Here is a 1,153,433-nt window from a genome sequence, read left to right on the forward strand (position 1 = left end):
CACATCTATGCACAGAGTCACACACCTTCCAGCCACCCCCACACAAACTCAATCTCCCATAGAAATACTTGGGCAACCAATTAATAACACATATAGCCTCTCGTATAGCTAATGATCAACACATGCAGCAGTTTACATCACAACAGACATAATGATGCACAAATTAAGACAGTTTAGTCACTAACCCGTGCATTCAGTAAGACGCATTTAATCACTCACTCATACAGTCAATCACGCACCTACTAAAACCTTCATTCAGACACTTATACATCCACTCATTCTTCAATATGTAAAACATATTTAAACTTTACAGAAACACATAATCACTGGATGTTGTCATCAGTGATGTCATCAGTGATGTCACTGACCATGTCATGAATGATGTAATATGTGACATCATCAGCAGTGGATTGCGGGTGCGCGATATATAGTTAGTGCAACTAACTATATATGGAATTTCAATGGTTTTGTGTGAGTAAAATAAGGTTTTCTAAATGCTAATTCCTAACTATATATGGTCTATAACCTATGGTTTTTTCAGTGAATATACATATAGTTAAATTAATTCTGTGATGATCATTGTATTTTGGCCCTGGATTATTTTTCTACACTTTTTCTAGCTTTTATTCTATTTTTAGATAAATTATTGTGTATTTGGATGGATTAACTTGATGATGAATTATTTTGCTGTGTTGTCCTGTCACTCATAAGAGAACGGAATGTCCACGTTTCTTAAACTTTTTAAAATTTTAAGGTATAGTCTTTTATGATATGTGCATCGAAATAAAGACCTTTTTTGAATTTTGAATTTGAACGTCTCACAAGTTGTTACGTCTCCATTGCAAAAGCTGAGGATATTGTCTATGTACCTCATCCCTAGTGTCAAGTTTTCTATACAGGGGTTGCTTGGGTTCATAATGACTTCTTCCTCAAAAGTTGCCTTATACAGGCAGGCTACAATCGGGGTAAAGGTACTCCCCATGGAAGTACCTTGGGTCTGGTGGAACAGTTGTCTCTCATATTCGAAAAAGTTTTCAGTTAATGCTAAGGTGGCACAACCCATGATAAAGGAGTAGGTGATTCCCATTCTTCCTTTGATAGACTGGCCTCCACAACCTCCAAGGTGGCTTGTTGTGGAATATTTGTATAAAGTGCCTCTACGTCCAATGTAACCAAAAGGTCAACCCCATCAAGGCTCTCAGTGTTGTCATATTTCTTCCTTGGTGACTTATCCCCAGAGAAATAAAATATGACGAAATACAAACAAGAATCAAATTTCTGCGCAATTTTATGAATGGAGAAATGCAGACAGATTTTGTTGGTGTTCTGCCAGACAAAGCTAGTGAATTGAGTGTATTTTGGCTTCTTGGAAATAAAACAGTTTGTTGAGCTGTTTTTTTTGCAGTCTTTTGGAATACTATTGAGAAGCACTTCTTGTAAATATGACTCACAACTAGTATTTACAAATGGTTTGGTTTAAGTACAGTCTGTGGGCTGTCCTTTGTTTCTGTCCTAAGTGTTGATCTGTGGGTTAAATGTGTGTTTAAATGTCTATGTGGTTTGTGGTTTTACATTGCAACTTCTGTAAGTAAATAGTGATTGCGCTATGTGTGAAATAATGGCTCTTGAGCGCGCTGTGTTGTGTGATTCTGAGTATATGACCCCTTCTGTATATGTCTGAAATGAGCTCAATGTGTGTTTGTGTTTTCTTGTTGTCATCAGTCTGTTATGCAAAATGTAATTTAATTAATATTAAATAAAAATTAAATAAAAATCCAGAAATGAACCATATGATATGCTAAATAATTATATGTTATTATTTAAATTATAGAGTAAGCAACTATGCACATGTACAAACTGCTAATGCTTAAAAGATAAAATTAGAATTCACATTCAATAGGAATAAAATAGGCCTCAAAAACGAAATTGTGTGTTTCGTAGTAAATAAACAATTATAAAGCATTTTTCCTTAGATACATTGTATTAGATATTAACAGGCAAATACATCTTCTGAGTAAATTTTTGCTGAACTATAACACATATTATAGAACATGCATTGAAATGCCTCAGTTTTAAATAGACTGCCACCGTGCTTACGTTTCAACACTGAAAAAAGCTTTACTCAGCTGTGTTTTTACTGCCGCTAAGCAAGCAGTTGTTGTTTTTGTAGGCCACGGAGAGACAGGGATGTTGATTCGGCCAGGATTTTGCAGTGCTAGCATGGTGTAAAATCCTGCATTTCAGACTGCTGTTTTAAAAAGTTACAAAAATCAGGTTCATTATTTTGGATAACAGAAAAACATTTCATTTAAGGATTTCCTTTCTTTAAGCCTTTTTTTTATAAGCATATTCGTGGTTCTGATATTAAATAATTGTCCTTTTAAAAAAGTGGCGCAAAAATTTGTCATGTTTCAAGTTAAGCTTCTGTGCTTAGGCTTGTGAATTAATGTGTCTAAATATGATAGGCAAGGAATGAAGCTTGCTTTTCCTATGTGGAATTATCAAAAATGATTGGTCTTATTAAAAAAAAATATATAGATATTAATTATGATTTTTTTTTAAAAATGAGTGCTTTTAAATTTGTTTTTTAATATTTATAAAGCTTAATACTCATACTGTGATCTCCTAGCATTACAATTAAATTTAAGTTGTGTTGTACCGCATAGTGAGGATATTTGCATATGAAATATCACTCTGCGCAGGAGTAAAAAAACTAATTTTTTAAAGGGTAATTATAATATATTTTGACTTTTTCATTCCTGGGCTTTCAAAAAAACATTCTGAGGATGATTATTATGCAAAAAAATGATAGGATATTCATGTTTAAGTGCCCCAAATATCAAAGTCAAAATTGGGTATTTAAACAGCATTTTTTCCCATTCAGAGCAGCTTTTAAAGTGCCTTAGGCTTCAGTAAATGCATACATTTAGGTATAATACAAATAAGCTGAGTACTATATTGTTACACAAGTATATTGCACACTTCTTATAATTGAAAATATGTATAAAAAACCAGCAGAATTTATTAAACTGACAAACAGGGGGATAAGTGCTTTCCAGCTTTCTGTCTCTAGGCGAATTGGGACACCCGCATAGCTGGGAAGAGTTAAATGTCAGTTCTATATTTAGAAGCCTGGCAGGGCTACCAGAGAATTTCTGCTTTGACATTTTGAGATCTGAAACTTTTTGAAAGACAAGAGTGGCAGCACATGGAGAAGTTGTGCTTATTTTTTTGTTGGCAAAAAACAAGTTTCATGCACTCATATGAATATACTACCATACAATTCTATATGTGAGCTTGGTCATATATACAGCACTAATGCTTTTAGTTTGGTGCTTACTAGGGCCGAGCCAATTGGATTTAGTTTGAATTAATTCGCCCTCATGTTACACTTGTACATTTGCTAAAAGAATTGGGGTTTGGGTATTCATATTTCTTACCTCCTCAAAAGTGCTATGTACCTCCTATAACTTTGTTTATGCCCAGTTGCTACAAATAGGGGCTGATAGTGTTGACAAAAGTGCAACCTGTTTCAGGTTTCCTACTGTCATAATGGGGGAAGGAGGCTAGCTCCTCTACAAATTAAGGCAAGGTAATATGTATGTTGCTCTCTCCTTTTCTCAATTTTTTTTTAGCCTGTCTAAATGGTCTGTGAAATAGCAATGAGACATTTAATTGGCTATTCAGCAATACTGTTTTAAACATTATTAGCATTAATAAAATAAATAAAATATATATGTTATGTTACTGCCCATCCTGTTTGATGAAATTATGACAGGTTCAGTAGTCTAGATTGTTTTTCCCTTATTTTGACCTCAAAGGGGAGCTAGATGTGCGTAGTTTTTGTTCTAAAATTCTTAGGTGATAACACCATTATTGTATGTTTTTCAATGCTACAATGCTTTCAAGGGCATTGCTAGTTTTTTATTAGCTAGTCCGTGTAAATAAACTGACAGTCCTTATTAGAGCTGATGTTGCATAGTTTGGATCATGAAAAGTAGAACTCAGGGAAGATGCCCATGTGATCCTTAGCAAAAATTTTTTTTGAAGAAAATGTTGTTTTATAGATAAGAACCCTGTTAAATTTGCAGTTTTAGATTTGCTGCTCCTACTGAGACCTGTAAGAATTGTGGCAGCCTGCTCAGCCACCCCAGATGTAAATTGTTTTTTGTTTATCTCTACTGATGAAGGATATAATCCAGAAACAAGTATCTAGAGATGTACAGCACTAACCTGCACCAACTTTGGTGGAACACTCCTGCAAAATACCAAGTAAGCATGCACTACAAACTGCATTTACCATAATGCTAAGGGGCAAACTGTGCTGGAAGGGCAGCAGTGTGCTCCCACCCCTTCCTGTTTGAAAAGTCTCCCTTGAGCCATTGAGCTGACGAGCATGTGGAGATGCACCTCTGCGCCTGTGAGAGGTACTGAGACCTGTAAGAATTGTGGCAGCCTGCTCAGCCACCCCAGATGAAAATCGTTTTTTGTTTATCTCTACGGATGAAGGATATAATCCAGAAACACATGTGTCTAGAGATGTACAGCACAAACCTGCACCAACTTTGGTGGAACACTCCAGCAAAATACCAAGTAAGCATACACTACAAACTGCATTTATCATAATGCTAAGGGGTGAACTGTGCTGGGAGGTCAGCAGTGTTCTTCCACCCCTTCCTGTTTGAAAAGGCTCCCTTGAGCGATTGAGCTGACAAGCTTGTAGAGATGCACCTGTGCGCCTGTGAGAGGTACTGAGACCTGTAGGAATTGTGGCAACCTGCTCGGCCACCCAAGATGTAAATCATTTTTTGTTTATCTCTACTGATGAAGAATATAATCCAGAAACACATGTGTCTAGAGATGTACAGCACTAACCTGCACCAACATTGGTGGAACACTCCAGCAAAATACCAAGTAAGCATGCACTACAAACTGCATTTAGCATAATGCTAAGGGGCGAACTGTGCTGGGAGGTCAGCAGTGTGCTCCCACCCCTTCCTGTTTGAAAAGGCTCCCTTGAGCCATTGAGCTGACGAGCTTGTGGAGATGCACCTGTGCGTGGTACTGAGACCTGTAAGAATTGTGACAGCCTGCTCAGCCACCCCAGATGTAAATCATTTTTTGTTTATCTCTACTGATGAAGGATATAATCCAGAAACACATGTGTCTAGAGATGTACAGCACTAACCTGCACCAACTTTGGTGGAACACTCCAGCAAAATACCAAGTAAGCATGCACTACAAACTGCATTTACTATAATGCTAAGGGGCGAACTGTGCTGGGAGGTCAGCAGAATGCTCCCTCCCGTTCATGTCTAAGTGGAAATGTCTTGAGAGTCCATCTGCATTGGCATGGTTACTCCCAGGTCTATGTTCCACTGTATAGTCCATCCCCTGTAGGGAAATGGACCACCTCAAAATTTCGGGATTTTCACCCTTCATCTGTTTTAGCCATAAGAGGGGCGTATGGTCTGTCTGAACAATTAAATGAGTGCCAAACAAGTATGGCCTCAGCTTCTTCAAGGCCCAAACCACAGCAAAGGCTTCCCTCTCAATAGCTGACCAACGTTTCTCTCTGTGGGCAGTCTTCTGCTAATAAAAGCTACTGGCTGATCCTGACCCTCTTCATTCAGTTGTGATAACACAGCCCCTGCCCCCAACTCAGATGCATTAGTTTGAACAATGAATTGTTTGGAGAAGTCAGAGCTTTGCAGAATGGAGTAGTGTACATGAGCTGCTGCAAGTCATCAAATGCCTTTTGACAGCTAACTGTCCACTGAACTTTCTTAACCATTTTTTTGGAAGTTAAATCATTCAAAGGGGTCACTATGGATGCATATCCTTTGACAAACCTCTTGTAGTACCCAGTCAGGCCCATGAAAGTGCTGACCTGAGTCTGGGTAGTGGGAGCAACCCAGTCCTTGATGGTCTGGATTTTGCTCTCTAATGGTTGGACCTGACCACCACCCACAAGGTGGCCTAGGTATACAACCTCACTCTGCCCTATCTGGCACTTGGTGGCCTTGATAGTGAGGCCTGCTTTCTGCAGGGCCTCCAAGGCATTTCTCAAGTGAACAAGGCGATCCTCCCAGGTGGAGCTAAAGACAGCAATATCATATAGACCTGTAAGGACTTTACCACCAACCTTGGAAAAGTGGCAGGTGCATTCTTCAAGCCAAAGAGCATCACCACAAATTGGTAATGCCCACTAGGGGTTGAGAATGCTGTTTTTTGGTTTTGCCTCCTCAGCTAATCTGATTTGAGAGTAGCCAGCTGTCAGGTCAAATGTGCTCAGAAACTTGGCGGAGGCCAAAGTATCTATAAGCTCATCTGCCCTGGGTATTGGATGATCATCAGTCCTAGTGACTGCATTGAGACTCCTGAGGTCAACACAGAACCTCATCTCTTTCATACTATTCTGGGTGTGACGTTTTTGGTACCAAGACTACTGGGCTAGCCCAAGGGCTATCTGAGGGCTCAATTACTCCCAAATCCAACATTTTCTGGACTTCAATCCTGATGCAGTCCCTGACATGGTCCGGTTGCCTGTAGATCTTATTTTTAACAGGCAGACTGTCACCTGTGTCCACTTCATGACTGCACCAGGTATTCTGACTTAGAGTCAGTGAAAATATCTGTCTGAACTGATTCAGAACTTGCCTACAATCAGTTTGCTGCTGGCCAGTGAGGCTGCCTGCCAAGGGTACACCATCAAGTGAACCATCATTAAGGTTCTGTGAGATCAGGTCAGGGAATGGATCACTCTCTTCCTCCTGTCCGTCATCATTAGCCATGAGCAAGCCTATGTCTGCCCTATCAACATATGGTTTGAGCCTGTTCACATGGAGCACCCTATGGGGGCTCCTGGGAGTTCCAAGGTCTCTCCCTTCTGCTCAATGACTGTATGAGGGCCACTCCACTTGTCTTTGAGGGCTGCTGTGGCCACAGCCTTCAACACCCATACTTTCTGTCCTGGCTGATAAACAGTCAACACAGCCTTTTGGACATGCCATGCCTTTTGCAACTCCTGGCTAGCCGCTCGATTTTTTGATACCTTCTACATGTACTCAGCCATCCTGGAGCGGAGACCACGTACATAGTCCACAATATCATGTTTAGGGGGTTTGAGAGGTAACCCCCATCCCTCCTTCACTAGACATAAGGGATCCTTAACAGGATGCCCAAACAGAAGTTCAAAAGGGCTGTAACCAACCCCCTTCTGAGGAACCTCTCTGTAGGCAAAGAGAAGGCAGGGCAAAAGTATGTCCCATCTACGACTGAGCTTTTCAGGGAGCCCTTTAATCATGCCCTTGAAGGTTTTGTTGAATCTTTCAACTAACCCATTGCATTGTGGGTGATAAGGGATGATAAATTTGTAATTTACTCCACTCTCCTTCCACACAGCAGTCAGGTAACGAGACATAAAGTTTGCAGCTCTGTCGGATACTACCTCTTTAGGAAAACCCACTCTGGAATATATTCCCAGAAGGGCTCTAGCTGTGGTGCTCCTAAGAGGTATTGCCTCTCGATACCTAGTGGCATGGTCCACCACCACTAGTATGAATCTGTGCCCAGATGAAGTTTGAGGATCCATGGGACCAACAATGTCAATCCCAACCCTCTCAAAGGGAACCCCCACCACAGGTAGTGGTATCAGGGGGGCTATGTACTACCACCTGCCTTACCACTGGCTTGACAAGTGAAACATGAGCAACACAACTTCTTTGTGTCCTCTGACATATGTGGCCAATGAAAGTGAGGACCAAGTCTGTCCCAAGTCTTGTTTTGACCTAAGTGTCCTGCTAATGGGATATCATATGCCAGTGTTAATAGGAAGCCCCTAAACTTTAGAGGTATAACCAACCTCCTGGTAGCACCAGGCTTGGGGTCTCTACCCTCTGATTATAAGAGTCCATCATCCCAGTATATCTTATGGGACCCACTGGCACTCCCAGTAGCTGCTTGCTGTCTTAGGGGTTCAAGAGAGGGGCAGCTCAGCTGCTCCTGGCTCAGATCTGCCCTGGAAGGGTCCCCTGTCCCCAGGAACTCAACCTGATCAGGTTCAAGTTCCTCTGAGACAGTTCCTTCTTCAGGACTAAGATCATCTCCCTCAAGAGACTGACCTGTAGTCTGAGGCAGGGGTGAAGACACTGCCTTACCCCTACTGCTCCTCTTCTTAGAAGGCACCTGGTCCATTATTCCAAGATCCAGGGCCTGTTCAGTAGAAGACATTTTTGCCTGTGACCTAGTCATGGCAAACACATATGCAGGGATGCCCAGCATTTCAGCATGTGTCCTGAGTTCCACTTCAGCCCAGGCTATAGTTTCCAAATCATTGCCCAATAAGCATTTAACAGGGAGTTCTGCACTTACCACAGCCTTCTTAGCACCAGTTACCCCTCCCCAGGTGAAATTCATAACTGCCAAGGAATGGCCAGTCCTGACATTGCTTGTATTGGTCACTTGGTACATCTCACCAAGTATGATCTGTTCAGGGCCCACAAGATCTTTTGTCACCATTGTGACACTTGCACCTGTGTCCCTGTATGCCGTGGCCTCCTTACCATTGATCAAAGGCTGTTGTCTGTATTTGCCCAGATTACTGGGACTGACAAACAGGGAGGAAATATCCATACCCCCATCACAGACCAACACAGCCTGAGTTGGAATCCTGGCTAGGCCAGAATTCATCTCAGATCCCAGGGTTAACCCTACTACCCCCTTATTCTGTGTACCACCACTTTGAACTGAACTAGGGGGAACGGTTGCCTATGGGGCAGTGGTGGCTGGAGTAGATTCCTTGGCCCTTAGACAATCAGCATCATTTGTCCAATGGGTTTTCTGTTTACAGATATGACATCAAGGTTTCTTTTTGCCTTTACCCTTGTTTGATTGTGACTCCCCACCAGATGAAGATTTTGGGGGCCCTTGTGAAGACTTCTGGTCTTTACCTTTCTCCCCACCCTTATCTGAGGCATTAGAATCTTGCTTCTTAGTGTCACCACCTTGGTTCTGAGCGTTCTGCTTCACCCTGGTTCTGACCCATTTGTCTGCCTTCTTTCCAAATTCTCAGGGAGAGGTCAGATCAGAGTCCACCAGGTGCTGATGCAACAACTGATTTTGACAATTATTAAGAATCTACTCCTTCATAATTAAATTGTACAATCCTTTAAAATCACATAATCTACAAAGTCAACCCAGTCCTGGGTCTGTAGTTAAGCCAAACCCATCTATGAGACCACTTTTCATGACTGAGTAATTGTCTGCATCCTCTTCTCTTACAGTGAGGAGTTTGGCTCTACCTTTGTCAGGGAAGGAGAGCCACAGGAGAGCTGCTCACTGCTCCTGAGGGCTCTTCTGTACTCTACAGGCCCTCTCTAGTGCAGTTATCCATTTATGGATGTCATCCCCATTCTGATAGGGAGGGACTATATTGTTTAGGTTCCTATGATCATGAGTATATTCTCTAGGTCTAGGGACACTGTTGCTGCCACAATGGGACTCTAGTGCCATTCTTCTGGAAACTCTTTGGAGTTCTAGGGATTCCCTGTCTAAGGCCAATTGTTCCTTCTTGAGCCTGAGCTTAGCTCTTTCATACTCAAGAATTTGGCACTTCTTATAATAAGTGAAATCTCTTATATGAGAATCAGAGGTCCCTACAGAAGTACCTGAATGATTAGATTCCCTGGAGGGAGATCTGGATCTTCTAGGTAAACCTTGTGCCCTTCCTGGGGGAGAAAAGAGTCTGCCACTGGGGCCTTCTCCTCCATCTAAGGGAAAAGTTGGATTGTCCAGGTTAGAATCATCTTGATCCTCATGGCCAGTGTTTGATTCCAGATCAAAGAAGTGTTCACTTCCTGCTCTGTCCTCATCCACTGCCCCAGCCCCTCTACCTACCTCATTGGACCCTGGAGTCTTTCTGAGGTCATCTAGAACTAATATTTCTATTAGGTGTTGAGTGATGGGCCCTCTCCCTGTCCTCAGCTTCCTGGTGCACACATATTTCTCAATTCTTTGAATGAGATCTGTTCAAACCTAGTTGGCAGAGAGCCACTGGCTTCTCCTCTAGAGGAGATACTAGTGTTATGTGGTTTAGGCACCTACCTAACCTAGTGGGAACTAAATTCTCTTAAGTTGGAGAAAGGGTGTGCTGCACCCTTGGCTTACCCAACTCCAAGTTCAGTAGAACTTACTTATTCATTCTTGATGTATTATATGTACCTAAATACCTTTAGTGGTTTTCAGTTAATCAAGCAAAGAGATTTATCTGGTAAAAGAATAGCAAGCTTGAATCCCAAACTCTACTCACACCAATGTGAGAAGTTGTCCTGGTATATGCTGTCCACTAATTAAAGTGGGCACCTTGTATCAGTCCAAACAACCCTTATTGATGATTAGGTTAAAGACAACCTTTATAGAAAGCTATCCTAGTGGTAGCTGTGGAGAGCAGCCTTCAGACTAAGTATCGAAGGAATGAAAAGCAGCTTGTTTTACCAGATCAGAACCTCCTGAATAACCAAATGAAAGGAGAACCACCCAAGACATATATACAATATATGTATTTATTACTAAACACTCTCTACTAACCTCTATACCTGATTAGAGCACAAGGCACACAATTATTCATCAATAGAACAACAGTAAATTGCGCAATACACAGCAAGCTCCAGGGGGAGACCGAACTATATACTAAAAAATGGTATAACAACAATGACTTGACTAGGCACAGTGCCTAGTGCAGGTAGAATCGCTGGGACCCTAAGGAAACACCCAAAGGAGTGACACAGGGAGCCCACGGCGGATGGGTGCAGTTTGTGAACACAGACGCGAGTTCCGTACAACTCCACGGGAAAGTCACAGTTGGAAAATTACAGTTTAAGGACACTTCGGAGAGGGCTTCAAGCAAACCCTTTGGAACATAGAAGGTTATAAGGTCAGCACCCTTGTGAGTACTATCCCCGGGGAGCCTGGTGCATCAAGTGGGGTCAAGTGGTATCGGAAACCTTTGTTGTTTTCAATGGCGTGACTCAAAGAAGTGCTGCTGCCGGGAAGAGAAAAAGTGTCCAGTGGAATCCAAGCCTGTATCTGAGGTGAGAAGAACCTGAAAGCAGAGGAGACAGAGTCTGGGTCACTTCAGGGGACCAGGGGCTCGGTAGACTAATGCTCACCGATGTCGGGTGCTTCAGGTGAGAAGACTGGTTGCTTGACTGACTCTGCAGCCACGGCGACCAGGAGATGTCAATGATGACCAGACTCTGGAATGAGCTGTCCCACAAATGCTGTCGAGTACTGAAAGGTCAGTGTCCAGATTGAACACCAACAAGCCTTGGCAAATTCAACCCATGCAGACAGAGGAAACAAGTTAGGGTGAGGACCAGCAAGGTCCAGGAGACTCTCCATGCTATGGGGAGTCAGGGCACATCTAGAGCAACCAGGGAAGCCCAAGAGAAATCAAAGTTACCTTCACAGGGACCCACAGGCCAATTGACCACGGATTCGCAAAGGGACCTCGAACTGAATCACGAAGTACAGGCCCACGGATCACTCATGGAGTGGAGGCCGCAAATCTTCAGTGGAAATACTGCTCAGGGTCAGGACTACATGTTGCCCAAAGCACAGCATATGGGATTGCCAAAAAGCATATGCTGCTGCAGGGGTTAGGGTGGCATGGTCCCCACGAGGGATACTGGTCTTAGAATTGCTGAGAGAGAAGATCAACCTCAGAGATGCTCAGGAACCCACCTCCTGTGTTGCAGAAATCTTCGGAGTCCTCAGGAGCTCAGGAGATGCAAACTGGTCAGATGCGTTAAGGTGCCTGCTTCAGCAGGGGAGATTCTTCTGTCGTCCAGCGTAGTGTAGATTGTCGAAGTACTTGGTTTCTGCTTGCAGAGTTTAGTTCAGGTAAAATCTAAAGTCCTGTAGTCAGGGTTCCTACTTTATATCCAAGGAAGGGGTTGGGCAAACTCTGGGGACCCACCTATGGGAGGATCAGGACAGAGGGGTGGTTACACCCATGTCTTTTGTCCAGTTTTGCACCAGACCAGGACCAAACGGCTCCTGCAACGAGTTTGAGCTGGACTGTGCACAGGGACACCACATGTGCTCCCAGTGCAGACTTTCATGCACTCTCAGAGTGCACCCACCCAGCCCCAATACACTAAATCCTGTCTGGGAGGTGATCACACCTCCCTATGACATGAAACCTACTGTCAAGCCTTCCCCTGCTCAAGCTCAGCTCAGCAGCAGGAGGGCAGACATGGTCTGTGGCTGGCAGCATCCATTTTGCGATGCCCCGGTCGAGAAAGCTGGTACCTGGTATACCGGTGACCCACAGTAGTAGTTCTACAAGGGAGGAATCATACCTCCCACACCAGTTACTGGTGTGGAGGTATGATTTCAAGGTGTTTGACACAAAACACAACATGTTTCTAAGCAGCTGTTTTAAAGTAAGCATTTACTGCAAGATTATAATGCACTTAAGTACATATGGTTTGGCTGCATCACCGACAACCCTGGGGAATACATTCCGAAGGCTGCAGAGGGGTTCTGCTCATGCAGGGGCACCCTCTCACACAGGATTGATAAGGCCTGCCATATGGGTGACTGATACATTTATATGTTCAGTGATTTAGAATAGATATAGGTAACCTATATCTAAGTAAGGGGTGCATGCACCACCTTACACAGGCTGCAGTAGCAGACCTGTGGTGTCAGTTTGAATAGTCTCTCAATGGGTGGCATAATACACGTTGCAGCCCCTTGGAGGCCATTGGGGTACCTATGCCTTGGTTACATGGTGTAACATATACTAGGGACTGATAAGGGTACCCCACTATCCAATCTGGAGTGTACCTAAAGTACATGCCATCAATTTAGAGGAGAAAGCAGCTTTACTGGGGTCCTGGATAGCAGGATCCCAGTCCGTCTAAGTCAAAAACTGTGATACCGCAGCAAAAAGTGGGGGTAACTATAAGAAGCAGATCCTACTCTCCTACACCAACTTCACCATTTAGTAATTCTTTGCTGCAGACGTGTACTGCAGGCTAGATATCCCACAATCCATTTTTTGCTGCAATATGCTAGATGTAGGCTAAATTACAGCCCACCCAATTCTCTTCAACAATTACAAATTTAGGGCCAAATTTATCAAAACTTTAAGCCAGTGCAAAGCCACCAAAAGGGAAGGAAATCAACGAAATTAATGATTTGCAATTAACTTTCCAGTGCAAAAGTTATTTTGAGTTGGAAAGTTGTCTCAAATTAACACATAATAGCTCTTTGCACTGCTTTGTGTTACTTTGCATCAAAGGGCGTCCCATGAGTTCCACATAGGTGTAAAAACAACAGGTGATGGCCAGAATGCAGAACAATGTCATACATTCACCCCAGTACAGAGATCTGGGCCTAAATCCATTGTTTTTTTGCTCACCATGCATTTCTAGTTTGAACCCAGCCATATGCAAATCAGTCTTGACCCTGTGCCCTATGGGAACAGTCCAGCCCGAACTGCTAAGCCAGGTCCTCCCTGGACTGGGAACAAGCATCCAAGGACCGGTTTCGGGCTTTCAGCCCTCTTCAGCCTGGATAGCTTGAAATCAGTGGCATGGAGAGCACGGGACCCACGTCTGAGCATACCCGTCCCACTCGGGGTGACAAATGCAAAAACAACAGGTGATGGACAGAATGCAGAACAATGTCATACATTCGCCCAAGTACAGAGATCTGGGCCTAAATCCATCGTTTTTTTGCTCACCATGCCTTTCCAGTTTGAACCCAGCCATATGCAAATCAGTCTTGACCCTCTGCCCTAGGTGTTCCATCGCTACCGCTCCTGCTTTTTGATTCAAAGATCTATTTACTAGTAACATTTGTAGACAAGGCTTTTTAATAAAAAAAACTCATGCATGAGGCAGGCGCAAATTAGGAGAAAACGTTTCTTTCTTCAATCTTTCCCAACTTTTCACTGTGTAGCACACATGCTAAGTCGGAAAAGTTTTAATGTATGTGTCAACATAATATTATTTTACTAGAAGGAACCCCTTCCAGAACTGTGGTGCAAAGGTGCCACTAAACTGCATGCCGCACGGACACCTAATTGTGTCCTCTCTTTCACACAGCACAGGGCATGAACTTTGTTTGCTGAGCTGTATTAAATTATAGTAAATTTGCCTCCACGTTCCCTTTAAACTAATCATGTTGCTGTGACAGAATAGAGATGATTACAAGTACAGCCTATTTTCTTAATTTTAGACTCCAATGACGTGAGGAATTGTCACCTGCTAATGATAAATTAGCTGACACCCACTCAGCAGCAATGACATTTACATTCTCCTCTGAGCGCCTTTGTGAAACAAAAGAACATTTCATGCCATTCAGGTTCCCGAGACTCGTAATTTTTTCAGTGACAATAAAAGTGCCATGAGTGGCACTAATGTGCTATTATTGTACCGTTCACACCGAACCTAAAAAAACTGCAGGGTCACTTAAACATACAGAGGAGACTCTGTAAAGAATGGTAGAGTAGACAAGACATTCAACTGCCCTATTCACAAAAGTGGACACAAATCAATTTTCTTGGACAGAGAGAACTGTTGAAATAGTGGCAATCATTTTAGAGTGCAGGAAGAAATAAAAGAAGTCATATTCCTTTCACTTTCTATGTTTGATGCCTTTAAAGTAAAAATAGCAAGGAGAAGAATCAAGCACAGGAGTATGTAGCAGGGTATCATTTGATTGGTGTGATGAACTTTGAAGGAGGGTAAGATTATTGGTGCTGGCAGAATTGTGTAAAACAAGCGGGTAAGTATAACAGACAGAGGTAATATGTGTCTGTTTGGAGTGAAATGTGAACAGCTATTGCAATGGCAAGACACTTAAGTGCTGCACCCGACTGAAATTCTGAGTAATGCACTGATTAACACTCCCATTAGCACCCCACCCAAAGCTTTCCCCCTGCAAATTGAGACGGCTCAATCCAGCTGAAGCTCACAACTGAAAATATACAGTAAATTCCAGTATATGGAGAATTTAAAGTAGAAATCAACATTACACATGTAATTCCTCCACCACACTAGAATTCCTCAGCTGGATGCTGCCCTTTTCAGACATGAATCAGGCATACTGTTCACATTCAGTATGCCATATATGGCTTCGAGATTAAAAAACACAGACGTTCAGCATTGCTGCATGGTGAAAGGATTCAATTCATCTCAGCCTCAAACGTTCTGAAAAGAACATTATTGAATGTGAAAAAAGGAATATGTTATATTAGGTCTAAAAATGAGATAGCGAAGAGGTGCACAGTCAATCTTACCGTTGCTTAATGGAGCCACACATTTGAATAGCTTTTAATAGGCCCTCAACAATTAAAGAAATCCCGTTAGTTTCATAATTCGTTTTTCATGCCACCTAACAATGATCTCAAAATGCATTATTGCCTGAGTAAGCTTTTTGTAAGCGCCGGCCTCCTTCTCAGTGCCACTGTATCCCACTTCGTATCTCAATCCCATGGAGTTACCAATACTGGTAGTACAGGTAACTCCGAGGGAAATAAATATATACTGGGGGATTACAACTAAAACTCTGACGGTTCAGCTAGAAATGAGAAATTAAAAGTGGAATCAGTAATTTCAGATCGATTCCACAGAAACTCCTCATTTTGATTTAAGCAGCCGAAATCTTTGGATGAAATAAAACAGATCCCCAATGTTACTGCAGATCTCATAATTATTGGCCTTTTTACTAACCAATCAGAATTAAAGAGACCTTTAAGCTCAGGCCACTTCTTACGGGTCTGACGCTGACCTTTTTCCTAGTTGGGTGATACACGAGTGTTGTGTGTTTTTTTCCGAAAAACTAACCTCATGTATTATGCATGAGGATTCTCAGTCTCACAGCAAGATTACCATCTTCTGCATAATAACTCTGTATAAGGGTCACCTGTATCGTCATCCTTGCCCAACTTGCTCATAGTACACTTCTAGGTAGAACCCCTGAGGGTACCTTTCGGGAATATAAGCACTACATCTTCGCTGGGAAACCAGAAGAGAAAAAGACTTCCACGCTGACACGCTGGCGCGAGATGCTGAGGTTCCTGCATGCAGACACTCCAGCAGGCAGTGGTCTGATTTCCCTCCTGAGCTGTCCAACTCGAGAACAAGACGGGGTCCTTCACTCTCCCACATCAGGTAATGGGGTTGGCTCTATTCTAAGGGGATTTATGGCTATTCACCTACATACATGCTAAGTACATTTATGTACCTCTAGTTAGGGTTTGCATCGTAGGATTATGCATTATTACTGTCATGTAGTCATATGCCTGCATTTATTCATTGTTTTAGCACTATGGTAGAATGCTACCTTTTCTTTACTATGCTGGTGCTTATATCCATATATATATGTTTCTGTCCTACGGGTGTTGCAGCACATGGGTTCTACACTAGAATGACACTGGTTCAATAAATGCGCATTCAAAATGTCCCCATCGTTTATTCTGTGTATCTCTCTGAGACAAAGTAAGCACGAGTGACTGAGTGAAAAGTACTGTACATTTCTATGATCCCTGAGGGGTCACGGCTGTCATGTTTGATAGTTGCCAGAAGCTATTTGCTCCTTGGTAAGAGGGGCTAGTATTGTCACTGTGAGCTAGCTGAACTAACAGACTAACACATCTTTCGGGGGAGTCTGGAATCAGTCTGGACACCAATCCCTTGGTTTATGTTGTCTAAACGCACAGATCCTATAAAGATTTGTAGGAACTACACAACATCTGTGTTGCTGTGCATTAAAGGTGTGTTCCGATTATATGGCAAAGGTATTTGAGACAAAGCACCAGGTTGATAACGTGAAATATGTGAACACTGTAAGTATTTAATTGCAATTTCCCTTTCCTTCTTACTTCTTACTGTAGAACTACCAGTGTTATTTTCATACCGTATAGCAAGTATCCGCTGTTCATAAAATGATACCAAAAACATTCCAAAACTAAATGTTGCCACAATTCCACAAGTCCAGCTAATGGTAAATTACAACACCAAATAGGTGCTGCATACATTATCCTACAGGTTCTGCAATGCACCCCTTAAAGAAAATATGCAATACACATTTTCGATAATGAGAGAATTACAGATAGGAAAATATTCTTAATAAAATATGCCCTTACTGTCACACATGTGTATGAGTGCTATTACTTTTGTCATACTTCGCTTTTATAGCATACAGTTGAAACGCCCAGCTCACATTCATATCTTCTATCCGAAAGTCACTGCCAATACTGTGGGTGTTAGAAAGCCATCCTTTTGCCCTGTTCACCCCCATTGTTTGCTGAAGGATACTGGTGGGGCTAACTGTACCCTGAGCTCTGCTAACGAGGGCCAGTGCTATGTGTAAATCAGCACATGCAATAGGATACAATTACAATTGGCTATGACACACCATATAACAGCCTAGTAGATAATAGGGCCAGGGATGCAATCTACCTAAATGCCCCTAGCATATAATGGGGTGTGGACGTTTAGAGGCCCAGCAGATTTCCTGCACTTGGTTGTGTGCACTGCTGTGTGCCTGTAGTCCTTTTAAAGTCAGTCCTGCCTTGCAGCCTGTCTTTAAAAGTACATTCTCACAATTGCCCTTGGCAGCCATATTCCCTAGTATATAATAGGGCGAGGGGGTTCAAACTACCTATAAGTCCCTAATGTGTAATAGGACATATATGTTTAGAGGTTCAGCAGATTTCCTGCACTTGCATGTGTTCACTGCTGAGTGCCTGCTGTCATTTTAAAGGCAGCCTGGCTTTGCAGATTGTCTTTTAAAGTTGTGTGCAAACTCGACTTTGGTGGTATGGGAACTTTAAAAGTGATAATCTACCTTACTGTTACATATTGGGCACCCCTCAGGTCTCTGCTGGGTGTTCCAGAGGTGGGTTGCCATGTAAATATAACTTCTTCTTATAAACAAGGGGACCCAATGGATAAACTAGGACCATGGGTAGTCACGTACTATAAAGAACAGATGTCCTAGTAGTGAGAAAAATTAGCTTAACACGATGGTTTTATATGCTAGAGTCAGTACTATAAATTAAATCCATATACCCAGCCGGGCATAGGATATTTATTATACAATTGGTATGGCGATCAGAACCACAATATATATATACAAACAAGTGATAGGGCACAGTCCTGTACCTATCATCCAAAAGGAAAACAAAAAAGATAGGGAAGGTAGTGAGAGTTGAGAAAGGAAATAACAGGCAAAGGCAAAGGAGCCAATTTTGTTGCTTGCACGTAGTTATATATCATAGCAAGCTCACAATTACAGTACCTACAATTGGATGAACACAATGGTTACTTATGTAGAACTGTATTTTAAAGTCGACGTTTCGATCCCCTGGCTCCTAATAAACCCGGGATAATCATCAGGACTAATGGTATTAATTGCCTGGTTTGGTTCCAACCTGTTGAATCAAGTGGAAAAAAGAAAGAACAGAAAAACAATCATGAAGACGTTGTCCTGGAGCAAAAAATAATTAAGGTAGGCAGCACGTATATACAGCAAGTGCACCCATCCATGTGCAGACAGTCATACTTATTTCAGATTGGCGAACATCTCCGGTGCCATGTACAACCGAGCAATAGCATTGGTTGAGGAAGACTGCCATGTGAAGAAAATGTAATAATAGCAGTGTGGATTGTGATCATCAATGCGGCGCAGTGAAGAAACTGGTCTATAATTGTGACTGCATTTAAAAAAAGACTGTCTAAGTGGGGAATCACTAACGATACAGTGCGGTGATATTCCATGGTGGCTTGTGATTTCTTGATGAAATCAAGGGGGGTTGAAACTGTGCATTGCGCCGGCGCCGTGGCGATGTGAAGTGAAGGGCTATCCGTGCACGTTAGAGTGAGGAACATTGCGTCCGGTGATGGCGACATAACATACATTTATCGGCTCGTAATTACTGACCCGAATATGTCAGGGGGGGAAAATGCTGGCGGACATTGCCACGCGGTCTGGTGGTCGTTGGATGGTAGGATTTTCACTGTTGAGGTGGGTTGCGCCAGGTCGGGTGAAATGACATATCGGGAAATAGACCTCGGCGGTTAAGCCTGATGCATAGATTTTGTGGGCATGCCGAAGTGGGCAATATGGATGGGCATATCTGAGGGCTTGAAATTCAAGTACAGCCGTACTTGTTCGTTTCTAGCTTGGGGAGATCAAATGGTTAAAAGGTCAGCGATGGGGTTCCTGTGTTAAAAGGAGCCGCAATCGGTCTCATTCTGCGTGCTCATGTACATCGTGCGTAGGCGTCCCTCAGTGGGGAAGAGCTCTGGGGATGAAGGGTTAAAGAATTAGGACAAGGGTTCTGGCCCCAATTCAGTGGAGTCTCAGTGTCGAGCCCGTGAGTGAGTCACGGGTAGGGCTCACCTTATAGTTGGTACCGCGATGCGGGGGAAGGCGACGACGCGATGGTCTCTCCTTCGGTATCCAGCGCCAGATAGCGACTAGATTGGCTAAGGCATGCGCATGTAATTAGGTTTCAAAGAAACCGAGGGGCTGACTACGGGTGCTGAGCAAAATGGCGGCCATTTTGGCCAAAGGTATAGAACCCGCCATCTTGGAGTGGTGAGGAGAGGTTAAGTAAATCAAGCCATGAGGGTTGTGCTCATGAACAGTGAAACGTGTGTCCCCTGATGTGCCACCAATGTGTCTTGGATCTACATATTCGCACAATTTGAAGTTAAAGGTCCAATATTACATATTAAAGTATTTACATTTGTACATTCTGGCATTTCAATTTCCATCATAATTATATCTTGTGCATCTACAGTTGCCTGAGGAGTTCAGTCTGCAGCTCCATGAAGTTGGGGGGAACTCTTCAGGTTCTTCAGACGTATCCGCCTGAAAGCCTTTTTTCAAATACATCCTACACCAGAGCCCAAAGCACATACTCCCTTCCGCCCACCATCTACATTTCTACCATCCGCAGGAATGATACCCCCAGAAATCTTGACGTTTGAAAAAATGGTCCTTAAAGACCTATCGAGTCTACAAAATAAAAAAAGATTTACTCCATACAATATCTCTCTCAAAGAAAAGCAAGCCATCAGTACACTTAAATGCAATGACAGACTCGTGATAAAAAGCGCTGACAAAGGGGAAGAAATAGTAATACAAGAAAAGGATGCATACACTATTGAAATCCAAAGACAGCTGGACAATAGGGATCATTACAGGAGATTAGCAAGCAATCCCACAAAGGAAATCCAGGGCCTTATTTTAAAGATCACCTCAGATGTCCTTAATGAGAGTTTTCTAACAAAAAAAGAGTTAAATTTTCTGAACGTAAAATGCCCACGCACACCAGTAATCTACACGCTACCAAAGGTCCACAAAAATGCCACCAATCCTCCGGGACGTCCCATCGTTTCGGCATGTGGATCGATTTTGGAACCACTGGGAGCCTTTGTAGACTATTTCATCAAGGAATTTGTCCCCCGGACCAGTTGTTATGTTAGAGATTCAATGGCGATGTTTAGCCTAATAGAGCATCACCCTTTCGACCCTGCTACTGACACCCTGGGTACGATGGACGTGGAGTCCTTATACACAAATATCCCCCAGAGAGCAGCGTTACTAGTGATACAAAAAACCTTAGACTCCCGGCCATGTCCCCACTCTGTTACCAGCACTTTCATACTACAGCTCCTTGAGATATACCTGACCCGTAACTTTTTTACATTTAATAACCTCTTTTATCAGCAGATAAAGGGGACCTCTATGGGTGCAATTTTTGCCCCAAATCTGGCCATACTCTTCATGGACGAAATTGAAACGAATGTGATTCTGACACCCTCTAACCCATTCTTCCCAGGGATCCACTTTTGGCGCAGATACATTGATGACGTCTTCATTATATGGAGACTTGACGTCAATGTACTGCGCCAATTTCTTCACTGGATGAATAACAATTGTTCCGGCCTGGGCTTTACAATCAGTTTTGATAAAGCCTCAATTGATTTCCTGGACCTGACCATATTCCACCAGGACGGGGAGCTCCTCACACGCCTTTTCAGAAAGCCAACTGAGAGGAACACGCTCCTGGCATATACTAGCAATCACCCAAGGGCCCTTCGTGACTCCCTCCCATACTCCCAATTCCTTAGAATTAGGAGGAATTGTTCTTGTAGGGAAGACTACTTTAAGGAAGGCTCCATTCTGTCATCTAAGCTGAACGATCGTGGCTACCCCCGAAGAATCGTGAAGAATGCATTAAAACAGGCATGGTACTGCCCAAGAGAAACACTGCTAGTCCCGAAAACGAAAAAAAAACTAGAGAGGATACCATGTGTAACCACATTCTCTCCTCTCTCCAACAACTTCCGAAAAATGATACTGCACCATTGGCCCATCATTAATGCCGGGGTCCTTAACATTGACAAGCCATTATTTGCTTTCAAAAAAAGCAAAAACCTTAAGGACCACCTGGTAAGAGCAGCCTTGCCCAACGTGAACCAATCTGTTACTCTTGAATCTGTATGGGGTCTGTCCCCCATTATTGGGCACTTCAAATGTGGTGGCTGCGTTGTATGTGAGTTTGCAATTGAGGGTAAATCTGTGACATTTAATAACACCACATTTAATTGTAACACTTTTTCCAATTGTAACACGTGCAACTTTATTTATTTAATTCATTGTTCATGCAATAAAGTTTACATCGGGCAAACAACGCAGAAAGTCAAAACACGCATCAGTCAACACAGAAGCCGCATCAGATGCAGAACTCCTAATGCCCCGTTGGTTGACCACTTCACCGATGCCAACCATAATGAGGATGACATTAGATGGACAGTGTTGAAAGCATTGAAATTGCCGCAAAGGGGTGGCAACATGTCAGCCTTGTTGAACAGGGAGGAACTCAAGTGCATCATTTTGTTTGACTCAATGCATAATGGCCTCAACAGAGCTGAGGATTGGACTACCCTGCTCTAAACCAGGCACAACAACGAACCTTCCTGTGATACCTTCCCTCTTCAAAGATGCAAACACAAACTGGGCTTAAAGACTTATCTCTTCAAAAGATGTTACCACGCTCTGGGTTCAAGACAGAACAACTGTCCAAATTGACAATGAACACTCTGAGTATCAGTTATACATGACTACGGTATAAGAAGCACTAATTGCTAGCTCCATCGTTGGGTGCACAACTGTAGATGCACAAGATATAATTATGACGGAAATTGAAATGCCGGAATGTACAAATGTAAATACTTTAATATGTAATATTGGACATTTAACTTCAAATTGTGCGAATATGTAGATCCAAGACACATTGCTGGCACATCAGGGGACACATGTTTCACTGTTCATGAGCACAACCCTCACGGCTTGATTTACTTAACCTCTCCTCACCACTCCAAGATGGCGGGTTCTATTCCCTTTGGCCGAAATGGCCGCCATTTTGCTCAGCACCCGTAGTCCGCCCCTCGGTTTCTTTGAAACCTAATTACATGCGCATGCCTTAGCCAATCTAGTCGCTATCTGGCGCTGGATACCGAAGGAGAGACCATCGCGTCGTCGCCTTCCCCCGCATCGCGGTACCAACTATCAGGTGAGCCCTACCCATGACTCACTCACGGGCTCGACACTGAGACTCCACTGAATTGGGGGCCAGAACCCTTGTCCTAATTCTTTAACCCCTTCCTCCCCAGGGCTCTTCCCCACTGAGGGACGCCTACCGACGAGGTACATGAGCACGCAGACTGAGACCGATTGCGGCTCCTTTTAACACAGGAACCCCATCGCGGACCTTTTAACTATTGGATCTCCCCAAGCTAGAAACGAACAAGTACGGCTGTACTTGAATTTCAAGCCCTCAGGTATGCCCACCCATATTGCCCGCTTCGGCATGCCCACAAAATCTATGCATCAGGCTTAACCGCCGAGGTCTATTTCCCGATTGGTCATTTCACCCGACCCGGCGCAACCCACCTCAACAGTGAAAATCCTACCATCCAACGACCACCAGACCACGTGGCAACCTCCGCCAGCATTTCCCCCCTGACATAGTCAGGTCAGTAATTACGAGCCGATAAATGTATGTTATGTCGCCATCACCGGACGCAATGTTCCTCACTCTCACGTGCCCGGATAGCCCTTCACTTCACATCGCCACGGCGCCGGCGCAATGCACAGTTTCAACCACCCTTGATTTCATCAAGAAATCACAAGCCACCATGGAATATCACCGCACTGTATCGTTAGTGATTCCCCACTTAGACGGTCTTTTTTTTAAATGCAGTCACAATTATAGACCAGTTTCTTCACTGCGCCGCATTGATGATCACAATCCACACTGCTATTATTACATTTTCTTCACATGGCGGTCTTCCTCAACCAATGCTATTGCTCGGTTGTACACGACACCGGAGATGTTCGTCAATCTGAAATAAGTATGACTGTCTGCACATGGATGGGTGCAATCGCTGTATATACGTGCTGCCTACCTTAATTATTTTTTTGCTCCAGGACAACATCCTCATGATTGTTTTTCTGTTCTTTCTTCTTTCCACTTGATTCAACAGGTTGGAACCAAACCAGGCAATTAATACCATTAGTCCTGATGATTATCCCGGGTTTATTAGGAGCCAGGGGATCGAAACGTCGACTTTAAAATACAGTTCTACATAAGTAACCATTGTGTTCATCCAATTGTAGTTACTGTAATTGTGAGCTTGCTATGATATATAACTACGTGCAAGCAACAAAATTGCCTCCTTTGCTTTTGCCTGTTATTTCCTTTCTCAACTCTCACTACCTTCCCTATCTTTTTTGTTTTCCTTTTGGATGATAGGTACAGGACTGTGCCCTATCACTTGTTTGTATATATATTGTGGTTCTGATCGCCATACCAATTGTATAATAAATATCCTATGCCCGGCTGGGTATATGGATTTAATTTATAGTACTGATTCTAGTCTATAAAACCATTGTGTTGAGCTAATTTTTCTCACTACTAGGACCTCTGTTCTTTATAGTATGTAAATATAACTAGCAGTCTGTGCTGATGAGTGAACCTTAACATGCTTAGCCAGGCAGCTTTGATTAGGTGATAGGTTGCCTGGCCGGAGAAGAGATTATCTGAAGGAGAGAGCTCTGAAGCTGAGGAGGATGGGTACTGCAGAGGGGGCAGGGTAAATCAAACTGAGCTCAAAGAGACAGCAGATCAGTAAGGAATGCTGGCGTACCTACCCCCACATCCTGTTCCTCAGCCAGATGGCAGGTTTAGGATAGGAATTTGCAGAGGTCAGGAAGAGGAGAGCTAATGGAAATGAGCCACATTGTGAGTTGATTTACTTAGCTCTTACGCCTCTGGAGAGAAACCATCCTTGTTGAATTCTGGAAGTGCAGTGCTTTGCGGGACAAAAAGATGCCACACTTTGGAGGATGTTGCCATGCTTTTGTGTGGTACCCAGCATCTTATTGGATAGAGGAGCCTCACTGATTGTTGCCCCAGAACACTGAATAAATATGTGAGAGCTGCATAGTCTCTCGGATCTGCTGCCTGAAACTACATTGAGAAGAAGGACTGCCCTGGTGGAATATGGATTTGCACCCAAAGCCCCCTGCATTCTGACTGACTGCACCTGTTGCACAATCTGGTACTACAGCCCTATGGACTGTAACTTGCTTCAAGAAGGATTAAGGAGTGGACTCTTTGCAAGCTACAGGTTAACAGAGCCCACCTGCATCATCTCCACCAAGAGTTCCCATCCTGGAGTGCGTCCTAAGGATTTAGCTAGGTGCTTTGTGGTCCAGACATCCCAGAGACTATCTAGGAGATTCCAGACCGTTGGGTGGGAGATTTGGAAACTTTGAACCTACAAGGAGACCTTCAAGAAGCACCTCCTGAAGTCTGGAGAACTTTGGAGAACGTTTGTGAAAATTCTCTTTGAGGTGACCGACGCAACGTGAAGAGGCAAGCTGACTACCTTCAACCGTGACCCAGCCAATATTTTAGGTTCATCCTGCTGAATGCTCCAGAGCTTCAAACTTCCAGGAATTGACCAGGGCCTTGTGGAAAGTCAAGTCGAGGAACCCTCATTGAATTCAGACTGCCTTAGAGGCCCAAGCGACGTTGGAAGAAAAAGCTTTAAAAAAGTTTCTAAGTATGAAGGTAATATTTTGACTGGGGCCTCCTGCTATTTGTATTAGACCAGGGCTCCATCGCAGTCAGTTTCAAACTTTATCTTTGTCCCAGTCAAGCGCGACCAGATGTGCCAGAGTGGCACTATATGTTTTAAGCACTATAAAGTGGTTAATCTTTAAAAATTCATATATCCGATTCGATACATTACATTTTTATAATTTTGGTGTCTTTAGTTCATACAAATATTTCCGATTTTTATAAATTGGTTTGGGAGTTTTATTGTGTGTGGTGTCTTACCTAATTAATGGATTGGTATTTTTAAATGCTTTCCACTCCTGTCTCCTAAGTTAGACCTGACTGTTTGTTGTCAGCTACCAAGGGTTGAGGAAGCAACTGATTTAATGATACCCTTACTGAATTGTATACTGTGTTGGTGGCCTTATTACTATTAGTAGTGGTAGGTGCACTTTTATCCCTACCAATAACCAACTTTCCAACATTTAATGGCAGCATGAGATGCAGACTCGTGTTTGAAGTAGACCATACAAAAACTGATTCATAGTTATTGAGCCCCAAACTAGCAATACCATGGATCTGGATCTGTCTGAAGTGACTAAACTCAAAGTGGTTGAGCTTAGCGTCCTGTTTAAGGCTAGGGCCAGGAGGGCCATAGGAATGAATGGGAAGAGATTCTCAATTTGCGATTCGCAATTTGAGAATCGCAAATTGAGAATGCAATTACAAGGGTGCTAGGGTGTCCAAAGGACACTCTGATGCACCCCTGAAATGAGCATTTGTGCGCATGTGGCGCAAATGCATGCCCTAAGGGCATGTATATGCACCACATGGCAGTTTGAAAAATGCCAAAAAGTGCATTTTTCACAGAAATCGCAAATTACCACAAACTTGAAGTTGGTGGTAATTTGCGATTTCATAAGGAGAAATCGCACAACATAGGTGCTTCATACATTTCATTTAAGGAATCGCAATTTGCGATTCCTTAAATGTAATTGCAAAATAGAGAATAGCAAATTTTGCGATTCTCTAATTTGCAATACACTTTTGGGATGATACATCCCAAAAGGCCTTTTCCCGCTCGCAAATGGTCCGATTCTGAGAATCGGCCCGTTTGCTAACGGGAAAAGGGCTTGATACATATGCCCTCGGCTTTCTAAAAGTGGTATTTTCAGAATAGTAACTTAAAATCTCACTTTACTATTAAACGGGATCTAAAATTACAATTTAAATGAGAGGAAGAAGTATTTTTCTGCTCCCAAACTGAAGCTATCACCTATTAACTGCAACAAAGTAACCCAGTGTTAGTCTATGAAAGACAACAGTGAAGAACATCTATAGGGGTTTTCACTGTCAGGATATATAAGACTTAAGTACCCCGTCCTACTTTTAAATACCATGTATTCTGCCCTATGAGCCTTTAGAGTCTACCTTGGGGATGCCTTATAAGAATTCAAAAGGAAGGTTTAGGCCTGGAAAAAGGTTTATTTTGCCAGGTTGAAATAGCATTTTAAAACTGCACACATGCTGCCAAAGCAGGCCTGGAGACATGCTTTCAGGACTACTTTAGTGAGTGGCACAATAAGTTCTGCAGCCCACTAGTTGCATTCAGTTTACAGGCCCTAGGTAACTTTAGTACAAAATACTAGGGATTTATAGGTAAATTAACTGGAACAATCAGCTGTATACCAATTTTACCATCTGTGGAAGGGGGAGCAAACTTTATTATTGTTTAATAAAAGTAAAGTGTGCCGAGACCTAATTACCAACAAAAATGGGCTCAGTAAAGGAAGGGAAAAATCTGGGTTGGCCCTGGAGAAAGGACCAGGTTCAACACGTGTCATTTATAGCACTATATTGCTGGGCAAGGAAAACTGTCTGAATCTCCTACAGCGGGCATCGATAATTGTCCTTGGCTGCTGAATGCAGAAGATGCAATGTTGATATTACTAAGCCTAAAGATCTCTTAATACTTCCATGCAAGATACATATGTTGTATTAATCTGGTCTCTTTAGTTTGTCTGCACTGATTGTGAATACAATTAAATAAAAAGACTTACAAGGACATTGGTGCCTGGCAGTGCTGCTTTCCTTGCCCGGGAGGATTGAAGGCTGTTTTGGGACATATGTGTGTGTATATATAAATATATATATAGCACTCCGGAGGGGGCAATTTTCAAACAGGCTTTATTTTGGAAGTGGATGTCATTTGAGATGTCATCAGTGATGTCATGAGTGATGTCACTGACCATGTCATGAGTGATGTAATATGTGACGTCATCAGCAGTGCATTGCAGGCGCGCGAGTTATAGTTAGCTGAACTAACTATAACGGGGGAATTTCAATGGTTTTGTATGAGTGAAATGCCCAGCTAACTATAACATGTGTGAAACCTATGGTTTTTTCAGTGAATTTCTAAGGTTTTTTAAATGCTAATTCCTAACTATAACGTGGCTGAAACCTACGTTTTTTTTAGTGAATTTCAAAGGTTTTTTAAAAGCTAATTCCTAACTATAACGTGGCTGAAACCCATGGTTTTTTCAGTGAATTTCAAAGGTTTTTTAAATGATAACTTTTAAATGTATTAATTGTTACTTTTTTTATACTAATTTACGACATTGTTTTAAAGTATTTATTTTTAGATATTTTATTTTTTAAATTACATTACATATTTTTAATATAAATTGAAAAAAAATGTTTATAAAAATATTGAAATTGTAATATTTTTTTATTTTTTGTATGTATATATACTTTATATAGCAGGCAATGATATCCTATGGAAGGAAATTCAAGTTACTGGTAAGTACATTTAAATTTATTTTCAGGAATAGAAGTGAGCTGAAAGATGCATCACTGCGGTCTCTCCAGAAAACAGGTGAGTAAATCGGAATTCGTAGTTCGGCTGATTTTTGAGGATTTTTTTAAAGTTCCAAAACTGCACACTTTGAAAAAATTCCAAGTGAAACCAGTCAATGTTAGCCTAGAAAGGAAATTCAAGTTACTGTAACTACGATTAGAATTACTTTTAATGATCAGTAGTGGGCTGAAAGATGCAGTACTGAGGTCTCTCCTGATAACAGGTGAGTAAATCCGAATTCGTAGTTCGGCTGATTTTTTAGGACATTTTTAAATTTCCGAAACTCCACACTTAGAAAAATTTCCAAGTGAAACCAGTCAATGTTAGCCTATGGAAGGAAATTCAAGTTACTGTAAGTATGGTTAGAATTGCTTTTCAGGATCAGTAGTGGGCTGAAAGATTCAGCACTGAGGTCTCTCCTGATAAAAGGTGAGTAAATCGGGATTTGTAGTTCGGCTGATTTTAGAGGAATGTTTGTACGTTTCAAAAATAGACACTTAGAAACTTTTCTGGTGAAAACCACACAATAGATTCCTATGGAAGGAAATACAAGTTACTGGTAAGTACGCTTAGATTTACTTTTCAGGGTCCGTACTGGGCTCAAAGATGCAGCACTGATGTCTCTCGTGATAACAGGTGAGTAAATCAGAATTCGTAGTTCAGCTGATTTTAGAGAAATATTGTGCTCAATGGTGAAGGAAGGGGGCGGGGCCTGAGGTGACATGTGTGCAAAAACGCCCTGTGGCGCGTTTTAGATTGGGGAATTAATTCCTCTTCAATCCTGAGGTCCCCTGTGAGCCAACTAGCCCACCAGGTACCTCCAGTATGCGCCAGGGAACTGTGTTGCAGAGAGGTGTTCAGAGGGCACGCCCTCGTTTTTACAACACGTTGCAACGCAGCTCCGTGGAGCTTAATGGAGGTACCTGTTGGGCTAGTTGGCCCCTAGGGAACCTCTGGATTGAAGAGGAATTAATTCTCCAAATTAAAACGCGCCACAGGGCATGTTTGCACACATATCACCTCAAGCCCCGCCCCCTACCTTCATGACTGTGCAAACGCACCCCGTAGCGCGTTCTAAGTTGGGGGATTAAGTCCCCTTGCATACTGGGGATCCCTGGAGGCCAACTAGCCCACCAGGAACCTCCAGTATGGGCCAAGGGGCTGCGTTGCAGAGAGGTGTAAAAAGGGGTGTGGCCTCATTACACCTCTCTGCAATGCAGCCCCCTGGCGCATTTGCAGAGGTGGAACTAATTCCTTTTGAATATTGGGGGTCCCTGGGGGCCAATTAGCGCACCAGGAACCTCCAGTATGCGCCAGGGGGCTGCGTTGCAGAGAGGTGTAAAAGGGGCGTGGCCTCATTACACCTCTCTGCAAGCAGCCCCCTGGCGCGTTTGAAGAGGGGGAACTAATTCCCTTTGCATACTGGAGTTCCCTGGGTTCCAACTAGCCCACCAGGAACATCCAGCATGCGCTGAGGGCTGCGTTGCACAGAGGTGTAATGAGGCCCCGCCCCTTTTAACACCTCTCTGCAATGCAGCCCTCTGGCGCGTTTACAGAGGGGGAACTAATTCCCCTTGCATATTGGGGGTCCCTGGGGGCCAACTAGCCCACCAGGAACCTCTAGTATTCACCAGGGAGCTGCATTGCAGAGAGGTGTAATGAGGTCACGCCCCTTTTTACAACACTCTGCAAAGCAGCTCCATGGCACTTACTAGAGGTATCTGGTAAGCTAGTTGGCCCCCAGGGACCCTCAAAACAAAAAAGTGTGGGGGGGACCCCCAGTATTTAAGGCAAATTACTTCCCCCTCTGCAAACGCGCCGGGGGCACGTTTGCAGAGTGGTGCAGACAGGGGGCAGGGCTTCAGGTGACAGATTGCACCACTCTAAAAACGCTCCCACTGGCGCGTTTGCAGAGAGGGAACTAATTCCCCTTGTATACTGGGGGTCCCTGGAGGCCAACTAGCCCACCAGGAATCTCCAGTATGCGCCAGGAGACTGTGTTGCAGAGAGGTGTAAAAAGGGGCATGGCCTATTTACACGTCTCTGCAAGGCAGCCCCCTAGCGCGTTTACAGAGGGGAAACTAATTCCCCTTGCATATTGGGGGTCCATGGGGGCCAACTAGCCCACCAGGAACATCCAGTATGCGCCAGGAGACTGCGTTTCAGAGAGGTGTAAAAAGGGGTGTGGCCTCTTCACACATCACTGCAAAGCAGCCCCCTAGCGCGTTTATGGAGGGTCAACTAATTACCCTTGTATACTGGGGGTCTCTGGGGGCCAACTAGCCCACCAGGAACCTCCGTTATGCACCTGGGGGCTGCGTTGCAGAGAGGTGTAATGAGGCCCGCCCCTTTTTACCCCTCTCTGCAAGCAGCCCCCTGGCGCGTTTACAGAGAGGGAACTAAATCCCCTTGCATATTGGGGGTCCCTGGGGGCCAACTAGCCCACCAGGAACCTCCAGTATGTGCCAGGGACCTGCATTGCAGAGAGGTGTAATGAGGCCACGCCCCTCTTTACAACACTCTGCAAAGCAGCTGCATGGCACTTACTGGAGGAACCTGGTGAGCTAGTTGGCCCCCAGGGACCCCCAGTATTCAAAGGAAATTACTTCCCCGCTGCAAACGCGCCAGGGGGGCGCGTTTGCAGAGTGGTGCAGAGAGGGGTCAGGGCTTAAGGTGACGGATTGCACCACTCTGCAAACGCGCCCCCTGGCGCGTTTGTAGAGGGGGAACTAATTCCCCTTGAACACTGGGGGTTCCTGGAGGCCAACTAGCCCACCAGGAACCTCCAGTATACGCCAGGGGGCTGCGTTGCAGAGAGGTGTAAAAAGGGGTGTGGCCTCTTTACACATCTCTGCAAGGCAGCCACCTGGCGCGTTTACAGAGGGGAAATTAATTCCCCTTGCATAGTGGGGGTCCCTGGGGGCCAACTAGCCCATCAGGAACCTCCAGTATGTGCCTGGGGGCTGCGTTGCAGAGAGGTGGAAAAAGGGGCGTGGCCTCTTTAAATGACCAGATGCATTATGGGTGCTGTAGTTTTTCATGTATATAAAAAAACTAGAAAAAGCAAAACAATCTCCTCGATGTGAGAACATTTTTTAGCTAATTTTTCAAGGACTTTTTGACTTGAGAATGTCACCTTTAAGTAGCAAAACCTATTATTTGTGGATTGCATTCAGTGTTTAGATCCCTCCTGTGGGACTTCATGACTGCCAGTCTCTCATTAAAAAAAATACAATAAAATGAGAGACAGGCAGTCACATCTGGACATTTAAAACCATTGGGCAGGAAATGATGCAATGACCAAATTGCAAGGTTTTTAAATAATGAGAAAAAAAGCGACAAGTTGATCGTGACCAAGGTGTCAGGGACACCAAATGCATATATTACTCGCTTTTCATCCTGTCTAATTGAAATGATCCAAGATTAAATCACGCATGCTGTGGAAACTATTGTGTGCGCCCCATTTTTCCTTCGTGAGAAGGATTGTGCTGTAATATTGGAAGCGGCGTGGTTCCGCCGCAGGGACATGCACCCATGGTGAGTGCTGCAATTCCTGGTTTAACTTGAATCAACATGGCTGCATAAATCACCCGGGAGCAGTGAACGCTGACACGAACCCCCTGGGGGCCAAAGATCAACACACACACCTCTCGGAAGCGAGGTAAGAGTGTGTATTAGTAAAAATTGACTTTGTTTCTGAACACGCACTTGAAAGCGTTTATCGTCAGTTACATGCCACAAAAGGAACCTGCCATAGCGAAAATGACCGCATTAAGCTTCAATGAGGGAGCTAGCGTTTGAAATGCTAATTTGAAGGGCGGGTTGCGAAGTATGGCTTTAGTCATCCACAGCACAGGAAATAAAATAAATCTAAATAAAATACAACAAAGAAAGTAATTAAAAGCAAAAATGGAAAGGAGAGAAGCCAAACATAGTGCATTATTAACTACAATGTTTGAAAAAGGAAGTGTGGAAAAAGAAAAAAATGTAACATCTGAAACACTTAAATCAGATACTAAAAACAAATTAAGAATGTGGGAGAAATTAAGCCGTAAAGAGATTAATAAATCCTGGGAATTAATAACTCTGAAAAAATACCTGGAGGTACAAAGAGTACCAAGAGTATTGCGGATAATGTTGTTGCCCAGTCACCAGGACACCTCAAACGAATTGCTACATGAATGGGGTGACTTCATATTAAAGTCCTCATTAGGATTGATTGAAATACCGGTAAAACATATTCAATTTGGATTGGATAAGATTAAAGGACAACTTATTGAAACTGAAAAAGAAATATCACAACTGAAATTGAACAGTGATTTGACCAAATTCAAAGAAGAAATAGAATTTCAGATTGATAAACACGAGGATGTGGTGAAAGAACACAAACACAATAAGTTCATACGTGACACAGTGTACTATGCAGAGGGATGCATATTTACGTTCTCAAGAAAATGTGACCATCTGAAACAACAGATCCCAATGAGCAATATGAGAAATATTTACAGCAGTGCTTCATCTTTGGCATCATCCTTAGTGTCGACGGACGCAAGTGAAGGAGAACCAGGTATGAACCAGGTATGTCATCAGACCCCAGGGGACATGCGCCACGTGTTGCAACAGAGACAGTGGGAGCAAAATCGCACCACGCAACACCAACCAAGAGGAAGAGGGAAATAGCGCCAATGGCCCTCAAGAAACCCAAGAGTAGGGGAAAGAGGCGCAAACAGACACGGAGCCGAAAAAATTGGAATGAAGAAACAGAGCATGCGCCAGAGGAGGAACAAGTGACCAATGAACTTCAAATAGTAAATCTATCAAAAAGACAAATTTCTGAGACGGAAATCTCACTTCTAAAGAGAGGCATCAACTTGTGCCCAAAAAAGAAAATGAACTTGGCACAAGTGAGAATAGACTTGTACCTTTATATAAGGAAAATAAAACTGGCAACATTATTTGCTGAAAACCAAGTGAAACAACAAAAGACACTCATGTTGGAAGACATCCGGTTTATCAGCAAGAGACTAAGAGAGTTATCTTACATTACTGAATTTGGACACAACTGAGGGGGATGAAATACCATTAAGTCAAGCATCTATGCAAATAGGAGCAGGTCTAAGTGGGAAAAAACCGAAATCAAAATTTTACCCCCAGTTACCACCTGGAAATAAGGTGGATCTTTTTCAAGAAGCGGTATTTCAAGACCTATATAAAATCAAGGGATCAAATTATGAGGACAATCTAACACAACATGAGAGAGAAGCACTGGAAAAACTCACATCTGATGATCAGATCGAAATCAAAATAGCCAACAAGGCAACATAGTTATTTGGGACAAGATTGCCTACATTGCTGAGGCATCATCGACAACTAAGGGACACCAAATACTATGAAAAACTCAAAACAAATCCAACACCCCAAATAAAAAGAGATTTGTATGATAAACTACGGAATGGAAAATGAAGGATCTGATCGATGATGAAGAGTATAAATACCTAACAGTACCCCAGCCAGGCGGGGGAGGGGGTGGGCTTGCGGGGGGCCCCAGCACTCCGATTTGGGGGGTGGTGGCTCCGGGCCTTGTCGGGCACGTTGACTTCCCCCCCGGCCCCTCATGCGTGCGCACTAGCCTGAGAGAGGCGATAGCCTGCCCTGGGTATTGTTTCTGCGGCCTTGAGCACATTGCCAGCTCCATTTCACCTCTTGCTGAGGCTCCATCAGGACCACTGGCTGCCCTTTGACCCCATCTCTTTGCAGATCTCTGCCTTCAGCTACACGCCTGGCCTCCTGTTGGGGGGCTGGTATTGACTGTGTCCCATCTGCAATTTGGATGCATGCTGATGCATTATGATCTAAGCCTGCTACGGTTTCTCGTGCCACCGTGAGCTGTGCGATCCAACATAAAGCAGCTGCCGTGCAGACAAGAAGCCATCCGGACACCTTACCCTGTCCCTGTACTGGTCATATATAGTTTTCCCCCCATTACAGCCAGGGGGCTTCTCTGTGCTTCATTTGGTGCCTGCAATCATCGCACCTGCCGCATTACGTTGCTTGTCAAGTGTTGACTCTGCTACTTGGAGATTTGGCTGAGTGTCTCCTACGTGCTTGGTGATACCCTCTTTGTCCCTTGGCAGTGTCGTAATGACAGATTTGTTCTCTCATCATCAAGACCCTCTTTTGTTCCTCGACGAGATGGGGAAGAAAGATCCTAAACAAAGTAAGCTACAATTCAATAAAGCCACTGGCAGTACGTCGGATGTCCCTGCTGGTCAGTCTGATGCGGCTGCAGTCTCTTGCCACTGCCATGATCACCGAAATGAGAGCCGGTTTCAAGGCGTTGGATGGTCGTTTTGATGACCTAGACAAGAAGTTGGCAAACATGGGGACTAAAATTCAGGTGCATGATTGGCGCCTGGACGTTGTGGAGTCAAGGGTGTCGGACGTCAAGGACGGTGCCGCATCCTCCTTGAAGCGTCTGAATAGGATGGAGAAGATCCTCAAAGACGTAGCTATCAAGAATGAGGATTTGGAGGCTTGCAGTCGCTGCAACAATGTCCGAATCATTGGAATTCTGGAGACGACAGCCACTGGCCAGATGGTCACTTTCGTGGAACAACTTCTGGTGGAGCTGTTCCGCAGGGAAACGTCCACGCAGGGCTTTGTGGTTGAGCGCGCCCATAGATCATTGGCCTCCCGTCCTCGGCCGGGCCTTCCCCCGAGGCCCATCATTGCCAGGCTCATGAATTTCAGAGACAGGGATGCCGCTCTCCGCTCCGCTTGTGATTTGGGTGATGTCCAATGGCAGGGTAACAAGTTGGCTTTCTTCCCTGACTTTACCAGCATTGTACAGGAGGCGAGTTGTAAATACCAAGGGGTCAAGGCGACTTTGAAGAACTTAGGTCACAGATATGGCATGCTGTATCCGGCAAGATTAAAGGTGGATGTGGACGGCAGATTTCGACTGTTTGACAATCCGACGGAGGCGCAGGAATTTTGCCAGGACTATAAAAAGAACCGTGCTGGGGCGTCTGGTGTGCCACGATCTGCTTCCCCGCCACAGGGGGACTCACAGAACAGCGTTGAGCTCTTCTCCCAACCTGGGACTGGTTAACTGATTTTTTATATTTCTTCATTGTGTTCTGCTGTGTGTAGTTAATTCATACAGGTTTCTCCTATGTAACGATGTCATCTATGCTATTGCCCGGCTGGCGTGGCGGCGACATGCCCTATGGTGAATACCGCAGTGTCCTTATTTCGTGTTTTTGCTTTGCAATGTGCTTCTTTTGCTCCTATAGGTCTGTTACTGTTTGCAGTGCACTTGCTCTTGGCTAGTGGTTTTGAGATGTGCCTCTTTGGGGTTTGCAAGAGGCTGGGTGGTGGGTGGGGGATTGTTCGTTCAGTTCCAGTGGGCTTTGCTGGCTATTTGCTCCAGTTGTTGAGGTATGGCGTGACTCAGGCATGCTACACGATGCGTTGTATATAGCGGGGTTTCAATGGTTAGGCTAGGACATCTGCCCGGTCCTTCCGGGCTCTCTCTGATGACATGGAACGTTAGAGGGCTCAACAATACTAGAAAACGTAGGCAAGTCCTCAACTACATTGTTTGACATAACATCGATATTGTTTTCATGCAAGAGACACATTTGTCAGCTTCCGAACACACCTCCATTGTGGCAAGTTGGGGTACCCATAGGTTTTTTTCCAATTACAGTCGATACGCTCGGGGGGTCGCAATCTTCATACACAAACGGGTTCCTTTTGCACTTAACAACACCCTGTTGAATGCTGAGGGCTGCACCCTGATCGTCACTGGTTCATTGATGGGATATAAGGTTACCTTGGTTGGGGTTTATGGCCCTAATGTAGACTCCCCCGCCTTTTTCCATGACTTACACGTATGGCTCCTGACACTTGATCATGGGCTGTTGATCCTAGGGGGGATCTCAATTTATTATGCGACCCAGTTAGAGACAGCACTTCCACTTCTCCTGATACGAAGCCCCGGGCTCGGCAAGCCCTCAAAGACATATGTGCCCAGTTTTCCTTGGTAGATGGTGAGCTCAAACTGCATTCACATCATCCCGATTTTACACACTTTTTGGGGTTTCATAACACATGAACCAGGATTGATTATTGGTTGGTTTCTCCGGGGGTGGCGGGTTGGCTGGGTGGTATACTTACCCTTCCCCACATGATATCAGACTACTCCCCGGAGGTGTTATAGTTGAGTGTCCCTAGACCGGGGGGTTACGAGTGGCAGTGGCGGTTTCCCGGTTTTTAATGAAGAAGTCAGACAGGCGATTGAGGACTACTTTGACATCAACACAGGGTCCATGGGCACATGGGAGGTACTCTGGGGGGGTTTCAAGGCCTATATTAGAGGGGTCTGCATTGCCAAACACGCTGGAGTCCTGCGAGACCTCCGCTCCACTTTGAATCACATTGAAGGTGATATCGCTGCTTTAGACCGTGAATTACTGGCCGCTGTCTCCAGTACGGGAGAGGCAAGGCGTTCAGCACTGCTGCTTGACTTTAGAGAAGCGGCGGAATGAGAGTTGTTTTTCTCAGTAAACAGCACGCAGCGCTGCGATATGGTGAGGGTGAGCGACCCGGTAGATTTTTGGCAAACACTCTGCGCCCTCCGCGTGACTCCACATACATCACTGAAATTACTGGCCCTGATGACACCCCACTGTATACTACCCCGGATATCTGTGATCATTTTCTTTCATATTATAAAATGCTGTATACTTCCAGACTCACTGGAGATCTGCGGTACAAGGGGGATTACCTGGCTGAGATTGCGCTGGTATATTTAGAACGTTACATGCAAGACTTTCTGTTAGTTCCCATTACACCAGATAGTATTGTGGAGGCCATCGATGCCCTATGGGGCTCTTCGGCTCAGGGGCTGGATGGGTTTTCTGCCGATTTTTATAAGGCGTATAGGACATTTTGGTTCCGCGGTTAGTGGAGGTCTATGCGGAGGCACTGGAGGTGGGCATCCTCCCCCCTACATTCAGGGAAGCGGTCATTATTCTCCTTCCCAAACCAGGGAGGGACCCTAAATTATGTAGCTCCTACCGGCTGCTGTCATTGTTGAACCTCGATTATAAAATATTGGCCAAGGTCATAGCTATTCAACTGTCTTTGTTAATGGAATCTATCATTTCACCAGCCCAGTCGGGATTCATACCACATAGATCCACTTACCTTAATCTTAGGACCTTATATACTGTTTTGCATAGGATTGACCCTTCCAGGCATCCTGCCGCTGTACTCCTGGATGATGAAAAGGCATTCGACTCCCTCGAGTGGCCTTTTTTCCGGTCCGTCATGCATCATATGAGCATGCCGTAATGCTTTGTCCCTACAGTGGCGCTTCTGTATACCAGTCCAACCGCCAGACTGCGCCTGAACGGCACTCTTTCCGACCCTTTCACTTGGTCGCGTGGTTCGAGACAGGGGTGCCCTTTATCTCCGCTACTTTTTTTTCTGGCCATGGACCCTTTGGTGCGCCATTTTCAAGAGAACCATCTGCACCGTGGCCTTCAATTTCGTATGGGTCCCCTCTTAAGCTCACTGTATGCGGATGACACTGTCCTATATGTTCGAATGCCCCATGTCAATCTGGAACCCCTGATTTTGGAAATCATTAGATTCTGCAAGTTTTCTGGGCTCAGCATCAACTGGCATAAGTCAGTTATTTTTCCTCTCACAGTTAGCACGACTGCTTGGACTTGCGCGTTTCCACTGGAGTGGTGTAGTGATGCCGGTAAATACCTTGGGGTTCATGTCCATCTCGATACTGCTACATTGAGTAGGCTCAACTATGGCAGAGCAATTAGCTCCCTGGAATCCCAGATTGTGAAATGGTCGTCCTGCCCCGGTTTCTCTATCTTTTTAATAATATCCCTATCCCTCTTACGAAGACCTTCTTCTCGCAACTGCGTTCGTTGTTGATACGACTCGTTTGGGGAGATAAGACTCCTCGGGTATGCTGGCGGACCCAGACTCTACCATATGAGAGGGGGGGTTTCGAGGTTCCGGATTTCTATTTGTACTACCTGATAGCACAATGTTGCTATGCGCATGTCTGGTTTCAACCGGTCACGTGTGTCCCGTATTTAAAGCCGGAATCGGACTTGGTACTCCCATGCCAGCTTGCTAATATCCTTCCTACAGGATTCCCTCGAGACCCGCGAGATGTTCAAACTGTCTCTACCACATGTTGGGCATGGGACAAACTGCGCCGGTTGCTGGGATTCAAATTGCTGTACTCTCCTGAGTTGCCTCGCCCTAACCCCTCTCTGCTCCCAATAACAGGGGAAACCTCGGTCCACCGCACCCTGGCGAAATTTCACATTCGTACGATCAGAGATTTATTCACTGAGGGTCATGCCTTTTCGGTGCCAGAGGAGGCTCGCTTCAGTGAGCGCTTCTTTATGGACTCCTTTGTTCTGACGCGTGTTCACTCCATACTACGGGCCACTTTCCCATCCTTCCCTGCTGCCCCTGAGCCGACCCCACTTCTGACGTTGCTGATACAGAGCCCTACTGGCACGCATTTGGTCTCAAAAATATACAAGCAGTGTACTGCGATCCGGCCAGTGTCCGACGCGAAGGTGCAGGCTGCTTGGGAGGTGGATCTGGGTAAACCCATTTCCGATGATCAGTGGGAACAATGTTGTAGGGCCACCAAGGACGTCTCATTGAACAGCAGACACAAACTCCATTTTAAGTTCCTTCGCAGAATGTACCACACCCCCGCACGCTCCCATAGAATAGATCACACTAGACCCCACCACTGCCAGAAATGCTTATCTCCCTTTGCCGATTTAGCGCACCTCGCTTGGACATGTCCCAGGATACATCAGTTCTGGACCCTCGTCCACCCAACACTGGGGGACATGCTATCCATGCTGCTTTTCCCCACTCCTGAGATTGCGTTGTTGGGTTATGTGTCCAACTTCCCTCAGTAGGTCAGGAAGCTGGCGGCCTTGGGCTTCCTGTTGGCCAAGCGGGAGATTGCGTAGTTGTGGGGTAGCAGGAGAGTCCCCACTCTACAGGCTTGGCTCAGGAGTTTGGCATTTTGCAATGTAAATTGTGAGGAGTTTTCCACTTTAATCCCTAGCTCGTCAAGGCCGGTGGACATATGGGCCCCATACCGGGAATACATTGCCAGACTCAAGTCAGCGCAGGACTCACAGGTGGCAAGTGGTATAGTCCCTGAGGAGGTTGGCTAGGTGTCCACTTTTAGTCGCATTTTGGGGGGAAAGTCTGTATTTGCTCATTGTCATTGTTGCAATATTGCTATTGTGCTAGCAGCAGGGCTCCAACACGGCCCGGGCCAACAACTGTTCTGGCAACTTTTGTTGGATTTTGTTGGATTTTAAACAGCCAGCCCGGGCCGTGGAAGGAGCCCTGCTGCTAGCACAGACCCGAGGTAACGCAAACCTGTGCTACCGGTAGATGGGACAGGAGCTGCCAATGAAAGCGAGAACGAGTCTGCTGGGCTCAACAAGGTTCTTACAGCCCCCCACTTGGGTGAATATTAACTAAACTCTGCAGCGTGGCACAACAACTCACTGTAGTAGGAGTGGGGACACTACCAATACCACAATGCCGTGCGAACGGCCACGCCCACTTGTGCTGGTATAAAAATGGATTTAAAGAGTGTCCCGCAACACGTTTGTGCACGTCGGCATTTTCCATGCCTCTGAGGAAGTGTTAAGACATAAAACGCATCAGGCTGGATTCAAAGTAGAAGCTGGGCTCTTTGTTTTATCCCAACAGCAAGCTTTCATTAAAACCTTGAGCGTATTTTCTCCTGTTAGGGCCCCTTCTGTTGTTGTGGCAACTTTTGTTGGATATATATATATATATATATATATATATATATATATATATATATATATGTATATATATATATATATATATATATATATATAAAAATATAAATAAATAAATATATAATTGAAAATGTCACTGTCTCTGCCTAAGATCAACAAGTCCAAGATAATGGAGTGTGCACTCAGGCAGAGACGGAGAAATTTTCAACATAGTAGGGATTTATTAACTTCAAAAACCCTCCGTGACGCGTTTAGACCAGTATACGGCCTTGATCACACAACGAAGTGCAGCTGAAAAATGTCATTACATACACAATAATCAAAACCAACATAAGACTTCAAACTGTGTACTGACAATCACAGGTAATGAAAAGGTGGTGACCATTTCGAAGCATGTTCCAAGTGTAGCTATACCATATGCTGTATACTACCAAATGTCTGCACAAAACACAGCGGTATGCCTTCAATATATGAGTGAATGTTGAATAGCGAGAGCATGCCTCCCAACTGAGGTTACAATATAATTGTTAAAGGGTATATTGGTGAAGGACAATGTTACAACTTGTCTGTATTGTAGATGCCACAGAGCGGTGGGGGAATATTATGGAGTCTGGAGATTGGCAAAGTGCATGATAAACCCCCTGGCACTTGGCAACAAGATCTGTAATGTAAAGTGTCAGGATGACTTCTTCCTGATTACCATGGATAATAACTCCCTGTATACTGTCAACGAACATGAACAGGGGGTATCTGCCTTTTCATGTTCCATGGCAATGTATAAAGCAGATCCTAGGTACCGCAATGGGAACTTGTTTTGCACCGAGTTTTGCATACTTTTTCCTAGGCGCCTGGGAGGAGTAAATCAGGATGGATACCACTTTGTGAATGATTTTAGCAAAGTGGTTCTGTGGCTCAGGTATATCAACGACCTGTTTGTAGCCTGGAAAGGCAGTGAATATGAAGCCAAGGACTTTGTATGTAGGCTTAATTCCAACAAACACAATCTAACACTTACCAGTATCGTGAGTAACAGGGAAGTGGAGTATCTTGATACCAAGGTGGAAATTAATAACAATGAGATCCACACTACATTATTTAGGAAGACCACTGCAGGCAATACTCTGCTACATGCCAAGAGTCACCATCCCGACAATCTCAAATGGAGTATCGCATATGGGGGAACACAACTGTAGTTCTGATTCTGCTTTTGAGATTAAACAGCAAATCATGGTCTCCAGGTTTATTGAAAGGGGATATCCCAAGTGGGTACTCCGGAGGGCCATCGAGAAAGTGAGAGGGGTTAGCAGTAGTAAGACCTTAGAAGACAATGTCTCTGATACCAAATCCAGTGGGGATAATAAGGAAACCAGGGTCATACTCACCTACAATGGGAACTCCAGAGATATCCAGAAAATTTTATCCAAGAACTCGGACTTGCTCACCGAAGACCCCATTATAGGTAACACCATCCCGGAAAGGCCCAGAATAACCCAGATGAGGCCGTAGCTTAAAAGACCTCCTGGTACCCGGTGACATTATCAACACAGACCAGTGGAGGGGTATCAACTTACAGTGCTTTTTTCCATGCTGCCGCAGCAAAACTTGTAGCAGCAGCTGGATGAAAAAATAACATTTCAACATGAGCACTGACACCACGATTTCCATCAAGCAGTTTCTGACTTTTAGTTCCACTTTTGTTGTGTACATTTTAGAATGCTGCTGCAATCTCAAGTACATAGAGAATACCACACTCATGGCTAAAAAGAGGACACTGGAGCACATGAGGGCCATTACCAACAAAGATCAACATTACCATATTGCGAGGCACTTTGAAACGCATAATTTCTCATATTGCTCCAAAATCAGCTACTATGCCATCGAACAAGTTAACATCAGAGGTGGCAATAGGGTACTCCAACTCAGGAAAAGGAAGTCAAGGCACATCATCAGCCTTGGGACCCTCTTCCCAGGGGACCACAATATGGATGAAGAGATGGCCATACATATCCAGGAAGAACAGGTGTCACGACGCTCATCCAACTTCTTTTCTGAGCCTTTTTTAGGTTTCAACTGTTTTTTCCACATTTGGTTACCCGCAGTTTCTATCTCTTCTCCTACTTATTCTCTCTTTTTCAAGCTTTCTCTCAAGCTTTTTTCAATTTGATTATGTGGATTCACGATCTCTCAGTTTTTATGTTCCTCTCAAGTATTATAATAGTTATTGGATACTGTGACCATGATAGCCTACATAGGACATGTCCAAATAATACCTTGTGGCAATAGCGTATATAGTTTGAATACCATGCCAACGTATGCCAATAATGTGTATATCATATCATTACGTCTATATCCTAGAACTTACCTTTCGCTGTATCTATCTTTTTCATGAGGAAAGGAAGGGACCTGTGAATAGATCTGATGCTACGTTTTGGGTACCTATCCTTTTCTTCGAGACATTCATCAGCTGTATCGCTCCCTTCAGATGAGAAGTCCCACTTTTTTACTTGTTTATGTCTCATTGTATTTTTATGCACTATGGTAAAACGCTTGGTGGCCTCCTAACATGTTCTCGTCAGCACCCTCCTTTTTCGCTATTTTAAGAATCTATTGCCTTCCTCACAAGTCATTGGACATCAACATGGCCACTGTTCGGATTCTAGCATGTGCTTATCAATGTGCAACAACACTGAGCCCTGGGGGTCTATCAGACACTATGTCGATAACAGTATTTATGTAATGTTACCAAGCGCTGGGGGGTTTATCAGGCACTTTGCCAATTTTCAGACTCCATAATAACCCCCCGCCGCTCTGTGGCAACTACAATACAGATAAGGTGTAACAGTGTCCATTATCAATATGCACTTTGACAATTATATTGTAACCTCAGTTGGGAGGCATACTCTCGGTATTCAACATTCATTCATGTATTGAAGGCATACCACTGTATTTCGTGCAGGCATTTGGTAGTAGACAGCATATAACTCTATGGTATAGCTACACTTGGAACATGTTTCAAAATGGCCGCCACCTTTTCATTTCCTGTGATTGTCAGTGCACAGTTGGAAGTTCTATGTTGTTTTTTTTGATTATTGTGTATGTAATGAAGTTTTTTGAGCTGCACTTCGTTGAGTGATCAAAACCGTATACCGGTCGAAACGCATCATTGAGGGTTCATGAAGTTAATAAATCCCAACTTTGTTGAAAATGTACCTGTCTCTGACTGTGTGCACGCTGCATTATTTTACACTTGTTCATATATATATTCACTGAAAAAACCATAGGTTTCACACCAGTTATAGTTAGCTGGAAATTTTACTCGCATAAAACCATTGAAATTCCCACGTTATAGTTAGTTGGACTCACTATAACTTGCGCGTGCAATGCACTGCTGATGACGTCACATATTACATCACTCATGACATGGTCAGTGACATCACTCATGACATCACTGATGACACCATCCAGTGAATGTGTGTCTTTCTGAAAAATAAATATGTGTTATATATGTATATGTAAAAGTTGATGGAAGAATAAATGTTTAAATACGTGTTTACATGGATGTTTTAAAAAACAAATTGATTGGTTAACTGGCTTATTAAGTGTATCTTAGTGAATACATATATTAGTGAGTAATGTTTAAATATTTAAATATATGTATTAGTGTTTCACTTTGTGTATAAGTGGCTGCATGGGTTGGTGAGTAGCTACATGTGTATGTATATGGGTTATTAGATGTTTTTCTTAGTATCAGTATGAGTGTTTGTATGGTTTGGTGGGGGTATTACTTAGCACATAAATGCATGAATGACTGACTCTCTCTTTGTATGTGTTTTGAAGACAGCATATGTGCAGGACTGTATGGGTGGATGAGTGTGTATATGTGTGTGTTAGTGAGTGAATGACTGTCTCACTAGTGTCTTTATCAGTAACTACATATGTTTTAATCTTCGACTTAATCTGCAAGCCATTAATCTGTTGCAAAAAGGTTTTCATCCAACGCACAGTAAAGGCCACCTCTTGGACCATATTTTTCAATCCAATCCAAAAATTCTTTATTTCGGTCATATAGACCATAAAAGAGACAATAAAAAAAACACACATACATTTAAATACACATCATGTTTAAAAAATTACATGTATAAAATACTCCATCCGGGCGTAGGAATAATTAAGATACTAAAGTTCAAGAGGGTTCAGCAGATCCTTTCTTTTTTCTGATCAACCAAACAGCCATAAGAAATTTTGAGACAGCAAACACGATGTGACCCAGGGTGCTAGTTTTCAAGATCCTGTATGCCTGTGCATACTCTCTAAACCCTAGGTTTTTGCAAAGTGGTGCTATCCAGCGTTTCCTAGGCCTTTGGTAGGCCAGGCACACAAATAAGATATGGAGATCATCTTCCAAGTGGGTTTTACAGCATGGGCAGGATTTGTCGGCCGTACTGGACCACTTGGATGTGAAGGTTTTGGTAGGCAGTGTGCCCAGCCTCCATTGGACAAAGAGTTTTCTGGCCAGGATGGGAAAAATAAAATCCATAAAAGGTTCGAAAATATATGAATTTTTGGATTCTAAAAATCGCAGAGTAAGGGTGCCAGTGTGTTGCGCATTTACCAAGAATGCAAGTGACCTGTCCTTGAAAATTTTTGACAGTGCTTTACGCGAGATTGCTTGACAACCTCGCGCTGGGTCCTCCCAAAGGACACGGAGATTCATCAAAATCAGTTCATTTTTAACAGAGACAAGCCAAGGAATTTTTCCACCACAATTAAGACTCATGACGTGAGTGAGGTCCTCCCTATAATGGCGCAGTTCGTTCGTGGACCAGAGCCTGTGCCAAAACTTCACTGGTCTGGACACAAGCTCCTCTGCAATAGGGGGTAGCCCCAAGTCCATTCTCAAGGGCAGAAGTGGCGTTGCACGCGGAAGGGTCAGTAAACGCCTCAGAAAACTGTTTTCAACTGTGGACAGATCCCTCGCCGCTTTATGCCCCCAGAGTTCACAACCGTAAATGGCCGCTGCCTTGGCCTGGGACTTGTAGGTTTCGAGGGCCGGGCTCACAGGCTTAAAGGACGAAGAGTTGGCCACCTTCAGGATTGCACCAGACAGTTGAGACAGTTTTACCCTTGAGCGTGCTATCTGGTGGTCCCAAGATAAGTGTTCCTGTAATGTTACCCCCAAATATATGAAGGTGGACACCCTCTCGAGACTGGCCGTCCCCAGGGTAGGATTAGGTCTTGTTTTAGTGGGTGGATTAAAAATCATATATTTTGTCTTCTCTGTGTTTATCTCCAACCCGTGCTGAGCACAAAAGAGTCCAAATCCATCCAGGATCCTCTGGATCCCCATGGGGGATTTGGAAAGAAGGAGGGTATCGTCGGCAAACATAATTGCCGGTACCCTCCTTCCTGCCAGGCAGGGCGCATCGTTGTTATTGACATTTTCCAGGTGGGAGATGACATGGTTGATATACAAACAGAACAGGGTTGGTGCCAGGACACAACCCTGCCTCACCCCTCGAGAGACGGGGAACCTTGATGACAATTTGCCATCTTTCCCACACCTGACCTGCGCATAGTTGTTTTCATGCAGCCTGACTAAGATGTTGAGTAGCTGGGGGGGAACTCCCAGCTTTTCCAGCACCACCCAGAGCTTTCTGCGCGGGACTAGGTCAAAGGCTGACCTCAGGTCCACGAAGACCATGTACAGTCTTCCCCCCTCGATGATCACGGTCTTCCAGTAAAGGAGGACGAGGCGGAAGATTTGGTCCATGGTCGACGTGTTCTTCCTGAAGCCAGCCTGCAGAGGACTCAGGATGTCATTGTCCTCTACCCAGTCTTGTAGATGGTTCAGGATAAGACGCGCGAAGAGCTTTTGGGGGACATCTATAAGACTAATTGGCCTATAGTTAGTTGGATTTAGAGGGGAACCTTTCTTGTGGATTGGGACAATTTCGGCCCCTAGCCAGGAGGAAGGAACCGCCATACCTCCTAGTATAGCGTTGAATAAAATGAGAAGGTACGGGGCCCAGATATCGGGGTGGTACTTAAACAAGTCCCCGGGAAGCTTGTCCAAACCCGGTGCCTTCCCCAAGGCCAGACACTCCAACGCTGTCTTCACCTCGCCTAGGGAGAATTCCAGGGGCGTGTCTGAGGGACCGGGAAAATCCGTCGCCAACCCATCAGGCCATAGCGTAGTTGCATGGTATAATGCTCCGAAGTGGGCCTCCCACACAGAGGGGGCAATGTTAGGCTCCACCGCAGGCGCGAGCGCCCCGGTGCCGTTATTTACCAGAGCCCAGAACTTCCTGGAATCTCTGCACTTCAGGGCTTCATACAATTCCTGCCAGTGGTTCCAATCCCACTCAGCCCTAGCACTAGCCATCGCAGACTTATACTCCCTCCTCAGGGTTGTAACCCTCTCCCTATCACTACCTTCTTTAATAGCTGAAAGTAGGTCGGATTTGATTTTCCTACAGGTGGGAGTATACCAAGTCGCAACACGGGTGGCTTTCCTTCTTGCGGGCACCACTGGGTTAAAGACATCAGCAAGGTCCCTGACCAAAGTCTGGTGGATGCCGGAGAGTCTCTCATTATAGTCAGAAGGTCTAGGTTGACTAATTAGAGCATCCACCTCCTGAAGCATGGGGAGTGCTATACCATATAGCTTGTTCATGGCATTTTCGTTATTAACCAACTTCCCCCATTTCACCCGTCGTCTACTTGAGGTCAGGAGTATGTCCCTCTGATCGCCTCCTGCATCGGTGGCTACCAACCCTACAGCGAAGGTTGGGTGCTGAATTTCCAAGAGGAGACAATTATGGTCGCTATCTGTTCTAGATGCCACTTTGAAGTCCTGCACTTTAGGCCATAGGGATATATCAATAAAAATATAATCCAGCCGGGACTCATGCCCCTTTCTGTTAAATGTGCACTTCGATGGAGTATCGGAGGGAGTGCGCCCATTGCATGCCCTCAGTGCAAAGTTCAGAGTAAGGGAGGTGAGCTGTATTGCCAGCGGGGACCACGCTTTAGGGTGGGGCGAGGAGGAGGGTGGGACTCCCCAGTAGTCATCCTCAGCTGTAAATGGTCCCTCCATTAGACCCTCGAGTGGTTCAAAATGGCAATTAAAGTCCCCTCCCACCACTATTTTCAGGTCTGCAGGTAGTTGACCTAAAAAGGATGAGAGTTCGACTAGAGTGGGAGATTCGTTGCCCACGGCAACTGGTCGGGAGTAAACATTTACAATTACCCAAGTCCCTTTACCAGGCCAGTTAAGGCGAAGGCACTGGATGTCCTGGGAGAGAGTATCCATACTCTCCACCAGACACCCAATGTGACTCGCCACCCAGATTGCCAACCCACCCGAGGGTCTCCCCCTGCCATTCCATTTCGCCGGGATTTCGTATATATCGTACCCCCTCATATGACGTGGTTCCCTTGCCCACGTTTCCTGTAGGAGGAGGATGTCGCTCCCCTCGAGTAGGGTCTCCCACTCCGGGGTGCCCACCTTATTCATGATACCCGCCACATTCCATGACAGGATCACTAGCCCTGGGCTTCGGGATTGCAGGGAAGCTTCACTTAATACTAGGCCCTTGGGTTGGAGGAGAGCTTCGCTTAGTGCTGACACGATGTCACAAGTGTGCATTGCCAACCTGCCCAGCCCTGATGAAATAGGCTGCAGGATCGGTGGTACAGCACACTCCTCCTGTTGCAATATAGGGGCAGAGCTTGGGTAGAGTGGTTCCTGTACTTGCTCTTGGATGCATCCCTCAGAGACCCCCCCCTCATTGTGAATAGCCTGGATCTTTACCTCAGCTAGAGGTTGGAACAAGTCCTCACCTCTTGCTTGGGTTGCCTGGGGAGATTTCACAGAAAAGTTTGATACCACTCCCCGTAGTGGTCAATCGACATTGTCCAGGCAGGAAAATCTGTTCTGGTGAACAAAGTTAACAAGGGCGGGGATTGGGTTATGCTTGGGTCTGTACCGTGAGCCATCAATTGCATAGCCCACTCTAGTCCAGCTCTGCTCCCTCCCCGTGGGTATATTAGTCACTTGTGGATAGAAATCTGAAAGTGGCACTAATTCTATGTTAGACTTATCTGACCTTACCAGCCAGTTGCAGATGTAGGGAGCAACTAGTGGGCTTTTAAAGCTAATTATGACACAGTCCCCAACCCTATTCTTTGGAGTGACTCCGATCCAAGGAATCCTTCTGACCATTAGGACGTCTCCTTTGATATTGGGGGGGAGGGGTCTGTTGGTATTAAGCCAGCTAATTACCTTGTTACGAAGTGAATCCTGCGGCTCTCTGGAACCACCAGTGAGTTCAGGAACACCCACCATTATTGCCGTATAGGGCACTGCCTCCGGGGGCAGGTTAACCACCCTACGCCTGGTGTTGGGACTGGTATTATGACCAGAGGGTACATTTGTATCCCGCCCCACCCTCCTTGGTTCAGCTGCTACTGGTGGCTTAGATCTTCTCGGCGCGGGAATAGGAGGCCTGCGAGTTTGTGAGGGAGGAAGTGAGGGGACATCTTTAGCTATAGTTCCTGTTAGTACCCCAGTCTGGGACTGTGTAGATGTTTCAACAGTGAGATGACCGTTCCCCCCAGATTCTCTAGGAGCGAGCTGCGCGCTTGCACCCAACCCCCCTCCGGAAGAATCACGCCTATGCGCATTTTCTATGGCCGTAAGTCTAGCATCTATAGAGTCTAATTTCATAGATAGTGGTTCCAGCAGGTTCTTAAAGATGACTGTGAGTGAGCTGATTTGAGCGTCTGCAGGGTTGATTGGGGGCCCCCAAATATAAATGGCCCCAAGCGCCCTTGTTCAGCTGTGACACAAGGTGTATCTGGTTGATCAGACTCAAAACCCAATCCCGTACTATCAAAGGATGCCGACATATCCGTGCTGGCATCCAGTGTTGGAGCAGTCGCGTCCAGTTTAGCCCTTTTTGAGCCTGATATCTCTCTAGACCTTTTCCTTTTCGGCGGGTGAGACCTTCGACAACCTAAGGGGTCTGTTGGCAGTAAGGGCTGGCCCTCCTCCGATGACTCGATTGATACCACACAGTTCACATACGGAGTGGTTTCCACTACACCGGAGGGACATAATTGCTGGCTGTCCCTAGATTGGGTTGTCGGGGTCCTGAGTTGTTGAAGCACCGACTCAATTGTCTCATCAATGCTGTCCAGGAGTGAAAGGTGAGTGTTATGAAGAATTGTTGGGGTGCTGGCATCATTAGACGGAGAAGCCAGAATTTCCTGGGACAGATTTCCGGTATTCACCTCAAGCAATGACTCTTTCACTGTGGAGTTTTTCCTAGCCCCAGCGCTAGCCTTAGGGAAAAATTTTTCAAGAGTGTTAGCGTGCTGCAGGGCAGACTTACTCCGGGATCCTCTGGAAGCCATGATGGTATCCTAGCAATAGAACAACTCAAGAATACAAGGAGAAGGACCGGCAAGGCCAGGAGTCAGAGAGGTGGCCCGGTCCGGTCTCTTCCGGCCTCTAACGGCCTAGAACGGCCCGCCCTTTGCCCGGGCTTAGCCCGGCGACCGCCCGCGCGCGTCCCGCGTTGCGCGAGACCAGGGCTCCTAAATATGACAAGGGGGCGTGGCACTAGGAGGGGGCGCGGCGCGGGCGGGAAGAGGAACCAGCTGTCGGTGATCTTCAGGAATGCTGGTCCTCGCAGTCCCGCTCGCCGCGCCTCTCGCCTCCTTGCTTTGTCCAAGACCACAGGGAACGGCAAAGACACTGCCCACAGGACACAGCTCCCAGCTACACCAGTAGCGAGCAGGGCAGACTCCAACAGGTCAGTTTCACTCTCGAGCGGCACCCGCGAAGCGGGGGCCGCGAGAGGTTAAGTGCTCTATCAGGCAGGGGGCGTGGCACTAGGAGGGGGCGCGGCGCGGGCGGGAAGAGGAACCAGCTGTCGGTGATCTTCAGGAATGCTGGTCCTCGCAGTCCCGCTCGCCGCGCCTCTCGCCTCCTTGCTTTGTCCAAGACCACAGGGAACGGCAAAGACACTGCCCACAGGACACAGCTCCCAGCTACACCAGTAGCGAGCAGGGCAGACTCCAACAGGTCAGTTTCACTCTCGAGCGGCACCCGCGAAGCGGGGGCCGCGAGAGGTTAAGTGCTCTATCAGGCAGGGGGCGTGGCACTAGGAGGGGGCGCGGCGCGGGCGGGAAGAGGAACCAGCTGTCGGTGATCTTCAGGAATGCTGGTCCTCGCAGTCCCGCTCGCCGCGCCTCTCGCCTCCTTGCTTTGTCCAAGACCACAGGGAACGGCAAAGACACTGCCCACAGGACACAGCTCCCAGCTACACCAGTAGCGAGCAGGGCAGACTCCAACAGGTCAGTTTCACTCTCGAGCGGCACCCGCGAAGCGGGGGCCGCGAGAGGTTAAGTGCTCTATCAGGCAGGGGGCGTGGCACTAGGAGGGGGCACGGCGCGGGCGGGAAGAGGAACCAGCTGTCGGTGATCTTCAGGAATGCTGGTCCTCGCAGTCCCGCTCGCCGCGCCTCTCGCCTCCTTGCTTTGTCCAAGACCACAGGGAACGGCAAAGACACTGCCCACAGGACACAGCTCCCAGCTACACCAGTAGCGAGCAGGGCAGACTCCAACAGGTCAGTTTCACTCTCGAGCGGCACCCCATATTTTTAGTAATCTTGATAGTCTAACAGTGGAAATTCCTATACCTTTGCCCTGGACTGACCACTATTTAGTACCCTTTATGTGGCCCACTAACATCCCTCCTACGCCACAAAATAAGAATAAGCACTGGGGTAGGAAATGGGCTTCACTGCCTCTTTCTGAATGGAGACTGGCGCTTGATGACCATTTTCCTCCCAAATCAATGAACCCCAGTATAGCCACCTCTAACTATGACAACTGGATTACTGATACTCTGGACCAGGTCCTTCCAAAAGAACTTCTACACTCCATAAAACGATCTAAAGTAGCCCCATGGTACTCCCCCACCCTCAGAACCATGAAACAATCGTGTCGTAAATTGGAGAGAGCTTGGAGGCGAGAATATTCGCAATCCAAGAAAACCGAGTATAGAGCGGCTATTAAATCATACAAGAGTGAATTAAAAACTGCACAAATCCAATTTTATGACTCTAAAATCAATTCAGCTGCAAATTCCCCCAAAGAAATATTCAAAATAGCAAAGTCATTAATCTCCCCCCCTCCTGAGTGCTTATCCTCTGTTGGTGCGCTCGTTCGATGCAACAATTTGGCTACCTTTTTCTCTCAGAAAATTCAGGCCATCTATTCCTCTTTCCCCACTGATGTAGAGGAGCTGGTTACCACTGCTGGCCCTAAAGCGGATGCCCCAGCCCACTGTTCGCTCGATGAGTTCCCTCTTCTTGACTCCATCACATTGATGAAAATATTTTCTAAAGTCACCTCAGGATCTCCCAATGATCCTGCACCTCCCCAGACCCTCCTTAAAGTCAGCGAGGCCATATGTCCTGTCATCCTAGACATCTTAAATGCGTCCATTGTCTCCAGCTTGGTCCCTGCCCAGTGGAAATGTGCGATGGTTAGGGCCCTTCTCAAAAAGCCTACATTAGATCAGAACAACCTGGCCAACTTCCGCCCTATCTCCCTTCTCCCTTGGATGAGTAAGTTGCTGGAGAGACACATCAATAACATCCTGGTAGATTATTTGGAGTCCAATGGTCTGCTTTGTGCCTCCCAGACGGGATTCCGCCCTCAACATGGCACCGAAACCGCTTTACTGGCGGTAACGGAAGAAACTAGATCTGTGCTGGACCGGGGAGGGAAGGCGGCCATTATACTATTAGATCTCAGTGCCGCGTTCGACACGGTTAACCATGCCACACTATTACATCGTCTAAGTGGAATGGGCGTGTCGGGCGCGGCCCTGGAATGGCTGACCTCCTTCCTGGATGAACGCTTCTTCCAGGTGTTTGAGGGCGAGGTAGCATCCTTGAAACATCCACTGAGCTGTGGGGTTCCTCAGGGCTCGGCCCTGAGCCCCACGCTCTTTAATGTCTACATGAGTCCTCTGGCAGGGATAGTTCAGCCCTTCGGTGTGCGTATTATCACCTACGCGGATGATACCCAACTGGTGGTCTCTTTGGATCACACAGAGGGTTCATCCAACACCTTGGGGCCCTGTCTAGAGGCTGTAGCCAAGTGGATGCATTCCTCATGTCTCAGACTCAACGGGGAGAAGACAGAGATTATGCTATTGGGCAATCTCGCACCGACCACTCTGGTCTCCATCTGGCCCGCCTGTCTTGGCTCTCCTCCCTCACCAAAATCCTACATCAAGAGCCTTGGAGTCTGGCTTGATAAAGCATTAGATTTTTCTGTGCAGGCCACCAAAACTGCTTCCATCTGTATTGGACTGTTGAGAATGCTCCGGAAGATCCTCCCTCTGCTTCCTTTCCAGGCGAGGAGAATTATGGTTCAGGCCTTAATACTCTCCCGCCTGGATTATGGAAATGCGTTATATCTGGGAGCCCCGGTAGCAGTGACCAACAGACTCCAAGTCACACAAAATTGTGCTGCTCGACTTTTGTTTGGCATTCCCCGCTGGCAATCAGCAAGGAAGGCCTTAAAAGAACTCCACTGGCTCCCAATAGCTGCCAGAATGCACTTCAAAGCTATGTGCATTGTGCACAAAGCATTTCACCGAACAGGCCCAGCTATCCTGCGCTCTTTGGTTATACCTTACATTCCATCAAGAACCCTTCGCTCCAGCGTCCTGCATCTTGCCACTACAACTAAAGTCAATAAGGCTCGTTGGGGAGGTCGGGCTTTTTCACACATGGCGGCAAAGATGTGGAACTCGCTCCTGCCGAACATGCGGAAGATCAGTGACCGGATGGTTTTCAGGAAAACATTAAAAACTCACCTGTTTGCTAAAATGTGTTAAATCCTGTTATTTGCTCACCACACTATTCAGTTCAAGCGCTGCGAGGCCTTCGGGTATGTATGCGCTATATAAATATAATTTTTCATTTCATTTAATTTCATATGTGAATATTGATGTATAAAAGTGAGTATATGTGAGAGTAAGAGATTGTAAGAGTTCCTGTTTAAATAAGTATGTGTTTCTATAAGTGATTGTTTAAGAGAGTAAGTATGTGTAAGTTTCATTAGAAGTAAGGTGGTAGTGTGTGTATAGCTGTATATGCAAATAAATGGATGCTCAATAGTTTACTTGCATGTGTGAGTATGTGTGAGAGTAATTTTTGGATGACTGTCGGTGTGTAACAGGATGTATAGGTGTATCACTACATATAATACGTGAGTATATGTATGAGTGACTATATAGAACTGTTGGTGAATGAGTGCATGTGTATATAGATGGTGGAATTATTGAATTGGTTGCTGTCACTGGTATGGGTATCTCCATTTTTTTGAAAATTTTAGTTTCTATTTTTGAATATGTATTTCAAGGTTTACATTACAGTGAAAGGAGGTCTGTCACTCTGTCACAAGGATGGTGTCATCAGTGATGTCATGAGTGATGTCACTGACCATGTCAAGAGTGGTGTAATATGTGACGTAATCAGCAGTGCATTGCACGCGCAAGTTATAGTGAGTCCAACTAACTATAACGTGGGAATTTCAATGGTTTTATGCGAGTAAAATTTCCAGCTAACTATAACTGGTGTGAAACCTATGGTTTTTTCAGTGAATTTAATAGGTTTTTTAAATGCTAATTCCTAACTATAACTGGTGTGAAACCTATGGTTTTTTCAGTGAATTTCATAGGTTTTTTAAATGCTAATTTCTAACTATAACTGGTGTGAAACGTATGGTTTTTTCAGTGAATTTCATAGGTTTTGTAAATGCTAATTCCTAACTATATATAGGGCCTCAAACCTATGTTTTTTTCAGTAAATTTCAAAGGATTTTTAATAGCAAATCTCTATAGGTATGAAATATAATATTTTTTATAATGAATTTTATATTGTATATTTATGTAATACTATTTTTTTAATGTATATTTTTCCCTTTTTTTAAATTTTAATTTTTTTTTTGCCTTGGTGCGCTCCCGGTGCGCGTACCGGCGAGCGTACGGGTAAGCGCAGTGTTACGGCGCACCCCGGTGCGCGTACCGGTGAGCGTCCCATTAGCGCTATTGCCGTGAACGAAAACATCATCGTGACGTATTGCGTAGCCGCGTGATGCGTCTTATGACGCATGGCGTAAGTGCACCCGGAAGCGCCCGAGCGCATACGATCGCGCAACGAAAGCGCCCCCGGGCGCGCCACGGGGCGCGCACCGGGGCGCGTAGCGTAAGCGCGTCGGGTCATGTGACCTGAAAATAACACTTTTCATTGGTTCAGAACACTTTTGGTTTTCAAATGATGAAAGCCCGGGTCATGTGACCTGAAAATAACACTTTTCATTGGTTCAGAACAGTTTTGTTTTCCAAATGATGAAAGCCCCCACCTTTTTTCCTCATTCTTACTTTGTTCTGTGAGTGAGGAAGAGCTGTTTCCATTCATTCAGAAATGGCTACAGTGGCAGCAGCAGCAGGAGCATCTGCACCACCCCCACCACCACCACAAGGACCACCACAACACCACATTGGAGGTGAAGAAGAAGAGGAGGAGGAGGAGGAGGAGGAGGAGGAGAGGAGGTTCCTACCTGAAGACAATCCCCCTTATAAACCGAGAGAGCACATTGTGTGGGAGTTTTTTTAAATTCCCAAGAGGCCAAAAGAAAGTCAATGCAGCAAAAGTGACTTGTCTGATCTGTGGCACTGAAGTTTCCAGGGGGAACCCTACAAAAAAGTATTCTTTTGGTAATTACACCATGATTCGCCACATGCAACGCAGGCATCCCAACAACTATTCTGCGGCAGAGGTGAGAGAACTGTCCAGAAACCTTCCCCAATCTTCTTCCAGAACCTCAACCAGCAAACAACCTACTCCATCGGGTCCAGAGGCAAGGGAGATGGTCCCAAACATCCAAACCCAGTTTGGAGATTTTAAAATTGTTTGTATCTATTGCGGGACTACAATTTCGTATGGCAAGAAAAGTATAAACCTAATCAACCGTGCAGGAGAGAACCACATCTGCCGAAAGAAGCCTTAATTTTTTCCTGATTTTTTTTGCTCCAGTTGAGCCGTTTACAATTCCCTGTTTTTTGTTTATCCCCATAAAAAATACAAAAAAATATAAAATTGTTCATAAAAGCCCAAAAAAGTAAAAAATGTTCAAAAAAACAATAAAAAAATATAAAACAACAAAAAGAATAAAAAGAACAGTTCTTTTTAGAACTACCTCCAATTTATAAAAAAATGCTACATTTTTATAAAACTCTGTCATTCTTTTTTCTCCAGGGTACGCGTACCGGTACGCGCACCGGGGCGCGCACCCCAAAAAAAATTAAAAAAAATAATAAAGGAGTGAGCATGAGGGAAGGGGACAGCGAGAGTGATGTTAAGAGAAAGAGAGCTAGAGGGAGCAACACAGAGGGACTGTGTATTAGATAGTAAGACAGAGAGAAGGTGTAATAGGGTGTAAGTGAGAAAAGGAAAATGAATAAGGGAGCGAAAGAAGGGAAGAGAGAGGAAGAAGACTAAAGCAGAGGTACTGGGAGAATGTGAGTGGGTGTGGAAAGTAAAGGGAAGGACAGTAAAGGATGGGGAATGAGGGGTAGTGACGGAACCGGAGTAAAGGAACAGCGGTGACGGAGGGTGAGAAAAGAGCAGTGAGTGTAAGTAAAGAGGGGTGAAAGAGGGTGGATAAAAGTGAATAAGGGTAAGACATGGGGAGTAATAGAGAGAAAGGACAGAGAGAGTAAAGGAAGGAGTGACTGAAAGGGTCTGAGTGAAGCAGCAAAGAAAAGTAAGTGAGGGAGTGTGGGTGAGTTGTAGGGAGTGAGCATGACGAAAGAGTAGTGACAGAGTGAGGGGACAGAGACAGTGACGGTAAGAGAGACAGAGTGAGGGAACGGAAGTGAGGAGCTGTGAGGACAGACGGACTGAGAGAAGGAGTGAGAGGAGTGAAGTAAATGAGTAAGGGAATGAGTGAGGGAGCGAAGGAAGGGAACAGAGGGTAAGGGAAGTAAAGCAGGGGGACTGAAAGAAGTTGAATGTGGTAGGAGAGTAAGGGAAAGAGGAGTAAAATTGGAGGATAAGAATAAGTGAGGGTAGCAGAGTAAGGAAACAGGAGTGAGGTAGGGTGAGAGAATAGTAGTGAGGTTAAAGCAAAGGGTGATGACAAACTACATTTTTTTAGTCACACTTAGCATATAATTAATGTAAATTTAATTACATGTTTATACTACACTTTGTATCTGTGAAAGAGAGAAGAAAAAATAAGTTATAATTAGTAAAATATATATTTTAAAATAGAAGAGACAAGTCAAGAGGTTAAACATCTTAAAAGTGTACTAAGAAATAAAGTAAGAGTGAAGGACACAGAAAGGGAAATAAAGTAATGTAGAAGGACAAAAAGAGGGAAAAAGAAATAGAAGGAGAGAAAATTACTAAGAGTAAGGCAGATACATTCAGTGACAGAGAGGAAGAGAAGAAGAGAGAAATGAACTGAAGGTAAGAAAGATACTAAAAGAATGTGAGTTAGCAAAACTAAATCAGGAAACAGGAGTAAGTAAAAAGAGAATGACTGAGAGGGAAAGGAGTCTGATTGAGGATGCATTTACAAGAATGAGGAATGGATGATGACTGAGAGTGAGTGAAGGGGAGTCACAGAGTGAAGGGATGAAGGGAGAGAGGATAATATAGAAGTATTGGGGGAAAAGGAGTGAGGAAGTTAGTAGACAGAGGGACTAAGGGAAGGACTTAGTGAAGTGGAGTACAATGAGTGAAGAAAGGAAAATGAGTAAGGGAGCAAAAGAAGGAAAGATAGGGGAAGAGGACTAAAGCAGTGGTACTGAAAGAATGTGATTCGCTGATGAAAGTAAAGAGAAGGACACTGAAAGATAGGAAATGAGGGGTAGTAATGGAACCGGACTAAAAGAAATGGGGTGAATAACGATGAGAGAGGAGCAGTGAAGTTGTTGTAAGAGAAATGATAGAAGGTAGATAAACACAAGTGAGCATAACACAAGGAGAGTGAGGGACTGAGGACATAGAGGTAGTGAACGGAAAATAATGAGAAGAGGTCAAAAGAAAGGAGCAAAGAAAGATAAGTGAGGGAGAGTTGGTGAGTTATAGTGACAGAGTGCGACAAAAGAGGTGAGTGAGTAAAGAGGAATTACTAAAAGAGCAAAGGAGGAAAAGACGGAAAAGGGAAGTAAAGCAGAGAGACTGAAAGCTGAAAAGTGGTGCAAGGGAGAGATGGGATATAGATAGTTGAAATGGAAATGAGGGGTTGTGAAAGAAGTAGAGTAAACAAATGGGGTGAAACAGAGTGAGAGAAAAGCAGTGTGAGTAAGTAAAGAGAGCTGAAAGAGAGTGGAAAAAGGAAAGTGAGTGTGAGTCAATGGGAATACAATTTAAATTACACAATACAAACTATAGAATAACTTGTACAACATGTTAGATAGTTTATTTTTGCTGTTCTCAGAATATATTGAATTTCACTAAAAACAGTGAGTTCAAACTACTCATCATATGACAGCGGGAAAAAAAACACAATCTTAAAGATTGTGTTTAAAAAATAAAACCATATAAACTTAAAAATCACATATGCACACTAATCTTTGATTCACTTACTTTTCTTTTAAGCCAAATAGTACATCATGAAGATCCTTTTTGTTGGAAAATACTCTGCTGTTCTCTAAAACTTCCATTTCATCGACTTTCTATAAGAAAAGCTCCAAGAACATCTGAAATGTTTTTCAATGTTTTTATTTCCTCCTTGTGTTCAGTCATGACTCTTTGCTCAATCCTTCACTTTTCCTTAAGGCCAAATAGTGTCAGATGCATCAGTATGTTTTCAAATTACTCGAAACAAACTCTGAAATTACCGTTTTCCCGACGTTCTGAAAGAAAAGCTCATAGAACATTTTCACAATGTTTAAATAGTCATATTTCCATCTCTGGCTTACTCATATTCAACATTTCCTATCATACTGATATCACTTACTATGAGATCCACTTACAGTACCTATATGACAAGTCAATTTTTTATATAATCTTGATCACTTTTACTCAGAATATAATTTTAAACAGCAAACTAACCTTTATTAAGTGCTGCCGTCTTCATAGGCCAATTACCTTTACTTAAATTTTGGTTCTAAAAACACTAGGTATACATTTTTTAAGTCAAAAGGCAAACGGTGTTTGAAAGTCAAATGAGTATCATTACACAGCTTCCACCCTTTTTGACATTTTAAATAGCATGTGTAATCCCTGATGTTGTCGAAGGACCGTCATGATAAATACTAGCTACAGTTGCAAAGGTTCTTCCTGAAATTGATAACTGAGAAGCCACGAAATTTTTAATAGAAGTTGTGAATTTAGTTCCATCAGGTCTACATCGTTGGAACATTAAAATGTCATACTGACCATAAGTTTGTATAAATAATGTGGACAGCATTGCACACTTACATTGGGTACACACCATATTGTGATCAGCTGCTTTAACTAGATTATTAAAAGACACTGATTTGCAGTCTGGTAAAGTCAAATATATAAATCTTTCAGTGTCTATTCTAGTACTACTTGATAAACTACAATTGTCACAGTCATGCTGCCATTGATAAGAAAGGCCAAAAAGATTTTCTACATCTACACCTTCATCTTCCAATACACCAAACATATACATTAAAAATTCCTGACAATCCTGCTGAATATTCTGTGAAAATTGATTTTGACCAAAACATATGTCTAAAAGATTTTGAATTTCTGAAACACTTTCTATTTTTGCTCTATCACTGCTACATTTCTCAAACACAAAATTCAATAAACAGCAGAATGTTTGATCCCGATTTTCAACAATCTGTTCTTGTAAATTTTGAAGAAAAAAACCAACATTAACCACTACATTAGCATAGCAGTTGACACCAGAACTGTTTTCAAACTGAAATCCAACAACATCTTCAACAGAATCCTTTTTCTTTCTGCTTACAATTACAGTTAAATCTACTTTTTGTCTTTTTGCTACTACCTCACTGCAATTATTCTCATTTCTTCTTTTTCGGCCTACCACACGTTTTTCAAACAGAGGATATTGAGGCAAATGTGGGGCATACTCTCTTCTTAACCTATTGTATTCTTTAACACAATCTAGATCTGCACAAATCTTTGTCTCATCACACTCAATCAAGTACAATCCTGATAAAGTTCTGACTCGTGATAATGCTACATATGCCATACCCTCTTTAAATACAGAACTTCCAATGTTCACCAAAGCACTATCTACACTTAAAACTTGAGATTTATGAATTGTGACCGCATATGCCAAACAAACAGGAAACTGTTTTCGGCGAACATATAAGTCTTTTACAAGCAATAATCTAGCAGAACAACAACAGATTTGTTGTACTTCCTCAATGCCATCAAATTTTATTTTTAAAAATTCCATTCCATCTCTATTTCTGTAATTCAGAAATTCAACAACATGACCCATTGATCCATTTACCAGACCTCTTTCAACATTTAAATTCCTTCTCAAAATGATACAACATATAAACACACATTCAGAGTCTTTTCAAAACCAGCAGTTTTAGATATACTCTTCTCTAATGAATCCAATTTTGATTTCAAATGTTCTGACAAAATAATTGTTGCTCCCATATGCTCTATTTTATCTATAGCTTCCAGTTTCACAATCTCTTCATTTTCTAACTTTAACATTTTGTTGTTTAAGATGGAACATTCTTGCAGAGTTGGCATCAAACATATCCCAGATTTGTTCTCAGTAATTTTCTTAAAAATATTCTCTGGAAGAATGTTTTCATTTGGATACAAATTTGAAAATAATCGTGCATGTAATGCTTCTTTCCCATGCTCACATACTTTTCCGATTCTTACATCTTGTAGAATATTTTTATCATCTTCATCCTTTGCCTGTCGCATATTTTTAAGTAGTTCTGCATATTTAAAATTTAACCATATATTAACGTTTCCAATGCTTCCTAGGCACTTCCTGGTATCTTCATGCTTGAGCATTTTAAACACTGGTTGTCCTTTCACTGGAGTCAACTGCAGTAGATCTCCAAAAACAATAATGTGTTTCCCTCCAAATAACACATCATACTCTGTTCTAAGGATTTCTTGCATTCTCAAATGCACAAAAGCAAGCATTAGATTTGAGACCATGCTTACTTCATCAATGATAAGAAGTTTCATTTTCTTCAGGACTCTGGAAACTTCAGAACAAGCATCTCCAGATAGCTTGTGGTATTGCAATTTATCATCATGCTCAACTGGTAGCATCAGTAAACGATGTAAAGTAATCCCATTAATGTTATGTGCTGCCAGACCAGTTGGAGCGGTAACAACACAAGACAGCGGTGATTCAGTCCTTTTCTGCAGATAAGTTGCAATTGCTTTAATCAGAAAACTTTTTCCAGTTCCCGCTTCTCCACTCACGTAAGTTTCAAGTTTAAAATGTATATAGCGCACTACTCACCCAGAGGGTCTCAAGGCGCTTGAGGGAGGGGGGTGCTTTACTTATCGAATATCCAAGTTTTTAATTGCTTTCTGAAGGAAAGGTGGTTCAGAGTAAGGCGGAGGTGGGTGGGGAGGGGATTCCAGGTTTTGGCCGCTAAGTAGGAGAAGGATCTTCCCCCCATGGTGGATCTATGGATGCGAGGAATTGCGGTGAGGGCTTGATTGGACGTACAGTCGGACAGGCTTAAATGATGTACATGAGCACTCTTTTTTCTCATGACTGAATCCATGTTCAACCTGTTCTGTGACTTCGTCATAAATCTGTTTCTGCTCAACGTTTAGTTGTTTCACCAAATCTTCTAAGTTATCTACATCCTCTTGAGCTTGTTCCATAGCTCTTTCCACCTCATCCATGGCAGTGGCAGCTTCATTTTGGATAATTGGACCTCCTAGTGGATCCTGACTCAATGAAGTAGAACTCTGACTGTCTTGAGAACTGTCTCTAGCAATCTCTACAGCAATTGTGGCTTCTTGCTCTATTTCTTCATTCAACATTTGCAGATAATTTGGAAAAACAGGACATTCTATGGCATCCTTGGTTGCATTAAAAGAATCTTCGTAACAGAGAAAATCTCCAAGTAGTTCCTCTTCTGTACGCCATGGCTTAAAGAGTTGCAAAAGAGCTAAATAGTAAAATTCCCTTTTGTCTGGAGATTCGCAACTCAATTTTCGATGATTAATCAAATGGCCTTTTCTCTGCTTCACTAGACATCCTTCACACCCAATGACAGCATATATTCCATTATTGATATCTTCTGTGATGTTCCTCTTATAACTATAGTTTTGCAGAACTTCATACAAACAACTGTTCTCAAGATGACTACTTTTATTTGGATAGTATGTATCCAACATGTTTGTCTTCAAAATATCTGTACTGTCTGGTTCTTTCTCCGCCAAATACTCAATTTCTTGTACAGATTTCAAAACTCAGTTTCGTGTTGCAGCAAGACCTAGACTCGCCCAAATGATTGTTCGAGATTTGGCATAGAGACTTGCTGATGATAACCGATCAGAACATTCATATGCTCCAATTTCTCGATGCGACAACATCTTCAGACTGAAACTGTATAATTTTTTACTTATACTCTTTTCATGTGAAATGTCCTCCCACATTTCCTTCAGTTCTGTCTTTTCTTTTTTTGTGATGTAAGACGTCACATATGGAGCCACAGCAATAGAGTTGTCAGGAACGAACTGAATATCCATGTTAGCATTCCAAATGGACAAAATCACTGGGTTGTAGTCGTTGATGTACTTGGACTCTTCATTTCTTTTTAAATTGTATGTATTTTTTGGTGATTTCCTCGTCACAGTATGTCGCAGAGAAGACATCAAATTATTTACTCTTCCTTTAGAAATCACTGGTCGTGGAAACCCGAAACGACATTTTGTGTAGAACTTGTCCTTGTTTCTGAATTTTCGACGACAGTACTTTCCACAAAGATGGAATTGAAAACGTAAAACTTGTTGCCTTAAACTGTTTTCTTCTGTAGTTTTCGGAACAGCACATGTTGAATACTCTTCAATGAAGCTCATCACTGTGTCATCCGAATCTGTTCCAAATGTGGGTGCATCTTTAATCCATACCAACATATGTATGTGAGGGGCACCTCTCGCTTGATACTCCTTTCTCCTAAAGAAATCCAAAACCTCTCCAAGAGGAGGATTTTTTTTTGGGGTAATAAAAGACATCATAGCTTCAAATCTATGATTGAAATATCTGCATACATTCACTGGATCCAAAGAACACAGTTCCCCAGGTGTTTTGAATTCTATATTTTGTATGTTTGCGTTTGCCTCTTGTAGAAATTGAAGTAAGTCGTCCCATGCATACTCAGCACAGCTAAGAGTGAGGAACCATGTAGGAGTTCCTAAGTTTCTTAGCATACATTTCAATTCCCCATGACGATGGAACCAATACTCGTTTGTACCACGTCGACATGCCATGAGATTGATTAGCTGAGATTCCAAATACTGTCTTCCATGAAGTCCCTCGCCGAAACATTTTGCAGATGTGGTCCACTTTTCAGTACATGGTTCACTGCATAAGAAAGCCCAGACAAGTCACTTTCATACAGTAGATGAAACAAATACGGAATGCATTGACGAAACCTTGGATCTTCAGCATATAATCTTAAAGTCCGGTATTCAGATGCAGGAATTTGAAGTGGTCAATCGTCATATCGTCCACCTTGACCTGTTGGAAATAACTGTGGAAAACAACGAGCTTCCAAACTTTCTTCCCATACACTAATGGGACTTCCTTTTGCTGCTTTCATTTGAAACAAGTCAATTGCATTCCGCATTACTTCTTTGGAATGCAAAGGATGAACAGTATAATGTTCATATATTTCTTCACTTCTAGACACATCAACTTTTTCAATTTTGCCGGCTGAACAATCACTGTCTTCTTCTGCAACTGTTTCCTCTGCTCCAACACATATATGTTTGTAGTACTCATTGTTTTTGACCTTTGACCAAATACAACGATGCCTTTTTGACTTTCCTAACATCCACTAAATCTTGCCAGATTTTCTTACTCTTTGTCGGATGAACAGTATAATGTTCATATATTTCTTCACTTCTAGACACATCAACTTTTTCAATTTTGCCGGCTGAACAATCACTGTCTTCTTCTGCAACTGTTTCCTCTGCTCCAACACATATATGTTTGTAGTACTCATTGTTTTTGACCAAATACAACGTTGCCTTTTTGACTTTCCTAACATCCACTAAATCTTGCCAGATTTTCTTACTCTTTGTCGGAACCCCATTAACTAGAATAACCAGAGGTTCCTCTTCCACTTTTTCTACACCAATTGTATCAATATTTTTCTTGAAATCTAGAGGCAAATAAACAACTCTTCCTTTTAATCCTCTCTGTAAATCTGAAGGAGGCAATTTCCCTATCTTAGGCTCCATGCAAACAATAGTCTGAAAAGGATGCACACATTGAATCAGAATAGACTCATAGGTATTTAAATCCATCAATTCAGAAGGAATGTCTACCAACTCCAAATTATTATGAACAGCTCTAGCAGGCATTCTGTTTTCATTTAATTTATTATTTTATTATAACAATATTTACAAATACGTTGATCGGAACCCAAATCAAAACAATTTTCTACCATCAAATAAGTTGCAAAATCCTTCCACTCATTATTATTTACCTTTTCGCTTTTTACATATAAATCAACTAATCTAGTCTGATGCTTATAATGAGTTCTTCGACAACACACACAACTAAAATTTGGCCTTTCACTTGATTTCACCTTAAACTTGGAAATTTCCTGGTCAAACATTTCTGTACTTGAAATCTGTACATTGTCTTCCACATTACCTTCTATTACTGTGTCAATTTCTACACTATCCTCTTTTTCACCAAAGTAACTTAACTCAATTTCTTCACAAATGTTCTTCACATCTAATTCAGTTCCATGCAAAAGAGCACTGTTTAACTGTTTAAGCTTAAGTGCTGGACTTTTTGCATAATACAACATTCTCAAGAGTCACATGTCTAAGAGTGCAGTGGACTGGACTTCATGAAGCCTATCCCCCACTGCACTCTTAGGCACAGGCCTCACCTCCTTTGCACCCCTGGACAGATCTCTCTTCCACTACACTCTTGAACACAGGCATCACCTCCTCTGCACCCCTGGACAATCCTCACCTCATCTGCAACCCTAAATAGACCTCAACTCATCTGCACCCCTAGACAGGCCTCAGCTCATCTACACCCCTGGACACGCCTCACCTCATCTGCACCCTGTTACCATCAATTATACCCAATATATTGAGGCCTGTCCAGGGGGCACAGATGAGGTGAGGCTTGTCCAAGGGTCAGAGGAGGTGAGTCCTCTCCACTGCACTCATGGACACAGGCCTCACCTCCTTTGCACCCCATGACATGTCTCACCTCATCTGCACAATCTACTTCCTAATCTGAGGAAACACAGGTGACATGATTGTAAAAGGTTCAAATATATTTATTTAATCTTGCAGACACTATTTATTCCTTCTCAAAAATGTAAAAGTCATTCATTTGCTCCAAAATCGTGTTTCCAATAACCTTTACGAAACAGAGCGCAGGTCCTATGTACAAGCATTCCATTTCACTACTGAAACCTCACTATTTTTCAAAATACAATTCTTCTATCTAGGAAATATTGATACCAAACATTATCATTAAACTTAACAAAAAGCAACAAGAAAAAAGCTCAATCTGCTCCCTAATCTAGAGTAACACAAGTGACATCATTGTGAAAGGTTCAAATATATTTATTTAATCATGCAGACACTATTTATTCCTTCTAAAAAATGTAAAAGCTATTCATTTGCCCAAAAATCGTTTTTCAAATAAGATTTAATTAACAGCGCAGGTCCTATGTACAAGCATTCCATTTCACTACTGAAACCTCACTATTTTACAAAAAACATTTCCTCTCTCTTGCAAACATTGTTACCAAGCATTATCGAAAACCATGACACAATTCAACAAGAAAAAAGCTCAATCTGCTTCCTAATCTGAGGTAACACAGGTGACATCATTGTGAAAGCTTCAAATATATTTATTTAATCATGCAGACACTATTTATTCCTTCTCAAAAATGTAAAAGCCATTCATTTGCCCCAAAATCGTTTTTTAAATAACATTTAAGAAACAGTGCGCAGATCCTATGTACAAGCATTCCATTTCACTAGTGAAACATTACTATTTTACAAAATACAATTCCTCTATCTTGCAAATGTTGATACCAAGCATTATCAAAAAAAATGACACAAACCAACAAGAAAGAAGCTCAATCTGCTTCCTAATCTGAGGTAACAAAGGTGACATCATTGTGAAAGGTTCAAAAATATTTATTTAGTCATGCAGACACTATTTATTCCTTCTCCAAAATATAAAAGCCATTGATTTACCCCAAAATCGTTTTTTAAATAACATTTTAGAAACAGAGCGCAGGTCCTATGTACAAGCATTCAATTTCACTTCTGAAACCTCACTATTTCACAAAATACAAATCCTCTATCTTGCAAATGTTCATACCAAGCATTATCAAATATGACAGAAACCAACAAGAAAGAAGCTCAATGTGCTTCCTAATCTGAGATAACACAGGTGACATCATTGTGAAAGATTCAAATATATTTCTTTAATCATGTAGACACTATTAATTCCTTCTCAAAAATGTAAACTCCATTCATTTTCCCCAAAATCGTTTTCCACATCACATTTAAGAAACACAGCACAGGTCCTATGTACAAGCATTCCATGTCACTATTGAAACTTCACAATTTTACTAAATACATTTCCTCTATGCAGCAAAAACTTTTTACCAAGCATTATCAAAAAACATGACACAAAGCAACAATAAAAAAACACATTTTGCTTCCAAATTTTCTCCACAGAGTATACAAGTCTCTATCTATATTAAATGAATCATTACTCATCTTTACAAATGCTTTGGGAGATTGAGAACAGTGTCAGACACAGACACGAATATTTCTTTAGCAGAGCAAAAGGTATGCACTCCAGGCACTGCAATCATGAATGGCACAGAAAACCTCTAATTCTACACACATATCCCTCATGTTAACCAATTAAAACTCTCCCCTCTCTATTTTTAAACCAACACCCTTCACCCCCTCAGCCCTTTCTACCTGTTACCATAGCAACTCCCTCCTCACTTACTCTCAGGGTTAAAAGTTTATTCTACAATGTTGCAAATGAACTCAGCAAGGATGTTTGACCTCTCAATACACCAGCTTATCCGGTGCAATGTTTCTTTAAATGACTTTTTCTTAACCATTCAAATTACTTCTTTCACAGAACAGAACCATGCACCCTAACTTTCCGTTTTCAACTATCTGAATCCACCAATGATTGCTTGTGATTCAAGAGCACTGAAACTCCTCAGTTTTTTTTGCAAACTCCTACTGTTCCAACTGCCATTTCATTCCTACACTTCATCTGACTGCACCAGAACCTCCTCTCACCATGTATTCTGTCTGGATTATTGGACATAGCTACATCCACTGGGCTCAAAGGTATGCAGCTATCAGAAATTTTCACAACCTTGATTTACCAAATGTGGACATCAAGTGGATTGGCCAAAGAGGATAGAGATGTCATCAATTGATACCATTGGTGAAAACCTTTTACCATCTGCCACACCCTGACCCCATAATTTTGCACTGTGGTGGAAATGGCCTAGGCACTTTGACTGGGGTAGGTCTGGAAAGCTTTTAAAGGACACCTTTGGGCAATTGATGACACTTTTTCCACAAACTTCCTTGGTATATTCCAATATATGCCAAAGACAGAAATGGAAGTGGTCCAACCAATTTTGTCCACAATTTGAGAAAGCACAGAAACATGTGAATAAATCTGTTTCTGCTTACATGAGAGAGTATGGAATGGGTTCAATATACAACAATACCTTGCGTTACAACATGCAAGATATCTACAGAGGAGATGGTGTGCACTTCTCAGATGAGGGGAATAGAATATTCCTCCTAAATTTAAGACTGTGCATTGGAACCTACTTGTAGGTACCTAAATCAGCCACAGAACCCAAAAGCTCTTTTCAGGGCTACCCTACCTCTGATCACTCAAAATGATTACTTTACTCTAACTTTTTCACTGTTTTTCACCAAAGTACGCTCCCCGGTACGCTGCCCGGTGCGCGTACCGGGCGCTCACCCCGGTAAATTAAAAAAAAAATTATTTTTTTCGGCCTATATGGGCCTCCTAGCCCCCCTCAGAAAACCTAGGGGGTCAGGGAGTGTCTACCGTGCCCCCTTTTACCCATTCCCAACGTTGTTTATCCTCCATCTTGTGTCTCAAAACTTCCGAAACACAAGATGGAGGACTCCCGTAGCGCTGCCGGTGTGCGTACCGGGGCGCGCACCGGTAAGCGCTCCCCAAAACATTTTGAAAGTTAATTTATATAAAAAACACTGGAGAGACTTTCACCAAATATAGAATAGGCCCTACTACATACCAGTCCCTACCATTTTCTCAAATTTGGTGGAATTCCATTGAGCCATTTGGGCTGTAGCCCTGTCTAAATATCCTGAGGTAAATTACATGACAAAAACACATATAAAGTGTTAGAATTTACAACCAATTAAAATGTTACTTTCATTTTCTACTTTTATTTCCTGACATTTGAGTGGTTATGTAAATGAATATAAATGAAAAATGAGAGGGAAACACGGCCATTTTGACTACAACTACCTGAGGTACATCTTTAAAGGATATTCTCATAAAACTTTAACAGCTTTCTGTAAGGTAAGTTGTTAATTTGTAAGGGGCACTTTAAGTTAATTTGTAAAAACGTTTTCTGATAGTTATTTACTGTCTCTCTGTTATAATTATAGATTGAGATAGGCTTCTCTGTTATAGTTATGGATTGAGTTAGGCTTCTCTGCTATAATTATGAATTTACTTAGGCTTCATCACATGCACTTTTTTATATTTCTACTTCCTGCCTGATACCATACACTGCCCAAAGATAACTTCACTGTTAAAAACTCAGAAGTACCTGTCTGAACTTAAACCCAACAGTGCCCTAACTCTACTGATATAGTTATTTTTTATGCAATTTACAGCAAGAAATTGGAAGGAAAACAAGACACAATTAATATTTCTTTCGAAATTGTGGTTGAGAAAAATCCTGAGGAAGATATTGATGACTTGGAATTTATGGATCAGTCTCTGGACCATGAATTAATTGACTGTGTTGAAAGCATAGAATCATGGAATCAAAATGAGGAGATTCCAGATGATCTAATGTTGGAAGTTCTTTTAAATTTTGAAAAATCAGAACAATAAATGTATATTTAATAATTAAAAAGTGTTCGAGACATTATTCATTATGTAATTCATGAAATAGTACCAAAATGATTATAATATAAAATTAGACTTATAGTATACTGTGCAACTTTTTTGTGCTTTCCTGACAGACTATGGTATGGATTCCATATATCACAATAACTTCTGTAACAACATGCAAATTATCTACAGAGGAGACTGTGTACATTGAATTTAAGACTCTGCATTGGTACCTACATGTTGGTACTTAAATCACCCACACAACACAACAGCTCTATTCAGAGCTACCCTACCTCTAAGCACTTTAAATTATAATTTTACTGTTTCACTGGGTTTTCCCCATGGTACGCTCCCCGGTACACTCGCCGGTGCGTGTACCGGGCGCTCCCCCCACGAAAATTAAAAAAAAAAAAAAATTATGGCCCCCACATCAAACCTAGGGGGTCAGGGGGGAGTCTACCCTGCCCCCTTTTGGTCATTTCCCCCTTTGTTTTTGCCACCTCTTGTGTCTCGATCCTACCGAGACACAAGATGGCGGCCGCTCCGGACTGTTTGGAATGTTGACAGACACCCGAGAGCCAATCAGCTTTCGGCTCGCGAACTCGCGTAGCGCGCTGGTACGCGCCCCGGTGCGCGTACCGGGCGCGCTTATAGATATATATATTTTTTTAACCTAAATTACTCAAAATCCACTGGAGCACATATCTTGAGACATAGCACAGGCACATCGGGCTACCAGTCCCTACAATTTTGCCAAGTTTGATGGAAATCCATTTAGCCGTTCGGGCTAAAAGTGAGTCCAACCGCCCTATGGAAATTAACATGGGGAAAACACGTTTTGGGACCCCCCTTTTATCTCGGCCCCCGCTTGACGAATTGCCCCCAAACTTTCAGGGAAGGAGCGGAGCTGGCCATTTTCTTGGAGAAATTCAGCCAATTCCGTCCATCAACGCCAAAGTTATTCCCAATAGAATGTCGCAGATTTCCTATGGAAACTAGGTCCTAACTATAACTATAACTATAACTACCTACTGGCAACCGCCAGTAGGTAATATATACGGAGATGCCCAGAAGTGTTCTCCTAGAGCCATCTTAACATACAACAGGCAACATGGGGCTCTTCGAAAAATACTTACCAAGAATTGGAATTTGGTCCGCAGTGACCCTGTGATTGGTCACATGGTGGACACCAAACCGATTCTTACTTTTAGAAGATCTCCCTCAATGTCTAAGGCCCTAGTTAACAACACCCTAGAACCTAAGATTTCTACAACTTGGTCAGCATTGAGGAAGGGTTTCAAGACTTGCCCCCAGTGCAAAGCCTGTCGCTTTGGCACCAATAGGACACACTTTAAAAGCCCTTTCTGTGAAAGTCCTACTGCCATCTCAAAATGGCTGACATGTAAAACAGAATATGTTGTTTATGTGTTGGAGTGTCCTTGTGGGCTCCAATACGTGGGCAGCACTAAGCTGCCAGCCCACAAGAGGATACTCCAACACATACGAGCTATTTCTGGACATGACCAGAACTATCCGGTTGCCAGGCATTTTCAGGACAAACATCTTGGTGTCCCTGATTCATTAATATTCTTCCTTATTGACTGTGTTGAGGCCTCAAGAAGAGGAGGTGACCGTGAGGCCAAGCTCCGTCTCCTTGAGATCCGTTACATATTGGAATTGAATACTAAAAATCCAAATGGCCTTAATGACAGGGAAGACCTTTACACTTGTCTTTAAAAACTTCAAAAATTTCAACTTTTTATGGTTATGACTGTAAATTGCCTGTCCGGATATTTTAATGATTATTGATTTATCTCCCGTAAAAACTGAAAACCTGTTTCCTGATGTATATATGATGAATTCTCTCTTTTTTTATCTTTAGCATATAATTGCTTTTGATTTTAACCTTGGAATCATTAATTGATAAGCATTATGCACTTTCAAATTTTGCACTTTAAATTTTGCACTATAATTGCCTATGACCATCTAAGTGACTTGCTCACTGTGGCTCTATTTCGAGAAAAAAAGAATACATTTGTATTGTGTTATCCATTTGCTGCTATTTGAAATTTTCTATTATTTGCACTATTTGTAAATGTTAGACACTCTTTACAACAATGTGGGTTTACTACACTTCTGAATGTACATAGATGAATTTATTTATCATGGACACTTTTCTGACAGTGTATGTTGTTTTATAGATCAAGTTTTGTAATTACTACATATTTCTACAGTTTTGCGGTTATTTTTCCAAAAAGGTGTTATTAATTGTAAATATGTATATTACTTAATCTTGAATCTTGATGTCCCACTTGGGCTTGATGCAGTTCCCCACTATACTTACCTATGTGTACAGCAATTAGGCTTTGAAGTATTTTCTTCATTTCTATGACACAATTCAATGCACTGTCACTTTAAAAGGTCAAGTTCGATGCTCGCTGCTTTGTCATGTGATCAAGCCTCCTTGGGAGGCGAAACGCGTCATGGCGGCAGCGCTGGCTTTTAAAGAATAAACCACTGTTCACCAGCACTTTATGGGTCGGCTCTTTGTTGCTACTATTGGACTTTTGTGGTTCGGTGTGACAAGCTACGCCATATATATATATATATATATATATATTACCTACTGGCGGTCGCCAGTAGGTATATATAGTTAGGATTTTTTCCCTATGGGATTTTTGAAAATTCTATGTCTAATAACTTTTGCGTTTGTGGACGGAATTGGCTGAAATTTTCTGGAAAATGGAACATTTTGTTTCTGAGCAGCCCTTGAAAATTTGGGGGGGTTTCGTCAAGGGGGGGCCCAGAAAAAAGGGGGGTCCCAAAACGTGTTTTTAACATTGAGTTTTCCATAGGGCGGTTGGCCTCACTTTTAGGCCGAACGGCTGAATGGATTTGCACGAAACTTGGCAAAATTGTAGGGACTGGTAGCCCGATGTGCCTTTTGTAGGTCTCAATATATGTGCTCCAGTGGATTTTGAGAAATTAACGTTTAAAAAAAGATATATATCTGTAACAGCGGACCGGGCAGCGCCCCGGTTCGCGGACCAGAGCGCGTACCGGAACTTCGCGTAGCGAAGCTGATTGGCTCTCCGGTGTCTGTCAACATTCTAAACAGTCCGGAGCGGCCGCCATCTTGTCTCTCGGTAGGATTGAGAGACAAGAGGAGGCCAAAACAAAGGTGGAAGCTTTAAAAGGGCCCCGCGGGGCAAAAAAAAAAATATTGTTTTTTGTTTTTTTTCATGGGTAGCGCCCGGTCCGCGAACCGGGAAGCGTTCTGGGCAGCGTACTGCAATGAAAAATGAATGAGAGACTTTTCAAATGCAGTATGTTAATTGATTGTTGGTTTTGTTGATTATTTTTTTATTTTTTTTATTTTTTAAGCAATTATTTATTATTGTAATTGTGTTTGAAAATGTAATAACATTTCTAACATTTAACTAGTTTATGAATTACATATAAAAATGATTAAAGACTCAAACAATTTTTTAATATTACATACAATTTTATTTTTCGGATTGTTTTTCAAAATTTAATAGAACGTCTAGCATTTGACTGTCCGGTATGTCCTCTTGTTGAGTGAACATAAGTTCCCACATTTGACCGTCATCATAATGAAGTAAATGATCCACAGATTCTACACATTGAACTAATTCATGGTCCCGTGATTCATCCATGAAATCTGAGTCATCATTGTCCTCAATATCTTTTTCTGTGTTGTTCTCCAGAACAATTTCGAAGGAAACATTCTGCTCACCTTCCATTTTATTGCTGTAATTTGCATAAAAAATAAATATATCAGTAGAGATAGGGCACTGTTGGGTTTAAGTTCAGACAGGTACTTGTGAGTTTATAACAGAGAAGTAATCTATGGGCACTTTATGGTTTCAGGCGTGAAGTAGTACTATTAAAAAGTGCCTGTGAAGAAGCCTAAGTAAATTCATAATTATACCACAGAAACCTAAATCAATCCATTATTAAAATAAAGAAGCCTTTCTCAATGTCTAACTCTTACAGAGGGATAGTATATAACTATCTGAAAATGTTTTCAAATTTATAAAATAATATCTCACCTTCTAAAAACAAGTTTAAGTTGTGAGTGAAAATGATCTTGCAATGTAGTTCAGGAAGTAGTAGTCAAAATGGCTGTGTTTCTCTCTCTTCCTTTATATATATTCAGGTACATAACCAATGAAATGTCAGGTAAAAAAAGTAGAAAATGAAAGTAACATTTTCATTGGTTGTCAATTCCAACACTTCAGATGTGTTTTGTGAAGTAATTTACCTCAGGGTATTTAGAGAGGTCTACAGGCTAAATGACTAAATGGAATTCCAATCAAATTTGTGAAAATGGTAGGGATTGGTATGTAGTATGAGCTAATCTATATTTGGTGAAATTGTCTCCAGTGGCTTTTCTGTGAACTACTTTCCCACTTTTTTTGATGGTGCGCTTCCCAGGGAGCGACCCGGTACGCGAACCGTTGAGCGCCTCGGTTCGCGGACCTTAAGCGTTCCGGGAGTCCACCATTTTGTGTTTCGGTCGAATTAAGATACAAGATGGAGGGTAAATAATGTTCAGAATGGGTAGAAGGGGGCACGGTAGAGTTATCTTGACCCCCTAGGTTTTGTGAGGGTGCCTGAGGAGGCTTATATGTGCGAAAAAAAAACATTTTTTTAAAAAAATTCGCGAGGTTAGCTCCCGGTTCGCGTACCGGGTAGCGCCCCAGGGAGCGTACTTTGTTGAAAATTAGTGAAAAATGTTAGAGTAAAATAATAATTGTGAGTGATTACATGTAGGGTAGCTCTGAGAAGAGCTTTTGGGTTTATGGTACATTTAGGTACTTATAAGTAGGTACCAATGCACATTCTTAAATTCAGAGTGAAAATTCTGTTGCCCTCATCTGAGAAGTGAACTCCATCTCCTCTGTAGATATCTTGCATGTAGTAACGCAAGTTATTGTTGTACAGGGAGCCCATTCCATGGTCTCTCATGTAAGCTGAAACAGATTTGTTTACATGCTTCCTCGACTTCTCAATTTGTGGACAAAATTGCTTGGACCACCTCCATTTCTGTCTTTGGCATATATTTGAATATACCAAGGCAGTCTGAGGAAAAAGTGCCATTAATTGCTCAAAGGTGTCCTTTAAAAGCATTTCCAGACCTACACCAGTCAAAGTGCCCAAGTCATTACCTCCACAGTGCACAATTAACAGGTCAGGTTTGGGCAAATGCATAAAGGTTTTCACCAATGGTATCAATTGGTGACATTTTAATCCTCTGTGGCCAAACCACTTAATTTCCACATCTTGTAAATTGAGGTTAGGTAAATTCCTGTTTTCAACGTACCTTTGAGCCCAGTGAATATAACTATGTCCAACAATCCAGACAGAAAACATGGTGAGAGAAGGTTCTCCTGCAGTCAGATGAAGTGTGGCAATGAAATGGCAGTTGAAAAAATGAGAGTGTAAAATGAAAAAAAACTGTGGAGTTTCTGTGGTCATGAAGCAGTAACAGTGATTGGTGGATTTTGATTGCTGAAAACAGAAAGTTAGGGTGCACAGATGTGTTCTTTGAAAGATGTATTTTGAGTGGTCAATAAAAAATCATTAAATGAAAGAATGCACTGGATATGCAAGTGCACTGAGAGTTCAGAGTTCAATTGCAACATTGTTGTGTGAACTTGCAAACAACAGAGGTCTTCCAAGAGGTGGTTGCCATGCAGATAAGGCAGAAATGGCAGAGGGGGGATGGGTTTTCATTTGAAAAAAAGTGAGGGAAGACTTTTGATTGGGTGACATGAGAGATATGTGTGAAGAATTACAGCATTTCTGTGCTTTTGATAGCTGCAGACTCTGGAGTGCATACCTTTTGCTCTGCTGAAGACAAATTGGTGTGTTTCTGAGACTGTTTTCAAACTCAAAGTATTTGCTAAGGTGAGAAAATATTTCTTTAATTTAGATAGAGAATAGTGTGCTTTAAGGAGAAAATTATGAATTATGTGGCGCAAATTGCTTGTAAATATGCTCCCACCTGTGCATGGAAAATTTAGATTTTGAATGTTTGTGTTACATAGCCATGTTAAAAGTGATACAAACATGCTGCAAAGGCAATCAAAAAACGCTTTCATGTGTCTTAAGGACATTTTAAGTCATTTTCCCATGTGCAGTGTTTTGAAATTATGATTTGAAAATCGTTTTTGGGGAAAAGGAATTGTTTTTAAATTTATGACAAGGACATAATGGTGTATGCTTCTTTATAAGGCAATTGACTGTCCCTGATGTTATTTTTCCCATTTTAATGTAAGACCTTTCTCTGTGGCGCAAATTGCTTGTAAATATGCTCCCACCTGTGCATGGTAAATTTAGATTTTAAATGTTTGTGTTACATAGCCATGTTAAAAGTGACCCAACCATGCTGGAAAGGTAATCAAAAAACGCTTTCATGTGTCTTAAGGACATTTTAAGTCATTTTCCCATGTGCAGTGTTTTGAAATTATGATTTGAAAATCGTTTTTGGGGAAAATGAATTGTTTTTAAATTTATGAGAAGGACATAATGGTGTATGCTTCTTTATAAGGCAATTGACTGTCCCTGATGGTATTATTCCCATTTTAATGTAAGACCTTTCTCTGTGGCGCAAATTGCTTGTAAATATGCTCCCATCTGTGCATGGCAAATTTAGATTTTGAATGTTTGTGTTACATAGCCATGTTAAAAGTGATACAAACATGCTGCAAAGGCAATCAAAAAACGCTTTTATGTGTCTTAAGGACATTTTAAGTAATTTTCCCATGTGCAGTGTTTTGAAATTATGATTTGAAAATCGTTTTTGAGGTAAAGGAATGTTGTTAAAATTTATGTGCGCCATATGCCCCCAAATTTCTTTTTCAGCGGTGCAGCAGGGTGTTATTGAGACACCCCTGCACCTTTGGAAAAATTCCTATTTTGTGATGAGCTAATTGCTAATCGCAAATTGCAACCTTCATTCCTATGAGCGTCCTAGCCCATGGAAATGAATGGGTAATTTGCAATTAGCAATTTGTTCATCGCAAATTTGGAATGGTAAAGAATCGCTATTTATTCCTTAAAATTCGCTATTTTGGAAATGCAAAATAGTTATATGATACATATGGCGGTTGATGTCTAACAAGATAAGAAGCTTAGGGATACATTTATGATGACTGGCGCAATGAAGTGGACATCACTTACTTCATTGGTAGAGCTTTACATGTATTATCTCCTCTGTATTCTTCATCAAGCGTAACTTTAATCTGCAATCCTGAGTAGGCCTCACCTTAAACAAACCTCTGGATAGGCCACATCTTATTGTCATCCTGAATTAATCATTTAAAATGCTAGGGACAGATTTATGATAGGTGTATGCCTCTTTGCGCCACTTAGAAAACACTGTCCATGGGGAAATGACTTAAAATGTCCTTAAGACACATGAATGTGTTTTTTTAAAACGTTTGCAATTTTTTTGGGTCACTTTTAACATGGCTATGTGACTCAAACAGTCAAAATCTAAATTCGACATGCACAGGTGGGAGCATATTTACAAGGAATGTGCTCCATGGGGAAAGGTCTTATAATGTAATATGGGAAAAATGACATCAGAGACACTGAAATGCCTTATAGAGAAGCATACACCATTATGTCCTTGTCATAAATTTGCAAACCATTACTTTTCCCCAAAAACGATTTTCAAATCATAATTTGAAAACACTGCACATGTGGAAATGACTTAAAATGTCCTTAATTCAAAATTTGCTATTCCTTATTTTGCAATTGCACTGAAGGATTTGCAAATTTTGCGATTCCTTAAATGCAATGTATCAAACAAAAAATATGTAAAAAATGATATTAAGGATTTGGAAACTACCACCAACTTCTAGTTTGTGGTAATTTGCGAATTCTTTTCAAAAAGCATTTTTTTCTAAAAAACAAAAGGTCCCATATGACGCCCATACATGCCCTTAGGGCATGTATGTGTGCCATATGCCCCCAAATTTCTTTTTCAGGGGTGCAGCAGGGTGTTCTTGAGATACCCCTGCACGCTTGAAAAAATTCCTATTTTGTGATGAGCTAATTGCTAATCGCAAATTGCAACCTTCATTCCTATGAGCCTCCTAGGCCATGGAAATGAATGGGTAATTTGCAATTAGCAATTTGCTCATTGCAAATTAGGAATGGTAAAGAATTGCTATTTATTCCTTAAAATTTGCTATTTAGGAAATGCAAAATAGTTTGATGGTACATATGGTGGTTCATCTGTAACAAGATAAGAAGCTTAGGGATACATTTATGATGACTGGCGCAATAAAGTGGACATTACTTACTTCATTGGTAGGCCTTTACATGTATTATCTCCTCTGTATTCTTCATCAAGCGTAACTTTAATCTGCAATCCTGAGTAGGCCTCACCTTAAACAAACCTCTGGATAGGCCACACCTTATCGTCATCCTGGATTAATCATTTAAAATGCTAGGGACAGATTTATGATAGGTGTATGCCTCTTTTGTGCCACTGTGCGTCACTTTTATGATGCAGCGGCGGTGCAAAAGATTTGCTATGAGGCGACAAAATTACAAATTGATGCATTTAGGCAGATGTGTCATGGTGTAAAAAAAACGTACCACATGAAACCAATGCAGCAGTGATGCAAAAGATGCACCATGTCGCAAGACAGGCCTCACTTGGGGCCATATGTATCAAGCTAATTAGCATTCGCAAAGATCAAAATTCTACGAATTTCGGCCTTTGCAAATGTAAATTAGACAAATGGTATGTATCAAACAAGTTTGATGCAAAATAAGGAGTAGCAAAATTTGCTATTCCTTATTTTGCAATTGCACTGAAGGATTTGCAAATTTTGTGACTACTTAAATGCAATGTATCAAACAAAAAATATGTAAAAATGACATTAAGGATTTGGAAACTATTGTGGTAAATTGGTGGTAATTTGTGAATTCTTTTCAAAAAGCTTTTTTTTAAAAAACAAAAGGTCCCATATGACGCCAACACATGCCCTTAGGGCATGTATGTGTGCCATATGCCCCCAAATTTCTTTTTCAGGGGTGCAGCAGGGTGTTCTTGAGACACCCCTGCACCCTTGGAAAAATTCCTAATTTGTGATGAGCAAATTGCTAATCGCAAATTAAACCTTCATTCCTATGAGCCTCCTAGCCCATGGAAATGAATGGGTAACTTGCAATTAGCAATTTGCTCATCGCAAATTAGGAATGGTAAAGAATCGCTATTTATTCCTTAAAATTCGCTATTTAGGAAATGCAAAATATTTTGATGATACATATGGCAGTTCATCTCTAACAAGATAAGAAGCTTAGGGATAGATTTATGATGACTGGCGCATCACTAGGGATGTGCCAGTCATCCTGCGCCGCTGTTCCGCCACCCATGGTGTACTGCATTTACAATGCGGCGCAGCATGGGGCAAAAATAGCACAGATACGTGACGCATCTGTGCCGTTAAGGTGGCGCATTGCTGGAGTTGTATCGCAAGTGCGATGCAGCTCCAGCAACGCTCAGGGGTGCACCATCTCCACAATGTTGCGTCAAGACCTATGCCTGCTTCAAGCAGGCGCAGGGTTTTGACGCAGGTTTCTCCTATCTGATTGTAAATGCGGCACACCATGGGTGGCAGAGCAGTGGTGCACGTTAACTGGTGCATGCCTGGGGATGTGCCATTTAACATAAATCTGCCCCTTTACATTTAAGTATGTGCAGGGGACACAGAGTCGGTGAGGCTTATCCAAGGTTAAGAAGAGAAGAGTCCTGTTCAGTGAAAAATTAGACATAGGCTTCACCTGCTCAGCATCGCTGGATATGGCTAAATAATAGCTGCAAAATGTTACTCTTGTTAAACAATTTTACTATTATAATCTCTGAGATTTGTCTCTTACTCTGCAACATCTCATTGTTGTTATCTTTCTTTAAAGATAAAGACAACCTCAACATGAGCGACAATCTGCAATCAGTTGATTTTGACCTCATCATTGAACTTGTAATTGAAACATCAGTGGATGTTGATCCCTTGGATGATTTAAATCCTGAGGATGAAGAAGAGCGTGATGAGGATGCAGATTTGTCCGAATTATATGACATAGGATGGAAAGCTGACCTGCTTGAGCCTATGGAAATATAAACATTTATTTTTAAAATTTATAATTAATAAAAAGTAAAAAGGTAAACCGTTTAATTTAAAAATAAAGACACCTTCAAAAGCAGGTTATGTGTAGTGTCTTCAATAAAATATTAAAATATGCTCATAAAATTAGATCAGATTCACATATAAAATAGCATAGGTAACATAAATATAAATGTCATTTCTTTTCTGGTATTTCTGTATTGTAAATTTGCAAGGACTAAAAAATCTTCTATTTAAAATGTCAAGTAGTGTGTTAAGTTTTTGATCACTGTTATTGTTTTACTGTTTGGTAATACTGGTTAATAACATTTTTTATTATATTTTACCACAGATTCAACTGCAGATCATTTCAAGATTTCACCATGCCTACAATAGAAAGACAGAGAAAGGCTGCAAAACGTCAAAGACAGCAGGTGAAAAAAAATGAGCAGCAGTCCTCTAACAAAAAGATTTGTCAAGTCACGAAGAAAGCACCGGGTAAGACCACAAAATATTTCATAAGAAATATGTGTAGTAAAAAAAATATTACTACAGAAAATGTTTCAGTCCATAAAACGAGAAGGAATTCAAATGGAAAGGAAAGGCCAATGAAAAATTTTACTGCTAGAGCAAGAGATAACTCTGTGCATGATAGTAGAAGGAAACAACAGTTTAGGGAGATTCGTAAACGAATGTTCCGCAACAGGATAATTGGCAATTTGTTAAAAAATATTAAGAAAGGTCAACAGAAACTGGTTTTTTATAAGAGAAAAAAAAAATTTGAGAAAGTTATTGATCAGGCATTTGAAATTAAACGTAAGTTATTTATTTTGATAATCAATAGAATTAGGAAGCTAAACAAGGCAATTTATGATTTCAAAAGAAATAGTAGATGGAAGAGAATAGTTAATCGTAGTAATTTTTGTGAAGTTTTTTCTGGAGAATGGATGCATAGTTCAAGCTGTGAGGCATTTTTTAATGAGGAGAGTTATTTCCAGGATAATGATTTGGTGCATGCAGTTGACACCAGTGGTCGTGCTTATGAAGTGAAAGATGGTTGTCCAGTTGAAAAAGAAAAACATGTGACAACAGAGGCAGAAGAGGTGTTAGGTAATGAGGTTTTAGGAAGACGTGCTAAGGGTCCTGTGTACACCTGGAAGTGTAGTAGTATTTGCAGTGTGCGACAGGATTCCATCAATTTGCTTTGTGATTTTGTACGGTCATTTAATAAGAAAAGTTTGAAGCAGAAAATAAGGTTGTTACAAGAATTAGATCCTTGCAGAGTAAGAGAAGTGACAGGTTTGCATGGTCATTCACTGGCTTGTCTTTCCAGGAGAGTATGCCAGAGTGTTTTTCATCATTTCAGGATGCTAGCAGTGCATCATAATAAAGTGAGGAAATTAGTTAGAATGTTGTATTATGCTAAGAGTCCAGCAATTATGCTTAAACAATTATGCGCTGCTCTTTTGCATGGTTCTGAAATAGATGTGAAGAATATATGTGAAGAAATTGAGTTTTGTTACTTTGGAAGGAAAGAGGAGAATGTTGAAATTGAGCAAGAAGAAGAGGGTCATGTGGAAGATAGTGTACAGGTTTCCAGTACAGATAATTTCCAGAGGGAAATTGCGACGTTTGAGGTGAAATCAAGTGAGAGGCCTAATTTCACTTGTGTGTGTTGTCGACGCACTTATTATAAGAATCAGACTAAGTTAGTGGATTTATATGCAAAAAGTGAAAGGGAAAATAATAGTGAATGGAAGGATTTCACAACATACTTGATGGTAGAAAATTGTTTTGATTTGGGATTGGATCAACGTGTGTGTACTTATTGTTGTAACAAATTGAATCAAAACCAGATGCCTGCTAGAGCAGTTCATAATAATCTGGAATTGGTTGAGATTCCTTCTGAATTGAAGGATTTAAATACTTATGAATCTATTTTGATTCAAAGTATCCATCCCTTTCAGGCTATTGTAAGAATGGAGCCAAAGACAGGGAAATTGCCTCCATCAGATTTACAGAGAGGATTAAATGGAAGAGTTGTTTATTTGCCTCTAGATTTGAAGAAAAACATTAACACAATTGGAGTAGAAAAAGTGGAAGAGGAACCTCTGGTTATCTTAGTTAATGGGGTTCCGACAAAGAATAAGAAAATATGGCAAGATTTAGTAGATGTTAGGAAAGTTAAAAAGGCAACATTGTATTTGAAAAAAAATAATAAATACTATAAGAATGTATATGTTGCAGAAGAGGAAGTAAGTGAGGAAGAGGATAGCGATTTGTGTGCAGGTCAAATTGAGAAAGTAGAACCCTCTACTAGTGAAGAAATATATGAACATTATAGTGTTCATCCTTTGCATTCCAAGGAAGTCATGGGGAATGCTATTGAGTTGTTTCAAATGAAACAAGCCAAAGGGAGTCCCATTAGTGTTTGGGAGGAAAGTTTGGAAGCTCAGTGTTTCCCACAGCTTTTTCCAACAGGTCAGGGAGGAAGATATGATGAGCGACCTCATCAAATTCCTGCTTCTGAATACCGGACTTTGCGATTGTATGCAGGAGATGCTAGGTTTCGACAATGCATTCCTTATTTGTTTCATCTCCTGTTTGAAAGCGATCTGTCTGGACTGTCATATGCAGTGAACCACATCTTTAAAAGTGGTATACATATGCAAAACATCTCGGCAAGTGACTTTATGGATAAAGTCAATGTCCAAGACAGTATTTTGGATTCTCACCTGATTAATCTCATGGCGTGTCAGCGTGGTACTAATGAGTACTGGTACCGTCGTCATGGTGATTTAAAATGTATGTTGAGGAACTTAGGTACTCCCACATGGTTCCTCACTCTGAGCTGTGCCGAGTATGGCTGGGAAGACTTACTTGAATTTCTACGAGAGGCAAATGCTAACGTAGATAACATCGAATTCAAGACACCCGGAGAACTGTGCTCTTTGGATCCAGTCAATGTATGTAGGTACTTCAATCATAGATTTGAAGCTATGATGTCTTTCATCATGAATAAGAAGAATCCACCTCTTGGAGAGGTGTTGGATTTCTTCTGGAGAAAGGAGTACCAAGCAAGAGGTGCTCCTCATATACATATGTTGCTGTGGATCAAGGATGCACCTAAATTTGGAACGGATCCAGAAGACTCAGTGATGAGTTTCATCCAACAGTATTCTACGTGTGCTGTTCCAAACGCAAAGGAGAAGAAAAGCCTAAGAGAAAAAGTTCTGCGTTTCCAAAGCCATCGATGTGGAAAGTACTGCCGTCGTAAATTCCGAAACAAGGACAAGTTCTACACTAAATGTCGTTTCGGCTTTCCGCGACCGGTGATTTCTAAAGGAAGAGTAAACAGTTTGATGTCTTCGCTGCGACACAATGTCATGAAGAAATCACCTAAAAACACATACAATTTGAAGAGGAACGAAGAGTCCAAGTACATCAACGACTACAACCCAGTGATTTTGTCCATGTGGAATGCTAACATGGATATACAGTTTGTGGCTGATAACTGTATGGCTGTGGCTCGGTATGTGACATCTTACATCACCAAAAAAGAAAAGACAGAATTGAAGGATATGTGGGAGGACATTTCCCATGAAAAGAGCCTCAGTAAGAAGTTGTACCATTTCAGTCTGAAGATGTTGTCACATCGAGAAATCGGAGCTTACGAATGTTCCTACCGGTTGTCTTCAGCAAGTCTCTATGCCAAATCCAGGAGTATCGTTTGGGCGAGTCTTGGTCTTGCTGCAACGCGTAATCGAGTTCTGAAACCTGTGCGGGAAATTGAGTATTTGGCGGAAAAGGAGCCAAATAGTACCGACATTTTGAAGAGCAACATGTTGGATACATATTATCCAAATCGAAGCAGTCACCTCGAGAATGTTTGTCTGTATGAGGTTCTTCAAAATTACATATTCAAGAGGAACATCAAAGAAGATACTGAGAAAGGAGTGTATGCTGTAATTGGAAGTGAGGGATGTCTGGTCAAGCAAAGAAAATGCCACTTGGTAAACCATCGAAAATTGAGTGGCGAATCTCCTGAAAAAAAGGAGTTTTTCTATTTAGCACTTTTGCAACTTTTCAAGCCTTGGCGTGCAGAAGAGGAACTGCTTGGAGATTTCCTCTGTTACGAAGACTCTTTCACTGCCGCCAAGGAGACCATAGAATGTCCTGCTTTTCCCAAATATGTAGAAATGTTGAATGCGGAAATCGAACAGGAAGCAACGAAAATGAAGCTGCCACTGCCATGAATGAAGTGGAAAGAGCCATGGCACATGCTCAGGAGGATGCGGTTAACTTAGAAGAGTTGGAAAGACAACTCAACGTTGAGCAGAGGAAAATATATGACGAAGTTACCATGCAAATTGATCATGGATTAAGTCATGACAAGAAAGAGTGCTCATGTACGTCGTTGAAGCCTGTCCGACTGTACGTGAGTGGAGAAGCGGGAACTGGAAAAAGTTTTCCTCATTAAAGCAATTTCATGCTATTTGCAGGAAAGGACAGAGTCATCGCTGTCTTGTGTTGTCACCGCTCCAACTGGACTGGCAGCACGTAACATTAAAGGGATTACTTTACATCGTTTACTGATGCTGCCAGTGGAGCATGACAACAAATTACAATATCACAAGCTATCTGGAGATGCTTGTTTTGAAGTTTCAAGAATCTTGAGGAAAATGAAACTTCTTATCATTGACAAAGTAAGCATGGTTTCCAATGTCATGCTTGCCTTTGCTTCCGGGTCGCTGCGCTTCGCGCCTCGGTCCGCGCCCCGGGGCACTTCCGGGTGCGCTAACGCGATACGTCACAAGAGGCATTTCGCGGCAACGCGATACCGTCACTATGTTGATTTCTTACTGGTTCGCGGACCGGGTCGCGGCATCTATTTGAGCTAACGGAAAGCTTCCCGGTTCGCGGACCGGGAGCGAAACAAAAAAAATATTTAAAAAAAATTATTAATAAACATATAAAATATATTTTTGTATTTAAAGAAGAATACATTTTACAGCTATAGATATTAGCTTTTAAAAAACCAATGAAATTCATTGAAAAACCATAGGTTATAGACCATATATAGTTAGGAATTTGCATTTACAAAACCTTGAAAATTCACTGAAAAAACCATAGGTTATAGACCATATATAGTTAGGAATTAGCATTTAAAAAACCTTATTTTACTCACACAAAACCATTGAAATTCCATATATAGTTAGTTGTACTAACTATATATCGCGCACCCGCAATCCACTGCTGATCATGTCACATATTACATCATTCATGACATGGTCAGTGACATCACTGATGACATCACTGATGACATCTCAAATGACATCACTGGTGACATCACTGATGACATCTCAAATGACATCACTGATGACATCACATCACAACTGAATGAGTGGATGTATAAGTGTCTGAATGAAGGTTTTAGTAGGTGCGTGACTGACTGTATGAGTGAGTGATTAAATGTGTCTCACTGAATGCATAGGTTAGTGACTAAACTGTCTTAATTTGTGCATCATTATGTCTGGTATTCTGTAAACTGCTGCATGTGTTGATCAGTAGCTATATGAGTAACTATATGGGTTATTGATTGATTGTCCAAGTATTTGTATGGGAGACTGAGTGTGTGTGTGGCTGGCTGGGAGATGTGTGACTCTGTGCAGATCAATGTGTTCTTGTATCAATGATTTATAAGAGAGTAAGTATGTGTTAGAATATGTTTGAAAATGTAAGGTACTCTATGTTTAACTGTATAGATTAGAAAATGGAAGTGTGATTGATTCTTTACAGGACTGACTAGGTGTGTGAGTAACTCCAAGGATGAGTGGCAGAGTGTGAGTGTCTGTATAGGGTGTATGAGTGCATATGATAGTGTTGTAAAGATGAGTGATTGTATGTATGAATGATTGTATGGGTGAATGAGTGAATGTGTGTGTAGACGTAGGAATCAGTGAGTGCGTATGTAGTAACTAGTATTGGTGTGTCAATTGTTTAAAAAAATATATTCTGTATTTAACACTGGGTGTAACAGAGGTTATATTAAAGTGTGAGGAGATGCATTGTATTGTCACATGAATGATATCATCAGTGATGTGACCATTGATGTCAAATGAGATGTCATCAGTGATGTCATTTGAGATGTTATCAGTGATGTCATTTGAGATGTTATCAGTGATGTCATCAGTGATGTCATTTGAGATGTCATCAGTGATGTCATCAGTGATGTCATCAGTGATGTCATTTGAGATGTCATCAGTGATGTCATCAGTGATGTCATTTGAGATGTCATCAGTGATGTCATCAGTGATGTCACTGACCATGTCATGAATGATGTAATATGTGACATGATCAGCAGTGGATTGCGGGTGCGCGATATATAGTTAGTACAACTAACTATATATGGAATTTCAATGGTTTTGTGTGAGTAAAATAAGGTTTTTTAAATGCTAATTCCTAACTATATATGGTCTATAACCTATGGTTTTTTCAGTGAATTTTCAAGGTTTTGTAAATGCAAATTCCTAACTATATATGGTCTATAACCTATGGTTTTTTCAATGAATATATATATATATATATATGTATACTCTCACTGAAAAAAACATAGGTTTCACACAGTGATGTCATTTGAGATGTCATCAGTGATGTCATGAGTGATGGCACTGACCATGTCATGAGGGATGTAATATGTGATGTCATCAGCTGTGCATTGCGGGCGCGCGAGTTATAGGTAGCTGAACTAACTATAATGGGGGAATTTCAATGGTTTTGTATGAGTGAAGTGTCCAGCTAACTATATTATGTGTGAAACCTTTGTTTTTTTCAGTGAATTTCTAAGGGTTTTTAAATGCTAATTCCTAACTATAACGTGGATGAAACCTATGGTTTTTTCAGTGAATTTCTAAGGTTTTTTAAATGCTAATTCCTAACTATAACGTAGCTGAAACCTATGTTTTTTTAGTGAAATTCAAAGGTTTTGTAAATGATCATTTTTAAATATATTTATTGTTATATTTTTTTGTACTGATTTACTACATTTTTTTAAAATATTTATTTTTAGATATTTTATTTCTTAAATTACAATACATATTTTTTATATAAATTGAAAAAAAATGTTTTTGAAAATAATATTGGAATTGTAATATTTTTATTTTTTATTTTATATATGTGTTAATTTATATATATATTATATAGCAGGCAATGATATCCTATGGAAGGAAATTCAAGTTACTGGTAAGTATGGTTATAATTACTTTTCAGGATCAGTAGTGGGCTGAAAGATGCAGCACTGAGGTCTCTCCTAATAACAGGTGAGTACATCGGAATTTGTAGTTCGGCTGATTTTAGTGGAATATTTGTACGTTTCAAAAATAGACAGAAACTTTTCTGGTGAAAACCACACAATAGATTCCTATGGAAGGAAATACAATTTACTGGTAAGTACGCTTAGATTTACTTTTCAGGGTCCGTACTGGGCTCAAAGGTGCAGCACTGAGGTCTCTCGTGATAACAGGTGAGTAAATCAGAATTCGTAGTTCAGCTGATTTTAGAGAAATATTGTGCTCAATAGTGAAGGAAGGGGGCGGGGCCTGAGGTGACATGTGTGCACACACGCCCTGTGGCACGTTTTAAGTTGGGGAATTAATTCCTCTTCCATCCTGAGGTCCTCTGTGGGCCAACTAGTCCACCAGGTACCGCCAGTATGCGCCAGGGAGCTGCATTGCAGAGAGGTGTTCAGAGGCCATGCCCCCTTTTTACAACACTCTGCAACGCAGCTCCGTGGTGCTTACTGGAGGTACCTGGTAGGCTAGTTGGCCCCTAGGGGACCTCTGGATTAAAGAGGAATTAATTCCTCAACTTAAAATGTGTGCACACATATCACCTCAAGCCCCGCCCCCTACCTTCACCACTGTGCAAATGTGCCCTGTAGCGTGTTCTAAGTTGAGGGATTAAGTCCCCTTGCATACTGTTGGTCCCTGGAGGCCAACTAGCCCACCAGGAACCTCCAGTATGCGCCAGGGGGCTGCGTTGTAGAGAGGTGTAAAAAGGGGCATGGCCTCATTACACCTTTCTGCAAAGCAGCCCCCTGGTGCGTTTCCAGAGGGGGAACTAATTCCCCTTGAATACTGGGGGTCCCTGGGGGCCAACTAGCCCACCAGGAACCTCCAGAATGCGCCAGGGGGCTGCGTTGCAGAAAGGTGTAAAAAGGGGTGTGGCCTCTTTACACCTCTCTGCAACGCAGCCCCCTGGCACATACTGGAGGTTCCTTGAGGGCTAGTTGGCCCCCATAGACCACAAGTATTCAAGGGGAATTAGTTCCCCCTCTGCAAACGCGCCAGGGGGCGCGTTTGCAGAGAGGTGCAATGAGGGGGCATGACCTCCTCCCCGATCCCGTTTTTTTAAAATTTACTTTTAAAAAGGGGGGCTGTGTAGACCCCCTTCTTTGTCTTTGTTTTTGGCCCTGGGGACCCCATCCCCCAGGGCCTGCCCCCACATTTTTAATTTTTTTTTTTATTTTGGGAAGGGGGCGTTGTGGCCCCCCTCCAGAGGCCTTTTTCGGCCCCAGGGACCCCATCCCCCGGGGCATGGCCTTTTTCTTTAATTATATTTTGGAGGAGGCTGCCTTGTGGCCTCTTATGGCCCCGGGGACCCTATCCCCTGGGGATGTTTAAAAAAAATAAATTGTGGAGGGGGTGCCCGGGCCACTACTAGCTCCGGGGACCCCATCCCCGGGGCTGGCCCTCCTCATTGGGGGCCGTGGTGTGGTCCCCAATCCCCCCACGGTCTCTGCTGGCTCCCCGCATCCTGCGGGAGCCGGCATTGCTTTTCTGCATGGGGAGCAGCTAACATGCTGCTCTCCATGTAGAAAAGCAATCGTCTTTTGTTTTTGGAAGAGAGTGCAGGTTTCCTGCTCTCTCTTCCAAAAACCATAGCAAACTACAGTGTCCCGGAGGTAGGAACCCCGGGACTTTGCAGGAGCCATCCCTGGGGGGTGGCGGTCCCCAGGGCCACCACAAGGCCCCCCATCTAACATTTAAAAGCCCCGGGGTGGAGGTCCCCGGGGCTGGGGGTCCGTCACGGATCCCCCAATTGAAAAATGTAGTGCCAAGCCCCCCCACACTGGTATTTTTTTTTTTTTTCAAAAGAAGCCCCGGGGGTGGCGGTCCGCGGGGCTGCGGGGGGCCGTGAGCCCCCCGCATACATAATGTTAAAGCCCCAGGAATGGCGGTCCCCGGGGCTGGGGGGCCCCCATTATTGTAATAAAAAAGAAGCCCCGGGGGTGGCGGTCCCCGGGACTGCAGGGGGGCCGTGAGCCCCCCCGCATTCATAACATTAAAACCCCGGGATTTGGCCCCCCCGGGGGCTAATTCCAAATTTATAAGGCTTTGGATTTCTTTTTTTTTTCGCGGGATACGCATATCATACGCATATCCCTCGTTTAAAAAAATATATATATACATTTTTGTCCTTGGGGGTCCTTGTGGGACTCCCTGAGCAGGCCTAAGGGGTCAGGGTGTTTCTACCCTGCCCCCTTTTCTTGTTTTTCATGTTTCTTTTTCTGTTTTCTTGTGCCTCGGTTCTACCGAGGCACAAGATGGCTGCCAACACTTCCTGGTTTGGAGTGTTGACAGCCAATTAGCATAAAGCTCATGTAAATTGATACTTGTATAGCGCACTACTCACCCGCAAGGGTCTCAAGGCGCTTGTACGAATACCGCTGTGGAACCCATCCTGGCTTTCCCTGTGAGGTGTCCACTCTTGGGCACCCCCAAGGTGGAGGCCAGGCATCCTTAGCATTGTGGGGGCCGTTGTGGAGATTAAGCAAGCTATTGCCCAGAGTTGCAGAGTGGGACTCCATGATTGGAATAGGCACCAAGGCGAGAATTATCAGGTCCGTGGAATTTTTTAGCCCAAGACCTGCCGAGGCGGGGAATTGAACCCTGGTCCCGGGCTAGACCTCTGCATCAGGGTCTGCCGCTCTAACCATTGAGCCACACTTCTCCACATGCTCGGGAGGATACGCGTACCCTACTTCGTACATAGATATATCTAACGGATTTACACCATTTAACAAAAAGCTTGAACTGTGAACCAAACTCTACCTTTTTGCCGAATTTGGTTTAATTCCGTTCAGCAGTTCGGCTGTAGCTGCGGCTAAATGTCCATATGGAAAATTGCATGGGGAAAACACGTTTTGGGACCTCCCTTTTTTCTCAGCCCCCACTAGACGACTCACCCAAACTTTCAGGATATGAGTGGAGTGGAGCGCCCCATCTTCTTGGGGAATTTTGCGAAGATTCATCAACCGGCGCCAAAGTTATTCCAAATAGAATGTTGCGGATTTCCTATGGAAACTAGGTCCTTACTTTAACTGCCTACTGGCAAGCGCCAGTAGGTAATATATTTTATATATATATATTTATAAATGCATTCGCCGCCACTGGGTTCTTTTCATTAAAGCGTGTTGTCAAACCTGAACCCCCCTCTGGCCGCTGATTTCTTCTCCTAAGGAATTCTTCGCCATATATTCTGCGCCAGCCAGAGACGCAGTACAGCAGGCCCTGCTACACCAAGTGTCCCGGAAGATTACTGGCTCTACGCTGCATGCAGCGCCATCGTGATCGAGGTATCGATTTTTCCGGAGACAGCCAGGAACCTCAGGCTAACGTGGGCAGATGGAGGTATTTGATCTCAATTGGGCGTGTTATCTCTATTTGATAGCCCCTACCCATTTGTGAACCTGAGAGGAATGGCGGTAGCAGTACGAGGGGGCCCAGGGGAGCAACTGTGAACTTTGAATTGATCAAGATGCTCCCTTCTCCACTAACCTGCAGCTTGCGCAGACCTACTGTCTTCACTCACTCTCCGTAACCACATGTATATTGAATCACATAAAAAGATACACAGAGATGAAAACAATCACAAAATTGTGTATAGAAAAATTGTACAATTTATTAGGGGAGTCATACAGTCATAAAACAATTTTCTTTTTAAAAACTTTTCAGTGCCATAGAAAAACAGTTAAAAAGTGTGTAAAGCAATATAAGAAATATTTAAAAACATATATTTGTTACAAAAGTTGTCGACGCAGCGTTTCGGTAAAACGATAGGACCTTCATCAGGACAGGGTTCTAGTTAAGTAAAAAAACATACAATTAGACACAATAGCTAGTTTTATCTATTATAAATACATAATTAATCAATAACATTATAATACTATGTCGATAGATTCAAGGCACAACAACAAACTCTTAAATTTCATTAAACATGTGGTACAGGTACTTAAGGAAGAGACAAAAACAGAGGTGGGGCCTATGGTCATAAGCATTCTGTAAAACCCCTAGTTTGGTACATTGGGAGAGTCTGGGAATGTTTAAATGGACCACGTTTTTCACCTTTGATCAACACCAACTGGCTTCTAAGGTACACTTAGTTTTTCACCCCTTAAAGAGAAATGGACTATGGGAACAAATACTGTCTAGGTCGAGCCAAACAATTTGGGACTCTAACAGACTATAATTACCTTGTGATATCAGTGTTGTGTGGATGGTCCCAAGTTACCACCACATTGGTCAGTCTTAAATCCAAACTCTTTCTTTTCTATGGATATTTAGAGCACTATTGTTTTCATTAATAGTATGCTGCTACTGAGTCTAGATAGAAAAAGAGTAAAAAGTATAGAGCTCATCTTTAGTGTAACTCTTGCCTAGATCCCTTAGCTCCATCCCTTGGGGCCGCTACAAAGAGTTTTCATATATTTACCTTGTCTGTCAGGAATACTATTCCAGAGTCAAGAGCTATGAGAACCTTCTCTTGGTGTAATGCATGCCCTTTTCTCCCAAGTCTAACGGTTAGCTAGGGATTCTCTGATATTTCATTATACTACTCCTTGTCCCTAATTTGATCTAAAAGGAGACCTCCCTTTCTTTATTAAAGTGTTCACTCACTCTCCCACGCCGCCAACTCACCCTGGCCGACACAGTGCAAGCTGGGATGTGTAGTTCTACAATTCAACCACAAACTCTCACAGGTGTGCCGACAGCATTGGGGGAGGAGCTTTGATGCAATCAAGTATTTTACTCAGGATGAAGCAAAGAGGTGAAGGACTCTCTACAGTGCTGGGCGCTGAAGAAGGCTAAGTTGCCGAAATGCATTCGCAGCCACTGGGTTCTTTTCATTAAAGCGTGTTGTCAAACCTGAACGCCCCTCTGGCCGCTGATTTCTTCTCCTAAGGAATTCTTCGCCATATATACATATATATATATATATATATATATATACATATATATATATATATATATATATTCACTGAAAAAACCATAGGTTTCACACCAGTTATAATTAGGAATTAGCATTTAAAAAACCTATTAAATTCACTGAAAAAACCATAGGTTTTACACCAGTTATAGTTAGCTGGAAGTTTTACTCGCATAAAACCATTGAAATTCCCACGTTATAGTTAGTTGGACTCACTATAACTTGCGCGTGCAATGCATTGCTGATGACGTCACATATTACATCACTCATGACATGGTCAGTGACATCACTCATGACATCACTGATGACACCATCCAGTGAATGTGTGTCTTTTTAAAAAATAAATATGTGTTATATATGTATATGTAAAAGTTGATGGAAGAATAAATGTTTAAATAAGTGTTTACATGGATGTTTTTTTAAAAAGAAATTGATTGGTTAACTGGTTATTAAGTGTATCTTAGTGAATACATATATTAGAGAGTAATGTTTAAATATTTAAATATATGTATTAGTGTTTCACTTTGTGTATAAGTGGCTGCATGGGTTGGCGAGTAGCTACATGTGTATGTATATGGGTTATTAGATGTTTTTTTAGTATCAGTATGAGTGTCTGTATGGTTTGGTGGTAGATGCATGAATCACTGACTCTCTGTTTGTATCTGTTTCGAAGACAGCATATGTGCAGGACTATATGGGTGAATGAGTGTGTATATGTGTGTGTTAGTGAGTGAATGACTGTCTCACTAGTGTCTTTATCAGTAACTACATATGTTTTAATCTAGTATATGTGAATATTGATGTATATAAGTGAGTATATGTGAGAGTGAGGGATTGTAAGAGTTCCTGTTTAAATTAGTATGTGTTTCTATAAGTGATTGTTTAAGAGAGTAAGTATGTGTATTTTTCCTTAGAAGTAAAGCGGTAGTGTGTGTATAGTTGTATATGCAAATAAATGGATGTTCAATAGTTTATTTGCATGTATGAGTATGTGTGAGAGTATCTTTTGGATGACTGTCGGTGTGTAACAGGATGTATAGGTGTATCACTACATATGATGAGTGAGTATATGTATGAGTGACTATATAGAACTGTTGGTGAATGAGTGGATGTGTATATAGATGGTGGAATTATTGATTTGGTTGTTGTAAGTGGTATGGGTATCTCAATTTTTTTTAAAATTGTAGTTTCTATTTTTGAATATGTGTTTCAAGGGTTACATTACAGTGAAAGGAGGTCTGTCACTCTGTCACAAGGATGGTGTCATCAGTGATGTCATCAGTGATGTCACTGACCATGTCATGAGTGATGTAATATGTGACGTCATCAGCAGTGCATTGCACGCGCAAGTTATAGTGGGGGCCAACTTACTATAACGTGGGAATTTCAATGGTTTTATGCGAGTAAAACTTCCAGATAACTATAACTGGTGTAAAACCTATGTTTTTTTCAGTGAATTTAATAGGTTGTTTAAATGCTAATTCCTAACTATAACTGGTGTGAAACCTATGGTTTTTTCAGTGAATTTCAATGGTTTTTTAATAGCAAATCTTTATAGGTATAAAAAATAATAAATTTTAAAACGAATTTTATATTGTATAATTCTGTAATTTATTTTTTTTTAACTTGGGGCGCGCCCTGGGGCGCGTACCAGGGAGCGTCCCGTTAGCGCAATTCTCGCGAACGAAAACAACATTGTGACGTATCGCGTAGACGCGTGATGCGTCATATGACGCACAGTGTAAGTGCACCCGGCAGCACGCGTGCGCATACGATTGCGGCGCGTCCTGGGGCGCGTACCGGGGAGCATCCCGTTAGCGCTATTCTCGCGAACGAAAACAACATCGTGACGTATCGCGTAGACGCGTGATGCGTCATATGACGCACAGCGTAAGCACGCGTGCGCATATGATCGCGGACCGTCTCGACGCGCCTACGCCGCGCGCCCCGGGGAGCGCCCTGGAGCGCACCCTGGAGCGCGACTATGGGCGCGCCCCGGGGCGCATATCGTAAGCGCGTCGGGTCATGTGACCAGAAAATAACACTTTCTATTGGTGCAGAACAGTTTTGTTTTCCAAATCAGTAAAGCCTGGGTCTTGTGATCTGAAAATAACACTTCTGATTGGTTCAGGACAGTTGTTTTTCCCAAATGAGTAAAGCCTAGGTCTTGTGACCTGAAAATAACACTTCTGATTGGTTCAGGACAGTTTTTTTTCCCAAATGATGAAAAACCCCACCTTTCTTCCTTATTCTGACTTTGTCCTTTGACTGAGGAAGACCTGTTTCATCTATAGAGACAATTCTTTGAAATGGCTACTGAAGCAGCAACAGCTGGAGCATCTGCACCACAACCACCACCACCACCATCACCAAGAGGACCACCACAACAATACATTGGTGGTGAAGAAGAGGAGGAGGAGGAAGAGGAGGAGGAGGAGGGGAGAAGATGGCTGCCTGAACAAAATACCCCATACAAGCCAAAAGAACACATTGTATGGGAGTTTTTTTTCACTCCCAGAGGGCAAGAAAAAAGTGAATGCGGCCAAGGTAACTTGCCTAATCTGTGGCGAACAACTCTCAAGGGGCAATCCAGACAAAAAATATTCATTTGGTAATAATACCACGATTCGACATATGACCCGGAAGCATCCTAACAACTATTCTCGTGCAGAGATCAGGGAACTGGCCAGTCACCTCCCCCAGTGTTCAAGGACCACCTCCAAAAGAAAGCAACCCACTCCATCGGGACCAGAAACAACGGAGACGATGCCTTGTATTCAGCCACGATTTGCAGATTTTAGAATCACATGTATTGCATGTGGCAAGCTCATCGCCTATGGTGAAAAGAGCATGAAGCTCATCGTCCTTGCTGGTGACAATCACAAATGCCCCAAAAAACAGTAATTTTTTCCGTTTTTTGTTTTTTGCTCCTGTTGAGCCATTTACAATTCCCTGCTTTTTGTTTCTCCCCATAAAAAATAAAAAAAATATAAAACTGTTTTGAAAAGCCAAAAAAAGTACAAAATGTTCAAAAAAACATTAAAAAATATAAAACAACAAAAAGAAGAAAAAAACAGTTCTTTTTAGAACTACCTTTCATTTATAAAAATAAACCTATATTTTTAATGAATCTCTGTCATTTTTTTTTTCTTAGGGTACGCATACCAGGGCGCTCCCCCCAAAAAAATAGAAAAAAAAATGTAATGAAGGAGTTACCATGAGGGAAGAACACAAAGAGAGTAATGTTAAGAGAAAGAGAGCTACAGGATGAACACAGAGGGATTGTTTATTACATAGTAAAAAACAGAGAAGGTGTAATAGGGTGAAAGTGAGAAAAGTAAAATGACTAAAGGAGCGAAAGAAGGGAAAAGAGAGAGGAAGAAGACTAAAGTAGAGATAGTGGGAGAATGTGAGTGGGTGTTGAAAGAAAAAGAAAGGACAGTAAAAAATTGAGAATGAAGGGTAGTGGCATAACCGGGATAAATGAAGAACGGTGAGTGAGGGTAAGAAAAGACCAGTTAGTGTAAGTAAAGAGGGGTGAAAGAGGGTGACAAATTGAATTAGGATAAGACATGGGGAGTGACAAAGAGAAAGGACAAAGAGAGTAAAGAAAACAGTACCTGAATGGATTTGAGTGAAACAGCAAAGAAAGATAAGTAATGCAGGGTTTGTGACTTATAGGGAGTCAGTGGCTGTAGGTCGGGGTGTGGGTGTGTAAGGTGTGTCTGTGGGTGTGGCTGTGTGGGGTGTTTTGGTGTGGGTGGAGGTGAGGGTGTGTGAAGTATGTGTGAGGAGTGTATGGGTGTGGGGTGTATATGTGTGCGATGTATGTGTGTGTATGGAATGTGTGTGTGTATGTGAAGAGTGTGTGTGGGGGGATTTTTTGTGTGTATGAGGTATGTGTGTGGTGTGTGTGTGGGGTGTATGTTAGAGGTGTGTGTATGTGTTGAGAGGGGGATGAGGTGTGTGTGTAAGAGTAAGATAAATAATTAAGAAAAACAAAATGAGTGAAGAAGCAAAGGAAGGGAACAGAGGGTAAGTGCAGTAAAGAATAGGAATTGAAAGAAGTTGAATATGAGAGGGGAAATAGGGAAATTGGAGTAAACATGGAGAATAAGAATAAGTGTGGTAAGCAGAATAAAAACACAGGAGTGAGGTTGGTTGAGAAAATATTAGTAAGCTTAAAGCAAAGGGTGATGACAAAGTACATTTTTTTGTCATACTTACCATATAATAAATGTAACTTTAATTATTTTTTTACTGCACTTTGTATCTGTGAAAGAGAGAAGAAAAAATAAGTTATAATTAGTAAAATGTGTATTTTAAATTAAAATATACAAATGAAGAGGTTAAAAATCATAACAGTATATTTAGAAATAAAGTAAGAGTGAAGGACACAGAAAGGAAAATAAAGAAAGGTAGAAGGATAAAAAGAGAAAAAAAGAAATAGAATGAGAGAAAATTACTAAAAGTAAGGCATATAGATTCACTGACAGAGAGGAAGAGAAGAACAGAGAAATGAACTGAAGGTAAGAAAGATACTAAAACAATGTGACTTAGCAAAACTAAATCAGGAAACAGTAGTAAGTAAAAAGATAATGACTGAGACGGAAAAGATAAACACAAGTGAACATAACACAAGGAGAGTGAGGCACTGAGGACATAGAAGTAGTGAACGAAAAATAGAGAGTAAAGGTCAAAAGTAAGGAGGAAACAAAGACAAGCGAGGGAGAGTGGGTGATTTATAGTGATAGAGTGCGATAATACTGCTGAGTGAGTTAACAGGAATTAATAAAAGAGCAAAGGAGGAAAATACGGAAAAGGGAAGTAAAGCAGAGAGACTGAAAGCTGAAAACTTATGCAAGGGAGAGAGGGGATGCAGACAGTTGAAATGAGAATGAGGGCTTGTCAAAGAAGTGGAGTAAAGGAAGGGGGGTACAGAGAGTGAGAGAAAGACATTATAAGTGAGTAAAAAGAGCTGAAAGAGGATGGAAAAAGGAAAGTGAGTGTCAGAGAATGGGAATACAATTTAATTTACACAATCCAAAGTATAGAATAACTTGTACAACATGTTACATAGTTCATTTTTGCTGTTCTCAGAATATATTGAATTTCACTTAAAACAGTGAGTTCAAATTACTCATCATATGACAGCGGGAAAAACCCCACAATCTAAAAGATTGTGTTTTAAAAAAAAACTTAGATACTGACAAATGACAAATGTACACTAATCTTTGATTGACTTACTTTTCCTTGAGGCCAAATAGTATATCATAGAGGTCCTTTTCTCCTTGCAAAGTACTTTGCTGTTCAGTAAAAAATCCATTTCATCGACTTTCTAGAAGAAAAGCTCCAAGAACATCTGAAATATTTTCAATTTTTTCATATACCCCTTTTTTTCAGTCATGACTCTTTACTCATTCCTGTACCTTTCCTTTTGGCCAAATAGTGTCAGATGTATGAGTATATTTTCAAATTAATTCAAAGAAACTGTGAAATGACCTTTTTTCCGACGTTCTGAAAGAAAGGCACTACAACATTTTCACAATATTTAAGTAAATTTTTTATATTACCTGGATCACTTTTACTCAGAATATATTTTTAGACAGCAAAATAACCTTTATTAACTGCTCCCGTCTTCATAGGCCAATTACCTTTACCTACATTTTGGTTGTAAAAACACTAGGTATGAATTTTTTAAGCCAAAAGGCAAACGTTGTTTGAAAGTCAAATGAGTGTCGTTACATTGGGTCCAACCTTTACAACTTTTTAAATAGCATGTGTAATGCCCTGATGTTGTAGAAGGACCTTCATGAAAAATAATAGCTGCAGTTGCAAAGGTTCTTCCTGATATCGATAACTGTGAAGCCACAACATTTTTAATAGAAGTTGTCAATTTAGTTCCATCAGGTCTACATCGTTGGAACATTAAAATGACATACTGACCATAATTTTGTAGAAATAATGTGGACAGCATTGTAGACTTACATTGGGGACACACCATATTGTGATCCTTTAACTAGATTATTAAAAGGCACTGATTTGCAGTCTGGTAAAGTCAAATATATAAATCTTTTAGTGTCTATTCAAGTAGTACTTGATAAAGTACAGTTGTCGCAGTCATGCTGCCATTGATAAGAAAGGCTAAAAAGATTTTTTATATCTACACCTTCATCTTCCAATACATCAAACATATACATTCAAAATTCCTGACAATCCTGCTGAATATTCTGTGAAAATTGATTTTGACCAGTACATATGTCTAGAAGATTTCGAATTTCTGAAACACTTTCTATTTTTGCTCTATCACTGGTACATTTCTCAAACACGGAATTCAACAAACAACAGAATCTTTGATCCCGATTTTCAACAATCTGTTCTTGAATATTTTGAAGAAAAAATACAACATTAACCACTACATTAGCATAACAGTTGACACCAGACCTGTTTTCAAACTGAAATCCAACAACATCTTCAACAGAATCCTTTTTCCTTCTGCTTACAATTACAGTTTCGTCTACTTTTTGTCTTTTTGCTACTACCTCACTGCAATTACTCTCATTTCTTCTTTTTCGGCCTACCACACGTTTTTCAATCAGAGGATATTGAGGCAAATGTGGAGCATACTCTCTTCTTAACCTATTGTATTCTTTAACACAATGTAGATCTGCACAAATCTTTGTTTCATCACACTCAATCAAGTACAATCCTGATAAAGTTCTGACTCGTGATAATGCCACATATGCCATACCCTCTTTAAACACAGAACTTCCAATGTTCACCAAAGCGCTATCTACACTTATACCTTGAGACTTATGAATTGTCACCGCATATGCCAAACAAATAAGAAACTGTTTTCGGCGAACATATAAGTCTTTCACGAGCAAAAGTCTAGCTGAACAACGACAAATTTGTTCTATTTTATCAATGCCATCAAATTAAATTTTTAAAATTTCAATTCCATATCTATTTTTTTAATTCACAAAACCAACAACATGACCCATTGCTCCATTTACCAGACCTCTTTCAACATTTAAATTCCTTCTCAAAATGATACGACAATTTAAACACACATTCAGAGTCATTTCAAAACCAGCAGTTTTAGATATAGTCTTCTCTAATGAATCCAATTTGGATTTTAAATTTTCAGACAAAATAATTGTTGCTCCCATATGCTCTATTTTATCTGTAGCTTCCAGTTTCACTATCTCTTCATTTTCTAACTTTAACATTTTGTTGTTGAACATGGAACATTCTTTCAGAGTTGGCATCAAACATAAGCCAGATTTCTTCTCGTTAATTTTCTTAAAAATATTCTCTGGAAGAATGTTTTCATTTGGGTACAAATTTGAAATTAATCGTCCATGTAAAGCTTCTTTCCCTTGCTGACTTACTTTTCCGATTCTTACATCTTGTAAAATATTTTTATAATCTTTATCCTTTGCCTGCCGCATATTTTGAAGCAGTTCCGCATATTTGAAGTTTAACCATATATTAACGTTTCCAATGCTTCCTAGGCACTTCCTGGTATCTTCATGCGTGAGCATTTTGAACACAGGTTGTCCTTTCACTGGAGTCATTTGCAGTAGATCTCCAAAAACAATAATGTGTTTTCCTCCAAATAAGACATCATAGTCTGTTCTAAGAATTTCTTGCATTCTCAAATGCACAAAAGCAAGCATTATATTTGACACCATGCTTACTTCATCAATGATAAGATGTTTCATTTTCTTCAGGACTCTCGAAACTTCGGGACACGCATCTCCAGATAGCTTGTGATATTGCAATTTGTTATCATGCTCCACTGGCAGCATCAGTAAACGATGTAAAGTAATCCCTTTAATGTTATGTGCAGCCAGCCCAGTTGGAGCGGTAACAACACAAGACAGCGGCGATTCAGTCCTTTTCTGCAGATAAGTTGCAATTGCTTTAATCAAAAAACTTTTTCCAGTTCCCGCTTCTCCACTCACGTACAGTTGGACAGGCTTAAATGATGTACATGAGCACTCTTTTTTCTCATGACTGAATCCATGTTCAATCTGTTCTGTGACTTCGTCATATATCTGTTTCTGCTAAAGGTTTAGTTGTTTCACCAAATCTTCTAAGTTAACTACATCATCTTGAGCTTGTTCCATAGCTCTTTCCACCTCATCCATGGCAGTGGCAGCTTCATTTTGTATAATTGGTCCTCCAAGTGGATCCTGACTCAATGAAGCAGAACTCTGACTGTCTTGAGAACTGTCTCTAGCAATCTCTGCAGCAATTGTGGCTTCTTGCTCTATTTCTTCGTTCAACATTTGCAGATAATTTGGAAAAACAGGGCATTCTATGGTATCCTTGATTGCAATAAAAGAATCTTCATAACACAGAAAATCTCCAAGTAGTTCCTCTTCTGTACGCCATGGCTTAAAGAGTTGCAAAAGAGCTAAATAGTAAAATTCCCTTTTCTCTGGATTTTCGCAACTCAATTTTCGATGATTAATCAAATGGCCTTTTTTCTGTCTCACTAGACATCCTTCACACCCAATGATAGCATATATTCCATTAGTAATATCTTCTCTGATGGTTCTCTTATAAATATAGTTTTGCAGAACTTCATACAAACAACTGTTCTCAAGATGACTACTTCTATTTGGATAGTATGTATCCAACATGTTTGTCTTCAAAATATCTGTACTTTCTGGTTCTTTCTCCGCCAAATACTCTATTTCTTGTACAGATTTCAAAACTCGGTTTCGTGTTGCAGCAAGACCTAGACTCACCCAAATGATGGTTCTAGATTTGGCATAGAGACTTGCTGACGACAATCGATCAGAACATTCATATGCTCCAATTTCTCGATGCGACAACATCTTCAGACTGTAACTGTATAATTTCTTGCTTAGACTCTTTTCATGTGAAATGTCCTCCCACATTTCCTTCAGTTCTGTCTTTTCTTTTTTTGTGATGTAAGACGTCACATATCGAGCCACAGCAATAGAGTTGTCAGCAACGAACTGAATATCCATGTTAGCATTCCACATGGACAAAATCACTGGGTTGTAGTCGTTGATGTACTTGGACTCTTCGTTTCTTTTTAAATTGTATGTATTTTTGGGTGATTTCCTCGTCACAGTATGTTGCAGAGAAGACATCAAATTATTTACTCTTCCTTTAGAAATCACTGGTCGTGGAAAGCCGAAACGACATTTTGTGTAGAACTTGTCCTTGTTTCTGAATTTTCGACGACAGTACTTTCCACAACGATGGGATTGAAAGCGTAAATATTGTTGCCTTAAACTGTTTTCCTCTGTAGTTTTCGGAACAGCACATGTTGAATACTCTTCAATGAAACTCATCACTGTTTCATCCGAATCTGTTCCAAATTTGGGTGCATCTTTAATCCACAACAACATATGTATGTGAGGAGCACCTCTCGCTTGATTCTCCTTTCTCCAAAAGAAATCCAAAACCTCTCCAAGGGGAGGATTTTTTTGTTGGTAATAAAAGACATCATAGCTTCAAATCTATGATTGAAATATCTGCATACATTCACTGGATCCAAAGAACACAGTTCTCCAGGTGTTTTGAATTCTATATTTTGTATATTTGCATTTGCCTCTCGTAGAAATTGAAGTAAGTCGTCCCATGCATACTCGGCACAGCTAAGAGTGAGGAACCATGTAGGAGTTCCTAAGTTTCTTAGCATACATTTCAATTCCCCATGACGACGGTACCAATACTCATTTGTACCACGCTGACATGCCATGAGATTGATTAGATGAGATTCCAAAATATTATCTTGCAGATTCACTTTCTCCATAAAGTCCCTCGCTGAAACATTTTGCAGATGTGCTCCACTTTTCAGTATATGGTTTACTGCATAAGAAAGCCCAGACAAGTCACTTTCATACAGTAGATGAAACAAATAGGGAATGCATTGACGAAACCTTGGATCTTCAGCATATAATCTTACAGTTCGATATTCAGATGCAGGAATTTGAAGTGGACGATCGTCATATCGTCCACCTCGACCTGTTGGAAATAGCTGTGGAAAACAACAAGCTTCCAAACTTTCTTCCCATACACTAATGGGACTTCCTTTTGCTGCTTTCATTTGAAACAATTCAATTGCATTCCCCATTACTTCTTTGGAATGCAAAGGATGAACAGTATAATGTTCATATATTTCTTCACTTCTAGACACATCAACTTTTTCAATTTGGCCGCCTGAACAATCACTGTCTTCATCTGCATCTGTTTCCTCTGCTGCAACACATACATCTTTGTAATACTCATTGTTTTTGACTAAATACATCGTTGCCTTTTTGACTTTCCTAACATCCACTAAATCTTGCCAGATTTTCTTACTCTTTGTCGGAACCCCATTAACGAGAATAACTAAAGGTTCCTCTTCTACTTTTTCTATACCAATTGTATCAATATTTTTTTTTTAAATCAAGAGGCAAATAAACAACTCTTCCCTTTAATCCTCTCTGCAAATCTGTAGGGGGCAATTTCCCTATCTCAGGCTCCATGCGAACAATTGCCTGAAAAGGGTGGACACATTGAATCAAAATAGACTCATAAGTATTTAAATCCATCAATTCACGGGGAATGTCTACCAACTCCAGATTATTATGAACAGCTCTAGCAGGCATTCTGTTTTGATTTAATTTATCATAACAATATTTACAAATAGGCTGATCAGATCTCAAATCAAAACAATTCTCCACCCACAAATAAGTTGCAAAATCCTTCCACTCATAATTATTCATCTTTTCACTTTTTACGTATAAATCAACTAATCTAGTTTGATGTTTATAATGACTTCGTCGACAACACACACAAGTAAAATTCGGCCTTTCACTTGATTTCACCTTAAACCTGGTAATTTCCTGCTCAAACTTTTCTGTACTTGAAATCTGTACATTGTCTTCCACATTACCTTGGATTGCTGTGTCAATTTCTACACTATCCTCTTTTTCACCAAAATAACAAATCTCAATTTCTTCACAAATCTTCTTCACATCTAATTCAGATCCATTCAAAAGAGCACTGTTTAATTGTTTAAGCTTAAGTGCTGGACTTTTTGCATAATACAACATTCTCACTAATTTCCTCATTTTGGTATGATGCACTGCTAACATCCTAAAATGATGAAAAACACTCTGACAGACTTTTCTAGAAAGACAAGCCAGTGAATGGCTTTGCAAACCTGTGATTCCTCTCAGTCTGCAAGGATCTAAGTCTTGCAACAACTTCATTTTCTGCTTTAGACTTTTCTTACTATATGTACGTAAGAAATTACAAAACAAATCAATTGATTCCTGTCGCACACTACAAATACTACTATACTTCCAAGTGTACACTGGACCCTTAGTACGTCTCCCTAAAACTCCATCAGATAACATCTCTTCTGGTTCTCTAGGCACAAGTTTCTCTTTTTCAATCGGACAACCGTCTTTCACTTCATACGCTCGATCACTGGTGTCAAATGCATGCACTAAATCATTCTCCTGAAAGTAACTCTCCTCATTAAAAAATGGCTCACAACTTGAACTGTGCATCCATTCTCCAGAAAAAACTTTACAAAAATTAGTCCGATTAATTACTCTTTTCCTTCTACTGTTTGATTTGAAAACATCAATTGTCTTGTTAAGTATCCTAATTCTATTGATTATTAAAAATAATAATTTTTTCTTAACTTCAAAAGCCTGATCAACAATCTTCTCTACACTTTTCTTTTTCTTATAAAAAGCAGCTCTCTGTTTACCTTTCCTAATGTTTTTTAGCAAATTTAAAACCACCCTATTGCAAAACATTCGTTTACGAATGTCTCTAAACTGATTCTGCCTTCTATTCCTATACATATTATTCTCTCCTGCTCCAGTTGTAGGATTCTTTGAGGTTCTCTCCTTCCTTTTCAAATTTACTCTCTCATTCTCTTTTTCTACATGCTGTCCAACAATTTTTTTTGAAGTACATATGTTCCGTATGAAAGACTTAGTTGTCTTACCAGGAGCTTGGTTCCTGTTTTTTGAAGTATTTGTTGTGGAAGAGTGCTGTAATTCCGTTGCTGTTTTTGTTTTTTGGCGGTTATGTTGTTTTCTTCTCCTTTCCCTTGAGGGCATGTTTGCTTACTCTTGAAATCTTGATTTCAATCTGTGTTAAAGAAAAACATAGCACATTATAGACCACTATTACCAAACAACAAAGCAATTACAAAAAGCAAACGATCTATTCAGGGTTACAGATCAGGTGAGGGTTCTCCAGGGGTGCACAAAAGGTGAGGCCTGTATTGAAGAGTATAGTGGAAGACAGCTCTGTCCACAGGTATAAAGAAGATGAGACCTGTGTCTAAGAGTCCAGTAGGGGCTAGGCTTCATGAAGTCTAGTCCACTGCACTCTTATACACAGGCTTCACCACCTATGCTTCCCAGGAAAGGCCTCTCTCCCACTACAGTCTTGATCATAAACCTCACCTCCTCTGTCCCTCTGGACATGTATCACCTCATCTGCACAATCTACTTCCTAATCTCAGGTAACACAGGTGACATTAAAAGGTCAAATTTTTTTATGTAATCATGCACACACTTTTTATTTTTTCTCAAAAATGTAAAAGCTATTAATTTGCACCAAAATCGATTTTTCAATAACATTTTAGAAACACAGTGCAGGTCCTACTATTTAAACTTTCTCAAAAATGTAAAACTCATTAATTTGCAGCAAAAACTATTTTAGTAGTGTAATAAAAAGCTTATACATATGACCTTTTCATTGTTTTTCAAATGTTATTCTAAAAAAGAATTATAAGGCCTAAGCAGGAATACTCATGTGATGAAGCCTGTCCAGGGGAGCACAAAACGTGAGGCTTGTGTCCAAGAGTGCAGTGGACAGGACTAAACTGGAGTAGTGTGTAAGAAAAAGATGAGCCTCATTTATAAACCCCTGCATCAGTTTTGCGCTACTGATGCGTCATTTTTTGTGACGCATTGGCGGCATAAAACATGTGCCTTGTTGCGCCATATTTAAAAAGTGACGCATATAGGTAGATGCGTAATTTTTTAAACCTCTGCGCCACATTATACCTCTGTCAGGTGTAATGTACACAGAGGGGGCATTCCCCCGCAAAAAGCCTCGTAATAGTGACGCAGTAAAATCTATGAGATTTCATTGCGTCACTTTTAGGACACTGTTACGTCAAAATCTTGCACCTGCCTGACAGCAGGGATAAGACTGAGGCAAACGCTTTCACATGGAGCTTTCCCTATGTGACAGGATTCTGACACCTAAGCAGGAGTGCAGATGAGATGAAGACTGTCCAGGGGAGCACAAAAGGTGAGGCTTGTGTCCAAGAGTGCAGTGGACAGGACTAAACTGGAGTAGTGTGGAAAAAAAAAAGAACCTCATTTATGAGGCCCTGCGTCAGTTTTGCACTGCTGATGCGTCACTTTTTGTGACGCATCGGCGGCATAAAACATGTACCTTTTTGCGCCATATTTAAAAAGTGACGCATGTAGGTAGATGCGTCATTTTTTAAACCTCTGCGCCACATTATACGTCTGTCAGGTGTAATGTACACAGAGGGGTCATTTCTCCGTAAAAAGCCTCATAATAGTGACGCAGTGAAATCTATGAGATTTCACTGCGTCACTTTTAGGACACTGTTACATCAAAATCTTGCACCTGCCTCACAGCAGGCATAAGACTGAGGCAAACGCTTTCACATAGGGCTTTCCCCGTGTGATAGGATTCTGACACCTAAGCAGGAGTACAGATGAGATGAAGCCTGTCCAGGGGAGCACAAAATGTGAGGCTTGTGTCCAAGAGTGCAATGGACAGGACTAAACTGGAGTAGTGTGCAAAAAAAGATGAACCTCATTTATGAGGCCCTGCGTCAGTTTTGCACTGCTAATGCGTCACTTTTTGTGACGCATCGGCGGCATAAAACATGTACCTTTTTGCGCCATATTTAAAAAGTGACGCATGTAGGTAGATGCGTCACTTTTTAAATCTCTGCGCCACATTATACTTCTGTCAGGTGTAATGTATGTATTGTATATATGTAATGTACACAGAGGGGGCATTCCCCCGCAAAAAGCCTCATAATAGTGACACAGTAAAATCTATGAGATTTCACTGCATCACTTTTAGGACACTGTTACGTCAAAATCTTGCGCCTGCCTTACAGCAAGCGTAAGACTGAGTCAAACACTTTCACATGCAGCTTTCCCCATGTGAAAGGATGCATTGCTGGAGTACAAGCATTCCATTTCAGTACTGAAAACTCACTATTTTACAAAATACATTTCCTCTCTCTTGCAAACAATGCTACCAAGCATTACCAAAAAAATAACACAAACCAAGAGCAAACAAGCTCAGTGTGCTTCCTAATCGTTTTCCAATTACCATTTTATGAACAGAACACAGGTCCTATGTACAAGCATTCATTTTCACTACTGAAAGCCATTAATTTACCCTAAAATCGTTTTTTATTTAATATTTTATGAACAGAGCACAGATCCTATTTACAAGCATTCATTTTCACTACTAAAACCCATTGTTTTGCACTAAAATCGTTTTTCAATTAACATTTTAGAAACACTGAAACACTACACAAATCCTATATACAAGCATTCATTTTCACTACTAAAACCCATTGATTTGCACTAAAATCGTTTTTCAATTACCATTTTAGGAACACAACACAGGTCCTATGTGCTTCTTAATCTGAACTCTCTATCTAAATCAATCATAACTCACCTTTACAAATGCTTTAGGAGATTCAGAACAGTGTCAGATACACACACCAATATTTCTTTAGCAGAGCAAAATGTATTTTCTCCAGGCATGCAACCATTAATGGCACAGAAAACCTCTAATTCTACCCACATATTGCTCATGGTAACCAATCAAAACTCTTCCCTCCGTATTTTCAAACCAACACCCTTCCCCCCCTGAGCCCTTTCTACCTGTTACCATAGCAACTCCCTCCTCACTGAGCTCTCAGGTTTAAAAGTTTATTCTACAATGTTGCAAATCACCTTAGCAAGGATGTTTGACCTGCAAATACACCAGCTTATCTGGTGCAATGTTTCTTTAAATGAATTTTTTTAACCATTCAAATCACTTCTTACACAGAACACAACCATGCACCCTAACTTACAGTTTTCAACTATCTCAATCTACCAATCATTGCTTGTGATTCAAGAGCACTGAAACTCCACAGGTTTTTTTTGCAAACTCCTACTGTTCCAACTGCCATTTTATTCCTACACTTCATCTGACTGCACCAGAACCTCCTCTACCATGTATTCTGTCTGGATTATTGGACATAGCTATATCCACTGGGCTCAAAGGTATGCAGCTACCAGAAATGTTCACAACCTTGATTTACCAAATGTGAACATTAAATGGATTGGCCAGAGAGGATTGAGATGTCACCAATTGATACCATTGGTGAAAACCTTTTTGCATTTGCCACACCCTAACCTCATAATTCTGCACTGTGGTGGAAATGACTTAGGCACTTTGACTGGGGTAGGTCTGGAAATGCTTTTAAAGGACACCTTTGAACAATTGATGGCACTTTTTCCTCAAACTGCCTTGGTATTTTCCAATATATGCCAAAGACAGAAATGGAACTGGTCCAACAAATTTTGTCCACAATTTGAGAAAGCACGGAAACATGTGAATAAATCTGTTTCTGCTTACATGAGAGACTATAGAATGGGTTCAATATACAACAACAACTTGCGTTACAACATGCAAGATATCTACAGAGGAGATGGTGTGCACTTCTCAGATGAGGGGAATAGAATATTCCTCCTGAATTTAAGACTGTGCATTGGTACCTACTTGTAGGTACCTAAATCAGCCACAGAACCCAAAAGCTCTTTTCAGAGCTACCCTACCTCTGATCACTCCAAATGAATATCTTTTTCTTACTGTTTTCACTATTTTTCACTAAAGTACGCTCCCCGGTACGCTTCCCTGTGCGCGTACCGGACGCTCCCCCCGCGAAAAATAAATCTCGCCTATATGGGCCTCCTAAGACCCCCTCAGAAAACCTAGTGGGTCAGGGAGTGCCTACCATGCCCCCTTATACCCATTCCCAACGTTGTTTGTCCTCCATCTTGTGTCTCAATTCTTCCGAAACACAAGATGGAGGACTCCGGTGAGCGCTCCCAAATTTTTTTTAAAGTTAATTTACATAAAAACCTCTGTAGAGATGTTCACCAAATATAGAATAGGCCATACTACATACCAGTCCCTACCATTTTCCCAAATTTGGTGGAATTCCATTGAGCCATTTGCCCTGTAGCCCTGTCTAAATATCCTGAGGTAAATTATTTGACAAAAACACATATGAAGAGTTTGGATTTACAACCAATTAAAATGTTACTTTCATTTTCTACTTTTTTTTCCTGACATTTGATTGGTTATGTACATGAATATAAATGAAAAATGAGAGGGAAACGCGGCCATTTTGACTAGTACTACCTGAGGTACATTTATAAAAGATTTCCTCTGAAAACATCAACTCCTTTCTGAAAGGTAAGTTGTTCATTTGTAAGGGGAACTATGTTCTGCACTTTAACTTAAATTGGAAAAACGTTTTCTGATAGTTTTTTACTGTCCCTCTGTTATAGTTATAGATTGAGATAGGCTTCCCTGTTATACTTATGGATTGAGTTAGGCTTCTCTGGTATAATTATGAATTTACTTAGGCTTCATCACATGCACTTTTTTATATTTCTACTTCCTGCCTGATACCATACACTGGCCAAAAATAACTTTACTGTTAAAAACTCAGAAGTACCTGTCTGAACTTAAACCCAACAATGCCCTAACTCTACTGATATAGTTATTTTTTATGCAATTTACAGCAAAAATGGAAGGTAAAGAGGAGAGCAATACAATTTCTTTTGAAATTATGGATAAAGATATTCTTAACGAAGACTTGGATTTCATGGATGAGTCTGAGGATCAACAACTAATTGACTGTCTTGAATCATTTGAATCATGTAATGAAAATTTGGAGGACATTCCGGATGATGTAATGTTAGAAGTGTTATTAAATTATGAACAATCTCAACAATAAATTTTTATTTAATAATTAAAAATTGTTCGAGACATTATTCATTTTTATATGTAATTCATTAAATACTACCAAAATGATTATAATATAAACTGAGACTTACAGTGCAACTTTTTTGTGTTACATAGTAAATTTGCTCATAGTTACTTCCTTTCTCCCACTATATTATCTCCAATGTGTTTTTCACATCTCTTTTTCATCTCCTGCCTCCTTTCTCTCACTCTCTGTCTCTAATGCACCATATCGCTGCCAATTTTGTGTAGATTCAGAAGAGAGTAAAATGTAATACTTGAAAACATCATAAGGGAGCAGGGTACACTACCATGTGTGGTGGGGGGAGGTGTGTGTGGGGGATGGTGGGGTGTGTCTGTGAGGTGTGCGTGTGTATGTGTCTCGGGGGGTGAGGTGTATAGGTGTATGTAGGTGTATGGGGTATGTGGGTGTGGGTGGGGGTGTGGGTGTGTAAGGTGTGTGTGTGTTTGTAGGTGTGTGGGTTGTTTGAGTGTAGGTGGAGGTGTGGGTGTGTGAGGTGTGTGTGGCGGGTGTGTGGGTGTGGGGGGTATGTGTGTAAGATATGTGTCTATGTGTGGGATTTGTGGGTGTGTCTGTGAGGTATGGGTGTGTGTGTGTGTGTGGGGGGGAGGTGTGTCTGTGGGATGTGTGGGGTGTGTCTGTGAGGTATCTGTGTGTGCGTGTGTGTGTGTGTGTTTCGGGGGGTGGTGAGGTGTGTGTATGAGTGTGGGTGTGTGGAATGTGTGGGTGTGGGTGTGAATGTGTAAGGTGTCGGTGTGGGGGTGTGGGGTGTTTAGGTGTGGGTGGAGGTGTGCGTGTGTGAGATGTGTGTGGGGAGTGTGTGGGTGTGGGGTTGTGTGCGTGTGGGTGTGTGTGGGACGTACTTGTAGGTACCTAAAACAGCCACAGAACCCAAAAGCTCTTTTGAACCCAAAAGCTCTTTTCAGAGCTACCCTACCTGTAATCACTCAAAATGATTATTTTACACTATTATTTTCACTATTTTTCACCAAAGTACGCTCCCCGGTATGCTCCCGGTGCGCGTACCGGGCGCTCCCCCCGCGAAAAAAGAATTATTATTTTTTTTTTTTTACCCGAGGGACCCTTTTATGGCCCCCACATCAAACCTAGGGGGTCAGGGGGGGTCTACTCTGCCTCCTTTTGGTTATTTCCCCCTTTGTTTTTACCACCTCTTGTATCTCGATCCTTCCAAGACACAAGATGGCGGCCGCTCCGGACTGTTTCGAATGTTTACAGACACCCGAGAGCCAATCAGCTTTCCGTGCGCAAGTCGCGTGGCGCGCCCGGAGCGCTCCCCGGTGCGCGTACCGGGGCGTGGCTATAGATATATAAATTTTTTTGAACCTAAATTACTCAAAATCCTCTGGAGCACATATCTTGAGACATAGCAAAGGCACATCGGGCTACCAGTCCCTACAATTTTGCCAAGTTTGGTGAAAATCCATTCAGCCGTACGAGCTAAAAGTGCGACCGACCGCTCTATGGAAATTAACATGTGGAAAACACGTTTTGGGACCCCCCTGTTATCTCGGCCCCCGCTTGACGAATCCCCCCCAAACTTTCAGGGAAGGACCGGAGAGCGGCTGGGCAAAGTTGAGGAACATTTCAGGCAGATTCCTCAACCGGCGCCAAAGTTATTCCCAATAGAATGTTGCGATTTCCCTATGGAAATCAATCCTAACTATGACTGCCTACTGGCGACCGCCAGTAGGTAATAAATATATATATATATATATATATATATGTTTCCCAAAGTGCCTTCGCGCTGTGAGAGGTCACACGACAACGTCCCACCATTCGGTTTGAAGCTGCAGGCTGCTTTCCACAATGCAATATTTTCATGAGCCAACGCGTTTCAAGACTTCCTGTCTCTTCTTCAAGGGCTGCCACATCACCTCACTGAAAAAACGAGCATTGTATTAATTCATGGTTTTTATTCATTATCATGCCGTCCCAAGTGGGCGTATACTTATAACAAGAATTCTGGGACATGAAGTGCAGTGTTCGTTATCATTCAGTCTTTGGTAAGTTCAGTGGTGCAATGTAATTTTGGGGCTGTATTATACCTTAGTAGGTGGCAATTGTGGGTGCAGCCTCATTAAAGCAGGGGACGCTGTGCACACAGTCCTGAAAGGTTCTGGACCGAGTTAAGTTTGGGGGGGATTCGTCAAGCGGGGGCTGAGATAAAAGGGGGGTCCCAAAACGTGTTTTCCCCATGTTAATTTCCATAGGGCGGTCTGTCGCAGTTTTAGCTCGAACGGCTGAATGGATTTGCACCAAACTTGGCAAAATTGTAGGGACTGGTAGCCCGATGTGCCTTTGCTATGTCTCAAGATATGTGCTCCAGTGGATTTTGAGTAATTTACGCGTACCGGGGAGCGCTCTGGGCACGCCACGCGACTTGCGCACGGCAAGCTGATTGGTTCTCGGGTGTCTGTAAACATTCGAAACAGTCCTCAGCGGCCGCCATCTTGTGTCTCGGTAGGATTGAGATACAAGAGGTGGCAAAAATCAAAGGGGGAAATGAGCAACAGGGGGCAGGGTACACCCCCCCCTGACCCCCTAGGTTTGATGTGGGGGCCATAAAAGGGTCCCGTGGGACACTTTTTATTTTTATTTTTTTCAATTTTCGCGGGGGGAGCGCCCGGTACGCGCACCGGGGAGCGTACCAGGGAGCGTACTTAGGTGAAAAATAGTGAAAATAATAGTGTAAAATAATCATTTTGAGTGATTACAGGTAGGGTAGCTCTGAAAAGAGCTTTTGGGTTCTGTGGCTGTTTTAGGTACCTACAAGTGTGTCCCACACACACCCATATGCACACAACCCCACACCCACACACCCACACACTCCCCACACACTCCCCACACACACTCCACACATGCACACTTCCACCCACAGTCAAACACCCCACCCCCCCACATCGACACCTTACACATCCACAGCCACACCCACATCCCACACACCCACACTCAAACACACACCTCACCCCCCTTCCACCACACACACACACACATGCACATACACACAAATATCTCACAGACACACCCCACACATCCCACACACACATCTCCCCCAACACACACAGAGACAACTCACAAACACATCCACACATCTCATACATACATACACATCCTAAACACATACCTCCCACACCCACACACACCCCACACACACCTCACACACCCACACTCCCACCTACACTCAAACACACATCTCATACATACATTCACATCCTAAACACATACCTCCCACACCCACACACACCCCACACACACCTCACACACCCACACTCCCACCTACACTCGAACACCCCACATACCCACACCCACACACACACCTTACATACCAATATCCCCACCCACATCCATATACCCCACACACCTATACACCTCATCCCCCCTAGACACACAGACACACACATACACACCTCACAGACACCCCCCACACATCCCCCACACACACCTCCCCCACGTCTACACATGGGGAAAACGAAGTGAAACACTAAAATAATAATTTAAAGTGCTTAGAGGTAGGGTATCTCTGAATAGAGTTGTTGTGTTGTTTGGGTGTTTTAAGTACCAACATGTAGGTACCAATGCTGAGTCTTAAAGTCAATGTACACCGTCTCCTCTGTAGATAATTTGCATGTTGTTACAGAAGTTATTGTGGTATATGGAATCCATACCATAGTCTGTCAGGAAAGTAGAAACAGATCCTTTAGGTACTCCCTGAGAAGACATACGGGTTCATGGGTAGTCTACCCTGCTCCCTTATGATGTTTTAAAATTGCACAGTATATTGTAAGTTTGACTTTATACTATTATATAAACATAATTATTTTGGTAGTACTTCATGAATTAGATATAAAAATGAATAATGTCTCAAACAATTTTTAATTATTAAATAAAAATGTATTGGTCAGAATTTTCATAGTTCAATAAAACTTCCAGCATTACATCATCTGGAATCTCCTCAAACATGCATATTTCTATGTCTTGTAAACATTCAATAAATTGTTCATCCAAAGACTGATCCATAAAATCTTCATCCAAAAAATCTTCATTTAGAATCTCCTCAGATGTAATCTCGAAGGAAATATTGATATTTTCTTGCTTCCCTTCCATTTTTTTGCTGTAAATTACATAAAAAATAACTATATCAGTAGATTTAGGGCAGTGTTGTGTTTAAGTTCAGACAGGTAGTTCTGTTTTTTTAACAGTTAAGTTAACTTTGGGCAGGAAGTAGAAATAAAAAAAAGTGCCTGTGAAGAAGCGTAAGTAAATTCATATTTATAGCAGAGAAGCCTAAGTCAATCAATAAATATAACAGAGGAGCCTATCTCTATCTACAACTATTGCAGAGGGACAGTAAATAATTATCAGAAAACGTTTTTACAAATTAACTTAAAGTGCCCCTTACAAATTATCAACTTACTTTAGAGAGAGGTGAAGAAGAAAAAATGCGAAAATCCTTTCAAGATGTACCTCAGGTAGTTGTAGTCAAAATGGCCGTGTTTCCCTCTCATTTTTCATTTATATTCATGTACATAACCAATCAAATGTCAGGAAAAAAAAATAGAAAATGAAAGTAACATTTTAATTGGTTGTCAATTCTAACACTTCAGATGTGTTTTTGTTATGTAATTTACCTCAGGATATTTAGACAGGGCTACAGGCCAAATGGCTGAATGGAATTCCACCAAATTTGGGAAAATGGTAGGGACTGGTAGGTAGTATTGCCTATTCTATATTTGGTGAACTTTTCTACAGAGGTTTTTATGTAAATTAACTTTTAAACATTTTTGGGAGCGCTCACCGGTGCGCGCCCCGGTACGCGTACCGGCAGCGCTACGGGAGTCCTCCATTTTGTGTTTCGGTAGATTTCAGACAGAAAATGGAGGACAAACAACGTTGGGAATGGGTATAAGGGGGCATCGTAGGCACTGCTTGACCCTCTAGGTTTTCTGAGGGGGTCTTAGGAGGCCGAAATAGGCAAACAAGAAAAAAAAAGGTTTTATTTTTAGCGGGGGGAGCGCCCTGGTACGCGCACCGGGAAGTGTACCGGGGAGCGTACTATAGTGAAAAATTGTGAAAAAAGTTAGAAAAAGATAATCATTTGGAGTGATCAGAGATAGGGGAGCCCTGAAAAGGGCTTTTGGGTTCTGTGGCTGATTTAGGTACCTACAAGTAGGTACCAATGCACAGTCCTAAATTTAGGAGGAATATTCTATTCCCTTCATCTGAGAAGTGCACACCATCTTCTCTGTAAATATCTTGCATGTTGTAACGCAAGTTGTTGTTGTATATTGAACCCATTCCATAGTCTCTCATGTAAGCAGAAACAGATGTATTCACATGTTTCCGTGCTTTTTCAAATTGTGGACAAAATTGGTTGGACCACTTCCATTTCTGCCTTTGGCATATATTGGAATATACCAAGGCAGTTTGTGGAAAAAGTGCCATCAATTGCTCAAAGGTGTACTTTAAAAGCATTTCCAGACCTACCCCAGTCAAATATGTAAAAAACATTCATTTCCTCAAAATCGATTTTGAAATCACATTTAGGAAACACAGCACAGATCCTATGTACAACCATCTGCCTCCCAGCAGGGATAAGACTAAGGCAAAAGCTTTCACATGAAGCTTCACAATTTTACAAAATACAATTCCTCTATGTAAACAAACTCAATATGCTTCCTACACTGATTTAAAACACAGGTAACATCATTGTAAAGAGTCAAATTGACACCTGTCTCTAAGAATGCAGACAGGGATATGCTTCATGAAGCCTAGTCCACTGCACACTTAGATACAATCCTCACCACCTAGGCTCACCAGGAAAGCCCAAACATGTACCTTTTTTCCCCATATTTAAAAAGTGACGCATGTATGCTTCATTTTTTAAACCTTTGTGCCACATTATACTCAAAAATGTAAAATACATTTATTTTCCCCAAAATCGTTTTTGATATCAAATTTAGGAAACACAGCATAGATCATATTTACAATCATCTGCCTCACAACAGGGATAAGACTGAGGCAAAATCTTGCACCTGCCTCACAACAGGAATAAGACTGAGGCAAACACTTTCACATGGAGCTTCACAATTTTACAAAATACAATTCCTCTATGCAAACAAACTCAATATGATTCCTACACTGATTTAAAACACAGCTAACATCACTGTAAAGAGTCAAATTGACACCTGCGTCTAAGAATGCAGACAGGTATATGCTTCATGAAGCCTAGTCCACTGCACTCTTAGACACAAGCTTCACCAACTACGCTCCCCAGGAAAACCCAAACAAGTACCTTGTTGCTCCATATTTAAAAATTGATGCATGTAGGTAGATGCGTCACTTTTTAAACCTCTGCGCCACTGTGATGTAATCCTATAGGTACTGAATCGATTCCCCTATTCCTGACCCTGGTTTGGTTAATAATTAACTAGCAGCCATCCAACGGTGCAAGAACCGTTATCTGATTAAGCCACACCACGGCACAGAAGCGCGTTATCTGATTAGGTCATAACGCATGCCATCTAATTAGACAAGCGATATTCCTCCAGCCCCTGATAAGGCATACGGAGTTCTCAAAATAAATCAAACCTACAGCGACCTGGGAAATTCCCATAACCATTGTTTTGATTTCACCGAGAACTTCAGCAAAAGAATGTGCGAACGAGCCCGTTCATATGACATCCTTATTGACGTATATATGTCCATCCTTACGTCAATCTCGGCACCTTTCAGGTATAAATATTACCGACATTGTCTTAAGCAAACACATGCGGTGGTGACGAGATCGGAGCAGCGAGACGTGCTGAGGAGCCCAGCAGAGAGCGAAGCCCACAGGCGCTGCCCCGCCTTCCTGATGCGCTGAGAACGAGACGCTGTCTTTCTCCTGCCGAGAAATCCAGCTCCGGCGCTTCCATGCAGCCCTCGCAGGCAGCTGGAATATCAAGACCTGGGATAAGAGATACCAGCCCTCCATCATTCTAGATCTCAGGTACAGAACTGAATAACCCCTTGCAGAGAATTCTCGAATCAGTCCCTTGGCAAAACAAACTTAACTTAAACTGCTACTTATCTACTCCCGCCCACGTATTAGGCTTAGGTCAGGTACATTGGGGTAGGCGTGGTTAGAAGCACCAGTTGAGTACGATTAGTCAAATGTATATATGTATGTATCTATTTTATCCATTTTAAAGTATCATATGGCTCAGAAACCATATCAATGCTTTTACAGTATTATTTTATAATTCTGTCTCTACTGTATGCACTTTACTTAACTACAAGTATTGCAATAATAGCGATTCATTTCTCTTGTATGAGAAAAGAGACTGATCAATAAATAACATCTTTTATTGAACCACTCCCATCTCTTATTTCTCTACAAACTGGTGAAACTAAGAATGCACGTACTGACTGAGTAAAATAAGTTGTCTATTGTTTTCACACGACTCTAGAGATACACTCTTGATTAGGGGAGAGCAAAGTTGTCATGTTCTATGGTTGTCAGAAACTAAATCCCTTCTTGTCTATCCAGGGAGGTTAAAATCCTCCTTGTCTATTTGAGAAAGTTTCTAGTGAACTCTGAGCTAGCTGGCAAACACAAACCTTTAAGTCTAATATCGTCGGTAGAAGACCTAGTTAACCTCTGCCCTAGGTCTATACTATTGAAGATATTATTCCAATGCGCAGAGCCTATTGGGATAATAGGAACTACACTACATGGCGCCCAACCGTTTGGATAGGCGATAAAACTAACGCAAGACATTAGAGTAACTCAGTCGTGCTTTTTCACACAGAACCCCTTTTTTCCCATAATACTCCAAAGACGTCTGGAGTGGGTGAAAGGTCATATCCGCCAAACCTCGCAGGAGGAGACTCCTATGTATGGTACATGGTTTACTCAACGTTGAAGGATACACTGTTCCCAGATATTGTGCATCTAATCTTTGTTTCCATAGAAACCTGATCTGCAAACAAACAGAAAAACCTTCTTGACAATAGTATGTCAGAAACTGAAGAAGAAAGGGAGACAGTTAGACTAGCAGCTGAACTCCTAGAAGCAGATAATACTCTGCAGCAAAATGACCCGGATATAATACTCATCCCGGTCAACATAAGAAAATCTATAACCCTAAAACTTATAGAAAATGGACTGACACCAAGAGGTGGTACAGTCATATTCGTAATTGAGGCACACGAATATCGGCAGACAGAGGTATTCTATTCATGGATAAACTTTCCAGCAGCAAACGCTGTAACAAAGGACTTCCACTATTACAAAATAGAGGAACCTCCTAGTGAGTACACTCCTTTCGAGGAAGTGGAAATACCACTCAAATTCCAAGAGCACCTGCTCTTGGTTAATGGTGCCCTAAAACATAATAATCACATCACCAGGCTCGGTCCACTAGGTAGACCAGGAGCAACGTGGCCGGTCCTAGCCGGATACACACCACATCCAGACATTGAAGAAATGCCTGCACCAGAACTTTTAGCACAGCTAAAACAATTAATAAAAATACATAGACAATTAGTCCAATATGTAATGCGGACTTCAACTATCCAACCAGCAATTAAAATTCCACAGTTGACCAGTCATCAGGGGAACACAAATAAAATTACACCACAGAACATACAGTCCTGTCTAGGTAAAGTACCCGCAAAACAGGAACAAATTCCTTTCTGGCTAGCACAAAAAATAACTCAAATAGAGGCAGTGTTTCCAGATACCACCCCTGTTGAGAAACTTAGGATTCTGACTATCTGTCTTCCAATGGGAATCGCACCACATGTGGAGGACTGTGACACTTGGGGAACAGTCTTTGCTTCCATTTACACAAAAACACATGGTGTACCATCCATGTCAGTTTTACCAGATGTGCTAAAACAGATTCAAGATGAATACGGTCCAGAACCCGCTTTAACTCTCGGTATGAAATTACTGAAAGACTTCAAGCAGGTCTCTGCAATATTATTAGCCAACATAAAGGGAGAAGCAGCAAATGTGGCGATTCGCCAGAGGTTAAAAGAGACAAATATAGCAGACCAACCATCTGAAATTGCCAGAATCATAGAAAAATCCTATGAAGAACTAGGAAGAGATAGTTTGGGTGGAATACCAGTGAAACCCCAACTAGTTGAAAGTCCTGAAAAAGTATTTATAAACAATAATTTAAACACTCAAAAAAAGAGCTGGGATGGAAATAAACAATCCAATCCTAAAGAAAAAAGATTCCAGTCCAGAGGAAGGTCTCCTCGGCGGAGAGAAAGATCTCCCGACCAAGGAAGCAAGTCTCCCCAAAGGGAGCCCTCTGTGAAAAAATACAACCTTAGAAATAGGGATAATATAAAGAAACCTGATAGATATCAAGATATTGATACACGTCCCTCTCAATCTTTTCAGACTTCCTCGCAGAAATCGGAAAGAAGAGGACGATCAGAACAAAGGGAAGAGCACGTCAAGTCCAAAGACAGAGAACCTGCTCATCTGAATAAAAAATTACAATTTCCAAAAAAGAAGGTAGCCAGTATTAAAGTAATCAACAATGCCGAGAATACTGAGGACACAGCTGAAAAACGGAGAATGGGCTCAGACAATGCTAGACAGCGCAGCAGAAGTGAGCATAGCTCGCAAAGTCCTTATGAATCATCTGGAGACAGTGGACACGAATGAATACATTCAGGTGGAAACTGCAGATACCAGAGTTAGCAAACCTCATAAAATATATGAAATAACATTGCGTATAGAAGGGGATAAGACTAGAAAAATAAGGGGACTATTTTGGGATAATCTGTCCAAGGGCTATGACATCCTTCTAGCTGAACGAGACTGGCCTCCAGAGTTTGTCAGGGAGTGCCCACACGGCGAAGAAATAATTATGCCTGCCTTCTCAAACCATATTCCAATTCATAAAAAATATACACTTGCAAGAAAGTGGGCAGTAGCTCAAGCCCCTGCCTTATATAAAACTCATGTGGGATGGGATGAGGACTCTCCTCCTCACAAAATCCAGTTAAAATCATAACCTACTGCACAGAGGCAGTACCCGATTTAGCAAGAAGCTAAAAAAACAGGTAAAAGAGATCCTAGATCAACTTGAATACCAGGGGGTGATTGAAACTTGCACCTCACAAATGAATAATCCTTTGTTTCCTGTCTCCAAGCCAGACAATTCATATCGTCTTGTTTTGGACTACAGACACCTTAACTCATGTTGCAAAACATTTGCAGTACAAAACTCGCATAGTGCTGCACTAATGAATAACATAGTGCGCAAAAAATACAAAACCACATTAGACATTTCTAATGGATTCTTTTGTCAAAATATAGCACCAGAGAGCAGATATTTGACGGCGTTCTCAATAAATGGCACGCAAAAGAATTTCTGTCGTTTGCCCCAGGGGTTCAAGAACAGCCCAGGATTATTCTCAGCGAGAGTAACAGAATTACTACAAACATATGATGACGAGGCTTTATCTTATGTTGACGACATCTATCTAACAGATGATGACTTGGATACTCACTTGAAGAGAGTGAACACCATAATACTTGGGTTCGCAGCAGAGGGTTACAAATTCAACTTTAAAAAGTCAAGAATTGCCCATCTAACAGTCCTGTTTTTAGGATATGAACTATCAAGTGAAGGCAAAAGTCGGCTGACAATTTCCTAGAGAAATGTGCTGTAATCCAAGCACCTAGAACACTGAAAAACTTACAATCAATTCTAGGCTTCCTAAACTTCGGAAGAACTTACATTATAAATTATGCAGAGAGAATTAAACCTCTCTATGATCTAATAAAACCAGATTTTAAAAGAATCAATTGGACTCAAAAACACACAGAAATTTTGAGATCAAACAGATATGTTAGTTAAAACAAAACTACAAACACGTGACAACACACGCAACCTTGTGATTCGAGTCATCCCAGGAAGATGCGGATTCACATACCTGACCTCTAATGAGGGAGAGAAGGTACCAATAGCATACAAATCACATTTGTACACAGAAGCTGAAAAAAGGTTCAGCATTAAAGAAAATATTGTTCATGCGGTTCAAACAGCTGTAGTAGAAGCAAAATACCAAGCAGACGGTAGACAGGTTACAGTCAGAACAGCAGAATCAGCTTTTGAGGCATTAACAACACCATGTAATTTACCGACAACTGCACTGAATCCAGAATGGATACAATGGGTAAATTCTGTTGATACAGACAAAGTAAAATACTATTTTGACCCAGAAATGAAAGAATTAAAATATCTAGAATATGAAAGACAATACCCTCTGCCAATCGATATTCTGCCTTTACGACAGTACGCCTGTGTAATATATACAGACGGGTATGCTCAACCCTCAGTTTGGGGAGAGCTGGCTTACAACGCCACATGCAAAATTGTAAAAGAAGTGTGGCGCGGAGGTAAATTAAGACCTCTACTTACAAAAACACACTCAGTGGAAAATAATTCAGAACAACAAACGGAAATAATTTCATTAAAAATGGCGCTAGATAATGCCGATCGCGAATTCCCGACACGTATTGTGTGCGATTCGTATTACTGCGTCAAAACATACAATAACGATTTGAAGAAATGGATTCAAAACGGTTACAAAGATGACACAGGTGCCACAATAAAGCAGAAAGCACTTTGGGAACAATTAGTTCTTTTAAAGAAAGAACTACCAAAAACTCACGTGATACATTCACTGAGTCATCAGCGTGATGGCGTTCACGTTGCAGGGAATTCATTGGCTGAGACAGCCACAGCGGGAGCAACTAAACCGGCTTCCGTAGCTACAAAAAAGCGTACAGTAAAACACATTGACGGTGAAACTGTGCTGGCGGTGAAAACGTCATCAAAAGGCGACTGCTCAGCGTTACCGATCAATTATCCACTCAATTATACATACATAATCGATGCAAACTCAGTCCCTTTTGCTCGAATCCCTGGAGTGGGGGATAGAGTAATTCCAAACACGGACAGGAGAGGCTTGTTAATAGCAGACGCACATATGGGTGAGGGTCTCAGACACCTTAAGCAAAAAGATTCTCTGGAAGAATTACAATCAGTGTACTGGTGGCCAGGCATGAGCCTGCATCATCACATTTTTGTAAAAAACTGCCCAGACTGCAATAGAGATCGCAGTGGCGAGCGGGGAGGACTATTGCCATGGCATTTCACTCCAGATAAACAACAACAATAAGAAAGCACCCATCATGAAAAAAGCGCTATATTAACATAAAAAGACTAATTTTCACTTATAATGTAGACCCCAGCGCTCGGCTGACGTCTGGACTGTTATAAAAGGATTTGCAAGTCTATAATGGCATATACGCTAGGAGCATGCTACGTTTTGACTAATGTATTCCTTTTAGCCCTCAAGCTTATGGGGAAGCATGGCCAAATGAGCATTGCATAGCGGGACTCTTCTCACTTCCTTCCTGAGGGATACGGGATGGTGTAAAGAAAAAACCAAGACATAAAGCAATCTATAACAGAAAAGGTATTAGGTTCGGGAGCTGGGGGGTTCAAACATGTAATAAGTGTCCAACGTAGTCTAAATAACCTGCCAAGGAATTCTCTGAAAGGGTTCAGTCCGTATGAACTATTGTTCGGGACTAGAATGATGATCCAAGATCTTGATAGTCAGACTTCAGTGGTTAAAGACAAAAGCTTTGATATCAAAGATCGTTTGGCTATTTTACAGGACTTAAATGAAACAAGAAAAGACCTGAGCAACATAAAGCTGAAACAACAGCCAACAACCACCGAAGAGAAACCACCAGTCCCAGCAAGGCCTGTCTGGATTCCAAAAGTCAGGGATCTAGTCAGAGAAAAGATCGCGGTAAAGAAGGAATTTGGGCCTTCTTACAGAAAAGCAGTTCCTGTCTTGTCTATCAACGGGACAAGATCAGTAGTACTACCGCCCCTTGCTGGTAAAAAGGAGAACCGAGTTGTATCCATCGACCTGGTTAAACCACAATCATGTGGCCGATAACAAACAGTAGGCCAAGTGGACTCCCAAGAAGTAGCAGAACACCAATGTATGCTACGAATACAGAGGCTCAAACTGGAAGACTGATCACCTTTGGAAAATCTACAGTGAATCAACAAGGACTATGCAACAAAGCAATGGAACTTGAACCTCTTAAAACCCAAATTAAAACTTTTCATCAAGAAACAACAACCTATGATGATGTAACTGCAGACTTTGCTAATGAAAGAAAGCCAAATCCAAAAGCAATTGGAACAATTGACAGAACAGCATCCGGCTACTTCATCAACTTCGATGATTCATCTGAAGACCTGAGTGAAGCAAAGAAACAGCCATCAACAAAAACTTTTAAAAACAAAGCTAAAGAACTTTTGCAACAGCTGAAAGAAACCTATCTGATTTCTCCATGGATTGAATTTTGGGTGGCCTTCGGTGCATTTATCCTCATTCTTTGGCTCATCTTAGTACTATGCTTGGGACATTTCATTGAAGGAAAATATGCTAAAATGGACACAGCAAGCCTGAAAATCAACTTGGTCCTTAAACCACACACATCTTCACACATCGAGAAAAGAGAACTTTCTTCAGTGAACTTCACAGCCAATCCTATACCAGGCGGTGTAGCATGGGACAAAACTGATTATGAAATCTATGGTCCGGTTGAAATCCTGAAGTATCCACACCAATTCAAGATCTCATTGAGTGACTTTGTAAAACCGAGCTCATTTGCTGATGATTGGGACTTTGAAAGTATTAATGATATGATGTCTGATCTTGTGATGTCTGCTAAATTCACAGAACATGATTATTTGCAGGGTTCGTCTAATTATGATCAGATGTTCTGCTATAACCACTATGGTAACCATTATCTACATAAATCTGCACAACCTAGAAATGTTTTGAATTATAACCAATGGGAACATTGTGCTACTCCTCCAAAAGATAGCTCGAAAACATTTTATGATAAATATTCATACTTTTCAGGGTTTAACATAAGTAATGCAGAAACATTTTATTTCAAATTGTCAAATAAGACAGGTATGAAGACCATGCTTACAAACACAACATTGATATATTCCGATTCATTCTTTGAACAAATGAATACATTTGGGTTTGATTTCTGGAACAATAATATTGAAGCAAAAACTGTTTGGGGTACACGAGATTGGCAAATACAAGGTATAGAATCACTGTTTAGAGCCTGCATGATCCCAGAACAAATTATATTTTTGAACGACACTATTCAACAAACTACCTGTCTTGGCTTAGCCAAAATCAAAGATTTGAACAAACCGTCTATTCCAAAGCCAACAGTGAACAGTAATAGCTCTAAAGATGTTGAGATAGACGTAAACCACATTTTAAACCAAAACAGAACGATCCTGAATGGAAAAAATGGTTGATCTGGCCCACAGATACAAATAACTGTCAAGACAGATTCCTGAACAAAATACAGGGGTTCACATTGACTAGGGCAGACCCTAGATATTCCCAAAGACAACATCCAGGGATAGTAACCACCTACAGCGTGGGCAAGCTCTGCCTTCAATGGCTACAAACGTCCACACTGGCTGAAATTAAGCAACACCTAACTTTACTTACAGAAGGTGCTGACTTGCGTGATTTCATATTGGGACCACGCAAACAGCGTCAAAAACGTTTCATAGCGGCCTCTATATATGCAGCTTATAACGAAGTTTGGAAAGTAACTCAAATTGAGACAGCAGAAAAAATACGGGAAATTGACCGTATTAATTTGGAAAAATCACTTTCTGTGGTGGACAATGGGTTAATGACTCTGTCCTCCAGAATATATTCTCTGGACAGCATTGTGTCTTCAGCAATCGATATAATATCGCAAGACTTACTGATGTTACAACACGGTCAGTCCCAATTGCGTTCTATTGTACAGCTTGGCTGGACGTTACAAAATCTGCGTTCTGGCTATGTGCCCTGGCGTTTAATCAACACAACGTCATTATTTAATATCTTTAACCTCACTGATAAACAAATCAGTTTGGCACAGAAGGGTGCTGACTATACAATTCTGAGCATTGAAAAACTTGAGAGATTACCATTGACAATGTCAGAACGACCTGTCATTGAATGGATAATACATGGGATAATAAATATTCCAATAACTACTTTCCAGTTTCAATTCTGCCAAAAATATATACAGGCAGGCCAGTATGAAAGGTTGGGTAAAGGATACATTAAGTCAATATGGAACTTGCCCTATACACACGAATGTGTAAGTAATAAAGGCCAGAAAGTGTTTCTCAGTGGCGATAATTGTGCAAGATCACTAAGTGGTACACTTCTGTGTCAGGGTATTAGTTTGCACGGAGCCTGTGAAGGGACTTCAAATAACCTTTCATGTTACCAGCTAGGCACACCTGCAACACAAATAGAACCATTCTTTAGGAGACTCTCGAACGGGAGTTACATTCTAATAGTAGATCGCAGATGTTGTAGTTTGCTGCCCGGAAAACCTTATCTCATAACTGTGACTAGGAAGGTCATGTGCTGTGAACATGTATTGTTCCCCAGCGATTCTCCAGACAGGGAGGCAAGGTTATGGCCCGATTTGAAAATTGCTTCTATTCGAATAGATACTTTAAGCAGAATGAAGACTGTGCTCCTACAGACGCCGACAAGGCTCACGTCATCAAAAGAAACATATGATCTCCAAGTTGCAAGGACAACAGAAGAGATTCATTCATTATTATCAACTAATTCCCCCATACATTTCGCAGAAATACTGAACGAAATCTTAAATATTTCTGATACCACTGGTATCTCCAGTGTATTTAAAGCAGTGTTTTCGGGTGCTTTAACTCCATTCAAAGCCATCCTGGGTATTTTTCCAGACTTTGTCCATTCCATTTTTGGCGGACTTCCTCTCCTTTTAGGACTAGTAGCGGGTATTCTATTTTTGATCCTGTTATTTCGCTATGGCAAACCATGTCACAGACAAAACACCTGCGACAAGGGAAGAAATGATCCTAGCCATTGGCTACCGGGACCGGGTAACTAAAATCCTTGGACTATCCCGGCTTAGAGACCTGAACATGACCTGGTTTCTTTCACTTAGACCAATGTGGCAAAGTTGTGTTATGCCTGTATTAAGATGCTTGCTATGCGGCGAAGAATGCGTGTTGGACACCTGTCTGGCACTACAATCGGATGTGCCAATGGACGCAGATACCTTGTTGGGTCCGGTAACGGCTCATGCATTGTGCTGTCCCCAGCGGCTACCAATCCTGATGACGGCATTCGTGGAGTCTTCACCACTACGATTGAGGGGTAGTGAAGTACAAGATGAAAGCAGCATCAATCAGGTACGACCTTCAGTCAGCTATGCTGATCAAAACATCAATGGAGGCAATCATGCTCAGGCTCATGAATGCATGGTAACAACTTTTTCCGAATTAGTGGAACTTACACAAGAAGCTGTTGACAGTTTTTTCAATAGTCTAAATGATATGATGTTTTCACCGGAGCAGCAGGAATAACTTGGACTTGGAGTTCCTCACATCCTGAATTTGGCCTTCAACTTTTTAAAGAAAAGCGATATGAAAAATGTTCTCATCATTTTTTCAGACTGCGAGAACTTTTTCCCCAATTCCAAAATATTTACGATTTTTGGGACACTTATCTTCTGCTTAAAGTAGACATTATTCTTAGAGAACTAAATTTCTATTTTAGGTAGTCACGAGACATACGCTATCCTCTAGCACTATTATACATAACTTTATGATTGTGATGAAATGGTCTCGCATTCTTTTTTCTGTATTAAGAGCCATTTCATGTGTGGTTTTCGCATTTATTCATGCTGAATTTAAAAATATGCATTATATGTTTAGCATTATTAGACTGCTTGTCCATATAGTACATGTGTTTGTGTTTCATATATTTTATAATTCCAATTTTCTGAATACATATGATTGTATTTTGGGGTGGTATGGTATACACAAACGCTACTGGTTTCACTATGCCTAGATTTGTAAATATGGACATAGTCTACGTGGAGTGGGTGTGATGTATTCCTATAGGTACTGTATCGATTCCCCTATTCCTGACCCTGGTTTGGTTAATAATTAACTAGCAGCCATCCAACGGTGCAAGAACCGTTATCTGATTAAGCCACACCACGGCACAGAAGCGCGTTATCTGATTAGGTCATAACGCATGCCATCTAATTAGACAAGCGATATTCCTCCAGCCCCTGATAAGGCATACGGAGTTCTCAAAACAAATCAAACCTACAGCGACCTGGGAAATTCCCATAACCATTGTTTTGATTTCACCGAGAACTTCAGCAAAAGAATGTGCGAACGAGCCCGTTCATATGACATCCTTATTGACGTATATATGTCCATCCTTACGTCAATCTCGGCACCTTTCAGGTATAAATATTACCGACATTGCCTTAAGCAAACACATGCGGTGGTGACGAGATCGGAGGAGCGAGACGTGCTGAGGAGCCCAGTAGAGAGCGAAGCCCACAGGCGCTGCCCCGCCTTCCTGACACGCTGAGAACGAGACGCTGTCTTTCTCCTGCCGAGAAATCCAGCTCCGGCGCTTCCATGCAGCCCTCGCAGGCAGCTGGAATATCAAGACCTGGGATAAGAGATACCAGCCCTCCATCATTCTAGATCTCAGGTACAGAACTGAATAACCCCTTGCAGAGAATTCTCGAATCAGTCCCTTGGCAAAACAAACTTAACTTAAACTGCTACTTATCTACTCCCGCCCACGTATTAGGCTTAGGTCAGGTACATTGGGGTAGGCGTGGTTAGAAGCACCAGTTGAGTATGATTAGTCAAATGTATATATGTATGTATCTATTTTATCCATTTTAAAGTATCATATGGCTCAGAAACCATATCAATGCTTTTACAGTATTATTTTATAATTCTGTCTCTACTGTATGCACTTTACTTAACTACAAGTATTGCAATAATAGCGATTCATTTCTCTTGTATGAGAAAAGAGACTGATCAATAAATAACATCTTTTATTGAACCACGCCCATCTCTTATTTCTCTACAAACTGGTGAAACTAAGAATGCACGTACTGACTGAGTAAAATAAGTTGTCTATTGTTTTCACACGACTCTAGAGATACACTCTTGATTAGGGGAGAGCAAAGTTGTCATGTTCTATGGTTGTCAGAAACTAAATCCCTTCTTGTCTATCCAGGGAGGTTAAAATCCTCCTTGTCTATTTGAGAAAGTTTCTAGTGAACTCTGAGCTAGCTGGCAAACACAAACCTTTAAGTCTAATATCGTCGGTAGAAGACCTAGTTAACCTCTGCCCTAGGTCTATACTATTGAAGATATTATTCCAATGCGCAGAGCCTATTGGGATAATAGGAACTACACTACACCACATTATAATCAAAAATGTAAAAACCAATCATTTTCTCCAAAATCGTTTTTGACATCACATTTAGGAAACACAGCACAGATCCTATTTACAATCATCTGCCTCACAGCAGGGATAAGACTGAGGCAAAATCGTGCACGTGCCTCACAACAGGAATAAGACTGATGCAAACGCTTTCTCATGGAGCTTCACAATTTTATAAAATACAATTTTATATCGCTATATAACTCAATATTTTCTTGGGAAGCATAGGTGGTGAAGCCTGTGTATAAGAGTGCAGTGGAGTTAGACATAGGTTGATCTTCTTTGTAGTTGTGGACAGAGCTGTCTTCCACTATATTTTTCAATACAGTCCTCACCTTTTGTGCACCACTGGAGAATCCTCACCTGATCTGAAACCCTGTATTGATCGTTTGCTTTTTGTCATTGCTTTGTTGTTTGGTAATAGTGGTCTATAATGTGCTACTGTTTTTCTTTAACACAGATTGAAATCGTGAGGAAAACCAACTCCTACACCCTAACCAGGCAGGTTTCAGGGCAAAACACTCCACAGAGTCAGCCCTTCTACATACAGTGGAGACACTTAAGATGGCACTGGATCAGGGAAAAAAGGCCGTCCTGATCCTGCTCGATCTATCGGCGGCCTTTGATACGGTCTCACACCCCGTATTAATTGGCCGCCTGGCAGAATCGGGACTAACAGGAACCGCTTTCAAGTGGCTGAAAAACTTCCTAAGCCATAGGAAACAAGTCACCATATTAGGAAACTACTGCTCAGATGAAAAAACTTTAACAACAGGGGTACCACAGGGCTCAAGCCTGAGCCCGGTTCTTTTTAACCTTTACATGTCCCCTTTGATTGAACTCATCACATCATTCAACATCAGTACAATATCCTACGTGGATGATACCCAACTCATCCTTGTATTGGACAACAACTCAACCAAAGCAGAAGCAAATCTGAGAGACTGTCTCACCGTAACCTTTGATTGGATGAGAACTCACCACCTTAAATGCAATTCAGGCAAAACTGAAATCCTCCCCTTTGGCCAGAACAACCTTTTTTCCCCTAACAACTGGTGGCCCCAAGACGCAGAAGTCCCACCCAACACCATCACGTCGGCCCGCAACCTTGGGATAAGGTTCGATGAAGCCCTATCCTTCAAACAACAAGCAGGTGCTGTGGCAGGGTCCTGCTTCAACATTATTAGAGGCCTCAGAAGGTTCTTTGACCTCCTCCCCCTGACAGCTAGGAAAACGGTAGCAGTGGCCCTCATCACATCCCGGCTAGATTACTGCAACAGCATCTATGCAGGTTCCAACAAAGCTGTTTTGCATAAATTGCAGATGGTTCAGAATGCGGCTGCCCGCCTAGTGCTAAGACTACCCAGGAAATCATCTGCCTCCAAAGCACTTAAAACCCTGCATTGGTTACCCATCCACAAGAGAGTACTATTCAAAATCCTACTCATCACTTTCAGAGCTTACCACCAGTCGGGCCCTAAATACCTGTCTCAAAGATTTGGAAGATATACTCCCTCCAGGTCACTCAGATCATCCAACCTAAACCTATTAGCCGTCCCCAAATTCAGACTAACCACAAAAGGTGGAAAATCCATCGGAGTGCTAGGAGCCAGAGCCTGGAACAAGCTCCCACCCCAAATGCGTCTGATCCATTCAGAGAACCTGTTTCGAAAAGCCCTTAAAACATGGATTTTCAAGGCCACTGACACACTATGTCTAGCGTTAATTTAATTCACTCCCTATCCCCGACTCAAATACTTCTCCCTTTTTCCGTTTCTGTTTTGGCAGCTCTCCCTTCTTTTCTTTCTCATCTGTGACACGTGATGACTAGCGCCAAGATGCTCCATGGAGTGTAAGCTGCGCTCTATAAAAGCCAATTCATATCATATCATTCATTTGAAGAAAAAGCAAAGATGCCCACAAAGGAAAGGACAAAGAAACAACGTAACAGGGAAAAATCAAAAACAGCAACGGAATTACAGCATTCTTCCACAACAGATACTTCAAAAAACAGGAACAAAGCTCCTGGTAAGACAACTAAGTCTTTTTTACGCAACATATGTACATTCAGAAAAAATAATGGACACCATGTAGAAAAAGAAAATGAGAGAGTAAAATTGAAAAGGAAGGAGAGAACTTTAAAGAATCCTAAAACTGGCGCAGGAGAGAATAATATGTATAGGAATAGAAGGCAGAATCAGTTTAGAGACATTCGTAGACGAATGTTTCGCAATAGGGTGGTTTTAAATTTGTTAAAAAACATTAGGAAAGGTAAACAGAGAGCTGCTTTTTATAAGAAAAAGAAAAGTGTAGAGAAGATTGTTGATCAGGCTTTTGAAGTTAAGAAAAAATTATTTATTTTAATAATCAATAGAATTAGGACACTTAACAAGACAATTGATGTTTTCAAATCAAACAGTAGAAGGAAAAGAGTAATTAATCGGACTAATTTTTGTAAAGTTTTTTCTGGAGAATGGATGCACAGTTCAAGTTGTGAGCCATTTTTTAATGAGGAGAGTTACTTCCAGGAGAATGATTTAGTGCATGCATTTGACACCAGTGATCGAGCGTATGAAGTGAAAGACGATTGTCCGATTGAAAAAGAGAAACTTGTGCCTAGAGAACCAGAAGAGATGTTATCTGATGGAGTTTTAGGTAGACGTACTAAGGGTCCAGTGTACACTTGGAAGTGTAGTAGTATTTGTAGTGTGCGACAGGAATCAATTGATTTGTTTTGTAATTTCTTACGTACATATAGTAAGAAAAGTCTAAAGCAGAAAATGAAGTTGTTGCAAGACTTAGATCCTTGCAGAGTGAGAGGAATCACAGGTTTGCAAAGCCATTCACTGGCTTGTCTTTCTAGAAAAGTCTGTCAGAGTGTTTTTCATCATTATAGGATGTTAGCAGTGCATCATACCAAAATGAGGAAATTAGTGAGAATGTTGTATTATGCAAAAAGTCCAGCACTTAAGCTTAAACAATTAAACAGTGCTCTTTTGCATGGAACAGAATTAGATGTGAAGAAGATTTGTGAAGAAATTGAGATTTGTTATTTTCGTGAGCAAGAGGACAGTGTAGAAATTGAGACAGCAATTCAAGGTAATGTGGAAGACAATGTACAGATTTTAAATACAGAAAAGTTTGAGAAGGAAATTACCAGGTTTAAGGTGAAATCAAGTGAAAGGCCGAATTTTACTTGTGTGTGTTGTCGACGGACTCATTATAAGATTCAGACTAGGTTAGTTGATTTATATGCAAAAAGTGAAAAGATGGATAATTATGAGTGGAAAGATTTAGCAACTTATTTGTGGGTGGAGAATTCTTTTGATTTGAGTTCTGATCAGCGTATTTGTAAATATTGTTATGACAAATTAAATCAAAACAGAATGCCTGCTAGAGCTGTTCATAATAATCTGGAGTTGATAGACATTCCCCGAGAATTGATAGATTTAAATACATATGAGTCTATTTTGATTCAATGTGTCCATCCTTTTCAGGCAATTGTTCGCATGGAGCCTAAGATAGGGAAATTGCCTCCTATTTGCAGAGAGGATTAAAGGGAAGAGTTGTTTATTTGCCCCTAGATTTGAAAAAAAATATTGATACAATTGGTATAGAAAAAGTAGAAGAGGAACCTTTAGTTATTCTAGTTAATGGGGTTCCAACAAAGAGTAAAAAAATCTGGCAAGATTTAGTGGATGTTAGGAAAGTCAAAAAGGCAACGTTGTATTTAGTCAAAAACAATGAGTACTACAAAGATGTATGTGTTGCAGCAGAGGAAACAGCTACAGATGAAGACAGTGATTGTTCAGGCGGCCAAATTGAAAAAGTTGATGTGTCTAGAAGTGAAGAAATATATGAACATTATACTGTTCATCCTTTACATTCCAAAGAAGTAATGGGGAATGCAATTGACTTGTTTCAAATGAAAACAGCAAAAGGAAGTCCCATTAGTGTATGGGAAGAAAGTTTGGAAGCTCGTTGTTTTCCACAGCTATTTCCAACAGGTCGAGGTGGACGATATGACGATCGACCACTTCAAATTCCTGCATCTGAATATCAAACTGTAAGATTATATGCTGAAGATGCAAGGTTTCGTCAATGCATTCCCTATTTGTTTCATCTACTGTATGAAAGTGACTTGTCTGGGCAGTAAACCATATTCTGAAAAGTGGAGCACATCTACAAAATGTTTCGGCGAGGGACTTTATGGAGAAAGTGAATCTGCAAGATAATATTTTAGAATCTCATCTAATCAATCTCATGGCATGTCAGCGTGGTACAAATGAGTATTGGTACCGTCGCCATGGGGAATTGAAATGTATGCTAAGAAACTTAGGAACTCCTACATGGTTCCTCACTCTTAGCTGTGTCGAGTATGCATGGGAGGACTTACTTCAATTTCTACGAGAGGCCAATGCTAATATACAAAATATAGAATTCAAAACACCTGGAGAACTGTGCTCTTTGGATCCAGTGAATGTATGCAGATATTTTAATCATAGATTTGTAGCTATGATGTCTTTTATTACCAACAAAAAAAATCCTCCCCTTGGAGAGGTTTTGGATTTCTTTTGGAGAAAGGAGTATCAAGCGAGAGGTGCTCCTCACATACATATGTTGTTGTGGATTAAAGATGCACCCAAATTTGGAACAGATTCGGATGAGACAGTGATGAGTTTCATTGAAGAGTATTCAACATGTGCTGTTCTGAAAAATACGGAAGAAAACAGTTTAAGGCAACAAGTTTTACGCTTTCAATCCCATCGTTGTGGAAAGTACTGTTGTCGAAAATTCAGAAACAAGGACAAGTTCTACACAAAATGTCGTTTCAGCTTTCCACGACCAGTGATTTCTAAAGGAAGAGTAAATAATTTGATGTCTTCTCTGTGACATACTGTGATGAGGAAATCACCAAAAAATACATACAATTTAAAAAGAGACGAAGAGTCCAAGTACATCAACGACTACAACCCAGTGATTTTGTCCATGTGGAATGCTAACATGGATATTCAATTCGTTGCTGACAACTCTATTGCTGTGGCTCGATATGTGACGTCTTACATCACAAAAAAAGAAAAGACAGAACTAAAGGAAATGTGGGAGGACATTTCACATGAAAAGAGTCTAAGCAAGAAATTATACAGTTACAGTCTGAAGATGTTGTCGCATCGAGAAATTGGAGCGTAAGAATGTTCTGATCGATTGTCGTCAGCAAGTCTCTATGCCAAATCTAGAACCATCATTTGGGTGAGTCTAGGTCTTGCTGCAACACGAAATCGAGTTTTGAAATCTGTACAAGAGATAGAGTATTTGGCGGAGAAAGAACCAGAAAGTACAGATATTTTGAAGACAACCATGTTGGATACATACTATGCAAATAGAAGTCATCACCTTGAGAACGCTTGTCTCTATGAAGTTCTGCAGAGATATATTTATAAGAGGAACATCAGAGAAGATATCAATAATGGAATATATGGAGTCATTGGATGTGAAGGATGTCTAGTGAAACAGAAAAAAGGTCATTTGATTAATCATCGCAAATTGAGTTGTGATAATCCAGATAAAAGAGAATTTTATTATTTGGCTCTTTTGCAACTGTTTAAACCATGGCGTGAAGAAGAGGAACTTCTTGGAGATTTTCTCTGTTATGAAGACTCCTTTAATGCAACGAAGGATACCATAGAATGTCCTGTTTTTCCAAATTATCTGCAAATGTTGAATGAAGAAATAGAGCAAGAAGCAACAATTGCTGCAGAGATTGCGAGAGACAGTTCTCAAGGCAGTCAGAGTTCTGCTTCATTGAGTCAGGATCCACTAGGAGAACCAATTATCCAAAATGAAGCTGCTACTGCCATGGATGAGGTGGAAAGAGCTATGGAACAAGGTCAAGATGATGAAGTTAACTTAGAAGATTTGGTGAAACAACTAAACCTTGAGCAGAAACAGATATATGACAAAGTCACAGAACAGATTGAACATGGATTCAGTCATGAGAAAAAAGAGTGCTCATGTACATCATTTAAACCTGTCCAACTGTACGTGAGTGGAGAAGCGGGAACTGGAAAAAAAATTCTGATTAAAGCCATTGCAACTTATCTGCAGAAAAGGACTGAATCACCGCTGTCTTGTGTTGTTACTGCTCCAACTGGGCTGGCAGCACATAACATTAAAGGGATTACTTTACATCGTTTACTGATGCTGCCAGTGGAGCATGATAACAAATTGGAATATCACAAGCTATCAGGAGATGCGTGTTCCGAAGTTTCGAGAGTCCTGAAGAAAATGAAACTTCTTATCATTGATGAAGTAAGCATGGTGTCAAATATCATGCTTGCTTTTGTGCATTTAAGTATGCAAGAAATTCTTAGAACAGACTATGATGTCTTATTTGGTGGAAAACATATTATTGTTTTGGAGATCTTCTGCAGTTGACTCCAGTGAAAGGACAACCTGTGTTCAAAATGCTCACACATGAAGATACCAGGAAGTGCTTAGGGAGCATTGGAAACGTTAATATATGGTTAAACTTTAAATATGCAGAACTGCTTCAAAATATGCGGCAGGCAAATGATGAAGATTATAAAAATATTCTACAAGATGTAAGGATCGGAAAAGTAAGTCAGCAAGGGAAAGAAGCTTTACATGCACGATTAATTTCAAATTTGTACCCAAATGAAAACATTCTTCCAGAGAACATATTTAAGAAAATTAACGAGAAGAAATCTGGCATATGTTTGTTGCCAACTCTGAAAGAATGTTCCATGTTCAACAACAAAATGTTAAAGTTAGAAAATGAAGAGATAGTGAAACTGGAAGCTATTGATAAAATAGAGCATATGGGAGCAACAATTATTTTGTCTGAAAATTTGAAATCAAAATTGGATTCATTAGAGAAGACTATATCTAAAACTGCTGGTTTTGAAAAGACTCTGAATGTGTGTTTGAATTGTCGTGTCATTTTAAGAAGGAATTTATATGTTGAAAGAGGTCTAGTAAATGGAGCAATGGGTTATGTTGTTGGTTTTATGAATTACAAAAATAGAGATGGAATTGAAATTTTAAAAATTAAATTTGATGACATTGATGAAATAGAACAAATTTGTCGTTGTTCAGCTAGATTTTTGCTTGTGAAAGACTTATATGTTCGCGGAAAACAGTTTCCTATTTGTTTGGCATATGCAGTGACAATTCATAGATCTCAAGGTTTAAGTGTAGATAGCGCTTTGGTGAACATTGGAAGTTCTGTGTTTAAAGAGGGTACGGCATATGTGGCATTATCACGAGTCAGAACTTTAGCAGGATTGTACTTGATTGAGTGTGATGAAACAAAGATTTGTGCAGATTTAGATTGTGTAAAAGAATACAATAGGTTAAGAAGAGAGTATGCTCCACATTTGCCTCAATATCCTCTGATTGAAAAACGTGTGGTAGGCCGAAAAAGAAGAAATGAGAGTAATTGCAGTGAGGTATCAGCAAAAAGGCATAAAGTAGATAAAAGTGTAATTGTAAAGAGAAACAAAAAGGATTCTGTTGAAGATGTTGTTGGATTTCAGTTTGAAAACAGTTCTGGTGTCAACTGCTATGCTAATGTAGTAGTTAATGTTGTTTTTTTTCTTCAAAATTTACAAAGACAGATTGTTGAAAATCGGGAGCAAACATTGTGCTGTTTATTGAATTCTGTGTTAGAGAAATGTAGTAGTGATAGAGCTAAAATAGAAAGTGTTTCAGAAATTAGAAATCTTCTAGATATATGTTCAGGTCAAAATCAATTTTCACAGAATATTCAGCAGGATTGTCAGGAATTTTTAATGTATATGTTTGATGTATTACAAGATGAAGGAGTAGATATAAAAAATCTATTTGGCCTTTCTTATCAATGGCAACATGAATGTGATAACTGTGCTTCATCAAGTACTACTAGAATAGACTCTGAAAGATTTATATATTTAACTTTACCAGACTGCAAATCAGTTTCTTTCAATAATCTAGTTAAAGCAGCGGATCACAATATGGTGTGTACCCAATGTAAGTCTGCAATGCTGTCCACATTATTTCTACAAAATTATGGTCACTATGTTATTTTAATGTTCCAACGATGTAGACCTGATGGAACTAAATTGACAACTTCTATTAAAAATTTCCTGGCTTCTCAGTTATCGATATCAGGAAGAACCTTTGCAACTGTAGCTATTATTTTTCATGACGGTCCTTCTACAACATCAGGGCATTACACATCCTATTTAAAAACTTCTAAAGGTTGGACCCAATGTAACGACAATCATTTGACTTTCAAACAACGTTTGCCTTTTGGCTTTATAAATTCATATCTAGTGTTTTTACAGCCAAAATTTAGGTAAAGGTAATTGGCCTATGAAGACGGGAGGAGTACTCATATATACTCATACATCTGACACTATTTGACCAAATGGAAAGGTGCAAGAATGAGTAAAGAGTCATGACTGAAAAAAAGGAGTATATTAAAATTTTGAAAATATTTCAGATGTTCTTGGAGCTTTTCTTGTAGAAAGTCGATGAAATGGATTTCTAAGTGAACAGCAAAATACTATGTAACGAGAAAAGGACCTCCATGATATACTATTTGGCCTCAAGGAAAAGTAAGTCAATCAAAGATTAGCGTACATTTGTCGTTTGTCAGTATGTAAGGTTTTTTTTAAAACACAATCTTTTAGATTGTGTTTTTTTTTCCCGCTGTCATATGATGAGTAATTTGAACTCACTGCTTTAAGTGAAATTCAATATATTCTGAGAACAGCAAAAATAAACTATGTAACATGTTGTAGAAATTATTCTATACTTTGGATTGTGTAAATTAAATTGTATTCCCATTCTCTGACATCCACTCTCCCTCGCTTATCATTGTTTGCTTCTTACTTTTGACCTCTTCTCTCTATTTTTCGTTCACTACTTCTCTGTGCTCAGTGCCTCACTCTACTTGTGTTATTTTCACTTGTGTTTATCTACCTTCTATCACTTCTTTTACAACAACTTCACTGCTCCTTTCTCGTCGTTCTTCATCCCATTTCTTTTACTCTGGTTCCGTTACTATCCATCATTTCCTTTCTTTCAATGTCCTTCTCTTTACTTTCATCACCAAATTATTTTTTCTCAGTAGCACTGTTTTAGTCGTGTTCTCCTCTCTTTCCTTTTTTTTGCTCACTTACTTTTTTTCTTTTCTCACTCATTGTACTCCACCTCACTCTGTTTTTCTCTTAGTGTGTCTACCTTATAACTTCCTCAGTCCATTTCCTTAAATTGTTGTATATTATTCTGTCTCCCTTCATCCTTTCACTCTATGACTGGTCTTCACTTACTCTCAGTTATCTTCTATTCCTCATTCTTCTAAATGCATCATTAATTAGACTGTTTTCTGTCTCAGTCATTATCTTTTTACTTGTGTTTCCTGATTTAGTTTTGCTAACTCACATTGTTTTAGTATCTTTCTTACCTTCAGTTCCTTTCTCTGTACTTCTCTCTCTTTTTCTTAGTGAATCTATATGCCTTACTCATTGTAATTTGCTCTCCTTCTATTTCTTTTTCCCTTTTTTTGTCCTTCTACCTTAGATTATTTCCCTTTCTGTGTTCTTCACTCTCACTTTATTTCTAAATAGAGTGTTATGATGTTTTTAGCTCTTCATTTGTATCTTTTAATTTAAAATACATATTTTACTAATTATAACTTATATTTTTTTTCTCTCTTTCACAGATACCAACTGTAGTAAAAAAATTATAGTTACATTTATTATATGGTAAGTATGACTAAAAAAATGTAGTTTGTTATCACCCTTTGCTTTAAGGTCACTAACATTTTCTCAATCTACCTCATTCCTGTGTTTTTACTCTGCTTCTCTCACTTATTTTTATTCTCCATGTTTACTCCCCTTTCATTATTTACCCTCTCATATTCAACTTCTTTTGATCCCTATTCTTTACTTCACTTACCCTCTGTTCCCTTCCTTTGCTTATTTACTCATTCTTTTTTTCTTAATTATTTACCTTACTCCTACACATATACCTCACCTGTAACATACACCCCACACACACACCACACCTACACATCATACACACAAAAAAACCTCCCACACACACTCCTCAAACACACACACACATTCCATACACACACATACATCGAACACATATACACCCCACACTCATACACTTCTCACACATATTTCACACACCCTCATCTCTACCCACACCAAAACACTCCACACAACCACACCCACAGACACACCTTACACACCCACACTTTGACCTACACCCACTAACTCCCTGTAAGTCACACACACTGCATTACTTATCTTTTTTTGCTGTTGTACTCAAGCCCATTCAGGTACTGTTCCCTTTACTCTCTTTGTCCTCTCTCTTTGTCACTCACCATGTGTTATCCTAATTCAATATTTCTCCCTCTATCCCCCCTCTTTACTTTTACTATGGGTAGCGCACCGGGGAGCGTAACAAGGGGAAAACAAAGAGAAACAGTAAAATAATATTTTAGAGTGCTTTGAGGTAGGGTAGCTGTTGTGTTGTGTGGGTGATTTACTTACTGCACTCCTTCCACTCCTTTTCTCAGTACCTCTGTTCTCACAGTTCTTCATTCCCGTTCACTCAGTCCGTCTATCTTACTGTAATTGTCTCTGTCTCTTCACTCTTTCACTACTTGTTCATTATGCTTTCTCCCTGAAGTTCAAGCACACTACGTTATTTACATTTCTTTGCTGCTTCAATTATTCCCTTTCTGTTACTTCTTCTTTTCTTCTTTTAGTTTTTTCTCTCTGTCAATCCACATGTTTTAACTTTATTCGATGTTATCCATCTTATTTCATCCCTCTTTAGTTATGCACACTACTTTTTTCTCTCTCTCCCTTACCAGTGTTATTTAAATCTGGTTCCGTTATTACCTTTTATTTGAACATCATTTTTTCTCTTTCCTTTTACTCTTTACAGCCACTCACATTCTTCATGTGCCTCTGCTTTAGTATTCTTCTTCTCTCTTTCTTTGTTTCACAGCCTTATATTTTTTACATTTTCTCTCTTACACTTTGTTATATCTTTTACACTGTTTTACTATGTATTACACAGTACATCTGTGTTGCTCTCTCTTGCTGTCTGTCTCTTAACATTACTCTCTCTTTCTCTTTCTCTTTCTCTTATGCTCTCCTTCTCTTGTTTTTTTTTTCTTTTTTTTGTTGTTGCGCTAACGGGGCGCTCACCGGTGCGCGTACCGGGAAGCGCACCCATGAGAAAAATGAAGTCAAGAGTGCTAAAAATTTTAGTAATTTTTTAAAAATGGGAGGTAGTTCTGAAAAGAACTTTTTAAAATGTTTTTGTTGATTTATATTTTTTTTATTTTTCTGAACATTTTTTTTTTTTTTGTAACAATTTTATGTTTTTTTTGGTTTTTTGGGGGGGAACAACGAAAAACAGGCATTAGAAAGGGCTCAACAGGAGCAAAAATTTTTTTTATTTCTTGGGGCGTTTTGAGCACTTGTGGTTTTCAAATGCTCTATTTATCAAATTGATACTCATATTCGCACATGAAAGTAGGTCACCACAATAAAGGCACACTATCTTCATGTGCACAAAATTCTGTTGGATATTTGGGACTGTCTCCCTCGCCTCTGGTCCCGATAGAGATACCTGTGCCGATGTACTGGCCACAGGAGTTGGTGGGTTATCTCGGAGGTGACGCATCTCTGCAACGCTGTAATTGAGTGGATGCCACCTCTGCATATGGCGGTGCATAGTATAGTTACCATAACTATACTTTTTATCTGTACCTCTAGACAAAACTTCTTTACAAATGAGGCATGGCACATGTCGGGCATTGACCTTTTTTTGGCCTTCAGGGTATGAATAAAATTGCCAAATAAAACTGTCTTTGTGGTGGGATTTCCGGGGCTCTTCAGGCAAGAAGTGCCTCCGCTCTACTTCCTCTTCCTCTTTTTCTTCCTCTTCCTCTGGGTTTGGAAGGAACTGCGCAGGTGGTCCTTCCTTCCTAGGTGGTTGTGGTGGGGGTCCACCAGCTGCAGCTACTACAGATGCCATTATTTCAACAAGGAGAAACAGGTCTTCCTCTCACAAAGATGAAAGTCAGAGTGAGGAAAGAAGGAGGGGTTTTCATCATTTGGGAAAAAACAAGTTCTAAACCAATGAAAAGTGTTATTTACAGGTCACATGACCTGTTACGCTTACGTTACGCGTCCCGCTCCGCGCCCGGAGCGCTTCCGGTCTGCTGCGCTTCGCGCCTCGTTTGCGCACCGGAGCACTTCCGAGTGCACGAACGCGGCGCGTCATAAGACGCATTACGCGGCAACGCGATACGTCGCGCTTACGCGTCGCGATGTTGTTCTCGAACGCGGCAGTTGTGCAAACGGTACGTTTCCCGGTACGCGGACCGGGTCGCGGCATAAAAATGAGCTAACGGGGAGCTACCCGGTGCGCGGACCGGTAGCGAAACTAAAAAAAAAAATATATATATATACATAAAAAAATTATATTAAATACATATAAAATATATTTTTCTTTTAAAAGAAGAATACATTTAACAGCTTTTAATATTTGCTATTAAAAAACCATTGAAATTCACTGAAAAAACCATAGGTTATAGACCATATATAGTTAGGAATTAGCATTTACAAAACCTTGAAAATTCATTGAAAAAACCATAGGTTATAGACCATATATAGTTAGGAATTAGCATTTATAAAACCTTATTTTACTCACACAAAACCATTGAAATTCGCATATATAGTTAGTTGCACTAACTATATATTTCGCGCACCCGCAATCCACTGCTGATGACGTCACATATTACATCATTCATGCCATGGTCAGTGACATCACTGATGACATCACTGATGACATCTCAAATGACATCACTGATGACATCACTGATGACATCTCATTTGACATGACTGATCACATCACTGATGACATCATTCATGTGATAATACGATGAACTTCTTCAGACTCTAATATAACCTTATATACACTCAGTGTAAACAGACACTCACAGACTGTCACTCATCCATGGAGTTACTCACACACCTAGTCAGTCATGCACAGAATCAATCACACCTCCATTTCCTCAACTATACAGTTATACACACCTTACTTATTCAAACAGATACTAACACATATTTACTCTCTTATACAATCCCTTATACAATTTCATAATGATCCATACAGCCACTCACACATTCACTGGCTCTTATGCACAGTTATTTATATATGTCAACTCTCACATATACTGTGTTTTACATATGTCTTTACTTTGACATGTAGCACTGAGATATCCATTCACTCACCAATACACTCATGCACACAGTCAACCGCCCATACAGCTGTTCTCACATGCACTTTTGAACCCATACATCTAGTGAATCAACTGCTCACACATCCATGCACAGAGTCATACACCTCTCAACCACCCACACACACACACTCAGTCTCCCATACAAATACTTGGGCAACTAATCAATAACCCATATAGTTACTCATATAGCTACTGATCAACACATGCAGCAGTTTACAGGACAACAGACATAATGATGCACAAATTAAGACAGTTTAGTCAGTAACCCATGCACTCAGTGAGACATATTTAATCACTCACTCATACAGTCAGTCATGCACCTACTAAATCCTTCACCCAGACACTTCTACATCCACTCATTCTTCAATATGTAAGACATATTTAAACTTTACAGAAACATAAAATCACTGGATGTTGTTTTCAGTGATGTCATCAGTGATGTCATTTGAGATGTCATCAGTGATGTCATCAGTGATGTCACTGACCATGTCATGAATGATGTAATATGTGACGTCATCAGCAGTGGATTGCGGGTGCGCGAAATATATAGTTAGTGCAACTAACTATATATGCGAATTTCAATGGTTTTGTGTGAGTAAAATAAGGTTTTATAAATGCTAATTCCTAACTATATATGGTCTATAACCTATGGTTTTTTCAATGAATTTTCAAGGTTTTGTAAATGCTAATTCCTAACTATATATGGTCTATAACCTATGGTTTTTTCAGTGAATTTCAATGGTTTTTTAATAGCAAATATTAAAAGCTGTTAAATGTATTCTTCTTTTAAAAGAAAAATATATTTTATATGTATTTAATATAATTTTTTTATGTATATATATATATTTTTTTTTTTAGTTTCGCTACCGGTCCGCGCACCGGGTAGCTCCCCGTTAGCTCATTTTTATGCCGCGACCCGGTCCGCGTACCGGGAAACGTACCGTTTGCACAACTGCCGCGTTCGAGAACAACATCGCGACGCGTAAGCGCGACGTATCGCGTTGCCGCGTAATGCGTCTTATGACGCGCCGCGTTCGTGCACTCGGAAGTGCTCCGGTGCGCAAACGAGGCGCGAAGCGCAGCAGACCGGAAGCGCTAATTCCTAACTATATATGGTCTATAACCTATGTTTTTTTCAGTGAATTTTCAAGGTTTTGTAAATGCTAATTCCTAACTATATATGGTCTATAACCTATGGTTTTTTCAGTGAATATATATATATATATATATATATATATATATATATATATATATATATATATATATTCACTGAAAAAACCATAGGTTTTACACCAATTATAGTTAGCTGGAAATCTTACTCGCATAAAACCAATGAAATTCCCACGTTATAGTTAGTTGGACTCACTATAACTTGCGCGTGCAATGCACTGCTGATGACGTCACATATTACATCACTCATGACATGGTCAGTGACATCAGTCATGACATCACTGATGACACCATCCTTGTGACAGAGTGACAGACCTCTTTTCACTGTAATGTAACCCTTGAAACACATATTCAAAAATAGAAACTAACATTTTCAAAAAAATGGAGATACCCATACCAGTTACAACAACCAATTCAATAATTCCACCATCTATATACACATCCACTCATTAATCAACAGTTCTATATAGTCACTCATACATATACTCTCTCATGATATGTAGTGATACACCTATACATCCTGTTACACACCGACAGTCATCCAAAAGATACTCTCACACATATTCACACATGCAAATAAACTATTGAACATCCATTTATTTGCATATACAGCTATACACACACAACCACCTTACTTCTATGGAAACTTACACATACTTACTCTCTTAAACAATCACTTATAGAAACACATACTTATCTAAACAGGAACTCTTACAATCTCTTTCTCTCACATATACTCACTTATATACATCAATATTCACATATATTAGATTAAAACATATGTAGTTACTGATAAAGACACTAGTGAGACAGTCATTCACTCACTAACACACACATATACACACTCTTCCACCATACAGTCCTGCACATATGCTATCTTCAAAACACATACAAAGAGAGAGTCAGTCATTCATGCATCTATGTGTTAAGTATTACCCCCACCAAACCATACAAACACTCATACTGATACTAACAAAAACATCTAATAACCCATATACATACACAAGTAGCTACTCACCACCCCATGCAACCACTTATACACTTGATGAAACACTAATACATATATTTAAATATTTAAACATTACTCTCTAATATATGTATTCACTAAGATACACTTAATAAACCAGTTAACCAATCAATTTTTTTTTTAAACTTCCAAGTAAACACTTATTTAAACATTTATTCTTCCATCAACTTTTACATATACATATATAACACATATTTATTTTTTAAAAAGACACACATTCACTGGATGGTGTCATGAGTGATGTCATGACTGATGTCACTGACCATGTCATGAGTGATGTAATATGTGATGTCATCAGCAGTGCATTGCACGCGCAAGTTATAGTGAGTCCAACTAACTATAACGTGGGAATTTCATTGGTTTTATGCGAGTAAAATTTCCAGCTAACTATAACTGCTGTCAAACCTATGTTTTTTTCAGTGAATTTCATCGGTTTTGTAAATGCTATTTCCTAACTATAACGTGTGTAAAGCCTAAGGCTTTTTCAGTGAATTTAATAGGTTTTTTAAATGCTACTTCCTAACTATAACGTGTTTAAAACCTATGGTTTTTTCAGTGAATTTCAAAGGTTTTTTAAATGCTAATTGTTAACTATATCTTGACTGTAACCTATACTTTTATCAATGAATTTTGACAAATGTTTTTATCCGATAGAAAAGTTTTCTTGACTGGCAGAATTGTTTAGGGACTCCTTGTAAATCTCTAGAGGATTACGAAGTCTTTACCTTGCCTTCTTTTTAACGTTTTCAAACTTGTCTGTAAATGTCGGAGAACGTCTTTTTATACTTCCGTGCGCGACCGGGTGCGCACACCCCGGTAATTTTAAAGAATAAAAAAGTATTATAGTTCATTATTATTCTTCTTGGGCCCCTTGAGAAGGTGTACAACATCAGGGAGTGTCTACTTTTCCTCCTTTTCACGTTTTGAAACTTCATTAACTTAGACCGATGACGTACGTGACCGGATACTGTCACCGCGTATGCGTCCTAATGCGCGCATGTCAAGTCATGTGACTTGAAAACAACACTTCCTATTGGTTCATAGTAGTTTCTATTCTGAAATTTTCCAGAACCCACCCACTTCCCTCACTATCTTTTTTGCTCTCAAGGGAGAACAACCTTCCACATCTTTCCAAAGAGTTTGGTGAAATGGCTGCCGCACACAATTCATCTTCGGAACCTGAGGAAAACTATCGAGTACCTTTAACAAAAAGGAAGGAATCTTTCCTCTGGCAATTTTTTACTTATCCTGAGGATCAAAAAAAAGTAAATGCCCCGAAAGTTACTTGCACAATTTGTGACGCAGTGCTTTCAAGAGGAAATCCTTCGAAAAAGTATTCCTTTTCGATACATACGATGAAGAGGCATATGAGCCAAGTTCATCCTGTGCAATTTGCACAGGCATCTACAAGAGCTCTGGCAAGACAACTACCACCAGCTGTGGCCAGTACATCATCTAGAAAACGACCTGCATCTCCATCTACTGCACAGTTGGACTTGAGACCATATTTGTCATCAGTGCATATGAAATGCAACTTGTGTTCAGGAATGATTGTCTACGGAGAGCAGAGCCTCACTCTTTTGAAAAAAGAATTAATGAACATGAATGCTCCGACAGAAGATAATTTTTTAACAATTTCTTTTGTTCCTGTTTCACAGTTTCCAGTTCAAAAATTCGGCTCCAGTTTAAAAATCAAAAACAATATAAAACTTCTCAAAAATAAAAAAAATGTAAAAACAAAAAAACAAAAAAAAAGTTCTTTTCAGAACTAACTCATTGTACCAAAAAGAGCTCTATATATAAGCTGAAGTATCGCCGCTTTTTCAGCACAATTATTCAAAAAAGCGGCGATACTTGGGGCATATTATGAAGAAGACGTGATACGTTATCGTCGCTTTTATCGGCAGGACACTGCAAATAAAGCGACGATAATCGCCTTCATAATATGTTCTATAAATTCCAATCGAAACCTATGTTAGATGTCTTTATATCTAACATTACGTTCGATTGCAATTCATAGAGCATATTATGAAGGCCGTTTTCGCCCCTATATCGGCAGTTTCCTGCCGTTAAGACCGGCGATAATGTTTTCCCTATCCTTGTAAATATTCCTCAGCACCTTTTTGAAAACGTCATAACAGCGCCTGCGGTAAGCGCACTTTGCATGTCTGCCGCACAGAAAGTTAATGACATGCATAGTAGGCGTACGTCAAACCACAAGCAAAATGTGGTTGGAGGGGAAAAGACTATCACGAACACAGGCGTTGCGAGAAAAAGAGTTGGAATAAACTTCTTTATCGTACGACTGCCACGGCGTGCTCTGATCAAGCATTCGGCAGCGTTAACATGGGGGTGTTGAAAATAAAACTGAATCAACCCCCTCTCCTAATTACTAGGCCCACATTAGTGCGTGAAAACAACGCTTGTTTCACGCGGTAATGTTAACTACCGCCGACCGTTACAGGATTTACTATCACATATGTATTCGAATTGATAATAACGCACTAACACTGCGGAAAAATCTACCGGTAGCCGGCGAAAGTCAAATGTGCGATGTTCGGGGCATATTAACAACAACTATAGGTTGACCAGGCGTCCCCGTTTTGCCAGGACGGTCCCCGTTTTTAACCAGCTATCCCAGCAAATTTCAAGAAATATTGCTCATGTCCCCGTTTTTAGAGAGGGTTGACTGAAAACGGGGAGAAATCTTTTTTATGTTTTACAAAGCAGTTAAAGTTAGCTGTTGTTTCTACATAGCAATGTAATTGACAGGCAAGGTACTGGGTTTAAAAATTACATTTTATTTATGTTCTTACTGCCTGTTCTGTAATTCTCTGCTAACGAGCCCTCTCATCGATTGAAGTAAAATCGTAGTCCTTCTTCTATTTTTGTAAAATGTCCCGGTTTTTGGCTTTAAAAATCTAGTTACCCTAAACAACTAGCGATAATTATCGCTATGTTGGTTTAGCAGCGATATTTTTATCGTCGAGCTGTGGCGATTTTTATCGCTTAGGAGTCTTGCTATTATCAAGGTTTATTTCCTAAGCCTGTGATTCCCAAACTGTGCACCGCGGCTCCCCAGTGCGCCGTAATAAGGTGCCAAGGGCGCGGCGCACACTAGGGTGACCAACCGTCCGTAAATTCCACGGACGTCCCTACCCTGTTATCTATAATTGTAGCCATCACAGGGAGCAGTGCTGCTCCCCTATGAGAGGCCTCACCCCCGCTGCTGGAACGGCCTCGCACTCCTCCACGAGTACAGGAGCAGCCCCTCCCGCCCATTGAAATTCTCTATGGAGCTCATTGCCACTTACTGAATGAGAATATGGCAGTCAAGGTTGTTCAAGCACATAGCGCTCCTCCCGCCTCAATGTACAGAAGGGATTCTGTTATATAAAAAAAGTAAAACGCCCACGCTGCAATGTTAGAAAACACTTCCTTTAAAGAAGGCTATGAAATAAGTTTAAAAGAACAGGTTAACGTTCTTTCATTCTCTCATCATTTTTTAACAGAAGTATTTTCAATATTATATTCAACAATGCCATGGTTACTGCTTTTGTATTTAAAGGAAGTAGCAACCATTGACAAAGCCAATAGTCCTAGCTTCTTGTTGGTGTAAAGATACTTGCTGTATTATATATCTGCATGCAATGACAGAAACAACATAACACCAGTCGAGCACAACACTATGCTAAACGCATATTTTTAGCTTAGGTGTTTTAAACTGCCATCGGAATTACATCCAACACCCCCTTTGAAGAGACCCCCTCATATTTTTTAACACCGCTGAAAGCCCTGGAAACAACACCATTTTACAGCAACCTCACATCCTGTCACTGTACATCATGTGTGACTCATAACTTCTACGTTTTCAGTCTGCCTATGTACAGAGGCATTGTGAACTCTCCCCCACCGCACCCCACCCCTTGCTGTAGTTTGTTCTTCATAGGCCTCTTCTCCCTACAACTCTGCTGACAAAGACTCAGCTCATAAAGTACAAAGCTGGGTGAGTAAATAAGTATGGAATGTCTAAATGGCTGGATCGATTACTGAAAGGATGAATGGATGAATGAAAAGAGAATGGATAGATAATCAAAGAAAAGATGTATGGATAAACGAATGAGTGGAAGTATAGATGAGTGAAAAGATAAATAGATGGATGTATGGCTGGAAGGATGCATGAATGGCTAAAAGGATGGATAGATGTGTTAAAGGATGGATGCATGAGTAAAAGGGCACCTGATGGATCAGTGAATTAGTGGATGGGTGTGTGAAAGGATAGATGGATGAATGAATGAAAGGGTAGATGATGGGCAAGTGAATGCGTGAATGGATAAATTGATAAGTGAAATGGTAAAAGAATGGATGAGTGAAAGGGTAATTATAAAGATTAATTAGTTAGGGAAAGGGGGTAGATAGACAAAAGCATGGATACATCAGTGAAGTAAAAGGGTGGATAGATAAAAGAGCGGATGGCTGGATCCGTGAAAGGATGGTTGGATGAGTGAAAGAACGTGCCCCAATTACTTTAAGGAAGATAACAGGACGTACTAACACCTACCCACCGTTAAAAAAAAATGGTGGGGAGCCACGGCAAACTGCTGAGTAGGTCAAGGAAACCACAGGTCAAAAAAGTTTGTGAACCACTGTCCTAAGTGATAGAAATCGGCCCAAATACATAAATATTGTTGTAAAGTCAGCAATATTCATGCATTACCGAGCTATTGGTCTTAGTCATGTTATCTACCTACCATTGCATGACATAGCTAAGAACTGCTCAGGGGCAGCTGTTTGGTTTTGGAGATATTCGACCTTAGCGCAAATATCTTCAAAAGTGGGTAATAGGAGATAGCAATGTTAGGAACTGTTTCCAGTCACTAACATTTTGCAACGCTAACTTTGCATGTCATTAGTGATAAATATCACTGACAAGCAAAGCGGGTCACAAGATGGTCGTTATCTGCTATTTGATGTTGCTAACTGGTGTTAGCATCAGCTACATATTAGAGAGATAATTTTTTCTCCGCTTTCTTGGCTATTAAAGCCAAAAAAGCAGAGATAAACCCCCTTGATAATATGCCCCAAAGTTCTTTAACACACATTATTTACCTGCAATGTTTTGACACATCAGCATTAATGAACTGACTCAGTGAAATGTTGCTGATTTCGTAAATTAACTATTAAGGGACTCCTTGTGACAGTGCAGCCAATCCTCCGTGGAAGTGCTCACATAAAACACGACACTGGTATGACCACGATACAGAAAGAAATGACACAGTGATGGAAAAGTATTTTTATTTTTTATACTTACCTAAGAAATAGTAATAAAGAAAAACTAAAAATCTTTAAAAAACAGTATCTGTGGAAGAAAAGTAAAAATAAGGTTATAATGTCATTTCATAAAACAAAACAAAGTAGAAGTGAATGAAACATAAACTGAAAGAAAAGAAGACTGAGGGAGAGAAAGAGACCGAGACAGAATATGTAGTATATAAATCAATGAATAAAAGAATTAATTGAAAGAAATAATAGCACTGAAAGAATGACTGTCTAAAGGAAAGGAAAGTGAGAGAGAAAATGAGAGTATGATCAGTGATAATACACAAAACAAACAGTCTGTAAAAGAAACGGACTAGAAGTACAGAAATGTCTTAAAGAGATAGATAAAATAATGGAAGAACACTAAGAGAAACAGAGTGAAAAAGGGTGAGTAACAGAAGATGAACGGAATAGAAACAGACAAGGAGTGTAAGAGAGAGATAAAGAGAAATGAAGTAGGGTAAAAGAACTAAACTATAGATTTAAGTTTGGAAATTGAGCATAATTAATGAAAGCAGAGTAAGGGAACAAATTGTAAGGTACAGTAAGACAAAGAAATTAAGATTCAGAAAACAAAGGTGATACAGGGTCAATAAAGGTGAGTCAGCATAAAACAACGTAAGTAACAAACTAAAGAGTTAGATAGACTGAATAGAATACTAACAGAAAAGATGTAAGAGAAACAGGAAAGAAAAGTAAAAAATGCAAAATGTGCATGAGTTAAAGGGAATAACCATGACTAAACACCACTAACAAAGGCAGAGGATGAAAGAAATAAGGATAAGAGAGACGTAGAAGAAACTCTTGAATGTTATTAGTTGTACTTACCTTATAAATGTAATATCTGTGGAAGACAATAAAGAGATCTGTTATAATACATATTTCTAAATCCAATGTAACAAAATAACTTACACAACATATTAAATGGTTTATTTTTGCTGTCCTCAGATAAATTGATTTTCACTATAAACAGTGATTTCAATAGTAATCATCATGTAACAGCGGGGAAAAAAAAACACAATTAAAATGATTGTGTTTAAAAAACCCGTACAAGATCTCTATACATAATATAAATACCTGAAAAAAACATGTCTTAAATGTTTTTCTCTAATTCGCAATTTCTTGAGTAAGCACACCACATACTCCACAGTTACAAACTAATTAAACTATACCACTTACTTTTAAATACCTCTCAACAAAAATCCGTGCAAGTATGTTCTAAAAACATTTATCTCAAGTCCACATTTTGATATCTCATACTTTTCCACGTGGCCAAATAGTATGGGTAAATTCGTTATTTTTTGAGTACCTCTCAACAAACTTCCGAGCAAGTATATTCTAAAAACATTTATCTCAAGTACACATTTTGTTGTCTCATATTTTTCCGCATGGCCAAATAGTATGAGTTAACTCATTATTTTCTCAAATTACTTAATCGAAGTCTTATCCATTATTTTCTTATCCTTTCAAGTAAAAATTCCAACGTGTTCTGTACCATTAAACATTAAGGAAACCTATGCCTGATACTATCACTATGCCACATAAAAGTTTCATTTCTAGATATGCACACCCTCAGTCACATGATATTTCTAAACAACACAGTTTCATATCTTTACAGTATTAATCTTTCTACACCAAGTAATTTTACAGAAATTTAGGTTCCAAAAATAGCAGATAAGAATTTGTTAAGTCAAAATGCAAACGTTTCTTAAAACTCAATTGACTATCATTGCAGAGCGTCCAACATGTTGGAGACTTCAAATAAGCTATGTAATGTCCTGATGATATTGATGGCCCTTCATGAAAAATAATTGCTACAGTTACAAATGTTCTTCTAGAAATAGATATTTGAGAAGCCACAATTTTTTTATTAAAGTTGACAATTTACTTCCATCAGCTCTGCATCGTTGAAGCATTAAAATTACATACTGTCCATATCTGTGGATAAATAATGTTGATAAAATTTCTGAGTTACATTGAGAGCAGACCATGTTCTGATACGCATCTTTAACTAGTTTATTAAAGGACACTGTTTTACAATCTGGTAATGTTAAATATATAAATCTTTCTGTGTGTATGTCAGTACTACTTGAAAATGAACAATTATCGCAATTATGTTCCCATTTATAAGAAAGGCCAAAAAGACTATCAATATCTACACCTTCTTCTTCCAAAACTGTAAGCATATACATAATAAATTCCTGACAATCTTGCTGAATATTCTGAGAAAATTGATTTAGTCCTGCACATATGTCTAAAACATTCCTTACTTCTGAAACACTTGCTACTTCACTATTACCACTGCTACATTTTTCAAAGACTGAATTTAAGGAACAACAAAATGTTTGCTCCTGATTTTGTACAATCTGTTGCTGTAAATTTTTTAGAAAAAAAACAACATTAACCACTACATTTGCATAGCAGTTGACACCAGACCTGTTTTTAAATTTAAATCCAACAATCTCTTCAATACTAACCTTTTTCTTACTGCTACCAATGACAGCTTCATCTTTTTTTCTTCGTTTCTCTACTACTTCACTAGATTTTTCCTCATTTCTCCTTTTTCGACCAACCATACACTTTTGAATTAAAGGATATTGAGGTAAACTTGAAGCATATTCTCTTCTTAACCTATTATACTCCCTCACACATTTTAAATCTGCACTAATCTTTGTCTCATCAAAATCAATTAGATAAAGTCCAGATAAAGTTCTAACTCAAGATAAAGCAACATATGCCATACCCTCTTTCAATACAGTGCTTCCAATATTTACCAAAGCACAATCTACACTTAAACCTTGAGATTTGTGAATAGTCACTGCATATGCCAAACAAATTGGAAATTGCTTCCGACGGACATATAAGTCTTTCACAAGCAAAAAACGAGTTGAACAGCGACTGAATTGTTGAACTTCCTCAATTCCATCAAATTTTATTCGTAAAAATTCAATCTCATCTCTATTTGGGTAATTTACAAAAACAACAATATTACCCATTGCTCCATTCACCAAACCTCTTTCGACATCTAAATTTCTCCGTAAAATAATCCAACAATTTAAACATACATACAGATTCTTTTCTAAGCCAGCAGTTTTAGATATAGATTTCTGAAGAGAATCCAATTTTAACTTCAACTTTTCAGACAAAACAATAGTACTTCCTTCATGCTCTATTTTATCTTTAGCTTCCAGTTTCTTAATTTCTTGATTTTCCAACTTCAACATTTTTTCATTGAAAACAGAACATTCTTTTAGAGTTGGCATCAAGCATATGACTGACTTATCTTCTACCTCTTTACTATATATTTTCTCAGGTACATTATCTTCATTGGGAAACAACTTAGAAAGTAATCGTGTTCGTAGAGTTTCTTTTGCATCTTCAGTTAGTTTTCCAATCCTTATATCTTGAAGAATATTTCCATATTTAGTATCCTTTGCCTGTCGCATATTTTGAATCAGTTCAGTATATTTGAAATGTGACCATATATTAACATTTCCAATACTGCCCAGGCACTTTCTGGTGTCTTCATGTGTAACAGTTTCAAATACAGGTTGTCCTTTCACAGGAGTTAGTTGCAGTAGATCTCCAAAAACTATGACATGTTTACCTCCAAATAACACATCATACTCTGTTTTAAGTATCTGTTGCATTCTTAAATGCACAAAAGCAAGCATTAAATTGGATACCATGCTTACCTCATCAATAATGAGAAGTTTCATTTTTTTTAAGAACTCTAGAAACTTTGCAACAAGCTTCTCCAGATAGCTTGTGATATTGTATTTTATTTTCATGTTCAACTGGCAGCATCAGTAAACGATGTAAAGTAATACCTTTAATATTATGTGCTGCCAATCCAGTTGGAGCAGTAACAACACAAGACAGTGTTGACTCTGTTCTTTGCTGTAGATATGTAGTAATTCCTTTAATTAGAAAACTTTTACCAGTTCCAGCTTCACCACTTACATATAGTCGAATAGGTTCAAAGGACATACATGAGCATTCTTTTTTCTCATGACGAAAACCATGCTCAATGTGCTCTCTCACTTCATCATATATTTGTCTTTGCTCAAGATTAAGTTGCTTCTCCAATTCTTCCAAGTTTATTATATACTCTTGAGCTTGCTGCATTGCTCTTTCCACCTCATCCATGGCAGTGGCTGCTTCATTTTGGATAATTGGTTGTCCCAGTGGATCCTGACTCAACGAAGCAGAACTTTGAGTGTCTTGAGAACTTTCTCTAGCAATCTCCGCTGCAATTGTTGCTTCTTGCTCTATTTCGTCGTTCAACATTTTGAGATAATTACTAAAAACAGGACATTCTATACTACTTTTAGATGTGTTAAATGAATCTTCATAACTATAAAAGTCACCAAGTAGTTCCTCTTCTGTACGCCATGGTTTAAAGAGTTGCAAAAGAGCTAAATAATAAAATTCTCTTTTGTCAGGACTTTCGCAACTCAGTTTTCGGTGATTAATCAAGTGTCCTTTTCTTTGTTTGACCAGACATCCTTCATGTCCAATTACAGCGTATACACCTTTATCAATATTCTCTGTAATATTCCTTTTAAAAATGTATTTTTCAAGTACTTCATACAGACAAATGTTTTCAATCAGAGTACTTCTATTTGGATAGTATGTATCCAACATATTTGTTTTCAGAATGTCTGTACTGTTGGGTTCTTTCTGTGCTAAATATTCAATTTCTTGCACAGTTTTCAAAACACGGTTTCGTGTTCCTGCAAGACCTAAACTCACCCACAGGATACTTCTAGATTTCGCATAAAGACTTGCTGATGATAATCGATCACAACATTCATATGCTCCAATTTCTCGATGAGATAACATCTTCAAACTGTACGTATAAAATTTCTTGCATAGGCTCTTTTCATGAGAAATATCTTCCCACATCTCCTTCAGTTCCGTCTGTTCAGATTTCGTGATGTAAGACGTTACATATCGAGCCACAGCAATAGAGTTGTCCGCAACATATTGTATATCCATGTTAGCATTCCACATGGACAAAATGACTGGGTTATAGTCATTTATATATTTGGACTCTTCACCTCTTCTTAAATTGTAGGTATTTTTGGGTGATCTTCTTGTGATATTATGTCGCAAAGATGACATCAAATTGTTGACTCTTCCTTTTGAAAGCACCGGTCGTGCAAATCCAAAACGACATTTAGTATAGAATTTATCCTTCGATTTGAATTTTCGCAGACAATATTTTCCACAACGATGTCTTTGAAAGCGTAACACTTTTCCTCTTAAGTCCTTATCTGTTGTACTGTTAGGTATCTCACAAGTGGCATATTGTTCAATAAAAGACAGTACAGTGTCATCCGAGTCTGTTCCAAATTTGGGAGCATCCTTGATCCATAATAGCATATGAATATGAGGAGCACCTCTTGCTTGATACTCTTTTCTCCAGTAGAAATCCAGAACTTCACCAAGAGGTGGATTTTTCTTGTTTGTAATAAAAGACATCATAGCTTCAAATCTATGATTAAAATATCTACAAACATTAACGGGATCCAACTAACACAATTCTCCAGGTGTCTTGTAGTTTATATTTTCAATATTTGCATTCGCCTCTCAAAGAAATTCAAGTAAATCTTCCCAAGCATACTCTGCGCAGCTTAGAGTTAAAAACCATGTAGGTGCTCCTAAGTTTCTTAGCATGCATTTTAAATCTCAATGACGACGGTACCAATACTCATTAGTACCATGCTGACATGCCATTAAATTAATTAGGTGAGAATCCAAAACACTGTCTTTCTGTTGCACTTTATCCATAAATTCCTTTGCTGAAACATTTTGCAGATGCACTCCACTTTTTAAGATATGGTTTACTGCATAAGAAAGACCAGATAAGTCACTCTCAAACAGAAGATGAAACAAATATGGAATACATTGATGAAATGTTGGATCTTCTGCATATAATCTTGTTGTCCGGTACTCAGAGGCAGGAATCTGCATAGGTCGATCATCATATCGTGCACCTTCACCTGTTGGGAATAACTGTGGGAAACAACAACCTTCCAAACTTTCTTCCCATACACTAATAGGACTTCCTTCTGCTTTTTTCATCTGAAATAATTCAATAGCATTCCCCATTGCTTCTTTGGAATGCAGTGGATGAACACTGTAATGTTCATAAATTTCTTCACTTCTGGACAAGTCGACTTTTTCAATTTGTCCAATAGACAAATCATTATCCTCTTCTTCACTTACATCCTCTTCTGCTACGTATACATTTTTATAATATTTATTATTTTTGACTAAATACAACGTTGCCTTTTTGACTTTCCTAACATCCACTAAATCTTGCCAGCTTTTCTTACTCTTTGTAGGTACACCATTAACTAGAATAACTAGAGGTTCCTCTTCTACATTTTCAATACCAATTGTCTCCATATTTTTTTTTAAATCAAGTGGCAAATATACAACTCTACCCTTTAATCCTCTTTGTAAATCTGAAGGATTTAATTTCCCAGTCTTAGGCTCCATACGAACAATAGCCTGAAAAGGATGTACACATTGAATCAGAATAGTCTCATAAGTATTTAAATCCTTCAGTTCCGATGGAATATTTATCAACTCAAGATTATTATATACAGCTCTAGCAGGCATTCTATTTTCATTTAATTTATTATAACAATATTTACAGATACGTTGCTCAAAACCCAAATCAAAATAGTTTTCCACCAACAAATAAGTCGCAAAATCTTTCCACTGACTATTATTTTCATCTTCACTTTTTAAATATAAATCAACTAACCTAGTTTGACTTTTGTAATGAATGCGTCGACAACACACACAAGAAAAATTTGGTTTTTCACCTGCAATGACCTTAAACTTTGTTATTTCCTGTTCAAAATCTTCAGTATTAAAATGTCCAACATTTTCTAACACATTTCCTTCTATAACTATATCAGATTCTGCATTGCCTTCATCTCGACCAAAATAACTTACCTCAATTTTTGCACAAATCTTCTTCACATCTAATTTACATCCATGCAAAAGAGCACTATTTAACTGTTTAAGTTTAAGTGCTGGACTTTTTGCATAATACAACTTTCTCACTAATTTTCTCATTTTGGTATGATGCACTGCTAACATCCTGAAGTGATGAAAAACACTCTGGCATATTTTTTTAGAAAGACAAGCCAGAGAATGGCCTTCCAAAGCTGTTTTTTCTCTCACTCTGCAACGATCTAATTCTTGCAACATTACAATTTTTTTTTAGACTTTCCTTAGTGTACTTACGTAAGAAATTGCAAAAGAAATCAATTGAATCCTGTCGTACACTGCAAATACTACTACAATTCCAACTATAAACAGGAGCATTAACACGTCCCTGTAAAACTTCTCCACCTATTACCCCTTCTGCATTTCCAACCTCAATTTTCTCTTTCTCAATAGGACAGCCATCCTTCACCTCGTATGCTCGACCACTGGTGTCAACTGCATGCAACAAATTGTTCCTTTGAAAGTAACTCTCTTCATTAAAAAATGGCTAAGAATTTGAAGTATGCATCCATTTCCCAGAAAACACTTTACAAAAATTAGTTCTATTTATGTGTCTCTTCCATTTACTCTTAGTTTTTAAAACTCTGATTGCCTTATTCAGTGTATTTATTCTATTAATTACTAAAATAAATTTAAAAGAAATTGTCTCAAACGCGTGTTCAACAACATCCTCTATATATTTTTTCTTCTTATAAAAAGCAGATTTCCTTTTAGAAACTTTTTCCTTTTTTAATAAATTCGAAACTACTCTGTTAAAAAACATACGCTTCCTGATTTCCGCGAATTGATTAGTACGTCTTTTACTGTACATATTTTCCTCACCGCTGATTTCAGACACATTTTTCTTTTTTCTTGCATTTCTCCTTGTAGATACTGACAACTGTTTTTCCTTTTGAACATTAAACAATTTACTTTTCCTTTGAGACAACTTTTTTATAAAATCCTTGCTGCTCTTACCAGGAGCACTCTTGTTTTTCTCCGTCCTTTGTTGATTATGTAATTCTTGTACTTCTTTCCTCTTCAAATGGTATGTCCGTTTATACAGCTTTCTTTTTTCATTTCTGGTCGGCATACTGATTGATGTTTGTGATAAAAATGACAATCTGTTAGGAAAAAAGTAAAAAAATATTATAGACCTCTACTAGCATATAAAATACAAATTATAACCACTGCTTTATTTTATAACTAAAATAAAGACAAAGAAACAGTCTCTGAACAGAGTAGGAAATCCTGTAGTGAATATTGGTTCTAAACTTATGACAGTCCATAGCTGTGTCACCATTATAGACGTATTTTATGATTCTAATTTTTCAGGCATATGAACACTATACTAATTTTCAAGCACTGTAGGTATTCCTAGTGCTTTTAATTTTTTTAAATTTAATCTCTTATACAGTTCATGAAAACATTTATTCTCATTCTCAAAAAGCAGATCAACGACGAATAGTACAAGAAAACTGCTTCCAAGAATTTTTTTTTAAATCAAAATAATGTTATTCATTTAATAATTCATATTCTATAACCACTTGTAGCATAATTTCATCAGGTACTTCTTCATTATTATAATTTTGTTCTTCAAAATTCTCTTCTTCCCCTTCCACCATTTCTAAATAAGCACTGTCAAAAGTGCTGTCCATAAAGTTCACATTTTCTGTGTCATTTTCCTCTTCAAATACTCCATCTAGTAATTCTTCTATAAATTCATTTACAATTTCAAATTGTAAATTAATGTTTTCGGAATATTTTTCCATTTTAGTATTCGTTTTGTTTATTCCGTGTCCTTTTAAAAAAATATAAAGACTAAATTATATCTTTTTCATGAATAGATAACCAAAAATTACCTTTACTAATTTTTAAAGTACATACATTTTCATACTTTTTAACACATTAACTACATAGATTAAGATAGCACCTTCCTCTTGTTTTGAAAGAAAGTGACACTATGATCCTAGACATTAACACTATCCCTTTCAATTTTTTTAAGTAAATTCTGCTGTAAAAACACATCTTACTGTGAAATGTGTTTTTAGGTTTTCTGGACTGTGGAACTGTTGATAGACTTTCTAATTTATTTTTAGGGATCTATTTTCTGAGTTCACCGCTACAAACTATGATTCAAACTGTATGCAGACTGAAGGGGGGACTCACAATATACCAATAAAAACATTCACTAAACAGATTACTACTTCCCACAGAGACAGTTCCTTTTACCTTTCAACAGCATACTCAACATGTGAATTTCATCGAATCTACAACATTTCATGCTAACCATGAGGAACCACATCATAATAGACCTCTGCAAATGCATATAATAGGGTGCAAATAGATAATACAGTCACATATATGAAGAAAAAATGCCCATGACACCAACAGCCATATCATAATACACCTCTGTAAATCAAGAAAAACGACTGTACACAAATGATACAGCATGAGTTAGAGAGATAATGATCACTTAGCAAGAATTAATGGACGTAAAGACCAAACTCTTACAGTCAAAGAATAGATGAACCAGAACTGCATAGAAAATAACACATAGACCCCGCCCATAAAAAGATAGTGCCAACAGACAGTGCAAACCTATCTCAAAATACACATGTAGTGCAAGCAGGTTCAGACATGGTAAAAATAGAAGATAAAAGCCTCCAGCAAAAGAGAAGCAGTGCAAATATTCTAATAAATCTTGCTTAATATTTTAATCTGCACAAAAATAAATTGCCTTTAAAAAATACCAACTCACCTGTAAAAAAGAATTTGATCATTGAAAACTCTATCACGTTGAGTACAGGTTGTTGCTTTTCAGCACCAAACACTATAAAAAAGAAAAGAACAACTGAATTTTAGTTAACATATTACAGACATATTTATTACACAACATACACCCATTGTGCCAAATATCAAGCCTAACAGATACATTCCCTAATTTTCTCTCCATTATATAGCCTGAAGCCTAACTAAGTTTAATATTTGTTTTTTAAACACATCCAATAACCACATTTTTCACCCAGAATTTAAAAAAATCAAACTTAATTTACAGTGTAAACTCCCACACATTTCCAGGATACTACATGCATTATTTATGATATGCACTGCTACAATCTTAATCTTAATCATAATTTGCTTTTGAGTTTTATATTTGAATTCCGGTAATTATACTGATTTGCTTTCTTTCCTACATTTTCATAATCACTAGTTGCACAAAACTAATGACAGAGATAGAGAGAGATGTACAATACGAAAGAGAGACCAGCTTTGAAAGCACAAATGGAGAGAAAGAAAATTAACAGAAAACAGAGAATAGTCAACAAAAAGAGGGAAGGTACAAAAAAGAAAAAGATGAACATAGACAGGGTGTGACAGAGTAGAAACAACAGACAGGGCACAAAAGAAACAAACACCAGGAGGCACAGGGAAATAGAGGACAGCAGCCAAACAGCACAATAGGGAGAAAGAGAGCAGAAGGAACGCAGAGATGGACAAGAAGAGCAGAAGGCAGAGAGAGATGGAGAGAAGCAGGCTAAATAGAAGAGAGAGAGAGATAAACCACCATAGAGATAATGCAGGAGAAAGACTGAAAGCAGGAGATAGAGAAAGATACAAAACGACCATAGAAAGCAGTGATAGATCACAAGGGAGAGGGAAGGCAAGGGCGTAATTCAGGCCACAAACTAAAAGAAGGACAGAAGGGAAAAAAAGAATAGTAAAAACGACAGCAAAGAGAGGGACAGCAAGAGAAACTGAAAGAATACAACAAAGAGTGAGGGAGAACAAAAACAGGATAGAGACAAAATACATGAGAGGCAGGAAGGGGAGAATTCAAAGAGTACACAACATGAAGTGAAACTGCACAATAGACAGAGATACAGAGAAGTAGCCGGACACACTGAAATATATGAAGGAACCAGCACAAAGATAGAGATATTGAGAAAAGGGGAAGAGGAATACAGATATATGTATGCTAACTCCAGTAACTTATTGCATTAAGACATCTGCTGCAGGAACTTCTTTATAACGTCATAGTCAAAACTCTTTGTTTCCCTTTAGCCCCACCCCTTTCCCCTCTGACCTCTCACCCACCAGAACAGCCCTCGGCCACAAACCACACTGAAAATGTTGCCCTCCATATCATAGCATGAGGGTATGGTACAATAGATAATATCATACCTACAGCATTTTTGGTCTATTGCCTTTGACACAGAATCATAGCTGCACAAGTTAAATAAGCATTAATTTAGACCTCTCAATAATGTTTAGAAAACTTCAACTTACAGTCCGGGTGACACCACAACAATATTCTTATACCTAAGTTTCAGAAAAAGAAAAGGAAATCCACACTAAAAATAACTCTTTTGAAAGAATTTCCGTTCCTTTACTACACTCACCTACCATGATCTCATTGCGTCACTTCTCCACTAGTCACAACTACACAGTGTCAAAAATATCAATACCACACATAATCTACCTGCACTTTCTGAACGTGTCTGTACCGCATCTATTTTTTGCTCTGCCACTTTTTCTTGTATTACTGCAACAGCATGCTGTCACGATAGGCCGGCAAAAAAAACAGTCTACCTATGCCAGAGCTCAAAAGTGCACCCCGATACACACCCAGCCTAGCTTTAAGAAACTGCCTCTACTGAGACCCGAAAAGACCCGGCAAACTTAAAGCCCTGAAACTATCTTAATGTCTCCTCTCTCTTTGCACCTTTAAATTTCACTTTCAAACCACGTTTCCTTTCCATCACACACAATTCTTTTTCGGTGTTCCACATTCAACGCCTAGACACTTTACCCTTTTTAGTTTCAGAACCGCAGCTGCAACATGCCAAATCCACGAATTAATTACTCTATCTTTCGCGCTTTTTCAATGTTCAAATTCCACAGATTTTTTTCTCAAAAATACATACCACCGGCTCAGTACCTCATACTATCATGAAACCAAGTCGCTCCCTTTTACTTACAAATCCCTTAGAGATGGAAAAAAAAGACAAAAAAATTGATTTCTATAGAGATGAGCGTACTGAAACATGGTAATAGTCGTTCACATCCAGGCACTTCCAATTGCATGACTTATTTAACTAGAACCGCTGTAATGTTGCATGTGTTTTCAAAGGTACACCGGTGCCTCCTATAATGCCAACTTTTACCTTATTACTCAACAGTGATTATTTATTTTCAAGCAATGAGAATTGCTATGAGTGGACTCCCAAGGCAAGATGGCGTCGGGATGTATGGTCGCTGGCTGAGCGCTTTCCTGCTCCTGAGCTCTGCATGATGGAGGGACTCCCAAGGCAAGATGGCGTCGGGATGTATGGTCGCTGGCTGAGCGCTTTCCTGCTCCTGAGCTCTGCATGATGGAGAAATGATGAGGACGAGAGCTGTAACCTATACGGTACGAAGAACGGCATGATGAACAGTCTGTGACCTGCACCTAGCTACGGTTCCCGGCATCCGATATTAAAGTACTGTGGATTTACATATTCACGCTAATACATGCAGATACAGGGGGACACTTATGGTTATAGCGATAATCAACGACGGCAACCTTTCACCCCTCCTGCCTGCTCCTGCCTGCCTGCCGCCCTCTACTCCCTCCTCCATATGTCATGCTCCTACATTAGCCGCCGAACAACTGCCTGTAAGGCGTCCAGTGGAAGGTAAGATGTGGCTTGACGGCCTCAGAATTCCCGCTGGGGGTGATGCATGATCTAAGACATTTGCAGTTATATGCGGCACCAGATTAGGAGTTCCAGGGAGCATTTTAAGAGATCGCCAGATAGCCTGGTGTATATACCTCGTGTGTTGACTGTGGAGTTAACAGGAGCCACTGTTTCACCTTCTTTTGTTTTGGCTTTGCTTCAGTCCCATGGCAGTTGCTCCGATCTGCTCTGCTGCTAATCACTTGCTCGTAGCTATAGCAGCTGGTTTTAAAGACTAAAAAAAAAACTAAAAAAACACGGGACCTTCCTCTTAAAGGGCAACAGCCTACAATGCGAAGAGGGCCTCGGTGGAGAATTCAGAGGGATAATTTTCGCTGTCTGAACTTTTCCTCACCAAAGCGGCTGGTAGGGGGCGAAAGTGAGGTTTGCATTCTGTGTATTTGGGGCTCAACAAGCAGGTCCAAGGCGCCCACTAAGTGTGTGCAACTTGATAGGCAGCAGGCACAAAAAAGAAAACGCAAATTTGAATGTGGCACTATTGAATGCTATCAACTATGTCAGTTAAATCCCAGCCTGCACACATGTGACTCATTTGTCATACTGAGCATCTTGACCGAACTCAAAAAAAAAAATTTGAGACTGGCAAATGCGTGGCAGAATTCATTAGCACCGCAGCAGGTTCAGACAGTATCAATTGAATATAAAGCAAAGCTGGGTGAGACAGTACCAATTGAACAAAAAGCAAAGTAAAAAGCGAGAGAAAAAATTAATGACATGGGCTCTGGAGAGGGGGAGATTGGACAATATGAGCTATGCGATCAAAGCTTGGTATTGGATCAACATATGCCTCAGTCTGACATCGTGGAAGAAACGGGGTGTCAATACACTGAAGAAGATGGGCTTAATAAAATGGCACGAGATGTACTGGAGGTGGAGGTGGATAATGTACATACGACAAAGCTATCAAAGCTAACCCAGAGACGACCAGAGACGTGATGGACTAAAGCCAAGGAATTAAAAAATAAAGATCAGGACCATGTAAATGAGCAAGAAAAAGATAAAGACAAGGACAAAGCGAAAGATAGAGAAAAGGATAAAGAGAAAGAGAAGGAGAAGGAGAAGGAGAGAGGTAATAAAAAAGGCCTAGAAAAAGAGAAAGATAAAGATAAAGACAAAGGCAAATGCAAAAATATGACCAGCTGTGAGCAACAAGGGGACTATGAAAAATCTAAGAAGGACAAGAAAAGCGATAAAAATGCGTCTAAAAATGTTGCTAAAGCTAGTGATATAGAATTGGAGAAAAAGAAAGAAAAGACCAAGGGGAGATATAAGGAGAAAGAGAAAGAGAAAGACTTTGAAGATACCGAAGAGATGGAACTAATGGTCAAAAAAGCAAAGCGGCTACAAACCATCAAGGATCTGAAAGCAAACGCAAAATTGACAGGGCAAACAACTACATCGCAGCCTAGTATTTTAAATATCTTTAGCCCATTATCCAAAGGGGGGGCGAATAAAGGGTTGAGTTACGAGCCAACAGGTCAGGACCCAACGACACAGAGCAGGGCAAGTAGGGTAAGCCCAAAACGTGCTCCAGGGATTAACGCTCATCTAATTCAGAACCCTTCCTTGGACAAATTACACTCTCGGGAAAATAATTCACACTCAGATGAATCTGATGAATCTGATGCAGACATTTACGAAACCGGTATTTCGACTTCCAGTGAGGCAAGCGATGTTAATCTAGGCCAAGACCAAGGCCAAGGCCAAGACCAAGATATATCAACCCTGGAAATATCCGGCTATTCGGATACTAGGAAAAATAGCGATCCCGGGCAAGGAATTACACCAAGGAAAAAACTTGAGAAAAGAAGAATAAGGAATAAAAAATTAAACAAATCGGCTTATGAAGATACCACTGATCAGGGAAGCAACCCAGAGCCAATCAATACACGAAAAAACCTTAAACCTAAAAAATCAAAGGAAATAACACTGGCTCAAGAAAGTGGAGAGGATTCAACTGGGGATATCTCTCAACACGAGGGAATAGATGAAGCAACCGAGCCATCTCTGAAAGATATACTAAGCTCCATAAAGAAACTTCATAAAGATGTTAAAACAGACACTCAAAAGCATCAAATAGCCATTCAAAAGCTGCAAGGTGCAGTTAACAAAGTGGGAAGCACCTGTCTAGCGATATCCGAAAGGATGTTGTCAGTTGAAACACGAACTGACCATATTGAGAAGGATGTTACTTATCTTCAAAAACAGGAAAAAACACAAGAAGGAATTATACAGGACCTGCTGGCAAAGATTGAGGACCAGGAGAATAGATCGAGGAGAAACAACCTGCGCTTCCTGGGCCTCCCGGAAGGCATTGAAGGCAATGACCCAAGGGGGTATATAATTAAACTTCTCAAAACAGCCCTCCCTGAACTGCAAAACTGGGAATTGGAGAGAGAGGTTCAACGAGCCCATCGCTTCCCCCTTACCCAACCTAAGCAATCGCAGAACCAATCTAAATATCCAAGGGCAATGTTGGTGTTTTTTGGAAATTATTTACTTCGAGACACTATCTATGACATAGCTCGTCCTACAAGCAAGAGAGAATTTAATGGCACCGTATTTTTAGTAAGACCTGACTTCGCCCATGCAACTGTTGAGAGGAGGTGGAGGTTAAGGCAGCTATTTACTCCCTTTGAGCAGATAGGTGCAAAAGTATTTTTACAGAACCTTCACCAGCGAAATACAGGCTGAAAATTACCTTAAAGAAATCTCAAAGACCGCAAAAAAGTAATATCAATAATGTTTAAGACATTTTTTTTCTGTTTTTTTTGTTATGATGCAGAACGGACCATAAGTACTATATAAAGTATGTTGTTGTGATTAATATGAGGAGAACAATATTAATCACAAACTAAATAGGATATAATATATGACTATTAACAATTGGAGTAAAGCTCTCGCTTTCATAGACTTTTTCTCTAAATAACTATAACTCCCATGCGGGGCAGGGGGTGGGAGTGCACGAAGGCGCCCTGACCAAACGGACGCCCACACCTGGATCCTACTGGACCCAGGATGCCTCAAGGGGAGGTAAGGGGGGGGAGACCAGGTTCAAAGGGGGTTACTGGGAGTATGAGATGCACGCAGAGAAACATAAGGAAAGAAATTATTGGGGGGAAGCTCCTTTGTAGAACGCAATTTAGAAAACAATCATTGTGTAATAATAAACAACTGGTATGGCTAAATTAAAAATACTTTCAATGAATATATGTGACCTCAATGATGTAAAGAAAAGACAGAAAGTGGCAGAGGGACTCAAGCTTTCAACTGCAAATCTTATTTGTTTGCAAGAAACACATATCGAAGGGGCACAAAAGCATCTACTTCAAACACTTGGATACCGACTCATCTCCGCCACCACACAAGGATCACGTACTAAGGGGGTGGCGATCTTAGCAAAAGGGGCAGGGCTGCAATTTTCAAGATCAGTTGCGGATGAATCGGGACGTTATGTTATAGCAGAGTGTGGATATATTAACGGTAAGTATAAATTAACACTCTGCACCATTTATGGAAACATTAATGACGATCCGGACGTGCTGATCAGTGTTTCGGATGAACTTGTGCATTGGCCCCTCCCGTCGATAGTGTGCGGGGATCTAAATATTCACTTACCTAGCGATTGGACTATGAGTCCAGAGTTTAAATTTCGTGGGAGGAAGCATAAAGTTTTTCAAGCATTAAAAGATATGTGTGGGTTGCATGGTTTAGTAGACGGATGGATAGCAAAACACCCAGGGGATCCTGGGTACACCTATTTTTCTCACCCGCACTCAAAACACGCAAGGTTAGATTATATGTTTATGTCTAACGCATTGAAATCAGGGTGCAAAATAGAAAAACTGCCAAGAATCCTCTCGGATCATAATCCACTAGTACTCAGCCTTACGTGTGGCATAGATAAACCTTCACTAAACACATGGACATTTGAAAAGGCACTTTTATATAACGAAGGATATTGTCAACATATGAGAATATGGATCCCGGTTTTCCTGTCTGAAAATATAGGGTCTGCAACAGTGGATGTAGTGTGGGATACTCTGAAGGCTTGTATTAGGGGCGAAACCATGCGCTTTTCTCTTCAGCTTAATAAAGAAAGGAGGTTAAAAATGACAGCTCTTGAACAGAATCTATGTAATGCTGAGGAGGATCTGATTAAAGCGGTACTTGAAGGCAGGGAAGTAGATTCCGCTGTAAGCAGGGTAGCAATCGCAAAGAACTATATCTCTGAAATTTTAATCGAAAAGGCGATTGCGAGGGCAAATTCTCAGAAAGAGAAAACGTATGAGCTAAGCGAAAGGGTAGGTCACCAATTAGCCGTCCGAACCAGGGAAGAATCGTCAAACACTTTAATAAAAGAAATCATTGACCCAATAGCTGGCCTGAGAGTAGAACCTTCTGATATTAGAACAGCTTTCCAGAAGTTCTATCAGAACTTATATCATGAAACTGATAATGTGGGTCGCGAACCCGATTTATATTTGAGTCTAATTGCCAAGGATCAGTTGGATACAGATGATCGAGATATACTAGATGGTCCCATACAGTGGGAAGAAATTCTATTATCAGTGAATTCTATGCCTAATGGTAAGGCAACGGGCTTGGACGGAATACCCACAGAGTTTTATGTAAAAATTGCGCCACAAATCAGGGGGATTGTTTCAGAACTTTTTAAATCCATCGGGCAAGGGGGGAATCCACCGAGGTCATGGTCATTAGCTAAAATAGTAGTTTTTCCGAAAAAAAATAAAAACCAATCTTATCGACCAATTACCCTGATAAACGGGGATTCCAAAATTTATTCTAAAATATTAGCATCACGGCTGGCACCCTTGATTCGTAAAATAGTCTCCGAGAGGCAACACGGGTTTGTGCCAGGAAGGTCTACTATTGACCATGTACAAAGAGTTATTTCTCTCTTTGACTACACGGGAACTACAGGGGCCCCAATGGCGCTCATCTTGCTAGATGCGGAGAAGGCGTTTGATAGGGTCTCCTGGAAGTTCCTGTGGGCGGCAATGGCAAACTGTGGTATTGGTGAAAAATGTATAACTGCTATTAAACAGTTGTATGTAAACCCCATAGCCAGCGTCTTGATCAACGGGACTCTGTCAGAAACTTTCATTATTACTAGGGGGACTAGACAAGGGTGCCCTTGCTCACCCCTCCTATTTGCTATTTATATAGATACATTTATCCGGAGGTTGGAAAATAATGCACTTGTTCCTCCTATCCCAGTTCGTGATATGGATACAAAATGCTTAGGATATGCTGATGACATCGCCATTGTTACAGGGGACCCTATAAATGCTATAAGTGTGATAGAAACAGAAGCACTACTCTTTGGTGAAGCCTCTGGGTATAAACTGAATGCTATTAAGACACAGATTGTGTTGAATAGTAAAATTATGATGAATGACTCTAGAGTAACTGAAAAGGCAACATATCTGGGGGTCAGCATCTGTGCTGCTATAGAGTTCATTGTCAGCATCAATATAGATCCACTTATACAACGGACTAAGAAAGAGCTGACCAGACTGAATAATCTCCATCTAACTATCGGTGGTCGAACTAACGTAGTTAAGATGCTGTTTTTACCTAAGTTTCTGTATTTTGTTCAGGCTATTTGTTTAGAATTTTCCCCACAGGTGTTTAAAAATATAGATACATTGTTTTCTAGATTTGTCTGGGGATATAATCGACCGCGCAGGGCATTGCGGTGGCTCACTAACTCAAGAGAACGTGGAGGTTGGGCTCTTCCCAACTTCAAGTTATACTACTGGGCCACAGTATTAAGGTATAGCTTGAGTCTTATAACTGGTAACCGAGGAAACGGTAATATATCAACACCACAAGAACTTATTCTGGGAGAAGGGGCCGCTGGATGTCTATGGCAACATGCTAATGACGGGTATTTAAAAAAAGTCAAATTTAAGACTATTAATAATGTTAGCAAAGTCTGGGGGAATGTTAAAAAGCTATTAGGACTAGGTCGCTATTCCTATTACACTCCCGTGAATCAGAACTCAGATCTCCCTGAGATTTTCCACGACAATTATATAAAGAAATGGAATGATCTGGGGATTACCCAACTTAGTTGTTTTTTTGCGTCTAATGGATTTAAATCATTTGCCGAATTAAAGTTAGAATTCAATATTCCTAATAGGGATTTTTTCAAATATCTCCAAGTGAGAGATTTTCTTTTGAAGAAAGGGGGTGGCCGGATCAAATTTCAACCGTGTTCTTTCATAAGAAACTTACATAGGGAAATGCCCTTAAAAATTGGTGAGATTTATGGGGCTATGAATGCATTGTTACCAGATGACATGAACACACATATAATGGCATGGCAGACCAAACTTGGATTATCTAACCAAAGTTTGGCATATTCATATGAAATGTCACTTTCCTGCCTTATGTCTATAAGGCTTCAAGCACAATATTATAAGACCTATTTTTCATTGTATTATACCCCATCTAAAATAGCTAAGTGGGGAACTGGGAAAGGCACAACCTGTCCACGCTGCTCACTCCCCGCGGCAGATATCATTCACATGTTTGCCTCCTGTGACTCGCTAACTAATCTAATCGCTGAAATATCAAGCTTTCTCACAGAGATAGCGCATTATGAGGTAAACATCACAACATTAGAAATCATGCTGGGGGTATCAAACAACGAAAGGCCAAAACAATTACAGGGGTTAATTTTTGTCGCGATGGGGGTGCTTCGTCTGTGTGTGGCATCAGCCTGGCTTGATCCAATACCACCGTCATATATACAGTGGAGGGCCAGACTGCTGGCGACATGTAGCCTTGAAGTTGCCATCTATAGAAACAAAGGGTATAATACTCGTAGAAGGGGAATGAAGATTTCGGGTCCCCTACTTGACTGGATTGAAGAGAATGACTAGGGGGAATAATGGGAGATATTAGAAACAGGAATATGTTGAGATTCTATGATCCTTTCCTGTTTATGTACTCCTCTTTTCTTTTTCCTCTTTGTTTCTATATTTGTATATATCTCCTCATCTTAGAAAATTACTGAGTTGTAATTTGTATCTACTTATGTTTGATTGTATAATTACCTCCTAGTCTCCTGGGGGGAGGTGAGTGGGGGGTTGGGCCAAATGTAAAGTTAATAAAAATCTGCAATAAAGATTGTTAAAAAAAAAGAGAGAATTGCTATGAGTTATTAAACGACAAACCTTACTCTGTAATAGTCACTTTGCATATGCTTCTCTGCAAGAATGTAGTTTATTCACCCCCGCATGGGAACCTTGATGTTTCCATCTGGCCGCGAATTCCGGCCTTGAATTCAAAGTTCCATCCCAAGACATGAACAAGAGCCTTATTGTCACAAAATCAAGTTACCCAAGCATCTGTTCACAAACATATCTCCTTTACTTAGCTAACACTCGCAGAGAACTGCATATCCTATTAAATAGTGACCTTCCTTTACAATTTCCTGAGGTGACTCCCATAATCTTCACAGCTGGCCTATTTTTTTATAAGTACTAACCAATGGTTTTGTGATTTCTTTGCCCCAAATTATTTAAAGTCATCTGCTACTCTTCACTCCATATTCTCTGACCTATTTTTGTGAACTTCCTGATCTACTACCAGTAGCTGCTGCTTTTCTGTTCCTATTTTCTTTATTACAAAATAGATGTCCGTCCTGTCTTCGCAAACCAGCTGGAGCACTTAGAACTGTTTCGCCACAGGATGCTCGAGTACTATGGCATCCTGCCACTCGCAACTTTGAGTGCATCATATGGATTATCATTTCGATTTTCCTATTTCACCTGTGTGCAGCCTGTATTTCATTACCTGAGCTGTGATTTTATGTGGGCCCTGGACTTATGTCTCTGCAACTCGGTATCTCCTGAAGTGAATTACAATCATCTCATGAATCCGTTAATTGATCATGAACAGCTTTGTTCCGACGGAGGGATTATGGCCTTTGCAGTGATACATGGAGTTCTGGGTCATTGCAATATATTCGCAGCGGCGCAAGATTTCTTGGCACACAGCTACATAGAAAAGTCACCGAGTTGTCCTCTGATGGTACTAGAGGCTCCGGTAATTGAAGAGCATGTGTGTTCATTACCTCTTTTCAATTGGATGGCTGACTTGTTTTCGGATGATAACAGTGACTTCCTTTTAGAAGCGGTTGCTGCTTACTTCGCCTACTCAGTTGTAGGATGACTCTTATGCAAGCCATTGACGTCTTAAGTTTTTTTTCCCTCCCTATCTTTCTCATGTTTTTTGGACTTTATTTTTTTATATAAACAGACCTATTGGCTTTACTAACAGTGGACATTACAATTTCGTGCTGGTGAGATTTTCGTGTTTTATGTGGAGTTAATTTTTTTTTCCTCACCGACTCCATTTTGTTCAAAACATTTCATTGTACTCTAATTTCAACAAATCACTTGCTTATCTTATCTTATCTTATTTGAAACGTTCTCGAAGCAAGGCTGGGTAAAATATGGTTAAATGTGCCCTGATAAATGTGTAAAGTTACAATGACTTTTTATATGTTTAAACGCCATTTTCCCTTTCTGCTCCTTATTTCCGCCTCACACACATGTGCTGCTTTTCTTTTCTGCCTAGTGAAATATTTTCGATTCATAACAGAAAAATATGTGGTTACACTGATATTACCCTTGCTTATCGAGCTGTATCTGACATCGCGTACTGAAACCATTCAAAAGATATCTCAATACAGTAGTTGTTCTGAACACTGATTTTCGAACGTCCCTACAGATAACATACATGGACCTCCAGCCAAGTTCTCGCTTTTGGCGCGGTTTTTATTTCCTTACACAATACCATAACACAAACTTGATAGTGCTTCCTATGCAGACAATTAATTGTTAATGAGGTGATGTCTAACCACTAGCATTTGCATATATGGTTACTGAACTTAAAATCAAAAGACACCTTCTTAGATTTAATATAATTTAATATATTTGCTTAGGAGGGTGTAGAATATGTTTTGTTAAACCTTATTCATTTTGCATCATACTATGCTTCCACCATTTGTGTTCTATGGATTAGTAACTATGCCGATTACTTTGTTTCTTATAATATCTTTACTCGTATTAGATAATAAACTTCGCTTCAAAGCACTGCATTAGTGAATAAACATTTCAAATATATACGTTCCCTCTTTTAATCCATATTCAGAACTGAAATTATTGTATACTAAAAGTGTATTCATGTGTTCGACATAATCTCAGCTGTACTAAGTTCATGTTTTCTTTTCTCGACCTGAGTCACTCATACTGCAACCCGCTGGCCTGTGACGGCCCGTCACGCCTTTCTAAGCCTGTCGCGAACCATGCAAACAATCGTACCTCTGGGAAAAAAATAATTTATTACTGTTACCAAGCACCGCCGCAGTTGCGCTTCACTCAGACTGATAATCACTGCTCCCCGCTTCTACAGAGCACACGCTATGTCGTATTTCACTACTTATCACCCTTTCATCTCCAGTATAACAAACACTTCTTCGCCAGCCACCAGAGAACAAAGTGGAAAACCAAACGGACTAAGAAGTGAAGTACAACAAACCCTCTGCTCTGTGGAGCTGACCGAGCGGTAATTCTGAAAGTAGACATTCACTGACTAGCGCTTCCAAAAAGCATCTAAATTATATAAATAGTATTTTGTAAACCTGCCAAGTACTTTGATGCGACTATCTGTGTCTGCCTGCAGAACAAACTTCCTCAGCCCAGACTGAACGCAGACACAGACAGACACACACACACTAAGATAACACAGAGCAACGGATACTGAAAGCAGGAGGGAGATGAAAATGGAGTCAGATGGCAGGAGAGTGAGACATCTATGTATACTCGGTCTGCTACCTCAATGTATGAAGGCATGTACTCCATGAACCTGTGTACAACCTCATGGTCACAAGTTTTCATTTTATTTTACTCGGCCCCCTCCCCTTCTCACCCCACCAGTGCAGCCCTCGGCCACAAACCACACTGTAATTTTATCCTCCAACATAAAGTTTATAAATACCTTAAGCATTAGCACTTTTAGACGACGATATGACATATAATCTACCATTTCTCTCTCTACCTGCATTATCTGTGTCTCTGCTAATTTCATTTTTTGATCTTCAATCAACTTTACAGATTATATGGAAACCCTCCCAAATCACTTAAATAATTACTGTCTATTTTAAAATATTTTATATACCATTTATTCAGTATCACATAAATATATCCAAAACTATAATTCACACTTGAAAGAAAGTGAAGAAACGGCGCGCAACCCCCATTAACTTCACAGGACTTCAGCCCCCTCCCCCCCCTCACGTCTGCTGTGGAAGGCCAAGATAACATACATCCCAGATACACACAGAGCCGCACCTGAACGTTTCACATCTCTATAAAGAACCATTTGAATGTTAATTAGGCCTTGCACTTGTTTTACCCATTCTAAGAGCCCCTCCAGCTTTACTCTACCTACTGATTAAACGTTCATGTCCCCCTAACAAAAAAAACATTTTTTTTCCTCCCCCCCCCCCGAAATTTCGTTGCAGTTCCGTCTCTGACTGACATTGAATTAAAAGAACTAACAGTAGGGCATAACATAAGAACATGAGTCCACTGAGCTTAATCAAATTTATTAATCGTAATTTAAAACTAATAATTGCAAATAAATAATGTATGTAAAGAGTGATAAAACGAAATGGAACAGTATTTGAAAAAATAGAAAACAGTGCCAAAGTCAAAAATGCGGTTACTCAGAGACTGTGAGCGAAATAAACAATTATAGTGACCAAACCACATTTTGCGGTACATCACAAAAGAAACAGTTAGAGACTCACCTTTACCAATGCTTTATAAGATGTAGAACAATGATAGTCACAAAACAGATAGTCGTTTGACGGAACTCTCAATAATGCTGCTATCACTGCAACCAAAGATTAATGGCACAGATTTCCTGTCAATACAGACTCATATATGTCTCTTCAACCAATCATATTTCTTCCCGCACAATTTTAAAATCAAATTAACATTTCAGTTGGTTATCCCTTTCAATATTTTCAAAGTCACATAAAGGTCACCCTTCACCCTCTGCCTTCTCTGGGAGTTACCATGGTAACAGCTCATTCTGCACCTGGCTGAAGGCACAGATCAAAAGTTCATATCTCAATGTTCTATATCAAAGCAACAATCTTCTTTTCCCTCCAAACACACCTGCCTATCCACTGTTTTTTTACATTAAATTTTTTTTCATGACCAATAGAAGTTTTCATTTTAAAAAAACAGTAACATACAACGTAGTCTTCAATCCTGAGGTATAAGAATCAACCAATCATTTTTAGTTTTTCATCAACACCAAACCTCATCCACTTTTTTATCCTCACTTTCAGCTTTTAACTGCCATTCCACTTCCAGAACCCATCGGAGTACTACTGCATCTGCCTTGAAAATGAAGGTTTGGCTTGTAGGACACAGCTATATTCACTGGAGTGAAAAATATGCTGCAAACAGACGAATTTCTAACCTTGACTTACCAAATGTGCACATTACGCGGATTGGCCAAAGAGGATTAAGATGTCACCAATTGATACCATTGGTGAAAACTTTTATGCATCTCCCTGAACCTAACCTTATCATTGTGCACTGTGGTGGGAATGATCTAGGCACATTGACTGGGGTAGGTCTGGAAATGCTTCTAAAGGACACCTTTCGTCAATTGATGACACTTTTTCCTCGAACTGTCTTGGTGTATTCCAATATATGCCAAAGACAGAAATGGAACTGGTCCAACCAATTTTGTCCACAGATTGAGAAAGCAAGGAAACATGTAAATAAATCTGTTTCTGCTTTCCTCAGAGAATATAGCATGGGTTCTATATACAACAACAAATTGCGTTACAACATGCAAGACATCTATAGGAGAGATGGTGTTCATTTCACGGATGAGGGAAATAGAATCTTCCTCTGTAACATGAGACTCTGCATCGGTACTTACTTATAAGTGCAGAAAAAAGTCAATTAACACAAGGGCTCTTTTAAGAGCCACCTTACATCTAAACACTCAAACTTGTAATTTATCTCCATCTTTCTTTATTTTTTTTGTTCTCCGTGCGCGACCGGGTGCGCGCACCCCGCAACTTTTTTGCAAAAAAAAAGCTACTTTTAGACTTTCGGCGTCCTTAACCCCTTCGACGCTCATGACGAGCTGGGCTCGTCATGAGGTAGCCTCCTCGCACGCTCATGACGAGCCCAGCTCGTCATGAATAATGGGCTTTACAAATTCTCAGCGTGCGGGCGGAAATCATGCCGCACGCATGCGGTTAATAAACCCCTGAGGAAACCTACGAAATCAAACAGTCTCCACCCTGCTCCCTTTCCATGCTCTCCACTATAGTTTTTCACAGTCTTGTGAATAGCGGTGCGCGACCGAGTGCGCGCACCCCGCAACTTTTTTTCACAAATTTTTTTTTTCTTTTCACGTTAAGGGTCCTTACTGCACACCCTGAGAAAACCTACCCGGCCAGACAATCTCTACCTTCTCCCCTTTCCATGTTCTAACCCTTTGTTCTGTACAATTTATTCACTCGCACTAACAAAATGGCGGTCAAACTTCCTGATTTCCTCCGAATCGAATGTTGACAGACGTTAAACAGCAAATCAGAATTCCGCTCGCGCACAGCCGCAATAGTGCGCGCACCCGTGCGCGCTTACAGATATATAATTGATTTCAACTTTACATTTCTCAGCACAGCAACTACTGGACGGATTTAAGCAATTTAAACAAAAGCGTGATCTGCGAACCGGACTCTACCTTTCTACCAAATTTCTTATAAATCCATTCAGCCGTTCGAGCTGTAGCCGTGTCTAAACATCCTATGGAAAATAACATGGAAAAACACGTTTTGGGACCCCCCTTTTATCTCAGCCCCCACTTGACGAATCCCCCCAAAACTTTCACAGAAGGAGCGCAGCGGACCGAGCCATCTTCTTTGAGAAATTCGCAAAGATTCGTCCACCGGGGCCAAAGTTATTCCCAATAGAATGTTGCAGATTTCCTATGGAAACTAGGTCCTAACTATAACTACCTACTGGCGACCGCCAGTAGGTAATATATATATATATATATATATATATATATATATATATATATATATATCTATATATATATAACACCAACTCCAGTTTTCCGTTTCCCTGTAGTTCATAAAAGATTCCCTTTTCTTATTATTTCGATGTCTTGGTAACGCGTTTCGCCTGTTTCCACAGGCTTGCTCAGACCAATATCTCAATCTCCATTACTTCAATTTAAAAACAGTAAGTATCCGATCACTTGGTTCACTGTTTCCAACATAATGGAAAACAGACTAAATCACACACCGTGTTGAATTCAATTACAAGGAAATACTTGCAGCACAACAGAGTTTCAAAACTAATTAAAACATTTTGTCTTCATGTTTTGCATTTGCTTGGCTATCTAAATTAAAAACCTGTGTAAAAATATATTCTTTCTATTGAGGACAATGTCATCCATTTTCAATTGCCTTTTGCAGTTTGGATCAAGTACTAGTGCACCATGTATCTTAACCTGAAACAAATTCATCTATATGCTTACTGATACTCATAAGGGTATCATATGCTATTGTAGCAATGGAACAATATATGGTCAGTCTCTAAAGTGCTAGTGCAAAGTGCAAAAATTATAATGTGCAAATATTGTCAATACAGTAAATTGTCTAGCAGTTCAGTGCAGTATGTAATAAAGTGCAAGTGCTTTTTACCAGAGTTGACTCAAAATTCATGATTGTTTCTAATATTACTGACCCAATTTCTTTTAAGAAAATCTGCAGGTGCTTGTTGGTTTGGTGCCCTCAATTGCAAACATGAAATCACATTGATACCAATAATTCTGCCTGTTGATATCTGAACTCTAACTACTACACCTATCTGTTGCCTTTATATATTCCAATCTCATTTTCATCGTTATCTTTACACAGCAATTGTAATTTATTAAAAAACAGATTGTGAATGCTCGGAACTTGTTAAAATTAGCCATATTTTCTTTTTCTATGGATACTGCTAGTGGCTCAGGTGTACATGCAAATCCTCGTCTGTGTTCATTCCCATCAGGACTCTGGTGTTAAAAAGCATTATGTATTTAGATTCTAGTTGTCGCAATCTTTTCTCCCTATTTCCGCCTCTTCTCAATTTGGGAATCTGGTCTTTTGCGAAAGAAGTCAGTTCATGTAGCCTGCCTTTATGTATCTCATTCATGTGGCAAGCTACCGGATATGTCTTATCATTGTTTTTTATTGCTTACATGTTTTGCAGAATACGGACGTGGACTATGTGAATGATGCTTCCTATATATAGCTTTGAACAGGAGCATTGTAAAATTTAAATCACATGGTCAGTTTGCCAATTTAGGAAACACCTGATTTTCCATGGGTTCATCACGAGTGGTGATGTTACTTGCTTTGGATTTTGGCCAATAGAACAGGCTTTGCACTTTTGGCATTTATAGAAGCCTGGATTTGCTTTTAGCTAGGTGCCCGATTTGATTAATTCCAGGCTGCTGTCGACCAACTCCTGTCTCATGGATTTTGCCCTTTTAAAGGTTACTTGTGGCCTCCATTTAACCACTGCAGCGAGCATGGGGTCACTGCTTATCAGATGCCAGTGCCTACTCACACAATCTGTTTTCTGCTTTTTCTTCTCTAGATGTCAACAAGACTTCTCTTTTCATACCACTAACTTTTTGTAATGCTTGATTCAGGACCTGCTTTTTATAACTCCTTTCCTCAAACCGTTTTGTTAGACTATTCTGAGCTTCCTCTAATGCCTGCCTCTCACTGCAATTTCTTTTCGTCCTAAGAAGCTCCGCTTAGGGAATACTCATTTTAAGGTCAATGGGGTGAAAGCTGTCCGCATGCAGGATGGAATTTCCTGCAGTTGCCTTCCTGAACGTGTGTGTGTGTGCAGTGTGTTGTTCTTTATATAGATTTCAAGGTCTGAAAACGTTACTGACGTCCTGTCTATGGCATCTGTATATTTGATGTTCAGTGAGTTGTTGTTTAATTTCATAACAAAATCTTTTGCTGACTCCTCTGAGCCCTCCCATACCACAAACAGGTTGTCTATAAACCTTTTCCACACTACCACATTTTCATTCCATTCCTGTGCATGTTCAGCTTTGAGCACCTGCTCTTCCAACCAGTCCGTATGCAAATTAGCATAGTTGGGGCAAAGCAGGTGCCCATCGCCGTTCCGCGAACTTGTCCGCGAACTTGTCTGTACGTCTCATTTCCAAATAAAAACCAATTCTTTTCTTTATCACATTCTGATCATCTCAATCAGCATTCTAGAATGTTGTTACAAAGAAATGTTACATGTGTCCAAAAAATGACGCATGGCGTTTAGTCCTGCTTCATGTTCGATACTCGTATATAACGAGGTAACGCCAACGTTATTAACAAGTAACTTTCTTTCTAAATTAGTGTTTCAATCTTGTTTAAAAAATCATGAGTGTCTTGTATGTGCGCTTGAAGTTTTACAACCAAATCCTGCAAAAAGTGATCCAAGTAGGTTGAGGTAGTTTCAAATAAACATCCTATGGCAGAAATCATGGGTCTCCCCGGTGTTGTTTCTTTGTTTCTATGAATTTTGGGGATTATATACAAGATCGGTGTCACCAGGTTGTCTATCTTGAAAAATAAATATTCTCCTTGAGATAGCAAGCCTAATCCCCTCCACCGCGCCAGTTCTTTGTGCAATTTGTTTTTGATTTCTGTCAAGTTGCTGTGTGGAACCTTGAGGTAACAACTTGTATCGCTGAGTTGTGAATTTGCTTCTTTGTTGTACATCATCAGTGGCCAGAGGACCACATTTCCTCCTTTATCCAATTCTCGGACCACTATATTCTTATCCTTTTTTATCTTGTTCATAACTTTGATGCACTTTCTGTCTTGAAAGGTAGTTTCCTTTTTGAAGTTCTTATTTGATGTTAATGCTAAATCCTGCAAATCTTTTATCATGGCTTCTGAAAAGGAATCAATCAGATCACATTGGGAATAAAAGTGGATGTTGGTTTAAAGGACGTCTTCACTCCTTTATATGTATAAACTCCCAAGGTTTCCATTGTATCTCTCAACATTCCTTCTGGTTGCAATTCCTCACAATCCATTTCTAGCTCCTGAATTTTCTGTATCATGTGCAAATCTCCAACCTCCAGATTTAAGTTTTCTCCTATTATCTCTTCTACATTTCCAGGTTGAGTTCTTTGAGAAAGGAACTTTTTCAATTTTAATTTCCTTACGAACTTAAAAAGCCTATGCGTGTCTGGCAGTAATCTAAAATGCTTTTTCTACAGAATGACAGTCCCAGTGATAGTGTGTTGTTTTCTTCTTCGGATAGCACCAAATTAGTCAGATTTATCACCGTGGCAGGATTACAGTTTATCTGAGGTTGTATCTTTCCTTTGTTCTTGTTCCAGACCTGAGCTCCATTCCCTCCTCTCCTGTTTTTGCGCTTTCTTGGTGGTTTCTTCCTTTCTGTTGTTGTAGACTCTTTCTGTTTGTCTGTGTTTGGTCTACACCTAAAAAAAGGAATTCATCAACCACTGTTGGTATTTCTTCAGTATGAAGGGCTGCACCAGCGCCATCATCTTCAGAGCCAGTCTACACGTCAGAACTTGCCACAGAACTTTTCTCAGAAGCACTGTCATTTCCTATGTTGAGGGGTCCTTGCTTTCTCCAAGTAACAGCTTTCCAAGTCAGTCTCTGTCTCCTGATATTATCGAAGCGGCGGGCAAAGGTATAGATTTGTCCTCTCTGATAGTCCATTTTATCTCGTAAAAATGTCGTGGCTTTTCTGTCCCTGATAGGTTTTTCTTGTTTTTTTAATTTAACTAATACTTCCGACTCAAATTTTTCCAAAGCATCTGCTTTTATCATCTGGGTTAATTCGGATTTGATTTTTCTAATTTCATCCAACAACTTATCTCTGTCCTTTTCAGCATATTTAATGAGTATCTTCATCATGTTACAGGATGATTCCGCATTGTACATATTGTATATTGTATATATATATCCAAATTAGAAATACTTTAATTATTTGGAAACCAACTTAATGGTTGTAAATTCGATCATTTTGGAATGCTGCTCGTATGTTTCTTATTTGGAAGTTGAAGTTTATTCCATGGTGGGAAACCAAATAAGCCATAATTAATTGGTTTCTACATTGGGTTCTACATAAACTACAAAATGGAAGGGGGCTGCAAAATTGACATAATTTGGTTTTACAAACAATAGGCGAAGGCCCTGGTTACGAGCTTGGAGGTCTTCCTGTAGGACCGCAACTGTGGTGGTCCCTGGAAGACTTCAAGCTCGTGGTAAACACACTCACGTTTAATCCAGGGCTGGCAAGGTGGAGCCGTCATGGTGGTGGGTATGTTTGGCTCATAATAGAGCCTAAACAGCATACCACCACCATGAAAGTGCCTCCAGCATGTCCATGCACAGTGTGGCATGTACCATGTGCCCCTCGCACACACCGCCATAGGCAGATTTGACACAGGGCCTGTTGGGGGCCTCTTTCCATGCCATTCCACCAAGCATTTCATGACAGGGTCCTTTCCATGAAATGTTTGCTGGAAAGGCAGGTCGAAATCTGCCCGCCGGTTCCGGCATCACCACCACCGCGATTCCTTCCTGCTTTCCCCCCGTTGCAACTGCGGGATCCTGGTGGTGGTTTTGTGGTGGTCCCACCACCACCATTGTAATACGGTGGACGGACTACCACCTCAAGTACAGCGGTCCCAGGACTGAGGTACTTGTAATAATGCCCTAAATGTTGCCAAAATTACAAGATGTTGTGCGCAATTATGCAAAAGGCAAAACTGGCATTTGCCTCCGTATTTAATGTGAAATGCATAACAGAGTTTCATGCTAAAAATAAAAAATGCAAAAAACAAAATACCACGAGCAAGACACTCACACTCTGTTGTATGTTTTGTTCCTAAGTGTTTGCAGTAAATGTTACCCTATAGATACAAAACCCCCATTAAGTTGCAGTAACTTATAGTCACATAGCCCCCAATAGGTCCTGAGGATGGGTTTTTGAAATGATATGAGTGGGACCAAAACATTGATAGTTCATAGGCTCTTTTGTGCATTATAGTGTTACTATCCAAAGCTTAGGGGTTCATTATATTGCAACACAATGAGCGTGTTTATCCCCTCTGCTTGAACCCTTATGCCCTCAGGTTTACTTTCCTTTATAGAATTTTCTAATGTAATGTTTTTAGAAGGGATATGTGGTCGGGCATTGTGACTTGGTGGCGGGCACATATAGGGTTTTTCTGTGATATGAATGTATATTATTATTCTGTATATGAAATAAACATCGATTTTGTGTATTTAGCTGCTCTCTTTTGTTCTTGACTTTGATGAATAGATAAGTGGGTTTGTTTACTGCAATAATGACTCTTGTAACGTCAAAGGGGAGTTTTTTTGATATGGCAGTTTGACTGGTTACCCCAACCCCGTGCAAAAATATTGAACAGCATAGCTCATGTTTTGTAGTTTTGTGAACTCTTTAGAAGCAGCATACCCAGGCAAAAATATAATATGACCCATCTTAGGCAATGCTCCTCAAACAGTAGGATTACTGCCCAACTGGACTTGTGGGTAATTTTATATTAAAATCCATTGACGATGTATATCTAGTTCCAGGTCAGAAAAGGTAAAAACCCTAATAAGCCTATGTGTTTACTGTGAAAACTGTCAAAGACAAATAGAACATGCTTGCACATAAATCTTCATCAGAAAATAGACTTGACCGCCCGCGCCACAGGACTTCTCGGCAATCTGCTATGCGACCTGACCTCGTGACCACACGGCGAGATAGGACTCTGTTGGCACTGACGCTGGCGACTAGCTGCTGCTGCTGTTCCTGGTGCCCCTGCGGTGCCTATATTCATCATCTGGAAGTGCCACAAATGCTGCCGAGCACTCTCCAGAAGCCTTGAAGGAAATTGATTGCTTCAAGTTGTGGGAAAGCTACAACCCGGATTGTTCTGAGAGCGTCCCTGAAGAGCCGAAGCTGCTGGTGTGGTTGGCCTGGTCTTGGTGCCCTGTTCGGACTTTTGTGCGTCTGGCTGGCTTCTTTGGTTATTCGATTGAGCTCTTTTTCCAACACGCCGGACCCGGAGACTATTGCCGCGGACCTTGGCAAAACTGATTTGGTCCTTGATATGTGTGCCGGTGAGTGGGGTATGGCCTCCTGAGGGATTAGCGGGGTCAAAGGCAAACCAGTAGCTAGCTCTAATTCCAGTGTTACGGTTGGGCCCACTTCTGTTGCAACAGAACCCACTCCCAAAAACAAAAGAGAGACTGCGAGCTCTAAAAAGTCGTTGAATAAATCTACCCTCGGGGGTCCTCCAAAGGATGGAAGCACCTCACAACTTTCGGTAGCCAAACCTTTTTCTTCTGCTGGGACAGGCTTGGAAAACGGTGCGAAGTTTGCATTCAACTCCCACACTGAAAGTAGCCTGGCAATCCTCGCTATATCTGTACAGACTGGGCCTCCAGATTCAAATGAGATTTCATCCTCACTAACAGTTGAGGCTCGTGAACTAGAAACCATTCAGCCAGATCCAAACCAGTGGGTTATTCTAACTGATAATCTTACGCCTAACATGAATAGAGAAATCCTAATTCCTTTCTCCCAGGTTGACAGTGACACCGATATGGCTCCTTCTGCAAGCGCGACCAAGGACCCAAACATCTGGGGCCCTGTGCCTAATGACTTGAATGGTCTTAAAGACACCAATACCCAATGGCTCATAAACCATGGCTCCCCTGATCCTATGGGGGATCACTTTTATTCGGTCTCAGATGGGTCAAACTCCCCGGCAGAAGCGAGCTCTGCATCTTCCAGTGATAGCGATATCTCTGAATCTAACTATAGCACTGCATCCAAAGGGGGGAAAATACAGTTCGGAAACAGAAATGCCAGGTGGTAAAGGGTAAAGGAAGAAAGCATGATAAAAAGGATAACCCTAAATGGGATTATACGCGGACCCATCTCTCTTTCTCCCAGATTGATGAATCCAGCAAAATAAAATGTGCTACACAGGCTACATAAGAGCACTATGAAGAACTAACCTTGGCTGCTATTTTGGCTTCTATTAAACAATTTCTGGAGGAAGCCCGAGCTGATAATCGTCAGGCCAAGAATGCGGCTAAAAAACTGCAGGGGAGAATCCGAAAGCTTAATGAAACTTGCACGGAAGTCTGTGAAAGAGTGACGATGGTAGAAGCGCAAACTGAAAGTCTTGAAACAGATGTTATGCTGCTTAAAAGTCAAGGTACTACCCAAAGCGTTTGGTTATCCTACATTGTATGGAAACTGGAAGATCAAGAAAAATGGCAACGTAGAAATAATCTCCGCCTTCTCTGTATCCCCGAAGGGGTTGAGGGGGAAGATCCCCAGCGTTACATCATCAAGCTCCTCAAGGGGGCCTTTCCCGACCAGACCGAGTGGTGCTAGGAGCACGAAATCCAGCAAGCTCACCGTTCCCCCTTATGATTAAAAAACAGTCAGGTAGCTCTATTGACTCTGGAAGACCATGGGCGTTCCTGGTTTTCTTTGGGAATTTTCTTTTAAGACAGCTAATTTTTGATCAAGCCATGCAATACTCCCAGAAATCTTTTAAAGGGGAATCCTTTTTTGCCAAACTGGATTTTTGTCAGTCCACTGTGGAGCGAAGATGGCAACTTTGACAGCTAATTACCCCTTCCAACAGTTGGGGGCCCAGGTTTTCCTCATGAACCCTGCTAAATTGAAGGTCATTTTTAATGGTGCTTCACGACTTTTCATGTCGGAGATCAAAGCACAAGAATATCTTGCGGAACTTGAAGCTAAGAAAATGTTAAAGTAACTACAATTGGTATCGGGGCTGGTATAGTTGAACTTTTAAATTGAACTTAGCCTAATGTAAAACACATATCTCTTGTTTTTGCCTAACCTTTTCCATTTTCGCCTATTCTTTCTTATTTTTAATTTTTTTTTTTTTTGCGGTTGACTCTATTTATGACGCATGCTTATTCCTGAAAGGTACCGCCCTTGGCAAGGCAACGGTGGCGGGGTGTTATGCCAGGGTTTATCATTCAGGAAGTTCCTGATTGCTCATGTTCGGGGGCAGGGTGGGCGGGGAGGGCAGGCTGTCAGGGGTAGAATGGGGGGGTGGCAGTCCCTGAAGGGAAGGTTGAATGTGTGATAATTGCTCACATTTCTTTAGCAAGCTTATATTTTAATGTGACTTGTGCATCTCAAAGACTCACTCTGTGGGCGTTTTTGATATTTTCTCTAATTTTCTTATTCACAGGATTTTTGACTTATGGATTTAATGTTACCTTATTGCGATGAATATTACAAATCTTAAAATTTTATCCATGAACATCTGTGGGTTAAATGATACTCAAAAAAGGCAAAAGGTAGCCCAAAGTTTAAGTCTGTCGGGGGCTAATTTAGTATGTCTCCAAGAGACACACATAGAAGGGACCCAATTGTATCTATTAAACAGCTTAGGATATAAAGTAATTGGGGGAACTACGCAAAGGATGTACCAGGGGTGTAGCCATTCTAGCCCGGTATAACTATCTCTCTCAATCCATTCGAACTAAGAGAGATCCCCAAGGGAGATGGGTGCTTACCGAATGTTGTATTACCCCTACATTCTTATTTACCTTGTGTTCTATCTATGGGAGTGTTTTAGATGACCCTACTGTGATTAATCAAATCTCCACCGAATTGGCTCACTGGCCCCTGCCTATCATCTTGTGTGGGGATCTCAATATTAACTTACCTTCTAACTGAGGAGCTGACCCACAATGCCTCCAGACTTCCCGCAAACCCAAAGTGCTTTTGGCTCTTAAGAATCTCTTACACACCCATGGGCTGGTGGATGTATGGTCTCATCTCTACCCTGACATACCCGGCTACACATTCTTTTCTGCTCCCCACACATCTTTTGCTCTTTTGGATTTTTTCTGTTTTCATCGTCCCTATTTAATTATAGCGAAATTGAATTACTCCCCCGTATTCTATCTGATCACAATCCCCTGAGTCTCAATATCCGGGGGTTGATTACAAGTAAGGAAACCTCTTTCTGGAGTTTTGAAAGAGCACTCCTACAGGATGAAGGCTACTGGTCCCATATGAAACAATGGATAACGTTTTTTCTTGACAACAATCTAGGCACAGCCCCACCATGGTAGTTTGGGATAATTTAAAAGCCTGTGTTTGCGGGGAAACACCACAATATTCACTCAAGAAAAATAAATTAGAGAAGCCCAACTGATGGAAATTCAAATTAAACTAGCTAAAATGGAGTAAAACCTTATTTCAGTCATTCAGTCTAATGGTGAGACCGACCTGGCACAATTGGGGGTTGTGGCTGCTATGGCAGATTTGCTCAGTATTGGCTGATAAAGCCGCCTCTAAATGGGCTGCGTCTCAGGAGAAAACATAAAAATGCAGTCAAAGAATTGGCCATCAGCTGGCTATGAGAACTAGGTTACAGGTCTCGGCCAGTGAAATTCAAAAAATTAAAACATCTGCAGGAACTATCACCAGCGTCCCTGAAGAAATTTGTGCAGCCTTCTGTAAATTCATTCAAGATCTATATTCTGAAAGTGTGGGCGAGCAATCAGATCTTAGCTGCCACTTAGATACCTATCTAGATTCAATATCATTAGCAACGCTGAGTAGAGAAGAGTGCAAGCTATTTGAACTCGCTCCATCCTGGGAAGAGATTGTTGGAGCTCTGCATAGCCTGCCAGATGGGAAAGCTGCCGGGCCTGACTGCATCCCAGTGAAATTTTATAAAGTTTTTCTCCCACAAGTTAAAGTTATTCTTAACAATGTAGTGACTCAAATCTTTTAGGGTGTCTCTCCCCCTCAATCTTGGTTTACAGCCCAGATTATAGTATTCCCCCCAAAAATAATCGGCCAACGGAGATGGGCTCATATCGGCGAATCACCCTAATTAATGGTGACACGAAAGAGTATTCTAAAATTCTTGCCTCGCGTCTCTCGGCCAGAATCGAAGGTCTAGTATTGAGGTGGCAGCATGGCTTTATCCATGCTGAGGGCACAATAGAACATATTCGCAGACTCATTACTCTGCTTAACACCTCACAATTTTCGGGAGACCCAATTGCCGCACTCTTCCTAGATGCTGAAAAAGCATTTGATCAAGTCTCCTGGAACTACTTGTGGGGTGTCATGCAGAGAATGAACTTTGGGATCAATGCCATTCAAGCTATTAAGGCATTATATATTACCCCCATGGCTAGTATATCTATCAATGGGGGACTGACAGAACTGATTAAAATCACGCGGGGGACCCGTCAAGGCTGTCCTTGATTCACATTGCTTTTTGCCATCTATATTGATCCGCTTATTAAAAGACTAGAAGCCAATCAGGCTATACCACCTGTGAGCAGATTTGGCCTAGAATCTAAAATCATGGCCTATGCCTATGATTTGCCCTGGTTACACCGAATCCAAAGAATGCCAAACCTGTAATCGAAGCTGAGGCTCATCTATTCGGCTCCCTATCCAGATATAAACTAAATACAGGAAAAACTCAAATTATGATCAATAGCAATGTTATCTGGAACGATGAAAGAGTAGGTGTCAAAGCCAAATATCTGGGTATTAACATCTTAGCTGATACTGATCTCATAGTAAATCATAATACAGACCCTCTTATTGCTGAGTCAAGGAAAGCCCTGAATCGCCTCAACAACTTACATCTTTCTATCGTTGAGCGTTGTAATTTGCTAAATATTATTTTTTTCCCAAATATATGATATCAATTTAGGGCTATAACCTTAGAGTTTAATAAGTCGACACTTGCAAGGTTTGAAAGGGTATTCTCCCAATTTGTATGGGCATTCACCCAACCTAGAAGGGCTTTTAAATTCTTGTCTTTACCTTGGGATAGAGGGGAGTGGGCCCTCCCCAATTTAAAACTCTATTATTGGGCTACAGTCCTGCAAACATGCCCCATATTATTACAAGATTTCTCCCCTCGGCCAGCTGTTAGTTTGCCTTCACCTTTTGAACTCCTGCTTGGATCCGACGTTTGGGGCTGCCTGTGGCGGCAGCTAGAACTGGGCTACTATAAAGGGTGAAATTTAAGTCTCTTTTTGGGGTTTATAAGGTTTTTTTGAGCCATACACAAGTTTCTTGGTATTGGTAGACTAAACTTCTGTACCCCTATTCGAGATAACTCTAACATCCCGGATATTTTTAGCTCATTCTATTTCCAAAATTGAATAGGTAAAGGAGTAAAGAAACTAGGAGACCTCTGTTCAGCTGATGAGGTCTTGGTGTTTGAAGACCTTTAATCCCTTTACAATTTAGATAAGAGGGAATCCTTTAAGTATTTATTTGTTAAATCTTTCTTATCACGAAAGACTGGGGGCCCATCAGGCTTCACCAAGTGTAATTTAATAGAGAATTTCTGTGGTTCTCTGATGCCTGATGATCTGCTTTTAATATCCACTAAGTGGCAACAGATATTGGACATCTCTAATAATGCTTTCTTACTTGCAGTTGACTTCACTCAAAGTGATTTGCTATCCTCTAATCTTCAGGTGCAGTTCTATAAGAATTGATTTTTTGAATCTTTCACTCCTAGTGAGATTGCAAAATGGGGCTCTGGTAAAGGAACATACTGTCCTCACTGCGCTGAGTTTAAAGCTGATTTAATCCATATGGTTGCCACATGAGGCAAACGATTGACTTTAAGACCCTATGTCTCTCCTTTAAGATTCTCAAGTTATCCAAAATCTGGCAGTTGTCCCACGATTTAGGTTTTGCAGAGTCGGTGGACGTTCCTTTCGTGTTTTAGCTGCCAAACTTTGGAATTCACTTCCATGTCATATTCGTGCCCTCAATGACTTGCTTGAGTTCAGGAGGGCTATCAAAACCTTTCTGTTTCCTCCCGTGCCTTAGTATTCTGTGCCCCTGGTCTTTCTGCTGTCTTCTGGAGTGTTGTGTTTCTTCTGCCTATCCTAAGCGCCGGGACGCCCCTTTGCTGGGGCAGCTGTGCGCTATAGAAGTCTTTTTTAACATATCATAACATGTGTGAAATTAGTACCATTAATAAATAAAATCCAGCACTTTCTGGGACAGGTGCTATCTCGTAATTTGGTGCTGCCTCCCTCCAAGATAATGGTGGGTATAACGGAATCGATTGACTGAAAGAAGGGAGGGGCACTAATATTCATTGCCATGGCTGTTTTTAGGCTATGCGTTGCTTGCTTCTACTTGGCTGGATCCTGACCCCCCAGTCTTTACACATTGGCTAGCCCGTTTTTACTCAATTCATTCTTTAGAGAAGGCAATATATGGTAAAAAGGAACTCAGATAAAAAAAAAAAGGGACTAGTAATCTGGGGTTCCCTTTCTCACTGGCTAACCCACCAAGGATAAATGTGGGAGAGATTAAAGAATAAGCTATTTTTACCTACATTTACGTATACGTCAAATTTCTTAGTTTAGCATGGCGGCTCTGGTATATATATATATTTTTGTACTGTTGCACTGGTCACTTTAGGTTCTTGCTGCTGTGGGTTAAAAAATGCCCAAAGAAACTATTGATCTTGATGTATTGTATAGTAGGGTATTTGTGATAAGTATTTAACTACTATTTTGCTTCCTTAGAAACGGCCTTCTATATATACTCTTTACCTGCGGGGGGTTGCTTCACTCTGTTCATTTTCTCCTCGTTGTAAAGTACTTGCTGTTTTTTTCACTGCAATTGAAAAAAAAATAGATAATAAACTTGACCACCAAAGATTTCTCCTGACCTCTGCTAAAATATTAGTTATTCCAATATGCCCAGAAACCTTTGAATCATGAAGCCAATTCAAATCCTGTTGTCTTCGTTGAGCTGATGGCAAATATACACGTTTCCCTTAATACAACAGTCAATCTCATTCATGCATATGTTCGTATTTCTTTAACCAATTCTCCTTATCTATAGACTGACTTTCGGTTCGATTTGTCAAAAATGATCCACATTAATTTAGGCAATAGAATGGCCATTTCTAAATCTTAGAATTAATGGTGGATCATCTGTTAATTGACTTTCACTGTGGAGACAGAGCATGAACTTTACAATTATTAGAACCTGGTCTGTAATGTATCGCAACATCATAGTCAGAAAACAAGGTCCATCTCAGTTGTCTGAAAGTAAGTTCTCTGGTTTGTGCAGGAAGTGCAGAGTTCTGTGATCTGTTAACACTTCTAACACTTCTGTGATGGTGTTGGAGCCCAAGAACTAAAGTCTCCAGTGTTCAAAAGAACTCTTGATGGAAAAAACGTCTTATCACTGATGGTATAGTTTATGTTTGTTGGTAAAATATTTTTGAGAAATATGCTATTTGATTCACCTGTTGAGTATTTGATATTTTCTGAGATAATGTCACCCATCCCCCATGACATGACTGAGAACATCTCTTTCATTAATAATGATCTGTCCTGCATCTGATTCTGTGTGAGTGGATTTAGGTTTCCACAAGGCATAGATGCCCTGGGTTCCACAAAACACCTACAATCATTGGACTAATCCAAGATTACTTATCTTCTTAGGAAAACCCTACAATATATAATGAGACACCTTATTTTTATTTTTCTCTCTGTTCTTTGTTTTGACCATCCATGTACTTATAAATAAATAACCTTACACAGGTGAATTTAAAAAAGCTGTGGTGTTTGCGGTCCAGTAACAAGGTTATTAAATGTAATAAGATAACTCCAATGTTATCCTATGTGAGAAGCAGGCCTTGCAGCAGTGGGAAACAAATGTAGGAGATTTTCACTAACAGGACATGGAAAACTTAAAAGTGCATGTCCAAATGTTTAAATGCTCTGCACCCTGTCCTATGGGCTGTTCAGGACCTACCTTTGGGCTTGGCACAAGGTTTACTCGGCAGGTGGAAATGGCACTTTAAAACTGCACACACAAGCTGCAATGGCAGGCCTGAGGCCTGAGATCCCCGTGCACAGCTACTTAAGTGGATGGCACAATAAGTGCTGCGGCCCCACTGGTAGCATTTAATATACAGGCCTCTGGTACATGCATTACCACTTTACTAGGGACTTACAAGAAAATGAAATAGACCAATTGGATGTAAGCCCATTCTACCATATTCAAAGGAGCGAGCACATGCACTTTTGTAGTGTAGAATCCTAAAAAAGCCCAAAAAACAGATTCCTAAACACATACCGATACACTTTCCTCCTTTCTGATATTTCACTGACAATCTTCTTTTTTTGGGGTGCTAGCTTAATCATCAATACACATTTAAAGCCTATAAGCTCAGCAGAGTGATGTCATAGCCCATGGCAAGCCTTCAATGCAGGTTTCCAAAAACATTTTTGATGCCATTCAACATAGCCTAGTTTGGCTGGTACTATGTAATTGCTAATACAATGGTTGGATTGTTCATGGGTCTGATCAGGATTTCAATCACTCTGAAGCTCTATCTTGTTCCAGTTGTGACCAAGCAATTCAGAGGAACAGTAAAGGGGTGTCAGTAAACAACAGACAACAAATAATTTCAGAACAGGGGGTTTCGGAATAAAGGGTCATACAGTAGGATGCATGAGTAAAAAAGTCAGATTGTTAGGGAAATTGAGAGATAAAATAAACTATCAAGCCAAAGGAGGCTTGGATTAGATCATCAAGGTTTTCAATGTGAATTGTAACTTTTTTAAATACAGCCCTTCATGACACACTTTTGCTATTTCTAAGCTGAGTCAATAACATTTTTTATTATCAGAAAGAGCTTTGTATTCTTTTCAAGGAAAAACTGTCTTCAGCCAGCAAACCCCTCCCTGAATACGAGCTCAGCACCCAGAGTAGAGGAATGGATACCCTCCTCATCTTCAAGCATGCAACTATGATCCAGCATCTGCTCAACTCAGTGACAGGCCACAGGATTCTCTTGTAGGCAGTGTATGAGTAGAACACCTCTCCCCGAACATGATTCATAGCTGGTAGGCATGTAACATAGAAACGTTCTGAAGCTCAGGGGTCCGTGATTTTTAGCTTTTTATTACTTTTTGTGACTTGGTACAGGTTGGAAAGGAAGGTGGTACTCTACTTGTGCTTTGTAAATCCAGATCTAGAAGACAGTTAACCAGAAGTTCAGGGTATGGTTTATAAACTCCGTCTTGGTTTCTCCCTCTGGCTCCAACCCCCTCCTACTCTTCCTCTTGGTCTCTCCCTTAGAATCTTGAGTGGGAGGCAATTTACAATGTTAGAACTCTTGCCACAGAGGATGAGTTTGTGCTCTGACTCAAGGAGGCATTATTCTAAGGTACTTAAATAAAGAGTTGGACTTACCTCTTTGGGTCCGTCTTTACTACACTTTTTGGACACGATCCATGGGATGCTATGACAGGGACAGCGAGACGCCTCCACCCTGTTGATATACATCTTCAAAGTCAGTGGGTGAACGATTTTACTGGACTTCTCTTCTATCATCTTTCATGTTTCCTGTGTGAGTTGGCTACTGTGTTTTAGTCCTGCGGTGGCAAGTTCAAGGCTTGTTCAACTCCCTAAGTGTTTTCTTGCACCAACTCCAGGAGTCCTTATTGCCGGCGCCACAGCGTGTCCTTTACCTGAACTGTGTGCTCCTGCTCTACTACAGCCTCACAAGCTAACTGTTGGGGCACTTCTTGGTGACTGTGTGGTCTGACTCTTGCTCTATAAGGAGTTGTAAGAGGCAGTTTTGTCGATGTACTAGTGCCTACAGTGTTTCACAACTGGGGTCTGGAAGGTGCCTAGGACTTTCAACAATCACCGGTCCCATCTCAGCAACGCTTCACTTTCCTTCAGGCTCCCTCAGAATCACGCTGCCTGCCCTCTCCTTTCACTTTCCCAGTGCTTCAGGAGTTACCCCTTGTGGAGTCTATTGTGGGGTTTTGCTCCATATTTATTCCGCAGTGGGGAGGTGGTGTTCTGGTGTCATGATCCAGTAGAACTCCAGCTCCCGTTTTAGCATCGGCTCAGGGGGGCTGTGATCTTTGGTCTCCTCAGAGGGAATTGGCTCTGCAGCGGTGTTTTCTCAGTGGACAAGATTGTTCCAAGCCCTCGTCTCTGCAAGTGCTTTTCCGCATCTACAGGGCACTTTTACCTCGTATCACTCATGAGGTTGGTTGATTAGGGCCTGAGCACGGATTCAGATCTGCTGACAGGTGGGAGTTCCCTGTGACCCTTCCTGTCCCATCGTGCTCCGCCTCCTACAGTTTTCATTTTCTTCGTCTTGATTTTCATCTGCATTGTTCACTCAGTGCATCTACGGTTATGTCATCGTCTCAGCATGTCTAGCAGGCATATTGAGGATTCACTTCAGCAGGATTAAGTTCTCCTTATCAAAGCTTGGGCGTCACCTTTCTCCAAGTGTGCATTCAAATAACTTCCATTGCTCGGGTTACCCTGGATCCCCGTGACAGGAAACCCTCTTAGGGGGAGTGTTTGACTTCCCATTGCAGTGTCATAGAAAGAGGACTTCGCATATAAGTTCATATCTGTTAACAATATAAGCTTTTTCAGTGATGTTCTTCTAATTGTAGTTTCACACAGAGACAATTTCATTTTTAGTTCATCACAGCTAATAACCATAAGCTTTTTCTCCAAGTGTTGTATATCCTGTATCATGTTACTGTGACAGTGAGCAATTGTCTAACTAATCTGTTTTCCTTTCAGGTACAGTGATTGTTGGGTTGTTTTTCATAACACTTGGTCTGTTTGCAGTAACCTTGGGAATTTGTGGTTCTATCCTCATTAGGCTATTGCTTTCTCACTATGGCTACAGCAAGCATGAGCCAACCACCACCTTTTCTGAATGACTTAGGTGAGCCAGACATACCATGGCGTAGGTGGCTTGGGATTTTTAAATCATATCTGATAGCTATAGGGGGTGTGAATTTCCCATCTATTAGGAAGCAGCATATTCTGCTTCACAACTTGGGTATTCAAGGGAGGAAGGTGTATGAAGACATTACTGGAAGAGATGCGGATGAAGAGTTGGAGGGGGAGGAAGCAGGCATAGATGTGTATGATTACACTTTAAGAAAACTAGAGGCACACTTTAAAGAGAAAATTAGCATAGTTTTGGAGAGGCACACATTCTTTGAAAAGGAACAAAGAAATGACGAGAGAGTATCTACACATGTGGCTGTTTTAAGAGGAATGTAAGCTACCTGCGTATTTGGCACACCTACGGATTCCCTTGTTAGGGACCAAATGGTCAGATGCACTAATGCTCAGAAAATACAGGAGGAGCTTCTTACTAGAAACCCTGATTTGACTGAAGCTATCAATATTGCCAAGGGAATAGAACACACCAGATTATGCATCAGGGATATGAAAAATGTGTCAGGGGTTATCAAGGAGCGATAAGAGGTTAAAACACTTGTAGGTAAAGATGCAGTGTGTAAGATTAGTGAGAAAAATAAAGGTGCTCCCCGTAATAAGATGGGTAATGTTTGTTGTTAAAGGTGTGGTAACCACAACCATTTAGCGAACAATTTGAAATGCCCTGCGAGAATTGTGGTCTGCAGGAAATGTAACAAATGTGAGAAAGTACACATGATAAATGGGTCTGAGCCTAAATATGATGAGAGCAAAGATTACATTTTTCAGATTAAACAAAATGAAGTGGAGGAATCTGTACAATATCCAAGGTGCAACATAATTCTTGATGGAGTCAGTATTTCAGCGTTCACTGATTTCTGCTCTCCGTATACATTGATAGAGAAGAAATTGTATGAGGAGAAGTTTAGTACTCATAATCTAGTTGTAGAGGCTGCTGACATCCAACCTGGAAGGTACAACAAGGAACCCATCCCATTAGAAGGCATAGTAAGAATGCGTAAATCCTTCAAGGGCAGACACACAGGTGTCGATTCCAATCCGGTAAAAAAATCCGGCGTACGATTCGTATTCGTAGCCGATTCCGTACGAATGGGAAACTACCGTCCGACCAGCGAATTCCGATCCGTTACCGTAGATTTCCGTACGATTTGCTACGATCCGTACGATTGATATTCGTATACCCGTACGAATAAGCCTCGGGCAGACCACCGTACGATTCGTAATCAGTCCGTACAAACTCACTATTCCGATTCGGAACGAAATGCCTGAGCGAGATACGTACGGGCCAAAGTATTCACGCTTCAACATTGATTCGTATGGGACATTCGCCTCACTGCAAGCTCCACCAATACATACTACACGCACACCCCTCGGCCAAGCCTACGCGAACACCCCCACCCGCCAACGGTCCGTACTACTCACTCGCACGCACAAGTACGACACGCACACCCCTCGGCCAAGCCTACGCGAACACCCCCACCCGCCAACGGTCCGTACTGCTCACTCGCACGCACAATTACGACACGCACACCCCTCGGCCAAGCCTACGCGAACACCCCCACCCGCCAACGGTCCGTACTGCTCACTCGCACGCACAAGTACGACACGCACACCCCTCGGCCAAGCCTACGCGAACACCCCCACCCGCCAACGGTCCGTACTACTCACTCGCACGCACAAGTACGACACGCACACCCCTCGGCCAAGCCTACGCGAACACCCCCACCCGCCAACGGTCCGTACTGCTCACTCGCACACACAAGTACGACACGCACACCCCTCGGCCAAGCCTACGCGAACACCCCCACCCGCCAACGGTCCGTACTGCTCACTCGCACGCACAAGTACGACACGCACACCCCTCGGCCAAGCCTACGCGAACACCCCCACCCGCCAACGGTCCGTACTACTCACTCGCACGCACAAGTACGACACGCACACCCCTCGGCCAAGCCTACGCGAACACCCCCACCCGCCAACTGTCCGTACTGCTCACTCGCACGCACAAGTACGACACGCACACCCCTCGGCCAAGCCTACGCGAACACCCCCACCCGCCAACGGTCCGTACTACTCACTCGCACGCACAAGTACGACACGCACACCCCTCGGCCAAGCCTACGCGAACACCCCCACCCGCCAACGGTCCGTACTGCTCACTCGCACGCACAAGTATGACACGCACACCCCTCGGCCAAGCCTACGTGAACACCCCCACCCGCCAACGGTCCGTACTGCTCACTCGCACGCACAAGTACGACACGCACACCCCTCGGCCAAGCCTACACGAACACCCCCACCCGCCAACGGTCCGTACTGCTCACTCGCACGCACAAGTACGACACGCACACCCCTCGGCCAAGCCTACGCGAACACCCCCACCCGCCAACGGTCCGTACTGCTCACTCGCACGCACAAGTACGACACGCACACCCCTCGGCCAAGCCTACGCGAACACCCCCACCCGCCAACGGTCCGTACTACTCACTCGCACGCACAAGTACGACACGCACCCCCCCAACAAGCCTACGCGAACACCCCCACCCGCCAACGGTCCGTACTACTCACTCGCACGCACAAGTACGACACGCACCCCCCCCCAACAAGCCTACGCGAACACCCCCACCCGCCAACGGTCCGTACTACTCACTCGCACGCACAAGTACGACACGCACCCCCCCCAACAAGCCTACGCGAACACCCCCACCCGCCAACGGTCCGTACTACTCCCTCGCACGCACAAGTACGACACGCACCCCCCCCAACAAGCCTACGCGAACACCCCCACCCGCCAACGGTCCGTACTACTCACTCGCACGCACAAGTACGACACGCACCCCCCCCAACAAGCCTACGCGAACACCCCCACCCGCCAACGGTCCGTACTACTCACTCGCACGCACAAGTACGACACGCACCCCCCCAACAAGCCTACGCGAACACCCCCACCCGCCAACGGTCCGTACTACTCACTCGTACGCACAAGTACGACACGCACACCCCTCGGCCAAGCCTACGCGAACACCCCCACCCGCCAACGGTCCGTACTACTCACTCGCACGCACAAGTACGACACGCACCCCCCCCCCAACAAGCCTACGCGAACACCCCCACCCGCCAACGGTCCGTACTACTCACTCGCACGCACAAGTACGACACGCACCCCCCCCCAACAAGCCTACGCGAACACCCCCACCCGCCAACGGTCCGTACTACTCACTCGCACGCACAAGTATGACACGCACCCCCCCCAACAAGCCTACGCGAACACCCCCACCCGCCAACGGTCCGTACTACTCACTCGCACGCACAAGTACGACACGCACCCCCCCAACAAGCCTACGCGAACACCCCCACCCGCCAACGGTCCGTACTACTCACTCGTACGCACAAGTACGACACGCACACCCCTCGGCCAAGCCTACGCGAACACCCCCACCCGCCAACGGTCCGTACTACTCACTCGCACGCACAAGTACGACACGCACCCCCCCCCAACAAGCCTACGCGAACACCCCCACCCGCCAACGGTCCGTACTACTCACTCGCACGCACAAGTACCGCAAGCACACATAACGCCAACACCAAAACGACCACAAGGACCTTGCTAACGAGTCGCACTACCACACTGAACATGTCTCCTGTGTACACACCTTTGACAATCAATGTCCTGGTCACAGCCAAGCAGCCAAACAGAGGACAACACCAACACCCACCCCATATAACACCCACACCTACAATTAAAATTAAGCCACACCCACCATTTGACCAATAAAAGGGACCACACATACAACCCATCATCCTTTGCAACATACCCATTCTTGCGAGGAAACTGAGAGCACACAAACTATTGCAGACACATACCTTCACACATACACCCTATCTCATCTACACCCACACCACCCCCTTCACATTCTGACCCAAACACCCTCATTCATACACACCATCAACCCCTCAATCACATACACTACACACCATGACCGCACACAAGAATCCAAAATTCACTAACCCGGAGATGGAGATACTTACTGATGAAGTCATCAGAGTTGAGCCGCAGCTGTTTGGCGCATTGGCCAGACAGACCAGCCTGGCAGAAAGAACACGCCTGTGGGAGAGGATTGTAGACCGGGTCAATGCTGTTGCACCCATCAGACGCACCAGGGATGATTGCCAGTCCAGGTGGTACGATCTGCGGAGGATGGTGAAGAAAAAGATGGCACAGGATTACGCCAATGCACACCACACTGGAGGCGGTGGTCCCCGCAGACCTCCTGTATACCAGCCCTGGGAGGAGAAGGTCATGGTCCTACTGGTCAGATGCACTAATGCTCAGAAAATACAGGAGGAGCTTCTTACTAGAAACCCTGATTTGACTGAAGCTATCAATATTGCCAAGGGAATAGAACACACCAGATTATGCATCAGGGATATGAAAAATGTGTCAGGGGTTATCAAGGAGCGATAAGAGGTTAAAACACTTGTAGGTAAAGATGCAGTGTGTAAGATTAGTGAGATAAATAAAGGTGCTCCCCGTAATAAGATGGGTAATGTTTGTTGTTAAAGGTGTGGTAACCACAACCATTTAGCGAACAATTTGAAATGCCCTGCGAAAATTGTGGTCTGCAGGAAATGTAACAAATGTGAGAAAGTACACATGATAAATGGGTCTGAGCCTAAATATGATGAGAGCAAAGATTACATTTTTCAGATTAAACAAAATGAAGTGGAGGAATCTGTACAATATCCAAGGTGCAACATAATTCTTGATGGAGTCAGTATTTCAGCGTTCACTGATTTCTGCTCTCCGTATACATTGATAGAGAAGAAATTGTATGAGGAGAAGTTTAGTACTCATAATCTAGTTGTAGAGGCTGCTGACATCCAACCTGGAAGGTACAACAAGGAACCCATCCCATTAGAAGGCATAGTAAGAATGCGTAAATCCTTCAAGGGCAGACACACAGGTGTCGATTCCAATCCGGTAAAAAAATCCGGCGTACGATTCGTATTCGTAGCCGATTCCGTACGAATGGGAAACTACCGTCCGACCAGCGAATTCCGATCCGTTACCGTAGATTTCCGTACGATTTGCTACGATCCGTACGATTGATATTCGTATACCCGTACGAATAAGCCTCGGGCAGACCACCGTACGATTCGTAATCAGTCCGTACAAACTCACTATTCCGATTCGGAACGAAATGCCTGAGCGAGATACGTACGGGCCAAAGTATTCACGCTTCAACATTGATTCGTATGGGACATTCGCCTCACTGCAAGCTCCACCAATACATACTACACGCACACCCCTCGGCCAAGCCTACGCGAACACCCCCACCCGCCAACGGTCCGTACTACTCACTCGCACGCACAAGTACGACACGCACACCCCTCGGCCAAGCCTACGCGAACACCCCCACCCGCCAACGGTCCGTACTGCTCACTCGCACGCACAATTACGACACGCACACCCCTCGGCCAAGCCTACGCGAACACCCCCACCCGCCAACGGTCCGTACTGCTCACTCGCACGCACAAGTACGACACGCACACCCCTCAGCGAAGCCTACGCGAACACCCCCACCCGCCAACGGTCCGTACTACTCACTCGCACGCACAAGTACGACACGCACACCCCTCGGCCAAGCCTACGCGAACACCCCCACCCGCCAACGGTCCGTACTGCTCACTCGCACACACAAGTACGACACGCACACCCCTCGGCCAAGCCTACGCGAACACCCCCACCCGCCAACGGTCCGTACTGCTCACTCGCACGCACAAGTACGACACGCACACCCCTCGGCCAAGCCTACGCGAACACCCCCACCCGCCAACGGTCCGTACTACTCACTCGCACGCACAAGTACGACACGCACACCCCTCGGCCAAGCCTACGCGAACACCCCCACCCGCCAACTGTCCGTACTGCTCACTCGCACGCACAAGTACGACACGCACACCCCTCGGCCAAGCCTACGCGAACACCCCCACCCGCCAACGGTCCGTACTACTCACTCGCACGCACAAGTACGACACGCACACCCCTCGGCCAAGCCTACGCGAACACCCCCACCCGCCAACGGTCCGTACTGCTCACTCGCACGCACAAGTACGACACGCACAACCCTCGGCCAAGCCTACGTGAACACCCCCACCCACCAACGGTCCGTACTGCTCACTCGCACGCACAAGTACGACACGCACACCCCTCGGCCAAGCCTACGCGAACACCCCCACCCGCCAACGGTCCGTACTGCTCACTCGCACGCACAAGTACGACACGCACACCCCTCGGCCAAGCCTACGCGAACACCCCCACCCGCCAACGGTCCGTACTGCTCACTCGCACGCACAAGTACGACACGCACACCCCTCGGCCAAGCCTACGCGAACACCCCCACCCGCCAACGGTCCGTACTACTCACTCGCACGCACAAGTACGACACGCACCCCCCCCAACAAGCCTACGCGAACACCCCCACCCGCCAACGGTCCGTACTACTCACTCGCACGCACAAGTACGACACGCACCCCCCCCCAACAAGCCTACGCGAACACCCCCACCCGCCAACGGTCCGTACTACTCACTCGCACGCACAAGTACGACACGCACCCCCCCCAACAAGCCTACGCGAACACCCCCACCCGCCAACGGTCCGTACTACTCACTCGCACGCACAAGTACGACACGCACCCCCCCCAACAAGCCTACGCGAACACCCCCACCCGCCAACGGTCCGTACTACTCACTCGCACGCACAAGTACGACACGCACCCCCCCCAACAAGCCTACGCGAACACCCCCACCCGCCAACGGTCCGTACTACTCACTCGCACGCACAAGTACGACACGCACCCCCCCCAACAAGCCTACGCGAACACCCCCACCCGCCAACGGTCCGTACTACTCACTCGTACGCACAAGTACGACACGCACACCCCTCGGCCAAGCCTACGCGAACACCCCCACCCGCCAACGGTCCGTACTACTCACTCGCACGCACAAGTACGACACGCACCCCCCCCCCAACAAGCCTACGCGAACACCCCCACCCGCCAACGGTCCGTACTACTCACTCGCACGCACAAGTACGACACGCACCCCCCCCCAACAAGCCTACGCGAACACCCCCACCCGCCAACGGTCCGTACTACTCACTCGCACGCACAAGTATGACACGCACCCCCCCCAACAAGCCTACGCGAACACCCCCACCCGCCAACGGTCCGTACTACTCACTCGCACGCACAAGTACGACACGCACCCCCCCAACAAGCCTACGCGAACACCCCCACCCGCCAACGGTCCGTACTACTCACTCGTACGCACAAGTACGACACGCACACCCCTCGGCCAAGCCTACGCGAACACCCCCACCCGCCAACGGTCCGTACTACTCACTCGCACGCACAAGTACGACACGCACCCCCCCCCAACAAGCCTACGCGAACACCCCCACCCGCCAACGGTCCGTACTACTCACTCGCACGCACAAGTACCGCAAGCACACATAACGCCAACACCAAAACGACCACAAGGACCTTGCTAACGAGTCGCACTACCACACTGAACATGTCTCCTGTGTACACACCTTTGACAATCAATGTCCTGGTCACAGCCAAGCAGCCAAACAGAGGACAACACCAACACCCACCCCATATAACACCCACACCTACAATTAAAATTAAGCCACACCCACCATTTGACCAATAAAAGGGACCACACATACAACCCATCATCCTTTGCAACATACCCATTCTTGCGAGGAAACTGAGAGCACACAAACTATTGCAGACACATACCTTCACACATACACCCTATCTCATCTACACCCACACCACCCCCTTCACATTCTGACCCAAACACCCTCATTCATACACACCATCAACCCCTCAATCACATACACTACACACCATGACCGCACACAAGAATCCAAAATTCACTAACCCGGAGATGGAGATACTTACTGATGAAGTCATCAGAGTTGAGCCGCAGCTGTTTGGCGCATTGGTCAGACAGACCAGCCTGGCAGAAAGAACACGCCTGTGGGAGAGGATTGTAGACCGGGTCAATGCTGTTGCACCCATCAGACGCACCAGGGATGATTGCCAGTCCAGGTGGTACGATCTGCGGAGGATGGTGAAGAAAAAGATGGCACAGGATTACGGCAATGCACACCACACTGGAGGCGGTGGTCCCCGCAGACCTCCTGTATACCAGCCCTGGGAGGAGAAGGTCATGGTCCTACTGCCAGCGGTGGGAGTACATGGAATAGAAGGAGCCATTGAGTCTGGTGAGTGTACAAAAAACACAACTTACATGGGTAGACTAACAACAGTGCCCAGCAGCATGGGGTGGGTGGCCATGACTCCAAGCAGTACACAACCAAATGGTGGTAGTTGCAAGGGGGAGGCACATAGGGTGCAATGTGTAGGGTAAGAGGCTGCTCTCATGCCATATGTCCCAGGGACACACACAAGCATAATGCCCAATGCACAGGGATAGGTAAAGATCACACAAGATACTAGACCACAGCTGCTAAATATTAACATTTTGCTGACACACCTTTCAGAGATGCATCATTTTGTGACAAAGTAAGGCAGTGTAGCAAGAGAGCAAGCACAATCTACCTGTCTCCATCCCTGTCTCGCCCTCTGTCTCTGTCGCCCTCTGTCGCCCTCTCCCTCTCCCTCTGTCTCCCTCTCCCTCTGTCTCCCTCTCCCTCTGTCTCCCTCTGTCTCCCTCTGTCGCCCTCTCCCTCTGTCGCCCTCTCCCTCTGTCGCCCTCTCCCTCTGTCGCCCTCTCCCTCTGTCTCCCTCTCCCTCTGTCTCCCTCTCCCTCTGTCTCCCTCTCCCTCCCTCTGTCTCCCTCTCCCTCTGTCTCCCTCTGTCGCCCTCTCCCTCTGTCGCCCTCTCCCTCTGTCTCCCTCTGTCTCCCTCTGTCTCCCTCTCCCTCTGTCTCCATCAGTCAGTGTTTGTCCCTCGGTCACCTCAACGCATATCCCTGGGGCACACACACAGTTGCACACAAGCACTGCACAGGCCTCACAAACTCCATAGAGCTGAATGTCAAGGGATGTCTCACAAGTACCAGCAAGCATCTGCTATGTGCCTGTAAGTCACCCACCATTTGCTGTCAACACTGTACTGTGTCAGGACACACATCTCAGAAAGCTCTATAGTACACAATGGGCACAGGTGTAGGCAGCACAAGTCCCTCCTGTGCTCATTGCCAACACAAACATCAGGACAAGGTCACACATCCTGTGCACCAACACAAATCCAACATAATGGCAGCATACCACATGAGGGGACAGCCAAAACATGAACAATGGACGCTTGCAATTCGCAAACAAAGTAATAGCATGGCCTGTTGTACACACCCCTTACAGAAACTCATCCCCGGGGGACAGGCGTTGTATTGCAACACTGTCCCAATTGCCATGTACCACAACAAAACACGTACTCATATGAATATGCATACAACTCTTACATGCACATAACAGAAGCTCCAGTCCATTGTGCCCCTCTAAAAAAGCTAGTGCCCCATCTCATTACCTTTGTGGATGTACATAAGTACCAACATGGACATGGGTATTGACAAGGTGATGCGTCTCAGAGAAGTGCCAAGTTCTAAAGCCATGATCTCCAAGTGGGTGTACAGGTCCAGCGGTGTTGGCATTGTTTGGCCAGCATGGAACAGCAAAAGACATCCAAAGTAGTCGCTGACATGCTAAATAATGATGCTCTGTCTCTTACATCAACATGCTGCATCTAAACTCTGTGCATGCTTGACGCACACATAAGAATTTTCACCACATCCAGGATGTTGCGTGAAACTTACAAATGCTTTACACGTGTGGTGCCGGCAACACAAGACACAGCAATGGCTGTGTCAGTCATTGTCAAGAGATTGGAAGAATGTATATACCCCATCGTACTATTGTTTTTTCTACCACTAAATACACAACTGTACAATGTCAACTATGTATAGCTTGTGGAACAGTGATGCTGATAATGGATAACCAAACCACATGTCACTTGATATAGCCCTAACAGTGTCTCTCTCTCTCCCACACACAGGGCAACGTGCGGATCTCCCCCCCAGCCAGGGGGGCCAAGGATCCCAGTCCCAGGCTCAGCAGGACCCAGACCCCACCGCCAGCGCCGTCCCTCAACGCACTGTGGATGACCCCAGCCAACCTGGCTCCTCTGGATCCCAAACCCCTGCAGCAACTATACCAGCTACATCTCTGCCAACCACCGGACCTATTCCCACCACATCCCAGCAGACAGGTCAGAGCCCTGCCCATGATTCACAATCGAGCCAGTCTGAAAATGAGGGACACCCTTTGTCGGGCGCCCCTGAGGTTGGTGACAACCTCCACCCTCCCAGCACTCGGGGGGCCCGTCGATCGGATGTGCCCACAAGCGCAGGCCGTGCTCATGTGGGTCAGGGTGGTGGGAGTGGCGCGAGACGGAGGCGAGAATCTGGGCAGTCAGCTGCAGGGACCGGTATGGCTGAACTCGGTAACATCCTTGAGGCATACCGGCGGGACACCAGTGAGGTAAGCCAGCTTGCGGAGACCCTCAACCAGCTCAAAGAACAGCAGGCAGAGCAAATAGCCAGGCAAGACCTGCATTATGGACGGGTGGAGGCACACCAGGCTCAGCTCTTGATGGTGCATAGGGACATTGTCCATGTGCTACGTCAGATGGCTGCCAACATGCAGCCCCCTCCCTGTGTCACAAGGCCAGCAACATCACGGCAAAGTGCAACACCAGCCACAGGGAGGGAGGAGAGGGAGGAGGATGAACCCTCTGACGTAGCGTCCCATGCATCGTCCATGCCTGCACATGAGGGTCCCCCAAGGAAGGTGGGTCGTCCACGCCGAAGACGTTGAGGGCCTGTGGCCCATGGACTTCTCCCAGGACACTGGACCTGGCATATAGCCCCTGGGTGCAACTGTGTGTAGAGCCACAAGCAGGCACTATATTCTGTAGGAGTCAGACGTCATGCACAACATGATAATCTACATTGTGAGCCCATGGAGCTTTCACAATCATACATGTGCATTGTCAATAAGTCCAATTTACACTAATCATGATGTCACCTGTAATGCCGCTTTACGAATACCTACAAGGCTGTCAACGACTGGCCGTACCTTTCTTCATCAGACTGGTGTGATGCTCTAAGGGTTCCACCTCCAAATACCCCATTGGTCTGAGTACAAACAACAGACACAAAAGGGTGATCAGGCGAGGGAAGGAGAGGATGGGAACTGCTGGGAGGGAGACCTGAAACAGAGGCAATTAAGCATTAGGACAACATTCTCATGTCACAGACACTTCAAAAACCTCATTAGCTACACTGTACCAGTCACACCTGTGAAGTGTACTGTCTGGTGACAAATAATGATGATTAATCATGCCATCACATCAAATTCGATGCTGTGACACAGACACATAAAAACTGGGACAGTCTGTCATCCATTAGAGTCATGTGTAACGCTCACAAGTGAGCACCCATGCAAAAAGATCTATGTAGTATGAACACATTCCCAGGCACAGATGAGGTAGACCTCAGTAACAAATGGAAACATATGGAAATCCAACTACCGCTAACTCTAAAGTCTGTATGTGATATTGGTTAGCCATAAGGGCCCTGTAGGCTAACTTGAGCAAATCCACTACAGCTGTTAGTATCACATATGATGAGGAAGCTAATGATCGACATGCAATGAAGGCACTCTGTAGCCAGTCTTCTGGCGTGTCAAGTATGCATCACAATGCTAAACATGATATGCATGTACAAAAAATATTACGTGCAAGTGATGTCCATCCAAGCTACATAATCAGACCCTACCATAGCACAGTCATGGTGCCGGCGACCAGAGATTCATGTGAATGACCGCACTCCACTGGTGCTACACAGAAATTCACATATGCATCTTTCACACTTTTTACTTTGTCATGCTAAACATACATGGCATCATGTGCATCTAAACATCACGGCTACTCACTGTGAAGGCTGGCGTAGCAGTATTCTCAACCTGCACTGAGGTAACGACATGACAGTGACATGATATACTGCTGCAAGGGGCAATGCATCCATGTTAACTGATTCACAGGACAGTTGTCTTAAGATGTGGAACATACACTGGACAACACCAACACCAACACCACATGGTTTCATGGTAATCACACTGGACTGGCCCACAAGCTAGAGGTGAGGATCCAGTCACATTCTAATGCACACAGTGAGGCTGCAATCCCCCACAGAGTCCGTGGTTGTGACCTCTGACACAATGTCATGCCATGGTATGTGCAATGTTGCTGTGGCAATGTCTACACACATTGATGCATTCACCAGAGTATCAAAGTACAACAGATGACAGAAGGGGTGACTATCCTGTCATGGGAGTGGCCATACATGTCATGAGGTACATAATGGAGTAGCATGTATGCAAGATGACACCACATGCACATGAACATATACCACACATTTCTACACATACCAACGCTAAACAGCCTCATATGAGTCCTTACCCAAATTGACTTCTCCACATGTTCAAGCATGCTCCGTTGATGTGGCTGACGTTGCAATCATAATGAGCAGTAGCAGGATGACCACGATGTACCCCAACGGACAACAGGCAGGGCGAGCTGTGGATGAGAGTGGCACACAAGGGGTCACGTTCGGTATAATGTCATTTTGTCAATGTCTGTTGAATAGCCAGATGTAGTATGACACCTGTACATTCCGAGTGCACTCATAGCACGTATGTGTGTAGCATTACAACTGAACATGTGACACAGCACAACACACATCCAAGTGATCTTGCTTACAGTCTGTTGCATACACAGCATGCTACCCATGCTACTCTATAGTCCATCTTTTACTTAAAAGATGAAAGGACTCACCATCATGAAAAGAAGTTGCGGATGAGGTGACCGCGGATATCATCTTCACCCTCCTCATCACTGGCATCCTGGCCAAGGCCTTCATCCTCAACGGGCAGATGTTCCAGCTCATCAGGATCCAGGTAGAGTGGCACAGCCTTCTCCACTGCCATGTTGTGTAGCATGCAGCACACGGTGAAGATGTCACACACCTTGCGTGGGCTGTATTGGAGGGCTCCGCCTGTCTTGTCCAGGCACCTGAAGCGGCTCTTCAGGAGTCCAAAGGTCCATTCGATCACCTGCCTGGTCTTCACATGTGCATTGTTGTAACGCTGGTCTGCAGCTGTCCTGGGGTTGCGTAGCGGAGTCATTAGCCACGGCATGTTTGGATATCCAGCGTCTCCTGCAATTTGACATCATGTACAAGAGTGAATCATATGATGCAGATCATGAAGTTGTGACATACTGACATACAGAGCTCACAGTGTATACTCACCAACTAGACATGCCCGGTGGTTGTGCAGCTGCAGCATCATCTGTGGTACCCTGCTACGCCTCATGATGAAAGCATCGTGGCATGATCCTGGATAACGTGCACAAACATGTGAGATAATCATGTTGGCAAGACACACCACCAGGGCATTTATCGAGTGGTAGTGTTTCCTGTTGCGATACGCTTGCTCCTGAGCCTGTGGTGGGACAAGAGTAACATGTGTACCATCAATTGCACCAATTACATGTGGCATTCGGCCCAGGGCATAGAATTCCCCCTTGACATCTGTCAACTCTTCTGGAGTAGGGAATGTAATGAATTCATCAAGGTGGAGCAACATTGCTCCCAAAACATCACCCAATACCCGGCTAAACATGGTCTGAGACATCCCTCCCACATCAGCTATGGTAAATTGGAAGGTACCTGTGGCAAAGAAATGGAGGGCTGCCATCACCTTTACCTTTGGTGTCAGTGCACCTGGATACCTGTGGCGTGGTTGTAGGTGAGCCTCAAGCCTGCCCGTCAGGTCCTTGATCAACTGTCGGCCGAAGCGATATCGACGGATGCAGTTGCGCTCCCTCATGGCTTCCAAGTCAGGCAACGGCCTTTCCAGAGGGGGTGCCCTGCAAGACACAATTTTAAGGATATGTCTACAACTGTCTGACTAAGACTATAACAATGTACATGGCACAAGCAACACTTCTTCAAATAATGTAGACAATTTGGAGTGTGGTGTGGGATACACACAGATGCCAGCTCCCACACACTCCTCCGTGGCGAAGGAAAATACCTGTAGTGTGTGGAATGGATGTGACATGCATACAAGCCTTCAGATGTAAAGGTCTTAGTGACCATGACAATGTATCATGTCAGTGAGACACGTCATGTCAATGTCAGTAGGAGGTTGTCTGCACACCCAGAGGGCAGACTGCAATACACACACACACCACATGTGCAATCATTTGCACTGTTCAGCCTTAGTCATGTCGCGGTGTGTACTTTCAGTGACAATTACATGACCATCATCATACAGCATGATAATTACATTTGTCACTGACGGTCTGTGATGCCATCACACATGTGAACGGGTCATTAACACACGTGGCATGGTGTGTGTACATTAGTCACCCTGCCATCACAGCAAGGACACAACATAGATGCTCCTACAGCAGATGCACAGTACTTTCAAGGACTAGTTACTTACCTTTTGTAAACCAATATCTGTAAGGAACAGTAGGCAGTAGCAAAGTGTCACGTTTCAATACATACATAGCTTTGGACTAATTAGCCTCCCTGGGTGTCATCGATCTGACCAGTGAGTGGTGGCTATCCAGGCCACACTGGAACAAAACTAGTGTTGTTGATTGGCATCCGACAAGGGCGTGGCCACATTTTGGCCGTACCTACAACGCATACACTGGCAGCTGTTACACAAACATATCCCACAGAGAGTGTGGGTAGCAGGCAAAGATGCATGTCAAGTAGCTAAACATCACTCCCAGAGTCAGGGAGGATGATGACATCTTTGCGTAGTGCCTGTACCTCTTGGATACCCTCTACAGCGTAGGTAACGGGAATGTGTTCTGTGGTTTTGAGGGCTGCATGCAGATGCTTCCTGGGATGGGGTGGTAGGACAGGGAACATGGTCAGTCCGGGTAGGGCAGTGGGGGTCTGACAACGTGCCTATGTACAGACAAACATGCTGCGTGGCTGTACATGCTTGCAAATATACATACAGTACTCTCATCAAGATAGGCCTGCAGAGGCTCAGCGTAGCGTTAGTGTAGTTGAAGGACCTGAGTGACAAGTTGGTCCTCACCGCAGCAACAGGGAGATGAAGGGCCATGGTTCCAACCGCCCACATAAACACTACACTGAACGTTGCCCAATCATCCAAATACATCTTTTGAGTTGAGACATCACCTGTGTCTGGCTAGGTGTCCACAACACTCGCATCCCCCAGTCCACCTGTCCTGTGGTGTTGGGACTGACACTCACGTGCCAGTGGGTCTTCTTGACCCTCCCAATACTCATTAGTGCCTATTGTAATGAGGTGTGGCCAGCTCATTGATGTTTACATTCCCATGCAGCATTAAGAGCGGTGTTCTGCCACACAGTTACCACGGCGGAGCCGTACAGTGTGTGGTATCGGGGCCAGCACCACCCCAGAATGGCGCCACGGCTGACACCTGGGGGAGATCTGGCAGTGAGGTTGTGAGTAGAACCAGCGGGGACCAGGATGAACATTCCGATCATGTCTGTCACAGCGGTTCTGGGACGTATGCACCGCCTGCGTCCGTCACTCAGCGAATGATGGCGTCAGGGGCATATCAACAGAGGCGCAACTGCCCCCTGACGGGTACGGTGGGCAAGAAGCTGATGCGGAGTCAGTGGGCGGGGTGAGGGACATCATGGACATGAGGAAGTGCACTTACTCCTCCTGTGTCACATGCAGGGCTGGGACCGTAGGTCGTGGTGCTGGCTACGATGGCTGCTATTCTGATGGAGCCGTGTGGTCGCCGTCACCCTAATCCCATTCAGCATTGCACTTGCATCGTGGTTATTTGTCAATGCAATTACACATCTCTGACTTTTGTTGTTTACCTGACGAGTTTGCCCTGGGGAATGATGTACTAATGAGGGGCTCACATGTCTCCACACCCACACACATGCACTGGTCCTGCATCCCAACCATGAGCTATTGTGGTGCTGTGCCAACTGCTGGAGTCTAAGTGGCTTGTGGGACATATCACACCTGGATTCATATGTCAGGTCCCCGCAATTGGAGCAGCTCTTGTTGTTGTGCCTGACGTGAAAACCGTGGAGACACAGACGGTGAGGGTCACTCACCAACATGAGGCCTTTTCATTCCTCACAGGCTTTGTAAGTGACATCCCTATTGGCACGGTCTTGAGTATGACAATAAAAGATAAATGTTCTGAAGTGTTAGTACAATGATTTAGGGTACAAAATGTGTAAGCTTTAACTTAGACCGGACCTGCGTTGGTGTTGAGAAACAAACAGAGGACCTGACGTGTGGACGCAGAGGTGACATATGACTACTCAGATAACGTCATCAGGGCAGACACAACGCCAAGGATACTTGCAGAGCCCGAGGATTTACACACTAACACACAAGTGTACGGTATTACGGAAATTGCCATGTCCAGGATGACATGTGGGGATTTTCTGAGGTGAGTAATACTTTACTGACCTGTTCATGGCATATGCTAACAGCATGCACAATGTAGCACATGGCACACACATGACGTGGTCACACAGGGTCATGCTGTGCGGCTATGACACCTCTGTGACAGTGGGCATGTTCCTGTCATCATGTGCCAGTTCCCTGTACTGAATTGTGGCCCATTCGAGTGTTCATGTGCCTCGCTACATGTTGCAGACGTTAATCGTGTTGAAATTGTTGAATGCATGTGATGCACATGTGCATCATGAATGATGACATGTTGTGCAAGCTATTCACACATCAACTGAGGCACAGGGTCACAATCCCTGTGCTTCTTCAATGTCTGCCAAACCTGGCACATACTGATGTATGTGTGCCATGCTGATGTATGCATCCACATGGTCGACATGAGTGTAGACTACATCCCTGCTGTGTGATTTCCTAGTGTGACTCTGCCAATGGTGACATGAAGGTGGACAGGGACGCAGCCTACACAATCGTTCACTTGACCATGTCTGACACAATGTACCCCAATGGTACGTGCCTGTGTACGCATCGTTTCCCTATCGCCTTTAGGCTCTGCGCGAGCTGAGCGTACCCCAATGGTACGTGCCTGTGTACGCATCGTTTCCCTATCGCCTTTAGGCTCTGCGCGAGCTGAGCGTACCCCAATGGTACGTGCCTGTGTACGCATCGTTTCCCTATCGCCTTTAGGCTCTGCGCGAGCTGAGCGTACCCCAATGGTACGTGCCTGTGTACGCATCGTTTCCCTATCGCATTTCGGCTGTACGCGAGCTGAGCGTACCCCAATGGTATGTGCGTCGGCCTAGTTTCCCTGTTGAATTGGGCTCTACGCGAGCTAAGCGTACCCCAATGGTACGTGCGTGTGTACGCATCGTGACACCATTCAATGTGTAGCATTGGCAATGGCAATGTCACCGTACTTGGGTGTGAATTTTAAAAAATGCATAGGGAACAACTAGGGGAACAGTGTACTGTTCAAAATGCAACCAGGTTGTCATGGATACGGAGTTTTTTTACACTCCTACAGGTGTCCTGGAAGAATCAGTTTGGGAAAAGTATACAATGTTGCGAAAGTTGTTGTTCAGCTCTGGCTCTATTTTCAAACCATGCATATGTGTGTCATGGGCTTAGGTGTGATGTGATTGGATGGAACATAGGATGCAAATTATGGTGGCCTATCACACACTACTCCTTGGACTCACAGACCCTCTGCAGCACTGATATAAGGCAGCATGTGGCTGTGGGAGGGCACTTGCCTGCACAACATTGGTGTGCTAACCACAGCTGCTGTCTCTGAATCCTCTGGCCCTGATTAGCTGAACATGGAGAGGGCACCTGCATTTACTGATGGTGAGAACAAGGCCCTTCTGGATGCCCTCCTGCCAAACTTCAGCAAGCTGTATGGGAGACCAGAGGATCAGGTGAGTGATGTGTGCAATACCTTTGAGTGTGCACCTGTTGTGTGTGTGACATCATAGCCACTGTGTAGTAATAGTGGATAGATGCAATGTTGTTGTGAGTGAGTGCCAGGGTGCACAGTGTTGTTAGAAGAGAGTTATTTGTTGTAGTGTGGTGTGTGACAGCATGTCACGTGCTGCATTGCACCCAGACATAGCATATCTTGTTCAGTGAGTGTCATGCTCAAATAGTGTTTTACAGCCCTCATGTAATCTGTAGATTTTCAATGTCATGCTAAGCAGTTGTGTTAGCACACAGGCCACATACTCCTGGACAATGATGCTAATGTGTGTGCCATACGTTGCCCTATTGTCATCATGTATTTTGTGGACATATGGGTGTCTTGGGAACATGCACCAGGTATACTGATGTTCTGTAACTTTACATTTGTGACAGGTATCTGCCTATGAGAAGGGTGAAATCTGGGTGGACATCGCCAGGGCTGTCCGGAGAGAGGGGGGGCCTCGCAGGAGGCTTCGAAACATAAAGAAGAGGTGGCAGGACATCCGGTGCTGGAGCCGCCGCATCGCCCGAGTCCAGCTGAAGCTGGAAGCTCCACGCCGGCATGGCGGCAGCCGCCAACTCACCCCCAACATGCTCCGGGTCCTGGAAGTGGTGTTCCCAGACCTCCATAGGCAGTTGCAGGAGGGACAGCAGCACGAAGGGGGTAGGTACATGTCTGTTTGTAGTCATGTGTGTGAGAAATGGTACCTGAAGAGCTCTAAGGCATGGTCACACTCCCATAGTTTGAGTGGTGTGGTCAGACAGGCAGTTCATGCATTGGAATTCGATTGTCCCTCTGTCAGCAGCTGCTTCTTTACATGCCTTGCCCTACTCCACAGTAGAGGTTTGCTTTGGCTAATGCTTGTTTTTGACATGTACTCCTATGGTGCAGTGTCTCAAGTTGCATCTTCCTTTGCACATCTTCATGTTGTAGGGGGGTATGTGACACCTGTTCGTACCTTAGATGTAGCACCACATGTGCACTATGTCTGCCCTTCTTCATATTGTGGCACTGTTCTTGAGTCTCAACAAGTGTTTTGTGCACAAGTCAGCCTCAGTGGCCTTTGTCCATGGTACACTTTCTAATTATCTTGTGTTAGCTGCAGGTGCACAATGTACATGTGCTATTTTTTGGACTTCTGCATACTCACACTGGGCAGTGCGTGTGTGCATATTCTCAACATCTGTGGCATGTTCTTTGTACATAGTATTGATGGTTTGCCACACAATGTGACTTTGGATGTACAAAGCGGTGATGGCAGTGTGAGGTGATGGAAGACTTGTTTCAGGTCCCAGGATGGCATCACATGGCAGTTTGCCCAGGACTTTTCTAATGTGACACAGAGTCAAAGCGAATCAAACATGGACAGGTCTTCATTTGGGTGGCAGGGTTGGCTAATGAACTGTTATGCATCATCAGCTATCCTGTTGTCAGGCAGTGGATCATGATTGTGTCTCTCATACAAGTATTTTCCTTGCCTATACCTTGTCTCCTACCTTACATTGAGCTTTGTGTCTCTGACATTTCTCCACAAGTAGAATTGTCTTTATGAAGAGTTATGTGTCATGTGACTCATGATGCATGCCATGTTGACGAAAGAGGCCATATGATTTGCAGCTGATATGTCTGATGTGTACAGGTGACTGATATGTTTTCATTCTTCTCCTTGCTCACAGCATCATCATCTGAATCTGGAGGAGACAGAGGCGCGGACCAGGCGGAGGGACACACCGACAGTGCCACCTGCTGGGAGGTGTCAGAGGGAGGCAGTGGCACAGAGTGGGAGGAGAGTCTACAGGCCGCACGACATGTGACTGACACATCGTACCATGCCGACGAATCCGAGACAGACTCTCAGGAGGGGGGGGGAATATGCAGCAATGGTCACTCATACATCTTTGGCTGCCCTCCCCTCCTCCAGTCCCATCTCCAACCTCCCACTCCTTGGTGTGCCTAGGATCCGTGCTAGCCCCCGTGTCTCCTTTGTTCCCGGCACCGCAGCCCCTGCCCCTGTGTCCCCTGCTGCCCTCAGTGCTGAGACAGTGGACCTACTCCGGCAGATTGCAGTAGGTCAGGCATCCATGCTGTCTGTCCTCCATGGACATACACAACTGATTACACAGGTGGTGTCGTTCATGGAGGGCATGTCATCAGCCATGTCTGATCTGCGTCGGAGTGTGGCTGCCATTGAATCAACACTGACGGCAGCTATGTACACCCAGCAGCATCTGTCCCCCCCATCCTTCAGAGCCATCCACCTCTGCCTCTCACATACCTACACAGCATACACGCACACGCCACAGGTCAGACACACCCAGCGCACACACACAGCATAAGAAGCTCAAAGCTCCACGCACACAGTCTCAAGGGCAAGTAGGCACACCCACAGGGAGAGGGGAGACACCTCACACACGCATCCACACACCCAGTAGGACTGACTCACAGCCCTGTACCTCCACCCCCAATGTGTCCCCGGGTTCAGGTGGTAGTTTTTCCGCCCTGGCTGAGGTGTGCAGCCAGGTTTTTTAATCTACTTTCTGCGATGCCCCAACCTGTGTGGATGAATCCACTACACCTGCACCCACTCCACCTGTCCTTCCCTCTCCTGTCCATGCGGTGCCGGAGGATTCAACAGATGGTGCCCCCGTAGTCAGCACAGCTGATTAAACGCCATGTGCAGGCAGGTTTGGGTGAGATGACACCCATGGAGGCACAAACTATTGCTGAGACTCTATTGGACTGGCCATTGGCCTTTAATGAGCGAGGACTCTCATTTGCTTTTATTTTGTGATTCCGCTGAATAAAGCTAATTTTTGCTTTTCAGATTTGTAGTTTGTGTGATGATGTCTGTGACTGCTGGGTGCCTGGGAGCTGGTGTGATGTTCACATTTAGGTCTACTAAAATGTGTCTATCTCCTGAGGGTAATGAGGTTGACAATGGTATGTTTTTGATGTACGAGCTGGGCAGTGGTGGGCACTCTGATGCTGGGCAGTGGGGGGCACTCTGATGCTGGGCACTCTGATGCTGGGCAGTGGTGGGCACTCTGATGCTGGGCAGTGGTGGGCACTCTGATGCTGGGCACTCTGATGCTGGGCAGTGGTGGGCACTCTGATGCGGGGCACTCTGATGCTGGGCAGTGGTGGGCACTCTGATGCTGGGCACTCTGATACTGGGCAGTGGTGGGCACTCTGATGCTGGGCAGTGGTGGGCACTCTGATGCTGGGCACTCTGATGCTGGGCAGTGGTGGGCACTCTGATGCGGGGCACTCTGATGCTGGGCAGTGGTGGGCACTCTGATGCTGGGCAGTGGTGGGCACTCTGATGCTGGGCAGTGGTGGGCACTCTGATGCGGGCAGTGGTGGGCACTCTGATGCTGGGCACTCTGATGCTGGGCAGTGGTGGGCACTCTGATGCGGGGCACTCTGATGCTGGGCAGTGGTGGGCACTCTGATTCTGGGCAGTGGTGGGCACTCTGATGCTGGGCACTCTGATGCTGGGCAGTGGTGGGCACTCTGATGCGGGGCACTCTGATGCTGGGCAGTGGTGGGCACTCTGATGCGGGGCACTCTGATGCTGGGCAGTGGTGGGCACTCTGATGCTGGGCAGTGGTGGGCACTCTGATGCTGGGCACTCTGATGCTGGGCAGTGGTGGGCACTCTGATGCTGGGCACTCTGATGCTGGGCAGTGGTGGGCACTCTGATGCTGGGCACTCTGATGCTGGGCAGTGGGGGGCACTCTGATGCTGGGCAGTGGGGGGCAGTGGGGGGGGGTTTAGCCATGCACACACACTGATGCTGGGCACAGGTGGCCGGGGGGGTCTCAGACACACACTCTCATACTTACACATACAATTACTTAGCAGACGTATGTCCCACACGTCTATTGCACTGGTGTTGTGCGGTGAGCTGGATGACATACATCGAGCTGGATGACGTACATGCGGCACGTATGACACTGGTGGAGTGCGGTGACGTACCGTACCCCGGGCTGGATGACGTACATGCGGCACGTATAACACTGGTGGAGTGCGGTGACGTACCGTACCCCGAAGTCGATGACGTAGGTGCGGTACGTCTCCGTATGACACTGGTGTTGTGCGGTGATGTACCGTACCCCGGGCTGGATGACGTACATGCGGCACGTATAACACTGGTGGAGTGCGGTGACGTACCGTACCCCGAAGTCGATGACGTAGGTGCGGTACGTCTCCGTTTTACACTGGTGTTGTGCGGTGACGTACCGTACCCCGGGCTGGATGACGTACATGCGGCACGTATAACACTGGTGGAGTGCGGTGACGTACCGTACCCCGAAGTCGATGACGTAGGTGCGGTACGTCTCCGTTTTACACTGGTGTTGTGCGGTGACGTACCGTACCCCGGGCTGGATGACGTACATGCAGCACGTATAACACTGGTGGAGTGCGGTGACGTACCGTACCCCGAAGTCGATGACGTAGGTGCGGTACGTCTCCGTTTTACACTGGTGTTGTGCGGTGACGTACCGTACCCCGGGCTGGATGACGTACATGCGGCACGTATAACACTGGTGGAGTGCGGTGACGTACCGTACCCCGAAGTCGATGACGTAGGTGCGGTACGTCTCCGTATTACACTAGTGATGTGCGGTGACGTAACGTACCCCGTGGTCAATGACGTTGGTGCGGCCTCTATCCGTATTACACTAGTGATGTGCGGGAGTGTGTGGTGCAACGTACCCAGACATGACAGTCGTGCAATGGAGATGTGCCCGAGTGGCAACACGTACAGGTATGTTGGAGTTCGTTGTACTCACCTTCTGCGCCGTCGTCGGTTTCTATATACGAGGTGGTGGGCGTACAGGATAGGGATGACACGGACGATGGCGTTCATGTCTTGCTTGTCGTGTACCGGGTGCCGGGTTTGCCGGAGGGTGGGTTTACGGTAGTTTAGAGCTCTCGTAGCAAAAGAGCCGTACGGTGTGTGTTTGACACGGATCGTACTTCCTGGGTCGGAAGGCGCGGTCTATTTACGTACGGACGCTGCGTGGTGCGTCAGCCGACTGCAATTCGTATGGATTTTCGATTTGTACGGTGTTTTTTACGAGTCGTACGGAGTCACGCATAAATTTGTGATCGTACTTGCTGAATCGTACGGGGACGCCTACGGGTGCGATTCGTACGGGGAAAAACGCTCCGAACTGCAATTCGGAGCGCTTTTTACCGGATCGGAATCGACACCACAGTAGGAAAAGTGTACATCACTAAGAAAGGCTCCAGCTTGTTAGGTTGGAAACATAAAAAGGAACTGGGCATCACACTCGATCCAAACAATATAGATCAAGTGCTGCTAGTAGAACCTACAGAGGTAGGTAGTGATATCACCATGGAATTACCAGAGGTGTTTTCGGAACAGTTAGGCAGATTAAAAAATATACATGCACAAGATCATTCTCAAAGAAGGTGCCATCCCTGTGTTTCACAAGACCAGGTTGATACCTCTCCTTATGGGAGAACCGTTAAAGGAGGAGTTGCAAAAGCTTGTAAGGCAAGGTGTTATAGAAGAAATTGAAAGCTCAGAGTGGTTGGCGCCCATTGTTCTTACCACCAAGGACAGTGGGAAGAACATTCGTCTATGTGTGGACTTAAGGTACCTCAACGCCAACATCTGGGTGGACAGGCCCCCTCTACCGGTAAACAGTCATAATATCGGAAAAAAACATATAGCCTGGACAGACTGGACAGAATATCGAGTTTATTATGTAGACAGAATATCGAATTGCAAAAATATAGTGGTGCAGAATATCGAAATTCAAGTAAGAAATATCGATTTCCATAATTTCGAAGTTAGTAATTTCGACAGTCATAATATAATTGGTAAAAATATCAAATGTTTTTAATAGTGTTTTAAGTGTTAGTATATGTGTTAAAAGTATGTATTATTTGTGTAATGTATGTTTGAATTTTTTTAAGTAATGAATTTTATGTTATTTAATTTGTGCATAATTTAATTCCGTAGTGGGTTGTAGGTTTATAGGGGAATAGGGTGGGAAGTAATTTAATTGTTAAGTAATTCTTTTTATTTATTGGTATTAATAATTAATTTATTGGTAATTAATTATTAATTGATAATTCATTTGTATTAATTGGTAGTTATTTTTTTATTAATTTGTAATTAATTTGTATTAATTGATTAATTGATCATTATATTAATTGTATTAATTTATTACTCAGAGCGGGTTGTGGGTTTATGTGGAATAGGGTGGGAAGTAATTTAATTGTAATTAAGTAATTATTGAAATTCTTTTTGTGTATTGATAATTAATTTACTGTTAATTAAATATTAAATGGTAATTTTGTATTACTTATTAAGTTTTGTTAATTAATTATTATTAGGTAATTATGTTTTACTAAATAATATTCATTGGTATTTAATAATTAATTCATTATTAAATATTTTGTAATTGGTAATTATTTTTTATTTATTTTTTATTGGTATTGATAATTAATGTATTTTTATTTAAATATTAAATCATTACTTTCCCTACTGTTGCACTCACTGCAGTGGGAATAGTAATTTTTACCCCTTCGCTATCCAACACTTTCCCAACTGCTGCACTCTCTGAAGTGGGAATAGTAATTTTTATCACTACGCTATCCAACACTTTACTTACTCTTGCACTCACTAGATTAGGAATAGTAATTTTTACCCCTACGCTATCCAACACTTTCTCTACTGTTGCACTCTCTGGAGTGGGAATAGTAATTTTAACCCCTTCGCTATCTAACACTTTCCCTACTGTTGCACTCACTGGAGTGGGAATAGTAATTTTAACACGACGCTATCCACACTTTCCCTACTGTTGCACTCACTGGAGTGGGAATAGTAATTTTTACCCCTACGCTATGCAACACTTAGCCTACTGTTTCACTCTCTGGAGAGGGAATAGTAATTTTTACCCCTACGCTATCCAACGCTTTCATTACTGTTGCACTCACTGGAGTGGGAATAGTAATTTTTACCCTCCCGCTATCAAACGCTTTCCCTACTGTTGCACTCGCTGGAGTGGGAATAGTAATTTTTACTCTTCCGCTGTCCAATGCTTTCTCTACCGTTGCACTCACTGGAGTGGGAATAGTAATTTTTACCATCCCGCTATCCAGTGCTTTCCCTACTGTTGCAATCACTGGAGTGGGAATAGTGAATTTTACCCTCCCGCTATCCTACACAAAAAATATTGAATACTTTTTTATTAATATTAAGTTAATATATATGTATTAAAAAATAAAAATGCATGTTTTTTTAACTTATATTAATTTTTTATTAATTTTAAGGTTATTTAAGTATTTTTAAGGATGTTTTAGTTAATTATATGTTATTTTATTAATTCTACACTACTTTTAAAACATTTAAAAAATTCGATATTTTAACAAACTATAATATTTATAATGTTATTTTGGATTCAATATTTTTGTACTTACCTGTTTGTAGGTAGTAATTCGATATTCTGGCATTCTATATTTTTTCCTCGATATTATGTCAGGTCGATATTTTGCTCCTCGATATTCTGTCAGTGATCCCCCTCTACCAAGGATACATGAGATGCTGAGCACCGTGCTGGACGCCAAGTACTTCAGTATTTTAGACTTATCTTCGGCGTATCATCAAGTCACCCTACATCCAGACTCACAAATGTTGACTACTTTCACAACTCTGTTTGGCAAATATATATTTCTGAGAAGGCCTTTCGGACGCGCATCTGCAGCATTCCAGAGAATTATGCAGCACATACTGAGAGAATGTGTTAGGACCCTGTGCTTGCAGAACAACATACTAATTTATGGGTCCAGTGAAATTGAGCAGAATCCCAATCTTAGAAATGTTCAAACCAAGTTGAAGGAAGCAGGGTTCACCACCAAGAAAAGCAAGTGCAAGTTGGGTGCCACTTCAGTGGACTATTTGGGGCATACCATTTCAGAGGAAGGAATAAAACCCAAAACAGACTTAGTAGAATATTTACTCAAAGCCCCCAGACCCACATCCAAAGAAGAAATCAAGTCATTTCTAGGTTTCGCAGAGTGTATGGCCAAATATGTAAAGAATCTCTGTTCTTACCCAACCCCTCAGGAACTTGCTTAAGAAGGGTATAGCATTCAGTTGGGATGGTGAACATGGTGCTGCGTTTGAGGAGATAAAAAGGTCTATTGGAGATGCACCCCACATTGGAAATTTCAATGTATAGAGGGAAATCATTCTTGCCACCGATGCCAGCAATAAGAGCATAGGAGCTATGCTCTCCCAGAGCATAAACAACCAAGGGATAATTGTTGCATTTGCCTCCAGAACCCTTGCTAGGGCTGAGGTTAATTACTCCATGGTAGAGAAGGAGGCACTTGCTTGTTTCTGGGCCATCACTCACTTTACATTTTCCTTGTGGGGCCTACCATTTGAGCTGCAAACTCCTACTTTCTCTTTTTGAAAAAAAGAAATGGAGAACACCACTCTTGGCATAGCCAAGTGGGATTTGGAACTCCAAACTTCCAATTACAGAATAACATAACTGCCTGGTGCTAAGAGCAGTACTGCAGATTACTTGTCCAGAGCGCCCGTGGCTAAGGAGGAGGAGGGTTGTGAGCTCATTGAGGATGCCATTTTGGAGATCACTGTACCCACAGTTTTACACGATCAGTGGGAGTCTAGTACAGAGCAAGATCAAGAGCTCAAGGCAGTCAGGGACTTTATAATCAAGGGATGGCCCAACAGATGTAGGGACCGATCAGAGGAACTACAGTGCTTCTGGAATGTAAGGGAGGAACTATCCTTAGAGGAAGATATCATATTGAAATCAGGAAAGATAGTACCATCTGAAGACTTACAAGAGCAAATATTGAATTTTGCTCATGAAGGGCATTTGGGGAGGAGTCTGAGTAAGGCCAAGCTAAGATCCGATTACTCGTTTCCCTATATGGATCACCTTATGGAAGAGAAGGTCAGGGACTGTCAGGCTTGTAGCCTGAATGACAAAACCAAAAGCCTTAGACGTTCCCCCCTTATTCCCATTGAGGTACCCACTATTCCTTGAAACAAATTAGGTCTTGACATAGCGGGACCTATACAGGTCATGGGTCTACAGGGAAGGTACTTAATATTTCTCATTAACTATTTCTCACATTGGATCTCCCATACGTTTGTCAGCATGGTCAACACCAAGTCCCTCAAGTGTTTCTTAACTGAGGTATGTATCAGGAAGGGAATTCCTGAAACCCTCATTACGGACAATGGTGTGCAATTTGTGTCTGAAGAAATAAAAGAATTTCTTAAGGATCTGTCAATCTCTCATGTTCGCACGCCTCTATATTGCCCCAAGGCCCATGGCAAAGCAGAAAGAGCAAGCAGAATGTTGAAAGAATCCATTCAATTAGCTGTACCTCAGGGAAACATATAGGGAGTACAGTGAGGGACATGTTATGGTCTTAGTACACTACTCCCACGACAGGACTGTCCCCGTTCAAGATGTTAAGAGGGAGAAAAGCGGGATCTAATCTTTCTCCCAGTTGGCTGTTCAAGAACAAGGAAGTCACTATTAACCTAGAGGAGGTAGGAAGCAGAGTGGTGAGTTAACAAAAGATGTATCAACAAAATAGGGGAACCTAGAAGGGGCTTTTTTAACGGGGTCCAGAGCACAAGCCCTGACAAACTATTAGGCAACGAGAGGTACAAAGTTCCCCAGCAAAATAGAAAAGGTAAAAACTAAGAATACCTAGCGTGTAAGAAGAGGGGTAGGGGAGAGGGGAAAGGGGGATCCCCTTTTCGGAACTAAAACACTCACACACCCACCAAGCTAGGTGTCATGCTTCATCATATGGGTTTTGCTCCTCGTCAGACTGGCGTTGCAATGTCTGACGGGCACCCGCGAAGGGGCTCTTTACCGGAGATCTTTTGTTCCTGCCATTTGTTGTATGTGGGTATGAGGGTTGTGTAGTGGTGTAGTCGTGATAGGAGAGTGAATTTAAAAAAGGTTAGGTAATCCACTAAGTAATTTAATATTGTGGTTAACTACCTTATTAAAAGAAAAATCGTAAGGGAGAAATACACACTAGTGCTATGGTCCAGTAGTGTATCTGCTACCCAGAGGTTAACAAAAGATGTACAAATACAGATACGACAGGAAGTGGGGCATTGGAAGCAAGGACTGGAAAAGTGGACAATGGGTCCTTTCGCGCCAGGACACTCTGGAGTATTAGTGCTTGCTACAAGTTTACTATAACGTAACGTAAAGAAACCCCAGGGGGCGAGCAACAAAGGTGACAAATTCTACGATCCAGAAAAAATAAAGCAAGTCAAAATCAATGTGGTGGTGCTAGAAAATGGTAAAATGTGGAGCATGGATAGAATTGCCAGGTGTCCCTCACATTTGATTCCCTCAGAGATAGAGGAGAAGGAACACGAGGTACATCGGGGCTGCACAGAACAAGAAGAAAAAATGAGCAGACCTGTTCATCCACCTATGTGGCAAAAAGATTATTGTAATGTCGTTTTCTTTGTCTCTCTGCATTTTGTTTTCTAGTTTTGGAAAATGTATTTACCATTTACCACTTGGGTAATCCTTCACTCCCCTCTCCATCTCTCACTCATTCATTTCTTCTTCTTCTTCTTCTTCTCCTTCCTCTTCTTCTTCTTCTTCCCTTTGGGAGGCAGATGTGTTATAATATCCGTCTTGGTTTCTCCCTCTGGCTCCAGCCCCCTCCCACTCTTCCTCTTGGTCTCTCCCTTTAGAATGTTGAGTGGGAGGCAATTTAGAATGTTTGAATTGTTCCCTCAGAGGGTGCATTTGTACACTGACTCGAGGAGGCGTTATTCTGAGCTACATAAATAAAGAGTTGGACTTACCTCTTTGCGCCCGTCTTTACTAAAGTACGGTAAACGCTCACATCAATTCAGTGATTTCATCATATGTAGGTGCGATTTATTTTGCTGGGATATCTTTCAGGAAAAGAGTGGTTGTACCTCCAGTATGGCTAATTTGTTAAACAACCAAGGGTACTGGTGCCAAATCTACATTATGAATTTTCTGTCCACTAGACATACACATGTTTCTTTTAAAAGTGATACCTTTTTCTTAAATTATTACTTACCTATTTCATGCCATATTATAATTTCCAACCATTCATATATTTTTCAACCAATCATTTTAAAAGATACTCCAATACTGACCAATGCAGGTGTTGTATAATCCCTTTTGCAGAGCCTTTTCAATGTGCTGCTTTAAAAAGTATTTTTAGTAACACTTAGTGATAATTTCTCGACTGCTTTCAAACATTATCCTCTATCCAGAGAGCAATTCCTTCTGGGAAGGTTCTCCCTCCCATAATGTAAGCTGTGAATGCTTTGGAGACTATTTCTGCCGATACTCCTGCTGTCTCTATTGGGCTTATCATATGGCTTAGATGAGTTAAACAAATATTCTCAATATTCCTTAGTTAGGCAGCAACTGCTCAGCAGGTTTGTGTCCTAGAAGCAGAACATCACCACACTGTTGTTTTTCCCCAGTACTTCCTGTGATCACATACCTACATTTAACTTCCATCAATGTCTTCAGAATCACTTGTGACACATCGAATAATTGTATCCATATGTTAACCTAAATCAAACCTACTTCAGATCAGGGTGCATGCAAGCTCCAGGTACCTGTCTCATATGTAATACGGGGACACGAGTGAATCGCACGGAGGCACTTTCACCACCAGGACCACAGCGGCGTTTCCTGCATTCCAGCAAACTTCTCGCCGCACCCGCTCCGCGGGTGCCGCATCGCCTCGCCAGGCATAGGGGCAACTACTGAAGGACCACGAGTATATCTTTTGTTCTTTTATTGTATATTGGGGCTGTTTTTTATTTTGTTAGATATGTGTACCCGGGCAACACGTAGTAGGGCTACTAAGGGTGGGCTGCAAACAAATGGCCCAATGGATGATTTTATCACCCGTACTAACTTAGCCATTGATAAAGAAATATCTAAATTGCAGACTCGTGTCTCTTTGGATTTGGCCGCTGCTAGGAAATTGTCACTGGACTTTGCAAATTCAAAAAAATCCTCCTTGGGACACATAGCAACTGCTGTAACTCCAGAGCGCCCGGCCACCTCGCACTGCATAATTACGCAGGCAGATGTCCACTATAGTCCAACCACACTCACTTCACCTCTATCCATGTGTCCCGCATCTTTGTCTGATAATCAGAACTTATCTTCTGCCACTTCCAGTCAGTTAGCAACTAATTCCCCCTCCTTGATGACCTTTGGGATACCTGCATCTGACAACACTAAAGGTAAACTACCTAAAAGGAAACGCAATTCTAGGTCTGCTTACTCTCGTAAGAAATCCAAAATTGCTGTGGCATACCAGTTTAATGTGGGAAGTGCACCTGTGACTAATGCTATAGGAAGGTGTGCCTCTCCGATTGAGGCACTCACAGAGGTAGCTGAAGAGGGAATTGCCTCTGTATCTGTTAACACAATTGTTGAGGGTGATGGCAAACATTCTGAGGGATACGTAGAGAGGGATGGGGAATTTATAGGCGTGGTTTGGGAAACACTAAAGAAGCTTCTTTCTCCCTTAGACCTGAGATTATCACGCATCGAAAATAATTTGTTGGAGATGGAGAAGAGCATTATAGCTCTGGCTACTCTTGGCTTGCGTGGATTAGAACATCAAGGTCTCTTAGAGAAAGATCCAGCCTCACACGCTGTACAATCACCATCTCCAGTACAAGCTATAGCACGGCCAGTTCCCAAACCACGAACCTTAGGTGTGGATCGAAAAATCGTTGACCTTACATCTACACAATTGAAGCTCCCCATCACCCAACCTCCTGTAAAATCAAATGCTAGCGCTCCCCTAAGACCAAATGCCAGCAAAGCTGTTCACCAACCAACCCAGGGCCCACGTAGTAAGAACAATTTTCGAGGGGGTTACATTGATCTCCCTCTGGAGGCTAATGAGTATGTGGTTGTATTGACGGGGGTTCCCCAGCTTGGTAATGACCATTACGAGACCGATTGGTCTCTGAAGAACAAGACCATGCACTGGCTTAACGTGAATAGACCGATTCCAAACGGTCGGAGAAGCAGAGTCCTAATGGTTCGTCGAGTTCCATGGGTGGGTCCCTCATGGAAATCTAGCCCGGGGGACTGTATAGTGGTAACATTCGAGGATTCCTATACGGCGCACCACATTTGCACATGGGCTATTGATGGCGAAGGATTATCTATTGTACCTAGGCCTCTGTCTTTTTTCTATCCCCCACGCAGTACGCACACGCAGGATGGCGACTGGTCTCTGGTATGCCATCGGCCACGGAGGGGGCTCTCAAATAAAGACAAAGATCGAGATTTATTGAGACGCTGGCTAGGGCTCCCTACTACGAATAGGTTTGGCTGCCTCGAGGATGTTGACTGACGCCCAAGGCTATCTGTTTCTCTAGTGCCTAAAAAGGCCCTCTTATGCTTGGGGTCCCCAAATCACTCATCCCTGTCGCCTGATTCTGCGGACATCAATCCTACCACATTTATACAACCTATGTTATATCCCCCACAATTAGAGGGGGCTTTGAACTCCTTAATTAATCTAGGAACAAAAGCAGCAATTCAGGATCTAGATGTTTCTCCTATGATACCCCTGTTACCCCTTTGAATGGCCCCACCAGATGGCATGTGACCCAACGTAATCAGGGCCGTTTCCCGATCCCAGAATGAGCCCCCCTAAGACAAAATATCGCTGTTCCAACAGCACCAGGAATAGAGCCTGATCCCGCTACATTGGCTAGGTTGCCGAGAGAGGTTACCCCTGGTAGAACTCAGATAAAGATCCTAAGTTGGAACGTGGCAGGGCTTGCCCGTAACTTTGACATTCCAGAGTGGAATTCTTTTTTGGATCCTTTTAGCATCTGTCTCCTACAGGAAACCTGGTGCCTAGAACCTAGATACAGGGTAGGCTTTACAACCTACTTCGTTCCAGCTATCCAACAACCAGGTAGTAAAGGTCGCCCGTCTGGCGGCCTACTTATTTGGGTCAGTATTGCTCTGGGTCTTATTGTTAATCATAAACCCACCCAATCCCCCGATCTCCAGAGACTAACTATACAGTGCCAGGGGGGCAGGAAGTTAGAAGTTTTTAACCTCTATCTAAGGGGGGCCAGAGGAGGGGTATCAATGCTATCTTCAACAGGACTAAATAGTGAACTTGAATCCTGTAACATTGACTCCTATGTAATCCTTGCAGGCGATTTTAACTGCTGCTTTGAGCCTCTGGCAAGTGAGGATATACTAGATAATTGGGAAGATGACACAAGGAGAGGTATCCCCACGCTCGCCTTAGACCCGATCCAAAAATGGACGCAGAGTGCAATTGATATTAATTCTCTCTGTATGGAACACGCCCTGAGAGCAACTAATGGGCGCTCCAACTCTGATCTAAGGGGAGCGCACACCTATAATAGGCTGGGACATACCTCTAGAATAGATTACATCATGCTGAATTACAACTTATGGCCTTTCCATCAAGATATGGAAGTCATATCTTCTTGTGATAGTGATCATAATCCCTTGTCTCTAACTCTTACTCCACCGTGGCAGGTCGGGAACCAGGTCAAGTCCGCCTCTGCATGGAAATCATCTCATGAACTTGTTCCCTCCAATTGTGGTAGGCGGTTAAAATGGGCAAAAGTAGCAGCGGATGAGGGTAGGATGGAACAAGCTAAGACAATAATGGTAGCTATGAGGTCGAGCTTAGATGCTCGGGATAACACCAACCTTACTGCCCTAGCGACCTTTACAGAAACCATCTCGGCCCTAAGTGAATTGTTTATCATTCCGCAAAAAAGGGTAAGGGCCGGGAGGAGAAGTGTCTCTAAGGCGAGAGACAAATGGTATTCCCCAGAATGTCGGGTCGCTAAAACGGATCTCATTCTTGCTGTGAAATCCAAAGATCCAGGGAAAATTAGACTTGCCAGGAAATTATATAAAAAAACTATAGTTTTGGCCAAGGAAGCACATGATTTTATTTTTTGGAGTGACCTAATGAAGGCGAGTTTTAAGAAAGACTCTAAGGGGTTTTGGGATCTGATGAGAGCCAGGGATAAGCCCATTGATGTACAATTGACCTGTAACATCTCAGGGGAGGCTTGGTTTGCCCACTTCTCTAAGCTATATTCTATCCCCCTAGGTGTATTACAATCTAGCACGGATTCCCTACCTAGATTGCCGGTTACCGACGCAATTAATGATTACCCCTTTAGTGTCAAGGAAGTAGAAGGGGCAATTAGGTCCCTTGTTATAAACAAAGCTGCTGGCCCGGATGGCATTCCTGGCGATCTGTTGAAGGAAAACGCACGCGAGTGGAGTAGACTAATTGCTTCACTCCTGAATGAGGCTGTTTTGGGAGGCTGCCTACCTGACTCTTGGAGGGGTGCTGAGGTCGTCCCGATTTTTAAGAAAGGCTGTCGGGACGACCCAGCCAATTACCGTCCAATTAGTCTGCTCGACTCAACACAAAAGGTAGCAGGCAAAGTAATCTTAGGCAGGATCCTCCATTGGGCTGAAGAAAATCAGGTACTATCAGATTTCCAGGCTGGATTCAGATCAGGAACGGGTACAATCGAGCAGACATTTCGCTTACTAATGTTGTATTGGAAAGTGGTCGTATTGGGCAAGGGTAGTTTGTATTTAATTTTCATCGATTTACGAACTGCCTTTGACCTGGTCCCACGAGCCCATCTGTGGAATGTCCTGGAAGGGTTGGGTATCCCCCCTTACTTGTTGGGTTTGCTTATCAAGTTCCATGAACGCAACTTTGCCCAGATTAGGTGGGGTGATCAGGGGCAAAAAACAACTTGCATTCCTGTAGATAGGGGTGTCCGCCAGGGATGTGTGCTAGCCCCCACTCTGTTTTCGCTCTACGTAAACGGAGTGGTTGAGCATCTTCTTCAACAACCAACAGACGCACCCTCCCTGGCCGGTAGGAAAATACCTACGCTCCTATTTGCAGACGACACCCTCCTAATCTCAAAGACTCCTGCTGGCATCCAAAAGTTGCCTTCTAGTTTCAAGGACTTTTGTGACATCAAGGGACGAGCTATTAATATAAGCAAAACCAAATTCCTTGTCCTAAATCCTCCAAAGAAATCCGTTATCCCCCTGTCTTAGATTCTGTCCCCCTTGATAGGGTTAAGGAGTTTGATTATTTGGGCATAAGACTTTGTGACTCCATGAACTGGAAGGCCCATCATCAGAAAATCTTTTTGACTCATAAGAGAGCTACAGGGGCCCTGCTAAAAGAACAACGCGCCTCATCCCTTAAACCCATTGGGGCGCTGCTAGATATATACAGGGCAAGGGTGGTGAGCGCTGCATTGTATGGTGCGGAATTGTGGGGTGTACAGAGAGTTAACACCTTAACTTACCTCGAAAACAACTTTCATAAGGATCTTATGCAGTTGCCACATAGTACCCCCACACTCCCTCTCCTGCTTGATGCAGGCACACGCCCAATAAGTGAGCAAGCTAGGCTACGTCCCCTCTTATTATGGGCCCGGATTTGGAATGTTCCAGAATTATGCAGCTATGCTGATGCCTTAAGAGAACTCCTTTCTCTTTCGGGGTGGCACAAGGTCGGCTGGCTTAGGGAAGTCAAGCGGCTTCTCTACGAACTGGGTGTAGGAGACGCCTGGGTCAACAGAACAGCCCCATCAAAGCAGGTCCTCAAGAAATTATATTGGGCATGGGCGACTAATGTGAGAACGAGCAACTCCAATCTTTGTAGATCAGCTGTAGAGTTTCTAGCTATTAAGGAGCTCCCTTATAGAGAACCCTACTTGGACTCGATTCATAACCCGTGGGACAGATCATTGTATTTTAGATTTAGGGTGGGAGCCCTTCCATTAGGGCAGCTAACTTCCAGTTGGAAGCCTCCGTTGCAAACCATACCATACTGCCCTTTCTGCGAATTAAAGGTTGAGTCCACTGCCCACCTGTTGTTTGAGTGCCCCGCATATGTAGTTCCCAGGTCTCGATGGCTGAAACCATTATGCAGGAGCCTTGGTACTAGATCACATCTGGAGGCTCTACGCATATTACGATCGGATGCTTGTCCTTTGTTCGCCTGCTGCCTGGCTAAATTCCTGGGCTGGGCTTGGCGGTTAAGAACTGCAAAGAAACTTTTACTCCAGTAAAATGTTCTGGTGGAATCTGCATCTACTCTGTTTTTGTGTCAGGCAAATAGTCTATTATATGGCTTATTATTGCCTTTGTAGATTTTATATAATGTGTATTGTTTGATTTTTATGTATTTTTATTACTGTTGTATTGTAATTCTTTATGATATGTAAATATATCGAAAATAAAGCTATCCATCCATCCATATGTAATAATGTTATTTTATGTCTTGCCTAAATGCTGTATGATTATCAATTGACATTTTTTGTCATGTTTCAAACATCGAAGATTAATAAAATATTGCTCCAGTAGGTAGATCTTTCTGCCCTTTTTATTTCCTGTTCTCAATGTAGAACCTTTTCTTAAGTGCATCCTCTTCAAGTCAAGAACTACAATATTACCTTGGTTTTTTATTTAGTGTAATGCTAATCTGTTTGCAGTAGGACCCTGTGTAATGTTTCTCAATTTTAACTTAAATATGTGCTGTCATATAGTTTATTTCAAACATTCTAATTTATTTGATAGTCAACGCAGGTAAGGTTGTGCTGTGGGGAGTTGAATATTGAAGTGTAATTTATACCTGTTTACACGACTTGTCTATGAAGCTGTTAAGTCTTTGCTGGATGAATGAGGGATTTGTCCTGCATAAACAAAATCTTCAGGTTTGATAACGAAGTGTTATTTTTCACTACAAACACGTGATGCACCATCTTATTAAAAAACACAGACACGAGATGGAAAGCGACAAAGCAAATCGAACAGATGTTTCTTTTTAATTAATATTTTGAAATCAATTATCCGGTTTTGCTGTAAATTACTGGTCTAACAAGATCACCGTTTAAAACCTTCTAACCTGTTTCCACACTCTGAAGTTCAGTTTGCATTTCACAGAAATAGCCCTGACTAGTACTAGTATATGAATACTGGTGCAATAATAAGATAGTATAAGGCATGTCTACACCACCCTTACACACGGAACACCATACACACCCACATACAAAGGAATCACAGACATGGAACAAAGCAATTTTGACTCCTCCCATTGCCATTTACATCTACTGGGTAGGTCCAAAGTCTTCCGCAATCTTGATTTCAGCAACAAATAAATCTTTTCCTAACTCGTGTGCTTTTCGTAACATTGTGCTCATGCAAAATAATAATTTGGTTTCTTGCATTCATAATGATGCATTTGGGGTATTTTCATAGAGGAACCAGTTCCAATGTAATTGTAACACTGACCGCTAACAAGACATTTTAAATAACATTTTTGATGACGTAAAGTGAGATTAGCTTGATAAAGATTCTTTCTTGGGCTTCAACATGACAACGAGGCTTAGAAGACTATATTTTGAAGACCACAGATTTCCATCATGCACTTTCCTCCTTTCACACAGCTTTCAACGATATATAGTCGTATGACCTGTTGGGCTGCTGTATATTTTTGTTTTGTCTTGGAAGGGGCCACCTTAATTCAGCATTTATAATGCAACCACAGGTGGACTCGGTGGAATGCTTCACAAACAAGAGTAAAATCTGTGAAGAGCATCAGTAGATAGTCACCATTCAGAAATGAACCGGACAAGGTAAACCCACTGAAGCAGACAGTCACTATAAGCCATATTTTGTCAACAGTTCAGACTGCCAGGGACGCTGGCGCTCTGGAAAACAATCCGGAATTTGAATGGTTTGAAAATCCTGAATACATTTTTTCATCTCTTCCTCAACACTAAGCTTCTCACAAACCTTCTTTTTGGAAAGGTTTGTTTCCCTGGATTTGCTGATTAAAGTCTGAAAGAGCTCGCTGTTTCTCCGTTTGTCTGGCTGGGGCATCCACTGCCCTGGGGCCTTCTTGGAAGGACGGTCCAGGGTGACGGTGTTTGGCTGGTGTGGGGTTGACTGCCCAATGGTGGGTGCGTCCTCCTGGGGGGTGCTGGCATCGGAATGGCTGTCGCAGCTAGATGTGGACAATTCGTTGCAGGAAGTCCCACTTTCACTTCCTTTGTCTGCAGCTTTCTCCTGCTTCTTTTCTTCTAGTTCCTGCTTAGAAGATACTGTCTTCTGAGGCGGTCCTGTAAAAAGAAATACTTGTTTTCATTACTAGGGCATTAGATGTGGACAACAGCGACAACACCTGCTATTTTTCTACAATCGAAAACCATGCTTTAGAAACATTGTCAATGCTTGATTATTTCTTAAGACAATGGCCTCCTTTCATAATAGGTTGTTGGTAAATTATGCGTTCTTAGCAATATATAATTTTCAGACAACTATTGTTCCAAGCTTTTTTTTTACACTGGTCCAAGCATGTACATAATGAGTTCTAAATTGACGTACATCTTATATTTTTGGTTCATAGTCCGCATAAGAAATTTTGTTTAGTTTATCTGATTTAGAGGATCACATGTATTTAAAAATGGTTCTTAAATAATTGTATGATTTAAAGGATTGATTTGAGATGAAGAAAAACAGCAAACAGAATGGGTCGCAATGCCGCCAGGGGAGTGAAAATGTACGAATTTGAGATAACCGAATTGCATGGTAAACCAGGGCTAATGCATGTAGTGGATGAAACGCTAATATTAAAACCAAGTTTCAGAAAAATATAGGGCCATATTCATCAAATAATCACGCAGTGCTGCAAGCCACCTTGCTTAGCTGCGTAATAGGGAAAGGTCAGGAATGCACCTTATTTACCATGATACTGCACATCCCTGTCATTTCCCAGTGTTGGAGCACAAAGTGCTGCCTAGTGCCAACACAGTCACACTTGCACCAGGGCCAGATTGACCAGAACGGGCACTGGGCATTTCCCCGGTTGGCCGGAGGGGTGGGGGCCTGTTTGGTAGCTGTGGGGGCTGGTTTTGTCACTGGTGGGCAGTATTGCAGCAGTGCTGCAATTTTGGTCCCTTGTAACAAAAGCGGGAGTGGTGCTTCTTACCAGCACCCCTCCCCCCCAACTCCCAGGGCCGGTCGAGCAGCAATCTGCCAGGGCTGGTTGCTGTTCCCAGTCCGGCCCTGCCTTGCACCATGGTGCAAGGGTGCCTGTGTTGTAAGCAGTATTGCTTTCGTGCAGGAAGGGACACTTACTGCAGAAAAAGCAGACATTTTCCTCTTTCTGCATCTGCTGGAAAATGCAGCACACATAGAAAGAGGAAGTCACGAGGAGAAATAAAGATATTTATCCTCGTTACACCTCCCCTAGGGAGGAGTAGCATTATAATGCATTTCCAGGTTTACCATTAATGGTAAATCTGGGAATGCATCAAAATCCATAGGTGGATGGGTGGAAACACCCACGCTCCACCCATGGAATGCCTCACTGGGACAGAGTAACGTAACACATTTGCTCTGTGGTGCATTGTGTTGCTCTAGACTTGTCAAGCCACGCGAGGTGGCCTTGAGTGGCTTGATATATCAAATTTAAGAGTTGCGTCACTCTTGCACCCTGTTGCATGGAAGAAAAACGACATAACCCTTTGATAAATTTGCCCCAATATGTAATAACGCACAAAAATGAAGCCTTTAAACCTGGCTAAATTTACAAAACCAATGTAGCGTCAAGTAAGTAGTTGGCTAAACACCATTTCCTTCTGAAACTCCAAAAGAGCTGATTTCAGCAACTGTCATCAGCTGGATGAGCAGGGAATCAAATAAAATCTAATGGAAACTGCTAGACTCTAGCTGGACTTACTGCAGAACCAGTGCTGTGCTTCTGAGAGGACCTGTACTGGTCCACCGAATTGATGTTATTATGTTCCACAGACAGTGGTATTAAATCTGGCCACAGCTTATGCCTCCACAACAAAGAGTTGAAGTGACAGACATCAACACAAAGGTTGTAGCTAGGATGGGCTAAATGGCATTTTGTGTAAAATTATGAAAATGTTTTGAAAATTATGTCAAATTACGGTGTTGAAACAGTCTCCAGTAAATGCAAGGAGGCCTCTTAAGATGACCATCTCACACCAGGTCAGTTGGTGCAATCCCAATATCGTAGGTGGTCTAAACTCAGGCGACCTTCAAATGTCAGGTGAGGGATGCACATGCTTGATTCCAGTTGTGTGGCAATACCTGCCCAGAGTAGAAATATGCATTTGCACCCATGTTCCCCTTATAGATAAGTATGCCACAAATGTCAGGGACCCTCAATGGCTGTAGTGGCTACGAATCAGCTTGTAAGGAAAAATGCAAGACACTGTGTGGCTCTATTCAAGACTAGATGTGTGCGCTTCAGATCCCTATTAACTGACAGTAGTAACAAGCCTACTGTGATGGTGTGTGCTTGCTTGCTATAGGGGCTTCTGTACCATATGGTAAACTATATCCCTCCTTAGCTTAGTGTTGATCAACCTGAAAAACAGGAACAACAAAATTACAGTTGTTTTAACATATCTGTATCTCAGTCTTTAGGAGAATGGATCATGGTATCTTAATGAATACCTTTATATCCCCTTCTGGAGGAGTCCACAGGTTTTGTTTGTGATTGTCTGCTGCACCAGATGCCTCTGGGCTTGTTGGAAAGACTGCCTGTGTTAGGGAAGACTGGCTCACTGGAATGGAGTTCTATTGCTTCCATTCTAGGTCATCACAGGACTGCCACTATGAGTCAATTTCACTTGCCTGTACATTGTGCCTACTATACTATTACTGTTCAAGGGCCACACTCGAGGTTGGTTCAGGAGTTCTCTCCAGGATCTAAATCTCTCACAAGAACTTCATCCCATCCACAAATATCTGTTTATTTAACCTTTCATTTTTGACTTTCTAACTCAGTGTTCCATTATCCCCGCAGGTGACTTGACTGGGGTCATGATGTTAAGACACCCATTGAGGAGCTATTGGAATAATATCCCTGATATCACAGCCAAATATTATCACTGCTGGTGCACATTGAGGGGTTCAATGAGGTGAGCTCTTGTGCAATCTCAAGAAATTGTAAATCAACCACTCAGTGCCTGATTCACAACGGTAAACGTACACTTTAGTGTAAGTTTATGATTGTTCTTTTATGTGTTCTTTTACGCTGATCTTTTTTCATGTGTGGATGCTCTGCACTTAGAAAGTTACTACTTGTAAATCCATTTGCAAATAGCAATCATAAACTTCCACAAAAGTGTAAGTTTACCTTTGTGAATCAGGCCCTCTCTATTTTTACCATTTCCATCCAAATTCAAGGAACTTTAGTTATTGTTGGCAAAACTTGTTGTCCTTCACCATTTGCTTTGGGGTCATCCCAGTGTGAATTGGTAATGGCCTAGTCCCAGTGTATTAACGTATTTCTTACTCTCCATCCTAGTAAGCGGAAGACCATTGTCTGTTTTGATGACTGTCTGAAACCCATATGCTGCCAACTCTTTCTCTAGCTTGGATTTAACTTTTTCAAAGACTCAGGATGGTACAGTTTCTAGCATCAGATATTTTGAGCAGGTGTCCATGAAAACTGATTAGTCATCTGTCGGGAGGCCTCATTTCAGTATCTGGTGCATGATAAAGTTCATATCATTAATTTCAACCATCCTAAGGAACCAACCTTTTCCTAATGTTGTCTTTTTGTTTTGGCCATTCCCTGGTGGTGGGATGTGCATATGCACTACTCCTGTGGATTTTGTATTTTGTCACTTCACAGCACTAGGACTAGGACATCATTGGATGCACAGCCCACAGCGAAGTGAGTACGTATTGGCATCTATGTTTTGTGCCATCACAGGACCATCTTTTACAAGATCTACTTTGTCGCTGGTACTGACAGTTGTAGGCAGGCATCAACTGCTGATGGTTTTGGGATATCTTCCAACTTCATTGGTTTTGGGCATGCATTCTGTGTCACAGACATAGAAGCTCATCTGTGTTCCCTGGCTTTTAAGTTTAAAGATCCTCATGGGCATCTAGGTTATGCAACAGATAGTCCGTGTGACTATCTGACTCTAGCATGTATTCTGTTGAGAAGTTATATTTTTGAAGTTCAAGGGCCCATTTTTCTATATTTGCAGTGTGTGATGAGTAGCTAACCTGGAACAGGGCAACAAGAGGTTTGTGGTTGGTTAGCATATAGATTTCATGTACCTGTGAAAGTGGACACGGACCCATTTAATGGCCAGGGTTTACGTCTATACCTGTGAATAGTCCCCTAGTGCTCAACTAACAAATGCCACTGGTCTAGAGAATGTTTTTGCAGACACACTGCACCTAAACCCTATTGACCAGAGTTTGTTACCAATTCTGTGTTAGTTTTCGTATCTAAGGATCTCATTATGGTTCCACTCAGAATGGAAAACCAGGTGTATAGGAATACCTTGTTTTGGTTGCAAGAAACAGGATTATTAGTTAAGTTGTGTGGAAGCATCACTCAGGCAACAACCACAATCCCTGTCAGGGCAAACCACAAAACTAACTCGGTTAACCTCTGCTTAACTCTCTGGTAGCTTGGCACAAACACACTCAGGCTTAACTTGGTGGCAATGTGTTAAGTATGTATGCAACACACAAATAGCAATAAAGTGAAAACAGAGCACAAGAAATATCCCATACAAGTTAGAGAAACAGTAAGAGTAAGATTTAATAAATGAAATGACATCATTCAAATAAGTAGAACCAGAGCTATACAATTTCAAAGTGTTTAGTGAAAATAGTGGCTAAAAGCACAAAGCGCCACTCGCAGTCATCTGGTCATTCTAGATTCCGGGAAAGTCACAAGTTCAGGCCGACCAGTGATGGAGCAGGACAGATACAGGGAGGTTAGTCCACCAAAGAGATACCTCCAAAGTCCGGTGCAAAGACTTCTGTTTGCGTTGGAGGACGTGACAAATAGGCTGATCATCGCAGACTGTCATCATTGTGGCATGAAGGGTAGGTCAGGTGTCACATATGGTCGTTGGTGTATGGCAAAGAGCCATTGAATCATCACAGATAGTTATTGCTGTGTTGTCACGTTGACAGCAGTTGTTGGCTTCACTTTGTACATGAACAGCCGGTCCCATGCCGAGCTAGGCTTTGGAGGTCATCAATAGTCACAGAGTCTGAGTGCAACCTGGCACATTTGTGGTAGTGAGGAGCCTAAACTACAGGATTTTCACCTTTTTATGAGGAGGAGTACACTCTGATACCAGCCACGTTTTCAGGACCTATGGTGGCACATCCTGGGGATTAGGGTCCCAGTCAAGCAGAGACCAGCAGTGGTCTGGCAGGTCCAGTTGCATGTCCGGCAGGTCCTGTTGCAGAAAGTCACCTTGGCAGTTGCAGGGAGGCCTCTGAAGCATGTTGTGTCCCTGTAGCTCACATTGAGGGACCGCCAACTGACCTTTGGAGTCACTCTGGTTAGCCTGGGCTCATGGAAAGCAGATCCTACTCAGCAAGGCAGTCCTTCAAGCAGCAGGGCAAGCCCCTTGAAGCATGGCAGTCCTTCTTCCATAACTTGCATAGGTCCAGGAGTGTTCTGATGAGTGGCTCTGGAGGTCCAATATTTATACCTTGTGCCAGCCTTTGTGTGAGGGGATTCCACCTCTTACCCCCACAACTGGGTCTGGAAAAATCTTCCCTTTCCCCTGATCAAGGCTCTGAATTGTCTAATTTGACAAAAGACAGGGCAGGCCTCAGTGCATGTACATGTGTGTACAGGATGCGAAGTCCTTTGAGTGCAAGTGCTCTGGATACTGTCTTTCCTCAGTCATCCTGCCTGGATGGTGCAATCAGTCCACACCCAAGCCCCCTCTGCGTTACTGTCTGAAGCAATACACAAACCCCAACAGCAGAGCCATTAACAGTCATATGACCCAGGACTCTGGTAGAAGACAACGTGGTTAGGATAAGAAAATGCCAACTATCTAAAGGTGTCATTTTCAAAATTTCTAACTTAAAATCCAACATTACCAATGACGAGAATTTTAAATTACAATTCTTCTGGGTATAAACAGCATATTTCTATCTGCTCTCAATCTAAAGTTAGCACTTATAAAATATAATAAAGTAACCTAACGTTAGCCAATGGAAGAGGGTTAGGCTAACTTTAGGAGTTTTTCACTGCCAGGACAAGTAAAACCTAAGTACACATGTCCTCCATTTTAAATACAAGAGACCCTGCCTTATGAGCCTTTAGGGCCTACCTTAGGGGTGACTTATACGTATTAAAAATGAAGGTTTAGGCCTGGCATAAGATTTATTTTGCAAGGTTGAAATGACAGTTTAAAACCACACTACAGGATATAGTGGCAGGCCTGAGACATGTTTTAAAATGCTACTTTAGTGGGTGGCAGAATGAGTGATGCAGACCACTAGTAGCATTTATTTCCAGGCCTTGAGTTCATGTAGTATGATTTACGAAGGACTTACAAATAAGTTAAATGTATCAATCACGTTGATGCATATTGTACCATGTCTTAGGGAGGGAGCATAAGCACCTTACCACGAGTGGCTGCTGCTCAGAATCTGAAGCAGCAGGGCAAGAGGGGAATTACAAAAAGAAGCGCAGACAAAAACATAAACATAAATATAACACTTTACTTACCTGACGCTGTGTCCATTCCTACTTTCTGCTCTCCAGAACCTCGACTAGTGCACATTGCGCTGGCTCCCAGATCCCAATCCTAGCGCTGCTCTCATGCTTCAGGTTTGAGCAGCCTGGTTTGACGCTCAGACAGTGCCTGGGAGCCTGTGGCTTATCTCCACCCAGCTGTGCAACACAGCCGGGTGGAGACATGCTAAGTGTGCATGCCGGTCTGGCCGGTCTAAGACAGCCGGCAAAACCATCATGCACACTTAGTAGGGCCAATCACGCCAAAAAATGATAATAAAATTGGTTTGTTCTCATTTTATTTTTCATATGTTTACATCTGCTGCCACCTAGTGGGGTGACCCTACTCCGCCATAACGGATGAAGCGCCCCGGCTTACCACTTGTTTGCAGGGAAAAAGTGCCCCTAGTCTTAATGCCAATAAAAATGGTTGCAGCAACAGAAGACAAAAAATTGGGGGCACCCCTGCAAAAAGGTCCAGGTCCAAGAGCCTTTCACTGCTGTACAGGTGTAACTTTAGTAAGGTTGGAAGAGGGTTCTCCCTTGTGGTTGTATTGCGAATAAATCTCCTGCAGTAGTTTGCCATTCCAGTGAAACCACACATATCTGTCACACTTTGAGAAGCAAAAGCATGGTGTATCTCTTCCAATTTCTTCAGATCTATGCTCACACTCTTTTTGGAGAAAGCACAGCAAAAGAAATTAATAAGGTGCAGAAATTTGCATTTTTCCCAGTGCAGCATAAGATCAGAATCAGCTATGCACTAAGGAGTGGCTTTTATTCTGTGATGGTGTTCAGCAATGCCTAATTCATGGATAAGGATGTCATTGCTTATATTCATGGTGCAGTCTATACTGGTAAAGCCTCACATGGCATCCTGAAAAACGTCCACTAATGATGATACACTAATTCACCTCCTTGGTATCCACATAGCATTTAGTCTTCTAGCTCTTTTCTCCAATTTTTAGGCGTGCCTTTAGGGCTAGGCCTACTCGTAATAGCATCCACTGCCTTCATCTTGATGGCCTAGGAGTCATGCATTTCTATCTTTACTGTCATGCAGGTCACCGTTCTCCAATTGGATAATAACTGTGGCATGCCATGGGTAAGAATGTCTTTAGGGCCATTCTTTGTTCACAGAGATTAAGACGTCTGAGCACCAATAAAAGTCAGACTACAATCACTTAGGCCTACGCCTCTTTCAAAGTGTCATCTTTGGTATACGAGCTAGCCAGCTCCTCAGCCTGGTGTAAAAATTATACATTGCTTTGACTTCATTTTTTTGGGTAAAAGAGCAAGACAAACCTTTCAAAGCCTGGATTCAGCTGAGGATTTAAGTGTGCCTTGAGGGACAACAGCTGCTTTACACTGCAGGTTCAGAAAAAACAAAAACATATCTTCTACATTGAGAAGAAGGGGGGAGTTGACTCTGGGATTGGCTTCTCTATTGGCTGCAACATAGTTAGTGAGATGACCAATCTACACTGCCCTCCAGAGCACCAAAGACACAGAAAAGCTTGGTTTGTTGAATCATGGTACACATGCTCATGTGTATTCTTGGTGGAGAAGCAGCTTGTGCAATGGTAGACACAGGTGAACCAGGTTGGAGATTGCTGTAACCTTGACCCCCGCCATCCGTCTTAGCAACATTCTATTTGGTGTGAAAAATTGAATTCTTCGTTGACTAGGCTGTGAGCCCTGGTCAAGCAACAGCTACAATCCCTTGCAAAGTTAACAACAAAAATCCCTAGTTTAACCTGTGTTTATTTCTGGGTAGGTTGAAACAAAAAAGCAGTAAGGCTTAACTTAGAGCAATGTGTAAGAAAATTCCGCGCCCATTTAGAAAAAGGAGTAAAGTAAATTTTAATAAATTGTTTGACACCAAGAGATAAAAATCCAATCAGTAAAACCGGGGCTATGAATTTTTTAAGTTTTAGTAATAACTAGTGCCTAAAAGATCAAAGTGCCAACCGCGGGTATCTAGTCACGCAAGACTAGGTAAAAATGTCCTGAGAAGAAAAAGGTTAGTAGGAGGTGTTTGAGGACGTGCGTTGTTGTCAGGGAGCCTTGAGTAAAAGCCTCTGTGAAGATATCTACATTCAGACCTTGGGGCCGATTCCGATCCGTCTGACATCGGTCAGGAGCAGTAACCCACCAACCTGCTGTCGTGGGTTACGGCCCTGATAATACTGTTCGGTCACATTCGTATACTTCACAATGCAGGCATGCATTCCGAGCAGAATGCATGCCTGCCTTGAGAAAAGCAGGGGTACAGTTCATCCCTGCACCCTGTGGCTGGCACCCCAAGGTGCTTGCCACCGGGTGCAGGGATCCACAGAGGGGCACCATAGGTGCCCCCAGGCTGCTATTCAGCAGCCTTGCACCCATAGGGGCCCTGCTGGAGGCCCCCAAAGACAGTTTCCGACTGCCTTTTCGTGCCAGACAGACCGGCACGAAAAGGCAGTGAAAAACTGCCATTGTACTCCCTCGGTCGTAAAGAGGTGACCGGGGAAGTACTGGAGGATTTCCGGATGGCAGACGGGCTCTCTGAGCCCGTCGTAGGCCATCCGGAAATCCGAGTCAGATTCCATTCCGACTGAGCCCATCAGAATGGCTTGGTCGGAATGGAATCTGGCCGGCACTGACCGATTTTGAATCGGCCCCTTAGTCTCTTTTTTGAAAATCTAAAATCTCCTGCGGGATGAGGTAGAAGGCTGTAGTATAAGACAGTTCCAGGGGCTTGGATACCCCTTTGGCAAAGACTTGCTGAACAGGATTTACTGCTGTGGAGAAGAATGCAGCAGGAGAAGCAATGAAGTCAATCCAACTGGTGATGCAGTTTGGGCCTAGAGGCGAGCAGGTTGGTCCACGTCTCTTCCTGGTTCTCCGAGCAGTTTTTGGTGAAAGATTTTGAAAGTCCTCAGTTTTGGGTTTTGGCCAGCTGGGTAACTTGAGCACCACAACCAAGAGCCCAGGACTGGTGAGGCACCACTTGGGAGCTCAGGACTCTTCAGGCTGGGTCCAGGTGTGGGTTCAAGATGGTGGGAGCCTTTTGTGTTTTTGTGGCTCTGAACAGGAGGCCAGCAAACTAGCCCTTGTGGTCGTCACTCTGTAGTGCTGGGCTCAGGTGACGATGCAGGGCTCAACAGCAGGGTTGGCCTCTAAGGGTTCAAGGCAGATTCCAGACAGCGAAGCAGTCCCTCCGGTACAGTAAAGATGTCTTTCAGAGCGCACAGCAGGTCACAACACCAGGAAGCCCTCTCTCTGAGAGTTGTTCTGCAAGTCCAGGAGTGAACTGAAGAGTGGGTCTAAAAGTCCTATTTTTATACCCTGGTGCCCTTACTCTAGAAGGTGGGAGAAGCTTCTAGAAAGGTTCATTGAAGTGCATGGAATTTCCTGAAACTCCTGTCCTGGCTCCAAGTTGGCTGTAATGACAATATGGAGGTAATAGGTCCTTTGTGTGTAGGCAGAGCATACCCTATTCAGTTGCAAGTGGGGCAGTGCTCAGCTCCTTCCCCCCATCCTGCCAGTGGATGGCCCATTTTGGAACACCAAATCCTTCTATTGTGTGACTGTCTTTGAGGAATTCACAAAATATAAGTGTCAGCTACACCCTGTCAAAATTGTAATCTAAAATCAGATTTTACAATTACAGACCGTTTTTCATAGATACCAAACATGAACTGGATACCTGGTCCTAAGCAAAAGTTAGCACTTATTAAATGTAATAAGGCAACCCAATGTTATCCTATGGAACAGGGAGACCTCACAGTAGTGGAAAACGATATTTGAAGTCTTGGTGGTGAATTAGCACACGTATTGGCGCTTGGAGTGGTGCCTGCCGTAAATATGCGATTTTGTGTGCATTAGTGTGTGTTGCGAGGAGAGTGGTTGGATCACAGCAAGAAACAGTAGGAGACATGTGTGCACATACTACATCTACGGGAGACGTGTGGTGTTTGGCACTTTCATCTAAAGTTGAGCCGTTGCTCTTGAATGTAGAAGCTGTCACTGTGAGCTGGTAGGAGGAGTTACAAACGCTAGCGACGTAGCAACGTGACGTGATCACGCCTGCGCGCTAACTACCACCATTTCTGTTGAGGAAGTGCATTGCAACAATGCAGAGAGTAAGCGCAAGCACAGATGCTATGTGTAGATGCCGATCCAGTGTGGCCGTAGGCATCTGATGTGTGTAGTGCAACTGTACCTTGGCCAATACAATGTGGAGAACCATGTTTGACTTTTATGCGGTCTGTCAACCTGATATTCTTTGCAGTGACAGGCACACTTGTGGTTCCAATGCTGGATACTTGAATTAAACTGTACAAAATATAGCTCCCTCACCATATTTCCTGCAAGACCCGTGTCTGCCTTCCGTGGATTGGGATGACTGGAAGGAAATATTTTTACATGTATGGAGGCAATAGGGGAAATGTGTATATAGCAAAAAGGAAGTTAGCCATTTTAAAGAACTGTCTTGGAGTGGAGGGGAGGAAAGTCTTAAAAACAATGCCATGTACAATGAATAGAAATGTTGAATGATCTTATGACGATAATGCAGACGTATATGAGGATGTTCTTTTTGCTTTGGGAAAGAACTATGGAAAAAAGTGAGTGTTGTAGTAAAAAGGCACAAATGTTTTTCATGTGGTCAGGATGATGGGTAGTCAATTAGCCAATATGTAGATACTTTACAGGGTTAGCTGTTACATGCACATTTAAAGATATGAGAGATGAAATCATAAACGATCAAATGTTAAACTGATTAAGTGATTTGAGAATTCAAGAGAAGTTGCTAGACTTAAAAAATCCCAGGTTAGATAAAACTATTGAAGTGGCCAAACACGTTGAGTTATGTATAGGAGTTGGGTGGTGCTAAGTCTAAATAAACATCTGATGCTGAAAAAATATGAGAAGTTAGAGGTGAAAATTGGGTAACTCAAAATGTGAAACCAAGGAACAAATTCAAGGGAAGGAGAAATGTAGCAAGGAAGAAAGTGTGCTTTAGGTGTTGAAGTGATAGACACATTGCTGAAGCACATAATTGTCCCGCAGTTATGAGTAAATGTTTTTTAAATGTACGAAACGGGGACATTTTGCAAGAGTTTGCAGAATGAAAGCAGCTAGTACAGGAAGAAACTCAGTAAATATAGTGAGAGTCATGGGGCAGTGTTCTCAAGAGCTAGAATTTGATTACAGTGATCAAGAAGAAGTGGAGGTATTAATGATCAATGGAAATGTAGCACAGTCACTTGTGACTGCAGGTGTGTCTGATGATAATTATCATCCACCTTGGTTTTGCATTGGTGTGACTGGAATGGAGGTACAGTTTTGGGCAGATTCCTGTTCACCTTTTACAATCATTGATAAGCCTATCTGGGAGAAGCTGAATTCCCCAGAACTAAGTCCTAAAGATGTAGAACCAGAAGGTTATTGTGGCGACAAATTACCCATACTCGGATATCTTGCCACAGAATTGGAGATCCAGGGTAGCCACACGTCTGCTAAGGTCTATGTAGTGGAAAGAGGGAAATCACTATTAGTCTGGAAAGGACAGTGGGCATTAGGGATACCAATCATCCACAACGGGTGTTGTTAACTCAGGATAATAGTTAATGGATAAAACAAAATCACAAGTTATTTGAGGAGGAGTTAGGCTGTTTGAGGAAATTTGAACATAAGATTATTCTTAAGAAAGATGCCAAGCCAATGGTGCATACATTTCGGAATGTGCCATTAGCTCTGAGGAATGTGCTTAAGGAGGAGTTGCAAAAAATAGTGTTTTGAAGCATCAGAGTGGCATAGTCCCATTGTTACTAGAAAATCCAATGGCCATATCCACATGTGTGTGGGCTTGAGGGACCTTAACAAATGTATATGGGTGGATAGTCATCCTTTACCCCGCATCAATGAGATGTTGGCAAGTGTCTCTGGAGGAAGGTATTTTTCCACCTTGGACCTATCCAATGCATAGCATGAAGTGTGGTTACACGTGAAATCTAGACATTTGACATCATTTATTACACCTGAAGGGGCATTTCCATTTGTCTGAATGCCATTTGGTCTAGCATCCACATCTGTGGTATTTCAGAGAGTGATACAGAGTATTGTGGGGGATATGAGGAAAGTATTGGTATTCCACGATGATGTATTGGTTGGGGGCGAGAACGTGGAGCAGGATGATGAGATACTGAAGAATGTGCTGTCTACGTTGGAGGAAGCAGGTGTCACGATTGTGTTGGAAAAGTGTATGTTTGGTCAAATGGAAGTAGAATATTTGGGATATACCTTGACATTTGGTGGGGTCAAGCCAAACCACAATTTAATAGAGACCCTAGAGCCGCCTCCCGCTCCACAAGATAAGGATCAAATAAGATCATTTTCTAGGGCTGGCAGAATATTATTCCAAATTTGTACATCATTCTGCTGAGAGAGTACACACTTTACGGAAGTTAATGAAAAAAGGTGTGACTTATGTTTGGACGGAGGACTGCCAGAATACATTTGATGATATAAAAAAGTAAATTGGAAGAATTGTGACACTGAAACCATTTAATCCTAAAGTTACGACCATTGTGGTCATCGATGCCAGTGGATATGGAGTAGGTACGGTTCTGACGCAAGAGCATGCTGGTAAGGAGAGAGTCATTGCATTTGCGACGAGGACTCTAAGAGGTGCAGAGAAAACATACTCTGCAGTGGAAAAGGAAGCTTTGGCATGCTGGTGGGGAGTGCACAATTTTCGAATTTTTGTTTGGGGTATTCAATTGAACTGCGTACAGACCACAAACTATTAGTTGAGCTGTTCAAAACACCGCTTGTCCTGCAACAGCTACTCCACGCATTTCAAAGTGGTTGCAATGCCTACAGGAGTACATTCTTCTGTGAAGTATGTTCCGGGCATAAGAAATATAAATACAGATTACATGTCCAGGTTGCCGCTTCAGAGTGATACCGGCAAGGATTAAGATGACTGGGTAGTGGCGGATATATCTGAAGTGTGTCGGGCCATCAAAGAGATTGAATGGAAAAATGCAGTGATGGCTGATCCTGTATTAGAGAAGGTTAAGGATATGTTGCCTGAGATGTCAGGATGGAAATCTGATGAAGATTTGATTCTGTATAAAAACATATGGAGGAGTTATCAGTGGTAGATGATATTGTGAGGAGGAGCACCAAACTTGTGGTTACAGAAGGATTGGGTAGTAGGTTGTTAGGAATAATGCATGAAGGTCATGGTGGTATGGCAGCAATGAAGATGAAGATCAGGATAGATTTTTGGTGGCGTGGGATGGACATGCAGATAGAAAGGTATGTTAGAAAATGTGTTTCATGCATGTGTAGCGACAAATCGCGTTCTCTAAGTGAAGCCACAATTCTGTGGAGTGACCAAAAAAGCATGGAGAAAATAGGCATGGACATATGTGGGCCGTTCAAACGTTTGGATTTAAAGGAAAGGTATGCCATTGTGTTAATATTGTGTTAATGGATTACTATTCTAAATGGCCAGAAGTGACATTTGTGAGTTAAGTGAAAACTGCAAATGTAATTGCATTTTTGTGAGGATGTTTTCCGCAGGGAAAGATGTCCGGTGGAGATACTTTCAGACAAAGGTCTGCAATTTGTGTCAGCAGAGTTCCTTGGTTTCCTCAAGAAATGGGGCATCAAGCAAAGTTGAACTCCAGTCTATCATCCTAGGGGTAATGGCCTTATTGAGCGCTTTAATCACGTTTTAAGTGAAAGTGTGAAATTGGCCATGGTAAATAGCATTTGCTGGAAGAAACAAATAAAAGAGATGTTGTGGAATTACAGAACAACACCCCATAGTGTGACAGAGGATACACCTTTCTGTTTGTTAAAGGATAGAGGATCATGTACAGAAGCTGTTCCTCCATGGAAGGTGAGATATGGGAGAAAATAATACTCAAGGGTGTTTTGAGTGAGAAAATTGAAAATTATCAAGCACGATATACGCAGAGACACAATGAAAGAGTGATAAAGTTGGATTGGAATTTCTCAGAAAGTATGTGGGTAAGAGTGTCTCCAGGAAATGTGGTGAAGAAAATATTCTCTAAATTGTCTGATCCTACGAAGATGATGAAAGCAAGAGGAAATTCTCTATTGTTGTCTGATGGTAAATGGTGGAATGCCAGGAGAGTAAGGAAGTGTTCGTATGAGGAGGAGCGCGATTGGTTAAGAAGAAGCGGTACATGTGGAGAAAAAAGACATGATGTTAGTGATAGGAGACTAAGTGGACGTTTAAAACAAAAACCAGCATGGCATAAGGATTATGTGGGCAATTAACTTATGGTGAACCAATTGCTCCAACTATGTTCTATTTTTCCATTATTAATTATCGTTATAGGTTTTATAGGTATGTTGTTTTTTTTATTAAGAAAAGGAGATACTTTATTTTCTGTAATTATAGAATGTTAGTATCCTGGTGACTGTTGCCATCTTCCAATGTAACCTGTTATTCGAGCTCCTGAAGAGGAACGTTAGAGCAGAGGAGACGAGACAGCAGTTACAACAGTCTGGGAATTGAACACTACATATCCTTAAGAGTCAGGCTTTGTGAGGGAGTCTGCACACTTGATTCATAGACTCATAGATTAGTGTGATGACTTAGAAGTGGCACAGCGTAGAATGATGTCAGACACTACACTGCTTTCTTCATGACTGGGCTAGTGCGCTGCAGATCCCCTGTTTGACTTCAATCATTTTTACTGGTTTTTTATTAGGAAACAAAATACAACATAAGGCGGGTACACCCATCTATGAATTGCCCCTTTAGCTGACCACAAACACCTACTCACCCCCATTGTCTCAACATCCAACCCTAAATTCCTCCCCCTTCATGCACCCTATTGTAGCATCTCGTACTATCTTCCCATCAAGGAACTTGGCTTCTCTTCTGCCCGTTTCATACCACCTACATTCTTGTTAGGTATTTCTCCTTGTCTAGAAGTTAGTCTCTTCTGACATGTTATCTCCCCGTAGTCTTAATTTAAATATGAGCTACAATATGAGTTCCGCAGTTTACATGTTTTAAACTCCATATCTAGTGCACTGTATGTCAATACCCCATAGCTCATCAGTAGTCACACTCTTAACTGTAGATCCACTGTCAGAAGGTGGTACCTTCCCTACAATGGCAGTACAGCTTGCTAGTAAGAGGTGAGTGATTGTTTCCCTCCTCGCAGAGTGCAAAGGAAAGTTCCCCTGTGATCGGCATACTAGTAGCACTACATCAGGCACTATTCCATCTCTTTTTTCATGTTTTCTGTTTAATATTTCCCTAGATTTTGAACCAATAACTTGCTAGTTTGATGCAAATGCGAAGGACGTGGGCTATTGTATCTACAGCACCACATCTCATACAGCAGCTGTTTGTTTTTGCTTAATCTAATGCATGCAAACCGGTGTGTAATGCAATGTCAACAGAATTTTGTGGATTTATTTTCTTTAAACGTGCCTGGCATAGTTACAAGCTCTCTGGAAAATGTTGCATTGGGTTAGTGGTAATACTTGTCTCCTTCTCCCACTGAAGACTGAAGCTGAAACTGGAACCTATGGTCAGGAACATATGGTCATGTTGTGTGGTTCACATCTAATAGAGTTTAAGAGAATTGCGCTGTGTCTTGTGATTGTAGGCGTTTGTCATATAGGCTGAGTTGTTGTTTAACACGCATTTTTGCTTCAGATTGCAATGCTTGGTACCTCCGTTGCATAGACCAAAACCTCTCCATCTCTGAAACTGTGAATCCATGATTAACATAGTCAAAAGATTTGATCTCCCCTTTACGAAAGAGGTCCATAGGCTAAATCAACTCAGATTTTTCAGGTTTAAAAAACGTTGCCCTCTCCAACCTAGGGTGTCATTAACAATTTTGAAAAGAGGTATATCGGAAGGAGTACGCAGCCCATGCTTTTGGACATGTCTAGGCACAGTATTTATTTCAACGTGGGTTCCCCTACTGTACAAAATCCAATGGTAGACTCAGGCACGCATCTTAGCGCCTTGGCGCTAAGGTGTGCGCCTGGTGCACAGCAGCTGAAATCAGCGCCGGCGCTAAGGAGACGGGAGGAGAGTGCCATTTCTCTGTACAAATTGTGCTTTTCTGCTCCCTCCCTGTCACACAGCACAGCCCCTTAAGAGGCTGTGCTGCGTTGCATGACAAAGTTCTCAATTTGGGCCTTTATCTAAAGAATTACCATTATACCTTGCCTTCAGGGGTCTATCAACCACCTTTGATAAGGTTAATAGTAGTAAGTTGTGGGCTATTATGTTGGAGATGGGAATAGACACCAACCTTGTGCACTTGCACTTTTTAGCCACCTCCACCGAGATTTAAGTGCTATTGTGAGGCATAGTTCTAACGGTGAATTATATAATCCTTCTAAAGGCACATCGCATAGATAGGCAAGGATTTGTTTAGCACCACTGTTATTTATTTTTACATTATTAAATGTAATGCCTTTTTAAGCACTATTACACGTGATGTTCCCTACATTAATTCTGTTCCCTTACCCATACTGCTGTACGCTGATGATGCTGTGCTTATAGCATGGACCCCAACTGCTTTGAGGTGCCTGGTATAAGCTTTTTCTGAGTTTATGCTTAATTTAGATTTTTCTACCAATTATACAAAATCGCAAACACTGGCATGTAGCCTCAAGCATTATTTGTTAAGTTCTCTACGGGTTAATGCGAGCTACGTAGAGAGTGTCTCAAAGTTCCCATATCTTGGCTAGTATTTGATGCTAATGGTTCTTGGGCAGAGAACATTAGTTATAGTAACACTACATACAAGCAAGCTATTTGTTCTCTATTGAACGTTTGTAAATCAGTAGGAAGAAAACCGATAACTTTACTCATAGAAATATATTCTAAGCAATGTGTTCCTGTTGCTAGCTATGGGAGTGGAATTTGAGGTTATGGGGTTTGTTGTTTATTTTAGATAAAGTGCAATCGGTTTTGTACGCATCTCGCTCCCTTCCTCTACATCCCCCCCACTATTTTTGTTAAGAAGTGATGGACTTGCTGTATCTGGAGGATTCTACTAAGATGGGCCCTTTTTTGTTATGAATGAATGAAATGATTTGTTAAGTGCATGGCTACTCAAAAAGAGTTTCCTGGTACTAGGCGTAGCGTAGGAAAACCAAGGGAAGAAAAAGGAAGCTAGAGTGTAAAGAGCCACGTCTTGAGTTTCTGTCTGAAAAGAGTCTCTTATTCCATTTGTCACATTTTGATTTGGCTATCTATACGGAATATCCCAGGGCTTCTTTCTTTCATAACATAACATAACATAACGTAACATAACATAACATAACATAACATAACATAACATAACGTACCATAACATACCATAATCAATGACTGTGTCCAGTGTTCCCAAGGCTTTGATAGCCCATGATTCACTTATTTCAAACAAAATGTTACTATTTTGAGTAAATCCGCTTAATTTAAAAATATGTTATCTATATGCAAGGCTGACAAGAATACTGTGAAGCATTTGTGTATGGAAAACATTGTCCTGAAAGGGATAGCTTAGAATTAAGCAAACCGATTGTTTGGAATTATTCCACTTAAAAAATCATTCTTGGCCCAGAACCTTATTTATTGTATGTGACTAATAATTGGGAAAGAGCCCTACAATTAAAATGTAGACCTAGTTCCATATGTTTAATGTTGTGTTTTCTGCTGGGCTATTATGATAACTTGGCAGAGAAGAAATGTGCTTGTAATAATGTTTCTTCCCAATCTTTGTTTCACTTTATGATATTTTGCACACTGTATAATCTTTTGAAGCTTTTTCTATTTATTGCCTCTTTTTAAAAGTGTACGGTTGCCTTCAGAGTTTTACAATTTCTACCCAGTACTGATGTATGTTTTAAAGCGAGTTCTTTTCTTAAGGCAGCTGTGTCATATTGTTTAAGTCTTGAATTTTTAATTGTATCACTATATTCTGTATGTTTATCTATTATGATTGTCAACGACATATGAATAAAGAGAGAATTGAATTTAATTTAATTGAACTGACTATATAATGTAGTTTGCTGTGGGATATATATCTAATTTATTTGGGGGGGAGACACCCAACCCCCCCTTTTTATAAACAATTTATTATTATTTTTATTGGAGGGAAAACCACCCAAATGCCCATCTCTCAATGACCCTTACAGCCCTACCCACCCCTAAATCCTACAAAATGCTGTTACCACCCAAATCCCCCCTACAAATAACCTTCTCACCCAATACCCTTACCAAACCCTAAACCCTAAAAAATACCCTTACCACCCCATCCCCTACCCACCCCTAAAGAATAAAAATACTCTTACCACCCTATTCCCCTACTCACCCCTAAACACTAAAATATCCCTTACTACCCTTTGCCTTTACCTAAATCCTAAAATAACAGTAACACGCTATCAACCCCGAAAACCCTAAAAACACCATCACAACAAATACCCTAACCACCCACAAACTCTAAAAATACAGTTACCACCCCTAAACCCTAAAAAATCCTTACTGCCCTATACCCTTACCTACCACTAAACTCTAAAACAACCTATATCAACCCATATCACCCTATACACATACCAATCCATAAACCCATATAAATAAATATATGAACAAGGCAGGTGTGCCGAAATGCGTCATGTGATAACAAGAAATAAAACCCTGACCTGGATGGCAATAGCTTGCTCTTATGTTTCGGTGTACGGTTTTTCAAGTAAAGATCGGGATTGGTTGCAATATATATAACCTTTGTGCCTATATATATATTTTATTTATATATATATATATATATATATATATATTACCTACTGGCGGTCGCCAGTAGGTATATATAGTTAGGATTTTTTCTCTATGGGATTTTTGAAAATTCTATGTCGAATAACTTTGGCGTTTGTGGACGGAATTGGCTGAAATTTTCAGGAAAATGTCACATTTTGTTTCTGAGCAGCCCCTGAAAATTGGGGGGGGGTTCGTCCAGGGGGGGTCGAGAAAAAAGGGGGGTCCCAAAACGTGTTTTTAACATTGAGTTTTCCATAGGGCGGTTGACCTCACTTTTAGCCCGAACGGCTGAATGGATTTGCACGAAACTTGGCAAAATTGTAGGGACTGGTAGCCCGATGTGCCTTTTGTAGGTCTCAATATATGTGCTCCAGTGGATTTTGAGAAATTAACGTTTAAAAAAAGATATATATCTGTAACAGCGGACCGGGCAGCGCTCCGGTTCGCGGACTTTTCGCGCAACGGAGCTTTGTGAAGCGAAGCTGATTGGTTCTCCGGCGTCTGTCAACATTCCAAACAGTCCGTAGCGGCCGCCATCTTGTCTCTCGGTAGGATCGAGAGACAAGAGGAGGCGAAAGCGAAGGGGCAAATGACCATAAGGGGGCATAGTAGATCCTCCCTGACCTCTTAGGTTTGATGTACCATTTTGCCAAGTTTGGTGTAATTCCGTTCAGCCATTCAGGCTGTAGACGTATCTAAATGTCAATAATCGAACGGCTGAATGGATTTGCACGAAACTTGGCAAAATATTAGGGACTGGTAGCCCGATGTGCCTTTGCTAGGTCTCAATATATGTGCTCCAGTGGATTTTGAAAAATTAACGTTCAAAAAAAGATATATATCTGTAACAGCGCTCCGCTTCGCGTACTTTTCGCGTTACGGAGCTTTGCGAAGCTGATTGGTTCTCCGGCGTCTGTCAACATTCCAAACAGTCCGTAGCGGCCGCCATCTTGTCTCTCGGTAGGATCGAGAGACAAGAGGAGGCCAAAGCGAAGGGGCAAATGACCATAAGGGGGCATAGTAGATCCTTCCTGACCTCTTAGGTTTGATGTACCATTTTGCCAAGTTTGGTGTAATTCCGTTCAGCCATTCAGGCTGTAGACGTATGTAAATGTCCTATGGAAAATTGCATGGGGAAAACACATTTGAAAGTGTTGAAATTTAGAACCAATTAAAATGTTACTTTGGTTTTGTATTTGTGTGTGATGAAAGTTAATTGGTTATGTATATATGTCAAATGAGAGGAAACCACAGCCATTTTGTGATACTACTGTCTGAGGTACATTTGTGAGGAATTTTTGGTGGTGACTTTCTGGTGTTTGATTTACACAGTACTAACACTTCTCCTACTTTTAAAAAGGTGAGTTGTTAATTTGTAAGGGGAACTATGTTGTACACTTGAAGATAATTTGAAAAATGTTTTCTGTTATTTATTTGCAGTCCTTCTGTTATACTAAATACTTGATAAAGTTAGTTTTATATTATGTATTACTAAAAACGATAAATGAAAGTGATTATTTTTTTCTGCAATTTACAGCAAGCAATTTCAAAATAAAATGGCTCACAATGAAGAGACCGTGGCAATTTCTTTTGAATTGTCCACTACATTGATTGAAATTGAGAGCACCAATAATGAAATATTGTCACAAGGAGGAGATGACGTGTATGATTTCATTAGATTGATTGAAATTGACAGCACCAATAATGAAATATTGTCACAAGGAGTAGATGACTTGAATGATTCCACTACATTGATTGAAATTGAGAGCACCAATAATGAAATATTGTCACGAGGAGATGACTTGAATGATTCAACTACATTGATTGAAATTGAGAGCACCAATAATGAAATATTGTCACGAGGAGATGACTTGAATGATTCCACTACATTGATTGAAATTGACAGCACCAATAATGAAATATTGTCACAAGGAGGAGATGACTTGAATGATTCCACTACATTGATTGAAATTGACAGCACCAATAATGAAATATTGTCACAAGGAGGAGATGACTTGAATGATTTTTTTGATCAATCTGTTGATGGCGAATTTATCGAATGTTTGGGGACCATAGAGTTACAAGAATCATCATTGCAGACTTTTCATGAGGAAATTGCTGATGAGGACATGTTACTAGTTCTTTCAAATTTAGAAAATTCTGAAGAATAAATTTATATTTAGAAATCAAAAATTGTTTGAGACATTATTCATTTTTATTTTTAATTTATGAGGTTGTAGCGAAGTGATTGTAGTATAAAATGAGACTTATAGTATAGAGTGCAACATTTTTATGTTACATGGTAAGTTTACTCATATTTACTTCCCTTCTGCCACTATATTATCTCCAATGTGTATTTGACATCTCTTCTTCATCTCCGGCCTCCTTTCTCTCACTGTGTGTCTCCGATGCATCTTATCGCTGCTATTTTGTGTAATTACAGAAGAGAGTAAAATAAAATAGTTCGGAACGTGAAAAGGGGGCAAAGTAGAGTACCCCTCACCCCCTAGGCCTTTTCAGGCGGTCCCAAAAGGATCAGTTTCTGCTTTCCTGAGAGATTATGATATGAGTTCCATATACCACAATAATTTGCATTACAACATGCAAGATATCTATCTCCTATTACCAACTTTTGGAGATATTCGCGCTAAGCGCGAATATCTCCAAAAAGTAACACCTGCCCTGAGCAGTTCTTAGCCATGTTATCCAATGGGAGGTGGATAAAATGGCTAAGAGCATTAGCTCGGTAATGCATGAATATCGCTGACTTTTTAGCGATATTCATGCATTGCGGCCGTTTATTATTGCATTTGCGATAAACCTTGATAATAGCAAGGTTTATCTTCGATAATTTCTGACGATGCTTAGCGGTAAAAAATTCGTTGGTAAGCATCGTTAGCGATAAATATCGCTTAACTTTGGTAATATGCACCAACGTCTGTTAACGTTCGATTCGAAGGAAATGAGGAAGTGTTGAAAAACATTGTTTGCGCCATCTTGCCTTTTTTGAAATGCCACACTTTTGTCGTGCACGGCAGCCATTTTAGATGCCTTGACCAGACCCACTCTCTGCACGCTGTCGATTCGTAGCATGGCTCCCCACCCTCGCAAGCATCTTCCCCAGGCACTGGTCACCCCCGCTCTCTGTCTTATGCATGGGCAATAAACCTCCCCCCATCTGCGCTGCTCTTCCCTGAGAATCACACTCTGTGCCCGCCCGACACCTCCCTTTCGCCCTATTCACTACCGCACCCTCTGACACTCCTCTTCCTCTGTGTCCGATTGTCCAGGCTATCAGCTAGCCCTGCAGATGTAGTTTATGGCTCCAGCTGTAAAGAATCACCCCTCTTCAAAGGAGTTATAGTAGATCAAGGCCCACACCCGATGAGATCCGTCACACCACACGTGTTCCTACTATCTGAAAACCATCCTGTATTGTGATTGGGGAGGGGACCGAGCCTGAAGCGGAAGATTCCAGGAATGACTCTTTGTACATCAAAGTTTTTACAATTATGTGTCACATTAAAAATATATAGCACTCCAACAAAGTAGTAGGAATATAAAACTTTAATAACATATAAATATATACAACAAAACAAAAACAGTAAAAACATTTAAACAACGAAGAGACCGTGGCAATTTCTTTTGAATTCCTGATGAGGACATGTTACTAGTTCTTTCAAATTATGAAAATTCAGAAGATGTTGCCTGGGGGTGGGTCGTCAGTAGCAGTCTGTTGTGCGAATAGTTCCAAGGCAGCAGAACGCGCTGAAATCTAGATGGCACGAAAGTGATGTCTAGTAAGTTGCCGCCCAGCAAATAACGGCGTGGGGCGCCGCGGGGGTGAGTGAGTCCAGTAGGCACCACAGCTATTCTTACCGGCATTGCAGAATTACTGCTGGGGACAATGCCTGTGCTGTAGCAGGGTCACAGCAGAAACAAAAAGGATTCTGTTGAAGATGTTGTTGGTTTTCAATTTGAAAACAGTTCTGGTGTCAACTGCTATGCTAATGTAGTGGTTAATGTTTTGTTTTCTCTAGAAAATGTAAAAGAGGGGGAGGCAGTCCAAAGTTCCGTTAAAAGGGCAAAGGAAAGGATCGGTGGTTTGAACTATCAGTCAAAAAGGGGAGGGGGTGCAACAATTTTTCCTACCGGGTCACACTGTGCTTTCACCGGAACTGAGGTCTGCAGGATTCTAGTAATTCAAAGTGAGGCTGGCGCCAGCATGGGAGCGGCGACGTCCCGCGGATACAGTTTCGTCACTCCACGGGCGATCATGGCAGTCATTCCCCATCGGGGGTCGGAGACTCCCGCGGCTCCTCTAGAATCTTCAAGGTCGTGGAGGACTACGGTGGTGGAGTCAACCAGTGACCGGGCCATTTCTTTATGCTGGGCCTGCTCTTGCCAGGTCGACCGCCATTTTGAGAGTTCGGTAGCTACTGGCGATCGCGGGGTCAAATGAGCGGACGGGCTCCACCCTGCCGGGCGAGACGTTGCAGCATGGCCACAGTGGAAGAACCCTTTTCCGGGCGCCTGGAGCGCTGAGGGTGCAGCTGGGAAGCCTCCACCTGGGGAGGCGGGAGAGGCCTGTTCGCACCGTCTCTCCCTCCCAGTGCACCCCACGGCGTCTCGCTTGAGATTTGTTATGGCCGGACCAGGCGATGAGGACGAGGGGGGGGGGTCGGAGGCATGTGCAAGACATCCCCCCCCAGTGTTGTCGCAGCCATTATTCAAGAAAGAAGAAGTGTCCCGTCCGTCTTCGGGCCGGGCTTCCGGTGGATGTCGGCCGGACGCCCCTGGCTCTGGCCCCATGAACGGGTTCCTTGGTTTATCGGCTGCAGCCGGATCCCGTCGGCCTCGGCCCCCCGACCGTTGGTGGCCGGACCGGAAGAGCATGTGGCGGGACTACCTGAAACTGTCAAGGGCCACCGCGGCCGGACTGGGAGAGAGAGGGGAGGGTCGAGGAGACATTCCCCCCCCTGCAACTCTTCAGCGTTGTAAAGGCAATCCCCTGGCCGGGTCCCGCTGGCCTCGGCCTCTCCTCCGGCTACACCCTACGTTAGGATCTCCTGGCCGAGGCGTGGCAGCAGGACCCGCCTTATATGGGCTGCTCCCGGCTGGGCGTAGCCGCAACCCTGCCCCACCTTGGAAGTTTCCAGAGTGGAGGCGGATGTTCTACTGACTTGCATTTTCCCTAGTCTATCGATTTTTTTGGCGTGGCAGGCGGTGGGACAGCGAGGGGTGATTTGGTTTCTCTTACTGTTTTTCTGGTCTCTCACCACTGGCATATTTTAACGTTTTCTTGTTTCTAGGACATTAATAGGTTTTATCATTACGTTATGTTATCGTTTCTTTGTTCGTTGTTTAATAAAAGTTCATGTTCATCAGTGGCCTACTGATTTTCGTTTTCCTATTCTTTTCTTTCCAGGTTGTTTCATGCTAAAGTTTCTGTTAACAGGATACAGTGATCACTTCGTTATTATTGCATATGTCCTTTTCACTAGGGGTGCTCTCTGGTCGGGCCAGATTACGTATCTCTAGTAAATGGTCCGGGTGAAACAGGTGCATCAATCAGTGGGGAGTAGATAGGCATGACAGATTACAACGGGGGAGAAAGGTCCGCATTACGTACCCTTTCACTATTTGCAAAGATTTTCCTACGTATATTTGCAAACAGGGAATACCTCCAAAAAGAACCAATTCCCAAACAGTCAATGTTTGGGGAAACAATCAATCAATGAGGAACGAAATAGGCACGACGTGTTAAAGGTTTGCGTTACCTACCCTTCACTATCTGCAAAGGGAGAGAGAATATTCCTATTCTTCCTCGTTTGCAGGCAGAGAAGATTCTTAAGAGAACCAACTTCGAACAATTCAATGCTCGATTCAAACAATCAACAAGGGGTACTGTGAACACAAATGAACGCCGCTTATGTACATACACATTGGTATTATCAACAGGTTGTTCCTAATGTTTCTATTTTAGGGAGGTCAAAAAGAGATCCCATTAGTGGCCTACTGATTTTGCTCGATTCCTTTTGTTTTTTTACACGATTTTTAGCTATCTGCAAAGACTAAACAGAGTATTGCGACTCTGTGCTTGTTTGTAAATAGAGAATGAACCAAAGAGAACAATCAATCAAATGGAGAAATAAGCAGGCACGACGGATTACAACGGGGGCAAAGGCCTGCGTTAACTACCCTTCACTATCTGCAAAGAGAGAGTACTCCTAATAGAAATGAGGGGTGGGGGGCAGCATTCAAAGCAGATCAGTGTGCATAAACACGAAAATGTTTTTACTTACCACGTACTTGACATTCGACAGCTTATGATATTTGCTATTAAAAAAACATTGAAATTCACTGAAAAAACCATAGGTTATAGACCATATATAGTTAGGAATTAGCATTTAAAAAACCTTATTTTACTCACACAAAACCATTGAAATTCCATATATAGTTAGTTGCACTAACTATATATCGCGCACCCGCAATCCACTGCTGATCATGTCACATATTACATCATTCATGACATGGTCAGTGACATCACTGATGACATCACTGATGACATCTCAAATGACATCACTGATGACATCACTGATGACATCTCATTTGACATCATTCTTGTGCTAATACGATAAACCTCTTCAGACTCTAATATAACCTTAGATACACTCAGTGTATACAGACACTCATCCATGGAGTTACTCACACACCCAGTCAGTCATGCAAAGAAACAATCTCACCTCCATTTCTTCAACTATACAGTTAAACACACCTTACTTATTGAAACATATACTAACACATATTTACTCTCTTATACAATCCCTGATACAAGTTCACAATGATCGATACAACCACTCACTCATTCAGTGGCTCTCATGCACAGTTATTTATATATGCCAACTCTCACATGTACTGTGTTTTACATATGTACTTACTATGACATGTAGCATTGAGATATCCATTCACTCATCAATACACTCATGCACACAGTCAACTGCCCATGTAGCTGTTTCCACATGCACTCTTGAACTCATACACCTAGTGAATAAACTGCTCACACATCTATGCACAGAGTCACACACCTTTCAGCCACCCCCACACAAACTCAATCTCCCATAGAAATACTTGGGCAACCAATTAATAACACATATAGCCTCTCGTATAGCTAATGATCAACACATGCAGCAGTTTACATCACAACAGACATAATGATGCACAAATTAAGACAGTTTAGTCACTAACCCATGCATTCAGTGAGACACATTTAATCACTCACTCATACAGTCAGTCACGCACCTACTAAATTCTTCATCCAGACACTTATACATCCACTCATTCTTCAATATGTAAGACATATTTTAACTTTACAGAAACATACAGTCACTGGATGTTGTCATCAGTGATGTCATCAGTGATGTCATTTGAGATGTCATCAGTGATGTCATCAGTGATGTCACTGACCATGTCATGAATGATGTAATATGTGACATGATCAGCAGTGGATTGCGGGTGCGCGATATATAGTTAGTGCAACTAACTATATATGGAATTTCAATGGTTTTGTGTGAGTAAAATAAGGTTTTTTAAATGCTAATTCCTAACTATATATGGTCTATAACCTATGGTTTTTTCAGTGAATATATATATATATATATATATATATATATATATATATATATATATATATATATATATATATATATATATATATCCAAGAGAGATTTCCCATATACGAGGAAACGTTATGACAACACTCCAGAAGTCGCTGTGCTTGAAAATTTATTGGCAGCAAAACAAACAACGCGTTTCACCAAACAGGCTTGATCACGTTTGTCACGGATACAAAATCATCGTCCTTTTACCATTAACTCAATCAAAACATAAAGAAAGGACTTTCAAAAACAACCACCCAGTGCAAAATAAAGAGCGGACATGTTGGAGTGGTGTACTTTAAGGTCGCGATGCAGCAAAATTTTTCAAAATTTTAAACGGTGAGAGAGTTTAAAGAACCAGAGTTAGAGATATTCACTTAATGAATATATATATATATCAGAAAAGGTTAGCAGGGATGTTATAGTTAGGAAACAGTAAATAGTATTAAAAAACCTTAGAAATTCACATAAAAACAAAAGAGGGACGTTATAGTTCGGTTACTATGACTTGTGCCCTCCTCATGCACAGTTTTCTCATCAATAACTTTACTGCAAATGTTACAGTGATATTATCAATTGTGCCATAGAAGATGACATGAGTGATGTGATATTGGGGGCGTGGCTAACCGCCTAAGATGGTGGACGTGATCTGGTGAGGTTCCGGGCCCCGGGGAAAATTATCCTGGCGATCGCGCCGTCCAAGGCACTGAGATACTGCCGTCGCAGCCTACAGAAGAGCTCCGGCGGACTCCACCCATCTGAGTTGCGGCAGAACAGTCAATCTCTGCACCCACCTGAGACCAGGGGATTGTGGCCTACCAGCGGTGTGTTCCGAAGATGGAGGGCCACGCATCCTGCCTGCGCTCCGCGGCCCAGGACTCTGTGCCTCTCACTGCGAATCATGGCTGGCTCTATCTGGACGACTGATTGTGCCAGCATTGTGGACCTGCCGGGCTGTGGACAGCACCGGCGGGGCCTGGTAGGCGGAGCGGATTGGCCTGCGTCAGAGGAGAGCTGCGGACAGACAGTGAAAGGGCGACATGCGCCGTCAATCCCGCCTGCATCCAGCGGCTCAGGGCTCTCTGCCTCTCGCCGCGCAATATGGCTGGCTTTGCTTAGACAGCCGATTTTGACAGAACCGAAGACACTGCTGGGAATGCAGAGACGGGGCCTGAGCGGCAGAGCGGATGGGCCTGAAACGAGGAGAACTGCAGACAGACGGTGAGAGTGGGCGCCGCGCGTTGTAGCACCGAACTGCATGGGGGTCTGTCTCTCTCCCCCACCATGAAGATGCCTATGCACTGATGAGTATGGAACGGTAGTGCCCCCTTTGGATGCTGCTCTCATCTATTGCAGAGAGGGTAGAGAAGTCTCGATTGACCGGCTGCCACCATTTTGCGCCTGCAGTCTCGGCCTGCATGGTGCCCTGCACATTACCCTGATACTGTTGGTCATCAAGGACATCGTGGGCAGCGTTGCAGAGGCCTCTGGCCCCTCTTGGGCGGCAGATGGAGTGATGCATCAATTCCAGTCTTTCAGACGGCGCAATTTCTTCCAGGAACCTCAGTAGGCCCCAAAGGCTGGCCTTCTCACAGAACCAGTTGCCTGCAGCAACTGGTTAAGGGTTCTACCCACCAGGCGGGACATACGTTAGACGGGGTTTTTTCGAATGATAGCCGATTGACCACTGATGCCCCTATCCCGCTTACTTGGTCTGATCACTTTGCAGTCCCCTTGAAATTGGATACTACTCCTATAAATAATATCCCGAGGGTCCCCAGTAGAATGGAATCTAGGCGAAACCTGAAGAGGATAACTAATGACTTATTGGCCCCCCTAATTCCCACCATGGCGATCTCTATGGAGGAGGATGTGGGTTCAGCGGTGTGCAAGCTGGAAAGTGCCATCACTGGGGCCATGGATGAATTAGCACCTGCCTCCCTTCGTTATTCCGCCAGAAAAAGGCCGTCGGCCCCCTGGTACTCGGAGTCGTTAAGACATCTCAGACAGGGCTGCAGGAAGCAGGAACGACTCTGGAGGGCTAGTTGGAATACACAGGATAGGGAAACCCATAAAACTCTCTTGAGGGAATACAAGGCGGAGGTTTTAAAAGCTAAACAGGATTATTTTTCGAATCTTACCACTGCTCTTACCTCGCCGAAAGAGCTTTTCAAGATTGTGGACTCATTGACCACCCTGCAGACCCCGGACCCCATCACCTGCACTCAGTAGCTGTGTGACGATATTGCCCTTTATTTTCATTCCAAGATTGCTGATATCGTCTCGGCTCTAGAGTTACAAAGGGCCTCAATATCTCCCTCCACCTTGCAGGTTTTTCCCCCTCAAGTATCTGTTGGACCTGCCACCACGGTCCAATTGTCTAGTTTCCCTCCCCTTTCCCTCCATGAATTGGATGTCCTCCTGACCAAGACTAGGTCGGGCTCCCCTCTCGACCCTTGCCCCCTTAAACTCCTTAAGCAGTGTAAGGATATCCTTTTGCCCCCTTTTCTGGAGATCATGAACAGGGCAATGCGGGATGACATCTTCCCCCCAGTGGAAGAGAGCGGTGGTTAAACCCCTCTTGAAAAAGCCTACCCTAGACCCGGAGGTTTTCAAAAACTTCCGCCCCATTTCGTTGCTTCCAGCCCCAGCAAAGATGCTGGAAATCCATCTTAACCAGCATCTTGCATCTTTTCTGGAAACCTCGGGTCTTTTGGATCATCCGCAGCACGGATTTCGGAAGGGCCACAGCACGGAATCAGCCCTTACTGTGCCTACCCTCTTAGCACGAAACCTGGGGGTCATGATTGATCCGGCTCTTGCGATGGGTCATCAAGTCAATCGGACAATCTCTACTTGCTGGGGCATTATTAAGATCCTGCGGAAGATCAAGCACTACCTGTCCGCACAAGCCCGTAAGCAGGTTGTGGTGGCATTGTTAGCCTCTCGGCTTGATTATTGCAATGCCCTATACGCTGGAATAAATAAGTGTCTGCTGCAGCGATTACAAATTGTGCAGAACGCCGCAGCTAAGTTTGTACTGGACCTACCCAGGAGGTCATCAGCTACTGCCACTAGGAAATCCTTGCACTGGCTTCCAATTCAATCCAGGATTTCTTTCAAGGTTCTCTGTTTGGTATATGGTGCCTTGACTAGAAAAGAGTTGGGTGGAATAAAAGACTTGCTGATTCCCTATGCTCCTCCTAGAAACCTTCGTTCCTCAAAGAAGCTTCTTCTATCAGTTCCCCGAGTTCCTAGAGCTGAGTGGGGAGGCAGAGCCTTTTCCAGCCTTGCTCCTAGATGGTGGAAAACTGTACCCTGGGATATTAGGACTCTGCCATCAATGCAATCTTTTAGAAAGGCCTTGAAGACCTGGCGTTTTGCCAAAGCCTACCCGTAGTTTCCTGGAGTTGCCTCTTATGATTTTTTTTCTAGGCGCCTTGATGCCTTTCTGGCAAAGTCGTGCAATATACGTTTTCATTCCATTCCATTCCATTCCAACCCAGGATGCTGGAGCGTGGGGTGATAGTGGGCCACAGAGAGTGCTAGGCAGCATTGCACCTGGCAGACCTGCAACACAGACACACACAAGCATACTGGGCCAACCATCAGGCGCCACAGAGGATTATCTTCGATCGGTAGAGCTGCAGGGTGAGTAACATGTGGCATACCTCACTCCCTTGGAACCTGAGGCTGCCTGGCTGGCATGGGGGGCACTACTAACTATAATAAAATACATCTTGGACTGTAATACGTGGATGAGGCCTGGGTAGGCAGGCTTGGGAGTATCAGTAGATGCATCCTTAAACCTACTGAGACTGCCTAGTAAGACCCCATCATCATGGGGACACATGCCCTTAAGGACAGTGCCGCTGGGTTGGTGCTGCGTCGAGCGGCGTCTCCTCTGCTGCTACCACCCCACTCTTACTAGCTACACCCACCATCCGCGGGCAGCCATAATGGGAAGACTTAAGGGGAAGGTCCTGGACAGCACCACAAGTGTGGGAGGCCCCTCCAGAGTGCCCGAATGTACAGCCAGACCCCCATCGCCTGGCACCTCCTCCTCTGAGTCAGGCGGGTCTTCCCCTGACAAACTCTATCTGATCCTAAAAGAGGTCAGAGATTTGTGCAAAGCAATAGAGCAGCAAATTGGGACCCTCACGACTGGCCTCACCCTCCTTCGAGCGGATCATGGTAAACTCGCCGACACAGCACATGAGCAGGAGAAAGCACTATCCAGCATTGGCCCTAAACTTGCAGAGCACACTACGCAAATAAAGCAGCTGCAGCAGCAAGTCACTGGCCTTCAGGACAGAATCGAAGATGAGGAGGCAAGAAATCGTCGAAATAATATACGCGTCATTGGACTTCCGGAACGCAGGGAAGGCACCAAGCCGGCAGACTTTATGGAAACATGGTTCCGATAATATGTGGCCTCAGATGGCTTATCCCCAAAATTCTGTGTGGAGAGAGCAAACAAGATTCCTACTGGGGCGCCAAAAGCTGGAACACCCCGACGACCATTGATTGTTAAAATATTTAATTACAGAGACCGCGATGTACTCCTACAAGAAGCGGGAGAAAAACAGCAGATCCAATTTGAGAACCAGAAGATCTCGCTCTACCCCGATTACACCATAATGGTGCAGCATCAGCGGTCGTCCTTCCAAGTAGTCAAGAAGAATTACGTGCAGCTCAAATCAAATACGCACTTTTATTCCCAGCCCGTTTAAAAATCATTCACGACCGGAAAACCTATTTTTTCGACAGCCCAAATGATGCAGACGAATGTCTGGATGTGATGGGCCTGGACTCAAGTCAAGATGGACTATCAGGCTCATCCCGACAAGGCCCCACAAATCCACAAAAAAGCTGCACTCATTGTCACATCAAGAGCAAGCCAGCCACCAAGATAGTTGGTCCAACCCATGATCAGCAGTTGACCGACAGAGCAGAGGCGCTGACCCTGGCTGGCTCCTTCCGGGAAGACAATTCCAAGATCATGACTGATTCAGAGGACAGCAGCACCATTCAATCAGACTCTGATCATAGCATTACCCTGTTCCCTTCAGTTGCACCTCAAACTGTGGACGACTTAGTGGACAATTGAAGGGATCTACCCAGTCATTTTGACTGAAAGCAACGGCGGGAACACTAGGAACTATAGCAGGACTACCAGGCTTATCTGTATCCTTTTTAGCTCTACTAAGGTGCATGTTAAAATATATGTCTAATTGCAACACTAAGAACTGACATTCTATACTGTCCTTCCTTATAAATCAATAATTAGAGCCTACAAAGGTTGCTAATAACTTTTTGTTAAAGCCAGGTGGTCCCATCACTTACAGGCAAAATACCAGTGGCCACACATAAGGCGATTATGATTTTTCAGTGACATACTATATATATATATATATATGCTCCGTTGAGCTACTAGAGCTCTGTTGCCGAGCAATCTTGTTTTGGTTGGTGGCAACAACCCCCCACATAGCGGACGCACTGTAGTACTGTACACGAATGTTGTAGCTATCTGTTTGGCCCAGCACAGTTCACTGGCTGCGCCGAGTATTCTTGGTTTGAAGGGAAAGGGGTACACCTGGTTTGCAAATTTTAATTGGCTCCAAGTTAGAAGGAGCCCTGTTTACACTATTTACGTATGCCTAGTAATACCACGACCGTGGGCTCATATAACCTGTTGACTTGAAATGTGCGAGGACCAGGGGCAGTGCACAAAAGACACTTCTTAGGCAGAAGGCACATATCGTCTTCCTTCAGGAATCGCACCTTACTGAATCTGAGGCCTTGAAGATTCGCAAAAAATTGAGAGGTCACATGTTCTCCACTAATTACTCGGCCTTTGCACGAGGGGCGACCATATGAATCCAACTTGGGGTCCCTTTCAGGGAGCTGGATCACCGCGTAGACGATCAGGGTCGATACATATTGTTGCAGGGTACACTGGATGGACTACCTGTGGTTCTGGGAAGTATCTATACTCCGAACTTTGATCAAAACAAATTCTTCCATCGGTTGTGCACGGCCCTGACCGGGTGGGAAACTATTCCCTGGATTCTGGGTGGAGATTGTTACACTGTTCTAGATGTTGACCTAGATAGATCCCATCCCCCAAAACAAGCTGACCTCCTCACAACTTGGCTGAATGGTTGGGGACTGAATGATAGTTGGCGACTTCTGCACCCTACACACAGGGGATATTCCTTTTATTCACCAGTCCACCGACTCCACACCAGGATTGATAGGTTCTTAGGTTCTCGCACTATTGCTACACAAATATACCAATCCACCTATTTAGCTAAGACCTTCTCTGATCAAAACCCCTTGGAACTCATGTTCAGATGGGGTAGAGTCCCCACTTGGAAATTAGGGCCCGAGCTCTTGGTTGATGCCCCGTTCCGGAACACACTATCCACGACCATTGCAAATTATTTGTCAGAAAATTGGAATACAGCCTCCTCCAACCTCATTGACTGGGATGTGATTCAGGTGGTGGTGTGGGGTTCTGCAATCGGGTCCATAGTAGGGGCTAGACAAGAAGTACATCAACGCCTTATTGATATAGAAACCCAAATGACTGACATGGAGCAGGCAGCAGTGTCTGACCCAGACAAAAGGGATTCCCTGCAGCACGCTCGCATTCGACATGCTGAGACCCTGGAAGATCTCTGAGTCATAGACCATCGGCCTTTACGCAGCGGGAGCATACTGAGGCCGACAAGTCTGGTACGTTATTAGCCCGGATTTTGTGGGACAACCCAGAACCGACCATTATCACTTGCATACTGGCTCCAACCAAGGGCCTTGTACACACACAATTCGAGATAAATGAGGCCCTTTGTAATTTCCTCAATAATCTCTATGCCGCTCCCATGCATACATGCTAATAGAAGACTTCCTAACTGAACTAGCATTCCCCAGTATTACAGCCGACACGCAGAAAGACCTTTCTGGCCCCATCACCCAGCATGAAAGACGAGGTGCGATTAAGGGCCTAAACCGTAACAATTGATGGCCTGCCCTCAGAATTTTATAAACGTACTCAGACACCCTTGTCCTTGAACTAGAGGAACTATATAAGAAGGCCCTAGATACCGGTCATCTAACACAATTCACCGGTCATCTACCATAATCCACCATGCAAGCCTTAGTCGTCTTCCTCCCCAAACCGGGATGAGATGGCACAGATTTATCTAGTTATCGGCCCTTATCGCTACTAACGACTGGGGAGAGGAGTTGGCCCAGCAGCTAGTGCGCTCGACCTCGGACCTGGGGATCTGGGTTCGAGTCTCGGTAACGACGCCAAAACCTCCTGTGATTCTGGGCAAATCACTTAATCTCCCCGTGCCTAAAATGAATGTGTGTCCGTCCTCATGTAACGTAACTGGTGCTATGTAAAGCGCTCTGATACCTGATTCGGTTCGGGTCTAGTTCGCGCTATATATAACTCTGCAAAAAAACAACAACAAAAAACGACTGGATACAAAATCCTCAGCAAGGCCTTAGCTAACCGTCTACTGCCCGTCCCAAATACCCTTATAAACAGAGACCAATGCAGATTTCTCCCAGCACGCAGCACTTCCTTAAACATTAGACGATTACACCATATCATGGTGGATACCCCGGCGGAATATACCATTGCGGGTTGTCTGGCATTGGATTTACGCCAGGCCTTTGACTCCATCACTTGGGGATATATGTTTGCTGCCCTACGAAGATTCAGCCTTCCTCCAGGTTATCTCCAATGTGTATGTCTGCTCTACATCAATCCCACTGCCAGAGCACGCACCGGGAAGCATATTTCACGTGAATGTTCTATGCATAGGGGCACTCGACAGGGGAGCCCTCTATCCCCCCAACTGTTTGTCTTGCCGCTAGAGCCCCTAGTGACAGCCCTGAGGCAATTGGCCGAGAGATTGGGGATACAGATAGGTGGCACTGTGCACTTAATTTCAATATATGCCGATGACATCCTCATTTATCTACGTGACATGACAGCCGGGGCGGAACCTCTTCCCAGCATATTCTCCACCTTTGATAGTATCTCGGCCCTAGCCATCAACGAGGGAAAATCAAACGCCTTTTATTTTCGTGACGGACCACGTCCAGACATGCTTCCATTCGCCACCTACAACCTGCCTATAGCGCAGAACACCTTTAAATACTTGGGGATCCAAGTATACAGGATGCAATCTGATCATCTTGATGGTAATTTAATTAGGGCAATCACCGCTATACGCTCAAGCGTATCTTTCTGGACATCCCTACCATTATCAGCAATGGGGCGGATTGCCATTTCTAAGTTGGTGATGCTCCCCTGTCTTTTATACTTCTTTGTAAATTTCCCTCTGATAGTCCCACAATCCATATTTTGTAGACTAGACGTACTTCTCCTGGAGCTTATATGGGGGAAGGGCCGACGTAGGGTTAGCCTCAAGAAATTACAACTAGAGCCCCACAAAGGCAGATTAGGGATCCCAGACTTCAGGGACTATTACTATGCATGCCAGCTGCAGTGACTATCCTACTGGATGGCAGGCAGGAACCTGCAGGAAATAGGCTACAAAACCCGTGACCTAGAGCGTGAAACCCTACACAGGTTACTGCTCCCCAAAATTAATATCCCGCTGGATCTGCCTCCCTTGCTTAAAACTGCGCTTCTTTGTTGGAACAAGGCCTTACACTATCCACGGGGTGACCCCGTATGTGAGGAATATCCCGTTATTGGGAATACCACTTCCTGGGGAGGGCTAATGAAGGTGCGACTACAGGATTGGACGGAGGCTGGAGTGGAGGAGGTTGGGTCGTTCTTCGACGATGGCACGCTACTAGACCATGACACTTTTGTGCAGACCACGGGGGCACCAGATCGACATTATTTACTATATGTTGCAGTCGCCCACTACATTAGGGAGACATGGGCACCACAGGGCATTGAACCTACACAACATGAGTTAATACACTTGCTTTATTTGATATGGAGGGCGGCCATCAAGTTAAATTGCTGTACACTGGTATTAGGGCACAAGCATCTATCACACCCACTGACCTCTGAGCAAATGGGCAGAAGCCACTGACACAAATATAACTGACAGAGCCTGGGCGAGCATCCTAGAACATCCCAAATGGGTATCCCGTAATGCCAGACTTAAATTTATACATACTATGGTATTACATAGGTCCTACTTAACCCCAAACAGAATACAACGTATGTTCCCACAGGCCCAGCACTGCTACCCCCGATGCAAGGCAGAGAAGGCGGGCTTTGTCCATATGCTATGGGCTTGCCCCCACCTCAGTGTCTACTGGGGAGAGATCCGGAGAGCACTCGGAGAGGTTACACATTTAACAATTCATGACAACACTCTGGAATGTCTACTGGGTCTCCGCACGCGTACCAGAGCCCTGAAGGTCCAATTGCGCTTTCTTGACCTCACCCTTATGTTAGCCATAAGAGAGTTCACCATGAGATGGAAATCCCCTAGATGCCCCCCATTAACTATGTGGCAGGAAGATGTGATCCGATGGTGTGGGGCCGAGTGCGCGGCACTTAGACGTGAGGAAGTGATAGGGCTAAGGAAACATCCCATTTCCATGCAATGGGACCTCATGTTGGATGATTTTAGAAAGATAGACCTTATACCCGTACACGTCACCCTTACTACATAACATATCCAATGCATTACATAACATGAGACGCAGGCTTCTTGTGGGCCCTATCAGTACCCAAACCGCACACCACCAGCAACTGGTAGCAAAAGTTATCTAGGCAGATGTACTAGGCTGAATGTCATACAAAAAACGGCCGACCAGGAGGGAGGGAAGGGGCAGTTATTGTTAATGGAACTGTTCAAAATGTACTTTAAAATGCAATCACTTCAGGTGATAAAATTGTACTCTATAAGCACACACTACTTGTTTCACAGTTGTATTGACTGTACCATGGTGTATTGACATCCACACTCAGAGGAACTAGTCTGCAAACAAGAAGATACTTGTTTAAGATTGCAAAACAAAATAAAATGCCGTAAAGTACCTGGCAAGAAACATTGTATTCCCTTTTTGGTATTCAATAAAGTTTGTTTAAAAAAATGAGTGATGTAATATCTGGAGCAATTAGCAGTGCATGACGAGGCCACGATATATTGTTACCCTAGGGCACGAGTTATAGTTACTTGAAATAACTCTAAGTATAACAGCTGAATTTCTATGGTTTTGTGCATGTAAAATCTGAACCTAACTGTAACGTCCCTGTAACTTTTGTTTTTTTTGTTAATCTTTAACGTGATTTTTAATTTAATTTCCTAACAATAAATTCCCTGTAACCTTTCTTTTCTTTCAGTGAATTTCTGTTTTTTTTTTACATTAAGTACAATGCCCATCGCAATACACGGTGGGGGCGGAGTTGGACGCAGGGCCTGATCTTGCATTGTTCTGCCCCCACCCAAGCTTGCTATTCCTGTCCCCCTCTTTTTGCTATCTATTGTTTAAGTACATGCCCTGATCCCTCATTACAGCTTAGTGTGGCAGTTGTTCTGCCACTGCCCTTCCCTCCTGCCCTGAACTGTTAGCTTGCTGCTCCATCCACCTCCTTCATGCAGGATGTTGTCCAAGTCCATGCACCAGACCACTCCCTCCTGCCCTGCATGGTCCAATGTGCTGCCACTGAACTTCATTTAGCTTGATGTCCCTGCCCACTTCTCCTACCCTCCATGGCCAATCTGTGCCCCATCATTGCTTTCCTGCTTAGCCTCTGTGCTGCGCTTCGGCAGTGCAGCCTTTGGTCCTTCAGACAACAATGGTGCAGACAATATCAATGTGTTGCTGCTGTGCAGGCTTTTCTTATTCAGACAACGCTCATACCTCATTCATACGGCATATATGTACATAATTACCTTAACTCAAGGGCACAATTGTCGTGCATCCCCTCTTGGGCTCTTTTAGAGTTAGGCATATTCTCTTAGGTACAGGGTCTTTGGTCCTAATTGAAAACGGTTGGCTCTGGCCTTCTTTTTTTCCTCTCAACACTCAGGTACAGGGGGTGTTAAGAAATTCTCCTGCACTAAGCTTGTGGTTAACGAAAAAATATAAGGTTGAGGCTCATGTACCTCCAGGGCACTCTGATTTGGAGTGCTGGGTAAAACTATTTTCCTGCTTTAAAGTAACCCCAGGCCACTCGGAACAGAAGTGCTCGGTGATTAGTCCACAATAAATAATAATACAAAAAAGTAACTCCAGGCCACCCATATCTATGAGTGCTGGATGAATCTATTTTTGCGCTTACCGCTTCTGTTTGCCAGGCTATGCTGTTTGTATTATTTGTGAACGAAAATTGAATCGCTACATCTTACTCTTTCCGACAGCAGTCAGTGGACGGATCCAGCCCTCTACAGGCCGACACGTTTGCAGTAAAAAGAGAAGCCTGCTACACCTTTTTCTTCAGAAATGTGCGCAGAGTGGGCTAGGGCAGGTGGATCCTCTTGTTCCCAGACTGTAGTCTGGGTATCTGCCATAATCAGCTCCTATCTGGCTCACTTAAGGTTGTAAGCAGGTTCTGACTATCAAAAAGGAGAACAGCAAGACTTGGCAATCAGGAACAGTTTAAGTTTAATTAAAGAATAACGTCTGGGAATAGCGGCACATCTCTTACAGTTGCGTGCTGAAATTCAACTTACATTAAGTACATGGCATGCTTTATACTGTACAGCAGGTGCAATACAGAGATGCGCATCCCCCTTTGGGCAGGAAATCCTGGTACAGTGGGCCATTAACTGTGTGTTAGATGCTTGATACTAACCTGATAGAAGGGGCATAAATACCAACTGGAGGTCACATTCTGAGGTGATTCAGTCACCCAAGTGTGTTGTATTTGCGTAATCTAGGGTGACTCTTACTATTAGGCATTGTTTGGTTTTACCTGATTAATGAAACTGCCCGGTTGCGCTGGCACTGTTCCTTGGGCTGAATGCAGACCCTCTGCTGACCCTTTGTTTTTGTTTATGAGTGTGTGCATGTGACTCATTTCTTAGGGATTACATCCTTGAGCAATATGTGATTTACTGCTACAATCTTCCAGTTGTGTTTCCAGCTGTTCCATATCTGGTGCTTCCATCACAGGAAGCTCTAGGGGTGGACAGAGGGCAGCTGTGTTATGTTGATCTGATAAAGTGTTACTCTGAAACTGTAACAAGAATGTTATTGTGAATTTGGTTAGTGCGGGCAATAATTGCTCTGCAGTGTACTGGACTCCTAAAAGCAGGATGTTTTTATAAATAGATCCGATGCTAACAATTTCTTTACAACAAATGTAGAAACTGTGGAAATAGAAAGCATAACTAATTTTCTTAGAGCGGTAATTAGACAGGATTGTTGAAGATATTTAGTGCAAACCCAATCAATAACCTCAAACTTTTGACTGTGAAGAATGTAAAGCAAAGTTTATAACATCCATTGTTCTTTATCTGTTTACAAGCATCCGTTGCCTCAGCATTGAGTGATAGATGAACATCACACTGGTCTATCGTGGGGTTGCAATACCGGATTCCAACAAGAATTCTGTATGAAAGAAAATGACTACCAAAACAGTGAAATGAAACGCCTTCGAGGGCAGAGGAGAACAGAAAAGCTCCATAGGGTGTACTTTGATTATTTTTCAGAAAATATAGTGTATTCAATGCCATGTTCGAAACTGCTCAATATGTTGTCATTAGATACTAAATCTCTTTTCGTGTTAAAAAAAGGAATGTGTACACTTCCTGGAAATGATGGATAAGCAGTCAATGATTTCCTGCTTTGACACACTCTGGCAATCCTAACCACACGTTTTCAGGCGTGCCACTTGCACCTTGTCCATGGGTACATCACGCGGCATGAACCGTGTGCCTTTCCCTGAAGAATGTAATCCAATATGTGTCTAATTAAAATCTTCCATTACAACCAATGTACCGTCAGCATTTTTCTAAAAATAACACATACAGCAATCCAATCTTTTACCAATGTATGTATCTTGTGAAATACAACACTTTTGTGTTTATTAATAGCAAGCAAGTTGCCAAAAAGAACATGTTAAAACCAGTGGCGGTTGGTGACATGAAAATGGTGAGGCTAGAGATGGCAGCAATGTCTTTAGCTGTCCAAAGCTCTCAATCGTTGATTTCTGAATATGTTCCGTTTATAGTGTTTATAACGGACCACGACTCAGAGCTGTGATGTTGAGACTGGAGGCACTTCGAGTTTCAAACAGTGCATGAGTCATAAATGAAAACACCGAGCATTCAAAGAATCCATAACACAACCAGTGCAGGCTTTCCAACCAAAGGTATTCGAGTGCTTAAATAGAGCACCAGTTACATTAAACTCATTCACCTTTATGTTTTTTTTTACAGATTTACATTACTGCTCTAGTACACTTATGGGGAGCCAGCACTTCAACTCCCAAAATGCATCAGGCAGTTAGTTAAATGAATTCGCAAGATGTAAACATAGTGTGCCAGATGGAATGGATTCACACGGTAACCAACAGCGCAATCCGGGTTGGTTTAAGGTGTTGCACGCAAGGTAGCACTTTACAGCAGCACCCCAGTGAAAAAAACCATGGGAATTTTCAAGTGCTCACATCACAAATTGCAAGCGGAATCCAATAGACCCCATTCTGCACCAGTAGCTAGGTATGGGTGGAATGAAAATTAATCTCCAGAGTTTTCCCTTAGCAAGGGCGGAAGAAGTTTAGCCTCTCTGATTCCCTGTTTAGGCACAGGGAGATTAAGTGATTTGCCCAGATTCACAAGAGGTTGAGCTGGGGCGGAGAATCAAACCACCTGCTTCCCCAGCTCCAAAGTCGGCAGCCTTGGCCATTACTCTACACTCTCTTCTCCCCTCTAAGGTAAATCATTACCCTTGATGGAACAACATGCAGGAAATACCTAACATCCAAAATGAAGAAAAAGGCTGACATGGCATGCATCACAATAAGTTAATTAATATTTTATTATAATAAAAAAAAAAAGTTTATCTACCTATTGGCTGCAGCACGTCCACGCTGTTCTCCAATCCCGGCTCTGAGCAAGGTTCACTCCCACAGCCACCTCCCTTAGCCAATCCAGACGCTGCTAGCTTGGGTTGGAGAGGTTTGAATTGCGCATGTTGGGCTAGCCGTCGCAAGACAGTCAGGCAAACCAACCTGCATAGTTCAAGCTGGAGTTGCCACCACTCCTTCCTGCCATTCCTTCCTGCCAATCTCCAACTATGTCCCATTTTCCCCGCCACCCCTCATATCAGCCCGGGCTACAGAGTTAAAAATACAATGGTAATAAAATAATTCTATGGCAGGACCGGAGGCTCAGATAATGCTTTTCTCTCTTCGCTCTTTAATCATAGTACAAAACAGAGCAGCCTTAGAAGAGCTCCAACTAAAAATGCTTACCTTCCTAAACATCGGAAAACCATTTAATAATAAAGAAAAACCATAGTACTCTCTGCAACAAACTACAACTCCCATGAGTCCATTATAGTAGTCCATAGTATTAGTCCTTCTACCATGTCCACCAAGGCTAGATAGGGAGTCCCTCTTCTGTCTTCCTCCTCTTTCTTTGCTGCTCACGCAGCCAGTTAAGTCGTTTTTCTTATCTTCCTGATGTTTCCTGAAAATGTCTTGATGGGGGATGGTTATTGGTGGGTGGTTAATACGGGGGTTTTTGCTGTGGTGTTTCCTTTCGCAGAGCCCCTGTTTATCGCGGGAACGTTTTCGTTTCTGCCGCGATTTTGTCCATCTGTTAGGTGTGGTGCATAAACACCTACCAGGGGGTGCTGTGCCATCTCATTTCTCCGCAGCGCGGTTCTCCTCACAGAGAGGAGCTGCGCTGAGGAGTTTGCCGAGTCGGAGCCTTGCCCTCTGCCGCCTCGATCTACGCCCGGTCTCTGGGTCTGTAATTGCCCCGTTTTTCTTTATGAACGCCCCCTGGGGGGGCTGTATTGCGGTGTGAACCACGGGAAATCGCCTGCGGGCAGTGCAGCACTGTGTGGCTTGTGTGTGTGGTGGCGCGCTGTGAGGCAGTAGGACCCGGTCTTATTAAAGAGGGTCAGAGCGCTTTCTGGGGCGTAGTGCGACCTCGAATTGCAGGTTTCACCGGCCCAAAAAACATTGCAGTCCTCGGGTCTGCCAAAAAATTACCTGATTCCCACAATTAGTTTGGGCAGTAATTAGGGGAGTGCTTGGGGTACTTACCTGTCATGGAGCAGGACGCCTATTAGGACGATGAGTCGCAGTCCTTTTTGAATAATGAAGAATTCTATAATGCGGTTGACAGCTCCATTTATCGCTGTGTAACCGAAGTGGTAGGCCCCATGGAAGAGCGCCTCTCGAATCGCATTGTAGAGCAGTGCGCAAAACTTGCACAAGCCCATTTAGGAGCACTAGCGAGTCTCCCAGGCCCCTCAGGAGAGGGCATCCCTGCCTCAATGAAGCCCTGCAGGGAAGGGATGTCTGAGGGAGGACATGGGGTGGATAGGGGTGCCTTTGAGCGTCTGCGTGACGCTTTCTTGGCAAAGGCAACCACCTCCGCCCCTGTACCCCCCTCGACCCCTGAACCCTCGGTAGCTACGGGTACGTCTCCTCCGCCGGGTGAGAACACCCCGGACACAGATGATGATGAGGCGTTAGTGCGGTCCTGGAGCCCGTCGAGCTCCGCCACCGAGTTACCCCGGGACAGTTCAGGCATGCTGGACCCGGATGAGATCATCCATCCGCATTCCGCAGCCTGGGTCCCGAGGGACAAGGTGGCGAAGTTCATGGCGAATCGCCTCCGCAAGCCCTTGGAGAAGGAAGCCAGAAGGTGCCTGCGTGGGGAATGTTCCAAACCCATGCTGGAGGGCAAGGTGGCCTTGATACCAGAGTTAGATGCCAAAATGGCCACCTTCCTGACAAAATTCATTAAAGATCCCTGCAAGGGCATCGACCGCTCGTGGCGGTCATGCCAGGATAAGTTATTGGACGCGGTTGACCCTATCACGAAGATTCTAGATATGGTGGAGGAGGCGAAGGTGACGGGTTCCGTCATTTCCCCCGACGTCCTGTCGAATTGGGCACAAAGGGTGATCATTTTTTGGGGAAACGCCAATTGTGCCCTATCGACGGAACGCCGGAGATCACTCTTATTTAAACAGGACCCGAAGTTAGGGGACTTGGCCTCCTCGGAGGCAGGAGCAGTGGCCCAAGGGGGTCCCTTCGGGGAGCCTTTTATACAAGAATTGGGCAAATTTGTGTCTACCTTTACTTCCCTGGACAAGACCCAGTCCAGCATAAAGAGGGTCTTCTAGCAACGTTTCTCCCAAGGGGCCGGTCGTGTTAGGGGCCACACGGCCGTGGCGGACAGAATGCCAACAGTAGAGGGCAAGGCTCCGGGCGAAGCCAATATAATACCTCAGCCAACTTCAACAATTTCTACCCCATGAGACGGCAACGCTTCGGTGGGCGAAGCTTCAGGAAGAACTCAGGACCCAACAACTGTAACGGTGAGTGTTATTCCTGCAGATCAGGTTCAGATTGGCGGTCGCTTAGCGGCCTTCCAAAAGGAATGGGCAGAGATTACGGCAGACACCTGGGTTTTACAGACTGTGCGCGGATTCCATATTGAATTTTACGATCATCCCAAACAGACAGGGGTTCCGCGTCCTATAGTCTTTTCAGTATCCGATGCGAGGTTGATCGACGAAGAGGTCTCAGAGCTTCTGCGCAAAGGTGCCATTCGTCAGTCACATCTGCACCCCTCGGGTTTCCTCACCAACATCTTTCTGGTGGAGAAAACCGATGGAGGGAAAAGGCCAGTGATCAATCTCAGAGAGTTCAACGGGTGGTTGATCTATCGGCATTTCAAAATGGAGGGGATACATCTCCTCAGAGACGACCTCCTCCCACACGACTGGATGGTGCAGTTGGATCTCAAGGACGCTTATCTTGTGGTCCCCATCCACCCTCCTCATCGTCGGTTCTTACAGTTTGTTTGTAAGGATCGAGTGTTTAAATTCACCGCCTTTCCGTTCAGTCTTTCCTCAGCCCCGTGGTGTTTCACGAAAGTGTTGCACCCGGCAGTGGAATGCCTGCAAAGTCAAGGTATCCGGATGATTGTCTATTTGGACGACATCCTGCTAATGGCCCTCAGGATGGCCCCGTGTGTGGGGAGTTGAGTGCTTGGCACACAGGTGGTCCAAATACCGAGGGCGTACGTTTAGTTTATCTGTTTTGGGTCGTTGTGAGGATTTCTGTACACGAAGTTCAGTGAGTGGGTAGGATTGTTATGGGGGAGAGCGCGGGTATGATAAAGCTGTGTGGGCTTTCAGTTGTGGGTATGGATTGGGTATATTAGGCATGTTGTTTTGATTTCATAGAGGTTTCAAAAAACATTTATAATAAGTTTCACCTTTACAGTATGTCAATTGCGGTGGTTTGATGCATATTTTTTAATTATTGTAGATACCCCTGAAGAAGGTCTTTGAGAGGCCAAAATGCATTGGGTGATTTTAATATTATGGAGCAATGAATGAATGAGTGCCCGTGAATAGGCCCGGATGGACAATTCCTGAGCAAGATGTGAGAAATGAAGTAACTTTGTGTCTTTGACGTGACGCATTAAGAAGAAATAAAACGGTGAATAAACTGGATGTATTTGGACAAGCAATCGAGTATGTGAATATGTTTATCACAAACGTGGATGAGGCTGTGCTACCTTTTGTGACACGCAAAGGGCATTTCAGCACCTTCATAACTTTCTTAAGGCGGCATTTTCAGACTTGTGAATTAAAGTCTGATTTTACAATGGAATGGAATTTTGATTGCAATTTCTTAGACACCAAGCTCAACATTCTTACCTGCTCTCATTTGAAAGTTACCACTTATTAAATGTAATAAATTAACCCACTGTTATCCTATGGGGGAGGCAAGCCTTGCAGTGGTGAACAATGAATTTTCAGAGTTTTTCACAACCAGGAAATGCAAAAGTTAAAAATAAATGTCCAACTTTTTAAATATACATCACCCAGTTGTATGGGCTATTTAGGGTGCACCTTAGAGGTGACTTATATGTATACAAAGGAAGGTCTGGCCTGGCAAAAGGTTTATTTTACAAGGTCGAAATGGCAGTTTAAAACTTTACACACAGACAATGGCAGGCATGAGACATGTTTAAAAGTCTACTTAAGTGGGTGGCATAATAAGTGTTGCATGACCACTAGCAGCATTTAATTTACAGGGTTTGGGTTCTTGGAGTACCACTTTACTGGAGACTTGCAAGTAATATAAATGTGTTAATTGGGCGTAAGTCAATTTTATCACGTTCGAAGGTGAGAGTACAAGCACTTTACCACAGGTTAGCAGTGGTGAAATGTGCAGGGTCCTAAAAGCCAGCAAAAATGGGCTAAAAAAATAGGAGGCTTCCCCTACTTTCTCTTCCCTTTGTTGGTCATGTTCTGCATCCACTGGGACTTTAATTCATCAAATATATGAATGTTCTAATGTATTGAAGCTTTGTCAATCAACTTGGTCTAAATGTATAAAAAATAATTCAATGTAATATTCCATTATAAATACAAAATGTTTTTCTAGGTTCCGCCTCATCTACCTTGGATGTTTCTTTTTCTATTTCTTTGTTGTTTGATCTTTTTATTGCTCTAGCATTCAAAGTGATTTTGTCTTGCTGGAAAGAAAACTCTAAATTATCAAAGTTAAGTTGGTGGAACTATATTTGTGATGAACACAGAATTGATAATGTCTCTTAAATCTTAAATCTTAATTTATTCTGTCTATTTTAATATATCCTTTCTATATTTTTACCTTTCTTTTCTTTCTCCTTCTCTCTTCTTTTCTCTTTCTTTCTTTTCTCTCTTAAATTATTTGCTCACGTTTTCTTTGTATATATTTATTGTTGTATTTTGTTCACAATTTGTTCATTTGCTTGATAATGTTTTTCTTTATCTGAAAACTTAATAAAAATGTTTAAATAAAAAAAAAGAAAATAGGAGGCTGATTGCAATAGTTTGGGGATGACCCTGCAGAAAGGGTCAAATTCAACAATGCTCAATAAACATTCCCAATGAGCACAATATTGTTGTTAACGAGTGGTAGTTTATAATGTACAGTTTACATAAAATTTAGTAAGCAAGTCCCTACATTCGCAAAGCATATCTTTAGGCCTCAGTGAGGCCATAAAGTGCAATGTGAATTCCTGTTCCAAGTTGAAAATGAAATTGTGTTTCACTTCAAGGACGATCTGTGATGGGTTATTGACAGCTCTTGATGACTACACACTGGATTAACTAATGTTTGTAACGGACATGCACGAATTGTGTTCACATGGTGGGAGACAATTCGGATGAAGCTAATGGGAATTCCTACCAAGAAGTTATAAAATGGCACTGTTTGATCCCACTAGTCACTAACCATATTACATATAGGACAGCCTGACCTAATGGTAACTGTATTGTATTACTTGTATTTCTGAAATGAAATCATAGATAAAGAAACAGATTTTGAAAGACATTCCAGGTGCCTAGAGGAATGTTTATGTATTGGGTGCTATTTATCAAGGATGTTACAAATCGGCCAAGAAGTTCCGCGATAAAGCAGAGGAAGAGTGGCAAACTCTAACTGCAGTGTAGGGTCATGGACCTTTCATGTGACTTGCAATATCTTTTTCACATAGCATGGGCTACATTATTCCTTATAATACAGTCAAACCATTACTATTCTCCATATCCTTTCAATATTTAAAGCTTATTCAGAGTGTTGTTGACCGGGTACTCAGCCAAAACTCGATAGCGTAAACTGACATCCAAACGCATGGCTCCCCACTCTATTTAGAGTCAGGGGAAACTTCTGGCCAATAGCCCGACGGAGGTTAGACCATGAGACTATGATGCCAGAGGTCTACTCTATTGAGGGTGGATACTCCAATTAATGTATTCCTGTTTGAGCCTCACAGACTAATCCTGGTGGTCCTGGTGGGACTGTGAGAAAATTGTTAGGACTGATTTGTAGAATTTCTCCATTCTAAGGCTAGTGCACATGCTAAATCTGGCATCTCCCCCCAACATTTTTAGAACATTCCTGGACCTGGGAAGAAGAGGGCCCTACTGAAAGAAGACTTGTGACTTCTTCTGGAAGAAGAAGACTCACAGACAACTCAATGACTCTCAACTCTCTCCAAGTGTCCAGTGATTGAACTCCTGTTTTCCTGCTCCAGAGACTCAAAAAAGCAAAATGACTCTGGATTCTAGGGAGATCTAGCTGAACACTGAAGACTAGACTTTGCTAGAGACCTGGATGAAGAGAGACCTGGAGTCTGGTATCCTGCTTTGAGGAGCTGGGGGTTTGGGCCGACCAGGAGACATTTTTAAAAGTTGAGACATTGTACTTCTTTTACCTCTGGAGGAGCAGGGCGAGGTGCTGATGCTTGCACAATAGGATCGCACACTAGTTGGGAAAGAGAATCTGGTTCATGCCACTCACAGCTCATATATTTCTGCTGTGCTGAAACTGGTTCAGTGCACACTCGCAACAAGGATATTTGGTCTCATAGAGCCTTGCCCAGCTATGACTTTCAGTAACACATTTTGAAGGTAAACATTTGGACTGGGGTGATATTGCCAATCTGTCTGACCTGCAAGTCAACCTGGTCAACTATGAAATCCATGTTTGGCCCACTTGGAGCTTTAGGCACCAACACCAACTGCTTCAGCAAGAGCTTGATAATGACGTATCCAACTTTGGGGAACCCTTGCTGCCACTACCTTGGACCTTGCCCACTAGGAGATTATGGGGCATATTTACAAAAAAATATTGGAGCGTGGTGCTACGCAAAAAAAATTAAAATGCAGGGATGTGCTGTGTTCACAAGAATTACTGTGTTAATTCGCTCTTGAGTGGAACTCTTTTTTTGTTAACTTCCCTAGGCTGCATTCTACTTGAGGTGTTCACACTTTAAGCCCCATCACTGTCAAGATAAGATCTCTTCCCAAGGAAAATTCAGAGAACTGGAAACAAGCTCTGATTCAAGTCCTTGGAGATCTTCCTCAAGCAGGAGACACAGCACACAGCAAAGTCGTTATCCTCTCCTTGGTAGAAACAGCTACTGCATGCCAACCCTAAACAGCATAGCAAAGGGGCAGTACTCCTTCAGTTTCTCCAGCTCTTCTTGACAAAGTTTCCTCTTGAATTCCAGAAGTAATATAAAGTTCAGGGGTCTGGGCCCCAACTTTTTATAGCACAAATTCCTTTGTTCTCTTGTGGCAGAGAAGCTCTTTGCCCAGCCAAAACCAGTTCTGTCCTATCTGGTGCATTTTATTGTCAGAAGGTGGAGACATCATTGTCCCAGGCAGACCAGACCTATTCAGTTGTGAAATAAATCTCTTCCCCCTACTCTGAATGCAGCCCAGGTCTATTCAGCCCTGCCCTGACTCACTCTGGAAAGGCAGGACACACCTCACCCCCCAAGTGGCTGTCTGAACAGAATCCATATCCCCAGCCCCTATCACTCCAAAGCCAGACAGTCAATACACAAACCTCGCAGATGCACACTGAATGGCTAAAGAAGAAAATACTCACTTTCTAAAAGTAGTATTTTCAAACACACAATGACAAAATCATCTTTGTTAAAAGATGCATTTTAATATTCTGAGTTCAGGCATACTAAACGTTACCTTCCCATCTTGTCCCAATGGAAAGTTATATTTATAAGATGTTATACATAAACTACAATTCTACCTATGGGACCTTTCAATAGTGAAAAACGAAATTGGCAGTATTTCACTATCAGGACATGCCGCACACATCAGGGCATGTCCTACCTTTCACGTACGCTGCACCCTGCACCTTGCACCCTACCCATAGGGGTACCTTGGGCTTACCTTAGGGGTGACTCACATGTTAGAAAAGCGAAGGTTAGGGCCTGGTGAGTGGTTGCACATGGCAGGTCGACATGGCAGTACTGAACTGTGCACAGACACTGCAATACCAGATCTGAGAACCTTTTGCGGGGCTGCTTGTGTGGGTGGTGTAAGAAGTTGGCCTGGTATATGATGTTCACTATTCTAGTGAGCACCTTGCACCAGTCCAAACAACCCTTATGGTGATGATTGTAAAATCAACCTTATAGAACAGCTATCCTAGGGGTAGCATGGACAAAAGCAGTCTTAGGCTAAACTCAAGAGGGCATGTAAAGCCAGCTGTTTTACCATATGCAATCCTTTTAATACCAAACGAAAGGACACCACACAGGTTATATATTCAAAATATATATGTATTTATTTCTAAACAACCCTCTGATCTCGTTATGAGAACAGCAGCACAAGCGCATAACAAGTAACTTAATATACCATACAAAAGTTGCACAAATATGGATAGGCCGTGGTGGCCCGTAAAACCATAAACTAAAATAGTGGTATAAGAACCACGTCACGAACAATGGTAAGGCCTAGGGCCTTGGGAATCGCTGGGTCTACACTGGACTAACAGTTGTTAGGGAGCAGGAGGCCCACGGGATGCGGGTGCAGTGTCTAAATTCACACGTGTGCACACATAGAAGTCAATGGGTGCGTAAAGTTAGAAAGTTAAAGGTTTAGGAGTCTACCGACTGGACTAGAAACGAACCACTTGAAACTACGACACTAGGAGTGTAAACCTTTATAGGAGCACCGCAGTACTTGCATTACCTCACCCACAGGAAGCGGGTGCATAGGTGTCAAAGTGTGTCGGGTTTCGTCGCGGAGTTCTATGGAGCCTTGGAGAAAAGATGCTGCAGGCGACCAGGAGAGAAGAGTCCGGTTGGATCCAAGGGTGGATCGAGGATGAAGAGTATCTGAAAGCAGAGGGGACAGAGTCTGGGTCACTAGCCAGTGACCAGGAAGGAACCAGGAAGGAACCAGGCGATGTCGCGTAGCAATCAGGTGATGTCGAGGAGCTTGTCTCCGCTGCCAAGTGGACCAGGAGGTGTCGACGACAACCAGGAGCTGGGCACGGACTGTCCCACAAAGGCTCTCGCTGTTGGCGGTGTCGGTTCTCGATTCAGAATCAACAGGCCTTTGCAAATGCAATCCACGCAGGAATCAAAGATGGCTTCTGGATCAGACTAGCAAGGTCTGATGGGCTGATGGTCAGGGGAGCAAGGGCTAGTCTGGAGCAACCAGACCAGTGTCGGAAATTCAAGTTTTCATCGTCACAGAGGCCACTAGCCAACGTTCAAGTGACCGGACAGACGCGTCAAGCAGAAAAATGCAAAATGGCCCCACGCAGCACTCGGTGAGTGTGGAGAGGTGATCTTCGGTGCAGTTGGTGCTCGGGGATGGGGCTTCTCAATCCCCAATGCACAACTTCGAGGGTTCCTCATAAGTTGCACGGAAAGGAATTCGCTGGCTTTCCAAGATGGCCGGTCCCACCTCTCTCGTCGCCTCCACGGGTCTCAGCTTTGCTGTGGCTGTGGATCGGGCTGTTGGATGTCTGGAAGTCCGGTTCTTGTCAGGCTCTATATTCAAGCTCCGGCGGGAGCAATGACAAATCAAACCGTTGAGCGCTTGATGGTGCCTGCTTGCACAGGGTGGTCACTCCTTGACCACAAGGGAGATTCTTCAGTCTTCTACGTCGAGTAGGATGTCGAAGGGTCCAGAGTTTCATATCAGAGTTTCAGTCAGGATTATCTATAGTCTTGGGACTCAGCTCCTACCTATATACCAAATCTAGGGGCTGGATTACCTGCTAGGTCCCTCCTATGGGTGGGACCCAGGAAGGGGGTGGTTACACCCCTTTCCCTTTGTCCAGTTTCACGCCAGAGCTGGGGCTGGAGTGCCCCAGCACCGGTTTGAACTGGACTATGCATGGGACACCTTGTGTGCCCCAGGCAGTGTCTTCTTTCATTCAGCCCTCCCTGCCCCAATACACTATAGCCTGTCTGGGGTGGTGCTAGCACCTCCCTGTGACAGGAAACCTATTGTCCAAGCCTCCCTCACTGGAAGGACTCCCAGCAGCAGGAGGTCAGACTTGTGTCTGTGGCAGCAGCATCCATTTTGTGATGCTGAGGCTCTGGTTAACTTTAATCGGGATTAATGGAAGAAACATGTCTTCTCCCTCTAGAAGGGTGGAATGCTACCCCCGTCGCCAGAACTGGCGAGGGGGTAGTATTCCAAAGCATATGACACCTTACACGACATGTTTTGATAAAGCCAAACCAAAGATAGCATTTAACCGCGAGGTTCATAATGCACTTAAGAGTATATGGTATGGCATTATCCTAGAACAGCTATAAGGACATGGTTCCGAAAGCTGCAGAAAGGCTCAGCTCATGCTAGAGCACCATCTCACATAAAATCAAGCACTCTGCCTTTCAGGATTGTTAAGGCCTGCCATAGGAGTGACTTATAGGTGTATATGTGTCCAGATATAGGGTTAGACATAGGATTACTATATCTAAGCAAGGGGTGATTACACGACCTTGCCCCAGCTGAGTGATCAGCCAGTTGTGTCAGTTTGGATGGCCAGCCAGGGGTGGCAAAAGATAAGCTGCAGCCCCTGGTAGGCCTTGGGTGCACCTATGCCCTGGGTACCGATAGCACACTGTACAGGGACTCTTAAGAGGGACCCAAATCCCAATTGGTGATGTACCTAAAGTACATGGTGTGAAATTTAGAGAGAGAACAGCAGGGCTGTGGGTCTCATTAGCAGGCCCACAGCCACATTAAGTCGCAAACCAATGAAGCAGAAAGCAAAAAATGGGGTGACCATAGGAAAGCAGACCCTACTCTCCTACATAACCCCCCCTCCCAAACGCAGGGACATTAGACTAACCTTGACCATTTGTGTCTTCATGTTCTAAGTGGAAATACCTGGAGAGACCATCTGCATTGCCATGGTCAGTCCCTGGTCTGTGCTCCACTGTAAAGTCCATCTCCTGTAGGGAAATGGACCACCTGAGCAGTTTGGGATTTTCACCCTTCATCTGATTTAGCCACAAGAGGGGCTTATGGTCTGTCTGAATCTTGAAGTGAGTGCTAAACAAGTATGGTCTCAACTTCTTCAGGGCCCAAACCACAGCAAAGGCCTCCCTCTCAATAGCTGGCCAACGTTTCTCTCTAGGGGTCAGCCTTCTGCTAATAAAAGCAATGGGCTGGTCTTGACCATCTACATTAAGTTGTGAAAGCACAACTCCCACCCCCAACTCAGAAGCATCTGTTTGGACAATAAACTCTTTGGAGTAGTCAGGACTCTTTAGGATAGGTGCAGAGCACACGGCCTTCTTCAGGTCATCAAATGCCTTTTGACAGCTAACTGTCCACTGAACCTTTTTTGGCATCTTCTTTGAAGTCAAGTCATTGAGTGGTGTCATAATGGACCCATAATTATTGACAAATTTTCTGTAGTAACCAGACAGGCCCAAGAAAGCTCTGACCTGTGTCTGGGTAGTTGGAGGAGCCCAGTCCTTGATGGTCTGGATCTTACTCTCCAGTAGTTGAACCTCACCCCCACCTACAAGGTGGCCCAGATACACAACCTTGCTCTGCCCTATCTGGCACTTTGTGGCCTTGATAGTTAGGCCTGCCTTTTGCACCTTCTTAAGGTGGATCAGGCTATCCTCCCAGGTGGAGCTGAAGACAGCAATATCATCAAGATAAGCTGCACAAAAGTCATCCAACCCAGGTTCACTAACCTTTGGAAAGTGGCAGGTGCATTCTTCAAGCCAAAGGGCATTACGACAAATTGATAATGACCTCCTGGGGTTGAGAAAGCAGTTTTGGCATTGGCATCCTCAGCTAATCTGATTTGTCAATAGCCAGATGCCAAATCAAATGTGCTCAGAAACTTTGCAGAAGCCAATCTATCAATGAGCTCATCTGCTCTTGGAATTGGGTGAGCATCTGTCCTAGTGACAGCATTGAGACCTCTATAGTCCACACAGAACCTCATCTCTCTCTTACCATCTTGGGTGTGAGGTTTTGGTACAAGGACTACTGGGCTGGCCCAGGGGCTCTCTGATAGCTCAATCACTCCCAACTCAAGCATTTTCTGCACCTCAGTCTTTATATGTAGTATACTTGTAAAGCGCACAGCTGCCCCAGCAACGGGGCGTCCCGGCGCTGTATAACTCTGGGGAACCCGTCCTGGCTTTCCCTGTGGGATGGTCCCTTGCTGGGAGTCCCCAAGGTGGAGCCAGGCATCCCCGGAATTGGTGGGGCCGTTGTGGAGATTAGGCAAGCTAATGCCCAGAGTTGCTGAGTGGAACCCCTGATTAGAGTAAGCACCGAAGTGAGAATTATCGAGTCCGCTGACCAAGGTCCACGACCCTGCCGCGTCGGGAATTGAACCCTTTATACAGTCCCTGACATGGTCAGGTTGCCTGTAGATCTTACTCTTCACAGGCAGACTGTCACCAGTGTCCACCTCATGGGTGCACCAGTTAGTCTGACTAGGTGTTAATGAAAACATATGTCTAAAAGCCTGCAGAACTTGTCTGCAGTCCTGTTGCTGCTGGTCATTGAGGCTGCCTGCCAAGGCCACTCCATCAACTGAACCATCATCAGGGTCTGAGTCAACAGGTCTGGGAGAGGGTCACTCTCTTCCTCCTGTCCCTCATCTGTAGCCATGAGCAAGCCCATGTCTGCGCTGTCAACATATGCTTTGAAATCTGTTGACATGGAGCACCCTGTGGGGGCTCCTAGGGGTTCCAAGGTCCACCAAGTAGGTGACCTCTCCCTTTTTCTCAGCAATGGTGTGGGGTCCAGACCATTTGTCCTGGAGAGCTGCTGGGGCCACTGGCTCCAACACCCACACCTTCTGTCCTGGTTGGTACTCAGTCTGCACAGCCTTTTGGTCATGCCAAGCTTTTTGAAGTTCTTGGCTAGCCTCAAGGTTTTTAGAAGCCTTCTCCATATACTCAGCTATCCTGGAGCGGAGACCAAGTACATAGTCCACTATGTCTTGCTTAGGCTTTTTGAGAGGTAACTCCCATCCTTCCTTCACAAGACATAGGGGTCCCCTTACAGGATGCCCAAACAAAAGCTCGAAAGGGCTGGAGCAAACCCCCTTTTGTGGGACCTCTCTGTAAGCAAACAGAAGGCAGGGTAAAAGGATGTGCCATCTTCGCCTAAGCTTTTCAGGTAACCCTTTTATCATCCCTTTGAGGGTCTTGTTGAATCTTTCAACAAGCCCATTGCACTGTGGATGGTAGGGTGTAGTGAATTTGTAATTAACGCCACACTCCTTCCACATAGCAGTCAAATATCCTGACATGAAGTTTGCACCTCTGTCAGAGACAACCTCCTTTGGAAAGCCCACTCTGGAGAAAACTCCAAGTAGGGCCCTTGCCACAACAGGAGCTGTTGTGGTACTAAGGGGAATAGCTTCTGGATACCTGGTGGCATGATCCACTACCACCAGTATAAATCTGTGCCCAGATGCTGTTTGGGGGGTCCATTGGTCCAACAATGTCTATCCCCACTCTCTCAAAGGGTACCCCACCACAGGTAGTGGTATGAGGGGGGCATTTGTTGTGCCACCTGATTTGCCACTGGCTTGGCAGGTAACACAGGAGCGACAAAACTCCTTGGTATCTTCTGACATATGGTGAAAGTGAGGGACAAGCCTGTCCCAAGTCTTGTTCTGGCCTAGAAGTCCTGCTAGGGGAATATCATGGGCCAAGGTAAGAAGGAAGCCCCTAAATTGCAGAGGTATAACCAGCCTCCTGGAAGCACCATGCTTGGGGTCTCTAGCCTCTGAATAAAGGAGCCCATCATCTCAATACACTTAATGGGTACCTTGAGCATTCCCAGCAGCCTCAGCAGCAGCCTGCTGTCTGAGGGGTTCAAGAGAGGAGATATCTAATTGAGCCTGCCTCAGATATGCCCTGGAGGGTCCTCTGTCTCAAGAAACTCAACATGATCAGGATCAAGCTCTTCAGGGACAGTTCCCCCTTGGATCACAGAATCATCCTCCTGGGAGGAATGATCCTCAACCTGAGGCAGGGGGGAAGGCACTGCCTTAACCCTCTTGCTCTTTCTCTTGGGTTGTGTCTGGTCTATTGTTTCAACATCCAGCACTGGTTCAGGTAAGCACTTTTTGGCCTGTGACCTGGTCACAGCAAGGACATATGCTGAAATACCTAACATCTCTGCGTGAGTCCTATACTCCACTTCTGACAATACTGAGTTGTCTAGATCATTGCCCAAAAGACATTCAACTGGGAGGTTTGCACTTACCACAACTCTTTTGAGGCCAGTTACCCCTCTCCAGGAGAAATTAACAACATGCCACACTATGGGTAGTAGTGATATTGCTAGCATTGGTCACCAGGTAATTATCACCCAGTCCAATCTGTCCAGGGTCCACAAAGTTAGGTGTCACCATAGTGACACTGGCACATGTGTCCCTGTAGGCTTGAGCCACTCTATCATTAATCAAAGGTGTCTGTCTGTACTTGCCCAAAGTATTGGGACTCACAGTAGTAGACATAGCCATGTCCACATCACAGATCAGGTCAGCCTGAGTTGGAATCCTGACTAGGCCAGGATCCACCTCAGTACCCATGGTTAACCCCACTATAGCGTTGGGTTGGGAACTGCCACTGCTGACTGTACCAGGGGGTGCAGTTGCCTTAGGGGCTGCAGTGGTAGGGGCTGTACCTTTCTTGATGCACTCACTAAACCAGTGAGAGGTAGTTTTACAGTAATTACACCAAGGTTTCTTTGGACCTTCTTTCTTCTTTTTATTGGAATTTTGGGATCCCCCTCAGAAGTATTTTGGGGGCCTGAAGAAGACGTCTGGTCTTTTTGTTTTTGATCTCCACCCTTTTGGTCTGCCTTCTTCTGATCACCACCTTGGTTCTGGGGCTTCTGCTTAACCCTGGTTCTGACCCATTTGTCTGCCTTCTTTCCCAATTCTTGGGGAGAGGTCAGGTCTGAGTCAATCAGGTGTTGGTGCAACAACTGGTTCTGACAATTATTAAGGATTTGTTCTTTCATGATCAATTTATACAATCCTGTATAGTCCTTAACTTTACTTCCCAGGAACCAACCTTCCAGAGCCTTAGTGGCACAATCAACAAAATCAGTCCAGTCCTGAGTCTGTGTCTTCTGGGTATCTCGGAACATCAACCTGTACTGTTCAGTGGTTAGGCCAAACCCATCAATTAGAGCACTCTTCAGGACAGGGTAGTTATTAGCATCCTCATCACTAACTGTGAGGAGCTTATCTCTGCCTTTCTCTTCAATGGAGAGCCACACGATAGCTGCCCACTGACTCTGGGGGACCTGCTGGACTTTGCAGGCACTTTCCAAAGCAGTTATCCACTTGTGGATGTCATCCCCCACTTTGTAGGGGGGCACTATCTTACTCAGGTGCCTAGAATTCTCATGGGACCTGTCTTTATCCTTAGGGATATTGCTGCCACCAGTGGGCCTTGACCCACCCAACTTCTGTTCTCTAGCTAGGGCAAGCTTCTCTTTGGCAAGGGCAACTTCACGTTCTTGCCTCTCAATCCTTAGATTAGATTCCCTCATCCTAGCCCGATGTTCCCTCCTTTCAGGAGAGGTCATCCTTCTCTGAGCAAGGTTATTGGATCCCCTAGAGGCCTGAGAGTGGTGGGAGTCACCTGAGTGAGACCTCCTCCTCTCATACCCCATGTTAAGTCTACTAATAGGTCTGTATGGGTGTTCCCCATTGTCAGCCCCATGTAGGCTTAGATTAGCCTGGCTAAGACTTCCTACTTGAACCTGGCTATCTTGGAAAATCTCTTATTCAGATCCTTTCTCTTGTTCATCTCCATCTTCACCTATGATAGTGGGGTCTGATGCATCATCTGTAGATGGCAAGACCTCTTCTGCTTGAACTGAGGGACCCTGTCTAGAGGCCTTCTCAGCATCAGCCCTTTCTAGGACTTCTATTAAGTGGGAAATTGTAAGGTTGGAACCCTGTTTCAATCTCCTTGAGGTGCACAAGTGCCTCATCTCTTGGAAATTGAGCATTTCATATCTAGAGGGTGCCCTGGGAGGGTCACCTGCCCCAGGAAGAGTCATACTTGGCTCTCCTGTGATAGACATGATTCTAGTGAGGTGTGGTGTGTGCACCTACCTACACTATATGTTTACCTACTAAAACCTCTCTAGGAGTTGTAGTCAGGGTGTGCTAGGCCCTTTCCTCTACAACAACTAAGTTCAGTAGAACTTATGTATTCTAAGTCTTGTTATATGAACCTATGGTACCTAATGTGATCTTTCAAATGATATCAAAGATTACAATTGGTAAAACAACAGCAAGCTCAAATCCCAACTGCTGCACACCAATGTGAGAAGTTGGCCTAGTATATGATGTTCACTATTCTAGTGAGCACCTTGCACCAGTCCAAACAACCATTATGGTGATGGTTGTAAAGTCAACCTTATAGACCAGCTATCCTAGGGGTAGCATGGACAAAAGCAGTCTTAGGCTAAACTCAAGAGGGCATGTGAAGCCAGCTGTTTTACCATATGCAATCCTCTTAAAACCAAATGAAAGGACACCACACAGGTTATATATTCAAAATATATATGTATTTATTTCTAAACAACCCTCTGATCTCTTTATGAGAACAGAAGCACAAGCGCATAACAAGTAACTTAATATAGCATACAAAAGTTGCACAAATATGGATAGGCCCTGGTGGCCAGTAAAACCATATACTAAAATAGTGGTATAAGAACCACGTCACAAACAATGGTAAGGCCTAGGGCCTTGGGAATCACTGGGGCTACACTGGACTAACAGTTGTTAGGGAGCAGGAGGCCCACGGGATGCGGGTGCAGTGTCTAAATGCACATGCGTGCACACATAGAAGTCAATGGGTGCGTAAAGATAGAAAGATAAAGGATTAGGAGTATTCCGACTGGACTAGAAACTAACCACTTGAAACTAGGACACTAGGAGTGTAAACCTTTATAGGAGCACCGCAGTACTTGCGTTACCTCACCCACAGGAAGCGGGTGCATAGGTGTCAAAGTGTGTCGGGTTTCGTCGCGGAGTTCTATGGAGCCTTGGAGAAAAGATGCTGCAGGCGACCAGGAGAGAAGAGTCCGGTTGGATCCAAGGGTGGATCGAGGATGAAGCGTATCTGAAAGCAGAGGGGACAGAGTCTGGGTCACTAGCCAGTGACCAGGAAGGAACCAGGAAGGAACCAGGCAATGTCGCGAAGCAATCAGGTGATGTCGAGGACCTTGTCTCTGCTGCCACGTGGACCAGGAGGTGTCGACAACAACCAGGAGCTGGGCACAGACTGTCCCACAAAGGCTCTCGCAGTTGGCGGTGTCGGTTCTCGATTTGGAATCCACAGGCCTTGGCAAATGCAACCCACGCAGGAATCAAAGATGGCTTCTGGATCAGACCAGCAAGGTCTGATGGGCTGCTCCTTTTCAGGGGAGCAAGGGCCAGTCTGGAGCAACCAGACCAGCATTGGTAATTCAAGTTTTCATCCTCACAGAGGCCACTAGCCAATGGGCAAGTGACCAGACAGATGCGTCAAGCAGAAAAATGCAAAAGGGCCCCACGCAGCACTCGGTGAGTGTGGAGAGGTGATCTTCGGTGCAGTTGGTGCTCGGGGCTGGGGCTTCTCAATCCCCAATGCACAACTTCGAGGGTGCCTCAGAAGCTGCACGGAAAGCAATTTGCTGGCTTTCCAAGATGGCCGGTCCCACCTCTCTCGTCGCCTCCACGGGTCTCAGCTTTGCTGTGGCTGTGGATCGGGCTGTTGGATGTCTGGAAGTCCAGTTCTTGTCAGGCTCTGTGTTCGAGCTCCGGCAGGAGCAACGACAAAGCAAACTGTTGAGCGCCTGCTTGTATAGGGTGGCCACTCCTTGACCACAAGGGAGATTCTTCAATCTTCTACGGTGAGTCGGATGTCGAAGTGTCCAGAGTTTCGTATCAGAGTTTCAGTCAGGATTATCTAAAGTATTGGGACTCAGCTCCTACCTATATACCAAATCTAGGGGCTGGATTACCTGCTAGGTCCCTCCTATGGGTGGGACCCAGGAAGGGGGTGGTTACACCCCTTTCCCTTTGTCCAGTTTCGCGCCTGAGCTAGGGCTGGAGTGCCCCAGCACCGGTTTGAACTGGACTATGCATGGGACACCTTGTGTGCCCCAGGCAGTGTCTTCTTTCATCCAGCCCTCCCTGCCCCAATACACTATAGCCTGTCTGGGGTGGTGCTAGCACCTCCCTGTGACAGGAAACCTATTGTCCAAGCCTCCCTCACTGGAAGGACTCCCAGCAGCAGGAGGTCAGACTTGTGTCTGTGGCAGCAGCATCCATTTTGTGATGCTGAGGCTCTGGTTAACTTTAACGAGGATTAATGGAAGTAACATGTCTTCTCCCTCTAGAAGGGTGGAATGCTACCCCCGTCGCCAGAACTGGCGAGGGGGTAGTATTCCAAAGCATATGACGCCTTACACGACATGTTTTGATAAAGCCAAACCAAAGACAGCATTTAACCGCGAGGTTCATAATGCACTTAAGAGTATATGGTATGGCATTATCCTAGAACAGCTATAAGGACATGGTTCCGAAAGCTGCAGGCAGACTCAGCTCATGCTAGAGCACCATCTCACATAAAACCAAGCACTCTGCCTTCAGGATTGTTAAGGCCTGCCATAGGAGTGACTTATGGGTGTATATGTGTCCAGATATAGGGTTAGACATAGGAATACTATATCTAAGCAAGAGGTGATTACACGACCTTGCCCCAGCTGAGTGATCAGCCAGTTGTGTCAGTTTGGATGGCCAGCCAGGGGTGGCAAAAGATAAGCTGCAGCCCCTGGTAGGCCTTGGGTGCACCTATGCCCTGGGTACCTATAGTACACTGTACAGGGACTCATAAGAGTGACCCAAATCCCAATTGGTGATGTACCTAAAGTACATTGTGTGAAATTTAGAGAGATAACAGCAGGGCTGTGGGTCTGATTAGCAGGCCCACAGGCACATTAATTCGAAAACCAGTGAAGCAAAAAGCAAAAAATGGGGTGACCATAGGAAAGCAGACCCTACTCTCCTACAGGTGGCACAATCAGTGCTGCAAGCGCTCTAGCAGGATTTGATTTACAGGCCCTGGGCACAAAAAGTGCACTGTACTAGTGTCTTAGTAGTAAATTAAATAAGCCAATCATGGAAACAGCAATCCATATTAACAATTTACACAGAGCATATGCAGATTAGCACTGATCAGCAGTGGTAAAGTGCCCAGTGTCATAAAACCAATAAAAACAGGGTAAAAAACAGGAGACGAAAAAGCAAAAAGTCTGGGGATAAACCCGCTGAAAAAGCCAGGTCTAACACATCCCCTTCGAGCCTATAGCCAGGGTAGAGTAGATGGACTTCCATGCTTGAGGCGATAGAACCTAGACCTGGCCCGACACAGCGGGGGCACGTTCTGGTTCTACGCCTTGCTAAACCCAGTTGAATCCCTCCATCCATACTCTCAGGGCCCACTAAGCTAACCAATGGGGAACCCTCTTTCTCACCTGTGGACCCTATCTGTGCAGCACGTAAACTTACTTTGCTCACAGATGTGTCCCAACAGGCAGACAGTACCCACATGGCCAACATATCAGTGTGGCCCATTCCACCCCTGGGGTGTGACTCCTGTCCCGCCAGGGGCCTCTCTGTCCACCAGGACAGCAACCACAGTGGCCGCTGACAACTGTCAGTGATGAGATCCAGGCCTTGTGCCTTTCAGGCCACTCTTAGCTCTGTGGTGTCTGCGAGTTGGGGGTGGTAGCCCCAGGTGCCTGGCACCCTTTGTCCACTCTCCCTCCTGTCAGGTCAGGGTTGACATCCTGACCCTGACCCACTAGCCCAGGGTCTAAATCCAGCACCTGGACAGGAGATTAGGTTGATCTTTCCCACACCCAGTCCTCCTCCTTGGGGCTCTGCCTAATTCTGGAAGGTACCCCCTTCCAGAATTGGCAGGGCACCTGTGGCAGGTGTCCTGCACAATTCGCCTACCAGTTCAGGGGTGTTATCCTGCAACTGGTATCCCAGTTGGGCAGGTGTCAGGGGCAGCCGCTGTTTGTGCAGGTAACAGCGGTAGGGCGGTGTGGCCAGGTAAGGGTGGATTTTGAGGGATGATGCTGAGGGAAAATAAAGAAATAATTAATTTTCCCTCTGTATAGTCCCTCGAAATCCCCACTTACCTGGCCCCACTACCCCATGATGTTACCTGCACAGACCGTGGCTGGTCAGGTGTGAGGCTGCCCTCTCCCCGCCCTCCTATTGGGCCCTGTATCCTCCCACCTGGAGTGATGCCCTCAGAAGACAAACTGGTAGGGGCACTGGTGGCAGTCTCCTATTCCTCTAGGTCAGGGGGACACCCTGAACCTGGCCCTTCAACCTGGGTCTGCACCCATAGGCAGGACTTGTGCCTGCCAACCCAGGACTTCCGGAAGAGTACACCAACCCCCCCCCCCCCCCCCAAAAAGGGGAACACACTCCTCTGGAGTTGTGTAAGAATCTGCCTGGCACAAGTCTCCAGTCTCCTGTCCACCTAACATAGCGGGAAGACCCCCAGGCCAGAAGTGGCCTTACCAGGGCCAGTCCTGGGCTGCTCTGACCTCAGAGCTGGCAACCCATGACCCACTGGGTCCTTCGACTGGGGACTGTGTCCCCTCTAAGCCCTCTATCTGGACTCACGCCCTCTCCCAACTGGAGAGGCTCTGCTAGACATCAGAGTTGGTGGGATGCTGGTTACAGCAGTCTCCCACAGCTCAGCTGACACCTTGGGATCCCCAACAGGGAATAGCTTCCCGGTACAGATTAGGCCCCCCTCCTGGTGTCCCTCATGGAAGCAACCAAGCCTTGAGATGGGGTTTCAGGCACCTTGGGACACAGCCCCCTACTACTACTTATCCTCTGAGACAGGAGATGCAACACTACACCCCTCCCACTACTCTGGGACCTATCTGGGTGCCACCACAACCCTCGCCCACCTCACTTGGTTGGGGAAAACCTGAGCCACCTCCTTTAGGATCACCCACAGATGTTTCTTCAGACCCTTTGGAATACACCAAATGGTCTGCCTCCGGTGCGAGCTCCCTGGGGACAGAGAACTCACACACCTCCAAGTGTTGGCATAGCTCTGGAAAACAGGGACTTAAAATATGCTCTCCAACAAGTGAATCACACAGCCCCACACAAGTGTTAATTAAGCTGCCGTGTGCCTCACCACCCAGTACCTCGCACAAGTACCCCACATCACTCTCCTGAGATTGACAAGACAGTGTCTGACTGTCTCTGTCACTCACCCCACACTCTTCTAAGTGGTCTCCACATTCACCTACCAGGACTTCTACCATGGGGGAACCCATCCCCCTGCATCTCTCATCTAGAGCCAGTAGAGTGTCCCTCCTACCACTAGGAATATGATACCCTTGGCAGTTTCCCAATCCCCTTCAGGGACACTGCGCACCACTGGAGCTACCTCATAAACCTAAACCCCCTGGTGTATGTTAACTCCCTCCTTCAAGTCAGGCACCACATCTCTGGGCGTATGTACTGTTCCCTCAGCACTAAATAACACCTTCTTGCTGCCACCATTGGAACTAGGCTCCACATTCTTGGCTTTTATTTCCAGCTCCTTCAAACTTCTCTCATGATTTAAGAGTATCCTAGTTTCCTATTTTCTTCTAGGACGAGTTTCTGCCTCTCTAACTCCAATTTCTTATCCTCTTTCCCAGCCTGAACTTTTTAAGCTCCAACTCATGCACTCAGCTTCTCTCGCTGTCCTCCAGCTCATCTGGAGACAGCCCTTTTAGTTTTAAATGTGTTTTATTGATTTTATCATTAAAAGTAACAGTAGACATCGTGACATGTTGCAAAGGCATTCGGCACATATTGCTGGCGGGACAGACTAGCATGTCTTCCCTGAGTAAGAGTAACAAGGCGAGGTGCATATGCCAAAAATGAAAAACGATATCACGGAGGCAGATGTGATGCAGTGCAAGAAGGCAAGACAATAAAATGAACAACCAAAACCCCTTGAACAACCCGGACCCTACCCTCCCACCCCCGCCCCAGCCAGTGTGCCATGCGTCAGAATAGAGTCTGTGAATTAGCAGATAAAGAGTAATGCGATTAGTCAGTGAGTCACGAGAGTCATGTGTGGTTTCAGTGAGGCGTAGAATCCGGAGATATTTAGGACACGTGATCTCATTGAATTCTTTGGACAAAAGGGACAACAATGGGGACCATGTTTTCTGAAATGCGGTAGTGGAGTGTGTGAGTGTAGCGTGTATGCGTTCCATCCCCAGTGTGAACCAAAGTTTATGTCACCACCCTGTATGCGTGGGCTTGGTTGTCGAGCCCCACAGTGATAAGATGTGTTGCGTGGCAGCCTGCATGGCGATTCCCATTTGACGACCCCGCAGCGATTTCAAAGGGAAGGTGAGTGCATTGGGGAGACCCAGTATGGCATATGCTGGAAATCGTGGGATTTCAGTGTCAAAGGAGGAGTCAATGTCGTTCAATACCGCCTCCCAGTAACTTCGGATCTCCCGGCAGTCCCAAAGGAGATGGGTTAAAGTGCCACGTTCCCCACACTTTCTCCAACATTGCTCGCTACGCGATGGGTTTCCTTTGTGAAGCCGGGCTAGGGTGAGGTGCCAGTACATTGCCAACTTCACTGCGGTTTCCCTCGCCGCTGTGTTGCGTGTGGTGTGTGAGGCCCTGTAGTACACATCTCTCCATTCCCTAGAAGTCAGTGTCCTGCCCAGTTCAGCCTCCCAACGCCTCTGGCCCGGTGTTTTATCCGGTGTGTGTGGTGGTGTAAGCATCAAGTAAATATCTGAAATGAGGTGTTTATCTGTGTCTTTGGTAAGCAACCATTTCTCAAAGGGCGTCATTGGGCGGCCAACCTTGGCGGCGGTGGCCGGGTCAGTGAGCCAATGTCGGAGTTGGAAATATTGGAAAAGGTGAGGGTTCTCCAGGTCGTATCCTTGTGTGATGTCTGAGAGGGGAAGAAAGCCCTGTAGATCAAAAAGGTGACCGGCCGAGCGACACGTAGTTGTGTGAATGCGCTGGGGTCATTGCCGGGAGGGAATTCCGGGTTATCCAATATGGGGGTGAACGGGGAAGGGAATGTCGTCAAGCCTCTTTTTAGGGTGACCCTGTCCCAGACTTGCATAATGGTGCGGGTGATAGGTGATTTTAATAGGTATCGAGGGCGATGTTGCCGGGCGAGAAATGGAACCCTCCAGAGCGGTGTCTGAGCCATGGCTCTATCTTGGTAGAGCCACCTCTTTTCCGACTCCGGCCTGTGCCATTCTACCAAGTAACGAAGCTGAGATGCTTGGAAGTATTGTAGCAGATTGGGAACGCCTAGGCCTCCTTCGTCCATGCTTTTATACGCCAGTTGTTTCTGGAGACGCGCGCGTTTCCGGCCCCAAATGAATCGATGGAGAGCGTCCTGCAGCTCATTCAGGGCGCCAGCCGGGGGCATGACAGGGAGCGTTTGGAATAGATATAGGATACGTGGTAGAACAGACATTTTCACTGCCGCAACCCTCCCTAGTAGAGAGAGCGGTTGTTTCGACCAGCGTGTGAGGTCCTTCCGGATCTCAGCGGCAAGGGATTTGTAATTGGTCGTTACTGTCAACTCCGTGGATGAGGCAAGGGAGATCCCCAGATAAGGGACTAAAGTGGCAAGCTGAAGGCCGCTCCCTTGTGCCACGGCGTGGTCGTTAGAATGCGCATTTTTGCCCAGTGGTAACACCAGAGATTTCCCTCTATTAATTCGGAATCCCGAGACAGATCCAAATGAATCAAGCTCCTCCATTAAGGCGGGTATGGAGCGGGCAGTGCATTCAAGGGCCGCTATTACATCGTCCGCATAGAGGCTTATCGTGTGGGGTTCATGTCCAAAAGTAATACCTCTAATTTCCGGATTATCCCTGACCTTTTGTGCTAGGGGCTCTATATATAGGGCGAACAGGAGAGAGGAGAGGGGACACCCCTGTCTCGTACCGCGCTGAATTTCGAATGGGTCCGAGCGTACGCCACCCAGCCGGACCCTGGCATGCGGGTGGTGATAACAGCATGCAACCACGACATACAGCGGTCCCCCAGCCCGAAACGCCTCAGAACCCGTTGTAAATAGGTCCAATCTACGCGATCGAACGCCTTCTCAGCGTCGATGGCAAGCAGTGCGGAGTCAGAGCCCTGAAAATGGGATTTGTCAATCAGATGGAGTATTCGTTTGGTGTTGTCACTACATTGTCTGTTGGGCACGAAACCTGATTGGTCAGGCTCCAGGATCCCGGGAAGACAGGGGCCAAGACGCGCGGCAAGAATGCCAGTAAAAAGTTTGAGGTCGAGGTTCAGTAAGGAAATAGGGCGGAAAGCAGAGCAGTGTGTGGGTTTCTTACCCGGCTTAGGGAGGACCACCACCTCAGTGGCAAGCATGTCCGGGGGGATGGTGCCGGTACCTTCAAATGAGTTGAAGAGCCGGGTGAGCACCGGGGCTATCAGTCGGCTGAAGGTCTTGTAGAATCCCGCTGAAAACCCGTCTGGCCCCGGGGATTTGAGTGGGCGTAAACGGGATATGGCAGCCAGCACCTCGTCCAGGCGAATGGGAGCATCCAAGGCGTCCGCATTTGCTTTGGAGAGCTCGGTGATAGCCGCGGAATTTAAGTATGTTTCAATTACCTCAGGGGATGTACCCTCTGCCCCGTACAGTGAGGCATAGTAAGACCGGAATGCTTCCGCCACTTGAGTGTCGTCCGTGAGGACCGCTCCGGCATCATCAGTGAGGCCGGTGATTTTAGTGCGTAGGGTCTTAGCCCTCAGGGCACTGGCCAATAAGCGACCTGTCCTGTTACCTCCGACATAGTAGGTATGCCGAAGGCGGAGTGCCGCGAATTCGGCCCTGTCCGTGTCCAGACTAGCGAGTTGGGCTCTAGCTGCTTTCAGTTGCCTCCAAATGCGTAGAGCGCAAGTGCGACTGTGGACTCTTTCCAATTCTGCCATACGCGCCATGAGGTCATCGCGTTTGGCCTTTCGGTCTTTGGCTTCCGCAGCTGCTATGGCAATTAGTTCGCCACGGGCAACGGATTTCAGAGCTCCCCAGAGAGCCGTCATGGAGATCCCTGGTGTGTCGTTAGTAGCTAAATAGTCAGTGATGCAATCTTTGATTCTTTTAGTGACCTCCGGTCGCTGCAGGAGGGTCTTACGCAGGCGCCACGAGCCTCGGGGGCGAGGAGGCGCGCGGAGGTGGAGCGATAGTTCCACTGCATCGTGGTCGGAAACGGCCGCAGGAAGTATATAAACCTCCTCAAGGAGTTTGAGCAGCTCCGAGGAGCCTAGGAAATGGTCAAGCCTAGCGTACGTGTGGTGCACGTGTGAGTAAAAGGTGAATTGTGACGCAGCCGCGTGTGTAGACCTCCACAGATCCACCAGGCCCCTCTCCTTCAGCCACGCAAGTCCGGCCGCCGAGACCGCACCCGTATCTCCATATCGGTGTCCTGACCTGTCAGCATGTGTGTCCATAACGAGGTTAAAGTCCCCCCCTAGGAGCAAAAGTGAGTTAGAGGAGCGAAGCGCTTCCGAAGTGGCATTTCTCAGAAAAGCCTCCTGTCCCGTGTTCGGGGCATAGAGAGAACCAACCGTGAGGTGTGTGTTCCCTATGTGAAAAGTGTACGCTAATAAACGGCCTTTAAGTTCCCCATCTTTGTTCCCCACCTGACCCTTGAAATGTTTGGAAAGTAGGATCGCCACTCCGGCGTTTTTTGTGGGTAAGGAGGAAAAGAATTGCTGTGGAAAGGCGTGAGAGCGCATTCTATGCCAGTCTTTCTGTAATAGGTGAGTTTCCTGCAGCAGACAAATATCGGCTTCGGAATTCTCTAAGTAAGAGATGATCGCTCTCCTCTTAATGGGGTTGTTCAACCCTTTTACATTAAGGGTCAGTACCTTCACTGTGGTGTCACACATGGCCAGATGAACCTGTGTTATGGCTTAGAGACAGTGTGGATTGCATACAGTGCTGCGATGTAACAGCACGTGAGTAATAACCTCCCTGGTGACATTGTAGAGCCTTCCTGACCCCCCGGGGGCAGCACTAGACATGAAACTCGACTGGGGTGTGAAAAACTCGGCCAATAGATCATCAACAGCGCAGCCGTGGCACACTGGTTCCCGCCCTGGATCCCCCCCGCAGCCCCCCAACCCCCCCCAACAACAAACGCATCAAACTTTACTCTAAATGTCAGATTCCATTGTACCAAGTCAGAGTAGCTCTCCCTCCCCATCCACCTTCCCCCCTCCAACCCCAAAAACAAAAGGAGACAGCCCTTTTGATGATACACTGCTGTCCCCCTGATGGTAACTTCTCTCCAGGCAGGCCCAATGGCCCCATCTAAATTCTCCACCTCCACCATATACTCCTTGGTATGCTCACCGGCATTCCTTGATTCCAACCAGGCCCTCAGCACCTTTTGGTATTTCTCCTTCGTGGTGAGGCCGCCTACTGAAATTGTTAACTTTCTGCAGATGGCTTTCAATTGTGGTACAGTGTAGGTTTCAACCCTATCCTCTTCAAATTCAATATCCACAGATGCAATTGATGCTGGTTTTGTCATGGTGAAAATTGGCAGTTCTCAAGTTGCAGAAAGAAAATGTCCAAAAATAAAAAGTTCCACCAATTGTATTTGGTCGCGTGATGGTCTGCACGATGCTAGTAGTGTACACCAATCACTGTATATAGGGCACAAATGCAAGTCCAGATCCTCACCGCTGACCACCTATGTTAGAAATGGGGGTCACTAGTTGGCAATGGTTTGCATCTTTGTCCAACTAGGGACCCTTCTTCCTAGTCAGGGTAAGGGGGGTACACTTCTAAAATAACCCCTGCTCACTGCCTTGGTAGCTTGGCATGAGTAGACAGGCTTATCTCAGAAGCAGTGTATAAAGTATTTGTGCACACATACAGTAATACAGTGAAAACTCAACAAATGGACTACACACCAGTTGACAAAAAAACGTAATCTTCATCCAAACCAAACAAGACCAAAAGGACAAAAATCCACAATACCTTAATCAAAATATGACTTTCAAAATGTAGAAACAGTTCTGTCCATAGCAAACTATAGTTGTGACATTTTCAAACACAAAGTACCTTGGACGCATCACAGTCACAAAAAAAGAAATAGCTGCAGGGAAGGTGATGCGTCGGTTCCTTACTCCCAGGGAAGGTGATGCATTGGTTCCTTACTCCAGGTGAGGTGATGCGTTGATTCCTTACTGCGACGCAGGGGAGGTGTTGGGTCGGTTCCTTACTGAAGTAGAGGTGATGTGTTGGTTTCTTACTGTGTGGGAAGGTGATGCATCAGTTTCATATTGTGGCCCTGGTGTCCTTGTAGACTAGGGGTCCTGGTGTGATGTGTGAAGATCGGGGATGCGTCGGTTCTTGATGCGGCAGTGGCAATGGCGCTGCGTTGGTTTCTCCAGCCACGGTTGCATGATGTGTTGGTTTTTGCATCTGCACAGCAGAGCCTGCGTCGGAATTGGTGTGGTGATCTTGGACTTTGGAGATCGGTGCACAGGATTCGACGTGCAGCGATTTCTCCAGCCACTACATTGGTTTCTTCGGCGATGCGTTAGAAACAGGTGCGGATGAATTGCGCTTCTCGTAGTTGCATTACGTTTCCAGCTCCCAACAGCAGGAACAACCTCCAGAGGCCCAACAAAGTCACAGGCACCTCTTGGCAAGTCAGAACTCCCAGCAAGGAAGTTCAGGGGAGCTGGTGGTGAAGTATTTGTATCTCTGAGACTTCAAAGCATAAGGCAAGCTCTACTTCAAGCCCTTGGAGATCTTCCTCAAGCAGGAGACACAGCACACAACAAAGTCTTTTACCTCTCCTTGGTATAAACAGCTACTACATGCAACCCTAAACAGCACACAGCAAAGGGGCAGCACTTTTCCTTCAGTTTCTCCAGCTCTTCTCCTTGGAAAAGGTTCCTCTTGAATTCCAGAAGTAATCTAAAGTTCAGGGGTCTGGACCCCACTTTTTATCGCACAAATTGCTTTGTTCTCTAGTGGCAGCAAAGCTCTGTGCCCAGCCTAAACCAGCTCTGTCCTCTCTAGTACAGCTTCCTGGCAGGAGGTAGAGACAGCATTGTCCCAGTCAGACCAGGCCCATTCAGGTGTGAAAGAAACCTCCTCCCCCTACTCTGAATGCTGCCCAGGTCTATTCAGCCCAGCCCTGACTCCCCCTTGAAAGGCAGGACACACCTCATCCCCCCAGTGGCTGTCTGAACAGAATGCACATCCACAGCCCCTGTCACTCCAAAGCCAGACAGTCAATACACAAACCTAGCAGATGCACACAGGATGGCTAAGGAAGAAAATACAAACTTTCTTAAAGTGGTAATTTGAAACACACAATATAAAAATCATCTTTACGAAAAGATGCATTTTTTTATTCTGAGTTCGGGCGTACTAAACTTTACCTTCCTATCTTATCCCAATGGAAAGTTATATTTACAAGATGTTATAAATAAACTCCAATTATATCCAATGGTACAGATAGCCTTTCAATAGTAAAAAATTAAATTGGCAGTATTTCACTATCAGGACATGCTACACACCTACACGCCGTCATCTGGTTGCGCTGGAGAGGGGGACAGTCACAAGTTTAGACTGACTGCGATGGAGCACAGGTCAGACACAGGGATGAGGTTAATAACTAGAGAGGATGAAATTGCCACCGTGTGGTAGTGGGGCTTACTAATTCCGGCAAGTGGTTATATGTAATATGCAAATCTATTGGTGCTCAAGGGTAGAAGGGTCATCCACCCTTCAGCATAAGTGACCTGAGAGGACCACACTACTAATGTACGACAAGCCCGAGCACACACACAAAATCCTTTGTATTTATGCAGATTAATGTCAACCACAACAACAGTATATAACAGTATGTCTTTAATGTTCTTTCTTCTGTTGGTCTGGCTGGACCAGCAGAAGAAAGAACATTAAAGGCATACTGTTATATACTGTTGTTGTGGTTGACATTACTCTGCATAAATGCAAATGATAGTGTATGTGTGCTTGTGCTTGTGGTACAGGGGTGAGGTTAGTTTAGCTGAAGAGTTACCTTCTCAAGTCCAGCACGAAGAGTTACCTTCACGTTTGCCGGGGCCATGAGGAGGTCGTTGTTGGCGTGTGGAGCAGGTCGAACATTGTTGATGGTCGCTGTTGTAGCGCAAATAACTGGTTGTCACTGGAATATCAAGTTGGTGGTTGATGCAGGCTGTCAGCTTGAAGAGTAGGTCTCGTGGAGAATCATATTGGTACTTATTGCCAGGGGTCACTGTCCGCACAAAGAGAAGGTCCTGCTGATGCTTTGCATTGGCGGTGGTCACAGGTAGCTGATTCTTGCCGCTAAGAGGTCACTTCACAGTCACAGAGATCCCAAACTTCAGGATTTTCACCTTCCATTGAGGAGGAGCTCACACTGATGCCTGACAAGGGTCCATGTTCTGGGGATTAATCTCAGGGATCAGCGCTTTCTCCCAGTTGAGGCTAGCAGCATAGCTTAGGCATGTCCAGTTGGTGCTGGTTAGATAGGCAGGTTCAGGGAGGCTTCTGGAAGCTTGTTGTGTCCCTGTAGCTAACACAGGAGGGTCACTGTTAGACCTGGCATCTTTGGCGTGGTTTCCCCTATCTTCTTGCCTCTACCTCCTGTATTTTTGATGCTGTGCTGGATTTCGTTTTTGCTGGTTTAGATGCTTTGCACACTCTGCCACTGCTGATCAGTGCCAGAGTGTAAGTGCTCCCTATGTAAAGTATTATTCTGATTGGATATACATGTTTGGCATATTTGTATCACCTAGTAAAGTGCACTGGGTGTGCCAGGGTTGGTGATGACAAATGCTACTAGTGGGCCTGCAGCACTGATTGTGCCACCCACAGGAGTAGCCCTAAAATGATGTCTCAGGACTGACACTGCAGTGCCTGTGTGCAGTTTAGAACTGCCATGTCCTCCTGGTCAGTGTCCCCACTGTCCAGGCCTAACCCTTCTCTTTTTGTGCGCATCAGTCACCCCTATGGAAGGCCCAAGGTACCCCCCTGGGCAGGGTGCAGTGTATATAGAAGGTAGCGCATGTACTAGTGCAGGTGACATGCTCTGATAGTGAATGGCAGCCATTTTCGTTTTTCACTATTGTAAGGCTATCTTGCTCCATAGATTAACATGGGGGATGCTGGCTACAGTGGTTAACAGCATTTCTTCCCATAGGAACAAGATAGGACATAAGTATCTAGTATCCCTGAACTCAGAATTTAATAACACATCTTTTAGGAAAGGTTGTTTTTAAATCCTGTGTTTGAGAACAGCACTTTTAGAAAGTTGCTGTTCTCTTGTCTGACCCTTCTGTGTGCCTGGGGCTGCTTGTGTATTGACTGTCTAGTTTGAGAGTGACAGGGGCTGGGTATGCCCCAGGAGGCTGGTTGGGTCAGCCCTAGGCTGAATGACTGCATTTGCAACTGGAGTGGTGGGAGGAGTTAGCACCTGGGCCTGAATAGGGCTGTGCCTGCCTTCCACAATGCTGGCTCCACCTCCTGCTGGGCGGCTGACGACCCTGCCCCTCACTCTGAAAGGAAGGAAGAAGGCAGCAAAACAAAGTACTCAGGAAACACCCAGAACTGGTTCAGACCGGGTTCAGGGCCCACATGCACAGAGAGAACAAAGACTTTAGGGGTATAAGTACAGGACCCCTGACAACAGAAAATTAGATCATCCTGGAATCAAGAAGCAACCTCTGCCAAGGAGAAAGCTGACACTGAAGAAGGAAGACTGTCCTGCTGTTGCTCTGCTGGACTGACCTGTTGCTTTGCTGCCAAGGAGAGGGGAAGGACTTTGCTGTTGAGCTGTTTCCCCTGTCTTGAAGGAATCTCCAAGGGCCTGAGTAGAGCTGGCTCCCTGTTCTGAAGTCCCAGGAACAAAAGGACTTCACCCCCACCTTCCCTGAACTCTGCTGAGAGAGTTCTGTCCTTCCTAGAGTGCTTGATCCAGTTGTGGGGCCTCTGGAAGTTGTACCTCTGCTGGGAAGCTTGAAACTAAGCTTGAGAGACTTTTGAAATTGAAAAGTGTCGCATCGCTCGCTTGTGGAGCGCATCCCCGACAGTGCGAGAAGTTTCCCGCCGCTACGAAGGCCGAGATCGTCGCAGCGCCGGACGCCGCTGCCAGAGCCGTCGCATCCTTCGTTTGCGGGACGCACCAGACCGGTGCGGGAAAATCCAACATCGCTGCGAGTGTCGTCGCAGAGCCTGTCGCCGCTGGGTGAGATCGCTGCACCGCTTGCTTGCGGACCACAACACGTCGCTGCGAGCATCATCGCAGAATCATCGCATCGAGGAGCTGAGTGAGAGAGGATCACCGCTGGACCGTGCATCGTCGCCCAGGAGATCGTCCCAGCCCCTACGAGATCGTCGCATCGTGCCTTTGCGAGAACAGACTTCCTACGGAACCTACACACCGGAATCCATACAAGTGGCCTTCCTCCCCATACAGACCGGATTCATCGCAACACGCCCGCTGCTGCAGTGGGGCTGTCGCAAACGCCTCCCCAGGGTCTCAGGAGCAACGCATCGCTTGTTTTCCACCGCACCAGCTTCTGCTTTTGGAACTTTGTTGCAACTAAAAGGTACTGTGAGTAAACGTGACGCAACTGTGAACTTTTCACGTATCTGTAGAGAATTCTATTGCAACGTAGAGAATTCTATCACAACCTAAAGAATTTTAACGCAACCTTAAGAACTCTTTGAAACCATATTCTTGAACTGTGCATGTTGGATTTTTGTCGTTTTGGTATTGTGTAGTTTAGATTAAAATACCTTTATTTTTCTAAACTGTTGTGGAGTCAGTTTGTGGTGTTTTCACTGTGTTACTGTGAGTGTTGGTACAAATACTTTACGCATTGCCTCTGGTTAGCCTAGACTGCTTGTGCCAAGCTACCTAGAGGGTGAGCAGGGGTTATCTCAGAGGGTTATCTCCTTGCCCTGACTAGAAGCAAGGGTCCCTATTTGGACAGTGGTACCTACCTCTGCCAACTAGAGACCCCCAGTTCTAACATTGGTGGTCAGGCGGTGGGATTTGAACTTGTATTTGTACTTGACCCACAGTAATTGGTGTACATCACTAGTGAGTGCAGACCACTACGCCACCGCATACTACTGGTTTTTGATTTTTTCTATTTTTGAGTAACTCTTCTAATACATCATGTCTTTGCATGGGAAGGCACCCATTAAGGAGGCAGAAGCAGAATTAGAGTTCTGCATTGGAGATTTGTATTCATACAAAGTTGAGCAACTGAGGAAATTCTGCATTGAGTTTGAGTGCCTAATAAAGAGCGCCTACAGAAAGGAGGAGCTGCAAAGAATCTTGAAGGCCCATTGGGAGGCACAAGAGGGAAATGATGATGTGGATGTAGAAAATAGCATTCAAGTCACAGATCTGCCAGTGGGCAAAGTAGGTGCAGGAGTTGGCAGCAACCATTCCAGCAGGGGCCTCTCCCCAGAAGAGTTACGAGAAAATCCGAGAGTAAGAGAGTATGTGTTGGGAGTCATGAAAATGAAAATGAAGCAATTGGAAGTAGAAAAGGCGGCAGAGGAGAGCAAAAATGCCCGTGCGTTAGAAGAGAAGAAATTGCTTTTGGCTCATGAGTTGAGCATGAGAGAACTGGATCTTAAAGCCAAGGTGGTGGATGCCAGTTCAAATGGTGGCAGCGCGCAGCCAGTGCATGGGGGTAAAGTATATATTCCCAAAGACCTGGTACAGAATTACCATAGGAGTGAGGATATTTATGCCTGGTTCACTTCGTATGAAATTGCATTGAAAATAAATTGTGTGCCTGATCAGCATTGGGGGGCGGGCCTGTGGAAACATTTTGAGGCTTCTGCGAGGAGTGCTCTAGAGCCCTTAGAACTAGCAGGTGCCATGACCTACCCCAATATGTAGGAGGCCTTATGTCTCAGGTATGGCCTTACTCCAGAGCAGTATAGACTGCAGTTTAGGAACTCCAAGAAGAGAGAGTCTGAGACTTGGATGGAGTGTGTGAATTTGTACTCGCGTGCACTGGAAGGTTGGATGAAGGGCAGTAAATTAACTGATTTTAAGGGGTTGTTGCATTTAATCAGTTGGGAACACTTGAGTAGTCTTTGTGTTCCAGAGCTGCGCCAGCATCTTTTAGACAGCAAGCTGACAGACCCCATTGAGCTTGCTAAGGAGGCGGACCGCTGGACCAGTACCAGGGTCCACAGAGGAATTGTGGGTACCACAGCCAAAGGTGGGCAGGGTCCCCAGCAGAAGAGTGGGGGGGACAAGGGTAACCAAAAGGAGTTCTCACAAGGGCCCCAAAATAGATCCCTGGGAAAGGAATCCCAACCCCCCAAACCTAGACAGCCATGGCCCCCTAAGGGCAGGCGGGACAATAGAGACAGAAGGGATAACCAAGGTCCCCCTACCTGCTATCACTGCAATGAGGTGGGCCACATTGCTCCAAGCTGTCCCAAGAAGAAGCTAGCACCCACTGGTGCCCCCGCCCCAGCATTAGCTAGTGTAGCTTTGGGAGGGGATTTGGTTTCTAGTGAGTGGGGGGAGCTAGCAGTTATGACCCTTGTCTCGCTAGGAGACCAAGAGGTGGTCCAGGAATCCTTACTGCCCTCTAACACTAAGAAATATGGGCAGAAGGTGACCATCAATGGGAGGGAGATTGAGGCTCTGAGAGACACAGGAGCCAGCATGACATTGTGAGGTGTCAGTGGGTGTTTGAAGAGCAAATCATCCCTGATCTACTCTGCCCTGTAGTGGCCGCTGACAGCTCAGTGCGCCTATGCTAGTTGGCCAGTGTTCCCTTTGCAAGGGGGGAATCTCTGGTCTTTTGGAAGTAGTTGTCAGTGATACCTTGCCTGTAGACTGTCTGTTAGGTAACGACCTGGAGAGTTCTCCATGGAAGGATGTAGAACACAGAACTCACTTGGAGATGTTGGGTCTGCCTGCGTGGATCTGTGTGACCACGTGTGCTATGGCAGCCAGTAAGGGTGATTCAGCAGAATTGGAGCCTGAAACAGTGGCCCAGAGACCTGCCAGGAGAGGAAGAGGCAGAGGGCGTGGGAAACCAACCGCAGCCGTTCCCACGGTCCAGGAGGAAGCAGAACCTGAGGGGGATGCCCTGGAACCTACAGGGGAACAGGTGGCCGAACTGGGAGACCTACCTGAGCTGACCCATTGGCAGCAGGAAGGTGGTCCCTCCAGGGAGGAATTCTGCCAGGCGCAGAAAGAATGTCCTTCCCTCATTGGTCTGCAGCAACAGGCTGTAGATCAGGCAGCAGGTGGAGGAGCCAGAGATCACTTTGTCTACTGGGAAGATGACTTATTATATAGCGAGCCTAAGTTTGCTGAGCCGGGTGCAGCCCGTGTGCTGGTGGTACCCGAGCGCTTCAGAAACTTCCTAATGGGTCTGGCTCATGACGTGCCTCTTGCAGGACATCTGGGGCAAGACAGGACCCTGAACCGGCTTGTCACCCACTTCCACTGGCCCCAGATGAGAAAGCACGTTGGTTCCTTTTGCAGATCTTGCCAAGCCTGTCAAGCCAGTGGCAAGACTGGAATGAAGTTGAAGGCACCCCTTCAGCCCTCCCCAGTGGTGAGCACCCCTTTCGAGCGGGTGGGCATAGACATTGTAGGGCCCCTGGATCCCAAGACAGCCTTAGGCAACAGGTTCATCCTGTTCTTGGTGGACCATGCCACCCGGTACCCGGAAGCAGTCCCTCTCAGGACAATCACAGCACCCGTGGTGGGCCGTGCATTGATGGGGAACTTTTCCTGTGTGGGGTTCATCAGAGAGGTGGTCTCCGACCGGGGGACCAACTTCATCTCTAAGTACATGAAGTCTCTGTGGGAGGAGTGTGGGGTAACTTATAAGTTCACCACTCCTTACCACCCTCAAGGAAATGGGTTGGTTGAAAGGTTCAACCGGACCCTCAAAGGTATGCTTATGGGCCTAGCGGAGCCCATGAGACGGAAGTGGGACGTCTTGTTACCATGCCTGTTGTTTGCCTACAGGGAGGTGCCTCAGAAGTCCTTAGGGTTCAGTCCCTTTGAACTCCTGTATGGCCACCCTGTTAGAGGACCTCTCTCAATGGTGAAGGAGGGTTGGGAAAAGTCCCGTGGGAAAACCCCCCGGATGTGTTCAGCTATGTGCTGGCCATCCGCAACCAGACACAACGCTTCAGGAAGCTCGCTCAGGCGAACCTGGAAGCAAGCCAGGAAGAAATGAAAAGATGGTACGACCAGAATACCACTCTGGTCGAATTTCAACCTGGGCAGAAAGTGTGGGTAATGGCACCAGTGGAGCCTTGTGTGCTCCAAGACAAGTGGTCTGGGCCATATGAGGTGGTAGAAAGGAAGAGTGAGGTAACCTACCTGGGTAACCTGAGGACTCCCAGGCAGCCCCTGAGAGTCTTGCATGTGAACCGCCTCACACCACACTTTGAGAGGTCTGAAGTTACTATGCTCATGGCTACAGATGCAGGAATGGAAGAGGATAGTGATCCTCTCCCTGAAATCCTGGCAGTTAAGGAGTAAGATGGGTCAGTGAATGGTGTGGTCCTCTCGCCCACCCTGACCCCAGAGCAGCAGAGTGACTGTCGCCAAGTGTTGGGTCAGTTCTCCTCCCTGTTCTCCCTGACCCCAGGAGTCACCAACTGGTGCGTCCATGATGTGGACACTGGAGACAGTCTGCCTGTGAAACAAACATTTTACAGAGTAGCTGACAAGGTCAGGGCCAGCATCAAGGAAGAGGTTTCCAAGATGTTGGCGCTAGGGGTGATTGAGCCCTCCAGCAGCCCCTAGGCTAGCCCAGTGATCTTGGTACCCAAGAAAGCTGCTACGCCCGGTGGCCCTCCAGAACTCCGGTTTTGCATGGACTACCGTGGGCTCAATGCGGTCATGAAGACTGAGGCACACCCCATCCCCAGAGCTGATGAGCTTGTGGATCGGTTGGGAGCTGCCCAGTACCTCAGTAAATTTGATTTGACTTCTGGGTACTGGCAGATTGCCTTAACTGATGGGGCCAAAGAGAGGTCAGCATTTTCAACGCCAGAGGGGCACTTCCAGTTCCGAGTCATGCCCTTTAGGTTAATAAATGCCCCTGCCACATTCCAGAGACTGGTTAACCAGGTACTGGCCGGGCTGGAGGAATTCAGCGCCGCATACCTGGATGACATTGCTGTGTTCATCTCCACGTGGGAGGAACATTTGCAACACCTCTGCGAAGTGTTGAAGGCTCTGCAAAGGGCAGGCCTCACTATCAAGGCCAGCAAGTGCCAGATAGGGCAGGGATCTGTGGTGTATTTGGGACACCAGGTGGGGAGCGGCCAGGTGGCGCCCCTACAGGCAAAGATTGATACCATTCTGGCTTGGGAGCCCCCCAAGACCCAGACAGAGGTGAGAGCCTTTTTAGGACTCACCGGGTATTACAGACGGTTTGTCAAGGGATATGGCACCATTGTCGCCCCCTTGACAGAACTCACTTCCAAGAAGTTGCCCAAAAGAGTTGACTGGACTGACGCCTGCCAAACTGCTTTTGATGCCCTGAAAACTGCAATGTGCACAGCACCGGTGCTCAAGGCACCTGACTTTTCCAGTGAGTTCATAGTACAGACAGACGCTTCAGAGCATGGTGTGGGAGCAGCACTCTCACAAGTCACTGAGAAGAATGGAGACCAGCCAGTAGCTTTCATTAGTAGGAGGCTACTCCCCAGGGAACAGAGGTGGAGTGCGATTGAGAGAGAAGCTTTTGCTGTGGTCTGGGCTCTGAAAAAGTTGAGGCCCTACCTGTTTGGGACTCACTTCCGTGTTCAGACCGACCACAGGCCCCTCAGATGGTTAATGCAAATGAGGGGTGAGAACCCAAAACTGTTGAGGTGGTCCATCTCCCTACAGGGAATGGACTACACGGTGGAACACCGCCCTGGTACAGAACACGCCAATGCTGATGGTCTGTCCAGATTTTTCCGCCTTAGTGAAGAGAACTCCCAAGAGGGTGGGTAGTTCTCCCCACTTTCAGCTGGAGGGGACACGTGTTAGACCTGGCATCTTTGGCGTGGTTTCCCCCTATCTTTTTGCCTCTACCTCCTGTATTTTTGATGCTGTGCTGGATTTCGTTTTTGCTGGTTTAGATGCTTTGGACACTCTGCCACTGCTGATCAGTGACAGAGGGTAAGTGCTCCATATGTAAAGAATTATTCTGATTGGATATACATGTTTGGCATATTTGTATCACCATGAAGTCCCTAGTAAAGTGCACTGGGTGTGCCAGGGCTGGTGATGACAAATGCTACTAGTGGGCCTGCAGCACTGATTGTGCCACCCACAGGAGTAGCCCTAAAATGATGTCTCAGGCCTGACACTGCAGTGCCTGTGTGCAGTTTAGAACTGCCATGTCCTCCTCGTCAGTGTCCCCACTGACCAGGCCTAACCCTTCCCTTTTTGTGCGTATCAGTCACCCCTATGGAAGGTCCAAGGTACCCCCCTGGGCAGGGTGCAGTGTATATAGAAGGTAGAGCATGTACTAGTGCAGGTGACATGCTCTGATAGTGAATGGTAGCCATTTTCATTTTTCACTATTGTAAGGCTATCTTGCTCCATAGATTAACATGGGGGATGCTGGCTACAGTGGTTAACAGCATTTCTTCCCATAGGAACAAGATAGGACATAAGTATCTAGTATCCCTGAACTCAGAATTTAATAACACATCTTTTAGGAAAGGTTGTTTTTAAATCCTGTGTTTGAGAACAGCACTTTTAGAAAGTTGCTGTTCTCTTGTCTGACCCTTCTGTGCGCATGGGCCTGCTTGTGTATTGACTGTCTGGTTTGAGAGTGACAGGGGCTGGGTATGCCCCAGGAGGCTGGCTGGGTCAGCCCTAGGCTGAATGACTGCATTTGCAACTGGAGTGGTGGGAGGAGTTAGCACCTGGGCCTGAATAGGGCTGTGCCTGCCTTCCACAATGCTGGCTCCACCTCCTACTGGGCGGCTGATGACCCTGCCCCTCACTCTGAAAGGAAGGAAGAAGGCAGCAAAACAAAGTACTCAGGAAACACCCAGAACTGGTTCAGACCGGGCTCAGGGCCCACATGCACAGAGAGAACTAAGACTTTAGGGGTATAAGTACAGGACCCCTGACAACAGAAAGTTAGATCATCCTGGAATCAAGAAGGAACCTCTGCCCAGGAGAAAGCTGAAACTGAAGAAGGAAGACTGTCCTGCTATTGCTCTGCTGGACTGACCTGTTGCTTTGCTGCCAAGGAGAGGGGAAGGACTTTGCTGTTGAGCTGTTTCCCCTGTCTTGAAGGAATCTCCAAGGGCCTGAGTAGAGCTGGCTCCCTGTTCTGAAGTCCCAGGAACAAAAGGACTTCACCCCCACCTTCCCTGAACTCTGCTGAGAGAGTTCTGTCCTTCCTAGAGTGCTTGATCCAGTTGTGGGGCCTCTGGAAGTTGTACCTGTGCTGGGAAGCTTGAAACTAAGCTTGAGAGACTTTTGATATTGAAAAGTGTCGCATCGCTCGCTTGTGGAGCGCATCCCCGACAGTGCGAGAAGTTTCCCGCCGCTACGAAGGCCGAGATCGTCGCAGCGCCGGACGCCGCTGCCAGAGCCGTCGCATCCTTCGTTTGCGGGACGCACCAGACCGGTGCGGGAAAATCCAACATCGCTGCGAGTGTCGTCGCAGAGCCTATCGCCGCTGGGTGAGATCGCTGCACCGCTTGTTTGCGGACCACAACACGTCGCTGCGAGCATCATCGCAGAATCATCGCATCGAGGAGCTGCGAGAGAGAGGATCACCGCTGGACCGCGCATCGTCGCCCCGGAGATCGTTCCAGCCCCTACGAGATCGTCGCATCGTGCCTTTGCGAGAACAGACTTCCTACGGAACCTACACACCGGAATCCATACAAGTGGCCTTCCTCCCCATACAGACCGGATTCGTCGCAACACGCCCGCTGCTGCAGTGGGGCTGTCGCAAACGCCTCCCCAGGGTCTCAGGAGCAACGCATCGCTTGTTTTCCACCGCACCAGCTTCTGCTTTTGGAACTTTGTTGCAACTAAAAGGTACTGTGAGTAAACGTGACGCAACTGTGAACTTTTCACGCATCTGTAGAGAATTCTATTGCAACGTAGAGAATTCTATCACAACCTAAAGAATTTTAACGCAACCTTAAGAACTCTTTGAAACCATATTCTTGAACTGTGCATGTTGGATTTTTGTCGTTTTGGTCTTGTGTAGTTTAGATTAAAATACCTTTATTTTTCTAAACTGTTGTGGAGTCAGTTTGTGGTTTTTTCACTGTGTTACTGTGAGTGTTGGTACAAATACTTTATGCTTTGCCTCTGGTTAGCCTAGACTGCTTGTGCCAAGCTACCTAGAGGGTGAGCAGGGGTTATCTCAGAGGGTGATCTCCTTGCCCTGACTAGAAGCAAGGGTCCCTATTTGGACAGTGGTACCTACCTCTGCCAACTAGAGACCCCCAGTTCTAACATTGGTGGTCAGGCGGTGGGATTTGAACTTGTATTTGTACTTGACCCACAGTAATTGGTGTACATCACTAGTGAGTGCAGACCACTACGCCACCGCATACTACTGGTTTTTGATTTTTTCTATTTTTGAGTAACTCTTCTAATACATCATGTCTTTGCATGGGAAGGCACCCATTAAGGAGGCAGAAGCAGAATTAGAGTTCTGCATTGGAGATTTGTATTCATACAAAGTTGAGCAACTGAGGAAATTCTGCATTGAGTTTGAGTGCCCAATAAAGAGCGCCTACAGAAAGGAGGAGCTGCAAAGAATCTTGAAGGCCCATTGGGAGGCACAAGAGGGAAATGATGATGTGGATGTAGAAAATAGCATTCAAGTCACAGATCTGCCAGTGGGCAAAGTAGGTGCAGGAGTTGGCAGCAACCATTCCAGCAGGGGCCTCTCCCCAGAAGAGTTACGAGAAAATCCGAGAGTAAGAGAGTATGTGTTGGAAGTCATGAAAATGAAAATGAAGCAATTGGAAGAAGAAAAGGCGGCAGAGGAGAGCAAAAATGCCCGTGCCTTAGAAGAGAAGAAATTGCTTTTGGCTCATGAGTTGAGCATGAGAGAACTGGATCTTAAAGCCAAAGAGGTGGGTGCCAGTTCAAATGGTGGCAGCGCGCAGCCAGTGCATGGGGGTAAAGTATATATTCCCAAAGACCTGGTACAGAATTACCATAGGAGTGAGGATATTTATGCCTGGTTCACTTCGTATGAAATTGCATTGAAAATAAATTGTGTGCCTGATCAGCATTGGGGGGCGGGCCTGTGGAAACATTTTGAGGCTTCTGCGAGGAGTGCTCTAGAGCCCTTAGAACTAGCAGGTGCCATGACCTACCCCAATATGTAGGAGGCCTTATGTCTCAGGTATGGCCTTACTCCAGAGCAGTATAGACTGCAGTTTAGGAACTCCAAGAAGAGAGAGTCTGAGACTTGGATGGAGTGTGTGAATTTGTACTCGCGTGCACTGCAAGGTTGGATGAAGGGCAGTAAATTAACTGATTTTAAGGGGTTGTTGCATTTAATCAGTTGGGAACACTTGAGTAGTCTTTGTGTTCCAGAGCTGCGCCAGCATCTTTTAGACAGCAAGCTGACAGACCCCATTGAGCTTGCTAAGGAGGCGGACCGCTGGACCAGTACCAGGGTCCACAGAGGAATTGTGGGTACCACAGCCAAAGGTGGGCAGGGTCCCCAGCAGAAGAGTGGGGGGGACAAGGGTAACCAAAAGGAGTTCTCACAAGGGCCCCAAAATAGATCCCTGGGAAAGGAATCCCAACCCCCCAAACCTAGACAGCCATGGCCCCCTAAGGGCAGGCGGGACAATAGAGACAGAAGGGATAACCAAGGTCCCCCTACCTGCTATCACTGCAATGAGGTGGGCCACATTGCTCCAAGCTGTCCCAAGAAGAAGCTAGCACCCACTGGTGCCCCCGCCCCAGCATTAGCTAGTGTAGCTTTGGGAGGGGATTTGGTTTCTAGTGAGTGGGGGGAGCTAGCAGTTATGACCCTTGTCTCGCTAGGAGACCAAGAGGTGGTCCAGGAATCCTTACTGCCCTCTAACACTAAGAAATATGGGCAGAAGGTGACCATCAATGGGAGGGAGATTGAGGCTCTGAGAGACACAGGAGCCAGCATGACATTGTGAGGTGTCAGTGGGTGTTTGAAGAGCAAATCATCCCTGATGTACTCTGCCCTGTAGTGGCCGCTGACAGCTCAGTGCGCCTATGCTAGTTGGCCAGTGTTCCCTTTGCATGGGGGGAGTCTCTGGTCTTTTGGAAGTAGTTGTCAGTGATACCTTGCCTGTAGACTGTCTGTTAGGTAACGACCTGGAGAGTTCTCCATGGAAGGATGTAGAACACAGAACTCACTTGGAGATGTTGGGTCTGCCTGCGTGGATCTGTGTGACCACGTGTGCTATGGCAGCCAGTAAGGGTGATTCAGCAGAATTGGAGCCTGAAACAGTGGCCCAGAGACCTGCCAGGAGAGGAAGAGGCAGAGGGCGCGGGAAACCAACCGCAGCCGTTCCCACGGTCCAGGAGGAAGCAGAACCTGAGGGGGATGCCCTGGAACCTACAGGGGAACAGGTGGCCGAACTGGGAGACCTACCTGAGCTGACCCATTGGCAGCAGGAAGGTGGTCCCTCCAGGGAGGAATTCTGCCAGGCACAGAAAGAATGTCCTTCCCTCCTTGGTCTGCAGCAACAGGCTGTAGATCAGGCAGCAGGTGGAGCAGCCAGAGATCACTTTGTCTACTGGGAAGATGACTTATTATATAGCGAGCCTAAGTTTGCTGAGCCGGGTGCAGCCCGTGTGCTGGTGGTACCCGAGCGCTTCAGAAACTTCCTAATGGGTCTGGCTCATGACGTGCCTCTTGCAGGACATCTGGGGCAAGACAGGACCCTGTACCGGCTTGTCACCCACTTCCACTTGCCCCAGATGAGAAAGCACGTTGGTTCCTTTTGCAGATCTTGCCAAACCTGTCAAGCCAGTGGCAAGACTGGAATGAAGTTGAAGGCACCCCTTCAGCCCTTCCCAGTGGTGAGCACCCCTTTCGAGCGGGTGGGCATAGACATTGTAGGGCCCCTGGACCCCAAGACAGCCTTAGGCAACAGGTTCATCCTGTTCTTGGTGGACCATGCCACCCGGTACCCGGAAGCAGTCCCTCTCAGGACAATCACAGCACCCGTGGTGGGCCGTGCATTGATGGGGATCTTTTCCTGTGTGGGGTTCCCCAGAGAGGTGGTCTCCGACCGGGGGACCAACTTCATCTCTAAGTACATGAAGTCTCTGTGGGAGGAGTGTGGGGTGACTTATAAGTTCACCACTCCTTACCACCCTCAAGGAAATGGGTTGGTTGAAAGGTTTAACCGGACCCTCAAAGGTATGCTTATGGGCCTAGCGGAGCCCATGAGACGGAAGTGGGACTTCTTGTTACCATGCCTGTTGTTTGCCTACAGGGAGGTGCCTCATAAGTCCTTAGGGTTCAGTCCCTTTGAACTCCTGTATGGCCACCCTGTTAGAGGACCTCTCTCACTGGTGAAGGAGGGTTGGGAAAAGTCCCGTGGGAAAACCCCCCCGGATGTGTTCAGCTATGTGCTGGCCATCCGCAACCAGACACAACGCTTCAGGAAGCTCGCTCAGGCGAACCTGGAAGCAAGCCAGGAAGAAATTAAAAGATGGTACGACCAGAATACCACTCTGGTCGAATTTCAACCTGGGCAGAAAGTGTGGGTAATGGCACCAGTGGAGCCTTGTGTGCTCCAAGACAAGTGGACTGGGCCATATGAGGTGGTAGAAAGGAAGAGTGAGGTAACCTACCTGGTTAACCTGAGGACTCCCAGGCAGCCCCTGAGAGTCTTGCATGTGAACCGCCTCAAACCACACTTTGAGAGGTCTGAAGTTACTATGCTCATGGCTACAGATGCAGGAATGGAAGAGGATAGTGATCCTCTCCCTGAACTCCTGGCAGTTAAGGAGTAAGATGGGTCAGTGAATGGTGTGGTCCTCTCGCCCACCCTGACCCCAGAGCAGCAGAGTGACTGTCGCCAAGTGTTGGGTCAGTTCACCTCCCTGTTCTCCCTGACCCCAGGAGTCACCAACTGGTGCGTCCATGATGTGGACACTGGAGACAGTCTACCTGTGAAACAAACATTTTACAGAGTAGCTGACAAGGTCAGGGCCAGCATCAAGGAAGAGTTTTCCAAGATGTTGGCGCTAGGGGTGATTGAGCCCTCCAGCAGCCCCTAGGCTAGCCCAGTGATCTTGGTACCCAAGAAAGCTGCTACGCCCGGTGGCCCTCCAGAACTCCGGATTTGCATGGACTACCGTGGGCTCAATGCGGTCATGAAGACTGAGGCACACCCCATCCCCAGAGCTGATGAGCTTGTGGATCGGTTGGGAGCTGCCCAGTACCTCATGGGGCCAAAGAGAGGTCAGCATTTTCAACGCCAGAGGTGCACTTCCAGTTCCGAGTCATGCCCTTTAGGTTAATAAATGCCCCTGCCACATTCCAGAGACTGGTTAACCAGGTACTGGCCGGGTTGGAGGAATTCAGCGCCGCATACCTGGATGACATTGCTGTGTTCAGCTCCACGTGGGAGGAACATTTGCAACACCTCTGCAAAGGGCAGGCCTCACTATCAAGGCCAGCAAGTGCCAGATAGGGCAGGGATCTGTGGTGTATTTGGGACACCAGGTGGGGAGCGGCCAGGTGGCGCCCCTACAGGCAAAGATTGATACCATTCTGGCTTGGGAGCCCCCCAAGACCCAGACGGAGGTGAGAGCCTTTTTAGGACTCACCGGGTATTACAGACGGTTTGTCAAGGGATATGGCACCATTGTCGTCCCCTTGACAGAACTCACTTCCAAGAAGTTGCCCAAAAGAGTTGACTGGACTGACGCCTGCCAAACTGCTTTTGATGCCCTGAAAACTGCAATGTGCACAGCACTGGTGCTCAAGGCACCTGACTTTTCCAGTGAGTTCATAGTACAGACAGACGCTTCAGAGCATGGTGTGGGAGCAGCACTCTCACAAGTCACTGAGGAGAATGGAGACCAGCCAGTAGCTTTCATTAGTAGGAGGCTACTCCCCAGGGAACAGAGGTGGAGTGCGATTGAGAGAGAAGCTTTTGCTGTGGTCTGGGCTCTGAAAAAGTTGAGGCCCTACCTGTTTGGGACTCACTTCCGTGTTCAGACCGACCACAGGCCCCTCAGATGGTTAATGCAAATGAGGGGTGAGAACCCAAAACTGTTGAGGTGGTCCATCTCCCTACAGGGAATGGACTACACGGTGGAACACCGCCCTGGTACAGAACACGCCAATGCTGATGGTCTGTCCAGATTTTTCCGCCTTAGTGAAGAGAACTCCCAAGAGGGTGGGTAGTTCTCCCCACTTTCAGCTGGAGGGGACACGTGTTAGACCTGGCATCTTTGGCGTGGTTTCCCCCTATCTTTTTGCCTCCACCTCCTGTATTTTTGATGCTGTGCTGGATTTCGTTTTTGCTGGTTTAGATGCTTTGGACACTCTGCCACTGCTGATCAGTACCAGAGGGTAAGTGCTCCATGTGTAAAGAATTATTCTGATTGGATATACATGTTTGGCATATTTGTATCACCATGAAGTCCCTAGTAAAGTGCACTGGGTGTGCCAGGGCTGGTGATGACAAATGCTACTAGTGGGCCTGCAGCACTGATTGTGCCACCCACAGGAATAGCCCTAAAATGATGTCTCAGGCCTGACACTGCAGTGCCTGTGTGCAGTTTAGAACTGCCATGTCCTCCTCGTCAGTGTCCCCACTGACCAGGCCTAACCCTTCCCTTTTTGTGCATATCAGTCACCCCTATGGAAGGTCCAAGGTACCCCCCTGGGCAGGGTGCAGTGTATATAGAAGGTAGAGCATGTACTAGTGCAGGTGACATGCTCTGATAGTGAATGGTAGCCATTTTCGTATTGTAAGGCTATCTTGCTCCATAGATTAACATGGGGGATGCTGGCTACAGTGGTTAACAGCATTTCTTCCCATATGAACAAGATAGGACATAAGTATCTAGTATCCCTGAACTCAGAATTTAATAACACATCTTTTAGGAAAGGTTGTTTTTAAATCCTGTGTTTGAGAACAGCACTTTTAGAAAGTTGCTGTTCTCTTGTCTGACCCTTCTGTGTGCATGGGCCTGCTTGTGTATTGACTGTCTGGTTTGAGAGTGACAGGGGCTGGGTATGCCCAGGAGGCTGGCTGGGTCAGCCCTAGGCTGAATGACTGCATTTGCAACTGGAGTGGTGGGAGGAGTTAGCACCTGGGCCTGAATAGGGCTGTGCCTGCCTTCCACAATGCTGGCTCCACCTCCTACTGGGCGGCTGACGACCCTGCCCCTCACTCTGAAAGGAAGGAAGAAGGCAGCAAAACAAAGTACTCAGGAAACACCCAGAACTGGTTCAGACCGGGCTCAGGGCCCACATGCACAGAGAGAACTAAGACTTTAGGGGTATAAGTACAGGACCCCTGACAACAGAAAGTTAGATCATCCTGGAATCAAGAAGGAACCTCTGCCAAGGAGAAAGCTGAAACTGAAGAAGGAAGACTGTCCTGCTGTTGCTCTGCTGGACTGACCTGTTGCTTTGCTGCCAAGGAGAGGGGAATGACTTTGCTGTTGAGCTGTGTCCCCTTTCTTGAAGGAATCTCCAAGGGCCTGAGTAGAGCTGGCTCCCTGTTCTGAAGTCCCAGGAACAAAAGGACTTCACCCCCAGCTTCCCTGAACTCTGCTGAGAGAGTTCTGTCCTTCCTAGAGTGCTTGATCCAGTTGTGGGGCCTCTGGAAGTGTTACCTGTGCTGGGAAGCTTGAAACTAAGCTTGACAGACTTTTGAAATTGAAAAGTGTCGCATCGCTCGCTTGCGGAGCGCATCCCCGAGAGTGCGAGAAGTTTCCCGCCGCTACGAAGGCCGAGATCGTCGTAGCGCCTGACGCCGCTGCCAGAGCCGTCGCATCCTTCGTTTGCGGGACGCACCAGACCGGTGTGGGAAAATCGAACATCGCTGCGAGTGTCGTCGCAGAGCCTGTCGCCACTGGGTGAGATCGCCGCACCGCTTGCTTGTGGACCACATCACGTCGCTGCGAGCATCGTCGCAGAATCATCGCATCGAGGAGCTGCGAGAGAGAGGATCACCGCTGGACCGCGTATCGTCGCCCCGGATATCGTCGCAGCCCCTACGAGATCGTCGCATCGTGCCTTTGCGAGAACAGACTTCCTACGGAACCTACGCACCGGAATCCATACAAGTGGCCTTCCTCCCCATACAGACCGAATTCGTCGCAACACGCCCTCTGCTGCAGCTGGGCTGTCGCAAACGCCTCCCCAGGGTCTCAGGAGCAACGCATCGCTTGTTTTCCACCGCACCAGCTTCTGCTTTTGGAACTTTGTTGCAACTAAAAGGTACTGTGAGTAAACGTGACGCAACTGTGAACTTTTCACGCATCTGTAGAGAATTCTATCGCAATGTAGAGAATTCTATTGCAACCTAAAGAATTTTAACGCAACCTTAAGAACTCTTTGAAACCATATTCTTGAACTGTGTATGTTGGATTTTTGTCGTTTTGGTCTTGTGTAGTTTAGATTAAAATACCTTTATTTTTCTAAACTGTTGTGGAGTCAGTTTGTGGTGTTTTCACTGTGTTACTGTGAGTGTTGGTACAAATACTTTACGCATTGCCTCTGGTTAGCCTAGACTGCTCGTGCCAAGCTACCTATAGGGTGAGCAGGGGTTATCTCAGAGGGTTATCTCCTTGCCCTGACTAGAAGCAAGGGTCCCTATTTGGACAGTGGTACCTACCTCTGCCAACTAGAGACCCCCAGTTCTAACAGCCACTGACTGAACCTTGGAGTCACTCTGGGTGGCCTGGTTTCAAGGCAATCAGGTCTAATCTTCCTTCTTTAATCGGCAGCCCAGTCCCTCTTAGAATACCATCCCATGCTTTTTTGTAACCAGAAAGAGTTAACCGAGCCAAACCTGAACATTGTATAAATTATTATTTGCCAGGGATAGCCCACCCTAAATATATCATTGCATATGCAGAGGTTTAAGGGGTGGGAATTCTCAGTTCCTTTAATTATATCATGTTTAACACTGAGAGTAGAAAGGAACCCACATTGGGCTAGAATGTGTCACCCAGGATTTCTGAGACAGATCTGTGAATATTTGCTTCTAAATTTTAAGGTATGTGAAAGATGTTTAGGCAAGATGCTCATTGATGGACATGTGAGAACCTTGGGTCCATATTTACTAATGTAACACGCAGCACAGTGCAGCAAGCCACCTTGCTGCACTGTGCTGCGTGATAGGGAAAGGGCAGGAATGTGTCGTACTTAACAATATACAGCACATTCCTTTCATTTCCTAGTGCTGGTGCACAATGCGCCGTACTTAATAATACCAGTGCATTCCTGTCATTTCCCAGTGCTGGCGCACCATGTGCTGCCTAGCGCCAACACAGACTCAATTTTACAGTATTTCATAGATGTTTAGTCAAGATGCTCATTGATGTGCATGGGAGATCTTTATGGACATATTTACTAAGTTATCATGCAGCATAGGGCACAAGTCACCTTGTTGCATTGGGCTGCGTGATAGGAAAGGGGCAGGAATACGCCTTACTTAACAATATACAGCACATTCCTGTCATTTCCCAGTGACAGCACACAATACTCCATATTTAACAATATACAGCGCATTTCTGTCATTTCCCAGCGCTGGTGCATAATGTACTGCCTAGCGCCAACACAGACACCCTTTCGCCATATTGCAAGGGAGCCTGCGTCATAAGCATGACTGTTTTTGTGCAGGAGGAGGCACCTTCCTGCACAAAAACAATCCACTGAGGCATATTCCTCTTTCTATGTGTGCTGCTGAATGCAACACACATAGAAAGAGGAAGTAGCAAGGAGGAAAAAAATATATTTCTCCTCGGTATGCTTTGCCTTGAAAGGCGTAGCATTCTGACAGATACACCGGTCTACCAGGAGCGGTCAATCTGGAAATGTGTCAGGATCCATGGGTCGATGAGTGGGAACGCCCATGCTCTGCACATGGATCGCCCACCCAGGCAAGGGTAATCCAAGCAGCGATGTTACTGTGTTACTCTGGATTTATCAAGCCACGCAAGGTGGCCTTGCGTGGCTTGATACATTCTACGTCAAATGTGCGGCACCCTTATGCCCCCTTGCTTCCCGTAAGGATGAAGCAAAACCTACATAAAAATGCCCCTTAATGTTTTCAGCATTTCCTTGTTAGTGCTGTAAGTGCATTGATTGAGCCGTTGGTATCAATGGCACTTTAGCATCCTCACGGAAAGTCTTTTGCACCGCTGTAATAATGGTTGTAGGTGAATAGTCTGGTTTTTACACACAACCAACATGGATTTATAAAAATATTGCGTCAGAGCTAGGATGCTGCAGTCAGTGCGCGTGTATGGATTTCGAATACACTCTAAACCACTAGGTAATCCATTTATAATTTCCTCGAGGCGCGTAATTCACTGCACTTCTATCCCTGGAATTATTTACAATAATCGTTTGCTCATAAGCATCTCTCAGCATGGTGAAAGTTTCAGTTTGTGGGACTAGCAAAGCAGTCTACGTTTCACATATGTTCTCACTACATTGCTACTTCAGTGGCGAACCGACTCGCTCCTATTTCTTCAGGCCCATTTATATAGAAAAGTAACATGTTCCCGCTATAGCGCAGGACTTTAATGATGTCCCGCTGTATGACGCTGCTTGTATAGGTGATTTATATAAGAATTGGAATTCGAACTGGGTCACAGCTGAGTCTCCCAGCACTGGCGGGTGCGTGGCACGTGCTGCTCAATAATGCTCAGCAGTAAATGTGCTACGGGTGGAGACGGAGCGATCGCCTCATTACCGGGAGTAATGACGTGTGGAAACCCAGAAAGAGCCATTAAATAAGTGAATAGGCAACGTCACCCGCGGCCTACGCTGCGCCCTCAAAACAAGTACAGCAGAGGTCCTCCTGCTACCATTAGTGAGGAAAGGCATGGACAGCCCTGTATTTACATTGAAATTTATGTGGCATGCATTTGGGAAAGTAACATATATCCTGATTTCATGATTCTACTCCTTGTGCTTAATGTGACTTTACTAGTTAGACTCAGTCTACAAAGTTCCTTATTATAAGTGTCCTGGTCTTCTGCATTCAAAATGATGGACATCTCTTGGTTTGATACTTTCCATTTACAGTATTGACTTAACGTCATAGATTTTGACGTAAGGTATTACTCATTACCTCCGAATAGGGCGTGTGCGTGCGGCTTACCTCTAGGTCATTCCAATCCAGGCACTTCTTTCAGGATACATCTCACTGCTTTTCAGAAGCGAGATGAGTCCGGGGACGATGCATGCAAGGTCTGGATTTTTCTCGCATTTTCAAATCCCGATTAGGGCAGAAACACCTGTCTCCATCTGAATCGTGTTTTACGTCACACCTACATCGAGGGCTAAACTATTCATTGAAGTGATCATTTTATGACTGTTTTAATACTAGAGTGATACGCATGGTATGGTGCATTCAAAATCATAAAGCCGTAACGGGTCATTAACATTTAAATATTCCTTTCAAAATATAAAATTAAAAATACATTTTATTTCTTATTGATTTAGTAATACTGCGTCCCCGACATTCGTCCTAGTCATTGTGTATGAGGGATGGGAGGCCCCCAGGGAGAGGCACCTAAAAACCCAATCAACTTTTAAACTCTTCCCTCTAAATGTTAGTTATAAGACGGTCAAGAATTGGAAAATCTTGGGGATAGAAAGTGAGTTCCCATCATCTATTCCATCCTGATTATTAGGATTAATATTACCCTATCCATCATGCCTGTGGCATGAAGATTGGCTTGTTTTGCTGGGTTACATTGCCTGGTAAAGGTGGGTTGGACTTTCGTTTCTCTTTTCACGTCCCAGTTCCACTTTGTGTTGAGCCTAGTGGTGCCTAGTCTATCTTAACCTACCGAGTGCCATACACATGGACACCTTCTGTGCGTGGGTGAGTCGTCATCTGTTACTTCTGCCGTTATTGTAGTTTTCTATTTCATTTTCTTATTGCTGGTGCTTGCTTTGGTCCACTGGGGCTCCCCTGTGAGCAGAGACACCTCTCACACACTTCTAAATACAGTGGCATCTCTCTTCAGGGGATAGGAGACTTTCTTCTGACTGCTAAAATGCCAGGCATAAGAAGCAGAGACATGGCAGGTGACCATATTTGGCGTCACATCCTATTCCTGCTATGGATGATTAAGCAGATGTTGTCTTTGTCAAGAGGCTTCTGTTACATACTCCTGTTGCTCCTGCACTCCTACTGTTCCTCTGACTCCTGCTGTACTGGATTCAACTCATACACTTGCTACACCTGGAACTGACATTCTCAAAGTTCCTGGGATTGAATATGGCGATAGTGATGATTCATTCTCTTGTGCTGAGATCGATGATTTTAGTCTAAAGGGAAATATATTAAAAGTTGTTGCTGGAGGATGTGGCTCATCTACTCTGTACTATAGGCTTTCCATCCCTTCATTACCTTCTACTTTGCTCTCCAGCCTTCCCAACTTCTCTGATGGGCACTTGCCTGCTGTGACACCTGGTCTCACCCTGCATCAAGGAGGCTATCAGGTGTTCATACAAGAGTGAAAGTGACCAGTTTTTGTTGTTCCATGTAGTCGGTTTCACAGAAAGCTGCAGATTAATCATGTCCTGCATCACTGATATTGGGGTTAACCCTCAGAGTAATTTTTTTTAAACCCAGAGATTAAGGTTTGTACTTACTAATATTTCATGCAGCGTAGCAAGGAAAATTACTGCACTGTGTTGTGTGAAAGTTAGAGAGAACTGTGTCATATTTATAAAGATAAAACACAGTTCTGCTATCTTCTAACATTGGTGCACCTGTGGCTGCCTAGAGTCAACATAGGCACTCTTGCATCATGTTGAAAGAGTGCCTGCATTGTCATCGGGATTCATTTTGCGTTGGAAAATATACCTTCCTGCACAAAAACAATTTTTTGAGGCTATTTCCTCTGCGTGTGTGTTGCAGAATACAACACATATGTAAAGAGGAAGAAAACAAACAAAAATAAAGATACTTCTCATTATGTCAGCCTCAACAAGACGCACCATTTTGTTTCAGATAAATGTTTACAACTCTTTGTAAATATAGGGTTGCTTCCAAATACACGGGTGAATGCGCAGAAATGCCGGTGCTTCACCCATGTAATGCCTACCAGGTACAAAGTAATGCAAGAAAGTGCTAAGTTGCTTTTTTATTACGTCTCCCAAATTAGTCTTTGCATGGCTTTGTAAATCCCAAAATAGATTTTGCATAGGTTTATGCCAAATAAGTGACATAACCCTAATGCTAAATCTTAGTAAATCTGGGCCTAACTGTGAGACATTAGGTACGCTACTTCTCCTTGTTAGACATTGGTTTGATGGGTTGTCAGTCAAGCCCATAGCATTTTGTGGAGGTAGGCATTAATTTTAAATTATGGCATTGGTGATTAGGCATAAAGTAGTTCAATAGTATAACTGTGTGTCCTCCATTCTACTAAACACCTTGGTGTGCCACCATATCCTGTTTGTTTTCTCCCCAGCCCCTGCATATTATCTTTGCCCTGCAGTCCCTCTGTGTGTTGCTCTGGCCTGCCCCTGCAATGCCGTTTTTGTGTCCCCTGCTGATCCTATATTTGTTGATTTGACCCAGCTTTACAGCCCCTCTGTGTGCCCCCTGCAAGGTCCTGTCCAGCGACCGCACAATAGCCTCTCACTCTGCTTTCCTCTCTGCTCCTGAAGCCCTTTGTTTCACCATTGCTACTATCCATTTGACTTTGCCCACACTGCTTCACTGTGTGTTGCTTTGCCCCACCGCCGCCGCCTCTCTGTGTGAATGCTGCCCATCTGTACGACACCATACCTCAGCAGCAGCTGTGTGTGCCCACCCCCGGCATCCCATCTATGTGCCACCATGCTTCACTCTCACACTCTTTGTGTGCTCTTCTCACCCCCTGTAGCCAACACCCATGGATAACTTTGTATGCTGCCTTTCCCCACGCAGCTTCTCTTTAAGCCACTGCCCTCCTATTTGAGCCACCGTGTCCTTCCACCAGAACCTCTCTATATGCTATCACTATCTCCTCCCCATCCTCCTGCACCACTGGCAAAACTTGAAAATAAAAGCCACACCCATTGTCTTTGCCAGGACTTGATATTTATTTTTCCTTTTCATATCTTTATAAATGAGTACTTTTTGACATAAACAATGTAGCAATAGAATCGCAAACAGTTTGAGATTACTGTACTACATATTTTAGCTGATTGGATTTTCATATTCTTAAATTTTTCGGAAGAATGATTTTTGTTGCAATCTTGATTGGAAATCCGAGAATGAAAAAAAAGTTTCAAACAATGCAAACAAATTAATCTTTCCATGTAAGTTCCGTATAAATGTTTTTTCTAACATAATCGAAACTTGTTTTCTATATATGTCTTTATTTTTCTTCTGATTTATTTATCCATTTCAGTATTTTTGTCAGGAAAGCATTTAATCTTTTATGGTCTGTCTGAAAGGGATTTAGCGTGGGGCAACGCAGCAAGTCATCTTCATGTGCTACCCTACACCAAAGTAAAAGAGCAGGAATGCACTGTATTTATGCAGTATGGTGCATTATTATCCTTCCTCTCTGCTCTGGCCTTTCAGCTGCCTAAAAGCAATGAAAGCACCCTTGCACCATGGTGAAAGTGTGCCTGTGTTCTAGGCAGGATTGTTTTTGTGCACGAAGGGGCTCGTTCTTGCACAGAAACAATCCTAAGAGGTGATTTCCTCTTTCTATGTACTCTCATTTCTGCAGCACACACAGAAAGAGGAAATAATGAGGAGAAATTAAGAATTATTCCTCATTACTCCAAACCTCTGGAGGCGTAAGGATTGGCGCTTCCCCAGGTTTATATGATCCTGGAAATATGTTGCAGCGTCAAATTCATGGGTGTTAATTGGGAAAACCCACCGCAACGCCCATGGCACTCCTCCCAAATGCAGAGTAAGGCAATGCAGTGATTTGTGCTGCTCCAATCTATTTGCGTGATCTCATAGATATGATTTTTTAATCTGCACAGTAGCATAACACAGCCCCAGCAGACCCTGCAGTGCGGGGGGGGGGGGGGCTGAGGTGCATGGGGTCCCCTCAGCATGGTACTCTGGCCTGAGAGCTTCTGATTAATTCCAGAGCGGGAGTCCCTCCATGTATCTTGCCTGTGTAACAAGCACAGAAATGTTTCAGGCAACAGCATTTATACAAACAGGCCTTCTGCAAAATAGCAGCCCTCCAGTTAGCTACGGTGACAACCACCTGATTGAGGAGTGGGTGCAAAGATATACCAGGGGGCTGGAGGGCTACTGTAGGGTTTTAGACTGATCTTGTCACACCGTGCACTAAAGGGTGCAGATTATGGGATGCTGTCAAGTGCCCAGAAGTCAGCGAGGTTAGTAGAAGACATAGTGGCCAGCCTTGAAGTAATTAGGAGCAGTTCAATTATCCAGTAGACTCTATCAATACACTCTGCTGGCTGGAGACAACACTCAGAGGGGTTGAATTAAGAGTTGTCCGGGACAAGAGATGACCCCCTATTGGCTACTATTGTTTTAGTTCAAAGGCCTCTGGCTAAAGGTGAGAGCAGTGTAAATGGCGGGGAGAAGAGGAGGTAGAGTGAAAGTAGACCAGACAAAGGAGCTCAGAAGGGACATTAACTTGTGGAGGCATACATAAAAAGTGTTTTTCACAAGTCCCACAGGTAAGGGAAAAGGTGTGATTTGCCAAATCAATGGCATACTTCTCCCCTTGCCGAAATAATTCCCAAGAGGCACAGGGTCAGAGCTGATTTGCATATAGCCAATGTCTAACCCAGGGTGGTGTGGAGTGCAAAAAAACGATGGATTTAGGCCCAGATCCTTGTACTGGGGTGAATGTATGACATTGTTCTACATTCTGTCCATCGACTGTGTTTTTTGCAATTTTCACCCCGAGTGGGCTGGGTATGCTCAGACGTGAGTCCCAGGCTCTCCACACCACTGGAGTCAAGCTATCCAGGCTGATGAAGGCTGATAGCCAGAAACCGGTCCTTGGATGCTTGATTCCGGTCTGGGAAAGAAATTGCTTGGTAGTTCGGACTGGACTGTTCCCATGAGTCACAGGGTCAGAGCTGATTTGCATATAGCCAGTGTCTAACCCAGGGTGGTGTGGAGTGCAAAAAAACGATGGATATAGGCCCAGATCCTTGTACTGGGGTGAATGTATGACATTGTTCTACATTCTGTCCATCAACTGTGTTTTTTGCAATTTTCACCCGAGTGGGCTGGGTATGCTCAGACATGAGTCCCAGGCTCTCCACACCACTGGAGTCAAGCTATCCAGGCTGATGAAGGCTGATAGCCAGACACCGGTCCTTGGATGCTTGATTCCGGTCTGGGAAAGACATGGCTTGGTAGTTCGGACTGGACTGTTTGGCTAGGACTAACCCCAGATCCAGGAATTTACTGGTGGTTTTGTTGCAGGCAGTGTGGGGGAACCAGTGTAACAGGCACACCCCTGGAGTAGGCTGCATTTCCCTGTCCGTCACCTCTGTCAGCTTGGTCAGGACCTCCCCCCAGTACCCATGAAGCAAAGGACAATCCCAGAACATGTGCATAAATGCTGCGTTTTCCAGTCTGCATCGCGGGCAGGCAGTGTGGAAGCCAAAACATTCATTGAATTTGTAAGGAGTGAGGTACGCCCGATGAAACACGTAGAATTGGATGAGCTGGAAACTCGCATTTCGAGAGCATTTCCATGCTCGTTCCTGTAACATCTCCCAGGGTTTGCCTTTATAGGCATTCCCAAGTCAGCTACCCATTTAGTGCGTAGCCCCTCTAGAGGAGCCCTTAAGCCCTGGGTCAGTCTCCGATACAGACACATAAACGCCTTGATCTTACCCGTGGAGGTGACCACGTATTGGCAAGGGAGGAAGACCTGTGGTTCCTCCATCCCTTTTTTCCAGTGTTTGCGCACAGCAGCCATCACTGCCGCATGCAGAAGGAAGTCCTGAGCAGGCAGTTCGTGTCTTTCCATAAGGTCCTGAAATGGTAAGAGGGTACCATCTTCGTATAGATCCCCAATGGAGAAGATCCCCGGCTCCCCCCATGCCTGCAGTCACTGCTAATCCCCTCCGTGAGGCAACTCCTCACAGAACCACACCGGAATCTCAGGCGCATACGCAGGGCTAACTTTATTTCGTCGTAGAGCCCTATTCCAGCACTCCCTTTGCACCCATAAGTCTCTGGGCACCTCCGTTACACTCACCAGGAGCTGGAGCAGAATCCGAGTCAGGTGACGAAGCCCCAGATCCCTACCTCTCTGATCCACCTCGACTCCCAGTTTACCCACCAACCGCTGCGTGAACCATTGGAACTGGGCCGCATGGTAGGAGGCCTCGAAATCAGGCACTGCAAAGCCCCCTTCTTGTCTGGGACGCATCATAGCATTCAACGCCACTCTACGCCTCCCTGATCCCCATAGAAAAGTCAAAACCATTGAGTTTAGTTGGGCAAAGCACTTCCCAGGGACCTAAAGCGGCAGCGTAACAAAATAATAAAGCAAACGGGGCAGGGTTATCATTTCTAGTAACGCCACTCACCTGCAACCGATAAAGGTAGAAACTCCCAGAATTCAAGATTACTCTTGGTAGTTCGCAGGTCCCGCCCTACATTACCCTCAAATAAATCAGCAGCCTCATGATAGATTCGGACCCTCAAATAAGGCAAGCATCTGCCTTTCCATCGTACTTCGAACCCCTCAGGAGGATCGCCTCGCCCCCCACTCACCGGAAACATACAGGTCTTGGCCCAATTGATTTTGAATCCTGCCACTCGTCCCAACCTCTTCAGCAATTTCTGGGCGCCCGCAGCTCATCAGTAGCCTTGGCAAGGAACATTAACAAATCATCAGCATAGAGATCAATGTAGTGCATCTGCCCCATCCCCACTAGGCCCCTGTAGTGTCTCCCTCTCTGTGCGTGAACCGCTAGAGGCTCCATTGCCAGGGCAAACAGGAGGGGAGACAGGGGGCAGCCCTGTCGTGTCCCCCTGCCTACATCACAAGCCGCAGAAATCGCCCCCCCTGTCCAAACCCTGGCCGTCGAGCGAGTGTACAGAATCTTTGTCCAGGCCACAAATCCCTCACCTAAGCCAAAGGCCCTCAAAACTCGAAATAGATACGGCCACTCTAAGCTATCGAAGACTTTTTCAATGTCTATCGATAGTACACAGGCCTCATCACCCCCTGCCGCCACCTCATGCAACAACTGACACAATCTCTGGGTGTTCATGGCTGTGTTCCAGGTAGGAATTAACCCAGCCTGGTCCCTGTGCACCAGAGTTGTCATGTGCACCATCATGCGACTGGCCAAGATACCGCTCAGGATCTTATAATCAATGTTTAACATCGCCAGGGGGCGATACGCTGTACGGTCCCACTCCGGCGCACCCAGTTTAAGGAGTGGTACAACCACTGGCTCCCTTGTCGAGCTAGGTAAGTAGCTATCCTGTTTCGGCCGATTATAAAGGGTCACCAGCTGCGGAGCCAGCACATCGATATAATTGACATAGAACTCCGATGGCAACCCATCAGTACCCGGCATTTTGTTCTTGTCCATACGCTTGATAGCACCCCGGACCTCCCCAATTCTACTGGTCGGCTTAAGCTCTCCGCCTCTTCCGCCTCAATCTGGGGTAACTCTATGTCAAGGAAATCCCCTTCCTCTAACTCCCTAGGATCCAACTTGCTGCAATAAAGGGTGGAATAGTATTCTAGGAACTGTGTGTTAATGGCCTGTTGTCCGTAGTGGACTGTCCCCCCTTCTTCCCGCAATTCAAGAATCGGTTAATCTCTGCCTGCTGGATTTGCCAACCAAGCTAGGAGCGCCCTGTACTTATCTCTTTCCGCATGCGCCCGCACCATGTATGCCCTGTAATCAAAGCACCTCAGCCCCTCCACTTGTGATGCCAACTCTTCCTTCCCCCTCAGTAACCCTTCTTGTGTGTCCTCCCGTCCCGGTCTCTCCCTTTCTTTCTCCCTGAGCTGTCGTTCCACCTGCTGTACCTCACTCAATAGAGTTCTACGGACTCCCACAGCTTCCCCAATGCACCGTCCGCCTATCACTACCTTGAGTGCATCCCACTCATTATGCAGACTAGAAGAAGTGCCCATGTTGTGCTGAAAATAGTCCTCTATGGCAGCACCTATGGTGGTTCGGAAGACCTGATTCTCCAATACTTCTGTTCGGAGACGCCAGCTAGGGATCACCATTCTGAGTCGAACCCAGTTCAGGGTCACCAAGAGGGGGTTGTGATCAGAGGTTGTCCTAGCCAGGTATTCACTCTTCGTGGTCAGCATATGAACATCAGGGGAACACAACACAGCGTCGAGCCTAACATGCAACTCATGGACCGCTGAAAAATAAGAGTAGTCTCGGTCCCCAGAGTGTTAAGCCCTCCAAGTATCCGTGAGCCCCCAGCGCTGCTGCCAGTCTCGTCTGATGTCTGCAATCCTACGAGTAGGGGCATCAGGGAGCGGTGGATGGGAGCAGTCCAGGTCCACGTCAGTCATGCAGTTAAAGTCCCCCCGAGAAGAACCAGACCCATTAACTCCCCCGCCAAATTCTGTGAAAGCTGTGCAAAAAAGGTGGACTGTTTCCTATTTGCAAATTCTGTTGTTCTCGAGTCCGCTGCAGGATCAAGACCCGGTCACGATAATGTAACAATCTTGCCACCATGGGTCGCAGTGGAGCTCCAGGTTTAGGCGGGCGAGCCAGGACGCTATGCGCCCGCTCCAGAGCGAAGAATGGGGATAGGCCTTCTGGTGCTACCTCTGTTCTCAGCCATGTTTCCAGGAATCGGACCGCATCTGTTCCCTCCCTGCGCTCCAGAACCCCCACAATGCGGAGATTGTTGTGCCTCGAGTGCCCCTCACTGTCCTCTGCTCTAATTTCCAGCACTTTGACTCTATGCGTCACCTCATTTAAAGAGTGGCGCAGGGCAGTCACTGTATCCGGGATGTCCTTCATAGCAGTTTTGTGTGCTGCAACTCTTTCCTTGAGCTTCCGATGGTCATCTTTCAGTAAGGTGAGATCCGAGCCAATGGCGTCCATCCTTTTCTCGAGTGCCTCCCGGGAGGCCACAATGGCCTGCATGATTTCTCCCAGGGTAGGGACCCCAGGTCTTCCCGGTCTCCATCTCCCAACATCGCCATCCTCATACTCCATGTGCTGCTCCGACTCGTCTAAACGTAGGACCTCAGATCCCTTTTTCTTTGAGACCCTGCCCATTGTGTTAGTCACTGAAACTAGCAGCGCCTGGGGAGCCCAAGGTCCCACTCCACACCAGCAAGGCACCACCTTCCCTTGATAGCTTCACCAGAAATTGCAGCCCCAAGCGTCACTCCAACCATGTGTGGGACCGGCCCATCCGTCGCCAATCCACTGCAGCCAGGTCCCTCTGTCTTTCGTAGATATGTGCTACGCCCCCGTCCACCAATGCAAGGCTCCTAGAGCAAGAGGGCTGCCCTTGTGGTAGCTCTCCGGGCCAGCGCTGACCACCACCGCTGGTGCAATCAGTAGGGGCATGCTGGTCAGTGATCGCCATCTAACCACCCTCCATCTGCCGTGCGTTAACACCACTCAGAGAAGGTTCGCAGTGTGGGGCCGCCGGGCACCAAACATGAAGTCTCTATGCAGTGTCGCTGGTAAAGCGCCTGCTAGGGGGTGTCCCAGCTCACCACCCATCCGACCTCACCTCAAGTCCGCCACAAGCACATCAGCACCGAAACGCTCCACCAGCACCGCACGAGTCACGTTGTCCCATAGGCTGCAGTCGTCCCGTGGAGTCATCTTTTGGAGCCGCCTGCCAGTGGATCTCCCAGTCAGGTGTGCCAACCTCTCCCTCACCGCCACAGTCCACCCACAAAGGAGTCCACAGGGGAGTCCCAACTCACTCTCTCCCCCCACTGTCCAAGTCAGGTAGTCCGTGGGGAACTCACCCACCTCTAAAGCATCAGCCTCCGCTGCCGATCGCGGCCATCCTTTTGAGCCCCCTCCGCCAAAGGCAGATGCAGGGGGGATGAGCAGCCACCTTCGTAGGGTCAAGCAACAGTACCACCAAAGTCACTCAGAGGCCCAGCTAGCAGCTAGGGTGGCACAGCGTCGGACAGAAGCGAAGGCCAGGGGCACACCCCACCGCACCACTCCGGGGTAGCCCACAGCAGAGGCCCAGGCGGCAAGAGCAGGAAAGGCGGCAAAGACAGCTAAAGCGGGAGAAGCTGCAAAGCCAGCAACGATGTGGGCTGGGGCCTCAAGCTCCGCCCCCCCCCCCTTCAGGTCCGGGCCGCTCTGCAGTCTGCTCCGGGCCGCCCCAGGCCACCAGTCATCAGGCACTAATCTCCAGGCCAGGCCCAGGGCCTCCGTGCGCACAGGTGTGTAATTTTCTGCCCAGCAAGCAGTTGAACAGCTCGCGCCGAGCCCCAAATGGCGATGACTATGTCCCGGGTGCCGCCATTTTAGTATCAGGCATCCGCTCCTGACCAGCCGGTATACAACTGCCCACACCCGCTGATGCGCGATGTCTCCTCACCGCCAGGGCCCAAGGAAGCTACAACCGCCTCTCCGGTGGCGTCAATAGGGCTGCAGACTCCCCCGGAGCCTCCTTTGACCACAGCAGGTGCCTTCGCAGTCAGGCGCCAGATCCTCCGCGCGGGGCCACCATTTTAAGTCCCGTCTTGGCAGACTGCAGCAATGAGGGGAATTAATTCTCTCCTTTCCCCGAACGCCCTCGCCGACGTCCCAAATTCAGCTCAGGGTGAGCACCGGCTATTCCGCCATGGAATGCGGTGCCGGGGCCTTAGGTTTCATGTCAGGATCAGCTGTATAGGAGGGCAGCCGCGGAGGAGCTCTGGAGTCCACTGCTGCTCACATCGGCGCTTAAACCACGCCCCCCGGGGGAGTCGTTGATGGTGGTAGGAAAAAGCTCTTAGCAGGAGAAGCCAGATTTACAAGCCAATGAGGTTCTTTTTGTCGATGGGGAGCCTGCCATTTTTTAATCCAGTGAATATTTTTACCTCTGGACTTGGTCAGGGTTTTGGAACTCGAAAACATCCAGAAGGACAAAGCTGTAGCAGAAAAGGGTTACACAAGGCTGGATACCGAAGCTTGGAAGTCATACTAAACAAGACATGCTGCTGTAGAGAAGAATGTAGCAAGGTCTACAGTGGTCAGGCCGACCAGCGATGAACCTTAGGCAGCTCAGCTGGCAGGTAGGTCCCGGTACTTTGGTGAAAATCTTTTTATGTCCCAACTGAGTTAGGCAGAAACAACACTTCTAATACTACTTACAAAGGTCCAGGGCATGGTGGTGGTGCACCACTTGTGGGGGTAGCACTCTGTCCAGCAGAGGTCAGGTGCGGAGATCAAGGTCTCTGCAGCTTGTTATGTCCCTGTAGCTCCCTGCTGCTCCCACATGAGGCCACTCAACTAGCCTTGAAGTCACTCTTGTAGTCCTGAGTTCAAGAAGCAAGGCAGGCCTCTAGCAGCATTGGAGTCTTCTGGGGAATAAGGCAGCCCGTAGACAGCATGGCAGTCCTCTTCTAGCAGCTGAGCAGACTTCTAGAGAACAGGACAGGCCTCAAGCAACAGGGCAGGCCTCAGAAGGTCCAGGGAGTCCTTCCAAAGCCTTCCAGGTGTCCAGGAGTGTATTGAAGAGTTACTCTTAGGGTCTAATATGTATACCTGGTGCCAGCTTTTGAAGTGGGGGAATCTTCTAAGCTACCCTGACACCAGGCTGTGGAAAGTGCTTCCCTTTCCCTGTCAAAGCTTGACCAAGTCTGGGCTGACAAAAGACATGTCAGGCTCCTTCGTGTGTGTGCTTGAAGCAGCCCTTTAAATTTTAAGTGGGGGCAGGGAGCAGCTGCCCCCCAAGCAATCCAGGCAGGATGACCGATCCTGCATACACCCAGCCCTCTTTGTCTCATGTCTGGCAGGAATACCCAAACCCCAACAGCAGACCCTTTCACGCTCATGTGACCCAGGTCACGGACAGAGGCAAAAAAATGTTTCGAGCAGGAGAATGCCAACTTTATAAAAGAGGCACTTTGAGAATTGTGACCGACTTTACAATTAAAGAGGATTTTAGATTGCAATTCGCTTGAGTCTAAACATGACGTTTCAACTTGTTTCCAAACACATTTAGCAATTATTAAATGTAGTAAGGTAAGCTTATGTTATCTTATGAGAGAGGTAGGCCTTACAGTAGTGGAAAAATGAATTTAGGAGTTTTTCACTAACAGGACATGTTAAACTTAAAAGCACATGTCCTACCCTAGTTGTGATTTATATGTATTAAAAAGGAACGGTTACTCCTGGCAAAACCAATTTAGAAAAATAGAGTACATTTCAATAAATAAAATGATATCAAAACAACTAACATTCAATAGCACCTAAAAGCACCATCACCACTCGCAGTCATCTGGTTCACGCTAGACCGGGTAAGAGTCACAAGTTCAGGCCAAATGCGGTGGAGCGCGGGTCGGATACAGGGACCAGGTTAATCCAGCTGAAGAGTTACCTTCAAAGTACAATGCAAAGAGTTTTGCTAGCACTGGGGTAGGCCACAAGGAAAAGGCTGAGCATCACAAATGGTAGTCACTATACCATGAAGAGCAGGTAGGTCTTTCCTTTCCCCTGTCAAGGCTCCAAACAGTCTGGAGTGACAAAAGACAGGGCAGGCATGGTGTCAAATTTCTTTATATTTGCAGGAGGCAAAGCCCTTTGATATGTACTTGGGGCAGAGTACAGTCTCTCCCCATTCATCCTTACAGGATAGCCCACCCTGTCCACACCTAAGCCCCCTTTATGTGGATTTTAAATTACAATGCATTTGGATGTAAACAATATGTTTTTCTCTGCTCCCAGTCTTAAGTCAGCACTAAGTTTCTGTACTAAGGAAAACCAGTGTTAATCAATGGGAGAGTTAGGCCTTATAACTGTGAAAAGCGCCTTTGGGTGTTTTTCACAGTCAACACATTTAAAAATGAAGTACACATTCTCTTCTTTTTAAATACAATGCATCCTGTACCATGAGCTAAGGAGTGACTGATACGGAAGGCGTAGGCTTGGCAACATTTATTTGTGCCAGGTCAAAATGGCTGTTTAAAACTTCACTACAGGCTGTAGTGGCAGGTCTGAGATATGTTTTACAAAGGTACTTTAGTGGATGGCACAATGAGTGCAACAGCCCCTCTAGGCACATTGAATGTTGTGCCACTAAGTAGAGACTTATAAATCATTTAAATGTACCAATTAGGTGTCGGCCAATTGTACCATGTTTGAAAGAGAGAACACAAGCACTTTTGCACTGGTTAGCAGTGATAAAGTGCACAGAGTCCTAAAGCCAACAAAAAAAGAATTCAGCAAAACAGAAGGGGTAAAGGCAAAAATGCTTGGAAAAATAGCACGCCAAGAATGTCAGGTGTAACACACATGTAGCAAATTGGCCAGGACACAGGTTCTTTTCTCCATGTAGTGTGGAGAGCTACGTGAGGTGCCTAGCTTCTGTCTTGCTCTGTGCTGTTTGTAGTGTTAGAAACCGAAGAAAGGGAGAAAACCAGTCGTAGGTATTTTTTCACGGGTCATTCACACTTGAAACTGAACTGCCTTCAGGGATGCCCTTCGAACAAAAGAAAGATCAGAACTCATGTTGTGGTTTTATCATTTCTACTGATGATGCACTGTCGAAGAACTTTCCAAAATGGTAAAAAAAATGTCAAAACTTCAGAAAAATACCCGTTCCCTTTTAAATCATTATTAGCAGAATACTAGAAACGTTGCGAACATTATTTGTTGTGTTTCTTTCGTTAAGGGCAGACAATGAAACAAAGAAATGAAAAATTGAAAACAACAACATATATAATTACAGCACTCTCACCACGATATCCTCAATGTAAAAGTTATTTTGTGCTAAAACCATTCTTTGGAAAAGTGTCGTTTATGGATTACATGAACGTCAAAACGCCTTGAAGTGAAATTCTTTGAATTATGGAAAATTACAAAATTGTGAAGATTGTCATTGGTTTGACAGGTGCAGTGCACTACTGCATTTTCCTGACGATTCTCTCCATAACTCTATTTAAATCGTTTTTTGCATAATAGAATGTCACCCAGGATGATATGGAAATTCTCCAACTTCACAGGGAGATAAAGCCACATAGCAATTCAAGTTGGTGAATCCCATCTGGAAGGCATCATGCAAAACCTTACAGCCTTTATCAACAGGTCTAATCTTCTCTAGTTTTCCTCCGCTATCTGAACCCTAGTAAATTATATTTAACTTAAATACAGTTTGACATCCCAGAGATACTAATAATACTATGCTTTGAAGAAAACCCTTGAATATATTCCAAAGGGTCTTTTTACTGCAAGGCCTCAAAACCAGCTTTCCACCATATTAGGTCAGGGGCAGAAGAGCTGCTAACCCCAACGACCCATCAGTGAACTAAAGGCATACTTAGAGATCCCCTCTGATTTGGTGGTGCGTTCTTGTCAAGAATGCCGACATAAACGCTGAAGTAGCATTCATAGTGAAAATACAGTGCCTGGTGGGCCACCATGTCGGGCCAGCTCACTCAGCAATAATTTTGGTTATCAGAAACAAGACCCTAAGCAAGAGTTTGCTGTTGAAAAACATAGTCCCTGACATGCAGTGAGTTGTCTCCCTGTTTGTTGTGATATTGTGTTTGTCTCACTACTTTAGGTAGAGACCATAAACAGGAATTAATCAGTGCTGAAAGTCTCTCACTTAATAGACTGCCCTTCCAATGCTGTAAAGCCGGTGGGCCCCATGCTCTCTTTTCGACGCAGAGTTCTCTGCCTCAGTTGCGGAGGTGGACACCCACATCAATATATGTTTTAGTAGTAAAAGTAGGAGGATCCTGGGGGAATGAGTAGAAAATGCACTCCAGCTCAGCCTTGGAGTAAGCCCTGTGCAACGCATGCCCACTCACAGGTACTGCCACATACTCCTCTCGAAAATAATGGAGGCAGAGACTTAAAATAACAACTTATGTGAGGAAATGTTTAATAAAATTAATTAATTTTAATTTTAAAACACATGAATAACATCTTTAAACTTTAAAAAGAAAACAAGAAAATGAATTGTTTTTTTAAATATTTACTATTTAATAAACAAAAATAAAAACTATAGTGAGGGTGGTATTTTTATTTACAATCCACATAATAATAATTATAATTATAAATACAATTGTTCAAGTATTTACCAAACATTTAATTTGAAGAGTTACTGTGCTGTAGCAATTATTTTTAGTCCTGTGTTAATAGAAAATATTTTAGGTTAATTTACATTTTTATTTCTTGCATTACCATATTTCCAATTTCTTTATAAATACTAATTATACTTTAATATTTTTCCCTATACTTTACCATAGGGGGGGGCTCGATCTGGTGGGAGAGACCTCTGCCTCTATGTGCAATGTTACTAGTAGTAACTTCACACATATAAATCCTGTTCTAGCAGTCTCCAACCACAGTTTTGAAGGCATGGATATATGGATGTCTTCACCTAGTAGTTGATTTACACTCGGAAATGGTGAATAGCAAAATATTATAAAGTTATTCCTAGGTGCAGTAGTAAGTTTACCTGTGAGTACATCCACATGTGTAAAATTACCTTGGAGAATATGACGCTTTTTGTTACCTCTATTCTAAGTGAGTCACAGGAATAGCAATTGTTAAGAAATAGGACATCGGCCAATTAGCAGCGACGTTCCCATTTTTATGACAATCTTAATTTGGCCCTATAACTTTTCAAACCAAATATTGATGCTGCACCGGCTATAACAATATTTATGATTTTATTATTTTGCCCTTTGTCTACATACACATTTTCCTTTATTCAATAACTGCCATATCCCCCTAAATAAAAAAGCCTCTTTGACTGTTTTCCGTATTAATTTATTGAAGTCTGTTTTTGTATATCTATATTATGTTTTATTATACTCTACTACGAATGTCAATAATCTCTTCATGCTTTTAAAGGAAGCATTATCCTTAAGAAAACTACCACATACTGACCAAGAAATACATGATTATTGTTCCAAAAATGTGAGACCAATCTGAAGCAATCTTTGAGCCTCTCACATGCCTCAGACCTTAGAGAGTTATAATGTATCTCACACAGACCACGTCCTGCATTTTGTTTTATCCTCAGCACAATCTCTATAAAACTACAAACATTTCCCTGCTTCTGGCCAATTTTCACCCCAACTCTTAGTTTCTTTTTCATTCCGTTTGCGCATCTGCTTTTGTCTTCCAATATGAACCTAAATTCCTTTCTTTCTCTTCCCAGCTCTGATCCCCGACTACATTTAGAAAGCACCCTGCTCTTTTTAAAAATTGCATTTGTACTTTTCTCAGTTCTGCAAAATACGTGATCCTTTTTTCCCATCATGCCAGCTATTTCATCAGCATTCGGCATTGTGCCTCAATCCATCTTCGTTTTTATGTCCCTGTACTGCAGATAATTTATTTTGTGCATAATTATTTCAGATTTGCATTTAAAAACCCATTTAAATGCTTCTTAGAAGTACCTTTGTGGTCTTTTTTGCCATTTCCCAATCCAATGGTTTCTAGCTCCTCAGCCATTCCTATCCTGATATAGCTTACATCTCCTTGGTCTTCTCTTTTGATCTGTCTCTTATCAAGTGCTATGGTGCTCTCCAAAAAAGGATACTAATAGCTCTTCTTCTCACGTCCTCTGACTTATAATATGAGGGAAATCGGTTTTCTTGGTCCCTTAGCTATGATTTCCACCTTCTATTCCAACCTTATATCTTTTTTGCAATCGAGCACCACTCCAGTACTGTACTGTATTGTACCTAGATTAATTTGGTGTAAAAATTGCCAAACATCAGCATTTCATTTTTTTGATGCAGGATAGATATTTTCTCTTCCACCAAACAATTACTCTCTACATTTATATTTCCCTACCTTCATTGCTGTTTCTCCCCATTTGTCTGCCCTTTTTAAAAACTCAATTTCCAGCCCACATCACATACATTTAACCTTGCAAAATCCATACATTGACTGTTTCATTTCCTTCCTTGCATCTTTATTTATATGTGCATGTTTTTTCCCTATATGTTTTTGACTTACTTAGAAAACTTAGGGGCAGATGAATCAAGATTCAATTTTGCGATTCCTAAATAGCGATGTTTAAGGAATCGCTATTTAGAAATCGCAAAATTGAATGTATTAAAAAAATCGCTATTTTTTTGCGATTCCTTACACTTCCTTATTTGGGAATTCGCATTTTGCGAATTCGCAAATAAGGAATAATTTTCCATGCATTCCTATGGGCCAGGAGGCCCATAGGAATGATTTTGAACTAATTCTCAAATTTCGAATTCGCAATTTAGTAATCGCAATTTGAGAATTATTTCAAGGGTGCAGGGGTGTCTGAAAGACACCCTGCTGCACCCCTGAAATGTAAATGTGTGTGCATATGGCGCACATACATGCCCCATGGGCATGTGTGTGCGTCACATGCCACCTTAAAAAATGCAAGATTGTGCATTTTTTGAGGACTTCGCAAATTATCATCAACTACAAGTTGGTGGTAATTTGCGATTCCTTAACAAAAATTCACAAAAAAAGCTTCATACATAGCATTTAAGGAATCGCAAAATTTGCGATTCCTTAAATGCTATGGCAAATTAAGGAATCGCAAATCTTTGCGATTTCTTAAATTGCTAATTTTTGATACATTCTAAAAAATGCAAAACAACCATTTGCGAGTCGCAAAGGCCGAAATTCTGCGAATTTCGGCTTTTGCGAGTCGCAAATCGGTTGATACATCTGCCCCTTAAACTTTTTCCCGAAATCCTTCCAGCTGCAGCGACTGTATAGAAATATCAATTTCAACCACGAGGCTGAGGAACGTTTGGGAAATTCGCAGGTGGAGATGTGAAATCTCACTAGTGTGCTTTATGTGGCATACTTAAAATGTGCAATGTCCCTTCATTCTGGCGTCCTACCCAATATGTGTGCTTCAGGGATACTTTTGAACAGGTCCACATTCCATCGCTTCCCTGACTCTGGAAATCCTCCTGGGGACTTCATGGTTAGGGAATAAAGATCGAGTGCGATGCGGCCAAATTAAAGTAAGATGCTGGCCCTTAATGACAGCTGGAAAGTTTCAAGTTGTAGGGCCCCTGTTTGATGCAACATTGATATTCCCTCAAAAAAACGTTGCCAGCATAGCATTTGACGAACCTGGCAAACATTTATTTTCAACAAACTGCATGATCTAGTGAGCCGGTGCGCTTCCCAACTTCACAAAGCCCTAACCCAAGGTGAAATGGTATGTCTAATCAGAAACCTAGATTATAGGGCTGTGTTTGAAGGATGGCCTCCCAAGTCTCCTTGACTGTCCATGTGGCTTGATCAAACTGTCAAAGTACAGCTGAAATACCAAACCATTAAATTAAATCCAGATGACGTCCAAAGAGAAGCCAGGTGGCAGCATGGTTCCTGGCGCACGCATATAAAAAATAACATGTATTGCATTAAACAAAGTGGGTGAGTGTATGGCTGAAAGAATGGGTGAGTGCACTGGTAGGTGAACAGTTTATAGATGATGTATTGGTGAATGAGTGCATATATGGTTGAATGGATCATTGACTTAGATAGGCTGAGATTAATGGGTGGATTAGTGAGTGGGTAGTGCTCTCTCTAACCCAGGGGTCTCCAACCGGTCGATCGCGAGCTACCGGTAGCTCGCCGAGGCCCTGTGAGTAGCTGTCCTCAGCATTTTGATTTTGTAACTCTTTATTTCCTTTTAACGTTTTCGGCCTTTTTTATAGCTGTTTCCGCCCTCAGCCAAACCAGCTGCTCTGATAGGCTTAACTGAGCTGAGCTGGAGGGTAGGAGGCGGGCTGAAGAGGACAAAGTTGTTCATCATCTGAGTCATCACTACGCCACCTGCCTTTCGCAGCGTGGCACTGTGCTTTCAATCTGCATGACCTTGTAACACCTGCCATTTCCAGCCTGGCACAAAATCTCTGATCTGCGTGGGAAGCAGCAGATCAATCGGTAAGCCACGTCGTGAAATAGTTGTAGTTGCTTTATTAGTTGTGGACAGTGGCAGCTGGCGGGGCAGTGCGGGGAAAAATAAGAAAAGCAGCCTGCTTGGCCTCAAAGGGTATTTTCCCTTGCTTGGTGTCCCCTTGCCCCCTGATTCTTACACTCATCATATGAACTGTTAAAATTAATTTGCACCAGGTATTGACAGCAATCAAGCTACAAAAATATGTATTTACATATTAAAGAAGACCATTATTCATGTATTCCCAGCAACAGGGGACATAAAATGCGTAATTAGCCCCTTCTACAAATAGTTTGGCAAATAAACACTTTTACATTCGAGGGGGCCTTTTTATGGCATTTGGGACTTCCCTGGACTAGATGTGCATTGGTTGTGTATTCTTGGCAAGAGGCTTGTTAAGCGCCTGATCTAGTATCAGTGTCTGCTGTTCAATGTGAAAGTAAAATGAGTCCGATAATTTTAAACATGTGTAGTGTGTCGTGTGCATGGATGGGTGTGCCTGTTTGAGCTCAAGAGGTAGTCAGTTGTCCATGGTGCTTCCTGTACTGGTTATTTTCGATAATACATTGCTAGTCAGGCAGTTAGCGCTTATGTAATATGTTTCACCTGCCGGTGTCATATATTTAGGTAACTTTATTTGAATGGTTCTTAGATGTATGTCGGTGTGAAGAGAGAAAAGTACTTTTCAGCAGGTCAGCTGGCAGTACTGTGATGAGTATGGCTTCAATGCTTGGTTACATGGTGAGGGTGTAAAGGGGGTTGTTTTTGAAAGGGGAATTAATGAATACATTGCACAGAATGGTGTCATGATACCTTATCAGACTGAGTCCACCATTAGTCGCCCAGGTAATGGTTTGCTCTCAAAACTACATTTCAGCTGGGCATATCAACAGTAGTGGGCTCCTGTGCAGTGCACACTCTGGATTACTCATTGGTGGGCCGAAGTTGTTGAGGAGGATTGCAGCAGAGAAGAACGGTGGGAGTCACATGATCAAATGTCACCCCAGTGATATATGATAAAAAATATATCATCGGGTATCATGCTCCATTGTCTGCAAGGCTTCATCTGGCATGCACATTTGAGGCCCCTGCAATTATTTGTCGCCCGTGGCATCCAGGTCCAGCAAGTTACTGGCAGTGATACAGCTCTTCTCCCTGAGTGCACTTGAATCTCACATGCACAGCCATATGGTGTGTCAGGTAGGCACTTTCATCTGTGGAGCTAAGGGACTCTTGGGGAGCCAGCAGCAGTTTTGGGAGACATGGCAAAAGAGACACATATACAGCCCCAGCCTCACCAACACCCCCAGTTGCTGTCAGGCCTCTGAGACCATGCACCGCCAAGTCACCAAGCAGAACTCTCATCTAATGCAGAATCATCAGATCACCATCCCCAGGCACCACTATCAGCAAGTTTCGATCACAAGGAATTGGCTGTGCACCTCACAGTGTTTACAAACTGATTGGTTGAACACTGCTTTCATACAGCCATCATAGGTTAGCTCCAGATTCTGCCACCCTTTATGTATGTTTTTTAAAAGGTCCACATATTTTGTGTACCAACACAGAATTTGTCAGATGTAATGGAAAAAAATAGCCACTTGTTAAAAAAAATATTATTTTTACTTTTCAAGTGACAATAAATAATTGCTGAACTGATTTTTTCTGTCCACGGGGAATCAGTTCACTGCAGAGCATCTTCAAATCACAGTGTGGTCGCTGAAGAAATTAGGCTTAAAGTCAATGAAGCTGGTATGTGGGGGTCTCTCGTAAAAATGTGCGAGTTGCTTGGCATTTAGTAGCTCACCATGATTTTCACTGATCAGAAGTAGCTCTCACTAAAGAAAAGGTTGGAGACCCCTGCTCTAACCCTTCTGTGAATGAATGTGTCCCGGCATATGCAAATGATTTTCCTGTAGAACATGTATACTCACATCTGTGCATCAGGAGCACAACAAATGGATGTGTGTCTGATGTATCTGGAAGAGGCTTCACGTTGTAGGGGGTCACATTAAATTCCCAGACCACTGTGGCAAGGAAGAATGTCAAACGACGGACTTAATTCACGTTTAGAAATGGTTCAGTGGTGTCACTTCTTATGCCCACCCGCTTGAAGAGTGAGTGTCTTGCTACCCCCACTGGACTCCTCTTGTCTATGGGCTGCACATTGTGGAGAGGGGCACTTACGTGATGAAAGCTGTCCTTCTGGCACAGTAAGCTCTTGGATGGTGGAGGTGGCTTCCCCTCACCCTCAAAGGTCTCTAAACTGCTCCTTGGTAATGTATATCTTCAGTAGCATATCGAGCAGTTTGCAAAGGCTACCCAATACAAACGGCACTGCATAATCTGAATGGGATGCTAATTCTGACCTCTATGCATCTGGGGAACATCATGGTGTTACTACTGACCACACCCCACATCAGGTCCCCCAAGTTCGAATTTTTGACTCTACAGACTAGAGTCTGACTGTCACAAGGCTTAGTATCTGTGCACACCCGACTCCACAGACAGCAGCATGAAAAGGTTCAGCACACACAGACTGTGCTTGCTTTCTGTGTTAGCAAACATGTATTGTGTTTTTATGTAGCATACCTGCTCGGTGTGCATGAAAGAGGTGTGCATGGCTGCTATCTGTGTCAAACCTGGTGAATGAGTGAAAATCGTGTACTGTTTATACCCATGCTGTACCCATTATCGGTGAGTGAAGGAGCAGACAGTGCTGATGTCTAAATGGTAGATCAGGTGTCTCCAACCTTTTCTGTGATAAGTGCTACTCATGCTCAATGAAAATCATACTGAACTACTAATATTTTTAGCACGGCAATACTGAGTATGTCACACAAGTTACGTCCATGGACACTCCATGCAAGATTACCCACAGTGAACACCTCAGAAATGTAAACAACGCTTTTTATCAGGTTGGACTGCCTCTACATGGTTAATACATGGCAGCCCTGGCACCAAGGTAATGTTATCACTAATAGTTATCCCCAATGCCTCATGATTTATCACTCAAATGTCAGCTTTAAATACTTTAAATATATTTAGAAAATCAAATTTTTCTTCAGACAGCAATTTATAAGTTCTGAAAATGTATATAAGTTCATCCCGAATACACACTGTTCAATTTTGGATTACATATAATAATTTAACCAAATAAACACTTATAATTTAGTTGGTTGGGAGGCGCACAGAAGAGCTATTTACAGGTAGCTGGAGAGCTACCAGCAGCTCATTGTTGTAGATGTCCTGGTGCACGTGAGAATCTTGCATATCTGATGCCTAGGTGACCCTATATAATAAAATGACTATAATTCAATTGTGTTAAGTGTGATTTGTCCAAATTATATATTTGTTTCATGATTCATCATGTAAGAATGTGTCTTAATGAAGCAGGCCTCCCTCACCAGTACCGGAAAGCAGACCTTGGAGTTTGAAGAATTACCAGAATAATCTGTGGGTCGGTGACTAGTGGCCTATATCTGAGCTGAACATTTGTTTTCACTTCATTGCACCATGTGCCTGGTCTAAAACCATTGAAAGCATCATGCATTATACATACGGGGCTCACACATTGCAGCTGCTGGTGTTCCGACAGTCACCAGCTTAGCTGGTATGCCTTTATCAATTGGTAGCAGAACGTTCTGATGGAAAGCCAACATAAATTTAAAATGAATATAATCTTCAAAGAGCAAATTAAGGTTGGAATTCATTCATTTTTAACTTTACATTGAAACGGGGAGAAAGACACGCAGCATATTACATAATACTGTTTTCAGTTCTGGATGAAGAAGAAAGCAATTTCAAGGAGATTAAATGAAAAATGGCATATAGCAAGTCTATTTTCACCAAACTAGATTGCTAAGTGTGCAGTAGAAACAGCTGAGTCCTTTTTCATTTTCATTTTATTACTTTGCATTTTGAAATGTAGGGTATTTTACTTCAGCAAACGTTATCTCTCAGAGTACACATCAGTGTATCCTTTTCTCTATCAGGTAAGTGCAACTGTGAGCAAGACCTACAGTGGTTGAAAAGTGCTATTATCTTGTGTGTAAAATAATTTTGGAATTACACTCAGTTGTGATTGTGTCTTTGAAACATCTTCAGAAAGCATCTTCAACAACTGAAATGTGTGCAGTGTGTATGTGTATATATATATATATATGTCATGTGAGCAAGGCTCCACGGAGCCGAAACGTCATGCGACTTACTTTGCCTCAATAAATTGATAAAGCACAGAAACTGGTCCGTGTCCGTGAAGTCTTTTGCTGGCAGGGCAGAGCCGGCTATTTGCCTGCATCGATACGCGGTATTACGCGATATGTGTGTATTTATATGCGTGTATGTGTGTGTGTATATATATATATAGTACAACTAACTATAACAGGGGAATTTCAATGATTTTATACGAGTGAAATGTCCAGCTAACTATAACACCCCTGAAACCTATGTTTTTTTCAGTGAATTTTTAGGGTTTTTTAAATGCTAATTCCTAACTATAACTTATCTGAAACCTATGTTTTTTTCAGTAAATATATATATATATTTACTGAAAAAAACATAGGTTTCAGATAAGTTATAGTTAGGAATTAGCATTTAAAAAACCCTAAAAATTCACTGAAAAAATATATATATATTTACTGAAAAAACATAGGTTTCAGATAAGTTATAGTTAGGAATTAGCATTTAAAAAACCCTAAAAATTCACTGAAAAAAACATAGGTTTCAGGGGTGTTATAGTTAGCTGGACATTTCACTCGTATAAAATCATTGAAATTCCCCTGTTATAGTTAGTTGTACTAACTATAACTTGCGCGTCCGCAAGCCACAGCTGATGATGTCACATATTACATCATTCAAGACATGGTCAGTGACATCACTGATGACATCTCAAATAAATGACATCACTGATGACATCATCCAGTGAATGTGGGTTGGTTTGGTAGTTAAATATGTATTATATATATATATATATATATATATATATATATATATATATATTCACTGAAAAAACCATAGGTTATAGACCATATATAGTTAGGAATTAGCATTTAAAAAACCTTATTTTACTCACACAAAACCATTGAAATTCCATATATAGTTAGTTGCACTAACTATATATCGCGCACCCGCAATCCACTGCTGATCATGTCACATATTACATCATTCATGACATGGTCAGTGACATCACTGATGACATCACTGATGACATCTCAAATGACATCACTGATGACATCACTGATGACAACATCCAGTGACTGTATGTTTCTGTAAAGTTAAAATATGTCTTACATATTGAAGAATGAGTGGATGTATAAGTGTCTGGATGAAGGATTTAGTAGGTGCGTGACTGACTGTATGAGTGAGTGATTAAATGTGTCTCACTGAATGCATGGGTTAGTGACTAAACTGTCTTAATTTGTGCATCATTATGTCTGTTGTGATGTAAACTGCTGCATGTGTTGATCATTAGCTATACGAGAGGCTATATGTGTTATTAATTGGTTGCCCAAGTATTTCTATGGGAGATTGAGTTTGTGTGGGGGTGGCTGGAAGGTGTGTGACTCTATGCATAGATGTATGAGCAGTTTATTCACTAGGTGTATGAGTTCAAGACTGCATGTGGAAACAGCTACATGGGCAGTTGACTGTGTGCATGAGTGTATTGATGAGTGAATGGATATCTCAATGCTACATGTCATAGTAAGTACATATGTTAAACACAGTACATGTGAGAGTTGGCATATATAAATAACTGTGCATGAGAGCCACTGAATGAGTGAGTGGTTGTATCGATCATTGTGAACTTGTATCAGGGATTGTATAAGAGAGTAAATATGTGTTAGTATATGTTTCAATAAGTAAGGTGTGTTTAACTGTATAGTTGAAGAAATGGAGGTGAGATTGTTTCTTTGCATGACTGACTGGGTGTGTGAGTAACTCCATGGACGAGTGGCAGTGTGTGAGTGTCTGTATACACTGAGTGTATCTAAGGTTATATTAGAGTCTGAAGAGGTTTATCGTATTAGCACAAGAATGATGTCAAATGAGATGTCATCAGTGATGTCATCAGTGATGTCATTTGAGATGTCATCAGTGATGTCATCAGTGATGTCACTGACCATGTCATGAATGATGTAATATGTGACATGATCAGCAGTGGATTGCGGGTGCGCGATATATAGTTAGTGCAACTAACTATATATGGAATTTCAATGGTTTTGTGTGAGTAAAATAAGGTTTTTTAAATGCTAATTCCTAACTATATATGGTCTATAACCTATGGTTTTTTCAGTGAATATCAATGGTTTTTTAATAGCAAATATCATAAGCTGTCGAATGTCAAGTACGTGGTAAGTAAAAACATTTTCGTGTTTATGCACACTGATCTGCTTTGAATGCTGCCCCCCACCCCTCATTTCTATTAGGAGTACTCTCTCTTTGCAGATAGTGAAGGGTAGTTAACGCAGGCCTTTGCCCCCGTTGCCCCTGTTGTAATCCGTCGTGCCTGCTTCTCTCTCCATTTGATTGATTGTTCTCTTTGGTTCATTCTCTATTTACAAACAAGCACAGAGTCGCAATACTCTGTTTAGTCTTTGCAGATAGCGAAAAATCGTGTAAAAAAACAAAAGGAATCGAGCAAAATCAGTAGGCCACTAATGGGATCTCTTTTTGACCTCCCTAAAATAGAAACATTAGGAACAACCTGTTGATAATACCAATGTGTATGTACATAAGCGGCGTTCATTTGTGTTCACAGTACCCCTTGTTGATTGTTTGAATCGAGCATTGAATTGTTCGAAGTTGATTCTCTTAAGAATCTTCCCTGCCTGCAAACGAGGAAGAATAGGAATATTCTCTCTCCCTTTGCAGATAGTGAAGGGTAGGTAACGCAAACCTTTAACACGTCGTGCCTATTTCGTTCCTCATTGATTGATTGTTTCCCCAAACATTGACTGTTTGGGAATTGGTTCTTTTTGGAGGTATTCCCTGTTTGCAAATATACGTAGGAAAATCTTTGCAAATAGTGAAAGGGTACGTAATGCGGACCTTTCTCCCCCGTTGTAATCTGTCATGCCTATCTAGTCCCCACTGATTGATGCACCTGTTTCACCCGGACCATTTACTAGAGATACGTCATCTGGCCCGACCAGAGAGCACCCCTAGTGAAAAGGACATATGCAATAATAACGAAGTGATCACTGTATCCTGTTAACAGAAACTTTAGCATGAAACAACCTGGAAAGAAAAGAATACGTAAACGAAAATCAGTAGGCCACTGATGAACATGAACTTTTATTAAACAACGAACAAAGAAACGATAACATAAAGTAATGATAAAACCTATTAATGTCCTAGAAACAAGAAAACGTTAAAATATGCCAGTGGTGAGAGACCAGAAAAACAGTAAGAGAAACCAAATCACCCCTCGCTGTCCCACCGCCTGCCACGCCAAAAAAATCGATAGAGTAGGGAAAATGCAAGTCAGTAGAACATCCGCCCCCACTCTGGAAACTTCCAAGGTGGGGCAGGGTTGCGGCTACGCCCAGCCGGGAGCAGCCCATATAAGGCGGGTCCTGCTGCCACGCCTCGGCCAGGAGATCCTAACGTAGGGTGTAGCCGGAGGAGAGGCCGAGGCCAGCGGGACCCGGCCAGGGGATTGCCTTTACAACGCTGAACAGTTGCAGGGGGGGGGAATGTCTCCTCGACCCTCCCCTCTCTCTCCCAGTCCGGCCGCGGTGGCCCTTGACAGTTTCAGGTAGTCCCGCCACATGCTCTTCCGGTCCGGCCACCAACGGTCGGGGGGCCGAGGCCGACGGGATCCGGCTGCAGCCGATAAACCAAGAAACCCGTTCATGGGGCCAGAGCCAGGGGCGTCCGGCCGACATCTACCGGAAGCCCGGCCCGAAGACGGACGGGACACTTCTTCTTTCTTGAATAATGGCTGCGACAACACTGGGGGGGATGTCTTGCACATGCCTCCGACCCCCCCCCCCCTCGTCCTCATCGCCTGGTCCGGCCATAACAAATCTCAAGCGAGACGCCGTGGGGTGCACTGGGAGGGAGAGACGGTGCGAACAGGCCTCTCCCGCCTCCCCAGGTGGAGGCTTCCCAGCTGCACCCTCAGCGCTCCAGGCGCCCGGAAAAGGGTTCTTCCACTGTGGCCATGCTGCAACGTCTCGCCCGGCAGGGTGGAGCCCGTCCGCTCATTTGACCCCGCGATCGCCAGTAGCTACCGAACTCTCAAAATGGCGGTCGACCTGGCAAGAGCGGGCCCAGCATAAAGAAATGGCCCGGTCACTGGTTGACTCCACCACCGTAGTCCTCCACGACCTTGAAGATTCTAGAGGAGCCGCGGGAGTCTCCGACCCCTGATGGGGAATGACTGCCATGATCGCCCGTGGAGTGACGAAACTGTATCCGCAGGACGTCGGCGCTCCCATGCTGGTGCCAGCCTCACTTTGAATTACTAGAATCCTGCAGACCTCAGTTCCGGTGAAAGCACAGTGTGACCCGGTAGGAAAAATTGTTGCACCCCCTCCCCTTTTTGACTGATAGTTCAAACCACCGATCCTTTCCTTTGCCCTTTTAATGGAACTTTGGACTGCCTCCCCCTCTTTTACATTTTCTAGAGAAAACAAAACATTAACCACTACATTAGCATAGCAGTTGACACCAGAACTGTATTCAAATTGAAAACCAACAACATCTTCAACAGAATCCTTTTTGTTTCTGCTGTGACCCTGCTACAGCACAGGCATTGTCCCCAGCAGTAATTCTGCAATGCCGGTAAGAATAGCTGTGGTGCCTACTGGACTCACTCACCCCCGCGGCGCCCCACGCCGTTATTTGCTGGGCGGCAACTTACTAGACATCACTTTCGTGCCATCTAGATTTCAGCGCGTTCTGCTGCCTTGGAACTATTCGCACAACAGACTGCTACTGACGACCTACCCCCAGGCAACATCTTCTGAATGTTCATAATTTGAAAGAACTAGTAACATGTCCTCATCAGGAATTCAAAAGAAATTGCCACGGTCTCTTCGTTGTTTAAATGTTTTTACTGTTTTTGTTTTGTTGTATATATTTATATGTTATTAAAGTTTTATATTCCTACTACTTTGTTGGAGTGCTATATATTTTTAATGTGACACATAATTGTAAAAACTTTGATGTACAAAGAGTCATTCCTGGAATCTTCCGCTTCAGGCTCGGTCCCCTCCCCAATCACAATACAGGATGGTTTTCAGATAGTAGGAACACGTGTGGTGTGACGGATCTCATCGGGTGTGGGCCTTGATCTACTATAACTCCTTTGAAGAGGGGTGATTCTTTACAGCTGGGGCCATAAACTACATCTGCAGGGCTAGGTGATAGCCTGGACAATCGGACACAGAGGAAGAGGAGTGTCAGAGGGTGCGGTAGTGAATAGGGCGAAAGGGAGGTGTCGGGCGGGCACAGAGTGTGATTTTCAGGGAAGAGCAGCGCAGATGGGGGGAGGTTTATTGCCGATGCATAAGACAGAGAGCGGGGGTGACCAGTGCCTGGGGAAGATGCTTGCGAGGGTGGGGAGCCATGCTACGAATCGACAGCGTGCAGAGAGTGGGTCTGGTCAAGGCATCTAAAATGGCTGCCGTGCACGACAAAAGTGTGGCATTTCAAAAAAGGCAAGATGGCGCAGACAATGTTTTTCAACACTTCCTCATTTCCTTCGAATCGAACGTTAACAGACGTTGGTGCATATTACCAAAGTTAAGCGATATTTATCGCTAACGATGCTTACCAACGAATTTTTTACCGCTAAGCATCGTCAGAAATTATCGAAGATAAACCTTGCTATTATCAAGGTTTATCGCAAATGCGATAATAAACGGCCGCAATGCATGAATATCGCTAAAAAGTCAGCGATATTCATGCATTACCGAGCTAATGCTCTTAGCCATGTTATCCACCTCCCATTGGATAACATGGCTAAGAACTGCTCAGGGCAGGTGTTACTTTTTGGAGATATTCGCGCTTAGCGCGAATATCTCAAAGTTGGTAATAGGAGATAGATATCTTGCATGTTGTAATGCAAATTATTGTGGTATATGGAACTCATACCATAATCTCTCAGGAAAGCAGAAACTGATCCTTTTGGGACCGCCTAAAAAGGCCTAGGGGGTGAGGGGTACTCTACTTTGCCCCCTTTTCACGTTCCGAACTATTTTATTTTACTCTCTTCTGTAATTACACAAAATAGCAGCGATAAGATGCATCGGAGACACACAGTGAGAGAAAGGAGGCCGAAGATGAAGAAGAGATGTCAAATACACATTGGAGATAATATAGTGGCAGAAGGGAAGTAAATATGAGTAAACTTACCATGTAACATAAAAATGTTGCACTCTATACTATAACTCTCATTTTATACTACAATCACTTCGCTACAACCTCATAAATTAAAAATAAAAATGAATAATGTCTCAAACAATTTTTGATTTCTAAATATAAATTTATTCTTCAGAATTTTCTAAATTTGAAAGAACTAGTAACATGTCCTCATCAGCAATTTCCTCATGAAAAGTCTGCAATGATGATTCTTGTAACTCTATGGTCTCCAAACATTCGATAAATTCGCCATCAACAGATTGATCAAAAAAATCATTCAAGTCATCTCCTCCTTGTGACAATATTTCATTATTGGTGCTGTCAATTTCAATCAATGTAGTGGAATCATTCAAGTCATCTCCTCGTGACAATATTTCATTATTGGTGCTCTCAATTTCAATCAATGTAGTGGAATCATTCAAGTCATCTCCTCCTTGTGACAATATTTCATTATTGGTGCTGTCCATTTCAATCAATCTAATGGAATCATACAAGCCATCTCCTCCTTGTGACAATATTTCATTATTGGTGCTCTCAATTTCAATCAATGTAGTGGAATCATTCAAGTCATCTCCTTGTGACAATATTTCATTATTGGTGCTGTCCATTTCAATCAATCTAATGGAATCATACAAGTCATCTCCTCCTTGTGACAATATTTCATTATTGGTGCTCTCAATTTCAATCAATGTAGTGGACAATTCAAAAGAAATTGCCACGGTCTCTTCATTGTGAGCCATTTTATTTTGAAATTGCTTGCTGTAAATTGCAGAAAAAAATAATCACTTTCATTTATCGTTTCTAGTAATACATAATATAAAACTAACTTTATCAAGTATTTAGTATAACAGAAGGACTGCAAATAAATAACAGAAAACATTTTTCAAATTATCTTCAAGTGTACAACATAGTTCCCCTTACAAATTAACAACTCACCTTTTTAAAAGTAGGAGAAGTGTTAGTACTGTGTAAATCAAACACCAGAAATTCACCACCAAAAATTCCTCACAAATGTACCTCAGACAGTAGTATCACAAAATGGCTGTGGTTTCCTCTCATTTGACATATATATATAACCAATTAACTTTCATCACACACAAATACAAAACCAAAGTAACATTTTAATTGGTTCTAAATTTCAACACTTTCAAATGTGTTTTCCCCATGCAATTTTCCATAGGACATTTACATACGTCTACAGCCTGAATGGCTGAACGGAATTACACCAAACTTGGCAAAATGGTACATCAAACCTAAGAGGTCAGGAAGGATCTACTATGCCCCCTTATGCTCATTTCCCCCTTTGCTTTGGCCTCCTCTTGTCTCTCAATCCTACCGAGAGACAAGATGGCGGCCACTACGGACTGTTTGGAATGTTGACAGACGCCGGAGAACCAATCAGCTTCGCAAAGCTCCGTAACGCGAAAAGTATGCGAAGCGGAGCGCTGTTACAGATATATATCTTTTTTTGAACGTTAATTTCTCAAAATCCACTGGAGCACACATATTGAGACCTAGCAAAGGCACATCGGGCTACCAGTCCCTAATATTTTACCAAGTTTCGTGCAAATCCATTCAGCCGTTCGATTATTATTATTTTTTTTTTTTTTTGCCCCGCGGGGCCCTTTTAAAACCTCCACATCAAACCTAGGGGGTCAGCGAGGATCTACTATGCCCCCTTATGGTCATTTGCCCCTTCGCTTTGGCCTCCTCTTGTCTCTCGATCCTACCGAGAGACAAGATGGCGGCCGCTACGGACTGTTTGGAATGTTGACAGACGCCGGAGAACCAATCAGCTTCGCTTCACAAAGCTCCGTTGCGCGAAAAGTCCGCGAACCGGAGCGCTGCCCGGTCCGCTGTTACAGATATATATCTTTTTTTAAACGTTAATTTCTCAAAATCCACTGTAGCACATATATTGAGACCTACAAAAGGCACATCGGGCTACCAGTCCCTACAATTTTGCCAAGTTTCGTGCAAATCCATTCAGCCGTTCGGGCTAAAAGTGAGGCCAACCGCCCTATGGAAAACTCAATGTTAAAAACACGTTTTGGGACCCCCCTTTTTTCTCGACCCCCCCTGGACGAACCCCCCCCCAATTTTCAGGGGCTGCTCAGAAACAAAATGTGCCATTTTCCTGAAAATTTCAGCCAATTCCGTCCACAAACGCCAAAGTTATTAGACATAGAATTTTCAAAAAACCCATAGAGAAAAAATCCTAACTATATATACCTACTGGCGACCGCCAGTAGGTAATATATATATATATATATATATATATTCGAGATAAGATTCCAGTTATCTTAGTTTCACACTGAAAGCATCCAGGCACTCATGAGCAGAGTTATATCAAAGCTTATTTATTCAGCAATTCCATCTACGCGTTTCGGGAGTCAAGCTCCCTTGATCACGATATATTCATTTATTTAGCAATCTGCCTTGAAGACTGAGTGGATGTATAAGTGTGTGAATGGAGGATTTAGTACTAATGTGATTGACTGTCTAAGTGAGGAATTTTAAGTGTCTCACTAAGTATATGGGAATGTGATTAAACTGTATGAATACCTGTATCACTCTATCTCTTGTTGTGTAAACTACTACATACGTTGGTTACTACCTATGTGAAAGCCTACATTAGTTATTAATTAGTTAAATGAGTATTTGTATGGGATAGTGAATGAATGTGTGTGTGGTTGGGTAGGACGTGTGTGACTGTGGAAAGATGTGTAAATAGTTGATTTAGTAAGTATATGAGGTTAAGATTGTATGTGGAAACAGTTGTTTGGGTGTGTGAATCTCTTTATGGGTGTGGTGATGAGCAAATATATTTCTCAATGATCTATGTCCAACAAACTAAAAATATAAAAGGCAGTGTATGTGACAGTTATTGTATATAAATAAGTATACATAATACTCAGTGATTGTGTGAGTGATGTATGGATAACTGTATACTTGTAATACTGATTTTATAACACACTAAGTATGAGTTACTATCTATATGAATAAATAAAGTGGTGTTTGTATAAGTGTATAGCTAAGTAAATGTAAGTATGATCTATTGTTTGCATAAGTGAGAGGATGTCTGCATAAAGGAATAGGATATGTACTGGTGTGTAATGTTGATGTAGGTATATAAGTATATTTATTAGTGTTCTATTGATCTTTGTTAGCATGTATGAGTGAATCTATAGGTGAGTGTTTAGATGTGTGTGTAGATGTAGGAATCACTGAGTGGGTTTTTAGAAACTTATACTGGTGTATCAATGTTTCAAATATGGTACTTCACATTTCATAATGTGTGTTAAAAGATTATGCTACTGTATGATCAGGTGTATTAGCTTGTCACATGGATGATGTTATCAGTGATGTCATCAGTGATGACATTTGAGATGTCATCAGTGATGTCACTGACCATGTCATGAATGATGTAATATGTGACATCATCATCAGTGGATTGCGGTCCCGTGAGTTATAGTTAGTACAACTAACTATTACGGCGGAATTTCAATGGTTTTATACGAGTGAAATGTCCAGCTAACTATAACACCCCTGAAACCTATGTTTTTTCATGGAATTTCTAAGGCTTTTTTAGATGCTAATTCATAACTATAACTTATCTGAAACCTATGGTTTTTTCAGTGAATTTTAAAGGTTTTTTAAATGCTAATTCCTAACTATAACATGTCTGAAACCTATGTTTTTTTCTGTGAATTTCAAAGATTTTTTAAATGCTAATTTGTAAATGTTTTTATTTTTTATGTTTTCTAACTAGATTTTTTAAATCTTTTTATTTTTAGATGTTATTTTTAAGTTACCTTACACACTTTTTTAATTAATTTTTTTACATAAAAATATATATTTTTCATTATTATACATTGTTCATAATATAGTTAAATTATTATTATTATTTTTTTATGGAGTTGCGCACTGTTATCCTATGGGTAAAAATTCACTTAGCAGGTAAATAGTGTTATCGTTACCTTTTCTTACTCAGTGGTGGATCCTGGATACAGCACTGCTGCATTTCCTCTAAGCAGTTGAAAGAATGCAAATTACCAAAGACATGCTGAAGCCCACATCTTTTTTTTTTTTAAATATCGCTAGAATGCGCGGATCATACGCGCATCCCGCGATTTTTCCCAAAAAAATAAAAAATAAAAAGGGGCTCTGGGAGACTTTGTGGGACCCCTGAGGAGACCTAGAGGATCAGGGTGTGTCTACCCTCTCCCTTTTCACGTTTTACACACACATTTCACACGCTTCTTCAGCCTCCCTTGTACCGAGACATAAAATGGCTGCCAACAGTTTCTAGTTTCGAATGTTGACAACCACTTGACAGCCAATTAGCCTTCAGCGCGTGATTGGAAGGGTGAGCTTATGGTACGATGACAATAAGCGGAGTATACGTATTCATTTTTTTTCATGGGAAGTGGGCCCCCCCTCCCCTGCCCAATTCCGGGGCATGGCTAAATATATATTATTATTTTATGGAGGACGGCTGCAAAGCCCCCCTTCGGAAACCACTTCAAGACCAAGAGGACATACGAACTCCATCTATGTATGTACCCCGTAGGAGTTACCTTCACTTTGCGCATGCATGTTTATGGTAGCGCATGCGTGTTAATGTTACGCATGTGCACAATACGTCCTACCGTCTGGCTATGTACCCCTAACGTATTTCATTTTATTTGCGCATGCTCAATTACAACATGCCCAATCACAGCTCTCACACCCAGTGACATCATACTCAACCAATCATCCTCCTGCAAAGCATTTATAAGCTGCCAACCTTCTTGAACTTTTCCTATGCCACAGTCACAGCCATTGAGAGTGTTCGTATCCACTTCTTCGTAGGTGAGCACTTTTTTAAGAGTAATTAAGTTAATTAATCTGAACAATCTTTAAATACCGCGTAAATGCAAATGTATGTTCTATTTGGCAATGCTGTTTTTAAGCATGCTTTCCTGCTTTCTGATATAGTTAAAGTTGACTTTGTAACTTTTGTCTCTGTGCAAATCACTTAATCCTGGTGCGTTTGTTTAATTTACCAAGCACCACGTGGCCGCTCCTACAGCAGTGTGCTACGTGCTGTTCAAGTGAATGCGATATAGTTTTTCTCGTGTAAGTAGTGCGTTACGTGCCCCATGCATTGCAAAAGTAATGTTTTTGGCAAAAGTGTATTTTAGCACGGTTTCCAGCTCTTGCAACTTAAATATTTTGCCTTGGTATTCGATGTTTCTGGGCAAATCACTTAATACGGCCGCATATAATTTTTTAAGTAGTGCATCACGTGCTCCTTCCTCCCCATGCACTGCACATGTAATTGATTGATCAATGTTGTATTTTAGCACGCTCTTCATGTTTTTTAATAACCTTAAACTGCATTTGCCCCCTGTTCTATCTCATTATAAAGATATCTCAACCATGAGAGGTACTGGTCGCCACAAGCTGTCCTGCCCATACACTATACCACGTGGTGGTGAACAACTCGACACACCAGATCCACTGACTGCTCTCCATATGTTATCAACTGAAAGTTGCAATGCAAATAAAGTGAGTGACCAATCTCGGCCTAACATTTGTATAATGCAATGCTATTTCCTATTTTGCTTGCCAAATATAACCTCTGATAATTGCTTTTCATCCTCAATCTGATTAAGAACAAATGTTTTGATGTACATTTAAATTAATCTTGGACATATGTACAACATATACATTTGTAACTCTTTTTTCAGTTTGCAGAATGTTTGTTGCTGAGGTTGAAGAAAACTATATCCTCCTGTTCCACCGATATCTCAGATATGGCATTTACTAGTTGTCTGAAACCATGCACATTCACACATTTTTAACGGACAACGTTAAGGTAAATACTCACAATACACCACTCGACAAAGTTAAAAAGTAACGAATATAAGTACTTGAGGGGTTTTCGGTGGCAGATAATCTCAAATTCACACTTCTAAGAATGAGTCTGATACAGGGTGGATCTCCGTATAACTAATGGATGATTAGGTTTTAGGATGGCATACAGAGCTCCCAATCTTCTTACTTTTTTCTTAAAAGGGTTCCAAATTGGGGACCAAAATTAGGCTGTGCAGTAGAGGTTGATGGTGTTGTTCCACTGGTACTTGGGCCTCCTCATGAAGCAGGAGGAGCCTCTCTCAATCTCCTTAACTCTTCCCTTGCAAAGTTGACCGGATTCTTAGTCTGCAAGTGCTTCCACATACTTGCAGTTCCACACCAGTCCTCTTTATTGGGGTCTCCTCTTGAAAGCTGTTTTGCATATGCAGCAAGTAACTTTTCTTGCATTCACCTTTTTTAAGACTTGTAAAAATTAATTTCAAAACATTCAATAAATACAGTGCCACTATGCATTGTGTCAAATGCTTTATTAGAAATATGCAGAAAATGTTCCCTTTAATTGTTGTTAACGTATTTGCAAAAGAATTTGAAAGGAGAAAGTAGGAGATGGATAACAGAGGTACGACGTTATATCTCAAACTGCAAAAATTGATAAAAAGGGCGGACCAAAGTCTGCATGTACAATGCCAGTGGAAGCGTTTTAGGCACACTGGAAACATCTAAAAATATATATGTATATCGTCAAGTGTTACTTAACGATATATATATCGTCACTGGAAACATCTAAAAATATATATATATCGTCAAGTGTTACTTTGACTTGTAATGTTTGACCTCATTTAGTCACATCAATCTAATTTTAAACACTAATTTTCTTTTTTGTTTTGCAGATTACCTACAATACTTCTTTTGGACTCCATATTATATGTTGTTTATTATATTGTTTTGTTAGTTATAGTTATAGTTATTTATTGTATTGTTATCTTTTAGTTATAGTTCTAGTTATTGTTTTATTAAAAGTTAATTTAAGAAGTACATACGTCTGTTTTTTCTTGTGGGTGTAGCAGTCATCAATAGAAATTATATTTATAATTTGAAGTTTAATTCTGAAGCTAACTCATTAGCAACATAGTGTGGTGAACATTTAACCTCTGCGCTCACGTAAGTGTTCCATGAACTGTTACTGTGGTAACAGGCAGAAAGCCATTTGGGGGTAGGGTTAAAAGTTACTGGCTGTACAAAAACCGTCATATTTACCCAGGATCTTCTACATCACAGAAAGGAAAGCAAAGTAAAACAAAACACTGTGTACCAGATTTACAACCCCCTTGCACCACTTTCGTGTCCAACCACCCCACCCCCTACAACATTACAAGTATGTGTGCTTCAACGACCCCCCTCAAGCCCCGGGAACCACGACCCCCTGAAATTTGTGTATTACAGGACGCAAACTGCGTGGCTTATGTTTATATTTATTCACATGCCACCTTGCGTGATGCACCACTAGGATACAGGAGGCCTTCAGCCCCAGGAGCCGCAGCGTCAACCTGATCGAGACCCGGGATAAAAGCTGAAAGATCAGAATCAGTGCCTAAATATTCCGAACCCGCTGTTCAGAGTGAAAAACCCGAAACTGTGCCGAGTCCAGAACCGCTCCGATGAAGAGGAGCGTCTGAGAGGGGCACAGGTGAGACTTCGGCATGTTGATGGACAACCCCAGCAGGTGCAAGAGGTCGACCGTAGTCTGGAGGTGGGAGACAACTGTCTGGGGCGAGCCCGCCTTCAACATCCAGTCATCGCGATAGGGGAAGACTAGAACACCTGATCTGAGCACATAAGTGAATAAACATGTGAATAAATCTTTCTACTTTTCTACGAGACTATAGAATATTGTCCATATACCACAACAATCTGAGTTTCAATATGCATGGCATCTATTAAAGAGATAGTGTACATTTTACAGATGAAGAAAACCAAGTCTTCCTCATGAACTTTAGACTCTGCATCGGTACTAACTTGTAATTACTAAAATCTCTCAATAAACACCAGGGCTCTTTCTGGAACCACCCAACATCTATACACATAAGCTTGATATATATCTCAAAAATACATGCTTAGTTTTTTTCAGCGACCAAATGTGAGGATCCAACGTGCATCTCGCGACTTTTTTTGTTAAAAAATGTTCTTACTTTTTTTTCCCTACGGGTCCCTATGTCACCCCCTGAGCAGGCCTAGGGGGTCAGGGTGTGTCTAACCTGCCCCAGTTCACATGTTGCCAACATATTTCACAGACTTCTATCCCCTCGCTTCTACCGAGGCACAAAATGGCTGCCAACAGTTCCTGGTTTTGAATGTTTACAACCGCTTGACAGCCAATTAGAATTCAGCACGTGATCGGAACGGTGCGCTTATCCTACTAGGCCAATCCTCGCACAATCAGCGGATCCTCCGCGCCCATAGATATATAAATGACTTTAACCGCAATGTTCTCAAAAACTACTGAACAGATTGACACCAGATAGACCAAAGGCACAAGTCGGGACTAAGAACTACCTCTCTGCCAAATTTGATGTAATTCCGTTCAGCCGTTCGAGCTGTAGCCGTGGCTAGAGGTCCTATGGGAAATTGCATGGGGAAAATGCGTTTTGGGACCCCCATTTTTTCTTGGCCCCCGCTTCACCAATCACCTCCCAACTTTCAGGGAAGGAGCAGAACTGAGCAGGCCAAAAGTTTGGAACATTTCAAGAAGATTCATCAATCGACGCCAACGTTATTGGCAATAGAATGTTGTGGTTTTCCTATGGATAATAGGTCCTAACTATAACTACCTAATGGCGACCACCAGTAGGTGATATATATATATATAAGTAAAATGAGAAGGCAGCATTGGAGCACTATGGGTGATGTAGTCCCGGCATTTTTATGAAAGATGTTGCAAGAGAGTAACGAAGGAAAACTTGAATTGTCACACCATCTGGGGGTTAAATACATAGCCTGAGTGGAAATACAGTACTACCTTTGTTACAAACAAGAAATTATGGAGAACAATTGCACAAGTAATGAAAACCTGACTGCCTCTTTAAAAGTTTTAATGGACTGTTGTCCGCTTTCAATGTCTATAGAGTTACGTTTTTATAAAAAGCTGAACGAACCCATCGCTGTGAGACAACCAGTGGCATATGATTAAGACTATTGAAGTCGAAACGCGTAATGCCTGTTTTATCACTGAATAAAGCAATTGACAAGCACTGCTGGTGTGGTCCGTATTACGCTGCTGGGAGTAGCGCGTGTTTCGTGTGGAATATGAGAGGTGTCTGACACACCTGAAACGGACCCCGACCCGAGAGGTGGTGGCGCTACCTTGTCAGAACTTTAGTTTGGAGCTAGCGCTATTCAGGAATGCCCCCCCCGGTTGTAACACTGAACGTGACCGAAGTTTTGATGGAAGGGGCCACGTTGAGAGGCCCGCCTCAACTTAGAGAATGGACTTTTATCAGCCAGGGTTTGCATAAGGAATTTTTCCCGTGCACTGCGTGCTTGATAAAACCTGTTTGAAAGGCAAATTTTAACTGAAAATCAACCCGATGGTAGCAAGACTCATATGCAGCGCACTGTGACCGAGGTATGGAACTTTTCCTTCAAGAGCATGTATTGCACCGGCACAGAGTGAAGCAAGTTGATGTTTTTGTCAAGATCGACATTGAACACTATAAGTAAAATGAGACGGCAGCATTGGAGCACTATGGGTGATGTAGTCCCGGCATTTTTATGAAGGATGTTGCAAGAGAGTAACGAAGGAAAACTTGAATTGTCACACCCTCTGGGGGTTAAATACATAGCCTGAGTGGAAATACAGTACTACCTTCGTTACAAACAAGAAATTATGGAGAACAATTGCACAAGTAATGAAAACCTGACTGCCTCTTCAAAAGTTTTAATGGACTGTTGTCCGCTTTCAATGTCTATAGAGTTACGTTTTTATAAAAAGCTGAACGAACCCATCGCTGTGAGACAACCAGTGGCATATAATTAAGACTAATGAAGTCGAAACGCGTAATGCCTGTTTTATCACTGAATAAAGCAATTGACAAGCACTGCTGGTGTGGTCCATATTACGCTGCTGGGAGTAGCGCGTGTTTCGTGTGGAATATATACATATATATATATATATACATATATATATATATATATATATATATATATATATATGATTTCTAGAAAAAACAAAGGTTAAAGTGACACTGTAGTTGAAAAACTAATGTTTAAAAAAAAAAAAAAAAACCTGTGACATTCTCCAGTCGCAATTCTATGAGCTAACTATAACTTACGCCTGCAGTATACTGCTTATGACCTCACATATTATATCACTCATGACAGTGTACATTTCATTATTGATGGAATCACTGATGACATCTCAAATGACATTACTAATGTTAAATTACATCATCCGTTCTCTTTCTGTATGCCCCTGCCCACTCACTCCTGCCTTCCGTGGTCCACTTGCTGCCTCTGCGCATGCCGGCAAGACCTCTCTGACTCCATCTCCTTTGCACTCAGTTCTACATTCTTGACCCCTGCCACCTCCTCCCTGCCCTCTGTTGTCCATTGCGCTGCCACTTCTGCCTGAAACCCCTGGCCAGTCTGCTGACCCTGCTCCATCTCCCTTTGTCCCCTTATTGGACCAACCTTTCAGATATACCTAACTTTTTAGGTCTCCGCCTAGCGAAGGCTGCACTTGTGCAGTCTCGCTGGGGAGATCTTATGTTTTACAGAGTGGGGCTTGAACCCGCCCCACTTCTCCATTAGCTGGCTTCCGAAACGGAGGACAGCCAATGGAGGAGAGGGGCGTCACTCTGTTTAAGCCGGGATTCGGGGGGGGGGGGGTTACTTTCTTTCTCTTTTCATTCTCTCCTCTTCCCATTGGCTGGAATTTTACATTCCAGCCAATGGGAAGAGGAGAGAAAGAAAAACATGCCCCCGAATCCAAAAATGATGCTGCCTTTCTCCGAGGCATTTCTGCATCGCCTCGGAGAAAGATGGTGGTGGGAGCGCTCCTCTCTTGCCTTCAGGGCCCTGCCCAGGGGTCTCTCTACCCCCACGGGGGCCCTACAAGCCATAGGGCACGTGGGAAGGGGCACAGTGTGGGTGATTAATTACACTCCTCTCTACCCCCTCCTCCGGTGTTGGTCTGCCTAGTGATTCCGGGTTTCTAATTGAAACCTCATTGTGTGGTTCTCAAGTCGCGCTCGTACGACAGTTCAGATTTTCTTTCTAGGACAAAAACAGTTCTATTCTGTGAACATCCAAAATGATCATTTAATAGAACACTTCACAGTGAAACTTTCCAAGCTGAAACAGAGCGATGCCCCCTCACTGCAGGTCAGGCAGCGTCTGCTGGTCGCCCCTGTCCCGGAGCGGATTGTCAGAGTCGGCGCTGAGTTCCCATCTGAACCCCGCCCCTCGCGCATGCGCAGTGCAGAGGGAGAGGCCCAGAGTGCCAGCGGTAGAGAAGGGTGGATCCAGGAGGGCAGGTCAGTGCCTGGGGTTGAGAATGGAAAGTATTGCGGGGTGGGTGAACAGGGGTGAGGGTTTGCACCCATGTATAGGGTCCGTGGCCGAGCACTCCTCTGAACGTCCCGTCAGTCACTCAACCTCGCACAGAGAACAGACCATGAGAGTGAATACCTCCCAGGGAGGAGAGAGTTAAGAAAGAATAGCCTCGCGTCACTAGCCCAGCAGGAGGGAACCAGTGGAGCATAGTGCCCTCTCAGAGAGGAGCCCCTGGTTGTTAGCTATAGTGAATAACCTCGCCGCACGAGCCCTGTCCCTGCGGTTTCTGTACACAGTTGTCATGCATGTTCCACTTGTTAAATGCTCACTTTGATGAGACATGTTTCACTTGCTTTGTGCAAAACGCGTTACTGTATCGAATGTCCCCTGCTACACAGTACATTGGCAACCTTGCAGTGACTACCTTCTACCCCCCCCCATAATAAGTGGCACCCAGCAGAGTCCCAGCCCCCGGATTTGAGACCTCCACCCAATGTGAAATCCTCCTCGCCACCCCGAGAGCACCCCCCCATTACCGCCTTCCATGGTTAATGCACCTTCCGCAGTCAGCTCTTCCTTTTGGTAGATAGTGCCGTTGAGAAGGGCTTCTCTACAGTGTTTCACGTTCATATAGTATGTAGCGCTCCCTGCCTTTAAAGCTCCTTACTTTAACCCCACTGTTCATTACTTCCTGCCCCCCCCTCTCGAATGGGCAACACTGAACCATGGCTACCCCGGCACTGATAAGCCACAGAAAAGAGCTTCAACGAACAAACAGCCCCGTGGGTCAGTGACCTCTATAGCAAATGCCCCTCGGTGAAGAATGACTCAGACGAGCCCAATACCATGCCTCCCATCCGGCGCTTTTCTGCCATTTTCACAGGGCTAGATCTGTAGAACTGAATGAACTCCATTGGAGCAATGCCCCCCCACAACTAAATAATCGATCCGTAACTTCCATAATTCACTTGTTTCTTCTGTGTTGTTTGAAGTTGTGCAATGACGCAGGTGCGTGTCCCACCTCTCCAGGAGAGAGCGTGAAGAAGGGGTTTCCCTCATACCTAAGGTCATATTGTACTAGTTTCACCTATTGCCTTTTACCTGTGCCATTCCGTCTTGAGCGTTATTGCCTCGTCAGTGTTGAGCTAGTCAGATCATTGTGCACATAGGCTACTTTGCAAACCAAACTGCCTCTATGCGCGGGCCTCTAGTTTAACAGTGGTCAAAGCGCTACAAGAACAACTCTGCGTTGTGTCTGCTACAAGTTTTCTGTTTTTAAGTCCCAGAAGGCGAATCTAGGTGCAAAAAGCAGGGTACAGCTGGTTGAATTGAGTGAGTACAAATTAACTCTTCAAAGTCTGCTGAAATGAACATGGGCAAGAGGCGTTGATTCACTGTTTGACAAGCGGTAACACTGATAATGGGGTGATACTTACCCTAGCGGACACTGTGAGGTGTAGACTAGCTAGATGAGGAAGCAGGTGGGATCATGGCTTTATGTTGGGGCCTGGTTTAGAGAGTGATAGACAGCAAGGTAATTCCCACCAGAGGATTCTCCGCCATTCAATTGCTATGCTACAGTTTATCAGTCGTAAGTCTGGTGGCAAACCTTAAGGTGGAAATTTCATTTAAGATGGTAAGTTACGCTAGCTCCGCGTTTCAGCTTATTCTGCAAAGGCCCACTGTGATTATGAGGTAATGGAGGACTTAGTTGGTATTGTCCTCTTAATTTTGCGTCATGGAATGGCAAATTATGTGGTTGCATCGCTAATTATTTGGCAGTGTGATTAGCAGCAACTTGTGAGGCACATTCTTCTGCGCCATTGCTGCCTGGCATTTTAACCTGCATTTATATAATAAGGGCCCCACAGAACGCATATGTTTCACGAGAATTATACGTTCTAATAAATCAAAGTGTTAGAGAAAAAAGTTTTACATGTTCACCAGATCCTAGCTAAAGTTGTGTTTACCAATAATTCGTGATTTATTTTGAATGAAAGTATAAACAAAAGTTGTTGTTTTTTTTTGCAGTGTTTTATATAGCGCGAACTAGACAAAAACCGAATCGGGTATCAGAGCGCTTTACATAGCACCAGTTACGTTCAATGAGGACAGACACACATTCATTTTAGGCACAGGGAGATTAAGTGATTAGCCCAGAATCACAGGAGGTTTTGGCGTGGTTACCGAGACTCAAACCCAGATCCCCAGGTCCGAGGTCGGGCGCCCTAGCCGTTAGGCCAACTCCTTGATGGATGGAATTCTTTAATTAATTCCAGCCACTTGTAATTACTGAGCCACATCCCAGTCCATTGTTATTTTGTACCCCATGTCACCTCAGTTTGGACGTTGCCATGTGCAAATCAGTCTTGACCCAGCTCTAGTGGGAACAGTCCAGCCAGTCAGGCCAGTTCCTCACAGAACCGGAGCACAAGCAACCCAGGACCGATGTTGGCCTTATTATTAAGGAATATTGGAGCAGGGCCAAGACTGATGCGCATTTATTTCGGTCCAAACTGAAGTGGCATGAAGGCCAAAAAAAACGATGGATTGGGATGCAGCCCTGAGAGATTCATTGTCAGTGGTTTTAACTCAAGCATCCCATCGCCTTGTTTTTGATGTCCATGTTTAACATGGAAGTACAGGAATGCCATTTTATTAACTTGGTCGTTTTTTCTCACAGAGTAAAAGATGGTGTAAAACATGCATTGTCTAAGGTTTAAGGTTAACACAGTGTAATAATGTATGTCCTATGGAAACACTTCTTTCCATTAAGGACCAGCCTTACAGTACATTGCTTGTTTAACCGCATCGCTGCGGCGGCTATTCCGCCGCAGCGCTAAGGGGGCGGGGCGGCCATGCGGCGGCCGCATGCTGATGACGGAACCGCTCCGTCATCAGCCGCGGTTGGGCTGTGCTCATGACGGAGCGGTTCCGTCATGGCCCCGCCCGCTCAATAGAACTCGCCGCGTAGGCGCGAAATCAGCGCCGTGCAGGCGCGGCGGCCGGGCCATGACAGAACCGCTCCGTCATCAGCACAGCCCAACCGCAGCTGATAACGGAGCGATTCCGTCATCAGCATGGAAAGGGTTAATACATTTGTGTTTCAATAGATGAACTTTATGGGTCACGATATGGTCCCCAGAAAGATGCATCATGTTTGGGATAGTTTTGAATCCTGGATTCCCCTTTGAAACAGCTGTCGGTTTGACAACTGTTCTTTTTCAGACAGTGTAACCGTTAAACAGCGCTGAGCAGCCCAGTGTGTCCTATAGAAAAATATGTGACTGTGAATTACCTATTGGAAATATATATATATATGTGTGTGTGTGTGTTTTTGTGGCCGCGCACGCACACACACAAGCGTACACACACACACATTTTACTTATGCGGATAAACAATCTACTCTCTGCGCCGCTAACACGTTTAGTAAGACTGTGAGCATGTTACCTATACGGAAGTAGAAACATACTGGTCCTAATACTAAAGCTGCTGTCAGTGACACCTTTCAAAGTAACTGTACTAACCGTATAAGTCTCAAAAATGCTGACAATGTCAGCTATAGAACTATATATTCACCCTTATAGTACGAATCTATCACCACCTAAAGTACATCCACCACCACCACCACATCCAGCCACATCCACCACCACCACATCCACCACCACATCCACCACCACCACCATCACCACCACATCCACCACCACCACATCCACCACCACATCCACCACCACATCCACATCTACCACCACTCTGTGTGTGTGGCTCTGTGTGTGTGTGGCTCTGTGTGTGTGTGTGTGGCTCTGTGTGTGTGTGGCTCTGTGTGTTTGTGGCTCTGTGTGTGTGGCTCTGTGTGTGTGTGACTCTGTGTGTGTGTGGCTCTGTCTGTGGCTCTGTGTGTGTCTCTGTGTGTGTGTGTGTGTGTGTGGCTGTGTGTGGCTCTGTGTGCGTGTGTGGCTCTGTGTGTGTGTGGCTCTGTGTGTGTGTGTGTGTGGCTCTGTGTGTGTGTGGCTCTGTGTGTGTGGCTCTGTGTGTGTGTGTGTGTGGCTCTCTGTGTGTGTGTGGGTACCAATGCAATAGGTCTCACATTTGCGAGAGATTAAGCTATTGGCATTGTAAATGACAATGCCATTTATTTATCTGTTTTCAAAACCAACACATAAATAAAAAATGTGTCATTTACAATGCCAATAGCTCTAACCTTTGCAAAGGCGAGAACGTTGCATTGTAAATGCTTGTTAACCCTTCATGATGACCCTGATTACTTTTTTAGATGCAAAGTTCTCGATAACAACTATACAGATTTATACCAAATAACAACAAGCACGCTTTTTGAGTAAAGGTTTAACTTGCTGTAGCCTAAATACTTCAGAACCTAGGGGATATATATATCGCTCCATCTATACCTCTTCGTACACCTCTTCTTCTCTATTACTTAGTCTGTCTCTCCTCCACACTGACTTCCTCTTTTCTTATTTCTCCTATAGCCACTTATCCTTTTCATCTCTCCCTCTCTTTTTGCATCCTTCTGCTGTTTTTATCTCCCTCCGCCCCCTCCCCCTTTCCTCTTTCTCTCTCTCTCTGCGGCCAAATGAGAAACTTAAAGGGACAGATAGAGAGAGTTTTTTTCTCTCTTCTGCTTAATTTTACATTGAGGGGTGTTTTTACTCCTGTACCCCTGGGTTAAGACTTATCTGCTCTCTAAATAACTAAAGCTTTCACAAACATCTCTTATTAGGAAATCACAAAGCCATTGGCTCGGGGCCCCTCTCTTCCAAGCTGCCTACCTCTGTCCTCCTCAACTTTCGGTCTAACAGACTTCAATGAACAACTCAAAGCCATCTTTTCCAAAAGCAAGTATGCTAAAAAAAAATATATATATATAAGCTATGCATTTATGAATTAGAGCATGAAGTTCCAAGCACTCAGAGAGCGCGCACACTTGAAAGATGCCATTAACACTTCAAAACAAAGGGGAGATGCGAATGGCTGTGTACCTAAAGGCTGTTTCCATTGAGTAACCGCATGTGTTTGTGTGTGTTTGAAAGTGATAATGTTTTGGCGTAATGGCAGCAATTGCAACTAATTGCAGCCATACAGCATCGTCCAAACAGCCACTAGGTCCATAAACCTTGCATTGCTTTCCCAGGAAGCAGGCACCCCAGCGAGCATGGAATGAATGGGCCTCCCCGCAGCTCCTTTATTCTCTTGCTGTCTGTCTACGCCTCTCTGCCCACAACACAGGCAGACTTCCTCCTCTGCCCCGGGTAACATTAATATGCCCGAGCGCATTTCACAATTATAGACATAACATCCCGCCAGAATCGCCCTTCATTGCACGCATTAGACTGTAAGTGCTGGCAGTGCATGGGATCAAGGATGTGCTTACATTGCTACTGCTAGTTGCATTTTGTGGATAGGAGATAGCAAGAAATACCAGCCTAATAATATATAAGTAAGCATAGATTTCCTATTCGGTATTCCATTGTACCACCTATGCATTGACATGACATAACATGTTAAGAATATAAAGCTGAACATTTTAAATGTTTTGTAAATGTGAAGGGATTTGAAACTGGAAGCTAAAAGATCAGTTGGTGTCATTAGCTTGATTGGTGGGAGATGCACATGTACAACAAGCAGAATATAGCATGGGCAATGAGTGGCCTCCATTGAATTACCAACATATAGAGAATGCATTAGGAGCAAAAAAGACGAAGTAATGTGCTAGAGTCTAGAATTAAAACCGAATTTAGAAAGGCTTCAACATTCCCATTAAAAATAAAAAATCGTTTTTTTCATACTTGTTTCTATATTTGTTTATGAATTAAATCAAATAGTTGATCCTTTGTGTTTTTTTATGTATACTTATTTCTGTTTTTTTGTGTGAACTCTTTTGGGGTTCAAATTGTAGAAACTGCTTAGTCTGGGGTTCCCAGCTTCCAGTAATGACTCGGCGGGCAGCCCCAGATTCTAATAATGATTCAGTGTGTGTCCACAGAAGTCAAAAGGTTAAGTTAAGAATCGCTGCTGCAGCCCAATAATGTGACCACTACCATCTGGAAATTAAGATGTGAATATGATAAAGAGCTCCATTTGTGTCTGAAAACGAGAGTAATCCCACAAATTCGAACCAGGATCCTATGCCAACTTAGTTTACATCATCTACTGGCAACATTCATATGACAACAACATGGCAGCACATGCCTAGAACAACAGGACGGATGGCTTGGAATGCTATCAGCAGCATACTGATACCTCAGCCAGAAATGAGTAGGTTAAAAAATTGCTCTTTGGTGAAGCATTAGGCTAAACTGGATTCTATTAGATGGTGAATGTGTAAACTCATCAAGGTTTGCCCTTAACTACAGTTTATGTATTCAGGTATGTTAAACGAATTAAAAAGCAGATAACTAGCTGAGATCAGTGAAGTGGTGTGCATTGCGACATTAGGATGCACAAACTAGGTGGGGTAGGCATTTCAAGAATGTGCCTTTAAATGAAGAAAAGTAAGATGCTAATTGCCCCTTGGATGACGGTGATATTGACTGAAATTGACTGATCAGATGGCTGTTCATGTCATAATTCTTACAAATGTACCTGAGCTTCATAACTGCTTGACCATGTTGAACAGGCAGTTCTATATTTTGTGTGTGCAGTGCATAGTTTATATCTCTTCATCTCCAATCTTGCTTCTGGTGGTGCATTGACCTCAGTAGATTTCTGATGGGTATGGTATCACCAAAAACCTGTGACGAGGGAATATGATGAGGGCTCAAATTTGCAGCCATGTTAGATGTTTCAGAAGAAATTGGCCATATATGGCTACATTTCTAATGTCCCTTGATAAGGTATGAACCCCAGTGCAGGATATGCTTCATTGGTGATGGAATTGGATACTGACCTACAGCGAGGATACCATCGACCCTGTCCACATGTTGGAGACCTCAGACTTGCATAGTGCAAGTATTAGCACAAAAATCCAGGAATCTTCACATTGATTTATTTTTGTACTTATGCAAAATATGGCATAGTTATAGATCCCATAGACCCTCTGGTGAAATACCAACTCAGACCCAGACTACCATCTTGAGACAGGAAACCTGGCAGGCTATAACTCATGAATGATAGTGAGTTGTGGGCAACAAACAGTCCTGTGAGACTGACAGGATTAGTTGCTTGTTACTGAATACTGAAAATCATTTTACCTTGGATAGACACACACTATTATTTAAATAATGTATGTAAATCAATGTCCAAATATAGTGCAGATAGTATGCTTGGATAGTATGCTTGGATGTAACTCTAAAAGCAGTAGTAGCAATGAAATCAATTTAGAAGCAAAATATGAATATGAATTGCAACTTTCTGATGGTGTTTCTGAAATGCATTGCATTGAATGATGAAATCAGTGTTTTTTTACCCTTTGACCTCTAGTTCTCATATTTTAGCTCGAACAATTTGCCTGTTTTGTTCTTTGAGAGAGTTGCTATCTGTCTCTGTGTCTCAGGTGAGGTGTTATAGCTGATATGTCCAAGTCGGCTTCCAGGAGCCGTAACCTTCACTAGGGAGGTTTGCAGATCAGCTCACATGAACCAATATCCGGGGAAGCAAAACTGAAGATGTGTCTCTTCCTAATACATGTCTGTACCAAGCTCAAATATATTTTCTTGGATATTTTTAAAAATTGCTGGCTTTGTGAAGAATTATAAAAATGCAAGAATTGGAATATTAATCAACAAAACAAACTGCTGTGACTCAGAGTTCTGAACCAGTAGTCGCAAAAAGCAAATGGATAGTCTGTTTCCTAAAATGGATTTACTATTTATGGGAGTTATTCTCTGGCTCCCATGAGCAGAAACATGTTTATTATTTTTACGTACTTTAGAAGTATACTGTTTTATGCAGTTTTTCTTCTTTTTCATGTTCCTTTCTAACTTCTGATTTACATATCAACCTGTAAATTATTATTTTTATTGATACCTGAAAGACATACATTGTAGCCATTAATCAAGTGAATAAATTAAAAACATATTTGAAGTTGTGGCCTGCATTATCAGAGGAACAGATCATTATTACATAATTATTTATAATGATGGTATATACTTATGAGACATGTTTTGCCCACTTGAGCGTTTCTACATTCTAATCAAATTCACTGTAAATATTCTGATGCTAATAGAGAAAATGTAATCTGTTGTTAACAAATTGTTGCATTTCTGTTGTAGTCTGTTTATTATGTTTACACCTAAACATGTATTTTGCAAATATAGAACTTTACTGTAATGAGGACTTGTGTGCGGTTACATGTGTTTGCCCTCCTTTTGACCCAAAATAAAACACATAGATGGCTTAAGTGGACCCCCTCTCTGTTTGCATAATTACTGCATGCATTTTCCAAAAGTTGTTGCAGGGTTCTAGATAAACTGATGATGAGCCCCTGCTCCAGGAGAGTAAATGCACTTGAATTCCAATCCTGTATTTTAGATTTATATCTGTAGCTTCTGATCCAAAATAAATTTAATCAGAATTGTGGATCCAAAATTGAGAGGTACCCATCAAAAAAGGTATTTCATGATATTGTGAATTGTGGAGTTTAACAGGTGTAGGTTAGTGAGATAAGCATTCACCTTTATTATCAGTAGCCACATTATCATGCTATTCTTTTTTAAAACATCTTTGCATATGACCACTCACCGAGGAAGAGTCAGGTGGGCTAACAGTTTATTTTATTTTTGTGTTTTTATATAGGATAGACTTGGTTGAGTGGCATTAAAGCACTTCATAGGAGAGCAAGAAGCATAGTATTAATAATTATCATCATAAAGCAACTAATAAATACCTGGAAAGCATTCAGAATAAATAGTTATTAGGATAGTCAGTACAAATCAGAAGAGGAGAATTGGAGAAGTGAATCTCAATTTCTCCAAAGTGTCTCTCAAATAAGATGATTTTGAGATCACTTTTAAATATGGTCAAGCTAAAAGTTGTGGAACAAATGGTGGGAGGCAGTTCCAGATCTTTGTTACACTGCTGGAGGATGCCTGTTCCTTTTAGCATTTATGCCAGGGTGCCAGAGGTTCAAGCAGGAAGGAATCAGCGTTCATTGATCCTCGTTGAGCTCCAAAGACTTTTAGTTTGTCAAGCAGATAGGGTGCGGAGTTCAGGAAGGCACAGATCCTTACATTGGGCTGTTGCTTCTATGGGAAGCAAATGAGGCAGTGTTTAGCATTTTGCTTATGGTGTGAGGTGTATAGAGGAGTGCAGAATGACTTTAAAATTGATCCACTGCGGTATTAAACTATCATTCTTTCTCAAACACAATAGTAATATTATAGAATAATTTGGCTTAACAAATCTATAACAATACTTATTAGTTGTGTGGTGTAACAAAACTCCCAAACTAAATAAATCATTTAAAACGTTAACTCGCTCTCATATATCATTTCATTGTGCAGATGTTAACCCAGAGTTCTTGTATTTGCTATGTAAAGATCATTTCTATATGCACCCTCTAGAATGGGCATTTTCATTTGTGATTCTGTTCATAAATATATTAACCTTTCCTCATCTTTTTTCAATAATATTGATGTCCTTAAAATGGAGTCTTGTAGCTGGCACTCAAATAAAATATTATCACATAGGGCAGCACTCATTTCTTAAAATTCCTTCAGATAATATTTGAACATTGCATTGTATGTGCACACAATTTAAGCAAAAGACATGTCAAAAGGAAAGGAGGTTTGAGCCTTCAGCCCGACCCTGTTCAACATCTACATGGCCCCCCTCGCACAAGTGGCCCGCCAGCACAACATGAACATCATCTCCTACGCCGACGACACCCAGCTCATCCTCTCCCTCACCAAGGACCCGCACACCACCAAAACCAACCTCCACGAGGGAATGAAGGCCGTCGCTGAGTTGATGAGGAGCAGCCGCCTAAAACTGAACTCGGACAAGATGGAGGTCCTCATCCTCGGCTCCACCCCCTCGGCCTGGGACGACTCCTGGTGGCCGACCACACTGGGAACAGCACCGAAAACCATGGACCACACAACCTAGCATTCATCCTCGACTCCTCCCTCTCCATGTCGAAGCAGGTCAACTTCATCTCCTCCTCCTGCTACAACACCCTCTGCATGCTTCGCAAGATCTACCAATGAATCCCAACCGAAACCAGAAGAACAGTGACCCAAGCCCTCATCAGCAGCAGGCTAGACTACGGCAACGCACTCTAGGTAGGAATCGCAGCCAAACACCTACGACGGCTGCAACGCATCCAAAACACCTCCGCCCGTCTGATCCTCAACACCCCTCGGCGCAGCCACATCACCCCCCACCTAAGAGACCTGCACTGGCTCCCCGTTAACAAGAGGATCGCCTTCAAGCTCCTCACCCACGCACACAAAGCGCTCCACAACACCTGACCAGCCTACCTTAACAGTGGGGAACATCCTTTTCAACAAAACTCTAACAACACGGTACCATTACAACGCAGGTTTTAGAACGAAAGTCGTTACAGTGACTTTCGCTGGAGGATGCTCTAGGATAGGGAATAGTTTAATTTACTATCCAACACCTTCCCTACTATCCACGGGGACTGGAGTTTGAATAGTAAATTAAACTATTCACTATCCAGCTCCCCCCAACGCAAGTCGTTGTAATGACTTGCGTTGAAAAACCTGCGTTGTAACTGTACGCATGGTAATACCACGCGTTGTACCGTCATACATCCTTAGCAGTAGACTCAACTTCTACACCCCCGCCCGCCAGCTCCGCTCCGCCAGTCTCGCCCTCGCCACCGTCCCGCGCATCCAACGTACGACCTCCGGCGGCAGATCCTTCTCCTTCCTCGCCGCTAAGACATGGAACACCCTCCCTACCAATCAGCGGCAGACCCAATACCTCCTCACCTTCAGAAGGCTCCTCAAGACCTGGCTCTTCGAACAGTAGCTGCACCCCCTCCCCACCCCCAGCTCCTTGAGACCCTCGCGGGTAAGTAGTGCACTCTACAAGTTGACTGATTGATTGATTGATTGATTTATTGAGGGCTCATCGACAACTCTTATCCGTAACAGCCGCAAACTAGTCTGACTTCAAGAATAATGAACCAGTGAACTTTCTACCTGTGAATATGTTTGCTGCCTAATGGATATACATTGTGAGACTGATTAAATGAATGTGAAAGCGCCTAGGCACTCCAGTGTGTCAATGACTACTGTAAGGGATCCATTACAAGTAGGCCTGTAACAGTCAGGTATGCCCCCCCCCCCAAATGCCAATTCTTTGGATATCTATAATTCAAGGGGAAAGTTATCTAACATTAGAAGCTATTCCATCATGCTTTCTCCATTTTCTGTTGGATTTTCACCTGTACATTTCAAAACTATCTGGGCGAAAAATCCAGGACCCACAGTGATCCTCCCACCTTGGAATGGGCCTCTAATGAGGTTGTAAAGGAGGCCAGTCATGTAATGAATATGGTCCTGGTGAGAACAGATTTTATTCATATCAATTAAATGTCAATTTTTAGGTCTCGCCTACGCAGCTTGCACACGCTGCAAAGGAGACCTTTAGCAGTCGTTCAGCTGTTTTTCCAAGCACATACTCGTGCTTGTGGCGGCATACACCTTACGGGAGCGTGCATGGGTGCTCCACATGCATGAGTATGTGCTTTGAAAAACAGCTGACTGTGCGGGCACGCGCACGCACCACTCCCGGGCTTGTTTTATTGTTTTCGCGAGGCGCACATGCTTGTTGTCACCTAGCAGCCATAGCATGGAGAATACATAAGTAGAGAAAGTGAACCGTGCCGTGTGGCATATGATAACATGCTTCCATCCAGTGCTGTTCTCTTCCCCAAAACATTTCAGGCGTTCTAGTCTTCATCAGCTCAGGTAAACCAGGACAACATCACCCATACTGCATTATGGTGTTTAACAAGTTTCACAGACTGAAACATAACATTTTTGATCACATGAAGTCTATTTTGGAAAACTTGACAGCCCTGTATGTGAGCCTAGCGTTCTTTACAAAATTAGTATCTGCTCTGGAATGTTTATATTTATTTCAGTGAAAAGAAATATGGCCCAAAAATGTTTTTGGAAAGACGTAAACACATTGGTGTGCATTCACTTGTTTATTTCTCATATGCAAAGGCCACATTCCACAGTGTCATTTTAGTACAGCTTAATTAATCAGCTTGAGAAATCCCCTCTTATGTTCTATACATATAAAGCTTATTAAATAATATTGGCTTCCACTCGTTTTATTTATATATTTCTTAACTTTAACACTGAGCGCAGTGCCATCTTCAAGGACACCGCGCTCAGTGTTGAAGTTCAGAGATATATAAAGAAACTGAGCACAGTGTCCGTAAAGCGGCGCTGCGCAGAGTTTTAAACTAAAGCATTTGCAATGCAATCGGACCTATTGCATTGCAAATGCTTTTTTTTTATTTACTATGGAATAAAGTTGCTTCGACTCTTGCCTTTATTTCTAACCACTTACACAGCAGCAGCCTTACATACCAGGGGAGACAGGAGGGACCCGGAGTGGAGTTCTTTATAAAAGAGAAAGGCAGAGGGGAGTGAGTGCCAAATTTGCACATACATATATTTATGTTCAGTTAATGGTCTAGAGCGCGAAGCAAGGACATGGTGGTGTCAGAGCGCTATACATCAGCGGAGAGACGTCTTTGTTTCCCCAGACCGTGATTTACTCTACAGAAAACAACTGTATTGCTAAATGACAAAAGTGTATGCTTTAAAAACATATCTCCTCACTGGTACCGCTCTCTAGCGCTCATTCGGGAACCAAGACATATTAAACTAGAGGGATTATTCCAGGATCACACAATTCGGTGACCTGTTAACTCTGGGCTCCACAATTTCCATCATTAAAACCCCGTAACGGAAAAGCAACATTTTTCCAAACTACAGTAAAACTAGTAGAACGTGTTGATACTTCTTACCACAAACTCTTATTAAAATAGGGGGGGGGGGGGGTTAAATCTGTAGCTTCTGCTCTAATGGCCATATAATAACAAACAAAATCTCAAAGCATGAATGCAGTTTGTTTCACAGGATGCCCTGGGGTTGGTCTGGGCGCTAAAGCCCGACCCTCTCCAGGGGAGTTGTGGAGGTAGAGTTCAATTTACCGATTATGTTTTTTTTTAATGCGTGCCACACAATTTTACAACAGGTTTCTCTAATATATTAGCGCAGAACCATTAGGTTTTACAGCTGCTTCAGAAGATAGTACTTCATGTGGTGGGCAATGGATATGCAGTATCCAGGTGCGTTAGTTCTCTGCAGCACCTAATCTTGTACCAAGAATAAGTAACAAGCAATGGCATAGCCAATAGGTCTCGTCTTTGGGACATTATAAGTGTTAAGTTATCCAGCACAATATCCTTGGTGCAACAACATCAACTGTTGCATGGCTAAACACTTATAAGGTCCCAAAGGTGAGACCTATTGGCTTTTCCAATGCCTGTGTTCACTTTCCTGCCGCACATCTGTTAAATATTTAGGGACAGATTTACAACCCCCATGCACCACTTTTGTGTCATTTTTTCATGTTAAAAATTACACAAAGTGGCGCAAGGGGCTTGTAAATCTGCCCATTAATTCTGGATGTTACAGTTAGAATCTAAGGTTGGGGTAACATCCTATGGCGGAGTCTTCCAAGGTATCCTCCACAGTAGACCAAGTTTTCTTCAACCAGTTAAGATTAACTTCAATAGCTATCGATGTATGTCTTTAAATTTATCATAAATTCTAATTTCCAGTTTGATTTGTAAATCAGAAGACAGGAAGGCACATGATAAAATACAGGAAGCTGATCTGCTTGAACAGTATACTGCGAATAGTGAACTTTCCACAGTCATTCCTCATCTTTAACGATTTGTTAAAAACAATATCTATCTATCTATCTATCTATCTATCTATCTATCTATCTATCTATCTATCTATCTATCTATCTATCAATCTATCTATCTAGTCAATATATAAACAGTAACTGGTTTTGTAATTATTTGTGTGTGTTTGTGTAAATAATGATAGTTAAAAAGAACGTAATATGGGGGTTGGATAGTTTACATGACATGAATATACATGTAATTATTATTACAGGTCGTTTTTCTTTACTACCAGATGGGAGACCCAGCCCACTTAAAGATACGGATTTCGTGCAGCTAGTGGGGAGCAGTTACGTGTCTCTATCATTTCTGGGCCTGTGAACTAAGAGAGAAAGAAAAGAAGGGCGTAGGTCAGAGGTGACAGAGGCAGCACAATTGTGACCAGAGAAAATTGAAAGGGGTGGACAGCAAATATAACAGGACATAAAGACAAATGCGGGAGGGAAGGAGAGATTTAGGGGCATATTTATAAGGGGATATTGCCACCAGAACATCACTTTTACCGAAGTTCTGGTGGTGACATCCCATTCTCCTTATTTATAAAGCGGTTTTAAGCCACTTAAAGTGGATTAATGCCACTTTGTAAATAAGGCCTTTCTCATGCTTCACTTGGCGTGAAAGGGGCATTGCAGTGGGCGTTCTGCTGCAACACTCCTTGCTTTTTGATGCTGTCCCATATTTACAAGGCTGGGGCAGCACAAAAATCTAAGACCAGGGATTACCTGGTCTTAGACTGGCAATACGAGGATAAATTATTCATCTCTCCTCGTTATTTGTTCTTTCTATGTGTGCTGCAAAATGCAGCACACATAGAAAGAGCAAATCACCTTTCAAGATTGTTTATGTACAGGAAGGCATCCCTTCCTGTACATAAATAATCACCCATGAAGCGCAGGCACCCTTGCATCATGGTGCAAGGGTGCTTGCGCTGGCACTAGGCCGCTTTATTATTGCCAGCGGAAATACTGGGGTCTGACGTATTTTTGTAAATACAGCACGTCCTTGCTTTAAAAAAATGTCAGAGTGCGGCATTACCAATTTTGGCGTATCACAGTGCTCCAACATTTTGTTGTAAATATCTCCCTTAGAGTTAAAAAAATGATAGAAAGAATTAGTGCTAGAAAGTATCAGAAATAGGTGAAACAAGGAGAAAAGAGATGGAAGGAGACACATAAAGAGACAAAAAGGGAGACTTCAGGAGGAAAGAGAAAGCGAGAGGGGAAAGAGAAAGTTTACCTAGACAGAGACGCGTTAAAGTTGTAGCTCAGAGACAGGTGAGTAAGAGATAGATGACAGAAAGACAGGCCAGGGGAATAACATCGGGGTCTGCATCCCTATGTTGCATGGTGGACCTAGGCGTCATGGTCTGGTGGAATCCCCCCTGTTACCTTGACCCTGAAAGTTTGTCAGGGTGTTAGGTGGTCATCTCTAGGTATTTTACAAGAGGCCCCCTCTATGCATTATGGCCCTGGTCACGTGTAAACTTTGGGCACCCCCTAAATGCATGACCAGCCCTGCTATCCCTTTCTGCACTCTCGTTCATTTTGAAAGAAGCTTTGGCCCTTAGGGAAAATCTCGATTTCGATGCAAACTCTGGTTTGCAACCAAATCGGGATCTTAGTATGGCATCGAAGCGCGCACTGAACAACATTTTGACTGCACGTTTTCTGCCAAGTGACAGCTTCTGCAAATCATGAAGGAAAAGAGCACCCATTTCAGGTTTGTGAATTCCAGATGGTGTAAAATGCGTAATAAGCGCATTATGTCTCCTTTTCTGCAGCTCGAAACTTGAAATAGCGCAGTAATTGAGCACTCACTAATTACTGCGCTCTGTGGTGTTGGAAATTATGGTTGCACAATTACCACATCAAATTTATGGCTGAGTCGTGCTGATAGCTTGATAAGCTACTTCCTTGCTTACTGTGTTTGCGCCCTGCTGTTCATAGACACCAACAATAACATAACCTTATGTATGCAAAGAAATATTTCCAAATAATACTCTGCTCCTTTGCATTTCGTTTCTGCTCTGTTCCTTGACACAGTTTCTATCAGATACGGTTTTTGTTCATAGCTGAAAAAACATGTAGGCTCCCTAACTGTCTTGTCAGATCATGTTTAGAAAGCAATCTGTCTCACAGGGTTCCCTGAAGAAAAGGTGATTGATTTCAGGCTTCTAAAAACAACCCAGACAAAACACAGTGCAGTGGCAAAGGTTGTAGGGTATGTAGGTGTTTTATGCAATAATGCAAACCGCAAGTATTGGCATCTCTTGCAATCCCAGCACAAAGTCTCGGGGGAGTACACTCACTCACTTTAGTATTGAAGAGCAACTCTATTTATCATTATATAATTTAGCATTACACTTTATACTCGCTGTTTCTAAATATGGTGTAGTGGATACAACAATTCAAGCAGACAATGAATGTACAGGTACTGTTAAAAATAGAGTCTCTTGTTGGCGGAGGTTCACACCCTGTCAAGTGGGGAACACGACCCTTGTCAGGGTAAGTCAGATACACAGCCTAAATTAACATGTGCTCACCCTCTCTTAGCTTGGCACTGAGCAGTCAGGCTTAACTTTTTTTTTATTTATAAATGGTCTTTATTGATTTTCAACAAGTTATACAAATAATATATGTATGACGATAATCATATTCAAGCATTACAATGACAGTTGCGCAAGTAGCAAATGTGGGATGTCAAAGATATCTAGTACAGTAAAGATTAACACTTTTTTAGCATTGGCCAGCTTACAATTTTTCAGTGGGATTTATTTACAGTCAAGTACATAGGACAATAAACTCTTTTTTTGTTGTTCCACAAGCCAATCAAACCATTAACTGTATACAAATAAAGAGAAGAAAGAAAAAACATAGGGTCAGTCTCGTCTAAATGGTCCGGACATGATCACAGTTGTTGGTAGCGTGGGTCTTGTGGCTTTGTGTCTGGCTGGGTGAGCATGAAATCTCCCATGGTGGAGGGGGGAAGCGGAGGCAACAGCGCAACTGCGGGTCCACGCCGGGGGCCCGGAAGGGCCCCGCTGCCAGGGACCAAGCAAGCGCAGTGGCCATGCATGTGTGAGGATAGAATTCTTCTGGGCCAATTAAAAGGGCTATGAGTTAGATCTAGGTAGAATGTGTTGCGGCTATCTTGGTCCCTACAATCGTTAAGTAATCTTGCCACTCACTGGGGTTAAGACGCAGAGGTGCAGATGCTCATGCTGCATTGGCCAACTGATTTAAGTGTTTTGACACCAGTGCCCTGCGGAGGTCAAGCGGCCATGATTGTATCTTGGGACATAGCTGTGCTTTCCATGACATAGCTATTTTGCGTTTGGCGAGGCCCAGGGCCAGATCCAGAAATGTATTAAGACCTTTGTGGGAGGCAACGCGTTTTGTGATTCCCAGCAGGAAATGAGTGGGTTGAGCCACCACCCTAACGTCTGCTGCCTCTGTGAGTATGGAAGCAATTTCATTCGAGTATGACGTGTCTACCTCGTCCGTGTGTCAATGGTGTCTGTATGAGATGTGACGTGGGGGGTTCAGTGCGGTCATTATCTCATGTCTGGTGAAATTGGCTTGTGAGTAATGCATGTAGCATGAACGATCCCTGTGGTACCTCATAGTTTTTTACTAGGTCTTCGAACGTTTGTGGCTGCGAGTCCACATACATATCGCCTCATGTGTCTAGACCTCTTGTCTTCCAGGCCCCCAGTTCCGTGCAGCAGTGACAAGCAAACGTGCCCAGTAGGACCTCTAATGGCAGACTAGGAGCATATGGTTTGGCCTGGTCTTTTGGCAACACATACCTATTGCAATTACCCTCTGGCCATCACCATTAGGATATTACCACGTTGCTTCTACAACAAGTTATTAGTGCCTGATAGCCACTCTAGTATTGCTGATTGTTCCCAGGATAAGGCCTCTGTCACTATTTTGGTGGTATTGCTCTTGGCCAACCACCTCATCAGCCATTTCAGCTGTGCTGTAATACAGTAGTGTTTGTAGTTTGGTGCGCCCAGGCCGCCGTCCGACAATGGTAGGTATAGTTTTTGAAGAGCTACTCTGGCCCCGGAATTCCCTCATATCAGGGAGACTATAAACAACTCCAGATCTTTGAACAGCCTCTGTGGTTGGCGATAGGGGAGTGTGGAAAAAAATACATAAGGCGAGGAAGTGCTAGCATCTTAGAGATGGCCACTCGTTCCATGAGGGACAAGGGGAGACGCAGTCAGAATAAAAGCTCTGTGCAGGCCAGGTAATAGCACGCCCTAAGTTACTATCTATCGTATCTATGCTTGAATGCTAGACTTGAACCCCCAGATATTTAAAAGTGTCAAACGCCCACTCTAATGGCGTGTGTGGTGCATTTTGCCTTTTGTCTGGGGACATTGGTTTCATTGGGAACACTACAGATGTAGACCAATTAACTCGTAATCCAGAGACCAGTGCATGTTTATTCAGTAGGTCCATTAGCTCCCGCAGCACTTCCATCTGACCACATAGGTTAGATCAGTGCATCATCCGCATACAGAGACACTATGTGCCACCGGCACTCTACAAATATGCCCCATTCCATCACACATTGGCACAACCTACATGCCAGTGGTTCCATGGCTAGGGCAAAGAGGATTGGTGGCAAAGGGCATTGCTGCTTTGTGCCTCCTTCTATCATAAAGAGTGGGGAAAAAGTGTGGCCCACCTTTACTTTGGCCTGCGGCTTTGTGTATAGCAGCCGTATCCACTTCAAGAAGTTGGGGCTGATGCCAAATCAAGATAATACTGCTAACAAGTAGCACCAGCTCAACGTGTCTCCGGTTCTCCCTTTGCCCATTCTAACAGTGCAAAGAGCTGGCCTAAGTTTAGGCCAGTGTTCCTCCCCGGTATGAAACCGTTCCGGTCCTCATGGACCAGGACGGAAATGGCCTCAACCAGTCTATTGGCCAATGATTTCCCTAGAATTTTAGAGTTGACATTCAACATCGATAATGGGCGGTATGAGGCCAGCTGAAGGAGGTATCTGCCTGGTTTAGGCAGCACTACCAAGTGTCGCCTCTCGTAAAGTAAGCAGGGGTTCTCCCTTTTTGAATGCTTCTGTATACATGGTGGCCAATCGGGGGGGTTAGTTGTTTGGAGTATGAAGTGTAAAACTCCGATGGCCAGCCGTCCCTGCCCGGAGTTTTGCCTGTTGCTAGTTGCCCAATGACCTCAGAAATCTCGTCCACGGTGATGGGGTCTTCAAGTGAGTCATATTGGTGTTGCGTTATCTGCGAAAGGTGAGCTTTAGACAGGAACCTCTGTATAGAGGTGGGTTCGTCAGTGTCCAGGGCCGCATATAATGAGGTGTAGTACTCATAGAAGGAGCTACTTATCGTTTCCTGGGTGTTAACAGTGGTCCCCATAGGTGTGCGTATTGCTGTAATGGGAGGTTGGGTAGTGTCAGTCTTTAGGAGCCACGCTAGCATCTTACCTGCTTTGTCCCCCTCTGTGTGTCGACGTGCTTGGTATGTTTTGCAGTCCAATGCACAGAGATCGTCTAGTGCCTCTTTATATACTAGTCGAGCCTGGGCTAGCAGGGGACCAATCTGGGTATGAGCAGTTCACACCTCTGTATTTCTAGCTAATGAGTTTGGACCGCATCTGTTAGTGATTTATGGGAGCCATACGTGGTCTTAATGGCGTGTCCCTGGAGGATAGACTTAAAGGCATCCCATTCCACCCCCACAGATGAGGCCGTGCCCAAATTGGTTTGAAAATATGAATCGATGGACTATGACAGGGTGGTGCAATATGATGAATCAGTGAGCACTGCAAGCGGGAGTTGCCAGGTCAATATCCCGGGTTGCTATGTCCCCCACGACAGGGGTAACTGCAATGGATTGTGATCTCAAATTGTACGTGCTGAGTATTCTGCCCGTAATATGCTGTGCAGGGCATTATCTGAGCAATATATGTTATTTATGCTTGTGTAGAGGTCGTGAATTACAGAGTAATGTGAGTAAGTGAGCAGCGTGGGAAGTTTGCTGCTCTATGCATAATGTACCTGCATATTAGCTATCCAGTATCCCATGTGCTGTGCTAATTTGATGTATTAAGCCCCCAGGAGGGGAGGGCTACAGCGGTCCAAGCCGAGATCCTGTACCCCATTGAAGTCCCTGACCCAGTACGCAGGTGCCGTGGGGAATGCAGGAATGTGGCTTGGCCGGAGTTTGGGGCATAGAGGGAAATCAGTGCCAGTGGAGATCCTTTCAAGAGGCCTTCCAGGGTTACATAACGACCTTGTGTGTTGACTCTATAGTGCGATACCCATGATGGTATCTCAGGTGCCACCCATATATGTGCCCCTGGCATAACCTGAATGTGTGTGCTGAGGGACGCAAGAGTTTGTGGGGTTAGATGTGTTTCTTATAACAATGCAAACAAGATTTTGTGGCTGCGTAGGTACTGATATACCTTGTGGCATTTAGTACCCCCTGATAAGTTACATACATTTCAGGATAATAAAGTGTAATTCCCGTCAACCATCTACTTGGCAATAATAAATAAACATAGAATCACAACCAGGCTCCCTGCCCCGCCACAACCCAGCCCCCAACCCCCAAAGCCCCAACCCCACATTAAAAAGCACATAATCAGCCCACAGCATCCGCACCCTGTGGATAAATAGAGAGATCAACATTAACAATAAAATTCCCCAACGTCCCACCCCAGGCCGGCTTGCTAACGGGCATTGGCCATCTGCACTGAAATGTAATTTATTAGAACAAAAAATAACATTGACCTAAATTATAAAATAACATACCAAAGAGTCCACTTATAGAAGCCTACTTATAAGGAGACAGAGGGACTAAAAAAGAGAATAATGAATCAGAAATAATAATAACAAGAAGAAGGGAAATAGAGGGAAAAGAAGCAAAGAGTAACAAAGATGCTATATCAGCCACTTATCACTCTCCAGGGGGGTGCAGCAGGTCTGAACAGTACTGCCGGTTGGCCGCCTTACATTGTTCGGTCTGGCAGCGTTCTTGCTTGCAATGTGCGGTTTTTGGTGCATGTTCACAGGCATGTTTCTAATTATTCAGCCTAGTGCCTCTGTAGTCTGTGAAGTGAGGGCCGGGCAGCCCCCAAATAATGCCTTGTGTTGTGAGGCAGTAATGGATAATGTTTGGTCCATTGCCGTGTCCGAGTCCAATCTTTGGGAGGATATGGGGCTGCCAATATGTTCAGCTGATTTTATGGCTTGTGCACGTTCCTGAGCCAGCTGTGCTTTTGTTGGTTGACGCAGTCTGCCTCTACCACGGCCCCTGTGGGGTTCCGCCAGTTTCCAAGCTTGGTGAGAGTCCGATGTCATTGTGGGCAGTGTGTGCGCTATTCCTTGTTGATCTATCCAAGTCCAGTCCTCCTCGGGGGTGGTGCAAAAGACAGTTTTATCTTTATGACGAATGCGTAGCCCGGCTGGGTATTGTAATGAGTACTGGATTTCTTGATCTCTCAGGCACTTCTTGACCTCCAAGTAAGAAGACCTATGTCTTTGTACCGACAGGGTGTAGTTTGGATATATATGAATGGTGGGGTTATCGACTTGCCATGGGCCCCAAGCTCGAGTTACTTTCAAAACATGGTCTCTATCACAATAATTGAATAGCCTCACTACCACTGGTCTGGGAGCGTTGCCCGGTCATGGGTCCCCCCGGCACCCTGTGGGCTCTCTCAATTGAGAAGAATTTTGAGATCTTGCCTTGAAGGATTTCCTTGGAGAACCAGTCCTCCAGGTAGAGCTCCATATTATGGCCTTCCTCTCGCTCAGGGAGACCACTATTTGCATGTTGTTCCTGCATGAGCATCCTTCCTGGTCCTCCACGCAGGCCCTCAGGTAGTCTACTTCTTGTTGAAGGGATTGCAGCTGAACTGTTGCTGCATTCACTGTAGGGCGCATTGACGCCAAGGTGGACTCTAATTCCTCCACCCTGTCCTTTAGTTTCTTGTGGTTTTCCCTCAGGAACCCTATTTCCACACCTAACAAGTCTATTTTTGGAGCTAGGGTAGTCTTGATGTCTAATATCGCTGCTATCAGCTCAATTAACCAATGTGATTGGCCGTTGTGATCTCCAGGAGTTGAGGGCCTAGTGAGCTCTGTGCCCTTCAAGCCAGGAACCACAGATTCTGTGTCTGGTGGCTGCGGTAGGGACTTATCTGATCTGGGCTTGCCCACCTTGGTGATATCTGTGTTCGGACTGTTTGTTCACTGTGGCCTTCAGGATGAAGGTTAATATTGAGGGCTGCAGTTGCTTGGTGTATTGTGGTGGCTCACCAAAGCTCAGGTGGGGAGATGTGGTGGTGACAAGCAGCATGCGCTACTTGGACAGAGAGGCCCCCAGGGTCATCCAGCAATTCTCACAGGTTTTCCGGGAACTCTTGAGTAGTGCACCACTGGGATCGGCGATACCTGGTGCCCCCGATAGGTAGTGCTCAGGATGTGCGCCTGGGTTGTTGTGTTATTCAGTCCACAATCCACACGGAGCCCAGGCACAGCACAATATTGTCTTTATGTGAGTAGGCGCCAGTGCAGGAGCAGTTCAGCTCACCTGTTTCAAAGTATGGTGTGCATACAAGTTCGTCGTGGGCCTTGCGGCAATGGAGCTCAGAAGCTCCCTGTGCAGGATCGTTGTGGCCTCACCGGGACCCTAGTGCACCCTGCAGTACTCTTCTCCGAGGAGATGCTTTGGTGTCTTATTCACCATGAGTGCGTGTGCCCCCTCATAGGCCGCGTGCCCTAGTGCTTCGCCAACGTTCCTGTGGTGCTGTAGCGCTCCTTTCCGTTATGTCACGCCTCAGGTGGTGTCTTGTGGGCCAGGGATTCGGGGCTCTACTGGTTGATCCAATGGGCCCTGCGCCCCCACCGCTGCCTCAATGCACCTTGTGGTGCACTCCGCCATCCGGGTGCACTGATGTCACGTTAACCAAGGGATAGTGCGCCCTCTTAAAGGCCGCGCGGACCAGTACGTTGTCGATGTCCTCGCCATTTCTTCGCGTCTCAGCAAGAGATGTGTTTGCAGCAGATTCGGGGACCTCTGGTGAATCCAGCATAGTCCCAAGGGTTCTCCTACACTCTCGGCGCCACCGGTTAGTGTCCGGCTCAACAAATGTGGAGCGACGGCAGCGCACGTCAGGTTTTTGAATGCTCGGGCTGGATCTCGGCGCTCAGATCTGCGCCGCGGGGCCATTCGCCGTTTGGGCTCCTTGTGACCCTATTGTTCTTTGTTTCACGCCAGCAATCAATGTATCTGCTTCTAGGATGCTTCCGTCATGTGAAGCGTCATTTATTCCCAGCCAGAGCAAGGTATAGACAGGATTTTTTCGGCGGGCCCAGAGCAGAGCTCAATTCAGCACGTATGTGCTCATCACCATCTTGGCCACGCCCCAGTCAGGCTTAACTTAAAAAGTAAAGTATTTCTGCAACACAAACTCCACACAGGTTTAGAAAAATAGAGAATATGTATTCAGTAAAACAAGACCAGAATCCAATATGTAGAAGTCGAGATATGATTTTTTAAAGATTAAATGTGAAAATAGTGTTTAGAAGTCACCAGCAGTCAAAAGGTTACTTGAGATTGCGAGGGGCGCATGCAAATTAAAAGTTCAGGCCAACCACAATGGAGCTCCAAACGTGTTTTAAGGAATTCCCAATGCTAGCCTGTGAAAGGAGTAGCCCTCAAAGTAGTGAAAACAAATGTAGCTGTTTGTCATTACCAGAACATGTAAAACATAAAAGTGCATGTTCTACCTTTTAGTTACACAGCACCCTGCCCTTAGGGTCACTTTGGCAAGGATGACATTTGGAGGTAGTCAGGGATCGCAACTGTGACCTCTACCAGGGCAGGACTGGCTACCGGGCAGTTTGGAATGCTGCTGAGCTGGGGGCTGATTTTGTTCATGGAGACCTGCGTGTGCAAAACGAAATGAGTTTTGCTTTAGTTATTTTGAAGCACACGCAGGTCTCCATGAACGAAATCAGCCCCCACTGCAGTGATCTTAGCCCCCAGCTCGGCAGCATTCCAAACTGCCCGGTAATCAGTCCCGCCGTGACCTCTAGCTTTCTCCCTGCTACTCCTGGCACTTCCTTTGCAAAATGTTTTGCCTCCTCTGAGATCAAGGGTCACAAAGGAAGTGCCAGGAGTAGTAGGGAGCAAGCTAGAGGTCATAGCTGTGACCCCTGACTGCCTCCAAATGACATCCATGCTACCTTAGGGGTGACATGTGTAATAAAAGAGGGGTTACTGGCTTGGCACATGGTTTTAAATGCCACGCCGAAGTGGTAGCAATCTGCACACACAGGCCCTGCAATGGCAGTCCTGAGACATGTTTAAAAGGCTACTCGTGTGGGTCGCTCAGCCAGTGCTGCAGGCCCACTAGTAGCATTTAGATTACAGGTCCTGGGTATATGGCACACCACTATACAAGGGACTTAAAGGTAAACTAAATATGCCAATGAAGTGCCCCCAGTGTTACCATATTTAGGGGAGAGGCAGATGTACCTTAGCATTGGTGAGCAGTGGTAAAGTGCTCAGAGTTCTAAGGCCAACAAAAAGATACAGCAAAAACTGGAGGGAAGCAGGCAAATATTTGGAGGAACACCATGCTAATAATTAGAGGTCTCACAGGCACCTGTTCCCAATTAATATTCCTGGTATGGATTGACTAATTTGCTATTGCTGGTTGTTGAGTGGGAATGTCCACTGCATCTGTGTACCCCATGCTCTGTGTGACTGTCTGCACGTGACTTTGGTATTCTGACTTTCTGTTTGGCTTTGGTGTCATGCCATTCTTGCGTGAGTGCAGAAGTCTGTTACTGTCTCTGGTAATACAGGGTACAACATCTGTTCTGTGATCTGGAGGAGTGCACCAAGGCCGACTTCAAAGTGGCCATACAACTGAGGTGGTGGCAGGATACCATGTTTAGCGAATCAGTAGTACAACCAGACCTTTTTCTGTATGTCAAGGAGAGGCAATTACTGCCTGCTCCTGGGTAAAGAAATGTTGTTTTATTGAGTTTTATACAGCGCAAACATGACCCTTTTGGGTATCAGAGCACTGTGTATCAGGAACACAAAAGGGTACACAGATAGGAGTATACAATTTAGAGAAAACAGCAAAGTCAATATAGAACATAAGTTGGCATTCATAAAGTCTGGAGTCGGGGAGCTCCATTAAATAATGTGTAGGATATCATCATAGAAAAAGGGAACAGTGGATATGTAGAAGGACCAGAGAGTATTGTGGAGGGGCAGGCCATAAATGTTAATGTCTGGGCCAGATACAGAGTGTGACTTCAATCACAAATGCATGCAGCAAACCGTTGCAAATGAAATGTACTTTTCTTTCCTTTCCTATCCAACTTTCCTTTGATTACGTGTGTTAAATCATGATCCATCCAACCTATTTCCTCAATAACACCGTAGGCTAATATGTTACTGAACCAACACTTTACGTTTGGGAATATTAAACCCAACTAGAGAAACATATATCTGGTTTTAACATCTAGAAGTGATTCTGAACCTATAACTTGTGAGACACATATGGGGTTATTGACAAAGGTAAAGTTATATTTGAGTAAATCTGCATGTATATGTTCACTCTTTCACTTGTGAGGAACTTTGCAACTTTTGGCTATTCATCATCTATGAGTATAAATGTATTTGAAAGTGTAGACTTACTTGTCCCCACCCCCTTAAACAGGAGGTAGAGTCAGTAACGTGGTAAAGGGCTGTAAAGTGAATACTAGTAGTGATGTTACAACTATAATTTACATTCCACACACTTGGCAGTGACATCTGCTTTTAAGGCAGAGATCTTCCTATGTTAAACTTTAGGAAAAACATAGTTAAAATATTTTATGGTAAATGTTAATGTCAATTAATTTTATATGTTTATTTTCCATGTAAAACAAAGTAAATAAATGATTAAAGATTTATTGGAAAAAAACATCTAAATTAAAATATGTATATTTATTTATGATGCATTTAAAATTAACAAAAGTTATGTATACAATTAATATAAATAGATGTAGTAACTTTTATTTATTTTTTAATGTATTTTTTTTATTAAAAAAGTATTACAATAAAATAATATTTATAGTGTTTATTGTATGTTTTTACATTTAAATGCATTTCTGTATATATTTTTTTTAAATGTAAATAAATGTATTTATTTAAAAAAAAAATCCTGTGGAATTTTATTTTAAATACATACCTCTATCATTTCTATCAGAGGGTGTTGCAGTACCTGTGAGTGGCAAATGGTGGTGCTGGACTTACTCCATATCTAAGCTACAGTACATTTTAAGCCTGATTAAAATTTGTGTAATTTTATGCTTGCTTGTCACTTGTGAAAAACCTGATATCATGCCATTACAAAAGTTTAAGTAACTATGTGCCATATGGAGCAAAACTTCGGACAAATATCACTTGTGGTAAAGATTTACTGCAAATGCACAGGAAAAACAGAACTTGAGTGGTCGTTTTTTATGGTACTTTTGATTTTTTTATATTTGTGGGCATGAAATGCATCCTTGTGCAAAAAATTACAATAAAATAATATTTATAGTGTATATTGTATGTTTTTACATTTAAATACATTTCTGTACATATTTTTAAAAAATGTAAATAAATGTATTTATTTAAAAAAAATTCCTGTGGGATTTTATTTTAAATACATACCTCTATCATTTCTATCAGAGGGTGTTGCAGTACCTGTGAGTGGCAAATGGTGGTGCTGGACTTACTCCATATCTAAGCTACAGTACATTTTAAGCCTGATTAAAATTCGTGTAATTTTATGCTTGCTTGTGACTTGTGAAAAATCTGATATCATGCCATTACAAAACTTTAAGTAATTATGTGCCATATGGAGCAAAAATTCGGACAAATATCACTCGTGGTAAAAATGTACTGCAAATGCACAGGAAAAGCAGAACATGAGTGGCCGTTTTTAGGTTTTGCCATGGCTGTAGCAACTGCATAGCAGTTGCTCCGCTCAGGGCGAAATCTTATGTCCTACATATGGGGCTTTGGTCCCGTCTCTGTCTTCCATTGGCTAGCTCCATAAATGGAGGCTAGCCATTGGAAGAGATTGGCTGTCAATCACGCTTTCCCCGTGAAAACGTGATTCAGGGGCATTTCCGTGTGTTTTTTTAAGTCCCGCCCTCTCCTCTTCCCATTGGCTGGAATTTTACCTTCCAGCCAATGGGAAGGGGAGAGCACGAAAAACGCGCCCCCGAATCTGCCGGCCGGGACACCCCCGTGACGTCAATCCCCGGGCCGCGCTGTGATTGGCTGCCGGCCCGGGACCTGATTGTTTCTTAAAAGCAGACACGACATCGATTGGAGCGGATTTTCTGCCCCTGTGTTTCAGTGAGCCGTGGGACTCGGTTAGCATGTTTAATAACGTGTTTCTGCGGCGACACAATGCGGTGCCAGGTTCATTCTTGCCTGTTACTCGCTGGTGTTTTCATAGTATTTCTTTTCTCGTTGCCTCATCCAGCCCGGCGGTAATCCACTTTCAAACCGGTGTGACGAGCCAACTCGTCAGCCCTGATTATGCTATCTGGAGCCAAGCCATGTTGACAGTGCCGGATGATACACGCTGCAGCTATCTGTGAACTATTTTGCAGTTTCATGATCACAGATTGTATATGCATCTCTGGGGTATGCGTTTTTTCTCAAGCTTGTTAGGTGTATTGGTCGTACAGAGTAAAGATTGTAGGCATTATTTGAATTTATCAACTGTAAGGTGCTATTTAATTTTTTACAGCAGTAAATTAGAGTGATTTTTGTTTTACAGTTTTATACAGCGTGAACTACGCCAGAAGGGGGTCAGGGCGCTTTACATGAGCACCAGTTTCGTTACAGATGGACACGTTATTTTTAGGCACGGGAGATTAAGCTATTTGCCCAGGATCACAGAATGCTTAAGCCTCCCGCCAGACTCGAACCTGCTTCCCCAGCTTTAAGGCGGCCACGTAGTCGTTAAGCCACACCCTCTGCTTGTGCGATCGACACCAGAACCATATATTGAATTTGTACATTTGTAACAGATCTATTTGAGTAAATAACATTTTGCAAAACAAATGAAAATATTACAGACGGCATTGACCACTGACAGGCTGAAATACCGGTGACAGAGATCACATTATATATGATAGGCCGACAAGTTAACACTAAAGGTGAGTCGACGCCATTTACGGTTAGGAAATTATCTGCGCGGGCAGCGGGCCATGACAAACGTGCAAGGAGTCGGTGAACTTGTGTTCCGTGCACGGTCAGCGGTCATGACAAATGTGCAAGGGGTCGGTGAACTTATGTTCCGTGCACGTCAGCGGTCATGACAAACGTGCAAGGAGTCGGTGAACTTGTGTTCCGTGCGTGCACGGTCAGCGGTCATGACACACGTGCAAGGAGTCGGTGAACTTGTGTTCCGTGCATCGTCAGCGGTTATGAGAAACGTGCAAGGAGTCGGTGAACTTGTGTTTCCTTGGCGCGTGGATTGCTGGCAGCACCAGAGCACGTGCTGTTAGAAGTTGTAAAACGTGCCGCGGGAGCTTGGAGTTGCCGCCACTCACTCACCTACTGTATATAATTATGAAAGCCAAAAAGTTTTTTTTATAATCTCGTATGTGGATTTATGTACATTATTACCTTTAAAGAACTGGACTGGATTTCTTTACTAATTAATGGATTTACAATAAGGAGAGTGAGGGGTTAATTTAATTAGTAATTCATTAAGGACAGCGATTTTTAGCTGCCCTTAAGTGGGGACTGGAAGATTGTTCCTTAAGGTTCGAGCACCTTAAAAATAACTGAAAAAACCTCTTTCTGTGATTTTACCGGATAAATAAGTATGGGACTGAACTTTTGCTACAGGCTAGGAGGGTGACCATGCGACCTGGACTTTCCGGGACACTCCCGATTTTACACCGCAGATTTCAGCAAATGCGGCTGGTCATGGCCCGGCTAAAACAGTGGGAGGCACCTTTTATATGTTCCAAAGCTGGACTAGCAAGCAACTCTTATCAAAAAGCAATTCAATTTACAGGTAAAATATTGGGCTTAGAAATTGCATTTCACTTCCTTAGTGCCTCCTTGTCTGTTTTTTAATCAGCGCTGCCGTTCTGTCACCCTCGACTGATGTAAAATGATAGTCATTCTAATGTTTTTGCAAAATAGCCCTGTTTTTTTTTTTTAAATCTGGTCACCCTACTACAGGCGCCAGTTGTAAACAGTTTTTTGCCACGCACGTGGCATCTTAGAGCTTAAAGTATGTATTAATCTGCAGAACCGCGGTGTTTAATCCCCTCTCCCTTTGTGATACACCGTGTTTACATTCGCAGAGGCTGTTTATGTACCTCGCTTTATCGAGTAGGTATGTAGTGCCTACGCCGCGCGCCAGTCTGAGTTGATGCCATTTGCATTCTGGTACCTGTAGTTAAAAAAAAAAAAATACCGGTAACAAAGCGGAGAAAATCCTGACGAGACCGAGATTTATAACATCGAAAACAAATTGGCTAACTGCTCACACCTGCCTTCTGACTGCTTAAGAATTACATCACTGCTTTTGTTCTTTCATAATTATTTCAATGTCTTGGCGTTTTTGCCTTTCTTTACGGGTCGAAGAGCGTTTTAGAACTCTTGACATTAGAGTAATTCAACTATTTTCCACATTTTAACTGTGCTTTGTGATACGCACACTATCAAACGCTAAAGTTGCTATTTTTGCCCCCCCCACATACACCTCAAATCCAAATGTAATTTTTTTTTGTTAGGTCTCGCATTTGTGAAAGATTAAGCTATTGACATTGTAAATGACAATGCCATTTATTTATCTGTTTTCAAAACCAACACGTACATAAACAATTTGTCATTTGCAATGCCAATAGCTCTAACTTTGTCAAAGGCGAAACCGTTGCATTGTAAATGCTTGTTTGTGGTACTTTTGACTTTTTTTTATATTTGTGGGCATGAAATGCATCCTTGTGCAAAAAATTGATGCAAGGATGCATTTTGCCTTAAAATATAGTGCAAAATGATGGATTTGCATTTCACATAATTACATGTAATTTGCGTGATTTTGTCAAAATTTCACAAAAGCATGCAAAAGCAAATTACACCCCTAGTACATTTGCTATGGTTTTAGATCCTTTTTAGCTGTATTAAATATAGAAGTAAAGTTTGTGAATAGCAATGGACTTACTCTTTTGTTGATGGATGTGTGCCTCGCCCTAAACCCCTCTTTTAACACCTTGTTACTGCTCAAGCCCCTCCAATTCTTTTTTATATATTTTCCTTTTTCCAGCCACTCTCCCTTGTCCCTCCCACAATCACTATTACGTTTGCAGGAACCCCCACGGTCAGGGTGGAGATCGCTATACAAAATAGGTAGGCGAGGCAGAGGTATAAACTTCTGCATGTAGGTTAGTGAATAGAATTTTGTAGTACGTAGTTTGGCCTCACTGTGTTTACCTTGGTCAAAATGATAGGGCTGTGTTTACCTTGGTCAAAATTATAGGGCTGTAGCTCAGGCCATAGAATATTCAAAAATTAATGTGAATCTTCATATATGATTGTTGTATTGACAGTGGCAGTCTGAAAATGGTATCCATCTTTGCGACCTATATGAATGTATTCTCATTTGTCAGTTTAGGGACAAAATTGTGGAATAAATTAAGAAACTACTCATCTATAGCACGCTTAGGTACGTTTTATTGATTAATAGCAGCAGGCCATTATGGTACAAGCAAGACAAATACCTGCAGAATAAATCTTCATGAGCTAACATGTCAAATATATAGTAAGTGATGGCTGAGGGCATTGGACAATTTATTCCAATAAGGTTTATCGCACCGTCATTGGTTTTCTTCTCTTTTTTCTTGTTTTTTTGTACTGCTAAGGTTTGGGATTATAGTTGCATTTAGCATTTGACATGCAGATCCATCCTATCACAGTTGGATTATAATAATGGTGTTTAGCAATGTCTGATTTTATAGAATTTTTATAGAATTGTATTTTCTACCACCGATATAAAAACCTCAATAGACATTTCTGCTCAGCGTTGTCTCAATATCGCTTGTCAACTTTGGTAAACTATGACTTCCCTTTAACGTCAGAGAGCTCTGAATCTCAAAAGAAGTTTTAATAATGGACCACAAAATTAACATAGATCTTATTGCCAGGCCTAACAGTTGGGCAAACAATTTGTTTATTCTCAGAATCCTACACAATGCAAAAAATGCATTCCGTCCCTTACCTCAGCCCCAAGAATAGCAAAAAGTGATGCTGAAATTATACGTCCCGTGGGAGACATCTATTAACACGAAGGTTCACAATATATGAGAAAAGGGTTGAGATTTGGAGTAGACAAGACTGAATATTTAGTATAGCAGGGACACGCCCTTTCAGAATGAGGCATATGTTGGACTTCTTGACACTGAGCTTCAAGCGTGGGCTTCATTAAACAGGCAATTGATATTGGACATATAGGGCCAGATGTATCAAGGTAAATTGCGTTCGCAAACACTGAAATTCGCAGAATTTCAGCGTTTGTGATCGCAATTCAGCTGTGTACAATGCAGGTAAGTAGAAACCCACATGAAAAATAAGGAATCACAAAATTTGCGATCCCTATTCCCTATTTAGAGAATCGCAATTTGCTATTCTGGGAGACATCGCAAATTGCGATTGTGCTGTAAGGAATCGCAAATTACCATCAACTTCAGGTTGGTGGTAAATTGAGATTTCCTGTAAAAATGCAATTTTATGCGTTTTTCAAGATGCCATGTGACGCACATACATGCCCTGTGGGCATGTATGTGTACCCCTTGTGCACACTTGCACATTTCAGGGGTGCAACAGGGTGTCCTATAGGAACCCTTGCAGCCCTGAAATTGCGCACGCTATTCCCATTCATTCCTTTGGGCCTCTTGGCCCAAAGAAATGAATGGGAAGCCATTCCTTATTTGCGTCTCGCAATTTGCGATTCACAAATAAGGAATGCGTAGGAATCGCTAAATATTATCAGAGCCCTACCTACATAGCAGTTTGCGAGTCCTTAATAGTGATTCGCAAAAAATTGCTATTAAGGACTCGCAAACCTGTACTTTGATACATGTGCCCCTTAGTCAGTCGAATACGACCATCATCCTTGCTTTCTCACCTTGCACAGGTCACTTACACACTTTTGTGACCTCCATGCAAAAGGAGAAATGAGAGAGGCCAGGCACGGAAGCAATTCAGCAAAGTGGTGGAGAGGAATTAAGTATTGCCAGGCTCCTTAGTAAGGGTCCCTATAAAAATGATACCTATTTGGCGGTCTACTGGGCACATTGAATCTCTTCACTCACATTTCAAAGGTAGCATGTAGAGGCGTATTATGGTTCATGGTGCCGCTCGTAGGAGCAACGTGTGTGTTTCCAGGCATTGGGACCCAGCGGCCACAGTCGCGTCCAGCAGTTCCCGCCCACAACTGCCTCTTCACTCCTCATGGCCCCCGCTTCGCAGGTGCCACTCGTAGGAGCAATGTGTGTTTCCAGGCATTGGGACCCAGCGGCCACAGTCTCGCCCAGCAGTTCCCGCCCACAGCTGTCTCTTCACTCCTCGCGCCCCCGCTTCGCGGGAGCCGCTCATAGGAGCAACGTGTGTGTCTCCAGGCATTGGGACCCAGCGGCCACAGTCTCGCCCAGCAGTTCCCGCCCACAGCTGCCTCTTCACTCCTCGTGCCCCCGCTTTGCGGGAGCCGCTCGTAGGAGCAACATGTGTGGTTCCAGGCATTGGGACCCAGCGGCCACAGTCTCGCCCAGCAGTTCCCGCCCACAGCTGCCTCTTCACTCCTCGCAGCCCCCGCTACGCGGGACGCACGCGGGCGCGCCGGGCGAAGGCCGGGCAAAGGGGGGGCCCGTCTGAGCCCATCCGAGCACGATCAAGGACGGGACGGGCCCCCCTCTTTAACTCTTCCTGAAAACTATATAGTAAGGTCAGTACACTTCAAATTGATACCCAGGACTGCCTCTTAGTCACCAAAATTCTCTCTGTGATACAAGTAACTGGAGATATTGTTCTGTAACCGACTAAGAAAATGACTGCAGCCAGTGTGGGGAGGGGGAGAATGTCGCTTACTGGAGGAACTATTGTGGGGACACTAGATCAATTTTTAATAAGGGCATCATCAGTGCTGCAACGCAAAATTGAAATAACCGAAAAAAGGCTATCTATGGAGCCGATTTTCGACAAGCGGTCATCATTGGGAAGACTGGCCAAGGTACCCTCTCCTGTGTCCCAACCAATGGCCAAGGTGTTACCAGCAGTGTCTCAAACAATGGCCCACGCATTATCTCCAGCGACTCAAATAACGGCCGATATTATGCCCGTTGGATCCTCTGGCGAGGGTAATCAGCTACCAGACACAGTTGACAGGTCGCTCAGTCTTACAGCGACGGAGGCCACGGCACTAACAGACCCATGCATTCTTCCACAAAACTCAGGAACAAGTAGACTGCCAATTCAGTTGGCATCTAGTACCAAATTGGGGACTACCAACCAGGTGCCTGATGCAGTAGTTAAAAGAAAGCGTGGAGGAACTGCATTAATGAATAAAAAAGTAAAAATGCAGAAATGTGGCAACTTAGAGAGCAACCAAATCGTAGCTGATTCCGATTTACTACAGTCAACTGTAAACGGGCCTTTGACCACCCAGGTCATTGATGATACGATTCCCCTCGAGAGCAGGGGACATTTTTGGGCCAAACTGGAACAAATATTTACAGAGACTTGCCGTCCCATCTACGAAAGACTGAATTCCATTGAACACAGACTTTCTCATCTTGAATCATTGTATACTACAGTACTGGGTGGGGAGGGTATGCGGGTTGTGGACTGTGCTAGTAACGGCCAGGGGCTCCCTAGGCCAACAAATGTAGGTTGTCAGCATGTAACCCCGCTGGCAACAAATGCCACTATGAATTTGCCAGCCCCAATAGTCCCACTGGGCGAACACCCTACCACGCTTACTGTTCCTGTCGTACCTAATGTTCCATCAACAGACATGAATAGGGAGGGAGGGAGGACATTAGGGCTCCAAGTCTTAATCGATTAGCGAATACGGTAAATATGGTAAAGACCTCTGATGTATGTAAGGCTGTGTTACCTCACTTGGATCTCCCTCCTGAGTCTATACCCTATGTGGTGGTTCTAGCCGGGGTCCCAACCTTGCGTCAGGGAAAAATGGAGGCCTATAGTGATCTTAAAAACAAATGTTTCCACTGGCTAAACTATAATAGGCCTCTCCCTAACCAGGGATCTAGTGAAATTCTTTTTGCTAGACGTGTAGACTGGGTAGGGTCCCGGGCGAAAAACATACAGGGTGATTGCATTGTAATCAATTTCAGGAACAACTGGGCTGTTAAGCATATTTGTGATTGGGAGGCAGGCAGCCCAGAAACGCAAATAAAATCCCTTCCCCTAACCTTTTTACCCAGTTGCCTCTAGTAACCTTTACTTTGAATCTAATAGGAAAAGACCGGTTTGGGGGGATAAGGAAAATCGGGGTGGCTATTTCTTTCCTGGCAACGCAAATTGGAATGGGCCTCAAAATTGTTCCTCGGCACTTGATATGTTCTATCACAATAACAGATTTAGTGTCTTGGATTTAGTAGACTGATGGTTGAGGTGTAGATTGCCCCCATCCACCAAAGCTGACAACAAGTGCCTTTTAGAACTCAGGGCTGGATTTGTAGAGATGAAGTGTAACATTCTTCAGTATGGTTTTATGGGGGGAGAGGGCACACTCGTGGCAACAAGGGGTACTAACAGGGGGAGTTCTTCCAGCAGGGGCAGTGGTCCCCCACCAATACCAACAAAGGGAATGGGAAGGAGTCCTGGAAAGGGAAGGGATGGAGGCAGAGCACCTAGGAAGAGTGGGGCTATTTGTGAGATGGGGGGGCATATACACAATAGGTCGACCCACTACCAGGGTTAACTAGCTATAGTACTAACAGGAGGGCTATGGTAGGGAAGGCAAACGGCAACATTAACATTCTTTCTTGGAATGTGGCAGGGATAAAAAACAAACTAACATGCCCAGACTGGGGTCTGTGTTTAGACAAACATGACATTTGCCTCATGCAGGAGATATGGGCTTTGGAAAATAATCAGCGGAGTGGTTTTGCAACTTTTAATATACTAGCCACGACGAGGGGTAGGGGTAGACCATCAAGTGGGTTAAGCATCTGGGTGGGTACGCACCTGGGAGCTAAAGCAGAACAGCTGCCAACAAACTCACCTGACATACAATGTGTTCTATTAACCCTTCCAGTAAAAAAACACATAGCCCTAATCAATATCTACTCCAGGCCAACCCAGATTGGGCAAGAGTCTAGTGTTATTGAACAATTGAAAAAATTTACACTGACTCTAGACCCTGAGTATATCGGAATAATAGGGGGTGATTTCAATTGTCAGTTTGAACCCCTTAGTAATATGGGTTTAGATGATCCAGATGCTGAGAACCAGTACTGGAACATTCCGGAACCTCTGATCCCTCCGGTTAAAGCATGGACGCCGTTGGTCTTACAAATTATTTCATTCCCTCTCTCCCTATCCCTGAGGTCTTGTAATGGTAGATTAAAATCGGATAGACCTGGCCTATCGACATTTAATAGAGAAGGGCAAACATCGACCATTGATTATATTATGATTGAATCTAGATCTTGGGATAGGGTTTCGGATTTTCGGATCCAACCGCGGAAAGATAGTGACCACAACGCTCTGGTAATGATAATTAAGCCAGGGAGTTGGGGCCTGTCAAACTTCCACATAAAGCACAACCCTGTTCAACAACCTCTCCTGTTACATAACAACAGACGGAGAGTAAAATGGCCCCATATCTTGGGTTCTCCAAATAAGTTAGCACACATATATCAGCAGGTTGTGCCCTACCTTAGTGAAATGGCTGGGGCTGGGACACTGGGTTATCAAGGTGGGTGGGATACGAGGCCTGTCGAAACTCATAACCAACTGACCTCTAAAATGCTTTTTAGGTGTTTTATGCGGAAGGGAGCACCAAGGAAAAGCCGATTCCGATCCACCCATGGTACAATGCCAATTGTCGTAAAAAGAAAAGAGATTTAATCGAAGCTATTAAGGCTAAGGATAAGCCAAGGATTAAGGAACTCCGGTTGCAGTACAAGCAGGTGATTGAACGGGAAAGAAAGACCTGGGAGGTTCATAAATGGGAAGACCTGAGAATAGCTCTACAGTATAAGTACTTGAAATCCTTCTGGGCAATAGTTAGTAACGGTGGCAGGGAGGATAGAACTGCAGTTACCCCTAATATAGCTCCAGCAGTATGGGAAGCCCACTTCGTAACCCTGTATGCATGCTCGGGCAATGACGATTTAGCTCCCACAACCCTGTGCCCCATCCATGAGTATCAATTGGGGGGGTGCAGGAGACTTCCATCAGTGAAGTGGAATCTGCTATCGCCAAGCTACTACCCAATAAAGCGCCCGGGCTTGACAAATTTCCAGGGGACCTATTTCGGTCAGAACCGAAAATATGGGCTCCCTATCTTTGTGTCCTGTTTAATTCCATCCTAATGGGGATGGACCCGCCAGATACCTGGCGTGGTGCAGATATAGTTCCCATCCACAAAAAAGGCTGCCCACTGTTACCTTCAAACTATAGGCCTATCAGCCTGATAGATGTAGCTTAGAAGTTGATGGACCGAATAATCCTGGAAAGAATCCAGACCTGGGAAGAGGAAAATGGGATATTCCGACTTCAGGTCCTTTATTGGAGAACAGTGAGTGTGGAGGGTGGCAGCCTCTACCTCATATTCGTGGACCTGAGGTCAGCATTTGATCTGGTCCCTAGGGACAAATTGTGGAGAGTTCTTTGGGATCTCTGTATCCCACCATACCTCCTGGATGTGTTAAGAAAGCTCCATGCAGAAACTTTTGCCCAGGTGAGATGCGGGAAACATGGAGAATTGTCAGCCCGCTTTCCGGTACAAAAGGCGGTGCGCTAGGGGTGCGTGCTGGCTCCCACCCTCTTTATTCTATTTATTACCGGGCTCATAGATTATCTATTAGGTGTAAAGGATATCAATGCCCCAAGATTAGCTTCAAGCAGGGTACCCACATTGATGTTCGCGGACGACACCTTATTGTTGTCCAGGACATCAATGGGCATCCAACGTACCCTGGATGGCTTTGCAGATTTCTGTGCGTTAAGAGGCCTGGAGATACATTTATCTAAAACTAAATTTATGATTTTTAACCCTCCAAGGCAGGCGCGCCCAAACCCAGTATTGAACGGCACACCCCTAGAGAGAGTAAAGACCTTTGAATATCTAGGTAACATTCTCGAGGAACACTTGGGAGGGGATGCCCAAGTAGCTAAGTCTAATTTAAAGCTGACTCAAACGGTGGGTGGGCTATCAAAAATGCATAGAGTATCGGTCTATAAGCCTGCCGCTCCAGTCATAGAAATTTACAAAGTACAAGTGAGAGCGGATTTGGTATACCAGTATAGGTATCATAACCTACTGGCTCTCCATGTCAGTTCCTCAGCAGGTAGACTGACTTCCCAGTTCCTTCAAATAAAAGAGGAGTATAAACCTCCTTGACCTGATTTATCCAGCACCGGCAAGGAAGTTGTACATGCAATTTAGAATGGGTAGTCTGCCGCTTAGGTCATTTACTAGCAAATGGGACCTGAACAAAAACACTGAGTGCCCAGCGTGCAGACACCATCTTGAAAATTAAATTCACGTCCTCTTTTCTGTCCTGAATACCACTCGTGCGCAATCACTGGGTGAAACCAATCTGCAGGAATCTGCGTTTTAGAGAATGTGAAAATGCTTTTAAAGTATTAAAATACGACACGCACCCTCCTATCGTTTTTACTGTCTCCCGTTTTTGAAACGGAATGTGGCTAAAACGCAGAAATCTTTTAATGAAATAAATTGTGATCCATATATCTTATGAATTTAATGTACTCTTCTGATAACTGTAGAGAATGATTTAATGTGATTTTTAGATGTGATGGTTTTATATTTGTAAATAGGTGTGTATATATATATGATTATGCTTGTTAGTGATATGTTCTATGTTATTTATTATTGAAATGTATTGCTCTATGTATTTTATCATGCACTTTTATGGTCCACTGTGACCAAAATAAAGTTATCAAAGAAGAATGGTTCATGATTTCCCTGGTTGCCCTCAACTCTTAATTTTTTCACAGGATGTGCTCTGTTAAAAGTTCAGATATTCCATATTTACCTCTCAATTCACGTAACCTAATGCGCACTTGCAAAGCATCTTTTCCCTTTAGAAAATTTGCAGGGAATCACAGATGCTTTTTAATACCTGACTCAGTGGTACTAATTTTAGCAACTTCAGAAGCAGGGGCATAGATAGGTCAGTAAGACTTGGGGGAGCGAGCTTCGCTTACTGACAATCACACTAACATATCATGTTAATCATTATATGAAAGCAGAACATGAGGGGGGGCTGAGGGTCCAGTGGAAAGGAAAAGGAGTGCGAATTGTGATGGGTATTAAAATACAATATTTTGGAAAATAACCATGTTTTAAGACCTTCAAAAAAGATACAGGTGTATGTTTTGGTCCTAGTGAGAATTTAAAAATCCCATGTGAAACCTGACAAATACCTTACTATATCGGCTGAATACCCCTATACCTAGCTGTTTATTTAATAACACATTTATTAGGGGGGTGTAACACCCCAAACACCACCATCCCTTGAAGCTATGCCCCTGTTTCGAAGGATGAAAAGCTGAGAGGACCAGCCAGGATTTGAACCTGTGATCGAGGGGTCAAACACAGATCCCTGCCGTCAGGGCACAAGTCCTAAATAAAGATGTGGGGGGACGATCAAATACAGGAAGTGGCGTCACGAAAGGTAAACAACATAGACTTCTATCAATGGAAAAGAAAATACTCAAAGGGAAGGCTGCAATTCCCCTCCTAAGGGAAACCAAGTTGTTCCTATAAAGACGAGAAGTGCGCTTCATTGGCAAACTCTGTAAAGCGTTGCTAACGCAACGCTGGGTCAAAGTAGTGTTAATTAAGGGGTTGGGGGATGTTGGAAATGGTTCTAAAGGAAATTAGAAACGGAGTGAACGTATGCACAAAGTACGTCAAGGTTGGGAGATCGACGGGGCGGCCGGTCCGGTAAGTAACGCCATCATTGTCCACTCCAGCTTTTGGGCAGGGGGGACGGCGTCCACCCGGTAAAATAAGTTAAAATAAGTGGGGGGACGCCGTTCACCCGCGTGGTACCCCGACTCGAGCCCTGCGTGCCGTGGAAGTATTACTCACACTGAGGCACCAGATGCTGCACGTTTGATATACATAAATTAATATGATGATGTATTAGAATATATTTTCAATGCAACATTTTTACCCTACCTGTTTCTTCTGCATGCATGTATTGAGTGAGTGATTGATGTCCTGCGCATGCGCACAATGTTTTTTTTTTTATACTGAGTGTTCAGCATTGGTGATGAATTCGTTTGTAATGGCTCGTATGTTTGAATGTGATCGTAGAATTGATTGGAGCCTTCATTGTTATCTTCATACCTGCCACTTGTATAAAAATGTTGTTCCGGACACAATCCCTACGGAAGAATTATCCTCTTTAATAGTTTTCGAGTCGATGGACTGTGAATGGTTCTGGGACACTTGTAACAAATGGGCGTATTTATAATGAAATGAAATGAAATGAAAGCAAATTTATAACGCGCGTACTCAGCCCAATGGGCATTATAGAATGGACTGCCTACACTTTCGCTTATAAGGTAAGATCCATACAGAAGTTCTGTGGATTTTAGTGTTTGCTATTTGACTACTCTGAATATCTTGTGTTTTGCTGTCTCCATTTATAAGACATAAAATAAAATGCACACGTAAAAGCGCTGAACATTGGTACACTTTCTAACTATTCTTTGATGCCATGTCATGCAAAGCCATAGTAGTGCAGCTGAGCTAGCAATGGTAGTCATAAATGAACATATGTTATCTTTTTATTATTATTTGCAGTCCATGCTGCACTGGAGGAAGACCATACGTTTCTCCTGATAGCGTTTAGAGTTTTTTTTTTGCCAAGATTTGCATTACTAAGCCTTCAACAATATAACTGAAAGGCTATTTTAACAGTTAAGTGCTAAGATTATTGGAGCCTTTTTTGTCAACTTAGAACCTAACCCTTTTTTTCTTATTTGTTTAGGTCCACCTTTCTCATGTTCTGCAGCTTTTTCAGTATGCTTTTTCCATTGCAGGATAATATTCGTTTTAGTGTTTGTTTGGTTTAATAATTTTCCAAAATGTACTTTACCTAGCTGAACTGAATAGTCCATATCCGATATGTGTTAGGCATGTGATGTAAAATGTAGATGTATCAAGGAGTTAATACATTTTTAAATTAAAGGAAGGTTTTCCTCAAATGGGGCAGTAAATCATAGCAAAACATCCCAGAGTGAAAATAATAATTGGGTAAACAAAAATTAGGCTTCTGTTTGATGCCCACATGCAGTGAATTCCATATTTGAGGACCAAGTTGAATACACTATGAGCCTTATCAGAATTGTGGTTCACCTGGGTACTGCTGGTACTGGGGCGAAGAGTACCAGCTGCTCTCCCCTTGTGACAGCTCTGGGCACTGTGGTCTACCTTCCTCATAATGGCCATGTCAATCTGACAGCTTCTGAACCTTCAGTAGCAGCAGATGTACTATGGATTTCTGAAGTACATTTCTTGAAAAGGAGAGCTGGAACCAGACTGTCTTATGTTTTAAACAATGTGCTCCTTGAGGGTGAGGTTAGTGTCCAGGGTGAATCGAAGTGACTTGGCATTCAGTTAAATTTAGGATTGAGCTACAGGCAGGTGCTGGACATCCAGGTCAAAGTGAGGGAAGGGTTCATCTTCATCTATGGTCATAAGGACTTCATCTACGATGTATAACATCTGCAACATAATCTGAACCCATATAAGTAATCCTGCAGGAGATGGTTAGCATTGATGACACCTTGAAGTTGAGTGTAAATTGTTGTTTCAATAATCTTGCTGATTGAACAAAAGGGGAGTGATGTACATGTAGCTGGTGAGGCAATCGGGGTCTTGTGTAGGTTTGTTTAGGAGTGGGTGACTCTGGCATGTCTTGAGAGCCTCTGGGTAAATGTCCGGAGTAACATTTACTCCTCTGCCGATATCATCTTATGTTACGTTAAATAATTTATTTTATAAAGCGCAGCTTTTATCCAGAGGTGTCTTGGCACTAGCTCCTTTACAAATCTACTTACTGTATCAGCATCAACAGAACTTTTTAAATACAGTTAAAAGGCAGGTTTTCTGAAAACAATTACCTTTGTTTTATTCAAGTTGATTATTAGGCAATTGGTTGCCATCCATGTATTGACTGCTAGCATACATTCTCTGAATCTCGAGTCTGTGTCCAGATCACTCTTCAGTAGAGAGACAACATTTTGTGTGTCATCTGTGGAGGAGGTCAGAGAGAACCCAAACTGTCTGATCAAGGTAGCTAATCTGGAAAACGTAGATATTAAACAGGGTCGACTCAATGACGATCCCTGTGGGACACCACATGTTAGTGAAAAGCAGTCTGATGTAAACTTTTTTAGAGAAACATATTGTTTCTGGCTTGTCAAGAAGGACTGAATAGGAAGGGGCTTTAAGGGTGTTTGTGTTGATTATGTTGGGGAGAATTGTGAGAAATAGGTATTTGAAGGATGACCATTACTTGTTTTTACGAGAAGTGGTGGGTGTAAGAAGAGAAGCAGGCTAAGGGCCTGATTAAGAGTTCCCAAATCTGTGGTGCCGAACCACCCGCCGTAATACGATGACAGCAGTTACAGCCACAGGCCTGCCCCTAGTGGCAGTGGCACACTGTGAAAGGCCCTAATATGCTGGCGGTGCCGCTGAGGCACAGACGAGCATATCAGGAGTTTCCGCACGGTCACAGTTTTCCTGGCGTTGAGGCTGCCATGAAAACTGTGGTGTTGAGTAAACAAAGGGGGCCCTTTTACCTGTTGCCTCAGGGCCATGGGGTACCTGCAGGCGGGGTACATGTTGTTCCCCCCTGTGTGCATTCATCTCCTTTCCTGCATGACATGGACTCCACTGTGGGAACCCCCAAAGGACCACCCACCAGACCATGAGGTAAATTGTAATCTGGCGGGCAGTCGGCGGTGAGGTTTGGTGGTGTGGGAGCAGGCAGGTGGTGTGGCGGCCCACTCTCACGCCACCAAACTAATAATCAGGCCCTAATTCTTGTTGATGTGCTGTTGGATCATCAGTAGTTTTTAACTGATAGTAGGCCAGAAGTTGATGCTGTGCTTGATTGTCTTGAAGAGCGTTCTGCTTCTGTTTGTGTCTTCACTGATGATGTTGAGGCTACAGTATCATAAAGTTAATGGGGTGTTCTGTATTTATTCCATTGTTTTCTGCCTGTGGATGGAGCATTTACTGTCAGCAAGGTCTTTAGAGAACCTTAGTAACAAAGGTTTTACCTTGCACCTGTGTATTTTAGTTGGAGCATGGATGTACTCATAGTTTTCCCAAAAAGTATTGAATTTGTTTAATAGGTTGTTAGTATTAGACATGGAGTTGACTGGCTGAGAGATCAATTCAAGCATTGTGTTTTCAAAGCAGAAGTCTTCAAAGGATCTAAAGGTTTAGTCTTCTCTTTTGAGTTGATCTTGGTTTGTTGGTAAGATGCTGAGAAGGGAGACACGGATGGCAAAGTGGTTGTTTCTGTCCCAATGTGTGCATGCTTTGCATTGGATTGTTGCGGATGTTGGGAAGATAAGTTTGGGGATGTGACATTTGGAGTGTGGCGCTGGAGTGATGTGTTGTACTACACTAAATGTGTCAGTAAGTTTGAGGAGAGCCTTTTTTAACTACTGTTTTCCGGAATATGACATCACCTAAAAGATGTTGTGGGTGTTGGTGTAAGATGGTAGGGAGATACGAAAATTCATCCATGAGGTCCTTGTAGATGATGTATGATATAAGCTGGGGAAGTACTTCTGATTCAACATTATAAACCCACCATCTGGGTATTAGTCATTTCAAGTAGACTTTAAATTTCTGTAATATGGTCTGTAAGTCATTGCTGATTAGGTTTTGACACTTTCTCAATAGGAAGAAGACGAAGAACCATTTTTAGTGACAGTACCATCTAAATTTCCACTATAAAAACTCAGTACTAAATACTCCCTGGAAATAGGAATAATATCTGATTTTTGCCAGTTTATTTTGCAACTGAAAACAGATCAGCTGGTTTTAATGTGGTTGAGAAGTTTTGATTTTGGTGGGTAATAACTGGGAGGATAAAATAGACTGCAGTAACTTTGTCGGAAATTATAGTTATGACTTCAGTCTGTAGCTGGCAAGATTACCAGGGTAAAGTGACTTCTTTATCTGTAGAACGTTTACCCACAGTTTCATAGTGGGATGATTGAGTTGTCCAGGAATTCCCACATTCTGTTAAAAATGGTGTACAGTTTTCTTCCATAGACCTTGATGGTTTAGCGTTTTGCACATTTTAAGTCTGGCTTGACATTGTAGCTTTCTACAATTCCTATTGTAACTATTTTATTCCCGTTTGCATAGTACATGCTGTAACTCCTCTCAGAGAAATACTTCTCTTTCTCCTCATGTTATTGGCTTTATTATGTAACATTTCACCTTCTATGGGGTGCCTGCGTTGCATTGCATTAGGGTCTATATTACTGTCATAAAATTGCTCTAAATTATCACACTATGAACTCATTATCTCATCTGTGTATCATGCCCACAAAGAAATGTATCTTTTGCTTTGTTTTACACTGCAGCAGCCTGTTTTTTTTAATGTTTTACTCTAGAATCAAAACGCAAGCTACACCTATTTGATTTGTAAATGCTTGTTATCCTCTGTAATAATGTTAACTTTTTTACTAAATAGCATAATGTCCTGTGTTGCTTACTAATGTGGCATTTTACTTTGGTCTCTTGTGTTTCCAGTATGTGGGCACGTATTAACTAAAATTTTATTTTTTTATTATTTTGTTTTCTATGATTTTGAGACTACTTTAGGATACAGGCGGATCTGAACTCACTTATGAATCTAAATTGTTTTCTCAAACATTTAAGACTGCAAAAACTATTTTATACTATTTTGTTTTTCTAAAGGATGACACATACTGTTCCTCGTCTCTGTAAAAACGCTCACATCATTATGTCCCAAAACGTAAAAAAATACTTACTATATACACACACACACCGATATACAAAACACAACCTGCCTCATAGGTTTGAGCTGTTGCTCGAATTACCCCCATTCAAGGACAAACATATATCAAATTATTTTTATCATAAGGTCTATGTTCGAGTCTGGAATCAAGAGTTTTCATTACAGGACAACAGTAATTGTTACGTGTTAATGGTACTAATGTACGTGAAATGGTGATAGCCTTGGTAAGGGTAACACTTATATATCAAATTTCAAAACATTAAGGTTACTTCTGTAAAGTGGTTTCTAAGAGTTAAAAGCAGAACTGAGATGCAAGTACTAATAACAGAAATCAGACACTTAGCTATGAGTTATTCCCAGCACAGCTGGGCAAAGCAAATTGGAGAGCAGAACATCATTTGCTTGCTCTAGCTGGGGTGCCATTTCTGGTGAAGCATCACAGAAACGCCATCCGTGAATCACAAATGAGAGAACTTGAAACATTCACTAAGAGCAGATGTGAAACCATTAGGAATATGAACATCTTGAGGGGAATTAGAAATGTAGGCAGCCGCACATCATTTGCTATGCACTGGGCAACATTTCAAATGTTTATTGTAATAGCACTAACCATGTATAACATTGCAAATTCTGCCTTTTGATTGCACAATGTAGCGTGCTGCATGCCAGTGGTGCCATGCTGGTGTTGGAGGGAGGAGGTGGAGGCAAAAGGGAAAATTCAGAAAGAAAGGTCCTTTTTTGAAGCTTTATTCCACTACTCTGTGATATGAATCCTGTGGTTTGCTTGCAATTGACTTCAAGGATGTACCGTTTTATGAATTATTTCTAGAAGATGACCGCCTCTCTTTTTCGGTATGTTCTTGTCTTGGTCAAGTTGTTCAAGCTACATGCTTTTTCGGAGTTCATGATAAGTCATGTAGCTTTTTAAACAGTATTTTCATTTAACTCAAACTGGTTGTTATTTAAATGTACTTAGACATATTTAATTTGTACAACGCAACGTAAGAGCTTACAAGGCATCAACAATTGCACAGGAGAAAATGTATAATAACAATATAAGATAACAAGAATTGCAGGCGCACAGAAACAGCGAATCAATAAAACGTTGACTTGATTGGTAGTGTGCGATGAATGAAGAGTACGATTTATCTTATGCTGTCACAATTAACTACGTACCAGTGAGATAAAAGGGATATGATGGAAAGTTTAAATAAGCAGTGGCAAAGCCAAACAGCTTACAGCAAACAACATGTATGTGTGCCTGTGTTGAATGCGTTAAGATATTAATGCCAGACCTACTAGCTGTGCTTTAGCCACAGTTATTGGATGGACACTCAATGGCAAAGAGTTCTCTCAGTGCTGTGACCTGCCTTGTGAGCCAGTGGGCAGGGATGCCACAGTTTGTCTGTTCCTATTGAAAGCTCCGTGGTGGCAGTGGTACTGTGGTGCATGTAAAACTTTGTACCAGTGTACCAGGCTTCACAGGGCACAAGGGTCATTGCGGGTCAGCAATCCTCACATTTGTGTTGAGCACCGACAAATATCCATGCTCCAAGCACATCTCTACTTCTACTGTATATTTTACGTTTTTGTTGTAGTGTTCTTTTGCACACACACAATAATTATCAAGAAAATAATACTTAATAACACATAAATGTTATAGTGCATAGTGAAACACATTTAGATCACTCTTCATATAAGCATTTTGGTAGTCATGCTGAATGTGGTATTGTTAGTGCAGGTGGCCTTCTTTTAAAGATGGGTTCAGCGAAAGGTCCCTGTGAAAGGTAGGACATGCCCTGGTGTGTCTGGCATGTCCTGATAATGAATTACAGCCCATTTCATTTTTCACTATTGCAAGGCTACCTGTTCCCCATAGGATAGAATGGGAAGTTTGTTTATAACATCTTATAAACATAACTGGCCCTGGGAACTAGGTAGGAAAACAAAATTTAGTATGCCTGAACTCAGAATCTAACGATGCATCTTTTAGTAAAGGTGATTTTTACATTCTGTGTTTAAAAAAACCACTTTTAGGAAGTAGGTATTTTCTTGCTCAGTCATCCCGTGTGCCTCTGCTGGAATGTGAATTGCTTGTCTGGGGTTTGGACGAGAGGTGGCTAGGAAGCAAGGGTGGCTCCCGATAGTCTAGGTAGATCAGGAAAGGGCTGAATAGACCTGGGCTGCGATGAAGGAACAGGGAGGAGATTTCCTTGCACCTCAAAGAGCCTGGTCTGCCACTGACAATGCCGTCCCCATCCCCTGTCGGGAAATCACACCAGAGAAGGCAGAACTGTCTGGCTGGGCACAGACACCCTATGCCTAGAGCATCAAAGGATTTTTTAATACAAATACTGGGGCCAGACCCCTGAACTTTAGAACTCTTTTGAACCAAGAACACTGCCAAGAAGAAGAGCTAGAGAAGCTGTGAGGAGGGACTACCACTTTGCTGTGTTGGCCTGAAGTGGCTGCTTCTTTCTTGGGCAGTGAAAGGACTGGACTGAACTCTCTCCAATCAACTTTTGTGAGTTTCTCCAAGGGCTTGAGGTAGAGCTTGCCCCCTGTTCAAGAAGTCCCAGGAACAGCAAAGACGTCAATCTCTTCTACCCTCAGTACCAGGGACTGTGTTATGTGCTGCAACAGAAGAAAAGCAACTCGACGACATCTACGTCGCCGCTGACGACTCCGTGTCCTGAAGGCACCGCAGAGGGCACTACCGCAATGCCGCACTGCGTCCCTGGTCTCATTGACAACACCAGCTGACCCCACCACCGAGCCATTGCTCGCACCGCGACCTGTGGGCACCGCACTCTGCACCACCTCGCTTCAAAACGACGCCTTGGTATCCCCAATGACGCAGCTCCATGCCAAAACCGACACCGTTGCTTGCACCGTGGTTCGAGGGCACCGCTCGTAAAGTTACACGATGCACCGCCCTCATCCCGCTCCACAGCCTTGGCCTACCGACACTGGCACCATCGACTCCAATTCGTCAGCTGACAACAGCGCTTCAGCCACGACAGCACCGCTGCTTGCACTGTGACCTGCCAGCACCGTGATTAGAACCGCCTTTATCTCACACCACGGCCCTGGTCTCACCGACAACGGCATCTGATGCCGCCACCGAGCCGCTGCTTGCACCGCGACCTGAGGGCACCGCACGCCGCACCGCTGCACTTCGCAACGCAGCACACAATGCATGCCGATGCAAACACTCCTGACTGCAACCGAGAGGAGATCCACCTGCAACGTGTGTGACTTCGAGGGCCCGCCGACTCCTGCACCGGCCTCCGGAACCGACGCCTACAGTTGTCGTGTTTTCGGAAGCTCAATGAGGGGTAGCGAACGCCCTGCATTTCTAAAAGGTACTGTTAGCGGGTCTTCCTGACACCGTGTTTTTAAAGTGTATTTTGATAATTGTGGATTTTTGGACTTGTCTTAAGTATCTAAAAATATTGGATATTTTTCAAAACAGGTATGGTGTCTTTTTCTAGTGTTTACACTGTGTTCCTGTTGGTTATGTGCAAATGCTTTACACACTGCCTCTAAGATAAGCCTGACTGCTCGTGCCAAGCTACCAAGAGGGTGAGCAGGGGTTATTTTAGGAGTGTAACTCTCTTACCCTGACTAGAGTGGTGGTTTGGCACATGCCCTCGCCTGCCAACAATCCCATTTCTAACACACTTTCACATGAAATTGCTAAAAGAGGTGCGCCCAACGAAGCCAATGACGAGTTGCTTTGCAGGCTTATCTTTTCTTCATGACAAAAGTTCTTTGCTCTGTCGGATTTAGAACACAAAGATATAAACTGTACATCTTAAGTGTGCACAATAGAGATTGATTGTTCGTACGAAAATTTGAGTGAACCCCAGAGATTTTTAGGGTGCCCCAGAGATTATGAGACTACCCTAGAGATCTCTTGAGCATGACTAAACCTCACATCAGTATGCTTCCAGAAAGTCTATAGAAAACTGACAAGTCCCAAAGCTTCCACATAGTTTGTAACCCTCATTGTGTCTCTAGGTTCTCAGGATGTCTTTAGGCTTCCAGAATTACTCTAGCTGTCCATAATGTCTGTATAGCTTTAGGGAATTTTCACACGAAGACTCCAGAGAATCCTACTGAAGCTGTGAAGGAGCTGAAGCTCCAGACACTTGGCAGCTTGGCTTACACCTTGCTAGGAGAAGGAAATTAGCCTTAGCATATTTGACCCATGAAATAAAATCCATCCAAGATGAAGGTGTCATCAAGAGGCTGATCCTAATAAATCTTTCCATCACTTTTGACACCGTTGATAGCACAGTGGTTTTAATAATACATTCCAGCTTCTTTCCTTATCTATTTACACCTGACTCTTTTAATATTGCATAAATATGGCATTATTTTGCCTACATCATATGGTATGACATTTCCTAATTCAGATAAATACTTTTTTCATACTTAACGAAAAAGGTGAAGGCATGAGCAATACAAATAAATGACTGTTGGAAAATGGGCCATTGGTAGAGGTAAGTAGGCACCTACCACCAGCAAAGGGGCAACCAACACAATACAAGTTACAGTAAAGGTCTCAGTAAATTAGTCCCTTGCACAACCCTTGGTGCAAGCAGCCAGGATTAACTTAGGAAACAGTAATGTGAAGCATTTAAAAACACAAATACATTAAATAAGTAAGACACAACACACAATAAAAACCCCACACCAATTTATGAAAACAGGAAATATTTGTATCTTTAAAATATACCAAAATTACAAAAATCCAATGTAGGGAACAGGAGATATGCATTTTTTAAGATTAATCACTTTATAGTGCCTATATCACATAGTGCTCACTTGGGACATTTTGTCACGCTTGATGTACTAAACGGGAGGCCCTGGTCAAAATTTTAACTACACACTAGGAGATGTTTCTGGAGATTTTTCTTCTCATGCCAGGCAGGGCACTTCGTCGGGCTGGATTCAGTGCGGTTTCGCTGGATTCAGTTTCTTGAAGGCCCTGGTCAAATCTAGGAAATCTGGAGCGCCGAACTTTCAGTAGGCTGAACCTGATATCCAGGCCGGGTCTCGGTTGAAGGTGGCCAGCTTGACTCTCGACGTTGGATTGGTCACCTTATGGAACTTTTTCACAAAATGTCTCCAAACTTCTGAAAGTCCTTCCAGAAGGTCTCCTTGTAAGTTCAAAGTGTCTGAAACACCAATCCAAAGGTCTGGAATCTCCTAGATGGTCTCTGGGATGTCTAAACTACAATTTCCACAATGCACCTGGCCAAAACCTTAAAGTCCACTGGACACACTCCAGGCTGGGTACTCTTGGTGGAGATGATGCATGTGGTGTCTGTTAACTGGTAGCTTGCAGGAAAGTCACTACTTAATCCTTCAAAATCCTTAAGGCTGCAGTACCAAATTATGCAGCAGGTGCAGTCAGTCAGAGTGCAAACCTCTGCGTGCAGATCCAGATTCCAGCAGGGCAGTATGTCTGCTCCTTGTAGCTTCAGGCAGCAGATCTGAAAGGCTATGCTGCTCTCACATATTTATTTAGTGTTCTGGGGCAACAAGCAGGAGGGCATGACAATTTCCTCCAGAGTGTGGCATCTGTTTGTTCCACAAAGCACTACACTTCCAAAATCCAACATGAATGAATTATTTCCAGAGGAAATAAGAGCTGGCTAAACCAACCCACAGTATGGCTCATTTCCTCGTACTGACCCCTGCAAATTTCTGTCCTAAGCCTGCCATCTGACTAGGGTACAGGATGTGGGGGTAGGTAGGCCTGGCATTCCCTTACTGTCCTCCTCTCTTTAAAGCTGAGTTTTAATACCCACCCCTGTCTGCCCTGTTCTTTGCAGCTGCAGAACACCCACCATCAGATAACCTCTGCTCCTGCCAGGCCACTTATCACCTAATCAAAGCAGCCAGGCTAAGCCTGTTACAGCTGACCAATCATGGGAGACTGCTCGAAGGCTGGGGGCTGGCTCACAGAAAAGAAAGTCTTATAACTTCTTTTCTGTACTAGTTATGACAAATTCTACCGTGGCAAGTTGTTGAATTCATCAATAAAATACAAATCTTTTAAGTCCTTGAATGACATTATACTCCGGGCCCTAATATATAATAGGGACTTATAGGGTCTGTCAGTGTCAATTGTAAATAGACCAACGTACCATAACTAAACTTCCTGACAAGGTAGGGCTGCCTTTAGAAGTGACAGTGAGCCCACAGCAGTGCACACATGCAAGTGCAGGAAATCTGCTGGGCCTCTAAACCTCCATGCACTATTATAACTAGGGACTTATAGGTAGTTTGAAACTCCTGGCCCTATTATCTACTAGACTTACAGGGGTATGTCATTGCCAATGCAATCATACCTACGTACCATATAATTTTAACACAGAGGACAGGCACTGGGTCTGGTTAGCAGAGCCCAGGGCACAGTCAGAGTCAGAAAACCAACATCTAGTGGTATAAATGGAGGCATAAAGTGGGGGACACTGCAAACCGGTCCTGATTTCTCTCAATAACATCCCAAAAAGGCCACAGTATTTTTGATTACACTTTTGGTACTGGCCATACATTTGTTTGACTCACATGTTTCAAGATAAAAGAAGTCTATCAATCAGAGCTCAGTCTGCTCTAACAAGGCTATTACAGCCCACAGTAGATAATAGCTCTGAGAAATCCTGCTGTTTTTTCCAGGCATCTCACCAAGATCAAACTCCGCCATCGCCAGTCCTGATCCCAGCTGCGAAAGGAGTCGGGTTATCTGTAGGGCTATCTATCATCCTAGCTGCAGGAACACCAACCAAAAGACATCCCAACCTTGGGGAGAAAGGAATCTCCATAATTGAGAGCTATGACATCTTGTGGTAAAAGTCAGAGATCCCCGGAAGCTAAAAAGCCAACCCAGCTGCTTTTGACCAAGACCATCACCATCGGCATATAAAACATGAGGCCCATGTACGAGACAGGCAAGACATTCCAAGTGGCAGTAGAGATGAAAATATACAACCTTGCCCTGCTTGGCATCAGTGAGACCAGATGGACACAGTTTGGACAGAAAAGACTGTCTCCAAGAGAAATGCTGCTTTATACTGGACACAAGGACGTGAACACCCCACACAGTAGGGAATAGCACTGATGATAATGGCAGCAGCCAAAAGATCTCTGATTGGATGGGGAGCCTACTGCCCCAGAATGATCACAGCGACCTTCAATTAAAAAAAAGAGGATCAATGTGGATGTTATCCAGTTTTACAACTTCAGTCTATACTGTAGAAATGCCTTGAGAGTGACATCATTATACTGATGCCAAGATTGGAAGTGACAATACTGAGTGCGAAAAAGTCATGGGCAACCTTGGTCTTGGCGGCATGAACGAGAATGGCGAAAGTCTTGCAGATCTCTGTGCTCTGAATAGTTTGGTGATATAGCAGTGTATTTCCACTCAAAAGAATACACAAGGTAACATGGTGTCATCAGACCATTCAACTTAGAGTCTGATCGGAAATGTCGGCATTGCCAAGAAGTTTTAGAGGTCCCTACTGGATGTAAGAATGATGAGAGGGGTGGATGTGAGGTCAGACCATTACTTTGCCGTGGCCGTGCTAAAGCTGAAAAAAATCATACATGGAAATGACAAACTATCGCCAGCGAAATAACATCACCCACCTCAAAGAAGCACAGACACAGAGTGAATACTCAGTCTACTTAACAAGTTTCAAGTCTTGCAAGAACTAGAGGAAGGCAGAGACCCAGTAGAGAGTCAGTGGGAGAAGATCAAATAAACAGTGACATCAAGATACTTAGTCCAAAGAAAGACTAGCATAAAAAATGGATCTCCGCCAAGGTTCTCAGTAAAATCCAAGAGAGGAAGGAAAAGAAAGCTGCAGTCAACATCAGCCAAACAAGAATAGAAAAAGCAAAAGTTCAAGGCGAATACACCAAAACCAACAAGAAAGCTAAGAGAAGATGAAGAGCAGAGAAGCTAAGATTCAGCAAGCTATGGACATTTGAAAGAACTCTGCAACATAACAAGAAAAGTCTCTGGCAGATATAGCAATAAATACATAAATACAGCAAGCCAGAAAGACCTGTTAAAGACAAAGCTGGGAAGACAATCATGGGTAACAAAGGATATCAATAAAGATGGTTGGAGTACTTTGAAGAACCGCTAAACCAGCATGTGCTGTAGTCTCCACGAGCAATCCTGCAGGCTGGCAAGAAGTTTGCCAGTTGACTGCAGCAGACCAACCAAGGAAGAAATACACAAGCAATCAAACATCTGAGAAATGGGGATGCAGCAGGACATGAAAACATTCCTTCAGTTGCACTAAAATCAGACATTGAAACATCAGTAAACATGCTCTATCCCATGTTTGGAAGGCTCTAGGAAGAGGAAAAGGTTTTGTTGAACTGGAAGGAGTGATATCTCATCAAGATCCCAAGAAAGATGACCTGAGTAACTGCACAAACTACAGAGGGTCAACTCTACTATCAACCGCAGTCAAAGTGTTCAACAGAGTCATCCTGAACAGAATAAAGGAACAAGTTGATGCTCAGTTGCAAGACCAGCTAGGTAGATCCTGCACAGGCCAGTTTGCAACACTGTGCATCATCATTGGGCAGTCAATAGAATGGAACTCCCCATCTATATAAACGTCATTGTCTATGTGAAGGCATACAACAGAGTGGACAGAGAGACACTTTGGAAACTCCACCGCTACTACGTTGTGCCAGATAAACTTGTAAGAACTTATCAGGATCTCTTATGAGAGAATGAAGTGAGGACCTAAATCTGCCAGGGTTGTTTGCTCCCACCTTTTCTCTTCCTGGTACCAATGACTGGATCATGAAAACATTCACAGTAAGGAGAAGAAATGGAATCCATATGGACACCTTGGTTGCAGCTCAATGACCTGGACTTTTCAGACAACCTGGCCCAACTCTCTCATACCCATCTGCAGATGCAAAGAAATAGGGGCAATGTGCCAGCCACATCACAACAACTTGTCCTCAACATCCACAGGGGAAAAACCAAGATCCTGAAGACTAACGCAGCCAGCACAACTGCAGTCACTCTTGCAGGCGATGCACTTCGAGAGGTTGAGGCCTTCATCTACCTGGGCAGTGTCATAGACAAGCAGGGTGACACATGTGCCAATTTCAAGGCAAGAATTGACAAAACAAGGGTTGCTTTCATTTACCTAAGGAAGATTTGGAGCTCCAAGGAGCTAACGCTGCAAACCGAGATCAGGCTTTTTTAACCCTAATATATAATCATCCCTTCTTTATTGAGGAGAAACTTGAATGACAACAGTGACCACCACCAACAAAGTCCAAACAGTGACCACTACCAACAAAGTCCAGACATTCATCAACACCTGTCTGAGGAAAAGTCTCCAAATCAGCTGCCCAACCACTATCAGCATTAACAATCTATTGCAACAGACTTTCCAACTTCCTGCTCATGCAGAAGTCATGAAAAGATGCTACTGATGGATATGTAACACCCTCCACAAGCCCCTATCACACACCACCAGGCAAGCCCTGACCTGGAACCTTCAAAGGAAAAGGAAAAGTGGAAGGCTAAGAAACACCTGGAGCTGAGGTCTGAAGCCTGGCTGCAAGAATAAGAGTTACACCTGGAGTCAGATTGGAAAACAAGCCCAGAACAGAGATGGCTGGAGAGCCTTGATTGATGGAGGGGTAGCAGGCGCAAGTAAGTAAGTAAACACTAAGATTGTAGCACACACAGGTATACCACGCAAAGCATGGAACAACCCCAGTCTTTTCAGTTTATCTTAATAGATACCAATATAATCACATATATATGTAACCTCCCAATACATAATGGTTTTGATATGTATATTCAGAGGCTTGAGGTAGCCACAGGCCTGCGCACACTTAGAGGGCAAACCAAGCATTGACTATAGGTCACCACTTATGTAATTAATGGATGTTTACTGGAGATACTCACCAAGAATTAAAGAAGATTTTTATGAAGCCATTCATTAAGTGTCCCTCATTATTTTTTGCTTCCATATAACATATTACAGTTTTATCTTATATGATTGGAAATTATGAATGATACAATGGTGTTAGCATTCAAATTGAGGTAGAACACTTATTTGTATAAATTGCACTGTACAATTATAAGGATTTTCAGGTAAAGTTTTCGATCTACAGGAAGCCCACTGGTCCTGCCGCTCAGGTTCCATATGGACGTTTATTGCACTCCTATTGATGTAGCACCTCCCCAAAGGAAGGTCTGTGGACCGACAAAAAATCTTTCGTTTCCTTGTTCAGTCTCTGACTACAAGTATCAATAAAGTCTGTGGATTTCCTGGGATTTTCAGATTTCCAAACAGTCCCTTGATTTCCCATTGGAACTTTTCAGATAGTACCTTGATTTTCCAGAGTGTCTTCAGATCTTCCACAGCAATGTCTTGTCTCCAAGAAAAGTTAACATGCCTCTGAGAAAAGTTGTTTCCAAGGAAAAATGAGAATGCTTTTCAGAAACGTTGCCTAGGCTACCAGAGCAGTTAGTGCCTTTCCCAGAAATGTAACTGTCTTCCCAAGGTGTCCCATAGAGATCTTTTATTGTCACCACAGAGTCTGTGGTGTCAAAATATCCTCCCAAAAAGGGAATGTATGTAACAAGGCCTGACTATTTTAGTATGCACACTAGCTGAGCCTTTCTCATCTAGAAGGCTTCACAGAAGCACACTGGGATGCTACCCAAAGCATACGTTGTTTCACTCTGGTGTACACAGGACACACTTGAGGCTTATTTTGAAGGGAGTGCCTGGGTTGCAAGAGTTCAACAATGAAGTACTGTTATTCTGGTAATAGAAGTAAGGCTGCAAGGTCCTGCCCAGGTTCATAAAATATTAAACACAATTACCCTACTTTAATATTTAATGTCTAAATAAGACTGACCTTTTCAAAATATCCAAGTCCTCCCGTGTTGTTTTTTCCTTCTGTTTGCATTGCTGCTTTGTTGTCTATTGACACTACGTAGTCATCTCCTGTTGGAGTGATACCTTCAGATTAAATCATATAATTTACTAGAAGTTACTCTACTTAAACAAAATCCCTTGCAGGTTCTTTTTACTTGATTATTGCATTGCCCAAACCTACAAGGGTATATTGTGTTTCCCCCCTTTTTATTACTCGTATGTAGTACACATGAGGCACACTCAGTGCCTTAGGTGGGGCCCGATGATGACGCATGCCACCAACTAGGTTGGTGGGTGAGGGCCTTCATAAAAACTAATATGTTTTCCAGAGACATACACAACATGAGCGTTAACAGTGTAGCTAGCTCCTACTGATTACTACTAATACTCCTTTTAACAACACAGCAGTCCTTCTTCCTGGAAGAGTTTCAACAGGTCCAGCGGTGTACTGAAGAGTTGGTGTCTGAGGTCCCTTTTTTGAGTTCCCTGGTTCAGGAAGGTGGGAGAAGTTTGTAGACAGTGCCTTTAAAGTGCATTGAACTCCCTACCTCGCCTGCCCTGACTCCAATCGGGCTGAAGTCACAACACAGATTCATTAGGCCTTTTGTGTGGAGCCAGGACATAACCTATTGAGGTGTAAGTGAGGCTGGGCCCAGCTCCTTCATCTCACCCTGCTACAGATGGCCCCCTCCAGTCACACCTAAGCTCCCATTGTGTGTGGCTGTCTAGGAGGAATACTTAAAGCTCAACTGCCAACTAAACCCAGTCATATGACCAGAGACATGCTACAGGCACCAAATGGCTAAGGCAAGACAATGCCAACTTACTAAAAGTGCCATTTTTAGAATTGTAATTTAAAATCCAACTATGTCATCATTAGGATTTTAAATCAGTATTCTAGAGACACCAAACATGAAGCAGTTATCATTACCTATTTGGAAATTACACTTGTTATCCTAGAGAGATTGGCTTTGCAGTAGTGAAAAATTAATTTAAGAGTTTTTAACTACGAGGACATGTCAAACTTAAAAGCACCCTGCCCTCTGGACTGTCCGGGATCTACCCTAGGGGTGACATATGTATTAAAAATTAAGGTTTGGGGCTGGAAAAAGGTATATTTTGTCAGGCTGAAATTACATTTCAAACTGCACACACGGCTCTGCAATAGCAGGCCTGAGACATGGTTAAAGGGCTACTTAAGTGGGTGGCACAATCAGTGCCTCATGCCCACTTATAGCATTTAATTTACAGGCCCTGGGTACATATAATACTACTTTAGTAGAGACTTATAAGTAAACTAAATATGCCAATTGTGCATTAACCAATATTTACATGTTTAGATGAGAGAGCACATGCACGTTAGCACTGGTTAGCAGTGGTAAAGTGACGAGAGTCCTAAGGCCAGCAAAAAGGAAGTCTGAAAAAATAGAGGAGGAAGGCAAAAAGTTACGGGGATTACCTCCCTAAGGCTGGTAGGTCTCACACAGGGCATTGACAACAAGCAGGGTACCTATTTAAACTAAGTGTGGATTACACTCGGCAGCCAGTTCTAGTCCATGGAGAATACAAAGTGAAAGTATCTGTTCTACTGATTTTCTGGATTTACAATGATTTGCTAATTTGACATTTTATAATAGGGATTACAAACGACATTGGTGCAATTTTCAAATTTTCAAAGTAGCCATGATAGAATCTCCCTAAATTGACCAACATCACCGTTCCTCACAAATCCAAATGTCAGTAATTTTGTTCTGAGGCTGATATCTTCAAAACTGAACTTCCTTCACATGAAAGATGACTCACGTCTTCACTTTCGGATTACAGCTTAATTTTCTGGCTCTGCAATTTCAAAGGCACTTTCAAGGGTTTCGTTTATAAGCTAAACCCTTGCGGTAGCGACCCAAAGAACAATACCTTTGCAATATGGGCAATTAATACCTTGATATGCCTTCCCAGGTTGACAACATTAGCGGTTCTGTTGTAGGCAGATTAATTACCATGTAGCTGCATACGTTTAGCTCTATCCCAATCAAGGGATCTGTATCAGAATGGAAGATTCAAGCAACGTTTTATAGTTGACAAAGCTAAGGCTGAGAAAATAGTTTCAACATTAAAAGTACACGTATCTGTGTTTTAGGTAAAATACAAAAGTATTCTTAAAATGGTGCAAGTTGCTAATGCCATCAAGAAGAATGTAAAAATATTGTTTTCTTTTAGATTTTAAATATCACATAGATACTGTATGTGCATAATATCACTGTTTCATTGTGTATAGCGGTTTACTTGCCTTTTTTTCTCACTATTTTACATTTGTTTTTACAGTAAATATGTTTATATATGTTAAGATTTGAACAAAGTGTTGTGCTTTTACAAAAACTCACAACTCTTTGAACAGTCATATGTTTATTGCAACTACAAATCCTGTGCTGCACAGAGGTTCCACCCTATGCCACGTTTTGCGCTTGGCTTTGGCAGCTCTTCCACAGTTACCCGTAGAGTCAATTTTCATTGTAACCTACTTCAAGATTAGTGGGGAACATCAGCACCCCAACCCTCGAGAGGGCCTGTTGTCTCTGGATCTGCTATGGCTGAGCAAAAAGTTATATATAGAAATTGTCTAACAGTGCCTGACAACTACACAGAAGCATTTCTAGGCATCCGACAAATAGGGACCAATTGACCAAGGCGCTTAGTAGTTAGTAGTTCTGTAATTCTATTTCACGTACTGATTAATGCCTTTGTGAATTGGCCCCATAATTCGGGATACAGTCAAGTATGAAAAATTATTTTAATGCCATCTCTGAAGATCAGATAACTTTTTTTGAAGCTCCCAGTCAACTGGGGACATGATTATATAGAGCTCTAAGTGGTACTGTGGTACTGTGGGCCGTAGCACAAAACAGGCTCAACATCATAATTCCTGAACCATTCATTTCATGGATTGATAGGTGCTTCTCTCATTAAAAGAATTAAATCTGACGTATTTTGGCTAGGCTACCAGTGATCTTTCCACCTGAGAAAAGTTAAAAGAATCTCCTGAAACTAGAACCCCTTCTATAATAAATTAGTTTACCATCCATCGCTGGTTCTAATTTTAGTAACTTCAGAATTTCAGTGCAGATGACATAGAACACGTCAGCAACTGGATAGACAGGGCTGTCCCCAGCCTAACTCAAGCAGGCAAAATGACTGTTCACAGTGGACTAAGGCTTCAGTATTCCATTTCGCAGTTTAGCTGGGTATACTCTTAAAGCAATTCCTTTCTATTAAGGGAAGGCACATGTTGAGCAATCCCTAGTCATGTCTACAAAGATTGTCTTTCTTGTTAATTTATACTTCAAACTTCAACAAAAATATTGTTTTAGGCCTTTGAATAAGGAATCTCTAGCCAAATGCTAAACTATTTCCCACACCAACTAATGTTATATTTGCAGAAGTATTATGTAATTATAGTACTTTGTGATTTACATTCCAGCTATTGAAATGCCACAGAGACTTGTGGGTAAAAGCTATTCCTACCTGCAAAAACATTTCTCAAGTGAGAAGAATGTCTACAAAAACAATTTTATTCCTCAGAAAGTACAAATGCATCCCATGTGATTTTGTGAAAAATCTTGGCTTCTCTTATGTAGATTTCATCAGTCTACTTGTCTCTATCCACTTTTCTCATTGGATAGCATCCAATGGGAGAAGGGTGTCTTACACCTTTGAGGAATGGAGAGATAATGCCCTAACAGCTCGTCTCAATATCCGCATTGTTCATGAAGTCTTTGAACTGCCATGGACTTGGCAGTTTCTGCATAGTTCATTAGCATAAGCTACTTAAATTTACTCTATTTAGGTAAAGTTAATTTCATATGAAATTCTATCTGACGGAAAATATGCTAAGTAGACAATCCTTCATATATCAAAGACTAAGCTAAATATTTGAACTGTTTGTAGATTTTTTTAGTATCAGCTCCAAAAGAATGCAAAGCAAATAAATCACTCCCACCGTTAGAAAATAAGACGTTTATAATTTTAATAAAGATTGTGAGATTTTGAAGCACACTGAAGTAAGTTGATGCTTCCTTTACAATTCACTAAATCACAAAGGGCCAGGTGTAAGTAAGATAGCATTTTGCGATTCCCTAATTGCGAATCCTCCAATGTAATGTATGAAGGAGTATAGTACACCTTTTGCAATTCGTAGGGGGGTTACAAATCACCTACCTAATGAATATTAATGAGGTAGGTCGCAATTTGCGACCCCCTAGGAATAGCACAAATCACAGGGATGGTGGCCTGCTGAGATCAGCAGACCACCATGTCCATGACTGCTTTTCAATAAAGCAATCTTTTTTTTGTAAAGCAGCCCGTTTTCCTTAAAGGAAAACAAGATGCTTTAAAAATCGAAAAATGAAAAGTTTTCTTTTAATTTTTTAAGAGCCGGCAGTGGTTCGTGGGACCACTGCCTACTCTTAAAAATGATTTTACAAACATTCACAAAGGGGAAGGGGTCCCTTTGGGACCCTTCTCCATTTGCAATGGGTTACCACCTACTTAAGTAGATGGTAAAATGTGAATGTTTTGCGACAGCAATTGCGGTCACAAAACATTCATACTTACCGATACAATTTGGTATTAGGAAGGGAAGCCCAAAACACACCCCTTCCTAATACTGGAACGCAAACCCATTTTGCGATTCGGTAAGAGGTTACCAAATTGCAAAATTCGGTTTTCTGCATCGGAAAAGCAATTTTTGCGTTCGCAAATGGGCAGATTCTGTGAATCTGCCCGTTTGCAAATGCAAAAATGCTTGATACATCTGTCCCAAAGAGATTTCTGGTTTGCGAACATTAAAAACTATATTTTACTAACCATATATCATACACATACATATAAATGTGTAGACATTTAATAGGAGGACGGGTATTGAATATGAAACACCTTGCACTGTGTTGTAATAAGGGTCCCAACAGCTGTAGATTATTAACTGGTTTATTAGCAGTATAAACAAACAGTGCCCCCGGCTTGACCGATCTCACACAGCAGGCGATTTCTCAACGTTCTAACCCCGCCTTCAGCCACGGTGCAGGGACCTACCATGAGGCATGAAAGGAAGGGGGTGGCGGGTGCTACCATTAATTCACGTAAGTTACAACACACCATCCTCCCTAGGGAGACAACAGCAGAGGTAAAAGGGGGGAACTGGAAATAGGGGTGGAGAAGGGGGGGAACGGACAAGAAATATGAAGGGGAAAAACTCCAAAATCACAGCAGGAACAGGTCTTAGGCAGAAGACCCCAGAACTTTAACAATGGTGAAAAAGATCAGCAGAGCAAACTCACTTCATACTATAATGTCTGTGCCAGTGCGGAGAGGCCCTTCGTCTATAACTTTTCCTACTCTGCCCCTCATCCTTCCCTCTGTCTCTCTCTGCAAACCTGCCTTCCTCAACAGTGTACTCCCCTCCTCTGACGGGAACTACCTGGTCCTGGCTCCACATCTTCCCGTCATCCATGACCACCACATTTCTTTTAACCTCTCTGATCTTACTCAGGGGAAAGAATTTGTCACCCTTCGTGGCAAGTCTCACTGGCTTCTTGATGTACACACTCTGTCCCTTCTCAAAGTTCCTCTCCTTGGCACCCCACTTCTTGTCGTACCATTCTTTGTATCTACTTTGTTTGTGTTCAATCTTCCTGCTTGTCACCTCCTGATCAATCTCCACCTCTGTTTTCTTCCCCAACCAGCTGGGAGCTAATTTTGATCCTGCTTTTCTTCTTCTCAAAAGCTCAAAAGGTGAATGTCCTGTTGTGGCATTCGGTGTGGTATGGTACGCCCATAACATGTCTCTCAGTGCATCGTCCACGTTTACTCCTGATTTGCTGGCCAGTTGTATGCATTCTTTAAGCATGCGATTTGCTCTTTCTACTTTTCCGTTCGCTTTAGGGCAATATAGAGGGGTACGAACATGGGCAATAGAGTAGACCTTTAGGAACTCCCTCATCTCCTCCGAGACCAGTTGAACACCGTTGTCCGTTACCATGGTGGATGGGATGCCCTCTCTTGAAAACACCTCCTTTAAGAAATTGATGAGAGACTTTGTGTTAATGTTATGTACCACCTTATGGGTAATCCAGTTGGAGTAGTAGTCAATTAGCACCAACAATTACCAATCCTGAGGTACCTTACCTTGTATGGGACCTGCGATATCGAAACCCAGTTTGTCCCATGGTACTTTAGGGACTTCTACCGGGCAGAGGGGTGCATGTTTCGTCTCTCGACTTGTCGCTTAAACTGCATGCGAAGCACTCTTTCACTTTGTCTTCCATGTCCCGATCCATAGCTGGAAACCAATACTCGGAGCGTAATCTCGCCTTACTGAGACTGCGGCCCAGATGGCCCTCGTGAGCTAGATCAATCACCTGGTTTCTCAAGCCTTCTGGTGGTACCAATCTTCCTGACTTAAGAATGAATTTCTCTTCCACAGACAGATTGTCCCTAACATTCCAATAGGGTTGGATTTCAGTATCAAGATCCTTACATCTGTCTGGCCAACCTGTTACGATGTACCTCTTTACTCTCTTCAGGACCTTATCTTGCTCCATGTGTGCATCCCATTCGTCCTTTGTCACCGCTGCCAGGTTCACTTGCAGGATATTACTCTCGATTTTTTCCTCTTCAACTTCCCCCTTGATGAGCGCTCTCGATAGGTAATCCGCCACCTTATTTTGTTGACCTGGAATATACGCCATTTTGTAGTTGTAGCCTTGCAGTCCTAAATCCCATTTGGCAATGCGAGGAGTCATATTCTCCATGTCTTTGTTGCTGAACATTGAAATCAACGGCTTGTAATCTGTATGCACTTCAAATGGAACACCCCACACGTAAAATTTGAAATGCCTGATAGCCCAGAAGACGGCTAAAGCCTCTTTCTCCACTGTGGAATAGTTGATTTCCGGACTCGTGAGTGTCCTGGATGCAAACGTGACTACTTTCACCTTGTTGTCCACCCTCTGGGCTAATGTCGCTCCAATCCCTTTGTTGCTGGCATCTGTTGAAATTATGGTATCTTTTTCTGGACTGAATTTGCCAATGTAGGGTGCCTGAATGATGGCTTCCTTTATGTTGGTAAGAGCTGTGTCTTGCTCCTTTCCCCAAATGAACTTACTATCCTTCTTGATAAGTTATCTTAATGGATGCGACATTGTGGCAAAGTCTTTGACGAATTTGGCCATGTATTCTGCCAATCCTAAAATCGACATGACATCCTCTCTGTTAACCGATGTGGGAGCATTTCTCACTGCATTGACCAGATCACACTTTGGCTTCATGCCCTCTTCAGAGATTGTGTGGCCGAGATAGTCCACCGAGCTCACTCCTAGCTTGCACTTGCCCGCTCTCGTGGTGAACCCCACCTCTTTCAATCTCTCCAATACTCCTTTTGTGTTGTCATTGTGCTCTTCTTCATTAGTTCCATAAATTAGAATATCGTCTTGGAAGCACATAGTTTTGCTGCAATCTTTTAGGATGTGTTGCATCACCCTTTGAAATGTTGCAGCGGTGGACGCCAAGCCAAACGGCATCCTCTGAAATTTATCATTTCTGAATGGGGTCGTGAAAGCAGTTAAGGACTGCGACTCTGGGTGTAATTGGATCTGGTAATATTCTGATGACAAATCCAGTACACTGAAAAACTTCGCACCCTGGATTGTGCTTAACATTTCACTTATCCTCGGCAGGGGAAATCTATCCACCTGGATGTTGGCATTTAAGTCTCTCAGGTCGACACAGAGCCTTATGTTACATCCCCCATCTTTGGTCGTGATCACGATCGAAGCCAACCAATCCGAGCTTTCGATCTCCGTGATGACACCTTGGCTGACCAGCTTCTCCAATTCTTTTTTCAAAGGCTCCCTCATACGCAGTGGAATGGATCGGGTTTTGTGAACGATTGGCTCTGCCCCTTTTTTTAGGACTATTCTGTGCATGTAGTTCTTGAGAACATCCAGCCTATCGCTAAATACTTCCTTGAATTCTGTAACTAAATTTTCTGCAATTTTGGGGGGTTCCACCAGGAGTACTTGCTCTCTATTGTTAGGATCAAACTTAATCCCTAACTCCTTTTGATGCTTCCACCCGAGTAGACTGGAACCTCTTGTAGCTACATATACCTTACCAACGGTATGCCTATCCTTGAAGGAGATCCTCATTCTGGCCATGCCTTCTAAGGGGATGCGTTCCCTATTGTAACCTGCCGGGAAAGTGTCCACTTTTTCAAGCTTAACCTGGTGTTTTGCAAATTTCTCATTGAAAATGCTTTTATCAACAAGAGTAAAAGGTGAGCATGAGTCAGCATAAACTTGAAACTTTTCCCCATCTAGAGTTATTTCACACGTAGGGTAACTGTTATCATCCTTGACATTTTCATCCTCCACCTGAAAAACATATGTTTTTTCACACTCTTCCCCTCTTTGAACATTTTCTATAGCATTTACTTTTTGACCCAAGGTTTTACAAACTTTTGAGAAATGCCCTCTCCTATTACATTTTCTACACACAACATTTCTCGCCGGGCACTTCCAGTTGTTAGCCAAATGATTTGGGCTTCCACATTTGAAACAATGAAAGACTTCGTTCTTTCCCCGTGGGTTACTTTTGAGAAATGCCCTCTCCTATTACATTTTCTACACACAACATTTCTCGCCGGGCACTTCCAGTTGTTAGCCAAATGATTTGGGCTTCCACATTTGAAACAATGAAAGACTTCGTTCTTTCCCCGTGGGTTACCTTTATATTTTTCTCCCACCTTACCATCTGCTTCCCCTACATCTGTAACCTACCCCTCGTTCTTTTCACTGCTAGCTATGTCCCTTATTTTCATCTCTTTCATGCACAACGCTGTATGTTCCAAACTCTTCGCTATACTTAGAGCCTCCTCCAGGTCTGGATTTCTCGTGAGCAATTCTTCCTGAATTTTGGGGTCATTGGTGCACCTCACTATCTGGTCTCTAATCATGGAATCTGTAAGAGCCCCAAACTCGCATGTTGCCGATAAACCCCTCAACACTGCTACATACGATGTCACTTTTTCTTCTTTCTTTTGCTCCCTCTTGTAAAATTTGTGTCTCTCCAGCACAACATTCACCTTTACTTTAAAATGCTCTTCTAATTTCCTTAGGGTATATTCATATACATTAGTACCTTCCACTTCTTCCTCCTGTTCATCATCTACCAATCTGCCTGTTATATCCTCAAAAACTTTCCTTCCTTGTATGCCTAAATTATGGAGCAATATGTGCTGTTTCCTTATGTTGTTGCAATTGCTCCCCCAATCGCTATGAGGTATGACTTAAAAATACCTTCCCACCTCTTCCATGGGATATCAGGCTCACCTAGCTCATTTAGGAATGGTGGTGGTTGGCTCATACCCGCCCCCGCCATTGCCATGTAGGGACAGAGCACCAAAATAGGAACAAAAGGAATGCAATGAAAATAAAGGAAATACGCCAAAACACAGTACAGCTAATGTTTACCCTTCTAGGCTTACATAAACACCTTGTCATTCACCTCAAGGGGTTTTACTTAGAATGCTGGATACTCAAACCTAAATGCAGTATACCACTTTACAACCTGCTGCTCCACCTCAATGTATACATTTTTTTTTTCTGTGATACACCTTCCCTCGAACTGCCATGCGATCATCAATAAATAAATGTTTTAATTTGTTTCCGTGTGGGAAGGTAGTCCTATTTTTATTGCTGATATTAAGTTGGATCTGAGTTTCCCTCAACCAATCTGTAACGTCGGCACCAGGAGGAGGGAACTTCCTGAACACACAGTTCCAGTCACAAAGAGGAAAACACGCTCTTTTCTCAGTCGACGACGTTTTCCACAGCCAATTCCAACATGTATTTCCAACCGGACCCCCGTCTACTGGCCTCTACTGCTCAGCAAGAAACTCTTCATGACACCGAAGCCACGAAGACAGTGGTTCCGCTTGTCTTTTCACCACACGGCTCGCGCTGACAGGAGGTACCCTCCCCCGGCGTGCTCGTCTGGCGTGGCTCCTCAGAGGAGAAATCGCGATGCTCCTGCCTTCACTTTAGCAACCCTCACAGCGGGAACTTCAAACACCCAGTCCGTGGCATACCAGTTGGAATATAGCGCCTGAACGCAGATGGGAGGATTACTCTTCCGAGGAACAAGCCTTCCTCCCCGAATCCTTTTCCGTGCTGACAGGCAATTATAATCGGAACTCAGCCCTGAAGACAGTTCGTTTTATGCAAATTAAATTTTCACTGCTACTTCTTAATACTCCGACGACAGGCTCCTGACCGCAAGCAAAATGGAGGCAAATCCCACAACTTTGAGTACTACTCAATATTGTATATATTTTCCCATTAATTAGCGTCTCGCAAATTACCTTAGATTATTTTTTTCTTTCCCGCTGTGCCATCAGCTGCGCTTAACACTCACCAGGGAGTCCAGGAATCTTCCTGTTAACCTTTTTTCTCTCCTCCTTGTTTTTCTTCTTCCTCCGGGCAAGCTAAACGTTGCTCAGGGAAGGGCACTCACAAAGATGACTGTCCCTGACACAGCCTCCGGACCTCATCGCCACCAAAATGTTGTAATAAGGGTCCCAACAGCTGTAGATTAATAACTGGTTTATCAGCAGTATAAACAAACAGTGCCCCCGGCTTGACCGATCTCACACAGCAGGCGAATTCTCAACGTTCTAACCCTGCCTTCAGCCACGGTGCAGGGACCTACCATGAGACATGAAAGGAAGGGGGTGGCGGGTGCTACCATTAATTCACGTAAGTTACAACACACTGTCATTCAAGTGCTTTGACCTATTGATTGAATAGGACTGCAAAAGATGGCGCTGCTTTGATATTTAAGGAGATGTCATTTTAAACACATGGCATAAATGGTTTACAGATCTTTTTCAACCCTTGGACCTTAGTATGTGGTAAAAATAAACTGCTTAACTTACCTTTGTAAGCCCTTCTTTCGCAATTTCTGAATGACCTTAATTGATGTCTGATTTGGAAGAGAATCCTCTTCAAGACATTTGATCACTACCACAAAGACTTGTGCGGGTGTTGTGAAAACATGTCCCTTTTTGCATGGTCAATCCCATTTTGTGCTGAATGTTATTGCTTATTTTTACACTCTGAACAGTGAATCACTATTGTTCATTCCTCAGGGTATGTGCTTGGATCCCTAAAAACTGTAAAACTGCCTAATCTCTGACTGGCATATTTAACTCTCCTGAAAGCAATATTATATGGTGTAGAAACAACCCTCAAGGCATTGAAACCTAAATATCACTTGTGGACTGCATCCCTATTTGTGCCATTTACTAGTGTAACAAGGAAAATATGGCTTCGGGGCTACCATTCTACCCTGTCTGCTGTACTGTAAACCTACAGTCTGTCCTGTCCAAATAACCCTGTTTAATATTGAAATCCTTCCTTACTAATAAGTCACCCCTATGTAGTCCATGCAGCCCACAATGTAGGATTCTTGTTATTTAAAAGTGGTACATACAGAAACATAATATCACTATGTCCCTACAATGACAAGTCCCCATATGTGATTTTCACAGTGAAAAGCTCTGGCCGCCTCATAAGGAAAACTAGAGCACACATTAAAATAGTAATCCTGCTATCTCTGGTTTGGGACTCACTAGAAAAATAGTCCAACCACTATTTTAAATATTTATTAAAATCCATATCAATGGTGAATTTGTATTTTAATTAATATTTAGGTAATGTAGCTTTTGAAAGCTACGTTTTACATACCTAAAGGTCGTGCAGGTTATTTTCCGTTAGCTGCCCTGGCAGCTGCCCAGGCAGTGTTTGACAATAATGAGGTGTGTAAACTGCTCTCAAAGCCTGGTTGTGGGGAAGTGTTTTTCTTCCCCTTGAATAAAAACCAGTTAGGATGCGCACAGGAACTTCATTAACTTTTCAAGATTCTGACCTGTCATAAATACTTGTAAGTTCTGACCTGGAAGGCAACACTTTGTGCCCCTAGCCCGGCTGAATCTGAACCACGTGGGAAGAGAGCTTACCAAAGAAACAGTTTGAGTGACAACGGAAGAGAGGAATGCATATTTCCCTGGACCCTCCTCTTGTGGGAGCAAAGGCTCTGCAGAAGGAAGAAAGAGGGATTGTGCACAGTAGGGCAAGCAATATATGCCATGGTTTAGGGAGAAGCCAGAAGTCCCCCTCACCGACTATCTAGTGCCAACCGTAATATGACACATGAAGGCACCCTCATCACAACTCAGGTCCTGTGGAGGAACAGAAAAAGTACAGGACCTGCTGTTTAGAACCTGTGAACAGACCTGAAAGGGCTGAACCTGCTTTTACTTGTTCACAGGGCAAATAAGTGGACTCCAAGGATCAGTTGTCTGACTTCCTGTGTAGCTACAGGGACAAAACAAGTTGCCTGAGGCCTTTTCTTCGTTGTACCCAGCTGACCAGTAGCAACTGGATCTGGACTGGCCTTTCCTGGTGGCCTCTGCTGGAGGGAGTATTGATCCCAAGTGCTGTTTCTGAGGTCCTGGGAGCGTTAGCTGTGTCTGACTGGGCTTCTCCAAACAATTCTGAATATTTTTGGACTTCCAGGCCTCTGGAGCTTCAGGATCAACCACCCAAGCCACTCTGCCCAACGTGCACCTTTGCTGGGCTGAAGAAACAGGTGTCTCCCACAGCAGCAAATCTGTTTCAGTGGGCTCTTGGAAAGAAGGTATCCAGCCTTGTGGTACTCATTGTTGGAGTATTCTGAGCTCTGAGAAAAGAGGCTAAATCTAAATGTAGACATGTTGACCAGGACAAGGCACCAATATATGACATTTGATTTTTTCCTGCCAGAGCTTTTTCTTCCAGGTTTCAGCACGACCTCATGTAATGGCCATACAACTTCGACAGAATTTCTTTAGATACAGCCTTCAACTTTGCCATAATGGAGAATTTCGATTTTCATTTCAGAGACGAAGTCCAGAGAAACTGAAAACTGGGAACTTTTTCCAGGACGGATGCAATATCTTTCTCTGTTACCTGATGTCCAAATGAGACATACAGAGGATGTCCCCAGCTATCAACTTGAGCCACTCTCCTCTCTCAACATGCAAAAAGCACTTTTAGTACATTCATATCACTCCAGTTAACTGTATATGCTGCAAAAAGGGAAAAGACAAATGTGAATGTCCTGTCTGCTACACCCTCCTCTGAGAGACAACCACAAGCAAAAGCAAAAGCAAAACCAAGCACTGTACCAGAAACCACCAAACATTTGTTAAGATATCAACTTAGTATTCTGATCTCAGGAGGGAAGCACTAACTTGGAACATAAGGATTGATCATGTAATCCAGGGGGACTGATAAACACTGAGAAGAGACCATCCAAGGGCCCATGTGGAGTATCTGCCGTGGCCACAAAGAGTGTGCATGTTTTAGGGAACAACAAGAGAGAGACAGGGTTGTGTCCACTTCAAGGGAAACCCCTGGTGGGACATTGAGTGTGCGTCTCATTCCCAGAGTGTATGTGTGCAGCAAGAAGAAATAAGTTATGAGAACTCTAGGACACAAGTGAACTCTAGACATGACTCCCTAAATGTAAGAATTTAGAATCAAACATTTCCATACTGGCTATAGAAATGTGTCTGCCTGCATCCATCTACGCATGCTGTTTCTTTCAATGTATTTTAAAGTATTTAACCACAATGAGGACCCTTATCTCCATACAAATGTGCGTATATGCTCTAGGCCTGGGCGTAATTTTAATAACGCCGGATTTATCGAAGTAATTTTGGTAATTACACATTACTTTTTGACACAGCGTTACTGATAATAACACAATTATGTCTGCTCGTATAATTAAGCGAATTTGGGGTAAAAATCCTACTAAGAGAACATATTTGGTGAGCCCAAGCATCTCCTCCCACTACTGTTTATGTTCTATTTCCTTAGCATAAAATGCATTCTCACATCCATTTTGGGTGCCCGGGCGCATTTTGTGCTAAGAAACTCGCATTAAATGCTGGGAGTACTTTCGGGGGAAATTCTATCTCAAGTGCATATTTAGCGAGAGCGAGCACCTGCTCACACTGCTATCCATGTTCTGTGGCAAGTACTAATTCTGAGTGGAAAATGGCAGCATACAATGATGGGTTGCAACAGGAAAGGATCAGCACACAGAATTTCAGCACAAATGGTGCAGCATTTAAATGTAGCAACCTGTGTCATTAATCTCACTCAGAGCTGCTGGCTCGACATGATCCATTGCTTGGAAAGGGACTGCTCCCGTTGATTGTTGATTCTGCCTCTCTGCAAACCTGCATCCACTATGTACTTACTTGTGTGCTGATGATGCCCTTCCCAATTCCTCAACAAGGTTCAAAAGTCAATGGCACCTCAACAGTCAGACTAAGAAATCCCATTAGCTATTAAATATCTTGCTTTGTATTTTGCAATATCAAAACCTCTTCTTTTACGATCCCATGGCTGACTCTTTTATATACACACACATTTCACTTTTTGTCACTTGCTCACTGTATATTTACTGAAGAGCACAACATGTTATATGAGCATCATTAATCTGTGAATAAATGTTTTTCTAACTATATTGGAATACATGATAAATGGGCATTTTTTATTTTATCACATTGAGGGCCATATTACCAAGGTGAAGTATCGCCGCTTTTTCGGCGAATTGTGCCGAGAAAGCGGTGATACTTCTAGCGCCCTATTAACAAGGGCATGCTAACACCTGCCTCAAGCCCACTTTGCATGCCAGCGAAAAACAATGCTAATGACATGTAAAGTGGGCGTTCCCACGTCCAACCACATGTAAAATGTGGTTGGAGGTGGTAACACCCTATTATCAAGGCAGGCGTTGGGAGGAGACCTGCGATAAACTCGTTTACCGCAGGTCTCCCAACGCCTGCTCTGATCAGGTGTTAGGCATTGATAACATGGGGGTGTGGATCATAAAGCTGAATCCACCCCCCCATATTATCAAGGCACACATTAGCGCGTGACAACAATGCTTGTTTTCACGCGCTACTGTTCCCTATCGCCGGATTTAATATCACCTACGTGTTGCGCGTTGATAATGACGCGCTAACACGGCGATAAAATCCGGCGATAGCCGGCGATAGGGAAATGTGCGATGTGCGTTTTTTAATGCACATCTTGGTAATATGGCCCTAGGTATGTACTTTTGGAATTCCGTTATTGAAAAATAATTTTATATACATGATAAATGAGTCCATAGCCAACAGTTGAACGCTGATTTTGTGCCCCTTTTTTAAAAACTTTATTCTTGCCCTAATCTTCCAACCTTAGCCAACCTATCAGCTCCTCACACAAACTGCAGTGTGCAATTTTCTGTTTTCTTTCTCTCTCCTCCCTTAAACTGTTTTTTATTAAAGAATGTAATTCAAGTGGTTCTCAATTTTTTGTGGTTAAAAGGCAATGAATATGCTGTTCACATTATCATTATATGTCATGCTGTGTTATGATATAGCATGGTAAAAATAGGATGATCATAGATAGATGGATAGATAGATAGATAGATAGATAGATAGATAGATAGATAGATAGATAGATAGATAGATAGATAGATAGATAGATAGATAGATAGATAGATAGATAGATAGATAGATAGATAGATAGATAGATAGATAGATAGATAGATAGATAGATCGATAGATAGATAGATAGATTATTTTGCACAATCTATACAAGAAAAATACCTGGGGTTATATTTACAATACCCCTGTGGCTCTTTTACCCCATCAGAGCGTCACTTTTGTGATGCTCCAGAAGCACAGTGGGCCAGAACATATTTACAAGGCCACGCAAAGCCACCCTGCGTGACTTTTCATGGCCTCGTAAGTATAGAGTGAGACAATTCCTTACTTTGCATGGAAGGGGCGTTCCATGGGTGTTGCTGTGGGTGTTCCAACACAACACCCATGTTTTTTGAGCCTGCTTCAGATTTACAAAATACCGTACATCTGGGGCAACTCCTAAATGAACGCCTTCCCAAAGCAGGTGTAACGAGAAGAAATGTTTACATTTCGCCTTGCTTTTTCCTCTTTCCATGTCTGCTCCATTGTGCCGCACATATACATCTAGGAAACACCACCTTTGATTTTATTTGTGCAGACAGGTGTTCCTTTCTGCCCATAAACAATCTTGCCAACAACACAGACACCCTTGCACAATGGTGCAAGGGTGCCTGCATTGGCGCTCGGCTGCAGTCTGTGCACCAGCAGAAAGGACATGTATGTGCCATATCTTGTAAATATGGTGAGTTCTTGCCCTTTTCTGGTGACGTAGGGTAGCTCAGCTAGAAGGCTTGCGGTGTTGTAAATATGCCCCCTGGTGTCTTGCTACCAAGAGCACTCATCATCCAATGCAAATAAAATATACACGAAATACAAAAATGCTACCAGATTAAAGAATTAGCAATAAATAAACAAGCAGGATGAAAAACACATGTATTTAGACAATATTCTATCAAAGCGTATTTAACATTTGACGCATTGTGACTGAGTGATCAGCAAGAAGTTCCTAGTTCCACATCCTTTACCCAGAGACAGCTAGGCATTTCAGACTAAGTTATGAATATTGTCACCTAAGAATGTTCAATTTTGGTTCTGGTGATGAATTTACATTTCTTTGAGGATGGACGAAGTGAAAGCATTTGGTAAAATACTTAGGAGTAAGAGCATGCAAGGGCTCTCTGATCAGGCTTTCATGCTGATCTGTGCATTGCTTGTTAAATTACGTGGGTGAATGTAGTAAGTGTTTTCTGAGGCGACCAACTGTTTCTGTAAGAAAATTATAATTCAAGGAAACTTCTTCTGAAGCAGAGCATATTCTAGACAACTGTGCTGGGAACCCACTCTCAGTGGGAAGCATAATCATGTTTATTTGAGTTAATACCTGCAAGTTTCTTTAGGAGGGTCTGAAGTAAAATACAGTTTGCCATTGGCTCAGTGGCGGGTGGTGACCCTCAACACTGGAGAGGCGTTCGGGGGACCGAGAGATAAACCCAGTGGGGTTTGTCTTTCGATCAAAAATGTACTTACCCATGCTTCTCTGTATTTTCTTCTTTCTTCAGGAGTCAGTGCGACAGCACCTCATGAAGCATCAGGCAACCCCCTTCTGAAAATCACGATGCTGCTCTCAAACTGCAGATTAGCAGCATGAGAGCAGCGCCAGGATTGGCTGGCATGGGCTTCCTCAACACTCCACCAGGCAAAGGAGTCCTGTGCCTTCTCTCCACCCAGCAGTCTGAGACAGCTAGGTGGAGAGGTTTACACTGTGCAATTAAGGCTGGCTGTCGCGAGACAGCCGACCAAAGAGACATGCTCAGTTTAAACTGGTGGAGTGAGTACCACTACCCTGCTGCCAGTCAGCAGCACTGCCCCACCCCCAAACACTGTTTAGGTTGGGAGTAATGAAAAATAAAAAGGTAATTCATTTTATTGCTGTTTTATTTTTCACTTTTGCGGCACTGACAGCAGGGGTGGATGGCGCTACTCCGCACTGATGGGGGGCCGTCGCTGCATTGGCTGTACCCATGGATCTTGTTATATGGTTTTTCAAATTTACAGAGAATGATTTTTGTGGACTAATGTGAAGGGGCTTATTTACAAGGCCATTGTACCTCCAGTGCGCCATTTTTAATACGCAAAAAAGTGATGCTCTAGCAGCACAAGGGCCTTGTAAATAAGCCCCGAAGTTCACTGATCTCTACCAGTGATAAGTCTGTAAATTACCCCTGCAAGCTTATAGGTCCTGCTTTTTAGCTAGTTTTCACAATCACTCTTAACAGCCGTGTTACCAGTAGCTGTGCTAGTTAGCTCTGAGCCTTCAATGTGACTTCAGCTTGCCTTTTTGGGCTTTCTTTACGCTATGATTGAACTAAGCTGATTCTTTTCTAAATCACTTGTGTAGTATTGTATTTTTTTTTCCTTTGGCTCTTGAATTACTATGATGTTTATCAGGCAAGTGAATTAGGTTGATAGCATTTTACTGATATTTGAACTGCTGTTTTTTACATGAGGTCATGATGTTTATTTATTCCTTTAACAAATTACGGTGTGATCCACGCACAGTTGCATAGTAACATCAATTAACATTTTGTATATCGAAAAATAGAGTTATTTCTTGTATTAAGTTGTTAGATGTTGTATCTGGTCAGGTATTGCCTGCTGGATTTGTGCTATGTCCATAAGTCCCATTGGCCTTAAGTGTGTAGTTTTACTGATTGAGCTTAGTTTGTTCTGTATGATCTCCTAAGAGGAGTGGAGATGCCAGATAAAGATACAAAGGTCTTGTGTGTGCCTGGCTTTTAAACTGGAGACATCAAGAAGAACAAACAAGGTAATAAAGTGCATTGAATGAGTTTGACCTGCCTTTGGAGCCAGCCTGGCTGACTACATCCACTAATGAGTACCTTTTATGGATCTATTAACAGCCCGTGAAAAGATCACACTGTGCCTCTAGCTAAGTTCAAGTGATCTTAGAATAATAAAATAATATGTATATTTGTAGAGCACATGGCTACACCAAACCGGTGTGTCTCAGCGCCGAGACCCTGAACCAGTTACAGTAGAACCTAGCAGCAATGAAAAAAAGAAAGCTAATTATGTGGAACTAAAAAACCAGGAGGCATATTACCAAGGCAGGCGAAATAAAATTATCGCCGCTTTTGCGGCCGTTTTCGGCCGCAAAGCGGAGATAATTTCATCGCCCTATCAGCAAGCTGTCGCTAACATCAGTTAGAGACAGCTTTTAGGTGATAGCGAGCAGTTTGGAGCCTGCTTTGCATGTCAGCTATATTTATCACTAATGACATGCAAAGTGGGCGTACCAAACCTGTTAGCGACTGAAAGCATTTGCTAACATCGCTATCGCCTATTAGCAACGCAGGCGTAGCGATTAAAATATTCACGCTAAGCGCGATATCGCCAAATCCTAACGCCTGCTCAGATCACTTCTTAGCCTGTATATCCAATGGGAGGTGGATATTCAGGTTAAGTCCCTATTAGAGATAATGCCAGAATATCGCTGAATTTCCAGCGATATTCACGCATTTCGCTGCTATCGCCGGATATTTTATCGCTTTGGAGATAAACGTTGCTAATAGCACGTTATCTCTGCAATAAAATCCGGTGATGCGCGGCGATAAAAAAAATGTCGCTAAGACTATGTAGCGATAAATATCGCTTGTTGTTGATAATATGACCCTAGGTTTTTAACAGGCTCCTAACCCGTGTTTCAGAGCGTTCAGCTCTTAGCGGAGCAGGCAGAAAATTCCAGTCCCTAGCCGCCTGAAATCTTCTGATCCTGGGTTTGATACTTTCAAGCAGAGTATAGATCTGAGAGTAGTTAAATTTAGTTTTTTAAGTATTTCACTCACAGGAAAGCAAAGTGGGACTTAAAGCCCACACCCCAAGTGAGAGAATTTGATGGCTCTATCTTCAGTTTTGGTAGAAAGTCATATACACTAAATCTAAAAAAAGAGTGTGATCAATGATTTAGACCAGTGGTTCTTAATCTTTTGACTTCTTTTGACCCCCACAAAATCATTACTGGAATCTGCGGACCCCCACTGAGTCAATATGGGAAGCTGGAGAACCACATACTAAGCAGTTTCTATGATTTGAAACTCAAAAAAATGCATAAAAATATCGAAAGAAGTGTACACCAAACAGATGCTTTAATTTTGAAATATATTGTATAATTCACAATCAAATAAAGAAAAGGTTTACAAATTTAGAATTTTGCTTTTTGATTTGTTTGTACTGTTCTTAATTTTAATGTCTTAATTTCATATTATTTAATTTTGTAAACTGTCACGGACCCCCTGAGTAAGGCTTGTGGACCATGTCATTGCTGTTGTTAAAGAGACTCTAGTTCCACCATTTCCCTGTACAAGGAGGTGCTTGGTGCTGGGGGCCGACTCTGCCGAGTGCTTACAGTGCTGCCACGATACCCGCAGGTCGGGACTACGTCATTGCTGTAGTTAAGGGGACTCCAGGTCCCACCTTGCCCAGTTCCAGGAGGTGCTGACTGCTGGTTTTGGACTCTGCTGAGAGCTTACAGCGCTGCCCCGATACCTGCGGTGCGGGATGTGCTCTGACAAAGCCTAGGCAAAGGTCGAGCCCACCCTGTGCCCACCAGTGACAGGAAGAGGCAAGGCAGGCACTCCCTCTTTGCTTGTCATCTTGGAGCACTCAGAGGATGTTCTCTTCGGCTGCAATTGTTAGTATTTAGAGTTGCATTACTGATTACTGTAATGGGTAAAGGAAAGGCCCAGGATAATGCAACAGGACCAGGGCCAGTTGGAAAATGTGCTAAAAGACATGCTACCCACAATTGTATGCTTGATGCTATTGATGATTTGATAGAGGAGGTAGGGGACATGTTGAATAAAGGAAAGAATTATTCTGGGGCTACTGACTCTAATCTAAAAATCACACACTTTTTCAATGGTAAAAAAAGAAAGGGAATCCCTAGTACAACTAACCCTTGTCCAGAAATTGCTGAGGACTCTGAAATTCTTTTAAAACCGAATGATCGTAGCTCATCAAATGTCCCTGCTGCCCCAAATCGCTCATCGAATACTTAACCTCTCGGTGCAGAGTTTGTGTCCAGTATAATATGAGCATACCACTATGCTCCATTAATTAACCTGACATAGGAAAATCCAGAGATCAGCGGTGCAAAGGTAACATCAGCGGAGTCAGGCTCAGTAAGTGCGTATTTAAATTGCAAACTTTACTCAATGAAAATGGTCATCCAATCACTAAATTTGAGTACAACAGCTCTCAGATCTAAATACAAACCTAATCAACAAATGTGGCACACCTGTCCAAGAGCCATGAGGATTGATTCAGCTGCCTCACATGCCAAACCGGCCCTGAAAGCACAGATAATTGGAATAAAGCTAACATAGCACTCTCTATGTATTGCCCCAAGAGCACCAAGAGGAATACTGAAGGAAAACCTATAGCTAGAAACGATTGGCGACCAATAGATGTTAGATCCGCAAAGTCCGACATGCAGCCCAAGTACTCAAATCCTTTAAGACCTAAGTGTATTAAGAAACTTAATTTCTTTCCTTCTTCCCCAAACATTATACCTATTTCACAGCAAGTTGCAAACAGGTGCCTCTATTATTCATCAAAGCCTGATTTATTTGCAGTCTATATGCAGCCCTTAAGAAAGAATCTGATTACATCCAAACAGGCAGCCAGGTTATCTTCATAACAAGGGTTCCAAGATTAACTACAGGACAAAGGGAGTCAACTGAGTAATTGACAAATGTTGGACTTGGCCCTTTGTGGCTAAAGTTCCTAACACTTTTTGCCTTCCTCCTAGACCTTTTTCTGACATTATGTTGCCGACTTAGATGCTTTGGGCACTTTGCCACTGCTGATCAGTTTCAAAGTGCAAGTGCTCCCTGTATAAAGTGTTATAGTAATTGGTTATCCATAATTGGTATGTTTTACGTACTAGTAAAGTCTCTAGTAAAGTGCACTATGTGTGCTAGGGCTGGTAATGTAAATGCTACTTGTGGGCCTGCAGCAATAATTGTGCCACCCACACAAGTAGCCCTAAAGAGAGAACTGAGGCCTACATCTGCAGTGCCTGCGTGCAGTTTGCTAACTGCCACGTTGTCCTGACAAGTGCACCCACTTGCCAGGCCTTACCCTTCCCTTTCAATGCACATCAGACACCCCTATGCCCAGGGTACACCCTTGGGCAGGGTGCAGTGTCTGTGAAAGGTAGGACATGTACTGTGGTGTGTACCATGTCCTAACAGTGAAATATTTTCCACTTCGTTTTTCACTGTTGCAGGGCCATCTTGCCCATGGGACAGAATGAGGCAGGCTGTGTAATATGTTTCCAGCCTACTTTCCCATAGGCTTAAGATGGAGAGGTGAAGTTTAATGTGCCTGAACTAATAATTTAATAACACATCTTTTTGTGAAGGTGGTTTTTGCATTGTGTGTTTAGAACCCGCACTTTTCGAAGTGGCTGTTTTTTTTGTTCTAACAATTCTGTGTGTCTCGGCATGGTTGTAGATTGATTGTCTGGATTTGAATTGTGATAGGCTCTAGGAAATGTCTTGACCCAGTGGAGGAGGAGGTGAGACAGCAACAGGCTGACCTGCATCTGGAGTGTAGGGGGGAGGAGTAGCCCCTGGAGGTGAAGAGGCCTGGGCTGCTGCCATAAAATAATGGCTCCACCTCCTTCTGAGTGATTTAGGAACCAGACCCCCACAAATGAAAGGAAGAAGGTGTCACTGGCAGGGAGACACCCAGAACTGGTTTGGACAGGGGTCAGTGCCCCCTGAACGCAAAGACTTCAAAGACATTTAGGGGTATAACTATGAGAGCTGAAACCCCTGAACGTTGGACTGATCAAGACTGAAAAGGATTGAAACTACTTTGTGGTCTAGAGGAATTTCTGCCAAGGAAAAACAGCTGAAGAGACTGAAGAGAAGGTCTGACCCTTGCTGTGTGTTCAGGGGCTGTCCTGCTAAGGGACTTTGCTGTGTGCTGTGTCCTCCTGCTTGAAAGGACTTTGCTGTGTGCTGTGTCCCGAAGTAACTTGTCCCCAAGGTCCCGAGGAGAACTGGCTCCCTGGTTTAGAAACTCAGGAACATCAAGTTTCCAAGTGTGTCTCAGCAACTCTGTGTGCATGTGCATTTTGCAGCCTGAGACCTTCATAGGCATTGCCCCGGGACTGTGTGACCTGAAACCCAACCGAGTCTCAGCGATGCTTTGTGCTTGTGCGTGTGCAGCCTGAGACTGCCGTTGGGGTCTGTGGTACTGGTTGGAAAGGGCCCTGTGACTGCTGTGCCCCCGCAGCGTAATTCAATGTCCACACTGCTGTGTAGCTGATTGTGGCCCAAGCCATCATCAAAACGGAGGCTGTGGATCAAGATCGCCGCCCGGCCCGAGCAGCAATGTGCTGAAGGATTTCGTAAAGCTAAGGAAGTCGTGAGGTAATCGTGATCGTTGTTCGCAAGAGGAATCTGTCCAAGATCATCAGCAACGGAGAAGGCAGTGCCGTAACCTGTTCGGCTACAGCGTTGCCTTGCATCGGAGCTGCGTCGTCATCCGGAGCTACCAGCTGGACGTCCGACAAGCGAGGATAGAGAGAGTGCCATGATTAAGAGCTCTGGAATGTGAGCTTAAAGGCATAGTGATTTATCACAGTGCCTGCCACTGGGTTTGGAACTGCCTTGAGGAACCTCCACCTTTGAGGGTCATTGACCGCCACTGACTGGTTTACACAGTTTGAAAACCATACATAATTGAACATTTCAATTAAAAAATCAAGATCGCCAATCGTAAATGTTTGTATTTGATTTATTATAGTTGATTTTGCCAATGGGCTCCAACATGGACAAAACGTATTATTTAAATGAATGTTTAATTTCACTTTTGAGAATTTTTCCTGGCCAACATATTATGAATAAACATTTCGTTTGTTTCACTGAATGTGGCACAACTTCATGTTTTCAGAGAAACATTTGACACCTCCTTTATTGATAACAATGTGCTTTTTATGCATGTCATGCTTAATATTGCACTTCCTCCATTTCCGAGAGTCATAAATATCAGATATCACTATTACCATTTCATAGTACTCAATTTACTAACCTAGAAAGGATGGAAGGATGACACTATCTTTCAAGGATTCAAACTCTGCGATCGTCAGCAGTTCGAGGGGGATCAAATACAATGTATAAGCCCCACATATGAACACACTCTTGTCTGCACCCTGTCAATACACTACAGTATAAATATTTCACATTCATTATATAGCATATAAACACGCAGCCGTAAGTAAATTCACTTTTACTGTTACAGTCATGAGTATATAACACCGTGGGTATGGCTATTTCAGTGTTTCCATTTCATAGACATATTGGGCCTAATTACAATGTCACTCAGAAAGCCTCTGACACTGGTCAGAGGCATTCTGACTGATATTGCAGGTTTAAACTCCGACCGCCATATTACAATGACAGCGGTCAGAGCTTTAAATGACCTCAAGGAGTCCATCAGCCAGTCGGAAATGCCTCAAAATGCCTTAAGGACGGCATTTCCACAGTCGAGATTATGATGGCACTTTCCGACAGCAGTTCCATGTCGGCCTTTCCAACATGGAATTGCTGTCGGAAAGTGCCTTAGGGGGCCCCTAGAAGGGCCCCTTTCACCTCAGGCCCTACGCTTGTGGCCCTGTGGGGCACCTATATTGTCTCCCTTCACATCCATGCAGTGTGTGGCAGGCACCATCAAGTACCTGTCACATGGTGCAGGGTGTTTCAAAACTTCCATTTTTCAATGGGAGCTTGTGCTGCGGACGGTTTTGGAAAATGAAAGTATGCCACTAAACCATGCGTAGTCGCATCCTAACTACAGTATTGGAACCGCTGACCTGAGGTCGGTTAGTTCAATATCCATGGCAATGTTGGTCAGAGGCAACTCTGACCCATCCCGTAATGATGCCCATTGATTTTTTGAAATACCCGTAACACTGTTAAATACATCTTCACGAATAGAAGGGGGAAGGGCAAAAGGGACATTTGCAAGATGTTCTCCTCGATAAAGAAAAAGCTGCTAAATGGAAGTACTTTGCTTGGTTTAGTGTGGTGGGTTCAGTAGTTTTTGAAAAAATTGCATTTAAGAAGTGTTCTTGTTTGGGCACGAAGAGGAAAATTGCATACACATGGAGGATTCGTAAATCAACTGGAAAAAAGTTAAGGCATACCTTTGGACCAGGGACCTTTTTCTCTCATCATCTTGTGAGTATTGCTGTGGACTTATGATTGCTCTGTGTTGTGATTGGCTGGACAACATAAAAAAATATCTGTCGTAGTCAATATTTGCCCACCATGGTGCGATGAGCACAGTGTTTAATATAAAAGGGAGGGCAAGTGGGCATTGTGGAACTACCCTGACTGCCAGGCACAGGTGGGAAGTGGGACCCAGAGAAACTACAAATAATTAAATAAAAATCAATCAAATCAATCAATACAATTGTTTTTATCATGGAATTTGTAAGTCCTTTGCTGGATTTGTGAATTATGGGTGCTCTGTAGGTATTGCGGATCCTTTTGGGCGCTGAGGATTTGCAAATCTGCCAAAAAAGATTTTTAAAACGTATCAATGAACTACTACTGTGCTTGGCCAATGAGCATGTATGAGAGTGGCAGCACATAGCGGGTTAGAAGCAGGGTCTGACTGTAGTTCAGTCTATGCCTCCAACTCTCACTGGGCATAGTCCATGGTAGATGGGGCCTTGCAGCCAACCTCTGCTGCACACAGCTGAAGGCCTTAAACAATGAGGGCTGGCCACAAGCTTTAGGTCTGTCATATGGCCAGCAACCCCCTCCTGCTGCACATTGCTGTGGTCCCTGTGAAGAGGGGCTTGGCATCCTATGAAGGGTTGTGCTGTGGGGTTGGTGAAGGTCAAGCTATGTGGACCACTCTGCTATTCAGGGCCAATGGCAGTGCACAGTGGGGTTTGGCCACCCATAGAGGGTTGGATACTTGGACTGACCATAGTTCAGGCAGTGTGACCAACCCTCACTGTGCATGTCCAAAGATCACATGCAGCAATTGTTTAGATGCAGGGAACTTTTGCATGTGGTATACCAGAAATCCACTGAAAAATACAAAGGTAAAGGTGAAGTTAAGGTTAGCTTTGAGTATAACAAATTAACACATGTTTATAAAACATAAAAAACATTACTAAAACCTAAAAAACACCAAAATGTATTTGCAGGTTATGGTTAGAACTGCAATCCATGATTCACACAACAGACATATAAACTATACCTTGCACACCAAATCCAATGTTTAGGACCATCCAATATTTATTGCAATGCCTAACAGCGCCTAAAAACACAATATAACTAAATGACAATATATACACAACACAATATATAATATTCCATTCTTAGCTATCACTTTTATTATGTTAATAGTAATATGATATGTACTTTCATCTGTAATATTACTAACACCATTTTTAACTTAATCTGTCATATTAAAAGGTAGTATTATTTCTGGTGTTCGAGTTAATGTTTGTGTAAGAACTTTGAGTATTAGTCGAAGGGTGTGGGAACCAACTTCAAATAATAATCACAATCCCTGACATGGTGAACCACCAAAGCCACTAAAGAAACCTGTGCCTAACCCTGTGGTAGCTTGGCACAAACCAGTCAGGCTTAAATTAGAGGCAATGTGTAAAGTATTTTTGAAGCACTTAAACAATAATAAAATGAAAACACCAAAGTGGTCATAAAAGATTTGTTGCTGGAGCAAGCTAGATCCCAACTGGGGCTCGACGACGTCAGGTTGCAGAAGCATTGGGTCTCGGTGCAGTCATTGACAAAGGCAGGTAAAGTATGTGCCCAGGAAGGCCTTGACATCGATTAGCTTTGGCTCAGCATCAATCTGTGCTGAAAAAGGCGCGAAGGATGCAGAAAGAGGCTAGAGAAGTGCAGAAAGGAGCAACAGAGGTACAGAAAGATGCAAGAGAGGTCCAGAAACAAGCAAGCAAAGTGCAAAAAGAGGCAAGATAGTTGCTGAAAGAAGCAACAGAGGTGTGGAAAGAAGCAAGAGAACTGCATAAAGGGGCAAGTGAGGAGCAGAAAGAGGCAAGAGAGGTGCAGAAAATGACAAGAGGATAGCTGCAAGAGGGATGCAAAAAAGGGAAGAAGGGTGCAGAAAGAAGCAAGAGAAGTGCATAAAGAAGCAACAGGGTTGCAGAAAGAGGGAAGTCGAGTGCAGAAAGAGAAAACAGGGGCAGAAATAGATAACTAGGGGTGCATGAAAGAAGTAAGAGAGGTGCACAAAGGCAATAGAAGTGCAGAAAGAGGCAGGTGAGGTGCAGAAGGAGGCAAGAGAACTGCAGAAAGAGGCAAGAGAGTTCCATAAGTGGTGCGCAGAAAGAAGGAAAAGGTGTGCAGACAGGCAAGACAGGTGCAGAAAGAGGGGAGAGGGGTACAGAAAGAGACAAGAGAGATGCAGAAATTTGCAAAAGAGGCGCAAGAGCGGTGCAGAAAGAACAAACAGAGGTTTAAAAAGAGGCAATAGGGGTGCAGAAAAAAGTAGGAGAGGTGCACAAATAGGCAAGACAAATGCAGAAAGAGGCAGCAGGGGTGCAAAAGAAGGAAGAGAAGTGCAGAAAGAAGCAACAGAGGTGCTGAAAGAGACAAAAAGGGTGCAGAAAGAGGCAAGAGAAGTGCAGAAAGAGGCAAGAGAGATGTAGAAAGAAGCAAGTTAGGTGCAGAAAGAGGCACGAAGAGGAAAATCGCATACACACGGAGGATTCGTAAATCAAATGTAAAAAAGTGAAGGCATACCTTTAGACTAGGGACCTTTTTCTCTCAACATCTTGTGAGTATTGCTGTGGACTTATGATTGCTCTGTATTGTGATTGGCTGGACAACATAGAAAAATATCTGTTGTAGTCAATAATTGCCCACCATGGCGCAATGAGCACAGTGTTTAATGTAAAAGGGGGGCAAGTGGGCATGGTGGAACTACCCTGACTGCCAGACACAGGTGGGAAGTGTGACCCAGAGAAACTACAAGAAATTAAATAAAAATCAATAAAATCAATCAATACAATTGTTTTTATCATGGAATGTGTAAGTCCTTTGCTGGATTTGTGAATTATGGGTGCTTCGTAGGCATTGTGGATCCTTCTGGGCGGTCAGGATTTGCAAATCTGCCAAAAAAGATTTTAAAAACGTATCAATGAACTACTACTGTGCTTGGCCAATGAGCATGTATGAGAGTGGCAGCACATAGCAGGTTAGAAGCAGGCTCTGACTAATTGTTGACATTAGAGACTAAGGAAAATAAGTAGGAAAATAGAAATAGGTGACAATGCTTTCATCTGTCAATGATTTCTCTGATTGCTGATTTACAAAAGTAATATACTGTTACTTCTGTCAGATGCTTTCGGTCACATGGATATATGGTGTTTCATGGTTGTCAAAAAACATGTGATACCCTGAGCTATCAACTAAGCTGCTGTTTATAATGCTTTTATTTATGTAAAAATCATACATCAATTCAAATGGCAAAAGCTAATCAATTAAAAATTGTATGATGGAACCATTTGTGCAATGTGCCTAAGATAATGAGTTTAGGAATAGTGGTCATTTGTACCACTCGAAAGTTTGGATTGCCAATAATATCATGTGAGTCAAAGGGTCAACAGTAGTTACATGTTGCAGCTAGAAATGGAGAACAGTTCTATTGATAATAACAAATGTTCTTGCATTCTCTATTCGTCCACTTCTCCTGCCTACAACATAATAATCCTCAAAACACACATTGGAGACATCAAGTTTTCGCCATATAAATTGTACCATTTTGCCCATGTTGATGAGAGTGTTTTGTAATTTGTGGTATTTTTTAATCAATATCTTTACACCGCAATATGTTTGTGATTGCTAATGTGATCAAAAGCTGATTATTATATTTTTTATCTTTTGCAATAAATGTAAAAAAAATATAACTTCGAAACAAAATGTTGTAAGTAGAATACAATAAGGTATGTTTATATAATCATAGTGAAAAATGTAACAAATCAAGCGAGCAGTCAAATATTGCTTTAAATAAAAGTTGGTTCTTAACTGCCTGCGCGCTAGCGGTTTTCCCGCTGTGCGCTGACTTTTGCGGAAAACCGCGTTACATGACGAGCTCAGCTCGTCATGAGGGTACGAGAGGCGTAACTAATGACGAGCTGAGCTCGTCATGAGCGTAGAAGGGGTTAAATTGGAACAATGGGAAAATAACATACAACTCTACCTGCATGGTTGTTTTAAGCCTACACATCAGATATCTACCCTCTTCTGCATAATTTTAATGGTCACATGAGACATGCTGGAATGTTAAAATATCATTAACATAGAAGAAACAGAACTGCCTCGGCATTGCACCAAAAACACGTTCATCGGGTAATCTGTGAATTTCCCCATCCAAAGTATATTTGTGGCCTAACCAATTTCTCTCTCAACCCATTCATTTCTCTTCTTCAGAACACTAGATCACGAATGTTCATCTACAATTATGCTTGACCCCTTGCTCTCAATGAACTGGCAAATCAACACTGTCTCATCCTCCTGCTTCCACACACTCTGCCTGCTTTGGAAGATCTTCAAGTGGATCCCCAACAAGTCCAGGAGAACGGTCACCCAGGTGCTCATGAGCAGGAAAGTCGACTAGGGCAATGCACTCTATGCTGGCACCGCCCAAAAACTCCACAAGAAATTACCATCGAGAACGCCTCTACCAGACTTATCCTGGACATCCCTCGCCAAATCAATATCTACTGTCTCCTGAGAGACCTTCGCTGGCTCCTGATCAACAAAAGAATAACCTTCAAGCTCCTCATGTATGCCTTCAAAGCCATCCACAACACTGGACTGGCATACCTCAACCTCAGACATCTCCGCCCCGCCAACTGGCTCTGGCCACTATAACACGGATCTGCAGGACCTCAGCTGGAGGAAGATCCTACTCCTACCTCGCTGCGAAGACCTGTAACGATCTACCTCTACATCCCAAGAAATCACCTCCACTGCCTCAATTCAGGAAGGACCTCAAGACCTGGCTCTTCGATTGAACTGCAGACCTCACCCCCCCCTAGCACCTCGAGACCCTAACAGGTGATTAGCAGGGTACTATGGGAACCCTGATTGATTGATTATTTATAAGATGTCAGTCACCAAGTCACATTTAGCACAATGAAATAACATTCCAACTTCAGTATTCTGAACACCTGTTTGCATGACTACAGGCACACAGGTTTTGTTCCCATAAGAGAAGCCGCAGAAATGTACTATCCGTGAAACTATTCAGTCAACTGGATCACTGCTTGTCGGGTCAATAAAAGTTAAAGTTTCTTCTTTATGTGTCTTGCTGCTCAAAGATCTACGTTGTGCCATCATAAAGCCAAATATATATTACATATTTTGCACTATTAACATCTTTGAGCACTGAAACACCATACCAGGGTTTTAATAAAAAAAGACTTTTAGTGCATCCAAATTTATGTGTGCAAAAAATGGTATGCGAGTGCTCAAATTGACTTGCACACATGGGTCTTGCTCCACACATATTTTGCACTGAGGCCATGTCTGGGGATGCCGCAGGGACATGTACCTGAACATCCCCCAGCCATATAAATTATGCACTAAATCTGTGAATGGCCCATCTTCACTTTCACCTCCACTTTGGTAGACCTGGGTGAATTTTAATTATGCTGTGGGCACAGTTCTGTGAATTTCTCCAAATAGCACATTATGCGACATCGTCTAACTTTTTTAAAGTGATCTCACACCTCGATAACACCGGAGGCTGGTTTTCACAGAAAAAGTATCGCCAAGAGACATATTTTTGCTTGAACCTGATTTCTTAGGGCATCTCTTTAAACTGTTGTGCACGATATGTGCAGCCTCCTAAAGCAAGTGACATGAGTTACAAGTAAACTACATTTTGCTATGAAAGAGTGGTCTTTTGTGAAATTGCACACCCCTTAACAGTACTGAGTAAATGCAGAGGTGCCAATAGAGCAAAACTCGGGAGGAGGCAGAAAAATCCTCTATCTCCATCTGACACACTTTTCTCTACTGTATACAATGTACATTTCAGCTAACATAGAGCTAGAAATGTAAATATGGCCTGTGGCGTGTCCGTGCCTTTTTTATTGCACACATATGGTCGACACCTGTATGAGATTTTAATGAGGCTAACTTTAGCAGCCCCGCCATCTTGCCTACTTCCTGTTTTGTTATGCATTCATTGCATCATTTGCTTTCCAGTCTTCTTCCTGCTCGTCGGTCTTGATCGTGAATCAAGATCTGTGGAAGTTGAAACTGCAGCCTCCCTTAGCGAGAAGTAAAAGGGCGCCTCAGTATCTGCCACAACTTCTTTACTGTTTGCATGTTATTTCCTCATATAATACACGCGTTTAACAAACTAACAATTACAGCAATGGCACTTTTATACTTTTATTTTTAAAGAATAGGTAGTGTGAGCCTCCTTTAGGGCCAGCCCGGCTCATTATTTTCATACTGCACGACTTCCATGTTGTATAAACTAAACATTAAGGAGAAATATTTACACATTTGGAGTTGATACTCTTTCCATTCTACAACAGAACCCCTCAAGTCTTTTAATTCATCTACTGCCACCAACATCTAATTATCTCGTATTGTTTTTGCCTCCCTGGTAATAAAACTAGGTCACCCATTACTGCTGTGATGCTAATAGTTTGACCAAAAGGCACAGACATTAAATCTACTGAATATCATGTTATGTAGTAAGTGCTAATGTGTGTGTGCTTTTTTATTGTGCATAAGCGTTCGCCGGCATAGCGTGGGGAGCTTGCCAGCAGGTGTAGTAATTATGTAGGAACAATGCCGTGGAGACAGAGAACAGAAACGACAGAGCATCACACAAGTTGTTATTTGCAAATCTGCTGTAAAATATTTAATTGGCAATTAACATTTACAAACCATGTTTTTTTTGGATCCTGTATTCTGTGTTGGTTCAAACACGTGTATTTCATTAGAAAGTAGGTGATAAGAAACCGTCCGATCAACTTCTTTAGACATGAAACTTAAAAGATTTCTGGCGACTTGAACATAATCTCAGACACACAAACAGAGGGGGAACTAGGAGCAAATGGAAAGAAAGGTCCGGTAACCGGGCTCCCAAAGTTAACGTTACAATCATTGGAGGGTAACTGTTCCTAGGAGAAACAAGCATTTGCAATGCAATAGGTCTCGCATTATTTAAGTTTGAGCTATTAGCATTGTAAATGGCAATTGTTTTTTGCTTTGTGCTATAGTTTTTTTTTTACATAAAAAGCTACATATAAAATATGTTTTATTAAAGTTATTTATGCAGTATCTAAATTTTGTTTGCATAAAAGAGTACAATAATATCTTAGTAAAAAAGTCAAATATTTTAATGGTAATTCACCAAATGTTCATTTATGTGTTGGTTTTGAAAATAGCTAAATTAATAGCTTTGTCATTTACAATGCCAATAGTTATAACTTTCGCAAATGTGACACCTATAGCATTTGTAATGCAACATTTGTATTTACGTGACTTAGATGTATTGATATTACAAATAACAATGGCTTTTAATTTTTTTTAATACTTAATAAAAGTGATTGTAATTTATAATGGCAATAGCTTAAACTTTTGTAGATAACTTTTGTGAAGATTATGTTCAGTGTATTTTATTGTAACGAAATCCAAGAACAGAAGTGAAATATTAACATCTTTTTGTGACATTTGTAATAAAGCTTGAAACATTGAGAGAACATATTTGTGCTGTGGTGGTGCTGAGTGATGCTGTGGTGGTGCTGAATGGGGCTGTGGTGATGCTGAGTGATGCTGTGGTGGTGCTGAGTGGTGCTATGGTGGTGCTGTGGTGGTGCTGTGGTGGTGCTGTGGTGGTGCTGTGGTGGTGCGCGTATTGGGGTAACTGTGCATGGTGTGGATTGCATGTTAGCATGTAACCAACTGATTTTGGCCTCAGAAGTTCACATGCCCACAATTACAGATTTCACTCACTGGATCAGGCTGAAATCCTGAGCCAACTGAAACGCCCACCAGTAAGCTGTAACACAAAGACAAAAGACCAACGGGCATTTGAAGTTCCACATGTTTTCAGGAGTCAGCAGCCAATTTAAAACACATTTATGCAAATACGCAAAGAAAACTTCCAATCCTGCATCTGAACTTCAGTAGCACGAACAGGAAGGAGAAGCCAGACAGGACCTGCAGTGTTTAAGAAAGAAAAGTCTGAAAGTAACGGGGGGAGTGGGTGGGGTGCAAATTAATGCTGAAATAAACAATAGAGGAAAATCAGGAAATGTACTTGCTGCTCCAGAATTGAATGCAGTCATCTGTAAATGAAAAGCAATATTAAACACTATTGCATACTGGATCATCGGCAATGCATTGTGATTGGCTAGAATGTCAATTTATACGTATCTGAGGCTTTCGACACACAACAGATCAAGTGATCTGATGATCTGTGGTTACGGCAGGGTTAATATTACACGGCACAGCAGCTCGGAATGTATCAACCTGGGGAGGATGAAAGCTTCCTCTGGCGAGGCAAACCTTGTGCGGCAGGCACACGAACCCACCGAACTATCCTGCTGGCAGTGTCAGTAAATGGCTGCCACGTGCGCTACGCACTTGTGACTTGGACAGACTTTCTGCTTTTACACAAGTCTGGCGGCCTGGGGGCTGCGTCCCGGAGAGTGGGGGCAGAAGAGGAGTGTGGGGGCGGGGGCGCGAACACAGGCACCCCCCACAGGATTAACGCACCCCGCCTGAATGTAGCAGCTCACACAGATGGCATTCATTATCCGTCTATCAACCCACTCACGAGACCGAGAACTTGTGCTCCGTGAATTTCTTGGACCCGGGATCGAGAAGGATCGACAAGGCCATTCGCTGCTGTTAGTCTGCTATCCCACATGACCGCCCTTTACCACCAGGTTCTTAAATGGAAGTTAGACCGATTGCCTTCTCTGCAGCGTTTCGCAAAGGGAATAGATCAGTCAGCAAGCGAGTTGTAACAAGCTGCATGTGAATACAACAAGCACTGCCATGGTGATAAACATCAAAAAGCACCAAATACTCACAATCGAGGAACTTACATTTCAGGATGGCACAGTGTTTAATTTCCTGCTTACAAGAACAAGTAAATGAGATATCTGATGTTCTCACATTCAATAATGTGACATTATTACAGGGGGTTAGGCACACCGTAACAGACTGCTATTGCAACACATAAACCCACTGAAAACCCTCACCCACCCTCCGTATCCCCGCCGAAAAACCTACATCCAGGCACTAAAGTGAGCGTGGGTGTCCTCAACTTGGGAGGGGGGAGGCTATGCGCGCTTAATGTGCGAGTGTAGAGGTAGCATGTGAGTGCAAGGGGCGCCAGTACGTGGTGAGTGTGGGGTGTAATTAAATATAATGAAATGAGAACAAACTCCAAGTTGTCGTCCTCCTGCTGGGCTCTCACCTTCCTATACCACGCAAACACCAAACTGCCCATCCCCCTGCTCAAGCCGCCGGCCTCTCCTTGGAACAAGCATGGCGCGTGCTGCAGTCCGCCGCCGGCCTGCGACCAGGAAGTCAGGCAGGCCGGGCGGGACAACCGGAAACAGGAAGTAGGAGGGCGGGAGCCTACCCAGCCTCCCACGGAAGAGCCGCGATTGTTTTGAGCACCGGAGCAGGCAGGAGCCTACCCTGCGCCCCGGTGCCGAAGAAGGAAGGAAGAGTCCTGCTGCCGGTGAGAGCCGAGGAAGCCGGTGAGTGGGGCTTCGCCTTGTTGGGGGGGGCATGTGTGTGCGCGCGCGCGTGTGCGGCGGCGGGCTGTGTATGTGTGTGAGCGTACGTGCGTGTGTGTGTGTATGTGTCTTGGAGTCTGTGTGTATGCGTGTGTGTGTGTGTGACTGTGGGGGGTTGCCTGTCTGGGTGCCTGCGTGTAAGTGTAAATGCGTGTGCATGCATGCGCGTTAGCCTAACTTGCTGGGAGTATGGGAGGGAAGTGCACGGCGCAGGACGGAACGTGCGCGTTCGCGCAGCCAAATCCGCCTGCTAAAGCTCGTGACAGTTTTTTGTCCCTCATTCCCCGGCATCGGACAGCTTTAAGTCTCCAGCCCTGGACGCATCCTTCGGATGCGAATTCCAGGGCGAGACCTAAAAAGCAGGCCTATTAGGTCGCTGAAAAGACTGGAGAAGGACTCTTTCAAAGGATAGGTTGGATGTGATAGTCTCAGGGGGGGAATTCCTACTTGTTGAAGAAGTGCCCACACACACCGAAGCTGGCGTCATGCTTCATCATCTGGCGTTGGTCCTCGTCGGGGTGGTGCTGCTGTCCCCCATGGGTCCCATGAGAGGGCCTTTTATCGGAGATCTTTTGGAGGAACACCATAGTGGTGAGTGCAGGTGTGTGGGGAGTGATGTGAGTGAGTTAAAAATACCACACTGGTACCTTTAGAAAACTTTATTCAGGGGTGTGTGTGGTATGGTTAAAAACTGGAGCCAATAGTATTGCTCTTGTGCTAATAGTCAGGAGTGGGAGTATTTTCGTTTTGTTAATCTTGGTGCTAGGGGTGATGAAAGTGAAGGATTCTAGGTCAACATGTTTCACACCTCTAGAAGTCCCTAGTGGATCCTATGGCATTTCTTCAGAGTCGTGCAAAGTGTTAGGAGTGAAGAGCAGGGGTCTGAGATGGTGATACACAGTACACCCTGTCATACCTATATTCAGGTGTGGTCAGGGTGACTTCTCACCCGCAGGGATACGACCACATAAGTTTCTAAATCCAACCGCAACAGGTAGTTTAGGGAAGTCTCATCGACATTAAGAGTGACATGGAGAAGTGACCATTGACTTCATCAAGATAACAACTCATTACCTGACTTCCGCTGCTCAAATGCTGTGTCATAATTCATCATCTTCTCTTCAGTTGTTCCTCTGTGCTATCAATTTGACGCTTACTGTCTGTAAGTACCTTATAGTCTTTAGTTATTAAATTGTAAAAGTTTTAGGCTTTAATTGCTCTCCACAACATGTAGTCCTGTTGTACTGAGGCCATATTCATGTTGAAGTAAAGCTGGATATGTTTCTTGAACTCTCTGAAATTCAGAGTCAAGCAATGCAGTGCTCTTAAACTGCCTCCAACTTAGGGAGCTATTCTCCCACCAAAGTGACATGTGAATCAGCATGATCAATGGTCCAAAAGATTTCTGGGGAATACTTCAGCCCAATCAGAGGTGTTGAGCAAGTCTTTACTCACAACAATGGGGTCCATTAGGATGTAAGGTGGATCGCCACCGCCCGCATGGCGGTGGCGAACTGCCCTACATCCTTCCCCACCCGCCACCCATTTTCCACCTGCCATATTAGTATGGCGGGGGTACCATGGCAGACGGAAAAACCGTCTGCCGCTTTTCCGCCCGGTCGACAAGTCGACGGGGCGGAAAGGGGTTTAATATGGTGGCGGTGTCTGCTAGACACTGCCATCCATATCAGGATGCAGGTGGGAGGCAGCCTTTCCGTGGCGGCGTTGCTGCCACAGAAAGGCAAGTGGATTTTGAAGTTGGGGCCCTGTTGTGGGCCCCCAGGATGTTGAGGGGGTGGGAGGCACATGGGGGGTACCTATGGCACCCCCCTGCGTGTGCATGCACAACATGGCAGGCACCGCGCAGGGCCTGCCACGTTGTGCTTGCATATGCACAACATGCATTTTTGGCATTGCGGCGGGTGATGCTGAAAGCATCGCCCGCTGCAATGTTAAAAATGCAGGATGCGCCCGCCAGTGTGGCGGGCGCATCCTAATCACCCCCACGGGACCGCCGCACTTATGCCGGGCAGTCACTTTTTACGTCAGGGCATCACTTTGTCCACCCGCCATACTAATGATGCCCTTAATCTCTAATCATAATGAAGCTCTGTTTACTGATGAACAAAAGGGGACATTTGAACTGTTCAGATCTATCAGCCTCCAGATGTTGAAAATTCTAGCAAGTCGTAAAGATGTAGGAAAGCCATAGCCATAATAGTCAACACCCTCACACAAAGTGCAGTTGTGTTTTTCTGTAGATCCATGACCATATTAGTCTCCAGTGCAAATAAACTGCATCTCACACCTATCTCATCATAAAACTGTGTATTATTTATATTCAGACTGTATACATTCATTGGTGTCACAGATCGGCCTGCTAAGCACTATTACATGCCTCCAGTTCGGACATGTTGATTTCCAATTGCTTGTGTATATGCTGTTACAACCTCTCTTGAGTGAGATGAGTATGCCGAGAAATAGCTGTGGTACCCCTACTGCATGGCAAAGGCCAAATGTCAGGTGGCTCTTCAGCCACATAGCAATATTCCAATTTCTTCTAATTTTCCAGAGGGATGTCCTTTTCAGCAAGTGAAACCTAGTCCTCAAAATTGCTCAACCAGCTATTTTCATGCAGCGTGCTCAGGATTGTCAAGATGCACCCAACAAGCTTGCTCCACGCTGCTTCACATTGAAACTGTGCAGGATTATCAAGATATTCACCACTAAATTATGTGCTTGCCACCAACAATTGAACTAGAAAAGCAGGCCTTATTTTGGAAGTCAATGCTCAAAAGTGATGGGAACAGCATGGTATATTTAATCTTCTTATGACACAGAACTCTCATGATATCCGTAAACTATTTATGTGCCTACTGAACTACTGAAGTAAAGTCCAGGAAAATGTCCTCAATGGTTCAAATTACAGGGTCCCCTTTTCTCTGTCAATTTAAGAATCTGATCTCTCTGCCTAAAACTGAAAAGTCTTATACAACCTAGGAGCCTTGCAGGTGCTGGTTTAGCAAAACGGTGATATTGTACCATCAAGTGTTTAGAGAAGCAGTGTTCATTAAACAAGGTTTTCAGAATGTTCTTCATAAAGTTCTCTATATTTAGATCTTGCTTAATCACTTCCATTCCCAATATTCAGATGTTGTTTTAACAAGAACTTCCCTCCAAATCCTCAGTTTCTGCATGGATCTGTATGTTGGACCTGGTATCATTGGTGTAAGTTTCCCCTGTATCTTGTGCCTTACCTCCTGTTATTTTGCTGTGTGTTGGACTTCGTTTTTGCTTGTCTAGGTGCTTTGGGCACTTTGCAACTGCTGTTCAGTGCCAAAGTGCAAGTGCTCCCTCTGTCAATTGTTGTTATGAATTGGTGATTCCATGATTGGCCTATTTGATGTACTAATCAGTCCCTATTACAGTGCACTGTGTGTGCCACGGGTCTCTAAATCAAATGCTGCGAGTGGGTCTCCAGCACTAATTTGCCACCCACATAAGCAGCCTGTAAATGTAACTCAGGCCTGCCATTGAAGAGCCTGTGTGCAGTCTGGAACTGGCATGTTGACTTGGCAAGTGCACCCACTTGCCAGTCCTTAACCTTCCCTTTTCTTACATGTGACTCACCCCTAAGGTAGGCCCAAGTTACCCCTGTGGGCGGGGTGCAGTGTATGTGAAAGTTGGGACATGCCCTGATGTGTGTGTCATGTCCTGATAGTGAAATACTGCCAATTGCGTTTTTCACTATTGACGGCTACCTGTTTCCATAGGATAGAATAGGAAGTTTTCTTATAACATTTTATAAACATAACTACCCCAGGGAACAAGGTAGGAAAATAAAGTTTAGTATACCTGAACTCAGAATGTTAAAATGCATCTTTTAGTGAGGGTGATTTTTACATTCTGTTTTTTGAAAATACCACTTTTAGAAAGTAGGTATTTTCTTGCTTAGCCATCCATAAACTATGTGTCACACTGTATATGACAAAACAGTGTTCTTTTGGTTCTTTCAGACAAAAGAATCGGTCGAATAAAGGCCGCCTTGAATTTATGCTGATACTTTAAGTTTGAATGTGAAAATTAGTGGTGACACGTAGTATATTGACTTTGTAAAATAAATCCTTTTTTGTTTTGGGCTTTTGTTATGAATTGCCCAGTGTGTTAACGTGCCTGTTTAATAAAAGAGGACTTGTTCATTTAGATCTCAGGTGCCCGTACACTTAGTTTTTTCAAAATCTAAGGGTGATTGTGTTATGATTATGGACATGTATTTCTAGTAATGGTATTGGATACCTCTACCATATTCAGATAACCTTTGGTTAGAAGTACAAATACAATGGAGTATTTAGCATAGAAACAATGCTGTGAAACTGGCCCGCATTAATTTTTGGTATAACATTTTACCTGCTTGTGAAGTATTTTACCTGCTTGCTTTATTCTTCTTTTTCAATAAAAAATCATTTTCATAAGGAAACGAGAGTGCATGGACTTGAAGAATTTCTTCGGATTATCAATAACGACTTTGATTTAAATTTTTTTTTAATGTATCAACAATTCTTTGTGTGCAAATTCCTATTTCTTATCTTCAGTTATAAAAAAAACATCTACACAGAATTTGGATTCTAGAACAGCCTGTGTGGTGCCACAAGTTAGATAGGCAAGTGACCAACATGATTCACAACTACACTACAACAGAAAAAACGTACATGCAACAAAGTAGATAGACAGCATTTAGTGACCCAGGATTGCACACATCTAGGCATTAGAGATGCAGAATTACGAAAGCCAGTGGCTCACACATGAAAGAGTACAGAGCAAGACATAACATCATCTTTAATGTCAGTTTTTAATAAGACAGTTTCCGTAGCGTAATTGATGTTATTCTAAAGATGACCTCTTTATAATTAGTAATTGCTTTATAATTATGATTTATGCATAGGGATTGTTTTGAGGCTAAGCATGTTTCTTTGTGGTTATTGATGGCATTCTTAACAGAGGAGACTTATTTTGATTGATGACATTCAACGTGAATAGTACTTCTTAAATATGATTCATGACATTCAACATATAATCTTTTCTTCTTGATTAATTTTATTTTAATTATTGTTTCTAATCAACATTTAGTGCCCATATATGTTATTGATTACGTGATCGTCATACGTGCACCATGACTTTTAGCATTTACAAAATCTCAAAACACGATTCGACAAAATCTACAGGTTATCATAGTCACAATATATATCCTCCTTTTTACATTTAGTATTTAGCCATGGTTCAGTAAATTAAATATAACACTATAATGCAAATGTTGAATACAATATATTGGATTTTCATGTTTGTTTACTGTTTTTATTATATTTCTCTGACTGCAACACAAGGACTGTATGTAAATAGTTCTGACAATGGCCTTGATAATAAGTCATATTTATTTATTTATTTAACCTGTTTTATAAAGCATGCACATGACCCAAGGGTATCAGAGCGCTGTACATAGGGTTGAATGAGCAAAATGATAGGTAAAGATAGGTACATCAAAAGTAAAGAGCCACAGATAACATGTTAAATGACTGTCAGTCCATTATTGGCGCCGGAGTGGAATGTTCACAGCTGTCCAGAAAGTCAGAATACTTTCTTGTGGTGCCCGAAGGAAGCACTCTTTGGCTGACACATACCTACGTCCTTCTTTGTGTCGCTTGTCTTGGTAGTGCAAGACGTGCCCCTCAATGGCTGCTTACATTAAGGTGAGGTAGAACCTGAATGCTATGCTGACAGAGATTAGCTTTTCAAATGTGCACACTCCTGTTACTTTTCAGGTGCTGCCGAAGAAAAAATATCCTCTCTCCATTTCCTTCTTTGAGATGCTGACGGCACACAGTTCTTTGCTGAATGCAAGCCTGCTGGAAAATGGTCCTCTCTGAAGGGTCACCCCAAACTGTTTTACTTCCTCCTACTCTTTTTCTGACCTCATGTTTGTTGGCTTTAGGACTCTGGGCATTTTACCACTGCTGACCAGTGCTACAGTACATGTGCTCTCTCTATAAAACGTGGTAAACATTGGCTCATACCTAATTGGCATATTTAATTTACTTATAAGTCCTAGTGAAGTGCACTTCATGTGCCCAAGGCCTGTGAATTAAATGCTAGTAATAGGCGTGCAGCACTGCTTGTGTCACCCTCCTATGTACCCCTCTAACAATGTCTCAGGCCTGCCACTGCAGGGCCTGTGTGCGCAGTTTACTGCAACTTCATTGTGGTATTTAACGCTACTTGACAAGCCTTAACTCCCCTTTTATTATACTTAGGTTACCCCTAAGGTAGGCCCTAGGTAACCCACTCAGGAGGGTGCTGTGTAAGTAAAAGGTAGGGCATGTACTTTTAAGTTTCAGATGTCCTGGTAGTGAGAAACAGCCTATTTTGTTTTTCACTACTGTGGGCCTACTACTCTCATAGGTTAGAATTGGGAATTCCCTTATTACTCGTTTAGGTGGCAATTCCTGTTAAGAATGGAGAAGCTGTTTCATGTTTGATGTGTTTAGAATGATAATGACAAATCCTCCTTACTGGTGAAGTTGGATTTCACATTACTGTTTTAGGAATGCACATTTTTAGAAAGTGGACATTTTGCTGTGTTTATAACTCTGTGCGCTTTGCAGCCTGTCTCTAATACACATCTGGGCTGGGTGACAGTGACACTTTGTGCATTCCCTTAGACAGCTACAAATGCCGAAATGTGAGGCTCATCTATGTTCTGAGCTCTCATCTGCTGTCTGGTGGGTCTTCCAGGGCAGGGAAGGATGGGAGGGTCTCACACTTACCCTTCAAAGGATAATGGCCTCACCCAAGACAAATGACTGATTACACCACACAGATAGCCTGGCATACAGGACTGGGTTAAAAGGGGTCTTTGTGCACTTCAGGGAGCTCATTTGAAGTCACCCCCTACATCAAAGTCAAATTTGGGTATAAATACTTGATCTCTGACTCCATCAAATCAGACATTTATGGATTTTGAACTGAACCTGTGTCAGAAGAACTGCTGTGCTGCTCAAAGAACTCCACTCAATTGCGTTTCTGGAAGCATGCTTTCTTACTTGTTGCCCTGCTGCCTGCTGCTCCCTGACTCTCTAAGGGCATGCTAGCTAGCCTCCTGTGTTATGAAGTCTCAGGGACACAAAATACTTAAGTCAATTCAACTGGTGCTGATGGACTCTGCCATCTGTGAATCCTACACTTGCTTGAGGTGCCCTCCCGAGTTCTGGGCCTCAGAAGTGTGTTCTGCAGCTGTTTTGCTACGAAATTGAAGTATCATCCTCCCAGTGCTTATCTGAACCGACATAGTGCCCTTCGACGCCTATGCAGTGCAGATACAGAGACACACCTGCGTGGCTCGATAATGATGCAGGACATGACTTCATCAGAACAGACAATTTGTCCTCAGTGCATTGAGAAGATTGATGCGTCTCGTTGCTTGCGACCAGGAAAGGTACTTTGTTCCCCAGGGCCTGCATGGGTCCTGTAGCGGTTGGCACGCCAGCGCGGTCGGCCTAAACTTTGACTATATCCCGGTCCAGCGTGACCTAAAGCAACCTTTTTAGCACTACTTGCTTTTAAGGGTTTTACTTAATTTAAATCTTCAAAATATAATATCTCAACTTCTACATATTTGATTTTTGTCGTTTTTTGGTCATGTTTTGTACAAAATATAAAAATGTATTTTTCTAACCTTGTGTCTTTTTCTGGTGAATTTACTATGTGATTGTATGAGTTAGTGCACAAATACTTTGCACATTGCCTCCTAAGATGAGCGTGCCTGCTCTGTTCCAAGATACTGGAGGGTGAGCACAGGAAAATTTAGGATTATGTTATTACTTACCGAGACTAGGATTGTGGTCCCAAACTGGGACAGAGTGCACACCTCTGCCAACTAGAGACCCAATTTCTAACAAAGCTCATTCAACCATACTCGAAATTTCACATATATAAAAGTAAAACAAACATATTTCTCTACTTCGGTATTTGACTAGGCTTGATTCCAGAAAGTCAAGGATGGGGCTGACATACTGTAGCAGGGAAGAGAGGCTTTTTCTTCAGTGATATTTGTGTGACAGAGCCGAAAGAGAAGCAAGAGTTGGGCAGAAAAGAAAAACTGTACCCTCTTTATTGTACTTTTCTAGGTGGCCCAAGGAGTAGTGCTGATAACCTTATTGCTGACACCTATGTGGTAATAACAGCTGTCAACTACTCTTACTTCATAATTGTGAGGACCGGTATTCAACAGCTGTTAATATCCACAGGTGCGAGCAATACCGCTTAAGTGATTCCAGAGAATAGGTTGATGGGCACACATGAAAACATAAACAATTATATATTACAATGCAAAATTTGTTTACCCCCTCTTTAGGGCTACAGTATCATTGTGTTGGAATGTTAAAGTGTCGCTAAGCCATAAATCATGTACCCCACATTTGTGTAATTTTGCAATTGCATCATGCATAGATGACAGTGACAAATCTGAAATGTAAAGTTAAGGGCAGGCCGCACTATGGAAGTGAGTGAACAACAAGCATGCTGTAACTTTGTTAATAATCATATATATCTTGCAGGTACGTTCCCATTCTGGAAACACACTGACTTTTTGGAACATTCTTACTCTTTTTCAGCTCATGGTTAAGTAAAGTCTGATTATTACAAGGCAGGTATAACCATGCAGGATAGATCCTTTTACCCAGTATAAGGAAACCTGAGTCGATATGCATAACACTAACAATGATTTTGTGGAATTTCACTCAATGATATATGGGATAAAGTACCCTCTCCTTGCATTATAAAGATATTGCAAGTCACCAAGAAGTTCCATGACCAGATGGAGGAATGAGGCCGAAGACAGAGTTCTTTCATAAGGTTATGTAACTCCTTAGTGACTTGCACTAGCCTTAACATGTCCAGCAAGGGATATTTTATTCCATATAATACATGCTCACGCCCTCGCCCTTCCACAAACAATTGAAATCCTTAGTGAGTAACTCTTTCATAAGATGAGAAATCATGTTTTCAAACATGAAAAATAATAATTTAATCTGTAGTGCAAAATTAAACAAATCAGAAAAGCTGTTAGATATTTGTATCAAAAAGTCAATACAAGTCAATCTTTTTGAAAAGGGCTCAGTATAAACATGCAGAAAGATTCTATATTTTCTATAGTTATCCAAGGAGTGCAAAAAATAAACATATTGCAATAAATATCTAGTTTCTTCTTGCCACTGTACATCTAGAAAATTTGAGTAAAAGAAGGAAAAGCAATCTTTTGTCTTTTAAAAAAAAAATAAGCTTCTTTAATGATACTCTATGATCTAACCTGCCTTATTCCTCAGCTGCTGCCTGGATTTGATAGCACCCATTGAGTAGTTGGAGCTAAACTGTAATAAGTTACTCAAGTTGAGGTAAACTGTCCTTTCTTTGGAATATGTGACTGGGTGTGTCAAAAGGTGCCTATTATAAAAAACATTGAGACAGTATTTATGCAGAGATTGCAGAATCCCATATATAACATACTAATCTATTCATCTTGTATCCACACTGCAATAAGTACAATAGTAAACCAATCAATATTCGCAAGAGCCACTATGAGTGTTTGGAATAATTGTATTATTTTACCGTCTTAATACTGTTGTATAATCTAGTGTATGTGACTTAGTGCGATGAAGTTCTCAGTGCTCATACATATATACATAGAATGACACTCTGGTGTCATAATGATGTAAAAAGTGCCAAGTTCAATACAAAGTATTTGAATCCAAGTTATGTTTTTGGTCCATGAAGGACAACCTCCAGATTGTGTTAATGTTTTGACCCTATGGAGTAAAGCTGTGGGTCTCCTCAGGACAATGTCGGCTGTCTAGGTATTTGTAAGTCAAGAAATACAGTCCCTTTGTCGAAAAAGGGTTCAGGCAGATCAGGTCGTTTACCCCTTTGCTAGGTTTGCCCGGCGTTAGCCGCTTCTCACCCAACTCACGATTACCCAAATAAAGAGGCAGGCGCTGGAGACTGGAAGGCAGGAAACAGGAGTTTATTTCCGACGGAACAGAACACGTCAAATCAGACAACAGGGTATATTCTCGAGGTGCTCTCTCGACATCTCTGAGGCCTGGCCTCTTATACACTGGTTTATTACTTTATTGCATGCAACACATTCTTAGTAATGCTTTGAAGTCCGGAGAAAGGCGTTTTTGGAATCCCCGGTTCAGGTCCGCTCCCACACATATCTACAGTAGGAGTCCCCACCCCTAATATCAGCATGATGGCTATCGCGCAGCTGGGTATTCCACCTGGGAACAGAAATGCGGGTAATCGATCGGGTCTAGGGGTGTGAGGGCATTGATTAATCCCCGCTCCTTTGAAGTGCGGTGAGGTCCTACTGTAGAGGCAATAAACCGCATCTGTTGGGCTAAGTGAGGGCCTGGGGTCGGGCCGAACAATCAGGCAAGGAGGAAGAGGTTATCAAAGGGGCCTGTTTTATGAATGAGATGAAAGGGTGTGGGGGGTTCAGCGCGGGATGTGGCTCGGAGGCAGGGTCACGCTGGAGGTGCGTTTAGGGCCAAACAGGAGAGACCGGGGGCTGTCGAAAAAGGGGGGAGGTGTGCTTGCGAAGCCGGGGTGTGAGGGGGTGAGACGCGCTGGCTATCGGCAGTAGGCAGAGGGGTCATGGCATTCAAAATGGCTGCTGCTTACGCGCACGCATGGATCCGAAAGGAGACAAGATGGCGCCGATAATGTTTACGCCACAATCTAGATTTTAACAGTCCTCCCTTTTCAACATATCTAGCCAGCTTGTCAATTTACGTCAATCCCCATTATATTTCTTATTTCGAGGTCATACAATGCTTTCATGTGTTCAGTTTTGTAGTCCGAAGTCTTAGGGCACATGCAGTTAGCAATGAGCGAACACAGAGGTGGCAAACATTGAATACCTAGGCAACACCCACACAATATCACGACCGGTATCAATATAAATGTGAATAACCTCCATCCCCAGTCCTTCGAGGTGCCCCAAAACCAGCTTCCAAGCGACCATCCTTCCTGTTCCTGGTGAACTTCTGAGGAAAGTCTGTGGAGGTGTTCGATTGCTTTGTAGACTGAGGGCGACTTATCTGGTACGTAGGTGCAACAGCTGGACCCAATGATGCGACATGCTCCTCCTCGGTCAGCTAGAACCACATCTAGAACAAGGCGGTTCTGAAGAGCCACCAGGCGGACTGGCTGAAGTTCGGCCGTATTGTTAGTGAGGATGCCAGCCGTGATGTTCATGGTTGTTTCTACTGCCTGGGTCAGGTGGCGGATGGCGCGGCTGTTTGCTATTGGGCCCCACAGAGGAACCAGTCCTTTCACTGCATCCAAGAACTGTGCTCCAGTGGAGTCGGCTTGTTCAATGTCTTTTGCGCGCTTCTGTCTGTGGTGGTTTGCTGGGGCCACGTACGTTGGAGGGAGAACGAAGGCGACGTAGCAGGTACCCCCCCAGCTTTTTGGAAGCCAAGTGTAGGCTTTGGTGCCGCAAACAAAGTACATATTCGGAGAAGCAACAAAGGAGGGGGGATCGATGGCGTCCAATGTTCTGGTGATGTGGCAGGAGCTGTGACCCACCGGCTGTGTTCCCAAGCCTTCGAGGCACACGAGGCCCGTGACATTAATAACAGACAGAGCCACCGTCAGAGTGGCAGCAGTTCGTTTCCGTAAGTAGGAGAAGGTGGGTCTGGCTGGATTATGGAACACCTGCATTTCGACTCGTTCCTTAGCAGGGATGTCCATCTGGAAGGAGGAGCCAGAGGTCAAAGGACAAAAGGGAGCAGAAGTCCTTCCGGTTTTGTTCAGCCAGAACCCGTGGTAGAAGTGCGACACTGTCTGACCAGAAGTGGCGTTGTCCCTGTAGCTCTCTTGCAAGAGGGTCAACCAGGCAAGGCAAGAACCATGAACTGAGAAAGGGGAAGGGATGAAAGGGATGGAGTGTCCGGTGGCATGCGGGAGCAACCCGCAGATCCAGCAGTTTGTGGCATTGGCGGCAAGGTTGTGTTGGTGCAACAGTTGCACGAAGGAATTGTTCCAGAACTCCTTACGCCTTTCTCGGAGCTGAGGCGAAAGGGAGATCAGGTGATGCTCCTTCGTAGTAGTTGGCTATGCAGTGGTCAGCAATATCTGATGAGCGGGTGCGCTCTCTTCCATGATCCAGAAAGAAGTCATGAGGAGGAGGCAAAAGAGGAGGACAATGAAAAGAACAATTGTCTTCGATTTGTGTATACTGTCAGTCTTTGGATTCCGATAAGGGGTATTTCCTGTTGATTCTGTTGTCTTCTTATCTGGCGCTTCCATCATCTTCAAGGTGCTCGGTAGTGGGCAGAACCGCTGACTTCGTTTAGCCTCTCTTCGGGTAACCCTTGGTTGTGTTTAGGCTACCGTTCTGAGATTCAACTTAGTCTGTGGTCTACTTAGCCGAAGCTCCCTCCTTTCGACGTAGGAAATACCCTTCCCTGGATGGTACAGTGGGATCAGAGAATTTTGCAAGTTCGAGTGCCTCGGTATCAGGATAACAGTTCAATGATGGCCGGTCTTTGTTCAGCAGTTCTTCTTGGGTGCTGACGCTTTCTGTTGTGGTCAGGGTCGAGGAGACCTTCTTACAGTGGTGTGCGTGCAGCCAGTGTCGCTTCCCCTCCACTCGAAGAGCCGTTCGGGTGGTAATCAGTACTTGCCAGGGGCCCGTCCACCGGGGTTCCAGACTCTTTGTCCGTTGGAAATTCCGGATCAGCACATAATCTCCCGGTTGGATATCGTGACCCGGACCCCTGGAAGCATCGGGGATGGCCTGCTGCACCTGCTGATGAATGATAGACAATGTTTTAGTCAATTTGCACAAGTAATCAGACAGTAGGACGTCAGGGACGTCGTGAATGGAGGTCGGTTTAGGGGCAGTCCAGAGGTTCATCGGTCGCCCAAATACAACCTCGTAGGGGGTCAAATGGTGCTTAGTGGGAGTGGAGCGCATCGATAGCAACGCCAGTGGGAGGGCATCTGGCCATTTAAGTCCTGTGGTGGCCACTATCTTTGACAGTTTTAATTTCAGTGTGGCGTTGTGTCGCTCAACTAAGCCAGCAGATTGGGGGTGAAAAACTGCATGAAACCTCTGTTTTACACCCAACCCTTTCAAGATTAGTTGGATAACTTCAGCTATGAAGTGGGGGCCGTTGTCGCTCCATAGAATTCGACAAAGACCGTAGCGAGGGAAAAACTCTTTCAGCAGTACCTTGGCAGTGGTCATGGCAGTGTTATCACGGGTTGGATAGGCTTCTACCCATTTGCTGAAAGCACACACAATGACTAATACATACTTCAGGCTTTGGCATCTTTCCAGTTGGATGTAGTCCATCTGGAGGACCTCAAAAGGATGGTCGGGGACCCCAAACCCTCCCCGGGGTACCACAGTTCCTTTCCCAGGGTTGTGTTGCAAACAGATAAGGCATTGCTGGACCAGGCGTCTGGCTGAGTCGGGAATCTTGTCGTTGTGCCAAACCCTGGAGATAAGTTCAATCATGGGGGCAGATCCTATGTGTGCGGGGGAGTGTGCCATAGTCAGTATGGGGATCAAGTATGAATTGGGTAGCAACCATTTGTTGGTGTCCTTTGTCCGCCAGCAGCCTTCCTCGTCTTTCAATCCCACCCGTGCCCATTCAGTCAATTCGTGTGGTGAGCTGGCCATCTGGATGTCCCTAATCGTTTCCCTAACGTCAGTCCATTTTTCTGCTTGTGACCTGGTCACATACATACGTGTCGTTGTCCTATTCTCAGCTGTGGTTCGGGCAGTGATGTCGGCCAGCGCGTTTCCCTGTCCGACTAAGTCTGTCACCTTCTTGTGTGCCTGACATTTGATTACCGCTAATCGTTTGGGAAGGAGAACTGCTTCAATCAGGGCGGAGACTAAATCTCCGTGGAGGATGGGCGTGCCGTGGGACGTCAGGAATCCCCTCTCCCTCCATAAGAGTCCAAAATGGTGAACCACTCCGAAGGCGTACTGGCTGTCCGTGTAAATGTTTGCAGTAGTCCCTGTCGCTATAATACATGCTCGTGTGAGGGCAATCAGCTCTGCCGCCTGTGCGGATCGCTGCGCGATGCGGGCAGTTTCAACTACGGTTTGGGCTGTGGTAACTGCATAGGCAGCTGAGGTGGTGCCGTCGGGGAGTTTTATGCAAGAACCGTCTACCCATAGCTCTCCGTCAGGGTCCATGAAGGCGGTGTCTCGGAGGTCAACTCTACTCCTAGTCTGTTCGTCTGTGAGGGTCACACAGTCATGTATAGGGGGGACGTTCGGGTCGTTTTCGGGCAGGGGCAACAAAGTGGCTGGGTTCAGTGTGGTGCATCTTTTCAGCGTGATGTGGGGTGCAAGCAGAGTCAGTTCATATCCAGTCAGTCGGGCGCTAGTCAGGTGTTGCGTCTTAGTCTGGTTCAAGAGGGTGTCAACAGCATGGGGCACTAATACCGCGAGGGAATTTGAGAGTACGATCCCCTCACTCTGTCGGATAGAGACAGCAGCAGCAGCTACGGCTCGAAGGCAGGCAGGCAAGGCTCTCGCTACGGGGTCAAGGGTGGCAGAGAAATAGGCACATGGTCGTTGCTTGGGGCCAATGGTTTGAGTCAGGACAGACAAAGCGCACCCCTCCCTTTCGTGAGTGTAGAGAGAGAAGGGCTTTGTGTAATCGGGGGTTCCTAGGACCGGTGCAGAACAAAGGGCATCTCGAAGTTCTTTGAAGGACGATTGGCATTCGGGGGTCCAAGGGAGTGGGAAGGGGACATCTTTGGCTAGTAGGGAAAGTAGCGGCTTTACAATGAGGCTGAAATTTGGCAACCACTGCCGGCAGAAGGAGGTGAGGCCTACCAGGGAGCGGACTTGTTTCTGGGTCTTTGGGACGGGGTTTTCCAGAATGGCCTAAATCCGATCGGGTGTAAGCTTTCTCCCGTCTTTGGACAAGAGGTGGCCTAGGTAGGTGACCTGGGGTTGGCAGAATTGCAACTTCTTTTTGGAGACCTTGTGGCCGTTTTCAGCGAGGAAGTGCAGGAGTTGGAGGGTGGCTGTGACTGCAAGTGGAGTGGTGTCGGCCGCCAAAAGGATGTCATCGACGTACTGTATCAACACCACTCCCTCCGGTAGCTGAACGGCGTCCAGCTGTCTCTTGAGGGCCTGGCTATAGATGCTGGGACTTTCTGTGTAGCCTTGGGGAGCTCTACAAAATCTATATGAGCGGGATTTTAACGTGAAGCCGAAAAGGTAGCGGCTGTCCGGGTGGATGGGGATGGAGAAGAAAGCGTTTTTGAGGTCAATTACAGTGAAGGAGGTGGCTGTGGAAGGAATCAGGGTCAGGATGGTGGCGATATCTGAGACTACAGGGTACTGGGGTACAACTACCTTGTTGACCTCTCGAAGGTCGATGATGAAGCGGTACGCTTTCTCATCTCCCTCGCCCTGCTTTTTCACAAAGGGTAGGATGGGACTGTTGCAAATATTGCTGACTACTTCCTCTACCACTCCTGCCTCTACCAGGGACTGAATAATCATTACCAATGCCTTCTCACCTTCGGGCGATATCCGATATTGTGGGAGTTTTGGGAGTATCGCATCTTGGCGGACAGTTATGCGCACGGGATCGATCATCATTCGTCCTACATCAGCGTCCGTTTTAGCCCACAGATACAGAGGTAGAGAGTCAAGTAAGGATGCGTCAGCGTCTGAGATGGAAGACATGTGTAGTGCATGATGATGTCTGAGCAGGGTCGGGTTATCGAACAGGATGACCCGAACCCCGTCCTGTGAACACCTGATAGTAGCTCGGAAATGCTTTAGTAAATCAAGTCCCATAATGGCATCGGGGGTGTTGGAGGAAAGCAGAAACGTCGCGTCAGTGGGGTTACTGTCCAAGTCGAAGGAAACCGGTGCGGATAAAGGGTTAGTGGAGGGCGTTCCATCAAAGCCTATTGATGTTATGTGTGAGCCAGACAAGGGTGCCCTTGGAATCAGTCGTTTAGATAACGCACTACGTGTCGCGCCAGTGTCTACCAGAAATGGAGACTTCATACCTAGGACCTTAGCGGTGATGTAAGGACCTTGCTGGTCAACATAGAGCTCGACTGGATCCCTTCCTTGCCCTTGGCAGTCCTATGCAAAGTCGTGAGTGTTGTCGCAGTCAGACTGTTGGCACTGGTTCTGTCGGGGGCGGTCCAATGTGTTCGGTCTGCCAGGTCTGTCATTGTTGGTGTCGTGGGTGTGCCCTCGCCCCTGCCCTCTAGTTTTGGGGCCATTTGCCATGTCTCTTGTCTCTTTATTTTTAAGCATTTCCAGGAGGACCGGGCATTGAGACTTCCAATGACCAAATCCTTTGCAAAACGCACACTGGTTCTCATCGAGGTCTGTTTGTGGAGCGCCGGGTGTGGGTGTGCGGTCTCTAGGGGGTGCATTTGGTTGGTAGTTTCCTCTATACCGTTCCCTTCCTGTCGTCACTCCTTGTAATTGAGCAATCATCACTCGCTCTTTCAAGTCCTTTTTCTGTTTCTCAGTCGCCCTCTCGTTCTCGTTCTTTTGGTGTTCGTAATACTGAGCCATCTGAAGGATAGCTGCAGGTTTGGAGGTCCCCCAACTACTCTCGCTCGTCTGTAACTTTTGGGAGACCTCTTGCGATAGACCCTTCACGTAGTTTTGCACGAATAGGTGTTGTCCGGTTCCAGTGGTCATGTCTTGGCCACTGTAGTCGGAGAACACCGTCTCAAATCGGGAGAAGTATTCTGATACGTCTTCCTGGGGTTTCTGACGGCAAGCCGTGACTACCGACCAGTCTACCTTCTTCTCTGGGATCAATGTCTTTAGCTTCTGAACTATTTTGTCCGGGAGTTCCAGTAAGTCTTTTACCGGTTTCTTTCCGGGCTCCCGTTGCCTATCTAGTTCACTGAGTTGATTCCAGGTATGTCCGAACAGATCTGTGTGGTCGGCTTTTCGGATTTGCTTCCACACGTCAGCCGGCAGACATAACCCGAAAAACAAGTCAATGTCCGCTAGAGTCATTATGGTTGAGCCTAAGGCTGTACCTAGTTCGGTATAAAATGCTGTCGGGTTCTTTCTTAAATCGGGTAGGGTTTGCCTAAAAGTTAAAATATCTTGCCGGTCCCATGGTTGATAAACCCAGTTGTACACAACCCTCCCCTTTGCATCTGCATGGTTGATATCGTCGTTCGTTCCCTGACCTCGTGGGGGAACCCAGTAAGGGGCGGCTTCTCTGATAGGCATCATGGTGTTGCCTACTTCTGATGAGGACCCAGTCGTTTCGGGAACTGTAATCTTAACTTCCGGTTTTTGTTCCGTGAGGTGGCGGAAAACCTCAAGCGTTTGCATGAAGAGGTCCGCCGCGTCACGCTCGGTCTCGTCCCCAATATCGACTTTTCTATATAACGCTGTCAGTTTAGTAGGACCCCGATTCTGATACCTGTCCTCATAGGCGTTCAGGGTGTTGTAACTAAACCGTAAAATGAAATGCCGTCTGTGGCTGCCGGCATGCGAATTGTGCATATCCATCGTATATTCTTCGCTCTCCTTCCGTTCTACCAGTGCCTTTGCTATCTTGTCAATTCCCTCTCGCTCATCTTTGCTCAATCTATTCAGTCTACCCGGTGGCTGTTTGCTAGTCTTGTGTTCATCTGATGTCGTTACTAATGCGGCCGGAGCGGAGGCCGTGAGGGCTGGGGCACTAGCTTCAAGGTTATTCTCATTTGCACTCGGAGCTGGCAAGTGTTGTACTAGGGGTTGGGAGGGGGCATAAGGGGGGGGCATATAGATGATCGGAGGACTTAGCAGCAGCTCATCGTTCGCCCGTTGTTTGGAGGTCAGCTCAGGGTAGAGCATAGAGGGGGTCCTAACAGGACACTGGCCTGTCGATTCAGATTCCTGTTTTTGTCTGGCTTTCTCCCTTTCTTTTATATCTTCTTCTAGTTTCTTAGCGGCCAGGTGGGCTGCCTTTCGCAACTCTTTTCCTATTCTTGCTTCTTCTCTTTTCTTTCGTTGTTCTGCTTCTTTGCGCCACATGCCGAAACTATCAAGCATAGTGGGCGTGGTTTTATTGTTACAAAGGGCTGTTTCCAGCACGTTTATTTTTGTGTCATCGAAGGATCCTATCAGTGGCCACTGACTTTCCTGATCCTTTTCAGTATATTTATTCCATAACTTACTATAAGCTACGGCGACTAGTCCATATTTTAAAAACATATCCTTATTAGGGGTGCCCTCCAGAGGAGCCGGATGATCCACCTCTAATAAGCGGTCTGGGCTGAACCAACTACTGACCAATGGGGAGAAGATAGGCATGACGGGTTACAACGGGGACAAAAGTCTGCACTACCTATCCTTCACTACTTCGCGAAGACTAGACAGAATATTTCTATTCTACAGTATTCGCAAATAGGGAATACCCAACGAGAGAACCAATATCGAACAATTAATGTTCGTTCAATCAAACAATCAGTGGCGAGAAAGAAATAGGCACGACGGGTTACAACGGGGGCAAAAGCCTGCGTTACCTATTCTTCACTATCAGCAAAGGAGGACAGAATACTTTTACCCTTCCCCGTTTGTAGACAGAGAATTCTCGAGAAAAAAACAATCCTCGAACAAACAATGTTCGGGCAAACAATCAATCAGTGGGGGAGAAAAGATAGGCACGACGGATTACAACGGGGCAAAAGCCTGCGTTACCTACCCTTCACTGCATGCAAAGGAAGAGAGAATACTTTTATCCCTCTCAGTTTGCAGACAGAGAATCTCCAAGAGAACCAACAATTCGGAGAGCAATACTAGTATTTTCCAATTAAACAATCAAATATTTCCTAGTTTGTCGTGTTACACTACCTTACCCGGACCGTATGGACAGTTTCTCGTCTTCCGCTTCCAGCGCCCGATCGTCCTCTATTCTCTGTAATTGCTGTGGCACTCCTGATGGTTCCCAGTCAGGACCGTAGATCACTCGAGAGAGGTCTGTTCGGAACCAGTGAAGTTCGGATGATCGGCTGCCAGACGAGGGTCTATCGGGCAGGAGCTCTTCCCGATCGTTGCAGTCGTTCACTCTGTCGTCGGGACCTCTCCCACTGGATCCACGTGTCGCTGATGGGCCCCACGTTTGGGATGCCAATTGTCGAAAAAGGGTTCAGGCAGATCAGGTCGTTTACCCCTTTGCTAGGTTTGCCCGGCGTTTGCCGCTTCTCACCCAACTCACGATTACCCAAATAAAGAGGCAGGCGCTGGGGACTGGAAGGCAGGAAACAGGAGAATTTCCGACGGAACAGAACACGTCAAATCAGACAACAGGGTATCTTCTTGAGGTGCTCTCTCGACATCTCTGAGGCCTGGCATCTTATACACTGGTTTATTACTTTATTGCATGCAACACATTCTTAGTAATGCTTTGAAGTCCGGAGAAAGGCGTTTTTGGAATCCCCGGTTCAGGTCAGCTCCCACACATATCTACAGTAGGAGTCCCCACCCCTAATCTCAGCATGATGGCTATCGCGCAGCTGGGTATTCCGCTGGGAACAGAAATGTGGGTAATCGATCGGGTCTAGGGATGTGAGGGCATTGATTAATCCCCGCTCCTTTGAAGTGAGGTGAGGTCCTACTGTAGAGGCAATAAACCGCATCTGTTGGGCTAAGTGAGGGCCTGGGGTCGGGCCGAACAATCGGGCAAGGAGGAAGAGGTTATCAAAGGGGCCTGTTTTATGAATGAGATGAAAGGGTGTGGGGGTTCAGCGCGGGATGTGGCTCGGAGGCAGGGTCACGCTGGAGGTGCGTTTAGGGCCAAGCAGGAGAGACCGGGGGCTGTCGAAAAAGGGGGGGGGTGTGCTTGCGAAGCCGGGGTGTGAGGGGGTGAGACGCGCTGGCTATCGGCAGTAGGCACAGGGGTCATGGCATTCAAAATGGCTGCTGCTTACGCGCACGCATGGATCCGAAAGGAGACAAGATGGCGCCGATAATGTTTACGCCACAATCTAGATTTTAACACCTTACTGTTGAATGAATCGTAATGTTCAAAATCTAAGTATGGCTCAACAAAAGTTAAGACATACCTTCAGTGAAAGACACCATCCTATGCGCTGAGCTTGTTCTTGTTCAATAGAAAAGCCCCCAAGTCTTGGATCTTTATGAACGTTTTAAGTTTCATGTACATTGCTATAGTTTCTGTTTCTTTTCAAGGTGTCTAAAATTCAAACATATGACTCAAAATTTCTCTGAGTTAATGCATGACCGTTAGACAGAGCATGTTGGAAACAAAGAGAGGCAATCTCTGCTCACTGTATCTGTCATATGTTTGAACTGTAGACATCTCACACCCAAAAAAATCAGGCCGTCAGCTTTGTGCTTAGCCATTCCACGCCATCATGTCGATGGTTCAATGCCGTTCATTAGAATATAGTTGTAAGATTATTTTTATGGCTTCTGTTGTCTCATTGGCTTCTGAAGCCTTTCTGCAAAACCCCCTTAAACAGGCATTTATTGCATTCTATTAAATTTTATCAGCACTTTAGCATACTAATATTTGTATTTTTTTAATTTGGCAATAATGTCAAAAGGAGCACTACTAATGGTATATGACATTTGGATGCAAAATGGGACGTATATCCTATTGGTATGGAAGAGACTAATAATAATCATAATAATATTAATAACAATAACTATTATTAGTAGTAGTGGTAGTAAAAGTAGTAGTATTTATGTGTTTATCATGACAAGTCATTTGATGATCGATTAATATGTCTCCCAAATATTCGGGTTTCAAGATGTATGTCCTAGAATGACCATACACAATAAATAGGAAGCAATTAGTATACTTTTTAAACTAATTATTTTGTTAACATAAACTCTATTTATTTAAGACATCAATCAAATAGTTCCTTGGTATGACTCATCTTTTACTTTTAAAATTACAAGATTTCTATTCAAATCCAGCAACCACTATTTTCTAGCAACTGACATTATGAGATGTGCTTCTAGGACTCACCAAGGATTAAAAAAAAGTATTCCTCTCCCACAAGTCCTGTTTTACCTGTGGATAACTTGCCGACAAACTAACTGATAATGAGAAATCTACTTAAGAGAACCAAACTTCATATGTATATAAGCAAACCAAGCTAAAAGGCAGCGGAGCACTACATAGGGCCAAATTCAAGCATAAAGTCAACCACTGATATGAGAAGTATATAGATTGTGGACTATTGGCACTATTGAATTGTTTAAAGAGATGCAACTTCAACTCTTTCCTAAATTCGAGGAGCGCTGGGGCATTCCTGATGGGTACAGGGATGTTGTTCCAGGTCCTGAGTGCATAAATATCAACCATGAGAGGCTGAAGGAAAACTTACTTGCATTTGTTTATGAAATTGCTCCCAGACACCTCAGGTGGTACAAGTTATTCTAGTGCACTCCCTCACCCGCCCTACAGTGCTCCATCATCCATTAAAAGTAGCAAAATGGTGACTTAAGTAAAGTTTAGGTGTGTATGCAGCACTATTCGGGTCAGTAGCTGGAACGATTGGGAATAATACTACTTGGTTTAAGTATCCTATGCATTCCCTCCTAGTGGTTTATTTCAAAGATGTTGCCAATTTAGTTACCCAGTGACTTTGAAACACATTGCTTCTCCTTGAGAATCCCCAGAATCACTGCTCAGCAACCCTTTATCAAAGCAACCCTCCCTCCGACCTAAAAGTTGAATTTGCGTATGCATGTAAATATATAGTCTAAAAGTCTGGGGGCTCTCATGATTGTATATGACTATGAAAAAAGGGATTTTGAAATATTCTGACAAATATGAGTGTGAGATGCTTGACCATCTAACTGTAAAGGGCTTTGAGCCCTTTCCAAGTACAACCCATTCCAAATTGAAGTATAATAAATGCCATTAATGTATGAGGAAGAGTTGTACAATATGCTATGTTGATGTCTTCCTCTGTAAGCTGCAGTTTGTTAGATAAAAACATTCGTTGATCCCCTATAGTGCCCTATAGTGACACACTCTCAGACCTTATATAGGAATGTATTCAATATGATCAGTGATTCCTGTACTGAAGTTAACTATAGAGACAGTTTATTTATTTATTTGAAGAGTTTTTTATAGCACTGGCTAGACCCGGAGGTATCAAAGCGCTTTACATGAGGATCAGCGAGTTACAGGTTACATAATTACATAGTCAAATAGAGACATAGGAGAAACAAACCCCTGAGATTACACAATAATGTGAGTTATTAGCGCGTACACACGTCTAATGGGGAGTGGAAGGTAGAGAAAGAATGGTAAAACAGGGGTAAGGAATGCAGGTAGGAAACACAACGGGGAGATGTGGAAAACAATGTCTGGTGTCCGGCTGGGTAGGTGATGCCGAGGGGTGAATCAAAGCCAAACTCCTCTATAGCTGCATAGGACAGCTCCACCGGGCATCAGCCAAGGTTGCTCGGGCACCGCGGTAAGTACAGTTATGGTTTCTGCCCGGGGGCATTGTCAAAGTTCCATCTAGAGCATTGGTCACGGTGTTACAGGGAAGTGGTGTCTGCCTCATCCTCCTGCTCGCCCCAAGGTTAAGAGTGGTAGGAGAAAAGGTGGAAGGGGCAGTTCCATAGTCTGCAGATCATCCCCATTCCCAGCAGCAGTAGTGAGTGTTGGCCATTTGAAAATTTGAGCATGACTTAATGGGTGAAACAACTCTGCCCCTGCGATCAACTCACTGGTTGCTCTTGAATGTGAGATATACAGCTTTGCGCATCTCTCCTTTACCTGACTTTTGGCTCAACAAAGACATTATTTTGGCCCTTACAGCGCCCTTCTACATTATCTTGTTGCGGTGCTGATGTTGTTCACATTGTGCCCGGAGTGAGGGGTTCAGGCCGGTGTGTTCTTCGAGAGACGAAGTATGATTAATAAAAATATTGAATATAGCATGACTAAAGTAAGTTGTGAAAGGAATATGAGCCTCAATACAAAAAAACACGCATTGTGTCTTGACAAAAGTAGTTCAATGTATATTGCACCATTTCTGCTGCTTGTGTATCAGAGAACGGAGCAGCTAGTGCTTGGTCTAGGCAGAGATGACACACGCTTTTTTTTACAATACTTTTGCTGTTTTATATGGCAAATAGTGCTGAACAACATCCTTCACTTTTTCAATTGTGACAGATGGGACCTTGTTCTACAATCCATTTCCTCTATTAACGCTCTTCGACAAAATCATTCTGTATCAGGGAGCGCAAACAAATGCGGCCTGTTACGTCCATTATAAGTAGCAAAAATACTGCACATTGATTTGCCTTGTTTTTATTGCTTTTTATTGCACCAGCGGGATCATGTTCTATAATATGTCATCCGATGTGCAACAAGAAAGAAAGTAGACTGCTTAAGTCTTTGCTTTTTTATTAAAATGTTAAAAACTTTGAATCTGATTTTGTGGGCACAGAGTTGGAGGAAGGATGGGTATTTTTACATTGAAAGTCGTCTTTTAGTGCTTTTTTATTGTGTTCGATATTGCAACCCCATTTTAGGAGCTGCATGCTCCTGTGGTTGGAGCCTGGGTGGGGTCACTAGTTTTCTCTCGTCCATTTAATGCCTGGCTCAGGGCTGGCGCGCAGCGGGTACACCACTGGCATGCCAAAGGCACACCAGGGGAAAGCCAGTCTGCTCTCATCAGCAACACGAACGCGACCGGCACCAGCCATGCTGCCTCTTTTTCGTCAGCCAAGTCTCTAAAGTTAATTTATTAAAAAGGAGAGACTATGATGGCACTTTGCTTGCCTGACTGTGATTATCTTTTTCTTCACGCTTGTGAGGTTGGCATGATTCTGCAATGTATTGAGTGTCATTTAGAACTGCAAAAGAGGTCAGAGCCTCCGAGGACAGTTTTTAGAGTTTAGGGTTAAAAGCCTGTCTAATAAACTCCAGATCCCTATCACAACATAAAACCGAGCTCTGGACATGCTTACCGATAATATCTGGGATGTTGTATTTTTTTACAGAAACGTGGTGAAATGTTAGCTTTGGCACACATTGCTCTGGAAATAGCCGAGGGTTATGCTAACTCCCTTGTGGACCAGGTGGGAGAACTCGGTGGTGGGATTGCCATAATTTATAGGTCAAAATGAATGTGCCCTACTGCAAGGTTGGAAGACCTTGAATTAGTTGAGGGTGTCTTTTTCCCTTAAGATATTAGACAACTTTTCTTTCTGATGTGCTTTAATTTACCGCCGCCCGAAATCGTCTCCAAAGTTCACGGGAGTGTTTAGAAACGTGCTGGCCCCTTTCGATCCACAATATTTCAATTTTACAGTACTGGAGAATTATCATTTACATATGGAGGACCCGAAGTCTAGATTGGCTGAGCAGCTTAAGTATACTAAGGCAGATCTTAACCTAGGGCAAACAATTAAAGACCCTACTCACAAAAGGGGTCACATGCTTGTTCTTATCTTTTTGAATTGTCCTTTTTTTGGTCTCGGGATAACCACTCCTATTAGTTTAGATAGATCATTTTTTTATTTCCCTTTCATTTGGCTGGTGCAGCTGCTCAGACTGTCACAGCTAGGCCAGAGGGAGTTTCTAGGCCATAGCAATCTATCCCTGATTCCAGTTTTCTCCATATGTGTTTGCAAATCATTGTAAACACTACTATGGGAATTGATGAAGCTGTCAATTCTTTCCATTCTTCCTTGTGCCAAGTTTTTGATTATTTGTCAACTCTTAAAAAATCAGAGGGGAGCGAGGCGCACCCTCCGTGTCATGTTTTTACCCAGCACGCAGGAGGAAAAACATTATTGTAAACAGCTTTAAAGAAAATGGTGGAGGAATTATGATCCAGAAGATAAGAGGGCCTGCAAAGCTGCTCTTCAACAGTTTCGTTAAAAAAATGGAAACGCAAAAATAGATCTATTCATTAAACACATTACTGCTGTACATTGTACATGCTTTATTCACATCCAGACTGGATTATGCCAATGACCTTTATCTGGGAACCCCACAGAAGGTGGTAAACCGGCTGAAGCGAGTTCAGAATACAACCCTAAAAGAAAACCTATTCAACACGGACTGAAACAATTGCACTGGCTGCCTGTCAAGTTGAAAATTAGATTTAATGCTTTGATGATTACCATAGGGCATTTAATAGTAATGGCCCTCGTTATATTCAGGAAAAGGTCAACAGATATCCCCCCCAAGCGCACTGCGCTCTGCCAGTCAAAATGTGTTATGCATACCTAAAGTGCATACAGCCGAAGCAGAAGGCACACAGTCTCTGGAACTCTTTACTGGGTTGTCCTCCGGTCTATCTCTAGGGAAAGTATTTTTAAGGCACATTTGAATCCCTTTTTGTTCTGCAAGTTGTAATGGCAGTCTTGTTTTCTTTTTCCGCTTAGTGCCGGGACGCTTCCTTTGAAGCAGCCGCAGCCGTGCTTTACAAACTCATTTCATTCATTCATTTGTTCATTCATTCATCCATTCATTCATTCATCCATCCACTCGAGAAGCTCTCTGAAGACAGCATGAGCTGTGATAATGATGAGCTTTCATCCCCTTCAAAGGCCATTTCATTCAACATTGTGTTATTTTCTCAGTGCCTTCTTTATTTGTGATAAACAATTCAAAATGGAATTACTAATTTAGAGCTACTATGTCGCATAGATAGTCCTTTTGCTTACCAGAAAGTCGTTTTTTTAAGACGGCAAGGAGCTTCAAGATTCTTCTTTCTGTCCTTCAGCATCTTTGCTTTTTATCTACTGATGACTATCTTCTGAACAGCAATTTACCCGACGCGCGTTTCTTTAATGTTTCATTCCCGTCAAATGACCTCCTCATGCGCATGCCTTTTCATCCTTACTTTCAGGGGGCTCTGTCGATGCTGATAACGTGATCACTGGACCTCAGATGTGCAACAACTGTGAGCTAATATAAATTCCCTTGCACATTTTCTGGACTGAAGCCCAAACACTCTGATGTTGCTGTTCACAAATACTTTAAAGAAAGAAGCCTTTTTCATTTTTTGAATCAACCATCTTCCTAGTCCACCTGTCCTAGTTCACTTTTCAGTTCGCATTTCAGACAGACTTAGGAAAACTGAAATGCCAAATGCTGTCGGCTGAACTTTGTTGTGCAACAACGTGTTGCATCATGCCTCAACGTTCAAAAATATACTTCTAAGAATAATTATTTGAATATTATTTTGAAAACATGTCTTTAGTTCTCTTTAACCATGGTGTATATAAGATTGTAGCCACGCCACGACCATACTTCATAGTTCATAATCTCAGACATGTAATCTTTGTCTGTCCGGCTCTAATTCTGGGCCACTGAAATTGTGCGCTAGTTGATTATTAAATTATGCACCGCTGTTCACTACATTGTGCAGAAAAAAAGACTGACTGATCTTTCTATTGCTCTGGCCTTTTCCCTGACTTCGGAGCAGGGGGCTCCATGGATGAGTTGCAGGGATTCTCCCATGCAATTCTCTAAGGGTCCATCCACGAAGCACTCTCCTGCAGTATGGGGCTAGTTTTTAGGTCGAGCTTGCGACAGCTCATACGCTCCATGTGATTTCACTTGTAATGCACTATTGTTTACAATAAGGGGCTTGAAGCACGTCGATTATTTACCATTAGTTGGCTTCTGTGTCACAATATATGTAGCCTTCTAATTGGCCAGCGCAGTCCACGGGTCATTTCCATTGTTTTCTGTGGAGCAATGACCCAACACAGATTGATTCAACTTAAGTAGTGCCAGTCCACTGCTTGCTCTATGACTGAGTTACTATTTCGTCACCCCCCTGCCCCCATCTGGTACTCCCTCTCACCTCCCTGGTTATCTGCAAATCGTCCTCCTGTGTGTGTTATTGCTGCTCCCTCCTTGTCCCCTAGTGTGTTGCTTTGCCCTCCTGCTTTTTTAAACATATTGTCCAGCAGTGCGGGCTGCTGTGCAATATGTCTTAAGTGGCATAAAATAATTGGCTTAAGAAAAAAAACGCTATGACATAGTCAAAGTTTACCGCATCCAATCGCTTTTTTCTTGACTTCAGGCCATGTTTCCCGCTGCTCTACAACGTCTTAAAACATTGACAAAGGCAGAACGTGTTTAAACCTAGACCTATTGGCTTTTCCAGCGCTTCTTACATTTTGGGAGATGTGGCCTAATTGCTAGAGATGATGACCTAGAACTGGGGGACCATGCACCTGTCCTGGCCTTAGTTCAACATCCTGTGACTGTGGGCAAATCATCCAGCATTGCCCAGGAGAAAAGACAAATTATGCAGAATTATGCAGCATATTTAGTGGCAGAATCGCTTTGCTAATTTCTTATTTTAACACACATTGATACAAAATGGATCCCAATGATAGACAAACTACGAAGGTTTCTTGAGTATAAGAAATATACACATTCCTCAGATTCTATTAAATAATGAGAATTTTTTATGAAGCATGAGAAAACATTGCCCATTATATTTCACGAAGGAATATATTTTTTTTTGTAAAAATATACGTTACTGCACTAAGCAGAAATCAAGCCTTCATATGTATGCTTAATATAAAAAAAGAAATGAAGTGTCATTTTGTGTATCCTAGTTATGTTTAATAATTAATAATTAATTGTTGCATTATTCTGTGTCACAAGTTGGGCCACCAGCAGCACCTCTTTTCATTAAATAAACACAATTGCAGAACAGTTTGTTACATTGTAAATGTATTATGTAAGTATTTCTTTAGGAGGCACTGTAAGGTTCAAGACATATGACTGTTCAAAGAAAGAAATTGGGCATATTTTATACTTTCAGTGCTATTTTGAAGTCACTGATGTTATGGAAATAGTTTCTCTGGTGTACCATGACATTTGTTGAAACCTATTTACAACTTTTTGGTATTCACAAATTTTAGGATATGGTATTTCAACTATGGAGCCCCACAACATGCTACTGTGAACACATTTACTTTGATTAGAGGTTCTGCCATACTTGCTCAAAGTGTGAGTATATCAATTTATAAGTCCAAATTAATTTTCTGTGAGTCACCAACATGAATGTGCACTGACCATTTAAATGATCACATCTCTTTGTACTACAGACCCAAAATACGTTTTAATGTGTAACTATAACTTGCGCAGTCTCTGTGCACATTGATGTCATTAATGAGGTCTTTTCAGATGTCATCAGTGATGTTATCAATTATATCAGATAACATCTTTAGTAATGTAATATGTGAGGTCGTTTGCAAGGTCATAAGCAGTGCATGGAGATTGAGGAAGTTAAAAAAAATTGTAAATACTATGGGGGTCATTAGGATGGCGGGCGGACTTAGTCCGCCCGCCATCCTATCGGGTATTGGGACCGCCCGCCATAAGGGCGGGGGGGATATTAGGATGCGCCCGCCACTGTGGCGGGCGCATCCTGCATTTTTAGCATTGGGGCGGGCGGTGCTCTCAGCATCGCCGCCACGGAAAGGCATCTAACTAAGCCCATGGTAATATGGCTGGCGGTGTCTAATAGACACCGCCACCATATCAATGGCGGTGTCTAATAGACACCGCCACCATATCAAACCTTTTCCACCGCGGAAAAGCGGCGGACGGTCTTTCCGTCCGCCGCGGTCCCCCCGCCATACTAATATGGCGGGGGGTCATTTATGTGAGGATGGCTGGTGGATTGCCCCCGCCAGGCCGGCGGTGGCTACCGCCAGCCTGGCGGGGGCAATCTGCCCGCCATCCTAATGGGCCCCTATGTTTTAATGTACATTCTCACCTATATATAACATTACTTTAAACTTTCTGGAATTCTCTGAGGGGAGAGTAATAAGTTATTACCATTCCACCCCTCCAAGGCCGTCTGACCCCTTGCTACATGCAGGCAAAGGTGTTGAATCTCCCTTGGGTGGCTGAGTCCCCCTCCACCGCCAAGGCATAGATTTGGCTGCAGGACCTAACCTGACTATGGGACTCCCACCCCACTTATTTCTTTTTTCCTGATCCTGTGGGAATCTCACTGGAGCAAGGAGGGGAGCCGATGTGTATCTCCTTTTCAAGAGTTCTGCAGGATTTTGGCAACCCCATTTTTTTTTTATTTCACTCCATCCAAGCCAACCTGAAATGAATAAAAGCAACCCCTGACACTTCTTTCACTATCATTATAGCTCTTCAGAGAGGTTTAGCTTTGTCCAGACACAAATGGGCACCTGGTATAAGTCAAAACAATACTCTTTCAGGCTGAAAGGGTATTGTTTTGACTTATACTGGGTGCTTCCTTGTGTCTGGACAAATAAATCCTCTCTGAAGAGCTATGCCAGGCCATGCAGCCAATCCCTCACTGGCAAGGCCTTAGGTAGGTCGTCCTCCACCTGTGGGTTGGGGTGGGAGTGGGGGGTTTCGGATCATGGCCTGGCCGCCAAACCCTACTGTGCATGCAAAAGGGGGGTTGGTTAAACTTGGGAGTTTGGGCTCAAGACATGATCAGAGGCAGTCTTTGCTGCCTTCCCGAACTGCCATAGCCAAAGGCCATCACAGTGGGTTTGGGGTTGACTGCTTGTGGAGTGGATGTTGGAGTGTTGGCATAGGGCCTGGTTATATGGCAAGCCATTTTCCTAAGCCCTCGCTGCATCTGGCTAAAGGTCATACACAATGGGGGGTTGGCTGCCCATGGGGTTAGGATGGGCCCTACCGACAACCCCCTGCTGTGCATGGCCAAAGACCATGAACACCAGTGGGCTGTTGGCCCACAGGGTTTGGGCACAGGGCAGCTGGGGGTTAGGTGTGAGGGATTGGTTGCAGGGCCTTCTCACATGATTGACCCTGTCCCCACCCCCTTCTCCTTGGATTGCTGAGGAAGGTGCTTAGTCAAACAGATAGTAATTATGGTATTTGGCATAAAAATCGGTACCTCAATACTCTTGCTGTACTGGGGAGAGGACTATCTTAGACTATATAGTCAAAATGGATATGACAAGGATGTTAATAGTGTGCTGTGAACACTTAGAGGTAGAAATGGATATATTCCTTTATATTGTTTAGAAAGATCCTGTTCCCTTCTGCTATGAAATGCACTCCATGTCTTCTGAAGATACCAGGCTTAGGAAAGTGGATATTATTGTGGTAAATGGAGCCCATAATGTAGTCTCGTAGAAATGCCAAAATTTCAGGATTGTGTTGCTTCCGAGATTTCTCAGTTTATGGACAGAATTGTCTGGAGCACTGCACTATTGTCTTTGAAACGTTGAAATAGGCAAATGCAGTTTTGGGCAAGAGAATCATTAACTCTCCCAAAGATTTCTTTATTTCATTTGGGAGATCTACCCATGTGTTTTTGGTTAATTGTTTCTTCTGCAGTTCATAATCATGACACAGGGTGCCCACAAATTAAGATTCTTTCCAGCATAGTCAGTAGATGCTATTTCATCCCTCTATAGCCAGTTCAAGTAGTGTACCTTTTGGAAGAAACTAGATCTTTGTCAATGCCTCAATTTTTGAAATCCCCTTGAGTAGGGGTTAATTTGCAAAAGAATAAGTGTCGGGCCTAAAGCTCTGGTCAGATCCCGTGGCTGCCACTATTAAATGCCAATGCACTTAACACCAAGGTTGCATAGTCCTGAACTCACATCAGGCATTTGAATCCACTGACAGACAGTCCCTGCTCCTTTACCTCACTCTTGCAGGTTCCTGCTTTCATCATTTTTGACAGTTTGTCATCTTTTGCTTCTGTCTTTCTGCTTTGTTTGTTTTTCTCTCTCTTGCTTTTGCAAAAGGTTTGATCAGAAAAAATAAGTGCCCATCCCCCACAATGAGCACTGGTGCCTCCCCCATAATGAATGAGTGACATAGAATTTACATAGCATTTATATAGCGTTTCAGAGCGGCTGCTCCTTCTTCATGGGGAGGGAAGCTGGCAAGCACAGGAATCACACAGCCTTCATTTCCACTTTTCACACGTGCTCCCAGGTGAGCAGCATGCCGGTAGTTGTAGTGCCATTAATCCCCTCGGTAGGGCCTGTGTATACATATATATATCATTGTTAAGTATGCTCCTATAGAAAAAGTCAGATATTCTGTGCACAGTGATAGTATCCGATAACATCCATCATAATGAGTTTTAATTATGTTAATTTTATCTGCTCTCCTTTTTCTATTATATCTTTATTATTTTTTTGCATTTTATGCACGTATTGGCTTAGCTTGTAGCGCTTTATGGAATTGCACTTGCACTTTTTAGATTATACTATACATGGACAGGTTCAGACATGGGAAAGTCCACTCCGGCTCAATTGTGAACATGCATATTATATTATGAGTGGGTATATCAGCAAGCAATCATTTGAACAACCGAGTGCATCTGGATTTAAGATGATTCTCGTGTCTATCTAGCATTGGTCTTGCACATAGTTGAAACTGTTTTAGAAAACTGCAAATTATATATATTTTTAAACAGTTTTATACTCTATTGTTGATCACATTTTTAAAACTCTATTTTACGTTTGTATTTATTGAGTTTTGTCTATTTATTTCAAACTAGATATTGCCTATTTTGCACAGTCCCTGTTTTACCGGTAATAGGAACTGGGCTTAGGCTTGTTAGTATTGCTTTGCAACTCGTTTTGCATTAACTTGTCTTTGTCTATCATTACGCTGCACGTGAAGTTAGGTGATTTTTGAGCACTGTCACTTTAAATACTGTTGCACTTTCTCTTTTTTTTTAATTCTTTTTATTGGAAAATGGTGCATTAAAAGGACATTATAATTCATTTGAAACAGACAAGCAGAGCCATGGCTCGCGCGCTACAGAGCTTAATACCAATACAATAAAATCAGCAGCAACAATCAGTGAAATAAATACACAATTTAAAGTAGAAATGCATTACAGGCAAGCCTATTCCCGTGAGCCACCCCTACTAAATTAGCAAGCATATAAATATCAATATCATATTTCCTACTAGCTCATACTCTAGCTTCTCTCCAATCTGTAATCGGGGCCCATATACATCTTCCCATCTCCCGGTTTTTTACACCCTTCAATTCATATAGACAAGATTCAATGTTATGGATACCCAATAATCTAGTAAGCCACATCTGAAAGGAGGGAGCAGTAGTATCCTTCCAGCCTGCCGAGATTAAAATCCGGAGTACAGCAAGAGATAAAAAGACTAAGGCCGCCTCATCCCTCACAAGGTTCAGTTTAGAATCCGTGCCAAGCAACATAAGGGTAGGGGATAGATCGATCTTATGACCTAGCAGCCCCTCCCAAAACGTCATTATCTCATTCTTTATTGGGGTCAACAAATTACAATGAAAAAACATGTGTGCTATGTCAGCTTGGCCAATATTACATCTGGGGCAGGTATCATTTTCCCATACACCCCAAGCAAATAACTTGGCCGGTGTGTGATAAAGATCAAAAATCGTCTTATAAAATCTTTTTATTCATACTAAGGGCCTGGTCAAGGTCGACATCGGTATTCCCCAATTTTGTAGCCCACTTAAATTCCATCTTCTCCGTGTCGTCCTTTATCCTATCTACCAAGAGATTATAGACTATTTTAATCTTCTTACAACCTCTAGCTAATACCTCAACCAGAAGAAGATCCACCGTAGAAGACAACTTTGGTTTTAGAGCTTGAAGAGTTCGAGTTACTTGCCCATAAAGAAGCCAATTACTAGCAGGGATACCGAATCTTCCCTGCATACCATCAAACCCCAATATCCTGCCCCCCTCCATAATGTCTCCAAGGGTTTTAACCCCCAATCCCTTCCAGACTTGCAGGTTACTGTCAGCTCTCAGCTGGGGAAAAAGGCTAGAGTTGCTTAAATGTAGGTAACGATTCAGTTTAGGGGCATTAAATTTTTTTAGAATAGATTTCCACAACATCCAAGCCCCTAGTACAGTTTTAAGTTGAGCCTTTTTGTAATATCTCCGTTCCACTTCACACAACAGTAAGCCAGTTGCCTTTCCCCCCAACAGCATCTTAAATATCGGGGGAGGACCCTGTGTCCTTGGGCTATCCACCCCAGCCCCTTGCTCACATTTGAAAATGATAGACATTTGAATCAGGAGGCACGACCAATGATACAATCTAAGATTGGGAAATGCCATGCCACCCCTTTCCCTGGGTAACGACATTAGGTTCATGGAGCGCCTAACCTTACCATATTGCCATTTGAATCTTATAAATACAGACTCTAAATGTTTCATAATTTTTTCCCCAATCAATAAAGGAATGGCCCGAAATAGGTACAATACTCTGGGAAACATTACCATTTTTACCGCATTAACCCTCCCTACCAATGAGAGATGTAAAACATCTATTCTCTTCAGTTCTGCCTCTATAGACTTAATAAGGGAAGATAATTTTCCGCTACAATTCTATCCACTGACGCATTATTCTTCACCCCCAAATAAGTGGCAGAGTCCACATATCTAGAATCAGATTTAACAATATTTTTGGAGCATGTTATTTGGGTTTTTGATTCATTTAGTAAATACCCTGACCCACAACCAAAAGCCTTGGCCATCTGTACCAGAATAGGAAGCGTCTGCTGAGGGTTGGTGGTGATAACAGCCAGATCATCAGCATACGCCAGGATTTTATTCGGATAGCCATTAAATATCACAGGCGTTATCCTGGGGCTTTCTAGTATTTTCTGGATAAAGGGATCAATATAAAGAGAGAAAAGAATAGGGGAACAGGGACAGCCCTGAAGAGTACCTCTCCTGATGTTAATTTTATCGGATTTCTCGCCCATTACCTTCAACCTTGCCACCTGATCTAAATACATAGCTTTAAGAGCTCTAATAATTCTCTCCCCAAAACCTCTCCCCACCAAAATGCCCCAGAGATATCTCCAATCAACGCGGTCAAAAGCTTTCTCTGCATCGAGCAGGATCATGGAGATCTCCCCCCCCTTAGCAGCATGGGCATCAAACAATTTGATTGCTCTGCTTGTATGGTCCGTCGTACCCCGACCGGGGACAAACCCATGCTGCCACGGGGAAACAAGACCGCCAATGACCCTGCCCAGTCTCTTAGCCCATATCTTTGAGTATAGCTTAGTGTCCGCGTTGATCAGAGATATTGGGCGATAGGAGCCTGGTTTCTCACTGGGTTTCCCCTTTTCATAAAAGACTACAATATTGGTTTCTTTCCAGGAGTCGGGGACCGCCCCTGAATACATAACCCCATTAAACAGATCTACCAAAAGAGGGGCGATCTCAGACTCCAAAGCTTTATAGACTTCCAGGGGAATCCCATCTGGTCCGGATGCCTTACCCGGGGCTAATTCCCTCAACCCCACTATTACTTCGCTTAATGTGATATCTTTATCAAGCTCTTGTCTACCTGCGTCATCCAGGCACGGACCCCTATCCAAGAACTCCTCCCCCTGATTATTCCCTGAGCTTTCAGAATCATAAAGCTTCTGGTAGAAGGTCTCGAAAACCCTCAACATGTCCTCAATTTCCGTATATTCCCCCCCCCCTCTTCTATACGGGAAATTGCATTCTTAGCTTTCTTCTGCCTTAGCCGTAAAGCTAAGGCTCTCCCGGCTTGCTCCCCAGTTTCATATCTTTTGACCCTAGATGCTTGGTACTCGCCGATCGCCTTCTGAGTTATCTCCTTTTGTAATTCTGCCTTCAATGCTAATAACACATTTTGGCTTTCATTACTATCCTCCCCTAAAAAGATATCCCTGACATGCCTTTCTTCTGCTTTGCCTAGATTCCCCAGGGGATGACTGAAATTGTTAAGTATGCTCCTATAGAAAAAGTCAGATATTCTGTGCACAGTTAATTGTTAATTGTATCTGCTCTCCTTTTTCTATTATATCTTTATTATTTTTTTGCATTTTTTGCACGTATTGGCTTAGCTTGTAGCACTTTATGGAATTGCACTTGCACTTTTTAGATTATACTATACATGGACAGGTTCAGACATGGGAAAGCCAACGTGGGCTCAATTTTGAATATGCATATTATATTATGAGTGGGTATATCATCAAGCAATCATTTGAAGAACCGAGTGCATCTGGATTTAAGATGATTCTCGTGTCTATCTAGCATTGGTCTTGCACATAGTTGAAACTGTTTTTAGAAAAATTCAAATTATATATATTTTTAAACAGTTTTATACTCTATTGCTGATCAAATTTTTAAAACTCTATTTTACATTTGTATTTATTGAGTTTTATCTATTTATTTCAAACTAGATATTGCCTATTTTGCACAGTCCCTGTTTTAACGGTAATAGGAACTGGGCTTAGGCTTGTTAGTATTAGTTTTCAACTCGTTTTGCATTAACTTGTCTATGTCTATCATTACGCTGCACGTGAAGTTAGGCGATTTTTGAGCACTGTCACTTTAAATACTGTTGCACTTTCTCAGCGCGTTCATGTGGTCAAGGCCTCGTGGGAGGCTCAAACGCGTCATGGCGATGGAGTGGGGAAGAAAATAAACAAAAATTCTGCACTATAACTTGGGTCCGTTCTCGTCTGTTCGTGCATGGACTGTGACGGCGCTTGTGATATATTTATATATATATATTTATGTCTTCAATTGCTGCCAAAACCGCCGTATTCCTGACTTTGTGTGCCGGTGCCAGCGGAGGCGGCATAAGCCTCCCAACACTCAGCAAAATCCTGTCACAGACTACAAAGTAAGCGGCACACCGATTGAATCCACAGTGTTTATTCGTGCAAGATCAACGCGCGTCAGCCAGAACGGCCTTTGTCAAGTTAACAATGTATTCCCAGAATTCAGAATAAATACTTATTACATCATCAAGGATATAGAAGAGTTTTTTTGTCATAGACATGGAAAAAATTCATATATCCATGCATCCATGTGTCTAAAATAAAAATTCAGTGTCAAGACTTATAAATGGAGGAATTGAAAGGGGAATGTGTACAAGGATATTTCAAATGTGACCTAAAATTCGCCAACAGGGATTTTCTTTCTGTTCATTCATGAATATAGACAAAAGACTATAGTTCTAGATTCCATCCATTGATTTAAGTATCATGATTTCTGGGATCATATATGAGATCTTAAACACAAATCATAAATTATACTAAAGGGTGCTTTAAGTGATAAGATTAAAACACAGAGTATGCAATCATGTTACAATATATCAAACAGTATTCTCATATATCCATGAATTGATTGGATTACATTAATTAAATATTTTATATATTTCAAATATTTTGGCAAACTGACGAAAGGATCCCTTCTTTTAGTTGGATAAATATCCCAGCGGAAGAATAATTTTAAAGTGAGTTTACTTTTGGCTCAATGTCAGGCAAGTGCCCAATTGTTCATTTAATCCATACAAAAGGTTATTTGTAAATCAAAATCATGATCACGTGTGGTGTATGTGGTAATGTGCAACCTAGAAAAAGGAAAAGATTAAAATAGCAAAAAGGGGGACAAAAATATATTTATAAAAAATGAATCCTTAAACTCTTGTTAAAAAACTGTATAAACATTATATTGTTTGCAGTGTTGTCCTGGGAAATCAAAAAATAGATGGACATCATACTCCTATGTGTGTTGCTAGCTCCTCCTCCCTGTTCATGCCAAATGTCATCCTGATATACAAATCAATTATGTAGCGTGATTTCAGTATGCGTAACTGTTTCTCTCTGTCACCACCCCATATATGTTTCATTATACGGTCTATTCCAAAGAATTTAAGTACATTCTTATCACTGTTGTGTGTATTTTAAAAATGTCTGGCCACAGGATAACTGGAGTCTAAATTAGTTATGGCCCTTTGATGTTCCAGAATACGTTTTTTCTGTTGTAATTTCGTACTGCCTATATATATTCGTCTACATGGACACTCCAAGATGTAGATTACAAAATCAGTGGTGCAGGTGATGAATTTACGAATCAGCCTGTCTTTCCCATCCCATGTTTTGAAACTCTTACAGATAAAGCTGTATCTGCATGCCTTACATGAGTTGCATTATAGAGCCCCTCTGCAGCCTCCAACCAAGTTTCTTGGGACTCAGTGACCCTACAAATATGTACCAATGTGTCCCTAATAGATCTTGCCCTTCTATAGGTGCCCATAGGGACTATACCTACATTGTTCCCGATCACAGGATCGGCTCTAATGACCTAACTATAATTACTCAGTGACGACTTCCCTGGGCAATGTAATATATATATATATATATATATATATATATATATATATATATATATATATATATATATATATATATATATATATATATATATATTCCTCCTCCTCCCAAGTAGTAAACACCACAAGTTGACGAAACTATGTGCTGGCCAAAGTATTTTATTTTCAGTCAGCTCTCGATCAAGCCTGCTGGTCAGGCAAAATGCGTCCAAGGGCTGACTGAAAATAAAATACTTTGGCCAGCACATAGTTTCGTCAACTTGTGGTGTTTACTACTTGGGAGGAGGAGTATTGTAAAGACCTTCGGAGGTCTTTTCTACGACAAAACACCCGCTGTTTTGGCAGGCGGCAGTTAAATTCTGACGTGAGGAGGATTTGAGATATATATATATATATATATATATATATATATATATATATATATCCAAGTACGGTTCCTGACCGCCAGTTGCAAGGAGGATCTGTGCAGGTGTGGACCACTTCCCAAGAGTCCTTCGTTCAGTAACGAGCCACTACACAAAAGGTTCGTGCAAGCAGTGTTCTTTCTTTAATTAAGCATTTCTCAGAAAAATGTCTCCCATGACGCGTTTCACTCCATAAAGGAACTTGATCACATGACTCGCCCCAACAAGCATTGCAAATTTAAAGTGCTTTAAAAGCCCAAACAGCCCAAAAAATAGACTGAATGGCATAAAGGGTGCAAAATAAACATAATGACGAACCATGGCAATAAAATAGAATACAGAAATGGTGGTTTACATAATGGTGCCAATTGAAAACTGGTTTTACAAGAATAAAGCTGCCGCAAAAAGGAAAATAAACTGATACACGGTAATGTTAATTCTGGCAAGTGTCATGATAATAACAAAAATAGTATAAGAAGGAACAAATCTAAGCCAGCAGCAGAAATTTGTTGACATAATCGCAAACGGAGACTCTTAGATTTAAAATGGATTGTAAGCCAAGGCTAAGGATTGGTGGCAGCACCCTGCTTTGCTTGCGGAGTCCGTCTGCATAGCCATTGAGAGCCTGACACAAGCGGAGAGCTCGCTATTATTTTGCATTGATTCTACACCAATTTAATACGTCTTTTAAAAATTGTATGTGCGCATTTTAAATTTCGTTATTCCCTGTGACTAACGTTTTTTGTTGTGCAGGTTCGCTTCTTGTTGCCTCTCGTGGCACACTCTCCCCGGCCATCAGGGTCTGGAGAGGGGAGTGCGAGGCGCCATCTTGGGTGGGTGTCTCCCGGGAGCCTGGACGCAGTCAGCGTTCTAGTGCTTCCCGAGGGAGAACATAAGAGGGCAAAGACGACGGGGCTCGCGGTGAAGCTAAGGGTTGGTGGCAGCACCCTGCTTTGCTTGCGGAGTCCGTCTGCATAGCCATTGAGAGCCTGACACGAGCGGAGAGCTCGCTATTATTTTGCATTGATTCTACACCAATTTAATACGTCTTTTAAAAATTGTATGTGCGCATTTTAAATTTCGTTATTCTCTGTGACTAACGTTTTTTGTTGTGCAGGTTCGCTTCTTGTTGCCTCTCGTGGCACACTCTCCCCGGCCATCAGGGTCTGGAGAGGGGAGTGCGAGGCGCCATCTTGGGTGGGTGTCTCCCGGGAGCCTGGACGCAGTCAGCGTTCTACTGCTTCCCGAGGGAGAACATAAGAGGGCCAAGACGACGGGGCTCGCGGTGAAGCTAAGGGTTGGTGGCAGCACCCTGCTTTGCTTGCGGAGTCCGTCTGCATAGCCATTGAGAGCCTGACACGAGCGGAGAGCTCGCTATTATTTTGCATTGATTCTACACAAATTTAATACGTCTTTTAAAAATTGTATGTGCGCATTTTAAATTTCGTTATTCTCTGTGACTAACGTTTTTTGTTGTGCAGGTTCGCTTCTTGTTGCCTCTCGTGGCACACTCTCCCCGGCCATCAGGGTCTGGAGAGGGGAGTGCGAGGCGCCATCTTGGGTGGGTGTCTCCCAGGAGCCTGGACGCAGTCAGCGTTTTAGTGCTTCCCGAGGGAGAACATAAGAGGCAATGTGCCTCCGGGAGCGCAGCGGACGGGCGCAGCGGGCGCGACGGTGGCGCGCCGAAGGTGCGCCTAAGGTAAGCCCGTCTGTGCCCGTCCGTGACCGCACGGGACCAGGGCCATGTCATTCTGCCCGCTCTCCTATCCTCACATACACTACCCAGGAACTCCTATACCTTAGACCTCCAGCGTCACTTTGCCCCTCACTCCCCTGCCACACGCTTAAACGCCTGAGCGATCTAGGTATCTCTCAGGTCATTTTACCACCTGGACCGAATTATAAACGCAGTATGGTATCCATTAAACCCCCTATTAGCTCCAATCTACCTCTGCTCAATTTGGATTGTATTTACCTTAATACTAGATCTTTGGTGAAGCATCAATTGGACATATTTCTGCTACTTACTTCGCAGAAACCCGACCTATTACTACTCACTGAGACCTGGCTTACTGAGAATTCGCAGCCTGACATACTGGCCTCACTCCCATCAGACTACTATATATTGGCAGTAAATCGCGCCCCAGGTAAAGCTGGAGGGGGAGTGGCGGCCATTATTAATAAAAAACATAACTTTATCAGTCGCCCGTCCCTGCTGCTACCTGGCACTGAAAATCTAGTCATAAAAACTGATACTGAGAAAGGCGCCATAGCCCTGGTTTTACTCTACCGTCCCCCACAATCTATGCCCGCCTTTCCCTCAGGACTCGCCGAACAAATAGCGTCAATAATTATGAAATACCCTCATACCATCCTTATTGGAGATTTTAATCTGTGGTTTGACAACCTGGACACTGACACCCAAGCTAGAGAATTGTTTGATTTACTCACCGACATCAATATGACCCAATTCATACAGTCTTCCACTCATGAGAAAGGCCACCATCTTGACCAATTATGGTCGCATAATCTCCCTCTATCATCTATCCTGATTCAGCCCTGTATTTGGTCAGATCACCATTTTGTTTATTTTTCCCTTCAAGTAAGGAGACAACATCAGACTCCTTCTCAGCCTGGAGGGGAAACTCGCAAATGGGGGGCGATAGATCTTTCTGCTTTTCTGGACACTTTGGTTTCTACTCTGCCACCACTTGACGATATGGGGGACGTAGATGATATCTATGAGGCGCTCTTCTTGTGGATCCAAAGTGCTGCCAATATTCATGCCCCTAATGTAAAATTCTCCCGCTCACGCGACAAAGAGGCTCACAAATGGTTCTCTGCGGACCTCAAACAACTCAAACTAGAGGTCAGTCAAAAAGAGAGAATCTGGCGCAGAAATTATCTTCCACAAGATAAAGAGGTCTACTGCCTGAGCCGTCGTCTCTACCAAAAAACCATCCTTAAGAGGAAGACCGATTATTTTTCAGGCATAATTCTGAAATCCCAGAATCAAACTAAAGACATCTTTAGAATAGTGAACGACCTCTGTAACAATGAGCGTACGTCACTACCTATCGCACAATCTCAAGCTTTATGTGATGATTTGAATAATTACTTTATTAACAAAATCATTACAATCAAACAAAGTATACCACCACACCCTGCCAGCAACATCACTGAGGACACATACATGAATCCAGAGATCTTAGACCACATCCCCCCGATTGATTCCAAACAATTGTCGGAACTTCTTCAACGGATCAAATCAGGGTCACCTAATGATATCTGTCCCCCTTCCATTTTTAGAGAATTAGGCCTATCCCTCCCACATGCACTCCTGCCTATTCTCAATGAATCCCTCAGACAAGGCAGAGTCCCCACAGATTTTAAAAAAGCTCTCCTTATACCTTTGGTAAAAAAACAAGGGAAGGATCCTTCGGATCTTACAAACTACAGACCTATCTCCCTGCTGCCCTATCTCTCAAAGGTGTTGGAGGCTCATGTCTCTAAGAGTGTCTCTAATTTCATCGAGACCACCAACTACTTGGAGCCTAATCAAGCGGGGTTCCGCCTGGGTCACTCAACAGAGGCGGTGATCCTGGCGGTTCAGGACAACCTTAGAGCCAATGCGGATGTCGATACACACCAAGCACTGGTGCTGCTTGACCTCTCGGCTGCGTTCGACACGGTTGACTATGACATCTTGCTCAACCGTGTCGAACAGGCCGGCCTGAGAGGACCAGCGTTGAGCTGGATTACATCCTTCTTCGAGGGCCGGACTCAGGCAATTCAACTGGGCAGCTTTATAGGCACTAGGCATACGTCCACCTGTGGAGTTCCGCAGGGGTCGTCATTATCCCCCTTATTATTTAATCTTTATCTCCGCCCTCTTCTTTATTCCCTTAAGAAGTTTAAAGTCACGGTGTTCAACTACGCGGACGACTTACAGCTATTATTTCATCTGAACATCCCTGATGCTGTGTCCGAATTTCAGAACACCATGAAACACATCCAATGCTGGATGAACGAAAACCATCTAAAACTCAACCCGGGCAGAACATAACTACTTTTGCCCGGGAACAGTTTATCCAGCTGGAGTGTTAACTTCTGGCCAGTAGACCTGGGCATCCCCCCTGTAAGGTCCACTGCTGTAAAGAGCCTAGGCATCACGCTCCACTCGGACCTGTCCTTAAAAACCCAGGTGGGCGCCGTGGTCTCAGCAAGCTTTTTCCAAATGAGGAAAATTAAAAAAATTGCTCACCTCCTCACCCAGTCTGCCTTAATCCAGGTCACTATCGCCTTGGTCATGTCCCGCCTGGACTATTCCAACAGCGTCTATCTGGGACTTCCAGTGGGCCTGTTGAAGAGACTTCAACTTGTCCAGAATCAGGCGGCTAGACTCATTTTACAACAGCCAAAATGGTCTTCTATTAAACCAGGACTAGAAAAGCTACACTGGCTTCCGATTTCCCAGCGCATAGCCTTTAAAGCAGGTTGTATCACCTTCAAGGCCACACAAGATAAAGGCCCTGCCTTTATTCATCGTCTGATTTCTAAATATATACCCACCAGAAGCCTGCGCTCCGCTCATAAATCCCTACTGGAGGTGTCTCGCTTTAAAAGGAAGCGACTGGGAGGCTGCTGCTTTCGCCATCTAGCAGCCTCACTTTGGAACTCCATCCCCTTACCGATTAGGCAGAGTAAGGATCTACTCACCTTTCGTAAGGGATTAAAAACTTGGCTGTTCTCTCAAGCCTACCATTAGCCATTGTTAGCTTAGTGTTATGTTGGACGGATTCTTCACTTTTCCTATAGCGCCATGAAGCCCACGGGCGTACGAGCGCTTTACAAATTGATTTTAACATAACATAACATAACATATTAAAATGATCAGCCAGTTAATTGCTATAAAGTCTCCCAATAAAGTGTCAATGCTTAGAAAAAACAATATTCGTTTGGAAACCATTATATTGCACAAATCCCCACATAGAAGTCGATGGTACCTAGATATGAATCCATTAACTCGAATTAATAATTTATGAACAGTTCTGGCTATAGCAGTGTTTAAAATATATATATGACATACCGTCTGCATGCTCATTGAGTGCAGTGTCCGATTCATAGGTGGGGGTGTAACAGTAGTAGTGCCTCATTCAACCTCATGTGGCTCTGCTGAACTTACGCCTGTGCGAGTATCACAGGGCTGGTCAGGGGCAACCTGTATCATCTCGCATCAGACGTTGTGTCTCATTTCCACGGAGGTACAGAATTGCAACTCTTCTTTGTGTGTGACCGGAATTGCCTGATGCAACCCATCTCAAATTACACCGGTCATTTTGCCTCATTTCCAGGGAGGTGCAAAATTTGCAGCTCATTATGTTTGAAATCTGAATTGTCTGGTGCAACTCATACCAATCCACACCACATCGCTGATCATCGTGTACCCACCGGGAGACCTATTCCTACCTAGAGGCTCCCCTGTGTTAGTCCTCATTCATTGGTTGTTCCCTTTTTGACCCTCATTGTGGTTGAGCAACTGCCCTGTCCACACCTGGCCCCTTCCAAAGACTTCTTGGGGCCAGGTAGTAGTGAGAGACTGACTGGGTTAAAGAAATGGTTCTGAGACAGTTCCGAAGCGGGTCAAGAGACTGCGTGACTCCTTTGTGTTTTGAGACCTGTGGGTGAACTTCCTGAGTGACTGCTTAACGCCTCTTGTTTAAGTCTATCTCTTAATTAACACTGGTACATATTCCCACCTGCTTCCCGAAAACCCAGAATAAGTGTGACTTCCGTCACGTGCTGCTCATTGTGCAGGAGGCAGGACTGGTATCTTCCATTCAAGGGTATGGGACAATCGGGGTGAACTAGAGGGTGGAGGGAGGCTGGAGCCGTGGAGTCTGCAGGGTGTGGTCCACTGACCTGGTGGGTACCAGTGGCACCACATTAGGGTGCTGAGTACTTATGTGTGTAAGATCATGCCATACGGTCTGGCTAATACCTGTCACCCGTGTAGTAGAATGGGGTGAGTGTGTGGGAGTGGGAGTGATTGTGTGCGGACCGCCTGTGATTCACGAAACTGGCCAGCTGTGCCGCTTTATACATTGAATATTTGCCAAAAGAATAATACATTTGACTTTCGGTTTACCTGCATGGCTCTGGCCCATAGTCCTTCTAAAAAGTATTTTAGTTTCGTGTATGCACCTTTTTTTATATTGTGCACCACATAAGGGTACTCTCTCTCTATTGAGGGGGTTACACTAGGAATTGTCCATAGTGTGCATTCGATTGATATTATAACAATACGAGTGGGCCTAGTACTGCTAGAAATATTTCCAATTGTGTATTATGCCCAAAAGTATATAATGTTCATGTTATAATGATTGAATATGTGCGTTGAATATAAAACGCATGTGAAGTCTCTTTTGTGACGCTTGGTGTATTTATCACGAGGGAGGGTTGTGCTTTTGCTATACACATTGACTCTGTAGTAAGCCTGTCTGCTCAGTACCAATCTACCCAAGGGTGAGCATGGGTTATACAGCGAGTGGGTCTCCTGCCTTTGACATGAGTGGTAGGTTCTGCCTGGCGTGGGGGCATCCCTTCAGCCAACCAGACACTGCTGGGTCCAGCACACAGGCATATAAATCTCTAATTTCTACTGTGAATACATTTCAGTAATACGTTTACATGTTTCACACACTACATTACATTTAAGTCACACAGTGAATATAATGTCAAGTGCACGCATATAGTTTGCATTTTTTTATTTTAAAAGATTTTATTAAAGAGATTTTAAAAGAACATATGAAGTGAAGGCAGTACTGTCTTATGCGCCATAAGGTTACATTGGGCATAAGGTTGAGAAAGTTAGGTGCATGTTACATTCGTTGTCTGGCATGGTACTGACTTACATTGGCACTCGGTCGTTCTGCATACAGCCCTCGTGCGAGGAAAGTAAAGTAGAGAAGAAAAAGAAAAGATAGGGGAAGGAGAAGAAGGGAAGAGCGGGCAAGAAATGTGGCATGGTCGTTCACACGCCGCACACCATGTATGGACTACTGGGAGGCTAGTGGTCTCTGTCTAAGGTGGTTTGTGCGTGCCCAGGTAGTTGTCTAGGGGGAACCACATCTCGCCTTTTTTGGTGGAGTGTGGTGAGCTGTCCGCCGTGACATATGAAAGTGGAGTCTAAACTACACTGCTCCAGGAGGGAACTGTTTGAAATGACTGATTGTGCAGTGGCTATTGTGGCAGGTGTTCATAGTTTTACACTAGATTGTGACATAGAGAAAAATGATATTAATAGTTTGCTGTTGATCAGTGCATAAGGGTGACAGACTAACGTTCCAGAAGTAGGCTATAATTCATTAGGAGATTATGTAGGTGGCCAGCCTCATGTGTTGTACACAGGGCCGGACTGGGAACTGAAACTGGCCCTGGCAAAGAGCTCAGCTGGCCCTGGGTGTGAGGGCAGGGGAAGAGATTGGTGCTAGCAGAAAACGTAAAGGTGTGTGCTGCTTTTGTTTCTGGGGTCCGATATTGCAGCTCTGTCTTAAAACTGGCCCCTGGTAACAAAAACGCCCCCTCTAGGAGTCTAAAACCAGACCCACCCTAGGGGCCCACCGGGAAACGCCCTACGGCCTGTCCGACCATGGTTGGACATTTTGCATATTGTAGAATGCCTAGACTATTAGTTATAGAAAGAAATTATTTTGCCATGGCACTTACTTTGTCTGAACGAATATTCAAATATCTCAATATCTTAATTGTATTGTCTAGATCTTGAGGTTATTCGTACAGGCTTTGGAGTTCACACAATAATATACTGCTGTGTTATGAAGATGGCAGAGAATCATGATTAATGATGACGAGTCTGAACAGGCTGCACTTTGGAATGTTAAATGCTCAAATGGTTGGAAAGGAGGCATATGAATGTACGTGCATTTAGCACGGGTGATGAAGTAATTGGCAACCACCCATCATTCCGTTGTGAGCGATTATGGGCTACAGCTTGGTAGATGGAATGTAATATTGAGTTTAAAATGTATCAGGTGCTGGCAGGATATCACGTTTGGGTGACTGCTACAATATGTGTGTCATTGTCTCTGATAAGTTTAATAATGAATATTTTCCAATGGACCCTGAGTTAATTAGGAGAACGTGTCACACCATGGGCATTTGATCTCCAAAGTAGATTTTCCATTCGTAAATTTAAAATGCTTTTTTAGTTTGATGACGTGTTTTTTTAAATTTCAGCAGTAACTTTCCTTTTACAAACCTTTGCGCTTTCATTAAAGTCCCTCGAGTTATAACGCACCAATAGACTACATATGCTTTATTTGTCAAGCACACCCAATGGAGATATTGTCTTGACTTGTCTAAGTCTCAGAGCAGCTCAACACATTTTCCAGACAGATAACCGCGAGGGATTTAAACTTGAGCTCTCGTGAAATTAGGAATTGAAAGTAATGATGTATGCAAATGTGACCGGTCTAATTCTTACTGACAACCGCAATGCACTCGGAAATTTTAAAATTAAATTTACAGCCCTACCTAAATGCATCACCTTGCTTTATTGAAAGCACACTTAAATAAGGGTTATAATGTAAATGATTAAAGGGTCCGACTTGGAATTTTGGTACTGATGAGAATTCCAGTGATATGTGGAGGAAGGTATAGAACCTCATTTGGGGGTTTCTCCACCAGGGCAACACCCTCCATGAATGAATGAATGAATGACTACACATTTGTATAGCGCATGGCTACCTGGAGGCATCCCAGCGCTTCAGTGACCCATTTATTTCCGATGGTTTAAGAGAACAAAAAGGTTTTTAGCAACTTCTTAAACCTGAGATGATTCGCTTCCTTTCAGATGATGTCAGGAAGCTTGTTCCAAAGATTTGCGGCCTGTAGTGAGAAACGCCTGCCGCCCATGCGGATTCTCTTTATCCTAGGAGTCACCAGTAGATTCCTATTACTGGATCTTAGGGTACAGCAGGTATGGTAAGGACAAAAAATAGGTTGGATCAAGGCTGGACCATCCTTAGTCATAGCTTTATATACAATGGTCATAGCCTTGAACTCAATCCTCTGTTGTACTGGCAACCAGGCTAATTGGAGCACCGCTGTTTTGGCCGAGGTCCTTTGTGGGATGTCCAGTAACATCCCTGCCGCACAATATTGTACTGTCTGTAGGATCTTGACTGTCCCCTGTGGGGCCCCTAGGTAGACCGTATTGGAATAGTCAAGGCGTGACAGAATCAAGGCCTGTACTAGAATCCGCCAAGCCTCGAACGGGAGGAGCCTAAGAATTTTCCTAAGTAGTCTGATCAAGGCATAGCAGGTGGCTGCTACCTTCCGGGCTTGCACCAAGAAATTCAGAGCTGGGTCCAGCCACACTCCCAAACTCTTAATTTGCCCCTTTGGAAGGGGGGCCTGGCCCAGGCTGCCCAGCTACCATGCCTCCACCGAGAAGGGTGCATTGTATCCCAGTAACATGACCTCTGTTTTTGCTCCATTAAGTTTTAGGAAGGATTCGTCCATCCACTCACGGATTTTGCTAAGACAAGAGGAGAGGTTGTCGTAGGATGAATCCCGCCCGGCGAGGGCGATGACCAATTGGGTGTCGTCCGCGTAAGTCACCAGTTGCACCCCCCAGGGAAGCACCACCTCAGCCAATGGCCTCATATAGATGTTAAATAAGGTGGGGCTGAGGGATGAGCCCTGGGGAACGCCACACTGGAGGTGCATCTGGGGGGAAGCCACATCATCCTCAAACACAGTAAACGTCCTATCGGAAAGGAAGGAGTGCAGCCACCTTAATGCAGTCCCAGTGACTCCTATATTGCTCAGCCTTTGAAGCAGGATAGAATGGTTGATGGTATCAAAGGCCGCGCTGAGATCTAAAAGCAGTATGGCTGCACAACTTCCCATGTCCACGATTTTTCTGTTTTCCTCGACTACTGTGATGAGGACGGTTTCAGTGCCCTGTTTACACCTAAACCCCGTTTGTGTGGGGTGTAGGGAGTTATTGTTTTCAAGAAAGGTAGTTAGCAGGGAGTTCACATGTTTTTCGGCAAGTTTACTAACGGTGGGTAGCAGGGAGATAGGGAGATAATTTGCCCAGTCTTCTGGGTTCAAATTAGTTTTTTTTTAAAGTGCTCTTACTCTCGCCTGTTTCCACGAGGGTGGCACTACTCCAGCTGCCAATGAGGAATTAATCACCTGCTGGATAACTGGAGCCACATTATCTGAGACTAGATTCAGAATAGTGGGATTATGGGCTACAGCTTGGTAGATGGGATGTAATATTGAGTTTAAAATGTATCAGGTGCTGGCAGGATATCACGTTTGGGTGACTGCTACAATATGTGTGTCATTGTCTCTGATAAGTTTAATAATGAATATTTTCCAATGGACCCTGAGTTAATTAGGAGAACGTGTCACATCATGGGCATTTGATCTCCAAAGTAGATTTTCAATTTGTAAATTTAAAATGCTTTTTTAGTTTGATGACGTGTTTTGTTTTTATTTCAGCAGTAACTTTCCTTTTCCAAACCTTTGCGCTTTCATTAAAGTCCCTCATGTTATAACGCACCAATAGACTACATATGCTTTATTTGTCAAGCACACCCAATGGAGATATTGTCTTGACTTGTCTAAGTCTCAGAGCAGCTCAACACATTTTCCAGACAGATAACCGCGAGGGATTTAAACTTGAGCTCTCGTGAAATTAGGAATTGAAAGTAATGATGTATGCAAATGTGACCTGTCTAAATCTTACTGACAACCGCAATGCACTCGGAAATTTTTAAATGAAATTTACAGCCCTTCCTAAATGCATCACCTTGCTTTATTGAAAGCACACTTAAATAAGGGTTATAATGTAAATGATTAAAGGGTCCGACTTGGAATTTTGGTACTGATGAGAATTCCAGTGATATGTGGAGGAAGGTATAGAATCTCATTTGGGGGTTTCTCCACCAGGGCAACACCCTCCATGAATGAATGAATGAATGACTACACATTTGTATAGCGCATGGCTACCCGGAGGCATCCCAGCGCTTCAGCGACCCATTCATTTCCGATAGTTTAAGGTAGTTGTCTAGGGGAGCCACATCTCGCCTTTTTTGGTGGAGTGTGGTGAGCTGTCCGCCGTGACATATGAAAGGGGAGTCTAAACTACACTGCCCCAGGAGGGAACTGTTTGAAATGACTGATTGTGCAGTGGCTATTGTGGCAGGTGTTCATAGTTTTACACTGGATTGTGACATAGAGAAAAATGATATTAATAGTTTGCTGTTGATCAGTGCATAAGGGTGACAGACTGACGTTCCAGAAGTAGGCTATAATGCATTAGGAGATTATGTAGGTGGCCAGCCTCATGTGTTGTACACAGGGCCGGACTGGGAACTGAAACTGGCCCTGGCAAAGAGCTCAGCTGGCCCTGGGTGTGAGGGCAGGGGAAGAGATTGGTGCTAGCAGAAAACGTAAAGGTGTGTGCTGCTTTTGTTTCTGGGGGCCGATATTGCAGCTCTGCCTTAAAACTGGCCCCTGGTAACAAAAACGACCCCTCTGACATCGCTGTGGGGAACTTACCTGCCGGACGCCTTCCTGCTCCTGGGGCCCTGACGCTGTAGGTCTCGCCGCTGCCGCGTTTCCACTCCTCGCGGCTGGTGGCGGCTGGAGACTACAGCTCCCAGAGGGCAGTGCGACCACTTCCGGCCACTTCCTGCCGCTGCGCGCCCGAAGGCGCTACTTAAACTGGACGCTCCCTCCGCGTCGCGGGACGTGCGCGGGCGTCGCCGGGCTGAGCCCGGGCAGAGGGCGGGCCGTCTGTGGCCGTCCGGGGACGACCAGGGACGGGACGGGCCACCCCCCTTATTTCTACTTGTGAGTACATTCAAGTGGTATAGAGCGATTTTATTTTCATTTTTACTTATTCATCATTGACTGTCTCCTGATTCCCCACCCACCATGTCCATTCAATCCACCCTACCGGACAACTATCTGTTGAAGGTAGTTAACAGAATCAATATGGACAGGAGGAAATCCTTAGGGAAAAGTACTCTGCAAGACTCCCCATTGGTCGCACCACTGGATCTTAACAATGTGGATACTAGTATACCCAGTGATAACATTACAGTGATTGAGGTGGATAACACAGTAGACCCTATTGAGGCAGCCACCAATGCGACTACTGTGGAAGATGATTTGGGTGACACTTGTGAGGGTACCCCTCAACAATCATTCAGGGCCATAAGATTAATGAGAGCCTGTAGGAAAACGGCTCCTAAAAGGGGAAACCATCACTCTGGCAGAAAACACAAAAAGGACTTAACTCACAAGAATAATACAGAGGAAATAGGGACACTAATCAAAGAAAGCTGTGTCTCGATGGACCCAGATCAACTAGACATATTGATAGACACTATTGATAACAAATTTAAAAGGATAATTGAGCCATTGCTTGTAAAAATTGAGGGTTTGTGTGGTGAAGTTCTAAGATTAAGGGACGCGGTTGACCAGCACTCTGTCATCATGGATAAAACCGCGTCAACGATTAAAGAGATAACACCTCCAATCTTAGTATCAACACAGGAAAGGGCCACACCACGAAACATAAATAGTCCCCCTGCTAATGTTACCATTGGGAAGCAACTCCCCAAAGAACGACCTGTAGCGACACCCACTGTGAATCAGGATAAGGGTATTCCATCTCAGCAGCAGCAGAAAGCAGGAACATCTAGTGATGGACAGGTTAATTCGAACCAAGCTGTAAGATCAACTTCAACTTCAAAAGGGGAGAAGAATGGTTTAGCACCAGCTGTGACAATCCCTGCAGTTGTTACAGGGGGAACAAATAGGGGTTCAGTAAGAACAAACAAACGCCCAGTAGACCTTCCACCTGAATGCGTACCATTTGTTGTAGTTCTAACTAATGTCCCTCCCATCACACAGGCCCCTTATACACAGGAGTCAGCGGATTCATTAAAAAATAAAGCTGTCTCTTGGTTAAGTCGACACTGTGGTTATCCAGTCGGATACTCTGATCAGATTATCTCTATCAGAAGAGTCAACTGGATAGGGAACACCAGAAAAACCTGCGGGGGTGACTGCGTGATTATTAACTTTAAACATCCGCAACACGTTGCGACGGTTCTACTTAGAGCGGCCTCAATCACGCAGTCAGAGACAGAGGTCGTTGCAAGGCCATTGGGATTTTTCTACAACCATTTAAATAGGTTGCAATCAGCAAATAGTTGGGAGGGGCCCCCGAATAACATTAATTCTAACTCTATTGCTAATAGATCAGGGCCAAATACTTTTTGTTTTAGTCCCCAGGATGGCCCATCTGTTATGCCCATGCATATGCATATGCCGAACCCTGTTTATGGTGGAAATAGATTTATAACATATGCGTCTAATTCCCCATCAACATGCAATAGTGTCATGTCACCAGTTAATGGGATGTTTTACCAAGTCCCAACACAGAATAGGTTTCAGTCACTGAGTTTCCTGGATCAAAATGATTGACTTAAGAGTAACTTAGTCCCAGAGATGGATGATACTGGTGTGTCTCATTTTTCCGTAATTGATATGATTAACACTGTAAATATGAATTGTTTGCCTAAAGGGGGTGCAGAGGAGCATTTAAAGTTTATCATAGAGCCTTTTAATGTAAATGAAAAAGTGTCCGAAATTTTCGATGAAATGCCTAATGTTAGCCAAGAAAGGGCCAAGGCAACATTTTATATTGCTAGCTGGAACATTGCAGGTTTGAGGGCCAAAGAAGAAGTGTTGGGTTGGAAAGATTTTATTGGTTTATTTGTTATTATCTGTTTACAGGAAACATGGTGTAGAGAATATAAGGGGAGTGATGGCTTTGTTTCCTATGAACTTCCCGCATTGGCCTCACTTCATGGCAGATCTAGAGGAGGTCTGCTAGTTTTGATTTCAGTGAAGTTACCTGTAGTAGTAAAAAAGTATGTAAAAGTGGGGGCCTATTCTCAAATCCTCTGGCTCGCACAAGACGCAGGTAGAAATATTTTGTTGATTAATTTTTATAACAATATATTTGATGCTACCAGGCACACAGTTATAAATGAATTACACAAAGCAGTATGTAATCTGGTAGAAAATTTTAATGGTGTTTTTGAATTTATTTTTGTGGGGGATTTTAATGTTTCAACTTGCCCCCTATCATCCCAGAATCTATGTGGTGTCTATAATCATTCAGGGGATGAAGAAGTTCATTTTCCTTACCATTTGTATGGGGAAACCCTGAATAACTTTTTGATTGATTATGACATAGAAATCATGGAAAATAAAAAGAATGACCAGGAAGAAAGTATTCCAACTTTCAAAGGGAGGGGGGCTAATACGGTAATAGATTTTATTTGCATGTCGACCAACCTAATTCCCATGTGCTCCGAGGTCAAGGTGGTTGATATAATGTTGAGCGACCATAATTGTCTTACCACTGAAGGTAAAATTTGGAAACCTACCACCACTCCTAACGGGGGTTCAATTGTAAATATTGAACCACATAGAACTAATGGAGTAAGGTTGAGGTGGAAGGGAGAAAAAGCGAACGAAATATCTAATTCTATCATCTCTTGTTGTTTGATGGAAATTTCGGCTATTCTCGAACAGGGGGAGACAATTGCTGCCAGTATCGACCACTTTGATAGTATTAATCTAATTATTAGCAAGAAGTTTACTAAAGGTGTCGGGCACTCGGATAGACAAAATAGGGGCTGGTTTGACCACGCATGTTCCAATGCCCGGAGAGATCTGAAAATAGCGTTAGCAGCCAAACCTAGAGATAAGGTTTTAGTGATCCAATTAAGGCAGGATTTTAAGCTGGTCCTTAAGCGCAGAAAGGTTGAGCTACAGCAGGAAGCTTGGGATAATTTAAGCCAAGCAGCAGAACAGAGGAACTGTAACCTGTTCTGGTCTACGGTAAATAGTCCATTCCTCAAGGACGAGGTGGCCCCAGTGCTCACCTCTAATGTGAGCATGGAGTCATGCATCGTACATTTTTCAACTATATTTGATTCTGACAACAGTTTAGCCTCACAAAGTAAAGGATGGCCTATAGTTGCGCTAAATATCACAGTAGAGGAAGTTATGGTCAGCATAAGTGCTAGTAAGGGAGGGAAGGCCCAAGGACCCGATGGGGTACCTATAGATGTATATAAGACCGCCCCGGAGATCTGGGGCCCCCTACTAGCAAAGATCTTTAATGCAGCTGTCTGCTCAAAAATACCATCTACTTGGGCAGAATCAATCATAATCCCCATCTATAAGAAGGGAGATCGGAGTGAAGCAAAAAACTACCGACCAATATCCCTACTGGACTCATCAGTAAAAGTAATGAGTCGTGTTCTATTAGCCAGATTAGAGGAATGGGCAGAGACGAATGAGATTTTAACCAATAGTCAGTTTGGGTTCAGAAAAGGAAGTGGTACTATCGAGCAGTGCTTAAATTTGGAACTTTTGGTCGGGAAATACACACAGGCAAAAAAAGGGTCATTGTATTTATGCTTTGCCGACCTAAGCAGTGCTTTTGACATGGTAGATCACACCTTATTGTGGGCTAAATTGCTCGATATGGGTGCCCCGGGCTGTATAGTTTATTTTTTAGCTCGCCTGTATGAAAAACTCAGTACTAGTGTCCGGTATGGGGCGAATGGGGAATGCACAAGCAAGTTTAGGATCGGGAGGGGAATCAGGCAGGGGTGTGTTTTAGCACCCCTACTTTTTACCCTCTTCATTAATGAAGTGGACTCGGTCCTGCAAACAGTCATGGCAGACGCCCCTAGAGTTAACAATCTCAACATCCCTGTGTTACTCTATGCGGACAACGCCATGCTACTGTCCAGGACTCCCCTGGGTCTCCAACGGTTGATGGACAAGTTTGTCCAGTTCATCAATAACAGAAAACTGGTGATAAATAGGTCAAAAACCAATGTGATGGAATGTTCAGGCCAAGCTAAGATAAAAACGAAGGTTAACTCTCGTTACTTTATTGAGGGTGAACAGGTTTCAAAAGTAGACAATTTCTGCTATTTGGGGATTAATTTTGCAAAAAATGGTAGCTGGAATACTGAACACAAAGTGGTTAAAACAAAGATGATTAGAAGTGCAAATGGGGTTTTTGTATTCGCTAAGAAACTGGGAAATAGACGCATAGCTGACATGCTAAAAATTTACCAATCAAAATGTCTATCTGCGGCCCTTTACGGGGCGGGAATTTGGGGGGTGACTTCTGCCAGGTGCCTACAGGTAGAGGAGAACAATTTTAAAAAAAGGCTCCTGTGTCTACCCAAATCTACTTCCAATATCCTGGTTCATAAAGAAACAGGGTCCCACTTTCTGAATGATTTAATCATGCTAAGACCCCTATTATTGTGGCTATCTGTTTGGTTGAATGAAGGCACCTCTCTGAACAGAGCTATCATTGAGGATTGTCTCACTTTGGACCAGCACCAGAAGATTCCCTGGATTAAATATATTATTGACAATTTTCAAAAGTTTTTCGGATACAATGTGATCAATGATCGGCATTGTGCATCTGATAATTCCAAATCAAATATGAAAATTATGTTTTTGAATTTCTGTATTGAGAGGCGTGTGCAGGAAGAATCTAATCTCTCTACCTGCAAGTTGTACAATGGCTTGAACGAGTTTATTGGATTTCATCCTTATTTGACACAGGTGACCAGAGCTTCACATCAGTATGTACTTACTAGAATGAGGATGGGAATTGTACATCACCTGGTTGCATGTCCAAACATAAAATTACGTCCTTCGGGACCATGTGCCTGTGATAACAAGTCAGAACAGAGCACTACGCACTTTCTTTTTTCATGCCATTTGTATAGTGAATTGCGGAAATTCTATTTAAAGCCCATCCTAAAAAGATTTGGTGTAAGAACAATTATAGAATCTATGAAACTGCTTTTTAATATGCATCACCCGGACATTTGCTTTTTTACGGCCACTTTCCTACTCAAGGCAATTGGTGTTAGGAAAAGTATGTGTTTTATTAATGAATTTTAATTTATTTATTCCAACCTGCACTGGATAATTATGATATCATGTATATATGTGTTTTTCTTTGTTTTTCTTTTTTAACGAAATGTTTGTTTTCATAACTGTATGTGCTTTTATGGACATGTATTTTATTGTTCCGAATAAAGCTTTATGAAATGAAATGACCCCTCTAGGAGTGTAAAACCAGACCCACCCTAGGGGCCCACCGGGAAACGCCCTACGGCCTGTCCGACCATGGTTGGACATTTTGCATATTGTAGAATGCCTAGACTATTAGTTAGAGAAAGAAATTATTTTGCCATGGCACTTACTTTGTCTGAACGAATATTCAAATATCTCAATATCTTAATTGTATTGCCTAGATCTTGAGGTTATTCGTACAGGCTTTGGAGTACACACCATAATATACTGCTGTGTTATGAAGATGGCAGAGAATCATGATTAATGATGACGAGTCTGAACAGGCTGCACTTTGGAATGTTAAATGCTCAAATGATTGGAATGAAGGCATATGAATGTACGTGCATTTAGCACGGGTGATGAAGTAATTGGCAACCACCCATCATTCCCTTTTGAGCGATTATGGGCTACAGCTTGGTAGATGGGATGTAATATTGAGTTTAAAATGTATCAGGTGCTGGCAGGATATCACGTTTGGGTGACTGCTACAATATGTGTGTCATTGTCTCTGATAAGTTTAATAATGAATATTTTCCAATGGACCCTGAGTTAATTAGGAGAACGTGTCACACCATGGGCATTTGATCTCCAAAGTAGATTTTCTATTCGTAAATGTAAAATGCTTTTTTAGTTTGATGACGTGTTTTTTTAAATTTCAGCAGTAACTTTCCTTTTACAAACCTTTGCGCTTTCATTAAAGTCCCTCGAGTTATAACGCACCAATAGACTACATATGCTTTATTTGTCAAGCACACCCAATGGAGATATTGTCTTGACTTGTCTAAGTCTCAGAGCAGCTCAACACATTTTCCAGACAGATAACCGCGAGGGATTTAAACTTGAGCTCTCGTGAAATTAGGAATTGAAAGTAATGATGTATGCAAATGTGACCTGTCTAAATCTTACTGACAACCGCAATGCACTCGGAAATTTTAAAATGAAATTTACAGCCCTTCCTAAATGCATCACCTTGCTTTATTGAAAGCACACTTAAATAAGGGTTATAATGTAAATGATTAAAGGGTCCGACTTGGAATTTTGGTACTGATGAGAATTCCAGTGATATGTGGAGGAAGGTATAGAACCTCATTTGGGAGTTTCTCCACCAGGGCAACACCCTCCATCAGCATTCCATCTGCTATGGGTACAGAGTGGTGGAGGCATTCAGCCAGATGAAACTTTAAGTCACACCCACAGCAGTTTATGAGGCGTCATCAGCTGCATTTTCTCCACGATGATACAAAACGCATCTTCCAAACTCTTGCTAGTTGTTCCGGAAATTATGTCACCTACCTTACAATCCGCTAAGTGATGGAAGATAACTTCTTCCGGTGAGTGCTCAGTCGTCGTCTGTGTGCAGTGACCTATGATTCCTTAAGTGCTAGGGGATGAGCTCTTCACTTTCAATGCCCTGTCAGTGAAATTGCAGAGGAGTTGGAAGGGAAGGGATGCCTGTCTGCAGACGAAACTCAGATTCTTCACCAAACAGCCCACGTGCATTACAGCCCCGGTAAGGTGTAAGAATTTTAAATGCAGTAAAATATGAAATTTGTGTTTGACAGACCGAGCTAGAAAAAACAAATAAGGTAAGAAGACACATGAGTCCTTCATTTAGGTGTCGATTTGGAGGAAACCAGTCAATTCTCCATTAAACCTCTATTTTTAAATAATGACACACTACTCTTTCCACCTGTTAACGCTCTGCCGTCAGCGGCACACGCAGGAGGCTTCGGAGATGTTCTGCCGCTGTGGATGGCCCAGAGGTGTCCTAGCCATGGAAGTGATCCATAGTTGTATGAGGCCGCAGGGCCGCCTTTTTCCTGCCGCAAACAATGCGCCGCAGGCAATTGCAGCGCCTAATTCAATAGCGCTGCAGTTGCAGGCGTGGACATGCCTGTCAGGAGGTTGAGACAGGGGCGTAACAGAGGCCCCCACAGCCCACGCGGTGTGGGGGGGGGGCCCTAGCTCCAAGGGGCCCCCTCGACACTGAACTCTGGCTGGGAGAGCTCCTGATTGAGCCCGGAGGGGGCCCCCCTAAGTACAGTGCAGGGAGGCCCCCTCACTTTTCGTTACGCCAGTGGGTTGAGAAGGGCAGCAGGAGGTGGGGTGGGGGGCGGTATCCCCGTTAAAAAAAGAAAACGGCAATCATCAAGGTAGAGAGTGAGTGTGTGTTGACTTGCGTGAAATGTATGCACATCTTCTTGTGCATCTCAAGTTTCTTGTTTTCCTGTTATCCTGCTGTCGTGCTCTAGTAAAATATTCTTGACATTGCTATGCACTGCAATGCCTCATGGCATAGTGATTTGCTTTGTGCAGGAGAATTGCTGGTGAGCAGTTTCTTCCCTAGGCAGGGTAGGCTCAGTGTGAATCGACACTGACTGGATCATATTCTGGGATGCAATTGATGATGACAAATAAGTGGTGTGTAATTGGCTCACGATCATATCACCTGCAGAAGGTCCTCAGTTCTTAACTGCTAATGCACCAAACCATGAGCAGCCTCAATCTTTACTGCCCCTGCAGTGGCGTTTGGGTGCTAGCAAGGGTCAGGGCAACTACTCTGGTTCCTACCAGGATGATCCTTCACTGGATAGCACTACCCCAAATGTCCGGTGCTCGCTGCTCACTAGTTTTGCCATGAGTGTGACTCTCGTCTTCTGAAATGAAATGGACTGGCTTTCACTCCATGAAGGGCTTAAGTGGGCCGGGGGATGCCGGGAAAAAAGGTCCCTATCTTGCTCTCGGTTTTTTTCCCTGGCCTCACCCTCGGTGTCAATAAAATCTTAACTTTGAAGCAGTACAACTCATTACTGCCTTTGATGTAACTTCAAAGATACTCGTTTTAGTTATTTTACAGTCCCATCTTTTCAGAACTGAAGCATTTTGATATTATATTCAGCGAAGCCATAGTTGTTACTTATTTATCTCATGCAACTAACAACCACTGACAAAGCCAATAGTCCTGGTTTGTTGGAGGTGTAATGTTACTTGTTGTATTATATATCTGGATGCAGTCAAACGCAGCAAAATACCAGTCGGGCAGCACACTCACTAGACTAAGCACAGATGTTTAGCTTACACGTTTTAAGCAACTCCCTTAATTACATTTGACATGCCCCCTCGACGGACCACTCCCACACAGTTTTTTCATCCCACTTAAAGCTCTGACTCCATGGCACAGGTTGTCTTGCCCACCACCCAGTATGCGCTTGTGTGAGGCTTTCTTGAACTATTAATGCCCATTGGTACCTATCTTGAGGGCAAGAAGGAAGCTTGCATTTCTCTTTCCCATGTAGTTCCCCGTTGTGCAAGTAAAGCAGGCACTGTTAATGCTCAGGTGGTACCTTTTTTGTGCTTGTGGTGTGTAACTGGGAGCACCCTGGCTCCCATTTTCATTTCCTGCTCCAGGATGCCAGGAAATCCTGCTCCCTGAACTTCCGGACTAGCAAATGGCGGTGGTGCAGACTCACTTTTTCTCAATCAATGTTAGGTACTAGGTACCATAGTAGAGTAGGACGTTGGAGGGCAGTACAGCAAGGGTGTAGGTAGTTGGGTGAGGCAGGCTTTAATTGTACAAGCCAAGTCAGAAACAATCTATGTTGGTAGTCTGGTACAGGAACTGTTTGGGCAGATTTGGGCGAGTATTTGTGGGCTGTGCTGCCAAAAGGAAAAAGCTTGAGGATTAGATGAAACTCAAGAGCGGAGGATGAGTAATAGCTACGTGACCCTAAGAGGACACTCATTTTGTATTAGCCAAGAATAGTAATTGACTACACACAGTCTACAACAAATGAGGCGAGGCTGAGAGCTCTTAGTTTTACAACTTACAACTTCCTAGTTCACAGCCATATATTCAATCAATCAATCAGGCCATTTATAGAGCGCACTACTCACCCGTAGGGTCTCAAGGCGCTGGGTTGGGGGGGGGGGGGTGCCGTTACTGCTCGAACAGCCAGGTCTTGAGCTTCTTCCTGAAGGAGAGGTGGTCTTGGGTCAGGCGCAGGTCGGTCGGGAGTGAGTTCCAGGTCTTGGCGGCCAGGTAGGAGAAGGACCTTCCTCCTGTTGTCGCTCTTCGGATGCGGGGGACGGCGGCGAGGGCGTGGCTGGTTGATCTGAGGAGGCGCTTGGGAGTGTAGAAGTTGATCCGGTTGTTGAGGTAGCTCGGGCCTTGGTCGTGTAGGGCTTTGTGCGCGTGGGTGAGGAGACGGAAGGTGATTCTCTTGTTGACCGGGAGCCAATGCAGATCTCTCAGGTGTCCGGAGATGTGGCTGCGTCGGGGGATGTCGAGGATGAGTCTGGCCGAGGCGTTCTGGATCCGCTGGAGTCTCTTCTGGAGCTTGGCGGGGGTTCCGGCGTAGAGGGCGTTGCCGTAGTCCAGTCGGCTGGTGACGAGGGCCTGGGTGACCGTCTTCCTCGTCTCGGAGGGGATCCACCGGAAGATCTTACGTAGCATGCGTAGGATGTTGAAGCATGACGAGGAGACGGCGTTGACTTGTCTGGTCATGGAGAGGGAGGAGTCCAGGATGAATCCCAGGTTGCGTGCGTGGTCCGTCGGTTTGGGTGCGGTGCCCAGGGCGGGGGGCCACCAGGAGTCGTCCCAGGCGGAGGGCGAGGAGCCCAGGATGAGGACCTCCGTCTTGTCTGAGTTCAGTTTCAGGCGGCTGGTCGTCATCCATTCGGCTACCTCTCTCATCCCTTCGTGCAGGTTGGCTCTGGCGGCGGCGGGGTCGTTGGTCAGGGAGAGGATCAGCTGGGTGTCGTCGGCGTAGGAGATTATGTTGAGGTTGTGTTGGCGTGCGATGGCCGCGAGGGGGCTCATGTAGACGTTGAAGAGGGTGGGGCTCAGTGAGGATCCTTGAGGGACGCCGCAGATGACTTTAGTGGCCTCTGACTTGTACGGTGGTAGGCGGACTCTCTGTGTTCTTCCGTCGAGGAAGGAGCTGATCCAATCCAGTGCCTTGTCCTGGATTCCGATGTTGCCGAGGCGCTGTACTAGGGTGCGGTGGCAGACAGTGTCGAAAGCCGCGGAGAGGTCGAGGAGGATGAGGGCCGCTGTTTCACCGTTGTCCATCAGGGTTCGTATGTCATCGGTGGCAGCGATGAGGGCGGTCTCGGTGCTGTGGTTCGCTCGGAAGCCAGACTGTGAGGGGTCGAGGGATCCATTCGTCTCGAGGAAGGCGGCCAGCTGTTTGTTGACGGTCTTCTCGATGACTTTGGCCGGGAACGGGAGGAGCGAGATGGGGCGGTAGTTCTTGAGGTCGGTGGGGTCTGCTGTGGGTTTCTTGAGAAGAGCGCTGAGTTCGGCATGCTTCCAGCTCTCAGGGAAGGTGGCGGTGTCGAAGGAGGTGTTGATGATGTCCCGCAGGTGGGGTGCGATGACAGCGTCGGCATTGTTGAAGACGTGGTGAGGGCAGGGGTCAGTCGGAGATCCGGAATGGATGGAGTTCATTGTGCGGATGGTGTCTTCGGTGCTGATCGGAGTCCTGGTGCGGAGGGCGGTGGTGGGTGGCGTTGTTGCGGTTGTGGCTTGCGTTGGTTGGTTGCTGAAGCTGTTGTGTATGTCCGCGATCTTGTTGTGGAAGTAGGACGTGAGGGAGTTGCAGAGGTCTTGCGACGGGGTGATGTCATTGTTTCCGGCGTTGGGGTTGGAGAGCTCTTTCACGATGTTGAAGAGTTCCTTGCAGTTGTGTGCGTTGTTGTCCAGCCGGTCCTTGTATGTATTTTTCTTGGTGGCGCGGATCAGTTGGTGGTGTTTACGGGTGGCGAGCTTGAGGGTGGTCATGTTGTCCGTAGTTAGTTCCCTTCTCCAGACTTTCTCGAGGGCTCGACAGTTCTTCTTGGAGCTCTTGAGTTCGTCGGTGAACCATGGTGTTTTTCTGCTGCAGGGTCTGCTGGGTGGGGTTCTCAGAGGGGCGAGTTCGTCCGCGCAGTTGTTGATCCACTTCGTGAGGTTGTCGGCGGCCTGGCTGGGGTTCGCTGAGCTGGCGGGGGGGGTGCTGGCTCAGGGAAGCGGTGAGCTGGTCGGCTGTGATCTTGTTCCAGCTTCTTCGGGCAACCTGTTGCTGTTGGTGGTGGATCGTCGTTCTTTTGAAGGTGAAGTGGACGCAGCTGTGGTCCGTCCAGTGGAGTCCTGTTGCGTGGCTGAAGGTGACGTCTTTGCAGGATGAGAAGACGGCGTCGAGTGTGTGTCCGGCGAGGTGGGTGGGGGTATATTGACCAAAAGTCACACAGGTCTCTTCATCTTTTTCCGAGCTCTGCTGTCTGTAACAGGGCACAAACTTGGCAGATGTTTATCCCGCCTTACCACAAGAGCATTTTATCCTGTGGCACTTGGACTTAAGAGAACACATTAGCGGCCAAGATTGTAATGGAGAACCTGTCCACCAAACTCTAAATCAGGCTCCGAGTCTTTTCCTGCCCCGAGCTCCTTTCTGCATCTGTGCTTCCACGCACAAGACATCATGAAAAAGCCCTTCTTGCTCTCACGCAGGCTGTTTTTCTTTTTTTTTACTTTTCAAAATTTTTATTTATTGCAAGAAAAAGAAAAAAAAAAGAAAAATCATTTCATGTTATACAAATATCATTTCATAAGTATCTGGGCATAAATTAACCATTATATACAAGCAGAGGGTTAAAATACAAATACTCATCCATATCTAAATCATGTCAATGATGCCGATGTACAGGACTCTCTAAACGAATACATATAAATCAAATGAACGTTTCCCATATTTTTACCCTCCCTTTCAATGCCTTAGGGCCCCTTCACCTAGCCAATGAAAGCCCCATTGTATATATTTCATGTATAAGATTCCACCATTCCATGACACTAGGAGGTTCCTTTGAGATCCAAGTCCGTGCTATGACCAACCTGGTGCAGGCAAAAACAATAGTTATCAAGTCTTTATAGTTACTGATAGTATCTTGTATATCTAACAATATCAAATGTGCAGAGAGAGTTGGAAGTGTTATTTGCCTATTATTGAGTACCGTTATTATCCCATTCCAAAATGATGTAAGTTCAGGACACTGATAAAGCATATGTTCTATACCAGCAGCTTCTATGTTGCATTTTGGACATTTAGTACGCTCATTAGAAGCCTTTCCAGAGGTCCAGCTGGCAATTCTTTCAGGCGTATAGTAAATTTGAGTGACCGTCCTATATAATTGTATCCTTAAATCTGAGGATTGGACCACTCGATTTATTTGTCTGAGCGACCCTGCAATCTGGTTGGAGTTGATATTTATTCCTAGTCTGTTGGTCCATTTATCCGCCATTTTCACACAGTCTCCTGCACGGCCACTATTTAAACAAGCATAACTTTTGCTAATAAGTGATTTAGTTTAGGTAGCATAAATACATTTTAGAGTATCCGAGTATTCTATTCTCTCGATTTTCATTTTGTTAACCAAAAAGTCTTGAATCTGTATATATATATATATTTTTTTGAAGACCTTTATTGCATCATTAGAATTACACAGCTTTACGCCTACAACCCTGGGGCCGGCAGCACCCGTTTAACGTTTGTAGTCCTAATCAAGTCACACAGCCCCTGTGCCGACATCCCGGGGGTACGGCGGCGTTGTATAACAGTGTGTGTGGTTGGATTGTGGTTCAGGGTGCGGATACATGTAGGTCCGATTTTGTATTTTATAACATTAAACTGGGAAGAAACAAACACGATCAGTGAAGTACATTGATCTCGACTCCGTTACAGCACCAGTAATGCGTCCGAAATGTATACATTGCCACGATTATAGCCGCCTGGGAACAGTCTAGACTATATCTTCTGTGCCGGACTGTGGGACAGGAGGAGGCTCACAAATGTTGCCCCGAAAGTCATTCCATCTTGACCATACTTCTCCCCATTTGCGGGCACACCCTCTTGTTATATACACAGTCTTTTCTTGAAGCATGCACCAATCCATGTCGCTTTACCAGTCCATCAGTACACCGCACCACTCTTTTCCAGTATTTTTGCACTATCGGACAGTCTCACAATATGTGAAAGAAGGTGCCTGCCCTTCCACATCCCCGCCTACAGAGCCCATCTCCCCCCCTCCCCATCGCTTGAAGCCTAGTGCAGGAGATGTACACCCTGTGTAAGATTTTTAGCTGGACTAAACGCATTCTGGGCGATATCGCTACCTCCCTAGGGGAGGCGAGAGCGAACATCCATTCCTCCTCATCTATCTCTAGTCCGTCAGTGACCCATTTCTCTTTTAGGGGAAGGAGCGTGTCGGGGGGATTATTTATCAATTTTCTGTAAGTAAGGGAGATAGTGTGCTCTGGGATGAGTCCATCCAATAATCTGTCCTCTAGTGGAGAGGCCTGTGGCAGTGTCGCATCCGTTGGAATGTTCACCTGTAGGGAGTGTCGCACTTGCATGTATCGGAAGTGTTCAGTATGGGCTAGGTCGTATGTTTCCTGTAGGTGGGCGAAAGTGTGGATTCCTTTAGGGCCCCAGAGGTCTCTTATTTGCGAGATTCCTATCAGGTCCCAGTTACGGAACCCCTCGGTGCGTCCCAAATTGCCAAGCTTTTCGGAGGCCCAGAGTGGAGTTGACATTGTAAGGACACCCGACCATCCCAATTCCCGCTGAGCAATGTGCCATATCTGTACTGAGTGTTGTGTCGGGCCCGTAAAGTGTAGTTTACCTGGTTTTGAGTAGAGTGCGATCTCGTAGTTACCCCCAGGTTGCAGCCATCTATCCATCCCGTACCCGGGTTCATTCCCGTCACTATATGTTCCATGGTTAATCGCCGCAAGGTGTGCGGCCCAATAATACTTGCGGATGTCGGGGAGGGTAATTCTGTCGTCATACCACCCCAGTGTGAGTTTACGCAGTGCGATTCTGGGCGCCCCCGCCCATAGGAGTTCACGTTGTGCCGCTTCGACTGCTGCAAAGTATGATTTGGGTACTAGGTCAGGGTAGTTATGCAATGCGTAAAGAAATCTTTGCAACGCCATCATCTTGAAGAGGGCTGCACGGCCCAGCAGTGATAATGGGAGTTGCTGCCAGGCTTTAGCGTCTCGCTGGAGCCGTCGTAAAGGCGGCAGTAGGTTTCTCTCGTGCAGCAGAGTCTTATCTGTGGAGACAAAGACTCCGAGGTATCGAAAGCCGTCTTCCGCCACTGTTATGGGACATGTGTCCGGGAACCTCGGAGGGGCCCCGTGGAGTACATACAAGTGGGATTTGCTCCAGTTTATCCGAAATCCGGAGTTTCGGCCAAAGCTCGTGAGGATGTCGAGCGCTGCCATTATAGATCTACGCGGCCTGGTGAGGTAGAGTAAGATGTCGTCGGCGTACAGTGAGATCTTGTCCTCCCATCCTTCTGTCCAGGCTATCCCTTTAAGATAGACGTCTTGCCTTATCCAAGCCGCGAGTGGTTCTAGGGAGAGAGCAAATAGTAGAGGTGAGAGAGGGCACCCCTGCCTAGTCCCCCTCTCTAGGGTGAAGATCTCAAAGGCCTTACCGTTCACTACTACCTGGGCCAGCTGCTCAGTGTAGAGGAGCCGGATCCATGATATAAAATTAGGCCCAAAGCCTAGTTTACGAAGTACCGCGATCATGTAGGGCCACTCAAGGGTGTCGAATGCCATAGTGGCATCAAGGGATACCACCACCGCATCTTCTCGTATTCTGTGTCGTTGCCCGAGCACCCCGTGAAGCCGCCGTATGTTGAGTGCAGTGTTGCGGTGAGGCATGAACCCTGATTTATCCGGGTGGACCAAGGTAGGGAGGACCGACTGGAGTCTATTCGCCAGTGTTTTGGCCAGGATTTTTGGCTCCGCGTTGAGCAGCGAGATTGGCCTGTATGAAGCGCAAGACTCTTTAGGTTTCCCCTCTTTAGGTATTGTCACGATTGTGGCTATGCGTTGGTCTCGTGGCAACCTTCCCGTCTCTTTGCTTCGGTCAAACATGTGTTTAAGGTGGCTACTAAGTGTGTCCAGCTTCAATTTGTAGAGCTCTATTGGGAGGCCATTGGGTCCTAAGGCTTTGCCTGGGCGGAGGTCAGTGATTGCACGTTGCAGCTCAGTGACTTCGAGTGGGCTCTCGAGGGCCTCGCGATCGTCTTCTGACAGACAAGGCATTCGGATGTCCGCCAGGAGGGCTACCGAGTCCTCCTCCGGATGGTCCGATTCCCGGCTGTAGACCTTTTTGTAATGTCTCGCAAATTCAGCCACTATCTCCCGTGGTTTGGTTAGAACAGTCCCCGTGTCGGTTCGGATTTCTGGAACTACTCTACTAGCCTGTTGTTTTTTATCGAGCCATGCTATAAGCTTCCCAGCTTTGTCGCCTTGGTCGTAGAGCTTCCCCATCTTGTGTCTAGCTACTGCCTGGGCTTCCTGCGTAACTAGCTCCTTATACTCTGCTGTTTTGAGCTGTAGTCTGTGTTGTACATCCGGCGCCCTAGTGTCCCGCCCCACCCCTTCCAGCCGCGCAAGATCTGTTTCCATGGCTGCTACCTGTTGGTCTTTATCTCTTCGCTTTAAGGCAATGACAGATAGCGCCTCCCCCCTGATCACAGTTTTTTTTTTTTTTTGTAAAACCTGATCACTGTTTTAAACGCCTCCCATAGGGTGACTGGGGAGTTCACTGACCCCTTGTTAATGTCAAAATATTGAGTGATTGTCCCAATTAATTTCTTCCTAGTCTCCTCATTGTGTAGGTGCCAGGCGCTTATTGGTGTAATGCAGCCCTCACGCCGAGTCCCGAATGTTATCTGTGTAAAGACCGCCGAATGGTCGGAGATGCCGCGGGTAAGATGTTTTGCTTCTTGTAATGTTGTGTCGGTCTGTAGTATAGTTAGGATGTAGTCGAGGCGGGAGAATGAGTGGTGCGGCCCGGAAAAGAAAGTGAATTGTGTATCAGTTGGATGTCGCAGTCGCCATACGTCTGTGAGCCCAAAGGCTTCTAGGAAGTCCGCCAGCCATTTCTGCCCTTGTGGTATGTCCCTGGGAGGGTGTCTGTCCAGGGTGCCAGACACTACCGCGTTGAAATCCCCACCCATCACTAACTGCCCGTCAGGGAGGGAGAGTAACAATTTCCCCAGATCTGTGTATGTTTGGGTTTGGAGGCCAGGTGGGATGTAGACGGATAGGAGGTTCAGACGATACCCCTCCCATCTGCCGGACACTACCGCAAAGCGGCCCTGTGGGTCAGTCTCCGTGTGGTCTACGTGGAGGGGCAATGAGCGGTGCAACAGGATCCCTACACCCCTGGAGCCTGAGGTGAAGCCTGAGTGGACTGCAAGGCCCACCTGTTGAGGGCCTGACATGCGTTCCCCATGAGGTGCGTTTCTTGTAGTAGGACTGCGTCGGGCTGGTGCCTTTTAATAAATTGCAGGACTATGGTGCGTTTGAGTCTGTCTCCCAGCCCATTGACGTTCCAGCTCAGAACTTTGAGGCTTTTTTCCCACCTTCTAGCCATAACCGTTGCTATGTGAGGTGACACGCACTTGCATTATGATGCTCGGGTCGAGTCTGACATTTCGAGCTACACGTGACCGTAAAACCTTCCCAACTCCCCTACCCTCCACACCATCCCCCCAACATACCTGCTGAATGCAAACATTGACCAGTATTGCATTTGTGGAGTCCCCCATTCCCTTCCCCCCACTTTCATACATTGTACCTTCCCCTCCCCGTGAAACAGTGCCCCCCACCCTGCTCCCTGCTCCGTGGGTTCCAAACTACCCACCACCCCAATTAGCAGAACGCCTGTCGCCCAACCTTGGCCCGGAGAGAGAAGACCCTCCCCGATGAACTTCTTACGGGAAAGCGTGAGCCGGCCCTCACCAGGCCTCCCTTCCCGCACTGCCTCAGTACTTATTCCTCAGGACTGAAATAGGGTAAACATTCAGTGTGAATTCTAAGAGTTCAGGTCAGACACACAGTTAACCACTCGTGACAACCCCAACAGTACATTGTCTATGGTATACGTTACAGTTCGAAGAGTCACTGCATCGAGTGTCTGCGTTCTCAGCTCGCAGGGTTGTCTCGTGGCGAGTCCCAACCGGGACTGTTCGACCTGGAACGCCAAGATCGCTGGCTCTGCTTGTCCCTTTCCGTGCGCCCCGTCGCCGAACCAGGAGAGGAAACCCCGGGTTCTCTCCAGTTGTCGATGTCGCCACCTGTCTGTGCCTCCGGCTCCGCGGCATCCAACCATTCCTGAACCGCCACCGGCGAAGTGAAGAAATGTGATTTACCTCCAGAAATTATTTTCAGCTTGGCTGAGAAGAACATCATGTATTTCAATCCACGTTCACGAAGCGCCGCCTTAACCCCCAGGAAGGAGCGCCGTTCCTGCTAGACCTGCAACGTGAAGTCCGGGAAGAAGCGGATCGTAGCCCCTTCATACTGCAGGTCTCCCTGTTGCCTAGCAGCCTGGAGGATTGCGTCGCGGTCTCTATAGTTAAGGACTTTAGCAATGATTGTTCTCGGCGAGGTCCCTTGTTTAGGCTTGGGGATCGGAGCCCGGTGGGCCCGCTCGATAGTGAAGATGTTCGATAGTCTTTTGGGCTTTAGGTGATGGAGGATTAGGTCTTCCAGATACAGCTCCGTGCTGTCCTCTTCCTTTCCTTCCGGTACAGCTACCACGCGGATGTTGCTCCTTCGGGCCCTCCCTTCCTGATCCTCGAGCTTCATCGCCATTAGTCGTTGTTGGTGAACGAGCTCGTTTACCCTGTCCTCCAGCCGTTTTTCAGAGGCCTGCAGAGTCTTTATGTTCCCTTCGTTATTTTTGGACCGCTCGGTGGTTTTTCCCAAGTCCTCACGCAGCAAATTGACCTCGATGGAGATCTTATCTATTTTTGTATCGAGGTTAGCGCCTAGGGTTTGGATTGTGGTCATGATGGAGGTCAGGGACGGTTCCGCTTGTTCTTTACTGTCCTTTGCCGCCCCGGCGGATTGCTGTTGCGTTCTTGTCACCGCATATTGGTCCAACTTGTTGGTTTGGGTCACCAGTCCCCCTTTAGGCCGCATGACGGAGCAGGGCCTGTCGGCGCTAGGCGTCCGCGCCTCCTGGCCGTGATATTACCTTCTGTGGGCCTGTGCCGGCGCAGGGCGCGGTCCGTACGCGAGCCAGCAACTACCGTGCCTCACCCCCGTCACTGACTTAAGTCCGGGCTCTGGCCTTACCACTGTTACCCCTCTGCGCTTGGTGTCTGACGCATTCGAGCAAGGCACACAGTGTCTGCAAGATGTCTGCTCTCCTGCGAACAGCCGCGCTCGTCTGTGGTTCGGGCCCTCGTCCTCCTCTGACTGCGGCTTCCCTCACCGCTTTAGGCCAGGAGACCGGTCCGGGTGCAGTTGGCCCTCAGTGTAGGTCCATATGGTAGCAAGGGGTTCCACTACCCAGCTCACTATCTGTGGGGATCTGACAGCTCTGGGGCTTAGTCGCGCCTGGCCTGTACGCAGCCCGGGGTCCACCTCGCGGATATGGCGCTGAGTCGCAGCCCTTTCTCCATATCCAGGTTTCTGCCAGCCTTCTACCCACGCGTCAGGCACTGCGCCCCCGTCCAGTTAACCGGCCTTGGTGCCCAGATTCACTGTTCAGGTGCCTCCCACGCCGGCTCCGCCGCACGTCAGCCCCGCTCTGGACGTAGGCCACGGTCCTGGGCCTCAAGTTTGGCGGCCGGCCGGGTCTAGGCTCTCCCTTTCGATCCTTCGGGTGCTTGGAGCTCTATGCGGCGCCGCGGTCGAGGTGCCCCCTTCAGATGTATTGGCGCCGCACTCACTGTGTTCCAGGGCGCCACCCGCACCGGCGCTGCCGCCGCACGCCGGCCGCGCCCTCCGCACAGGCCGCAGTCCTGGGCCTCGAGTTTGGCTGCTAGCGGCGTTTGGGCTCCACACCGTCGCAGGGCCGGGCCGCCAGAGCTCCGGCCGTGGCGCTGCTGTCCCAGGGGGTCCCGGGGCTCCGCTGCAGAAGCGATGCTGTCAGCCTTCACCTGAGGAAGCTGGGGCGCTGTTGACAGTTCGCCCCAGCGAGGATATAATAGCCGGATTTCAGGGGACAGTTACGGTCCCGGCGGGAGCTCTGAGTCAGGCGGCCATTTCAGTCGACGCCTGGCCACGCCCCCCCCTGAATCTGTATATATTTAAAGTACATAACATCACTAATTTTATAAAGTATTTTTAACGTATTGAAACTCAAGAGGCCATCCGACCCATAAAGATCACCTAAAGTATTTATGCCATGCCCTATCCACTGCATGCCAGCACCATCAGAAAACATGCTTGGCATCCCCGGGTTCCCCCAAATTTGTAGCTCAGCATTAAAAAATGGAATCTTATCAATGAGCATAATTTGTTCCCAGATTCTTTTGATATCTCTCGCGGTCTTAAACTTAACCCTCCTATAGTAATTGGGGTCATGTACACGAAACAGAAATTGATTGCTATCCGATCCTAGCATGAATTGGTGATAGAATAGGGAGTTCTCTTTTGATAAAAGACTACGTATACGTTGAAAAAAAGTTGCAAAAAAATACATTTTGAAATCCGGGAAATTTAGTCCTCCCTTTTCTATTGAGAGTTTCAGTATCGCGATAGATCTACGGGATTTTTTATAACCCCAAATGTAGCTACTACATATAGCTTCTATTTTCTTAATGTATAAATTGCTCAGTTGCAAAGGAATAGACCTAAATAAGTACAGTAGCTTGAGTAAAATCTTCATTTTTATTAAATTTATTTGTCCTACCAGACTAAGTGGTATTTTATGCCAGGTTTTTAGAGTAGTTGTTATTTCATTAAATAGAGGGTCATAATTTAGTGCTATAATTTTCTCGATATCTGCAGTAAGCTTGACTCCTAAATAAATGGCATTTGGGCAAAGCCCCAATATTGGATGTGTAGGTTTATAGTTAGCAATTACTTGAGTTTTACTCACGTTTAACTTGTACCCCGATAGGTCCCCAAATTTACTTGCTTCCTCGATTACCTCAGGGATAGCCAGTACTAGATCGGTAGTAAAAACAGCTATATCATCAGCAAAAGCTGTGATTTTCAGACTCTTGCCTCCATGCTCTACTGGAATTATATTATCTTGAGCCATTAGTGCATTCAGAAATGGCTCCAGAGCTAAAGCAAAAAGGAGGGGTGATAGAGGACACCCCTGCCTTGTCCCCCTTTTAATAGGAAAGTTAGCCGAGTTGGCTCCTGCATAGCTAACTATTGCCGTCGGTGATTCATACAGAGATCGGACCCATCCGAGATATTGACCCTGTATGCCAAATGCACTCAATGTTGCCCACAGATACTCCCACCCCACTCGGTCGAATGCTTTCTCCGCATCTAACATTATCATTCCGAGTGGGGTGAGAGTAGCTGCGGCAACATCAAAGGCTGTCACAGCAGTATTAATATGGGTAGTGGTGTCTCTCCCCACCACAAACCCATGTTGCTGGCAATTAATCAGATCTGGCATAATTGGAGCGAGGCGGTTTGCCAAAACTTTGGCAAATACTTTCGCATCCGTGTTAATTAATGAGATGGGCCTGTATGACCCCCGCTCCTCTGGCGGTTTGTTCTTTTTCAAAAAGAAGACTATTTTTGCAGTATGCCATGATACGGGGGCACTACCTGTTTGCCCCATAGAGTCTATCACCAACTGAAAAAGCGGGAGTAGCTCTTTTTCACAGGTCTTATAGATCTCTATAGGCAAACAATCTTCTCCCGCAGCCTTACCAGAAGGCAGTGCATGTATAGCTATCTCTATTTCATTGGTTGTAATCTTAGAGCCAAGTTGTTTGATTGCTTCCACATCTAATCTTACGGATAAGTGTTTCTCTAAATATTGTCTAATTTCCTCAGGATTAGATGGATTTTCTGGAGTATATAGGTAGCAATAATATTTAGCAAATTGATCTAGAATCTGCTCCGGTTTTCTATATTCTTTAGAGTCTGACCCTTTTATTACTTTTATAATAGTTTTAGCTTTTTCATCAGCTACCTTGTAGGCCAAAACTTTGCCAATTCTGTCACCCCCCTCATATTGTGCCAACTTGTATTTATGTATTTTTGAACTGTATTTTTCCCTGAGGTTTTTTTTTGGTGCCGCCCGCAGAGTTACTAATCCTAATCCTAGCTCTTCAATATTAGTTTTACCCTGTATTATAGCATCAGACAATTGTTGTTCAGCTAATAAAATGTTAGATGTAGTCAACTTTTCTGCCCCACGTTTTTCAGCATTGTCCCTTAAGATGTATTGTTGTACATAGCCTCTAATACTGCATTTACAGGCATCCCATACAAAATTAGTAGTTGTTGAGTTGATATTCAATGTTATGAATTCTTTTATATGAGCTTTAATACCAAGTATAAATTCTGAGTCCGTGAATAAATATCTAGGAAATGTGAATTGTCGGGGCGCTTGTTTTCTATCCAAAGTTTTAAATTCAAACAATATCGGATTGTGATCAGATGTGATTTTCGGGGAAATTTCTATATTACAGTTCTCTAAGATTTTATCTGTTGCCCATACCATATCAATTCTAGAACAGGCTTTATGTGGCACTGAGTAGTATGTAAAGCCAGCTATAGTAGGATGTTTAGTACGCCATACGTCTTTCAAATTATGAATTCTACCCAGTTCTATTATGGCTGTGCTGACTTTACCCATCCTGATTCTGTTACCTTTACTTGTAGAGTCTATCTTATAGTTCATAACACAATTGAAGTCCCCCATTATCAACAATTCTCCTTCCCACTCAAGTAGCTCCATATTCAATTGTTCATACATCTTAGGTTTGTCTATATTAGGGCCATAAACAACACAAAATACATAGCTTTTATGATCAAATTGCACTTGTGCTATTGCCCATCTCCCCTTTGCATCAGCAGTGGTTTTAATAATATTCATTCTTAAATATTTCTGTTTTAGAATAGCTACCCCTCGGATTGATGCACCCAACGTTGAGCAAACAACGAGATCATAGTCCATTTGTGATAGAAGCTTGCGATCTTGAAACCCAATATGAGTTTCAGAAATTAATGCCATATGTGGTTTATACATATTCCTTTCTTCTTGCACCAATCTCCTCTTACATTTATTATCGAGTCCAGCAACATTCCACACCAAACATCTAAAAAAAGACATATCCTATGATTATATTTTTCAGACTCCTCTGCATAGTATTTTGCTAAAAAAAAAAAGGAATCCTTGATATCCGCTTCTAGCCATATTCTTTTCCTGCAATAGAGATTTTCCCCCTTTTCCCACCCCTGCCAAACAGCGCGCTACCCCCCCCCTCATCCTATAACTACCTACAGGACCCTTCACATCCCCACCCCTCAACTCTACCCCTGAGCAAACCTCGAGGCCCCATGGATCCCTCCCCCCTGTCCCTACCCGGAAGCCTCCCTCTATCTTCTGCTGCCGCTTGAAGGGCAGCCAGTCAGATAGGATTCTCCTGGAACCCCATCCCTCTGTATTATTCTCATACAAAAAGAAAAAGCACCCATAACCCATTTAAGAGTATAAACATAACTGAGAACTGATAAAGTATCTTAGTCAATTCTTAATAACTGTAGCATCCATGATAACTTGGTCCTGTGAATCTTGTTTTTCCCACCCTTCCCCTTCTTTCACATTATTTTCTTAGTTAGGTTTTAGAATCCATTTTTGAAAGATACTGTTCCGCCTCTTTAACATCGTGAAAAAAGTGAGTGTGTCTGGACTTTATAACTTTGAGGCGGGCGGGTTCTTGAAGATAGACCGTTGCTCCACGAGACTTAAAGGGGTCGATCAGTTTACGTAACCCCCTTCTTTTGTCCATAGTAACCTTACTGAGGTCTGATTTTACAAAAAAAGTTAAATTGTCAATTGTCACTGGGGTGCTTGGTCTGGCTTTGACAGAGACAGCTTGTCGCAGCAAATAGTTGCCAAAGTAGATTTAAAAAGGCTGTGGATATTTGCTCTCTTGAGATCTAGGAATGATAGGGAGTCTGTGTACCCGCTGAAGTTGAGAATCCCAGTCCCAATCGGACAGATCCGGTAATGCCCTCTGTAGTGTTTTTACAATGTATGCCCTTGCATCTGCTCCCTCCGATCCTTCAGGTATTCCAAAGAGTCTCAAATTCTGGCGTCTTTGCCTGTTTTCCAAGTCCTCCACTTTGTTCTGCAGACTCTCTATTTCTTCATTATGTCGATCTGATGCAACCGTGGTAGTGGCTAGGGTTTCCTCCACATCGACTACTCTTTGCTGTAGTTCCTCAATTTCTTTTGTTACTCCACTCAGTTTGCTGGTAACTTCCTGAAGGCAGCTGTGTATTTTACTATTATCTTCCCTTAGTTTTGAAAACTGTTCTTGTACCTCTTGACGATGGGCCATTAATGTTTTCAAAATTAAGTCCAAAGATGAGGCGTTAGCAGAGGTCGATGCATTAGTAGAGATCAGTGGAGGTGAAATAGAAATATTAGATGGTACCATTACCTCACTATGGGGAGATGTAGATACGAGGGATTTATCGTTTTGATTCAATGTGATAGATCCGGTAGTACCATCCCTTAGGTTCCCAGTAGATAGTGTATTCCCAGGAGCAGGAGAAGCAGGAGGGGTAGCTGTGGTAGGCAAATTTTCCAAGTCTAGTCCTATTAAATCAGAACTCTCGGGTAGAACAACTTGCGGATTTTTTAAGTTGGTTTTGAGGCTCTCCCCTGCAATATGATTGTTTTCGGGAACATCTAGGGGCAGATTTTTAGACCCTCTTTTTTTGATTTGGACCCACTTACTCAGCGGACTCTGATCGATAATCAGTTTCCCTCCGCTGATAGTTGGTATTAATGTAGTTAATAAAGCGTCAGGGTTCATATTTCTCCCCCCTTTTTTTGCTTTAGTTTTTGCTTTCCCTCTTTTTTTGAAAGCTGAGGATCTGCTAGACTTTAATTGCGCAGAGTTGTATTCTATGTCTTGTCTGCGTCTTCTGCACCGTCGGTGTCCCCTCCTTCCACTAATTCCTCATATTCCTCATCATCAAAGTTAGCCTCCGGAAGTACCTCAGTCTTGGTGTCTTCGTTTCTATCCATGTCATCACAGTGTTTATCACACTGATTATTAGCTCTCTCATCAGCTCTCTCCTCAGCTAGGGTCGGTCCTGAGACTAGTGAGGCCGGTGAGGCAGGTGGGGCGGGTGAGGCTTGAAGAGGTTGTAAGACAGTTTTAGTAGTAGTATCTACGGCATATGACCCTTCCTCAATATTTACATTAGGCCCCATCTTATTCACTTTATAGACGGCATTCTTATCCCCCAAATCTGGGATACCTTTGTTATTTTTAGTTAGATTGCCTATATTAGTCTGATTAGTTAAAGCCAAATTATTGAGTCCAGAATTACTCAAATTATTGATATCAGTAGTTTTATCAGTAGTTTTATCTGCAGACATTTCAACAGACGCCACTACGTCTTCGTCTTTATCCTTTTGTTTGTCTTTCTTTTTAGTAGTTACTTTTGTGGTGTTACCCTTTAAAGGAGTATTTAGGATAAGTGAAGGAGGTTGAATGGCTAGTTGCTTGTCCGTTGGTTTCACCGTCAGGCGGGGAATCCTTGCTACTACTGCTGGTGAAATTGGTTTGAGCGTTGGTGAACTCACCTCGTCCACTCCTCCCTTCAGGGGGGTACCTCTGACTACTCTGGTCTTAATAAGCTTGGGAGCCATGAGCACTGAGCATGAGCACTATTTCTCCCCTTCTCCCGGCAATGGAAAATTACATCCAAACAGCCAGTACAGCCAGTAACCTAGTTCACAACGAGTGCCGTCCTCTCTTATCCTTCTGGCTACAGAGTTTCCTCTTTTCCACCTCTGTTCCACCTCTTCCACGTTTTTTCCACGTTTTTACCAAAATCTCCAAAACTCCAAAAACTCCAAAACTCGGGCTCAAACTGACTCACAACACTACTTTTTTTTTTTTTAATATCAGAACCGCAGTGGCAGTGCAGTGCAACAATGTAGTGTAGTGTAGTTTTAGTATTGATATTGCCTTTGTATCGCCTAGTATGTCCAGCTCTCAGCTCTCAGTTCACAGTTTTCAGTCCCCGGCTCCTGTCTCCCAGCTCCCAGCTCCCGGCATTCAACATCCAGCTCCTACCTTCTGTCTCCCGTCTCTTAATCCAACTCGCATCAGAACACGCCACCGCCGTCGCGTTCCTCCTAAGCCTCTGTCGAGCCACGGAGCCACGAGCCACGGAGCCACGGAACCGCAGAGCTTTTTCCGAGCCCCCGAGCCTTCAAAAGCCGTACCTTGCAGCCTCCAATATCCCAGGTGCATTCAATCCCTGCGCGTTCAGCGGAGGCGTAGAGACCCTCAATATCGCGTCTCACAGCGCCTCGCAGCTCCACAGATTACATCAGCTGCGGAGTGTTAACTTATTGCTTGCATTGTGATTCTCTCAGCAGCAGGCATCGGCATCGAAGCTTTCAGTACCGGCAACGGACTGTAGTTTTGCGATGATTACCACAGCCTTTTCTCGACGTCAGCCATCAGTATAGTCGAGGGCAGGGGTTCTTACAGGAGAGTCCTCTCCGTGGCGTCTTTACACCCCCATCTTGCTTCCCACGCAGGCTGTTTTTCATGCACGCCATAGTTCACTCTATTTCTACACTGCTTACTCTTGCTTATGCATCTATATGTAGAGCGAGAAATTTCATGTCTTATTTGTAGCCCGAATATATTTTTCATTTTAATTAGTACTGTTCTTACTTAAGCATGCAGCCAGGTATTACATGCTTCTCATTTGCACCTGTGTCTCTCTGCATCACTGCATCATCATAATACCAACCCTACTGAAAACGCAACCTGTATGAGCATATACAAAAGGAAAAGAAAAACAAACTTATTTTGCAATGCGCTGCTTGGAAAAAGTGAAATGTGTGCTGGCGGTTACAATAACAGTACCATAGAGGGCTGGCTTTAACGCTGGTGGCACATTGTGTGACAATCAGTTTTGGGACACCCACCTCACCCTTATGACCCCCTCATCCGATTCCCTCACTACCACCCGGTAAAAGCGTCTCTCGTCTCTCCATAGCCCCTCTCTCACAGACATTTCATTTGTTTTACAGCGCTGCTAAAGGCTGGCTTTACTCATCCATTCAGCTATCCACATAACATAGAGATCTGTTCTTTGCAGTAGCATATTCACCCCTGTGCTATTTTATGGCGAGTTAGAACAGCCACGGGACACAACTCTGATCTCCCACTCTTGCAGGAACATTAATCAGAAGAGTTATCTTGACACTTTTACTGATGCCTAAAAGCTGGACCCAAAAAGAACTCTGCAGCAGATGCTGTTAAATCTTACATTATTGCTACACACAGCGCCCCCTTGAGGTCGCCTCCCCCAGGTCAGTGCCTAGTGCAGCCGCACCGGTCGCAGTGCCCCAAAGCCAGGACTGCATTATTTTTTAGAATGCTTGAAATCTGTTGCAAATGGCTGGATGGTAACTGAAGTGCTGAGAGGGAGCCAGGACTGTTGTATGTTTCTTTTGTAGGTTTGAACTATGTCAGGGTAGTAGTGTCAATATAGTGCAGCTGGCCCCTGAAAATATGGCATGCTGACACTCATGGAAAATATACATATTCATTATTCAGTGTGCATAGGTGTAGACAATTTTCTATCTCATGTCAGCATGCAACATCGAGCTTTGACAATGGTGTTACATGGGTCAATGTTGTTACATGGGAGCTGTGGTTGCTGTTTTTGATTTGCATGATTTCGATTATGGAAATTGCAATATATATATACTACAGTTATGCAACAGCTGCTTCTGTATCTTTTTTTGAAAAAATAGTAAGTCAACATCATTGATTCATCATTGCCATACATTTGAAGTAGGCAAACTGATTGTAGTGACCTCTGCGCTGTTAATGCAGTCAAAGCATTGACTGTTTTTGAAATGCCAAGCAAAGTAGTGTAGTCACAGAAGGGAAGGGAGTATGAGCATATCTCCTGTTTATGGCGCCAAAACCATTACACTAGATTGGGGACCATCTCACCGACATTTCCTTCGAGGGTCATGAACATTTTCCCAATTCAAGCAAGTGTTTCACAATACACATTTTCAAGGGCATGACTTATTCGAAGCTGTGGTTACACCCATACCTGGCACAGCCGTGACACAATTTGTGTTCGATATTGACTAAGGATTCCTTTTTAGGTTGGGATTCGCTTACTGTTTTTTCCCCTCCCATTTATAAACGGATTCATAAAGTTTTCGAGTGTATGGAAAGTTGTTCTACATAATTACACTTTTAAGTACTCTAACATGACTTTTGGGAATCGGTTCGAAATGTCCAACTCCCTATTAGTAAAAATACAAAGAGGGCACAGTCCTTTCCTTTTGTACCATCTGTATATGAATATTTGGATATTACTATAATTGTATTCCCTTTTTAGATGTTATGGTGCTAATTCACAATGGGATGTAAAAGTACTATAGGAATACTGCTTTACGTACTCCAAAATCCCTTTCTGAATGTGTCTCAATGTATTTATTTAGGACTTTTATAGTGCACTACATGCAGCCTTGTGAATTGCATTTTTTACTAACTAAGTAATACTAATGCAGTACTAAATTACATTTACAAAATGCCATTTGTGAATCAGGGCGTACGCATCGCAGGGTTGAATGTAAAAGTTTTTTCTCTGAGAAATTTCACATTTTGAGGTTACAACTTTTCATTGGACTGCAAGCACAGCCTATAGCTGATGATGGTTCAATGAGTCTCACTTTGATTGACGGTTTTGTGGGATAATGAGTGAACATTTTTGTGAAAAAGAAATGTTTGAAGCGGGACAAGTGATGTCCTTAAAAAATAAGGATTTCACATTTTTGTCACTTCCTCCATTCTGAATGTTGTAAATAACAGTTATTACTATTACCCAAATTCAACGATGGATTCTGTTTTCCTGCTTCACCCTGACTTTCAGATGACCCAAATAAGAATTGTTTACTACTCAATGAGTCAGAGGTTCAACAAAACAAAAGTTCAAGCATCAACACTACTCCCTTCCTCTTTAAACTAGGGATATGGACATCCAAACAATGACTAGAACCCTAGCACATCCCTGACAGAAGAATATCATTGAACTCAAATGTCGTTAATTTGTCATCAGCCTCTTCTGTGAATGGACATTTGAACTACCTGGAACTTCATACTACCCAGTGACAAGTCCCATTAGCAGACAGCTGTCTCCACGAGGACGGAAAGCATTGGGCTGTCCTCCTTCTATGTTCCATATAGATTCCGAACTGGCAGCAGGACTACCATGGGTTTTCAATAGGAAAACTACAATGTCATTGATAGGTGATCTTTTCCAAATCCAAAAATGTTCTTACATGTTACAAAGTATCCTCACTAAAGTGTGCTGTAATTTCTATTCTGGGACAGTGCTGAATTAACCAAATAGTTCCAAGAAGCCTCTGAAAGTAGAAATCTAATGAGATAAAGAACAGTCGTCTAATTCAGGAACTCCCTCCTGCCCTTTAACTACACCAATCTATAACTAGTTCAGCTCTTCAAAGGAATTCTGCACTGTCTGTTGGTGTTTTCCTGGACATTGCTCAAGGTCTGGAGTAGGGGAGATCAGTAAGTGAGATGTGGATGATGTTTAAAAGATCCAAAACAAATGTAAGTTGCACTCTCAAAATTTCTTCAAATTTAGCTTTTTGCAATTCTGTGTAACTTTTGCTTGTAGAAAACTAGGTGGAGCAGAAAATGGCCAGGCAAGAGACCCGTCTCTGTCCAATACCCTTGTCCCCAAAACATTACACAATGCTTCACTTCCTTAATTTGTAGCAATAAATTACATGTTCTTTTTCAAATTTTTAAGAAAAAGATTATAAATATCATTAATAAATATTGTATCATCAGATAAAACCTTTTATAATATTTACTTCAATGGAGCACAATTTTTGTAAACAATATCTATGGCATGCTATTTATGCCAGATGCTATTTTGACAAGGATATTCTGGTACCATACTATTGTTATGCACCTAAGGCTTGCAGGCCAAGTGCAGTCAATAAAAATGTTAATGGTGGTGCAGTGAAACTAAATTAAATATGAGAGGTATTTTTTTGACCTAGGCATAGGAAATTGTACAAAAGAGGATAGGCATTTATGTGAGAGGGGCTAAATGGATAAGACAATAAACATATAGGTGGAATCATATTGTAAATGAGGAGACTAAAGTAACTCTGCATGAGAAAGAGTGAGGCAAGCAGGTTAAATGTAAGTCTTATAAGCAGTGTTTTTAAGTAAGTGAGATAACCCTAGGACTGGGCAGAACAGTAAAGGTCCAACATGGTGACAATTGGTGGAGTATTATTTAGAGACACCCTTATGATTTGTACCTGATTCTCAAGAGATGAGGTTTTAAACCGAACATGCAATGCAAGTAATAGCATAGCAGTGAATAGGTCATGTAAAGATTAATGGCCAGATTTACTAAACTTTAACACAATTCAGCCCAGCAACAGAATTTGGTGGTCTGTGTTTCAACAGGGAGGGAGCAGAAATGTCCCATACCTGCCAAGATATGACTAAATTGAGTTCTCACTCTGTGCGGACACTGTTCTGGTTGCCTAGTGCCGAAGTAGGCATCTTTACAACATGACACAAGGCTGCCTACGTTGTGATCAGAATGCTTTTTATACAGGAAAGGATAACACCCTTCTCAAAAACTGTTCCTAGAGGCTGGGGGATTGTACATTAAATTTCTGATTTCCTGCTGAAATACGTACCCCTGTATTAGTCTGTGGGAAAGAAAGGCTTTACAACAGTCAAAATGACAATAAAGGTTTTCAGTACCAGGATATGTAAAATTTAAACCTATGTGTTTTACTTTTTAAATACCATGGAACTTGCCTTTGAACCTTTAGAGCCTACCTTAGGGATTGCCTGTAAGTGTTAAAAAGTAAGGTTCTGGCCTTGCAAAAAGTTTATTTTGGCCGGTCAAAATGGCTGTGTAAAACTGCACTATAGGCTGCAGTGGCAAGGCTGAGACTCGTTTAAAAAGGCTACTTTAGTGGGTGGCACAATGAGTGCTGCAAACCCACTAGTGGCATTTCATTTACAGGCTCTGGGTGCCTGTGGTAGGATATACTAGGTAAATTCAAGCAAAATAAATACACCTTTGGGATGTAGGTCAACTTGACCATGTTTTCAAGGGAGAGTACAAGCACTTTACCACTGGTTAGCAGGGAAAAGATGTGCAGAGACCTAAGAGCCAACAAAAACAAGTTCAACAAACGAAGGTAGATGGCAGAAAAAATCCAGAGTGATCCTGCAGAAAGGGCCAGGACAAACATTTCCACATTCGAGAACTACCTTAGTCACACAAATAAGAGTATTTATTTAGATTCTGTCTCTTTATAAATATAAGTAGCTGGCACGAATACAGATTAAGCTTAATCAAGTACAGATAGCTAATCTAGAACATATTTAAATGATAAACATATCTCAGTTCCATTAGATTACTGCTAAAAGCGACACAAGAAAAGCCTACACCCAATTGCACCCTACTATGGTACACCATGACCAATTTTGTAAATTGTAGTATGCATTAAGCTTTCATCTAAATGACACATGTTTTCAAATTAAGAGAGATTAATTATTGAAAAATATTATAGGTCATAATGAACATTTTGACTTTTAATGAAAATATCTGTCATAACCAGCTAGAGCAAAGGTGTTAAAAAAGTAAGCCTATATCAGTGATTGCATCTCAAGTAAGAATGTCTATTCGTCACTAGATTAACCTCTGCACATATCCATGTATTTGTTTATTTATTAAGACAGTTACTAAAGTGCTGCATATTGCATTTCAATAACCCTTGCTAGAACAGCTTGATAGTAGACCTACAACTCAGCGTGCTGCCGGGTGGGGTAAATAACCATACCCAATATTCTTCATCACAACCCTTATTCCTACTCATATCTGTTGAAAGTAATTCTGAAGAGTTTAATTTTCAAATGCTTCCTTAACGTCATGTGATTGGGTGCAACTGGTATATTAGAGTCAACAACAATTCAGAGTCATGGTCTTTGCATTCCCAGTGGCTTGCTACAAAGTTTCAACCACATGAAGGATTATTGGTCAATCCAATTGGCTAACATTGAAAGGAGGTCTCTGATAGGAATGATTGAGGTGTTATTTGTTGCAGGTATGCAGTACCTTGCACTAGTTAAATTTGTCAATGGTGCATTTATTTCACACATCTATCTATTAAAGATCTTTAAAAGTGTATTTAATTTGGCCCTGTTTTTGAGGTTAGCACAAATTCTGGATGTTTATGAATCTTTGAAACCTGGCAAATAGTTTCTGGGTGAGGTAATAGTAGATAATTTTGCAATAATGAGGACACATATCAGGACGGAGCCAGTTATCTTGATTCTGCGCTAAGTGTGAAGGAGTGGGGGAAGATTGCGGAATAGAGAGAGCTGCATATTCACACCATTTGTACTGACTTTGACTTGGTGAGTTTGCTGACAAACAATATTCTCAGATTCTTCACTTTTGATGATGCTGAGGGACACAGTGCTGTATTGGTTCAGAGTCTTCAATCATGAGGATCTCAGTCATAGCACTCTTCATGTAGAAAAATCTCTTGTTCCTAAAGTGAAACACATGGTCCAAGCCGACAGTGATGTTGGCTGAATGCTCTAGTCCATTTTCCTGGTTGACGTAGATTTGAGTGTTGTCTCCTACTTTTGGATTTCATCAATCAAGGCTGAAGGGGATTGGGCATGTGGTAAACGTAGATGTTGAAGAAAAGACACGAGAGGGATGATCTAGGAGGAATGCCTCAAGCCATTATAGGTGTGGGATATTCAATTGACCCAATTTTGTCTTTTTGACTGCAGGCGCTAAGGAATGATTGAACCTATTGAAGTGCATGTATGGATATGCCTGTACAGTGTTTAAACCTTTATTTAGGTTTACATGTGTATGTGGTTATATTGTTGTCTGCAGATAATGAAGAAGGCATCCATTGGCCTCAGGAAATCAATTAGAAAAGAAGGAAAGAGTTTTGTTAGTCATGCAGCTGAACATGGGGTAGAGGGCACGCGTTATGCTTTTATTGGGAGGGTCAGGTTTAAGACCTTAGTAGTACTCAGGGACTGTGATTAGGTAAAGGAGCATTGTGGGTGATTGAAAGGTGGCTAGTGCAATACCTCTGGGGAAATTGTGATGGAATCATATATCATATGATTCATATATTTGGAAATTCTAAGTTAGAAGAAAATGTGAGACCTTGACATTATCGCTCTGCAAAGGATAAGGGTTAGTAATTTCCCAGTACATGTTAAAGATTTCCTTAGTTCAGGTGGGTGCCTTGCAGAGGCCTTTGACAGTGTAAGCTTTTTAGCTTTCCTGATTGCATTATAATGGCACTCTTCTGCCTCTTTCAATGGCTTTTGTCTTCTTCAGACTAAAAACTATGCCATTTTTGTTCAGCTTTGCAGATTGTAGCCCAACAAGTACCCTAGCATACAACTGTCTGGTTTCTAGTATCACTATAACTGTCTACCTCGGTGTCAAACACTACTTTAAAGTCTCCTCCCCACAAAGTTGCGCCTGGTCCCAATGAGCCCACCGAACTTAATACCTCAGAAAAAAACTGAGGGTCATCAACATTGGGGCGGTACACTAAGAGGAGCTTAACTGGTGGTCCAGTAATATGCTGGAAAGCAAGATGTATCGACCCTGCGGGTCTCATATGACCAGCCGCATGCGCCATAGCAGCCCTTTTCTGATGAGAATAGAAACCCCATGAGCATAGTTAGAGTAATACGCCACTTGTCGTTCCCCCACGCAACCCACCTGCAGCCTCACTTGGGGTCCCTCTGTGAGGTGTAATTACTGTAAAAAGCAGATATCTATGGAATGTCTCTGCAAGTATGCAGAGACATATAACGCCTTGTGTCGGTCATTGAGGCCCTGGATGTTCCAGGTCCAAACTTTAACTGACTGCATGAATAATCTGGAGTAGGATAGTGGAGTTCCTGTCACCTAATAAACAATTGTAAGCTGTGTCAGCAGTCACTGTGTGCTTAGTAATCCTAAAGAAGGAAGTAAGAACATTGAGCAGCGAGAACATCTGCTAACATGTGCAACAACGGAACAGTCCCACCACATCCCACTTTGGCCCCCAGTCGGGACCAAATATTACACACTTACCCATCTAGCAGTCCCCAACAATGATCTAATGGAAATTTACAGGAACACCCCATGAGGGCGAACTAGATGTTCGGTTCGCTACCAAGCCAAAATATAGCCGGGTGGCCGGAGAGGTCTGGTGTCAAAGGGAGGGGGTCAGGGCACACCCAGACAGCGAAATCAGCATCCATGTTATTAACTAAGATGGAGCGGGCTTGGAAAATATGTTCCTCGGACGTTACGCACCACCCTGTGTCTGCAGGGAAGTGTCCCCCCCCACACCAGGAGGTTCGCTCAGACATCATGGACCGCAATGAGCAGCAGGCTCAACAATACCGGGGCGAGCCCAACATGGGTTTTAGTAGTCCTCCATGCTACACAATGCCAGAGCCACAAATAGGCCATCTTGAGGGCAATGGAAGCCCACCACCCGCCCTCGCTGGAATGGATTTGACGAATTTGGACGCCTTCTTGAGATCAGTAAAGAAGTGTGCTTTCCCTGTTGTAGAATCAGCAGCATGACGGGGTACTGCAGACCAAAAGCTGGCAAATCGGCGATCCTCCACACTCATTTGTAATGGCCTACTCTGTCTGCCAAATTCTACATAGAACTCTATGTAAGAACTAATTAGCCATATGGAGATTCGATAATCTGGTTATTACCTACTGCCTTTATTTGACTGTGCCTTGCCACAAATCGCCTAAATTTCACATTTTTACTAGAATATGATAGCCTTTCTCTGTATAGTTTCTGGTCTCTTCATCAGCATTTATCACCTATCTAAAGGATACTTCAGAATACAACTGTGCCATCTCATACATCATTTGAAAAGATTGATGCAGTGGCTAATTCTACCTGCACATATGATTTGTCAACTTGATCCACAATTTAGAACCATGACCTTCCTTAGTCTCATGACCTAAGGCCCATTAAGTTTTGAAATCGTATACCATCCGTCCTTCAACTATCTCTAAACAGAGCAAAAAGAAACACATATCAAGTATTTTGACGATCACCTTTATTGCCAGCTACTACCTCAGCATATTACAAAAGGAATATGTCCACAAATCTACTGCCCCACATGGTGAAAAACGCATGTAAGTATGGATATGTTCCCATTATTATTTCGCCTGATTGGATTGATGAACTTGGGAAAGTGGAAGCTTGTTTCCCCTCTTCTACAAACAATAATTCCGCTACAACAATTAAAGCTACAGCAATGGAAAAATGATGATCCAGGCCAATTGGCGTAATCTTCAGATTTTCAGTCAGACCTTAGGAGAGTTAAAAAACATCAATAATGATTGCCCCCCAATGGTGACTGAACCTTCTCTACTTAAGACATCATTGCCAATTGCTATTTCCGCCACCTCCTCCAAGCTCCCAACATTCACATCCCAATCTGCACACCCCATTATCTCCCTAAAGTACTCAGTATCACAACTACCTTCGTCATATATCCTACATAACACCTTCATTATTGCAAAAATAGAAAATAACTTACAGCATACACAATCTAACTTATATCACACATTTCACTTCCTTGCCCTCACTGAGATATGGTTTAGGGACTCCTCTGGAGTTGACAAAGCTAATCTTTTTCCTCAAATCCTACTATCCTGTTGACGGACTAGGAAATGCAAACTCTGTTACGGTTGTAAGAATCCCCATCCAACCATGTCTTACACAAAGAGGAATACGCTATCCCCCTAGTCTCCATCAACCCTTGCAGAACCTGACAATCCATAGAGGAATAAATCAGAATAATCTTCACTCTCTAACCCCGATCCAAGATAACCAGGAGCCTAGTCTAAAGAATCCCTCAAACCAGATTTCTTGCCTTCTACTAAACTGCTGCTCTGCCCCTAAACACTTCTCTGACATTGCCGACCTCATCCTTAGAATGAATATGGACATAATTATCCTCACTGAAACATGGCTCAAGGAATCATCCTCACCATGCCTTGACCTTCGGTCCCCCCAGACTTCAACATCATTAGACTAGACAGACCTCACAAAATAGGCGGAGGCTTAGCCTGCATACATCGTTCTGAACTCACCATCTCAAAATTTCACTTGGAACCCCTGGACTCCTGTGAATACCTTGGGATCTCTGTGAATTCACCAGCAACCACTCCCTCAAATTACATATATTCTACCATCCTCCTGGACAAAACATAATTTTCACAGAACAACCTATGGAAATCATCACAGCAAACTCGTCCCCTCACTCGAATGACATATTCCTGGGTGATTTCAATCTCCACTGGGACAACAAACTGGATAAGCAGGTCAACGCCCTTAAAACCTTCTTTGCTGACCACTCCCTGATCCAAGCTATCTCAGAGCCCACTCATTCAAAAGGTGCCAAGCTAGACTGGCTCATTTCTAAACGAAATACTATTGAATCGATCTCGATTACCCCATGTGACTGGTCAGACCATCACATTACCACTTCCAAATCCATTCCTGTAACAAGAAAATCCTCCCACAACAAATTAAACCTAAACAATGGATAAGAGACACTAAGAACATCAACTGGAAAAAGCTTGCCTCCCAATGTGAGAAGGCTCTCATCCCCCACATCAACAAAGGAGACGTCACTGCCCTCACTGATCACTATAACTCCACGATGTCCAAAATATTCGACCAAGCCGCACCGCCAAAACGCAAAAAAATACTTGACAAGGATAAAAACCCATGGTTCAGTGAAGCCCTGAATGAGGATAGACGCAAACTCAGATCAAATGAATGGAAATGGAGGCAACACCCCTCCCCCCCAGCTGAAACTACTGAAAATCATACAATAAAAGCATTCTATGATCAAAAAAAGACTTCTTCAAATCAGAACTAGAGAATGCTAAAAATGGACCAAAAAACTCTTCGAAATTCTGAATCAACAATCGAACAAATTGGTCAAATCTTCAATCTTAACATCAACCTCACAGCTAAGTAGTGACACATTTTTCACATTCTTCACAGCAAAAACTAATTTCCTCCAACTTGAACTCAATATGGGTGCCACCCCAAAAACCAGTCAAGCTACTAACTTGGTAATAAATAAGGGATCTCTACCCAAAAATACCTCTCACTGGTCCAACTTCAAATGTTATGATATCGTTGATATCACCAAAATTCTAACAACTACTAAACTCAACAACCACTTCAATAACCCTGTCCCAGCAAAGTGCCTACCCACATCTATCATATCATATCCCCTCTCTGGACCAAGATCATTAATGCCTCGCTATAACAAGGTCACATCCCGGACTGCCTAAAATCTGGTCAAGTTACTCCTATCCTAAAAAAACCGACAGCTAGCAACTCCGACCCTAACAACTTCCGACCAATAACCAATATTCCCATGCTAGCAAAGGTCTTGGAAAAATGTGTTCAACAACAACTGAATTTACACATCGCAAACTTCAATTTATTGAACATCCACCAATCGGGATTCAGACCTGGCCATAGCACTGAAACAGCCATCCTACATATAGTAGACAACGCCCTCTTAGCTCTTGAACGCGATGAAACATGCCTGCTAGTCCTGCTCGACCTCTCATCAGCCTTCAATACGGTCAACCACGACAAACTTCTAAGAAGACTAGAAGACAGGATGGGCTTTTCTGGCACAGTCCTTCTATGGTTCAAATCCTTTCTGGAAAAAAGAACACAATCATTCATGACCAACAAGATCCTTTCTCTATCTTCACCTAACCTACTGGGAGTACCACAAGGCTCTACCTTGTCACCCACTCTATTCAACTTATATGTAGAACCACTTACTGATCTACTACAACAGGCGAGCATCTCCTACCACATGTACGCAGGCGACACCCAACTTTACATCAAAATCACCTCCATTGAAGACATAAAGTTAATGAATCTAGCTCTCGAAAAAAACGTACAATGGCTAACGACCAACTTCCTCAAGCTAAATTCACAATAAACTGAATTTCTCTTAACCCCCCCATAACTCACAAGAAATAAAGAAATGGACCAAAATGATCACCGCCCTGAATTCACCCCAACGCTGGTGGACTCCACAATATCACTTGGAGTCACACTGGATAAGAATCTTAACATGCAAGCTCACATTAACTAGATGGCTAAAAATGCCCGCTTTCACCTCAACTATCTAAGAAAAATGAAGCAATTTATCGAGATCCCTGACCTCAAAACTGCAGTTCAGGCCTTAGTCATCTCAAGGCTGGAGTACGGTTGCTCCACACTCTCTGGGCTTCCCAAAATCTCTACCGCACCTCTAAAAGCCTATCTCATCGCCGCAGCTAGACTCATTACAGGTTCAAGGAAATTCGACCACATATTGCCACACCTGAAGGCACTCAACTGGCTACCCTATGAAGCTTGTATTCACTTAAAGATTGTTTACATTACTCACAAGGCGTTACACCACAATACCCCGCAGTTCCTAGCCCAAAAACTTACGCTATTTGGAGGAAACAGACATTCCAGGAGCACAGATAACCTACTCTTGAAACCCGGATTGTTCAACAAGACTAAAACCTCCAACAGAGCATTTTCAGGAGTAGCGCCAAGAATTTGGAACTCGCTTCCGCCATTCATCAGAAAAATCGCCTTAACGCCCCTCTTCAAAAAGGAATCAAAATCATTCCTGATGAGCACATTCCTCCCTTAAAATCCGCACAAACACCATGCCTGCTTCAACTTCTAACTCGTCTATACACTTCTTCCTTTGATATCTCGAAGATAAGACTTGCTCAAGCTCGATTTGACTCCCTATCGCAGAGCTGTTCTCTGCTCTGTCTGTATCCCCGAACTTTATTATGTCCTTGTTGTTACTTCTTTGTGTGTTGTTTATCTGTTTTGTTAGTAACAAATGTGCTTTTCGTTCCCTGCTCACTTTGTAAAGCGCTCTGTTACCCTACCTTGGGTCTGGTTCATGCTATAGAAAAGTTTCAAAATAAATAAATAAAAAATAAATATGTTCAGGGACAAGATAGTGATGAGGCTTTAGTCCATTTGGATGTTTCTCCCTCAAGTTGCTTCATGGTCCAATATATGATTCATTCAATTATGTTTTAACTAAGACGATCACTTCCTTTACCACTGCCCTGGTGTTCTCTTGTTTACCATCTGTCTATGGAATCAGGTCTTCTAGAGCTTGACTAATATGCCCTAAAGCACTTTTAGTGTGTCATCACCATGGTCGACATGAGTATCTTGGTAAACATTCCTTGAAACACATGTTGCAAGAACTTAATTGATGATAAATATGGTCTAGGACTTACCCAACTAGCCAAACAGTACATGATGGTGGTTATAATCTTAACCTCCAGTTTTAAACACTATCAGAACTCTAGCTTGTAGAAATGTTCCCACTATCATGGCTTCACAATGTCACTGCCCTCTAATATACCCCCGTCATTCTTAGCCATACCAATTAAATATATGAAGACCCAGATCCCTATCAATGCCCATTAGTCTCGTGAGCATTGTCCTCTACCTTTCATGTGCCACCACTCTATGTGAGTTAATGGTAGCTTCTGAATCCAATGTTTGGAACATCTTCCCCTTCTTTAAAAAGTCCTCATTGCCTTGAGACATGATAAAAGCCAAGGTCATTAATCTTGATCCCCAGGAACCTTACCAGCACTCACCAAGTCTGTTAACTGCTCTCTAGTCAGTGCCCCCCCCACTTGTCTTTCAAATATGTAATTATTATACCCATCCTAAAGAACCTTACAGTGAGTCCTGGCATGCTGTACAACTACATGCTGATTTCAGGCCCCCTATGTGTGCTAATTACTAAAAACCATTGTCTCCTACCATTTGTCTTTCCACCTGGAGTCCAATGGCCTCTTCAGTGCCTTTCCATCTAGATTCAGGCCACACAGGAGAACTGAAAAATTCTTAGGAAAGTGGTTTTGTCCATCTGTGACCAATGCTACCTTTGTGCAATGATCCTACTTGATCACTGTGCCTCCTACAACAAAATTGACTACCAGGTGCTTATTGATAGATAGGCTGTCAATTTCAGCTAGGATCAGAGGCACTGAACTGGTAAGGCTAATGCCTTCTTGCATAAATGTATGCATCAATAAAAAGAGAGCACTTTCCACTCAAGAAAAGCTGACGTCCGTTGTGGTGTTCCGCAATGCTCCATATTGTTTCCCATAATTGTCCATGCCTATGAGGTACTCTTGGCACCCATTCTAGATTCCTATTGGAAAGGGTACAGATGTATGTGAACAATATCCAGCTCTATTGAAGGCTTGACGATGACCCCGTCAACCTTCCTTCTTATTTTCTCTTTCATATTTACCAGTAGATACAGAAAAACTGGCTATGCCTGAGTGGTGACAAAACGGTGATACTATTCCTCTGGAAGTAAGCCCTCTTTGCCTGATGACATGTGTTCCCTTCCTACACCAGTGAATCAAGAATGCAATCTGGGTGTGATCCTCAGTGGTCAGCTCTCACTGCCCCCAGATAATTCAGTTTTACACCTACTTCAACTGAAATGTATCCTGTCGCCGTTACAGAAAAATGTCTGAATCCTTGCTGTAGTTGTGCATCACTGATATTATTGCCCTTTGCCCCAGCCTCCTCCAACACCCCCCTTAAGCTGCAAAGAGTACCAAACTATGTAGGTCATTTTGTGGTTGGCTTAACATGTCATGATCATATTACCCCTGCCCAGATCTCTCCATTGGCTCTGTGTATTGAAAAAGCCTATAATTTGATGTAAAGATGTAGAGATTTCACTTCGGGGGAAACAGATGGGCAAGAATACTATACTAGCAAGTCAACTACTCGGTACTTTCCTTTACGTTGATGAGAGAGCGCAAATCAAGAAAATATAGAAGTGCACCATATTTACAAGCACGTTGTATTAGTTTAGTAAACATTATATAAGAGTGTCAAATCTATAGAGTGAAAATATATAAGAGTGTTTAATTAAATAGAATACTTATATCAAGTGTGAAAAGCTAATGTAGATGTTTGTAGAGATGTTAGAATGATGTTGAAATCCCATGTTATGTGGCGGTGGTAGGGGAAAATGTAATGCTGCTAAACGTAGAAATGTGTAGGCCACATGGCAGTTCACATAGAGTACAAGATGCTGTTACACTCTTACACGATGGTGGATTTTGATGTTATTGTAATTCAAAGTATTATTATGGTTTATAGAAGTGTTTCATATAATCATTGTGTGTAATAAGTTAGAATACTGTTTAGAAGAAATTAAATGTTTTACAGAGTGCACAGGCCCGTTCATGTAATTCTAGATAGGCCTGAATAGACAAAGTCATTTCGTTTGATCTGTATGTGCTCGTTAGAGAAAGGTCGTGCTAGGCACATTTTGTGGAGCTTGTTCGAATGGTTTACGACTTAAAGATATGGTGGAGGCCCGAATTTGGGGCCCACAGTACAAGTGTCTGTTTGCAGGTGCGAGGAGGTTTTAATCAAGAGAGTGATGAATAGACTTTTGTTCAAGAGAGTCAGGCACAGGCCTGGAGGAGTCTTCAGGAATTTCCTGGGGGTACCGTCTTGCCGGAGAGGAGCCTGGGAAGCAAGGTCAACGCTAACGATGGGCCCAGAGGAGTACCAGCATGGAACATACCAGAACCAACACCACGTGAGGGGCGTCTCTAAGGGGCGTCTCCAAAGGGCGTTTCCATTGTAAATGTGATTTTGTATTAGGGACAGTACCCCGGGGTGGAGAGAAGGCAGATGATCTGAGGAACCTAGGAGAGCGGATGGGTAGGCAGATAGGGAACTGCGAGACATCGTTTTTGGAACAAAGACTAAGGGAAGTGTGTGTTCTTCTTTGGAAGTCACCACTGCTGACACCTTTTTAGGTTAAGATCTTGCTAAGTAGGGATGTCACTTAGTCTAGTGTAGGGACAGTCTAATCTGATTTCTTTCCTTTCTGTAAATGACGCATAAGCTACAGCTTGTGTCTATTCTTGCAACTTTGATGATTTTTTAATTGGTTTTGGTAATATTCTTCTGCCGACTAAGAGCATTTAGAAAATTCATGTTTGTGTTGATACCCGTATATCTTTTGAACCTTATATTGAGATGTTTGTATCTCCAGTTAAGTTTGGCTTTGTAATAAACTTTTAAACTTTTTAGGCTTAAGTGGTTCTTTGGAGTGGAGTAAGTTATTAACTGATTGACCTAGTAGTAGATTGCCTTTTACTCTATGACAGGTACCAACGGTTCAGTCGACCGGAGTTGGGATCTAGATCTATAACAATAGACCAGAAATCCAGCGTTAACAGTTGGTAGCAGAGTGAGGATGGTTACCTTCTTGAGGAAGGTGATCTAGACTAGGTTAAGTTTACCCCAAGGTCCCTAGAGATCGAGAGGTGGCCCGCCGAAGAGGGTGCTGACGGCGCGAGAGAAAAGCAGCAGAATCGGACGAGAGTGAGTATAACAAGGGTCATGCGTGGACAGATTGCGGTGTTTTATGTTGTATCTGTATTGTAATGTCATGCGGAGTTGAATGCCTGTAGAGTGAATGAGAGAGGGTTGTGAGCGCGCGCAACCTGGCAGACTGGTAAACTGGTAACCTGGGAAACGGGGAAACCGGTGAACTGGTGAAAATCTTAAGTTCGGGGAAGAGCTTAAGTGGTTCGGGTGTATCGAACATCCAGAGTAGTTGTCGACCAGAGAAAAGGGGGTCATGAGGTACCATTGATCGCCCGCAGGACCGAGATAGGGGGAATGCAAGAGTGAGTGTGTGGGTACCGGACGCAGGTCGAAAGTTACCGTGTGCAAGTAACCTATCAGAGAAGGCGATTGTCTGGACCAACGGGAAGACATTTCGTCAGTTAAGGTGACAATTACAGTTAGACTGTGGACGTACAGTCAAGGAAAGTGATCGCTTGGTCGGAAGTAATCATTTTTCAGAGTATCAATGGGACGCATGCATGACCGGGAGACGAACGGAGAAAGGAGGGGAACTGCTGCGAAAGGGGGACGAGTGACGTCAGCGAGAGCCGCGCTGAGATAGGTCGGTCGGTGTGAAGCCGCGCTGAGACGAGTGACGTCAGCGAGAGCCGCGCTGAGATAGGCCGGTTGGTGTGAAGCCACGCTGTGATAGGGCGGTTGGTGTGACATCAGCAAAGAGCCGCGCAGTGATAGGCCAGTTAGCGAAAACCGCGCTGAGATTGGTGGATTGTCATCAGGAAGTAAACGAACGCGGAGAAAGTAGAAATTCGTAGATTTTGAACATAAAGTGTTTTAAATGTTTGAGAGGGATTTTTAAGAGAAAAAGAAGAGAATCTTATTCCGGGGAAGAGGCACCGCCGGAGGGTACACCAGCTCACTATATGGCAACGAATGTTGGGTTGCATACTATACTGTGGCTTGGGACTTGGAGTAAGATTACAGAGGGGAATGAGGAACTGACTTTTCCAAAATACGGAACGTTTAGATTAGAAGTGTTACATCAGTTGAAAGCAGTTATGTCCTCATTGAGACCTTTGCCTAGACCAACACAATTTGAGGCCCTTAATGCATGGATTAGGGCGGCGCACGACAGGAGTCAGAACAGACGCCAAGAAAGGGTACGGCGATCAGTAAGGGCAGTGCAAGATGCCAAATGGGATGCGGAAGCCAAGAAGTGGAGGGTACAGGTGATTGAGGTGGATAAGTTGTACCCCATGAGAGAGGTTACAGGTGGAAAGAAACCCATAGAAGAGGATGATGAGAGCGAGTCGGAGGACGGCCTAATAAATAGGTTGTTGATAGATAAACCACCTCCGGACAATAGGGAGATAGAGGGTACTGAGCTCTCAAGGAAAGGTAGGGTTGACATAGAAGAGAACAGGCCACTCCCTATAACGGATTGGGTACCTACGAAAGGTGGGGAGATACCTCAACATAGTCCTATACAGAGAATAGTTGGTAGGGTTGTGGTGCAGAAGATGCTAGCAACAGAGAGGGTTGAGTCTTATGGATTGCCAGATGCTCTTCAAGTACCCGTTACCATAGGTCCTGTAGTGTCGGTTTACCACCCAGAGAAAGGGAGAGAGGAAGAACAGGTACGGCTGGAGAGAGAGAGAGTTGAGATGGAAAGAAGGAATAACACGACAAATGCCTGGAGGCAATTGCCGGGACCGATAACGTGGAGCACCCCATTGGAGTCAGCAGTGGATCCCGTAACAGAACAGGGGGTCACAGAGGACCGATGGACCTGAGGGGACCACGGCCGAAATCCTACAAAGAGTTGAGGGCTGACTTGAGGGAATGGGATGGGTCCACAGGAGTACCGAACAACAGGTCAAGAGCAGAAGCAGAATGGGGAAGTCGAGGAAATTGAATATTATCTCACTGCGGGGCTAGCGACAGCAGTCAGGAGTGGGAAGGTAAAAGTCAGGAGAGTAGAGGAGTTACACGTCATACAGACAGAGGAAATGGGCAGGAACAAAGAGGCAGAAGTACGGAGTGTGGAGAGACATCTCGTCCCATTCAAAGTGAGGGAGACCAAAGGACCCAAGAATACAGAGATAGGTTTAGGTGCACTCACCATGCACCTAATGATAACGTACAGCACTGGAATCGTGGGAACACGGGGAACAGTGAAGGATCTTGCCATGCGTCGAGTGATCAGAGGTCACAGGCGAATTGTGAAGACATGGGGGATAATGGAATGTCTTACCATGCACCTAGAGAAGCCATGCAGAATGAGAAATGTGGGATTATGGGAAATAGAGGAGTGTTTCATCATACACCTAGAGAGGATGGAACTGCATGGGACCTGGAGAGATGGGAACATGGGAGGACTCCCCATAACTAGCCTGAGCCTAGACGTAGGACTCAGAGCTGTGATGGGAGAGATGTAAATAGACTTTCTAGAGATGGCATACTGAAAGCTGTGATAAAAGCCAAAAGACTCGATGTGACCAGCTTAAGATCTGATCTGAACGATATAATAGATGGTACATTGTCTTTAGAAAGGATCGACATGTACGAACAAGATGAGCTACTGTTTATGGCAAAGGACATCACTCGAAAGGCCAGAGCAACTCATGAGAAACTGTCTGAACTGGCAGACAAGTATATGGTAGATTTGTCCAGAACCAAGGCGTTGCAGGGTAACCACAGGTTGCATTATTCAGATCAGGACCTAGAAGAGAAGAGGACAACTGGATTAAAAACACACATAAGGGAACTGATCACAGGAATAAGAGCATGGAGGGACCTGGAGAAATGGGTAGAGAGGTGGTCAAAAAAGGGAACTGTTAGGCGAAGTGTGAATGTGATGTCTCCGGAGGGAAGACTAATGCAGATGGAGGCATTCCCTTTGCGAGAAATAGCGAATGGGAATTATGTACACGTACCCTGGAGTAGGGGAGATTTGGCTGCCTTCACCAACTCATTTCCAAAGTTAAGGGAGAACCCTGTAGAGTGGTACAAGCAGGTAGAGAGGTTTGTGAAGATCTCAAAAGTATTGTGGATTGATTTGAACACCTTGTTTGACATTGTGGTCCCAGGAGACTTGTGGATAGCATGCAAGGTTAGTGTCGAGTGGCCAACTACAGAACCAGCAAGGGATACTCGTACTAATGGACCGTCAGAAACAGTAATGTTAAAATACGATAGGGTAATGACATGGCTGAAGGAGAAGGTGCCACCACAAGACATAGATTGGGTAAAAATAGACCGAACAAGACAGGAACCAAAGGAGACAGTCCATGAGTATTATGAGAGATTGCTGAAAGCATTCAAACAATACAGTGGACTAGATGTAATGGACCCCAAGGATATAGGACAGTTTGTATCAAAGTTTGTTTTGGGGTTGAGACCTGATATTTGTCTGATGATTCAGCAGCATTTAATTTGTTGGCAAAACAAACCCTTGGATGAGATTTTGAGATATGCAAGATATTGCAGTGACGAAATAGAGTCCAAAGCAAAGAAATTAAAGGAGAAACTGATGATGGTGCAGATGCAGTCAGCTGGAAAGGGAGGACAGCAGCAACAGGGAACAGGGACAATGGGACGGAAATCAAACAATCAGAATAAGGACAACGAGGAAAATCCGAGACCTAGAATAGGCTTTGCTACATTGAAAAAAACGACAAAGTGTCATCAGTGTCACCAGGTGGGACATTGGAGACGCGAGTGTCCCTATAACCCTGAAAACGGAGAACTGGAAGTTCTAGAGGAGGAAGTTCAGGAAGTTCCAGTCCAAAGGGTGACAGTGACAAAGGGTAAGGTAGCCAAAGGGGGGATTTCGGCTCCACAAGCTCAATTCCCGCAGCCACCAAAGATTACGACAGGGGGAAAGGTCTATAGACAAATGCCTTTTTTCACAGGTAAAGAAGAGTGTTACTACGTTGATCCATTGACGGGACGACGTGTAAGTAGAGAGGAGGACTGTACCCTCGGGGCAGTTCTAGAAGTGGATCAAAGAGGACCGTTTGTTGAGGCTGAAGTGGCAGGGTGTCCTACAACATTCTTGGTGGATACTGGAGCTACTCGATCAACTTTGAGATCGGCAGTGGTTCCAGATCTACCAATGTCGGGGGAAACGATTCAGGTGGTAGGAGTTGCAAATAAGAGAATGAATAGCCCTTTGACGGAACCAGTATCAGTGAAAATAGGAAACTACACGGATGAACATCAGTTTGTAGTATGTGATTCTAGTCCTGTGTGTCTGTTAGGAAGGGACTTATTGTGCAAACTGAACTGCACAATATACTGCACACCTCAGGGAGTAGAGGTACAGACTACAGATGATGATGCTACCTTTAAAGTTACAAATTCGAGGACATGCATAGAACTGTATCCTACCCTGACTGTGGAGGACCTTCCTTGGGACTTACGAGAGGCAGTGTCATCAGAGGTATGGGATTTTACTGGAGAAGAGATAGGATTGATCAAAGGAGTAGAACCAGTGAAGATTATGGTTAAACCAAATGCTGAATATCCAAGAACGCCCCAATACAAACTGACCCCGGAGACGATTGCAGGAATAAAACCTGTAATCGACTCTATGATAAAACAGGGAATACTGAAGGAAATCGTGGGAAGTCCATGCAACTCCCCGATTATGGGTTTGCAGAAGCCTAGTGGGAAATTTAGAATAGTGCAAGATCTTCGAAAGATTAACAACATAGTTGTTTCATGTTGTCCAGTGGTACCGAATCCATCAGTGATATTGTTTCAGATACCATTCCAAGCTGAGTGGTTCACAGTGATAGACCTTTGTCAGGCTTTCTTTTCAATTCCATTAGATGAGGAGAGCCAGTACCTTTTTGCTTTTAAGCTGGAAAATCGCGTTTTAACATGGTGTCGTATCCCACAAGGGTATACAGAAAGCCCATCAATTTTCAACCAGCTGTTGAAGAAAAATCTTGAAAGTCTGGTACTGCCGCAGAACTCGGTTCTGGTCCAGTACATAGACGACCTACTTGTTGCGTCAGAAACGGAAGAGGCTTGCAAGACAGATACCATTGCCTTGCTGAACCATTTAGCTGAAAATGGGCATAAGGTATCTCCGAACAAATTGCATTACTGTCTGACAGAAGTACAGTACTTGGGTCACAGGATAGAAAAAGGAAAGCGCAAAGTGTCACCAGATAGGATAGAGGCGATAATGAAGATGAATGCGCCTACGACACAGAGAGAGGTTAGGATGTTCCTAGGAATGGTTGGTTATTGTCGACAGTGGATAGCTAACTTTTCACTGAAAGTAAAACCTTTACAAAAACTGACGCACAAGGAGGTGAGTGATCCGGTACCATGGGACAAGGATTGTTTGATGGCGTTTCTACAGCTGAGAGAGGACTTGTGTCGTGCTCCGGCTTTGGGGATGCCTGACTATGAAAAACCATTTTCACTTTTCTGCTGCGAAAGGGAAGGTTGTGCTTTGTCAGTTTTGTTACAGATTCATGGAAATGCCCGTAGACCAGTTGCATACTTTTCGGCTACCTTAGATCCAGTAGCCGCAGCGTTGCCCGGATGTCTCAAATCCGTTGCTGCAACAGGTGTCAGCATTGAACAGTGTGAAAATATTGTCATGGGACACCAGTTAGTGGTGTATGTACCTCATTCTGTAGAACTGTTAATGACCAGGACCAAGACACAGCACTTGACCAGTAGTAGGCTCACGCGCTATGAGCAAGTTATACTTGCTGCGGAGAACGTGACCCTTAAGAGGTGCTCTGTTTTGAATCCTGCTACATTGATGCCACTTCCAAATGATATAGAAGGCGAAGAATGTGAAGATCACGATTGCCTTGATGTGACTGAACTATGCACGAAGCCAAGACCAGATATCGTGGATGAGCCGTTGATCGACCCTGATGAAATTTTCTTTGTTGATGGCTCATGTTTAAGAGACGATACTGGTCGGTTGAGAGCAGCTTATGCTGTTTGCACCATTACTGGAGTTGTGGAAGCCGCTTGCCTGGAAGGAGTACACTCCGCTCAGGTAGCAGAAATCATTGCATTGACACGTGCCTGTATAGCAGGTAGCAAAATTAGAGTCACCATTTATACGGATAGCCAATATGGTTTCGGTGTAGTTCATGATTTTGGGCAGTTGTGGTCTCAGAGAGGTTACATGACCTCCTCTGGTTTGCCTATTCGAAATGGGGAATTTGTGCGACTGCTGTTAGAAGCATTACAAGGTCCAGCTGCAATTGCAATTGTCAAATGCGTAGCCCACACCAAAAATACAGATTTTGTGTCGCAGGGCAATAGATATGCAGACGAAGTTGCCCGTTACTGTGCTGAGCACGGATATTCTTTCACGGAGGTGGAAGTAGGTGGGGCTCAGGAAAAGACAGAGTTAAATATGATGCTAGAAACAGTTGATACTTGGGAGGATTTAAAAGAGATGCAAGAGAATGCACCTGATTCTGAGAAAAAGGCATGGGAAACAGCAGGTTGTGTGAAAAGTGAAATGGACTTCTGGGTTTCAGCAGATGGTAGGGCAGTATTACCTGAGGAATTTGCAAATCCAATGGCACGACAGATACATGGTCCAGTACACTTAGGAAGAGATGCCATGCTGAGGGTATTTAGGCAGACTTGGTATTGCCCTAAGTTTAGGATTGCAGCAGAAGCAGTCTGTAGGAGATGCGTTACTTGTCAACAACTGAACGTAGGGAAAAGAACACCAGTTACAATGAGTCACATTGGGAGGTCTGGGGGGCCTTTCAACAGAATGCAATTAGATTTCATTGAGATGCCAAAAAGCAACCGCCTCAGGTATGTTCTGGTGGTTGTATGCATATTTTCCAGATGGGTCGAAGCATACCCTACACGCAGGCGCGACACACTCACAGTAGCAAAGTTGTTGCTTAGAGAGTTGCTCCCGCGCTTCGGGGTGCCGACCTCCCTGGAATCAGATCGAGGAACTCATTTCAACAGTGAAGTTGTGAAAATGCTTTGCTCTGCATTGAACATTGATCAGAAGTTGCACTGCAGCTATCGACCAGAGGCTTCAGGTATCGTGGAGCAGATCAATGGCACTTTGAAGTCCCGAATAGCCAAAGTATGTTCATCGACTTCCTTAAGTTGGCCTGATGCTCTGCCCTTGGTACTCATGAGTATGCGTTGCACACCAGACAGGAGGACAGGTCTCTCTCCACACAAAGTTTTAATGGGGAGGGCAATGAGACTTCCGTCTGTACCAACTACAGCTTTGTTGAATATTACAGATGACCTGATCCTGGATTACTGCAAGGGTCTGTCTGACGCCATTCATTCTGTGTCTCTTCAGGTGCAGGCTGCTGAAGTTCCATCTTCAAGAGATCTATGTCACGACTTGTGCCCAGGTGACTGGATTTTGCTGAAGAAGCACGTCCGGAAGAACTGCTTAGACGTGCGTTGGAAGGGCCCCTATCAAGTTATCCTGACAACGAATACCGCTGTGAAGTGTGGAGGGCTGCCAAACTGGATTCACGCTTCCCACACTCAAAGAGTTCCAGCACCCCTGGAAGAAACAGCTCCTCTCGCAGATGAAAACCCAGCTGTAGACGGCGAACCACTGGAGGGGATCAGTCAAGCTGTGGGGGTGTCGGAAGAAGTTGGGAGCGCTACAGAACAAGAAGAAGAAGGACAGGACGGCAGTGAAACTGAAGTTGCCACAGAAGGAGAAAGTTGCTGTGAATACGGCTCAGACCCAGATCAAGCCCAGAGTGATCAAGAACTGAATGGGAGGACAAGATACAGGAGAACAAAGCGTGGAGAAGATAGTTGGCCTGAAAGAAAGAAGAGGCCAAGCTTGAAACCAGCTCCAGAGAAAACTCTTGCCCCTGTATCTGAAGACTCGGATTTGGACGAAAGCGCACAAGGACAGGAACCGGAAGGTCCGAGAAGATCGAGGAGGGTGCGAGTGCCTAGCAGAAGATACGCTACTCCTGAGTGGACCTACCTCGCTGCAGATGTCCAGTGTACAGGGATCTGGGAGGGTGAGGGAAGTGACCCTGATCAGTACTGACCCCATCATAACAGTGGCAATAGTGTTGTTGATACCGGGAGTGGAAGTCGAAGGGTTGCTGACACTCAATATCCCCTATCCTCCTTATCTGAGTGGAATAAGAGACCTGGTTTTAAACAGAATAGATTTCCCGACTTGTTGTCCAAGGAGGTCAATACTTGGGGAGGTCCTTCTTCGTTGGGAAATATTAGAAGCCGTGATTAGAGTCGCTGGAACACGTATAATTTCAGATTGCTAAAGGACTGTGTGAAAGACTTTGTAAATAAACAAATTGAGAGATAACCTAGCGCCAAGTAGAAGAAAGAAGAAACTAGGGACTTCCATTTAGTGGACGGAGAAAGGCTAGGGTTGTCTGTTGCTATAGAACACAAAGACTGATCTTGCGGAGAAGATTATCAGCTTCCAGGTGTGGTTCGAAAAGAGACATTGTGCTGTGAAAGAAAACTGGAACTACACTGTTTGAGATCATGGAGGTTGGCAACCCGAACCGCAGGGCCAAATGTATAGTAGGCACACTTTTAGTGGGAGTGATTTTTCTTATAGCTTTAGTAGTTACTATATCATATATAGTGGGGCATGAAAATGAAGAAAAGGTTGCAAAGGAAGAAAAAAATTTGACGACACAGAAACCTACTATTGCTGGTAAAAAGGGGGACAATACAGAGAAAGATAAAGCTTTACTAGCAGCAGAGACTCGTAGGTTACATGTAGATGAATCACAGGGAAATTTTAAATCAAATGCGTATGCTAAATTGCTTTATGAATATATCGATGTTATGGAGGCTAAGAATTGTTATGTGTGCATGAAATTGCCAGCCTCTGTAGACGAAGGTATCAGATATCATCATCTTCCATTGACTTATGGAATCACATGTAGTTTGTTGCTGAGCCTATTTTATGAACGTGATGGGTTTGAATACTATTTTTCGAATTTCGATGCTATTTTACCTGAAGTGCCGAACTACAAGCATTTAAATAAGTGGGATTATTATAAGAGTGAAGACAGATTACAGACATTTTTCCTTCCCTGGAAAACATTAGATACTTCACATGCCCGAAGAAATAATTTGACTTGTAAAGTGTCAGAAATTGAAAAAAAGTTTGTAGGGCAAGTGGATGATCGATACCGGAGACAGAAGATTTTAAAAGCTTCAGGTCAATGGAAAACAGATTGGACCGAGGAAGAAAGGGCACACCAAAGAAAGGGTAGCAATGGTCCAATAGCTTTAGACCGAGAGAAAAAGGGGAAACTGTGTATACATAGGGGTGAAACCTATTATGAGAATGTGTTTGTGGGAAAAGTAAGTTGTGAACATGCTTTCCAATTAGAATACTATTCGAAGGACTTCTTGAAAGAAATGCAGGTGATCCCAAATGTATATTTTGTCTGTGGAAGAAATGCATACGTGAAACTACCAGATAATTGGTATGGATCATGTTATTTGGCAATTGTCTTTCCCAAAATATACCATGCTAAGGATTTGGAAATTATAGAGGGAGGAACTCAAGCTAGAGGAAGAAGGGATGTAAGCGCTGAGGAGGTAGTTGGAGACGTATTCGGTGCTATGTTTCCTATTCTCGGGATAGCACTGAATGATGTCAAGATTAGAAGATTGGCAACAGTTGTAGATAGGTTGTCTGCCAGTACTGCTAGGTCACTAATGCTGGTGGAGGGAGAAATGCAATCGATAAGGGCAATGGTTCTTCAAAACCGACTTGCTCTAGATGTCCTGTTAGCCAAAGAGGGAGGAGTCTGTAAGGCTTTGAAGGTCCAGGAATGTTGCACTTACATTCCAGACAACTCAAAACCTTTAGAAAAGTACATTCGGAACATTACTGAAATACACCATGAAATTGAGGATTTGACAAAGGTAACAGTGTGGGAAAAAGTAGGTCACGGAATGGGTAAAGTTGGAGGTTGGTTTGCCAACCTAGGAAAGAATAATATTTGGTACATACTGAAACCTATCATCATAATAGTGATTTGTATAATCACTTTGTGGGGATTGGTGCGGCTGTACCAATGGTATAGATCAAACCGGTTGCAAAGAACCATGAGAAGGCAAGAGAGGAGATTGACTGCGATGCAGGATAACCAGTACAGGAGTCTAAAGGCTCTAGAAATGATGAAACGAGGGGGTACTGCAACAACTTCAGTTTGACTCAGACCATACGTCAGGGATGGTGTTGTAATGATGATGACTACTAAAAGTCATCAAAGGGGGGATTGAGAGAGCGCAAATCAAGAAAATATAGAAGTGCACCATATTTACAAGCACGTTGTATTAGTTTAGTAAACATTATATAAGAGTGTCGAATCTATAGAGTGAAAATATATAAGAGTGTTTAATTAAATAGAATACTTATATCAAGTGTGAAAAGCTAATGTAGATGTTTGTAGAGATGTTAGAATGATGTTGAAATCCCATGTTATGTGGCGGTGGTAGGGGAAAATGTAATGCTGCTAAACGTAGAAATGTGTAGGCCACATGGCAGTTCACATAGAGTACAAGATGCTGTTACACTCTTACACGATGGTGGATTTTGATGTTATTGTAATTCAAAGTATTATTATGGTTTATAGAAGTGTTTCATATAATCATTGTGTGTAATAAGTTAGAATACTGTTTAGAAGAAATTAAATGTTTTACAGAGTGCACAGGCCCGTTCATGTAATTCTAGATAGGCCTGAATAGACAAAGTCATTTCGTTTGATCTGTATGTGCTCGTTAGAGAAAGGTCGTGCTAGGCACATTTTGTGGAGCTTGTTCGAATGGTTTACGACTTAAAGATATGGTGGAGGCCGGAATTTGGGGCCCACAGTACAAGTGTCTGTTTGCAGGTGCGAGGAGGTTTTAATCAAGAGAGTGATGAATAGACTTTTGTTCAAGAGAGTCAGGCACAGGCCTGGAGGAGTCTTCGGGAATTTCCTGGGGGTACCGTCTTGCCGGAGAGGAGCCTGGGAAGCAAGGTCAACGCTAACGATGGGCCCAGAGGAGTACCAGCATGGAACATACCAGAACCAACACCACGTGAGGGGCGTCTCTAAGGGGCGTCTCCAAAGGGCGTTTCCATTGTAAATGTGATTTTGTATTAGGGACAGTACACCGGGGTGGAGAGAAGGCAGATGATCTGAGGAACCTAAGAGAGCGGATGGGTAGGCAGATAGGGAACTGCGAGACATCGTTTTTGGAACAAAGACTAAGGGAAGTGTGTGTTCTTCTTTGGAAGTCACCACTGCTTACATCTTTTTAGGTTAAGATCTTTCTAAGTAGGGATGTCACTTAGTCTAGTGTAGGGACAGTCTAATCTGATTTCTTTCCTTTCTGTAAATGACTCATAAGCTACAGCTTGTGTCTATTCTTGCAACTTTGATGATTTTTGAATTGGTTTTGGTAATATTCTTCTGCTGACTAAGAGCATTTAGAAAATTCATGTTTGTATTGATACCCGTATATCTTTTGAACCTTATATTGAGATGTTTGTATCTCCAGTTAAGTTTGGCTTTGTAATAAACTTTTAAACTTTTTAAGCTTAAGTGGTTCTTTGGAGTGGAGTACGTTATTAACTGATTGACCTAGTAGTAGATTGCCTTTTACTCTATGACAGGTACCAACGGTTCAGTCGACCGGAGTTGGGATCTAGATCCTTAACAATAGACCAGAAATCCCGCGTTAACATTGATGCACAAACAATATCTTAGGACTTGGCTCTCCTTGGGACAGCTGTGCATCCTCACAGAATTTTGGCTCACAGCATGTTGTCTACACAGGACACCGGCCTTTAATCATGGCAGCTCAGACTGCACACTACGGAAGGAAACCATCGGCTCAGGGTGTCGGCTAATTGCATCTTTCCAGGGTGTTGCTCCATGAAGCAGGTTTACAATGTTCCTCTACAGTATCACTCTACTTTCATGTGGTCATTTTTTCTGGAACACGCTATTGGCTTAATGCACTCACAGCCCATAGCCTGCCACAGCCTTGTTTCTAAACTATGACTTGAGTTCCACAATATAAACAAAAAAATAACCTGGCGCGCTTTTGTCCCTATATCGAGTTAGAGGAAACTACATCAGTTCATAAGTAACACGATTTAATAAAAGCATCGCAACCTTTATTACGTTACATCACTTGCCCTCTTCATAGCAATGGTAACCAGCCCCTGAATGTATCTACACAATAGTCCACTAAACACGTCAGTGTGCTTTGGAATGAACTCCCTGATCACATGAGGCTCAAAATTCAGGCCTTTATGTTTTAAGCTTGCAACAAATTAAGGCCTACATTTATTTTCTGTGAGACAGGAGAGCACTAAGTGAAAAAATGTGGCACTGATTTGTGCAAAGTGCAGAACGTGGTGTAGAGCCAGATGTAGTAAGTGCCTCCCACCCCCTCGTGCAAAGATCAGCTGCTCTTTGTTACAAAGATCCTCACGCGCAGTTGCAAAGGTGAGTCTGAAGTGTCTAGCACTGGCTTTCAGCTGGAGTACACCCTCAAGTACACATGTATACACATAGAGATCAGCACACTGGTCAAACATGAAAGATGCTTGTTTTAGCATAAAGCAAGCGTTGCATATAGATGTAAAATACAGCTTGACCCTATGCCTGCCCCTCCTTTTCTTTGGCGTTATGATTTGGGGAACAGACAAGTCATGCTATTTTAGGAAATATGACTTTGCAACAAAACCTGAGGATTTTGCTTCGGCCCATGTCAAAGATGCCCCCTTGCATACAGTAGCAGGGCAATGGCGCAAAGGGGTTTGGGCTCTGCACGAGGGTCAATTTTCAAAATAAAGTAGCATATATCAGTTGCTGCTGTTTGCGGCACTTTGCGGTGCGTGGCCATGGTTTGTGCCAATGAGTGTCACGTGGCCACCAGTGCAAACCCGCAGTAAATCTTGCCCTAGGGTCTTGGTTACCTGAGGCTTTCTCCATTCTATAACCCCAGATGATAAAGTAGCCCACACACACAGTGTTGTAGCGACGCTGCCAGGGCTCCCAATGCGAGCTGGGCTCTTTAAGACAACATTTACTGGGAGGCAGTGGATGCTCCACGTTCTTGGCCATGGTGCCACTGCACCTGTTGCACCAATGATAGGCACACCTCTCCTCATCTTTAGTCACAACATCTTTTGAAGCACATTGTTCTGGACATGAAGTCGACAGCACTTTTCTCCATAAATAGATTTACTGAAGAGGGGTTAAGTGAGGGAACCCTACTCTTCAGGGATGGAAGACGAGCATCATGTTTGATTTGTGATGCCGTGGTTTATAAGTGCAGGCAATAATCGTCCACCCCTGATCGTTAATGGGTTCGTGTTGCTTAAAAAAACCTCTAAATGCCGAAAAAGGAGCAGCAAATCAAAGGAAGAGACTGCTTCCAACCCTATAGAGTGGAGTGATAAAAGGCTGGCTATGGGCTAACGAGATAAGGACTACCGTGTAATCGGTGATAGAATGTCAATATTTCAATAAATGTGCACCAGAAGTCCATTAGATTTAATTAGGCCATCTTTCTGCAAGGGATAAATCTCACTGAAGACCGTCTGCAAGGGAAATGCGCTGATGGTTGTAAAACGCAGAGCAGGGCAGCGGTTCCCAGAGCATGGAAATGCACGTCCAGGTGCAGCCGTGACCACTGCAGACGTTTTAAGTAGAGCTGGGATTTGGAAAGCAGCCAAGTCATTGCAAGGGTCGGTACAACGCATTAAAAGCACATTTGAAGATGTTATGCAAGATGACTGCATTCAATTCCCATCACGGCTTATTTTTTTTTTTTATAGTTGTCATTATTCATTCAGCAATATTTAACTCTCATTTGCATGATAAAAGAACAGAGATTGATTTATTTCACTATAGTAAATGAAAATAAAAGAACGCATATATTTATGTCATATCATTGAAAATTAATGTGACCTAATAACATGTTATTTAAGCATGTGCACTAATAAACGTACATTCGCATATGTATTACTACTATGCAAATATCAAATTCTATGCAATTACCACTGCACAAAGTAATTTACTTGAGAAAACACTGCTTACTCTCAATCAAATTGCAACATATAACGACTTTACAGAGGAAAACAACCTTGCTAATAGCCAGGATGCCTATATAATGTGATTTTATATAAACTGATGGATTCAACCCCTCGTGTTCTGGTTAATTACTACCACTACAAGTAATACATGTTAATAATAATGATAATAATATTCATGATATGCTATTTGTGTTACCACTGTGGAGCATCATTCATAACCCACTTAAGGTTTTGACGCTCTTAAGTCCTGGCCTCTCTCCACAACATACAATGGTAATAACTTCGATATCACATTCTGCACATCTGTGTGACTGTAGTTATGGTCAGCCTCACTTTCTATTGAAAACACATTCCTTGATGCATTGGTGCCATTTAACAAATCAGCATACAATTTTGCACAACCTCATTAAAAGTGCTTAAGGTTAGCAAGGCAAGTCTCGTGCAGGTCTGTGCACTGGAAAAAAGTTAGGGGGGGGAAGTGGTTAAAAGTAGCATGTTGCATTGTAGCTCACATAGCTCACATAGCTCACATAAGAAATAGTTTTTCTCGAATAGAGCAAACGTTGTAATGAGTTCCACCGAACCTTGGCTTAAAAGTAGAACTTTATTGAGAAAGGATTCTTTTTGTGGATTGGTGCAAATCTATACAGTACTGTTTGTAAAATGTGTTAGTAGGCATTTAACAGTAAAAAGTTAGAGATATTTTGGCCATTTAACATCACTAGCTATGAAGATGTGCCAAAAATATGAGAGTAAAAATAGTCAACAATTCTTTTCATGTTTGGTAATTGTTAGCATTTTGTAATATTCTAAAATGACCTGAAATTAACAAGCTTGTGCTTGTCATTTTTAAAAACTCATGAGTTTTAGAGAATGCATACATTTTGGGATTCTGTAGGGTTCAATAAATTTGCATGTTTAGGTGAATATATAAATCAAGGCTGGAATCAAAGAGGAGGCACTGACCTGGACCACATCCTTCCTCTCCGACAGAACACAGAGCGTCCGCCTCCCAGCCTTCCGCTCCAAGACCACCGAGATCATCTGCGGTGTACCACAAGGATCCTCTCTCAGCCCAACGCTGTTCAATATCTACATGGCTCCACTCGCCCACGTCGCCCGCCAGCACAGCCTCAACATCATCTCCTATGCCGATGACACCCAACTGATCATCTCCCTCACCGAAGACCCTCTCACCGCCAAAGCCAACCTCCACAGGGGAATGAAGGCCGTCGCCAAATGGATGAAGGACAGCAGGCTGAAGCTGAATTCTGGAAAAACACACTATCTTGCAGGGCTAGAGGGATGTTTATAGACCATGCCTAAGTATTATCCCCCGTGGAAATCAACGATCAACTACAAACTTAGGGGTCTACTAAGGGATCCAAAAGTGATCCTCTACTCAAAGTAACCTTATCAATAGTACAAGGGTACGATGACAGTGACACTCACAGACCAGATCACAAGATGTGAAGAACCAATAGCGTGAGTCACCCCTGGTTTAGGATTCCCATCAACGGTCTTGTAATGATCAATGTTATCATTTGGTAATCCTTATCGGGTATTGTGTCTCTAGATAATTGAGACCGGCATACCCAGATAACCAGATACGGGGTAGCGACCCACAATCACTTCGGTACTACCACATGATGTTGATGTGATGGGAAGTGCAGTGTAAAAATATATGTAAGTGGTGGTCTAAAAAAGGATAGGGAGCTCAACCAAGGTAAATTTTAATAATTGTTGGCCCCTTCCCTAATAAAAACAAGAACAGTGTAGTATCATCATCGCAGTCCACACAAATAGCTGCGAGGAGACCAACATGTTTCAGCCACTAAAGGTTTACTCCTCTGGCTTTCGTCAGGGTCTCTGTTCAAATAATATACTACTGCTTACAAGTGAATAAGGTGTGAAAAAATATACAAAAAAAAAAAAACACAAGTGAAAACCAGTAAAGGATATAATGTTCCATAAACTGTATCAACTCCTCTCTTCGGCACCTGGTTGCAATTATACCAGGGTGTCCGGGGAGTGGACCTCACCTCTTCCTGGACCTGGCTCAGGATATGTGAGACCCCGCTCTGTCCGTCGTTGTCTCAGGCCGTGACTGAGTCAGGGGGAGTCAACAATTCTTTTCATGTTTGGTAATTGTTAGCATTTTGTAATATTCTAAAATGACCTGAAATTAACAAGCTTGTGCTTGTCATTTTTAAAAACTCATGAGTTTTAGAGAATGCATACATTTTGGGATTCTGTAGGGTTCAATAAATTTGCATGTTTAGGTGAATATATAAATCAAGGCTGGAATCAAAGAGGAGGCACTGACCTGGACCACATCCTTCCTCTCCGACAGAACACAGAGCGTCCGCCTCCCACCCTTCCGCTCCAAGACCACCGAGATCATCTGCGGTGTACCACAAGGATCCTCTCTCAGCCCAACGCTGTTCAATATCTACATGGCTCCACTCGCCCACGTCGCCCGCCAGCACAGCCTCAACATCATCTCCTATGCCGATGACACCCAACTGATCATCTCCCTCACCGAAGACCCTCTCACCGCCAAAGCCAACCTCCACAGGGGAATGAAGGCCGTCGCCAAATGGATGAAGGACAGCAGGCTGAAGCTGAATTCTGACAAGATGGAGGTCCTCATCCTCGGATCCACCCCCTCAGCCTGGGACGATTCCTGGTGGCCCACCTCGCTGGGAACAGCCCCAGCACCCACCAACCACACACGCAACCTGGGGGTCATTCTCGACTCCACCTTCTCCATGACCAATCAGGTCAACGCCGTTTCCGCATCCTGCTTCAACACCCTCCGAATGCTCTGCAGGATCTTCAAGCGGATCCCCTCCGAAACGAGAAAAACCATCACCCAGGCCCTCGTCACCAGCAGGCTGGACTACGGAAACTCCCTCTACGCAGGAACAACAACCAAGCTCCTGAGATGGCGGCAACGCATCCAGAACACCTCGGCACGACTGGTCCTCGACATCCACCGACACAGCCACATCACCCCCCACCTGAGAGACCTACACTGGCTCCCCATCAACAAGAGGATAACCTTCAAACTCCTCATCCACGCACACAAAGCCCTACACATTGCCGGACCAGCATACCTCAACGAACGACTCAGCTTCTACATCCCCACCTGCAGCCTCCGCTCAGCCAGCCACGCCCTCGCCACGGTCCCACTCATCCGGAAACGACCACCAGCGGCAGATCCTTCTCCCACCGCGCCGCCGAGACCTGGAATACCCTCCCCACCAACCTTCGACAAACCCAAGACCTGCTGACCTTCAGAAGACTTCTCAAGACCTGGCTCTTCGATCAGTAGCGGCGCCCCCCCTTCCCCAGCGCCTTGAGAATCTCACGGGTATGTAGTGCGCTTTACAAATTCCTTGATTGATTGATTGATTGAATAGAAATAGGTCTGGTATGATGTTTGGGCGGATAGCAACAGGGTCATGCAGTAGGCAAACCACACTGCACAAATCAAAGTTTGTGTGTACTGCAGAATAGGTAAATGGCAGATGAATGTAATCTATCACAAAACTATAAAATAATCTGAAAAAACATCAATGACGAATTCAGGGCTTTTTCACTTTTGTGTTCACTGAACCTTAACTACCCTTTACATTAACTGTATTGCTATACATTTATGGGTTTTAAAGTTGCCCATTTGATAAAAGTAATACTCCATTGTCAAGCGTGGTTCAATCAAGTGAGTTATTACAGTGGTCACTGGGCTGTTTAGCAATCAGCATTAAAAGTACTCAGTGTGCAATAGAAAGTAGGGGCTCTCTTGAGGCTTAACAAAATAGAGTTTGTGTCTGTGTGTTGTGCCAGACAATATGACTGTCACAGTAAAATCTGAATGTCCAGTGAAATATTGTAGGTACATAGGACTTTTACAAATAACTCGCTTATATTTTATACATTTTCAGCATTAGGACAATGAAATCAAATGGAAAATACACAAAATAAAATATTTAAATACCACATTCATCACAGTCTGGTAAAATGATACATTGAAACAGTGGATCCACAAGAAGAAAGGCAATTTATTTGAGGTTAATGAAAATAGTCGGAGTAGAGTACATAGTCAGAGCACAGAATATAGCACTAAAACTAGAATAAACACTATGTAATGCGTGCAAACAATTCTAATGATTTTAAAGCTTTACTATCTGAGAACGTACAGATGTACCTAGCAGAGCCAATGCATAGATTCCATTCAGACAATAAGGATGTGGTTCTCACAATGGTATATCCACACATAGCTAGTGTCTGCAAAGCTTTATGAAAACTAAAACTGTTATTTAAATATAGATCAAAATAGGAAATGACATCTGTCATCTGATTAATAAAAAGGAGTTAACACTATAGATTTTCAAGAACTATGAAATAGAAATGCACTGGGGCAAATCAATTGAATCTACAGTGGAATGGTGATTTTCAAATGCCTCAGAGAATGTCTCAATGTCTCAGAGTTTGTTCTTGCATGCTGTAGGCATGAAAGAACATGGACCTCATGGTCAACAGAAGCATACAGTCTTCAGCCCAGGAACACAGGGGGTTCAGAGTGGGCCACAAAGGTCCCTGAATCTATCTAACCGGCAAACGAACCTGGCACTGGACTGCTGCACATTTGAGGCTTAAAGGGAGCAACAAAGAAAAAGAGCGGTGTGTTTACCTTGAAAGTTTGCCAAGCCTTTCATCATATTTCATACACAATGTTTATAAATGTTTATGGCAGCAATGACTGTTAATAATGGGTGCAAACATCGTATTTAATAACAAGAAATAGGCAAACAAAGGGGTAATTATCGGATCCAGCCTCTGGTGGTTCTTGTACAAAGAGAGGTAATGGGCTGTTCCCCTTGGTTCACCCAGGTCACATGCCAGATTGAGGTCTGAGGGGCCTACAGCAGGTTACTCCCACAGAACCACGCGAGGGGAGACCTATGGGTGTCACCTCTATGGGAGCTCCCCCTGAGGACTAATGTGCAGTTTGGAAAGTCTGGCTATTGGAGACCCTCAAATTATTGCTGAAAATGCAGCAGGTAATGCATACCTCATGGGACAAAAGCAAAACGTGCTGGGAAAATGAGCTGCACATGACGTCAGGGACTTTTGTCTATGCATCTGTGATCATGGTAAGAGTACCCTTTTCTGCATACAATACATAATTGATTGTTCAAAATTCAACATCCCCAGCGGCTTGCATTGCTACAGCCTATGTTCTTAATCATTGAACATGAAAGAGTTGCCAGAACAGCTTCCTTCTAAGATGTTTGTGGGGTTTGGGTAGGAGTAGGGGCGGGGGCATGGCAAATTATTAAACCTTTAGTACTTACTTTGGTGCACTTTTATATCACAGTGCCATACCTCTTTGTCCCACTTGATGCCTTTCTATTAACACTGTGCAGAGTTCAGAGGTAGCCATTATTAGAAGAACCTAAAATATGGTTTCAAACATTGCATCATCAGTCTTCTTTAGATACACTCCATTGTCCGGTCAAGCCGAAGTTGCTGCATCTCTCTGTTGGCTCTGCCCACTCTGATTCGAACCAGAGCCTAATTTTCTCATAAATATCTGCCTCAGACAAAGGAGTGCCCTTGACTTGTTCCTGGTCTTCATGGCTAGACTGCTTCTGTGCTACTCCAACAGCACAGTACAACAGCAGTCACTGTATTTATCTCACCAAGTATTACCAGTACAATAATAACCATGTTAACCATTTCCTAATAGATTTATTACGAACTTTACCATAATATAGTACAAAGTGTTGGAGTCCACGGGGCTTGACTAAAGTCCACATAGGTTGCTAAAAAGTTTGGGTTTGTAGGGCTTTGGAATGGGCAGCACAGGACACCACCAACTGTCACTGGAAATCAAACTAGAAAAGGCAGAGTTTCCATAGGACCAAGTGTCCATTGAAAAATTTATGATATGAAATTACACAATATGAAGACCTAAAATTCATTAAAATAGCTTAAAATGTTAAACAAATCTAAAGTGGCGGTGCCCATCCTTTTGTAAGGTGTGGTGTGTCACATTTTGCACTCTCAGTAAATGTGCCTGATGTTCTTGACATTGAAAGAGAACAGACATCCACTTCAGCAGTTTACTTCGATATTGAAGTGGTTTGTGCTGATCACGCTGCCTTCTACACTCTACGCCTGCCAAAGACTACAACACAACAACTGACTGAGTGGGAACCTCCCTTGCTTGTCAAAGGCTTTGAATTGTGCGCCTGACCACTATTCGGGCTCATCTTTCACAATCGGACCTCGGAACGCAGTTACTGCTTTCCGTCTTGACTGCCAGGCAAAGAGCAGAGCGCATCAGCTGACGCCATCACGTGATGGAGATCTTTCAGTGGTCCTGTGATAGAAAGTCAGTACAATATTTTTCTACTGCTTGGCACTCTATAGAAATAGAAGAAACATTACTAATAAACCCTTTGTAAGCAAACTATTCAATAATATGTCAAACACAGCAGGATTTCTGCCGGAGTGGCAGAGAGATAACAACACTGCAATTACCATTTCCATGTTTTGACCAAATCTGGGGAAAGCATGAACATGAATTTCAGGAAGGGCTACGTAGTTTCTCCACATGCACCCTTGGCCATATACTTATACCATGGGTATCTTGGAGCATGAACATTTGCTTTTCCATACTAGTGATCCACTATATGCATTATTTGAAATCACCAAATTTTGGTCAGTGTAATGTTCTCTCAAAAGGGCCTTATGATGCTGAAGCACTCATGGAGAGAGAGAATGAGCCCGGAAGGAAACTAAGGTGTCGGGAAGAGAGAGGGAGTTGGAAAGCAAAGCAAGGGCAGAGAGAAAGGGGCAAGTAGCAATACTGGGAGTAAGGGTCATCTACTTCCAATGATTACAAAAAGTCTAACCTCATAAAAACATACAAAAGGAAAAATGCAAACCGGTAAAACCCAAAAGCTCTGCTGGTGGAACAAATACACGATGAGAGACAAAACCCATCGAATAAGAAGTGGGGAATTGCAGTAGACAGCAAAGCTATCTATTCATAAGTAAAGCAGAGCCAACCCTACTCTAAATGTATGTGAAAAATGCTTTTTGGAAATTTAACTGCAAGAAATGGTTGGAGCTGTCTGTAGCAGAACCAAAAGATGTTTTTTTTTTTCTTTTTTTTTTTTTTTGTCCTCATACGCCACTTCCCACCCCTTCGTATCTTATAGCGCCCATTGGTGGTATTCAAGCTCAACTGTGAGAGGTTGATTCCTACTGCTTATGCTACAGACCTACAAACTTGAAAGAAGTTTGATGAAAGTGGAGTGTCACAGCCGAATCTGTTGCAGGGAAGCATATAGGTTTCATTAAACCTCCAAGAGCATCCGAAGTGACTTAATCATCGAACGTTAAACGTTATTCTCTCCCATCTTTGAAATCAACAACTATAACTCCCAATTCCCTCACCCGTAGTGATTTAAAAATAAGTTCCAAAATTGGTGCTTCCTATTGTTTTGCCCAGCCATATCCAGCTTAGCTATTGCTCTCATAGCTCTAATCCACATTAATACTGTCGGAGGTTCTGACGCAATCCAAAGTTTACATATTTCTCTTCGAGCAATCAAGATAGCATAGAAAAACAGCTTCGTATTATCATCAAGGCCCTTACCTTGTATATCCAATCTGCCCGAGATGATCTGTTCAGGGCTTACCGTAATTTCTAGCTCCAATATTTTTGAGAGCATTTCACTTACGGCTGCCCAAAACTCTTGAATCTCTGAGCATGTCACGAACATGTGAATGTCATCTTCATTTGGGCTTTTACACTTTGGACATAGCACCATGCCCCCATCTTTGAATTTCGCAAGTCTCTTTGGGGTCCAGTATGCCCTGTGGAGAGTGAACAAGTGATTCCTCCTTAAATTTGCAGGTTTCACCACTTTATATAGAATCAACATATCTACTTGCCATTGTTCTTCTGTTGCGATCCTCGGCAAGCACTCTCCCCACAGGAACTCTGGAAGTAAAAAGGGACCGTCCTCCATTTCAACTATTTCCCAATACCACGTTGCCACTTCTTTCTTCATCCGAATGTTTGAGACCAGCTTTTCTTCAAACTCATTGTGTCGTCCCATTAACTTTCCCTTACCTGTTACCCAGCTTTGTATCTGCAGATATTTAAATTTTGCAAAATTGCGACCCCAGAGTTGCTCGCAAACTGCCCATGGTATCAAGGCACCTTCACAAAGCAGCTCCCCCCAGACCTGTGGGCCTTCTGATTTTAACGCCCTTGCTAAAGCATCTTTCGTCCAACTTGGGGCCCCCGGGCCCTCCCAAATTGGTGCAGCCATGCTAAAATATGGGATTTTTGTCACGCGCCTAATACGATACCATGCCGTGGCTAGGTCTCTTAATACCTTCAGTCTGACTTTTTTGAAGTATTTTGGATCTGCAAATCCATATAGGAAGCCACGCTTGTAGCAATTTTCTACTTTCAGCATGGCCGTAAAAAGCTCCCCTATTGATGAGTCATTGGGAGTTCCAAAAAGCATTCTACAGTTCTTGAGCAAAAAAGCCCAAGAATAAAATTGAAAGTCTGGGGCTGCTAAACCTCCCTTAGCATATCTTCTTCGAATTTTTTTCCAAGATAGCCTTGACCCCTTGGAGCCCCAAATAAATGAACCAATTTCGCTCTGTAGCTTTGCTAGACCTTCTTTTTCAAACATAAGGGGAACAGAATCAAATAAAAAAGTCAATTTCGGAAGCACCATCATTTTAACCAGATTAACCCGACCAATCATAGACAGTGATATTGAGCTCCAGTTTCTCAATAGTGCTGTAATATCCTTCCTTGTTTTGGCCAGGTTTACTAATGTTAGCTGTTTTATATCCTGAGTAATTTGTACCCCCAAATATCTCATCTGCTTTTTTGCGATCCCAGGGTCTATTGCCATGTTCCAAGCCATAATTTCAGTCTTGTCCGAATTTAATCGATATCCTGAGACTTCTCCAAACTTTTTTGTAAGGTTTTCAATTTCCCCCAATGATTTTGTCAAATTCGATGTTAAAACTACGATATCATCCGCATATAACCCTATCTTCTTTGACCACCCTTGGAACTTGAAAGCAGGAATATTCTCTGACTCTCTTATTTTGCAGGCCAATGGTTCAATATAAAGATCGAACAAGAGTGGGGACAGGGGGCATCCCTGCCTGGTTCCTCGCGCAATTCTAATAGATTTTGTGAGTGTTCCATTAACCAAGACCCTAGAACTCGGCGTATGATATAGTTGTGATATCGCTTGAAGAAAATGTTTCCCTAACTGGAGATGTTCAAGTAAAATTTTCAAAAACTCCCAATTTACACGGTCGAAAGCCTTGGCAGCATCCAAGGCCACCACCGCCAGGGGAAGCCCCTGCTCAACCGCAACATCTATACTACCTATCAGGGAAAATGTTAATTCATTTAAGTGTCTACCTTTGACAAATCCCTTTTGATCTTCATGAATAAAGTACGGGATCACTTTACCCAACCTATCTGCCAAGATCTTGGTGAACATTTTGTAATCACTGTTCAAGAGTGAAATGGGTCTATATGAATCCATATTTGTAGGAGATTTACCAGGTTTGGGTATAATGATTATATTTGCCTGATCCCATGATGCCGGAATCTTCAAGTTTCCAGAGAACACCTCATTTAACACCTTTGTTAATAATGGTGCCAGTCCTTGCATCAGAGTCTTGTATACCTCTACAGGGAGGCCATCGGGACCAGGTGCTTTGCCTTTTTTTGCCTTCCTAATCCCTTCCTCTATTTCTTCTTTCCTGATCTCTCTATTCAAAATCTTTCGGTGTTCTTCTGTAGCAGATTTTAGAACTTTAGCCCACTTATTGATCTCCTGCTTGTCTGGTTGTAACTCTTCACTATATACTTCCGAAAAATAGTTATGAAATGCTTCCACAATCTCATTAGTGTTTGAGGCTACTTTTCCTTCTGCACCCACCTTAACCTCTTTTATCATATTTTTGACCAGATCCTTCCTAACCTTCCAAGCTAGAAGTTTGCCTGCGTTTTCCCCGTATTCAAAGTGATCCAGCTTAGCAGCCTCCCATCTTTCTTTCACCCTTTTATTGATTACATCAGTCAACTGTTCCTTTAACCCTTCCAACTCTCGAAGGATCTCCCCCACAGGAGCGCCCCCTGAATTTATAATCCTAATTTCATTTTTTCGGATGTTCTGTTCCAGAGTCCTTATTTCCTGGTGGTATGCCCTCCTTCTCTTAGCCCCCAGAGCTCCCAACCTGCCTCGAAGGAAGGCCTTAGTTGTCTCCCAAACAATATCTAATTTGGCTGATCCTGTGTTATGCTCTATAAATACCTCGAGCTCCTGTTGAAGGGACTGCATTGCTTCCTGATCATACAAAACTGTACGGTCCAGCCTCCAGACTGAATCCACCACACAGGACACATTTTCCAGTTCTAAGGAAACCGCTGAATGATCAGACAAATGAACCCCTATATGTAACACCTCCTTCACATAGTCAATTAATCTTGCATCTAACAGGAAAAAGTCTATTCTGGATCTATGATTATATTTTTTGTTATAATATGTATATCCAAGCCCAGACCCGGCCCGCCTCCTCCAAATATCACAAAGCCCAAATTGTTCTATTATGTTTTTAACACTGGCCGCCATTTTACAATTTCCCTGGGCTCTGCTGTTAACGGATCTATCAAGCTTAGCATCCAATACAGTGTTAAAATCTCCAGCAAAAACTATATATCCTGAAAGCCCAGACATCTCATGTGTAAGTTCTAGCAGCGGAGTAACATCGTCTTGATTAGGGCCGTAGTAACCAATAATATTGTATAAAGAACCCAGTATCTTTAAAGTCACTATCAACCATCGCCCTTTCTCATCAGCTATGCTGTTCATTACCTGACACTCCAGCCCATATCTAATTATCACTAGTATTCCTTTAGTTACCCTAGTTTGTGGTGAGCTGAAAAAGTGCCTTATCCACCGCAGTCGACCCAAAAATTGTTTACACTCCTCCCCAGTTAAATGAGTCTCTTGAAGGATCATTATATTAGCTGGAGTGTCCCTTAAGTACTTCAAGATCCTGTCTCTTCTTGCTTTAACCCTTAAACCATTTACATTCCATGACACCCATCTCACTATTTGTGTTTTTACCCTCGCACTTTTACCCTCCACCATCGTAAACTAATCTCCAAATCCTTACCCTCAGGGTGGTCCTTGGCATCTGAGAACATTTATGTTTTTCTCCCCCCCTTCTTCCTATCCTTCCCCCCCCAGCTCTAAGCCCTAACCAACTCCCCGCTCTCCATTCCCCCCCCCCTCCCTGGGAAAACCCTTCCAGCTTTCTAAGGCCCAAACCTAGGCCCTTTAAGTGCCGGTCACCAGCAGACGTGCTACCCTTGCTTCTATGCAAAAACCTTTTTATTTTTTTTTTATTTTTTGTTATTCTATTCTAATTACACATTTACAAGCTACACAAGCCATAAGCCCGAACTACACCAGTTAACTATACACCCCCACCTTGGCAGTACTCCAGAAAATTATCTACATCTTCTACAAATCTAAAGGAGTACATTTTGTTGTTCCACATTACTTTTAAAAAAGCAGGGAATTTTAACTGCACAGTCGCCCCCAATTTCCTTAGGGGTTCAATTCGCTTCCCCAGCTCCCACTGTCTATTTGCAGTGACTACCGATAAGTCAGATCTAATCTCAATCTTTACTTCTCCTGCCATAAGAGAGCCCTTTTTCAATGCCATAGCAAGAATCTTTTCTTTTAGACTATACGTTAGAAAGTTAATCAACACCCTTCTAGGCTTAGAGCGGTTTGGCTTCAGTCTGAAGGGATCACGATGGATCCTCTGTATGTCAGCAGCAATCTCCTCTTCAGACTCCTCCAACTGCAGCTCTGATTTTAATAAATGAACTACAAAACCTTTTAAATCCTCCCCCTCTTTTCCTTCTGGTAGCTTCAAAACCTTCAGGTTATTTCTTCGCTGCATATTTTCCAACCTCTCTAACCGCTCTTCGTATACTCTTTCTCTGCTTTTAATCTCCTCGAGCTCTTTACAGTTATCTTCCACTGCTTCCTGCATCTCCTTGACCTCTTGTTCCAGTTTTCCTGTCCGTGTATTTAACTCATCAAACTTAGCCTCCAGTACACCCACTGCCTCCCTAATACCATCTTGCTTACTTTTAGATTCCTCAAACCCCCGATGTACATCTAGGTCTAATTTTCTCAAAAGGGCAATAACCATACTATCTGAGTGTAGCGCGCCATCACCTGCGGCTGCCCCCTCCTCTTCACCCCCGTCAACCTCTCCCCCATTCTGATTGACTCTTCTTTTATTATCTCCTAATTCTATCGGGCTGTCCGATGGGGCCCCTTCTGTTAGAGTTCCTAACTGACTATCAGCTTCGGATTCCATCTCTCCTGCTTCTGTGACCGCAGCCTCCTCCACTTCCAAAATTTTGTAACGGTTTGGGCTCAAGTGATCTGACCAGTCCACAGTTATTGACTCTCCTTGCTTACTACCTTTTGCAAGAACTAATATCTTAGGGACAGGTTTAAAGTAGGAGTTTAATGATGGGTGAATTAAAGATTTTTTACCAAAAGCTCCTGACCTACCTGTTTGCGATTTTATTTTACTTTTTAAACTCGGATTAAAGGGGGTCTTCTGTTGTATATTGGGAGGAGTCAGGCCTCCCGTTATAGGCTTCCCTGTGCTCCTCAAAGCGTAACCTGAACTAGATTTCTGCGGGCTCTTTTTTTTCTCCTTTGGCCGTGTGTCGTGCACCCTGTAAGTTTTTGATCCCCCCACTGAGTTCTGTGGTATTTTTGCACTTAATTGCGCTCTACTTCCCTCTTGTGCAGTCCCTCTCCCCACAGCCCCTCCAGCAGAGAACTGGAGCCTTGAAGCCGCCCGCCTACCTCTACCTCGCTCTAGCGCCGCGCTGCTCCAGCGCTCAAAACCCTTCAGTGAGGGTAGCCCCGTCAGGTCTGCTGCTCCTTTCTCGGCGTCCTCCTCAGCTGTTTCCACCGCCCCTAGCGCGGTGCAGCTTGTGTTGACCTCTTCCGCGTCCTCCATAGACCGCCGCCGCCGCCTACCGTGAGCCTCTCTCGCCTCGCCAGCCGTGTCTCCTCCTTCTCTCTCACAGAGGACTCGCCCCACAGTGCCTCAGCCTCACTAGCGTCGGAGCTTTTTCGCACCCGCACCCGCGCACATATTAAATTTACCCGGCTTGGCGTGTGTAGCTAATCTGCCTTACTTGCAGGTTGCTGCATCTTTTCACCCGTTTCACTCGTTTGTAGCACGCCGCTTAGGATCGGCACTCCCGACCAGTCTCTCTATCTGGCCGCCATGTTCTCCCTAAACCCCGCCCCCTCTCCAGCTCCATATCCCGAACCAAAAGATGTTTTGAAGCACGGCAAAGTGACCGTACCTTCCAAGCACCCCATCTGTGAAAGTGAGTTTTCTCTTTACCTCACTTTTGTGCATTTTTTGTATCTTAACTTTTAACATATAATTCAATATTTTTGGGCAACATAGGGCTTGATTTAACAAACAATGGATAAGAAAAATCGACATTGTTCAAACAGAGGCCCCCACAATATTTCTTACCCAGGGACCCCAAAAAAGTGACACTGGTGGAACGTCTAATAAAACTCTATAAAAATAACAAGGCAGAGAGAAACATTACAGGAAGTAATGGTTTAAAAGTGTGTAATAACATGGCATACAGGGTTAAACCAGTCATACTTTTTGGAGGCCTTTTATCTATTACAGCGTGAGAAGTCCATTTTTTAACCCCTTAGGCAGGGGAGATAAGGAAGTCCTAATGATGTGAACAGGATTGTCAAAGCACCTGGATGTTTGGCGCTGTTCACAGCCATGGGAGAGGAAATATATGCAGCTCGTTTATATTTCCAGCAAGCTATTGAGAGGAGTGATGACATTAGTAAAGTTTGAATTATGCGTATTAATTTAAACTATATGTTGGCTTTTCCTAAAATCCATCATAGATGCAAAAATTGCAATATACTCGGAGATTAATTCTACACACACCCACAGTAGCTGCTCCCAGAGGTATGACGAGGACCGGTAACAGTTCTTCACACAAAAACAACACGTGGGATAGTGTATTCATCATGAGCAATACCAAACGCCTACTTCCAGCTATTCACAAAGAACAAAAATCGCGTACTTACTCATCCTACGATTTCCATCCTGAGCACAAAGGAACACCTACTGTACAGCTGTGTGGAGAAAATCTTCATCACCCCCTGAAAATAAATAATTCCATGAGGAAAGTCTTCTGGAACTAGCTCTTTCCTATCTTTTATACCCATGAAGAAATTATTATTTATGGTTATACGGACGAATGCGGGAACAGATTAAAGAACACAATCGTAAGCAATATTTATGTAGAGCAAACACACATTTGGGCTACAAAGTATACAAAATATGGACCTGTTGTGAAAAGATGGAAGCAAGTGCAGCACGCAAAGGATCACACTGTGGGGTTTAAAACCTCAAGGGAACAATTTAGGGATTACGATTCATTTATCACTTGTTTACAACTTGGAAGGCAGAAAAAATTGTTATCTATAAAACATGTATCAGTGCTTTTTCTCCCAGAAAAGAATAAGTGGGTGGAAAGATTTAACTATTATCCCACCTAAGTAATAAAACCTGGACCAGGCTTATCACAGCTCAATGCAAGCCAGACCCCTAGAGCGCCCGAAGAAAGGAGCTGCATTTTTTCCTTACAAGAAGAACTTGTGGCCATATTTAGGCGTAAGGAATGTTAGATTAGATTCCAAATGTTCTTGTGCCTGCAGAGTTAAAAGCAGACACATTAGGTCTTGCTAACATAGGCACTGAGAGCAACTCTAAATGCAGCAGCGCTCTTTATGTTAGGTCTCACGATATGGGAGCACATTTCCCCGGCCCTACTAACCCTCCAATGGCTTCCCATTGAAGCTCGAGCCCAATCCAAAACCACCTGCATTGCGCACAGAGCGCTCCACTCCTCTTCACCCTCCTATCTAAGTGAGAAACTGAAAATCTAGGGAGTTCCAGAAATGCCCAATCCCTGCTACTGGAACCCCCCCACCTTCAGTTGAGAACAGTGCCGGATCCAGTCATTCTCCAGTAGTGGCACATAAATCTGGAACTCCTTACCTCCCCCCTTCGCCTAATAACATGCATAGCCACCTTCAAAAAGGATGTCAAGCTCCTCCTCTTTGACAGACACATGGGTTACTTTCCCTTGATCATACCCAGGTACTCTATTCAGGAGACGATCTACCTTCACTCTGGGTCCCCACCATCTTAATCGATGCCTGAACTGTGTACGTTCCTTGTACAACAGCTGCATTCGTCCTAGTCGCAGCTACCAATGCAAAAGTCTGAACGTTATTATTGTAACTGTAACTTGTTGTATCATGCTACTGTTGTAAATCGCTCTGATGCCTTCGGGCTGTGTCCGTACTATATAAAATTGCATAAATATTTTTTTTTAAAATAGTTTCAGCTGGTTGCCGGAGATCATATCAAAGCAAATGATAGAGACGAAAAGGATATAAAGAGAGACATTTTGTGTTTTCATCATGCTTTTGGTATGGGAGCCTCCGATTGGCCAGCGTTTGTGTTAATCTTCATATGCACTGCTTGCGTTTGGCTTGGTGGACTTTGTTGAATTGTGTTTAAAGAAGTTTGAAGCTGGTCACCTTTTTTGTGAGTGGTACACTGGTGTAAAACATTCTGTGCAGCAGAGGTATTTTGTTGTTTTGATCTCTTATTCACTACATTTAACATGATTTTGATTAATTTGGTGTTCTTTTCTGTTACTAGGTAGCAGCGAGTTGACCAAGTGTTGATTCATGTTTCTGCCACCATGCTTGAGAGCAGGTCGGACTTTTGGCATGGCAAGCTGGGCTAAGGCCCGGAGCTCCTACAGTTAGAGAGGCCTACAGGCAGCTGACCTCCTGAGCTGCCTTGAATAAAGCATTTATTCCAGACCACCGGTTCAGTTTGTTATCTTCAGGCTGTGTGTAAAATGTGGTTTCCTTCACTCTTCTTAGCCTCCCTCTGATTACCTCTCTCCTACTCCCCCTTCTTTCTCCTCTCTTCATTTCCCAGGGACTCTCACCTCCAGTTTAGCACTGAATAGGTGGTTTAGGCGAGGGAACAACGTGCAAATCTGTGTTCACTGGGTGGACACTGACGTATTCAGCCAGGACATCACCCGTGGGCATAAAAGGATCACAGATGGCAGGGGGAGGATGGGGAAGGAGTGGCGCTGTCTGATCAAATGCCAGCCCTGCTTGCGAGTGGCACATTGGTCACAACCGCATTGATAAATGCTCATTTATGCATTAAGTTCTAAAATGATAATTTGTTTTTGCTGCTGCCACCTGACTTCTCAGTAGAATACTCGTGAAGATATCATTGTGAAACGGGTGCCCAGTAGACATGTTGTTTTATTAGCTTCCCGCCTTCATCCTGTCATTGTAAAGGTTGATTTATTGCCACTCATTTTCATACACAATAGCAAAAAATAGATAACTTAAGATATTCAATATGCAAAATCCCAGAGTGTGTTACTCCAAAATGGCTGTTTGTTATCTACTAAACCCATTTTACGATTCAGTTCCTTGTTACCAAATCACAACATGGGTTTGTAAACCCATAAATGAATCATTATATGGAAGGGGCATCTTTATGTTGTCCTTTCCAAATAGGGGCTCTTTTAGAGATGTGTATATTTTATTGCATCCTTTAATCTGGTCACAAATCTTTGAAGAGTTACTGACTCCTGAACTAGGGTGATACCACATTTTCAAGTGGAAGGTGTCTTCTTGGCACCCCTTTTTAAGTTTACTTTTTAAAAATGCAATAATAAACTATGTGGTATGTATAACGGGACAGCATGGTATAGTTAGTTGCAATTCACAGCATACTTAATGAATATTGATGAGGTACGCCGTATTGTGGCCCACAACGATTTGCACTTTGGTGAAATGATCTATTAGCAGATAGGTTATTTCACAAAATTATTTTCCATCCGCAAAAAGTTGCAATTGGCAACCATTTTTTATAAATTAAAATGTTGCACATCCGGCCATTTGTGAGCACACCAGAAGTGACAACATAACACCATCTACTGATTTTACATGCATTATGATGTAATACAAGTTGCTTATGCTGACAAAGTCTATGATGAAAGCACAACATTTCTGATGGAGTTTGTCATTGACATTTAGCTTTTGTGTTTGACTCTTTTAACGCTGCTATCTGTGTATCCACAGTCGTTTGCCTACATTTTAATTGAGCAGTTTTTTTTACCAAATCCATTCATAGTTTGATTACAAATGGTTGATCCTTTTTATAAACATGTGGTACAGATAAATAAATTGCCTCTGCACCATTGGTATCATGCTCAATATGTACATGCTGTATACATTTAACCATATCGTTTTTACTATGATTACACAGCCTAAAACTCTTCTACTGAATATCAGCTCATCGTTCTTCAGAGTCATTTGATGACTCATTTCAGAAAGAGGAACTTCCAATAAAATCCTAAAATACCTGCCCAGAAATAGATGTTTAACAGTGGAGTCAGACTATAGTCTTCAGCATGAAACAAATACCTGCATAGAGATAGATGTTTGTTTGTCAGAACTGTATATTTCTATGTGTCGTCAGCTATGCAAATTATTGTGGTTCAATTGTGAGGATATCACTTTTTTAAATTACAGGGCGTCTGATCTCGCCCATAAATTAAACAATGTTTCTAGCCTACATAATTGGACACGGCTGGTGAAAGAAGACCAGTGCACGATCAAGTTAAAGATGTGTTAATTTGCCGCCATCTTTGCAATTATCTCATACATGCTTCACTAGATAATCTAAGATATATTTTTTTTTCTGAAATGTATTTTTAGAAACATATGCATGTAGCATTCTCATTGATGTGTGTAATCTTTTAGAAAATCTTTCAGATTATTTAATAAAAATTTGTCAGGCAGTATCAATGCATTTTAACCTATTATTTATGTACAACATCACAATACACATTTCAAAAACCAGTGTTCAAGAAGAATGTCACAGTTCTCCAGGAGTACAGGAGCTAGCATGAGGTAGAGTTTGGAGTCAGTGAATTGGAGATTTAGGGGCATATATAAGAGCAGCTTGCACCACCATATTGTCACTTTTTTGTGATGCTCCGGCAGCGCAAACCACAAAATCATATTTATGAGCTCACACAAAGCCACTTTGCGTGGCTTTGAATGGCCTCATATATATGGAGTAAGACCTGGCAGAGCAAAATAACTTTATTTCTCCTCATTGTTTCCTCTTTCCATGTGTGCTGAATTCAGCAGCACCAGGGGCGTAGCTAGAGCTTGTGGCGCCCGGGGCTATCCCTCAGATTGCCGCCCCTTGGGGGGGTGCTGGAGAAAAAAGGGCGGTGAGCACTTGAAAGATGTCCGAGTCTCCGAGAGACACGTCACGTAGTATTGCTGCTAATAGCTGGAAGTGCACACATACACTGATTTGTATGGATTTGTGTGGCTCATTTTTACGAGCATAAGGCTCTCCTTTGTAGCTTTGTCACTAGGTCTGGGTAACATATGAAGCATAGATGGATATTGCTTTGCAACATAGGTTTCTCACAATCAGGTCTAAAGTATCAACATGTAAGTAATTCTGCTTTATTTGTCTTCAGTGTGTGAAATAAATCTGTGCACAGGCCAGTCGAAGTCTGAAAGGGTTTATTAAAATCTCAGTTTAGGTCAACCAGGCGTCTTCCAGCAAACCATATGCGAGTGAACTCCATAAGCAAAGCATAGGCCCAAATATATGGAATTTAGTATGCAGGCCTCCAGTGAGGTCTGTGGGTCCGGGATCATGAGAAAAGAAGAAGATTATCTTAAGTTGCAATAACGGTATAAACGTTTGCAGCCGAGCAAGCTAATCAACACTATCTCGCCTTGGGAGCCAAGATGTGAAAGAGGGCCTCAAGTGCGTCAAAGATGGGAACTTCCCGTAGGCAGCGTAGCATGAGCAAGAAAATACAGCCACTGCAGTTACATGCTACACTATGGCAATAACTTCTATTATCAAGTGGGAACAGAAGGTAGTGAGTTGTAGGTGTACTTTGCCACAGTTCTGGTTCTAATTATTTAACTCATTCATGCCCTATTTCATCCTCCAATGCCTTTGTCCTAGCATAAAAATAACGTTCTCCATTCATTTGTGATCGTAGTGAGTGGTGAGCCTGCTCAAGACCTATTGATCCAAGGACTCTAAACCATGTACTTCAATTATTAGAAGAGCAGAAGGTTGATCACGACCCGGCTAGCGTACAGGTTATAAGATCAGAGCTGGACCATTGGCTCACCTCTCGATCGGCTCTCCCTGTTAATCTATTGGCTCATCCATTAAGCTGTTCTTCATTGCAAATAAATCCTTATTTGAACCTACGTTTATTTGGAGCATTTTACTACACACCTCTAGTGAGAAATATAATTGTTTGTGGTTCTTCACCTTTGGGAAACTGTCATGACCACTATCTTTGTATGCCCCAGAGACCCAGGTCACTTTCTCTTCATTAATACAGCTCTATTTAATCTTATATCGTCCAATGATGCAGCTGTGCCTCCTGATGAGATATCAAGTTTATTCTTAAATAATTAAACAATAATGAATTACGCACATGGCTGCATTGCATGCACAAAGCTGCTTGAGCAGATGAGAAACCTAATAAATAAAAGCTACATAACTGGAGAGAGCATGAAAGATAAATATCACATTGTATATACCCAAAATATTATCTGTCTTTGTAAGAAGCTTCACTCACACAAGTATGTTCCATATCCCGAAGTTAGCCTGCTGTGACGTCAGCTTTCCGTTACATGGAGTATTGAATTACTTGACGCTTGACGTGTAGAATGCTCTCGGTGTGACGATTCTACGTTCCCTCCGCTTGAACAGAGCCAAGCAGACAGGCAGAAGGAAATGACCTTGTGGACGAGTCTAAGAATCTTTTGGGACTCGTGACTCCTGATGGGTCAGAATGCGATAACGATCTTCCCTCTTAGGACCCCCATTTAATGTTGCCCATCAAAACAACATACTTTAAACGTTTTAAAATGCTAGTTTTTATCTTTCACTTAACAGCAATAGAACCTATTTCTATACCATTACCGCCCAAATGCTTTGAAGTTTAAGCGATATGAGAGCTGATCCTTTTAACTGGGGCGTGGTGGTGCTCGTGCAGTTTATTTTACAAAAAATCCCAATTATGGACGCAGTGTTGCACACTGCAGGGACTGAGGAAAATACATCTTAGTCAATCCATCCCCGTCTGGTCTATCCAACACACACACAAATATCCTCCCCCTCCTTTCCCTTATACATGTACATGCCTGCATGTGCGCTCCAGCCACGATATTATGGTGCGCTCCCTCCGGCCATAAAAACAGGCCTCACTCCGGCCAGGATAAAGTAGCCGGCCGTCTTCATTGGCTCCTTTAAACTCCTCGCGCTCCAGGAGCAGGATGTGACGTCCCTGCGTCGACGTCAGGCTGCTATGATCCGCGGGATTGGATCACCATTAATAAAATATTGTAACAGTTGAGTGAGGCTGCCCGCTGCTATCAGCTTTACTTCAGCTGGGCGCCTCAAGCCTGCTGGAGCAGCCTCCGCAACCGAGTCACGGGCAAGCCACAGACTCAAAGTTTTAATCAGTGCTTGCTGTGACAGCCAACACACAGAATATGCGTGACAAGTTAACAACGCACCAGTGCCCACGGCCGCCGCCCACTAAGTGGTGCCGCCTGGGGCGGTCCGCCCCCCTCGCCCCCCCCTAGCTACGCCAGTGAGCAGCACACACAAAAAAGGAATAAGCCTCCAGGATTATTTTTGTACAGGAAGGTACCCCTTCTTGCTTAAAAACAAACCTGCAGACAACACAGGCACCCTTGCACAATAGTGGAAGGGTGCCTGCGTTAGTGCTAGGCCGGTGAAATGTTGTTAACGTTGGGGGCAAGGGCAGAAATTAACCGTATTAGAGAAAGTCAGCGCATTCCTGCCCTTTCACATTGACGTAGTGCACCCAGCAAGAGGACTTGCTGCGTTGCCCTATGCCAAATCCCCATAAATCTGCCCCTCATCATAGTGTATATCAAAAGTGATTTAGTATAGAATGTATCAAGATAGCAGAAGTACTTACCAATCACGCTTCCTATTCAGAAGTTTTTAGATACAAATTATTAGGGCAAAACTATCACGAATGACCTTCTCCATTGACAGTGTTTGCATACTATGCAGGTCAATAAAAGGGATAGCACTGGATATTAATGATTACCTTTGTCATATATGTTGGCTAACCTTAAAACATTTACAAATATCCCTTTGTATGTGATTATTGCTGCAGCTTATTTCTACAATGAAAGGGTTTCTTAAGTGCGGGTAACTGTCACTTTTGACCTGGTTACAACTCGGAGAACTGTACAAATTTCCTATTGGTAAGGGCTGGGATCTCTGGGTTCTCGGAGGTTCCAGCATTTACAGATGCTCCTTTCACTGGCCTTTTTCACAGCTTTGTGAAGTCTATGATGCCTTTGTTATTTATATAATTGACCACTTTTGAATGATCCCACAATCAGTTACATTTTTGTCTTCAGATACATAATGGCCATTGTAGTTTGGAGCAGTCATTAATATTTTGGTTGTCATGTACCATATTCAATGTATTAGACCTGACATTCTTGGCACGATATTCCCCCAGGCTTTTAGACTCCACTTTCCTATTTTTACTGAATGTTTTTGTTGACTTTAATAATTTGTGCGCTTTAGCCCTGCTAACCAGCAGTAACGTGTGATAAAGTGCTTGTGCTCTCATCCTTAAACATGGTAAAATTGGCTTACACCTAATAGGAAGATTGCATTTACTTATAAGTCATCAGGAAATGGTACTACATATATCCAGGACCTGTAAATTAAATGCTACTCGTGGGTTGTGACACTCATTGTGCCACCCACTAATGTAGGCTGTAGTGCAGTTTTAAACTGCCAGTTCGACCTGGCAAAATAAACATTTTGCCGGGCTTCATCTTTCTTTTTTAATACTTATAAGTCACCTCTAACGTAGGCCCCGAAGGCTCATAGGACAAGGTGTATGGTAGTTAAAAAGTACAACATATGTATTGTTTTTCATTGTAATGAGGCTATCTTGCCCAAAGACTAATGCTGCGGTACCCTATTACACTTAATAACTCATAACTTCAGTTTGGGAACAGATAGAAACATTATCCTTCCACTAATCTGCATTATTAAAATCCTCTTTAATGATAAAGTCTAAATTTAAGTTACTCTTCTAAAAATGACACTTTCCTGCTGAAACCAAATGTGCTTTTCTGCTAGTGCTGTGGGTAACATGACTGTGACTGGCTCTTCTGGGATGTGTTGTGTATTCCTTCGAGTCATGGGGACAAAAGTGCACTGGGTGTGGGTTAGGGTGTCCCTCTACTGAGCATGATGTTCTGGTGGGTTGTGCTGTGACTTCCAGAACTTCAAAGCGTAGCCTGAGGGCTATGCCCACCCCTTCCTGACTTCTGAAGCTGACTGCCCTGCCACTGACAAATTAAGCTCACATCTAGGCCTGTCTGATTTTTGTTACCCTAGACAGTTTGGAGCCAAAACCAGGAGAGGCGGAAGGTTAGACAAGGGGGGCATTCCCCACCCACAGACTGGCAAAGGGTATAAGAATAGCACCTCCAGAACCTCTCATCAGAAGAGTTCTGGACCTATGGACGATTCATAATAACGGCTGCACTGCAGCCAGAAGACGTTAGACTGGACCTGCATGCCTTGAACCCGGGCTCCTCAAAAGAGACTCCAAGGGTCAGTTGGCTGACTTCCTGTTTGAGCTACAGGGACACAACAGACTTCCAAAGGCCTTCTTGCAATTGCTCAGCTAACCATCACCATTTGACCCACTCTGAAGTGAGTACTGAATTCAGTGGTTAATTTGTAAAATAATAAGTGTCAGGGCTCTGACCAGGAGGCCATTGCACCCTGCACCACTCATTGCCCCTGTTCATCACTGCCAAAACAACTACTAACCATCTTGCTCACCTGCAAGTACGACAGTTCAGATTATTCCAGGTCCCTAAAGCTAAAGAAATTGCTGGGGAGATAGGTATCCGTAATCATGAATATATATTGTATTCATAAACAGCCGTTGTTCTGCTCATCTCTACATTAGATGAGCAGCGCCAGCATGTGGTTGACTGTCCTAAGGGCATTTTTGACAATTAAGTGCCGGTTCTGAGCACTGGAAACCAATTAAGTGCCGGTGCTGAGCACCGGAAACCGCCAGCTCAAAATAAGAATTGTTCCTGATTGACAAAGGTGCCTCCCCGGAACTTGGACCCAAGGCTGACATCAGAGTGTACTCCTCCTGTCTCAAAATGTAACTCCAGGTGAAAATCCAGAAGTTTTGAGCTCCCAGTGAGCAGAGTCTTCTTGCCAAGGAACGACCTTCCATGATGTCCACAAATGCAAAGCTCTAGTGACTCACATCAGCTACAACGGTCTGGGTCAGCAACGACCACTGTCTGAATCGCTAGCAACGCCCAAACAGCAACTGTCCACAGCAACAGCCAATGTGAAGCTCCAGCGGCTACCTGTTTCTCACGCTGAAAACCACCTCCTTCAGCCCTTGCCAATGCAAATCTTAGTTGAGGATGCCCACGTGGACTCGGACTGGGAGAAGGTAAACTCCTCTACAGGACAAACCTTGCCATTGTATCTGATCTCCATCACTGTCAGCCTGAGCTTGTGACTTTAACCTGGTCCAGACCAACCAAATACCTGCGAGTGGTGCTTTGTGCTATTTGGTGCTATCTTCACATAGAACTTAAAAAAAATTCATAACATCAATTCTACTTTGGGGATTTTTGTCATGTTGGTGTAATTTTATCTATTAAATTTGACTCGATGATTGGTTAGGGATTGTTCCTGAATTGCATTTTCACTTTATTGCGTGCTCCATACATCCTTTACACATTTCTTCTAAGTTAAGCCAGAGTGCTTTTGTGCCAAGATATCAGATGGTTAAGCACAGGTTTATTTAATGACTTGTGTAGTTCATTCTGCCAAGAATTGTGTTTATTATATTTGGGACTTCCACCCCTCTCAACTAATCCCCCAATTGCTTCCAGTTAGCCTACATCCATAGACAATGTGATTATCGGTATTGAACTTTTGTTAATATTTAAAAGCTTTCTTTGTCTAGAATCTTCTATTCCTAGGAGCAATATAAAATTATACTAAAAGGATTCAACAGATCTTTGTTAAATGATGTGGCTGCTGCTCTTTGATAGTTCTTATACTATGAGTTGGTGTTTTGACCTGTTCCCGTTGAATGCGATTATTATATGGAGAGATATTTTGGAGATAAGTCAGAGAGTCTTCTAGGTTCCCTCTTGAGGGTTCCTTTGAGGTTCATGGTTTCTAGTCACAGTTTTTTGGATATCCTGTTCTCTCTGATTTAGTATCTTGCTTTCCTTCAGGTGCTGCACAGTATATCCACCGATAGGTGTAAAGCCAGTGGTTAATTTGTAAAAAAAGATAAGTGCTGGGGCTCTCATCAGGAGGCAGCTTGCACCAACCCATTTCTCCTTTTAGCACCACCTAAAACAGAACCAACTACTAACCATGAAAGTGGGGGGAGGATGTGGTGTAATGGCCAGAGCTGCCAACTTTGGAGGTGGGGAACCAGGTTCGAGTTTCAGCGTCAGCTCATTATCCTCGGATTCTGGGCAAATCACTTATTCTCCCTGTAAATGAATGTGTCTTTAACTGGTGCTCATGAAAAGTGCTGGTGTTGGTGATTAAGTGCTGCTGCTGCTGAGCACCAGAAACCACTGACTCAAATGAAGCACTGTGTGAAGCTGATACTAATGCTAATCACGTCTGACTTAGCTCAATCAGAATAGTCAAAGATGTTTTGGTGACTTTGCTAATATTCACATGTGTTCTCCCATTTTAACAATGCCTGGGTCAGTGTTATAATAAACTTGATGTGCTCTCAACCTCTTATGTTGTTATGTCTAGAAATGCTTTATAGTTTCAGAGGGAGGGTGGGTGAAGCCCATGCTGTGTAACTCTAGACATGTGTTTCTGTATTAATTCCTTCATCAGTAGAGAGCAACAAGTCATTTTGGGGGTGCTGAAATGCAGCCCTAAGTCTTCTCAGGTATCTTTACCACTCACTGGGCGTAGGGACAGCAACACAAGCTTGTCAGCTCAGTAGCTCAAGGGAACCTTCTCAAACAGAAGGAGGGCAGAAGTACACTTTCTCATATCCCAGCACTCAATTTACTGCAATAAATCATGGTAAATGTAGTGCATGATAACACTTACTTCAGTAGTGTTCTTTAATTTTCCACCCTTGTTGGTGCCGCCCATGCTCTCTAACTCTAGACACATGTTTCTGGATTCATTACTTCAACAGTAGAGAGCAACACGTTGTTTTAGGGTTGCTGGAAATCCTGCCCAAAGTCTTCTCAGGTCTCTGTACCACTCACTGGGCATTGCAACAAGATAGGCTGGGAAAATATGCATTTTTATGTGCTCTTCAATCAACCCAGCCCCAACTGGGGCTCCCTGTTTGTTTTGTGCATTTATTACTGGAATGATCTCATTGCATCAACAAACCTTCAACCAACTTTAATTTTCAGACAATCTTACATTTAAGCTATAATTATTTCTCAATGACATATCCACATCCTCCTACCTATTACCTACCACTCATGGAGCTCTGTGTTTTCAATAGAACCCTCATAATTCCCCTTCCCTGGGGGAGGTTGCAGGACGGAGGGACTCCCAAAGCTGGTTCTGTATGTCCCTTGGTTGTGATGTATATGCCAATGCCACCCTAACCATCTCCATCATGTCAGTAAGTAGACTAAGGCCCTCACTTAATGACTGGTGGGCAGTCCACCATCTGTTGGGGGATAGAGGTAATAATCTCTGCTACCCTGCGGACTACTGCCCACTGTATGTAGATATCTCAACTGCCTGTTGGAGAGCTCTATGCCATCAGGAAAGCCTCTGGCTTGGTGGAGCCTCTGGAGACACTGAAAGTTTGCTGAGAAGCAACCATGTCTCATGCAGCTTCCCAGCAAACATTTTTCATTTACAAAAACAAATTCAACAATCAAAGATTGTTTTTGTGAAAAATTAGGGCCTAAGTCTCTGATCCAGTCCGTGGCAGTGGTAACTAGTCCTTTAACTGATAGCCACCCTTCTATTAGCTGTTGGAGGTTGATAACACATCTATCGCTGGAACTGTAAGATGGGATGGACCATGTCAAGAGCCCCACCCCCTCCCCCAGAACAGGGAGAGACCTGTGCCTGATTGATGCTGAGCCAGCTTCTCAGCACATACAGATTCCAGATATTCAGGGAATGAACCATGGCTCCAACAAAGTCAAAATGACCATGCTATCCTAGTGACGTAAAACAACATCCTCGGGAGCATCAATTGCATGATCTACATCTTGTATATTGACTACAGGTTGATGGGGGTTCTACCATCCTTTTCATAGTGTGGGGAATACTGAATCTCCACTACTGGTCTGAAGATAAACTTCTCAGCATTTTTAGCCAGAGAAGAGAAAAATATGAGACTAGAGTTTAGTGATTCTTTGTACTCCAAAGACCCTCTTACAAACCAGGGTTTGGCTATAATACTATAGTGATTGGGGAACACTGACCGCGAGAAAGGAGGGGAACGGACTCACCGCTGTGGGTCGCACAATCGCTGTCTGCCTCCCTGCTGGGACCGGGTGCCTATGCTGCCTGTCTCCCCCGCCGCCGATGCCCATAACCACCTGAGGCACGGCCGCAGTGCGGGGAGACCACTACATTGACCAGAAGTCCCGGCATCTTCACTCGGGGACACGCCCGCTTTGCGCCAGGTGGCGCTTAAAGATCCGACTCACCCCCGGCTAAGCGGGAACACTGACCGCGAGAAAGGAGGGGAACGGACTCACCGCTGTGGGTCGCACCATCGCTGTCTGCCTCCCTGCTGGGATCGGGTGCCTATGCTGCCTGTCTCCCCCGCCGCCGCTGTCCATAACCACCTGAGGCACGGCCGCAGTGCAGGGAGACCACTACATTGAACAGAAGCCCCGGCATCTTCACTCGGGGACACGCCCCCTTTGCGCCAGGTGGCGCTTAAAGATCCGACTCCCCCCGGCTAAGCGAGAACACTGACCGCGAGAAAGGAGGGGAACGGACTCACCGCTGTGGGTCGCACCCTCGCTGTCTGCCTCCCTGCTGGGACCGGGTGCCTATGCTGCCTGTCTCCCCCGCCGCCGCTGCCCATAACCACCTGAGGCACGGCCGCAGTGCGGAGAGACCACTACATTGACCAGAAGCCCCGGCATCTTCACTCAGGGACACGCCCCCTTTGCGCCAGGTGGCGCTTAAAGATCCGACTCAGCCCCCGCATCGCGGGACACGCGTGGTAGAAGCCCGGGACAAGGGCGGGACCATCTGTGTCCATCAGTGGCCAGAAGAGGCTGGGCTGGGCCATCCCCCTTGGGCCTATTAACAGGTACTTTTGCATTCGGCCGACACCACACAGCACGATGGCACGGCAGTCATAGGATATTGGACTCTGTTGAGGGGTTGCGGATTAGTGGACTATAAATCAGTGTGTGAAGGTGGGAAGGGTTGAAAATCTGTGTAATCCTGTAATCCTTTAACAGAGGCGGGAGGATCCACCTATTATCCCCGGAGTGAGCCTAGCGGGAGGTAGGAGATAGTGAAGACCCCCTGCACGTCTCTCCACTATAGCCAGCAAGGTGAAAACGCGCTCTGCCAAGGGAAAAGCACACACAACCCTCACACCTAGCATAATAGGGCCTGAGCCTAACAGCTTATTATCTCACAAAGCGCCACCCACTGCGATTGATTTAATGCTGAGGCAAGTTATTGGGGCTGTCTCTGGGGAGATTGAGCGCACAGAGAGGTGCCTATCCATCACACCAATAACTATTCCATCTACACCTACACAAGCTATGGAAACCAACATATTGGAGGTTTCCCAAAATGGCATCCTGGAAATCCCGGCTGAAGGCGTCCTTGCGCCCAGCCGGTAGCAGATGATGTGGTGATCACAGCTAGGGTTGAAAAGGGAGCATTAGGCAACAGAACTAAAAGAGGGGGCACTAGGAAGAACAAATCTAGGAAAGAGAAACCAAGCACCGCTGTGCACAGGTCAAAAGAGATAGAGGACGAGGTCATGACAGTAAAATCGCCATGCCATTCAGGTCCACCAGGATGGATGGATGATGTAATAGCAGACCTCCAAAAACATCTGGAAGTGTTTATCATAAACCAAATAAAACCACTAGTCAGTAGATTAGATAAAATCGCAAATGAATTGAATAAACAGGGTAAGATAAAGGATCCTACAAATAGCAACCCAACTGCAAACCCCACTTTATCAACTATTCTCTCAGCCCGGCAAACTCCTGTTAATAATACCTGTGTTTGTAATGAGCAATGCACTATCGCACAAGTCCATGCATCCCCCAAACTTCCAGCTCAGGTGGGGGTGAGAAATATGCAAAAGGGTGGGAACAAGAATACAGATAAGGCCCAACAGCAGATAACTATGCCGCCAATACAAATAGGGACTCCCTCAATTCATAGATTGGCAGAAACACATCAGATAGGTCATGAGCCAAATGATAGATTAAACTACCCCCTACCATGTATAAATTTACCCCCTGAAGCATGCCCTTATGTTGTTGTCTTTGCCGGGGTACCTGAACTTAGGGCGGGGCAGAAAGAGTCACACATGGAATTAAAAAATAGGATAATCAACTGGATGAATATACATAGGCCCCTGCAAGGTGAGGAAGGCGGGGAGATTCTCCATGTAAGGAGGGTAAATTGGATAGGTAGCAGGAGGAAAGATATTGCAGGGAATTGCATCATTGCGAATTTTAGGAACACCAACTTAGTGGAATATATACTGGGTAACTGTAACAGGAACAAGACTAGTACCATACGATCCATGCCACTAGGGTATTTCTACCCAAGAAAATGTGTCACACACATCCCAAGTTATATTTATGGCAGAAATGGTAGGGCATCAGACACGTACTGGGCAAGGAAACATGACCAGGCAGGCCCGCCTACACTAAGTCAGGGCTTCCCACAGTGGACAAATAGATTCAATCCCCTACTGTCCCTGGATGAAAATGAATGACTATCTCAATTAGGGAACTTTCAAGAGAGGATGGCTAAAAAGGTGGATAATGAATCTATTGCCCAGGGAGACCTGAGAAATGACCAGGTGAAGGGGCTCGTAGAACTCCTAGTAAAGCAAGAAGGGGGAGAACAAGGGGACATGTTAATGAGGAGGGCTGAACCCGTGTCATATACTCAGAGAACAAATGTTGGAAAAATACCGGGGGAGGACTGGATATAATGTCCTGGAACATAGCAGGCCTAGCTGGGAAATTAGAAAACACAGATTGGAGAAATCATCTTCGTGGGTTCCACATATTAGCTTTTCAGGAGACCTGGGCGGTTGAATGCTCCCCTTACCAAATAGAGGGTTATAAATGTTTTTCCGTGCCAGCTCAAGAAAGTAGATCGGGAAAGGCAAAGGGAGGGTTAGCACTGTACGTTGACATTAATCTAGAAGGAATATGGACTCTACCCTCCTGGACGTCACACACTCTTCAGGCAGTAACGTTCCAAGGGCAAGGGTTGAGGTTACTGTTATTTAACATCTATAACTCAGGGCCTGTAAATGGAAATAACGCTGTACTTCGGGAACTAGACCGCAGACTCAACCAAGAGGTTGAACAAAGGAAAGGGGGGGCAGAACCAATTGTTTTGGTGATGGGCGATCTAAATTGTCATCTATGCCCAAATCTGCTCCCAGTAACTGCAGATTGGTCGTCCTGTCCGACAGAGAGCGGGCCACATTTTGAACACAATAAGGAGGGAATAACATGAACTACACTACTAGACACCCACGCGCTAACTCACACGATTGATTTGATTGCCCCGGGAATAGAGGGTACTCTTATTCCAACATTTAAAGGAAGAGGATGCTCTTCCATCATAGATTATATGCAAAACACTGGATTACAGAGGTTAGAACGGAATGGAGTATTTTTAGTGATCATAACCCCTTAGTTTTGGAATTAATACATAGCGGCCGCCCGATAAGGAGTAAACAAGCTGATACTGAGTTGAGGCCAACTGATCAGGGAAGGCGACTAAGGTGGTCGAAAATGAATGTCCAGAAATTCTATAAATCTCTAATAGAAAAAGGCAAAAAGCAGATTGAAGATTGTCTAGAACCTTCAATAGAGGGTTGTGAGTTGGTCACGCTCTTTGGGTCGTTAACTAACTTGGTTGATAAATTATTGAAAGCAAAAGGCCCCAGAAGGAACATCACACAACCAAGATGCTTCGATACAAATTGTTCTCGAGCACTAAAAGACCTAAAATCGAGCCTCAAAGCTAACCCCAGGGACAAACCAAAAGTGGCCCTTTGTAGACAGACATATAAAACCACGGTAAAACGGAGAAAGGCCGCGTTGCAAGCGGAAGTCTGGGCTGACCTAAGGGAGGCAGGGGAGAACAGGGATTTTACAGAATTCTGGAGAATTATTAATAGGCCTTGCTTTCAGGACAGCAGTGCCCCGGTGATTAGCACCAATATACTCCCCGAACAATGGGTGACTCATTTTGAGGGTCTCTACAATCACACCCATGACACAATGCTGGAAGGGGGTTGGGATGGGACACGAAGCCTGGAAATAGATATTTCACTTATAGAAACAACTAAGGCTATTCAAGGCCTGATTGAAACAAAGCTCCAGGGCCCGATGGCACCCCGCCAGATCTATACCGAAGTAACATGGATTTATGGGCGCCAATCATGACGAGGGTTCTAAAGGGGCTCATACTTTTATTTCAACATTGGCGCTGCTTTGGGGTACATTAGTCATCAATGGATGTCCAGACCGCTATGCTATATTAGTTTGCAAGGCCCTTAAGGAGGTGTCAAACTCGTGCCATTTTGTATAAATGTTTACATAACTGCATAGTACTTAGCTTTGCATGTATTAGAGTACTTTTCCTTTTCCAAAGAAAAAGCACTGGACAATGACACACTGGGGGCCATATTATTAAGAAAGGGCGATACATTATCGCCGCTTTTATCGGCAGGAAACTGCCGCTAAAGCGGCGATAATGGGCTTGATAATATGGCCTTGTGAATTCCCATGGAAGCTCAGGCTTCTATGGGAATTCATAAGGCCATATTATCAAGCCCATTATCGCCGCTTTAGCGGCGGTTTTCTGCCGATAAAAGTGGTGATAATGTCTCGCCCTAACTTGATAATATGGCCCTGAGTTCTATTCATTGGATTGCTGAGTTCTGAGTCTCAAGACCACAGCAACTCCCTGAGTCAGACTTGGACCACTCTGCCTTGTGACCCGGAGAGTCAAGTGCTAAAAGGGATACTTGGTCCTCAGTTTGATTTTCTGAACTTCTGAGGCCCCAGGACACCAGAAGCAAAATACTATTTTGATGGAAAGGGGACCTAGTAACCCATTTTTCTCACAAGTAGGGACTTGGTAAGAAAGGGGAAGGCACTTGTCTTGATATATCTATTTCCTATCTCACACACACAAGGATTGGGAAACTACTCCTGAACCTTCCTAAGGTTATTCTTATGGGTGATTTAAATATATTTCTGATCAATCTCTTTGTCAAGCCCTCTGTGATGTCTCCTGTGGGATGTTGAGTTATTAGAACCTTTCACTAAGGCTGTAGGCCTAACGGGTGTATGGTGAGAATCCCACAGGGACGTACAATCCTTTTCCTATTATTCTGGAGCATATACCTCCTATCAAGGCTGAATTATATGCTAATGTATGTTATGTTGAGTTTATTTGAATGGTGTATACCTCACCTGGAAGGGAATCCTGATGCTGAAGCAGGAGCTCTATAGGCCGTCACAGGGCTGGAGCATTGTGAACAGCCATGTCTTCTGTTTCATGTGGAATTCAAGAACCAAATAGGCGGTTCTGATGTGCTGGGATGTCTCTGATTTTGCATGTAGGGGGGAGGTGAGTATGAGTCTGGCTGAGTGGAGGTGTCTGGTAGGCCAGTGGAAGTTTAGAGGCAGTTGAGGGGCATGGTGCCAATATTGTGTAAGGCTTTGTATGTGTGCATGAGGTGTTTTAAGAGTGCTTCTTTATGGATTTCGTGCCAGTGGAGCTCTTTGTAGTGCATGGTGATGTTAGTGATGCAGCTGAGTTTTGTATGGTCTTTAGTCTTATGGTCAGTTGGGTATTGAGTCTGCCATAGCTAATGCTACAATCCTGTGACACTAATTGTAGCAGTACAAACTGTATGACTAGAAATATATCTCATCATTCCCCTACGACTTCAATACCTCCACAATACCTGTTGGGCTAGTAGATGTAAACTTAATGAAGGAGAACTCTTTGATACAGAAAAACGTTATGTCTGAAACAAAGTATCATACCATAGTTAAAGAGTAAACAGGGTTTGGTGAATCCTGCAGAGGCATTTTAGGAACAATACAAAAGAATATCAAACTGTATACAAGACATTAAGAAAATAGACAACAAATATACAGGAGGCCTCATACCTAGAGGGGACATCTTGGAACTAAAGAACAAGTATGCATTTCCCAAACCTGGACTTGAAGGATTATATTAGCATCCAAAAGGATTATTTCAGCCTACTAGATGACAAATCTACGGTTTATTTTAGGTCCATGCAACACCACCCATATGGCACTGGAAACAAAGCAGGAACATCTTTTGGCTTTTAGTATTTTATCTTTTTGTTTTGAGAAGGTATATAATATTCACACAGCGGAGCCAATCGAAAAACAAATTCATCAATGAGTCCATTGAATCAATCAATCAAAGCACAGAGAGAATAGAAATAAAGACATAATGTATTATATTTGAGCCGTCATTCAGATGCAGCTTAAATACATAGAGCTATTATATTAACTTTAACCTGAAAAACAGACTTTGACACCTCTTTTCCTAAATATTTAGCTAGTGTTGTCCGCTTCTGTTTTATTGACCCAATTTGCAAGGGGATTCCAGATTTTGATACCGCGGTTCCGAGCCTTACTTTCTTTTCACATAATAAAGCTGTTTTCATCATGATCTCAGGCGAGATATTGTACCATTCATTGATTAATTAGCAGGTGTTCTGGATTTAGCTGTTCCACTGCTATACAATTTCCGATGCTAACCATTGCCACAAAGCAAGGAAAGCTAATGGTCGAGTTTGAAATTGTTTGGCTAAAGGAGGAAAATCTTGACAAGGCTTGCCCGGCTTGATCTTTTCGATTAGGTGCATAGACTAAGGGATAAGGACTCGGTTTTGGTGAAGAGTGGTCTTGGTACTTGCTCAGACCTCCGAGCGATACTTTCATATATTTTGTGATTCTAGATTGGGAAATCATGTGTTGGGCGTGGACTATACTGTGGATACAGTTACACCTGCAGATTAAAGAATACATAGGACTTTTGCTTAGGGAAGATAGGATACTGGTAGCTATTCCCAACTTATAAGTGAGAAACACTGGGCCCATACAGTTCTCAATCAAATTTTATAAAAAATCTGTCCAGCATACTGGATCATCACCTGCTTATCCTCTTTATTGAGATACAATCTGAAGACTGTATAACTATGTCCCTTAGAGCTACCACGATGGTCCTAATTCACAAACCTGGATAGCTGCTGATGGAATGTACTTCCTATGGGCCTATATTCCTGGTAAATAAAAGAGAAAAGAAAAGTGGAATGTATGAAATGGCAAAAAGTTTGGCTTGCACAGACGTATCTAGCTTTATGCTAAATAAGTCCATTAAACGTAACTTGAGAATGTCACAACGATATTATGATCCTTCAAGGTTAGCGTCCCTGATGTGAAACAGTGGCATCCTCAAAAATCTGAAAAGGATAAACAGATTCCAGAAAAGGCATTTGATTGGCATATCTAAAAGGAAAGATATCTAGGTTGAGACCACTTTTCGATCCAGACTTTGATTGGTCTAGGTGAAACTTTAATGACATGTATACTCATTCCAAATGATGGATGCTTTAAAGAACATGGTCAGATAAGTACATTCTTCCACACCATGTGACATTTTCCCTAAATTCAGACAGGTTTTGTTATAGGGTTTCGACTTATCTGTAAGACATCTTTAAAATACCACTGACAGCCAAAGCAATACTGTCAGGCATTTGGGATGAAGACACCATCAAGAGTTCCTGTAATAATATGTTAATGGATGATAGTCCTGGAAAAGGTAACTTGCAGAATAACTAGGCAACTTCAACATTTGAATCATGTTGGCAAAATATAGATGGTGTAGGGTAGCAGAAAAGATTTGTTCATATCAGTCCAAGATGCCCTTGTACGTTTAATAAGATCTAGTGGCAATTGTGTACTCACTACCACAGGAACTATCTGTCAAGAACCACATTGCCTAGCCCATATATCATGTCAAGACTACTTTGCCTAGCCCATATATCATTCCAGTACAGTTGATGCTGTTGTGTTAAAGTCATACTGAGAAGAAATTAATGGATCACATTTACTTCGAATGTGATGGTGAACATGAAAACAAAAATGCAAACTAAGGTTTGATATATACTGAACTTTTTTTTATTATTCTGTTCAAATAAAACATAATTGTTTTAATACAGATAGACACCAGGAACAGACATTTTTATGATGAAATTAATTGCATTTGGCAGCACAGAATTAAAATTAAACTATATTTTGATCAGTGTCGATTAATGCATAGTATTAATCCGCCCTGTAATACCAAACCGAAGAACAGTGACTTTGGATCTATGGAGAGGATAGTGTCTGTGTGCCAAGTAGATTCTTTTAACTGTGAAACAGGAGCTATGGTTGTTTGGTAGTTAAATGAATGGATAATCAGCAATTGGTTTATGCAAATGAATATCAATTTACTAATTTTAGCGATCACGCATTCCTGACAGGCTCTATTCAATTGGGCGGGCCTGCAAGCACTCAGCTATGGTTCTAAAATGGGTAATCACTAGAAGGAGTGATTATGCCCTCAAGTGGGAGAAAATCAATAAAGAGGAATTCTTCCCGCATATACTGGCTGAGATTAATACTGAAATCCTTATTTGTTTAGACAATAATCCTGAGCCAATACAGTTAATGAAGGCTTTTGCAGGTCAAATTGATTGTGTAAAAACAAAACTGACGCGCCCCACACATCATAACCAGGCATCTTCCCACGTTGGTTTGGTGCTGCCTGCACTCGCTCCATAACAAATTTACATACCGCCCTTAGGGTTGCCCCAAGATACATGAAGGCAGTACAAAATCTGCGCAAGCAAAATAGAGAGGCATACAACATGAGAATGCAAGGCTTAAAGAGGATCCATGGGATGCACTTAGCGGCCGTAGCAACGAACAATCGCCAGACGTTCTGAAAAGAGATAAATGCACCCTTCCTTGCAGATGATCATGCATCAATGCTAGAGCTCCACATTGGCGAAGAAGCCTGGGTGGCTCATTTAGTAAACTATTTGAACTAGCCGAAGAGGATGTCCCGACGTCTGATAAGGCATGCCTGCATAATTTTAATGTGCCATTGGTCTTTGATACAGAAGAGGTCAGACTTGGACTGACGCATACTGCCTCTGCAAAAGCTCCCGGGCCGGATGGAGTGCCAATAGATGCATTTCTGGCCCATTAAGATATATGAGCTCCCCTTCTGACAAATACTTTTAACATCATAGCCAAAGTGGGTCCCCAAAATCCTGGAAAAAGAACATACTAATTTCCAGATATAAAAAGGGGGATAGAAGCTTGCCCTGTAATTATAGGCCTATTTCACTATTAGACAGGACCGCCAAACTAATGGGCTGACTATTGCTGAACAGGCTAGAATACTGGGCGGAGGACCATAAACTATTAATCCCAGTACATTACGGTTTTAAAAGAGATAGAGGGACCATTGATCAGTGTTTAAACCAAAACCTTGCGATGGCACATTAATATATGGTAGCCAAGAAGGGACATATTTAGCTGGCCTTTATGGACCTCTCTGCAGCCTTTGACTGCATGTCACATCCCACACTATGGACTGTCATGGAAGGAAAGGGCATAAAGGAACCCATAATAGTGTTCATCCATCTGATGTACATGCAGGCATCAGCTAGTGTCCGGTATGGTAGGGAAGGGGAATGCATGAGGCTATTTAAAATCATTTCCTCTTCTCGCTCTACACTAATTGAGTGGAGGCCGAACTGTTGGGGTCTACAACAGACATCCCATACATAAATGTTGCCCCTTGCCTATCCTATTATATGCAGATAATGCGGTAATATTTGCAAGAATTGGAAAGACATTCTAGACCTTAATTGATGCCCATACCAGTTTTATGAAAAAAATGGACCTGAGAGTCAATGAGGTAAAAACACAAATATTTGTGGCAGGAGCGCGGCTAATAAAACGATCATCATTTTATATAGAAACATCTAGGCTGGAAGTGGTCCATACATTTCCCTATCTGGGGATCTGCTTCAACGAAAAGCTAACATGGAACAGCATGGTGGCAAATAGAGGCTTATCCTTCGAAAAGAGTATCAAGGCATCTTCGGCTTTAGTAAAAACCTAAACCAATCCCAGAAATGCTGAAGGTCTGTAAGGTCAAAGCACTATCAGTGGCCTGATATGGGGCAGGGATCTGGGGAATGACCTAATGACCTATGTCGACACCCTACAGTGCATTGAGAACAGATTTTATAAAATATTACTCTCCCCCCCTACACCCCCCCCGCGGTCATGCTCAAATTATAACTGCCCTAATGAACTGGGTTTCAAAAAGGGGGTGGTGATGGACAGAGTATCTGAGTTAATCAGAACACTCCTACCCAGTCAACAGATCAGGGCTTGATCCATCACCGTTTTTTAGCTCACTGCACCATTCCAGTTCAGAACCTGGCTATATGCAAATTAGTCTGTCCCTGGCCCAGTGCATCATGGGAACAGGGCTGACCAAACTACCAAGCCAATTCTTCACTGGAAAGGAAACAAGCTTCCGGGGACCGGTTTCTGGCATTACAGCCGTCTTCGGCCCGGCTTGCTTGAATCCTGATGGTGCAGTGAGCAAGGGACTCATGTCTGAGCATACCCTTTCACACTCATGGTGGCCAAAATTATTTCAAAAAGGGGGTGGTGATGGACAGAGTATCTGAGTTAATCAGAACACTCCTACCCAGTCAACAGATCAGGGCTTGATCCATCACCGTTTTTTAGCTCACTGCACCATCCCAGTTCAGAACCTGGCTATATGCAGATTAGTCTGTCCCTGGCCCAGTGCATCATGGGAACAGGGCTGACCAAACTACCAAGCCAATTCTTCACTGGAAAGGAAACAAGCTTCCGGGGACCGGTTTCTGGCATTACAGCCGTCTTCGGCCCGGCTTGCTTGAATCCTGATGGTGCAATGAGCAAGGGACTCACATCTGAGTATACCCTTCCACGCTTAGGGTGGCCAAAATTATTTCAAAAAGGGGGTGGTGATGCACAGAGTATCTGAGTTAATCAGAACACTCCTACCCAGTCAACAGATCAGGGCTTGATCCATCACCGTTTTTTAGCTCACTGCACCATCCCAGTTCAGAACCTGGCTATATGCAAATTAGTCTGTCCCTGGCCCAGTGCATCATGGGAACAGGGCTGACCAAACTACCAAGCCAATTCTTCACTGGAAAGGAAACAAGCTTCCGGGGACCGGTTTCTGGCATTACAGCCGTCTTCGGCCCGGCTTGCTTGAATCCTGATGGTGCAGTGAGCAAGGAAGGGTATGCTCAGACATGAGTCCCTTGCTCACTGCACCATCAGGATTCAAGCAAGCCGGGCCGAAGACGGCTGTAATGCCAGAAACCGGTCCCCGGAAGCTTGTTTCCTTTCCAGTGAAGAATTGACTTGGTAGTTTGGTCAGCCCTGTTCCCATGATGCACTGGGCCAGGGACAGACTAATTTGCATATAGCCAGGTTCTGAACTGGGATGGTGCAATGAGCTAAAAAACGGTGTTGGATCTAGCCCTGATCTGTTGACTGAGTAGGAGTGTTCTGATTAACTCAGATACTCTGTCCATCACCACCCCTTGTTGTAAATACTAATGAACTGGGGGCCCCATTTATTTGTGACATAATCCGTTTGGCACCACTTGCACTGTGGCAGTCCATTTGGAGAATAGAGACAGTAAAATGACAACAAAACATCCTGAGTTATTTCCTAAAATTGGATCATGTTGATCAAATTAAATGATTGCATAATTTTAAAGACACCTTAGGGGAACTGGTTCTTTCGGAATTCTTTGAAACTCCAATTAGTAGCAGGCTGATTCTCACAGCCAAACTGAAGGATGGATGTAATGGAGTTGACAGTCTAGTAGTTGGGGGGGCGGAGCTAGTCGGGTTGAGGGGAAGAGGAGGAGCCGAGACAGGATGAGGGCAGTTAGAGTAGGGACAGGGAAGGAAGCAGAGGTGTAGAATAAAGGTTCGTGAATAAGCAATCTAGTGTCTGTCGTTATTGGTGTCAGGACACTACAACTGACGACGAGGATGGGATAAGCAAACCCACTGTCCACAACACCCCACGAGAGCACCCTGTCCCAGGCAGCGTCGAGGAGAATGCTGCCGAGTGAAGCAGAGCTGCCACCTGAGAAGAAAGGCCAGCAGCAGGTGACCCTGCCCCTCCAGAGACCGTGAGGGAGCCAAGAGGGGCCGAAGGACCGAGCGCTGAACCGCTCGAAGAAAAGGAAGCTGAAAACGCGACTCACGCTGGAAGCGTGTGCCTGGGGTGAGCGCTGGAAGCACAGAGGTCGGGAGCCCACTCCGACCCTGCCTAGCACCCAAGAGCAAAAGAAAAGTGCCCAGCGTGAAGGACGTTGTCCCCCGAAGGTATGCTGGCAAGCGCCGCCAAGCGCGTTGAAGTCGGAGTTCGAGTGCCCTCCGACGTCGGAAAACCTCACGCCCGATGCGTGTGTTTCGGCATGCTGTCGCCGAAGAAGCGCGGACACCTGCAAAGTAAGGCGGGAGCCCACCTCAACCAACCTCACCTGGTGGTAGCAGTGACTAAGGAGACATGAATCCTGAGGTATGCTGCCTGCTGAAGTCGCCTGCCGGTGAGTCCTGAATGAACTGGGACCGAGTGAGCAAAGAGAGAAAGCCTCGTGTGCATTGAGTGACGGCCATCTTGGAGTCAGGCAAATTTCAAGACAGACCCCTTGGTCCTTGTAGGGCGGCCATTTTGAAGTCAGGCATTCAGCAATATCAAGGAGCACTGGCAGAAGCAATTAAACAAGCATTGGCGATTAAGAACAAACAAGCATTGACAAGAACAGATAAACAAGCATTGGCGAGGAGTAGCAAACAAGCTTTGACAAGAGCAAATGAACAAGCATTAGAGAGAAGAAGTAAACAAGCATTGATGAGAGCAAATAAACAAGCATTGGCGGGAAGAAGTAAACAAGCATTGACATGAGCAAATAAACAGACAATAATACATGCGAAGGAACTGCAAGAGCGAACAGTGACAAACACAAGCAGTGCAGCAAGAGAACAAGCACGGGCAAAGGAAAGAGTGAGAAGCGAATAGCGACACAATGGTGACCCCCAACAATTCACCACAGCGGAATGAAGTGAAGCCCATCATCGCGGGAGGATCGCACCTGCGAGCCCCAGAACCCCTGACCGTGACCACGGGAGGGAGCATGGGCCCCAAGTGGCAAGAATGGCTAGAAGACTTCGAAGATTATATTGAGGGATCCAAAGTGACGGTGGACAAGGAAAAGTTAATTTCCCTCCGCAACCTAGCAGGACAAGAAATAAGCAAAATAATCAAGGACCTTCCGCCTGCCGATGCTGGAACCTATGACAAAGTACGTGAGGCGTTAAACAAGAAATTCCTCCATAAACGGAATGTGGACTATGAACGCCATACATTCCATCAAGCGCGTCAAGGAAAAGAGGAAGCAATGAGTGCATTCATCACCCGGTTACGACGGCTGTCGAGACACTGCGAATTCGAAACCTTCTCGCCTGATGCTGACATCAAATCGCAAATCATAACCGGTTGTCACTCAGAAACACTCAGAAGGCGGCTGCTGAGAAAACCACATGAGTTGGAAGAGACCGAGGAAATGACTCGTGTTTATGACCAGGCTGAAGAGCACGCTGCTACCATTGAAACAGGACATAGTGTAAGTCATGAGCAGGTGCACCGCGTTCAAGAAAAACCCAGTAGTAGGCGAAAGTACTCGCAAGAGAAGCAATGGAGACCGAGACCACCATCGCGCCAAAGACACCTGGAATACAGGAGGAGAGAACCCGGGCGAAGGGACCGAAAGCCAGAAGGGACCAAACTATGTTACCGATGTGGATACGACTATCCCCACGTAGACACATGTCCTGCCATGGGTCAGCGATGCAGGAAATGTGGGCGATCGAATCACTTTGAAGCAATGTGCGGAGACTATCACAAGGAAAGGCGAAGTGAAACAACGAGATCGTCTCGCTCAGACACAAGAAAACATCACATACGAGCTGTTCAAGGAGAGCCTATGCGGTCCCCAGACTCATCGCATTCCAGCCAGGAATCAAGTAGGTCACGATGGGAACGCAGATCCCCGTCGCAGGACTCGAGATCTTCCTCATCCAGGGACTCTGCGTACACCGTAGAATACTTGAACATGATAGCAGATCCTGATCAACTCAAAAGGTATCCACGCCTAGACATTAAAGTGGGGAACCATGACACCAAATTTGTAATGGACAGCGGAGCTTCGCTGAACTACATTCCAGTTACGGAACACGAGAAAATGATCCCGAAGCCCCCATTAACTTTTGCACCAGTCCGTTATTCAAAGTCAATGACTTCCAGAACTGCGTCAGCAAGTTTCCCAAGCTATTTCAGGGCCTGGGTAAGCTGAAAGGGTGTCAAATCCATCTGCACATTAATGATCAGATCAGACCTGTTGCATCTTCAAAGTGCAGTCGAGGATGAGCTTCAAGAATTCCTATCTGCGGACATCATAGAGCGCACGGATGGCCCGACCCCATGGGTGTCGCCGGTGGTCATTGTACCTAAGAAAGGGATTCCCAACAAGGTGCGACTGTGCGTTGACATGCGCCCACCTAACACTGCGATTGAAAGGGAGCGGCACCCTGGACCGCATCTGAGCGACATGATCGCTGCACTGAATGGTGCAAAGGTTTTCTCAAAGCTGGACTTAAACAAAGGCTATCACCAGCTAGAATTAGACACCAAATCTCGTTACATCACCACGTTTGCAACACACCTAGGACTTTTTAGGTACAAAAGGTTGAGCTTTGGTGTCTCATCTGCTGCAGAAATTTTCCAAGAGGCGATCCGGCAAATAATCCAACACATCCCCAACACCTTGAACTACAGCGATGACATCCTGGTCTATGGGTCGGATGTTCGTGAGCACGACATCGCTCTTGATCGCGTTTGTCATGCCCTCTTGGACGCAAATCTGACGTTAAACAAGGAGAAATGTGAGTTTCACCAGGCCACTCTAAAGTTCTTTGGCCATACTTTCTCAGATGAGGGTATGAAGCCTGATCCGGACAAGATTGCGACCCTGAACAATACCAAAAGCCCACAGGACGTCAACGAATTGAGGTCTTTCTTGGGGATGGCCAGCTACTGTGCCCACTACATCCGTGACTATGCGACCGTCAGTCACCCCCTTCGGATCCTCACCAAACTTGGTCAACCGTTCGACTGGACCCCTCAGTGCGAACGAGCATTCAAAGACATCAAACGTGCTGTGGAGTCGGCCGACAGCCTCTCCTACTTTAATCCTCACCGGAAGACCGAGATAACCGTGGACGCCAGCCCCGTTGGATTGGGGGCCATATTGGCTCAATATGATAACGACTCTGACCAGAGGCGGATCGTTGCGTATGCCAGTCGCAGCCTGTCTGATCCCGAGAAGAAGTATTCACAGCCAGAAATGGAAAGTCTTGCGGTGGTCTGGGCATGTGAACACTTTCATGTCTTTGTGTATGGCAAGCACTTTACCTTGATCACTGATCATCAGGCGCTGGTCACCATCTACGGCAACCCGAGATCCAAGATGCCCCCAAGGATTGAGAGATGGGGTCTCAGACTCCAGGAGTACACTTTCACCATTGTTCATAAACCGGGGAAGGCGGAGAACCCGGCTGACTACATGTCCCGCCACCCTCAGCCGCCATCTGAGTCCAAACCATCGATCGCTGAGGAGTACATCCACTTTGTGGTTGACCAAGCACTACCACCTGCCATTCCCATGAACAACATCCGGAAGGTCACCGCCCAAGACACTGTTCTGCAGATGGTAATCCGTCGAATTCAAACCAATCGGTGGAGGCATAACCCCCAAGAAGAAGACACAGACCCCACAGTCTGGAAAGAGATACAAGCATTTCGGCACGTCTGCGATGAATTGTCGGTCACCACCGATGGAGTCATCCTGAGAGGTCAACGACTTGTGATCCCTGGCCAACTGCAACAGGGAGTTGTAATGAAGGCCACAGAGGAGTAGTATCCACAAAGCGAGCTCTATGGGAACACGTCTGGTTTCCTTTTCTTGACCAGATGGTAGAGTCTACCTTGAAGGATTGTCATCTCTGTCAGTTGACCAGCAAAAGCAATCCACCGGCACCACTACAGATGACCACCCTGCCCAGCGGAGTGTGGCAAGAAATTGCCATGGACTTCTACGGACCGCTGCAGTCTGGAAAGTATGTAGTTGCCATAATTGACGAGTATTCCAGATTTCCCATCGCACAAATAATATCGTCTACAAGTGCTTCTTGCACTCTCAAGGTGCTAGATGAAGTGTTTGCAACATGGGGTGTCCCCAAAGAGGTTAAAATGGACAACGGGCCCCCATTCAATGGACACGAATTCAGTGCATTTGCGAAGCACATGGACTTCAAGCACAAGAAAGTTACACCACTCTGGCCACAAGCAAATGGCACCATCAAAAGGTTCATGGCTATGATCAAAAAGACATTTCAGCAAGCCACGTCAGAGAATAGGGAGCTGCAGGCCGCCTTGAATGAAGTACTCAGAGCATACAGGACAACTCCACACTCTACCACCGGACAATGCCCAGCAACCCTTATGCTAGGGCGACCAATGAGAAACCGCATCCCAACATGGGAAGGGGCCTTGCAAGCTGTATCGCCGATTCACAATCACCACGAAATGGCTGTGACTGACAAACACAACAAGGACAGAATGAAGTCATACGCCGATGTCAAAAGGAGAGCGAGGTCTTCATCCTTGCATGAAGGAGACTATGTCCTCGTCAAACAGGATCAACAGAGAAAGATTGATTGCCGATTCCGTGACGAGCCACTGCTGGTCACCCAACAGAAGGGCACCATGCTAACTGCTGAATCTGACCAACGTCGAATCACCAGGAACGTCTCTCACTTCAAGAGGTGTCCTCGAGACATGAATGGACCGTTGATGAGCCCCACTGGCACCCCTGCACTTGAGGGACCTAACCATGGTGATGCAGAAAGCAGAGGTCAGCATAATGGACTTTCGCCAAATGTATCCACTGAGGCCATGTCGTTGCGGCCACGTCATGACATCCAACCACCAAAGAGACTCATCGAAGAGATGGATTGAAAGCCTGTTTGTTTTGTTTTATTAAGAAAAGGGAGATGTAATGGAGTTGACAGTCTAGTAGTTGGGGGGGCGGAGCTAGTCGGGTTGAGGGGAAGAGGAGGAGCCGAGACAGGATGAGGGCAGTTAGAGTAGGGACAGGGAAGGAAGCAGAGGAGTAGAATAAAGGTTCGTGAATAAGCAATCTAGTGTCTGTCGTTATTGGTGTCAGGACACTACAATGCCTACTGCCTGAAAGCTATCCGGCACAGAAGGGATGCAAATCATCTGATACCCTCAGTGAACCTTTAACAACCGTCTCCTCCCATCTATCAGTACAGTCATTTCTACTTAGCACAGGTTTCCAACTCACAACATCCTTTTATATTAGTGAAATTTCAATTAAACTATCTTCCCCTGACGCTGGAGCACCCGGGTCACAGGCACTCTTTACAAGATTTACCTTTATGTACATGTGATGGTTCATCCCTACAAATGGATTTACATTTGTTTTTTTTCTCTAAATGTTATGGAGAACCAAGGAAAAAATTTATTTTACCTCCTGTATGGAAATAACATTTTATACAATGCTGGGTAGCACTGTTTTTCATCCAAATGCTTGTTGACCCGTTTGGGCGTAATTTCATAACGTCATTTTTGTGGTCGGGCTTAAGGTTGAGGAGAACTCATATGACTTTTGGTCTATTAGACAACAGACAAAGCTGATAACGTTTTATAACATTTTATATGGAATTCCTTCTCTTATTGAGACTAGTTTCTATCATTTTAAGATGGAAAGTGTATTTTATACCATGATTTGTGTATGATGAAATTGTTTATATGCATGCACTCCATATGCAATTGAAAGATTGCGAAATAAAGGATTTTTTAATGTTTGACTGGATAATAGGAAATATAAATACAATTAAAAGTTTAACAGTCGCTTCTTGCATTTCGTCCTTATGGGTGCCTTTGCTATCAATTGTATTCAACAATCCAACCCTTTTGATGTAATTGAGTCTGGGTAGCGTGGGCGTTTATAATATTAAAACATTTTGTTCACACAAATGATGGGCAGTCAAATTGCCATGTATGGACTGCTCCTGTTCATATGCATACAATTGAGTTAAAATTCGTACAGTCTTTCACTATTTGAAATGCATTTTAGATTCAGCCTACAATGAGCCAAAAGAATTGAAACGATTGTAAAGCCCATTTAAATCTTACAAAGGTCTTTTAAAGTCAGATTTTTATGACCTTTTCTCTGTTTTCCATAGATTCTTCGATCACCTTGAAGCAGCACTAGCACAGCACACTGCGCCCAATAAACATCAAATAACAGCAGAACATGTCAACAGTTTTCTGGTCCTCAGAAACCTTTGAGATTTTTTTCAATTTGAAAATACAAAGTGGAAGCGAACTCTCGAAAAATGTGACATCAATAAGTTTTTCGGTTCGAATAAGAAACATACAAAATTAACCTTTGCACGATCTTCACATCTTTACATTGGGCAAAAAATCTACGCAAAGAAACGAAAGTTAATTTTTTTAGTTTTTTTGAAAATCAACTTTATTGGTATTTCGTTCAAACACAAGAGCAGCACAGGACACTGAATTGATACAAAATCATTGAAGGAAGCACCAACTTGACACGTAACCATTGCACCCAAACTTAAGAGGGAGGATCTGCACACTTAGTCCAGCAGGTTCAGCCATTTACCCCGCACTCTGTTATACTTGGCAGGACACCCCCGGAGGCCGCTATGTCCCGCTTGGTCACCACGACTGCAGTTGAAAGGAATGTTTTGTCTGCTCGTGAGCAGTCCAGTCCCTCCATCACCCCAAAGACAAGACATACGGGATCATGGGGAACTTCCCAGCCCAGGACCCGCGTGAGCTCTGTCTCGATTCCCAACCAAGGCTAGGGCAAGTTCAAATCATGTGGTAAAAGTCTGCAGATGCATGGCCGCAGTGTGCGCAGTTTGGGGAGGGGCGCAACCTGCTCTATGTAAGCGTGCTGGAGTGATGTAGGTCGCATGGAGGTAGTATAGTTGAATAAGGCAGAGTCTAGCTGAGGTAGTGATGGTTTTAGGGGCCATGAGGGCGTCAAGCCAGTCATCGTCCTCCAGAGGACCCACCCACTCCTCCCAATGGATCCGAAGTGGATCAACAGTTGCCGGTCTGTTATTAACAAGGGTGAGGTATATTTGGGTTCCCCATCATGACCTGGGCTTCTGGTGGGCTGAATTCAGGAAGGGATGTGCCTGTAGAAATATGTCTATTGAGGGCATGACGAAGTTGTAGATATTTATAGAACTGAGAAATGTGAAGAGTGTACCGCCCCGTAAGTCTTGGAACATCCTAAGGTGGTCGCCAACCCAGACGTCACCTAGCAGGGTTGCTTGAACCCAGAGAGAGCCGCCACCTCACCCAGCCATGTGCCCCTCCAGAAAGGCGTGTGCTGGCTCAGACGGTTGTCCCGTCTCATGTGCCTCAGGGCCGCGCACCAGGCCACCAAGAAACAAAAGTTAATTAGGTCCATTAGTGTCTAGGAAAGGTGACACAGCCAGTGCTGACATAGTGTTCTGTATTTAGAGCTATTACACTTCAAAGCAGCTGATGGGAAGAGGAATGTAATTGGAAATACATACAATAGTAATATTTATGACCATTCCTTAATACACAAAGCAAAGACACATCATGGGGGAAATTCACTAAGATTTTGCGTCAGGCGCAGCTCTGACGCAAAATCCATGTTGGGACTAACAAAGTCATGCAAATGAAGACTTTTGTGACTTTGGGTGGGATTTTAACCCATAAGTAGCACAAGGCAGGGCATTGTGCTGCCTTGTGCTACTTTGTGTTGGGGAGGCATTACATGGGGGAGCCTCTCTTTCCCCACCTGCCCAGACCTATCCTAAACCATGCTGCTGACAACTGTTGAATTAAATGCTAACCCACAAGTGTTGCCCCCCAACCCCTAGGCCCTGGACCCTTGACTGGTTCACTCCTCCTGTCCTGTCCTAAAACTGCAAGAAGTGGGACTTAGAAACTTTTTGCCAGATTTTGTCTAAAGACCCGCCGGAGACCGAAATCACTGTCAAAACTGCAGCTGTGGACATGGAATCACAGATTAGCGTTACATTGCTGGTTTGCCTCACTGAAAGAAGTAAAACTTCCAGAAAAGTTTCAAAATTTGAACATTGAGGGCTTCACCGGGATGGATGCTGAGCAGTATCTGATCAACATCTAGGCCGCCTGGGCAAGAACTTCAGATTTCACCCGCTGAGAGCATTCACTCTTTCATTGATGAAGGCACCTGGAAATCACTCTTCAGCAACTCATCATGGTTGAGCTCCTCTTCACATCTAGCTTGCCCTGCTGATGACTTGTCAATTACCATATTTTCTCCATAAAGGTTTCTAATTCAGTCACTCATTATACCCTATGGGATCCAGATTTTCGTCACCAGTTAAAGTTAGCAGAGCTAGCTATAACTTGCACCCCCACCTACTGCTTAGGACCTCAGCTATTACATCAGTCATGAACTGTTCTATGAGATCATTTATGACAACACTGATGACATCTCAAATAACATCACTAATGACCTCCCTGTGAAATACCCCAAAGGCAGGCAACCCTATGCTGTGCATGGCCTTCAGCCATGCTCAGCTGGGGTTGGCTACAGAGCATGGCCTGTGGCCAGGCCCTGTGACCAACCTACTTGGAAGCAGCCATTCCCCCCCAGGACAGCCAACCCCAGTCATCACACAAAGTTTGGGGTCGGCCGCAGGGCCTGCCTTGCAGCCAGACCCTGTGTGCAATTCCTCACAGGCAGCCAACCCTACCCACGATTCATATAGTCTTTGGCCTGGTGCAGCTGGGTGTTGGTCACTGGGCTTGACCTGCTGCTAGGCCCTGTGGCCAAACTCCAGCAGGCTGCTACTCCCACACCTTGCAAGCCTTGGCATACGCAGCGTATGGCTGGCTTTCGGGAACGGGGGACCGCCTTATAGGCCCCGGGGACCCAATTCTATGGAGCAATTCTTTTTTTTAAAGGGGAGGGTGCCACAAGACCACAATCCCTGAGCCTTCTCAGGCCCTGGGGAAGCCATATCCTGGCGACCCAATACGCTGGGGCTGTCCATTTTTAAAGGGGAAGGGGACAAGGACCCCCTTCTGAAGCCTCCTTTAGCCCTGGGAAACCTATCCCCCATGATTTGAACTTGCCCTAGCCTTCCTTTTTGGAAAGTTAGAGGCCCCTCTCTCACTTTAAATAACATTTTGGTCCAGGAGAGGAACACACTGGGGCCTGTGACAGCTCGGAAGGTGGGCTGCACAGCCTTCTTTCTTTTTTCGAGGATTTTGGCCCAGAGAGTGGGTTCTCTGGGGCCTACAATGGCTAGGGTAGGGGGACCACGTGGCCGCCTCCCCTTCATGAAAAAAAGCAGCCCGAACACCATTTTAAAATGTTGTTAATCTACTGGAACATGGCAAAAATTGGCAATTTGTTTTTGGCTCAAGGAGAGGTCTCTCTTGGTCCTCCCATGGGGCTTAGGGATGTAGGACATCCCTACATTGCCCCCTTATATTTCTCTTATTTAACACTTCTGAACAAGGGAATAATTCCCAAGTTCTGTAAGGGCTGCCAGCAGCATTTTTGTGATGTTGCTGCCAACAAATCGGAGTGCTCACTCCTGCGGGAGTCTGTGAATCCCACATGAGCAAATTGGTCCAAGGGAAAAAGCTACATGGGCCAATCACAATGCATAATTTTTAAGTTGGCACTCCTGCAAGAGTCTCTTGATCTTCTCGTGAACCCAACAGTCCAGAAATACAAATATTTCTAAAAAACTACTAAACGGATGTACACCAAAATTACAAAAAGCACAGTCTACGGACCAAGATCTAGCTTCCTGCAAAATTTGGTGAGAATCCGTTGAGCAGTTTTTGCTGTATCCCTGGCTAAAAAAGTGTTTGGAAAATGCATGTGGATTTTACGTTTTGGGACTACAGTTTTTTCTCAGTACCCGCTTGACAGATCAGCCGGAAACTTCAATGCACTAACTAGGTCAAATAGAGCACTTTTTAAAAACGTTTCATGGAGATTTGTCAAATGGTGCAAAGTTATTAGTATCACAAAAATACATTTCCTATGGAAATACTGACCTAACTATAATTAACCAGTGGCGACTGCCCTTGGCAATATGTATATTAATATGTATATATATATATATATATATATTCACTGAAAAAACCATAGGTTTCAGGCCTTATATAGTTAGGAATTAGCATTTAAAAAACCTTTAAAATTCACTCAAACAACTATAAGTTTTAGGGGTGTTATAGTTAGCTGGACATTTCACTCATACAAACCCATTGAAATTACTCCTATATAGTTAGTTGTACTAACTATATTTCGCGCACCCGCAATCCACTGCTGATGATGTCACATATTACATCATTCATGACATGGTCAGTGACATCACTGATGACATCTCAAATGAGATGGCTAATGTCATATTGGCATCATCTACACAACAATTGTTGTTCTGTACAGCCCTAGTGGGCTTGATTATATTTAATTCTTCAAAACCACAATAAAGAAAGGCAAAGAGTCCAGCACTAGTGGGCCTTTCATGTTACATCATGTTCAATCCCATAAACCAAAAACATATTGGTCGCCAATACTGTTATTCCAGTCATCCTAAATTCATAATGTCGATGTCGGATTATTGGGATGCCATAAATCTTCAAAGATTTGCAGATAACAAAGTGTCCTACAAAATAAAGTGCCATAAAAGTGTTAAAATAGTTAAAAACAAAGCTTCGAGTTTAAGATGTAAATCAACTGCCTTTCGAATTCACAGAGGTTATGTAATGTACATACTTTCGTTTATCCCAAATGTGCCCACATTTCTCCGTCTTTATTCAACCCTCTTGGGGAATCTGTATCATATTTAATAATCATTCTTGATTCCATACATCTTAGTTATTTTACTCTGTTCCCTCCTTGCTCAGATTTAGGAATTCTGTCCAGAGCACAGTACTTTAAGAGGCTTATATTTTTGCCATGCATTTCCTTAAAGTGCCTGGCTACAGGATACTGTTTATCTTCATTTGTAATTGCTCTGGTATGTTTACACGATTGACAAGGATAAAAACCTTGTATTGGATCAATCATTGTGTCATCTGGTATTACATTGCTATATAACATGTCTGACAGAGCTCCACATTTTCTGTAAGTAATCATGGGGTGTCCGCCCACAAATTTCTTCAAAGTGGCATCAGTATTTAAAACATGCCAGTATTTTTTTAGACATTTACGTAGTTCCCAGGATTGGTTACAGTAAAAAGTAATGAACCTTAAAGGTTCTTCTTCACGTTCCACAACAGGTTTCTTAGATAATGTGGATGATCTCTGGACTTTTGAGACTTTTGAACAGGCTAAGTTTACTGTTTTGGTTGAGTACCCTCTCGCAAGGAATCTTTCCCTCATTCTTCACATTTCTAATTGAAACAACTCCTCAGAACTACAATTTCTTTTAGCCCTGAGGAGCTCACCATAGGGTATACTATTGATCAAATTTTGGGCATGGCAGCTTTTAGCATGTAAAATGCTATTTCCGGCAGTTGATTTCCTGAATAATCGGCTGGTAAGTTTCTTATCCTTCACCATAACCTCCACATCCAGGAATTCTATCTCAGTTGGATGTATGGTGTGTGTAAACTTGAGATTGCAATAATTTCTGTTCAATTCAGTAATAAAGTCGTCAGCCTGTGACTTAGTCTCTTTCCAAATACAAAACACGTCGTCTATATACCTCACCCAGAAGACGACTTGATGGGTAAAGGCACTAATGTTACTGGCCACCTGCTCCTCCCACCAGCCGAGATATAAACCCACATAGCTGGGGGCAAAGCAGGTTCCCATCGCCGTCCCCCGGGTTTGGCAATAGACAACATGATTGAACAGAAAAAAAAAATTCCAAACAAGTTTGCATCATGGACAATAGCTTATTAGTGTGTTTTAAATAGATCAATTCTCGTTGTTTCAAAAAATGGTTAGATGCATTGATTCCGAGTTGATGGGGGATACATGTATACAAACTATTGACATCAAGTGTCATTAGTAACATGTCATCCGACCACTGTACTTTGTCAATTGCATTCAGGAAATCCCGAGTGTCTTGAATGTGTGACGGTAATGAGTGCACAAAGGGGCGCAAAAAATAGTCAATATACTTTGACGTGTTTTCGTATATGCTCCCCATGGATGAAACAATTGGATGTCCTGGAGGGATTTTGTTGTTTTTGTGTATCTTGGGTAATAGATACATAGCTGGTAGTTTTGGATGTTCACATGATAAAAATGTATATTCATCGTCAGAGAGTAGGTTCTGTTCTTTCCACATAGTAATTTAGATCCAAACATCTCATTGCTTTTCTCATAATTAGATCTATTACTAATCTGATAACTCACGCCATCATTCAATTGTCGGTTGCCCTCATCTAGATACATCTGCTTGGGCCACACCACCACGTTCCCACCTTTGTCTGACTTTTTTATAATGATGGATTTGTTGTCGTGCAATTCTTTAATAGCCTTTACTTGATTGACCTTAAGGTTGCCACCCTGATATTTGGGGCATCTGTCAAGTTTTTTGTATTCAGAAATTACTCCCGTCTCAAATATCTCGATGGCATTGCAATGTATTTGGGGCAAGAAGCGTGACTTGGGTTTAAAGGGGCTATCACTCATACTGTCAATCCTTAATGATTCTTCAGATCCAATGTCAGAAATTGAATCTACTGAGTCATCACCACTATGCAGTGCTCTCATGGTTTGTAACATTTCTGTATCCCCAATATTGAGATTTGTAACATGCTCAAACCTAGACATGTGCGGTGTCTTACTTCTATCTGCAAACCATTTTTCAATTTTAATTTTCTGACAAAGTGGAATAAATCAATTCTCCCAGCAGTGTAATTAAATTTACTGGTAGGACAAAAAGTTAAGCCTAGTGATAAAACATCAACTTGATCAATTGACAATAAAAAATTAGAAAGATTAACTACCGTTAAAGTGTCCTTCATTTTGACTTGGTTTCCCTGTTGTTGTCATTCCCATGTAGGTGTCTAGCGATCCTTGCTTCTTTGTGCTTCTTGTGCTGCCTCCTCTTGCGCCTCGACCTCGACTGCGATTGGGTGTATCTTTTGGACCACGGCTTGAAATGCCTTGACGCCCTTGCGCCATCAGAGAGAAATCTGTTAAAATTTGGGATTTTACTCCATCAATATTATGTCCTACTTCAGCTTGTTCCAATTCAATTGGCTGTATAATGTCCGCAGATCGCGAGTCCAGTGTCTCTAGCACCTGTTCATTGGACACAGTTGTATTATGCGGTTGCTTAGGTGTAACGCTGATAGTTTTGTTAATTTCTCTCAGAGGGTCATATTTCTTCCCAAAAGTAAAAATCTGACCCAATTCATAGTCGAGCTGGTCTCTATGGGCAAAATTACACAAGTGTATTTATATGTCTATCACTTTATCCCTAAACACTTTAATGATATAGTCTAAATCTGAAAGATGAAGTTGACTATTATTATGATATTTCCGTCACTTACGGTCGATTTATTGTAGATCCTGACAATAGAACAATAATGCCATTAATTGGTTGCTGTATTTCCTGTATAAAATGTTGTTTTCATATTTACAACAATACTGCTATTGTTCTAAACTTTATTTGTTTACATATGTCATAGTCGGATCTTAAAGGTTATTTGACCATTTAAATATGGCTGCCAAAAAACGGAGTGCAGTAACTTGTAGTCCTACTTTACTTTCTTATACTGCACTATATGTATGTTGATAGCACAAACATTCCCTGACCTGTGAGCAAGGTGCTCTTTGCACTGAAACGCGTCGGGTTTGACTTGCTGCATGTTTTAATAAATCAACACGCTGCATTCAACTTCTGGGCTTGAGTGGATTCTTCTAAATTGCAAGAAATCTGTTGTGTTCGAGTTTTAAGGGGGTCGCGACCTCTTCTCGAGCCCGCCGCCATCAAGTGGTAAAAAGACTTGCGAACTGTATGCTATGATATATATATATATATATATATATATATATAAATATATATGCTCAACAGACGCCATCCATCACGCTCCATTACCTCATGGGCAAACAACGTCGGAACGAAACCACAAATGCGTGCAGTATTTTCAGTGCTTTATTCCGTGCATATAATTCAGCCAGCAAAATGCCATGACGCGTTTCACCTCTCACAGAGGCTTGATCACATGATGTGTCACAGACATAGAAGAGGGTATATATGTAAAAACGGTTGATTGCAAACCATTTACAGCTGTGTGTGTTTTTTCTAAAATGCAATCATAGACATAGTAGAGATATTGCCACGAAGGAAATACTAAGCAGCAAGCAGCAAGGTTAAAGGGCAAGTGCCCAACATTGTACAGAAATAGATCTTCCGAATGTTTAGAAAAATATATACTATATACAAAATAAATAAATATGTAGAAAAATAGACCATCTATTTACACTCATATTTACATATTATTAAGAAAAACCAATTTAAAAGGAAGTCATATTCACATATAAAAACGCATTTCATATAACCTCAAAATATTAGCATTGGTCTTGCTGGACTGGTATAGGATACAGTAAGGAAAATGGGGAGGAGTGGAAGATTCAAAACTCCGTTGATCCCCCACCTCGCAATTCCCAATCCCATTCCAGTAGTCTACCAATTGCCTAAAAATGTCTAAGTTTAATGTTTGCAAATGAAAAGGTAACCGTTGCACTCCTCTATGTTTAACGTTTTGTGGATCAGTGGATCGTATGTTGAAAGTTTTATAGGTGCATTGGGTGTTCACCTCCTGGGTCGTGGGGTGCTACGATATGAACTATTGCAAAATCTTACTGAAGAGTAAGAAAACCCGGTGCACTCTTGAACACGATGTGTGTTTAGTATCTGTACACAAAGTTTGTATCACAATCGTGGTTTAGATGGTTTCCAGAAATTTTATTCAATCATGTCGCGTTAATTCATCATATTAGTAGCATATGTTGAACTTGCACACGTTGATTCATCATAGGTTATCCATCATGCATGAAATTAAATCCATAGTATACTATAATCCCCGATGCATTTCGCGCCAAGGAGCGCTTCTTCAGGGGGTCTGTAAATTAAATTAAATGGGATAACATTTGTATCATGCTGTATTACAGGAGCAGAATAATCATACATAAAGGACAATGTATTAGAAGTACATAGTGGGATGTGTGGTACGTGCAAAATGATATAAATAATATAAACGGTGAAGATTAATCGTGACTGGAGTAGAAAATAAAACGGTCTCACAGTTGAGATACAACCAAAGTCCAATGTTTAAATAGCCCGCGGGGAACATGCGTGATCACTCATAAGTGCAAGTGCTACAAAGTGATAGATAAAAATGAGGCATCGTGCAACGTAGAAGGAGTGAGAACCTAAATGTTAGGGAAAACAAGTGTCAGGGACGTGGTGGTCATATATTCAAAAAGACCCTAGTGCTCCGACGGTGGTGATTAGGGTTGCATAACGTCGTGCAAGTTACACCTAAACAGTTTGGAAATCCTACCCGTAATAGAAAGTGTTCAGGATCCAATTTCGGTGGTGTGACAGAAGGAAACGGGCTCCGTGTATCCGCGAACACGGAAGACGCCGCGCATGCGCGTTGTGTAATGTTAAGTAACAGAGGGTGGAAGAAGATAGAAAGGGGACTCACCGAGCGTGAACGGAGGACGTGTGTAAAAAGTACATATTAGTAATCAGCGGTAAATGTGCATAAGAATACTCAATATTGTGAATGCTAGTTAGTATTATGAATATAACGATACCCAAGTTAAAAAAAGAAAAATGAGAAATAAAATAATAAAGAAATAAAAAAATAAAAATAAGTGTGTATGTAAGTGTATATAGGAAAATGAAGAACCACGTGTTTAACGTGAGAAACAACCCAACAACCAAACAGTAAATCAAATATGGTGTCGAAAGTACCTGAACTATGGGATAATTAAAACGAACAAGGTGCTAAAATGGGCAACAAAAGTAAACAAAGTCATCACAGCTGCTGGAGAGATCATGAGATCAAGAGCGTAAATGGGTACATGTATTTACAAATGGCAACTGAATTCGAGTCTATCATTGAGTCCTTTGGGCTGGGTAGCTTGCAAACGGTATATCCAGACAAGTTCACGTTGTAACAGAATCTTGTTGTTATCTTTGTGAGGCTTTTTCTCCACTGTTTCCAAGATCAGAAATCTGATTTGACTGGGGTTATGTGACTGTTGAGTGTAATGAGCCGCTATGTTGGATTTTAGATTCTTTGTGCGAATATTGCTTCTATGCTCATTGAGCCTGATTTTAATCTTTCGTTCAGTTTTGCCCACATACGGGAGGCCGCATGGGCATTTAATCATGTAGATCACGTGACTTGAGTCACATGTAGCATTAACTGTAAGGTTGATTGGTGTTCCTTGAGTAGGGTGAGTTATTGTAGATCCGGGTATTATACTGTTGCAGTGGCTGCAGTTATGACAAGGGATAGTTCCCTTGTACCTGGTGTTCATGATCATAGTCGGTTGTTTCAAAAAGGACTAGATAGTCTTGGTCCGTTGGTATGCAAAAATAGGCTGACTCTCAAAAATATGGTTGAAGTCGACTTCAGTTTGTAGTAATACCCAGTGTTTGCGAATCACGTTTTTAATTTGTCGTGAATGAGTGGAATATTTGGAAACAAAAACTGGTCTGCTTGTTTGTTGCGAATCTTTACATACAGGTTTCAAAAGTACTGCACGGTTCTTCATTTTAGCTCTATTTTCAGCCATGTGTGTAATGGGTTCTGGGTAACCTCGTTGATGAAATTTATTTAGAATGTTAGCACTGTTCTCTAGATACAGGTTTTCCGTCGATGCAATGCGTTTTGCTCTGAGTAATTGTGAATATGGTAGGTGGCGTTTCAGACTGGGTTGGTGAAAACTTTTAAAATGTAAATAGTTGTTGCGATCAGTGGCTTTAGAAAAAATTGAAATGATGAATTGATTCTCATGTATTTGAATTTGTACATCCAAAAATGATATTTCAGTCACGCTCCATGTGTGGGTGAATTGTATCCGTTCATTCACTTGGTTGAGGTCCCTTATGGCCGAGACCAATTGTGTCTCATTTCCTCGCCACACGAGGAAGATGTCGTCTATGTACCGAAAATATGCACATAGGAAAGGTTGCCATGAAGCATTTTGAAGAATGTGTTGTTTTTCAAAGGAATACATGAAGAGATTCGCATACGCCGGAGCGGCACAGTTGCCCATGGCTACTCCAGACAATTGAAGATAGTGTTGGCCTTCATTGGTTTGAAAGTAGCTATGGTGAAGAATAAATTGCATTAGTTCCATTAGGAAGACCTGAAGTTCCAGAGGTTTTTCTGTTTGTACTAGGGCCTCTTCTAAAGCTTCCAACCCCAAGTTATGGGGAATCGAGGTGTATAAGGCGTTGACGTCAATAGTACATAGAATAATAGGTTGGTCAACAGGAATAGAAATGTTTTGCAATTTATTTAAGAAGTCAGTAGTGTCTTGTATGTACGTGGTCATTCTTTTTACACTGGCTTGTAGGTGTTTATCAATGTAAGTTCCTGTAGGCGCATGGATCGAATTGGTGGTACTCACAATAGGCCTAAATGGCGGTTGTGTCAAATTTTTATGAATTTTAGGTACTAGGTACATGTATGGTACCTGTGGGTATTCTTTGATAAGAAATTTTTTGTCTACAATTGGGCTGAAATATATGCGTCCAGAAGACAGAACCGAAATCAACCCAATCGTTCAACAGATGGGGACACTACATCGTCAGATGATTCTACTCACAAATTGCCCCCACGAGGCAGACCAAGACAACAACCTGCTCCAGCAGCCAATAGACCATCTGAACAGGCATCAACCTCTAAAACAACGACCGGTCCAAGGAACACTTCACCAACACCTGTAACAGCGGAGCATTTTTTAGAAGTAGGCCCAGACCCACTAGACGATCGAGGAGACACAGAAGAAGACAATTTGCGTCCACCAGCCAAGTCGACCAGAAGTCACAGAATTTAGTGGTAAATATTTCACAAAGTTCCTTAACCCAGACACAAGTGCAAGTCCTACAAAAGGGTATGAATTTTGTCCTCACCTACCAAACTAATGAACTAGACACAGCAATATCATTTTACAAATTTATGAGAACCTTGCGTCTGAGACACTTTTTTGATAACGTCTGTGTACCTCAAAACACAGAAGATAAGGACACACTTTTGGGCTTAAGACCCCACAGTACCTTTTTGTCCCCGACGAGTCATAAAGTTCTTGATGTGTTTGAAAAAACAGTGCAACAAGAGTTACATACGCTCTTCAATACCAGAAAAAACAACCAATGCAATCTGACTAACCAAGAAAGACAAGCTTTACGTCAACTAGCTGACAATCAAACTATTACGATATGCAAAGCAGATAAAGGGGGTGCGATTGTAGTTTTGGATTCAATATACTACCAAGAAAGTCTTCAAGAACATCTACAAAATCCGGATCTATACATGCGCATGAATTCAGATCCTACCATGGTCTTCAAAGAAACACTCACTAAGATCATAAATACAGCCATATCAATGAACGCCATCAATGAAAGAGACAAAAAATTTCTTATCAAAGAATACCCACAGGTACCATACATGTACCTAGTACCTAAAATTCATAAAAATTTGACACGACCGCCATTTAGGCCTATTGTGAGTACCACCAATTCGATCCATGCGCCTACAGGAACTTACATTGATAAACATCTACAAGCCAGTGTAAAAAGAATGACCACGTACATACAAGACACTACTGACTTCTTAAATAAATTGCAAAACATTTCTATTCCTGTTGACCAACCTATTATTCTATGTACTATTGACGTCTTTTTTTTTTTGATATTTTTTTTTATTTTTCAAAGGCAGAGGCAGAACAAATACAAGGACGGAACAAGGTACAACAGTAATAAGGCAATGACGCTCAGTGACAAAATTCAAAACATATAACTCAAATACTGTCTCTTTAAAGATATGATCATGATTAAATTAAATCCAATTATCAATAGGAAGCCATAACTTCCTAGCAAATGACTTTTTTCTTCGTCCTTTCAATTTATAAACTGCATTGTCCATTCGATAAGTATCTAACAGCTTTCCTAACCATTGCTCAAATGAAGGTGAATCAGCGTCTAGCCATCTTGAGGTTATACAAAAACGGTAAATAGACATTCCAATGAAAAGAAAATACTCTTGATCAACAGATAAACTCTCGGATGGAAAATATACACCAAAAATAGTAACAGAAGGGCAAAGTTTGATGTTGACATTGAGCAAATTAGTGAGAAATTTTTCTATCTTATTTTTATATACAGTAAGTTTGGGACAACTAAAGAACATATGACATGAGTCAGCTGCTAAAATTCCGCACCGACTACAGTTGATACCTTTCGTAGCTTTCCATTTAGCAAGTTTAGCAGGTGTGTAATACAGATCCAAAGAGGCCATATAGTGTTGGCTTTTAAGAGAGCTGTTAATTAATACTGTATTACTAATCTCAAATGCCCTTGCCAGATCAATCCCTTCTATAGATAGTTTCCTCTCCCACTTCTGGGCTTGTTGATCGAGGTCATCATGCAGCCTATTAATCATTAACTGGTAGATTGTGCCAATACGGGCATCCTTCCTACCACTCTCCAAGACATCATTAGACCCCATTACATCACTATAAAGAAGGTTTTTTTTATCCAAGAAACTACGGATTTGTAGATACTTAAAAAAATCATTTCTAGAAAGGCCAAATGTGTTTTGGAGTTCGGAGAAGGACATTAAGGTCCCATCTAAGTACAATTGCCCAATTAAGTGAATCGATCCCAGACGAAATCGAGGAGTAGGGATACTTTGAGGAATCCCTGATGTTGAAATATTACACCATATAGGTGTATAGAAATTATATTTAGGAATAATCCGTAAAGCTTTATTCATTTGTCTCCAAGCCAGAAAAGCAGAGAAAAAGATCTTAAATTTCGTTTTTTTATAATAGCTCGGCTCCATAAATATCAGTAGTGATTGACGCACATGATCACCCATAAGCATTTCAAAAATAGAAGGTGCCTTACAAATTTCGTTGGCATGATCATGGAATAATAAAACTTTGATAGTTTTAAGAGTAATGGCCCAATAGTATATCCTGAAATTCGGAAATCCTAACCCAGCACGCCCTTGCGAGAGGGTACACCACTTAAGAGATCTTCTTGATCGGCGGTACCCCCATAAAAATCTAGACAACATCCTATCTATTTTATTAAAAAGAGACATAGGGAAAAATAAAGGGATAGTACGAAAAAAATAAAGAAATTTTGGAAAGATTAGCATCTTAATGACATTGGTCCGTCCAAATAGAGATAAATGTAAATTATTTATCCTTTCTAAAGTCCTGTTGGTAGATAAAAGTAAAGGGTCCAAGTTTAATCCAACAATGTCGTCTATTTTGGGAGATAAAGTTACACCGAGGTATGTAGCAGTAGAATTAATTGGGAGATCAGTGGGTATACCTGTTTTAGAATGTATGATTTGGGTTTTTGAAACATTCAGTTTGTAGCCGGAAAATTTGCCAAATTCGCTAGCAACTTCGATTATTTTGGGTAAAGCAATGGAAGAGTCAGGGGTTACGATGGCCACGTCGTCTGCGTATGCTAAGACTTTGTGGTCTACTTCATGAAGTCGGACTGGAGGAATGCCAGGTTCTGCAATTAATCTGTTCAGATAAGGTTCTAAATAAAGTGCAAATAAAAGTGGAGAACAGGGGCACCCTTGTCTGGTCCCCCTAGTGATGGAAAATGGTCTGGAAGTATCAGTACCTAGTCTTATTACTCCTTTTGCATTAAAATAAAGTGACTGTACAGCTTTAATAAATTGTGATGGGAAACCCTTCCATTCTAGCACCGACCAAAGGAACCCCCAGTCTACTCTATCAAACGCTTTTTCGGCATCGAGTAAGATCACTCCGACTGGGGATTCCTTTGCTTGGGCCCAATCCAACAGTGCAATAACACGTTTGACATGATCTGTGGTATCCCTGTGTTTGATAAACCCGTGTTGAATATGAGAGACCAGACCGGCCATGACATCATTTAATCTATTGGCAAGAATTTTGGAATATATCTTGCTGTCTGCCGTGATGAGGGAAATGGGGCGATACGAACCAAGTTCCTTTGGATCCTTGTTCTTTTTAACAAAAACAACTATAATGGCAGTCGACCAAGAATCAGGAGGGTTATCTTGGAATGCTACATTAAAATTTTTTAATAATTCTGTCTTCAACAGATGTCTAAACGTCCGATAAAATTCGAGGGGGATCTGATCAGACCCCATGGCTTTGCCGGCAGCTAGACTCAGAATAGCCTCTTCGATCTCTTCCCAGCTTATTGGCCTAGCAAAGAGATCGATATCATCTGTACCCAGTGACAGTTGATTGGAGTTTTGGAGATAGTTTATAGGATTGAGAGTCTTATCGACTTCGTTGTTATAATCGTTATACAACGTCTTATAAAAACCATGGAATGCGTCTAATATTCCTGCCTTATTTCCTTGAAGGACCCCATTGATGTCTTTGATACATTGTATTTCATTAAAAGAAGATTTTTGACGTAGACGCTGCGCTAAGATTTTCCCCGTACGTTCGCTAAGTTCATAACGTTCTGTTTTATATTGTTTAAATTTTACGGCTACTTCTTCAGCAATATGTGTACGGAGTCCTGAACGTTCAATAGTTAGTCGGATTTGTGCATCCTCTATACTAACATTGTTTTTACAGGCGGTGGATAATTCGAGCTCCGCCAGCCTAACCTTATTTAGCCTGTCCTTGAAGTCTTTTTGATTTTTTTGCCTTCGGTAGTTAGCAAAGCTAATAGTCTCCCCCCGTACAACGGATTTAAAAGAATCCCAGACTATCTGTGGAGAGGCAGAATCATTATTTATAGAAAAATAATCTTTAATGATTGTGGCCATGAACTGGAGGTACTCTTCGTCTAGTAATAAACTCCTCTGGAATGACCAAAATCTATTTGAACTTTGACAATCAGTAGGGAATTGAATCTCAGCGATGATGGGATTATGATCTGAAATGACCTGTGGTAATATTTCAATACGAATTTGCTCCAGAAAAACTGAAGATACAAAAAAATAATCTAAACGGACAAATTTTCGATGGGGGGTAGAGAAAAAAGTATAACCAGGGTCATTATAGTAAAGCTTATTCCAAACATCGGTTAGCCCGTTACATAATACCAGATCTCTAAGAGCTTTATACACTTGAATCTTACGACCCATATATCTCTTTCCTAGTTTGATATTCCAATCGGCTGGTATATGGATATTGAGGTCCCCACACACTATTATCGGTTGTGTCCAAGTAGATAACTCTGTGTTAATAAGATTGAATAATTCAGCGTCATCCAAATTTGGGCCGTACAGACAACAAAGAGTAAATCTACAACTACCAATTTTTAGTTCCGCAAGCCCCCATCTCCCCCCATTTATCAGAAGATGTTTTTACGCACTTCCCTACTCCTTTTCGCATACAGATAGCAACGCCTCTCTTGATACCCATTTGTTTAGATGTAATCAGAACTTCTAATCCCAGATTATTCAAGAGAGAGCGTTTATCCCATGAAATGTGAGTTTCCTGAACACATAACAAATCAATATTCAGAGTTTGAAGCATTGTACGAAACATAGCAATCTTCTTTAAATCATTGAGACCATTAATATTAATACTGCATATTTTCAGCCTTTTATACATTTCAAAAACAATATAGAAAAACGATTGTTGGTCATCATCACAAACATTTGCTCCACCATATTATGCTTTATGTGCATTGTAACCATCCCTGTATTGAGCACCTCAGCCTTAGTCACCATCCCTGTATTGAACACCTCAGCCTTACACCCCCACCACCACCCGCTGCCCATACCCACCCCCACCCTTATTCCCCGAACCCCTCCCCCCACCCTCCCCACTATATGAGGCACAGGAACTGTCAGTTCCTGAAGCGTATGGATGCCGTGTCCCTAACCCATGGCGTCCTTACTAAAGAAAAAGAAAGAAAAGAGAAAAGAGAAGGAGAAGAAAAGCGAACGAAGGAGAAAGTTCAAAAAAGTTCAGAAAAGCAGAGAAGAGAGTATAAAGATAACGAAACATAATGATCCTGCATTTGAGTAATTATTAAACAGTGTAATTATTACACCCAAATTCTAGATTTGTCATACTATACATTGAAATTCTTCTTATTTATTCAGAGAGATTCCAAGTACTCCTTAGCTTTGATAGTAGAAATAAAGTATTTTGTTTGGCCCTTGTATATAGTCTTTAATTTGGCAGGACCCTGCAGAAATACTGCTACTTCCTTCTTCTGAAAATCAGGAATTAGTTGCTTCAGTTGCCATCGTTGAGCCACAGTAGCTTGGCAATAGTCTGGTCTCACAAAAAACTGACAACCTAGACCATCCGCTTTCTTATCTGGTCTAGCGTTTACAAATATCACTTCACGGGCAAGAAAATTATTAAATGACACCAAAATGGCCCTGGGATAATTTTCCTGACCTTGTCGTGGTTTCCTTGTTGTAAATGGGAATCTATGTGCTCGTTGTATTTCCCGAGCCCAGTCCCAATCAGTAATTTCAGGAAAAGCATCGTTTAGTAAATTAATAATAAACTTCCTCGGGTCTCCTCCTTCCTTATTTTCAGGGATCCCCAAAAAACGCAAATTGCTTCTGAGGGCCTGATATTCCAAGCTAGCTAGTTTGTCGGATAGGTCAACCTTTTGTGCTTTGAAGTCTCCCACTTCTTGTCTTTGAGCCATACATTCTTCTTCAAGTACAGATATCCTGGCCTCTGCTTCAGTGACCCTATCAGCAGTCTCTGAGCATAGTTTGATTGCACGTCTTACTGCGTTTTTGACTTTAGCACATGTCATTTGCGTGCGTTGATTCTCGGCCTTGCTCTCTGCTCTATGACACATCATGGTGTCAAATATTGTTTTCAGTGTGATCTCATCGTTGTTCTCTTGCTGTGGACTAGGATCATGTAGAACGTTGTGACTAGACCCCGGGATATCATTGACAACTGAAGCAGTGGATTTAGAAGATAGGGGATTCGTGTTATTAATCGCGTTATTTGGTGAGTTAGAGGCAGCCTCTTGGCTCATTGTACGAGAAGGTCTCTTTGTTCTCCGCTTTTTTTTTATAATGGTTGCCGCATTAGCATTGTCAGGACTCATGCTAGTCTCACTCTCAAAAGATAGACTCTCGCCGCTAAGGTCTGCCCAGTCTTTATTCGCTTCGTCGGATGAGAGTTCTGATAGTGAGTAAAAGGTTTCAGGAAGCTCTTGATTATGTTGCTGGACAGTAGTTTCTTTTACATTTCGTGTTTCGCTTGGGGCTTCATTCAATAGTAATACCAAAGATGGAAGAGAGCAAGCTCTGTTGGTAATGGCACCACCCGGAGTTGGAACTACAAGTCCCATAAAACCCTTCCTTGACGAGTCAGTCGGTATCTGAATAGGTGCTAAAGTAGAAGAATTATTAGGGTTATGCTGATTATCACCGCTTGGAGATAGTTGATTAGTAGATTGTACTGCAGTTATGTCAATTAAATCAGTGCTTCGATTATCATTGTCAGTTATTTTCTTTCTTGCAGCATGCTTTTCAAATAAATCTGGTAAAGTTTGTAATGCTGGGCTTTTTATACCAATAGATTCATTAGATTTAACAGTAGCCCCTTTATTAGAGTTCTTACCCTGTTTGGTGATGTTTTTTTTACCAGGGATCAGTGGCGTTGCCTCTGCCATCTCAGTCTCCTCGTTCTCTTGCTCCAGTTATTCAGTTCAGACCCAAGGCCGGTTTTTCTGTTGCTGCGTGTGGCGATAGAAAGTGGAAGTGGCGTCCTCTTTTTCTTCCGTGACCCACCGCTGCCGGGAAAAACGTTGCTCTGTGCCCAGCACAGGCAAAGTGTAGCACGCCACAGCGGAGACCGCCGATTGAACTCAAGGAAGTTCAGCAACATTCGTAACTCCGCCTGATGCAGGGATAGTTTGTAGCAGATTAGTATTACTGTGTGCTGAATTAACACGATGTAATTATTTCTTCCCTGTTTCTTTTTTTTTTTTTAAAACGTTTTATCACCGTGATTCTGTGGTTTTTGTTTTAGTCTGCACGAGCCAAACTCCAATGGAATCAAAGTCTGTCAAGCACTTTCCCCTCTGCTAGAATCCGCTAGGAAGTGGTCGACGCCTCTCTACCAACGCGGAGCTTCGGATCCAGCCCTCCGGTCGGGAAATGAGAAAAAAAAAGCCGCTTTCAGGTTCCGCAGAGCTCCGTTTTCCGTCTCACCGAGCAGCCCAGCCCAGCACGACCCGGACGGCAGCCACAGCGGTGATAATGATACCGGCAGCTGACCGATACTGTTCCACGGATTACCAGGTGAGATGAGCTCGTTTAGCTGCAATTATCCATAGCATCAAATGGCCAGACTTCTCCTTCTTTGACGATAAAACGGTCGGACGCCAGGAGCGAGGGAGCAAGCTGACTACACAGCCTTCCCCACGGCAGCCATCTTGCCTCTGCACCGAAAAATGCGCCTACAGGAACTTACATTGATAAACACCTACAAGCCAGTGTAAAAAGAATGACCACGTACATACAAGACACTACTGACTTCTTAAATAAATTGCAAAACATTTCTATTCCTGTTGACCAACCTATTATTCTATGTACTATTGACGTCAACGCCTTATACACCTCGATTCCCCATAACTTGGGGTTGGAAGCTTTAGAAGAGGCCCTAGTACAAACAGAAAAACCTCTGGAACGTCAGGTCTTCCTAATGGAACTAATGCAATTTATTCTTCACCATAGCTACTTTCAAACCAATGAAGGCCAACATTATCTTCAATTGTCTGGAGTAGCCATGGGCAACTGTGCCGCTCCGGCGTATGCGAATCTCTTCATGTATTCCTTTGAAAAACAACACATTCTTCAAAATGCTTCATGGCAACCTTTCCTATGTGCATATTTTCGGTACATAGACGACATCTTCCTTGTGTGGCGAGGAAATGAGACACAATTTGTCTCGGCCATAAGGGACCTCAACCAAGTGAATGAACGGATACAATTCACCCACACATGGAGCGTGACTGAAATATCATTTTTGGATGTACAAATTCAAATACATGAGAATCAATTCATCACTTCAATTTTTTCTAAAGCCACTGATCGCAACAACTATTTACATTTTAAAAGTTTTCACCAACCCAGTCTGAAACGCCACCTACCATATTCACAATTACTCAGAGCAAAACGCATTGCATCGACGGAAAACCTGTATCTAGAGAACAGTGCTAACATTCTAAATAAATTTCATCAACGAGGTTACCCAGAACCCATTACACACATGGCTGAAAATAGAGCTAAAATGAAGAACCGTGTAGAACTTTTGAAACCTGTATGTAAAGATTCGCAACAAACAAGCAGACCAGTTTTTGTTTCCAAATATTCCACTCATTCACGACAAATTAAAAACGTGATTCGCAAACACTGGGTATTACTACAAACTGAAGTCGACTTCAACCATATTTTTGAGAGTCAGCCTATTTTTGCATACCAACGGACCAAGACTATCCAGTCCTTTTTGAAACAACCGACTATGATCATGAACACCAGGTACAAGGGAACTATCCCTTGTCATAACTGCAGCCACTGCAACAGTATAATACCCGGATCTACAATAACTCACCCTACTCAAGGAACACCAATCAACCTTACAGTTAATGCTACATGTGACTCAAGTCACGTGATCTACATGATTAAATGCCCATGCGGCCTCCCGTATGTGGGCAAAACTGAACGAAAGATTAAAATCAGGCTCAATGAGCATAGAAGCAATATTCGCACAAAGAATCTAAAATCCAACATAGCGGCTCATTACACTCAACAGTCACATAACCCCAGTCAAATCAGATTTCTGATCTTGGAAACAGTGGAGAAAAAGCCTCACAAAGATAACAACAAGATTCTGTTACAACGTGAACTTGTCTGGATATACCGTTTGCAAGCTACCCAGCCCAAAGGACTCAATGATAGACTCGAATTCAGTTGCCATTTGTAAATACATGTACCCATTTACGCTCTTGATCTCATGATCTCTCCAGCAGCTGTGATGACTTTGTTTACTTTTGTTGCCCATTTTAGCACCTTGTTCGTTTTAATTATCCCATAGTTCAGGTACTTTCGACACCATATTTGATTTACTGTTTGGTTGTTGGGTTGTTTCTCACGTTAAACACGTGGTTCTTCATTTTCCTATATACACTTACATACACACTTATTTTAATTTTTTTATTCCTTTCTTATTTTATTTCTCATTTTTCTTTTTTTAACTTGGGTATCGTTATATTCATAATACTAACTAGCATTCACAATATTGAGTATTCTTATGCACATTTACCGCTGATTACTAATATGTACTTTTTACACACGTCCTCCGTTCACGCTCGGTGAGTCCCCTTTCTATCTTCTTCCACCCTCTGTTACTTAACATTACACAACGCGCATGCGCGGCGTCTTCCGGGTTCGCGGATACACGGAGCCCGTTTCCTTCTGTCACACCGCCGAAATTGGATCCTGAACACTTTCTATTACGGGTAGGATTTCCAAACTGTTTAGGTGTAACTTGCACGACGTTATGCAACCCTAATCACCACCGTCGGAGCACTCAGGTCTTTTTGAATATATGACCACCACGTCCCTGACACTTGTTTTCCCTAACGTTTAGGTTCTCACTCCTTCTACGTTGCACGATGCCTCATTTTTATCTATCACTTTGTAGCACTTGCACTTATGAGTGATCACGCATGTTCCCCGCGGGCTATTTAAACATTGGACTTTGGTTGTATCTCAACTGTGAGACCGTTTTATTTTCTACTCCAGTCACGATTAATCTTCACCATTTATATTATTTATATCATTTTGCACGTACCACACATCCCACTATGTACTTCTAATACATTGTCCTTTATGTATGATTATTCTGCTCCTGTAATACAGCATGATACAAATGTTATCCCATTTAATTTAATTTACAGACCCCCTGAAGAAGCGCTCCTTAGCGCGAAATGCATCGGGGATTATAGTATACTATGGATGTAATTTCATTCATGATGGATAACCTATGATGAATCAACGTGTGCAAGTTCAACATATGCTACTAATATGATGAATTAACGCGACATGATTGAATAACATTTTTGGAAACCATCTAAACCACGATTGTGATACAAACTTTGTGTACAGATACTAAACACACATCGTGTTCAAGAGTGCACCGGGTTTTCTTACTCTTCAGTAAGATTTTGCAATAGTAAGTTTAATGTTTAGCATCTTAGCTGTTACATATATACATACCCTACATAATCGTACTGGGGAAAGATCACCCAAAGTGAATAAATGTGAAAATTATTTAAAAACTACATCATAATAGTCTGGTTATAATCGGGGATTCGAGCACTCAAGTTGTTAATCATAATGTTGTCCAATCCCAAATAGTACAGCCAAACAAGAGAAATGGAAACCTAATCTCTCATATATACTGGTGTGCAAAAAATATATGAGCCAGTATTATCATAGGCAAGTATACATATCCTCGGTGGCGTTAAGGCCTCCCGGGGCCTTACTATTGAACTCCAGAATGTATCTCGTCTCTAGTAGCCTCAATTGAGCATCTCTGTTCCCCCCTCTTTTAAGGGGCGGGATCGTGTCCACCAAAAAGTAGACCAATCCATCTGGATTGCTATTATGGAGTTGCTCAAAATGTCGTGCAACAGGGTAAGCTGGATCTTTGCCTGAAATGGCTCGAAGATGCTGCAAGATCCGTTTGTGGGCGGGCAGTCGGGTGCTGCCCACATAGCATAGCCCACACGGACATTGCAGCACATATACTACGTATTCAGTTTTGCACGTTAGTCTATGCTTGATGGCTATAGGCCTATCATGGAATGGGATAGAATAATGGGTTTTACTGAGTCCCTGCCTGCAAGCTTTACAAAAAGGACACCTTTTGAAACCTCTACTGAGGTCCATCCAGGTTCCTGAGAGGGGCTTATCCAGAGACCTGCTCACTAAAGCTTTTGCCATAGACGGAGACCTACGAAAAGTCAGTTGTGGCTTGATAGGTACAAGGTTGCCAATGACTGGATCTCTCTTAACCAGGTTCCAATTTCTGCTGAAAATCTTGCGAATTTCAGCATGTTGGACACTATAGGTGACAATTGCCCTTGATTGTATGGTTTCAGAATTGGCTACAGTTACCAGCCCCTTACCTTTCAGGGCCTGTGCCCTTGGAATATTTTTCGTACGTTCTATAGCACTGTCCACCACATCCGCTCTGTATCCTCTCTCTAAAAAGCGGTTCCTGCTGTCTTTCTGTGCTATATCACACTCCTTTTTAGTACTACAGAGCCGTCTCATGCGCAACATTTCCCCATAGGGGATGCTGCGTATGAGGTGTCCAGGGTGTTGGCTGGTAGCGTGTAAGAGAGTGTTACCTGAGGTCTCTTTTCTATAGGCCCTTGTCTCCAATGCATTATTCTCGATGTACACTTCTACATCTAGGAAGTTTATTCTTTCCTTGTGTATTGTGGATGTGAACTCCAAATTATAGTTGTTATTGTTCAATTTGCACACAAAGTCAGTTGCTTATTTCACATCTCCCCTCCAAACAAAGAATAAATCATCTATGTACCTGCAATATAGGACTATGTTCTCCCTCATGATGGCTTCGTGGTCCCCCATGAGGACCCGCTCCTCCCACAGTCCCATGTGTAAACACGCGAAACTGGGGGAAAAGCAGGCCCCCATGGCCACCCCCCTTATCTGTTGGTAAATTTGGCCATAGAACAAAAAGAAATTCTGTTCTAAACAAAGTCTCAACATGCTGATGATCATCCTGTTGTGGTGTACATAGTTCATAGGTCTTTTGTTTAAATAGTGTTCAACTGCTTTAATCCCATCATTATATCTGATGGAAGTATAAAGGGATTTCATTAAGCAGTAATCTTCGCTCCAAACCACATTCTCCAATTTAATAAAAAAATCGGTTGTGTCTCTGACATACGATTTAAGTTGTGTGACCCACTCCTGCAGAAAATAGTCAATATACCTTGAGATGTTTTCGGTGGAACTACCAATCGCAGATATAATAGGCCTCCCGGGTGGGACAGAAGTGTCTTTGTGCACTTTCGGCAGCATATAGAAAGTAGGAATAATCGGGTGATCTTTTTTCAAAAACTTGAATTCATCTTTGGAGATCAAACCACCACTCTTCCATGCTATAAGTTTCGAGTTTTGATCATTCCATGCCGCTTTAATTGCCCCAAAGTTACTTTTTTTGTAGCACGATTGGTCCCCCAGTTGGCTTTCAGCTTCCTTTACATAGAGGTCTCGTTCCCACAGCACGATGTTGCCGCCTTTATCGGCTTGTTTAACCACAATGTTCTTATTCTTGTTCAGTTTCCTTACTAGATTTTCGTAGTTTTGGTTTTGTCTGTAGATTGCAACATGTTTTTTGTTTGTGGTGGTATACAGTTTTTTAAGGTCCTCTATGATAAAGTCATGATAGACATCCAAATTGTCAGGAGGCATGATCGGAAGAAAAGTAGACTTTGCCTTAAATGGGGTAGTGCCAATCTCTGTTCCTGCCCCTGTCAATGGGGTTTCCATAAGACTGACCTCTGCTCCCTCTTGTTGCAATGACCATATCTCATTAAAGGAGGATGTATCTCCTGCCGTGAGAGAAGATGGACTATGTTGTTGCGTGTTCTTTGCCCTTTTATACGGTTGTATCCGGTGGTATTTGCTCAGCTTGAGCTTCCTTATAAACCTAAACGCGTCCAAGGGTAGTCGCATAGTCAAAATTCCTGGGAGGACAGTATGACAGCCCTAATCCAAGAATAGCTACCTCCTTCTCAGACAACACCATATTGGTTAGATTTATAACGGATTTGGACCCGGAGTTACTCACTATGTTTTCTTCCAATTGCCGCGTTTGTTCCTTCTCAAGCCGCCCCTGTTTGATCCTGCGGCATTTGCGCCGTTCGAGCCGCTTGCGGTTGGCTCTTTGGCGCCTTGAGTGGCATTGGCATGTGGTTTCTTTCAGGGTCTCAGGGTATCCCTCTGATCCTCGCACAGGCAGTTTACTTCCTGGGCGAGAGATAATTTGGTAAACCCCAACTGCTCTGTTCTTGTGGGGCGACCTTCTGTGTCACTCTCAGCTGCTGAGCTCAAATCTATTGATGAGGCTGACGTGGACGCTGTCCCTTGTGTACTTTGAATTACTTTGCCACCTCGTGCTTTTATGTTGTCATACCTGCGGGCAAATGTAAAAACACGGCCATTAAGATAGTCCAATCTATCTCTTTCGAACTTGAACGCCTTGCGTTTCTTTATAATGTCCTCTTCTTTTTCCAGGCGCTTTTGCATATCCTCTCTCATTTTTTTGGTAATGTCATCACTATTCATTGTTTTGAGTTCCTCCTCAATTTTTTCAATCTCGGTCTGTAGATTCAGACGGTCCTTTTCTGCTGATTCTACGAGGAATCCCATTAGCCTGGCAGAGTGTTCCAAATTTGCTGTTGCCCAGCGCTCGAGCAGGTCTGGGTCGGGGTTGTCATAGCTTGGCGCCAGAGTTATTATCAGCCCCCTCGGGACATGGCCAGCTTGTAAATATCGGGTCAGGGACTTATTCTCCCACCATTTCGCTTGTTCTTTCTTAGACAGTTTTTCAAGTTTGCGGAATAACTCTCTGGCTGTGGGATTTAAATTGGGACTGTCTGCATGCTGAGTGCTCGGTTCCCCACCCCCAGCCGGGGGCACAAAAACCGATTCTGATGCTTCCTCCCTTCGTCTCAACACATCGCTGGACATATTTGCATATATTGGCTTCCTAATAAAAGGTGCACCGCACCGAAAATCCAGAAATCGTACGAGTTCACGATGTGAAATAACGTTTACCGGGCACACTCTCTACTGCGTTTTTCGTAGGCTTCTCCTACCTGAGCCAGGCTGCCCGCCAGTCCAAAGAGAAAAAACAAATCCTCGATGTGACGCCGGCTCCTTCACTCTCAGGCGGTGTGTGCCTATCACGCAGGGGCTGTCGCGGCTTCCTCCTACCGGAGTCACAGTATCGGTTCCGGGTCACCAGATCCACAGCTTCCTGCCGCTTTCGCCCAGTCAGAGAGGGGTTTCGTTCGCACCGCGGAAACTACTAGGTGCTAGTTAGATGCTCAACAGACGCCATCCATCACGCTCCATTACCTCATGGGCAAACAACGTTGGAACGAAACCACAAATGCGTGCAGTATTTTCAGTGCTTTATTCCGTGCATATAATTCAGCCAGCAAAATGCCATGACGCGTTTCACCTCTCACAGAGGCTTGATCACATGATGTGTCACAGACATAGAAGAGGGTATATATGTAAAAACGGTTGATTGCAAACCATTTACAGCTGTGTGTGTTTTTTCTAAAATGCAATCATAGACATAGTAGAGATATTGCCACGAAGGAAATACTAAGCAGCAAGCAGCAAGGTTAAATATTTATTTAGGCAAATTCCTTAGTTCCAAGGAAAAGACCGGCACTCTAGGTGATGCCATTATCTTCTTCACATTTCAGCTGCCGCCCACAGCTTGTTTCCGGTTCAGGGAGGAGCAGGCTTGGCAGTTCGGGCTGGGGGAAGGGTATGCCCAGACGTGGGTCCCGTGCTCACTACACCAATGGACTGAAGCTAGCCTGGATGATGAAGGGTGTTGCCCTTTAACCGGTCCCAGGATGCTTGTCTCCGGTCCAGGGAGGACCTGGCTTGGCAGTTTGGAACAGGGTCAAGACTGATTTGCATGTGGCTGGGTCCAAACTGGGGTGGTATGGTGAGCAAAAGAATAATGGATTAAACCCAGATCCTTGTGACTGGGGGTGAATGTTTGCATTGTTCAGCATTCGGTTCATCAATTGTTTCTTTTGCATAGCCTGCAGCCTTGGTCACGATATTGAGCCACATTTTTTATTTTTTTTAAATATATGCATCTTTACCCAACAAAGGGAGGGCAAAAAACAGGAAATTGACATAGACATAGGACATTTCCCAGTGTGAACTTGAGGTATTCGAGTTGAAATACTTTTGGCGCCATTTGGAACATGTTCATTTTGTTTTACAACGCTGCTAAATAGTAAAATACTTTCACATTCCTTTCACATATACTTAAAACTTTCCACAAAGGATTCATTTTGATCTTACTTTGTAAACAGATTTCAACAGGACAGTGCATTATTACACTGTTGAAATGATATTTTAGAAAATAAATGTAAAACTTGTCATTAATAAATAAATAGAAATGGGACAGTTCCCCTTTCCCCCATAAAGTGCTTTAGTGCTTCGAATTCAGAAACATTTCTATTGCACATATTAGAGAATTTCTTTCTATTTAATATCATAACATTCTAATACATTCTCCCTTATCTATGTTCAATGTATCAAGAAAACATCAGGAGTGTGAGCTTGTATTGTTAGGAGCGGGAAGGGAAGAGAAAAATATCAAATCCTGTTCTCAATAAAGTGTGTTAGTGTTGAATGTTCCTTCGGCTGCCTTAGTTTTTAGACTCAGTTTCTTATAGTGTAAGCCTCATTTCCATGCCTCTCGGATATAAAGTGCTTGTGAATAATTAATGTATTTATTTCATACATATGTATCTCTTTTTTTTTTCTTTCATATAAATCTATTTATTTTCTTTTATTGTAAGAGTTAGTTCTTTCTAAAACACTAATATTAATAAATTGCAAGTGCTGTGCTAAGATTAATAAAGTGTGGTGCCGATGTCCTCCTCCTAAAAAAAACTTTTTGGTATAAAAACTAATAGTTGGCTTCCTTGAATGTGCAGTTTTTACAGCATATTTAGTACAGACATGTGAACAAATCCTCATCCACATTCAGTCCATTTGGCTCCTTACTGTCTAATTCTAAGATGTAATAGGTTTCCAGTTTCCGTAAGTCTTTTTCTCTATTGCCCCCTCTTTTCTTTTTGGGTACTTCGGCTATACAGCTGTTACGCATTAGTGTATGATCACTTTCGAGCTTCAATTGTTATTACTTATAGCTCTCCTGTGTTGCAGGATCCTTTTATGGGCCCCTAATGTAGTACTGCCTACATATGTTTTTTCACATTCGCACTTTAAAATGTGAACTGCAAAACTTGACTTGCAGGTTAAAAATCCTCCTATTTTTTACAGTTTTGTTACAAAACCGTTTTAAAATGTGATAGATTTCCCCATGTTGGCAGGCTTTACATTTTAAGCATTTTTTAAAAAACTTCTCTCTGTTGTAACCAGGTTTGTCTACCAGTACTCTCCCTATATTCACTTGTCACCATATGATCCCTCAAGGATTTGGATTTTCTGTAGGTTATTTATGGATACTTCTTAAACTGTGATCCTAATATAGGGTCACATTTAATAAAGTGATGTTTTGTGTTATACGTTGTGTGTATTCTCTTCCTGACTATGTCTATTCTTCTTTACAGCTTTTTTGGATGGCTCAAATAACAATTTCTCTCTAGTTAACATCCTAGCTTTTTGGGAGGCATTTTCCAAGATTTTAGTTGTACAGCCTCTCTGCAAAAACCTGGTCATCATTTCCTTTTCCCCACTTATATACTCTTCCATAGTACTACAAGTTCTTTGTGCCCTATCGAACTCACCAAGTGGAATGCTTCTAATACGGTGAGTTGGATGTGAACTGGCTGCATGAAGTATCGTGTTTCCAGCCATGGGTTTTCTAAAAACCGTAGTTTCCAACCTATCTCCCCTCACCAGCACTCTTACATCCAGAAAATCGATTGTACTTTTACTATGGTGCCCTACAAAATTCAGGTTCAGCATATTCTTGTTTAGGTTGTCGATGAATAAATCCACATCTGTTTCCATGCCCTGCCACAGCACGAAAACATCATCAATGAATCTTAGCCAAACTATAACATTTCCTGCCCAATGTTCCAATTCCGACCCTCCGAGCACCCGCTCCTCCCACCAGTCAAGATGTAAATTAGCACAACTGGGGGCGAAGCAGGTGCCCATCGCCATCCCCTGTTCCTGTTGGAACAACTCATTACCGAACATGAAAATGTTCCTAGTAAGGCACCATTCCATAATTTCTACCAGCATGGCATTGTGTGCTGCAAATATCATTGTTTTTTTTTTTTTAAACTGTGTAGCCCTCAGGCCATCCAAAGGCCTTATGCTTGTATTGAAGGTTGAGATAGCTAAAGTAACCAATATGTTGTTATACCATCTTTCATCATAGATATGTTTAAGAAAATCAGCCGAGTCTCTTATATATGATGCAAGCATTTTCACAATAGGGTTAAAAAAAAACCCAATATATTTGGAGCCATTCTCAAACATGCTGTTGGAGGAAGATATTATCGGTCTACCAGGTGGGTTAAAAATATCCTTGTGAACTTTGGGTATCACATAGAACACCAGAGTTACCAGGTTTTCTTGTTTGATGAATTTATCCTCATCCCAGCTCAATAAGTTTTGTTCTTTCCATTTCTTCAGTCTCTCAGAAAAACGAAGGATCACATTATCATACTCTGTTGGAGTAATTCCTTTATAACATTTTGTGTTATTAAGTTGTTTTACAGCTTCCTTTGTGTTGAGGTACTCCCCCAAAGGACTACTTTCCCTCCTTTATCTGAGGGTTTCACCAAGATTCCTTCCTCCTTCTTCATTTTTCCCAGGGCCTTATGAATTTGTGTCTCTCTGGGACCCATGTTTCTTTTCTGGGCCCTCTATATATATTATCCAATATATATAGCGACATATTTGCAGCAAGTTTCTCTCCCCAATCTTCATGAGGCTTGGATCAGACCACACTACATGGTAGAGGTTCAGGAACTTAATTTATTTGTCAATTCATTTTATTATAAATTCTGGCAAATAAAGAAATATGGCTCATGCGTTTCTCTTTCTCTGCCTTTCTACTGGACCATAGATTATCCCTAATGTAGTTGTCTATTTAAAGTGTTTGTGCTTTTTGTACACCTATATTAAAAGACAACTAGCTTACTGACTGAATCCATATATAAAGGAGCATTTTGGCACCATTTTTCCAATGTAGTTCCTCAAGGTCTCATAGTTCCTCTCAATGACGAGTCGTATTGCCAATACTCTGTAAACATATTACTTAAAGATCGAGGTGTACCAGTTCATGTAGAGTGCATAATCATGCAGATGCCCCACTTTTACATATATTATCTTCCATTAAAGTGTAATTAATCATTCCACTATTATCCATGTGCATATTTACACTATTTGCTTTATTCATGTTTCTTTGTATTTTTTCCTCTAAAGTACTTTACTCACAGTAACACATTCTCTATTTCTGAGAGCTTTATATGAGTCCTTTTTTTGAGTATGAGGTCATCTACTTCATCAGCATGGGATTCTCTGACCTTTCTCTTTAAGTTAATCTTTTTATATTCTTTGGATGGTTAATTTATCATTGACACCAAATTATTCATAATATCCTTATTCTTATGTGATGGTATAATTATGGTTGTTGGGAACTATCTGAAGTACTCTCTATTGAATGCACATGAAGTTCTGCATCTTTATTATGGCCATCAGGATGATCACTCTGGATTCTGCTTTTCTTAATTTTTGTTCTCTGCTACCTCATCTCCATGACTTCTCAATATGTGTAATCCCATAGTATCTTAAATCTGCTGTGCTCCCTCCATGTTTGTCACAAAGATGTGTAGTCATTGGGTATCTAACACCCTTGTTTTTTATAGCCTATGGCAGGATTCTGAATTTCACTTTATTTGTAGTCCTTCTGACATAACATTTTTTGTAAGTGCATTGCAATACATACATTGTCTGTTTCATAGGTTATGTGTTCATTGATAGTTCTCCTCTTCCCATTTGAAAGTTGAAAAACAGTTATATTCATACCATATTTGCAAGCCTTGCACATGTAGCATTTCCAAAATCCATTCTTTTCTGTTTGGCTATGCAGTTCAATGGTTCCTTTCGTATGGGCTTTAAATCATTATAGGTCAAATTATCTGCTAGCGATGAAGTTTTGAGATATGTCATTTCTGAAGAGTAGGGCAACTCATCTCTTAAATTCTCTTCCATTAGTGGTATTTTACAATCTCAATGTACAGTTTTTTCTGATGTCTTTATATGATTTATTATTGTTTATAAGGCTTCCCTGTGGGCTGAGTCTGGATATCCCCTTTTCCTGAAATGTGATCTCATTATCTCTGCTTTCTTGTCAGATTCAGTGTTTTCTGAACAATTTTGTCTTATCCCTAATAACTACCCATAGGGGATGCTCCATTTCAGAGCTTTTGGTGTCTACTATTTGCATGCAGAGTCAAATTATTAGCAATGATCTTTCTATGTATTTTATTGCAAATCTTTCCCTGTTTAATTTAATATATACATATGTATATCGAAATAATCAATGTTTTCACTACTGATACAATGCGTGAACCATAAGTTGTAGTTATTGTAGTTTAACATAGCAATAAATGCCTATAAGGAGTCTTCCTTCCCAGATCAAAAACCTATAAATCTGATCCACATTTTGATTTGCTTCATTGCTATTTCATTTCCCTCTGCCAACATTATATATGTTCCCAAAATCTCACTAGTAGGTTGCCAAAGTTATGGGCAAAGGAAATGCCCATAGCAGTTTCCTGCTTCTGGATACAGTGGGATCACTCAAAAATAAAAACATTGTTTTTCAGACAGATTTCCAATATCTCTGTAATATTTGATGTGTGTTCCAATAAGCTAATTGATTTGGTCCTTAACAGGCATATATATATATATATATATATATATATATATATATATATATATATATATATATATATATATATATATATATATATATATATATATATATATATATAATCTCACTGCTGCAAAAGGTTGCCCTTTGTGGAAAGCACTCAGACGCCACTATAGGTTGCAGACCTTTATTGGTATAAGTGGTACTCAGCACTCCAATAGCATTGGCAGTTCAAAAGCATCCTTTCAGAATGATGCGTTTCGAAGTATGAAACTTCTTTTTCAAAGGCACGGACGTGATGAAACTGCGCACGCCACGGATCTACTCCTTAATTTATGCAGATTAGCACGCCCTGGATGGGCCACTTGTGCCTGATAAAAAAAATACTATATATAAATATATAGGAGCATTATAGTTAGATTCAGATCTCTCTCATACAATACCAGTGAAATTCAGCAGTTATAGTTACCTGAGTTAACTATAACTCACGTTCCTACAATGCACTGCTCATGACCTCAGATGTTACGTCACTCATGACATGGTCAGTGATATTACTGATAACATCACTAATGACATTTCAAATCACAACACTGATGACATCACCAATGACATCATCCACAGAACCACACACACACCAACTAACACTCTCATTCAACCTCTCAAATGCTCACTCACACACCCACATAACCACTCTGATAGCCATTCACAGACCCATACTAGTACTCACACACACAGTTTATTTTTGCCCTGCCGGGACCCCCCCAAAAGGCCTAGGGGGGTGAGGGTATTCATACCCAGCCCCCTTTTCATATTTTTTTATGTTTTTTCTGGGACTCGGGTCAAGCAGAGTACCAAGATGGCTGCCAACACTTCCTGGTTTGAAATGTTGGCAGCCAATCAGATTTGAGCACGGAGACTGTGGGTTTCTCGGAGGATCTGCATCCCTATATATATACAAATTTGGATTTTGGTTAATATCTTTAAAACTACTGAACGTACTTACACCAAATCTACCTTTCTGTCAAATTTGATGTAAATTCTTTCAGCTTTTCGGGCTCTAAAGTTCCAATGGGAATTAATATGAGGAAAACGTGTTTTTGGACCCCCTTTTTTCTTTACCCTTGCTTGATGGATTGCCACGAAACTTTCAAGACAGCTGAGTAGTAAAATGATGTATCACCTTATCATTAAAGTTATGAATGACATGACATCATTGATATGGGCAATATCTTTGTTTATGTGCTGCAATTTACTGTGTTATATATGTAAGTGGGGCAGAGAACAGCTCTGCCCCAGACATCCAGGTTAGGATAGCTAATCCTGCCAACACCTAATCCCCTTTTGTCTTACTGTCCGGGAGTAATACACAAAGACCAAACGCTATGCTAATCACAGCGATGTGACCCAGGGTACAGGCTGCAGGCACCAAATGATTAGGACAAAAATATGCCAACTTTCTAAAAGTGGCATTTTCAGATTTGTGACTTAAAATCTGGCTTTACCATTAACTGGGGTATTAAATTACAATTAGTTAGAGACCAAACAGAGATTTCTACCTATTCACAAAGAAACGTTATCACTGTGTAATAAGGGATCCTAATGTTATCCTATGTGAGAAGTTGGCCTCTAAGTAGTGAAAAACAAATTTAGGAGTTTTTCACCACTAGGACATGTAAAACTTAAAAGTACATGACCAACACTTTGAATACAATGCACTCTGCTCTATGGGCTTTCTAAGGCCTACCTTATTATTATTATTATTATGTTTCTTATATAGCGCCTGAATCGACCCCCGAAGGGGTATCTCCGCGCTTGCCTTGGGAACCCGTCCTGGCTTTTCCCTGTGAGATAGCCCCTACAGGGCATCTCCAAGGTGAAAGCCAGGCATCCCGCCGCAGGGGGGCCGTTGTGGAGATTAAGCAAGCTTAATGCCCAGAGTTGCAGAGTGTGAACCCGTGATTAGGTCAGGCACCGAAGCGAGAATTATCGAGTCCATGGACATTTGAGCTCAAGACCCTGCCGCGTCGGGAATTGAACCCTGGTCCCGGGTCTGACCTCTGCTTCAGGGTCTGCCTGCTCTAACCAGTGAGCCACACTTCTCCACCTTAGGGGTGACACATATATTAAAAAGGAAGGTTTAGGCCTGGTGAGGGAGTTATTTTGCAAGGTTTATTAGGCAGTTTAAAACTGCACACAGACTGCAATGACAGACCTGAGACATGTTTTAAAAGACTACATAAGTGCGTGGCACAATAAGTGATGCAGGCCCATTAGTAGCATTTAATTTACATGCTCTGGGTACAGCCCAAGCACTTTAGGACTGGTTAGCAGTGGTAAAGTTCACAAAACTGAATTTCAGAAAACAGGTGGGGAGTAGGTAAAATGTTTGGTGGGAGGACAATACCAAGGCTGACAGGTCTAACACTATATATATCTTTAAAGAAGATGACAAGGAGGACCCCAGCTATTATCATCCCAACACCTCATTGACTCTCCAGTTGGCAGTATACTGATGGCCAGAATTCAGGATTGGGCCACTGGCAATGAGACTATATTAGAATGTGAATATCGGTTTTGAACAGGAGTAGGTATGTTGGAACATGTAAATATGTTAATTCTTTAGGCTGTTTCTCAATAAGTAAATATGTTCATTCTTGAGCTGGTTTGTAACATCAGGCATATTGACATCTCTCTTTTGTGTTTGATAGGGTCAATACATGAATGTTTTAGACAATTCTGGATGCTGCTGGAGTGGATCCTCCAAATATTGTGTCCCTGAAAAAACTGCATAATATCTTTACAGCACAGGTGACCACAGCACAGATTAGGTATGGCCTAAATGGAGAACACTCTAAGTAGGGGGTGCATCAAGGGTGTGCATTAGCTCCCCGCTTGTTTATACTTTACACAAATCGACTAGAGAGACCCTGAAATGACACAGAGCAGGATGCACCCCAACTAAATTGCAAATCTGGTCCATATCTTTTCCGTGCCCATGATGTTGTTCTGAAGTTCACAACAGCCAATGGCTTTAAATGGTCTATTGACAGTTATGTGATTTTTATGGATATTCTTGACTTCACAACCAGTCTTTTGTTAATAATGGCACCAAAAACTACTAAAAGTATAACCATTTCAATAGGCGCATTCAAGACTCATGTTGAATATTCTTGATTTATATCTGGGCTCATATACATAGTTTGATACATGGGTACATAATCCCATACACAATATTTTGTGCATTACAGTTAAAAAATGTGTAGAGTAGTTTATTTTACCGAAGCACAGGTCCTCTGGTTCTTATGGATGGTACTACATGTGCTACATTTACGGTGATCCTTGATCAGTTGGAGTCACCACATTGTTTTCAGTGTATCTTTCTTGCTCGTGGTGTGTTCTGATTAGTGATTCTAGGTTCATTCTATTTTTGAATATATCTTTGCATATACGTGTTTTTTATAAAGCCACGAATTAGCCAATAGGTAGCTGTACTCTTCACAGGTTTCAACACCATGACGCAATTAAACTGTGATTGGGGGAGATGATTTTGAGTGTTAATGCATAAAGAGGTTATTTTATTTCCTGTGATTTAAAGATAGTGTAGTCTTTTCTGATTAGTTTATGTTATGTCTCTTATGGCCAAAAGGGGAGACTACACCAGTGTGATGTCATTGGTTTTAGCTGCATGGAGTTAACAGCAGTTACCTTTGGAATATTCCAAATGTTCTACGGCGCTTGTTTAACAAGCCAAAATGGTTCCTAGAAACTTTTTTTTTTGTGTTCAAATCATTTTTATTAGACAAGAAGAAAGTAAGGAAAAGGAAGCAAATGTGAATCAATAATACAGACAATCATGCCATTACATTGCTGAGGTCAAAGAAAAATAATAAAGTAACACAGAGTTTGATCCAGAACCACACCTTCATGACTGATAAATGGACAAGCGTGAGGATGGTATTGATACTTGCGATGACATTATACACAATAAATGCATTATAATTGGTTGTGATAACCAAAGTTACAGTTCAGCAATACAATGATATAATACAACACCCTAATGATCTCAGTGTGGACTTGGCCAACAGTTGGTTTTCCAAAATATACAATGTATAAACAACCGTCGTGCTCATATATCTAATTTTTAAGATAGAGGTTGTGCAACCACAGTGGGGCTCAACAAATAAAGTACAGGATCTTACTGGTAATATATGGTAGTGTGCTGGTCCATTATAGAATAGCTGCGTGCTATTTGTGACTCATCTCCGGATGGCTACTTGTCGGCGTTTTTTAGGCGCCTAGCGATTAATGGGCATACTACGGCGGGTCAAAGTAGAAGGAAGGTGCATCCAGAGAGGTCCAGAGTTTCTTGCTGGTAACTTGCCACGGGGAAGAGTGTAGAGCAGGATTATCTATTCCCCTGATACAAGATAACCACTCCTTCCAAGCAGTGAAAGAGACCTCTGAAGCTGCCTTCCAGTGACAAAGGACAACTTTGCACGCCAGGGTGAGTAGCAGGTCAAGGAGTTGGCGATCGTGGTCTCTTAATAACAATGGGTCAATGGCCCCCAGAATTAAGTAAATGAATTCCCTCGTCGGTTTGATGTCGAATATGTGTTCAATATAGTCAAAGACCTTGGACCAGTATTTGTGTAACATAGGACAATGGAATAGCATGTGTGGCAGGTCACCATCAGTTAGGGAGCAGTTCCAGCAAGTGGGGGTATCTCTTAGATTAAGTTTAAATAATTTTTGGGGGGTCCAGAACACTCTATTGAGTATCTTGTATTTGGTTTGCGAGAGGATTGGTGATACGTTGTGTGTGAGGGCTGAAGCGTGGATCCTATCCCAATTAATAGCTATTCCGGTATTGTTAGGTTCTGCTTCCCATTTAGGTTTGTTTCATCTCAGTGATTTGCTCAGTGTCGGCGCGAGCAATTTGTAAACTTTGGATACAAAGTGACCTGAGGATTGTAGGTGAGGGAGCGTCGATTTTAACCAAGGTGTCGACATTGTGAACGAGCGCGTGGACACAGCTGACTTTAGTTTTAGGAATGCATAGAAGTCAATTGGCTGAAGGGAATGTTTAGACTGGATCGTTGAGAAAGGCAACGGCATGTGCCCGTCGTAGGGATCCGAGATCACGTTGATTCCTTTGTCTGACCAATGTTTCCAAAAAGGGGACGAGCCATTGATCTTTATGATTGGGTTACACCAAAGGGATGAGGAAGCCGACTTCCTTACCTGCAGGCCAGATTTATGCGTTAGGTCTAGTCTGAGAAGAACTCTTTTGGTGTTGAGCATGATGTACTTAGAGTGCGTGAGGTGTGACAGGTCCATGGTGAGTACCGCTGCGAGAGGGGCTTTGCCTATGACAGCCTTTTCTATATTGATCCACAACGGCGTGTAGCCAGGTGCTTCATTGAACCAGGAAGCCCCTTGTTCACAAAAGAAAGCGATTTGATAGTTTCTGAAGTTGGGTAATCCTAGCCCACCTTTTTGTTTTGGGAGTTGTAATTTTTTCATAGAGATTCTGGGTTTTATCCCCTTCCATAGGAAGTTACTAAATAATTTGTCTATTTTTTGTAGAAAGTCCTCTGTAAAGGTCATAGGGAGCATGCTTGCCATATAATTGATTAAGGGGGTGACCATCATCTTCAATGTCTCCGCTCTACCCCACCATGACAAGAATTTTGGAGACCACCCTTCTAGGAGCTTGTGTACTTTCTTGAAGAGTATATCTTCGTTGATTTTTAGTGTCATGATTAGGTCTTTCTCAAACTCCAGGCCAAGGTATTTGAAGCTCTTCGGTTGCCAGGTAAGCCCAGAATCGCCTAAAATATTTCTATCACTCATGTTGTTTAGCATTTTCACCTCAGTTTTGTCCTTATTCAGGGAGTACCCGGACACACAAGAGAATTCCTCAATCGTGGAGAGCAAGGCAGGTATAGCTCTATCAGCCTGTTCACTTAGGACTAAAACATCATCAGCATATGCCGTGAGTTTGATAATGCAGTCATTAAATGGAATTCCCGGGATATCAACATTCTCCCGAATTCGGTACAGGAAGGGTTCAATTGCCAGGAGGAATAGGGATGGGGACAGGGGGCATCCCTGTCTGGTCCCTTGTTCCAATTTGAAAGGTGAGGAGAAAGCTCCACTGGCCCTCACTCTAGCAGTGGGACAGGCATATAGCGACATTACCAGTTTAGTAAATAGAGGACCCAACTCGAATTTATGTAGTACTGCTTCCAGGTATGTCCAATCCACCTTGTCAAACGCTTTTTCTGCGTCGAGTGTTATCGCAGCAGTGGGCGTGGAGAGGAGCTTAGCCTTTTCTATTACGTGAGCTAGGATTCTGGTATTGTCACTTGACAATCTATTTTTCAGAAAGCCGGCTTGTGAGGGGTGGATTAAGGATGGCAGCACTCTCTGGATGCGTCTTGCAAGGATTGATGCCAAAAGCTTACAATCCAAGTTTATTAACGAGATGGGTCTGTAGTTTTTGGGGAGTTTAGAGTCTTTACCTTCCTTGGGTATCACGGCAATCACTGCCTCGGCCATCGTTCCCTTTACCTCTCCCGTAAGACTAATCTCGTGAAAGACGTTCAGAATTGGTTCCGTAAGCGTTTGTGTGAAACATTTATAAAATGTTGCCGTAAATCCGTCTGGGCCAGGGGCTTTCCCACTCTTAAGAGACTTGATCGCACCTGCAACTTCTGCCTCAGATATCGGTTCGTTTAAGCACTCTCGTTCTGAGGGGGTAAGTGTTGGTAGTGCGCACTTGGAGAGGTAATCCTCCACTCTTCCCTTCTCCACATTTATATTCTTGGCGTACAACTTCTCATAGAAACCTTTGAATAAATCGGCAATTTTATTGGGGTCCGAATTGGGGGTGCCTTTGTCATCTAGTAGGGAATTGATCGTGTTCTTTTGTATTTTTAATTTAAGGTAGGCTGCTAATCCTTTTCCTGCCTTATTAGAGTCACAGATTTTAAAGTGTTTCTTTCTGTCTAACCAGACTCCTGCCCTTTCACTCACTAGTTTATTATAGGTATATTTCCAGTTGGTCAATTCAGTCAGCGATTTTGCACTTCTACTGCACTTCTACTGTTTTAGGTATTCATGTTGGAGTATTGAGATGTCTTTTTCCAGTTTTAAAAGGGCGGCATTATGATTTTTGTTTATTGCAGATGATATCTTTATGATTAGTCCCCTTATGGTGGTCTTTAGAGCTTCCCAACGGATTAAGTCAGAGGTGTCATCCTTTTTATTAATTGTTAAGAAGTCTTTGAGGGCGCATTCTATAGTTTCTCTATGCTTCTCATCATTCAGAATGGCGTCGTTGAGGCGCCACATTGACTGGCGGGTTATTGGCTTAATATTTGATAAAGTAAGTGAAATGCAAGAGTGGTCAGAGACGAGTCTTGGTGCAATGTTTGTGTCCTCTATTCTGGCTACAGTGTTCCTAGTTATGTAATCAATTCTCGAAAACGAGTTGTGAGGTGGGGAGTAGAAAGAATAGTCTCTACCGTCGGGGTTTTGTATACGCCATGTGTCTATCATGTGAAATCTACTACATAGCTTAGTGAATTCCTTATGGGCTTTGCCTGGTCGGAAGGTGCACTTAGAGTCCCTATCTAGGGCTGGTTCAAACGGAAGGTTGAAATCACCTGCTAGTATATGAACCGATGAGTCCGGAATAGTGTCTATCTGTTTTGCGAGTTCTGACCAGAAGGAAGGTTCATGTGTGTTGGGGGCGTATACCGTTGTGATGTAAAATTCAGTGTCATCTTTGATTAATTTCACCGAGATCCATCTACCTTTCGTGTCTACAGAGGAGGAAACCACTTCCACATTGGCCTTCCTAGCTAGTAATATCACTACTCCGTTTTTCTTAGACACAGCTCCAGAGCCTACCACTTCAGTAAAGAATTTATTACGTAGGGTATGAAAGTGTTTTGTCTCTAGCTTTGTTTCTTGTAGTAGGGCTATGTCTACGGAGATAATCAAGTACTTTTTGTTGTTTAATCGGTTGGTTCAGACCCTTCACATTCTGTGAGAGTAATTTAAGGTTATTTATGGTTGTCGTCCCTATGGGAGTGTCTATAGTGGGAGCCATCATCTGTCGTGTGTGTAACATTCTGACTTACTGCTTTGAGCTATATTAGCATAAGAGGTTGCATGTGGGCCTAGACACAATTGGCGCAGCACTACGTAGGGCATAATATTAGTGTAAGTAAATGCCGCATTGGCTTCAAGAAGCACATTAGGTTGCAAGATAGCACGCAAATTAGAGAGAACAAAGCAAAACAATACACAAAATGCAAAAACAATCCCCCCCTCACCCCTTCCATCCTCCCTCCACCCACCTCCCCATCCCACAACCCTCCCCTCCCACCCCAATAGTAGCAAAAGAACATGGCGACTCGGGAACGGCCGCGAGGCCGCCTCCAAGCAGCTTACTCAAACCTATTAATCATAAGAGCTGCAAAACATACCTCAGATTAAAGGTGTAACAATTACGTAGGTAAATAGATATAACAATAGTACTGTAACAGTGAACCCAGCAGAGGCCACTACAGTGACCTTAGTAGTGGGAAGGAGGTACGTCAATAATAACTGACGACTACAAGCACAGATACAACATATTACGCAAATATCAGAGCATAAGAATACTAGCATAGTAATCTCAACAGTAGGCTCTGTAATATGTTCCAGACAGACTATACTGTCAAGTTCGAATCATGAAAAGAACCATTGACATTGCATCCAAAAGGATCATAGAACAGGCAACAAAGTGGGTGAACCATAAATGAACAAGTAGAGCCGTGCAACTAGACATCCATTTCAGGTCAGTATATCTAACAGGTTAAGGCCACAAGGTGGAGCAGACCCAATAAGTAGTAACAATAGCCATGGGCTTTGAGCATGTGGAGCATAGTGCAGAGCGAAGACACTCAAGCTCGATTAGTCGGACTATGAGGAGTCAGAGATCATGGGTCTATTATTATAGGACAATCAAAGCTCATCTTAAGCCAGATGTAGAAGCGCTCATCTGGTCCGAAGGGGAAACCTCCATATTGCCGTCCCCCTGGTTGAATAGTAGATGCCGTAGTTTTTGCGGGTCAGAGAACACATGGGTTACACCCTGTAATGTTACTTTGAACTTGGTCGGCCCAATAAAACCATACATGTATCCAAGTGACTTTAGTTGTGGTCTCATTGCAAGGAAAGCTTTCCTGATATCCATAGTTTCTTTGCTAAAATCCTGCGAGATGAAGATTTTGTGTCCTTTCCATAGTACATGATTATGTTTACGGACGAAGGTAAGTATCTGCTCTGTGTGTTGATATCTTAGCGGCTTGCACACTATCGCTCTCGGGCCTTTCTGATCCCTAGTGACTAGCCCCGGTACTCTATGTGCCCTGTCGAACTCTAGTGGCTGAGCGAAAGTTAGATTTGTGGCCTGTGTAAACCACTGTTCAAGGAATGTTATGCATGATCCTAGGGATTCCTCCGCTTTTTCTGGTATTCCAAAAATTCTCAGATTCCCCCTCCTATTTCTGTCTTCCAATTCCGCAACTTTCCTCACAAGATGATCCGAGCACAGGGTGAGTTTCTTGATGGCTCCACAGGTTTTATTTTCGGAATCTTCCAGTTTACTTATCCTGCTCTCGGATTCCATCAGCCTCGAATTGATATCCTTGATGTCTTGCCGAACTGCAACAACCTCCTCTTTGGTGGATTTGGCTAGGTCTCTAACTTCTTCAAGTCTGCTTAAGATAGTCTCCATTGCTTCTGCTATTTCCTTTTTTCCTTTGACTGGAGTCGGAGGGTCAGACTTCAGACGCTTGGAAGTCTTCCCATTATCTTTGTCTCCCATTCTGAAGCTGGTTGGTGGAAATTGTTAGTGTCTTTATATTTTTATTGGTTGGTCAGGTCTGGGAGTAATGCAGTAGCACCCTTCGTCAGCGTGCGGCGCAGAGTAGTATCTACAGATGACAGTTTGTTCTCTTGGGGTTCACAAAGTTCACAACGCTGTGTCTGGGTCGTGTTGCGCCAGTGTCGGGTAGCACATAAATTGATTGAGCTCCTTTATGTGAAGTTCATAGTGAAGTTCATAGCGCGCAAATGTGCTTTTAGGTCTAGTGGAGAATTGTGGATAGTGATTTGCGCTATGTTTACGGGAAGGTTATGTGCGCATTACATTAAGTCTGGATACATAGCCCCACACGGAGGAACATCAGTAGGAGCCGCCATTTTGTACATCTCTTGGCACGTCTCTTTGCTTACAGGCTGCTGATGAAAACACTATCAGTGTGGCACATAGGGGCAAAAATATATACTGAACTAAGTTCTCCAACATCCTTGTGGCCAATCAAAACCCCTCACTGAGAGTAAATCGCTGGTGAGACAGTGGCAGACAACGTGCACTGGCTTGATATTCACTCGTTTTCGTCAGCTCATCTAAGTCAGCATCCCGCTCATTACATAGTGTGTACACACAATAGGGAGCATTATCTGCATGCAAAATGACCTGCAAGCCTGCTATTAGTAGCGCGGATCATAACAGCGGGGGCGCAGGGTATCTATGCGTGAAATCAGAAGCGCCGGTAAACCGCCATTTTAAAACGGTAATTTTCGTGCCGTTTTCCTCTTACATTTGCCAATAAAACTTCTTTTATGATCGCGCTGTACTCACGACCCAGCCGCTGAATTGTAATGTCCTGGAGTCATCGCCGTTTTAAAAGCATTGCTCTCTCAGTGATGAGGCAAATCAGGTACTCCGGGAGGCTCCGGGAAGCCTCGTGGGTGTAGCCGGGTCTGGGCTCCGATCCGCTCCGCAGCGTCCGGCGGTCAGGACAAAAGGTTGTTTTTCTCCGCTTCCCGGGCTCAGATTCGGTTCAAATTTTCAGAACCATCGGGAATGAAGCTCCGACATCAAAATCTCCTCTTGGATCAGGAGAGGCGGTCGGATTGCAGCCCTCTGTATACGAAGGATCGTAGCTGCCTGGAGGAGGACAGAATTACGCCGCCATTTCACCGGCGTCCAAGCCACGCCCCGTTCCTAGAAACTTTTAACGATGAAAATGTAAACCAAATTTCTTATAGGCCCACATGTGATGTCTTCCAGTACTTGTGAGGGCTCTTGTAGTCTTGTCTTCTGGTACTTCTGATTCTGAAACTTCTGATAAGGACAAGAAAATATATGGCAATAGTCATAGCACTGGCCACACTCAATGATGTACTGATTAAGGGCCTTATTTAGAGCTTGAAGGATGGGATAGTCTGACACTATGTGGTAGATATCCCGCCTGCCATATTACAAGTGCCATTGCCTATAAATGCACTTGTAATAAGGCTGTCTAGTATCCTGTCTGCAAAATTATAAATATGTCCCTACGTCTCTATTGCCAACTGAACAAAGCAAGAAGTATGGACCCTTCAATACTCCGAACTCCATTGAGAAATGAGTGTAAATCACATAATTCCATGCAGAATAATCATGCGGAATTGAGGAAAAACTCTGCCAGATTATGTGGAATTACGCTAGAAGATTATTTCTGCTTTTAGCACTATTTTCTTAGCGCATAAATCCCCTTAGCATCGAAAATGGATGCGAGGATGCATTTTGTGCTAAAATAATAACACTCAATGATACAGAACATAAACAGCAGCGCAAGCAGACACTCACTAATGTGCTCTTGCAGTAGGATTTATTTTATTTATTTATTTCTCCCCTAATTACTCTTAATTACTTTGGCATTTTAAATAAAATGTTGACCAATAAAAGGGGCTGCCTGTGTTTTACATTTTAGAGGCCTTCTCATACACTGAAAACAATCCCTAATTAATGCTGACCAAGAAATAAACAGAGAATTAATGGATGGTTGGCAGTAGATGAAGAAAGATAGATAGATAGATAGATAGATAGATAGATAGATAAATAGATAGATAGATAGATAGATAGATAGATAGATAGATAGATAGATAGATAGATAGATAGATAGATAGATAGATAGATAGATAGATGACAGTTAGACAGACAGACGGACACACAGACAGATAGATAGATAGATTTACAGATAGATAGATAGATATTCTTGATAATTCTAAATATTCAGCATAAGATATGGAGTAAGTGTTTAGGATTAAACATCATTTGGGACCCAGTGAATGGAATGTTTGGAAGACTGTGTAGGCTGATGGCCTTTACCCTTATACCTATAGCTTTGATTTAAATAATCTAAAGATGGTTTCTGCTATGCATAGCAGCTGGAAGTAGGGTGATGGGTGCACTGCAGCACCCCCAGAAATAATCATGCGGGATTTTGGAGGGTGAATGAGCAATAAATATGCCTTTACATTTGGTGTGTATCCTGTCACATTTGCTGCACGTTTAAAGACAAAGGTCGAATATCAAGTTATCTTTTCTGAAACTGATGTGTACTTTTATTTACCCGACTGCAAAGTGAGAGGGTTCATTACAATGATCTAGGTGACAATCCTGCTGGAGTAGGAAAAACTAAAAGAAAGGCTGTAGAATGTCAGTTTTTTAAAACTTTTTTAATATACATTTAAATATCTGGAAATGAACTATGCTCATATTTCACATTATGTGAACAATTAGAAAATAGGCCTTGGCAGAATTTCATTTACGCAAGAGTAATCAAAGTCATCTCGATAATTCCGCATTACTCATTCACAGAAAATGATTGATAATTACGCGATTACTCCTCCTTGCGTCATATGGGGGAACACATATTTAGAGAGAGGCTGATCGCACTCGCTATTTGTGTTCTGTGGCATTTAGCTCGATATTTTAGTGCAAAAAAACCCCTTGCATCGAAAATGGACACAAGGGGGAATTTTTGCGCTAAGATATAGAGCTTTGAGTAGAATTACTCTTTTCACATGATTCCGCGTAATATTGTGGAATTCTTAGGTAAATCAGCGAGATTACTCTACATGCAATTACTCAAATTATGTGCAATCATATTAGGACAGTACACATGAATCACTTTTTTTCTAGTTCTGAAGTTTAATGGAAACAAAGATTTCAATAGATTCAAAAGAAATCAAGACACTTCACTGGGTGATGCACAAGTGATACATATTCACTGAAACACAATTTTCACACGTACGTTTTTTTTCCTATATATTTTTGCCAGTAAAACTTCATGTCTTTGCAAATTTACTGGCCATTTCAACTGAAAATGTGCTGTCTGTAAATGGCGGTGCACTAACTCACTAGTGCTTCAAAGTGCACCACCAGCTACATGCCACATCCTCACCACTCTCCTTCTGAATGGGTTGGCTCATTTGCTACACTTTTGTATGAGGCTTGGTTCTTTCACAATCCCTATTCCTTTAGTTAAATACAAATAATGGCAGCACCCCCACTCTAAAAATTGTTCCTGCGCCGCTGATGCTTAGCCTGTAATATGCAAGAAAAAATATTATCAAAGGGGAAAACTATATTTGCAGCAGAGTATAAGAATGAGAATGGTGAACAGGTATAACACAGGTTGATGTCAAGACCCTAAACCTAAAACAAATCAGAGATAATCGTCTGTCGTGTGTAGGATTCTGGCAGCCCTGAACTGAAATAAAATCCCATTGATTGCATGATCAAAGTGCGCTTTAAAGCAGTGGAAGCTTGATGGACAGAAAATGGATGAAGGAGCAAAATGCATGATTTAGTCTCACTTGATAATTTAAGAAAGGTATCCTTTGATATATCCATATTCTTTCATTTTGGCTTTTGCTGCTATTCTTCAACTTTGATTTTCCACTTGGACAGGCATGTTGATGATTCTAAAGTCACAAGCCCTCTATTTATCCTCTATTACCGACAGCTGCAGTGAAACCCCTCCACCGCCTCCTGGCAGTGATCTCAGTCAGGCTCTGATTATCCTTAAGAGTGCAGCATTAGTAGCGCTGTCACTGCCAGGCAGGAGCAGGGCTGACATCCCCTCACTAAAATCTCATCTGTATTCCACTTGTGTGAGATCGCTTCAGTCCTTAGAGACCTCTGTAAGTTTAGCTCCCTTCTCTTATTTCACGGAGGTCTGATAATAACATACAAAATACCACATGGTTTCCTAGTCTTAAAGTATAAACGCATTTTAATACAACGATATGTTCTACATATATACGATTCCATCAATGTGCTTCTGGGTAGAACTCGCCATATGCTCTTCATAGTCTTATGTGTTGAGTATTCTCCAGCCCTGGAGCATGCAGATGAAATACGCCACACAGGAGCTGCGGTCAACCCTTACTTTATTCTTAAGCATACACTCACACACTGAACATTACATCATATTTTTTATTGAACACACGCTTACAACTCCCCTCCTATTATGCAGTTCCTGTCTAAAGTCCACCCCAGAACCACAAGGGCCCTAGTGCATATAGTATCAATATACTACATCTCCCCCTTTGTTGGATAAAAAAGTGGCAAATAGTATTGAAAGTCACATCTCTTCAATTAGTCGGTGAGGCGCTCACATTTGTCTGTCAGCTTGGGTGATCCTAGATGATCGCAATCCACCCTGATCGGGCAATGGTGAATTAGGCTCAGGTACTTGATAAGAGCATAGGCAGAGAGTTTGCTCCTGTGGAGTAAGTGGGTGTCAACCTACTTTTTTATTTAACTTGACCTTTATTTGGTTTGTATTTATTGCATACAGAAAGACCACTGTCGCAGAGGCAGTCTGGTTAACAATGTGTTGTCAAGTGAACAGGTATCTTATGGTTGCAACATAATTAGTTATAACAGATCAATGATAAACAATCTAAACAACAATAGTAAGTTTAAAAACTGTTATCTGATCGAGATGTACTCTGCACATCAAGACATACCTAATAAAGTGATGATTCTGAGGATATTAAGAAACTGATTAATGACTTCCAAAGATATCCATAAATGGCTAGATCAGATGTAACCATACTATTGAAACTTATTTTTAGGTGGTGATTTGTCTTCATGCCCCCACTACCCTCTCAAAAAAAACTCTCGATTATTGTTGTGGGCATATCCTGTACAGTGTTCTCATACCCTCAGGTCCTGTTCTCACTCAATAAAACTTTCAATAAATAATAACAAAATACATTGCATAGTTTTGTTTTAATGTCTCCCAAATAGCAAGGTGGCTGGACTCTTACCAGTTGTGGAGTGAAGAGTTGATCAGTAGGCGCAGAGGGCCTGACATAAGGCTTGGTTCAGTTTGTTTCCTTCCGTGGATGCTCATTGAATGATTTTCTTGAGGTTGCCTATGAATCGTTTAAATACACTGTCAGCTTCAGGGTAGAAGGGTGTACCCTCTTGGTGTTTGACGTTGAGTCGAACAAGGAATTATTCTAACTTTCTTCTATTAAAGGGTGGGCCATTGTCAGATTTGAGAATTCTGAGTATGCCCCACATTGCAAAGATGTCAAGCCGTTCCATGACTTTATCATGAGTTGTTGAAGATTGGTCTTCCATCAAAGGAAAACATGAATATTCATCGGTGACTACCATGAGTTTTGTTAAGTGAATTTCATTTCAACTGTGGTCTTCTTTACAAGCAGCTAATCCTACATGTGTATGACCCAATTTGGAAGATAACATTAGTGCATACCAGTCTTCTTCATTGGCACTCGATAGTGATGCCGAAGAGCATTTGTGCGATGAGCTTGACAACGATTGATCTAGCCTTATTTCCACCTGTTGTAGCCGATGTTGCTTTTTGGTTTTGTGGGTGTGGTGAGAGAGCTTCTGAAATGTTCACACGTACATCTTGTCTTTTAATTGTGATGCACTTGATTTTTTCTTAGCTTGCATACAGTTGTGAAATTGTTCTGTTTCTCACAACCTTTGCGGATCTGCCCAATGGCTCGATATTCACCTTCATGGAGAAATGAAAATCCACATTGGAAGTATAATTTTTATTTCTTTAAAGATAGTGACTTACTTGTATCTTGTTTCTGCTTGCTTGTCAGCAGCTCCCCGTAGGCTTGTTCTCCTGTTCTCGCAGCCATCAGCATTTGTTCTAAACTGTGTGTTTCTCTCAACACGCGCCTTCTAAACAAATCGGAAAAGCAGCCATTGATGAATCTGAGATGTATGGCTTCATAGTTGGTGAAGTCACAGAACTTGCAATACTTAATGAGTGTATCAAGTCTTTCAACAAACTCATCCATTGTTTCACCAACCTGTTGCCATGCTTGTTTGAAGATGTGTCTTTCAGAGTCGATATTTGGCATTGGGTTGAACTTAGCCTCTAACGCTTCTTTTACCTTTTGGTACGATTTTGTTTCTGTTTGTGAAATCTTTTTTAGCTCTTCTATAACCCTCTCACCTGCAAGGACTTTCAAGTATTTGACAATCTTATTTTCCTCTTCTTCTTCTAGCACATCTATGAATTCATCAAATGTTTCGATGCACGCAATCCACCTGGCACCGATGGTTTGCGTCTTAAAGGTGTCAAAAGGTAGTGGTGGTTTCAGTAACACTGCGGCATTATATTTTGCGCTCCCTACTGCTTCCATTGAAAGCTTGTGCTGTTAGACATCATTTGTCACAGTAAGCAGGACTGACAGCCTCTCTACGCAACACCCCAGTTGCTTGAGTCTGGGTCTTCACATTCGAATGGAGGTCATAAATTGCTGCACTTGTCCTTGAAAGGGAGTGGGTTTCTGTGTTTCAGACATGGTTGTCCCAGTCACTGTCTTTGTTTTCCTTGAATATTGTTCGGTATTCAGAGCGCAGCACACCGTCTTTGCCAGTGACCTCACTGGTGATTTCTTGGCAGGTTGTTGTCTTCTGGGTGCATATCCTCTACTCGTTGCCAGATGTAGTGTCTTTCCCAGTCCTGAAGCATACAGATGAAACACGCCACACAGGAGTTGTGGTCAAACCTTACTTTTTTCTGCAGCATACACTCACACACTGAACATTATATCATTCTTTTTATTGACCACCCTGACATCTCCCTGTCTATTCCGTCATGTCTAAAGCCTGCCCAGAAACAACAAGGGTCCTATTGCAGATATTCTCAATATGCTACATTATTATCAACAGCTAATAGTCACACTTTATGAGTTACTTTTCCACCTCCTGGCTGCCGATGCATAATAAACAAGTTATGTACTAAAATCTCAATAATCCCGATCCAGAGCAATCTGGAAATTAACCCATCATGGATTTACGTCTATTTAATTTGCAGGTTTACCCATTGTTAACTGTTATACTTTGATTTTTCCATCTGGCAGGGACACATCAAAGCAAGTCAGAATCCACAGCTCTAGATAGGATGAGTACTGTACACGTTTCCAATAATCTGTACTCACCCTTAGGTAGCTTGGCACTGAGCAGTTAGGCTTATCCTCAATCCCAAGTTTAAAGTATTGGCACAACATCACCCTTGCAACACACTGCATACGCCATAGAAAGACTCCACACTGTGTATATAAAACACTTCTCTTTGTATTACACACACACTGAAATCAAAACTAGATACACATAGTATATGCACTTTACAGTTATATCCAATTGGCAAACTTTCCCAATTCTCAGAAAGGTTAAACAGTCACCTGTCTTTGACTACGTCTCGTGACCCAGCCCCTCAGTCGCTTAACTACACCAGCAAATGATATACATTGTCCCTTCTGGCGCACAGCTAACTAGTCAGTCGGAACCACCTAACATGGAAAGAAACAGTTACTTTGTTTCGTCCTTCCGGATTAGACCTCCAGGCACTTGGTGGCACCTGCACAAGTACAGGATCACGACCCCCAATAAGCAAAAGGTTGTGACCCAGGAAGCTGGCGCACTTCCAAGTCTGGAAAAATGTTTCACTGTAAAATGCTGTAGTCCCCAACAGGCATCTGCCTATAAGGCCCACAACACCCCTGGAGTCTTGTCACGATGTTCTCCACAATAAAGTACCTTGTGGCATGGGTCCAGGGAGAGGGAGCCAATGACCTTGGACAGAGGCCGTGATGTCAGGCACTGTCATCCAATCTGGAGGTTGAAGACATTTTCAGCTCTCTGCTCAAGTTCCCCTCGGACACCCAATTTTCTGGAGCGCAAGCTAGCACAGGTCCCCTTGATTGCAAGCATGGGTGCTTCTGACTCTGGAAGCTTCTCCTGTACTCCTCAAACTCCTCACATCTCGGCACCTCAGGGGGCTGCTGATTTTTATGAGCCCAATCCTCTGCAGAGTGTTATGATGGTGTAAGTCAGATTGGTCTCAACAATCACTTCCATCAGTTTCCAATGCACCCAGTGCGGTCCTAACGATCTCATGTAAATGGTGAGATACTTAGTGTCCCTGGGATCTTGTGGACAGGGAGCCAGCTAACCAGCCCTTGGAGAGTTCTTAGGGACCCGGGCCACAACAGTTTACACGTAGCTGCAGGTCAGCATCATCTAGACAGAATGCCCCAAATGATAGTCTCCTTCCTGGAGCATGACAAGTTCCAGGCTACCACAAATCTGCGGATAATCCAGTTGCAGTCCCTCCTGCGCTAATGCTTCCTTGTTTAATTGTCCAAGCATCGAACCAGGGTAGTATGGATCCAAATGCAAGAACGTCTCTACTGTTGGAGGCCAGAGCCCAGTAGTTATACCCACTATGGGATTTGAAAATATAGTCAGTTCAAAAGGCCATTTTTGAAATGCTCAGGCCCTCTGTAAATCCTGCATTGTCTGCCATCCTACCCCAGAAGGTATAATCACTATCATTAGTGGGGCAAAGACCCTGGCCCTTGGAATGCAGGTGCCAATTTTGCCCCCATGTAACCATAACAGAAAAGCTCCCCAGAGTCAGAGGTCTGCAGTTTCCTTCGAGTCCCTAGTTTATGGACTACAATCATGAATGTGGAGACTGGCCGACAGGGACACAGTGCTATGAGCATCGAAATATCAACTTTCCCAAAAGTGACATTTCCACAGACTTAATGTTGGATTCTCTTACACTAACAGAGAGGATTCTTCATTATGGACTCATCAATATAAAACATGATACCGCTACTATTCTGCCAGTAGGAAATACTGCTCAGTAGCCTATCCCTACATTCCCCCATGCAGAGTTAATGCAAGAAGCAGTCCCGTTGTACAGAACACACCACCCAGTGCCATTCATGACCCTTGCGGGTAACACACAAACGCACATGGCCTACCATTTTCCCAGCACCGCACTCTATCACCAGAGAGAACTCTGATAAAGCAAGAGCCATGTAGAACTTTGGCACATAGCTTTTTGAATGCAAACCTGAGTAACATAAACCTGTGCACACAGGCTCACCAGGGAAACCTGTGGCACAATCGATGAGCTACTCCGTGGATGCACAGCCAGTGCTACAGGCCCCTAAGAAACATTCAAGATACATGCCCTGGGTATTTGTCTTACCCCTTGACAAGGGACTTAAAGCTAACTCAAATCAGCCACTCATGGATATGACGAAAATATCGCTTTGTCTTCTTCAGTGGTGGACAACCACTGGAATATGCACACTGGAAAAGTACACAAGAACTTTTTTTTTTAATTCTGAAGTTAATCACTTTCAAAAACATGTCCATGAGATATGGGCATGTATGGACAGCAACTTCCTTTCCAGCACTAGGAATGCATTTCCATCAAGTTAGTACAGGAGCACATTTTCGTATATTCCAGCATGTGAAATGATTTTTGAAATGTTTCTTAGTGCTTACCAGTTTTTTACAGTTCAGCACATTTTTGTGTCCTCTCTGTCCCTGCTGCCACATTTTTGGCACTAGACCCCACATAAACATACACACACATTTTTGCAATTCCCAGCAATCTGCTTTATTTCCCAATGATAATTTTGTGAAATATCTACTGATTATGAAGTTTTTTCAGCGGATATATATATTATGTCTTACAACTTGCCAAAGTTCAGTATTGCTGCCTTCCCTCCAAGAGGTGAAGGTGGCCAGAAGTGAGTACTCCACCTGCCTAATATTCTCCAAAGATTCAAATCATGGTTAGGTTCAAGAAACTGGCTTACAGTTTGTAATAAATTCCGCCATATTTAATCAATGACATGTTTCAGCATAACAGCTTTTGTCAGAAGAAAGTACCCAATTAAAAATATGTACAAACCCTTAACTGGGCTGAGAAGACAGACTTCTCTATTCTATTTTCTGTGAATAAACTTCAACAATTCATTTAATTACTGAATAAATAATATTTTATGCTGCCCAAAAGTTTTAACATGATTAAAATAGAATTAAGATTATGTTTTGAATAATTAGATAAACCCTTCCAGTCTCCATAATATACATGAGAAATTATTCTCCATACCTTACCACAGTTTGGCACACAAGCCTTAGCCTTTAAAGACTGCAATATACAACCTCATATCAGCTTGAATATCATGTCCCATATGGGTATAATTTCAAATGTTTCACACATTCTGTTTTAATTTATGTTCATAGTGATCTCAATTCACAGAAAAGAACATTCCTCTCCCTTTCCTTCTTTTATATGCTCCCTGAACATACTAAGAAATTGGAAAAGCCACAGAGGAAACCAGTTGTGTCCTCCATGAGTAGCTTATGAATTATTCAGTAACTTCATGAATTGTTGAAGTTTGATCATGGAAAGAGACTATTTTGGGATAATGGGGAAGTCTGTCATCTCAGTCCATTAAATGTTTTGATATGTTGTTTGTGGGCGATGGAGCACTTTAGTTAGATAAAGGCTAGTAAGTTGAAACACATCATTGTTTAAACATGGTTTAATTTAATATGGAGTACCAGCATGTTTTTTCAGCCTATATATGTGCGTGTGTGTGTGTGGGTGTGTGGGTGAGTGTGTTGCTGTATGTGTGCTTTTGTATGTGTATGTATATATGGGATACTTTACACCTGCTATACATTAGAAGGATATTGCCAAAGGTAGAGTTTCTTTATTAGTTTACGGATCGCCGAGGTGAATTGCAATGTACTTATCATGTATGCCAGGTGGTTCTGTAGCCTATATAATACATGGTCACACCTTCACCTACCCACAAACCACTTAAACCTTGGTGCGCAGCTCTTTCACATAAAAGAGAGAGCATGGTTTTCAAACTTGAAAAATAAAAATAAAACCTCTAGTGCAACATGAAACACATCACAAACCTGTTACATATTTGTTGGAAACAAAATAGTAGACACTGTTCAATACAAGTCAGTTTTTAAAAAATAAAATAAAAGCTGCAGTAGTTTGGAATGTAGAGAAACATGCAGAAAGATTCCAGCTTTCCTTTAACAATCTAAAGAATGCAAAAAATAAACATGTTCTCTCTGCTTGTCATTGTATGCTAAAAAATCAAAATAAAGCCCACGTTCACCCAGAAGGATTTCATGGCATTCAATAACAGAGATTTATTGTTACCCACATCAATGGTACTCGTTTTATCAAACTCAGAAGGATAAAAGGCTGAGTGGGCCTGCCTGGATTTAAATCTGTAACTATGAGGTCAAACACAGGCCCTTTACAATGGACGCAGTAGTCCACTGAGCCACCAGACCCACCCTATGCAGCATTCTGTTTTTGTTGCTTTAAATAGCTGCTTCGGTTATGCTCCGTGACCTGACCTGCCTTTCACCTCAACAGCTGGCATTGTTATGTCAAAACTCAACTGTTTATAGTTGGCAACTGGGTTAGTCACAAGTCGCATGCTTTTATGCAAGGATTACAGAATACCATGTATTATAGATCGATTATTAAACTGTATATGAATATATATATTTTATATTCAGATGAGCAGAGTGAATTATGCTATTTATTACCATTGTTGAGAGTGGGGAAGGGTTATGATTCACATGATGCCCATCCAGTCCCTCGACAGTTATAATAGATAGCTGTATATATGGCCTCGTTCGGCAGTGTCCGATCTAACTCCTTCGCCGGTAGTCCGCAGATTGGTTCTGTGTATACAAAACCAGCTGCCCCCTATGATCACGGGGTGGTGCAAGCTCGGCGGCAGGGCCGCTGCCATATATTCAGGCTCCAGATTTGCCCTTGCAAGATCTGCTCTCTAAATGAGCGTTCCACACAAGGCCTTTATTCACGTATAAACGTCCACTGCCCCGCGATAAGGGTATCATCTGCTCCATCCTTAATTGCCTGACGCGTTTCGAAGGGGTTTCTTTCTTCCTCATATGTCAAAACAAAACCCTTTCAGGCATAGAGTGATGCATAAATTATGCAAAAAAGAAGGAGAGAACTCTGGGTAGTTCTCAAGTTTAGGTGGAAAGCAGCCCCTGTTAGAGCACTCTCAACACCAGCGACACTCTAGACCTGCTCACCTCAAATGTCTGTTTTTCTATCAAAGTTTTTAAGCATAGGATTAGCACAGTGCTATCCACGCCGAGATAGAAAATGACAAAGTCTTTCGCAATTTATACAGCAAAGTCTTTAAGCATAGGACTAGTACAGTGCTGTCCTTGCCGAGCTGTAAAATTACAAAAGCCATTTATCACTCCAGGCACAATATTACAGCTTTGAATTAGTGAAATACCAACTCAAGCCAACCTGAAATGAGTAAAAGCTTTTACTCATTTCATCCTCCAAAAGCATCAAATATATTACCCCACGTATACACTGTTTTCAGAACAAAATGTGTAACGCTCCACCAAAAAAACTAATTTTGAAATTTAATTCAATGCCATCCATGACCTAAATTATGTTTCAATTCAAAAGACACCACAGAAAGAGTTGTTTCATGCACGCATGACTAGCACTGAGTCTACCGAATGGAAGACCCATTAGCAGACTAGGCCACATAGTGAATTAAATGAATATTGCTAAATTATTTGAAAAACATGGCTAAAATGTACTAAACTGCGCATCATTTTCGTTTACAAAACAAAGAAAAGGAAATGCAAATAAATACGTAGGCCCCTACTGAAACAGAAGGCCACCCACCATAATAAATAAAAAAATAAAAAATAAATGTACAAATAAATCCTGGTACATGTCTCCAATCAAACAAACAATCTCCTTATAAAGCAGTTTTTGAAGTTGTGAAATCTCAAATACAAAGTCCTTACATCCAATGGCATATAAGCAGCAGTCAAGGAGAGTGATCTTTCCAGTTCCAAATCTAAATGAAAAGTTACCAGGGGATGGACAGAGCACTGGGAGGAGCCTGCTGGAGATTACCAGGAAAAAAGGCTTCTCGCGCAAAAAAACTAATTCCAACATCCTGTAAGAGAAGAAAATCCATTTGATAAGCCTCTCAGCTGCTTCTCGACAACAAAAGCTGTGGTGCATTCGCAATCGGCACTACATTGTTGCCATTGTGGCCGAAATCCATGCAAGTGAGCACAAAGTATCACGCAACCTCACTAGATGAACAAGTTTATCATGACGCTCACTTGCAAGCACCACAACAAATCTTAAATGCATGAACGTAAAAATAATCTGCTTCGCACCCGGGAAGGTGGAATTAAGGAACTCCACTCTCCGCTGTGAACCGTGGAGCGCCAGAATTCCGCAAACTCAATTAGCGGAGCACAGTTTTCCGTCAGGGCATACTGAAATGTTTAAACGTAACATCAATTTAGACATACTTATGTGAATGAAAATACATAAGCATATCCTTGAAAATGGATGATTGTGGAACTCCCCTGAGGCCCCTGTGCAAAAACCAGCAAATTCACCAGAGCCAACATGCAATATACTAAACTTAAGGTAACACAGCATAATTGAGTGGACATTCAGATTTTTGATTTACCTTTTCCAGTGTCTATATCTTTGTCATTCAAGCCAAATACCTGTCATTCAGCCACTTTGCTCAGATTTACTTCTCAAAAATATAAACAATAAAGCATTCCTGGTGTTTGTTCGGCTAATCACTCACCCAAACTTCTGATCAATCCACCCTTCCCCCACCTAAATATATACAACTATTGCCTGGAACCTGCCTCCCACGTTTAACACCGTCTGTACCTTCCTTCCACTTTTTCACCCACAGTTGTGTTTTCTTGTTTCCGTTGTAACATGGAGCCAGTTCGCAATCAATCAATCAGGATTTTAGTGCTGCAAATCACCTCTGAGGGTCTCAAGGCGCTGGAGTTGCTAGTTGCTTTGCGAAGAAAGTAGTGAAAAAGATGCAAAAGCAGAAGGAACTCAGAAAAACAGAGGCAAGGTAGGAGAAAGCAGAAAAAACAAAGTAAAAGCACGAATTTACATGAAATTTCAGAGGAATTAAGCAAACACACATATTTATGTGAAGTGCAAGTGGCATATGGGACTGTATTTTAGTGTGGAAGACAACTCTGTGTCCAATTAAGATGCATGGATTTGTACTAAAAATTAGTGTAAAGGATTAAAACCACTGTGAATAAAATGAGATAGAGTTCTGTTGTTCACCTTGTTTCAGTAAAACGTACATCGAACGGTACATTTGTGGTAAATGTTTACCACGAATGGCACATAATCATGCACATAATCATATGTAATCATGTGACATTGTGTAATATAGACATTTCTGGAACTTTGTAATAAAGATGACATGAAATTACTAAAATGATGCCAGATTTCACAGCATAATGAAGTTTTGCCTGGATTTACTCAGAATGAACCTGAACCTCCTGTTGTTCAGGAAAGAACCTAAGACTCATCCCTTCAAAAACACATTCCAATCTATTTACCTGTCCCTTTGGAATGATTTCCCCATTCTCTTCTCTTCTCCTAAATTCCTCTCCCCTCCCCCAACTCCTGTTAATTGTACTGTACTCTAAGCACTAACCCTATACCCCCCAAAATGCAGCAGCAATGACACACTTGCACACAGTATCACGTGTGAGCAAAAGACCACATACGATCTCCACCCATATATTAGAAAGCCCCCAGCCATGCCTGGCCAGCGGATGTTCAGGGTGCATTTACTGGGCATGTCGTCACCGCAGGGGAAGTGCTTTGTGGTTGTTACATTAACACCTTCGCTGCGGCGGCTATTCCACCGCAGCGCTAAGGGGGCGGGGGGGGGCACGCGGCACGCCCATGCTGGTGACGGAACCGCTCCGTCACCAGCCTCGGTTGAGCTGTGCTCATGACGGAGCGGTTCCGTCATGGCCCCGCCCACTCAATAGAACGGGCGGGCCATGACAGAACCGCTCCGTCATCAGCACAGCGCTACCGCAGCTGATGACGGAGCGGTTTGTGACTTGTCCATTCTATACAAATATCTATGATAAATAAATAATTTCCCCTCGTCTCATCTACAAAACAATGTAAAAAAAAGACTTGTATATAACAAAATAAACAAAACATTTTGTGGTTCAACCCTTTATACTTGAAAGCAGATTCCCTCTGCCCTGGTAGTTGTTCCCTTTTACCCACATGATACCCAACTACCTACCACCCACCCTATCAAAAGCCTCCTTTTGCCATGTAAACCTTAAAGTAAAAGTTCCTAATCCTTTTTAGGTCTCATCCTATTAATCGCGCAAGCGATAATAGGACGAGAGTATAGAGGATCATCTAAGCTCTGAAAACATTGCGGATTACGTCGAGTGCATGTGCACATGCACGTGCGTTTTACCATTTGCTTCCCGAGCCGCCTGCCAACATTGTTAACGAGCTTGGCACGCTGGATGGACATACTACTGCTCTTATTGAATAGGTCTGCAGTTGTCCTGCTTATTTAATTGTCCCTCAGTTTTACCTAGCCTCAGTTTCTTCTACATTTAAGCTCATTCAGACACCGAACCCTATTGTGTGCCTGTCCAGCTGAAAGTCACGATAGCAGAATGGGAATCATACACCCTTTGCATGCCAACATTTGCTGCCCAAGCCGCCTGCCTCTGAGAGCTTCACTTCAATGGGATCCGCTCCCCCGCCCACTGCTTCACACTTTTCACGGCCGCCAGGCCGTGTCTCGCATTTCTCCTCCCTCCCTCACCACAGCAATGCAAAGAGCTTGTCTCAATAGTCTCCCAGCGGCCGGCACAGGCTTACTTTCCCCTCTACTGCCTTAGTATCATCCTTATTATATTAGCAGCATATACACGGGCTCTGTTGCTTCCGACGTTACTATCCCGTATTATTCTCCCAGCGGCCGGCACAGGCTTACTTTCCCCTCTACTGCCTTAGTATCATCTTTATTATATTAGCAGCATATCCACGGGCTCTGTTGCTTCCGATGTTACTATCCTGCTTTTCACGGCTGCCAGGCCGTGTCTCGCATTTCTCCCCCCCTCCCCACAGCAATGCCAAGAGCTTGTCTCATTAGTCTCCCAGCGGCCGGCACAGGCTTACTTTCACCTCTACTGCCTTAGTATCATCCTTATTATATTAGCAGCATATACACAGGCTCTGTTGCTTCCGACGTTACTATCCCGCCAGCCGCATCCCTTTTCAGTTACCCGCCGCATGTCCCTAAATGTGCACAGCTGATTCCGGCGCTACCGTCCTGCCAGCCGCATATGCTTCGGTCAGCCGCATGGACCAATTTGTGCACAGTTCACTATCGTGCACACCCTTACCCGCAGCATCTCCTGCCCCATTTCTGCTTCTCCAGTACTCGTGCTCACCGCAGACCCCCTTCACACGGCTCACACCCCTGCATTCAGGTTACCATGCCATTCCCCATCTTTCCCCCAGTGTTTTTACAGGCTTACTTTCCCCTCTACTGCCTTAGTATCATCTTTATTTTATTAGCAGCATATACACGGGCTCTGTTGCTTCCGACGTTACTACTCCCGCCAGCCGCATTCCTTTTCAGTTACCCGCTGCATGTCCCTAAATGTGCACAGCTGATTCCGTCGCTACCGTCCTGCCAGCCGCATATGCTTCGGTCAGCCGCATGTACCAATTTGTGCACAGTTCACTCTCGTGCACACCCTTACCCGCAGCTTCTCCTGACCCATTTCTGCTTCTCCGGTATTCGTGCTCACCGCAGAACCCCTTCACATGGCTCACACCCCTGCATTCAGGTTACCATGCCATTCCCCATCTTTCCCCCAGTGTTTTTTGGGCAGTACGCGTGCACCCATTGGAATCGCGGCCTTTGGCCCGTTTTTAGGTTGAGCTTAGAGCAGCTTGCTTGACTTTTTGTAAAGGGTAAAAAAAGTGCTTCCTACCAGAGTTTAGCTGGCCTGAAGCTTGAGTGCATGTGTGGGTGCAGGCGTCGCCATCTGGCTCTTCAGTCACAGGTCATTAAGTTGCTTTCCGATAACTTTCACTTTCGTGGCTTGGATTGTTGTTCACGATTCAGCAGTGTTTCTGTGTACATTTGTTCCGTTTTACATACCCAGAACTGGGGTAGCCAAAATTGTCGAGTCAGTAAGGAAGAATGTATTTAGTTTATGCCCCTTTAGCTTGCAATATGTTTAAGCATTTTGTCTTTGCTCTTCAAGGTCAAACATGCTCTTACAGTTAAATATATTATTTTAAAATCTAAAAGGGTCCCCTGTACCGACTTCAAATCTCTTAATGACCTCAGAGGTGAAAAAACAAAACAGATTGTTTTATTAGACTTAGCAGGACCGGCATCAAGGACTAACTAAATTAAGGTAATACTGGCATCATTAAGTACTGAATCAGTGAACGTGGCTCTCATGATACGGTGTTCACATGTTTCAAGTTTGGTACATTTAAATAATTAACGTGACTGGTTTCCCCGAGCTCTGGCTTTCACCAGCGGAAATCCTTCCTACTAGCCACCCGCATCTTTTTCTCCACTATTCAGTATTCATTTATTGGAAACAGATCTATGCATATAAGTAAGTCGTTGCAAAACGTGCACACAGCACATCAAAACTCACGTCTAAAAAGACGTCAGTAACGGTCAATAGAAAGATCTATGAAAGGCCGGTGGGCAAAGGCTTTCATCGCGGCAGGGATAATGCCGATATTCATCCTCCCAAGAACACTGAAATGAACATCGGGTCAATTAAGTAGAAGTCCTTCTGTTCCCAACATTGTTAACGAGCTTGGCACGCTGGATGGACATACTACTGCTCTTATTGAATAGGTCTGCAGTTGTCCTGCTTATTTAATTGTCCCTCAGTTTTACCTAGCCTCAGTTTCTTCTACATTTAAGCTCATTCAGACACCGAACCCTATTGTGTGCCTGTCCAGCTGAAAGTCACGATAGCAGAATGGGAATCATACACCCTTTGCACGCCAACATTTGCTGCCCAAGCCGCCTGCCTCTGAGAGCTTCACTTCAATGGGATCCGCTCCCCCGCCCCCACTTCATACTTTTCACGGCCGCCAGGCCTTGTCTCGCATTTCTCCCCCCCCCCATCCCCACAGCAATGCCAAGAGCTTGTCTCATTAGTCTCCCAGCGGCCGGCACAGGCTTACTTTCCCCTCTACTGCCTTAGTATCATCTGTATTATATTAGCAGCATATACACGGGCTCTGTTGCTTCCGACGTTACTATCCCGCCAGCCACATCCCTTTTCAGTTACCCGCCGCATGTCCCTAAATGTGCACAGCTGATTCCGGCGCTACCGTCCTGCCAGCCGCATATGCTTCGGTCAGCCGCATGGACCAATTTGTGCACAAAAGATGTTAATATTTCACTTCTGTTCTTGGATTTTCATCACAATAAAATACACTGAACATAATCGTCCCAAAAGTTATTTACAAAAGTTTAAGCTATTGCAATTATAAATTACAATAACTTTTATTTAAGTATTAATTATTAAAAAAAATAAAAGCCATTGTTATTTGTAATATTAATACATCTAAGTCATGTAAATAGAAACACATATTGCATTACAAGTGTCACGTTTGTGAAAGTTAAAACTATTGGCATTGTAAATGACAAAGCTATTAATTTCGCGATTTTCAAAACCAAAACATAAATAAAAAATTTGTCATTTACAATACCAATACCTCAAACTTTCCTAATGCGAGACCTATTGCATTGCAAATGCTTGTTTGGAAAGAGGCTGTTTTGAGTTGAGGTGCGCGGCACAATTGACTCTTTGGCCTGGCTGGGGTACCCTCTGTGGATTAGGACTGGAATTATATTGAAGGAATTAATGAATGTTTGGTATATCGAGGGCTTTGAAATGGGACCTCTCAGGCACGTTAATTTCTTGGTTTTCCAGGAGCAAACCATTCTCTCCAATCTAGCTCCTATCACTGTGTATTGGTCATACGCTGGCTGATAAGAATGGAAGATGTCAGACAGTTTAGTGTCCAACAGATAACTGTCTATCGACCTCTGTTCTGCGCAACGGCATTGCATTGACATGGCATGGCACTTCTGTTCCATGCAGTAGCTGAAGAGACACATTGGCTGACATTGCACCATACTATCCTTCTCCCTGAGGGTGCTTCCTGTGTCAGTGAGAGTAGCCTGGGAGTATGCTGGGCCTAGGTATATTATCAGCAGTGATGCCTGTCCTGCATTCATGTTGCTGGCCAAAGACTGCACAAGTACAGACCTTGCTCTAAGCCACTCTATCTGCTGATATTTCTTTTTATTGAAACATGGTTACCAATATCTTAATCCTCCATGCTGATGAGGAAAATGCCTTCTTATCAGTGTTGGCTGATGACATCTTGACTCACTTCTTTGGGCATCATTGAGAATGTAAACAGAGCAGAAATAGCAGGGAAGATGTTTTAACATATGAAGCTAAGGTGGTGTCGGAAGGCCAGTTGTGGCTAGTAAAGGGGCTGCAGCTGAAGCTGAAACATTGAATACAGCTATGGTGGGAGTAGGTATAGTTGGAGCAACGACTGCACACCTGGCTGCAACAGGGCCTGCAATTGTGGCCCAAGCAAGGGATGGAGATGTGATTGATGCATAGTTTGTGGCATATCAGGCACCACAATGGCATTTAGCACATCTCTTGCTGCATGTTATTTGACATAGCCTTTCTTTCATTCCTATTAAGTAATTCACGTATCTCAAATGACTGGTTGTTTAGGAACAGCATGGGGTGGTAAATATCAAAATTAGAACTGAATCCTCTATTCCACAATGATCAATTAAGGATTCAAATCTATATTTGAAGCCGATTCAAGCACTTTATTATTTCACCAGTGAGCGTTTCTTAAAACTGAAGCAGTAGTCTCTGAACAAACCAAATCATTCAAGTAATTAACCAGCACGAGAAAATAATATGACATGTTTGTCTTGTAGGTCATAAAGCGGATCAATGTTCTTTATGTAGGGCCTAATGAGATGCAATGCATCATCATAAGTATGTTAGTAACTGAATCTCATTAATTCAGTTCCTGCCATCGACTATTCATTTAACAATTTGGCTGAAAAGTAGAGCTAGTTCAGATCTGGCTGATTTATGAATTATAGGAGTGATGTCCTAAGCTGCCAAGTCTCTAAAAAGTCACTAGTTATGATCCAACCAATGAACAGGTAATCAGCGCCATCAGGCTTGATTGTAAGAACAACAAATAGGAATACAGATCAGGGTGAAGAAAGATCATTCAACCTGTGGAGTTCTGCAGTGTTCACGTTGACCCTCCTAGGTTGCATGCTCACAGCAAATATTGTACTAAAATTACCAGGTTAAAAACTAATATTAAAACTGTCCACTGATAATGTACACTTTCATTGGCACTGCACATTTGAGTGGAAAACAGCTAGCATGTAATGTCTGCTTGATTCTCTGACATCTTGTATCTACGGTAAACTGCATCATCTTAATTAAATAATTTCAAGTGGCCTTTTTGTGAAGTTTTCTTTTGAACACACCTTGCTTGTTTCTTGGCGTCCCTCATTGACTATGATCTCACAGATAGATTGCACTGAAGGGGATCAAAACTCTTCAATTATACCTCTCATCGGTGTTTGGGCAAAATATTGAGTTTTTAATATCGTGATACCAGGATATCGTGACAGGAATATTGTGATGTGGAGAATAACTATGACAAGAATATTGCAGATAAGATTGGGCTAAAAATATCACTGATAAAATATTATTGCAATTATTATAGTTTTTTCAATGTTTTTGTAATATTATTGTATATTTTGATGTTATATTGTTTAATTTCTTTTGTGTTTATTTTTTTAACCAATATTGTAACATTGTAAATACATGTTTTAGTGGTTGTTTTTCAAAATATTTATACATTTTTTGTAGATTTTATAACGTTATTTGTAATTGTTGGGTTTATAGGAGAACTGGTGGAGGGAATTAAAAATAATAAAACTATATATATATATATATATATATATATATATATATATATATATATATATATATATATATATATATATATATATATATATATATATATATATATATATATATATATATATATATATCGGAACCACCCCAAAACCGGAGTTCAGTAACCCAAGCGCAGAGATCTCAGCAGGGGTCCGTAAGCCTTAATAGCAAAGCCACAACCCTCTACCTAAAAGGAACACTCAGACCAGTCTTGTGCTCTTGCAAAACAATGTGTTTATTCAGAGTCAGGCTTCACCAACGCATTTCGGTCGTATCCCTAATCAGGGGTCACAGGAGTCCAAACCCACCAAGGTGAAATGCCCATAATAGAGACATACCTGGGGTCAATTTATAGATTCTATACTAATACCAGAGTAAACATAAGCACCATCTTGGAATGATACATGGGGACAATACAAGATACCTGATAATAGTAAATAACACATGCAATACATTGAAACGTCCAAGATAAGGACATTCTTATCGGCAATAGCCAAGTTAGATATGAAATTGCAACCCCATATTATGCCTGCTCTAAATGCAATGAAATGTGAAATAAAGAGTGAATCAAACCTGAAAAGCCAGAAACGCAAATTTTATATAAGGCAAATACACGCACCCAAAGAATGCTAAATGATGCAAAAATGAAAAAATGAAATTGCCAGGATCTACCATGTGTGATAGCACCAACCTGAAATGGTGAGCGGGGACAGCACCAAATATACAAGCAATACTCCAGTCAGTTTCAACATTTGAAAGTTGAACATAATGATCTGTATAACACATTATGTTTATGTATGCAAAACATAAAAAGTATTTTAAGGCAAATGCATGCCAAAAAGGACTGTGGTAGAGTGCAAACATGCCAAGTGGCACATGTCAAAGTTGGCGTTTAGGTGAGGACCAGGTGAATACACTTGTGTCAATCCATTCGGCAAGCTCATACAAAAATAACTCTGTGTGCCATCATTCTAGACAACTGTAGTTACATGCTCTACAGTTCTTGCAACAAAAAGAATCCATGGGGGAATCAGTCATCCGCATAACTCTACTGATCACTGCATTCTGACTTGACTGTCTCTTAGAGATCTTCCGAGAACAAAGAACAAGGGAACCCTACTCCCTTGGAACCAGGGTACTGAAATTATTATAAAAAACAATGGCTCCTGGGGACTAATGGCAAAACAATCTTAATGTATATACACACAATGGCGATGCAATTGGTTAGTGTGATGTCAAAAAGAGAAGGAGTTAAACACACCTTAGATTTGTATTTCACACACAATTATTTATATAGTCTTTGAAACAAAATACATGCATAGTAATTAAATAATCCTCTAGTTTTAGTGAGTAGTGTCCCAGTGAAAAAACGGAACCTAAAACAATAGTGACAATTTTGTGACATATATACAAGCTTTCCTATACTTCATAAAGATGACTATTAGAAGTATATATAGTATGAACCGCGCTTTATACAATGATAAATGCTGGTGTTTAATGGTTCGCTTTTGAAAATTGTCGACAGAGTTTCGACCCTATATGCAATGTGGGGTCTCTTCAGGACCTTAGATTGTAGGGACACCTGAAGGATAATTTGCACAGCCTTGTGCATCTTAGAGATCTGCAGCAATTGAAGGTGATTTGTGATGATAGGCCTAGATATGTATCAAGTATATCACCAATTTTAAATATATGCCAATGTTTTTTGATGATACCCCTTACATTGTGTGCCTGATTGGAAAAAGTGGTAATGAATCTATTGATATTGACATATTCAAAAGGTTTTTTTGGCATAGGAAACAAAAGTTTTGTCTTGGAATTGAATCAGCCCTTTTCTTAACCTGTTGGATGTCTGTTAGTGTACCTTCGTTGTTTGAATCTACTGATCATAAGCCTAGTGTTGGAAATGGCCTTTTCGAGGGTGCATTTCCTTGACTTTTTTCTTTTCTCCTTCCCAGTTTTCTGCTGCTCTGGATGCTAGCCATGGTTCATTGACCATGTTCGACACTGCTATTCAGGGCAAAGCACTGTGCTCATCATATACATGATTGGCTGATTCAAGTTAACTGCTAGTCCCTTGTCAAGGGGAAAGACATATACCCAAGGCATGTATCTAAAATGCTCCTCCATGGACATGAAGCAGGAGCTGTGCATCCACGGAGGAAGCTCATCGATTGTGCCACAGGTTTAGTCTGGTGGAGCTTGTGTGCACTGACTACTGTTACACAGATTGGCATTTAAAAAGCTCTGTGGCAAGGTTCTGCATGTCTCTTGCTATATCGGAGTTCTGTCTGGTGACAAGGTCCGGTGTTGGGAAGAGGTAAAGCATGTACTTGTTTGAGTTGCATTCAAGTGTTTTTTAATTACACCGAGTGGTGTGTTCGGGACAACAGGGCCTGCTTCTTGCATTGGATTAGAATGGGGGAATGTAGGGAAAGACTTTTGAGCAGTTTTTCTTACAGGCAGAGTAGTAGCAGTATTGTGTTTAATATCAATGAGTTTGTAATGGTGAATCCTTTCTGGTAGTGCGAGAGGATCTGACATTGCGTGTGGGAAAATGTCACTTTTACGAAAGTGAGCATTTTGTTGCTCATGGCTCTGTGTGCCTGTCTCCAATTCACATGTGGGTGTGAGGGGGACAGCTACATATGTGCATTCCTGATTGAATGCCATAAACTAGGTGCTCAAGGGAAACTTCGGACTTCTGACTCTGAGGTGCGTTTCAGGGATGGTTACATGGGGGGGGGGTGGAATTAGCACCTGAATTCCAGGGAGCTGGGTCTTGGCCCCACTAAAGATAGTCATCAAACCTTCCAGGGTAAGACAACAGGCAGGACCAAATTTAGAGAGGGCCTGTGTATTTCAAAGGTAGCCTTTTGAACTGATTGTACCTTCAAAGGCCCTGGTGGGTATAACTACTGAACTACTAGGGCTCTGTCCTCCGAAAGAAGAGACGCTTTTGGATTTGGAACCATACTACGCTGGTTCGATGCTGGGACATCGACGCCAGGACTCATTAGAGCAGGAGGTACTGCAACTTGATTATCTGCAGACTTATGGTGTTCTGGAGCTTGCCTTGCTTCAGGAAGGGACTATCACTTGATGGTTTTTGACTGAACTTTGCTGACCTGCAATTAAGTGCCAACTGTCATGGTCAGGGTTTTGAAGTACTCTCCACGAGCCGGTTAGCTAGCCTTCTGTCCACGAGATCCCAGGGGCACAAAGGATCTCACTGTTTTCATGAGATCAATAGGACTGCATGGGGTGCAGTGGAAAGGGATGGAAGTGATCGGTGGTTGGGACAATGACGGTACTGATGTACACCATCATCACGTTGTGCAGAGGAGTGTGTTCGTAAAGATCAGCAGCCACCTGAGGTACCGAGACGTGAGGAGTTTAGGAAGTGCAGGGGAAGCTTCTAGAGTACGAAGGACCCATAATTGCAACAAAGGAGACCTGTGCTATGCTTGCGCTCCAGAGAATGTTTGAGAGGTATTGGGGGAATCTGAGCAAGGAGCTGAGATTGTCTTCAAAATTCAGAAGGATGACAGTAGCTGAGATCATGACCTCTGTCCGAGGTCATTGGCTCCCTCTCCCTAGACCCACGCCACAAGGTACTTTGTTGTGGAGAACATTGTGATGAAGCCTGAGGGGTTTCATGTGCCTTCTGGGCACCTGCAGCCGACTGTTGAGGGCTATGGCAGTTCACACCTCCACCTGAGGGTGAACTTTCCTCTGGACTTGGAAGCATGCTTGCTTCCTAGGTAACAACCTTTTGTCTATGAGGGGATCATGGTCCTGCTGTTGTGCAGTTGCTTTTGGATGCCTGGAAGTCTAATCCGGATGGATAAAACTAAGTAACAGTTTCTGTCCATGATAGGTGGTTCCAATTGTCTCGTAAATGGGGTGGACACAGTGCTGCCTAACATTATCAGAGGGGACAGGGAAAAGAGACAACTCAAACTTGAATCATGCTTCATATTGAATTTTAATACCCTCACACCTTTTGGACTTAATTGTAATGAGGAGTTGTCTGTGCATCTGACCTAAAAGTCAAGCCTATATGTGTTTGCAATGCCTCTCAATGCTTCTTGTTTTCAGGAGTGTCCACCTGTTTTAACTGATTTTCATACACTTTTGTCTTTCACTCAGGTACCTTGACTTCACCTGTGTTTACGTAGTCAGCATGTGTGGGGCGCACGTGGGCAAGATTTGGGAAGCCTTTGCAAGAACGGTTTGACTTATCACTATTAATTAGCTCACATGGGCATTACATAGCGGTTCACTTGGGGGGCATATCTCATTTTTTGGTGTCATTGCAGTTATCATTACTCACTTTCTTCAGTGACCTGCACTTTGGTCTTCCATGTAACCCTATGCATTATTGTGCATACGGGATTGCAGCCAAGAGAGTCTGGAAGTCATTGTTTATATCCTGCACTTATTCTACTGGCAGTTCACTATGGATGCTCACAACCATATTTATACCGGCAGCTCTATCTAGAATGTTGGTGCACAGAGCTATATTTTGAATAAACTTGCCTCATGGATTAATACAAGTGTATTCACCTGGTCCTCATCTAGATGCCACATTTGGAATGTGCCACTTAGCATGTTTGCATTCTTTCACACTTGACCAGTGACCCACAATTAAGTCATTCTAGAAGCCTGACTACTGTCAATAAACAAGTTTTTTGCTAGAGCACAGGACTGATATGAGCGTGCCCTTTTTGTGGAAGGTTGAGGCTTGGGTGGGTATATATATATATATATATATATATATATATATATATATATATATATATATATATATATATACATATATTCACTGAAAAAAACAGTAGCTGGACATTTCACTCGTACAAAACCATTGAAATTCCTCTGTTATAGTTAGTTGTACTAACTATAACTCGCGCGCCCGCAATCCACTGCTGATGATGTCACATATTACATAATTCATGACATGGTCAGTTACATCACTGATGACATCACTAATGACATCACTGATGACATCATCCAGTGAATGTGGGTTGGTTCGATATTTAAATAAGTATTATATATATATATATATATATATATAGCAATCTGCATTGAAGACTAAGTGTATGTATAAGTGTCTGGATGGAGGATTTAGTAGCACTGTGATTTAAAGTGTCTCACTAAATATATAGTGATTAAACTGTGTGAATACCTGCATCACTCTATTTCTTGTTGTGTAAACTACTACATAAGTTGGTTACTAGCTATGTGAAAGTCTATATTAGTTATTAATTTGTTAAGTGAGTATTTGTATGGGATAGTTAATGTGTGTGTGGTTGGGTGGGATGTGTGTGACTGTCCAAAGATGTGTATATAGTTGATTTAGTAGGTATATGGAGTTAAGACTGTATGTCGAAACAGTTGTTTGGGTGAGTGGATCCTTTATGGGTGTGGTGATGAGTAAATATTTTTCTCAATGATACATGTCCAACAAACAAGAAATATAAAAGGCAGTGTATGTGACAGTTGTTGTATATAAGTATACATAAGACTCAGTGATTGTATGAGTGACTGTATCGAAAACTGTATACTTGTAATAGGAATTTTATAGCACACTAAGTATGAGTTACTATCTATATGAATACATAAAGTGCTGTTTGTATAAGTGTGTAGCTTAGTAAATGTAAGTATGATCAATTGTTTGCATAAGTGAGTAGGATGACTGCATAAGTGAATAGGATGTGCGCTGGTGAATAATGTCTATATAGGTGTATAAGTATATTTAATAGTGTTCTATTGATCTTTGTTAGCATGTATGAGTGAATCTATAGGTAAGTGTTTAGATGTGTGTGTAGATGTAGGAATCACTGAGTGGGTTTTTAGAAACTTGTATTGGTTTGTCTATGATTTCAAATATGGTACTCCATATTTTATAATGAGTGTTAAAAGGTTATACTAGTGCATGGGTACTCACAAACTATCTCTCGGGGGGCCAGATTTACAGTGTGTTGTGTCTGAGGGCCGCACCTATGGGGGCGGGGTCAGTGGAGGAGGTGGCGGGGCTAGAGCAACAAAGAAATGGTGACCATGAGGTTAAACACAGGTCCCTGCAGCGGACACCTTCGTCCACTGAGCCAACAGACCCCGCACACACATGTCTCTCGTTCTCTCTCTCTCTCTCCCTCTCTCTCCCTCCATCTCTCCCTATTTCTCCCTCTGTCTCACTCAGGCTGTCTCACTCCCTCTCACTCCCTCTCTCCCTCTGTCTCCCTATGTTTCACTCAGGCTGTCTCACTCCCTCTCACTCCCTCTCTCTCCCTCTCTCTCTCTCCCTGACTCCCTCTGCCTCACTCACTCTGACTGTCTCACTCCCTCTCTCTCTGTCACCCTCTCTCTCTCTCTCTCTCTCTCTCTCTCTCTCTCTCTCTCCCCCTCTCTCTCCGTCTCCCTCTCTCTCCTCCCTCTCCCTCTCTGTCTCCCTCTCTCTTCTTCCCTCTCCCTCTCTGTCTTCCTCACTCTGTCTCCCTCCTCACTCTGTCGCCCTCCTCACTATGTCGCCCTCCTCACTCTGTCGCCCTCCTCCCTCTGTTGCCCTCCCTACTCCCTCCCTCTGTCTGTCACCCTCCTCCCTCCCTCTGACTGTCACCCTCCTCCCTCCATCTGTCACCCTCCTCCCTCCGTCTGTCACCCTCCTCCTTCCCTCTGTCTGTCACCCTCCTCCCTCCCTCTGTCTGTCACCCTCTGTCTCCCTCCCTCTCCCTTTCTCTGTCTCCCTCCCTCTCCCTTTCTCTTTCTCCCTCCCTCTCCCTTTCTCTGTCTCCCTCTGTCTGTCTCCCTCTGTTTGCGTCCCTCTCCCTCTCTTTGGTTCCCTCTGTCTGTCTCCCTCTGTCTCCCTCCCTCTCCCTCTCTTTGTTTCCCTCTGTCTGTCTCCCTCTCTTTGTCTCCCTTCCTCTATCTCCCTCCTCCCTCTGTCTCCCTCCTCCATCTAACTCCCTCTTCCCTCTGTCTCCCTCCTTCCTCTGTATGTCCCCCTCTCCCTGTCTCCAGCTGTCTGTCTCCCTCCCCCTGTCTATCTCCCTCCCTGTCTCCCTCTGTCACCCTCTTCCTCCCTCTGTCTGTCTCCCTCCCTCTGTCTGTCTCAATCTGTCTCCCTCCCTCTGTCTGTCTCCCTCCTTCTGTCTCCCTCCCTCCCTCTGTCTGTCTCCGTCTGTCTCCCTCCCTCTGTCTCCCTTTCTCTGTCTCCCTCTCTCTGTCTCCCTTTCCCTCCCTCCCTCCCTCTCCCTCAGTCTGCCTTCCTTTCCCTCCCTCCCTTGCTCTCCCTCTGTCTGCCTCCCTTTCCCTCCCTCCTTTCCCTCCCTCCCTCGCTCTCCCTCTGTCTGCCTCCCTTTCCCTCCCTCCTTTCCCTCCCTCCCTCGCTCTCCCTCTGTCTGCCTCCCTTTCCCTCCCTCTTTTCCCTCCCTCCCTCCCTCCCTCGCTCTCCCTCTGTCTGCCTCCCTTTCCCTCCCTCCCTTGCTCTCCCTCCCTCTCCATCCCTTTCCCTCTCTCGCTCTCCCTCCCCCTCCCTTTACCTCCCTCCCTCCCTCGCTCTCCCTTTGTCTGCCTCCCTTTCCCTCCCTCCCTCACTCTCCCTCCCTCTCCCTCCCTTTCCCTCCCTCGATCTCCCTCCCCCTTATACCAATCAGGTATAGGACAATTTTACCATGTTTTTAAGGGATAGCATCCTCGCTTCAACACTGGTTAGCAGGAGTAAAGTGCACAGAGTTCTAAATTCAGAGAAAAAACGGTGTTGCAAAGGAAGGCAGTCAAAAATGTAGGAAATGAGCATCTGGGTAGAAGGCCATGCAATATATTGTGAGCTTTCACAAGCTCACAGGTTTGTGATTGTTCAAAACAGTTTGCAGGTTGTTTCCCACCATGGAAATGCCTGTGGTTCTATTGCTGGAGAAAGATGAAGCAAGTAGTTTTGAAGGATAACAAATGAATATGTACACCACAATTAACATTTCCAAGTGGCAAGGGTGCAGTGGCAAAATAATTCACTTAATTCTCCATTACGAACAGGCCCTACTTCTGGATGTCATAGATCTGCATACTCTCCCAGATATGCATCTATTTAAGTTTGCAAATAAGCACTAAAAACATGTAAATGTGCACACATTTTAAACAGAAATCTTTGAAGTTGTGCATGCATGTTTTTGTGAACCATCAAACTTAATTTGTGAACTGAGCACATTTAATCTAGTTTTTTACTATATCGATAGTTATAGTTGCACAACAATGTACTGCACTGAAAAAGCTCTAACACGCATTGTAGATGATGCCCTGAGACTACTTGACCAGAACTAACCTTGCCTACTTATACTCCTTGATTTCTACTCAGCGTTTGACATGGTTAAACACGATAACATGATTGACCTTCTCAAGAAAAGGAAGGGGTTATCTGGTCCTGTTTTAAGCTTCTTTGCCTCGTTTCTTCATAACAGAATGCACAGAATCCGAGTCAACCTATCCCTTTCTAACAGTATGCTGGTCTCAATTGGAGTGCCTCAAGGATACTTACTCTTCATGCTTTTCAACCTGTTCATGGAACCTCTCACCAAAATTCTCGATAACTCAAACATACATTATTGCATGTATGCTGTATGGCACTCAATTGCACACGAAATGTCCTTGCCCGAAGATATAAAAACTCTTAACTGTGCCCTATTCAAAACTTAACAATGGTTAAATCACAATCACCTTATGCTAAACATGCTCAAGACAAAATTCCTTCTGATTTCCCCCCACAACCACTCTGCCTCCATTGAAGAATGCCTCGAACAACTAAGGGCACTCATCTGCACCCCTCATGTTGTTGAATCCACACGATCATTAGGCATAACTCTAGATAAATACTTTAATATGCAAGACCACACCAATTCAACCACCAGAGGAGCCAATAACCAACTCAACACTCTAAAGAAAATCAAACCGTTCCCGCCTCCAGGTGACTTACAGGTAGCACTCCTATCCCCAGTTATCTCCTGTTTAGATACAGGAATGAAACCCTGGCAAGGTTACCCAAAGCTAGGCTGGCCCCTTTAAGGGCTTCACTGAACTCAGCAGCAAGACTCATCACAGGATCAAGAAAACATGATCACATTACACCCGATCTGATATCACTCAATCGTCTCTCTCTCGAAGCTAAGACTCAGTTCAAGTTAGCCTGTTTGACACACAAAGCTCTTCTTAATAATTCCTATTTGTAAAGCACAAACATATCACCCTTAAGGGTTTCAAGGCATTTGGGGATGTCGGGGAGATTAGGTGAGATATTGCCCTGAGTGACACGATGCTGAGCTGAGCTGCTGCTGGGGATTGAACCATGACCCCCGCGCTCCGGATTCAGTCGCTTTGGCCATTGATCCTAACCTCTCCCTGATAACAATCCCATTTACCTATCAAAAAAACTCAAACTATCGGGTATGAATTGGTCTCTAAGAAATTCTAACTCCTTAATGCTGAGACCACAGAAATTCCAGTGGAAGAGAACCTTGACTACCCCAAGTCCAGCCAAAATCCAAGCAAGTCAGGAACTGTGTGAAGACATCGCTAAGTTCTTCCAGACAGTTGAGACCATCTTCTCAACATTTAGCAGTTCCAGTGCAGCCTTGTTGAACACGGCAAGAGAAGAATGCAAGCCCACAAGGATGTCGACTGCCATGTTCAATAATTTCATGCCAGTATCCCCTGACGTCGTGCTTTGGATTCTCAGGACAACCAAATCAGGATCACCCTTTGATCCATGGCTGGTAGCGGTGACCAAACTTGCCCCGGGTCTGATTGCTTCCTCACTGTTGTCTATTTTTAACAGCATGCTTGAATCAGGTCATTTCCCAACATGCTGGAAATTGGCCTCCATACTACCCCTTCTAAAGAAACCTAGTCTGGACCTTAAGGACCCTAATAGTTTTCGCCTGATTTCACGTCTTCCGCTTCCAGCTAAATTGGTTGAAAACATCATGAACTCACAACTCAGTGCCTTTTTAGCAGCAACACAGGCATTGGACCGCTTCCAGTACGGCTTCAGAGCGGGACACAGTGCTGAGTCTGCCCTCATCAAAGCCACGGAGGAGATCAGAGCAGCCGTGGCTCAGGGTGGCAAGGCTACCCTGATCCTATTGGACTTGTCCGCTGCCTTTGACACGGGCCATCATGACATCCTGATGGACCGTTTAAAGGAATGTGGGATCCAGTCCAAAGCTTGAGATCCTTTCTATCTAACAGAGGACAAAGTGTTGCTCTGGGTGAATACCAGTCCAGACCTTTGTCATTACCCTGTGGGGTCCCACACGGGTCCTCCCTGAGTCTGACCCTGTTTAATGTATATGTATCATCTTTGGCACCCATTATCAGAGCATTTGGTTTTGGTCTTATGCTGATGACACCCAATATTGTGGTGTCCCTGCTACCGGGCTGGGAATTGGGTACGGATAAACGCTTCAAAGCCTGTATGGAAGCAGTTGGAAGATGGATGACAGAGAACTGCTTAAAGCTTAACTCTGGCAAAACAGAGGTCCTACTGTTAGGAAAGGACACAAATTTCTGGACATCGAGCTGGTGGCCTGACGCGATGGGCTCTTTCCCAATATCTTCTAAGAAGGTAAACAATTTGGGAGTAATAGTTGATGACCGACTTACCTTTGGGCAGCAAGTAAATGCAGTGGCATCAACGACAGCCTATGTGCTCAGAACGGTCAGGAAAGTACTGCCATTCCTTCCCACTGGCTTCCGACAAACAGTGATCACAGCACTGATATTGTCTAGCCTGGATTATTGCAATGGCCTGTACTTGAATATCCAGCAGAAATTTATGAACAAGCACCAGCTGCCTCAGAATGCAGCTGCTAGACTCCTCAAGGGCACAGCCAAGTTCTCTCCCATTTCCAAGGAATTAAAGAAATTGCACTGGCTCCCTGTAAAAAGTTGAGAGCCTTTTAACTCACTCTGTGTGGTTCTCAAAGCCCTTCAAGGTACAGGCCCACACTTTTTAAAACAACGGTTCCAGTGGTACACACCGAGAAGGACACTTCGCTCATTGGGGGCCAAGTTAGTGTCAGTGCCGCACACATAAAAAGCTCTGTGGGGAGGCAGAAGCTTTGTAGTGGGTGCGGTGAAGGCCTGGAATACTTATCCGTTCCACTTAAGAAATGTCTCTAATCTTCTACTCTTTAGGAAGTGTTTAAAGACCTGGATATTTGCTGAATAGACCTCATGTACTCCGTGCTCTTGCCTTCAGGATAAATGATTAGTGCCAGGACACCCACGGGTAACCGCTGCGCTTTAAAAAATATACTATTAACATATAACTGCTCGTTCTCTGGTCTTGCCCCTAGAATATGGAACACTCTTCTTCCTGAAACTAGATCTAACCCTTAGACCTCCTTATTAAAAAAAGAAGTCACACAGTTGCTCCTGAATAAATACCTTCAACAACAGACCTGAAGCCACTCACATTGACTTTTAGTTCGTGTATTCAGCTCGGGGAGCCTATTCTGCTATGCAATTTTGGTTCTTTATATCTACTATGTTTCTTGTTGTTTCCTTTTCTCATTTAATATCCTTAACCTGTTGTAATAAGTACAGCATTTGTTTTGTACATGTCTACTTCCTTTAACATGTCTGCTTCTCTGTACAGCGCTCTGCTACCCCCACGGGTCATGTTCGCGCTTTATAAACCTTCCCAAATGAATAAATAAATAAATAAATACTGTATGAAACAAACCAGCATATAATTAGGAGTGCATTTGTGAGGCGACCATTTGGCTACGGTTTTCCAGCTTGCTCAGTTGCCTTTTGGAAATCAAAGCCAAGCGCTTCTTGATAAACGAGTGTTGTAAATAATTAAACAACACTTTGAATGCGGAATTGATTTTGGATATGCCTGCTGTTTAAAGATTATATTTGATTTGCTGCATCCCATACACGCTGCTATCACAGCGCGGCCACTGCTGGAAATTAAAATATCGAAGTTAAATATAGAGACACTTTTTGACGGACTGCCTTTCCTGACAAAGCTGGAAGTGATGTGTCCTTAGGCCACAGTAGTTTGTAAACACTCCGTAAAACAGAAAGATTAATACAAAGCCACGTGTAATTCGACGGGGAATATTTACTAACCGATGTGGATTTCCATCGCGCTGTGTAGACTTGAACTCAACTTTAAAGCGTCACCCAAAGGCATCATCCACCGGCGGTCATTAGTTATTTCCTGCTGAAAGGAATGTTTAATGGCACGACTTTTACTTTTATAAAGTGCCTTCCCGAAAAAGAAGGTGTCTCGTAGTTCGAAGTTTCTCAAGAATAGTTTATTAAAACCTCATAATGGCAATCAGAAATACTATACAATTGCAGTCTTCCTCTTACGTTTGCATTGATTAAATATCTGCTAGTTTTTATACGCTGGAAAACTAGCAAATGAACTGTTGAGGGAACTTTGACTTAGTTTCACCAGGCAAACACTTGCCAGTTCCAACTCTAAAGGTTATCGTAGGTTTTATAATAGATTTTCAAATTCACATTTTTACTATTATTTCTTTACCAGAAAGCATGTTTTTCTTGGGGAGAATTATTTTGCACTACACCTCCCAAAAGGGTTGCATTTGTCTTTACAGCCTGACTGCGCCTCGGAGACCTATCTTTGAATGTGTACGTTTATGCTTGCTGCCAGGGTCGGAATGAACTGCAAATATTAGTGAATATTCTTCGTGGACGTTCCCAACAATTCCAAGGTGCACGGGTGATCTTTGGACCGCTCGGGTTGTCCAATATCCCACACCTACGTTAAGTGATGTTTTTTCTACAATCGTATGTGCACGGCTGTCCAGAATCTGTGTCTACAGGTTGGGTTTATAAAGTACGGGGTGCACGTTTTGCGCACCTGCTACCTGCTACTTAAATTCATCAATCGTGTTTACAATAGGCACTTTACTCATTTAAGTTTTAGCAAAGTATATACGCTGCACATCACTAAGGAGGATGGGTAATGTCCAAATAATTTAAAAAGAAATAAATTAGCAACATGGGCATTTCAAAGAAAGCTATTTTTGATATCCAATGCATATATAAATACAATACAATATAAGTTAGAAAACTGAAATGATAGTCCAGCAACGTGGATTTGATGAGGAACAAGTGACCACATTTATAGATAGTAGTAATTTAAGCAAAAACTGCGTAGTCAAGAAAATGTTCAACAACTAGCAAAATCTACACGCACCGGAGCCATACATACTGTACCATGAGCATTTTTTTAAATTTATTTCATTTTTCTTTCTTTCTGCAACGATTGCACAAATGTATTCACAGATAATAGATGTACAGAGAGTGGCTGATATCTACAGGATACACAAGTCAAAACTGTAAATGAATTTTACAGACATTTGGTATAATTTAATATGAATACATGCAATTGTAGCCATAATAAATGTATTCCACAAACATATGACGCGAAAGATGAATACATGGGTCAATGGTGCATACAAATGGCAAAAATCTGGCCAACAGTCTTGCTAACATATGACTGGTGCACAATACTAAGCACAGGCACACTTACACATTGGTTAATTGATTCGTATCTCATATATATATATATATATATATATATATATATATATATATATATATATATATATATATATATATATATATATATTACCTACTGGCAGTCGCCAGTAGGTATATATAGTTAGGATTTTTTCTCTATGGGATTTTTGAAAATTCTATGTCTAATAACTTTGGCGTTTGTGGACGGAATTGGCTGAAATTTTCTGGAAAATGGAACATTTTGTTTCTGAGCAGCCCCTGGAAATTTGGGGGGGGGTTCGTCAAGGGGGGGCCGAGAAAAAAGGGGGGTCCCAAAACGTGTTTTTAACATTGAGTTTTCCATAGGGCGGTTGGCCTCACTTTTAGCCCGAACGGCTGAATGGATTTCCACAAAACTTGGCAAAATTGTAGGGACTGGTAGCCCGATGTGCCTTTGCTAGGTCTCAATATATGTGCTTCAGTGGATTTTGAGAAATTAACGTTCAAAAAAAGATATATATCTGTAACAGCGGACCGGGCAGCGCTCCGGTTCGCGGACTTTTCGCGGTACGGAGCTTTGTGAAGCGAAGCTGATTGGTTCTCCGGCGTCTGTGAACATTCCAAACAGTCCGTAGCGGCCGCCATCTTGTCTCTCGGTAGGATCGAGAGACAAGAGGAGGCCAAAGCGAAGGGGCAAATGACCATAAGGGGGCATAGTAGATCCTCGCTGACCCCCTAGGTTTGATGTGGAGGTTTTAAAAGGGGCCCGCGGGGCAAAAAAAAATAAAATAATAATAATCGAACGGCTGAATGGATTTGCACGAAACTTGGCAAAATATTAGGGACTGGTAGCCCGATGTGCCTTTGCTAGGTCTCAATATATGTGCTCCAGTGGATTTTGAGAAATTAACGTTCAAAAAAAGATATATATCTGTAACAGCGCTCCGCTTCGCGTACTTTTCGCGTTACGGAGCTTTGCGAAGCTGATTGGTTCTCCGGCGTCTGTAAACATTCCAAACAGTCCGTAGCGGCCGCCATCTTGTCTCTCGGTAGGATCGAGAGACAAGAGGAGGCCATAGCGAAGGGGCAAATGACCATAAGGGGGCATAGTAGATCCTCCCTGACCTCTTAGGTTTGATGTACCATTTTGCCAAGTTTGGTGTAATTCCGTTCAGCCATTCAGGCTGTAGACGTATGTAAATGTCCTATGGAAAATTGCATGGGGAAAACACATTTGAAAGTGTTGAAATTTAGAACCAATTAAAATGTTACTTTGGTTTTGTATTTGTGTGTGATGAAAGTTAATTGGTTATGTATATATCTCAAATGAGAGGAAACCACAGCCATTTTGTGATACTACTGTCTGAGGTACATTTGTGAGGAATTTTTGGTGGTCAATTTTTGGTGTTTGATTTACCCAGTACTAACACTTCTCCTACTTTTAAAAAGGTGAGTTGTTAATTTGTAAGGGGAACTATGTTGTACACTTGAAGATAATTTGAAAAATGTTTTCTGTTATTTATTTGCAGTCCTAAGTTAGTTTTATATTATGTATTACTAAAAACGATAAATGAAAGTGATTATTTTTTTCTGCAATTTACAGCAAGCAATTTCAAAATAAAATGGCTCACAATGAAGAGACCGTGGCAATTTCTTTTGAATTATCCACTACATTGATTGAAATTGACAGCACCAATAATGAAATATTGTCACAAGGAGGAGATGACATGAATGATTTTTTTGATCAATCTGTTGATGGTGAATTTATCGAATGTTTGGAGACCATAGAGTTACAAGAATCATCATTGCAGACTTTTAATGAGGAGATTCCAGATGAGATGATTGAAGAGGAAATTCCTGATGAGGACATGTTACTAGTTCTTTCAAATTTAGAAAATTCAGAAGAATAAATTTATATTTAGAAATCAAAAATTGTTTGAGACATTATTCATTTTTATTTTTAATTTATGAGATTGTAGCAAAGTGATTGTAGTATAAAATGAGACTTATAGTATAGAGTGCAACATTTTTATGTTACATGGTAAGTTTACTCATATTTACTTCCCTTCTACCACTATATTATCTACAATGTGTATTTGACATCTCTTCTTCATCTCCGGCCTCCTTTCTCTCACTGTGTGTCTCTGATGCATCTTATCGCTGCTATTTTGTGTAATTACAGAAGAGAGTAAAATAAAATAGTTCGGAACGTGAAAAGGGGGCAAAGTAGAGTACCCCTCACCCCCTAGGCCTTCTCAGGCGGTCCCAAAAGGATCAGTTTCTGCTTTCCTGAGAGATTATGGTATGAGTTCCATATACCACAATAACTTGCATTACAACATGCAAGATATATATCTCCTATTACCAACTTTTGGAGATATTCGCGCTAAGCGCGAATATCTCCAAAAACTAACACCTGCCCTGAGCAGTTCTTAGCCATGTTATCCAATGGGAGGTGGATAACATGGCTAAGAGCATTAGCTCGGTAATGCATGAATATCGCTGACTTTTTAGCGATATTCATGCATTGCGGCCGTTTTTTATCGCATTTGCGATAAACCTTGATAATAGCAAGGTTTATCTTCGATAATTTCTGACGATGCTTAGCGGTAAAAAATTTGTTGGTAAGCATCGTTAGCGATAAATATCGCTTAACTTTGGTAATATGCACCAACGTCTGTTAACGTTCGATTCGAAGGAAATGAGGAAGTGTTGAAAAACATTGTTTGTGCCATCTTGCCTTTTTTGAAATGCCACACTTTTGTCGTGCACGGCAGCCATTTTAGATGCCTTGACCAGACCCACTCTCTGCACGCTGTCGATTCGTAGCATGGCTCCCCACCCTCGCAAGCATCTTCCCCAGGCACTGGTCACCCCCGCTCTCTGTCTTATGCATGGGCAATAAACCTCCCCCCCATCTGCGCTGCTCTTCCCTGAGAATCACACTCTGTGCCCGCCCGACACCTCCCTTTCGCCCTATTCACTACCGCACCCTCTGACACTCCTCTTCCTCTGTGTCCGATTGTCCAGGCTATCAGCTAGCCCTGCAGATGTAGTTTATGGCCCCAGCTGTAAAGAATCACCCCTCTTCAAAGGAGTTATAGTAGATCAAGGCCCACACCCGATGAGATCCGTCACACCACACGTGTTCCTACTATCTGAAAACCATCCTGTATTGTGATTGGGGAGGGGACCGAGCCTGAAGCGGAAGATTCCAGGGATGACTCTTTGTACATCAAAGTTTTTACATTTATGTGTCACATTAAAAATATATAGCACTCCAACAAAGTAGTAGGATTATAAAACTTTAATAACTTATAAATATATACAACAAAACAAAAACAGTAAAAACATTTAAACAACGAAGAGACCGTGGCAATTTCTTTTGAATTATTCAATACATTTATTGAAATTGACAGCACCAATAATGAAATATTCTCACAAGGAGGAGATGACTTGAATGATTTTTTTGATCAATCTCTTGATGGCGAATTTATCGAATGTTTGGAGACCATAGAGTTACAAGAATCATCATTGCAGACTTTTCATGAGGAAATTCCTGATGAGGACATGTTACTAGTTCTTTCAAATTATGAAAATTCAGAAGATGTTGCCTGGGTGCCGCACTGATTTGGGTATCCGGCGTGGGGCGTCCCGGGGGGTGGATTGTCAGTAGCGGTCTGTTGTGCGAATAGTTCCAAGGCAGCAGAAAGCGCTGAAATCTGGATGTCACGAAGGTGATGTCTAGTAAGTTGCCGCCTAGCAAATAACGGCGTGGGGCGCCGCGGGGGTGAGTGAGTCCAGTAGGCACCACAGCTATTCTTACCGGCATTGCAGAATTACTGCTGGGGACAATGCCTGTGCTGTAGCAGGGTCACAGCAGAAACAAAAAGGATTCTGTTGAAGATGTTGTTGGTTTTCAATTTGAAAACAGTTCTGGTGTCAACTGCTATGCTAATGTAGTGGTTAATGTTTTGTTTTCTCTAGAAAATGTAAAAGAGGGGGAGGCAGTCCAAAGTTCTGGTAAAAGGGCAAAGGAAAGGATCGGTGGTTTGAACTATCAGTCAAAAAGGGGAGGGGGTGCAACAATTTTTCCTACCGGGTCACAGTGTGCTTTCACCGGAACTGAGGTCTGCAGGATTCTAGTCATTCAAAGTGAGGCTGGCGCCAGCATGGGAGCGCCGACGTCCCGCGGATACAGTTTCGTCACTCCACGGGCGATCATGGCAGTCATTCCCCATCGGGGGTGTCTGCGGGGGTCGGAGACTCCCGCGGCTCCTCTAGAATCTTCAAGGTCGTGGAGGACTACGGTGGTGGAGTCAACCAGTGACCGGGCCATTTCTTTATGCTGGGCCCGCTCTTGCCAGGTCGACCGCCATTTTGAGAGTTCGGTAGCTACTGGCGATCGCTGGGTCAAATGAGCGGACGGGCTCCACCCTGCCGGGCGAGACGTTGCTGCATCGCCACAGTGGAAGAACCCTTTTCCGGGCGCCTGGAGCGCTGAGGGTGCAGGTGGGAAGCCTCCACTGGGGAGGCGGGAGAGGCCTGTTCGCACCGTCTCTCCCTCCCAGTGCACCCCACGGCGTCTCGCTTGAGATTTGTTATGGCCGGACCAGGCGATGAGGACGAGGGGGGGGGGGGTCGGAGGCATGTGCAAGACATCCCCCCCAGTGTTGTCAAAGCCATTATTGAAGAAAGAAGAAATGTCCCGTCCGTCTTCGGGCCGGGCTTCCGGTGGATGTCGGCCGGACGCCCCTTGCTCTGGCCCCATGAACGGGTTCCTTGGTTTATCGGCTGCAGCCGGATCCCATCGGCCCCGGCCGTTGGTGGCCGGACCGGTAGAGAATGTGGCGGGACTACCTGCAACTGTCAAGGGCCACCGCGGCCGGACTGGGAGAGAGAGGGGAGGGTCGAGGACACGGACATTCCCCCCCCTGCAACTCTCCAGCGTTGTCAATCCCCCTGGCCGGGTCCCGCTGGCCTGGGCCTCTCCTCCGGCTACACCCTACGTGATGATCTCCTGGCCGAGGCGTGGCAGCAGGACCCGCCTTATATGTGTTGCTTCCGGCTGGGCGTAGCCGAAAACCTGTTGCCCTTTGGAAGTTTCTAGAATGGGGCGGATGTCTGCTGACTTCTATCTTTCCCAGTTTGCCGTTATTTGGCCGTGGCAGGCGGTGGGACAGACAGGTTTTGGGGCAGTGAGGGGCGATGTTTTCAGGTTTCTTATTACAGGCTTACTTCTAACGTTTCTTGTTTCTAGGACAATAATAGGTTTTATCATTACGTATTGTTATTGTTTCTTTGTTTGTTATTTAATAAAAAGTTCATCAGTGTCCTACTGATTTTCGTTTTCCTATTCTTTTCTTTCCAGGTTGTTTCATGCTAAAGTTTCTGTTAACAGGATACAGTGATCACTTCGTTATTATTGCATATGTCCTTTTCACTAGGGGTGCTCTCTGGTCGGGCCAGATGACGTATCTCTAGTAAATGGTCCGGGTGAAACAGGTGCATCAATCAGTGGGGAGTAGATAGGCATGACAGATTACAACGGGGGAGAAAGGTCCGCATTACCTACCCTTTCACTACTTGCAAAGATTTTCCTACGTATATTTGCAAACAGGGAATACCTCCAAAAAGAACCAATTCCCAAACAGTCAATGTTTGGGCAAACAATCAATCAATGAGGAACGAAATAGGCACGACGTGTTAAAGGTTTGCGTTACCTACCCTTCACTATCTGCAAAGGGAGAGAGAATATTCCTATTCTTCCTCGTTTGCAGGCAGAGAAGATCCTTAAGAGAACCAACTTCGAACAATTCAATGCTCGATTCAAACAATCAACAAGGGGTACTGTGAACACAAATGGACGCCGCTTATGTACATACACATTGCTATTTTCAACAGGTTGTTCTTAATGTTTCTATTTTAGCGAGGTCAAAAAGAGATCCCATTAGTGGCCTACTGATTTTGCTCGATTCCTTTTGTTTTTTTACATGATTTTTCGCTATCTGCAAAGACTAAACAGAGTATTGCGACTCTGTGCTTGTTTGTAAATAGAGAATGAACCAAAGAGAACAATCAATCAAATGGAGAGAGAAGCAGGCACGACGGATTACAACGGGGGCAAAGGCCTGCGTTAACTACCCTTCACTATCTGCAAAGAGAGAGTACTCCTAATAGAAATGAGGGGTGGGGGGCAGCATTCAAAGCAGATCAGTGTGCATAAACACGAAAATGTTTTTACTTACCACGTACTTGACATTCGACAGCTTATGATATTTGCTATTAAAAAACCATTGAAATTCACTGAAAAAACCATAGGTTATAGACTATATATAGTTAGGAATTAGCATTTACAAAACCTTGAAAATTCACTGAAAAAACCATAGGTTATAGACCATATATCGTTAGGAATTAGCATTTACAAAACCTTATTTTACTCACACAAAACCATTGAAATTCCATATATAGTTAGTTGCACTAACTATATATCGCGCACCCGCAATCCACTGCTGATGATGTCACATATTACATCATTCATGACATGGTCAGTGACATCACTGATGACATCACTGATGACATCTCAAATGACATCACTGATGACATCACTGATGATATCTCATTTGACATCAATGGTCACATCAATGATGATATCATTAATGTGACAATACAATGCATCTCCTCACACTTTAATATAACCTCTGTTACACCCAGTGTTAAATACAGAGTATAATTTTTGAAACCATTGACACACCAATACTAGTTACTACATACACACTCACTGATTCCTACGTCTACACACACATTCACTCATTCACCCATACAATCATTCATACATACAATCACTCATCTTTACAACACTATCATATGCACTCATACACCTATACAGACACTCACACTCTGCCACTCATCCATGGAGTTACTCACACACCTAGTCAGTCCTGTAAAGAATCAATCACACTTCCATTTTCTAATCTATACAGTTAAACATAGAGTACCTTACATTTTCAAACATATACTAACACATACTTACTCTCTTATACAATCATTGATACAAGTACACATTGATCTGCACAGAGTCACACATCTCCCAGCCAGCCACACATACACTCAGTCTCCCATACAAATACTTGGACAATCAATTAATAACCCATATAGTTACTCATATAGTTACTGATCAACACATGCAGCAGTTTACAGAACAACAGACATAATAATGCACAAATTAAGACAGTTTAGTCACTAACCCATGCACTCAGTGAGACACATTTAATCACTCACTCATACAGTCAGTCACCCACCTACTAAATGCTTCATCCAGACACTTATACATCTACTCATTCTTCAATATGTAAAACATATTTAAACTTTACAGAAACACACAGTCACTGGATGATGTCATCAGTGATGTCATCAGTGATGTCATTTGAGATGTCATCAGTGATGTCATCAGTGATGTCACTGACCATGTCATGAATGATGTAATATGTGACATCATCAGCAGTGGATTGCGGGTGCGCGATATATAGTTAGTGCAACTAACTATATATGGAATTTCAATGGTTTTGTGTGAGTAAAATAAGGTTTTGTAAATGCTAATTCCTAACGATATATGGTCTATAACCTATGGTTTTTTCAGTGAATTTTCAAGGTTTTGTAAATGCTAATTCCTAACTATATATAGTCTATAACCTATGTTTTTTTCAGTGAATATATATATATATATATATATATATATATATATATATATATATATATATATATATATATATATATATATATATATTACCAAGCAAATGTCCCAAGTGGGGGGAGCTCTTAAAGCCGGTGCTGGCGGCGAGAGTTAGGACACACTCGCAAAATTTGCAGGAAACAAAATTTCTTATGTAAGAAATACGCCGCACACCACTCTTTGGATTACGCTGTTTTATTTCATGTAGGTCTCCCACCTACGCGTTTCGGACTGCAAGAGTCCCTGTTCACGGTATCAAACATAGTCCTTTGTTTATTTTGCACTTTAATACTGTTTGAGCCATGTGGCACATTATGATGCATTATGGACACAGTAGGCAAAGCTGCGTTTTTATCTTTTTGCTAACATTTTTTAGCATCATTCACTTTTGTTGGGTTACTGATGCATCTCACTGTGCACAATATTTAGGATTTGGAGCTTAGTGCTCTTAATGTTTACACAAATATCAACATCGGATCTGTTGATATTACATAGTTCGCTTTGTATTGTGAACCATGAATTTGTGTATTGACCTCTCAAAAATATATTTCCAAGGGTTTCAAAATTTATGTGAATTTATGTAAATTCAGTTTCATGGCTGAGTGCCTTCTATTGTGCTCGTGTGATGCTGATCAGTTTGCCCAACAATGTGACAAATTTAAAACCAAATTCATATTTCTCAATGTATCATTTGTGCGTTATTAATTCAATTTACAAAATGCTTCAACAAACAGTTTCTATTCTCATATGTATGGTCAATTCAGTTCTTTTGGCAATGTCATATTTTGATGCTTAAGAGACTTGAGGAATGTTTATGATGTTGTTCTTTATAAGTGGACATGCATTTCCTCATCCCCATTAAGACCCATCGGGGTCTTGGTCTTGAATCGGATAATCAATTTTGATTCCAGCCGTCTGAGCATGGTCAGTTTATCACCGCCTCTTTCATTTTCTTTTATCATTGCGATGCCTGAGTATCTGATGTCCATCCATGTTTTTCCGGGATGTGTCTTGAGATGTTTAGCAATTGCATAGCTGTAATCACAGTTGGGGATGGACCTGATGTGTTCCAAGATTCTTTTCTTGAGAGGGCAAGATGTCGAGCCAATGTATTTCTTTCCACAGAAACATTGAAGTTGATAGACAACAAATTGTGATTCGCATGTGATTTTTTCTTTAATCTCAAAAGATCGTCCTTTGGGATCTTTCAGTGTCTTTAAGTTCTGACCTATTTTACATGCCTTGCATGTTAGGCATCTGGTGAAGCCATGTTGTCTTTTTTCCAGCCAAGTGGTTTGTTTGTTGATTTTAAAGTGGCTGCTGACTATAGTGTCTTGTATCGAAGGAGCCTTTCGAAATGTTATCAATGGTCTTTCACCAATCATTGTCCCAATTTCTGTGTCTTTTTTCAAGACACTCCAATATTTTGTTAGTATCTGTCGAATTTTGAAACTCTCCTTTGAGTAAGTTAGAATCATTCTTGGTCTGTCATCTTCAGTTTTAGTTTTAGGATTTTTGGCAATTAATGTTTCTTCTCTTGTTTTTTCCCTGGCTCGCATTTCCCCCTTGATGACATCAGAATGTTTGTATCCACGGTTTTTGAAACGATCCTTAGTTTCCTTGAATTTAATTTCCATTTCTTTTGTCTCTGAGCAATTTCGTCGCATACGTAAGAATTCTCCATATGGTATGCTTTGTATTAATGAGATAGGATGAAAGCTCGTGCCATATAGAATGCTGTTTGTCGATGTTTTTTTCCTGAATACAGATGTTTCCAATTTATTTTTGTTTATGTAGATTTTTGTATCTAAAAAGTCTATTTCCTTTTTCTGAATGTTGGATGTAAATTGTAGACCCACCTGGTTTTCATTCAGAACCGCGATGTATTCAGTTAGTTGTTGTTTGGTACCTTTCCATAAAAGGAACAGATCATCAATGAACCTGAGCCAAAGAACTACATTCTTAGTGTACATTTCATTTTCTTCCCCCCAGGCTATGTTTTTCTCCCACCACCCCATGGTGAGATTAGCATAACTCGGGGAGAAGGACACCCCCATGGCACAACCACATGTTTGAGCATACATTTTTTGATTGAATAAGAATACATTGTTATTTAAACAAAAAGTTATCATTTCAATCAACATGTTGGAATGTCTAATTTCTGAAATTGGTCTTTGTTTCAAGAAATATTTGATTGCATTTAATCCCACTTCATGTTGTATCGAAGTATAAAGGGAAACGACATCTATCGTTGCTAGCCAATACTCTGAGTGCCACTCAATGTTCATGATGTTTCTCAGAAAGTCCCCTGTGTCCTTGATATATGAATTTAACGAGGGGACGATAGGTGCCAGAAAATAATCCACATATGAGGCTACTGTTCAGTGATGTCATCAGTGATGTCACTGACCATGTCATGAATGATGTAATATGTGACATCATCAGCAGTGGATTGCGGGTGCGCGATATATAGTTAGTGCAACTAACTATATATGGAATTTCAATGGTTTTGTGTGAGTAAAATAAGGTTTTGTAAATGCTAATTCCTAACGATATATGGTCTATAACCTATGGTTTTTTCAGTGAATTTTCAAGGTTTTGTAAATGCTAATTCCTAACTATATATAGTCTATAACCTATGGTTTTTTCAGTGAATATATATATATATATATATATATATATATATATATATATATATATATATATATATATATATATATATATATATATATATATCTCTCCTTATGCCCAAGCCCGCTGTAGTTGAGAGTGGTGACCAATCCCCTAGGCTGATTATCACTTTCAGTCAGCAACAACGCCAGATTAAATCCATCATTAATAGGCACTGGTCCATTCTCAAAACAGACGGTGTATTGTGCTCGAGAGTTCCAGACAGACCAATCATCACCTTCAGTAGAGCCTTCAGCATGCGTAGCCAGCTGGTGAAGCCGAGTCCAGAGCTGGTCAGTGGCAGTGACTGGCTCAACAGGAAAGGCTTTTATAAATGCAGTTCTTGCCGTGCGTGCAAGTTTGGGCAAAACACCACGCACTATGTCAGTCCTTTTTCTAGCACAAAAATTGCAATTAAGGGCAATTTCAGCTGCCGTACGGAGTTTGCCGTGTACGTCCTGACGTGCACCTGCGGCTTGTGCTATGTGGGAAGCACGAGGTCGCAGGTGCACATGAGGATACTGCAGCATCTCCTGGCAGTTGTAAATCACGACTCAGCCTACCCCGTGGCACGGCATTTTAATTTAACGCACGACAGGGACCTGTCGTGCTTGAGTTATTACGTCATAGATGCAGTGCCCATACAAAGAAGGGGTGGAGATAGGGACAAAATGTTGAGAAAGTTAGAAACTCAGTATATCATTGCGTTGGATAGCAAACAGCCTTATGGGCTGAATGTGACTGAAGATCTCCACAACTTTCTGTAAATATCCCTTTAGTTGTCAACTTGTAGTTCACAGTTGGTTTATATCAACTTTTATAAGTCCTGGTCCACCCGATATGTATTTTAGAGCCAAATTGTCAACCTGTGCCTATTAATAACAACCCATAAAGGAACACATAGGTACACATGGAGGGTGTATTATGAAACCAACACACCAGATCAAGTACTGTATGTGTCAATGGATTCTTATCTCTCTTTTTGTAAACTTTGTACATAGGTCGTAAAATATATACTTTGCATCAGCTTTTATTTTTTCACAGCGTTTTCCCCTTTTTTCGTTTTCTCACTCATTAGTATGCACATGTACAGAAAAGCACATATACTTTGGTTTTTAAGTATATAAACTGTAAACAGGTCTTAGTATTTATGATGTTTATAATTCATGAATTCTGAATTTTTAATAAATATTTAGGACATGAGCTTGTGGGTATCAGGGTGGTATGTCACCACACATATATTAAATGTCACATGATTTGAGCGGTCCAGGGCTGGAACAATTTTATTCTGATTGTTACTCCATTTCAACCGGCACTAGTCACTTTACATACCGAATGGTATATGCATTTATGCAGCAAAGATAAAGCACTAGTCACTTTATTAGCCCTATGGGTATCTGCATTCATGCAGTTATGATAATTGTTGAGGACGTCAATGAGATTTGTGCAATCTTTTAAATGGGAATAATTTTTTAATGTAATTTCATTCATTATTAAATTACAAGACGGATTGTAGTTTTGAAAACAATATTGATTTGTTTCATAACTTGCATTGGTTTCAGGCAAATAGTCCTTTTTTAACTGAACACAACGTGAAATATCGTCTGTTTTTGTATTCCATTTGCAATTTGTACCTTTTCTATGCCCATGGTCAAAGGTCATGTGATGCACGTTAGGAGGTGTGGCCCATAGGAGGGGTCAGGGAATCATAGCATTTAAAAATAACAGGCTGACTGATTAATCGGTGTGTGATCAAGAGTACACGTAACTCGAAATGCGTCGCCAGAAAGGTTACAAATAAAAACAAAACATCTTGCCTGAAGCCGTGGGGTCTGTCTCCTTCTTTCGCCACGCCGTGCGGTGTGGAGGTTTGAGGATTTCCTTTGAAATACATATATATATATATATATTTATATATATCAATCAAAGAAATAATACAGAGTGCGAAGGCATAAAATGAATACTGGTAAACTATGTACTGAACATTGAGGCACACCACTACAAATTGCAGTATACTTCACTGTGAGGATATATGTGTTGCAAATCACCTAAGCCTACCTCAAGCGTAGTGGACTCTGATTTTAATTTTGAAGCTGTGTCTTCAAAGGCTACGTTTCCTCTTTTCATTAAGCCACTGCAGAGAGCAAAACAAGACCTGCAAAGTTTTTTCTAGGGGGAGGCTTTCGGGCAGCTACCTCTACCAGTGTGGCATCGCCCAATAAGAAAGAGGTTACAAAGAGCTGGGAAACAGCCTTACCAAAGCTGCCTTTAGCATGCAATGTATGTACCATGCAGCCAGTACGAAATTTGTAAAAGAAAGATTGCCTGGAAGCTCTGCTCCAAAGTTGGCAGTCGGTGTACTGAATACCAAGGCTCTGTAGTCTTGAATCCACCTCAGGCCTCTTTAATCCACTGCCAGACAATCCCTGTCCCTTTATTTCACTCCTGCCGGTCTCAGATTTCTCCCTTTGTGACAGATTTCAGTATTTCTCCGTCTTTCAGATTTCCATTACCTGCTCCCGTAAATATCTGATGTGGACAAATAAGTACAGGTGCCAAAAATAAGTGGTGATGGTTACCACTGGCTCAAATTATCCACTACACATAGCCTTTACCACACATGCCATTACCAGGCAGGTACGTTTTAGTGCCTTCACCATGCATGGTAAGTATTGTTAAGGTATGAGCACATATATTAACAATATATTACATCCCAGCTGTGCCTCCGTCCCCCAAGTTTGTGGCACGTCTACGGGTGTGGGAAAGCCCACTGATATCAGATTACAAACTTTGCTGATATTCCACAGAAACACAGACACTCTCCAGACGTAGCACTCTTCATCAATTTTTAACGTGCAGGCAGTGAAACACCCAACTTGTTTCAAGAACACACGTTCTCTTGTTGACGAGTAATCCTTGTTAAGTATTAGAACCATACATAAAGATTCCCAGTGTTCATAAAAACAAAGGAGGGACCACAGTCAATGTCATAATAAACAAAACTGCGGGTGCCATTTTTAGGAGGACATTCCTACATCAGTTGTATACAGAACAATGTCTCTGTTAGACCTGGTATCTGTAATGAATTCCAAGCAGGTTCCGCAGGAGCGTCAGGAATCTGAAGAATATTCCACAGCCTTCCCCTATGGCCTTCCGACTCTATCAAACCCTAGAGTATCGAAAGACTCGTCAGGGGAAAACAGGGAGACAAAACAAGGAAAGGTTGGGGGAGAAATAAAGAGCTTGACTGTGGTCTTCGGAGTGGATGCGTGGCAACTCAGAATGGACTCTTGGCAACAGGTGGGCTGTAAAGAAATATACAATCTATCTAGGTTAAATACAATACATATATAACCCTGTCTATATTATGTATATGACCACTACATACCACATTTGTTTTGTCTATGTCGCAGAACTGATATGTGGGATAATTGTAGGAGTTCGTCTTGAGCTGTTACAAAGATGACAGAAAAATAATAGTAAACACTTTCTTCTGACCCTGTACACATAAGTGTCAAGAATGTAACGTATAAAACTCTCACTCTGTATAAGGTAGAAGACTTCTGGAAAACATCCACTATTCTGATGGATATGACAATGAACTGATGCCAACAGCAATGATCTTTGCATGGAAATCTATGAAACAAGACATATATTCAGGGTTTCTATTAGAGTCATAACATTAGCCAACATATGTATGCAGCGCATAGCGCTGTTACCGAGATTCTAAGTCGTGAAGGTTGAATTCTGCACCCCACTCAGGTCCACGCAAGAATCCCAGAACACATGTGAGGCTGGCCAAGGAATGGGTAGAAACGATGATGTGGCCAATGGGGATACAACATAGAGTGAAGAAAAAAGTATGAAGGGAAATAAGTGCCCAGCCGGATGGCGGAGACAAGCCCGGCCGCCGGGCGGAGCACCAGAGTGAAAGAAAATAAATGGAGCAGGAAAGGAACCTAACTAGCTAAGGGGCCAAAGTGCTGCCCAGCCGGACGGCGGAGAACAAGCCCGGCCGCCGGGCGAAGCGACTCAGATAAGGGGGGAGGACTGAAGAGGCGCCCAGCCGGATGGCGGAGACCAAGCCCGGCCGCCGGGCGGAGCAACAAGGATGACCAAGGACTGAGGCTGAGCCCAGCCGGATGGCGGGGAAGAACCCGGCCGCCGAGCGGGGCTCCAGGAAAAGGGTAGCGTCCACGTTACAGAGCAAACTGTAACGAAACGAAAGCGGACGTCAGGAATAGAGACGCCCGCTAAACTCAAGAACACTGTGGGGAGAAGGAAAGCCGGGGCCCGCACACGAGCGCGAAGGCCGGAAACACTCCCACAACGTGATCGGAGCCGGAATCACAAAACAGGAAGTCAGGCAAACAGGGACAGGACAGAACACCAAAACAACGGAGCTAGACGCAAGAACGTAAAGCATCGCTCCGAGAGTCTTGGTGACTTAAATAGCGGTAAATTTAAAGGTGCAGTGTTGTAGGGAATCCGGGGCATGACAGTATCATTGGTGTGGGTTTCCCCTGTATTTTTGCCTTTGCCTCCTGTGTTTTTGCTGTGTATTGGACTTCGTTTTTGCTGGTCTAGATGCTTTGGGCACTTTGCCACTGCTTTTCAGTGCCAAAGCGCAAGTGCTCCCTGTAAATTGTTGTTATGGTTTGGTGATTTGCATGATTGGCATGTTTGATTTACTAGTCAGTCCCTAGTACAGTGCACTGTGTGTGGCCAGGGCCTGTAAATCAAATGCTTCTAGTGGGCCTGCAGCCCTTACTGTGCCACCCACATGAGCAGCCCGTGAATGTAACTCAGACCTGCCACTGCAGATTCTGTGCACAGTTTGGTACTGCTATGTCGACTTTGCAAGTGCATCCATTTGCCAGGCCCTAACCTTCCCTTTTCTTACATATTAGTCACCCCTAAAGTAGGCCCAAGGTGCCCCTGTGGGCAATGTGCCGTGTATGTGAAAGGTAGGACATGCCCTGATGTGTGTGACATCCTGATAGTGAAATACTGCCAGTTTAGTTTTTCTCTATTGGAAGGCTATCTGTCCAATAGGATAGAATGGGGAGTTTGCTTATGACATCTTATAAGCCTAACTGCCCATGGGAACAAGATGGGAAATAAAGTTTAATATGCCTGAACTCAGAATGTTGAGATACATCATTTAGTGAGGGTGATTTTCACATTCTGGGTTTGAAAATACCACTTTTAGAAAGTAGGTATTTTGGGATGTGCATTCTATTCAGACAGCCACTTGGGGGGGTTGAGGTGTGTCCTGCCTTTCCAGGTTGAGTCAGGGCTGGGTTGAATAGACCTGGGCTGTATTCAGAGTAGGGGGAGAAGATTTCCTTCACACCTGAATGGGCTTGGTCTGCCTTAGATAATGCTGTCTCCACCTCCTGCCAGGAAGCTGCACCAGAGAGGACAGAACTGGCTTTGGCTGGGCAAAGAGCTTCTCTGCCACAGAGAACAAGGGATTTTGTAGTATAAAAAGAGGTGCTCAGACCCCAGACGTTTAGATCACTTCTGGGAATCAAGAGGAACCTTTGCCAAGGAGAAGACCTGGAGAACCTGAGGAGGAATACTGCTGTCTGGGGTTGGCCTGCAGTGGGTATTTGCTGCTAAGGAAAGGAGAAGGACTTTGCTGTTTGCTGTGTCCCCTGCTTGATGAAGATCTCCAAGGGCTTTAAATAGAGCTTGCCTCCTGTTCTGAAGTCTCAGGGACACAAAGACTTCACTCTCTGCCCCCCCCCCCCGAACTCCTTTGCTGGGAGTTCTGATCTGCTGAGAGGTGCCTGCCAGTGTTATCGACCTCTGGAGGTTGTTTTGGGACTGGAAACTGCAAGATTGTGAAAAGTGATACATCACCTGTTACCGATGCATCGCAGCAGTGCGAGAATTTTTTTTTCCGATGCATCGCTGCCGCCCAAGAATCGGCACAGCACCTGCTTGTGGCTGAAGTGTCTGCTGTGCGACAAATCCTGTGCACCAATCTCCGACGTCCTTAATCACCGCACCGATTCTGACACAGGCCTGGTTGGAGATGAACCGACATATTGTACCGAAAGGAACCAGTGCATCACCTTCCCTGAGTGTAAGAAACTGACGCATCACCTTCCCTGCGACCCTTTTACCTTTCCTTTTTCTATGCATCCAAGGTAGTTTGAGTAAAAGTGTTGCCTCGCATATCTTCTTGGAACAGAACTTTTACTACATTTTAAGAATCATATTTTTGATACTGTATTGCGGATTTTTTTTCATTTAGTCCAGTTTGGTTTAGATAAAGATTACTTATTTTTTGAAGCCTGTGTGGTGTCCTTTTGTTGTGTTTTGACTGATTTACTGCATGTGTTCTCAAATGCTTTCCACACTGCCTCCGAGAAAAGCCTGTCTGCTTGTGCCAAGCTACCAAGTGGGTGAGCAGGGGTTATTTTAGAAGTGTATCCCCATTACCCTGACTAGGAAGAAGGCACCCTACTTTGACAAAGGTACCGACCTCTGCCAACTAGAGACCCCCATTTCTAACAGTCCCCAATATAGGTAAAACATGCATCTAATATTGGCTCAATGACCAAGTATATAGAAAGACAGAGGTACAACCAACATACAAAGACATAACATAAATGCAGATATTTTTTAGTGAACAAAAAAATCACTATGTTGCCAACATGAATCAATCAAATATTACCCCATAGGTCAACCCAGAGGCTGCCGCTTAGCTGGTAGCTGGAAATATATAGGAAATGATGTTAATGAAAAAAAAGTACCTCATTGCGAGATCATAAATGATGAATAACTGAGATGAACTCCCTCATAAAACCAAGAGAGACTGATAAACTCATTTGCGTTGTAAATGTTGAGTGCCAAGGACCTAACTCACTCTGTTCACCCGGATCGAGGGGCGCTAAAGGCACTAAATTGGACTTCATTATGCTTCAGTGGCGGTCAGCTGTGGTCTGCATCAGTCGATGGGTGTAAACATATCGTTCGTAATGAAAGGATGTATTGGTCCACGGAACAAGTCATGGTTATGGAAGGGACCCTCAAGGCTCTGATGTAATGAGCCAATCATAGCCTTTTTATACTCATCTCCAAGGGTTACAATTAAAGTCATGCCCGGAAGACATAGTCGGTTCGTAGAACCTTTTGTGTACAACCTGCTGGGAGATGCTCTCCTGGATTTGGACGACCATCTTTCATTGGAATCACATCTTTGATTTGGGCCGCATCTTGGAATGAGATCACAGACACAAAGTTGCTTTCTGCAACATTCCAACCATTCCTTAGGCAGATGCTGCCTAGGCCTATTCTTACAACACCCTTAAGTGTACCTGCACCCAGTGAAAGCATATCAGTGAGATTTGAACTCACTGGAAACTCCTGGCTATGCAGAGTAGCTAAATGTTCCTGTGCCTTATCCCTAACACATAGATCTGACATTCCAAATCGACCTACCTATTGCCTGATTGTTTTATTACTACAAATTAACTCTGATTAATGTTGCAAAATCTGGTTATGAGTTATTGCTCAGAGCTGATCCTAATATACATTTTCACTATTTCCATACTTTGGTGTGCAGCACAGCTAATACATTCAACTCTGCTTGGAGATTAAGGGCCTGATTATTGGTGGAGAGGGTACTCCATTTAGACGGAGTGTCACTCCTCAATTATAGTGGTCTGTCTGCCAAATTTAATAGCCCGCAGACCTTAAGTCTGGCACTTCTCCGAGGGCCCTGGATAGTAAGGGCTGTCAGAGAAAGGGCTACATGTCCGCCTACATAAATTTAGATGGGCGGACATGTAGTAATTGTTTACTATTCCTTACAAATAGCCAATTACTGTAAAACATTACTTCAGTAACTTGGTGCTACACATGGTATGGTACCAAAATATTGTGGCCTAAATTTGTCTCACAAAAGTGTTCCCCACCAGCGTCTGAGATGGTGAGGGACCTCCGTACGTAGGCGGCATCTATGTGTGGAGAGTCTCTGTAGATGGTTGAGTCGGACTGTACACATTGTTCATAGGGCCACCTGACCTACCCAACAAATTGCTACCGCTGTGCATGGTTGGTCAAGAGTATGGGCCTGAGTATCTATTCTTAGCTATTATTAATTATGCACGTTTTTTCAGCAGTGACTGAACATCATGGTCCTGAAGAATGCCCCCAACATTTGATGTCAGATAGGGCAGAAACATGTTGACCATTACTCAGGGTATGTTAACTTTAAAATGGGTGCTAGGCAACTACCTAGTAACAAAGATCCATGCATCCCAGAGCCTTTAGACAAATATTCCAGCTGCAGGAGTGCTCACATTCCTGAAAATGTGTCCTAGGATGGTGAATTTCTATACTAGGGAGACATATGGCGGACAATAAAAGTTTAATGAAGTCCTCATGGAGGAGGTTGAGGGGCCCACTGCTGCTCTTATGTAGTCTGTACACTCAGTTACCTTTGGTAGTGGTGTCCCTGCCCATGTGGAATACCATCACATTACAATATGCACATTTTTCTGTGCTCCAGGGCCATGATAATAAATCATTATTTTCCGTTTTCTTCTTTAAAAAAATCAAACAAGCATGCACACGTGTGTGCTATCACTGTTTTTATTTTCAAAGGTGCATTGGTCCCAAGTAGGGCAACTGCAACTTTGACATTGAGGGCTTCAACAAAGCATCACATCCCTCGCGGTCCTCGCCGGCTCACCATCCAGAACCTTTCTTGTGGCCTGCTGGACATCCGATTCTTGACTCCTTCCTCTGCCGAAGTCAACATGGGTGAAACCCTAGTAGTCTGTGCTCCAAGACGTGAGTATGGGAGTGTGTTAGAAATTGAGTTTCTGGTTGGCTATGGTATGCATCTTAGCCAGGCAGAACCCACCACTCTAGTTAGGGCAAGTAAGTTACACACCAAAGATAACCTGGGCTCACCCTCTGCTCAGCAGTTAGGCTAATCATCAGAGGCAATGTGTAAAGCGTTTGTGCACCACACTCACATAGAAACACAACAAATACACCACAAAAGAGACTCCACACAGGATTATATATAAAAATATAGTATATATTCTACATAAAACATAAAGCAAAACAAAATGGATCATAAATACTGTGCATATTATGCAATTCTGCGATAGTACTTGTTATTCTGACTGTGCGAAAATCAAAACAACATACATTATAATATCAGGGCCTAAAATTCAGCAGTTAGGTTGATGCTTAAGTTAGAATAACAGAAGCCAAGAGGCATTTGGCAAAACAGGAACAGTTTGTTTAATTAAACAGTTCAGCTGGGAGAACATTTAAAAGAGTGTCTCCATTCACATTTGGTTTGTGTCCTTCCCATATACAAAATACAACAGATAATAACAAGTTTCTGGCATGCCGTACATGGTTAGGAATGTGGGTTGCTGTTGTGGAGTAATACATTAATAATCAATGGTTAGTACAGGTGGGTCTCGTCCTTGCACGCACACATTGGGGCCAGTGGTGTATCTGTCCATATGTCACGTATGGGGAGTGCTTTCTCACTATGAGTGATAGGTCCTGATTGGGTATGTGTTCCTAACTCATATGGCATCACACTTTGTGGGTTTTTTAGGATCACAAGTACCACCTCCCACCCTGTGTGCTTTATTGGAGCAATCTCCCCTGACCTTTGTAATGTCGCTGTGCCTATCTGTGGGTTTGATCAAGAGTATTCTGTCTAAGTGTTTGCCTGCCAACTATGCATCCTCCCACCTGTGACTGATCATTCTGCAATTCCCAGGCCTAGGTCTCAGGGCCTGCCTGAATACATATATGAAAGTCAAGATTAATGTAGTGTTCACAATGGGAGAATCTGTTAATAAAACAGCATTACATTTTCATAGATGTATGCATTGTTTTCCATATTGAACAAGTTAGAGGATAGAGGTTTGAGGACATTTAGCATTACACAAAATCACGAAATATCACTATAAAAATCAGCAACAATAAGCCCTGTAGACAGAGGAACCCCTGTGCCCCTATTATCGGGGTTACAGTAATTGTTGTAAGACTGGTAGGAAATATTGGTAAGCTCACATACAATGTAGGCTGCAAGAGAGCTCTGGTCCGATCTAGAAAATATTAGAAATGAGAGGCACCATGTGCTCCTCCTTCCAATTTCTCTCCCTCATGGAGGTGCACACAGCCAACGGGTTGCCACGGGCAAGCTAAGAAAACTGCTCAACACCACTGGATTTATTTAAGCCCAGTGGCTATAGGGGCTCACTAGGCAACTTACCAACAAAAATGGCTGTTTCTCTCACCCAGATTTCTTTTCCAATCCCATGTAAAGTGAAAGTTCCTTCAATTTAATGAGTGACATATTTTTGTCAAATTACATAAGTTATTTTTATCTTTGTGAACTCTGAGGTGCTAGGGAAAGATGACTGTGAAGCATCTGCAGTTGCTGACACATGCAGGGATCTGGGGTTCTATGTTCATCTCCTTGAAATTAGGCCTGGGCACTGAACTGTCCCAATAGTTCAATATTGAAGCTTTCCAGACAATTTGTTGATGCCCCGTTTATTGAATAATTTACATACCCAGTGCTTCTGAGATTTATCCAGTGTTCCTGCATAAATTAAATAGATCACACAACTTAGGGTATGCACACTTTTCAATGCATGGGAACTAATCTTTTACACACTCATTAAATTAAACGTTTAATTTATACTCAAGATGGTAGCACACTAAAGTTTGTCTTGTGAACGTGGACCTTTGCAAATAACACATTTTTCTCTGTTTGTTTACTGTATCCCATAAATGTTGGTAATCACAAACATCAATTTACTCTTAAAAATTGGTTTACTGACAGATAAATATACACCAGTAGTTTGCACAGCACCACACCATCCACTGTGTGTCTGTCGATCCGCACATTCCACTCCTCAATCAACACTCATAGAGTCAACAGAACGCAATAGTTAAACCACATAGCACACTTACACATACAAACACATCACAGTAGCAAAAGCCATTACAATGCCAATAAGAGGGCATCTATACATAACCTATCTGTAGGAAATTGAGTTACTGGTTAGCAGGGGTGTAAGCTCTGGTCAAGCAGCAACAACAATCCTTGTCAGGGTAAGAAACAAGTACACCTCAAATTAACTAGTGTTTACCCACTTGGTAGCTTGGCATAGCACAGTCAGGCTTAATTCAGAGGAAATGTTTAAAGTGATTGTGCAAAACTTCAAACGTGATAACAGTTAAACAGCAAAAACACACTACACAAGCAGCTCACACCGGATTTAGAAAAAAGGGTATATAATAAAACAGGACCTAACCAACAAAAATCCAATTAGTAGAACTGGAGATATTCAAGTTTAAAGATGTTAATGAAAATAGCACCAAAAAGCCCCAAGCAACAACTGCGGATATCTGTTCATGCCAGACCAGGGCAAAGTCACAAGTTCAGACTGACCGTGGTGGAGTAGTGGCTGGCTACAGGGACCCAGTGTCGTGAACTGACGGGATTGCAAGCAGCGCAAGAACACGCATGCGCCACTAACCTTGCGTCCAGGGCCAGCAGAGACGATACGACGATAGTCCTCAAAGCCTCTCCCCATATGACTCTCAACACTGGGTAATTCACCTCTGTGTGAGGGAATCTGGAGGGAGGCCACGAGGTGAATGATAAGAGGACTTCTTTGGTTCCTCACCTTCCTCAGGTCAAGGCTATCAAGGTAGGCTTGGGGATTGACAGTACTGCAAGTGGAGGAAAAAGACAAACAACAGGCTTTTAGTACCTCGACTGTTGTTGCCCTTCCCAATGTCCCCCTTAGCGCTTAACTCACCAAGTGATTTACTTCTTCTGTCTGTTGAATGCACAGGAGAATCAGAAGCAGTTTTAATGGCCCAAAGTGTATTGGAAGTTACGTCACTTCTCAATTGTAACATTCACCTCAATCTTTATGTAGATAGATAGCAACTATCACAAAACGTTTAGACGTTAACAGCACGTCTAGGCAACACCACAATACTTCTTGTGGAAATAGCAGGAAACAAAATGGTTAATCTTTCGTCTTAATTCGGGCGTCGGGAGGTATCAAGGAAAACAGGCAATCCCCCCACGCACGTTGTGCTACAGCGGTTCATATAGAGAACTGAATTTCAGAAGTGTAACAATTTGCAAACAACAGAAATGAGGAGGCGATCCCGCGCTCCTCTAAATACTTGCAGTGAGTAGATTCTGGCTTGTGCACCGCCTCCGCGTTGACAGGAAACTGGCAGGCTCTTTTCCGACGAGGCACGTGTGAAGGCTCTGACCGCGCTGGCTCTTCGTCGGCTCTGGAACACCCTCGGAGGCTGACCGCGCTGGCTCTTCGTCGGCGCTGGCAACCTTTCAAACTCTGACCTCGCTGGCTCTTCGTTGGCTCTGGAACACCCTCGGAAACTGACCGCGCTGGCTCTTCGTCGGCGCTGGCAGCCACATGAACGCGAACCTCGCAGTTCTCTTCGTCGACTCTATCAAACACAGGCATCCACGGGAAAGGAAACGGAGCAGCTCTGGATAACATTGACAAGCACTGGTCCGGTAAATGGGAGGACCTTATATAGCGTCCGCCCACTTCTCTGATTCCTGGCGCCGCATTGCCCTCTGGTACCAGTAGTTCTTCCATTTGGGAAGCGCGATGTAAATACACTTGTTTTTCCTCGTGCTGGCTTGTGTGATCGCTACAGTACCCCCTCTCGAGGACCGCCGTCCCGGCGGACGACCAGGCTTCCCGGGGTATTTGTCATGAAACTGCGCCAATAAGTCAGGACAATGTAGATTGGTAACAGGTTCCCAGGTACGGTCCTCAGGGCCAAACCCTTTCCAATCAACCAAGTATTGGATTCTACCTCGCACCATCCGAGAGTCTAAGATAGATGCGACCTCGTACTCATCCTGTCCCTCGATCTCCAGAGGAAGAGGGCGGTCTGGCACCCGGACGTCAGGAAGGCACGGGCGAAGAAGTGACACGTGAAACACAGGATGTATCGACCATGACACAGGAAGAGAAAGCTTCATGGCCACCGGATTTATCACCTTACTGATACTATAGGGACCGATAAACTTAGGCTTTAGTTTACTGATTCCTTTCAAATGCAGGTTCCGTGTAGACAGCCACACCTCGTCCCCCTTTTTATACGCAGGCTCTAGGGAGCGATTGGTATCTGCATAACGCTTCTGGGCTTTTTGGGCAGTTTCTAAGCAATGTCTAGCATCAATCAAGATAGCCCGAAGATGGGCATGATGTTCCTGAACAGTTGGTACCGATGAGGTGGCAGGCCACTCAAAGGGAAGCACGGTAGGATGGAACCCATTCAAGCAAAAGAATGGAGAGCATCCCAAGGTGGAATGCTCAGCGTTATTATAGGCGAACTCCGCCAACCACAAAAGGGTGGTCCAGTCAGTGGTGCTTTGCAAGGTAAAACAACGGAGGTATTGTTCAAGTGTTTGATTTAATCTTTCCGTTTTTCCATCCGTTTGCGGATGGTAACTAGAGGAGAGGCGTGCATCGATTTGGAGCAATGTACATAGAGCCTTCCAGAAATGTGAAGTGAATTGTGTTCCACGATCGGTGATCAACACACTAGGCAAGCCATGCAACCGCACGACATGTTGTAGGAACACCTTAGCCAATTCAAATGAGGAGGGTAGACCGGGCAAGGATATGAAATGTCCCATTTTCGTGAGATGATCAACCACCACCAATATAACTGTATGGCCTTCACATGGGGGCATCTCCACAATAAAGTCCATAGACACGGTATGCCAGGGTTTGGGTGGTATCGGCAAAGGTTGTAGTAGACCCGAAGGTTTAGCATGACTAGACTTCCCTTGGGCGCAAACAGCGCAATTCTTAACGTATTCTTTCACGTCGGCTCTAAGACCAGGCCACCAAAACGATCGTTCCACTGCGGCAATGGTTTTGTGTATGCCCATGTGTCCGCCTAATACTGAGTCATGAGCCCATTGTAACACCTGTAGTTGTAAAACGCTTTGGGGTATGTACAATGCATGGTAATGGTATGCTAGTTGATCTTTCTCACAGCGATGCGCTGGATCTTCTTGTATCCAGGACGGAACATCCAAAGCAGCCAGGGCAACTTTGCAATCCTCCAGAAAATCCTTGGAGGTGATTAAGGCTACTGTTTCCTCCCGTATGTGTGTCTCCTTAAGGATGGTTGGTGGATCAGTGGGGGCAGTTACCTCCTCATCTTCTAGCCTTGATAGAGCATCTGCTTTCCCGTTGCGTGTTCCAGGTCTGAACTTAATCACAAAATCAAAGTCGGAAAAGAAGAGAGTCCACCTTAACTGGCGAGGGGTCAATGCTTTTGCTGTCTTTAGGAACAATAAATTACGATGATCCGTAATGATTTCCACTGTATGCAAGGCCCCTAGAAGATAATGTCTCCACTCTTCACATGCTCGTTTGATGGCAAGAAGTTCTTTATCCGTAATGGTGTAATTCACTTCACATGGAGTGAGTTTTTTCGAGTAATATGCCACAGGGTGAAGCTGTCCTGTGGTAGGATGTCTTTGTGACAGCACTCCCCCAAGAGCATACTGCGAAGCGTCGGTTTCCAGAATGAACGGCAGTTGGGGATCTGGATGCCGTAGAACAGGGGCTTGTGTGAACTTCTTTTTAAGAAGCTGAAAGGAACTTTCTGCTTCTTCTCCCCATATGAATGGAGCGTTTTTTCGCAGGAGGACCGTGATAGGTTGTATGGTCTTGGAGAAATCCTGCACGAATCTCCGGTAGTAATTGGCAAAGCCAAGGAAGCTCTGCACTGATTTTACGTTTCGGGGCGTCTTCCATGATAGAATGGCTTCAACCTTATTCATGTCCATCTTGAACCCTTGGGCGTTAATGACGTATCCCAAAAAAGCCACCTCCTGTACATGAAACAAGCATTTCTCTAATTTAGCATACAGGGAATTCTGTTGCAATCTGTCCAATACGGTCTTTACATGTGAGATGTGTTCAGAATATGACAAGGAATACACCAAAATATCATCGATGTACACGATGCAAAAGGTTTCTAAACACCCCCTCAAAACCTCATCCATGAAGTACTGGAAGGCAGCGGGGGCGTTGCAGAGACCGAACGGCATCACCCTATACTCGTAAAGGCCAAATTTGGTTCTGAACGCGGTTTTCCACTCATCCCCCTGTTTCACGCGCACTAGATGATATGCTCCGCGGAGATCAAGTTTGGTGAAGTATCGAGCACCTTTCAACTGGTCCATTAAGACTGGTATCAGGGGGAGAGGGTATCGATTCTTGATCGTCACTTTATTTATGGCCCTATAGTCGATACAAGGTCTCAATTCATCACAGTCCTTCTTCGGAATGAAGAACATGGGTGAGGATGCCGGGGACGTAGAATGTCTTATGAAACCAGTAGCCAGGTTTTCATCAATGTAAGTCTTCAGATATTGTGTCTCTTTCTCAGTTAAGGCATACACTCGACTGCAAGGAATGTCTGCTCCAGGGACAAGATCTACACGGCAGTCGTATGCCCGGTGGGGAGGCAATTGGGTGGCCTTTTGTTTGTCAAACAGAGCACTATACTCTAGGTACTCTTCTGGCAAGGACGTGGCACAACAGAACTGATCAATCGTACAAGAGTTTGCTAAGTACGTAGCAGGCGATGGGTTGGGTGCATAGCTACAGGTAGCCTGACACTGACAATGCTCCCTACAATAATCAGACGTCATACTGACGGTTCTAGAAGACCAACTCACCACAGGATCGTGTAAGGTGAGCCAGGGCATTCCCAGAATCAGACGAAATTGCGGTGCATCAATTAGATCGAACTGGATGTTTTCACTGTGTTCCTTCCCAAAGTCCATCTGTAATGGAAGGGTATGCGATATGACAGGTCCTGAAGAAAGGACCGTTCCGTCCACTGCTTTGACGGTTTCAGGTTTTTGTTTCTTTTCGCAGGGAATGCCCATTCGAAGGGCGTATTCTCGATCGATATAATTCCCTGTAGCCCCAGAATCCAACAGGGCATCTACTAGTAAAGGTTCTTGAGTCGTGATCCATAAGGAGACACTGATATTCATATGGGCGACCGCCGGATGAAGGGTATTCGCTACATAAGGGGAGACCGTGGTAGACGGGTGTCTCGAATCAGAGGTCTCTGACTGATCCGAGACCTTTAGTTTTCCGTCGGCTCTTCCATTCTCGAGGTGGCCTGTACTCTGGGAAGAGGGGCTTTTCCCGGAACGTAATGTCTAGCTCGGCAATCGTTTACGAAATGTCCACTTTTACCGCAATAGAGGCAAAGTTTGAGTCTTCTTCGCCTGTCCTTCTCTTCTTTGGTAAGTGGACCACGGATTCCACCGATCTGCATCGGTTCAGAACTATCAGGTTCCTTGGCCTTTTCTTCGCCCCCTTGTCGGTTTCTAACCAGGGGGTATGAGAACCTGTAGTCACCCCTACTTCGATCACCCTTTCGCTCCAACAATCGGTGATCAAGTTGGACCGTTAGATCAATAAGTTCCTCACAGGTGGACGGTAATTGCACCACTTGTGCCAATACGACCTTTAGTTCACTTCTCAGTCCCTGATAAAACAGAGATATCCTTTTTTGAACAGGCCAATCCGTCTCCACTATAAGGCGATTAAACGTTGTGATATAAGACAGGAGGTCTTGCGACCCTTGTCGCAAGGTCATTAATTCCCGATCCAAGGACATCATATGAGACTTTCTGTCAAACAACTTTCGTAACTCTAGGCAAAAGTCAGAGAAATTCCGAAGTACAGGATCATTCCGTTCTAGTAAAGGAATCGTCCAGCTGGACGCATTCCCTCCCATATAAGACATCAGGAATGCTGTTTTAGACGCCTCATCCTGGAAAACCATGGGTTTACATAAAAAATGAAGACGACATTGGTTCAAGAATGTTTCAAATTTTCTGGGGTCTCCATAGAACCTTTCAGGTGGAGCGAGAGGTATCCCCTGGTTCTGTATGATGTGAACGGTAGGAGGAGTCTCGGTAGAGGTGGAAGGAGCCACAAAGGAACCCCCTGACGGGAAAGAAGCAGGTGGGGGCAAAGTGGCTGGTCGTAACAATGGTTTAACAACCGGGTCTCTTTGTGCAAGATCAGATATGTCTTTTCGCAAATCCGCCACTTCCTTATACAGAGCTTGATTCTCTGCTCTAGATGTCTGGACTTCTTGTTGGAGGTTTGAAAAACTTTCCAGTAAGGAGGTAAGGACCGCATTCGTATCCATCGTCTAGGCTGGATGGTAGTCTTGGGCTTGTCAATCTGTCGTGAACTGACGGGATTGCAAGCAGCGCAAGAACACGCATGCGCCACTAACCTTGCGTCCAGGGCCAGCAGAGACGATACGACGATAGTCCTCAAAGCCTCTCCCCATATGACTCTCAACACTGGGTAATTCACCTCTGTGTGAGGGAATCTGGAGGGAGGCCACGAGGTGAATGATAAGAGGACTTCTTTGGTTCCTCACCTTCCTCAGGTCAAGGCTATCAAGGTAGGCTTGGGGATTGACAGTACTGCAAGTGGAGGAAAAAGACAAACAACAGGCTTTTAGTACCTCGACTGTTGTTGCCCTTCCCAATGTCTCCCTTAGCGCTTAACTCACCAAGTGATTTACTTCTTCTGTCTGTTGAATGCACAGGAGAATCAGAAGCAGTTTTAATGGCCCAAAGTGTATTGGAAGTTACGTCACTTCTCAATTGTAACATTCACCTCAATCTTTATGTAGATAGATAGCAACTATCACAAAACGTTTAGACGTTAACAGCACGTCTAGGCAACACCACAATACTTCTTGTGGAAATAGCAGGAAACAAAATGGTTAATCTTTCGTCTTAATTCGGGCGTCGGGAGGTATCAAGGAAAACAGGCAATCCCCCCACGCACGTTGTGCTACAGCGGTTCATATAGAGAACTGAATTTCAGAAGTGTAACGATTTGCAAACAACAGAAATGAGGAGGCGATCCCGCGCTCCTCTAAATACTTGCAGTGAGTAGATTCTGGCTTGTGCACCGCCTCCGCGTTGACAGGAAACTGGCAGGCTCTTTTCCGACGAGGCGCGTGTGAAGGCTCTGACCGCGCTGGCTCTTCGTCGGCTCTGGAACACCCTCGGAGGCTGACCGCGCTGGCTCTTCGTCGGCGCTGGCAACCTTTCAAACTCTGACCTCGCTGGCTCTTCGTTGGCTCTGGAACACCCTCGGAAACTGACCGCGCTGGCTCTTCGTCGGCGCTGGCAGCCACATGAACGCGAACCTCGCAGTTCTCTTCGTCGACTCTATCAAACACAGGCATCCACGGGAAAGGAAACGGAGCAGCTCTGGATAACATTGACAAGCACTGGTCCGGTAAATGGGAGGACCTTATATAGCGTCCGCCCACTTCTCTGATTCCTGGCGCCGCATTGCCCTCTGGTACCAGTAGTTCTTCCATTTGGGAAGCGCGATGTAAATACACTTGTTTTTCCTCGTGCTGGCTTGTGTGATCGCTACACCCAGTTAGGCCAGCTGAACAAAGCACCATTAACCCTGGTTGCAAAGCGTTGAGTGGATACGCGTCGAAAATGCATTGCACAGCTGAGGCAATTCATCAGTTCCAAGATGCAGCAAGGCTGCAGTGGGAGGTCTTGGCGCGTCGACGTAGAGGGTCCCGTTGACGGAGCTTGTGATGCAAAGTTTGGAGTCTGGGATGCTGCGTACAGCTGGTGATGCATCAGTTCTGAAGAGCTGCAAGGCTGCAAATCGTAGCCCGTAGTTATCATCGAGGCCGCTGCCGATGAAAGATGCAGGAGCCTGCGCCAAGGATACATAGCGCAATGCAGACTGATCCGGAGATGTGAGTCTTTTCAACGGCTCCAATCCACGCAGCAGCAGCAGCAGCGATGGGTTGTTTCTACTCGAGGATGCATCTCCTCAGCAGAGGAGATGCATTGATTCTGTTCGGGGTTGTGTCACTCAGCAGAGAAGATGCATCTGTTCTGATAGGGGATGCGCTGCTCAGCAGAGAAGATGCATCAGTTCCATTGGCTAGCACCTCAAGCCCACTTCCAAGGGTCCAGGACTGAGGTGGCACCTCTCGGCAGAGTAGACTCGCAGACAGGAGAGTTCAGGTGTAGGTGCAAGGTTTTTGGAAGCCTGGTATTTCCACGAGGCTCCAAATCAGGAGGCCAGCCAACTAGCCCTTGATGTCACTCTGGGCACAAGAAATGCAGGTCCAGTCCTTCTCACCCAGGCAAGAGGTCAGCAGGTCAGTACAGAAGGGCTGCAGTTCATTCAGAGCAGCAGTCCTTTCAGCAGCACAGCAGTCCTTCTTCCTGGCAGAGTGACCAAATGTATAAATTAATTAGTGTTTGAGATCCAGTATTTATACCCTGGTTCCATAGTTCTCAAAAGTGTGCAAAGCTTCTGGACATTGGCTTGAAGTGCACAGATGCCCAGCCTTGCCTGCACTGGCTCCAGGCTTGCTGAGGTGGCAATGCAGGGTTGTTGGGCCCATTGTTTCAAGATAGGACACAACCTATTCAAGTGTAAATGAGACTAGGCCCAGCTCCTCCCTCCCATCCTGCTATTGAGGACCCTATCAGTTACATCTAAGCTCACATTGTTTGTGGCTGTCTAGGAGAAATACACAAAGCCCAACTGCCAACTATACCCAGTCATGTGACCAGAGATAGGCTAGAGGCACCATGTGGGTAGGGCAAGAGAATGCCAACCTTCTAAAAGTGGAATTTTCAGATTTGTAATTTAAAATCCAACTTCACCAAACGTTAGTATTTTAAATTAGGATGCCATAGACAGTAAACATAAACTGGTTATTCCTCCCATATCAAAAGTACATTTATAAAAGATAATAAGGCAACTCCAATGTTATCCTATGGGAGAGATAGGCGTGCAGTAGTGAAAATTAATTAAAGAGTTTTTCACTACCAGGACGTGTAAAAAATTTTAAATACATGTCCTACTTTTCAAATGCATTGCACTCTGCCCTTGGGGCTGTCTAGGACCTACACTAAGGGGGACTTATATGTATTAAAAGGGAATGTTTGGGACTAGCAAATGCTTTCTTTTGCCAGATCGAAATGGCAGGTGAAAACTGTACGTACAGTCTCTGCAATAGAAGGTTTTTAGACATGTTTACAGAGCCACTTAAGTGGGTATCACAATTAGTGCTGCAGGCCTACTAGCAGCATTTAATTTAGAGGTCCTGGATACATGCAGCCCCACTTTACTAGAGACTTATAAGTAAATTAAATATGCCAATTGGGATAAGCTTATGCTACCTAGTTAAGACGAGAAAACAAATGCACTTTAGCAATGTTTAGTAGTGGTAACGTCTTCAGAGTCCTAAGACCTGCAAAAACTCGGTCAGAAACATGAAACAGGTAGGCAAAAAGTTAGGGGGAAGACCACCTTAAGGCTGACAGGTCTAACACTATCTGAACTGGCTGTACAATGGATAAACATGCACCCTTGTGGAACAGAATAACTTAGAATGCCCTAGCTTACAACTCACATATAAATTGACAACCCCAAGGTACATTTAACTAATTTTACTACACAATACCAACCATCATCAGTCGTTATGTGGAAAAGAACGGTTTTCACTAAGCAAACAGTTTACCACTAGACCAACATGATCCCGGTCAATAAGAAATTCTAGCACGAGAGTTCAAACAGAGCAATCAAGTCACACAAGTTCCAGAATTACTCCACTCAAATTGTCAAAATATTATGAAACAACATGGACCCTCATTGATTCCTGAGATGTAACATTGTGGGCCTGATTCACAAAGGGCCTCCACACATGTGGCGGAGGCCCCTCAGTCGTGGGGGAGTCTCCACACTTGGAGCCGATTCTCTGCAATGAGAATTCTCATTATGGAGATTTTGCCCCAGGTGAGTAGACTCCTCCATGATTGCGGGACCTGCGCAAAAGCGTGGAGGCCCTTTGTGAATCAGGCCCTGTGTGGTGATCGGCTTGGTACGAAAAAATTCAGAAGTTTGGTCATTTAAAGAGACATTGTTTTACCATTGTGTTTAACATCTTAAACATCCACAAGTGTAATTTCAGGTTTGAGATAATTCATGGTCCCAACCAGGTTCTTTTAAGCTTGGAAGCAGCATGAAATCATCAATGTTAAATACCACTAGCTTCAATATTGCAGTCACAGGAGTAAGTTGGCCTACCCGGGTGAATCATCATATCATCTTTATTCGATTCAGTAAAGAGAATCATAAAAGTATGCCTTTCAGCAATAAAAAAATATTGATCACAATTTAAAAATAGATACCATAAAAACAGACAGGGATCAACATATTTCAGTTAATTACTTTCTTCTAATAATCACAGCTCTCGAATACCTTGCTAATACCACACATGTAAATAGACTCGGAAGAAGTTGTAGAAATAAGTACGCCGGTCTACACTGTCTAAAATTTAGAGATTTCAATACGGGCTTAATAAAAGTGGTTCTTAAATCAGTGTCAAATTTGCGAAAAAACAAAACATGGATGGTCGATTGGCTGGACATCTTATGACAAGGACAACTTATTAATTGACGTGACCAATTGTTAATATTGGGAAAGCTTGTCAAGTGATGAAAGATATCTAGCCTGAAACGGGTTAAAACAAACCTGTGTTGAGCATTTAAAACATTAAATAGATATGGTTGCATTGAAAAACTGGGCAAAACCATTTGATGGTGCTGTACAGTTGGCTTGACCAGTTCCACCGACAATCTTGCTTCCTCTAGGATGCTTAAACATTCTCTTTTTAACCCCTTCGGTGCTCATGACGAGCTCAGCTCGTCATGGCATATACCTTTCAGGTGTTCATGACGAGCTGAGCTCGTCATGACCACACCCGTTTTTATTACGGTCCAGCACTGCAGGGGAATCGCTCCAGCAGCCATGAGGTTAAAACATTCCTCATAATATGCTTCAGGGTTGTCATAGTATTCAGGGTGGTCAATGTCCATCATGAAGTTCTTAATGTATTTTAGCCACTGTATTTTCAAAGCGTGCTCAGAGCCACAACAATCCTGTACAATTGCGCAATTGAAATCCAAACAGTCCGATGTCTATAACTTGTGCCAGGGAAGAACTGGCACAACTGGCACTCTTATCAGATCTGCTAAATAGGTTACTCCTAATTTCGCATGACACACAAAATTAAAACTACTGTTTGGGAGCCCAAGAAGATTTAAAAGAAAAACAGTTTCTAACGACTGCAATGAATCCACATTTACATGTCCCCACAGCTCAGAGCCATACATCGCAATTGACCTACATTTGGCATTATAAATGGTCAACATTTCTTTAGGATATTTACGGCCAAGTTTCCTTGAGACGTTGCACAGGCCAGTAATTGATCTATGAAACTGCATCCTTCTCTATTTTACTGCGCTTCTCCAATTCCCTATCCCATCAAATAAAATTCCTAAGTACGAGAAGGTATCTGTTTGTGGTAAAATCGTGTCTCCTATTAAAATGTTATGCCCCTTATACAGCTTTCGACCCGCTTTCATAACGCAAGTTTAGCGTAAATTAATGAATAACCCTAAATTCTCCATAAAATGAACAAAATTATCTAAAAGATGCTGTAAGGCCATGGGAGTGCGGGCCACAAGAGCTGCATCATCTGCGTATAGCAGAACTGGTATTTGTTGATTACCAATTTGAGGCAGGCCGATACCTTTATCTGCGAGCATGCTACCCAGACTATTAATATATAAGTTTAATAAAAATGGAGCAGGTACGCATCCTTGACGTACTCCTTTTTTGATATCAACAGATCTTGTGCATTCACCTCTTGTACCAAAACGAATCTTAGCAGAGCTTATTCAGTATAAATATCTTAAAAAATTAATATTGGCTCTGTCAACATTCAAAGCGGTAATTATAGACCAAAGTTTATCGTGGACAACACAATCAAATGGGGAAGTCAAATCCACCAAAAACAAGTTGCCCCCCTTAATATGCGTATATATGCTTATCAGTAAATTCAGGCTAATGGCCTGCTCAGTCGTCCCAATTCCCTGGCGAAAACCATATTGAAGGTCAGTCAAGATGTTATTACAATATGCCCAGCCCTGTAATGTACTTAAAGGAATACGGCCCACCACCTTAACTGGAGAATCGAGCAAGGAGATGGGTATATAATGTAATGGACAGTTTCGGTCACACTTTTTAAATATTGGTACAATATGGGATTCAGACCAGGAGCTTGGGAATCCAGCACTCTAGCAGTACCTGAAAACCAAAGTCAGAAGCGGACCCCAAAGATCAATATTATATTTAAAAATATTGATCAGGATCCCGTTCGGACCTGATGCTTTGCCTCCCTTACTTGAACCCAGAGTCCGGTTCACCTCCATCAATGTAAAATTAAACTCAAAATATTTCTGCAGGAATGTGAACCCACAGGAGGCGTTTTCTGAACCTGGACCTAAACTATTTTGGCATTTTTCAGTTGGGCCTGTATACAATATGGCAAAATGGGCAACCCAGTCATCTTCCGTTATTGCAATCTCAAGTCTAGGCTTATCATCCTAGCTAAAGAACAGAGAGTTTATGACACGCCAAAATGCTGTGGTGTCTTTATTAAGACTGGCGTCATAAAGGTTGTCCCACGCCTCCTATTTTAGGCTTTTTTTGCGATTTGATAATGCTAGCCTATAGGACCGCCCTCAGTTTTGTTTTTTTATGGTGTTCCTAGGTATCTCTTTCAGTACCCCCTTTCGTTTTTTATGGGCCTGAGTACAGGTGTTTTCAAACCAGCCTTGGGTTTTCTTAACCCCTCTCTTCTGGTTGGTAGTTAGCCCTAAATGAATTCCTTTGCTAATTTGTTTAAAAGCCTCGATGACCATATCAGCTTCTGCTGACTCATCCAGACAAACATCGAACGCCTTTCTTTGCTGACTAACTAATTGTTCTTCGAAACTAGACGGATCAACCATGGACCAGCGCAGGGTAAAGCCATTCAAACTGGAGAGTACTATGTTCTCCGCAGCCAAAGTGGGGTTCCCTACCCTTTGCTTAATTAGGGAACTGGTATCCAGCGTAATACTCAGGGGGAAATGATCGCTCATTGTGGTATTATGTTGTAAAAATGTATTGACTAAGGTAGAATAACGTTTAGGAAAGAGCAGAAAATCAATAACACTCTTACCCATACTACCGTCAAATGTACAAGAAACTTCCACTAGATTTTCTCCAAATTGGTTACCAAAACCTAAGTCGTATTCAAACAGTAAGTCCTTAAGTTTCTGTCCATACCCTGAATGTAAGAAGTTAGTGACCTCATCACCAGTAGGAGAAATCATGTCACAGACTTTATTAGCTAACAGTTGACAGGGTTGAATGTTAAAATCACCCTGCATATCAGAATTTTATCATTTACTCCCTTGTCCATTATTGCTTTCAACTCCTCGTCGAACCTGCATAAGATAACCAAAATATCTGATTTGCATGCATTATTATAACAATTGACTAGGACTATGGAAGAGGAAGCTGAAAAAGGAGCCAGAACAATTTGGTAAAAGGATTAAACGAGTTAGCTGTTACGTTAATGGAGGCTAATTTGTTAGACATATATATACAAAGGCCACCCTAAGATCTCCCGTGTATGGATGGAATGGCTGGTGAATGAAAAGTCTTAATGCGATTGAGATGGATGGGCTCAGTGACCCATCCCTTATCCCGGTTTCAACTAACCAGGACATTGTTCCTACTTTAGCTGTTTTTAAGGACCTCACTCCTAATCTTGCACATAAACTATTATTACAGTGCAAATCAGGTTCCCCTTTGGACCCGGTCCCCCCTAAAATCATGAGTGAGTTGGCCACTTTACTGTTAGAGCCTCTTATTTCCATTTGGAACGCCTCTTTACAACTAGGCCAGTTCCCTTTAGCCTGGAAGGAAGCTCTGCTGGTACCCATTTTGAAGAAAGCTGATGCCGACCCTACACAATTTAGTAATTATCGGCCTATCTCTCTGCTTCCCAAACCTGCTAAGGTTTTGGAAAAGGCAGTCCAACTTCAACTAGCGGAATACCTGGAGACTTACTCTCTTCTGCATGATTCCCAGTCCGGTTTCCGTGCTGGTTTCAGCACTGAGACCGCACTGCTTGAAGTGTCAGAGACTGTGCGAGAGTGTGTGGACAAGGGCGAGGAGGCCATGCTGGTCCTCCTCGACCTGTCCGCCGCTTTCGATACGGTGTCCCATAAAATCCTCCTTGACCGTATGAAGCAGATTGGAGTGAGTGGCGTTGCCTTATCATGGCTGGGTTCCTTCCTCCAAGGGCGATCGCAGAGGGTTCTTCTCAGACCTTTTGAATCAGAATGCAAACCTCTGGTCCGCGGAGTCCCACAGGGCTCAGCGTTAAGCCCCCTGTTCTTCAATGTGTACCTTGCCCCGTTGGCCAAGGTAGTAGAGGCTTGCGGAGTCAGAGTGATCTCGTATGCTGATGATACTCAGCTTATATTCTCTTTCAGCGATCACTCTGACTCCAGCCTCTCCAGTTTTCGCCACTGTCTTGGCGAAATCTGCTCCTGGATGTCTACTAACCATCTGCAACTAAACACCGATAAAACGGAGGTTCTGTTCTTTAATCAAAAAATGACCATTCCACCTTCTTTATGGTGGCCTACGATTCTCAACCCTCCGCCAACCCCGGTTCACTCTGCCCGTAACCTGGGGTTCATATTCGATGATACACTATCCTGCAGCCCCCAAATCAATAAGGTCACGTCGATTTGCTATGGCAAATTAAAAATGATGAGGAAGATTTTCCCTTTTTTACCTATGGATGCACGTAGAACTGTCACCCAGGCCTTAATTACTTCCCACCTGGATTACGCGAACAGTCTATATGTAGGGGCTCCTCTGTACCAAATTGAACGTCTCCAGGTGGTGCAGAACGCGGCCGCAAGATTGATTGGTAACATTCCCTACAGACATTCGATCTCGGCGTTTCGCAAAGAGCTTCATTGGTTGCCTATAGCTAACCGAATTAAGTTCAAAACGCTCATTCTCGCCTTTCGAGCGTTGAATGGATCTGGCCCAGACTACTTAAGAAAAAGACTGAGGTTGTCCTACTCGGTCAGGGATCTCCGCTCTAACAATCTGCGCCTAATGTGTGTGCCTAGATTCCGTCGCACAAGAATGGGTGGCAGAGCGTTTGCCGTCCTTGCAGCCAAATACTGGAACAGTCTTCCTATTGATCTTAGATTTGCCCCATCTGAAGTGATTTTCCGCAGACGCCTGAAGACTTGGCTTTTTGTATCTGTGTAGTCTACTTCCTCTCTTTTCTGCCAATCAGTTTTTAGCGCCGGGACACCCCCATTGGGGGTAGCCGTGCGCTCTACAAAATCCATAAATAAATAAATAAATAAATAAATATTTCTTGTAACAACATAATACTAAAGCCTGTCGTAAATTCAAGCCATTCTGGTATATTTTGCTTCCTCTAAAGCCCCGCTACATTCCAACATAATATCATAGAGAACATAATAGACTCCATACTACTCTCAATTCTCAAGGGGGTCTGCTCCAAAGATGATTGCTGGTTCAAAGGATCTTTATCCATCTGATGATCTCTATCACTTATGATTGATGTAGTAATTTCCTTCCTTGCCATGGGTCCTAGTGGGTCCAAGAGCCTTACTTCTTGAGAAGAGTTCACTAATTCTGCTACTTCAACTTGGCAATTATCAGGTGACAAAGATGTAATTACGGTGACATATTTATCATAATTAACCCCATTTGATACATCTACCCCCAGTCAATCTATCCCAGTGAGGTCACAAAGACAGTCAAATCTATTAGACATGGCTATAGGATGCACATAAGAGCAAGCATATTCTGCATTACAAGCTGGTGGTTGAGGAAAAGATTGTAAGTGAGAAAGGGGTTGTATGGAATAATTCGGGTGGTTATGAGAACCTAAAGATGGTTGGTAAAAGAATCCCAAGGGTAACACTGAAATTTGATTTGGGTTCAACCACACTGGACTAATCTTACTAATTAAGTATTTTACCAGTAATGGAGTTTTGAAGGAGAGTACCACACAGTCACCCTCAGTTTTTTTGGGCCTCTACCAACCCACCCAATTCTTCTGACCATTTTGAAATGTGCTAGCAGTACCCCACCCAAACCAACTTTAGTGTTTAGCCAGTTAACTGATTTTTTTCTTAACGAGTCCCAGGATTCTTCAGTAGATGGACCTATGGTCGGGACATTTGCTAAAATTACCAAATAGGGAGTTGCGGTGGGCGGGAGGTCAAGTCTGTTATCGTTAGTCCTAATAGGAGCAGAGCCAGCTGTTGTACCCTGATTGTAAAGCGGAGTCATATGAATGGCCTATTCTGGGGCAACCTATTTTCTATTATTTTTTGGGGATAAATCCTCTGGATTGAGATATTACACAAGCAGTTGAATTCAGGACCTCTAAAGCAGGATGTCGTAAAGTACTACTGTTTGTTGCCACACTACTGGTGATTTGACTGTTAGTAGAGTGTGTAAATGAATTACCCAAATTAACAGAACCCAAACGTTCTACAAAATTTAGCACAGCAAACTCAATGGCCTTAAGTCTGTCCGCTATAGAACAAAAAAAAGTAAAACTCACAAGATTAGTTAAAACTTGTACAGATTCGACTATTGAAGTATAGTTTGAAAGTATCACTGGTGGAGCAATTTCCCCGGCTTGGGCTGTCTTGGTAATGTCTATTCGCCTCCGTACAGGGGCCTTCTTTTTTTATCTTATTTGGCCCTTCAGATAAGGTCGCAGAATCATCCGTACTGATCTTCTTCAAAGTTTTAGGCCATTTAAAGGTTGGGGATGTCTCAAGGAGACTAAGATTATTATCTTTGTTCAGGGCCGGACTGGGAACCGAAACCGGCCCTGGCAAAGTGCTCGCCCCGGGGGGGGTGATGGTGGGTGCCTCCGAGCTCTTTGCCTGAGCCGGTTTTCAGCCGATTTTGTTACAGCTATGCTGCAAAAACGGCCCTGTAACAAAAACGGTCCCCAGGGGCCCCAAACCGGCTCCCCACCCGTGCGCCGCACTGGGGGATTGCCCGGTACCCGCTACGGCCAGTCCGGCCCTGTCTTTGTTCAATAATGCCAGATAAACTATTTTGCAGATAGTCAGGATGAACTACTCTACGCTCCGATGTTACTTTGGCAGAACACAAACCCAATGAACCAGGGCCAGAGCCCGCACTATCCTCTACACATGTAGTTAAACTTAGGGATTTTTCCACGTTTAAGATCTGTTTCTCAATCGCCCCCATGGCCCCTGTGATGTAATTCATAATTGACTGATGTGATCTTGGAGGGGGCTTTGTTAATACAGAGCTGGTGTGTTTTCTTTTCCCCATAGTTTATGAGACTCAAAATTCCAAGCAATCAAGTAAAAAAGTCAAATAACTTACAGACTTGTCAAACTTTATTGATCACCAGAATCCAGAGCCGAGGGAAAGGGCCCTGCCCTGCCTCTTCCTGACAGGCGCAGAAGGGTCCGCTTATGAGCGCCCCATGACACGAATCCTGATGACGTAGGCGCCTGGTGATATTTCCGTAGGTAAAACAACACACGATTCTAGCTCTCATTACAAGGGGGCTGGGTAATTACACGATGTGCAGTAACTACTTTTAACACACATACCAAATTTATGAGTTTGGCACTAATACTGCACTCCTGTAGTTTTCCACCTCGCATATTTCAACAGGTCAAATCTAGGAGAAAAATGTCTGGGAAGTACATGCACATTGTGTTGCCTGCCATATCAATATCTGCATTTTATTCCCCATTATGGGAGACAAACTCATAATTGGGGGCTATTCTGACCTATGAAACTCAAAATGGGAAGGTAAAACTCACACAAAACCATTGAAATTCCATATATAGTTAGTTGTACTAACTATATATCGCGCACCCGCAATCCACTGCTGATCATGTCACATATTACATCATTCATGACATGGTCAGTGACATCACTGATGACATCACTGATGACATCTCAAATGACATCACTGATGACATCACTGATGACATCTCAAATGACATCACTGATGACAACATCCAGTGACTGTATGTTTCTGTAAAGTTAAAATATGTCTTACATATTGAAGAATGAGTGGATGTATAAGTGTCTGGATGAAGGATTTATTAGGTGCATGATTGACTGTATGAGTGAGTGAATAAATGTGTGTCACTGAGTGCATGAGTTAGTGACTAAACTGTCTTAATTTGTGCATCATTATGTCTGTTGTTCTGTAAACTGCTGCATGTGTTGATCAGTAGCTATATGAGTAAGTATATGGGTTATTGATTGGTTGCCCAAGTATTTGTATGGGAGACTGAGTGTGTGTGTGTGGGTGGCTGGGAGGTGTATGACTCTGTGCATATATGTGTTAGCAGTTAATTCAATAGATGTATGGGTTCAAAAGTGCATGTGGAAACACCTGTATGGGCGGTTGACTGAGTGCATTGGTGAGTGAATGGATATCTCAGTGCTACATGTCAAAGTAAGTACATATGTAAAACACAGTACATGTGACAGTTGACATATATAAATAACTGTGCATAAGAGCCAGTGAATGTGTGAGTGGCTGTATGGATCATTGTGTACTTGTATCAGGCATTGTAAAAGAGAGTAAATATGTGTTAGTATATGTTTGAATAAGTAAGGTGTGTATAACTGTATAGTTGAGGAAATGGAGGTGTGATTGATTCTTTGCATGACTGACTAAGTGTCTGAGTAACTCCATGGATGAGTGTCTGTTTACACTGAGTGTATCTAAGGTTATATTAGAGTCTGAAGAGGTTCATCGGCCCCTCGCAGTGGGATGCCTGGCTTTCACCTTGCGGATACCCTGCTGGGGTTATCTCACAGGGGAATACCAGGACGGGTTCCCTAAGCAAGCGCTTAGAAACCGCTCGGTGATTTGCGCTATATAAATTCCTGTACATTTACATTTACATTTACATTATCACATGAATGATGTCATCAGTGATGTGATCAGTAATGTCAAATGAGATGTCATCAGTGATGTCATCAGTGATGTCATTTGAGATGTCATCAGTGATGTCATCAGTGATGTCATTTGAGATGTCATCAGTGATGTCATCAATGATGTCATTTGAGATGTCATCAGTGATGTCATCAGTGATGTCACTGACCATGTCATGAATGATGTAATATGTGACATGATCAGCAGTGGATTGCGGGTGCGCGATATATAGTTAGTACAACTAACTATATATGGAATTTCAATGGTTTTGTGTGAGTAAAAAAAGGTTTTTTAAATGCTAATTCCTAACTATATATGGTCTATAACCTATGGTTTTTTCAGTGAATTTCAATGGTTTTTTAATAGCAAATAACAAAAGCTTTAAAATGTATTTTTCTTTAAATCAAAAAATATATTTTACATACTTTTTTTTTTTAATTATATTTTTTGTTTCGCTCCCGGTACGCGAACCGGTTAGCTTCCCGTTAGCGCAATTTGGTGGCGCGACCCGGTCCGCGAACCGGTAAACGTTCCGTTTGCGCAACTGGCGCGTTAGAAAACAACATCGTGACGCGTCGCGTCAGCGTGACGTATCGCGTTGTCGCGTAATACGTCATATGACGCGCCGCGTTAGCGTACCCGGAAGTGAACCGGTACGCGAACGAGGCGCGAAGCTCAGCTTCCCGGAAGCAATCCGGGACGCGGCCCAAAGCGCGTAACGTAAACACAACAGGTCATGTGACTTGTTAATAACACTTTTCATTGGTTCATTTCACTTTTGGTTTCCTAATGATGTAAGACTATGTCATGTGACCTAAAAATAACACTTTTCATTGGTTTAGACCTATTTTTTTCCCAAATGATGAAAACCCCTCCTTCTTTCCTCACTCTGACTTTCATCTTTGTGAGAGAAAGACCCTTTGTGATTAGTGAGCAATGGCTTCATTAGTAGCTTCAGCTGGTGCTTCCCCACCACCTCCACCACATCCAAAGAAGAGAGGACCACCTGCTGAAGTTATTATTCAGCAAGAGGAGGAAGAAGAGGAAGAAGAGGAAGAGCAGCAAGAGAGGCAATTTTTGCGTGAGGAGCCCAGGAGGTCTCATGTGAAAGTAAATTATATTTGGCAATTTTTTAGTTATCCCCAGGGCCAAAAAAAAGTCAATGCACGGTACGTAACTTGCCTTATATGTAAAGAAAGCCTGTCCAGAGGCACCGAGAAGAAGTACAGTTACGGCAATTACACGATGCATCGCCATATGAGTAGGTGGCATCCTAACAACTACAGTGCTGCGCAGTTACGTGACCAGCAAGATAATCCTCCTTCTATGGCCAGAAGATCAGTTGTGCAGGAAGTGACGGGACCAGAGGCGAGGGAGTTGGTCCCAAATATTCAGATGAAATTCGGGGAAGTGAAACAAGTGTGCGTGCATTGCAATGGGTTCATTTGCTACAGAGAAAGTAGCATCACTCTGATCAACAGAGCTATCGACAATCATGATTGTCCGAAACGCCCCAAACAATAAAAAAAAAATTTTTTGTTGCTCCTGTTGAGCCCTTTACAATGAATCGTTTTTGTTTCCCCCCCAAAAAAAAACCCAAAAAAATATAAAACTGTTCAGAAAATACAAAAAAAGTAAAAAAATGTTCAGAAAAATAATAAAAAAAATATAAAACAACAAAAACAATAAAAAAAAGTTCTTTTCAGAACTACCTCCCCGTTATAAAAAAATTGGTAGAATATTTGGAACTCTGCCAACCTCTATTTCTTTTGGTTCGCTTCCCCGTTCGCTCTCCGGTACGCGAACCGGGAGCGAACCCAAAAATTTTTTTTAAAAAAAAGAAGAGTAATTATAAGGGAAGGAAACAGACAGTTATGTTAAAAGAAAGACAGCTATAGGGAGTAAAGTAGAGATACTGTTTAATAGATCTATTTACTGAAGAAAAGATTTAAGAGAGTATAATTGTGAAAAACAAAATAGATAAGGAAGTGAGAAAAAAAAGAGAGTAGAAGAATAACTAACAAGAGTTTCTTAGAGAATGTGAATGAATAATCAAATTAAGATTAAAACATCGGAATAACAGAGAGAAAAAACACAATGCAGAAAAGAAGAAGTAACAGAAAAGGAATGATTGAAACAGCAAAGAAATGTAAATAACATAGGGGCATATTATCAACATAGGCGATAAAAATTTTGCTGCTTTTATCAGCAGAAATCTGACACTAAAGATGCTTTTGCAGCAGTTTTCTGCCAATAATTACTGCTTTTATCGGCAGAAAACTGCCGCTAAAGCCGCTTTTCCGGAAGAAAACTGCTGCAAAAGCCACTTTTGCGGCAGTTTTCTGCCGATAAAAACACTGATAAATGTATTGCCTGTGTTGATAATATGCCCCTTACTGTGCTTGAACTACAGAGAGAAAGCATAATGAACAAGTAGTGAAAGAGTGATCAGTCAGAAACAGTGAGAGTAATAGAGACAGAGTGAGTGAACAAGAGTGACGAAGTATGAGAAGAGAGGGACTGACAAAAATAGTGGAAGGAGTAGAGTAAGTAAGTAATAGAGAAAGGATTGAGGGAAGTAGCAAAGGCAGGAAAGTGAGGGTTAAAGAAATGAAGTACTGAAACTAATAGAAGTTAAATGTGATAGAAATGTAACGAAAAGAGTACAAAACATTTACCTTATAATTGTCGTTAACTTAGTCACTTGTAATTTTTATACTTTCAATCTGTGAAAGAGAGAAAAAACATTTGAAAAATATTAAAACATGTATTTAAAAATTAGAAAAGACAAGGGAAAAGATTGAAGGACAAACAGTTTTTCAATAACTTTGACACTTACAGAAGCCTCTGCTTCTCCATGCCCCTACACAGTCCTAAAAATATACATTTTAAACTAACAGTATCTTGATGCAGATGAAGTGAGGCCTATCTTGCAATATGGTGCATCTTTTGCACTGCTGCTGTCTCACAACAGTGATGCAATGGCAGCGCAAAAGAGGTGCAAAGCCATCATAAAATTGCCCTTAACATTTTAAATAATTGTTTCAGGATGCCAATAAGATGTGTCCTATCCAGAGGTTTGTTTCAGGTGAGGCCTACTCAGGGTTCCAAATGAAATTTCGAGTTGTTGAAGAGTACAGAGGAGATAATACATGTGAAGGCCTACCAATGAAGTAAGTCATGTACACTTCACTCTTGAACAAAGGCCAGACCTCTTTTGTGTCTGTGGACAGACCTAAACTTAATCTGCACAATGTCATTCGTAAACTTAGGAAACACAGGTGATGTAATTGAAAAATGTGGAGTTTCTTTTCCTCATTTCACAATCACATCACCTGTGTTGCCTTTGCTTAGGTATCTCATAGTGCAGATGTAGTCCAGCATATGAAACAGTACCCAGAAATGCACACTGCATGCAAGAACTTTGACACTTACAAAAGCTTCAGCTTCTGCATGCCCCCTACACAGTGCTAATTATATACATTTCAAACTGATGGTATCTTGCTGGAGATGAACTAAAACCTATCTTGCAACATGGTGCATCTTTTACACAAAACTGACCCACAGCGGCGCAAAAGAGGCGCACGGCCATCATAAATCTGATCCTAACATTTTAAATGATTGTTTCAAGATGCCGATAAGGTGTAACCTATCCACAGATTTGTTTCAGGTAAGTCCTACTCAGGGTTGCAGATGAAATTTAGGTTTGTTGAAGAATACAGAGGAGATAATACATGTGCAGACCTACCAACGAAGTGAGTCATGTCCACTGCACTCTTGAACAAATGTCAGACCTCCTCTGTCTCCTGGAACAGGCCTAAACCTCATCTACACAATGTGATGTGTAATGTTAGGAAACACAGGTAATATAATTGAAAAACGTGCAATTTTTTTTGCTCATTCCACAATCATATCACCTGTGTTTCCTTTGCTTAGGTATCTCATTGTGGAAATGTAGTCTATCATATGAAAGACTACGTAGAATGTGAGCACTGTATGCAACAACTTTGACACTTACAGAAGCCTCTCCTTCTCCATGCCTCCTACACAGTTCTAAATGTACATCATAAATACAAACAGTACAGAATTAATTATACATGTTAAATGGTTTATTTTTGCTGTTCTCAGAATGTATCAAATTTCACTAAAAACAGTGACTTGAAGGTATTCATCATATAACAGCGGGGAAAAAAAAACACAATCAAAATGATTGTGTTTAAAAAACCCATACAACATAACAAATCAGAATTCAGAACTCCTTAAAATTAACTTACTTTCCATGACGTCGAAGGATGTCCTATGAACAGCTTACACTCTGTTGTGCTGTTATTACTTTCAGCCCGCCACTTTCTGAAAGAAAACCTCCATCGTTTTGAAAAATATGTTACATACAATAAATGACTTCTCGCTCTCTACCACACGTTTCCACAAGGCCAAATCATGTAAGAGCCATTTATAACTCTTGAAATTCTTGTAAGCCAATCCCGTCATTTTGTATTTCCACAACTTTCAGAATTAAAATGTTGAAGACCATTTTCACAATCCTGGACTAGTAATATCTTACCCTTCTTGCTCACTCATGTTCTACATTTCCTATGACACTGATACTGCTTACTATGAAGCACACTTACACTACCTCTATGACTACTACAATTATTTAATTCTCTACATCACTTTTAATCACAAAGCAATATAAAACAGTAGACAGCATTGCAGACTTACATTCCCTCTACTCCATGTTTTGATTGGCTGCTTCAATTAGCTTATAAAAAGAAACAGTTTTTCTGAACTCATTCAAAGTGCAGTTATTTTCCCATGACGTCAACTGTTATGGTAAGAAGTTATGTCTCTGTACTACACTTATCCTCAAGGCCAAATCGTGTAGGAGCCATTAGAACCTCTTGAAATTCCTCAGAGCACATCCCGAGATTCTTTCCCTAAAATTTTGGTTTTAAAAACACCAGGTAAGAATTTTTAAGGTCATATGGCAATTTTTTTGTGAAAATTAAAACAGAATCGTTGCAGAATGACCAGCCATTTCTAGACTTTAAATAAGCTGTGTAATGTCCTGATGTTATTGAAGGACCGTCATGATATATAATTGCTACAGTTACAAAAGTCCTTCCTGATATTGACAACTGTGAAGCCACAAAATTTTTAATTAAAGTTGTCAATTTTGTTCCATCAGGCCTACATCGTTGGAACATTAAAATGACATACTGGCCATATGTTCGTATAAATAATGTTGACATCATTTCAGATTTACATTGGCTACATTCCATGTTGTGATCAGCTGCTTTTACTAGCTTATTAAAGGAGACTGATTTACTGTCTGGCAAAGTTAAATATATAAATCTTTCTGAGTCTACACTAGTAGTACTTGATACCCTACAGTTCTCGCAGTCATGCTGCCATTGATAAGAAAGCCCAAACAGGTGATCTACATCTACACCTTCAGCATGCAATACATCAAGCATATACATTAAAAACTCCTGACAATCTTGCTGAATATTTTGAGAGAATTGTGTTTGGCCTGAACATCTGTCTAACAGATTTCGAATTTCAGACACACTTTCTATTTTTGTTCTATCAGTGCTACATTTCTCTAACACAGAATTTAACAAACTGCATAATCTTTGATCAGAATTGACCACAATCTCTTCTTTTACATTTTCTAGAGAAAACAAAACATTAACCACTACATTAGCATAGCAGTTGACACCAGAAGTGTTTTCAAATTGAAAACCAACAACATCTTCAACAGAATCCTTTTTGTTTCTGCTTATAATTTCAGGTTCATCGACTTTTCGTCTTTTTGCTACAACCTCCCCAGTATTGGTCACATTTCTTCGTTTCCGGCCTACCACACGTTTCTCAAACAAAGGATATTGAGGCAAATGTGGCGCATACTCTCTTCTCAACCTATTGTATTCCTTAACACAATCTAGATCCGCACAAATGTTTGTGACATCACACTCAATCAAGTACAATCCCGATAAAGTTCTAACTCTTGACAATGCCACATATGCCATACCCTCCTTGAACACAGAACTGCCAATATTCACCAATGCACTGTCTACACTTAAACCTTGCGATTTATGGATTGTCACCGCATATGCCAAGCAAACAGGAAACTGCTTACGGCGAACATATAAGTCTTTTACAAGCAAAAATCTAGCAGAACAACGACCAATTAGCTGTACTTCCTCAATGCCATCAAATTTAATTTTTAAAAATTCAATTCCATCTCTATTTCTGTATTTCACAAAATCAACAACATTACCCATTGATCCATTTACCAGACCTCTTTCAACATGTAAATTCCTTCTTAAAATTATACGGCAGTTCAAGCACACATTCAGACTCTTTTCAAAACCTGCAGTTTTAGATATAGTCTTCTCTAATGAATCCAATTTTGATTTCAAATTCTCAGACAAAATAATTGTTGATCCCATATGCTCTACTCTGTCAATAGCTTCCAGTTTCACAATCTCTTGCTTTTCTAAATTCAACATTTTGTTGTTGAAGATGGCACATTCTGCAAGAGTTGGCATCAAACATATTCCAGATTTCTTCTCAGTAATTTTCTGAAAAATATTCTCAGGCACAACATCTTGTTCTGGATATAAATTTGACAGTAATCGTGCATGTAAAGCTTCTTTCCCATGCTCGGTCACTTTTCCTATTCTAACATCTTGTAGAATATTCTTGTAAACTTCCTCCTTCGCCTGACGCATATTTTCATGCAGTTCAGCATAATTGAAGTTTAACCATATATTGACGTTGCCAATGCTCCCTAGGCACTTCCTGGTATCTTCATGCGTGAGCATTTTGAACACAGGTTGCCCTTTCACTGGTGTCAGCTGCAGAAGATCTCCGAAAACAATGATGTGTTTGCCACCATATAACACATCATACTCTGTTTTGAGAACTTCTTGCATTCTCAAATGCACAAAGGCAAGCATGACATTGGAAACCATGCTTACTTCATCAATGATAAGAAGTTTCATTTTCCTCAAGATTCTTGAAACTTCACAACAAGCATCTCCAGATAGCTTGTGATATTGTAATTTGTTGTCATGCTCCACTGGCAGCATCAGTAAACGATGTAAAGTAATCCCTTTAATGTTATGTGCTGCCAGTCCAGTTGGAGCGGTGACAACACAAGACAGCGATGACTCAGTCCTTTCCTGCAAATAACATGAAATTGCTTTAATAAGGAAACTTTTTCCAGTTCCCGCTTCTCCACTCACGTAGAGTCGGACAGGCTTCAACGACGTACATGAGCACTCTTTCTTCTCATGACTTAATCCATGATCAATTTGCATGGTAACTTCGTCATATATTTTCCTCTGCTCAACGTTGAGTTGTCTTTCCAACTCTTCTAAGTTAACCGCATCCTCCTGAGCATGTGCCATGGCTCTTTCCACTTCATTCATAGCAGTGGCAGCTTCATTTTCGATAACAGGTCCTCCTAGTGGATCCTGACTCAATGAAGCAGAACTCTGACTGTCCTGAGAACTGTCTCTGGCAATCTCGGCTGCAATCGGCGCTTCCTGCTCGATTTCCACATTCAACATTTCTACATATTTGGGAAAAGCAGGACATTCTATGGTCTCCTTGGCGGCAGTGAAAGAGTCTTCGTAACAGAGGAAATCTCCAAGCAGTTCCTCTTCTGCACGCCAAGGCTTGAAAAGTTGCAAAAGTGCTAAATAGAAAAACTCCTTTTTTTCAGGAGATTCGCCACTCAATTTTCGATGGTTTACCAAGTGGCATTTTCTTTGCTTGACCAGACATCCCTCACTTCCAATTACAGCATACACTCCTTTCTCAGTATCTTCTTTGATGTTCCTCTTGAATATGTAATTTTGAAGAACCTCATACAGACAAACATTCTCGAGGTGACTGCTTCGATTTGGATAATATGTATCCAACATGTTGCTCTTCAAAATGTCGGTACTGTTTGGCTCCTTTTCCGCCAAATACTCAATTTCCCACACAGGTTTCAGAACTCGATTACGCGTTGCAGCAAGACCAAGACTCGCCCAAACGATACTCCTAGATTTGGCATAGAGACTTGCTGAAGACAACCGGTCAGAACATTCGTAAGCTCCGATTTCTCGATGCGACAAGATCTTCAGACTGAAACTGTACAACTTCTTACTGAGGCTCTTTTCATGGGAAATGTCCTCCCACATATCCTTCAATTCTGTCTTCTCTTTTTTGGTGATGTAAGATGTCACATACCGAGCCACAGCCCTACAGTTATCAGCCACAAACTGTATATCCATGTTAGCATTCCACATGGACAAAATCACCGGGTTGTAGTCGTTGATGTACTTGGACTCTTCGTTCCTCTTCAAATTGTATGTGTTTTTAGGGGATTTCTTCATCACATTATGTTGCAGCGAAGACATCAAACTGTTTACTCTTCCTTTAGAAATCACCGGTCGTGGAAAGCCGAAACGACATTTGGTGTAGAACTTGTCCTTGTTTCGGAATTTACGACAACAGTACTTTCCACAACGATGGCTTTGGAAACGTAGAACTTTTTCTCTTAGGCTTTTCTTCTCCTGTGCGTTTGGAACAGCACACGTAGAATACTGTTGTATGAAACTCATCACTGAGTCTTCTGGATCTGTTCCAAATTTAGGTGCATCCTTGATCCACAACAGCATATGTATGTGAGGAGCACCTCTTGCTTGGTACTCCTTTCTCCAGAAGAAATCCAACACCTCTCCAAGAGGTGGATTCTTCTTATTCATGATGAAAGACATCATAGCTTCAAATCTATGATTGAAGTACCGGCATACATTGACTGGATCCAAAGAGCACAGTTCTCCAGGTGTCTTGAATTCGATGTTTTCGATGTTTCCATTTGCCTCTCGTAGAAATTCAAGTAAGTCTTCCCAGCCATACTCGGCACAGCTCAGAGTGAGGAACCATGTGGGAGTTCCTAAGTTCCTCAGCATACATTTTAAATCACCATGACGACGGTACCAGTACTCATTAGTACCACGCTGACACGCCATGAGATTAATCAGGTGAGAATCCAAAATACTGTCTTGGACATTGACTTTATCCATAAAGTCACTTGCCAAGATGTTTTGCATGTGTATACCACTTTTCAAGATGTGGTTCACTGCATATGACAGTCCAGACAGATCGCTTTCAAACAGGAGATGAAACAAATAGGGAATACATTGTCGAAACCTAGCATCTCCTGCATACAATCGCAAAGTCCGGTATTCAGAAGCAGGAATTTGATGAGGTCGCTCATCATATCTTCCTCCCTGACCTGTTGGAAAAAGCTGTGGGAAACACCGAGCTTCCAAACTTTCCTCCCAAACACTAATGGGACTCCCTTTGGCTTGTTTCATTTGAAACAACTCAATAGCATTCCCCATGACTTCCTTGGAATGCAAAGGATGAACACTATATTGTTCATATATTTCTTCACTAGTAGAGGGTTCTACTTTCTCAATTTGACCAGCACACAAATCGCTATCCTCTTCCTCACTTACTTCCTCTTCTGCAACATATATATTCTTATAGTACTTATTATTTTTTTTCAAGTACAATGTTGCCTTTTTGACTTTCCTAACATTCACTAAATCTTGCCATATTTTCTTATTCTTTGTCGGAACCCCATTAACTAAGATAACCAGAGGGTCCTCTTCCACTTTTTCTACTCCAATTGTGTTAATGTTTTTCTTCAAATCTAGAGGCAAATAAACAACTCTTCCCTTTAATCCTCTCTGTAAATCTGATGGAGGCAATTTCCCTGTCTTTGGCTCCATTCTTACAATAGCCTGAAAGGGATGGATACTTTGAATCAAAATAGATTCATAAGTATTTAAATCCTTCAATTCAGAAGGAATCTCAACCAATTCCAGATTATTATGAACTGCTCTAGCAGGCATCTGGTTTTGATTTAATTTGCTACAACAATAAGTACACACACGTTGATCCGATCCCAAATCAAAACAATTTTCTACCATCAAATATGTTGTGAAATCCTTCCATTCACAATTATTTTCCCTTTCACTTTTTGCATATAAATCCACTAACTTAGTCTGATTCTTATAATAAGTGCGTCGACAACACACACAAGTGAAATTAGGCCTCTCACTTGATTTCACCTGAAACGTCGCAATTTCCCTCTGAAAATTATCTGTACTGGAAACCTGTACACTATCTTCCACATTACCCTCTTCTTCTTGGTCAATTTCAACATTCTCCTCTTTACTTCCAAAGTAACAAAACTCAATTTCTGCACAAATATTCTTCACATCTATTTCAGAACCATGCAAAAGAGCAGCGCATAATTGTTTAAGCATAATTGCTGGACTCTTAGCATAATACAACATTCTAACTAATTTCCTCACTTTATTATGATGCACTGCTAGCATCCTGAAATGATGAAAAACACTCCGGCATACTCTCCTGGAAAGACAAGCCAGTGAATGACCATGCAAACCTGTCACTTCTCTCACTCTGCAAGGATCTAATTCTTGCAACAACTTCATTTTCTGCTTCAAACTTTTCTTATTAAATGTCCGTACAAAATCACAAAGCAAATTGATGGAATCCTGTCGCACACTGCAAATACTACTACACTTCCAGGTGTACACAGGACCCTTAGGACGTCTTCCTAAAACCTCATTACCTAACACCTCTTCTGTCTCTGTTGTCACAAGTTTTTCTTTTTCAACTGGACAACCATCTTTCACTTCATAAGCTCGACCACTGGTGTCAACTGCATGCACCAAATCATTATCCTGGAAATAATTCTCCTCATTAAAAAATGCCTCACAACTTGAACTATGCATCCATTCTCCGGAAAAAACTTCACAAAAATTACTACGATTAACTATTCTCTTCCATCTACTATTTCTTTTGAAATCATAAATTGCCTTGTTTAGCTTCCTAATTCTATTGATTATCAAAATAAATAACTTACGTTTAATTTCAAATGCCTGATCAATAACTTTCTCAACTTTTTTTTTTCTCTTATAAAAAACCACTTTCTGTTGACCTTTCTTAATATTTTTTAACAAATTGCCAATTATCCTGTTGCGGAACATTCGTTTACGAATGTCCCTAAACTGTTGTTTCCTTCTACTATCATGCACAGAGTTATCTCTTGCTCTAGCAGTAACAATTTTGATTGGCCTTTCCTTTCCGTTTAAAATGCTTCTCTTTTTCTGGACTGAAACATTTTCTGTACTAATATTTTTTTTACTACAAATATTTCTTATAAATGTTTTTGTGCTCTTACCCGGTGCTTTCTTGGTGACTTGACCAGTTTTTTTGTTAGAGGACTGCTGCATTATATCATGTACCTGCTGTCTTTGACGTTTTGCAGCCTTTCTAAGTCTTTCTTTAGTTGGCATGCTGAAATCTTGAAATGATCTGCAGTTGAATCTGTGGTAAAATATAATAAAAAATGTTATTAACCACTATTACCAAACAGTAAATCAATAACAGTCATCAAAAACTTAACACACTACTTGACATTTTTAGTGCTTGGCAAATTTAGAATACAGAAATAGCAGAAAAGAAATGGAATTCATATTCATTTTACCTGTGCTGTTTTATATGTGAATCTGATCTAATTTTATGAGCATATTTTAATATTTTATTGAAGACACTACACATAACCTGTTTTTGAAGGTGTCTCTATTTTTAAATGAAACGGTTTACATTTTTACTTTTCATTTATTATAAATTTTTAAAAATAAATGTTTATAGTTCCATAGGCTCAAGCACGTCAGCTTCCCACCCTATGTCATACAATTCTGACAAATCTGCATCCTCATCATGTTCTTCTTCATCCTCAGGATTTAAATCATCCAAGGGATCTACTTCCACTGATGTTTCAATTACGAGTTCAATTATGAGGTCGAGATCAACTGATTGCTGATTGTCGCTCATGTTGATGTTGTTGTTATCTTTAAAGAAAGAGAACAACAATGAGATGTTGCAGAGTAAGGCACAAATCTCAGAGACTATAATAGTAAAATTGTTTAACAAGAGTAACATTTTGCAGCTATTATTTAGCCATGACCAGCGATGCTGAGGAGGTAAGGCCTATGTCCAAGTTTTCAGTGAACAGTACTCATCTCTTCTTAACCTTGGATAAGCCTCACCAACTCTGTATCCCCTGCTCATACTTAAATGTAAAGTGGCAGATTTATGTTAACTGACGCATTCCCAGGGATGCACCATTTAATGTGCACCGCTGCTCTGCCACCCATGGTGTGCCGCATTTACAATGTGGAGCACCATTGAGTGAAAACAGCACAGATGCGTCACGCAACATGTCTACTGCAATGCACAGGAGCAAGCCACACATTGCATGGTGCATCACTCCTTATGCCTGTTTCTAACAGGCGTAATGATTTGATTCAGCAATGCTATAAAGCTGAGTCAGTGAAATCTTCTAAATTTCACTATGTTAGTTTTACAGGGCTTTCTTGCAAATTAATGCATACCTTGCAACAAAACACCTATATGAAAACTGACGCAGGTTTCATGTGGCACAGGACTTTACAGCATGACACATCTGCCTAGATGCATCAATTTTTAAATATGTCGCCACATAGCAAATCTTTTGCACCGCCGCTGCGTCACAAAAGTGATGCACAGAGGCACAAAAGAGGCACACGGCTATCATAAATCTGTCCCTAACATGTTAAATGATTGATTCAGGATGACGATAAGGTGTGGCCTATCCAGAGGTTTGTTTAAGGTGAGGCCTACTCAGGGTTGCAGATTAAATGGAGATGGGGCACCCCTGAGCCTTGCTGGAGCTGCATGGCACTTGCGATGCAGCTCCAGCAATGCGCCACCTTTACGGCACAGATGCGTCACGCATCTGTGCTGTTTTTGCCCCATGGTGCGCCGCATTGTAAATGCAGCGCACCATGGGTGGCGGAACAGCGGCGCAGGATGACTGGCACATCCCTGGGGATGCACCAGTCATCATAAATCTATCCCTAAGCTTCTTATCTTGTTGGAGATGAAGTGAGGCCTGTCTTGCAACATGGTGCATCTTTTGCATCACTCCTGCATCGGTTTCATGTGGCACGGTTTTTTTACAGCATGACACATCTGCCTAGATGCATCAATTTGTAATTTTGTCGCCACATAGCAAATCTTTTGCACCGCCACTGCGTCACAAAAGTGACGCACAGTGGCGCAAAAAAGGCATACACCTATCATAAATCTGTCCCTAGCATTTTAAATGATTAATTCAGGATGACGATAAGGTGTGGCCTATCCAGAGGTTTGTTTAAGGTGAGGCCTACCTACATTCATGGGGAAATGAATTAAAATGTCCTTAAGACACATGAAAGCATTTTTTTAAAGCCTTTGCAGCATTTTTGGGTCACTTTTAACATGGCTATGTAACTTAAACAATCAAAATCTAAATTTGCCAAGCACAGGTGGGAGCATATTTACAAGGAATTTGCACCACGGGGAAAGGTCTTACATTAAAATGGAAACATGACATCAGAGACACTCAAATGCCTTATAAAGAAGCATACACCATTATGTCCTTGTCATAAATGTTAAAACCATTCCTTTTCCTCAAAAACGATTTTCAAGTCTTAATTTGAAAACACTGCACATGGGGAAATGACTTAAAATGTCCTTAAGACACATGAAAGCGTTTTTTGATTGCCTTTGCAGCATTTTTGGGTCACTTTTAACATGGCTATGTAACTCAAACTATCAAAATGTAAATTTGCCAAGCACAGGTGGGAGCATATTTACAAGGAATTTGCACCACGGGGAAAGGTCTTACATTAAAATGGGAAAAACAACATCAGAGACACTCCAATGCCTTATAAAGAAGCAGACACCATTATGTCCTTGTCATAAATGTTAAAAGCATTCCTTTACCTCAAAAACGATTTTCAAGTCATAATTTGAAAACACTGCACATGGGGAAATGACTTAAAATGTCCTTAAGACACATGGAAGCGTTTTTTGATTGCCTTTGCAGCATTTTAGGGTCACTTTTAACATGGCTATGTAACTCAAACATTCAAAATCTAAATTTGCCAAGCACAGGTGGGAGCATATTTACAAGGAATTTGCACCACGGGGAAAGGTCTTACATTAAAATGGGAAAAATAACATCAGAGACACTCCAATGCCTTATAAAGAAGCAGACACCATTATGTCCTTGTCATAAATGTTAAAAGCATTCCTTTACCCCAAAAACGATTTTCAAGTCATAATTTGAAAACACTGCACATGGGGAAATGACTGAAAATGTCCTTAAGACACATGGAAGCGTTTTTTGATTGCCTTTGCATCATTTTAGGGTCACTTTTAACATGGCTATGTAACTCAAACATTCAAAATCTAAATTTGCCAAGCACAGGTGGGAGCATATTTACAAGGAATTTGCACCACGGGAAAGGTCTTACATTAAAATGGGAAAAATAACATCAGAGACACTCAAATGCCTTATAAAGAAGCATACACCATTATGTCCTTGTCATAAATGTTAGAAGCATTCCTTTTCCTCAAAAACGATTTTCAAGTCATAATTTGAAAACACTGCACAGCTCCTATGCACAAAAACACCCTGTCAGTACTAATACTTCACATTTTCTCCAATTACAATTTCTCAAAGAAACAAAATCTATTTGTAAAACACTTGAGGCAAAGCAACATTTTAAAAACACAACTTTCTTCATAATTTTCTCCTTAAAGCACACTATTCTCTATCTAAATTAAATAAATCTTTTCTCACCTTAGCAAATACTTTATGAGTTTCAAAACAGTCTCAGAAACACACCACTTTGTCTTTAGCAGAGCAAAAGGTATGCACTCCAGAGTCTGCAGCTATCAAAAGCACAGAAATGCTGTAATTCTTCACACATATCTCTCATGTCACCCAATCAAAACTCTTCCCTCACTTTTTTCAAATCAAAACCCTTCCCCCCTCTGCCCTCTCTGCCTTTTTTGCATAGCAACCACCTCTTGGAAGACCTCTGGTGTTTGCAAGTTCACACAACAATGTTTCAATTGAACTCTGAACTCTCAGTGCACCTGCATATCCAGTGCAATCTTTCATTTAATGATTTTTTATTGACCATTCAAAATACATCTTTCAAAGAACTCATCCATGCACCCTAACTTTCTGTTTTCAGCAATCAAAATCCACCAATCACTGTTACTGCTTCATTAACACAGAAACTCCACAGTTTTTTTCATTTTAAACTCTTATTTTGTCAACTCCCATTTCATTGCCACACTTCATCTGACTGCAGCAGAACCTCCTCTCACCATGTTTTCTGTCTGGATTGTTGGGCATAGTTACATCTACTGGGCTCAGAGGTATGCTGATAACAGAAATGTACCTAACCTCAATTTACAAGATGTGGAAATTAAGTGGTTTGGCCACAGAGGATTAAAATGTCACCAATTGATACCATTGGTGAAAACCTTTATGCATTTGCCAAAACCTGACCTGTTAATTGTGCACTGTGGAGGTAATGATTTGGGCACTTTGACTGGGGTAGGTCTGGAAATGCTTTTAAAGGACACCTTTGAGCAATTGATGGCACTTTTTCCTCAAACTGCCTTGGTATATTCAAATATATGCCAAAGACAGAAATGGAGGTGGTCGAACCAATTTTGTCCACAAATTGAGAAATCGAGGAAGCATGTAAACAAATCTGTTTCAGCTTACATGAGAGACCATGGAATGGGCTGCATCTACAACAATAACTTGCGTTACTACATGCAAGATATCTACAGAGGAGATGGAGTTCACTTCTCAGATGAGGGCAACAGAATTTTCATTCTGAATTTAAGACTGTGCATTGGTACCTATTTATAAGTACCTAAATGTACCATAAACCCAAACGCTCTTCTCAGAGCTACCCTACATCTGATCACTCACAATTATTATTTTACTCTAACTTTTTTCACTAATTTTCAACAAAGTACGCTCCCCGGGGCGCTACCCGGTACGCGAACCGGAAGCTAACCTCGCGAAATTTAAATTTTTTTTTTTTTCGCACATATGGGCCTCCTCAACCACCCTCAGAAAACCTAGGGGGTCAAGATAAGTCTACCGTGCCCCCTTCTACCCATTCTGAACATTAGTTGCCCTCCATCTTGTATCTTAATTCGACCAAAACACAAAATGGTGGACTCCCGTAACGCTTCAGGTTCGCGTACCGGGGCGCTCGCCAGTTCGCGTACCGGGGCGCTCCCCGGGAAGCGCTCCATCAAAAAAGGTGGGAAAGTAATTTACAGAAAAACGACTGGAGACACTTTCACCAAATATAGATTAGCTCATACTACATACCAATCCCTATCATTTTCACAAATTTGATTGAAATTCCATTTAGCCATTTAGCCTGTAGACCTCTCTAAATACCGTGAGGTAAATTACTTCACAAAACACATCCGAAGTGTTGGAATTGACAACAAATGAAAATGTTACTTTCATTTTCTACTTTTTTTACCTGACATTTGATTGGTTATATACCTGAATATATATAAAGGAAGAGAAGGAAACACAGCCATTTTGACTACTACTTCCTGGTGTACATTTCAATTGGATTTTCACTAATCACTTCAACTTCTTTGTAAAGGTAAGTTGTTATTTTAAAAACTGAAGTATATTGTGCACTATCAGTTAATATGGTAAACTTTTTCTGATAGTTATATACTATCCCTCTGTAGTAGTTATAGATTTAGATAGACTTCTCTGTTATAGTTATGGATGGAGTTAGGTTTCTCTTGTATAATTATGAATTTACTTACACTTTTTTATATTCCTACTTCCACTCTGATACTATACACTGCCCAAAGATAAATTCACTGATAAAAACTGCCTATCTAAAATTAATCCCAACAGTGCCCTATCTCTACTAATATATTTTTTTTAATCCAAATTTCAGGCAACATGGAAGGCGAACAGAAAGTTTCATTTCAAATTGTCCTGCAAGAGAGCAGCCAAGAATTAATTGATCCAAATTATATAGAATTTATGGATGAAACTTGCGACCAAGAACTACTGCAATGTGTGCAAGCAGTAGATGACCTCCTTCAAAATGAGGACATTTTACACACTCAGAGATTACAAGCTATGTTCAATGAAAATGACGACATTTCAGACAGTGAAATGTTAGAAATGTTATTACATTTTGAAACACAATCACAATAATAAATAATTGCTTAAAAAATTAAAGAAATTAAAAAATAATCAACAAAACCAACAATCAATTAACATACAGTATTTGAAAAGTCTATCATTCTTTTTTCCTTATAGTACGCTCCCCACTGCACTGCACTGCAGGGCCCTTTTAAAGCCTCCACATCAAACCTAGGGGGTCAGGGAGGATCTACTATGCCCCCTTATGGTCATTTCCCCCTTTGTTTTGGCCTCCTCTTGTCTCTCGATCCTACCGAGAGACAAGATGGCGGCCGCTCCGGACTGTTTAGAATGTTGACAGACACCGGAGAGCCAATCAGCTTCGCTACGCGAAGTTCCGTTACGCGTCAGGTACGCGAACCGGAGCGCTGCCCGGAGCGCGCTTACAGATATATATCTTTTTTTGAACGTTAATTTCTCAAAATCCACTGGAGCACATATATTGAGACCTAGCAAAGGCACATCGGGCTAACAGTCCCTACAATTTTGCAAAGTTTCGTGCAAATCCATTTAGCCGTTCGGCCTAAAAGTGAGGCCAACCGCCCTATGGAAATTAACATGGGAAAAACACGTTTTGGGACCCCCCTTTTTTCTCGGCCGCCCCTTGACAAAACCCCCCCAAATTTCCAGGGGCTGCTCAGAAACAAAATGTTCCATTTTCCTGAAAATTTCAGCCAATTCCGTCCACAAACGCCAAAGTTATTAGACATAGAATTTTCAAAAATCCCATAGGGAAAAAATCCTAACTATATATACCTACTGGCGATATTCACTGAAGAAACCCTAGGTTTCAGGCCTTATATAGTTAGGAATTAGCAATTAAAAAAACCTTTGAAATTCACTGAAAAAACCATAGGTTTCAGGAGTTATATAGTTAGGAATTCGTTTTTAAAAAAACCTTGAAATTCCCTGAAAAAACCATAGGTTTCAGGAGTTATATAGTTAGGAATTAGTTTTTAAAAAACCTTGAAATTCACTCAAAAAACTATAAGTTTTAGTGGTGTTATAGTTAGCTGGACATTTTACTCATACAAAACCAATGAAATTGCTCCTATATAGTTAGTTGTACTAACTATATTTCGCGCACCCGCAATCCACTGCTGATGATGTCACATATTAGATCATTCATGACTTGGTCAGTGACATCACTGATGACATCTCAAATGACATCACTGATGACATCACTGATGACATCATCCAGTGAATGTGGTTTGCTTCGTTATTTAAATATGCATTATATATATAGCAATTTACATTGAAGAATGAGTGAATATATATATAAATATTTGGATGGAGGATTTAGTAGCAGTGTAATTGACTGTTTACTTGACCAATTTATAATGTCTCACTAAATATAGTGAATAGTGACTAAACTGTGTGAATATCTGTATCACTTTGTCAGTTGTTGTGTAAACTGATTCTACAGTTGGTTACTAGCTATGTGAAAGTCTATATTAGTTATTGATTAGTTAACTGAGTATTTGTATGGGAGTGTGAAAGTGTGTGTGGTTCGGTGGGGGGTGTGTGACTGTCCAAAGATGTGTGAATAGTTGATTCAGTAGATATATGAAGTTAAAACTACATGTTCTAACAGTTTGGGTGAGGGAATCTCTTTATGGGTGTGGTGATGAGCAAATATATTTCTCAAAGGTACAGGTCCAACAAACTAGAAAAATAAAAGGCAGTGTATGTGTCAGTTGTTGTATATAAATACGTATACATAAGACACAATGATTGTGTGAGTGACTGTATGGATAACTGTATACTTGTAATAATGATTTTATAATTCACTAAGTATGACTTACTATCAAAATGAATAGAAGAAGTGGTGTTTGTATAAGTGTTTTGCTAAGTAAATATGTAAGTATGATCCATTGTTTGCATAAGAGAGTAGGATGACTTCATATGTGAATAGGATGCGTGCTGTTGTTTAATGTCGATATAGATGTATAAGTATTTTTGATAGTGTTCTATTGTTCATTGACAGCATGTATGAGTGAATCCATAGGTAAGTGATTAGATGTGTGTATACATCTATGAATCACTGAGTGGATTTTTAGATACTTGTATTGCTGTGACAATGGATTTAAATATGATACTCTGTATTTTACAAACAGTGATGAAAAATTGTAATAGTGTATGAAAAGGTGTGTGTGATTGTCACGTGGATGATGTCATCAGTGATGTCACTGACCATGTCATGAATGATCTAATATGTGACATCATCAGCAGTGGATTGCGGGTGCGCGAAATATAGTTAGTACAACTAACTATATAGGAGCAATTTCATTGGTTTTGTATGAGTAAAATGTCCAGCTACCTATAACACCACTAAAACTTATAGTTTTTTGAGTGAATTTCAAAGGTTTTTTAAAAACTAATTCCTAACTATATAACTCCTGAAACCTATGGTTTTTTCAGTGAATTTCAAAGGTTTTTTTAAATGCTAATTCCTAACTATATAAGGCCTGAAACCTAGGGTTTTTTCAGTGAATTTCAAAGGTTTTTTTAAATGCTGATTCCTAACTATATAAGGCCTGAAACCTATGGTTTTTTCAGTGAATTTCAAAGGTTTTTTAAATGCTAATTCCTAACTATAACTGGTGTGTAACCTATGTTTTATTCAGTGAATATATATATATATATATATATATATATTCACTGAAAAAACCATAGGTTATAGACCATATATAGTTAGGAATTAGCATTTACAAAACCTTGAAAATTCACTGAAAAAACCATAGGTTATAGACCATATATAGTTAGGAATTAGCATTTAAAAAACCTTATTTTACTCACACAAAACCATTGAAATTCCATATATAGTTAGTTGCACTAACTATATATCGCGCACCCGCAATCCACTGCTGATCATGTCACATATTACATCATTCATGACATGGTCAGTGACATCACTGATGACATCACTGATGACATCTCAAATGACATCACTGATGACATCACTGATGACATCTCAAATGACATCACTGATGACAACATCCAGTGATTATGTGTTTCTGTAAAGTTTAAATATGTTTTACATATTGAAGAATGAGTGGATGTATAAGTGTCTGAATGAAGGTTTTAGTAGGTGCGTGATTGACTGTATGAGTGAGTGATTAAATGCGTCTTACTAAATGCACGGGTTAGTGACTAAACTGTCTGAAAGTGTGCATCAGCATGTCTGTTGTTGTGCAAGCTGCTGCATGTGTTGATCAGTAGCTATATAAGTAGCTATATGGGTTATTGATTGGTTGCACAAGTATTTGTATGGGAGACTGAGTGTGTGTATGGCTGGCTGGGAGGTGTGTGACTCTGTGCAGATCAATGTGTACTTGTATCAGTGATTCTATAAGAGAGTAAGTATGTGTTAGTATATGTTTTAAAATGTAAGGTACTCTATGTTTAACTGTATAGATTAGAAAATGGAACTGTGATTGATTCTTTACAGGACTGACTAGGTGTGTGAGTAACTCCATGGATGAGTGGCAGAGTGTGAGTGTCTGTATAGGTGTATGAGTGCATATGATAGTGTTGTAAAGATGAGTGATTGTATGTATGAATGATTGTATGGGTGAATGAGTGAATGTGTGTGTAGACGTAGGAATCAGTGAGTGCGTATGTAGTAACTAGTATTGGTGTGTCAATGGTTTCAAAAATTATACTCTGTATTTAACACTGGGTGTAACAGAGGTTATATTAAAGTGTGAGGAGATGCATTGTATTGTCACATTAATGATATCATCATTGATGTGACCATTGATGTCAAATGAGATATCATCAGTGATGTCATTTGAGATGTCATCAGTGATGTCATCAGTGATGTCACTGACCATGTCATGAATGATGTAATATGTGACATGATCAGCAGTGGATTGCGGGTGCGCGATATATAGTTATTGCAACTAACTATATATGGAATTTCAATGGTTTTGTGTGAGTAAAATAAGGTTTTTTAAATGCTAATTCCTAACTATATATGGTCTATAACCTATGGTTTTTTCAGTGAATTTTCAAGGTTTTGTAAATGCTAATTCCTAACTATATATGGTCTATAACCTATGGTTTTTTCAGTGAATTTCAATGGTTTTTTAATAGCAAATATCATAAGCTGTCGAATGTCAAGTACGTGGTAAGTAAAAACATTTTTGTGTTTATGCACACTGATCTGCTTTGAATGCTACCCCCCACCCCTCATTTCTATTAGGAGTACTCTCTCTTTGCAGATAGTGAAGGGTAGTTAACGCAGCCCTTTGCCCCCTTTGTAATCCGTCGTGCCTGCTTCTCTCTCCATTTGATTGATTGTTCTCTTTGGTTCATTCTCTATTTACAAACAAGCACAGAGTCAAAATACTCTGTTTAGTCTTTGCAGATAGCGAAAAACCGTGTAAAAAAACAAAAGGAATCGAGCAAAATCAGTAGGCCACTAATGGGATCTCTTTTTGACCTCGCTAAAATAGAAACATTAGGAACAACCTGTTGAAAATAGCAATGCGTATGTACATAAGCGGCGTTCATTTGTGTTCACAGTACCCCTTGTTGATTGTTTGAATCGAGCATTGAATTGTTCGAAGTTGGTTCTCTTAAGGATCTTCTCTGCCTGCAAACGAGGAAGAATAGGAATATTCTCTCTCCCTTTGCAGATAGTGAAGGGTAGGTAACGCAAGCCTTTAACACGTCGTACCTATTTCATTCCTCATTGATTGATTGATTGATGCACCTGTTTCACCCGGACCATTTACTAGACATACGTCATCTGGCCCGACCAGAGAGCACCCCTAGTGAAAAAGACATATGCAATAATAACGAAGTGATCACTGTATCCTGTTAACAGAAACTTTAGCATGAAACAACCTGGAAAGAAAAGAATAGGAAATCGAAAATCAGTAGGCCACTGATGAACATGAACTTTTATTAAACAACGAACAAAGAAACGATAACATAACGTAATGATAAAACCTATTAATGTCCTAGAAACAAGAAAACGTTAGAAATATGCCAGTGGTGAGAGACCAGAAAAACAGTAAGAGAAACCAAATCACCCCTCGCTGTCCCACCGCCTGCCACGCCCAAAAAATCGATAGACTAGGGAAAATGCAAGTCAGTAGAACATCCGCCCCCACTCTGGAAACTTCCAAGGTGGGGCAGGGTTCCGGCTACGCCCAGCCGGGAGCAGCCCATATAAAGCAGGTCCTGCTGCCACGCCTCGGCCAGGAGATCCTAACGTAGGGTGTAGCCGGAGGAGAGGCCGAGACCAGCGGGACCCGGCCAGGGGATTGCCTTTACAACGCTGAACAGTTGCAGGGGGGGGGGAATGTCTCCTCGACCCTCCCCTCTCTCTCCCAGTCCGGCCGCGGTGGCCCTTGAGAGTTGCAGGTAGTCCCGCCACATGCTCTTCCGGTCCGGCCACCAACGGTCGGGGGGCCGAGGCCGACGGGATCCGGCTGCAGCCAATAAACCAAGAAACCCGTTAATGGGGCCAGAGCCAGGGGCGTCCGGCCGACATCTACCGGAAGCCCGGCCCGAAGACGGACGGGACACTTCTTCTTTCTTGAAAAATGGCTGCGACAACACTGGGGGGGGGATGTCTTGCACATGCCTCCGACCCCCCCCCCCTCGTCCTCATCGCCTGGTCCGGCCATAACAAATCTCAAGCGAGACGCCGTGGGATGCACTGGCAGGGAGAGACGGTGCGAACAGGCCTCTCCCGCCTCCCCAGGTGGAGGCTTCCCAGCTGCACCCTCAGCGCTCCAGGCGCCCGGAAAAGGGTTCTTCCACTGTGGCTATGCTGCAACGTCTCGCCCGGCAGGGTGGAGCCCGTCCGCTCATTTGACCCCGCGATCGCCAGTAGCTACCGAACTCTCAAAATGGCGGTCGACCTGGCAAGAGCGGGCCCAGCATAAAGAAATGGCCCGGTCACTGGTTGACTCCACCACCGTAGTCCTCCACGACCTTGAAGATTCTAGAGGAGCCGCGGGAGTCTCCGACCCCCGATGGGGAATGACTGCCATGATCACCCGTGGAGTGACGAAACTGTATCCGCGGGACGTCGGCGCCAGCCTCACTTTGAATTACTAGAATCCTGCAGACCTCACTTCCGGTGAAAGCACAGTGTGACCCGGTAGGAAAAATTGTTGCACCCCCTCCCCTTTTTGACTGATAGTTCAAACCACCGATCCTTTCCTTTGCCCTTTTAACGGAACTTTGGACTGCCTCCCCCTCTTTTACATTTTCTAGAGAAAACAAAACATTAACCACTACAATAGCATAGCAGTTGACACCAGAACTGTTTTCAAATTGAAAACCAACAACATCTTCAACAGAATCCTTTTTGTTTCTGCTGTGACCCTGCTACAGCACAGCCATTGTCCCCAGCAGTAATTCTGCAATGCCGCTAAGAATAGCTGTGGTGCCTACTGGACTCACTCACCCCCGCGGCGCCCCACGCCGTTATTTGCTGGGCGGCAACTTGCTAGACATCACTTTCGTGCCATCTAGATTTCAGCGCGTTCTGCTGCCTTGGAACTATTCGCACAACAGACCGCTACTGACAAGAATATTTCATTATTGGTGCTGTCAATTTCAATAAATCTATTGGATAATTCAAAAGAAATTGCCACGGTCTCTTCGTTGTTTAAATGTTTTTACTGTTTTTGTTTTCTTGTATATATTTATATGTTATTAAAGTTTTATATTCCTACTACTTTGTTGGAGTGCTATATATTTTTAATGTGACACATAATTGTAAAAACTTTGATGTACAAAGAGTCATTCCTGGAATCTTCCGCTTCAGGCTCTGTCCCCTCCCCAATCACAATACAGGATAGTTTTCAGATAGTAGGAACACGTGTGGTGTGACGGATCTCATCGGGTGTGGGCCTTGATCTACTATAACTCCTTTGAAGAGGGGTGATTCTTTACAGCTGGGGCCATAAACTACATCTGCAGGGCTAGCTGATAGCCTGGACAATCGGACACAGAGGAAGAGGAGTGTCAGAGGGTGCGGTAGTGAATAGGGCGAAAGGGAGGTGTCGGGCGGGCACAGTGTGATTCTCAGGGAAGAGCAGCGCAGATGGGGGGAGGTTTATTGCCCATGCATAAGACAGAGAGCGGGGGTGACCAGTGCCTGGGGAAGATGCTTGCGAGGGTGAGGAGCCATGCTACGAATCGACAGCGTGCAGAGAGTGGGTCTGGTCAAGACATCTAAAATGGCTGCCGTGCACGACAAAAGTGTGGCATTTCAAAAAAGGCAAGATGGCGCAGACAATGTTTTTCAACACTTCCTCATTTCCTTCGAATCGAACGTTAACAGACGTTGGGGCATATTACCAAAGTTAAGCGATATTTATCGCTAACGATGCTTACCAACGAATTTTTTACCGCTAAGCATCATCAGAAATTACCGAAGATAAACCTTGCTATTATCAAGGTTTATCACAAATGCGATAATAAACGGCCGCAATGCATGAATATCGCTAAAAACTCAGCGATATTCATACATTACCGAGCTAATGCTCTTAGCCATGTTATCCACCTCCCATTGGATAACATGGCTAAGAACTGCTCAGGGCAGGTGTTACTTTTTGGAGATATTCGCGCTTAGCGCGAATATCTCCAAAAGTTGGTAATAGGAGATAGATATCTTGCATGTTGTAATGCAAGTTATTGTGGTATATGGAACTCATACCATAATCTCTCAGGAAAGCAGAAACTGATCCTTTTGGGACCGCCTAAAAAGGCCTAGGGGGTGAGGAGTACTCTACTTTGCCCCCTTTTCACGTTCCGAACTATTTTATTTTACTCTCTTCTGTAATTACACAAAATACCAGCGATAAGATGCATCGGAGACACACACTGAGAGAAAGGAGGCCGGAGATGAAGAAGACATGTCAAATACACATTGGAGATAATATAGTGGCAGAAGGGAAGTAAATATGAGTAAACTTACCATGTAACATAAAAATGTTGCACTCTATACTATAAGTCTCATTTTATACTACAATCACTTCGCTACAACCTCATAAATTAAAAATAAAAATAAATAATGTCTCAAACAATTTTTGATTTCTAAATATAAATTTATTCTTCAGAATTTTCTAAATTTGAAACAACTAGTAACATGTCCTCATCAGTAATTTCCTCTTCAATCATCTCATCTGGAATCTCCTCATTAAAAGTCTGCAATGATGATTCTTGTAACTCTATGGTCTCCAAACACTCGATAAATTCGCCATCAAGAGATTGATCAAAAAAATCATTCAAGTCATCTCCTCCTTCTGACAATATTTCATTATTGGTGCTGTCCATTTCAATCAATGTAGTGGAATCATTCAAGTCATCTCCTCGTGACAATATTTCATTATTGGTGCTCTCAATTTCAATCAATGTAGTGGAATCATTCAAGTCATCTCCTCCTTGTGACAATATTTCATTATTGGTGCTGTCCATTTCAATCAATCTAACGGAATCATACAAGCCATCTCCTCCTTGTGACAATATTTCATTATTGGTGCTCTCAATTTCAATCAATGTAGTGGAATCATTCAAGTCATCTCCTTGTGACAATATTTCATTCTTGGTGCTGTCCATTTCAATCAATCTAATGGAATCATACAAGTCATGTCCTCCTTGTGACAATATTTCATTATTGGTGCTCTCAATTTCAATCAATGTAGTGGACAATTCAAAAGAAATTGCCACGGTCTCTTCATTGTGAGCCATTTTATTTTGAAATTGCTTGCTGTAAATTGCAGAAAAAAATAATCACTTTCATTTATCGTTTTTAGTAATACATAATATAAAACTAAATTTATCAAGTATTTAGTATAACAGAAGGACTGCAAATAAATAACAGAAAACATTTTTCAAATTATCTTCAAGTGTACAACATAGTTCCCCTTACAAATTAACAACTCACCTTTTCAAAAGTAGGAAAAGTGTTAGTACTGTGTAAATCAAACACCAGAAATTCACCACCAAAAATTCCTCACAAATGTACCTCAGACAGTAGTATCACAAAATGGCTGTGGTTTCCTCTCATTTGACATATATACATAACCAATTAACTTTCATCACACACAAATACAAAACCAAAGTAACATTTTAATTGGTTCTAAATTTCAACACTTTCAAATGTGTTTTCCCCATGCAATTTTCCATAGGACATTTACATACGTCTACAGCCTGAATGGCTGAACGGAATTACACCAAACTTGACAAAATGGTACATCAAACCTAAGAGGTCAGGAAGGATCTACTATGCCCCCTTATGGTCATTTCCCCCTTCGCTTTGGCCTCCTCTTGTCTCTCAATCCTACCGAGAGACAAGATGGCGGCCGCTACGGACTGTTTGGAATGTTCACAGACGCCGGAGAACCAATCAGCTTCGCGAAGCTCCGTAACGCGAAAAGTACGCGAAGCGGAGCGCTGTTACAGATATATATCTTTTTTTGAACGTTAATTTCTCAAAATCCACTGGAGCACATATATTGAGACCTAGCAAAGGCACATCGGGCTACCAGTCCCTAATATTTTGCAAAGTTTCGTGCAAATCCATTCAGCCGTTCGATTATTATTATTTTATTTTTTTTTTGCCCCGCGGAGCCCTTTTAAAACCTCCACATCAAACGTAGGGGGTCAGCGAGGATCTACTATTCCCCCTTATGGTCATTTGCCCCTTCGCTTTGGCCTCCTCTTGTCTCTCGATCCTACCGAGAGACAAGATGGCGGCCGCTACGGACTGTTTGGAATGTTGACAGACGCCGGAGAACCAATCAGCTTCGCTTCACAAAGCTCCGTTGCGCGAAAAGTACGCGTCCTGGAGCGCTGCCCGGTCCGCTGTTACAGATATATATCTTTTTTTAAACGTTAATTTCTCAAAATCCACTGTAGCACATATATTGAGACCTACAAAAGGCACATCGGGCTACCAGTCCCTACAATTTTGCCAAGTTTCGTGCAAATCCATTCAGCCGTTCGGGCTAAAAGTGAGGCCAACCGCCCTATGGAAAACTCAATGTTAAAAACACGTTTTGGGACCCCCCTTTTTTCTCAGCCCCCCCTTGACGAACCCCCCCCAAATTTTCAAGGGCTGCTCAGAAACAAAATGTTCCATTTTCCTGAAAGTTTCAGCCAATTCCGTCCACAAACGCCAAAGTTATTAGACATAGAATTTTCAAAAAACCCATAGAGAAAAAATCCTAACTATATATACCTACTGGCGACCGCCAGTAGGTAATATATGTATATATATATATATATATATATATATATAACATTTCCATGGCAAAATGAAACCCCTCATTTTGTTCCTTTTCAAATTAAATGTATTAAGTGTTACCACTTTATTTCAATCAAGATGACTTCAGGTGTGCCATACTTTTGTCATAAGTAAGACTGTTAGCGTTCTAGTTGTTCTTTAGAACACTCTGGGACATTCTGTCATTGGGCTATAGTTGGGCTACATCTGGCTGATATTTGGGCTACATTTGGGCTCTTTTGTCTCTGGTGGCCATCTTGGGAGACTGCATATCAGAATTTTTTTTATAAAATATAAGAGGATTTGAGAAGTCACTCAAAATGTGCCCTAATTTTTCTTTCTTCAGCACTAATCATAATTTCTATGGCAAAATGAACCCCTCATTTTGTTCCTTTGCAAATTAAATGTTTTAAGTGTTAACACTTTATTTCAATCAAGATGACTTCAGGTGTGCCATACTTTTGTCATAAGTAAGACTGTTAGCGTTCTAGTTGTTCTTTAGAACACTCTGGGACATTCTGTCATTGGGCTATAGTTGGGCTACATCTGGCTGATATTTGGGCTACATTTGGGCTCTTTTGTCTCTGGTGGCCATCTTGGGAGACTGCATATCAGAATTTTTTTAATGAAATATAAGAGGATTTGAGAAGTCACTCAAAATGTGCCCTAATTTTTCTTTCTTCAGCACTAATCATATTTCTATGGCAAAATGAACCCCCTCATTTTGTTCCTTTGCAAATTAAATGTTTTAAGTGTTAACACTTTATTCCAATCAAGATGACTTCAGGTGTGCCATACTTTTGTCATAAGTAAGACTGTTAGCGCTCTAGTTGTTCTTTAGAACACTCTGGGACATTCTGTCATTGGGCTATAGTTGGGCTACATCTGGCTGATATTTGGGCTACATTTGTTTTTTTTTTGTCTCTGGTGGCCATCTTTGGGCTACATTGGGCTACATTGGGCTACATTTGGGCTCTAACATATATATAGCCCAATGTAGCCCAATATATATTTTTTCAAAGTTAATTTTCGTAAAAACCACTGGAGCACATATCTTGAGACATAGCAAAGGCATATTGGGCTACCAGTCCCTACAATTTTGCCAAGTTTGGTGGAAAACCATTCAGCCGTTCGGGCTAAAAGTGAGTCCAACCGCCCTATGGAAATTAACATGGGGAAAACACGTTTTGGGACCCCCCTTTTATCTCGGCCCCCGCTTGACGAATTCCCCCAAACTTTCAGGGAAGGAGCGGAGCGCCGCGAGGCAAAGTTAAGGAAAATTTCAGGAAGATTCCTCAACCGGCGCCAAAGTTATTCCCAATAGAATGTTGCGATTTCCCTATGGAAAACAATCCTAACTATATATACCTACTGGCTATCGCCAGTAGGTAATAACATTTCTATGGCAAAATGAAACCCCTCATTTTGTTCCTTTTCAAATTAAATGTATTAAGTGTTCCCACTTTATTCCAATCAAGATGACTTTAGGTGTGCCATACTTTTGTCATAAGTAAGACTGTTAGCGCTCTAGTTGTTCTTTAGAACACTCTGGGACATTCTGTCATTGGGCTATAGTTGGGCTACATCTGGCTGATATTTGGGCTACATTTGGGCTCTTTTGTCTCTGGTGGCCATCTTGGGAGACTGCATATCAGAAGCTTTTTTTATAAAATATAAGAGGATTTGAGAAGTCACTCAAAATGTGCCCTAATTTTTCTTTCTTCAGCACTAATCATAATTTCTATGGCAAAATGAACCCCTCATTTTGTTCCTTTGCAAATTAAATGTTTTAAGTGTTAACACTTTATTCCAATCAAGATGACTTCAGGTGTGCCATACTTTTGTCATAAGTAAGACTGTTAGCGCTCTAGTTGTTCTTTAGAACACTCTGGGACATTCTGTCATTGGGTTATAGTTGGGCTACATCTGGCTGATATTTGGGCTACATTTGTTTTTTTTTGTCTCTGGTGGCCATCTTTGGGCTACATTGGGCTACATTGGGCTACATTTGGGCTCTAACATATATATAGCCCAATGTAGCCCAATATATATTTTTTCAAAGTTAATTTTCGTAAAAACCACTGGAGCATATATCTTGAGACATAGCAAAGGCACATCGGGCTACCAGTCCCTACAATTTTGCCAAGTTTGGTGGAAAACCATTCAGCCGTTCGGGCTAAAAGTGAGTCCAACCGCCCTATGGAAATTAACATGGGGAAAACACGTTTTGGGACCCCCCTTTTATCTCGGCCCCCGCTTGACGAATTCCCCCAAACTTTCAGGGAAGGAGCGGAGCGCCGCGAGGCAAAGTTAAGGAAAATTTCAGGAAGATTCCTCAACCGGCACCAAAGTTATTCCCAATAGAATGTTGCGATTTCCCTATGGAAAACAATCCTAACTATATATACCTACTGGCTATCGCCAGTAGGTAATAACATTTCTATGGCAAAATGAAACCCCTCATTTTGTTCCTTTTCAAATTAAATGTATTAAGTGTTCCCACTTTATTCCAATCAAGATGACTTTAGGTGTGCCATACTTTTGTCATAAGTAAGACTGTTAGCGCTCTAGTTGTTCTTTAGAACACTCTGGGACATTCTGTCATTGGGCTATAGTTGGGCTACATCTGGCTGATATTTGGGCTACATTTGGGCTCTTTTGTCTCTGGTGGCCATCTTGGGAGACTGCATATCAGAATTGTTTTTATAAAATATAAGAGGATTTGAGAAGTCACTCAAAATGTGCCCTAATTTTTCTTTCTTCAGCACTAATCATAATTTCTATGGCAAAATGAACCCCTCATTTTGTTCCTTTGCAAATTAAATGTTTTAAGTGTTAACACTTTATTCCAATCAAGATGACTTCAGGTGTGCCATACTTTTGTCATAAGTAAGACTGTTAGCGCTCTAGTTGTTCTTTAGAACACTCTGGGACATTCTGTCATTGGGCTATAGTTGGGCTACATCTGGCTGATATTTGGGCTACATTTGTTTTTTTTTGTCTCTGGTGGCCATCTTTGGGCTACATTGGGCTACAGTGGGCTACATTTGGGCTCTAACATATATATAGCCCAATGTAGCCCAATATATATTTTTTCAAAGTTAATTTTCGTAAAAACCACTGGAGCATATATCTTGAGACATAGCAAAGGCACATCGGGCTACCAGTCCCTACAATTTTGCCAAGTTTGGTGGAAAACCATTCAGCCGTTCGGGCTAAAAGTGAGTCCAACCGCCCTATGGAAATTAACATGGGGAAAACACGTTTTGGGACCCCCCTTTTATCTCGGCCCCCGCTTGACGAATCCCCCCAAACTTTCAGGGAAGGAGCGGAGCGCCGCGAGGCAAAGTTAAGGAAAATTTCAGGAAGATTCCTCAACCGGCGCCAAAGTTATTCCCAATAGAATGTTGCGATTTCCCTATGGAAAACAATCCTAACTATATATACCTACTGGCTATCGCCAGTAGGTAATAAAATTTCTATGGCAAAATGAAACCCCTCATTTTGTTCCTTTTCAAATTAAATGTATTAAGTGTTCCCACTTTATTCCAATCAAGATGACTTCAGGTGTGCCATACTTTTGTCATAAGTAAGACTGTTAGCGCTCTAGTTGTTCTTTAGAACACTCTGGGACATTCTGTCATTGGGCTATAGTTGGGCTACATCTGGCTGATATTTGGGCTACATTTGGGCTCTTTTGTCTCTGGTGGCCATCTTGGGAGACTGCATATCAGAATTTTTTTAATGAAATATAAGAGGATTTGAGAAGTCACTCAAAATGTGCCCTAATTTTTCTTTCTTCAGCACTAATCATAATTTCTATGGCAAAATGAACCCCCTCATTTTGTTCCTTTGCAAATTAAATGTTTTAAGTGTTAACACTTTATTCCAATCAAGATGACTTCATGTGTGCCATACTTTTGTCATAAGTAAGACTGTTAGCGCTCTAGTTGTTCTTTAGAACACTCTGGGACATTCTGTCATTGGGCTATAGTTGGGCTACATCTGGCTGATATTTGGGCTACATTTGTTTTTTTTGTCTCTGGTGGCCATCTTTGGGCTACATTGGGCTACATTGGGCTACATTTGGGCTCTAACATATATATAGCCCAATGTAGCCCAATATATATTTTTTCAAAGTTAATTTTCGAAAAAACCACTGGAGCACATATCTTGAGGCATAGCAAAGGCACATCGGGCTACCAGTCCCTACAATTTTGCCAAGTTTGGTGGAAAACCATTCAGCCGTTCAGGCTAAAAGTGAGTCCAACCGCCCTATGGAAATTAACATGGGGAAAACACGTTTTGGGACCCCCCTTTTATCTCGGCCCCCGCTTGACGAATCCCCCCCAAACTGTCAGGGAAGGAGCGGAGCGCCGCGAGACAAAGTTAAGGAAAAGTTCAGGAAGATTCCTCAACCGGCACCAAAGTTATTCCCAATAGAATGTTGCGATTTCCCTATGGAAAACAATCCTAACTATATATACCTACTGGCTATCGCCAGTAGGTAATATATATATATATATATATGTTCCAAAGAGTTCAACACCAGAGGACACCCAATATCCTGGAAGCCGCTGCAGCACAGAACACAAGACCCAAAATCAGGTGAGGTTCTTATTTTATTGCACCTTCGTCAGCATAACGTTTCGGCCTGCACAGAGGCCTTGGTCATATATATATATAGCAAATCACCGCTCACCCAGCAAGAATCCAGCACTCCGTGAGGCTAATTTTACTCGACTTTTATTTAATGTAATGGCATCATCTACGCGTTTCGACAGCTGCCTGCTGTTTTGTTCACGATGCGGAGGTCATGGTATTCCTGCCCTGTCCACTTCTCTTTTTTGTAATCTTTAGATTTGGGACTCGGCTAAGTCCACCAACACTTCCTAATTGAAGGATATATATATATGTGTGTATATATATATGTGTGTGTGTGTGTGTGTGTATATATATATATACACAAATATATATATATATATATATATACATATATATATACATATTCATATATTTATTTGTGTTTTTAAGTATTTATTAATAGTATACATACAGAAATAATTAAAATATTTATACATAGTGTATGTGCCGATGCAAACAGTGTACTGAATGCGCACGTGTGTGTGTGACATACAGTTTTCAAGCAGCCATAACAAATGAGACTTTCAATATCTGACACTAGACCTGAGGATGAGAGGGCTTTAATCTCCCATATACATTCATTTTGGGCATGAGAGGATCCCAATTTGTCCATGATATATTTCTTTCAATAGTGAAGCCCTTTAGGAAATGCTGGCAAAAACCGTATCAAGATTATTTTGAAATGAGAAATTGTTTATCAGCCCTCAAGGCTAGACACTCTTCCAGAACCAATCATACATTAATCAATGCCAGAAAGGTAGAAGAGCAGCAGAGAGGTTATTTCTTATGTGTAGGCGAGAAAAGAAAGGCCAAGACCCAATTTCCAAGGCACTGAAAGAGAAAATCACTTCAAATTTACTTTGCGATTTGTCTGCTCAGCCTCGGGTCTGTGCACAGGTGAAGGCACACAGTTTAAAGCTCCTGCATTATCCACATTTGCAATGTGCAAGGATGTATAGTTGTAGTACACTGTCTGTTGCACAGATATGTCATTAAAGAGCGCAAATACAATCTTAACATACCATTGCACTGGGATGCAAGTGAAATTTGCTGGTAGTATGTGCACTTGTTTACATCCATGTGTACATCAATTGGAAAACCCAGTGCAGTCTTTGCACCCATTTTTCTCATGTTTCTGTCATGAGTCCCTTTTAGAACTAACTCATGATTCTAAATGACACGATTAATGTTTTATATCGATCTCTAACAAAGTGATTTACTCGATGCGTTGCTTTCCTTAAAAAAGGGTTAGAGTCTAAGGTTGTTGGGGCAGTTATCAGAAATGTTAAATGTGCCTTACCAATGCACCCACATTACAGAGCATTACAGCTGGAGTGAGATGTAGTGTGACCACTGATGCGGGAGAAAGAGTGGCGTGTGCTATCTTAAAATCAGACAGCAACACTGCATTTCCTTCTTGTGCTCTCCATGGTGTGGAAGAGAAATAGGGCCTCATTTATGAGGTTTTGAAGCAGGGCAGCATCGCAAGGAATCTTGCGCTGCCTTATATCAAAACAAAAGGGCAGTAATGCACCGTATCTTTGATATATGGTGTATTCTTATCCTTTTCCCCTGTGCTGGCACAAAATGGGCTGCCATGCACCAACGCAGACACCCTTGTGCCATGTTGCAAGTGTGCCTACGTTGCGGGGCTGATTGGTTTTGTGCAGAAAGGGACACCTTCCTGCACAAAATCAATCAATTCATGTGATTTCCTCATTCTATGTGTCCTCAAGAATGCAGCACACATAGAACAAGCATTTGCAATGCAATAGGTCTCGCATTAGGAAAGTTTGAGCTATTGGTATTGTAAATGACACATTTTTTATTCATGTTTTGTTTTTGAAAATAGGGAAACTAATAGTTTTGTCATTTACAATGCCAATAGTTATAACTTTCGCAAATGCGACACCTATAGCATTTGTAATGCAATATGTGTTGTATTTACGTGACTTACATGTATTGATATTACAAATAACAATGGCATTTAATTTTTTTAAATAATTAATACTTAAATAAAAGTTATTGTAATTTATTATGGCAATAACCTAAACTTTTGTAAATAACTTTTGGGAAGATTGTGTTCAGTGTATTTTATTGTGACGAAAATCCAAGAACAGAAGTGAAATATTAACATCTTTTTGTTACATTTGTAATAAAGCTTGAAATATTGAGAGAACATATTTGAACCAGTTGTTGTTGTAGGGTTGCACAGATTGATGCTGTGGTGGCGCTGAGTGATGTTGTGATGGCGAACGAGTGATGCTGTGAAAGCGCATAGTGATGTTGTGGTGCCTCTGAGTGATGCTGTGGTGGTGCTGAGTGATGCTGTATGCCATGCTATGTTTTGTTTTGCTATCCTATCCTATGTTTTGTTTTGTTATGCTATGCTATGTTTTGCTATCATATGCTTAGATTTGTTATGCTATGCTATATTTTGTTATGCTATGCTATGTTTTGTTATGCTATGCTATATTTTGTTATGATATGCTATGTTTTGTTGTGTTTTATTATGCTAAGCTTTGTTTTGCTATGCTATGTTTTGTTATGCTATGCTATGCTATGTTTTGTTGTGTTTGGTATGCTATGCTATGTTTTGCTATGCTATTATATGTTTTGTTTTGCTATGCTATGTTATGTTGTGTTTTGTTAAGCTAAGCTATGTTTTGAGTTTTGCTATGTTTTGTTATGCTATGTGTTGTTGTGTTTTGTTATGTTATGCTATGTTTTGTTTTGCTATCCTATGCTTTGTTTTGTTATGCTAGTCTATGTTTAGTTTTGCTATCCTATCCTATGCTTTGTTTTGTTATGCTATGCTATGTTTTGTTGTGTTATGCTATGCTATGTTTTGGTATGCTATGCTTTGTTATGTTATGCTATGTTTTGTTGTGTTTTATTATGCTATGCTTTGTTTTGCTATGCTATGTTTTGTTATGCTATGTTTTGTTATGCTATGCTATGCTTTGTTATGCTATGTTTTGTTATACTATGCTATGTTTTGTTTTGCTATGCTTTGTTATGCCATGCTATTCTTTGTTATGCTATGCTATTCTTTGTTATGCTATGTTTTGTTTTGCTATCCTCTGCTTTGTTTTGTTATGCTATGCTATGTTTTGCTATCCTATGCTTTTTTTGTTATGCTTTGCTATGCTGTGTTTTGTTACGCTATGCTGGTGAGTGTGTGTGAGGGTGAGTGAGGGCGAGTGAGGATGTGTGAGGGTGTGTGAGGGTGAGGGGGTGTGAGGGTGAGTGTGTGTAAGGGTGAGGGTGTGTGAGTGTGTGTGAGGGTGAGGGGGTGTGAGGGTGAGTGAGGGGGTTGTGAGGGTGAGGGTGTGTGAGGGTGTGTGAGGGTGAGGGTGTGTGAGGGTGTGTGAGGGTGAGGGTGTGAGGGTGAGTGAGGGTGTGTGAGGGTGAGTGAGGGTGAGGGTGTGTGAGGGTGAGGGTGTAGGAGGGTGAGGGGGTGTGAGGGTGAGGGGGTGTGAAAGTGAAGGGGTGTGAGAGTGAGGGGGTGTGAGGGTGAGGGGGTGTGAGTGTGAGGGGGAGTGAGGGTGTGGGGTGAGGGTGTGTGGGGGGTGTGAGGGTGAGGGTGTGTGAGGGTGAGGGGGTGTGTGAGGGTGAGGGGGTTTGAGGGTGAGGGGTTGTGGGGGTGATGGTGTGTGAGGGTGAGGGGGTGTGAGGGTGAGAGTGGGTGAGAGTGTGTGTGAGGGTGAGAGGGTGAGAGGGTGTGTGAGGGTGATAGGGTGTGTGAGGGTGAGAGGGTGTGTGAGGGTGAGGGGGGTGAGGGTGAGAGGGTGGGTGAGGGGGGTGTGAGGGTGAGGGTGTGTGAGGGTGAGGGGATGTGAGGGTGAGGGGGTGTGAGGGTAAGGGGGTATAGGGGTGTGAGTGAGTGTGAGGGTTAGGGGGTGTGAGGGTGGGTGAGGGTGGGTGAGGGGGTGTGTGAGGGTGTGGGGGTGTGAGGGTGAGGGGATGTGAGGATGAGGGGATGTGAGGGGGTGTGAGGGGATGGGAGGGTGAGGGGGTATGAGGGTTAGGGGTTGTGAGGGTGAGGTGGTGTGAGGGTGTGTGTGTGTGAGGGGGAGTGAGGGTGAGGGGGTGTGAGGGTGAGGGGGTGTGGGGGTTTGAGGGGGTGTGAGGGTGAGGGTGTGGGTGAGGGTGAGGGGATGTGATGGTGAGGTTGTGTGAGGGTGAGGGTGTGTGAGGGTGAGGGTGTGTGAGAGTGAGGGGGTGTGAGGGTGAGGGGGAGGGGGAGTGAGGGTGAGGGGGTGTGAGGGTGAGGGGGTGTGGGGGTGTGACGGCATGTGTGAGGGTGAGGGGGTGAGGGTGTGTGACGGTGAGGGGGTGTGAGGGTGAGAGGGTACGAGCGTGAGGGGATGTGGGGGTGTTTTTTCTGTACTGTCTAAATATATGCCGGTGTTTTGTGGCGTTGTAGACATGTTCCCTGGGTGCACGTGTTTGGGTGGCCGTTCTTTGTGCCATCGACATAAGTACTCCCTGAGGACCTTACAAGGTCAGTGGGTGGTAACCTTTCAAGCCCTCGTTTCTAGTTAAGCGGATGTTATGTTATGTTATGTTATGTTATGTTATTATTGGCTTGTAAAGCGCTATATCACCCCGAGGTATCTAAGCGCTATCAGCGGACACACAACATCGGTAGGCAAGACTTCCAAATCGCAGGGGCCCCCACGCCTCCTCAAAAAGCACAGTCTTCAGCTTCTTCCTAAACACTAGCAGGTTAGTTTCCTTCCTGAGTTTTGCTGGGAGGTGGTTCCATGCCAAGGGGACAGTGCTAGAGAAGGCTCTGCCGCCCTTGGATGCAAAATTAGACCGAGGGCATATCAGGTTACATGCCTCAGCAGACCGGAGGGTCCTACTTGGCATGGACTTAATGAGCTGTTCTTTAATGTATTTGGGGGCTGAACCGTAGATTGCCTTATGCGCGATGCTTAGGCTTTTGAATTTTATTCTTTGAGTGATTGGCAGCCAGTGTAGGCTGAGGAGTAAAGGCGTGGCTCGAGTATGCCTAGGTTTGTTAAAAATAAGCCTGGCCGCATCGTGGTCGGAGAAGAGGGTGCCTTTGTGAATGGCTGTGTTTTGGGGGGCATTAAGAGCGTAAGTCATCCTCGATGTTGCTGGAGTGTTTTGCAGTCGTTTGGTGTTGTGATCAATGTGTGCTGTAAAAAAGGCGGGCAGGCGTCTTTTTTGCCCGGCATTGTTTAGTGTTATGCACACTCCTCGAAGGTGGATGCAGACAGGTGTTTTTAAAACTTGTTGTCCAGTTGTGGATGATGCGGAGATTCGTTTCTTGTGAAAACCTGTTTTGATGGTGATCGCCCAGTTGGAGACCGTGGGTGCCTTTCTGCTGAGCTCTGAGGGCATCGGAAGAGAGTGGCTCCTTCCCACAGTGATTAAAAAAACATATGCCCCTTTTTTTGTTGATGTACTTTGGATGGAAGCCCTGGAGCGATGGCGCTTGAGGCCGCGCAGGGAGGACGAGGCTCGGTGACGGGCAGGAGGCTGAAGCTTTTCACAATAAAACATGGCCACTAGATGGCAGTGAGTATCCACCACATTAAAGAAGCATGCAGTCAGGCTGATGCAAAGAAGCCTCTCGGACCAGTGAAAACCAAGCTCTCGACATTACGTGGGAGGGGAGCGGAGCGGATTCCTTTGATGTCTGATTGGGGGGCGGGGGAGTGGATCCTTTGAAGTCTGATGCCGAGGCTCACAAGCTGATAACAAATGGTGTGTGAAGTGATGTGCACGTGCTCGCACACATGCACTGTATCAAATCCGCTGTTTAGGGAGACTTTTCGGAAGCCTACTATAATCTCGCCTACCATCCCTATGGGATGGAATAGACGAGACCTAAAAAGGAAAAACTGAGTAGAAATGGAAACATTTCTACTTGTTGAGACTTTCGGCGTTAGAATCTGACACATTCCCAGGTTTACGATTTCTCATAAATCTGGGAAGCTTCAGATTCAATGGGTGTTGTGTGGGAACACCCACAGCAACACCCATAGAGCGCCCCTTTCACACAGTGTTTAGTATGAAAGGGGCACAAATTTACACGGCTAGGAAATATGCTACTGCAACGGAACGTCATAAAAGTGTCGCTCTCATGGAGCAAAAGTGCTGCAATGGACCTCATAAATGAGGCCCTAACTGTACAATGGAAAAAAAGGCAGTCACTGTTTTTGGGGAACTGAGGGAGCTTAAAACTTCCTGTGGGGAGCTTCTTTTGGCACGCTCACCAATCGCACGCCCCTGAGAGCAATTGGCCTGAAGAAAAGATTAGATGCAGCACTATCAAGGATCTGTAAACAAGCAGTAGCTTTGCAGGATTATCTGTTTGATGACAAGTGCATCCCAAGTGCAGGTAATAAAGCAGGTACTGCCTGTGAAGATTGATTAGACATAATGACAGTGTAGAAGAAACTGAAGACTTTTTTTGAGGAGTAAGTCTTCACTGACACTGAGAAAGAAATGTGTATGTGAAAAAGACTGGATAGATAAAATGCGTAAGGCTCAAGAGCTGGTCAAAGGGTGTGAGTGTGTAAAGAATAATTATAAAGATGTAGAGAACAGGAAGAGAAAAAGAGATCTATTCTGGCTTGTCAACAATGAATTCTGAGTGCAAAACAAACTGTTCTAGTGTTATTTACGGGAAGCCATTTGCTTTTACCAGTGAGTATTTAAAAAAGGTTAATTAGCTTAGCACACTCTGATCATCTTGGTGTGTTCAAAACCAAAGAGAGTTTAGGTCATGACAACTGATGGCCGGAAGTGTTCAGGATTACTTGCTGGTAATGTTAATTACCTCTACAACCTGGGTTCTCATCTCTGTCATAACTTATGAGCACTACCAATGTTATGTTAGGTATTCATTGAATCAAGGAATTCAATAAATTAACATGACACTGAATAGCTGATACACCCACTGCTTTAATGAAACCCTTTTCAAATCCTGCCAAAGCTGAGTTCAGAACAGCAAAATTACAATTCTTATAATCAGTTTACTTGTCTGCAGTCTCTAGCAATGAATGAAGGTATTAGGGACCACCCAAGTTGATGCTCTACGAATCTCTGGCAGTGAAATCCCATTGAACTCTGCCCATGATGCAGATAGACTTCTAGTTGCCCTCCCCTGTATAGGATAGGTTGGTCAGCCGCAGAATATACCAGGAAAATGCTGATCTTATACTGGTATTCAGTGAAGAAGGCCCCACAGATACAAATAAAGAATCACTTTTTCTGTAGTGAAGATGATCTACCAATATATATGATCATCCTGTGTGTCCAACTGGGAGCCTCTGGAGGAGACGCATGGGGCCATATTATAGTAAAGGCGCATTGTCATTGTTTTCACGGGCGCACCTTTTAAAAGGTGCGCCCGTCGCAAACAATGAAAATGTGCCCTATTACCATGAGTGCACTGCCCCCAGGGCAGCCGTGAACTCGCACTTCCCTGGGGGCAGCGAACTCATGTGAAAAATGGAGCGGCTGCTTTAAAGGAGCTGCTTTGTGTTTTCACAGTGCAGGCAGCAATCCGCTTGCACTTTGAATGGGGATTTGAGAGCCACTTGCAGGCGAGTGCAGTCAGTGACTACATCTGCCTGCATTGGGAAGGCTGAAGGGGGGTCCGTTGGACCTTCTTTCCCCCTTCAAAAAGCTGCCATCAGGGGGTGCATTGACAGTAGCGCTGTGTAAGTGCACCTCCTGACAGCTTCTTTCCTTCTGCGCCCGGTTCTGTAATACGGCGCGGTTGAAGGAGCAAAAGAATTCCCTCATTTGAATGGGGCACACCCCTATGCAAATGAGGGAATACCCCCTGCAGATAACCTTAGCACTTTATGTGCGCCAGCGCTATCCATATTACAAAAGGGGTCACACAAGCGTCTGCGGCCCCTTCTGTAATAGCAAACTGCACCGTGGGCATGCAAAGCGGGCACAAATGCCCGTTGTGCTCTCTGGGTACTCTCTGTAATACAGCCCATGATATCTATCTTGTGTTATGTGCAGGCTGAGCTTGAAGGGCTTAAAAGAGGCTAACTCACACTGGCATGGCCAAAGACCATGCTCAGTGAGTGTTGAACATGCATGTGTATGTGAATTATAATTTAAATGGTGGGTGTGCATGGTATTGCTTTGTGGGGTGTTGTAAACTATTAATCATTTTTTTTTCAAAACATATTTTAATGTTAGCGGAATAATATTTAGCAAGGCTAAACTTATGATTATAACTAATGTAAATTAAATAATTGAAAGGCCAGTGGTAGGGTTAATAATGTAATATATTAAAATGAAATAAACGGAAATGACATAAGTGCCATAGTTAGACTACAAATTTAAATTAATCAAATTTGTTCTTAATTTGATTTAATGAAAGTAAGGGTAGACTTACTTATTAACTTTAATTAATAGCAACAACGTAATACATGGTTAGGGTTAGTTTAAGGTCTCTCAACATTTTAATTAAAATTAATTTATTTTCATTTAATTAGTTAATTAATTAATGGGCTTCATTTAGTGTATTGTTAAATATGTATTACCTTAAGGGATAGTTTCCTAATCTAATGATATCTATTTAATTGTAATTAATTAACCGTTAGGGTTAAAATGTTTAAAAATAATTAAACAACTTTTAATAATTAAGAGTGAGCGTTAGAGTTGCCATTATTAATTAAAATAAGTACGTTAATTGTATTTAATTTTTAAAAGTCAACATATCTAAAGGGTCGGTGTAGTAGTAAAATACAGTTAAACTTACCATAATGACGGTAGTGGCATAGGGGAAGCTGCACCTTGATGTACTGTGTTTTGAGGTATTGACATACAACCTCCCTCAACTGAAAAACTCACGGTTCCCTTAAAAGTTTAAATGCTTTTGCTTAAGTGCACAGATACACACTGCTATACAGTGTAGGGAATTGTACAGATAGACTTTCATTTTTTCACAAGCATCATTCTTATATATTTACTTTCTTAGTTAGTATTGCATGTTACAGATTATTATCCATGGGGTTAACATTATCATTCCTGGAAATAAAGCCCATAGAGGGAGGGAAACCTCCAGGCCTTGATGGCCTAACTACAGAATGTTACAATGATTTTGACTCTCTACTGGCTTGCAGACTGCTGGAGATGTATGGTCATTCCTGTTTATCAGGTGTTCTTCAAATCCATGTACACCATTTTCATAAGTTTTGTATGGGCCAACAAACAACACAGGATCAATTGGGTTGTGCTACCTCAGCCTTACTCTAAGAGTGGGCTTTTTGTCCCATATTTGGAATATGGTTATCTTGGCGCACAGGCCAAATATCCAAAATAGCGCAAAATACAGAATTACTCTTCTTGTGCAATTTAAGTCTAATGTTAAAAAAAACCAGAATGCAGAAAGATTGCTAAAAATAACGACTCTGTTTTGCATATTGCTCATCCACTACCCAAAAGAATCACACGTTTTGACGTCAAAGATAAGTGACATTTCAATAAGCTGTTAAAATAGGGTCACCTACTTTCTTACTCATTTGGAAAATGAAGACAACATTTCACAGTGTACTAATGCAAACCTGGTGTTAAAAAGTCATAGCACTTTCAAAGTTAGTGGTAGTGTACAGTTCTGATACTTTGAATTTGCTTCACCCTGATGCGACCAGCAAGAATGGGTACAGGTTTACCATGAAACCTGGCCTGGCTTTGCTTTATCAAGTACAAGCCGAATTCAAAGAAAAGGGAGGTGGCCTGCAGAGATCAAATCTGACCACATCCTGGCTGGCAGACTTCTCCATAGCTATGCTAATATTGCATGCAAATAGTTGAAGATCTCTCCCTTTATACCTCCTATTGGAAGGCAAGCAGAAAAAAGAATTTTATTAGATGGGTGATGCAAAGCTAACAATTAGGCAAGACAAACTTAAAAAAATAATGACATACTTATTTACTTTTTCCTATATATATATCAAGCTGTAAAATTGCTCATAATTTACCCACATTTTATGACAATACCAAACCTTAAAATACCTTCCTATATTCCGATCTAATAAAGCACCAAACTGAAATTCATCTCACCAGCATGTTCTGTACATATCGTAATATGGTACTATCTAGTAGACCTATATTCAAAATTGCAGAGCAAAAAAAACACATCGTGGAATGTCCAAAAATGCATTAGGCTAAACTGAATTGTGAACAAATGCAATAAAGATCTAGTCAAATTCGGGGTCAGATTTGACAAGAAAATGCAAAAAATTTAGGATGTACAAAGTACATTGGACTGTGATGAATTGTGCAAACATACAATCGAGTTCTAGAGAAATTCAGACTCAACCTTGATACAATACCACTCTATGTGGCTGGCTCTTACCAATCCATTCTTCCACCCCTGTTTTGTCTCTGTCATAGTTATTCCACTGAGGTTCCTCGCAGATGCCGATTACCTCATTATGTATAACATTATTAAACTAAACATCGTTGCAGTGCTTAATTCGTAAAAATGTAAGTGCCGGGCCCTTCTCAGGAATCCACTGCTGGTTGCACCACCCATGCGCCTGTGAGCACTGCCAAAAGCAGTACCAATACCACTAACCATTGCACTCACACAAGTTTGACAATTCAGCCTATTCCAGGCATTCAAAACTTGGCAAGAACAGCAGGTACTATTCATTTTGTATATGCAGATGTATTTATTAAATCCTGTTGTTGTGCTCGTCTCAAAAGTGGGCAGGCAGTGCCACCATGTGGTGGACTGTCACTAGAGTCGGAGTTGGTGCGGTGCACCAGAAACCACCAGCTCAAATTATGCACTGGAGTTCTATAATTTCATTTACAAAATGTAAAAAAAATTGTGGGAGAGTTTTATATAGCGTGAACTCGACCCGAAGGTATCTGAGCGCATTACATGAGCACCAGCTGCATTGCACACGGACACATTTATTTTGTTAGGCATGGGGGGATTGAGTGATTTGCCCAGAATCACAGGATGTTGAAAGTTCCAGCTAAGATTCGAATCTGGTTCCCCAGCTTCGAGGTCTACCGCTCTAGCCATTAGGCACATCCTCAGTGGGGTTCCTCTAGTTCATGCAAACTGGGGCCCTTACTTGTGCAGTCCTCTGGGTTGAAGGTGCACACTGGGCTCCATACCTATGGGGTTACCCCGAGTTGATGATACACAGAGTCCCTTATATGGAGAAGTGTGGCTCAGGGGTTAGAGGCAGCAGACCCGGAAGCTGAGATCGGTCCTGGACCAGGGTTCAATTCCCCGCCTCGGCGGGGTCTTGGGCTAAAAATTCCACGGACTCGATAATTCTCGCCCCGGTGCCTCCTCGACTCACGGGTTCACACTCTGCGACTCTGGGCAATAGCTTGCTTAATCTCCACAACGGCCCCTCGCGGCGGGATGCCTGACTTTCACCTTGTGGATACCCAGCTATCTCACAGAGGAATACCAGGAAGGGTTCCCTAAGCAAGCGCCGGGAAACCCACTGCGGGTAGCTGTGCGCTATATAAGCTCAACTACATTTACATTTACATATGTTTGGTTCCCCAAGTTGATGCACACTGAGCCTATTTACCTGTGGGATTCCCCTAATTCATGCCCACTGGGACCCATACCTGCAGGATTCCCCTGGTTTATGCACACTGGGCAACCTACCTGTGGGCTTCCCACAGTTCATGCACACTGGACCCCTTACCAGTGGGGTTCCTACAGTTCAGGAACACTGGGCCCCTTACCTGTAGGCTTCCCACAGTTCATGCACATTGGTCCCGTACCTGTGAGCTACCCGCAGTTCATGCACACTGGGCCCCTTACCTGGGGCATCCCACAGTTCATGCACATTAGGGCCCTTACCAGTTGGGTTCCCACAATTCATGCCCACTGGGCCCTTACATGTTTTAAACTGAGTCTCACATTTTCACATTTCATTATCGTAAGAAATTGGGTTACTGGCTGAATAGGGGGTAAGCCCGAGCCAAGCAGCAACCTCAATGCTTGTCAGGGTAAGGCACAAGCAAACCCCAAATTAACACATGGTTATCCACCATGTAGCTCGGCACAAAGCATTCAGGCTTAACTTAGATGGCAGCTGTTTGTGAGCCAGCGCAGGGGAGAGCACAGGAATGCGACATATCATTGTAAACATGTCGCATTCCTGGGCTCTGAGAGCGCCGCACCGTGGCGCAGTCAAAGGGCTTGCGGTGCCACGCTGCTGCACTTTCTCGTAAATCTGGCCCCTGGTGTATTGGCAACTACCTTCTTTGACATTTAAAGGCAGGTGGAATCTGATATTTGACATGGGGGACTCTCTTATGGTACCAGGGTATACCTGAGAACCTGATTTCCACCTTTTGTCTAGAAACCCTCACAGAAAATTGAGAAACTCACAGGACAAGTGAGGCAGAAGTACTATTTGCAAATATGCACCTCAAGGGAATGGGCACGCATAAAGGTCCCAGTAAAAATGAAGAACTCGGGAACTCGGAAGAGACTGAAAAGACTTGTGCAAATCGCAACAATTGAAATGATGGGAGTGTACATTCCTACAATACGATGTCAACAAGGGTATGATCCCAAGAGGACTACAGATCTACACAGTACCATCATATAAATCTTCTAATTCCAAAATGTCAGAGGAGGAGGGAAGAAAACCTCGCAGTGAAGCCCAGAAGAATGATGGAAATACTAATCAAATACTCCTGGTTAGACAGAGAAAAGATTATAAAGGAGATAGGTACTATCAAAGAGGAATTCAAACCAAGTCCCGAAAAGGAGAAAAAAGACAAATTCCTAAGGCAAACGGATAAAAGATTGATAAAACATAGAGATGATATTGAGGCATGTAAACAACGTAAAATGCATACAGCTTGAGTTTATCAGGATCAGAAGAATGAATATATTCTTACATTTAACTGCCAATATGATGAGATGCATGAAGTGGAGATGAGTGGCAACATAGGACGAATCTAATAGGAAACTACTACATCTGAAGTGGGTTTGCAAACAGGGAGAAGAAGGATATTGCCTCTGAGTTAGCAGGAAGTAGTGCTTCAGAGTCAAAGGCAAATCAAAAACACACCACTTTTTTAGACGAATAATAAATGCTGGGGAAAGGATGGAAATGAATCCTAGAAACCACAGGAAACAATGGCAAGGAAAGAGAAACCGGAGTGAAAGGACGAGGACGAGCATGCTGACATGGAGGGACAGACAGAGGAAGGAAAGAACCCACCAAAGAAATCAGAAAAGACAGCGGACAATTAAGGGCTCTCGTGGTAAGCAACAAGAAGAGCTCACGTGGGGACCAATAACGGATAGAAAGATGTTAAATAGAACTATCGTTAACTTGTCTAATAGGGCACTTGCTCTCGTGAAAAAATAAGCTGTATGTTTTGGACTTTCCTTCTGTCCTGTCTGTAATTTGAATAATGTAGAGTAGCGTACTAATTTATACAAACTGGTCAGGAAATATAACTTAAAGAAGCAACACAGTTTTAGGGAAAGGAGGAATGTCCTAGGAAACAGGAATAGAACACCTAAAAATGAAGAGACTCCTCTCATTTATTGATTGAGGATATCGACATACTTACTGTACAAGAATTAGTGAGAAACCGACAAGAGGGCATAGATGTGACGGAGGTAGAAGCCCTCTTAGATACACTGGGTAGAGTTTGCGTTTGTTCATGTCCCAGCAATTTCCAACCCCAATCCACTTTTCATCCACAGAGGCTTCATGATGCCCTCGATACCTTTCATGACAAAATGATCACTGATCTTTAGGGGGATAAAAAACAGTAAAGTTCTATTATTAAGAAATTGAATTTAACTGAGGAACAAAGAGCAGTTATTGACTCCCTAGCAAAGGATGAGAATATCATCTTCCCAGAACTTATCTAGATATGGATATGTGTCCAAAATATTTAGTATATATATACTTTAGACCAGTTGATATATACTACGAGAGCCATTGCTGTTTATCCCTCCAACCTACCTAGTGATAGATTGCTCATAAGACTCTTGGAGGCTGCTTTATGTGTTAATTATTTAGGCCTTTGTGATTTATGTATGATGTATTTATGCATTGATTTAACACTCTTTAGATTTCTTGCATGAAGTCATATTTTCTACACAACAATGCTCCACTCAAAGAAGGCTCCCGTTCATCATGTAATGAACGTTCACTTAGTCTTTTTTCTTCTACTTTTACAATATATTGGGTTTGGTTTGCATGATTCTGTCATGTCATATAGGCCGATTGAGTTGCTTTTTTCATTAAACTTTTACTACGCAAACTTTCATCCCTTTTTGAGCGTGTTTACTGTTTGGATTTGCGTCTGTACTGCCGATTTGCTCCGCTGGCTTTACACTCCACCCCCCTCGTTTCTGGAGTCTACATGGAGCAATGTGTGTTTATTTTACAGAGGGAATACATAAATACATATTGGGTAATTTCTAGTCTATCTATCTATCTATCTATCTATCTATCTATCTATCTATCTATCTATCTATCTATCTATCTATCTATCTATCTATCTATCTCTCTATCTATCTATCTACACACACATATAAAGACAGAGATTGAGACAGGGCCGGACTGGGAACCACAACCGGCCCTGGCAAAGTGCTCGGCCAGCTCCCCCTCACCCTTTGCCGGGGCCCGTTTTCGGCCGATTTTGGTACCGGGACGATTTTGCAGCTATGCTGTAAAAACGGCCCTGTAACAAAAACGGCCCCCAGGGGCCCAAAACCAGCCCCCATCCGTGCGGTGCACCAGGGGATTGCCCTGTGCCCGCTATGGCCAGTCCGGCCCTGGATGGAGATATGTATTTGTTTAGGCATGAGTATGTGTAGTTATTTCAGCACGAACCCAGCTGCCGAGTCTATGTGGAAACGTCTGTAAGAGCCCTAGCCTTCTAGCTATTCAGATGCTTACTTCACACACGAAAACAAATTTGTGCCAGTGTTGAGCATTTTTCCCAGTGAAACATTGATCTATATAAAAGATACACGTGCTCTCATATTCCTCGGGTTCTTTCTGATCTCTTGCAAAAGATTCTGTAGTGATGGACTTGCCCATTAGTTTTCTACACTTAGCTTGCTCCTAGTAATATAACTTTGAGTGATGATCGCTACATCACCTCAAATGATATGAAGAATGTATTGTCTCGGTGTCAATCTTTCATTTCTGATATAAAAACTCAATGAAACGGATGTTCCAAATCCTCTTCTCATAAAGTGTTCAGCTTCTGTCTTTTAAATATTTTATCTAATTCTCCTGCTATAGATGTGGAGCTGTGCATATCCCTGTGACTTTTTCATGTTTTACTCTCTTCTCTGGAGAAGACAGATTTTGTTGTTGTCTTACCTTTTGTAAACCAAAACACCTTTCATTAGAATAATGAAAATTCAGTAAATTCTGAAGAATATCAATCACACAAGCTGATTGTTGATTTAAGAGTTTGCTCAGATGACTACTACACCAACTTCTCAGAACCAGACAATACACCAGGCCTTTCCATCGTAGACGTTGTATATAACTTGCAGAAAGTGACCTGCCCACCCCTATGGGACTCCCACATTGGGTGTTGTAATATTCGTTGTCCATAGTGTCTTTCAAATACATTTTGTAACATAATTTAGACATTGGTTTTTTTGCTTCTGAAGGTATAATATTGCATCAACCTCTCAGCTGAGCACAATATCCCCTCTTTTGTATTGCACTTAGTATTGCTTCGACACTCTGGTCGCCATCGGGAATGGATGCTGCTTCAAATTTGATTTCTGAAATGGAGTTTACAATATCCCACAGTCCACTTACTGGAAACCAACTTGCAACATAGCATTGCACAACGGATTCACACAGAATGATACAGTATGCTACTCAATCGTAGAAAACAGAAGATTCTCATCTAATATAAACGAGGGATGTTCAGTGCTTAATTGAGCCGGGGGTTTCGGATGCTTGGCACCGGCACTTAAATGCTGGCACTGGCACTTGTGACAGTCCATCGCATAGTGGCGCTGTCTATCTGATTTTGAATTGAGCACTACAACAGTTGTTTAATAATAATGCATACATTCAAAATCACTAATACCAGAAGCCAAGCCATTCTTATAGCTTTGGGCGGGCTGGAATGGTCCAAATTGTCACCCTTGTAAAAATATCATGGTTAGTAGTTGTTATTGCCAGCGCAGGAGGGGCAATGGGTGGTGCAGCTGCAGTCACCTACTGAGTAGGGCCCTGGCACTTTTTTTATTCATAAATTAAGCACTGGCGCCACCATATTTGAAGGAAAAGAATCATTATCATATCCCTGTTGGTGCCGGTAATGTGAAGCTGGACAAATTACACTATGTGACAACAGCAAAGGTTTGTCATAAACTAATGTCTGCCATATTATCGACTTGATATACCTAGAAACATTCACGATACACTTGAAGTAAAGTAATGTGCCATAAACTTAAGTGGGCCATTGTATGTTTTTGGTATGTTACCTTTACTTTATTACATTCACCTGGTTGGGACTTTAAAATCTCTTCCTTGGAAAAAAAAACAATTGGGTTTTTTATATTTTGTTTATTATTTTATTTTTACTTTTGATTTAATTTTTTATCAGACTTGGCCCATTGGAGCTTGATTACGATTTGATGTATAGTTTTTCTGTACTCTCACGTATGGTATCCTATTGGTATATTTTTTGGGCACATTATGTCATTCCAAACCTTCACCTTGACTTGTATAGCCTATTACACTTGTAATCCTTGGCGTGGTTTCCCCTGACTTTTTGCCTTTACCTTCTGTATTTTTTGACCGAATACTGTGGCACTTTGCCACTGCCGATCAGTGTCAAAGTACAAGTGCTCCCTGTGTAACTTGTTAGTATGATTGGTTATCCATGATTGGCATATTTGATTCACTGGTAAGTCTCTAGCAAAGTGCACTGAGTTTGCCAGGTTGTGTAAATCAAATGCTACCAGTGGGCTTGCAGCACCGAATACTCTATCCACATGAGTAGTTCTGTAACTGTATCTCACACCTGCCACTACAGTGTCTGTGCATGCAGCTTTAACTGCCATGTCAAACTGACAAGTGCACCCACTTGCTAGACTCTAACCCAGCCACGGCCGGTAGTAGGTGTAACTGCAGGGCGGTGATGTGGGGAGGGGGAGGGGCAGGGTGGGAGGTAGTAATGTATGGATTAAGGACATTAACAGGTAAGTAAACATATAAATAAATAAAACGAATTTCGTTGTGTACACTGCATCACCAAATGCGATGCAGTGGGAGCAACGAAATTCGTCTGAACTCATAATTTAATAACAACTATTCTTAGGGAGATAGTTTTTAAATTGTGTGTTTGAAAATGCTACTTTTAGAAAGTAGGCATTTTCTTATTTAACCATTTTGAGTGCCGCTGCTGTTTGGTGCATTGATTGTCTGCTTTTGGGGTGACAGGAGCTCGGGTTGTGCATTCACTATTGACAGCCATAAAGGGGGTTGATGTGTGTTAAGCCTTTCCTTGGTGACACATAGCTGGGCTGAATAGCTCTTGGCTGCATTTGGAGTGGAGGGAGAAGTTTTGACTAGCACCTGAATAGACCGTGTCGCCTCCGCACAATGCTGTCTCCACCTCCTCTAGTAAAGCTGGGCAGAACTGGTTTGGCTGGGCTCAGAGACCCTTGCCACAAAGAGAACAAAGAAAAATGTGAGTAGAAGTACTGGACCTTAAATCCCAGAAAATTAGATCACTTCTGGACTCAAGAGGAACCTCTGCCAAGGAGAAGAGCTTGAGTGCTGTAAGGAGTACATCCTTTTTCCTGTCTGTACTTTACTGGGCTGGTCTGCAGTTGCTGCTGGGGAGGACAAAGACTAGAGCCTTGCTTTGAACCTGCTTGAAAAAGAATCTCCAAAGGCCTGTGTGTGCTGGCCTCCTGTTTGGAAGTCTCAGGGCCACAAAGACTTCAGCTGCAACTTCTACATTCAAAAAGGCACCAATTCCAGTTCTTGGGCCCTGAAAATGTTGTACTTTGTGCTGCAATGCAAGCAAAACAACTCCAATGTTGTCAGCGATGCCGCCAGTGATGCTGTGACCTGCACTGAGGCCGGGGCACAACTTGAGAAGTGCACAATACACCACCCCACCTGCACCGCAGCTCCAACGCATGCAAATCCCTGCAATTATCAGCATTCCTGATGCCAGCATCCCATTATTGCCGAGCCAATAACCCACGAGGGTGACTTCACAACCTCTTCAACTTCGCAGCGCCTCACCGGAATCGATGCCTCCCTGCCATCGCCGCCTAACTTCCCCTAACATGGATTCGACACCTCGCCTCCTCACATATTCGACACCTCACCTCCCCCTTGCCAACCAGGGAACCAGCCTTATCTTCTGCACCGACACCTCGCTTCCACAATGCCATGCATCATCCATAGACTTGGTTTTCCAAGGTACTGTTGTTTAAGGGTCCATGTGACTCAGTGCCCGACACCGTGCACCGCGCGGCCAGCACCGTACTTTGGATTTACGCCTGGCACAACGCCATAATTGCCCCAATTGGAGCTGTTTTTTTTTACAAGTGCTATTTTTGAGATAAATGTTCTAAAAGTCATATGTTGATACATGCATATTCGATTTTTGTCGTTTTTGTCTTGTTTGGTCTAGATAAAGGTACCTTATTTTTCTAAACTGGTGTGGTGTCCTTTTGTGTTGTTTTCACTGTGTTACTGTGTGTTTGGAGTACAAATACTTTACACAGGTGAACAACCTTTACAACGCAACTTTTACAACGTAGTGCCTTTACAACGCGGTATTTACAACGCAAACCATTACAACGCATTGCCCTGGGGGGCGCTCTAGGATAGGGAATAGATTTAATTTACTATCCAACACCTTCCCTACTATCCACGGGGACTGGAGTTGGAATAGTAAATTAAACTATTCACTATCCAGCACCCCAAAGCGCTATGCGTTGTAAAGGCATGCGTTGTAAAAACTGCGTTGTAAAGGCATGCGTGGTAAAAGCATGCGTTGTAATGTCATACATCCCTTTACACATTGCCTTTGGGATAAGCCTGTCTGCTTGTGCATAGCCACCAAGAGGGTGAGCAGGGGTTATCTAAGTTTGTAACTCCCTTAACCTGACTAGAAGCAACGGTCTCTGTTTGGAGACAAGGTGCATACTTCTGCCAACTAGAGACCATAGCCATATTTTAATATACTTACAATGTGATAGAAGTCACATGTGTAGCATGGGGACAGACATAATATGATCTCTCCTTCGTGTCCCAAATGTCCAAAAACATACCGTGCCTCCAACCACATACCTCACCACTCTTTGTTCCCTTCATTCGTCCTTGAACCTGTTCCCGCCCCAAAGATATTCCTCCTTGTTACACCTCACCTGTGGAGGCATATCATTTTGACACATTCCCAGGTCTACCAGTAATGGTAAATCTGGGAGTGCACCAAAGTCCATGGGTGGATGCATGGGAACACCCACACTCCACCCAATTTGAGTTGCATTGCGTTACTCTAGATTTATAAAGCCACGCAGGGCCATGCAAGGTGGCCTAGCGTGGCTTGATAAATCCGACTTATTAGTAGACCCAAAAGCTGACAGTATAAGGAGCAGATGACAATCCAGGTAAACTCTTTTAGACACACTTCTGACCATGAAACAAACACAGTGGACACAGCCAAAAATATAACTCCCAGAAATCATAAGTAAAACAACATTTCATTGATAATAAGCTACTGAAATACCTGGGGGGGATATCAAAACGAGCAGTCTTCGTGCAATGTCTTTCATTTCCTTTTTTTTTTTGGTGGTGTAGGTGGGGTAGAAGGTACATGTCGCTGTGTAATTCCAATCAGCACTATGTGCATTAATGTTCTCTCTGGAATGCAGCCACGGCCCGTGGAGGGAGTTACGGTGGGGCAGGGAGGCGGGGAGGGGGAGGGGCAGGGTGAAGGGTGCTAAAAACCAGCATATGGATAATTGCGGCTAAGTAAACAATTGAATTAATAAAACGAATTTGGTAGGGCGCCTTGCATCGCAAAATGCGATGCAGTGCGCGCTATCAAATTCGTTTTATTAATTACATTGTTTACTTACCTGCAATTATCCATATGCCGGTTTTTAGCACCATCCACCCCGCCCCTCCCCCCCCCATGCCTCCCTGCCCCATCGTAACTCCCTTCACGGGCCGTGGCTGCTGGAATGCCACTTCTCTGGAGGTCATACAACCTTTCCTCCACCCATAACCCATAACCCATAATCCCTTTCATATACCATGCTTTTAAAGTACATTTTCTATCCTAGGACGCTTTGCCACTGATAGAAGTATATAGAAATGATTTCATGAGAATATAATAATCGAAAAGGCAACTGACAGAATGGGGACCCTAGAGTTTGCTGTTGGCGGGGATTCACTTCTTTTCATGCAAGCAATGCAGGGCGATATTAAAATGCGCAGGCCTCACATGCTTGTTGAAACCTTTGTTTGTCTCATAATGCAAATCGTAAGACTAAACCAATCAGCAGCATAGTAGACCTAAGTATGACAGCTGTGCATTTAGAAAGCAGTAGGGGCTATTCTGGAAAAAAACTATAAGGGCTTGGGCCAGTGTAGCTGATTGAGATTACAGAATTTTGCTCTGGGATTGATAAAAACCTACTTTTGCAGAGAAGTGTACTGCCTGGACAGACAAGGGTGAAATTCACAAACAGGTGTAACCAAAATAAACATGTAATGGCTTTATATTGTTAATGTAAGACATCGCTAAAACTTCATGAAGAAGTATTTGGTGTAGAAACAGGAAACATCTGCAGCTCAGATAAATTGTGTTAGCCCACGTTAACCAAACGTATAGCCAGCTGATTAGGGACTGCCTGGCTTCCTGATAGCTTGGAAGCGTCCGTTATTTGGAATCATTGTATTATTTGTAATTTCTTTTTAGAAATATTTTCTTTTATTCTTTTCTAAAAAGTGCTTCCCGGTTCAAAGTGGTCTTTGCTGCTGCTACTTAAATGGTCACCCTTTTTTTGCCCATTTTTGTGCCATTATATTAGCTTACATTGTCATGCCCCTGTCAGTAACTATTATGCCACCTAGATGCATTGTAGTCAAATGCTTCTTTATCCATTAACTGTAGGCCATGAGCAGAAAACACTGTTCCTTCAGTGACCTGAAAGAGAAGAGCAGCGAACCATAGACATGCTTCTCTCACAGGTACGTGTTTTCTGCGATATTTATGGTTATTATTCTTCTGAGACCATACCTTTCCTATTCTCATCGTGTGAGCTCTACTGTTCCTGTTTCAATTGCACATCACATGTAGCCCTGACAGGAGATTATGCATTATCAGTGTGGGGTCTTGTAATGCTGTATAGACAATAAAAGGTTTCGTGGACGGGAGCAAGGGATATGGTGTCAGGGGAGAGGAAAGAACTGGCAGGGGGCAGGGAGCAGGAGACGGAAGCTGGAAGAAGAATAAAGAATAGGGCCCAGGGAAATCGTAGCTGTCAATTTACAGAAATTGATGGCAGACATAACTTGGAAGCAAATCTTGAAAAAACGTGGAATCTTTTCTATAGTACACTTTTTAATAGTAGCAGAGGGCCTTAAATTGAATATGTTTTTCTATAGGTAATCAATGTAAAGCACTCCGAGCTTCATATACATGTTCACATCGGTTGATATTCATACTCGTTCTAATTGCAGTTTAAGCAATGATTTTGCTGGAAGGCCTAGGTAGCATTAATTTGCAAGTCTGCAATCAATGGTTGCGTTAACTACCTAAGCATGAATATCTTGAAGGAATGAAGGCAAGATCTTTATTAAAAGCCTAGGGGCCAGATGTAGGTAGCCAAATACTGGTCGGTAACGGCCGAAATTTCTGAATTTCGGCCGTTACCGACCGGTATTGGGCATTTGAGATGTAGGGGCCAAATTTAAAGATTCAGTAATTTACCGAATGGGTAATTTAAGGAATCGGTAAATTACCGATTCCTTAAAATACCGATTCGGTAAATTACCGAATCCTTAATGTAGGGAGCACTCAAGTGAGTGCATTTCTGAGTTAAGGCTTCGATATTTACCACCAACTAAAAGTTGGTAGTAAATATCGAAAACCTTTGAAAAAGCAAATGTGTGCTTTTCCAAATGTGCCATGTGGCAGACATACATGCCCTTAGGACATGTATGTGTGCCACATGTGGACCCATTCACTATTCAGGGGTGCAACAGAGTGTCAATGTGACACCCTGCCACCCTTGTAAGTCTTCCCCCTATTACCGATTCGGTATTAGGAATGATTGGGAATTACCGAATCAATACCTACATACCAAATACGGAATCGGTAAAATTCGGTATTTTAGAATCGGAAAATAGTATTTACCTACATATGGCCCTAAGCTTTTTAAAGCATGTTTTCACTGCAGAGTTAATATCAGCAGTTAAACCTACTTCACTATCATTCAAAAATCCCAGTGTGGTAATCCCTTGCAGTGGATTACTGCAGTGAAGCACATCACCAACTATCACAGGCCACTGTCAAGTTTGAGGAACAGGACAGCTTGGTAGAAATCAGGTTAAGCCTGATGTTACTGTAGCACCTGATCTGTAGTGGAGACTTGGATAACTTGCTCTACGATCAACATGAAGACTCCACACCACAGTTTAATTAATGTTGAACCTCAGGCACAATGTTTTATTAACCATTCTTACAAGCAAACAACTCTGTTTAGACCCCTTAAAAAGAAAGTTCCTTGTTCGAATCTACTTTAACACTCACATGGTATTAAAGATATTTGAAAGATAAGGCCCGAATAAAATTTCAGGAGATGATCATTTAAATGGCGAACTCTGCCATTTCCTGCAGTTATTTCGTGATAATCAATATTTAGACACAGTTTAAGCACCCTGCCATTGAAGGGGCTTTTCTTTATTAGCCTAGGCAATGTCGTGGTCCCTTACTTTAAAGTACAAAAGCTTGATACATTTTTATAATAAATTTCATCATTTTATTCTGAGATTACTGTATATCAAGTTCTCTTGTAACTTAACCAAAGAGCAGCAATTCAAAGAAATATTTTTAAAGGATATCACAAGCAATCTATAGTGCAAGAAAACTGATCCTAGGTGCTCATTAATTGCTCTCATAGGAGGAGATCTGCAAAGGGTCACAGGCTTGTTATGGGTTCAGATTAGAACAAATGTGCCAGTATTGATAAGAGAAAGCTATCCTTTTTGCCCTGATCAGCCCCATTTGTTGACTGATACTGGTGGCATCTGACTGTGCCCTGGGCTCTGCTAACCACACCCAGGGCCAGAGCTCTGTGTAAAAGGTATATGGTAATTAGGTGTAATAATAATTGGTATGACAACCTACCTGTAAGCCCCTAGTATATGGTAGGGCATGTAGGTTTAGAGGCCCAGGAGGTTTACTGCTCTTCAGTGTGCACTGCTTTGTTGCCTGCTGTCATTTACAATGCAACCCTGCTTTGCAGGCAGCTTTTAAAATTAAATTAAATGCAAATTTGACTTTGGAATTAAAGGTACTTCCAACATCTTAAACTACCTTATTTTTAAAATTATGTAATCATTCCTAAGGTCTCCTCTCTGTGCCCCAGGGGTAGGGTGCCTTGTAACTATAAGCAGGGATATTTTACAAGGTGTTGTATATGCCCTGGTGAGCCAAAAACTGCCAATTTCATTTTCCCCATTGTAGCCCGTTGGCTCCATAGGCTAAAATGGGAATACGCTAGCAAAATATAACTAATAACAGGAGTGAGCTACAAATATACTTCAAAGTATTAAAATGATAGAATAAATCCAACAACTTGCCAAGGTTGGGTTTATTATAACTATCACAGAAAATAAGTTATAGAACTGCACTCTGAATGACTTCACCTGCTGCACACTTTTGAACTACAGACCTAAAGGACTTTGCCTTGCTTTGAAAAATGAAGGAGTTGACTCCCTCAAATCAACAGGTTAAAAAACCACCACCTCCGCGGAGGCCCCTCGCCTAGGTCGTCCCGTGGCGGTCTAGTTGGGGGACATCGTCAAGGCGTTTGACTCGCTGAGTTGGACTTACCTTTTTAAACTCCTAGAGGCAATTAACCTGGGTCCCCGGTTCATGGCATATGCGAAACTACTGTATACGGATCTCTCCGCCTCGGTTTGTGCGGCCGGATGCTGCTCGGCCCCCTTTCCTATCCGCAGGGGTACAAGGCAGGGGTGCCCCCTATCCCCGCTCCTATTGCCTTAGCGATTAAGCCCTTAGCTCCGTGGGTGCGCCAGGATTGGATTGGACTGGCCGCCGGAACACTCAGACAGGATCGCGCTTTACGCTGATGATGCCCTGTTCTAGGCCAAATATCATCACCATTGCCCACCACCCAGAATTTCAGAAACAAAGTGCTAGTCTCCATTTAGATTATGTGAGCCCTCCCGCCACAGACTGCCCAGTCCCAAAAAGGAAGGTATACTTCTAAAGATGTTGGAAACAATTTTTCATGGACCATACCTCTAAAGATGTGCCGGCGGAACTGGGGCATATGTATGAAAATCCCTCTTTGAGATTCTCAAATAGCGATTTTTTAGAAATCGCTATTTGAGAATTGCAAATAGGGATGTATGTAAAAAAATCGCAATTTTTTAGTGATTTCTTAATATTCCTTAATTGCGATTACCAAATTGCGAATCGCAATTAAGGAATACTTTCCCATTCATTTCTATGGGCCAGGAGGCCCATAGGAATGAATAGGAAGTTATTCTCAATTTGGGATTCACAATTTGAGAATCGCAAATTGAGAATAATTTCAAGGGTGCAAGGGTGTCATAAGGACACCCTGATGCACCCCTGGAATTGACATGTGTGCGCATATAGCGCACTTAGATGCCCTAAGGGCATGTATGTGCACCACATGGCACCTTTACAAATGCCAAAAAGTGCATTTGTGAAAGAAATCGCAAATTACCACCAACTTCCAGTTGGTGGTAATTTGCGATTTCTTAATGAGAAATCGCACAACTTGGTTGCTTCATACATAGCATTTAAGGAAACGCAATTTGCGATTCCTTAAATGCTGACGCAAAATTAAGGAATCGCAAATTTTGCGATTCCTTAATTTTGAGATGCGATTTTAATCATACATTGCATTTTCAATTTTTTAGTCGCAAATGCTGCTTTTTTGTGAATTGCAGCATTTGCGACTAAAAAAAAGGATGATACATATGCCCCCTGATCAGTATTTTCGTCCAGTGGGCAAGATTCTACCAGAAGATGATACTACTTAGTTCCATTATTTTGTGTAAAAAGAGTTGTAACTACTGTTCAGTAGTACGTAGGGCTACTGCTGGTCTTGTATATGCTGTCCATTGCTATAGATCCCAAGATGAGTGAAGTCTACATTGCAAACAAAGGTAGAATTTCTAGTACGTTAGGGAGCTAACAAAGAATAGACACAAAACAAGTAATTATAACTCTGAGCAGCACTGAGGTAAATATTAAATCAATAAGGATATATTATATGAGACATAAATGAGGATTTGGAGGTTCACTATACAACCATCATTTGCATTTCTATTTCAGGGCACTCTTATTGTAATAACTGCATTCATCAGAAAATAGGGTGTGTTATTTTTGATTCACTATCTCATATTCTTCTAGATATGAATGCAAATGTAAAAGTGTGTCTGTTAGGAAAATGCAAATTCACTGTTTCCCCAGATAGAAATGTAATATTGTAAGTGTCATAGTTGCTAAACACAGTACATACACACACACACACACACACACATACATATAGAAAGGGATGACCCAGGTGAGGAACGTGAGAGGGAGGACATTGGGTTTAGATGAAGTGTGGACTGACCTTGAAAGGAATCAGGGTATGACAGATTTTGAAATTAAGGTAGGCTGTTCAGTGGTATTGCATAATGCAAGCAGGGAGACCAGGTCTTCTGCCGCCACACTGGTTAGTAAAAGACAGTTATAATCAGAGCAGTAAACCCTTATAGTGCTGGCTCCTTTGTCCAATGCACCCCTTGCATCCATATTAACTAAACTGAGATAGAAAGATCCTGGTAGTCCGGTATTGCCTCCTCCTGCATCTCCACAGGGTCTGCAGTCAAAGCTCTCTCTGTAGAGGTATTGCATCACAACTGTAGAGGTATTGCATCACAACATTGTCTAATGCGAGACCTCTGTATGTAGAGGTATTGTATCACCACAGGTATTGCATCACCAGTGTCTACAGTCAGAACTCTGCATATGGTATGAATGTAGAGCTATTGCATCACCACAATTTCTACATTAAGAGCTCTATATGTAGAGGTGTTACAGCACCACAGTGTCTACAGTCAGATCTGTCTGTATATGGTATGTATATAGAGTAATTGCATCACCACAGTGTCTAAAGTCCGAGCTCTGTACATGGTATGGATGTATAGGTTTTACATCACCAAGGTGTCTGTAGTCAGAGGTCTTTATATGGTATAAATGTAGAGGTATTGCATCCCCCGTGTCTAAAGTCAGAACTCTGTATATGGCATGAATGTAAATGTACTGCATTACTACACTGCCTACAGTCAGAGCCCTGTATGTAGAGGTGTTACAGCACCACAGTGCCTGCAGTCAAAACTCTGTATATAGTATGAATGTAGAGGTATTGCATCACCACCGTGTCTACAGCCAGAACCATGTACGTAGAAGTATTACATCACCATAGGGTCTATAGACAGAGGTCTGTATATGGTATGTGGGTAGGGGTAGTGCATCTTTACAGTTTCTACAGTTCGAGCCCTGTATGTAGGGGTATTGCAACACCACCGGGTCTACAGTCAGGGCAATGTATGTAGAAGTATTACATCACCACAGTGTCTACAATCAGAGCCCTGTATATGGAATAAATGTAGAGTTGTTGCTTCACCATAGTTTCTACAGTACAAGCCCCATATGTAGAGGTATTGCATCACCACAGTGTCTACAGTCAGAGCCCTGTATCTAGAGATATTGCCTCACCAACTGTCAACAGTCATAACTCTGTATGTGGTATGAAGGTAGAGGTATTGCATCACCACAGTGTCTGGTGTCAGAGCTATGTATGTAGAGGCTTTACATCACCACAGGGTCTACAATCAGAGATCTGTATTTGGTGTGTAAGTAGAGTTATTGCATCACCACAGTGTCTACATTCAGAGGTCTGTATGTGGTATGTGTTTAGAGGTATTGCCTCACCACAGTGTCTACAATCAGAGGTCTGTATATGGTGTGTAAGTAGAGTTATTGCATCACCACAGTGTCTACAATCAGAGGTCTGTATATGGTATGTATGTAGAGGTATTGCATCACCACAGTCTCTAAAGTAGTCAGAGCTCTGCATGTAGAGGTATTGCATCACCACAGTGTCTACAGAGAGGTCTGTATGTGGTATGAATGTAGAGGTATTACATCACCACAGTGTCTACAGAGAGGTCTGTATGTGGTATGAATGTAGAGGTATTGCATCCCCACAGCATCTACAGACAGAGGTCTGCATGTGGTATGAATGCAGAGGTATTGCATCCCCACAGCGTCTACAGACAGAGGTCTGTATGTGGTATGAATGTGGAGGTATTGCAACCCCACAGCGTCTACAGACAGAGGTCGGTATTTGGTATGAATGTAGAGGTATTGCATCCCCACAGCGTCTACAGACAGGTCTGTATGTAGTATGAATGTAGAGGTATTGCATCCCCACAACGTCTACAGATAGACAGCGTCTGCAGACAGAGTTCTGTATGTGGTTTAAATGTAGAGGTATTGCATCGCCACAGCGTCTACAGTCATAGATCTGCATGTGGTATGAATGTAGAGGTATTGCATCGCTACAGCCTCTACAGTCATACATCTGCATGTGGTATGAATGTAGAGGTATTGCATCGCCACAGCGTCTACAGTCATAGATCTGCATGTGGTATGAATGTAGAGGTATTGCATCGCCACTGCGTCTACAGACCAAGGTCTGCATTTGGTATGAATGTAGAGGTATTGCATACCCACAGTGTCTACAGACAGAGGTCTGTATGTGGAATGACTGTAGAGGTATTGCATCCCCACAGTGTCTACAGACAGGTCTGTATGTAGTATGAATGTAGAGGTATTGCGTCCCCACAGGTTCTACAGACAGGTCTGTATGTGGAATGAATGTAGAGGTATTGCATCCCCACAGCGTCTACAGACAGGTCTGTATGTGGTATGAATGTAGAGGAATTACATCCCCACAGCGTCTACAGACAGAGGTCTGTATGAAGTATGAATGTAGAGGTATTGCGTCCCCACAGGTTCTACAGACAGGTCTGTATGTGGTATGCATGTAGAGGTATTGCATCCCCACAGCATCTACAGACAGAGGTCTGCATGTGGTATGAATGTAGAGGTATTGCATCCCCACAGCGTCTACAGACAGAGGTCTGCATGTGGTATGAATGCAGAGGTATTGCATCCCCACAGCGTCTACAGACAGGTCTGTATGTAGTATGAATGTAGAGGTATTGCATCCCCACAGCGTCTACAGACAGGTCTGTATGTGGTATGAATGTAGAGGTATTGCATCCCCACAGCATCTACAGACAGAGGTCTGCATGTGGTATGAATGCAGAGGTATTGCATCCCCACAGCGTCTACAGACAGGTCTGTATGTAGTATGAATGTAGAGGTATTGCATCCCCACAGCGTCCACAAACAGGTCTGTATGTGGTATGAATGTAGAGGTATTGCGTCCCCACAGGTTCTACAGACAGGTCTGTATGTGGTATGCATGTAGAGGTATTGCATCCCCACAGCATCTACAGACAGAGGTCTGCATGTGGTATGAATGCAGAGGTATTGCATCCCCACAGCGTCTACAGACAGGTCTGTATGTAGTATGAATGTAGAGGTATTGCATCCCCACAGCATCTACAGACAGAGGTCTGCATGTGGTATGAATGCAGAGGTATTGCATTCCCACAGCGTCTACAGACAGGTCTGTATGTGGTATGAATGTAGAGGTATTGCGTCCCCACAGGTTCTACAGACAGGTCTGTATGTGGTATGCATGTAGAGGTATTGCATCCCCACAGCATCTACAGACAGAGGTCTGCATGTGGTATGAATGTAGAGGTATTGCATCCCCACAGCGTCTACAGACAGGTCTGTATGTGATATGAATGTGGAGATATTGCATCCCCTCAGCGTCTACAGACAGAGGTCTGCATGTGGTATGAATGCAGAGGTATTGCATCCCCACAGCGTCTACAGACAGGTCTGTATGTGGTATGAATGTAGAGGTATTGCGTCCCCACAGGTTCTACAGACAGAGGTCTGCATGTGGTATGAATGCAGAGGTATTGCATTCCCACAGCGTCTACAGACAGGTCTGTATGTGGTATGAATGTAGAGGTATTGCGTCCCCACAGGTTCTACAGACAGGTCTGTATGTGGTATGCATGTAGAGGTATTGCATCCCCACAGCATCTACAGACAGAGGTCTGCATGTGGTATGAATGTAGAGGTATTGCATCCCCACAGCGTCTACAGACAGGTCTGTATGTGATATGAATGTGGAGATATTGCATCCCCACAGCGTCCACAGACAGGTCTGTATGTGGAATGAATGTAGAGGTATTGCATCCCCACAGCATCTACAGACAGAGGTCTGTATGTGGTATGAATGTAGAGGTATTGCATCCCCACAGCGTCTACAGACAGAGGTCTGCATGTGGTATGAATGTAGAGGTATTGCATCCCCTCAGCGTCTACAGACAGAGGTCTGCATGTGGTATGAATGTAGAGGCATTGCATCCCCACAGCGTCTACAGACAGAGGTCTGTATGTGGTATGAATGTAGAGGTATTGCATCCCCACAGCGTCCACAGACAGGTCTGTATGTGGTATGCATGTAGAGATATTGCATCCCCACAGGTTCTACAGACAGGTCTGTATGTGGTATGCATGTAGAGGTATTGCATCCCCACAGCGTCCACAGACAGGTCTGTATATGATATGAATGTGGAGATATTGCATCCCCACAGCATCTACAGACAGAGGTCTGCATGTGGTATGAATGCAGAGGTATTGCATTCCCACAGCGTCTACAGACAGGTCTGTATGTGGTATGCATGTAGAGGTATTGCATCCCCACAGCATCTACAGACAGAGGTCTGCATGTGGTATGAATGCAGAGGTATTGCATCCCCACAGCGTCTACAGACAGGTCTGTATGTAGTATGAATGTAGAGGTATTGCATCCCCACAGCATCTACAGACAGAGGTCTGCATGTGGTATGAATGCAGAGGTATTGCATTCCCACAGCGTCTACAGACAGGTCTGTATGTGGTATGAATGTAGAGGTATTGCGTCCCCACAGGTTCTACAGACAGGTCTGTATGTGGTATGCATGTAGAGGTATTGCATCCCCACAGCATCTACAGACAGAGGTCTGCATGTGGTATGAATGTAGAGGTATTGCATCCCCACAGCGTCTACAGACAGGTCTGTATGTGATATGAATGTGGAGATATTGCATCCCCTCAGCGTCTACAGACAGAGGTCTGTATGTAGTATGAATGTAGAGGCATTGCATCCCCACAGCGTCTACAGACAGAGGTCTGTATGTGGTATGAATGTAGAGGTATTGCATCCCCACAGCGTCCACAGACAGGTCTGTATGTGGTATGCATGTAGAGATATTGCATCCCCACAGGTTCTACAGACAGGTCTGTATGTGGTATGCATGTAGAGATATTGCATCCCCACAGTTTCTACAGACAGGTCTGTATGTGGTATGCATGTAGAGGTATTGCATCCCCACAGCGTCCACAGACAGGTCTGTATATGATATGAATGTGGAGATATTGCATCCCCACAGCGTCTACAGACAGAGGTCTGCATGTGGTATGAATGTAGAGGTATTGCATCCTCACAGCGTCCACAGACAGGTCTGTATGTGGAATGAATGTAGAGGTATTGCATCCCCACAGCGTCCACAGACAGGTCTGTATGTGGAATGAATGTAGAGGTATTGCATCCCCACAGCGTCCACAGACAGGTCTGTATGTGGAATAAATGGAGAGCTATTCCTATAGCTGGAACCTTTGGAGAATGCATGGGTGCACTGACAGAACAGGGACGGGAACTCTGAGTTAGGATTCATGATCACTAACAAGGAAGCAGTGTGCTCTCGATGGAGTGTGCTATAAACTCTAGAGAGCTCTATGTTTGCTGAGAAGAGCGAAGTTTATTCTCTAAGACAGCGGGCCTCAGTTGTCAAACAAAAGGGCCTTCACAGTCCTGTCAACCCTCGACTGTCCTGTGTTCGTGATGCACGTCTCTCTGAGAGGCGCGCGCCCAGCCTGCCCTTATAAGAAAATGAAACGGCGCGAGGAAGAATCATTGTTTGTTGAAGCAATCAGGGGGCGACCCCCTCCCCAAGAAGCCAGATGTAGACCGAGCATGGTAACCTTAAACCGGAGTGCTAATTAAAACAAATCAGTAATATGGTAAGCCCGAACAAGCATCATTAGCCAACATACATTAGAAATTATTTGGCGGCAGCATTATTTTTATACAAAAGATAATTAGGTTAATGTTTTTGTATGAGGAAACGCGCCGGAATTGGCCCTGTGGGATGTGCCCCTGCCCTTTAACTTGAAATCAGTTTGCCAGTTATCATCTTAATAAACAATGAAATATTAATATCACGGTTGGGTGACAGTTCTGTGAACAGGAGCAGCAGGGGTCTGCACAGCTGTTAAATGTATGTTGAGAAGAAAGTATTCCTTTGCAGTAAGTGACTCTGCCTCCAAATAATTAGAGCAGAATGAATTGCACTCTATAATTAATGTGGCTTGATATAAAGTTAAAAGGAATGTACAAGTTCATCGGGCAGTCGGTATTTGGACCAGCACGCTAACCTCAAGGAAGACACATCCTTCGGATAAAATTGGATTTTCCTCTTGAGCATAAAACAGCTGGTAAAGACTCGCTGCAGAAAATGGTTGACGTTAGAGCTCAGCAAAGACTAGACAATGAGTGTGTCTTCACTGAATTATACTTTTATATAAATTCCTGTTTCTGTTGAAGAGGAAAAGGTTGGTATCGGAGGTAATTTTAACCTATATAGAATTAAAACGTGTTTCATGTTGAATGCATCACGCCTATGGGTCGGTTCTTGATTGGTGAAGGTTAGTGCAAAAAGGAGTTCCTGCCACAGCACACCCTCTGACTAGTTTAATATCAACATCCTGGATGTCTGCATTGCACCAGTCTGTGCTTACATTAACCAATCGCATTACGGGTGGCCCAGGGCCAGGCACACAACGTCCATTGGGCTCAAAGGGCTTAAGCCCCAACAATGAGGACATTGAAACCCTGGTGCACCAATATGGTGGGCAGTAAAGGGCAATCTCACCATTCTAGCTCGCAATGGCGTGGTCTTGCACCACCATAAACTCCCTCTGAACGAGAACTATGCTCTTAGCTGCCCTTTTTAATCATAATCTAGTACTTACAAAGACTACTTCTAGGAGGCTGTTCCATACTTTTCAGCACTATTCCATGCAAGCCTCCTTAAGAAATCCCAAATCGCCATCTAAAAGGAATAACGTTCAGACACTTGTCCTGTAGCTTCGGCTCCCTATATTATGCTTACATATCACTGAATATTTGAACACCTCTATCCTCACTCTGTACCCACTGGTCTATTGGTCATACCCCTCTTAATATTTCTAATGTAAAACTTGCACTATTTGCTAATTCCCCCCTGGACATTGGCAAACTCATCTTTAGCTTTTTCGACAAGCGGCCTCCAGAACTGATACAAATCCTTGTGGTAGTCTGTCACATAAGAATTTTAGGTACAACTATTTAATGCCGCTTCTTGAAAGTTTTATTCAAATACGCTTTTAGGAATCAACAATCATTTTAGAATCAACAATAATATTACTCCTGTGGCGGTAATTAGCTGAAGTACTTAACAATCTCTCCATGTCTGTTTGCCTGTCTCCATGTGCTTCGCATGCTGATTCTGTTTTGGTGTTCTGTGTTCTCATTCCCTCTCTGTCCCATCTTTGAGTGTTCTGTGACGATGAAGTCAATCCAACTCGGGCCCCCAAGGACCCATGACTCCACCACATCTTCAACAGAGCCACCGAGACCATTGCACCCATGCTTCCTCACACCATCAACTGATCACTAGCGAACGCCTCCTTCCCTGACGATTGGAAACACGCAGAGATCAACCACCTCCTGAAGAAGCCCTCGGCAGACCCCACAGACCTAAAAAATACAGACCCATCTCCCTGCTCCCGTTCCCCGCAAAAGTCATCGAGAAAGGTGTCAACAACCAACTCCCACCTTCATCGAAGAACACAACATCCTCGACTCCTCACAATCCGGCTTCAGGAAAAAACACTGCACAGAAACAGCCCTCCTCACCACAACAGACGACATCTTCTCCCTCTTGGATGGAGGAGAAACAGTAGCCCTCACCCTCCTTAACCTCTCAGCGGCCTTTGACACAGTCTCCCACCCCACCGTTACACACAGACTACACGATGCAGGGATCCGAAGCAAGGCCCTCGACTGGATCCACTCTTTCCTCTCGGGCAGAACGCAGCGGATCAGTCTCCCTCCTTTCCTCTCAGACCCTACACCAACCACCTGCGGAGTCCCCCAGGGGTCCTCCCTCAGCCCCACGCTCTCCATCGTCAGAACCTACGGATGCAACATTGTTTCATACGCAGACTACACCCAACTCATCCTCTCCCTATCCCATGAACCCAATGCAGCAAAATACAACTTTCAAAAAGGCAAGGAAGCCGTCGCCAAATGGATGGAAAGCAGGTGCCTACAACACAACACTGACAAAACAGAAGTACTCATCATGCGCCCACACCCCGACGCTTGGAACGACACCTGGTGGCCCCCCACCCTCGGAAGCCCACGGACCACGCACGCAACCTTGGAATTATCCTGGACTCCGATCTCAAAATGGGCCGCCAGATCAACTCCGTCACATCCTCTTGCTTGCACACCCTCCACCTCCTATGTAAGATCTTCAAATGGATCCCCCTTGAGCACAGAAAGACTGACACTCATGCCCTTATCCCCAGCAGACTCGACTACGGCAATGCACTCTACGCCGGAATAAACAAAAACCTCACCCGCAAGCTACAAAACATCCAGAACGCCGCCTCAACCTGCCAAGACACTGCCATATTTCCGAGCACCTGCACACCCTCCACTGGCTCCCCATCAAGGCTAGAATCAGCTTCAAGATTCCCACCCAAGCACACAAAGCCCTCCACAACACCAGACCAGCATACCTGAACAGCCGACTCAAATTCCACACAGCCCAAAGGACCCTGCGATCAGCCCACTCTCCTACGCCGTGGTCCCCCATGCCAGAAAGACCAGATCAGGAGTCCGCTTCTTCTCCTTCCTCGAGGGCAGAGATTGGAACGCCCTGCCGCTCCACCTCAGACAGACAACATCACTCCTCATCTCCATGAGAAACCTCAAAACTTGGCTCTTCGACAGACCCCCTCCTTGATGGACTGGAACCTGCACCTTCGAACCTCCCCAGCACCTAGAGACCCTTGCGGGCGAGTAGTCGCGCTTAACAAATAACATGATTGATTTATTGTGTCTGCGTCTCGCTTTCCTTACATGCCTCTGTTTGAATGATCTTGACTTGAGTATGAGGGTCCTCATTTATGAAGCACTAGCTGCAGTTTAGCACCACCGGTGTGCCACTTTTTTTTACGCTCCAGTGGCACAATGTGCCACCGCATATTTAGAAGGCCATGCAAAGGCACTTTTCAGGACTTTTCATGGACTTTTAAATATGTGCCCCTTTCAAGCAAAACACTGCGTGAAAGGGGCGTTTCTTGGATGTTGCTTTGAGTGTTTCCATGCAACACCCATGGAATCTGAAGCATTCCCCGATTTATGAGGAATCATAAACCTGGGAATGTGTCAGATTCTAATGTCACCCAAGGGGTGGTGTTAGTAAGGCACAATGAGGAGAAATAGCCTTTTTTCTTGCCTTTTTTTCTCTTTCTATGTGTGCTGCAATCTACAGCACACATAGAAGGACGAAATCGCCTACATTTATTGATTTTGTGCAGAAAGCTGTACCTTCCTGCACAAAATCAATCATAACCACAATATAGGCACCCTACTTTGGCGCTAGTCTGCTTCATTAGCACTGACGCAGTGGTCAGTAGAGGAGTGCACTGTACTCTTGTAAATATGGCACATACCTGCACTTTTAGAATGATGCAGCGCAGCGCTGCAAAATTACTTGTGACACTGCGCTGCGCCATTCTATTGTAAATGAGGCCCTAGATGTTTGTTGCCATGTTTGTCACGTCTTGTTGCGTTTTGTCTGTGAGGTCTGGTATCACCACCTACAGTTCCAGGTTCCTCAAAGAAGATGATTGTGGGCTCATATGTGTTGCATCATAAATAGATTATAAAGCTATCTGAATTTTATTAAATTTGAGTCTTATTAGCAAAAACACAGACGCAAACGCCAGATATCCTTCAGTAATGTAGTTATTTATGTTGTCTTGAAAATAAAATGAGTCAGGAATTTTAATATGTATGAATATGCCACTCCCTTGGGTCATGCACAGTGGGCTCTGCATGCATATCACAACCAATGGTTACCAGGCCTTGGTCACTCCAAGGACCTGCTGTGAAATACATTCAATCATATTCCACAGGCTGTGAAATTGACAGTCGTAAAAACCTTTTTGTGCATACTGAACAACAGAATATGAATTTCAAAGTCTCCTAGCTCTTCCACGTTGCAATGCCAGACTCCTTGGAAATCATGCATTCATACAGGAATTCAAGACACCTATTCTGCGTGATGCAGTACAAATTACTTTAATTACTTTACCTACTTAACCATGCTCTCAAGACTTTATTCACCTCATATGCATTCAATTATCTTGTCTCTTCATTTCAACTTCTCTGATGATTAAAAATGTTTTCTTAAACCGACCCATCCTCTTAATAACGCATCCATCACTCCAGCAATTGGATCCAGATTTACTAATCTAAGTTTGGTCACAAACATAACGCAAAACACAGTGCGAAGTAATGAGGGGAGATTTACTATTCAGCCCAGACCAGGATTTGATTTGCAAAGATCCCCAAAGTAATGCAAAGTTGCACTATGCTCTACTTTGCATCAAAGGGCATTTGATGGGTGGTCCTTGGACGTTACATGCAACCACCTATGGGTTTGATGCAAATCCCTATCAACTAACATTCAATAGGGATTTACACCAAATCCTTACACCTTTTTGAGGCAGGCGTAATGAGGAGAAAGGTTTTTAATTCTCCTTATTTTCCCAAATGTTCATGTGCAATGAATTTTACAGCACACATACAAAGTAGGGAACGTTGTTTTGTACTGGTAGGGTCCCGTTCCAGTACAAAACCTATGCTTTTGACCACGCACACACCCTTGCACTATAGCCAAGGGTGTGCGTATTGGCGCATGGCAGCCAAAAATCTGCTAGCACTGTGGAAGAGAAAACATGTGCCATATGTTTGCTGATATTGTGCATTTTTTCCTCTCTCCTTTGATGCAAAGCTCTGCAGTAACTGTGGTTGCTGCAATATGTTGCATCAAATATTAGTAAATCTAGGCCGAAGTCCACAGAAAAGAAAGACCTAAGCGAGAGATAGCGACAACTGATGAGACAGTGTAAGCTCCCGAAGCAAAATGGACCTGCTGCGAGGCTTTCTGTAAAAGTGTGTAACTATAAAACAAAATGTTTATATGTGTATCAAGAACATTGTGCTTAATCTTGGGTTATTATGTTCATCTATGTCTGTAGATGTGCTGCTTGAGTGTGAGTTAGGTTAATAGGTGTAGGGAACCATCTACAAGACAATATCGCAGCATGGCGCTGCAAGCCATTTAGCTGCACCATACTGCGTCATTTTCAAAGCGCAGGGATGCTTTGTATTAACAACAAAAAACGCATCCCTGTGCTTTCCCCTGTGCTGACCCACAATTTGCTGCAATGAGCCAGCGCAGGCACCCTTGGGTCATTTTGCAAGGGTGCTTGCGCTGCTGGGATGACTGTTTTTGTGCAGCAAGGGAGACCTTTCTGCACAAAAACAATAATTAGTGGGATTTTCATCTTTCTGTGTGTGACGCAACATGCAGAACGTATAGAAAAAGGAAAAAACGGGGAGAAGTTAAAGTATTTCTCCTCGTTGTGCAATTCCCACGCCTTCCCTAGGAGCCATAGGATTCTGGCACAAATCCAGTTTTTCAAAATGTTGTAAATCTGGGAATGCCTCAAGTTCCATGGATGCTGCAGGGGAACTTCCACAGCAACACCCATGGAACGCCCCTTTCACGCAGAGTATGCTTGAAATGGGACCTTATTTACAATTGCTTGAAGAGCCACGCAGGGTGACTTTATGTGACCTTCTAAATATATGGAAGCCCATTGCGCCGCAAGTGCGTCAAAAAAGTGACGCACGGGCACTTCAATGGGCCTGTAAATAAACCCCTTCATGTTTTCTTGCTTGAATTTGGAGCACAGAGAAAACTGAAAGCTCAAAAGATTGGGTATTGCTGCATGTGTGGCTTAGAACTAAACAACATTATTGCACGAGTTGTGAAAAATTGTATATCTCTTTCTTTCCTAATTTAGCCATATGCCAGGAAAAGTCCACAAAACTGCTCTTTTATAGTATTACGACTTATATAGCGCACGTATCACCCGAAGGCATCAAGGCGCTTGCCTTGGGAACCCGTCCTGGCTTTTCCCTGTGAGATATCCCCTACTGGGTATCCCCAGGGTGAAAGCCAGGCATCCCGCAGCGGGTGGGCCGCCGTAGTGGAGATTAAGCAACTATTGCCCAGAGTTGCAGCGTGGGACCCCATGATTAGAATAGGCACCGAGGCGAGAATTATCGAGTCCGTGGACATTTTTGGGCTCAGGACCCTGCCGCGTCGGGTTATTGAACCCTGGTCCCGGGCCAGACCTCTGCATCAGGGTCTGCCGCTCTAATCAGTGAGCCACACTCCTCTTTTATAGCAAAATATAATATGCCAAAATCGCGTAACTGTTCTCTAAGCTCAGACTTGGCACAAAACAAATCTAGGTACATACCAGCAGGAGGCTTTGATCAAGCAGAAAATGTTTCTTGGTGGGACTTTTTTGTGTGAACCAATCTTCTGCTAGTATCTCGCGAGATTTCTTAAAGAGAAGTGCTTGCTCAGGTTGAAAATGTTCACCAGCATAATGACTTGTTTTACACTTCTGTGTCGGAATAGCAGAGAATAACTACGGGATTTAGAATGTAATATTTCTGCTACTAGCTCCTAGTCAGAACCCTACATAATGATTTCATTCTTTATGAATCTTGTAAACATTCAATATATTTTGTGCCATGCAGTGCCTAATTTGAGCTGGTGGTTTCCGGTGCTCGGCACCAGCACTTAATTGTCAGCTCCGGTACTTAAGGCAGTCTGCACATGGTGGCACTGTCAGTCAAAGCTAAGGACAACAACTGTTCATTAATTCAATGCACAACCATGGAAGTTTTTTTTAGCTTTGGGGGTCTGAAATTTTTATTTTTTTATTTTTATTTTTTTTTGTTTTATATAGCACTGACCTGACCCAGGGGTATCTAGTTACATAGTAGAGCATTCTTAAGCATAAAGTTCGGCAGTCCAGGAGTGCTGAGGCTTCTTGAGGTAGTGATTGAAATAGTCTCACTTATAAGAGTGTGATTATTAGTAGTAGTCATTGGCACCTCTGGCAGAGGCAAATGGTGGTACAATCTGCAGTGGCCTCCTGACGAGAGCCCTGGCGCGTATTTTTTTTACAAATTAGGCACTGGAGTCATGATTGGTTGGCTGAACATGTAGGGCATCTGTCATGTGGGGAGGACACCAGGACCATGCTGAGTGGAGCCTTCCCAGGTCCATAACCTGAAAAGTGGATGCAACATCCTGCCCCATGTGCTGGGCAGAAAGTGAGGGGAGAAGCAGGACCTCCTGGGGTAGGCTAGCAGAGGGGACTTGATGGGTGGAGCAAAGCTCTCCCAGAAGTACAGTAACGTGATAGTGGGAGAAAATATCAAATAAAGAAATAAGAAAAAAACATTTGAAGGCAGTGTAATTATGTACGTGTGAACCGAACTGTGTCATAATGCTTTGCATGCTTGTCGAAAGAACTCAAATGGAATATTTTCAGCGTTGGAGGTATTGCAGATTTTGTTCATTCTGCCCGAGTTATTTGGCACGTATGTCTGCATTTCAGGCATAACACATTTTATGATTTAAGTCAATCTCTTCTGACGAGCAGTGTTAACACTGAGAGAATTCCTTAAGCTGTACAATGATCTTCCTACCTGGGGTGAAATACATTTGGCACTGACTCTGGTAATGCACTAAACAAACGTTAGTTGCATTTAATATAATACTGATAATAGCAAATATTTGAACAATGATTGGCTGACAAAGCAAATTTCCCAATTTCTAAATTACCTGTTCCAAATCAGTGTGTACTTTTCGTTGAAATGAGAAAACAATTGGTTAAAAGAGTCCTCTTGCAAAAATATTTCCACAATAGGATTAATGTTAGGAATAATTTGGTGTAAAAGAAGTTTAGGACAAATAAGTCAAACTGTTATGCAAGCTGTTGGATAGTTGCCATTTCACCAGGGTCAGCGCAGATTTCCGCCTTCTGTTTTTGGACCTATTTTTTGTCAGCCATAAAAACCTCTTCACTTTACCTCTATCAACTGTAGGTAAAGTGCCTGTGATCTTCATTCTAATTAGGTTAAAATTGGCACACACTCAATTGGCTAGCCTAATTTACTTATATGTCCCTATAATATGATACTATATGCACCCAGGGCCTGGACAAATTACTGTCACTAGTGGGCTGTACAACTCATTGTGTAGCCTTATGGCTAGAGCGGTCGATGTTGAAGCTGAGGAACCGGGTTCGAATCTCGGCAACGACGCTCAACATCCTGCGATTCTGGCCAAATCACATAACTTCCCTGTGCCTAACAAAAATTCATGTGTCCTTGTGTAACTAAACTGGTGCTATGTAAAGCACTCTGGTACCCGATATCTTCTGGTCTAGTTTGTGCTATATAAAACTCTAAAAAATAAATAAATGGTACTACCTCGAAAGAAGCTTTCTAAAACATATCTCCAGGCCAGGCAATGCTGCCCAGGTGCCCAGTTTCAAACTGCCATTTCAACCTGGAAAAAATAAACCTTTTGTCAGGCCTAAACCTTCTATTTTATTACTTATAAGTCACCCTTAAAGGCCCCATAGGGAAGGGACATGGTATCTAAAAAGTTTGACCTGCATATTTAATGTATTTCATGTCCTGGCAGTGAAAAACCTGCAAAGTGATTTTTCACTGGGCAAGGTATAATCTCACATAGGTTAATACCGGTTTACAGTATTACCGTTAATATCTGCTGAATTCAGTTTGGGAGTAGTTAGGAAAATGGTTCAAGGACTCATTTTATTAGTAAATTAAAATTCGACTTAATAGTCTTTTAGAAAGTTTTCATTTTCATGCCTAAAATCAAAAGCCTGTTCTGCTGGCATTCAGCTGTCACCTGACCCATAGTGGCTTTTGAAAGGATGGCCTGCGAAGCTGCACCCAGGCCTTTCTGGGCATCAAATCCTACCTTGACCCAGGCAGATGGAGCTCACACATGCACCTGCCTCCTCTTTGTCTCTCTCGTCAGAATGGCACCAAATCCAGAAGGCATAAAGGAGCCGGCCAGAACTGGTTTAGGGGTTGACAAAGGCTTTCCCTTCACCCACAGCCTGGAAATTAAAGTGGACCCCAAAGACCTCGCTTCAAAACACTCCTGCACCGAACTGCTTGCCTTGAAATCAGGGCTCCAGAAGAGACTCCAATGGTCAGCTCCAAGATTCAGTTGACTGGCCTCCTCTTTGAGCTACTGAGATACAAAAAGCTTCATAAGGCCTTTCCCTACAACTTACCAGCTGGCCAGGACAAATTGGAATGGGTTTGGCCTCAGTTGGAGTGAGTCCTAACCTTCACATTGTGCCCCCCGCAGGTCCTGGATCCTTGACTGGTGTTTGAGTGCATTACTCCTGTCCCCCAAAGTGCAAGAATTGAGACTCATACACTTTTTGCCAACTTTCTGCCTGAGAACTGTCATAGACTGGGACTGTTTTTGGAGTGATAGCCTTCAATGTTACTGGTTTGCTCCATCTAAATGAGGTCTGACTTCCAGGAAAGTCTCTAAATTGGAGCATGGAGGGCTAAATTGGGATGTTGCCAAGCAGCAACCCCTCAAAGTCGAGGACTTATTGGGCACAGACTTCAGTCGCTCTTATTGTCTGTTTTTATTGATAACCACACAAGGAGCCCACTCTTCAACAACCCACTGTCTTTAAGCCTTTCGTCAGATGCAACTTTTCCCACTAGAAACTTGTTGACAACCACTTTTTCTTCATAAAAATGTCTACATTTTTTAACTTTCACCAAGACAAACCTGGTTCCTGAATTTGACCCAGCCTCGATCGCATTAGTCATAAACTTTTGACTCGGTCTTGTATGACCAGATTACTGCGGTTGGTGCGTTGTGATTTTTTGGGCTATTTTTAATACAAACTATAAAAATTGAGATCTCTGGTTCTACTTTTTGGAAATTAGCTATTTTGGTGTTATTTTATTTATTACAATGTTCCTTTTGTCGGGGTTTTACTTTATCACTGTTTGATTGCTGCATAAATAATTTTCACTGTGCTTCTAAGTTAAGACTTATGCTTTGTGCTAAGCTACCAGACGATTAAGCACAGTTTTATTTAATGACTTGTTATATCCTGTTCATCTCTTTCCCTGCTGCTCAGCCTGTGTATGTGTGATGTCATTGGAATGTTCCTGTGTGCATGATTTGAATGTGTGGTCAGTTTGATTGAGTGGGCTGAGCAGCTGGATGCTGCTCCCGGTGGGGCCTTCTCCCTTATTCCTTCTTACCTTCCTTTTACCTAATTTAACCAATAAATACCAACTTAAGAATACCAACGTCTACTGGATCTAATTACATAAATAAGTACCCTTAAACATTGCAACAATGGCGACGAGCGAGAAAGAACTACGTGTGCAGAAATTACTTTTGAAACATGGAATTGAAGAGATGGAAAATGAAAACTTTAAAAGAAGACAAACAACGCTTTTGATGCCCCACCGGTGTCATGTCACATCTGACAGCCTACAGGAAACATCTATAAAGAGGTATGTTTCAAGCGTTGGACTATGTGTAGCTTATTTGAATTTTATAATTACAGACTTATTTACAAGAGTGTCAAAATTTCAACTTAGGACTGATGTCAGAGTAAAACAGTAGAAAAATTACATATCTTTCGTGCTGCGATGTTCAGAGCCCAAGTTAAAATGACTATTTAATTATCAAGGGCAAAGATATGAACCTTTCAACAATTTAAAATGACCATTTATATTTCAAAGGCAAACAAGTGAACCTTTCTGCAATGTGTCTGAAACGACTGTTTTCATTTTGTCTAAAACCTTGAAGATGAAATAAACAGATAACTGCCCTATTTCAAAGTGGATTGTAACGACGCTTTTAAGGAAAGGAAGTTTAATTTTTCAATTCATTGCCTGCAAGCTGCGACCTTTTTCAACTCTGAAGCTTCCGTTTTCATTAAATTTAAGAAGTTAATTGCAGCAGTGTTCAGAGATAATTGTGTACCAGCGCGCTCAATTTAACGGAGCATGTCATGTAAAACTCCGACCCTTTGAAGTAAAACTCTGACACTCACCGTCCTGTTTGGAGATGGCGGTTGAGTTGTCAGTTGGTCCGCAGCGATCCTTACCCTTTCCCTGCCTCAGGCTATTTGATGACGTCTTCTGAGGGTTCCGAGGAGTTGGCGAAGTGAAGCTCTCCTCACGTTCTGATGCTGATGTCACTCTATGAGTCACCGCCTCTGTTCAAGCCGCTGCTGATGTCAGTCGATAAGTCACCGTTTCTTTTAAACTGCAATTTCACCGTGAGCCATCAGGCGAAAACGTGACTGACAGCGTGATGTTTGCTACGTGCTGTCGTCATTTATCAGGCGCCTCCTGACGTGAAAGACACTAAATGCGCTGATGTCGTCCTGGATCAAACACTTTCATTTCTACAGCGTTTCTATCAAAATACTTTGCCTTTCTGGATGTATGCTTTCGTTTTCATCATCGTGTCACAGCGATTAGCACGCTATGTTGTTTTTAAACCCTGCAAGTACCTGAGATGTTTTCATTTCTATTCCAAGAGACAAGGTACAGTTCTTCTATTCAAGTCTCACAATTCACAACATCTAATATGACAACGGTGACTACTTTTATTATTTTAATTTCTTATTTTACATCAGTCACTAATTATATATAAATTGATGAACATGTTCTGTACTAAGTGATTTATGGAACTGTTATGTACTGAAATTGAAATATTGGTTTATTTGTATTCTGAGTGATTTACTTATTATCTTACACTACTGAGAACTGTTATATCATAAAATTTATAAATTAATTTATTTACACTTTAATTTATAGGTTGATTTTAATGGTCAAGTTTTGATATGCTGAGTTCTAGCAATGTTTGAATTTATTTATGAAAATGAACCACATTTGTGCTCAATTAATTTGAGGTGTTCATTAAGTGTTGAGATTAATTATACTGAATTTTGATGAACCACTTAATTAACAGTGCTCTATTTTAGATAGAGAAGTTCACGTTATTTTCTTGAACTTTGAGGAGTTCAATGCTAGTGTGCATTTTTGGATTTGTAGTTTATATATTCTGCGGAGCCACATACGTGCTCATGGTTTGAGGCGCTCCTGTATTTCCTGAAGTTTAGTTCTCCAGTTTGGAATTTTATGATACATATGTTGTTCAAATTTTATGAGGCTGCAAAGTCCTCAGCTCTGTATATTCAAGTTTATTTTCCTGAACCACGCAAGTGCTCTATTCTACTAGAGGTGTTCAGTTATTGAGAGTCGTTAGGTAGCCATGTACCCTTGTACTAGGTGTTATGCGTTTTATTCTTTATACTTAATTTAAGTGATTTTGGACAACGTGGTAACTCCTACGTCCTAAAATTGTTATTCTATTGGGACGCTATTTTGTTTAGTTTGATTCCCTAGTATTGCTTTTCGTGACAGTCTGGCCAACTGGCATGATTGGTAATATTTTGGGTTTTTCTTTGAGATGGGGGATGGTTGTATGTGATTTCTCTCTCCGTTTAGTACGAGAAGATATTATTCCTGGTTTTGTGCGAAAAGATTTTTTTCCTCTCTATGTATCTTTCATGATAATATATTGCTATTCCATGATATTATTTATAATTATTCATTTTCTATGATGATTGTTCAATTCATGATATTATTTACAGTTATTCATTTCCTATGTTGACTGTTTATTTGTAATCCTGAAATTGTCATCATTAGGACTTACTATATTCAGTTTCATCCTCTCTCTTTTAATTTCATTGTTTTAAAAGAGGGAGATGTGTTATATCCTGTTCATCTCTTTCCCTGCTGCTCAGCCTGTGTATGTGTGATGTCATTGGAATGTTCCTGTGTGCATGATTTGAATGTGTGGTCAGTTTGATTGAGTGGGCTGAGCAGCTGGATGCTGCTCCCGGTGGGGCCTTCTCCCTTATTCCTTCTTACCTTCCTTTTACCTAATTTAACCAATAAATACCAACTTAAGAATACCAACGTCTACTGGATCTAATTACATAAATAAGTACCATTATACATTGCAACATGACTATTTGTAGTTCACCCTGGCAAGTATTGTAGAGGGTTCTCACCACCCTCCATCCTCCAATTTCTTACACAAACCTCTTGAATGACTTTATGCAATTTAAATGAAAAAGTGATTGTTAGACGTGGCCCTTTTTGCAGGTTTATTCCTAAAAGTTTTCCCTTTTGCCTCCTATTTTTCTAACCCTGTTTTCGTTGGCTATAGGATTATGGGCATGTTACCACTGATGATCGGTGCTAAAGTGCATATGCTCTCTGTGTAAATTGTGATTATGATTGGTTATCCAAGATTGGCCTATTTGATTTACTGGTAAGTCCCTAGTAAAATGTGCCAGGGCTTATAAAACAAATGCTACTAGTGGGCTTGCAGCACTGGTTGGCCACCCACATGAGTAGCCCTGTAAATGTGTCTCAGACCTTCCACTGCAGTGTCTGTGAATGCAGTTTTAAATTGCCATGTTGACCTGGCAAGTGCATCCCCTTTTGTAACAACAAAAAATGGGGTTGGGGTCGCAGGGAATCAAGTTTATAGACCTGCAAGAAGAAATTTCCCCTTAAGACAGAATTGACAACAAACTATCTCCTCGGGTCTTATCAAGTACCATAGGCCTATGCTGGGCTGTAAAATGCGGTTTATATCTAAACTCTCTCATCAAACATCAAACATAAATTTAACCAAAGAAGAAATGACAATAGAGGGGAATGTATCCCTTAAGGACTAGAACCCTCACTCACCCGTGGGTGACATGCTTTATCATAGGGGTTCCTCCTTACAAGTAGGAAAACCTAGTCTTACTGGGAGCTACGACTTCTTCACTGTGATGAAGGAGCTCAGAGATGTTTTCTTTTTGTTATTCCTATAGGGGAAGGAAGCTAAATCCCATATGTGAGCCTGAAGGAGTAGCAAGGGTGCAGCGCAAAAGAGAGAAATAATGTGATGAACTAATGTAAAAAGTGAAATATTAAAACTGCCTAGGTTGATGCACAACCACGATTGTATTCACATGCTCTCCCTGACAGGATTAAAATGCAATGCAAATAAGTAGTATAGATTTAAAACTACTATTGGTATAAGGTCAACATGTTTCAGCCATGTGATCAGTTTCCTGTATCTGTGGCTTTCTTCAGGACCAACAAGAATTGTGTTTGCTGCTGCTGATATACACAGTGTAGATAAAGAGAAATAATGATACAAAACCAGTATTCCTGCGTCGTTATGTCAGGTAATACATGGAATATCTGTAAGATAAATGAGAGAGAAGAGAACAAACACACAAATCATGTGTAGTGCTCTGCTACGGACATAACCAAGACCAAGGATTCAGAGAGTACAAATACAATCAATCAATCAGAGCATTTGTATAGCGCACTACTCACCCGGAGGGTCTCAAGGCGCTGGGGGGAGGGGGTCCGCTACTGCTCGAACAGCCAGGTCTTGAGCTGCTTCCTGAAGGCGAGGTGGTCCTGGGTGAGGCGGAGGTGGGTCGGAAGGGAGTTCCAAGTCTTGGCGGCCAGGTAGGAGAAGGACCTTCCTCCTGTGGTGGCTCTTCGGATGCGGGGGACGGCGGCGAGGGCGTGGCTGGTCGATCGAAGCTTGCGTTTGGGAGCGTAGAAGTTGAGACGGCTGTTGAGGTATCCTGGTCCTTGGTTGTGTAGGGCTTTGTGTGCGTGGGTGAGGAGCCGGAAGGTGATTCTCTTGTTGACCGGGAGCCAGTGCAGGTCTCTCAGGTGTCCGGAGATGTGGCTGCGGCGGGGGATGTCCAGGATGAGTCGTGCTGAGGTGTTCTGGATCCGCTGGAGTCTCTTCTGGAGTTTGGCGGTGGTTCCGGCGTAGAGGGAGTTGCCGTAGTCCAGACGGCTGGTGACGAGGGCCTGGGTGACCGTCTTCCTGGTCTCGGTGGGGATCCAACGGAAGATCTTACGTAGCATGCGCAGGATGTTGAAGCATGACGAGGAGACGGCGTTGACTTGTCTGGTCATGGAGAGGGAGGAGTCCAGGATGAAGCCCAGGTTGCGGGCATGGTCTGTGGGTTTGGGTGCGCTGCCCAGGGCGGGGGGCCACCAGGAGTCGTCCCAGGCGGAGGGTGAGGATCCCAGGATGAGGACTTCCGTCTTGTCCGAGTTCAGTTTCAGGCGGCTGTTCGACATCCATGTGGCAACGTCTGTCATCCCTTCGTGTAGGTTGGCTCTGGCGGTGGCGGGGTCGTTAGTGAGGGAGAGGATCAGCTGGGTGTCGTCGGCGTAGGAGATGATGTTCAGGTTGTGCTGGCGTGCGATGCCTGCGAGGGGGCTCATGTAGACGTTGAAGAGTGTTGGGCTGAGCGAGGAGCCTTGAGGAACGCCGCAGATGACTTCGGTGGCCTCCGATCTGAACGGGGGGAGGCGGACTCTCTGTGTCCTTCCGGCGAGGAAGGAGGTGATCCACTCCAGTGCCTTCTCCTGGATTCCGACATTGCTGAGGCGCTGTACTTGGGTACGGTGGCAGACAGTGTCGAAGGCCGCGGAGAGGTCCAGGAGGATGAGGGCCGCTGTTACTCCGTTGTCGAGCAGGGCTCGGATGTCATCTGTAGCTGCGATCAGGGCGGTCTCGGTGCTGTGGTTGGCCCGGAAGCCAGACTGAGAGAGGTCGAGGGAGCCGTTCGTCTCGAGGAAGGCGGCCAGTTGCTTGTTGACGGTCTTCTCGATGACTTTGGCCGGAAACGGGAGCAGCGAGATGGGGCGGTAGTTCTTGAGGTCGGTAGGGTCTGCTGATGGTTTCTTGAGTAGAGCGCTGAGTTCGGCGTGCTTCCAGCTCTCCGGGAAGGTGGCGATGTCGAAGGAGGTGTTGATGATGTCCCGCAGGTGGGGTGCGATGACAGCGTCGGCCTTGTTGAAGACGTGGTGAGGGCAGGGGTCTGTCGGAGATCCGGAGTGGATGGAGTTCATCGTGCGGATGGTGTCTTCGGTGCTGATCGGGGTCCAGGCGCGGAGGGTGGTGGAGGGGGGCGGTGGTTCGGTCATGGCGTGCGTCGGTTGAGTGCTGAAGCTGTTGTGGATGTCTGCGATCTTGTTGTGGAAGTAGGAGGTGAGGGAGTTGCAGAGGTCTTGCGAAGGGGTGATGTCGTTGTTTCCGGCGTTGGGGTTGGAGAGCTCTTTCACGATGTTGAAGAGTTCCTTGCTGTTGTGTGCGTTGTTGTCCAGTCGTTCCTTGAATGCGGTTTTCTTGGTGGCGTGGATCAGTTGGTGGTGTTTTCGGGTGGCGAGCTTGAGGGCAGTCATGTTGTCCGGTGTTGGGTCTCTGCGCCAGGTTTTCTCGAGTGCTCTGCAGTTCTTCTTGGAGCTCTTGAGTTCGTCGTTAAACCATGGGGCTTTCTTGCTGCCGGGTCTGCTCGGCGGGGTCTTCAGCGGCGCGAGGTCGTCTGCGCAGTTGCTGATCCATTTCGTGAGGTTGGTGGCTGCTTGGCTGGGGTTCGTTGTGCTGGTAGGAGGGTTCTTGCTCAGGGAAGTAGTGAGCTGGTCTGCAGTGATCTTGTTCCAGCTTCTGCAGGGAACCTGTTGCTGGTGATGGTGGAGCGTGGTTCTTCTGAAGCTGAAGTGGACGCAGCTGTGGTCCGTCCAGTGGAGTCCCGTGGCGTGGCTGAAGGCGATGTCCTTGCTGGAAGAGAAGATCGGGTTGAGTGTGTGTCCGGCGTAGTGGGTGGGGGTGGTCACCAGTTGCTTGAGTCCGAGGTTGGCGAGGTTGTCCAGCAGGGTGGTGGTGTTGCGGTCGTTGTTGTTCTCCAGGTGGAAGTTGAGGTCCCCGAGGAGGATGTAGTCGGCGGAGGGGAGGGCGAGCGGGCTGACGAAGTCGGCGATGTCCTCGCTGAATTGTGTGCGTGGTCCCGGGGGTCTGTAGATAAGGGTGCCTCTGAGGGTGGTCTTGGGGTTGGCGTGGATCTGGAAGTGCAGGTGTTCGGCGGGTGCGAGGTTGTCGTCGGTGTTGGTCGTGATGCGGATGGTGTTCCTGTGGATGATGGCGATGCCTCCTCCTGTCTGGTTGACGCGGTCCCTCCGGATGATCTTGTAGCCGTCCGGGATGGCGATGGCGATGTCGGGCGCTGAGGAGGCGTTCATCCAGGTTTCCGTGAGGAAGGCGACGTCTGGGTCTGTGGTGTCGAGCAGGTTCCAGAGCTCGACGGCGTGTCTGTGGATGGAGCGGGTGTTGAGCAGGATGCACCTCAGGTGGGTGCTGCTGGAGTTCGGCTTGGTGGGTGCTGGTGTGGCGTGGGTCCGGTTGCAGGTGAAGTTGCAGGAGTGGCAGCTGAAGGGTCCGTGGGTGCGTCTCGGTGTGGCTCGGCAGCAGCCCGGGGTTCGGCCGGTGTTGAGTGCGTTGAGTTCGGTGGCGTCGTAGGTCCGTCGGGTCGACTTCCGGCGGTGGGGGCCAGGGGTCCTGGCACTGGGCGCGGTCCAGGCGCGGACGGGCGCAGACGGGCTTACCTTTGGCGCACCTTCGGCGCTCATTCGGTGCTCCCGCTGCGCGCGTCCGCTGCGCGGTCGCTGAGGGGGCGTCATAGGAAGGGAGCCGGGAGGGCGGGTCTGCTGGTCTGGGCGATCGGCTGGGCCAATGGGCCGGTGGTGGGCGGGGCCGCAGGGGGCCAGCGGCGGGAAAAAGTGGTGAGCGGCGAGCGGGCGGCTCAGCTGAGGCTGGGCCGCTCACGGGTGCTGGGGGGGCGACGGTGTCGGCAGACAGGCAGGCAGGCAAGGAGGCTGGCTGGCAAGGAGGCTGGCTGGCTATCAGGTCAGCAGGCGAGGGAGCAAGGGGGTGACCCGGCCTCGAGAGGCACAGTGGTCACTCCCGTGCGCAGCCAGGTAATCCCCTTAAGAAGGGGGACGGGAGGGCGGGTCTGCTGGTCTGGGCGATCGGCTGGGCCAATGGGCCGGTGGTGGGCGGGGCCGCAGGGGGCCAGCGGCGGGAAAAAGTGGCGAGCGGCGAGCGGGCGGCTCAGCTGAGGCTGGGCCGCTCGGGGGTGCTGGGGGGGCGACGGTGTCGGCAGACAGGCAGGCAGGCAAGGAGGCTGGCTGGCAAGCAGGCTGGCTGGCTATCAGGTCAGCAGGCGAGGGAGCAAGGGGGTGACCCGGCCTCGAGAGGCACAGTGGTCACTCGACCTTCAATCTTATAGCCCAATATAAGGATTCTTTTTATCTAGAGAATTAACCAGTAAAAAGGAGAAACCTTCCTGACAGATAGTTTATAACAGAGCAGTTAATCAGAGCAAACAAAGCCCTTACCTGTCTGTCTGTACCTCGTGGGAAAACAGAGCCTGCCCCTGGAGGTGCCGACCTGACAGGGGTGTCAGATTTTATAGTGTCTTGTTTTCCAAACGGCACGCATTTCTGTCAGGCCTTTTGGCGGCTACATCATTGCCTGCAGGACGTAATATCCATGCGCATGTGCAGTAATAGTACACTATTTATGTACGGGCATGCGCTGTAACGTAGTTTATTCTGTACCAAATATCGCGCCTGGGCAGTGCTTTGTAATGGAATCGGCATGTTTTCATCACAGCCAGACCAATTACTACTGTTATTTATAAGCCATACTAAAGTTCCAATTGTGGCATCACTACAACAGAGATGCTCTGATTGACTCTTCCGTTATAAACTATCCTGTCAGGAAGGTTTCTCCTTTTTACTAGTTAATTCTCTAGATAGAAAGAATGCCTTATATTGGGCTATAAGATGGAAGGAAGGGTGGTATTTGTCCTCTCTGATTCCTTGGCCTTGGTAACTATATGTACTCCTCCTGTTTGCACCAGTCAGAGCCCCAGCTTACCTGTTTTTTCACCTATGAATGGGATTAAGCAAAATAAAGACAGCAGGATATTAAGAGAAGTTTGTTCAAGTTATAGCAACCACTGATACCTTTGTATAGGGAACCCTTTCACAGAATAGGGCTCTACAAGAATAGGGTTTGTTTGTCCTTGCATACAGTTGGGCAATATCATTTGCTAACATAAGATAGGTATGTGGTACACAGCCAACTACCATATGACAGTAAGCTAGAAAAGTAATTTTAAAAGTGTGTTAGACGTGAATACAGGATTACTTAGTTTAAATCAGGAGACTCCTTGTTTTTAAGTTCTTTATTTATCTGTTTTTACCTCAGTCAATTTGATAAATCCTATAATCAACTGTTCTAACTGTAACGTATATTCAAACTCTTTTAACAAATGTATTTGTATATGAGACCTAATTTTTTTATTGTACGATTTTGCAAAGATTTTAATTCATCATGCAATAAAGATTTATTACTACTACTAGTTTTATTTATTATTCTTATTTTTATCCCAAAAACTACATATATGTTTCTTTGATATGTGGTAGTCTGGCATTTTTTAGTACACTGGAGTATCAGAGTCACCCTAATAAAACTGGTCATGTTTGGTTAGATGTGACTTATAGCTGTTAATTCTTCCAACACAGCGGGCCTCCTTCCCTGAGCTGCCTGCCAGGTTGAGGTGAGGTTTTATTATCCTACTATAGAGAGTAAGTGAAGCATGATCTACTGTTGATATCTAAAGCTATTAACAATGTGATGACACATGATTTTGTCAGTAGCAGAGCACTACAAATTATCTGTGTGTTTGTTCTCTTCTCTCTCATTTATCTTACAGATATTCCATTTATTACCTGACATAACGACGCAGGAATACTGGTTTTGTATCATTATTTTTCTTTATCTACACTGTATATATCAGCAGCAGCAAACACAATTCTTGTTGGTCCTGAAGAAAGCCACCGATACAGGAAACTGATCCCATGGCTGAAACATGTTGACCTTATACCTATAGTAGTTTTAAATCTATACTACTTATTTGCATTGCGTTTTAATCCTGTCAGGGAGAGCACATGAATAAAATTGTGGTTGTGCATCAACCTAGGCAGTTTTAATATTTCACTTTTTACATTAGTTCATCACATTATTTCTCTCTTTTGCGCTGCACCCTCGCTACTCCTTCAGGCTCACATATGGGATTTAGCATCCTTCCCCTATAGGAATAACTAAAAGAAAACAACTCTGAGCTCCTTCATCACAGTGAAGAATTTGTAGCTCCCAGTAGGACTAGGTTTTCCTACTGGTAAGGAGGAACCCGTATGATGAAGCATGTCACCCACAGGTGAGTGAGGGTTCTAGTGCTTAAGGGATAAATTCCCCTCTATTGTCATTTCTTCTTTGGTTAAATATATGTTTGATGTTTGATGAGAGAGTTTAGATATAGACCGCATTTTACAGCCCAGCATAGGCCTATGGTGCGTTGATAGGACCCGAGGAGATAGTCTGTTGTCAAAAAAGTGCATCCCCTTGCCAGGCCCAAACCTTCTTTTTTCTTACATGTAAGGCACCACTCAGGTAGACCCAAGGTACCTCTGTGGGCAGGGTGCAGTGTATGAGACAGGTAGGACATGTGCTGGTGCGTTTTATATGTCCTGATAATAAAATACTGTCTATTTCGTTTTTCACTGTTAAAAGGCTGTCTGTCCCAAAAGCCATCATTGGAGCTGCACTGTAACATTTTACATATGTAACTTTCCATTGGGACAAGATAGAGCTTTGGAGTTTAGGCTCTCTGAACTCAGAATTTAATAACACATATTCTGGTAAATGTGGTTTTTAAAATGTGTGTTTGAAAATGTGAGCGGCCTCAGGCGGCAGATCGTTCTCCCACCTCGCTGCCAAGACCTGGAACACCCTCCCCATCCACCTACGGCAGACCCAAGACCTGCTGACCTTCAGAAAACTCCTCAAGACCTGGCTTTTCAAGCAGTAGCTGCATCCCCAACCCCAGCGCCTTGAGACCCTCACGGGTGAGTAGAGCGCTTTACAAATGATATGATTGATTGATTGAAAATGCCACTTTTAGAAAGTGGGCATTTTCTTGCTTTAACATTCTGTGTGCCTCTGACTGTTTGTGTATTCAGCATCTGGTTTTGGAGTGACAGAAGCTGTATATGTGCATTCACTCTAGACAGTCACAATATGGATTAAGGTGTGTCCTGCCTTGCCTTGGTGACTCATCACTAGGCTGAATAGACCTGGTTGGCATTTTAAGTGGCGGGAGGAGTTTTGCTAGCACCTTAAAAGGCTGTGCATCCTTTGCACAATACTGTCTCCGCCCCCTGTGGTCATGCTGGACCAGGGAGGACAGGACTGGTTTGTACTGAGCTCAGAGACTCTGAAGCAATGAGAACAATGACAAAATGGGGTTTAGGTATTTGACCTAACAACACAGGAGTTTAGATTATTTTAGGAAACAAGAGGACCCTGCCAAGAAGAAGAGCTGAAGAGATGTGTGAGGAGCGCTGCCTTTTCTGTGTGAGGGTGGGTTGGCCGGCAGTTGCAGCTTCCATCTATGGTGGAGGAAAAGTAATGACTATTTTTGTCCTGCTGTGGTATCCTACTTGTGAAGAATCTCCAAGGGCTTGAGTGTGCTTGCCTCATGTTGGAAGTTTCAGGGAGATAAAAGACGTCAGAGAAAGATCCTTGCTGGATCTAAAGAGAAACTGTCTGGGAGGAGACCTGGAGAAGCTGTGATGAGGAGCAGTATCCCTGATGCGTGTGGGGTAGGATGGCCTACAGTGGCTGGCCCTGCCTGGTGAAGGAGAAGGACTGGACAGTTCTTCACCATTTTAAAATGAAAACCTGCAAGAGCACTTTACTGTTGCCTTCCTCTCAAAGTGCATGGGGGGCGCTCTGCTTACCATTACAAACTGAGAAAGTACTAAGGAAAAACCAACCAAAACGAGCATGGTGTGAGCGTTTTATTGCCTGGAAGTCCCTTATGATTCACACGTGGGGAAACTTCCCTGGGCGCTTTGTTTTTAAAACTGTAAATTCTTTGTGCCTTGTGGGGAGTTTGCATGCTTTTCTGGAAGCTCCATCACGTTTCCTTGGTATTGGATCCCTCATACTTCCTCCTTCAACTAAGGCGAGCAGTGATCGAATCGCCGCCTGGCGTGCCATGCTGTGAGGTCTCTGACTTCGAAGAAACCGGAGGGTGGCCGCTCCCCAGGTGGGCAAGCACAGCAGGACCGCCAAGCATTGCCAGGCAATCAACGACACAGGAATCCTCCCACGGCACCTGGCAACTCTTCTCAGTCCCGCCCATCACCTAACAGAGCCTCCAGGGGAGACCAGAGAAAGGAGCATGCTGAAGTCAGCCGTGCCTAACTGCCAGAGGTTCCAGAAATGCGTTCCCGGCCCCGGTCTAAATAGCCGGCCCTGCGCTTTTGCCACAGTGAGGACTGGGCCAGCTTGCAGCCCTAGCCTGTGGTGGTCTCTTGATGTGTTGCAGTGCAGCGGCTGCCCCAGTGGGCAGGGTCTAGCTGCCGAAGACACACCAGCAATTTTAGCAACTGCACCGTGCATTCACAAGAAGCGCCCTTGTTTGTGTCCCTCCCCCCAATGTGCACACCTACCTGGTGGGCCAGCTCTTCCTTGTGTTTGGGACCATTACTGGGCAAGCCCAGGACAGTGCCCCCAATCTGAAACTGGCTGCAGTGAGAGAAGATCTCTGCAAAGGCCATAGTAACCTTAGGAGAAACAAAGGCGCCTCTGTGCCCTGCATGGTGAGCTTCAATGACTGTATACAATGTAATCAAACTGCAGGTCTGCAGCACCCTAGGTGCTTCTGGTGTTATTGGGCGGTTTATGTACCACTGGTGAAAGAGTGATTTATGTACTTTAGCCCTAATCTAACGGCTACATTTCGTGCCCTGAAATACTAATGGATCTTTAGGATGCCTTGCATAGTCAGGACAGTGAGTACAAAATAATGTGATGGTGGAATATGCGCAGTAAGGAGGTTTTTATGTTATGTGCAAGTATTTACTTAGTGCACTAACTGTTAAGCTTATGACAATTTCCTAGTTGGCAAACTGAGGGTGATGTAGGTGATTATGATCTATCTGTTTTATAAACAATATACAAGATATTGTTATATAACTTTGTGTGGAGTCTCTTTTGTGGTGCATATTTTGTGTCACTGGTTTGTGTGTGTGTTGGGTAAATGATTTACACATTGCCTCTAGGATAAGCCTGATTGTTCTGCCAGTCTACCAAAGGGTGAGCAGGGGTTCTCTTGGGTGTGTAACTCCCTAACTCCCTTATCCTGACAAGTGTGGTGGGTTCTGCCTGGCTAAGGTGCATACCTGAGCCAACCAGAAACTAAATATGAATATAAATATAAGTAAGTGCCAATGCTTTCCCCTATAATATGTACTGTTTATTTAACTGTGACTATTTGGTTGTGCTGGACCAGATCATAGCCAAAAGTTCAGGATCAATCGTGATGGAGGGTAGGTTGGATACAGTCCCAGATTAGCCCCGTGGAAGATTTGCCTTCTGAAGGTTTGTGCCAAGAGTCCCATTCGTGTTGGAGAGAGTAGCAAAGACAACTTCGCAAGCGGTTTTCAACATGGCACAAAGAGCAGGCCAGGCATCGCAGGTGGGCGGGCTGGTGCTTTGCGGAGGCAGTCATCAATAGGCGATTGATGCTTGCTGTGCGAAGAGACCAGCTGGTGGCAGCTCGCTCTCAAATTTGGTGCGAGCAACATAATTCCTGTGCAAATGGGCCTGTTCGCTGTCGAGAAGAGCCCAAAGGCTTGATTTAAAGAGCCTGTGAGCCTCACCAAGGGTCCAGGATCTAAAAGGCACCATTTGGGGTTCATAAACGCGCTGAAGCTGGGTCCAGGAGCTGGTTGGGGTGTATTTTATGTTCCTGAGTCTCAGATCGAGAGGCCAGCAGAATAACCCTTTGAGTCACTCAAGGTTCCTGGGTTCAAGATGAAGTTGAAGGGCTAGTTCTTCTTCCACAGGGGAAAGTCAGCAGAGTAGCACAGCAGTTCCTTTGGAGCAGCAGTCCAGCAGAGTGGCAGTCCTTGTAGTAAAACAGCAGTCCTTCTTCCTGGCTTAGTATCCGCAGGTACAGAAGTGCGCTGAAAAGTTGGTGTCTGAGGTCCTTCCTAGACGTATACTTTTTTGTGTAGCTAACCTTTTCTCCATCATGGTTGGCCTGAAATTACACCTAGGGCCAAGTTGTTTTACTTTTTCCAAGCATGTTTTGCCTTAAAACTTTAAAAATACATATCTTTGGTTTCCCTGAATCCCTTTATTCGATTTTAATGATTTTAGTGTCTAAGTTGGTTTGGGGATTTTATTGTGTTGTTTTCTGAACTTTAGATTTGATAGTGCTGCTTGAATCTAACAGACATGTCTCTGGGGCATTATCTGCGACTTGTGCCATAGCTAGCAGTGGTTAAGTGAAGCAAAGTTTAATAACCTACTTTCTCACAAGAGGTACCTGGTGTTCTTCACAGTTATTTACTCACATTTTAAACAAAGACTGGTTAAGTTAATCTGATTTTCTTACGAAAATCGTTAATTTTGTAATCAGCATTTCTCCTCCAGGGTGTATCGAAAAGCAGAATTGTGCTGAATTAGGTAAAGAGAGCTGAATTTGTAATAATCTATTAGTGTTGAACCATACAAACCTAGAAGTGTGTTTGTGCATTGGACATAGCTAAACCACCATTGTCACAATTAGTGGTGAGCAAACCTATTTTGCAAAATGTGAAGTAGGGAAAATAGGCCTCTTGACCAAAATTGGGCCACACACCCCTCTACCTCCATTGACCACAGACTCCCACCACAGATGTCCTGAAACACTGTCCGTCTTTGCTCTTTGTTAGATTTTACTGATGTTACCTGAAAAAACAACGTTCAGGAAGAACTGAACATACTCCACAAAACTAACTACCAGTGTGTGCCACACTGGTAGTTAGTTTTGTGGAGTATGTTCGGTTCTTCCTGAACGTTGTTTTTTGTGTGGCACACACTGGGCATTGTTTCATTAGTAAGAATTGCACAAGCATTCTTGGATAGTGGGCATTTGTTCTTCCTTCATAGGTGGAAAAAAATGCACCACATTTTGTAGGAATTCACTCTCTCATACAGCACACAAAATATTTTGCCAAGCCCTTACTACAGCTAAGTCATAGCCATTAATGGCATCTCTGCATTTTTCCTTTTTATGATAAGGCTGGGGATTATAGATTAAATTTCCTTAAAAAAACATACAGGCACATAGTAAAGAATACCGCAAATGGACTGTTGGAAAGTCATACTTTTGCCCTGTTCACCCCATTTTTTGATTAATGATACTGGTGGTAACTGACTCACACTGTACCCTGGGCTCTGCTAACCGTGCCAAGGACCAGTGTTACTTTTACAAAGGTATACCTAATAGGGTACACTTACAAATGGCAATGACAGACCCTGTAAATCCCTATTAGATAAAAGGGCTAGAGGATGAAATCTACCTACATGTCTCTAGTATATAATAGGGCATGGTGGTTTAGAGAACCTGGAGATTTCCTACACTTGCATGTGTGCCATACTGAGTGCCTGCTGTCCCTTTAAAGGCAGTTCTGCCTTGAGGCCTGTCTTTAAAAGTACATTCTTACAACTGGCATTGACAGACCCCTTAAACCCCTAGTATATAATAGGGCCAGGGGCTTCTAACTACCTGTAAGTCCCTGATATATATTAAGGCATGGAAGTCTAGAGGTCCAGCACATTTACAGCATTTGGGCGTGTGCACTGCTGAGGGCCTACTGTCATTTTGAATGCAGCTATGCTTTGCTGACTGTGTTTAAAAGTAAAGTAAATTGTGTGCAAACTTGACTTTGGTGGTATGAGTACTTTAAAATTGATAATCTACTTTATTTGTACATGTTAGTCACCCCCCAAGGTCTTCTCTAGTTTTTCCAGGAGTAGGGGGCCTTGTAACTATAAGCAGGGACCTTATAAAATATATTTTATATTCCCTAGTTAGGGAAAAACTCCCCATTTCATTTCCCCCTTTGTAGATACTAAGCTCCATAGGCTAACATTGCAATATTTTAATTAGGTATAACTATTGCTAGGGAAAGAAGTTAAAATATCATTCAAAGACATAAAAGATTGGTATTGATAAATCCAACAACTTGCCACTGTTTAATTTATCATAACTAGTAAAGAAGAGAAGTTATAGAACTTTCTCTTCTGTAAGCTAAAATCCAGCAAAAGAAAAGGCTCCCTCACTAATGAGAGAGAAAGGTGTCACCTGCCCAATGATAATACTGGAGCGTAGCCACGTCTCAGAAATGATAATAAACAGCAAAGCTAAATATAGCCTCAGGGAGAATGTGACACAAAATAAATGCAAAGAATGTAATACAGATGAGCACAATTTATTAGGAATAGAATAAATACAATGAATTCAATTTAGCAAGAAATATATCAACAAGCAAAATAAGCAAAAAAAAATCATAACATAAATATATATTATGCTGTACAAAAGGATTCTCTGATTACTTTTTAGTCCATTTTCAAGTCAGTGATCAAATGAAGATATTTCATCCCCACACAGAGATATCAACAGAAAAAAACGGATCCCAAACGCATCCACAGAAGCTCTCATTTGTCTAGCTATTCAAACAGTCAAGCCAACTTACATCCGGCATTTACACAATAAATAGATATACATGAATGCAAAAAAAAGGGGGAGCAGAGAACACAAAGAAAATTATATTGGAATGGGCAGTAATACTTAAACATTCATTGGAAATCCTTGCCCAAAGGTCTCTGTCTTTCACGGTGCCGACGCGCGTTTCGGTGCTAAGGCTACCTAGTAGCCACCACCTTCGTCAGGCCACTGAAAATACAAATCTCTGTAGTTAAGTGACACAAGTGGGGGCAAAATAACAAGGCAGAACAGTAACAATTTATATATGCAGAATTTCAATAAATGGCATGGATCCCAAATCCAGTATATTTTGTGTACGGACGTTCCATCCTTGCTATAAAAAAAGTATATACAGTATAGTTAAACACATTTTCCCTTAGAATCAAGGCAACACTCATCCTACAAAGGTTCTAAAAAATGCCTTCACCCGGTGTCAAAAAAGAGTAGAGAAGAGTACGTGTATGAATAGTCCCAATCAATTCCAAGTCTAAAGCAGAAAAAAATAGAAATGAGGTAACAAGTTCATATAAAAAATAAATTCCATAGCGTCTTGAAAGTCAGAACATGTTCTTTAATTTCAAGAACAACATTGAAAGTAAGCCTGAGAGTCCACTAAAGTAGGTCATGCTCATGGGTGCCTGAGAAAACACAGTGTGCCCAAGAAATGGAGCAAAAATGCAAACACAGAGGCCCCCAGACTTACTGTAAATCAGGAAAGATAAATGCCTAGGGTGCAATCCGGATATAGCGTGAAACGCATACAGCTGATAAAAATGTCCAGACAAGCAACGCGGGCCGGTGGCTCAAGTAAAATAAACAAGAGGCTTCATCCGGATAGAAACACAGAAACTACTGGTTCCAAAGGCTAACTAATAGAGAAAAAAAAACAGAAAATAGAAATAAACACTAACAGAAAAACATATCGCTCCATATGGCATAGAAAGGCATCCGGCCATAGCGGTTCTCATTTTACCTTGAAGATGACGAAATCCTGGACCACAGCAGAAGTGAGCGCAGAGGCTCCTAGTTCGATTAAGGATGTAGGATCACAAGCACGAATCAAGTATGGGGGCTCAGAAATGGAGTCATGTAGGTTCGAGAAATCTGACAGAAAAATAGAGACAGAATAATAAAATGAAACAAGGGGAAGCCTAAATCACGGGGCTTAAAAGATGACCAGCCAGACAAAATCTGGCCCACATCATAGAAAACTAAACAACGGGCCATTAAAGTGATAGGAGACCGCAAGACCTAAAAGCACGCTATCACACTCAAGTAGAGCGAGACTAGATCCGGCCCACATCATAGAAAACTAAACAACGGGCCACTAGAGTGATAGATGACCGCAAGAAATAAAGAAACTCTAACACACTAAAAGAGAGCTGGAGGTCCAGTGGTAATGTGACAAGATGCTACACCAGGTGAGCGTACACTAGCAGTTCTCACCTTATGAAAAAAGCGTTGTAATCCTAAGGTGGCACCCGGCTGGGCAAAGACGGCAAGAGGTGCCTGCAGGTCCCCGGGGAAATCAATGGGGAATCCTCCAAAGGATGGCGGTCGAAAGCAATCAGCGTCCCGGGCTCCAAACAAAGGTCAATGGCGTCCGTAGGGTCCAAAGGAAATACGTATACAAGAGTATAAGGGTGCTAGACCTAAGTTTTTATAGGAGGAGAAACGGCATACAGCATGTGTCAAACTTCGGAAAGACTCGTGCATTGGTCGTATCAAGGATGGGACGACAGAGCAGAGTAGTGAAAACAAACAGCGGACTACCCGGAAGGGGACGGGTAGCCTAAACACAGAATCGAACCTGTATTTATTTAAAGGAGGCTACATCCAGATACAGTGCCATCTTGGAAAAGGAAAAGAAGTATCTAATCACTTTAAAAGTTGGATAGTCCAGGCTGACAATGTTAACCGGAAAAGAGCCACCCCACAACAGACCAATAGATTCTAAATGCAGAAGGGGAACACTAACTGAAAGCGGAAAAAGTTAGATCGCTTGTTCCCAAGGGGTATGTTCATTAAGTCCCTCCTTTTCAGCATTAAGGAAGAAAATCCAAAAAACCTCCCTGATCTTTCGAAATTTCACACTATCGCGTTGTTTGCTTGCTAAGATCTTCTCTAGCACTGTCCATCTGAGTTCAGTGTCCTTGCGACCCATTTCAAGCCAATGTTGGACTATTGGAGTTGATATTTTGGAAGTCTGAATATTAGATTTATGTTCTACAATCGTATTCTAATTTCTCTGACAGTTTCACCTACATAGGGCAGGTTGCACGGGCGGAAAATGCAGTACACCACATTAGTGGTCCTGCAGTTTGTCATCTGGTTCAGTTTAATTTGTCTCTTCCTGACGTCAATGTGGTCTGCGACAATGGCGTTGTCACATGCCTGACACCTACCACATTTGTGGTTACCTCTAATGGGGGTGTCCCCTGTGATGGATTTTTGTAGGAAACATTCTGTAACATCCGGCTTTGCCCACACAAGAACATTTCTGAGGTTCTTATTACGCCTAAAGGCGAAAATAGGTCTGGGTAGTTTGGGAATATCCTCCCGGAGGTTGAGCAGATGCCACTCGGAATAGATAGCTTGTTGAATTTTTTGGTTCAAGTTCGAATGGCGAGTCACACAGACCAATATCCTGCCTGCAGACTCAGATCTAGGTGCAAACGTAGAGTCCCTGTTGAAATATTTGGCCCTCTTATAGGAATCTCGGACACGCCTCTTGGGATAGCCTCGGGCTACGAGTTTGTCTTTGAGAATGTCAGCATACAGGGTGAAGTCGTTGATGTCTGTGCAGTCCCTGCTAAAATCCAGCCTTTTTGTGGACTCTGCCTTAACTGGCTTAGCCAGGCTGCTTTGATTAGGTGATAAGCGGCCTGGCTAGAGAAGAGGTTATCTGATGGAGAGCTCTCTGCAGCTATGGAGGTTAGCTCCTATAAGGGGGCTGTGTAAATCAAACTGAGCTCAAAGAGAGGACAGATTATTAAGGAATGCTAGGTGTACCTACCCCAACATCCTGTGCCCCAGCCAGATGGCAGGTTAGGAGGGAAATTTGCAGGCATTATGGGGGGAGAGCTCATGGAAATGAGCCACACTGTGGGTTGATTTAGCTGGCTCTTACTCCTCTCTGGAGAGAAATCATCAATTTTGCTGTTCTTTGTGGGACAAGAAGATGGCACACTTTGGAGGAATTTGTCATGCTTTTGGATGGGACCCAGCATCTCATTGGACAGAGGTGCCCCCTGCTTGTCACTACAGAACACAGAATATGTGAGAGCTGCATAGTCTCTCAGATCTTCTGACACTACAAGGAGAAGAAGGACTGCTCTGTTGTAATCTGGATCTCCACCCAAAGACCTGCACTCTGAATGACTGGGCCTGCTGCACAATCTGATACAACAGCCCTGGGGACTACGCCTTGCTTCAAGAAGGATTAAGGAATAGACTCCCTGCAAGCTACAGGTTAGGAGAGCCCACCTGCATCATCTCCACCAAGATTCCCCATCCTGGAGTATGTCCAGTGGACATTTAAGGATTTGGCCGGGTGCATTGTGGGAATTGTGGTCCAGACATCCCAGAAACCATCCAGGAGTTTCGAGACCTGTGGATTGGTGATTTGGACACGTTGAACCTACAAGGAACCTTCAGGAAGAACCTCCTGAAATTTGGAGAACTTTGGAGAACTTTTGTGAAAAAAGCTCCATGAGGTGATTGTCTTGGAGTCCTCTCGGGTCTCTTTGAGTGTCTGCAGGATGCAGGGAAATAGGTCTGCTGCTTCAATAGAGTTCTTGGTTCCTGGGTGAAGTGCTGGCAAGTCTTCCAGGCTTTGGAGACCCAGCAGCTGCAGGAAAAGTCATCTTTTGGCACAATTGACAAAGTCAACAGGCAGGCCTGCAGGGTTGGTGCCAAGTCAGTTGCAGAATCTTCAGTTTCTGTTCTTTGCAACCCTTCAAGTCCATCTTCTTCTTTCAGGTCATCGGGATCTACTTTTCTGGTGCCATTGGCTCCTCTAAATACTGAATTTTTGGGTGTTAGGGGGGTGTAGAGTAGTAGCCAATGGGCTACCTGCCCCTGGGGTCTCTAAGCCCCCTATATGACGACTTACTGTGGGAAGTGGGCATAACCCTGTCCCAGAGTTCTGAAAAGTCATGTCCACTTCAGTTAGCCCACCTTAGGGGTAGTTATAGAATGGGCTGGGTACACCTACCTGACTACATTTTCCCACCAATCCAGGTGCCCAAGTTCTCTGGACAAAGGGGGTTGGCTTCCTCTCCTCTGAGGGAAAACAGATTAGCATTTCAAAGGCGATGGCTTCTTTGAATCTAACCTGCCGTGGAAAGCTAATCAGTAGGTCATCCTGAGGGAAGGGTGTGAGGGTGTGAACACCCTCTTCCCATACAGGCTTTGTTTCTGACCTCCTGAGAGCAAAGGCCTTCACCCTGGCAGGCTGTCAGAGACCAGTCAGCCAATGCACCAGAGGCTAGTAGGTTTTCAGGGGTCATCTCTAAGGTGCCATCTGTGTGCATGTATTTACAAATCCACTACTGGAATCAGGTGGGTTTGTGAATATGAGTTGTTTGAAACCAAACATCTCTATTTTCAGTGAAGCCATCATGTAGCTGTTAAAACTCGTTTTTACCAGTGTCGAGTACATGTGTGAAAATGGCTTCCCTGATCACTTGTACTGAAAGCAAGTGAACTGACCAGCACAGGGGTATATCTGCTCATGCAGATATGTTCTCACTTGTAATATAAGGCACTCTGCCTTAGGGGTGTAAGGCCAGCTGTATAGTATGATTTTCAAATATTACATGCTGTTTTTTATTTTTATTTATTTTATTTGCAAAGTTTTATATGGCGCTGGCTAGAACCCGGAGGTACAGAGCGCTTTACATGAGGATCAGTGAGTTACTGGTTCCATAATTACATAGACAGGTATAGGCATAGGATTGAAAAAAACAAAAAACATGAGATTACACAATAATGTGGGATTATTAGCGCAAACACACTTCTCATGGGGAGTGAATAAGTAGAGGGGGTTTGGTAAACAGGGGTAAGGAATGCAGGTAGGAAAACACAATGGGAAGTGAGGAAAACTATGTCCGATGTTAGGCTGGGTAGGTGTCGGCAGAGGGGTGAACCAGAGCCAAACTCCTCTATTGCTGCATATGACAGCTCCACCGGGTATCAGCCAAAGTTGCTCTGGCACCGCGGTATTCTTTGCAAAGATTTACATAGCGCTAGCTAGACCCGGAGGTATCAGAGCGCTTTACATGAGGATCAGAGGGTTACAGGTTCCATAATTACATAGACAAGTATAGACATAGGAGAAAAGAAAAAAAGAAACATGAGATTACACAATACTGTGAGATTATTAGCGTGTACACATGTTTTATGGGGAGTGAAGAGGTAGAGGGGGAATGGTAAACCGGGGTAGGGAATGCAGGTAGGAAAACACAACAGGGAGGCGAGGAAAACGATGTCCGATGTCCGGCTGGGTAGGTGCTGGCCGAGGGGTGAACCATAGCCAAACTCCTCTATAGCTGCATAGAACAGCTCCACCAGGCATCAGCCAAAAGTTAGTCATCCACCGCGGTAAGTACAGACAGCTTTGGTTACCGCCCACGGGGCATTGTTAAAGTTCCATCAGGAGCACCAGTCATGGTGTTGCTGGTAAACACCATGTGCCTCATTCTCCAGCTTGCCCCCAGGTCAGGAGTGGAGAGGTGGAAGGGACAGATTCCAAAAGTGCGCAGAGTGCTTCTGGAGTGACCCCCTTATCCCTCCATCCCCATGCCTACCGTGGATATTCCCCGAGTAGAGGTGGATTTTTCCACAGCGGGCACCAGGTGGGTTTGCGCTATGTCTTTCCTGATCAGCCAATGAAGATCCCGGCCATTCCCTTCAGGTTTTTTCTCCTGTCCTGGGTGTCTCCCCCAGCTTTGAGTATGGTCCTGCGGGGAATCAGGTCCCTTCAGTGCCTTGTAAGGTTGACTTTTCTGTGGAGTCTCTGTGGGAGGTTTTTTTTGTGTTTGGAGTTGTTCTACTACCCCTGGGTGGCCGCCATGTTGAGGTCAGGCGCCTAGGGGTACATGAGGATGCCCTGTGGGGCCCTCAGATGCCTGGCCATAACTCACTCTTCGGTGATCTGCTCCATCTTTACCTGCCCCACCGGTGTCTGCAGTGACTCGGGCCCATCCACAGCTCACCGGGCCACCATCTTGGAGTCAGGCGTCTGTCTCCACGATCTCAACTTCTGTGGTTCGTTCCCCCACCACCTCGACAGTTGTGGTTAATGCTCTCCGGGCAGCACAGTTTCCCAGGGAGTGAGCCTGCCTCATCAACCCCAGTCGGGCATCACCTGTCGCTGTATTGTATGTCATGTTGTGTTTTCACTTTTGTCTGCACCAAAACATGGAGCCTGCGATGGCAGCCCTGCATGAGTTTGGTGAGGGGTCCCTTAGGGTGGCACAATTCGTGCTACAGCCCTTGTGGACCCTCTTTATTATCTCAGGAACAAGGTGCCAGGGGTACCATTTACCAGGGGCTTATAGAGACAGCTAAAGGTAGTGCCAATTGTGGGAACAATTGTAAAGTGTTTGGGAAAGAGATCTGGCACTTGGGGACTTGGTTAGCAGTTATTCACTGCGCTTCCAATCGAAATCACATAAATGACCAAGTAAAAAGCGGGGTGATCATGTCAAAAAGGGGCACTTTCCTACAGAAACCAATTGTTCCTTGTTTGGAGGGCAGAGCACACACACGTTAGCACTTGTCAACAGTGGTTAAGTGCCCAGAGTCCTAAACCCAACAAAATAAATATCAGAAGAAGCGGAGGAGGAAGGCAAAATGTTTTGGGGGACCCTTCAGAGAGGGACATTTTCCAATACAGGTGAAAAGACAATGCCGGTAGGTAAAAGGTCCTACTGTAGATTCAGGCAAGGTGTGGCAGCAGTTGTTTTTGCTGAGCCTGGGGTCCAGGGCTCGGTGGCTGTGTATCTTTGAGTGGCGGGAGAGGCAGAATTAGTTTTGCTGCGTGTGGTTCAGGCTTGTACGGGAGCTGACGAGCTTGCCCTTGGTGCACCGATAATGAGCCCACTGCACAAGCTCACTATGCTGCCACACTGTGACCTCCATTAAATTGGTCCAGGGTGTGTGAGGCGTCGACGCGGTGGGCGGGAAGTGGGATGGAAAACAGCAGTAGAGCTGCAAATAGTGCAATACAATGAGGAAGTAAGCGACAGTCAAATACAAGAACTGAGGAAGAAATGAAACAGACAGTGGGTGATGAGGCAATACAATACAGACAAATCCAAATAAACAAAAGACAGTCAGAGGCAAAGAAATAAATGGCTATTCATATGCAGCAGGGAGAGCTGGTGTGAGGACCTCCTATAATTTAAATTGCTTCTGACCTTGGATTGCCTTCTTCATGGCTTTTTGAGGGGCTGACTGGCGGTCCAGTTAAAGCTCAGTGACATCATTCGAGGCCTTCCAAAATTCCTGTGAGGTCTATAGTTACGGCTACATTTTGTGACAAAAATATAAAGAGGTTTTTCCTACTCAGCTTTTCCTGGGTGGCAATTTTTTGTTTTTGTGATTTGCAATCCTCGTTTCTTCATTTGAACCACTAGAGAATGGCAAATCAAATTTATTGACCAATGTCTATTCTTGTCTTTGGTAATCTAAATGTCTCTGAGAATTCTTCTTTTCATTTTTAAGGGATCTCGATGGAGGTATTACATTTCTGAAAATATCTAGGATATTAGGACCCAAAGGTTGAGCAAGTTTATTTTTTATTTTTAGATACCAAAAATGCTGAGCATCCTTTTTTACTGTGATGCATTGAGTACAAGAAAATGGTTTTAATGAGCTGCAGTTTCATACATTTTTATTCTGTTTTTGTTTTTATTAGTTAGACACTTAAAGGGAAGTTTATTAATGAGCTGCGTCACTATTGGGCCACAAACGAAGGCACATGGGCTACACAACAACTAAGTCAGATTTAATTAGCCACTCAAGGCCACCTTGAGTGGCCTTGTGTGGCTTGATACATTTAGAGTAACGCAATGCAGCACAAATTGCTGGTTGCGTTAATGCCCCAGGGAGGCATTCCATGGGTGGAGCATGGGTGTTTCCACATATCCATCCATGGATTTTTGCGCATTCCCAAATTTACCATTACTGTAGACCTGGGGCTGCCTCAAAATGGTACACCTGCCCACGTGAGGCGTAATGAGGAGAAATATCTTTATTTCTCCTCGTTTTTTCCTCTTGCGGAAAATGCCTCTGAAGATTGTTTTTGTGCAGAAAAACAATCCTGTCTGCAACGCAGGCACCCTTGCACCATGGCCCAGGGGTGCCTACATTGGCACTAGGCAGTGCATTGTGCGTCAGTGCATGGAAAGGACAGGAATGCGCCATATGATGTTAAATATGGCACATTCTTGCCCTTTCACGCAGCAAGGTTCCTTTCTGCCCTGCACTGGGTGAAATATTTATACATCTTCCCCTGAGTGTGGAAAAAGCTAATGCTTATGGAATGGGAGCATTCCTTATGGAAGCCCATTCAGGCACTTAACATCGAGAACTTAATTACTAAGTAATTAACCAATAGTAGCACGTTGTTACCTACAATGGAGGAGTCAAACAAGGATTATTTTGCCCCCTCCACTGCATTTGTTAGCTTTAGATGCCCAGCTAGGTAGTAATAGTGCTCATTCACCCAGACTTTGAGTTTTTCCACACTTGTGCCTTATTACACGAATAATATTGTCTTAATAATAAGGATAGTGGATTACACACGAGCCAGTATGGGTTAATAGCCTAGCCAATGACTAATAGCATAATTATAAATACAACCAAATCTAAATGTTTGACGTTCACTGAACCTGATTTGTTTAAGGGCCTCTAATTAAACGGTAGCTGCATAGACATTGTCCACAGTTACATACATTTGTGTATTATCATTAGTGAAGGTCTCAAATCAAAGCTCCATTTGATGATCCAAATTAAGGGCGAAGAATGTAGCAAGAGGCCGTATTTGTTTTACTACGATTTATGAGAGATTTAACATGTTCTCCGCGTTGCTCGCTCTGCGAGATCTATTGTCGTCAAGGTGGGGTGGAAGCTCCACCCATGCTTTTCATTGGTGCGGGGCAGATATATTTGTATGCACCAGACATAACAAAGAACCTGAACGACAAAGGAAGAAAGACTCAGAATTTTCAATTTTCAGTTTTTTTAAATACATATAGCATCATATATTTAAAGACATATTTTATACAAAGCAGTCAAAAAACAGCACTGGAGCGCAAGGCTCATAAGAACTTGCGCTTCAAACATACTGGGTGGTTCCGCAAAGGCTGCTCGTAAACTTTTCAACAGCTGTGCTGACCCACATGTCACTCGCGCTGTCCCCCTTTTGTTTCACTACCACTTAGTGCACAAAGCCCCCTTGGGTTGCCACCGCAATTTATGCCTCCAGTGCTGTTTTTTTTACTGCTTTGTATATAATATGTCTTTAAATATATGATGCTATATGTACTTCTAAAAACTGAAAATTCTGAGTCTCTCTTCCTTTGTCGTTCAGGTTCTTTGTAATGTTTGGTACGTACAAATATATCTGCCGCGCACCAATGAAAAGCATGAATAGGACGTAAACAAGCATTGGCATCTGTTTCCTGCAGAGTTAATATATTTCTGCTTCAGGGAATCAGCGGATAGGATAATCTCTAGACTAAATTGCGGTGCTGCAGCGCTAAGAAGGACAGGTCCATGCTCTCCACCGTGGGCACCGCGCCCTCTTGGAATTTTATACAAATAAAAGGTTTAGAGACCCTCACCAGCTGGGGTTCACGGATGGGCCCTGAGTAGGGCTTGTGACGATGATAAACTGAACCAGCTCTCTGGGGAAGGTCAGAACTGCCGGGGGAGTCTGCAGGGCCCCGCCTTTGCTTCTTGGCAGCCCCCCTTTCATGGGGGCACAGGTAGCTTCCCTGTCATTTGGCGATCAGTACACGCCCCCACTCCCGACACCCCCAGCTAGCACTAGTATTGTTTATATTTTATATATGACCCTCCAGTTTGTTTATTTTTTTGCCATAAATTGCACCAGTTCTTTGTAAGGGGTGAACAGGTTGCACGTGCTCTTTCTAAACATAAAATGAATCTAACCTACGACTTGGCATATTTTCTGCACTGTCCCTAATTCAGTCCCTTGTGCTGTTCTGCTGTCTCCACCCCAGCACCGCTGCCCCTGCTGAAAGCCTCCCCCACTCCAGTCACTTAACACTAATATTCGGCCCTCTCTTTCTTCTGTTGTTAACTGGCTGCTGTTCTCCCTGCTGCTGCTCTGTTCTCTCTGCCCCAACCCCGCAGCCCCTGCTGAAAGCCTCCTTCACTCCAGTCACTTAACCCTAATATCCAGCCCTCTCTTCCTTCTGTTGCTAACCGGCTGCTGGCCTGCTCTCCTGCTATGTGTCCATGCATGGCGCTACTGAACTCACTGTCTCCCACTGCACACTGACACACCCCTGGCCACCTGGGCATACACTCAGTGCACTACACGCCTCTTTCACACCTGGCCGCACAGACCCCTGTTTTATGATGTTGCCACTCAACGCATGCTTCACTTTGCCTGTTCCCACACTGTTCCTCAGTACAGCGCTATGAAACCTGCTCAGGTGTGGTTGGAGCTTCAAAAGACAACACATACGTAAATAGAGTAAGTTTGCGTTCATGTAGGAGTTAAACAAGAAACTGAAAGCTCTATCACTGGGTCCTTGAGATATTGTTACAGGGGCTGCCGGAAGTGACGGCTGTTCGCGTGTCTGGTGACATCAAAGTTACAAGAAAGTTTTATGAAACAGTGGGGGTTCCTTGTGCCCTGGGATGGGGTAATCAGAGGCACAGATGCAAGTTTACCCCACAGGGCTCTCAGCAGACACATGGCGAGGTATTCTGGGCGGAAACATTCATATTTTGTTGCCAAAACGGCACCAGTGCGTGGCCTTAGATGTGACTGGGAGCCAATGATTGACACCCTGAGTCCACATATCAAAGCCCCCTCAAATGACGGATGAAAAATACTAAGCTAGGTTGTTCCTTTGAGCCCTCTGGCCTGAGCTTAAATTCTCCAAGGATATTAAAGACGTTTATCCCACTTGCATAAGCAACTCCCACCGAAGGGGCCTAGGGTGCCACCGGTCGATGGACTTGTAGCCCTGTCCCCCAATGTGTTATTTATGGGCCTCTTCTGTCTGCAGACAAAATGCTTATAAATGACACTGTTAAGGAATAGTGTAAAAGAGAACGCTGGGCTGGAATGCGCAGGGAAGAAAAAATAGGAAGAAAAAAACATAAAAAATAAGGAAAACGGGGAGAACAGACAGGCTAAACAAGCATTTGCAATGCAATAAGTCTCGCATTTGCGAAAGTTTGAGCTATTGGCATTGTAAATCACAATGATTTTTATTTATGTGTTTTGAAAACCTGCATGCGGTGCATAAACACATAGTTTATACTTAGTCCTTGCTAACAAGAAGCAAGTCTGGTAGTAAAAGAGGCGCAGTTTACTGCCAGCCTTGCTTCTCGTAAGCAACGACTATAAGTACAAAGTTTGTGTTTACACACCACTTGCAGGTTTTCAAAACACATAAATAAAAAGCATGGTCATTTACAATGCCGATAGCTCAAACTCTCGCAAATGCGAGACCTGTTGCATTGCAAATGCTTGTTCATTTGGTGGTTTAGTAAAGAACTTACGTACCACCATCCAGCTACCTCGGAGAGCTGTATTCCAGTAATATTAATAATCATAATAACAAGCTCTGTCATGATAAATTGAATGCAACTCTAGCTACACTTTGCTTTTTCTTAGCTCTGTAAATAACAGGTGTTGGCTTCTATCTGAATAGCACACAGGTCCGAATGCCCAGGACATTATAAATATGAATAAATTGCCTGGTGACTTAAAATGGGTATTGAAAGAACATAGGGGCATATTAGCAAGAACCTCTTTAAAATCATAGCTGTTTTAGCGGCAGGAAACTGCAGCTAAAATGGCGATAATGGCCTTGCTAATATGCGATATAGAATTCCAATAGAAGCCTAGGTTAGATGTCCTGCACATCTAACCTGGGCTTCTATTGGAATTCGATAACACATATTAGCAAGCCCATTATCGCTGTTTTAGCGGCAGTTTCCTGCCGCTAAAACTGCGATAATTTTAACAAGATTCTTGCTAATATGCCCCATAATTTTAACAGTGAGGATCAGCACTTTCACACCCCACTACAAATAGCTACCCTTTTTAAGTAAAGCTTTTACATCATTAAATAATTTCCCTTTCGTTAAACCTCACATCTTGCGCCGATGTCCCTTCGACGTGCCCTCCTTTTTCTAAAAATGTGCTTTTAGAATCGTGAGAGTGACTTAATGATTGATATTCACAGCTACTTAATTATATATGATTTATTCAGCTACTTGGCTGAAGCATTCATTATTGCCAGCCTGCAACTGCGGCTGACAACTTAAAACTGCAGCAGGCATGCGCACTGTCATCAAGGGTCCTTCAAATGTGCAGCTGAGCTCCGCGAGACCCCAGTTACCCTCACTACGTAGCACGGTTGACAATATGGTGTATCATTATTGGCATGCACAAAGGTCTGTGTCCTAATTGCGAAGTTCCTAGTTTTCATGGAAAAAACACACCATTCCACAATGCAGAGAGTAAAATGTCAGACAGGGTTTCTATTTTATGTTAATGAATATTATGGTATCCCAGCACGTGCAAATATTAGGATAATGTATAAGTCGTCAAAAAGCATGATTTGTTTAATATCAAATTTGAATGTTGTGCATAAATAACAAATGGCACTTCATGTGCTTACTAGGCCTGGGTGAAGTTAGAATTACCGTTACACTGGCGTAATCTCGCAGAATTTAATTTGTTTTGCGTCATGCTTGTTTTGCACCATTCCCAAAATTACACTATTGCACCCGGTCATGCAATTAATATAGCCTTATAGCCCGCCGTAGAGGGCTATACCGGCTATTAAAGGCCGTCTCCAGCGTTAAAGGCCCCGAGCCGAAGGCGAGGGCCTTTAACAAGGGAGAGGGACTTTAATAGCGGTATAGCCCATCTACGAAGGGCTATAAGGCTATTAGAACATTCTGTCACTAGAGGACAGAATGTTCTAACAAAAAAAACAAAGCCTTTTGGAAGCATGAGGGGATTGGAATCCCCTCAGGCTCCCTGAAGCCTTTGTTCACAACCAGAGCTGTGAACAAAGAAACATTGGAATGTTGGAGCTCCGGGCTTATACCAGCCATTATAAGCCCGGAGCACTCCATTGTTTTCAATGGAGCTCCCAACATTCCAATGTTCTAATGAGCCATACGTGGCTGGAACACATTAGTGTGAGCCCACGGAAACATTTCGAATGAAGCAAGTGGCTGCTGTTTGCGGTTATTGTGGTTTTTTTGGGCTATTTTTTTTAGTGCGAAATACGCCCTAGAGATAACAAGCATTTGCAATGCAATAGGTCTCGCATTTGCTGGAGTTGGAGTAATTGGCATTGTAAATGGCATTGATTTTTATTTGTGTTTTTTTGGTTTTCAGTGGAGTGATTATTTAAACAAAAAAAGTGCATGTTATACTAAAATATAACATTTATAGCAACTGTACAGAAAAGGTATGGCAATGTTAACATAAAGTAGCTGGGAAAAGTACATGCAGCCATGGTAAATGCTACTTAGATCTCACTTTTGGATAAAAGAGGTGAACCGCAAGCAAGCACTGGATGCAGGCAGTCATTGTGCATGATGTATATAGTTCAGGCACCTGCAACGGAGGAGCACAACACAAGTATGCTCTGTTTAATGACAGCTAGGACTCAAATGTCGCGGGCTAGAAAAGTTATGTAAAGAGTTTGGCGAGCCACCGCGCCAAATGAATGGACATTCTACCGCTGTTTGTGCTCAAGATGAATACCTAGACATTTTTACCAAATATGACATTGTTTACATTAAATTGAATTTCAGACTCAAAATACGCAGTTGTGTTTTTTGTTTTCCGATGGATGGGTAAGTGAAAGGATGGATGCATGAATAGATAATGAATGCTTGAATAGGTGGATGGATGAAATGGTGAAAGATTGAATGATGAATGAAAGAATGAATGGATGACAGAATAATAACATGCCTGTGGATGAAAACGCTATATATTGTACTATAATGCATGTTTTCTTTGTACATTCCCTATAGCTGGCGTCTTACACAGCCAAGCACAACCACAACTGCAAAAATAGAAAAAGATGGAATCATTTCCCTTGAAAAGTGCAGAGTTGTGCTCTCACCCTTGCACAGACAAGTATTCCCCCAGAACACTCCCTCAACTTCTAAATGCCTGAGAGCGGCGCTTAACTTGTGAAAGAATGAGTCCTTGTGCCAAAAGCTCTTCCCAGAAGCCTGCGACCACTGCAATTAAGCACTGATGCAGTGAATATCAAGGCTGTGTGCTCTTAAATCCACCTCATCACCTTTTAATACACTACCAGACATTCCCTGCACCTTCATGCCACCATTGCAGGTTCCCACTTTCTCCTTTAATTACTTTCTCTTGCCTTGCTCTTCCTCTTCTTTCAGATTCGTGTAAGTGTGAAAATAAGGGCCAGTCCACAAAAATTAGTGGCAGTTCCTCACACCGGCAACCACCGGCTCAAATTAAGCAGTGCCTGAGTAAATTTAACAGCCTTAGATACGAACAGAGGAGGCAGGTACCAAGGCCAGATAATCAGATTTTGTCAATCATGGCAGATTTTGAAAGTCCCCTTCTGCTGCCTTGTGCCCGTCCAGGGTCTGAGCTGGAAGCGAACAGACTTGAAAGCCCCTCGGAGCATTGGGAACCATTTCCTGTTGAAGCAGAGTGGGTTTGACGCTGGCTCTTACTTTTATACACTTCAGGGCTGTTCTTACCCTCCAAATCTCCAATAGTAAAAAAAAAAAAAAGGGAAATAAATTTGCAACTTTGTCTGTGACAGATTTTGCTCTAGAGCCTATCATGAATAGAGCACAATTTACATTCGCTCCTGTTTTGACCAGAAGTTACCATCAGGTTTCAACTGGTTTTAATTTCCTGCACACAAGAATATAAAAAGTGAGGTACTGACACACGTGTAAAATAGGTACAAAGGAAATAGTCCCTTTTTTCATATTAAGTTGCTCATGGGACACAAAACACACAAAGCGGGTGCAAACAATTTAATCCTGCTTATATACCGTGTGAGTCATTATAATGTGAAATTGTCAACAGCACTGCTAAACATGCTACGCCCACTAAGAGGACGTCACCAGGCGAGTCAACAAAAGTGTATAGCCTTGCGCTTGCTGTAATGAGAGGAAAGGATCAGAGGAAAGTGTAAATGATGATATTTTTTCGACACAGACCTTAACGTAGTTGGCGCAACACAGAAAAGCAGTGTCAAGGCTGCCGAAGAGGAAATGAGTTATCGCGGTTTCGATTACACGTACTCATCTGGGAAGTCAGGAATAACGGCTTGTAGTTATGACACCTTAACATTGAAGTCACACAAAATAATCACATAATTTATGCGCAGTGGTGACATTTAAAAATAGAAGTCTGGATGTAATAAGTAATGCCACATTAAGCCTTTTGGAGTGAAATGTGTATAAACCATTAAAACTGTTAGCTAGGGATGAACATGTTTGCAAACAAAAGGAAAGGAGATCTAACTCGAAGATTAAAATATACACTCTCAAACATATGGAATGGGTTGTAAAGCTTGCATTGTATTAAATTAGAGCCCTGGTACACTTTATTGGATGTTTATGACCTAGGTTTACATTTATTTGCCAAGAAGGAAAGCTCGCTCTGGTAAAGATCTTCTCCTATACGGCAAAGGCTCTGACTGAAACAAGTGGTGTCACTGTTTTTGTGTGAAGGAGGTTCATCGCTGCTGCCTTTGCTGTATCGCTTATGCCTATAGGCAGGGCCAATGGAAGTATGCGATTGAGATGCAGTGGCGATTTCCGCATAATTATAGATTTGGCTCATTTGCCACATAGTACAGCATCTGTTGCATAATCTGCAAATTTTACCCCCCAAAAATGTAGTTTTTAGCTCTAACGGTTCAAAAGTTACTAAAAACGCAAATTACCATGAAGTAGACTTTCATGGTAATTTGCGAAAATCTAGAAAAATGCTTTTAAATGCATTTTTCTTTGTTACATGTTACACACACACGTGCCCTTGGGGCATTGGGGACTTTTGCATGTACTTCAGGGTACAATAATTTGGAATCATAATTTGTATATTGTCAAAAAAACTACTTCTGATGTTTTTATTCAGTGACCGCTCCCCATACTTAAACCCTATCCATCCCTAATCACCTCTCAACATCTAAACATCATCCATCTCCACCCCCTAAAAATTCCTTACCACGCCTAAACTCCATCCATCCCTGATCTTAAAAACCCATTCCACCCCTAAACTTCACCCATTCTGAACCATAAAACACCTGGCTACTCCAAAAATCCACCCTTTCCACAGTGTCTGCACATCTAGACTGGTTGCTCAGTACATTTTCCACTTCGAAGCACACTGAGTCACTTGAAATACCATATCAAGAAGTGATAGAGTATTAGGACTGGAGGCAATTTTAGTTCAGTAAATTGTAATATGTAGGTTTCATTTCCAATTTATGTACTTTTGGCGCTCAAGATGCAAATCAAACCTTCGGCTGGGAAAGGAGAGATCTGACACATAAACACAGCAATTTAATCGAATTAAGCGGATATTCTATTCATGTTAGAATTATTACCACCCTCAGGATACAGCACTAGCTGTTTTATGCTATCTGAGCTTCCCATTAGCGAAAATAACCGTACATGCAGATTTTCAAACAAAATCTCCAGACACAACCTGAGCATCAATCTGTCTGAACACAGAACAAATTCCATTTTGAACAAAAAAAATATTCTCACCTAAACAAGCAAGGAGTTATGAGGAATAGAAATATCAAGAAATACATTAAAGGAAACTAGTTCTGTAAGAGATAGTACACCTGCTTTGCCCGGCGTAGTTACGGGAAGATGAGATCTATGTCAGAATTTGAGGACAACCGCATTGGGTAAATGTGTTTGAATCAGATAATTTTATGAACCTTGATTAAATGATGATGTATTTAAAATGTGGCATGGATCAGGCATTTTCAACCTATGCTGGATACCCTTGCAGCGGCGGCTCTTCCGTCGATGCTCCCCGAGCAGTGCAAAATAAAAATAAAATGATAATAACAAGAAGTTATTATCATTTTATTTTTCCTTGCTCCACCCAGGGCGGGGTGGGACTGGCTCGCCGCAGAGGGAGCAGGAGTGGTTTGCACTCCCTCCCTAAGTACACATGACGGCTTGACCTGCCCTCTAGGGCTGACCAAACCATCAAGCGACTTAGCAGGTTCTCCATTGGGCTGTGTTGCACAGCCCCGTGGAGAACATGTCCAGCCTCCCCGTGCATTGCCTGAGCAGCCAAACAGGCCGCTCAGACCAATCACAACGCTGCTCAGGCACCGTCCTGATTTTCTGGGAGAGTCTGGAAGCCTGGTTGCTTCCGGTCCTGCCAGCAGAAAAAGGAGATGTGTGTGGCAGGGGCAGAGGCATCAGTGGATGCTGTGGTGGAGAAGGTACGTTTTTTTTGCTTTTTTTCATCCCCATCCCTGTTCAGAGGAAGCCACCACTGTACCCTTGATCTATAATATCTTCATATGGTGCCAACAAGTCAATCCAGAAAAGAAACCTTAGTACCACGTGTCCCACATCTTGTGAGCCGACCGGCATACTTTAATGCCTATTGCACTCATTTCTATTCAATTTAATTTGCCAAAATGGCACTTGCCCAAACGCATTCGGTTTAAAATTGGCAACTCACGTCACGCAAGCAACAACAATTAACAGCTGACTTGTCAGATGAAAGGCAACATCATTTTCCCACGACATTCCGCTCTGATTTGTTATTAGCCATTATACCTCAAATAACTTTTGGAGGGACCATGGTAGTGGTATAGATTCCATCCTAGGAGAGTCAGCATGGAGACTTTCAGGGCCTTAGCTAGATGTGTCACAGTGCTAAAATGTCCAACTTTAGAATATATTTGCTCACTGTAGGCACTATTGGATGAGGCAACTTGAAAAGAACAAAGGGCAAAGAATGGCTGGAAACATAGAAATTATTAATTCTACAGTATATGTGCCCCAGAGTTTCTCCTTTATAGTAGCACTTAAAACCTACGACAAATTAATACAATCAGAATCTTTCTAGCACATCAAAATCCACTGAGCACCAAAGCTCCTTTTTTCTAATTCAAAGTCAGCTTCTCTCACCAGTAACATTTTCAGACACATTTGGAAGGTATATAAAGCCGTTGTTTTGAAGAGCACAGGCCTACTGAGCAGGTTTAAGTGGGCTGATATGGAGGATATGCAAGCATATTGCCTAGCGAATTTGCCTAGGAAGATCAGACAGAAAATCTAATGGGGCACTGAGGCACATATGCTCCTGGTCTCTTGGTTATTGTATCACAGCTGAGCTCTGTAGGAAGCTGGCTCTGTATATACGATACAAAAGTAAAGTATAGTGTGCACAGAGTCCAGTGGATCCCCAAAGGCTTACAGAGGTAAAAGTAGATAATACCTTACTCTCTATTTGTGGTAGTGTGATCGAGCAGTAAGGCATTATCAGAGGGAAGTGTAAAACATTTATTGTACACACTCAGGCAATAAATGATGTCACACACTGAACTCAGACCAATTATTTGTATCAAAAATATTTCTTGTTTTTATTTTTAGAACAAAGCAAGACTTTGTACAGATAAGTGGAATTGTACTTTTCAAGACACATTGTTCAACAAGCAAGCTGGATGAACAATGACTTTTGTTACAGGTTTGTAAAATATTCAAATACAGTTGAGATTAATGTTGGACTACTATTGATTAATATTTACAGTACTTTTTCGATTATTTTTTCTACTCAGTGTGATCTGCCTAGATTTCACTCTGGGACATTTCCTAGCCAGATAAAATGTAAGTAATAGTTTTCAAAAAACCAAAGTTTCCTATGTTTCCATGCAAACACCCTCAAAAAACATTTTTTCAGAGGAAAACAGCTAATGCAATCCATTGGAAAAAACTGAAGTTATTGGTTTGCAGGTAAATAAATGGTCTTTAGGGTTGAGTTTCTGGGGCTAGAACGAGGGTTTCCCCAGGGTTAAAGATGCACTCAAATGAATCCTCAGCAGCACTAGGGCGGCCAGCTACAGAGTGCTGAAGCTAAATGTTAGCCTATGGGGCTGGGCGGCCGTAGTTTGGTGCTATAGTGTTGAGGGAGCAAAGCTTCTAGAGTTAAGCTCGAGGCAAAGGGGGATCCAACTTAGCACCCAAGGTGTACCCTCAGCAGCACAGGAACGGCCAGGTGCAGGGTGCGTGATTGATGTTGGGTCCCCTGTTGGTTTCAATGGGAAAGCTCCAGTCAGAACAAACACTGCAGGCTCTGGTACGAAGACTTTATGGAGGTGACCACCAGTTGGAGAGGTAAGTTGGGATGCTGGGGGTTGACTGGACACTGTCGGTTGGGCCACCCAAGGCCATGGGGCATCGGGTGCAAGGGTTACTTGAGGCTTTGGGTTTTCCTTACATACTCCAGTCGTGGTTGGTGGGATCCTCTAGGTAGAGGTTGCATTGTTTGTCGGGAGACTTGAGGCAGGTCAGGGATTACCAGACCCCAGATCAGTATTGCTGGGGAGACCCTCTCATGGGTTCGTGCCACTCGGCCCTTGGGTGCAGAGTGGTGCTGACTTGCTGATTCGGGCAGAGGCAGAGTTTGGCTCTTGAGCAAGTCCTTTGCTCATGGAAGACTGAGTCTTTGCAGAGAAGGCAGGGCAGGTCCCCGGGACCTAGGGGGGCTGCTGGCTGCAGGACACCCTGGGATTCCGCTGGAGCAGGTCAAGGTCAGGACAGGCATTAGCGCTTAGGCCAAGTCAGTTGGTGTCCTCCTTTCTTCCTTCAGCATGGCTCTTTGGTCCTTCTTCTTCTTGCTTGTCTAAGGGGGCATGGTTCGGGTTGAAACCTGACTGTGTCTGGTGGTGGCAGCTGGTGAGCAGCCACTGAGCCAGGACACTAGAGTTAGGTCGTTTTTCACAGGAGGCATCTCTAAGATGCCTTCATGGTGCATTTGCCATTAAATCCCACTCTGCCATCAGTGTGGGTTTAATGTGCTGAGAAGTTTGATACTAGACTTCCCAGGATTCAGTAAAGCCATTATGTTGCTGTGGAGTTCGTAATGACAAACTCCCAGACCATATACTCTTTATGGCTTTATTGCACTTACAATGTCTAAGAATGGACTAAGACACTGTAGGGGGTACAGGTCTCATGCACCTGTACCCTCACCAGTGGTATAGTGCACCCTGCTAGAAGTGTGGCTTACCTATACCATAGGCAGTGGGTTGTAGGCATGGGACACAGATGTGTGTGCCATGTTGACTCTTCACTTTTCTCTGCCCCTAAACATGCAGCCTTCAAGGGCAGTGTATGTGTGTTAAGGTACAAGGCCTCTAAGAGTGGCACAATGTGTGCTGCAATCCTTAGAAGCTTTCTCTGGTCACAGTGCCCTTGGTACCTATGATACCTTTTACAAGGAACTTACATGTGGCCAGAGAGTTGCCATTTAGGTTTGCAACAATACACCTTTAGGGAAAGAGCATAGGTCCTGGGTACCTAATTGTCAGGAACTCTTGGCCAAAGGGCATCAACATCAGACAAAATGTGTGGGGCAACCATGCAAAAATGGGCACTTTCCTACAAGCTCTGTCTCATCAGCACCTCTCTTCCCTAAATATAATGCCCAAGGTGGTGCCTCTGCCCTCTGCGAGCTGCTAGGCTTCTATCAGCCCAAGAGGAATTTAGACTACTATCACGGAGCTACTGTATCACTTACTTGCTTGTCCTTCATCCCTTAGGTAGATGAGCAACTCTCAGCAGCTGCACAGCTCCTTTGACGCATAAGGTATATATGGGGTAGCTTTCAGCAAGAACTGCAACTGAGCATGATGTGTTTAACATGGTTGATCATTGGTGTTCACTGAAGTGTTTGTGGCAGTGTGCAATTCTCTGGTCCAATGTCTGATCATCCACCAGTCTTTTGTCAGCAATGTGGGTACCAGATAGTGTTTAAAGGGAATGCACAGGCCCTGCACAAAGCCCATAGGCAAGCCTCACCATGCTTTGAATGCTAGCTCATGAGACAGGAATGTGGGCCTTTCATGGGTGTCACTTCAGTGTCCTTGATTGCACCCATTATAGTAGAGGGAGTTAAAGTGACTGACAGTTACATTTACATGCAAATGCAGATCACAGTTTCCCCCTTAGCTTGTGTACGGCAAACCATTATGATTGCATTGATACCTACAGCGAAAAATAAAATGGAATACCAAGGGCATTTGCAAGCTTATATTTGCAACAAACTACACCGTTGTAGGTCATTGGGTCCCACCTTCAATATTGATAATTAAGTATATAAAAAATATTGAGTTGAAACCTAAACATTGAAAAGTCTCTTTAACATTATGAAGTCCAAAGAATCAAATTAAGGCATCATTATCATTAAAAATAAACATTCAGGCACTATGGAATAATTCTGGAAACATCTGGGAGCGCACTAAATCTGATCGGTAAAGTGATGTGCTATATGGCTTTGCATTAAATAAGGTTCTCCCTTTTTCTGAATTACTAAGTCAGTTACACATGCAGAGGCTGGATTTTTGCAGAAATTATTCTCGCAGCCATGTTTTTTGTATAAAGGTTAATAATATTTTGACATCAGAGTGTTCTGGCTGAATTAAGCTGACCTCTTTGTTGGCACCAGTCCTTCACATGGTTGCCTCAGACTCAGTTATGATAAAAGCCCCTCACAAATAGTGGAGGTGTTCACGTAGTCGCTCAGCATGAAGGAAGTTGCCCATCTTCATGTCTTGGCTACTTCTTGTACAATAGCAAAATTCAACTTTACAACCTACAGCCAAGTATCTCAAATCTCCTCATGAGAGTTTCAGATGGGTACAGGCCTGCTTAGATGGAGAGCTGACTTGCTGGTGGTCCTGGCCTTCTATTTCTACCTCGGCATTGACCATGGTTTTATATTTCATGTGGGTATGCGGTTGGTTAGTAGGAGGGCTGACCTGCTGGCAGCCCAGTCCTTTCAGCCCTTTTACTGGGTTGTCCATGGTTTTATGTTTTCATAGAGTGTGATCAGTTTGGGTCACTGGTGCCTCAAACAGGGATGGTGCTTCAGCAGTTTCCTGGTTCCTGGGTTTTCTAAATATGTGATTTATCTATATCAGGAGGCCGTATGCAGATTTTATAATCCTTTGCTATTCATATATTCATTGGCATTCTGTGCCTACCCCATAGTGGAGGAACATTTGTGAGTACTCAATGCAATACTATGTAATGTTTTAATTTCCTGCTGTGTAAAGGAGCAAGTTTTTTCTGATTCTTAAAATAAAATCACACTGCTTCCTACTTGGAATATCAACAAACTGGACTCTTATTTGTCAAGAGATCCCTATTACTCCACTATGCAAGGGGCAAATAAACTATTACTATTTGAACACTTACCCAATACCGGCCCTGTCACAGACTATGAGGCAGAGATGAGAGCACTCAATGCCCATTTTCACCCGCAAATGAACCCTGACTTCGAGAGGTTTAAACACTGTCGACACTGACAGCAAGAAGGAGAATTGATTGATGCATTCTACTCAAGGCTGCGTAAACTAGCAAGCACGTGCACAGGGGACGGCCAGCTTAAAGAAATCCAAGCCCAAATCATCCAGGGCAGCCGCAACAAGACCCTGCGCAACCTCATTTTAAGACAGCTTAATAGTAGTCTGGACAACATCTTTATTCTCACCGAATCTCATGACCTTTCCACAGCCTGAGCCTACGAGATGGATCTGCTCATCACCTAAGCTCCCAAGAAGACCATGGCCACCAAGACATAGCGGGCTGATGCCATCTGCATGAAGGGCAAGACAAAAGACCCAAAATGTAATGCTCTCCAACCATGCGTCCTTGATGCAGATATTGCGGTCATGAAGAACACCCAGCGAGTGAATGTCCATTCCAAGGCCACATGTGCCCCAACTGTGGCAGCAGCAACCACTTGCATCAGTCTATTAAAAAAGGCCAGGAACAGAAGTGCATGGGCAAGCAGATTGCCAACGAGGGCGTACACCAGCTATCTGTGAAAAGCCTAGCTCCCAGAGACAATTACACCATCACCGCAACACAACCCCCGGGTGGAAGACTCCTCCCCCACTGAGGACGAAGAGGAAACATTTCTCATTTCTTTTATGAGAGAACTAAAATAGCATTGAAGGCTGCAACCTACTTGCATCATCCAAGTTGCTGGATCCATGATCACAGTTATCATAAACACAGTAGCCTCAGTCAATGTAATGGGAGTTCAGCAATACAACTGCCTTCAACCAAAACCACTGTTGATCCCATCACATACCAAAATCTTTGCGCATGGGAGCCAGTCGCCCCTACCTCTCCAAGGACGCATGACCTTGCCTGTACAGTCCAACGACCAAGAGGTCATCGCCACATTCCACGTCATTGACAAGTAAGCCAAGACTCTTGTGGGGGTCTGGTAACATTCGTCAGGAGTGTAAATTCACATCCGGTCGAGGACCTGTCGGATCAATGCCCTGGGCTATTCAGCGTACTGGGGGGGCCTCAAGTTTCCACCTGTAAAGCTACACATTGGCCCCACAGTCACACCAGTAGCACTACATCACTGCTGTGTCCTGTTGCACTACGGCCTCTCACAGAACAAGAATTCGAGTAACTAGAAAAACAAGGTGTAATCGAGAAGGTATCAGGACCTACCCCATGGGTCTCCCCAATGGGTAAAGTGGAGAAGCTGAAGCAACCAGGGAATGTACGCTTGTGCATTGATATGTGACTCCCAAATCTGGCCATCCAGCAGGAGTGGCACATAACACCAATGATGGATGACATGATAGTGGATGTGAACGGTTCACGGTGGTTCTCCAAATTTGGCTTAAACACTGGATGCCACCAGCTTCTCCTAGCTGAAGAGAGCTGGTATTACCACCTTCAGCACTCACTTAGGGTTGCGCCAATAAAAGCGGCTAATTTCGGCATATCATCAGCTGCCAAAGTCATTCAGAACACCATATGGGACTCTATCCAGACTACATCATCAATGTCAGTGATGACATTCTAATCTACTCAGCAACAGCAGCAGACCTCCACCGACACCTCAGGGCAACCTTGAAGTGACTTTGGGAGCATGGAGTCAGACAATAGCAAGACATATGCTCATTTTTCCAGCTGTCTATTGAGTTCTTTGGCTACGTGTTCAGTCAAGATGGGGTGCAAGTTGATCCCCGAAAGTCACAAACCGTCAAACATGCTTGGCACCGACCTCTGTTTCAGAAGTACAAAGCTTCCTAGGTATGGTCACGTATTGTGGTAGATTCATTCCGGACCTTGCCACCCTAGCGGAACCCTTAAGAGAACTGATGAAAACAGATGCCCATGGGTGTGGGGTCGCAAAGATGAAGATGCATTCCAGAAAATCAAAGACCCACTTCTCAACAACACAACCATGGCGTACTTCGATCTAGCCAAGTCCAACGAACTAATATTGATAGATGCCAGTCCAGTAGGACTTGGGGCTCTACTAACTCAAGAACATGAACCAGGCCGATGGGAGATGCTGGCATTCACCAGTAAAGTGTTGACGAAAACTGCAACATGCTACGCCCAGATCAAGAGAGAGGGCCTAGCGATCATGTGGGCATGGGGACATTTCCACTTGTCTGTGAGTGGACAACCTACCCTCCAACCCCTTGTCCCACTCTTCTGGGGATCAGTCCCTCATTCACTGCCAAGAACTGAGAAGTGGGCAATCCATTTACAGCAATGTTAAAAGGAAGTCGTTTATCACCCTGGAGCCAAAGATCCAGCTGATTTCCTCTCCCACTACCGAGTACCATCAGAAGGCCCAACCGCAGACAACATTGAAGCAGTGGAAGAATACCTCAACATGGTCTCGCAAGCTAGCTGTCCTAAAGCTCTAAGTCTAAGTGACATTGATGAAGACAGCAGTCAGACCTGATACTAGCACGTGTGAAGACCGCAGTCCAGAATGGGGATGTGGTAGAACTTCCTAAGGGATGCCAACGATTGGCTCAGTGAAGGCAGAGATTGACTGACAGAAATGTGGAGGATCCAGGATGAATTCAGCACCCCACAAGATAGAATCCTTCTATGAGGAACCTGCATCGTGATACCGGCTGCCCTACAATGTCATGTAACACTGCTAGTGCATGGGGGACACTAGGGGACCATGAAAATGAAAGCCCGCATAATAGTGAAGGTATGGTTCCCGGGTATCGAATACATGGTGGAAGAGATCTTCCGACAATGCCTGGCATGCCAACTGACAAGCCCACCAGAAACCATGCACCATGCCAAGGTCGAAGCTAAGCCTTGATTTCGAGAGCTTCCTAGATGATAGGACTACAATGGTCCTAATAGACAGCTATTCCAAATACCCCATCATTGAAGTGATTGAGTCAACAGAATTTTTATGTGTGGCCCCTGTCCTTAATAAAATGTGTTTTACCTTTAGCTTAGCGTCCAAAATCAAGACTGATAATCCAGGGTGCAGAATTCCAGGAGTTACTCAAACAACTTGGGATACACCACCAGCGCATCACCCCTCAGTGGCCTCAGGCCACATTGAACAAGAACAACCGAATTGCAGTGGTTGACCCACTCAGTCCTGAGTCTCACCTCCAGGCTGTACCTCCATGAATACTGCGGGACTCCCCATTACACCACTCAACAAACCCCATGAACTTTAATGTTCAACGGACCCGCAGGAAGACCATTCCTGCGCATCCAAGGTGGACATCCATGACATCCAAGAAACACAAGCTGGGCGCTCACATAGCAAAACACCTACATGAGCCAAAGTAGAAGGGCGCAGGCAAGGTCACTTTCACCAGGAGACAAAGTGGTCATCAGAGATCGCAAGCCACGGTGGAGGTTTAGTACGCCATATGAACCAGAAGTCCGGACTGTTGCAAAAGTCAATGAGACTATGGTGACAGCCAATAAGGGTTGTGAAACAGTAGCGCGAAACATCTAGTGGTTTAAAAGAATCAACACCACCCACCTACAGGTGGATCATGATGAGAGTGACAGAGAGACCAGGGGTCCAAGAGCTGAAGGGGCCTCCATCAGTGCCACCGACCAGACTAAAGTGGCTGCCAGCCAGGCATCACCAGGTGACACAAGTGATACCTCATGAAAGATCTGTCAGGCCAGACTCAACACCAACGGTAGAACCTACGACCTAATCCTCAGCCAAGCCAGTGGCTCTGAGACATTGTGTGCCACCTCAAATTAGCATTTACTTTTCAGACTGACTAGGGAAGAGATGTATCAGGTTAGCAGTCCTGCTATCCCATAATTGGAGTATCTGTGTGCGTGTTATCACTGTGGTTGCTGTGAGAGTGGGAGGTCTGTGGGCCCGGGTCTACCACGAGGGGTAAACAGGGCTCCCCTACATCAGCTCTATAAGCATGTTGGTGGTATATCCCAATAAACTGGAGAATAGCATTCTACACCACAAAAAGGTTGAGAACAGTTGGTTTCTTATTCCTTTGCTAAACTGAAATTTGCTGTCAAGATTACAAGGAAACATGAGAAAAAATGTCCAATGGTAAATGAACTTCACTACAACATTTTAAAGAATGTAAACGTGTCCACGGTAGGATCTCGATTCTGACCACAAACATCAAGCAGCTGTTAAAATGAATGTTTTGCTGAGTAACAAGTCGAATTTGGATTCTTCTGTAGTTGGATTCTATTAAATATATTCAGAAAGGGGAGAAGAGATAGCCGAAAAAAGTGAGCTGGAGGTGTTCTTTTTTAGAATATGTAAACAAAAATCTGAATATGAGGTCAGCAGCAGTAATCTAGACGCTCTGTGTTATGATGCTGTACAAGTTCTTTCCAAAGAGATCCTTCATACTTACTGACAGAATTTCAAAAACTGTCAATGGGCATTTTCACTGAAACCCTGATATGTACTTTAGTTCGAATTTTAAACAGAAACGTAAGTCTTTTCATGAAAAATTGATGTGACCCAGTACAATGCGGTGTGCTCACAAACATATTGAGTTGGATCACGACTAGGTTTCTTAGCAACTGGTTGCATCAGCTCAACAGTTTGGCATGGCATATTTTACATCCTGCTCAGAAGATATTGTTAAAAGAATCAGCAGCTGTTTAGAACGATAGGAAACACAATGTTAATCTTAGTTCAGTTCCCAATGGGCAAGTGTGCAGAGCCTTAAAAATGCCATCGCAGTTTAAAATTAACTAATTACATTCTGATTAACTCATTAGAGACAAAAAAGCACAAACTAGTTTCATGAGGACACAAAAAAATGACCTAAAATCCATGACAGATATTAAGCATTTCCAATATTAACATATCAAGTCTATGGGTCTCATTTTGTAAGACATTCCACTATTGGTAAATTACTGTTCAGTAGATGTCACTATTCCAATGCCTGGTAAAGTCTTTAGTGTTGCAATTATACATTTCTCTGGTTTATGGTATTATTGTAAATATGCCAACTGGTAATTACTATTCACAGTAGAACAATTTCTTTAACTAGCACCCAAGCAGTGATTATGTCATTAAAAAGCAATATCACCCTGACATATTCGGATTTAAGTAAGGTGACTGAGAAATCTGCATTACAACGCAGTGGTGACTAGTGAGATTTGAAAATGGAGATGCGCCTTTCTAGTATGCTATTACCATGCAGGAGTGTTTCACTTTGGTTAAAAGCCCACCACGATTTACAGGTGGGTATCATTAGTCACTCCAATGTGAAGGGGTGGAGTCCAGAGGAAGTATGGTATGACCAAAAGGGCCCATTGAGTATGAGACTAAGGGAGGGGACAGAGTAAGACACTTTAAATGTGGGCTGGCACCTGGTGGCCGTTTTTTTGTCCCCTGATGTGCTACTTGGCCTTACACTTCTAGCCCTACATCGGATACCACAAATATTATGGGGGGGACATGCCCAAGAGCCAGGAGTTGCCCCGTCAGGGACCAATGCACTATACTGTCTCAGGATCTGTCAGAAATGTTTTATGTGTCAATTTATCTCACCTGGTTTTTTTTGTACAATGCTGCCCCCAATGAGCATGTAAATAGGATATGTGCAAGTTCGTGTTCAGGTTTACTGTGTATTTTACTATATTTGCTGCACAATGTTACATATTGCAGTTATTTTTATACCACCTTTCTTCATGTGAAGCAAATTTGCTATTTCCTACCCCAAGAACTTGAGTCAGTTGCATTTTTGGGTAAAAGAGGACCACACAGTTTTGTAAGGGTGGTTGACCCCACCCCCCATTGCACCACGAGTGAGTGCACTATAGTATATCCATTCATATAACTATACTCAGAAGCATTTATGACAGTTTCAATAAATGCCTCTCAATATAGTGATATAAGTGATGTATTAAAATAAAACATCCTGCATGATAAAAACATACAACAGGAGCCCTTTTAAATACCACAATAACATTCTTTAAACAGACACTCTGTGAGTGTTAGAACATGTGTAGTGTATCCATTTACAGCATGCTTGTGACTCGAGGTCATAGTCTCATGACTCTGTAATCTCGATTCACATGCCCTCAATCCTTCACAGACTGCAAGCAACACCCTTTCCCAATGCATGACAGGTGATGAGTTAGAAGAGGGTGTTGCTGGCAGCCTATGGAGTGATTGACAGGCAAACCCAGGAAAACAGAGCTTATGCCCTAAATCCCAAGGATTGCTTGCAAATATGATGCTGCTATGCATCACGAATGGGAGGTCTCTTTAGACCTGCGAACATTGCAGGCCAGGGCTGACACTGGGTGAGCCCATAGCATGCTTAGGGGTTGTTTTAAAAAAAGAAAAAGAAACAAAGCTGTGTTGCATGTACTCATTAGAGCATGTGTTCCAGTCAGTAGTGCCTGACTGCCTGACTCTCATCTTAGCAAAGTACACACAGAAAAGGGGCAGTACTCCTCTTTACAGTTCTCCAACTCTTCTCCTTGGCATGGGTTCTTCTTGAGTCCAGAGGTGATCTAATTATCTGGGGTTCAATATTTATACCCCATCCTCTCTTTGTTCTCTTTGTGTCACGGGTCTCTGAGCCCAATCCAAACCAGTTCTGCCCTCTCTGCCCTTCACTACAGGGGGGCAGAAACAGCATTGTGCAGAGCAGATACTGCCTATTCAGGTGCAAGTGAAACTCGTTCCACCACTCTAAATGCAGCTAAGGTCTATTCAGACCAGCTATGAGTCACCCAGGAAAGACACGAAACACCTCAACCTCCATTGTGGCTGACTACAGTGAATGCACATCCCCAGCTTCTGTCACTCCAAAACTAGACAGTCAAAACACAAAACAGCGGAGGCACACAGAATGGTTAAATAAGAAAATGCCTACCTTCTAAAAATGGCATTTTGAAACATACACTTTATAAACCTTCTCCCTAAAAAGAAGTGTTTTTAAATTGTGAGTTTAGAGAGCCTAAACTTCATTTCTATATCTTGTCCCAATGGAAGGTTTACTTGTAAGATGTTACAAAGCAACTTCCATTTTAGCCTATGGGGCAGATAGCCTTTCAATAGTGAAAAAGGAAATTGGAAGTATTTCACTATCAGGACTTGAAAAACACACCAGTATATATCCTAACTTTCTCATACATTGCTCAGTTCCCATAGGGGCACATTGGGCCTTACATGTAAGAAAAGGTAAGGTTAGTTGGTGCACATGCCAGGTCGACATGGCAGTTTAACAACTGTGCCCGCAGACACTTCAGTGGCAGGTCTGAGATAAATTTACTAGGCTACTTCTGTGGGTGGCACAATCAGTGCTGTAAGCCTACTACTAGCAATTGATTTACAGGCCCTGGCACACTCAGTATTCCTTACTAGGGACTTACCAGGAAATTAAATATGCCTATCAGCTATAAACAATCATAATAACAATTTACACAGGGAGCCCTTGCACCTTGACACTGATCAGCAGTGGCTAAGTGCCCAAAACATCTAAGCCAGCAAAAACGAAATCCAGCATACCGTCAAAAAAACAGGAAGTAGCGGCAAAAAGTCAGAGGAAATAATGCCAAGGATGCCAAGTCTAACAGTCAATAACCAAAGACATAAATTCTGGAAAATCTTGTGCAGTGAAGGTCACGGAGGTAGCAATGCCCGGGTTTTTTAAACATGCCATCTTTTTGAATCTCCATACAGAGAAATACTACTAGCAACACCATGTATGTCACTACACTCCAAGCACATAGCAGTCTGTCCATTCATCACGTTTGAGCTCAGCAAAAATACAGGCAGATCCTTGTTTTCTAAGGAAGACACATTTACATTTCCAGGGAGAGCAAGAGAGCAAAACTTATTTGGAAATGATTTTCTGAATTTGGAGTCTTTGCAATTTCCTAACAATAGCATAAGTATCAAAATAAAGATGGCTACGTTCTTTCTCAAATATTGCCCTTTTGAGAGGATGTATATTTTTAATCAGTCTTATACATAAACATTAATAGCCTGAAAAAAAGGCTAAACTTCTAACAAGATCAATGTTCTGAGAAAGAGAAGAGCGAATATTTACACATATCTAGAAGTTCTCATCTAAAAAATAATTGCCTTAGTATTTTTACTGGTGGCTGAAGATGACATATGAAAGCCCAACTGTAGGAGAGTAGGGTCTGCTTCCTTTGGTCACCCCCACTTTTTGCTGTGATTCTCTGGTTTTTCGACTTTAGTGTGGCTGTGGGCCTGCTAATCAGACCCACAGCCCAGACATGTAGTTACTGCTTTACCAGGTTAAAGTTAAACAGAGCCTCAGCATCAAAAAGTGGATGCTGCTGCCACAGACACGAGTCTGACCTCCTGCTGCTGGGCGAAACTCCGGCAGGGGAGGCCTGGACAATAGGTTTCCTGTCCAGGGAGGTGCCAGCACCTCCCCAGACAGGGTTCTGTGTATTGGGGCAGGGAGGGCTGCATCAGCAGATGCTTTTCCAGACACTGCCTGGGGCACACAAGGTGCTCCATGCGTAGCCCGGTTCAAACCAGTTGCTGGGGCACTCAGCCCCAGCTCCGGCGCAAAAATGGACAAAGGGAAGGGGGTGTAACCACCCCCTGCCCAGGTCCAGCCATAGGAGGGACCTAGTCAGGTAATCCAGCCCCCATTCCTAGTATAAGTATAGGAGCTGTGTCCCTAGGAGTTTAGATTATCCTGGACGAATCTTTGAAAGACATATCTTGGACCTTTGACATTCCATTCTGACTGGAAGACAAAATGAAATGAAATGAAACATACATTTGTAAAGCGCGATTGCTGCCCAGGGGCGTCCAAGCGCTATGACGGAAGACATCTCCCTTGTGGTCAAGGAGTGACCACCCTGTGCAAACAGGCACCAACAGCAACTTTGCCAGTCTGCACTTTCAAGGCTCCCGTTGGAACCCGAAGACTCTGCGACACAAGAACTGGACTTCCAGACTTCTTTGACCCCGACCCACATTCACCGCAAAGCTAAGACCCGTAGCGGACACGAGAGACGTGGGACCGGACATCTTGGACATCCTGCATTTTGCTACCTGCACTCCTTTCCTGAAGCCTCAGTAAGTTGTGCATTGGAGTATGAGAAGCTTTAGCCCCGAGCGCCATTTGCACCGAAGCTCAGGCCCCCATACTCCCCGAGTGTCCCGGGGGCCCTGCCTTTGGATTTGAGCTCAACGCATCTTCCCTGTTCCTTGCCTGTTGGCTAGTGAACCCCCTGAAGACTCCATCTTGAATCTAACTTGCCTGGTTGCTCCAGGCTTGCTACAGCTTCCCTGAAAAGGAGAAGCGCCACAGAACTTGCTGGTCTGCAACAGAGCCAATCTCAACATCCTGCATGGGTTGCGGTTGCCAAGGCGTGTTGGGTCCAATCCGGATACCGGCACTGCAGTCATCTAGATCCATCGTAGGACAGCTCAAATCCAGCGCCTGGTCATCGTTGATGCCTCCTAGACCTCACGGCTGAAGAAACAAACTCACCTTCTTCACCTTCAAGCACCCGACATCGTCTGGTTCCTTCCTGGTACCTTCCTGATCACTGGCTAGTGACCCAGACTCTGTCCCCTCTGTTTTCATGTTCTTCACATCTCCGATCCACCCTTGGATCCACCCGGACACTTTTCCTCTGGTCGCCTGCAGCACTTCTTTGCAGCTAGAAAAAGACGACGAAACCATACATGAAAAGACACCTATGCACTCGGCTTCCCTGGGTAAGGTAACACGAGTACTCTGGTGCTCCCGTGGATCTTGACTCTCGAAGTGTCCTAGTTTAAAAGGGTTCTTTCCTAGTCCATCCGGAAGTGTCCTTAAATTGCATAATTGTAACTTCTTCGTTTCCCACAGAAAGTCAATGTTAACACGCGTCTGTGTTTAGTCACTGCACGCGTCTCCATGGGCCTCCTACTTCCTAACCTTTGGTTGTTTAGTGTAGCCCCTGCGATTCCACAGGCCCCAGGCCTGCTTCCTAACTCTCACGTGGTACTTATACCACTTTCTTAGTATATGGTTTGTGAGGCCCCTAGGGCATAACGTATACTGTGCAAATTATCGTATATTAACTGTGTGACTAGTTTTGTATTTTGACCTCTGACCTCATAAAGAGTGCAGAGGGGTTGTGTTTAGATTAAATACGTATATATTTGATATATGCCTTGTGTGGTGTCCTTTCATTTGGTACTCAAAGGATTATATATGGTAAAACAACTTGCTTAACTCGCCTACTGAAGTCTTAGCCTGAAGACTGCTGGTTCATGCTACCACTAGGATAGCTTTCTATAAGGTTGACTTTATAACCACCATCAATAAGGGTTGATTAGACTGGTGCAAGGTGCCCACTAGAACTAGTTGGGATCATATGCCAGGCTAACTTTTCACATTAGTGTGCAGCGGTTGGGATAAGAGCTTGCAATTGTTTTAGCAAATAATCTCGAGATATCATCTGAAAGATCATATCAAGGTACCTGTAAGTACATATAAATCAAGTCTTATATACATACGTTCTACTGAAATGTGTAGTTGTAGGTGGTAAGGGCTTAGCACAACATGACTACAATTCCTAGAGAGGTTCCAGTAGGAAAACAAGTAGTGTAGGTAGGTGCACACACCACACCTCACTAGCAATGTCCTTGGAAGCAGGGCCCAGTGGGCCTCTGCCAGAAGACAACCAAAGGTTGACTTCTAAGTATGACACATTCTCTTTTCAGGAACTGAGAAGCTTGTTAGTGGTCAGAAGACTGAGACAAGTACAGAGTCCAACCTTTAACCACATGTTAGATATCTTAGTGGCTCATGATGTAGAGAATGCATCAGACCCAGGTAACCAAGGTAGTAGAGAGCGGGGCCATCCCTCAACAGAAGAGAATACTGAGGAGGATCCAGTGGTCTCTGATGATGAAGTGGATGCTGAGCAAGATGAGGTTGATGAACCTGCCCTGGGCAACACAGGACTATCTGGAGGTGGAGAGGGCCATGGTAGGCCCCCCTCTTACCTTCCAAATAGGCCTAACAGTGGGAACAGAAGGCGCAGATCACTTTCCAGTGGTTCTGATCATTCTGATTCCTCATTAGGGTCCAATGCCTCTGCTCTGAGGAGGATGTCTTCACCTCAGAGAAGAGAGCATAAAGCTAGGATGAGAGAGGCCAAGCTTAGGATCAAGAGACAAGATGTTACCCTTGCAAAAGAGACCCTAGCTCTTGAAAGAGTGAAGAAGTTGCGTAGGCTAGAGCCCACTGGTGGCATCATAATTCCTAGAGATAGGGGAAGGTCTCATGACCATAGAAACCTGAACAAAATTGTGCCCCCTATCAGATAGGGGTTGACATCCACTAGTGGATCCCTGCTTTGGAGAGGGCTTGCAAAGTACAGCAGGTACCCCAGAGTCAGTGGGCAGCAATTTTATGGCTCTCCTTTTCAGATAAAGACAGAGATAAGCTCCTAACAGTTAATGAACAGGATGCTGACAACTACTTTGTCCTGAAGAGTGCTCTGATAGATGGGTTTGGCCTAACCACTGAGCAGTACAGGTTGCTGTTCAGAGATACCCAAAAGACACAGACTCAGGACTGGACTGATTTTGTAGATTGTGCTATTAAGGCTCTGGAAGGCTGGTTGCTGGGCAGTAAAGTAAGTGACTATACAGGATTGTATAACCTTATTATGAGAGAACAAATTCTTAACAACTATCAAAACCATTTATTGCATCAGCACTTGGTTGACTCTGATTTGACCTCTCCCCAAGAATTGGGAAAGAAGGCAGACAAATGGGTCAGAACCAGGGTGAAGCAGAAGGTACAGAACCAAGGTGGTGATCAGAAGAAGCAAGACCAAAAGGGTGGGGAGAAAGCAAAAGACCAGAAGTCTTGTCAAGGTCCCCAAAAAGCTTCTAATGGTGGGGGTTCCCAACAATCTAAAAAGAAAGAAGGCCCAAAGAAACCATGGTGCAAGTTTTGTAAAGTAAATACTCACTGGACCAGTGATTTCTCCAAGAAGGAGGCAGCTCCAGCCACCATTGCCCCTAAGGCAACTGTTCCCCCCAATGCAGCTCCAAGTGGTGGTTCTCAACAGAAGGGTGTAGTAGGGTTAACCCTGGGAACTGAGATGGATTCTGGCCTAGTCAGAATACCAACTCAAGCTGTTTTCATCTGTGATGGGGACACAATTCTGTCCTCTACTGTGAGTACCAATAACTTGGGCAAGTACAGACAAACAACTTTAATTAATGACAAAGTGGCTCAGGCCTACAGGGACACATGTGCTAGTCTCACAATGGTGACACCTGGCTTTGTGGACCCTAGACAAATCATACTAGGTGAAAATTACCTAGTGACCAATGCTTGCAATGTCACTACCACTCACAGTATGGCAATTGTTAATTTCTCCTGGGGAGGGGTAACTGGCCTCAAAAAGGTTGTGGTTAGCCCAGACCTCCCTGTAGAATGTTTGCTTGGAAATGACCTGGAGACTTCAGCTTGGGCTGAAGTGGAGTATAGGACCCATCCGGAAATGTTAGGGATATCAGCACATGTCTTTTCTGTGACTAGGTCACAGGTCAGACATTTCAACACTGAACAGGCACTGGATTCTGGAACAATGGACCAGTTGCCTACCAGGAGGAAAAGCAGTAGGGTAAAGGCAGTACCTTCCCCCTTGCCTCAGGAAGAGGATCAGCCTTCTGAGGAAGCTGATTGTGAGACCTAGGAAGGAACTGTCCTAGATGAACTTGAGCCTGATCAAGTTGAATTTCTTGGGACAGGGGGACCTTCCAGGGCAGATCTGAGGCAGGCGCAGTTGGACTGCCCTTCTCTTGAACGCCTCAGACAGCAAGCTGCTGCTGAGGCTGCAGGGAATGCTAGTGGGACCCACAAAGTTTACTGGAATGATGGAATCCTGTATTCAGAGGCTAGAGGCCCCAAGCCTGGAGCTTCCAGGAGGTTGGTCATACCTTTGGCATTCAGGGGCTTCCTTCTCACACTAGCCCATTATATTCACCTTGCAGGACATCTTGGCCAGAACAAGACTTGGGACAGGCTTGTCCCTCACTTTCACTGGCCTCATATGTCAGAAGATACCAAGGAGTTTTATTGTTCCTGTGTCACCTGCAAGCGAGTGGCAAATCAGGTGGCACCACAAAGGCCCCCCTTATACCTGTGGTGGGGGTTCCCTTTGAAGGTGTAGGGATTGAAATTGTTGGACCAATGGATCCCAAATGGCCTTTGGGCACAGATTTATTCTGGTGGTAGTGGATCATTCCACCAGATACCCAGAAGCCATTCCCCTGAGGACCACCACAGCACCTGTTGTGGCAAGAGCCCTCCTGGGAGTTTTCTCAAGAGTGGGCTTTCCGGAGGAGGTTGTCTCAGACAGAGGTGCAAACTTTATGTCTGGATATCTGACTGCAATGTGGAAGGAGTGTGGAGTGAACTACAAGTTCACCACACCCTATCATCCACAGTGCAATGGTCTAGTTGAGAGATTCAACAAGACCTTAAAGGGCATGATTAAGGGTCTCCCTGAAAAGCTCAGGCGGAGATGGGACATCCTGCTGCCCTGCCTTTTGTTCATTTACAGAGAGGTCCCACAGAAGGGGGTTGGCTACAGCCCTATTGAACTTCTGTTTGGGCATCCTGTAAGAGGACCCCTTTGTCTGGTGAAGGAGGGATGAGAATTACCTCTCAAACCTCCCAAACAAGACATTGTGGACTATGTACTTGGTCTCCGCTCCAGGATGGCCGAGTACATGAAAAAGGCATCCAAAAACCTTGAGGCTAGTCGGGAATTGGAAAAGGCCTGGCATGACCAAAAGGCTGGACTGACTGTTTACCAGCCAGGACAGAAAGTGTGGGTGTTGGAGCCTGTGGTCCCAGCAGCTCTTCACAAGTGGAGTGGACCCCACACTCTTGTTGAATAGAAGGGAGAAGTCATAGTCATAGTCATAGTCATAGTCTCTTGTATAGCGCACAGATCACCAAAGGTCTCCTATAGTCACCTATTTGGTTGACCTTGGAACTCCCAGGAGCCCCCACATGGTGCTTCATGTCAACAGATGGAAACCATATGTTGACAGGGCAGACATGGGCTTGCTCATGGCTACAGATGAGGGACAGGAGGAAGAGAGTGACACTCTCCCAGACCTGCTCTCTCAGAACCCTGATGATGGTTCAGTTGATGGTATAGCATTGGCAGGCAGCCTCACTGACCAACAGCAGCAGGACTGCAGACAAGTTCTACAGTCCTACAGACATATGTTTTCACTGACTCCAAGTCAGACTACCTGGTGCACTCATGAAGTGGACACTGGGGACAGTCTGCCTATTAAAAGTAAGATTTACAGGCAACCTGATCATGTCAGGGACTGTATCAGGACAGAGGTCCACAAGATGTTGGATTTGGGAGTCATTGAGCCCTCAGAGAGCCCTTGGGCCAGTCCAGTAGTCCAGGTGCCAAAACCTCACACCCAAGATGGTAAGAGAGAGATGAGGTTTTGTGTGGATTACGGAGGCCTCAATACTGTCACTAGGACAGATGCCCATCCACCACCCCCTTTTTTACCACCCCCTTTTGTACCAATACCCAGGGCAGGTGAACTCATTGACAGATTGGCATCTGCCAAGTTTTTGAGTACATTTGACCTGGCAGCTGGCTACTGGCAGATCAGACTAGCTGAGGATGCAAAGCCAAAGACAGCATTTTCAACCCCAGGAGGACATTATCAATTTGTGGTAATGCCCTTTGGTCTGAAAAATGCACCCGCCACATTCCAAAGGTTGGTGAACCAAGTCCTCTCAGGTCTGGATGACTACTGTGCAGCTTATCTAGATGATATTGGTGTCTTTAGCTCCACTTGGGAAGATAACCTGATCCACCTAAATAATATTTTGGAGGCCCTGCAAAAGGCAGGCCTAACTATCAAAGCTACCAAGTGCCAGATAGGGCAGAGTCAGGTTGTATACCTGGGCCACCTTGTAGGTGGAGGCCAGGTTCAACCATTGCAGAGCAAGATCCAGACTATAATGGACTGGACTGCTCCAACCACCCAGACTCAGGTCAGAGCTTTCTTGGGCCTGACTGGGTATTGCAGGATATTTGTCAAGGGGTATGGTTCCATAGTGACACCCCTTAATGTCTTAACTTCCAAGAAAATGCCAAAGAAAGTTCAGTGGACAGTCAGCTGTCAAAAGGCATTTGATGACCTGAAGCAGGCCATGTGCACTGCTCCTATGCTGCAAAGTCCCGACAACTCCAAATAATTCATTGTTCAAACAGATGCTTCTGAGTTGGGGGTAGGTGCTGTGCTTTCACAACTGAATAAAGATGGTCAAGATCAGCCAGTAGCTTTTATAAGCAGAAGGATGACCCCTAGAGAGAAATGTTGGTCAGCTATTGAGAGGGAGGCCTTTCCTGTGGTTTGGGCCCTGAAGAAGCTGAGGCGATACGTGTTTGGTACTCACTTCAAGATTCACACAGACCATAAGCCCCTCTTGTGGCTAAATCAGATGAAGGGTGAAAATCTCAAACTGCTTAGGTGGTCCATTTCCCTAAAGGGGATGGGCCTTACAGTGGAACATAGACCTGGGAGTGACCATGCCAATGCAGATGGACTCTCCAGATATTTCCACTTAGAACATGAGACTCAACTGGTCAAGGTTAGTTTAATGTCCCTGCGTTTGAGGTGGGGGCTGCGTAGGAGAGTAGGGTCTGTTTCCTATGGTCACCCCCACTTTTTGCTGTGATTCTCTGGCTTTTCGACTTTAGTGTGGCTGTGGGCCTGCTAATCAGAGCCACAGCCCAGCTGTTCTCTCTCTAAATTGATATCATGTACTTTAGGTGCATGCCAGATTGGTTACTGGGTCACCCTTGTGAGCCCCTGTATAGTGTACCATAGGTACCCAGGGCATAGGTGCACCTTAGGCCTACCAGGGGCTGCAGCATGTATTATGCCACCCCTGGTATGCCTTCCAAAGTGACACCACAGGTCCGTTCACACAGCCTGGGTAAGGTGGTGCAATCACCCCTTACTTAGATATAGTATCCCTATATCTACCTTTATATATAGACACATATGCACCTATAAGCCACTCCTATGGTAGGCCTCGACAATCCTGGAGGCAGAGTGCTTGGTTTTGGTTTTAGGTGAGAGGGTGCCCTAGCATGAGCTGAGCCCCTCTGCAGCTTTCGGATCCATCTCCTTATAGCTGTTCTATGATATAGTCATACCATATACTCTTAAGTGCATTATAATCCTCGCGGTTAATGCTAACTTTGGTTTGGCTTTATCAAAACTTGTTGTGTAAGGTGTCAAACACTTTGGAATACTAACTCCCCTGCCAGTTCTGGCGGCGGGGTAACATTCCACCCTTCTAGAGGGAAAAGACATGTAGTTACTGCTTTACCCGGTTAAAGTTAAACAGAGCCTCAGCATCACAAAATGGATGCTGCTGCCACAGACATGAGTCTGACCTCCTGCTGCTGGACGAAACTCCGGCAGGGGAAGCCTGGACAATAGGTTTCCTGTCCAGGGAGGTGCCAGCACCTCCCCAGACAGGGTTTTGTGTAGTGGGGCAGGGAGGACTGCATCAGCGGATGCTTTCCGAGACACTGCTTGGGGCACACAAGGTGCTCCTTGATAGCCCGGTTCAAACCAGTTGTTGGGGCACTCAGCCCCAATTCTAGCATGAAACTGGACAAAGGGAAGGGGGTGTAACCACCCCCTGCCCAGGTCCAACTATAGGAGGGACCTAGTCAGGTAATCCAGCCTCCATTCTTAGTGTAAGTATAGGAGATGTGTCCCTAGGACTTTAGATTATCCTGGACGAATCTTTGAAAAACATATCTTGGACCTTCGACATTCCATTCTCACTGGAAGATGGACGACATCTCCCTTGTGGTCAAGGAGTGACCACCCTGTGCAAACAGGCACCAACAGCAACTTTGCCAGTCTGCAGTTTCAAGGCTCCTGTTAGAACCCGAAGACTCTGCGACACAAGAACTGGACTTCCAGACTTCTCTGTCCCTGACCACCATCCACTGCAAAGCTGAGACCCGTGGCAGACATGAGAGATGTGGGACCGGACATCTTGGACATCCTGCATTTTGATACCTGCACACCTTTCCTGAAGGCTCAGTAAGTTGTGCATTGAGGTACGAGAAGCCCCAGCCCCGAGCACCATTTGCACTGAAGCTCAGGCCCTCACACTCCGCAAGTGTCCTGTGGGCCCCGCCTTTGCATTTGAGCTTGATGTGTCTTCCCGGTTCCTTGCCCATTGGCTAGTGGGCCCCCTGAAGATGCCATCTTGAATCTAACTTGCTTTGCTGGTAGCTCCAGGCTTGATCCAGCTTCCATGAAAAAGAGAAGCGCCACAGACCTTGCTGGTCTGCAACAGAGCCAATCTCGACATCCTGCATGGGTTGCGGTTGCCAAGGCTTGTTGGGTCCAATCTGAATACCAGCAGTCATCTAGATCCATTGTGGAACAGCTCGAACCCATGCCTGGTCATCGTCAAAGCATCCTGGACCTAGTGGCTGAAGAGACAAACTCACCTTCTTCACCCTCAAGCACCCAACATCGCCTTGTTCCTTCCTGGTACATTCCTGGTCACTGGATAGTGACCCAGGCTCTGTCCCCTCTGCTTTCAGGTTCTTCACATCTCTGATCCACCCTTGGATCCACCCGGACACTTTTCCTCTGGTAGCCTGCAGCACTTCTTTGCAGCTCTCCATAGAAAACGACGACGAAACCATACACGAAAGGACACCTATGCACCCGGCTTCCCTGGGTAAGGTAACACGAGTACTCCGGTGCTCCCGTGGGTCTTGACTCTCGAAGTGTCCTAGTTTAAAAGGGTTCTATCCTAGTCCATCCGGAAGTGTCCTTAAATTTCATAATTGTAACTTCTTCGTTTCCCATAGAAAGTCAATGGTAACACGCGTCTGTGTTTAGTCACTGCACGCGTCTCCATGGGCCTCCTACTTCCTAACCTTTTGGTTGTTTAGTGTAGCCCCAGCGATTCCACAGGCCCCAGGTCTGCTTTCTAACTTTCACATGGTACTTATACCACTTTCTTAGTATATGGTTTGTGAGGCCCCTAGGGCATAACGTATACTGTGAAACTTATCATATATTAACTGTGTGACTTGTATTGTATTTTGACCTCTGACCTCATAAAGAGTGCAGAGGGGTTGTGTTTAGATTAAACACATATATATTTGATATATACCTTGTGTGGTGTCCTTTTATTTGGTACTGAAGGGATTATATATGGTAAAACAACTTGCTTAACTCGCCTACTGAAGTCTTAGCCTGAAGACTGCTGGTTCATGGTACCACTAGGATAGCTTTCTATAAGGTTGACTTTACAACCACCATCAATAAGGGTCGATTAGACTGGTGCAAGGTACCCACTAGAACTAGTGAACATCATATGCCAGGCTAACTTCTCACACCAACATACCTGAGTAGAGGCAGGTTCTGCATTTACGATTGCTATAGAGGTGACTGATTTGCAAATGCAAAATCTATAATTGACTGGAACTCAGAAGAATTATTTCCATCTACCTGCCTGAGATAAATATCGAGAATAGTCCAGTAAAGCAACAGGTCAAGACTCATAGTCAATATTTTACCCACTATTTGTTGACTGTCTTGGTGTCACAATTCAGCAGGTGGTAGTCAGTATGAGGAGTAGTTAATTGAGTCCTGGCTTCTTTTCTTAAGTAGACAGGTAACCAATACATACAATGATTGGAGGGCCATGCAAATCTCAACAATATGATTAAAGAGATCTAAAAGTGAGGAGTAAATATTGCGCCTAATCTCATACAAAATTAAACAAGAACAAACTCTGCCATGGCTACTTTTACCTTCTTAAGGGACCTAAGTGCCTGCCATATTCCCAATAAAGCAGATTTTATTAACAATGATTCCTGCTCTTGCTGGACTAGCTCACATAACCCAATTGATTCCGGTTATGTGCCTAACACACTTTGCTGGAACAAAGCTCTCGGGTTTATATTGGCCAGACTCAAACTCCATAAAAGCTAAGAGATATACCTATGAACTATGACTATGGTGTTATGGGTGAAGATCTTTTTGACCACATTTGACCACCACATTCAGGAAATTCTACATAGAAAGAAGTTATAAGATTTGTAGCAATTTGCGGACCTGGATTTGAGCAAACTGTAGAAAATACTAAGGAATTTAAACTGGCTTTAGCAAATTCTAAGTAGTTATTCTCAATTCAAAATCAATTAATATCCAGCCAAAGACCACTTTTATCTGAGCCAGGGGTCATCTAATTATGTCATCATGTGCGGATTAGTACATCTTGTTATTACAATTTCGGTGGCATTTAGCTTGGCCAACTCTCCTAAACAACACCTGAGATATTAAACCATGAATTAAAACCTTAAAGGTGCCCCAGACCATGCTGAATTAGGCAACTCTGTATTTGTAGATCTCACAATTATGTAAGCTTTAAGTAGTTCTTATTTACAGAGCCAAAAAACCATCATTGACAAATGGACATTCAAGTGGACCCAACTATTGGAGTAGGTGTCACAAGGATCCCCAGCAGTGGTGAGCAATTCTGATTTGCTCAGCTTTTTGGCACAATACTTTCTGCATGCATAGTAAAGCATCAGGACTATCATTGCCTCATATTGGACCTTCTTGTTATTTGTTTGGAATGTGATGACCTCTGTTTATTTTTCATGTCGCATAACCTTGCGTGTTGTGTCCACACACTCAAATGAAAAAAAAAACCATTAGAACCTGAATTTCAGTTTTTGTTGGCATAGACATAATTCATTGAGATTGCACTGGGACCGGGGGGTTTGGGGGTCGGGGGAAGGGGTTGTCACACCCATAATGTGAGATGAATATCATGTGTCTCTTTTGGCATTTCTTTGTGATGTTTACTGTTTTGACCCTTTGCTGTGTCATTGGTGGCTCTCTCTCAAATTGTGATTATAGTGAGTGGAAAACATATGCATATATGTATATGTTCCCCGATTTCTTTGTTTATCTAAGGCTTAAGCCAGGCCACTCAGCAGATGAAGGGAAAGGAGAATTACATGACTGACAGCGAGTAATGTCAGCTACCACTCCAACCTCTGTGAAAAGAGCTGTTGCCACCGCTGATTACGGAAGGAGTATAAATATATAAAGAAGTCAACCTAGGAAACATTACAGCAGCAAATTAATACACATTTATAGTTGGCCCTGGATGAAAACCCTTTGCTAGTTTTGCAAAGTATAATAAAACATTCATTATATATTCAAATCAGTGCAATACCTAAACGTGTTGTCTGACTCAGGTTTGTTTGTCAGACCTCAGAATGTTGAGATATCAACTATTTGAATAGGAGTAAAAATGTGCTACCACCATAATAATATATTTAGATAACACATGCTGTCTACTATGTGAACATTTATAAACAAGACATGAATCATGCATTGTTAGAAAGTGAGTTTTTGGTTGAGGGGGTGAAAATCCTTTTCAAGCAACAACCACACTCCTTATCATGGTGTACCACAAAAGTCAATAAATTAACCCGTGCTTAACCCTGTGGTAGCTTGGCACAAAAGCAGTCAGGTTTTCTTAGTGGCACTGTGTTAAGTAATTATACAGCACACAAACAGCAGTAAAGTGGAAATACAACAATAAAAAATGCCACACCAATTTAGAACAAATAGAGTAAAATGTAATAAATAAAATGAGACCAGATTGAGAAATATCCAATCAGTAGAGTCAGGCATATGCAATTTCAAAGACTTAAGTAAGTATATGCCTTAAAGCACAAAGCTCCACTGATCCTAATCTAGTCTTGCTAATCCAAGACAAAGTCACTAGTTCAGGCTGACCGCGATGGGGTGTGGGTAATATACAGGGACTAGGTTAGTCCAGCTGAAAATTTTACCTTCTCAAAGTCCAGTGTGAAGCATTCAAAACCTCAGGATTTCACAGGAGGAGCTCAACTGATGTCAGTCAAGGGGCCTTTGTGAATCAGGCCCCAATTGTCTAAAGCTGAACACCAAAACACCTGAAATGGAGATTTAAGAGCCTATCATCGTGGGACTCCAGGTGGTCGCCAACAGAGCTAGGATCAACACCCACCCCCAGCATCCATGCCAGTATCCTCAAGATTATCTCCAACAGCAAACTTTGCATGACTGCCAAAGTCAATGTTTTCACTGCCTCATGCATCCATTCCCTGAAGATCCTGTGGAAGATTTTAAATTGGCTCCCAATCAACATCCGTAAAACTATCACGAATGCCTTGGGAACTAACAAGCTGGACTATGGAAACACCCTCTATTCTGGGATCAACAAAAAACTCAACAGAGGGCTGCAGACCATGCCAGAGTCACACTCATCTCCTATGCTGCACTCCCATCACACCACGCATTCGCATACAAACACAATTTAAACTCCTCACACATTCTTTAAAGGAACTGCATAGCAGTGGCTCAGGATACCTCAGCAATCGCATCTGCTTTCAGATACCTTTCAGACACCTTCAACCATCTGGACTCCTATTTGCACAGATCCCACGCATATGGAAAGCAGATGCAGCATTCAAGCCTTCTCCTACATTGCTCCTAAATCATGGAACAACCTGTTGCTACGAATAGGAGCCTCCTCCTCATTTTTTGCATTCTGCAAGGAGCTGAAGATTGGGATTTTCGAGTAGCCCCACTAGGCCCTATCTGTGTCTAGACTCAAACCTGCTCAGAGCTGTGATACCCTTACAGGTTATAGTGCACTCTACAAGTCTGCATACCATAACATAACAAGTCTACAGTCAACGGTGATCCTGGTCACTGTTAGTTGTTTGCATGACTGCAAAACTTCTTGGCACTGTTGATATTGACATGACCAACAGGTACCAAGAGAAACCAACTAAAAATATAACTCAGTGAAGCAATGCAAGTGGTGAATACAACCTGACAAGGTGGGAAAATAAAACTGTGCGCCTTCCTACAGCTCAGTCTCGGAATTTTCAAGTAGGTGGAAGTTATAAAATTAGACTATGCATGTTGCAGATAGGGAGTGAAATGCAAATAATGAGATATTGTAATAGGTGATTCTTTTACCTTTTTCGAATCAAGTTATTACATTTTAGACACCGTTCAATGACCCACACTTCTCAGAAATAAAGAAGAAATGAGTTAGGAAAATTGGTGGTATAATAGATTTTATGTAAAAATGTAAAGATGGGCTTTGATGTACTGGGTGGGAAACGGCCTCTACAACGAAGCCGTTTCCACGAAATCATTTACCACGCATGCACTACAACGCATGCGTGGTTACAACTAAAGGCTTTACCACGCATACCTTTACTATGAAATACGTAGTAAAGGCATGTGTGGTAAATGAAAAGAAAAACGAAGGGGGGTTTGGGGGGTCTCCCCCATAAAAAAAAATAAAGCGCTGGGATAAAAAGGGGGGCTGGGGGGGTCTCCCCCCCAAAAAACAAAACTGACCTGAGGAGCCGAAGCTAAAGCCGAAGCTATCAACGTCGTTAGGGAGGAAACGGAAATTAACTTCCGCTTCCTCTTAACGACTACGTCCGACGTAACCTGAGAAGATGGAGGGAAGGCGAGTTAAAAGGTAAGGGGTATTTTAGTAAAATACATATATATATATATATATATATTAAGGGTTAAGGGTAAATATAAGGAATGAGGCTGGGGGAATGTAAGGGGAGAGTTTTAATCTTTATCAAGAGTATGCCCTCACCATGCATACATTTACAACAAAAAACTGTGTAAATGTATGCGTGGTAAAGGAATACTCGAGGTAAAGGTTAAGCGTGGAAAACGAATTCCGTTGTAACGCATGCGTGGTAAAGGCATGCGTTGCAACGGAATTCGTTGTAACGTCATACATTCGTACTGGGTACCAGAACACATATTCTGAACCTTCTATAATGGTTCATGTAGAGGAATTGATTTGCTTTGCTGTGCACAGGTTTTTATTAAACTAACAATAGCAAGACTGGGATAGGCTTGCGTAGGGATCTGAGCACAAAATGTATCTCTGAAAACAAGCTCAGATATATTACTGAAAAACTAGCTAAATATTTGTGGCTGTGCATTGTGAAAAGTTAGACAAATGTACACAAAATGAACAAAGGGCCATTTCGCATGTGTTTGCCAAAAGCAACACAACCATAGAGATTGTGTTAATGAAAATAGAAGGAACGCGGGAACGAGTCAATGAATACATTGTACTGTCTCCTTTTCAGCATACATAAGACATTAGCAGTGTACACATTGATAGGGAGAAAGTGCGGATAACATACTATAGTAGTTGATTGAGGCATTGCTCAATAAAGTCTTTTGAATGGATAGACAGCAAAGGAAGAAAAACATTTAGACACGATTCATGGTAGTCACAAAACACCTATTTACAAATTTGTTATAGTGTATGTGTTTAGCAGACTTGCATTTCTATCATATAAAATTGCACTTATGGGTAGTTTGGGTGGATGAAGAGGCACGATAATAATAGTTCTGCATTAAGTAAGACAGAAATGAAGAGCTATGCATATGTGAGTACATACATATTGAAACAGTGTAACTGATCATGACCTAGATACTAGAGGTCAGTTGTGGGACTATTTTTAATTGCCATTTTATGGCTGTGAGTGAGAGCTGCCTTAGTGGAGGAGCCACCACTGTGCCTGGCTGGTTGCTAGATGTCTCACCCCTTTCATCTGGAGGATGTACATCACGCTGCTACAGTTTACTTAGGCCAGCAAAGCAAAACTGTTTTTTCAAGGATTTCTGCATACAACTTAAACTCATGCATGCCGTGTCCTCTTCACATGGTGCACTATCATAAATGAAATAAAACATTTCTGAAGTGTGTAGGAGTTGTACTTTGATCCTGTGATGTATACATACACATGTGATGAGTGAACTACCTTCAAATACCATCTGCTTATTCACGTTATGCTGTATTTTCCTGCACACATGCCCCCTTACCTTTTTGGTGTACGGCCCATCAACGTGGAAAAAGCCCTGCACAAAACTATTTTCTTTTGTGTTTGTGTGAAGTGGGATTTAATTTTTAAAAATATAAAAGGCAATTCTTGCCACACCATAAGAATCCTCTCCCATGACGAGGGGAGCATTTTGCCATTTTCACTGCCCCTTACCGCCAGGTTTTTCCCGGCGATGACGAGCAGTGAAAACTGACCTCGAATTCCGACCATCTAAATCAGGTGGGTGGAATTACGGTTTGCCTCCGACTGCTCTCACTCTGCAGGGCCATCAGAGAAGTTTAATCACAATGAAGACAGAGTAGTCTCCACTGTAATAAAACCAAAGGTCCATCAACATCTAAATTCAGCAGGCGTACAACATCCGTGTTGGTAAGGAAACTTTATCGTCATTGCGATTCAGTATCCATGCCGCCAAGAATTAAATAATGTGCTTACTCTTGGGCAGCATTTACAAACTATAAATCCATTCAAATGCAGATGTGGTTTATCTGCCACAAAAAGCTATCCATAATCCGACTCATAATAATGGAAAAAACTGTCTTCCAGATGTCATTTTCCAGCCTGAAGTGAACCAGTGGCACAGCAGTAAAGGAAAGACAACAACATCAAGATTGCTGTTCTGATTTGAGTGCTAGGAGTGGAGTTGTCTGCTATACCAAGCATGATACAAACAAACAAGAACATTGCAATAGGAAGAGAGGGTCTTAGGGAATATTTAGAGACCTGCGTGGAAAAAATCCCCAAATCTAACTCACAATAACATAAATAAATGAATAGAAGAGGACTACAATGCAAAAATGGAAGTGCTGCAACTCTCTATCTATTATAAGGTTGGAATCGATACAACCATATAACCTGGCTTCCAGGTGTTCAAATCCTCTGTCAAACATAGGACGCAGGTGGTACCCGTGTCTGACGAGGAGTGGACCCCACCTCACCTGGCAACGGCTCAGGAAAAAGAGGCCCGCTCTGTCCCTCATTGCCTCGAGGCCAAACTAAGCCATATGTGGAGATTCACCTTATGATAGATAAAGATTCTTTATAACCTTTATCATTTTTCACACATCGCAGTAGCAACATATGACTTTTGTGATCCTGAAGAAAGTCTAGGATTAACTGTCCATATGGCTGAAACATGTAGACCTACTAAGACAGTTATTGATTAAAACTGTTTTGCACTGTTTTAGTGTAACAAGAGATACTTAATAAACAAACTTTTCTCTTGGGATCCACTTTTAATCTCACTCTCACTTTCCATGCACTGTGCCCATCCTCTTTAGAACCACCTCTTCACATCTGTGATATCGCAGAGGGCTATCTCTCTTGAATACCTAAAAAACATCCATGATCTCCCTTCTCAGCGCAAGAAGGTTGTAGCCCTTGGTTACACTAGTGTGTGGCCAGGAGGAGACCCAGATTATGAAGCATGTCACCTTCAGTGAGTGAAGGGAATCCGTCCGTTTTAAAGAATTTTCCTCAGTAAATGTGTTCTTTCCTGAGCTATATCCTCCCTCTGTTTACTATACCATTGAGTTACTGCTCTTCCATTTTTGCATTGTAGTCCTCTTCGATTCAGTAGACCCGCAGATTTATTTATGTTATTGTACGATACAAACAAAGGCACACATTTTTTGTAATAATAGATCTTTGGTAGTGGCCAGCAGCCATATCCATTGGTTGTAGTCTTGATGGTACCAACCCCAATGCCCTCCTCCTTTTCCTTCGCTGAGCAGGGGAGGCATGGAGCTCCATGCACTTCAAACTCACTGTTTAGAAGCTTCTTCCACCTTCCAGAACCAGGGCACAAGTGTTTAAAGGAGGACCTCAGACACCACCACTTCAGTACACTTCTGGGCGTGTGGATACTCTGCGAGGAAGAAGCACTGCTGTGCAGCTGAAAGGACTGCCACTCTGCTGGACAGCTACTATGAAGGATCTGCTGCTTTGTGTTGTAACTTGTATTGTTACTTTGCATCCTTTCCCTCAGTTATCAGTTCCCTGCTGCTCAGCCAGTTTGAATGTGATGTGTGTGGAATGTTGGACTGCTTGATGAGGGAATGGAATGCTGGAGTGCCTGGTGTGGTCGACACAGAGACAGTTTGAGTGTGTGGGCTGAGCAGCAAGGTTGCTGCTCCTGGTGGGGCTGAACTCTTACCTTCTACTTACCATCTAAACATGTAACTAAGCTTAGTAGACCTCTTACTTATAAACGACTTCATGGCTACCATTGGACTTCCTTTGGATTGTAAAAATGGCGACAATTTGGAGAAAAAAACACCTATGTGTTGTGGAAGACGAAGTGTATCTGAAACTACTGAAGAACCTACAGTGACGAAACGTGGAACTTAAAGAAAGAGGAACCACCTGTTAGCCCAACCAGTGTCCTTCCCACCAGACAGGCCACTGCCAGGGGGTGAATCTATCATTTACAGAGACTGGCATCTTTCATGGAAATGGAGGCTTCATGAGAGTATTTCTAAGAATACCTGTTTAAGCCTACTATGAGGAAATGCACTGACAACCTTAGCCCAGGGAATTGGAACTAGCTCTGCTGAGCTTACATTACTTTGCTTTAAACTATAACACAACTGGCAGTCCAATTACCGTGTGAGCCTGCAATCACCTCCAGTGAGAAATGAAATGAAATGAAAAGTAAGTTTTCTATAGCGCAACTGCCACTCCTAACAGAGTCTCCTGGCGCTGTAAGTGACGAGAATCAGCTATGTAGAGCGACACCTAAATGAGGTCTAGACAGCAGGCATCCGATATTCCAAATATCCACGTCTTTAATAGTTTCCTGAACTGCCCCTCCTGTTCAATTACTCTAAGTTCCTTAGGCATAGTGATCCAGGCCTTTGCTCCCAGAAAAGTGGCCGATCTTCCGCCTCTGGTAGATAGTTTAAATGCCGGGACCTTGAGCAGGCGTGCAGTGCTGGACCTCAGTGTTCTTACTGTGGTGTATGGCTTAAATCTCACTGAAAGATATCCTGGGCCCAAGTGACGATGTGCTCTAAATGTCGTCAGTAAAAGTTTAAACAAGATTATTTTATGGACTGGGACCCAATGAAGGGTCTTCAATGCAGCCGAGGCTGACGCCCTACGTGGTAATCCTAGGACCAGTCTGGCTGCCGCTTGCTGGACCACCTGTAGTCTCCTCAGGATGGTTTTATTGATTCCTGCAGAAACGAGAAGAAATATATTAAGCGATAAAGGTGAACCTACCGTGAGCGATTGGCTTTCTGGAGGCATTTTTGGGACAGTACAACATTTACATGATTTATCACTCTTTTGAAATCGACCGACAATGAGCCCCTGCGTCTCAGAACTGTGTTGCTTTTGGATTGGTTTGCATTACACCTTGTGGTCTTCTTGTGCCAAAGAATTGACCTCCTGAATTTCCTTCAATAGAGTTAAGCCCAGGAGCCTGTGATTGATGTGCTATTATGTACTTGGCACCTGTAGATGTTGGAGTTATTACCGATGAGTGCGTTGGTAGCGGTGGGTACAATTTTTTTAACATAGTCACTGCGCTTGTCTTTTTTAATTTAAACAGCTCAGACTTACGCTTGAGCTGCTTACCGCGAGCTTTTAGGAGCCACATGAGAGGCTGGATGCTTTTGCTCTGTGTGGCATTCCATCGAGCTGCATGCCTGCAGTGTTCTGAATGTTGTGACGTTTCTTCCTGGATTCCTGACTCTGCTGGCGGTGGATGCATCATAAGAACACTGGGTCGCATCCTTAGTGACATGCTCCATTACATGGAAAAAGCGGAAGGCTAGTGCAAATTTCTTCAATGCATGTGGCCTCTGTCGACAGTGCTGCTGTGGGCCAGGCGGCATTCCGGGGGTACAAGACATCCTTGTTTACGTGCACACTATTATGTCAGCGTGCAAACTTTGAGGCTCCTGGGCAGTGTGATTCGATGTTGTCTGCTAAATGTTCTTTCCATTTGCGAGGAGGAGGAATGGATCTGGTGTGCACATTCCTTTGTCGTGCACTCGGACACAGGTATGTTCCTGTATGATGTTAGATGTTGTGGAAGAAAATGATAACAAAAGGCGTTTTCCACTTCACTAGACTCATGTATTTCCAGAAGTAGCTACCGGCGGCAATTTAAAGTTGAGAACTGTGAGGGGAAACATCCTTTAAAATGCGGTGTTTACACCGTGGGGCCTTTACGACGCAGCCATCACTACGCAAGTGATTACTACGACTTGCGCTGGATGGCGCTCTTGCTCAAGGAATAGTTTAATTTTCTATTCCAACACCTTTCCTACTGTTACGTGGGCTGGAGTTGGAATAGAAAATTAAAATAATCCACAATCCAGCGCCCTCTAACGCAAGTCGTTGTAACGACTTGCGTCGTGATAACTGCGTTGTAATGGTAGCGCGGTGTAACCACCGCGTCGTAATGACATACATCCACTGTGAGGGTGTGCAGTTTCCTTTCAGGTGAGTAGTCGCTCACCGGCGGAGTGAATTCGATGTTGGATGTTGTGTTTCGCAGTGTCATGGCTATTTAAACTTTGGTGTTTTATGTACTCGTTCTCTGCCTTATCTTACAGGTTAATTTGTAATGTTAATCTGTATTTTGCTTTGACAGGGTTTAACAGTGCAGAGTAACTATCTAAACTGGGACTCATGAGTTGTAAGTCTTTCCTAGTTGTGTGAGTCATGCTGTGTGTGTACCACCAAATAACACAGTGCATGCCTGTCAATGTGACATGCTGTTATCTGTGCAATGGGAATTTAGGTTCTGCCAGGTGTGTGAAGTGTTTAGGGGTCATGTACCCCATGCTGTTGGTTAGCCTGAGACTTGCTGTCCTGTCAGGTTTGTGAGTTGTCTATGTTTAGGGGTCATGCACCCTGTGCTGTTATTCAACCTGAGATTTCCAGTCCCATCAGGTGCGCTAGTGTGTGTGTTGAAGGGTTGTGCTCCCTGTGCTGTTGTTTAACCTTAGGTGTGCGTTGAAGACTCATGCAACCTGTGCTGATGTTTAAGCTTAGGGGTACATTGAAGGGTCGTGTATCCTCTGCAGTTGTTTAACCTGAGGTGTGCGTTGAAGGGTCGTGTACCCTGTGCAGTTGTTTATCCCGAAATGTGGGTTAAAGGGTTGTGTACCCTGTGCAGTAGTTTTGCCTGAGGCTTCTGGTAATGTCAGGTGTGCTATATGTGGTGAGCAGAAGGGGGTGAGTGATGAGGGAGTTACACCTCAGTGATGTCCTCCTTTCTCCTCAGTCCTGCATAAAATTACAGTGGTGTAATTTTAATGTATTCGGTGTTTTAGGACTGTGTTGACACTCTACTACCCTGAGTTCTTTCAAAGTGAAATTGTATGTTTTAAATTGTATATGTCTCTTTCGTATTGATATCAAATGGTGCGTACCTCCATTGTACATTGTTGGTATATTATTAATTGTATTCCCTAATGTAAGGAGATGAGTTGTAACTTGTGTTGTTACTTTGCATCCTTTACCTTAGTTATCCATTCCCTGCTGCTCAGCCAGAATGAATGTGATGTGTGTGGAATGTTAGAATGCGTGATGAGGTAGTGGAATGCTGGAGTGCCTGGTGTGGTTGAAAGAGAGACAGTTGAAGTGTGTACTCTGGCCAGCAAGGATGCGGCTCCTTGTGGGTCTGAACTTCTAATCTTCTACTTACCATCTAAACCTGTAACTAAGCTTAATTAACCTCTTACTTATAACCTACTTCATCGCTACCGTTGGACTTCCTTTGGATTGTAACACTTTGCTGTGCTGGCCTGCTGCCTGCCGCCTTCCTGCCTGGAGAGGAAGAACTGGACCTGGAATCCATCTTGAACTCAGTACCCAAGAGTGCCTTCAAGGGCCAGTCTGCTGGCGTCCGGATCTTACCCTCGGAGGACATAACGGGCTTCCCAACAGCCCTTGAATCCGTCTTCAGCGAGTTCGTGACCCCCAAGAGGTGCCTATCAGGTCCTGGATCCTTGGGGCCCGATTTGCAGTCTGGTGGTCCTCGGACCGCCAGACTCTTGGTGGCATGGCAATGGCAGTCTTGCGACTGTCACATTACGATCCTAGTGATTGTGCTGCGTTGGAATTGCCAACTCTGCCAGGAAATTGCCGTTCGGTTGCAGTGGCGCTGCGGTCCAGAGGCATATTTATGCTTGGCGGGACCGCTGCGAACTTCCGTTACGTGCTGGAACTTCCTTCAATGTTCCCGTTGCGGTGCCTATTTTATAGGCACTGCCATGGGAACGGCAAAGAAAATGCCAGCCAATGACAAAAAAAGTAATTATAGGGTGGGCAGTCCTCCCACGAGTTTGGCAGTGCTCCAGCGGGGTGGTCCCACCGCCGGACCGCCAGACTCGTGGTGGCATGGCAATGGCAGTCTTGTGACTGTCACATTACGATCCTAGTGATGTGCTGCATTGGGACTGCCAACTCTGCCAGGGAATTGCCGTTCCCTGGCGGTGGTGCTGCAGTCCAGAGGCATATATATGCTTGGCGGGACCGCTGCAAACTTCCGTGACGTGCTGGAACTTCCTTCAATGTTCCCATTGTGGTGCCTATTATATAGGCACTGCCATGGGAACGGCAAAGAAAATTCCAGCCAATGACAAAAAAAGTAATTATAGGGTGAGCAGTCCTCACACGAGTTTGGCAGTGCTCCAGCGGGGTGGTCCCACCGCCACACCGTCAAACTCGTAATCGGGCCCTTGGTATGGCTCTTGATCTCCAACATTCAAGCTTTTGGGCTCTTTGCTGCTTCAAACAGCCCTGTTCATGCCAGAACCACTCAGCTCACACCACACTGAAAAGCAGCGTAAGCCACCACAAGCCAGTCTCTCTGATCAACAAGCATTGATTGCCCATGGAGGGCTGCCAGTGTGAAGTACCAGCCTGCCTGTCCACGATGCTTGACCTGCTTCTCGCGCCACACCGACCACATCGGGTGACTTTCTTTGAAGCAAAAGGGATTCTTGGCACAAAACTTGAGAAATTCAGCAGGACTAATCTGGAACTGTATCGAACCCACACTCCATTCCAGTCAGCCTGAACATTTGACTTTGCTCTGGTTCAGCACAACCAGATAGCCGTGATTGGCACTTTATGCGTTTAGGTGCTATATTGCCGTTTTTTCTTGAAAAAAATCATAACTCGTTCTACTGATTGGATTTTTGTTGCTTTGGTCTTATTTTATTTAATAAATTCTGCTCTATTTTTCTAACCTGCTGTGGAATACATTTTGTGTGATTTTTTTTTTTGCTTTACTGTTTGAAGTTATGCACAAATACTTTACAAATTGCTTCTAATTTAAGCCTGACTGCTCTGTGCCAAGCTACCAAGGGGTGAGCACAGGTTAATTTGGGGTTTGTTGGTGCCTTACCCAGACTAGGATTTTGGTTGCTGCTTGGACAGGATTCACACCTCTGTCAACCAGTAACTCAATTACTAACATCTATCAAGTAAAAAGGCTGCAAAAAGCACTACACAAAGCAGTCAGATTTATTTTCAGTCTTTGCAAGATCCAACCACTGAAAAGCCTACAAAGAAAGGAGAAACAATTGTGCTTTCTTCTGTGGTAGAGAATGTGCTCAATGGTCGATTTTTAACATGAATTTTAGTTTAGGAATGAATAAATACATTTTGTAGTGTTCTATAACTGGAGTACTTTGCTATTGGAAAGGTTAAGAAGTGAAGGAAATCAGTAGGGAAAGGTGCTGCTATGCGCTTGGATTTCCAGGCGTTTCAGATGCAATCCACTTCGATCTTGTTAAAGTGAAGAGCATCTATCACTCTTTGCTCTTTATTTTAACAAGATCCACTGTGCCACCCAGCAATTTGCAAACCTTTACTATCTCATTGTCAAATCAAAGATCTTCACCAAAACATTCTTCCTTACTTCCAAACGCCAAGAACACTCTGCTCCTCTTATCTCCTGGAAAAACTCAAAAACGGTCACCCTCCATGCTATCTCTACTGGATAAAGAACCTCTAGGAAATCAATAACTTCTAATGAATCAATAATTAAGTGCAAAGAAGAGGAAACCGATTCTTCTCAGGAGCTGACACCTACTTGTGGAATGACCTTCTCTGGAACATCTTCAGTTCACACAATCTCATGGCATTTCGATAAGTCTGAAAGTCTGCTTTCAGCTAACTACTGCATGGAAACGATTAGGCTAGCCAGCTGTGAGGCAAGGGAAGGGGGAGTGGATGGATTTCCTTTCTTTTGAGCTCTTTTTGCGGGGTAGTGAAAGTAAACAAAGGTTATGAAGTCTGTCCATCCTACGCAATATTTTGTTGGTTTTGCATTTTTTAAAGCTTCATTTATTATTATATCCAGATATTTTTCGGTGAGATTTTTGGCAGTGCCTCTGTTTTTCTGCTTTTTTGCTCTGTTCGACATCTGATACAAAAATGCTGTTCTGGACAGTTTTAGAAGTGATTTTTTTTACTATTTATCATTGCTATTTGAACTTAAAAAAAGTGTAAGCGTATTGTGCAATGCAGTGCCTCTTCCTAATGTAACATTCCCTATTTGCACAATATGCCACCATCCAATCCCTTCTTGTTGCAGCCTCAGTCAATTAATTCTGATTTTAGAATGCAGTCTCTATTCTCCGAATATATTTTGTTTGCCGTAGGAGTGAAAAATGTAACATGACAGAAATAATCTGAATGCAATGTCTTCATTATTGGGAATGTTCGCGCGCAGCACTGTGTAGCGTCAGCAGTTCTCGAGCTATTGATTGAAGTGTAGAAATTGGCATTGTCCCTGCATACATTTCACTAACCCTCTGAGTGCTCGGTAATAGCCCGGAGAGCAGCGCTTCTCCTCGGCACTCTCAGCTCTCTCGGTGTGGGATCTTGAAAATCAATCAGCAGATGTCATTACAGTTGTAGTATTAGTTTCACTCTTTTATCAGCCAGTTTGTGGGAAAATATGTTAACTGTAAGTCTGAAGAAGCAAAATCACAAGAGGACTGGGGATTGACTATTAAAAAAGTTAATTAGAAATGTTTTTTGTTTAGGCAAGCAGAGGTTGCCGCACGATTGGTCTCGAGTCATACTTATAGATTATTTCGAGAAACGTGATGTTCATGTTATCATGTTACTAGATGAATGGCAAGGAAACGAAAGAAAGCGAAGGTGATGATTGAATTTTAGAAAGTTCATGCGTTATTTTTATGCTGTGCTGAAAGTAGAGAATCCACCAGAGGGAAGTATTTATGGAATTTCGAAAACGAAATGACATCGAAACCAGGGGAAACTGGGCAGGGTGTGAAATTACATTGCATAACGGTGATAATGCTTTTCAGTTCTGCATCATTTGCACTTTCAGAAACATATATAGTCGCCTTAACATGTTTATATGTAAGAACATTTACTGTTAAATTATAGTTGGAATTTGCACAATTAAAACACAATTCTGTACATATTGCCCGCATGCACGGTATACCACAGACCACATATTGTAATTGAGACAAAAAATTTGCTATTTCAAAAATGGGGGTAGTCAGCTCATGCCATGTCTTCACAGACCCTCTTTACACTCCTGGACATTCAAGAGAAAATGAAATACATTCTAGATGCAGTAGTCTTGATTTACTTCAATTGAACTAATGATACTTACACACCTGAAGAATATGACATCGGGAGGAAGGAGCCAGTACCAGTAGGTGACCGGCGAGGAACATACCTTGGTGTATGTGTGACTATATGTAAATTGATGCTTGTATAGCGCACTACTCACCCGCAAGGGTCTCAAGGCACTTGTACGAATACCGCTGTGGAACCCATCCTGGCTTTCCCTGTGAGGTGTCCACTCCTGGGCACCCCCAAGGTAGAGGCCAGGCATCCTTAGCGTTGTGGGGGCCGTAGTGGAGATTAAGCAAGCTATTGCCCAGAGTTGCACTCCATGATTGGAATAGGCACAGAGGCGAGAATTATCAGGTCCGTGGAATTTTTGAGCCCAAGACCTGCTGAGGCGGGGAATTGAACCCTGGTCCCGGGCTAGACCTCTGCATCAGGGTCTGCAGCTCTAACCATTGAGCCACACTTCTCCACATAGAGCTTCCTGAGCCCAGATGACCGTGATTGAGGGTGCCTACGGACCGAGGAACGTAGGGGGGCGACAATGGTTAGACCACCCATGCAGTGGCATATATAAGGTATGCATGCTACCAGAGGATCCACTGTCCATCCTGAAGAATGCCATGGACTCTGTTGAGCCACTAGGCAGAAACATGTTGACAGTTTAGTGGGGTTAGGTACTAGCTTTCCTATTCCCTACATTCAGTTTTTAAAAGCAAGTGGCATTCCATATAGTATAAAGGTCAGACTGGATTAACACATTGGTTTTAAAATGTATATATCACCTGCACTAGTAACTGTTGATCGGGTCAGGTTGTTCAATTATCTATCTATCTATCTATCTATCTATCTATCTATCTATCTATCTATCTATCTATCTATCTATCTATCTATCTATCTATCTATCTATCTATCTATCTATCTATCTATCTATCTATCTATCTATCTATCTATCTATCTATCTATCTATCTATCTATCTCACGAACTAGCTATCTATCCCTCTGCCTAAAGTCTACCACAGACTGATAATAGCTTTTAATAAACAGCACAGCATTGATTGATTTTTCCAGGTCTTGGGGATTTTTTCCGTTTAATATACAAACTATCCATTAATTAACCAGGATAACTTGTTGGATTAATGCTGAAGTTTTTTCTAGTTTACTAATCCACAAGCTGTATTACTTCATTCTGTACACTATGATGACACTGGAAGTAGTAAAGTACAATGTGTAAAATCCTGCTGCAGAATAATGGTGTTTCAATGTATGTGGAGCATTTGTTTATCTAATTATGTCTATGTGTAGTCGTGGAGTGCAACCAGTTTTGCCCCTTTTGCCCTTTTTTCTTTCCTCAGCTTTTGGTTCGTAGGGGAGGGATCCCCTAAATCGTAGTATACAAAGCTCCCCAACCTCTTAGTGGCCACAGAATGCTGACATACCCCAGCAGTAAGTTCTCATTGGAACCAATCATACAGAACCCAACTCAAAAGGCTTTCTGAGTAAGACAACCCTGCCTATGGTCAACGTTTTTGTGAAGTTGCCCTTGCTCGGTGGCAGCTGAATGGAAATACATGAACATTACTATAATTATGTGGGGGCTGGCGTGACCTGTACTCCTCTTCAAGGGCTCAAATGTTGTGCATGTACGCTGCTGTTAAAATGCCTTTGGCTTACACAAAACTCTTGCCCTTTCATTGCTGCTAAAGAAGAGTATTGCTGTCTGTAAGTAAATGATACTTTACTGTGACAATTGTCGAATTATATACAAAACCAGGGAAAACTGGGCAGGGTGTGAAATTACATTGCATAATGGTGATAATGCTTTTCAGTTCTGCATCATTTGCACTTTCAGAAACATATACAGCCGCCTTAACATGTTTATATGTAAGAACATTTACTGTTAAATTATAGTTGGAGTTTGCACAATTAAAGCACTATTCTGTACATATTGCCTGCATGCACGGTATACCACAGACCACATATTGTAATTGAGACAAAAAATTTGCTATTTCAAAAATAAGGGTAGTCAGCTCATGCCATGTCTTCACAGACCCTCTTTACACTCCTGGACATTCAAGAGAAAATGAAATGCATTCTAGATGCGGTAGTCTTGATTTACTTCAATTGAACTAATTATACTTACACACCTGAAGAATATGACATCGGGAGGAAGGAGCCAGTACCAGTAGGTGACTGGCGAGGAACATACCTTGGTGTATGTGTGACTATATGTAAATGTAAATTGATACTTGTATAGCGCACTACTCACCCGCAAGGGTCTCAAGGCGCTTGTACGAATACCGCTGTGGAACCCATCCTGGCTTTCCCTGTGAGGTGTCCACTCCTGGGCACCCCCAAGGTGGAGGCCAGGCATCCTTAGCGTTGTGGGGGCCGTTGTGGAGATTAAGCAAGCTATTGCCCAGAGTTGCAGAGTGGGACTCCATGATTGGAATAGGCACCGAGGCGAGAATTATCAGGTTCGTGGAATTTTTGAGCCCAAGACCCGCCGAGGCGGGAAATTGAACCCTGGTCCCGGGCTAGACCTCTGCATCAGGGTCTGCCGCTCTAACCATTGAGCCACACTTCTCCACGTAGAGCTTCCTGAGCCCAGATGACCGTGATTGAGGGTGCCTACGGACCGAGGAACGTAGTGGGGCGACAATGGTCAGACCACCCATGCAGTGGCATATATAAGGTATGAATGCTACTAGAGGATCCACTGTCCATCCTGAAGAATGCCATGGACTCTGTTGAGCCACTAGGCAGAAACATGTTGACAGTTTAGTGGGGCTAGGTACTAGCTTTCCTATTCCCTACATTCAGTTTTTAAAAGCACGTGGCATTCCATATAGTATAAAGGTCAGACTGGATTAACACATTGGTTTTAAAATGTATATATGACCTGCACTAGTAACTCTTGATCTGGTCAGGTTGTTCAATATCTATCTATCTATCTATCTATCTATCTATCTATCTATCTATCTATCTATCTATCTATCTATCTATCTATCTATCTATCTATCTATCTATCTATCTATCTATCTATCTATCTATCTATCTATCTATCTATCTATCTATCTATCTATCTATCTCACGAACTAGCTATCTATCCCTCTGCCTAAAGTCTACCACAGACTGATAATAGCTTTTAATGAACAGCACAGCATTGATTGATTTTTCCAGGTCTTTGAGATTTTTTCCGTTTAATATACAAACTATCCATTAATTAACCAGGATAACTTGTTGGATTAATGCTGAAGTTTTTTCTAGTTTACTAATCCACAAGCTGTATTACTTCATTCTGTACACTATGATGACACTGGAAGTAGTAAAGTACAATGTGTAAAATTCTGCTACAGAATAATGGTGTTTCAATGTATGTGGAGCCTTTGTTTATCTAATTATGTCTATGTGTAGTCGTGGAGTGGAACCAGTTTTGCCCCTTTTGCCCTTTTTTCTTTCCTCAGCTTTTTGTTCGTTGGGGAGGGATCCCCTAAATCGTAGTATACGTTATGTTATGTTATGTTATGTTATGTTATTTTTATTTGTACCGCGCACAGCTGCCCCAGCAAAGGGGCGTCCTGGCGCATTGATAAGGCAAACACAACACAGCACTAAAAAGGAACAGAGGGGAAATGAGACATATCATAGGGGCTAAACAAATAAAAAGGTCTTGATGGCCCGTCTGAACTGAAGGAGCTCGTCAATCGCCTGGATTTGCAGAGGAAGAGAGTTCCACCAGCTTGCCGCCAGTACTCGAAAAGAGCGGCCACCAACTCTACTCAATTTAAAACGCGGGACCACTGCTAAATTCTGACCCAGAGATCTAAGAGTGCGCGAGGGAACATAGGAGGTCAGCAAATTCTCTAGGATTTGGGGGGATGTGCCCTTGAGGATTTTAAACGCAAGGCAAAGAACCTTGAATTGAATCCTCTGCTGCACAGGGAGCCAGTGGAGAGAGCGCAGAGTTTGAGACACCGAGCACCGCCTAGGCAAACCTGTCACCAATCGGGCCGCAGCGTTTTGAACTCGCTGCAGCCGAGAAAGTTCTGATTGGTTAATCCCCGCCAGTAGTGAGCTGGCATAGTCCAACCGAGACAACACTGATGCTTGGACCACCAGTTGTCTTGTGGGTGCATCAAAGAATTTGAGGATGGGTCGGAGTCCTCTAATGATGCCATAGCAAGAAGCCGCCACCTTCTTGGTATGACAGATGAAACTGAGGGATGGATCAAGCCACACCCCCAATTTTTTTATCTCAGATGCTGGAGAGGGAGTCACACCCAAGTCCGAAGGCCACCACTTGTCACCCCACAGTGCAACCTGTTTACCAACCACCATAATCTCGGTCTTCTTGGTGTTTAACTGGAGAGAGTTGGAATTCATCCAGTTAGCCACTGCCCGCAAACCATCACAAAACCTGGGAGCCTCCAAATCTGAGTCCCCACTCAGTGTGACCGCCAGCTGCGTGTCATCTGCGTAAGAGACCATCGTCAGGCCCCACCGCTTGACGACCGCAGCCAGCGGTCTCACATAGAGATTGAAAATGGTGGGACTCAGCGATGACCCCTGTGGGACCCCCTGGTCTAACGGGTAAGATGACGACTTACCGGGCGGGATCGCCACCTGGAATGACCTGTCCATGAGAAAAGATCGAAACCAGCATAAGGCGAGGCCAGAGACGCCCACTTCCTCAAGTCGCTGAAGCAAAATCCTGTGCGAGACCGTGTCGAAGGCGGCACTGAGATCTAATAGCAATAGTGCCGCCGTCCGACCCGCATCAAGCACAGAACGAAGATGTTCGACCATAGAGAGGAGGGCTGTCTCCGTGCTGTGACCCGCACGGAACGCGTTCTGAGTAGGGTCAAGGATGTTAGCCCTAACAAGATGGTCTGAAAGAGTGGCATTCACATGGGCCTCCGCAACTTTCGTGGCCCAAGGAAGTAAGGAGATAGGGCGGTAGTTTTCAGGTTTCAGGGGGTCGAGGGTCGCCTTCTTCAAAATTGGCGTAACTACGGCCTGCTTCCATCTGACGGGAACCACTCCAGAAGAAAGGGACAGGTCGATCAGCGACAGCACCGGAGAACGAAGAACCGGCGCCAGGATCTTAAGTTGGGCCGGTTTCAACGGATCTGCCGGAGACCCTGACTTGATTTTAAGACTGAGAGAGTCAAACACCTCCATAGATAGGGGGGGCAAGATGGAAAGACACTCCCCGTCACCCAAAGTGCAACCAGCCCACTCTAAAGTAGGGGAGCCAATAGAAAAAGTGCGATAAATGTCTTGCACTTTTTCGTGGAAGAAGGAGGCCAGGCCCTCACAGTGGGCTTTCGATACAAAGCTCCCCAACCTCTTAGTGGCCACAGAATGCTGACATACCCCAGCAGTAAGTTCTCATTGGAACCAATCATACAGAACCCAACTCAAAAGACTTTCTGAGTAAGACAACCCTGTCTATGGTAAAAGTTTTTGTGAAGTTGCCCTTGCTCAGTGGCAGCTGAATGGAAATACATGAACATTACTATAATTGTGTGAGGGCTGGCGTGACCTGTACTCCTCTTCAAGGGCTCAAATGTTGAGCATGTACTCTGCTGTTAAAATGCCTTTGACTTACACAAAACTCTTGCCCTTTCATTGCTGCTAAAGAAGAGTATTGCTGTCTGTAAGTAAATGATACTTTACTGTGACAATTGTCGAATTATATTCAAAACCAGGGAAAACTGGGCAGGGTGTGAAATTACATTGCATAATGGTGATAATGCTTTTCAGTTCTGCATCATTTGCACTTTCAGAAACATATATAGTCGCCTTAACATGTTTATATGTAAGAACATTTACTGTTAAATTATATTTGGAGTTTGCACAATTAAAGCACAATTCTGTACATATTGCCTGCATGCACGGTATACCACAGACCACATATTGTAATTGAGACAAAAAATTTGCTATTTCAAAAATGAGGGTAGTCAGCTCATGCCTTCACAGACCCTCTTTACACTCCTGGACATTCAAGAGAAAATGAAATGCATTCTAGACGCTGTAGTCTTTATTTACTTCAATTGAACTAATGATACTTACACACCTGAAGAATATGACATCGGGAGGAAGGAGCCAGTACCAGTAGGTGACCGGCGAGGAACATACTTTGGTGTATGTGTGACTATATGTAAATGTAAATTGATACTTGTATAGCGCACTACTCACCCGCAAGGGTCTCAAGGCACTTGTACAAATACCGCTGTGGAACCCATCCTGGTCTTCCCTGTGAGGTGTCCACTCCTGGGCACCCCCAAGGTGGAGGCCAGGCATCCTTAGCATTGTGGGGGCCATTGTGGAGATTAAGCAAGCTATTGCCCAGAGTTGCAGAGTGGGACTCCATGATTGGAATAGGTACCGAGGCAAGAATTATCAGGTCCGTGGAATTTTTGAGCCCAAGACCCGCCAAGGCGGGGAATTGAACCCTTGTCCCGGGCTAGACCTCTGCATCAGGGTCCGCTGCTCTAACCATTGAGCCACACTTTTCCACATACAGCTATCTGATCCCAGATGACCGTGATTGAGGGTGCCTACGGACCGAGGAACGTAGGGGGGCGACAATGGTTAGATGACCCATGCAGTGGCATATATAAGGTATGAATGCTACCAGAGGATCCACTGTCCGTCCTGAAGAATGCCATGGACTCTGTTGAGCCACTGGGCAGAAAGATGTTGACAGTTTAGTGGGACTAGGTACTAGCATTCCTATTCCCTACATTCAGTTTTTAAAAGCAAGTGGCATTCCATATAATATAAAGGTCAGACTGGATTAACACATGTATATATGACCTGCACTAGTAACTCTTGATCGGGTCAGGTTGTTCAATATCTATCTATCTATCTATCTATCTATCTATCTATCTATCTATCTATCTATCTATCTATCTATCTATCTATCTATCTATCTATCTATCTATCTATCTATCTATCTATCTATCTATCTATCTATCTATCTATCTATCTATCTATCTATCTATCTATCTATCTATCTATCTATCTATCTTTCTATCTATCTATCTATCTATCTCACGAACTAGCTATCTATCCCTCTGCCTAAAGTCTACCACAGACTGATAATAGCTTTTAATAAACAGCACAGCATTGATTGATTTTTCCAGGTCTTGGGGTAGTTTTTCCGTTTAATATACAAACTATCCATTAATTAACCAGGATAACTTGTTGGATTAATGCTGAAGTTTTTTCTAGTTTACTAATCCACAAGCTGTATTACTTCATTCTGTACACTATGATGACACTGGAAGTAGTAAAGTACAATGTGTAAAATCCTGCTACAGAATAATGGTGTTTCAATGTATGTGGAGCCTTTGTTTATCTAATTATGTCTATGTGTAGTCGCGGAGTTCAACCAGTTTTGCCCCTTTTGCCCCTTTTTCTTTCCTCAGCTTTTGTTCGTTGGGGAGGGATCCCCTAAATCGTAGTATACAAAGCTCCCCAACCTCTTAGTGGCCACAGAATGCTGACATACCCCAGCAGTAAGTTCTCATTGGAACCAATCATATAGAACCCAACTCAAAAGACTTTCTGAGTAAGACAACCCTGCCTATGGTAAAAGGTTTGGTGAAGTTGCCCTTGCTCGGTGGCAGCTGAATGGAAATACATGAACATTACTATAATTATGTGAGGGCTGGCGTGACCTGTACTCTTCTTCAAGGGCTCAAATGTTTAACATGTACTCTGCTGTTAAAATGCCTTTTGCTTACACAAACTCTTGCCCTTTCATTGCTGCTAAAGAAGAGTATTGCTGTCTGTAAGTAAATGATACTTTACTGTGACAATTGTCGAATTATATACAAAAAAGGTAGCATGTGTAGGACACGTGTTGCATTTCGGACAATAAAAATATAGCTTCTTTTTTTCATCTCATTGAATTCATCTGATGGTATATTCGGATGTATGACATTACAACGCATGCTTTTACCACGCATGCCTTTACAACGCGGTATTTACAACGCATGCCTTTACAACGCATAGCGCTTTGGGGTGCTGGATAGTGAATAGTTTAATTTACTATTCCAACTCCAGTCCCCGTGGATAGTAGGGAAGGTGTTGGATAGTAAATTAAATCTATTCCCTATCCTAGAGACCCCCCAGCGCAATGCGTTGTAATAGTTTGCGTTGTAAATACCGCGTTGTAAAGGCATTACGTTGTATAAGTTGCGCTGTAAAAGTTGTTCACCGGTATTTTCATGGGTGGTAGGATGAGCATGTATCTATGATGCAGCTCTTTCAGGTAAAAGCTCCAGTGTTTATAAAAACCTACAGGAGTAAGGCAATAGTAAAATCCTAGGCTTATAACACTGCTGTCCAAAAATAAACTACACATCGTTTTTTTCATTCTGATTTTATTTTCAATATGTATTTTAAGGAAATCACATGATTTTGTAATGCTTGCGCCTCTCCCACCGTGTCTGCTTGAGCACTAGTGCCCATGTCTTTGCGTGGCACCTATGCCCTCAATTCCATACTGTTGTACTCAGTCCACGTATCACAAACGTTTTTTGCCTGGACTTTTCGGGAAAATCCAAACTTTTGCTATGAAGATGCTTAATTATCAACTCAAGAACAACAGCTATCACTTTTGCAAAAAAACAAATTACGCTCCAACCACAATATTTAGAATCTCATAAATATTAAAAAAAATAACATAAAATACTAGTGACTTTTGTTAATATAGTTTATCATCCATTGGACCAGATACATCATCAAAAATATTTGGCCAAAAAACAACAACTGTATAGCGAAATACAAAAAAAGTTATTTTTCGCAGCCCACGCTACCCATCACTTAACTCTATGCCGGGTCCAAGAGGGGGTTCAAGTGGGGGTCTAAGCTCATGGGCAGGGCACAGAGACCTATGCGAGCTGACTCTGGCTGGCCCAAGCTTACCCACTGTGATGCTGGTTTCACTTTCTCGTACTCTGTACACTGCATCTTCTCTAATCTACTAGGGAACTGGGGGTCAGATAGCGGGAGCAGTGGGACTGTCTAGAAGGGAAGACCTGGAACTGGAGGTGTGAGGAGAACTTGCAATGAGTGGCAGCGTGCTTGATGCTTGGCGGTGAGACGGGTTCGGCTGTGCTTAGTACAGTCTCTGTCTAACACAGCAAAACAGTGTGAAAGACAGTGAAAGGCCCCTTAGAAGTATTAGACACCAGATAAGCAAAATAAAATTGCCTGCTCTCCTGCTTTATATCTTTAATACCACTCTTTGGTTGCTAGATTCTGTGGAAATGCCACAGTTGGCAGTCAATATCAATGCTGCAAGAGGCTGAAAAACAGTAACCAACTGATTTTATCTCTGATTTATTGAAATTGGAAGAGGTTAAACTGCTTCTGCTCGGATCTTGGAATTAATAGATATCTTGTGCTTACATTGTGCTTGATTGGCCATCTAATTTTAGTCAGTTTAGGTGAAATAAAATATGGCAAAATAAACATAAATTAGGCGGAAAAAGAGGAGGGTCTTACACAGCTTAAGGGAGATTTGAACTGATTGATCTCCCATTATGACAGAAGATGAAAAATCCAAAATGGCTAAATAAGGAGCATTAGTGTAGTACAATGCTATTAATATTATACATTCAAAAACTACAGGGGCTGTCCAACAACCCTGAACCAGGGACAGATAATCGATACACCTAACAAAAGGTTCAGGAGGCAAAGTCACATAAATTGTGCAACTTAACGTGTACAATTAAAACAGGAAAGGAGGGAGAAGCCTCTAGGATCATAAATTCAAAAAGAATTTGTTCAAATTTCAAAAGACATTGTAATTTATTACATATTTCGAAAGGTTAAAAGGAATAGTTACGCTCAAGACAGAATGTTGGTATACAAAAAAACAAACATATCATAAACCAAACAAGTGGCTTGACAAAAAACATTACATGTGTAAAGAAACAACACAAACAGAAATAATGTGTCCTTCAAAAATTATGGCCACAAAAAGCGTCGACGTTGTTTCGACCGCTGTGTTACTGTACGGTCATCATCAGGACATGAGTTTGCTTGAGCGTTACACAGCTGTACAATAAAAATTAAAAGGTCACATTAATTGAACGCTCAAGCAAACTCATGTCCTGATGATGACCGTACAGTAACACAGCGGTCGAAACGCCGTCTACGAATTTATGATCCTAGAGGCTTCTCCCTCCTTTTTCCCTCTTTTTCCTGTTTAAATTGTACACGTTAGGTTGCACAATATATGTGACTTTGCCTCCTGAACCTTTTGTTAGGTGTATCGATTAATATTATACAGTCATTTACTACTAAATGTAGAGCATCAAACCTCTCCTTGTTAAAACAATTAAAGACAATTCTACAAAATTAACTGATTGAACCTGTTGTGATAGTGAGAAACAGAAGCATAATAAGTGTTAGAACTTGTATCCTTGGCGTGGTTCCTCCTGATATTTTGCCTTCATACCTCCGGTTTTTGCTGACTTGGTTTTTTCTGTCCTTAGGTTTCTGCACACTTTACCACTGTTACAAGTGCTAAAATGCCTGTGCTCTTTTTCTAAAACATGATAACATTGGCTTATCCCAAATTGGCACATTTGATTTACTTCCCTAGTAAAGTGCACTACAGGTGCCCAGGCCCTGTAACTTAAATGTTACTCGTGGGCCTGCAGCACGAATTGTATCATCCACTCAAGTAGCCCTTTAAACATGTCTCAGGCCTGACATTGCAGAACCTGTGTGTTCAGTTATGCCATGTCGACCTGGCAAGATAAACCTATCGCCACACTCCAACCGTCCTTTTTAATACATTTATATCACACCTAGGTTAGGCCCTGGAAAACCCAGAGAACGGGCTGCAAATTATTTACAAGTAGGACATGTATTTCTAAGTGTTAAATGTCCTGGAAATGAAAAATTCTTCAATTCATTTTTCACTACTGCAAGGCCTACATCTCCCAGAGTATAACATTGGGATTACCTTATTACAGTTTTTTAAATGTAATGGGATACTATAACTGGCTCAAGTTTGGTGCTCCGGAATCCTAACTTAAAACCCTAACTTATTGTGGGGTCGGGTTTTAAATTACATTCTGAAAATGCAGTATTAGAAAGTGGGCATTTTCTTATCTTAGCCATTTAGAGCATGAGACCTGTATCTGATCACATGTCTGGGTGTAGTTGACAGTTGGACTTTGTGTATTCCACCTAAACAGCCACACACAATGGGAGCTTCGGTGTGACTTGATAGGCCAACCTGACAAGATGGGAGGGAGGAGCTAGGCACAACCTCAGTTACAACTGAATAGGCTGTGTCCTGTCCACACAAAGGACTGTATGCACCGCTGTAGTGAGTCTTAACCTAGAGCAGGAAGGGAGGACATATAACTCCCTGTGTACCTTGCACAGAAGCTTGTGATATCCGGAGGAAGCAGAAACCTACGGTCGACCAATGCCCTCCTCCTCCAGCCTCCACGCTTCAGGAAAATAAAAACCTACAAACGGGCCTTCACCGGGACTGCACCAAGAATATGGAACTCCCTGATATCAGAAGGATCCCTTCCCTGGCACGCTTCAAAAAAGAGGCGAAATCCTTTCTCATGGGTACATTCCTGGGATAATCCCGCTCCCCAGCCACCGGAGAGACTATTTTTGCGACCCTGTACAGGACTCATTTTGATATCCTGCCTATTGTATGACTCTGTCTCCTCATTATGCCCCGATGTACAGCTTTTCCCTATCCCTAATGTACTATACTTGTGTGATATCCTGCCTTCCTTATGACCCCGCGACCCTCCCTGATGTACTTTTTCTCCTACGATGACCCGCCTCTGTATTACCCCATGAATATGTAAAGCGCTCTGATACCCTCACAGGTCAAGTTCGCGCTCTATAAAACCTTAAAATAAAAATAAAAATAAATACATGATCTTCAAAGACATCTCTTTGAAATCTTCCTCACTGCAAAAGCACCACTGGGTATGAGTACTGGACTTCAGACATCACACATTCAGTAGACTACTGGACCTGTGGAAACTATGCCAGGAAGTAAGACTGCTATGCTGCTGGTTGCTGCTTTGCTGAACTCCTGCATTGCTGTGCTGACTTGCTGCCTGCTGCCCTCTTGCCTGGGTGAGGAGGACTGGGCCTGCTTCTTTTGAACCCAGAGTGTCTCCAAGCGCTAGTTGGCAGGCCTCCTTATCTGAAGTCTCAGGGACATAAAAGACTTCAAACCAACCTTCTTCTGACCCTGGACCCTGCCATCTGTGAATCTACCCTGCCAAGTTGTGCCACTCCAGTCCTGGACCCTTGGAAGTGGGCTTAAGGTGCTTAACAGTGGAACCAATGCATCTTCTCTGCTGAGAAGTGCATCCTCAAGCTGAACCCGTGCATCTCCTCAGCTGCGTGGCACATTGTCGAACAGAACCAATGCATTGTCACCGCCGTGTGGTTTAGACCTACATCTCCCTCGCAGTCCTTGACCCGATGCATCTCTGAAGTCGTGGCGAATATCTGGCCCAGGTTTTCACATCTCTCGTCCAAGACAACCTCAATGCTGACACCGTAACTCCTCACCGCAGCTTCATCAGAACCGACGCATCACCTCAACTGTGCATTGCATCCTCAACACTGGACTTTGTATTGCAAGCCACGTTGACAGGATCCTCAATGCCAATGCTTCAGACCTTGCACCGAGGCCTCCTCGTATCTCGGAACCGACACATCGCTTCGGGGTGCGGTGTTTCTTTGACCCTGATCCAATTATCGTTCCACAACCAGGATTTAAGGTACTTTGTTCAGCTGACCTAACAGGGTCCCTGTAGCCAGCCCACACTCATCGTGGTTGGACTGAACTTGTGACTTTGTCCCGGTCCGGTGCGACCAGATGTCCCTGGTAAACGCGTCCCGTTTTTAAGTGCTATTGTATGGTTTTTTCTTTAAATATACATAACTCAAGTTCTACTTATTGGATTTGTATTGTTTTGGTCTATTTATTAAAATATATTCTATTTTTTTACAGCTGGTGTGGGGTCTTTTTATGTGGTGCTTTCACTGTTTAAAGTGTTGCACAAATACTTTACAGATTGCCTTCAAATTATGCCTGACTGCTCTGTGCCAAGCTACCAGAGGGTGAGTACAGGTTAATATGGGGTTCGATGGTGCCTTATCCTAAGTAGGATTGTGGTCACTGCGTGACCAGGGTTAACACCCCAGCCAACCAGGAACCCAATTTCTAAAAATAAGCAAGATACGGAGAATGCTCATAAGCCAAAGAGTGGTACATGTTATCTACAAAAACAGGTATGAGCATGAGGTGTGTACCAAAAATGAATATTCATCTGGTATAGACTCCTATTTGAAAAGAGACCATTGACTCATCTGTGACATTGGAGCTACAAACTGTGCTAAACATATAAAACAAAGAAAAGTAGCAGTCTAACAGGCGTTCAATAAAAGCCTATTTTAAGGATCAGGTCAAAGACACTGTGAAACTGCTGGAATCCCTGCCAGAAAATGTCATGGTAAATAAAACTATAATAGTGACACTGAAATCCATACATGACTCAGCATACCTCCAAGTTTGGGATGTTGCAAAGGGTAAGACTAGTTAAGAACTAAAAAAATAAGAGTACTCAGCTGTGCAATCGATGAATCAACAAAGTGTAGATTCACAAAAGATAGACAATCCTTCAGGCAATACTTCTTTTCATTATAATGCTGTTATGCAAACGGTGTCACAATTGAAAAGATAAAAGCTCAAGGATGTCACCTAAATTGGAAAATGTTCAGAATATTATGAGAACCCTAATCGAGATGATATCCAGTACAAACTTACAAGAAGATGATAGTGGCTAAGCCAATAAACTATAGCAAAATAAGAGATCACTTTCAGAGGAAACTTTACATGTCAATTGAAATGAGTGAATGAAAAAATATTAATTCAGACCAAAATAATGCGATTAAAGAACACTTATTCACTAAAAAGTTGCCAAAAACAAATAGAGGAGCAATGCTTATCATACTTTTTCTAGTATGGAAAACCAAGCTGCAAACAAGAATACATTTGTAAATAAGCAAAAGAGGAAAACAGTGAGTAAAACCCATGGAAAAGGCCCACATAAAATTTAATTTGATGGCATGGTGGAAACAAAAACTACCTTGCATGAGAGCCCGAATGAAATGGTAAACCCATTTGCACTTCCAATTGCCCCCCGAAATCATGTGAAGATGAAGTACCGAAAAATACGGTGCCAATGGTTAAATATGCAAAAACGGAGCTAGAAATAGTAAAATCACATTGTGAAGTTTTGTAAGGGGCAACACAAATACAAGAAAAAAATATATTGATCACAACTCCCTAGCAACAGGACCTCTAGCTAGAAATCATATTAAGGGCATCTAGCAACAGGAGCATCAAAATAATAAAAATTGAGAAAATATTCCAGGGTTGCCAACTGCAAGCGAGTCAACGTTGTAGTTACCCATATTGATAGAAAATATCAAAAGTCCCAAAAGCATAAGATCAAAAGTCTTGGAGTTTGAAGATATATTTGTTACAAATAACAATTCTTCATTGTCCCTATCAATCCCCCCATTATGTCTTATCCCATTATATACTGGCACAGAGATAGACGAACTAGAATCCTATAGAGTTGTGATCAGGGCTCTCGTAAAACCTCTGGGCTGAGAGAGGATTGCCTGACTTGCTTACTTCAAGGCCATGTTGTATGAGATAGGCCTGACTTTTAAAATAGAGGTATGGGGATCTGCTGTTAACTAGTTTTTTTTCTCCGATGGGGTGTGCAGTACTGTAGCTCTATCAAGTGTCCTTTGTGTAATTTAGCGGAGGAAATTCCACATAATTTTGCCTTTTTTTGCCCTACCTACGATAGACCATGAAAACTGTGGATTAGGCCAGTATGTAAACGTTTTATTTTTTATCATTATAATAATGCTCTACACACTGTACGTTCAGATTTGGGAGAGGTAGTTGGTGTCGGAATGACAACATGTTTGCATGCTGCTTGGTTCACCCGTATGCACAGTGTCAAAGTGTTGAAGCAATGATGCCTTAAAACTACTCCTTTCCTTTCTGTATGGATGCTAAATGCTGCTTTAACCCTGTTGGTGATTTCCCAATGTTTATTTTGACTATCTATCTGGTTTTACTTTTCTACGCACTGTACTGTATTTTATAAATGTTTGTATCTGAAATAATAATGATATTTTGGTGACCACTTTGAATTTGGGTCAATCGTGCAAGAAAGCAACAACAATTAAACATTCACTATAAATCTGTCACAATGTGTGATCAAAACATAAAAACGGATGCAAAAGTGTGTATATGAAAATTTTCAGTATTTAATATTTCTAGATCATTAAAAAAGGGTACAGAAAGAAAAACAATCTAACAGGAAGTACATGTTCTCAATTTAACACTTCTTTGGAACAATTGTTGACGCTTTTCTTCCTTGATATACTTGATTTACAAATCCACACAAGAAAAAGCGTTGGTCTGGTTCTTGTGTGGATTTGTAAGTCAAGAATACCAAGGAAGAAAAGTGTCGCACCTGATCAAGACAAAGTCTCAAGTTCAGGCCGACCACAAAGGAGCATGGAGTGCGAATAGATTACCCAAGTTAAGCAGTGATCAAGTTAGGCCCACTGAACAAAGCACCTTAAATCTGGTTTTGCAGAGCGTTAAGAGATCCTGTGTGGAGGAGCAGCCTTTTCGAGGAAGATGCAGTGCTGTAATTCAGAGTCCTGCATCGCCATTGAGGATGCTGTTGACAAGGATGCCATGCGCAGCAGTGGCTCCAATTAAGCTGTGGGACTGCAATACAAAGTCCTGCTTTGTCATCAAGGATGCCATCAATGATGAGCTTGCGATGCGAAGGCCTGAGGAAAGGATGTATCGCGCAACAGCGGCTCCCAGGAAGCTGTGGGTTGCGACATAAGATGCTGCATCTGGGATGTGTCACGCAGCAGCGGTTGCGATAGGCTACAAGCAGATGTGTTGTGCTGCATCTATTCTGCTCACAGGGGTTGTATGACAGAACCCAGCAGGAATTCACCCCGCATGCATTTACAACACAGTCAGTACCCCACCGGCGACTGTACCACATGTTACTTTAACACGCAAGTCATTACAACAACTTGTTTTAGGGAGTGCTGGACCATGGAATAGTGTAAATTACTATTCCAACTCCAGTCAACACAGCAGTCGGGAAGGTGTTGGACTTAAAAATCCAACACCAGTCCAAAGACGCGCCCCCTACAGCAAGTCATTGTAACAAGTTACATGGGAAAGTAAATTGTGGTAACGTCGCATACTGATTTTGTTTTAAAGGCTGGTCTTTGTAAAGATTGCCGGGTAAAGGATGTTTCCCTCTCACAGGACTACAGCTGGATTGGCAGACCACCTTCAGGTCCACTTACAAGGGTCCAGGACTGGGGTGGCACCCTTCGTAAGTGTGCCACAGCAGAGACTTTGTCATATGTAATTGTGGTGGGTGACAGCTCCCCTCGACCCCATAAAATCAAAGATGGCCTATCATGCCAACAGCTATTCCCCGTTTGTCTCATTGTCCGGGACCAATACACAAAGGCCAACTGCCAGCTACTCCTAGTTATGTGACTCAGGATATAGGCTGCAGGCACCAAATGGTTGTGACAAGAAAATGACAACTTTCTAAAAGTGGCCTTTTCAGAATTGTGACTTAAAATCTGACCATTAAGGAAGGGTTTAAATTACAAATCTTTAGACAACAAACCTGACTTCCCTCCCGGCTCCCAATTGTTAGCACTTATTAAATGTAGTAAGATAGCCCAATGTTATCCTCTGGAAGCGGTAGGCCTTGCAGTAAGTGAAGGATATTTAAACCCAAAACTTGGCAAGGCACCAAGTCTGGATGAAGTCTCATGTGAATTGTACCTGCGGGAACCTAAAATATGGGGTCCATATATCAATAAAATATTCAAAACCATACCGGCTGGAGCAACCATTCCATAGTACATAGAGGAGTTGCTGAGATTGTTGTATCTATAAAAAAAAGTCTCCCAAAGCCATTCAGGTCAATTAGTGTTATATAAAAAAACAATTCTATTATATTATTATTTTGAAATAATTTAGTAAACAGGTTTTGGACAAATTGTCATGGTGGATGGAGGAAAACTTACGTACTTTTCCACCTACAGGCAGGATTTAATTCAAAGGTAAGCACTGTAGATCAAGTTTTTTTTTTCTTGATGATGAAAAGGAAAATTACAAATATAAATCTTGGTCATGTGCATGTAGACTTTGTAGATCTATGGTCTTGACCCAAGATCCAAGCAAAGTAAATTGCTGTTCAATTTAGGAGTTTCCGAGATTTTACTCCACATAATATTCCAACTATTCATAGAGAATTTTGCCTAGGTTTGGAGGGGTGAAAATGGAAAATTAATTTGGAATATAAAAATCCGCAGGAGAGTCTAGCAGGGCTTTGTCCTCATCCGAAACACTTTTTTCGCTATTTATATATGGATGCTTTGACTTTATGCTAAATTGTGCAAATGATTCTCCTTCCATTGAAGGACAAATGATCCATGCACTTTTATTCATGGATGACAGACTACTGCTATCTAAAACTCTGACTGGTCTTAAACTCTTTTGGAGAGCTTTACCTTGGTTTATGTCAAACACAGACTTAAAGTCAATTCCTTCAAATCAAAATGTTTAGTTTTTAATCGCTATAAGTATTTAACAGCTTGATCATCATGAATGCTTTTTTTTCTTTATAGGGTTAACTACATTGCAATTAGACTCTATGTTTCTTATACTTGGTCATTCCATGTATCCATAAGTGAATAACTTCTGAACCACAGAGCGGCTGTTATACTTAAATTTCTATCTTCCCTGCCATAGAAATCTACAGGGCGAAGTCTATTAGTGCAGCCCTTTATGGCTCAGAGCTTTGGAGTCATTGTAAAATCGCACAGTTGGTTAAGAGTGTCTATACATGTACTAAATCGCAAAAAAAAGGTTCAAAGGAGTGCCCCAACAATCCCTTTAAAATTGGATGGTGATTTGAAACCACTCTATTTCATTGCTAATCTGAAGCCACTCCTATATTGGATTAGAATTTGTGTGGTAGAAGAACTAAAACCGTACAGAGATGAATTGAAATATGTCATGAACAGACCTGCTCCCCTTAAAGTCATATGGATTAGTCATGTAAAAACATGGTTATGCGCTCTAGCACTCGGAACTTATTGGTCAGACCCTACACCAATCCCTCAACATATATTAGAAATATTGAAGACTGCATATGGTAGACAGTACTGTACGATTGGCTAGCATTCTCTTTCCATGGAAGCATTACAGAAAGGTGCATAAAATTCAAGGTAAATTACCAATTTGCAGCTTTTCTAGATTATATCAACTACTCCCCGCCCTCACACACAACAAGGGCTTTGTTTACTAAATTTAGGAATGACATTTTACCTATGGCTACTTTTACTTAAAAATGGCCAACCACTATGTGCCTGGCATGTAACTGCTTGAGAGAGAAGAACACTTTTTTGTTACTGTGGAGACTGCAGAAAATCGAGACGTAAATGGATTTTTCTGCTAGGTTGACTTTTTTCACAGTGGAGGATGGCCTTCAAAATTTGTAAAAAAACACTGCAAAGTGCTTGCAATATTTGCTGTGTCGAAATGTTTACAGTCAACATGGAATACAAAAATGACGTATTCAATCTTGAAGGAGGTACATTTTTTTAATGATTATATGACAGAAGTTCTGTTGATGCATGTAAATCTATATTTTTGCCAAGGGTGATCATTTCCAAGGCATGATTGGTAAGACCAGGAGGTGGGATCCATGCAAGCCACAACACCCCAGACTCGCCTGGCTGTCTAGGTTTCGGAATGGTTAGTGTTGGTAGGTTTCCATGTGTAGTGGCTAATCTCTTGTGTGAATACTGCGACAACCCAAACCTAAACTTACTGAATTTCATAGGAAAAATCTTGATGTTTCTACTTTGCATTCTATGACTTTTCGTGTAGCAAGTAACAGGCCTATCCAACATATGGTGAAAAGGAATAATTTTCAATAGATTGCCTATTGTTGAAAGATAGAAAGAGGGTTATATTGGCACGGCAAATGTATTGTTGATGATTTTTTTGAAAAAAAAAGCAAACTCTTTCTTTCACAGAACCTTTTTCTAATTTTTTAAACACATTTATTTTTACTACATTTTGGGTATTTTGGCGGTTTCTTCTAAGGGAATCAACAAACCCCGGGTACCTTTGGACTCAGTCCCCAAAGAAGTTGGGGGCATATTATCAAGAACGGCGATAAAATTATCGACGCTTTAGCGGCAGGAAACTGCCGCTAAAACATCGATAATAGGCTTGATAATGTGCTCTTGTGAATTCCCATAGCAGCCCAGGTTCTGGTGTCAACCTGGGCTGCAATGGGAATTCACAAGGGCATATTATCAAGCCCATTATCGCCACTTTAGCGGCAGTTTCCTGCCGCTAAAGCAGCGATAATTTTATTGCCGTTCTTGATAATATGCCCCTAAGTTTGGACTGGATATCTTTTGTGAAAAAACGGCTATGAAAACTTAAAGTGCGAAGTGCCAGAAGAATCGGAATAGGTGCTCAGAAATGGGGGTAAAAGCCTCGGCATTTAAGAGATTAGCGGCCAGATTCATCAATGTCCCGTTTTGCGAGTCCTAATAGCGATTATTAAGGAATCGCTATTAAAGACTCGCAAAACGGGATGCATGTAGAAATCGCAAAAAAATTGCGATTTCTACAGCTTCCTTATTTGCGATTAGCAAATTGCTAATCGCAAATAAGGAATAACTCCCCATTCATTCCTATGGGCCTAAAGGCCCAAAGGAATGAATGGGGAGCCAATCCTTATTTGCAATTAGCAATTTGCTAATCGCAAATAAGGATGCGATTTCAAGGGTGCCAGGGGTGTCCAAAGGACACCCTGTAGCACCCCTGAAATGAAAATGTAGCCTGATGTTGTGTGTAACATCCAACTTAGAAAAATGCACTAAAGTGCATTTTTCTAAGTTTTCGCTATTTACCACGAAGTCAGACTTCGCGGTAAATAGCGGCCAGAAATTGCGAATTCGCTATTTTTAAAAGGTTCATGAATTGCATTTAAGGAATCTCTAATTGAGATTCCTTAAATGCGATTCTTCGCAATTATGCGCTTTCTGTAACAGCGATTTTTGCATTTGGGATGATGAATCCCAAATGCAAAAATAGCGCTCGCAAAGGGCCGGATTCTCAGAATCTGGCCCTTTGCGAGACGATTTTACAATGATGAATCTGGCTGTAGGAAACTGTAAATCTGTACATAATATAAAGAAATAATACCTACGTCTATTGCACCAGGCAGGTATTCCCTCTAAAAATACAGAATATAAAGGTTGAGGGCAGCCTGTCTTAATGCCAGGGACGAATCACCTTCATCGGGACCATACCTTTTTACTAAAAAATAGAAAATCGGGGAGAGGTCTGGTAATACTGCAGTAGCATAAAGTGGCGTGGTGTAATTTTGCTGCATACTTTTATGTACAGAATTAAATGATATAGGGTATTGAAGAAGTGTTGTATACAACTGTAAAATGTCTTTGAGCCTCAGCCTGGAAGACAAAATGCTCTTACCAGTTTATCACTCATACATTATCATTTCCGGCAACAGTTTATGAGAGTGAAAATCAATGGAAATATGGTTCGAGTTCCATTAATATTGCACATTGTGGTTTCTCTCATGGACCACTTTTCCAGCCGTTAATTGTGGTGCACTCTGTCCTGCAAGAGAAGATTGGTACTTCTGCAAACACATTTAAATCATATGGTCATGTACTGTATATTACATTACTCATAAACAGCCTTTTCCTGTAATGAGTACATCGCCTACGACAGTGAAGCACTGATCACAGAGACATATTCAGAGCACTGGGGATTTTAGAAGCATGGATTTCCCACTTCTACTTTACTTGTAAAAAGCGTCTTAATTTCTTTTCATTGATTGTTTTCCACACAAATATCAGTTTTATGTGTATTTGTAATAGCTTTCAAATGTTAAAATTTGGCCTATAAAATCCGATTTACTTGGCAAGAGAAATTTTGCATCAAGGCCAAAAATTTAATTGCGGAAGATCGTCATCAAGTTTCACGGATTTTACCTGGAGAGAAGTAGCAAAAGAAGTCCTGCAAATCGAGGAGTTTCTCTGGCGTTTACAATGTGTGCTTAGTTTGTGAAAAAATAAAATAAAAAATAAAAAGGTAAATGTCATTGTCCTTCTCGGGAGGCCACTGCAGCTTGCACCACCCTTTTCCGCTCCCAGCGCTACCATTGACAGTACCAACACAACTATTAACCACCACGGTATGTGACCTTTTCTACGTGGCCACTACTTCGGATTGTTAGTACGCAGAAACCATTACTACGCATGGTTTTACTGCGTATGGTCGTTACTTTGCAGGATATCCACATTGTTGTTTTTATTTAGGTGTTTCCGTATCTAAATAATGTAGTACGACTCTGAAGACGCAGGAAGCTGGAGCAGTGGAAGGTGATCCACGAGGAGAGAGAGGTAAGTGGGGCTGTGTGTACGTTTGTGTAGGTGTAGTGTAGAGTAGTGTATTTGGGTGTAGGGTAGTGTAGGGGGTCGTGAAGGGTAGTGTTTGTGTGTAGGGAATGGACTGGGCGTAGGGGCAGGGCTGTGCAGGGTGTAGTGTTTTGGGGTTTAGGGTAGTGTTGTGGTGTTAGTGTAGTGTAGGGTAGTGTTTTAGGGTTTAGGGTAGTGTTGGGGTGTTGTGCAGGATAGTGTTTGGGTTTAGGGACAGGACTAGGGGTCGGGGAGGATTTTGCAGGGGGTAGTGCTTTAGGGTTTAGGGTAGTGTTTTGGAGTTTATGTAGTGTAATTAGTGTTTTAGGGTTTAGGGTAGTGTTTGGGTGTCGTGCAGGGTAGTGTTGTAGTGTGGGGAGCGGATTGGGGGAAGAGTGAGGGTCGTGCAGGGGATAGTGTTTTAGGGTTTAGGGTAGTGGTGTGGTGTTTGTGTAGTGTAGGGTAGTGTTTTAGGGTTTAGGGTAGTGTCGGGGGTTGTGAAGTGCAGTGTTATAATGAAGGATCAAGGCAGGGGGAAGGGGAAGGTCGTGTAAGGGGTAGTGTATTATGGTTTAGGGTAGTGTAGTGGTGTTTAATTAGTGTAAGGTGGTGTAGTGTAAGCATGATTTTAGTGTGATGTTTTAAATTAGCATAAACCATAGTACATTTATAACCATTTGCGTTAAAAATGCATGCGCAGTTAAAACATGCGAAGTAATGGTTTATGCTAAGTAAAAACATCGCACTAAAATCATGCGAAGTAATGGTATGTGAAGTATCGACATACATCCACCACCACACTCCTACACGTGTGACACTTCAGACTATTCCAGGCCACCCAAAGTCTTCAGAATGGCTTGGGTGACGGGTATTATTATTCATTTTTATTGTATATTGATTGATTAAACACCTGCTGTTGTGCTCCTCTAAAAACTAGACAATCAGCGGCATGATATAGCAGATTTTCATAAGAGCGAGTGTTGGGAATTAAGTGCTGGTGCCGAGCAGCAGAACCACCGGCTCTAATTAAGCACTGCAAGTGCTTATTTTGTAAAACAATAAGTGCTGGTGTTTAAACTTTTTCCTGAACACCAGAGATGGCCCTATGAATGTTGGGATTGACGTATACCAAGGATGCATAGTCTGTATTCCACCTCACAGCTCTTTCTTCTACCACCAAACACTCCTGGAACATGTATTTCACTCTTGCGGACTCTTTTTAATCCTTGCTTTCACCCTTTTGCACTGTTTTTCATCTTTGTCTTTCTCTTCCTTTCCGCAAGTTGTGTTTTTTCTCGCTTTCTCCGGGTACGTCTGATGAGGAAAATGAATGATGGTTGCCCCCACCTGCAACCACCAGCTAAAATCAAGCACTGAACATGACAAGAGCTTGGCAAGAAAGGAGCAACCTTGGCAAACAAGAGTTTCTTGTTTGTTTTGACATGAGTTAACGAAGCTTCAGTGGGATCTCATAATAAAGGTAATCGAGCTTGTTACCTCTGCCTATCTATGCCACTTGACCTCACCTCACTGAAGCAGTTCAATGTCCATAATTGCTTCTAGGTCCGAAAGTTAAACTCGAGAGTGGGTAAAGGTTACAAAGTTATAGCAGATGTAAAGCAACCTCGGTAGCTGCGTTTTTCAAGCTTGTCCCACTTTGAGGCTTTTGAGTAAAACCTCGAGGCTTTACCAGGACCCAGCATTCAATGTCCTGATTTCGTGGGAGCCCTGCTGCCTCCAGCTTCTTTCCTTGCTCACTGGATTATCTGTAATTCTATCAAATCTTCTAATCAGAAGGTAAAATGATTGACTGAGGTGCACCACTGCACTGTATCTGACCAATGCTAAGCTGCCTTCAGCCTGAAAAGGTGCATAGTACCCATTGATCCATGTCCATTGACGTACTTTTGCCCTTTGTTTTGTCTTGATTCTTTTTTACTTTAAAACTTTGAAAAATCACACCTCTGGTTCATGTAATCTGATTTTGATGAGATTTGTGTCCTTCTGTAATTGATTTCCTGACTTGATTGTGCTCAAATATACAACACCCATTTCTACAGGGAAAGGCCTGTTTATTTGTGTCCAAGTTATTCCATTAAAAATGTGCTGACCTAACAAGCCACTGTATTCCTAGTCTGATGGAAGTCTTTTCCCATGCTAACAATCTAGGACAGTTTTTCCCAAACCCTTTAGAACCATGGCCCAATTTTTAGAACAGCAAACGTTTGTGACACGCCAAGCTTTAATGGGCATGAGGCGGGCAATTTTTAATATAACTAAAGCATCGTGTGGTAGGGCAATGTCATTTACAGACTGCACATTTTCCTTTGAAGTGGCAACTAAATTTGCACAGCTATTCAGTTTTACTGACAAAACCATATTGGACATGATGGGTAATGTGTGGAAATCGGATTTCAGTGAATATTTTTCATTTGTATGCATCACCAAGCAAAGCGTCTTGATGTGTTATTAAATTTGTTGTTTCCATCACACTTCAGAATTACAAAACAATTTGATTTATTGGTGCTTTCCTAACTACTGAATGTGTACAGTTAGCTTATAGGTATTTACATTTTGTTATGTGCTACAAATAAAATGACATCCTACAGTCTTTCCTTTCATACTACCCATATGACAGCAAGATTATCACATAATTCACTTTACTTTTCTTCCTCAGAAAACAATCTGAGAGAAGCAGTTACGGCTTATGAATATTAGTGTTGCAGCACTCCTCCGTTTATAACCAGCCTCCTTATTTTAGGGACATAATGTCAGTATCCTGTTCACTCTGACCCTCACAGGCAGTCTGGCCCTTTTGAAAGGGCACATGTGCAGCGCATAGGAGGTTTAGCTGGATTTACCTGCTTTTCAGCCTCAGTATCTTTTCCTTGTTAGTCTGGATGCCACTCCTTGCTGTGACATAGGGCATCCTCACTCACTGAATGCAGTCTGAGTGCTTTAGGCATCAGCCTTGTGCTGCCAGAGGCTGTATGCCAATCAGCAAGAGTGCACCTTTCCAGGTCGTCCCAGTGTGGGATCACCAAGCCTTACTGACCCCGCCCCACTGTGAGAAATTGGATTGTTGGCTGAAGGTGTGAAACCCTACCCAAGTTATCAGCTCAATCCTTGCCAAGGTGAAACACATAAAGTTATTCAATTTACCTGTGCTTAAAACTCTAGTAACTTGGAACACAAACGGTCAGGCTTAACTTTGTGGCAATGTGTAAAGTATTTATGCAGCACACAGGCAGTAATAAAGTAAAAACACAAGAAAAATCCCACACCAATTTAAAAAATAGGGTAAAATTGAATACATTATTTGACACCAAAACAACAAAAATCCAATTACTAGAACCGAAGATATGCAATTAAAAGAATTTAAGGTAAGTATAGCGCATACAAGCTTACAGTGTCAGTCACGGTCTATCTGGTCTTGCGAGACCAGGTGAAAGTCACAAGTTCAGAATGACCGCGATGGAGAGTTGGCTGGATAAATGGACCATGTTAGTCCAGCTGAAAAATTACCTTCTCAAAGTCTAGCATGAAGAGTACAGTTTGCTGTGTAGAGGACCGCAAGGAGCACGTAAAGCGCTGTGGATGATTATCTCTGTAGTACAAAGAGCAGGCTGGGCATCTCAAACTGCCATTGCTGTAACACGAAGATCTTGTTGGGTGTCGTGGACGGTCATTCCTAGAACTTTGCATTGGCAGTGACTGCGGGCTGACGATGCTGTTTAGTGCAAGGTGCAGATCTTGCATTGATGGTCGCCGCTGGTAGTCGCTGTAGTGTGAAGAGTCAGGTTCATCAGAGCTTCATTTTGGCGGTCGGCATGGGCGACCAGATCTTCACATGAATAGGCCCGTTCAGGGTTACAAAGAGCCCCAAACTTTAGGATTATTCCTTTCCTTCTGGGAGGAGATCAACTGATGCTACACAAGATTCCAAGACTTGGAAGGCACATCTTGGGGATCAGGAACTCACTCCAGCAGAGGCCAGCAAGGCTCAGGCAGGTCCATTTGCAGGCAAGTTCAGTGCAGCAGGTCAACAGGGCAGCTACAGAAAGGCATCTGGAGCTTGTTGTTTCCCTGTATCTCAGAACAGGAGGCCAGCTAACTAGCCATTGGAGTCACTCAGCTATGCTAGGAGGAAGTGAGCAGGTCCAGACTTCCTCCTTAGACAGCAGGGCTGGCCTCAAGCAGCAGGGCAGAGTTCTGGCAGCAGGGCAATCCTTCTTATGTAGTGCACACAGGTCCAGGTCTGTGCTGAAGAGTTGGTCCGAGGGTCCGATATTTAAATGAAGTGTAAGCTTTAAAGTGGGAGAGACATTTAGACTTCCCCCTACATCTAGTTCTGTGATTTCCTCCCCTCTCCTGTCCTGGCTTTGAGGGGTCTGGGGTTTCAGAAGACTAGTATGAAGTTATTTGTGAGTGTGCTGTGACAACTCCTTTGAATTGCACGTGTGGAGGGTGGTAGGCAACTGCTCTGCCCCTTCCGTGAGGTTATGATAGCCCACCCTGCCCGCATCCAGTCCCCTTTTAGTGATACTGTCTGGGAGGAATACACATGGGTCAACTGTCAAGTACACTTAGTCATATGACCCAGGATACAGCCTGCATGCACCAAATGGTTAGGAAATGCAAACTTTCAAAACGTTTCATTTTCAGAACTGTGACTGATAATCAGACTTTACCATGAAAGAGGGTTTTAAATTACAATTCATTTCAGCCCAAACATGATATTACTATATGCTCCCAATCAAACATTATCACTTATTAAATAAAATAAGGTAATCCAATGTTATCCTACGGGAGATGTAGACCTTACAGTAGTGAAAAAAGTTTTTAGAATTTTTCATCCCAAGAACATGTAAAAATTAAAAGTACATGTGCAACCTTTTAAATAAACTGCACCCTGCCCCAGGGGCTGCTAAGGGCCTACCTTGGGGGTGACTTATGTATTAAAAAGGAAGGTTTAGACCAGAGAAACTTTTTTTTCCAGGTCAAAATGGCAGTTTAAACCTGCACACAGGCAGCCATTGCATACCTAAGCCATGCTCTAAAGGGCTACTTCAGTGAGTGGCACAATCAGTGCTGCAGGTGCAATAGCATAATTTAATTTACAGGCCTTGGATAGTACCTCATTACTAGGCATTTACAAGTAAATACATTTGCCAATTGGGTGAAAGGCAATTTGACCATATTTAAGTGAGAGATCACAAAGTCCGAACATCAACAAAAACAAATTCAGCAACACAGGAGGGGTTAAGGCAAAGGGTTTGGGAGGACAGTCACACAATGGTGTCAGGGCTAATACCTACCCTGTGATGGGTTGAGAAAAGAGTGGCATTCAGACAAGATGCCAATGCTTGATACTCCTCCCTTGGGGAGAAGAGGAGACGGACTTGTTTGCATGTGACTGGCATCATAATTGATACTGGACCACATGATGTAAACGTATACAGTGTATGTGCTTTAGTTTGGAAACCCTTGTACACTATATATGAGTGTCAGCTCACTGCTAGGCAGTGTTCCTTCAGGGGCCACTGCCCAGGTAGTGGTAGGGAGCTGGCCCTACCAGTTTATATTTTCACTAGCCACCAGTGGAGATGAGTTTGCAAAACACCAATCCCCATGTTACAAACAATAAGCTGCAACTTTTCAGAAGACATAGTCTGACAACTGGCTTCTGTCTTTGAAGTACAGAAAGTATGACAAGATAAATACAGACTTTAAAGGCATCTTTATTAATTGTTTGAGGTTTCACGACCCACCAGAAATCAGCTCAGAACCTACGAGTGGGTCGCGACACACAGTTTGGGGAACTCTGATCTATGAATTTGCATATTTTTTTTTCTTTCTTGTGCGATGTGACAGTTAAAAGCGTTTATTCTTTAATTGGATTAGTTACTATGTTTCGGCTTTAAAAAGGACATGTAATCTGCTTATAAGGAATGCATGCTACTTTAAAGAGTGTGCTCTTTTTTAAAATATTATATTAATTGTGTGAAAGGTCAGCTTATCAAGCAATATTTGAACTATATATTAGCTACCCTAGAGTGCTCTAAAATTCAATCAGAGCAGAGGAGCAATTGTCTAGTAATAAGAATAGGCGCAATTTTTTAAAATGTTGGAAATTCTCACAGTGATTCTGTTTGTTTCTCTGATTCACAAAGCCCTCAGGCACTTGTAAAATAAGCATATGGTTTGTGGAGTTATTTGGTTTGCCCATAGTGCATACAATTCTGCAGGTGTATGGTTTGAGTTAATGTGAAATTTCACAGATATTGTCTCCATATTTCATCCTAGGTAACACCATTTTCGCTGAAACATATGTTTGATTCATTTAAGTGGACGTTTGGAAGCAAAGATAAGTGTAGGTCAGGCATTGTAATTGATTGTGATAACTAGCAAAGTGGCAACATTTGCGAAGCAGGACACGCTACGAAAATTGTCTTATTCATTAAATTGTTTACTTACCTCCAATCATCAATTTTCTGGTGTTTAGCACCCCCCGCCCTGTCCCCGCCTTTCTGCCTCATGGAACTCCCTCCACCGGCCACGGCTGCATTCTGTGTCTTCTCATCAATGCCATTTCCATTTCCCTTAACTCCCTGTGGTTCCCCACTTCACGCTTATTTATCATTTATCTAAAAAGAGGGCTCCGACGACCTGGCAGAAGTTTGGCAGTTGATGTTGTGTCTCTGCATGGGAAATATTGCAGATCATGGCTATTTGAATTCATATCTAAAATATAAGCATCATGATACATCTTTTTCCTTGAATAATTGCCATTTTCAAAAAGAAGTGAATTTGAGCAGTGCTTAATTTGAGCCGGTGGTTGCCAGTAAGTGCCACCAGCACTTATTTTTAGGGACCGGCACTTATTTATCTGCAAGAGAGGGAAAAATAAACAAAAGTGGAGAGGTGGAGGAAGAGAAAGACAGAAAACCGTCACAAGGGAAGACATCTGGAACTTGCAAGAGCGAGATAAAGGGGCAGCAGTATCTGGTAGTGAATTAGAGGCCTGTGGTAAATTCACAAGTACGCAGCCTTGTTATTGGACATACTGAAGTTTAATTGCTCCAGCCAGGGGCTTCTGAGCAGAGCCTCGGGCGCTGGTATTTTTCCTTTTTACAAATTAAGCACGGATTTTGAGAATATGACCCAACATGAGAACGTTTATAGTGTGCTACAAATGTAATTTCTCTGCTACTCAATACAATTAATCTTTTTTTTCCAAAATTGTCTTTCCTTGAAAATTGTACTTGGAATTAATTTTGAGGTCCGTGGTTACTGAAATACCTGCTTATTGTAAGAAATCGGGCTGTTGATAAAAAATTAGAGCTTTTTTTAATAACTACAAGAAGATTAAAAGAACATTAATCCAATTAGTAGCACTAGGGACATGAATTTTAAATATTTCAATGAAACTAGCGCCAAAGAGCCAATTGTGGATATCGGATAGAGCCAGACTGGGACAAAGTCACAAGTTCAGGCTGACCACAATATAGCTCGGGCCGGCTACTGGGACACAGGCCCACTGGGGAGAGGATGTAGCCTTACGGCTACAGCAGTCGACTTCGAAACTGGGAAACTGGGTTTGAGTCTTGGCAGTGACCCTCAACATCCTGTGATTCTGGGCAAATCACTTAATCTCCCCATGCCTAACAAAAATGAATGTGTCCATCTGTAACAAAACTGGTGTTCTTGTAAAGCACTCTGATACCTGCTATCTTCAAGTTGAGGATTTGAGCTGAAGATGCGTCGTGCAGCCAAAGCGAGGCTGTGATGCAAGGGCCTGCATCATCAGCGAAATATATATATACATTTATATCCAATAATAATCGTTCTCACGTCGTTTTAGCAAACAAAACGATGTCCAGGCCACTTTTCACTTAGTCAGCGTGTATTTATTTCGGTATAACTCACTCGATGTGTTTCGGAGGGAGACCTCCTTGCTCATGAGTACGAGTGTATGTTTTCAAACAGTTTAAATACATATCACGTGACATTTCACCATTAGTGCAACCATAGAAAATAGACTCCCTGCATGTGTTCACAATAGGAGCTAGAAGGCAGATTCATGTATTACGCCTTAGGAGATTTTAACATTACAAGCGTGCATAATTATCTGTATCAGTTGTATACATTTGATGACATTTGCCAGAAAAACAAATCAAATGTAATGCGCGTTTCAGTGACAGTTTTAAATGCATTTCAGCAACATGTCCCCGTATTTGAACGCACGGTCATTATTCATCTATCATACATGACCATGCATATCTTGTTCCGCCCCATTGTGACGAGGCGTTAGCTATACACTTGGGGTAGAAGTTACCAGCTGGTGTCTTTAATTATGGTTAGATCCAAACACTGTTTTTAAGACTTAATGCTTCCTCCTTTGATTTTAAAGTTTTATGTAGTGTATGTTGTTTATCACAAATGAATGAGATACGTTCCCACCATCCTTTATTCACTTTATCACAGGTACTTGGTGAGTCTTTAAGAGAGAGTTTAAGGTACAGCATGAAACTAGACGCACAAAATGTTGGAGAAACGTATGAGGATTTGTTTCACTTAAGCATGAATGATGACCTCTTCCGGTATGATTGGAATACACATTGGACTTGTTTCACTTTTCAATGCTAGCCCACTGGGGCTCGAAGAACTTTGTTTTTGTTTTTGATGAGGTCTGGTTACCGCCATAGTGAAGGCTTCGGGGCAGAAACAATCATGTGCATTACATGAACTCAAGGCGGCTGAGATGTTCCCTCATGGATATATATGTGATAGATATCATAGGCCCACTGGGACGGAACGAGATATGCATGGTCATGTATGATTCACTCGTACTCGTGAGCAAGGAGGTCTCCCTCCGAAACGCTTCGAGTGAGTTATACCGAAATAAATACACGCTGACTAAGTAAAACATGGCCTGGACATAGTTTTGTTTGCTAAAACGACGTGAGACCGATTATTATTGGATTACTGGGAGTCGTGACCCCGTACTGGCCCGCCGCTGCGAGTGGCTTGGGGTTTGTTTCCTGAAAAACAAGGTGGAATATATATATATATATATATATCTTCTATATAAATAAAAATGTAAATGTTTGTTTGTTCAAAATTGCAAATCTCCGAAAGTTCTTCACCGATTGCTTTGAAATTTTGACACAACGTTGGATTCGAATAGGGGGTGTTTTTATATACACAGCATTGGATTCCAATACGCGCATGTTGAATAAGCGCGTGTTTTTAATCGAAAGCCCGAACTGACACATAAAAATGTCAAGTTCCTTTGTTCAAAATCTTGAATCTACGAAAGTTCTTCACCGATTGATTTAAAATTTTGACACAATGTTGGATTCCATTAAGTGTGTGTTTATATATACACAACATGGGATTAGAATACACGCTTGTCCAATACGCGTGTTTTTAATCGAAAGGCCGAACATACCCTATTGATTTGGTTGCTGTGCAAAAACTACAAGGGACGCATAGAGACAATAGTCTACATATATTAGGATGGACAGTTGGTGTCAGGAGGGCAGACCGGGCAGTGGGTGGAGGGAGGGGGAAGGAGTTGGTTCACTTTGCAACATTAAGAAAGGACGCATAGAGACAATAGTCTACATATATTAGGATGGACAGTTGGTGTCAGGATGGCAGACCGGGAAGTGGGTGGAGGGAGGGGGGAGGAGTTGGTTCACTTTGTAACATTAAGAAAGGACTCGTAGAGACAATAGTCTACATATATTAGGATGAACAGTCGGTGTCAGGATGGCAGACCAGGAAGTGGGTGGAGGGAGCGGGGAGGAGTTGGTTCACTTTGCAACATTAGCGTGTGTTTATATATACACAACGTGACAATAGTCACAAAAACATATTGTGTGCCCACAAGCATTGTGAAATTAAACATATTAGAAAAGTGCGCTTACTCTTTTCTTTCTCTTCCATTTAACCAGACTGAGCCAGAGCAACGTGTGGCAGGGTTCAGCTAGTATGCAGTGCACCGAGACGTGAAGAGTCCCGACGCTTCGGAGGAAGTATATATATATATATATATTTATATATATATATATATATATATATATATATATATATATATATCCAGAACAAAATGCCCACAGCATCGCCCAGAGTCGCCCTTCGAAATGCTGGGGGCATTTTGTTCTGGATATATATATATATATATATATATATATATATATATATATATATATATATATATATATATATATATAAATATTTGTTTTAGGGAAAATAAGCCAAAAGGCATAAAGCATCAACTTTTGGATATCTGCTAGTGCTAAACAAAGCCACAAGTTCAGGCCGACTGCGGTGGAGTGCAGCTGGCTAAAGAGACGCAGTTAGGGTTGTTAAACAAAAGTGCCTTCAATCCTGGTTTGTGGGGCATTGCGTGAATCCATGTTGAAGATGCACTGAGCAGTAAAGCAATGCATTGGTTCCAAGATGCAGCGAAGCTGTGATGAGAGGTGCTTGCCTCATCGTCAATTATCCCATCAATAGGGCTGCAATGCTAAGTCTGGCATCGAGGATGCGATGCGCAATCAGGGCAATGCGTCAGTTCCCAAGAGATGCGAGGCTGCAATTCGGAGTCATCGAGGCTGTAGTCGATTAGAGATGCAAGGGCCTGTGCCTAGGATGTGTTGCGCAATGGAGGTTCTGAAGAGCGCTGCAGGAGTGATGCGTGTCTTTACGACTGGTCATGTCCACTCAGTAGTGGAGATGTGTAGTTTCTGCTGTTGGGGGGGAACCACCCTAAGGCTGGCAGGTCTAACAGTTCTCCATTATGTGCAGCTGTCTAGGAGGAATACACAAAGTCCAATTATCAACTACACCCAGGCATCTGACCCAGAAACAGACTGCAGGCACTAAATGGCTAAGTCAGGAAATTGGCAACTTTCTAAAAGTGGCATTTTCAAAATTGTAATTTAAAATCAGATTTTACCATAAGTTAGGATTTTACATGTAATTCCAGAGACAGCAGACATGAAATGGTTAACTGTTCCCATTTGGAAATTACACTGTATTAAATGCAGTATGTTAACTCCAATATTAGTCTATGGGAGAGGTACAATAGTGAAAAACTAATGTAAAATGTGTTCACTACCAGGATATACATGTCTTAAAAGTACATGTCCTACCTTTTAAAATATTGCACCCTGCCCTCTGGGCTGTCCAGGGCCTAACCTAAGGGTTACATATATGTATTAAAAATGAAGGATTGGGCCTGGCAAACGGTTTATTTTGCAAGGTAGAAATGGAATCTTAAGACTGCACACACAGAGGCTGCAATTACAGGCCTGAGACATGTTTAAAGTGCTACGTAAGTGGGTAACACAACCAGTATTCATTTACAGGTCCTGGGCACAGGTAGTGCCTCCTTACATAAGTAAATTAAATGTGCCAATTAGGTATTAGCAATTTTACTATGTCTTAAGGAGATTGCACAAACACTTTACCACTGGTTATCAGAGTTAAAGTGTGCAGAGTCCAGGAGTCCTCAAAAAGGAAGTCGGCAAAACAAGAGGTCAGTGGGGGGAACCACACCAAGGATGCCAGGTCTAACACTCATTATAGGAAAGTGGATTATCAGTAGGTGGGGGCAGTCACCTTCATTTAATAATAATACCACAATCACTAATAAAGTCCAGTTAAGTCTTAATAAATTAATCCTTGAGCTACCCGTGGTAGTTTGGCAAAGAGCAGTCAGTCTTAACTTAGGAGACAGATATGTGTAAAGCATTTAATATCACAAAAACAGTAAATAAGTAAAAGACACAACACAATAAAATCCAACACCAATTTATAAAGACAGAGAATATTTTTACAATAAACATCTAATGTAGGGAAGCAGCGATATGAATTTTTAATTAAACCAAAAATGTGCATTCTAGTGTTAAAATACTTAAATCAAGACTCTTACCTATCTGGTCACACTGGACAGGTACAAAGTTAAAACTTTAGGCTGACCGCAATGGAGCGTGGATGGGATAGGATAAGTGCTAGGTTCCAGTCAAACTGTTATCTTTGGACTTTTGAGCCCTTGGGTTCGATAGAGTCTGGAGTTCGATTCGACGGCGGCCTGCTGCAGCTTAATGCCTTGGTGACCCTCTTGAAGCCTTGGGCCTCATTGTCGATGATGAGGAGCTCAGGAGCTTTCAACCCAGTGCGGTCAGGCCGATTCGTGTTCGGTGTCAGCAGCTTGATTCTCGACGATGAGCGTTTCCTCCTGGAGCTTTTTATTAAAACTTTGTAGAAAGTTTTCAAACTTCTAGAACTTGTTCCTTTTGGTTTCCTCTGAGAGAGAGAGAAGTGTCCAATAGTGCCAGTCAAGGGTTCAGAATCAGTGGATTGCCTCTTGGAGGCTACGACTCAATCTCCCACGATACACCTGTGCAGCACAATAAATTCCAGCTGCAGCTGGTCAGCTGGTCAGCTGGGGTAGTCCTCTCTTTGTCTGCTGCAGGTGACTTCTTTCAGTACTTTTCTACCTGTGGCTGCTCCGAGAGCCCACTCTTTTTCCTTTGAGTTAGGCACTGTCCTTTCTTTGTGGAGCCTTGAGATTTCAGAAGGGTCAGTGTTTTTTAGTGCAAGCCTACTGTGGTACAGTCCAAGGGTCCAGCAGTGCAGTCCTCCTCCTTCTTCTTCTTCTTCCTTTGTTACAGGCAGTTTTCTGAGGAGCTTCTGCAACTCTCCTATATTTAGCCTCCATTGTAGACTGGCAAGAGGGGATACCCCAACCACTAGGGGTAAAATGACCTCCATCTCTGATAACCATATCCTTCGAAGTGGTGCATATTTATGACCCAAATGCACTGTTCTCCAAAAGTTAACATTGAAAAAATCTTTCCTGGGTGTGTGTGTAACCCAGCTCAATGCTGTGTCTAACAACTCATTACACTCCCCTTACAGCCCCTCTCCTAATCTTATTAGGGGGGCTCACGACTGGCTGGGGGTCAAGCAAATGAGGTCTGGCCTGGGTCCAGTGACATCTGTTCACCTACCTTTGAAGCCCAACGTATCTCCCCAGCCCTCTTCCTCTCCTTGGCTTCTCCAGGAAGCAAATCTCCTCCCACCAAATGGCTGTATTGTTTCATCCCCAGGCCTCTTCACACCTAAAAAAACATACTTTATTAAGTTTTAGTAAAGCCTTCCCATGTTAACCTTTGGGACTAGCAGCACTACAATGGGGAAAAACGACAACGGCTATTTTTCCCTACCGGGGTATCTAAAACATATTTTATATTGTCCCTTCTTTTTGTAACAATGAATCCTACCCTTGGGGTACCAAGGGCGGACTTTAGGGGTGACGTATATGTAATAAAAGGATAGTTTTGTATTTTGGAAATTATTTTAATTCAAAGTCCAATTCGGATATATTTTTATTTTAAAATCAGCCTGCACGACAGGCATGGCTTTAAAATGAAACCAGATTCCACAGCTTTGCACAATTAAGTGTACTAAATCCACGGTGGGGGGTCTCTAAACCTACTAGCCCTACCATGTACTAGGGACTTACAGGTAGGTTGTTTAAGCAAATTAGATTTATTACTAAATACCATGTACCTCTTAAGGACAGGGCACTGGTCCTGGGCCTGATTAGCATAGTCCAGGACACTTTCAGAGTCAGTAGCCACCAGTATCAGTCAATAATGGGGGTGATCAGGGTTAAAAGGGTGACTTTCCTACACTCATGACCAGTTTTGTACTCCTGCCCCATTTCCTCTTCGTGGAACATTCAAGAAGCAGAGAAGTGGAAACAGGAAAGAGTAAAATATTGACCTCAAATAACACTGATTTAATATATAATAAATATAGTTCCATATCCCTTGTATTACGTAACTGGCATTTATAATGGATTGTACAATTATAATATCTATTTTGCTGTTCTTTAATACTGAACCATGTGTCCTAATCCTTTTTCAGGTAGTATGTTAAATTTCAGGTATGATCCAGATACCTGCTATATTTCTAAATGTCTCAACATTAATTGCAGTGAGTGTCATCCCTTTGAGGTCATCATTTGTTTGTTAAACAGACTTTATTAGAGCCCCTCCCTTAAGCACCAGTAATCTGACACGCATTATCTTCAATTACCTTTTTCACAGAAGCATTAGATTCTGTAAGGAGAGGATTGAGGAACTTGATGGGGATGTTATATATTTTTAAGCTGACCAAGTTTCCTAGTTCACTGCCCGACAGCTGCAAATGGAAGAGAGGAGAGTGATTTGTAGACTTTCCATTGCTGAGATAATTGGTATGTAATGATAGGGTGAGCCTATTTTACATCCGCAGCGCCAGACTGCTTCAGGAACATGGTTTGAGAAAATGTTAGGGTAGAGGAGCAAGATTATTTCCTTGACATTCGCCATTGAAGGACTGGTAAGTTCGAAGGCATTAGATACTAATGGGTCAGAAACTAAATGCCCCTTATGGTCCTTGCAGAAGATTTGTTCATTTTCAGTTATGTAGGTTCAGAATGAGAGGTCATTCCTCGATCCGAGCATTGCAGAGGGACACGTATACTCAGCATGTTGGTCAATAGCTCCTGGGCACCCTCTCTTGCAGCGTCTGCATCCATTATACCAGATTACTCTGACCCTCGATTATGTTCAATAATACATGTAATTTCGCTATGTTTTTTCTCAGTATATACTTTAATATCCGTTCGCAACTTTTCTTGTATTTATGTTTGGAGGTTAGCTGTAAATTTTAAACCTTTAACTTGTCGCGTTAGTACATTTCACACTTTATTTTGAATGTTTAAGTTCTTAAAACTTGTTGCCATGGTGGAATGTAAAGACATTCTTTGGCAGCCATTCCTTGGACATCACGGTTGCCATTGCTCTTGCGCTGTCCATAGGGAGAAGAAAGTGAAGATTTTGCATATGGTGCTTAAGTAAGGACAGACAGGTTTGGGAATTTAAAGAAAAAAAAGAAAAGAAGGGATGTCAGGACATGTGATAACTTGCTGGACATGATTCCCGAATATGTTTTGGCAATTTACTGAGTGGATGAATACGCCTTATTGGAGGTACTAGAATACATGAAATGTAAATTAGAGTCATGCAATGACAGCCACCTGGCCTTGCCCACACTGGTAAAATTACCAGCCGTCCTGCATTTTTTTTCAAGCGGTTTCATCCAAGCAACACTTATGATGACAAAAAGCATAGCACAGAGACATTCCCTTGGGTTTTAAATGAAGTGATGGGGAGAAAGTTGGTAGAAATATCAGACAACATTAGATTTCCTAAGTCTGTTATGGAACTTGGGGCAAGATGTACAACCATTGGAAATTGTGCCTCGTAAATTGAGCCAAATTGTGAGTCACAATTTCCAATGTACAACAGTATCTGAGACACTGTTTGCAATTCCCTATGGGGTCACAAATTGAATGCCTCATGCATAGTAATGAGGCTGTTGCAATTTGCAACCCCTTTGGGAATGGCTGGCCCTCCCAGAGATGGTGGCCTGCTGGGCTCAGTAGACCTCCATGTCTGGGACTGCTTTTTAAAAAAAAAAATGCATCCTGTTTTCTTTAAAGGAAAACGGGATACATTAAAAAAAATACGTTTTGGTTTCATTTTTTAAGGGTAGGTAGTGGTCCCTGGGACCACTGCCTGCACTGAAAAAAAATTTGCGCACCCATTCACTCAGGGGAAGGGATCCCCTGGGAACCCCTTCCCATTTGCGATTGGTTTACCACCCTCTTGAAGAGGGTGGTAAACTGCGAGTGTTTTGTGACCGCAATTGCAGCCGCAAAACATTGTTACGTAGGTGTTGGACTCGCTATTAGGAAGGGACACCCTTGGAACGCCCCTTCCTAATAGTGAGTCGCTAACCCTATTTTGCGAGTTGCTCTTTAATTAGCGACTTGCAAAATAGGGTTAGTACATGGGCCCCATATTTTATGTATGTGCAAACGGGTCTAAAACCCATTTACGCACCCAAAAAAACGTCGTACATTTGGCCCTTAATGCAGTGAGGGGTGGATTCTATGCCATTTCCACATTTCCTAACGGAGTTGGATGTAGTGACTGTCCTTACGTTCACATATTATTCCTTCTAAAGAAAGGGAGCAATTTCAGAATCTAGACACCTCCTTGAAGATGCAAATGGAGAGCAAAATAAACTTAAGAATTACACATTGCTCTGCATGTTGCTATGCATCAGCACACAATGCACACCTAATGTGAAACAGCAGCATTCCAAGAGTGATTACAAGACTGCAACGTGAGCATAATTGGCTGTTGAGGAAGTCGTATGAATGGGGAAAACTGGGTATATTTCGTCCTATACTCTTGCAAGTTATGCAGTGATTAACACTCACATTTACCACCCGTTCTGAGCAGGAATTGGGCAGTTGTAGAGAGAAGGAGAGGGTGTGGCCTGGAATGAGGTGAGCATGACATGCTTCCCCCATGCCATAGAAGGGAACTGTGTGTAGACTAAACAACAGGGACGGGCTCCACGTGCAGTCCAAGTAAACACAATTTTACCAATAGATTTAGGGGGATATTCTCAAGAAGGTTTGATAATCATCGCCAAAATAGTTTATCACAATGTCTATCGTGGGAAAATAACTTTGTGTTAACATCCTATTCACAACAAGGCGATAACAAGCAATATGTTCCCGAAAACGCATCAAATGTTTGCGATAAAGTCACCGGGACGGCGATTAAAATGTAAACCCCAACGCGAAAAAAGTTGCGATGGGCCCAACCGCGATAAATAAATCAGCGATAATCTTCGCCAGGCCTGCAAGTCACGCTCGTCAGGTGGGAAAAATCCCTATAAAAGTAGAAAAAAAACATACAAACAAAAGCAAACCAACAGCGAAGCACAATGGAAGTAGCCGGAGCAAGTACAGAGGACAACCAGAACCCCACAAGACACCCAGAGGACCAGCTTGGGACCTCGGGATGAGGCAAGGGCAAGGACAAGAAGAAGAGGAAGATGCGGTTCAGTCTGCAGGAAAACAGGATCCTGATAACGGAGGTGGTAGAACACCATTAACTATTTAGTATGTATGCTCATGGGGGGGGGCAACGCTACATGTCCCAGGTCTTCCCTGTAGTGATCTGCTGGTCACAGGTCTTGTCAGCATGCCACAGCCACTCCCGCACGGCTGGTTTACACCCACACCACACTCATCCAGAACACCTGTCACAGGACATGTGACCCTGCCAATTAAAAGGGCTAGGCGCACGTGCTGGATGGCATTTCCACTCTCCATCTGGGTGTATCGGTGTGGTTATTATTTATGCATGAGGGCCTAGGGCCCTACCTCATCACATTCCCCAGTGCCGGAGGTGACATGATGGTGTCCGCACCACAAGACTCAATCATAAAGGGTCCATGACTTGCAGGGCACAGACATGGTGGCACCGGATATACTGCAGCCAGCACAGGCACACGGCCACGGGACGGTGACTTTCGGTGCACTGTGGTAGAGGCACCTAATGAGCTGAGCTGGTGTGCAGCCTGCGATGATGCCCTGTCCTGGTAGTCCGGACTGGTGAGGATTTGTTTGAGCCCTGCTGGACCGCAGTGTAGGGCTGAGCCAGCGGGCAGTGCGGGCCTACCGCCCCGTGGCATTATCTCATGGGTCGATGAGTTAGTGGCACCTAATGGGCTGAGTGGGTGTGCAGTCTGCGATGATGCCGTGTGTGCTGATATGATCTCTGCAATAGCATAATCAAGACCCAGAATCAAGTGTGCGACCTACTGGCCCGCAGTGCGGGGCTGCATGATGTGGAGGCTGCCATGGTCACGGGCTCCGGGCTTGGAGCTTGCACCGGCACGCCCTCTTGGAGACACGCCAGTGGCAAAAGGTGAGCAGTGAGGCCTGGGTGGGCAGGGGTGGGCAATCACCGCTGGGCGGTGGGAGGGGCTGGGGTGCAGCAGCCTGTGTATGCAGGCTAAAAATGCAACAACCCAGATTGTCATAGTGGAGAATAAACAACTTTATTCTACCAACTTGCAGTGGTCTATTTTTCTTTTTCAAACATCAATCCTAAACACTTTAGGTACACAGAGAGGATTCTCAAAAGAACGTTCAAAAGAAGAGGTGCTCAAGAGTTAGAGAGGTGAGTGAAAAAGGATCAAAAGTATGTGACTTTTTTAAAAAACATAGAGAAACATGGACTGGTTCACTAATTCCAATCAAACGTGTCTTGGCCACAAATACTATTACCACATAGTACATTTTCATCAAAAGTTTCTTTTTTGGCACGTTTTTACAGAATAGGGTTATGCGTGTTCCAAGGGGGTATGGGGGCGTCGATGTTTCAACCCGGCTTAATGCTTGGAGGATAATTGGGAGCCTCAGCTTGCGGGTCTTCTTCAGGACGAAAAGGCAACCTCTGTACCAGAATGATGTCCACCTCCCATGTGGAGATCAGGGTAGTCAGGGTAATTAATATTCCAAGCAGGGCATCTAATGGTGTCTCACAGGTGTATCCTGTGCCACAGTCCACGTGTACATCTGTGGCTGTATTCGCAGTCCTATTCAGGTTAAACAACCCTATCTTATTTGGGTGTATGGTGCGGTTTCAGCGAATAATGAACTGTATCCTCAGATTTATAGGGGCGGAGTCCTCACCCCAGTGGGAAGAGGTAGGTGCTTCCTCTTTGTTGCGAGTGCCGATTTCGGTCTCTGCGCAGATCGGAGTCTTCATTCAGCTTCCGAAAAAACGATTCAAGCTGAATGAAGACTCCGATCTGCGCAGTGACCGAAATGTGAATCAAATGATAAAAGACTGAAATAGACTGATTTGAAAATGAACATAAGTTACTTAGTTGGAACATCACATTATGTAATGCAGGATTGAACATAGCACACATAGCAATGTGCAATAAAAACCTAAAAGGCCTTTTTTTTATGTATGCCTAATCTAGTTTAAAATTGTAAATAAAAGAACTTGAACCTCTAAAATAACACCTATGTCCTGTTTTTTGTATCAGCGACCATGTGTTTAAACAATATTGTATAGAACAAAGTATTCTTAAGATGCAATGCCTAGAGTGTTGTATTTTTGGTATTCAGTGTCATTGATTAACACAAACACATTGGCTGTCTAGGTAGTTGTTGCCAATGTTAAGTGAAAGCGTCAGCGCCGTCAGTCAATGATCTAGTGCGACCTTGACAAAGTGAATTTATTTTGTATGAACAATCTTATCTGTATCTTGCCATAGGTCAGGGACACATTTTTAGCCAGTGGTTGCGGGTGGGACTCAACAGCAATCATTAGAGGTCCTGCACTTATTTTTCATCATCAGACTTTCCCCCAGGTAAAGAGAGAAAAACAAACAAGCATTGGCATAGCCAATAGTTCTAGTCTTTGGGACCTTATAAATGTTTAGCCATGCAACAGTTGATGTTGTTGCACCAAGGATGTTATGCTAGATAACTAAACACTTATAAGGTACCAAAGGTGAGACCTATTGTCTATGGCAAGGATGCCACAATACAGCGTCCTTACATCATAAGACATTTTAAAACATTCAGGGGCTGATTTTGATGCGGGTTGGAAAGCTTCCCATCCAAATCGGTTTGGAAATGGTTTCCGACCAACTCGAATCGGGAGAGTCCGACCGACGGAGTAGGATGCATGCGGATGCTTCCAGATACGATTTGGTTGGACTCCAATTGACTTCAATGGGAGCATATGTTCCTAACCGCATCATAATTTGGCCCTGGGTCGGGAATGCTTTCCTAACCGCATCAGAATCAGGCCCTCAGTGTAAAAAGTCCATCACATATTAGTTCAGTTTGCTCCAACTTATTAAAATACATTTTAACTTGTAAACAACTGGAAACTGCAGGCCCACAGCAGCGAAGGAACTTTTGCATTGTACATTTCACATGTAACTTGCAGTTCCCTGGAAAGCAGGGAGGAGTTGGAAAGGGTTAAAAGGATGGAGAGCAGGAAAATATGCACACCGTCCCTTTAAAAAACAAACATGAACCATTTAAAGCGAAACCTCATTATGATTAAGGAATTGTGTGGTTTTACAAGTGCGCTGCACTGTAAAGGCCTGAACAATTAAGGTACATGCTTACACATTTTTATGTCCTTGCTTACGCAGAGCACATGCATATTTTGTTTTTAAGTTAAAGAGAACTTATATTTAATAAAAAATATAAAACCATATTGACCTGGAAATGGAGAAAGGCATTAAATCGCTTTACTTGGAAGGACATCGTTACCACACCCCACCATTTGAAGGTCTGCAGAGCGGTGTGAGCTGCGGTGGAAGATCAGCTGCTGCAGGGGAGAAGATGTGGTCAGGTCTGAGGCCAGCTGAGTGGCTGATCACCTTGGACCCTGCGGCTATAGAGGTGATCTGGGAGAGGCTGAGTTTGGGCGGCAGACAACAAAGGTTGGTCTCCTTAACACCGAAGCTTGGGTAGGAGGAGTGTAGATTTAGGTGTCGAGAGGGAGGGCACCACACTGGGAGAATTGTTAAAGTTCAGTCAGTGTTATGAAAAAAAATGGAGGTAATTAAGCCGCGCATGCGGACCAAAACGTCTCAATAAAGTGTAAAATAAAGTGCATCTTAGACAACCGTAGCTCTAGATGGCCTCTGCTGTGCCACTGCTGGACCTCGGCCTGGGCTCCATTTTAGCTTTCTTGCTTTTCTGGTCTCCAGCTGAGAGGTAAAAAGATGATTCAGCAATTAAGGTAAAAAAAGAAGACAAGAGTGTTGGAATGCCTTTTGAAAAAACCCTTTTCCATCAGATGTCTGGAGAAACATTTACCGGTGGGCTGCCTGCATCTCTGTAATGCTGCATTATATTTCTAGATGAATGTCACGTTGTGCTGTACGTCCAACTGAAGACGCACGAGCCACCTGCATTAGATCACTGGCGCTGGAGAAAATAGCTTTATTTGAGGGGAAGCAACAGATACTTAACTGCTCCCCAATCACTTTGCCATTTCGCTATACAAATTTCCCCCACAGCCTCCCTCTCCGGCCTACTCATATACCATCCACCGGGATACTCAAATCGGTTCATCCAGCGCCCTAATAGAAGCCACTACCACACTTGCAGCCTCTACCCCCAACTTCACGATACTGGGAGACCTCAATCTCCACTTTGATGACCCCCTTGACTCGGTGGCGTCGGATCTCCTCCTCGACCTTACATCCTATGAATTGAAACTAGTCAGCTCTGAGGCGACGCACAACAAAGGTCATTTGCTGGACCCTATCTTCTACACCATTCACGCGCTGAAAAGAACCCCTCCCCACCCTCTCCCGTGGACGGACAATCTTTTGGTCCCCTATCCTGGCAAATTAGGATACCGCCACTGCTACCCCTCAAAACACTCGTCATGGATAGAACCTGGTCCAACCTATCTTTTGAAGATTGGACGTCTTTACTAGAACAATCCTACCCCCCCCCCCGGCGCTCGACCCAATGGCTTACCCAGTCACTGGACTCTATTCTTCCCAAAAAAAGCACCCAGAAAAAGGAGAAGAGAGCTAACCCCGCCCCATGGTACACACCCGAATTAAAACTATTACGGAAAGAATGCAAAAAGCTGGAACGGTCCTGGAGGAAAGACAGGACATATTCTAGAAAAGATGAATATCGCACCGCCATGAGAACATACAAATTGGCCTTGCGTAATACTAAGAAGCAGTTCTATGACGAAAGAATCAAAAAATCCTCCAACTCGGCCAGAGAAACCTTCCTTATAATGAAGGAACTGCTAAAAGTACCGGACCCTCCTGCAGCTCAAGACACCTCTCAGGATAAATGTAACAAACTGGCTAATTATTTTGATGAAAAAATTCAAAACATTTTAACCACCCTGCCCCAAACCAACCACAGAACAGACCTCATCTGTCAACCAGCCAAGCCAGCCTCCCACCTGGATACTTTCGGTCCGGTGTCAGTGGACGAAGTCCTCAAAACCTTGGCCATCATTAAAAGTGGCTCCCCTAGCGACCCGGTACCCATGCGTATCCTAAAAACGATCGCACCCACCATCGCCGCACCTGTCACCGACCTCATTAACTCCTCGCTGCTTCAGGAAGTGGATGGAAGAGAGCCATTGTCAAAGCCCTTCCTAAAAAGCCACTCCTAGACCCAGCAGACTTGGCCAACTACAGACCAATATCCCTGCTCCCCGGTCTCAGCAAGGTCACGGAAAGGCTAGTTAATAAAAAACTCTCACACTTCCTGGAAAACAATGGCCTGCTCCGAAACTCGCAGACTGTCTTTCGCCCTGGACAGGGTACGGACACCTTGTATCAAACAAGTGTTCCCTGTTTAGACGTATAGAAATGAACCCCTAGGACAGGGAAAAACACAATGGAGAAAACAACCTAGGCGGTAACTTATGATTGCCCACTCAATGGTGGTAGGACAGAGACTAGAACTGAACAGCTTCCAGTTAAAAACGTATTTTTATTATACAGACTATTTTATAGTTCATAAAATGTAAACATAAACAAGTGCATCAATTGAAAAACAGACAATAAATTTTAATTGTGAAAAACATTTGTAGAATTATAAAACCATATCATTTAAAATTATGAATTACAGTCAAGGATTAAATGAAACAATATTTTATGAATTCTTTTAACAATGAAAAGTAGGTTGTGTGTCGACGCGCGTTTCGGCGACCAGCGCCTTTCTCAAGACAGAATTCAAATTTTCTGTAAATTAAAAGGTTAAAAAATCCTATTCTTGTAACAGATAAAGAAATATTAAGCATAAAACATAATATTAAGAACGACAGAGATTTGTATAAAAAATACAAACAATGCATCGCTATTTTATTCAAAATATGAAGAGGAAGCTGTACACAATAGCTGTGTCCTATGTTTAATACAATCAAAAATCCAAAGATATAGGAAATCGAAAGGAGGCCTCTGCTTTAAGTCTAAGAATTGGCTTAACTTAACTTTGCATAGATGGTATAAATGTGGTCAGTTGGCAAGTGAGGGATATATAACCACACAAATGATCGCTTTTCTCGATATTAGAGGATAAAAGACAAATAGACCAATAGACAAAGAAATCCTAAAGATATTAATATAGAGTTAGAAAAACACAGATAAACTATAAAAGCTTAATCAATAAAGCAAGGATCGTATAACAGAAAGAATAGTGGCTGAATTCTACCATTCTGATTGTGTGAAGTTATTAACTTCTCTTGGCTACAGTGAACCATCATTCCTAAAGTTCTCTGTAGTTTTTTTCAGCGTCACAATTTTATACTATGGAGGGAGGGGGGTACCATCCTATATGACGACTGTTCTCTCGGCTATTTTTATTTTGCTTACCTACAGCAGGATCACTGTTAACGTTTCTGGTGTTACCGAAGGACTTTATTTATTTATATGGCCGGATGCTCGGGCGAGAACAATGACTTTTTGAATTAGTAGAAATCTGCAATATATTATTAGAACAAAAAATGACAAACCGCAGTTTAACACAGTAAATTATAATGTCGAAAAATAAAAATAAAATGAATTATACCTCGAGGAAAGCGAATGTTTTTCGTTTTTTTGCTTCTTATCCTCGATTGTGTATGGTAGTGATCATAAATGATGAAAACAGGAGTAATACTGATTAACCTAGAAGAAGTTTAAATCGTATTATATTTTTATTAATATGCGAGCAGAATTGAAACAACCAGATTACTTGGTATAGCAAAGACATGTTAAGATCTATTTACCTGATTAAAAGAAGGTTTGATACTGTTGCCTCCATGGAAGTTCGTGTGTTTTTAAAAAAAAAAGAGAACTGAGTATATGGATTTCGTATAAAGTTCAGCTTTGAGCTGCAAAGAGGTGAAACCGCAATTTTAGTACATGACGTTTAATCTGAGGTAACAATAAAACATTTTGTTTGTTTAAGATTCTTACCGGAAAATAAAGAGTGTTTTTGACTTCGGACGCTTAATCACGTTCCAAGTTGGACAGCTTTAAGAATTGCAAGCTAAAAGTGAAGCGGAATGAGGCTTCGGCGAACTGGTTTTGAATAAACAGACATTATACAGTGTTCGGCACGTTTTCGCCGAAGCCTCATTCTGCTTCACTTTTAGCTTGCAATCATTAAAGCTGTCCAACTTGGAACGTGATTAAGCGTCCGAAGTCAAAAACACTCTTTATTTTCCGGTAAGAATCTTAAACAAACAAAATCTGTTTTATTGTTACCTCAGATTAAACGTCATGTACTAAAATTGCGGTTTCACCTCTTTGCAGCTCAAAGCTGAACTTTATACGAAATCCATATACTCAGTTCTCTTTTTTTTTTAAAAACACATGAACTTCCGTGGAGGCAACAGTATCAAACCTTCTTTTAATCAGGTAAATAGATCTTAACATTTCTTTGCTATACCAAGTAATCTGGTTGTTTCAATTCTGCTCGCATATTAATAAAAATATAATACGATTTAAACTTCTTGTAGGTTAATCAGTATTACTCCTGTTTTCATCATTTATGATAACTACCATACACAATCGAGGATAAGAAGCAAAAAAAACGAAAAACATTAGCTTTCCTCGAGGTATAATTCATTTTATTTTTATTTTTATTTTTATTTTTCGACATTATAATTTACTGTGTTAAACTGCGGTTTGTCATTTTTTGTTCTAATAATATATTGCAGATTTCTACTAATTCAAAAAGTCATTGTTCTCGCCCGAGCATCTGGCCATATAAATAAATAAAGTCCTTCGGTAACACCAGAAACGTTAACAGTGATCCTGCTGTAGGTAAGCAAAATAAAAATAGCCGAGAGAACAGTCGTCATATAGGATGGTACCCCCCTCCCTCCATAGTATAAAATTGTGACGCTGAAAAAAACTACAGAGAACTTTAGGAATGATGGTTCACTGTAGCCAAGAGAAGTTAATAACTTCACACAATCAGAATGGTAGAATTCAGCCACTATCCTTTCTGTTATACGATCCTTGCTTTATTGATTAAGCTTTTATAGTTTATCTGTGTTTTTCTAACTCTATATTAATATCTTTAGGATTTCTTTGTCTATTGGTCTATTTGTCTTTTATCCTCTAATATCAAGAAAAGCGATCATTTGTGTGGTTATATATCCCTCACTTGCCAACTGACCACATTTATACCATCTATGCAAAGTTAAGTTAAGCCAATTCTTAGACTTAAAGCAGAGGCCTCCTTTCGATTTCCTATATCTTTGGATTTTTGATTGCATTAAACATAGGACACAGCTATTGTGTACAGCTTCCTCTTCATATTTTGAATAAAATAGCGATGCATTGTTTGTATTTTTTATACAAATCTCTGTCGTTCTTAATATGTTTTATGCTTAATATTTCTTTATCTGTTACAAGAATAGGATTTTTTAACCTGTATACTAAAATGTACTTTTAATTTACAGAAAATTTGAATTCTGTCTTGAGAAAGGCGCTGGTCGCCGAAACGCGCGTCGACACACAACCTACTTTTCATTGTTAAAAGAATTCATGAAATATTGTTTCATTTAATCCTTGACTGTAATTCATAATTTTAAATGATATGGTTTTATAATTCTACAAATGTTTTTCACAATTAAAATTTATTGTCTGTTTTTCAATTGATGCACTTGTTTATGTTTACATTTTATGTACTATAAAGTAGTCTGTATAATAAAAATAAGTTTTTAACTGGAAGCTGTTCAGTTCTAGTCTCTGTCCTACCACCATTGAGTGGGCAATCATAAGTTACCGCCTAGGTTGTTTTCTCCATTGTATTCAGGGTATGGACACCACCCTCTTAGCAGTAGTGGAGGAGGCCAGATGCGTTCTTGATTCAGGAGGATCAGTGGCAGTGATCCTCCTGGACCTCAGTGCGGCCTTCGACACTGTTAACCACCAGATCCTCATTCAGCGACTGACCGACATAGGGGTAGTAGGAACGGCCCTTTCCTGGCTTACGTCATTCTTGAGCAACCGCACCTTCCAGGTCTGGGAGAATAACACCCGCTCAACAGCAGGGTGCCACATGGCTCCTCCCTTAGCCCCACACTATTCAATGTGTACATGTCCCCACTGGAGGAGGTGGTCCCCCCGTTCGGAGTCAAAATCGTTAACTACGCCGACGACACCCAACTGGTCGTGTCCCTTTCTCAATTCGACCACAAGCCGGGCTCCCTCCACACCTGCCTATCGAGGGTATCCACTTGGATGGGCGAATCCTCCCTAAAATTAAATGGGTCTAAGACCGATATCTTGCTGCTAGGGCACAAAGGACCCTCCCTCCCTCCGAACATCTGGCCTACCTGTCTGAGGGAACCCCCATCCCACAAAAAGGAGATTAAAAGCCTGGGGGTCTGGATGGAAGAGGACTTATCCTTTAAGACCCAAGCCAAAAAAATAGCAGGAGCCTGCTTCGGCCTTCTCCGATCGGCTCGGAAAGTCCTTCCCCTCCTCCCGCAGACCTCCCGCAAGCTGCTCATCCAAGGACTGATACTGTCCAGACTGGATCAGAGCAACGCCATCTTCCTTGGAGCGCCGGAATCCACCCTCAACAAGCTCCAACGGATCCAGAACGCCGCAGCACGGCTTCTCACGGACACCCCAGCCCGAATATCAGCCAAACCGGCACTTAAACTGCTGCACTGGCTCCCAATACGAGAAAGAATAAAATTTAAATCCCTCTGTCTGGCACACAAACTACTTCATGACAAGGGCCCCCCCATCCTAAAAAACCTAGTCATGCCCTATAAAGCCAACAGATCTCTGCGCTCAGATCACGAACGCCTAGTCGCTGTGCCCAGAGTAAAAAAAGCACGCACAGGAGGACGGCGATTCTCGGTCACCACAGCAAAACTGTGGAACTCCCTTCCTTTTAAACTCAGGATCGAACCTTGTCACCTCCGAATTCGGAAACTCCTGAAAACCCACCTCTTTCCTTGACCCCTCCGCAGTCTCCCTGTCTCCCCCCTCTGGTACTGCTGTTTTTGGTTTCTTAGCGCTGGGATGCTTCCGGGTTACTACGCGCTCTACAAACCCACATTCAATTCAATTCAATTCAATTCAATCACTGCTAAATAAAACAATGCAATTAAGGTTTGGGGAGATTTCGGGGTGGCCTCACTGGGGAAGTAAACATGTGCATGTGAACTGTTTCAGCCCGTGTCCTTACGATGGGAAGCTGTGATAAATACAGGTGTTTGCAAAGCAAACAACCTTCTTGACCCCCAAACCATAAAAGATCAAAGAGGCCATGGGAACCAAAGGAGTCTGGGAGAGGCAAGGTAGCCTCCACCACCCTATCTGTGGCCGATGCTAATCGGCATCTCGCAGCACACGAGCCTCAGCCTTCCATCTCTGGCAGAGGCAGGCCCTGCACTAATATATTAAAGAGGGGATAATCCCTTTCAAGTGAACCACATGGCAGAAAGAGATTAGATCATGCATGCACACAAGAAATGCTTTAAACTTGTCCCAGAATGGGTCTTCTAAGAAAGGTACAAGTGCATCTATTGATGGCAGTGACCACTAGATGGCAATGAGTCAAAGGGAAATCCACCACATTAAAAAAACAATCAGTCTTCACTTTTCAAGCACTGCACTTGTGCCTGTGGCGCACCGTTGCTCGCTCCTACAAGGTGGATGCCGCCACAAGCAGGAGCGCAGTTCTTGAAAAGTGAAGATCAATGGCTAAAGGCCTTCCTAATGCAGCGCATGCGCACTGCCTAGGCGAGACCTAAAAAGGAGGAAGAAAAAGTAAGAGAAACACGGGAAAACAGTGATTAAGGAAAACAGCGGGGATGACAAACAACCTGTAAAAGTGAGATCAAATCCCAGAAAGTGGCCGGTGGCAGACAAAAGCAGCATAAGGTGAATCAAGTAATTGCTGGTTCAATTAAAGTGCCTTCTAATACAGTGGTGCAAAATGGGTCTTCTTTAGGATTAAACTACATTGAAAATAATTCTTAAAAACTAGGCACAGCTGGGTATCCCAAAATTAGAAATCTTTAGACAAGGCAGTCAGAAGACCATTTGGGCTAGGGGCCTCATTAGATCTGCTAGCCTTAAAGGATTCATATTTGACCTTATGATGCAAAATGAATTGACCATCTAACAGAATCAGATGATTGAGGAGCTCTAGCAGATCTATTTTAATTTTCAAATAAATGAATGACGACCAACCCAGATTGCGGGAGAGATGGTGACCTTTTTAATAACATCCTGATCCCTCAAAAGTTTGTTTATGAACTCATCCATTGTGAAACATTCTTAGAGGAAATTTCATAATTATTGACCAATGTGCATGAATTCTGCATGAACACATTTTGCAACCATCACACCTCTTTTATAGGCTTTTTGCAAAAAGAAGATTCTTTCCTTTCAATTTAAATTTATGGGCACATTGTTCAATATACACATCATACATGAGTGATGCTGAGTTTATTTGAAAGGGAGATAAACATGTCAATTCATGAATTTCTCATTGAGGGACTGATTTAAATAGATATTACCAGCAATAAATTCTGCAGAAAGATATTGGATTTTTATATTTTAATAAGGACATCCTGAAAAATGGTAGTTCTATGTTTGTGACAATACAATTCAAATCAGTTTCAATGTATACACGAATATCCAGTTGAGCATAACCATATTTCAAACTTTTTGCAGTATCTAAATTGAACTGAAATTATTAGTACACCATTAGACCAAGCAAGTTCAACTTTACATTTGACAACTTTTGCATATTGCGCTAGAATATTAACTTTAATTTAGGGATACCAGTCATAAGCAAAGTCCATTTTCTGAAAATATCTGAAAGGTTAGGTTTGAGGCATACTAATGTGCTTTTATATAGATGCGTTCAACACCACCCAAGCTACAATGGTGTGCCATCTTTAGAAAGACATTTACTCTTAGCAGTAAATTGATACAGTATTCAAATTCTGCCGTTGTGAACGAGGCATCCTAAAATTAACTATCTATTTGAAAATGTTAGGAACTATCATCAATAGTAAGCTAGAATGCAGTAACTCGCCGTAGTCTAGTAGTTTCTAATGTAAGGTCAAGCAGGTTGGATATAGGCCACATTTGTAACATAGCCATTAACTTTGTAAATAAACACAGTTTCGCATCAATGCATGTACATTTAGCTTATGATGATAGACTGAAAATGTTTCAAGGAGTCTAACCTCCTAGCTATTGAAGGGATGCCCCTGCTTTATCATAACTACGCAATATAGTCCATGTCACAATGCTTAAGAGTGTCAGTTTGAATGATCTCTCCTACAAAAAAGGATTGCACCTCATGCCCACATAGATATTGATTTAACCCTGGGGAAGTGTGATGTAGCCTACTATGGCACAGCCATCTCATTAGTCTAAGATGCTAACTCGGGCTCGGTGTACATAACACCATCTTTAGACATGGTAGAACTTCAGTAGGATGGGAAGGTAATATATCTGACAGCAAGGCTCCCGCTAAGGGCCTGATTATGAGTTTGGCGGTGCGGCACCTGATCTGCCACCGTGCTGCACCGCCAAACCTGTGATTGGGCGCTCGCCAGATTTCTTCTTGTGCCGAGCTGGCTTTTTTTTTACGTTCTCACAGCATTGCCCTGAAAATGGGCACCACAATGAAAACGCCAAAAACAGTTCCTGCCCCACATGGACTGTAAAGTCCATGCCGTGCAGAAACTGTGGTGCATGCAGACAAGGGGGAACATGTTGTGCCCCTCTGCATGCACCCCAAAGCTCAGATGCCCATTTGTTTTCTCTCAGCCATGGTTTTTATGGAGGAGGAACTGCCATGAAAACTGTAGCAGAGAGGAAACTCGTAAAATGCTTGGCGGGCCTCCCGACAACCGCAACACCGCCAGAGAATGGCAGATCCCTGGCGGCTTCAGTGGGGCAATAGTGGTCTGAACACCCTAATTGTAATGGGGCTGTCAGAAGACACCCACTGCTGCATCCCCACGAGTCTGGCGGTCTGTAGACCGCCACACTCATAATAGAACCCTTAGTGTAGATCTTAGTTGCAGGAAATCACAGGACTCCTAAAAAGAAATACTGCTGGGAAGATGATGGGTAATTATCCCATCAGAAAGTGTAAACCATGGGTGGAGGTAGGATACCTAGCTCAGGCACAGTTAGCTTCATTGCATTATTGTGAAATTCTGTTTCCAGCGATCTGTACAGTACAGATTATATCTGCATCATTATTACAAATTATGGGCTATGCTCTGGTTTAAATATATGTAGAAATGACCATGCACTTAATAGATGCATAGGATGGAAACTGTGAAAAAGCGTCACTTTCATATTCACGTCAGCAGATTATTGGGAGCACCACTACACAACTTAACGCTTTTAAAGTGACATTCTACGATAACATCAAAAACATATTAACTATGTTGGAGTTAGCAGAACGTTAGCTTCCATCCCTCTGCAAGTAAATGTACTGGATGAGGTAGTTGATTCACCATTTAAATTGTGCAGTACATTTTCACATCTTAATTATTTAGACTAAATTACTTCTGGTGGAATAGAAAAACTAGGAAAAATGCATAACTCAATAAAGCATTAATTTATGCATTGCAGAGTTCCTTCTCATTAGCAACTTCGCTGTATTTCCAATTCATTTTCCATGGCATAACTAAACTAAAAATATTGCTATGCTGACATTTTACTTGGTAGGCAAAACATATCCCAGAAATATGATACATAAATGACAGTGCCCTGAAAAAGATGCTAAGGCACAGTGTTACTTGAGTATTAACCCTTTCCTACCTTCTGAATGTACTGTACTGACTGCTTTACATTCAAAGACAACACTGCATTTCTAACAGCATCTCTACCCACGAAGGAAAAAGCCAAAGGGGCTGTTTTTCCTTTTATTGGTGGGCTTTCGAAAGACAGTATGTTATTCCTGTAAACTGTACTGGTGGTCGTCTTGATTAGCAGTCACGGCTCGCAATTCTGATGGGTGGGGGATCGAAGGGTAGTCGCACGGGGGTTATCGCGAAGGTGTTACCGCAGGGGGTGGGGGATAAAATAAAAATAAAATGAAAACTTAACTGATCCCGGTCCCGCGCCGCCTCTGTTCCTGTGCCAGTCCTGAACACCCACCTGTAGCCAATCACCATGCTGCAATGGCAGCGTTGTGATTGATGCGGAGTCCCGGACAGCACCCAGCTGGGCCATTTTCTCTATGTAGACTGCATGCCTCCTACATAGAGAAAATGTAGAGTGCGCATGACTGCTTTGGTCGGCCCCCAGGGTACTCACAGTGGTGCAAGCCACTCCTCCCCAACCCGCCCACCTGCCCGCCCCCAACCAGGCACATCCTCATGCCCCCAACCAGGCATACCCCTGCCTTTTGCTTTCTCGCGAGAAGGAGAAAATAAAATGGAATTTAAAATACCATTTTATTTTCTGCTTCTCGCACTGCGAGAAAGCAGAGTTGCAGCACTGCTCTGCCCTAATGGAGGAGCTGCCCCTGTTGATTAGCCCATTTAGGGTAGAACCAATAGCTAATTATATTCATTCCACGTTACTCCGCGAACATCTACTATTTAAGCACTATTTTTTTGCCCAGACATTGAATATAAATGTTGGGTATTTGGTTCTAAAACAGAACTGATTATTAGGAATAATTATAATTATATACATAATATCGGCAAGTAGACCTAGAAATCAATAACGGACTTAGCGTTACACATTTGCTCAAAGGACCCGATTGTGAAAATGAGATAAAACATCACTTATTCTCTTAATTACAGAATAATGGATTGCTTTTGCTTAAATAAGCATGGCACTTTAGTGGGTAGAAGAGTTGTGGAGATATTCTTTATAATGTTAGCGTTTTACCCTTTTAACATGGCGCCTATGAAATTTAATCTTAAATAGCCGGTAAAAGATGGCGCCCATGTAGTACGCGATTACGCGACTGAGAAGCATGGACATGATGGATTAGGTGAGAGGTATTTCTCAAAACCCAGATGAGGGTTATTTATTCTTCTGGGATAAGACTTTAGAACTAATATCAGGTTTATCATTTTTACAGGTCACGTACTTGTGATTACCTGGAAACGTGATTAATAAGGTGAGATTATGTTCGATTGTTCTAGTATGACTCAGAACCAATATTATGTGCGATTTGATCTGGTAGGAACGTGAACCTACACATGGCTTACGATTTACAGGTCACGCATTTGTTTTATTACCAATACGTGGAATTAGAGGTGAGAGAGCAAACATGGGTAAAAATACATATGCCTTTATTACTAGGTTTATTATAGATACTTACTTATTATTTATTGCATATGTCTTTTTAGGACTGGAATATATATACCTTTGGTATATTTGAATTGTGAATGATTATCTACATATTCAAATAAGGACATAATCAACTTGGTGAGCTGTACCTTATTTATATATAGCTGAGATATGAGTATTCGTACTGTGGAACAGATATAGAATGTATTAATAACTTTTGGCTGATTGGCCCACTATCTGACCTAGAGATGGGTTCGGTGCTACTTACCGTTTAATAATTGATCCTTTAATGAGATTATGAAATATGTTTTTATGACTAATTTGTCTCTGAAGAACATGACATAGCAATACGTTTAGCACGCTCAAGGGTCTATGAAGGAGAATAGGTAAACCAAGATGCATGTATTTTGAATTGATTATAACTTTATTGGCTTAGTACTTAGCAAGCATCTTCTCTTTACAGTGGTACTTTTCAGAGATTTGGACTAGACTTAGTACTGGGACTTTTTGCGATTTCCATCTGATGAGGTGACTTAAGCGTTCATTTTTAGATTTTCCTACTCTTGGTAGAGTTGTGCACTTTGGTGACTTTTTGCTACTCTGTGGCTTGCTGTATTTTCTTAGACTATACTCTTGGAGTATACTTTCTGGTGTTGGCCTTGAACTATTTTTCCATCCTTTTGTTCATTTGAATATAGTAAATTTGAATTTAATATGAAATTTGTTTATATCATTATGTCAATATGGGTTACATGCTGTATTGTATTGATGTGTATATTATTGTTTGTTTGGGTTGCAGCCCTGAGGAAGTCATTTGGCACAGATTAGTGTGAGACGAAACACGTGTTGGCTGCCTCTTTTCTTGAAAGGAAAAATTTATTTATCCCTTGGAATTATTAAAACTGATTTGAAATAAAAGGACTTGAAGATTTCTGAGTTGGATCATTTTCAAAAGAACATATTGGATGGACTATGTTATTGATTATTGTCGGATCTGACTGACTCAATTTGATTTATATCTTGTGATATTTCTTGAGAAGATAGGTGTTGCTTTCAACTGTACCTGTCTGGAAATACTAGACTGTCTTGTAATTCATTAACCCCTTGCATGCTCATGACGAGCTCAGCTCGTCATGAGCTACAGTGCTCCTGTGCTCATGACGAGCTGAGCTCGTCATGGCCTTTAGAACGCTTGCATGCTGAGATAATTCCCCTGCTGTGCTGAGCGCTCCAAAGAAACGGGTGTGGCCATGACGAGCTCAGCTCGTCATGAGCACATGAGCACTGTGCGCGCCCCCCCACCCCCAGCACAGCAAGGGAATATGCGCAGCAGGGAAGGGTTAATACTAATTTGTTGTATTGTACAGTGCTCAGGGAGGATTATTTCTTTATTGTTTTTATACCTCATAATGGACATTGGCAGTTCAAAGCCTCTCAAAAACGAGCTGGAAACAACTATTTACACTGGTTTTCAGCTCATTTTCCCTACCACGGGGTGATATTAATGCTCCTCACCGGGAGACCGTGTGATGGGAGCCGATATTGTGTGATACACTGTGGCACCGTGTGAGTTGGCAGGTATGAGGTAGATTTAGAGAGCCTGTTGAACAGTACAGTTTTGTTTTGAAAGAGGGAATTATTAAATATTTAGGGATTTGAATCCTAATGCAAAAGGCAAACATTCTGTCTTTGTAATTAGATCGAATGTCAGTGACTATAAAGTAAGATTTTGAAAGATGCTATCAATTGAATTTAAGTTCATGGGGATGTCAAGTAATATGTTAGCACTTTCCAGATTCGTATTTTCCTTTAGCAATTTGGTTATTAAGTGTTCAGTTTTACGTTTAAAATAATAGAAAAATATTTTCTTTTATTTCTGTGGTGCCAGAGTTTAAAACGTGTCATTCATAAGACTGTAACTGCAACTTCTAAGATAGATTTTGCTTTTCCTTCCTTAAAAGGAGGCATACGTTTTTAACACAAATCCCTGTCTACCAATGTCAGTAGATATGGATTGACATCGAAACCCACAGGTAGGTGCATGGAAACTTTCGTATACCACTAATGGAATGCCCCCTTGCCGCCCCTCTCTCCCCCAGATACAAAGTACTGCATAGTGCTTTGGGTTGTTTGGTAAGTTTCCAATGCAAATTTAGTATAAACAGCAGAAAGTAAAGCCCAACACAACATTTTGCACCAGGTTTGTGTCACTTTTGTGATGCAAACCTGGTGCAAAGTGTTGATAAATTTCCCCATGGGTGTATCTTGAAAATCCGTTTAATGGTGGCTTTGATTCGTTATGTTCATTTTGATCTGGAGTACTATCTGCTCCTACAATATTTTCTATTCACACCGTATTCAGTGAGGAGATTAAGTAAAATAGGGATTCAAATTGGATAGACTTGACTATACTCAAATATGGAATCATTTGTGTATGAAAAGTAAGGGTAATCACACTTTGTTTGATTCAACCACATACACTTTTTCTTTGCATTGCTCTATTAGGTAAATCTTAACACAAGAAGGAACAAAAGCTCAGAAGTGCACATTTGATCAAAACATTCCTTCAGATCATTTCAGTACCTTATGCATTTATACAACCCAGTGTCAATCACCACCCACAGAGTCATCGCAATACAACTTTTCAAGAGAACAAATGATCTGTTCTTTAGAAAGGCTGAAGCAAACTGTATTGCAGACGCTATGTTTTTAACTAAATTAACTACAAAATCACAAAAGAATGGTCTATAATTTGTCAGTCACATGATTCATATTCATAGTTTGAGAAGTATACCCTCGATTTGTCCCCTATGCTTCTTCTAGACACCACAAAAGTGGTGGGTGGAACATCTGAAATATTCTCAGCCACTGGAAATCTCTCTGGGTGATATTCCAGGCCATTCTTTTTTAGTCTGCCTGTGCCATTTGCAAATCAGTCTTAGCCCTGGCCCAAAACGATATGGTCCATATAGTTTCCCACTTGAGGCACAAAATGCTCATTAGCAGGCAAGTGAACATTCTAAATATGCTGCAAACATACAAGCAAAGCAGCACAACTAAAATGTGAGAAAAGTACACAAATTGCCATTTTCACAATGAAGCCAATAATAAAAGCTCTTCTGTTTCATCACTTACTCAAAAATTATAAAACGCTAAATAAACCAGTGAACAGAGAAACAGAGTAATATTGTGAGTTAGAGAAAGATCTCTAAATTGCACGTGTCGTACTTCTTTTATGTACTCACAGATACAGTTCCTATGCAGTTTCAGCATAGAAAAGCATTTGGAACACTGGAAGAAAGAGTAGTGAACCCTGGGAAGATAGTCTGAACCATTAACTCGCATCGAGATACTCATTTTCAGGCCAACTGTTCATTTCTGACATAGGCAGTGCGAAACATTTAGGGGTATATTATCAAGAACGGCGTTAAAAATTATCGCCGGTTTAGCGGCAGAAAACTGCCACTAAAGTGGCGATAATGGGCTTGATAATATGCTCTGGAGAATTCCAATAGAAGTCCGTGTTCTGGTGTGAACATGGGCTTCTATTGGAATTCTCCAGGGCATATTATCAAGCCCATTATCGCCGCTTTAGCAGCAGTTTTCTGCCGCTAATCCAGCGATAATTTTAACGCCGTCCTTGATAATATGCCCCCCAGTTACAACCTTTTTCCCAGTAAGGAAGCTACCTTTCTACTGTTCTCTTAGATGTTTGCTGCTCTGCTTGCCCTTAAGCTCACAACCTTGCCATTCATTCCTCCACTGTGTTTTTGATCCCCTTCGGTTCCCTTAAATCCCTAGTTAAAGTCTAGCATGGCTTTCTGTTTGTGATTTATCCTGCTATGCCTTTACTGCTACATTTACACTCCCCAAAATCCAGGATTCTCTACCTGTTCCGGGCCAGTGTAGGAATCAATCACAGGCTCATTTGTTGGTGTTTGCTGGGCATTGGACTTTGCTGTCTCCCTTTTTGCGGCCGGGCTTAGCTCCACCCCCTCCTTCATCGACCGGCCGGGCTTGGCTCCGCCGGTCCACCGCTCCTGTTAATATCGCCTACAAGCCCCAGGAGCGCCAGGGGCAGGACGCGCATTTTCCACGCGCCAGGAGGCGCATAAAGACTCGTCTGCTGCAGAGCCCCCTGGTGTTCATTGGTGTATGCTGGGCAATGGACTTTGCTGTCTCCCTTTTCGCCGCCGGGCTTAACTCCGCCCCCCGCCTTCATCGACCAGCCGGGCTTGGCTCCGCCGGTCCACCGCTCCTGTTAACATCGCTTACAAGCCCCAGGAGCCTCAGGGGCAGGAAGCATTTTCCACGCGCCAGGAGGCGCATAAAGACTCTCCTGCTCCTTCATCCCGCGAGGACACGCGAGGAACGCGCCGGGAGAAGCCCGGGACAAGGGCGGGACCGTCTGTGGCCGTCCGGGGCAGGAGGAGGCAGGGCAGGGCCATACCCTTGACATTTACCTTCTGACAAACGACCGGTGAGTGGCTTCTTATTTACATCTCCTCCCCGGTTCTCACCCTCACCTTCAGTATAATATGGGAAAGAATGGTGCCATAGCTACTGCGACCAATTTAAATGCCATTGACACTGTACTGGAGCATGCTATGACATTGGTGAGCAACGAAATTCAGATGGCTAAGAGGAGATTGTCTGTGGGTTCCATCAAACAACCAGGCATAAACTCACATGACACCTCAGACAATAGCACGGCCCAACCACTCTCACGCAAAGTAACTGTACATTTACCTCAGACTGTAATGGGAGAAACTTCTTTGGACCTGGAAGAACTGGATCTGACCAGTCCGGTTATAAATGTTGAAGCTGATTTAAGTCAAATCGATCACTCACTCGTAGTGAATGTACCCACTATGCCTGACCCAGAAATATGTGGAACTAAAAAGAAGAGGAAGGCATCAAAACAGTCCTGTCCCAAACCTAAAAGAAAACAGCCATCTCAACTGAAACCCCAATGTGCAACCTTAAATAGATGGCTTGAGGGCAATTCCCCTACCACTGACCCTACTATCGATCCTGAACCTTCCACAGATCAACTTCCAATTGACAACAGATGTAGCGATACTACTGTTCCAATCATTGTAGTCGAGGAGGATTTACAGTGTAATTTTAAGGAAACACAATCCACCCAAACTGGCTTTTCAGACTTTACATTGGGGGACACTGCAATCGATATTATTGGTTTTTTTTTTAATATATTTTTTATTTTAGAAATAAAGCAAGAGGAGGCAGTACAGATATCAAGTGTCATACTATAAAATACAGAACAGGGACAGGCGGGGGAAGTATACAGGCAAATAATCAATGCAACGAAAAACATACGACGTCATCTCGATTACGCATATTAGAGAAAGAGGATTAATCATTATATCAGACGACCTAAAACAATCCCAACCGCAAGACCCCGTCCTCGATGATACAGGATAGTTAAAGCCAGTGTAGACACCCAGATGAATAAAGAACCAGTGAAGGATAAACAGCCCACCTCTCGTGAAAAGGAAAAAGGAAAGAAAAAAGGAGCCATAGAACAAAACAAAGGCAAAATAACCCCCCCCCCCTTATCCCCCACCCTGCACCCCTGCAATGGCTATGGCCTAACCCCACTAGCAGCGTGCCTGTCGCCCAAGAACTTGCCCTAAAAGAAGGAGAAAAGATAGAGTGGAGGAGGAGAGAACAAATACACCCCCAGTCTCCCATACACCCGCCAGAAGCGACCACCCCGAAACATAGTCAAACAATATTCAGCAAAATATACAGACCATTCGGGGGAGTTTTGCAAATAACCACCCAACTCCCGTCACATTATAGGCACAATTCCGGCATGGAATAAAGGTATTTTATCAAACCCAGGCAGTCAAGTTCAGCCCTGGCCAGTACGGTCTTTGGTAAGAGTCTTTTTTACTCGAACCGCAATCTTGCTGGAAAAGGCAAAGCGTTCATCAAAGTTCATGACAGTGCTGCAGGATCGAGAACAGGATAAAAGTGCACGATGTCCACTAATCGGGCAAGGAAAAGTGTCCAAGAATTGCGAGTATCTCCAATAGTCCCTGAGGAACTTTTTACAGCACAGAAGACCGTCAACATATGTATCAGGCGGAAGCAGGATCGAGCAGGGGACGCTGGCGTTAATCACGGGCTTGCTGATTGTTAATTGGGAACCAACAAAGCTCATTAAATTTGGGTTCCGCACGGGGTCCTCGATCTCAGGCGTACAGTGTACCATTGGTACCACAGCTAGCTGAAAACTTAACGATGAATCGTCATCCGGTCCCAAGATACCGTCCACTTTCACAATCAGTGTCCGGAACACAACGGTGGAGTGCGAATGGAGCGCCCCAATGGCGGCCATGACGGCCTGCAGCGATGGCGTGCCTTCCGCCCGCCCCTCCCCTCTCAGTAGGCAATAGAGCAGGACTTGAACCCCGGAGGCTGGCTACTCCGGGGTAACAGGTCACGCAAATCCGATGTAACAGTGGGCGCTCCTCGCCTTGCAAAATCAACACCCTCGCCGTTAGGGAGGGCCCCAGCCCGTCCACCCCGGGAAGGTAGCAGGGTCTCCGGGCGCCGGACCCCCGACCACGGCAGCCGGTGCGGCACGCTGGTGTGTCCTCGGTGTAGATCGTACACTGTATCGTCTTCAATAATCAACAATTTACGGCACCCTTCGGGAGACCGGGCTCAGTCCAGGTCCCGCGGCCGATGTTGATCAACTCCAACCCGGATAGGCTGGAAATCGAGGCCCCGGCTTCCACATGTTGTTAGGCCGAGAATGGAAACACGGCGTATCATCTCCATCCGATAAGATAAAAAACTCGGGATTGCACCTTTGGAAGCAGAAAAACTTCACGAACACGGGAATCTGGTGTGAGTTCAGGATTAATGGCAGGATATTCGAGCTGCTGGTGGAGGTCGGAGGAGCCGGGAGCTTACGCGGCCATCTTGATTGCTAGCGTAGCTCCTCCCCCCATCGATATTATTGTTGATACAGTTTGTAATCGTATCAAAGGGTTGATAGATTCAAGTTTTGATAGGTTGTGGAAACGATTAAATCGATTGGAAAGTTTAACCTTGAAATCCACACCATCAAACAAGGAAAATAATGAATATACTAATCCTGGTAATACTTTCAGAACCCATATGCCAAGAAAACAACTGCCTATCCCCCTACCCTCAGTACCCAAAGTTGTAGTACCCAAGCCATTAGGGACATCACTGCTCTCTCCCGTACCCCCAGCAACTCAAATAGCAAAACCTTTGTCAGCCACCACTGATCACAATACATCTACATGTCCTGACTTACCATGCGATCCTAACCCAAACCCTGCCCACAGCAGGTGGATAGATAATGCCAGCATAGCTGCAGTTATTGATAAAGGGCCTGACAAACCTAATAAAGACATTTTGAACCTGCCACCTCCATCATGCCCATACGTTTTAGTTCTTGCAGGGGTTCCTCCCCTGCAGAAAAATAAATCTGAGTCTTGGGTTCAGCTTAGAAATAAATGTATGGATTGGTTGGCTAAACACAAAAGGTTCAAAAGGCCCGACATGAGCGAAATTCTAATGGTCTGCAGGGTGGGCTGGGTTGGACCCACACCAAAAACTATCAAAGGGGACTGCATTGTTATTAATTTTTCTCACCCAAGGATTGCTGGATCCATACTTGGAGTCAAGTAAACTAGCAACCTTAGCCAAACTAACATCTGCGCTTTGCCCCTTCAGTGGGCGTTCTTTTATAAACGCCCACTGACACAATACTCAGTCTCTACTCTCCTCCAGCTCACAAACCAATATTTGGCCCTCTCTGATTTGGACACACTTGGTTGACCTTCTGAGCCACCCATTTTTAATAGCTCGCCGGTGTGTGGGAACGTGGATGTGATTGTTTCTGTCAACCCTGAAGTGTCCAACACCTGTAAAGCTGACATTCCTGATTCCACATTGAATGTCCTAAGTTGGAATGTGGCAGGCTTAGCTCCAAAGTTAAAATCAGCAGAGTGGGTGAATATGATTAGAGAACATGATGTTCTTTTGTTCCAAGAGACTTGGGCCCCTAAAGAGTTATACCTTGAGGGATATGATGTTTTAATATCATTCCCGCCACCCCTAGTCACGGCAGACCGATAGGGGGACTATCAATATGGATCCGAATCGCCTCAGGGGGTAGAACAAAACTAATCCCTACTGGTCACACCAATTTCCAAGCTCTGATTTACACACGGGGTCCCTCTATTTGTTTTATTAATTTTTATAACAATGATTTTTTTAAGAACTCCGAATCCCAATTTTGTTCAACTTTTTGATTTTATTATGGATCAAGATAACCTATTAGGGAAATATAATTTGGCGGGTATTTTCTCGGGGGGTGATTTTAATGCAAAGATTGGAAGAGGTGTCAACGGACTCCCTTTTGACCTTAATACCCACAACCCATGTAAAAGTGGGCATGAGTTAATAGATCATTTAGTAAACACCAGTCTCCTAAATGTAATGGACATTGCCCCAATTAACATCAATGGGAATTTAACGCCCACCTACAGAGGATCAGGACGAGGATCAGTTATTGATTATGTGTTTCTATCACCCTCGTTACAAAGTTATCTCCTCGTGGCAGAGGTAAAGCGGTCCACCTTTGGAGACCATAACCCCATAATTGTTCTGCTAAAGGTGGCACGTCGTGCACATTTTAGGAAGGAACCAGGCGCTAGTAATTTACACCGCTCCACTGACACCTTGAGAGTCAAATGGAGAGGTTTAGACTACAAGGAGATCTATGTGAATATGGTAAAACATACCCCACTTTATGGGAGACGTGCCTGGTCTCGGCAGACCCTAATCTTGCGGTTGTTACTGCATTTACCGAACTATGTGTAGGCATAAAAAATCTGATCTCTAGACCAGTGGGAACACGCAACTCTGACCCCAAATGGTTTGATAACAGTTGCTCCAAAGCTAATAGGGAGTTCAGAGCGGCTTTGTCTGCCAATACCAGAGATCCTATGCTCATTCGCACACTAAGGTCAAATTATAAGAGGGCCTTAAGAACTAGGCGTGACACCTTTCTGAAAGAACATTGGGATAATTTGGCTCGTGCAGCTAACACTAAAAACACAACTTCCTTTTGGTCTGCAACCAAATCCCTAAGAACTCTCAGGAATCCCTACACACCCCTTGATTGTAATATCTCCAGCGAAGTATGGGTCGCTCGTTTTTCTAAAATATATGCCCCCCCATTATATTGTGATAACTCCTTGTCTAACATGTGTCCTACTAAAATTTCAATAACTATAGGCGAGGTCGAGGAGGCAATATCCCAGAGTTTGGGTAATAAAGCACCTGGACCTGATGGCCTACCGATAGACCTCATAAAAGTAGAACAGGAATTTTGGGCCCCCTTATTATTAAATGTTTTTAATAATTTAATTACAACCGATATTCCTAGTACATGGTGAACTTCTGTAATTGTACCAATTTTTAAAATAGGATCAAGATCGGACCCTAGCTGTTATAGGCCGATCTCATTAATGGACAATACCCTCAAAATTTTAGGAAGAGTTTTATTTAATAAAATCAGGGCATGGGCAGAGGAAGAAAATGTTTTAAACAAATGGCAGTTGGGTTTCCGGAGCCATTTGGGTACAGTGGAACAGTGCCTGAACCTAATCATAGGAAAATATACCATCGCACGACACAGTCGACTGTACCTGGCTTTAATGGACCTTTCGTCCGCTTTCGACTTTGTCAACAGGTCGAAGCTCTGGCAACGCCTTTTGGACTATGGTCTGGATAACAATCTGGTATACTTTCTGGCATATCTGCATAGAGACCTAAAAGCCAGAGTAAGGATAAGCATAGATGGAGAAGTGTCAGGAGACATAACGGTCGGCAGAGGCGTTAGACAAGGGTGCGTCCTTGCCCCTCTTATTTATTTTATATATTAACGAACTCCATAACGCCCTGTCTAATTTGACTTCCGATGTCCCTATAATAAACGGCACTAAACTCCCCTCCCTACTCTATGCAGATGATGCAGTTTTAATGGGTCGCACACTGAATGCCCTGAGGATTTTAGTGAGGGGATTTGTGGATTTTATGTATAGCCTTGACCTCTGCACTAATTTTAAAAAATCGTTTTTAATGTGTTGTGGCCCTAAAAAAGTCACATTAATAGGATTGTCTTAGATCAGGGATCACTGTTATGCACTCGCACTTTTCCGTACCTGGGCTTACAATTCGCCGATAACGGCTCATGGACCGCTCACTTGGCTTACGGTCGGTCTAAGTTCATCAAGGCCATAAATTGCGTACTGTCTCTTCTGAAGCCTAAGAGATTTGTGGTGGTCCAGTCTTTATTAAAAATCTATAAGACACTAGGGGGCCGATTCTGATCCTGGATTTTTATTTTCCATACAAATAGGATTTGTATTTGTTTCCATACAAATTGTAAAAGTCCCTTCCAACCCTTGTAGTACGATTCGTATGGGAAAAATACATACAGATCGGCCCGATCCTTACAAATCTGATCGGGAAAAGCAGTACGACACGGACTTGTAAAAAAGACCATACAATTTGTAAAAAGGATGTCCAACACGTCAAGTACGATTCGTACCGGGTTGTCAGCATACGATTTGTATGGAAAATGGGCTGTATACGGGGAATGACTCGTACCGGGCAACGAAGCGAACCCCTATACGCCTCGTACACTGGTATGACTCATTCTGGGGGTATGACTCATACCGGGGTACGGGTCATATAGGGGTATGAGGCGTACAGGGGTCCCCCCACATGCGAGGCGTATGTATGGTGTGTACCCCAACATCGCGCATGTACGCACCATACGTACGCGATTTGGGGGTACGGTGCATACATACGTGATTTTGGGGAACGGTGCGTACGTACGCGATTTTGGGGTACGGTGCGTACGTACGTGTTTTTGGGGTATGGTGCGTATGTACGCGATTTTGGGGTACGGTGCGTACATACGTGATTTTGGGGTACGGTGCGTACGTACGTGATTTTGGGGTACGGTGCATACGTACGTGATTTTGGGGTACGGTGCGTACATACGTGATTTTGGGGTACGGTGCGGACGTACGCAATTTTGGGGTATGGTGCATACATATGTGATTTTGGGGTACGGTGCGTACGTACGCGATTTTGGGGTACGGTGCTTGTACAGTGCCTACACGACCAGTACCCCTTCATCGCGTATGTACGCACCGTACCCCACTTTCTGTGTCATCCGTACGCACCGTACATACGCACCGTACCCCTGTATTCATGGGGTGTATGACGCATCCCTGAGGGGGTCTGTCTCGTACTGTTTTCGGGGCGTACAAAGTTTTCCCAGCACTTTTTGGCTCTTCTAAAAAAAGAGCCGTATGGAGTGCCGTTTGTACAAATCGTACTTGCCGGGTTGTAAACTGCTGCCGGGAATACATGGGAACGTCGCGTACAGAGCAATCCGAAACGGAATCGCTTGTATATACGAGTTGTATGATCTTTTTTACAATTTGTATGGAGTGCGTCTATTTGTACGGATCGTACTTCCTAGGTTGTAGGGGCCTCCTTACAAGTACGAGTTGTATGGGGAAAACGCTCCATACCACGATTTGTACAGCGTTTTTCCAGGATCAGAATCTGCCCCCAGGTGTCCCTGTCATGACATATGGGGCCGAAATCTGGGGATACTCAAACTTAAAAAACACCCAGGCTGAGGAGAACAGATACTGCAGAAGGCTTTTGGGTCTACCGATTTCATCCTCCACTTTCATAAACCAAAATGAATTAAAATTGTTTTACTTGGAGGACTACATTAAGGCACGTCCTGTGTTATTCTGGATTAAGGTTTGGAAAAACACAGAAGCATCACTAACAAGGGAAATTTTGGTTGACTGTCCAAAATGTGATCAGGGTATTAAAATCCCATGGCTTGCCCAAGTTCGGGCAAGCCTGGCAGCAGTCAATCTTGAACACATATTTGACAACCCAAATGGACTAGAGGGGACTAATGGGAAGATAATACTGAATACCCTCTATAGGCATTATGGGGAGACTAGATATAAAGCTGAACTAGCAAAATCTTCCGTGAAACGCTATATCCAAATAGAAGGCGACATTTTATCTACCGCGCTAACACCAGCCGGCTACCTCCTTGAAGAAATCACATGCTGGGAGCGCAGCCTTTTGTTTCGCCTAAGAGCAGGATCTATAAAGTACCTACTGTGTTTCCCCTTGGGCTACCACTGTAACATTGAGAATTTGGTCTGCCCATGTCAGAATTCCGGAAAGCAAACACTAATGCACTTTTTGTTCTTTTGCTCCTACTATCATAAATATAGTAAGCCCCTCCGGATACCATTTTTTTAGAGCTAAAGGCGTAAAAGATTTTAATGTGGCATTTAACTCCGTTTTACAGCTTAAAGATGATGGATTAATATACCGTGTGTGTACCTTTTTAAAAATGGCCATACGATCCCGTATTTCTATGAATTAATTCTTATTTAAATGAACTATGTCACTTCAACAGATCGGAAGGAGGCCTTTTTGCACTTTACACATTTGCACCTTAAATTTATGCTGCTATTTGTAAATATGTGAATTATTTTTCCCTTGTCCTCACTCTGGTAAATATGGAGACATAGATCACAATCTACTCCTAGATCTTTGGTTGCTATTACTCTATGCACTTTATTTAGATAGTCTAAGAATTTGTATTTACGCCCTATGCACTTTAGAAAATCTGCGATTAAAATAATGCTGTTAAATATCTGTTCTATGTATATCTTGCTGCTAGTTTAACGGTGATCTCTGTATATGTATATTTATTAGATAGAGTTATAGAAACAGATAAGAATTGGTGGATATGGACATCAATGATATCTTGCACTTTTTTTTTCTTGTCATTGTTTTTATTAAGGAAAATGTAGTACAGTTACTTTATTTTAACTTTGACCATGTACGTAATTATGTGTATGCTTTTATGGATAATGCAATATCCGAATAAAGGTTATTTTGATTGATCACAGGCTCATTTAGAAAGCCAAGGAACCAGTTTCACTTATGATGTATATCTGGCAATAGTTAGTCTTAGACTTGTGCTACTTTTATCTTACTAGGATAACAAAGACCTCAAAGGCTGCGCTTACGAAAACCCTAGCCTGAACCTGCTCACGCTGACGGCCAGTTCCTGTTTCTCTTTCTCCTCCTATTTCTCCCTCATGAGAGAGGGTAGAAGGACTGGTACTCACAACTGATACATATTCTTCAGTCAAGCTTGACATATCATTCCTTTGGGTAGATTAATAAGAACCACTGCAAGGTATAAGCAAACATTTATTAACCGTGGCAGTTATACCTTTCAGAGGTCAAGTGTCAAAGTCACCCAAGTAAGTTCGGATGTTTCATTTCACAGAGCCAAACTCTTCAAGGGCCATCGAAATAGGAATTAACAATCTCATCTAGTTCATTTTTAAGTATATCCTGCAAGTTCATACCACGTGTACACTGCCATGTAATAAGCATTAAAATGTATGAACAAATAGTTGACAAATTAATCAGTCATATAAGGTTCATACTGTCTGTCCAGTGTTTGCAAACATATTGACATTGGTGCAGATGCCTTTCTTAGCCTCACCATTGGTGCAGGCGCCTTTCTCAGTCTCTATCATGCGAATGTTTCCATGCACACTGAATACCTTAGAAGCATATTTGCAGTGTGGTGTGTTGCATGCTCCTTTAATGCCTCACTGTATGAGATTCTTGATCAGCACTTCTAATAATAATTATAATAATACTGAGATTTATTAAGCGCAACAGCTACCGCCAACACAGGGGTGTCCCGGCGCTAGAAACAATAGGTGACAGTGCGTCAAAAAGAGTAGTACGCTTATCGAGTCAACATTGCAGCTGCACTGAAAAGCCATGTCTTCAATGTTTTTTTAAAGCAGGATTCTGACTTGACATTTCGTAAGGAAACTTGTAAAGCATTCCACAGAGCAGCCGTTCTAACCGTGAATGCTCTCCCACCTAGCCGGGATTTCTCAAAGCGTGGGGTCTGAAGCCAGTTGAGAGAGTTTGATCGCAACACCCGGTTTTGCTTATAGGGGCATAGTCTTTCCTTCAGATACTTCGGGCAGTTTCCTTCAGATACTTCGGGCAGTTACGTCTCATTTTAAATCTTTATACATTATTCACTTACATAAATCAATTTATACTCATATAAATCAATCCTTGCGGATAAGTACATTACAAAAGCAGAATCCTACATAGCACCATTGTTAACACTGATTTTATCTTTCATATGTGGTTGTGACAACTTCTCAGCTTTTACCACACAATTATAATGTACTTACCTGTGATTTCAACTGGGTTGGAAGAAATGATTAACAACTAAAGCTAATATGTTATGCTCATTTTATTCAGTTTATTTGTACATATTTGTGTTTATGAAGTGTGATTTTGTTTAATGGTCATCATTTAAAGGTCTCAGCACATTTCTGTGAGTGCTCATAGTCTTTTATGCTAAAAAATGCATGTACCCTTACTTTGCATTGCATTTGTATGTAAATAATATTTTATACCACTTCGTAGCATCCCAAATAATTTATTTTGAGTCTGTGGATGGTATACAGGACCAAAAACTCAGTTTCACTATTTGGGTTTTGTGTTTGAAGCCAAAATTGCGCTCAATTCGCGAAAGCGAGACAACTTAAACTTCTCATATCTGGAAAACAACTGTTTGGACTGTACTAACATCCGTACAGAGGAGGCATCAGGCATTACCTTTCCATTACAAACACAAAGAGATGATGGACGGAGTGCTGAAACTTTTAAGAAAACTCACCCCCAGTCACAGATCTTGGTTGAATCCATCATCGTTCTTTAGCTCATTTCGCCACCTCAGTTCAAACCCAACTATATGCAAATCAGCCTTGAACCTGTGCCTCATTAGAACAGTCCAGCCTGAACTGCCAAGCCAGGTCTTCCCTGAACCGGAAACAAGCATCCTTGGACCATTTTCGGGGTAACACCCCTCATCAGCTAGGCTAGCTTGAATCCAGTGGAAAAGTGAGCAAGGGACCCATGTCTGGGCATACCCTGCCAACGTGGGGCGAACAAAGCAAACATAAAGAGAAGATGAACAGAGTGCTGAGACTGTTCAGACACTCACCCCCAGTCACAGATCTGGGTTGACTTAATCATTGTTCTTTAGCTCACTTCGCCACCTCAATTCAGACCCAGCTATGTGCACATCAGTCTTGACCCTGTGCCTCATGAGAACAGTCCAGCCTGAACTGCCAAGCCAGGTCTTCCCTGAACCTGTAATAAGCATCCTGGGACCTGTTTTGGGGTAACACCCCTCATCAGCCAGACTAGCTTGAATCCAGTGGCAAAGTAAGCAAGAGACCCACGTCTGGGCATACCCTGCCAACGTGAGGCGAACAAAGCAAACATAAAGAGATGATGGATAGAGTGCTGAAACTTTCCAGACACTCACCCCAGTCACAGATCTGGGTTGAATTCATCATCGTTCTTTAGCTCACCTCACCACCTCAGTTCAGACCCAGCTATATGCAATTCAGTCTTGACCCTTTGCCTCATGGGAACAGTCCAGCCTGAACTGCAAAACTAGGTCTTCCCTGAACTGGCAACAAGCATCCTGGGACCGGTTTCGGGCTACACCTCTCATCAGCCAGGCTAGTTTGAGTCCAGTGACAAAGTGAGCAAGAGACCCACGTCTGGGCATACCCTGCCAACTTAGGGTGAACAAAGCAAACACAAAGAGATGATGGAAGGAGTGGTGAAACTTTTCAGACACTTACCCCCAGTCACAGATCTGGGTTGAATCCAGCAGCATTCTTTAGCTCACTTCGCCACCTCAAATCAGACCCAGCTACATGCAAATCAGTCTTGACCCTGTGCCTAATGGGATCAGTCCAACCTGAACTGCCAAGCCAGCTTTCCCCTGAACCAGAAACAAGCGTCCTGGAACCTGTTTTGGGGTAACACCCCTCATCAGCCAGGCTAGCTTGAATCCAGTGGCAAAGTGAGCAAAGGACCCATTTCTGGGCATAACCTGCCAACTTACGGCGAACAAAGCAAACACAAAGAGATGATGGACGGAGTGCTGAAACTTTTCAGACACTCCCCCCAAGTAACAGATCTGGGTTGAATCCATCATCCTTCTTTAGCTCACATCGAAGGCAGCACTCTCAAATGGATCACCTCCTTCTTCTCCAGCAAATGCAAAGAATCCACCTGGTACCCTTCTCCATCGAACCCAAGGACATCATTTGAGGCATTCCCCAGGGCTCCTCCCTCAGCCCCACTCTCTTCTATACCTACATGACAAGACTTGCAGACATCTTCCACGCCCACAGACTCATCATCTCATAAGCCGATTACACACAGAAGACACTAACACCACCAGAGCCAGTTTTCAGAACACCGTGTCAGACATCGCCAACTGGATAATGGCCAACTGCCTAAAGCTCAACTCAAACAAGCCATTAGTACTCATTTTCAGAAACAACCCCTCCCCCTGGGATGATGGCGGGTGGTCCACTGCACTCGACCCCGTGCCTGCCCGAGCCAGCCTCGCACGCAACCTCAAAATCATCCTGGACAGCCAACAGACCATGAAGAACTATGTCAATGCTGTCTCATCCTCCTTCTTCCTCACCCTCTGCATGCTTCGTAAAATCTTCCAATGGAGCCCAATCTCCACCAGGAAGACCGTCAACCAAGCCCTCATCTCCAGACATCCTGACTATGGCAACACACTCTACGCCGGAGCCACCAAGCAACTACTCAACCACCTCCAGACCATCTGGAACACGTCAGCAAGACACATCCTTATCCTCCCTAGGAGAACAACCACCCCCTCCCCCACCACAGAGCCCTCCACTGGCTCCCCATAGGGAAAAGATGCCTCTCCAAGCTCCTGATTCACGCCTACATTGCTCTCCACAACTCCAGACCTGCCTACATTAACAACCGCTTGATGTTCCATCCCCCACCAGAGAACTCCGCTCAACCACCCTCGCCCTGCCCTCCTCTCCCCTACATCATGTGGAACTGCTGCGGAGGTCTCACCTTCTCCTACCTTGCCATCAAATCCTGGAATGAGCTTCCCCTCCACCTAGGCACCTGCCCTTCAATGGAAGAATTCAGGAGGAAGCTCAAGACATGGCTTTTCGATCAAGGACGTCAAGACCCAGTGCCCGGAGACCCCCAGGGAGAACCCTTTGATTGAGGGATGCGTCTTATTATTATATTAGGAAAATCAATGTGAAGGTACATTAGCTTGCAAGCCTGAAAATACCAACTGACAAAACAAATGAGACAGTTCAGGTGGTTAATGCTGCTTTGGCAAAGTTGTGCATGACAACTACGTTGCATATTCCAGTCATGCTGAATGATACTCAACCTTTTATCCTCTCGAAGCCGATAACACGAGAATCACAACGGGCCCGATTGACAAAGGGAAACCTAAACGTTTGGTCTAAATTTAGACCAAATGCCTAAGTGTACCTTTGTGAAATGGGCCCTAACTTGAGTAGTAGGCGAGTAAGGAGGGACGCCAGAAACTTTCACCTTTAGAGTATGCTCCTTGCATGAAAGCTCCTCTTCCAATCCGAATTTTGTTGTTCAAAGTCTCACACATTGGCCACGGTGCATATCCAAAGTATTGTACGTGCAAAGCAGTTTTAATGCGGTGTAGAGGGAGGTGGAGAAGCTTCCAGAGCTACACAAAGGAGATGACGCCTAACTCCCAACCTCCAAGACTAAATGGCAACCAGAGGGAATAATCCCAGACTGGCACTTTCTTGTGACAGGATTATCATTGTGCTGCTTTTGGAAAGAACGAAGTGTTTAAAGAAGTTAATAACATTCTTGAAACTCTTCAAATCTTAACATATTTCCTCTAGTTACAGTTCTGAAGATTACAGGTTACAAATTTTAAAAGCATCAGGAACATTGTCACCAGTTTACATGATAGCTCAGAAGGTTTTCAGGAAAGAAGGACCTCAAGACCTGCCTCTTCTACTGAGCCGCAGACCCCCTCCCCCACTCAGTGCCTTGAGACACTAACGGGTGAGTATTCGCACTTTACAAGAAACTTGTTTGATTTTACAAGAAACTTGATTAAATGTTAAAAGCCTGCTGAAGTGTGTTTTTGTTACTTTGGAGTGCCTTGACATATGAGGAGTTTCACACTACCCCATAATTCTTTTAGAACAGTGTGGCTTATAATGTTGGGTTGAAAAGGGGGCGCAGGTATTGCTTTGGTGGGTCAAACTAATGGACTGAAGAGAGATAAAAGAGAGCAAGACAGAAGGAACAGAAGAGAACAAATCATATACGGAGGGAGAGAGAAGATAGAACAGCTGTATGGAAGAGAGCAATAGCGGGAATAAAGCAGGCAAGTATTGAAGAGGAGGCAGAGGCAAGCAAAGAGAGAAATGGTTGAAAGAAAAAACGCAGAGCAGGAATAAAATGGAGAGCTGACGAGGTCTAGAGGGGAACAGGAGAGAGCAATGATGAAGGGGAAAGGAAGCTAAGCATGGATAAAAGCTGTGGTGAAACAAGACTGCCAGATTGTAATACATGCAATGAAAATAGACACAACGTCCCCTGATGGGATAGTAAAAGACAGCATTAATTGGAATACACACGCCCTGGTACCTCTGCCCCTTGTGCACCACTTACAACTACACCGCTGGATAAAAGGGCAGAGGAAAGAGTACACTAGTGTAAAGGAGAGTCGAGAGAGGATATTCAGACATAGAGGGGGAGAGGAGACCGGTCAAGAAAGAGACAACAGTGGTGGAGTGAGAATAAACAGCAGCTGAAGTCCTGAGGTGACAGAGAGCTGAGCAACTGTAAAGGCAAGACTGGGAGGCGAGGCCTTCCTGGAGTAGGTGTCCCCAATTGTAGTAGTGAGTGATGCAAGTGGAGGAAGTGGTTAGTGGCCTCCTTAGACATTTTTTGAGGACCAGCCCTACTTTTTCCTTTATTTTTACAAATTAAACACAACATATATTGCACAATCTTACCTGACTAAAAGAGGAAACACTCCTATTCTTGATAGCTCAGAAGCTAGTTTATACTGATTGGTAGATTAAATCCACCAATCAGAATCAACTAGCTGCATGATTGCTTCTTTTAGCACAGCAGAGGAAATCCAATTGTAATGGTCTGTTGAGAGGTTCTGAGTTGAAGCACTGAGACTACTGACCAGAAACGAGGAACACAAGTTACTCCTGACTGTGGAATACTGACAACAGAACAAACCTGAATCGCATCTATCAATGAGAAGTCAAATTCATCATCTCATTTGATACTGGTGTTAATCGGAATGAAAACAGATATGAAAATGACAGCTTCACTTTGCGCCCAGAGAATGGACAGTTTTATCGCTTCAGAGGTGTGGGCTGGTTTTTAGAGCTGCCTTCTTTAAAGCAATGTCTAGTAGAACAATTATGGCTTTCAAAGAGTCTGAAAGCCTATTAATTATTGATGAAGACTGTCTAAGCGTTTGAATCATTGTCAGAGGAATTTCACTAGGAAAGGAAACTCAAAATGCAGCCTTGATCAAGGAATCATGTACCCTATACATTTTGCGTTTTCCACTCCAAACCACAATGTCTTATTCTTTCGGCAATTAAAAACAAATATGTATCCGCATAGAATAATAGCGCTTAAAACTGTTTTCGTACGCCTTCAGCGTTTTATATTTCAAAAATATTCTCATTGTTGGAAAGGCATATTTCCTTGGAGAGCTGGTATATGTGTTTTTAATAAACATGTTATGACGTTTCCAGCTGGAAATACAAGTCCAATAAATGCAAACATAAGACAGCAAACGTGTCCACAGAGCTCCCATTTCACTCAAAAATCATGTTGACAAGATACTGGTTACTGTGAGGGGTCCCCTACCGTTTCGTAAAGCTAGACGACTCGGCTTGACGCCACAAACCAGTGGTTAGGAACTCAGACGTCACATTGAAGCATGAAATCACGGTCTTTTGATATTTTTGGAACCATCCAAGAAGCACCACACATCAATCTGTCCCTATTCTTAGTCCATGCCCTCTAGCAGCAGTCTCAGATTTAAAAACAAGTTGATGTAACGTGTTTGCCCTAACTCATCCAGCGCATCCAACAATGCCTTTTTTTGGTTTAACACAAGCTTGCAGCCTACCGCCTTTAATATTAATATGACTGCCGCCACGCCCACTCAGAAATGCTGCATCACTGCATATCCCCATCTTGTACACAGTTAGTCCCCTTGTTCATCCAGCAGTGTACTCAGGCGATGCATCCAGTGCCATTCTTCATGGTTTTTCCAAGTATTCATTATATAAATTGATACAATCTATATGAGGCTGCCATGGCTACCTTATGCACCACTGGAGCTTTCCTCCACTCGTTCTCCAAAAGCTCTCCCGTGTCCAACTCTCGTGTATGTTTAAAGCACTCAAAGGTATTGGTAGTATAAAAAAATTCCAACAGACCTGATATATCAGTGGTTACCAAGTCTGTCTATCATCAGCTTGGTTTCTAGGGATGCAAACGTCTGAGATGGTGTCTCCTTTCTGACGGTAGGGGCTACGTGCATTAATTATTTGCAAGCATCTTTATGTGGCTGCTATGAAGCTTATATGCCTTCTGCAGCTCATCAAATTAGGTAATTACCCCGTACAGCACCACATGCCCAGTTTAGGGATTCCACTACAGGCTTGACCCAGAAAACCCTACCACGTTACTCTCTGCTGAAGTTGATCTCTGCACCACAATGGCATTTCCTTTGTCAGCCTATTCCACTATTCATTTTCCGAGTTTCTGAAAGGAAATGTGCAGCAAGGTCTGCATGGCCTGAGGAAGGTTTCTTGTAAGTCGCTCACCACAACATAAGTCCAAGGTGGTTATCCCTGCTGTAGCCCACAATTCTACAACAGCCAAAGTGATCAGACTTGAAGGTCAAAAATCCAGTTTTTAAACACAAAATTGAAGCACTATATTACAATTGTCCATCTGTTATTCCCAGCATGCCAGCTAAAGTAGGGTTAGAAAGAACACTCATCCAAGAAGCCTCTACGGGTCACTGTTTTCCAGAGAATAATGTAAACATGGTCATAAAGGCCATAGACGACTTTGCTTGGAACTCGAGAAGAATAAATGTGTAACACCTAAGGCAGTTTAGAAAGAGACATCAATTCAATAAAAAGGGCCAATTTAACCATTATGAAAAAGGATAGAGTCTGCTAGACAGTCAAGTCCTGCTTGAGTTACCAGAGTTGCCGAACTATATTTTGTGTCCAGCACACCAAGACATTCTGTGTAATAAAGATCTCAGGCTATTTAAAGTATACTGATTCTACCTTAAGTAGTGAGGCCCAAGTAGCAACTGTTTCCCCAAATCTACTACAGGAAGTAGAAACTCTTTTGACAATTTTATCTAGAACCTCAAAAATTCCTCAGTGATATATAGGGGCTTATTTACACGCCCATTGTACCGCTGGTGCGTCACTTTTACTGATGAACCTGCAGCGCAATGGAATTGTCCATAATTATAAGGCCATATAAAGACACCCTGTGTGATTCTTAACCACATGCGTGCGGCGGCTTTTTTCGCGCTGCGCGGCTTTTTTTAAAAAGCCGCGTTACATGACGAGCTCAGCTCGACATCAGCGTGCGAGCGGCGCAACTGATGATGAGCTGAGCTCGTCATCAGCGCCCAAGTGGTTAATGGCCTTGTGATTATGTTTCCCTTTCACGCATAACTCTGAGTGAGGAGGGAGTTACCTAGCTGTTGCTGTGGCTGTTCCCACGCAACATCCATGGAGCTTGACGCATTCCCTGATTTACATTTTGTAAACCTGGGAATGCGTCAGAATCCTACGCCTCCTGGGTGTAAGAAGGCGCAATGAGGAGAAATACTTGAATTCCTCCTTGTCTTTTCCTCTTTCTATGTGTGTTGCATTCTGCAGCGTGCATAGAAAGAGGAAAATGCCCTAATGGCTGTTTTTGTACAGGAAGGTGCCCCTTCCTGCACAAAATAATCATTCTCTCAGCACAGGCACCCTTGCAAAATGACACAAGGGTGTCTGCACTGGCGCACAGCTGCTGTTTGTGTGCCGGTGCAGGACAGAAGGTCAGGAATGTGCTGTATATTTTAGCTATGGAACATTCCAGTCCTTTTCTTTCACCGCACTGCAGCGCAGCAGGAAGGCTTGCTGCGCTGCTGTGCATCAAAATATTGTAAATGAATCCCATAGTATTTTAATCACCCAAGTTCCGGACCATCTAAAATAACTGAGATATAGGACATGATTGCCCCCACACAAAGATATACGAGCTTCCACATCAAGGGACACACTACTGTACAATATGATCCTTCTAAATTGACTACTAGCAGCTCTATTTTCACAACAAAGATGAGGGACAACAGTACCAGGTACACCTCCCGATCGGAAGCAATCTTCCCAAACTCTGTTTACTATCACTCTGGTCACCAGCTGTGTATGTACGAGCTTCACATACTTTAAGGATTTTAGACCAATTCTCATTTTTGGAGCACTGCAGATGCTTTCTCAATGTCAACCATGATAATAGTCATGGACTCTCTATTCTGTGTGCTAATGCAATATCTGTTGTAAATATATTATGATAGATGGACTGCTCAGTCATAAAACCACTGTGGTCTGAAAGGACTATAAACCTGATCACTCCCAAGAGTTTTAAATCTGAACTTTGGCTTAGACTTTGGCCTCATTATTTATTAGTGAAGGCTACCTATGGAAGGCATATACATTGTTTTGTACACTATCCTTAAGAATCACTTTAATTAAAAGTTTCACTCAGATCCTGGAGAAGCAAGCTGCCACCTATTAACGCATGTATACTTTTTAGCAAATGAGGAGCAAATTTGCTGGCACACTTTTTTTAAAAGGTCCAAAAGAAGTCTTGCCAGACTGTACCTATTCCAACGCCTCGGTGATTTCCTTTGCCGAGAAAATTATTTCCAATGAGTCTTGCTCTACCTTAGTGAGCTTTCTCATGGGGAGATCTTGCATGAAGTATACAAGTTCTTGACTTGGGTACACTTATTTTGAGGTATGTCATACATAATATTAATATTAGTATATAATAGCCATTAAATCAATATCTCCAGTACCAGCCCTTAGACTCTCCTTCTACATGCCTACTTTCCTTCTCCAACCAATATAGAAGCTTCCTGGATTTGTCTCCACACTTGTGCAATTGACTTTCAGATACCATACTCATGACTTCTGACTTTTCTAATGCCATATGTTTTAGGTACAGTTGAATGCACTCCAATTCTAGCAGGATTTCAGACTCTTTTGTATGCAAGTACCTCTTCACTGGTACTTTCAGATATATAGTCACTCTCCTTCACTCCGTACCTGCAGCATTAAGGTAAGCCTTGCCTCTCCCACTCAGAACCGTCTTGCATTGCTCCCAAAGATTCAGCCGAGAGTCCACTAAACTGGTATTGTGAGTGAAGAAAGCAGGCTGTTTCTACTTCAGGCGCTCAAGAGAGAGATCATCAGTAAGTCAAGACTCATTTAGGTGCCACATCGCTACTGGGAACTTCTCCTCTGCACCCAAGCATGGCTCAACATTTGTGTGGTCTCAAAAGCAGCAGGCTACCATTTATGCACTCAGGCTAGTTGCAAATCAGTCTGTGGAAGGAATTATTAATCAATACTCTAAAAAAGAGTGGTGGGCTGAAGAATACAATGTGAATTAAGGAGCAATTGGATTACTGGTTGGCTGTGTTTCCCAAGGCCCCAATTTAGTGGGAAAACCTGCTAAAATGGTATAGTCATTTGAAGGCATGTTTCTCCCACTTTGATGGTCTTTAACAGTGCACATAAACCTGTTACATTACCCATCCACCATGCTTCACCTTAAAGGCTGTGGCAAGGAGTGTCCCCACCACATGTAGCTGAAAGTCTGTTATTTGGACCTCTGGGCAGTGAGGATCTTTTAACAACCCCGACTGCATATGACTTTTCTTACAACATTAAAACCATTTTTTTACGTTGACTTTTTTAGGTTTTTGTACGTTAGCTGCAAAAATTCACACAAAGATGACTTTAATGTGAAATTCATGGAGTATGTCTGTTGGAGAGGCATATACCTCTCACATTAGGAGGAAACCCTGCACCATGAGTTTTAAAACAACTTCTTAGCACACCAGGCTGGGCCTGGCTGTTTGAAATACACTTTAACTCAATTTTAAATTTAAAATGCCAGATATAACCCTGTGTTAGTCAGCTGTATGTGTGTCTTACAAAAATTAGGTTCAGCTGTCCTGTACATATACCTGAATGTACACTAAGGATACATTTACAATTTAAAGGATAATATGATCTTAAGTGTTATGATAGCAGCAGGAGCAGCACAATAATGAAACTGTGTATGTTCCCAAACCTTTGGTTTTGATAAATCATTTTAGGAAATAGTATGAAATCATTATTCAGCCATAAAACTAGATAAGAAACAAATTAACTCATTATTTACTGTGATCTTTATTTATGCTTTTCACTAAGAATTTTTTTATGTTGTCACATTTGTAGTCCTCAAAGTAACTAACTTGTAGCCTTAATCTCCTTCCTGCACTGGGGCCCCCGTGGCTTATATATAGGGCTCCCGGTATTATGGTATTTATTGTTTTGACATTTCTGTCTGTATTTATCCATATTTATTTTTTGTCAACTTCATTTGTATTTATCAATATTTATTATGGGTTTTGTGAAAAAAATAAAGCTGAAACAGGTATATTTCCACATTTATTTAACTAATAAATATGCGGTCCTGCTTAAATGCCTGACAGGTTTCAGTTGTATGAACACCTGCAGAAGATAAACCAATGCACTTAAATGAAAATATGCACATTTTGGTATCAACCTGGTAGATATCTACTGCTTTTTAAACCTCTTTACTAAAATTCCTTACTTTTTTAACCCACTTAACTATCAATCTACACAGTTATGGGACTGGCAGCCATGGCAAAGTGTATTTGGAATCACTCAAAAAGCACCCAATTTCCGTTTTTATCCTCATTTAAAAACAAATACAAACAAGAAAATACATGGTTTTCTGTCTGTATTTATCTGTAAAAATCAGTAAACACGGAAAACAGGGAACCTTACTTATATCTAATTAGGTTCGTTCACACAGCCTTACTTCTGATTTAAGAATAGAACCACTGACACTGATCAAAGCCTCCTCAGGCAAAGGCCTTCCTGTTCTTCAATTCCCTTCTGTTATGATGTCTACGTTCACCTGAGCATCCATTACTCTTGCCTGCTTTGAAGAAAAGGGACCTTGTCAACTTGGCAGTGATTCTTCCCACGGATATGGATAGCAAATGTGTCTAGAAAGAATTTGGTAGTGCTTTGATGTTGGTGGCATTGGGGGTTGGCCTTGGCTGGAACTAGTGTGAGGTGGGAAATAAGGCGTGGGACAACGCAGTATCAGACTAAAGAGTCTCTAAATAATTTTGGGACCCTCAACAGCTACTTTCGGTCAGTGGCATGTTATGCTCATTAGCGTACTAGCAACCAATAGTATCATCATTGGGTCTCCCTCCAACAGGAGGGGATATCTCGAAACATAGAGGTGGTGTGGGATCTATTGCACACAGGCTGTGATCTAAAATTACCTCCTGTCCCAAAGGAAAATTAATTTATTAAAACAGAGGCTGGAGTATGGTTAAAAAGAAGAAAAAGATGTGTCTATGGAAAGGTTAGGTATCCCTCACATCTACCCAAACTTTAGGTCAACATGTTTCAGCCTACTTGCGCCTATAGAGGCCAATGGTTTTCATCATGACTGTGAGATTGATGGGATCCCTGTTCTGTGCCAATAAGGGCACTTCCCCTGGCCTGGAGTGTAACAGGTATATTCACTCTGTGAAGATGTAGGAGAAAACACTGTCCTCCTCTAAAGAAAGAAGAAAGGAACAGTGAAACATACACATATTCTTAATTATACTATTCTCATTATCAACATTACATGCATTGTTGTAACGCTGTATGCCTGATTAATGAACTACTCACTTGAGGTAAACAACATCACCATGTGTGTGTGCATGCCACAATATGTGGTAAAAATGCGATAGAAAGAGATATACTCTCTTTTGTGAACACTGAAAAAATAGTGACGTTGTGTGTTTCCTAATTAAGTGGACATAAAATATAAAACACAGCCAACTAGTCCATTTTTTGAATGGAGAACTCCGATGTAGAATCACCTTTTCTAAAGGCTGTCAGAAAATCATGTGTTGTACTTGGTACGTAAGCTTTAAATTTTCAAAAGGCAAAGTTACTTGGAATATTATCTAGGGCATGCTGTTGTTTTTACTAACAGTGTGAAATGCCTAAAAAGACAACTTTCTACTATCTGTAGAGGTAAGCAGATCTATGCTCACACTCTCTGTTACACTTACAAACAGATGTTGTATAAACAAGAATGTAGTAAATATATTAGGCATGCTTGTACCTTATTATGTTAGTAGCAAGACCTCATGGGTTGCAGGGGGGAGGCGTACTGGAGGGCAGTGTTTTCTCCTACATCTTCACATAGTGACTATACCTGTTACAATCAAGGCCAGGGGAAAGTATCCCTACTGGCACAGAACAGGGATCCAATCAATCTCACGGTTCTGAATGAAAGCCATCAACCTGTTTGGGCACAAGTAGGCTGAAACATGTAGACCTAATGTTTGTGTAGATATGAGAGAGACCTAACCTTTCTCTAGACACATCTTTTTCTTCTTTTTAAACCATACCAATGCCCCTGTTTTAATACATTTATGTTGCTTTAGGATAGGAGGTAATTTTAGATCACTGCCTGTGTTTAATAGATCCCACACCATAACTCTATTTTAAGACATCCCCTCCTGGTGGAGGGATGCCAGATGATGCTCTTGGTTGCTAGTATGCCAGTGGGGATAACATGCAACTGACCGAAAGTAGCTGTTGAGGGTCTCACGCACTGTGTCATGGTGCTCTAAAAGACAGAAGCAGAATGTGCCTGGATTCTAGATTGCTTTGCTGACAGTATTTTGCCAAACATAGTTAATCTAAAAGGAACAGCTGCAAACAATTTTAAGGCAGAAAGCTTACAGGAACAGGAAAGAATTGAAGGCTTACTGATGCAAGGTGGAAGAACTCACATCTGCCTGATAAAGGCCTGAGGAGTGGTACTCATTGTTTTGATTTGAATCTCTGACCTAGAAGGCTGCTATGAATATTAAAGGAATTATCGCACTGCAGTTACTACAAGGACAAATATAGGCCAGGTTGTCGAGAGGGAACCTGCCTACTGTCTAACGTATTTGCCTGTGAGTGTATGGCACATTGAAGAGACATAGGGATCTACATTCACTTGGGGGAAAAAACAGCTACGTCTGTGTTAGATTAATTGGTGTCCTTTTTTTGCTACTTAGGTCCATGGCCTGTTTTCCAAAATGCATTCAATGGAAGTTTGGTCATTTTTGGGAGTTCCAGGATATAGGCTATAAAACTTTTGAGAAAAGCTAGGACTTTGAAATGTTATGTCTCTTCAGGACGGGAACAATGTATCATGTCTACCCAACAAAACAGCATTGTCTCCAGAGATGATTTATTGTTTTGTTTCCTGAATGTAGAATTTTGCCAAAGGATGCATGGTTCTAGCAAAATTGAAAAAATAGGAATTCCGCATTTTGGAGTCCTACCTGGCCAGGACGTCCATCCGAAATTCTAGAGGTAAATCAGAAGAGCACATCATAGCACTAAGGTATGCCAAGTGAAGACATGATTGAGTTGCTAACAGTTTCCACAGGTGCCCCACTGGGAGTTCTTTACAGCAACGTTCAAGGCTCATCACAAGCTGCACTGTGGATGCTGTGGAACCTTGGCTTGCGGACAGATTTTAACTTCCAGAAAGCAGGCTAGAAAACTCATGGCACCAGCCCATCAGAGGCTATAGCCTTCAATCCCTAGACAGATGCCCCCCCCCCCCCCACAACCACATTTGGAGGGCCCTGCCAAGTAGGTAAGCATCTCTGTGGCTTTAGATGAGCTACTGCTGCTGGAATTCCTTTGAAGGACTAGAAGTTTGTTATGTAGGCACCAAATCTGTTTTGCTCAGTAGTCAACATGCATTGCTTTCAACAAACTCCCAAAATAAGAGTTTATTTTTTATTTTAAACAAAAAAATAGCCTGAATGCTTAAGAACCTTTATTCCTGTGTGTGGGGTCCACTGTGCTTTTACCCAACCTGGAACCGGCATGATTTTCTGTCCTTAGTAGGAAAATCAAATGACAGTTGTCCAGTCCTGAATAGGGCAGAGTGGCCAACACTTTGACCTAGTGCTCTGTGGTGGTGATGCAATCAGGTAACAGGTTTATGCTGGAGAAGTCATCAGAGACTCCACTGATTAGCACAACACTTGTCTTTACTCTAAATCCACCAGGCGAACCATGAATTTGGGGGTGGGGGGCGGGTGAGGGGGAGACGAAATCATTGCTAATTTACCACAATTTCCTAGCAGACTTTAAATTACCCCCTACGACAAAAAGTAAAACTTTTAACCTGGTTGAACCGCCGCCATTTACCCTACTAGGCTCCATCACTAGTCGGCCATAAAGGGTACCTAAATATGGATCATGCAAATAAATTGCCCTGGGAAGGGTATGCATCTCGACCAGGTTTTGTTCCATCCCTGTCTGGTTCTAGAGGTTGACTAGGACCTAGCCAGACACACCTTATTGGATTACATGAATTTTTTTTTAGTTCTGCATTGTTTTCTATGAATGTTTTCTGATAATTGTATACGTCCTGGTGCGTACATTCTAATGTAGGCATGGTGGTGCAGATGTCCTTTGAATCATTAACTTGTGATATTTTCAACCTTATTGTTTCAAAAATGTTGACTTAATTATTTAATAACGTAATGTTGTTTTAGTGTTGCTATTTACGTACCTAATGCGAGAAAGAACTTGCTGCTAGTGGCAAGCTACCAAAGTTAAACTCAGGATTCCTCACAAAACCCTGCTTCTTTATTAGAAGCTATCGTATCACCTGTTAAATGTTTGTCAGCTCGGCCACCACTGATACCAATACTGAGCCCAGCTGAGTTCCAGACAAGAATTTGAAAATATGTAAAATCATCACCAGTCTTTACAGTACGAGACTCATGCCGCATCGCATGTATGTATATGTAGAATAACATCAGCTGACTTTGAATACGTGTCGCTAGTGTGAATTCACAAGAGAGGCATGTGCCCGTGCTTAATCACTTGTGTGGAGTGTACACAGAGGCAGAAATACCACGTGCAGTATTTCCGGGAGCTGTCCACGAAAACGGTGCTGAACAGCAGAAACATTAACAGCACTCGCAGAGGTCGTGGTATGTATCGCGCGCGATGAAACCCATGCTAACTGCATGCCTTACTCTTCTCTACTGAGCAATTAAATCCCTCCCTCCAACAGGGCGCCAGGTGCACGTGCGTCGGAGCAGTGCGAGCAGCAGACTGCAGTGGACAGGACCTCGCTGAATGGGACTGTTGCAACTGCCCCGCAAAGCCTCAGATGGGAAATCTATTTTCTTGAAGAAGCTATTTCCAAAGATTTTTAGAAAGCTAAAGTGAGTAAACACACTCTAGCGTCCTGCTGGACACGTGCCTTTACACCCACCGTCATGAAAAGCGAGTTAACTTTCAAAACATTCCTTAAAAACATGATTTATCTCAATACCCTCAGCGCACCTATAAGGCTTGGTACCATGAACAAAGCAGCAAACCAGATCTGGGGGGGTGGCCTACGGTTAGTGGGAATCACGATACCGCCATTATCTTTGCAACTAAGAGCCATATGAAAGAACTGTTACTATCATTCCATTTAATTATACTCATTGTCACCCTCTGAAGGATGGCAAGCTTAGTCGGCCTTTCTCTGATGCCATCTAGTGACCTGTCGGACATCACTTGTTGCAGAGGATTCATTCAACCCACTGAGCAATTCTATCGGAGCAATTCTTTCGACTATGTGAGTCACAGACTCTTCACTCCGCGCAATTCCACTGTTTCCATCTGAAAACCAAGCAGCAACGTCTGTTTATGACAGGGTGCGGGCTCGGTCTTTCATCCCCCAGTTCCACTTCCTTCCCGATTAATACCTGCTGTTACTGTACCTTGTAGTTAATGAGAAACGTGGACCGCGCTGCAATTGCACGTTCAAAGCCCCCATCTAACACAGCAGGACACTTTTCATCTCGCGGGAAAACTTTAAACAGAGGGAATGGGGTTTTAAAGACGAGCTACAGAACTTTTCCGTCTGTTCCCCCCCCCCCCGGGGGTAATGTCGATACGAGAGGGGCTACTGCAAGCAGGGGTACCCCTTACAGACTACAAGGACAGTTGGGTATATGTGCCGCCCGCTACTGGTAGCTGTAATATAGAGAAACGTGCCTTTTATTTTCAACACATACATATGTTTAGGGGTGCTTGGTGCAATCTTAAAAGCAACACAATTTCCCGGAAGAAACTCTGGGCTACCGGGAAGATTCACCAGGGCACAAGGGGTAGCGGGCACACTCACTGGATGGGCACAGCGGGCACCGCCCCACGTGCACTCCAGGCAGCTGTGAGAGACTTACTGAAGAAGATGTACTCGGTGTAGCTGCTCCAGATCTTGTCGTCCCGGTACTGGTTGACGAAGGCCGCCGTCCCGGTGGAGTTGCAGGCCACCATGTGGAAGCCGCTCTCGGACAGCCGGTCGAAGGCCTGCTCCAGATAGGTGAACTTCAGGTAGAAGCGGGACGTGTACTTTTCCGGGGGACGGTCGGGGTCCCGGCTCTCGTTCAGAGTCTCCCCGAAGACCTCCTTGGCCAGGGCGATCCGGCCGCACACCATGATGCGCGCCACTCGGCGGAACTTGGCGTCCGCCTGGTTGTCCCGCACCAGCGTGTAGGAGCCGCGGTAGCCGATGGTGATGAAGCCGGCGCGCTTGTCCAGGGCGGCGGTGCGCAGTAGGTCGCTGCTCTGCGAGCTCTCCTCGATGTCGCTCTGGCAGCCCTCGTCGTTCATGGAGCCCTGTTTGGTGACCCGGGGGCTCAGCAGCTTGACCAGCTCGGGCAGCTGGAAGTGCTCGGCCTCGCGCAGCAGCCGCTCCCGCTCGGGGAAGTGGTCGGGCAGGGCGAGCTGCCGGTCGCGCAGGTAGTCCAGGATGTACCTGAACAGGAAGCCGTCGCGGTCGATGAAGAAGCGCGCCCGGTTGTCCCTGGGCAGCTCCTTGACTTCGCCGCGGCCGGAGAACATGCTGTGCAAAGTGCTGTCCGGGACGCTGGTCAGGGTGGAGTGCCTGGTCACATACACCTGGCCGCCCACGTTCAGCTCCACCACCTCCGGGAAGGGCGAGGACATCTCGCTGATGGGCAGGATGCTCTCCTTCATAGCCATCGTACCCAAAATCCCGGCAGAGAGTGAGTGATGTGCAAACAGAGGAAGATCCCCCGGCTCGAGCGTCCTCCGCTGCCGTAGTTATCAGAGCATCCGAGCCATCCAAGTATTGCACATGTGCAGTGTGGGGCAGAGCTATGCGAGCATCCTCGGGGCGCGAGCACCCGGCGAGAGGTCTCTGCTGCTGCTGCCTCTGTAGTGGAGTGGATCCCCGAGCTGCTCAGCTGAGACTCTATATTGGAGCAGATCCCCCACCTGCTGAGACTCTGTAATGGAGCAGACCCCCCACCCGCTGAGACTCTGTAAAGGAGCAGATCCCCCACCTGCTGAGACTCTGTAAAGGAGCAGATCCCCCACCTGCTGAGACTCTGCAATGGAGCAGATCCGCGTCCTGCTGAGACTGTAATGAGGCAGATCACATAGCTTTGCAACAGAGCAAATCCTCGAGCTGTCGCTGGCACCGCAGTGCTGCAGATCACCGAAGTTCTGTTGGAAATGCAATGGGGAAAATCCCGAGCTGCTGCTTGCTCTGTGATGGAGCAGATCACCCAGCTGCTGCTGGCTCTCTAGTTACAAGATCTCAAGGCTACCGCTGGGTCTGCTATGGGACAGATCCTCGAACTGCTGTTGGCTCTGCAAGGAGAAGATCTCAGGACGTCTGCTGACAGTAACAGAGCAGACCACTGAGCTGCCGATGGCTCATTGTAATAGCGTAACCCCCGAACTCTTAATGGCTTTCCGATTGTGCAAACCCCCCACGTTCCTGCTGGCAATGCAACGGAGCAAATCCTCTCACTGCTTCTTTGTCTACAGTGGGCAGGTCTCCGGGCTGCTGCTGAGTCCAGTAGAGCAGATGCACGCGCTCTCTGTAATGGATCACATCTCCAAGGCACTTTAATGGAGCAGATCTCCAGCGGCTGCTGGCTCTGAATTAAGGAGGTCGCTTCTCTGCTGCTGTGCGTGGAGTGAGCAAATTGCTGGACTGCCGCTGGATTTGTACTGGAGTAAATCACCTGAACGGCTCCCCAGCGTGCTCCGAGATGTATCGCAGCAACGCGCAGAGCTGCTCTCGGCGTTGGGTTGCAGTAGACCCACGAAGTGCTCCTGCTTCCGAGCAGATGCTGATCTGCCTCTGACTGCGCCTATTTAGAAACCCCGAGGTTGCTGCTGGCAGCGGCTTGTATTATGGCAGCGCCTCAGCTGATGAGGCCTCTGTAATGGAGCAAATCCCCGAAGTACTTCGAGGTCCATATTTGAGCCGGTTCTCTAGGCTGCCTTGTAATGAAACAAGTCCCCGAACTGCTGCTGTCTCTCTGCAGTGGAGCAGATCGCAGGGCTACTGATGGCTCTCTACTGGAACAAATCCTCGAGCTGCTCCTGTTGTCTATTTTGAGTGGAGCAGGTTGCAGGGATACTTGCGCTGCTGGTTCCCGATTGGATCAGACTTGTCAGCTCCTGCTGTCTATTTGCAGTGGGCCAGATCGCAGTGCTCTTGCTGCTGGCTCTCTACTGGAACAGATCTTCGAGCTGCTCCTGCTGTCTATTTGAAGTGGAGCAGATCGCAGGGATACTTGCGCTGCTGGTTCCCGATTGGATCAGACTTGTCAGCTCCTGCTGTCTGTTTGCAGTGGGCCAGATCGCAGGGCTCTTGCTGCTGGCTCTCTACTTAACAGATCCTCGAGCTGCTCCTGCTGTCTATTTTGAGTGGAGCAGATCGCAGGGCTACTGGTGGTGCTGATTCCCGATTGGATAAGACGTTTATGCTCCTGCTGTCTATTTGGAGTGGAGCAGATCGCAGGGCTGTTGCTACTGGCTCTCTACTGGAACAGATCCTCGAGCTGCTCCTGTCTCTTTGCAGTGGAGCAGATCGCAGATCATACTCTGGAGGTGCTGTTGTTTCTGCAGTGAAGACACACATGATGGACGGAATGCAGCGCAAATCAAACATTCACCCACAGTCAATAGAACTGGGTTAAATCCATGATTCTTTTGATCACCATGCCACCCCAGTATCGACCCAGCCATATGCAAATCCGTCTTGACACTGTGCCTCATGGGAGCAGTCCAGTCCGAACTACCAGGCCAGGTCCACCCTGGACTGGAAACAAGTAGTAGAGCAGATCGCAAAACTGCTGGTGCTGCTGGTCCCCTATTGGATCAGAATCTTGAGCTGCTGCTGTGTCTTTGAAGTGGAGCAAATCACAGGGCTGCTGCTGGTGTCATGGAGGACCAGACTCTCAAGTCGCTGCTGTCTTTGCGGTGGAGCAGATTGCAGGACTACTGGTGCTGCTGGTCCCCTATTGGATCAGACTCTTGAGCCGCTGCAGTTTCTGCAGTGGAGCAGTTCGCAGGACTACTTTCACTGCTGGTTCCCTTTTGTTTCATATTTTTGGGCTGCTACTGTCTATTTGCAGTTGAACCAGCGCAAGGCTAATACCTGATCAGGGATCAATACTCAATAATATCACCGAACAATGGCCCATACACATTCACCCAAATCCCTGATGCGCTGGGGTCAATTTTTATACTTTTATTTCTTTTACTTCTAAAATCCCTGTGTGACATTATAAAATACTTATCTTACTTATACATCAACTTTCCTTCTACTTGGTCGATGAAACAATTAGTTGAATAGTTGATGGTAATGATTATACTATCTAATAACTATTCAGTCAGTTAAATATTCACAGACTCTCGGTAAAGTTAATAAAGCTTTATCTCAAAATAAAGTGGTTAATGCTCATTGCATACAGTCACAAAATGCAAATAATGAAATTCACAAAGGGAGAGAAAACATCAACAATTACAAATGAATACAAACTCATCAAACAAGCAATGACATTTTGCATGAAGGAGTAGATAGATTAAGAGACAAAAGTTTCAGCAAAATTTAATGCGAAACAATATACACCTAACAGAGGGGATTGATGAAGAGACAATAGTTTCATCTAAAATAATACTTATCAATGTACCTTTGATGGAGTGGATAGGTGAAGAGACAAAATACATTTGCAAGTAATTTTGCAAGAATGAGTCAGAATAATACAAGCCTAACTGTCTGTGGAAAACCACCCCCTTGGCCTAGGTGATGTTGGGGGTTCCCTGAAATAGAATCAGGGAACAAAGATTTCAGAACCCAGGAGCGGGACAGGGACAGGAACAACTAGGCCTCTCTGCAAACCGACGATCAGCGACGCATTCACCCGTCTTCTCTTCCTCCCAGCAAGTCTAAACCACACCCCTAAAGGCAGCCCAGTTATACCCTAAAACTTACATGTCCGTCCCACCACAGTTGAAACATTTTATGAAACTCGACAGATGATTGGTGAGTTTAGGAGGTGGCTCTGGCACACCACAGTGACTTCATTCAACTTTGGGCATATTCATTTTTCTCATGATTTATAATTGTTCCATTCACACGATTAATACATGTTTCAAGTATACATCATTTTAAGCAGTGTCCACGGAAGAAGTCGTCTTGTCCCAAGGTCGGACACATTCCTTGGCAGACAATCACCACATTGGCCTTTAACCCCTGTTTATTTTCTGCTGTGCTCAGCGCCTCTGTCTTGCCATTGACAGATCAATTCACTCCTTTGTTCACCCTTCCTCTATGCGGTCAAGTTAAGGAAGATGGCATTTCATCCAGCACACTATAGCAAATGTAATATGAACATTCATTAATTATATGATAACACAATTTTTACTGTCTAACACTCACCTTACATTATTCCTCATTAGAGTTACCTCGCATAAGCTTTAAGCAAAAAGCAGCATTATTTATTTTTCCAAAGCAAGATGCAACATGTTATGTTATGGTATATTACTGTTTGTTTTGTAGAGCGCTCAGCTGCTCCAAAGAGCGTCCCGGCGCTAAAGATCATCACACCAAATACCAGCAACTAACACAAAGCCATAACGGCAGCAGAATTAACCATAGCAGCATTACAGGGCAAAAAGATAAGTTTTAAGTCCCTTCCTAAAAACAGAGAGATTGGTGCACGTCCGCAACGTCAGGGGCAGAGTGTTCCAGAGACGGGGTGCAAGGTAACTGAAGGAACGACCTCCACAGCGAGCACGCTTCACTGTTGGGACGATAGCCTTCGCCTGGGCAGCAGATCTCAAAGGTCTAGATGGGAGATAGAAACTGACCCTTCTCTGCAGATATTCAGTGCCGAAGTTGTGAAGCGCCCTAAAAGCTGTAATTAAGGTCTTGAAAGAGATGCGCTTACGAATCGGCAGCCAATGCAGAGAGACAAGGAGATTGCTGGCCCTGGCTCTTCTAGTTAGACCGAAGATTGCCCTGGCTGCAGAGTTTTGAACTATCTGCAGACGAGTCAGCAGATATTCAGGCAGACCTAAGTAAAGGATGTTAGCGTAGTCTAGGCGCGAGCCTATTAGTGCTTGCACCGTGATCTTCTTATGCTCAAAGGATAGATAAGGCAAAAACTTACGCAACATCCTTAAGATGGCAAAGCACTTCCCAGTCAAGCCAGCAACCTGGGCTTTGAAGGAAAGAGTGTTATCAACCATCATACCCAAATTCTTAGCTGTAACCGAATCGCTGGCAGGGGGAGACATGGCCGAAGGCCACCATTGCTTCCATCTTGGGTCTGCAGGACAGCCAAAGAACAATATTTTGGATTTGTCGGAGTTGCATTTGAGGCCACTTTTTCCGAGCCATTCAAACACAAACTCCAAGCACTTCCGAATGGCTGCTCCATCGAAGTCACAACCCCTGTCACAAGTGAACAGGAGTTGTGTATCATCCGCATAGGATATGATCTGGGCCCCTAGCTCCTCCACCCGTGCCGCCAGAGGTGTAAGGAAGATATTAAAGAGGGAGGGACTAAGTATGGAGCCCTGCGGGACCCCTATCTCAAGCTTTGGCATCAGGGCGGAGAAAGGGGGAGCCCAGATCGTTTGTCTCCGGTCGGCCAAAAAAGACTGAAACCATGCGAACACCGTTCCCCGCAGCCCAATCTCCCAGAGTCTAGTTAGGAGGAGGTCGTGGGGAACGGTGTCGAAGGCCGCCGACAAATCGAGCATGATAAGCAGGGCCTTTCCACCCCTGTCGAGGGTCTCCTTCACAGCCTCGGTTACCTCAAGTAGAGCGGTTTCGGTGCTCAGGTTAGATCTAAATCCAGACTGTGACTGGTGTAAAAGGGAGTTACCCTCTAAAAAGTTGGTAAGGGTGGTGTGAACATACTTTTCAGTAACTTTGGCCAGGGCAGGAAGCAGCGAGATTGGCCTGTAGTTCGAATGCAGTTTGGCGTCTGCATTCGGTTTTTTAAGGAGGGGAAGAACTAGGGCCTGTTTCCACGAGGAGGGGACTTTGCCCGATTTGAGAGATGCATTAATAAGAGGGTTGATGATCGGGTTAAGGGCAGGTGCCAGGGTCGCAAGACACTTGGCAGGACAAGGGTCCAGTGGAGAGCCAGATTTCAGGCCAGATAAAAGATCAAGCGAGGTCTGAGGCTCTAAAGGAGGGAAACAATGCAGGGTAGGGCCCAAAGAATCCGTATGCATAGCCGTTGGGCATAACCAGGGGTTAGAAGGGCCGTCGATCGCTGAACCCGTGCTCAAGATGTTCTGGGTTCCTTGCAAAGCTGACTGGATGGTGCGGATTTTATTAGTAAAAAAAGCTGCAAGCTCCATGATCCAAGGTTCCGAGAAAGCAGACGCAGGAGTGCAGCAGGAGGGAGATGTGAATTCTTTAACAACCTTAAAGATCTCTTTGCAGGAACTATCTGCTTCCTCGATCCTTTTAGCTAAAAAGGATTTTTTCTCTAATACGATCTCCCTATGATATTCTTTCACTGCTAATCTGTAGAACTGCTTAGCAGAAGTATCATAGTGCCTCCTCCAAATTCTCTCCAGCCTCTTGCAATGCCTTCTCTTAGCCGCCAAGGCAGCAGAGAACCACGGGGCTGATGCTCTTGTCAGTTCAGATCTAGCCTGGCGAGGTGATGCCAAGGCTTCCAAACGTGCAGTGAGCCAGTTCAGAAAACACACCACATCGTCCTCCAAACTACCCGTGATAACACAAGGATGGGTTTCTAAAGCCTGGGTGAGCATGGCCGGGGTGACTTTATGGAAGGCTCTAGAGCTACGAGCAGCTAGCCGCTGCGGAATGCGGGCGGTCACTGGCTGATGTACTAACGTGAAATCCGCTAAGAAATGGTCCGACCAGAGTACTGGGGCAAGGGAGGAAAGGGCCACCGGAACGGTTGAAAAAATTTGATCTAGAATATGCCCCTTCTCATGTGTAGGTGACTGCCGGTACATATGAAGTCCCACCGACGATGTCATATCCAAGAATTTTTGCACTTCAGGATCCTCACCCTTATCCATGTGGATGTTAAAATCTCCGAGTATTAGGCAATGTTTTGTCCTAAGACTCAGTGTGGAGATGATCGATAGCAAATCCTCCGTGAAGGAGCCAAGAGGGCCGGGTGGTCTATAAAGCAAAAGCCCCAAACAGGATTGATGGGGGGGATAGGGCCAGGGAGAAGGCAAGGATTTCACAGGCAGGCAAATCATCTGTTGACAAGATGGTACAAGGAATGTGCCTCTTAATGATAAGTGCTACTCCGCCTCCCCTTCCCTTGCATCTATCTCGGCGGAAAATAGCATATGAAGGAGGGATGGCAATCGCCAAATCAGGTTCCGAACCCTCACCAAGCCACGTTTCTGTAAGAAAGAGACAATCTAAGTCATCATGTGTTAAAAGATTATGGATGTCAAGAGCGTGCTGAGGAAGGGATCTGGTGTTTAACAAGGCGCATTTACTACCTAATGGAGGGAGCTTACCCGAGCAGGGATTGATAGGGACCGGCACCCACCCACACGTGGGGCACGTAGTAATATCCCCGGCAGAATAGGGGATAGCTCGCTGGCATGGAGCCGTGTATGCATTGTAAGACAGAAGGTCATCTCTAGTGTACATAAAGCCGAGAACTGAATCAAACAAACAGGACTCGCTCCCGAGCGCCACCGGGACGCTGACGGGCGCAGACGGGCCGACTCAGGCGAGACTCCGGCGCAGGGACGGCGCCCCCGCAAACGCGACCGCTAGCGCGGTAGAGCACTGATTCCTTATATCTGGTACACTAGAGCGCTCCACCACTCTAGCCCCCACTCAAGATGGCCGCCGAGTGCAGAAAAGCCTGACCCCGGTTTGAGGCTCTAACGGCAGCTAGCGCCGTGAAAGATGAGCGAAAATGCGTGCAAATATGTTAGAAGTATGCTGAGTGCATTACAGAATGGAAATACAACAGTTTTAAAAATCGCTAAAATTCTCCAAAAACGATCCGTTTTGTTCACGGAGCGCAGGATAAAATACACGTGCTCTGTGCTACACCAATGTCAATTCTAACTGGTACAGAGGATAGATCTCGCGAGCGCAGCTTCAGGGCTCCTTATATCTGGTACACTAGAGCGCTCCCACCACTCTAGCCCCCACTCAAGATGGCCGCCGAGTGCAGAAAAGCCTGACCCCGGTTTGAGGCTCTAACGGCAGCTAGCGCCGTGAAAGATGAGCGAAAATGCGTGCAAATATGTTAGAAGTATGCTGAGTGCATTACAGAATGGAAATACAACAGTTTTAAAAATCGCTAAAATTCTCCAAAAACGATCCGTTTTGTTCACGGAGCGCAGGATAAAATACACGTGCTCTGTGCTACACCAATGTCAATTCTAACTGGTACAGAGGATAGAACATGCAAACTAAGTAATGCACATTCGGCCTAGTCATGAATTATTTTTTGTTTCCTTCAAAGCATACTGCAAATAAGTTTTTAATTCTTTCTTCTGTCTGGGTGGCTAGTCATATTGGTTGTAGTGCAAAGATTATACCAACTTTCTCGGAGGACATACTATGTGTTCTTCTTAAATGGCCTAACGCCCTTAAATTGGCGATTGTCAACGTGTACTCGCGTCCAGCCAGTGCGTCCATGGAATCACCCACTTTGGATGATTTATCTTCATTTTTGGGGCAACTTCCCACCGACTGCAAGATATTGATGGGTGGAGATTTCAACTGCCACTTCGAACCCCTGGAAGGTTTGAAGGAGGGTGCCCTAACTGCTGAAGACGATTACTGGGGGATCCCTCCGTGTCAATCCCCTCATCCAAAATCATGGTCCCCTTTAGCGGTGCAGATTATGTCCTTGACTCTGAACTTCGCCCTGAGGGCTTGTAATGGGCGTACTCCATCTGATACCCCTTCAGCGTGTACCTTTAATAGGAAGGACCACGAATCGCGCCTGGACTACATTTTTGTAGATACAGGCTTGTGGTCCAAGGTCCAGGATTTTAGGGTAATAGAAAGATCAGACAGTGACCATAACGCCCTTTGTTTAGAAATGGCTCACCCTGCTCCAGATGCAGGGTCACCATCTTCTGACTATAGTGAAGACTTAGGGAATTTGGTACTATCCAACAATAGACGCAGGGTAAGATGGGGGAAATTAACAAGTTCAAAAGACTGCATAACTAAAATTTACGAATTGGCACTCCCAAAGTTAGAAGAAATAGATGGGCTCATTAACCAACCTAGAACCATTGGGTTTAATCAGAAATTGGCCCAAATCCACACAGATCTAGTGGGAACTTTGGGAGGGGTTTTTTACCCGGTGGTGGCGACCAGGAAGAAGAGGACTCGAACCTCAGCTTGGTATAATTCTGCTTGTAAAAAGATCAAGACCGAGCTGATTTCTATGATAAAGTCCGGTACTAACAAGGACAAGGTAGTTGAGCTCAGATGAGAATACAGGGAAGCCATGGCAGAGGCAAAGGCAGAATGGGACTGGAACAGATGGCAGGACCTAGCCCTGGCACTGGAAACCAGGGATTCTAGACAATTCTGGTCCCTGGTCAACACTGGCTTAGGCGAACCAAGAACAGCAGTGGAGCCAAATATTGCTGCCTCGGTATGGGAATCCCATTTTGGCAAATTGTACCAAGAAACTCCTGAATTTGCTAATGAGGTGGCCCCTGATATTACATCTGACCCTGCAGATAAATTAGAATTTACATTGGGCGAGGTAATAAACGCCATAGAGAGACTGGCGCTGGGGAAGGCCCCAGGACTTGACAGACTGCCCGGCGATTTGTTTAGACATCACCCAGAGATCTGGGGCCCGTACTTTCTAATCCTTTTTAATTCTATCCTGGGAGCGATGGCGATCCCCTGTACTTGGCTGGGGGCAGAGATAGTGCCTATTTTCAAAAAGGGCTCTCCTCTGCTCCCAGCCAACTACAGGCCGATCAGCCTCATAGATGTACCCCAAAAACTTTTTTCCCGCCTTCTCTTGGATCATCTCCTTGACTGGATGGAGGATAATGCGATTCTTAGTCCCCTCCAGGCGGGCTTCAGGAAAAACACGTCCACCATGGATCAGATCTTCCGCCTCGTCCTTCTCTACTGGAAAACGGAGAGGATCGAGGGGGGGAGTCTGTACATGATGTTCGTGGACCTGAGGTCCGCATTTGACCTGGTTCCCCGTAAGAAATTATGGGAGGTTCTTGAGGAGTTGGGCGTTCCCTCACAACTGCTAAAGGCTGTAATTAGGCTCCACGAAGGTAATTTTGCCCAGGTTAGGTGTGGGAGGGACGGAGCGTTGTCCTCTAGGTTTCCAATTCTCAGAGGGGTAAGACAGGGTTGCGTTCTTGCGCCGACCCTGTTCTGCCTCTTTGTTAACAGTGTCATATCCCATCTTGACAAGGTCAGGGACAATGACGCACCCCTGCTGGCAGGCAGGAGGGTTCCGGCTGTTATGTTTGCCGATGATACCCTCCTGCTTTCCAAATCCCCAATGGGGATTCAACGGATACTAGATGGGTTTGGGGATTTCTGTAGGATACATGGATTGGAGATTAATACAGAGAAAACCAAATTCATGATATTCAATCCCTCCTTTACAACTAGGCCCAAGCCAACACTGGGTGCTGCAAGGCTGGAAAGGGTCAGAACGTTCCAGTATTTGGGGGTAACTTTACACAAGAACTTATCATGGGGTCCTCAGATAGTTAGATCCCGTTTAAAGTTGGCCCAAATGTCTGGGGCAATTCTGAAGGTTACGAATACATCAACCTTTAAACCCATTAGTCCAGCCCTGGAGATGTACAAAACCCAAGCCAAAGCAGCCGCATCTTATGGTGCTGAGTTGTGGGGTCACAAAGCGGGGACAGATCTTTTCATGGTAGAAAATAACTTCCTCAGACGCCTTTTGGTTCTCCCCCAAAGCATCCCCTATTACCTCTAAGACTAGATCTGGGGCTACCCTCAATAGGGGATGAACTGGCACTAAAACCGTTGAGGTTTTGGCATAGGCTCTGGTCCACTGGTGAACTTGCCCACTACAGGGAAGACCTTAAGCATGTTATGAAACTTAACCAGCGTGACAGAATTCCGTGGTGGGCTTACACCAAAAGAGAACTCTATCGCCTGGGTCTTCCTGAGTTGTGGGAGGTTCCCGAAAGCGGTTGCCAAAGGGAGTCACGCAAAAGGCTCGTTGAAATATTCAAGGATAAAAGTTTAGGCTCTCCAGTGTGCACATCTAAAATTGGCACCCTAACTGAACAATTTTTAGACACCAAAAATTCTTATTACTTTGAAGGTTTTATGGACATTATATTCCCTATCCTGGCAAGGAAACTGTTCATTCAATGGAGGCTAGGCACCCTGCCTCTCAAAACTTTCACTTGCAAATGGACAGTGCGGGACGATAAAATCTGTCCTGGGTGTACTAAGAATGAAGAGGACGAAACACATGTGTTGTTTTTTTGCCCTGCCTACACGAGACCTAGGAAATACTGGCTAGTGCCACTGTGCCGGAATTTGGGCATTAGAAACTATTTACACTCATACAGAATTCTGAAGACTAGTACTCTGCCCCATATTGTTTTTGCAGTTGCTAAGTTTTTAACGGCCATGTGGCAGATAAGGGGAAAAATACTAAAAGATTGATTTTCTGTAAAAAGTGTCATGAACTGTAATGAAATAGTTTTAATCACCTCTCAATGCACTGATCCTACAGGGAAATGTACTAGTTGTGAAACGCACTTTGCTTGTTTTTATTGTGTTTTTAAATGTTTCAAATGGCCGAAATAAAGAATTTTTGGATTGGATTGAATTCTTTCTTATATTATTTCATATAGTGCATACATGCACAAAGCTATTTCCCTCATGATTGTTTAAAGTGAATATTAGTTTTCTATTACTACTTACTGTTAGTACGTATTATGAGGGTGTCAATCTGAGCAGGTTTCTTTTTGCGGACCCCTGCTCCATCACAGTGGAGCAGATCACAGGGCTGATGCTGTTCCCCTTTTGGATCAGACTCTCGAGCAGCTGCTGTCCCTGCAGTGGAGCAGATCGCAGGACTGCTGCCTCTGCTGGTCCACTAATGGATCAGACTCTCGAGCCGCTGCTGTCTATGCAGTGGAGCAGATCGCAGGACTACTGGTGCTGCTGGTTCTCTATTGGACCAGACTCTCGCACTGCTGCTCTCTTTGCAGTGCAGCAGATCACTGGACTGCTGACGCTGCTGGTCCCCTATCAGATCAGACTCTCGAGCTGCCGCTGTCTCTTTGCAGTGGAGCAGATCACTGACTACTGAAGGGTTTGGAACATAGCATATACTCTATGGAAGTAGTTGCACCTGATGTACCGTAAGCTTTGCACCTTAACTATTGACAGAGCTGCTCTGAGCTCTGAATGTAGCCTCTTCCCGGTCGCTCTCTGGCTTTAGGTATCAGTTAGGCAGACCCCGGTGGTTGGGAAGTCCCTAGTGCAGTGGAGAACTTCACTGAATCGGCTGTGAGTGCAGCGGCCGCAGGTCACAGTGAGGGTCTGACGGGGAAAGTAACACTGTGCTTGGTATTCGCGTATTTCTACCGTGGATCCAGTGGCCTCTGTGCTACACATGCCCCGTCACTCGAAAGTGCCTAGTGTGTTCTACAGTGGTCGAAGTCGGGGAAAAAGTAGGGCAACTGTAAGATGAGAATAAGAGGGTGGGAATAACCTGAGGATTGGATCAGTGGGCGGAGCCAGAGGTGTGGCCAGAATGCACAAAACATCCTAATTTTTAGTATTTGTTTGGCATTTCACTGACCAGTTACATCGTCTTGTGTTATTTAATTCAGCCAATGGATACATATGATTATTTAAGGTTTAATATGAGTTATTGACATTAAACAACTCACAAAGTGGGATATGTTTTCAATCACAGAATTTCCTAAATACGCTTAACAGTGGAATCACAAGCCATTTGAGCCATGCAGTTTCTGTCATCAACACTTCTCCTCCATGTTTCCACAAGAGCAGTTCAAACATGCATGGCAACATATCCTAGTTTGCAAATGTTTTCCACATAATTAGGGCTTTGACATATTTGCCACATAATACATCTGCTGCATAATCTGACAATTTTAAGTAATCATTTGCTTGTAGCTCAAACAGATCAAAAGTTTAAAAAAAATGTGCCTTGTGTTACTGCAATGTGGGTGGCCCTTTGCAAAGGATGACTGACCACCTTTCTCACAGCTGCATTTGTATGTTACACTGGTATTTATGAGGCAAATTCTTTCCAGAGACTGTTAGCATGTGTAAAAAGGTCAAAATAATGAAGTATCAGAAAATATACTGCATTACGCTGCAGTCTTTTTTTTGCTGCATAATTTAGTCAATACAGTGGCAGAATTTTGAACTCCATTGCTGCATAATTCCAGTGCCCCCAAAGCAGGCAGCGCATGTTAAAAAGTGCTTGTGCATGAAGCAGAGAGACTGTGAAGTTTGGTGTCCTTGAATTCCTGCATTGTAGATCCTTGGTGAGTTATAGCTACTACTGCTGAAACAAGGCCAATGGAGGTACCAATGGGTGAGGTGGACTGGCCTCAAGGGCAGGGCCGGCTTTAGCACTAGTAACGCCATGTGCAACAATGTTTGTTGGTGCCTCCAAATGACCAACTCCACCACAGATTGCCTCACTGCCATCTTTAACAGTGGCTCTCAAGTCTCCATAACCACACTCTATCTTATGCATTTAATTTGATTTACAGCATCACTCGTACCAGTGTATTGTGTCAGAGCACCTTACATCACACACATTATACACAGACAATCAATTATACGTGTGTAAATCACTGTATAGGGAATGTTACATAAAATAAAGGACTACAAGGTGTAGGAGTCACATGGCAACCATACTAGTAGTCAGTATAGTTTATTAGTGATTGGTCTGAAGAAACACCAACTCAGAATTTAAAATGTAATATCATGGTTATGGGGTTCTCTTTAATAATCAGAATTGATTTCTATCCACATGAAAACATTTTACAACAGTAGGATACCCAAAGACTGGGGAAAAAAACCATAACACTCTAATTTATACCTTGCAGTTTGCATGCAGCTCTTAGCTGACAGTTAATAGCTTACTGTTCTATGTTAGGATTTTAACTTATAATCTGCTAGTAACAAAAGGATCTCTCTGACAAAACAGTAACACACTGACCTATTTACATAGGTGAAGGAACGCATCCAGACCAGTCAGGTTTTCCAAACCACCCCCACTCCCAATCAAATCAACCCAAGCATTATACATTCTGTCTCGGAAAACAAAACCAAGTACACCATGCCGTGGTTGCATTAAAAAAATCCTAATTCTCAAGCCATTATTTACTATTCATCATAAACACAACATAGAACCTTTGAACATAGCATTAAAAGAGCAATGAAAGGAAGCTATTTACATTATTTTACACTGCAACAGCTTTGCAAGGAGCCAACACATTGAAGCCTACATTACATTGGCGGAGTCATGCTAGACTAACCATCAGCTCCCATTCCCTGTGGCATCATCTGTATTCCATTGTCCTGAGCACAGGGGAAATACCCCTTTTGAGTTCCATTCCTTGTCATTACAACGCGAATCCACCTGTCCCCTCATTATGAAGGAAACCTGGGCCAGAATCGAACTGGTCCCCCAGCAGCATAATTCATCATGCCAGGGTCACGAATTAAGGTATCCCCCTGGTCACCATTTGACAATGGGCTGGGACATACCTGGACCTCCCAATCCCTCAAACACCCATCAGGGCAGTGTAAAGTAAGGCTATGGACACTTGTGGTAGTAAACACTACTATCCGTTATCTAAAGATTGTGTATCCATGCCCGAGTTGCGACATTGGCTTAAAGTCAACTCCCTCTTGGATTCGCCTGCACTTATAACTGATGCCAAGGATGTCAACCTCTTTTGTAGACAAGCACAACTTTATTTATGCCCTCGTAACCCCCTTTCCCCATTGCGGTGAACTACGGGATGGTGGGTGGGGAAACACAGAGCTCCTTGGCTGCTGCTGGCAAGGCAGGAGTGTTGGCGTCCATCAATGGCATCCATGGAGCGGGGTGACAACAGGCAAAGTTGCCCCTGCATTTAAGTCCCACAACCTGCCCACGCCGTACGCCCAGGTGACCCCCGCCAGCCCCAGCCAGTCAAAGGCAGTACAGGCTAAGCCCGTGAAAAATTCCAAGTTGCGGCCACTGCTGGACGCTGGCTTGTACTGACTGAATCAGTCAAGCACCTTCTCCCGGGGGCCTGCCAATCTGCAGTATGGCTGCCTGTCTGCCATTATGTGACTTTGTGATCTGCATGATACATGCTCTTTGCAGCAAGCACATAAACCCTCAGCGCCTCCTTTCAATGAGTCAAAACTTCCTCTAGACAAAACTATAATCTCTCTCTAGGAAGGACATTAATCACCGGAGTTATCATGACAATTTTATTGTTGCAGAAAGTTGCTGGAGGCCAGGAAGGATGCAGCAGATGCTTTTAAAACCATAATATACTTGCAAACACGATGCCCCCACCCAATGTCAGCGCCAGGTCCGGTCACACCGGTCACACCGCCCTAGAGGAGTCTCAAGGGTCCTGTGACCTCAGTGACAGAGTCATTGTTGCTCTACCGTGTGCTGCTTTATAGGTCTGCCTGCATGACTGGAGGTGAAATTTAGTATAGACTGTAGTGGACAGGGCTTCAAGGTTAGCCCAAACTTGCCACCGCTAGGGTCCACCTGCTGGTGCTAAGACAACAGGGCTTCTAAGGTCTTGTGGGGCATTCTAAGATCTAGCATAGGAATGTGCTCCCTTAGGAGAGTGGACTGGTGGAATGGTCATGAATGCTGAACCTGGTTATGCAGCTCCAAATTCGACAGCTCTGATCATAATGCCACATCCTCTCCCCTACTGAACACCATCCTGCCCCTTGAGAGAAACTCTGCTACAATCCAAATGTGCCCTGCTATAAACACCTGGATGTGACTCAATTTAAATTATGCACCGCTAGGGGTGCTGAGGTCCTCCACCACCGATTAGGATGCGACTGCCACCCTGGCGGTCGCATCCTGCATCTTTGACATTGTGGCGGGCGGTGCTGTAAGCAGCACCCACCACAATGCCAAAGAGGCACGTTGTGCATTGCCATGCACAACCTGACAGGCACCGCGCGGTGCCTGCCACCTTGTGCATGGCAATAAAGGGGGGGTCCCATAGGTACCCCCAAGTGCAGACCCTCACCCCCACATCCTCGGGGGCACGCAATGGGCCCCAATGGTCATTTCCCTCATGCCTTTCCATGGCAGAGTCTCCGCCATGGAAAGGCATGCCAACCACAACCATGACGATTGCAGACTGGCGGAAAAGCGGCAGACGGACTTTCCGTCCGCTGCGGTACCCCCTGCAAGGGTAATGTGGCGGGGGTAAATGTAGCTGTGATGGCAGGCGGATCGCCACTGCCAGCCGGGCAGTGGCAATCCGCCCGCTATCAAAATAGGCCTCCATGTTTCCCAATCCACCCATCAATCAGGCATTGTTGTACCCCCAGGATTGGTGCACTTCCCACTCAGGGAAAACAATGCTGTTCAAAGAAAGATAAGAAAACAAAAGTAGCTTTTCACTGGGAAACTCTGTAAAGTTATGCTAATGTGTTTTGTTGTGAATAAAAGCAATCTGGCCACTTCGTGACCACTCTGTCCCACACACACAACACAACCACATCCACAACCACACACACCCACAACCACACACACAACCCCAACCACACACACCCACAACCACAACCACACACACAACCACACACACAACCACACACACACAACCACACACACACAATCACAACCACAAGCACAACCACATACACAACCACACACACAAACACAACCACAACCACACCAAGCATTGGCATAGCCAATAGGTCTCGCCTTGGGGACATTATAAGTGTTTAGCCACGCAACAGTTGATGTGGTTGCATCAAGGATATTGTGCTGCATAACTAAATATTGTGGGGGCAGATTTACAAGCGCCTTGCGCCTCTTTTATGCCACCGTTGCGTCACTTTTGTGACGGCGCCAAAGATGCGCTATGCTGCGGGGTATTTACAATGTGATGCATCTGGGAGATGCGTCACGTTGTAAAGCCCTGCGCCAGAAGGAGGCTTTCCTGCACAGGCGGGCCGTTCCGGCACAGGAACGCCTCCTAAAAGTGACTGAGTGAAATCTAAAAGATTTCACTCAGTCACTTTTGAGCCCATGCTGCGTCAAAACCCTGCGCCTGCTTGAAGCAGGCGTAAGGATTGACGCAGCATTGTAAGAATGGGGCCCCCCCAGAGCATTGCTGGGGCTGCGTCGCGCTTGCGACGCAACTCCAGCAATGCGCCACCTTTACGGCACAGATGCGTCATGCATCTGTGCCGTTTTTGCCCCATGGTGCTGCGCATTGTAAATGCTTATATAAATACAGTATCCCAACAGGTAAAACTTAGAAAGGCAATTGCCAAAGTATGCACAAAGCATTACATGAACAAGTAAATAAGGAGACAGTTATTCCAACGATTTGTATGCAACAATTACTTATATATTTGGTTCAAAATAGGAAGAAAAGGGCAGGTTAGAATACTTAGAACAGTATCAAATTCACAAAGTTTAAATGACAACCGAGAGTACTTGGTGCTCAATTATATACAAGTGATGACTAGCGACGCAAGTGGAGGGGTGGAATAGCATGGGCGGCGCAATGCGAACAAGGTGCAAAATTTATAAAGTGAGTGGCTCAGTGTGTGAAATATTTAAGGTGACTTCAAATCACAAATCACAATTCCGTAGAGCCACACTGGATGTTGCGCCTCAGTTGGCACTGTGGGGTCGACGAAGTTTCGGTCCAGGATCAATTGGGACCATCTTCAGGACGGGGTTGTCTCATATTCAAAACTGTGGGGCAGAACGGAACAATGAAGGATGTGATGGGGCGGGGAAAAAAGGAAGTAGGGGGGAAAAAGGGCCGGACGGGAGGGTACATAAACTACGGGTGGCGGGCAGATGAGAGGAGAGCTACGTAACGTGCTCAAGGGGTGATACTCAAGGAGGAAGATGCAAATAGCGGGGGAGAAAGAAAGAATCAGTAGGAAAGAATCAGTTGGGGCACGTGGAGGAGGACAAAAGAGGGTAGTGCATGTCCGGGCCAGTTGTAACAGTTGCATGCATCAGGATACTAAGCCCAAGAAAATCCACCGAAAGGGTAAGGAGTAAAGTAGGGTAGCATTGTAAATGCGGCGCATCTATGGTGGCGGAGGCATGGCGCACAATAACTGGCGCATCCCTGCTAATATGCAGGGATGCGCCAATTATTGTAAATCTGCCCCTCAGAAGGTCCCAAAAGCGAGACCTATTGGCATGCCAATGCTTGTTGAATGGAATATAGATGTGCTCAACTTCAATAAGTTCTAAGAATAGCAGATGTGTGACCGTTTTTAATGAAACTATGTTTATTTGAAAACACAATCACATGTATCTCATTCCTAAATGTAATATGTTCCATTTACATAATTGTTTGTTTGTTGGTGAATTATTACCACCCACCAGAAACTTTTGACCAACTCTGATGAACTAGCCTATTGCAGATATTTTAAATGCAATATATTGACGTTTAAGTGGAATTATAATTTTTTTTAGACTCTATTGTGTGTAAGTTCTGGAGAGATTGATATGTAACTACAATGTCACGAGAACCATGTCCTTCAGCATTTTAAAAATAGTTTATTCACCTCTAAAACAGGCTCTTTGTGTTCAGGTAAGCTGATTGGTATTGGTAAGAAATTGTGCGACTGTTTGAGGGGAGTTAAACTCATCTCAAGCAGAAACCACAATTCGTCTCAGGTTGAAGTCACAAGCAAAACATGAGTAATCCTGTGCTCAACCCTAGGGTAGTTTGGCACAGAGCAGTCAGGTATAACTCAGAGGCAATGTGTATAGTATCTGTCTAACCATCCAAACATTACCACAATGAAAACACGCCACACAAAGATCGCATACCAGTGTAGAAAGATAGAGTAATTTTGGAAAAATAGTGCCAAAAAGCACAAATCACTAACTGGAGATCTGGTTGTGCTGGCCAGGGACAAAGTTACCAGCTCAGGTCGATTGCAACGGAACATTTTTAAAGGTAACTGGTAAAGAATAAGGGATATTTCACACAAGTAAGGGAAGAGTGTCAATAATGAATCTCCCACCCCGAATCCCCTAGACAATCATTGTACACACATAAAGGGGTGGAGAGAGGTGATCATAAACAACCGCAACACGTTCCAGAAAACAAAAAATTAATTGTTTTGAGAAAACTACCCTCACTCACACACCGAAGTGTGTGACATGCTTCATCATCGGGTCTGCTTACAATACGTCCAGGTGTAGCCACACTCTGGACGGAGCATAGGGGGGGATGTTTTAAACAAAACAAGACCACAGAATACAAATACGTGACCAAACAACATACATATAACAGAAACACAAAAAACACAATTAGTGATCAGTGAATATCACCAAGTGACTAGAATAGGTGCGTAAAACGTGCAGTTAAGGGAAATAGTCTTTAAAACTGCTTTGGGGTTGTTTATGTTCACCTCTCTCCACCCCTTTATGTGTGTACAAAGAATAAGGGATACCTTTACTTGCAGCCTTCAAATTGTGTGTTATGCATTCTTCTGCAGGATTCCATGCTGCCTGGTGGTTTGAGTGTGCTCAGTGACATCTGATACTTATGTATTCCGGCAATTGAAGACGAACTCATGTATGTGGTTGTTGGTGAGGTCGACCATCTTTGATTGGACTTTTGCTCTGTGATACGCAGACCGATTAAGACTGCGTGTCAGGGAAGAGTTTTGCAATGTAAGTGTTGATCTCGGCTCACTGTGACATGCACACCTTGTTCCTTACGCATTGTTAGACATTGGATTACTGATTGGCTAGGGTATACACCTAAGCCAGGCTGAATCCACCACTCTAGTCAAGGTAAGAGAGATACACACCCAAGATAACCCCAGTTAACCTCCTTGGTAGCTTGGCACACCCGTTTTGCAGAAGTGAGCAGGGACACATTACTTGGTCCCTCGCGTGCTGAGAAGCAAAAGGCAGCTGCCCGCAACCGCACAATACAGCTGCTGCTCAAGCAATGCCCTCGTTTTGGTTTAGGGGCGAGGCACTCACCCACTGCCAAGATTTCACAATATCACAATGTTCACACAGGGCACCTGTGAGTCCCCCAATTGACATTGGTGGTCTTGGAGCCGCAGTATCTTCATGAAAGGAAGACCAGTGCATCTCTTTCGGGCCACAAGGCCCCACCCACCACCACACAACATTGGCAACGACTCTCTGCTCCTCACCCACCTCTTGTGAGATGCAGCAGCAGCTATGACTCTGTTGCCGGCACCCTTAGGCTTCCTTAGGCTTCCTTAAATCGGGCGTGCCGCACTTCACTTCAGTAGGTTGACAGGCAACTTCTCGGGCTGTGATTGCAGGCGGAAGACACCGAGTTAGCTCCTCTCTGCAGACAACAGTCACACTCACCACATGGCCTTCACGAGCGGGGACAGGGAGAGCACTTCTCCCTCCTCGGCTCTCCCCTCCCATCTCTCCAGACCCACTCAGTCAGTGCATCGCTGCACGTGCAATTGGGTAGACCAAAAGTGCCCCTCATGCGCTTTCATAAAAAACAAAGGGAAAATAACGTGCTCACCCTGTGCTCTACTGGGAAGGACAAGGGGTCATAAGCAGCCCACCTTGGAGAGCACTGGGCACACCAGCACAGGGCAAACAACCAGGAGCAGTCCACAGCACTCATCTCGCACTGAGATCCTGTGAGAGCACTGGGTGGGACGCATTTTCATGAAAGCAGGCAGCAAGCCAGCACACAGGACTCATGGGAAAAAGATGCAGTCTTTCCAGCATGTCAGCACAACAAGGCAAATTCAAAATCGTGGTTTCATGGCTGCACAACAATCCTCTTGTGCAGCATCTAGAACCAATTGCGTCTGGTTACAAGTCCCACTCAGTGTCTAAAATGATGGGGTCATAGCCCCTGTAGTTATACAAAGTCTTTATTTGGAGGGCACTTCAAACAACTTCAGAAGTGCACAACACCCTCACTCATTCCTAAGCACTGGCTCCAGACACACTACAGGGGGTGGAGACAGCTTTGTGAAAGGCAGGCACAGCCCTATTCAGGTACAGGTGCACCTCCTCCCACCACTCTAAATGCAGCCAAGGTCTATTTAGTCCAGCGCTGAGTCACCCAGGAAAGGCAGTACACACCTCATCCCCCCCAGACTGTCTAGAGTAAATGCACAACCCCAGCCCCTATCACTCCAAAACCAGGCAGTGAATACAGAATCAGGCAGGGCACAAAGAGTCATAAGCACACAGGATCGCCCACTTCTAAAAGTGGCATTTCAAAAATAATAGTAACAAATCCTCTTTCACCAATAAGCAGGATTTATTACTACTATTCCAAACATACCAAACATGGCCATGCTACCCCTTTCATATGAGAAATTACTACAGACGCACATATCAGGGAATTTCAATGCTGTTCTATGAGCGGGCAGCCTCACAGCAGTGAGTGTGCAGACAGAACATTGAGTTTTTTATATCGACTAGCAGAAATATTGAGTCATAATTATCTTGAGTGAGAAATAGCGACAGCAAGAATATCGTGGTCAAGAATAACGACATAAGGTAAGTAATATAGTTTAAAAAAATATCGAAGTGTTTAATATCGTTTGCAAAAATATAGGGGTCATTACGATGGAAAAAGGCCCGCCATCGCCAGTAGTCCGGTGGCGGGCCCTCAGCCATCGGACAGCAAATTTCCCCCTGCCACATTACGATGGTGGGGGGAATCGCTTTCCGACCGTGTCGGACGCAAAGATTGGCCGCCATGCTTCTGCCACAGGCAATCGTACTGATTGCCTGGCAGAGCAGTCAACATGCCTAAAATGGTGGCGGTGCGCCAGATTACGATGCTGGCTGCAGCCAGCCTTTCCGTGGCGGGTTAACCACCATTGGAAGACTGGCAGAGATTGATTCGGGACATGTTGTGCCCCCCCCCTTGTGTTGGGGGGATGAGGTGGTGCACTTGGGGGGTACCCATGGTACCCCCCTACATTTCAGTCGCTACAATGTTAAAGATGTCACGGTGGTGGTCTCATCGTGATTCTACGTGCGGGACTGGTGCTATAAAGGCAGGCAGTCCCAAGCACCACGACAATGGCGGGCAGACTCAAGTCCGTCCACCATTGTAATGACCCCCTTAGTTGTTAAAGATATCGATTTTTTAATTAATGTTATTCATTTTAGTATATGTTTTAAATGGATGTGATGTCTTTTTTTATAAGAATTCTTTATATTTTTTTAATATATGTGTTACATTTTTAGTAGTTATAAAAAGAAATTATTTGAATTTTTTTGTTTTTTAGTTCTGTAGCTGGATGTGGGTTTATAGGGAAATAGGGTGGGAAGTAATTTAATAATATTACATTAATGATTATTTTTTATTTAATAATATTTATTTAATTGAGATGTTATAGTGTTAAATGTGTAAAGTAATTTATTGCTAAATTAATACTTTGTTGTTAATGAATATTTATTAATTAATTGGTAATTAATTATCATAATTGTGTAATTAGTTTTAGGTGTGTGTTGTGGTGTGTATAGGGGTTAAGGGCGGGAAGTAATTTGTGTTTAATTATTTAATATACAGTTGTTTATTAATGTTATATATTTGATATTTATTTTGTGTAATTGTTTATTTTTGATATGTTGTTTTAACTTTTAAAGGGGTAAAGGGTGGGTATTAAATACATTTTACTTACTTCTTAATTAGTTGTTTAATAGTAATTGTTTTTAATTTTAATTATGAACCCAAACATTTATAAATAGAAGCTTTAACATATAGCCCCACAATCTAAGGTCGATGTTATAACGCGTTATGAAGGCACAGAATAAAAAAAAAAATTCTCCCTCCAACACCGCAATGCTCCCTTAGTACAAACGACCCAACGTGGGCATGGGCCATAACAATGTCACACAATGCCTGTCCCAGTAACGTAACAGCCACAAGACACAGGCCAATCCCACGAGTGATATCACCAGCCTCTTAACTAAGCCACTTACCAGACTGAGAATATCGCGGAACAGAGGTATGTTGTGGTACGAGTTAGCAAACCGGCAGTAAAATCCCAATAGGTACCGCGTCTGTTTTAAAACGAAACCGTATCCCAAAAACCCCGAGCATTGAAATCACGTGATACGAAAGTATCATTCCGCGTCCTCATAATTTTCTTTATAACATATATATACTGTTTATAGCACAACTGACTGTATACTGTCTTTAGAAGCTGAAACGGATAGCGCTGCAGATATATTGCGAGCACTCTGTTTATGCATTGGCGCAAGCATTCTGTTTACATATTGGGGTGATGAACTTGGACTGTCAGATGGTGTGATTTGAACGCCTCGGTATGGAAGATGGTCAACCCCTGCAGGATTAACCCCTTCCATGCTGCCGTCGGCCATCGGCCGACGGCAGCACTACCTGCCCAGTGCTGCCGTCGGCCAATGGCGGGCTCACGAAACGGGTTTAAATATGTGACACTGGGGGCGTGGCCGAGGCGGCTACCATGGCGGACGTGGCTTGAATGAGCTCCGTCCCGCCGCCTTAATATCCTTCATTTCCTTCCTGCATCGCCCTGACCTGCGGTCTTCCAGCTTCAACCCCCCTTGGCCGCTGCATGAGAGTGAGCCCCGGTGGCGATTTGGGCGACCACAGACCTATATAACGGGCGAGACACGGCCCGGAGCGGTGGGGCCTTCTTCGCGCGCTGGAGCCGGGCCCTCGAGTCCGACGGGGTCCGGCCGGAAGTGCGACGGCGCTGGGGGCCACCCTGCGACTTGACCGGCCATCGCGATCGAGCCTGGGGCGGATGCACCCTGGGGCGCGGGGTTCCCCCGGCCCAGCGCTTCGCCCTTGGTAGTGGTGGTGGAGGACATTATCCGGCAACGGAGCTGCAGGTGAGCGCTGCGGCGAAGCGGACCCTGTCTCAGTGCGACCTGCGCCATACGCCGGAGGCGGGCCCCCGAGTCCTGAGGGAGCCCGACTGGTGGGGGCGCTGCTGATCCTGGCTTAGCCCCCGGTGGCTCACAGGGACACCGAGGACAGCGGAGGAGCCCGGGGGCTGGCCTGCCTGCTGATTCACCGAACTAACGGGGTAAGCGGCTGCTGGGCACTGGACAGTTGTGCGGAGGGGGGGACCTCCCTTGTCAACAAAGGGCTCCCACTCGGCGGTCAGCTCGGACCGCGAGGGGGCCCAGACCCTTGGGGCCCGCTGGGCTCGGATCGGACCCTTCTCCCCCCCCCTCTGTCTGTGGCACCGCCCGACTTGAGGGACTCTCCCCCTTCTATTGCCGGCCATTACGTGCCTAACTGCGGCAGCACCGGAGGGGGAGCTCTTGTGCAATACCCCCCACCGCCCGGATCTCTCTGCTGCTGTCCTACACGAGGACTATAGTCCATCTAAGCCGAGGCCCGGAGGGTGTGTGTGTGAGGGGGGCCCTTTGCTGAGACACTTTTCGCCCGGTGCATCCTGCCACTGCTCCACATGGGGCCCCGCCGCTGCGCCTAGTGACCTGGCAGACGTGCTACACACCTGGGCGCTCTGCCGTCTCCCGGAGGCTTTACTTCAAAGGTGGGCAGATACACACGGCTATTGGGACACTGTGCCACAGACTACTCTCCACAATGACGCGGGGCGGCAATAGTGGAGGCGCCACAAAACAGGGCCCCATAGATAAATTCACGGGACCGAGTGGGGCCGGAGCATCTGGTGGCCCCCCGGGACCGGTGACCGCCCCGGACAACGCGGCTCTCCTGGCGGCCATAACACAGTCACGAGACGCACTGGACGCAAAGATAGGGGCGGTTGGGGCCGATGTCACGCTGCTCCGTCAGGATCTACGCAACGCAGTGGCCCGAATAACTGAAACTGAGGCTAGAATCACAGATGTGGAGGACGATGTGGTGGTCCTAAAGAGGAAAGTGGCGGCTATGGAGGGGATACAGAAGGGAATGGCGCGCCGGATCGAAGATGCTGAAGGACGGGCACGAAGAAACAATCTGCGATTCGTGGGCTTTCCGGAGGACTGCGAGAAGGGCAATATGGAGGCCTTCCTCGCCCAGTGGCTGGAAGGATGGCTCCCTCCGGACTCTTTGTCGAGATGTTTCGTTATTGAGCGGGCTCATCGCGCTCTTCTCCCGAAGCCTCCGACTGGAGCTCGCCCCCGTCCGGTCATTGCCAAACTCCTGAACTATCATGACCGCGACGTCATATTGAGACAGGCAAGGGATAAGGAGCCGGTGATGTACGACAACCACAAAATATTGATTTTCCCTGATTATACTAAATTGGTGCAGCAACAGCGCCAATCCTTTACTGCGGCTAAGGCACGGCTGAGAGACCTGAAAATTCAATATGCTTTGCTCTACCCGGCCCGCCTGAGAGTGGTGTTCCAGTCTAGGACACTGTTCTTCAACACCCCAGAGGAGGTCTTTGAATGGACTGACGAGACGGTGAGGGTCAAGGTTCATACCCCTCCGGGACGAGACTCTGACTCCTCCACGGCGACCGGTCCCCCGAGGACCCCCAGGAGATCACGCAGTAGAAGCAACTGGAGGGCGCGCTCACAGAGAAACCGCCCGCCCAAGGATGGAGTGACGGGGGGCAATGCTGCAGACGAGGCTCCGGCGCCGGGGCCCTGACCATTCCTACTGCCCTGGCTCCACTAAATGTCTCCCTGGATGGCTGCACCGCTCTCTGGCTCCTGCCGATCGTGCAGTTTGACCGAGGGGACTGGCGACACGCTTCGTGACTCATGCCAACGATATGAGAATGTAACGCAGGTTAGGGGATGCTCGTAAGTGGGCGGGCGTCACTCTGAACAGTAGAGTAGCTAGTTGGGTTAAGGGTTAGTTGGGACTGGGTGGATAGTTGGTTGGGATCCATTGGCATAGTGGGACATTGGCCTCCCGTTGGGGGCTTGTGACTATCTATACCGCGACAGGTACTTCAATGTTACTGAGGTATGGGGTGGGTGGGTGGGGGGACAGTTGTGGGCAGCATAGAGGATGGGGGAGGGGGGGATGTTGGTGGGGGTTTGTGGGTTTGCGGGGTGGGTGGGTGGGTGCTCCGAGGGGGGGTGGGGAGGGGGGACGGGTTTAACTGCACAGTGCTTTCCTGGATCCGGTTAATACGAGATAGATGTGTGTGGCCTATACCGCATGAATTACCTGACTTCTTATCCCTAGATGGCGGCTGAAACTCCCGACATGAGCCAACAGAGGGCTTTGTTGCGTGTTGTGAGTTGGAATGTGCGGGGCATGTTAGATAGAATTAAAAGGGGGGCGGTCCTACGCCAAGGGAAGAGGGACAAGGCCGATGTCTTGCTTTTACAGGAGACCCACCTCATGGGCTCCAAGACCCTTAGTCTTCAGAGATATGGCTACCACCAAGTGTTTCATGCGGGATTTGTGAGAGGCTCCCGGGGGGTGGCTATACTAGTGCATCGCAGGCTGTCCTACACCCATGAAACTCTGTGGGCTGACCCCCAGGGCAGATATGTCTTTATCCGGGGCACGATAGGGACGGAACGAATCGTCTTTGGGAGTGTATATGCTCCTCCCCCGCTGCAATGTGCCTTTATAGAAAAGTTGTTCGGAGTGTGGGCTGAGATCCCGAATGTTCTGGCGGTCATTGGCGGGGACTGGAATGATGTGATGAATGTTCGAGTGGACCGACGCAGGTTAGGAGGGGAGGTGGTATCGGACACACCTACTAAACTGGATGGTATGGTAAGAGGCATGGGGTGGGTTGATACGTGGCGCCATCAGCATGCTCAACACCGCGAATACACCTACGTCTCACCAGTGCACAAGTCCTTTTCTAGGATCGATTACCTGTTCGTTCCCCTGGCCTGGGTCGGGAGGGTTGATAACACGCAAATCTTACCACGGGGCTTGTCAGATCACTCCCCAGTTTTACTAGACCTTTCCCTAGACAGACGGCAGCAGCCGTTCAGGTGGCGACTTTCCACGTGGCACCTGCAGCAAGAACCATATAGGTCTCATATGAGAGAGGCGATTGCTCACTATTGGAGCGAAAATTATCACCCCGATATGGATGCCGTGACCCTCTGGGAGGCCTTGAAGCCCACGCTGCGCGGTGTGGACATTGCTTGGTGTGCGGCTGCCCGCAGGCAGCGTGGGGAGGACTTGGCTCTAGCGGCCGAGCATGTTAGGGACCAAGAACATAGATGCAGTGCTGGTGGGAGTGAAGAAGAAGTGAGACGCCTTCTATTATTGCAACAGTCCTATGCCTCCCTGCAATTGGACGAGGCTCGTCAGTTATGGTTGGCGACTCAGAGTCGGATATACCAGTGGGGAGATAAATCCAGCTCGATGCTCTATAGATTATGTCAAAGCACTTTTCACGCGCAGTCTCTGCCTTGTCTGCGAGACGAAATGGGTGAGCCCATGACAGCCCCGTCGGCCCTGGCGGCCACGTTTGCGCATTATTATGAGACCCAATACGCCCCTCGGGAGCTCCTTTCGCCGAGCGACGTGGATAAGTTCCTGGCTGATCTCCCACCGCGATCGCTCTCGGACGAGGAGCGCGATGCCCTCCACCTCCCCTTATCGGCGGAGGAGCTGGGTACGGCCCTCGGAGAATTAAATACGGGCAAGGCCCCCGGGCCCAACGGATTTCCCTGTGAATTTTTTAAGACATTTCACCTCCAACTGGGCTCCCACTATGGTAGAGCGCTGGAAGAAGCCAGAGATTGTGGTCGGCTTCCGAGGGACTGGCGGCATGCCGAAATAGTGGTCTTCTGCAAGCCAGGGAGACCTCCTGACCGGCCCGAATCCTACCGACCGATATCGTTATTAAACACCGAAGCAAAAATTCTAGCAAAGGCGTTAGCTAATCGCCTCCTCCCATACATCACAGCGCTTGTGCACCCAGATCAGGCTGGATTTATGCCTCACAGGGCGACACGCCACAATATTCGACGTGCGCAGGTAGTACTGGAGGCGGTCCGGACAGCGGGGATACCAGCGGCCCTTTTACTGGCCGACATAGACAGGGCCTTTGACTCAGTGAGCTGGGTTTACCTCCGTGCACTTCTGTCTCGATTGAATCTAGGGCCCCGCTTCCTCTCCTATGTTCATCTGTTGTACACAGATCTCACGGCATCAGTGAGAGTGGCTGGGGCGGTGTCGGCTCAGTTTCCTGTAGGTAGAGGCACCAGACAGGGTTGCCCCCTTTCACCATATCTTTTTGCCCTGGCCATGGAGCCCATGGCGGCGTGGGCCCGCATAGACGCACAGATGCGGGGCGTGGAGTGGGCCGGGGGACCTTCCGACAGGCTTGCCCTATACGCCGATGATGTCCTCTTTTTTCTCACAGACCTCAACAGGTCTGGACCACGAGTCCTTGAAATCATGCGTGTCTTCGGAGAGGTGTCGGGCCTCCACCTGAATTTGCGCAAATCACAGCTGTGGGTGCTGGGGGAGCGCCGCGACTTAGGACCCTGGGCCGGGGCGCTGCAGGAAGCGAGAGGCGGACTTATGTACCTGGGGATCTTTCTAACAGACATTCCGGGGGTCGCCTGGGCTCGCAATGTCGTGCCGGTATGGGAGCGTGTCCGATCTGACATGACTACGTGGTCCCTCATGCCCCTGAACATCTATGGCCGCTCGGCCATCTTTAAAATGGTGGCCCTTCCGCGCCTTTTATATCAGTTGCAAAATCATCCGTACCCTATACCACCGCGGTGGTTCAGACTGGTGAACTCGACACTTGGTACTTTCCTCTGGGCGGGAGGGGCGGCGAGAGTGGCGCTCCGCACATGCTTTCTGTCCACGTATTGCGGTGGGCTAGCGACTTCGGATGTCCTGTCCTACTACCAGGCTTCCCACCTCTTGGTGCTAAATGAATGGTGGTATGGGGAACGGAGTGACCCTACCTACGCCCTAGAGCGCTTCCTGATGGATCCTGACACGCTGCATACGATACTGTATTCAGCGGTTAAAAGGAGGGGGCTCCCGGCCGTCACGCAAACTGTATTCCGCATATGGCGCGGCGCGCTTCGTAGAATGGGGTGGTGGAACAGACTGACGAGGGAGACCCCGTTGTGGCAGAATGGGCAGTTGCCGGAGTTGCTGTCTTTGCAAGGCTTCCGTGGCTGGGATGCGATCGGTATCTCTGCCGTGGGTCATGTGGTCCGGGGAACGACTCTTAAGTCGTTCCAGGAACTACGCCAGGAATACGACATGCCTCAGACCCAATTCTTTAAATATCTGCAGTTTCGTCACGCCTTTGCCCCTGCCTTGCGGGGTCTAGACTCCTTGCCCGAGTTCAGCCCCCTGGAGGCAAAGGTCTTCATGGGAGAATTAGAATCCAAAAAAATCTCGTCGATATATCAAACGTTGGTTTCCCATTGTTCGACCTCCCTACACTCTCTGCGGACCAAGTGGGAAAGTGATCTGGGTGCATTAGAGGAGGAGGACTGGAGGGAGGCACTGGAGGCTCCAAGAGGTGCGGCCATTGCAGTCAGGCTACGTTTTATACAGTTTAAATACTTGCACAGAGCTTACTATACAAGGGAACGGCTCTGGAAGGCGGGCTTGATTGCGTCCCCCGTTTGCTTGAGGTGTGGTAAAGAGGCAGGCACGTTCCTACATACTGTCTGGGCGTGTGATGGCCTGCGGAAGTTTTGGACGGGTGTGTGGAATTGTTTGTCAGAGGTACTGGGCTGGGACCTTCCTCGCACACCACAGCTAGGCCTCCTTCATGTTCTGGAACAGGTGGGAGGGAATGTTTATAAACGCCACTTACTGTTGTTGGGTCTTGTGGTGGCCAAGAGGGATGTGGCCCGTGCTTGGAAAGATCCCATAGCTCCCCTGTTGGGTGCGTGGAAGAAGGGGCTGGACTATTCTATGGGCCTGGAACGCCCGGTATTTGAGGCCAGGGGTTGCCCCAGGAAACACTACAAAATTTGGAAAAGGTGGGCTGAGTACAGGGGGCTCTGGCTGGAGCCGCCAGCAAGTGATGAACCGGGGGAAAGACACTTGGACAATGCACCCGGGTGAGGAGGGTTCCACACTTCATCTACTGTATTGTATTTTATTTATGGATTGATTGGACGCTGTGCAGGGGGTGGGCTGGTTTTATATATTTTTTTTTTTGGGTGGGACACTAGGGGGGGTGCTGGGGGGAGGGACTTGGGGTTAGAGTTTGGGTTTAAATGGCTGTTTGAATTGTCTCACAATGTGATTTTTGCCTTCATGCTCGCAGCCTCCCCGGACTCGGGACGCTGTATGTATTATGTAACTCTTCAACAGCACAATAAAATCTTGTTCTGAAAAAAAAAATATGTGACACTGCACGCTGCACGTTAATGTTTATACTTAGTTAGTTACTTTCAGTCTATTAGTGATTCTTAGCCCGGTAGCATGCCTTGGGCCTAATTTTTACATTTTATCCCTGTAGGCTATTATTCATAAGCCTTTCAAAAATACAGCTATCGAGTTGCCCTGTAATGGGACGTTCGTCGTGTTAAGACTATTTTTAGGTAAGCTGGCACTTTGCATTATATTGGTTAGTAACCGTGTGGACCGACTACATGTTTTTCTGAGTCCCTAGACCTGATGCCTTTAGCCTAATTTTTATATATTATCCCTGTTGGCTACTATTCATAAGCCGTTCCAATGTACAGCTATCGAGTTGCCCTGTAATGGGACATTCGTAGTGTTCAGACTATTTTTAGGTAAGCTGGCACTTTGCATTATATTGATTGGTAAACGCGTGGACCGACTACATGACTTTCTGAGTCCCTAGCTAGGTTCATATTGCAGTAGTGTGAAAGTATCTCAATGATGTCATTTGAAGATCTGTCTCAAATAGGATGTCATGATTATTATTATTATTATTATTATTATTATTATATATTTTTTAGGTGTAACAGAGCACTTACACGATAAGGCATTCATCCTGCATGAAGGGGTGTTTCTCGAAGAGCTACGGGATGTAAGTGTACGATATTGAAAAGGAATGCTTGCCTGTATTAGATGAATTTTAACCTACATAATGGTTATCTGGCCATTATTTGTTAAATGAGAAATTGCCCATTGATATATAGTTTAGGGTTGGGTTATTAATTTTTTCTCTCTCGTATCGTTGACCTTAGACAATATCATTGTGAAGTTCTAATATTGAACCACATTCGAATCTAGCTGGACTGGACGCCATTAAAGCGAGAAGTGCTTCTGCTGGATATTATTGTTGTCTAGATGTATACAGGGCAAGGTTTCTAACAAAATGTGAGTGTGAGATGGGATATGTGACTAGAGATAATTATGTCATTGCTTCCCCAAATTTGCATCTGATTCCTGTCTTACGTTTTGCTTCACTGGATGGGGTATTGATCCCAGAAGGAATTCAGTTTTCTCAAAAAGCATATGGAGGGCCTTGATTCCATGCTATATTAGTGGTGGGTACCTCTTTTTCCCTTTATTTTTATGTTTGTCTCTTGGTGTGCTAGTGTGCTGCACGCTTTTCCCTTGTGATTTGTGTTTCCATCAAGTATCACGAGTTCCAGGTTGGGGCTTGTATGTCCAAGCCAGGACCTTTTAACTACAATTTATCTCGGCCTTCATATCATTGTCCCTATGTAAGAGATTAGGACAATGTATTGTAGTAATCAAAAATCCACTTCTCGGTGTTCCACTGATACTTAGTCCATTTAAACCAACAAAGAAGAAATTGGCACAGAAGCTGAAATATAAAAGAGCATTTTTATTAAACTCAAATGAGTTGAGACTACATCACACAGAAGCCTTAGCAACTGAATGAGGCAGTCTGAGGAGTACAGGAAACAGAGGTTTTTATATGCTAAGGGTTACATACTCAGCATAAGACTAAGGGGCAGTCCTGGCTCATGTAAGCATGCAAAATGACTAAGTTGGGCATACAAGATCTACTTGCTCAACAAAGTGGGAGGAGAGTTACTTCTCCATACAGCAGCAAAAATAGCCTGACAGTTATACTAGAGAGGCAGGTGCATTCTACTAGCTAGGCCCTTCTGGGCATGAGCGAAGTGGAAGATGCTAAACATAGTTTGTCTCTAGGTAGGCTACAAGAGCAGTTAACAGAAAGGTAGGACAGAGCACATGGCAAACAAAATGGAGGCCAGAAATACAAACTGCCTTTCAGCTCATGCTAACAAATCTGTCCAATATTTAACAGATGGTCTTTTTAACATGAGCTAAAGACATTCATATGATCCAATAGAAACATAGCAAATATTTGTATATTAATTTTCATAATTTTATCAATTTCCTAATTCATTGCTAGGCGGGCTTTTTCCATTCTAAACATTTCATTAGGCTGGCATGAGCAGGAATACAAAGAGAACAAAACATCGGGTCATCTTTAACATTCAGATATCAGAGGAAAGTAATGACCACTATTATAAATAGAAATATCATTTTTCTAGTACTAAGCAAAAGCAAGTCCTAAAATCATCTAGTAGCTCCTATGCATTTCAGTGACTATTATATACTCAGGTGAGACAGTGGTGATCCTTATCAATGCTCTCAGGTGAAATGGAAATACCCTTTATCAGAGTAGAGACAGAACACTACTTCAAAATGATGCCAGCAGAACAGTAAGAACAGTCACACAAATTTACTTATGGTGGACCATTTGGATGTTAGGGGTGGAGCCACTAGAGGCTATTCCTCTTCCATGGCAATTCAGTCAAATGGGAACATATTCAACACCCACTTTATACAGTGGCACTGGAAACAATTTTGCAACTATGCCAAAGTCCGTTCTAAGCCTCTTTGGTAGGCTTCAATCGTCCATCAAATCTGCTTCCATTGCCTTCTTCCGCGTTGGGCCTCTTGATCCAGGCCTTCCACGAATATAATGTTTCTCAGTATCTGTTGGAGTGCCCTCCTGGCAAACACTCACAGCTCACTCGAACGTCTCAATGTCTCAATGCAGTGCACCAGTGTCTCTCCTCTGCGGCAGGCCCTACAGATATTGTGCTCTTTGTTGGTCGTGGGCACAGATCATCTCGGGCAGACCCGGGTCTACATTCTGAGGCTCCAACACTCATTATTCAGTGTCAGAGGATGCTTGGACTGCTCTTTCATTTTATTTTTCCTTTCATCATGGGTACCACAATGTAGTGCCTTTTGCCAATCTTGGATCCTCCGGTGCACTGCCCTTCCGTTGGAGCAAAGAAAAGGGGCGTGGCCAAAACTCAGGCCAAGGGGCTCAAGGGACGGCGCGCTGTCAGAGGTTACCAGCACATGACAGGTAGAAAACTAAAGCCTCAAACCAGGCCTGCCATGAACAGGGATCCTTCTCTTTCGCTCTTTTGCACTGAAACTCTGGTTCTGTGGCAAACAGGGAACCAGCTCCACCTTCTTGTCTGATGTCCATCGCCGTCTGATGGAGCAAGCACAATGCTTTGGAGATACCATTGATGGCGCGCTGGCGATTGCTGTCCAGCCTTCCTACTTTCTGGGTGCTGGGACTGTAGGTCCAAGACGTCTGCCCTTCATCTGTAGCTGTCACTGATGGGAATTAGGCTTAAATCAGTGTTCTACAGGTTATTATGACTCTTCCTTTTACTCTGGAAGATCCCGCAGAACCTAGTGACATAGGAAATGTGACACAGATGTTAGTTTCCTTCAAATTAGCGCAAAAACAGTTAATTGTATTTAACAATGGGACTGCAAGCAGGTGGCTTGCAATCTTCATAGGAGTGGCCATACGCCATGGGATTACCCTGGTCTAGAATGCACTGTCACTCTCAAAGGCAAAAGCAGTACTTCTAGTCTCTTCAACTGGGTACCATTCATTATCCTTACTAACTTCAATGTGGGAGCATTATCCTCTGCAATTTAAGGGTAGGTAGCTACATGGGAATTCTATCTAAATGTGTGTCCTCACACATAGTGGCATTATCTAATGGGGTAAATTTCTTATCTAGAACACCTCAAAAGGGAAATCACATGATATAGATTATCAGGGACATGTAGATACCCCCCTTTAATAATTGTGCATCAGGTGCACTATGCAATACACAGGCTAATGATCAAAATGTGGAAACAAAAGACAAAAACTAGAGAGTCCTGGTATTTCCATGATTAGAACACATCTGATCCCACCAAAAATTAAAGCACCAGGAACAAAAGGGTAAAAAACCTAATTAAAATAGGCATTGAAAATTTGTCATGTTCAAATAAATAAACGTAAAGTATCTCCTATTGAGGTGGAAAACTTGTCTTATATAGTATTGATTATTAAGGAAAACAGTGGTCCTTAGAAAAAGGAATTTATCAGTACAGTATAACATATAGACTCAAATAAGTACTATATCTCAGAGTTTTCAATGCCCAGCCGGGCCTGAATTTTAATTTCAAGTATAAAAATTATACAGTGACCACAGGGTCTGATTTAGGAGTTGATAGGGTACAAGCCTGCACCTATCCAAAGTACATTCGAACAGCGTTCGAGGAAGGAAAGATAGGGGTAAATAAAGAGGAAGCAAAGAAGTTCAGGCAAAAAGAACATTGGAGCCAACTGTCCCTTGCATCATTAATATCAATCACAAGCAAATTAGGACAAACAATAACTGTAACAAAATTAACATAATAGTATTGAGTCAGTTAACCAGTCCATCACTACCCCGACAGTCAGACTGGAAAACATCGAAGTGGGCCTGAAGAAAATTCTTGAAATCCAGTCTGGTCATACAAAAGGGAATTATACATAATATGGGGGTCCCTGGTACATCACTGCAGTCTGGAAGTGTAAACTTGAACAATACACCAACAATAATAAAAGGGCTGACTGGTGAAAGGAATACGGAAAATGGGAAATGGGACTGGGACACAGCTAAAATCCCCAATAACTAGGCACAATGCGACATCGATCAGGGGAGAAGCAGCAAAAAAAAAATCTATAGGAAGAACAAGAAATTACTTGGGTGATAGTCAGGCATGTGACACAACACCAAGAGTACGGGTGATACACAAAAGACCAAAGTAGTACACAAACTTTAACTCTAGCACCGGCCGCTACACCATATACTGTAATCTTGGCTACTGTTCCAGTTCCTTCCCCGGGGAAAATGAAACCTGGTTTCCTTTAAGGAACAAAGCCATACACTACCTAGGAAGCAGAACAGGATTAACCAGTGCAATATCATGAGAAAAGGTTAGGTCACCTTTAGCAAGAGCCGCAGATTTATAGTTCCTCGTTAGGGTGCAATCAGGGAACATTTAATCAAGGGCTGCCTGTTCCTTAAGGGAAGGGGCAGTAACATGGCTAACTGCAGGTGACACACTTTTAATCCTATATATCTCTTTTTCTTTTCTTCAATGCCATTATAGCCAAATAGACATACACTGATGAAGTGTTGTCTGTCATGTTTACAGTATGAAGTATCATATCTGTGAAATTTAGTAACCAGAACAAGTCCAACTAACTGTTGCATAGCGATGGGCATCGTCATGACCATCCCCTCACAACACAGAGGAGTTTGTAATAGTATTAAACAACTAAAACATAGAAACAAAGATATGTATAACAGAAAAAACACACATGCCAAGCCATCAGGTATACTTGCAAGCACAGAAAGCATAGACAAATTACAATAGCATATGTAAATGAGTGGTGACGCACCATGCCATGCACTTTATGCACTGTGATCCTGCAGCCCAAAACCCAATATTCTGGCCTGCTTAATTTGTCAGGCTTAACATTAATATTCAATTTCCTTACTTTCCTCACCCCCCTTTGACAGCAGGTTACCTTAGTGGTGATTGGCTGTCAAATACAACTTACAGTGTCGCTTCTGACACATAGGACCAGCAGAAACAACATGTAAGCATGTTAAGCCACCTTAATTTTGACTGTCCAAAAGTAAAACTGTTTCACAGACACGCTGTGTGTCCCTTGCACCGCAATTTTTCCTGTGAAAAATAAATTTGAATTTGCTAATCGTTTTTACCTAAGCATGTAGCCCACAAAATTCTAAGAAAGAGCTTCATCTTATTTGCTGTCTAAAACTAATGCAACATTTTATTTTCTGTTAAATGAAGGCAACTACGAGGACATTATTTTTCAAGAGCAGAAGCAGTGTGCAATATACTTCTCTAACAATCCAGAAGTCAGCTATTTGTATTATACCTAAATGTATGCAGTTACTGAAGCCTAAGGCACTTTAAAGCTACTGTAAATGGCAAGAATGCTGTTTAAATAGTCTATTTTACCCAATTTCGACTTTGATATTTGGGGCAGTTAAAAATAAATATCCTATAATTGTGTTACATATTAATCATCCTCAGAATGTTCTTTACAGATTGCAGAGATTGGACATTAGACATATCTCATGTAAATCCTTAGAAAAATGAGTTTTTTACGCCTGCGCCAAGTGAAATTCCATATGCAAATGTCCTCATTATGCGGTACAACACAACTTAAATTAAATTTTAATTCTAGGAGGTCATAGTATGAGTATTAAGATTTATAAATATTAAAAATCGATTTTTAAAGCACTTACTTTTTAAAATAATTTTCCATAATTAATTTTTCTTTTAATAAAACCAATCAGTTTTGATAATTCCACATATACAAGCAAGCTGCATCCCTTGCCTATCATATTTAGATGCATTCATTCACAAAGCCTAAGCACAGAAGCATAACTTGAAACATGACAAATTTTTGCGCCACTTTTTTAAAAAGGACAATTATTATTTAGCAACAGAACCAAGAATATGCTTACAAAAATGCTTAAAGAGAGGAAAACCGTAATTGAAATGTAATACAAATAATGAACCTTATTTTTTTAACCTTTTTTAAAACAGCATTCTTTTTTTTTTATGTTTGAAAGCTTTATTAAAGTAATTAATCAATACATCAAGGTGACATCAGCATAAATAAATGAGGAAGAGGAAATATGAGGAGATAATCATAATAAAGCCGATGGCACAAATGAGGAACAAAGCATTTTAAGTTTTAAGAGGGGGGGGGAAGGGGAGGGAGGGGGAAGGGGGGAGGGGGGAATAAGAAAATCTATTAATAAGTCATAAATGGAAAATTGCAATAATTATAAACAGCAATCACGATAAAGTACAGTAAAAGCACCAATAACGTCAAATACATGGCCTAAAAGGCAGTAGATAAAATAAGCATGAAGCTAATAAAACAGCATAAGTGAAAGATTAAAGAATGTAGTTATAGGCAGGAGTCCAAGTATTCAAGGGGGTTTAAAATTGGCAGAGGAGAACGTAGAGGGTTTCTTCTTGGCAGACTGATCCAAATGGAGAGTGAGGGGTAACCAGTATAAATCAACATTACGAGAGGGTTTGCACGAGGCTGCAAAGGCAACGTCGAGCCTATGGGAGTGACAAAGTAAGTTCCACCAACATATTATAGAAAGTTTGTTCAGAGACTTCCAATTAGAAGAAATGTGTTGGAAGGCAAGGGCAAGCATGAGGTCTAGGAGACCCCGTGAGTGTGGAGGGAGGTCAAGGGAGTCTGACAGACTCCCCAGAAAGACCAAAGAGGCTGAGAAAGGGATGGAGAGGTGAAAGATATGAGAAATACGAGTCCACACCTGTGTCCAGAAAAGACGAACTGAAGGACAGAGAAAGAAAAGATGAAAGGAATCCGCATTGGTAGCATTACAGGTCCAGCAATTAGCACTAGAAGAGGAGAGAAAGCGAGACAGGGAAAGTGGAGAAAAGTAGAGTCTATGATAGAAGAAAAAGAGGGATTGAGTAAGAGAGGCATTGCAGGAAGTTTTCAGAGATTTAGCCCAGACTTTATCCCAAAGACAAATCGGCCATGTGGAATCAAGATCTTTTTCCCAAGAGAGTTCCAGTTTTGATTTGGGGCGATCAGGGTTAGGAGCAGAGAAAAACCTGTAGATAAGAGAGGCCTTAGGAACATTGGATAGAAGTGTAAGTAGAGAAGAGGATGATGAGGGTAAGATGTCCGATTCAAGAGAGTAGTACCTGTCAAGAACAGTTTCCATAAGAATGAAGTATTTCTTTGCAAAGGAGGAAGGACAGTGGAAGAAGGACTGAAATTGAGGAAAGGAACGAGGAGATAAACCATCGAAAAGATGATGGACCCAGATAATACCCCTCGATCTCCAGGTAGGCCAGGCAATGGGTCTGTTTCGTATGAGAATGAGTGAATTATACCAAATGGGTAATAACAGAAAGGATTCACGAGAAATAGGGGCAGTTGAAGTCAAGGGTCGTAAAAGAGAGGAAGTGTGTCTAAATAAAGGGGGGATAAGACATGGAGCTTTAGCGGTAAAATGGAGAACTTCCTGAAATGAATATGGGAGTAACAGGTCACGTTCAACAGAAAGCCAAAGAGGTGAAAAAAGGGAAATGTCCTGTGACAACCAGCGAGAAGCTTGACGGAGGGAAAAGGATTTGTGGTAAAGACGGAAATCCGGAAAATTAGTGCCACCATTAATTTTGGGTTTACGAAGGGATGAGAGTGATACTCGTGCTTTTTTCTGTTTCCAGAGGAACTTGGACAAGACAGAGTCAATACGCCGAAAGTAAAGAGCCGGAATATGGATCGGGAGCATGGAAAGTAGATAAATTAAAATTGGGGCAATCATCATTTTAATGGAGTCGAGACGCCCCCACCAAGAGAGGAAAAGGGGATTCCAGGAGGAAAGTAGGGTGTCTATCCTAGAGATAACTGCGTTCATGTTAAGCTGAACAGAAGAGGAAATAGAGTTGGAAAAAAGGACACCAAGGTATTTTATTTTCTTACTATTCCAAGCAAAACCAGTGGAAGAAAAGAAGTGTGGAAGGCAGAATTTAGTTAGGGGAAGAATCTCCGTCTTATCTGAGTTAATTTTATAGCCGGAGACCAAAGAAAAATTCTCAAATTCAGCTAATAAGGAAGAGACCGAGGTAGTAGGGTCAGAAATAAATAGAAGTATGTCATCAGCATATGCAGATAATTTAAGTTGGTGGGGTCCGTTCGGAAAGCCAGAGATGGAAGGATTATTACGAATGGAGGTCAAAAAGGGCTCAAGAGCTAGGATGAACAAAAGGGGGGAAAGAGGACAACCCTGGCGGACACCGCGTTTAAGTGTAAAGGGTGAAGTAAGTTTACCATTGACTAGAACAGATGCTTTGGGCATAGAATAGATTAAGGAAATATAGGAAATGAATTTCGGGCCAAAACCGTGCCACTTCAGTGAAGCTATCAGAAAGGACCAATCAACTCGGTCGAAAGCCTTTTCAGCATCAACTGAGATGGCCGCAAGAGGGATAGATAGGGAGGAGGCTTTACTAAGGACATTGAGGAGTAGTCTGGAGTTGTCTGAAGTGAGGCGACCTTTAACAAAGCCACACTGCTCTTTCCCTATGAGGTGTGGCATAAGGGGATCAAGGCGAAGAGCTAGAAGTTTAGCAAACAGCTTATAATCTACGTTGACTAAAGATATTGGCCGATAATTTTTGCAAAATTTAGGATCCCTACCTTCTTTAGGGATGAGGCATATAGTAGCGTCTTGGAAGGAGCCTCGAGCCAGGCCGTCGGAACAAAAGGACTGAAAAAGGAGGAGAAGATGAGGTAAAAGAATGTCGGAAAAATGCAGATAAAATTCAACCGGGAAGCCATCGGGGCCGGGGGTCTTGCTTTTGGTGAGAGACGTCAACGCAGTGGACAGTTCAGAGAGGCTAAGGTCAGAATCTAGAGTAGAAAAGTTGAGCTGGGAGGTATCAGGTGGAGGCAAACGATCAAAATATGATTGAAGAAGATCTGGGGTAGGGGGATTTTCAGGTGTATATAAAGATTCATAGAAAGAGTGAAATTGCTCCAAAATGTCTTTATCTGTATGTAGAAGAGTGTTGGAAGGGGAATAAATAGAATCAATAATAGTTCGTTCTTTCCGTGATTTTAGATAGTTAGCAAGCAGTTTACCTGATCTGTTACGACCACCGTAGTAACGAGCACTACTTCGGAGAAGATAGGAAGAGGCTGAATCTGTAGTGAGTTTGTTAAAGGCAATTTTAGATCGGAGAAGTTCAGGAGACATCTGATTTGGAGAGGAGGTATAAAATTGGTGTTCTAGTGACTTTATATGTGCCAGGGCGACCTTGCGTTTTTGAAGGAATGCTTTCTTTTTTTTGGAGACAAAGTCGATAATGAAGCCGCGGGCCGTGGCTTTAAAAGAATCCCAAAGGATATGCAGAGGGGTGTCAGGGGTAGAGTTGATTTGGAAAAATTCTGAGGTGAAAGAGCGAAAGGAGGAAGAGAAAAGAGGATCAGTGAGAAGAGAGGAGTTAAAACGCCAGCGAGAGGATTTAGGAGCAGGAGGAAGAAGATCAAAGATAGTAATAATAGGGGCATGATCAGAAATGACTATAGGTTCAATAGAAGAGGAAAGAAGGTTTTGAGATAAGGAGGAAGAGAGGAATATGTAGTCCAGGCGGGAGAAGGAAGCATGTGGGGAAGAGAAAAAGGAAAAATCTATGGTTTCAGGGTGTGTGATCCTCCATGAGTCTATGAGATGAACCTGAGAGATAGTATCAAGGAACTGCTTGTGGGGCTTATGAGGAGTGAAACGAACAGAAGACTTACGGTCTAAAAAGGGGTCAACAATCTGGTTACAGTCTCCGCCTAATAGAAAGGAATCATCTTTGTATTGGATACATTTTGCTGTGATCGAGGGCCAAAAGGAAGAATCAAAGCATGTAGGACCATAAACATTCAATAAAGTGATCGGGATATCATTGATAAGTAATTTAACCAAAATCCAACGACCCTCTTCATCCCTCTCCTCAAGGAGTACTTTACATTTGAGACGTTTATGAACTAGGATAGCAACACCATTCTTTTTATGAGAGGCAGGTGAAAAGAAAACATTGCCCACCCAAAGTCTTTTTAGTTTCAAAGATTCAGCATCAGAAAGGTGGGTTTCTTGGATAAGGACAATATCGGGATTATAAGAGGAGAGGTGGGAAAGTACTCTCTGCCGCTTAATAGGATGATTAAATCCTTTCACATTCCATGAGATAACTTTAAATATGAAAACGCATAAAACTGTTCAGAAACAACAGGTGCAAAAATATACTGTACATGTAATAAGGCAAATTAGAGAAGGTAAGAACCATCACAACCATTAGAGGAGTAGAATGAATAATAGGTGGGAGCATGAGAGAAAGGGAGAAGGGGGGGAATAAAAGAAGGGAGAGAGAAGAGGTATAGCAAAGGGAGGAAGAGAGAAGAGAGAGAGTGCATAGAAGACAGAACAAATCCAAAAGGATGTCTGCGGGGAACATACCTGAAGGGGAAAATACACAAAGGGAGGTGGGGAAGTGGTGCTGCGTAACAAGACAGGGAGACCAGGAACAGAGGCGCGACCGCACCGGAACCTCACAACAGAACAAAGGTTGATAACATGGTGAAGGGGATATCCGAGACACATCTGTAAAAAGGAAACAAGGAGAACAAGGAGGTTACATGGAAGTTACATGGGTCAAACACCAGAAGAGCAATGGAGAACATGGTCAACAACATAAAAGGGAACACAGAAGAAGAAAGAGAAGGTGAATTAACAACGAGAAACTACAACAAGGAAGAAAAGTGGAAAAAGAAATCGTTAAAGACATCACAAGTGCAGAACAATCACAGTTGGTCAAAAACTACAATCACTATAATCAGCCACTAGTCGAGGGTGAAGAATCCATTCCATCGTTGCTGTGTAGAAGAAGGAAATTACGGAGTTCTCCAGGATCCTGAAAAGACCAGGACTTGTTTTGATGGGTGACTTTGAAAGTACAAGGATGGAACAAGCCATAGCGGGCACCAAGAGATCGCAAAGAGGGTCGAAGAGCTAGGAATTCCTTACGCCTAGAAGCGGTGGCATTAGAAACATCTTGGGATATGAAGATACGTTGACCCTGCCAGGATAATTGACGTTTGGTTCTGGCTGCGGAAAGAATGGATAACAAGTCAGTGTACTTCAAAAAGAGGATGATAACACCTCGAGGGTTCGTAGATGTGGAGGAACGAGAGCCCAGTCTGTGTGCCCTCTGAATGCTGATGGATGTGGAAGGCGGTAAATCCACTAACTTCGGAAGGAAAGAGGTGAAGAAAGCGACTGGATCATCACCCTCAAGAGTTTCCTGTAGACCATAAATACGAAGGTTGTTCCTCCTATTTCGATTTTCCAAATCCTCTGTGTGGCGTTGTAAAGATAGAACAGTCTTTTCCAAAGATTCTATGCGCTGCGAGTTGGAGTGGACATCCGGAATTTGTTGCTCTATGGAGGAGATGCGAGTGTCCATAACCTCCCACTTGTCCTTCAAATGTTGCATGTCTCTGCTCGTTTCCTCAATGAATGGACGCAACGCACGAATCTCCTCTAGGATTAATGCAATGGAGGGTGATGGAGGTGAATCTGGTGGAGGAGAATTTTGCTTCAGTCTTTTACTAGATGACTCAGAAGGTGGTGTTCTGGATGATGATGAATGAGCTGAAGAAGAACGTTGAGAGGAGGAGGTCGCCATCTTGATAGGTCGTGAGGAAGCACCCAAAGAAGAGGAAGGTATAGTAGGAGTCTTAGAAGAGCGGAACACAAACTTAGGTTTGCGCAGATTCACCATAGGAGATGTAATCGATGAAAAGACAACTGGCAAAGGTACATAAATAAGACCCACTTGGTGAAGGTGAGGCAGTATGAGTCAATTATAAGTCAATGGTTCCAGTACATCCAATGAGCTGTCGGGAGTGTTCACCGCCTGAGCCGGAGAGGAGCACACCACAGTCTAGATGGGGAAGCCAGTACGTTGTTGTACATAACAGAAGGTCAAAAATGACGAATAACGCCTTCCACTCTTAAGCTGAAGAGAGTGCAGGGGTCACAGGTCCTGCTAGTAAAAGTGGCGGAAGTACATGCAGATAAGTAGGGTAGTACCTACAGTGGCGTAGAGGCACATTATAGGAATCTGCGAGAATCACACTGTGAAGAACCTCATGAGGCACGCAGGAAGGAATTCACCATGACGACTGGGTCTGTCTATAATGCGCAAAAGGCAAATAAACGGCCATCACCCCACACAAGAAACAGTCATTGTAGGTGCAACCATGTTTGCGTCGTCACACTTGTGAGGAAAAGCTCGAAAATCCGCTGTTGCGCAATCAAAATGGCGGCTCTCTGACTAACAAGCAGTGCGTGAGGTATAAATGAGGAGGAAAACAGCAGGAATAGAGCTAGCAGTAGCGTAGTGCTCACCAAAGATGTCGCAGGTAAAAGGTAGCAACTCGCACAGTCCAAACCATGTCATGCGAGAAGAGCGTGAAGTCCGCTGGTGAAGCAGAAGCTGCAAAATGGCGGCCGTGGAATACGCGATATACACATCGCGAATTGCGGGTGAAAAACGGCACTGTAAGGGCCACAGAGAGGACCCGGGTGCTCACCGTCGGGTCCGCTTGTAGAAACCGCTACGTCGAGACGAAGACAGTCCCCATCACATCGGGAAAACTGCTAGGAGGCTTGTCAGTGCGGCGGAGCTCCGCAACTAGCCGGCCATCTTGCGCGGCAGCCAAGCCACGCCCCCCTTTAAAACAGCATTCTGAAATGCAAAGTTTCACCCGTGTTTAACTGACGAAGTCCTGGCTGAGTAAACATTCCTGTCTATTCGTGGCCTTCAAAAACGACAGCTGCTTGCTTAGCGGCAGTAAAAGCTGTTTCTCAGTGTTGAAACGTGAGCACAGTGGCTGTCTATTTAAAGCTAAGACATTTCAAGTTTTAAAATGCGTGTGCAATACAGCAAAATCCAATGTATTCAGATGATGTGTTTGCCTGTTAATATCTAATACAATGTATCTAAGGAAAATGCGTTATAATTGTTTAATTTGTAAATACTAGTTGTAAGTCATATTTACAAGAAGCGCCTCTCAATAGTATTCCAAAAGACTGCAAAAACAGCCCAACAAACTGTTTTATTTCCAAGAAGCCAAAATACACTCAATTCACTAGCTTTGGCTGGCAGAACACCAAAAATCGCTCTGCATATCTCCATTCATAATATTGCGTAGAAAAAGAATCCTTGTATGTATTTTGTCATATTCTAATTCCCTGGGGATGCAGAATCACCAAGGAAGAAAATATGTTGTTATACCTAAACCTATTTAGGTATTCCCTCAAGGGAGCCGGCTAATTCAATTCATATCTCACTATGGTACCTTCAAAAAGCAACACATTCTTCGATGTGTGATTGAAACAGGTATGCCAAAAATAGTGCAAAATATGCAGTATTATACTCAAAGTAGCTCTTAAAGTACTCTTTGTATGTTGAGACGTTCAAATTTTAAAGAAGTAGAGAAAAATCTCCTCATTACCTGCCTATATATGTTGCAACAAATATATGGTTTTTCATACAATACTTGGCCAATTTCAAATTCATATCATATTCATGTTCAAAATCAAGCTCCCGGGTAAGTGTACCTAAACTAAGCTTACCAATCGGGTCTCGGGTAAGTGTTACTAGACTAACTTACTAATCGGGTTTGAAACCTACAACAAGTGCCGCAAAACGGTTCTTACCAAACAAATGGTTGTCCAAATTCTAACTTCCAAGTTCTAAATGACCTAACGGTCTTTTTTAAAAAAAATACTCACGCCAAAAAGGTACTCAGTCAGGGGTGACATCATGTGGAGGAGCAAAATCAGGAAGATCAGAAATATACTGGGCTGCAGAGAAAGAGAATCCCCAGAATCTCAATGCACAGAGTACCTCCTTAGTAGAATCCTGTCCTGTCCTCCTCAGTAGATTTCTGTCTCCTGACAAGATCACTCCCTCAGATAGTCACTTCTGATGAGGTCCACGTTGGAGCGCCAAACTGTAGTAATCAAAAATCCACTTCTCAGGGGTTCCACTGATACTTAGTCCATTTAAACCAACAAAGAAGAAATTGGCACAGAAGCTGAAATATAAAAGAGCATGTTTATTAAACTTAAATGAGTTGAGACTACGTCACACAGAAGCCTTAGCAACTGAATGAGGCAGTCTGAGAAGTACAGGAAACAGAGGCTTTTATATGCTAAGGGTTTCATACTCAGCATAAGACTAAGGGGCAGTCCTGGCTCATGTAAGCATGCAAAATGACTAAGTTGGGTATACAAGATCTACTTGCTCAACAAAGTGGGAGGAGAGTTACTTCTCCATACAGCAGCAAAAATAGCCTGACAGTTATACTAGAGAGGCAGGTGGATTCTACTAGCTAGGCCCTTCTGGGTATGTGCGAAGTGGAAGATGCTAAACAGAGTTTGTCTCTAGGCAGGCTGCAAGAAACAGAAAGGTAGGACAGAGCACATGGAAAACAAAATGGAGGACAGAAATACAAAATGGCTTTCAGCTCATGCTAACAAATTTGTCCAATATTTAACAGTATCGGATGTCTGAATCACTAATGCGTTGCTATTCTCACTTGTGTCTTCTCACCCCCTGTTTTCCTTAGGCCCTACTGAGTATTTCCATTCTGTCTCTTCCTTCCTCTTTGGACCCACTGACATTGGGTCATTCTGTACCTTTAATGATGTGCGCAATTATAGGAGACATGTAAATATTAGGTGCTCCAGGGTAAACTCTGTCCTGGCTGGGATGATTTCTGACCCTCATCTATGTGTCTATGAACATTGGCTACCAATGTATCAATAACAATGTAGAGTAATGAATTGCTATATCATTTTATTGTGCCTTGAGTTTGTCTTTGTTGTGGTTTTTGGGCAGGTAATTTTGCCCTTCTGTTTTTATGTATGAATTGTCTTCTTCTTGTTGTAAGTATGCTTTTATATCTGTATATTTATTTGTTTGTACTTGACAGCCCTGAAGAAGTCCTGTATAAAGACGAAACGCCTTGGCTGTTCTATGTGTTGAACGCAGTATTTCATCCGAAATAAAAATGAAATAATGATAAAGAAAGAAGAAAAAAAGAAAATACTGAAGACTTTTCTTTTTGGATATGGACAATTGATTTGGTCATTTTGATTAAGGTCTTTGGATGGTGCACCTTTGCTTCTTTGGTAAAGCATATATATAAAACAAATTTTAACTTCACAGAAAAACACTGGATGATGTCATCAGTGATGTCATTTGAGATATAATCAGTGATGTCATTGACCATATCAAGAATAATGTAATATGTGACGTCATCAGCAGTGCATTGCGGGTGCACGAGTTATAGTTAGCTGAACTAAATATAACAGGGGAATTTCTATGGTTTTGTACGAGTGAAATGTCCATCTAACTATAACATGTCTGAAACCTATGGTTTTTTCAGTGAATTTCTAAGGTTTTTTAAATGCTCATTTCTAACTATACCGTGTCTGAAACCTAAGATTTTTCCAGTGAATACGTATATGTATCAATATTTTGTACATTTATATTTTTGTGATTGTTATTTTTAAGTTAATATTATTGTACTTACCTGTTTAAGTATAGGGAGGTGATATTTTTGATATTTGTGACATCGATGTTGTGTCAGTGAACCGTTTTTCACTACAAGGACATGCCACATAGTTAGGGTGCATGTCCTATTTTTGACCTACACAGTACCCTACCCATAGGGCTACTTAGGGCCTACTTTAGGGGTGACCTATATGTAGTAAAATGGGACAACTTTAAGTGTCACGTCACTGCAGCAGTAAAGTGCATGTGCAGGCCCTGCACCGGCAGAGTCCTGAGACAGGTTTGAAAGGCTACAGTGGTGGGTGGCGCGCAGGCCCACTAATAGCATTTCATATACAGGCCCTGGGTATATGAGATGCTACTGTACAAGGGACTTACAGGTAAATTAAATTTGCCAAACAGGGGTAGACCAATCTTACCAAGTTTACAAGAGAGAGCACATGCACTTCAGCACTGATCATCAATGGTAAAGTGCCCCAAGTCATAAAACCAACAAAAAACAGCTCAGAAAAAATGCAGAAGGAAGGCAAAAAGTTCTGGGATAACCCTGAAAGAAGGGTCAGTTTCAACACAAAGCACTTTCAGCCTAAAGCCAGGGTAGGGTTATCAATACCTTGATGGGCTTCCCTGCTTGCGGCGATAGAACATGGACCCTGGCCTGCAACAGTTTTGTTCTTTGCCAATCTGAACCCATGTGGACCCTTCTGTCTATGATCTCAGGACCAACTAAGTTAACCCATGGGGATTCCATAGCTGTCCGTGGCCAGAACCAGGCCCCAGGCCATCCAGGGGTTTATGGTCCCTGCTATCTCACTGGCGGGGCGATAGCCCCATGTACATAGTATGCTTGACCCACTCTACCTCTTACCAGTGCAGTGCAGGAGCTCTACTCTGCCTCTGGTCCCTCAGCCTAGGGTCAGCACCCTCAGGCTAGTCAGGGGTCACAGGTGAGGCTCTCCTCCCCTTACCCCTCCTTCTTGGGTTCCTCATCCTCATCCTAGGAGTGGTACCTCCAGAACCTAGAACTTCCAGGGCGTTGGCATCAGCCATCCCACACAAATCTCCCACAAGTTCAAGGGTTTTACCCTGTGAGTGGTCTTCCAACCCAGGGTCCGTACCCTTGGGTTGAGCCGGGCCCAGGGGCGAGTCCACCCTGCCCTTGCACCCCCTACAAGAGTTTTACACCCTCCCACCTGGAGTGGTAACCCCAGAAAACAACATGGTAGGGGGACTGCTAGCAGTTGTCCCTCCCTCTAGGTCAGGGGTTATATCCTGAACCTGGCCTCCCAACCTAGGGACTCCACCCTGCAGCTGAACCAGTGCTTGGCAAGCCAGAACTTCCTGGGGAGCACACCTACTCCCCCTAAGGGTAAAACATTCCTTTTCTGTTGCGTGACAGTCTGACTAGCACAGATCTGCTGATCCCTGCCCATCTAACAGTGCGCAAAGACCCTCGAAACCAGAAGTGGTGTCACCAGGGACATTCCTGGGGAGCTTTACCCTCAGAGCTGGCCCCTGACCCACTGATTCTCACACTGGGGACTGCCTCCCCCTCTCACCCCTCCACCTGGGCTTCCACACCCTCCAATCAGGAATGGTGCTGCCAGACACCAGAACTGGTCGGATGCTGGCGACAGCTCCCCCCCATTTTGTCCTGACACTAGGGGATCCCCTTCAGTGGAGGCCCTTCCAGTACAGTGTGGTAAATTAAATTACCTGATATCTAATTTCTATGTGGTAAAGTTCAATAAAATAGCTCAATCAAAATAAGAGACACAGAGTCCGTGGCGTCTGAGTTTTAAGGGGTTTTATTCCATAAAATGGAATTGGTTCGAACCAGGTAGCATGATCCATCACCACGAGGGTTCAGGAAGGGAATCATGGACATGTACAATGATTTATTAACAGTACGCAGTATATATAATATCATTACAGTGGTGATGGGTTCAGAAGGCGTAACGGCTGAAAGAAACAAGATAAGAAACATGTGCGTAACAATATGTAATCAGAAGGCGTGCACAAGGGTGTACACGGAGGTGGGTGCCAGAAACGTCACATAGAAGAAGAAATATTTCAGCATTTCAGTCATAGAAGTGGGTGGATCCCTAGAAGAATCCTGCAGTGTCAGCAGAAATATATGGCAGAGATGCGCGCGCAAGAGCATGACGTGTGACTGACGTGGAACTGGAGGGTGAAGGGGACTTGACATTTAACGCTAGGATTAGAGACAGAAGTCTGGTGGGTCAGATCAACTTGTTCCTAAATCATATCTGGTATTTTGTGTTTGGAGAACGGTATTATCTAAAGAAAAGGTCTCTCGGGCAGAGGCTATTCTATACTGACTGCTAATGCGTGCATGTGTGTCTACGTGTAATGCGAGGGCTATGGGCCTACCATGGCAACAGGAGCTATGAATTACGTACATGGAGATAGAAAAGCCGGGCCCTTTACTCTGCAGCTGGGGGGATGTTTACCTAAACTACTAGACAGGAATGTATTTTCGAGGAGCGGAGCAGATAACTTGAAGGCTGAATACAGTTTTGGCAGGCAGTCAGACAGAGCCGGGCACCACTTGCCGCGTAGAGAGTAAGTCAAAGTTCAGGGATGCAGATGCAGGTCCTCGCTGCAGTTTTCAGAGGCAGAAGTCTGGAAAAAGGCTCGATGGCAGAAATCAGGGCCTTCGCCAGAGCCATGAAAACATGAAAGTGCACCATGTAAAGACGGTGGCACGGCACACTTAGGAACTGAATTATTGATCCATTCATGGCGGATTAGAAAGAGGACATGTTAACATTGGACGCAAATGTATTTGCGTCTTCATAGCGGGTTATGGAGGGAACTTACATGTGCTTTAGGCACATACATGGAGCCGTTGGGGTACGTAGTAGGGGACACAATTGAGCATGAAAATTCATATTACCTCATTCCCTCCTTGTCCCCTACGGACCCTTCATGATATATCAATCTTCATTAATCCATCTATGTGTTCATATAACATCATTTGCTCTTCCTTTTTCTGACGGGAATTTGAATTTGAACTTGAATGGGGAATACATGATGTGGCGCACAAACCGCATATCGTCGGCCCACATTGTAGACATAGGCAACAACTGAATACTATGAGAAGGGCTATCCCTAGGAAGGATAGGACTTTCCATCCCCAAGTGGATAACACGCTCCAGAACCAACCGGACCAAGTCCAGGTGCCTGGATTCTGGTGTATCTGACTAGCAATTTTGTGGAGACGGGTAATGGCTTTATATACTGAAGGTGCGTTTTGTGGAATGAAAATACAGCAACTCGATCCGATGACTCTACAAGCTCCTCCCCTATCGGCCAAGATGACGTCAAGAACAAGACGATTTTGAAGGCCAACAAGTCTCATAGCAGACTGTTCCTCTGTTAAATTGCCTAAGGCGGAAGTAGTTTCATTCACTACTGCTTCAAGGGTTCTGGTCAATCTACGTATCAGTTTACTATTCGAGACAGTACCTAAGTAGGGAAAGAAACCTTTATTGAAATCTGTATATTGCTCCCATGCCGTTTCAGTATAATCGACAATCGGGAGTTCTCTCTTGTGTCTAGTATGTACTAGGTGGGAGTTCCTATGATAGTCAGGTGGGGCTAGAAAAACAGGTGGCAGAAGGAATGCAATGTAACAAGTACCATCCCAATCTAGGGGTAAACGTATGTATGCTGTATGGCCACAAACAAAATAGGAATGACGGGAAGCTTTGAATGTAGACTTGCCTTTATCACTGAATTTGACTACAGTGGTACATTCGCTATGACCTAGGTGTACTGAACCATTCTTTCTGACACATAATTCACCCTTAACAGGTAATACTGACATAGAGGGTAAGTCTGGCTTGGTTTCGGACTCGACATTCAGAATCATGAGGTTAAGTGTAAAATTACCTAATCCATATACTTCGTTTTCTAGATCGGTCCCTGTCCTTTTGGGAAGACCCTCCTTGTCAGGGAAACATACTTTGTGCAGAACAGTGTTCAGATTTCCCCATACCCAATTGCCTTGGTAAACTACGGAATCAGAATCTAAGGAATTTATTAAACTAAACCATGCACCACAGGAACCATTGTGTGTGAACGGGTATGGAAAGAGGGGCAGAACTCCCTTGTATTTCTGATAGGGGGGGAGTCGGCCACATATCCAACAATTGGTAGCATTGCTGGTCTGATGGGAATGTTGTAACATACTAATGAATGTATTGTTGCGCAGCGCAAGTCTGTATGCCAATTCATGCGGGGGTAATTCACTGAAAGTGTGCTCGATAGTAACATTTGAAGAAGAATGTGTATGCTTGAAAATAGGGTAGTACAAGTTTAACAGTATACTTGCAGCAATAATCATAAGACTCAGAAAAAACATAATCAATAATGTCACTATGCAGTGACTGTGGAGAGATTCACAATATTCACGTTTCTTGAGCTGTTTCTGTCTATCTCTCTCTCTATCGGGGTCTAGCGGGAACATGTCAGAATCAGGTCTAACCGATTCACCTAGGGGAGGACTTAAACAATTAAACTGTCTGACTTGCTAGACCTCAGTTTGGATTTATACTCCTCGGACGGAGTTTTCTCTATCAGGGGAAGTTTAGAGTCACTGAAATCTGGGCAGTCCTTAGAGGGGGAGGGCTGAGAGTCTGTAACTGGAAGCAGTCCATGAAATATCTTGACGTGGCTGGAGTGGAGCCACCCTTTTCGGCCCTCGACCTTGATTGCAGTCCTCGTGGTTAGCAGGACAAGTTTCGTCTCCTGCCAACGGGGCTCCAGCGGACTCCTCCGATCAAAGTTCCTAATGAGGACAAGATTCCCCGGAATGATCCCATGTGGCTTTACATCGGTGTTGTCGGGAAAGGCTGCAGCAACCTGTGAACGACATGATTGTAGTGCAGACATCAAGGAGGCAAGGTAATCTGTCAGCATATTACAGTCAACATCTGTGATTTTTCTAGGCAGAGGAGTCCCCCACATATTCGGTGGCCTGCCAAAGACCACCTCATACGGGGATAGCCCTGTTCTCGAATGCGCTACCATCCTCATGTAGAAGAGGGCAACGGGTAATGCAACTATCCAGTCTACGCCCTTTTCTTTGCAAATCTTGGCGAGACGAATTTTCAGAGTCTGGACGTTCCACGAGACCTGCTGCCTCGGGATGTCGGACACAGTGAAACTTCCATTGATAGCCGAGCAGGAGTGATACCTGTTTCATTAACTCGGACGAGAATGGCTGACCGTTATCTGAGTACACGACACGGGGCAAACCGTACCGTGGGAAAAATTCACGTACCAGCTGCTTGGCAGTGGTCGGAGCAGTGTAATCTGGGACTGGATATGCTTCTGTCCAACGGGAAAGTGCACAGACAACTACGAGGACATATTTAAATCCTCGACAACGTTCCATCTGGATATAATCCATCTGGAGGACTTCAAAAGGGTGATCGGGAGGATGAAATCCACCTTGCTCTACGGGAATGCTTTTACCTGGGTTGAACTGACAACAGATCATGCAAGTACGCACTTTCTGCTTTGCTGCTGCTCGTAAATGTTTATTGAACCAAAGGTTTTGAATACTGTCTAACATGGCTTTCTCTCCTAAATGTGCAGGACTATGTGCTGTGGTAATAATAACCTGAACCATAGAGTCGGGGAGAAACCATGTGGCCTTTCCCTTCGTCATCCATCCCTGTTCTGTCTGGATCCCTCCCAGTTCAGTCCATTTCCTGATTTCGTCTGGTGTAGCATGTGTCTGTATGTCAATTACATCTAGGGCGGGATCCTTAACTGTCATGCAATGAGTAGGCGTCGGGATTATTGTCTTTGTCAAGTCAGGTGTGTGAGTCTGTGCTGTGAGCTTGGCAGTTCGGTCTGCCAGGTCGTTGCCCTGGGAAATGTTGTCAGTGACTTTAATATGTGCTTTACACTTCATGATGGCTATTGCTGTAGGCAAATGTATTGCTTCTAACAGAGCTTGAATGAGGGGACCGTGCTGGATCTTGGCACCGTGTGAAGTTAAAAAACCTCGTTCTTGCCAGAGGACTCCGAAGTCGTGTACAACTCCGAATGCATAACGGGAATCTGTGTATATGTTAACTTTCTTGTTCTTGGCTAGAATACAAGCTTGGGTCAGAGCAATGAGCTCTGCCGCTTGGGCTGACAGGGTGTCAATACGATGTGTTTCTATGACATCAGTTTCTGTTGTTACTGCATATGCAGCCACTAACTCTCCTGTGCTTGTTCTCATACATGAACCATCCACATAAAGTGTCAGGTCTGGATCTGGTAATGCGGTGTCTGTCAAGTCTTGTCTGGGTTTCGTCATGATGGTAATGACTTCGACACAGTCATGTGCCAAAGGGTCTGTCATATTTAATGGCAAAAGTGTAGCTGGATTCAATGTGTTACAGCGTCTGATTTCTATGTGTGGCTGAAATAATGTCAATTCATAACCTGTTAGTCGTGCTATAGTCAAGTGCTGAGTCTGTGTACGGTTTAAAAGAACTTCCACGGAATGTGGAACTTGTACTATCAATTGGTGTCCTAACACTATAGAATCACTTTGTCTGATTGCTAGAGCTGTTGCTGCTACTGATTTCAAGCACGCAGGCAAAGCCTGGGCTACTGGATCTAATGTGCTGGAGAAATAGGCACACGGTTTGTGTGACCCTGCTTGGTCTTGAGTGAGGACTGACAATGCAGTACCTTCACGTTCTGTGACAAATAGTGTAAAAGGTTTGCTGTAACTTGGTGTCGCTAAGACTGGTGCTTGACATAAAGCTTTCTTTAATTCGTCAAAAGCCTGTGTATGTTCCTGAGTCCAAGGGAGGACAGTCGATGACGCTGCCTCCTGTGTTGTCAACTGTATAAGTGGCTTGGCTAGAAATGCATACTGAGGGATCCATTGTCTACAATAAGAAGTGAGGCCTATAAAGGCCCGCACCTCCTTCTGTGTTCTGGGCTGTGTCATATTTACAATTAACTGGATACGGTCGGGTGTTAGCTGTCTCCCCCATTTGGACAGCAAGTGCCCAAGGTAAACCACTTGCTGAACACAGAATTGCAACTTCGAAGGGGACACCTTGTGTCCCTTGTCAGCCAGAAAATGTAAGACTGTCAGTGAGGCATGTTCACATTCGTGTTCACTTCGAGCGGTGATCAACAGATCATCGACGTACTGGAGTAGGGCAGTATTGTCAGGCATGTGGATACTGTCGAGCTGTCTTTTCAATGCTTGGCTATAGATGCTGGGGCTTTCTGTGAATCCTTGAGGTGCGCGTGCGAATTTAAAGCTTCGACCATTTAAACAGAATCCGAAAAGGTATTGGCTATCCGGTTTAATGGGGACACTAAAGAAGGCGTTCTTCAGGTCAATTACAGTAAAGAACGTGGCTTCAGAATCAATTGCAGTCAATAAAGACGATATGTCTGGGACCACAGGATACTGTGGCACAATGCATTTATTCAATTCGCGCAAATCGATCACTAATCGATAAACTGGTGGTGCACTTGGATCAGTGCGTTTAAGAATCGGAATGATAGGGGAATTACAGATATTGGAGTCGGTCTCTACAACCCCTCCTTGGGCAATGAGTTCGTCAATGATTTTCAGTAAAGCCACTACAGCATCTGGTGGTAACTTGTATTGTCGAATTCGGGGTAAGACAACTCCTGGCTTGAGTGTAACTCGATATGGTGTAATGTGCATACAACCTACATCAGTTGGGCTTTGTGCCCATAACTGTGCAGGAACATTCTGTAACCTGGGATCAATATCTCTCAACACATAGTGACCTTTAAAGTCACGTAAAAATAATCTAACTCCTTCCGGAGAACAACATATGACTGCTCCTAGAGCCTTCAGTGTCTTGATACCTAACAAGTTTTCTGGACATGATTTCGTAAGCAATAAGTCTGTAGTTTGTGATAACGGACCAATTGCTAGAGGAACTGGTTTTGATACTTCATTAATAATAGGTTTTCCTGAAAAACCAAGGGAAACATTCTGTGAGCCTGAGAGGGGTGCCCCTGGAATCTCGTCGTGACTTATCGTTGTTCTGCTTGCCCCTGTATCAATCAAAAACTTTCTATCTTTCCCTAATACCTGACTATGTACATAAGGACCCTCTTGATCTACAGGAATCTCAATGAGAGGCAAGCCAACTTCCCTCTCTAGGCTGTTTCATGTGTATCGCTGATACTCGGGATAGTCAGTTTGTGCATACTGGTACATCTGCTGAGTTGCGTGTTGTGTTGAGGCAATTGGCTGTGGCTGGGGTACCGCTATGGTCTGTACTGTCTGTTGTGGAGCATGCATAGGCTGTACATTCTGGGGTACGTGTTGGTGGACCTGATCCTGTCTAGGAGGACGCGGTCTCTCCTTAGTTTTGCCTGTTGCTATATTGTATTTTAAAACAGTGCATTCATTTATATAATGGCCTGGCTGTTTGCAGTAGTTGCATGTCCCTTTAACGGGAACTGCTGACTTATTGGACTGTGTCATGCCGTTTTTCTGACTGTCAGCTGGAACTGACTGAGCAACTAACATTTTCATTTTTGTGTCTTTCATACGTCTTTGTTCATGATCATGTTCTTCCCTGACTCTGTTCTGGTGGTACTGTAACATTTGTAACATCTGGGAAGGCGTGTTTGCTTGCCATGTGCTCTCGACTTTTAATACACGATTCTTAACTTGAGGCAAGGAATTCTCAACTAGTTTCATTACAAAAAGATGTGGGTATGACTCACTACTTGGTTTCAGGCCACTATTAATATTAAAACATTTCTCAAACCTAGAATAAAAATCACTAGTGTCTTCATCGGGTTTCTGTTTGCAGGCTGAGATTGCACCCCAGTCTTCCTTTTTAGTTGACAATAATCTTGGCAGAACCTGTACTAACAATCCTGGTAATGCTTTAGTTTTGTCCCCAAGCCCTAGACCTGGGGTTCGAGCCGTTTCTTCATTCTCTAATGCAGCCCAATCAATCTTTTGCTCTCCCACCTCCCAGTCTTTTTCTTTGAGTTTCTCGTAAATACCGGCAGGCAGTAATACTTTCAATATTTTCATAATGTCGGGATAGGTATAGTCTCCCATAAGTAACATGTCTTTTATTTCACGGTGAAAACCTGCTGGATCTTTATCATGACTAGGTACTATCTTCTTCATTTCTAATAATTCCATTTTAGATAACGGTGTGTACACGAAAACACGTCTAAGGGTGTCATCGGCATTCTGGACTGGATGTACTTCTCGTAAGGGATTCTGTCGGTCGAAGTAAAACATTTTCCTTTCTGGGGGTGGGGTTGAAACAAACTGTGGGTTCAAGAAAGCACTATATCTGTGTCGCTGTTCTAGAATTACTTTAATTAGATCGGTACCTAGACCTCTCCATGTATTCATGAGTAGTTCTATTAGTACATCAGATAAGGGACCTGGATCAGAACGTTGGCATTTATACAATAAAAGAAGGTGTTGTATCATGTACATACCAGCCAGTCGCTGTTCGTCTGGGGACAGATTCAAAAAGGTTTGTGCTACTGTGTCATCATTATACATACTAGAATTGTCAGCCCATTGCACTGCTGACCTGGCTAATTCTTGTTCATCCATAGAATTGAGTACATGGTACCCCATCCGATGTTGAAGTACCTTATCGGCAGCCTGAAATAGATGTTCAGGCGTTTTCGGATTTGACATAGCAGAGTGAAAAAGTCGCTTGCTTTCTGGGCGTAACGTTTTATCAAAGGATCTACCCTTACCTACATAGGCTATCGTGTCTTGACTTATTTGCTGCGATGTTTCTACTGTTTTCTCTGATTCATCCTCCTCCTGGGAGGAGGCTAGATCGTCTGATTCGAGTGGCTCCTCAGTTTCTCGACGAGCATGTATATCTATGATTTTTTTTACGGACCTTTCTAACCATAGCATGTATACTTTTCTCTCTATCATGTTTACCCTCAGCCATGTTCTGACTCCATCTGTTCAATTTATCCATCTCACTTTGTGGAAATCCTGCCTGATCTTGTTCTCTTATCAGACAATTTACCAAAAATCGCATAATTAAACCTTTGTTCTCAATTTTCTGACGTGACATGGCGTCACCAACACTCTCGGGTCCTTCTCCTGTTCTAATAAAGTGATACATTTTGTCTAGATGTTCTGGCATTTCTGGTAACATTATCAGATAATCTGTAACTCGTCTTAAGCGTAAGGACGCTAACAACATGGGTCCTGACGTACCAGGCACAGTGTCGTATCTACAATCTGTAAGCTGTTGTCTGAGCTGTTCTGCTGCGGCACCTTTAGGTGTCCGCGCCATTGCGAAATCTCTCATTGTCACTCGATGTAACTGCGGCGGGGTTCGAAAACCTCCAGATGCGCCTCCTGAGCTGGAGGCTTGACCATAACCTGGCTGCGTTGGGACCTGAACTATGCCAATCCCAAAAGGATTAAGGGTATTTATAGGGGGTGCAAGATTCGGGACCAAAGCTGCAGCGAGGACCTGCTGTTGCGGACCCGGGGGCTGCTGATTATGGGGTGCAGGTACATGTGGGACGGGTACATGGGCAGGTGCATGAGTATAAGCTGGGGATGCATCATCCAAATAGGAAGAAAGAAAAATCTCTGCTGCGGTCTTGTGACGTAATTTAGTCGGAACCAATGGAAGGGGCAGATTCTTTGGTACTTCTGGGGTCGCCTTGGGCAGGCCCTCGGCCCGAACTGGATACATGCCATTATTAAGCGTACTTAATTGTCGGTCTACTTGTTCTGTTCGAACTCGTATACCTTCCTTGACTAATTCGTTTTCTCGAGTCTTTTCTGAATCTTCTCTATGTTTCTCTGCTTTTCTGAATTCTTTTTCTGTGCGTCTATGTGATTCTTTACGCCATACTTCTATGGCGTCTTTCTGTGACTGTCGGGCTTTCTTTTTCAATAATGCTTCCTCTACTCTCATGATGCACTCGGCATCCCATGTTCCTGAAACAGGCCATTTATATTTCTCCTCTAAGTGTTTGGTATAATCGACCCACAAGTCTAAGTACAGTATGGCATCTAAGCCATGCTTGTGGTACATAAAGTGCCCTGGAGTGTCCCTAGGTGGAACAGGTACTGCTTCTTCTAGAATCCCCTTTCTAGTTCCTAACCGTCGTAACTTACTGAACAGCGGCATTTTTTAACCTTGATACTTGATACTTATTCGAACTCGAACACCATAAATACAATATACACAGTAATGTAGATCAAACAATCACTCATACCACGACATTAAAACCACATATTAACTAGTAACATTTACTGGATGTACTGCTAAACAGCACAGATACACTGCTAAACAGTGCAGACCGGGTCTATGTACCCAAACCCGTCTCGACCGGGGCAAACTAATGCACCCGTCTAGATGCGTCCCCAGCAAAGGTACTCACCGGGAAGCACGGAACAGAAGGCCTCGGAAAACTCGACACTGGACTGGACTGGACTCGACTCGTGACGTAGGTACTTCAGAACTTCGGAACTGGTGGGCCTCAAGACACCTCGGACCTTGCACTCTCGGCTGGACTCGGGTCGGGATCCTCCGCACTCCTCACCGCCTCGTCTGGGTATCAATCGCAGTCTCAGTCACCTCCGTTGGCCTGAGGGAGATACAGGAAATCCTGTGGATGCGCATGAGTGTCCGTCCGGCTGTGGCAGGGGACTAGGGCTGCAACGCACCGCCGGCGCGTAAGGTGGGGGAGTGTCCCATCTGGGGTGCCAATTTCTGTGGTAAATTAAATTACCTGATATCTAATTTCTATGTGGTAAAGTTCAATAAAATAGCTCAATCAAAATAAGAGACACAGAGTCCGTGGCGTCTGAGTTTTAAGGGGTTTTATTCCATAAAATGGAATTGGTTCGAACCAGGTAGCATGATCCATCACCACGAGGGTTCAGGAAGGGAATCATGGACATGTACAATGATTTATTAACAGTACGCAGTATATATAATATCATTACAGTGGTGATGGGTTCAGAAGGCGTAACGGCTGAAAGAAACAAGATAAGAAACATGTGCGTAACAATATGTAATCAGAAGGCGTGCACAAGGGTGTACACGGAGGTGGGTGCCAGAAACGTCACATAGAAGAAGAAATATTTCAGCATTTCAGTCATAGAAGTGGGTGGATCCCTAGAAGAATCCTGCAGTGTCAGCAGAAATATATGGCAGAGATGCGCGCGCAGCAGCATGACGTGTGACTGACGTGGAACTGGAGGGTGAAGGGGACTTGACATTTAACGCTAGGATTAGAGACAGAAGTCTGGTGGGTCAGATCAACTTGTTCCTAAATCATATCTGGTATTTTGTGTTTGGAGAACGGTATTATCTAAAGAAAAGGTCTCTCGGGCAGAGGCTATTCTATACTGACTGCTAATGCGTGCATGTGTGTCTACGTGTAATGCGAGGGCTATGGGCCTACCATGGCAACAGGAGCTATGAATTACGTACATGGAGATAGAAAAGCCGGGCCCTTTACTCTGCAGCTGGGGGGATGTTTACCTAAACTACTAGACAGGAATGTATTTTCGAGGAGCGGAGCAGGTAACTTGAAGGCTGAATACAGTTTTGGCAGGCAGTCAGACAGAGCCGGGCACCACTTGCCGCGTAGAGAGTAAGTCAAAGTTCAGGGATGCAGATGCAGGTCCTCGCTGCAGTTTTCAGAGGCAGAAGTCAGGAAAAAGGCTCGATGGCAGAAATCAGGGCCTTCGCCAGAGCCATGAAAACATGAAAGTGCACCATGTAAAGACGGTGGCACGGCACACTTAGGAACTGAATTATTGATCCATTCATGGCGGATTAGAAAGAGGACATGTTAACGTTGGACGCAAATGTATTTGCGTCTTCATAGCGGGTTATGGAGGGAACTTACATGTGCTTTAGGCACATACATGGAGCCGTTGGGGTACGTAGTAGGGGACACAATTGAGCATGAAAATTCATATTACCTCAACAGACCAGGCCTCCCTCCAGGCATTCACTGGTGCAACCAACCAGCCTCTATACTGGGATTAGGGCAACCTAGGACTCCATCTACCCCAACCCTTCTTTCTCACCTGAGAAGGGACATGGGACCCTCTACCCATCCCACTACACTGGGCCCTATCTGGGCTACCACAAATCTTTTCCACCACCCTCGGTTGGGAAAAAACAGAGCCACTGACTTAGGATCACACCCAAATGCCTTTCCAGACCCTCTGGCACTTACCCAGAGGTCTGCCTCCTGTGCAAATTCCCTGCGATCAGAAAACTTACACTCCAACAGGTGTTGGTGTAGCCCAAGAAAACAACAACTGAATATGTGCTCTCTGATAATCAGATTGAACAGCCCTTCAAAATTGTTTTCTGTGCTACCCTTCACCCAACCCTCGAGTGCGTTACAACAGTCTTCACAAACTTCCCCAAGACTGGTTAGACAGTTTCCTAATGCTCCTGAATCTCAAACTATACCCTTCAGTCATGACACCTTCTTACTGGGAACTAGGTACCATGATCTGGGAGTGAAAGTTTCTATAGTAGACACAACATTCCTGCCACCGCTGGACTCCACCCTCAGTTGTGAGTCCAGAACACTGAAACTACGCTCATGGGACAACCTTTCCTCAAGAACTAGTTTCTCTCTGGTGAAGGCCCTCTATACCTCTGCCATCCTCTTCTTCACTAAGGCTCTCTCAACATCAGCCTTTCTCTCCTCAACAATCATCTGCGCTAGCTCCTTGGCATGCTCCAAATTGAGACTTTCCACGGCCAGCTGGTGCTAATTTTCCTTCCGCCTGTCTGCCAACTCCTCTAGGTGTGGAAAAGTAAATTTTGCCATGTTCTGTGTCCCTACGCCTCATCCATCATATGTTATGTGTGCATGACCAATATGCATATGTTATTCCTCACGAATACCCCTGCCAGAGCGTCGGCCAAACCGGCCTTAAAACTCCTCCACTGGCTCCCCATAAGAGAGCGGGTCAAATTCAAGGCCCTGTGTCTGGCCCACAAACTACGACGAAATCAAGGCCCCCCTGCTCTCAAGAAATTCATCGCCCCTTACAAATCCTCAAGACCTCTCCGTTCTGACACCGAAAACCTCATTGTTGCCCCCAAATTCAAGAGAGCTCGATCGGGAGGAAGGCGTTTCTCAGTCCAGACTGCACGACTTTGGAACGCTCTCCCCCGAGCCCTGCGTCTCGAACCTCAATACCTCCGGTTTAGGAAACAGCTCAAAACCCACCTCTTCCCACAGTGAATCACTCCTGGCCCTTATCTTGTTCCTTGTTCCGCCCTCCCCGTCCTCTTCCTTGTCCCTCCTTCCCTCTCCCCCTCCCTTGGTCCACTGTACTCAGGAGATAAGATTTTTTAGCGCTGGGATACCTCCGGGTGACTACGCGCTCTACAAAATAAATAAATAAATAAAAATAAATAAATAAATAAATTCCCCATGTCTGATTAATGACGCAATTCCAGTTGTGTCCACCTCTAGTATGCTAGTTTCCAGTCCTCGTGAATACTACGAATATTAGGCCTAGGTAAAGTTATGTTGCCACGTTTCTCAGTGTGCACGTTATTCCATTGTAAAGTCCCCGTTTCCAGGCCTCAAAAGGGCCCGGACATCAGATTCAGCTCCTGTCTCCTGAAAGCCTCGCTGAGGAGCGATACAGCCCCCACCTGTATCCTCGACCCTTCACTTACTTCCTGCCTCGCAGTGCCCGGTGCAGCTTGGCTCTGCCTCTGAGTCTGCCAAAAGTATGTTATAGTTCCAGTTATCAGTTCAGTCCTCCTTCTCTGCATTCCTAAGCTACTGAACTGCATCAATAGTTCCCGTCATTGTCTAGCCTATTCGGCTCCACGTAGAGAAATACTGTATTAATGGTCATTTAATATTCTTCATCACGCACTACATGTAGAATAATGCATGGTCCAGTCTTAGAGTCAAGTTAGCTTCTCCCCTCATGACTTCTAGTTTATATCGACATGTTCCCTAAACATCAGATACCAGATAGGGTTTAGGTACATGTCGCTCCGACCCTCCAGACTTTAGTCTCTGCTCCTAGCACAGAGTTCGTAGCCCCCAGCTTCTCCTAGTAATATGTCATTGCCAGTTTTCGCGCACCATTAGGTTAGAGGTCCCGGCTCCTTAGGTAGCCCCCTCCTATGTTTCCGCCCATTCATGACATATTCTGTTACGTTTGCACCACATGTCTATGTATACTCCCAGTTACACCTACTTTTACTGTTATCTCTCGCGACTGCTACACGTCACGCCTTCTGCTCCACCCACTGTTACGCCTACTGCAATGTAATGCTATGTGTTTGCGCTATGTATATAAGTCAAGGTATTGTTATTAAAAGTTAGCGCGCTCATCCCAGATCAAGCCCCGGCAGCTGCTGGGCCCCAGTTGTCCTGCTGGGCCCTGTCACCTCTGTTCCTATGCAGGTTGTCCTGATCCTGTCCTTATGCTGTAATAAACCTGCAGAAACTCCTACTACCTCGAATCTTGACTCTTATTTTATTGAGCTATCTGTTATTCATTCATTCATTCAAAAATAGATCCGGTATTATTTATTTATATACCACATAATGGCGCCCGAACAGGGACTTGCCCTTTCCCCACGCGTCGGTGAAGCCACGCCGACCCCCTGACCCTCTGCAGTCGTGACGGAACCATACCGTGCACTGGCAGATATTTCTGCTCCAAGTATCCCTCAGGCCCACGGAGGAGACGGAGGAGGCGGTCCAGCATCCAAACGAGACGGTGGAGGAACGCGGCGAGTCCCGACCAGAGCCCAAGCCGAGAGTCCAAGGTCCGAGGTATCCGGAGGCCCACCCGTAACTGAAGTCCGAAGTCCGAAGTTCGTCGTCGTAGCAGTCCAGTCTCGTCCGAGGCCTTCCGTTCCGTGCTGCCCGGTGAGTACCATTGCTGGGGTAGTATCTAGACAGGACCAATCTAAATTGACTCCTGGTCCGTGGGTTGGTGGTGCCCAGACTCACAAACGAAGTGTTCACCTAGGTGGATACGGGTCTTGATGCGTCCCTTTATGGGACCGGTATGTTCCGTACTGTTACAGCAGTGCATCCAGTAATTCTAGTCTGTTCCGTCCTCGAGAAATTCTGTTCTGTTTCTGTTTTCAGTATTCCAGGTAATATTCTGTCCGAACTGTTATTTACAATGTTCTTCATGTATTTTAATGTTGTGGTATGAGTGCGACGTGATTTCGTGTTTTCATTGTGTATTGTATTGTGTCCAGATTACAGTTCAGTCATGCCGCTCTTTCCCAAGTTACGTCAGATAAAAACTAGAAAGGGTCTGTTAGAGGAAGCGGTTCCTGTCCCGCCTAGGGACAGTCCAGGTCACTTTATGTATCAGAAACATGGCATAAGCGCCATAATGTATCTAGATTTATGGGTAGAGTATACCAAACAGTTAGAAGAAAAGTATGGATGGCCCGTATCGGGTACATGGGATGCCGAATGTATCATGCGAGTAGAAGAAGCATTATGGAAAAAGAAAGCCAGACAGTCACAGAAAGATGCCATCGAGTTATGGCGTAAAGAAGCTCATAAAAGAACTGAAAAGGAAGTCAGAAAGTCAGAGTTAAGTAGAGAATCCCAGGAACGAGCCCAAGAAAGAGAATTAATCGAGATAGGTGAGCAAGTCAAAACCGAACAGTCAGACAGACAGAGGCATGCCCTCATTAAGGGTATGTATCCTCTTCTTGCCGAAGGTTTGCCAAAAGCGACCCCAGAGGCATCTAGTAATTTCCCGCCACCATTAGTTCCGACCAAGCTACGTCACAAACCGACCGCAGCTGATATTTTTATTTCGTCCTATCTGGACGACACAGTCCCCGAATATGCAAATCCTGTTCACGCTCCGCCAGTCCCTGTAAACCAGGTAATTTCTGCTCCTTCAGACACCGGGGTGCCCTTAACAGCTCCCCCGGCCCAGTCCGCCATACAAGTCCAGCCCACGTTACAATTACCGACCCTGCCAGGACGAAGAATGTCAGTAGACGACTCTAGTCTAGGGGCCGCAGGAGGAGGTCTTCCTCAAACCCCGCCGCCACACAAGCGTTTAACATTACTCGAATTGCATGCTCAAGCGTTACAGCGCACGCCCAAACATCAGTCTGTTACAGAAATCAGGCAAACCCTTAACGAATGTGTCTATGATCCAGTTCCAGGCGAATATAATATGGTTTTATATTCCTTACGTGTAAGGAGGGTGACCGAGTATCTAGTCACCCTGCCGAATATGAAAGAAGATCTAGACAGAATATATCGTTTCATCCGTACAGGGGATGATCCAGAAAGTATTGGCGAGATTATGTCTCAAAGGAAAGCCGAGATCCAGCTCATGATATTAAAGTTCCTGATCAATTGTCTAATAAGAGAACAAGATTACCCGTCTAAAGATCCCGCCGAAATGAGAATCCTGACAAGGTGGAGTGATAATATAGCCGAGGGTAAGCACAAGACCATTAGTGCTATGGAGAGTATGTACAAGAAAATCCGTAAAGAAATAATAAGGATACACGAACAGCGTAAAGCAGCACAAGTAAGCGAGAAAGAAAGTATCTCTGATCCTGAAGAGGAAGACGAGAATTCCGCCAGAATAGCGTATGTAGGAAAATCTAGATTTCCAGATCGCCATTTACGTCTAGAACACAAGTCTATTTTTCATCATCCAGCACCAGAACAAGGTTCTCTAGAACAAGTATTTCAAGCTACCGATCACATTCTGAAATCACGAATCGGTTATAGTGAGTTAAGTACCATGCATGAACAAGAACTAGCCCGATCAGCAGTCCGATGGATTACTGATTCTACCACTTTTCCAGACGAAATAGTGGCACAAATGTTCCTGAAACTGCCCCCATCCGAGCAACGACTGGTGGGTATGTATATGATCCAGTACCTCATTACTCTGTATGAGGGTCAACACTCTGATCCAGGCCCGTTACACGATGTCCTGAACGAGTTACTCCAGTATAGATGGAGAGGTCTAGGTACCGATTTAATTAGTGTCATTCTAGAACAGCGCCACAAATATAGAACGTTTTTGAACCCGCATTTTGTTCATGTCTCACCCCCGGAAAATAAATCATTTTACATAGACAGACAGAATCCGTTACGAGAAGTCCACCCAGTTAAAGGAACGGGTGGCGAAATGCAACGAGTGTTTGTATACACTCCAATCACAAAGATGGAACTTCTTGAAATGAAGAAATTAATTCCCTGTCATGACAAAGATCCAGCAGGGTTCCATAGAGAATTAAAAGACATGCTCCGTATGGGAGAATACACTTACCCAGATATCATTAAAATGTTAAAGGTCCTGTTACCCGCAGGGGTGTATGAAAAGCTAAAGGAAAAAGAATGGGAGGTGGGAGAGAAAAAGATCGATTGGGCAGCTCTAGAAGCTGAAGACAAGGCACGAGTACCAGGTACCGGTCTTGGAGATAAATGTAAAGAATTACCAGAATTATTGATTCAAGTTTTACCCAGATTATTGACAACCAGAAAAGAAGACTGGGATGCAATCTCAGCCTGTAAACAGAAGCAAGATGAAGATATTAGTGATTTTTATTCTAGATTTGAAAAATGTTTCAGTATCAACAGTGGTCTCAAGACAAGTAGTGAGTCATACCCTCATCTTTTTGTTACTAAATTAGTCGAGAATTCAAGCCCACAAATTAAAAATCGAGTTTTGAAAGTCGAAAGCACCTGGCAAGCAAATACTCCGTCCCAGATGCTCCAGATGCTCCAGTATCACCAGAATAGAATCAGAGAAGAGCAAGAACACGAGAGAAAACGTATGAAAGACACGAAAATGAAAGTGCTAGTTGCACAATCTGTTCCTCAAGACAGTCAGAAGAGGGGTCCGAATCAAGCCAGTCATCCTGCAGCTCCCGTTAAAGGGAACTGCAATTATTGTAAACAGCCAGGTCATTTTATAAACGAGTGTGCAGTTCTGAAACATAATATAGCTACTGGTAAGACTAAAGAAAGACCACGTCCGCCTAGACAAGAACAAGTTTCACAGATTCCTCAGTCACAGAATGCACAACAGACAGTTACAGTACCGCAGCCCATTGCTGCAACACAGCACGTTACATCGCAGATGTACCAGTATGCACAGTCTGAGTATCCAGAGTACCAGCAGTATTCATGAAACAGCCTAGAGAGGGAGGTAGGCTTGCCTCTCATCGAGATACCTGTAGATCAAGAAGGTCCCTATGTTCATAGTCAAGTATTAGGGAAAGACAGAAAGTTTTTGATCGATACAGGGGCAAGTAGGACCACAATTAGTCATGCCGAAGTTCCAGGGGCTCCGCTCTCAGGCTCAAGAAATGTTTCCCTTGGATTTTCAGGAAAGCCAATAGTTAATGAGATATCTAAGCCAGTTACTCTAGAAGTAGGTCCATTGTCCCGCACTACTGATCTGTTACTTACTAAGTCATGTCCAGAAAACCTATTAGGTATTAAGACACTGAAAGAATTAGGTGCAGTTATTTGCTGCTCCCCAGAGGAAATACGTCTGTTCCTACGTGACTTTAAGGGTCACTATGTATTACGAGATTTTGATTCCAGACTGTCTCAAGTTCCGCAGCATTTATGGGCGCAAGGTCCAACTGATGTAGGTTACATGCAAATCACACCCCATCGTGTGACTCTCAAACCAGGTGTAGTGTTACCCCGAATCAGACAGTACAGATTGCCACCTGAGGCTGTAGCAGCCTTATCCAAAATTATTGAGGAGCTCATGGCTCAAGGAGTAGTTGTAGAAACTGACTCCAATGTATGCAATTCTCCGATCATTCCAGTCATGAAACGTACTGATCCAAATGCATCCCCAGTATATCGATTAGTGATTGATTTACGAGAGCTTAATAAATGTATTATTCCTCAGTACCCAGTTGTCCCAGATATCTCTTCCCTGTTAACTGCTATTGATTCCGAAGCTACGTTTTTCACTGTCATAGACCTCAAGAATGCATTTTTTAGTGTTCCAATTCATCCAGACAGCCAGTTTCTTTTCGGATTTTGTTTAAATGGAAGGAGCTATATGTTCACACGCGCTCCTCAAGGTTTCACAGAAAGCCCTAGTATTTACAGTCAAGCACTCAAGAGACAACTAGACAACATTCACATGCCAACTGACACTGCCCTGCTCCAGTATGTCGATGATCTACTGATCACAGCCCGTTCTGAACATGCCTGCGAGCGAGCATCCCTTACAGTCCTGTATTTCCTTGCCGAGATGGGGCACAAGGTGTCACCTTCGAAGCTTCAATTCTGTGTTCAGCAAGTGGTATACTTAGGACACTTGCTGTCCAAGAGGGGTAGGCAGTTGACACCAGACCGTATCCAGTTAATAGCGAGTCTTCCCCAGCCCAGAACCCAGAAGGAGGTACGTGCCTTTATCGGCCTTACTTCATATTGTAGACAATGGATTCCCCAGTATGCATTTCTAGCCAAGCCACTGATACAGTTAACGACACAGGAGGCAGCCGTATCGACTGTCCTCCCTTGGACATCTGAACATACACTTAGTTTCAACGAGTTAAAGAAAGCCCTATGTCAAGCTCCAGTTCTAGCTACCCCGAACTACAGTAAGCCTTTTACACTTTTCGTCACTGAACGCGAAGGTACAGCATTATCTGTTCTCACACAAGATCAAGCAGGACAATACAAGCCCTGTGCTTATTTTTCGAGCACATTAGATCCAGTCGCCCAGGCGTTGCCTGCGTGCCTCAAGTCAGTTGCAGCCACAGCACTAGCTATCAGACAAAGTGATTCCATAGTTTTAGGACATTCCCTGACAGTACAAGTTCCACATTCAGTAGAAGTTCTTTTGAACCGAACACAAACACAGCACTTGACAATTGCACGTTTAACAGGTTATGAATTGACACTGTTCCAGCCACACATAGAAATCAGACGCTGCAACGTCCTGAATCCTGCTACACTGTTACCATCAGTTAATTCAAATCCAGACCCACATGATTGTGTGGAAGTAGTTAACATTACGACAAAGCCAAGACAAGACCTAACAGATATTCCGTTACCAGACCCTGACCTGACACTTTATGTGGATGGTTCATGTATGAGAACTAGTACAGGAGAACTAGTCGCCGCGTATGCAGTGACTACTGACACTGAAGTTATTGAAACACACCGTATTGATACCCTGTCCGCTCAAGCAGCAGAGCTAGTTGCTCTGACACAAGCCTGTATACATGCCAAGAACCTGAAAGTTAATGTTTACACAGATTCACGTTACGCATTCGGAGTTGTACACGACTTCGGAGTGCTCTGGCAGGAGAGAGGTTTCATGACTTCTCATGGAACCAAGATTCAGCATGGTCTCCTTATTCAAGCCCTGTTAGATGCCATACATTTACCGACATCTATTGCTATCATGAAATGCAAAGCACATACGAAAGTTACTGACATTATTTCCCAAGGTAATGATCTAGCAGATCGCACAGCCAAGCTTACAGCACAGACTCCAGACATTCCGGTTAACCTGACACATATTCCAGATCCGACTACATGTATGACAGTTAAGGACCCTACTCAAGATGTCATAGATATCCAGTTACATGCTAATCCTGAAGAAATCAAGAAATGGTCCGAACAAGGAGGGGTCCAGACAGATCAAGGATGGTTAACGAAGGGTAGAGCCACATGGTTTCTCCCCGATTCTATGGTTCAAGTCATTATCAATACCGCACATAGTCCAGCACATTTAGGAGAAAAAGCTATGTTAGACAGTATCCAGAACATTTGGTTCAACAAGCATTTACGAGCTGCAGCCAAGCAGAAAATCCGTACCTGTATGATATGTTGTCAGTTTAATCCAGGTAAAAGTGTCCCGGTGGAACAAGGTGGTTTCCAGCCCCCTGACCACCCTTTTGAGGTCCTCCAGATGGATTATATTCAGATGGAGCGATGTCGAGGTTTCAAGTATGTCCTTGTAGTTGTATGCGCTTTGTCCAGGTGGACAGAAGCATATCCAGTCCCAGATTACACAGCCGCGACCACTGCCAAGCAGTTGGTTCGTGAATTTTTCCCTAGATATGGACTCCCTAGAGTCGTATATTCTGATAACGGTCAGCCATTCTCATCTGAACTCATGAAGCACGTTTCCCTTTTGTTAGGGTACCAGTGGAAGTTTCATTGTGTACGCCATCCTGAAGCAGCCGGTCTAGTCGAGAGACATAATCAGACCCTGAAAATCCGCATTGCTAAAGTCTGTAAAGAAAAAGGTGTGGACTGGCTAGTAGCTCTGCCAGTCGCTTTGTTTTATATGCGCATGGTCGCACATTCCAGATCAGGTCTGTCCCCGTATGAGGTCGTATTCGGCCGCCCCCCTAACATGTGGGGTACTCCTAGGCCCCGAAGTATTACCGATGTTTCATGTAATATGCTGACAGATTACCTAGCTTCCTTGATGTCTGCCCTCAACTCATGTCGTTCACAGGTTGCTGCCGCCTTTCCAGACAATACCGAGGTGGCACCGCATGAAATCGTTCCAGGTTCCCTAGTGATGGTCCGGAATTTCGACAGATCAAGTCCGCTGGAGCCTCGTTGGAAGGAGCCACGTCAGGTCCTCTTGACCACCCGTACTGCCGTCAAGTTGGAAGGCAGAAAAGGATGGATCCACCTTTCTCATATTAAACTTTTCAATGGATTGAAACCGATTTCTAAAAACATTTCCAAGGATTCCCAAGATTCTAAAGACTGCCAAAACATTGTTTTAAAGGACTGTCCCGCAAAAGACATTATTACAACCCCTCCCTTGTTAGAGAAAACTCCGCAACAGGAGTATAAGTTAAAGCTCAGGTCTAGTAAAATAAGTCAGTCAGTTTGATTGTATAAGTCCTCCCCTAGGTGAAACGGTTAGATTGTTTCTGACATGTATAAAATAGACCCCCATAGTGAGAGAGTCAGTCGAAGTTCAATTCAATGTATCGTTTTTCTGAGTTTCGTATTATTCATCAGCATTTTGATTTCCTGCACCAGCTATGCGTTCTATCTGTATTTTCCAGTTCCTCATGTAAATATGTCTGCTAATGCTACAGTAGAGCACACGTTTAGTGATCTACCTCCTCATGAACTCTCTTACCGCCTCGCTATGCGCAACAACTCATTTATCCGTATGTTACATTACTCACACCAGACCAGCAATGCCACTAATTGTTGGGTGTGTGGTCGACTCCCCCCTTTCCAGACATCAAAGGGAGTTCTGCCACTGTTTCCTTATCCATTCACACATAATGGTTCGTGTGGAGCATGGTCCACGTTAACGTCATCCTCAACAGATATGTCTTTTCTTAACAGTACATGTTTTCCAGACAAGCAAGGTTTCCCCCACAGAACAGGTTTAGATCTAGAAAATGAAGTGTATAATTTAGGTAATTATTCGTCGAATTTCATGGTCCTGAATGTTCAGTCTGATACTACTCCAGACTTACCTGCTATTTCAGTACTACCAGTCAAAGGCGAATTATGTGTCCGTAGTCATGGTTCCATACATGTAGGTCATAGTGAATGTACTACTGTTATCCAGTATAGTGACAGTGGGAAATCTGTTTTCAAAGCTTCACGTCATTCTTATTTTATTTGTGGTCAAACTGCATATGTCCGTCTACCCCTCGATTGGGAGGGAACCTGTTACATTGCCTTCCTACTGCCACCTGTTTTCCTAGCCCCATCTGATTATCACAGAAACACACATCTAGTACACATTAGACATAGAAGGGAGTCCCCAATTGTCGATTATACTGAAACTACTCTAGAACAGTATACAGATTTCAATAAAGGTTTCTTCTTCTTTGTAGGACCTGTCCAGAATAGTAAACTGATCCGTAGGTTAACAAGAACCCTTGAAGCTGTAGTAAATGAGACTGCCTCTGCTCTAGGTAACTTAACCGAAGAACAATCTGCTATGAGATTTGTCGTTTTGCAAAATCGTCTCGTCCTTGACGTCATACTGGCCGATAGGGGCGGGGCCTGTAGAGTCATCGGATCCAGTTGCTGCATTTTCATTCCAAATAACGCGCCGTCTGTTTATTCAGCTATAACCAGACTCCATAAAATTGCCCATCTGTTACACCAAGATCCAGGCACCTGGACATGGTCCGGTTGGTTCTGGAATATAATTTCCGCCTGGGGATGGAAAGTCCTGTCTTTTCTAGGTATTGCAGTAGCGATCATATTTAGCTGCTGCCTCTGTATACAATGTGGCCCTGCGATTTGCAGCATGTGCGCTACCTCTTGTATTCCTAGTCCCAAGCCCCGTTCTAAATCCCGTTCCAAGACAATTCGAGACGAGCAAATGGTACTGTATGAAATGATAGACGGTATCATGAAAATTGATGTTTCCTGATGGAAACGTAGTGACAAGGAGGGAATGTGGAAAAGTAAATTTTGCCATGTTCTGTGTCCCTACGCCTCATCCATCATATGTTATGTGTGCATGACCAATATGCATATGTTATTCCCCATGTCTGATTAATGACGCAATTCCAGTTGTGTCCACCTCTAGTATGCTAGTTTCCAGTCCTCGTGAATACTACGAATATTAGGCCTAGGTAAAGTTATGTTGCCACGTTTCTCAGTGTGCACGTTATTCCATTGTAAAGTCCCCGTTTCCAGGCCTCAAAAGGGCCCGGACATCAGATTCAGCTCCTGTCTCCTGAAAGCCTCGCTGAGGAGCGATACAGCCCCCACCTGTATCCTCGACCCTTCACTTACTTCCTGCCTCGCAGTGCCCGGTGCAGCTTGGCTCTGCCTCTGAGTCTGCCAAAAGTATGTTATAGTTCCAGTTATCAGTTCAGTCCTCCTTCTCTGCATTCCTAAGCTACTGAACTGCATCAATAGTTCCCGTCATTGTCTAGCCTATTCGGCTCCACGTAGAGAAATACTGTATTAATGGTCATTTAATATTCTTCATCACGCACTACATGTAGAATAATGCATGGTCCAGTCTTAGAGTCAAGTTAGCTTCTCCCCTCATGACTTCTAGTTTATATCGACATGTTCCCTAAACATCAGATACCAGATAGGGTTTAGGTACATGTCGCTCCGACCCTCCAGACTTTAGTCTCTGCTCCTAGCACAGAGTTCGTAGCCCCCAGCTTCTCCTAGTAATATGTCATTGCCAGTTTTCGCGCACCATTAGGTTAGAGGTCCCGGCTCCTTAGGTAGCCCCCTCCTATGTTTCCGCCCATTCATGACATATTCTGTTACGTTTGCACCACATGTCTATGTATACTCCCAGTTACACCTACTTTTACTGTTATCTCTCGCGACTGCTACACGTCACGCCTTCTGCTCCACCCACTGTTACGCCTACTGCAATGTAATGCTATGTGTTTGCGCTATGTATATAAGTCAAGGTATTGTTATTAAAAGTTAGCGCGCTCATCCCAGATCAAGCCCCGGCAGCTGCTGGGCCCCAGTTGTCCTGCTGGGCCCTGTCACCTCTGTTCCTATGCAGGTTGTCCTGATCCTGTCCTTATGCTGTAATAAACCTGCAGAAACTCCTACTACCTCGAATCTTGACTCTTATTTTATTGAGCTATCTGTTATTCATTCATTCATTCAAAAATAGATCCGGTATTATTTATTTATATACCACATAGGGACAGAGAAAGGGAGGTGACACTTCTCCTGGCACTAGATCCAGCAAGGGTCTACCTCTCTATGTGCGTCCCTGCCCAGTAATTTTCTCCCTCCTGTTCAGACACTCCAAGGCCACTACACAAGCAAAACGACCCCCACAGCACCGGGCTGTGAAGACAATACACAATAGAAGGGGGTTCCCGGATAAGATAAATGATGTAGGCTGGACAAAAGGGGATTAGAACAATGTAAATAGAAAGAACAAAACCCTGCCAAGATAGATAACTAAGGGTCCTCCAAGGGATCCCTCACTGTGATATATGGAGCAATTTCAAATTTATATCAGAGCCAAGAACATCAGATAGATGTGGGTCAGTTCATGATTTATTTAGAAAATATATATTTATTTGGTTTTATAGAATCTGATATTTCTAAAAAGTATTCAATATATACATACACAAGATTCAATAGATAAGACACATGAACAATTTTTTACATCACATAACGAGAAAAAAGAGACAATTTCATAATGATCAATGTTCCACTCACTCCAGGGGGGTTCCAAGAACTAAACAACATTCATACCATCAAGGGATCAATCAGACTCACAAACATTCAACACAAATCAATTGAATAAATATAACATGGCCTACAACTGAAGAATCAAATTCAAATGTGTACACATTTCCGTGGAGCCATCGGACGAGAACGTCATCCCCCGCTATCTGGAAGCGCTTTTCTCTTTTAAAAAAACCATTTCGATATTCTCTCCCCATTCGTCCACCTTTCATCCTGGGGTAGATGCGGTGAATAGCTATCAACAACCGTTTTTGACCAGAAGCGGCAGTACTGACAATTATCTATTAGAGATTGATCTTTTGAAGCACGAAGCTCGAGTCTTAAGAATATTTATCCCACCAATTGACGTTAGCTTAGTCATCCAAAGGAAAGAAAATAGGAGCACCATGTCGACTGAAAAGAAACTCCTCTTTTCCTCCCTCTTTATTTTAAAAGAAAGATCTGGAAAATGTGGACTCTTTGAACCTTTGAATCTACTGATACTTCCTTGACTCCAGCATGTTTGTTTCCCTCCATGGTGGTATCTGCTTGCCCTGACGAAGGTGCCATACACCGAAACGCGCGTTGGCGTTACTTTTTAGAACGGCAGGATTTGAGCCCTTGAGGACAACTTCCTTCCATCTAATCTACCTTTCCATCTGTGCACCCCCGTCCATGCAACTATAATTTGATTCTTCAGTTGCAGGCCATGTTATATTTATTCAATTGATTTGTGTTGAATGTTTGTGAGTCTGATTGATCCCTTGATGGTATGAATGTTGTTTAGTTCTTGGAACCCCCCTGGAGTGAGTGGAACATTGATCATGATGAAATTGTCTCTTTTTTCTCGTTATGTGATGTAAAAAATTGTTCATGTGTCTTATCTATTGAATCTTGTGTATGTATATATTGAATACTTTTTAGAAATATCAGATTCTATAAAACCAAATAAATATATATTTTCTAAATAAATCATGAGCCGACCCACATCTATCTGATGTTCTTGGCTCTGATATACATTTAAAATTGCTCCATTTATCACAGTGAGGGATGCCTTAGAGGACCCTTAGTTATCTATCCTGGCAGGGTTTTGTTCTTTCTATTTACATCACACTCCAGGGCCACTACCCTTCTGGGGTATGGACTGGGAGCCCTCCCACTCAGAGTCCTCCCTAATCTCAGGGCCCTCCTCAGGGGCTCCCCCAGCACTACCACTCTCCTGGATCATTGTTGATGCCTCTTTGGGGAACATTTCAGCATAGTACTGGGCCCTATGATCATCCTCACATTCCCATCTGTCCTCTTGCCACCTGAGAAGGATTTCCTGAATGCCTAGCAGGGTGTCTTCACACATCAGCACTATTTTACTCACCCTGCAGAACCCCTTTAACGCCTTCAGGTTGTATTCAAACAGGCCATGTATGTTAAAGGTAGATTACATTTTGGCCAGGTACAAACACACAAGTGCAACACAAGATTTATGGGCTTAGGAGCTGAAGCAGGAGTACACAATAATAAAAAATCGCTATGAGAGAAAATCAGAAGAAAACCAAAACACCTTGGAATCATACCTCCCTGCCAGGTATGATTCCTCCCTCCTAAAGGGACATATGCGACACACCGGTACACCCGGTACCAGCTTTCTTGATCTGGGCATAACAAAATGGATGCTGCCAGCCACAGACACGAGTCTGCCCTCCTGCTGCTGAGCCAAGCTCGAGCAGGGGAAGGCTTGACAATAGGTTTCCTGTCACAGGGAGGGTCTGATGAGTTAGGTAGAGGGGCTGGGGCAGTGGATGAGGACAGAACAGAAAGTGAACACTTCTTTGATCTGGACTCAGCCACTGGCCAGGATGAACAAGATGATTCTAACCTGGAAAATCCAACTTTGCCCTTTGGTGGAGGAGAAGGCCTTGGGGGCCCTCTCGTTACTCCCCCAGGTAGGGTGCAAAGTTTACCTAGAAGGTCTAGATCTCCCTCCAGGGAATCTAGCCATTCAGGTACTTTTGTAGGGACCTCTCCTGCTCATAAAAGAGAATCCTCTTATGATTGGAAGTGCCAACTGCATGAGTTTGAGAGAGCTAAGCTCAGAATCAAAAGAGAGCAATTGGCCTTAGACAGGGAATCACTAGAGCTCCAGAGAGCTTCCAGAAGGTTTGGGCTAGCAACAGTGTCGCTAGACCTAGAGAGTATACTCATGATCATAGGAACCTGAACAAGATAGTCCCTCCCTATCAGAGTGGGGATGACATCCACAAATGAATAACTGTACTAGAGAGGGCCTGTAAAGTACAGAGGGTGCCTCAGGAGCAGTGGGCAGCTATCTTGTGGCTCTCCTTTTGCAGACAAACATATACTATAAAAGAAGAGGATGCTGATAATTACAAAGTCCTGAAAAGTGCTCTCACTGATGGGTTTGGCTTAACCACTGAACAATACAGGATTAAGTTCAGAGATACCCAGAAGGCACAGACTCAGGACTGGGTTGACTTTATAGATTGTGCTAGTAAGGCTCTGGAAGGTTGGTTACTTGGCAGTAAAGTGTGAGATTTCGAAGGATTGTACAATTTAATTATGAGGGAGCAGATCCTTAATAATTGTCAAAATCAGTTGTTGCATCAGTACCTGGTGGAATCTGATCTGACCTCTCCCTAAGAATTGGGAAAGAAGGCAAATGGGTCAGAACCAGGCTGAAGTAGAAAGTTCAGAACCAGGGTGGTGACTCTAAGAAGCAGGATTCTAAAACCACAGATAAGGGTGGGGAGAAAGGTAAAGACCAGCACTCTTCACAAGGGCCCCAAAAGTCTTCATCTGGTGGGGAGTCACAATCTAACAAGAATAAAGGTAAGAAGAAATCTTGTTGTCACATCTGTATATAGAAGACACGTTGGACAAATGATTGTATCAAGTCCAAGGAATCTACGCCAGCCACCACTGCCCCTAAGGCAACTGTTTTCCCTAGTTCAGTCCAAAGTGGTGGTACTCAGAATAAGGGTGTAGTACGGTTGACCCTGGGATCTGAGATGGATTCTGGCCTAGTCAGTATTCCAACTCAGGCTGTGTTAGTCTGTGATCAAGGCATGGATATTGCCTCCTTCTTTATATGTCTGAGTAATCTGGGCAAAATCAGTTGTTGCATCAGTACCTGGTGGAATCTGATTTATTTATTTATTTATTTATTTATTTTTTACAATTTATTAAGCGCAGCGTATACCCGTGGGCGTCTTGGCGCTGATGAGATTCCCTAAATATCTATGGCAGCACACTAGATGATATGGATTTATTGATCAAAGAGCCAAGTCTTCAGTCCCTTACGGAACTGAAGAAGTGAGGAGGACGTCTTGATGTATTGTGGCAGAGTGTTCCACAATTTGGAAGCTGCCACTGTGAAACGACGGTCTCCCCAGGAAGCTGTTTTGACACGAGGGACCACCAGTTGGTTCAAATTGGCCGATCGAAGCTGTCTACCTGGTTTATAAGGTATCAGCATACTTTTGAAAAAAATTGGTCCTTGATCATGAAGTGTTTTATAGATGATGCAGAGTGATTTAAATTTAATCCGATTTCGGATTGTAAGCCAATGAAGTCCCTTAATCGAGCCTGATATAGGGGAAAACTTGGGTATTTTACAGAGCAGACGCGCCGCTGCATTCTGCACTGATTGCAGTTTATTCAGAGTCCTAGCTTGGGCATTTAAGAACAGGCCATTGCAATAGTCGAGTGATGACAACACCAAAGAACTTATTAATGTTTTCGCGGCAGTCTCCGGCAAATAAGGAATGATTTTTCTAATCATCCTCAATTTGTAGTGAGCTGTTGCCGCTACCTTATTAGCATGAGCCACAAAATTTAATTCTACATCAAAAATTACTCCCAGATTCCTTGCCTTGGTAACTGGACCCGGGGGGTCCCCCATTGCTGGTGGCCACCAAGTTGTTGACCACTCTGGGCGGAGGTGTCCAAAAATGAGCACCTCCGTCTTATCAGAGTTAAGTTTAAGGCAGTTTTGTGACATCCATTCTTTGATTGCAGTGATTCCCTGCCTAAAACTATCCGCCACCCTGGGTCCGTTATCTTTAATGGCCAATACAAGTTGGGTGTCATCAGCGTAGGAGGTAACGCTCATCCCATATGCTCTGATGACATTAGCAAGGTCCGACACATAGATATTAAACAGTGTCGGACTTAGGGATGAGCCCTGAGGTACACCACATGGTAATGACAGTTTGGCAGATTGATACGGGCCCAAGGTGACAGCCTGAGATCTATCGGCTAAGAAAGATGCAATCAGGTTTCTTGCTAGGTGATGAACACCCATCTTTTCGACACGGTCGACCAAGATCTTATGATCGACCGTGTCGAAGGCCGCCGACAGATCCAGCAGAATAAGTACTGCTGACCCTCCTTGATCACGAATTGACCTGATGTCATCTGCCGCCTTAATTAGGGCAGTTTCAGTGCCATGATATCTTCGAAATCCAAATTGGGTTTCGTCCAGTAGGTGATGTTTCTCGATAAATTCAACTAACTGTTGATTCATGGACTTTTCGATCACCTTGGCCAGAAAAGGTAGGCTCGCAATCGGCCTGTAATTCTTCACATCTGCCTTGTCTAGAGTTGATTTCTTCAGTAAAGGTTTTATTAGTGTGTTTTTTAGGGAGTCAGGGAAAATACCCGAGCCAAGTATCAAGTTACAGACCAAGGTAGTAGCTGGAATGATGGTATCTATTACTGGTAGGAGGGCTGAGACTGGACAAGGATCTAGTATTGATCCAGTTTTTATTGAGGATATAATCCTTTTAGTCTGTTCTTCAGTGATCACCGAAAAACTGTCCATAACTTTATCAGATGGCAAATCCGAAGGAAGTGGTATTATTGGATTTAAAGAAAAGGCCTGATAGATGTCGTTGACTTTTGAGAAGAAGAAGTTGGCCAGTGAGTCACAGAATAATTGAGATACTGGGGGGGTCAAATCGGGTGCCTTACCGGTCAGAAGTCTTGTAATTTCGTACAATTGTCTGCTAGAATTTTTTGCCTTATCAATTTTTAACGAATAGAATGATTTTTTGGCTTCAGTGATCATTACTTTATACGTAGTCAGAGACTCTTTGTATTTGGCCTTGTCCTCGGAAGCATAATTTCTTCGCCATAATCTTTCCCTGTATCTATTCTGTTGTTTCTGCCTTCTTAATTCCTCAATTCCTTGATCTGACCTCTCCCCAAGAATTGGGAAAGAAGGCAAATGGGTCAGAACCAGGCTGAAGTAGAAAGCTCAGAACCAGGGTGGTGACTCTAAGAAGCAGGATTCTAAAACCACAGATAAGGGTGGGGAGAAAGGTAAAGACCAGCACTCTTCACAAGGGCCCAAAAGTCTTCATCTGGTGGGGAGTCACAATCTAACAAGAATAAAGGTAAGAAGAAATCTTGGTGTCACATCTGTATATAGAAGACACGTTGGACAAATGATTGTATCAAGTCCAAGGAATCTACGCCAGCCACCACTGCCCCTAAGGCAACTGTTTTCCCTAGTTCAGTCCAAAGTGGTAGTACTCAGAATAAGGGTGTAGTACGGTTGACCCTGGGATCTGAGATGGATTCTGGCCTAGTCATTATTCCAACTCAGGCTGTGTTAGTCTGTGATCAAGGCATGGATATTGCCTCCTTCTTTATATGTCTGAGTAATCTGGGCAAATACAAACAACAGCCTTTGTTTAATGGCAAGGAGGCTATGGCATTTAGGTACACAGGTGAAAGTGTCACCATGGTGACAAAAGATCTTATGGCCCCTGAGCAAATCATACTTGGTGAGACGTAACAAGTGACAAATGCAAGCAATGTCAGGACAGACCATTCCTTGGCAGTTGTGAATTTCACCTGGGGAGGGGTAATTGACCCTAAGAAGGTTGGGGTAAGTGCAGACCTCCCTGTTGAATGCTTGTTGGGCAATGATTTAGAAACTTCAGCTTGGTCTGAATTGGAGCTCAGGACTTATGCAGAAATATTGGGCGTCCCTGCAGATGTGTTTGCTGTGACTAGGTCACAGGCAAAAATGTCTTCCACTGAGCAGGCCCTGGATCCTGGAATAATGGACCAGGTGCCTTTCAAGGGAAGGAGCAGTAGGGGTAAGGCAGTGTCTTTCCCCTCCCTCAGAATACAGATCAGTCTCTTGAGGGAGAAGACCTTGGTCCTGAAGAAGGAACTGACCCAGAGGAACTTGAACCTGATCAGGTTGAGTTCTTGGCGTCAGGAGGCCCTTCCAGGGCATACCCGAGCAAGGAACAGCTGAGCTGTCCCTCTCTTGAATCGCTCAGACAGCAAGCTGCTGCTGAGGCTGCTGGGAGTACCAGTGGATCCCATAGGATCTATTGTGTTGATGGACTCTTATACTCAGAGAGTAGAGGCCCCACGCCTGGTTCTACCAGGAGGCTGGTTATACCTCTGAAGTGTAGGGGCTTCCTTTTGACACTGGCACATGATATCCTATTAGCTGGTCACTTAGGCCAAAACAAGGCTTGGGACAAGCTTGTCCCTCACTTTCATTGGCCCCATATGTCAGAGGACACAAAGGAGTTTTGTCCCTCTTGTGTCACTTACCAAGTCAGTGGCAAGACAGGTTGTACTACAAGTACCCCACTGATGCCACTACTTGTTGTGGGGGTTCCATTTGAGAGGGTTGGGATTGACATTGTTGGTCCCATGGGTCCTCAAACTGCATCTGGGCACAGATGTATACTAGTGGTGGTGAACCATGCCACTAGATATCCAGAGGCAATCCTTCTTAGGACAACCACAGCTCCTGTTGTGGCTAGAGCCCTCCTGGGAATCTTTTCCAGAGTGGGTTTTCCTAAAGAGGTGGCATCAGACAGAGATCCAAACTTTATGTCTGGTTACTTGACTGCTATGTGGAAGGAGTGTGGTGTAAATTACAAATTTACCACCCCTTATCACTCACAATGCAATGGGTTAGTTTATTATGATTAAAGGTCTCCCTGAAAAGCTCAGGGGTAAATGGGTCATACATTTGCCCTGCCTTCTCTTTGCGTACATAGAGGTTCCTCAGAAGGGGGTTTGTAACAGCCATTTTGGACTTCTGTTTGGACATCTAGTTAGGGGTCCTTTATGTCTAGTGAAGGAGGGATTGGAGTTATCTTTCAACCCCCCTGAACATGATATTGTGTACTATGTACTTGGTCTCCACTCAAGGATGGCTGAGTACATGACGAAGACATTCAAAAACCTTGAGGCTAGCCAGAATTGCAAAAGGCCTGGCATGACCAAAAGGCCAGGACAGAAAGTATGAGCCTGTGGCCCAGCAGCCCTCCAAGACAATTGGAGTGGCACCCATACCATCATTGAGCAGAAGGTAGAGGTTACCTACCTAGTGGACCTTGGAACTCCCAGGAGCCCCCATTGGGTGCTCCATGTAAACAGGCTCAAACCATATGTTGACAGGGCAGACATGGGCTTGCTCATGGCTACTGATGAGGGTCAGGAGGAAGAGGGTGATCCACTCCCTGACCTGCTCTCACAGAACCCTGATGATGGTTCAGTTTATGGTGTAGGCTTGGCAGGCAGCCTCACTGGCCAGCAACAAATGGATTGTAGGCAAGTCCTGAATCAGTTCAGACATATGTTCTCACTGACTCCAAGCCAGGCTATCTGGTGCAATCATGAAGTGGACACAGGTGACAGTCTGTCTGTTAAAAATAAGATTTACTAGCAACCTGACCATGTCAGGGACTGCATCAGGACTTAAGTCGAGAAAATGTTGGATTTGGGAGTCATTGAGCCCTCAGATAGCCCTTGGGTAGCCCAGTAGTCTTGGTACCAAAGCCTCACACCCAGAATGGTAAGAGAGAAATGAGGTTCTGTGTTGACCACAGGGGTATCAGTGCAGCCACTAGGGCTAATGCCCATCCAATACCTAGGGCAGATGAGCTTATATATACTTTGACCTCAGCCAAGTTTCTGAGCACATATGACCTGAGAGCAGGGTACTGGCAAATCAGATTAGCTGAGGATGCAAAACCAAAAACAGCATTCTCATCCCCTAGTGGGCATTACCAATTTGTGGTGATGCTATTTGGCTTGAAGAATGCACCTGCCACTTTTCAAATGTTGATGAATAAAGTCCTTACAGGTCTGGAAGCCTATAGTTCAGCCTATCTAGCTGATATAGCTGTCTTTAGCTCCACCTGGGAGGATCACCTGGTCCACCTGAGAAATGTTTTGAAGGTCCTGCAGAAAGCAGGCCTCACTATCAAGGATTGAGTCAGGTTGTATACCTAGGCCACCTTGTCGGTGGAGGTCAGGTTCAACCATTGCAGAGCAAAATCCAGACCATCATGGACTGGGTTGCTCCAACCACCCAGACTCAGGTCAGAGCTTTCTTGAGCCTGACTGGGTACTATGAGAGGTTTGTCAAAGGATATGGTTCCATAGTGACCCCTTTGAATGATCTAACTTCCTAAATAATGCCTAAGAAAGCTCAGTGGACAATTAGCTGTCAAAAGGCATTTGATGACCTGAAGCAGGCCATGTGCACAGCTCCCATTCTGCAAAGTCCTGACTATTCCAAACAATTCACTGTTCAAACTGATGCATCTGAGTTGGGGGTAGGGAATGTGTTATTACAACTGAATGAAAAGGGTCAGGATCAGCCAGTAGCTTTTATTAGCAGAAGGTTGACCCCCATAGAGAAATGTTGGTCAGCTATTGAGAGGAAATCTTTCGCTGTGGTTTGGGCTCTGAAAAAGCTGAAGCCATATTTGTTTGGCACTCACTTCATTGTTCATACAGACCATAAGCCCTTCTTATGGCTAAAACAGATGCAGGGTGAAAATCCCAAACCTTTTTGGTGGTCCATTTCCCTACAGGGGATGGACTATCCGGTGGAACATAGACCTGGGAGTAACCATGCCAATGCAGGTGGACTCTCCAGATATTTCCACTTAGAACATGAAGACTCAACTGGTCAAGGTTAGTTTAATGTCCTTACGTTTGGGGGTGGGGGTTATGTAGGAGAGTAGTATCTGCTTCTTATGGTTACCCCCACTTTTTTCTGATGTTTCACTGTTTTTGACTTAGACTGACTGGGTTCCTGCTATCCAGGACCCATGCCTAGCTGCTTAATCCTCTAAATTGATTGCATGTATTTTAGGTACACTCCAGATGGGATACTGGGGTACCCTTATCAGTCCGTAGCATATGGTATTCTATGTACCCAGGGCATAGGTACCCCAGGGGCCTCCCAGGGGCTGCAGCATCTATTGTGCCACCCCTGAGAGACCATTCAAACTGACACCATAGGCCTGCTACTTCAGCCTGTGTAGGGTGCTGCATGCACCTTTCACTTAGATATAGGTTCACTATATCTATCCTAAATCACTGCACATATAAACATATCAGTCACACCTATGGCAGGCCTTATCAATCCTGAAGGCAGGCTGCTGGGTTTTATGTGAGATGGTGCCCATGCATGAGCATAGCCCCTCTGCCGCCTTCGGAACCTATTTTCTGGGTTTGCTTGTGATGCAGCCAACCATATATATTTAAGTGCATTATAACCTCGCGGTAAATGCTAACTTTAAAACTGCTGCTTGAAAACATGTCGCGTTTGGTGTCAAACACTTTGAAATCATACCTCCCCACCAGTAACTGGCGGGGGAGATATGATTCCTCCCTCCTAAAGGGACATGTGCGACACAGCAGTACACCCGGGACCAGCTTTCTCGACCTGGGCATCACAAAATGGATGTTGCAAGCCACAGACACGAGTCTGCCCTCCTGCTGCTGAGACAAGCTTGAGCAGGGGAAGGTTTGAAAATATGTTTCCTTTCACAGGGAGGTGTGACCACTTCCCAGACAGGATTTAGTGTATTAGGGCTGGGTGGGTGCACTATGAGAGTGCCTGACAGTCTGCACTGGGGGCACATTCGGTGTCCCTGTGCATAGTCCAGTTCATACCGGTTGCAGGAGTCATTTGCTCCTGCTCTGGTTCAAAAGTGGACAAAGGACATGGTCCCTTTGCGATCCCTGGTCCATTGGCCTATGGGTCCCTGAAAAGGTCTTTTTGATTTGTCTTGGGCTTTCCTGGTTGCTGTAGATGTGCCCAGACTCCCCATAGCTTGGAGAGTCTCCAGGACCTTGCTGTTCCACTCCTGGCTTGCTTTCCTCGGCCCATGTGGATTGCATTTGCCAATGCTTGTTGGTGTTCAATCCGGACACTGACCTTTCAGCACTCGACATCCTTCATGGAACAGCTCACCTCCTGATTTTGGTCATCGTCAACTTCTCCTGGTCCCCGTGGCTGCAGATTCAAGCTCCCCATCATCTCACCTGAAGCACCGATATCGGTGGGCATTCCTCTACCGAGCCCCTGGTCACCCTGAACTGACCCAGACTTTGACCCCTCTGCTTTCAGGTTCTTCTCACCTCGGATCCAGGCTTTGATTCCACCGGACAATTTTTCATCTTCCCGGCAGCAGCACTTCTTTGACTCACGCCATTGAAAACGACGAGGATTCACAACATCACTTGACACCTATGCACCCGGCTCCCTTGGGATAGGTAACACGGGTACTTCGGAACGCACAAGGGTGCTGACCTTAGAACCTTCTATGTTCCAAAAGGTTTGCTTGAAGTCCTCTCTGAAGTGTCTTCATTCTTTAATTTTCCAACTGCGACTTTCCCATAGAGTTGTACAGAGCTTGTGCCTATGTTCTCACACTGCACCCGTCCTCCGTGGGTCCCATGTTTCAGTACTTTGGGTAGTTCCTTGGGGTCCCAGCGATTCTACGTGCTCTAGGCACTGTGTCTAGTTAAGTTGTGGTTGTTATACCACTTTCTTAGTATATGGTTTGGTCTCCCCCCCGGAACCCAATGTGTATTGTGCTATTTACTGTCGTTCTAGTGATTTAATATTGTGCGCTATGTGCTCTAATCTCATAAAGAGGTTAGAAGAGAGTGTTTAGTAATGAATACATATATTTTATATATATCTTGTGTGGCTCTCCTTTCATTTGGTTATTCAGGAGGTTCTAATCTGGTAAAAAAAGCTGCTTTTACATTCCTTCGAGACGTAGCCTGAAAGCTGCTCTCCACAGTTACCACTAGGATAGCTTTCTTTAAAGGTTGTCTTTGACCTAATCATCAATAAGGGTTGTTTGGACTGATGCAATGTGCCCACTTTAATTGGTGGACAGCATATACCAGGTCAACTTCGCACACAGTGCAGCAATGAGTCACTGTAGTACTGTGCAAACGCAAGTTCCATCCTCACCGCTGATCTCCAATGTTAGAAATTGAGTTTCTGGTTGGCTAGGGTATACACCTAAGCCTGGCAAAACCCACCACTCTTCTCAGGGTAAGTAAGCTACACATTCAAGATAACCCATGCTCAGCTTCTTGGTAGCTTGGCAGAGCAGTCTGGCTTATCCCAGAAGCAATGTGTAAAGCCTTTGCACGATATACACACACACACACCAGTGACACACTAGGCACACCACAAAAAGAGACTCCGCACAAGGTTATATCAAAATATCCTTTGTATTGTACATAAAACACTTTAGACCATAAGCACATAAATTACTCTGCCAACCAGGCGATTGTCATGACATCACAGTTAGGGCACTCACATAAATACTTCTAAGTTGCACTTGTCATCAAACCACCACTACTGCACACATACCGTATACTCTAAAATAATACTCATTAGCCTTTCATGGTAAGGCATAAAACAACCCATACCTGGGAACATGAAATGCAGCATGTAAGTGATGATGAGCATGAATCACCACTATTGTCCATGCAAAATACCACTACAATATGCAACATTACATCAATACATATACAAACATTAGGGCATGAAATGCAGCAGAAACCTTTGACAGCGCTCTAGCGCTCTTCTTACATGATACACGGTCCTCCTCATGGGGAGACAGGGCACAGCAGCAGCTACACTCCTATAACTGGGATTACAGTACTCACAGTAATGTTTTTCCAAAGGCAGCAAGGACACCAGAGAAAAAGTGCCCCCACGTATGTATATCCACGGTGAAGGGTGCACCCGTTTTGCAGACATGAGCGGGCTCACCTTACTTAGTCCCTTGCGTGCTGAGAAGCAAAAGGCAGTTGTCCGTAATGCAGGGTGCAGCTGCTGCTTAAGCGATGCCCTCCTCTTGGTCTAGGGGCGAGGCACTCATGCGCTGACAAGAGTTCACAATACCACAATATTCACATGGGGCAGCTGTGAGTCCCCCAATACCATCAGGGAACAGCTGTGAGCCGTTGATGGTCTTGGAGCTGTGGTCGCTTCAGGAAAGGAAGGCCGGTGCATCGCCATCGGGCCACAAGGCCCCGCCCACCACCACAAGACACTTGTGAATATTCTCTAATCTTTACCTGCCTCTTGTAGTGGCAACAGAGGCCATGACTCTGGGGCCGGCACCTGTGGGCATCCTGAAATTGGGCAGGCCGCACTTCACTTCAGTAGGCTGTTAGGCAACCTCGGGCTGGGGCTGCAGGCGGAAAACACTGAGTCGACTCCTCTCTGCAGGCAAACCCCACACTCACCACATGGCCATCATAGCAGGGAGTGGGAGAATGCTTCTTCCTCCTTAGCTCTCCCCCCCATCTCTCCAGAACCACTTGGGCAGTGCAGCTCTGCACACGCTGCTGGGTAGACCAAAAGCGTTCCTCATGCGCTTCCATAAAAGTTGAATAGAAAATAACGGGCTCTACTGGCAAGGACCAGGGGTCATAAGCAAACCTCCTTGGAGAGAACTAGGGCACACCAGCATGGGGCAAACAACCAGGAGCAGTCCACAGCACTCAAAGGAGCACTGGGGATACACGCAAGTTCAAGAAAGCAGGCAGCAGGCCAGCACACAGAGTCCTTGGGGGAAAAACGCAGTCCTTCCAGCAGGTCAGCACACCAAGGCAAAGTGGAGGTTCCCTGGCAGCACAGCAATACTCTGGTGCAGCATGTAGAGTCAGCAGAACCTGGTTACAAGTCCCACGCAGTGTCTAAAATCATGGGGTCACAGCCCCTGTACTTATACTCCAAAACTTGTTATTCAAACAACTTCAGAAGTGCACAACACCGCCTTTCACTCCCAATCACTGGCTACAGACAGACTACAGGGGGGTGGAGACAGCTTTGTGAAAGGCAAGCATAGCTCTGTTCAGGTGCAGGTGCAATTCCCTCCACCACTCTAAATGCAGCCAAGATCTATTCAGTGCAGTGCTGAGTCATCCAGGAAAAGCAGGGCACACTTCAACCCCCTTGTGACTGTCTAGAGTTAATGCACATCCCCAGACCATGTCACTCCAAAACCGTACAGTGAACACATAGCCAGGCAGGGCACAAAGAGTAATATGAGAAATTACTACTGAATCACATATCAGGGAATTCCCTATGCAAACTATCAGAGGGCAGTCTTACAGCAGTGAGAAACCAAATAGGCTGTTTGTCACTTCCAGGATATAGCACACAGCAAAGGCCCATATCCTACCTTTTATCTACACAGCACCTATGCTAGGGTTGACCTATATGTAGTAAAAGGGGAGTTTTAGACTTGGCAACCACCTTGAGTGCCACATCACTGCAGCAGTAAACGGCGTGCGCTGGCCTTGCAGTGGCAGAGGCCTGAGACCAGTTTGGAAGGCTGCTTTGGTTTGTGGTGCAAGCAGAGCTGCAGGCCTACTAGTAGCATTTAATGAACAGGTCCTGGGTATATGATATACCACTCTAAAAGGGACTTGCAGGTTAATTAAATATGCCAAACAGGAGCAGACCAATCTTACAGAGTTTACAAGATAGAGCACCCGGGCTTTAGCACTGATAATCAATGGTAAAGTGCCCTGAGTCATAAAACCAACAAAAAGAGTTCAGAAAAAATACAGGAGGATGCAAAATGTTCTAGGATAGCCCTGCAAAAAGGGCCATTTCCAACATGCGTGTTTCACAACTTCTTCATACTTGAGTGGTTTGGAAGATCGGTGACACGTACACCTTGTTTGTCAATGTGCGTCACAATTTCCTCATATTTGAGTTATCGGAAGGATCGGTGATAGGCGCACTTTATTTTTTACACACCACTTTGCCCTCATTTTTTGGGGGGGAATAGTTGAAGGATTTGGTGACCCACACACCTAATAATTTATACTCACAGTTGCCCTGCAGGGAGTGGTGACTGGGCACGCAGTATCTGGGTTCTGGGCTGGCAACAAAAGTCAATTTGTCTGGGGATTTCGACCAGGCTGGTTTTGCCATTCTGAGAAGTTGTTGTTGTTATTATTGAATGATTTTCCTCAGTGTTTCAATGAAGACCTCCAATATGTCCCAGCCACCATCCTTTCTATTGGAGAAGGGAGAGCCATTATTGACTTGGAAGCAATTTTACTCTTACCTGGTTGCTATAGGTGGAGACCGGTTCGCTCTGACTAGGAAGCAAGCTATTTTGTTGCATAACCCTGGTATAGAAGGAAGAAACATTTATAAGATCCTAGAGTAAATACCAATGGGCAGTGGAGATGGAGAAGCCTTTTGGTAGTAGGATTAATGTTGTCCAAAGACATTCAATTGTTTCAAGAGCTCAGGGGAAAACTGAGAGAGTAAGGAACTATGTAGCCTCTTTAAGAATAGGAAACAGCGTTTATAACGTTGTCAATACCACATGGGTAGGTAACAACGTGGACGTTACATCTTCCGCGTTGTTACCACTCATGGCCTTACATCGCAAGTAGTTTCTATGACTTGGGCTAGATGGCGCGCAACACCAAGGAATATGTTGGATTTTAAATCTGGTTCAAAACTAGACAAAGGACATGGTCCCTTTGCGATCCCTGGTCCATTGGCCTATGGGTCCCTGAGAAGGTCTTTTTGATTTGTCTTGGGCTCTCCTGGTTGCTGTAGATGTGCCCAGACTCCCCATAGCTTGGAGAGTCTCCAGATCTTGCTGGTCCACTCCTGGCTTGCTTTCCTGGGCCCATGTTGATTGCATTTGCCAATGTTTGTTGGTGTTCAATCCGGACACTGACCTTTCAGCACTCGACATCCTTCATGGAACAGCTCACCTCCTGATTTTGGTCATCGTCAATGTCTCCTGGTCCCCGTGGCTGCAGAGTCAAGCTCCCCATCATCTCACCTGAAGCACCGATATCGGTGGGCATTCCTCTACCGAGCCCCTGGTCACCCTGAACTGACCCAGACTTTGACCCCTCTGCTTTCAGGTTCTTCTCACCTCGGATCCAGGCTTTGATTCCACCGGACAATTTTTCATCTTCCCGGCAGCAGCACTTCTTTGACTCACGCCATTGAAAACAACGAGGATTCTCAACATCACTTGACACCTATGCACCCGGCTCCCTTGGGATAGGTAACACGGGTACTTCGGAACGCACAAGGGTGCTGACCTTAGAACCTTCTATGTTCCAAAAGGTTTGCTTGAAGTCCTCTCTGAAGTGTCTTCATTCTTTAATTTTCCAACTGCGACTTTCCCATAGAGTTGTACAGAGCTTGTGCCTATGTTCTCACACTGCACCCGTCCTCCGTGGGTCCCATGTTTCAGTACTTTGGGTAGTTCCTTGGGGTCCCAGCGATTCTACGTGCTCTAGGCACTGTGTCTAGTTAAGTTGTGGTTGTTATACCACTTTCTTAGTATATGGTTTGGTCTCCCCCCCCGGAACCCAATGTGTATTGTGCTATTTACTGTCGTTCTAGTGATTTAATATTGTGCGCTATGTGCTCTAATCTCATAAAGAGGTTAGTAGAGAGTGTTTAGTAATGAATACATATATTTTATATATATCTTGTGTGGCTCTCCTTTCATTTGGTTATTCAGGAGGTTCTAATCTGGTAAAAAAAACTGCTTTTACATTCCTTCGAGACGTAGCCTGAAAGCTGCTCTCCACAGTTACCACTAGGATAGCTTTCTTTAAAGGTTGTCTTTGACCTAATCATCAATAAGGGTTGTTTGGACTGATGCAATGTGCCCACTTTAATTGGTGGACAGCATATACCAGGTCAACTTCTCACACACTGCAGCAATGAGTCACTGTAGTACTGTGCAAACGCAAGTTCCATCCTCACCGCTGATCTCCAATGTTAGAAATGGAGTTTCTGGTTGGCTAGGGTATACACCTAAGCCTGGCAAAACCCACCACTCTTCTCTGGGTAAGTAAGCTACACATCCAAGATAACCCATGCTCAGCTTCTTGGTAGCTTGGCAGAGCAGTCTGCCTTATCCCAGAAGCAATGTGTAAAGCCTTTGCACGATATACACACACACACCCCAGTGACACACTAGGCACACCACAAAAAGAGACTCCGCACAAGGTTATATCAAAATATCCTTTGTATTGTACATAAAACACTTTAGACCATAAGCACATAAATTACTCTGCCAACCAGGCGATTGTCATGACATCACAGTTAGGGCACTCACATAAATACTTCTAAGTTGCACTTGTCATCAAACCACCACTACTGCACACATACCGTATACTCTAAAATAATACTCATTAGCCTTTCATGGTAAGGCATAAAACAACCCATACCTGGGAACATGAAATGCAGCATGTAAGTGATGATGAGCATGAATCACCACTATTGTCCATGCAAAATACCACTACAATATGCAACATTACATCAATACATATACAAACATTAGGGCATGAAATGCAGCAGAAACCTTTGACAGCGCTCTAGCGCTCTTCTTACATGATACACGGTCCTCCTCACGGGGAGACAGGGCACAGCAGCAGCTACACTCCTATAACTGGGATTACAGTACTCACAGTAATGTTTTTCCAAAGGCAGCAAGGACACCAGAGAAAAAGTGCCCCCACGTATGTGTATCCACGGTGAAGGGTGCACCCGTTTTGCAGACATGAGCGGGCTCACCTTACTTAGTCCCTTGTGTGCTGAGAAGCAAAAGGCAGTTGTCCGTGATGCAGGGTGCAGCTGCTGCTTAAGCGATGCCCTCCTCTTGGTCTAGGGGCGAGGCACTCATGCGCTGACAAGATTTTACAATACCACAATATTCACATGGGGCAGCTGTGAGTCCCCCAATACCATCAGGGAACAGCTGTGAGCCGTTGATGGTCTTGGAGCTGCGGTCGCTTCAGGAAAGGAAGGCCGGTGCATCGCCATCGGGCCACAAGGCCCCGCCCACCACCACAAGACACTTGTGAACATTCTCTAATCTTTACCTGCCTCTTGTAGTGGCAACAGAGGCCATGACTCTGGGGCCGGCACCTGTGGGCTTCCTGAAATTGGGCAGGCCGCACTTCACTTCAGTAGGCTGTTAGGCAACCTCGGGCTGGGGCTGCAGGCGGAAAACACTGAGTCGACTCCTCTTTGCAGGCAAACCCCACACTCACCACATGGCCATCATAGCAGGGAGTGGGAGAATGCTTCTTCCTCCTTAGCTCTCCCCCCCATCTCTCCAGAACCACTTGGGCAGTGCAGCTCTGCACACGCTGCTGGGTAGACCAAAAGCGTTCCTCATGCGCTTCCATAAAAGTTGAATAGAAAATAATGGGCTCTACTGGCAAGGACCAGGGGTCATAAGCAAACCTCCTTGGAGAGAACTAGGGCACACCAGCATGGGGCAAACAACCAGGAGCAGTCCACAGCACTCAAAGGAGCACTGGGGATGCACGCAAGTTCATGAAAGCAGGCAGCAGGCCAGCACACAGAGTCCTTGGGGCAAAAACGCAGTCCTTCCAGCAGGTCAGCACAACAAGGCAAAGTGGAGGTTCCCTGGCAGCACAGCAATATCAGCAGAACCTGGTTACAAGTCCCACACAGTGTCTAAAATCATGGGGTCACAGCCCCTGTACTTATACTCCAAAACTTGTTATTCAAACAACTTCAGAAGTGCACAACACCGCCTTTCAATCCCAATCACTGGCTACAGACAGACTACAGGGGGGTGGAGACAGATTTGTGAAAGGCAAACATAGCTCTGTTCAGGTGCAGGTGCAATTCCCTCCACCACTCTAAATGCAGCCAAGATCTATTCAGTGTAGTGCTGAGTCATCCAGGAAAAGCAGGGCACACTTCAACCCCCCTTGTGACTGTCTAGAGTTATTGCACATCCCCAGACCATGTCACTCCAAAACCGTACAGTGAACACATAGCCAGGCAGGGCACAAAGAGTAATATGAGAAAATACTACTGAAGCACATATCAGGGAATTCCTTACGCAAACTATGAGAGGGCAGTCTTACAGCAGTGAGAAACCAAATAGGCTGTTTGTCACTTCCAGGATATAGCACACAGCAAAGGCCCATATCCTACCTTTTATCTACACAGCACCTATGCTAGGGTTGACCTATATGTAGTAAAAGGGGAGTTTTAGACTTGGCAACCACCTTAAGGGCCACATCACTGCAGCAGTAAACGGCGTGCGCTGGCCCTGCAGTGGCAGAGGCCTGAGACCAGTTTGGAAGGCTGCTTTGGTTTGTGGTGCAAGCAGAGCTGCAGGCCTACTAGTAGCATTTAATGAACAGGTCCTGGGTATATGATATACCACTGTAAAAGGGACTTGCAGGTTAATTAAATATGCCAAACAGGAGCAGACCAATCTTACAGAGTTTACAAGATAGAGCACCCGGGCTTTAGCACTGATAATCATTGGTAAAGTGCCCTGAGTCATAAAACCAACAAAAAGAGTTCAGAAAAAATACAGGAGGATGCAAAATGTTCTAGGATAGCCCTGCAAAAAGGGCCATTTCCAACATGCGTGTTTCACAACTTCTTCATACTTGAGTGGTTTGGAAGATCGGTGACACGTACACCTTGTTTGTCAATGTGCGTCACAATTTCCTCATATTTGAGTTATCGGAAGGATCGGTGATAGGCGCACTTTGTTTTTTACACACCACTTTGCCCTCATTTTTTGGGGAGGAATAGTTGAAGGATTTGGTGACCCACACACCTAATAATTTATACTCACAGTTGCCCTGCAGGGAGTGGTGACTGGGCACGCAGTATCTGGGTTCTGGGCTGGCAACAAAAGTCAATTTGTCCGGGGATTTCGACCATGCTGGTTTTGCCATTCTGAGAAGTTGTTGTTGTTATTATTGAATGATTTTCCTCAGTGTTTCAATGAAGACCTCCAATATGTCCCAGCCACCAGCCTTTCTATTGGAGAAGGGAGAGCCATTGTTCACTTGGAAGCAATTTTACTCTTACCTGGTTGCTATAGGTGGAGACCGGTTCGCTCTCACTAGGAAGCAAGCTATTTTGTTGCATAACCCTGGTATAGAAGGAAGAAACATTTATAAGATCCTAGAGTAAATACCAATGGGCAATGGAGATGGAGAAGCCTTTTGGTAGTAGGATTAATGTTGTCCAAAGACATTCAATTGTTTCAAGAGCTCAGGGGAAAACTGAGAGAGTAAGGAACTATGTAGCCTCTTTAAGAATAGGAAACAGCGTTTATAACGTTGTCAATACCACATGGGTAGGTAACAACGTGGACGTTACATCTTCCGCGTTGTTACCACTCATGGCATTACATCGCAAGTAGTTTCTACGACTTGGGCTAGATGGCGCGCAACACCAAGGAATATGTTGGATTTTAAATCCAACACATCCCCTACTGTTGCGCTAACTAGAGTAGGAATAGTAATTTATACTATTCCTAAGTCCAGCGCGCCATCTAGTGCAAGTCATAGAAACGACTTGCGATGTAAAGCCATGCGTGGTTACAGCGTGAACAATCTAACGTCTGCGTTGTAACCTACTGCGTGGTAAGGTTTCTCTTAGTAACGTTATACATTCAAGAATACTATCTTGTACATGTGACTTTGGGGAATTAACAGACTCATTAATAAGAGACCAGTGGGTGAGATGCACTAATGTCGGAGAGTGCAGGAGAAGATGTTAGCTAAAGATCCTGATCACAAGGAGGCTTTAGGCATTGGGGAGGCCATGGAGAATGATTCAAGCTGGGTTCAAAAATTCCAAGAGACAATTGAATGAGCACATTAGTGCAATTGATGGAGCCAGTGATCCGGGCTAAGTCTAATTCAAAACCTGCTCAAACTGGTATGGAGAGCAAAAAATTCTAATGTTACAGATGTGGCAGTACTGTACATCTTTCCAATAGTCCCAAGTGTTTTGCCAGAAATGCCTACTGCAAGAATTGTGGGAAAAAAGCCATTGTACCAGGGTGTGTAAGGGTGCAAAAGTGAGAGTTGTGGAGGAAAACACCGACCATGATGGTAAAGTGGTGTTAACTGTGTGAGAGGACGGTGTGATTGATGGGGTTAGTTTGAAAATGCACCAAGATGTTGTGGTTATTGGTGGACTGACACTAAGGGGTCTATTACGATGGCGGGCAGGCAAAGTCCGACCACCATCGCACCGGGAGATAGGACCGCCCGCATTGTGTGCGGCGGTCCTGCATTTACAATTAGGATGTGCCCTCCACACTGGCGGGCGCATACCGCATTTTTTGCATTGCGGCGGGCGGTGCTGTCAGCGGCACCAGCCACAATGTAAGCAAGCAATGGAAATGCAATAGGTATCGCATTTGCTTGTGTTAGAGCTATTGATGTTGTAAATCACAGTGTCTTTTACCTATGTGTTATGGAGTGTACATATGTGGTGTGTAGTGGAAATATGTGGGTTGGATCAGAATTGTTAGTTGTGGATTTGAGTGGCATTGAATGGTGTGGTGTGGATTTGTGTAGTGGAATTATGTGGCATGGTGTGCAGTGGAAGTATGTGGATAGTAACTATGTGGTATTGAGTGTACTGGAATTATTTGTAGGAGAAATGTGTGTATGGAGTGGGATTGTATGGAATGGTATTTTTTTGTAGAGGGGTATGTAGTTTAATTATGTGATGTGCTGTTGAATTTTGTGGCATGATGTGAAATTATGTGGTGTTTTTTATGTAAGTGGTGTGTTGAATAATTGGGTTGTTGAGTTGAGTTATGTGGTCTGGTGTCGAATTATGTGGTGTGGATTGGAAAGGTGTGGAGTTGAATTGTGTAGTGTGGAACCGTGTGAATAGCTTTGCTTTTTTGGTGTCGAAAAAAAACAAATAAATAGGAGCTAAGCTCCAGGTCTGTGTCTTTGGGTGTTAAAAAAAAGGCCATCAAATGCTAAGTAATGGGTGGGTTTAAGCCCTGTACTTTATACAATAGCCCCCGCAGCAACAGTGCATGTGCTCACTGTTAGGCAAGACCTAAAAAAGGGGCGCGCAGGCAGACACAAAATGTTCTACATTGGGAAAAATACTGGCCAAGAAAAGAAATGCAGCTTGTGAAATTACATGCTTAGACTAACTTTGTTTGCTGTGATGGGCTACTGAATGTGGGAAAAGGTGTGGGAACATCCTGCTCTGCTGGCTTTAGCTTCACCCTGATTTGACAGAAGGAATCATAAAAGTGAGACCTTTGGAGCCAGGTGCAATGTCAAGTGAGAAAACGTGACCAATGGCCTACTCACTACAAACTGCCCAGTATATACCCAGAAATCACACACTACTGTGGGGATTGCTGCTCAGGACACTGTGGAGATGAGTAACTTTAGCTCAAACCTCATTGCATCTGGCCCCCACCTTAATCCTTGTACTGACGAACACAACATACATAGTGTGTAATCACATTAGCAAAAACCACAGTTTTCCCAAATAGTCTAGGATAGAAAGTACAACAGTATACTATTCCATTCTGGCTGTTTGGGTGATTTATTAAAGTACCCCATCTAAAATAGAAGTGCATAAAAAGTATTGCACGCCACAGAATTTCTATAGCTCTTCTTTACTAGGAGGCATGTGAGGAAAAGTGTTCTTCTGATCGTCCTCATTTGTACCAAGACTCCATTGCTTTTTCATTGCCATTTTGCGTCAAACACTTTCACACGACCCACCTGGTCATTTCTGCTGATGCCTGAGAAAAATCTAACTAACACGACAACAGCCATCTTGCAGCCTGCATTTCTGCCCAGGAGCTATCGCACACCCAACCCCCCTGTTCTTGCAGTTCAACAGAAATCCAGGAGACACTCACACCCTGTGTAAATGATTTGTTTTCCATCTCCTGCTCCCAGCCAGGTAAACATCCTTGACACTGTGATCAGGTTATCTGGACAATGGTTTGACTGCTGGGCCCAGATCAGGGTGAATAAACAATGACCTGAAAGACCGGGCTTTAATCAAGGTGATTAAACAATGTCCTGAAAGACTGAGCCTTGATCAAGACGAGTGAACAATGATTTGTATACCAAGCCTTGACCAGGTCACCATCTACAAATGTCGTCTGGATCTGGTTATCAACTGCAAACACTGGCTGATTGAACAATGAACTAAAAGCCAAAAGACTGAGATGAAAAAGTATAAAAGGCTTGTAAGCTGCGGAGTAAAGCAGCAGCCTCCTCTGTCTTGTTTCTGACGAGCTTGGGACTCTGTTCCATAGCCCGGGCTATTTGAATAAATCTGAGTTCCTCCTGCAGACGAAGGCTCCTGTGTCTCCTTTTACTACGTATGAAGGGTATGGAAGGCTTACCAAGACCCAGTAAGTGGGTTAATCTGGTTCTTCAAATGGCCCCCAAACAAGGACTCCACGAGCTAGAAGGTCAGGCCCGGTGGATGTGAGGAGGTGCACGGAGAGACTCCGACGAAGGTACCCTACCCGAGGGATTCTTGCAATCCGGTAAGCCGAACGACTCGCCCGCTGTTCCTCCCCATCCGGTCTGGGCCACATGACTCGCAGGAGTCCCCTAGCAAATAATTTCTGGAGCAGGACACAGTCCTACGTCTGCAGAAGAGAACTACCCCTGTAAGGTAAGGGTGGACTGATCACCCACCAAGTCTGTATAATTCTGTTATTGACTTTCGCAAAAGCCAAGCTGTTATTGACTTTTGCCAAAGCCAAGCAAGGGAGGTGAGTTTTTAAAATCCGCTGGTGTCTGTTCTGTATGATTCTGCTGTTATTGACTTTTGCAAAAGCCAAGCAAGTAAGGTGAGTTTTAAAACCCGCTGGTGTCTGTTATCTGTTTTCAAGCATGCCAGTCAGTAGTAAGTTCACTAGATTATGTTGTTGTATGTGTACGCAGGACTCCCAGCTGGAGGCGGCATGTCCACTTCCTCCCGGAGGGACCCCTGGCCATACGATGTATGTTAAACATGGCCCTTCTGCCATAATGTTTTCCTCATTCTGGGTAAAATATATGAAACAAAGTAATGCGGAATTACGGTGGCCACTTTATGGCTCCTTTAATTCCCAAGTTCTCGCCAACTTACGGGAACAATTAATGAAAAGAAAATCGCGCCCGTCTATGTTTGAATCAATCCGATTTTGGAGGAAAGACATAGAGCAGAGAGCTAGAAAGCAGAAGGCTCAAGAAAGAAAACTGGAACGTATGTCAATGGCCGACCACGGCAGAGAAAATTTACAAAATCAAATGACAAAATCGGTAGAAATAGCCGATAGGGAGGATGGGGCTCGGGTACAAAAGTGTTATCCAGCTCGTGAGGAGAAAGGAAAGGGCCATATGGAAGGGGGAGAAGAAGGTGATTCCTTTCTTGATACCATGCTAGAAAGCCCTCCTGCATATGCCCCAATGTACCCTGCCCTGATGCCTCACACCCCGCATGTCCCCATGCCACAGCCCACTCCTGCCCCCACTGCCCCTCTTACTGTTCTCCCTGTCACACCATTCCTCCCGATTTTTCCTATGACACCGACCACGCCCGCTAACCCTGTCCTCGCTGCGGGAATGACAACAAGTCTCCATCCGCCCAACCCCTGCGGCTTTACTCCTGCACGCCCTTTTCCTGCTTCCCCATGCAGGATATATTTAAGCAGGATTGGTATAAATTGTTGAATTACCCCCGACTGGCCTTGCACTCTGCAGTCAGCTTTTCGTCCCTTTGAGAAAATTCCCTACAGAGGCAACAGTGTGAATGTTGGATAAATAACGGGAATATTTATGCCTTTAAAGAAATATGGTTCACCTTTTCACAGTGGACGATTATGGAACAGACCATCTGGGCTGAATACATGTGTACCCTTGTCATGCAAAGATTTGACAATGGGCTTATGCAGATACCCACCGGATTAATGGAACTTAGGTCGCAAATAAAAAGAGATGATGTTCAAGGAGAGGGGATGTTTGGCACTATGTCTGCTTTAATGGCATACCGTAATATGACCGCTTTTCCCAACACCCCTCAGCTATGCCAAAGAGAGAGGCAGCCCCTGTCTTTATGAACGCACTTACCGATGCCCCAAATAATGGCCGAGGGGCTGTTGAGGCACACTGGCGCAGGCTTTGGGTTCATGTTCCTTGGAAAAGGTCAGAAGTAATGCAGTTAAAAGGACAATTACCAGATCCCCGGAAGCATCCGGCTGCCTTTTACAGAGAATTAGGTCAGATTATATCTGCAGGTACTCTAGTTCTTGAGGATATAGATTCACTTTTTGGTACAGTTGTCCCCACTGAAATTTGGGACCAAATTCGACATACTGACCATGAAGTAGCATTGCGAGGTAAATGGGCTGACCCAGAGGCTATGGAAGAAGCAAGGGTAGAAGGGACTAAACCAGAAGCTGCCATCCTGACTTTGCCCGGTAAAATAATAACGTTTATGAAAACACTTTTGCCGGAAACTGTCATTAACTGGGATAAATAAACACCTGTAGGCAGCAAAAAGATGAGAATGTGGCTGACTTCTTTACCCATTTTGAGACAGAATACAAGGGACATAGTGGTTTGGATCCCCGGACCCCAGGTTCTGGCCCAGTATTTGTTGATAAGTTTGTCAGCAACTTGCTTCCTGAGATCTCCACCAGGCTTAAGAAAGTTGAAAGTACGTGGTCTGCCCAAACTATCAGTGGTATCTTGGCTGTGGCACAATATGACGAGAATAGGGAGAATGAAGATAGAGACAAGGAAAGTAAGAAGGTTAGGGATCTTAAGACTAAGGCACTTCTGCAGCAGGCTTACCCTCCCCGAGGTCCCGATGCCCGTGGGAATTTCAGACCTCAACACCAACCCCCTCCGAGGATTTGCCAGTCTACCCCCTCCAGCCCTCAACATACGGGAGCCCTCCAAACAGATCAGTGTGCTTATTGTAAGGGGTATGGCCATTGAATAGATGAGTGTCCTGTGCTAGCTGAAAACATCCAATCAGGGAAGACTGGGCCTCACGCTCCCAGGGAGGGGATGCCGACTAGGGACCATGGCCCGCCCCATCCACAGGATAAAGAACGCAGGCCCAGGGATGACGCTCCCATCCGGCAGCGCCCGGCCAATAGGTTTGATGGGTACGAAGCAACACGCACTTATTACAATGATGACGTTGATGGGACAGGGTCCTACCAAGCATAGGACACCCAGGAAAGGGGTATTACCAGAGTGCAAATTCCAGTGGATCAAAGGGGCCCGTATGTTCAAATGTCAGTTGTGGGGAACAATCAGAATTTTCTTTTGGATACTGGGGCCACCAGGTCTTCTATTTCACATCTGTCAGTCCAGGAGGCACCCCTTTCTGGCAATATAAATGTCTCCGTGTGTTTTGCAGGAACACCTGTGACCAGCCCTGTCTCTGAACCCATTCCTCTCGATATTGGCCCTGCACATGTTGACGCTCCCTTGTTCCTTACTACAGGTTGCAGTGAAAACTTGTTAGGCATGGATTTACTGAAAGCTCTGTATGCGACCATATCATGTAGTCCCCAAGGTGTATCCCTAACGATTTCCCTCACCGCAGATTCCTATATGTATCTATCAGGTCCCCTCCCACCAGAGTTGCAGTCTTTACCTTCCTCCCTCTGGGCATCAGCAGACACTGATGTAGGGTGTCTCAACATATCCCCTCATGTGGTACGCAGCCAGCCATGTGCACTTCTCCCCCGCCTCCGGCAGTATCGACTGCCCGCGGAAGGAGAAATGGCCCTTTTAACAATAATATCTGAATTAATGGACAAGGGCGTAGTGGAGGAGACATGTGGCAATATCTGTAACTCCCATTATTCCCGTTCTTAAAAAGACCAATGGAGATGCTCTCTCCCCTAAAATATACAGATTTGTGATTGACCTGAGAGCCCTTAACAAAATAACAATCTCCCAATATCCTGTTGTCCCGGACATTACAGCCCTCTTAACGATGGTCCCTTCTGACGCCACACAGTTTTCTGTCATAAACCTGAAGAATGCTTTTTCCAGCATTCCTATACATCCTGACAGCAGACATTTTTTTGGTTTCTCCCTTGGTGGGCGGAGCTTTAGATTCTGCCGCGCCCCTCAAGGTTTCACCGAGAGCCCCAGTATCTATAGTCAAGCCCTAAAAAGTCAACTAGATTCCTTGGAACTCCCTGATAATTCCACACTATTACAGTATGTAGATGACCTCCTCATTGCTGCAAATTCTGCCCCAGCATGTAAAGAAGCTACTCTCTGTTTGTTACGCCACCTTGCCCTCCATAATCACAAAGTCTCTTTGAAAAAGCTTCAGTTTTGTCAAGAGAAGGTGACCTATTTAGGTCATCTCCTCTCGAAGGAGGGAAGGCAGGGGCAGCTCACCGCTGATCGTGTAGCCATTATCAATGCTATGATGGCCCCACAAACACAAAAGCAGGTGCGAGCCTTCATAGGCCTAACCTCATACTGTAGACACTGGATTTCCAATTTTTCGGCCATGGTCACACCTCTTCTTGCCCTCACCACTAAAGACATATCAGACAGTTCCTTTCCATGGACTAGAGAGCATGCACAGGCCTTCCAAGATTTAAAAAAGGCTCTGTGTACTGCTCCACTCCTCTGTACTCCTGATTATAACAAACAATTTTTTCTTTTTGTACATGAGACAGACGGCTGTGCATGCGCTGTCTTGACCCAGATGTTCGGAGGTCACCATCGGCCATGTGCCTATTTTTCAGCCACCTTAGATCCTGTTGCAAGGGCTCTCCCAGGAAGCTCACGGGCGAACGCTGAGGCCACCCTCATAGTCCATCATCGGGGCCACCCCGAAGGCCGAGTGCCAACAGGGTGTGCTGCAACACCTGGAATACAGTGGAGCGGGTTCTTGTGAGTGGTGCAGAAAAAATGTTAAAAAATGTCCTGGTATATCTATGACAAATGGATTTTATTTTAAGATTACTGGACATTAAATAAAAACGTGTTGCGATACAATTACAGTGAGTTATGACTGTGTGTATCAGTATGTGCAAGGTCTACATGTTTCAACCCATACATAGCAGTTAGCCGGGTTTTCTTCAGGACCGAAAGGAAAATGGGGGGTCAGAGTACACTAACACCCTGCCAGCCCTAGATTCCTGAGCCTTATCTACAAAATCTGTTGTAGGCTGATGCTTCAAGACCCTAAAATAGGGTATGAAGAAAATATAAAAAGACCTGTGGAGAGAAAAGGATAATTAAAACGAGATCACTACAAGCCTGTAACGTCGTGCAGTGCTCATCACGTGTGTCTCGTGGTTTCCTCACACAGTACTCATTCAGACCTTATCGCATTGTAATGTGAGCTAATTGGGGGGAATTGATTACCCCATGTCAGGAATGCTCCGGGGAGATAGCACACTAAGTCAAAGAAGTGCAGTGTATGGTGAGTTTTGGCTCACTCCAGGAAGGGTCAATGTATACGAGCCTGCCGGCACCCTCCATTGCGGGCATACGGAGAGGTGTATAGGTGACGGGCCTTTTTCCTCCTGGATAACTGTAAGTAATACCTCTATTCCTTGGCAATGAGGCTCCCTTTCATCACTCGTTTGCCTTTACTCGCATCTACATGATGGAGTTCTTTTCCAGACGCGTGACTGCAGCGTCCTAAATCTCGCCTTACTTTCCTCGCCAGAATATGTTTCTAAATCAGAGGCCACCCTCCCTCCATCCCGTGATGCCTTAAGACCCCCCGTGAGGAGTACGTCTTTTTATGTGTGTCTGTTCGTATTTGTTGTGTTTAGTGTATAAAACCACACCAGAAAGGTTGTTTGATTTTTGATAATTCACGCCGCTTTTCCGACTTGAGTGTACCTTTGAAAAGGGCCGATTCACACACTTTAAAATCGATGAGTGTGCGCATAATGTATTTCTCAGCACATCACAATATTGATAGGTGTGTTGTATCAAAAAAGACTCCGGTGTATGAGCCAAAACTCACCATACACTGCACTTCTTTGACTTAGTGTGCTATCTCCCCGGAGCATTCCTGACATGGGGTAATCAATTCCCCCCAATTAGCTCACATTACAATGCGATAAGGTCTGAATGAGTACTGTGTGAGGAAACCACGAGACACACGTGATGAGCACTGCACGACGTTACAGGCTTGTAGTGATCTCGTTTTAATTATCCTTTTCTCTCCACAGGTCTTTTTATATTTTCTACATACCCTATTTTAGGGTCTTGAAGCATCAGCCTGTGGTAAATAAATAATTAATTACCGATACTATTTTCTATACATTAACTATAACAGATAGCTCAATAAATAAGAGGCAGGATCCGTGATATCTGAGTCAGAATGGCTTTAATCGGATGGCTCGAGCCTAAAGACCATGATGTGGCATGCAATGGAATGGAATGGCAGCTGCCCCGTCTCATTAACATTACATAGTATATATAGTAAAACAGTACAATTGTATTGCATACAGTAGGCGTAACAAGTGACAAACGTAAGATAAGAACATATGGGCGTACAAAGAAGGCGTGCACAGAGTGTGCACGAAGACATGTGATGTAAACGTCACAGAAGTGTCATAAATGGGTGGGTACATGGAGGGGGCTACCTGGGCAGCTGGAACCTTTAACCTACTGGTGCGCGCAAACGGGCCATGACGTGTAACTAGAGAGAGCTGGGGCTCTGACTTCTGGCACTAGAAGAGGAGACTAAAGTCTGGGATGTCAGGACGACATGTACCTATAGCATATCTGATATCTTGTGTTTGGAGAACATGTTGATAGAATCTAAAAGTCATCAGGGCAAAGGCTACTTGACACTAAGGCTGGTGCATGCATATATTTCTTTATGTATTGCGTGTGCTATGAATCTTCTATGGATACTAAATTCAGTAATTCTCTTGCATGGAGACAGAAAGACTAGACTATAGATGAAGATGTTTATGTGGTTCGTTAGCTTAGGAATGTGAAGCCGGGGAGCTGAACTGATAACTAGAGGCATAACATATTCTTGGCAGACAGGTAGGCAGGCCAGGCCGGGCACCGCGCTGCTTGGCAGAAAGTAAGTGAAGGGTCAGGGATGCGGGAGGGGCTGCATCGCTCCTCGGAGTGATTCAGAAGACTTGAAGCTTGAAACTGGTGTCCGGGCCCTATGAGGCCTAGAAACGGGGACAACTCGATGAATTAACGTGCACAATGTAAAACGTTGGCAACATAGGCGTAATACTTGTTGCTTTCAGGGAGACTGGATAACTGGCATACTAACGTTGGACACAACTATAATTGCGTCTTTAATCTGGAGAGGGGGGGAACATATGCATGTCGATCATGCACAAATAGCATATAATGGGGAACACGTAGGGACACATGACAGGGCAAAATTCAATTTTCCTCATTCCCTCCTTGTTCCCTACGTTTCCTTCAGGAAACATCAATATTCATGATACCATCTATCTGTTCATATAGCATCATTTGCTCGTCTCGAATCTTCTTGGAATGGGACTTAGGACTTGGAATACAAGAGGTAGCGCACAAGCCGCAAATCGCAGGGCCACATTGTAAACATAGGCAACAACTGAATATGATCATTACTACTATTCCTAGGAATGACAGTACTTTCCATCCCCAGGCAGATATTATACTCCAGAGCCAACCGGACCATGTCCAGGTGCCTGGATTCTGGTGCAACTGATGGGCTATCTTGTGAAGTCTGGTTATAGCTGAATAAACAGACGGTGCGTTATTAGGAATGAAAATGCAACAACTAGATCCGATGACTCTACAAGCTCCGCCCCTATCGGCCAGTATGACGTCAAGAACAAGGCGGTTCTGAAGAACGACAAATCTCATAGCAGATTGCTCTTCAGTTAAGTTACCTAGAGCGGAAGTAGTCTCATTCACTACTGCTTCAAGGGTTCTGGTTAGCCTACGTATTAGCTTATTATTCTGGACAGGACCTATGAAGAAAAAGAAACCTTTATTGAAGTCTGTATATTGTTCTAGTGCAGTTTCAGTTTGATCGACAATTGGGGACTCGATCTCCCTTCTATGTCTGACGTGTACTAGATGTGTATTTCTGTGATAATCGGATGGGGCTAGAAAAACTGGTGGCAATAGGAAGGCAATGTAACATGTTCCATCCCAATCTAGGGGCAGACGTACATATGCGGTCTGACCACATACAAAATACGAATGACGTGAGGCTTTGAAATTAGATTTCCCACTGTCACTGTACTTGACCGCAGTAGTACAATCACTATGTCCTAGATGTACTGAACCATTCTTTCGGATACATAATTCGCCTTTCACTGGTAGAACTGTTATAGAAGGCAAGTCTGGAGTAGTCTCGGACTGAACATTCAAAACCATGAAGTTGGAGGAAAAATTACCTAGATCATATACTTCATTTTCTAGATCTAACCCTGTTCTATGGGAAAGACCTTCCTTGTCTGGGAAACATGTTCTATTCAAAAGGGACTTATCGTCTAAGGATGATGTTAACGTAAACCATGCTCCACACGAACCATTGTGGTGAAAACGGATAGGGAAAAAGTGGCAGAACTCCCTTCGGTGTCTGGTAAGGGGGGAGTCGACCACACACCCAACAATTAGTGGCATTGCTGGTCTGGTGTGAATAGTGTAACATTTGAATAAAAGTATTGTTGCGCATTGCAAGTCGGTAGGATAACTCGTGAGGAGGTAGTTCACTAAAAGTGTGCTCTACTGTATCATTAGAAGAAAAATGTACATGTGAATCAATAGGAGGAAAATATACATGTAAAACATAACTTATGCATGTAACCGTAAGACTCAGAAATAACATAAACAATAAAGTGATTATGCATCTGCTGCGCAAATTTTTACAATAACGTATTTTCTTAGAGTTTCGTCTAACTCTCTCACTAGGGGGGTCTATCTCATACATGTCAGGAACCTGTCTAACCGCTTCACCCGAGAGGGACTTAAACAATTAAACTGTCTGACTTGCTAGACCGGAGCTTTAATTTATACTCCTGCTGCGGAGTTTTCTCTAACAGGGGGAGTTTAGAGTCAGTATCTGGGCAGTCCTTGAAAAAAGTCTTTGGACGGAGTCCATGAAAACGTTTAACGTGGTTGGAGTGGAGCCATCCCTTGCGGCCCTCCACTTTGACGGCGGTCCTTGTGGTCATCAGTACGAGTTTCGGCTCTTTCCAGCGGGGCTCCAGCGGACTTGAACGATCAAAGTTTCGGATCAAAACCAGATCACCTGGAACGACCTCGTGCGGTTTCACCTGGGTGTTGTCTGGAAAAGCAGCCGCAACCTGTGAACGACAAGAGAGTAGTGCAGACATCAAGGAAGCTAGGCAATCTGTCAGCATATTACTGTCAACATCAGTAATTTTACGTGGCATAGGTGTACCCCACATGTTCGGGGGACGACCGAATACAACCTCGAAAGGTGACAGACCTGAACGGGAGTGAGCGACCATTCTCATGTAAAAAAGGGCGACTGGCAGAGCTACCATCCAATCTACGCCTTTTTCTGCGCAAACCTTTGCAATGCGGATTTTCAGAGTTTGATTATGTCTCTCGACGAGGCCGGCTGCCTCGGGGTGTCGTACACAATGGAACTTCCACTGGTACCCTAACAGAAGAGATACTTGTTTCATGAGTTCGGATGAGAATGGCTGGCCATTATCTGAATACACGACCCTGGGCAAACCATAGCGGGGGAAATACTCACGAACCAACTGCCTGGCAGTGGTCGCGGCAGTGTAATCTGGGACTGGATATGCTTCTGTCCATCTGGACAAAGCGCATACAACTACGAGGACATACTTGAAACCTCGACATCGATCCATCTGAATATAATCCATCTGGAGAACTTCAAAAGGGTGGTCAGGAGGATGGAATCCACCTTGTTCCACCGGAACACCTTTACCTGGATTGAACTGACAACAGATCATGCAGGTACGCACTTTCTGCTTGGCTGCTGCTCGTAAATGTTTGTTAAACCAAATATTCTGGATGCTGTCTAACATGGCTTTCTCTCCTAAATGTGCTGGACTATGTGCGGTATTAATAATGACTTGAACCATAGAGTCGGGGAGAAACCATGTGGCTTTTCCCTTCGTCAACCATCCCTGATCTGTCTGGACCCCTCCTTGTTCAGACCATCTCTTGATTTCATCTGGTGTAGCATGTGACTGTATGTCTAGTACGTCTTGTGTAGGATCCTTGACTGTCATGCAAGTTGTCAGGACTGAAACGTCTGTCTTTGTCTTGTCAGCTGGAATGTCTGGAGTCTGAGCTGTAAGCTTGGCTGTTCGATCTGCTAGATCGTTACCTTGGGAAATGGTGTCAGTGGCCTTCGTATGTGCTTTGCACTTCATAATGGCAATGGCTTTCGGTAAATGTATTGCTTCTAACAGAGCTTGAATGAGGGGACCATGCTGAATCTTGGCTCCATGAGAGGTCATGAAACCTCTTTCTTGCCAGAGTACTCCAAAGTCGTGAACGACTCCGAATGCATAACGTGAATCTGTATATATGTTTACTTTCAGGTTCTTGGCTCGTATGCAGGCTTGGGTCAGAGCAATTAGCTCTGCTGCTTGAGCAGACAGGGTGTCGATACGATGTGTTTCTATAACTTCAGTTTCAGTAGTCACTGCATATGCGGCTACTAGTTCTCCTGTACTTGTTCTCATACATGAACCATCCACATAAAGTGTCAGGTCAGGATCAGGTAATGCAATGTCAGTCAGGTCTTGTCTTGGCTTGGTCATGATGTTAATAACTTCCACGCAGTCATGTGTGGCAGGATTCGATGTAATCGAGGGTAACAGTGTAGCAGGATTTAATACGTTGCAGCGTCTGATGTCTATATGTGGCTGAAACAGTGTCAGTTCATAACCTGTTAATCGTGCAATTGTCAAGTGCTGAGTCTGTGTTCGGTTTAAAAGAACTTCCACAGAGTGCGGAACTTGTACTGTCAGGGAATGTCCTAACACTATGGAATCACTTTGTCTGATAGCTAGAGCTGTGGCTGCAACTGACTTGAGGCACGCAGGCAGAGCCTGGGCTACTGGATCTAATGTGCTAGAGAAATAAGCACAAGGCTTGTGTTGTCCTGCTTGATCTTGCGTGAGAACAGATAATGCTGTCCCATCACGTTCGGTAACAAAAAGTGTAAAAGGCTTACTGTAGTTTGGTGTCGCTAACACAGGTGCATTACATAAAGCTTTCTTTAACTCGTTAAAAACAAGTGTATGTTCCTGGGTCCAAGGGAGGACAGTCGATATGGCTGCCTCCTGTGTTGTTAACTGTATCAGTGGTTTGGCTAGATATGCATACTGAGGAATCCATTGTCTGCAGTAAGAAGTGAGGCCGATAAAAGCTCGTACCTCCTTCTGTGTCTTGGGCTGTGGAAGATGTGCTATTAACTGGATACGGTCAGGTGTCAACTGTCTACCCCTCTTGGACAGTAAGTGTCCAAGGTATACCACTTGCAGGACACAGAATTGCAGTTTGGAAGGGGACACCTTGTGCCCCATGTCTGCCAGGAAATACAAGACTGTCAGTGACGCACGTTCGCAGTCATGTTCTGTACGGGCTGTGATCAATAGATCATCGACATACTGGAGCAGGGCAGTTTCAGTTGGCATGTGAATACTGTCTAGTTGTCTTTTAAGTGCTTGACTGTAAATACTAGGACTTTCTGTGAAACCTTGAGGTGCTCGTGTGAATTTATAGCTTCTTCCATTTAAACAGAATCCGAAAAGAAACTGGCTGTCTGGATGAATGGGGACACTAAAGAATGCGTTCTTGAGATCAATAACAGTAAAGAACGTAGCTTCAGAATCAATGGCAGTCAATAGGGAAGAGATATCTGGAACCACAGGGTACTGGGGTATGATACATTTATTAAGTTCTCGAAGGTCAATCACTAATCGATAAACTGGAGGTGCATTTGGATCAGTACGTTTAAGAATCGGAATGATAGGAGAATTACATACATTGGAGTCAGTTTCTATAACTACTCCTTGAACAATGAGCTCGTCAATAATTTTCGATAAGGCTGCTACAGCCTCAGGTGGTAATTTGTACTGGCGGATTCGTGGCAATACAACACCTTGTTTCAGAGTGACGCGATATGGGGTAATGTGCATACAACCTACATCAGTTGGACCTTGCGCCCATAAATGCTGTGGTACATTCAGTAATCTTGGATCAAAATCACGTAACACATAATGACCTTTAAAATCACGTAAAAACAATCTCACTCCTTCTGGGGAACAGCATATAACTGCTCCTAATTCTTTCAATGTTTTAATACCAAGTAAATTTTCAGGACAGGATTTCGTAAGTAACAAGTCTGTAGTTCGGGACAATGGACCAACTTCTAGGGAAACTGGTTTCGATATTTCATTAACAATAGGCTTTCCTGAAAATCCCAGGGAAACGTTTCTTGAGCCTGAGAGTGGAGCCCCTGGAACCTCGTCATGACTGATGGTAGTCCTACTTGCCCCTGTATCAATCAGAAACTTTCTGTCTTTCCCTAATACTTGACTGTGTACATAGGGACCCTCTTGATCTACAGGAATCTCGATGAGAGGCAAGCCAACCTCCCTCTCTAGGCTGTTTCATGAATACTGCTGATATTCTGGATAATCTGACTGTGCATATTGGTACATCTGCTGTGTAACGTGTTGTGTGGCAGCTATAGGCTGCGGTACTGTAACTGTCTGTTGTGCGTTCTGCGGTGGTTGCGTATTTTGCGGAACATGTTCTTGTCTAGGAGGACGTGGTCTCTCTTTCATCTTACCTGTAGCTATGTTATGTTTCAGAACTGCACATTCGTTTATGTAATGACCTGGCTGTTTACAGTAATTGCATGTCCCTTTAACATTAGCTGCAGAATGACTAGTTTGATTCGGACCCCTCTTCTGACTATCTGATGGAACAGACTGTGCAACTAGAACTTTCATTTTCGTGTCTTTCATACGTCTCCTTTCGTGTTCTTGCTCTTCCCTGATTCGGTTCTGGTGATACTGTAACATATGGAGCATTTGAGACGGGGTATTAGCTTGCCATGTACTCTCGACTTTCAATACTCTATTTTTAACTTGCGGTAAAGAATTCTCAACTAGTTTAGTAACAAAAAGATGTGGATACGACTCACTACTTGTTTTCAGACCGCTATTAATAATGAAACATTTCTCAAATCTGGAATAGAAATCACTAGTGTCTTCGTCCTGTTTCTGTTTACAGGCTGAGATGGCGTCCCAGTCTTCCTTTTTCGTGGCTAGTAATCTTGGCAAGACTTGTATTAACAGTTCGGGCAATTCTTTGGCTTTATCCCCAAGACCAGTACCTGGGACTCGTGTGTTATCTTCGTTCTCTAACGCGGTCCAATCTATCTTTTTCTCTCCCACCTCCCATTCTTTTTCTTTAAGTTTTTCATATATGCCCGCAGGCAGCAGGACCTTTAACATTTTGATGATATCGGGATACGTGTATTCTCCCATACGGAGCATGTCTTTTAATTCACGGTGGAACCCTGCTGGATCTTTATCGTGACAGGGCACTAACTTTTTCATTTCTAGTAGCTCTATTTTCGTTATAGGGGTGTAAACAAATACTCGTTCGAGCTCACCCCCGTTCCCTTAACAGGATGCACTTCTCGCAACGGATTCTGTCTATCTATGTAGAAAGGGGGTGAAACAGAAACAAAATGCGGAGTCAGGAACGTTCTGTATTTGTGGCGCTGTTCTAGAATGACGTTAATTAAATCGGTACCTAGACCTTTCCATCGGTTCAGGAGTAACTCGTTCAATACCTTATATAAAGGACCTGGATCAGAATGCTGACTCTCATACAGTATGATGAGGTGCTGGATCATGTACATACCCACCAGTCGCTGCTCGGCTGGCGGAAGCTTCAGAAACATTTGAGCCACTACTTCGTCTGAATACGTGGTAGAATCACTAGTCCATCGGACTGCTGTTCGGGCGAGTTCTTGTTCATGCATGGTACTAAGTTTACTGTAACCTATTCGTAATTTCAGAACTTTATCAGTAGCCTGGAATAATTCTTCAAGAGAACACTGTTCTGGTACGGGAGGAGGAAAAACTTTCTTGTAGTCTAGGCGTGTGTGTCTATCGGAAGGTCTCGTCCTACCTACATACGCTATTCTAGTGGGATTCTCGTTGTCTACCTCTTCGTCTGAAGAGTCATTCTCTTTTTCGGCTACTCTCATTGCTTCCTCCTTTTGGTGTATACTTATAATTTCTTTACGGATCTTTCTGTACATAGTTTCTATACTATTCTGTGTTCTGTGTTTTCCTTCTGCTATATTGTCACTCCATCTGGTCAGGACTCTCATCTCTTCTGGATTTTTATCAGGATGATCCTGTTCTCTTATTAAACAATTTATTAAAAATTGCAAAATCATGCCTTGAATCTCGACTTTTCTGTGTACCATAGCTTCGTGAATACTTTCTGGTTTCTCCCCTGTTCGGATGAAATGATATATTCTGTCTAGATGTTCTTTCATATTTGATATGGTAACCAAGAAGCTTGCAACTCGTCGTAAACGTATGGAATATATTATCATACTATCTTCGCCTGGTACTGGATCATATCTACAATCAGATCCGCACTCATTGAAATACTTTCTGAGTGCTTCGTACGTAGTCACTTTCGGGGTACGTTGTAACGCTGCATCTCTCAGCGTCAGGCGTTTTGTTTGAGGCGGGGTGATAGGAATACCTCCCCCAGCTCCTCCTGAACTGGAATCGTCAATTAATACTGAGTGTGCGGCTACTGGTAACGTGACTGGCAAAGTAGGGGTACGTAATGCGGGTTGGTCCTGGGGTACTGGCACATTAACAGGACCAACGACTGGAGGCACAGTAATTACATTAACAGGAGGTAGAAGTTGAACTGGCGGAGGATTCGTATTAGCATATTCTGGGACAGTGTCATCCAAATAGGAAGAAAGGAAAATTTCAGCCGCGGTTGGTTTATGACGTAGCTTAATCGGGACCAAGGGTGGCGGTAAATTACAGGATGTTTCCGGGGTTGCTTTGGGCAAACCTTCGGCGAGAAGAGGATACATACCTTTAATAAGGGCATTTCTCTGTCTGTCTGATTGTTCTGCTCTAACTCGTTCACCTTCTTCTAGTAATTCCCTTTCTTGGGCTTTTTCGGAAGATTCCCTACTTAATTCTGCTTTTCTGAATTCTTTCTCGGTTCTTTTATGGGATTCTTTACGCCATAATTCTATGGCATCTTTCTGGGATTGTCTGGCTTTCTTTTTCCATAATGCTTCTTCTACTCTCATGATGCACTCGGCATCCCATGTTCCTGAAACAGGCCATCTATATTTCTCTTCAAGATGTTTGGTGTAATCCACCCATAAATCTAGATACAGTATGGCATCTAAGCCATGCTTATGATACATGAAATGTCCAGGACTGTCCCTGGGAGGGACAGGAACTGATTCTTCGAGTAACCCTTTTCTGGTTTTTATCTGACGTAACTTCGAAAACAAAGGCATATTTGAACCGTACTTGGACTTGAACGCAATACACAATGAACACAGTAATGAATAGCAAAACGATCACTCATACCACGACATCAAAAAACACATTAATAACAGTTACAACAGATACTACCTAATACATTGAAAACATGATACTTGAATTTCTCGAGAACAGACTTACTAGAATTACTGGATGCACTGCTAAAACAGTACAGAACATACCGGTCTCCTAAAGAGACACGTCATACCGTATCCACCTTGTGAACACGTCGGACCGGATCTGTGTACCCAAACCCGTCGGACCGGGCACAAATTAATGAACCCGTCTAGATACCCCCAGCAACGGTACTCACCGGGAAGCAAACTGAAGGCCTCGGACTGGACTGGACTGCTACGACGTCTGGTTACTGCTACGCACTACGCATGCGCCTCGGGCTTCGGGCTTTGGAAACAGGTGGGCCTCCGGATACCTCGGACCTTGCTCTCTCGGCTTGGGCTCTGGTCGGGATGACCCGCCTTCCTCACCGCCTCGTCTGGATGCCGGACCGCAGTCTCCGTCTCCTCCGTGGGCCTGAGGGAGACTTGAAGCAGAAATATCTGCACGTGCACAGTAGGGTTCCGTCACGGCTGTAGAAGGGTCAGGGGGCCTGCGTTACATCACCGGCGCGTGGGGAAGGGGCTCGTCCCTATTCGGGCGCCATTTTATGTGGTAAATAAATAATTAATTACCGATACTATTTTTCTATACATTAACTATAACAGATAGCTCAATAAATAAGAGGCAGGATCCGTGATATCTGAGTCAGAATGGCTTTAATCGGATGGCTCGAGCCTAAAGACCATGATGTGGCATGCAATGGAATGGAATGGCAGCTGCCCCGTCTCATTAACATTACATAGTATATATAGTAAAACAGTACAATTGTATTGCATACAGTAGGCGTAACAAGTGACAAACGTAAGATAAGAACATATGGGCGTACAAAGAAGGCGTGCACAGAGTGTGCACGAAGACATGTGATGTAAACGTCACAGAAGTGTCATAAATGGGTGGGTACATGGAGGGGGCTACCTGGGCAGCTGGAACCTTTAACCTACTGGTGCGCGCAAACGGGCCATGACGTGTAACTAGAGAGAGCTGGGGCTGTGACTTCTGGCACTAGAAGAGGAGACTAAAGTCTGGGATGTCAGGACGACATGTACCTATAGCATATCTGATATCTTGTGTTTGGAGAACATGTTGATAGAATCTAAAAGTCATCAGGGCAAAGGCTACTTGACACTAAGGCTGGTGCATGCATATATTTCTTTATGTATTGCGTGTGCTATGAATCTTCTATGGATACTAAATTCAGTAATTCTCTTGCATGGAGACAGAAAGACTAGACTATAGATGAAGATGTTTATGCGGTTCGTTAGCTTAGGAATGTGAAGCCGGGGAGCTGAACTGATAACTAGAGGCATAACATATTCTTGGCAGACAGGCAGGCAGGCCAGGCCGGGCACCGCGCTGCTTGGCAGAAAGTAAGTGAAGGGTCAGGGATGCGGGAGGGGCTGCATCGCTCCTCGGAGTGATTCAGAAGACTTGAAGCTTGAATCTGGTGTCCTGGCCCTATGAGGCCTAGAAACGGGGACAACTCGATGAATTAACGTGCACAATGTAAAACGTTGGCAACATAGGCCTAATACTTGTTGCTTTCAGGGAGACTGGATAACTGGCATACTAACGTTGGACACAACTATAATTGCGTCTTTAATCTGGAGAGGGGGGGAACATATGCATGTCGATCATGCACAAATAGCATATAATGGGGAACACGTAGGGACACATGACAGGGCAAAATTCAATTTTCCTCAAGCCTACTACAGATTTTGTAGATAAAGCTCAGGAATCTAGGGCTGGCAGGGTGTTAGTGTACTCTGACCCCCCATTTTCCTTTCGGTCCTGAAGAAAACCCGGCTAACTGCTATGTATGGGTTGAAACATGTAGACCTTGCACATACTGATACACACAGTCATAACTCACTGTAATTGTATCGCAACACGTTTTTATTTAATGTCCAGTAATCTTAAAATAAAATCCATTTGTCATAGATATACCAGGACATTTTTTAACATTTTTTCTGCACCACTCACAAGAACCCGCTCCACTGTATTCCAGGTGTTGCAGCACACCCTGTTGGCACTCGGCCTTCGGGGTGGCCCCGATGATGAAGCATGTCACCACTAGGTGGTGAGTGAGGGGTTTATTATAACCTAAGGAAGACTCCCGTCTCCCTTTGTCCAGCTTCATCATCTGTCCTCATTCAGATCACCTTTCGAGTAATCCCTTGAGGTGGTACTCCTTTCTTGTTTACTAATACTAGTCCAGGGGACCAGGAGTACTCTCCATTCACACCCTTGTGTGAATAAGCTTCCCTTACTCTCTTTTTGTTTAAGTGCCCCCTCATGGTCCATCAGAGTGAGGGGATCGCCATGAACTCCCCCTGACTCTGATGATCCCCCATTCTGTAGATACCCTCCTTAATAACACCAAGACACAGTACCTACTAGCGCACGACTCACAGGATGTAAACTGACACTCTTTGCCAGCCACATTAACATCAAAAGATGCACTGTACTAAACCCCGCCACATTACTCCCACTGGATACTCAGGATGCCCTCTTAGACCCACATGACTGCATATTAAGGACCGAGGCAGAGACAAAGGGAAGGGTTGACTTACAGGACACCCCGATAGCAGAACCAGAAGGTACACTGTATGTGGACGGATCATGTCTCAGAGGGCCAGATGGTAACACCTCAGCCGCCTATGCCCTCACGACATTAGGGCGAGTAGTAGAAACAGCTCAGATTCCGCAGTGCTCTGCTCAAGCAGCAGAATTAGTGGCCCTCACTAGAGTTTGTGAGGTAAGCAAAGGGATGACGGTAGCTATTTATACTGACAGCCAATATTCCTTCGGGGAGGCCCACAACTTCGGGAGGTTATGGAAAGAAAGGAATTTCCTTATTTCCCATGGCACCAAGATTCAACATGGCCCCCTAATTCACCGATTGTTAGACTCCCTGGCACTCCCCAGAAAGGTGGCAATTATAAAATGTAAGGCCCATAAGGAAGTGACAGATGATGTTGGGAAAGGCAATGCCCTGGTTGACCAGACAGCCAGACAAACAGCTCTTAGGAAAAGGGAAGGAACGCATGTAGGAGGTCCCGCTAGGTGGGTGGCAGACGAGGACATGGTTGAAAACACAGTACAGAGTGTGATTGATATTCAGTCCCATACTACTCCTGAGGAACTAAGGGTGTGGAAGGAGCAATTAGCAAAGGAGGGAATTGATGGTTGTTGGGTCCGTACGACTATGGAAAGACAATGGATGTTACCTGACATTCACGTGCTACCAGTAGTTACAATGGCCCATGGTCCTGCTCACATTAGTGCAAAAGGGATATGTAAACTGTCGGAACCTACATGGTACAACTCTAAGATACCAGCACATGCTGAAAAGCTGGTTAAAACATGCATGATTTGCCTAATGTATAAACCAGGAAAAGGCACAGTTACTCCTAAGGGAGGATTCTCTGCTCCTACCTTTCCTTTTGAAGTCCTCCAAATGGATTACATCCAGATGGACCGATGTACCAATTTGAAATATGCCCTAGTGGTGATCTGTACCTTCAGCCAATGGGTGGAGGCCTACCCCGTCAAAGACTGCACTGCTAGCACTACCGCCAAAGTGCTATTAAAAGAATATCTCCCACGATTCGGTTTGCCCCGCTTGGTCTGGAGTGACAACGGGACACACTTTACGGCTCAAATTATGGAATATGTCTGTTCAGTGTAGTGTAGTTCCTATATTCCCAATAGGCTCTGCGCATTGGAATAATATATTCAGCAGTGTAGACGTAGGACTGAGGTCGACTAGGTCTCTACTGACTATATTAGACTTAAGTTTTGCCAGCTAGCTCAGAGGTCACTAGAAACTTTCTCGAATAAACAAGGAGGAGTTTAACTTCCCTGGATAGACAAGAAGGGATTAGCTTCTGACAACCATATAACATGACAACTTTGCTCCCTCAGAATAAGAGTGTTTCTCTAGAGTCGTGTGAAAACAATAGACAGCTATTTCACTCAGTCAAGTGTGCATACTTAGTTTCACCAGAGTGCAGAGAAAAGAGAGACGGGCGTTTTCAATAAAAGGTTAATTTATTGAGCAGTCTTCTTTCTCATACAAGAGAAATGAATTGCCACAATTGCAATACTCATAGTAAAGTAAAGTGCGTACAGTAAAAGGAGGATTAAGAAATAATACTGTAAAAGCATTGATATGGTTTCTTAGCCATAAGATACTTTAAAATAGATAAAATATATACATACTTATATTCATTGACTAATGTACTCAACTGGTGCTTCTAAATACGCCTACCCCGGTGTACCTGACCTAAGCCTAATACGTGGGAAGGAGTAAGTAAGTAGCAGTTTAAGTTAAGTTGGTTTTGCCAAGAATCTGAATCAAGAATTCTCTTTAACCACTTGGCTGCTGAGGCATCTCAAGGAGGGCAATGTAATTTCCTTTGAAATCAATGGAAACTCCATGACGAGTTACCCTTGTCATTAGCAGCCAAGTGGTTAAGGGTTTAGTCAGCTCCGTGCCTGGGTATTAGAAAGCAGGAGGTCTGGTATCTCTCTCTCAGGACTCGATATCCCAGTAACCCGCGAAGGTATCTGGAAACACTGGAGCTGGATTTCTCGGCAGGAGAAAAGACAGCGTCTCTCAGTGCGTCAAAGGGGAGGGGCAGCGTCCGTGGGCTCTCGCATCAGCTGGGCTCTCGGGCAAGTAGATAGCTGCTCTGCTCCAACACCACCACCGTGCGTTTGCTTAAGGCAACATTGGTATATTTATACCTGAAAGGTGCCGGGTTTGACGTAAGGTTGGACATAAGACGTCAATGAAGATGTCACTAAGAACCGGCCGTTCTTAGAGTGCTCACAGGAGTTCTAGGACAAAATCAAAACAAAAACAATGGGGAATTCCCAGGTTGCTGGAGGTTTGGTTTGTTTACAGAACTCGTTGTACTTGCTAGGAGCCTGGGGAAGTAGCCTTGCTTAATTTGGACAGCATGGGCTATGACTAAATATGGATATGATTCTTATGCCTTTATAAGGATATTATTCATTATAACCACATAAGGGCATAAATTAGGACTATCGAATTTAGGGTCCTAGATAGAACTACAACACCCACTCCACGATCTAATGTCCCTCATTACTTAAAACTAAGCAATAGTAAACATATATTGAAGCATGTGTTTTCCAACCCACCCCAAAATACATAAATTTGCATATTGAAATGGTATTAGGTAATACACGAAAATGAGTAATGGTACTGTACGCTTTTCAAGCAGTGGTATCATTCAGTTAAAAAATGCATATATATATCAGCTGAATGAATTGCGAAAATTTACACATGAAATGGCTCTTAATACAGAAAAGAAGGTCGAGACCATTCCTACACATAATAATACAAATTCTGTACATATGCTAGAGGCTGAGGTAATATATTGTCTCTAGAGTTCCTAAACATAGAAGCTCTGTTCTCTAAGAATAGTTCTACTTTAAGCAGAGTACATGTGCCAGAAAAAAAGTAAATATTTTGAAATTGGAAAAAAATAATTTTGCTTTCAGGGGAGAAGGAAAAAAATAGTTCCAAATATTTTCAGTAGCTTTTGTTTATCAAAGCTGAAGGCCGAATTCAGAGTTCAGGGAACGCTGTGTGCTTATTGCTTAAAAGTTATTCTTTCTGTTCAGGGGAGAACATCATATCAGACAGACTTTCAAAAAAGTGGTCTACCGCTTCAGGTGAAAGTTCGACCAAGTTTGAAAATGCCGCAACAGGCAGTCTTGAGCATGATTGCTATCGTCAATGTCAGGATCAGCAATGCTCACAGAAGGTCGTACCTGGGTGATGCTGCTCTCATCTCGTACTTCACTACCACCTAATCGTAGTGGCAAAGTTTCAACGAATGCCATCATCAGAATGGGTAGCTGCTGGGGACAACACGATGCATGAGCCGTTACAGGACTTAGCAAAGTATCTGTATCCAATGGTACTGCTGATGGTAGTGTAAGACAGACGTCCAACACGCATTCTTCTCCGCATAGCATACATCGAAGCACAGGTAAGATGCAATTCTGCCAGATGGGTCTGAATGAAAGAAACCAGGTCATATTCAGATCTCTTAGACGGGCTAATCCAAGGACTTTAGTTATGCGGTCCCGATAGCGTATAGCTAGGATCGTTTCTTCCATCGTTGCTGGAGTCTTGTCTGCGACTTGGCTTGCCATATCGGAGCAGAAGGATCAAAAATAAAATACCTGCTACGAGTCCCAACAGAAGTGGTAGGCCGCCAAAGACAGAGTGGACAAAATTAGGAAAAATGCCCAGAACTGTTTCGAAGGGTGTTAACAGTCCCGAAAAAATTGTCTTAAATATATGTGGGATACCACTGGTATCTGACATATTTAGAATTTGGCTTAGCATTTCTACGAAATGCACGGGGCAATTTGTTGATAAAAGGCTATGTATCTCTGCTGTTGTCCTTGCAACTTGCAGATCATACGTTTCTTTTGATGACGTTAAGGGCACAGTTGTCTGTAAAAGAACAGACTTTATTCTGCCTAAAGTATCAATTCGAATAGAAGAGATATTCAAAGAAGGCCAAATTGTTGCCTCCGTATCTGGAGTGCTGTTTGTATACAATACTTGCATACAGCAAGTGACCATGGAACTCACGCTCACGAGATAGGCTTTCCCTGGCACCATGCCACAACAGCTGTGGTCCACTATTAGAATGTAACTCCCGTTAGAAAGCCGTGTAAAGAATGGTTCTATTTGTGTTGCAGGTGTGCCGTGCTGGTGACATGAAAGGTTATTTGAAGTCCCCTCACAGGCCCCATGCAGGTTAATACCTTGACACAGAAGTATACCGCTTAGTGATCGTTTACAATTGTTACCACTAAGAAATACATTCTGTTTCTTTTCACTGTAACATGTGTGTGTGTAAGGCAATTTCCATGATGACTTAATGTACCCTTTACCCAACCTTTCATACTGGCCCGCTGGTATATACTCTTGGCAGTATTTAAATTGGAAAGTTGTTATCGGAATTGTAATTATTCCGTGTATTATCCATTCAATGACAGGTCTTTCTGACATTGTCAATGGTAATCTCTCAAGTTTTCAATGCTCAGAATCATATAGTCTGCTCGTTTTTGTGCCAAACTGATTTGTGTATCAGTAAGGTTAAAGATAGAGAATAATGACGTTGTGTTGATTAAACGCCAGGGCACGTAGCCTGAAAGCAGATTTTGCAACGTCCAGCCAAGCTGTACAATAGAACGTAATTGGGACTGACCGTGTTGTAACATTAGTAAATCCTGCTCTATTATAGCAATAGCAGAGGATACAATACTGTCCAGTGAATATATTCTGGAGGACAGTCATTAACCCATTCTCCACAACAGAAAATGATTTTTCCAAATTAATACAATCAATTTCTCGTATTTTTTCTGCTGTTTTAATTTGCATCTCTTTCCAAGCTTCGTTGTATGCAGCGTATATACCGGCCGCTATGAAACGTTTTTGACGCTGTTTGCGTGGTCCCATTATGAAATCACATAAGTCAGCACCGTTTTTAAGTAAAGTCAAGTGTTGCTTAATTTCTGCCAGTGTGGATTTTTGTAGCCATTCGAGGCAGAGTTTCCCTACACTGTATGTTGTAACTATCCCTGGATGTGGTCTCTGGGAATATCTAGGGTCTGGCCTGGTCATTTTGAACCCCTGTGTTTTGTTCAGGAATCTATCTTGACAGTTATTTGTGTCTGTGGGCCAGATCAACCATTTTTTCCAATCAGGATGTGTTCTGTTTTGGTTAAAAATTTGGGATACGTCTATCTCAACATCTGTAGTGCTATTACTGTCAGGTGTTGGCTTTGGAATAGACAGTTTGTTTAAATCTTTAATCTTGGCTAGGCCAAGACAGGATGTCTGTTGAATGGTGTCATTCAAGAATATTATTTGTTCTGGGATCATGCAGGCTCTAAATAATGCTTCTAAACCTTGGCCCTGCCAATCTTTGGTACCCCAGATGGTTTTTGTTTCAATGTTATTTTTCCAGAAATCAAAACCAAACGTATTCATTTTTTCATAAAATGTTTCCGAATAGATCAATTTAGTATTTGTCAGCATTGTTTTCACCCCTGTCTTATTTAACAGTTTGAAATAAAATGTTTCTGGATCACTTGTGTTAAACCCTGAGAAGTATGGGAATTTCCCGTAAAATTTTTTGAACTACCTTTTGGTGGAGTTGTACAATGTTCCCATTGATTATAAATAAAAACATTTCTAGGCTGAGCAGATTTATGCAAATAGTGATGTGCAAAGTGATTATAACAATACATTTCTTCATAATTTGATGAACCCTGTAAGTAATCATGTTCTGTAAATTTTGCTGACATAACTAAATCTGACATCATATCATTAATACTTTCAAAGTCCCAATCATCAGAGAATGTACTCGGTTTTACAAAGTCACTTAATGAAACCTTGAACTGGTGTGGATATTTCAAGAGCTCGACCGGGTCATAGATTTCGTAATCCGTTTTGTCCCATGCTACCCCACCGGGTATTGGATTGGCTGTGACATTCACTGATGATAGTTCTCTTTTCTCGATGTGAGATGACTTGTGAGGCTTTAGGACCAAGTTGATGTTCTGACTTGCTGTGCCCATTGTACTGTATTTTCCCTCAATGAATTTTCCCAAACAATGTACCACGATGAGCCAAAGCAGGAGGAAAAGTACACCTAACACAATCCAAAATTCAATCCATGGAGAAATCAGATAGGTTTCTTTGAGTTGATGAAAGAGTTCCGTTACTTTGTCTTTAAAAGTTTTTGTTGCTGGCGTTTCTTCAGGTTCGCTTGGATCTTCAGAAAAGTTATCGAAATTGATGAAGTAGCCAGATGTAGTTCTGTCAATTGTTGGAATCGCTTCAGGATTATTATTTGCTTTTGCATCTTTTGATTCATTAGCATAGTCTGAGGCTACATCGTTGTAGACTGGTGTTTCTTGACGAACTGTTGCAATTTGGGTTTCAAGAGGCACAAGTTCCATGGCATTGTTGCATAGTCCTTTTTTATTCACTGCAGGTTTATCAAATGGGATTAGTCTCTCAGTTTGAACCTCTTGTATTGTAGCAAGTTTTGGTACTCTGCTACGTCTTGGGAGTCCGCTGGGCCTACTACTTATTATTGGCCACATGATTGTGGTTTTACCAGGTCGATGGATACAACTCGGTTCTCCTTTTTACCAGCAATGGGCAGTAGTACAACTGATCTTGTTCCGCTGACAGCTAAGACAGGTACTGCTTTTCTGTAAGAAGGCCCAAATTCCTTCTTCACCGCGATCTTCTCTCTGACCAGATCCCCAATCTTTGGAATCCAGACAGGCCTTGCTGGGACAGGTGGTTTATCTTCAGTGGCTGTTGGCTGATGTTTTAACTTTACATTGCTCAGGTCTTTTCTTGTTTCATTTAAGTCCTGTAAAATAGCCAAACGATCTTTGATATCAAAGCATTTTTCTTCTACCACTGAAGTCTGACTATCGAGGTCCTGAATATGCATTCTAGTACTGAACAATAGTTCGTACGGACTGAAACCTTTTAGAGAATTTCTTGGCAGATTGTTAAGACTACGTTGGACACTTGTTAAATGTTGGACCCACCCATCACCCGAACCTAATACCCTCGCCGTTATAGATTGCTTTATGTCCCGGTTTTTTCTTTCCACAATCCCATTTCCCTCAGGATGGAAGGGACAAGAGTACCGCAATGCAATGCCCATGCTGGTCATGGCCTCCTTATAAGCTCGAGAGCAAAAAGCAGGACCCTGGTCAGAATGTAGCATGCCAATTGCGTATGTGCCGATAAAGACTCGCAAATCTTTTATAACAGTTCTGGCGTCAGCCGAGCGCTGGGGCCACATCCAAATGAATCTCGTGCAGGATTCCACTCCGACCATGATATATTTATAGTTGCCATCCCTTTGTAAGGGACCACAGTGGTCCAGGTAAACACAGGCTAATGGTTTATCTAAGATTAGAAGGGGCGTCTGTGCTGGTCGTTTCACTGTTGATACTTTCATTCTTTGGCATATTTCACATTCTAGAACATAGTTCCTAGTTTGTTTTCTCATGCGCGGCCACCAATTTCTCTCTTTTAATAACGATACTGTGGCGGAAACACCAGCGTGTGCAGGAGCCAGCCCTTCGTGTGCCGCTGTAATTAGTCCTAACCTGTGTTCCATGTTTGGAATTGCCTTATCCCCCACTCCAGGGTTTCGAGCAAATTGAACATTATTCGCATCAGTTATGTATGAGTACTTTACTGGAAAGCCTTTCGGGAGTGATTTTATATCATCTTTTACCGTAGCACTGACAGCTTGCATTATATCGCTGTCTATTTTTGTTTTTGACCGGGTGATAGCTGCTACGGAAGCCGTTTGCACAGCTGCCTTCGCGGCCTCATCAGCCAATGAATTCCCCGCAACGTGAATGCCATCACGCTGATGACTCAGTGTATGTATCACGTGAGTCTTTTGTAGTTCTTTCTGTAAAAGAACTACTTGTTCCCAAAGCGTTTTATGCTTTATTGTGCCACCTTTTGCATCTTTGAAACCGTTTTAAACCCAGTTCTGCAAGTATTCATTATAAGACTGAACGCAGTAATATGAATCGCACACTATTAGTGTGGGCAATTCGCGATCGGTATTTTCAAGCGCCATCTTAAATGCTAGTAGTTCAGCTCGCTGAGCTGTACAGTCTCCTAGAGATTGCGTTTTAGTGACCAGTGGACTAAATTTTCCTTAGTGCCAACGACCTTTAACAATCGTGCACGCAGCACTATAAGCTTGTTTGCCCCCAACTGCGGGTTGTGTTGATCCATCTGTATATATTATACAGCCGTAGTGTTCTAGAGGCAGAATCTCGGTCGGCAGCGGACATTCATATTCATATTGTAGAAATTCTTGTGTTTTCAAATTAGGATCAAATTCATATACTACGTCTGTTGCAGCAAGAGAATTAACCCATTGTATCCATCTCGGATGTAGTGCTTTAGCATTTGGAATGCTTGCTTTTGTTACCGCTTCTTGGGCTGGTACTGGTGTAACGATTATTATTCGTTTACCTTGTGCTAGGGCTCTTTCTTTTGCTACAGCAGTTAGAATTTTTTCAGGAGAACTGAATTTCATTTCAGCTTGTGTGTACAAGTGTGATTTGTAAGCTATTGGTACAGTTTCTCCCTCATTAGAGGTCAGGTACGTGAATCCGCATCTTCCTGGGATGACTTGGATTACAAGGTTGCGTATGTTTTCGCGTGTTTGTAATTTTGTTTTAGCTAACATGTCTGTTTGCAATGATCTCAAAATTTCTGTGTGTTTTTGAGTCCAATTGATTGGTTTGAAATCAGGTTTTATTAATTCATAGAGAGGTTTAACCCTCTCTGCATAATTTAGAATGTATGTTCTTCCGAAATTCAGGAAACCTAGTATTGATTGTAAGTTCTTCAGCGTTTTAGGTGCTTGGAGGACAGCGCATTCTCTAAGAAATTGTCTGCTAGGCTTTTGCCTTCACTTGATAATTCATATCCTAAAAATAGGACTGTTAGATGGGCAATTCGTGACTTTTTAAAGTTGAATTTGTAACCCTCAGCTGCAAACCCAAGTATTATGGTGTTTACCCTTTTCAAGTGAGTATCCAAGTCATCATCTGTGAGATAGATGTCATCGACATGAGATAATGCCTCATCATCATATATTTGTAGTAACTCTGTTACCCTTGCTGAGAATAATCCTGGGCTATTCTTGAATCCCTGTGGGAGTCGACAGAAATTTGACTGCGACCCCATTATTGAGAAAGCGGTCAAATACCTGCTTTCAGGTGCAATGTTTTGACAAAAGAATCCATTAGAGATGTCTAATGTCGTTTTGTATTTCTTGCGCACGATGTTATTCATTAGTGCTGCACTGTGTGAGTGTTGTACTGCAAATGTCTTGCAACATGAGTTAAGGTGTCTGTAGTCCAAAACTAGACACTATGAATAATCTGGCTTGGAGACAGGAAATAAAGGATTGTTCATTTGAGAGGTGCATGTTTCAATCACCCCCTGGCATTCAAGTTGATCTAAGATCTCCCTGACTTGTTTTTTTAGCTTTTTGCTTAATTGGGTACTGCCTTTGTGCAGTTGGTTGACATTTTAACTGGATTTTGTGAGGAGGAGAGTCCTCATCCCATCCTACATGATTTTTATATAATGCAGGAGCTTGGGCTACTGCCCATTTTCTTGCATATGTATATTTTCTATGCATTGGAATATGATTTGAGAAGGCAGGCATAATCATTTCTTCGCCATGAGGGCACTCCCTGACAAACTCTGGTGGCCAATCTTTCTCAGCTAAAAGGATGTCATAGCCGTTTGAAAGGGTATCCCAAAATAGACCCCTTACTTTCCTAGTCTTATCTCCCTCTATACGTAATGTTATTTCGCATATTTTATGAGGTTTGCTAACTCTGGTATCTGCAGTTTCCACCTGAATGTATTCATTCGTGTCCACTGTCTCCAGAAGATTCATCAGGATCTTGCAAACTATGGCTACTTCTGCTGCGCTGTCTAGCACTGTCTGGGCCCACTTTCCGTTTTTCAGTTGTGTCCTCAGTATCCTCGGCATGTTTTATTTTAATACTGGCTACCTTCTTTCTTGGAAATTGTATTTTTTTACTTTGATGAGCAGGTTCTTTGTCTTACGACTTGACGTGCTCTTCCCTGTGTTCTGACCGTCCCCTTCTTTCCGATTTCTGCGAGGAAGTCTGAAAAGATCGAGAGGGATGTGTATCAATATCTTGATATCTATCAGGTTTCTTCAAATTATCCCTATTTCTAAGGTTGTATCTTTTCTCAGAGGGCTCCCTCTGGGGAGACTTGTGTCCTTGGTCCGGAGTTCTTTCTCTCCGCCGAGGAGACCTTCCTCTGGACTGGAATCTTTTTTCTTTGGGAGTGGATTGTTTATTTCCATCCCAGCTCTTTTTTGGAGTGTTTAGATAATTTTTAATAAATATCATTTCAGGATTTTCAGTTAGTTGGGGTTTTACTGGTTTCCCACCCAAACTATCTCTACCTAGTTCTTCATAGGATTGTTCTATGATTCTGGCAAGTTCAAATGGTTGCTCTGCTATATCTGTTTCCTTCAATTTCTGGCGGATCGTCACAGATGCTGCTTCTCCTTTTATGTTGGCTAATAATATAGCCGAGACCTGCTTGAAGTCTTTCAGTAGTTTCATACCCAGAGTTAAAGCAGGTTCTGGACCGTATTCATTTTGAGTCTGTCTTAGCACATCTGGTATTACCGCCATAGACGGAACACCATGTGTTTTTGTGTAAATGGAAGCAAAGACTGTACCCCAAGTGTCACAGTCCTCCACATGTGGTGCGATCCCCATTGGAAGACAGATTGTCAGAATTCTGTGTTTCTCAGTAGGTGAAGTATCTGGAAATACTGCCTCTATTTGAGTGATTTTTTGTGCTAACCAGAATGGAATTTGTTCCCGTTTTGCGGGTGTTTTACCAAGACAGGATTGTATATTCTGTGGTGTTATTTTGTTTGTGTTCCCCTGATGAGGGGTCAGCTGTGGAATGTTAATTGCTGGTTGGACTGTTGTAGTCCGCATTACATATTGCTAGGAGTTGAGCTGCTATTCTAGCTGCCTCCCTTTCGTCTTCACTTTCTGACATTTTTACTGACAGAAAGGTTTTTGTTGCAGATCAAGTTTCAAGGAAACAAAGATTAGGTGCACAATATTTTGGAACACTGTATCCTTCAACGTTGACTAAACCAAAAACTATACATAGGAATCTCTTCCTACTAAGTTCCGGTGGATTTTAACCTTTTACCCACTCCAGTGTAGTTTTTACGGGAAAAGGGTCTGTGTGAAAAAGCACGACTGAGTTACTCTAACGTCTTGCGTTAGATTTGTCGCCTTATCAAACGTTGGGCGCCATGTAGTGTAGTTCCTATATTCCCAATAGGCTCTGCGCATTGGAATAATATATTCAGCAGTGTAGACGTAGGACTGAGGTCGACTAGGTCTCTACTGACTATATTAGACTTAAGTTTTGCCAGCTAACTCAGAGGTCACCAGAAACTTTCTCGAATAAACAAGGAGGAGTTTAACTTCCCTGGATAGACAAGATGGGATTAGCTTCTTACAACCATATAACATGACAACTTTGCTCCCTCAGAATAAGAGTGTATCTCTAGAGTCGTGTGAAAACAATAGACAGCTATTTCACTCAGTCAAGTGTGCATACTTAGTTTCACCAGAGTGCAGAGAAAAGAGAGACGGGTGTTTTCAATAAAAAGTGTAATTTATTGAGCAGTCTTCCTTCTCATACAAGAGAAATGAATTGCCACAATTACAATACTCATAGTAAAGTAAAGTGCGTACAGTAAAAGGAGGATTAAGAAATAATACTGTAAAAGCATTGATATGGTTTCTTAGCCATAAGATACTTTAAAATAGATAAAATATATACATACTTATATTCATTGACTAACGTACTCAACTGGTGCTTCTAAATACGCCTACCCCGGTGTACCTGACCTAAGCCTAATACGTGGGAAGGAGTAAGTAAGTAGCAGTTTAAGTTAAGTTGGTTTTGCCAAGAATCTGAATCAAGAATTCTCTTTAAGGGTTTAGTCAGCTCCATACCTGGGTATTAGAAAGCAGGAGGTCTGGTATCTCTCTCTCAGGACTCGATATCCCAGTAACCCGCGAAGGTATCTGGAAACACCGGAGCTGGATTTCTCGGCAGGAGAAAAGACAGTGTCTCTCTGAGTGCGTCAAAGGGGAGGGGCAGCGTCCGTGGGCTCTCACATCAGCTGGGCTCTCGGGCAAGTAGATAGCTGCTCTGCTCCAAAACCACCACCGTGTGTTTGCTTAAGGCAACATTGGTATATTTATACCTGAAAGGTGCCGGGTTTGACGTAAGGTTGGACATAAGACGTCAATGAAGATGTCACTAAGAACTGGCCATTCTTAGAGTGCTCACAGGAGTTCTAGGACAAAATCAAAACAAAAGCAATGGGGAATTCCCAGGTTGCTGGAGGTTTGGTTTGTTTACAGAACTCGTTGTACTTGCTAGGAGCCTGGGGAAGTAGCCTTGCTTAATTTGGACAGCATGGGCTATGACTAAATATGGATATGATTTTTATGCCTTTATAAGGATATTATTCATTATAACCACATAAGGGCATAAATCAGGACTATCGAATTTGAGGGTCCTAGATATAACTACAACAACAGCATTGGGTACAAAACAAAAATTTCATGCAGCCAACCACCCCCAGTCAGCAGGTCTAGTGGAGGTGTACAATGGCATCCTAAAAACTAAAAAAGCCAAAATAGTAGCCGAGACAGGTGTCACTTGGGTTGATGCTCTGCCCTTAGCCCTACTGTCCACAAAAACAATGACCCTCACCAGGATAGGGCTATCCCCCCATGAAATTGTGTTCGGGAGGCCTGCCAATGTATGGGGTGGGCCCCGCGGCCTAAGAAACCATCTGATGTTGAATACTCTGTATTAACTGATTATCTGTACAGTCTGACTAATACCTTTCGTATTCTTTATCACCAGGTGCATGAGGCCATACCTGACAAAAGCGAGGGCCCAGGACACGTTATCCAACCTGGTGACTGGTTCCTGATCCGGAACTTTCAACGGACTAAGAGCCTCGAGCCCCGCTAGACACAGCCCCGTCAGGTGTTACTGGCCACCCGCACCGCAGTGAAAGTAGAAGGTCGGAAGAATTGGGTGCATTTGTTGCACTGCAGGCGTGTGCCTCTGCCCCTCCCCTATGATCAGTGGGGGAGGGAAGGGCAAGGAGACTCAAACAGAAACAGTCCCGACATTTGTCCCATTCAGCGATGCCAGACTGCATTCTACATCCACGGAAGTAGAGAGTGACTGCATACTGAAAGGCAGGGTGGAACCCTCCCTTAACTCTACTCAACACCAAGAACAATTGTTTCCCGCCCATACTGTCCCTACTTCCGACCGATACAACTTGCGCCCCCAAGGGAAGGCTTGCCCTTGACTTCACCAAGTGCCTATAGGCTGTAGGGCTGTGATCTTCCCCGGCTGAGAGTAGTGCTGGTGTGTCAGACTAAGGTACGCCATAGGGCCCTTGGCACCTGCACCCAGTGAAGCAACCACCAATCACAGACAGCCACTAGAGGTCCCTGGCTTAGCACAATGGCATCCGTCCAAAACACCCGAATCCAGAAACAAGATGTCAGTCTTCGACATAGTAAATGTTTCATGGCCACCGTGGTGACGCTGTTTGTCTCCCTCATCCTGTCTATCCTTGGTTGGCTGTTACTAATCTACCATCCTGTTACCTCACCAACTCCTACCCTGACTCCTGCAGAACACCAGTATTTCACGCAATAAGCCCACGAATTACCCCGCCGTGCAGAATTCTTCAACAAGACCTTCATCCAAATGTTGTATAATCACCAGCTGATCATGAACACTTCCAACTGCTGGGTTTGTGGACTGATGCCGCATTCCATGATACTCCCTGTCCAATTCTTTCCCTACCCCTTTTCCATCTCTGGGTCTTGTCTTGCATGGTGGATGTTGATACAGGAGGCCTACATTGTCAATGGTACTGCCAATTTAGCCCTTGGAACATTACGGGATGACTTCTGGCAGAACAGGTCTGGCCAAGTCAATACTCCTTTTTGCCCGACCAGCTCATCCACAACACTACAATCACCAGGTGAACTCGGTGAGATGGTAGTATTCCACTCAACTAATCGACAAACATTTTCCAAGTTCCGCACAAGAAAGATACTGCCTGATGAATGAGACACTGTGAATGTCATAAATGTGCAAAGCCGTGTCTGCATTCATGGCCTAGGGACTAAGAAAGTTGGTACCAGTATGTGTGATATCACAAAAGCTTTAAACTCCACATCTGCTGCGAAGCTGGTGGCATTCCCCAACACCTATTTCATCTGTGGCACTGCCGCCTACACTTGGCTTCCCTGTAACTGGTCTGGTACCTGCTATCTGGCCTTCTTCCTTCCACCAACGTATTCTACATGTTAGAAATGGGATTTCTGGTTGGCTGAGGCTTGCGCCAAAGCCAGGCAGAAACCACCACTCTAGTCAGGGAAAGGAAGTCACCCGCCAACGATAACCCCTGCTCACCCCCTTGGTAGCTTGGCACGAGTAGTCAGCCTTATCCCGGAGGCGATGTGTAAAGCATTTGCGCACGCACACAGCAACAACATCCCAGGCACACTACAAATGGAACTCCACACAAGGTTATATAAAAATAACTTTTGTATTGTCAAAACACATCAGATAGTAATCACACAATATACATTGTGCCAAATGGCACGGGCAATATTCACACAGGATTATTTACATAGGACAGTGCCACTTGAGCCACTGTCAGGAACAAGCACTTGTTAGAACTAGTACTTAGAACAGTTGTAGCAGAAACTGACAATTGTAGAACACCACCAGTAACCACTAGTAAAGTTAGGTACACACTACGCAATACTAACAACCATAGGCCTAGATCACGCAGGGACACAAACTCACTAGTATACCATACTAGGTAAAGCAAACTTCTAAGCATGAGCACCTTTAGAAGTATAACACAAGCATAAAGGCAAAGCACATTACGCAGCAATCACATTTAGGCCTAAACAGTATAAATACAGTAGGCAATCACCTTGCGCCACATTTAGGGCACATAAATCACATTTAGGGCCTTGCGCCCTACCCACAAACCAGCCCCCCTAGCCAACTGGCCATCTCAAGGAGGGGCTCAAATGACCTGGGTCCCGAATGTCAGGGCACGTTGCCAATGCAACACCCGTCAGGGGTGCGCCATCTGCGCAAACCTAAACGTTGCAGCTGTCCACTACTTGCTGGGCAGCTGAGGACAATCACAAGGGCCTAAACGCTGCAGCTGGCACTAAGTGCTGCGCAGCTGTGAAAGGCCAAGGTAGGGGTAAAGGAGAGCGCCTCACTCCTGAGTTCACCAAGAACAGGTCCCCTGAAAGAAAAGAACCTAAACGGCGCAGCTGCCCACTAATTGCTGGGCAGCTGGGAATCAAGAACTGCGACAGGGGCTCTTACTAGCCCCTCATGAAAAGACTGCGCCAACTGTTGGAGCCCTCTGGCTCTAGGAATGAATGTGGTGCACCCTGGAGCCCTCTAGGCTCTTACAACAAATGTGGTGCACCCTGGAGCCCTCTAGGCTCTTGAAACAATGGGGGCCTCAGAGGCATGGGCTCTAAATACAACCACGCCCCCGGGAGCCTTGTGGGCTCTAAAGTAATGCTGTCAATCTGGGGGAGCGGCCGGCTGCCATCCGGGGCCGCTCTACCCCATGGAATACCCCAAAAATAACGTTGGAGCCACGGGCTCGAACAAACACTGCCCCCGAACAATCCAGTGGAGCCTTGTGGGCTCGAGAAATAAATATTGGGGGGGAGAGGCCCACTACCAACCAGGGCCACTCTACTCTCAAAATGCCCCCAAAAATGAAGCTTGCACCACTGGGGAGGGCGGGCACCGGCAATATGCCCCGACGCCCCCCCTCTTCACAAATGCGCACAGGGGCCCCACTCACCAGGTCTGCCGGATTCCTCGGGCCGGTCCTGTACTCTGGGCCTTGTCTCCTCGAGCAGCGCGGGGCTCTCCTTCACCACCGGAGCCCCGCCTGCACTCTCATCCGCTCTCCTCTCGCTGCTGGCGGCCCCGGGGCTCTCCACAGCTCACGGGAGCCCCGGGCCGCGGTAGGACTTCTCTCCTTCTCTCCCGGTGGCAGCGGCGTGCGCGGGACTTCCTTCTCCATACCGGAAGTCCCGCCCGCCGTCAGGCACCTCGCCGCCTGACTTCCGCTTTCGCCGTGACTGTGGCGGCAATTTCTTCACGGGGGAGCACCGAGGGGTGGGCATCCTCGGTGCGAAAAACAAACACAGAAGCGGGGTGGGCACCCGCTAAGGGTGCCATACACGGGGTAGCACCCGAAATATAAATAAATAATTTGACAATGCAGGGTGGGCTCCTGCGAGGCACCAGCTGCAGGGGGGGAGATCCCCACTAAGAGAAATGGCAGCTGCGAATGTAAGGCAGGAGTGCTTCCCCCTTGGATAACCACAGTGCTCTGCCAGAAGTAAAAATAAAGCACTCCAGTGCGCAGAGAGATACCCAGGGGCATTTCAAGCCAACACCAGCACTTACAAGGTGCTGGGGCAGCCCCCAAGTCCCTAGGGCTACAAGCAGCCCAGCAAAACGGTTCCAGCAGTCCTGAATGGATTAAGGTGGAGCAAAAGTAGCTCATAGTTATGTTATGTTAGTCCTCCAGCATCCAGGGTATCCAGGGGCTGGGCAGGGCCCATGGAGGCAAGCCTTTCCCTGGGCCCCAGCAGCAGCACACCACTGGTTGTTTCAAGTTAGGAAAAACCAGAACATTTTAAGTGAGGTCACAGCCTCTTTTTATACACCATTTCCCTTTGTTTCCAAAGGTTCAGGCAAGGGGCGAACCAGATGCAACTGGTTCCTGAGCACTTTGTTTTGCTCAGCCCCTCTGCCTTTTCACAGGGTGGGTCAGGGACATCAGACACACCACAGGGGGCGGAGCCAGCATTGTGGAGGGAAAACCCAGCCCTATTCAGGTCCCAGGTGCAGCCCCTCCCTGCCATCAACATGCAGATCTCCCCATTCACCACCGGGGCAGACCCATCCTGACTCCAGGAGCCAGGCACACCAGCCAGCTCCAGCCAATCACAAGCCAGCACATTCACTGCACAGACACATCAACTTCTAGAAGTGGCACTTCCACACTAGACACATTAAAGCTGCACACATCATTGCGCAGCATTCAATCTCACAAGTTCGCACATACCAAACTCGACCCTGCACTCCCCACACATCAGGAACTACCATGGTCATACATATTCCCCATGCATTCCTGTGGGAGGGCAGGTCACTCTCACCACACACACAGAGCACACGCACTTTACACTGGACCACAGTGAATAAGTGCGCAGAGACCCAAAATCACCAACACTAGGTTACAGAAACATGCTAGGAAAAAGCAAAAAGTTTTGGGGTGAACCTGCCAAAAAGGGCCAGGTCCAACACTACCATGGAGGATTTCACCTGTCAACGAAGGGCGCACTGCGCCGCTCACGTAGGGGCGTCATATCAGCCGAGGATACAGCAGGCCAGGAAAACGGGGACTTCTTTAAAGGTTTCCTTCCTTTCTGGGGCCCCATGGCCAACAGTCTGGCTGTAGGAGGACTGAACAGAGTCCTTGAACCAACCATCTTCACAGTAACAGCTGGTGCCCTCTCCAACATCACTGCAGAGCTGCAGGCGGACCGCCTCATAATGCTCCAGAACAGAATGGTTCTAGTTGTCATCCTTGCTGATCGTGGTGGTCTGTGTAAATTGATCGGCTCCAGCTGCTGCGTGTACATCCCAGACAACGCACCTACAGTGTATGATGCCATCCAAGGTCTGCATCGCCTTTCTTCCAAAATTCATCTGGATGAAGGCAACTGGTCCCTCACAGGCTGGATCTGGGGCCTCCTTTCCCAGTGGGGGTGGAAGATCCTCATCTTCCTTGCCTTGGGAGTAACTGTCCTGTTCTCCTGCTGTATGTGCTTTCAGTGTCTACCAGTGCTCTGTGCAATGTGTGTCCAGACCGTCAAGCCTCCACCCTCTAACATTCACAACACCAATATGATGATGATGCTCCAACATGAAACCGAAGGCCTCATGAACCTTGACATTTCATAAAGTATTTGCGACTCAATGGCAAAAGGAGGGTCTGAGGAAAAGTGTTCTTCTGATCGGCATAACTTGTACTGAGACTCCATTGCTTTTTCATTGCCATCTCGTGTCAAACACTTCCACACGACCCACCTGGTTGTTTCTGCTGATGCCTGAGGAAAATCTAACTAATACGACAACAGCCATCCTACAGCCTGCATTTCTGCCCAGGAACTGTCGCACACCCACCCCCCAGTTCTTGCAGCTCAACAGAAAGACACTCACACCCTGTCTAAATGATTTGTTTTCCATCTCTTGCTTCCAGCCTAGAAACATCATTGACACCGTGATCAGGTTATCTGGACAATGGTCTGACTGCTGGGCCTTGATAAGGGTGATTAAACAATGACCTGAAAGACCGGGCTTTGATCAAGGTGATTAAACAATGACCTGAAAGACTGAGCCTTGATCAAGCCGAGTGAACAATGATTTGTGTACCAAGCCTTGACCAGGTCACCCTCTACAAACGTCGTCTGGATCTGGTTATCAACTGCAAACACTGCCCTGATTGAACAATGAACTAACAGCCAAAAGACTGAGATGAAAAAGTATAAAAGACTTGTAACCTGCGGAGTAAAGCAGCAGCCTCCTCTGTCTTGTTTCTGACGAGCTTGGGACTCTGTTCCATAGCCCGGGCTATTTGAATAAATCTGGGTTCCTCCAGCAGACGAAGGCTCCTGTGTCTCCTTTTACTACGTATGAAGGGTATGAAAGGCTTGGGCGGTTCCCCCGCCGCCGAGACTCAGTAAGTGGGTTAATCCGGTTCTTCACATGGACAGAATGGAAAGCTGAACTGGAAAAGGGCCAAAGACTGTGAGGAAGGCAAAAGAACCAGAAAAACCAAAGAACAGGAACAAAACTGGAGAGTAGCAAACTGCAAAGAAATCGAACAGTAGCCATAGGTAACAATTTACCTGTGCCAGAACTGGAACAGAACCTGATAAGCTCAAGACCATGATCTAATACTCTCAGGATTGTCATAGATGTAAACAGTGGCTGTATCAAAACAGTAGCCCACAGCACCGGAAGAGTGGTGGGGGGACCATTTGTTCTAACAGTACCTGAATCAGTACTGGAACAGAACCGCGGAGTAACAAAGGTAAAACATAAACAAGATTAATATAACAAGGCAGCAGTACCAGAGCTAAAGCAGAAATGTAACTGCTTAAATAACTTCACAGGCCAAGCTCGTTGCAGGTATTTTTGTGCACCTTCAACTACAAATGCTGGTAGCATGGATCAACATTTCATCATTCTAGTAGGCAGTAAAACGAACACTAAGTGGCCATCCAGTGAATGCAGTGGTTAACGTGTGAAAAAATATGTACCAGGGCTCTTGTCAGGAGGCAGTTTGCACCAGCCCATTTGAATAAATCTGGGTTCCTCCTGCAGACGAAGGCTCCTGTGTCTCCTTTTACTACGTATGAAGGGTATGGAAGGCTTGGGCGGTTCCCCCGCCGCCGATACCCAGTAAGTGGGTTAATCCGGTTCTTCACATAGACAGAATGGAAAGCTGAACTGGAAAAGGGCCAAAGACTGTGAGGAAGGCAAAAGAACCAGAAAAACCATAGAACAGGAACAAAGCTGGAGAGTAGCAAACTGCAAAGAAATCGAACAGTAGCCATAGGTAACATTTTACCTGTGCCAGAACTGGAACAGAACCTGATAAGCTCTAGACCATGATCTAACACTGCCAGGATTGTCATAGATGTAAACAGTGGCTGTATCAAAACAGTAGCCCACAGCACCGGAAGAGTGGTGGGGGGAACATTTGTTCTAACAGTACCTGAATCAGAACTGGAACAGAACCGTGGAGTAACAAAGGTAAAACATAAACAAGATTAATATAACAAGGCAGCAGTACCAGAGCTAAATCAGAAATGTAACTGCTTAAATAACTTCACAGGCCAAGCTTGTTGCAGGTATTTTTGTGCACCTTCAACTACAAATGCTTGTAGCATGGATCAACATTTCATCATTCTAGTAGGCAGTAAAACGAGCACTAAGTGGCCATCCAGTGAATGCAGTGGTTAACGTGTGAAAAAATATGTGCCAGGGCTCTCGTCAGGAGGCAGTTTGCACCAGCCCATTGCCCCTATTAGAGCGGCCTATAATAGAACTATTAACCATGAAACCCTATAAGTGAGGTGAGGATGTAGCGTAACGGCCAGACCTGCCGAATTTAGAGCTGGGGATTCAGGTTTGAGTCTTGGCGTAGGCTCAACGTCCTGTGATTCCGAGAAAGTCACTTACTCTCACTGTGCCTCCAAAAAAATGAATGTGTCCTCAACTGGTGCTCGTGCAAAGCGCTCCGATATCTCTGGGTCGAGTTTGTGCTATGAGCACTCATGTTGACAATTAAGGGCTGGTGCCCTACATAGGAAACCACAAGCTCAAATGAAGCACTGAGTGAATGACGTCACAACATCATTCAAACTTCCAGCTGACATCATCAAACAAAGCAACATTTTAGAATGCTTATAGTTGGTGACTTTTATAAATGTAAGACTGGGTAGAGAGATCTGCTTTTTTCCCCTACACCGTATGGCCCCTGTAACACCCACTATTCAAGTGCCTAGCCCCGGATCTTCTTACTTTGACATGAACAGTTGCCAAAGAACCGTGCCCGTTCCTGTCCAGAACTCCGTAAAACATTTCCAAAATAAAAACCAAGCCATGCTCTCTAGCTACTGTGTTACGCACATTTCCATTTCTAATCCACACAATGCCTTGAGTGTGCCATTTCCGAGGTTACTTAGTCTTCCAATTCAGCACACCTCGTGCGAAATGCACCAAAAACCTGTGCACTCGTTCAGTTCCTACATACCTACTGTGACCAATATCATACAGGACAGCTTCAGTCTATACCAGCTCTTTATCCAACACAGCACTGCATGCCGGGATTTGTAGGCCTAAACGAAACCTATAAAGGGGAGTCACTGCAGGTGTATGAACACTGGAATTAAACGTACTGTTGATTATTTAAACGTGAAAAGTAATTGAAGGTTTCATGGAGGCTATGACACCTCTTGGCAGCTCTGAGGCTCCCGCTGAAATTGATATTTTAGAAGGTAGCAACCGAAAAAGGGGCAAAATTAAGAGAGAACTAGAACCCTGTTAGTTAAGATTGACAGGAGAGATGGCAATGAAGTGCTGTGTAACAGTGTAACATACTTCACACCTCTAAGCTATCCCTGAAGGCAGGGGGTCCCTAGGTTTGGAACGGGCTCAGCAGACCACAGGGACAGTAGAAGGGTGAGCGGAGGACTGAGGCTGGAAAGGGGTTTCAAAGGCTAGCTGGGTGCATGGAGAAGAGGGTGCAGAAGTGGCTGGCAGGCTGCAGGGGAGGGAAGGCGGGGCAGAGGTTAGAGGGGCACTGAGGCTCTAGAGGTGCAGGTAGATCGGACCCTGGTGCTACCGGGATTAGAAGAGCCCCAAGGCTGCAGCGATTCGGTTAGAAGAACCCCTACCTGCTTTGGACTCAGAGCTTCACTGCTGCTCTTCGAGAAGAAGTACACACTGGGTGGGATGGATCAGAGACTGAAAGATGAGTCAAATACTGACCTGTACCGGTGGCCGCAAAGCCCTTGTTCGACTCTGTCCCATATGTCTGAAGCAGCCAAACAGGAAACGGATACATGGACATAGAAAGGGTTTTTTATTTGTTACCAAATGAAAGTGACTATCCCATTCCAAGACGGCAGCAGTACCAGACCGAAGGTGGCATCGGGTCAACACACTGTAGGAAGTGGGTAGCCATGCTGCGTTCTAGCAATGCTGTCGCTGCTCGCCCTTCTCACTGCTTCCCCTCCCCAAACACTAAACAAAGCCCTGTGCTTCTGCTGGCAGCCCCAGCACACGCCAGCCCCATTGTCTCCTCTGGTGTGTCAGCAGTTTACCTCCTGTGTGGACGCGGCGCAAAGTAATCAAGCACAGCTGTGCAGAAAAAATGTAAGGCTCGTGGCCGCCCATATCCACCTTCTTGCTTAACGAGTGGGAGTGGTCATGGCAACTGACTGTAACAACAAAAGTAGGCGGCTGGAGCAGCAGAGCCGGCGTGGCTCCCTGTACATACAAACTGGAATGCCTCAGCCTACAGAGAACAAGGAGTGAGGTGCGCGAACCAGGCGCCATGGGGAAAAAAAACATAGTAGTGCCTACATTAAAAGATACTGCCCTGCAGCGCAAGTTTACAGAAGTTGATCGATGCTGCTTCCGCCAGAAATGGAAGAAAACAGAAATGACGTGACAGACCACCAGCCAACAAACAGCACGTTAAGATGAGCAATGACAGATTTCACCAATGGTAAGTGAGGAAGCAAAGAGAAATGCAATGGGTGGAGTTTAACTACTAATGCTGATTACATGATGCCTCGTAGAGGCAACGCATGCGCTGCCCTGTGCGAGACCTAAAAAGGCATATGTGCATTTGCATGCACAACCTGCCACGTCGTGCATGCAAATGCACCATAGGTACCCCCCATGTGCTCCCCACCACCCAACTTCCTGGTGGACTGCAACAGGCCCCCACTGCAAAAAACGCATAGCAGAAAAAATGGTTCCCGCAGCCATTGTAATATGGATGGCGGTGCATAGCAGACACCGCCACCATATTCAACCCTTTTCCGCCCGGTCGACTGATCGACCAGGCGGAAACGCGGCAGACACTCTTCCCGTTCGCTGCGGTACCCCAACCATCATAATATGGTGGGGGTAAATGGGAGGTGGGCGCGAGATTCTGTCGGGCGGACCGCCACAGCCATGCTGGTGGTGGCGATCGACCCGACATTGCAATAGACTCCATAAGTATTTTGATGGCTTCAGGTTCTCCCTGTACCATGGTAAGGGAACAGCAATGGCATATACGTTATGGAGGAGAGGGTATTAAGTTGCTGCCATCTGATATCAGTCTGGTGTCTTATGGTGAAGCCAAGATTGATGTGTTAGTTTACACTGTCCTGAGAAAAATTCTGGGAGAGAGACTGTAGGGAAGGTGTATTTGGTGAAGCGTGGGGATAACCTTTTAGGTTGGAGACATCAGGGGGACATGGGAATCATCCTTAAATCCAATTCCCAACCCTCATGTTAGTAGAGAACAATGGTCAAGAGTATGACGTTGTGAATGAGTTTCCTAGAATGTTTAGTGAGAAGTTAGGTCTGTTGCATGGGTTTGAGCAAAGAATTGTGCTGAAGAGTAATGTGGTGCCGTGGGTGTTCATGGTCAGGAAGGTTCCCAACCTGATGAGGGAAAGCCTGAAAAATTAGCTGGAAAATTTGCAGAAATTGGGCTATTGAGGAAATGGAATCCTCTTAAAAGTTATCTCTGGTGGTCCTAGCCCCTAAGGATGGAGGAAAGAATGTGAGGATGCATGTAGACTTGAGAGAGTTGAACAAATGCATCTCGTCAGTCTCTCCTAAATATATCTGAGAGGTTCTCATGGAGGCTAAAGGTTTCAGCACATTGGACCTAGACTCGGGCCTATCACCAGGTTCCCCTACATAGATAGTCAAGGTATCGTACATACATCTTTTACCACGCCGTTGGGGGCTTACCGGCGTCTGAAAATGTCATTTGGGATGCGATCTGTGGCAGCCTGCATTCAGAGGGTAATGAAACAGGTGTTGAAGAGTGTGCAGAAGTTGTCATTTTTCCAAGATGATGTGCTGGTGCACCGCAAGGATAAGCAAGATCATGATACCATCTTTAAACAGGTGCTGGAGAGGTTGCTAATGGCAGGGTAGACGAAGAAAGAAAAATGCAGATTTGGTGTCACAATGGTCACCTATATTGGGCACATAATTTCTGGAGAAGGGATCAGTCCTAAGTAGGAATTAGCTAAGAGTATTGTTAAGGATCCCAGTTCCAAAAATAAAGATCAGGTTAGGTAGTGTCTGGGGTTGGTGTAATTTTGTTCGAAGTTTATTGCCAACTTTTCAAGCATTGTGCAACAGTTAAGGACTTTGCTGAAAAAGGGTGTGGTGTTTTCGTGGTCTGTTGACTGTGAGGTGGCTTTCCAGGCAGTCAAAGCAGTTATTAGTAGCGTACCCACGCTGGGACTCTTCGATGTGTGTAAAAAACCTTACTGATTACAGGTACAAGCTTGCATGGACTGGGTGCTATTTAATCTCAGGTGGATGAGGGACAGCAAAGAGTAGTGGCATTCGCATAACACTACTTGAGGGGGATGATTATCAGCTATATGGATCGTTATTGCGTAACACCAAGGATCAGGAGATGGATGAAAGGGTTGATGGATTTCAATTTTTGGGCCGAATAATTACCGGGAGACAAGAATGGAGCAGTGGACTGTCAATCAAGACTAACAGTGGAAAAATCAAAATAGTATTACAGATTTGGGGCAATTTAATGATGTTGTGGCAGTATCCTGGGTGAAGGAGAAGGTCATGAGGGAGGCTGAATGGGCGCAGGCGAGGAGAGATGAAGGAACTTTCCAAATTTTGTCTGAGCTGGTTGTGAAGGAGTGGGCAGTTCTTAAGGATGTCCCGGGTTTGGTGAAGGACTTTTGGAATGTGAAGGAGGAGCTGAGTTTTATCGATGGTGATTCGTTCAGGGGTACAAGAGTAGTACCACTACCAGATTACGAGGACAATTTGTGAATCTAAGGCATGAGGGCCACCTGGGAAGAAATTTAACCAAGTCTTGCATACAACCAAATTTGGATTGGCAGGTGGAGCATGTTGTGAAAGACTGTCAGCTGTGTACCAAAAATCACAATGGCAAGGTACCACGTGCTGTACCACTTTCCTCAGTTGAGGAACCTTGGATGATAGTAGGGTTGACATAATGGGTTCTTTCGAACTGTTGTCACCAAAGGAATGATATGTTCTGTTGCTGGCAGATTACACAACTAAGTGGGTGGCCACACATTATGTGAGTGTGATAAACACCAGTATGGTCATTGACTTCCTCAAAGATAAGTTTGCATACGAGGGGGTGCATGAAATCATTGTTACTGACAAAGGGGTTCAGTTTGCCTCGCATGGGATGAAAGAGTTCTTAAGAACCTTGTCCTTTCAACATCACAGAACATCTCTGTCTCTGTTCACACATCAAGTGAATGGCCTGTCATGAGTGATGTAATATGTGACGTCATCAGGAGTGCATTGCGGTGGCGCGATTTATAGGTAGCTCAACTAATTATAGCTGCTGAATTTCTCTGGTTTTGAACAAGTGAAATGTCCAACTAACTATGATGTCCCTGAAACCTGTGTTTTTTTCAGTGAATTTCTAAGGTTTTTGAAATGCTAACTTCAAACTATAACGTCCCTGAAACCTATGTTTTTTCAGTGAAAATATATATATGTACATACTGGCGGGATTATTAGTTTATGTGATGATTTTATATATATATATATATATATATATATATATATATATATATATATATATATATTCACTGAAAAAAACATAGGTTATAGACCATATATAGTAAGGAATTAGCATTTACAAAACCTTGAAAATTCACTGAAAAAACCATAGGTTATAGACCATATATAGTTAGGGATTAGCATTTACAAAACCTTATTTTACTCACACAAAACCATTGAAATTCCATATATAGTTAGTTGTACTAACTATATATCGCGCACCCGCAATCCACTGCTGATCATGTCACATATTACATCATTCATGACATGGTCAGTGACATCACTGATGACATCACTGATGACATCTCAAATGACATCACTGATGACATCACTAATGACATCTCAATGACATGACTGATGACATCACTGATGACATCTCATTTGACATTACTGATGACATCACTGATGACATCATTCATGTGATAATACGATGAACTTCTTCAGACTCTAAAATAACCTTAGATACACTCAGTGTAAACAGACACTCACAGACTGTCACTCATCCATGGAGTTACTCACACACCTACTCAGTCATGCAAAGAATCAATTACACCTCCATTTCCTCAACTATACAGTTATACATACCTTACTTATTCAAACATATACTAACACATATTTACTCTCTTTTACAATCCCTGATACAAGTTCACAATGATCAATACAGCCACTCACACATTCACTGGCTCTTATGCACAGTTATTTATATATGTCAACTCTCACATGTACTGTGTTTTACATATGTTCTTACTTTGACATGTAGCACTCAGATATCCATTCACTCACCAATGCACTCAGTCAACCGCCCATACACCTGTTTCCACATGCACTTTTGAATCCATATATCTAGTGAATCAACTGCTTACACATCTATGCACAGAGTCATACACCTCCCAGCCACCCACACACACACTCAGTCTCCCATACAAATACTTGGGCAACCAATCAATAACCCATATACTTACTCATATAGCTACTGATCAACACATGCAGCAGTTTACAGAACAACAGACATAATGATGCACAAATTAAGACAGTTTACTCACTAACCCATGCACTCAGTGACACACATTTAATCACTCACTCATACAGTCAGTCACGCACCTACTAAATCCTTCATCCAGACACTTATACATCCACTCATTCTTCAATATGTAAGACATTTGAGATGTCATCAGTGATGTCATTTGAGATGTCATCAGTGATGTCATCAGTCATGTCATTGAGATGTCATCAGTGATGTCATCAGTGATGTCATTTGAGATGTCATCAGTGATGTCATCAGTGATGTCACTGACCATGTCATGAATGATGTAATATGTGACATGATCAGCAGTGGATTGCGGGTGCGCGATATATAGTTAGTACAACTAACTATATATGGAATTTCAATGGTTTTGTGTGAGTAAAATAAGGTTTTGTAAATGCTAATCCCTAACTATATATGGTCTATAACCTATGGTTTTTTCAGTGAATTTTCAAGGTTTTGTAAATGCTAATTCCTAACTATATATGGTCTATAACCTATGGTTTTTTCAGTGAATTTCAATGGTTTTTTAATAGCAAATATCAAATCCTTTACAATGTATTCTTCTTTAAATCGAAAAATATTTTTGACATGTTTTTAATACAATTTTTTTAAAATTATTTTTATTGTTTCGCTCCCGGTACGCGAACCGGTTAGCTTCCCGTTAGCTCAATTCGGAGCCGCGACCCGGTCCGCGAACCGGTAAACGTTCCGTTTGCGCAACTGTCGCGTTAGAAAACAACATCGTGACGCGTCGCGTCAGCATGACGTTTCGCGTTTTCGCGTGATACGTCATATGACGTGCTACGTTAGCGTACCCGGAAGCGCAGCGGTACGCGAACCGGAAGCGATCCGCGGCGCGGCGCGGACCGCGTAACGTAAACACAGCAGGTCATGTGACTCGATAATAACACTTTTCATTGGTTCATTTCACTTTTGGTTTCCTAATGATGTAATACTAGGTCATGTGATCTAAAATTAACACTTTTCATTGGTTTAGAACTTTTGCTTCTCCCAAATGATGAAAACCCCTCCTTCTTTCCTCACTCTGACTTTCATCTTGGTGAGAGAAAGACCCTTTATTTACATTGTGACATGGCTTCATTAGTAGCTTCAGCTGGTTCTAACCCACCACCTCCACCAAATCCAAAGAAGAGAGGACCACCTGCTGAAGTAATTTTACAACAAGAAGAGGAAGAACAGGAAGAGGAGGAAGAGGAGGAAGAGCCAAGGTTTTTGCCAGAGGAGCCCAGGAGGTTTAATCGAAAAGAGAACTACATTTGGCAATTCTTTAAATTTCCTGAGGGGCAAAAAAAAGTAAATGCACGCTACGTGTTTTGCCGTATATGCGGTGATAGACTGTCAAGGGGGACTGAAAAAAAGTACAGTTACGGCAATTATACTATGCATCGGCATATGAGTAGGTGGCATCCTAATAATTATAGTGCTGCCCAGCTACGTGATGAGCAACAAAATCCCCCTGCGATGGCAAGAAGATCGGTTGTTCCAGAAGTGTCGGGACCAGAGGCGAGGGAGATGATCCCAAACATTCAAATGTTGTTTGGGGAAGTGAAGCAAGTGTGCGTGCACTGCAACCAATTCATTTGCTACAGGGAAAGTAGCATCATTTTGATTATGAGAGCTATTGAAAATCATGTTTGCCCGAAACGCCCCAAAAAATAAATTCTTTTTTTTTTGTTGCTCCTGTTGAGCCCTTTACAATGGATCGTTTTCGTTTCCCCCCCCCAAAAAAAACTAAAAAAAATATAAAAACTTTCAGAAAATACAAAAAAAGTAAAAAACATGTTCAAAAAATACTAAAAAAAATATAAAACAACAAAAAAATTAAAAAAAAAGTTCTTTTCAGAACTACCTCCCCGTTATAAAAAAATTGGTAGAATATTTGGAACTCTGCCAACCTCTATTTCTTTTAGTTCGCTCCCCGGAGCGCTACCCGGTACGCGAACCGGAAGCTAACCAAAAAAATTATTTTTTAAAAAAAGAACAGTAAGTATAAGGGAAGGAAACAGACAGTTATGTGAAAAGAAAGACAGCTCTAGGGAGTAAACAAGAGATACTGTTACCCACAATCCACTGCTGATGATGTCACATATTACATCATTCATGACATGGTCAGTAACATCATCAGCAGTGGATTGCGGGTAACAGTATCCTTAGTTTACTCCCTATAGCTGTCTTTCTTTTAACATAACTGTCTGTTTCCTTCCCTTATAGTTACTGTTCTTTTTAAAAAAAATTTTTTTTGATCAGTCAGAAACAGTGACATTAATAGAAACAGAGAGAGTGAACAAGAGTGAAGAACTATGGTCCTCCTCAGCCACCCTCAGAAAACCAAGGGGGTCAAGATACATCTACCGTGCCCCCTTCTACCCATTCTGAACATTATTTGCCCTCCATCTTGTATCTTGATTCGACCGAAACACAAAATGGTGGACTCCCGTAACGCTGCTGGTTTGCGAACCGGGCCGCTTCCCGGGAAGCGGTCCAAAAAAAAAGGTGGGAAAGTAATTCACAGACACTAAGAGTAATAGAGACGGAGTGAGTGAACAAGACTGAGGAACTATGAGAAGAGAGGGACTGAGAAAAAGAGTGGAAGGAGTTGAGTAAGTAGGTAATAGAGAAAGGAATGAGGAAAGTAGCAAAGGCAGGAAACTGAGGGTTAAAGAAATGAAGCAGTGGAACTAATAGTAGGTGAATGTGATAGAAATGTAACGAAAAGAGTACAAAATATTTACCTTATAATTGCCGTTAAATTACTCACTTTTTGTTTTTATACTTTCAATCTGTGAAAGAGAGAACCAACATTTGAAAAATATTAAAACATGTATTTAAAAATTACAAAAGACAAGGGAAAAGATTGAAGGACAAATAGTTTTTCAACAACTTTGACACTGACAGAAGCTTCTGCTTCTCCAGGCCCCCTACACAGTCCTAAAGATATACATTTTAAACTAACAGTATCTTGATGCAGATGAAGTGAGGCCTATCTTAAAACATGGTGCATCTTTTGCATTGCTCTTGTTTCAGAAAAGTGTCGCTTCAGGATGCCAATAACATGTCTCCTATCCAGAGGTTTGTTTGAGGTGAGGCCTACTCAGAGTTCAAGATGAGATTTACACTTGTTGAAGTGTACAGAGGAGATAATATCTGTGAAAGTCTACCAATGAAGTGAGTCATGTCCACTGCACTCTTCAACAAAGTACAAACCTCCTATGTTTCCCTGGACAGACCTAAACTTGATCTGCACAATGTGATTCGTAATGATAGGAAACACAGGTGATGTAATTTAAATACGTGCAATTTATTTTGCTCATTTCACAATCACATCACTTGTGTTTCCTTTGCTTAGGTATCTCATTGTGCAGATGTAGTCTAGCATATGAAAGAATACGCAGAAGTGCAGCACTGTATGCAACACCTTTGACACTTACAGAAGCCTCACCTTCTCCATGCCTCCTACACAGTTCTACATGTACATCATAAATGCAAACAGTACAGAATTAATTATACATGTTAAATGGTTTATTTTTGCTGTTCTCAGAATGTATCAAATTTCACTAAAAACAGTGACTTGAAGGTATTCATCATGTAACAGCGGGGAAAAAAAAACACAATCAAAATGATTGTGTTTAAAAAACCCATACAACATCAGAAATCAAAATTCAGAACTCCTTAAAGTTAACTTACTTACCATGACGTCCAAGGATGTCCTATGAACAGCTTACACTCTTTTGTGCTGTTATTACTTTCAGCCCGCCACTTTCTGAAAGAAAATCTCCATCGTTTTTAAAAACACGTTACATGCAATAAATGACTTCTTGCTCTCTACCACAATTTTCCACAAGGCCAAATCTGGTCAGAGCCATTTATAACTCTTGGATTTCTTGTAAGCCAATCCCGTCATTTGGCAATTCCGCAACTTTCAGAATTAAAATGTTGAAGATCATTTTCACAATCCTGGAATAGTAATATCTTCCCCTTCTTGCTCAGTCATGTTCTACATTTCCTATGACACTGATACTGCTTACTATGAAGCAGACTTACACTACCTCTATGACTACTACAATTATTTAATTCTCTACATCACTTTTAATCACAAAGCAATGTAAAACAGTAGACAGCATTGCAGACTTACATTCCCTCTACTCCATGTTTTGATTGGCTGCTTCAATTAGCTTATAAAAAGAAACAGTTTTTCTGAACTCATTGAAAGTGCACGTATTTCTTCATGACGTCCAGTCCTATGGTTAGAAGTTATGTCTCTGAACTACACTTATCCTCAAGGCCAAATTGTGTAGGAGCCATTAGAACTTCTTGAAATTCCACAGAGCACATCCCGAGATTATTTCCCTAAAATTTTGGTTTTAAAAACACCAGGTAAGAGTTTTTAAGGTCATACGGCAATTTTTTTTTGAAAATTAAAACAGAATCATTGCAGAATGACCAGCCATTTCTAGACTTTAAATAAGCTGTGTAATGTCCTGATGTTATTGAAGGGCCGTCATGATATATAATTGCTGCAGTTACAAAAGTCCTTCCTGATATTGACAACTGCGAAGCTACAAAATTTTTAATTAAAGTTGTCAATTTTGTTCCATCAGGCCTACATCGTTGGAACATTAAAATGACATACTGGCCATATGTTCGTATAAATAATGTGGACATCATTTCAGATTTACATTGGCTACACTCCATGTTGTGATCAGCTGCTTTTACTAGCTTATTAAAGGAGACTGATTTACTGTCTGGCAAAGTTAAATATATAAATCTTTCTGAGTCTACACTAGTAGTACTTGATACCATACAGTTCTCGCAGTCATGCTGCCATTGATAAGAAAGCCCAAACAGGTGATCTACATCTACACCTTCAGCATGCAATACATCAAGCATATACATTAAAAACTCCTGACAATCTTGCTGAATATTTTGAGAGAATTGTGTTTGGCCTGAACATCTGTCTAACAGATTTCGAATTTCAGACACACTTTCTATGTTTCTTCTATCAGTGCTACATTTCTCTAACACAGAATTTAACAAACTGCAAAATCTTTGATCAGAATTGACCACAATCTCTTCTTTTACATTTTTTAGAGAAAACAAAACATTAACCACTACATTAGCATAGCAGTTGACACCAGAACTGTTTTCAAACTGAAAACCAACAACATCTTCAACAGAATCCTTTTTGTTTCTGCTTGTAATTTTAGGTTCATTGACTTTTTGTCTTTTTGCTACAACCTCCCCAGTATTGTTCTCATTTCTTCGTTTCCGGCCTACCACACGTTTCTCAAACAAAGGATACTGAGGCAAATGTGGCGCATACTCTCTTCTTAACCTATTGTATTCCTTAACACAATCTAGATCCGCACAAATGTTTGTGACATCACACTCAATCAAGTACAATCCCGATAAAGTTCTAACTCGTGACAATGCCACATATGCCATACCCTCCTTGAACACAGAACTGCCAATATTCACCAATGCACTGTCTACACTTAAACCTTGCGATTTATGGATTGTCACCGCATATGCCAAGCAAACAGGAAACTGCTTACGGCGAACATATAAGTCTTTTACAAGCAAAAATCTAGCAGAACAACGACCAATTAGCTGTACTTCCTCAATGCCATCAAATTTAATTTTTAAAAATTCAATTCCATCTCTATTTCTGTATTTCACAAAATCAACAACATTACCCATTGATCCATTTACCAGACCTCTTTCAACATGTAAATTCCTTCTTAAAATTATACGGCAGTTCAAGCACACATTCAGAGTCTTTTCAAAACCTGCAGTTTTAGATATACTCTTCTCTAATGAATCCAATTTTGTTTTCAGATTCTCAGACAAAATAATTGTTGATCCCATATGCTCTACTCTATCAATAGCTTCCAGTTTCACAATCTCTTGCTTTTCTAAATGCAACATTTTGTTGTTAAATGTGGCACATTCTGCAAGAGTTGGCATCAAACATATTCCAGATTTCTTCTCAGTAATTTTCTGAAAAATATTCTCAGGCACAACATCTTGTTCTGGATATAAATTTGACAGTAATCGTGCATGTAAAGCTTCTTTCCCATGCTCGGTCACTTTTCCAATTCTAACATCTTGTAGAATAGTCTTGTAAACTTCATCCTTTGCCTGACGCATATTTTCATGCAGTTCAGCATAATTGAAGTTTAACCATATATTGACGTTGCCAATGCTGCCTAGGCACTTCCTGGTATCTTCATGCGTGAGCATTTTGAACACAGGTTGCCCTTTCACTGGTGTCAGCTGCAGAAGATCTCCGAAAACAATGATGTGTTTGCCACCAAATAACACATCATACTCTGTTTTGAGAACTTCTTGCATCCTCAAATGCACAAAGGCAAGCATGACATTGGAAACCATGCTTACTTCGTCAATGATAAGAAGTTTCATTTTCCTCAAGATTCTTGAAACTTCAAAACAAGCATCTCCAGATAGCTTGTGATATTGTAATTTGTTGTCATGCTCCACTGGCAGCATCAGTAAATGATGTAAAGTAATCCCTTTAATATTATGTGCTGCCAGTCCAGTTGGAGCAGTGACAACACAAGACAGCGATGACTCTGTCCTTTCCTGCAAATAGCATGAAATTGCTTTAATGAGGAAACTTTTTCCAGTTCCCGCTTCTCCACTCACGTACAGTCGGACAGGCTTCAACGACGTACATGAGCACTCTTTCTTATCATGACTTAATCCATGATCAATTTGCATGGTAACTTCGTCATATATTTTCCTCTGCTCAACGTTGAGTTGCCTTTCCAACTCTTCTAAGTTAACCGCATCCTCTTGAGCATGTGCCATGGCTCTTTCCACTTCATTCATAGCAGTAGCAGCTTCATTTTCAATAACAGGTCCTCCTAGTGGATCCTGACTCAATGAAGCAGAACTCTGACTGTCCTGAGAACTGTCTCTGGCAATCTCGGCTGCAATCGTTGCTTCCTGCTCAATTTCCGCATTCAACATTTCTACATATTTGGGAAAAGCAGGACATTCTATGGTCTCCTTGGCGGCATTGAAAGAGTCTTCGTAACAGAGGAAATCTCCAAGCAGTTCCTCTTCTGCACGCCAAGGCTTGAAAAGTTGCAAAAGTGCTAAATAGAAAAACTCCCTTTTTTCAGGAGATTCGCCACTCAATTTTCGATGGTTTACCAAGTGGCATTTTCTTTGCTTGACCAGACATCCCTCACTTCCTATTACAGCATACACTCCTTTCTCAGTATCTTCTTTGATGTTCCTCTTGAATATGTAATTTTGCAGAACCTCATACAGACAAGCATTCTCGAGGTGACTGCTTCGATTTGGATAATATGTATCCAACATGTTTGTCTTCAAAATGTCGGTACTGTTTGGCTCCTTTTCCGCCAAATACTCAATTTCCCGCACAGGTTTGAGAACTCGATTACGCGTTGCTGCAAGACCAAGACTCGCCCAAACGATACTCCTGGACTTGGCATAGAGACTTGCTGAAGACAACCGGTCAGAACATTCGTACGCTCCGATTTCTCGATGCGACAACATCTTCAGACTGAAACTGTACAACTTCTTGCTGAGGCTCTTTTCATGGGAAATGTCCTCCCACATATCCTTCAATTCTGTCTTCTCTTTTTTGGTGATGTAAGACGTCACATACCGAGCCACAGCCATACAGTTATCAGCCACAAACTGTATATCCATGTTAGCATTCCACATGGACAAAATCACCGGGTTGTAGTCGTTGATGTACTTGGACTCTTCGTTCCTCTTCAAATTGTAAGTGTTTTTAGGTGATTTCTTCATGACATTGTGTCGCAGCGAAGACATCAAACTGTTTACTCTTCCTTTAGAAATCACCGGTCGTGGAAAGCCGAAACGACATTTAGTGTAGAACTTGTCCTTGTTTCGGAATTTACGACGGCAGTACTTTCCACATCGATGGCTTTGGAAACGCAGAACTTTTTCTCTTAGGCTTTTCTTCTCCTTTGCGTTTGGAACAGCACACGTAGAATACTGTTGGATGAAACTCATCACTGAGTCTTCTGGATCCGTTCCAAATTTAGGTGCATCCTTGATCCACAGCAACATATGTATATGAGGAGCACCTCTTGCTTGGTACTCCTTTCTCCAGAAGAAATCCAACACCTCTCCAAGAGGTGGATTCTTCTTATTCATGATGAAAGACATCATAGCTTCAAATCTATGATTGAAGTACCTACATACATTGACTGGATCCAAAGAGCACAGTTCTCCAGGTGTCTTGAATTCGATGTTATCTACGTTAGCATTTGCCTCTCGTAGAAATTCAAGTAAGTCTTCCCAGCCATACTCGGCACAGCTCAGAGTGAGGAACCATGTGGGAGTACCTAAGTTCCTCAACATACATTTTAAATCACCATGACGACGGTACCAGTACTCATTAGTACCACGCTGACACGCCATGAGATTAATCAGGTGAGAATCCAAAATACTGTCTTGGACATTGACTTTATCCATAAAGTCACTTGCCGAGATGTTTTGCATGTGTATACCACTTTTCAAGATGTGGTTCACTGCATATGACAGTCCAGACAGATCGCTTTCAAACAGGAGATGAAACAAATAAGGAATGCATAGTCGAAACCTAGCATCTCCTGCATACAATCGCAAAGTCCGGTATTCAGAAGCAGGAATTTGATGAGGTCGCTCATCATATCTTCCTCCCTGACCTGTTGGAAAAAGCTGTGGGAAACACCGAGCTTCCAAACTTTCCTCCCAAACACTAATGGGACTCCCTTTGGCTTGTTTCATTTGAAACAACTCAATAGCATTCCCCATGACTTCCTTGGAATGCAAAGGATGAACACTATAATGTTCATATATTTCTTCACTAGTAGAGGGTTCTACTTTCTCAATTTGACCAGCACACAAATCGCTATCCTCTTCCTCACTTACTTCCTCTTCTGCAACATATACATTCTTATAGTATTTATTATTTTTTTTCAAATACAATGTTGCCTTTTTAACTTTCCTAACATCTACTAAATTTTGCCATATTTTCTTATTCTTTGTCGGAACCCCATTAACTAAGATAACCAGAGGTTCCTCTTCCACTTTTTCTACTCCAATTGTGTTAATGTTTTTCTTCAAATCTAGAGGCAAATAAACAACTCTTCCCTTTAATCCTCTCTGTAAATCTGATGGAGGCAATTTCCCTGTCTTTGGCTCCATTCTTACAATAGCCTGAAAGGGATGGATACTTTGAATCAAAATAGATTCATAAGTATTTAAATCCTTCAATTCAGAAGGAATCTCAACCAATTCCAGATTATTATGAACTGCTCTAGCAGGCATCTGGTTTTGATTCAATTTGCAACAACAATAAGTACACACACGTTGATCCAATCCCAAATCAAAACAATTTTCTACCATCAAGTATGTTGTGAAATCCTTCCATTCACTATTATTTTCCCTTTCACTTTTTGCATATAAATCCACTAACTTAGTCTGATTCTTATAATAAGTGCGTCGACAACACACACAAGTGAAATTAGGCCTCTCACTTGATTTCACCTCAAACGTCGCAATTTCCCTCTGGAAATTATCTGTACTGGAAACCTGTACATTATCTTCCACATGACCCTCTTCTTCTTGCTCAATTTCAACATTCTCCTCTTTACTTCCAAAGTAACAAAACTCAATTTCTTCACATATATTCTTCACATCTATTTCAGAACCATGCAAAAGAGCAGCGCATAATTGTTTAAGCATAATTGCTGGACTCTTAGCATAATACAACATTCTAACTAATTTCCTCACTTTATTATGATGCACTGCTAGCATCCTGAAATGATGAAAAACACTCTGGCATACTCTCCTGGAAAGACAAGCCAGTGAATGACCATGCAAACCTGTCACTTCTCTTACTCTGCAAGGATCTAATTCTTGCAACAACCTTATTTTCTGCTTCAAACTTTTCTTATTAAATGACCGTACAAAATCACAAAGCAAATTGATGGAATCCTGTCGCACACTGCAAATACTACTACACTTCCAGGTGTACACAGGACCCTTAGCACGTCTTCCTAAAACCTCATTACCTAACACCTCTTCTGCCTCTGTTGTCACAAGTTTTTCTTTTTCAACTGGACAACCATCTTTCACTTCATAAGCACGACCACTGGTGTCAACTGCATGCACCAAATCATTATCCTGGAAATAACTCTCCTCATTAAAAAATGCCTCACAGCTTGAACTATGCATCCATTCTCCAGAAAAAACTTCACAAAAATTACTACGATTAACTATTCTCTTCCATCTACTATTTCTTTTGAAATCATAAATTGCCTTGTTTAGCTTCCTAATTCTATTGATTATCAAAATAAATAAATTACGTTTAATTTCAAATGCCTGATCAATAACTTTCTCAATTTTTTTTTTCTCTTATAAAAAACCAGTTTCTGTTGACCTTTCTTAATATTTTTTAACAAATTGCCAATTATCCTGTTGCGGAACATTCGTTTACGAATCTCCCTAAACTGTTGTTTCCTTCTACTATCATGCACAGAGTTATCTCTTGCTCTAGCAGTAACATTTTTCATTGGCCTTTCCTTTCCATTTGAATTCCTTCTCGTTTTATGGACTGAAACATTTTCTGTAGTAATATTTTTTTTACTACACATATTTCTTATGAAATATTTTGTGGTCTTACCCGGTGCTTTCTTCGTGACTTGACAAATCTTTTTGTTAGAGGACTGCTGCTCATTTTTTTTCACCTGCTGTCTTTGACGTTTTGCAGCCTTTCTCTGTCTTTCTATTGTAGGCATGGTGAAATCTTGAAATGATCTGCAGTTGAATCTGTGGTAAAATATAATAAAAAATGTTATTAACCAGTATTACCAAACAGTAAAACAATAACAGTGATCAAAAACTTAACACACTACTTGACATTTTAAATAGAAGATTTTTTAGTCCTTGCAAATTTACAATACAGAAATACCAGAAAAGAAATGACATTTATATTTATGTTACCTATGCTATTTTATATGTGAATCTGATCTAATTTTATGAGCATATTTTAATATTTTATTGAAGACACTACACATAACCTGCTTTTGAAGGTGTCTTTATTTTTAAATTAAACGGTTTACCTTTTTACTTTTTATTAATTATAAATTTTAAAAATAAATGTTTATATTTCCATAGGCTCAAGCAGGTCAGCTTCCCATCCTATGTCATATAATTCGGACAAATCTGCATCCTCATCACGCTCTTCTTCATCCTCAGGATTTAAATCATCCAAGGGATCAACATCCACTGATGTTTCAATTACAAGTTCAATGATGAGGTCAAAATCAACTGATTGCAGATTGTCGCTCATGTTGAGGTTGTCTTTATCTTTAAAGAAAGATAACAACAATGAGATGTTGCAGAGTAAGAGACAAATCTCAGAGATTATAATAGTAAAATTGTTTAACAAGAGTAACATTTTGCAGCTATTATTTAGCCATATCCAGCGATGCTGAACAGGTGAAGCCTATGTCTAATTTTTCACTGAACAGGACTCATCTCTTCTTAACCTTGGATAAGCCTCACCGACTCTGTGTCCCCTGCACATACTTAAATGTAAAGGGGCAGATTTATGTTAAATGGCACATCCCCAGGCATGCACCAGTTAACGTGCACCACTGCTCTGCCACCCATGGTGTGCCGCATTTACAATCAGATAGGAGAAACCTGCGTCAAAACCCTGCGCCTGCTTGAAGCAGGCATAGGTCTTGACGCAACATTGTGGAGATGGTGCACCCCTGAGCGTTGCTGGAGCTGCATCGCACTTGCAATACAACTCCAGCAATGCGCCACCTTAACGGCACAGATGCGTCACGTATCTGTGCTATTTTTGCCCCATGCTGCGCCGCATTGTAAATGCAGCACACCATGGGTGGCGGAACAGCGGCGCAGGATGACTGGCACATCCCTAGTGATGCGCCAGTCATCATAAATCTATCCCTAAGCTTCTTATCTTGTTAGAGATGAACTGCCATATGTATCATCAAAATATTTTGCATTTCCTAAATAGCGAATTTTAAGGAATAAATAGCGATTCTTTACCATTCCTAATTTGCGATGAGCAAATTGCTAATTGCAAGTTACCCATTCATTTCCATGGGCTAGGAGGCTCATAGGAATGAAGGTTTAATTTGCGATTAGCAATTTGCTCATCACAAATTAGGAATTTTTCCAAGGGTGCAGGGGTGTCTCAAGAACACCCTGCTGCACCCCTGAAAAAGAAATTTGGGGGCATATGGCACACATACATGCCCTAAGGGCATGTGTTGCCGTCATATGGGACCTTTTGTTTTTTTAAAAAAAAGCTTTTTGAAAAGAATTCACAAATTACCACCAATTTACCACAATAGTTTCCAAATCCTTAATGTCATTTTTACATATTTTTTGTTTGATACATTGCATTTAAGTAGTCACAAAATTTGCAAATCCTTCAGTGCAATTGCAAAATAAGGAATAGCAAATTTTGCTACTCCTTTTTTTGTTTCAAACTTGTTTGATACATACCATTTGTCTAATTTACATTTGCAAAGGCCGAAATTCGTAGAATTTTGATCTTTGCGAATGCTAATTAGCTTGATACATATGGCCCCAAGTGAGGCCTGTCTTGCGACATGGTGCATCTTTTGCATCACTGCTGCATTGGTTTCATGTGGTACGTTTTTTTTACACCATGACACATCTGCCTAAATGCATCAATTTGTAATTTTGTCGCCTCATAGCAAATCTTTTGCACCGCCGCTGCATCATAAAAGTGACGCACAGTGGCCACAAAAGAGGCATACACCTATCATAAATCTGTCCCTAGCATTTTAAATGATTAATCCAGGATGACGATAAGGTGTGGCCTATCCAGAGGTTTGTTTAAGGTGAGGCCTACTCAGGATTGCAGATTAAAGTTACGCTTGATGAAGAATACAGAGGAGATAATACATGTAAAGGCCTACCAATGAAGTAAGTAATGTCCACTTTATTGCGCCAGTCATCATAAATGTATCCCTAAGCTTCTTATCTTGTTACAGATGAACCACCATATGTACCATCAAACTATTTTGCATTTCCTAAATAGCAAATTTTAAGGAATAAATAGCAATTCTTTACCATTCCTAATTTGCAATGAGCAAATTGGTAATTGCAAATTAGCACCGCCGCTGCATCATAAAAGTGACGCACAGTGACACAAAAGAGGCATACACCTATCATAAATCTGTCCCTAGCATTTTAAATGATTAATCCAGGATGACAATAAGGTGTGGCCTATCCAAAGGTTTGTTTAAGTTGAGGCCTACTCAGGATTGCAGATTAAAGTTACGCTTGATGAAGAATACAGAGGAGATAATACATGTAAAGGCCTACCAATGAAGTAAGTAATGTCCACTTTATTGCGCCAGTCATCATAAATGTATCCCTAAGCTTCTTATCTTGTTACAGATGAACCACCATATGTACCATCAAACTATTTTGCATTTCCTAAATAGCAAATTTTAAGGAATAAATAGCAATTCTTTACCATTCCTAATTTGCAATGAGCAAATTGCTAATTGCAAATTACCCATTCATTTCCATGGCCTAGGAGGCTCATAGGAATGAAGGTTGCAATTTGCGATTAGCAATTAGCTCATCACAAAATAGGAATTTTTTCAAGCGTGCAGGGGTATCTCAAGAACACCCTGCTGCACCCCTGAAAAAGAAATTTGGGGGCATATGGCACACATACATGCCCTAAGGGCATGTATGGGCGTCATATGGGACCTTTTGTTTTTTAGAAAAAAATGCTTTTTGAAAAGAATTCGCAAATTACCACAAACTAGAAGTTGGTGGTAGTTTCCAAATCCTTAATATCATTTTTTACATATTTTTTGTTTGATACATTGCATTTAAGGAATCGCAAAATTTGCAAATCCTTCAGTGCAATTGCAAAATAAAAAATAGCAAATTTTGAATTAAGGACATTTTAAGTCATTTCCACATGTGCAGTGTTTTCAAATTATGATTTGAAAATCGTTTTTGGGGAAAAGTAATGTTTTGCAAATTTATGACAAGGACATAATGGTGTATGCTTCTCTATAAGGCATTTCAGTGTCTCTGATGTCATTTTTCCCATATTACATTATAAGACCTTTCCCCATGGAGCACATTCCTTGTAAATATGCTCCCACCTGTGCATGGCGAATTTAGATTTTGACTGTTTGAGTCACATAGCCATGTTAAAAGTGACCCAAAAAAATTGCAAACGTTTTAAAAAAACACATTCATGTGTCTTAAGGACATTTTAAGTCATTTCCCCATGGACAGTGTTTTCTAAGTGGCGCAAAAGAGGCATACACCTATCATAAATCTGTCCCTAGAACTTTAAATGATTAATTCAGGATGACAATAAGATGTGGCCTATCCAGAGGTTTGTTTAAGGTGAGGCCTACTCAGGATTGCAGATTAAAGTTACGCTTGATGAAGAATACAGAGGAGATAATACATGTAAAGCTCTACCAATGAAGTAAGTGATGTCCACTTCATTGCGCCAGTCATCATAAATGTATCCCTAAGCTTCTTATCTTGTTAGACATCAACCGCCATATGTATCATATAACTATTTTGCATTTCCAAAATAGCGAATTTTAAGGAATAAATAGCGATTCTTTACCATTCCAAATTTGCGATGAGCAAATTGCTAATTGCAAATTACCCATTCATTTCCATGGGCTAGGACGCTCATAGGAATGAAGGTTGCAATTTGTGATTAGCAATTAGCTCATCACAAAATAGGAATTTTTCCAAAGGTGCAGGGGTGTCTCAATAACACCCTGCTGCACCGCTGAAAAAGAAATTTGGGGGCATATGGCGCACATAAATTTTAACAACATTCCTTTACCTCAAAAACGATTTTCAAATCATAATTTCAAAACACTGCACATGGGAAAATTACTTAAAATGTCCTTAAGACACATAAAAGCGTTTTTTGATTGCCTTTGCAGCATGTTTGTATCACTTTTAACATGGCTATGTAACACAAACATTCAAAATCTAAATTTACCATGCACAGGTGGGAGCATATTTACAAGCAATTTGCGCCACAGAGAAAGGTCTTACATTAAAATGGGAATAATACCATCAGGGACAGTCAATTGCCTTATAAAGAAGCATACACCATTATGTCCTTCTCATAAATTTAAAAACAATTCATTTTCCCCAAAAACGATTTTCAAATCATAATTTCAAAACACTGCACATGGGAAAATGACTTAAAATGTCCTTAAGACACATGAAAGCGTTTTTTGATTACCTTTCCAGCATGGTTGGGTCACTTTTAACATGGCTATGTAACACAAACATTTAAAATCTAAATTTACCATGCACAGGTGGGCGCATATTTACAAGCAATTTGCGCCACAGAGAAAGGTCTTACATTAAAATGGGAAAAATAACAACAGGGACAGTCAATTGCCTTATAAAGAAGCATACACCATTATGTCCTTGTCATAAATTTAAAAACAATTCCTTTTCCCCAAAAACGATTTTCAAATCATAATTTCAAAACACTGCACATGGGAAAATGACTTAAAATGTCCTTAAGACACATGAAAGCGTTTTTTGATTGCCTTTGCAGCATGTTTGTATCACTTTTAACATGGCTATGTAACACAAACATTCAAAATCTAAATTTTCCATGAACTGGTGGGAGCATATTTACAAGCAATTTGCGCCACATAATTCATAATTTTCTCCTTAAAGCACACTATTCTCTATCTAAATTAAAGAAATATTTTCTCACCTTAGCAAATACTTTGAGTTTGAAAACAGTCTCAGAAACACACCAATTTGTCTTCAGCAGAGCAAAAGGTATGCACTCCAGAGTCTGCAGCTATCAAAAGCACAGAAATGCTGTAATTCTTCACACATATCTCTCATGTCACCCAATCAAAAGTCTTCCCTCACTTTTTTTCAAATGAAAACCCATCCCCCCTCTGCCATTTCTGCCTTATCTGCATGGCAACCACCTCTTGGAAGACCTCTGTTGTTTGCAAGTTCACACAACAATGTTGCAATTGAACTCTGAACTCTCAGTGCACCTGCATATCCAGTGCATTCTTTCATTTAATGATTTTTTATTGACCACTCAAAATACATCTTTCAAAGAACACATCTGTGCACCCTAACTTTCTGTTTTCAGCAATCAAAATCCACCAATCACTGTTACTGCTTCATGAACACAGAAACTCCACAGTTTTTTTTCATTTTACACTCTCATTTTTTCAACTGCCATTTCATTGCCACACTTCATCTGACTGCAGGAGAACCTTCTCTCACCATGTTTTCTGTCTGGATTGTTGGACATAGTTATATTCACTGGGATCAAAGGTACGTTGAAAACAGGAATTTACCTAACCTCAATTTACAAGATGTGGAAATTAAGTGGTTTGGCCACAGAGGATTAAAATGTCACCAATTGATACCATTGGTGAAAACCTTTATGCATTTGCCCAAACCTGACCTGTTAATTGTGCACTGTGGAGGTAATGACTTGGGCACTTTGACTGGTGTAGGTCTGGAAATGCTTTTAAAGGACACATTTGAGCAATTAATGGCACTTTTTCCTCAGACTGCCTTGGTATATTCAAATATATGCCAAAGACAGAAATGGAGGTGGTCCAAGCAATTTTGTCTACAAATTGAGAAGTCGAGGAAGCATGTAAACAAATCTGTTTCAGCTTACATGAGAGACCATGGAATGGGCTCCCTGTACAACAATAACTTGCGTTACTACATGCAAGATATCTACAGAGGAGATGGAGTTCACTTCTCAGATGAGGGCAACAGAATTTTCACTCTGAATTTAAGAATGTGCATTGGTACCTACTTATAAGTACCTAAATGTACCATAAACCCAAAAGCTCTTCTCAGAGCTACCCTACATGTAATCACTCACAATTATTATTTTACTCTAACATTTTTCACTAATTTTCAACAAAGTACGCTCCCTGGGGCGCTACCCGGTACGCGAACCGGGAGCAAACCTCGCGAAATTTTTTTAAAAAATGTTTTTTTTTCGCACATATAAGCCTCCTCAGCCACCCTCACAAAACCTAGGGGGTCAAGATAACTCTACCGTGCCCCCTTCTACCCATTCTGAACATTATTTACCCTCCATCTTGTATCTTAATTCGACCGAAACACAAAATGGTGGACTCCCGGAACGCTTAAGGTCCGCGAACCGAGGCGCTCAACGGTTCGCGTACCGGGTCGCTCCCTGGGAAGCGCACCATCAAAAAAGGTGGGAAAGTAGTTCACAGAAAAGCCACTGGAGACAATTTCACCAAATATAGATTAGCTCATACTACATACCAATCCCTACCATTTTCACAAATTTGATTGGAATTCCATTTAGTCATTTAGCCTGTAGACCTCTCTAAATACCCTGAGGTAAATTACTTCACAAAACACATCTGAAGTGTTGGAATTGACAACCAATGAAAATGTTACTTTCATTTTCTACTTTTTTTACCTGACATTTCATTGGTTATGTACCTGAATATATATAAAGGAAGAGAGAGAAACACAGCCATTTTGACTACTACTTCCTGAACTACATTGCAAGATCATTTTCACTCACAACTTAAACTTGTTTTTAGAAGGTGAGATATTATTTTATAAATTTGAAAACATTTTCAGATAGTTATATACTATCCCTCTGTAAGAGTTAGACATTGAGAAAGGCTTCTTTATTTTAATTATGGATTGATTTAGGTTTCTGTGGTATAATTATGAATTTACTTAGGCTTCTTCACAGGCACTTTTTAATAGTACTACTTCACGCCTGAAACCATACAGTGCCCATAGATTACTTCTCTGTTATAAACTCACAAGTACCTGTCTGAACTTAAACCCAACAGTGCCCTATCTCTACTGATATATTTATTTTTTATGCAAATTACAGCAATAAAATGGAAGGTGAGCAGAATGTTTCCTTCGAAATTGTTCTGGAGAACAACACAGAAAAAGATATTGAGGACAATGATGACTCAGATTTCATGGATGAATCACGGGACCATGAATTAGTTCAATGTGTAGAATCTGTGGATCATTTACTTCATTATGATGACGGTCAAATGTGGGAACTTATGTTCACTCAACAAGAGGACATATCGGACAGTCAAATGCTAGACGTTCTATTAAATTTTGAAAAACAATCCGAAAAATAAAATTGTATGTAATATTAAAAAATTGTTTGAGTCTTTAATCATTTTTATATGTAATTCATAAACTAGTTAAATGTTAGAAATGTTATTACATTTTCAAACACAATCACAATAATAAATAATTGCTTAAAAAATAAAAAAAATAAAAAATAATCAATAATCAACAAAACCAACAATCAATTAACATACTGCATTTGAAAAGTCTCTCATTCATTTTTCATTGCAGTACGCTGCCCAGAACGCTTCCCGGTTCGCGGACCGGGCGCTAACCACGAAAAAAAAAATATATTTTTTTTTTTTTGCCCCGCGGTGCCCTTTTAAAGCCTCCACATTAAACCTAGGGGATCAGGGAGGATCTACTATGCCCCCTTATGGTTATTTCCACCTTTGTTTTGGCCTCCTCAAGTCTCTCAATCCTACCGAGAGACAAGATGGCGGCCGCTCCGGACTGTTTAGAATGTTGACAGACACCGGAGAGCCAATCAGCTTCGCTACGCGAAGTTCCGTTACGCGAAAAGTACGCGAACTGGAGCGCTGCCCGGTCCGCTGTTACAGATATATATCTTTTTTTAAACGTTAATTTCTCAAAATCCACTGAAGCACATATATTGAGACCTACAAAAGGCACATCGGGCTACCAGTCCCTACAATTTTGCCAAGTTTCGTGCAAATCCATTCAGCCGTTCGGGCTAAAAGTGAGGCCAACCGCCCTATGGAAAACTCAATGTTAAAAACACGTTTTGGGACCCCCCTTTTTTCTCGGCCCCCCCTGGACGAACCCCCCCCAAATTTTCAGGGGCTGCTCAGAAACAAAATGTTCCATTTTCCAGAAAATTTCAGCCAATTCCGTCCACAAACGCCAAAGTTATTAGACATAGAATTTTCAAAAATCCCATAGGGAAAAAATCCTAACTATATATACCTACTGGCGACCGCCAGTAGGTAATATATATATATATGTATATACATCCATGCCTGCACACGGTATGTTTGTCACCTTTTATTGGCAGGATTTGCAGGGAAACAGCGGCCCCCTTCCGAGCTTTACATCAATGTCCATACGTTTTTTGGGCTCGGTCTCCCTTGTTCATTGGCATCTCATTGGGGGAGCAGCAGCAAAAGTGTTCTCGCCACACTCGCAGAGTTTAAGAAGTTGGTACCACCCCAATGGGCGTATCCACACCTACTGCATTATGGTCTTTGTTGTTTAATACCCATAGTGGTATGCTGCTGTAACCCCCAAATGTCTTGAAACCCTGTAGTAGGTCGCTGTTCCAGGAGAGGCTGGGTCCCCACTTGTATTACCCTGCAAAGTGGTCATACTGTTCCTCTATCGCTCGTCATCATCGACGTGCAGGTGCCGCTCTTCCGCGGCGGGGCGTCTCGTGATCTGGAGCCGACCGCTATACATCCATTTGAAAAGCACACCACAATTGAGGCGCCGCACACGGTATGTCTGTCACCTTTTATTGGCAGGATTTGCAGGGAAACAGCGGTCCCCTTCCGGGCTTTACATCAATGTCCATACGCGTTTCGGGCTGGGTCGCCTTAGTTCACTGGCATCTCATTGGGGGAGCAGCAGCAGAAATGTTCTCGCCGCACTCGCAGCGTTTAAGAAGTTTGTCCCACCCCAATGGGCGTATCCACACCTACTGCATTATGGTCTTTGTTGTTTAATACCCATAGTGGTATGCCGCTGTAACCCCCAAATGTCTTGAAATCCTGTTGTAGGTCGCTGTTCCAGGAGAGGCTGGGTGCCCGCTTGTATTACCCTGCCAAGTGGTCATTCTGTTCCTCTGTCGCTCATCATCATCGACGTGCAGGAGCCGGTCTTCCGCGGCGGGGCGTCTCGCAATCTGGAGGCGAACGCTATACATCCATTTGAAAAGCACACCATAATTGAGCCCAAAATCCCAAATCATTTCTCAACATGATGGTGACCATCAAATATACTCCTTACTGACCATTTGTCATGAATTTACAAAGCATGGAACTGTAGCTTTTTCTAATATTTCTAAAACAGATGGTGGCTAATGTCATCCAATGAAATGAAATTAAATGAAAAGGATTCTTATAAAGTGCATGGCTACCCGGAGGCATCCCAGCACTGTAGCAGTAACCAAAGAGGGAGCACGCCTCTACGGGAAAAGCCAGGTCTTTAAATGTTTTTGAAACATGAGGTGGTTGGTTTCTTTGCGGAGAATCAGAGGGAGGGCATTCCAGAGTTTAGCGGTGTTGTAGGAAAAGATCCCTTCTCCCGTCAATATACTATCTACTGCATAAAGGTATATCTTGTTGCAAATAAACAGTTGGAATCCCCAATCTCAAAGTTTTGTTCGACTAATATGGTACATACAACCTGAGCAAATGGAACATGGGTAAGGGCGTTCCTGGAAAATAGGCCAGATGATGTGTTTTTGATGGGTTATGCGGGAGGATTAAAAATTACTGTGCAAAATGCTATGCAAATATGCTGTGCAAAGATGCTTATACCACAAATCACATCAATTCTATAAACACTCTATAAACACATATATAAAAATATTAAATACATTTATAAATAAATACAGATAACATATATGGGAAAGTGTGGAAATTTGTGTACATCAAAAATCTGTCTCCAAACTCATATGGAGATCACGCCTCTAGATTGCTAGCAGCAATAAGAGAATAAAAACCCTTGGCATGACCTCATAAAAACTCCTTATAGACACGTATACAAATCTTCAGTGACATTGAGACCACCTGGGCATTTGGTATCTAGTTGTAAAATATACTTAGTCTCCAGTTTTCTAAGTTTGTGGTCTCTATAAATATATATGTATATATATATAATTAACTTATTGGCGGTAGCTAGTAGGTAGTTATAGTTAGGTTTGCTTTCCATAGATGGAGCATTTTTTGGTTTCCTAATAATGTTGGTCCCATTAAAATAATCTCAAAGAAACTTTTTAAAGAAAAGCTCATCCACCTCAGCTCTTTTCTGCCTTTTAAAACCGGAAAAAGTATAAAGATAGAAACAAACCTCCCAATGAAATGGGGGAAAATCAAATTAGGAAGGGTTCTTAAGTTGAATTTGTAATCCAACACCTTCCTACAGTCTAAGCTGTATACCATCAATAGACCTAAAATAAGTACAAAATGTTTCTTTCTAAAAACAATAGTAGTAAAGTTAAAGCGCTACTTACTACCTGTTTTACAAACTAGAGTTAAAATAAAGCATTATTCTGAATAAAAAAAATACTGCAAGCGCTATTGCAATCTGAATAGAAACAATAGCTTCAAAATACATACAAAACCATCAAAAACTTTGGTTATTTAACCTATGTAACCTCCCTTTTAATAACCCTCCTGTAAATGTACTGTTACTGTCCATTTAAGTATAAAATTAAATTGTCCTTCCTGATTAGTGCAGCAGCATCCATCCGACCTTGAACTCATCATACCACTGAATAAAGAAGCAAATGTAAAAGCAATTAATATATATTTTTTTAAATGACCATGGTAAACATAAAAATAAGACAATTTACCTCAAAGTAAGGGTAGAAAATATGTGATAAAATGAAAAAGCATTGTTTCTAAGTGCTAACAGATTTAAAAAAAAGTTTAAGTAAATGTTATTAAAATGTTTTTAATTTTAGTAAATAAATATATATTTGTAAAATATATTTGTAAAAATAAAACAGTGTATTTTGACTTTTCTGATAAAAATCATTAAAACAATGAATGTTAAATATTAAATTAAATATGTGTTGTACGTGTATGCTTTATGTTTATATTATTTGTTTACATGTGTATTGTTGTCCCTTAACAAAATATAACAAAATATAAACAAAAACACTCATAGTGAATTTATCTAGAAATGTAATTGTAAAAAACGTCAAAGTTACAAAAAATAAAAAGAACTTCAAACCTATGTCTTAAAAACAAATTTATAGATAAATTATAGATAAATTAAATTATAATATTTATTAATTGCAAATATTTTACATTTTTAAGTATTTAAAGAATAATAACCCATCCAAAAAATCAATTAGAGTACTAACCAAGTATTAAGTTTTTTTAAAGTCAACCCCTATACTAAAAAGTAAATACTCAAATTCAAAAAAAATTCACCCTGGAACCCTGTATCCTTGGCAATACAACTCCTATATTATCAAATTACAGGTTAAAAAAACGGATGCTAACATTTAGTTTAAAAAATAATTAATACTAAAAATGTATATATTTTTTTAAAACATTCAGAAAAAGTTTCTTAGAGTACCTATTGAGAATTAACAATACAAATATAACCTACATGGCAACATTTAAAATTCTCTCCAATAAGGGCCCATATATACAACTTTTAAATAAAAAAGTATTGTTTTTTAATCATTAGAAAATACTATTAAATTTTTTGGGGGGTAAATGCAACAATAAGATTAAAGCTCTTAGATTAAAATGAAATGCACAAACACCCCCAAAATAAAAGATAAATGCCCACATTTTAAACACTCACCTCCCTGTAACTCTATACCTCTCGCATTCTGCTTCTAACTAATCAAGATCATATAAAAAAATTAAATCCAAATGTTAATAAAAAATCCTATATGAAATACAACTTTGTTTTCAATTGTTGGGGAGTAAACCTGTCAACACCCCATTTAAACCCTTACCATCACCCAAAATCCTACATAAACCACTCTTTATTACATGTTATGGGGGGACCCTCCCCAAGTCCCCTATTTGCCCATTACTCATTACTGAAAACCCTACAAACCCTCTTTGTTATATTTTTTTGGGTAATCTTTGAACCCTTTTTTAATCCCTTCCACATCACCCAAAACCCAAGGGGTAAAAGCCCCATAACTCCCTTTTTACCTCTTTACCCATCACCAAAAACTATTTTTTTGACTGTATACACTTCCTTATATACTTACACACATATAGGCATGATAATGACTTGCATTGTGAAATAATGCATGGTACAGACTTGGGGGTAGATTATGATGACGGACAGACCTGCGTCCGTCCGCCACCCCGAGGTGGAGGGACCATCCGCAGGGGCAGCGGCATTCCCTCCTTTGGAATTAGGATGTGACCGCCACCCTGGCGGTCACATTCCGTATATTTAACATTGCGGCGGGTGCTGCTTTAAGCAGCACCCACCGCAAAGTTAAAAATGCATGCTGTGCATTTGCATGCACAAAGCGGCAGGCACCGCGCATAGGTACCCCCAATGTGCACCCCCCCCATCAACCTGGGGGCTCGCAACGGGCCCCCAAAGCAGGAACCGTATGCCTTTTCCGCCACAGAGAGGCATTCCTCCCAGGCCATTCTAATATGGCTGGCGGTGTCTGATGGACACCGCCACCATATCAGGCCTTTTCCGCCGCGGTCGCAAGGCAACCGCTGCGGAAAAGCGGCGGACGGTCTTCCCCTCCACCACGGTCCCCTCCACCATTGTAATATGGCGAGGGGAAGAAAGGTGGCGGACGGGCAAGGATGGCGGACGCGGTGGCGATCCGTCCGCCATCCTAATGGACCCCTTGGTTACAATGCCCCACGCATTGTAATTGCCAAGTAGTAAAGGTAACATACCTTCTGATAATGCCTAATAGGACTCCCAGAGTGTAGTTGCTGATTCTACCAAATCTTTGTTTTCTGTAAAGTAACTATCAGTAGTCTCATGTAATTTGCGTATCACCTATTTGTCCTGTAGGATCCAGTTATTCAATTTCAAGCCCATGGGAGTGGGTGAAGCTCCTTGACATGATATTCATCCCATATCTCTACTCTCAACTCCATTCACAACTGGTTGTTAGCTCACCAACTCATTCTAAATCCCGCCAAAACGGAATTCCTCCTCCTTTCTACCTCTCTCTCACCTCCTCCCATTACATCGTGGATGGATCAGCTGTACTTACTCAACAACAAACTCATCATTGTCGACAGCACGAAATCCCTAGGTGTCATACTTGACAAAAAACTCAACCTAATCTCCCGCATCAACTCTATTGCCAAGAACGCACGATACCAGTTGCACCTTCTGTGGGGGATCTGTTGGTTTTTCCAGGAGAAAGACTTAAAAACTTTGGTACAATCGCTGGTTCTCTCAAGACTGGATTATTGCAATTCTTTTCTGACAGGCCTTCCCAAATCTCATCTCTCCCCTCTCAAATCCATCCTCCATTCAGCAGCTCGCTTCATTACAGGTTCTAAACGAAGTGACCACATCACTCCTATCCTGTCCTCTCTTCGATGGCTTCCGATTGAGGTAAGATCCATCTACAAAACTGCCTGCATCACGCATAAAGCCTTGCACACATCCTCACCTCTTTATCTGGCAAACACACTGAAATTGTCCGGAGGCTCGCGACCCTCGCGCAATGCGGAAAAGCTTCTGATTGAGCCCCCCGTCTTCAAAAGGGAAAGATCGATGGCACAATCCTTCTCTGGGAATGCGGTGAAAATCTGGAACTCACTTCCCCCATTGCTCCGTGCCACCTCCTCTACCCGGATCTTCAAAGCTGATCTCAAATCGCTCCTCTTGCAGAGGCACTTTCAGAACAAATACTTTCATGCTCAGGCCCCTCTTGCAAGTTCACTCATTGTTAATTTGTATTTTGTTCCTGTACATTCCTCTCTCCTGCGTGCTTTGTTGGATTTTGTGTTTATGTAACCTTCATTTTTAGTTTGTAATGTTGTATTGTGTTTCCACTGTTCTCTTGTAACGTAACTGGCTCTATTGTACAGCGCTCTGACATCTTCGGGTAATGTCCGTGCTTTATAAAAATGCACTAAATAAATGGTCCAAGATCCCGGCTAGGAGTCTGAGATCAGAGAAGCTATGATAGCATGCCCCCTGTATCATGATGTATTCTGTTAAAAAAGTTCTTATGGGACCTGGAGTGAAAGGAATACTGTCTATCTCTCGAGTGTTGCATTTACCAAGCATCCACCAGGCAAGGGCCAATGTGAACTGACACAGACAAGAATCACCTCTGCTAGGCATTGTCTACTGCCTGTCCATCTCTTTTGACATTGTTAGGTTCAAGTCTCCTCCAATTACTAAGAAGCCATCTAACATTCATATAAATTGGAACCTGATTCATAGCTTTTAACTGGAGTCTTGGGACAGGGAAATAAACTGAGTTGGGCATAAGTTGTTCCCGTAACTCGCCTCCTCTGCTGCAGCATTGCAGCCTTAGGGGTCCAGCCACATCTATATAATTACCAAGCACAAAGACAGATTTTGAATAAGCTGCAGTTTTCTGATGGAGCAAGCTAGAAGACTTAAGTATTGAGTCTTCATCCAGGCACACCTGGGAAAGACGCCAGCTCCCACCATAGAGGTGAAAAAATCATATAGAAGGCCCATAAATCCTACACATCCATACATAAACTGACTTTTTTACTTTCTATACCAATAAGAGCTTTTTGTCAATCAGGAAAGGAATTTAAGGCCCAATTTATATTTTGGAGGAAGGGGTACTCCATTGCAACAGTGTCAGAGTATGCTTTCTGCTAACATAATGGCCATATTTAAAAGTGGGTGGACCTTTGGTGTAACCACAGTGGAGAATACAATGTCTGCTGTGGCCGATGGAGTAATGGCCATTGTAGGTTGACCTGTATGTCCACCCATCTAATTGAAAAAAAACGGACAGGTCTGTTTTCTCTGTCTGCAACCGCTAAAAAAACCCTGGCATTAAGGATTTGTGAAAACTGGGAAATTCCCATTTTGCCATGGGAGCTGACTCCCATGGCAAGGGAGAGCATTAGTTTTTTTTAATTTTCCTAAACAAAATTTCATTTTGGGGTCTTGTTTTTAAAATAAAAATTAACTTTGCCGTTTGGCTCCATCATGTTTTAGAGGATGGCCCGACATATAGTTTGGGCCCTAAGTCTTGTGATTATCACAGCAGAAAAACTGATGCAACCCCACATCAGCTGTCCACAGAGGTAGTTCAGTTGAATTCAAGGTCTTCAACTGAACAACCTCCAGAATGATCCTTAATCATAGGTGACCTTGACAAACAATCAGCTGCCAAATTCCTTTTTCCTGCAGCATATTAAGGGGTGTACTGATATTCTTGTAAACTGTACCTCCACTTTGCTATCTGGGGGTGGCTCTTGCTTCACGTGTGGTACCACAAGCCTTGTCAGGGTGAGGCACAAGCAAACCCCATCTTAACCTGTGCTCAACCCTCTGGTAACCTGGCACTGAGCAATCAGGCATAATTTAGAGGGACTATGTAAAGTATTTATGCAGCACTTCTAACAATAATAAGGTGAACTCTTAACGCAAGAAAAAGTCAACACCAATCTAGAAAAAAAGACTGAACATTTTTAAATAAATCAAGACCAAAACAAAAATTATCCAATCAGTAGAACCAAAGATTTGCAACTTTATAGATTTTGGTGAAAATAGCACGAAAATGGCCAAAACGCCACTCACTGCTATCTAGTTGTGCAAAACTGTGAGAAAGTCACAAGTTCAGGCTGATGGGATGGAGCTTGGGTCGGAAGCAGGAACTAGGTCAGTCTAGCTGAAAAGTTACCTTCTTAGTCAGGTGCAAAGATTCCCGTTCGTGGTGGAGGGGGCCCTGAAGACTAGAGCGCATCGCACAGGGTCGTCGATGTAGCACGAAGAGCAAGCCTGGTGTCGCAATCGGTTGTTGCTGTAGCACGAAGATCCAGTTTAAATATGCATGCACAGGCTGCAATGGCAAACCTGAGACATGTTTAAAGGACTACTTAAGTGGGTGGCAAAAACAGTGGTGTAGGCCCACTAGTAGCATTTAATTTACAGGCCATGGGCATGGGTATTACAACTTTACTAGTGACTTACTAGTAAATTAAATACGCCAATTGGGTATCAGCCAATTCTACCATGCTTTAAAAGAGAGCACAAGCACGTTAGCACTGGTTCATAGTGGTAAAACACATAGTCCTAGAGCCAGCAAATATATAATCGGCAAAACAGCAGGGTTGAAGGCAACAAATTAGGGGGAAAACTACACCAAGGATGCCAGGTACAACAGTGTTCATTTACAAGTTCATAACAGACTAAACTCATCATTGACTCTTCTTTGTCATACACAGTAAAGACAGATTGTGACGGCAGAAAAAATATTTGGCCCATACAAAAGCGCAAACCAAAATTTTTTATTTGCAGTTGACATTGTTCATGAGATTAATGTAACCCTAAAAAAATTGGGATATCAGATTTGTGCTTCTTTAGCCAGATATGAAGCTGAAAACAATTGACGGACAAAGAAGAGAATGCCATGGTTCATTTGATGCAAAAAAGTTCTTAGAATCCATGAAAGAAAGCACAATGGGTGCTGCCTCGCCATTAATTCTTCTGAGTTATGACTTCAAATTTACCACAAAGCAAAAAGTGATGGACAAGTGAAGAACAATTTATCCTGCTCTATCAAAGAGAGAGAGATCCAGTTCACGAACATCAGCCAGTGTAGAAATAGAGATACATCTTGATTTCCTCTTATGTCTACCAGGTACCCTGCCTCTTTTCTTTGACTCATAATTCAAGGTAAGTTCTTATAGAATATTGGATATGGGGAATGTCCTTAACCCCTTCCATGCGTCGGACGGCCGGCGGCCGGCCGACGTCACGGTGGGCGTGTGCGGAGGACGGCCGGGGGCCGTCTGAACCACGCCCACGCCATAAATCACCCGCACCGCGGCGGAATTTTCACCGCGGTCAAGGGGTCAAAGGTCAACTCTACTATATGGATACTATATGGAGAAGAGTAATAGCACAGATAATGGCTGTTAAAGCTGTCTGAATAAAGATATTTACATGTTCATGCAACCTTCCTTGGCTGTACTGGGTTTCTAGTGATTTAAAGACTATCTACTAGTAGATTGTTTAGTCTGTTAAGACTAACAAATGCCCTCCTCTCCATGGAAGTAAACTCCCATGGAGAAAGTACCTTTTTTACAAAAACAAAATCCCACTTTGGGGTTTTGTTTTCAAAAGCAACAAAAAATGAACATTGCTGTAAGGCTCCATCATGTTTGATGCAACCTTACAGAAAAGTAGGAATGCATTGTGGGAACATACACATTACTAATTAAGTACTCATCTTGTCTAAGGATATCTGACAAACTGTTAAGGATAATAATACAAGAGTGCATGGAAGGCCTTCCTTATGGGTGGTTGATATATATTTTTTCACTCAGATGATACTCTTTGTTTACATCTATGTTATGTTACGTTATGTTAAAAGCACTTGTTAAGCGCACATACACAAACGGTTTCTTGGTGCTCGGGTGAGGATGGTGGTGGTGGCAAAGAGAATACTTAATCAGAGAATGCTTGAATAAACAGCCAAGTCTTTAACTGTTTCCTGAATTGGGCGAGGGAGGTCAAAGACCTTAACTCCACTGGGAAGGAGTTCCAAAGTTGCGGGGCAAGGACAGAGAACCATAGTCCGCCATACTTCTTCCGTTTGGCTGAGGGAATTTCCAACAGATTCAGGTGGGAGGATCTAAGATTTCGAGAGGGAGTGTAGCGGTGTAAGCAAGCCAAGAGAAAAGCAGGACTGTTACCGTGTAGTGCTTTGAAAATAGTGCAGCTCATCTTAAAAATGCAACGCTTACTCACTGGGAGCCACTGTAGACTTTTCATTAATGGGGTGACATGATGCCGTTTGGGCTGATGAAAAATCAGCCTAGCAGCCTGGTTCTGGACTAGTTGGAAGCACCTCGGTTGGTATGCTGGAATGCCAATGTATAATGAGTTGGCATAGCCTAGGCGAGAGATCACTAAGGCTAAAGTGACCAAGATCATGGCTACCCTGCTCAGAAATCTGCTGATCTTCTTTATTCTGCGCAACTGGAAGAATCGAGCAGAGACTACTGAGCTGATTTGAGACTTCATGTACAGATCATTACTAATAATGATCCCCAGACTTTTCGAAGAAACAGCTGGCATAGGGGATTACCAAGTTTTGGGGGGCAGAAGTTGGAGTGCCAAGGGTTAGCCAGCCCACCTGTGAGGATCAGCTCAGTTTTCACTGGATTCAACTTCAGCTGGTTGTTATTCATCCAATCACTTATGAAGACCATTGTGTCTTGAACAGTGGATTCAGAGGAAGCAGATGAATTAACGTTAAACACCTGTCTGAGATCGTCTGCGTAGTTAAAAATTCCGACATTCCTTCCCCTCATTGAATGAATTAGGGGAAAAAGATAAAGATTGAAAAGGAGTGGAGAAAGAGAAGAGCCCTGAGGGACCTCACAGGTAATAATAAATTGGCAAGGAGCACCGCTTGTGTCCAATTGCTCAAGAAGGAGCTTCTGTCAAGGTGGTGAGGACTGAGATCATTATTTGAATCCAGTGGAGCACAAGCCACAGAAGAAATACTAGCCTTGATAATGGCTATCTTCTCTAAGAAGTGTGAGTTGAGAGAGTCACATAAAGACTGAGAGGGAACCGGCTTTGTCGTGACTCTATCTGGTTTTGAAAGTTGGTCAACTATAGAAAAATCTCTTTAGATTTATTAGATGCATTCATTATTTTTAGAGAGAAGTAATTAGCCTTCGTTTGAGTAATCACATTTTTATTCTCTTTCATCAGGGCTAGAAAATGATCTTTTTTTTCTGGAAGGTAGTGACGACGCCATTGGCATTTTGCTTGTCTAAGTTCAATTTTCTTTAATTTAAGATCTTCCGAGAACCACCATTGAGAGTCGTGAGGTCTCATGATCTTGTTTTTTTTAAGGGGGGTGGCGACACGATCACTAGCCGACTCTAGCCATAGATTGATACTCTCTGCCTGTGTCTGTGAAGATCTTCTATTTTGGGGGGAGAAGTACTCGTTAGGAGAAATCGAAAGAGGTCCATGTCTGCTCTTTTCCAATTTCTGGACATTTTATTCTCTATTAGTTGAATTTTAGGAGAAAGAGTACATTGAAGAGTGAATCTAATCAGATGCTGGTCAGACCAAGCACACGTAATTATCAAAGGATTAGAGGTCCAGACTTGATCTAGGGTATGCCCTTTTATGTGGGTAGCATCCCTCACATGCGAAGAGCAATTCATCCCAGAGAGCAGATTGACAAATTCCCTTGAGCTAGGGCTTTCCCGGTTGTCACTTGGTCAGTAATTAAAGTCCCCAATTATAATAATACTGGCGTGGTTGATGACGAAGTGAGATATCATTTCTCCCAGCGCTTGGGGGAAAGTGGGCATGTTCCCAGGAGGTCTATAAAAACAAGGGCACAAATGAAGGATAGCTGATGGGGGAATCAAATTTTAAAATTAAGAAGTCAATAGCGGGTAAACCAGTGGCTTCTAAAGGTGTGAATTGAAGATCCTTGTGGATTATTGCAGCAACCCCACCTCCAGGTTTCCACGTGGACCGATTGGCCTGAAGGATAGAGGAGCCACACGGAATTGCCGCTAAAATGTCTGGGGCACAATCATCAGTTAACCAAGTTTCAGTTAAGAGGAGAATATAAGGATTTTCTGATTGTAGGAGTAATAAACTTTCAGCTTGGTGTTTCTCCAAGGATCGGGTATTTAGATAGCAGACTGTGAGTCCGAAAGGTTTCTGATCCTTGGAGGAAGAGGGGATGGACCGGGATAAATTCATGGGGGGATGGTTCTAAAATTAGTTCTGGGAAATCGTATCTTTGTGTATTCTTATGGTTCCTGAATAAGAACAGCCTCTTAGGGTGGACTAAAAGGAAAACATACTGTCATTCCTGGCTGCTAAGGGCCTCATTCACAAAAGTAAACATAAAATGTTGTGTAAGTTTACCTTTGTTTTGGAATTTTAAGTGTGTGGAAACTCCACAGTTGGGGCAGAAAACTCCGCACATCAAAGATAGGCATTTTGTATTGGTTTATGTGCAGAGTTCCCCACCACGACTGCAGACTCTCCGCACTCATAAACTTACTATTAAAATGTTGTTTTAGAAAATCCAAAACAAATGTAAACTTACACCAGAGTGCAAGTTTACCTTTGTGAATCTGGCAACCTAGACAATATCTCAACCCAGACAAAATGCAACTACAAGGGACACATTAATCCTTCTTGGAGTTAGAGAAATTGAAGGTAAACTGGGCAGGAAGCGTCATATTGTTCTCTGGATCTGAAACACAGCAGGAGAGTTGCACTGGTTGACACTTTGTACTTTAAGAAGGGGAGAGTGGCTATCCTAAATTATAAATGTCTAGAGTTCAGCACCCTGAAAATATGGCCTGACAGAAAATACAGACTAGTGTTTGCAAACCTCATGGCGAAGGATATGCTGGACTGCCAGCAACAGCATCAAGGTAAACGTTTTGATCTTATTTCTTGGCTACAAAATTTTGATAGTAAATTTAGAAGGGCGTTAAAATTGAGTTCCAGATTTAATACTAGACTCTTTCGGACCAACAGAATCGTGCAGGTCAGAAGATAAAGGCCTGATACTCCACCTAAGACATTGCTGTCCTGGACCTAGGGAGAATAATGCACTTCACCAAATTATAATATACCTAAGGGGCCCATTAGGATGGCAGGTGGACTTTCGTCTGACCGCGAGCCTAGCGGTGCTGGGACTGGCTGCCACATGTGCGGCAGTCCGGCACCACTGATTAGGGTGCGACCGCCACCATGGCGGTCACATTCGCAATCTTGATATTGTGACTGGTGCTGCTTTAAGCAGCATCTGCAGCAATGCCAAAATGGCATGTTGTGCATTGCCATGCACAACGTGGCAGGCACTGTATGGTGCCTGCCACCTTGTGCATAGCAATGTAGGGGTGTGCCATAGGTACCCCCCAAGTGCAGCCCACCACACCCTACGCCCCCGGGGCCCGCGACGGGCCCCCGAAGCAATTCCCGCCAGGCTTTCCATGGCGGAAAGGCCTTTGAAAACACCCATCCTAAGAAGGATGGCAGTGCCTGCTAGGCACCGCCACCATATTAGTGCCCAAGTCTACCCGGCTGGCAATCGTAACAATTGCTAGCCGGCGGAAAAACGGCGGACGCACTTTGCGTTCACCGCGATACCCCCGCTATGATAATATAGCGGGGGTAAATCAGGTTGTGATGGTGGGCGGATCGCCACTGCCACCTGGGCGGTGCCGATCCACCCGCCATCATAATCACCCCCTTAATGTCCAATGCTCCAATGCTTATGGTATAGAATAGACTACTTCATGATTAAATCTCTGCTGCCAAAGGTGACATTATGAATGTAAGGGAGGGTCATATCTCCACTCATGCCCCAATTAAGTAGACATGGGATTGGACCTGGCCCTCTGTGCAGGGGCGCCCCAAACCCTTTCTTCACTCCCTTCCTTTGCTGCACCAGTGTTTGTTGGTTTTTAGGACTCTGTACACTTTACCACTGCTAACTACTGTTAAAGTGCTTGTGGTCTCGCCTTGAAACATGGTTAAATTGGGCTACACCCACCTGGCACATTTAATTTACTTTTAAGTCCTTAACAAATTACACTACATGTACCCAGTTCCCACAAATTAAATGCTATTTGTGGGCCTGCAACTCTCATTGTACCGCCCACTAAAGTAGCCTTTTAAAACATGTTTTAGGATTGCCACTGCAGCCTGCAAGACAGTTGTAATACTGCCATTTCGATCTGAAAAATAAACCTTTTGCCAGGCCCATACATTCCTTTTTTTTTTACTTATAAGTCCCTCCTAAGGTATGTCCTAAAGGCTGATAGTGCAGGGTGCATTATATTTAAAGAGTAGTACATGCTTGCTTAAATTCTACAGGTTACGGCTGTGAAAAAATTATTGCAATTAAAATTTCTCCTAAATGGCAAAGTTAGATTTTAAGTCACAATTTTGAGAATGCCACTTTCAAAAAGTTAGGAACTAGGGAGTTGGGCCCTTTTACATACATCCAAATTGGACCTCTAAAATATTTCACAAAACAGAAACAATGGTTGTGATTATTCAAGCTTCCTCTTCAAACAAACCAGGTCAAGTAACTCTATTTTCTTTGCCCATGTATTTTTTTTACAATTTACTCAATATTATTTTGAAGACCATGTTATGAATTGTCAATATCATGAAAAGAAACACCTCAACTTTTTCATTGAGTCAGAGAATTGAGAATTGCCATTCAGGACAACTGTGAAAGGCACCTCTGGTTTTTAATCATTTGACTGTTTCTGAATATTTCTTTTAAGTCTATTTTGATATTGTTCATATGAGATGGAATCACCACTTAGGTTGATGTTCATTATTTTGATGCACAAATTCATAGCCATTCGTTATATTAATGGTTTTTTACATATAGTATCATGATTGAACTGTCTTGTAATGTGGGGTATATTTGTTCAATAAAAACTTGAGAAGTGATCCTTTTCATGACACATTGAAAGTTCATAACATATTTTTCAAAAGCTGGGATTTGTTTACCCAATCGTTTGTGCATTCTGTAAGTGTCCAAGATCATATGACTGTGAAAAGCTCTGCTGTTGTGGTTTGTGTATTGCTTCCATACAGTAACACAAAGGGGGCTTTGGTGTGGACTGGATCAGTCATCCTTGCAGGATGACTGGGAGAAGCTGAACATGACCCCACTTACACTTCAAAGGGCTGTGCCTTAGGCACGCACATAGGAATCTGACTACAGGCCTGCCTGGCTTTTGCACCCCTAGACAGTTTGGAGCCTTGACAGGGGAAGAGGAAGAACTTTACAAGGCCAGATGTGGGATTAAACAGGGAGTCCCTGCGCACAAAAGCTGGCACCAGGTATTAGTTTTGGCCCTCATCAGAAAAATCGAGTCAGGGCCAATCTAGGATTGTTGGGGTCCCGGCAAAAGGGAAGATGTGAGGTCCCTATAATTTGCAAGTGATATCACAGAAAGTGACATCACAGGACTTCTTCTTTGGTATTACTGAAGTGACCTATTGTGGTTACCAGTAACATGGATTAAAAGCTAAATACCCTAATGAAATAAAGCTGTCTATTGTAAAGCTAAATGGATTACAATAGTCACATTGAATGGTGAAGCTAGGTACAGGTTTAAAAAAATTGATTTCCTTACTCTTCTGTGTCCAACTCCATATTAGTCCACCTGTGTCCAGATTAGTGCATGATAAAAATTCCAGGGAAAATTAATTGAATGGCATCTCTACTGCAAAAATTATGTAAACGGGTATAGTGAAATAAAGTTGAATTCAAATGCATGTACCTTTCCATTTTTATTTCAGAGCTTTATAAATCACAGGTCATAAAAGAAGGGTTACTGAAAAGGCTGTTTAAAAAGTGAGTTTTTACAGTTCCTAAACGTATACATCATTTGATTTGTTCCTTTCATGTGGATCTTGTAATGCTGCATTTATGTGGGAAAAATGAAAATGCAAGTTCCGGAATGCAAGAAAATAACAGTAGGATGCACTACTTACACGTGGTATGAAGAAGCAACTTGAGACCTCCTTTGGTGGAAATCTGTACTAGTGAAAGTTACCGCTTTCATAGAAATCAATTTTACTATGACAGGAAAAGATAGTTTAACGATTCACTTATTTTGGAACCATAACCCAGTTGTAAGGATAAAGCAGTGGAAAACTTTGCTATGAGTGTGCTCCACAAGTGTGTGTTTGTTGCAGCAGTATACCAGTGCTGTTCATTCCTGCCATTGCGATGAGATTGCCTGACCTTGATTCATCTGAACAGAGAAACATTAGCAGCAATTAGGTTTTACCTTGAAACGACTGCGGAACAGCTCCATTTCTTACCTAGAAACTGGAAGCTGACCCCTTACATGTCCTTGGAAAATTCATTTTATATACTCTTGGGGTCACTTAGAAGTTCTTTCATCACATTGCTGCTGGAATGTTACCAAAGAGCTCTTGCTGTGGTAGTGAACTAGGGGAATTGCCGAGGTGGATCCACTATAGGGGACACATTACGGATGTGTCAGCAAGTGTGACTTAAAATAGGGAGTCCATCCATTTACTCTGTGACTCATCCAGCCTTTTACTCACTCATCTATCCATTCACACTTTGACTCATGCTTTCATCTATTCTTTAACTCATCCATCCTTACATCTGCCCTTTTACTTATCTGTAAACCCATTAACTAATCTATCGTTTCACCCACTCATCTATCCACCCTTTCGCTCTTCTATCGACTCACCCTTTCACTCAGCTATCCATCCTTTTACTAATTGTCCACCCATTCATCCATCATTTCACTCATTCATCTACCAGTTCACTCCATCCATCTATCCATTCGTTCTGCCTTTTCTCATTCATTCATACACCCTTTCACTCAGCCGTCCACCCTTTCACTCAGCTGTCCATCCTTTCACTCAGCTGTCCATCCTTTCACTCATCCATTCACCCTTTCACCCATCCATCTACCCTTTCCCCCATTTAATTGGAATTATATAGCGCATACTTCCCCTGATGAGGAGTTGAAGCACTTTAATGGGATTGAATTGGGAGGGGGCATTAGAGGAGCTGGTGGACTGACTAATAGTGTGGCCTTTCACAAAAGCAGCCCCATGTTTTTTACCTGAGCATGGGGGCCCTGGGCAGCTGCCCACATTGCCCATGTTCAGCACCAACCCTGAATCCTGGACCTGTGAAAGATACAGAAGAAGGACTGCTCTGCTGCCAGGGGACTGCATGCATGCTTGAAGGATGCCTTTCTATCAGAGAAGGAAGATTGGATCTGCTTGTCTTTATCCAAGGCTACTCAGAGTGACTCCCAGGGTCAGTTGGCTTACCTACTGTGTGAGCTACAGGTCCAGAACAAGCTTGAGAAGCATCCCTATAACTGCCAAACTGACCAGCTGCAAATGGACCTGCCTGGACTTTCAACTGTATTATTTACAACAAGGGGTGGTGATGGACAGAGTCTCTGAATTAAGCAGAGTACTCTCACCCAGTCAAGAGATCAGGGCTAGATCCAACACCGTTTTTTAGCTCATTGCACCATCCCAGTTTCAGAACCTGGCTGTATGCAAATTAGTCTGTCCCTGGCCCAGTGCATCATGGGAACAGGGCAGACCAGACTACAAAAGCCAATTCTTACACTGGGAAGGAAACAAGCTTCCGGGGACCGGTTTCTGGCATTTCAGCCGTCTTCGGCCCGGCTTGCTTGAATCCTGATGGTGCAATGAGCAAGGGACTCACATCTGAGTATACCCTTCCACGCTTAGGGTGGACAAAATTATTTACAACAAGGGGTGGTGATGGACAGAGTCTCTGAATTAAGCAGAGTACTCTCACCCAGTCAAGAGATCAGGGCTAGATCCAACACCGTTTTTTAGCTCATTGCACCATCCCAGTTTCAGAACCTGGCTGTATGCAAATTAGTCTGTCCCTGGCCCAGTGCATCATGGGAACAGGGCAGACCAGACTACAAAAGCCAATTCTTACACTGGGAAGGAAACAAGCTTCCGGGGACCGGTTTCTGGCATTTCAGCCGTCTTCGGCCCGGCTTGCTTGAATCCTGATGGTGCAATGAGCAAGGGACTCACATCTGAGTATACCCTTCCACGCTTAGGGTGGACAAAATTATTTACAACAAGGGGTGGTGATGGACAGAGTCTCTGAATTAAGCAGAGTACTCTCACCCAGTCAAGAGATCAGGGCTAGATCCAACACCGTTTTTTAGCTCATTGCACCATCCCAGTTTCAGAACCTGGCTGTATGCAAATTAGTCTGTCCCTGGCCCAGTGCATCATGGGAACAGGGCAGACCAGACTACAAAAGCCAATTCTTACACTGGGAAGGAAACAAGCTTCCGGGGACCGGTTTCTGGCATTTCAGCCGTCTTCGGCCCGGCTTGCTTGAATCCTGATGGTGCAATGAGCAAGGGACTCACATCTGAGTATACCCTTCCACGCTTAGGGTGGACAAAATTATTTACAACAAGGGGTGGTGATGGACAGAGTCTCTGAATTAAGCAGAGTACTCTCACCCAGTCAAGAGATCAGGGCTAGATCCAACACCGTTTTTTAGCTCATTGCACCATCCCAGTTTCAGAACCTGGCTGTATGCAAATTAGTCTGTCCCTGGCCCAGTGCATCATGGGAACAGGGCAGACCAGACTACAAAAGCCAATTCTTACACTGGGAAGGAAACAAGCTTCCGGGGACCGGTTTCTGGCATTTCAGCCGTCTTCGGCCCGGCTTGCTTGAATCCTGATGGTGCAATGAGCAAGGGACTCACATCTGAGTATACCCTTCCACGCTTAGGGTGGACAAAATTATTCACAACAAGGGGTGGTGATGGACAGAGTCTCTGAATTAAGCAGAGTACTCTCACCCAGTCAAGAGATCAGGGCTAGATCCAACACCGTTTTTTAGCTCATTGCACCATCCCAGTTTCAGAACCTGGCTGTATGCAAATTAGTCTGTCCCTGGCCCAGTGCATCATGGGAACAGGGCAGACCAGACTACAAAAGCCAATTCTTACACTGGGAAGGAAACAAGCTTCCGGGGACCGGTTTCTGGCATTTCAGCCGTCTTCGGCCCGGCTTGCTTGAATCCTGATGGTGCAATGAGCAAGGGACTCACATCTGAGTATACCCTTCCACGCTTAGGGTGGACAAAATTATTTACAACAAGGGGTGGTGATGGACAGAGTCTCTGAATTAAGCAGAGTACTCTCACCCAGTCAAGAGATCAGGGCTAGATCCAACACCGTTTTTTAGCTCATTGCACCATCCCAGTTTCAGAACCTGGCTGTATGCAAATTAGTCTGTCCCTGGCCCAGTGCATCATGGGAACAGGGCAGACCAGACTACAAAAGCCAATTCTTACACTGGGAAGGAAACAAGCTTCCGGGGACCGGTTTCTGGCATTTCTGCCGTCTTCGGCCCGGCTTGCTTGAATCCTGATGGTGCAATGAGCAAGGGACTCACATCTGAGTATACCCTTCCACGTTTAGGGTGGACAAAATTATTTACAACAAGGGGTGGTGATGGACAGAGTCTCTGAATTAAGCAGAGTACTCTCACCCAGTCAAGAGATCAGGGCTAGATCCAACACCGTTTTTTAGCTCATTGCACCATCCCAGTTTCAGAACCTGGCTGTATGCAAATTAGTCTGTCCCTGGCCCAGTGCATCATGGGAACAGGGCAGACCAGACTACAAAAGCCAATTCTTACACTGGGAAGGAAACAAGCTTCCGGGGACCGGTTTCTGGCATTTCAGCCGTCTTCGGCCCGGCTTGCTTGAATCCTGATGGTGCAATGAGCAAGGGACTCACATCTGAGTATACCCTTCCACGCTTAGGGTGGACAAAATTATTTACAACAAGGGGTGGTGATGGACAGAGTCTCTGAATTAAGCAGAGTACTCTCACCCAGTCAAGAGATCAGGGCTAGATCCAACACCGTTTTTTAGCTCATTGCACCATCCCAGTTTCAGAACCTGGCTGTATGCAAATTAGTCTGTCCCTGGCCCAGTGCATCATGGGAACAGGGCAGACCAGACTACAAAAGCCAATTCTTACACTGGGAAGGAAACAAGCTTCCGGGGACCGGTTTCTGGCATTTCAGCCGCCTTCGGCCCGGCTTGCTTGAATCCTGATGGTGCAATGAGCAAGGGACTCACATCTGAGTATACCCTTCCACGCTTAGGGTGGACAAAATTATTTACAACAAGGGGTGGTGATGGACAGAGTCTCTGAATTAAGCAGAGTACTCTCACCCAGTCAAGAGATCAGGGCTAGATCCAACACCGTTTTTTAGCTCATTGCACCATCCCAGTTTCAGAACCTGGCTGTATGCAAATTAGTCTGTCCCTGGCCCAGTGCATCATGGGAACAGGGCAGACCAGACTACAAAAGCCAATTCTTACACTGGGAAGGAAACAAGCTTCCGGGGACCGGTTTCTGGCATTTCAGCCGTCTTCGGCCCGGCTTGCTTGAATCCTGATGGTGCAATGAGCAAGGGACTCACATCTGAGTATACCCTTCCACGCTTAGGGTGGACAAAATTATTTACAACAAGGGGTGGTGATGGACAGAGTCTCTGAATTAAGCAGAGTACTCTCACCCAGTCAAGAGATCAGGGCTAGATCCAACACCGTTTTTTAGCTCATTGCACCATCCCAGTTTCAGAACCTGGCTGTATGCAAATTAGTCTGTCCCTGGCCCAGTGCATCATGGGAACAGGGCAGACCAGACTACAAAAGCCAATTCTTACACTGGGAAGGAAACAAGCTTCCGGGGACCGGTTTCTGGCATTTCAGCCGTCTTCGGCCCGGCTTGCTTGAATCCTGATGGTGCAATGAGCAAGGGACTCACATCTGAGTATACCCTTCCACGCTTAGGGTGGACAAAATTATTTACAACAAGGGGTGGTGATGGACAGAGTCTCTGAATTAAGCGGAGTACTCTCACCCAGTCAAGAGATCAGGGCTAGATCCAACACCGTTTTTTAGCTCATTGCACCATCCCAGTTTCAGAACCTGGCTGTATGCAAATTAGTCTGTCCCTGGCCCAGTGCATCATGGGAACAGGGCAGACCAGACTACAAAAGCCAATTCTTACACTGGGAAGGAAACAAGCTTCCGGGGACCGGTTTCTGGCATTTCAGCCGTCTTCGGCCCGGCTTGCTTGAATCCTGATGGTGCAATGAGCAAGGGACTCACATCTGAGTATACCCTTCCACGCTTAGGGTGGACAAAATTATTTACAACAAGGGGTGGTGATGGACAGAGTCTCTGAATTAAGCAGAGTACTCTCACCCAGTCAAGAGATCAGGGCTAGATCCAACACCGTTTTTTAGCTCATGGCACCATCCCAGTTTCAGAACCTGGCTGTATGCAAATTAGTCTGTCCCTGGCCCAGTGCATCATGGGAACAGGGCAGACCAGACTACAAAAGCCAATTCTTACACTGGGAAGGAAACAAGCTTCCGGGGACCGGTTTCTGGCATTTCAGCCGTCTTCGGCCCGGCTTGCTTGAATCCTGATGGTGCAATGAGCAAGGGACTCACATCTGAGTATACCCTTCCACGCTTAGGGTGGACAAAATAATTTACAACAAGGGGTGGTGATGGACAGAGTCTCTGAATTAAGCAGAGTACTCTCACCCAGTCAAGAGATCAGGGCTAGATCCAACACCGTTTTTTAGCTCATTGCACCATCCCAGTTTCAGAACCTGGCTGTATGCAAATTAGTCTGTCCCTGGCCCAGTGCATCATGGGAACAGGGCAGACCAGACTACAAAAGCCAATTCTTACACTGGGAAGGAAACAAGCTTCCGGGGACCGGTTTCTGGCATTTCAGCCGTCTTCGGCCCGGCTTGCTTGAATCCTGATGGTGCAATGAGCAAGGGACTCACATCTGAGTATACCCTTCCACGCTTAGGGTGGACAAAATTATTTACAACAAGGGGTGGTGATGGACAGAGTCTCTGAATTAAGCAGAGTACTCTCACCCAGTCAAGAGATCAGGGCTAGATCCAACACCGTTTTTTAGCTCATTGCACCATCCCAGTTTCAGAACCTGGCTGTATGCAAATTAGTCTGTCCCTGGCCCAGTGCATCATGGGAACAGGGCAGACCAGACTACAAAAGCCAATTCTTACACTGGGAAGGAAACAAGCTTCCGGGGACCGGTTTCTGGCATTTCAGCCGTCTTCGGCCCGGCTTGCTTGAATCCTGATGGTGCAATGAGCAAGGGACTTTCAACTGGACCTGCCTGAACTCTGCTGCTGACTCTTCTGAAGTGAGTCCTATCCCCAAGAGGAGCCCCACAGGCCCCTGGACCCTTGTCTAGCATTAGAGAGAACTCCTGTTTGCCTAACTGAAGGTTCCATCATGTCAGACACAAAGCGACGCAAAGTCCCACAAAGCCTCGCTGCATGTCTGCGAGCTACATAGGCAACTGATGGAGAGTGATTCAAAGCTCTGCAAAACCTTGCCGCACAGCTGAAAGCTTCATCGGAGCTGATGCCGAATTACACAAAGCCCTCAAAGACTCGCCACTCAGCTACAAGCTTTATGGGAAACAATGCTGAGAAATGCAAAGCCACACAAAGCCACCACCGCACAGATGACAGCTTCACTGCAAACTGATGGAGAGCACTGGAAAACCTTGTTGCACAGCTGAAAGCTACACTGGAACTTGTTAATATTGAAAAAGTCATTGTCAATGTTAATAATGATACTTTTATGTGCAAGAATCAAATCACATCTCTATTATCGAATTCACCCGTCATGAACTTTCTCAACCCTGACTCAGAAACACATGGTCAGTGATTGGCATGCAGCCAGCAGACAAAAGTGTGAACAGGAAACTCAGATCAATCCCACAAATAGTCGCACCAACACCACAATTGTCCAGGGAGATTGGCCCCAATAAAGCACAGATGGCCAGAGGCGTGTGCGCATTCCCAAAGACACCATAAATTCAGATGCCACATGAAGTTAGGAACACATAGCCAATCAAGACACAGCATGCACAGTACACAGAGTGATAATACAACCCTCATGCCGGACATCTGGACGCATTACCCACTGGCCCACATTGTGGCCACGCAAGGTTGAGGTCCACCTGCATTTGTTATCAGGGGCCTTATTTATCACTCTATAGGCAAGGCCTGCATTCTTTACCAAAAAATGATCGACTAAAACATTGTATGATACCCTAAGTAGCGTATAAAACCTTGCTCAGATCGATTGTACATTGAGGCAGTCATCAGACCAGCTTCTGTAACTGTACTCCAGGCCGAAGAGTTTAATTAAACCAGCTGTCCCTGTTTTGCTAAATGCCTCTTGTTTTTTCAAGGTAAATTCATATTCGAGCAACATTTTGGTGACCCAGATAGGAGTGATTGATGCCTCAAACCCGACTACAGCTGAAGGAATGGGACCCCACCCCTACAAATTCACATTTGTGCAGCAAGGAATGCGAGCAGACACTGCAATTGATTGGAAGTTCTGCTGAATCCATGAAGCGGAGATCGATCCTGAAACCGCTGTCACAGTAGGTAAGAGACTACATCAGATCCTTAGTCCCAGAATTTGGTGTATGGCAAACTAGAACGAAGCACAAAAATGTAACCTGAAAGCCCTGCCACTGACAGAAATCTGGCATGTTGCCTTTTTTATTTGTCCAAACTGAGCAGTTGCAAGGCGACCCTGGAGACGTTCCCGCAAAGGTCACCTGTGTTCCACTGTTCCACAGTAGGAAAGGTGAATAGTGTTTGTCGCTTGGACCGCTGGGAATGATACAGATGGTACACTTGTCCCCTGAGTGTGATGCATGGTTTAGGCCTCACAGCTTGGACCATTGAAGGTGACACAGATGGTACACATGGACCCTGGGTGTAATATAGGGTCGGCACCTCAACCTTATGGTTTTAGCCTAAGAGGGTTTTCTCAGGGCTACCAGATTCTTAACACTGTTGGATTTTGAAAGAAGTGAGAGGTGTTGTTTGGTTGAACCACTGGGCATGCATGACACAGGGTGCAATTAATTCGTTAGAGAAAACATATTTGGATCTGGGAGATTAGGTGTAGCTTGTGTTTGGCCAAGAGGGGGCTGTGGTTTTCCAAGTTATTTCTTTGTTCTGCAATTATTTTTATTATCTTTGTCCCGGAGTTAATATTTGCAGACTATTAGGCACACTTATTCCCATGTACAGCGCAGAGCTTCCCCTGGTCACAGGATAGCATGTGCTAGGAGTGGGCTAATGTATTTTTGAAAGTCATAATTTTTTCTCCGTCGGTTTTTTCTTATTATACTTTGAAATTGACGCAAGGTAGATTTGATGTTGTGGTGCTGGTAATTAATGCAACTGTGTTTTGTCCTAAGTGTTGTATTTTGTCCCTGATTCAATGAGGTATATGAAGATGCTGCTATTTCTCACAATCATTTTTTGATGGCGAAGCAAAAATTCGTATTTGATTTCAAAGTCAAAATTCATTATTTGATGCCAAATTTCATGACGCTTGCTTAGAATTGCACTTTCTTCTAAGGACCCGATTATGATATCACTCGGAAGGCCTACTGCATCCATTTTCCAAATGACTCGTACCGCTGTACGAGCGAGTAAGTACGATGCGTATATACTCCCACGCTCCGAACGACTTGTATCTGTCAGCGATGCCTTCAGGACGACTCTAGCATGGCTAACTCACTCTGTGCAATGGGGCCGATTTCCGAGCGAGCAAGTACGATGAGTGTGTCTGTCAGTTAGATAGACTTGCTCCTGACGAGACATCGCAGTTGCCGGAGACGTACTTTGGGGGCCTGTAGCGGACCCCCCTTCAGCCGTACGAATCGGTCACTGGGTGGGCACCCTTGCATGCATGCACAGTGCAGGGGCACCGAGGCATCCCCTCGTCACGGGGCACCCTTTTCCGCTACCTACCTTTTTGCTCTCTGGGAGCCGAGGTACACGATGTACAACAGGCTCCCATATACTCCAATGGGACTAATAGCGACCTGAGTCAGTCGGCGTGCAATTGCATCGTACTCAGTCGCTTGGAGCCCCAGAGGCCAAGTCGTTCGGAAAGCTCCACGGGTACGAATTGGCCGCAGGACTTTCCCAACGAGATCTTAATCGGGCCCTAGGTTGTGACCCTTCATCTACATTGTCATTTGTGTTTGTGATATATTTATGTTGATGCATCTGTAGACAGCACTGAGCTCATAGTAGTAGTTAGAACCAGTAAACTCCTGTGTATATCTTTTGCTACAATCTGACCAAAAGTAAAGGTTCCCTAAATAGGAGAAACTAGGGTGCATCTGTCCTTTAAAACGACCCAACTTATCATGGAGTTGCTACTAAAACACATGCAAAGCAGGTTCCTCACACAGGCTAAAAAAGTTAACAAGTTTTGCCTAGAATGGCACTCACACACAAACATGTTTCCGTGGCCGAAGGAGGGAACTTTTTACACTAACATAATTGAACACATGAGAAAACCATACAGACCTAATATGCAGGACAGAAGAAAGACAGGAGAGAGGCTCTATTTGAACTATGGCCAATCTTCGAGGAAGCCCAGACTTATAATCCCATCCAACAAACAAAAAGCAAGGCATCCACACCTCCCACGCCATATGCAGGTATGAAGGTGCTCTCCCCGCATTAGAATATACCAACTTGCAAGTTGAAGGAGCCAGAGGTCCCATACCAAAAAACAAACTGTTTGGTTCAGGCATGAGAGTCAACAAACCCATAGGCCCAGGTAATACCAGTGCCACACCAGTCCAGTGCAAATGCTCCCCAAAATTCGATCTCACATCCCTCGTATGCAGCCCATTGAACCCAAGTGGTGTGGAGAACACACACTCCCACAGGTTCAGGTGAACACACTCTGGTAATAGGGAAATTCATAGTGGTTATGGACAGTGATACAGCTAGCAGGGTTGAGGAAAGGGGTTCGATGATGAGGGTCGACCTACAGGGTTTGCATAGGTAGATGAAGAAACAGAAAGCAAATTTGAGGGCAAATTACAATCAAGAAGAACAGCACATTGCTCAGAGGAAAGGAGGCAATCTAGATGGGATTTAGAGCAAATGTGCAAACTAAGGTGAGAGGGAGCGAGCCCTTGCACCCTGGTAGCACAACAAGAAAGCAGAGCAGTGCACCCTCCACCTGAGGAGCGAGGGGGTAGGTACAGGACACCGATCGGAAAGGAATCAGACGTAGAACTAGATGAGATGCTTTTGTGTGGGATCCAAGGCTCACCAGATTATCAAAGTAGAAGAGGGGCTGCCCAGGAAATAAGAGACCATGGTAGCTAGGTGCAGACCCAACCAAGACACTGAAGAAACAGGATGACACCTTTGCATGTCCACGACGGCAGCAGTGACAAAGACGTCCATCGCTCCTTCTAAACGTGCGGGATTGATAGACTGACCCCAAGAGAGATAGTGGCCCAAGAGGAAGGTGAGATCTTTGCATTGCCATTCTGTCACCTGCTAGCCTGCTGGATGAGAAAAGACCAGCACGGTAGACCTTGGCCAGAAGAGGGATCCTTTGAACTAATGGACATGACCTTAGCGGAAGACTGCATCTGGTATGGAGGGGGAGATCCCAAGTGGAACATACCCTACATGCGGTATTGCCTAAGAAAATGGGAGTGCTATGTAAGGGAGAAACCAGTGTAGCCACCCAAAGCCAAAATGTACCCGCTACTGCAGAAAGTCACATCAGGGACCATCTATGTGTCTTGGGCTCAGAAGGTAAAGAAGGGCTAAGGACCGAATTGCCGCCATTGTTGGATGGAGTGTGGCAATGGAGTTCATGTTTTGAGAAGGACACTGGTGGAATAAACCTAGCGGGATGCAATGTCAAAATTCTAACACGGTGCTCACCTGACCTCGCATTCAAGCAATCACACTGACAATCACTGAGCATGGTGGAGCTGCATTCAATTCGTACAGGCCCCAAATATGGACGTCCTAAGGAAATGTTCCCTGACTGCCCCTTTGTAAGAGGGTTAATGGCAGAGACTATGAAACCTTGGGAAACCATAACCAATTTTCGGGATAGGATGAGGGAACGATTGGGACAAGAGACTTGACAGCTATGGAAAGATACGGGCCTGCAAGTCGTATTCTTTTATAATATCCTCAAAAAGGGGCTGCCCACCAAAATACAAAGTGGATTGGACAGCCTAGTGGGGTTAGATGGGAAACAGCATTTACAACGCTGTCATTACATCGCAGTACTATTACAATGCGATCGTTACAACAACCGCATTGTTAGTACGCAATGCATTTACATCGCAAGTCATTACAATGACTTCCAGAATAGGTGAAGAGGTATTGGAAATTAATTCCAACACCTTCCTTCCTGTTGCGCAAACTGGAATAGGAGTAGTAAATAATACTATTCTTAAATCCAGTCCGCCACCTACTGGAAGTCATTGTAATGACTTGCAATGTAAATGCATCAGGTACTAACAACGCGGTTGTTGTAACGACGCGTTATAAAAGCACGCAATATAATACATTGCTTTGTAATGTGCTATATTCAGCTAGATACCAAATCCTGGTGGGAGATACAGGTCCACATGTTGCACTGTCACAAAAAGAAACAAGAAAAGGATAGGGAAATACAGGATTAAGCCCAAAGAGACACCACTAGTTGGTTCAACACAAATTGAAAAAGACCACCCTCGAGGGGGCCGTGTTGGCCACAAATGTTCAGATGGCACCAGTCTTAAAGGAGGCTACACTGCAAAACCCCAGAGGGTTTCAACATAGCTATAATGGCAGAGGGCAGAGGGGTTGGCAGCAACCAGAACTTAGGGAATGTTACTACTTTCACAGATTGGGCCACATGGCAGACAGCTGCCGACTAAAAGCATACCACAAACAGAGGTCAATGAGCCAGGGCCAGTCCCCACAAAATCTCCATCCACAAATGCAGGCCCGGGGAAACCCAAATACACCCTACACTCAGCCACTGGGAGGTCAATCAGCTACCACACCAACACAACAGGGATCAGGTGGTTGGACTAACATCTGGCAACAACAGACAGGAAACTCAGTCCAACGGGGACATGCACTGCAACAGCAGCAGGGAGGGGTAAATGTCTGGGGAGGTAATGCCGTCAGACAAATGCAGAACCCAACATGTGCTGTAAGTTAAAACCCCCAATGCATACGCCCAATTTCATCCACACCTCAAAGTTAGCTGTACCAAATATCAAAAGAGGGGCCAATTAGACATTATTAGGAATTCAAGCCTTTACTTGCATTCGGGCTGCTGCATGTGTTTTGTCGACCATGTATCCTCACTATAGTCTCCTATTCAGGGCACCTGCGGGAGCCTAGGCCCCACTCTGCTACTAAACACCAGGACAGGGAAAGCTGGCCTCAAACCTGGGGTAGGGCAGTCTGATGAGAGAGGCAGGGCAGCCTTCCAACCTGTCCTTAAGGATAGGCGCCCAGGTACCCGTAACCACAAGTCACTTAGGACAGGTTCAAGTCACCAAGTCAAAGGTTCCCATTCTCAGGCATCCAGCCCGGGACCACAATTCCTTCATGGCATGTGTTCCCAGCTGCACCCTCAAAAACCAGAAGCCTCCAGCCAAAATGACAATCACATTTTTTAGTTCCAAAACAAAGCTGTCCTCCAGTAACTGAAGCCAGCTTGCCTGTACACTTGGGATAGTAAGACTCCTAAATCTCCACAGAACACACAATATCCAATGGGATGTGAAGTGCCGTATGGTGCCGACTCAGTCTGTAGGAGAGTTTCACTAGAACAACGACCTGTCCCAGTCCATCACCATCATGAGGCACATTTTGACGAGCTCTTGACATTAACCCTGGATTCTTTATGCAGCAATGTTTTTCTTCCTTTCCCTTAAGTTTTCCAAATATCCAAAGTCTGTACGTCAGGTCATACCCCTCAAAAATAACAACCGAAGCTTGCCGCTGGTTAGAAGTTACCAGCCAGATCTAGGAATTGCAGGTCCAAATACCCTGGAAAAGATGTAGTACAATGGGTAGAGGGTGCCTGGAAGAAGGGTGCCTGCAAAGTCCATCGCAGCTCTGAGTAAAATGCAGTATTTGCTCACCCACCCCTGTATCCGGCCTAGCAATCAGCCAACCCGCAAGGCCTTACCTACACCGTCTGTTGATAGCAGTAAGACGAACCCCAAACACCAGAAAACAACACGAGCAGGGGTGCACAGGGGCCCCAGAACAGCAACCTGACCACCTCTGTTGCATGAAAAACAAATCACGTGAGATCTAGGGAGGCTCTGAAAAGACCAACAATAGAAAAAGTGCATAGTCAAGACACCTAACACCATAAGGGTCATGTTGCATGCCACATGCCAGGGACTAGAGGGGTATGTATGTGACCTCAGGGCACATTGCAACCACCAACAGCAGTAAATAGTGATACGCCTCCTCATTACACATCGTCCTGCTCAAGTATAGGTCAAAAGACACCACCTGGTCGGAAGGGCATGCGATGCCTATAGAACCCTAGCGAAAATGGATGCTAACCTAATATTCACAAGATTATCCTGTAAGGGTGTCCCTTAACATATCTGGGGCAGTCTTCTTTAATAACAAATGACCCCAGACATGGAGTTCCATTGTAGGGCCATACATCTCGATGAGACGAAGGGAAATCGGTCTCATAGGGAAGGGTTGAAAAATAGCTTAGATGCCCCACGTCAGGATATCTAGGATACTGAGGTGGGTGGATACACATGGCTAGAAGAGATGGGGCAATCCCTAATTGTACAGAAACTTACACTGTATTCTTTCTGTTTCAAGGGTAAAGTAACAGTTCCACTGAGCATGAATGAAAACTGTGGTACAATCCTGCACAATCCGTATATGTAATGGGGCACCTCCAAGCTGATGGATAACTTCTGGCAGTGCAGCAAGTGTGCCTACACTCAGCTAGTCCCCAGATGGCGTGGTCTCTGCTCCCTCGTCACCATAAATACCCCAACCCTGGTCATTCCTTGAGAAGAACTGTTGGATTTGAAACAACACCCACTAAAAAAGAAGACAGCTCTATTGCTTCAGGCTCATAAAAAAAGAACTGCTGATTATTTTGCTGGGCTCAGTACAAGGACATTCCAGAAGAATTCAGTCTGTTCTCTGGTGCACAAGTGCCTGCGGGAGGGTCCTTATCATTCTTCACCTTACAGAAGAAAACTAATGCCTGCTGGTTGTAGATAAGCAGGTGGGAAATGCTCAAGATGATAAACAGCACTGAGCTTGACCTTAATTCAATCAAGGAAGAAATGAGAGCCTTCCGCCTCATGGGTATCCAACATCGATACATATTAGACTTAGTGACTGCAATGGAGGGAGGTGTGTGCACCAAAATTGGTGCATCCTGCTACATGTTTATCCCAGGCAGTAATATGAACAATGGGACTCTGACTCTTGCTATCCAAGCACTATACCGCTTACAAAGAGACATGCATGAGGAGGGAGGTGCCCTGAGAAGTAATGGTTCATGAACTGGTTCTCCTTTCTTCCCCGTTGGCTGTTTGGACTGTGCATGTAGTTGCTGCCCGTTTTCTTATTGCTATTTTTTGTGTGGTTTACTGCAACTGGGAATTTCTTGCTGTAAAAACGCATTCCTCAAATTGGGTATAATACAAGTAATTATTAAAGTAGTAATAGTCGAAACTGAAGAACAACTAATCCCCAATAATGTGTCTCTCATGAAGTATATGTTGGATAGTGCAGCTGAAAACCCACCCAGAGGGGGATCTTAATTTTGAAAAAGTCAATGTAAATGTTAATAATGATACATTCATATTTAAGATCAAAATCTCATTTCTATTATCAAATTGTCCTGTCATAAACTCTCTGTCACCCCCAACTCAGAAATACGTGGACAGGCAGGCTCTGAGGCCTAGGCCTGAGGTTAGTGATTAACAGGTTACAAGTGGGGCAGACAAACGTGAACAAGAAACTCCGCTCAATCTCATTGGTAGGCACAGTGATCCCACAATGGTCCAGGGAGCAGGGCCGGCCTAAGGCATGTGCAAGCTGTGCACCTGCACAGGGCCCCCAAACCCCAGGGGCCGCCATGCCAATATATATCCTTAGATACATATTTGCGTGGCGGCCCCTGGCAGGGATTTGGCGGCCTCGGGCCCCCTACCTACACTCCCTGCTCGGGGCCTCCGTGAGCCTAGAGCCGGCCCTGCAGGGAGATTCACCCCAATAAAGCACACATGGCTGGAGGGGTGTGTGCATTCCCCAAACAACAATAAAGTCAGATGCTACATGAAGTTAGGAACGCACAGCCAATTAGGACACTGCACACACAGTACATGCAGTGATCACCTGCCCCTCATGCCGGACATCTGGACACATTACCCACTGGCCACCATTGTGTTCACGCAAGGTCGAGGCCAACCTGCATTTGTCATCAGGGACTTATTTCTGATTCCAAAGGCAAGGCCTGCATTCTTTACCAAAAAAGAATCGACGGAAACATTTTATGATACCCAAAGTAATTTAAAAAACCTTGCTCAGTTCAATTGTACTTTGAGACAGTCCTCAGACCCACTTCTGTAACTGTACTTGCTGGACGAAGTGTTTAATTAGAACAGCTGTTACTGTTTTGACAAATGCATCTTGTCTTTTATTTTTTAAAGGTAAATTCATATTTCAGCAACATACTAATGCAGAGTGATGCAAAGCCCTGCAAAGCCGTGCGGCACAGCTGAAAAGCCTAAACGGAACCAACACTTAATAACGCAAACCCCTGCAAAGCCATACTGTGCAGACCTCATGCCTAGGAGATAACGCACAACTCCCAGGAGGCCAGACTTGGTCCTCTGCACGTCCTGCACTCCATTCCAGTCTGCCTGAACTTGTAACTTTGCGCTTCCAGAAAACCTTTGTGCTTCTCTGCACTACTTTTAGTTAAAATTGTAAAAGTCAAGATTTCCCATTCCAATGCTTTGATGTTTGGCATTCTGGTATCAGTTTTTTATCAAAATATGTTCAATTTTTTTCTGAATAGGTTTGGGATATTTCTAGTGTTGATTTTTCACTTTCTTACTTTTTGTGTGCCACATAAATAATATACACATTGCTTCTAAGTTAAGCCTGACAGCTTTAAGCCAATCTACCACAGAGTTACGCAAAAGTTAATTTAGTGACTTTTGTGTATCACCCCCACAAGGATTGTGGTTGTTGCCTCAGTGAGGCTTCTACTCCTCCCCTCCAACCAATATCTCGGTTTCTTAAAGCTGCCAATCAGGGCCCCTTGCAGACGATGGAGAATCAACACCCTAAAATATAGAATGCTGACAGATAAACAACCCCTATGCCTACCCCTGGAAGACTATCTGGAATTAAATGAACATTCAGGATCCGTCAATAAGGTCATGTGAGGAGCTGCTAAATCTTATTTCAGGGGTTATATGATTAAAAAACTGTACAATAGCGCAAAGAGAGCCAGGTGTGAGACAAAAAAGCCTGGAGAAGAAAGTACAGCTCCTTTTAAATGTCAGTGCCGCAATACATTAACAGCTGAAGTCTTAAAGAGTTTGACAAAAGCTAAATACAATTTATATTCTCAAATTTCTAAGGCAGAGCTGGATCTGATTCAATTTCATATGAAACACCATAAACAAGGTGAGAAGGCAGATTACTTGTTGATAATATAGTTGAAACAACTGGAAGCAACTACCAGTATTCCGGCACTAAGAAATAATATAGATCAATTGGTAACATACATAATAGAGATATCAAAAGAATTAGCAATTTCAATGTGATCCTGTGAGCTATATCCCTCTGAAGATAGTCAATCAATCAATCAGAATTTGTATATACTGCGGCTGCTACACCCATGAGGGTCTCGAGGTGCTGTGGGCTCCTGCTGAGGGCTCATACTGCCTGTTCCTGTTGGTTGAACATCCGGTCCTTCCTGAGCTGTTTGAGCAACTGTGCTGCTCTGAGGTGTAGTGGGAGAGTGTTCCAGGTCTTAGCCATAGGTTGGATAAGGAGCGGCCTCTGCTATTCACCCAGTGGATGCACTGGGTGGCTGCTTGGAATAGAGATCTGGAAAGGAGTTCCCTGGTAGATTTGTGGAAATGTACTTGTTGGTTGAGGTACGCTGGTCATTCGTTGTGTAGTGCCTTGTGAGTGTGGGTGAGCAGCTTGAACTGTCATCTTCAGTACTGATAGCCAATGGAGATTCCTGAGTTGAGGGGTGATGTGCCTCTGTCTGGGGAGGTTGAGGATGAGTCTGGCTGCTGTGCGCTGTGTTCTGGAGGGTCTCGCGTTTCCTCAAGAGTTGGGTGGTGTTTTCTACATGGAGGGAGTTGCCATAGTCGAGTATTCTAGTGACAAGAGCTTGCATGACAGTTCACCTGGTGTTGGACGTGAGCCATCTGAAGACCTTCCTGAGCATTCAGAGGGAGAGGAACCAAGCGGAGGAGATGGCGCTGACTTGCTTCTTAATGGATAGCTGGCTGTTGAGGATGATGCAGAGCTCAGTAGATTTGGGGCTAGGGCCCAGCTCAGGTGGGCACCATTCATTGTTTCGTAGGGTGTACATGCCTTTCCTGAAGATGAGAACTTCTGTCTTGTCAGTGTTGAGTTTAAGACACTGGTGGTTCATCCAGATGCACTTTAATGGGAGGACATGAAGAATGAAGTGTAAGGGAAATTGTGTAACTTCACCAACAGGTGAACAAGGAAGCAATTCCTTTTTGTTTAGTTACCCTCACATACCCTAGTGGCATCATGCTTCATCATTGGGTCACCCCGACGCCTATCAGTCGGGGTGGGCTCAACCACAGTGATGGGAGCTCTATTTTTGGGTCTGTCAGGGTTATTAAAAACTCTTAAAAACATGTCAGTGTAGGAGTGTTATGGTCCAAAGGACCATAACACTCCTACACTGACTCGTTTAAGAGTTTTTAATAACACTGACAGACCCAAAAATAAAGGGAAAAGGGGGATCTGTTGGAGGTTTTTTCATCTTTATAGTCCCCCTGGTCTTCTATAACTTCAAAGAGCTCCCTTACACTCCCTTACGCTTCATTCTTCACGTCCTCCCATTAAAGTGCATTTTGATTGACCATCGTCAGGTCAGTTGGAGTAATTTTTGGTGGCTTTATGACTTCATGTGGGAGGTGTTACTCCGACCCAGTATCCTCTCTACCCTCCAGGCAGTGAAAAAGTTCTTCATGAGCCTACATTGTGTATATATGGTTCACCCAGATGGCCACATCCTTCATGCATCTTCAGAAGCTCTCTTTGGTGGTCGTTGGGTCATTTGTCAGGGAGAGGATGAGTTGGATATCATCGGTGTAGAAGATGATGTTTAGTCTGTGAGTACGATGATGTTGGCCAGGGGTGTCATGCATGCATTGAAGAGGTTTGGGCTGAGAGATGAGCCTTGCGGTACATCGCAGGTGATGTTCTTAGGGAGCAAGGAGTAGAGAGGGATGATGATCTTCTGCATCCTCCTGTGTGGTAGGAAGCCATACACTTGAGGTCTGCCTCTTGGATTCCAATCAGGTGGAGTCTTTTGATCAGTGTGTGTTGGGATACAGTGTATAAGGCTGCTGAGAGGTTGAGGAGGGTGAGGGCTGTTGTTTCTCTGTGGTCTAGCCTCATTCTCATGTACTCTGTGGCTGTGATTAAAGCTCTCTTTGTGCTAAGGTTTGCTCTGAAGCCGCCTTTTAAGGGGTACAGAAGGTTGCGGTTCTGCAGATGTCTGGTTAACTGGATGTTGATAGCTTTCTCAATTAACTTGGCTGGAAAGGAGAGCAGGGAGATGGGTCGGTAGTTCCTGGGCCTGCAGATGGTTTCTTTAGCAGCTGCTTCATCTCGGCATGTTTCCATTACTGGGAAAAGTGGGCCATGGTGATCAAGGAGTTGGGGCCCTTGGTGCGATTTTTTTTATTTAATTCTTTCCATTGATGGCAAAATAAGACATTGTACAGATGTTAACTATTTTGTTGAGCACAGTGATAAACGCATATTCCGTAGACATTGCCTTTGGGGGACAGCGCGGTTAACGCTCTAGTCGTTGCCCAAAAGGAGGGATAAAAGGGGCCTGATTGGTGGACCCTGTAAGAAGGTAGTTTGTCATCTCCTGAGGCGGAAGCCGGGAGACCGTAGCTCGTTACTTTTTTAAAATAAAATGTCCTGGTTTTAACTCTTTTCATCCCTACCTGCATGTACTGTTCCTGACGAAACCCAGCCGACTTCCCAGACGATTTAGGTGCTGGGGGGATCGGAGGGACACACACGCGCCACTGACACAAGCAGGCAAACAGCTTTGGGGGACTGCGCGGTTAGCGCTCTAGTCGTTGCCCAAAAGGAGGGATAAAAGGGGCCTGATTGGTGGGCGCTGTAAGAAGGTAGCTTGTCATCTCCTGAGGCGGAAGCCGGGAGACCATAGCTCGTTACTTTTTTAAAATAAAATTTCCTGGTTTTAACTCTTTTGACCCCTACCTGCACGCACTGTTCCTGACAAAACCCGGCCGACTTCCCAGCCGATTTAGGTGCTGGGGGGATTGGAGGGACACACACGCGCCACTGACACAAGCAGGCAGACAGCTTTGGGGGACAGCGCGGTTAGCGCTCTAGTCATTGCCCAAAAGGAGGGATAAAAGATGAGGCCAAATAGGACGTGCAGCGGACGCTCGCAGCGGGCACGCCGACGGTGCGCCGAAGGCACGCCAAAGGCAAGCCCGTCTGCGCCCGTCAGCGCCCGACCAGGTCCGGGGTCGGTACCCCTGGCTCCCGGCTCCGGTATGGCTCGGAAGATCTATTGAGTCTGGCCTATAACACTGTGCCTCTCAAAGCTTCTACTGTTGATATACTCAGATCTCACAAATTATTCAAAACCCATAGGGGAATTATTGCACACCGGTCCAATGATCTTCCTCCTAGGTAACCCCAAATTCCTGTTTCATGGGGGACTAAGGTAGCCTCCCTTAACACCCACTCCTTACAAAAACACAATCTTGAGGTTTTCTCCCTCCTGCAAGATAAAACCTTAGACCTTCTTGGTATTACTGAAACCTGGCTTGAGGAGTCCTCTACTCCTGATATTGTTGCTTCCCTGCCTCCTAACTATGCTGCCGTCTATCACAACAGACCGGGCAGCACCAGATGGGGAGGAGTAGCAATTTTATACAAAAAAGAGTTGAAGGCTGACATATTTTGTGCTGAAAGCTTTGAGGGGGCATGTGTTGGGGGCGAAAATCTGCTCTCCAACTTCCTGCCTAGACATTCTTATAATATATCGACCCCCACATACACCCCCGAAGTTTGTGGAGGCTTTTATTGAACTTGTCTGTGATATTAGTACACGCTACCATTGTCTACTAATAAAGGGAGACTTTAACTTCCATTGGGATCAGATTCCCAGGGGTAGTCAGGCCTTCCAACTTAACAAAGCACTTCCCTCTTTGGAACTTAAGCAGGTGGTACATGTTCCCACACATGAAAAGGGTCATACCTTAGATTTAGTTTGGACATCCCACCCGTTCGTTCATCCAATAGACGTCAGTCCCTGTGCCTGGTCAGACCACTATTTAATTAGTGGCCAGTTACCATCTACTAAGCGTGTAGCGAACACTGCTCCCGAGTGGAAAGAACTGCAAAATTGGAAGAAAATCCAAACAGTTGATTTGGTCAACATCCTAAAAAATACAGCTCCTTCAAAGCCTATTGGGGGGAAATCCGGATGCTGCCAGCTCTGCCCTGTCAACCAGGTTGAAGCAGGCCTTAGACGTAGTTGCTCTCATGCAGAGACTCATAATTAGGGACAAAGGTAAAGGGGCTCCATGGTTTAATGACTCCCTAAGAGCTTTGAAGCAACGTCTTCGTCAACAGGAGAGAGCATGGCGGAGATCATATAGGGTAGATTCCCGCAGGGAGTACCTTCTAGCGCTTGGAGCCTATAAAAAAGCCATCCTTATTAGGAAAGTAGAATTTTATGAACCTAGGATTACTTCAGCTCAAGATATTCCAAAAGAAACTTTTAGGGTACTCTCTGAGTTAAGGCAAACAGAGACGGTGAAGCCTGTACATAGCCCAGAGGATTGCAACGTGTTGCAATCCTTCTTCCTTGACAAGGTCAAGGATTTACTAAATGTAATTACCGCCACCTCCACTGTACCCTGTTCTTTGTCACCTGCTCCCTTGGTACCTCTGATTGCGACACCACTCACTGTCTTTCCGACTCTGACTATTGACGCTCTATCCCATCTAACAGGACGGGTTAAGTCCTGGTCTCCGGCAGATCCTTGTCCACCAACTATCTTTAAGATGGCGCCACCTGGGATTGAGGAGGAGGTGCTTTCACTTCTTAATCAATCCCTGGCACATGGCATTGTTCCCGTTAACTTCAAGGAAGCACGTGTCATCCCACTTCTGAAGAAGCCAGGAGCGCATGTGAAGAATTTGAAAAACTTTAGACCTATCTCCCAACTCCCTTCCCTGGCAAAGGTGTTGGAGCAACACGTGCTGAAATCTCTCTCTCACCATCTTGAAATAAATAATCTTCTGCAGCATAACCAGGCAGGTTTCAGGGCCCATCACAGCACTGAAATGGTTATGCTTGTAGTGCTGGACGATCTTAGGCTCCAAGCGGATAAAAAAGGCTGTGTGCCCTGGTCCCTATTGGATCTGTCCGCTGCATTTGACACCGTTAACTGCATCGCTGCTAGAGCGATTCCCCTGCTGTGCTGGACAGCAATAAAAACGGGTGTGGTCATGACGAGCTCAGCTCGTCATGAGCACAGGAGCACTGTGCTGCATGACGAGCTGAGCTCGTCATGAGCATGGAAGGGGTTAATCATAACCTTCTCTTGTTGTGGATACATGATCTTGGAGTCCAGGACACAGCCCTTAAATGGTTCACATCTTTCCTTAGAGGCCGAACACAGAGAGTACAGCTGTCATCTCATATGTCTGCTTCGGGTAGTCTCTCTTGTGGTGTCCCGCAGGGATCGGCTCTGTCCCATCTTCTCTTTAATGCTTACCTGCAGCCCTTGATAGGTGCGTTAAATACCGTGGATTGCCAGGTCTATAATTATGCGGATGTTACCCAACTTATCATCCAGATCGACAATTCCTAAGTCTCCCATGCTAAGACACAGAATATTCTTAAATTCATCACCAATTGGATGATGGACAACTCTTTAAAAATCAATCCGGACAAGATGGAGGTTCTGGCCATTACCACTGTCTCTAATCCGTGGAGCAACCTCTTTTGGCCTCAGGAACTGGGAGTTGACCCAGTCCCGGCTACGGTTGTGAAGAGCCTGGGAATTAAGGTAGATGCTGACCTGTCCATGACTCAACAGGTGTCCGCAGTAGTGGGAGCCTGCGCCGGCCTGATGAGACAGCTTCGTAAGCTCTCTCCCCTTTTGAGCTTCTCTGCTCTCAGTCTGATCGTGTCGGCAAAAGATAATTTTTTGCCTTGATTATGGCAATGCCCCATACATTGGCCTTCCAGAGAAGTTACTTGCCAGACTTCATGTTACCATGAACGTTGCTGCCAGGTTGATTTTCAAATTGCCCAGAGGAGCTCATGCCACCCCTCTCCTCCAACATCTGCATTGGCTTCCAGTAAAGCAGAGAGCCAAGTTTAAGGGCCTCTGCATTACGCATAAGGCCATTTATGGTCAAGCCCCCCTGTATGTTAAAGATCGCCTAGCACTTTACATTCCTCATTGGGCGCTTCGGGCCTCAGAGGCCTGTTTACTGAAGTGTCATTGTTTCAGGCTCGTCACCAAAGGGGGTAGAGCCTTTTCCATCGCCATCCCCCCTCTGTGGAATAAAATACCAGAGACATTGCGTAAAGAGCACGCCCTTCTTTCTTTCAGGAAGAAGTTTAAAATGGTTCTTTGCGAAAGGCCTGGGGCTCTTGTTAATATTTGCCCCTTTGCGCCTGTAGACTAGTCCGTGTCTCTTTCTTCCTGATAGCGCTTAGAGACCTGTTGGTGATAATTGTGCTTTATAAATGGAAATACAAACACAAAAAATACAAATTTGCAATTATACATTATTTCCTGCTTTATCTACCTCACCTCGCCTATCCTCTACTACAACACACTAACCAAGGGGGGTGAGGAGCTGGGACGAGGGGTCGTGCAAATGTTCCCTCTATATACGTTCCAGTTGTCCCATAATTTTTCCATTTCCAAGGACAGCCCCGAGATTCATATACAGTCTTTTCCTTTAACATGCACCAGTCCATGTCTTTCCTTCAAGCACCCACTGTTGATACCTCTGGGGCCCCCCCATGCTTTTGCTATGTTGCACTTGGCTATTATGTTATGTTATGTTAAATGGGGTTTTGTAGAGTGCTCAGCTACTCAAACAGAGTGTCCCGGCGCTGTCAGACCCAAAGAAGCACAGAACGAAAGACGCAGATGGAATTACTGGCAAAAGGGCCAGGTCTTGAGCTCTTTTCTAAATGACAATAGATTGTCCATCTTCCTTAGTGACAGTGGTAAGGCATTCCAGGCCTTAGGCGCCAGATGTTTGCAGGAGCGACCTCCAGTTCGGGCACGTCGGATGGCCAGGGTCGTGACCAGCGCCAATGAAGCTGAGCGTAGGGCTCTGGCAGGATGGTGAAAGCCAATCCTGTTTCTCAGATAACGAGCGCCCTTGCCATGCAAAGCTTTGAACGCGAGAGTAAGGGTTTTAAATACAATACGCTTTCGAATGGGCAACCAGTGAAGGGATTTCAGGAGCCCCGTGGCGTGGGATCTCCGGCCGAGACCGAATACTGCCCGCACCGCAGAGTTCTGCACCACCTGCAGGCGGGACAGAAGATAGTCAGGGAGGCCGAGGTAGAGCACGTTCGCGTAATCCAATCTGGATCCTATCAGGGCTTGAACAATCATCCTCCTATGAGAAATAGAGAGGAGTGGAAGAAATTTCTTCAACATTTTGAGCAAGCCAAAACATTGCCCAACCAAGCCCAGAATCTGAGGTTTGGAGGTGAGCCCATTATCCATCTTCACTGCCAAGTTTTTTGCAAATGAAGTGTCCGTGGCCTGAGGAAACATATCTGCCGGCCACCACGATTTCCAGCTGGGGTCCGGAAGACAGCCAAAAAAAAGGACCTCCGATTTATTGGAGTTACACTTCAATTGGTTTAGTTGGAACCAAGCAAAGACGGTATCCAGGCAGTTCCTAATCCGCTCTCCATTAAAATCTATGTTCTTTTCACAGGTGAAGAGGAGCTGTGTGTCATCGGCATAAGAGACAATCTGGGCAACAAAAGACTCAGCCTGCGCCCCCAAAGGGGACATATAGATATTAAAAAGAGTGGGGTTCAGAATAGATCCCTGAGGAACTCCCACCTCCAGAGGCGGCACCGCAGCTGAGTACGGGGGGGCCCAGACTGTCTGTTGGCGGTCCGAAAGAAAGGACTCAAAACATCTGAACACCGTCCCCTCCACCCCAATCTCCGAGAGTCTTGCTAGGAGACGGTTGTGGGGGACGGTGTCAAATGCCGCCGAGAGGTCTAGCATCACCAGCAGTGCCTTTCACCCACCGTCAAGAACCTCCTTCATGGCCTCCGATACCTCCAACAGTGCCGTTTCAGTGCTCATATTGGCCCTGAAACCCGACTGAGTCTGGTGAAGGACACCATGAGTATCGACAAACTCCGAAAGAACAGCTTGAACATGCTTTTCCACGACCTTGGCCAAGACTGGGAGCAGGGAGATGGGTCGGTAATTAGCATGGCTCTTCGGGTCAAGGGTCGGTTTTTTCAATAGAGGTAAAACCAGTGCCTGTTTCCATGCCTGCGGCACCACCCCCGCCTCAAGTGAGCGATTTAAAATAGGATTAATGATGGGGTTAATGTCCTGCGCAATTTTGGCTAAGAACTTAGCGGGACAGGGGTCCAACGGGGAACCAGATTTCATTTTAGATACGAAATCCAGCGAAGTCTTAGGATCGATGGGCAGAAACTCAGACAGCATGGGTCTATCCACTCCAGTTGGAAAAGAGAAAGGAGCGACATTATAGACCTCCCCAGGAGCAGCCGGCCGAAACGAGGTTTGAATGCTACGAATTTTATTGACGAAAAACCTGGTTAATTCAGAGACCCATGGCTCCGAAAAGGAGCACTTGGTTGTCATCGAGGCCGAAGAAGTAAATTCCTTCACGATCGTGAAGATTTCTTTGCTAGTATTAGTTGCCTCATCAATCCTTCTGGCAAAGTAAGCCTTCTTTTCCAGGTAGATTTCTTTATGATAGGCCTTAACACACTGTCTGTAAGCTACTTTGAAAGGCTCTTCATAATTCGATCGCCATGCTCTTTCAGCCTTCTTGCAATGCCTCCGACTGATGTTAAGTGCCGGCGTAAACCACGGCGTCGAGGCCCGTGATGAGTTCTTATGCACCTCTAGGGGAGGTGTTAATTCATCGAGACATTGCACCAGCCATGTTCGAAAGCGCTCTAAATCATCCTGTAGGCTGCCCCTGAGCTCACACGAATGTGCTTTTAGGTGCTGCGTCACCATATCAATCGATATCCGACCCAAAGCCCGGGGGGGGTTGAGATTGATGGCCAGGACCCCTCATCGTGTTCCTGGATTTACCCAAAATGTCAAAACACACCAGCATGTGATCAGACCACAGCACTGGTTTAGGCACTGCTGTTACAATAGGGACAGTAGAGAATATTTGATCAAGGGTGTGGCCCTTGTTGTGGGTGGGAAACACAAGATAGGGCAATAAGCCCAATGGTTTGGTAGTGTCAAATAATTTCATGGTATCAGCTATTTTTCATGGTATTACCATTCCCAACGTTGCCCAAGTTTGTTCTTTGCTATTCAAATCTGTTGCTTCCCAAACATTTAGGAGGTACCTTTTGGCCTTTAGTTCCAAGTTTTCCCCCAGCACCTCTTTCATACAGCAGAGCACTTCTAACCAATATCTATATATGTGCACATATCCCCAAATTATGTGGATAAATGTACCCTCCTAGTTACACTGTCTCCTGCATTTGGGATCCTCCCTACACCCCATCTTAGCCAGTGCGGGGACTGAGAGGTATACTCTGTGTAAGACCTTAGTTGCATAACTTGAACCTGGAAGAAATTGCCACCTCTTTCAGGGAGTCCAGCGTCTCTTGCCAATCGTCCTCCTTCAGGTCTTCAAAGTCATTTTCCCTCTTCCAGCAGAGTTGTAAGAGGGGATCAGGCACATTATTGACTAGTTTCTAATAGGTCAGGGAGGTTGCTTTTCTGTGCATATAAGCAGTGAGAATTCTGTCCTCCAGAGGGGGGGACTCGGGGGCACGTCTCCCTTGGGGATGATCGCCTTAAGGGCATGTCTAATCGGTATATATCTGAACCTCTCTGTGTATGCTTATTCATAATGTTGTTGTAGTTGTGCAAAGGAAAGTACTCCCTCCTGCATCCACAAGTCTCCCACCCGAGAGATTACGATCATGTCCCAACGGTCGAATACCATCGTTTTCCTCAAGGTTCCCAGTTGTTCTGTATCCCATAATAGGGTGGCTTGTGTGAACTTCCCTGCCCAACCCAAGCTCTTATTAACTGTGTGCAATATTTAGACTGCATGCATGGTGGGGCCTGTGAGCAGTAATCGTGATGGTTTGGTATAAAGTACCCTGTAATAGCTCCCGTCTGGTAAGACCCATTTATCCATTCTATATCCAGGGTAGTCCAGTGGCCTATATATGCAGTGGTTGATAACTGTCAGTTGTGCTGCCCAATAGTATTTCCTAATGTCATGGAGTCCTACGGATCCGCCATACATCCCTCTTACCAACTTTTGGGTGGTCACACGGTGTGGTATTGTCCAACACAACAAAAAGCCTGGGAGAGACATAATTTTGAATAACGCAGAACGACCCAATATTGACAGTGGAAGTGTTTTCCAGTGTCGTATGTCGGACTTTAATGGCTGCAATGGGGGCAAGAGTTTTTGGTTGTATAATCGCACAGAGTCAGTAGTGATATATATATATGTATATACATATATTATATGTATATATATATATATATAGATATTATATATATATATATATATATATATATATATATATATATATATATATATATCCTACTGGCGGTCGCCGGTAGGTAGTTATAGTTAGGAACTATTTTCCAAAGGAAATCCGCAACATTGTATTTTCAATAGCTTTGGCGCCGGTTGACGAATCTTAGCAAAATTTTCAAACTTGTGGGGCGCTCCGGTCCGCTCTTCTCCTGAAAGTTAGGGGGTGATTTGTCAAGCGGGGGCCGAGAAAAAAGGGGGGTCCCAAAACGTGTTTTCCCCATGTTATTTCCCATAGGAAATTTTAGACATGGCTACAGCCCGAACTGCTGAACTGTATTACACCAAAGTTTGCATAAAGGTAGCCCTTAGTTCAGAAAGCGCCCTTTTTTTCAATGGTGTAAATCCGTTCAGTAGTTCCTGAGAAATTCAAATAATAGTGGTGAAAAAATCATTTTCCCATAGGAAACTTTAGACAGTGTTATCGCAAAAACTGCTTAACGGAATCGCACCAAATTTGGCAAAAAGGTTCCGCTTGGCTCAGAAAGCGAGCTTTTTATAAATGGTGTAAATCTGTTCAGTAGTTTTTGAGAAATTAAGGAATAAAGATAGGGATATCTATGCCTGCAGTAGATCTGCGAACCCTCCCGAGCACGAGCTTTATGATAATTGGCTGTCAACACTCCAAACCAGGAAGTGTTGGCAGCCATCTTGTGCCTCGGTAGAACCGAGGCACAAGAAATCAGTCAAAAAAGTGCGCAAAATGAAAAAGGGGCAGGGTAGAAGCACCCTGACCCCTTAGGCCCGCTTATAAAAACGGGAAAATCCATGCAGGATCCGCAGATCCTGCCGCGATAAAAAAAAACGAAGCGCGGGTTACTGTGCTTCGTTACTGTATAGCCCTCAGGGGGGCCAAATCCTAGGGGCAATATGTTTAATGTAATGGGGCACCCAGAGGGGCCCCCAGCTGGGGGACCGCCACCCCGGGGCTTCAATACAATATATGCGCGGGGCTCTTAGCTCCCCGAGCCCCGGAGACAGCCACCTCTGGGGCTTTTTCAATATATGTGCTGGGGCTCACAGCCCCCCCAGCCCCAGGGACCGCCACCGCCCAGGGCTTTGAAAAACAATGGGTGGAGGGGCTCAAAGGGTCCCCAAGCCCCGGGCTACCGCCACCCCAAAGGCAGAGGAGGCTGGTGACATTTGAAAGTGCTGGGGCGTAAAATTGTTGTGATACTGCACCGCAGCGAGTAAGCGTAGTGAGCGAGCCGGACCAACCTAGGTGGGGTTCTTTTACACCTTAGTTTCACGGAATGGCAAATAAACTTTAGAATGAGAAATACACTGTGCGACGATACAAACTGTGATTGAATTTTTGACAATTCTGCACAATCTCCCGGAGGAACTCAGCATGAAAATGGTACGAAGAGATGAGAAACTATCGGACGACTTGGAAACCCCTGACCGCGAAACTTTATGTATCCACAGGGGGTCCGGGACCCAAGAGGGGTGTCTGGGGTGGGGGTGATTTGCGTGTGATATTGAATAGAAGCTTATATTTTGTTCCTAAACCTACATCTGCATATTTTTTTAACCTTGCCGTCGCCGAACAAACTAACGCAACTGCAATAATGGGAAACATAGTAAGCCTGGAAACTATAACAGTGGTAGTCTTACTGCCGCGCCACACAGATGTTTGAAAACTGGGGGTAAGTAAGAAATCTGCCAGATACATCAAACTACGCACTTTCCCTGCTAACCGGAACGGTACAAGGAATGAAAAAGATGCAGCGAAACGCAACTCTGACATATATTATCACTTTATTAACAATTACTTCTACTTCAGGAAACCTGCTCACTCTTCCAAATACCAAAGTCGATTGCTTTTCCACACGGGGAGCTGCATCTTAGCAGCTTCCCATGTGAAAAAGCAATGCCGGTTCCTGGAGGAGGAGGGGAGCCGGCCAGCCCTGGGGGATGGGGTCCCCGGGGCTATTAGTAGCCCGGGAGGGGGGCCACGCAGCCCCCCACCCCTTAGAAACAAAAATAAATATAGGCAGGCTGGCCCCGGGGGATGGGGTCTGCGGGGCCATAATAGGCCTGAGGAGGGGGGCCACTTGGCCCCCTCCCAAAAAAAACCAAAAAAGCAATGCCCAGGCCAGGGGAGATGGGGTCCCTGGGGCCAGAAGTGGCCCGGGAGGGGGGCCACGCGCCCCCCCTCCTCAATTATAAGTAAATATTTTTTTTAAAAGAAAAATGCCGGCCCCGGGGGATGGCGTCCCCGGGGCCATAAATGGCCAGATGAAGGGGGCTGCGCAGCCCCCTCCAATTAAATTAAGGAAAAAAAGGCTAGGCCCTGGGGGATGGGGTCCCCGGGGCCGATTATGGCCTCTGGAAGGGGACCACGCGGCCCCCTTCCTAATGTTTTAAATTAGGGAACAGGCCCTGGGGGATTGTGTCCCCAGGGCCAAAAAAGACTGGCATCATGCTGGAGGCCCCGCCCCTCCCTGAAGCACTCTGCAAACGCACCCCCGGTGCATTTGCAGATGGGGAAGTAATTCCCCTTGAATACTGGGGGTCCCTGGGGGCCAACTAGCCCACCAGGAACCTTCAGTATGCGCCAGGGAGCTGCATTGCTGAGAGATGTTCAGAGGCCACACCCCTTTTCACACCTCTCTGCAACACAGTTCTGTGGGGTATACTGGAGATACCTAGTGGGCTTGTTGGACCCTAGGGACCCTCAGGATTCAAGGGGACTTAATCTCACAACTTATAATGGCAACAGGGTGCGTTTACTCAGTGGTGAAGGGAAGGGATGATGCCTGAGGTGATGTGTGCAAACGTGCCCTGTGGTGCTATTGGACTTGGCCCTTTTTGTCGGGTCATCCCTGAACGTTGTCTGACCTGTTTTTGTTGGCTTTATGACTCTGGGCACTTTACCACTACTGATCAGTGCTAAAGTGCATATGCTGTCCCTATTATAAATTGAGGTATGGATTAGTGATTCTATGATTGGCTGGTTTAGTTTGCCTGTCAGACCCTAGTACAGTGCACCAGCAGTGCCCAGGGCTGGTAATCCAAATGCTGCTGGTGGGCTTGCTTTTGAGGTTTAACAAAGGTCCTAAGCTTTAGGTAGATACAACATGTAATAATAAGCATAGACTTAAAATGAAGACTATGTATCTTTCACTCCAATGTCCAGCCGGACAGGGAGGTATTTTTAATTTTAAAGATTTGGTGCATATATACAGGATTTGGGAAGTGGAGCAAGCCACGATTTACTGGGCACAAGCCTGTACCAAGTCAGGGAAAAGAAAATACATGGGGGAAGAATAGAATAAAAGGCAAACAAGTTGGAGAAAAACGGTGGCTTAAGGTACAATGAAGTATTACATAAGCTCAGAACCGACAGTAACTGCAACAGATGTAACAAGATTGAAAAGGGAAGCAGTACTGCACAAACTGTCGACGTTACGTTTCGATCCCTGTCTCCAAAAATTAAAATGGGATCATCTTCAGGACTACAATAAACATTTTGCCCGAGTGTATTTTTAAACAAGCCTGTAAGGTTAAACAGGAGAGAGGGAAGGGGAGAGAGACAAGTTATCTCAGAGGGGAATCATATACATATTTACAACATTTATACCATGTCAATTACATTTCTCTACAGTGCAACTTTTTCAAAAAATTAAAATTAAAAAGTGCAGCGGACGCAGTGCTGACTGTCACAAAAGGGCACGGGTGGCGATGTGCTCATTTTTTGTGTGGCATGTCAAGAACCATGCGGCTGAAATGGACTTGTGATAAGGGTCAGATTGATGCTAGAAATTTACTAGAAAATTACTAGACATTGCTCATAGCACGCTTGTGATAGTGCTTACGACGAGGTGACCAGACTAGTGGAACTGGTGATGCGTGAATTTCGGTGCAACGTGATCGTGAAGACACCAAACGTCAGTACGCAAGAGTGTGCGATGAACTGAGTGGTTGTGATAGGGTGGTACGAATAAACATGTGGCCGGTTAAGGAGGTAAACTGACCGATGCACTTGGTAGGGGTGCGGTCACGGCGTGGGGGAACCAGGTGGAGGGAGGCATCAATCCATCTGGGGAGATACAATGTCACAATCAGCGTGGGTGTCAGCAATTGTTGCTGAGTTGGAGGGGTATGAAAGATGATTTACCTGGGGCGCCTGACAATTATGTATGGGCGACCTCCTGGTGCATCTTGGGTGTTGGAGTTCCGATCCAGGCACTAAGGAGTGATTAAAACAAAAAATTAAATAAGAATTAGCTCAGGGTCTGTGGAGCCGTGCCGGCCGCGGTGGGCTTGGATTTACCTTGGCGTATGAGGGGTAACTCCTGGCGTGCTATTACACCTGGCGTTGAAGGAGTTCGAAGTGGCCGCGCACAGTGGGGCGAGCCGGTTCTTAGCGTTCCTGTAAAGGGAAAGGATTGCAGGCTGAGTTAGCCGGGCTGTCCGAGTGACAAAGGGGGTGCGATGGGTGGGGCGGGTGCCCAAGGTTAGCTTACCGTGATAAAAACACCGTCGGGCGGCGGATGGGACCCGTCGGGGGGTAACTGCTGGCTTGCTTTTGCCTTGCGTTGGAAGAGTTCGAAGTGCCGCGCACAGTGGGGCGAGCCGGTTCTTGGCGTTCCTGCAAAGGAAAAATTGCAGGCTCAGTTTAGCCGGGGTGACAAGGAAAGTGCGGGGGGTGATGAGTGTTGCAGGCACCCAAGGTTGGCTTACCGTAATAGAAACGCCGTGGGGCGGCGAATGGGACCCGTCTGGTATGCCGGATGGCGGATGTGTACACCTAAGGGAGCCCGGTC

The 1,153,433-nt window shown here is 43.5% G+C and overlaps 1 protein-coding gene across 2 annotated transcripts; it reads right to left on the reverse strand.

Moving 5' to 3' along the window:
* Positions 1–225,844: 225,844 nt before the first annotated feature.
* Positions 225,845–947,680, reverse strand: KCTD8 (potassium channel tetramerization domain containing 8). 2 transcript variants are annotated; one of them, XM_078678965.1, is made up of 5 exons: positions 946,879–947,680; positions 601,644–601,679; positions 355,346–355,352; positions 240,412–240,428; positions 225,845–227,099 (listed from the first exon to the last, which is right to left on the reverse strand). In XM_078678965.1, exons 1-5 carry the CDS (start codon positions 947,678–947,680, stop codon positions 226,699–226,701), a joined length of 1,263 nt encoding a protein of 420 aa, XP_078535091.1. In that variant the 3' UTR covers positions 225,845–226,698. The 2 variants fall into 2 exon arrangements, with proteins under 2 accessions (XP_078535091.1, XP_078535090.1); XM_078678964.1 differs by lacking the exons at positions 240,412–240,428; positions 355,346–355,352; positions 601,644–601,679 and having other exon boundaries at positions 225,845–227,159.
* Between the last annotated feature and the right edge of the window lie 205,753 nt (positions 947,681–1,153,433).

This window comes from Lissotriton helveticus, chromosome 2_2 (genome assembly GCF_964261635.1).
Source record: "Lissotriton helveticus chromosome 2_2, aLisHel1.1, whole genome shotgun sequence".
Lineage (NCBI taxonomy): Eukaryota > Metazoa > Chordata > Amphibia > Caudata > Salamandridae > Lissotriton > Lissotriton helveticus.

What these genes read in the sequence shown, in the direction of transcription:
- KCTD8 (XM_078678964.1), bottom strand. Translation starts at nt 947,680, where the DNA reads ATGGCTATGAAGGAGAGCATCCTGCCCATCAGCGAGATGTCCTCGCCC. An exon ending in CACCGAGTACATCTTCTTCA is followed by an intron (nt 227,160 to 946,878) that starts GTAAGTCTCTCA and finishes TTCTTTTTACAG; the next exon opens with GACCGCCTCAGAAGACAGTA.